The sequence below is a fragment of the Homo sapiens genome, chromosome 12, assembly GCF_000001405.40.
Source record: "Homo sapiens chromosome 12, GRCh38.p14 Primary Assembly".
In the NCBI taxonomy this organism is placed as follows: Eukaryota; Metazoa; Chordata; class Mammalia; order Primates; family Hominidae; genus Homo; species Homo sapiens.
In genome coordinates this window covers 102,742,446-103,564,216 of record NC_000012.12, presented here as the reverse complement: position 1 = coordinate 103,564,216, position 821,771 = coordinate 102,742,446, and the positions used below count along the sequence as shown (strand labels likewise).

General features: G+C 39.2%; 3 protein-coding genes, 6 long non-coding RNA genes, 1 other non-coding gene and 1 pseudogene across 57 annotated transcripts, besides 40 other annotated features; 5 read left to right on the top strand and 6 right to left on the bottom strand.

Annotated features, from left to right (window-relative positions):
• Positions 1–426: 426 nt before the first annotated feature.
• Positions 427–516,593, top strand: C12orf42 (chromosome 12 open reading frame 42). Of its 43 annotated transcripts, XR_001748690.2 has the most exons (12): positions 38,959–38,988; positions 40,002–40,105; positions 85,770–85,868; positions 162,542–162,610; positions 195,219–195,330; positions 287,011–287,067; positions 294,364–294,410; positions 296,331–296,364; positions 300,846–300,891; positions 386,019–386,088; positions 515,891–515,951; positions 516,352–516,593. XR_001748690.2 is itself a non-coding variant. In XM_011538312.3 (10 exons), the coding sequence occupies exons 2-10, from the start codon at positions 40,070–40,072 to the stop codon at positions 301,821–301,823; spliced, it is 576 nt and encodes a 191-aa protein (XP_011536614.1). In that variant the 5' UTR covers positions 38,958–38,988; positions 40,002–40,069; the 3' UTR covers positions 301,824–301,950. The 43 variants fall into 43 exon arrangements, 32 of the variants coding, with proteins under 32 accessions (XP_047284759.1, XP_011536614.1, XP_016874770.1 ...); NR_103526.2 differs by lacking the exons at positions 38,959–38,988; positions 40,002–40,105; positions 386,019–386,088; positions 515,891–515,951; positions 516,352–516,593 and adding exons at positions 68,249–68,315; positions 290,334–290,425; positions 296,509–296,583; positions 326,315–326,626 and having other exon boundaries at positions 287,007–287,067; positions 295,255–296,364; NR_170336.1 differs by lacking the exons at positions 38,959–38,988; positions 40,002–40,105; positions 85,770–85,868; positions 515,891–515,951; positions 516,352–516,593 and adding exons at positions 122,555–122,749; positions 174,281–174,665; positions 296,509–296,608; positions 482,680–484,577 and having other exon boundaries at positions 287,007–287,067.
• Positions 2,581–3,780: an enhancer, noted in NCBI's record as "CDK7 strongly-dependent group 2 enhancer chr12:103954215-103955414 (GRCh37/hg19 assembly coordinates)". NCBI's record gives its function as "activates an origin of replication core promoter dependent on BRD2, BRD4, P300/CBP, MED14 and CDK7 cofactors, with strong dependence on CDK7, by STARR-seq in HCT116 cells {active_cell/tissue: HCT116}" and the evidence as "EXISTENCE:reporter gene assay evidence [ECO:0000049][PMID:35650434]".
• Positions 4,402–16,423, bottom strand: LINC02401 (long intergenic non-protein coding RNA 2401). The gene is made up of 5 exons (NR_110103.1): positions 16,292–16,423; positions 15,237–15,549; positions 14,620–14,719; positions 13,646–13,755; positions 4,402–6,805 (listed from the first exon to the last, which is right to left on the bottom strand). It is a non-coding gene; the product is annotated as a long intergenic non-protein coding RNA 2401 (long non-coding RNA).
• Positions 15,292–15,586: a silencer, noted in NCBI's record as "tiled region #5508; HepG2 Repressive non-DNase unmatched - State 12:CtcfO". NCBI's record gives its function as "represses a minimal TATA promoter and a strong SV40 promoter by Sharpr-MPRA in HepG2 cells {active_cell/tissue: HepG2}" and the evidence as "EXISTENCE:reporter gene assay evidence [ECO:0000049][PMID:27701403]".
• Positions 58,118–58,167: an enhancer, noted in NCBI's record as "active region_6895". NCBI's record gives its function as "activates an Ori minimal core promoter by ATAC-STARR-seq in GM12878 lymphoblastoid cells {active_cell/tissue: GM12878}" and the evidence as "EXISTENCE:reporter gene assay evidence [ECO:0000049][PMID:35858748]".
• Positions 58,628–58,887: an enhancer, noted in NCBI's record as "active region_6894". NCBI's record gives its function as "activates an Ori minimal core promoter by ATAC-STARR-seq in GM12878 lymphoblastoid cells {active_cell/tissue: GM12878}" and the evidence as "EXISTENCE:reporter gene assay evidence [ECO:0000049][PMID:35858748]".
• Positions 58,968–59,057: an enhancer, noted in NCBI's record as "active region_6893". NCBI's record gives its function as "activates an Ori minimal core promoter by ATAC-STARR-seq in GM12878 lymphoblastoid cells {active_cell/tissue: GM12878}" and the evidence as "EXISTENCE:reporter gene assay evidence [ECO:0000049][PMID:35858748]".
• LOC644203 (glutaryl-CoA dehydrogenase, mitochondrial-like) lies at positions 59,284–60,521 on the bottom strand (annotated as a pseudogene).
• LOC105369945 (uncharacterized) lies at positions 66,522–68,177 on the bottom strand. The gene is made up of 3 exons (NR_135004.1): positions 67,965–68,177; positions 66,980–67,038; positions 66,522–66,618 (listed from the first exon to the last, which is right to left on the bottom strand). It is a non-coding gene; the product is annotated as an uncharacterized LOC105369945 (long non-coding RNA).
• Positions 68,532–68,771: a silencer, noted in NCBI's record as "silent region_4780". NCBI's record gives its function as "represses an Ori minimal core promoter by ATAC-STARR-seq in GM12878 lymphoblastoid cells {active_cell/tissue: GM12878}" and the evidence as "EXISTENCE:reporter gene assay evidence [ECO:0000049][PMID:35858748]".
• Positions 68,782–68,891: a silencer, noted in NCBI's record as "silent region_4779". NCBI's record gives its function as "represses an Ori minimal core promoter by ATAC-STARR-seq in GM12878 lymphoblastoid cells {active_cell/tissue: GM12878}" and the evidence as "EXISTENCE:reporter gene assay evidence [ECO:0000049][PMID:35858748]".
• Positions 93,316–93,455: an enhancer, noted in NCBI's record as "active region_6892". NCBI's record gives its function as "activates an Ori minimal core promoter by ATAC-STARR-seq in GM12878 lymphoblastoid cells {active_cell/tissue: GM12878}" and the evidence as "EXISTENCE:reporter gene assay evidence [ECO:0000049][PMID:35858748]".
• Positions 101,414–101,463: a silencer, noted in NCBI's record as "silent region_4778". NCBI's record gives its function as "represses an Ori minimal core promoter by ATAC-STARR-seq in GM12878 lymphoblastoid cells {active_cell/tissue: GM12878}" and the evidence as "EXISTENCE:reporter gene assay evidence [ECO:0000049][PMID:35858748]".
• Positions 128,952–129,652: an enhancer, noted in NCBI's record as "H3K27ac-H3K4me1 hESC enhancer chr12:103828343-103829043 (GRCh37/hg19 assembly coordinates)". NCBI's record gives its function as "activates a minimal SCP1, AML or CMV promoter by ChIP-STARR-seq in naive and primed H9 embryonic stem cells {active_cell/tissue: H9 hESC(naive and primed)}" and the evidence as "EXISTENCE:reporter gene assay evidence [ECO:0000049][PMID:30033119]".
• Positions 171,188–171,247: an enhancer, noted in NCBI's record as "active region_6891". NCBI's record gives its function as "activates an Ori minimal core promoter by ATAC-STARR-seq in GM12878 lymphoblastoid cells {active_cell/tissue: GM12878}" and the evidence as "EXISTENCE:reporter gene assay evidence [ECO:0000049][PMID:35858748]".
• Positions 213,375–213,544: an enhancer, noted in NCBI's record as "experimental_23171 CRE fragment used in MPRA reporter constructs". NCBI's record gives its function as "activates a minimal promoter by MPRAs in K562 erythroleukemia cells, with activity observed for the non-introgressed 12:103744536 variant allele {active_cell/tissue: K562}" and the evidence as "EXISTENCE:reporter gene assay evidence [ECO:0000049][PMID:34662402]".
• Positions 227,189–227,348: a silencer, noted in NCBI's record as "fragment chr12:103730647-103730806 (GRCh37/hg19 assembly coordinates)". NCBI's record gives its function as "represses an EF-1alpha promoter that drives an FKBP-Casp9 reporter gene in an ReSE screen in K562 erythroleukemia cells {active_cell/tissue: K562}" and the evidence as "EXISTENCE:reporter gene assay evidence [ECO:0000049][PMID:32094911]".
• Positions 335,522–336,102: an enhancer, noted in NCBI's record as "OCT4-NANOG-H3K27ac hESC enhancer chr12:103621893-103622473 (GRCh37/hg19 assembly coordinates)". NCBI's record gives its function as "activates a minimal SCP1, AML or CMV promoter by ChIP-STARR-seq in primed H9 embryonic stem cells {active_cell/tissue: H9 hESC(primed)}" and the evidence as "EXISTENCE:reporter gene assay evidence [ECO:0000049][PMID:30033119]".
• Positions 341,435–342,416: an enhancer, noted in NCBI's record as "OCT4-NANOG-H3K27ac hESC enhancer chr12:103615579-103616560 (GRCh37/hg19 assembly coordinates)". NCBI's record gives its function as "activates a minimal SCP1, AML or CMV promoter by ChIP-STARR-seq in naive H9 embryonic stem cells {active_cell/tissue: H9 hESC(naive)}" and the evidence as "EXISTENCE:reporter gene assay evidence [ECO:0000049][PMID:30033119]".
• Positions 342,675–344,051: an enhancer, noted in NCBI's record as "VISTA enhancer hs1723". NCBI's record gives its function as "enhancer in: midbrain (mesencephalon)[7/8] | forebrain[5/8]" and the evidence as "EXISTENCE:transgenic organism evidence [ECO:0001131][PMID:17130149]".
• Positions 382,339–382,468: an enhancer, noted in NCBI's record as "active region_6890". NCBI's record gives its function as "activates an Ori minimal core promoter by ATAC-STARR-seq in GM12878 lymphoblastoid cells {active_cell/tissue: GM12878}" and the evidence as "EXISTENCE:reporter gene assay evidence [ECO:0000049][PMID:35858748]".
• Positions 384,597–387,013: an enhancer, noted in NCBI's record as "VISTA enhancer hs1575". NCBI's record gives its function as "enhancer in: midbrain (mesencephalon)[4/7]" and the evidence as "EXISTENCE:transgenic organism evidence [ECO:0001131][PMID:17130149]".
• C12orf42-AS1 (C12orf42 antisense RNA 1) lies at positions 395,908–412,375 on the bottom strand. The gene is made up of 7 exons (NR_126333.1): positions 412,299–412,375; positions 408,009–408,118; positions 404,634–404,758; positions 401,267–401,501; positions 399,780–399,814; positions 399,454–399,526; positions 395,908–396,179 (listed from the first exon to the last, which is right to left on the bottom strand). It is a non-coding gene; the product is annotated as a C12orf42 antisense RNA 1 (long non-coding RNA).
• Positions 449,563–449,612: an enhancer, noted in NCBI's record as "active region_6889". NCBI's record gives its function as "activates an Ori minimal core promoter by ATAC-STARR-seq in GM12878 lymphoblastoid cells {active_cell/tissue: GM12878}" and the evidence as "EXISTENCE:reporter gene assay evidence [ECO:0000049][PMID:35858748]".
• Positions 449,713–449,762: an enhancer, noted in NCBI's record as "active region_6888". NCBI's record gives its function as "activates an Ori minimal core promoter by ATAC-STARR-seq in GM12878 lymphoblastoid cells {active_cell/tissue: GM12878}" and the evidence as "EXISTENCE:reporter gene assay evidence [ECO:0000049][PMID:35858748]".
• Positions 450,119–450,183, top strand: LOC124903096 (U7 small nuclear RNA). Its single transcript, XR_007063619.1, has one exon. It is a non-coding gene; the product is annotated as a U7 small nuclear RNA (small nuclear RNA).
• Positions 458,015–458,064: a silencer, noted in NCBI's record as "silent region_4777". NCBI's record gives its function as "represses an Ori minimal core promoter by ATAC-STARR-seq in GM12878 lymphoblastoid cells {active_cell/tissue: GM12878}" and the evidence as "EXISTENCE:reporter gene assay evidence [ECO:0000049][PMID:35858748]".
• Positions 461,298–461,407: an enhancer, noted in NCBI's record as "active region_6887". NCBI's record gives its function as "activates an Ori minimal core promoter by ATAC-STARR-seq in GM12878 lymphoblastoid cells {active_cell/tissue: GM12878}" and the evidence as "EXISTENCE:reporter gene assay evidence [ECO:0000049][PMID:35858748]".
• Positions 461,508–461,587: an enhancer, noted in NCBI's record as "active region_6886". NCBI's record gives its function as "activates an Ori minimal core promoter by ATAC-STARR-seq in GM12878 lymphoblastoid cells {active_cell/tissue: GM12878}" and the evidence as "EXISTENCE:reporter gene assay evidence [ECO:0000049][PMID:35858748]".
• Positions 472,476–473,653: an enhancer, noted in NCBI's record as "VISTA enhancer hs967". NCBI's record gives its function as "enhancer in: forebrain[4/4]" and the evidence as "EXISTENCE:transgenic organism evidence [ECO:0001131][PMID:17130149]".
• Positions 478,504–478,583: a silencer, noted in NCBI's record as "silent region_4776". NCBI's record gives its function as "represses an Ori minimal core promoter by ATAC-STARR-seq in GM12878 lymphoblastoid cells {active_cell/tissue: GM12878}" and the evidence as "EXISTENCE:reporter gene assay evidence [ECO:0000049][PMID:35858748]".
• Positions 549,199–552,885: an enhancer, noted in NCBI's record as "VISTA enhancer hs1540". NCBI's record gives its function as "enhancer in: midbrain (mesencephalon)[4/4] | forebrain[4/4]" and the evidence as "EXISTENCE:transgenic organism evidence [ECO:0001131][PMID:17130149]".
• Positions 549,705–552,110: an enhancer, noted in NCBI's record as "VISTA enhancer hs1354". NCBI's record gives its function as "enhancer in: hindbrain (rhombencephalon)[15/16] | midbrain (mesencephalon)[15/16] | forebrain[15/16] | nose[11/16]" and the evidence as "EXISTENCE:transgenic organism evidence [ECO:0001131][PMID:17130149]".
• Positions 549,841–551,871: an enhancer, noted in NCBI's record as "VISTA enhancer hs998". NCBI's record gives its function as "enhancer in: hindbrain (rhombencephalon)[7/8] | midbrain (mesencephalon)[8/8] | forebrain[7/8] | nose[4/8]" and the evidence as "EXISTENCE:transgenic organism evidence [ECO:0001131][PMID:17130149]".
• Positions 585,385–586,646: an enhancer, noted in NCBI's record as "VISTA enhancer hs1114". NCBI's record gives its function as "enhancer in: neural tube[4/6] | hindbrain (rhombencephalon)[6/6] | midbrain (mesencephalon)[6/6]" and the evidence as "EXISTENCE:transgenic organism evidence [ECO:0001131][PMID:17130149]".
• Positions 601,077–603,667: an enhancer, noted in NCBI's record as "VISTA enhancer hs1574". NCBI's record gives its function as "enhancer in: neural tube[6/6] | hindbrain (rhombencephalon)[4/6] | midbrain (mesencephalon)[5/6] | forebrain[5/6]" and the evidence as "EXISTENCE:transgenic organism evidence [ECO:0001131][PMID:17130149]".
• On the bottom strand, positions 603,704–606,543 carry ASCL1 (achaete-scute family bHLH transcription factor 1). Its single transcript, NM_004316.4, has 2 exons — positions 605,215–606,543; positions 603,704–604,855 (listed from the first exon to the last, which is right to left on the bottom strand). The coding sequence occupies exon 1, from the start codon at positions 605,970–605,972 to the stop codon at positions 605,262–605,264; it is 711 nt and encodes a 236-aa protein (NP_004307.2). The 5' UTR covers positions 605,973–606,543; the 3' UTR covers positions 603,704–604,855; positions 605,215–605,261.
• Positions 605,013–605,544: an enhancer, noted in NCBI's record as "H3K27ac-H3K4me1 hESC enhancer chr12:103352451-103352982 (GRCh37/hg19 assembly coordinates)". NCBI's record gives its function as "activates a minimal SCP1, AML or CMV promoter by ChIP-STARR-seq in naive H9 embryonic stem cells {active_cell/tissue: H9 hESC(naive)}" and the evidence as "EXISTENCE:reporter gene assay evidence [ECO:0000049][PMID:30033119]".
• Positions 605,545–606,076: an enhancer, noted in NCBI's record as "H3K27ac-H3K4me1 hESC enhancer chr12:103351919-103352450 (GRCh37/hg19 assembly coordinates)". NCBI's record gives its function as "activates a minimal SCP1, AML or CMV promoter by ChIP-STARR-seq in naive H9 embryonic stem cells {active_cell/tissue: H9 hESC(naive)}" and the evidence as "EXISTENCE:reporter gene assay evidence [ECO:0000049][PMID:30033119]".
• Positions 605,776–727,328, top strand: PAH (phenylalanine hydroxylase). 3 transcript variants are annotated; one of them, NM_001354304.2, is made up of 14 exons: positions 605,776–606,022; positions 646,992–647,146; positions 651,319–651,426; positions 669,299–669,482; positions 686,667–686,755; positions 697,554–697,621; positions 708,885–709,081; positions 711,267–711,402; positions 712,461–712,530; positions 717,266–717,322; positions 719,786–719,881; positions 720,438–720,571; positions 723,702–723,817; positions 724,999–727,328. In NM_001354304.2, exons 2-14 carry the CDS (start codon positions 647,087–647,089, stop codon positions 725,040–725,042), a joined length of 1,359 nt encoding a protein of 452 aa, NP_001341233.1. In that variant the 5' UTR covers positions 605,776–606,022; positions 646,992–647,086; the 3' UTR covers positions 725,043–727,328. The 3 variants fall into 3 exon arrangements, with proteins under 3 accessions (NP_001341233.1, NP_000268.1, XP_016874859.1); NM_000277.3 differs by lacking the exon at positions 605,776–606,022 and having other exon boundaries at positions 646,973–647,146; XM_017019370.2 differs by lacking the exons at positions 605,776–606,022; positions 711,267–711,402; positions 712,461–712,530; ... (3 more) ...; positions 723,702–723,817; positions 724,999–727,328 and adding an exon at positions 709,416–710,389 and having other exon boundaries at positions 646,973–647,146.
• Positions 605,837–605,906: a silencer, noted in NCBI's record as "silent region_4775". NCBI's record gives its function as "represses an Ori minimal core promoter by ATAC-STARR-seq in GM12878 lymphoblastoid cells {active_cell/tissue: GM12878}" and the evidence as "EXISTENCE:reporter gene assay evidence [ECO:0000049][PMID:35858748]".
• Positions 611,315–612,728: an enhancer, noted in NCBI's record as "VISTA enhancer hs1122". NCBI's record gives its function as "enhancer in: eye[6/7]" and the evidence as "EXISTENCE:transgenic organism evidence [ECO:0001131][PMID:17130149]".
• Positions 613,337–614,264: an enhancer, noted in NCBI's record as "H3K4me1 hESC enhancer chr12:103343731-103344658 (GRCh37/hg19 assembly coordinates)". NCBI's record gives its function as "activates a minimal SCP1, AML or CMV promoter by ChIP-STARR-seq in naive H9 embryonic stem cells {active_cell/tissue: H9 hESC(naive)}" and the evidence as "EXISTENCE:reporter gene assay evidence [ECO:0000049][PMID:30033119]".
• Positions 613,372–636,338, top strand: LOC112267865 (uncharacterized). Of its 4 annotated transcripts, XR_945279.3 has the most exons (5): positions 613,372–613,628; positions 613,937–614,083; positions 617,415–617,474; positions 632,472–632,563; positions 636,189–636,338. It is a non-coding gene; the product is annotated as an uncharacterized LOC112267865 (long non-coding RNA). The 4 variants fall into 4 exon arrangements; XR_945280.3 differs by lacking the exon at positions 632,472–632,563; XR_246028.3 differs by lacking the exons at positions 632,472–632,563; positions 636,189–636,338 and adding an exon at positions 619,064–619,961.
• LOC124902999 (uncharacterized) lies at positions 659,222–699,796 on the bottom strand. Its single transcript, XR_007063428.1, has 3 exons — positions 698,990–699,796; positions 684,284–684,338; positions 659,222–659,519 (listed from the first exon to the last, which is right to left on the bottom strand). It is a non-coding gene; the product is annotated as an uncharacterized LOC124902999 (long non-coding RNA).
• Positions 712,107–713,306: an enhancer, noted in NCBI's record as "CDK7 strongly-dependent group 2 enhancer chr12:103244689-103245888 (GRCh37/hg19 assembly coordinates)". NCBI's record gives its function as "activates an origin of replication core promoter dependent on BRD2, BRD4, P300/CBP, MED14 and CDK7 cofactors, with strong dependence on CDK7, by STARR-seq in HCT116 cells {active_cell/tissue: HCT116}" and the evidence as "EXISTENCE:reporter gene assay evidence [ECO:0000049][PMID:35650434]".
• Positions 724,510–725,011: an enhancer, noted in NCBI's record as "NANOG hESC enhancer chr12:103232984-103233485 (GRCh37/hg19 assembly coordinates)". NCBI's record gives its function as "activates a minimal SCP1, AML or CMV promoter by ChIP-STARR-seq in primed H9 embryonic stem cells {active_cell/tissue: H9 hESC(primed)}" and the evidence as "EXISTENCE:reporter gene assay evidence [ECO:0000049][PMID:30033119]".
• Positions 731,191–731,736: an enhancer, noted in NCBI's record as "NANOG-H3K27ac-H3K4me1 hESC enhancer chr12:103226259-103226804 (GRCh37/hg19 assembly coordinates)". NCBI's record gives its function as "activates a minimal SCP1, AML or CMV promoter by ChIP-STARR-seq in naive and primed H9 embryonic stem cells {active_cell/tissue: H9 hESC(naive and primed)}" and the evidence as "EXISTENCE:reporter gene assay evidence [ECO:0000049][PMID:30033119]".
• Positions 739,066–739,243: a silencer, noted in NCBI's record as "fragment chr12:103218752-103218929 (GRCh37/hg19 assembly coordinates)". NCBI's record gives its function as "represses an EF-1alpha promoter that drives an FKBP-Casp9 reporter gene in an ReSE screen in K562 erythroleukemia cells {active_cell/tissue: K562}" and the evidence as "EXISTENCE:reporter gene assay evidence [ECO:0000049][PMID:32094911]".
• Positions 739,432–739,726: a silencer, noted in NCBI's record as "tiled region #11085; HepG2 Repressive DNase matched - State 9:DNaseU, and K562 Repressive non-DNase unmatched - State 10:DNaseD". NCBI's record gives its function as "represses a minimal TATA promoter and a strong SV40 promoter by Sharpr-MPRA in HepG2 cells, with weaker repression in K562 cells {active_cell/tissue: HepG2 | K562}" and the evidence as "EXISTENCE:reporter gene assay evidence [ECO:0000049][PMID:27701403]".
• On the top strand, positions 739,818–754,934 carry LINC00485 (long intergenic non-protein coding RNA 485). Its single transcript, NR_033855.1, has 5 exons — positions 739,818–739,921; positions 741,454–741,509; positions 743,000–743,119; positions 750,245–750,349; positions 751,601–754,934. It is a non-coding gene; the product is annotated as a long intergenic non-protein coding RNA 485 (long non-coding RNA).
• Positions 754,935–821,771: the final 66,837 nt, after the last annotated feature.

Genomic DNA, 821,771 nt, shown 5'->3' with positions numbered 1-821,771 from the left:
CCCTGGGGTGACTTGTGCCAATGGCTTGATCTCCAGGGATCCCACAGCTCCTTATGAACCTGCTGGTCCTCTGTGGTTGCCAAAGTCAGAGTATATTCTGCGGTATATTTGTGGGGGTTGTGGTGATGTGGTGACACAAGGGCTGAGGTTCCTTGAGGAGGGCAGTGGCCCACCATGGGTGCATAATCAGTATGGCATCTGCTGTCTCAGTGTGAGTCTGAGGGGAGTGTGAGCACACCTGCCCAAGGTGGTCACTTGGTGCTCTATCCCCAGGAAGATCGAAAATTGCCACTGACAGCATTGCCTAGGCCTGCAAGGGCAAAGAGGCTCCCTGACATTTTGGCTGTCAGCAGTTTATCACAGAGGTGAGGGGAGTGGAGAAACACCCCTACCTACCTTTCCCATGGTATTCCAAGTTCCTTGGGGATCAATCTCTGCCCGACTCTTGCTGCTTTCCTTTTCTGTGTCCCAACTTTTTTCCATGTGCTCTCCAGCAGGTCCTGGATGTCTTCCCTCAGTTTTTCATGTGGATCATGACCTGCTGGAGGATGATAGCCTTGTGGAGCAGAGGTGAGTCACCCCAATAGTCTCAGCTGAAGCTAGTCTAGATTACCTAACAGTCAGTGGACTCCCAGCTGCATGAGTGAGCTAAGATGAGATAGCAGAATGCCTAGGTCAAACCCTAGCTGAACTCAAATGTCTGAGCAAGAAATGCCTATTTTTGTATCACAAAGAGATTTGGAGACATATTTGTTATGCAGTGAAAACTTACTGATACATAAAATCAGGGAATTTCATTTCTGTTCTACCCCTTAAATGCTAGGCTTGTTTATTGTGCAACTGGGACCACCAAAACAATTCTAGATCTTGTCTAGGGTAGACAAATGATCAATTGGCTGTAGCATATCATGGTAATTGACAAGGGGATCAGAGGACATCTGGGCTTAGTCCAGGATACACATTCCTGGGCTAGACCAGAACCAGATTGACCTTGAGGCAGGAGTCCTGGAGATGCACTTAGAGATGATTCACTGCTTTGCTGGACAGAAGTACCCATGAAGACTTACTTGTTCAAGGAACCTGAAGAGCATAGGGATACCCATCAGTAGCACAAACTTGGTACACTAGAAGCCAGGGATTGACTGCTAACTCTTAAAAGAAACCCTCCAGATAGCTTATTCATCAAGCGAATCCAAACTATTTGTTCATTGAAGTAAGGGATCTCACTGCATTGACATATTTTAAGTAGCTTCACAGAAGGGAAGGTGTTATGTCAGAGGCAATGGTTAAAATGTTTTAGGGGTCCGGTTAATGTGAGTCTTTCAATGTAGGGGCCAAAATGATACAGACACACTCTGATACATAATGGTGTGGGACTGATGATGTCCATAGAGAGGTGAGGTGTGGAAGGGAGTCTGAAAAGTAAGCAGTTATTTCATGAGCCCCACTGAGAATTCTGAGGAAGGGCCTATCCCCCTGATGTGGGCTTGCTGAGTCATCTGTTGTTTGGATAAATGGATTTTCAGAAAGTTCCTGAAACAAACAATGCAGTATTTGGATTTTCATCTTCTTGGCAAGAAATTTCTGAAATGGTAAAATCATGTTGGTGCTGAGTGTGGGACAGTAGGGTCATGTCACTGGAGGCAGTAAGCCATGCTGAGGTAAGGATTTCTGTTCTCTAGAGTCAGGGAAACCTATGTTCTTCCTGTGTGGACTGGGAAATTGCATGACTTCTCTGCATGGCCCCCTTTCACTGGCAGAATGAGGATAATGATAATTCATTTGGCAAAGTGTTGCTGTGAAGACTGAAGGAAAGAGAGCAGGGGATGTGCTAACACAATGGCAGGTATACAGGAAACGATCAATTGATCAGAGTTATTCCCAGATTCCAATGGCCAGAGACTCACACAACTTTAGCAGAAGTTCTGAGGTGTAAGATTTTGGTTATTCCAACCACTAGCATGAGAAAGGGAAGAAAATACAGCAGCCCCAACATGGAACAGACACTCCAGCATCAGTAATTGAGTTTGAAAGGTGTGAGACCCCTGGAAACTGTAAAAAGGTGGAAATTATAATGATGCATTTATAGCTTTACGGAAAGGAACTGTTAGAATAATAAATTGATTTTGCCAGCCCTGACTCAGAAATCCTCCTGCAGCAGAACATATAATCATTACTTGCTTTCAAGCCTACGGAAGGAATGCAGCTGTACTGACCTGCCTTGGACTTCTGACCACCACACTGTAAGGTAATAAATTTGTGTAAGGCACAGATTTGTGGTCATTTGTTTCAGCAGTAACAGGAAACCAAAACAAGAGGAGGCATAATACTTTTTTAAAAGGGAAAGGGGTCTTGAGATCAAAACATTTGAAAAGTCCCAGATCATCTAGTGTAGTAATATCGGCAGAGAGGAGGGAAACACGATAGTGAGACAAGAAAAGACACACCAGGAGCCAGGTGGCAATGGTGCCTTGGACCTTATCTTCCATTTTTGTAAAGGGTAAGGGTGCAGTTCTTTGTCTTTTTGTTTGTTGTTTGCTTTAAGCAGTGCAGCCCTGGAATGGACTGAATGTTTCTGTCCTCCCCAGATTCATACGTTGAAATCCTAACCCTTGATGGGATGGTATTAGGAGGTGGGGTCTTTGGGAGGTGATTAGGTCATGAGGGCGAAGTCCTTATTAGTGAGATTGCACCCTTATAAGAAAAGGCCTCAGTGAGTCAGCCTGCTGTCCTTCTGCTGTGTGAGTTTACATTGATAAGTTGGATGTCTGCAACCGAAAGACTGCCCTTACCAGAACCTGGTCATGCTGGCACCCTGATCTTGGACTTGCAGCCTCTAGAACCGTGAGAAAGGAATGTTTGTTATTTAAGCTACCCAGTTGATGGTAATTTGCTATGGCAACCCAAACTAAGGCAAACCCTTTCTTCAAACTGGAAGGAAGCCTCATGTACAAAATCCACAAAGCTGGGGCTTGCTCTGGTTCGTGTGAGAATGTCAGGAGCTCCTGCCCCCTCTCCACAGCCACGGAAGAGGCTCCTTGGAGCACAGTGTGAAGACCCCTGCCTTGGGGTCTGAAGTCACATTAGCATTGTAGTGCCTAATAATTCACCCTGGGGGAGAGAGGATTCCAGAGTGATCAAGCAGGGAGATATGCTGGGATAGGGCCTGATTCCATGAGGTAAAAGTCTCAATGAAAATGAGGTGAATAAATCAAGAAGTATTTCAGGTAGCAAGTCAGCCAGATTTGATGTGGATTGAATGATGTGGGTGAGGGAGAAGGATGACTCCCAGTGACGCCTAGATATGCTATTGTGGATGAAATATGTGAGAACAATGACAGCAGCTAATATTTATTGAGATGGCACCATATACTGTGTACTTTGCAGGCATGATCTTGTTGAATCCTCAAAGTGACTAAGAGGGTATGCACTCTTTCACCCCCATAAAGATGAGTCATGGACTTTGCGTATGACTAGCAAATAGCTGAGCCAGATTCCAACATGGGGAGTCACACTCCAGGGCCTGTATTCAACCATTGCTTGTCCTGTTGGTGACTGACCACTGAAACAGATAGTGGCTGTTTCTTCACTGCTTTGGGCTCAGTAGGCCACTTTGAGAATTTAATGAAAGCTATGTATCCTTGTACCAGTAAAATGTACACAGAAACTTATACATGAATTTTGCTTATGGTTTCAAGGAGTTCTGAAGTGAATCCAGGGATCCTTACATTATCCCCAGATTAAGAACTAGTACTTTTGGATAAGTTTTATTATCCTTATTTAAAAGATGAAGACACTGAGTCTTGCCAAGGTCAATGGATGTGGCCCATGTGTGCCCCACTTGGCTAGTAAGCATCAGAGCCTGATCTTGCATCCACTGTCTCTGGCTTCAAGCCTCATTTCCCTTCCTTTCTTCCAAGTTTCTTTTCCCTGAAGGTAATAGGTTCTGTTCCACAAGCATTTAGAAATCCAGAATTGTAATCTTTGCTCTGCCACTAATTTGTTTGTCACTTTGGACAAAGCAGTCAACCTTGTAGTTTCCCATCTATAAAATGGGGACATTAATGACCAGTATATTTAACTCATAGAGTTTGAGAAATTATAAAGGGCTTTTATTATTTACATAAATTTACAGTCTAGCCTGCAGATAAAGTCTACATTTTCTATAAATTACTGCAATATATTCAGGAAATTATCTAAAAACTTCAATTGATTTGAAATGTTTTGAGGCATTTTTCCCCCTAGTGCTTTAACTGTCTTGAGGCAGTGGTGTCATACAAGTAATTAAACAACTTTGAAGCATTCAGAGAGATGATCATGGGAATAATAATCAATAACAATTACACTTGCTGTAAGATGTAACATAAAGCTGAGGATCATTCATTCCATTCACTCATTTGCTTATTTATAATTCATTTATTTAATGGATACTCTTGGGCATCAATGACATGCCAAGCATAATGGTATGTGGTGGTGATGCCAACAGTGAACAACAATCACAGGTGTCCATTCACCAGTGAAGAGAGAATGTGGACACCTAGTGTCACACACCTGCTTTCTCTTCCATTCCCACCTAACCAGCTTTTGTTACACTTCTCATGTCGAGATGCTCAGGGATGTCACGGGGTTTTTGAGTCTGCTGTTTTCTCTGCCTTAAACACTCTCTTTGGTGCTGTGTCAGGGTCCCTGAGACCATCCTTAGGCTTAATGATTTGCTAGAACTCACAGGACTCAGAAAAGCTGTCATGCTCAAGGTGGAAATTTCTTACAGTGAAAGGATACAGATTCAAACCAGAAAGGGGAAAAAGCACTTGGGGCAAAGTCCAGGAAAAAACAGGCCCAAGTTTCCAGGTGTCCTCCTCCAGTGGCGTCACATGGGCACACTTCATTCTTCCAGCAATAGTGTGTGACTGCCTGAGTAAAGTGCTACCAACTAGGAATCTCCCCTGAGTGAGTGTCCAGAATTTTTAATTGGGGGCCAGTTGCATTGGCATGTAGTACCTGCAGGATTGATGTTGGCTACTCAGACTTCAACCTCCTAGAGCAAGAGCAGGCATTCACCATAAATCTCACTGTTAACATAAACTATGTGATCAAACTGGTACCGTGTTGCCCAAGGCTTTGGGCATAAAGACACACTCTTATCAGGCAGGGCATTCCAAAGCCTCAGAGCTCTTTTCCCAGGGTCATTCCTGAAGACAGGCTTTTCCTGAAAATGTGCAGGGTTTGAACAACCCAGGTTTGCTGAGTTAACCTTTGCCTACACAGGCCCCAGCTCATTGTTTACTTCCTTGGGGATGCCATCCCTAAGTAGGCCAAAATTTTCTAATTTGACTTCTCATAGGGCTCTGTATATAACACTTCTTACAGTGTCAGCTTTAAAACTGCATATGTTATTATTTGTTTAACATCAGTCTCTCTCACTAAATTCTCTCCCTAATGTAGGTAGGGTCTGTTTTTGATCACTGTGTACCTCCCGCACCTGTCAAGGGTCTAGGCCTGGCCCACCGTAGGGATAATAGGGACTGAGTCTATGTGTTTTTGAATGAGTAAATAAACAAAAACCTGAAACGATTAGAATTTACTGTAGATTCTATGAAGGAAATAAACAGAATACAGTGCTAGAGAATGACATTTGGGGTACATGAAAAGATGATATTAAATTAAATCATTGGGGAAGCCCTTTTGCAAAGGAGATCTGAGAGATGAGGAGGAAGTAGACACACACAGAGCCAGGTCAGAATATTCAGGAAGAGGGAAGAGCAAGCACAAAGGCCTGGACAGGCTGGATCCATTCTGGGAACAGAGAGGACATTAAGGTTCCTGGAGTACCGTGAGTGAAGGGTACAGTGAGTTAAAACAGAAGTGGGAGAAGTCTTTTAGTCCACAAGAAGGACTTGGGATTTCATTCTATGTGCAATGGGAAGCTAGGTTTTAATGAAGGAAGTGATATCAATTGATTTATATTTTTAAACATTTTTCTTAGTTGCTATGAAATAATAGATTGGAAGGGTCAAGAGTGGAATCGGGGATGGGCCAGTCAGGAGGATTTGGTGACAGTCTAGCAAGTGATGACCAGTCTAGCAAGAGATGGCATGGGATGGACTAGGGGGCTGGCAGTGGAAATGGAGAGTAGAGGACTGATCTAAAACATATTTTGGAGTCAGAACTCACCACTTGATGGAGGGATAGCAAAAAAATAGAGGAATTCTATAGCGCAATGTATGTATCCTTGGAGTAACTGTGTCAAATGTTGAAGTCAAGCAAGGCCAATTTAACATTTTCAATCATTTTCTAATGTTAAAATGAAATTGGCAGACAGTTCAGAATGAATTCTTAAAGAAGACAAAAGCTTATGTTAGGCTTTTTGGTTTTGAGTCACTTCCAGCTTAGTGCTTTAGCAATCTTAGTTTGGGTTCTTCAAGGAACAGCTTGGGGAAATTCTTAGTTTTGGAGGTGGTCCCAGGAAACACGGGTAGGGAAATGGGGAAGGGGAGACAGGATGGGAAGTGTCCATCATTAAGCAGTTTAGTGTTTTGGGTATGTGGGGCTGGGTCCTGCCAGGGAACCCAGTTGTTTGGGAATCTCAGCCCAGGGTTGGGAGGCTAGGGCATATATACCTCAACTCCAGTCCAACACTGCTTGAGGGATACTCCTGGGGGCTTTTGTTCCTCAGCACATCACCTTGTCATGTGGCCCAGGCAGAGTAGGATCTGGTGACCAGAGGAGACCTCCAGGCAAATACGTGCAGATGTTAGCAACTGGGAGTGGTAAGTCCCGTATGGTGTGGCCTGGACAACAATATCTGCTATGCAGAGGAAATAACATCAGCAGTTAATCAAATGCTCTGTAAACAGAATGTACCATGGCTTTCTCTCAAAGGATTAGATAATTGCACATGTGAACACTCATAAATTAATTTCTGAGCTTTTTTGAGTTAAAAAAGCTTTTGGACATATTTTCTGTGGTTTCTAAACCTTGTGTCCTCTAATGAGCTCAAACTTTCTTCCTATTATTTTATTTTTCTCCTTGCATGGTTCTGGATGAATTCAAATAGTTTCTTGGAATTGAAGATTGTTTCGTTTCCTCTTGGACACTGTACTAGTTTCCTAGGACTGTTGGAACAGATTACCACAAATCTAGTGGCTTAAAGGAAAGCAAATTTATTCTTTCACAGTTCTGGAGGCTATTCAGAAGTCAAGGTGTTGGCAGGGCCACACTCCCTCCAAAGGCTCTGTGGGAGGATCCTTCCTTGCTTCTTCCAGGCCTTTTTTTTTTTTTTCTGCATAACTACAATCTCTGCATCCATCTTTAGATGGCCTTCTCCTCTTCTCCCTCTGTCTCTTCTCTGTGTGTCTCTTCTAAGGACACTTACCATTGGACTGAGGACCCATCTGGTCAATCAAGGATGATCTCATCTTAAGATCTTTAACTTAATTACGACTGCAAAGATGCTTTGTCCAAATAAGGTCACATTCACAGGCTCTGGGGATTAGAACAGGGACATGTCTTTTTGGGGGATGCCATTCAACCCATACAGAACCTGTGAAGATTGTTAGTTTGAACCCTCTGACAAGAATACTCATCTAAATGTAGCTAATGAACATTTTTGAAGACCGATTTGCATGATCTCTCCATAACCAGGTTAATTCTACTAGATTGCTCCCTTTCTGTCCTTCCTCAGAATGATTGCTCCAAAAAATAGGTTGGCACTTTACATACCGAGGAAGCAGCCTCTGAGAAAGTAACACTCAAAGCCAACTTCCTGAAGAATTATTTTGCTGACATGGTTTCTTGAGTTATTGCCTTGATATTCCTTATGACTAAGCCCCGATTTTCAGTCTATGATATTTCAGTGTCAAGTGATGTACCATGAGAAGTTCATGGCTTGGCAGAAATAACAAAATAATATTAGGTATCATCTTTGAGTGCTTATACTGGTCCAGACAATAAGAAATCAAGGAAGGTATGAATATCTCCATTTTCAGATGAAGAGCAAAACTCAGAGAGGTCATGTAACTTTGACGTAGGAATTTTAATGTGTGACAGTCAGGCTTTGAACCCAGGGGTGGGTGACTCCAAAGCTTGTGTTCTTCCCACTATTACATGCTGTATCTGAAGGCAATACAGGACACTCTGTCAGAGTATGTCTTTTATTGATGGTAGCAGATCCTGCTGGTACTCCATCCACATCCCTGGATCTTGCCACATCAGTGTAGGGGACTGACTTCCAACTGCTCTATCTGTGTCTTTTTGCACTGTAGCTTTCTCCCAAGCTGATAGGAGCTGCTGTCCTGCACACAGGACAGGTGAGAAGTGTGGAAGTGGAGTGGGGTGGGGTGGCAGGTGGGGGTGAGGTAGAGGGCAGGAGAGGGGATTAACCACACCCTCCTAGTAGTTCTCAACCAATGACTGGTGAGAGTTGATGTATGAACACCTTTGCTCTCTGGAGGTATAATTCTGAAATGCATGTTCTACACCAGGGCTTCTTAAGCCTCCATGTGCATACAAACACTTGGGGTTTTGTTCAAAATTCTGATTTGGTAGGTCTAGGGTGGCGCCTGAGCTTTGATGTTTCTAACCACATCTCAGGAGATGCCCATGCTGCTAGTCTGCTTTGTATCAGAGCTACTCAAAGTGTGGTCCTCGGATCAGCAGCATTGGCAGGCCCTGGGGGCTTGGTGAAAATGTCAATTCCTGGGCTTCAATATAGACCTACTGATATGGTTTGGCTGTGTCCCCACCCAAATCTCATCTTGAATTTCCACATGTTGTAGGAGACCCGGTGGGAGGTAATTGAATCATGGGGGCAGGTCTTTCCCATGCTGTTCTCGTGATAGTGAATAAGTCTCATGAGATCTGATGGTTTTATAAAGAGGAGTTCCCCTGCACAAGCTCCCTCTCTGCCTGCTGCCATCCATGTAAGATGTGACTTGCTCCTTCTTGCCTTCCACCATGATTGTGAGGCCTCCCCAGCCACGTGAAACTGTAAGTCCATTAAACCTCTTTTTTCCCCCAGTCTTGGATATGTCTTTATTAGCAACATGGAAATGGACTAATACACCTACTGAATCAGAATCTCTGAGGGTGGGACCCAGGAACCCGTGCTTTAACAAGTTGCCCAGGTGATTCTCATGCTCACGCAAATCTGAGAAGCTCTACCCTGCTATTTTCCAGAGATTCCCTGCAGGGTGAAGCCTACCATGACAGGGGGCTTGAAAAACACTCTGTTTTGCCTACCGTCCTTTCCCAGGCTCACTTCCCAGATCCCCTAAGGATATTTCACATTACCTCCCTGATATGGTTTGGCTCTGTGTCCCCACCCACATCTCATGTCAAATTGTAATTCCCAGTGTTGGAGATGGGGCCTGCTGGAAGGTGACTGGATCATTGGCATGGTTTCTAACAGTTTAGTAGCATCCCCCTAGTGCTGTCTTGCGATAGAGTTCTCAGGAGATCTGGTTGTTTGAAAGCGTGTAGCACCTTCCCCTTCTCTCTCTCTTTCTTGCTGGACATTTGAAAATGTGCCTGTTTCCCCTTCACCTTTTGCCATAATTGTAAGTTTTCTGGGGCCTCTTCAGAAGCAGAAGCCTGTACAGCCCATAGAACCAAAAGCTGATTAAACCTCTTTTTTTTTTTTGTAATAAATTACCCAGTCTCAGATAGTTCTTTATAGCAGTGTGAAAACAAACTAATGCACCCCCAAATGGACTATTTGCCCTTAAACCCTGGTCTCAGGGTTGGCTTCTGGAGAACTCAAACTGGGAGAGCAGTTTATTAGTTTGCATAATTATTGGTCTTTAGCATGTTTAAGCTTTGCTTAAATGCTTTTGGCTGACTAGCACAAACCTTTTATTTTTAACTCTTGGGCTACAAGCTGGATATAATCCCTTTTCTCCCCACCACCTGGTTTTCAGTTTTTCCCCTTTTCTTTCCAGGCTACTCTTATATTTATATTGGCCAAATGTCATTTATATCTGGGGTAGGAAAAGCATAGTGCCCTGATTTTGTTAACATAGTTTTTTGGAACCCACCATGCCCATTTGCTTATGGATTGTCTATAGCTGCTTTGGAGCTCTATCCACAGAACTGAGTCTTTAAGAGAGATCACATGGCCTGCAAAGTCAAAACTTTCCTCTCTGGTTCTTTATAGGAAGGTTTGCTGATCCATGACCTATATAAAAATAGGTGACTTGCTTTAACCCACTTCTCAGCCCTCCTGCCACCCCACCTAGGCTAGTCTGTTTCTGAGACTTCCTTCTGAGGGATTTGCTGGTTCTCTCCTCCCTCAAACTGGTGCAAAGGAAAGAGCAGTGGATAAGGTGTTGGGATACCTGGACTGAGTCCTGGGTCTGTCCCTTTCCAGCTGGGGGATCTTGGGAAAGTGACTTCCCTAGAACTCCTCTGTCTCCTCTGGTAAAATGAAGATCAGCATTGTCCAAACTTCACTGATCATAGGAACCATCTGGGCACTTACTAAAAACAGATTCCCAGGCTTTACTTCTGAACACAGTGAGCAGGTGGGGCTGGGGTGGGGACTGGGAGGCTGCACATTTGCCAAGCATCAGGGGAATTTAGGAAACTGACTCAAACGATTTCTAACGAACTTTGGATGCTAAAATACTATGGTCTTATAAATAACACTAATGAAATTGTTTTTTTCCTGTTGATATACAATGTTGCTGGTGAAGACGGTTGAGATTTCATGGTCTCTTTGAACCTTTCAGGAGGAGGATGGGAAAAATCTTTTCTGGAAGTTGGAATGCTTCCTTGTAGACTGTGTTGCTCAGAGAAGCTGTTTCCTTGTTTTAAGGGCTGCAGTACTATTAGGACCATCTCCAGGGGAGGACGGATAACTAAGTGAGCCTGCGAGTCATATGCCTTCTTATACTAATACTTCTCCAAACCTTCATTTTTGCTGTTAGAAAGAGAAAAGGTAGGATTCGACCAGTGGCTCTCAACCAGGGGTGGTTTTTGCTCTCCAGGGGATATTTGGCAATGTCTGGAGACTTTTGGTTTTCAAACTGAGAGGAGGAATGCTACCGGCATCTAGTGGATGGAGGCTACAAATGTTTAACGCCCTGCAATGCACAGGACAGCCCCCGCGACAAATAATTACTCAGCTCCTGATATGGTCAGGCTTTGTGTCCCCACCCAAATCTCATCTTGAATTGTAATCCCCAGGTGTTAAGGGAGAGACCTGTTGGGAAGGGACTGGAACATGGGGCTGGTTTCCCCCATGCTGTTCTCATGATAGTGAGTGAGTTCTCATAAGATCTGATGGTTTTATAAGGCAGTTTCCCCTGCTCTTGCTTGTTCTCTCTTGCCTGTTGCCACATAAGATATGCCTCTTCCCTTTCCACCATGAGTATAAGTTTCCTGAGGCCTCCCCAGCCATGTGGAACTGTGAGTCAATGAAACCTCTTTTCTTTATAAATTACTCAGTCTTGGGTATGTCTTTATAGCAGTGTGAAAATGGACTAATAACAGCCTCAAATATCAATAGTGCCAAGGTTGAGAAACTCTGGATTAGACCCATGTGCTCACCAGTGACATTTGTGAGGGTGTAAATGGACCCAGTATTTGTACCAAATACCCAGTATTTCTACCTCAAGCATTGTCTCTAGGGTGAAAATGTCCCAAATTTCATTTGATCCCCATAGAGATATTTCCTTTTCACCATTCCCTTGTAGCAAGTACTCACTTCTCTTGTGAAACCAATTAAATTTTACAGGAATTAATTATTTGTCTTTTGTTCCTATCAACTATGGCTTCCTAAAGTCAGTATTGATGAAAATTCCTTTTGTGTTTTTTTGTTTTTAATAAATAGATTTGATAGCATCACCAAGTTTATTCTCAGACAGGCTTAAAGGGAAAACTCAAGGAGTTTCAATGCTCTCTGACTAACGGGGGAAATAGAGCCACTTATATCAAAGTGAGGTTACAGAGCAAAGCTGGAGAGGCTACAGATAGTGAGTCAGTCTTCATATCACCAGTGTTCACACTACAATTTAAATGAGCAAACCTAATTTTCTACAGCATGTCACCTAACAAATATAAGTTCCTATAACAAACACAGAGTGAGTAAATGCAATTTCTCATAACAAAATGCAAACAAGCAAACCTCAAGGTCAAGGTTCATTCCATAAGAGATCACAATAAACAGTTTAAGTTAAAAAAAAAAGGTCAACATATCACAGAAGTGTTTCTTGTGAATAAATGAGCCAAGGCTCAATTTCATGATGACTGGATAAAAAAGTCTGTATAAATCTCACTTGAAGGAATCATCACCCTAACTAGACTAAGGTGATTCTCTTCCTCCTCCTCCTTCTACTTCTTTTCCTTTTCTCTTCTTCTTCTTGTCATCTTATTATTTTATTATTATTATTGTTATTAGTTTGAGACAGAGTCTTGCTCTGTCACCCAGGCTGGAGTATAGTAGCAAGATCTTGGCTCACTGCAACCTTCACCTCCTGGGTTCAAGTGATTCTCCTCTCTCAGCCTCCTGAGTAGCTGGGACTACAGGTGCATGTCATCATCTCCAGCTAATTTTTGTGTTTTTAGTAGATATGGGGTTTTGCCATGTTGACCAGGCTGGTCTTGAACTCCTGACCTCAAGTGATCCATCTGCCTTGGCCTCCCAAAGTGCTGGGATTACAGGCATGAGTCACCAAGCCCAGCCTTTAATATTATTTTTTGAGAGACAGGGTCTTGCTCTATCACTCAGTCTGGAGTGCTGTGGCATGATTATGGCTCACTGCAGCCTCGAACTCCTAGCCTCAAGCAGTTCTACTGTCTCAGCCTTCCAAAACATTAGGATTACAGATGTGTACCACCATGCTCAACCATATTATTATTATTTTAACTATGTCTGAAAGAATAAACAGTTATAAATATCTATAGAAAATGTTGAAAAAGAAGAGTAATAGACACTTGCCTGCTTAGATATAAAATATATTATAGAGCCATGACAACTAAGATACATGGTATTGAATCAGAATCAACAATTCCTGAAATAGATTCTTCACTTATGATCAAGAAAGAAAAAGAAGTGGAGAAACAAGCAAGGGATTGATTTCTAAATACTTAGAAGAGAAGTTATTCAGGAAAAAGTGAAGCTATAACAGCTAACATCATACTGTAATAAAAATAAGTTCTTAGGTATTCTATTTTAAATATAAAAATAACACTATAAGTGATAGAACAAATTGTACATAAATATGTAACTGATTCTAGACATTGGATTTCTAAGAATAAAAAAAGAAAACTATAGATAATCCTCATTGTAAATATAATTAAGGGCAAAAATTGAAAAAGCATTGCTTGCAACAGATATAACAAGGGCTAATATCCATAATGTGTAAATTAATAAGACATTAATAAGAAAGCAACAACATCCTAATAGAAATATGAGGCAAGATACATATAATTTACAAATATAATACCATGTTATTTGATACATATGATGTTTTCTGAAAAACGTACAAAAGGCTAACTTTTTTTAGCTATCAAAGAAATAGAAATAATAATGAGATAATTTTTCAACTATAAAATTTTGGGCAAAGTTTTAAAGATAATTATGATTTTAGCAAAGATGTAATAAATGTATGTGCTTGCACTTGGCATAAATGTAAATTGTAACTACCTTTTTGGAATCCAATTCATCAGCAGAGGCTTGTATCAAGAATCTCAATGAAATGAAGAAAATTTGACCCAGTTGTTAATTATGCAAAGATGCTTATATCAAGTTTATTCCTAATAGCAAAAAAGAGAAGAGTAAATGTTAAAAATATGGAAATAATGAAATATATAAACAGTATATTAGGACGATGGAATACTCTACAAATATTGAAAGAGTATTTCATGAGCTTTGAGACAGTTTTAACAGGAAAAGTTACCACTCAAAACTTAGGACCCCATGACTTTGAGTATAGTTTTATTCTGAATTAAGTGAATATATTCTTTTTGCATGTTTATATGTTTATACAAAAGTAGATGAATGGATGTAGGCACAACTGAAAGAAAAGGAAATTCGTTAAAATATTAATATTGTATTATTAATGGATGAAATTATAGGTGATTTGAAAGTTCTTTTTTATATTTTTCATTATCTTTGTTACTTGCAAATATTTATTATATTTATATGTAATAAAAGGAGTAGTTTCAAAAAGAAAACTCTGATATCTTAGAGCCATGGAGTTACTAGAATATAATTTCTGACAGGGAACTTTACCATTTTTGAGATGGAAAAACTGAGACTCAAAGAGTGTGGTTGCAGCCTAAAGTAAAACAGGCTGTCAGCAGCACATGAGAAATAGCTTTAAAACAAAGAAAGGAACAGGCAAAAGTGCTTGTTAGGGCCTCGTCAGCCATCTGAACGAACAGCGGCTGACAACTCCAAGAGTCTGTAATTTGTATGAATGTCATTTGTATAGATGTCTGGAAGATTGGTATATCAAGTGATCTATTGGGTAGTAATTTAAAAAAATGACTGCCATTGTGAGTGAAAAGCTGGGTTTTAACATTGATCTACCATGTTCAGAAAATCCACTTAAGCATTACCTTTTTAAAACACCACTTTTAATTTATCAATTGTTTGATAAATTCTTCTTCCCTTACCTCCCTTTATCCTCTCTTCCTTTCTTCCTCTCTGCCTGTCTTCAGCAACATATAAAGAAAGTCATCTATCTGTCAGGCACCGTACTAGAAACCAGGGACTCTAGAATGACAGAGACATGAAAACGATCTGCACACACACAAACAAGTGCATGTAAAGCTGGTGAAGTCTGAACAAACTCTGTGGGTTGCATTCATTTCAGTTTCCTGGTTTTGATCATGTACTGTAGTGATGTAAGATGCTACCATTGCGGAAGTCTGAGACACGCATGGGACCTCCCTGCACATTTTTAAATAAAACTTCTAATGTATCTACAATTGTTTAAAAATAAAAAGTTGAGAAAAAAATAACAAACCAAACCAACCCAACCTAATAAGTACTGTAAAAGATGTATACACAATGTGATAGAAATAGAGAAGGAAGGACTAACTCTGTGAGACCTTATAGATCTTCATAGAATAAAAAATGAAAACACATAAAGGGTTTAGAAGCTCATAAAGTCTGAACAGTGACACTTAGTAACATAGATATTTTAGAATTGGAAGTGTTTTTGAAGTTCAGCAAGAGTTGGAAAATCAAGTTTATGGATGAATTGACAGGTCCATAGAGGTGAGGTTACCTGAAGTGAGACTAGCTCGGGTCATGACATTTTCCAGGTGTTGTAGCAGGAAGTGACTTTGTCGTGAGAACTCAGATTTTTTTCTTGGGCTTTTGGATCCTCAGAAGTCCAAACTGGTTCTCCCCACTGTTCCAAGATGCATGTTCACAGAATGCCCACCACGAGGTGGCAGTAGAACATAAGCCATCCCCATCAAAATTACTCAGAGGATGTGTGGTCGGAGATGGAGTCATTTCCACATATCTTTAATTGTATACGTTAATCACGACTGTTATGCTCATATGTTATGTTCATTATAAAATATGCCCCAAATCTAAATATTAAAAGTTGATGCAAAGATGAAGTAAGCAATTCACATGTGATGTCTTCATTCTATCAATAGCTACTATCTTAAAGCAAAATATATACTTATTCTGTTCATAGTTCATAATTAAAGAGAGTGGATGTATGTCCTTATTTCAAATGGCCTTTTCATAATTTTACCTTTTTGAGCTCTATTTATGTCGAGTTTCATTAGATGGTCATTGTTTTTATCTAAATCGTGGCTGATTAGTACTTGGAGGAGTGGCATTTAATATAATTAGTTTGAATTATATTCAATTGCTATCTTTTAAATATAAAAACTGAGCAAATATTGACAGTTTCATGTAGTTTAACCTGTAGCTGCCTTATCTGCGTTATCTTCAGTCCGCATTTTCTTTGGCAGAATTCTTTTTTAAACACTTGTCCATTTTGGAAGAACTGATTAATTTTATGTTAATTAGGTAGCAAAGGGCTATCTAAGCAAAGGGCTGCGGCACCTCCACGTTGGGGAGCTCTTGCTCCTCACTCAGGATTCCTCACTTACCTGGTGTGACCACAGACCCCTGACGCAGGCCCCAGGCCAGAGCCCAGTGTCAATTCAGATTAGTAAAACCTTATTTTTTTCATCATATTTTCAAGTAAAAATACATATAAACTGTTTGAACAAGATTTTCTTGCAATGCAGTGGATTATCTTACTGTCTAACTTGCTCATTTTACAAATGAAGAAATAGGCCACGAGAAGCCTATTACCTTAGTTTCACACAACACTGAGCCATGTTGCACCATGTGACACCACACTAGCACTCTCCATTGTACACTCAAGGTGGGGAAGGGAAGAGAGCTTTAAAAAAATCCCAGTCTTGGATTCGCTGTTAGAGACCTGTGTTGTCACAGTGTGCAAATCTTATTTCATTGTCTCCAGAATTCTGGAAACCTTCAGTTCCACACTGAAATTGGAGAGTTTGGAATGTGGTACCTTTTACAATACCTGCCTTGGAAGAACTTCGTGCTTAAGGAAAAGCCTCCTGCGTTCTTTCAGCCCCTGAAGCAGATCACATATCTTTCCCCCTGTCTAGCTTATAAACTACTTGAAGGCAGTAACCATGTCTAATTTGTTTTTCTATTCCCTCAGGGGTTGGTTCAATGCCTGGCACACAGAAGGTTGTTTAATAAAATGTTTACTGAGTTGGATGGAATTTCCATGTAAGACATTTAAATTTAGACAATCACGACCTGATTGAAGATTGTATTTGTACAGGTATAGTAGGACACTATTCAGGGCTTTTCTGAGTTATAGCTCTCAGCTCGGTCCAATAGAACTTTCTACAATAATGGAAATGTTCTGTATCTGAGCTGTTCAATGCATTAGCTACTAGCCACAAATGTCTGCGGAGCCCTTGAAATATGGCTAGCGAGACTGAGAAATTTAATCTTTATTTAGTTTAAATGTAAATAGCCATTATGTAGCCAGTGACTACCTCATTAGACATGGGAAGGAAACATACTGTTTGCTTTGACCCTACTGAGTTTTTGGCTGGGGACCCTGTAACAAAAGACAGATTAACAAAAGAAAAGCATACATACATTTATTTAATGGAAGTTTTATATGACACTGGAGCCTTCATAAGGAAATGAAGACCCAAAGAAGTGGTTAAGTCTGAGTGTTTTTATGCCAGGTTTGATGAAGACTGGAGAGTCATGGAAGAATGTGGTTGGATAAAGGTACAAGCTAAGGGTAATAGAGTGGAGGAAACTTAGCAAGGCCTGTTCATCATCTCCGTGTCCCTGTGTCTTTGGAGACAAAGATGTTCCTTTTCTCTGGGCATAAGGAGGGTACTTCTCATGTGAGGGTTTTATAGCCTGCATTAGGGGAGGGTCAGAAAATCTTTCCTTCACCTGCTGTTTCTCAAATTCCTTCAGCTTAAAACATTTTATATGCCAAAGTGCCATATTTTGGGACAGCATGTCCTAACCCCTGTCATTCAGTTGGAAAATATAGATGATAAAGTATTAAGTTTTAGTATCTTCAAGCTTCAACGTCTTTCATTTTTTTTCTACAATGACTTCCATCAAAACACCTGACCCTTTTTGTAACTTCTCACCATCAGGCGACTGAGGTTCTATTTTTCCCCATTTTCTTGTATCTTTTAAGATTCCCAGGAAATATTCTTTCTGCTAAGTGTTTATTTTGTTCAACCTGTCATCTAAGCAACCAAATTACACACAACATAAAAGCAACCACAAAAGGAGTGATAATTAAAAAACAGAATTGATCCTATCATCCCCTTAGGGAAGATGTGCCCTGGATCCTTTCAGAGGGAACACTGACAGGACCATTTGTCCAGACACTCGAGCTCAATGAGACAATATTGGTTTTTCCATAAGGACAAATCTGTAACCTCATTTTCAAAAAATCTATATAATTTACTTTGCCACTTAAAGAAGTTAGTATTGAATCATTACATGCTGAGTTTCCGAGATTCAATTCCTTGGCTATGTGGTCACCAGTTTAACTCCTACCTATTCTTCAGTGATTGGCGTCATCCCCATCTCCTCAAGGCGACTTCCCTCACTAATCAGATCTCCCTAGGATACTTTCTCTCAGTGTTTAAACTTCTCTCAGGGTTATCATGAAGGCAAAATAATGCATAAAAACCACCCACTTAATATCTGAAATATAGAAAGTGCTCAACTAATATTAGTTGTCTCTATTCATAAACTAGAGGCATTCTGTCCAGATGGAGAGTCTGAGCCATAGTGAAGTTCATTAAATTGAGCTTTGGGATTAAGACTGAAGGCCAAGTCATACAGAGAGGAAATAATTCCAAGGTTGTGAGCAGTCCAAGGTGGGTACTGTGAGTGGTCTGAATGTGGAATATAGAATGATGCAGCAGAAGTGGTTCAGGACTGATCTGGGAAAGAGAAGAGAGTGCTATAGGTACATTATCATCCAGAGCTACCTGAGTGGCAATTTAAGGGACCGGTGGAGGATCATTGGGCCAATTTCTTTATTGCTGAGCAAGGTAACACCTAAACCATCAATGCATTTTTTCTGTTACATTTTAGTCTTTGCCATAGACTTATTAACGTTTACAAATTTGGAAGAATATTTTATTGCACATTTTATTAAGTTGTATATTTTCCCTCTTAAATAGTTTTTTCCCCTTATTTTCTCCCACCATCTATCTTGCCTTTCTTAGATATTCTGAAGTGACCAAATACATAGTTGCATATGCAACTCTTTACATCTTTGTTTATGCTCTTCTACTTATACAAATATATTTAAATGTTTTTTATATTTATTTCTACAAATATTGGGTTATATTATATACATTTATTTGCAACTTGCTTTTATACATCATGTATACCCAACATCTGCTTCAACTGTTCACAAAAAACTTGGAATGCGTGCTAGAGTTGGTATCTAGTCTTATTCCCAATTTAAAACAAACCTGTTTTCTATTTCTGAAAGAATGGTAGATAAGATTTCCTGAATTACCTGCCAGTGAAATCCTCAAATTCAGAATTTAAAAAATCCTAAGATGTACTAATGAGCTGGTAGGAAGGAAAAAATCCAAAGAGGTAATCAAATTACTAAAGACACTTTCCATTTGAGGCTACTTGCTGAAGCCCCAGCTAAGTTGAGTTTTTATTTTCATGGTCTTTTAGGGACTGGAGAAAGTGGGGGAAAAACTGGATTCCATTCAAAGTGGGAAGTGTAAGGAGAGACCTGAGATAGTGCTGGGAACCCAAAGTCCTGCACAGGTTGAGCGTGTTGAGGTAAACTAAAAATAAAGCTGTCCACCCCTCCTAGCAGGGAACAGGAAGAAAAACTGCATGCCTTGAAAGTTGGTACTAGATAAAGCGGGAAAAAAAATCAATAGATGGATTTAACAGTGGATTAGACATAGTGAAAAGAGAATCAATGAACTGAAAAATAGGTCTGAAGAAAGTATTCAGAATGAAGCACAAAGAGACAAAACAATAAAAATATTTAAGAAAGGTTAGGAGACACATAAGATAGACTGAGATGGTTTCATATTTGGTATTGTAGAAGAAGAGAAGTGAGATATGAGGGAAAGGGAATGTTTGAGGAAATAATGGCCAAGTATTTTCCAGGACTGATGAAAAACATCAGGCTTCATATTTAGGGATCCAATCCATCCCAATCAGGGTGAAGGAAAAGAAATACACCACCTGGAAACGTCATAGTCAAATTCTGGAACACCTGAAGAAAGAGAGTGTCTTAAAAGCAGCCAGAGAACAATAGACTATCTACAAAAGAATGGCAATTGTAACAGAACTGACTTCTGGATAGCAATGATGAAAGTCAGAAGACAGTGGAAGTTTGTTAATGTACAGAGAAAGTAACTGTCAACTTAGAATTACCCAGCAGAAAATCTTTTAATAGTTTAAGTGAAATAAAGACATGTTTAGGAATAATAAAAACAGAAGAAATTTGCTACCAAGAGACTCTTATTATAAGAATTCTAGGCCGGGCACGGTGGCTCACACCTCTAATCCCAGCACTTTGGGAGGCCGAGGTGGGTGATTGAGACCAACTTGGCTAACACAGTGAAATCCCGTCTCTACTAAAAAAAATATAAAAACAAAATTAGCTGGGCGTGGTGGCAGGTGCCTGTAATCCCAGCTACTCAGGAGGCTGAGGTGTGAGAATGGTGTGAACCCGGGAGGTGGAACTTGCAGTGAGCTGAGATCGCGCCACTGCACTCCAGCCTGGGCGACAGAGCAAGACTCCATCTCAAAAAAAACAAAAAACAAAACAAAAAAAAAACCCAAAAACCAAACAACAACAACAACAAAAAATTCTAAAAGGATGTACTTGTGGCATAATAAAGATATTCCCAGATGGAAGATTCTTAGATGAAAGACAGACTGATTAGTAAGAAAGTTGTAAATATACATGTAAATCTAAAACCAACATAAATTGTATAAAACCTTTATGGTGATAAGCTAAGACAGAATTAACTACATCACACAACAAAAGCAGGGGCACTGGGAAGTGGGTGATTGGATTAAAGTGTTTTAAGTTTTTTTTTTTTGAGACAGATTCCCATTTTGTTACCCATGCTGGAGTGCAGTGGTGTGATCATGGCTCACTGCAGCCTCAAACTCCTGGGCTCAAGTGATCCTTTCACCTCACCCTTCCAAGTAGCTGGGACCACAGGCATGCACTACCATGTCTGGATAATTTTATTAAAAAATTTTGTAGAGATGGGGGCCTCCCTATGTTGCCTAGGCTGGTCTCAAACTCCTGGGCTCAAGCAATCCTCCTGCCTCGTCTTCCCAGAGTGCTGGGATTACAAGTGTGAATTACCATGCCTGCCCGGCCTAAGAATTTTGCACTGTATAAGAAGAGAATAAATAGTCATGAGTTGCTTAATAGTGGGAATACATTCTGAGAACTGCATCAGTTTCTTTTTCTCTGGCCTCTTCTCCAGCTATGCATTTCTGTTGCAGTTCCAACAACTCCTCATTAGTCAGCTCCTTAAGAGCCACCTCTAGGAGCTCCTCAATGTCATCCTTATTCACATCCAGGTTAAAGTTCTTTGTCATCTCAACCACAGCCTGGTTGTTTTTACAACCTCCTCATCCTTGGCAAATCCTTTTTAATCATGGGCAGTCCTCTTGAGTGTCTTCTTCCAGATACCATTCACACATTCCTTGGTGACATCACCCCAAACCCAAGCAAGGTTCCTGATGCAAGGTTCTGGTCGTAGATGTTGTAATTCTTTCAGAGTTGCATCTGTGTCTTCTCAGTGTCTTTCTCTGCTGCAGCAATAGTGCAGGCAAAGGTCCTCCTCAGATAGTAGACCTTAAAAGTGGCTATAACTCCTTGATCCATTGGTTGAATCAAAGAGGTGATATTTGGAGGGAGAAACACTGCTTTGATGAAGATCACACATAAAAGGAGGATGTGCAGGAGCATCATCAACAATAAGCAAAATCTTGAAGGGGATGTAATTCTCCAAATAGTACTTCTCCATCTCTCTGGCATAGCAATTCAGGAGGGCTTCTTGGAAGGGGAGCTAGATTATCTACAACTTCTTATTGTTCCTGTAGTACATTGGCCACATGCACTTGTTCATATGCTTGAAGGCCCTGGAGTTTCCACTGTGCCAGATCACAAAGGGTTTCAGTCTGTAGCCTGCAGCATTGCCCCCAGGCAAGACTTCTGTCTTTAAAAGCCTTGAAACCTGCATCGATGTGGCCTTCTTATGGGTAAAGTCTTTCCGGGCATCTGTTTCTGGAATATGGAGATTTCATTTGTACTGGAGACTTGCTCTGGCAAGTGATTTTGCTCCACATTCAGCTTATCTAGAATTTCCAAGAATTCTTCAGCTGCCTTCACATCAGCACTCACAGACGCACCACTCATGTTCATACTATGTAATGAATAATGATTCTTGAAATGTTTAAACCACCCAGAGCTGGTAGTAAATGCAACACTATAGTCAGGTCCAGCTTATTCTTTCAACATCCCAAGAAAACTTTTTCTTTGACTGCTATTGTCATGGTGCTGACAGGAATATGCTTCTGTATCTGCTCCTCAATGCAAGTCATTAGAAGTTTCTCCATATCTGATGTAGGCCTGTCTCAATTTTTTGTTAGTCTCATTGCCTTCAATGAAGCAGATCCTTTAATAGCTCCTGTGACTTTGTTCATGTTCTTCAAGATTGTAGCTGTGGTGGAATGGGCCATGCCTGACTGGTGAGCTGTGGTGGAATGGGCCATGCCTGACTGGTGAGCAGTAACCATCACTGATTTTCCACCTTCATAGTTCTTCATCACTTTTAATTTTGTTTCAAAGTCAATAACTTGATGTGGCCTCTTACCAGCAACATAAACCATGGCTTTTGTACAATTAGGGGCCATAATGAAAAAAAAAAGATTAAATCAAGCACGAGATAAAATAATACAATCAAGAGACATGGTAAACATGAAATGTACGAAGCTGCTGCCAGAATACTGTTTCACAGTAAACTTTTTTTTTGTAAGTACACAAGTACACTTTAAAATAATGATAAAAACATAGCATAGCAAATAAATAAACCAGGAAAAGTCATTAATTAACATGATCAAGTATTATGTACTGTATATAATTGTATGTGTTATACTTTTATACAACTGGCGGCACAGTAGGTTTGTTTATATTAGCATCATTACAAATTCATGAATAATGAGTTGCACTGTGACATTAGGATGGCTATGACATCACTAGATGATAGGACATTTTCAGCTGCATTAAAATCTTATGGGACCACTTTCATATATGCATCCTACCATTGACCAAAATGTCATTATGGGGAGCATAACTCTATGTGATTAATTTGAGATAAAGACAACTTAAATGGGAATTCTGTAATTTATATGGAAATCTTTAAAATAATAGAAATAGTGATTGTAACTTCTAAATCAGTAGAAGAGAAAGGAGAATAAAGAAAAAAATTAGCTGGGCGCAGTGGCTCACATCTGTAATCCTAGCACTTTGGGAGGCCGAGGCTGGTGAATTGCCTGAGCTCAGGAGTTTGAGACCAGCCTGGGCAACATGGTGAAACTCCATCTCTACTAAAATATAAAAAATTAGCCAGGCATAGTGGCATGCACCTATAATCCCAGCTACTCGGGAGGCTGAGACAGGAGAATCGCTTGAACCCGGGAGGCAGAGGTTGCAGTGAGCCAAGACTGCACCACTGCACCTCAGCCTAGGCAATAGAGCAGGACTTCGTCTTTAAAAAAAAAGAAAGAAAGAAAGAAAGAAAATTCATTCAATTCAGAGGAAGGCAAGAAAGAAGGAAAAACTAAACACAAAATGTGAGGCAAATACAGAGTACAAAATAAATTGGTAGAAGAAAACCCAAATATAGCTGTCATTGCAGAAAATTAAGTGGTAAATGTTCCAGTTGAAATATAAAGACTGTCAGACTGGGTTTAAAAAAATACAGTCACATGCTATTTAAAAGAGATAAACTTGAAGCATCAGGATACAGAAAGATTGGAGATAAATGGATAGGAAATGATATAGCAGGCCACAGGAAAGCTGCGGTTGCAATATTAATAATTTTAGACCTGAAGGCAAAAAACACTATGAGAAATAATGAAAGTTACTGCATAACAAGAAACGGCTCAATGTGTGGGAAAAATATAAACATTCTAAAGGTGTATTCGCCTAGCAACATACCCTCAAAATGCACAAAATCAAAAGTAACTACAAGGAGAAAATGACAAATCTACAATCATACTAGGGATATTTTAACACTCCTTTCTTAGTAATTGATAGATCAAGTAGACAAAAGTATCAGTAATAATATGGAAGAATTAAGAAGTGCAGATGAGAAACATGACCTCGGCCGGGCGCGGTAGCTCACACCTGTAATCTCAGCACTTTGGGAGGCTGCGGCAGGCAGATCATGAGGTCAGGAGTTCGAGAACAGCCTGACCAACATGGTGAAACCCCGTCTCTACTAAAAATACAAAAATTAGCTGAGCATGGTGGCATGTGCCTGTAATCCTAGCTACTCAGGAGGCTGAGGCAGGAGAATCGCTTGAACCCAGGAGGCAGAGGTTGCAGTGAGCTGATTGCTCCACTGCACTGCAGCCTGGGTGACAAAGCAAGACTGTCTCAAGAAACAAAAACAAAAACAAAAACAAAAACAAAAAACGACCTCATGGCCTCATGTTCAATAAAGTATGAAGTAAAAAATTGTCTCAGAAGATTACGTTTAGCATGTCACCTTTTTATTAAAGTTAAGAAAAATTAAAAATTAAATATACAGGCCAAGCGCGTTGGCTCATGCCTGTAGTCCCTGCACTTTGGGAAGCCAAGGCGGGCGAATCACGAGGTCAGGAGTTCAAGACCAGCCTGGCCAACATGGTGAAACCCCGTCTCTACTAAAAATACAAAAAATTAGCTGGGTGTAGTGGCAGACACCTGTAATCCCAGCTACTCAGGAGGCTGAGGCAGGAGAATCGCTTGAACCTGGGAGGCAGAGGTTGCAGTGAGCTGAGATTGTGCCACTGCACTCCAGCCCTGGTGACAGAGTGAGACTCCATCTCAAAAGAAAAAAAAAAAAATTAAACTTACAATTTTAGGAACGTACATACATGACATAAGATATATTTTAAAAAGTAAAGGTATGATGAAGACAAGATTCAGTATAATGATTATTTCAGATGGGAAGAGGCGTGGGAACAGAACTGGGGAAACACACAGGTAGATGTAGCTTGTCAGTATTCAAGTTCATGCATTGGATAGTGGTTGATAGGTGTTTTTTCCTTATTAAAAAAAAAAGAACCAAGCATAATATTAATCCAAGCCTGTGCAATTGATTTTATGCACACATACCCACACACACACACATACACACATGCACAGATATATGTCTAGAGATGGACTGCCTAAACTCAATTCTCACTCTGCACTCAATGTCTTTGTACTTTGCCTCCCTCCTTTGTAATATGGAGGTGATAATAATTATGTTTATTACATCATGGTAAACATTAAATGAACTAATACATTTGAAGTCCTTAGCACTGTTTGATGTATGTGATGGGATCCATAAATGTTAGCAATTGTTATTCTTACCTCTGAGAGAGAACAGAACTTTTGGATATCCTGTGCTTCTGTTTCATTTTGCTCTATTTGTACTCGTGCTTGCCTTCTTCGCTTTTCTGAGATAAAGAAGTACTCCTCCCCCTCTTTAAGGCCCACCCCTTCACTCAAATTCTGAATCTCATCCCCTTCCATTATCTCAATGTCCTCATTCCATAAAATGCCCTGCTCTCTCTTGCTTCCTCAGTCTCCTTGGATCCATAAGGATTTGGCCAGGAAAACAGAAACCACTCTAGGTATTTCAAGCAGGGAGAGATATAATACAGGGACTTGGAGGCTCACAAAAGTGTTGGAAGGGTTGGGTGTGGGAGGGGGGCAAAGGCCAGAAAAGCCATTACTAGCTTTCAGAAAAACAGTTTATCCAGAAATCACAGAAAAGTGCCACCAATGATCTCAGTAGTTGAATCACCCAAGTGGATGATTCACAGGAAGATGCCTGGAGGTCTGACAAACTTTATGCCAGTCCTTTGCCATTCTTTGTTCCCACAGAGGCAATAATGACTTCTACTTGTCTTCTGCCTTTTCAATTTTGTGCCAGGGCCTCTCATTGGTGAACTCTAAATGGACACCTTCTAAGGGACTCTGAGAGTTGTAGTTTCCAGGCCTCCAGCCCCTGAGACAGAGGAAAACGTGGAAGGATTGGGGATGAATGCTGCTTGTCAATAAAATAAAATGTAAACAGTATCTGTTACACTCTTCCTCTCTACTGCATTCTTCCATCTGTATTTTAACATGAGCAAATCTTTTACCTCTTCAGCAAACCTTTCTGGATTCCATTTTTCTTCCCAGCTAGCAGCTTAGATATCTCTCTTCTGCTTTACTAGAATTCTTTTTGGAAAGAATGCACATCCATTTTCACTTTCTCACCTCCCAATTTTTCTTCAACTCATTTTCATCTGGCTTCTGTCCCCACAATCTCCCTGTGAATGTGGAACAAGGTTATAAGTGATCTCTTGTGGTTTAATCTACTAAATACTTCTAAGACTTTAAGCTTTTTTCTTTGCAGCAGATATTGGTGACTACTCTCTTCTTCATAAAGTTGTTTCTTCCTTTAGTGTCTGGAAAAACTGGTATACTGGCATAATTTTCTTTTTACAAATTCATAATAGAAATACAGCCACAAATCTCCCTTTTTAAGATAAAACTGCCTCATGCTTAATTAACCGGAAATCCATTATCTTTTTCTTGAAGCTGCTAACTTTATATTATCCAACTATTCTGAAGGCTTACAAAGCCTAAGTTGGGGGAGACCTGGTGTCTGCTTAATCCATTACTGCTATTGCTTCTAGCAGCCCCATGGAATGTTTGTCAGAGACTGGGGCTATAAAGAATGTGCTTTAGTTCTTCCAAGGAGAATGAGGTCAGTCCTTCAGAAGGAAGGGCTAAAGGAGGTTGAGGATTCCATAGCTTTGACTTCCAAGATGGTAGCGCTCCCCTTTCAGTCCTCTCTACAGCCACTTCTCAGCACTTCTATATAGGAAAGACTTAGGAATTGCCAAAAGATTATGGTTGTGTTTGATTATGGCTGCAGTTTTGTGTTGGTAAAACTCTTGCAAGTCACCACTTTCTTGGTGTCAGCCAGCTCTAGAAATATTGAACCAGATTTGTTCTGATATACTTTAGTTCTATGGAAGTCAAACCACAGTTTTCTCTTTCTTCCATGGAATATGATAGCTAGGGATCCCTCGGTTTAATAGGTGTTTTTTTTTTCATAAACCTTAAGAACGCAAACTATCTGATTTGCAATAACTACCCCAGACAATGGAACCACTCACCAACCCTTCTGAAGGAGGCTATCTTTGAGATTTTCTGGAAAATTCTATTTCTTTCTCTTCTGTGCTAGAACTGGAAGCTGTCTTTGCTAAAGGGAACATAAATAAAAAACACCATGTATTATTTCTAACAAAATGAAATACCATACCCTTCAGATTCATTCATTCATTCATTCATTCAGAAAATAGTAATTGAGAATGAGCTATGGGCCAGGCACTATATACTAAGTCCTGGGGCAAGAGTAGTGAATACAATTAAAAAAAAATCCCTCTGCTCTCATAGGGTTTTCATCCTAGCAGAAAGAGACAGACAATCGCCAAATTAAAAAAGGTAGACACTATAGCATGTTAGACAGTAATAAACACTATACAAAAAATAAAAAAGGGGGATAGGAACATATAGGAGAAACTGGAATTTTAAGGGCGGTAAGGGAAGGCCTCGCTGATGAGGTGGCATTTATTGGGATGGAAGTTTAAAAGGTGGGGAGTCACCTGGGCACTCTGGGCTTCTTGTGGAGAGTGACAAGAGCAAAGGGAGAAAAGGAGAAAGGACATAATGAGATTGGTCCTTCTGTCTCAAATGCAGTGGTGGTCATCAGGCTATGGATGTTGGGGTTGGTTTCTTGCCAAGAGCTTGTGGCACCCTTCTCTTTCATCCCAGTTGTTGGACATGTGATGGCTGGGGGAGGGATGGTCTCATCCTTCTTGCCAATGTCTTACTCCTTATTGAGTTCATCTTTAAGGCCTTCTCTCCAAAGTGCCATCCTCTACACTATTATCTTTTCATTCTGTATATTTTCCCTGGCTACTCTTATTTATGGCCATTGCTTCAATTGACATCTATATGTTAAAGATTCCTAAGCCTAAATCTCAGCCCAGTTCTGTTTCCTGAGATCGACACCCATACCTTTCCCTTTACCTGATATTACCACTTAGAGAGCCAAAGACATTTCAAACTCAAGATGTACAGATCTAAATCATCCCCAACCACCCTTACTCTTGTGTTCCTCTCTCAGAGAATGGTCCCATCATCTACTTTGTTGCTTAAGTTAGAAAACTGAGGTTCATTATTGACTCTCATCTTTGACATCTAACCAGTCCCCACAACTGCTCCTAATCCAACCAACCACCTCCAATCCAACCAACCTACCAACTATCAATCAATTCATTCTTACAATTCCTTATTATCAGCCAGGCATAGTAGTTCATGCCTGTAATCCTAGCACTTTGGGAGGTCAAGGCAGGAGGACCGCTTGCTGCCAGGAGTTCAAGACCAGCTTGGGCAACATAGCGAGAGAGCATCTCTACAAATAATAAAAAGTAATTTGTTGGAGGTGGTGACATATGCCTATGGTCCCTGGCTACTCTGGAGCCTAAGGTGAGAGGGTCAATTGAGACCAGGCAATCTAGGTTGCAGTGAGCTGAAATGGTGCCACTGCACTCCAGCCTGGGTAGCAAAGTGAGAACCCATCTAAAAATAAAAAAATTCTTATTATCTCACAGATCTACTTCCCTCCATTCCCACTGCTATTTTTAGAGTTCATGTCCTCAACATGTCTTGCCTAGATTATTTTTATGGCTTCATATAGCATCTCATCCTCCAGCTTTGCCTCTCTCCAATCCATTCTCCAAGAGATAGCTATTTTGATTTTTTTGAAGAATAAATCTGATATATTACCTCCCTACTTTAAACCCTTTGAAGAGTCTCTCTTGCCCTTAGAATAACATATAACCTCCTTAGCCTGGCACACAAGGCTCCCATGATCTACCAACCTCTGTAGCCTCATATAAGCACTATAGCCACACCCATAATCCCAGCTACTTGGTGGAAGGTTCGATTTAAAAAAAAAAAGCTGGGTGCAGTAGTTCATGCTTATATTTTATACTTATATATAATATAAGTTATGCTTATATTTTATACTTATATCTAATATAAGTTATGCTTGTATTTTATACTTCAGTCTTGAATGTCTCACAGTTCCCTGAATGGGCCTACCATACCCAGTCTTGTTATAAAACTATCCTTTCCATCTGAGGCAACTTTTCTTCCCCTTTATTATGTGAACTGTACCAAACTTTCAGGATTTAGCTTCTCTATCCCTACTTTCTGGGAAGATTACTCCAAAATGTTGGCCTGCCATAGTCTCTCACATTCTGGCAGAGGACACAAGGCTCTTGGGTCAGAGACAAGGGAAGGATTACTAGAAATAACAGTAGACAAAGTATCACTGCTTTCCTGCCCTGATTTCCTGAGCTCAGTCTCCATAGATTGAGATAATAAGGGCCAGGTGATACTTGCACATGTTGTGGTTGTATTACAGGAAAGGAATCCCGAGCTTAGAGAACCTGAATCTTTCTTATTGGGTTGCAAGCAAACACTTACCCCAGGGAAAGACATTATCTTTATCATACTGAACAGTAAACAAACTTGCCTTTTCTTCTAGAGGGAAATCCTATTTCTGTCTTCCCAGGCTGTTGGCTATACAAACATTTCTGAAAAGATAGTCTGAGCAAAAGGGCAGTTAATGCTTCTGCTTGCAAGACATGCAGAGTTGTGAGAGACCCATAGAGAACCGTCTCACCCCACTTATTACCGGTTACCATAATTGCTTATTCATTTCATATTTTCTCCAATCATACGGTAAGTTTCTTGAGGAAAGAAGACAGTCTCCTTTCATTGCTGTATCTTTAGGACAGTGACAAGGGCATAGTAAATGTGAAGTAAGTATTTGTGGAATGAATGAATGAGCTCATTCATTCTACTTGTGACACAAGGTTGGGAGTGAAGATCCATGACCAGCTCTTCATATCCGAGGCTAGACTCATACCCAGAAAGTAGTACTGGGGATTCCTTTTATGGGTCATGGATCCCTTTAGTCTCGCTTGGCATGTAGTCAGCAGCACAATTGCAGGAATAGGAAAACAGTGGTAATTATGATGTATCTCCACATTTTCTTCCCTTTCTTCTCTTCCAGAGCATGTAAGCATGTGAGCCTCAGAAGAATTTCTGTGGTATTTATTTGAGTTTAACTCTACCTCTACACAGCGATTGGCAGATATTTTTCGTGTATGAAAAAATTTTAAATAGCCATCAAATAATTTTGATAAAACAATAATGCCCACAAGAATGTAAGTTCAATGAGGATAAGTATTTTCAGAGATATAGGTCCTTAATCTATTTTTGTTGATTGAATTGAAGAATTTAATTTGTTGAGCACTCACTGTATGCCTAAGCATGGGGCTAAGCACTTAATATACTTCATTTAATTTGTACAATGACCACATGAAGCAGGTGCTGTATTATCCCCATTTTGCAGATGAGGAAACCGAGGCTTAGAGAAATTAAGACTTGCCCAAGACTGCACTATTGGTAAGTGCTGGGCTAGTGTTTAAACCTAGGCAGTGACTCCACACAAAGCATTTCTCTGCCCATGAAAGTGCTATCGTTGAAAGGTTATCATTTATCAAAAAGAAGGAGAATAGCATATAAACCTATGTTATTTATTTTCAGTGGATTATAATCTGGTTCTGTGATTTGAAAATTTGTAGCTTGGTGAATATTGTGTGAATCACCAAAATCAAGTTGCAGACATTTGACCATTTTTGACCAACAAAAATGTCAATTTCATATATTTCAACATAAAATATGTGCCGCAAAAGTTATCTCAGAAAATGTTGCTTTCAAATGTAGCTTCAGAACATTAACTATCTAGAATACAGTGTGAGCTTTGGTTCCCCAGACCATGCCTGGCATGGCAGTTTTACTGTTTACATAGACCCGGGGGTCATCCAGAGGACATTTTTGTGGAAAATTGGGACCAGAGAGAAAATGTGTCTGAGCTGAGACCCATGAGGACCAAAAGCACAATGGACGAGAGCAACCAGAAAGACCACAGTAGCTGTTGAAGATACTGAACTAAAGAGAATCAGATTAGCTGGAAGGTCTTCTGGGGTACTAGCAATATTCAACTTTATACTGCCAGAATGAATTCCTGTCTGGGAAGGGACAATTTAAGAAAATTCAAGTTCCCCAAAACTAATTTGCTGTTTTCAGCAATGACAAATTCCCATAGTATTTGGTAAGTATAGCAATTATTGAGTTAGAGGACATAACCACCATTGTTGCAAAAAGTTAATGCTCTCGACTAAATATTCATTTATATCGTTAGTATTATGAAATGCAGCCGGAGAATGTTTAGAAACTCACTCTGCTGGTGGAATGAGTCTGAAAGGAATCATATTCTGTCAAGGACTGAACCGTAGGGTGAACTTTTGTGTGATTGGCATTGGTTCCAGTCATGCCAGCAGAAACACAATTCCCCGTTGTCTCCGTGATCCGCGCTTCACCTTGCCTGTGGGGCAGGGGCGTTTTGATGTGACCTCTTTGAAGACTCGACTCTGTGTCTGCCCTGTTGTTAGAGGAGGCTGGCAAGACTGACACTTCTGTAATGGTTACGGCGGTCATCCTCATTTTTGTATATTTCATCATACAGTTAGTAGGTCACATATACTAATGGTAATTTAATAAGCATATCATGCAAATGACACAGGACAGTGTTTGATTTTGTCATGGAGGTCATAGATCTGAGAGTCAAAAATATTATACATAATTGTGTCAGAAGTTGAGAATTAAACAAAGTAAAATAGAGCTATTTTTCTTTCTTATTAAATTTTCTTTAGTTTAGAACATGACTTGTGATACATACTGCCAATCAAATACATGTTTTTTTTTCCAGATGGCACAATATTGTTTTACAATTTTCTTGTATAAAATGTTTTAAATACAAAGTAGGTATAAAAGAGAAAGTAAAATGCTCACCATTCAGGGACAACCATAATCAATATTTTGTACATATTTCTAATCAAAGCATATAAATAAGTCCATTTATAAAACACATTGAGATCATACCATACACAGTTTTGGTATCTAGAGTGTTTCTACTTTGTATGTTATAAACGTTTTCCCATCTTTAATACATATTATTTTCTCACCTGGTTTTTCACGGCTGCACGGTATCCATCATGCAGATGGGTGTGAAAAATTATGGAGCTTTTTATACCCAGGGTGTAGGGAGAAGCACCAGGAGTTAGAAGATATAGCTTTAAACTTTTGTTCTTTGAGTGCCTCAGTTTCTTCAACTATAAAATGGAGATATTAACATTTGCCTGGCTGCCTTGCATAAAAGTTAGGTGAGTTTCTTTGAGGCATAGAGCAGAACATGATAGCAAGGAATTTTTATTTAAAGGTGTGTTTATGCGACATGTTAAGGTTTTACAGATAGGCCATTGCAGCAGAGTCTGCCTTATCATTTGGTCTTAAAAACAGAAAAAAGCCAACAAAGATCATAATCTAAGTTATATATAAACTGTAATCCCACAATGCTTCATAATGCAGTTTTTAAAGTTTAGGTTAAAGCAAAACTCTTAAAGAACCAGCATGCCCTTTTAGAAGGGATTTGTCTTCAACCAACAACCTGTGTAACCAACTGAAGCACCAATCTGGAAATATTGCTAGGGCCTTGGTCTTTAAACAAAATCACTGATGGGCTTTGATACTGGATGGGAATTTAGAGAGGTCTCTCAGATTCTAGGAATTGATATATTTTGATGAATGTGAAGTTTTAATATTTACCAGGTTAATATTCTCTTACCCAAAATGTAATGAAAAGGACTTGCTACTCAAACCTCTGAAATCATGAGCTGGGAGGAAATCCAGTGATCTCAATATCTCTGGTTCCAAGACCCAACTCTTTGCTTTCTTTTGACAACAGAAGACCCAGATTAGAAAAACTGTATTCAAGGGAAACAGCCCTTGATTCTGTGCTACTGCTATAGGCAGGCTTCATGGATTATCCTAACATTCTGACAGAAGGGTAGGGCTAGCAAGAAATTGTGCTCTCTTTCTTACCACATGCACAATTTTAGGACCCTTTTTGATCACAACTCAGGATGTGGCAGGTTTTATAAAAAGAAAAAAAGATTAAAAAATGGAAGCTTAAACTCTCTACACCACTGCCCAGCCTAAAAGTTAGCTGGCACATTATTTTTAATGTCATCAAGAAACTCTCTTGTGGGGAATACATATATATCAATTTTCATTGCAGAGAAAGACGATTTTAGGACTGGGTTACAGATCCTTCAAGTTGGAGGAGATGAACTTGATGGATTCTGCCTCATTAGTCTTACAGTGATGTTTCCCCCCTTTTCTTTGAGAAATATGTCCCCTGGAATTGTTGGGCAATGTGGGAAAATATTGTGACAAACATTCCTGTTTATGTGTGTCATGGGGGCGACTGTTTTGTTTGCATCGCTTCTTGCCTCTGCCCCTCCTTTTCATGGTCAGCAGTTCCCTGACAGCTCAGATTCCTCTGCTGACATCTGTTATAATGAGAGCTGTGGCGGGAATAGATTTGCAAAATGATGGGCTCACAATAGGACAGAGCTGTTCCCCAAACTTTCCTTGAGGTAAGCAGATGGGGTCTGAAAATAGAGCATTTGAACCGATTAGGTCTAGGTGAACGAATTTATTCAACACACACTGAAGAGTGATTCTGCACCCAAATTCTTTCCCTATCTCCTTCACCCCTCACCTCCCCCATCTCACCAATAGGAGGGTTTCCGATGGTGTGGGTTTTCCCCCCCCGAACACTTGCCGGGAGACAGGCCCTTCCAGTTCCTAAAGCAGAAGCATGCTGGGTATTTACCCTGTGCCAACCGTCTGAACAACAGAGAAAACCCACCCCTCATGCCTCATAATGAGAAGCTGGGGCAACACATGGGGCTTTCCCACTCGTCACAAATGATGGCTGTTTGTGCTAGTTAACCTTTTCTAAGCCTGGGTCAGCTCCTGCTGGGAGGCAGGGGCGATCTGGAGAGAGTGAAAGCCTGGCAGACCCCAAAGTCTCCAGCACGCCTTGGCCCCCAACACACGCCACCGCCTTTGCAGAATGCCAAACGATCCCACATCACGCTCTTCATAAGTCAGCCGGGCTCCATGTGCAGCTGACAGTTCGGATTCCAGAGGAGAACTGCCTCCAGGAACACTCTGCAGATACTTCCTGATAACTTTTATTTTCTGGCATAGCTTACCTTCTCTTTTCAGAGGAATCTCTAAAAAAGTACGAAATGGAAATTTTCCCATCTTGGGCCTTATTATTTTCAGCAATCTCCACTAGCTGTGTAAAGAGAAGACTTCTTTGTACTTTCAAAGCCTAAAGTCAAGTCAGTAATACACATTTTAATAACTTGTGCCTTAAGCGTATTGACTAAAGCAAAATGAAGACAGGGCGATTAAGAAATACACTCCTAAGCCCCATTCTTTTGGTATCTGGGGAGAATTCTGAAAGTGTCATGGGGGAATGCTATCTAATGAAGTATGGGGGAGGAAAGGCAGCTGAAAGGGAAATTTTGGAAATCTCTTTGGGGGTGAGGGAAACAGAAGTTTAAAAATGATGAAAATTCAAAGCCCAAGTTGGGGGTTGATTTTGTCTCACCATTGAAATAGCCAAACCTCATAAAAGGAATCAGATGTTGCAAATTGCAGGTTGAAATGATCAGTGGAAATGCATTTATCACAGCTGCCAGGTTTCTGAAGAGCAGAACTCATACCCTGTAACACACTCCAGAGAGACCCAAACAGTCTGTAGAGCTCAAATTCTCAAATCCCGCCATCCCTGACTATCTCCTGCTGCCAGCCCAGACCTGTGGATGATTGTGTTAATCCAACACCATCTGCTAATAGGGTGGTATTGTTCAGAATGGTGTGTTTATGTGGCAACGGGTATCCTGAGAAGGGAGGAGAGCCGACGCACTGTTGAAATAGTTCATTAACCACAAAAGCAGTTAGCTGTGAGAAGCTCTAATGCAGAGCTGCTACAGCATTTACAGGAATGGACAAAGTCTAACATTTCAGGCATTACATGCTGAGGAAATCCACCTTTGAGTTATATCCTTGCTTATTTAAAAGCAATCCTATGGGCTCCATTAGAATTTACTATTTGCAGCTATTAATAACGGTAAAGAGAGGAGTAAAATAAGTGAACACAAAGGTTGAGATCTTGTGCTACTGTTCATTGTGATGATTTGACACCAGATGCCGATACGTGGATAGGATTCACCCCTATTTTTAAGTCATGCTCAGGCACCTGGAGGATGGGCATTTATTGGTTTTCATGGTATAGTTTGCAATGGCGTTTTTTTTCGTTGTTGTTTTTTCCTTTGGTGCACACTCTTATACTACTTTGGAAACATTGAATGGTAGAAACAACATGGGTTCAGGGACCAAAAAGTTTGAATCTCTGCCCTACCACTCACCGCCTCTGTGATTTTGAACATGTTTCTGAAATTCTCTGAGCCTTGGTTTCCTCATTGTCTAAAACATGGACAATACTTGCCCCAAACAGTTATTAGAGGATTAGGTAGAAGAATGTCTGTGAAAGCATCCAGTGTAGCATTTGGCACAAAGTTGGTGTCTTCATTTGGTGTTGCTATAAAGGAATACTGGAAACTGGGTAATTTTTATAAGGAAAAAAACTCAAATTTATTTGGCTCGTGATTTTGATGTCTGGAAAAGTTCTAGATTGGGCATCTGGTGAGGGCCTCAGGTGGCTTCTATTCATGGCAGAAGGCGAAGGGGAGCTGGCATGCAGAGAGAGCACAGGGTGAGGGAGGAGGCAAGAGAGAGGAGGGGTTGCTGCCTGGCTCTTTTTAACAGCCAGCTCTCTGGAGAACTAACAGAGCTAGAACTCCCTCACCACACACTGAGTGGGCACTAATCTATTCATGAGGGGTCCCCCTCCATGACCAAAATCCTCCCAATAGGCCCCACCTCCAACATTAGGGATCAAATTTCAACATGAGACTTAGAGGGACAAACATCCAACTATAGCATCAGGCAAAGGAATTTTCCCTTGACTGTAGTCTCTTTCATGCCAATTCACAGCTCAAGTACTACTTGTAAGCTATATGACACTGGTTGGACCTAATTGAAATTTGTCTGTTGCTTTCTCAATTTTTTTCTTATATCTATGTCTTCATCTTCTCTTCCTGACTTCTTTCATGAGCAGAATCTATATCTATGTCTATATCTATCCCTATGTTTGGCATTTGTTAAATGTTCCATTTCTTCTACCATTCATTCATTGATTCATTCATCCCATGAAATCTATTACATGCCTATAGTAAGCCAGTATTGCAAAAGAAGTATAACTAAAGTCTATATTTTTTGGGAGCTGACAATTTGGGGATAGAAAATATGATAGCTGCCTTCAAAATCTGAATGGCTATTGTGAAAATTATGAGTAATTAATGGGGCAAGGACCCCGTTTTACTTATCCCATTGTCTAAACCCAGAGCTCAGTCCAGACATGCCTTCATTGTATAAATTTAAAAGTTAAAGAACAGAGATGATATTTGCTTAGTGGGTAGAAGTAGGAGCAGTTGATAACAAACACTGGATTTCATATCAGCATAAACAAATTCTAACATTGTGAAGGCATGTGGTCTCTCTTGAGGAGGGGTGAAATCCTAGCCATGGGTGGTTCAGGTTCTGGCCCCCTGAGAGATGTGGAGGAGAGGCTGCAAGCCTAACTGGGAATTTATGGTCCCTTCAGCGACATCTGCATAGCTATGTGTTTGTAGGCCTGAAATACTGATTGTATCAGGAAGGAAGGAACAGGAAGTACCAGAAAGGAAGAGAAAAACCTACTCATGATAGCATGAACAATAAGAGGATTTATTAGCTCATCAACAATATGTCAGAATGAGGGAAACTCCAAGTTGGTTTCTGTAGAAGCTCTATAATGTTGACAAGCACCTAGTGGGCACTAATCTATTCATGAGGGGTCCATCTCCATGACCCAAACTCCTTCCATTAGGCCCCACCGCCAACATTAGGGATCAAATTTCAACATGAGATTTGGAGGGGACAAATGACAAGATTCCTTCCATCTTGTCATTCTGTAGTCTTTAGCATTTTTCCCTCAGAGTAACCCCCTCATGCTTACAAGATGGCTGCCACAGATCCAGCTCTCAAGCACAGACATGTTCATGTCCAGTGGCAGAAAAGAAACCATTTCTTTCTGAAATTTTTTTGGTAAGGAAATCTTTCTCAGAAGCCTTTCAGCAGACTTGCTTCCCATCTCGTTGCCCAAATTACAATGTATACCAAATTTAACCAATCCCTGACAAGAAGAAGAGGACCAGCCCATAGGCTGCCAGAAGTCAATTGGGTTCTCTGAGTAAGAAAGAAGAAAAGTAGCTGCTGTTGAATGGGAACCACTAACGCCAAATACAGACAGCCTGTTGCAATGAAGAAAGCACAAGTTTTGGTTCTGTTCTACTGTTTGGTAGCTGCGTGATCTTGAGTGTACTAGTCTGCTCAGGCTGCCATAACAAAATACTGTACATTGGGAAGCTTCAACAATAGAAATTTATTTTCTCAAAGCTGTGGAGGCTAGCAGTCCCAGATTGAAATGCCAGCTGATTCAGTTCTTGCTGAGGGCTCTTTTTCTTGCCTTGTTAACAGCTTTCTTTTCCCCGTGTCTTCACATGGGCTTTTTCTGTGCACATGGAGAGGGAGCATGTCAGGATTGAGCTTTCTGGTGCTTAATGATTTCCTTGCTTCAAACATAGTCACATTGGGGGTTAGGGCTTGAACATATGAATTTTGGGGAGATACAATTCAGTCCATAGTATTGGGAAAATTACTTAACCTCTCTAAGCCTTTCTTTCCTATCTCTGCAAATGGGACTAATCATATACACCTCCTAGTGTTCTCCTGGGGATACAATGAAATAACGACACATATGCTGAAACTTACCCCAAACCCTTGAGTTACATTAGTTTACATTTTGTTCTTTTCACTCTATCAACTAAAACCAGACAACTCGTGCAATGATAGAAACTTTGCCAAATCACATGGCTTTCCATAGTGCATATTGATTTTAAGAATTGAGTTCTGGTTTCTGACAACCAGAGTAGCTTAAATATGCTTAGAAAAAGCAAATAATGCTTTATTTGCCTGAAGATTATATTATTTCTTCTCAAAGTTAATGTGGTAATTTTATTACAAAAATATTATTAAGGATTCCCTATCATTCTTTCTTGAGGATTAAAGGGAATAAAATTGAAAGCTCGGAATAGTTGAAAGATAAAACACATGTGGGTGATTGGTTTCTTGCAACTAGCAGAGATGCTTAAAAGAGCAGCCTCTGAAGGCAGATTTTGTTTTGTTTTGTTTTTTTTGAGACAGAACTTCACTCTTTTGCCCAGGCTGGAGTGCAGTGGTGCAATCTTGGCTCACTGCAACCTCCGCCTTCGGTTTCAAGCAATTCTCCTGCCTCAGCCTCCAAGTAGCTGGGATTACAGGTGCCCACCACCACGCCCAGCTAATTTTTGTATTTTTAGTAGAGATGGGGTTTCACCTTGTTGGCCAGGCTGGTCTTGAATTCCTGACCTTGTGATTCATCTGCCTTGGCCTCTCAAAGTGCTGGGATTACAGGCGTGAGCCACCGCGCCTGGCCTGGCAGATTGTTTTTACTGGATGCATCATATTGACAAAATTATTTGACTGCTGTAGGTGTCAGTTTTCTCATTTGTAAAATTGTAATAATACTACTTTAATTATAATAATATTGATACTTATAATATTTTGCTAATGGGGTTACTACAATTAATTATAATAATACTGTTAATAATAATATTTTACCTCAGGGGTTGCTATGATGATAACTTGGGTTAATATTATACATGAAGTGCTTGGATCAGTGCCAAGCTTGATCCATCATCACCATCATCAACATCACATCATCCACAAATAACACTCTATGAAACAACCTGTAGCCAAATCTTTGCATTCATTGAGATGGATTCCTAAAGGAGCTAAATTATGGTGTCACAATGCATTTGTCACTCAGCTTCTTTAAGATTCCAGAATTTCATAGCCAGGTGTGGTGGCTCATGTCTGTAATCCTACTACTTTGGGAGGCACAGGCAAGAGGATCACTTGAGTCCAGGAGTTCAAGACCAGCCTGGGCAACATAGTGAGACTTCCCCCCGCCCAATCTCTATCAAAAATAAAACAAAATTAGCTGGGTCTGGTGGCACATGCCTGTAGTCCCAGTTACTTGGAAGGCTGAGGCAGGGGGATCACGTGAGCCCAGGAGGTTGAGGCTGCAGTGAGCCGAGATTGTGCCACTGCACTGCAGCCTGGGTGACAGAGCAAGATCCTGTCTCAAACAAAACAAAACAAAACAAACAAAAAACAAACAAAAAAATCTCCCCAGACCTGCCCCCCTGCCCCCCCCCCAAAAAAACTAAAAAGAACAACTTCCAATTTAGTTGGGCCAGCCATGTTTTGTGACAACATTGCTTGGAGTCAGGAGAAGATAACTCTGATCAAAACCAGCTGCAGGTCCTGTGATGCTGAACTTTTCTTGTCACTGTGATATCACAGGCATGCCTGAAAGTGCTTCCTGGAGGTGTCCTGTAACTGTCTTGGCACTTATGTGCAGTCAATCTGTTGATGGACCTCAGAAAACTACCTATGTTCTGCCCCTTAGCAGCTATTCATCATGGGCTACCTTGCCAGGGAATGACCCAGGGCATTGTGACAGATCAGTTTACTTAATGGATTACACATTTCAAATAACTTGAAGTTGATTTGGTCCAGCCTGACTGTGTTGCTGGGCTGATCATCATTCTGATAAATGACAAGGTTGCTGCGTTTGTTCCCTGGTGATATTTTAGAGGGAGGACTTGCCCAGGGTTTAGCTGTGCTTGGTGCTAATGGAGAAGGCACGTGGAGGCTTGGGAAGCAGGTCTCTCTGGTTTTGGAACACAAAGGACACACACAGAAAACCTGACCAGGCCCTTTTTTTTGCCACCTCTGTGTGCCTCAAGGCAGCGTGGCTGGAAACGATGGGAATCTGTTCTTGCCAACTCTTTGATTCCTCCTTATAGGACCAAGCTCTCTTCCCTGGCAGAAGGATGAAATTGGGGCAGCTGGAAAGACTCAAATAACTGAGCTTGTCTCCCCTTTAATCTTTCTTTGTAGGTGAACTAGAGGCCAGAGAACAAACAGGTGATAAAAGAGCAAGAAATCCTTGCAAAAGGATAGGCAGAATGCATCTTAGGGGCTGTGAAAAGAAGCTAAAGAAGGTCAGATTCTGTTACACCTTAAACCCACTTAAGCTGAGCAAGGAGAAGAATTGAATTAAACTGTCAGAAGGGAAATTTTTCCAGGAGCAAGGGTTGGATAATGACTATGCTTTACCCAAAGTGTACAGCACTTGGCATGTCCCCACATGTCCCCAACATGCCTATTCAGTGAGTGAATGATGGCGACAGGAAGGGCTCACAGGCCTCCATCCTGATCTTAGCTCCAACACTTATCTCTATGGTCTTGGGCAAGTTCCCTACACATTCTGAATCTGTTTTCTTACTTTTAAAGGGGAACTAATAATACCTCTTTTATGGGGTTGTTGAAAGGTTTAAGATATATATATATATATGAAAGTGATCCTCATATTCCAAAAGCTCTACAACACCTGTTTTAAGTGATATGAAAATAAAACAATGCTGTAATTGCTTAATGATAGCTTCTAAACACCGAGTGTCTATATATAGACACTACATATATATACATATATAGAGTATATATATGTATATATGAACTGTATATATATACTGTATACATGAACACTATATATACATATATAGAGACATTTGATGTTTAGAAGCTATCATTAAGCAACTACAGCATTGTTTTATTTTAATATCACTTAAAACAGGTGTTATAAAACTTTTGGAATATGAGGATCCCTTTCTAATGTTAATGTAATTTGCAGATACCCTTTAAACGAGGATACTATTATTGATAGAGAAGACATATAATGGCCAAAAGCTATAAAAAATCAGTAACATTTTTAGAATGAGTTTTTATTTGATGAATTGAAACAGCATGTATACACATAGGCTGTCTAAAGAAATGATGAGACATTTATTCCCTCTCCAGACAAGGTACAGTGATTATATAAACTATTATGAGCTCCCACAATAGCTCCATAGACCGCCAAGTGACTGGGACCTACTGGTCCAAAAGGATTAAATTCTAACTATAGATGAGCATCTTTAAAAGAGAGGGCTCATTTATCTTAGCTATTGATATTAAGCTAAGTTAGATGTAGCAGATGGCCTTGCTGCACAGAGATGGCTCTTCAGACTGACATCATTCAATCTTGGGATTGTTTTTCCCTCCTTGGGACTTCTAGGTTTGTGCTTACTAGCCACAGAGCCTGCTAGACACTGTCTCCTTCCATAATCCTGTAACAATGGGACTTGTTTCCAGGCTGACCTGTTGAGTCTAGCAGAGTAGCCTCTGACTGTGGAAGTTTGGCTCCCCTGTGTAATTTCTTCTGCCATCAAAACCATTGTGGACTTGCATCTAAGTAGAGTCTGAGATGAGGACTTGTTTGCAGGCAATATATTTTGGGAAGTAATTTCAAGGTGCAGGGAGTGAAAGCCCATCCAAGGGTGTGTTATTAGCTGGTTACTGTTGAGGGCAATAGGAACACAATCCTGTTGGTGACTCTCTGAAGAGCTGTGCAGAATATACCTCGAAATAGTCTCCTGAGACATGAAAGAGGGGGGCATTCTAAAAATCAGCTCCCATATCCCAATGGTCGAGGAGTGCCCTATGGAATGTTATCTCCCATTTCCTTCCAGGTTTGCACGTGTGTCAGGATGGCTGGCTGGGGCTGTGCTGGAGAGCCATGAGAGATGAGGGTGCTGTTGAGGTGCAATGTTGCCAAATGGCTCCCGGGCATAGCTGGTGTTACAGAGAGGGCCGGGACAAAAAGCCCAGCTGTATTAGTCCATTCACATGTTGCTAATAAAGACATACCCAAGACTGGGTAATTTGTAAAGGAAAGAGCTTTAATGGACTCACAGTTCCACATGGCTGGGGAGACCTCACAATCATGGTGGAAGATAAAGGAAGAACAACCGATGCCTTACCTGGTGGCAGGCAAGAGAGAATGAGAGCCAAGCAAAAGGGGAAACCCTTTATATAGCCATCAGATCTCGTGAGACTTATTCACTACCATGAGAAAAGTATGGGGGAAACAGCCCCCATGATTCAATTATCTCCACCTGACCCTGCCCTTGACATGTGGGGATTATTGCAATTCAAGGTGAGATTTGGGTGGGGACACAGCCAAACCATATCACCAGCCAAGGGAACATGAGGTGCACAAAAGGTGCCAACCAGGAGACAGCACAACTGAGGGGAGACAGAATTAAGGATCAGGTCTGGTTATCCATTAATGTCTTTTGAGCACCACTCTGTGCTGTTAATATATCGACTTAAGCACATTTAAATTTTAGAGTTTATTTGAGCAGACAGCAATTCATAAATCAGGCAGCACCAAACTGCAACTGGTTGGGGCTCCACTGAGTGGGAGAGGGGAAAATGTTTATGAGGTGTTAGTGGAAGCAAGACAAAGACGATATTTCATTGACTAAAGTAGAAAGTCCCTAGTTAGAGGTTAGTGGGTAGTTTCTCTTTTTTAAAAATTAAATTAAATTTTAAGTTCTAGGATACATGTGCAGGATGTGCAGGTTTGTTACATAGGTAAACATGAGCCATGGTGGTTTGCTGCACCTATCAACCCATCACCTAGGTATTAAGCCCCACATGCATTAGCTATTTATTCTGATGCTCTCCCTCCCACCACTCACCCCAACAGGCCCCAGTGTGTGTTGTTCACCTCCCTATGTCCATGTATTCTCCTTGTTCAGCTCCCACTTATAAGTGAGAACATGTGGTGTTTGGTTTTCTGTTCCTGTGGTAGTTTGCTGAGGATAATGGCTTCAAGCTCCATCCATGTTCCTGCAAAGGACATGATCTCGCTTTTTTAAATGGCTGCATAGTATTCGATGGCACCTCTTAATCCAGTCTATCATTCATGGCCATTTGGATTGATTCCATGTCTTTGCTGCTGTGAATAGTGATGCAATGATTGGTTAAGTTTGTTTTGTTTTCCTAGGCTATGACTATTCCACTCTGGGTTCAGTTTTAGTTGGAACTCAAGGTGCTGGAGCCATCTCAGACTAATGGTCCCTGAATTAATTATTTCCACAGTGCCATACGTTGCGTTAGCTGCTGGAGCTGAAAAGTTTAATGCAGCACAGTGCATGCCATATCCTACAACCTATAGTACATAGAGCATGATGACATGGCAAAATAAAGGTGTTTACTGTCTAGGAGGGAGACAAGCACTATAGTAGATGTCAGCATAAAAGCCTCTCACAACTTGGAAGGGAATGACTAATTCCTTCTGGAGTTTTGGGGGAAGGCTTCACAATGAAGGCAATAAATAATTAATTTGGGTCTTGAAGTATGAATAGGAGTCCATCATGTAGTAACAGGGAGGCAGGACATTCACACAAGAGAGAGACAGATGAGTGTCTGGACTGGGCATGCCCATGAAGTCTTCACAGTTCCATTTTTTTCCTTAATAGCTTCTGGCTCAGGCCATTATTTCAGTTAAGTTTTTGTTAGTTTTATTTTTTTTTTCATTATGTTTTTGAGACAGAGTCTGACTGTCAACTGGGCTGGAGTGCAGTGATGTGATCATAGCTCACTGCAGTTGTGAGTTCCTGGGCTTCGGTTATACTCCTTCCTCAATCCCCAACAACTAATTTTAAAAAGATTTGTTGTTGTTGTTGTTGTTGTTGTTGTTGTTAGGGGCAGAGGTCTTATTATGTTGCCCAGGCTGGTCTCAAACTTCTGGCCTCAAGCCATCCTCTGACTTGGGACTCTCAAAGTTCTGGGATTACAGGCATGAGCCACTGCACTTGACTTTTATTTTTTAAAATAATAAAAAATAGATATTCTGGGAGGAGTGTATATTATAAGGTTACATTTAGGTAAACAGAGGGAACACACAGGAGGTATTTCACAGGCCAGGCTGATGATCTCAACACTCTGCCCCTGGGGTCCCAATAGAATGAAATTGCCCCATCACCACTCTCTCCTAATGTCCTCGCCTGGGACTACATGTGCCCAGGAGTTGTGGGTAGTTTGTTCCCTTATAAGGGGTACAGGCACACCATACATCATGGCTTTCCCTCTTCTATGACCACCTATTCTGAGTCTTGTGGATCATTCATATTCACTGCTCACCCTCCACGTTAGTCAAGTGGGACTTCTTTGTCACTTTGAGGAATGCCTGTGGCCGCTCCAGCATTTGCCTCATCCCTGTTTGCATCCAGACATCTCCCTGTGGTGCCCATCTCGTTCCATCATCAGAGTCCAATGTCCTTTGTCTTCTTCCCTCCTCTTTCTGTAAACTTGCTCTCAGGATGAGCCCTCACAACCACCACTTCCATCTCAACATGGGTTATTCAGATCCATGACCTTTTCAGCCTCATTCCTCATGGCTGGTTTCTGGAATTTCCTGACTCCAGTCATCTGTGGGGAGATGTATGTGGGTGGCTGGGAGGAATTTGTGTCTGGAAATGGGTTGGAGGGGTAGATGGAGGGGTGAGGGGCTTCCTAGGACCATGAAAATGACATGGATAGGCAGCCTCTTTCTCCATTAAAGCACAAGGCCATGTTCTTATGTTTTTTTCTGTATGGGCCTGATATTTATTGTTTGCTTATTGTAGTCCAGGTTTGTGCCCCCTTTCCAAAAATGTCATCACATTAACTAGATGAGAAGTACACCATTCTATTCTGTGGATGAGGAAATAGACCTAGAGGGTTAAGTAATTTGTCCAATATTATATAATTTCTAGGTGCTGAACCAAGATTCCATTCCAGGCAGTAAAAACATATCTATTGAGATGAATTAAATTACTGTCTGCTTAGTACATGGTACTAAGTATCTAGTAAGGTGAACTTGGTGCTTTGGGACATAGTATGAAGTGTAGACTTTAAATCAACTCTCAACACATGACTAATATATTCTTCCATTTTCATACTGCTATAAAGAACTGCTCGAGATTGGGTGATTTATAAAGGTAAATGGTTTAATTGATTCACAGTTCTGCATGGCTGGCAAGACCTCAGGAAACTTGCAATCATGGCAGAAGATGAAGAGAAAGCAAGGCACCTTCTTTACAAGGTGGCAGAAAGGAGAAGTGCCAAGCAAAAGGGGAAGAACTCCTTATGAAACCATCAGATCTCATAAGAACTCACTCACTATCATGAGAACAGCATGAGGGAAAACACCCCCATGATTCAATCACCTCCACCTGGTCTCTCCCTTGACATGGGGGGTTACGGGGATTACAATTCAAGGTGAGATTTGGCTGGGACACAAAGCCTCACCATATCAACTAAATGCAGAATCTGGATTTCAGAAGGGATTTAGGTTCAGATCCAGATTTTTATTTCTTAGTAGTTGTGTGATCTTGAGTACGTTATTTAAATAAACCTCATATTGTAAAGATGGGAAGTAGGATGTAAAAGAAATAATAAAGAGATCAGGATGCCTGGAAGGGAAGGTTTGGACAGAAGAAATACGGATTAAAAAAGATAGATTGGAATTCATAGAGGGTTTTTGTCATTTGTGGCTGCCTGCTATGTTTGAACATTTCTCTATACAGTGTGAAAGTTTCTAACTTTATATGTCCTTTTCAAGGACATATTCAGGGCAAAAACACATCTCTGGACTCCCTTGTACCTGGGATGCAGGTGTGTGGCTTAGGTTCTGCCAGTTGGGACCACCCATATAAGACTTGATTCAGAGGATAAAAATGTCGTCACATGTGGGAGTTTGCCCTACTTAAGGGAGAGTCAGTCTTCTGGGCATGGCGGGGGCAATGGTGTCCACTTCATCTGGGGCATTGGCAGAAGAGTTTCTGGCGTCTAGTCCCAAGGAGGATTGATGCTGAATGGTGGTGGTAGTGACATTTCACTAGAGAATCCAATGGGATGGCTTGGTTTCCTGGCTAAATGGCTTCAGTTTCTGGCTCCTTGGCCCTCAGATTCCATGAGCTACCTGGCTTCTTTTAATACATTCCTATTCTGCTTAAACTAGCCAAAATATATTCTGTTATTTGCAACCAAGAACTCTGACCATACATCAGTAGACTGTGGCAGGCCTGTGAGCCAATTGATGGCTTGAAGTTCAAAGTAACATCTGTGTATCTTCTCATGATTTACAATTTCTGTAACTCTTATATTCTGATAAACGAGTTTTAATTTCTGCTGGGCCTTCAGTGGCATTAAGATATTCCTACTGCTTTTTGAATATTGCTCATATTTTTTCACTTTCTGATTCATGATGTTAAAAACAACCACAAAAATGGAGTTATAATCCATAAACATGCCAGCAATTTACACACTCCTTTAGAAAAAAGAAAATAAAAAAATTAAAATTTTTTATTTTCTGTGGGTTTTCTTTCAAATCTTAAAAATGTCCTCTGTGACTCTTTATAGTTTTATTCTTTTCTCTGAGCAGCGCCTTGCTAAAAGCCATCAAGGAAAGCTAAATGCTGGAGATGGGAGGTTGATAACAGAGAAACATAAGCAACATACAATCCAGTTTGAGAAAAAAGACATTCTCATTGAAAAAAAATAATTCAAAGCATAGCTCAAGGCAATACACTTCCCAAAGGCCATCCTCTCTTGTACCACTGTGGTGTCTTTTAATAAAAAAAAATCAGAAAAGAAGTGTTGGTTCATCTAACTCTCCAACCACTTACCTAAAAAGGTCTAATGTAATTTGTGTAATCCATCAGGTGGCTCCTGCCACTCTTTGAACTTCAGGTGGACTGACAACATTTCATGTTTGGCATCAGCAAAGGCATTTCAAAGGCCTTTACTATTTATTCTACCCAAATCTCATGGGTAAGTCATCCAGGCTGCAGACTGTATGCTTCTCAATTCATGGTGCGGTTTCTGCAGGGATGTTGACTCACAGATGGAAGGGACAATGTGGATATGTAATTCTGATTAATTCCTAAACTCGTTTGACTAGCGTCAGTAGAAAAAGCAACTTGTCTGCCTTACCCAGTAAGTTCTCAAGTATACAGGCTTGGATGTATATGTGTTTACAAAAAAACCAAAAACCAAAAACCAATACACAAAAAACACCTCTTTCCCTGTGTTTTATCCTATCCAGCTGCTCCATCCCATTGGTCTTATTATGTCACCAACCTGATTTTTTGCCAAAGTTCTTCCTTATGTTGACATGTTACCACAGTGCAGAGAATAGTTTTAATGCACAGCCTAGTTTAAGCAGCCTTGTTTGATTCATGTCCTGGTCTTTCTTGGTAGTCCCTTTAATAGCTCTCAGGCAGGTGGTTTCTTTCCAGGATTTTGTTGCTCTATGGTCTGTTCCTATGTTCAAAACTATGCAAGAACCCGTGCTCTCTATTATATCAGGTAGAAGACTATTTGTGTGATACCAATAACTATGTTTTCTTATTGCTTTTGTCATTTGTTTACCTTCCTATTATAAAGTCCTGTTTTTCTTCAGACATTTAAGCATGTTTGATATGGTTTGGCTCTGTGTCCCCACCCAAATCTCATCTCAAATTGTAATCCACATGTGTTAAGGGAGGGACCTGGTAGAAAGTGACTGGGTCATTGGGGCTGTTTCCTCTGTGCTGTTCTCATGATAGTGAGTGAGCTCTCATGAAATCTGATGGTTTTATAAGTGGTAGTTTCCCCTGCTCTTCTCTCTTCTGCCACCATGTAAGACATGCCTGCTTCCCCTTCAACCATGATTGTAAGTTTCCAGAGGCCTCTCCAGCCATGTGGAACTGTGAGTCAATTAAACCTCTTTTCTTTATAAATTACCAGGTCTTGGGCATTTCTTTATAGCAGTGTGAGAACAGACTAATATAATGTTTATAAAATGCTATTTGAACTTGAATATGTATCATATGGTCTATGTTGCTTTCCATCAGGTTTACTCCTAAGTTATTTGTATATGGAATCTTTGTTTTAATCTCCTTTTGGGAAAATACTAATTTTTATAGAAACAAAATGAAAATTGTCTCTTTCTGTTTGTTCATTTTAAATTAAGATAAAAACTACAAGTGATAGTGGCTTCTTTGAATGATTGGCTAGCCACAGGCTGATTATATTATGTCCTTTAGTTATGATGGTAAATATTAAATGGCACATCAAGTTATTAACTTCTCATGTTTACAGATCCCCATCATGATTTTGTTGCAGTAATTTTAAAGAAGTATATCCAATTTTTGTTAAACCAAACTTCCAAGTACTATCTATACTGCATCATATCTCTATAACCAAGCAAAAAACTCAATCCAGCACGTGCATCTACTCTCATTCATCTTTCTTACACATGACATTAGCTAGAGTACAAATATATTATTTAGTCTTTCTCTAAGTGAAATCACCAGTGATTAAGAATCCTATTTGCCTTATAAAATGGACATTAATAGCCCTTCTTTCTTTTAAAAAATAGATTATTCTATTATGTATAAACCATCATGTAAAATATTACATATGATAGCTTGCTTTCTTGTTCCAGTGAAACATTTCTTTTTATTTAATGCAGTCTTGCACATACAACTCAGCATACATTTGAAAGTAGACAGTTTGAAAACATAATATTTGTAGTTCATTTTTTTGGAACCACCCCTTCTATAGCAGTTAAAGGCCTTGATTTGCACTTCACTGATGAGAGGCCAGAGCACTGAGGGATTTAGCTTTTCAAGCCTAGATTCAACTCCAATGTGCTGGAATGGAATACAAAGTACAGCTCTGCATTCATTATCACTTAATTATACAACTAGTTGGGTTTTCAAAGGAATTTTCCTCCCCAAAGCAAATCTGTGCCAGGTGCTTTTGTTTTCCTGAAATGACATTTTCATATTAAAACAATTTTGAAGTCTTCCTGTTGCAAACTCAGAAACATTCTTATGTCACTTTTTCCCTAAGGATCTCCTGCTTTGATTTAAGAGCACAGGTCACTATGCATTTTTTTACCTCAAGAAGTTGTTCTTAAATGTAAAACAGCAACAATATTTTTTGCCTTTTAAATGATTAGCCAAAAAGGAAGACAATTCAACTCAGTTTGTGCTTCTCTGATTTTATATTTATTGCAAGTTTAAGAATAATGAAATCTGAGAACAATGAATATTTACATTAATATAGGGGTTTTCAACCTCAACACTATTGATAGTTGGAGCTGGATAATTCTTTGTTGTGTGGGGTGTCTTGTACATTACAGGATGTTTAGCAGTGTCCCTGGCCTCCACCCATTAGATGCCAGTGTTACTCTCCCCACTTCCCACCCCATACCAGTCATGACAACCACAAAGTTCCCTTGACATTGCCAATTATCTCAGGGTAAGGGTAGGGGGCAAAATGGTCTCTGAGAATTGAGAACCACTATGAGGGACTAAACTAATAATTATTTGTGTGCTATCGTCTTGAACTCCTCTATAGGTATATTTGGGAATTCTGTTGTTCATTTTAATTCATATGGCAGACTTCTAATTGCCAATTTGGATTTAGGGGTTTTATACTATTTATCTTGTATAGAATTGTCTGAGGGCAACATCTCTCAGCTTTGGTTCTTGCCCCCAGACAATACCCAGTGAACTGTTTTCTGTGCAACAGCTATAGTGCTCTTTTAAAAAGTCAGATCATATATTTTCTCTGTTCAAAAGCCTCCAGTGGTGCCACTTTACTCAGAGTAAAAGCCAACGTTCTTATGATGTCTACAAGGCCCTGAAGCATCTGACTTTGTCTCCCATACTCCTTCCCCATGGGGCCCCAGTCACATTAGTCTTGGTGTTCCTAGGCCCTGCCCTGCACACTTGTACCCTGGAGCTTTTGCATTAGCTCTTCCCGTCTTCCAGGAAGACGGTTCCCTTAGAGAGTTGCATCCATCTTGCAGTTTCTTCCAGTTCCTGCTCAAATGCTGCCTTTTCAGAGAGGTCTCCCCTGTCAACCCATCTGATATGGTTTGGCTGTGTCCCATCCAAATCTCATCTTGAATTGTAGTTCCCATAATCCCCACATGTTGTGGGAAGGACCAGGTAGAGATAATTAAATCATAAGGGCGGTTTCCCCCATCCTGTTCTTGTGATAGTGAGTGAGTTCTCATGAGATCTGATGGTTTTATAAGGGGCTTCCCCCTTCACTGGGCTCTCATTCTTCTCCTTCCTGCAGCCATGTGAAGAAGGACATATTTACTTGCTTTTCTGCCGTGATTGTTAAGTATCCTGAGGCCTCCCCAGCTAAGCTGAACTATGAGTCAGTTAAACCTCTTTCCTTTATAAATTACCTAGTCTCGGTTTTGTCTTTATTCACAACATGAGAATGGATTAATACACCATCCTTTCTCTCTATTCCCTTTATCCTTTTTATTTTTCTCCAAAACACTTGTTATCACAAAGCATAGCATATACTTGTTTTTTTTTTTAGTTTTCCTCACTGAAATGCATGCACCAGAAGGCAGACACTGGCTCTTATTAATGGCTGTGTCCTAGTGCCTGGCACATTCATTTGTCCAGCATGTATTTGTTGTTCAATAAACACTTGTTGAAGGATTGAATGCTTTTTCTGTTAAATAAATCTAGTTCAAGTGGGGCCTGATTCTCAGTCTTAACTTTTTTTCCCCAGTTAGAGTCCTGCAGGTCCAGAGTTGGATTATAACTTATACTCAGAGAAAGACCCCATTTTCTAATCTGAGAGTGAAAGCTTTTTCTTTTTTTGGTTGAGGGGAAGGCTGATCATAAAGTTTGGTTGTATTAATCAGGACTTTTTCATTTGCAAGAGACAGAAAATCCAACTCAGACAGGCTTAAGCAAAGAGGGGAGTATTTGTTCACATAACTAAAATCCAGTGATCTATCTGGCTTTAGACATGGCTGGACTAGCTGTGAAGTCATATTCTTAAGAATGTTTTTCTTTTTTTCTTAGCTCTGCTTCCTTTCCTGTGGTTCCATTCTCTTTCCATATTATGGCAAAAATGGCCAAATAGAGCTATAGGTTCTCCTTCTACCAGCAAATCCTACAGAAAGAGAGTTCTTTTTCCCTAGGGTTCCTGCAAACATTCTGACTCTCCTTGCCTGGCCGGGGTCACAGGTCCTTCTCTGAACCATTTACAGTGCCAGCTCCGGAACACCTGCCTCATTGGAGCCACAGGAACTGACCTGGATGGGGAGCATTTCTCCAAGGGAATATCAGCAAGCTTTTTACCTGAAGGAGGAGCAGTGGAATGCTGGGCTGGCAGAGGAGTGGGTGTCTACTATCTACTTTTTTTTTTTTTTTTGATATGGAGTCTCACTCTGTCGCCCAGGCTGGAGTGCAATGGCGCAATCTCAGCTCACTGCAGCCTCTGCCTCCCGGGTTCCAGTGATTCTCCTGCCTCAGCCTCCAGGGTAGCTGGGATTACAGGCACCCACCACCACGCCTGGCTAATTTTTGTATTTTTAGTAGAGACGGGGTTTCACCATGTTGGCCAGGATGGTCTCAATCTCCTGACCTCGTGATCCACCCGCCTTGGCTTCCCAAAGTGCTGGGATTACAGGCATGAGCCACTGCAGCCAGCCTACTCTCTTCTTAAGGATCAACTTCTCCCCTAACCACCACAACAGCAATCCTTACGAGTTCTCAAAGTCTCATTGAAGGGCACACCATATGGGTCATGTTCTTTTTCTTGAGAAAAAATTGATATACAATTTCTGCCCATTTTATGAGGTATATGTGATATCTTATTACATGCATAGAATGTGAATGATTAATCAGGCTACTTAGGGTATCTATCACATTGAGTAGATATCATTTCTATGTGTCAGAAACATTTCAATCCTCTCTTCTAGCTATTTTGAAATACACAATACATTGTAACTAACAATAGTCATCCTCCTCTGCTTTCCAACAAGAGAACTTATTCCTTCTGTCTAACTGTATGTTTGTACCCATTAACCAATCTGCCTTTATTTCAACACCCCACCCACCCACACACCCTTCACAGCCTCTGGTAACTATCATTCTACTGTCCACCTCCATGGAATTAATGATTTTTTAGCTCCCACATATGAGTGAGAACATGCAATAGTTGTCTTTCTGTGCACATAGACCATTTTCTATATTTCCTTAAAGGGAACCAAGATATCACTGGAAATGTAATGAGAAGGTGAGAATTTAATTTACCGGGACTTCTCAGGAGAGTAGGACAGTGATAGGAATAAAAATATGCCTACTCTATTTAGGAAAGGACCAAGACTCCCAAGGAGCAACCTCAAATATTAGCTTTCTTATTTCCCCAACTGCCTTCTAGGGAGAGTGGATTAGATTACCTTCAGGGCTTCTGTTTTAGTCAATTAAAGTGTAGCTCTCCAATACATAGGAGTGAAGATAGGGCTGCCCTGATTGTGTCCTTTTCTTACCATGCCTAACACTTCCAAAAAGAAAAAAGTCAAAATTACGTTTATATATTTAGGGATTTCATATAAATTTAAGTAAGTGTGAAAATTTTAAATATTTAAAGAATAGCAGTTTGAAGAGGTATCAAATCACTATTGTATCAGGGATGTGCTATTATTAGTCAACTTGGAGGTGAGTGAGTGTGTCTCCACCTGGGCCTGCTTCTACTTTATTTTTTCAAGATGCACTAACAAGCCAGAGGCTCTTTTGAGTAATTGGATGCATTTATCTATGCTTCTAGAGAACACAGAGTTAGAGGTTAGGAGGAAGAGCGGTAAAAGGGGAGTTGAGCAGTGGAATAGGCCACTTTGGAATACCTTATACCCCAAGAGAAGATTAGAGTGTTTTTATAGTACAAGAACATTTTTTATACCTCAATTTCATATGAATAGACACATGGTATACATATGCATGCATTATATATAACATGTATTTTATGCTGTAATTATATTATAAATTATATAAATGTATACTATATAAGTTATATTAAATATAAACAATTTTATCAAATATATAAAAAATATATGATTTGTTTTTGTTCTCTTTTATTTGGACTTTCCAAATACCACTGGAATCCAATATAAAATCATAAGACTAGCATTTTTTAATCACTTTATTGATGTATTATTACATACATAAAGCTGTGTGTATGTAATGTATACAACTTGGTGAGTTTGGAAAGACCAGCATCTTGGGTAAGTGAAATTCTCTCCTTTTCTCCAAAGCATCCCATCTTCTCCTCCATTTTTTCTTGGAGGTTTTAAAAAGTCAGAACCTCACCTGCATACCTCTTGAGAGTTAGAATGGTCAACCCTGTCCACTGGCTTCATGAGAAGAGGCTGGAATGGGAGCCTCCCACAACTTGCCAATATGGCCACACAATGTCTCCCACTGACTAGTTTGGGAACACTTGTCAAAGTGCAGTCTCTTAGTAGATGATGGGGCTGGACCTGATGTGCATGGTCAGGATTAAAAAGAGGATTGTAGCCTGTGCAGCTGGGATTAAGGATGGGTGAAGAACAAAATTGCAGCCATTAAAGAAGGGGTAAGATATAAGATCATCGATTTCCCATTGAAGTTTCATATTCTCAAATATCTATGATCTGGCCTCTCTCTAACCCACAGCACAAAGGAAAAGAGCCCAGTGTGATAATGTGATTCTGTAATTTTATCACTGAGTTCAAAATGAAATGATTGTTTTAGGGAATTTAAAGAACTTATATCTCCGTGGCAGAATTCCCTGGTTTCAGAATGTCTAAAAGTCCAAGTCTGAAAGAGGATTTAGAAACTTTTTTCATCTTCTTTATTTTTTTTACTTTTGTTTTATAATTTTTTATTTCTATAGGTTTTTGGGGAACAGGTTGTATTTGGTTACATGAGTAAGTTCTTTAGTGGTGATTTGTGAGATTTTGGTGTGCCCATCACCCAAGCAGTATACACTGAACCCAATTTGTAGTCTTTTATCCCTCACTCCTTCCCACACTTACCCCCAAATCCCCAAAGTCCATTGTATCATTCTTATGCCTTTGTATCCTATCATAGCTTAGCTCCCAACTATGAGTGAGAATGTTTGATGTTTGGTTTTCTATTCCTGAGTTACTTCACTTAGAATAATAGTCTCCAGTTCCATCCAGGTTGCTGTAAACACCATTAATTTGTTCCTTTTTATGGCTGAGTAGTATTCCAATGTATATATACGCACCACAATTTCTTTATCCACTCATTGATTAATGGACATTTGGGCTGGCTCCACATTTTTGCAATTGCAAATTGTGCTGCTATAAACCTGCACGTGCAAATATCTTTTCTATGTGATGACTTCTTTTCCTCTGGGTAGATACCCAGTAGTGGGATTGCTGGATCAAATGGTGCTTTTACTTTTCGTTCTTTAAGGAATCTCCACACTGTTTTCTACAGCAGTTGTACTAGTTACATTCCCACCAGCAGTGTAGAAGTGTTCCCTTTTCACCGCATCCCTGCCAACATCTATTATTTTTTGATTTTTTTGATTATGGCCATTCTTGCAGGAGTAAAGTTGCATCACATTGTGGTTTTGATTTGCATTTCCCTGATCATTTGTGATGTTAAGCAGATTTTCTCTTTACTTCCCATGCATGTAATAACAATTTCCATGTGTTTTGGCCAGAAGATATACAAATAGCCATGCAGGAGTGACCTCTGAAAGCTAGTTAGTTTGCAGTGCTCAAAACGGGAATTCAGAATAAAATGAGAGTTGGTCTAAGGTCAGCATAACCATGTGCAGTATCTAGTACCTGCTCTCCTTGGAATCGATGTTAAATTAATTTAAGCTTAAAAACTTGCTTCAATTTACCATTTTCTTTCCTTTGGCAGTATCATCTGTATTTTACCCGAGGAAGCTTTTTTTGGATGTTGTTTAAATTGCATTTCCGAGGCTGTCTGTAGGTGCTTACGCTTGGCTCAGGGGCTGAGATTTATTTTTTCCTTTGAAAATGGCAGGTTTTGAGGACTTCCAGAAAATGATTCTTCCTTGAGGCTCTCAATTGGGTAGTGATGAATGCAGAAGGAGGGAGACATTCTTGTATTTTTTCCTGATTCTTCAGTAACAAATATTGCATCATTGAAGCATAAGGTTAGGTTCAATACCTGCTGAATGGCACAAATGAGTAGGGGTATGAGGAAACCCTGGTGTGAAAAGATGACTACTCATAAAGCTGCTATACTGAACACTTTACAAGCATTATTTCATTTTGGCATCAGGTGGACTGGGTTTGAACACCACCTCCGTCACCTATTAGCTGCACACCTTGAGCAAGGTACTTAACATCCTTATGCCTCAGTTTGCCTCTTGTATAAAAGAGAGAAAATAATAGCTACCTCAAAGAGTTCTTGCGAGAGTTAGCAAATTTTTTACATATAAAGTACTTCAAATACTTAGTACCTACCTGGCTTATAAGCATTTATAAATATTAGCTATCATTATTAGTTCTTACATGATTGCCACCTTTTTACAGATGAGGAAATTGACATTTAGAAAGATCAAATAATTTGCACAAGGTCACAGTTGGCAAGTGGCTGAGCCAGGACTTGAAACCAAGTGTTTCTGTCTCCTTTGCTTAGGTTATTGGCCATCCTATACTATGTTGCACAAAGGAACTTGTAGAGTAGGACACACATATTTATAAGTAACTGTAATTTCCAGCAAATAAATAAATAACAAATAATAAATAAATAAATGGTGCTAGGATAGATTACATCTAGATGGGGAAATGGGGACATTTCAGAGAGGGGTAACATTTCTTCTTAGCCATAGTATGAACAATTACAACACCGTCAGTCATATATTGACTGAATTGCATTTCTAGTTATTGGTTATGGGTATTCAAATTTGGCTTGGGACTTTTTTTTCCTATTTAAATGTTAAATTTGGAAGCATACCATGAAAATGATACCTCCAATGACTTAAATGTTGCTAAGACAAACTCAAAATCTTATAAAGCTCCTGGGAAATAATTTCTCTATGGATCTCATGTTTGTTTGGCAGGAAAATAATCCTTCCACTCACACAATTTATTAAATTTTGCTGATCGTATGGCCACCTTCTATTCTTTTTCTTGTTTTCACACTTTCACAACCTTTAAATGTTTTAACCTTTTTTGTTTCATAAGTTGAAAATGTACTTTATACCCCAGTAAACTCATTATAAAGTTGAAAAATTATACATCAAATCATAGTAAGTTGGGGACCACCTGTATCTTAATTCACCCTTACAATAATCCTGAAAATAAGATATTGGACTCATTGTATGGATAACATTTGGAAATGAATGATTTGCCCAAGTTAGAGAGCCAGGCTGAGGGCCCAGATTCCCCTGCATCCAATGCCCAGCCCTCTCACTTCACACAGGGATGAATAGCTACGGTAGTCGGGGTTGAGGCACAGCTTGCATTGTCACATCCACGTCCTCCAGAAGTCATCAAATATTCTCTGATGGGAGAGCTGGGGTTCTTCAACATGCCAGGAGCTTATGTCTTGCAATGCCTGATGCTATGTTCAGGTCCTAAATTAATGGTTATGCCTGATGCCTCTTCAAATATAATGGATCTCATGAATGGAACAGCTTGCTAATTCCACGTGTGTCGATGAAAGGTTGACTTTATTACCCGCCCCCACCCCACCAGTTTTTTGGAGACAAGGTCTTACTGTGTTCCCTAGGCTAGGTGCAGTAGTGCAATTATAGCTCACTGCAGCCTCAAACTCCTGGGCTCAAGAGATGCTCCCACCTCAGCCTCCTAAGTAGCTTGGAACTACAGGTGTGTGCCGCCACACCCCACAAATAAAAAACAATTTTTTTTTTTTTTGAAGATGGGGTATCACTATGTTACCCGGGCTGGTCTTGAAATCCTAGCCTCAAGCCATCCTCCTGCCTTGGCCTCCCAGAGTGCTAAGATTACAGGGGTGGCCCACTGTGCCCAACCTATTTTCCACTTTTATGCCCCCCTGCCCAATCCCTATTGGTACATACCCTGGTACAGCATAGAAAATTTAGAAAGTAGAGAAATGCATAACGCAGTTAAAAAAAAATATATATAATATATATATTATATATTTATATATTATATATAATATATATATATTTATATTTATATATTATATATATAATATAAATATATATATATTATATATAATATAAATATATATTATATATATATATTTATATTATATATATAATATATATTATATATAAATATATATTTATATTATATATATAATATATATTATATATAAATATATATTTATATTAAATATATATATTTTATATAAATATATATATTATATATAAATATATATTTATATATAATATATATATTATATTTATATAATATATATATTTTATATATAATATATAAATATATTATATATAAATATAATATATATATAATATATAAATATATATATAATATATAAATATATATTTAATATATAATATATAAATATATATATATAATATATAAATATATATATATATAATATATAAATATATATATAAACATGTATTTGATACATCACCCAGAGACCACTTTGTTGCATGCCTCTTCTAGCCCCTGTTTTATGTACTTTCTTTCTAACCTAGTTGAATTTATACTGTATAAAATCATGCATCACTTTACAATTGGAACATTACTGAGAAATGCGAAGTTAAGCAACTTTATCATTGTCTGAACATCATAGATTGTACTTACACAAACCTAGATGGTATAGCCTATTGCTCCTAGGCTACAAACCTGCACAACATGTTACTATACTGAATACTATAGGCAATTGTAACACCATGGTAAGTATTTGTGTATTCAAACATATCTAAACAAAGAAAACGTACAGTAAAATTATGATAAGATATTATAATCTTACAGGACCATCATTGCATATACAACCCGATATTGACCAAAACATCACTATGTGGCAACTGACTTTATATGTTTTCACCTCTTAAAAAATTTAGCTCCGCAGTGACTGCACTGGTTTTTTTTTTGTTTTGTTTTGTGTGTGTGGGGGGGTGGTGGGATGGCGTGGGGGGGTTGTTTGTTTTAGCATTATATAAGATAAATTGCAGAAATTTGAGATCCACTTAGAATAAATGGCTGGTGATACATCTTGTCTGATTTTCCAAGAATGTGTCTTATTCTTTGAAAAGTTTTGGATCTGACAGAGCAGTTAGAGGAGAGGATCTATCAGCTTTATAATGATAACATCAAGATCATCTAGGAAAAGCTCCAGGGGTTCACTCAGAAAGTGGCAAAGATCAGCCATTTGGAAACAGAGCTTAACCAAGATGGCCACAGAAGGAGACTGTGTACAAAGACCTGTGCATCCGGTCTGAGGTATCCCGCCTGAGCAAACTCAATGGGGGGCTCTGCCTGAGGAAGCAGGGATGGCCCAGCTGATAGTAAATGTGAACAGAAACCAGGCAGCCAGCCCTGACCTCACAAGGCCACAGTCCCCACAAGGCCCGTGGTGCTTTTGCCATCTCATTTGTGACCCCCTGTAACATGGTGTGTCCAAGCGGAGAAGCCAGACCACTGTCATTTCCCACCATCACGTGATCAGCTGTGTGGTGACAGAAAGAACAAAATCCCCTGCACCCCTGCTGGTCAGAAACTGTCCTCTCCATCTACAGCCTTGAGCCCTGCATCCCTGGTATATGCCCCCCAGGGGCCTGGGCAGTGCTAACTTGGGTTTATTTATTACAGCAGAGCCTAAGACTCAGACATGGGCTAGACCACCATGTCCCAGTGACTCACAGCATTCAGATGTGTTCATTTCTCCTGTGGCTGAAACTACTTCTCAGGTGGTTACCAGTAAATGCCGTCCCTACCACGTTCCCATGACTCAGAGCACCCAGACGTGTTCATTTCTCCTGTGACTGAAACTACTTCTCAGGTGGTTACCAGTCAATGTAACCCAACACTATGGGGTCAGACGTGCAGCCTTCTTATTTTCCTCTCCCTTATTCTGCTCCAATGTCCAGCATAAGGCACTAACCCCGGATGGAAGGGTCGGAGGGTGCACTGTGAACCCTTGATGTGAGGGGAGTCTGCTCAGGCAGAGACCAAGGGGGTCTCCAGGAAGTTGCTTCAATGTCACACTCCTTCTCTCAATAGATGTTTCTATTTCAAGGTAAATGGAGTCTGTTCTCATCCATTGTTAAAAGTGGACTGAGAAACTCTACAGAGAATTCCATCTTCTTTTTAAGGAACACATCTGAACAACTTCAGAAGGGAAATTCTGATATTTAAAAATCAGTGTCTCTCACTTCCCACTCCATCCGCTAGCTTCCTTCCTAAGCTCAGAACACAGCATTCCCATGGTCCAGCCAGGCCTGTCTCTGGGAAGGGGTTTGAGAGCTTTGGGCCACTGGCTGGATGGGCTCACTTGCCAGCCGTGAATTTGTGGATTCCCGTGACAGGTCTTTCCAGGATCAGGGTGCGCATGTCATGTGTACCCTCAGAGGTTTTCATGGCCTCTGAGTTCCTGATGTTCCGGACCATATGATAGTCATCAGAAACCCCAGTACCCCCCAGCATGTCTCAGGCCTGGCAGGCAATGTCCAGGCTTTTTTCATAGTTATTCGTCTTTAGCAGAGAGACCTGTCCGGGGGCTGCCTTGCCCTGATTCTTCAAGTGGCTGTGCTGCAGACAGGCATGAAGGCCCAGCGTGACCTCAGTGAGCATGTCCTCCAACTTCTGAATCAGCTGGTGCCTGACCAACAGGATGCCAAACTGGATCCTGTGTGGGGTGTACTGCCTGGCCACGAGCAGACAAAACTCGGCAGCTCCAAGCACTCCCCACATGATACCAGATCTGGCGTTGTTCAGGCAGCCAAAGGGACCCTCCAGGCTGCCTGCACTGAGCAGCACGTCCTCCACCTCCACGCTGTCCACGATGATCATGCCCATGGCAGAGGCCCGCAGGGAGAACTTGCCCTCAATCTTGGAGGCCAAGAGACCCAACATACCCTTCTCCGACAGGAAGCCCTGAAGGTAGCCATCTTCCAGCCCACGCTACAAACAGGTTGGCCACAGGTGAGGTGGTGACCTAGGTCTCACTGGATCCTGGTGGTGATTCAGGTCCCGTTGGATCAGGGTGGTCCCATTGAGGGTGCAGCTCTTATTCCAGGGGTTATGGCAGGTTCTGATCTCCATGCTGCCGGGGTCACTCCTGCAGTTGGGCTCTATGAGCCTGAAGTAGCGCAGGAGCGCCCCCTTGGCCAGCAGGGGGCAGGTATAGGTTGCTGCAAACATAATTGCAGTTTTTGTCATTAGAAGTAATGGCAAAAAGCACAATTACTTTTGCACCAACCTAATACTTCTGCCACTGCTCCTCACTGATGTAGGTGTAGATAGGGCGCATGACTAGAGGAGGACTAGACACTCATTGCCAACCTGTAGCCACTGTCCACCCACTCCAGCTTTTAGACCAGAAGTGCATAGGCCACACATGAGACCCCAATACAGCCATATCCTTTGATGGTGGGGCCTAGTACACCCAGCTCCCACAGCTGCAATATGCTCCTCCCCATGAAAAACTTCAGTGCAATTGGCCAGCAGAATGCCAGGCATGAGTCACTGCTGGTGGTAAGTGTGGAAGGTGTTCCTGATGAGGATCTCATCTGCCCTCGTCTGCTCCTGCAGCACCAGCAGGTCCTGCCAGTTACACTCGGGATGCCAGGTGCCTCAGTGCCTCTGACCCTGGGCATGACCCTGTCATCCTGTTCAGGCAGCCCTTGGATTCTGGGACAGAATCCATCCGGGGCAGGCAGACAGTTGGGCAGGGGCTGCAGATGCACAGCGTGACCAGGGTCCTTATACTTGGCTGGTCAGCTCTGTGTCCTCCCATCTTTCTTAGTCTTGAGACCCACGTGTGCAGAACACGCAGGCTGGGTCTGTGGGCTCAGTAGCCCTACAGAGATGCCTCTCAGGGTCATGCAAGCAGTGGGCGAGGGGGCGGAACGAGGACTGTGACCTGGAGGAGCTGGGGCGCCAGAATGGAGCCGCTCCCAGCCATGGCCCTGGCCCCTGGGCCCTCCTGACCTGGTACCTCCCAGTTCACCAAATATTTTAATCTTAAAATTCTTGGTGACAGTGAGTATTTTCCCAAAGATTTGTAAGCACCCACAGTTTCCTGGCTTAAAAAACTATGTCTGTATTCCTTCAACCTATTAATTTGTCGAATCCTTTAGCTGTCCATTCTTCACTTAGTCTTCTCACTTGTATGATCATAACTGTTCTACGAAGAAGTTGGAGGAATTTTTGGCTCTGTTTCTAACAGATTCTCCACAATTTTGTTGATTGAGGTTTCAGGTGGCATTTATAAACAAGCAAGGGAATGACAGTAATTTATTGCTGCAAAATTACAGTGGGTTTGTAGTATCCTACATCACTGTAATATTGGACTATCAAAACTCATGAGGAACAAAACACTCGCCGTGAACCACAGCACACCTCAACATGCCTACCATTCTTTCCTTTCCCATTATACCACAGACTGAGGGTTCCTAAATTGGTTGCATATCAGAATCCCCAGAGGTAGCTTAATAAAAGGAAAGATTGGCAGGCCCCACTACCAGGAAGTCTGATTTGGAGATCTGGGGTATATCTGGGATACATAATCAAGGGATGCGATGGAGAGTCATTGAAGTGAGGCTGGCAGCGGGCAGGGCTGCTGTTTTACATGGGTGGGTAGAAAGGCTTCTCTGAGGATGTGCAGCTGGTTTGTGCTGAGACCAGAATGTTACCAAGGTGTAGGTTCTATGAAAACCTGGGAAAGAGTGTTCCTGCAAAGGGAGTGGCAAGAGCAAAGGCAGGCACACGGGAGGTGTGTTTGTAAAGGAAATAGGGAAACAGTGTGACTGAGGGATGGGGACAGTGTCCAAACCACACCATTCCTTAAGGGCCAGCTGAAGGAGCTTGCATTTCATTACAATTATGCTGTGCCATGATCTGATTTATTTTTTAAAAAAGATCACTCTGACTGCTCCATGGAGCATGGCATGAGTTGGAGGTATTTGGGAGTCTTGTTGAAAGCTGATGGTGAAGATGACATCTAAAATGAAATGGAAGGATGAGTGGGAGTTGGACCAGTCAAGGGGGTGGAGGGTGGAGTGTTTCAGGAAGAAGACTGGGCAAGTGCAAAGCCCTGAGGTGCAAAGATTGTTCTAGAAACTGACAGAAGATAAGGGAGGAGCCACAGAGGAAGATAGGGTCCAGGTGATGTGGCTTCCAGGATATAATGATAAAAAAGGTGAGTACAAAACAGCTAGGGTGGGCTGAAGGATCCTGACATCTTTTGAACGCCTACCATGATCTAGGCATAGGTACTTTCTTTGTTATTGCTTTCAATGTAGCGCAGCTTGCTTTGATTTTTCCAATATAATCTAGTAATTTGGATTTTGGTTTCCTGACTTTTAAATGTTGGCAAGCTAGTTAAAAAAATGTCTTTTTTAAAACCCAATGTGAGTTAAATAAAAGATGTCTGTGGGCTGAATTTGGCTTGTGACTTCCAGTATGTGGTCTTTGAGCAGCATGAAAACCAACCCAAATGGTGCTTTTGTGTAAATTAGGAAAAGGTCTCCTTTGCTCTACACGGCTTCCTAAAGGAAAATTGTCATATTAAATTATATATGTCAATGATGGCTGTGATGAAAATGGCAACACTAGAGTTGCGCAATGTACACAGTCTGGACAATTTAACAGCTTTATCTTTGAGCAAGAACAGGTGGGAAGAAGCAACAGGAAAATATGACATGGGAAAGGGCAATAGGGTGCTGGCGCTAACTGGCACTGGATCGTCAGAGCTGATTGTGCACATCTTTTCCCAACTCTGCGCTCACTAACATCATGAGAGCTTTAAATCCACCATAGTGGGAGTATTTACCATTTAGCCCCCTTCAGCAGTGGAGGCTGTTCATCCTCTCTCACCCCTATGTCTAGGAACAGAGGAAAGAAAGAGAACGGCACACTTTTATCTCCTTTTGCCTCTCCCAACCATTGCTACTCTGATCTTCAATTATCCCCCCTTTTTTTGACACTCCCAGTGAATTGCTCAAACCTCCTTTGCCTGACAACTGAGCAGGTTTACTGCTGATTTACCCAAATGAGAGCTTTGGTATCTCCCTCCCATGCCTTTCATCCACTCCAAGGCCCATCGGCCCACAGGGATGATCCAGGAAGCATTGCCGTCTCACAATCTTGTGACTTTATCAACTTCAAGGACATGTCACCTCTGCTCCACTTCAGACATGCACAACCACAGCCACATCTTGGATCACAAAGCCAACTTTGGAATAGCTGCATCTTTGAAATGTGATTATGATGACACCTTTTCTGCAGGACTGAGGTAAGGATTCAAAGACATTATGTCTGGAAAGCGACTAGCAAATGCCTTTCTTATAATAGATGTCCAAGGAAGGTTTCTTTTCTTGTCTTTTAAAGACAGGAACACAATTTTGAAACCCTGATATTTCTTCCTTTACTTTGCAGTATCACTTCAATTTGACATAAACAGTTGATATTTAGTAAACTTTCTGCTAAGTGACATCCTTAGAAATCCATGCTCTTTCCAGTACTCCTGAGCTACTGGCATCCAATATTATTGGCGGCAATTGTGCTAACATGCACAACACAATACCCACTCTTTTAATTACAGAACATTCTTGCAGTAAAGTGACACTGATTCTCATCTGATTAATATTTATAGTTTTTACTTTTGGCTAAATGCCAGGTATCTTCATCATGTGAATTTCTCTGGCTTCCCAGTTCTCTTTTGCTGCCTCTCTTATTAGCTTATTTGTGTGAGCATATCTTTGTTTTACCCAATCCAGGAGTGTCATGGATTCCTTAAGTCACAAGCCTTCTACCCAGGAGGGGCTTTTACTGGGCAATTGTAACTAAATGTAAGTGGGTACTGAATAATTTTATGTAACTTTTCAGAAAAAACTTCAATGCTTACATTTGAGAAAGTGTAGGGAAAGGGTCATGATGGTTTTGATCGTTGGTCAAAAATTGGTATGCCTGGTTAGTAAATGAAAGGGGTATTAGATATCTTTCAAACATGCTTCACTTTTTGCTAACTTTCTGTAGCTTCCATTGGCTTCTCTTAGGATCCCAAAATCTATACTCTGACATATGAACCATCATTTAAGCAGTTTGCTGCAAAGGAATTTGTGTTTTTTCATAAACTTTTGCAAATGTGAGAATGTGTTAGCCATAGTAACAGTTAAAAGGCTGAAGTTTGTAATATATTATCATTTAAAAAGATATCCAAACTTAGACGTGCCAGAGGTAAAATTATTTTCTCTGATGCAGGAAGACCTTGTATATTAAGGATTCTGTTTTCAAAATCTCTTTATTTTCCATTTCACTATGAATGTTACTGATCTAATTTAAGTTCTTATTATTTTGTGCTTGAACAATTTCAATAGCATTCTAACTGCTCTTCCTGACTTCTCCTTTCCTTCTAAACTCACATTCTTATGTCTGATAAAGTTCAAAGATGACTCATTGCCAGTTGTACTGATGTTCAAACAGTATTTCAAAGGGCAGTATAGAGTCCCCAGCCATGGCTGGATGGTGAGACTGTGGGCAGGGGGCATATCCCTGCTTCTATTAGGACAGCTCTATATGGATCAGTTTTATCCTGTTTGGATTTCTTACAAGATTCTGCTTAAAACAAGTGTGCTGCTGTTGAAAACTATTAGTCCTCAGGACAAAATCCACATTCTTGGCATGGTAGTGAAATCCCTTCTCAACATACCTCCAAGCCAGTGTGCCATCTTCCTTTCTCTTCTCCATTGTTTTGTTTTGCTCACAGTTCATGGCTCACTCATCACTCCTTAAATACAGATGCCCCTCAACCTTTGTTCATACTGTGATAACTTTCCTTAAAAAACATTTTCCCCAGATTTGGTGTGGTATAATTGACAAATAAAAACTTTCTACATTTAACGTGTACAATGTAATGATTTGATATATGTCTACATTGTGAAATGATGACAATCAAGCTAATGAGGACATCCATCACCTCATATAATTACCATTTTTGGTGTGTGGTGGTGAGAACTGTCTTAGCATATTTCAAGTATGTAATACAGCACTATTAATTTTAGTCACCATTATGTATATTAGATCACCAGAACTTGCTGATCTTGTAACTGAAGGTTTATCCCCTTTGACTAACATCTCCCCATTTCCCTTACTCCCCATCCTCCTCGCTCCCCATCATCTATCAACTACCATTCTACTCTCTGCTTGTGTGAGTTAAGACTTTTTTTTTTAATTTATTTTTATTTTCAGTTCTGGGGTACATGTGCAGGTTTGTTACATAGGTAAATGTGTGCCATGGTGGTTTGCTGCATCTATCATCCCATCACCTAGGTATTAAGCCGAGCATGCATTAGCTATTTTTCCTAATGCCCTCCCTCCCCCAACCCCACCCCCCAACAGGCCCCAGTGCATATTGTTTCCCTCCCTGTGTCCATGTATTCTCATTGTTCAGCTTCCATTTATAAGTGAGAACATGCAGTGTTTCTGTTTTCTGTTCTAGTGTTAGTTTGCTGAGGATAATGGCTTCCAGCTCCATCCATGTACCTGCAAAGGCCATGATCTTGTTCCTTTTTATGGCTGCATAGTATTCCATGGTGTATATGTACCACATTTTCTTTATCCAGTCTATCATTGATGGGCATTTGGGTGGAGTTAGACTTTTAAATATTCCATACATAAGTGAGATCATGCAGTGTTTGTCCTTCTGTGACTGGTTTATTTAACCTAATGTCCTCTAGGCTCATCCATATTGTCACAAGTGGGGAGATTTTCTTCCTTTTTTGTCTGAATAATATCCCATTGTATATATGTACCACATTTTCATATACTGTCATATCTTTGCCTTAAATATCTTCCTCCTTTTGACTATTTGGAAAATGCAGTATTCATTTGTTCATTCATGCATTCATCCAACAACGATTTATTGAGCATCTGCTATGTGCCATACCCTGTTTAGGTACCAGGGACTGCTATTATATAGCCAAATTTATGACATCTTCTCTATGACATTGCCCAGGCAAAATTACCTGATGCCTTCTCTGTACTTCATGATACTTTGTCATATTGAGATTATTTTCTAGTTGATTGCATTGCTCTGATTCTCATGTATGCTTTTCTCTTTTTAAGGTTGACATCCATATCTTATTTGTGAATACATTTTTCCCTCTCATCGTAGCTGATTAGATGTTCAATAAATGAATAGTTTTCTCTCTTTCTTCTTTTTTTTTTTTGAGATGGAGTCTCGCTCTGTCACCCAGGCTGGAGTGAAGTGGCGCTGTCTCTGCTCACTGCAACCTCTGCCTCACAGGTTCAAGCGATTCTCCTGCCTCAGCCTCCTGAGTAGCTGGGACTATGGGCGCGTGCCACCACACCCGGCTAATTTTTTTTATTTTGTTTTAGTAGAGACGGGATTTCACCATGTTAGCCAGGATGGTATCGATCTCCAGACCTAGTGATCCGCCTGCCTCGGCCTCCCAAAATGTTGGAATTATAGGCGTGAGCCACCGTGCCCAGCCTTTTCTTTCTTTTAAAATCTGTTTGCACCACAAAAGAATGAGCTCTACAGGGATGGGGATCTTTGTTTATTTTGCCTGACACGTGATAGGTACTCAAGGATTATTTGCTGAAATTGATGAAGAGTTCTCATTTCTGTAGTGAAAACAGCAGCTGTAGGAATGGTAACAGAGTAGACAAAGGGCATTTTCAGGTGTTTTTGGTGTGCAAAGCTGCACCTCTGTGATATTGTTGGGGTTAAGAGAGCACTGGGTATCCATAGCCACTAGCAGTACAGTCTTGGGCCAGTCACTTACCATTTTGGGGCTTGCTACCTTATCTATAGATAGGAGGGTTGGACTCAGCTCATCCCTTCTCTAAGTTGGAATGATGCCATGATTCTATGTATTTAGGAGTACCTTGTAGATTGAAGGGCATGTCTTCTCAGAACTCTCAACTTTAATTTATGGAAGTCATAATTAAAGTAAAATGGTGGGTAGAATTTTATATTTGGAGCAAGTTTATACATACAAACCTTTTCCCCTTCATCTATTATGTCAAAGCCATGGATATTTTGATAGTTGACTTTTCTCTCTTGCATATGAATGATAAAAAGAAAGTGATACATTAGTGGAACTGTCATTTTCTGTGTGGTCACAGCAAATTTAAAAAAATGCATTTTAATCATAAAATTAGCCTGATTCATGGTGTTTCTATCTAGAAATTATAAAAGGATGAGAGAAATTTTACTCGATGATCACGAGACTTTAGCTGGAAAAGATGAACATAGGGTCAATAGTACAAACTTACTTTTTTTTTTAAAGAAATAAATGCAGAAAATGGGTTTGAGTTGCTAAGTCAGAGAAAGGCTGTTGGCTTCCCAAGAGTTGCTAGACCTTTGAATGAGATCTAACAAGACTCAAGAGTCTTTAAAAACAAGCTGCTTTTTTTTTTTTTTTCCCGGCTAGAAATATTTTAGATGTGGGTGTGTGGGGTGGTGGGGAGGGTGTCCATCCTGGGACTCAGGTGTGAATGTCCACTTTCTTTTGGTCCTGTGATTCTGCAGAAGAGTGTTCAGTAATTAGCTAGCCCAGAAAAAATATTTATATATTATGAGTTGTGATGAAGACTTAACAACTCTTTGGTTCTGTGCAGCCTATGGACAGCTTATGGGCAGGAATTAGGGGGTGTTAACCAGTCCTTTGTTGAAGTGTGTGGACTCCTCAGGCAGATGAGAACGACCTTTGTTGGCACAGCTAAATGTCCTTGACCAGTCGGAGGTGGGATAGAGATGAGGAAGAGCAGAGAGTAAAATTCCTCAGAAGTTTCTAAACCAACTAGCATGACTTTGGATTAAAAGTATCCCCAAATGGCCACTGTCCCCATCTACAGCCTTGCTCTGCCCCCTGCTGTTGGCTGCATTATTCCTGGATGCACTACTCCTCTATTCAAAATGGTTTACAATTCGAGGCAGATGAGTAGGTGGAAGGGGGAATTTCAGGATTTCTGGGGATTACTACCTCCAGAAGTACCCCCTCCGTGGAAAATCAACCCATTTTGATAAACATCGGGATCCCCCTTGCCGCCCCCGGAAGAACAGGTGCCATTCATATTCTGATGTCGAAGGCTTCCCCAGTGCTTGGAGTCGTGCACAGGCCACAGTGTCAGATGAGAGGTGTGAAAGTTTTCTGTGACTTTGGTGGCAGTCGCGGGGGAGGGTCTCACGGCAAGGCAGCCCCATTGTGGTTGCCCGGCGACTGCGGAGCGCTTGGAACCACGCTGCGCCGCGTCCCCAGGACCCAGCAGAGTGCTCCAGCTCCCGCGGAGGAGGCTGCGGGCGGCGCCCCGGGATAGGGACCCTGCAGCTCCAGGTAGACGCAGGGAGCGCGGGACTCGCCCCCTGGCAGGGTGAGGTAGAGCCGGACCGTTTGCTCTCTGCTGCTCCCCGGGACTCCAGCCGCGCCCGTGAGAAGAGGCAGCACGGCAGCAAAGGCCAAGGAGCGGAGGCAAGCGGCGGAACCCGTCGCGGTGGTCGCCGGCCCCCGAGCGGGTCGACCCGTCTCGGGGCAGGGGGGTGGGGGGCCAAGGAGCTCTCCTCCCCCGCCCCAACCCCCACCTCGCCGCCTCGGCCCGGACCGAGACGCACACGCTCCTTAATCCCCCGCCCCCCGTTGCCCCGGCGACGGCCCAGACGAGCAGGTGATGCATTGACAGCGAGCAGATGGTCCCCCGCGGAGGCGAGCGCGGCCCACAATGCGCCCCGCGCAGCGATGCCACCGCCGCCCTCCCCACCCGGCCGGCTCGCCGCCGCCCGCATGCTAATACAGGAAGGGGGAGGGGTGGGGGAGGGAGCGGGGGAGGGGCCGGGCGGAGCGGTTGGGGGCGGTGGAGGGCACGCCCCGCCTTGCTCTTTGCAGCCCTGCTCACCTCATTTTACTGAATGCCCTCCCCAGATCTCCGCACCAGGAAAGTTCCTCTCTTTACATGTAGAGACACTCTCCCTGTCCCGCTTCTCCCCCTAACCTTCCCCGCCCGCTCCAGCTCTCTTTTAATTCCCCCCAAGTGGTTAATTTCCATTGAGATAAACGCTTAACCCCTCCTTCAGCGCTCCTTACCCCTGTTCTGCAGCCCCTGCCCACATCTGCTCCCTGCTGGCATTTAATATTGAATCTTGGAAGACCAGAGGAATGGATTTACCACCGCCGCCCCCACCCTGTCCCTACTTCTAGAGCTGGCCTTGACACTTGTTAAATGTGTGTAGACATATTATTTATCTCACATCCCCCCAACCCCGCACTTCAGGATCTTTTAGGCAGCTTCTTTTGGTCTTCCTTTCTGGAATTTCAAAAATAAATCACTCTTCTCCCTGTGACAACTGTGCTGCCCCCTCCCGGGAAACCCTCCCATTCACGTAACCTCCTCCTCCCATTCATTCGACACCCCCTCCCTTCTTTACCCTATTCACCGCTGTGTGGCAAATTGAGGCGATCTTATACTAAGGGCATGAAAACTGCTAGGCACTATTCACAATTTTAATACTAACTTCATAGCTGTCACATAAATTCATTGCCGGGCCTACTTAAAATGGCCAAGAAGGAACTTTAAGAGAAGAAGAGGAAAAAAAAGTCTGAAGACACTGCCGTGGTGTCTTTCTTTGATTTGCAGGTGTTTTTTGAAACCATTACTACAGTAACTGCAGATAGTGGTTTTTTTTTTATCTGCCACATAGAGTGCTTAAAAAACCCCCACCCATCCTCCTCCTTTTTATTTTACAGTAGATAAAAAAATGCCAATAAAGGCTTAAAAAAAGGAATGGAGAGAGAAAGAGAAAAAGAGACTAGTGAATAAAGTTGGGACAATACAGGGTCACAGAGCTGTCGAAACTAATGTCATAGTGTGGCTGTTGTACAGGCGTACAGAAAACTTCTTGTTTCTTGATTTTTATGGAGATTTGGTCTAAGGCATGGAGCACTCTCTGAACAGGTTTAGAACAAGTGGCAAAGAAAGAACTCTTCACAATAAACTCCCTTCTGATGGGCTTTATGCCCACAAACACCTGTGAGTTACAAAGAGGCATTGCAGAAGACAAAGGGAGGCGAGAGGGCCAGGCTATTGTGGAGAAATGATGCCTCATGTACCCATGGCCCTAAGAGAGGGTTGTTTTATTTTAAAACTTGTCTTAGATCCTTGCTATGCAAACTTACAATGAGAAAAGAAGCATTAGACTCTTCTAGGGGCTCATAATGACTTTTTCAAATACTTCTAACTCATTTTGAGCCTTCGTTTTGGTAAATTCTTACACTAGTGAATATTGTACTTACTGGAATTCAAAGAAAGATGACTTATCTTGAAGATGAAGTTAGAAATCATTATCTAAGAGTTAGAAGTAAGTAGTAAGAATGTTTGCTTTAGGGGTGTATAACATTTAAGTGTATTTAACAATTTTATGAACTTATTTTCCATAAATGCTAATACTTTCATGCGTATTTCCTCTTAATTTCTTGTCTTTTTCTCCTTTTTCTTATCTCTAAGGTTTTTTTTTTTTTTTTTGTCTCCCCTTTTGGCTTTTGCTTTTTTCGTGTTCTTTGTAGTTTCCCCTCCACCAATAATTTAAAGAGGAGGGCAAAAATATGAAGATGTAAGGGGGTAAAATAAAGAGCTACAAGTTGAGGGAGGTTCCCTTTGGTTTAGGGTGGCCAAGTCCTCTCTGAGGAAATCACATTTCAGCTGGGACCTAAAGCAAGTGAGAATGCAGGGGAACACCAAGCAAGCAGAGGCACGTGCAAAGGCTCTCAGGCAGAAAAGAGCTTCAGGGATCCTGAGTCACTGAAGCAAGGCTGGTATGGCCAGAACATTGTGAGTGTGGGGAACATCAAGCAAGCAGAGGCATGTGCAAAGGCCCTGAGGCAGAAAAGAGCTTCAGGGATCCTGAGTCACTGAAGCAACGCTGATGTGGCTGAAACATTGTGAGTGTGGGGAGAATATTGCAAGATGAGGTTTGAGAGATTAGCCAGAATCAGATCGTCGAAAGCTGTATCAGATGTGGGAAAATACTGGATTTTATTCTAAGAGAAATAGGAAGCTACTGAAGGATTTTGAGGGATCTATGTGACTGAATTTATATTTTATCACCACTACCTCTGCTTTGTAGAATATGGATTGAATGAAGGAAAGAATGGAAAGTGCAACAAGTGGTTAGGAAGCTGTTAGAAGGCTGCTGTAGTAATCCAGACAAGCAACAGCAGAAACCTTAATCCTGGATTAAGGTAGTGTTAATGGAAATGAAGATGGATTTAGGATCTACTTTAGAGAAAGAACTGATGAGAGCTGATGGATGAGATTGCTTGCGTGGGGTGAAGAGGGAAAGGGAGGAACTGACGGTAGCACACTTGGCAGATGGTGGTGCACATTGCAGAGATGGGGAAGAGAATCAAGATGGGGGTGTGGATCAATAATTCGACGGGTTAATTTTGAACTGTTGTTGAGGTGGCCTAAAGGAGATGGTGGGCCTGGAGACAGACACTTGACTTGCCCTATGCCCTCATCCTTTCCTAAGCTTCTTGGGATCTATGATGTGGCATGGGATGAAGGGATGAGCTGGGCTGGTAAGATTTTCCACTTCCTGACTCTGAACTGGAAATACTGAGATAATCTGGCAGTTTGCATCAGGGAAGGAATTGAAAAGTCATGAGCTGGAGAAAGAACCATTAAAGATTATGATCAAATGGATGCCATGAATAAGTAGAAGTCTATGAAACACAGTTGAGGGAGAGGAAATTTTTGTTAAAGGTTAAAGAAGCTAGCAGAAAGGAGCAAGTTTATGGAAAGAAGATATGCCATGTGACTAGAGGAATATTAGGACGAAGACCTGTGAAGTCAGGCAGTTGAGGTGTTTACAGTTGCTTTTGACGCAGACTGAATCTCCTATTTCAGACTGTGAAACAGTAAGATGCAAATTGCTGGATAATGTATTTAAGGAAAAGATAAACCACAAACACATAGAATTAAGAATGAGGGCCAGGTGCGGTGGCTCACCCCTGTAATCCCAGCATTTTGGGAGGCCATGGCAGGTGGATCACTTGAGCTCAGGAGTTCAAGACCAGCCTGGCTAACAGGGTGAAACCCCATCTCTACTAAAAAGTATAAAAATTAGCTGGGCGTAGTTGCGCACGCCTGTAATCCCGGCTACTCAGGAGGCTGAAGCGTGAGAATCACTTGAACCTGGGAGGCAGAGGTTGCAGTGAGCTGAGATCGTGCCACTGCCCTCCAACCTGGGTGACAGAGTGAGACTCTATCTTAAACAAACAAACAAAAAAAAAACAAAATTGAAAACAAGGAGTTTCTAACAAGTTGGGGGTTATGTTTGGGAAGTCAGGAATTCCTTTTTCCCTTCAGAGTCCTGGCTCATAGAATAAGGCCTATTTTGATTCAGCTTATCAGCTTTATTGATGTCCACTAAAATGACTCTCTGAGTAAAGGGCTCCATGATAAAGATTAAAGTGAGAAATGAGGCTTGAGTTTTAAGCCAGGGTGAGTTTTCCATTCTCTCCAATCAAATTGACTGAAGATAACTCACAAATTACATTGGAGGATCTGGGGGTAGAAATAATAGTGACTGACATTTGCCAAGGTTTACAAGGTGTGATTGCCATGTAGAAACAAGGAGCTCAAGGCCTGCCATGTCTGAGCACAGGGAAGCAAAAGGAGAAGCCAGATAACAATAGAGTGTAGAGGTGGAACCTTATTACCTAATTCCTGCTAAATTTGGTCCATTAGATATAAGGCTTTCTTTAATCTCGCCAATTATCTCTTGAGGCAAGGAGTGTTTGTTTCTATATTTTTTTCTGGAGAGTACAACAGAAGCTACTACATCTACAATTCCAAGAAAATGGGATGGATGCACCAGAGTTTCCTCTTGTTATAGTACATATAGAGATTCAATATAAAAACTACTATGTAGAATTCAGTGGTAAACTATGCAGTTAAAATAGCCCAACAAATATTATTATATTGATGGGAAAAAATAATTAAAATTAACTCAAGGAGAGGTGGATGACCTGATTAGAACAATAGTTATGACAAAGATGAAAAATGCTTTCAAATATTTAATTCCCAAAAAAGTTCTAAGCCCAGATAGTTTTACGAGTCAGTTCTTTAAATGTTTTAAGGAAAAAGAAGTTCCACATTATAGAAATTTAATACATAAACACTGGTGAAATTTTTCTAATTTATATGATTGCCAGACTGGACTAAGAGTATGATAAAACAAAATCAACAATTTTATGCAGGCATATAGATGCTAATGTTCTAAAAACCCTATGCACACATTTAATTCATCAATGTAAGGTATGCTACTACCCACTAGATATTATTTCAGAATGGTTTAATATTAGGAATTCTAGGAATATATAACAATAATATAATAAACAAGAATAATCATATGGGAATTCTATTAAATACCAAATGTATTATAAAACTACTCCTTATAATGTTTTATAAATTAGAAAGAGATAGATACTTATTTAACATAATAAACTATTTTAATATGAAAGCAATTATCATACTTAATGAAAAACACTAGAGGACTTTAAAATTAAAATTACAATTAAAACAAGGAGACCTATCATTGCCATTATTCTTTTGGATTGTTCTAAAAATTCTAGAAAATTAAATAAGATGTAAAACAGAAATAAGTGGCATAGTCGTTGAAAAGGAAGAAAAAGATCACTAATTGCAAATAACATTGCTCACTGATATGTGAAAATAAAATCAATGGATAAATAATAATATTGAATAAACTGATTCAATACCAAATAAATACAAAATGCAATAGTTTAAAAAATTAATAAAGATAACTTAGAAATAAAATGGGGGATTTTGTATTTTTAAGAGAATTTCAGACCAGTTATCCTATATAACTCTCCAAATTGACTAAAAACTGGATAAAATATTTTTAAAACATTGTAAGATGCATTTATGAGCTGGCATAAAGGTAGAAATCCTGAGAAATAACAGAATGCCAGAACTTAAAGGATTTCTTTTAAATGTCAGAGACTAAGATTTAAATTTTAATGGCAATACAGAAGATAGGCTGTTAGAAATAAAGTGGGGAGCTTAGCTGAAACATAAAGCTGGGATCCTAGTGTAGGAAGGAGCAATACATAAACCTGACATAGTTTGGGTTCCTGTTCCAAGATGGCCGAATAGGAATAGCTCTGGTCTGCAGCTCCCAGTGTGATCGACACAGAAGACGGGTGATTTCTGCATTTCCAACTGAGGTACCTGGGTCATCTCACTGGGACTGGTTGGACAGTGGGTGCAGCCCATGGAGGGTGAGCTGAAGCAGGGCGGGGCATTGGCTCACTTGGGAGGTGCAAGGGGTCAGGGGATTTCCCTTTCCTAGCCAAGGGAAGCCGTGACAAGCTATACTTGGAAAAACAGGACACTCCTGCCCAAATACTGTACTTTTCCGATAGTCTTAGCAACCGGCAGACCAGGAGATTTTCTCCTGTGCCTGGCTCAGTGGGTCCCATGCCCATGGAGCCTTGCTCACTCTAGCGTAGCAGTCTGAGGTCAACCTGTGAGGCTGCAGTGTGGATGGGGGAGGGGCGTCTGCCATTGCTGAGGCTTGAATAGGTAAACAAAGCAGCCGGGAAGCTCAAACTGGGGGAACCCACCATAGCTCAGCAAGGCCTACTGCCTCCATAGAGGCACTTCTTTGGGCAGGGCATAGCTGAACAAAAGGCAGCAGTAACGTCTGCAGACTTAAACATCCCTGTCTAACAGCTCTGAGGAGAGCAGTGGTTCTCCCAGCACGGTGTTTGAGCTCTGAGAACAGACAGACTGCTTCCTCAAGTGAGTCCCTGACCCCTGTGTAGCCTAACTGGGAGACACCTCCCATTAGGGGCTGACAGTCACCTCATACAGGTGGGTGCCCCTCTGGGATAAAGCTTCCAGAGAAAGGATCAGGCAGCATTATTTGCTGTTCTGCAGCCTCTGCTGGTGATACCCAGGCAAACAGGGTCTGGAGTGGACCTCCAGTAAACTCCAACAGACCTGCAGCTAAGGGACCTGACTTTTAGAAGGAAAACTAAAAAACAGAAAGGAATAGCATTAACATCAACAAAAAGGACATCTACACCAAAAGCCCATCTGTAGGACACCAACATCAAAGACAAAAGGTAGCTAAAACCACAAAGATGGGGAGAAACCAGAGCAGAAAAGCTAAGAATTCTAAAATCAGAGTGCCTCTTCTCCTCCAAAGTGTTGCAGCTCCTTGCCAGCAATGGAACAAAGCTGGTTGGAGAATGACTTTGATGAGTTGACAGAAGTAGGCTTCAGAAGGTCTTTAATAACTTCTCTAAGCTAAAGGAGTATGTTCAAACCCATTGTGAGGAAGCTAAAACCCTTAAAAAAAGGTTAGACGAATGGCTAACTAGAATAAACAGTGTAGAGAAGACCTTAAGTGAACTGATGGAGCTGAAAACCATGGCATGAAAACTTCGTGACACATGCACAAGCTTCAATAGCCAATTCAAGAAGCGGAAGAAACGGTATCAGAGATTGAAGATCAACTTTATGAAATAAAGCGAGAAGACAAGCTTAGAGAAAAAAGAGTAAAAAGAAATAAAAAAGCCTCTAAGAAATATGGGACTATGTGAAAAGACCAAATCTATGTTTGATTGGTGTACGTGAAAGTAATGGGGAGAATGGAACCACGTTGGAAAACACTCTTCAGGATATTGTTCAGGAGAACTTCCTCAACCTACCAAGGCAGGCCAACATTCAAATTCAGGAAATACAGAGAACACCACAAAGATACTCCGCAAGAAGAGCAACCCCAAGACACACAATTGTCAGATTCACCAAGGTTGAAATGAAGGAAAAAATGTTAAGGGAAGCCAGAGAGAAAGGTTGGGTTACCCACAAAGGGAAGCCCATCAGACTAACAGCAGATATCTCGGCAGAAACCCTACAAGCCAGAAGAGAGTGGGGGCCAATATTCAACATTCTTAAAGAATTTTCAACCCAGAATTTCATATCCAGCCAAACTAAGCTTCATAAGTGCAGGAGAAATAAAATCCTTTACAGACAAGCAAATGCTGAGAGATTTTATCACCACCAGGCCTGCCTTACAAGAGCTCCTGAAAGAAGCACTATACATGGAAAGGAACAGCCAGTACCAGCCACTGCAAAAACATGCCAAATTGTAAAGACCATCAGTGCTATGAAGAAACTGCATCAATTAATGGGCAAAATAACCAGCTAACATCATAATAACAGGATCAAATTCACACATAACAATATTAACCTTAAATGTAAATGGGCTAAATACCCCAATTAAAAGACACAGACTGGCAAATTGGATAAAGAGTCAAGACCCATTAGTGTGCTGTATTCAGGAGACCCATCTCACATGCAGAGACACACATAGGCTCAAAGTAAAGGGATGGAGGAAGATCTACCAAGCAAATGGAAAGCAAAAAAAAGGAGGGGTTGCAAGCCTAGTCTTGAATAAAACAGACTTTAAACCAACAAAGATCAAAAGAGACAAAGAAGGCCATTATATAATGGTAAAGGGATCAATTTAACAAGAAGAGCTAACTACCCTAAATATATATGCACCCAATGCAGGAGCAACCAGATTCATAAAGCAAGTCCTTAGAGACCTACAAAGAGACTTAGACTCCCACACCATAATAATGGGAGACTTTAACACCCCACTGTTAATATTGGACAGATCAGTGAGAAAGAAGGTTAACAAGGATATCCAACACTTAAATTCAGTTCTGCACCAAGTAGACCTAATAGACATCTACAGAACTCTCCACCCCAAATCAACAGAATATACATTCTTCTCAGCACCACATCACACTTACTCTAAAATTGATCACATAATTGGAAGTAAAGCACTCCTCAGCAAATGTAAAAGAACAGAAATCACAAGAAATTGTCTCTGAGACCACAGTGCAATCAAATTAGAACTCAGGATTAAGAAACTCACTCAAAACTGCACAACTACATGGAAACTGAACAACCTGCTCCTGAATGACTACTGGGTAAATAACGAAATGAAGGCAGAAATAAAGATGTTCTTTGAAACCAATGAGAACAAAGTCACAACATACCAGAATCTCTGGGACACATTTAAAGCAGTGTGTAGAGGGAAATTTATAGCACTAAATGCCCACAAGAAAAGCAGGAAAGATCTAAAATCAACACTCTAACATCAAAATTAAAAGAACTAGAAAAGCAAGAGCAAATAAATTAAAAGCTAGCAGAAGGCAAGAAATAACTAAGATCAGAGCAGAACTGAATGAGATAGAGACACAAAAATCCCTTCAAAAAATCAATGAATCCAGGAGCTGGTTTTTTGAAAAGATCAATAAAATTGATAGACTGCTAGCAAGACTAATAAGAAAAGAGAGAAGAATCAAATAGACTCAATAAAAAATCATATAGGGGATATCACCACTGATCCCACAGAAATACAAACTACTATCAGATAATACTGTAAACACCTCTACACAAATAAGCTAGAAAATCTAGAAGAAATGGATAAATTCCTGGACATATACACCCTCCCAAGACTAAACCAGGAAGAAGTTGAATCTCTGAATAGACCAATAACAGGCTCTGAAATGGAGACAATAATTAATAGCCTACCAACCAAAAAAAGTGCAGGACCGGATGGATTCATAGCCAAATTCCACCAGAGGTACAAAGAAGAACTGGTACCATTCCTTCTGAAATTATTCCAATCAATAGAAAAAGAGGGAATCCTCCCTAACTCATTTTATGAGGCCAGCATTATCCCGATACCAAAACAAAAAAAAAAGAGAATTTTAGCCCCATATCCCTGATGGACATTGATGCAAAAATCCTCAATAAAATACTGGCAAACCGAATCCAGCAGCACACCGAAAAGCTTATCCACCATGATGAAGTCAGCTTCATCACTGGGATGCAAGGCTGGCTCAACATATGCAGATTAATAAATGTAATCTGTCACATAAACAGAACCAATGACAAAAAACACATGATTATCTCAATAGATGTAGAAAAGGCCTTTGAGAAAATTCAACAGCGCTTCGTGCTAAAAACTCTCAATAAACTAGGTATTAATGGAACATACCTCAAAATAATAAGACCTATCTATGACAAACCCACAATCAATATCATACTGATTGGGCAAAAACTGGAAGCATTCCCTTTGAAAACTGGCACAAGACAAGGATGTTCTCTGTCACCACTCCTATTCAACATAGTGTTGGAAGTTCTGGCCAGGGCAATCAGGCAAGAGAAAGAAATAAAGGGTATGCAATTAGGAAAAGAGGAAGTCAAATTGTCCCTGTTTGCAGATGACATGATTGTATATCTAGAAAACCCCATCATCTCAGCCCCAAGTCTCCTTAAGCTGATAAGCAACTTCAGCAAAGTCTCAGGATACAAAACCAATGTGCAAAAATCACAAGCATTCCTATATACCAATAATAGAAAAACAGGGAGCCAAATCATGAGTGAACTCCCATCCACAATTGCTACATAGAGAATAAAATACCTAGGAATACAACTTACAAGGGATGTGAAGGACCTCTTTGAGGAGAACTACAAACCACTGCTCAACAAAATAAAAGAGGACAGAAACAAATGGAAGAACATTTCATGCTCATGGATAGGAAGAATCAATATCATGAAAATGGCCATACTGCCCAAGGTAATTTATAGATTCAGTGCTATCCCCATCAAGCTACCAGTGATTTTCTTCACAGAATTGGAAAAAACTACTTTAAAGTTCATATGGAACTAAAAAAGAGCCCACATTGCCAAGACAATCCTAAGCCAAAAGAACAAAGCTGGAGGCATCACACTACCTAACTTCAAACTAAACTACAAGGCTACAGTAACCAAAACAGCATGTTTCTGATACAAAAACAGATACATAGACCAATGGAACAGAACAGCGGCCTCAGAAATAACAGCACACATCTACAACCATCTGATCTTTGACAAACCTGACACAAACAAGAAATGGGGAAAGTATTCCCTATTTAATAAATGGTGCTGGGAAAACTGGCTAGCCATATGTAGAAAACTGAAACTGGGCCGGGCACGGTGGCTCATGCCTGTAATCCCAGCACTTTGGGAGGCCGAGGCGGGCAGATCACGAGATCAGGAGATTGAGACCATCCTGGCTAACATGGTGAAACCCCGTCTCTACCAAAAATACAAAAAATTAGCCTTGCATGGTGGCGGGCACTTGTAGTCCCAGGTACTCAGAAGGCTGAGGCAGGAGAATGGCATGAACCCAGGAGGTGGAGCTTGCAGTGAGCCGAGATTGTGCCACTGCACTCCAGCCTGGGCGACAGAGAGAGACTCCTTCTCAAAAAAAAAAAAAAAAAAAAAAAACTGAAACCAGATCCCTTCCTTACACCTTATACAAAAATTAATTCAAGATAGATTAAAGACTTAAATGTTAGACCTGAAACCATAAAACCTTAGAAGAAAACCTAGGCAATACTGTTCAGGACATAGGCATGGGGAAGGACTTCATGACTAAAACACCAAAAGCAATGGCAACAAAAGCCAAAATCGACAAATTGGATCTAATTAAACTAAAGAGCTTCTGCACAGCAAAATAAACTACCATCAGAGTGAACAGGTAACCTACAGAATGGGAGAAAATTTTTTGCAATCTACCCATCTGACAAGGGGCTAATATCCAGAATCTACAAAGAACTTAAACAAATTACAAGAAAAAAACAACCCCATTGAAAAGTGGGCAAAGGATACTAACAGACACTTCTCAAAAGAAGACATTTATGCAGCCAAGAGACACATAAAAAAATGCTCATCACCACTGGTCATCAGAGAAATGCAAATCAAAACCACAATGAGATACTGTCTCACACCAGTTAGAATGGCGATCATTAAAAAGTCAGGAAACAACAGATGCTGGAGAAGATGTGAAGAAATAGGAAAGCTTTTACACTGTTTGTGGGAGTGTAAATTAGTTCAACCATTGTGGAAGACAGTGTGGCGATTCCTCAAGGATCTAAAACTAGAAATACCATTTGACCCAGCAATCCCATTACTGGGTATATACACAAACGATTATAAATCATGCTACTATAAAGACACATGCACACATATGATTATTGCGGCACTATTCATAATAGCAAAGACTTGGAACCAACCTAAATGTCCATCAATGATAGACTCGATTAAGAAAATGTGGCACGTATACACCATGGAATACTATGCAGCCATAAAAAAGGATGAGTTCATGTCCTTTGCTGGGATGTGGGTGAAGCTGGAAACTATCATTCTCAGCAAACTATCACAAGGACAGAAAACCAAACACTGCATATTCTCACTCATAGGTGGGAACTGAACAATGAGAACACTTGGACACAGGATGGGCAACATCGCACACCAGGGCCTGTCATGTGGTGGGGGCTGGGGGAGGGATAGCATTAGGAGAAACACCTAATGTAAATGATGAGTTGATGAGTGCAGCAAACCAACATGGCACATGTATACCTATCTAACAAACCTGCATGTTGTGCACATGTACCCTAGAACTTAAAGTATAATAAACAAGAAAGAAAAAAAAGAAAAATAAAAAAAACATAAACCTGACATAAAAAATTCAGCAAAAAAACGGCTGCTTGATTCAACTTTTACTGTGGGAGGGGTGAAGAAAAATCGTAACCATAATTTTCGTAACTACAAGCCAGCTCTCATAAATGCTTGAGTCCTTATGCCATGTTTTTGAGGGTCTGAAAAAAAATTTCAACTGGAGAATTTAATTTAAAATGGCCTGAGGCTGGATCCTTTCTGGGAAACTGTGAGTTAAACACAGGCCTTCGAGAATTTTCTTAAATTTTTTATTTTTTTAGAGCTGTTTTAGGTTCACAACAAAATTGAGAGTAGAGTAGACACATACCCCTTATACGCTATGCCCCTACACATGTACAGTGTTCCCCATTATCAACAACCCAATCCAAGTGGTACGTTTGCTACAACTGATTAACCTACACGCATCATCACCCAAAATCCATAGTTCACATTAGAGTTCACTCTTGGTGCTTGGAATTTTACATATAAGGTTCAAACTAAAATGAGAAGCTCACTGTCCAAAATCACAATACCCACAAGCAAAGAGGTAGTCTGAGAGACAACAGAAATAACAGACACCAATTTTAGACCTGCATAGATTTTTGATATTATATGAAATTAAGTATATTTACTATATTGAGAGGAAAAATAAGTTCAAAACTATAAGCAAGAAACAGATGCATAAAGTAAAATCAGTCATATTGTAAAAATAAACTTATAGAAATATATTTAAATTAAAAATTCAATAGGCAAGTTAAATAGTAGATAAGAAGAACCTGAAGAAGAGTTTAATGAACTGGAATGTAAATCTAAAGAGATTATCCAGTGGCTAGAAAGATGGGAGACAAAAAAGAAAAAATAAACAAAAAGAATAAGTGAAAAGACATGGAAAATAGAGAAAAAGGTCTAACAAATTTAATCAGAATTCCATAAGGATAATAGAAACATAAGTTGAGAGGTAATATTTAAGGAGATAACGACTGAAACCCTTCTCAGAATTATTCAAAGATATATATCCTAACATACAGGAAGTCCAGCAAATCACAGACAGTACGCATAAAAAACAATTCACATCTAGATTCATGAAAATGAAACTAAAAATCCACATTCATATACACACAAAAGATCTTAAGCCACAGAAGGGACAAGCGAGAAGACTAGAAACAAAACAAAATAAAGCAAAATGCAAAACAAAACCCAAAACACTGTAGAGAATAGGCATTGGCAACAGACTGACTACGATCTTTACAACAGAAATAATGAAAACTATAAGATGGTGGAATAATACCTTAAGTGGACTGAGAGAAAATAATTGTCAACCTAGAACTGCACACCCAGCAAAACTATATTCAAGTGCAAGGATAAAATAAAGACGTTTCCAAACAGACCTGAGAGTTTACCACCAGTAGACCCTCACTAAAGGTGATTGTAAAGGATTTTCCTTAAGAAGGAAAAATGTAATCCCAGACAGATTTGAGATGCAAAAAAGGCTGATTATGAAACATATTGATAAGTATGTGCATAAATCAAAATAATAGTTGACTGCAAAAAATTAGAACAATAATAGTGACGTCTAACTTGTGGGGGAAAAGAACAGCAATTTAGGCAGCTAAAATATTGGACAACAACAGCTTTGAATTTGGCAGTGGGTGGTCCATGTTAAAGAACCTTGTTTTATTTACAAGAGTGTTAAATTTATAAAATACTTAGATTGTAAGTTAGTATACATGTTTTATTATAAAGGTAAAATTGTATGAATAACTTCCAAGACGTAGAGGGGAGAAACTAGAAAAAGAAAAAGAAAAAATAATTTAGTCAATTCTAAAAGTGTAGGGAAAAAAAAAACCCAAACAAAAAACAGAAGAACCAGGACACGTAGATAAGTAGAAAGCACATACAAGATGGTAGAAATTAAGTCCAAATATATCCATTATCACAATAAACAGAAAAGGGCTAAACTTCTTAGTTAAGGTTGTCAGACGGTATTTTTTTTTTAAAGTAACTCGCTTTATGTTGATTTTAGAAAACACACCCCAAACCATAAGGAACAAAAATGTTAAAAGTTCAAGTATGGAAAAAAATATGTAGTAAACCCCCAGGAAATTGTAGCCCACAAAAATACCAATAAAAAAAGAATTTAGAAAGAATGTCTTCAGCATTCGACTTCTGTCCTTCCCTTTACTTTTAAATAGGGACAGGCTAGATTTATTTTCTTCTGTTGAGAGATGAGTAGGATTAGGATGTGACAGACTCTTGATCATTTAAGACTTTTCCTGTATGGTATACATTTCTTCAGTTTCTTAGAGGACAAGTTTTTCCTTATTTACTTTTGGGATTTTTTCATGATAGAACAGAGTAACTAAAAATATTTCTTCAGCCACATACATAAACCCATGTTTTATTTTTGGACATTACTTATCACACTATGGCATAGGTTTTACTGTGTTAGCAAAACTAACAAGAAAACTGCTATAGCTATATTAACATCATACTAAAGACTGTCTAAGGAAAAAAATTGGTAGAGATAAAGAAGAAAGCTATATAATAAAATGATTTATTAAGAAGATATAACTCTAAACTTTAATGCAGCTAATTATAAACTCTCAAAATTATAAAAATTGACTGAACTACAGAAAAAAATAGAAAGACCCAATACATTAGTGGGAGATTTTAATATATCTCTGTCAGTAATTAACAGATGAAGCAGATAAAAAATCAAGGGATATAGATGATTTGAACATAATTAATAGGCTTGATCTAATGAACAGTTATAGATTACATCCAATAATTCAAAAATATTGAATCTAAGCACATATGAAATATTTATTAAAATTGGCTACATGGAGACTATAAAATTCTCAATAAATTTCAGAGAATTGATATCAAACAAATCTTATTTTTGAATCAAAATGTAACCAATTTAAAAATTAATAGCAAAAAGATAATTGGGAAATAGCATACATTTAAACAACATATGGGTTAACGAATCAAAATGCAAATTCAAAAGCATTAGAAATGAGAGATAATAAAAGCATTATATTTCAAAACATTGGAGGCAGGGAAAGTAGTATTAGAAGAAAATACACTTATTTAAATACATTAGAAAAGAAGACTAAACAGTGAATTAAAAACACAAGAATAGCAGAATAAGCCCCCAAAATGTATAGGAAAGAGAATAAATAATTTAAAACAAACACCCCCCACAGAGAAAAATGAATGAATTAGAAAATAAACATATAAAAAGAATCCACAAATATAAAAGTTTGTGCTTTGAAAAAATTAATAAAATTGACAAGACTGTGGCAATATTTGTCAATAGAAAAATGAGAAATGCATTATAAATAACATTAAGAATTAAAACAGGGACATAATGGAATAGAATTGTTTATGCTGAATAGATAAAAATATGTGTGTATTACATATGTTTTAAAGTCAATGAATCTGGAAATCTAGGAAATAAAATAATTTATTTGAAAAATGCAGTTTACTAAAACTGACACAAAAAGAAATAGAAAATATAAATAACCCTATAATCATTAAATAAATTGAATTAATAGTTTAAATTTTTCCCACAAAGATAACATCAGAATAAGGAGATTTTTACCAATATAGTTATTCAGATATTTAAGGGGCAAGTAATTTAAATCCTATACAAACTATCAGTGGTTAGAAAAAGAGAATATTCTCCAAATGTTTTGCAGCTAGCATAACTTTGACACTAAAATAAGGTAAGGACATTATAAAGTGGAAAAAGGCAATTTCACTTGTGATCATTGAAGAAGAAAACAAAATAAAATATTAACAAACAAAATTTAGCACCATCCAGCACTGTACTAAAAATAAAATACGTTATGACTGCGTTGTTTTTTATCTCATGAATGCCTGGTTCATTTAATATTGGAAATTTTGTTAATGTAGCATCACTTCAGCATCATTGAAAGGAAATATACAATCTTCTTAACAGCTGCAGAGGAGATAGTTAATAGAATTTACTATCTGTCTCTAATTTAAAACCAAAAACTTCTACAAACTAGGAATAGAAGAAAAATTTACTTGATAAAGACATCTACAAAAATATTAAAATATGACAAATATCATACTTGATGGGGAAATGTATGAATTTCTGTTAACATCAGGAACAACCAAGCATATCCAACTTCTGTGAAGACTGAAACTTATACTATTTTGGGGGCTCTGATTCATGAGTGTTAGTATTTACTGACCTGTTGATATCACCTCCTCTTATTTTTTGCAACTCCACACCTAGTCTTCTTTTCTTTTTCAACCCTTTAACACCTCTGTAACCAATATTCCTTGCCTTAACTTCCTATTGATTGAACTATCTCAAAACTCAAGCCTCAGAACTACAAATAAGAAATTATGTATTAAAATTGATATAAGGAAGAATGCACAAAGAATATTGGAGACTTAGAGATTAGGTCTTTCTATTCTGAGATCTTTTAAAACAATTTATTGGAAATGCTTCCCAATTTCACTAGGCTTCCCTTTCTATACCTAGAATACTCTGCAAATCCTAATAACTCCTGAAACTCACAGGGGCCTGTGCAAATGAGGGCCTAAGTTTTATTTGCTTCTTGAGGACCTAAGCTATATGTTTTAGAGATGTAAACTAGTGCAATAAGACGAAAACTCAAAGTTCAAAAATTTGAATAAAAAGGAACAAAGCCATTACTATTACTAGGTGATACAATTGTTCACATCAAAATCCCCAAATAATCAACAGACATATTTTTTGGAATTAACTAGCTTGCTGTTTTAAAACAATGTATAAAATTAAATTGCATGTCTATACTTTGGAAATGATTAGAAAGATGATTTAAAAGACATCATTACAGTGCAACCCCCACTTCCCCCAACCAACCAGCCAACCAAAGCAAGCACCACCTAGGATTATATCTTGCAATAGATGATCAAGAACTTTATGCAGAAAAGTATAGAATTTTATTGAGGCCAAGGTGCGAGTATTGCTTGAGTCCAGGAGTAGTTCAAGACCAGCCTGGGCAACATAATGTGACCCTGTCTCCCCCAAAAAAAAAAAAAAAAAAAATTATTGAAAGTCACTGGCAAGAAATACTATGTTCATGGATAGGATGATTCTGGCTCTTAAAGATGTCATTTTTTTCTCTAATATTATCATTGCATCATTGTAAACCTGCTCTTCTTTCTCCATTCTTTGTTTATAGGGAGTTGAACTTGTCAAATTAATGTCTACAGTGATATGTATGAAACAAAGGGAAGAAGAATTCTTGCTAACCATCAGACCTTTTGCAAACAGGATGCAGGTAATGCATAAGAGATACTATATTTTCTTACTTTTTTTAGGTTAATAGGTTTGCTCCATTTCAGCCACTAATTGTGATTCTTGATTCAGTGTCATTGATATTATATTTTAGATAATCCTCTTAGTTTCCATATTTATCCATACTCACATCATTGTAAATTATAGCATAATTTTAAATGCCTTCATAAATTATTTTTTTCCCACTATTAGGGACACATTACATTTATGCTAGGAAAACTTAGAAATGTGTTGTCTTTGCTATTATTTATTTCTTATGTTACTAAGGTAACCCCACACCATTAGGATTGAGGCACATGTGCTCACTTTAAAGCTGCTGGTATTGTTCCTAAGAAGTTGCACAAGCCTGGGCTTTTAACTGAAGACAAACTTTTCACTGACATATAAAAAACTACAAATGCTCTGGTAATGGTAAGAATGATTCTGTATTAGTTCTCTGTTGCTGCTGTAACAAGTTACCACAAACTTAGTGGCTTAAAACAGTACAAGTGTACTATCTTCCACTTAGTTCTGTAGGTTCAGAAGTCTGAAACAGGGCTCACTGGGTTAAAATCTAGGCGTTGGCAAGGTTTCATTCCTTTCTATAGACTTTAGAGGAGATTCTGTTTCCTTCCCTTTCCAGCTTCTGAAGGCTGTCTGAATTCCTTGACTCCTGTTGCTTTTACTCCATCTTCAAAGCAAGTTACAGAGGGTTCAGTCTTCCTCACATCACATCATTCCAACCTCCTCTTCTGCCTCCCTCTTCAACCATTATATTGGATTATATTATACTGGATCCTGGATAATCCAGGATCATCTCCCTTTCTCAAGGTTCTTAATCACATTTGCAACGTTCCTTTTGCCACCTAAGGTAATGTTCACAGGTTCTAGGCATTAGGACATGAACATCTGGCCAGGAATGTGGGCAAGCTCTCTAAATTCCTGTCCCCTTCCCCTGCTTACTTTACTGTGGCCACATTACCACCCACCCTCCAGACTTGGTGCTCACTTACTCTTCTCTTGGAGTAGAACACTTTCACCGAGAGATTCTTATGGCTTACTCCAATACTTTGTTCATATCTCTGCCCAGAGGTCCTGCCATGACCACTACACCTAAAATCTATCCTGTGCTTTCTAATCTTACCATGTATTGTTTTTCTTCATAACACTTCCCACTCCTCTGTGGCTCCACTTCTGAAAAGTAAGCTCCTTTAGGGTAGAAACTTGGCCAGCTTTGTTCCCCTGTGTTACTCAGGGTCTAGCTCAGTGTCTGGTACATAAGAGCTATGATGCATGAATGAATCAATTTTTAAATTTCATCCCTTAACATCACATTTTTTTTTCAGTAAGCTGGATCACAGTGAAATCTCTATAATTTGAATTATGAGTTGAATTCAAATTGAAGTATGAAATCTATGGCCATTGTACTTTGTTATTTCACTAAGAGTGCTATATGAGTAGCCAGATTTACAACTGACATCAGTAAGTAATACTCAATGTGATATATTAAGTATCCTTCTGTAAATACCCTACTATTGATTGTATTATTTTGCAGTAGGGATTGATAATAATAGTGATGAAGAAAATTAGCATCATCTTTGCTAGCATTTATGGACAACTTGCTATGTGCCATTAGTAAGTTCTTTACATTATTTAATCTTCTCACTCCATGAGGTCATAAAGTACACATTTACTCTTTTGTCTGCCCAAGAAAAGTATCCCCCTTACACAACACTTCTTTTAGGAAACTGCTTCTCTCCATTCCCACCAAGTGGTTTTGGAAACAGCCCAAGCACAATCCTTTGGCCTCTTGGCTATCAGGATGGATATATGAACCAGTCTGGACCAATCAGAATCCTTTAGTGGGAATCCAATAGTTAACACGTAATCCATATCAAGCCAGAGTTCTTCCTCTCAGTTTTTGGACTCATTATGGGAAGAGAGAGTTTCTTTTCCTCTTGGGTCCAAAAATGGCAAGGATATAGCCTGGAGCTGCTTGTGGTCTGTGGCGAAGTGGACAGAGGGAATGGATCAGGGACAGGAGTCAGATGTCCTGACTTATATAGTATGTGGTCTCATTTTCTCCATTTTATATATGAACAAACATGTCTCAGAGCTGTTATTTTCCGCAGGACAAATACCTTGTAAATAGCTAGTGAATGGTGGGGATTTTACCCCACATCAGCCTGCTTTCATTATCTATGTTTTCTTTAAATTTGCTGTATGCTCTGACATCCTAGCCACTTACTCTTTCCATACTTCCTGCTTTCTGAAAACACACAGCAAGGAAATGCACACTCTGTATTTCTAAAAAGGTGTTTCTTGGACAGTTGTTGCTCATCTGTACATCTTGTACTTGAATATGTTCACTTGAGGGTCTAGGGCTGGAATGACAAACAGGCCCCATCTTTCATGTTAATCCCAGGAGAATAAAGGTGGCTACCCACAGCTTTGTGTTGAGAAAGATTCTGAGGCTTCATCTGGCCTAGCAGAAAAGGAGGAAAGTGAAATAAGAATATAAGCTATTAAATTTGCTCAAAATGTTTGATAATTCAGATTGCCTTTTGGAAATACAGAGTTATACTTTTCAGCATCCAGGAAGTGTTGAACCAAGGACTCTTGTTTTTCAGTTCAAAAAATACTTTGTTAGCCCGGGACTCAACTTGTGTACCAAACCAAATTCCTCAACGGTCTTTTCACTGTGGAATGATGACATCTTCTAATGAACATCTTCCTTTGCAAAATGCCCAGACAGTTCTATGCTGCAATGATAGGAACAGCAACATGACCTGAATTTAGATTCTGGAACTGAGTGTCATTTATTGGGACCACTCTTTTTCGGTGAGAGAGATGTTAAATCACAGCCACCCTGAGAAAATTGTCATGCACTGGTATTGTTGAACATTTTCTAACAATCAGATTGGGCCTCACATTTTGTTGGTTGGAAGTTCCATTTCTTCATCTTTGGTCCAAGTTACTTAGCAATGACCAATCAAACTATGTGCCCACCATATTGTTTTGCATGTTTGACTAGAACATTGACAGATTAATAGGAAGGGTAAATAGCAGAGCACAACTGTGGGGGCCCAGTGTGGGGCAGCAGGATTGACTGCTCTGGACTTTGTTGTGTTTGCTCAGAGGAAGCCGCGGCAAAAGCCTGCTGGGATGAGGTGACCTGGGTCATGGGCATTTGTTTTTTGTCTCTATAGAAAACAATTGTCTTCTCAATGGAAGATGGCTTTTTTCTGAATCTACATGGTTCCACCAATGAGGAAGCATTTGCCATTCCAGGGTGCTTGCTAAAACACAGACATGCAAATAAAAAGGCCACACAAAAGTTCAAATTTACTGTATTTTTTCAGAGAATCCTTTGACTTATGTTAACCAGGAGAGAAGCCTAACTTTGGAAAATTTATCTTGAGGGTCTCTAAAACTTTGTCTATTTACTGCTAATTCCCAATATTTGATGTTTAGAATTTTGTGAAGTTTCAAAATCCAGCTACCTTTCCTTCTCCCACAGTTCATGAAGGCAGAACCCATGAACATGTAGCACTGTTGATTTTGTAAACCCTGGCTTTGGTAAAAATTTATTTTGATTTCAAAATTGCTCTACTCTGAATTGATATGAATGAAATACATTAATAATAAAGGAAAATCTACTTTGGGTAAGATTTAATTAATCAAAAGTGGTGGCTTGATTTAAAAGCCAGAGCTATGTTTCTGGTTGATAGATTTATTTGAGCATGACTAATTTTACATTTACAAACTTATCATGGTTCTTTAGAAAAAGGTTTACTTTTAATAAAAGACTCCAAAGTGTTCCACATGGATTTTTGATGAATTATTCTTGATCATTCTTGATGTATTTTATACACACACACACACACACACACACACATACATACATACATGTATACATACATACAGGCATACATAGAGACAGAGATCAAGAATATATATATATATATTCAATCAGCCAGACTCTCTTTCTGATCTGGTAGGAATGAAGAGAGGGTCAAATGGCACTCTACAATTTTCCGTTTTGGTAATTTTAATTCTACTTTGTCATGTCTGACTGGTGCTGTTTTCCAACTTTTTCTTCCCCTTCACTTTCTCTTCTCTTTACTCCTTTACTTTTTTGTGTCTGCCTTCCTAGAGCTTAGGGCTTAGGAAAGGCATGAAAGTGTTATTGGTGGTGGTTGTGGAAACAATTTTAGTTTCTGGCTGCCTACTTCAGGTCCCATTGAGCTTTTTCCACTTCTAAAACTGAAAAACCACCATGGGATGGGGTGGTGGATGGTGATGTACTCTAAACAATGAACCAAAACCCCGTCAAAACTCAGGGAATAAAAACCTCTCAGTGGCATTAAAAACTAAGACTAATCTGAGTATTAAGAAAAATCAAAACATCTGCACTGATATGATATCCTTTTTATTCATTTAAAATTAACCAGTATTTATTATGCACATCCTCTGTGCTACTCAGAGGATAGTTTCTGCCCTCAGGGAGCTGAGAGTCTTGGGTTGAGGCATGGGGAAAGATAATTATACAAAGAAATACAATATGGCATTCCCAATTCCCCATAGTATTAATTATAATACAGGGATTGGGAGTGAGCTCAGGAGACTGGTACCAACTCTATGTTTTCAAGACACTGGAAAATGCATGTGGTTTTGTGGCTCTTTATTAGACTAATCTCATTTGCAAGGCATAAAACAAATAACAATTGTCTAGCTGATGCCTGTACTATAGAAACATGGTAAAACTTGGGAAAGAGCATTGGACTGTGAGTTTTGTAGGGCAGAAATTGCACCTGTCACATTCACTGTATGGAGTGAGACTGGCACTCCATGAATATCTGTGGAATTAATGGATAGATAAGAAGCCTGAGGACTGTAGTTGCCACTTACTGGCTGTGTAGCTTTTAGCATGGCCTGGGGTCTCTCTGACTATCTGTTTCTTCACCTATCAAATGGCTCTGCAATACCTGTCCATGTCACAGTATTATCATAGGATCAAAGCCTATTGGTTTAGCATCCACTATATGGGAGGCACTAATCTTAAGGATTACATGTGTTGACTCATTTCATCTTCATAACAAAAATAGGAGGCAGGTACTATTATAATTATTATTTCCATTTTACAGATGATTATGTGTCATTATTTTGTCAACTGTAAAGTACTGTATTAATCAAAGAAATGGCATTGTAATTATTATTTCTAATGTTCTAAAAGGCAAAAGCATGCAGATACCCACTATGAAGTTCTGTCTCTCATCTGACTCTGTGTCTGTCTCACACTGCCTTCCTCTGAGATTTATAGCATGAGAATATTTTGGGCATCCATTTTAATTAAGGATCTTTGGATGATGCAGAACTAAAAGCCCTGCAAATCTCCTCCAGAAAGAAAGATATATCTTCATTTTGAATATGTGTGCCCTGGAATTGGAACCAAAAAGCCACCAGGACCTGCTGCCATGCAAGAGATGAGCTTCTCTTTGACTCCGTCTTCCCCATGGGTACAGGGCCTCTCCCTGCTTCTCTCTGAATGTGTGTTCCATTCTTTTTTCCCTTCCACATGGCTTCTTCTGTTCCTTTATCATTGTGGTTTGTCTATAATTGCTATGGCCTTTCCATCTCCAGTGCTGTCTTGTGCACTTTTAGTTCTACTCTCACAATTCTTTGGCTTATTTTCCCATCATTCTAAGTGCTGAGATTGGGCCAGCTAATTTTCTCATGCTCTGCCATATCACAATTCTTTGGTCAGCTGATGGTCAGAAAATCTAGAGCAAGGAGGGCAGGCAGTGTCCTGAGCTGTGAGCCTGGTGAGGGCTGTGGCCAGGGTTGTTCTGTCCAACAACTGAATATAAAATATAATTGAGGTATCAATTTTATTGTTTGCTAAATGTACCAAATAGGGCTTTTTATTAAATAGTCTCATATTAGAATTTGTGAATAGAGATTTTAAGGCTTGTTTCTAATTTTAAAAATTGAGTTGTGGCTGGGTGCGGTGGCTCACGCCTGTAATTCCAGCACTTTGGGAGGCCGAGGCGGGCGGATCACGAGGTCAGGAGATCGAGACCATCCTGGCTAACACGGTGAAACCCCGTCTCTACTGAAATTACAAAAAATTAGCCTGGCATGGTGGCGGGTGCCTGTAGTCCCAGCTACTCGTGAGGCTGAGGCAGGAGAATGGCGTGAACCCGGGAGGCGGAGCTTGCAGTGAGCCGAGATCACACCACTGCACTCCAGCCTGGGCGACAGAGCAAGACTCCATCTCAAAAAAAAAAAAAAAAAAAAAAAAATTGAGTTGTATTAAAACTTTTTGTTTTTAACCTGTAGGTAGTGACCTTCAGTTTATAAGAAGAAAAGAGTTTTGAGGTAATGACCTCTCAGATTTTAAGTCAAATGGGAAAAGGTAGTGAAGTGAATGTTTAAAGTCTCTGTGTTGTGATCAATTTGCAGCAGGTTATACAATCGATTTCGTGGGTTACTATCTACATTTTTAAGAAAGAGAAATAGAATGGAAAAATAGAGAGGTCAATGTGCTATATACATGTCAAGATGTTTCTTGTTTCCTGATACTTTTATTTCAGTTATATATATGTGGGTATTTATTGGCCATGATGTAAGATGCATTTCTTACCATGGGGTGTAGACCAAAAGCTTGTAAGCTACCAGTGTAGAGGTTAAAATCTGGGTTTGGGGTCCTTTGACCCTGGGTTCAAATCCTGGCTGTACCATTTAGAGGCTGTGTTACCTTACAACTCCAAACCACAGTTTCCTCTTCAGCAAAATATGTTAATATGACTTACCTCATACAATCAAGATGCTAAATCAATGTAAGCAAACTGCTTAACATACAACTCAACATAGCTTATTTTTGTTATTTTAAATGAAATTGACCTCTGTTGGCTGTTTAGGTTAAGTATGGGAAGTTTCTGGAAATGCTTTACATCAGAGATGTGGGTACGAATTATGAGCAAGGTTAGGAAGTAGAGGAAAAATACAGAGCAGAGAAAACATCTCAGACATTTTAATGCCAACAGGAAAATCCATTTCTAGGTCCTTTCATGTGTTCTAGGTGACTTTCAAGTCTCTTTTTCAATGCAACCATGAAACACATTAATATTATATATTGTATATATTATATGGATGCACTGATCCAATCCACAGAGATTCTGGGAAGAATGATGGGGACACTGGTAGCCCACAAGTTGAGTAAGGAAATGAAAAAGTGGAGAGTAATCCAGTGAGACATGATCTATTTCACCTCTTTTTTGCTGCACAACAAATGCCCCAGAACACAGGAGTATAAAACAACAATCATTTTATTATGCTCATTAATTGTGTGAGTCAGGAATTCAGACAGAGCACAGTAAGGATGACTTGCTTCTGCTTCATGATGTCTGAGGCATTCACTGGGCAGACACAAAGGCTGAAGTTGACTCAGATGGCTGGGGACTGGAATGATCTGGAAGCTTCTTCTCTCACATGTTTGGCACCTGGGCTGGGGTGATTCAAAGGCTGCATTCAGCTGGAACTGTAAATCAGCACATCTACTCAGGGTCTCTCTCTGTGGTGTGAACTTCCTCATAATGGCCTCAGGGTATTGGTGCTTCTCACAGGTTGGCTAATATCTCCAAGAACAAGTGTTCCCAAAAGAGAAGGAGGAAGATGCATTGCCTTTTATCACCTAGACTCGGAAATCACATAGCACCACTTCCATACTCTATTGGTCAAAGCAGTCACAAACCTGCCCAGATTCAAGGGGAGGGGACAAAGATCCTTTCTCTCATTGGGAAGAATTGAGAATTGCATGTAAAAAATTAAAAAGGAAGTTTTAAAGGCGTGGTAACAAGCAAAATCTTTAGTTGTGGCCTTTATACCTTCATGTTCTCACCATGAATGAATCACAGACAACTCGGGTAGAGACCACGAGGAGTCATTTATATTTTATTATAGATGGTCTCTTGAGATATCTTCGGAATGGACTGAGCTTCCTAGTGATACTTTGCTTTGGTTAATTCTGAAACAACTTTGTATTTCTTGACTTTTCCCCTCCAAAAGTTAAGGTTAAAAAGCTGCCAGATGTCAGGACCACCAGCCTCGGACAGTGTGAAAGCATTGAAAAATTAGTGAGGAAAACAGCTTTATCAAACCACAGTTAAAAGTCTCCTCCGCCTCTCCATTCTTTCTGCATTTTAAAGCAGGTTCTATCTTACTAAAAATCTCTTCTTAGGAACGCTGGGATGGGAAATAGAATTCTTGGGTTTTAGTCCTGAGTTCATCACTACAGAGTGGCCTGGGCAAACAATTTCGCCTTCAGTATATTCCATGCTCTTTGAAGTCACTTTTGGTATTCAGTGACTCATTTTATGGCTTTCTAAATGGCCCAAATATGTTAATTTTATGAGCAAACTGAGCTATATATAATAACTTTTGTACACATAAACTGAAAATGTGACTTTCGATCTGTCATTTTACCAGTCAAATTAGCACAGATTAAAAACTCAATGTTGGTGAAAGTGCATTAATAAAGGCCTCTCCTACCACGTGGCTGAACACACTGTCTAATCGATGTGGCTTTTCTGCAGAGCAATTTGACTTGATTTTATGTATCAAATATGTTGAAACATCCATGCCCGTTGATTCCACTTATCCCTTCTGAGAATCTATCTTAAAAACCTAATTAGAGTGGGAGACCAAGATTTCTGTATAAGGATGTTCACTGCTATGTTATTTATAGTTATGCAATAATGGAAATCACCTATATTGTCTAATAATGGAAACATTTTATAACTTACAGTGCATACAAATAGTGATATTATGTGGCCAAAAAATCAGATTTTCTTAAAAAAGTATTCATACACAATAAATTTGCATAAAGTAATTAAAGTCTGCATGGAGAAAAACTGGCAGGAACTGCATCAAGATGTCTAGATACAATTATTGGTGCTTTTGTCCCCATTTGGAGGTCTTTCTGTTTTTCAAAAATCTATAATGAATGTGTATTATTTTTATAATCAGAAAAGAAAATGAATGATATTGATGTATGTTTTTACACATCATTTTCTTTTCTTTGTGTTAAAGCCTGCCTCCAAAAAAGAGAGCTTGAAGGTTCATGCCTTCCTGAGTTTAACACTCACAAATGCTGTGCCTTCTGCCCTGCCCCTTCCCAAGCTCCCTGCTCCCTTTAACACCAATTGGACGTCCCATACTGGGAACTGGATCTGAGATGTGACGGTGGTGTGAGGCTGAGAAAGGGAGTCAGCCAGGAGGTCAGGTGTGAGCCAGGAGGTCAGGTGTGAGATCTTCTGGTGGTTATGCAGTCCTACAGGCACTAGGCCGCCCAAGGCCTGCATGTGGCCCTTGGTTGAAGGCCTCAAATCTACAAGGCTATTAGCTAGATTTTACTGGAGTAAATTACCCCTGCTTTGCAAGAACATTAACAAATTACCATGAAAATGCTGTCATCACCAGCACAAATGTCTCTTAAAGGCTCACTTCAGTGGGTTTCTTTGGTCCCAACTCAGTAAGATTCACTTGTTAGTTCTACAAAAAGGGAAAAATGAATCTTGAGGTAATTTGCACTTGGGTGAATTCATCGACCCGTTTTTTTTTTTCTTTCCCCATAGGGTTTGTTTTGTATCCAGGCTTATGCACAACTTTTGTAAGCAGCAATAGCAGTTTTGTGGGCACTTGAAATGGGAGAGAATTCTAAAGTCGCTGCCTCCTGTTAAACACCAAGAATGGGGAGGATTGCCTCTTAGTCCAGAGTAAAAGATATCTGAATTAAAAACAATGAGAATTTTAACTTTAAAAGTCTGATTCTGGAAACAACTACAGGCTACAACTTGTATGTATTATAGTTTGCATTTTGAAGCTTACTAGTTTGGTTAATAAAATTACATAGCCATCCTATGAATGTAACTATTACATGCATTACGTTTAGAGTCCTTAGACGATACACACCCAGTGAGTCCTAAGAAACCATGCACAGGTTACATTTGGAATCCAGAATGGCAGGTCCCAAATATTAGGGTGAAAACTATGTACATCAATTCCTCTTTGAATGTTAGCATTTTATAACTGTCTGATCATTACATCTAATTAAAATTTGAAAGCAGGCTCAAAATCAGGAAGGTGGTTAAGAAGTTTATTAAGTAATGATATTTAACACAAATTTGTATAGGCTGAATTTACATGATCAATTAGAGTTTGTTCTTAGAATGACTCACATTCAGAAATAAGTTATTTTCCAAAGCACAGCATATGAAACTTTATCTATTTTGGATTTATTAATTAAGGTTTGTTGTTGGTACAAATTGTTTCCATTCTGAAATAGATGCAACTGGTTAGGTCAGTCAGAGACCCAGGTAGAAAAAGAAAATCTAGCTTTCCTTGGTTGTTTTCTAATCTGCATATAGGTAGAATACCCCACAGGAGGGCTAAATATGTAAAGAAAAGAGAAAAACAAGCCCTCCCACCCCCAAATGGATACACAGAAATTCACTAAAATACAAAGAAGTTTGGTTTTTAGTAATGTCAGAAAGTTCCCCAAATTAGAATAGCTAGATCACAGCATACATGAGGTTTTGTGTCATTGAAAAACAAATCTTTTAAATTACTTATGGCAATGGGCATCATGATCTTGTTAATGCTTTGAGTCTCAGGATATCCTAGTCCAGTCCTCTAAAGTCCTCTTGATATTTGGGCTTCTAAAATAGAGACCATTTACTGAAGTGCGTTGGCCCAAGAGGAAATATAGCAGACATCAACCCACCTGTTCTACCCTCCAGCGGGTCCTGAGGGCAGGACCCTCACTCCTACCATCAGGAATCTGCAGGCTCAAGGCTTGACTTGGGATGGGGTCAGTGCTTTCCTCTAATTGTATCTGGAGATGGGAACAGTTCCAAAGTGCACTGTGTGAAAAATTTATATCCATCAGATCGTTTTGCAGCAATCTCCTGTTTTTCAACAGGGGTCTCTGGAGCAAATACCTTTCTCCCCAGTCCCTATCCTCCCCATTAATACAATGAAGGATATTCTAAGTTGCAATATACAATGGTTATGTAATGATTAGGTCAATATGTGCATATTTAATAATTCTAGTAAATAGCAAATCTTAATTTTATAAATAAAATTCTTGTAAGTACATGGGATCTCATCAGTGATATCCACAGAGAAGGAGAATGCTTTTTTACATAATATTATCCAATATGTAACAGACAATTTACAGCGGTAAATATTTATTTTGCTCAGGTGTTTGAGAGGTTCAGCTACTTTGGTCTGGTTCTCAGACTCTCATGGCTCCCTCACATGTCTGTGGTCAGCTGTGGGTCCACTAGACAGCAAGGCTGATTTTGGCTGGGGTGTGTTGGCTGTTGACTGATCCAGGATGGCCTCGTCTGGGAAGACTGGGTGACTTGGCTCTGCTCTGTCTTTCACCCTCTAGCAGGCTAGCCAGAGCATATTCTCATGGCAATGGCAGAGGGCAAGACTGAACAACTCCAATAGTGCCTCCCCTTGAAGCCAATGCTTGTGTTTGCATTTGCTAGCATCACATTGGCCAAAGCAAGTAACATGGCTAAGCCTAGATTCCCAGTGGGAGTTGCCACAACGTTATATGGCAAAGGGATATGGATGCAGAGACAGGTGAATGACTCCAGCCCTAAATGCAATCAGTGTACCACATGGGGTAATGTTTTAAAACATTATATGATTTATTTTGCAATAAGAGAGAGGAAGAGAGGAAGATGGAGAGGAGAGAGAGAGAGAGTCAGGGAGAGACAGAAATCTGTTTCTTTTTATAACCTATTATTAAAAGTGATAAACAATTACTTTTGCTGAATTTATTCATTAGAAGTGAGATATTACTTCTAGCTCATACTTAAGGGAAAGTGTTACCCAGGGTGTGAATCTGAGGAGTGAGGGATGGATCAGTAAGTAGTATCTTAGAGGCTGCCACTACAAAACCCTCTGGGAGACTCTGATGAGCACCAAGTTTTGGGAAATATTGAATTACTGTAAGAAGACAAAGGGAATATTCCGAAAAGACTTGAGGATGTAGAAAATTTTACTCACGACACAGTAATAAATAGCTTACCAAACAAAAAAAGCCCAGGACCAGATGGAGTTAAAGCTGAATTCTACCAGAGGTACAGAGGAGCTGGTACTATTTCTTCTGAAACTATTCCGAACAACTGAAAAGGAGTGACACCTCCCTAAGTCATTTTATGAGACCAGCATCATCCTGATACCAAAAGCTGGCAAAGATACAACAGCAATAAAGAAAACTTCAGGTCGATATTCCTGATGAACATCAATGCAAAAAAACTCAATAAAATACTGGCAAACCGAATCCAGCAGCACATCAAAAAGTTTATCCACCATGATCAAGTGGGCTTCATCCCCAGGATGCAAGGCTGGTTCAACATGCACAAATCAATATACATAATTCATTACCTAAACAGAACTAAAGACAAAAACCACATGATTATCTCAATAGAGGCAGAAAAGTCCTTCAATAAAATTCAACATCCCTTCATGTTAAAAACTCTCAATAAACTAGGTATTGATGGAACATACCTCAAAATGAGAGCCATTTATGATAAACCCACAGCCAATATCATACTGAATGGGCAAAAGCTGGAAGCATTCCCTTTGAAAACTGGCACAAGACAAGGATGCCCTCTCTCACCACTCTCGTTCAACATAGTATTGGAAGTTCTGACCAGGGCAATCAGGCAAGAGAAAGAAAGAAATAGTATTCAAATAGGGAAAGAGGAAGTCAAACTGTCTCTGTTTGCAGATGACATGATCCTGTATCTAGAAAACTCCATCATTTTAGCCCAAAAGCTTCTTACACTGATAAGCAACTTCAGCAAAGTCTCAGGATACAAAATCAATGTGCAAAAATCACAAGCATTCCTATACACCAACAATTGACAAGCAGAGAGCCAAATAATGAATCATCTCCCATTCACAATTGCTACAAAGAGAATAAAATACTTAGGAATACAGCTAACAAGGGAAGTGAAGGACCTCTTCAAAGAGAAGTACAAACCACTGCTTAAGGAAATCAGAGGATACAAACGTATGGAAAAACATTCCATGCTCATGGATAGGAAGAATCAATGTCTTGAAAATGGCCATACTACTCAAAGTAATTTATAGATTCAGTGCTCTTCCCATTAAACTAACATTGACATTCTTCACAGAATTAGAAGAAACTACTTTAAAATTTATATGGAACCAAGAAAGAGCTCGTATAGCCAAGACAATTGTAAGTAAAAAGAGTAAAGTAAAAAGAACAAAATAAAAAGTAAAAAGAACAAAGCTGGAAGCATCATGCTACCTGACTTCAAACTACACTACAAGGCTACAGTAACTAAAACAGCATGGTACTGGCACAAAAACAGACACATAGACCAATGTAACAGAATAGAGATCTCAGAAATAAGACTGCACATCCACAACCTTCTGATCTTTGACAAACCTGACAAAACCAAGCAACAGGGAAAGGATTCCCTATTTAATAAATGGTGCTGGGAGAACTGGCTAGTGATATGCAGAAAACTGAAACTGGACCCCTTCCTTACGCCTTGTACAAAAATTAACTCAAAATGGATTAAAGACTTAAAAGTAAAACCCAAAACTATAAAAACCCTAGAAGAAAATCTAGGCAATACCATTCAGGACATAGGCACTGGCAAAGATTTCATGATGAAAACATCAAAAACAATTGCAACAAAAGCAAAAATTGACAAATGGGATCTAATTAAACTAAAGAGCTTCTGCCCAGTAATAGAAACTATCATCAGAGTGAACAGACAATCTACAGAATAGGAGAAAATTTTTGCAATCTATCTATCTGACAAAGGTCTAATATCCAGAATCTATAAGGAGCTTAAGTTTACAAGAAAAAAAAAAACCCCATTAAAAAGTGTGCAAAGACATGAACAGACACTTCTCAAAAGAAGACATTTATATGGCCAAGAAACATATGAAAAAAGCTCAATATCACTGATCATTACAGAAATGCAGGTCAAAGCCACCATGAGATACCATCTTATGCCAGTCAGAATGGCAATTATAAAAAGTCAAGAAATAACAGATGTTGGTGAGGCTGTGGAGAAATAGGAAGGCTTTTACACTGTTGGTGGGAAGGTAAATCAGTTCAACCATTGTGGAAGACAGTGTGGTGATTCCTCAAAGACCTAGAGCCAGAAATACCATTTGACCCAGCAATCTCATTACTGGTTATATACCCAAAGGAATAGAAATAATTCTATTACAAAAACACATGCATGTGTGTGTTCATTACAGCGCTATTCACAATAGCAAAGACATGGAATCAACCCAAATACCCATCAATGATTGACTGGGTAAAGAAAATGTGGTACATATACACCATGGAATACTATGCAGCCACAAAAAAGGATGAGATTGTTTCCTTTGCAGGGACACAGATAGAGCTGGAAGCCATTATCCTCAGCAAACTAACACAGGAACAGAAATTCAAACACTGCATATTCTCACTTATAAGTGGAAGGTGAACAATGAGAACACATTGACACAGGAAGGTGTCTGTCAGGGGCTGGGGGCAGGAGAAGGGAGAGCAAATAGTTAATGCATGTGGGCTTAATACCTAGGTGATGGGCTAATAGGTGCGGCAAACTACCGTAGCACATGTTTACCTATGTAACAAACCTGCATGTCCTGCACATGTATCCTGGAACTTAAAATAGAAAAAAATTTTACTCATGAGGTACTATGGATTCTAGAGGGTACAATGGAAAGTTTTAGGGCTGTGGCTTTGAAACACTTTTGATAGCATTCCACATTTGGAAATACAGTTTTCATCCCATCTTAGTAACACCTCCTCCCAAATTGCATATAATAATATTTATCTCACTATATGTGATATACATGGATACTAAATTTCCTATTCTAGTCTACTCTATTCTACCCCATTTGATTCCATTCTAGTCTGTTTAAATAATTGGTATTTGAGTCTGGCCAAATTAACCTCATGATGTGTCACATGGTCACAACTAGTAGTTATAAAATATTTATTTAGGGAAGTTAAGGAGAACTAGAAGAGGAAGGGTTCAGATTGTGAGATAGAAAACCTTAACCCCTCAATTAGTCTTGATAATCCTGGCCCTGTAATAGTCCAATAGCTACGAGTTACTAAGCACTTACTATGTGTTAGCACTGCAGTAAGCTTTTATGTATATACTTTGTTTCTGTTTGATTTTAAGAGCGATCCCATTATATATCAGTCTCCTTTTCAGTTGGAAATGAGGGAATAGTTTCATTAATACAGCGGAAACTGAGGCTCAAATAACTTAAGCGTTTTGCTGAATTACACAAAGATAGCAAGTGACACAACCTGAATTTAAACCTACCAGGGGTAGTTCCAAAAGCACAGCTCTTAGTCATTGCTGTGATCTTGTCCAGGATGCTGCCCAGACCATGGGGAAGTGAAAAACAAAAGATGTGAATGCATTATTATTATTCTCCACAGATAGGGTTTAATGAGTAATCAGAGCAATGACCCTACCATTTGTTCTTGAATATTTAGCCATCATACTGACGGTGCTTTAACTGATGTGCAGACATGCCTAGATTTTCTATTCCTTTTCTGATTTTACTCCTTAAATTTTATAGGTCTGATTGTCTTATAGAAAATGATACATTTCTCCAATGCAGTTATGCTTTGCTTTTACCTAAAAAGCTTACTTTACTATAGATTTAGTCTTTGCACACATATATTTTGTGTGTGGCTTTTAGGGGACATTCTCATTTGGGCTGGTAAAGAAGGAGTGCTACAGCAACCACCTATGATGTTACTGAGATATCATAACAAACATTTTAAATAATTTCTTTGTCTGGACTTAGGCTATCTTTTATAGCTTATCAAAAATGGAAATAGGCTGGGTGCAGTGGCTCACACCTGTAATTCCAGCACTTTAGGAGGCCAAGGTGGGTGGATCACCTGAGGTCAGGGGTTCGAGACCAGCCTGGCCAACATGGCAAAACCCCATCTGTATTAAAAAATACAAAAAAATTAGCCGGATGTGGTGGCGCATGCCTGTAATCCCAGCTACTCAGGAGGTTGCGACAGGAGAATCACTTGAACCTGGGAGGCGGAGGTTGCAGTGAGTGGAGATCGCACCATTGCACTCCAGCCTGGGCAACAAGAGCGAAACTCTGTCTCAAAAAAAAAAAAAAAAAAAAAAAAAAAACCAAGCAAAAAACAAAACAAAAATGGAAATAACATCCAGCTTTCTATATGATTGTTAGATTGATTAGCATACCTGAGTCTTAAACTCTGCTGTATCTACCCTTGAGTCCAGACTAAGTAGATGTGCCAAAGAGTCCAATATTATGAATGTGATTATTTTTCTTTGAAACATATTATATTTGCATAGCACTTTGCAACTTACAAAGCTCTTTTCTAAATATTTTTCTTCTTCAGATCCTTAAGATAACCCTGGGATGAAAAAGGGGCAGATAATTTTATGACCAGTTTTCTAGTTGTAGAAATGGAGATTCTGAATGGTTAAGTGCAATGTATCGGATACTTGATGTGCACTAAGTCATTTAATCCAAATCTCAGTGTTACAAAGGAGGGAACCAAAACTCAGAGAAGTTAGGTGACTTATTCCAGGTCACACAGCTAATCAATTCAGAAGTGAGTCAAGAATTCAAGTCTCTAGATTCCTATATCAGTACTCTTTCTACCACACTCTGCCACCTCTGTTCCAGTTCCATAAGTATAAATGTAGACATCACAAACACAGTATCATTTATGTTCACATGTCTGTACATGTTATGGAAATATTTTATAATGCAAAGTGGGTCTGGAAGATAGTCTATGTACATTTTTTTTTCTCATCAGAAATGTATTATTCAACTTCTTAGCAGATCTAACATTTCCTGACTTTAATTTCTAAGCCCATGACATCATCTGTCCTCTAAAATGGACAATGTAATGCAGGATTATGTTGTTAGGGGATTATAAAAAGCTATTTGTCATCTTCAAAAGTAAGAGGGAGCTCTGATGTAGCTTAAAAAGTAAAGTTTGTTGCCCGAGCTAAGTGATTAGACTGCCAGCGGTCTTTTGCATACTCTTCAAGCATATGTTTCAAATGACATATTTGCATATGTGTAAGAATATAAAATAAAATTTCACCATAATTCAATAAATGGGGTCCAAAAATTTTTATTCTCATAAATTATTGTATTGCTTTTTTGAAGGTTAATAGAAGACAGTATTTTTAACCAGTCTGTACTGTCATAAAGCCCACAGACATAGAGAATCAACTGAATGCTATTAAGTTGTTCTACAACAAATCTACAACAGACTATAGATTGCACAGAGAAAATCCCAGATGATCATGGATAGTCGCTTCCTAACTTGCCTCTGACCCACTCCTCCCTGCAACAAGAACTGAAGCTTGTTAGAGGATGGGAGTCAATCACCAATGACCTTACACAGTATCCAAATTTACACCCTCTCAAGATTTTGCAAAATATGACATATGCATTTATGCTCACACATGCATATTTAGTTCCCAACTTACAGATGGGATTTCTTACTAAAATCTGTTTATAAATAGGTTGTTTATAACTCAAAACACATTTTTTCATAGAAATTCTCCATCCAAAAACATTTACTAAGTGCCCAAAGCTGAGCCCTCAAGCAGCTCCCATTCTTCTGGTTAGGTTCTGAAGCCAACTTCAGAAACCTTTAAGGGCAAAACTGCAGGTCCCATTGCACAGAAAAGCAGTACTGGAGAGCGAGTCCAAGACTCCACCCTCAGCCTCAGTACTGGACCCTACTCAGCAGAGAGCAAGGTGCTGACCAAATCCATTTACTCTTGCTCCTGTGCACACAGCTGGACTGCATTTCCCAATGTCTCTTGCAGTTTGATGCGACCATGCAACTTGTTCTTGTCAACAAATACGTGTGGAAGTGATAATTACCATGTGCCGACCTGGCCCATAGTAATCTTTCCCGGGAATTCCTTTGCTTTCAATCTCTCTCTCTCTCTCTTTTTTTTTTTTGTTCTGTCCAATGTTTGGAAGAGAATGTCCACCAGTCTCTCTAGGGGTTGACCAAACAAAGGTCCGTGAATCATTGTGTAAAGGTTGCCTGCTATGTGCCACATGGATAGTTGGATATACAAAAATAAATTTCAATTGTGTAAAATCACTGAGCTTTTGGTATTTATCCATCAGAACAGCGAGCCTTAATTAATACTCTTTATGAGTCCTGTGCCCTTGGAGTTAAGCCACTTTGGACTGAACTTTTCAGAAAGATGGGGATGGCAGTAAAGGGGTGCAATATAGGAGGAGGCTCTGGGTAGAGGGCAGCTTTCAAGGTTGCTGAGGAGGCAGGCATCTTGCAGTAGAGGTATGGAGAATGACAGAGGAAAAGGGTTCTCAGAAGTGGGTGATAGCTCAGCCATGAGTAAAGCTCAGCTGTGGCAAGGCCTCCAGGTAGAGCAAAGCCAATGTCAACAGAAGCTCTGTCTACACAGTGTGCTTCACATAAAGACCTTGTTAATTTGCAGTTTGGCTTTATCTAAGTGTCCCTTTTTGAAATATCTAAGTTTTCATTGAAAGTTGTATCTGCAACTGGAGAAAATTGCAACCTATTTGTGTTAGGCCATTTTTGCATTTCTGTGAAGAAATATTTGAGGCTGGGCAATTTATTAAGAAAAAAGGTTTAACTGGCTCGTGTTCTGAAGGGTGTACAGGAAGCATGGCACCAGCATCTGCTTCTGGTAAGGCCTCAGGAAGCTTACAATCATGGCAGGAGGTGAAGCAGGAGCAGTCATCTCACATGGTGAGAGTGGGAGCAAGAGCAGGGGGAGGTGCCACACACTTAAAACAACCAGGTCTCCGGTGGATACACTCATCACAAAGGGGATGGCACTTAGCCATTCATGAGGGATTTACTTCCATGATCTAAACATGTCCTACAAGACCCCACTTGCAACACTGGGATTATATTTAAACATGAGATTTGGAGGGGACAAATATCCAAACCCTATCACTAATTAAAAAGCAGTGGCAGCTATGATAATTCACTTTTTAGATCTGTGGTGAGGCCTTGCTTCTCAAGGGCTGCTCTCAGCCCGTGGCCAAGTATGGCAGAGAGACTGAGATGAGCCCTTCCTGGGAAATACGGGATCCCTCTTATGGCCAACTTTAGCTTGAGGACTCCTTCAAGTTGTAGATATTTTCTTAGACTGCATGCCAGTCTAGGAAGCTTCCATACACCCTTTCTTCTTTCCTTTCCTCTCTCCTTCCCTCAGGGTCAGATTTGTCTTTTCTCACATCTCCCACAGATGTTTCCCCTAATACGTTTTTTTTTTTGCACATTTAATACATCTTGGTGTCTACTTCTCAGAGAATCTGAACTAACCCAGAGGTCATTCTGTTATTCTAGTCTTTCTGTTTGTGACTGTAAAATGGGACAAATTCTCCTAAATTGTGAGAGATCCTGTGGTCACCTGTATAGTTCCCCAACTAGGTGAAGTTCAGTGATAGACCATGAGTGTTAGCCCTTGAGCAGTTTATAGCATTATAGCAAAGGTGTGGTTACCCAGGCCCCTGTGGTCCATCCAAGAAACTGGACAAGTTGCAAGAGTCACTGGAGACAGAACTTCTTGCTTTTAAACACAAGGATTCATGATGGGGATGACAGAACAAAAATGAATGAACATTTACTAAGATCTAGCTGAGCTGGATGTTTTCCATATGGGATTTCACTGGATTATTAAATGAAAATTCATTTCAGGTAGATATTTTTATCTCAAAGTGGGGATGCGATGCAGAGACAGTAAGTAAGGTGCCCAGCATCACACCCTGGGTAAGCGCAGAGCTGCTATTTGATCTAGTTTCGCCTATCCTATAACTCATCATACTTGTTCTGTTTCACCACATGCCTTTTCAGAGAGCAGTCTTGCAGAGAATTCTTGGAAAAGTACTATTTTTTTTTTTCTACAAAGAAAGATACAAATCTCCTAGTTTCAGAGTCTGTGGAGAGGGTAAGTTCTCCTTCTCTGGTTTGTTGGATTTGTTCCTGCCCCCAACGTCTTCTTTATGTGAAATGTCTCATAATTAAAAAGTGCAGATTCTATACAGACACAGAGTCTTTTCAGTATAGACTACATTTCCAAAAGTGGTTATTATGCATGGATGTGCTTGGAGAATTAGATTTCTGTGGTCTTGACTTTAATTGCCCTGTCTAGATATGTGATTAAGCTTTTGTTCTTTGTTTCAAGATGACCAGTCAATGGAGTTGTGTAGTTTTAATTTTATCTGAAGTGCAGTTGGAGGACAGGCAACAGAGCCTAATGCTTTTTTTCTCCTCTCCTTCTCAGTTACGATGACCATTAGTTCAATATTTTCAGGTCTTATATGAAATAACATCCTGTTATGGCCACATTTTTTAGTCCAATGTGAAGTTTTTAATTTTAAAAAGGTTGGAATATAAAGGGGGTAAGAAAGATTGAATTTTACTTGTGCTTTGACTCCCCCCACCCCCTGCCAGGAGGGCAGAGCATATAAACGTGAAACTTGTGGGAAGTGGAGAAAAACAGTTTAATACAAAATTGTAGGTCCCTGTTTTTGAACATCTGTTACCATGGCAACTGATTCAAATGCTTGAAAGTTAAGTTGCTATTTAGGCAACTTAACTAGATGTTTTTGACAGTATGGGAACTAAATGTAATTTAAAAACAGACACATGTAGATCCCCATTCAGCTGACCTGGCTGACACAGCAGTAAGACATTGGTCTGCGAGATGGACCATCTTCCTGAATACAGTGTACAGGGATGTACAGCATCCCTGATGAACAAACACAGGGCATTATTAGCTTCATCTTTTCTGTACTTTCAAGCCACAGAGGAAGGGCAGACTAGCAATTTTTGGGGTATAAACATGGAAAAAGAAAAGTTAATTTCCAAGAGAAACACAGTGTATACCCTGCCAGTAGCTTCTTTTACTAACTGCCTTAAAAGCTACTTTCTTCCCCCTTGGGAAAATGATACAGAAATTCGGTTATATCTTCATGTTTAGTTCAAATGACAAACTTTCAGAACTATTCCCTTATCATCATATGCTTTAGATTGAAAGTAGAAAAATAAATAAATAAATAAATAATTCCAGTGTTTCAAAGTAACAAAGTCCAAGTTCTGTGAACAGAGTAGTTCTTCAGTATATATTTGTGAACTGAGGAAAGATCACAAAAGGGAGAGGAAACATCATATTCGGGTGGTTTTTTTCTCTCTATTATGCATGGGTTATTTAAGCTTCTTAGAAATTGCATTTTCAGAACAGTGTTTGGATCAAATAATCTTCATGATCCTGATGAAAATTTCAAAGCAGATTATATTATTTTAAAAATCAGACAAAGAAAACATAAAGAACAAATGGCTGCATAAAGGATTTTCCTGGATTGTTTATTAATTTGATTTAGTAAAGTAATACATAAGAAATACCCTTGAATTGGTGGGGAATTTCCAAAAGAAAGAAGATAGATGGGTTCAGAAGGAAGAGGAAAACCACAATGCAGTTTCTAAGGTCTACATATAAGCCTCAACCTTTAAGCAATAGTTGATTTTCATGGAAGTATATAGACAGTACCACATATACAGGCAGACATCAGTGGAAATATTCAATGTTAATTTACTTTATATTTTGCTAATAATTCTTTTATCATGCGTGCTATGTGCTGTTTTCATAATAAGAATGGTAAACAATGAGTTAAAAGATTCCTTTTCCTGGTGCAGCAAATGTGGCAATTCTAGCACACTAAAGCAGGCACAGAAGGTTTTGTATTGACTTTTGACAAATTTTGAGAAGCCAGTTTTACTTCCAGAAAATGTCTTATGTCAAAAGCCTTTATGTTCTAAGGGGCTCTGTTTTAGAGACATAAGTGACAACATCTGAAGTAGACAGGGAAGTGCAGGACAGGTCTCTGGATGGACCTTGGTGACCCAGCTTTTTCCCCCTTTCTTGCTTACAGTTCTCAAGAATAACTGCAGAATGTGCTGGAAATGCAACATTCTGAGATAAAGAGGAACTGGTTGGGCTTCATTTCTGTCCCTCCCACCACAGAATGACCTACAATGCTTTAGCCCAGTGAGTGCAATTGCCCCGGGATATAAAACCCAAGGTATTGGGTTTTCAGGTTTCCTTAGCTGCAGTGAGATGTGGGGTATTTGCAGACAAGACTCCATCCACCCTCAGAAACTTTCCTGAGACTTGGGGGATCAGCTTGCCGTAAATCCTGTGCTTCTATTGTTCCCTGCTGCCTATGTATGAGTAATGAAGTTGCTTCCCTTAACTTGTTCTGTGAGAGTTCTGTGTCATGGAACTCAAGCAGGAGATAGAGTAATTGGTGCATGGTGAATCTGATTCTCAGGAAGAATATGTAGGCCTGAGATTCTTAGTAAGTGAAATTTATCCTTGGTAGAGCAAAAAGGAATATTGTATAAGTGGTTGTTTTGAGTAGAAAACAAGCAAATGTTTTAGAAATCTCTAATATATCTCAGAAATACTTATTCTAAGCCTGGCAGCATAAAAATTAATAAAGAAGTTCATTTGTTTCTTCTTCTCCTGCTCTCTAAGAAGAGAAAAGGACAAAAAGATGCATCAGTTTATTCTTAAGGTAAAATCGATGAAAGTAGAAGAGGAACCTCACACCCCCAGGGATCTTGTGGTACAGTGATAAGACTTCTTGGGCAGTGTTGAGAGGAGCAGAGAGGAAGTGGTGACCAAGATGGTGATGTCAAACCAGGATGCATAAGAGTTTATTTGAGGTAGAAGAACAAAACAAACCTAAGAGATCAGAGAATGAAATTTTTAATGAACATTGCTTTGGACCACGTTTTTCAGCCCCATTAAAACTTGGAGAGTGTTATAAAGATAGACATTTCTGCTTTTATCACCCTTCTTTAAAAAACAGCATCACTCCAGAACTGGAATACAAGAGCCATGGCTTTACAAACTTTATACAAATCTCAGATTAATTCAATTGAACAAACATTTGAAAGCGTGGGAGATTGCAGCACATCCTCAGTTGCAGCATCATCTTGAATAGAAGTCTCCATGGCTTCCTTTTACATTGACTCTCTATATAGCCACTTTGCTATATAATCTGAAGGCTCTAAAGTTGAGAAAGACAGAGTTCTTTCCTCTGAGAGGTAGTAACATAGTAGAAAGACTTACATGTTATCAGGTATGCTACTACTATTACTAATAACTTATATTCAAGTGCTGTGCTAACTGCTTTACATGTGTTAACTCATTTAATCTTCACGAAAACCTATGAAGTAAAGTAACTCATTGTATCCTCATTTAGGGAATAGAAAGTGAATAACTAAAAGGTGAAGGCACTGGCTAAAAGTCACTTACCTAGTAAGATATAATGCTGGGTAAATATATACAGGAGTGTGAGACACGTGCTGTTCAAAGTCTCAAGATTGTTGTGACATGCTGTGAACACAAAGAAGAAAAGCTATGAATCCTAACTGGATAGGAATTATCAGTGGAAACAAAGATGGAATGAAATAAACCAAGAAACAAGCTGATGATTTTGGCAACTGGGCAGTTTTTGATGACATTTAAGACAAGTTTCAGCAAGACAGTAGAAGCAGAAACCAACATCCAATGGGCTAGGGATAGAATTGTGAAGTAACTTTCAGCAACTCTTATGAAGTCTGGTGATGATAAGAAGGAAAGAACTGGTGACAGAAACCTGAGGAAAAAGTAGATAAGGTCTTTTTTGGATACAGAAATTTGAATATATTTTTGGCTGGTGGGAATAGGGAAGATGGAAATATCACAAATAAAAAGAGAAATAGGATGCTTTCCAAGATGTATTACATAGTTTCCTGTCTTTTTCAGTAGAATATAAGAAAGATTTAAAACATCTTTCTTAATGACTTAAGATTATTATCATGAATTTTGATTAGTATTCCCTGTTCTAATTCTGAAATGAGGTTTTCAAGTCCTGTTGAAACTCCAGTTTAGTGAAATTCTGGCATTCCTAGGAAAGCTGTGGTGGCTTGTGTTTTAAGAAGAACTGAGCACAAACTATAGACTTCCTCTCCTGAAATAAATGCCTAGAAATTTAAGAAACAATATAAATATGTAACCATCTTCAAAAATAAGGAGAATAAATTATAGAGGACCAGAGCAGGGAAGAATTCTAAAAAGAAGCAAAGCATATGGGATCAGATTAAGGAAACTATAGCTCAGGACCTTGTACGATGGACTGTGGCTACAAAAGGTGAGTGCATGGTTGATGGTAGGGTGGTTAGATGAGATATCACAGTAACAATTATCCAGGTGTTTAAAATTGGTGTTTTCTCTCTTTTTATTGGGTCTGTCCTGCCTCTAAGTGCTTATGTTGAGTAAAGGAGTTTTGTTAGAGAGACAAGGTGGTGAACAAGACAGAAGAAAGAAGCTATATGTTTAAGAGATAAGCCATTGTGTGGAACAAGTACAGAAAGTAATTTAACAGGAAATCTGATTTATTAAGTTGAGTGAAAAAATCAAAAGTCACTCAATATTGGAAAAAAATTGCAATCAAGAAGAGGAGTTTAAAAGCTTAATGAATATTAGAAGAATTTACATCCGAGGAAACAGCGAATAAAGCCATGACAGCAAGGCTTTACAACGTATATAATTAATATTATTAGGGAAATAAGGAGCAAAAGGTTATTAGGGAGAGATAAAGATAAGAGCAGAAATTAATGACATAGAAAATAAACAGAAAAGCTCATTAAACCAAAAGTTAGATTTTTGAAAAGATGAATACAACAACAAAAACTTTGCCAAAGTTGATAAAAAATAGAAACAAGGAAAGAATAAATGAAAGACTGAAGGTGCAAGCAAATAATATTATGAATGAAAAATAAGACATAATTACAGACACAGAGATGAGTATGACAAAGATGTATTAAAACTTTATGTTAATAAATTTGAAAACTGGTAGAATGAAAAAATTCTAGAATAATATAACGTTAAAAACCTCTTATATAAATATAACTTTATATAAACCTTTATATAAGATAAATAATAATCTAAGAAGAAATAGAAAACCTGCATAGTCATTAAAGAAATAAAATTAATGCTTTAATAAGTCCATTAACAGGGAGTTAACACTTCTTTTATGGGAGAGTTATACTGTGCATTGAGAGAATTGATTATTCTAGTCCTAGGCAAACTTCTCCAGAAAATTTAGAATTATCAAATTGATTGCAAAAAAATTTCCTTTTCTTTTTTTTTTTGATATACTATAAGTTCTAGGGTACATGTGCACGACATGCAAGTTTGTTACATATGTATACATGTGCCATGTTGGTGTGCTGCACCCATTAACTCGTCATTTACATTAGGTATATCTCCTAATGCTATCCCTCCCCGCTCCCCCCACCCCATGACAGGCCCCAGTGTGTGATGTTCCTCTTCCTGTGTCCAAGTGTTCTCATTGTTCAATTCCCACCTATGAGTGAGAACATTTGGTGTTTGGTTTTTTGTCCTTGTGAGAGTTTGCTGAGAATGATGGTTTCCAGCTTCATCCATGTCCCTGCAAAGGACATGAACTCATCCTTTTTTATGGCTGCATAGTATTCCATGGTATATATGTGCCACATTTTCTTAATCCAGTCTATCATTGATGGACATTTGGGTTGGTTCCAAGTCTTTGCTATTGTGAATAGTGCTGCAATAAACATACATGTACATGTGTCTTTATAGTAGCATGATTTATAACCCTTTGGGTATATACCCAGTAATGGGGTGGAAAATATTTCCTTTTCTAATTGTTCATTCCTTCCTAAATCTATGCCATTTGCCATATGACTTTGTAGCTTCTCCTATCGAGAGGTGGAATCTATTTCCTTAATTCTTGCATCTGACTCAGTTTTATGATTTATGTGATTTACGATTTTATGTGATTTATGATTTTATGTGATTAGAATGTGGTGGAAGTGATGGTGTGCTAGTGGTCAGCCTGTGCCTCCAGAGCTCTTTCATGCTTCCATGCTTTTGGAATCCTGACACCATCATGCAAACAACCCCAGGCTAGCCTATTAGATGTGAAAAACCTGTAATCCAGTCATCCCTGCCACTTCAGCCCATAGCCAAACAACTGCTGGTCAGGCGAGTAAGGACATCCTAGATGATCTGGTCCTCAGCTGATTTATCTGTTAAGCACAGACCTATCAGTGAGCTTGGATAAGTTTGGCTTCATCTGGCCTAAATCAACAGAAATTCTCAGTGGACCCATGAACTCCCGAGCAATAATAAAGGCTTATTGTTTTAAGTCATTGCGTTTTAGGGTGGTTTGTTACATAGCCATAGTCACCTGATGGAAAAATTGGTACCTAGAAATTGAGTGCTGTTATAACAAAAACCTAAAGTATGTAATATTGGTTTTGGAACTGGGCTACAAGCAGAGGCTGGGAAAATGGCAAGCAAACTGGCTGCAAAACCTGGAAAAGTGGTGATAACATTGTTATTGGAGGCTGGATAAGGGTCACATATGCTATGTAATAAAGCAACTGGCAATACTATTGCCTGAATTAACTTTCCTAAGGGGAAAATAGACCCAACAAATGTTTGGGTTTGGCTAAGTTTGTTTCCAGGCAGAATGTTGGAGAGTCAGCTGATTGCCCCAAACTGTAGATAATATGCTATGGCAAGAAATACATGAGTTTAAGAAAGAACTGGCCAGTTTGCAAGCATAATTTATAGGGCACATAAAGAGACCAGAATTGGCTGGGTTAGAAAATAAAATGGGCTGGGTGCAGCAGCTCATGCCTGTTATTCCAGCACTTTGGGAGGGTGCGGTGCTAGGATCCCTTGAACCCAGGAGCAGAAGACTAGCCTTGGGAACGTAGACAGACCTGTCTCTACAAAAAATAAAAAATAGGTGGGCACACTTGTGGTCACAGCTACTTGGGAGGCTGAGGTGGGAGCATTGCTTGAGGCTAGGAGGTTGAGGCTGTAGTGAGCTATGATTGTGCTTCTGCGCTCCAGCCTGGGCAACAGAGTGAGACCCTGTCTCAAATAAATAAACAAATAAATAAATAAAATGAAAGAAAAGAAAAAGAAAATAGAAAATATTGTCTCCATTTGGCAAATGGTATTTAAAATAAAATGGAACCTGGAGGCATAGATAAATTTGAAGTTGTGCTCAACTATTTGTTGAGACCTCAGCATTGCGGTGTCCTACAGCAGTCTGACACACCCAAAGTGACAATGATATAGAGAGAGGAAGAGGGAGATGTCTTGAAAACAACTGTGCGTATAATTTTCAGCAAATACATTTAAATGGAATCAGATGTATAAAAGGTCCAGGAAGTTCTTAAGTGAGTTGTATGAAAAAAGCTTTATCAACCTGAAATTGAATAGTCTGAGATTGGTAAAATTCCAAAATGGCCTCTGGGCCCCCAACTTTCTATGGACTGAAAGCAGGCTGAGAAACTTACTCAGCTGCCAGTGCAATCTACTTTTATTTCAAGAAACCTAGGCTGTGATGAAAAAGGAATCACATCTCAAAGGACAGAGCCAAGATTCATGGTAGAACCAGTGGGTGGAGCAAAAAACCATGAAGAACAGCAGATTGGGAGCCACTCCTGGAGAGTAAAACTGGAGTCTAATTAAGGACACCTTCTTAGGGGAGACCGTGGGGTTGACCTGGCAACAATTGCTCAGTAAGATTTTAGAATTGCTGTGGAACAATGCTGTGAATGCATCAATAGATAACTGATGCACTGCCCCTTCACCTCAAATTATTTGTCATGCAAGGATAATCTTGATATCAAAACCAATGAAAGAAAACATGAGAGAAAAGTTATAGAACAATTTCATGAACACTGATAGAAAATACTGATCCAAAATATTAGTAAATAAATCAAGAACACCAAGTTTATCCCAGTAAAGCAAGAGGAGATTAACATTAGAAAATCAATTAGTACATAATCTTGATATCAAAAATTAAAAGGACAGTGCAGAAAAGGAAAGTTATAGGCAATTTCACTGGTGGACATTGATGCAAAAATCCTAAACACAAATCTAGTAAACCAAATCTATCATGTTAAGTTTATCTTAGGGATGCAAGGGCAGATTAACATGAAGAAATCAATTCATTTACCACACTAATAGATTAAGGTAGAAATCTAAATCTAAGGTGAAAACCTAAACCTAATATATTTAATCTAAATACCTAATCAATATATACAATTAATTCCAGTTCATATAACAGCAAGAAACAGAAAATTCAATAATACAAGATATCATTTACAAAACCTAAAAAATTAAAAGATATAACTTTTATGCAAAAATTATAAAACCTTATATTAAGATACATTAAATAAAATTTAAAAAGTAGAAAAAATAAAATATATTTATATTTGAAGACTTACTATTATAAAGATGGTCATTCTTCCCATTAATTTTAGAGTTCGTGCATTTTCACTTGAGTGAATGCTTTTTTTTTTTTTTCAAATGGAACTAGAAAAAAATTCTAAAGTTTAGATGGGAGAACAAAAAGTCAGGAATGACCAGGATACTCCTGAAGAAAAATAAATTAGGGGAGGGAGAATTGCCTTATTAGATATCAAGAATTGTTATAAATAGGTAGCAATTAAAACACGATTATAGAGAAATAGCCCAATGGAATGGAAGAAAGAGCCATGAATATGGAAACTTGACATCTCACAGAGCTGGTATTACACACCAAAACATATTATTATCTTATTTTTTTCAAGTGCTTAATAAGTGATTGTTATCATGTCTATTTTTTAAATTTATTTTTTATTTCAATATGTTTTTGGGGAACAGGGGGTGTTTGGTTACATGAATAAGTTCTTTAGTGGTGATTTCTGAGATTTTGGTGCATCCATCACACAAGTGGTATACACTGTACTCTATGTGTAGTCTTTTATCCCTCACCCCTCTCCCAACCTTCCCCCCAAGTCCCCAAAGTCCATTGTATCATTCTTATGCCTTTGTGTCCTGATAGCTTAGCTCCCAATTATGATTGAGAACATACAATGTTTGGTTTTTCCATTCCTGAGTTACTTCACTTAGAATAATAGTCTCTGATTCCATCCAGGTTTCTGCAAATGCCATTATTTTTTTCCTTTTTATGGTTGCGTAGTATTCCATGGTGTCTGTCTATCTATCTATCTATCTATCTATCTATCTATCTATCTATCTATCTATCATATTTTCTTTATCCACTCATTGATTGATGGGCATTTGGGCTGCTTCTGTATTTTTGCAATTGCAAATTGTGCTGCTATAAACATGTGTGTGCAAGTATCTTTTTCATATAATGACTTATTTTCCTCTGGGTAGGCACCTAGTAGTGGGATTGCTGGATCAAATGGTAGATCTAGTTTTAGTTCTTTAAGGAATCTCCACACTGTGTTGTATACTGTGGTTGTACTATTAATAGTTTACATTCCCACCAACAGTGTAAAAGTGTTCTCTTTTTACCACATCCACACCAACATCTATTTTTTTTTTAATTTTTTCATTATGGCCATTCATGCAGGAGTGAGGTGGTATCGCATTGTGATTTTGATCTGCATTTCCCTGATAATTAGTGATGTTGAGCATTTTTCTATATGCTTGTTGGCCAATTGTATATCTTCTTTTGAGAACTGTCTGTTCATGTCGTTATCCCACATTTTGATGAGATCGTGTTTTCTTGCTGATTTATTTGAGTTCTTTGTAGATTCTGGATATTAGTCCTTTGTCACATGTATGGATTGTGAAGATTTTCTCTCACTCTGTGGGTTTTCTCTTAACTCTGCTGATTATTTCTTTTGCTCTGCAGAAGCTTTTTAGTTTAAGCCCCATGTATTTATCTTTGTTTTTGTTGCATTTGCTTTTGCGTTCTTGGTCATGAAGTCTTTGTCTAAGCCAATGTCTAGAAGGATTTTTCCAATGTTGTCTTCTAGAATCTTTATGGTTTCAGGTCTTAGATTTAAGTCTTTGACCCATCTTGAGTTGATTTTTGTATAAGGTAAGAGGTGGGGATCCAGTTTCATTCTTCTATATGTGGCTTGCCAATTATCCCAGCACCATTTGTTGAATAGGGTATCCTTTCCCGACTTCATGTTTTTGTTTGCTTTGTTGAAGGTCAGTTGGCTATAAGCATTTGGCTTTATCTCTGGGTTTTCTATTCTGTTCCATTGGTCTGTGTGCCTATTTTTATACCAGTCATGCTGTTTTGGTGACTGTGGCATTATAGTATAGTTTGACGTTGGGTAATGTGATGCCTCCAGATTTGTCCTTTTTGCTTAGTCTTGCTTTGTCTATGTGGGCTCTTTTTTGGTTCCACATGAATTATAATATTGTTTTTTTCTAGTTCTGTGAAGAATGATGGTAGTATTTTGATGGGAATTGCATTGAATTTGTGATTGCTTTTGGCAGTATGGTCGTTTTCACAATATTGATTCTACTCATCCATGAGCATGGGATGTGCTCCCATTTGTTGGTGTCATCTATGATTTTTTCAGCAGCGTTTTGTAGTTTTCCTTATACAGGTCTTTCACCTCCTTGATTAGGTATATTCCTAAGCATTTTATTATTTTTTTTGCAGCTGTTGTAAAAGGGGTTGAGTTCTTGATTTGATTCTCAGCTTGGTCACTGTTGGTGTATAGCAGAGCTACTCATTTGTGTACATGAATTTTGTATTCTGAAATTTTGCTGAATTCATTTGCCAGTTTTAAGAGCTTTTTGGATGGTTCTTTAGGATTTTCTAGGTGTATGATTATATCATCAGCAAACAGTGACAGTTTGACTTCCTTTTTACCAGTTTGGATGCCCTCGATTTCTTTTTGTTGTCTGATTTCTCTGGCTAGGACTTCTAGTACTATGTTGAATAGAAGTGGTGAGTGGACAATCCTTGTCTTGTTCCGATTCTCAGGGGAAATGCTTTCAATTTTTCCTCATTCAGTATAATGTTGGCTGTGGGTTTGTCATAGATGGCTTTTATTACCTTACCTTCCATCTTGATTTCATTGTTGACCCAGTGATCATTCAGGAGCAGGTTATTTAATTTCCATGCATTAGCATGATTTTGAGGATTCCTTTTGGAGTTGATTTCCAATTTTATTCCACTGTGGTCTGAGAGAGTACTCTATATAATTTTGATTTTCTTAAATTTACTGAGACTTTTTTGTGCCCTATCACATGGTCTATCTTGGAGAATGTTCCATGTGCTGATGACCAGAATGTATATTCTGCAGTTGTTGCATAGAATGTTCTGCAAATATCTGTTAAGTCCATTTGTTCTAGGGTATAGTTTAAGTCCATTGTTTCTTTGTTGACTTTCTGTCTTGATGACATGTCTAATGCTGTCAATGGAGTATTAAAGTCTCCCACTATTGTTGTGTTGCCATCTATCTCATTTCTTAGGCCTAGTAGTAATTGTTTTATAAATTTAGGAACTCCAATGTTACGTGCATATGTATTTAGGATTGTGATATTTTCCTGTTGGACTAGTCCTTTTATCATTGTATAATGTCCCTCTTTGTCTTTTTAAACTGTTGTTGCTTTAAAGTCTGTTTTTTTCTGATATAAGAATAACCACTTCTGCTCACTTTTGGTGTCCATTTGCATGGATATCTTTCTCCACCCCTTTACCTTAAGTTTATGTGAGTCCTTATGTTTTAGTTGAGTCTCCTGAAGACAGCAGAAACTTGGTTGATGAAATCTTATCACTTCTTCCATTCCATATCTTTTAAGTGGAGCATTTAGGCTATTTACATTCAATGTAAGTATTGAGATGTGAGGTACTATTCTATTCATTATGCTATTTGTTGCCTGAATACCTTTTTTAAAATTGTGTTATTGTTATATAGGTCCTGTGAGATTTATGCTTTAAGGAGGTTCTATTTTGGTGTATTTCAAGGATTTGTTTCGAGATTTAGAGTTCCTTTTAGTGGTTTGTAGTGCTGGTTTGTTATTGGTGAATTCTCTCAGCATTTGTTTGTCTGGAAGACTGTATCTTTTTTTCATTTATGAAGCTTAGTTTCACTGGATTCAAAATTCTTTGCTGATAATTGCTTTGTTTAAGGAGGCTAAAAATAGGACCCCAATCCCTTCTAGCTCGTAGGGTTTCTGCTGAGAAATATGCTGTTGCTCTGATAGGTTTTTCTTTATACCAAATCATATTAGAGAGCTGGCATAATATGTAAATTGCTTAGAACTGTGACTGGCATGTAGTAAACAGTGTATAAAGTTAGCTGCTATTGTTATTGTTATTAGTACTATTACCATTACCATAGATTGGTGATGAAACTATGGACTTATCTGTAAATGGTGCTATCCCATTGAAAAAAAGGAAGTTGACTTTCGCCTCTTGCCATATACAAAAACCAATTCAAGAGCAATAAGAGACTTAAATAAAAATGACAAATCTCTAACATTTATAAAAGACAATATAGAAGAACATCTTCATGACCTTAAATGAGGGAAGATTTTCAAAAACAAGACCCAAAGAGTACTAACTATAAAGAAAGGTCTTGATAAGTATAGTACTTAAAGAATTGATTCCATTCGTTTAAGCATCATAAGGAAAACAAAATAATGGGAAAGCTCCAAATGGGAGAGAGTATTTGCAATACATATAATCCAGAAAGAATATCTAGGGCACATAAATAACTCTTTATAAAAAAAGCAAACCACAACAGGAAAATGAGAAAGGACTTGCACAAGCATTTTACAGAATAACCTATGCTGATGGCCAGTCAGCAAGTGAAGATACTTGTTCTCATTAGTAAATCAAGGAAATGCAAATTAAATTCAAAATGAGATAGCAGCAGGCACACCAAAAACCCCCCAAAAACCCAAAAAAGAGTAAATGGAATGTTGGTGAGGACATGGAACAATTAGAACCAGTACAAATTTGTACAACTAGTTGGAGAAACAATTTGATATTATATGGTATTGAGTTGAAAAAACTGTTTTTCCTCTGCTCTCACACCACAACAATCAACACAGACAAAACGTGGGATTTTTCCCCACCAACAAACAAGCAATCAGTTCTGCAGTGGACACCAGCTGGGTTTCCTCCAATTCAATTCTGACATCATCTACCTGGAGACAGTGTCAGATCCCACAGGTTGAGGGAGAAGAGAATGATAAGGAACAAACTCACATAGCGTCTACCCCTGAGAGACGGTATGGGGGATGAGTACAGATTGGCAAGCAGTACACAGGAAGTATCAACATGATTCGTAACAGTTTTTTTATACTTTGGATTGTGGGTTCATGTATGTTTATGTTTATGGTTTATTACTTATGGATATCTACGTATGTTCTTTTTTATAATCAAGTATTTTATATTTAAAATATCAAAAATATATTTAAGAAGTAGAAGAAATATATCAAAGCTTGTATAGCAATATTAATTTAAGGTAAAATAGATTTCAATGCAAAAGACATTTAAAGAAAAGAAGAAAGGGGAAATATGATATTGATAAAAGGATTAATTACTAAAGAAGGTATGACAGTCAACATAACTTTGATGTATACATCAAAAACTTATAAAGAAGAAGAGAACTTGCTTATTTGTGCAAGTATATGTACAATCTTATATGGAGAAACTAATTCAAATTCTAGTTAAGTTTTCAAGACACATCTTTCAGAAACAAATGAATCAATTAGACAAACATGAGTATGGCCACAGAAGATAGAACTAACACAATTTGCAGGTACATACTTACACATGTGACTGTGTGCAAATACAAATACAAATGGAGAATAACATTATTTAAAAATATGCTTGAAAAGTTTTACCAAGTTAACTCATACTAGACAGAAAGGATATTTTAATGCATTTCAAAAAGTCGGTATTATATAAGCCACATTGATGACAGAATTATACAATAAATGATGTTTAAAATGCTTCTAATTTTACTTTAAATTTTTATTTAGAAGTTACAAACTAAGAACTAAAAAATAACAGAAGAAAGCCCTTTGTATTAGAACCTGTGAAACCCATGAATCCCACGTGGGGCTCAGGGAAAAATGTAGACCTTTACATGTATTTTATTTAGAAACAACAAATAGTATAAAAATGAACTAAGCTTTCAACTTAAGAAGCTAGCAAATTAATAACAAAGTTGGCATTAATAATTATAATTAGTAAAGATAACATAAATTATTAAAATGGGTAACAAACAGCAAAGTTGATCCATAAAACCAAAAATTAATTTTTGTAAAAAACAATAAAATAAAACTTTGGCATATATAACCAAAGAAAAGGAGACAAATGGCACAGGTAAAGAATTTTTATTTGACATTGATGATAAATACAGGTTTTAGAAACATTAAAATGTTAAAAAAATGTGCAACATGAAATCTGGAAATAGCTAATTAAAATTTCAGTTTTACGTTTCGAGGACTTAGTGTCACCCATCCAATTTGATATCATCTATAAAGTGCTTAGTCTCTTTCTCTTTCTATGCCTTGAAGAAAATAAGCTTATGTCTGATCTCAACTCAACATGACTTCTTGCACAGCCTTTTTCTACCCTTTATGGTATGTGCCAACCCTGCTCAGCTGGCTAAACTCAGTGGAGAAAAACACTGCCAAGCAGAGGTTTCAAATGAATGACTTCAACATTTAATTACAGATATGTTTTGTTTGACCTGCAGAGAATTTTTAATTTTTTGAATTATTGCTAATTGAAAAAATGAAGAGATTTCACCTAAAAATTTATATTTTTGGCATGGCAAAAATCAGAATTGCTGAGGGTTAGATGAGGCTTGTGCTCTTCCATTCACAATAGTCTCCAATGGGGAGTTTGGAGTGAGAGTCCTGGGATTTAATCTCATCTCTGCCACCCACTAGCAGATTGTCTCAGAAAAGTTACCTAAACTCTAGAGTGCACTAATTTTCCTTATTTGCAACATGGAGGAAACATCAGGCTTAGAAGGTCACTGGATATTGACCAAGATAATGAACATAAAAATATCTGGCAGAGTTCTGGGCCACTGGTTGAGGGCTCATTCTGTATCAGTTTCCTCTTCTGCCTTTGTTGTTCTTCTCTACAACATAAAATTTCTGGCACTTGTTAGTCGTAGAAAAGCAATAAAATTATCTTGACAAAATATTCAGCAATAATTAACATTCTCTGTGTAGGTGTTTGAAAAGATGAAACTTGTGCTGTTTGATTTCAGTTTATTCTAATATATAGAAGTTACTAGCCATGCACCTCCTTACTAGCCTGAAACTCAAGACTTCAGTTCCTTTTTTTCCCGTCTTCCATGTGGTAACTTTCTCCATTTGACTGTAAGCTGCTTAGAGCACCTGCCGTGTTTACTACTTAGTTCTCAGAATGTAGGGCAAAACCTAGTGTCTAATAGGCATTAAATAAAATAAATATTTGTTGAATGAATGATTGAGAATGTATAATTTCCAAGGTTATTTCCCTTTTAAACAGTTTGAAAAATTAATTTTTTTTACTCTTTAATACATATATTCTTTCATTCATTTACTCTTTTCTTTTTAAAAAGATCTATGTATGATACATGGAAAGCATGTAGTGCAGTGTCTGACACATAGAAAGCGCTTAATGTATTATTTGTTAATTTAAGAGTTTTATTATCTACATTGTTCTGATCATAAAGCCCTGAGATTTGGTGATTTGTTGAAAAATGATAATGCAGTGTATATCAGGATGGGAATAAAAGAGGCTATGCCAGGATGTACAGGGAACTGGCAGAATGGAGTGCTGATTTAGATTGCAGCAGGAAGGTGCAATGATAGAATAGGCTAAGGCCCCATTTGTGAGGTTGGAATGTCAATGATAGGGCTTTGCAAGGGAAGCCTCCTTGTCTTCAGCCTGCGAAGATCTTAGGTACCCAAACCAGCAACCTGTTGTTGACTTGCACATCTGTGCTGTCCAGTGCATGCAAACGTCATTGTTCACAGAACTGTCATCCCCGTAAGATTGTGAGATCAAAAAGTAGATGTGAGATCATCAATCGTATCGCTCCTTGCTTTTGTGAAGAAATAACAGCCATGCATGAACATTAGTTATGGTTAGTTGCTGACATTATCTCATTATAAATATCTAGAGAAATGTATGTATGTCAGATTTCATAATGTGGAATTTCAGACTTTATTTACTTATTTATTTTTGAGATGGAGCCTTTCTCTGCCACTCAGGCTGGAGTGCAGTGGTGTGATCATAGCTCACTGTAACTTTAAACTCCTGGGCTCAAGTGATCCTCCCACTTCAGCCTCCTGAGTAGCTGGGACTACAGGTGCACACCACCAAGCCTAGCTAATTTTTAAATTTTTTTGTAGAGATGAGGTCTCACTATGTTGACCAGGCTGGTCTTGAATGCCTGGCCTCAATCTGTACTTCAGCCTTGACTTCCCAAAATGTTGGGATTACAGAGATGAGCCACCATGCTGGGGCTAGATTTTTGATTTCTAAGAGAAAATAATTTGTCTTTAATGATTGAGTTTTCTTTAAACTGGATTCACACTTCCCCTTTTCTCAAGAGAAGTTTCTGTCATTTGAGAACACATTTCCTGTTTTCACATTTGCTCATCTGAATATGATGCCAGACCTGAGAGAGAAAGGATGTTGTTCTGCACATCTTGAAGACAGCTTGCTTTCTATTGTCCCCAGTCCTCAGCTCACCACTGCTGCTTTTGAGGACTCTCCCTTTGTGGGCTTCAGTCATTCAAACCTGACTCCATTAGGTGCTGCTCATTGCCTTGGAGGCTGCTGCTCCTGTGTGTCAGATCCACAGAGATATCCGAGTTCAGAAATGAGTGGAAAAATACCCATGGTGGGCAGGAAGAGGTGAGAAATTTTTGGTTATGTGAGGAAGGCATTTCTTAAAATAGGCCAGTTTGAAATTGTTACTTAGTTTTCCTTTTAATGATCAGTTTCAGTTTGAAGGTTTTATATCGACAGGAAAAAAATATTTCAACCATTTTTGCAAAATTTGGCCAAAAGGCTTGAACTTGTATTAGTATTACCAGTGGCATTAAATCATGAGATTATTTGGTAAAATGTAAATTTCCTCCCCCTTCTCTGTCCAGTAGTCTAGGAAATAAACTTTCTAATATGCTTGGGTTGGGGAAGGGTGCCTCAAACCTCATGGGCTGTTTGGAAAATATAATACTTAGGAGTCCAACTAGGGAGGAAACAATATTTGCTTTTTGACAGAGTAAAGTTGGTGCTTATCAATTAAAAATGATGCTGGCCATAGGTAGTTAACTGTTTGCTAGGTAAATGAAAAGTAGTTTATTTTTTAAAAATAATTATGGCATGTGTTAATATTCCCAAATTCAAACATAGCAGAAATATAGTAAGATTTCACCCATTATTAGCTTGAAGCAATTCTTGTGTACTCTGTGGTTATATGCAAACTTAATAGATGCTAAGTGTAAAAGAAAGGTTCCATGGTCAGAGGTTGAGAAATGATTGGTGAAGGAATTTAAACACTTTTTTTTTCACTGTAGAACTTGGCCTAAGCTACTGTACATTGTAATTCTCCAAGAGGGGAGCCACGGTGTGGTGTTGTACCTCATTTGAAATGGAGTTAGGCCAATCTGGGTTTTAATTCTGTGCCACTCTTGACAAATCACATAACATCTTTGAGTTCTGGTTTATCTGCAAAATGGGTCTAAAAGCACATATCTCATGGATTTGTAGTGCACATAAAACACTCAACAAGACTATTTGCATAATAACAAATGTTAATTTAAAATTTATGCGTCTATTTTGCTTTCTTGAAGTTAGGGGTCTATGGTGAAGTACCCACTTGCACCAGAGTAGGAGTTTCTTTTTTTTTTTTTTTTTTTTTTGGTATCTGTGAGGCTTTTATTTATTTATTTTATTTTATTTTATTTTTTTATTATACTTTAAGTTTTAGCGTACATGTGCACATTGTGCAGGTTAGTTACATATGTATACATGTGCCATGCTGGTGTGCTGCACCCACTAACTCGTCATCTAGCATTAGGTATATCTCCCAATGCTATCCCTCCCCCCTCCCCCGACCCCACCACAGTCCCCAGCGTGTGATATTCCTCTTCCTGTGTCCATGTGATCTCATTGTTCAGTTCCCACCTATGAGTGAGAATATGCAGTGTTTGGTTTTTTGTTCTTGCGATAGTTTACTGAGAATGATGATTTCCAATTTCATCCATGTCCCTACAAAGGACATGAACTCATCATTTTTTATGGCTGCATAGTATTCCATGGTGTATATGTGCCACATTTTCTTAATCCAGTCTATCATTATTGGACATTTGGGTTGGTTCCAAGTCTTTGCTATTGTGAATAATGCCACAATAAACATACGTGTGCATGTGTCTTTATAGCAGCATGATTTATAGTCCTTTGGGTATATACCCAGTAATGGGATGGCTGGGTCAAATGGTATTTCTAGTTTTAGATCCCTGAGGAATCGCCACACTGACTTCCACAATGGTTGAACTAGTTTACAGTCCCACCAACAGTGTAAAAGTGTTCCTATTTCTCCACATCCTCTCCAGCATCTGTTGTTTCCTGACTTTTTAATGATTGCCACTCTAACTGGTGTGAGATGGTATCTCATTCTGGTTTTGATTTGCATTTCTCTGATGGCCAGTGATGATGAGCATTTTTTCATGTGTTTTTTGGCTGCATAAATGTCTTCTTTTGAGAAGTGTCTGTTCATGTCCTTCGCCCACTTTTTGATGGGGTTGTTTGTTTTTTTCTTGTAAATTTGTTGGAGTTCATTGTAGATTCTGGATATTAGCTCTTTGTCAGATGAGTAGGTTGCGAAAATTTTCTCCCATTTTGTAGGGTGCCTGTTCACTCTGATGGTAGTTTCTTTTGCTGTGCAGAAGCTCTTTAGTTTAATTAGATCCCATTTGTCAATTTTGTCTTTTGTTGCCATTGCTTTTGGTGTTTCGGACATGAAGTCCTTGCCCATGCCTATGTCCTGAATGGTAATGCCTAGGTTTTCTTCTAGGGTTTTATGGTTTTATGTCTAACGTTTAAGTCTTTAATCCATCTTGAATTGATTTTTGTATAAGGTGTAAGGAAGGGATCCAGTTTCAGCTTTCTACATATGGCTAGCCAGTTTTCCCAGCACCATTTATTAAATAGGGAATCCTTTCCCCATTTCTTGTTTTTCTCAGGTTTGTCAAAGATCAGATAGTTGTAGATATGCTGCATTATTTCTGAGGGCTCTGTTCTGTTCCATTGATCTATATCTCTGTTTTGGTACCAGTACCATGCTGTTTTGGTTACTGTAGCCTTGTAGTATAGTTTGAAGTCAGGTAGTGTGATGCCTCCAGCTTTGTTCTTTTGCCTTATGATTGCCTTGGCGATGCGGGCTCTTTTTTGGTTCCATATGAACTTTAAAGTAGTTTTTTCCAATTCTGTGAAGAAAGTCATTGGTAGCTTGATGGGGATGGCATTGAATCTGTAAATTACCTTGGGTGGTATGGCCATTTTCACGATATTGATTCTTCCTACCCATGAGCATGGAATGTTCTTCCATTTGTTTGTATCCTCTTTGATTTCCTTGAGCAGTGGTTTGTAGTTCTCCTTGAAGAGGTCCTTCACATCCCTTGTAAGTTGGATTCCTAGGTATTTTATTCTCTTTGAAGCAACTGTGAATGGGAGTTCACTCATGATTTGGCTCTCTGTTTGTCTGTTGTTGGTGTATAAGAATGCTTGTGATTTTTGTACATTGATTTTGTATCCTGAGACTTTGCTGAAGTTGCTTATCAGCTTAAGGAGATTTTGGGCTGAGACAATGAGGTTTTCCAGATACACAATCATGTCATCTGCAAACAGGGACAATTTGACTTCCTCTTTTCCTAATTGAATACCCTTTATTTCTTTCTCCTGCCTGATTGCCCTGGCCAGAACTTCCAACACTGTGTTGAATAGGAGTGGTGAGAGAGGGCATCCCTGTTTTGTGCCAGTTTTCAAAGGGAATGCTTCCAGTTTTTGCCCATTCAGTATGATATTGGCTGTGGGTTTGTCATAAATAGCTCTTATTATTTTGAGATATGTCCTATCAATATCTAATTTATTGAGAGTTTTTAGCATGAAGGGTTGTTGAATTTTGTCACAGGCCTTTTCTGCATCTATTGAGATAATCATGTGGTTTTTGTCTTTGGTTCTGTTTATATGCTGGATTACATTTATTGATTTGCAGATGTTGAACCAGCCTTGCATCCCAGGGATGAAGCCCGCTTGATCTTGGTGGATAAGCTTTTTGATGTGCTGCTGGATTCGGTTTGCCAGTATTTTATTGAGGATTTTTGCATCGATGCTCATCAGGGATATTGGTCTAAAATTCTCTTTTTTTGTTGTGTCTCTGCCAGGCTTTGGTATCAGGATGATGCTGGCCTCATAAAATGAATTAGGGAGGATTCCCTCTTTTTCTATTGATTGGAATAGTTTCAGAAGGAATGGTACCAGCTCCTCTTTGTACCTCTGGTAGAATTTGGCTGTGAATCCATCTGGTCTGGACTTTTTTTTTGGTTGGTAGGCTATTAATTATTGTCTCAATTTCAGATCCTGTTATTGGTCTATTCAGAGATTCAACTTCTTCCTGGTTTAGTTTTGGGAGAGTGTATGTGTCGAGGAATTTATGCATTTCTTCTAGATTTTCTAGTTTATTTGCATAGAGGTGTTTGTAGTATTCTCTGATGGTAGTTTGTATTTCTGTGGGATCGGTGGTGATATCCCCTTTATCATTTTTTATTGTGTCTATTTGATTCTTCTCTCTTTTTTTCTTTATTAGCCTTGCTAGCGGTCTATCAATTTTATTGATCCTTTCAAAAAACCAGCTCCTGGATTCATTAATTTTTTGAAGGGTTTTTTGTGTCTCTATTTCCTTCAGTTCTGCTCTGATTTTAGTTATTTCTTGCCTTCTGCTAGCTTTTGAATGTGTTTGCGCTTGCTTTTTTAGTTCTTTTAATTGTGATGTTAGGGTGTCAATTTTGGATCTTTCCTGCTTTCTCTTGTGGCATTTAGTGCTATAAATTTCCCTCTACACACTGCTTTGAATGCATCCCAGAGATTCTGGTATGTTGTGTCTTTGTTCTCGCTGGTTTCAAAGAACATCTTTATTTCTGCCTTCATTTCATTATGTATCCAGTAGTCATTCAGGAGCAGGTTGTTCAGTTTCCATGTAGTTGAGCGGTTTTGAGCGAGATTCTTAATCCTGAGTTCTAGTTTGATTGCACTGTGGTCTGAGAGATAGTTTGTTATAATCTCTGTTCTTTTACATTTGCTGAGGAGAGCTTTACTTCCAAGTATGTGGTCAATTTTGGAATAGGTGTGGTGTGGTGCTGAAAAAAATGTATATTCTGTTGATTTGGGGTGGAGAGTTCTGTAGATGTCTATTAGGTCTGCTTGGTGCAGAGCTGAGTTCAATTCCTGGGTATCCTTGTTGACTTTCTGTCTCATTGATCTGTCTAATGTTGACAGTGGGGTGTTAAAGTCTCCCATTATTAATGTGTGGGAGTCTAAGTCTCTTTGTAGGTCACTTTGTAGGACTTGCTTTATGAATCTGGGTGCTCCTGTATTGGGTGCATATATATTTAGGATAGTTAGCTCTTCTTGTTAAATTGATCCCTTTACCATTATGTAATGGCCTTCTTTGTCTCTTTTGATCTTTGTTGGTTTAAAGTCTGTTTTATCAGAGACTAGGATTGCAACCCCTGCCTTTTTTTGTTTTCCATTTGCTTGGTAGATCTTCCTCCATCCTTTTATTTTGAGCCTATGTGTGTCTCTGCACGTGAGATGGGTTTCCTGAATACAGCACATTGATGGGTCTTGACTCTTTATCCAATTTGCCAGTCTGTGTCTTTTAATTGGAGCATTTAGTCCATTTACATTTAAAGTTAATATTTTTATGTGTGAATTTGATCCTGTCATTATGATGTTAGCTAGTGATTTTGCTTGTTAGTTGATGTAGTTTCTTCCTAGTCTCGATGGTCTTTACATTTTGGCATGATTTTGCAGCGCCTGGTACCGGTTGTTCCTTTCCATGTTTAGCGCTTCCTTCAGGAGCTCTTTTAGGGCAGGCCTGGTGGTGACAAAATCTCTCAGCATTTGCTTGTCTGTAAAGTATTTTATTTCTCCTTCACTTATGAAGCTTAGTTTGGCTGGATATGAAATTCTGGGTTGAAAATTCTTTTCTTTAAGAATGTTGAATAATTGCCACCACTCTCTTCTGGCTTGTAGGGTTTCTGCCGAGAGATCCGCTGTTAGTCTGATGGGCTTCCCTTTGAGGATATCCCGACCTTTCTCTCTGGCTGCCCTTAACATTTTTTCCTTCATTTCAACTTTGGTGAATCTGACAATTATGTGTCTTGGAGTTGCTCTTCTCGAGGAGTATCTTTGTGGCGTTCTCTGTATTTCCTGAATCTGAACGTTGGCCTGCCTTGCTAGATTGGGGAAGTTCTCCTGGATAATATCCTTCAGAGTGTTTTCCAACTTGGTTCCATTCTCCCCATCACTTTCGGGTACACCAATCAGACGTAGATTTGGTCTTTTCACATAGTCCCATATTTCTTGGAGGCTTTGCTCATTTCTTTTTATTCTTTTTTCTCTAAACTTCCCTTCTCGCTTCATTTCATTCATTTCATCTTCCATTGCTGATACCCTTTCTTCCAGTTGATCGCATCGGCTCCTGAGGCTTTTGCATTCTTCATGTAGTTCTCGAGCCTTGGTTTTCAGCTCCATCACCTCCTTTAAGCACTTCTCTGTATTGGTTATTCTAGTTATACATTATTCTAAATTTTTTTCAAAGTTTTCAACTTCTTTGCCTTTGGTTTGGATGTCCTCCCATAGCTCAGAGTAATTTGATCGTCTGAAGCCTTCTTCTCTCAGCTCATCAAAGTCATTCTCCATCCAGCTTTGTTCCGTTGCTGGTGAGGAACTGCGTTCCTTTGGAGGAGGAGAGGCACTCTGCGTTTTAGAATTTCCGGTTTTTCTGTTCTGTTTTTTCCCCATCTTTGTGGTTTTATCTACTTTTGGTCTTTGATGATGGTGATGTACAGATGGGTTTTTGGTGTGGATGTCCTTTCTGTTTGTTAGTTTTCCTTCTAACAGACAGGACCCTCAGCTGCAGGTCTGTTGGAATACCCTGCTGTGTGAGGTGTCAGTGTGCCTCTGCTGGGGGGTGCCTCCCAGTTAGGCTGCTCGGGGGTCAGGGGTCAGGGACCCACTTGAGGAGGCAGTCTGCCTGTTCTCAGATCTCCAGCTGCGTGCTGGGAGAACCACTGCTCTCTTCAAAGCTGTCAGACAGGGACATTTAAGTCTGCAGAGGTTACTGCTGTCTTTTTGTTTGTCTGTGCCCTGCCCCCCGAGGTGGAGCCTGCAGAGGCAGGCAGGCCTCCTTGAGCTGTGGTGGGCTCCACCCAGTTCGAGCTTCCCGGCTGCTTTGTTTACCTAAGCAAGCCTGGGCAACGGCAGTCGCCCCTCCCCCAGCCTCGCTGCCGCCTTGCAGTTTGATCTCAGACTGCTGTGCTAGCAATCAGCAAGAGTCCGTGGGCGTAGGACCCTCCAAGCCAGGTGCGGCATATAATCTCGTGGTGCGGTGTTTTTTAAGCCGGTCCGAAAAGCGCAATATTCGGGTGGGAGTGACCCGATTTTCCAGGTGCGTCAGTCACCCCTTTCTTTGACTCGGAAAGGGAACTCCCTGACCCCTTGTGCTTCCCAGGTGAGGCAATGCCTCGCCCTGCTTCGGCTCGTGCATGGTACGCGCACCCACTGACCTGCACCCACTGTCTGGCACTCCCTAGTGAGATGAACCCGGTACCTCAAATGGAAATGCAGAAATCACCCGTCCTCTGCGTCCCTCACGCTGGGAGCTGTAGACCGGAGCTGTTCCTATTCGGCCATCTTGGCTCCTCCCCTTCACTGTGAGGCTTTTAAAATAATCTGTGAGTTTATATAATTTGGGTAGAACAGAGTGCAGCTCCGTCATCAAGGGCAGGCATGTGACCCAGGGCTAGCCACTCAGATTATCCCTGGGTTTGGTTTAGAGATGGCTCATGATCTAGTCAGGGACAATGCAACTCAGTTCTAAGAGGTTAGAGGAGCTGTTGGGGAAAGAAGCTCTGTAGCTGGTGTAGCCATCTTGGCTCTAAGAGTCAGAGTAGGAGTTTCAAGAAGCTGGTCTTGCCATTTCCTGACTGAATGACCTTGGCAAGCCTCTTAACCAAGAGAATTGGGTGACCAATGTCTTCATTTTAAAAAAATAAAACAAAACCTGCCATGTTTGGTAGAGCATTCAGGAGAACCAAGTTAGTTTTAAAACTCTTATAGAAATTCTCGAACATCATGCCATTTTATTCACAAATTCTTCAGGATGCATTATTAGCTGGTAAGGCTATTTATATCCATATCTAAATTTACATCTCTGTTTCCATATATTGGCCATGCTATTATTATGCCAAGCAAAATTAAGTCATTCATCAATACAATTTAGTTCATATTTCTGTTTCCAAGATTGTCTCAAACATTTCATTTTTGCACTTGGTAAAATTGAGTCACAATCTGAACAAGTTGCACATTCTGCATATATTGTTATGTGTCTTAAGTTCACATTTGTTTTATAACAATGGGTTCCTTCAACCCATACCACTCTTTTGTTAGAGAAAATAGGTCATTTCTTTGTAAATGTCCCTCCCACTTCCTGGATTTTGCTGTGTCTTTAACTTGTTCTTCTATTCCCTGTCATTTTACAAATGGGTAGTTAGATCTACAGATTCAATTAGATACTGGTACAATTGTTAGGAAATTGTACTTTAGAGATGTTGCTATATCCTTCTTGTTGCATCATATTATGAGGCACATAATATCTACCTCTTCCCCTTTTATATGTCCTGAGGTTGAACAATGAGTTCAGATGGTGTCACCATGATGCTTTCCTTGTGAATTCCTCATTCATAATTCATTAATAATTGTGCTAGCTCCATTTTTGCATTTTATCATTCCTTCTGCAATTTATTAGCTACAGTATTTGTATAAAGAAAAACGTTTTTTCATCAACTATTTGGTTACAGTAAAACACAGGAAAGGAAGGAGAAAGAATTTCTTGTGGTTTTATTATGTAATGAATATTTATTCAGGGCCAGGAATTGTGCTAGGTGCTCGGACACAACCGCAAATGTATCTATATCCTACTGTTGGGAAGCTATGGCCTGGATAATACAGAGGAGTAAGTTAACAATTACTGTATAGTGTGAAATGTAAAGCAAGTTTATATTTCACTGGGAGTCCTGTGCTTCGGGTTGCTTTTTCTTTATGGTTTTAATCTATTTTGTATAGTGTATTAGTTTTCTTGTGCTGCCATAAAAAATACCACAGACTGGATGGCTTAAACAACAGACATTTATTTTCTCATAGTTTTGGAGGCTGGGAGTCCGAGATCAAGGTGCTGGCAGGTTTGATTCCTTCTGAGGCCTCTGTCTTGCTGATGGCCACCTTCTTGCTGTGCCCTCACATGGTCATCCCTCTGTGTGTGTATCTGTGTCCTAACTTCTTCATACGAGGATGCCAGGCATATTGGATTAGGACCCACCTGTACCAACTTATCTAACCTTAATTACCTCTTTAAAGACCCTTGTCTCTAAGTAGTCACAACCTAAAGTACTGGTGAGGACTTCAAAGTGTGAATTTGGGAGAGAGGCACAATTCAGCCCATAACATACAGTAAGAGCATTACATACTATCTCTCTCATTAGACAGCAAGCCTCTTTAGAGAGCAGAAACCTCCTATTGTATGTCATGAATTCTTCAGCACATCAAGTAAGGTTCTAGAAAGTGTTTATTAATGTTACAGTAGGTAGCTAGTCAGATATGCGCAGGGCAGGAGAGGGTCCTCCCACTGCCAACCAGGAGGGTCAGGCAAGCATCAGTTGATGGTCAGGTGGTTGTTGAACTGCCTCTCTAAAATAATAATTAGTTGCAGCCAGTGCCAGGGAAAGGCAGTCTTCCAATAGTTAGAAACACCTAAGGCTGATGATAAGCATCTTGTGGCTAAGATCTCAGGAGCTGGGTAAGTGGGGTTAAGCATGCTTACTAAGAGGCAAAATGGCTGAGCTTAACTGGTGTATGACCTTATAGGAACACTTGACTGGTAAGGGAAGAATGCCTCAAGTGAGCATGTGTACAACTCCAGTAAACACACTACACATGTGGACAGCCCACACCAAGGGAAGAATAAGGGGAGAAGTAATGCAACCCCAGAAGCATGCCAACGTATAATACCCCAAGTTGAAAGTCAAACTGTGCACTTGATCTCTCAGGTTGCCTGCTTGACCTTCTTCGAAGTGTACTGTACTCCTTTCATTCCTGCGCTAAAGTTTTCAAAATAAACTCACTCCTGCTCTAAAGCCTGCCTCTTTCTCTCCTGCCTTATGCCCCTCAGTTAAATTCTTTCTCCTGAGGAGGCAAGAATTGAGGTTGCTGCAGACCTGTACAGATTCACTGCCACTAGCATACTTTGGTGCTGTGTGACTTGGATATGTTCTGCTGCTAACATTAAGAGGTTTCTAGAAAGTCAAATCATAATAGAAAATACTCATTAAAAGCTTGTGTGAATGACAGAATAATGATACAGTGATTATTTCTTAAGCACTTATTGTGGGCCAGGGTATGTAATGTATATGTGTATATTGTCTCATTTCATCTTCAAAATGACCCTCATAGTTGACTTTCATTATTACTATCAGTACCATTTCCCCTTTTAACTATGAGGAACTCAAGAGGCCAAAGAGGTTAACTTGCCTGTGTTGCCATAACAAGTAAGTGCAGGATGCAGGATTTGAACCCAGAGTCATGGTCTGACTGCAATATTTTACCATCCGTGACATATAGGAAAGTGTTTTATAAAGTGTAAATTTTTATAAAAGGTTAGCTATTCATGTGGCTTTGCGGAAATAATATAGACTCTAGAGTCAAAATGGCCTCTATTTAATTTTCAACTCCATCACTTTTAGGTGTGATTATGGTCTCCTAATGTCTCTGAGACACAGTTTCCCAATCTAGAAAATGGAAATAATGGTATCTCCCTGGATGAATGCTGGTGAGCATTTGGAAGATTATCTGTGGAGACTCCAGCACAATGTCTGAGAGATTACATTCTTGATAAATGTCAACTAGTATTATATTCTCCTCATAGTACCTTGGTATTTTTTTTATTATACTTTGTGTGCAGAACATGCAGGTTTGTTACATAGGTATACACGTGCCATGGTGGTTTGCTGCACCCATCAACTCGTCATCTACATTAGGTATTTCTCCTAATGCTATCCCTTCCCTATCTCCCTACCCCTCAACAGGCCCCAGTTTGTGATATTCCCCTCCCTGTGTCCATGTGTTCTCATTTTTCAACTCTCACTTATGAGTGAGAACATGCAGTGTTTGGTTTTCTGTTCCTGTGTTAGTTTGCTGAGAATAATGGTTTCCAGCTTCATCCATGTCCCTGCAAAGGAAACAATCTCATTCCTTTTTGTGGCTGCATAGTATTCCATGGTGTATATGTACCACATTTTCTTTATCCAGTCTATCATTGATGGGTATTTGGGTTGGTTCCAAGTCTTTGCTATTGTGAATAGTGCTGCAATAAACATATGTGTGCATGTGTCTTTATAGTAGAACGATTTATGATCCTTTGGGTATATACCCAGTAATGGGTTTGCTGAGTCAAATGATGTTTCTGGTTCTAGATCCTTGAGGAATCACCACACTGTCTTCCACAATGGTTGAACTAATTTACACTCCCACCAACAGTGTAAAAGTGTTCCTTTTTCTCTACATTCTCTCCAGTGTCTGTTGTTCCCTGACTTTTTAATGATCGCCATTCTAACTGGTGTGAGATGGTATCTCATTGTGGTTTTGATTTGCATGTCTCTAATGACCAATGATGATGAGCTTTTCTTCATAAGATTGTTGGCCGCATAGATGTCTTCTTTTGATAAGTGTCTGTTCATATCCTTTGCCCACTTTTTGATGGAGTTGTTTGTGTTTTTCTTGTCAATTTGTTTAAATTCCTTGTAGATTCTGGATATTAGCCCTTTGCCAGATGGATAGATTTCAAAAATTTTCTCCCATTCTGTAAGTTGCCTGTTCACTCTGATGATAGTTTCTTTTGCTGTGCAGAAGCTCTTTAGTTTAATTAGATCCCATTGGCTTTTGTTGCCATTGCTTTCAGTGTTTTAGTCATGAGGTCTTTGCCCATGCCTATGTCCTGAATGGTATTGCCTAAGTTATTTTTCTAGAGTTTTCATGGTTTTTAGGTCTTATGTTTAAGTGTTTAATCCATCCTGAGTTAATTTTTGTATAACGTGTAAGGAAGAGGTTCAGTTTCAGTTTTCTGCATATGGCTAGCTGGTTTTCCCAACACCATTTATTAAATAGGGAATCCTTTCCCTATTGCTTGTTTGTGTCAGGTTTGTCAAAGATCAGATGGTTGTAGATATGTGGCATTATTTCTGAGGCCTCTGTTCTGTTCTATTGGTCTATGTATCTGTTTTTGTACCAGTACTATGCTGTTTTGGTTACTGTAGCCTTGTAGTATAGTTTGCAGTCAGGTAGTGTGATGCCTCCAGCTTTGTTCTTTTTGCTTAGGATTGTCTTAGCTATATGGACTCTTTTTTGGTTCCATATAAAATTTAAAGTAGTTTTTTCTAATTCTGTGAAGAAAGTCAATGGTAGCTTGATGGGGATAGCATTAAATCTATAAATTACTTTGGGCAATATGGCCATTTTCATGATATTGATGCTTCCTATCCATGAGCATGGACTGTTTTTCCATTTGTTTGTGTCTTCTCTTATTTCCTTGAGCAATGGTTTGTAGTTCTCCTTGAAGAGGTCCTTCACATCCCTTGGAAGTTATATTCCTAGGTATTTTATTCTCTTTGTAGCAAATGTGAATGGGAGTTCACTCATGATTTGGCTCTCTGTTTGTCTGTTGTTGGTGTATAGGAATGCTTGTGATTTTTGCACATTGATTTTGTATCCTGAGACTTTGCTGAAGTTGCTTATCAGCTTAAGGAAATTTTGGGCTGAGACAATGGGGTTTTCTAAACATACAATCATGTCATCTGCAAACAGAGACAATTTGACTTCCTCTCTTCCTATTTAAATATGCTTTATTTTTTTCTCTTGCCTGATTGCCTTGGCCAGAACTTCCAATGCTGTGTTGAATTGGAATGGTGAGAGAAGGCATCCTTATCTTGTGCCAGTTTTCAGAGGGAATGCTTCTAGCTTTTGCTCATTCAATATGATATTGGCTGTGGGTTTGTCATAAATAGCTCTTATTATTTTGAGATAGGTTCCATCAATACCTAGTTTATTGACAGTTTTTAGCATGAAGGGGTGTTGAATTTTATTAAAGGCCTTGTCTGCATCTATTGAAATCATCATGTGGTTTTTGTCATTGGTTTTGTTTATGTGATGGATTACGTTTATTGATTTGTGTATGTTGAACCAGCCTTGCATCCCAGGGATGAAGCTGACTTGATCACGGTGGATAAGCTTTTTGATGTGCTGCTGGATTCAGTTTGCCAGTATTTTATTAAGGATTTTTGCATCAATGTTCATCAGGGATATTGGCCTGAAATTTTCTTTTTTTGTTGTGTCTCTGCCAGGTTTTGGTATCAGGATGACATTGGACTCATACAATGAGTTAGGGAGGAGTCCTCTTTTTCTGTTGTTTGGAATAGTTTCAGAAGGAATGGTACCAGCTCCTCCTTGTACCTCTTGTAGAATAAGGCTGTGAATCCTTCTGGTCCTGGACTTTTCTTTTTGTTGTTAGGCTATTAATTACTGCCTCAATTTCAGAACTTGTTATTGGTCTATTCAGGGATTCGACTTCTTCCTGGTTTAGTTTGGGAGGGTGTATGTGTCCAGAAATTTATCCATTTCTTCTAGATTTTCTAGTTTCTTTGCATAGAGTTGTTTATAGTATTCTCTGATGTAGTTTGTATTTCTGTGGAATCAGTGGTGATATCCCCTTTATCATCTTTTACTGTGTCTGTTTGGTTCTTCTCTTTTTTCTTCTTTATTAGTCTGGCTAGTGGTCTATCCATCTTGCTAGTCTTTTCAAAAAACCAGCTCCTGGATTCTTGGATTTTTTGAAGGGTTTTTCATGTCTCTGTCTCCTTCAGTTCTGCTCTGATCTTAGTTATTCTTCTTCTAGCTTTTGAATTTGTTTGCTCTTGCTTCTCTAGTTCTTTTAATTGTGATGTTAGGGCATCAATTTTAGATCTTTCCTGCTTTCTCCTGTGTACATTTAGTGCTATAAATTTCCCTCTAAACACTGCTTTAGCTGTGTCCCAGAGATTCTGGTACGTTATGTCTTTGTTCTCACTGACTTCAAAGAACTTACTTACTTCTGCCTTAATTTCGTTATTTACCCAGTAATCATTCAGGAGCAGTTTGTTCAGTTTCCATGTAGTTGTGTGGTTTTGAGTGAGTTTCTTAATCCTGAGTTCTAATTTGATTGCACTGTGGTCTGAGAGACTGTTATGATTTCCGTTCTTTTGCATTTGCTGAAGAGTGTTTTACTTCCAATTATGTGGTCAATTTTAGAATAAGTGTGATGAGGTGCTGAGAAGAATGTATATTCTGTTGATTTGGGGTGGAGAGTTCTGTAGATGTCTGTTAAGTCCACTTGGTCCAGAGCTGAATTCAAGTCCTGAATATCCTTGTTAATTTTCTGTCTCATTGATCTGTTTAATATTGACAGTGGGGTGTTAAAGTCTCCCACTATTGTTGTATGGGAGTCAAATCTCCTTGTAGGTCTCTAAGAACTTGCTTTATGAATCTGGGTGCCTCTGTACTGGGTGCATATATATTTAAGATAGTTAGCTCTTCTTGATGCATTGATCCCGTTACCATGATATAATGACCTTCCTTGTTTTTTTTTTTTTAATCTTTTTTGGCTTAATGTCTGTTTTATCAGAGACTAGGATTGCAACCGCTGCTTTTTTTTTTTTTCTTTTTTTTTTGCTTTCCATTTGCTTGGTAAATATTCCTCCATCCCTTTATTTTGAGCCTATGTGTGTCTTTGCATGTGAGATGGGTTTCTGAATACAGCACACTGATGGGTCTTGACTCTTTATCCAGTTTGCCAGTCTGTGTCTTTTAATTGGGGCATTTAGCCCATTTACATTTAAGGTTAATATTTTTATGTGTGAATTTGATCCTGTCATTATGATGCTAGCTGGTTATTTTGCCTGTTAGTTGATACAGTTTCTTCAGAGTGTTGATGGTCTTTACAGTTTGGTATGTTTTTGCAGTGGCTGGTACTGGTTTTTTCTTTCCATATTTAGTGCTTCCTTTAGGAGCTCTTGTAAGGCAGGCCTGGTGGTAACAAAATCTCTCAGCATTTGCTTGTCTGTAAAGGATTTCATTTCTCCTTCACTTATGAAGCTTAGTTTGGCTGGATATGAAATTCTGGGTTGAAAATTCTTTTCTTTAAGAATGTTGAATAATTGCCACCACTCTCTTCTGGCTTGTAGGGTTTCTGCCGAGAGATCCGCTGTTAGTCTGATGGACTTCCCTTTGTTGGTAACTTGACTTTTCTGGCTTCCCTTAACATTTTTTCCTTCATTTCAACCTTGGTGAATCCGACAATTATGTGTCTTGGGGTTGCTCTTCTTGAGGAGTATCTTTGTGGTGTTCTCTGTATTTCCTGAATTTGAATGTTGGCCTGTCTTGCTAGGTTGGGGAAGTTCTTCTGGATAATATCCTGAAGAGTGTCTTCCAATTTGGTTCCATTCTCCCCCATCACTTTCAGGTACACCAGTCAAACGTAGGTTTGGTCTTTTCACATAGTCCAATATTTCTTGGAGGCTTTGTTTGTTCTTTTTCATTCTTTTTTCTCTAATCTTGTTTTCACACTTTATTTCATTAAGTCTATCTTCTACCTCTGAGATTGTTTCTTCCACTTGATCAATTCAGCTTTGATACTTGTGTATGCTTCAAGAAGTTCTCGTGCTGTGTTTTTCAGCTCTGACAGGTCATTTATGTTTTTCTTTAAACTGGTTTTTCTAGTTAGCAATTCCTTTAACCTTTTTTCAAGGTTCTTAGCTTCCTTTCATTGGGTTAGAACATGCTCCTTTAGCTCGGAGGAGTTTGTTATTACCCACCTTCTGAAGCCTACTTCTGTCAATTCATCAAGCTCATTCTCCGTCCAGTTTTGTTCCCTTGCTGACAAGGAGTTGTGATCCTTTGGAGAAGAGGCGTTCTGGTTTTTGGAATTTTCAGCCTTTTGGGGCTGGTTTTTCCTCATCTTTGTGGATTTATCTAGCTTTGGTCTTTGATGCTGGTGACCTTTGGATGGGGTTTTTGTGTGGACGTCCTTTTTTGAGTTGGTGGATTTCCCCTCACAGTGTAAACAAAGCCACTGGGAAGTAGGAACTGGACGGAGTCCACCACAGCTCGGCAAAGCCACTGTAGCCAGACTGCCTCTCTAGATTCCTCACCTCAGGGTAGGGAATCTCTGAAAGAAAGGCAGAAGCTCCAGTCAGGGGCTTATAGATAAAAATCCCATCTCCCTGGGACAGAGCACCTAGGGGAAGGGGCGGCTGTGGGCGTAGCTCACAGCCTTTGGATGGGGTTTTGGTGTGGACATCCTTTTTTGTTGATGTTGATGCTATTCCTTTCTGTTTGTTATTTTTCCTTCTAACAGTCAGGCCCCTCTGCTGCAGGTCTGCTGGAGTTTGCTGGAGGTCCACTCCAGACCCTGTTTGCCTGAGTATCACCAGCAGAGGCTGCAGAACAGCAAAGATTGCTGCCTGTTCCTTCCTCTGGAAGCTTGTCTCAGAGGGGCACCCGCCAGATGCCAGCTGGAGCTCTCCTGTATGAGGTGTCTGTCGACCTCTGCTGGGAGGTATCTCACAGTCAGGAGGCACGGGGGGCAGGCACCCACTTGAGGAGGCAGTCTGTCCCTTAGCAGAGCTCAAGCACTGTGCTGGGAGATCCGCTGCTCTCTTTAGAGCTGGCAGGCAGGAATGTTTAAGTCAGCTGGAGCTACGCCCACAGCCACCCCTTCCCCTAGGTGCTCTGTCCCAGGGAGATGGGATTTTTATCTATAAGCCCCTGACTGGAGCTTCTGCCTTTCTTTCAGAGATTCCCTACCCAGAGGTGAGGAATCTAGAGAGGCAGTCTGGCTACAGTGGCTTTGCCGAGCTGTGGTGGACTCCGTCCAGTTCCTACTTCCCAGTGGCTTTGTTTACACTGTGAGGGGAAATCCACCTACTCAAGCCTCAGTAATGACGGACACCCCTCTCCCACTAAGCTCGAGTTTCCCAGGTCAACTTCAGACTGCTGTGCTGGCAGTGAGAATTTCAAACCAGTGGATCTTAGCTTGCTGCTTTCCATGGGGGTGGGATCTGCTGAGCTAGACCACTTGGCTCCCTGGCTTTAGCCCCCTTTCCAGGGCAATGAATGGTTCTGTCTCGCTGGTGTTCCAGGCACCACTGGGGAATGAAAAACAAAACAAAACAAAACAAAAACTCCTGCAGCCAGCTCGGTGTTTGCCCAAACGGCTGCCCAGTTTGTGCTTGAAACCCAGGGCCCTGGTAGTGTAGGTACCCGAGGGAATCTCCTGGTCTGCAGGTTGCAAAGACCATGGGAAAAGCATAGTATCCGGAATGCACTGTTCCTCATGGCACAGTCCCTCACAACTTCCTTTGGCTAGGGGAGGGAGTTCCCTGACCCCTTGCACTTCCCGGGTGAGGTGTTGCCCTGCCCTGCTTCCACTCGCCCTCTGTGGGCTGCACCCACTGTCTAACCAGTCCCAGTGAGATGAGCCAAGTACCTCAGTTGGAAATGCAGAAATCACCCGCCTTCTGTGTTGATCTTGCTGGGAGTTGCAGACCGGAGCTGTTCCTATTCAGCCATCTTGCCAGCCACTCGGTATGTTTTTATACCCAGTAATTTTCTTATTAGCTGATAGGAGATCATCACAAATGAATGAAGACAAAAGGAAGTAGCAACATATTTTCCTTATTATAGTTGACCCCAGAGATACAGATTCAGTTCGTAGATTCATTAGCTCATTTCCACAGCATTTATTTTTTGTGCCCATGGCATGTGACAAATGGGAAGAGGCACCATGTGCAGGGGGATCTTAATCACTTTGGAGCTTGCGCTCAAAGGCTTCACTTCTGCATGATGATTGGTGTAGATGCATTTCTAGTAAGTTAAGTTGCAATGTCCTCCATTCATTCATTTGCCAAAATGGCCCAAATGTCATCCAATACACAAAATTATAACAAAAATATAAACAGAATAAATAGCATCATGCATTTACTTTGAAATCCATCTTCAGGTAATAGAGTTGAATAAATTTTTATATTAAACAATAAAAAACTTATGGCTTATTTATAAATTTCAGTAGAACTACTCTGGAGTCTAATTCTCAACTTGTTATCTTTACAGGGGATGCCGAGAGCTTTGGCTTCATTTGGAATGTTAAATTGCCATAATTCTTTTTTTGAAACTCATTAAATTTTAACTAGAGGCATGCACTTTCTGCTCAACTTGGGGGAAAAAAGTATTTTAAATATCTGTCAAGTCTGTCGTCATTCCTCATAGAAATGTGACTAATTTTAGGCCTGAAAATGTTGATCTGCTCCAAGGAATGCTGCAAATGTTACCCAGTGAACATGCAATGGAAGCACATGTACAAACAGTAGAGCACAAAATCTCAGAAGTTTCCTGGTGTATTAATACTGGGAGACTTGATTTGAAAATTTCCCATTCAACTCTACTAAAGAGTAGGGGATGGGGTGGGGAGAGAAAACCCACTTATCTTAAAGATTCATGATTCAAGCCCCTGATAGAATCTGCAGTTTCCATAGTGCTGGGCCCTAGATTTCCCTTTAATGTAATTAAGCCTCAAGATTTATGAATACAACAGGCCAGAACTTGATCCGTGTTCATTTTCAATTACTGCAGTGAAAGGGCTCTATCCAGATGTCTCTATTTACAGCATTCAGGCAGGCCAGACCAGGGGCCAAGGGGGGGAGGGCCCACAAATTGTCACACTTGTTAATTCTTCACAGAGGATACTCAGCTGAGGTCCTGGCTTTGACCCCGTGACAAAGGGCTGGGGGCCCCAGGGCAAGGGCATCAATGCTTCCAGGGACAACACAGTGACCCATGGGGGTCACTCCTTCTGCTTTGTAGGTATTTGTGTAATAATGGGGTCCATTCCTTATTTTTATTTCTGTTACAGTTCTGGGGGCATCGAAGGAAAAATACTGGCTCCAATGTGGATGTGAAAGACAAACATATATAATGAGAGCATCAAGTGTCCCCTGGCAACAGTAACCATGATAAAATGCTACAGGGAAAATACACAGTATGCAGTGACCCACATAATCGGGCCTATTTTGAGAGCATTGTTTTATTTTTCTTTTGAAGGGTGTTGTGTCTTTTTTTTTTTTTTAATGTTCCCAGGTTGCAATTTAGTTTTGTTGGGATTATTGGAACACAAGTGTCTTTTTTCTTGTTACAGTTACAGTCTTGCTTGTTTTGGAGCTGGTTTTCTACCACCAGATACCCACCTGCTAGTGCAGTCTAAAATATTCCGTTTTATTTCCTTTATTTTTGCTTTAAAAAATTTCTATGCTTTCCATGGCCATTCTACAGGTTTCTTAGACATGTGCTAAGTGTTTTCTTACACTGGGACATTTGCATTGAGGTATCATTTTAAAAGGAAAATCCCACACAAAAGGCTTAGAAATAAGAGCCCAGCAGGGGACTCAGAACCACTAATGAAATGTACCGCATCCAGTAAAAAGCCCCAAATCCTACTCCACACTTTTCCTCTGTGGCGTGTGTCTAGTCCATCATTTTATTTTCTCAACTCACAGGCCAGAGTCGTTACCTTGTGAAAAAGAATGAATTGGGATATTGCTTTTGTTGAACAATAATTGGCTGTTATATTAAAGTGTGGCCCAGTAAAATGGAATTGTTGGCCAATTCTCTTCCATTTCAGAGGGTTGTTTCTTGAAAGTACTGCAAATCTCCTCCTTGATTAGCCCCTTTAAATCAATTTTGGGTTTTTCTTTTTTGAGTCATGACCTTTACAGGACTCAAATTCATTTCAGTGAATTTAAAGAGATTTGAATAGAACAAGGGATTGTTCAAAAATAGGGCTTTCAATCAGATTTATCCATTGTTGCTTTTCTGAGCAACATCTCTTTTTTCTTTATTTAAGGAGCGATTTAATAATTCAATACTGACTCTAATCAAGTTCAATACTTCATTATACATAAAGCTATCCCTCTGGCTCCAATGAATACATTTTAGAAACAAATAATATAATTTCTGACCATCTTATTCTTATTATTATTATTTGGAGCATGAATGTAACCAGGAATATAAGACAGGCGAATAGGATTGAAATATTTTGTAATTAGTCATTCCTTCTGGAAAGTTGTTATCTTGACAATTTAGCAGTTAATTTGTATCTTTTGCACACACACTTGTGCAGACATCAGATCTTTATTCCTCAGTTCCTAGAGGGAATTATAGCCCAACGGTATGTTTCATAACAGTTGTTTTAGAACAGTATTGAAACACTACTACTATACTGGAATATTAGTTCTTTTTTTGAGTTTTATTTAGTTCATTTGCTACTAGTTGATCATGCTGATATTTATTTATTTATTTATTTATTTATTTATTTATTTATTTATATTTATTGACAAGGTCTTGCTCTGTTGCCCAGACTGGAGTGCAGTGGTGAGATTATGGCTCTCTGTAGCCTTAACCTCCCAGATTCAAATGATGCTCTCACCTCAGCCTCCTAAGTATCTGGGACCACAGGCACACACCACCACACTCAGGTAATATTTTTTATTTTATTTTGTAGAGACAGGGTCTCCTGATGTTGCCCATGCTGGTCTCAGACTCCTGGGCTCAAGGGATTCTCCCGCCTTGGTCTCCTAAAGTTGTGATTACAAGTGTGAGCCACTGCACCCAGCCCTAAAATATTCTTACATTTATATTTATTTGGTTTTACTTTTCTCTTTGCCTCCTTTCCTCTCTTCTACATTATCTTCTTCCCTTCTCTATTTTTTCTCCCTTGTCATTAGCCCCTGGGCCTCTCGTGTCTTTGTAGCAGGCTAGGCACTGTGAGACAGAAGTTGCAAAGATGAGTAAGACAGGCTTCTTGGTCCCTAGGACAACATTCCCAACCACACAATCTTCTCATATTGGTGCACTGTGATTACTTAAAGGTATTTTTGTGAGTAAGTTGTACAATAAAATAAAAGATTTTGAAAATATTTGAAAAATGTGTAAGAATAGGTTCACTGTCTTCTCACTTTATACTATGCTTTCTTGAGTGGGAAGAAATAGTGGAATTAACGCTATTTTGCTGGGAATTATTCATAACCACAAATAATCCAATGGTCGTGTCAATCTACAATGTGTATAGTGCAAAAGAAACATGCAGGCTGGGCGCGGTGACTCATGCTTACAATCCCAGCACTTTGGGAGGCCGAGGCGGGCAGATCACGAGGTCAGGAAGTCGAGACCAGTCTGGCCAACATAGTGAAACCCTGTTTCTACTAAAATCAACCGGGTGTGGTGGTGTGCGCCTGTAATTCAAGCTACTTGGGAGGCTTAGGGAGGAGAATCACATGAACCAGGGAGGCGGAGGTTGCAGTGAGCAGAGATCGTGACATTGCACTCCAGCCTGGGTAAAAAAAAAAGAAACATGAAACATGCAAAGTTTGAGAACCACTGCCTTAGAGAGTTTGCATTAGAAGGGGAAGTGCTGACACAAGGAGACAATTGATGAGCAGTAAAGGGATACAGAAGACAAAAGGAGAGGGAGAAAACTGGAAGCTCATCGTGAGTGTACCACTTAGCAAAGATCTCGGTATCCACGTCCTCATGTGGCAGTTTGCAAGATTTCCAAGTCTTCCAAAGAATCTTCAAAGGAAAGAAGTCCCCAATGTGTACTTTTTCTATTGTTGTTTTTGTAAGCACAAAGGGTTCAGTTAGAGGGGTACTGCAAACCCACCTAAGCAGACAAAACCAAGTTGTTTGAAATGTTAATTATCAAGCTGTAGCAATTAGAAAATATCTATAATATAATGTTACATTGAAAAAACATATGTTTACAATGAAAACAACTATGTAAAAGTATGCCTATGAAGGACAATACAACTTTTCCCCTCTGTAACATTTCCTTTCTAAAGAAATGTTTTTAAAAATGCAATTTTATATGATATCTGTGTCATTTACTTGGCCACATGTTAATATAACAGCCAATAATTGTTTATGCAAAACAACTATATATAGTACTGTTACATAATTTTATACAATTAATCACAGTTGTGGAATTTTTTTGTTATAGAAAACCCTTTGCACACATTTAGTTTTGTGGCAGAAAACCTTCTGTATAAAGCCCCTGCTTGACTGAAACTGGAGGCAAATAATATCAGGGTTCGGGCCCCAGGAAGCAGAGCTATGACGAGGTATCCACACAAGGTGGCCAGGAATGGAAATGACTAGAGGGTGATTCTGAGCTAATATTCTCAGAAAGGCCAAGGTCAAGCTGGGGAAATCAGGTTTAGTTGAAGGAGTGGACACAAATAGATCTGAAGGACTGGCAAGTGTGCTGAGCAGAGTTGGAGAATTTGAGAGTCCAGCATGGGGGACTCTGTTTAGGGATATTCAGACAGTTGGAGTCACTGGTCTTTATAGCCATCACCACCGTGATCCATGGTGGGTTAGACTGGATTACAGGAGGAGCCCTGGGGAGGTGAAGGACTTGTCTTCCTCTCTGCTTCCTGTCTCGTCACCCATCTCCTCTATGTCCTGATTCTCCTCTAGTCTGTTTTATCCCATAACAACTTCCACCTGGGGCCCAAGGTGACCTTTCTAAAACCTATCTTGGACCACTTTTGGCTAAGATCAAGTATAAAACGTATCTTGGCTTAAAAATTTACACCTTTGCTTAAAACATGATGACTCCTTATTGCCTTCAGAATAAATTCCAAACTCCTTTACAATTTTTTTAAGGTTCTTTGCCATCTCAACCCTGGTGCCTCTCCTTTTATCTGCCTTAAACTCTGTTTCCTCTTTAGCCTGCCATCTCACTGAACTCCCTGTGGTTCTCTGAATGTGCCATCATTGAAAGATGATAGCATTTGTACGTGCAGCTCTTCCTGCCTTACCTCATATTCTCATTTAACTTTCATCCAGATCTAAGTTTGGATGGCTCTTTCTTTGGGGAGCTTCCCATGATATCCCAAGACTGACTTAGATTTTTCCCCTCTAGTACAGCTGTTCAGGACTCATCTGTTTAATTCTTTTTCCCTGATGGGCTGAGACTACCAGAAGCACATGTGGAAAGAAGTGCAGACCTTTGTCAATAGTAGATATAAGATAAGCGAACTGTGTAATATGGCTACCAAAAAAAAAAAAAAATTTAACGGAATGTTACATACAGAAAATGAGCTTCCTAAAATAGTTTTAAAAGCATTTTTTTCTGCCTATCTGTTGATTGTAAACTGTTAGTGTTTATTGCAGTGATGACACTGGTTTGAACTGGCCCCTCTTCCTGTATCACAGTAGCTGCTCATGATCTGGGGCTTGTTATTTTCAACAAGGCGATACAGGAATGATAAATTAATGGGAATAAAACATCCTCTTGAGACTGAAGAAAGCATTAAAGCATCCCACCCGAGACCACCACCAAAAAGTATTGTGTTTATTCACATACATGCTACATTTATTACTATATGCAGACAGTTAAAAAAAAGTTTGCTTCCAGGAATACAAAGATAGATATTTTTGCCCTGACATAACTATTTTACAAACACTCTATTTTCTCTATTAAAAGGATCTCCTGCTCCATGCTTCCATACTTCTGATCTTCCGTAAGAAGATCAGATTATCTTCTTAGCATTATATGTTAGATAAGAGTAGGCCGTATGATCCTATCTAGAAGACGGCATGCCTGCTGGTATCTGGCTTTCATGTCCTTTGATTTGGATTCTAGGACACCTGTGTTCACGAATTGATAATTCCAAAACCCTGAATTTTTCCAATGTGAGGATTACTCCATTAAAAGAACAAATATTTCTCCAGTCAGTGAAAGGAGGATTTGGTTAGGTAGTACTTTAGAAATAGATCTGGTAGTACTTTAGAAATAATTTAAATACCATTTCTATGTTAGTGGTAGAAATAAGAAGTTATTCTAAATAGCTCTTGGCCGTAGGGTAGAATAGCAAAGTTATCTTTTAAAAATGTCTCTATGAACAAAGTTGAATTAGACAGAATTAAAGAGTTAATGGATATTCTTTGCCAGAATTCTTCAGTGTCAACTAACTTTGTAAAATCTGGTTTCTGTTACTTAAATCTCATGTTAATAATGCCATTCATTAATTAATCTAACCATTGACTCCTGCATACATTCACCCATTTATCCAATGATTCATTATCTTTCTATCCACTCACTCATCAGTCCAACCACTTCTTATCCTATCCATTTCTGCATCCATCCATTTATCTATCTGGCAAATCTTGTGCAAACGTCTACCCAGTATAACTTTCCAGGTACTGAGAGGATTCAAAAATAATTAAGATAGTTTATCTTCTCAAAGTGCTTAAAGGTTAATAGCAGTCTCTTAGGTAATTAAGATTGGGACCTGGATGCGGATAGGAGAGAAGAGAGTGGAAGGCAAGAGACAAAGTATGGATGCTGCCATACACATGGGAAAGTGTAAAGTGCAAAGGGAACAATGAGGTGTGTGAAAAGGTGTGTGCAGGGGAATATGGAGGCTAAGGCTGAAAGATGGTTTGGATAAAGGAGCTGAAGCTCTTAAATGCCAAATGGAGGAGTATGAAGAACCTCTGGTGATTTACGAGCAGGGAAAATAACATGAAGTTTAACTATTCTTTAGGAAGATCAATCCAGGTCATTTTAGGGGATGGATTGGATGAGAGCAATATGAGAGAAGAGGGAGACTGGTTAGTGCTACAAGATAATTAGGTTTACCCTTTAAATCACTTACAGCATACAAACTTTGCCACAGTTAAGTGGGGGGGATTTTCCCATTAAAATTACTCAAGTATTGTTTGTATTTCAGAGACAGAAGAGGGAAGTTATGCCTATGTTACTCTTTTTAGTTTATGTTCAATGTTGACTGTCTCCTAAATATTGAAGAGAATAATTTATGTATTCAAACAAACTCTTCCTGGACTGGTACATTCAGATAGCTTTTATTACAGTGAGATAGGGAAGGTATGGAGAGAAGACACAATTATCAAAGTCCATGTTTGAAAATAAGGGAAGGATAGGCCCTTTCTCTTAATAAAATTACATCAATCCATTCTCCTTGCACATACTAGTTATAATATCTTTTGTGCAACTAGTGTAAAAACAAACATTTAACTCAGTTGCAAAGCTTGCTTTGAAGCATACTATTCAAGGTTTAGAAGACTAAAACAGAGGTGAAGAACTCTGTGTCAGTTCTCAAGGTCATTGAGTTGAAAGAAGATAAAATCAGAATTATGTAAAGTATGGAACAGGAGATCCTTTTAATAGAGAAAATAGAGTGTTTGTAAAATAGTTACGTCAGGGCAAAAATATCTATCTTTGTATTCCTGGAAGCAAACTCTTTTTTTTTAACTGTCTTGCATATAGTAATAAATGTAGCATGTATGTGAATAAACACAATCCTTTTTGGTGGTGGTCTCGGGTGGGATGCTTTAATGCTTTCTTCAGTCTCAAGAGGATGTTTTATTCCCATGAATTTATCATTCCTGTATTGCCTTGTTGAAAATAACCAATCTAAATCTCTCTGTGGAGTTGCTCTCTGGCCATCACTGGATTTCCAGGCTCTCAAGAAAATGTGTATATTTTTCCAATATGTTGAGCTCTGCCCAGTGCAGTGGGCCACTCACTTCTCCCATTCCCTATAATGCACTAAACCTTTTGGTTCACAGAATGTTCTCTCAGATTTTGCGAGCTTCACCAGCTCTCCAAATCAACTGAAAAACTGGGAGTCACAACCCTTTTTTTTTAACCTACATTACTTTTTATATGAATTTTTGCATTATTTTATGAAAATGTGCATACCCCTACAGAATGACATAAAGTTTGATTAAAATGAAAACAAGCAACCAAAATGACACCTAGCACACAGACCCATGTGTTGCACAAGTTGCACATGTATACACGTATACACACTCAGTTGCAGAAAGGCCAATAAAAAAAAAAACCCACTAAACAAAGACAATGGTGCCTCAGTAATCACCTGCTAAATCATGTAGACCCATCTGAAAAGAATGAGGAAACCTACAGAAAAAGGCAGAGAGTTTTTTCTTCTTGGAAACAGGAGGGAAAAACAGAATAAAATTTGGCACTTTATCAGCATGGCAGCTGTGCCTGTCTCCACAAGAAAACACCATCAAGCAATTCATGAATTCATGTTAAATAATTGCTCTTCACGTAAGGTGACTATTGTGTTCTGTCCCTAATTATGAATATCTTACAGTCTGATTTTTGGCACATTTACTCCTGTTTAAAACCAAATTAAACTCTGAAAGCATATGTTACTGTAAAGCATGAGTCTCAGGCGGTCATGGCATTTTGCAGAACATTATTCCGCAGCTATCTTAAAAATCAAAAGCACTTGATATTGATTTCTATTTTCATTGCACTGTGATCTGAGAGTGTTCTTGGTATGATTTCAGTTTTTAAAAATTAATCGAGACTTGCTTTATGACTGAGCATGTGGCTGATCTTAGAATATGTTCTGTGTGCAGATGAGAAGAATATATATTCTGTGGTGGTTGAGTGGAGTGTTCTCTAAATGTCTATTAAGTCCAATCGTTAGTCAATTGTTGAGTTTAAGTCCAGAGTTTCTTTGTTAGTTTTCTGCCTTGATGATTTGTCTAATGCTGTCAGTGGGGTGTTGAAGTCTCCCAGTAGTATTGTGTGGTTTTCTAAGTCATTTCTTAGGCCAAGAAGAACTTGTTTAATGAATCTGGGTGCACCACTGTTGGGTGTGTATATATTTAGGATATTCAAGGCTTCTTATTAGATTGTACCTTTTATCATTATGTAATGTCTTTCATTATCCTTCTTAATTCTTATGGTTTAAAGTATTTTTTTTTTCCTAATATAAGAATAGCTGTCTCTACTCTTTTTTTGTTGTTGTTTTCTGTTTTCATGGTAGATCTTTCTCTATCCTTCTACTTTGAGCCCACGGGTGTTGTTACATGTAAGACAGGTCTCTTGAAGACAACAGATGGTTGAGCCTTATCTTTTTATCCAGACTGCTATTCTGTATCTTTGAAGACAAGGATGCCCCTCTCACCACTCTTATTCAACATAATACTAGAAGTCCTAGCCAGAGCAATCAAGCAAGAGAAAGAAATAAAAGGCATCCAAATAGGAAAAGAAGTTAAACTATCTCTCTTCACTTACAATATGATTCTGAGTCTAGAACGACTCTGCCAAAAGGCCCCTGGATTGGATAAACAACTTTAGTAAAGTTTCAGGATGCAAAGTTAATGTATAAAAATCAGTAGTATTTCTATACAGCAGCAACTTCTAGGATGAGTGTGAAATCAAGAACACAATCCTACTTACAATAGCCACAAAGAAAATGAAATATACCTAGGAATACAGCTAACTAAGGTAGTGAAAGATCTTTATAAGAAGAACTGTAAGACACTGCTTAAAAACATCGGATGCAACACAAATAAATGAGGAAATATTCCATGCTCATAGATTGAAAGAATCAATATAATAAACATGGCCATACTACCCAAAGAAATGTACGGATTCAATGCTATTCCTATCAAACTACCAATGTTATTCTTTGCAGAATTGGAAAAATGATTCTATGCATCTGGGAAAGGACTGGTATCCAGAATCTGCAAGGAACGCAAACAAATCACCAAGAAAAAAACAAACAATCCCATAAAAAAGTGGGCTAAGGACATAAATAGACAGTTCTCAGAAGAAGATATGCAAATGGCCAACAAACATATGAAAAGATGCTCAACATCACTAATTAACAGGGAAATGCAAATCAAAACCACAATGTGATGCCACCTTACTCCTGCAAGAATGGCCATAATGAAAAAATAAAAAAAAATAGATATTGGTATGGATGTGGTGAAAGGGAACACTTTTACACTGCTGGTGGGAATGTACAGCCACTGTGGAAAACTATATGGAGATTCCTTAAAGAACTAAAAGTAGAACTACCATTTGATCCAGCAATCCCACTACTGAGTATCTACCCAGAAGAAAAGAAAATCACATTTTCACATGCATGTTTATAGCAGCACAATTCACAATTGCAAAAATATGAAACCAGCCTAAATGTACATCAACCAATGAGTGGATAAAGAAAATTATAATGATGTATATATAATATACACATACACACACACACCATGGAATACTACTCAGCCATAAAAAAGAAACAAAATAATGGCATTTGCAGCAACCTGAATGGAGTTGGAGACCATTATTCTAAGTGAAGTAGCTTAGAAATGGAAAACCAAACATCCCATGTTCTCATTTATAAGTGGGAGCCTAGCTATTAGGACACAAAGGCATAAGAATGATACAGTGGACTTTGGGGACTTGAAGTGAAGGGTGGGAGATGGGTGAGGGATAAAAGACTACACACTGAGTACGGTGCACACTGCTCAGGTAATGGATGCACCAAAATCTCAGAAATCACCACTAAAGGACTTAACCATAAAACCAAACACCACCTGTTCCCCCAAAACTATTGAAATAATAATAATAATAATAGAGTAAATACCAAAATAAAATTCATATGGAATGAAAAAAGAGCTTGTATAGTCACAGTAATCCTAAGCAAAAAGAACAAAGCTGGAGGCATCACACTATCTGACTTCAAACTATACTGTAAAACTGCAGTAGGCAAAACAGCATAGTGCTGGTTCAAAAATGGACACACAGACCAATGGAACAGAATAGAAAACTCAAAAATGAAGCCACACACCTACAGCCATCTGATCTTTAACAAGGCTGACAAAGAAGCAATGGGGAAAGGACTCCTTATTCAATAAATGGTGCTTGGATAACTGGCTAGCTATATGCTGAAGATACTTTCACCAGCTTTCACCCATGTACAAAAATTAACTCAAAATGGATCAAAGATTTAAATGTAACAGCTCAAACCATAAAAATCCAGAAGACAACTTAGGAAATACTCTTCTTGACATTGGCCTTGGCAAATAAGTTTTGGCTAAGTTTCCAAAAGCAATTGCAACAAAACAAAACATAGACAAGTGGGACCTAATTAAACTAAAGAGCTTATGCACAGCAAAAGAAACTATCCACAGAGTAAACAGAACCTACAAAATGGGAGAAGATATTTGCAAACTATGCATCCCACAAAGGCTAAATATCCAGAATCTATATGGAACTTAAATTAACAAGAAAAAACAAATAACATCATTAAAAATGGGCAAAGTATATGAACAAATACTTCTTAAAAGAAGACATATAAGGAGCCAATAAATATATGAAAAATGCCCAGCATCACTAATCATCAGAGAAATGCAAATCAAAACCATGGTGAGATGCCATCTCAGACTGTAGAAAGCAGTCTGGAGATTACTGCAATTTAGGTTTGCAGTAAGTTGTAGTAAGCCAACCTCTGCCTCCCAGGTTCAAGTGATTCTCCTGCCTCAGCTTCTTGAGTAGCTGGGATTAGAGGTGCCCACCACCATGCCCAGCTGATTTTTGTATTTTTAGTAGGGACAGGGTTTTGCCATGTTGGCCAGGCCAGTCTCGAACTCCTGACCCCAGGTGATCTGCCTGCCTCAGCCTCCCAAAGTGCTGGGATTACAGGCGTGAGCTACTGCGCCCAGCTGTCTCTTTCAAATTTTATTCCAGTTTACCTGATGAACACCGTCACATGTGTGTATATCACAATATTATTTATTTGGTTATTACTGTTTAGCGGAGGTAAAACAATCTTAGTGTTTAGTTGAAATGCAGTTTAATAAAAATGGGCTTGGTGTTCAATATATTTCTCATTTCAGTTCTGAACTATGACATTTTACTTGTGCTGATTCCAAGGTTAAAAATTTAAACTCAGTTAAAATGTGAGTCTTCAGAAAGAGTTTCAGAAAATGTGCTTTATCCTGGGTTATCAGATGGTGTTTTGCCGCCTTGGTTGCAAGTCCTGATGTGGCACCTTTGTTGAGTGTAGTATACTTTATGCTCTACTAACTCAGATCATTGTAATTAGTTGCCAGTGATCATTGCATTGGTAACCATCTTGGGCTCCTCTATAACATATTTAGAGTAGAAGTATGTTATAGCCTTCAAATAAACTTTTTAAGTCAATTTCTTTCTCTCTGCCTGTCTCCCTCTGTGTATGTGTGTGTGTGTTTGTGTGCATGCATGTGCACACATGTATACATAATTGTTTTAGTCTGTTCAGGATGCTGTAACAAAATACTTTAGATAGGGTAATTTATAAACAACAGACATTTATTGCTCGTAGTCCTGGAGGATGGGAAGTCCAAGATCAACGCACAAATAGATTCAGTGGTGAGGGCTTGCTTTCTGCCTCAGAGATGCCTTCTTTCTGTGTTCCTCCCATGGCAGAAGAAGATAACAAGCTCCCCTGGCTTCTTTTTCATAAGGGAACTAATCCTATTCATGAGGGCTCCACCCTGATGACCTAGTCACTTCCCAAAGACCCCACTTCTTAATGGTATTAAGGGGTTGGGAATTAGATTTCAACACATGAGTTTTGGAGAGATACAAACATTCAGATTATAGCAATAATTGTTTGTATCACAATTTTACTTTCTGTGCTTTTACTTCTGCATAGTAACTATATTGTATCTGACAACATTATATCAAATGAAAAAAAGTAGAGTGTCATGGTAAGAATACACTGCTACAGTTTTGCATAATAAAATTGACAGTAAGTTCCCTTTTGATTATGATTTTTTAAAACTTTTGCATATTAATATTAATAGAATTAGCTATATAGTTCTATTAGAATAATGTCATTACTAAAAGAGATAGTTTTTTATATATAGAGCAAATTAGCTGCATATTAGCTTGATATGATGATAAGGCTGGCAAATGAATCTGCAGGTGTGCAATGCACTACAGCATGGACAAGGGAGGATGGAAACAACTGCTCTCTAGTATTTTTCTGTACACATGCCTTGAAGGAAATTAAGAATAATAGTAAAAGTTATTGGGGTATATTTGGAGGCACTTTGGGCACACATCTTGGTTCAAATCCTCCTTGCTTGGTAACTGAGTATCCTTGGACCTATCATCTAATCTTTCAGTCAGCTTTTTTATCTAAATAGAGATGACAGTAGCTACTCTATACAGTTGCTGAGATGTGCTCAGTAACCGTTGATTTCTCTTCCCGCTTTCCTTATGGCTGGCTTTCAAGAGTGTGAATAGACATGAACATACAGAGTCTTCTACTTTTAATCTGATTTGTTAATCTGAAAGGACAAAGGTGAGACTGCTCTGATCCCTAAGAATAGAACCACCCTGGGAATAACTCCTCTGTTTTCACCTGCCCTGCTTTCCATGCTATTCTTGCTGGAATAAAGTTGCAGTTCCAAATGTTCTTCTGGCAGCTCTTTCCAAGGCATTACCTAGAGCAAAGATGGTTGAAGTATGGGTAGATATTCCCCATCCATCCTGGGGCTTGCTTGTGGCCATGACAATCATGCCAGTCAGTCAAGGCCTCTTTCTTATGAAACCTGGAAGCATCTCCAGGGAGCCACTCCCCACTTGGCCTAAGTTGGCATTTAAGCTATCCTGACTTAAAAATTCTATAGGAGAAAGCATACAAATTGGAACACAAGGGTCTTGACTCACAGATGATCACACAAATATTTTTGCTTCTTTTTCAGACAAGCATAGAGATTAAATGGATTACTGAAGATCCTAAATTGATTGGAGAAGCAGGATTAACATTTGGGGTTCTTGACCTCAAAATTAAGCCTCCTTTTAGTTTAGGCTCTTCAATTTTTCCTTCTGAAAATATTGTCTCCCTGGAAGTGGGTGGCTGCAAGAAACAGTTGAGTTTGAAGTCTTTGCAGAATTATGCAACTACTGACTGGATGACAGTGGGGTAGGAGAGTTACGGGAGAATTCAAACATCAGCTGGCATGTTGGATTAAATGATCTTTAAGATGTATTCTGGGCCCCAGATTCTGAGATTCTCCTTACGGTGTCACTTAGGAATGTAATTTCCTAAACATGAAATGTCTCAGGAAGTAAGTTCCATGTCTGGGACTCATTTGCAATTAGACATTCAAGACTCTAAATAACATTTGGGTTAATTAACTTTTGCCTGGTTTCATAAAACACATTTAGTACTTCTGACCATCTTAGTGTATTGTGCTCAATATAAGATTGTTAGTAGACTTGTGAAAATTACAAAATTTAGAAAATAAGAATCATGATGAAAATACTGAATACATTATTTTAAAGTCAAGGAACTGCTAGGTGCATGACATGATATCATAATTATTTTTTGGTAGGGAAAAAATCTTATTTATCTGCATACTCATCTTAAAAAAGATCTATTAAAAAGTTGATAATTTAAGATAATTCCAGAATACGAGATTTGAGAAGTGCACATCTATCCATTTTTGACCACAATGAATGTTAAATAGATTTTCAAGTTTTTTTTATGGGTATCAAAGTGATGTTCTTATTGAACCTTAAAAGCCATAGTGAGCCTTCCTTGTCTCCTGTCCTCCCCCTTGCAGCATTGTAAATCTAACTTCTGCCCGTCCTATTGTTCAGAAAAAAGCAGCCATATTGTGCTGATTGCTATTAAATTAAAGCAGAAAGGGAGAGACACAAATGTGGAAGCCCATCTTACCAGCAGGGATACCACTATCTTTTATTTTGCATTTTGGGAGGGTCAGAAAGTCATGACAGGCCTCTGACCTCTGATAACCTCTTTGATGCTTCTGTGTGCAGTTTTTTGGGGAAGAACTTAATTAAATACAATTGAATTTCCCTGCTAACATTACCACTGAAAGGACTCCTTTTAGATGGCTCAGTGTTTGCTGGTGAGGAACAAACAAAGATGCTTCTTTTGTTCCTCAAAGAAAAGTTAGCATATGTTAGTTAAGGATTTGTGATTTCTTTTGACTAGACTGGCGGGTTCCTAAAAATTCAATGAGTCTTCTGAAATGGTAACCATGATAAAACATGAAATATGCGGTTAACTAAAACCCTAACTCTCTTTATTCCTGTTGGTTATTACTAAGGTTAATCTTTTAAAGAATTTACTATGTTAATCTATACTTAAAAATTATGAGCATTTATTTATAATGAAATTGCTAATGTTTGGATACATCAAATATAACTTGTTCATCTCCTGGATTTTTTAGGTACCAGAGGAAGGGAAGAGTTACCAGCAGATGCACTTTTGTGCTTTTACCTAGGAGACAGTTAAAACAGGAGTTGACAAAAAATATACAGTTTTTGGTTTTGAACAGTTTGTTGAAACTTTAAGAAGCTTGTCTACAAGCTACACTTTAATAAAATGCAATAATCTATGTACTCTATAGGTTAAAAATCCATTTTCCCATTGTTACTCTTGGGCTTCTGAAATCAGTGGCTGATAATGACAAATGGAGGAATCAGTTTTATAATCATACACAAATAATAAGTTATTTTATTCAAATTTGAGACTTGGTACTTATTGAGAGAGGAATTGGGTTTATATCTTCTTAGATAAAAAGAAACTTTTCATCCTAGATGATTTTGTTTTCCTTGAAGAGAAGATTAGAATTAGGAGCTGATGCTTTTGAATTTAAAGTTGACTACTGTGTGTGTTAAGCCTACTTCCTCACCTCCACACCCTCTTCCTCTGTTTCTAAGCTTTCCCAGATCTCTCTAATTATTTAGGGGGAGAAAAAGTCAACACTTGACTCTGCTGACCTATCTGGCTGCTGCTCCGTCTCTTGTGTCTCATGCATGGTTAAATTCCTAAAAATGGTGTGTACTACACCCACAGCCTATATTTCCATGTCACTCTCCAGAATCTAGTTTCTATGTTCACTATATACTATGTACTCCAGGGCAAGGTGCCCACAATCAGGGCTACCATGTAAGTTTGATGTTATACCTTACACATGACTCCAAGCCAAGGGGATAGGAAGAGGCTAAAATTTTGGTGCATTTAATGGCTAGACTAAGTCCTACCACGGGGCTTTATCTGCAAAGAGGGGGGTGCCATTGTTACTATGATGATGATAATGATTATTTTGTGCTTTGCCTGAAGACTCCATAGGGCTAGCTGTGGCTTTGTCAACAATTCCCTTGGTCCAGTCTCAGCCTTTACTGTCTGATCTTATTTTTCAAAACTCAACCTTTGAAAAGCATGTGATCAAGAATGAAACCTCATTTGTCTAAAGGGTGCAAAATTCTTTGTCAACAGGAGGTCTTCCCCAAGGCTGTTAAAATCTTAAATCACTATGGGATTGGGATGAATTGTAGTTGACCTTTGAACAGCATGAAGGTTGGGGTGCGGTTGCCCTGTGCAATAAGAAATCCATGCATAACTTTTGACTCCCCCAAAACTTAACTATTAATAGCCTACTGTTGACAGGCAGCCTTACCAATAACAGAAACAATCAATTAACACACATATTTTTGTATGTTACGTGTATTATATACTGTATTCTTAAAGTAAGATAGAGAAAAGATGTTATTAAGAAAATCATAATGAAGAGAAAATATATTTACTATTTGTTAAGTAGAAGTGAACCATCATGAAAGTCTTCATCCTTATTGTCTTTACATTGAGTATGCTGAGGAAGAAGAGGAGGGGTTCGCCTTCTGTCTCAGGGGTGGCAAAGATGGGAGAAAATCACTGTATTAGTAGACCTGCGCAGTTCAAACCCATGTGTTGGTCAAAGGTCTACTGTATTTTTCTGTGTATTTAAACAGAATACTAGTTGAGGGAAGAAAAATAAAGATTAAAATCATTATGTAAAAATGCAATGCCAGTCTCTTTTTTTAATCACTTGGCTGTCTCATCCTATCCCCCTCTGCAATCATCCTGATGGGAGACACCTGAACACTGTGAAGAGGCTGCAGGCTTTATGACTAGGAAGGCTCACCTTGGAATCGCAACTCCACCACTTACTCAGTGATATTGCCTTGGCTGTCATTGAGTTCTCTGGGCTTCAGATTTTTCATCTACAAAATAAGGATAAAAATTGTTGGCTGTCAATAATTCTTTGGTGGAGGATAAAGGGAGTTATTACGGGGCACAACTACTATTTGGCCTGGCAGCAGCTCATAGCAGAGTCAGAATGTTCTCTCAGTCTACACTTTCCCCGTGCTGACCCTCTGTTAACATTACTTTTACTTGTTCTTTTCAACTGGATTTTTTTTTTCTTTTTGCTCTTTCTTCAACATCTGGCTCAGCTGACATCTCTTCCAAGAAGTGTTTACTGATTCTTCACATTTGTCTAAATCTTCTCCTTAGGTCTGGGAGAGGAGCTCCCCTGGTACCTTATGCATCCATTTTCATAGTCTTTATCCTGTTGTGCTGTAATTGCACCAGGGGAGCATTGTGGAGATTATGCTTCATTTATTTTTGTATCCTTGGTACTGAACATAGTAAATGGCAAACCAATAACTATTTGAAAAGCTGAATTGTCTTGATCTCAACATCTGGACAAGTGGAGAGAAAAGCATCAGCAAAGCCATGGCAGTTGGGAAACATAGATCATTAGAAACAGTGGTGACCAGACCCCTTCCTTGTATGTTTCATCTGTAATGGATATTCCTCTATTGCTTAATTTCTGATCTATTACACTATCCAGGTCTCTTCTTGGAGAAGAACTGATCTATTTCCAGGGCTTCAGCTATGTCTTTTCTTGACCATACAACCTCTTGAAAGCAGCTATCTACAAAGATCAGTAGATCAGTACCTTGCTGTTCCAGAACCAACATCACCTGGGAGCTTGTTATAAAACCAGAATCTCAGGCCCTCCTCTAGACCTCCTGAATTAGAATCTGCATTTTAGCTACTCCTCAGGTGATTTTGATGTACAGTAAAATGTAAGAAGCCCTGGATTAGTAGTACGTGCCTTCAAGAATAGTGTATTCCCTGAATTTATTGATATTTAAATGCCTTTGCCTATGAAGTCTCAGGGAAAGGCATTGGGTCTGTTGCAAGGAGAATGAAATAGTACACTGGTATATTGATGAGATCTTGGCCAAAATCGGGCAGTAATTTTCTAACCAAGTTAACCACAAATGAAACAATCCACATTAGATTAGAACTAAGTAGACAACCTAAATATTTAAAAAGGGTTCAAGTAAGTGAGAAATAAGTATTTCATCTTAATGTCTTGATCCTCTGCTTGGATAGAAAATGATTATCATCTTAAAGAGAGACCATTTCTTTAGAAAGAAATACACTACCCCACATCAAGGCAAACATGTTTTTTATTTGGTAGTAGTTTAATGACCGAAGCAAGGATTTCAAAAGCTATCTCCTGGTTTCCGTTCCAGTCTCAGAGGCAAAGCAAGTATTTGCTTTCAGCATAGTTGACACCCAAGCTTTTTGCAAATGTTTCCACAAAGCCAGCTGTCCTTTGTAGATCCCCCTGGGAACTTTTCTTTTGGTTACTAACCCTCGAGTGCCTACAGCTCCCGATTTGTGAAGGTATTTGTCAGATGGAAAGAGGTCATGAATCTTCAGATCTTTTTGAGGAGCATGATCAAGACTCCAGTTTGAAAAACTTTATCCCTTTGCTCAGACCTTTGGGCTCATCTGAAGACCCCCTTCTCCAGCCTTATCATCCCATTGGAACATGCCCCTCCACACACATAGATAAACAAAAACAGCATGTCTGTAGCATTTCTTGGCTAGTATATTATAGGGTTAAAATTCTGAGAAAATTCATTCTTTATCTGAAAACTTCATTGGATTTTAAATGCATTTTTATACTAACATTTCTGTTGATGAGTCTTGTGGATGCATGAAATTTTATGTTTACTGCTTTTGTTTTATCACCAGTTCAGTCATGGTTTCTCCCTGGATCTCGCCTTTGTATCTTCCCTAGTACCTTATTCCCTCCTCCTTTTTAAATAACAGAGTCCCAGAGAGTGTTTAATGACTGACCTCTAATGCCATGTGCTCAGTTGAATAAAAGGCTGTGGTCAAACACTCATCTGGAGAATCATGTTACAAAATCGTCAGTGACAAGGACCTGCTACTGAGATATTGTGGCCTTCCAAGGACCTGATGGCGGATTCAGTTTTTACTCTTCATGCACCTATTAGGTGGTTCAAGTGTATAAATGCGTGCGTGTGCACTTGCGTGTGTGTGCATGCCTGTGAGCGTGAACAGAACAAAAACCTGAACTCTCTAGCACATACCACCTGTTTTCACATCATTGTTGTTACAAAAGGCTTTTTTTCCCTCCTTTAATTAGCTGAGCTGTCCTATTTTTTCATAACTTGCCTCTTCTCTAACATATGGGCTGTAACCGTATTTCTTTTCATTAGACCTGAGCCTTGTTTGTCATTTATACCATACTTTTGCCTTTCTCTTTCATTTGGAAAGAAAGAGAGGCTTTTCTATTATTTTAGAGCAAAGCACCTCTGGTTTATGTGGCGACTCTTGTGGCTTTCTAAATGCACTTGATTTAGCTTTCAATGTGTAATTACTGCCAAACAAGTTAATTGCTTTATAAGTGTCCAAAATTCCCTGGTTTAATTTTGCTTTCATTTAGCAACCTTCATTATACATCCACTGTTCAACATAAACACAAATGATTGTTAATGAATGCCTAATGCCATATTCATTAGAAAATCAGGTTAATGACTGGCAATGAATATCCCAGCTACTTTATTCTTTCAACCTTTTATTTATTTATTTTTGCCTTGTTGATTACAATAGCATTTTTGTTTACCAGGCAATTCTACCTGTACTCCTAGTCTGTTTCTTTCTGGACTCCTCGTCTTGCTTAAAAGTTCAAGGTAAAGGTTTCTAAGGTACTCCCATTCCTTAATTGTTCTTTCTTCCTTCTTCCTGCAGATACCTCCAATATATGCAGCTATTTGTACATAAATTATGTCTCAATAATGCTTTATAAAAAATTTAAAAACCAAGATAATCAGAATGCACATGATTTCCTTGGGCTATTGGCTACCATAAAGTCTTGTTGTTTGGAGAACAGAAATCTCAGGACTGCTTTGTATAGATGGTCAGGTGGTACACTGAACTACCCTAAGAGGTATTGTTTTTGCATCACAGTCTCTGTGAATGATGCCACCCTGTTGTGCCATCCACAACTTGCATAGCTCTGAGGAGTGGCACTAAGAAATCTCCACTGAAATAAAAAATGTATCAGAGCAGGGTGGTTTGGGACAGCATTCAGTGCTTCGTGCTGACTGCCCTGGGCAAAGGTTGACTACTTGGAAGACACCGGATGTGTGAATGTACATGGTTCGAGTGAGTGGCAGGAAGTCCATGGAGAAGGAGAACTGAGACGCAAATTATCGGGATGGGCCTAATTTTCCCCCGGTGATTCTTGCTTTGTAAATGAAATTCCTTCCCCTCCCTGCAGACATGGCTTTTCCAATCAAACCAGCAGCTGGGGTTCAAAGGCTATGCATGTATGCTGATAATCCAACAGAGGACGATGGGCAGAACACAAAGTCCAGATTCTGAAATTTGAGCCCTGGCTTGTCACTACATGGTTGTGTGATCTCGAGCAGTTTCCTCATCTATCAAATGCAAATGTTGGCGATTTAGAATTCCTTCTGGCTCCACACCTTGTGACACCACATTCCTTTTGGGATGACAGGATAGTGCCCCTGCATCCTTTTTCTTTTTTTTTTTTTTTTGAGACGGAGTCTCGCTCTGTTGCCCAGGCTGGAGTGTAGTGGGGCAATCTCAGCTCACTGCAAGCTCTGCCTCCCAGGTTCACGCCATTCCCCTGCCTCAGCCTCCGGAGCAGCTGGGACTACAGGCGCCCGCCACCACTCCCGGCTAATTTTTTTGTATTTTTAGTAGAGACGGGGTTTCACCGTGTTAGCCAGGGTGGTCTCGATCTCCTGACCTCGTGATCCGCCCGCCTCGGCCTCCCAAAGTGCTGGGATTACACGTGTGAGCCACCGTGCCTGGCCCCTGCATTCTTTAAGTGCATTGATTGGATGCTTACCATGTGCCCAGCGCAGAGTTGATGTCAGGGATACTAGGTAGAAGACACATTTTCTAGACCTCATGAGAGGACATAATGGGGGTCCCATGTGCCCCACCTGTCTTTGACAGGCAGTACAAATGCATCACAGTTGTAGCACTACTCAGCTTCAGTGCTGTGAAATCTATGACCCTCCCCAATTATTTACTCCAGATTCTAGTAATTTTACCTATTTCTGCCACCTTGGGTCCCCTTCTACTTCTCGTGTCAACATCCTTCAGTCATGGTACTTTGATCTCAAAGAAGCTCTTGCTTCTTCTTCCATTTTTGTCCAATTTCTGTCTCTAGTCCATCACCCAAGTCTACATAATCTGTATTCCTTGACTCCACCTATGTCTGTACCTTCATAACCTTTAGTGTTATTGGAATCTTAACTTTATTTGTGTGATTCTTTGGTTACTACCTCCTGCTTTAGACTCTAATCACCTCTGGGAAAAGTAGTGGGCAACTCACCATTGTTTTTCTGACATATACTTGTATCCTGGTGACAGATTTTTTGGGGGTCTGTCCTTCATGACACCAATCTTAGCAGACTGGTTTTAGCAAATATTGGGCAACAGAAAGTCAAAGACCTTGAGGAGCATGACTAAATAAATAAAAAGCACCAAATTGAAAACCAGAAGTCTGAAAACAAATCCTGATATTATCTTATTAAGGTTTGATATTTTAAGTAAAATTGCAAGTAAGCTTCAAATCAAATGTCTGGTTTGATATTTAAGTAAAATTGTTCTCTTCCATTGTGAGATCCTCAGGGGTTACCTCTTCTGACCTCCCTGAGTATACCTATTGCACGTATTGTAGATTTGTTTCATTCACAGGTTTCTACAATGATAATTCTACGTGCCAAGCAACTCCAAATAAGTGACTTTCAACAAGAAACATTGATTTCTTATTTATGTTCATGGGCCTGTGGGTTGACTATGGCTGCATTGGGCTCAGCTGGGATGGGCTTCAGGCTATGGGAGGTACATCAAAGTCACATGGCAAAGGGTGTAAATGTTTAATTCTATTTCATCCCAATATATCACCATATTTTCAAAATACTTCATCTCTCTCTTTCATCACATGTATCAGAGTTAAAATTTTACATTTATTTGTGTGATTATTTCGTTAATACCTGTGGCTTCCTCTGGACTCTTGAGGATGGGAGGTGTGTTTTGGGCTCACCATTGTTCCCAACGCACCTGGGACAGTGTTGTGGGCAATATCGGGTACTCAGTGAATGAACAGCCATTGTTTGAAAGAATTAGCTTCTGATCTGCCTAAAAACCATCTCAGGAATGGAAATGTTTCTTTGTAAGAATTATTGAAGTGATACTAAATGCCTTGTTTCTAATGTTTCAGAAATCCCCTTGCTATATTCCCATTGTGAGCAGTGCCACCCTGTGGGATAGAAGCACACCCAGTGCAAAGGTGAGTCAGCGGAATGTTATGTGCAGGGCTGCTCCATAGTGCCGTCCTTTAGGGTTCAGTTGCTTTACATGTAAGCAGATTTGTTTCTTTGTATTTTTGACTTTATAGCTAGTAAAGGATTTTTTACATTTTAAAATAAGAAGAATGTTAAAAGACATTTCCTAGAAAACTTTGGATCTCTGTTTGAGAGTCATGCCAACTCCTTATTCTTTGCACGCAGATATGTACACCTAGAAAAACGTGTATCATCCACTGATGTCCAAGAATAGAAATCACAGTGCATTAGGGGTCTTTGCAGTGCCTGTATGTGGCCAACATACAGAAACTAGGGCAATAATTTTATCTTACCATCATCCATAAAAATTTACAGCTGAGTTCACTAGGCAAAAAGTTGACCTGTTAGTAGTGTTCCTCTCCTGTACCACCTTCTACTAATTGGTTGCTAACGCTCTTTTTCTTGGTGAGAGCCAAAGTGAATGTTTGTCCCTACGATGTGCATATGCATGACTATGAATGACTACGATGTGAACATGGAGATGGTCACCATGGCTGGCAAGTCCAGTTGTCATGGAGCTGTGGTAGCTTTCCAGATTCAGTCCCACCGGAGCTTTGTTTACAAAAGCAGGATTGGGATAAAAAGAACCTTTCAGCCAACACTGAAATTTACATCCTAAGGGCTTTAATCACCTTCATTTCCTTCCTATTTACCATGAAGGGAATTGCAACTTCCTCTAAAAAGGAACACAGCCCAGCAATACTGAGGAAATCACAACATCCCAAGCACATGAGGAGGAGATAGTTTTCTCTTCTATGGACTCCCTTTTTCAAAATTCGTGAGCAGGATTGGCTTAAATTACAGCTTGCAGAAAAGTAGCATATGGTGACTGGAAATACGATTCAAGAGTAGAAATCAAAGATGTAGAAAATCACATTTTAAGATTAATGGAAAAGGCCAATAGTAGAAAAGATGAAAAACATGACCTAGTTGAAAAACATGACCTGGTTTTCTTACTGTTCTTACTTTGCACTAAAGCAGAGGAATATAGCTAAGTAAGGCACCTGCAATATGGTGTTTCATTAGTTATATGTCCATTTGGACGTTAAGGATCTGTGCAACTGAGGGATTCCATGACTCCCAGAATGGACTGTGTTAGAAAGGAAACAGGCCCCAGCAAAGTCCCTTTGTTACTACTATTCCACAACTAGTATGTCAAGACTCTTAGAAGGCAACACTTCATGAAAGGGGACCACAGATCCAATCTCACATCAAGGAGTAGTGCAGGTGACAATGAGAGTTGGCATTTAGCTCATACTGCAGCAAGATGATGCCTCTGGAGCTCACAGACCAGTGCCCCCTGGGTGCCACTCCTTTCCTCTGACAGCTTAAGTTAGGATGGGGAAGTGAGTGCAGTCCTATGTAGATCAGGACTTGGCATCAGCTAGATCCTCTTTTAAATTGCATCATCCCTTCCTCTCTCTTTCTTCTCTCTCTCTTCCTCTCTGTGTTTTTGTGGCTTTGGAGGAATTATAGAAATAGGACTAAAAACTTTTAAGATGTATATCTTTAAAATACTTTCGTATTATTTGTTTTATATATAGTATATACTGTATATTGACTGCCATATACTTTATTATATATTATACATGGTATATTATGCACTGTACGTCAGATGTTATATAGCACATGTATATGAAACATATATCATATATAACATACTATCATATATGTCAGATAACCTGTATTGTGTATGTGTGTGTGTCTTTGCGTGTCTCTGTCTCTGTGTCTGTGTGTATGTATTCCAGTATTATACCTTACATATTGTATTTACTGACCACCTAACAATAGTCAGATACTAAAAGCAACAGTAAAGAAAAAAGTCTTTGCTTTTTAAGAGACTATCAATAGTGAAGAACATAAATAATGGGAAATTATCAGATAAATAATTCAGATAAATAATTCAGGTAGTTCCAGGAAACTGCTTTGTTATGAAAGCTGTAGATTGGTGGTAATGAGGCTGAGGGTCTCTTGGGGTAGGAGGAGGGTGCTGCTTTTGTTAGGGTAGGGTGGTCATGGAAGGCCTTTCTTCTTCTTCTTTTTTTTTTTTTTTGAGTTTGCTGGATCATATAGTAATTCTATTTGAACCCGGGAGGTGGAGGTTGCAGTGAGCCAAGACTGCACCATTTCACTCCAGCCTGGGCGACAGAGTGAGACTCTGTTTCAAACAAACAAACAAATAAACAACAACAACAACAAAAATAGACTTAATAGTGAGCCTTTAGAATCATTTTCATTAAAATAAAGAAAAACACCAATGACTACTATTATTACGTCTACTCAAAAATGTCCTCGGGGTTCAAAGCAATAAAATATAGGGAAAAATATATAAGAACTGGGGGGAAAAGATAATATTGATTATCTACCTGGAAATTCTAAAATTATCTCCAAATTATTAAAATATATAAATTATTAAAACTAAAACTATAAATTACTTTGGAATAAATTTAAAAAATCATAGGACATATATGGAAAAATGTATAAAACATTATTTAAGGATACAAAAGAGGGTGCCCAAATAAATGAAGAGATAGTATGCATATGAATGAGAAGTCCATCATAGTATTTTTGGTGAAGTTAAAAGAAGACTGATCCTATAAGTTAAATGAACGATCAAGTTATGATCTTTCAGTTATGAAGAAGAACAAAATATGGGAACTTGTTTTACCAGATATCAAGACTTTTTATAAAGACTTAGTCCTTAAACAGCATGCTATTTGCTCAAGGGTAGGCCCGTGGAACTGAACAGAATATATAAATCTGATATACAAAAGAAAGGATATTAGATACTGATGGGGAAAGGAAGGACTATTCAATAAATGGGGTGGGGACAACTGGTTATGCCTACAGAAAAAAAAGGTAATATTATATATCTATTCACACTAAATAGAAAAGTAAACTTTGGGCAGGTTTAAGAAAACAGTAACTTTTAGATAAAATACAAAATATATTTTATGATCTGAGGGGTATAAACGGGTTTCCTAGGGTATAAAAATCATAAACTTTCAAGATATATTGATAAATTTTACTACATTAAAAATTAAAAAGTTTCCTTTACCAAGCTTTAAAACAAAAATAAAGGACAAGTTACAAGTTAACAACAAATATTTGGAGAGCAAATACTAACAAGGAATTTATATCTATAATTTACATAGAATTCCCACAAATTTGTAAGAGAAAGATAGTTAACTGGGTAGAAAAATGAGCAAAGGATATGAATTGACAATTCACCAACAGGAAATCTGAATATCCAATAAAAGTATAAATAAATGTTTTAGTTTACTAGTGTCAAGGGAAATGCAGATAAAAACTGTAATGAAAGATGATTTCATACTCATAAGTTGACACAAATGAAAATGTCAGATGATAAAAAGTGTTGACAAAGGTATAGAGAAATGGAGAGTCTCACATAAGCTGCTGCAGAATCACTTTAGAGAGCATTTTCATGATCTAACACAGTTGTAGAATGCAAACACCTTTTATTTTATTTTTTGATACAAATATTTGTACCTATTTATGAGGTACATATGTGATATTCTGTTTAATGCACTGACTGTATAATGATCAAGTCAGTGTGTTTGGGGTGTCCATCACCTTGAGTATTTATCATTTCTATGTGTTGGGATCATTTCAGGTCCTTTCTTCTGGCTACTTCGAAATATATAATACATTGTTGTTATTGATAGTCACCATACTCTGGTAATGAACATTAAAATGTATTCCTTCTATCTAAATGCATGTTTATACCCATTAGGCAACCTTTCTTTATCCTTACTCTCACCCTAATATGCTTCCCAGCCTCTAGTATTCATCATCCTGGAATGCAAACAAATTTGACTCAACAATTTCCACCAAGGTATGAAATTAGAGACTGTGTACTCAATGAAGACACATAAAGCAGTTGTCCCCAACATTTTTGCCATCAGGAATTGGTTTTGTGGAAGATAATTTTTCCACAGACAAGGAGGGGTTTGGAGGAGATGGTTTCTGGATGAAACTCTTCCACCTTAGAAGATCATCAGACATTAATTAGATTGTCATAAGGAGTGTGCAACCTTGATCCCTCGCATGCACAGTTCACAATAGGGTTCGAGCTCCTGTGATAATCTAGTGCCACCACTGATCTTACAGGAGGCAGAGATCAGGTGATAATGCTTGCCCCCAGCCTGGCACTCACCTCCTGTTGTGCCACCTGGTGCCTAATGGCCTGGGGCTTGGGAACCCCTGACATAGAGGACTGTTTTCTGATGCAATGATTTGTAATGGAACATTAAAAAGCACATGTTCATTAACAGGAGAGTAGATAAATACCTTGTGGCCTAATTTATGCAATGGTCTGTTGCAACTAGTTTAAAGGAATAAATTGAAGCTATACAGACCATCAAGGATAAATCTCAATAATCTGATGGCGAATGAAAGTATCAAGTTATAGAATTACTTACATGTTTGGTAAGACAGATACTGTCATTTAGAAGATAAAATTATACACCTTTGCTTTTCCCTCCCAGTTTAGAACCATTTGAGATGTAGACACACAGATCAGACAGATGTTGGTAAAAATATATTCCAGGTCAAAGCTGGATTGAAGAGCTTAGTAATGTTTCCAAAAATATAAACAGATCATATTCTTCTGCTCACAGACTTCCAATGGGCTTCAATTTTACCACAGTAAAATCCAAAGTCTTTATCATGATTCCAAGACTCTACATAATCTGGACCCCTCTACCCTACTGGTCTCCCCACTTGTATTTTACTCTCCAGCCCCTTCCTCTGCTCAGTCCTCCAAGCACACTTCCCTCCTAGGTCCTTTGCAATTGCTGTTTTGTCTACTAACAATGCACCTTCTTTCAGGTCCTGAGCCCCACTTGCCTCAAAACCAGTAGACCTGGTCTGGATGCACTCTCCCAAGAAACTTGCCAACTAATGACCAAGGATCTAAAATAATGGTGTCCAAATTTTAATTGCAAATGTCTAGCAATGATAAAAAATTTAGTGCCCATATCTCATATACTTATAGACAGATATGTACTACTCCATTCATTAAAATGTTAGAAACTAGATTATAATGTATTTATGTTAGTATTTGTCAATTTCTACACTGCTATAAAGATACTACCTGAGACTTGTGAGACTGGGTAATTTATAAACAAAAGAGGCGTAATTGACTGACAGTTCTGCATGGCTGGGGAGGCCTCAGGAAACTTACAATCATGGTGAAAGGTGAAGGAGAAGCAAGTACCTCTTCACAAGGTGTCAGGAGAGAGAGTGCAAGGGAAACTGCCACTTTTAAACCATCAGATCTTGTGAGAACTCCCTCACTACCATGAGAACAGCATGGGGGAAAATACCCCCATGATCCAGTCACCTCCCACCAGGTCCCTCCCCTGATTACAATTTAAGATGAGATTTGGGTGGGGACACACAGCCAAACCATATCAACTATTATGTTATAACTATTTATATAATATAACAAAAGTTATAACATAATAGTTGATATATGTATATTATATATAGTATATATATTATGTTATAACTATGTTTTATATATGTTATGTTATAACTATGGTATACCATAACAGTATATAAACACTATATAATATATAATGTATATATACATAATATATTATACATAATGCATTTGTAGTATATATTATTATGAATAGCATATATATAGTGTATATATATTTTTATGACTATGTTATAACTGGAGTACTATTTTATAACTATTATGTTATAATGTATATGGCATAAAATAGTGCTTTATGTCTCAGTTATTCAGTGGGATGTCCCATTGAATTTAAACATAAAAGAGATCAATTATAAATGATTATCCTTTCATGTCTAATCAGATGCTTTCGTACTATTTTTAATGAATATGTCAAGAAACATTATACACATTGTAAGAATAATGGGTCTGGACCTGGCGTGGTGGCTCACGCCTGTAATCCCAGCTCTTTGGGAGGCCGAGGCGGGCAGATCGCTCGGTCAGGAGATCGAGACCATCCTGCCTAACACAGTGAAACCAAGTCTCTACTAAAAATACGAAAAATTAGCCGGGCGTGGTGGTGGGCGCCTGTAGTCCCAGCTACTCAGGAGGCTGAGGCGGGAGAATGGCGTGAACCCGGGAGGCGGAGCTTGCGGTGAGCGGAGATCACCCCACTGCACTCCAGCCTGGGCGACAGAGTGAGACTCCGTCTCAAAAAAAAAAAAAAAAAGAATAATGGGTCTAAAGCCACATTTCTATTAGTGTTCTTACTAAATTTCAAATATTGTGGCCAACTTCTTGAAAATGTATTTGAGATCATCATTCTTTTTACTTTGTAATGTGGCAGAGGAAGATATCATATTAGAAAAAAGGAAGGGTGTTGGCTCAGTCATTTTATTCAATTGACCAGTTCAACAAATATTTATTCAGTACCTGCTGAATGATAGAACGTAAGATCCATGAGGGCATGGCCTAGTCTGTCTTACTTTTTGTTGTATCCTTAGCTCCCAGCAGGATGCTGGTACAATGTAGATGTTCACTTGATTTTTATTGAATAAATGAAGGAATAAGTGAGTACTTTGCAGGTACTGGAGGCACTCTGGTGAGCCTCTGTTCCTGCTTTTCTATTGCTGTGTTTAGTTGCTGTTCCTGGAATGACCTTGCTTTTCTCTGGAAGCTCCCACCTTTGTACCATATCTCCCACCTGTCTTCCCCTTGTTCTCAGCATGTAGCCCCACACTGGATGGAATTTCTCTGCCACAGTTTGGAGTTGGTCTCAGTTATCAGGCCTCTCCTTGGGGAATAAGAATGGAAAGCGACCCCATCTGTACTTCCCAATAAGCTGCCCACTAAAGCCACCCCTCCAGTGCTTGCTTTCCTGCTGCTCTTCAGGAGCCCTTATTGATAGAATTGTTGGGAAACAATCGTTAGTATTTGTGGAAAAAAATTGCTTTCTGAAAATTATGTTCAATGGTTTCGTGTTTCAAACACATAACCAAATCAGCGATTATAGTTAAACACGTATTTTAAATTATTAGCATAGCGGAGACACAGGAGAGTTGGTCATAAACAGGTTTGTAACCTTGGACTGCATCTTTTCCACAGCAACTGTTAAAGTGGACATTTTAAAGAACAAGCCAGAATGCATCCAGGCCATGGGTGACCTGAGGACTCTAAGAAGTCAGGTAAACGTAGGGCAGGACAGACAACCTGTGGCCTAGAAAAGAGCATCATTTTCTCAGCAGGTGTGAGTTAGATTTGTACAGAAAGGCATTTTGAGATGTTTTATAAGAGAGTAATTTGAGAAATAGAGTGTCTTCATCTCAGCATGACATGGCGCAGAACTCATTCTCAATCTCCTCTCTGACTTTAGCAGGGATTAACTCCTGCTGTTTCTGAGATGGTCTGGAGATACCTTTTATATTCAACTAAGTGCTTCTTTGGGCATTTAAGTATGAGCATGGGAAGATTTTAGAAATGTTTACTTTTTCTAATATCCAGTATGAACATCTGAAAGAAAAAGTGTCCATTCATTTTGGCAAAACTACTAATAATTGGCCCAGATGATAGCTCGCAAGTCAATATCCTATGGAAATGATATGAGGATGATATCAGCATACCTGGGGAAGGTTCCCCTAGGGATTCCTCTGATTTCTAAGAATTTGCTCTGCCTAGAGTCATAGAGCATAAAGCTAGAAAGAGTTGCTTTTCAGAGGTGAAATCACAGGCACAGAGTTATGAATAAATGCCATAGGTTTTGATTTCTAAGAGATGTGTATTGTTGTCTGGGTTAAATTAATAAGTATTAGGTGTTTCATTCATTCAATAAATTGTATTAAGTGCAATATATACTAGGCATTAATTAAGGCATATAGCAGTGAACAAAAAAACTCTGACCTCATGGAGTTTTCATTCCAGTGTGGGAATCAGACAATAAATTGATGGTCCAGATAGTGATAGTGATACTATAGAGAAAAAGCAGGATAAGGGAACGGAAGCATGTGTTGTTGTTGATATTTGTCATATAAGAGCCTTATTTGCAAGCAGCAGAAGCTAGTATAGTTTGGATGTCTCCTCCAAATCTCATGTTGAGATATAATCCCCAATGTTGGAGTTGGGGACTGGTGGGAGGTGTTTGGGTTATGGACGTGGATCCCTCATCGCTTGGTACTGTTCTTGTGATAGTGCGTTCTTGCGAGATCTGATTGTTGTAAAGTGTGGCACCTCCCCACCCCTACTTTTTCTCCCTCTTGCTCCCACTTCTATCATGTGAGATGCTTGTTCCCGCTTCCCCTTCCATCATGACTGTAAGCTTAGAAGCTCTCATCAGTAGCTGAGCAGATGCTGTTGCCATGCATCCTGTACAGCCTGCAGATCCCTGTGAGCCAATTAAACCTCATTTCTTATAAATTACCCGGTCTCAGGTATTTCTTTATAGCAATGCAAGAATGGACTAACACAGAAACTGATTCTGGTTGACTGACCAAAAAAGGAATTAAATAAAAATAACTTTGGATGCTTTACAAGATTATCAGGAGGAGTAGACAAGAAAGGCCAAGGATGGACTTCCAGGAACAGTGTCCCAAGGGACACTGCACAACTGATCTGATACCTGATACCACCTGCCACCACCTCCACCACTGAGAATGAGATACCACAGCTTGTACTGCTGCCACTTCTGTGGCAGGAACTCAAATTTGCATTTTCTGCTACTGCACAGCTGCCAGAAAGAGAATGAGAAAGAGAATTTCCCGTCCTTTCCTCATGTATTACTAGTTCATGAGTCTGGCTGCTAATGCAAGTGCCTGAACATTGACAGTGCTACTTTACAGATTTGTTTCAAGATTAAGTGAGTTAGAGCTAATAAACAAATTCAGCAAAGCTGCAGAAAAATCAACATACAGAAATCAGTTGTGTGTCTATGCACTAGCAATAAACAACCTGAAAAGGAAATTAAGAAAAACAATTTCATTTAAAATTGCATCAAAAAGAATAAAATACTTAGGAATAAATTTAACCAAGAAGGCAAAAGATGTGTATGTTGAAAACTGTAAAACAGCTGAAAGACATTAAAGATGACCTAAATAAATGGAAAGACATTCTATGTTCATGGATTGCAAGACTTAACATTAATATGATAGTACTACCCAAAGTGATCTACAAATTCCATGCAATCCCTATCAAAATTCCAATGGAGATTTTTATTTAAATTATTTAGAAATAGAAAAACATATCCTAAAATCCATGTAGAAACTCAAAGGATTCCCAAATAACCAAAACAATCTTGAAAAAGAACCAATTCAAATGTTCATACTCCTGATTTTAGAACTTACTACAAAATGACACTAATAAAAACAGTGTGGTACTGGCATACAGATAGGCATATAAACTGATGGAATTGAAAAGCGTACCAAGAAATAAACTCTTACATGTATGGTCAACTGATTTTCAACAAAAATGCCAAGATCATTCAATGGAGCAAGGAGTTTTTTCAACAAATTGTTGTGGGAAAACTAGATATTCACATGCAAAAGGATGAAATTGAGCACACACCTTACACTGTATTTAAAAATTAACTCAATATAGATCAAAGACAGACATGTAAGAGCTAAAGCTATAAAATTCAGAAGAAAACATAAGGCAAAATATTCATGACCTTAGATTTGGTAATGGTTTCTTAAATATGACACAAAAGCATAGGTAAAAAAAGAAAATATAGATAAATTGGACCTCATCAAAATTAAATTTTTTTTGTGCATCAAAGCCACTATCAGGAGAGTGATCAGACAACTTACAGAAATGGGAGAAAATAGTTGTAAATCAATCATATATATATACACACACACACATCATATATACTATTATATATATAATTATATGTGATTAGTATATATGATATATATGGTTAATATCCAGAATATATGAAGAATTAAAAGTCATCATCACCAACAAAAGACCAACCCAATTAAAAAATGGGCAAAGGACTTGAAAAGAAATTTCTCCAAGAAAGATGTACAAATGGCCAATAGGCACATGAAAAGATGTTCAACACCATTAGAGCAATGTAAATCAAAACCACGATGAGGTATCACTTTATACCCATCATAATGGTTGTTATTTAAAAAATGAAAAATGATATGTTTTGGCAAAAATGTGCAGAAATTGAAACTCATGCATTGCTGGTAGGAATGTAAAATAGTATAGCGGTTGTTAATACAGTTTGGTGTTTCCTCAGAAAGTGAAACATAGAATTACCATATGACTCAGCAATTTTATTCCTAAATAATCGAAAACAGAGAAATGGATACTTGTATACCAGTGTTCATAGCAGCATTATTCACAATGGCTAAAAACAAAAACTCAGTGCCATCAATAGGTGAATGGATAAATATATATATATATATAAAACCGAATATGATTCAATCATAAAAAGGAATGGAGTTTGATACAATGTGGATGAACCATGGAAATATTATGCCAAGTAAAATAAACCAGACACGAAAGAGCAAATATTATGTACTTCCACTAATATGCAGTGTGATGGTTCATTTTGTGCCAACTTGATTGGGCTAAGGGATATCCAGATAGCTGGTTAAACATTGTTTCTGGATGTGTCAGTGAGAACATTTTTAAAAGAGATTAGCATTAGCTGTTCTTTGCTCAGCAGACTGAATAAAAATCATCTGTCCTTATCAATGGGGGTGGGCATCATCTAAATTGTTTATTGTATGAGCCTACATAGAACAAATGAGTGGAAAAAAGATGAATTTTCACTCTGCTTGAACTAAGATGTCATCTCTTGCGCTTGGACATTGGCTTGCTGTTTCTCAAGCCTTTGGACTTGGACTGGGAGTTACACCAGTGGTTTGCTTGATTTTCAAACCTCTGGGTTTGAACTGAAACTATACCACTGGCTTTCCTGGGCCTCCAGCTTGTAGACAGCAGATCAAGGGACTTCTTATACTAAATCTGTTTCTACTTATCTATATATATCCTATCGGTTCTGTTTCTCTGGAGAACCCTGATTACCACATGTAGTATTTGAATTGCCAAATTCATAAAGAGAGGAAGTAGAATAGAGGTTACCAGGGGCTGGGGAGAAAGTAATAATTGGGAGTTATAGATTAATGGATGCAGAGTTTCTGTTTGGGATGATGAAAAGTTCTGGAAATAGTGGTGATGATTATTGAGCATTGTGTATGTACGTAATATCCGTTAATTATACACTCAGAAATAGTTAATGCAGTAAATTGTATGCTCTGTATATTATACCATAATTAAAAATAAAGATTAAATGAGGTAAAACGCTTAGAACTTTGCCTGGAACATAGTTAAATGCTGTATAAGTGGTAGCTATTATTATTTCGTGCCAGATACTGGGGATGCAACCATGACTAAGGGAGCAGGGAGGAAAGACAGATCTCTTATATCACATACAGAGGAATAAAAATCAGACAGTAGAACCTTCAGCAGCAATGATGGAGGCTGGCAACAGTGGAATAACATCATTAATGTAATGGGAGTTACAACAATCTAGTGTTGTGTACCTAGCAAAATGATCTTACAAGAATAGAAGTGAAATTAAGATATTCTAAGATAAGCAAAAACTGAGAGATTTCTCTGCCAACAGACCATGATGAAAGGAGTTTCCAAAGATTGTGTTTCAGGAAAGAGCACAATGGCCCCAGAGAGATCTAAGGTACAAGGCGATATGAAAACAGAGAAAACTGGGAGAGTCGCTGACACAACGCATGCTGCCCAGCTGCATCAGACTGAGCCTCGTGAATTCTCTGGGCTCTATATCTTCATGGACAATGGATGCACTGAGGAGCCCCCTGCCCCTGTGACCTTCTACCCTGAGTAGAACGTTTTCTGCGTCAAAACTGATTGGGTAGCTTGTTGAATGAATATCAAATACTGGGAAGAAGGAAGAGGAACATACAGTGGAATTTTTACATTTTTCTTTCATTGAAAGGGAAGGATGGAACGGGTTAACAAGTCCTTGGACAATCAAGGTAACAGAATTCAGAAGAAAGACATCAAATGCTTCCAGAACCACAATAAGAGATATGTAGAAAAGAGAATATAAAGCAGCAATTCACCTGAAATTTGACTTCTAGAAGGAAAAGATTCATTTATTCCTCCTTTCCTTTGGCCTCCCTCCTCAGAGGAGAGCAGATCCTGAGAAGATACATGTCACGATGGGGAACAGAGTCATTGTGGATCTGACTCTTTAATGATATTTTGCATATAGTCAAATTCCACTTTCTACTCCTAAATACAGAAAGAAATGGGAATCTGTAGCAGTCTTCTCAGTCCTGCTGAGTAGGGGGGATGCTTAAATCCCCCACCCCCAACCCATTCCCCATATTGTTTTATACAGTTCAAGGCTATGGCCCCTCTGGTGTCATCTTCCTCCCTTACCAGTTTCTCTCAAGAGCCCCTATTTCCTGCTCTGGTAAGAGGGATTTGGGGATGATGGAACATTCCCCCTGGCATGGGTCAGGTTTTCCAGATTGAGTTGCCAAGCACAACTGTCATCTGTCTCAATTTGGACCATGGGCTAAACTCAACCCCAGGGGCTGGAAAGCAAGCACAGCCCATACCCAAGCTTGCTTATGTGGAGCCTGGGCCACCAGTCTTCCCAGAATCTTTGGTCCCAACCAAGGCTACCCCTGGCTGCCTGCATGACCCTATTCTATTCTGGCCTGAGAAGGAGGAGGAGGCGGAGGAGGCAGAGCAGGGAGAACACTGTAGGTTTTGACCAAGACTAGAAAACCATGCATATGTCTTATTAAAGTCTAGGAGGTTCTCTGGGCCAGAGAGAATACAATAATCATTCATGTTGTGTCTCTTCATTTCCATTTGGAGTTTGGGGAGACCTTCATCAATATAAGGCAAGAGCAGTAGAGTAGAAAAGGTAGTATGTCCTTTTATTCTGAGTGTGTGAAATATTTCAGGCATCTAAAAGTCTAGAGAAAACTATAACAAACTTGTGTACCCATCATTCATCTTAAGAATAAACATTTTGCAAATACAAATGCAGTAGAATCCCATTTTCAAGGAGAGAAAGAAGAGGTTGGGGAAGAGGGAGAGAGAAAGAGAGTGTACTTGACAAGCACCCAAGTTTCCCCACAGCTTAACAGCGGCATGGGGCAGGGGATCCAGAATTCCCAGTTTGATGCAGAGTGGGGTGTAGGAATGCTATAGGAGCCAGGCCCAGGAGTAGCCTGGGGTTTAGGCACTGACCCCACCCATCTGGAGGTCTGTTGGGACCTGTTACATCAGCTATGGAGAAAACAGGGAGAGAGATCAAAGCAGAAAGGCCAGACAGGAAGAGACTCTCCAGAGGCCAGGAATGGCCTAGCAGATGGCACTCAGAGTTATCACCCCCCCTTCTCTGGCACCAAGGAAAAATTTTTCTCCTGCAAAGCTCCACGCTGGAGGGGCAGAGTAGGGTGCACACTTAAGAGTGGAGGACACTCTGAAAATGACTTTAACATTTGAAATAATTGGGTTTAAATTCTGAATTGGCTGAGCAATTATCTAAAAAGAGATTATTTTAAACCTTGTAAGTTACCTTGCAGTGTTAAGATAAATTGTTTACTGCAAGTTGAGTTGGATTAAGAAAGTAACATTAAATGTGTTAAAAAAGAAAAAAAGAGAGAGGAAAGGGAAGGGAATATCAGTTAGAAAAGTGAGAGGGACGTCTCAGGACTTTGAAAAGGTATGATGGCAGAGCGCAGTCTTGTTTTCATTCATCTGTTCATTTGACAAACATTTCTCGAGTACCTCTGACATATTAGGTATTGTTCTCGGTATTAGAGATAGACAGTGAGCAAGACGAAAGATAGTTTCCAGTATTAGAGCTTACATTCCAGTAGGGAGAGACCAAGCCACTGCTAGGATATATGGAGCCTCTGTTTAAATGTACAATGGGTAGAAGAGGACACTTTCTCCTGTATGATGCAACCGCCATCCCTGGTTGACAAGAGGGATGTTGGCTTGAGGCCAACCCACTCCTCTTCCCCTTGGCAAGGCTTGCACTGAACAATCACATATAGAGGTTCTGGACAAGACAGGTAATACACAAAGTGAATAAATAAAATAAATGGCAGTTCGATGGTTGTAAAGAACCCAAGGGGAGTAAGCGTGAGCATGTCTGTGCATGTGTGCACGAGGGTGTGTGTGTAGGGTGGTAACTTTTAAAATATGGTGGTCACTGGAAGCTAATAATAGTATTTAGCAAAGAGGTGAAGGAGATGAAGCATTAAGTCATGAAGATATTTGGAGGAAGTGTGTCCAGGGAGAGGGAACAGCAAGTGCAAAGATCTTGAGGCAATAGCAAGCCCGGGATATTGAAGGGACAGTAAAGGGGCTGGACTAGAGCAGGTGAAAGGAAGATAGTAGGTGACAGGTACGTGGGTACATCCATATTTACTTAGGACAATTCAGGTTTATACTTGAAGTTCCAGAATAATTATTACTAGGCTCCCCTTTCGCACTAGAAGTGTTCACAAATGGTCAAAGCGGTTCCAGATCCTGTTCAGCCTGGTAGGAAGGCACTGGGGATTTGAATGGGATGTGGAGCTGTGGGAGGGCTGTGAACTGCGAGCTGCAGGATGTGACTTTGGTTTAACGGGACTGTCCATGCTAACTTCTTGGAGGTGGAGGAAGAGCTAGCGGTTAGGGATTTTTCCCAAGAGATTGGGGTTCAGGTGCATGGGCAGCCTGTCTGGTCCTGAGGATGCCCTCCCAGGTCTAGCACTTGGAGTCTCGGTCAACAGTCCGACATGCATATGAGTGTTCAACCACTTCAAAGCTAGCTGCACCAAAAGCAACTGGGGAAAGGGAGTGCAATTGCAGTCTGCTTTGAGTCTTTAGAGCAATCCTATGTTGCAAGAGCAGTTGCTGTATTTTGGATCATGCTAACTCTCTGTAGCATAATCTTTTTTGTGATAAACTCTATGCCTGAGATCAAAAGATTACATTAAAAATGATTTCAGGAAGACTGCCAGTGGTAGAGGACTTTGAGCACTTAACCAGAGTCATTCGTTTTCCCATGGTGGATGTGACATTGATCAGTTGAGTTTTAGGAGTTAGCATTTTGGGAGAGCAGAGATAAGTCCATGTTATTCAGCTGGAGATAACTGGGAATCAGAGCAAGAAGGGTACTGATAAGGTCAGTTCAGTTCCGGAGTAGAGGTTGGAACTGCCACCGAGCTCTTAACTGTATTCCACATCACCTACAAATGTGATGCTGAGGCTGCTAGTACCAGCTTTGAGGTGGCTACTGCTTGAGTGTGTGACAAACACAAGCAGAATAATTGGTTAAGGATAGTGATTATGCAGACAGACCCTAGGATCAGACAGCCTGAGTTCAAATCCTGGCTTTGCCAATTTATGTCCTGGGATTTTCTGAGAAATGTCTTATCTTTCTGCAACTCAGCTTTCTCATCTGCATATGTGGTAATAATAACACCAACCTAATACGGTTGTTGTGGGAATCAAGTGAGTTAGATGTGAAATGCCTAGAACCGTGCTGCCAGGCATGCTAGCTGTTACTATTATTTCCTTTGACCAATGTTGTTTATATTTGTGTCTCTTTTTAATGAAGCTGAGCCTTTTTGATCACAGTGATCAGCATGCTATAGTCTTTCTGGTTTGGGAAGTAGGTGAATAATTTCCTTTGAGGTTCTCTTTATATCCATCACCAAAGGTTGATTTTAAGCAAAGTGTGAGGGTAGCTTCCATGGCAATTTAGCCTTTGTCTCAAGTTACCATTCTCCTTACAAGTATGAAAAAAATCAAAATTAAACTTGGGTCAAATTTCAAAGTAAAACTTTTATTTTTAAGATATAAATCTGATTGGGCAAGTGAAATTTAGAATTGTGGTAAACAAAAATGGATCATTCTCAGAAAAATAAGGTGAGATTCTCCAATAAAGAAGAGAATATCATTGCAATTTATTACCATTTAAAAACATTATTATTATATGGATGTATTTGTGAATTCTGTTTTACCTGCGAAGCTTTCATATGCTACTAATGGGTTACTTTTAACACAAGAATAAGTACATCTCAAGGAAGACCATATCTGGATTCATTACTCATCATAAGTATAATTATTGTTTAACAATATTATGAAGGGCTGGTGATGAGATGCAGGTGTTTAAACATGCAGTGCCAATAGATTTGACACGGTATTCAGTTCCAGGCGTATACATTTTTAAAGATTTCTATTCACCAAGGGGACAATAAAACCCCACACAATGGTAAGTATGTTTGCTAAAAACATGAAGTGACTGGTTAATTTTTAGTCTTTGGATTTTAAAATGGAATATTTCTTTTTTCAGCAATAGTGTTTCTTAACTTAGTAGTCTATACACTATATTTTAGGGTAAAAAAATGAAACGTGGATGTATTGATCAAGTCCACCAATTTGGGGGTTTCAAACCGTCTCTGGGTTTTGGGACAAACTGTATGCAGTTCAATTTCAGACTGAGCAAATAAAATACAAAGTGGAGGCTTGACGAGCATTTTTACCTGAAATTATTGGTACTTAGTAAAGATGTACCCCAACCCTCTAGCTTCCCAGATGAGAAGACTGAGGCTACAGACGACCATGATTTGCATGATTTGCTCAAGAAAATTCGGCTGGTGGTTCAGACACTTCAGACACGAACCTAGGTCTCCTAATTTTTATGTCTGAACTCTTCCCAGTGTGTTACATGGCCTCCTGTTAACCCTGAGGCTCTAATTGTTTGAATTCTTGATTCACTATATCCAGTCAATAGACATCTTTGAATACCTATTGTGTGCTATGTTCTGTGCATGTTCTAGCTCTGGGATAACTGTGTAATTCCTTGACTTGATTGGATGTAACTATTCTGCTCTTTAGTCTCTGATTGGTTCATGCTTTCTTTGATGTATGCATGTTAATGTTTTGATGTTTGTGTCCTGTCTTGAATGGTTAGCCCTCAGTCAAGAAGGAGTGGGAGAAACCACCATTTACTTAATACTGCTGTGTATTTTACATGTGTTACCTTTATAAAAAGATTATGAAGCTGGTACTTCACCCTAGACGAAGATAAGCTAAATCACTTGATAAGGTTAAATATCTTTTAAGTGACAGTATGGTAGATTAGTTCACCCACCGCTTAATGTAGTGCCTGGTATACAAACCACTTGAATTGTGTTGAATGAATGCTGGGCTTTAAACTCAGACGTAGGTGGCTCCAGTGTTCTTTTCACCATATTTAGTTGCCTTTTTGTTTCTCCTAGGGTCAGGAGCACCCCCCACTTTTTTTTTGAATGTCGCTTAGCATGTAAGCAGTCATTTAATAAATATCTTTTGCTTATGATGACATATAAATTCCTCAGTGCTTACATAGCTGCTATTACAGTTTTTTTAAGAAGAAGAAATTATGTACTTGTAAAATTAATTTTTGAAGTTGTCATTGGAAGATCAAGACAAATAACAACACTTTGAATAGTGCTATGAATACCATTCAAAACGCTGGAGTCATGAAAATCTACCCACTGCATCCCTGTAACCACTGCTCTGGGCTTGAGACAGTTCTTTCTGCCCTGTGGCTCTCACACACTTCGGGTGATTTTCCTTGTCCATGATATGATGACAGCACCTAGGCTCTGCTTATTTAAACAATTTACATGGATGGGTGATTTTAGCCCAATCATGATAGCTTACATTGCTCTGGACTAGGCACCTTATTGGTATTATCTCATTTTAGTACTTTCAACAGTTTTTCAAAATACTTTGTTATTTTATAGGCAAGGAAAGTTGAATTCAAGAGTGGTTAAGTATAGGCGAACTTCTGTAATGCAGGCTGAACTGCTATGTCATTTATGTTGGCTATGGTTTATTGCCATACTCCCAGTTATTTGCTTACTTATTCACTGATTTTCAAAAATGTGTATTAGTTGTTATTATATGATGGTGAGCCAGAGAAACACAAATCAATTTTTGCCAAGAGTGCATTTATACTCTCTCACATGTACAGAGATACATGTACAAGGTTTATTCATTGCACCATTCTTTATGATAGTAATAAACCAGAAGCAACCTATATATTTAACAGCTGGGGATTGTTTCAATGCATTCTTAATATTATAGAATACTATGCCCTTTTAAAAAGAATGAGGCCAGGCGCAGTGGCTCAAGCCTGTAATCCCAGCACTTTGGGAGGCCAAAATAGGTGGATCACCTGAGGTCAGGAGTTGGAGACCAGCCTGACTAACATGGTGAAACCCTGTCTCTACTAAAAATACAAAAAAATTAGCCAAGCATGGTGGCAGGCACCTGTAATCTCAGCTACTCGAGTGGCTGAGGCAAGAGAATTGCAATGAGCCAAGATTGCACCAATGCACTCCAGCCTGGGCAACAGAGCAAGACTCCATCTCAAAAAAAGAAAAAAAAAAAAAGAATGAGTCAGAACACTATATCCTGAAGAGCAAATTTATACATATAAGAAACATGGCACAGGCAGTAAGTATCATATTGTGACAAGGACAATGTACAGGTGCATATTCCTGATCTTGACCTCTTCTGATCTTGACTGGTCTTTGAAGAGCAAAGTGTCTTTGCTGCTTGGGCCAGCCATGCCAGGTTGGTTTGTTGGGTTAATCAGTGATGGGTATAGAGAAGAAGTGAAAGAACTCTAGAAAGGTTAGTGATTTTGGAGTGAACTGAAGTGACTGAGGAAAAAGATAAACATATAGGAAAGGTAGGAGAAAAGAGGGGAAAGACTAGAACTAGAATAGATTGAATTTTGAAGAGACAGCTTTTTGGGATGGAAGAGAAAGAAAGGTAGGAAGAAGCAGGGGAATGATTAACTGTCCTTTAGCAAGTTTAGCCACCTGCTCTCAGCTATAATTTCTGCACCTGTGAAATAGGCACCGTGCTCTTTATTTCATGGTATTGTAGCAAGCATTTGGTGCGTTGATTTAAACATCTAGCTCAGTGCCATGGAGATGTACATCTATTTCTACTATATTTGGTCTTCTTCTTTAGTAGATCTCATTAGGGTCAAAGCAAAAGCATATGGGCTAAGGCCAGGGGTTTTGGGGCAGGAAATACACTGCTCATCTGCTCTACTTTTTTCTGCTTTGTGTCTGCTACTGACTTGACTCTTTAGTCTTCTGCTACTATTGCCTTAGCATCTTTGTAAACATAATCTCCATGAATCTCCAAAGTCCTAATAATCTAACATGGTTCTACAATGCTGACGTGGACATTTTGTTACTAAAATATAAAAGCAATCGGAAGTAGATGAAATCAGCCATAGAAATTGTGAAGCACAATTTTCTATTCTAGTCATTTGGCCAAAGTAGAAAGAGAATTACTAATTTTTCATGAGGATAGAAAATAGAAACAAAAAAAAGCCATGATTCCATCTTTTACTTTGCTAGTACAATAACCAATGGATTGGTGGCACCTGCTACTCACAGTTCTCAATTGTATATATTTAGTGGTGATTCTGTCAGGCTACTCTAAATTCTCTAAAATTCTCTATGAATATTGTCATTTAATTGTCATAACTATCCAATCAAGTAGAGACTATTATTATCTTCACTGTACAGATGAGGAGACTGAGGCAGAGAAAGAGAAAGCAAATTTTTTTTTTTTTTGAGACGGAGTCTCACTCTGTTGCCCAGGTTGGAGTGCAGTGGCGTGATCTTGGCTCACTGCAAGATCCGCCTCCCAGGTTCATGCCATTCTCCTGCCTCAGCCTCCCGAGTAGCTGGGACTAAAAGCACCCACCACCATGCCTGGCTAATTTTTTATATTTTTAGTAGAGACGGGGTTTCACCATGTTAGCCAGGATGGTCTCGATCTCCTGACCTCATGATCCGCCTGCCTCGGCCTCCCAAAGTTCCGGGGTTACAGGCGTGAGCCACCAACCCGGCCCAAGATAAAGCAATTTGCCCAAGTGCCAGATCCAGGATCCAATCTGGGCAGTCTAGCTCCAGCGTCTGTGCTTTGGTTCACTGCACACATTGCTTCTGAGTGCTGATGAGTACACCTATTTATTATTGCTGTTGTTGTTGTCATCATCAACAATGTTTTCCCCTTTCTTTTCCCTCCCTCAAATAAACCTCAGCTACAAGTAAGAGCTCAAGAGAAGAGTACGGAAAGGTGGGGAGTGTGCTAATTACTGATTCTAAGAGCTTTGCTTGGGACGCCTTCACCCTGTGCTTGCATCCTTTGACAATTGCATTAACCTGTCAATGTGCTCAGCTCTATAGAACATTCCATACTTCTCTAAGATCTTTTGGATTCTCCATACTGTCTTAAGAACCATGAGAAGTAGGAAGGGAAGGGAACATTGTTCCTGTTTGACTAGTGTTCAGTTTAGTGATTTGCTCAATGTTGGGGAGTTGTTAGTGCCTGAGCCAGCAGTGTAACTACTCTGACGAGTCCTAATACATTTCCTTTTGCTTCAGGATAGTGTCAGAATGAGTATTTCTGTAATACAAGCAGCTCGAGACATATCACAGAAAATAAGTTTTCTGAGAACCCAGAGGGGAAAAATTATTTGTACTAGAGGTTAGAAATTTGAGAGATAGAACCAATTCAGATTACAAGGATGAATATCAGGTACCCTATATATACAATTTGGAGTGATGGGAGCCAGATGGACAAGTTATTTAACCACTCTGTCACTCATTTTCCACATCTGTAGGATGGGGATAATAAAGTACTGATTTCTTAAGGTTATTGTGAGGATTTGATGAATTAAAAATGTCTAAAGTGTTTAGAACAGTGCCTGGTCTGTAGCAGGTACTCAATAACATGTTAGTTGCTGTTAGTTTATAATAAGCAAGAAAATAAAATGTACTTTTAAATAAAACATATACTTAAGGAAAATAATGCTATTTTTCTCTTTCAAGAGCAGTTGCTTCTTTATGGTTTGGAGAATCTCAGCTAACTTACCTTGCAAATTTTACAACTTGATTTTATTCATCCTCATAATTAGATTTGGTTTTATACAACAAAGTTCTAATTCCTCGTTTAAATAATTTCCCCACTCTGGGTTTCCAGCATTTATTCTTTATGATACTTACCGACATTACTTGTATTCAGCAATGAGCACTCTGACGCCATCCTGCTTTTGCCAAGAAGTGCTTTTCAAATTTCAGATTTTTCCTGCAGCATAAGATTGAGAAATAACAGTTTACAAAAAAAAAATCTCACAGAAGCTTAACATCTGTTTATGCAGTGACCTCAATAGGTAACTTTGAGTCTCCTTTAGTAAATTTTCTATGAAAATTCTGGTTGGTCTACTTCTTATTTGTTAGAAATAACTTTCACTGGAGGAAGTCAGGCCAAAAACCTTGCCAGCATATTTAACTTCTTGTCCTTTAAGAAATTATACTTTGATTTTAGAGGTTCAACTTTACTAGATAATGAAATTATCATGGTGGAACAAGCCATAGAAATAATAAATACAGTAATTCTTCTTTGCCTATTGTGTGCTTTTGCTATTCATAAATTTTAGGGCCTTAGATATTAGATACACTTACGTAAGGCCTCACTAACGGTAATTATCTTTTGGCTAAAGAAAAAGCCCAAACCAATGCTAAGCTGCATTATCGCTTGGCTTCTGACATGAGCTGATAATCAGATTTTCTTGCTTAAATCCATGGTGCTCGAACAATGCTACCCACTGTCTGTGCTTCCCGATATTACCCTTAATTAGAAAGAACAGAAACACAAATCTGAATTATTTCAAAATCTGGTTTCCATGGTCAGTGGTTTGAAGGGCTTAACTTTATTATAAATAAACCTGGCTTTATTGGCTAATGAAATCTGAAATGCGAAGCCTGGGATGGAAGGGAGGGTAATACTCTGATGTTTACACATCCAAATATCCAGTGTGGGCAAAGTGTATTGTAATAAATCATTGGATAATTGAATTATGATTCCTTTGTCCAAGCACGATCCAAACCCCATCGCTACAGAGAACCTGGAAGGAACTTGAATTTATGTTTTCTTAAGAAGCAACATCTTTAGGTCTAGTAATATATCTATCAATAGCTGTCAAGGAGATGTTGATCTATTTTACATTTCCTCCCAAGTTAGTATTTTTTTTTCCTTTGACACCTTAGAGCACATAGTTAGAAGCGTGTGATGGTCTGGCCTTGTATCCATATGCATCTTCAATGTATCATTCTCAAATATTCACACTGAGCTCTTTTTGCAGCATAGAATAATGTGTGGGCTGGTGTCTGAGGGAGGCAGATAATGAGATGGGACATCAGTTGTATTTTTATTTATGCTCTTGTAAAGAGAAAGCTAACAATAGGTGAGGATGCCTGTTCCCATTGGGGTGGATAATTAATAACTAAGTGGAGATAGTAACTTTGTGCTTCCCCTGGAAAACAACTTCAGAAAGCTGATTTCTAGAACCGTGATCACATATAAAACCTCAGATGATATTGAGAATTGTGATTTTTGTCTATATTTATATCTATATATCTACGTATCTCCTTCTTCTCTGTGGGTGGTGGAGACCTAAGTGTCTATGTGTGTGTGTGTGTAAACCGTAGTCTTCACCTTTTTCATTCACTGTTTAATTTTTTTAAAACCCTATCTTTTCTTCATTTGCAAACATTATCTTTTCCCTTTCAATTTTCATTGATATTTTCTTTCCATTCATTTGCTTTCCACTTCTGTGCTAGGCACTTTGTGGTTGCTTTTTCACTTAAACATTCACAGCAACAATTGTTACTCTTAAATCTCATTTTCCAGATCAAGCTATTGAAGCTTAGGGAGGTGAAGTAATTTTCCTGGGATCACATAGCCAGTAAATGGTAGAGGCAGGATTCCAACTCAGGTACGAATTCCAAATCCCATAATCTAGAGCATATGTTATACTGCTCTGCCAAGCCGTGTGTTAGCTACTTTTAGATTATTCCCTTTGTCTTTATCACAATTCTGTTTCATTGGCTGAGGTAGAATCCCCTCTCTCTCCAGTGACCGGAGACCAGGCTGAATGTGTCTGAGGTCCAGGTACCTGCAACTTAAGTGATTCCTCATGGGGTCCAGGATTTGCCTTGGATGGGGATAGTGAGGCAAGAAGCATGGCCATTACTACTTTCAGGGAGAATAATCATAGAGACAAGTTGGTGCCTATGGTGATCCTGGTAAAAAGAATTGGGAGGGTGCCTTTTGAAGAAGCTGGATGGATACTCCAGGACCGCGAGATGGAAAGCCACAGGACAAAAAAAATCATCCAAATCTAGACAGTGTAGACGAGTGAGCAGTGAGGGTATCTGGTCAAACATGGTAGACTGGCCATACTTATTTATATCCCCTTCCCTAAACTCTGTAAAATTAGTGGTGAAACAGAGCCTCTGAATGGTATGCTGCAAATAGGTTGCATGTGGGCAGAAATATAAATTTATTGAGTCCTTTTGGTGGTTGTGTAGGAGCTGGAATAGCCAGGTCAGCTCAGGCTAGTTCCCCCTGGCTTTGAGTAGCTTCTTCCATTTACCCCAGCATTCCCTACAACTATTATCCATTTTTAATGTCACATGATTTTGAAAGATTGAAACGCCCTGCTTTAAAACAAAATGCATTCACACACAAGGATAAAGACAAAGAGAGAAGACTATGCTAGGTGAGGAATTTCAACAATTTTTGGAAAGCTGTGAAGTTGGTTAAAAAGTGATAACTGAGTTAACAGAATGAAGTGACTCCCAACTTCAGTCTACACAGGGGCCTGATGAGGAGAAGTGAGTCAATTCATGCTACCCCCCAGAAAAACCTGGGTCCTGAAGGTTCTCCATATCTTCTAAACCAGGGAGTGCACACAGGGCTTAGAACAGGGGCCTGGTGAGGGGCTGGATGCAGAGTTCTATTTCCTCTTGGCTCACCCTGCAGAGTTGGGCCAAAGATTTATTATCTGGCAAAATTAGGCCAGAAGGACTCCCAGCTCGGGGATGAGGTGGGGATTCCAAGTGGGGGTTTCTTGAAGTTTTATATAGTGGCCTGTGGGACACTCGGGCCCTTTCCTCCTGCTCTCTACCCAGAATGTTACCGGTCTGGTAAATACATTCTTGGGCTGGTGTTTGGAGGACATACCAGGGGAAAGCCTTTCCCATTCTGACGGTGAGGGACCTGTCATTGGAAAGGTAGGCTGGCTGCCCCATCATGCTTCAGGGAAGTCCACTGGTCATAAGCCCTGACTGAGTGAATCCAGAGCTGCAGTCAGCCTTTCAGTGCCTTATTGTTAAATATGAATGACAGTCAAGGCTCTGAAGGATCCTTGAGGAAGGCTTTTAACATAAGATAAATGAAAACAAGCAGAAGAGAGAAGCTCAGAAGACACTGAAACTACACAGGGAACCAAACAATATGAACACAAATCTAACACTACTAAGGCAAGCCCAGACCCTAAGATCAAAATACTCAGGAATAAGGGAAGAGAGAACATCCATTAAATAAGAACAGGATGCCATATTTTAAAAAGTGACAGCAACAAGAAGAAATAGACAGGAATTAAATGTGTGAAAACCAAGATTTTTAAAAAGAGCAGCATAAGAGTGAAAAGATAAGTTAAAGGAAGCCCTTAGAAAGTAGAAAGAAAAAGCTTTAAAAATGGAAGGAGAGAGAGGGGAGAGAGCAAGAGAGCGAGAGAGTGAGAGAGAGAGAGAGAATGAGAACACAGAGGGGAGAAAATTATTCCTAAAAAAGAAAAAATATTTATAGAATTGCAAGGCAGGAATTTCCAGATTGATATGGCTTGCTCGAGTGCCCAGTATAATGAAAGAAAACCCACACTAAGACACTTTGTTATAATGTTATTTCAATAGTGACAAAGAGATCATAAAAGTTTTCAGAGATGTAAGAACAAAGAATACAAATAAAACAAACATCTCCCAGATAGCTCACAAACAAAGGAACATAATGGTATCAGACTACACCAGCTTTTGATGCTAAAAGACAGGGAAATTTTCTTTTTTTAATTATTATTTTAAGTTCTGGGATACATGTACAGAATGTGCAGGTTTGTTACATAGGTATACATGTGCCATGGTGGTTTGCTGCACCTGTCAACCTATCATCTAGGTTTTAAGCCCCGTGTGCGTTAGGTATTTGTCCTAATGCTCTCTTTCCCCTTGCCCCCCACCCCTCGACAGGCCCTGGTGTGTGATGTTCCCCTCCCTGCGTCCGTGTGTTTTCATTGTTCAACTCCCACTCTTATGAGTGAGAACATGCGGTGTTTGGTTTTCTTTTCCTGTTTTAGTTTGCTGAGAACGATGGCTTCCAGCTTCATCCATGTCCCTGCAAAGGGCACAAACTCATTATTTTTTGTCTGCATATTATTCCGTAGTATATATGTGCCACATTTTCTTTATTCAGGCTATCATTGATGGGCATTTTGGTTGGTTCCAAGTCTTTGCTATTGTAAAGAGTGCTGCACTAAACGTGTGTGTAAGTAAGACGGAAATTTTCAAAAATGTATGTGCACTTGTATAAACAATCTTCTGTCTAACTTGAGGCAATATATGGCCAATTGAATACACTCAGTAGATGGTAGATATTATTTTCTTTCCAAGTGGCAAGATTTTGGTCTCAGATTTTAAGCTTTGGTAGGAAGTGATCTTGCAGGTTAGGAGAAGGGCCACCTCCAAATGTCATGAGTGAGAAATACAGAATTCCTTCATCTGGCTGACAGCCTTTGACCTTGTCCATTTGACTATGAGAATGTAAGGCTTAGCCTTAAAAATTGTATAGAGACAGTCAGGGCAAGCTACATAATTTGTGGAGCCCAGTGTAAAATGAAAGCAGAAGAAAGGGTAGTTAATAATACTAAAATATAAAACTTTTTTCTTTATAACTATGTTATTAATTATAAAATATAATGGGGTAATAGCAATACACGAATGACAATCTGAACCTACAAGCTGAACAAATTAATATTTTGGTGTCATAATTTTCTATGATGCAATAAATAATAATATGTTGCTATGTGATATCCTAATTGATCATAAGCCGTTTTTTGGGGCTTGCTTTCTGCACATTCCTTTACTAGGTCATTATAAGTTATACTTTTAACAATTTCATCTTTAAGATTGCAAATCATTTTTGATAATTTTTACTTTGAGAAGAATCTTTTTACTGATACAACTGTCCCTAAAACTGTTGAGTATTTTACAGACTCCAACAACACTGGGATACATTTCTGATAAATTATTCTGAAATGTAAATTTTAGTACATCTAGAGCTGAAGATTCTTACAGAATAATTTTTCTAAAAAGATTTAAATTTTCATTCAAATCGGTCTTGGATAACTCTGATTTTAAATTTAAATTTATTAAATGTCATTTTTATGTTTCTCCTGACATTTCCTATAATTTTCAAGTCTTACAAGAAACGGAAAGTGGCTTTATGATTTATATGTAATTTAAAGCAATTCCATGGAGGTCTTGCTAATCCAGTGCAAATAGAGAGAGAGTCACTTCAGCTCATTACTCCATGGCTTACTACTTACATTGGCAGCAACAAAATACTTCATTTTAGTTGTAAGGGTTGTAAGTTGTAGCAAATATCATCTCTTTCATTTCTGGAATACGTAAATTACCTAGAATATTTTGGCTTAACTGTTTGTTTGGAGATTGATGCCAACTAAGACAAAGTGAGCATTGTCCTTATCAGAATCATCTTTATCAGAACTGGTCAGTTTTATCTAGAGAAAGCTTGTCCAACCTGCTTGCTCTAGGTTGAACGAGAGCAACCAGGAGCAAGCCACACATGGCCCAGGATGCAGCATGGGCCACATGCAGCCCAGGACAGCTTTGAATGTGGCTCAACACAAATTCATCAACTTTCTTAAAATATTATGAGATTTTGTGTGTGTGTGTGTGTTTTCTCATTGGTTATTTTGTGTGTTGGCGTATTTTGTGTGTGGCCCAAGATTGGACACCCCTGACCTAGAGTGAAATAAACTTCCATAAACACAGACTACATTTTGAACCCTCATCTCACAAATACAGATCTCTTGACACCAGGCAGAACAGGCAAGAAATTACAGCTTATCCAGCTCAAGCTAGCTTACCAGAGAAGTAATTCAAAGCCAAGAGATGCTTGCCTCATGCTGGTGAAATAGCTGCAGCAGCCACAGACTCTACCATCCTCACAATCAAACCTCAATCTTGGAAATCTCAAAATATCCCATTATATCTCGCTGGTTCTGAACTCCAATCCAAGCAGCCAATGGAATGTGATGTGCTCAGATCTGGGCATTTGCTTTGTCCAAACTATATGGATCAAGAACTGGGGAAGAGTAAATCCCCAAATACTCATTCATGAAAGTAGAATAAAAGTATGTAGGGAAATGAAAAGTGACAAAAGTGAAAAAAATTGGTGGCGGTAATAGAGGTTGCAGCATTCCCTTTGAATTAGAATTCAGCTTAGTGTAAGAGAGTGACTAAAGGCTTACACACACATCATTTGTCTCCAGACCCAGATTGCCATCAGCATTGACCAGATCACAATACTTGGCAGTAGGTTATTTCACCTTAACACTGCATTGCATATGCCTCAGTGGTAAGAGATTAAGAGCCATGATTAAAATCACACAGGGCATGATGATACCATATCAAATTGATAATGCTCCATGTAGAGGAAATAATAGTTTGATCCAACATTTATATATTTAGACACTTGGATTTGTATACCTAGTGGCTATTCTCAATCACAAATTGATTTTCCACTTGCTGAAATTCCATTCTTATCTTATTGTCCAGATCTTACTTTTCCACTAAAGAATGATTCTGGATTTCAGCAAAACCAATTTAGAAAACTTTCTGCCAAATAATAAGGCTGTTGAAGAAACCTACACTTTTGGTTTTGGTCTGCAGTGGTGGTACATTTTTCATGATCATGTGGGACGAATACTGAGATGGAGAAACTCCAATTTCTTTCCTTGTCCTCTAATTACAGTTGCTGCTAGGTGTCCTAAAGTTGAAACTTCCTTTACATATTGCCAAGAGAGAAAGAAAATATGCCTTCATTGGCTACTGTACTTAGAATGGCTTCTAAAACCAAGCAAGAAAACCACAGTGTTCTTGGCAGGCAAACAATTGAAAAGTACAGGTGCTGGGAGTGTGCACAGCCCCAAAATCAACATGACTTGGGAGGAGAGGGGTTAGATAACAAAGAAAGGTGCTTTTCATTCAGAGAAATTTATTTCTTTTAAATATTTGCAATCTACAGCCGATAGCACACGAGGCCACTTGGCATTATTTCCCAACAAAGGGGAGGGCTGGTGGTAATGAGCAGATGCTTGAGTGGCCTGTGGCGTGAGGTGCGCCATCCATCAAGAAGATCAATATTTACTGTTCTTGTATCTTTGTGGTGAAAGTTTGCACATCTTAAAAGAAAAAAGGTGGGGGTTGTGCTTTCATATATAGAGCATGGGTTTGACTTCAGGCAGTGAATCAACTAAAAGCCACAGTGTCTTCCCAGAGAGGAATCAGTACCCATCTCCCCTGCCCAATGAAGAAATGTAAGGTGTTTTAAGAAGCAAAATGCATCTGGTCCATGATATGGACTGTGTTTGTCTTCATTCATTCTTTTTCACTTCAGTAAATCATACCTTGATGAAAGGTGCAGTTTGAATATAATACTGCATTTCAAAATTTGTTTTAAAACATAAATTAATTCCATTCAGTTAAATTCAAAATGTATCAATGAATCAACATGACTCATGTATTAGGGACTGTGCTAGGCACTGGGCTGACCAATATGAAGAAGACGAGACTCACTGCCTTAGCTTTTTGGTGCCTCAGTTTTCCTACTTTGTCATACTTGGATCACAGAGGAGAGAGTCCTGTGAGATGGGGTTGAGGGCAAGAGATAAAAAGATGGTGGGTCATGACCAGCCTCCTATACCATAGAAAGGACTTTGTGTTTGGTTCTTTAGGTCAGAGTGTGATGGGCTGGGGATTTGTTAAAATTCAGATCCTGATCCAGCAGGTTTTAGGGTGAGGCCAGAGAATCTTCATAACTAACAAGCTCCCAGGTAACGTTGGTGATGCTGGGTCCTGAGCCACACTTGGAGAAATAAGAAGTTGATCATTTGTATCAGTCACCCGGGATGACTGCTAAGAGTGCACATCCCTAGGCTTATCCCCTTAGACATATGTGAATCAAAATTTGCATTTTAACATGTTCACCAGGTGATTTTTATGCATGATGCAGTTTGAGAACCACTGTTTAAATGGTGGGAAATCAATGAACACTATTAAGAAGGCCAGTGCCATATTTAAACTTGGGATTTAGAAAGATAATGTGAGAAAGAGAATTCAACGGAGGTGAACTGCAAGCAGGGATGTGGATGAAGATGCTAATAGGTGGCAGAGGACTGCAGAGGAGGGAATGGGACTGGAGGACATTGAGAGGGTGAGGTTGACAGGAAACGGCTGTGCATAGATCTGAGGGATAAGTGAGGAAGTGGAGGCCAGGGTGATCTTCTAGTTTCTCTTTTGGACACTTATATTGCTGGCTGTGCTTACTCTAAAATGTGGAAGCAGTATGGAATGGGGTTAAAAACATGGGCTTCAGAGTAAGAAAGAGTGGATTTGAGACTTGCTTTCAATACTTACTACTTCTGTAACTTTGATAAGTTACTTAGTTTTTCATCTGTAAAATTGGGGTAATAGTTGTTGCGGGATAGCATTAGCCCCATTTTGTAAAGGTAAAAACAGGAATAGAGAAGGTAAGTTGCCCTAGCTTGTATAGAGATCAGGATGTGGAGATGAGACTTGGATGTGGGCCTACATGATTTTATAACCCCTGCTCTGAATTGTCACCTCCAAGATTGCCCATGCACACATGCTGTCCAGATGGGCAGTGGCTCTAACCAAGTCAGGAAAAAAATTTTTGTCTCACTTTCTCTCAAGCCCTCTCTTGGAATCGCTGCTGTTCCTGTGGTACTCCTCTCTCTTTAAAATGGTAGAAATTCTCTCCCTTTCACTTATTTTAGCTCATCTGTGATGATTTTTAAGAAAGACTTTACTCAATATCAAGCAAATATAAAGAAAGAAAATGCTAGCAGCAAAAAAGTCTTATAAAGAAGGGGTTTCTGACCCTTCCTTAGTTAATCTCCCATGCTCCATGACTGGTACAACTGGATTGGGTCTCTCAAGTCCCAGCTGCCTCTTGCCATTTAAGAGGTGTGTGTCTTCTTAAGCTTCCGTCTCTGCCTCCTTGATCCACAGTAATGGAAAAGAGAGAGTTCCTACTCCAGTGCCCTCCTAGGAACCTCCCACTTAGCTTTTTTTCTGGTTTGAGGCACAAACCTTTTCCTCAGGGGTTGGGTAGAGTTGGGTGAGTGATAGGCCGTATGAAGTGACAAGATGAAAACCTTACCCTTTCAGTAGGATACTATTGCTTATGCAGGGATGATTTGATCCTGTACAGACTCAGTAAGTTAATGCTATCCTGAACACATAATATTCACAATATCCAAATAGTACTATCCATACTTTAATATCCAATATCCAAATCTATACAATATCCAAATCATCTGAATTGATAGTATCTAATCATATCCAAACAATAAAAATTACACATCAAACCAATGGGAAGTTGGTTCTGATTACATGTTTAATGAGTGGTTTTTATTTATTTATATTATTAATTTTTAACTTTTATTTTAGTTCAGGAGTACAAGTGCAGGTTTGTTATATGGTGAACTGTGTACCACAGGGGTTTGGTGTACAGACAACTTCCTCACCAGGTAATAAGCATAGTATCCCATAGGGTATTTTTTCTGATTCTTTCCCTCCTCCTCCACTCCACCCTCAAGTAGGCCCTAGTGCCTCTTGTTTCCCTTCTAGTATCCATGTTTTTTTGTTTTTAGCTTCCACTTATAAGTGAGAACATGTGGTATTTAGGCTTCTGTTTCTGTGTTAGTTTGCTTCAGATAATGGCCTCCGGCTTCATCCATATTGGTGCAAAAAACATGATCTCATTCTTTTTTATGGCTGCATAGTATTCCACGGTGTATATGTACCACATTTTCTTTATCCAGTCCAACATTGATAGGCATTTGGGTTGACTCCATGTCTTTGCTATTGTGAATAGTGCTGCAAGGAAGACACATGTGCATGTATCTTTATGTTAGAATGATTTATATTCCTTTGGGGGTATATATATCTAATAATGTGATTGCTGGATCAAATGATAATTCTATTTTAAGTTCTTTGAGAAAGTGCCATACTGCTTTCCACAATGGCTGAACTAAATTACACTCCCACCAGCAGTGTATAAGTGTTCCCTTTTCTCTGCAATCTTGCATCTGTTATTCTTTGACATTTAGTAATAGCCATTCTAACTGGTGCGAGATGGTATTTCATTGTGGTTTTGATTTGCATTTCTCTAATGATTAGTGATGTTGAGCATTTTTTCATTTGCTTGTTGGCCACATGTATGTCTTATTTTGAAAAGTTTCTGTTCAGGTCCTTTGTCCACTTTGTAATGGTGTTGTTTGTTTTTTGCTTGTAAATTTGTTTCAGTTCCTCATAGATTCTGGGTATTAGACCATTGTTGGAAGCATAGTTTGCAAATACTTTCTCCTTTTCTGTAGGTTGTCTGTTTACTCTGTTGATAGTTTCTTTTACTGTGTAGAAGCTATTTAGTTTAATTAGATCCCATTTGTCAATTTTTGTTTTTGTTGCAATTGCTTTTGGTGTCTTTCTCTTGAAATCTTTGCCAAGTCCTATGTCCAGAATGCTATTGCCTAGGTTATCTTTCTGGGTTTTTATAGTTTTAGGTTTTAGAATGAATAGTTTTTGATTTAAATCAAATTGGATCCTTACTTTTGACCTTATTTCATATTGTTTATCCAATATCTTTGTAGCTCTTTCTCCTCTTTATTTTCTGTTTTTGCCATTTCAAGGTGACAAAGCTTGATTTAAGAGCCTCCTCTCCCCCACCTTCTGACCCCCTTCCCTATCCCCTGCCTCTCCATTCTTTCACACACTGGCTGTTCCCAGTGCTTGGAATGACTCTCAACCAAGATCTCACATGGCTACTCCATCTGAGCCTGTGAATCTTTGTTTTCATGTCACCCTGTATGAAAATGTATCACCCTGTATGAAAATGTATCTCTTATTTTATGTTTTTCATCTTAGCAATAGAAAAATCACCATCCAATCTATTGTAGATATATTTGTTTTTTTTTGTCACTCTCCACTAATATGTCAATTTTGTGAGGGCAGAGACTTCTCCTCTTGTATCCCCACTGTCTAGAATAATATCTAGCATATAGTGTAACTGAATAAGATTTTTTTCAAAGAACAAATAATTAAGTTAATTAGCCTCTTTAATGAATACATAAGAGGAATGTGCATGTAAAGGTAACTAGAGTTAACTGTGATTGTTTTCAGGATTGTTTCATTTAAAGAATAAAGAAACAAAAATATTTTTAAAATGTCACTCACTTTAGGGAAGTAAGAGTGCTAGGTGGCATGAATTATTCTGGAGCCATTGACCTAATTTTTTTGTGTGTATTTTTCTCCTCTATCTTACAGCACATCCCTTGTTATGAAAGAACTTCAGTACCCTGCTCCAGATTCATTAATCACATGAAGAATTTCTCTGAATCTCCTAAATTTCGTAGTCTACACTTTCTGAATTTTCCAGGTAAATTAAGACATAATCCCAAGACAGACCAGAGTTTCCAAAGAAACTCTGGACTATGTACAGGTAATAATCATAAAGATTGTATTGAAGAACAGTTGTGCTATGTTTCAAAATGGCAACAAAAGAGGAAATTCATTGGCTCATGAAGTTAGTAAATCCAAAGATGGACTGGCTTAGGGCATGGCTGGATCCAGTGTTCACCAATAATATCATGATTAATTTCATTTTATTAATTTCCCCGTTGTCTTCACTAAGTTGGGTTTGTTTTCAAAAAGGATAGCAATAACATGCCCTGGCAGCTATAGGCATATTCGATTCTTAGAGCTTGTAATTTCAAAAGTACAGAAACGCTCTTCTTTCATTCATCTAGAACAGTCTCTACTGCTTATCCAATGGCTCTGATTGGCCAGACTTTGGTCTTATGTTCACCCCTGGAATCTAGGTAGCTGGGAGAATGGAATACACCAGTCAACATTTGCTACTTGTGTGGCAGGGGAGGTAGGCCACTTGATTGACAGCTGCACTTAAATTACACAAAATGTGTGTGTGTGTGTGTGTGTGTGTGTGTGAGAGAGAGAGACAGAAAGAGAGAGAAAGGCAGATAAAGAGAGAGAATAGTAGAAGGATGATTTCCCTAAATAAATTGATACAGGACAAGCAAAAGAACATCATTTTGTGTCAAGCCCAAAAGATATATAATTGTATTAGTTATATTCCCCATAACATTGTCACCATAGATGATTTTGACAACCTGCGACTGTCCATAAACTCCATTTTTAGGACCATTTCACTGACCTGAAAGGATATATTTAAATGTGCCTGTCCAATTTACTACCTAAGAGATAATGAAGTTTTTAGGACAACTGATAAAGCAGGTAACTGCTACATTTTCATTTGAACAACGCATTATTTTGAATGTGTTTATTCATTCACTTATATTTATATGCTAATAAAATTCATTACATATGTATTCATATCAGGGCCATTGAAAGGTTTAGTTGATTTTATAATGGCTTCAAACTCTTGGAGTAATGTAATTTTAATGAGTTTTTTGAGTATCACATTGTGGTACACACTCAAATTCTACTTAAAAAGAACTGAAAATTTTTTTGGGGGGGGATAATACATTTACATGGTTCAAAAACTAAAAATATAAAGAGGTACATAGTAGACAGTCTTTTTCCTACTTCTGCTCCAATCTGCCTCATTCCCCTTTCTCCCATGGGAAAACACTTTTACTGTTTTCTTGAGAATCCTTCAATATTTTCTCTAAGCAAAAAAGTGTGTTTATGAGCAAATGAAAGTATACAGATGAGCAGCGGTATTCTGCACCTCAGTCTTCACTTATCACTGTATCTTGGAGCTCTTCCCACGTCAGTGCATTGAGTGCTTTCTCATTCATTTTTCTTTTTTTTTCTTTCTTTATTTTCTTTTTTTTTTTATTTCCATAGTCTTTTGGGGAACAGGTGGTGTTTGGTTACATGAGTAAGTTCTTTAGTGGTGATTTGTGAGATTTTGGTGCACCCATCATCAGAGTATTATACACTGAACCCAATTTGTAGCCTTTTATCCCTCATCCACTTCCTACTATTTCCCCTGAATCCTCAAAGTCCCTCTATCATTCTTATGCCTTAGCATCCTCATAGCTTAGCTTCCACTTATGAGTGAGAACATACGACGTTTGGTTTTCCATTCCTGAGTTACTTCACTTAGAATAATAGTCTCCATTCCCATACAGGTTGCTGTGAATGCTATTAATTCATTCCTTTTTATGGCTGAGTAGTATTCCATCATATATATATCACGGTTTATCCACCCGTTGATTGATGGACATTTGGGCTGGTTCCACATTTTTGCAACTGTGAATTGTGCTTATATAAACAAGCATGTCCAAGAATCTTTTTCATATAATGACTTGTTTTCCTATGGGTAGATACCCAGTAGTGAGATTGCTGAATCAAATGGTAGTTCTACTTTTAGTTCTTTAAAGAATCTCCACACTGTTTTCCATAGCGGTTGCACTAGTTTACTTTCCCACCAGCAGTGTAGAAGTGTTCTCTTTTCACCACATCCATACCAACATCTATTATTTTTTGATTATGGCCATTCTTATGGGAGTAAGGTGGTATCGCATTGTGGTTTTGATTTGGATTTCCCTGATTATTAGTGTTGTTGAGCATTTTTTCATATGTTTGTTGGCCATTTGTATATCTTTTGAGAATTGTCTATTCATGTCCCTAGCCCACTTCTTGATGGGATTGTTTTTTTCTTGCTAATTTGTTTGAGTTTGTTTTAGATTCTGGATATTAGTCCTTTCTCAGATGTATAGATTGTGAAGATTTTCTCCCATTCTGTGGGTTGTCTGTTTACTCTGCTGACTTTTCGTTTTGCCATGCAAAAGCTCTTTAGTTTAATTAAGTTCTACCTATTTATCTTTGTTTTTATTGCATTTGCTTTTGGGTTCTTGGTCATGAAATCCTTGCTTAAGCCAATGTCTAGAAGGGTTTTTCCAATGTTATCTTCTAGAATTTTTATAGTGTTGGGTCTTAGATTTAACTCCTTGATCCATCTTGGGTAGAATTTTGTATAATGTGAGAGATGAGGATCCAGTTTCATTCTTCTACATGTGGCTTCCCAATTATCCCAGCACCATTTGTTGAATAGGGTGTCCTTTCCTCACTTTATGTTTTTGTTTGCTTTGTCAAAGATCAGCTGGCTGTAAGTATTTAGGTTTATCTCTGGGTTTGCTATTCTGTTCCATTGGTCTATGTGCATATTTTTATATTAGTACCATGCTGTTTTGGTGACTATGGCCTTACAGTATAGTTTGAAGTTGGGTAATGTAATGCTTCCAGATTTGTTCTTTTTGCTTGGTCTTGCTTTATCTATGCAGGCTCTTTTTTGGTTTCATATGATTTTTCTAGTTCCGTGAAGAATGATGGTGGTATTTTGATGGGAATTGCATTGAATTTGTAGATTGCTTTTGGCGGTATGGTCATTTTCACAGCATTGATTCTGCCCATCTGTGAACATGGGATGTGTTTCCATTTGTTTATGTGAACTACAATTTCTTTCAGCAGTATTTTGTAGTTTTCCTTGTAGAGGTCTTTCACCTCCTTGGTTAGGTATTCCTAAGTATTTTATTTTATTTTTGCAACTACTGTAAAAAGGGTTGAGTTTTTTATTTGATTCTTAGCTTGGTCACTATTGGTGTTTAGCAGAGCTACTAATTTGTGTACATTAATTTTGTATCCTGAAACTTTGTTGAATTCGTTTATCAGTTCTAGGAGCTTTCTAAAGGAGTCTTTAGGGTTTTCTAAGTATACAATCATATCATCAGCAAACAGCAACAGGTTTGACTTCCTTTTTACTGATTTGGATGCCCTTGATTTATTTCTCTTGTCTGATTGCTCTGGCTAGGACTTCCAGTACTATGTTGAATAGAAGTGTTGAGAGTGGGCATCCTTGTCTTGTTCCAGTTCTCAGAGGGAATACTTTCAACTTTTCCTCGTTCTGTAGTATGTTGGCTGTGAATTTGTCATAGGTGGCTTTTATTACATTGAGGCATGTCACTTGTATGCCAATTTTGCTGAGGGTTTTAATCATAAGGAGATATTGGATTTTGTCAAATGCTTTTTCTGCATCTACTGAGTTTATCATGTGATTTTTGTTTTTAATTCTGTTTGTGTGGTGTATCATATTTATTGACTGTCATATCTTAAACCATTCCTACATCCCTGGTATGAAACACATTTGATCATGGTGGATTATCTTTTTGATATGCTGTTGGATCTGGTTAGCTAGTATTTTGTTAAGGATTTTTGCATCTATGTTCATGAGGGATATTGGTCTGTATTTTTTTGTTATGCCCTTCCCTTGTTTTCATATTAGGGTGCTACTGGCTTCATAGAATGATTTAGGGAGGATTCCCTCTTTCTGTATCTTGTGGAATACTGTCAATAGGATTGGTACCAATTCTTTGAATGTCTGCTAGAATTCAACTGTGAATCTGCCTGGTTCTGGACTTTTTTTGGCTGGTAATTTTTAAAATATAATTTCAATCTCGCTGCTTGTTATTGTTCTGTTCAGGGTTTCTAATTCTTCCTGATTTAAGCTAGGAGGGTTGTGTATTTCTAGGAATGTATCCATCTCCTTTAGGTTTTCTATTTTATGTAGGTAAAAATGTTCATGCTAGCCTTGAATGATATTTTGTATTTCTCTGATGTTGGTTGTAATATCTCTCATTTTCTTTCCAATTGAGCTTATTTGGATCTTCTCTTCTCTTGGTTAATCTTGCTAATGGTCTATTAATTTTATTTATCTTTTCAAAGAACACACTTTTTGTTCATTTATTTTTATATTTCTTTTTTGTTTCAATTTCATTTAGTTCTGTTTTGATTTTTATTTCCTTTTTTCTGCTGGGTTTGGGTTTGGTTTGTTCTTTTTTCTCTAGTTCCTTGAGGTGTGACCTTAGATTGTCTATTTGTGCTCTTTTAGACTTTTTGATATAGGCATGTAAGAGTATAAACTTTCCTCCTTGCATCATATTTGCTGTATCCAGAGATTTTTATGGGTTGTGTCACTATTATTGTTTAGTTCAAAGAATTTTTAAATTTCTATCGATTTCGTTGTTGACCCAATGGTCATTCAGGAAGAGATTATTTAATTTCCATGTATTTGCATGGCTTTGAAAGTTCTTTCTGGAGTTGATTTCCAGTTTTATTCTGCTGTGGTCTGAGAGAGTACTTGATATAATGTCAACTTTCTTAAATGTATTGAGGCTTGTTTTGTGGCCTATCACATGGTCTATCTTGGAGAGAGTTCCATGCACTGATGAATGGAATGTATATTCTGCAGTTGTTGGGTAGAATGTTCTGTAAATATCTGTTAAGTCCATTTGTTCTAGGGTATAGTTTAAATCCATTGTTTCTTTGTTGACTTTCTGCCATGATGGCCTGTCTAGTGCTGTCAGTGGAGTATTGAAATCCTCCACTATTATTTTGTTGCTTTCTATCTCATTTCTTAGATCTAATAGTAACTGTATTATAAATTTGGGAGCTCCAGTGTCAGGTGCATATATATTTAGGATTGTGATATTTTCCTGTTGGATAAGACCTTTTATTATTACATAATGTCTGTCTTTGTCTTTTTTAAGTGTTGTTGCTTTATAATTTATTTTGTCTGATATAACAATAGCTATTTCTGTTTGCTTTTGGTGTCCATTTGTATGGAATGTCTTTCCACCCCTTTACCTTAAGTTTGTGTGAGTCCTATGTGTCAGGGGAGTCTCTTGAAGGCAGCAGATACTTGGTTGGTGAATTCTTATCCGTTCTGCAATTCTGTATCTTTTAAGTGGAGCATTTATGCAATTTACTTTCAATGTCAGTATTGAGATGTGAGGTACTAATCCATTAATTGTGCTATTCATTGCCTGTATACCTTGGTCTTTTTTAATTGTATTTTTGTTTTATAGTTCCTATGAGATTTATGCTTTAAAGAGGTCCTGTTTTGATGTTTCCAGGATTTCTTTCAAGATTTAGAGCTCCTTTTAGCAGTTTAGTGCTGGCTTGTTAGTGGCAAATTACTTCAGCATTTGTTTGTCTGAAAAAGAGTGTATCTTTCCTTTATTTATGAAGCTTAGTTTCACTGGATCCAAAATTCTTGGCTGATAATTGTTTTGTTTAGGGAGGCTGAAGAAAGGTTTCCAATCCATTCTGGCTTGTCAGGTTTCTGCTGAGAAATCCGCTGTTAATCTGACAGGTTTTCCTTCATAGGGTACCTGGTGCTTTTGCCTCATGGCTCTTATGATTCTTTCCTTTATCTTGACTTTAGGTAACCTAATGACAATGTGCCTAGGTGATGATCTTTTCACAGTGAATTTCCCAGGTGTTCTCTGAGCTTCTTGTATTTGGATGTCTAGGTCTCTAGCAAGGCCGGGGAAGATTTCCTCAGTTATTCCCCCAGATATGTTTTCCAAACTTTTAGATTTCTCTTCTTCCTCAGGAACACCAATATCCTTAGGTTTGGTCATTTAACATAATCCCAAACTTCTTGGAGGTGTTGTTCATTTTCTAAAATTCTTTTTTTGTTGTCTTTGTTGGATTGGGTTAATTTGAAAACCTTGTCTTCGAACTCTGAAGTTCTTGCTTCTGCTGTTTTTGATTCTATTGCTGAGACTTTCCAGGAGCTTTTGCATTTCTCTAAGTGTGTCCTTTATTTCCTGAAGTTGTGATTTTTTTCTTATGCTATCTATTTCACTGAGGATTTCTCCCTTCATTTCTTATATCATGTTTTCAATTTCCTTAAATTGGACTTCACCTTTTTCTGGTGCTCCTTAATTGACCTACTGAATTATTTTTCAGGTAAATAAGGGATTTGTTTTTTGGTTTGGATCCATTGCTGGTGAGCTAGTGTGATTTTTTTGGGGGGTGGTAAAGAACCTTGTTTTGTCATATTACCAGAATTGTTTTTCTGTTTCCTTCTCATTTGGGTAGGCTATGTCAGAGGGAAGATCTGGGGTTCAAGGCTGCTGTTCAGATTAAATTGTTCCATGGGGTGTTCCCTTGATGTAGTACTCTCCCCCTTTTCCTGGCAATGTGGCTTCCTGAGAGCTGAGCTGTAGTGATTGTTACTTCTCTTCTGGATCTAGCCACCCAGCAGGGCTACCAGGCTCCAGGCTGGTAATAAGGGTTGTCTACACAGAGTCCTGTGATGTGAACCTTTTGCAAATCTCTTAGCTGTGGAAACCAGCACCTACTCCAGTGGAGGTGGCAGGGGGGTAAAATGGACTCTGTGAGAATCCTTAATTTTGGTTGTTTAATGCACTGTTTTTGTGCTGGTTGGCCTCCTGCCAGGAAGTGGCACTTTCAAGAGGGCATCAGCTGTGGTAGTATAGTGAGGATCAGGCAGTAGGTGGGGGCTCTAGAACTCCCAGGAGAATATGCTTTTTGTCTTCAGCTACCAGGGTGGGTAGGGAAGGACCATCAGGTTGGGGAAGGGTTAGGTGTGTCTGAACTTAGACTCCCCTTGGGTGAGTCTTTCTGCAGCTGCTGTGGGGGATGGGGGTGTGATTCCCAGGTCAATGGAGTTATATTCCCAGGAAGATTATGGCTGCCTCTGCTGTGTCATGCAGGTAGTCAGGGAAGTGGGGGAAAGCTGGCAGTCACAGGCCTCACCCAGCTCCCATGCAACACAAAAGGCTAATCTCACTCCCACCGTAGGTACCAAGTTTGTTTCTAGGCAGTGGGTGAGCAGGGCTGAGAACTTTCCCTGGACTAGCAGCCTCTCAACTGAGAAAGCACTTAGGGCTTTTGCACCTCCCTGCCTGTTGAGTCTACTGGATTCCCCTCCTCTGAGTTCTGGCCAGGAGATTTCGCATTGGGTTGGAATTGCTACAAAGTTCAGCTGGAGGTTTCCTTCTCCCTGTGGTCTTTTCCCAGTACCTCTGGCAGCCCTCCCCAAGGAACCCTGTGAGGCAAGTCAGAAATTGCTTCCCAGGGACCTAGAGAGCCCACAGGGCTTTTCCTGCTGCTTCCTCTACCCCTGTATTTCACTCGGCTCTCTAAATTGACTCAGCTCCAGGTAAGGTCAAATCCTTTTCCCTTAATCTAGACCTTGAGGTTCCTCAGTGAGGGTGTGTGTTCGGGGGCAGATAATACCCCTTTCCCACTTTCACAACTTGGGCGCTCACAGTATTTGGGCTGTCTCCTGGGTCCTGCAGGAGGAAACCACTTTCTTCATAGGGTCTGTGGATTCTTTCGGCTTTCCTGGTATATTTCTGCAGTAGCTCTGGAGTAAAAGTTCATGATATAAGTCTCCACATGCTGCTCTGTCTGTCCCAGTGAGAGCTGCAATCTTGTCCTGCCTCCATACAACATTTTTTTCCCCCAGATCCCTGTTAAAGGCTTGCAGTTGGAAACTCAAATGGTGCAAGAGTATAAACTGGTACTGGAATCCAGAGCCTCATTCATTTTTCTTACAACTTCAGAGTAATATATTTTATGGATATACTTTAACTTATTTAGCTTGTGCCCTTTGATGAGCATTAGTGATTCCCCCAAAGGGCCCAATAAAATCATATGAATTTCATATTTCACGGCTTTGATGGCACATATTAAAAGTTGATTTTGACCTATCCTGCTTTTGATAGTTTTATGGAAAGAGTAATTTAGGCTTATTTCCAGCCTACTGTGGTAACTCAATAAAAGTAAATGCCAACTTCTTTATTCTTTTAAAAACACAATGGAGGAACAGAGAAAATAATTGCCACTATCACTAGCTGAAAAATATGTGACTTCAAGATTTGGTATACTAGGATCTTGAGAGTTGAGATTATGGGTATAACTTTGAGAAATAACATAGTTTATAATTACATGATTTGCTCTGATAGCCCTAAATTCCTTGATATTTGACTTAGATTTGGAGACATGAAGCCATTAGGCATGCTGGGATTGAGGAGGCACTGATGGGAGGGACTAGGAAGACAATAGGAACCCTCCAGAATGAGGGACTCACTTAGTTGGAGGTAGGAGTCATCCTTAGGACAGATGAGCAGCATTGTGGTTCTGGGAGCCATATCTGGATAGGAGCAGAGCCCTGCTAGTAGGTGGTGATTAGGGTTGAGCACCTGGGAATGGAGAAGAGCCATAGCTAGGTTGGTTGCTAGGCAATGGGAACCATTAATTTTTTTTTTTTTTAAGTTTTGCCCCTTCATCCACTGTCTCTAACTCCTGCTAGATATGATCAAGTTGCATGGGAGTGATGTAATTTGATCATATCTAGCAGCAGTTAGAGACAGTGGTTGAAGGGGCAAGACTACAGGTAGGAAAACTACTTTTGGAGCTATTACAATCATCTAAGTAAAAAACAACAAGGGCATGGATATGGCAGTAAGGGAAAGGGGATGACTAGGAGAACTACTTAGGAGGTAATATTCACAGGGCAGGATCATGGGTTAAAGCTGAGGATTCAGGGAGAAGGTCAAGTTGGGGAAGGGCTTACATATTCATTAAGTCATTCAACAAAGAAAAATCGATCACCTGTTAAACAACTGGCACCATGCTAGTTTCTGGAGACACAGAAGTGAGTAAGAGATGGGTTCCTGCCCTCTTGGAATATGCCTTTTGAGGAAGGCAACAATTAATAACTAAATAATAAATAAGCAAGATTATTACAGATTATAATGAAAGCTATGAAAAAAGAGGTGGATGAATTGTCTCATGCCCCTTCATAATCCACCCCTTCTCTACCCCAGCCCTGACAAATGCTGATTTGTTTTATGCCCTTATGATCTTACCTTTTCCAGAAAGTCATATAAATGAAACTATACAACATGTAATTTCTTAAATCAAACGTCTCATTTAGTGTAATGCATCCTTGTATATATATATATTCATAGTCCTTTTTATGGCTAAGTGGTCTTCCATTGTATGAATTCACTACAGTTTGTTTATTTGTCAGCTGAAGAACATTTGGGTTGTTTCAGTTTTTGTAAAACTTTTTGGAGAGTTCATTGAGGTGATGAAATGTTCTATAGCTTAATTTTGATAATGGTTACAAATCTGTGTGTTTGATGAAACACATATAGCTGGGAATTAAAAAGAGTGAATTTTACTCTACAAATTACACTTCAATGAACCAGATCTTTAAAAGCTATATACCTTAGACTTCTTTTAAAAAGGTAAGAAAAAGATAAAAAAAAAGATTATTGAATGAGAATAACCCAAGATTGAAGAGGATTGGGGCCATTTAAGATATGGAGGTCAGGGAAGAACTCTGAGGAATTGACATTTGGCCAGAGAGACAAGATATGTGTATTTATGTGTCTAAAAATTAGAAAAGAGACCAGTGTGGCCAGAAGAAGGAAAAGAGTAGCGTGATTTGAGATTAAGAGTCAAGTAGGGTCCAGACTATGAAGAACTTTCTAGGTTACAATGGGGAGTTTTGGATTTATTCTGGGCTCAGTGGGAGATTATTCAAGATTTTAGGTAGAGCTGTACCACTTCTTATTTACTTTAAAAAATGATCACACTGTTGTTGTCTGGATAATTAATTGTAGGGGGGAACAAGTGAGGAAGCAGGGAGTTCACAGTAAAAGTCCAAGTGAGAGATAAAGAAGAACCTGATGATGGTAATGACAGATGGGAATGAGTGGGTGAAGGATGGAGACAATTTTTAGATGGATAAAACCAGTAAACTTCACTAATGATTAAGATATTTAGATAAGGGTGAGGTAGGCATTCACAATAATTCTTGAGTTTTTTTGTTTTTTTTTTTGGTTTGAAACAATATGGGTGATGGTGATGGTACTGCCATTTACTGGGTTGGAGAATTGTTAGGTGAGGACCAGTTTTAGAAAGAAACATATAGAGTAGAATAAGACTTATGTCTTCTGTGGACTCAGTCACAAAGTCTGGGGGGTTTTTGGAGATTGCTATCTTGATTAACTTGGATGAATTGCTCTTACTCCTGAAATGGCTTATTCCAGATGCTGCCCTTGAATAACTCCAGTCATCTCATATCCCTGGGATCTCTCTATTCTTCTTAGGACTTGATTAAGTAAAATGCCACAAAATTGCAAAAATGTCCATGATAATTCATTGGTCTCTTGAATGTCACTCTTCCCATTAAGAGGTGGAGTTTATTTCTCTATCCTTTGGATCTCAGCTTGACCACATGACTTGTTCTGGCTAATGAAACATTAAAACATATTACATAAGTAGGTAATTTAAAAGTATTGGGGTTTGCCCTCTTGCTGATGGAAACCCTTATGTCATTCTATGAATGAGCCTAAGATGATGAGAAACATGGAGTCGTCACCCCAAATGACAGCAGACATGTGAGTGAAGCCCCTACTGTACCAACCAGTCTACCAATTTTTAGACATACAAGGTGGTCATCCTAAAATATCCAGCTTAAGATGAGCAGACTCAGAGCAGAACACCCCAGTCAACCGACAGAATCTTGGAAAATAATAATTTTAAAAAGTTATGTTTTAGAATGGTTTATTACACAGCAAACACTAATTGATAACAGCACCTAGAGTTTCAGTGGTGGTAAACAACCTCAGGCTTACTGCTGCCTAAATTTATTCTATGAATAACGTTGTTACTTGGCCTTATTTGTAAATGAATGCTACAGCAAATATAGCACCTGGCTGAACTGGCCAATGAAAGGGGTTAAAACTGATCCACAAAAGAAACTTGGAGTTTTTGGTGAAGACTGACTCCATGTTATTCCCTCATCAGTGGAGCATCAGCCCCTCATTTTTCTCTCCTAGTTATGATCATGATGTCAGATGCCAGGCCCAGTATGATGGCAATGATCAAAGAAGGAGTTTTCGGAGTCCCAAATGGCTGAGCAACTGGGACCTTGCCTGCAGCAGACAGATGGAGCATTCCTCTTATAACATACTTAACTCTTTGGTTAAAAGCAACAAATATGGATTTACTTAAAATAACAAGTAGGGATTAGATTGCTATTTTTGCATTAAGAAACCTCCCCATGTGGCATGAAGAGAACAGAAAATGGAACATTATAAAGCTACATCTCATTTCTTTTTATTATTATTATTATTTTTTATTTTATTATTATTATACTTTAAGTTTTAGGGTACATGTGCACAATGTGCAGTTTAGTTACATATGTACACATGTGCCATGCTGGTGTGCTGCACCCATTAACTCGTCATTTAGCATTAGGTATATCTCCTAATGCCATCCCTCTCCCTCCCCCCACCCCACAACAGTCCCCAGAGTGTGATGTTCCCCTTCCTGTGTCCATGTGTTCTCATTGTTCAATTCCCACCTATGAGTGAGAACATGCGGTGTTTGGTTTTTTTGTCCTTGCGATAGTTTACTGAGAATGATGATTTCCAATTTCATCCATGTCCCTACAAAGGACATGAACTCATCATTTTTTATGGCTGCATAGTATTCCATGGTGTATATAGTATTCCATGGTGTATATGTGCCACTCTACAATGAACTCAAACAAATTTACAAGAAAAAAACAAACAACCCCATCAAAAAGTGGGCGAAGGACATGAACAGACACTTCTCAAAAGAAGACATTTATGCAGCCAAAAAACACGTGAAAAAATGCTCACCATCACTGGCCATCAGAGAAATGCAAATCAAAAGCACAATGAGATACCATCTCACACCAGTTAGAATGGCAATCATTAAAAAGTCAGGAAACAACAGGTGCTGGAGAGGATGTGGAGAAATAGGAACACTTTTACACTGTTGGTGGGACTGTAAACTAGTTCAACCATTGTGGAAGTCAGTGTGGCAATTCCTCAGGGATCTAGAACTAGAAATACCATTTGACCCAGCCATCCCATTACTGGGTATATACCCAAAGGACTATAAATCATGCTGCTATAAAGACACATGGACACGTATGTTTATTGCGGCACTATTCACAATAGCAAAGACTTGGAACCAACCCAAATGTCCAACAATGATAGACTGGATTAAGCTACATCTAATTTCTTCCAGCTGAACAGAAGTTAACAAAGGAGACCATTTTGCCTAATACACCTGAATAGATACAGACATTCTAGTGGGCATGTTTAAAAAGGTTCCTGTTTGTTTGTGACTTAGAATTAAGATCTGAGCTAGAGTAAAAAGTTATGGAGTCATCAGGAGGTGATAAGCAATTCTTGAGAGTGGATGAGATGATCAAGAGAAGGGAGGAGGCATAAAAGGGAGGAAGCTGAGAAGCCATGTGACCTAGAAAGGTAGGGAAGGAACAGAAGCTAACAGGAGGCATTGTGGTTAGAAGCGCCCAGTCAGGAGTTAGACTTTTAAGTTTGAATTCCTAATTAGCCATTGACTTTGGGCTTAATGTCTCTGCACTTTACTTACCTTGAGTTAAAATGAGGATCATGATAATATCTAACTCCTAGGATTTATTGTGAGAGATGAATGTCACAATATAGTTAAAGTCCTTGAAACAGTGCCTGGCCCATATTTAATGTTCAGTAATTACTAGCATTATTTTTACTGCATTCAAAGGATTTCATGAGTTTCAAGAAAAGGGAAAGGATAGTTAGCATCCAATACTAAGGGAGGACAATTAAGAAATGTACTAAGAATGCCTATTTGATTTAACAGCTAGGATGTCTTGCTAAAATTGACAAAAACTGTTTTTCTAGAGTCATGGTGCTCAAACTAGGGTGCTGAGATGTGAGGAATGAGGAGGTGGTAAGGCTATTGGGGATCCAGGCCTAGCTCAACCACTGGCTGTGTGACCTTGTACAAACTGTTTAACCTCTCTGGGTTCATCTCCTTGGCTATACAGCAGGAGGAGGTAGAGGAAGAGACTGGATAATCGAATTCCCATTTAAAAAATATTCTTCAGTCAACTGATGAGAACCTGGATGGTCAACAAGCAGAATGTTGTAGAAATGATCATCTTCCTTTCAGATGGGCGGGTCAATGACCAGCCAAAATGTATGACATCTGACTTCTCATTTTCCTTCATGCTGCTGCCTTCAGAGCCAGATACATACACCAATACAGAAGTATATGCAGACAAGAGTGTATGCATGTATGTGCAAACACACCTACACATACAAACACAAATCACGCTCTTCAGAGATCCATATGGTAAGACTGCTCATAAGCAGATTATGCCACAGACCACAGATTTAGCCAACACTTACTGACAACTTGCTATGTGCTGAGTGCTCTGCTAGGAGCTGGGTATACACAGACATATTGGTCATGGTGATTTTTCTCAAAGGGGGAATACTCTAAGGACAAGGAAGCAGCTGACAATGAGTTCTATGATACAGTTCAACAAATATTTATTATTTTTAAATTTTTATTTGTAATGGGTACATAGTAATCGCACATATTTGAGGGGTACACTGTGATGTTTAATATATGTATTCATTTTGTAATGATACATCAGGGTAATTAGCTTATCCATCACTCAAACATGTATCATTTCTTTGGTGAGAACATTCAGAATCCCCTCTTCTAGTTATTTGATAATATACAATACAATATTGTTAACCATAGGCCAGGCATGGTGGTTCACACCTGAAATCCCAGCACTTTGAGAGACCAACCTGAGAAGATTGCTTCAGCCCAGGAATTTGAGACCAGCCTAGGCAATATAGTGAGACACCATCTCTACAAAACAAAACAAAACAATATTCTTAACTGTAGTTACCCTACCGTGTAATAGAATGCCCCAACTTATTCTTCCTATTTATCTATAATTTTATATGCATTTACCAATCTAACAAATATTTATTAAATGCTGACTCTGCACCAAACACTGTTCTGGGTACTGGAGGCAGCTATAGGAAAAATATGGATAAAGTCTTACAGTGTACAATTATTTCTAAAAGGGTGGCCTCACAAACTTTCAGATTTCTGATGAACCGCATTGATTGTTATCAAACAGTTGATCTCAGAATGTTACCTTGGAGGTCTCCCAGCTTCTGGCCTCAGTCTTTGAAGTAGCATAGGGACCATGACTTGGAGAAATGGGCAGATGGGAGGCTGAAAGGTGAGAGGGGAGCTGAGATCTCTTTTACTTGGGCTAGTCCAATTTCACTTGGAAGCCGTAATTCTCCCTAGAACTGAAAGGCATGTGCTTCTCATGTTTCTAAATGTGCTTTGGGAAGGTTTCTGTGACTGTTATCATACACCATCATTCTACTGGACTAATAGCAGCCTCAGACCAACTCCTTCTTTGAAAAGTCTCACAAATATTGGAGACTGCTGTATTGTAGACCACAGAGGTTTTGTGCAGATGACTCATTGTTGCTTCTCCTAGGTAGAATAAGAAGAGATGAAATGGATTCAAATCATCTTAGTTTGTACACGTATACTTCATGCTAGGTTTCAGAATCACATTATAGGCAACGGAAAGCGGTGAAGCCTGATTGAGCCTTGCTGGGTAACTCTCTCTCTCTGATTCCCTGAAGATTTCTTTCTCTTTCTTTGGCATATCCAAAGTCTCCCATTCCTCTCACACTAAAGCTTGTGAGAAACCTTTCAGATGCCGACAGGACTCTTTCAGGTTGCTCACCCTCGTGAAGGGCTGGTGGTTCCCACTGGATCCTTGAATATTTCTGCGTCATTCTCACCACTGTCTTGCGAAGTGTTTGGAGTGGGATTTTTCCATCCCTCCTGTTGGTGAAAACCACTTTTCATGGGTTGACAGAAATTTGCATTTGGGGGGTAGTTTTTAGCTGTTCAGCTTTTGGGGAGAAATGATGCAAATACAAACCTGGGGCTTAGTTCTTGGGAAATTCAGGAAGTGTCTCCCAGAGAGGGAGGGGGAGAAAGACAATTGTCAAAGTGCCTCTGCTACTGGCCCTCACATAAACACTCTTTCTCTTTTGTTCCTGCTGGACCCTGAAGAATAAAACTCAAGCACAAAGCAGAAGAGGTACTGGCAAGTGAATGCAGCAGTTTCCTAATCCATGTGGATCAAAACATGCAAGTTTTGATTCTGTAAACTATCTTCCTTAGCATGCTGGATTAATCACATGGATTAATAAAACACAGTCGCCTTCTCTCACTGGTGCCTTCAAGTCTTTGTACTTGCCCCCCACCCCCTCTTTTTTTTTTTAATCCAGTGGAACTCCATGAGAACAAAAGGGGTGACATTTTCTATGAGTACCACGGCCATCAGTCCATTGGTCCAAACCCTGTGGAAGGTAGGCTCTCTGCATTTCTCAGTGTGCAAAAGTCTTGTTTTGCGCCTTAGGGAAAACTCAAGGTGTCTTTTGGACTCTACATTTTGTGTAGTTTTGCTATGAGTGAAAAGTACCACAGTGAGGTTCTTTACTTGCAAACAAAAGCAAAGGCTAAATGAAAGGCATTTAGTACATGGTGATTAGGGCCTTGGTTAGTGAGTATGCATTTGTCTCAACTTTGTTTAGCCTGCTTACCTTTGATAAACCCACACTTCTCTGTTTTTTGGGACACGACCAGTTGGTCTATGTCTAATTCAACCACAGAAACAACTAACATTCCTTGAACTTGACTATGTGCCAGGTATTGTTATGACACTTTTCCTCAAGTGTCCATTTAATCCTCATAAAAAATCCTATGGCATAGTCATATTATTATCTCCATTTTCTGATAAAATAAGTGGTTGCATTGAGACAATTTAGATCTGGTACCCTTCATAGCCTGTGACTGTAACCCATGCTGCTATTCTTCCATGCCTGAAGCCTGTTTGTTTAAGCCTGTTTAATTGTGCCTTCAACAATTAGATTCATCTTCCCACTCTATGTTTTAATGTTTCTTAGTGCACGGGGACTTTAAAGAGGTAAGATAATATGGTAGATCATTTCCTGTTTCAGCCCACAGTTGCTGTTATTCATTAGTTAGAAAACCCTTATTGAAAGCCTCATAGGAAAAAATAATACAGAAGGAGAAAGGGATAGAGGGAGCAACTGAAAATGGGAGAAAAGCAAAGTCTTGAAATATACCAAGATATATGGATACTTTGATATCTGGTACTTGCTTGTTTTAGTGCCATTGTGATAGAGTGAAGCTACTTATTTTTATTTCTTCATAGTCTCTATCCTGCACAGCACCATCCCTCTTTCCTTCCCTCCATAGCGAGAATTCTCTTTTTCTCTTAGCCTACTTGGCCTCTGCTTCAAATTTACAAGTAAAGGAGAATTCTACCCTCACCAGTAAGCTCCTTGGCCTTTCTTAGGCAGATCAGGGCAATGGGTAAGTGAAGAACCAGGGAAACAGAGGAACAGGAAAAATTCCAAGAGTAAGAGAAGAAGAATTACAATGTCAAGTGGGGCAAAGAGGAAGGGCAAGGGAGCTTGTGGTGGTAGCTGGGTGAGGATGGGCTCCTGGGAGCTTGGAGCAGGGGAGGATTGTGGAGAGGAAGGGAGGGACAGTTTCTGTGTATATGGAAGAGAGAGTGATGGGGGAGAAAGAGAGGAAGAGGGTGGAGGGGAAGGGGGATAGAGAGGGAGAAAATGAGCAAAAGTTAAGAAAAGAGGCTTTTAAGGAATTTGTTGTGTCTTGTGAATCTAAACCTTCTTCAGTATTTCCTCAATAGACTGAAATTAAGATTTAAATTAATCTTCAATTATTTTTGGACACCAGTTAAAATTTATTTTATCAAGACTTCTAGACACATCTAGGCCAGAAGGAAGCACGAATGGGCTCTACTTCTTAGGGGTGACACATCTTAAAATCGCCAGGCTGTGTGCATATGTTCTACCCGACTTCTTCTTGGTCTGACTCTATCATTAAAATATGTGGGAAATGCCAGTTGTTTCTCCTCAGACATGTGTGAGGTAGCTGATACATTTATTCAGTTTCTATTCAAAATAGTATGCGTTGAATGTGCAAATCAATGGTGAAGGAGACATTGTCCTTGCCCTTTGATAAAAGAAAAATTTCAGCCAAATTAAATATAAAGGAGTTTAATTGAGCAATGAACAATTTGCGAATCAGGCAGCCTCCGTGACAGGGTAGGCTCTGAGGCTTCTGTGCAGCCATGTGGTAGAAGAAGATTTACAGACCGAAAAGGGAAAGTGGGAAACAAAAAACGGAAGTGAGGTACAGAAACAGTTGGATAGGTTACAGGTTGGCGTTTACCTTATTTAAACATGGTTCAAACAGTTGGCTACATTTGATTGCTTGGTGATTTGCACAAGTGTAGGCTGTGGTCTGCTTACACCTCAACTTGTTACAGTTCACGATGTACAGTAAAACCTTTAGGCTGAACTTAAAATATGTAAGGAGGCAGCTTTAGGCTAAACTTGATTTAACACCTTATAGAGCTTATTTTCTAGGGGAAGGAGCAGAAAATAAACCATTAAAATATACAAACAACGCAATTACAGATTGTGAAAGGGACTATAAGGAAGGTAAACTTGAAGTAACTTCCTGTGAAACTGACAGTTAAACCTGGATCTGAAAAGCAAGGACCTAGTTATACAAAGAACTCTGGAGAAAAAAAAAGTCTCAGTAATTTTTAGTGAAATATCTGGGAAATATATATTTAAATAAGATTTCCTCACTTCTCTCTTTTTGAAAATCCAGGTATTCAGACAGATTAGATTTACCTAATCTGAACAATACAGAGAGAAAATGGACTGAGAGAAAAGAACATTATCAAGGATGTGTGGGACAATAACAAAGTGCTAACATTTGCATTGTTGAGGTTCCTGCAGAAGAGTAGAAGGTGGGACTGAAAAAGTATAAGAGTTGCCTCTTATCCATGGGGGAAATACATTCCAAGATCCTCCCAGTGGACGACTGAAACTATGGATAATACCGGATCCTATATATACTATGTTTTCTCCTATACATAGATATGATGAAGTTTAATATATAAATTAGGCACAGTAAGAGATTAACTATAACTAATAATAAAATAGAACAATTATAACCTTACGCCAGTATCACTACTCTTGTGTGTTGGTGCCATTATTAACTAAAACAAGGATTACTTGAACACAAGCACTGCGATATTGTGACAGCTGATCTGATAACCAAGACGACTAGGAAGTGGCTAGTGGGCAGGTTGCATGTGCAGCATGGATACACTGGACAAAGGGGTGATTCACCTCTCAGGTGCGATGGAGCAAGATGGCACGAGATTTCATCATGCTTTTCAGAATGGTGCATAATTTAAAATGTATGTGTGGTTTATTTCCAGAATTTTCCATTTAATATTTTCAGACTGTGGTTGAGTGTGGATAACTGAAACCATGGAAAGTGAGATGGTAGATAAGGGGGTCTTCTGTATATGAAGAAATAATGGCTGGAAACTTCCTAAATTTGGTCATTATCTTATCTTCCTAAATTTGGTCATTATCTTATCTTCCTAAATTTGGTCATTTTAATCTTTTCCCAAATACATTTAACCCTTTCCACAATATTCTTCAATTTGTATTTTTATAATTGAAAAATTCATGAAAAAGTATATTTTAATTCCTTTGTAAAGCAAGGAATTTTGTGGACTATACTTACTCCTAATGCAACTTCTCATTTTTGTATATATAATTTAGAATTTGGACATTTTCAAGTAAAATTTTAAAGAAGAACATTTACTTGATATGTTTCCTGATCCTTTGCGTATCTTAAAAAACATTTTACCATTGTATTTCCATGTGAATAAAAATTTAACAAGAAGTAAAGTTATTTAGTGTTTGTAGATGTTAGGACATTGTCTTTGGCATTTGAAATTGCATAAAAAGAAGCATGGTACCAATCTTATTTTTGTACAGAAGTAGATGTTCTTTATTTTTCTACCAAGATACTTACACAGTTTTTCTTTATGAAAAAAAAGAGATGAAAAGTAAAATTTGCTAGGATAAGTTAATATAGGACTCCTTTAAATTAACTTTACTTAAAACACAGTGAACTCTTTTGGTTTGAATTATCAGGATTTTTCACCACATTATTTTTCTTAAATTATATCTTTGCTTATTGATTGGATTTCAGTTACTCTTTCTATGTTTTCAACAGGGAACTCCGAAATTTCCTAGGTTCCTCATCTTCCATCATATTTTCTATTCTCTCACAACTTTCATTTCTTTGTTCTTTTTTCTTCATTAAAGGTGGGCTTCTCAAGTTTGTTCTGCATATCGAGACTCTGTCAAGTACAACTAACAGAAGCTGCCATGCCCAGTGTAGAGATCCTGCCCTAGTTTCTCTCCTCTTCTCAAGATGGCCTCACATTCTAGAACAGCCCTCTTCCTGTGTCAGTGAGCAGACTCTTCTCAGAAGTTCTCAGCAGACTTCCCCTCAGATCTCACAGACTTTAACTAAGTCATGTGACCTCCTTTAAACTAATCACAGTAAGAGGAATGAGACTACCATTAGTAGAGACTTTCCCTTGAGCTGGGAAAAGGATGACTTACTTGAGGTATGGATATTGAATAAAAGGTGATTTCTGTTTGTGAAGAACATGATTTCTATTTGCATCAACAGTGTCTGCTGCATCCTCCTATTGATTTGATTTTGTCACTGTGTTGATTATTCAATTTATTCATCCATTTTGCTATTGGACATTTAATTTCCTTGCAATTGTTCCTTATCTCACCCTGCTCTGTTTTGTCTCTGCTGATTGGTCTTTGCTGTTCATCCTGTTGTTTTTAATCATCAAAAGCTCTTATATTGTCATTTTATCCTGTTCTTTTCCTGGTTTCTGTTCCTGTTCAGTAAGGCTATGTCTTCTGTATACCATTAAGGATGCAAAACTCTTTTTCAAAAATTCCCGAAATGACTGGTTCCAGGAGGTTTTTCTGAGCCTTCAAGACAACCTTCTCTATTTTGCTATGGAAAAGTACCTATTATGCTTATAGGTAACATTGTATGAATTCACATTTTAAAAAATCTTTGAACAGCAGTATCTCAGGTCCTTGGTGTTTTTTAGAAGACATGTTGTACAGATGTCATTTGGTCATTTGCCTCTGTTCATTGTTCACTTGGAAGTTATTTCAATCTTTCTTTAGTTGGTAAGTATAGGCTAGGCCTGTTCCCAGGGTTTTGCCTACATCTTCTAGTGTTCTTCTCCCACAATAAGGTAGGATCTTCCTTGTCTTGTTTTCCGGTACTCACGAATTATAAGAAAGTTTACAACTCCAGCAAGCATTATTACCATGAGGCTTCTCACTGACTTAATGCTTCACATGTAGATCTCTAGGTTCTGGGATAGACTGTACAACTGTCATTCTTATCTCTTTCTTATACATTCCAGCATGGTTCAAGGGCAGGGACTAGAGTAGTACATGGCCTGCCTTACACATCAGTGTGCATAATACATAGGAGTGGCTGTGATTTTTTGTTTTTATTTTGTTTTATTGATATATTGATATATTTCGTTTCTCCCTGTGAATAGTTATTATCATACAGTAGTAATCATAGGGTATTTACAATTGCATGCTTTGCCTTAACTTGCCATTACATCAATTTTTTTGATATTGCTTCATAGTTCAGGTCAATAAACCTATATACATATTCTTTTAATGGCTCAATGATATTATACCCAGTTGTCTTTCAATTATTGAATTAACCACAGACCTTTGCTTTCTAGGGTTGGGTGTGTGGGCAACTGGTTGGAGTAAAATGTCTCCCTCCTGTTTTTTAGTCAGTTGGGGCTCCTTTGTTAATCTCGCAGAGTATGGCTATGGATGGCTCCCCACCTTGTTCTCATTCCAATTCTTTTTTATATAAATGCCTTTTAGAATCAAGCATAGTGTATTTCTCAGGCTTAGATTTTAGTAGGAAGTGGGAAGAGGCTGTACCTGGGAATGATGGCTGGTAGATGGCACTGTTCTTTGAATAATGAATTTTCACTTGCTATTGTTGATTTTATGGAATTTTGCCATGTAACCTTGTCTACATTTCTTAGCATCTATAAAAGTGGTAATTATTCACAATAGCAAAGACTTCGAACCAACCCAAATGTCCATCAATGATAGACTGGACTAAGAAAATGTGGCACATATACACCATGGAATACTATGCAGCCATAAAAAAGGATGAGTTCATGTCCTTTGCATGGACATGGATGAAGCTGGAAACCACCATTCTCAGCAAACTATCACAAGATCAGAAAACCAAACACCGCATGTTCTCACTCAGAAGTGGGAGTTGAACAATGAGAACACATGGACACAGGGAGGGGAACATCACACACTGGGGCCTGTCAGGGGGTGGGGGGCTAGGGGAGGGATAACAGGAGAAATACCTAATATAGGTGACAAGTTGATGGGTGCAGCCAACCACCATGGCACATGTATACCTATATAACAAAACTGCACATTCTGCTCATGTAACCCAGAACTTAAAGTATAATAATAATAAAAAAGTGGTAATTACAAAAGATGGTGGAGACTGTCAGTGATGCTGTGATGTCAGCTCTGTGAAGGGCTGACCAACAAGCTGTTCCATATTTCTCACTGCATGATAAATAATTTCTTTATTAACAATGAGCTTATTGCCACTTTCCTTAAGACTAAACAGCTAAGCAAGAATGCATTTTTGATAGTATGTAGTTGGAAACTTGTTTTAAGCCATAAATACCTCATGCACTAGTCTTTGCTTCAACCTGCAGTTCTGTCAAGATGGTACCTGACTTTGGAATAGAATCCACAGGGCCAACAGCACATGAGAATCTGGATACAGATGGCGTATTGTAGTGCAACCATGTCACTCAGTTGCGGAAGGATTCTGCTTAGGATGGGCAAACTACTGGAAACAGATGCATTTGTATAGGAGTGCCTCTTGTAGTCACACTGAGGCTTCCAGAGAGGAGTAACAACTTTTCTCTGCTAATTACATCTACTAGAGACTCACTTTATTTCAGGACTCTCTTGCGTGGCACAGAGATGATTTGGAAAAAGAATGTTCTGCTATACATCAAATGGCATGACTTAGCCATTTCACAGTATATACCTGTGCTGGTACCTCATATTGTATACCATAAATATACACATTTTTTACCCATAGCTTAAAAATAAATTAAAAATAATTTAGAAAAAGAAAGTAAAAAGAGTATTCTTTATTATATGTGGTTAAGCACTAGTGTTAATGTGTTTATTCATTTATAAACCACAGTTATGTGCTGTATGGAATTAGGATGGAGATAACCTGCTAGTTACAGCAGTAATAACATTATTTATTTAAAGATTTGACCAATTCTAATTTAATATTTAATGGCATATAATTAAGGAAAGTGATTACAGTCAAAACTGTGGAGGATTATAATCTGCTTCCTCTATGTTGTAGAAAGAAAAAGAATCTCTTTTCTATGAATTTTCTTGTTATTTAACATTGAAGAATTGTAATTAATAAGAGCATGCTGCAGATATTTCAATTATTATGAAAAATTCATTTCAGGAAGTATGGTCAATGGAGTGAGAAGTTCTCCAATTTCCATAACTTGACAAAACTTATTGCTTTGAAGAATTATAACTGTGCACTTATCATTGCTTTGAAGGCTTATAGCCCCATGTACATAGTTATTATCATACAGTAGTAATCATAGAGTATTTACAATTGCATATTTTGCCTTACCATTACATCATTTTTTCTATATTGCTTCATAGTTCAGTTCAATAAACCTGTATACATATTCTTTTCATGGCTCAACAATATTATACCCAGTTGACTTACTATAATACTATTGAATTAAACATTTATCCCTTGTGGGACATTTAGGTTGCTTTTATTTATTTATTTTTCCTTTCATGAATAAGTTTAAAATGCTTGCTTCTATAAAATTCAAGAATCATATTGAAATGAACTATTGCTCTGGCTACATATTTAATAGGAATATCAGCAAAATTAGTCCTAATGAAGCATCCAAGATTTACAAAGTTCTGCACAGAGGCAAACATAATCCCATAATTTTCTGATTAATTGGTTTAATCTGCAAAGGTGGTGATGGTAAAAGTGCTGTGAATGGATGGCACTGGAATAATGATAATAATGATGAGCACATCATCATCAACAACAATAATAGTGATAAAACATTTACTGAGCCCTTATGATACACCAGGCACTCTTCTAAGTGCTTTCTGTGTATCAACTTATTTGATCCTCACAGGAATCCTATGAGTAAGGTCCTATTATTATCTGCATTTTACAGAAGAGAAAACATACATAGAGAGGTGAATAATTCCCAGTTATTATAGAGTTAATATTTCTTGGATGCTTTATGTTGATGACTGTGTAACTGATTTACATGTATCCCTTTATTTAATGATCCCAAAAATCCTTATGAGGGGTATAATTAATACTGCAATTTTGTAGATGTAGTATTTGAAGCCAAAAGGGGCAAGTCAGGTGACTGAGGTCACAGTGCTTATAAAGATCAGAGACTCAAACCTAACTCTGCCTAATTCCAAAAGTCAGGCAAAAGCTGAAGTCTTAGCTACTAAGTTGTACTGCCATCATGGGACCTGAATCCAGTGAAGTTAAATGATTCACCCAGAGCTACCTTGTGAAGAGTAGCTGTCCTATACTGGAACCATGTCACTTCTCCCAGTTCAGTGTCCTTTCTGATACACTGTTGTGACTTCTCTTTTTTGTATCTCCCTTTCCCAAAGCTGCCTCTCTCTCTCTGTCTTCTCTTGCCTCACTCTTCTTTTTCTGTAGACTAGCTGTCTCTGCTCTGTTTGTACATGGATGATCATAGGCAGCCCAAAATGTGCCCTTGTCTCCCAGGTCACCAGACTTTCCAGCCAGTTGATCTAGCCCCTGTGCCTCAATTTCAGATTTTTGAGAATGAACAGTTTAATTGATCCAATCAATCCCAGGGCTTACCCAATCACCTGTGTTGTTGTGTGTGTGTGTCACATGGTACCAGGCTATGGGTGGGTCAATTTCTCTAAGATGGGTATATAGGCAGCAAAGTAGGGGCTGACATGTCATTATGTCACCAATTGGAACCAGGCAAAAATCCAGAGCTTTCTAAATAGGGGAAAGGGGCTGTGTGGGTCTTGTCATCCATCGGTGACTTCACTGGCCAGCCTGTGTACAAAATTCTTGTGTATAATTCTGCATGGAGGGGTTTAATGTCTGATAGTTACCCCTCCTCTGTCATCCACATGACCATTTCAGCAGCTGTCCTCTTTGCACCATGAGAACACAGCTCCGGGAAGTTTGAATTAGATTAATTTTCATCTTTGCCAATGAGGTGAGGAGGACTTCTTTATCTTGATCCAAGATTCAGCTGCCCTGCCATCCCTCTTTATTGTATAACAACAATGAAAACAGCTAAAATGACTTGATTTTGCACAGCTGTAGGAGGGCCTCCACCCTTTTTCTAATTTGGTCATATCAGGTGACATTTGGTAACATGCCTGTGTTGGCTACTGCTTCTTGTCTGGATTGGAAGATGAAAAAGATCAATGTCTTTCATTGTAGATATGTACACTCAAGGCACACAGATATACTAATTGGTAGTGCTTAATATGTTTTCAATTCAAAGAATTTGTACCATTAGAACTAACAGCCCTGGAGAAAAACAGTGGACTTTCTCCTCATGTTTTAATTGGGGTATTAGTAAAAATTCTGGCATCTGAAATGCTATTAAAATGCATGTCAGGAAATGTTTTCTTTTTTTCTTTTTCTTTTTTTTTTTTTTTTGTGACAGAGTTTCACTCTTGTTGCCCAACCTGGAGTGCAATGGTGTGATCTTGGCTCACTGCAACCTCTGCCTCCCGGGTTCAAGCGATTCTTCTGCCTCAGCCTCCCGAGTATCTAGGATTACAGCCACTATGCTCGGCTGATTTTTTTGTATTTTTAGTAGAAACGGGGTTTCACCATGTTAGCCAGGCTGGTCTCGTACTCCTGACCTCAGGTGATCCGCCCGCCTCGGCCTCCCAAAGTGCTGGGATTACAGGCGTGAGCCACCATGCCCGGCCTCAGAAAGTGTTTTTTTGCACTGATTCCAGTGCCTCAGCTGACTGTATTGCTTCTTTTAAGATCATTCAACTACATAATGACTTCTATAAATATTCTTTTTGAAATGAAAAACTTTGTCTGTAGTCAAAGTTTCAAAAAAATCTTTGATTTCATCAGGTTTCCCATTTTAAATGAAGATTTTAATTTTGCTGCACTGAATTATTATTTTTATCAGGGCAAAAAAGTAGTTAATCAAAAGGAATTGATTTTGCGATTTAAATACCTATATAGAAAAAAATTAAAGGAAGATATGAAATGTCTCCATTTCTTATGGGAAGACATTTAGGGGAATAATTTTGTGGGTTTCTTGGGTGTAGAAATGGTTTGTTTTCACTTGCAAATGTTAGAATTTTAAATTTTGTTAAGTCCCATTGGCAGCAAATATTGATATTTTGAAAACGAATTATTCCATTTGGATTTGTGCTAAAATTCTACTACTCGCATATTTTCTTTTTATTTATTAAATGGTAAAACAGCTCTGACAGCTCCTTAGAACTCTGCATGGTAGATGAAGAGTATAAGCTGTACACAGGGTGAGGAGGTAAAGGGTTCTGAAATAGCACCCTTGCATGTGCCCAAGCACTTGCCTGGTTATTTTCTTTCTGACATCTGGGAAGAGCAGCGGAGACCTCTGTGTCAGGACAATGAAGTTTTCCTATCAATGTCGACCTTCAGAAACTGACGTAATTGCTCTAATTTAATGCAGTTCAGCTGTCCTTGCATGTTGTAGCTTCCGTCATGAAGTTTTGCTTAAGAGTGGGCTTGTTTTTGTAGAAAGATGGGATGCGGGGGCGGGGGGTGGGGAAATGAATATATAATCTTTGAATCTGGATTTGCTTTTTTTCTTTTTTAAACTTAAAAGAGCTAATGTGTTTTCTAACTTACAGGCTTTCTGATTAACTTTGCTTAAACTTCTTCCATAGTCTACTATGGGGTAATAATACTACACTTGGCCAGATTTGGGGATTAGATGAGAATTTATACATGGAACACCTAGTATAGTGCCTGGCATACAGTAGGTGCTCCATGCATATTCGTTTTTCTCCATCCCTCCTCTCTATTTGAGTACCTTTTAAAATGGGACCCAAGAAGGCATCAATCCTCGTTTAGGTATCGTAAGGGTAAAATAACATATCCCAGACTAGATGGTGTAAAAGTTGAAGTCTTCAGTCACTTGATATCTCTACAGCTTTTAGTTGTTAGAAAATTTTGTTAAAAGGTTGAGGAGCCCATCAAGTTAAAAGGTTGAGGAGCCCATAAACTCAAGTTTTGAGTTTTGTCCTATGTCAGAGGTATCTACCCTTGCACCCCACTACATAGAGGGTCTGTAAAAATTCAGATGTGCCTGCAAACTGGTCAGCTTGGTGTAGATATTTTATCTGTCTATCTATCTATTTATGTATCTATCTATTTATAATAGATCTCTCTCTCTCTCTCGATTCTGTTAGTCAGGGTTCTCCAGAGAAACAGACACATAAGCTATACATAGATGTAGAAAAGAAAAGATTTATTTAACTATTGACTCACATGATTATGGAGGCTGAGAAGTCCTCCTTATCATTATTACCAAACTTTCTTCGTCTTTAATGTTTATTTCTTTGAAATATACTTTTACATTAATATAAGCCACTCAAGATTTCTTTTGATTATGTTACTGTGGGCTTTCTTTTTCTATGTTTTTACTTTAATACTATTTATGTCTTTATATTTAAAATGTGCTTTTTGTAGGCAACTTGTAGGTAGGTCTTGCACTGTTTAGTCAATCTGACATCTCTGTCTATTAATTGAGGGTGTTTAGGTCACTTACATTGTGAGTATTACTTTAGTTTGGTTTAAGGCTATCATCTTATTTGCATTCATTTGTCTCATTTGTTCTCTGTTCTTTTGTCTCTTTTCCATCTTCTTTTGTATTAATCGATATTTTATGATTCCATTTCATCATCTTTGTTGGCTCATTATCTGTAAATCTTTGTTTTGTTATTTCAGTGGTGCTTTGGGGTTTATGGTATTCACATTTAACTCTCTCTTTTGTGACCTCCAATTGTGCATGTATTGGACTTCTTGATATTCTTATTAATATTTTTAATTTTGGAGGAGGGTTTTTGCTGTGTCACCAAGGATAGGATATAGTAGCTATTCACAGGTGCGATCATAGTGTACTATAGCCTTCAGCTCCTGGGCACCAACAATCCTCCCACCTCAGCTTCCTGAGTAGCTGGGACTTACAGGCATGTGCCACCATGCCTGGCAATATTTTTAAATTTTTTAAAATTATTTTTTTCTGTCTGAATTTTATTTTGGATAATTTTTATTGTGGTGTCTTTTTTTTTTTTTTTTTTTTTTTGAGACAGAGTCTTGCTCTGTTGCCCAGACTGGAGTGCAGTGGTGTGATCTTGGCTCACTGCAAGCTCCGCCTCCCTGGTTCACGCCATTCTCCTGCCTCAGCCTCCCAAGTAGCTGGGACTACAGGTACTCGCCACCATGTCTGGCTAATTTTTTGTATTTTTAGTAGAGACTGGGTTTCACCATGTTAGTCAGGATGGTCTCGATCTCCTGACCTCGTGATCCCCCCGCCTAGGCCTCCCAAAGTGCTGGGATTACAGGCGTGAGCCACTGCGCCCAGCCTATTGCTGTGTCTTCAGCTCAACTAACCTTTCTTTCTGCAATGTTTAATCTGCCATCCAGAGTATGTTTTAATATCAGACGTTCTAGTGTCCATCTCTAGATCCTCAATTTGAGTCTTTTAAAAGGTCTTTCTGTCTCTACTTAATATTTTGAACTTATGGAATAGAGTTATAACTGTTTTAATGTCTTTGCTCCTTTGCCTCCCTGGTAAGAACTGATTAGATGGCAAACATTGCAAATTTTACCCTTTTGGGTGCTGGATATTTTTGCCTTCTTATAAATATTCTTGTGCTTTATTCTGTGATACAGTTAAGTTACTCAGTAACATTATGATTCTTTTGGGTTTTGCTTTTAAGAGTTTTATTAAGTCAGGACAATAGAAGCAGTTAGTCTTAGGCTAATTCCCCATCACTGAGGCAAGACGCTTTTGAGCACACTATCCAGTGCCCCATGAATTATGAAGTTGTCCAGTTTGGCTGGTGAAAACAGGCACCATTCCTGGCCCTACTTGAGTTCCCACTAATCCTTTTGGATGGGTTCTTTTTAACTTAGAGCAGTTTCCTCGCTGCCATTCACTGATCAATACTCTGCTGAATACTTGAGGGGGACCCTCTATAGACTCCTGGAGAACTCACTCTCTTTAGCGCTCTTCTCTTAGTATTTTTCACCAAGAACACTACCCATTTTGCTCTCCCCAGCCCTCCTCTTTTCTCCTCAACTCAAGGAGTCCATGAGGCTCTGCCATGGTTCCCTCCCTGTGTCACAGCAGTAAACTTCTTTCAAGGGGCTAAGCTAAATAATCTTAGGGATTACCTTGTTTTCTCCCATCTTTCTGGGTTCACTGTGCTTTTAGACTGACACGCTAATTTTTTTTGTAGCAGCTGTTAAGAAGTCTTTTATTCTTTCTCAGGAACTTTGCTAAGTATTTTCTAATTTGACAGTAGTTTCTTTTATTTAAATTCCAAGTGAATTATTTGAGTACAGATGAACTTCTGAATATAACTTGAAGTTCCAAAATGCTATGATCTTGTTAGAGTATCCATAGCACCTAAATGAAATATAACAAAAGTGTATTTGATTTTCACTCCCACCAACAGTGTATAAGTGTTCCTTTTTCTCCACAATTTCACCAGCATCTGTTATTTTTTGACTTTTTAATAATAGCCATTCTCACTGGTGTGAGATAGTATCTTATTGTGCTTTTGATTTGCATTTCTCTAATGATCAGTGATGTTGAGCTTTTCTTCATATGATTGTTGGCCATATGTATATCTTATTTTAAAAAGTATCTGTTCATGTCCTTTGTCCACTTTTTTATGGACATGGATGGATAGAGGCCATTATCTTTAGCAAACTAACACAGAAACAGAAAACCAAATATCACAAGGTCTCACAAGTAGTAGTTAAATGATGAGAATACATGGACACATAGAAGGGAACAACATATACTGGGGCCTTTCAGAGGGTGGAGGGTAGAAGGAGGGAGACGATGGGGAGAAATAACTAATGGGTACTAGGCTTAATACCTGGGTGATGAAATAACCTGTACAACACATCTCCATGACGCAAGTTTACTTACATAACAAATCTGTACTCGTACCCCTGAACTTAAAAGATTTTAAAAAGTGTATTTGAACTTAGCTAATAATATATGTTTCTTAATATGTCATCCTGCCTTTGAGAGCCCAAATGCAAATAATATTTATGTCTTGAATTGTTTTTATTGTGAAGGTTAAGAAAAGGAAAGGATTCTAAATCTAATTTATTTGTAGTTTAAAAATCAGTAAAATGATGAAACATGAGCAATTATTTATGTTAATGTGAATGAATATTCCAGGCTGCTTTTTTATAAAAATGTACTTTTTAGTGTATCTTTAGGAGAAGATCAAGATATGCTTGTGCCTTGTGGCTAGGTGTCTGTGTCATAACAGAAGTGAATTCAGCTCCTGATTTGATAAAGTGCTGAAATCAGTCAAAATGGCTCCTCTCTTCCTCCTTCTTTCCTGTTCCCACTCCTGCTGGACTACATCCCACCCCTTTCTGCAAATGCACACATCAATAGTTTTTGTGACCCTGGGAATCAGCCAGAGAATCCATAGAGCATCTCTCTTATTTAACAAGTGCCAGGGACCCAGGAACTGTAGGCAATAGAATAAATCTATGCTCTAAAAAAAAGGGCGAATATGTTGGGAAAAAATAAAAACACTTTAGGAGGCTCTTATCTTGTGGAGGGGCTCTACAAAGATATATAATCTGGCAGAAGATAATTGTAAAGATTAAATGCACTGCAAGAATTGCAAGTGGCCGGGAAAACACTTCTTCAGGCCTTCTTAGAAGCGCTTGCTGTACCAGAGCCAGACACTGCTCCAAGCTTTCCCAGGATGACATCAGTTTCAAGTGCATAAGCACAGCAGGAAAATGCAAAATCTGAAATGTTGAGTTTCAGGTGTTGTTGAGAGAGCTGGTGTGGAACTTCAGAGGAAAATTGAAAACATGAGTCTGTTTCTTAGTTCTGTTAGAGAGCTGTGGTCCTTCTTTGTACAGAGGAGGTAAGCAAAGCTTTGAGAGAGGTGGTGCACAAAAGAGATAGAACTTTATGGCTGTACCACTGCATATGATATGGAGCAATTTAAATGTAAATTTTCTAAAATAAGTAAAATGTAAAATTCAGTTCCTCAGTTACACTGGCCATACTCAACTGTTTAGTAGCTACCTCCGGCTAGTGGCTGCTATATTGGAAACCTATTTCCCAAAATTTGGTGGTAAAGGGAAAGCAGAAGATAAGACTGCAACTAAATAGAACTAAAAGGGTGTAGTCATTTATAAAGATAAAAGAAGAGTTCAAAATATCCTGTAGAAACATGGACAATTAATATAACGTGGTCTTGGGAGAAGTATCAAGGGATGAAATGAGGTCAGGTAGAGACTTGATTGAATCTTGGCAAATAAAAGAGCACAGAAAAAAAAAGTGGGTAAGTGGAGACAGAGAGTAGAGAGTTGTGAAGGGGTTCATACTGGATGGCTTGCTCTTCTTAGTGGTGTAAGTATTGGGCTGGGAATGAGGTTTTGTTCTGAGGAGAATAGAGAAGGTTTGCGTGGCTACCATACAAGGATGTGTGTGGCTTATTAAAGGATACCCACCTAGAGGGATATGGTCCATGTCAAATATTAAAACCCCTTGGCCGGGCATGGTGGCTCACACCTGTAATCCCAGCACTTTGGGAGGCCAAGGCTGGCAGATCACGAGATCAGGAGATTGAGACCATCCTGGCCAACATTGTGAAACCCCGTCTCTACTAAAATACAAATAAAAATTAGCCAGACAGGGTGGCGTGCGCCTGTAGTCCTAGCTACTTGGGAGGCTGAGGCAGGGGATTCCCTTGAACCTGGGAGGCAGAGATTGCAGTGAGCCAAGATTGCGCCAGTGCACTCCAGCCTGGCAACAGAGTGAGATTCCATCAAAAACAAACAAACAAACAAACAAAAAAACCTTGCCCCACAGGTTTTCTGTCTGTTCTTCTTCACAGTCTCAGACTCTTGTCCCCAGAACTCCAGTGGGACTTATAAGCCACCAGATAGGAGCAAACTTTTCAGCTGTGCACAAAGGGGCAGATAGCACATGAGACAGACTATGTTTGCAGGCATTTACTTTCTAGTTTACAGTTGACTTTTATTCTGGCTTCTTCTTGACTAATTTTTGATCATAGACCACTCAGAACAGCACCTCTGCTTCAACCAAATGCAGCACAATTTAACCATAACATTGCAGAATGACATTTTTTGGTTAGGCAGCAGAAGTATTTCCCTTAAGTGCAGTTTCCTTGGTGAAGCCACTTCACCCCAGCCCAGCCTTCTTCCTTCAAGGGTTGTACCTAAAACTGGGTTTGACACCCACCAACTGGATGAAGGTGGGGTGCTAGAACCTTGAGAACCCTTTGTTCAACCAAGTTATTGTTATGCTTCTCAGGGTGGGGAGCAAAAGGAAACTCATTTCTAATGCATTGTTTGGGCCATAAAGGGAGCCACTTCAAGCTGCCTATTTTTCCCAGCGATGCATTTTTAGTGTTTGATGAGTTGATGCGTATAAAAAAAAGACTTTGCTCAAATTAAGACGGTCAATCCCTAATCAACTCCTTTTATGTTCTTGGTCAGTGTTTATTAACAGTTCCTTAAAATGTAAAGCTTTTATGGTCCCCAGGATTACATATATTTGATGCTTTTAGGATATATTCATTTATTGACACTCAAAAATAGCCACATTCTATAGGAGATCTACTATGTGTCAGGCCAACTTACTTTCTAACTCACAAAATGCTGCAAAATAGGAATTATTTTTTCCTCTCTCCTCACTCTTTGTAAATACATGAGAAAACTGAGGCTTAGAGGGATGAAGAGAGAGCTAGTCAGTGGTGAAGCTTGGAGTGAATCTCAGGATGTATGATTTCTAAATTATGCCATTGCCCCTCAGTTTTCTGACTAAAAGTGTGTGGAAAACACCAGATCAGCTGCCTTTCTGATGAAAAATGAAGCCTATATCTTCTGAAATTAAGATTCTGGCACAGAAAGACATAAAGACTATAAATATAGGCCAGTGATAGCAACAATACTAATTAGATGAAATTAAAGATGCCACTAGGCGCTATGTTCAATATCACCTTACAATGCCCACTGGCAAAGGTTCTCCAACTGTGACCTACAAAATGCCAGTGTTTCCTAGGGTAGTCTCATATAATATTCAAGATTGTTTAGAGTAAAGTATTTATTCAACAAATACTTGCTGAAAGTTTGTGCATTGTATTCCCAACATCCAATTGGGTACTGAGCTCTAGCTGCTGAGGACACACTGTGAGCAAAACAGAAGCAATTGTATCCTCAGGGCGTTTATAGTCTAGAGGGCCATGCAGATATTATTCTAATTGAGTCAAATATAAAAAGAAAATAACAGTTGTCATTGTGTCTGGAGCTAATTCGCATTTTGCTTGTGAGATTCTTCTTGGCTGTCTCATTAAATCAGCACCCCTCTGCTCATTTATTCTGGCGAAACATTTCTTTTTCAGCCACAAATAGGAGGGAGGATCTTTGGGGACTTCTGCCATGGTAGGATGGTCTGCAAACTGAAGATATTTGAGAACCACTGAACTATAGCAAGATTCTTTGAGAATTGCATTAGGGAACATTTCAATTGCCTGTCTCTTTTTCTCAGGGTTTGTATGTCTGCAGGCAGAGAATGTGAAGGCCAAGGTCAAAAAGCAGTTAGCTTCAAGCTTAAGTGGGAGAAATCAGTGTTGCCTGATTCCAGAAAACGCAAAAATAGATGCAAACTTAGGTATTTTTATCTTGCACCATATATGTTAAATAAATGTTTATTTCTGACCACACAAAAATCTTTCCCTCTTGAGAGCAATTATCTGCCTATTAAGGCTTCTATTCTTGGGATAGTGAACTTGAAGCTTTAACTGGGTTCTTAAATCTTTATGCTAAAAGCATCCTACATATTTTCCATTGGAGTGTGGAGGTAAGTGTTTATTTAAAGAGGCCAAAAGGGTGCATCCTGCTTGAGCACAGGCTCTAATGTTAATACTATAATTTATACTCTCCTCTTATGCATCAATGGCAGAAAGCACTCTGTTGTTCAACTCTGATGTCCCAATCTTTATATGGACTGAATGCATCATTTTGAGCAAAAGAAGATTAAAGATGTTTTGTTAAAAGAAAGACATTTGGCTGTTAAAACTGGGCATCTCCCATTGGATTCCAGCCTCTCATAAAACACAGAAATAAAAATAAAAACAAAGCAATGAAACATACAGTTTATTCCTAAATGCTGTGGACTCCAGACTGTCACCTACTTGAAAGGGGGCAAAGCAAAGGAGAGGACAGAGCTTGAAGCTGGAAAAGAAAAAAAAATGTAGAACTTTTGTTAATGTATAGGCATTCAACTCCCACTGTTCATTAACACACATATTGCTAACGCTTGGCAATGAAGCGGACATTTTTCTTGAGTGGGGTCGAAAAACTAATTATTCGCCATATGGTGGTTGGCGCAGCAACAATTGCTGAAGCCGTGGAAGCAAAGGGAAGTTGGCCGAGCGATTTCTTTGGGCAGTTTGCACAGCTCTGACTCTCTTGACATATGCCATTCACGTGGCCTCTGGAGAACAGATGGGCTGGGGCTGGGAACGCAGGGGAAATCGTGGCTGGGATCTAGTGGCAGCCCTGTCTCTTTATCCTTCAGAATGACTTGGAGTCACATGGTATGTGAAAATAACAAGTGGGGAATTGTACTCAGAGGATTTCCCTGCCTTCTTTTATAAAGCCACAGCGTAATTTTGACTGCCTTTTCGTATTTTGTTTATTAAAGGGATCAGGGTTTTAGATGAAAGAGATTCCTTGGTTTTGGGTAGGGTCTGGTCTATGCCAATGACACTTACTCATTGTCAGTAGGAAAAATGCTGGCAGTTTGATAAGGGATAAGAAAATAGAGGGGTTTTTAAATTAAAATTTAAATTACTCCTTATTTGTTCTCTTCCTGTTTGTAAATCTCACATAGGCAAGTTAAGATAAGAGCTGGTTTAAACTCAGGATACGCCAATCTCCTGAAATGAGTTTGTGTGGGTTATTATAATTTTTTTGTTCTTCAGAGGTTCTGATGCAGCAAAGTTGGAAGTAATATGAACATTGTACAGGCACAACTTGGATGCTTTTCGGATTTTACATTGTCCCAAAAGAAACAATATGGAAAAAGGAGGTGAAAGTTGCCAATTAGAAATTAACTCAGCATTCATATGCATAAAAGTACAGATTAAGCTAAAATTGTTCACACTCAGTGACTTAAATTTTAATTAAGAAGCAGCGCTTGAAGTTAGGGCACTGAAGTCATAGCCCCAGGCAGGCACTTATGCTGCTGTTATAACTCTGGTTCTTGTAGTAAATATGAGGCATTGTTCATGGTCTTAATTCTGGAGATTGATTTCCAAAGCTAACTCCCCACAAAGAGAAATGAGTGTCCTGGATACTTATGACAGTGACTCACATTTTGTGTGCTTTTGAAAGCAAAGTGGCTTGATTGAAGAATTACAGGCCAAATTTTTTTTTTTATCTTTTTACATTTTGAAATTCTATCTCTGAAAATTTGGTTCTAGTACAACCAGATAATATTGAAAGAGGACCCTGATAATTTTTCAACTCATCTTGGATGTGATGTTCTGAGTTTTTAGAGCCAGGGCACAGTTTATCTGCTATAGCTATAAATGGAAAAAAATGGTTTTATTCTTCTTTGTTTCTTCCTTGCTTCTGAAATTGATTTTTAACTTTCAGTAAGTCTAATATAATTTAACTATTTGGAAAATTAAAGCTGTGTTTTTCTAAAGAGTGAGCTTTGTAGTTCCTTGTTATGTGAATTAAAGTCAGGTAAAATTCTAGTTTCTGACAATGGCAATAATGACTGACATTTATTGAGCATTTACTATGTAACAAATACTCTATAAAAACTTTATACATATGATCTCATGTAACCATCACAACCACACATGTGGACATTGAGACCCAGAGAGAGTAACTAACTTGCTCAAAGTCAGATAGCCAATAAGGAATGGAGAAGCAATTCAAAACTAGGTCTGTCTGATTTCAAAGTTCATCATCTCAATCACTCTATTATACTGCCTCTTTCTGAAGGAGAAATGTGGCAACATTAGAGGTTGTGGTAATGAGATGTAGAACCTGCTCAGACTGTTATTAGGCGAATGTCCATCACTCTCTTCTTAAATTTGTGCCATTTTTTTTAAAGGCCTGATGGGACAAGCATAATCGGCATTTTTCATCTTCATTGCTTACTATCTGAAATTCTTCTCTTTGTCTGCTAAGCCTTCGACTTATGTGTTACACAGTTTAAAGTGGCTTCCTAAATGTTCGTTTGATTCTCAAAACAGAGGGGCAGACCTGCTAATCCAGGGTCAGCAAACTTTTTCTGTAAAGGTCAAGATAGTAAATATTTTAGGATTTGCAGGACATTGGTGGACTGGATTTGGTCCATGGGCTATAGATTACTTACATCTTAATTACATCTGTAAGGAACCTATTTCCAAATAAGGTCACATTCACAGGTACCAGCAGTTGGGACCTTTACATATCTTTTGTGGGGACACAATTCTACCCAGTACGTAGCCTGGGACAGGCATTACTGAGGATACATTGGCAGACAATCTAGACACAATCTTTCCTTTAAGAAGCTCCTATTGATCTGGAGATAGACAAGCTCATAACCAAAATATTTTCAGGTAAGGATGAGTGCTATTAAAGAAAATCAAACATGGTCACAGCACTAAGACTCGGGTGGCTATTACAGCTGGTTTGTTGAGGACTTTTAAAATGGGTGTGTCAGCTGCATCTCTGTGCTGTTCTCAGTCTCCCATTTCATATCCCCAATCTAGTCTGCACTTCACTGTCTAAGAAATTGGCTCAAACACCCAATTGTACCACCCTGACTTATGCCTTTGGGAATCAATTTACATGGTGAGTGTGCTGGACAGGATACCACTTACTTTATGAACTTGGAGCAAGTTACTTTAAAAGAAAGCTTCAGTTTCATTACGCGTGAAATGGAATGATGGTGAATGTTAAGCATGCTAGTGTGTGTCAAGTGCTAAGTCCAGATCCCTGCACTTAGGTCCTCAGTGAACAGTCACTCCCCATTGTGAGCATGGTTTCATTTTGCCTTTTCATTCTCTTTCTACACCTCTTTTCTTTATACTTCCCTTTGCTCAAACCACTTTCATTGTCATGCTCTTAATTTCTGCTTCTATATATTTCCTAGAATTCCCTTCTCCTAATTTCTATTAATCAAGGTCCTCCCCATTCTCCAGAGCCCAGTTCCATTGCTGTACATTTTCCCCTGTTCTCACTATTGCATAGAACCAACTCTTCCTTGTTCTAATTCTCCATAGGAGTTCATGCTTCCTGCCTATACTGCTATCCTGTGTCTTCCCCCTTGTGGGCAATGACTATAGATACCCTCCTTATCTATTTAATTCCATGTATCTAGGCTGCTGACAACCTTGCCAATGCCCAGCCTCCTGAGAGGTGTCCTGTGTCCGGCTGCCGCGCTGCGTGGTCTCAGAGTTGTTTTGTTCAATTTTGCATTGTCTCTACACCCTGCAGTCCTTCAAGACACAGTTACCTCTGCATTGTAATTCTTGTCAACCCTCTACATGAGTAAACTGGGACCACATGTTCCTCCTCTGTTCCCCTTCAGCTCCCTGGACTTGCCTTACCTTTACTTCTTGACAGTGTGTGGGAATTAATGTCCTTTCACCAGACTGTAAAGTCAACAAGAGCAGAACCTTGCACAGTCTCTGCCACAAAACAGTTACTCAAACATTTGATGAAGGAATGAAGAAATGAATGAATAATTCCTTGCAGTTGAAGTAGCTGATGATTGGATCAGGGTTAATCATGAAATACTATAGATGGTTCTCGACTTTACTGATGGCTGGATTTACAATTTTTTGACTTTATGGTGGTGTGAAATCATGGCAATATTGACATAATATACAATATTCAGTAAATTTCATGAGCTATTCAACACTTTGTTATAGAATAGGCTTTGTGTTAGGTGATATTGCCCAACTGTAGGCTAATGGAAGTGTTCTGAGCACATTTAAGGTAGTCTAGGCTAACCTATGATGTTCAGTAAGTTAGATATATTAAATGCAGTTTGACAGGATATTTTCAACTTATGCTGGGTTTATTGGCACATACCTCATAATAAGTCAAAGAGCATCTGTATATCTTTTATTTAGAGAATTGGTTTATTTTATTAAGAAAAAGCCATGTATTAGCAGTTATGAGTCTTAAATATCATTCTAGGCTCCCTGATTATCTTTGGCTACTTTCTGTACTTTTGTAAGATAAATATTTATTCAGTAGCGGACTTCAATTTCATTTGCCTTATCAGGTATTTGCTGTGTGTTAGAACTGTGTTTGAAGCTGTTGGTGGGATATATTAGTCATATTCTCTTTCCCTAAGGAATTCATAGGCTGTGGTAAATATAGATAGTCCTTGCAAACAAGAGAATCCAGGTAAGAACATAGAGAACTATAATTCAAGATTATATAGGTTGTGAAAAGTAAAGCTCTGTGGGGAGTTAGAACAGAGAGGGCCACCAAAAAATAATACTCCTGGAAAGCAAGAGATAAAGATTTAAGAAGAGTTGTGATAGCGGACAAATGGCCTTTGTCCTTTCACATAGAGTCATGCTTTTCATGGCCGACTATCTGAAACAAATTCAGTCCCATATACTGCCTGTATGTTCTGAACCCAAGTAGCCAACCACTTCAGGTTATAGCTAATGGTTACAGATTATCCAGAATTTAACACTGAGGGATTTATTGAGACTAATGAGACTAATCCTGTTAGAATTCCGTATGTACCGCTGGGAGTAATTCCCGTACCTCCAATGGAACTCCCTCCTCATTCTTAAATTTGCAAAATAAGATAAAACAATATGACAATTATTAGTGGCATTTAACACAGATACAGTCTCTAAAACCAAGAGCCACATCCTTTGTACACAGGTTCATCTGGAATTGGGTAGGCTTATTAAATTCTTTTAAATAGATTATTAAAAGTAACTGATATAATCCCAATTAAACACTATAAAAATAATAAATAATGCTTGCTGTCGGTCTGAATGTGAAGAAAGATATTATAAAATTATGTGAGGGTTATTTGCTAATTATACTTCATGTAATACTTCATATATTTCTATAATTGAAGGAGTAAATGAGCAAAGGAGGTCCCACAACATTTTTCTCTCTCCAAAAATCTTCAAAGAATATGTATTGGCATGGGAAATGTCTAATGATGTGAAAAATAGAATACTAAATTATCTGTATTATTATAGTTATAATACAGATATGTCAGTGGATATACATATGTGTCATACAATTTATGTATATAATATTAATATATATTTATCACAATTTTCTATTAATATTTGTCTATTTGTAGCAATAGAAAGGGGGAAAGCTGGAATAAAAACAGCACAAAAATGCTTATAGTGGCTATGTACTTTTCCCCCCTTTTCCTTGTCTTTTCTTTGCCAAATTTTGTACAATGAATATGTAGGCTTCTATCATTAGAAACTAAAAGCCTTTGTGTTTTGTAAAGAGCAGTGGCATCATTTAGTTGAGTCTCTTTGGGCCTTTTTTTTTTTTTAAGCAGGCCCGAGTCCATATTCTTAACACACAAGTGAGATTTTTAATTCTTTTTTTAATTTTAATTTTTATTTTACTTTAAGTTCTGGGATGCATGTGAAGAAGGTGCAGATTTGTTACATAGGTATACACATGCCAGGGGGGTTTGCTGCACCTATCAATCTGTTGTCTAGGTTTTAAGCCCCACATGCATTAGGTATTTGTCCCAATGCTCTCCCTCTCCTTGCTCTCCACCCACCGACAGGACCTTGTGTGTGATGTTCCCCTCCCTGTGTCCATGTGTTCTCATTGGACTTTCTTAGTAACCATTGAAACTATAAGGTGACATGCTGGGAGATGTTAAAAATACTTTCATAGAAACATATGGCCCCTGCATGATGAAAAGGATAAAATGAGAGCCTTCTCTGTGTCCCTGATGGGTTATGTGCCACCTCCTCATACTGCCATAGCTCTGAATGCATGCCTGCGTCCCTGCCATAGCTCTGAATGCATGCCTGCGTCCCTGCCATAGCTCTGAATGCATGCCTGCGTCCCTGCCATAGCTCTAAATGCATGCCTGCATCCCTGCGCTTATCACTGCATGTCACCATCTCCTCTGAATTTATTTTCACCCTCACCAGATCAGGATATTCTGAAGGGCAGGAACTGTGCTTTAGTTATCTTCATATTCCCAGTATTTGAAATAGTACCTGGAATAGAGTAAGGGCTCAATCATTATTTTAAATTCAGAAATGTTCAAGAATACAGAGGAGGCACATCTCTCACTCCTTGCAAGGTACTGAACTCCCACTGTTGGAATTAGGCCATTTTCACTTTCACCCAGACAGACTCCCTTCCTCAGCTTTCTTTCAATAACATGGCTTGCATACTCCTGGAGATGGAAACCTACTGCTCTGAGAGGTCATTCATTTCACTATGGCCCACTGGTATTTACTGGAAAGTTTATCTTTCTAGAGAATAAAAATGTTTTCTGTTCAATAAATGCTTTCACTCAATGGAACTGAACTTTGTGGAAAGGATTGAGTTTTGGGGGAGGAGAAGAGATGCATCTTCCTATTGTGAAAGAGGAATTTGCTGAAGAAATGGTGAAGGACGTACTGGATGAGGATGACTTTAATAAAATCTTGTTTTCCTATATGATACTATTTAATATAGCTGACATAGATTGAATTTGGATATAGGATAGTTTGTTACTTTTATCTGCTCAGCAACTAATATTTCATTTTTTTTTTCAAGTAACATCTCCCTCCTCCCGACTCTCAGTTCCTATAACTTGGGTGGGGCTAAGCCTACTCCTAATTTCCAGCAATGAAATCAGCACATAACTTGAATGAGTCCTATTAGAGCATTTAGTTCTCCCTGCATTGTGATATTGGTTCAGGGGTCGATATCTGAAGGCAGGCCATAAGATGTTATCTTTGCATTTTTGCTGGAACTATTGAAAAGGAGGGATATTTTTCCCTTGATGAGATTGCTAACATGTTATGATGTTGACCTAAAATACTGGTGACCATTTATCACCATGAAGAAGGAGGCTGCTTGAGAATTAGGCCAACCTGAAAAAAATAGTGCTGAGAGATGGAGTCAATCCTAATGATATCACTTCTACACACTTGAATTCAGCCATTTCTGAGTCAAGATCTTCCTGGAATTTTCAGTGCAAAATAACAAACTCAATTTTTTGCTCAAGCCCATTTGAGTTGGATTCTGGTTACTTGCAATGAATGGAGTCCTGTTTAATACAGAGGAGGTCTGTTCTTACTCTTTCCCAGATACTGAATTTCTAGTGTTGAAAATGTCTTTGGAATTGACATTTCCATTCTCTACCAGAACAGACTCCTTTCTTCAACATTCATTCAATTATTTTAACAATATGGCTTGCATACTCCTAGAGATAGATGCTGTGAGAGGTAATCCATTCCACCACATCCTACCTGTATGTATGGTAAATATTATCTTTCTCCAGAGAATCAAAATGTTTTATCTGGTGACTTCAACACCTGGTCTTAATTCTGTCCTCTAGAGCAACAGAGACTAGAGGTTCTTTTTCTTTCCATATTTGTATGTCACTATAAATCATTGCCTTTCCTCAACCAACCTTACTTTCTCCAGACTGAATATCACTTCTTACTTTTATACACTTTTTCTCCAAGTGTGGTCCACAGACAGCATTTTCAGATATAAATCAGTCTATTATTTAGATTTTTTTTGTATCAGTATGTCACATGCAATATATTCATGGCTTTTCTGAAATTCAGGTTTAACTTGGTTTCCTATATAGTTTTATTTGTTAAATTTGGCAACCCTATGCCCAGAATACCTGTATTGGAATCATGCTTGGGGCTTCTTACCCAAGAGGTCCTGACACAAAAGCTGTACTCTCGTTCACTGAAGCTTGAAAACCACTTCTTTAGGGAGAAACTCGAGGCACAGGGGTAGGGAGCAGACAGGAGAAACCGGAAGGTCCCAGCCCGAGTATTCCAGGAACCTGGGATCTCCAGCTTCCAACTGCTGTGCCCCTACCTCGTCCCCTCCCTGCCAGGAATGTAACTATTTCTTATACTCCTACATATCCTACTTTGGGCATTCTGTTATTGATTAATGTTCCAAATTTTGAAACTCTTAAAATAAAGCAATTTCTAGCAATATGTATTGAGTGCTTTTAATATGCTGGACACTGGTCTAGGCAGTAAACAAAAATGCCAAAGACCTTGCCTTATGGAGCGTACATTCTAGTGCAGTAGCCAGACAGTAAACAAGTAAACAAACAAATATAATTTTAGGCAGTGCTAAGTCTTATGAATAAAAGTAAATCAGGAACAGGGTAAGGAAAGAGCAGTGCAGTTCAGAGGTGTCATTTTAGAAAAGGTGACCAAAGAAGGCCTCTCTGAGGACATAAGTTTTGTGCAGCTTGAAGGAGACAAGAAGATTGAGCCAATGTCAATGTCTGGGAAAGTAGCATTCTAAGCAGAGGGAACAGCAAAAGCATGGAACCTGGGTAGGAACAAGCTTGGAGCAGTCAAGAAGCAGGAAGAACGCCACTGTGGCTGGAGTGGAGTGCAAAAGGCAGAGGGTGGTAAGGTATGTAAGTAGAGCGGTAGGAAGGGGCTAGATCATGTAGGGCCTTGTGACCATAAAAATAAATCTTAATTTTTCTGTAAGTGTAATGGGAAGCCATTGGAAGGCCTTGAGCAAGGAAGCAACAGGATCTGATTTAGCTTTTAAAAGGATCCCCCTGGTGGCTCTATGGAGAATAGACTGAAGAGTCTATGAGTGGCCGCTGGACCTTGGTTGTGAGGTTATTGCAGAAGTCCTGGCTTTTATCTTTGACAAGCCTATCTTGTTCTGCTGAGCTTCTTTCAATTCTTTCAAGAGCCCCATAATATAATGGTGAAAGAATATTGGTTCTGAAGCCCAATCACCTTGTGTCTGAATCCTGACTCTGTCAATTAGTAAGACATTAGCCAAGATTCTTAACCACCATGGGCCTTGTTTTCTTTATTTGAAAAAATGGAGGGTAATGATAACCTCATCAAATTGTTGTGAGGAAATTAAATTAGTTAATACAAGTAAAATAGTTTGAACTATTCCTGGCACATCATGAGTGTCCAATAAATATTATTATTGAGCACAATGTACTCTTTCTTGTCTTAGGATGCTATTGTTCATTTTTCTCCAATTCATCAGAGAATCGCTCATTCTCTGATGCTCATTCTCCATGCTTTAAGTTGTCACAGGAAGCATGCTCATTCTCCATGCTTTAAGTTGTCATAGGAAGCCCTCCATATCATTTCTGCCACGTTCTGTTGGGTAAAACAAGCCACAAATCCAGCCCAGATTAAGGAGGAGGAAAACAAGCTCTATCTTAATATGGGGCAATGTCACAGTGCAAAGGAAGGGTGAAGAATTGGGGCCAATATTGCAAACCACCACCACAGATGCCAAGACAACCATGCTGAGAGAACTGTTGACAAATGCTTGCTAAAGCACACACTTATGTTTATTAAAGGACCCAAAGAACTTTGTCCCAAGGCAGCTTCAGCATGATGTCATGACCTTCAACCTTAGTATGGCAAGACTCAGCCTTCTTGTCATCGAGAATACTGGCTGTTTGCTTAGCCGTACTTGCTACCTTCTAAATGGTAAAGTGGCCAAAAGCAGTCTGGGAGGCTGATGATGTGAGAGAGAACCTGTAGTTGGGCAGGCACATGCACTTTGAGCCACATAATTATTTATTGGTAGAGATAACTGTGACTGGATGCCAGATCGGAGCAGTGTGGGGCCGCAGAGCCTAAGGTCTGTAAGCATCAGATGCTTTCAGTGCTGCCATTCTTGCTTTGCCACAAGAACGTCGTTCAAAAAGAGAGTCCTTCTCTCTGCCCATGAATAAGGCCTGCCTGCCAACACCAGTTCCAGCTGTGAACATGTAATCAGTTCTTCTATGTCCCCAAAAGGGTGGTCCCAGAGGCCTAAATTTAATTTTCATGCATATTTGTCTTCTCTCTCTACTTTATGCAAACACTACTTAGTTGCCAACACAGGCGCCAACTGTTTTGTTTGGATAATTGCTCGAAGTCAACCCCAACTATCAGGAGCTCCCTTTTACAGAAAGCACATTTTTGTTAATTTTCGGTTAACCAAATTATATCTTCCTTCAGTACCTCCTTCAGGGTTTCACCAATAATTTCTGCAAATATTTGATTCATTTTGAAATAGTTCAACACCAATGTCAGGTTTATTATCCTCCATGTTAGGTCATTGGAATGAGCAAGGGAAACAGGAGCTCTGCAGCCCCATGGATCATCTGCCACTGCAGTTTTTTCTTCCAAATAATTCTGTATTAGTCTTGCCATAATCACCTGGTCCTAGAGTGGCTGTAAGAACCGAAATGGAGATTTGTGGCCATAATAGGGATGAGGGGACAGGGAAAAATGAGCACTTGTAAAACAAAGATCTTATTTTTATGGAAATGAATAGAAACTCTGAAGTAAGGATGAGACATATGGAATCGCATAAAATATGAACAGAACATTTTAAAATAGCAGGTCCTCAAAAATACTCCATATGGCCCAGTAGTATTTAAGGTAACAGAAAACAGTTCATGTTGCAGCTGCAAGCATTCATTCCTGGGGTTCAGGACTCAGTTCACAAAACTATACTTTCCAATTTGTTTTCAAGAATGCTTCCTTTGTCTAACTCTTGGGACTAATTTTTTTGGGTGAGTCGGAGACTTAATAAGTTATTAATTAATATCTGTAATTTTAATTAATTGTATTTTATTATTAATAGAGTGATAAATTACTCATAAGTTATTATCTCTTCTTCTACTCTACTGAATCAGTAGTTACAAAACTTACTGCAGTTTTAGAGCCTATTTAGAGTTTATAGGCTCTAAATGTTACAACATAATAATATTGTAAGTGCTTATGATTAAAACATAAATCTAAAAATGATACAGGACATTAAAATGACATCTCCTAAAAGTGCAGTTGACACATACACACTTCAATGCTAATCAACAACTGCTACCTAAAGAGTAAAGAAGTTACACATTTTAAAGAAAATTTTCTGATTTTTTTGCCATAGTGTTAAAGAGGATGTGGGAAAATCAGTGTGAACACCAAATGAATTTCATTATATAGAACTCTCTATAGATAAAATACATCTCAATATACTTTGTGCCCTGTAGAAAATAAGATAAAATTTATTCATCCAATATGATACTAAGTCATGTTGAATGACTGCATTATAATATGTTATATGCCAGGCTTACCAAAGGGAGTATTTCTTTTTAATATCTTGGGCTGGGGTGTAACTCAGTTCTTTGGATACTAGCTTTCTTTTTTCTTATTTTCATTTTAAATTTGAATTCCAAAAATAGAAATATCAGAAGAAAGAGAGAAACATATACTCTCACACAAATGTAATGAATCTACTTTTACATATTCGAGAGAACATCTACTTTTCTGATAGTGAGCATCAGAAGTCTCATTCTTACTCCTTTCTTTAAGTTTGTAAACTCTGCCAGGACTATAACTGTGCTATTGTGTTGACATTCACTTCTTCATTTTATTTTGTCTGCACAGTCTTGATCTGCTAATTTCATTTTTCCTGTTGCTAAACTGTATTTTTTTTGGATGAATTGACTGTATGTTTGGCTTTGTGTAGACATAGCTACACTGTAAGTTGGCCCCTTAATTCAATAATTCACCATGAAGACTGGTTTTCATCCTCACTGTGTTGAACAGGCATCTAATCAACCATTAATTTCCTTTTTGTTGGATGAACATAATAACTATTTCTGTCTTTCTTTCTGATGGGAAACAGAGGCAGAGAGGATCATGGGTTGCCGTAAGTCAGAAAGGGAGGCTGTAGAAATCCGCTTCAGGAGTTGCCCTGATAGCATTTAGGAGTCATACAGCAGGAAAAGGCCAGAATTTGGAGGTAAAAAAAGAGTTGGAGGAAAACTAATGGAAATATATATACATATATGTATATGCATCTACAGGGCACTAGACATGGTTCTAGGTACTTTATAGCCCAGTGTAGAAGATTGCTTCTACCAATGAAAAGTTGGGCAGCCTTAATTTCTATAAGCCTATTTCTTCATCATCTGCAGAATGGAACAAATAGAATGGAACTGAGCAGTATTTTATAACCAGTAGGAAATATGCAATCATGCATTATTGTTACCTGGGGCATTGTCATTGTTACTTTTGTTTTTTGAATTCACTAAGAGATGGTAATAAGTTTGGCCATATTTATGAGGATAAAACAAGTCTTCACAACTTATCAAAGTATCTTTTTCATAAGCATCCCATTTTTTTAAGAGAAATAACAGATTAACCTAATGCACTCTTACGAATTTGGACATTTGTGGTGGTGAGACCAGTTTAAACGTTTTTAAAAAATGCAGTTTTAGTTAATGAAATACAATAACAGCAACTAATTTATTAAAGTTATTTCGATAAGACATTACCGAGATCTATCTGAAGTACGCTGGCCAAAAAGGGAAGTGGCTCATATATCCAAAGCACATGGAATTTGGGGTGAGGTTGGCCTCAGGGAGGCTCTGAGCCAGGATCTTCAGCAGTCCTGAGACCTCCATCTGTGCCTCTCATTCTTCCTGCATGTCATCTTCTTTTGCTCACTGTAGCCTCTGCAGTGAAAACAGTGAAATATGAAAACATGGTCTCCAATAGCTGCCAGCATCTGCCCCAGAAAGGTACTGAGATGTGGTCTGTTAAGTCCTAAGAAAAAAAAAATCCATCAAAGGAGTCTAATTGTCCAAGTATGAGTGCAAGTTGCACAAACCTTGACCAATCAACTGTGGATGGGGGTAGGGTATCACCTTGGGTGATTTTCCCATTGCAGCCAGAGAAGGGAAGACTCTAGAGTAAGGAAGTTCTCATTTAAACTACTTAGAGTAGTAGGATCATTGGCTTAAAGAAAGTTGTGTGCGTGTGCGTGTGTGTGTGTGTGTGTGTGTGTGCGCGCGCGCGCGCACGCACGCGCGTGCACATCTGAGAAGACAGAATAAAACATAATTACTATATAAGTTTAATAATGCATTGCCAACCAGAAATTTTTTTTTCTTTTATTATTATACTTTAAGTTTTAGGGTACATGTGCACATTGTGCAGGTTAGTTACATATGTATACATGTGCCACGCTGGTGTGCTGCACCCACTAACTCCTCATCTAGCATTAGGTATATCTCCCAATGCTATCCCTCCCCCCTTCCCCCACCCCACAACAGGCCCCAGAGTGTGATGTTCCCCTTCCTGTGTCCATGTGATCTCATTGTTCAATTCCCACCTATGAGTGAGAATATGTGGTGTTTGGTTTTTTGTTCTTGCGATAGTTTACTGAGAATGATGATTTCCAATTTCATCCATGTCCCTACAAAGGACATGAACTCATCATTTTTTATGGCTGCATAGTATTCCATGGTGTATATGTGCCACATTTTCTTAATCCAGTCTATCATTGTTGGACATTTGGGTTGGTTCCAAGTCTTTGCTATTGTGAATAGTGCCGCAATAAACATACGTGTGCATGTGTCTTTATAGCAGCATGATTTATAGTCCTTTGGGTATATACCCAGTAATGGGGTGGCTGGGTCAAATGGTATTTCTAGTTCTAGATCCCTGAGGAATCGCCACACTGACTTCCACAATGGTTGAACTAGTTTACAGTCCCACCAACAGTGTAAAAGTGTTCCTATTTCTCCACATCCTCTCCAGCACCTGTTGTTTCCTGACTTTTTAATGATTGCCATTCTAACTGGCGTGAGATGGTATCTCATTGTGGTTTTGATTTGCATTTCTCTGATGGCCAGTGATGATGAGCATTTTTTCATGTGTTTTTTGGCTGCATAAATGTCTTCTTTTGAGAAGTGTCTGTTCATGTCCTTCGCCCACTTTGTGATGGGGTTGTTTGTTTTTTTCTTGTAAATTTGTTTGAGTTCTTTGTAGATTCTGGATATTAGTCCTTTGTCAGATGAGTAGGTTGCAAAAATTTTCTCCCATTTTGTAGGCCAACCAGAAATTTTTAAAAAAACTTTCTAAAGTACTTAGAATTGTTATTTATATGTATTAATGCATTTGTGTAACAACTATAGAACACTCACAGAGCGTGGCATGCTAGGCACTGGGCTGGATTCAGAAAAACATAAAGATGCATATTCTTCCCTCTAATAACTTACAACTATTTTTTTTTAAAAAAGGTATACTCACCTAAGACATTCAGTTACAATGTGTCCAATGAGGATACAGCAAGAAATAACTGCAGTCATTCAGTAGACAGGGAGATTGTTGTGAGCATAAGCAGCAGATGAGATACATGCTTATTCACTAATCTTTTCCTTGATTTTTTTTTTCAAATCTCTTAACTAGAAATAAAGTCCAACTTTTTAAAAAGATGATATTTAATAACCAGAACCCCATATCTCTAATATTGAATGTAGAACCGTCTCTAAGCACAATTGTCAGTTAAGAAAGCTTGCTATTTGCTGTTAGGTTTAGTATTGAAATCATGTGACATAATTTAGCTCCATTCAGTTCTATCATTATAGTTTGCTTTGCATAACATTTAACCAAATGTGGCGTTGTCAGTAAACTCAGGCCTTTGAGTAAGTTCTCTTTTACTAACTGTATCAACAGTCTAAATCTTACTGATGGAAATTTCATGGATTTACCGGTCTTTACTATTAAGAAGATGCTTGAAGACTCTGAGGCGTTAAAATATGTGATTTCTCTTCTCAGTGTGGGAAATTATGCCTATTAGAAGGAGATACCATTTGGTGTAATGATTACATGTTATTAAGTTAATATTTCTATTGGGTTGCCTGATTATTCTAACCCCCTGTGGCCTTGAGGTATATTCCTTAACCATTATCTCTCACCGTAATGTCTGCTGCTGCTTCAAAGAAGTGAAAGGATGTTTGTTGAAAGAGGATATCATCACTCAAGATCATCTGCCTTGTTGGTGTCACCTGTCAGCCTAATACATTTATGTGGACAGCAGTAGGTTCTGACAGAACTTATAACGTTTTCTTTCTCGGTTGTGAAATATGATGGATGTGCCATACCGGTGACCTTTGCACAAGGCCACATGTTAATATTCAGGACCTCCCTTTTGTTGGCCTTGAACAATGGCTGTCATTAAGGAAGCTTGCTTTGCCAATATGCCCTCTGTTAGGATGCTGGACCACTCCTGATTGGTCACCAGGAAGTATCATGTGCCTTTGATGGAAATGACATGGAAGATGTATGGTCAAAGTGCTGTGCTCAGCACCACTGCTGTGCGAAGGAGAAAACCACTATGACCCAAATAGCCCTGCACTCAAACAATGTCGCACCAACCAAAGACAACATATTGGGAAGAAAAATGCTTGTAAACTGCATGTGTTAGAAGATGTATTGGCCAGACGGCCATAGGGCAATCTTTGAACTATTGAAATCTTTAGAAATATTGTTTGGTTCTGAAACAATACTTACAAACCTAATTAATCAAGCATAGATGGTTTATTTTCAGGCTTTCCACAGTGTGTTGCTTTAATGCAAGAATAGGGTCTGTCGAGTTCTTTTGCTGTTTCACAGGGGCATGCAAAAACTCAGCATGGGTATTCTTGTTCATACAAGTTGAAGCTCTAAATTTCAAAATAATATCTATGTAGATCTCTGGTGATCCCTTCAACAAAGACTAGGGTTGGGGGTAGCCTGGATTTCTTTTTCAATTGTTTCTGACTCCCTGTGTGACTCTTTCCCCACTCTTCTCCTTAATTTTATTCATCAGAATTATTTATCCATAGGTTCATTTAAGAAAGATCATCATTCCTGTTGAATTCTCTAGCATGAGGGGAAAACATTTTCGCTTTTTTTCTTAAAGAATAAACACAGTGAAGGGTTGGTTTCCTGAATATGTGCTTTTGAATGATGTGATTTAAAAGGTTCACATATACAGCCCTTCGAATTTTAATATCAGCCCTTTTCCCATCTTAATATCATGTTTAAAAAGAGTCAGTGAGAAAATGTATGTTCTGAAGTGGGGAGAATGAAAGACTTGGAAACAGCCTCATATAAGAAAGCTAAGGTGTTGTCTGGACTAATAATGCAGGCAGGTAGCACAAGCCTTTTGTGTCTCCAGCAAGCTGTGGTTGACATAAGTTAATCATTTAGATGAAAGAATCATTCAAGTACTTAATTGCATGCAAAATACTGCTTCACCAGAGTTTTAGCACGATGTGAAATATTGCACTGGGGCATGGCCAGTTGAATTGTGTGAGTACAATTCCTGAAGGTCAAATCCTGGTTATTCATTTAGAGGCAGATTATTGACATTGTGGATTCTCCAAGAGCTCCCCACTGTGTCCTCCAGGGCTATGTCACTATTCACCAGCTGGTTAGAATACACGGGGCAGGAGAAAGGAAAGGGACTGAAACTCAGCCCACAATTATACAGTTTGTAAGCAATTCAGATGAAAGATTTAGTGGGAGGGGAGATGCTCAAGTTCATTCTTTGTCAGGAAAATACATATTAAAACCACAATGCAGTGCCATTTTCTACCTGACAGAGGCAAAAATTCAAAAAACAATTCAGGTAATAGCAAGTGTTGGCAAGGATATGGAACAACAGAAAACTGTATTCACTGCTTATAGGAGTGTAAATTGGTATAAACATTTTGGAAAACAATGGGTATTCTATAATAAGATTGAAGATATGCACACCCCATGACTTGGCACTCCTAGAGAAACTAGGGTACATGCACAAGAAGACATATACAAGGGTGTTCACAGAAGTCTTGTTTGTAATACTTTTTTGTTTTTTTTTGAGATGGAGTCTTGCTCTGTTGCCCAGGCTGGAGTGCAGTGGTGTGATCTCACTGCAACCTCTGCCTCCCATACTCAAGTAGTCTTCCTACCTCAACCTCTGGAGTAGCTAAGACTACAGGCACATGCCACCATACCTGGCTAGCTTTTTGTAATTTTTGTAGAGACTGGGTTTTGCCATGTTGCTCAGGCTGGCCTCAAGCAATGAACCCACCTTGGCCTCCTAAAGTGCTGAGATTACAGACGTGAGCCACCGTGCCCAGCATGTTGGTAATATTAAAACAAAAACAACATAAGACTGGGCTTCACCCCTATGTCTGTCAATAAGAGAATGGACAAATACATTGTGGATACTCATATAATGAAATTGGGTGGGTCTGGGGCTATTTATTTTCTTTTTGTATATGTTAACATGTGTATATATATACCCTTTTGTACATATGATATTAAGTTGTAATATGTGAAATGGCCTATATTTGACCATTTTTGACCTACAAAATACCAATTTCATGTGGTAACATAGTGTTTCAAAAAATAACTAAATGAAGTTCATTAAAGAAAAAAATGCTCAGTGTAGTTAAAAAAAACTACTCAGAATCTCATAGGCTTATTAAAATTGGAGAAGACTTTGGAGATCATTTTTATTTTTCTATAGATGGGGAAACCAATGCCTAGAGACATTCATTCAATGAATCAATGTATCCACTAGGACCAAATGCTCTGGCTCTCAGACCAATGTTTTTAAAATTATATCTCATGTTTGAAACAATTTGTAGTCTAGCCCAGACATTTAAAAATAAAACATTCCAATATAAATCTGTGTCCTGGGCTGGAGATTTTCTGTGATTTACATGCAACTGAATAAGGCTGATGATGTCATGGGGAAGAGGCGGTATCCTGGGAGGAGGATGAACTATATCTGAATACTCTGCAGTTATCTTCTGTTGCATGATGAGAGGCTGACCCATGTGTCCCTTTACTAGGAGAGAGGGGGTGGTTGAGTGATATTGGGAGAAAGAATATCCTTCTCTCAGAAGAAGGAAAAGGCACATTTATACTTAGCAGAGTGCCTGAGCTATGACAAATGCCTCTTCCTCTTGTAGCAAGTTTACTTTCCCACATCCATGGCAGATATCAGTAATTGCTCCATGAACAAGACACAGCCCTAGAACTCTTCTTGAAAAATTGATGCCACAACCAATTTTGGGGCACTGGTATTTGAGACAAAACTTGTTTGCCACCTTTGATGGGGGCAAGCCACTGTGGTGACTAGAGCTGGAATGAGTGACTTTGATAAACTGAGCAATGTGGACCAATCTCTGAGGAAAGAGAAGTGAAGTGGTTACCCAGAGGGAACTCTGCAGAAGAAGACAGAGGTGATATGGCGACATGGAGTAGGGTGACACTGTAATACTGAAGAGCATTCACTGGAGAGATGAGGGATTCATTCATTCATTCTTTTTTTTTTTTCCAGTATAAGTTTTTGAGAATTTACTATGTGCCAAGCGCTTGGGATATGGCTCAGAGCTGGTACTTACCCTCATGGGGCTTACATTCTAGTGAGGGAAATGAACATTAAACTTGTGAACAGTTACACATATGGTATATGGTTAATCAAATAAAAATAAAGCAGGAAAAGGAGACATGATGGAGGTCACAGGGGGCTTTTTTGGAATGAAACAGGCAGTAAGCTCTTTTAGGAGCAGTTACTTTTTAGATCAATCAAGAATGAGACAAAAAAAGATTTCATATTATTTATTCCTTCTCCAAGTCTTTTCTTTTTTATGTAGATGAGTTTATGACCTATATTATTTTCCCTTTCCCCAAAAAACTTCTTTTAACCTCTCCTGTGGGCAAGTAGGCTGGCAATGAATTTCTCATTTTTGTGTGTGTCTAAAACAGTCTTAGTTTTTCTTTTAGTGCTGAAGGATAATTTTACTGGATATAGAATTCTGGGTTGGTGTTTTCTGTTTTTCAATAGTTTATTTTATTCCACTATTTTCTTGCTCTCATGATTTCTGATGAGAAGTCTACTGTAATTTGTTTTTAAGTAAATTTTAAAATTGACAAATAAAAATAGTGTGTGTGTATATATACTATTTATATCAGTATATATATTGGTATCAGTATATATATATACAGTACTATATAGTACTGTGTGTGTGTGTATATATATACTGTGTGTGTATATATATATACAGTACTATATAGTACTGTGTGTGTGTGTGTATATATATATACTGCATCAGTGCATGTGTGTGTATATATACATAAAAGCATTTTGTCTGTGTGTGTGTATATATATATATATCTATAGTGTGAAGTGTGATGTTTTGAAATATATATACCTGTGGAATGGCCCCATCAAGTTAATTAACTTATGTATTATTTTACATACTTATCATTTTTTGTGGTAAAACCACTTAGAATCTACCCTCTTAGCGATGTTCAAAACACAATATGATGTTATTAACTGTAGTCACCATGTTGTTCAATAGATCTCTCACTGTAATTGTTATCGTCATTCTTCTATAAGGTGTATGTCTCCTGTAAATTTTCTAAATGTCCTCTGAGATGTCTGGATCTACTGTTTTGTGTCTGTCATTAATTTTAGGAAGTTCTTAACCATAATTATTTCATATATTTTTTTCTGCCCCATTCTCTCCCTCTGTTTCTCCTTCATGTATTACAATTATGTATATGCTGCACCTTGGAAAATTGTCCCACAGTTCTTGTATGTTCTGGGTTTTTTTTCTCTTTCCATTTTAGTTTGGGAAGTTCGTATTGACCTGTCTTCAAGTTCACTGATTCTTTGGCCATTTCCAAACTACAGATGAACCCATTGAAGGCATTTGTTAATTCTGTTACAGTGTTTTTTATTTATAGCATTTCTTTTTGATTCTGAGTTTTCATCATTATGTTTACCTTGCCATCTGTTCTTTTATGTTGTCTACTTGTTCTGTTAGAGCACATATTGATCGTATTTATTTTAAATTCTTTATTTGAAAATTCCAACATCCATGTCATATCTGAATTTGGTTCTTATGCTTGCTTTGTCTCTTTAGCCTGTATCTTTTTGTGCCTTTTGGTATGCCTCATAATTTTTATTGAAAACCAAGCATGATGTATCAGGTAATAGAAACTGGGATAAACAAATCTTTAGTATGAGGTTTTATGTTAATCTGGCTAGATGTCGGGTTGTGTTTAATGTTTGTTGTAGCTGCAGGGGTCAGAGGCTTCAAATTTGTCCAGTGTTCTTTCTTTTTCCTATTCTCTGGACTTTGAGATTCCCTAACTACCCTTTCACACAGAGAGGCTGCATCTTGCAACATATTTAGTTGTAATCCACCGTTATTATACTGAAGCCCTGTTGGTGTGATGATAAGGTATGGATGGAGGGGAAAGATTCTATAATCTTATGATTAAATCTCAGTCTTTTAGTAAGTGTGGCTGTGACCTTCACAAGTGTTTCTTAGCATTTTTTTCTCCCTCTTAGGTAAGTAAGACAAGAAGGCTAAAGGGGGCTGGAGTGGGAAAGATTCCCTTCCCTCGGCTAGAACAAGACCCTAATATGCTTTTGTTATGAAGAATTCCCTGGCCATGTTTCACAGTGATTACTCTTCTCTTCCTCCTGTCAAATCCAAATCTTCCTCCTGTCAAATCCATGACGGAATCTTTTTCAGACTTTCACCTTGGGGAACTGGTGGAGTTCCTTGAGGCAAAACTCACTAAAATATAGGTTCTCTCTAAACCTGGTCCCCAGAAGATTTTTATTCTCAAGCTAGTTCACAACTAGCCTCCTACAGCTCATCAAATTTATCTTTTAAATATTCCTACCAGTTTACAATTCCAGAGGCTTCTGCTCTAGGTAAACAGATCCTTGTTTGACTATTTGGATTCACTGTAAAAAACTACCAGGCACATCAAAGTTGCCATCACCTTTCACTGGGCAACTGCCGGCTGCCTTCTAAATTGCTTCTGCTCTCAAAACCCCTGGTTGCTTTCTATTGCATGTTGTGCAACATCCCAACACCTCTCCTGTCCTCCCAACACCTCTCCTGCCCTCCCAACACCTCTCCTGCCCTCCCAACACCTCTCCTGCCCTTTCCCTCCATCCATCTGGGCTGCTCTCAGTTCTGAAAACACATCTGTCTTTGTCAGGCTGGGATACTCTTTTTTTCCACTCCTGAAATGACTAAGCCCTTTTCAGCCTTCAGGCTAGTCTCAGATTGAGTATCATCTTCACAGGTCTCCACTCATGTTTCTCTGTCTCAGCACCTTGTTTTTCATTAATATCACTCACTACTATTTATAACCATGTAACTGTGGCCTGCTTTTGCCGCCTTCCCCCTGTAGATTGCAAGCCCCATGAGGGCATACATTTGCCTTATTCTGTCATATCTCCAGGGTCAAGCACAGGACAAGGCATATAGTAGGCATTCAATAAATATTTTTGAATGAAGAAATGTATAAGCTGAGGCAAACACTGCATGGATGAAAACGATATAATTTTCTACTTGAGTCCTTGCCACCGAAGAGGTCATTCAGGAGCTACAGAGGGAGAGAGGAAGGAAGTAATAACAACAACGATAATAACAGCTAAGATTTGTTAAGTATGTCCTATGTGGCAGGTACTGCTCTAAACTCCTGTTGTTTAATTCATTTAATCTTCATACCAATCCTGTGTGATAGATATTATCATTATTTTTATTTTATGAATGGGAAAACTGAGGCAGAGAACACTTAAGTAGCTGGGCCTAGGTAACAGGTAACACAGCTGGGAAGGGGAAAAGCATAGATTTGACTTGAGCAGTCTGGATCCAGTGCTTGTGCTCTTGGCCTCCAACCTCTGCCACCTCTTGGGTGTGGTGCATCTCAGACTCTTCCTTTGCTTCAACCCTATTAGCTTAAAAATGACTTTCACTCCCCAGTTAGCTAAAAAGCTGAATAGGAGATGGCAGCCTTCATTAAACCCCATTATGTGGTGTAAGAATACTTTTTAAAGCCTAACACTGGAGTTTCAGCATTAATAGAAAATCTATTTGAGGTTTATGTTGGACTTTAGATATGCCGGAGATGAAATCGATTAGCTTCAGGCTCTCATTTGTGCCTAGAGAGAAAGGCAAAATGAGCTTTGGGGAATTAATTGTCTCTGTTTCATTTCTCCTTTTAGGACAATTGCCTCTAGTTTTTTCATAACATGAACATGCTAGAGTTACAAGCATGAGAGAGAGGAAAAGACAGAGTGGAAAAATGAACACAAAGAAGTTATTTTTTAAGGGATAGCTACAAGAAGTGGGTGTGAAGTGGTCAGCTCGCTGGTATCTCAGAGGGGCTGAAAGTACAGGAGTTAACATATTTGTCTTTTTCTATTGTATCAAAACTGAAAATGAATACATCAGCATTTGTTATGATTTACCATGAACTGCTTTGCAGCTCAAAAGGAATGAGAAGTTGTTTCTGTAAAATAGATTCATTTTATTGTACCTTGAAATCATCTGCCACAATATTACTTCATATAAAATTGGCAACAGATGGAAGTCCTGTGCTGCAAAATAAGACACAGAGATGCTTACACATTAAAAGAACTGGTAAAACTTGAATATTTGGGAGAATTTTTTTAACAACCAAAACACCAAAAAAGCCCCAAGTGTATCAGTAGTTGGGAAAAGTTGTGCCCTTGCCTCAGTAGCCTGAGGAAGCTGGAGGACACGGTTAAGAATGTTGGTCCTCGAGAGGCAGATAGTTTAAACTCTGATCCTGCTCATTTTATTCATTGGAACTTTGAGCAATTTAGAGAGTGCTTGACCTTTTAAAGATATCATTTCTTCTTCTGTATGTTAGAAATAATGCTGATAGCATTTTCTGTGGGCCAAGGCATGGACAATAGAGCAGGGCCTGGCCAATGGTCAGTGCCCAGCCTTTGTTAGCTGTTAGCACCATGACCACTTGCATCCACCTCGCTTCATCAAGCCCAGTTCACGGGAGTCACATGTATCCTCTGGCACTACTGGCATTGATTGTGTAGTAGAAAAACAAAACTCTCCCCAAATCTGAAGACCTGGGTCCTAAACTCAGCTTCTTCACTGCCTAAGAAGGGAGTGTAACAAGACGCTTCCTCTCTTTGTATCTCTGTTTCCTCCTCAGTAACATAAGTAAGCCAGAGAGTTTTTGTGAGGCTCAAGTGGAGTTACTGGTATGAGAACAAAATGTAAAGGAACATGCAAGTTGTAAAGGAGCAAATAATGCTGGTTTCTGAAATGAGGACCATCGATAGAAAGATACCTGAGGAGAAAGACTTTGTCGATTTTATAGCTCTAGTATATTCATGATTGTTTGACTGAATAAAAATGATAATAGCACCTGAAATCTCTGATGAGTGACTGAGATCAGTAGCTCCCTGCCCTGATTATACATTTTCATCACTGAAGGATTTACCGTGAACAGATACTAGGGTCCCACTCTCACTGATTGGTCAAGGGTGGGAGCACGTGTTTATATTTTTAAAAGCATGTCAGGTATTGTCTGATGTGCAGCCAGGATTGAGAAATACTGTATTCAATGCAAGAGATGTGTCACGTAACAAAAAGCTCTGGACTTTAAGTCATGGGCTATGGATTTTGGCTCAAGTTCTGTCACTATCTAGAATGGTAGATTTGAAAAATTATAAGGAATACTATTAATAAAAGCCACTGGAGATTGCAAAAGGACTTTCCTTTTCCAACAGTCTCTGTTTCTGATTGTTTGATGCCAAAACAACTGGTTGCTGTAGCCACTTAGGCAACCTGGTAGTTGTAGTTGTATCATAGAGGTAACCCAAAATTCATTCAGGGATCTGAGACACTAGAAGGTTCTGGTTTGCTGAAGTTCATTTTGCAATAAATCAGCTGATCAACTTAGTCTTAAAAGGATCACTTCTATTGGCCTGGGTAATCACTGGGGTAGTATCTAGTATATGGTAGAAACTATAAATATTGATTGAATAACTAAATAAATAAGCGTAGTCACCACCTGTCCCAACATCATACCTAGTGGCTTATTAATTATTCCCTGTACTTAAGTATAAGGAATACACACACACACACACGCACATGCATACACACAATGCCTGTTAATATTGCAAATACACAGTTGCTTTCTCTTCTGAGAAGCAGTGAAATCTTTAGTGCACAGGTCATAAGATCCAGTTCCCTGGAGGTATTTAAACAAAGGTGGATATTGAAGTTGGTGGGGGCTCAGCCTCAGATGACCTTTAAGGTCTCTTTCAACCCATAACTCCTGGAATGCGAAAGTGTATAAAGTACCTCAGGCTTTCCATCTTGTTCTTGGTATTTGAACAACAGAACAAGGGCAGATAGAATGCTATTGGTTCTAGTGTTGTTTGTTTTCCTTTAAGATCAAGAGATCCAGCGCTATTGTTTTGAAAAATTCTAAATGTTTCTCTGCATTTGGGAAAGCCTGCTAAATTTGTCTACTGTTTCAAATTCTGGTAGACATTTTCTAAGATGAAATGAGGCAACCAATTAAAATGAAAATGAAAAGCCTAACGTTTTGGAGGTAGACCAGATTTCTAGAGTTCTAAAATGTGCTTGCACACAGGGTTTGCAAATGCATTCCCACTGTTCTAAGCTGAATATTTATAAAATCATGTTCTGGGGTGAAGATTCTATGAAAGGAGGTAATTGATAGCGTGGCCTTTACAAGGCTGGCATAGGCCAAAGACACAAATTGGTGGCCTCTGATGATTCCAAGAACAGTTGTGTTTTGTGTATCTTACACTACATTAAAAAAATCCAAAATGTTACCAACATTTAAAACTCAGAGGTTTTCACATGCATAAAAATACATATTTCTGCTTTTCCTGAAAATCCAGAAAGGCTATTGTGCATTGCTATAAAGAAATACCTGAGACTGGGTCATTTACAAAGAAAAGAGATTTAATTGGCTCCTGAGAAGGTGAAATAGGCAAGTCCCATGGCAAAAGTAGGAGCAAGTGAGAGGGAGAGACACAGAGAGAGAGAGAGAGAGAGTAGGGGAGAAGGGGAGGAGGTGCCACACACTTTTAAATGACCAAATCTCAGGATAACTCACTCACTATCACAAGAACAGCACCAGAGGGATAGTGCTAAACCATTCGTAAGAAATCTGTCCCCATTATCCAATCACCTCCCACCAGGGCCCACCTCCAACACTGGGGATTGCAATTCAACGTGAGATTTGGGTGGGGTACAAATATACAAACTATATCAACTGTCTACAGTGGACCCACATTCTCTCATGGCAATAAAAGATAGGATCTGAAGGTCTCTGGCCCCTTATACTGGGACATATCACCCCAGGGTATCCCTACTTGGACCCTTATTTCATTTCTGTCATCCGCCTGGCCTCTGAAGGCATTTGCTTTGGTCTCCACTCTCGGACAAAGCTGTGGCTCAGGAGGGCTGTGTCTGGGCACCTGGCATGGCCAATGCCCTCTTTGCCATTTGACTGTGCCTTGAATTCAGGAAATATGTGTCTTGCTACAAGTTTTTACAGTCCAGCACGGTTGCTTCTACCTGGTAGAAATCAAGAACTCTAACTTTTTCCTGCTCTCATTTCACACCTACCAGTTCCTGGTTTTCCCTCTTTTCTATCCCTCAAATCTGGACACTTTTTTTTTTTGAGTGAAAAGAGCTGGTATTAATGATTACGATTGACCTTTGAACAAGGCAGAGGTTAGGGGTGCTGACCTCTCATACAGTTGAAAATCTGCATATAATTTTTGACTCCCCCAAAATTTAGCTACTAGTAGTCTTCTGTTGACTGGAAGCTTATTGATAACATAGTCAATTAACATATATTTTGTATGTTATTTGTATTATATACTGTATTCTTACAATAAAGTAATCTAAAGAAAAGAAAATGTTTTTAAGAAAATTGTAAAATATGTATTTACTATTCATTAAGTGGAAGTGGATCATCATAAAAGTCTTCATCTTTGTCTGCACTTTGAGTAGGCTGAGGAGGAAGAGGAAGAGGAGGGGTTGGTCTTGCTGCCTCAGGGGTGGCAGAGGCAGAAGAAAATTCCTATATAAGTGGACCTGCTCAGTTCAAGGGTCAACTGTACTCTGGGACAACATGTGTACATTGGAGTTATTGTAGGTATAATCATTTTCTAGGGCTGCTATAAGAAAGTATCACAAACCACCTGGCTTAAAGCAACATAAATTTATTTTTTCACAAATTCTGGAGACCAGAGATCCAAATTTAACTACCAGCAGCGTTGGCTTTTTCTGGAGATTCTGAAGGAGAAAGCTGTTCAGTGCCTTTTTCCTAGCTTTTGGTGGTTGTTGGTGATATTTGGTGTTCCTTGGCTTGTAGGTACACCCCTCCAATCTCTGCCTTCGTTATCACATGGGATTCTTCCTGCATGTTTGTATCTCTGTTTTCTTTTCTTATTAGGACACCAGTCATATTGGATTAAGGACCACCATTTTAGCTTAATTATCTTTGCAAAGACCTGATTTCCAAATAAGGTTACATTCACAGGCACAGGAGGTTAGGACCTCAACGTATCTTTTAGAGGACACAATTTATATCACAGCAAGCTAGGTCATTTGTTCATGCTACCTCAGGCCCAATGCCTTCCTGCAAATTGCCCTTTATTTGTCCAGACAAGTCTGCTTAACACCTCACCCAATCAGATCCCAAAGCTCTAAACACTTATCCTTCCTCATTCTGCTCCCTCCATGAATGATCTCATTCCATGTTACTGTTAGGTGACAGGTCATCCTATTAAATAAATGGTAAGGAATGCTAAACTACATTGACTCTCTAAAGTTTATCTGCACTGTCTAATTGAAGATGATTTCTGAATTATAAGAGTAAAACATATTGAGTGCATAAAATTTGAATATTACATAGAAGTTACCCAGAGTTTGAATTATACCTCTGAGAAACAACTGTTAATTTGATTTTCTTCCAGTTTTTATTCTTTGCCTCTTAAAAATCAAAATTATATACTTTTATGTTGCACTATAATAAGTATTTTTCCATGTAAACTCTAGTATACTATATAATGTTCAATATTTGTCAAGTGTTTTCTAAATGCCAACTACTACCCTAAGTACTTTATGTGCATTATCTAATCTACTATTAATAGTTAGAATATTCCTAGAGGTAGATATGATTATTCCTATTTTATGAATGAGAAACTGAGGCAGAGTAAACCTAGAGAATTTTTTCTAGGCTACACAACTAGTATTTTGTAGAATCAGGATTCAAACCCAGCTCACCAATCTTCAGAGCTTGCACTGACAGCACTGTGAAGAATATCTTAACTTAGAAACAAACCATAATTCATTTTTATTTATATGGAAGCAAGAATCTCAAAAAGAATTGGCTTGGGTAATAAGATAAAGGCAAATGAATCTTGCATCTTTTCATCCCTTTCACAGCACCCCTCTCCCCAAAAGAGATCTCAGCACTCAAATCTCAATCCTACATTTGCATGCACACACAAGCACACACCTACACACACATGTGCACACATGTGCATGCCCCTCTACCATTCATCTAGTTGTAAATCTAGGGAATTATTCTTCCCTTTTTCTGTGTGCCTCTTCCTCCCATAACCAACCCACTACCAAATTGGCTAAGAAGCCAGATTTGCTTCTTAGATATATCTTTAAACTGTCTTATCTCCATCTCCTCCAGGCCACCATCACCAGTGACAGGGAAATGTGGCATTGCACCAGCTCTGCTCATTAATATCTTTGACAATTGGGGACTTTTTTTCCTGTTTACTTTCTACTGAGACGCTAGAAATGTAGATATGAATGGTTTGAGTTGACACAGTAGGCTGTCAGTTTCCCAGTGGAAATGAATTAGGTAAAGAAACCCATATCAACTGCTGGATAAGAATCAATGTGGGTGGTATAGCTCTTTTCTCTCTGTGCTCTTTACAATATTCTAGGGCAGTTTTGAGCAATTGAGATTGTTTTTTACCTTCTGACAGTGCATCAAAAGGAGTGGCTTCAGCAGTCAATATTGGGCTATGGGGTTGACAGATGTGGATTCAAGTTTCAACTCTGCTAATTATTTGTGACCTTTAGCAAGCTACTTGCTCTAAGCCTGTATTGGTTCCTGAGGACCACTGTAATAAATTACCACAAAATGGGTGACTTAAAAAAACAGAAATGTATTCTCTCAGTTTGGGAAGCTACAAGTCTAAAATCAAGGTGTTCACGGGTCTGTGCTTTTTCTGAAGCCCCTAGGGTAGGATCTTCCTTGTGGCTTCTTCCATCTCCTGGTAGCCCAGGTGTTCCTTGGCTTGCAGCAGGCTATCTCCAATATCTGTCCCTGTCTTCACCTGGGTCTTCCCTCTGTGTCTTTGTCTTCACTGGCATTCTCTTGTGTGTCTCAGTTTCCTTTTCTTATAAGGACTCCAGTCTTATTAGATTATGGCTCACCCTAATCCAGAATGATTTCATCTTAATTTGGTTACATCTTCAAAGACCCTATTTCCAAATAAGGTCACATGCACAGGTGCTGCGGGTTAGGACTTTAATATATCTTTTTTGGCAGGGAGGGGAGGGGGTGAACACAATTCAACCCATAAGCCTCAAAACTAGCTTTGTGACCTGTGCAAGACAGATAATAATACTATCTGCTAGATATGATTCTTTTGAGGATTCAGTGACAAACATGTCTGGGGCCTCACACGGTGCCTTCAACATAACTAGAACTCAGCACAAACATCCTGTCCTCTACCTCCCTTTCCAGACCCTCCCCTCTTCTTCTTCTCCTACTCAGCTACCCTAGTCTGTCATTTTTGTTTACTCACAGTAGAAACACAAAACAACCAAAAGTTTACATATTACCTGACTCCATCCTTCCTGCCATTAATTTAGCAGGTGTTTTTGGTGAATTTTTCAAACGAATGTATTTACCTTTCACAGTATTTCCAGAAAGGACTCAAAATTCAATGGCGTGTAAAAGACTACTTCATACTTGCCAGTACATAGTCCCCAGGTGTTCTGTAAGCACAGTTTCTTTTGATGAAGAAAGCTATGAAGAATTCCGTTCCTCTCCAGCACCATCCAGTGAAACTGATGAGGCCCCATTGATTTTTACTGCCAGAGGAGAAACTGAGGAGAGAGCCAGAGGAGCACCCAAGCAGGCTTGGAACAGTTCATTTTTGGAACAACTGGTTAAAAAGCCTAACTGGGCACACTCAGTAAATCCTGTTCACCTGGAGGCTCAGGGCATACACATCAGTAGACACACAAGACCTAAGGGCCAGCCCTTGAGCAGTCCCAAGAAAAATTCTGGTAAGTATCATGTTGTGGTTACTGACTCTTCTTGTTTCAACTGGTCACATTTTGTTTTTAACTTCAGTATAAACAGAAAAAATATTGACTTCATGGCCAGTCCTATTCTAGAAGGTACTGTAAGAACTGTAGTAGCCAGTCTTCAATGAAAGTCTGCTTGTTGTCAAGCATTATATTGGAGGAGAGAACAGGTGTGAGTTGATGACAGGTAATTTGATGATTCAGTTATTGCACCTGACAATGACAGCTATTATCATCACCATTCCAGCCACACTTATTAAGCTTTCACCATGTGCCAGACACTGTGCTAGGCATTTTATATTATTTTATGAAATCCTCATATAATATTCAGGCAGATCATACCATTATCCCCATTTTACAGACAAGGAAGTTGTGAATTCATAGCACAGGATATAGGAGGAATGATTCAAAGTAAGGACATGGCCCAGAAGGGATAAGTTTTGACTGTGCTCAAATATCGACTCTCTCCCATCTCAGATCTGTAGCCATGATCAAGTCTCAAAAATGTTTTTGCAGCCCAGTTTTTTCATCTGTAAAAAATGACAATTATTACTTCAAATTAAATGATTTATATAAATAAAATTTCCTGAACATAGTAAGGGCTTAATGGGGGTGGTGATGACGGTGGTGGTACTTATGGTGCTGATGTTCAGACTGGAGGAGAGAAAATGTAAGGAAAAAATGTGGATCTCCAAATATTCCAAGAGCTGTCATGTAGAAGAAGGATGAGACTGATGTTATATAGTCTTTTCATTTATAGCAAGCTTGTCCGACTCATGGTCTATGGCTTTATATGTGGCCCAACACAAATTCGTAAACTTTCTGCAAACACGAGATTATTTGTGAGTTTTTTTCTCATTAGCTATCATCAGTGTTAGTGTATTTTATTTATGGCCCAAAACAAGACAATTTTTTTCTTCCTATGTGGCCCAGGGAAGCCAAAAGATTGGACACCCCTGCTTTATAGGGACCTTTTGAGGTAGGTTTCCCTCCACATGTTTGTACAGTTTGTTGGAACTGACCAGAAGACAAGAGATAGATTTTGACTCAATACAAAGGAGAACTTTCTTTGAACTAGAAGAGAATGTACTGCATGGGCTAGAAGTGCTCAAGCAGGGGGCTGGGAGACCTTCTTCCAGAAAGGCTATGTCAGAGATTCCCTTGTTTCTGGGAGGCTGAGCCTGGTGATGGGAAACAGAAGATGCTGGTCGGCTAACACTTTTGAATTCTTACTATGAACAAGGCAATATGTTGAAATTGGAATGTACATCTTCAGTTTTGATCCTCATGACTCTCTTCTGAGATAGAAACTGTTATTTTCCTATGGTTTAGTGCAGAATCCAGGTCAGAGTATTTCTAGATCCAGGTTCTAAATATGACTATGGTGACTCTTGAGTACTGAGCACTTGCCATGTACTTGATGCTTAACATTTTGTCAGATTCTTTCCTCCAATACTTAGCTAGTTTCCTTTCTCATTTCAAGTCTTTGACTTGAAATGTCACCTACTTAGGTCTTTCTCAACTTCCTTTTTCAGTTTATTTTTCATCATAGGGTTTATTACCAGCTGGCACTTAAAATTTATTCATTCACTTGCTCGTTAGTCTGCTTCTCCTCCCTACTTTTTATTGCCTGCATATTCCTTCTGTATCCCCAAGGTCTAGAATACTGCTGATCACATACTGAGCATTCAAATATTAATAAATGAATGAACAAATTTAATCTCACTAGCAACCCTGTGAAGTAGGTAATATAATTCCCATCTTTCGGGTAAGGTCAAAGAGACTTAGGCCAGGTCATGTACCAAGATTTGAATCTGTGAAGTCCTGACCCCAGAGCTTTACTTCATTATACCACACTGTTCCTTTAAGATAGTTTGTTGCAAAATGTATCATTACTAAATTGCTTTCAGGGAAGGAAATTTCTATTTTTTTGGCTCAAGACATAGGAAAGCATATCCTGTCTAGGTCATGCCCTGTTGCTCCAAACTCCAAAGCTACATCAATGTTCTCTGGAGGATTCTTCTTGCACTGAATATTGATGGCAGTGAATGGTTCATCTGACAGGGCCAGAAATCCAAATCAACAGCTATTAAGCACCTAGTGTTCACAAAGCAACATGCTTGAAAGTTTTCATTTACTTGGAGATATTAAAATGCCATTCTGCCTTTATTTCAGGAAGTGATTCCTGCATTGGAGAATTCAGATTCACAAAAAAATTTTCACTGTTTGACTTGGGCATGTGGAATGTGCAGAGGGAGGTGCTCAGTACATACTAGGCATAGAACAGAGTTCGATGAACTAAACTGAATTACGTAAAGATACACTGGCTGTTTGACATCCAGTGTTAGGAAGGTACTATTCATTTTAATTATTTTATGTGTTTTTTGAATTTTGGAATGATCTGAGTTGCTCCAAATATTCTAGACATCTAAATGCTATTAAAAACCTTTGAAAGCTTCTAGAAAGTGATTTAAAGCACATACATTTTTTATTTAAGGCACATAAATTATCTTAAGTCACTACTGAAGAATTAGATTTTAATTTGTGTAGGTCAATGGGCAGAATTTTTCAGGTAAAATCTTCATGATTTATATATGTATTTATATAAATCTTGAAGTTTATATATGCAATATATTATATAATATGGAAGTTTATATATACATATGAAAATGTAGGTAAATATATGTTTCTGAATATATATATATTCACACACACATATAGCAGTCTTGGCTATGTTGTAAAAAAACACATCTTTTGTATGGAAAAATTATTTCGTTGGGCAAAGAAAGAAAAAAGTCAAACTTATTAGTATTAGTGGATATGTGTGTGTGATGTAGACCCAGTCTTAGGTTAATTTACTGTTTGTTTTAGTCTTCAGCTGGTTTGAAGTTTCCAATAAAACTCATGAAATAACAGCCTCCTGTATTTAAAAAAAATCATCAGTTGACAGCCTACAGGAGCTGTAGACACATTTGCTTTTACATATCCATTAATAACTCCGCTTGACAATTTTCCAATCACAAACTTTCCCTTCATTTAGAAGTTCGGGCCCTATTTTAGCCACCGATTCTTCTATGTCTCTCTCTTTAGGAGTTTTGAACAGTTTTCCTTGAAATAGAAAGTTTTCTGAGGATTATGCAAAAGCTATTTTTTTTTTTGAGGTGTTGGGTAGGTGGTTTCAAAGAACAGGAAAGGAATGGATAGCATTTTTGTTTTCTTAGAGAAATATGGGGAGGCAGGTGAGGATCATGTCAGGGTTTTTTTTTTTTTTTCTTTCCCCTCTGAGCACATTACAAATGTTGATTTCTCAGACGTCCAGTTGTCGCGGGGGTGCGGTGTGGTCCCGCACGCTTGAGCCTCATCTCTGTCCTGCTTTCCTGCTTTGCCTTCCAGGTTCTGCCGCCAGACCTTCCACTGCCATCGGCCTCTGCAGGAGGAGCCAGACGCCCGGCGCTCTGCAGAGCACCGGCCCGAGTAACACAGAGCTCGAGCCGGAGGAGAGGATGGCAGTCCCAGCAGGCGCTCAGGCACACCCCGACGACATCCAAAGCAGACTCCTGGGCGCGTCCGGAAATCCCGTCGGAAAAGGCGCGGTTGCCATGGCGCCGGAGATGCTCCCCAAGCATCCTCATACCCCGCGGGACAGGAGGCCTCAGGCGGACACCTCCCTCCATGGCAATCTGGCAGGAGCGCCCCTTCCTCTGCTGGCCGGTGCTTCCACCCATTTCCCCTCCAAGAGGTTAATAAAGGTTTGCTCCTCAGCACCCCCCCGCCCAACCCGGCGTTTCCATACGGTTTGTTCACAGGCCCTTTCTAGGCCGGTGGTGAATGCTCACTTACATTGACCGCTGCGAGGGAATTGTTCGGCGAGTGCTGCCCATCTTCAAATCAATGCCTGCTCAGAACAACAGAAAGGGCCTCAGATGTACTGGTTTCCACAGAACCATTGTTAGGCTTTTGTGAAGCATTTTTGAACCTAATAAATAATGTCAAAAGTCCCTAGCGCAGCCAAAAATGTTCCTTTTGAAGCATCTCTAATAGTATTTTTGTTCTGCGGTGTCTCCCAGTGTTACAAAGAATTTGTGCCTCACAATAGGGATGGGGTACATCGCGTGCCACTTTGCAACGTGCCTCTTGGGATTGTGAGGACCCCTCTTTGTTTTGCTTTCGCAGGTAAACGGTTTCACTTGCCAACTTCGCCTTTGGCTTAAGGATGTTTTCTAAGGGCCTTTAGAATTTCTAAAGAGAGTTTGGGAAAACATAATTGAATGTCTGTAATTTAATAATTTACATGAAATTTGATTACTCCTGATGTGCCCAGGGGAATTTTTCATGTCGTATTAAGGATTTAATGTCAGAAACCTGAAGCTGGACCCCAGTTTGAGGCCCTGAAACACTTGGAACCAAGTTTAATGTAAAAGAGGTGCTGAATTTGCTGATTTGTAATACAAAAAACTGGAGCAGCTTAGGGAACCTTTTATCAAACTGGTAATTTTAGGCAATACCTTTTATTTTGTTAATATAGCAGCTTTTCTTCACGGTAGGATTCTGAGACCAACTTTATCAATTGATTTTATGAGTTTAGTTTTTCTCTTTTTAATATAGTAGGGTTTTTTTCCCCTTCAGAAACAAAGAGAAGTCAATGTGACCGATATGCATACATGCAGTTTTGCACTCAAGTTCCTTGGAATTTTCCCACAAGCTTGGATTCACAGAGTTTGATAGATGGAGGTTGTCAAATCTTACTGCATTTAAAAAAAATTTTTTTTTCTTCAGTTCAAATTAATATACACAGTATGATTACATTTAAGACAGCATAATGTCTCAAGTCCAAATTTAAGTCTCAAGGTTTTGAGAGGAATGAAATGTTATAAGCAATAACTTCCTAACATTTAAGAGTCTGTTTAGTCCTTTGGAGACTGAAGACTGTTTACTTTTTTTATTATTAGCATGCTTTAAGAATTATGCACTTTAAAGAAAAATGGAATCCCTAAACTTTAGAGCTTTCTTGGTTCCAGATTAATATGATTTTTTAATAATAAATATGCTTTTATTTTTATTCATTTATTAACATGGTTTATTATAAGACAATGTACAGGTTATCAATGTTGATTGCTGTGGTTTCCTGAGGATATAATGGCATCTGCTTACCAGAGTTCATGTGACAATCACAAATTCAACTTCATGCCATTTGGTTGGAGATAAATGTGTTAGGCAAACTCATGGACTTATGTAGAAGTTTTATTCTGGGATATTTTAATTTGCTATTTAATTATGAGTTAACACAACTGATTTTTTTAGTTTAAGACATCATTACTTTAAGTTATTTTAAAACAATTAACCAAAAATTTGTAATGGTCAATTTCAAGAATAGAAAATGTACTTGATATAGTAGATGGATTCCTTCAGCTGTAGAAGTGCAAATTCCTGAATTTATTAAAAATGCAAAACAGAAGGAGAGATCCTGTTCAGAATTCAGAAAAGGAATACAGGCTAAAGACATAAAATATGTGGTATTCTAAAGAAGTTTCCCAAAGTGTGTTTTGTGAAACACTGGTATAAGAAAGATAGTTTGTGAGATGGAGAGTCCATAGATAAATATGTCTGAGAGATACCCACCATGTACCCTCTTAGAGAGTCATAGTAACATTAGGTCCCTGAGAAATCCCATAATAAAAAAAATCTGATAAACTCTGTTTAACCCAATGTCTAGCAACCTTATTTAATCATGGAATCCTGATAGATTTGTGTGTGTGTAAACACATACGTGTTTTTGAAAAAAACTTATCAGTACTTTGTACCACCAGTGTCCTATGCAACACCCTTGGGAAAACATTGCTCAAAACTCTGTTCTAAATACACCAAAGTCTATGTAGATTTGTAGGGTTCAAAGTAAGGATTTCTTTTCAAATTAGTGAGGTAAAAATCAGGGCTAAAGAGAGAGCACTTTGAGACCCTTTTCTTCCTTGGAGCAGTGTAATGAGCTGTCTCTGTTTATTTGTCCTCATTTTGGATGCACATGTTTGGGAGAAAATTAGTTGACTCAGCCCTGATCATGCTCTTTAGTGATGGATGAGAAGCATTTTCAACTCTGTCATCGTCATGGGCTGGAGGGGTTCAAGTCCTTTGGAATGACAGCTTCTTTTGTACTATAACTTAGACACAAATGCACCAAGGTAAATGTAGTGAATTCTTTCCCAATACCATTTGTTCTGAAAACAGTGCTAAATTAAACAGTAATAACTGAGGATGAATCCATTTAAGGAAGTAAATATTTTTATATGTAGCACAGGCAGTGAAGACTAGAATGAGGTCCTATTGTAAAAAATAATTGTTTCACAGGTTCTGAGTTACAGTTTTCCTTTATTTCTTTATGTGGTTTGACTTATGGCTATGTTGTATTACCACACACTGTAAATATCTTTAAGGAACATAATATGCCACTTCATGGAAAAATATTTTTATGAAAGTTGCATTAGAAAATAAATATTGAGAAATATAAAAATTTGGTGCACTGAAGAAACTAAGTATTTAGGATAATCTCTAGTGAATAATGTTTACAAATAAGGACTCTTTTTATAATATATAAAATAATAATTATAATAACAGCTAATATTTATTGTGTATTGTACTAGAGACTGTCCTGTTTAACGTATATTAATTCATTTAGTCCTTATAATGGCTTCACGAAGTAGTTACTATTATCTCCATTTCATAGATAAGGAAGCTTCATCTTTAATGATAATAATGATACACATACAAATATTTTTTTAAAAACTGTATAATATGTTATTTTATACATAGAGCTGTATTATACAATATATTATGAAAGCTAGTATATATGCATATATGAATATATTTGTGTTCCACCTACAACTATAAATCAGTTTTTATACCCTGCGGTTGGTACATAAGTGAGGTGAGAATAGAGCCTCTACTTATATCCCCTCACCTCCTGATTATATAGTAGAGAACTGGAAGTGATAATTGTGGGTTGACAACATAGCATATGTTTGAACTCTTTGACAAACAAAGCATAAGAGATTATTGTGACATAGTTCTTTTTATTTGAAGCAACATTATCCCTGAAGGCTCAGAAAATAAGGGAAGGAAAGGTTGTTTTGAGGTTTATGAAAGATGGCAGCACTTTTAAGATTATTGGAACTGACCAAAATCAGACTTGTGAAAGACATGGGATGTTGTAGAGGGAGGATTAAGGAAAAAGCTAAGGTACTGGAGCTGATCCAGATCTCAAGAGCCAAGGGTGCATTCCTATAAAGGTGACCTGAACTCAGCGTCACTCCTACCACTTGGCCAGAGTGTCTTCGCTGTTAAATTGGGATTATGGTAGTTTTTTCCAATTCTGTGAAGAAAGTCATTGGTAGATTGATGGGGGTGGCATTGAATCTATAAATTACCTTGGGCAGTATGGCCATTTTCACGATATTGATTCTTCCTATCCATGAGCATGGAATGTTCTTCCATTTGTTTGTATCCTCTTTGATTTCGTTGAACAGTGGTTTGTAGTTCTCCTTGAAGAGGTCCTTCACATCCCTTGTAAGGTGGATTCCTAGGTATTTTATTCTCTTTGAAGCAATTGCGAATGGGAGTTCACTCATGATTTGGCTCTCTGTTTGTCTGTTATTGGTGTATAGGAATGCTTGTGATTTTTGCACATTGGTTTTGTATCCTGAGACTTTGCTGAAGTTGCTTATCAGCTTAAGGAGATTTTGGGCTGAGACAATGAGGTTTTCCAGATACACAATCATGTCATCTGCAAACAGGGACAATTTGACTTCCTCTTTTCCTAATTGAATACCCTTTATTTCTTTCTCCTGCCTGATTGCCCTGGCCAGAACTTCCAACACTGTGTTGAATAGGAGTGGTGAGAGAGGACATCCCTGTTTTGTGCCAGTTTTCAAAGGGAATGCTTCCAGTTTTTGCCCATTCAGTATGATATTGGCTGTGGGTTTGTCATAAATAGCTCTTATTATTTTGAGATATGTCCTATCAATATCTAATTTATTGAGAGTTTTTAGCATGAAGGGTTGTTGAATTTTGTCACAGGCCTTTTCTGCATCTATTGAGATAATCATGTGGTTTTTGTCTTTGGTTCTGTTTATATGCTGGATTACATTTATTGATTTGCAGATGTTGAACCAGCCTTGCATCCCAGGGATGAAGCCCGCTTGATCTTGGTGGATAAGCTTTTTGATGTGCTGCTGGATTTGGTTTGCCAGTATTTTATTGAGGATTTTTGCATCGATGCTCATCAGGGATATTGGTCTAAAATTCTCTTTTTTTGTTGTGTCTCTGCCAGGCTTTGGTATCAGGATGATGCTGGCCTCATAAAATGAATTAGGGAGGATTCCCTCTTTTTCTATTGATTGGAATAGTTTCAGAAGGAATGGTACCAGCTCCTCTTTGTACCTCTGGTAGAATTCGGCTGTGAATCCATCTGGTCTGGACTTTTTTTTTGGTTGGTAGGCTATTAATTATTGCCTCAATTTCAGATCCTGTTATTGGTCTATTCAGAGATTCAACTTCTTCCTGGTTTAGTCTTGCAAGGGTGTATGTAACTTTAAAGTTCATATGGAACCAAAAAAGAGCCCGCATTGCCAAGTCAATACTAGGCCAAAAGAACAAAGCTGAAGGCATCATGCTACCTGACTTCAAACTACACTACAAGGCTACAGTAACCAAAACAGCATGGTACTGGTACCAAAACAGGGATATAGACCAATGGAACAGAACAGAGCCCTCAGAAATAATACCACACATCTACAGCCATCTGATCTTTGACAAACCTGACAAAAACAAGAAATGGGGAAAAGATTCCCTATTTAACAAATGGTGCTGGGAAAACTGGCTAGCCATATGTAGAAAGCTGAAACTGGATCCCTTCCTTACACCTTATACAAAAATTAATTCAAGATGGATTAAAGTCTTAAATGTTAGACCTAAAACCATAAAAACCCTAGAAGAAAACCTAGGCAATTCCATTCAGGACATAGGCATGGGCAAGGACTTCATGTCTAAAACACCAAAAGCAATGGCAACAAAAGCCAAAATTGACAAATGGGATCTAATTAAACTAAAAAGCTTCTGCACAGCAAAAGAAACTACCATCAGAGTTAACAGGCAACCTACAGAATGGGATAAAATTTTTTGCAATCTACTTATCTGACAAAGGGCTAATATCCAGAATCTACAAAGAACTCAAACAAATTTACAAGAAAAAAACAACCCCATCAACAAGTGAGTGAAGGATATGAAGAGACACTTCTCAAAAGAAGACATTTATGCAGCCAAAAGACACATGAAAAAATGCTCATCATCACTGGCCATCAGAGAAATGCAAATCAAAACCACAATGAGATACCATCTCACACCAGTTAGAATGGCGATCATTAAAAAGTCAGGAAACAACAGGTGCTGGAGAGGATATGGAGAAATAGGAACGCTTTTACACTGTTGGTGGGACTGTAAGCTAGTTCAACCATTGTGGAAGACTGTGGCGATTCCTCAGGGATCTAGAACTAGAAATACCATTTGACCCAGCCATCTCATTACTGCGTATATACCCAAAGGATTATAAATCATGCTGCTATAAAGACACATGCACACGTGTGTGTATTGTGGCACTATTCACAATAGCAAAGACTTGGAACCAACCCAAATGTCTATCAATGATAGACTGAATTAAGAAAATGTGGCACATATACACTATGGAATACTATGCAGCCATAAAAAATGAAGAGTTCATGTCCTTTGTAGGGACATGGATGAAGCTGGAAACCATCATTCTCAGCAAACTATCACAAGGACAAAAAACCAAACACCGCCTGTTCTCGCTCATAGGTGGGAATTGAACAATGAGAACACTTGGACACAGGAAGCGGAACATCACACACTGCGGCCTGTTGTGGGGTGGGGGGAGTGGGGAGGGATAGCATTGGGAGATATACCTAATGCAAATGACGAGTTAATGGGTGCAGCACACCAACATGGCACATGTATACATATGTAACAAACCTGCACGTTGTGCACATGTACCCTAGAACTTAAAGTATAATTTAAAAAAAAATTTAAAAAAATTGGGATTACATGTTTTTTTTACTGCAAAGGATAACTTGGGGACGAAATTTGCTATAAAATGAAAGCATTTTGAAAAGTAAGAGTGGTATCCAAATTCAAATCATTATTTTATGACTAATATCAGCAATAATTAGTACGTATATTATCATTATTTATGCAAGGCTGATATAAGAGGTTATAGATCTAACTTCCTTACACTGACATTGAGCACAATTTCTGCTGACTGTGTCATCATGTTCCTCTCTAAGAAGTTTTTATACACTATATCCTTTACCTTCATTCCATAACTGTGAGGTCAGTAGTATTATCCCATTTACCAATGAGGAAAGTGAAACACAGGGAGACATACAATTTGGCCAATGACTGCCTCCATCACTCATGCTCGCAAAGATTACAGTACAATGTCTTATTCAAAGCAAGTTATATGTTAAAAAAAAAAACAATGTATGCAGTTGATGAATTTACAAACTATTCCATGAAGAACCTCCAATTTAGAAAAGTTCAGATTGGGGTACACGATGCCATGTGGTATCCTCCAAATGTGATCTTTTAGTTCGGCTCTCTATAAAAGACTCTAAAACTACCCAGACAAGGGAAGGGATGAGGTAATGTTTTTGTAACTACAAATGTGATGTTGAGGATTTGTAGTCACACAGGGACACAGGAAAGAGGTTGTTGTCAAGAGAAGACTCAACCTCAAGAAGAATGCTCCAACCCTTTACTATGGAGTAATACATAGCCATAAAAAAGAATGAGATTATGTCCTTTGCAGGAACATGGATGGAGCTGGAGGCCATTATCCTTAGCAAGCTAACACTGGAACAGAAAACCAAATATCCCATGTTCTCAGTCATAAGTGGGAGCTAAATTATGAGAACACATGGACACATGAAGGGAAACAACACACACTGGGGCCTTTTGGAGGGTGGAGGGTGAAGGATGGGAGGAGGGAGAGGATCAGGAAAAATAACTAATGGGTACTATTATGCCTAATACCTGGGTTATGACATAATCTGTACAACAAACCTCCATGACACAAGTTTACCTATGTAACAAGCCTGCACATGTATTCCTGAACTTAAGAAAAATGCTGCAGAATTCTTAAGGTGTATGGGGTCCCTCTTGCAGAGTCCAAGGTCTTTGTGAAATATAATTCTCTGCTTCCATCCTTTTTCACAAGGTTTTTTCCTTCTTTCTTTCTTTCTCTTTCTTTTCCTTCTTTCTTTCTTTCTTTCTTTCTTTCTTTCTTTCTTTCTTTCTTTCTTTCTTTCCTTCCTTCCTTCCTTTCTTTTTCTTTCTTTCTTTCTTTCTTGCTTGCTTGCTTCTTTCTTTCTTCTTCCTTTCTTTTTCTTTCTTTCTTTCTTTCTTGCTTGCTTGCTTATTTCTTTCTTTCTTTCTTTCTTTCTTTCTTTCTTTCTTTCTTTCTCTCTCTCCTTTCTCTCTTTCTTTCTTTCTTTCTTTCTTTTTCTTCTTTCTTCTTTCTCTTTCTTTTTTTTTTCTGCCATGTTTAGGCTTCCCACTACTGCTTCTTCCATACTCCCATGCTCTGTGTTTTCCCTCCTCTATGGGAATCAATCCAATTTTGTAAGTCAGTGATATTGACAGATATTGAGATCATGAAGCATTAATTGGGTCCTTACCATCCTAGGTACTCTGCAAGAGATCTGAGAAATTTGATTCAACTCAACCAATAGTTATTGTATGCACCATGTACAAGGCACTGGCCTTGGTGCTGGGGTTGTCTACTAAAAAGGACACAGTCTTCTTCCTTGACTAGTTCAACCTAGTGCAAGGCTTAGTTCTTTCACTTATTCATTCTAAAATATTTACTGAACATCTGCTATGTGCTGAATGTGTTGTACTGGAGACAGAATAGTGAAGAGCCATTTTAATTCAGTGAGACCTAGATAGTGAAACATGAAATAATGACACAATGATATTTAGGTCCTTTGATGATAATCCTTTAGCCACAGTCGTGAGACCCAAAATCTCTGAAAATTAAAAGTTAATTTTTCTGTCAATTATGAGCCAAACTGAACACATGAGTATTCTCACTCTGGGGAATACTCCTGTATTTCAATGAAGACGTAGTAATATATTTGATGATATAGTTCTGCCTTGGACCCCCATGGAAAGTGTTAAACAACACGTGATTTATGCACCATTCCATAATATGTAGCTTACAGCCATAACATAGAAAAAATTCTAAATTCTGAACTCAACCAGCCTGGAGGGTTTTGAAAAAAGGATTTTGAAGTTTTAAAGTGAGTAAGTGCAGTAGAAAGTTAGAGAAGGGAGAGATCAGTTCTGGTTGGAATAATTGAAGGCTTCCTGTAGAAGAATTTGAACTTGATTTTGGAGTGTGGAGGATTTGAAGGGACAAAATAGTGGATAAAATGGAAGTAGCAACCAGGGACTGATCAACTTTCGTGGTACCTGAAGCTTATACATTTTGAGGGGAGCTCTTTCAGGAATAGAATACAACATTATAAACATAGTTAGGTAGAGGAAACGGTCCTTACAAACAAAGGACCCTTCAGCTCATTTTATTTGTTTTTTAATAAATCCATCTCTGAGTAAGGCAAAAGACATGGGGATTTACCTTATAAAGTGAAATATACCTGCAGATATATGTTGATTCATGGAGGAGAGAAAGAGGAGACCAGAGATGGGTTCCTGAAAGGGAAGGGAATTAATCTTATTTATTTTCTTTTTGAATTGTTTGAGATTTTGGAAATTGATAGTCAAAAAAGGCATCTCTTTAAAAATTTTTGGCATAGTATGTGTGGCTTTTGGAAAACAGCCTAAAGAGATTTTAAAGAATGAATCAATTTTTCATTGAATTCACTTCAATGAATTCTATGGTGTTTTTCAGAGTGAGTGGCCTTTTCTAGTTTTCTCATGTTTGACTCTATAGCTAGTCAATTGCTAACATTTAAATATTTGTCAATCATAATTATTTTAATGTAGTTAAATGGAAAACTCTTTAAAGAAGAGAAAAAGCTGCATTTCATTTTGAAGTTTACCTTTTTAATAGACTATTTAGGGATATATTTTCTTTAGATTTCAGAATATATGCATGAATTTCAAAATATATTTAAAGATGAATACTTTAAAATTGAAATGGAGATTTCAGTCTTATTATTAGTCAGTATACCTAGCAATACTCTTTTCTAAAGCATTTTCAAAGCTATACATAATAATTCATATTTACTCAAAAAGAATAGTAACATCACCAAGTGGTGTTAAGAATCAATAAAAGTAACTAAGTAATACTGATAGTGTTGATTGCATCCTTACTGTATGTTAGACACTATTCTGGTTCCCTTATTGTGGAACCCCTGCTTCCTTCCTCCTTTCTTTCTTTTTGGTCTTCTTTTTTGTTTTTAAGCCACAAAGATTTGATTATTATTCTTGCTTGGTTACTTTTAATTATTTATTTATTTTGACAGCTTTATTGAGACATATTTATATATCATATAATTCACCCATCTTAAGTGTACAATTCATGAGTTTTTCATATATTCACAGGTATGTGAATTTGAATAGAAACCCTGTACCCTTTAGCTGATACCCTGCTTTCCTCTGCAACACCCAGCCCCAAGCAACCACTATTCTACTTTGTCTCTATAGATGTCCACTATTCTGGACATTTAATATGAATGAAATCATATAATATGTGTCTTTTGTGACTGGCTTCTTTCACTTAGCATGACTTTTTAAGGTTCATCCATATCATATTGCATGCCAGTGCTTCCTTCTTTTTAATGGCCAAATAATATTCTACTGTATGGACATACCACATTTTGTTTATCCATTGATTGGTTAATGGACATTGGGGCTGTGTCCACCTTTTGACTATTATGAATAATGCTGCTATCAACACTCATGTACCAGTTTTTGTGTGTACATATGTTTTGCTTTCTCTTGCATGCAGTGCTGTGGTAGGAGATGAGCAGGACTTGTTTTCCAAGCACCAGTCATGACCCCATTGATCAAAACAAGATCTGGTTAAAGCAGGATGCAGTAAAGAAATAGGCCAAAACCAGCTAAAACCAAGATGGTAACCTCTAGTTGCTCTCACTGCTCATTATACGCTAATTACAATATGGTAAAATGGTAAAAGACACTTCCACTGGTGCCATGACAGTTTACAAATGTCATGGAGATGCCCAGAAGTTACCTTATATGGTTTAAAAGGGGAGGAACCCTCAAGTCTGGGAACTCCCCACTCCTTTTCTAGAAAATCTGTGAATAATTCACCCCTTATTTAGCACGTGATTAAGAAGTAGCTATTAAGTATAGCTAGTCAGCTATCTGTGAGTGCTACTCTGCCTATGGGGTAGCCCTGCTCTGTCTGTGGAGCAGTCATTTTCCTGTGCTCTGTTGCTCTAATAAACTTGCTTTGCTTTCGCTACTCTGTCAGCTTGTTCTTGAATTCTTTGCTGCATGAAGCCAACAACTGCTGTGGGCTGAGGCCCAATTTTGGGATTCCCCCGCATTGGTATCTCCTTTAATTTTCCCAATACTTCTATGGTGTATTGTTATCCTCTTCTACACAACAGGAAACTCAGAATAAAGAGGTTACTTGTCCAAAGTCACACAGTCTGTTCAAGGCAGAGCTGGACTGTAAGCCTAGGCAGGCTGACCAGAATTTGCCATACGCCTTTTCTCTGTATCAGAATTTCTCAGATGGACTTCTAAGTTTTCTTTAGTTAGGATATCTAAGAAATTGCACAAAAGTTTGCTGTTTAAATATACCCAACCACCTCTAACCATTTACCAATCATCTGACTAAATACTATATTTTCTTTTTTAAAAAAATATTTTATAAATTTAGGGGTACAAGTGTAGTTGTGTTACATGCATGTATAGCATAGTGGTGAAGATTGGGCTTTTAGCACATCCATCACCCGAGTAGTGTACATTGAACTCAATAGATAGTATTTCATCCCTCACCCCCCTCCCACCCTTCCACCCTTTAGAGTCTCTAGCATTCATTATTCCACTTTGTATGTCCATTCTACACGTTTTCTAAAGTGCATCCAGAAAATAGAATTCTTAAAAATGTATAGCGTGCATGGAATTAACACCACTTTTTTCTGTTTAAACCACATTTTCTTACTTAGCCCTAAATTGCACTTACCTTTCTATAATGTGTGGGCAGATGTTAGAATGGCAAAGACCATCCCCAAACTGTCCATTAATTAATCCTCTTGGGGTAAGTCCCCTCCCCACTTAATTCTTTGGGATGAAATCAGAAATCAGTATTGTGTGTTAGTTCCTTCCTTCCCACACCTCCTCTAGGTTAAAGCTGAATTCTTTGAGATCAAGATTTTTTATGTGTTTGACTTTAACAATGTTCTCTTCACATGTCCTTGCATAGGCCCAACAATTGCCTGTTGACCCATTTTAACCTCTTTTGAGTGTCATCTTCAAAGTCTAACTGTCCTTGACAATGAAAGAGACCTTCCTATTGTCTGGTCCTTCCAGGCAATCTTTAGCATGGAGCTCAATGGCTTTCAGATGGAGGAGTTGGCTAGAGGAAGGAGACAAAGTAAGCTGTTGTTCCTGAGTGACTTTGCTAAAGTTTCCCTTTTCTCTCTTAGAATGGTGCATTTCTATAGAAGATGACAGACGTTTTGACAGGTGCAATATGCTTTGAACTGTTGTGTCTGATAATTCTTTTGTCTTGGGTTTTCCCAGCAGAGTGGTACATCTTAGGATGCTGATATGCATATTGTTTGCTTTTCATTTAGTGTGGTGAAGCCGTACTTCTTGCTTTCCTTCCACTTCTCTCTTTAGACCCTCTGCATGCATGTCACTAACCCAGATGGGGAGGCAGGCATTAGTGCAGGAAGCTTTCCCTTACCCTTCCTTCCCCTTTTCCCCCTCAAAATGAAAATCACTTTTTGCATAGTTTTCTCATTGTTTACAAAATGAAAGAGAAAAAAAGAAGTTACCAAAAGGCATTAAGAAAAAGCAGAAATTATCTATAGCTTAATAACCCAATGACAACCACTATTTACATTTTGGAGCATATCCTTTCATACATTTTTCTTAGCATATTCACATATAGAACTATTTGTTCAAGAATGAGCTCTTACTACACACATTGTTCCATAAGCTGTTTTTTCCCCCCATCACAATGAACTGTTGACATCTTTGCAATATCAACAAACGGTGATCTACATTAGCATTTTAAACACCTATAGAATCTTTTATTGCATCATTGTAGTATAATTTAATTAGCCAATTTGCTATTTTGGAACATTTTAATTATTTGCAAATTTCACTATAGGAAAAATTTTTATGAATATTTTCACTATAGGAAAAATATTTCATGAATATATTTTATGTATAATTGTTATCTGCTCCTCTAATTATTTTTATAATGTGAATTCCTAAAAGTAAAATTGTAAAATGCATGCAAGATTTAACTTTTGGTATCTTTTCTGTCCAAAAATATTCCTAAGTATTTTGTCTGGTATGCTCTTTGACTCACAGAACTTAAAAAATGATAATATTAGTTAGAAAATATTTGGTCCAAAACAAAAATGGACATCAGAGATCCCAAATAACATGATTTTGCCCCTTTGTTTTGTCATGATGAATTAGATCTACACAGATTTTTCTGCTTTGGTATAAATGTGGGAGAATTTTTATCTGACAAATTAGAGGACTTCTCTTCAGGCATTAAGACTGGGGCTTCCAAATATGTAATATATTAGTACTACCTGTTCTATATCTAAAGCAATAAGATAATAGAACCTTAACACTGCTCAGTTTGTTTTTCCAAGTGATCTTTTATGTATTTCTATTAAATGTGATTGTTGCCTAACACCTTGTTCCAATTATGTCTAAAAACAACAGACCGAACCAAGATATGAGGAAATTGTTTATAAGAGAAATTAAAAATAGCCCTGCTCCTTGCAATGAGTGATTTTACTTTTTTTGTTCAAGTTTATATTATTCTTTAGTACTAAAAATTTCTAGAATCTGGCAAAGAATGAACTAATAAATAGGGAGTTCAGGATTTGTGTTTTTTGCTAATAAAAAATAGTTATAGGAGATTTTGAGATGTTTATCCATCATTCAGAACCTTCTGAAGACACTTTGATTTATAAATAAAGCATCTTACCATGTAAGCAGTATCAGGGGGACATGAATGAAGGGCAAAATCTTTTACACGTCTAACATAGTGGCATGTGGTTTACAGAGCATCTGAAAAAATAAAAATATTGTGCTCTGTGGAAAATGATGGAATATAACATCTGTGTTTTGGATTTAAAAAGGGTGAAATTATATTTAAATGTTTATTAAAAGTGACAGGTAAAAGTGCTTGCAGTTTTCAAACAAGGACGCATTAAACGAGGTAAGGTGCTAAACGTAATTTTTATTTCTAACTTGGTTCTTTCTTGTAAACTCTATGATCAATTTATCCCATTTCTTTGGTGAGTCCTAACCCTCCTTTACCAACACCTCCTAGATTTTGTTTGTTTTACTCAGACTCTACACAATTTGCACTGAATTCTCGTTATGAAAAATCAACTGAGATTTTAACTTCTGCTAAGTTACAAAATCCCTAATGCTTTAGTTTAAGCAGCAGGACACCAGGAGTTCGGAGTGCTGTGGGTCATGTGATCAATTGACCTCTATCTGGGTTCTGTGATTCTGCCTAGTAACAATTGATTAATGGTGTATGGTAAATTTGGGAGAATATCTCATCAGTTCCCCGAGTTTGAAAACTTCCTCATTATCTTGGGCCTTTCACTGCTGCCCTTAGAAGATTTTACTCACAAATTAGGTTGAACAAAGTCTTCTCAAAGAAATTATTTTCGCTGTTTGGTCATCAGGGAGCAGAAGGCTTGATGGTCATTTACAGCATTGAAATAGGGAGGCAAGTGGCCATTAGAAAGCAGGGACATCATTCAGGCTTCCTTCCTCTTTGCTCCAGCTCCGGGCTTTCAGAAGAAGCAATGTAACAAAACTTTCACTCCAGTGACAAGTTGGTCTCAAACTTTCTCTCTCTGTCTCTCTCTCTCTCTTTCTCTCTCTGTGTGTGTGTTTGTGTGCGTAGGTTTAGAATTTCTGATTTTTGTAATGGGATAGCTGTTATGAACACTTTTTTTTGTTTTTTTTTTTTATTATTATACTTTAAGTTTTAGGGTACATGTGCACAACGTGCAGTTTTGTTATATATGTATACATGTGCCATGTTGGTGTGCTGCACTCATTAACTCGTCATTTAGCATTAGGTATATCACCTAATGCTATCCCTTCCCCCTCTCCCCACCCCACAACAGTCCCTGGTGTGTGATGTTCCCCTTCCTGTGTCCATGTGTTCTCATTGTTCAATTCCCACCTATGAGTGAGAACATGCGGTGTTTGGTTTTTTTGTCCTTGTGATAGTTTGCTGAGAATGATGGTTTCCAGCTTCATCCATGTCCCTACAAAGGACATGAACTCATCATTTTTTATGGTTGCATAGTATTCCATGGCGTCTATGTGCCACATTTTCTTAATCCAGTCTATCATTGTTGGACATTTGGGTTGGTTCCAAGTCTTTGCTATTGTGAATAGTGCTGCAGTAAACATACATGTGCATGTGTCTTTATAGCAGCATGATTTATAATCCTTTGGGTATATACCCAGTAATGGGATGGCTGGGTCAAATGGTACTTCTAGTTCCAGATCCCAGAGGAATCGCCACACCGACTTCCACAATGGTTGAACTAGTTTACAGTACCACCAACAGTGTAAAAGTGTTCCTATTTCTCCACATCCTCTCCAGCACCTGTTGTTTCCTGACTTTTTAATGATCGCCATTCTAACTGGTGTGAGATGGTATCTCATTGTGGTTTTGATTTGCATTTCTCTGATGGCCAGTGATGATGAGCATTTTTTTTTTTTTTGAGACGGAGTCTCGCTCTGTCGCCCAGGCTGGAGTGCAGATATGATGTTGTATGATTCTACTCTTTTCCCAGCTTTACCAACCTCCCTTTACCGTACCCAACACATTCCTGTTTAGAGTGCTTTCAATTATTCATGACCATCCTTTCTTTTTGCTAATTCCTAGGATATATCAACTTATTCCAATTTGCTTCCATATTCTATGATCCATTTCATTTTATCTTTATGTCAAAACTTGTAAAAGAGGGACAAATATATCCAGAAGTTGAGAGATATTTTGATTGTAAAAAGCACCACACACATTTTTCCTCTCTATTGCAAAATAATAGTAATAATAAGAATAATAGTAATAATGATAATAATAATGGCTAAAGTATACTGATTATTTACTATGTGCTAGGCCCTCTGCTAAGCAGTTGATACATACCTCACATTAAGTCTGAGTCGGTTACTATGATATTATTTTATATATGAAAATAAAGACTTAGTGGGTGTAAATATAATTCATGACTGTCTTAAAATAAGAAATAGCTAAGTTGAGGCCTGACTACATGGGCATCTATTTCTAACAATTGTGCTAGTAACTCCACTCTATGCTACCTCTTCATGTGAAAATACTCTGTTCATTTATTTATTTATTTTTACTTTATTTATTTATTTATTTATTTATTTATTTATTTATTTATTTTTTGAGATGGAGTCTTGCTCTGTCACTCAGGCTGGAGTGCAGTGGTGCAATCTCGGCTCACTGCAAGCTCCGCCTCCCGGGTTCATGCCATTCTCCTGCCTCAGCCTCCGGAGTAGCTGGGACTACAGGCGCCTGCCACCACGCCCAGCTGATTTTTTGTTTTTGTATTTTTAGTAAAGATGTTTCACCGTGTTAGCAAGAATGGTCCCGATCTCCTGACCTTGCAATCCGCCTGCCTTGGCACCCCCCCAAAGTGCTGGGATTACAGGCGTGAGCCACCACGCCCGGCCTCATTCATTTATTTTTTTCAGCACATATTAATTGAGCACCTACTATCTGTTTAGCACTGTTTTAAGTACTGAAGATTCAGCATTACGCAGACAAAAATCCCTGCTTTCACAGAGTTATATTTTCAGTTTTATGTGAATAAATTTATATCTACTTCAATGTTTGCGTCAATTATTTTGGGGGACTAAAACAATCTTCTCCAATGAAGATGTGTGTTACCATATACAACGAAGCTGATTTTCAGCTATTTGGAGTTGCTGTCATTTGGCATCAGACTATACATCCAATATTATTCAAATAATTTATCATATTACCTTCCCAGTGATGTGTTAGAAGTCTGATCTGAAATTTGCTTTGATAATTCTTTTTCTTCAAATAACTCTCCTTTTTGTAATTATTCTATCAAAGGCTTCTTCCTTATCATTAAACAGTTATTTGTATTCTATTATACTTGTGTATATTTATAATTTAATGGCAAGGTGACATAGTGGAAAGAATGTGAGCTTTGGAACTAGAAAGAGGTATATTCCAGTCCTTAGAGGCTAGATCCTTAATCTCTCTAAGCCCTAATCCAAGTTCCAAATCTTTAAAATGGAGGAAATAATTCTTACCTGGCTGGATCCTTAGGAAGGTTAATAGTGATATATGAATTGCTTTAAGTTTAGTGCTTAGCACAGAGTAGATCTTCATGAATATAACTTATTATGATTATTTTTGTTGATAGCTCAGGTTTTCAGGAGCTGGGATTCTTCTTTAATTGCCTGTGATATAGAGAGCAATCCTTATACAACTAAGTATCTTCCAAAGTAGATCATAAGTCGGTAAACAGCAGTATCCAGGAGGCTTTTCCATATGTACTGATGTTCTAGCTCATGAGTTCTTCTGCCTTTGCTGTGTATTTAAGCCAGAAGCCAGGGCTTTGTTATGAGGACTACTTGCTTTGAGCATTGATCCTAGATAAGGGAATCATTTGCTTAGGGAACAGTGAGAAATCCAGACCCCACTTGTGTGTTAGGCACAATAGGTACAGAGCCTAGCAGCCACTATACTATCCAGGGCTCCATGAAAATGTCTTAATTTCTTTTAAAATTAAAAAAAATGAGTGTAATCCAGCTTATATTATAGTAGTCTTTATACCATTTCAGTAGGGGCCCACGAAAGCAAAAGGATTTAGGACCCACGAAAGTCAATTGTGGCTCTGTGGGAAAACCCATGAGTTGTCATAGAGCCGCCTTCCAGGTATCTCTGAAGTGTGTCTTGGATAGGAATTCATTTATTCATTCAACAAATATGTAACAAAGGCCTACCATGTTCAAAATATTGCTCTTGGTATTAGCGATACTGTAATAAACAAAACTTCTTACCTTGTCTTTTAATAACCTTGGGTAAAATATTCCCAACACCCCAAATTCCTGGTCTTAGAATAATTATCTTGTGGTCTGGGTATTGCTAGGCCCTAGTGACTCTCTGATGATGACTTGTCTTTGCTACCAGGCTCAGAGAGCTACCTGTGGGCAGACAATGTCAGTCACTCATCCTTGTGTCTCCAAGTGACAAATAGAGCTCTATAAGGTTGGTGGAATGATTATCGAATGTTTCTCTGTGTTTCTTTTCCAGTTCATTCTGCTTTTTTTTCCCCAACAATTTGTCCCAAGTCAATACAAGGATTATCATCAATGGAGGCTACTTGTTAACAAAACATTCTTTTCTCTGTGCTTCCAAATATAAACAATGTACTAAAAATAAGAACTCCAGATATTTATATCTATAGCAGGTTTAAAATTTCAGAAATAAAAGAAGCCCTTGCCGTCTTATGTAATGTTCTCCGAGACAGCCCTAATTAGGAGCACTCAGGTGTCACACTCAGGTGTAGTAGAACTTGGGATAAGTTCTATCACAAGTTATTGACAAGATTCTGCCACTCAAAATTTTTTATCATCCCAGAAGTACCTAAATAGTGTCTTAAGTGAAGTTGACAGAGTGCTTTCATGCTATTTTTTCCTCTCGTGATAATTAAAGTGGTCTTTGAACAAAATATGTATTGCATTTGCCCGGAAAATTGTTCAAGTTATTTTTTCTTGTTCTGTACCTGAAAGGAGACAGGCTATTCCCTAGCTCATTCATCCATTCGATCATTTACAAAACATTTATTGAGCAGCTACTATGTTTCATGGAAGGAGTTTGGCACTAGGAACAAATTGGTGCACAAAGACATTGCCTTTCTCCTTAAGGAGCTTTGTGCCAGTGGGTGGGAGATAGATGATGCTGTCAGAAAGCATAATAGGAGAAAATGACTTAGTCAGAGGCCCCAAAGGAAGGAAATGGGAAGTGGAAGAGTATTTCAGATGTGAGCGCTGGCTGGTCCAAGACTCTGGAGAGGAAAATGAGCTGGCATGCTGGAGGCTAGTGTGTCTGGAACACAAGGAGTGAAGGGACTGTGATCAGAGGTGAGGTGGATGAGTTAGTGGAGGCCAGACCCCAAGTGCCTTGACACCTTGTTAAGGATTTTTATTTTCTTCTAATAGCAATGGAGAGTCACTAAAAGGTTTTAAGCAGTGGGATGGGCTCTGAACACAGAGCAGAATGTAGATTAAAGCAGAAACAAGCAGTCAGCCTACAGGCCATGCACTGTGGTCCAGAGAAGTGATAATGGCAACTTGGACCAAGACAGTGATTGTAGAAATGGACAAATGGATTCACAGATACCATTCACTGACTTTGGTGTTCTCTGGCAGCACCTTACTCCATGCCTACGTGGTATACTGATGACATGCAAAGGCACAGGATAAAATGCTAGGGAGCTTTTACAATTCCAGATGGCAATTTAAAAATTGTTTTATATGAAAAAATAGAATATGAAATAGAATGAAACATTCATTTGACATTTAAAGATAAAACAGAAGACCTCAAAGACATTTTCTGTTTGGGCCAGGATCTGTTAGGCTGAACCTCCTGGTTTCCCTTTGTGTGTGTGTGCATGTGTCATTTGCCTCTGACAGTAGTTTCTATGGAATAATTTGAAAAATGCTGTGTTGAGGTGCTACCATCCTCCAGACCTTGGGTAGTTCTTGTCTCTTGATAAATGAATCTTGAAAAATTCGAAGGTTTTCAAAACTCAAAGTGACTCTTTCATGGGAAAATACCAAAAATTGGGACAGAGGACTCAAGAATGCCACTCACATTACATTGCAGTAGCAGGTGTTGACCTTAAAGACAAATTAAAGCTGACCTTCTGCTTTACGTACTTTAATTAGAGTCCTCATCGCTTTTTTCCATTGTACAAATCACCATAATAACAGCATATAGCCATGTATTGCTTAATCATGGGGATCTGTTCTGATAAATGCATCATTAGGTAATTTTGTTATCGTGTGAACATCAGAGCGTACTAACACAAACCTAGATGGTATAGCCTTCTACACACCTAGGCTAGGCTATATGATATATCCTATTGCTCCTGGCTTACAAACCTGTACAGCATTTTACTGAACTTAATACTGTAGGCAATTACAACACAACGGTAAGTATTGTATCTAAACATATCTAAACATAGAAAAGGCACAGTAAAAATACAGCATTATAATCTTAGAGGACCTTCATCATATAAGCAGTCTGTCTTTGACCAAAATATTGTTATGCAGCACATGACTATATTCTTGGCATTTCTCCCATTTCACTTCCTCTCTCATCTTGCTTTTTAAGACAACAAGGTCTTTATGTATTTGTTCTATTATTTAGATTTATTCTTATTTGAGGATTTTCTTTGAAGTTAATGTTTAATGCAGGCACCAATTTAACTTGATTACCTTATAGAATCAGAGACTCCTTAATAGTCGTTACATCATTTAGGACTCTTGATTTTAAATGACCAGAAGTGCAATTCTAATAAACATAACTAAAGAAGAAAGGTTATTGGTTCATATAACTCGAGAATACGGAGATAATTGAGGCATGGCTAAATCTAAGAATTCAAGAAATATCAAGAAATTTTAGGATCGATCTCTTTCTTTCTTTCTTTCTTTCTTTCTTTCTTTCTTTCTTTCTTTCTTTTTCTTTCTTCTTTTCTTTCTTTCTTTTTCTTTCTTTCTCTTTTCTCTCTCTCTCCATAGTCTAGTTGAGTTAGTTGTGTGCTTTTTTTTCACACTAGCAGGAAACAATGGCTCACACATGTAATTCCAGTGACTTGGGAGGCTGAGATGGGAGGATCAATTGTACTCAGGAGTTTGCAGTTGCAGTGAGCTATGACTGCACCACTGCACTCCAACCTGGGCTACAGAGTGAGACCCTCACTTAAAAAATATGTATTAAAAGACCAGGCACGGTGGCTCACGCCTCTAATCCCAGCACTTTGGGAGGCTGAGCCGGGCAGATCACGAGGTCAGGAGATCAAGACCATCCTGGCTAACATGGTGAAACCCCGTCTCTACTAAAAATACAAAAAATTAGCCAGGCATGGTGGTGGGCGCCTGTAGCTACTTGGGAGGCTGAGGCAGGAGAATGGCATGAACCCAGGAGGTGGAGCTGGCAGTGAGCCGAGACCACGCCACTGCACTCCAGCCTGGGTGACAGAGTGAGACTCCATCTCAAAGAGAACAACAAACACGTCAGGATGATACAAAAGTAGCATAGAAGAAAAATTATAATTCCCATGTTTATGCTTATTCATTTTATATAGAAAGACAAGGAGTACAAGGGTGGGTTAGGTGAAAAGTCACTTGGAATCTTCGTTTTACCTCTCTCAGACTTAGAGATAATCTCAATTCTCTTCCCAAATAGTAAGATTCTTGCAATTCTGTGTAAAGAATCTCGTAAATGTAGAATTACTCTTTCAAATAGACATCATCTTAGTAACTGATTACTTGGTTAGAAAATCATACAGTCAACTCAAGTATGAAGTATTAGCATTTTATTTCTATGTAAACTTCAACTGTCAGTTTAGATGCCACTTCTTCCAGGAAGTCTTCCTAATCTACCTCCCTCTCACCCTCCAGCAAGGTTGGGTTAGTGGCCTTTCCATGTAGAAGATAGTTCAGCATTTGGACTTTGGAGATAAAGATTTTAGTGTTGGAAGTCCACATTTTCCTCTCAGTGGCTGGGTGATCTGCAAGTCACTTTCTCTTCCCTTGGTGTCAGTTCTCACTCCATGAGCTGAAGAGAACAACTCTAATCCATAGGTTCGTGTGGTGGACTAAGTGGGAAAACCTTGGTAAAGTTCTTAGCACCGTGCTGGCTGCTCAGAGCAAAACACTCAATAACAAATAGCTTTCATAACTAGTATTATTTATTTATTGTATTTTATCCTTTACTTGTTTCTGTCTCCCCTACCATTCAAGATTTTTTTTGTGTGGAGATGGAGTCTCACTCTGTCACCCAGGTTGGAGTGCAGTGGTGCAGTCTCAGCTCTCTACAGCCTCTGCCTCCCCAGCTGAAGTCATTCTCCTGCCTCAACCTCCCGAGTAGCTGAGATTACAGGTGCATGCTACCATGCCTGGCTAACTTTTTGTATTTTTAGTAGAGATGGGGTTTCGCCATGTTGGCCAGGCTGGTCTTGAACTCCTGACCTCAAATGATCTGCCTGCCTCGGCCTCCCAAAGTGCTGAGATTACAGGCATGAACCACCGCACCCGGCCCCACTCAAGATTTGAAAAATGAAATATATCTCTTTTCTGTTGTTGTTGCTCACAGCACAGACCCTGCCACTGGATTACATGTGAATCCCTGCTCCACTACTACAATCTATATGACCCACAGCAAATCACCTAATCTGTAAAGCCTCTGGTTCCTTGCCTACAAAATGTGGGTAATATCAGTATCCACTTCTTAGGTTATTGTAAGAATGAAGTGAGGTCATATTTGTCAAGGGCTCAAAAGAGTATCTGGGACATTGTACATATTCAATGTTAATTATTAATATTATTATTGTTGATGTTGTTAAATTCCTAATGCCTCTATCAGTGTTCAGTAAACAGTTGGGCATCAATAAATGTTTCCTGATCAACAAATGGATATTTTATACTTACCCTGTCATACGCTTTCACTTCCAGTCTTAGTTCCCATGTTATTAGCCTAAACAGAGCACCATGAAAGCAGAAAACCTGTTCTCCAATAATTACAACTTATGTCTGGGTTACCTGCTGTCTCCATGCCATGGTGTCCCATCTTTCAACACGAGAGAGAGAAAGCTGGACTCTTTCTCCTGCCTGTATTCAAACCCATAAGAGGCATCAGCTTTAACATTTCAAGCTAGCGTTTCAGGAAGAGTAAATTCATCTTCAACCACACACCTAGTCATTTTCAACCACACACCTAGTCATTATGTTGACATCTCATTTCCTGCTCTCTCATGACACTGGTTTTTCTCTATCAGTGATTTCTGACAGGAACAGTGAACTAGCATGTGTGGAAGGTGAGTTCCTGGGGGAACCAATTTTGTTAGCAATTTCTCTTTCTGCCAGCTGTAGCTTCCAAACATTGCCTATATTTTTGCTTTTATTTCTATATCTATTTTATATAAAACAACAAAATATATACATCAATAAGTATATAAATACATATACACATATATATTTAACAGCTTTATTGAGATATAATAAAAACCCTGCATATATTTAATGTATGCATTTTGATGGGTTTGAATACATGCATACATCTGAGGAACCATTACCACAATCAGTGTAATAAACATCCATCACCTCCAAGTTTCCTCCTGCCCATTTGGTGTGTGGTGGTGGGGGGCAGTAAGAACACTTAACTTGAGATCTACCTTCTTAAGAGCATTTTAAGCATATAATAAAGTATTGTGAACTATAGGCATGATGTGGTACAGCAGATCTCTGGATCTTATTTTATCTTGCATCATCAAAACTTTATACCTACTGATGATGGAATATTATTCAGCCTTAAAAGAGAAGGAAATCCTGCCTTAGGCAACAATGCAGATGAGCCCAGAGGAGATTATGTTAAGTGAAATAAGCCAGGCACAGAAGGACAAATACTGCCTCCCACTTACATAAGGTATCTAAAGCAGTCAAACTCAGATGCAGGGAGGAGAATAATGGCTGACAGGAACATTCAGGAGGGGAAAATGTGGAGTTTCTACATGCCCATTTATCAAAACTTGGCTGTCAGGTGCACTTACAGTGGTAGTACTGAGAGAAGCCATTGGATTTATTTTGGAGGAATCGCTATTAGATTCTTTGGAAGGAACAGGCCAAAAATACTGAGTGAGTTTCCCCACTTAGAGCCCCAGTGAAATGTCCACGTTGCTATTAATACATGAGCAATGGAAGAAGAGCCTGTCTTGTTCATCTCTCCTGCCTGCTGTTTCACGTCAGCACATACCAAGGGGTGATGAGACCACTCACCCAGCTCACCTGTGCTGACTGGCAGGTGCCACGTGCCCAGCCACAGCCCAGTGCAGGAGTGGAGATGAGGTGTCCCCATTTTATCCCAACAGCTCTCCTCAACACAGCCCCTTCTACTGCTCCCAGCATCTCCTTTCCATATGACTGGGCAGACCCCAGCTCTACAAATCACTGAATGCTCAGTTTGCAATATTACACTCTTGGGCTTTTTTTGTTTTTGCTCTTTTTTCTGTCTTAGTGGAGAAAAAACAGAGATGATTTTTAAAGTGTATTTTGGTTCAGTGGAGGAAAAAATGATTTCTAAAAGCATCTTTTGAAATGAGCTAGTTTCATTTTCACAGAAAATCCACATGGCTAAGGTGGTTTTAAAAAAACCCTTAACATCTGGTAGACATAGCCCCCCCATTGTTGCTCCCACACCATATTTGTTATTTGAGTACCCTTTTTCTAAGGTTTTCATTTTTGAATCAGTTTGTTAAGTTCCTTCCCTACCATCCACTTTTTGTTCTCAATAAATATCTTGATGAAATTCTGGGTGCAATTCCTTTTTTTAATATATTGAGCAATTTTCAGAAAGAAATTTACTTTTAAAAATCTTTCAATATTCTATCCATGAATGTGATTTATTCTTCAACTTATTTAGATATTTTCTGTATCTCTTAATAGAATTAAAAAATTGTGCTCATCGGGTGCAGTGGCTCACACCTGTAATCCCAGCACTTTGGGAGGCCAAGGCAGGTGGATCACGAGGCCAGGAGATTGAGATCGTCCTGGCTAGCACAGTGAAACCCCATCTCTACTAAAAATACAAAAAATTAGCCGGGCGTTTTGGCGGGTGCCTGTGGTCCCAGCTGCTGAGGAGGTTGAGGCAGGAGAATGGCGTGAACCCGGGAGGTGGAGCTTGGGTGAGCCAGGATCACACCACTGCACTCCAGCCTGGGTGACAAAGCGAGACTCCATCTCAAAAAAAAAAAGAAAAAGAAAAAGAAAAAGAAAATTGTGCCCATCAAGGTCAGATGAATTTTTATTATATATCAGTGGTTCTCAAGTGTAATCCAGAAACTACCAGAGATCTCTGATACCCTTCTGAGGAGTCTGTAAGATCAAAATACTTTTCATATTTACATTAAGAAATTATTTACCTTTTCATTCTCATTTTCCAGAAGCTAAATGAACCATAATGCAGAAGCAGATACGATAGTTTAACCAAACATTAGAGATTTGCAGAAATGTAACATAATGCCATCCTTCTGTTTAATTTTTTTGGAAAATATAGTTACTTTTCATTAAATAGTATTATTTGTGTTATAAATTAATAAGTTTATTATAATTTTTGAATTAATATACAGTTATTCTTTCTATCCCCCTTTCCATATGGTACTTTTTGAAAGGAAGTCACCATGGACAGGCCACACAGAAATTACAGGGAGCTATGGTTCTTCACCTTGAAGAGTGAGTATCGTTTGGTATGATTTTGCTAGCGTAAGTTGTTGAATTTTGTTTGATTTTGTATCCAGCAATCTTCCCAAACTTGATTAGTAATAGCACTTTAAAAAATTTCCTGTGTTTTTATTGTAAATAATTATACTATCTAATTGTAAAAATTTTATTTCTCTTTCAATCCCTTCTCTAATTTTTAAAAATATTTCAAAAACTAGCACTAATCTCAACTCTACTTCAAGTATCATCACCAAATTGACCTAAAAGTAACATTAATTATCACATGTTATCAATTCTAGAAGGAGGATGATGAGGAGGGCTAAATCAAAAACAACTATGAAAACTCCTATCCTGTTCATCAATTGCACAAATAGACTGAATAACAGCCATCCTAACCTACAGTGTACTATATTGGTCAGCTTTCATTACGTTATGATAATAAATCACATCACTCCCAAATCTCAGAGGTTTACAAGATCAAAGATTGATCTATTTTTTGGTCACCTTTACTTACCCCATTGGTTGTGGTTGACAGCAGCTCTGTCTCCTTTCTTTGGGATCCAGATGGAAGAAGCAACCCCTAGCTGATACCTCGCCTTCTTATGGCAGAGGAAAAAGCACAATGGCAGAACCACAGGGTAATTGTTAATGCTCCTCCTTGGACATGGGATGGTCACACTTGCGAACAATGGGATGGGAAGTTCACTCTTGCAATGGGGAGAGTACCAGGGAAGAGGTCTCTAGAGCTGGGCCTAGTGCAGAGGGTGGTAAGTAATTATCAAGGATTAACATTAGAATCTTCTGCAAACACTAGGAAGAATAATAATTATGGGAGTCATCAACTTTGTTTCCATCCTTAAAGAAAATGAGTGAAAAGTTTTTTCATTAAGTATAATGCTTGCTGTAGGTTTTTGGTAGATAGCTTATTAACATGTTACAGAACTATTATTTGCAGTTTTAACTTTTTAAACATATTACCTTGACATTAAAATTTATTAAAAGTTTTTCCCCCTATATGTCTACTAAGGTGACTATGCAATTTTTCTTTTTTAGTACATTAACATGAATTAAATGGAATTTTGTTTTCTAGAGACAGAATCTTGCCCTGTCACCCAGGCTGGAGTGCGGAGGCATGATCATAGCTCACTGTAACCTTGAACTCCTGGGCTCAAGAGATCCTTTCACCTCAGCCTCCTGAGTAGTAGGGATTACAGGAGCATGCCACCATGTCCAGCTAATTTATTTTTATTGTTAGTAGAGACAATGTCTCCCTATTTTGCCCAGGCTGGTCTCAAACTCTGGTCTCAACCTCCCAAGTCACTGGGATTACAGGTGTGACCCACTGTGCCCAGCCAATGAAATGGATTTTAAAAAAAAAGTTTGTCTGTCTTGTTTTCCTGAGTAAAAAAAAAAAAAAAAAATCCTACTTGATCATAATACTTGATCAATATTCCATTGAATTCTGCAAGATAGTATTGTATTTGGGATTTTACACTTATTTTATTAAATGAAATTGGCCTATAAGTTTTCTCTATTTATATGCCCTTCCTTAATTTTTGTTACAAAATTATAGCCTCATAAAAGGAATTGGGCTGCTTTTCTTATTTCTCTGTGTTATAGAGCAATTTATCTAAGGTCAGGATTACTTGTTCCTTTGAAGTTCGGCATAAAACTATCTTAGTCTAGTTTTTGGAGGGGAGAGAGAGGATGTTATATATTTAATTTCAATGTATTTCATAGGTTTGTGCATTTAAGTTTTTTGTTTCTTGTGTCAATATTGGCTTTTTACATTTTTTCCAAAATTAATGTGTTTAATATAGGTTTCAAAATTATTGGTATATGGCTGTTCATGATACTCTTTTATAGTTTTAAAAACATCTGTATACAATTTTTTACTAATTCTATCAACCTGTTTTATTTTTCCTTTTTGTAAGATTTTTTCAGCAAAATCAGTATCCCTGAAGCTTTTGAAGATTATTTACTCATAGAAATAAGGTTCTGCTTTTTGAGTTATCAACCTCAGGTTGTTGTAGGAGATATCAATAAAAATACATATTTAGTATTTAAGGATTGAAATTCAACTGAATTTAGGCAATGCATTTACTATAAAGCTTGTAAATAAAATATTGGTGGAAAAAAAAGAGTCATGATTTTTTTTTCTCCAAAGGTCATCTCTTTTCTCATGAATGAAACTTTAAAATTGCCAAATGTGGATAGAACCAAGCAGTGAAGATATCAGGAGGAAAGATAATTCAATTCTGGCATATCAGTTAGGAGCTCGAAAACTAAAGGAAACAAATTTTAAAGTGAGCATAAAGTGTTTGGCCAGATTGAAAGCATAGCAGCTGGAAACCTCTGTTTATCAAATTTAAACCAGTTGTGTTCTGTTTTTTTGTTTTTGTTTTCTTTTTGGCAACAAGTGCTGAACCTTGAGAAGGATTCATTTATTCAGTAAATATGAAAATAAGGTTTAAAACAAGAGCATGTTCATGTGCATGCATACACACACAGACACACACAGACAGACAGACACAAACAGTAGAAAAACAAAATACCTTTTTCTATGCCCAGATGAATCAATGTATAATAAACTAGGTTCCCAAAATCAGCCACAGTGAGAAAGGGTAACAAGTGAGGAATGATCTATAAGAAGAATTCTAGCTCTATAGACTGAGAAATGGAGAGATTTAAATGGAGACTTCTAAGGGAAAGAAAAAAATTATTAAGAGCTCCATCTATACTAAGTATTATACATATTTAATGCTTGCTACAACCCAGGGAGGTAGGGTTTACTGTTCTCAGTTTAAAGATGTACCCACAGTTAACCATCTCATCTGGGAAGGACACAGGAGCATCTGATTCCAGAGTTCCAAGTCCATGTTTAGCAGCACAGGCATCACAGATAAACTGTCTTGAGTTTGAATCCTGCTCTGCCACTTGACAGCTATGTTGCCTTGGCTGTATTACTTAGCGTCTCTCTGCCTCAAACTCCTTATCTGTAAAACAGAATTACTATCAGTACCTATTTCCTAGGATGTTGTGAGGATTAAATAAATGAGTACATAATAAAGCACTTAGAGGGGTTTCTGTCCCTGAATAAGCCCTTAGTAATAACTTACTGAGTGTCTGAAAGGCAGAGAGGAACTAAAAAAGCAGGACAGGGCAATAGGAGTGCTCTTGGGGGGATTTTTCTTGACCCTGGACAGCACACTGAGTACTTACTGTGAGTATGCGAAAAGCACTTTTCTGCTCGTCCTCCTTGGACTTTGGCTTTCTAGGTAAAATAGCCACTATGAGGAGACCTGCTGTGAGTGCATCAGTCTGAAACTGCTCACATATTAACGCTGACTCAGACCCATGAAGTCATCAGGTAAAAGACAAGTGCTTCTCTTTCTCTTTCTCTTCTCTTTCTCCTCCTCCTTTTCCTTCTTCTTTTCCCTAATTTCTGGCTTCCTAAAGTAATTTAATTGTACTATATCCATACCACCTTCTTATTCTTACCTCTTGGGTCTTTAGACAAAACATCCTGTATATTAGTAAAGTTGACATGGTATTAGAAATTTCAGAGTCCTGACTTTTCATTTCACAGATGGGATAATGACAGGAAAGTGAGATGGTGGCTCAAGATTACAGAGTTGGTGGTCGAGGTAAAACTACATAAATGGAATGTGTCCTCTAGTAGTTGGAGTGATAACACCCTCCATTACAGTCTAAAATGGCCAATATACAATGCTGTGTTTATTCTTAAAATAACTACTTAAAGCAGTCATTATGTTCATTAAAATTTTATTTACAGTTTTAATTATATAGTATATATGTATGCTCAAGACATTCTTAGGATTTTGTTATTACCTTTAAAAAAATCCTAGTGACTCTATGTGAAAAAAGAAGGCCACATTCCTTCTTCTTTTATGGAACTGAACCTGGGCAAAGGCCTCCCAGTGGTCACCTAACAGGTCATTGGTGAATCTAGGCTGAAAATATGGATTCTAGCTCCCAGATGGTCCTAGACTGAGTCATATCGGCATAGGAAGAATGACTAATATCCTAACAGCTAAATGTCATCAGGTGTTGAAGATGTGGGAGGAAAACAACCTGTGTTAAAAATGTTCTTCTACTTCATGTCTATGAGGGAACACACAGGTAGCATAAAAATAATAACTGGAACAAATGAGCAAAGTAGTGTTTGGTGTGACTATAATGAACTTGTGATTTACTAGAAGCGGAGAGTCTGGAAAATACTGAACAGAAAACACACTTGGGTGACATTCAAGAGACAGAAAAGCAGATCATGTGCTAGTCAGGAGGCCCGATCATTCCTTCTTGCTGTGGCCTCTGACTAGCTGCATGTCCTGCAGACTTAAGTTAACCTGCCTCCCTGGACCCCAGTTTTCTCCTGTGTGTTTGGAAAGCTTCAGATTTGCTTGTTTCTAAATTCTCTTTAGAAAAATAGACTCTCAGTGATTCAAAGTCTAAAATTCTGTCTAGTCTTGGTCTTGCACTATTTTCTTTGAGCCCATTTTCATTGAAAAAGAAACCCACTATCATCTCTGTATCAGGTGTCAGAGGGAGTGCATTAGAAAATAAGGGTGTTCTTTCTTGAAAACGTATTAAATGAAATCTAGTTTTCAAAACAGTTTCTCATGAGGGGCAGCTCAACATAATGGTTATGTACTCAAGCCATGGAGGCAGATACCAATCAGTAAGAAATCGAATGATCTTCATCAAAGGATGAAATTGTTTTGTGGGCCTCAGTTTGCTCAGTGGTGCTGGGTAGGGAGTAAATAATTTTGCACAGTGCTTGGCATATGCTAAACACTAAGAGCTCCTATCATTCCCTTTCTTGGTCTTAACATGTTCAACTGAGCAGATTGCCTGAGTGGCTCCTTTAATGCCAACATAATTATGATGCTAGAGACCTAGAAATAAGACAGCCATGGTCAATGTTTTGCCCCAGGAGAGTGTGTTCCTCTTCCTACCTGTGTTTATTTCACCTCACTGTCTAAGGTAATGCTTCAAGTAATTTAGTCACTCTATTTCCATATCACCTCCTTGTTCTCACCTCTTAGATCTATAGGCACAGCATCCTGTATATTAATAAACTTGAGAGTTGGCCAATCATGTAAATGAGCAGTCTAGATCTTTCATTTCATAGATGAGGAAACATGCCAAAGATTTAAATGATGGGTCCACAATTACAGAGTTGGTAATAGAGCTAAAGTTACATTGTTAGCACATACTCTCTAGCAGTTGGAGTGATACATTTTCCTTCATAGTAGAGTGCAGCTAATATCCAGTGCTGTGTTTGTTTTTTAAATAATTATTAAAATCTATCAGCAAGGTAAAAGCCAATCAAATGAAACCATTCAATGCATATGTTGAAAATGAATAATCGTTGCAGCATTTGAGTGGGGAACACAGGACCCAGAGTACTATATCCCCCAGTGTCCTGTGTCCTTGGCCTTACTCTTCATGGTCATAGCTTGCTGTCATTCTTCTAGAGCTTCCATTTACTTAATATTTTTCTCAGCTTCCACAGTGCTAAGTGCTTTACCTACTCTGTCTCATTTACTCCTAATAAAAACCTAGTAAAATTGGCATTACTGTCCCCATTTTACAGAGGGGGCAAACTAAGGCTAAAAGGGAATATCTTGCTGGAGTCACACAAGTAGTGATTGGCAGAACCAGCATCACAGCTGATAGGTCTCACTCCTTCCCATTGCACTTTCTTGCCTCTCACCCTGTATGAAAGCCACTGTTCAGGGCTTCCTGTTTGACATAGCTACATATGGAAATTCAAAGGATTGTCTCTTCCACTAGTGAAAATTGCATCTAAACATTGTATCTTCCCAAAGACAATTATTTCATAGTGGTATGTTTGTGTGGCTGTTGCGGTTAAGCTGCTGTTGTACATGAAGTATACAGTAACTGATTCTTAGCTTAGGGTGCACACGACACACCTTGGGTAGGTAGGTGCTAAACCTGAAATCCAGAGGAGGCCTCCCATGCCCCACTTTACAGGGGTCACTGTGGCTTGCAAAAAGTCACACAGCTGTTGCCTGATACATAACAAGGTGCTGTCCTGCTATTTTGGAGCTGTGAAAAAAATTCCCAGAATTACTGCTTTGCCCCTGGCAAAGCAAATCATATAATTCACATTTCTGGATTATTGGTTTTGTCCTGTATTTCATAATTCTTTCCTACCTTGTTTTGGGAAACTGTCAAAATTATCCCATTCTGATATTATCATAACTGAAGAAAGGTATCATGTTATATTTTGATAAAGAGAGAACAGATTACAACTCCTTTATCAATCTGACATATTTTGGATGTTTTTCACTTTTTAAGACCTAGATGTTTTAGATCATTAAAAACAAAAAATCACACAGGAAGGGGAACATCACACTCTGGGGACTGTTGTGGGGTAGGGGGAGGGGGGAGGGATAGCATTAGGAGATATACCTAATGCTAAATGACGAGTTAATGGGTGCAGCACACCAGCATGGCACATGTATACATATGTAACTAACCTGCACATTGTGCACATGTACCCTAAAACTTAAAGTATAATAATAATAAAATAAATAAATAAATAAATAAAATAAAATATTGATCAAATCTTAAAAAAATAAAAATAAAAATAAAAATAAATATCTTTGGGAAAAAAATCAATAATAAAAATGTAAATCAAGTCTACATCATCTAAATCAAATTAAGGTTTTCTTTAGATTTTCACAGTTTTATTGAAGTGTGTTTACAATTTTCCTCCCTCCCTCCCTCCCTTCCTTCCTTCCTTTCTTCCTTCCTTCCCTCCTTACTTCCTTCCCTTCCCCCACCTACTTCCATCTAGTAGAAATGCTCTCCATTCCCTTTGTGCCTGTAAACTCCTCCTGATCCTCTCAAACTCATCTCACATGTGGCTTCCTCTGGAAGCACAGCCTTACCCCCCTCCTTTTCTGCATTTCTGTAGTACTTAGGTCATGTTTTCAGCACAGTGTCCACTATGTTGTACTGTAAGTATTTGCTGCCAATGCTATTTGATCATATGGCTCCCCTGCTCAAAATTCTTTAGGGACTTCCCATTAGTGTCAAAATAAATTCCAAACTCATTAGTCTGAAACCCAGAATCCTTTGTAGTATAAACTCTGAGACTCATTCTATTCATATATTACCATACACATGTTCATCCTGAGTTCTAGACACAAAGCTGGAAGGTTGTAAACGGCTGTGTTATTCAAGTCTACATCTCTAGCTCATTCTTTCCCCAGTGCCTTGAATATCCCTCTCCTCCATCCTTTGCCATTTCAGATGTCACCACTCCTAGAAGCCCTTTCCTGCACTTCCTGGCTCCTCAGGTGAGTCTCTCCTGTGACACCCGTTGCATCCTTACCATAGTACTGAGCACACAGCACTGGATTTGTCCCTCTCCACTAGAGCATGAGTTTGAGGGGAGGGACTGGGTCTTCTATCTTATCTTTATATCCCAAGCACCCCGCTGGGTGCCAGGTACATTTTAGGGGCTCAAGAAATTCTTGTTGAATTTGATAAATTTAGAATAGTCCATTGCCAGTGGTGATTCCAATAGAGTCACTGATGAATATTAAACACTGATTGATAAATTTGTGATTGATAACAGAACAGTCAACCTGAAGGCAGGGGATATTAATGAAATAGACTGGTTCCAAAAACCATTATTATGATCATGACTGTTGTTATTCTTTTTATTCTTCTGAGTTTTAGGGGATGAAACACAATATGAGTATGGCCCTGTCAATGCGATTGATCTGGGGCAGAGTGCTTCCTCCGAGTTGAGCCCAGGTGCTCCCTCAAATGAAGCTGCAGCCACATTTCACCTCTGCTTTATGTCATTTGTCTACTTACGTCATCCGCTTCCTTCCTCTGAACAGCTCCCTCTAAACTCTAATTTTTAAATTTGACCTCAGCAGATGTAATAGAATATTTTGAGCCAGTATATGATTGTTTTAAAATAGCACTTCATTTTGTAGGTTACAAAATGAACAGAGATCCTTAAAACACTACAAAGATAATGAAGACAAAAAGTAAACATCTCTGAAGTTGTCATCAGAAGTCATTTCCCTCCTTGTTTGTGGTTACTCTCCCTCACAGTTCCTGGCAGCCCTGTACTTGTAGAGCTCTGGTCGCTAGCACCAAATGGTAATTTATCATCTTTCTTGGCAGGTTTCCTGCTTCATCCTGCACCTGCCTTCTTGAAAGAAAACAAGACATCAGATACTTATTCAAATAATGGAATAGCTGATCAACTGGGTCTCCACACAAAAGAGAGTTATCCATGATAAAAGAACAACTTTTTCATGCATTATATGTGACACATGCATGCTTTCTCTTAAGATTTATGAACCCATGACTATTAGTATTGTTAATATAATCAAACCTTTTACAGCCTCACTCCAAAGCTTAAACTTATTATCAATTGCCTTCTAGAGGGGAGTCAATCAATTTCATAAGTGCTTAAACACCTGCACTCTCTTTGAATCGGGGAAAAATCAATACCAAGTCCTCATTTTCTCCAAGTATATAATGCAACCAAATCTTGCTTACAAGTTCAGGAGGATTTGTGATTCAACAGTCACACTTTAAAGACGTCATGAGCTTGATCCTGAGTGGTGGCGGTTTTTTTTTTAATGAAAAATTATTAATTCATTTCTGGATGCTAATGAAAAAACAGGTCACTGTCGGGGAAAAATAAAACAGACTCTGCTAATACTGCTTAGGATTAAGTCCCCTGTTTGTGTTCTGCATAGGTGTGTTTTGCAACAAACACAAATCACATACCTATTAACCAGGCATGGTGCCAGTCTCTGAATATACAGATGTGGCTGAGACAGGACCCCTGCCTTCAGGATGCTCATGATCTATTAATGGAAGAAGATGTATAAACAGCTTACTCCAATTGTTATACAAAACAATAATTTAATTGCGTGTAGGGGGATAAAGAAGAGGAGACAGAGAAAAGGAAAGAAATAAGAAAAGAAAAAAAAAGGACAGTGTATTAGATGCTTATTGCTACCAGCCAGGCTAGAACTTCCAATTCTATAATCACTCTTGATTTTTACAATATGTTGTAAAAACAAAGAGGAAGGTGTATTTTCAAAATACTATTAATTTCTTTTTTGTTATATGTTTTTCTTCTTTGTTATTTTGATACGATTTTGAAAAGTAGAGTCTAATATAGGAAGGACTATTTATTCATCACAATAACAACTAAAGTTTATGTTTTTCCTTCTCTGCTTCAGATTTTGTTTAAATATAAGAACTGGAAAACCAAAGGTAAATTTGAAGTCACATTTGTTCCCATTTCCCATCCCATTCTACTTCCTCTCTTCCTGTTAGATGTTACTCCTTTCTTGGATTTTTAAATTTATCCTTCCAGTTTATGTGTTTATAAGTTTACCCCACTTGCTCCCTTCTCAGCTTTGTCATCTCTAAAACACCTTCACTGAGAAACGAAGTGTCCTTCTCATCCCATGGGGCTGTTCTGGGTATCAAGTAAGATACTGATATGAAGTGTTTTGTAAGTTACAAATTAATTACTTTGAAAGGTTTATTATTATTTTATTAATTCTAATTGTATTTATAATCAATTGTGATACTATTTGTCTGCTTATAATTTACACAAATTGACATACATATATAATTTGTGTAATTTCACATTTATACATATTACATATGTATATGTATGTATACATATATGTTACAATTGTCTGTTTTTCTCAGAATTGAGCTTTGATGCTTACCTAGATTACTGGGTATTACTAGAATAGTGCCTGGCCTACACTGAGCACTCAATCAATATTTGTCGGATATGTAGGGTCTCTCTTTCCATTAGACCCTCAGCAACTTGAGGCCAATGTCTCTTTTCATTGCTGCTGATCCCTCAATTCCGGGCACAGTGTTGGTGAACAATAAATATTTATTGAATTGACTCGAACCAGAGAAAGCTTCCTGGAATTGATGGCCTTTTATCTGACACCTGAAGGGCATGCAGGATTTACACAGGGGGTGAAGAATGGACCAGCCAGGCATGCTGAGGAATAATGTGAGCCAAAGCAAGAGACGGTGAAAATAGGTGCCCACTGCTTCTGCTTTGCTCCCTGTGTGCTTGTTTCCGGATTTGGAAGCTGTGCCTAATTAGCACATATCTTCCTAATACTCAAAGTTTTTTTGTTGTCAAGTTTTAAAGCAAAATGCCTGCCATAGGTTAAAATAATCACTGTCTGACCTTTCTTGGAATTTTCCCCAGATACCCTAGAAGGTTATTTTTCCACTTTTTACACCTGGTGTGCTGTTTGATAGTGTGACACCTGGTGACTGGAATTTTCTAGCTCCCCACCTGCTCACAAAATATGTTATTTCTTTAATCTAAAAATACTCTACTTTTTAAAAAAGATGTAGAACAGAAAGGAACAAATTAAAAAGTTTAAATAGTCAAATTAAGCAAGAAATATTCAAGGTTAGCCTGGGCTCCATCTGCCTAGTTTGAGTTTTTGTACAACCTTAGATACAGTTAAAAAAAAATGGAAGAGATAGCTCTCACTTTTACACATGCCTACCTCGACCAAGTTGACACTCCTTTTCTTTGCTTTTTTCTATTTCTTTTAATTCTTCAGAATTTAGAAACCACAAGGGGTACAAATATAGCTACTTTAACTGTAGAGAAAAAGGGGACTGATCAGATCAAATAATATAAAAGGTATTCTCCAGTTTTCCATTTCTGACTCCTCTGATAACAGAGTTTATACACATTTTCCTAAATGATATCATTTAGGAAGTCCAGGGCTGGGCCATCCACTTTCTAAAATAAAGATACAGATATAAATACAACCAGTCTTGGGCTTTTGTTTTATGTATCTTTCTCTTTTCCTTCTATTTTGGATATCTAGTTCTTGGAGTGCTGGTATCATTTCCAAATACAATTTTTCTTATAGTTTGACTATCAAAATTTGATATTAAAGAGACCTCTTCAATAATACACTTTAAGAAAATGCTTTTAGAAGCATTTGAGGAGGCTAATAGAAAGAAGACACATTGCTTGTCCTCAGAGAGCATAAACAGTACCTCAGGTGACACTGGTAAACTTTTACAGGCAATGATCATGTTCTCTCCTTGCAAGGGTGTCTAATCCAGGGGTAGATTATGCTGTGAAAGAGGCCTTCCCACTAAATGCCTGTGAGAAGGTTATCCATTTAAGAAGAACATCAAAGGTGAACTTGATCAACACACCCCTAGACAAAAGATTCAAGATGGCAGTTAATAGTTATTGCAACAGTATGTGCCCATTGCAAACAAAACAAAACAAAACAAAACAAAACAAAACAAAACAGCCTAAGAAATTTCCAAAGCAATCATGAGCAGTGTGTCTGAACTCTATTTTACCACGAGATGCTGACTCCTGCCTTCTCTCCCTGACAGTTTCCAGGTCCCCCAACCCACGTGAGTCTGTTTCTAGAAGTCCTTGGAATGGCTCCTGCTAATGCCATGAACATTTTCAGCATCTTGTCTTTGTCACCTGTAAAATAGCATTAGAACTAGTCCTTCTTTCTATCCTTGGAGCTTCTTTGAGCATCGAATGAAAAGCTGAACGTGAAACTGATTTAATAATTTTAAATTGCTATTAAAATATTATTTTTATTTTATTACACAATTCTAATTCTATTATAATAAAACAGAATGAAATAGATTTAAAATAGGTAAAGCAGTTTTCTATAATTTCCGTAGAAGGAAGGCAAGTCAGGGACATGATCAGTCTTGGTTATTGTTGCATCTCCAGCACCTACCACAGTACGCAGCATATAGAAGACATTTGATAAATACTTGCTGAAAGAAACCAAGAACTGCATGTAATGTGTTATGGACTGAATGTCTGTGCCCCTCCAACATTCTTATGTTGAAATTCTAATCCCTAATATGATGGTATTAGGGGGTGGGACCTTGGGGGTGTGATTAGTTCATGAGGGTGGAGCCCTTATGAAAGAGATTGTGCCCTTATAAAAGAGACCCTCTAGCCCTCTCTCTGCCATGCGAGGATACAATGTGGAGTTGGCAGTCTGCAACCTAGAAGAGAGTCTTTATTAGAACCCGACCATGCTGGCATTTTGATATCAGACACTTTCATCCTCCAGAACTGTGAGAAATGAATTTCTATTGTTAAGAAGCCACCCACTCTATATAGCACTTTGCTATAGGAGTCTAAACTGACTAAGACAGAATGAGTGATAATGTTGCTTGGGGCCATTCTCATAGGCAGCTAGATAAATAAAGGAAAAGAGGAGAAACCAGAAGATGTAAAAATGATCATCCACTCAAATAAAAGTGCCATATATGACTGGAGTGTGTTCCAGCTCTAGAATTTACTTTTGGAGTTATAAATAAACATAATTATTTTTTAGCACTTGTTACACCTGTTTTGTATTCTTCTATGGTACAGGCCCTACAAATTCCAGTCTTTCAGTAAACCACTCAAGCCGAAAGATAAAATAACTTGCTAACTTATTATTTGTTGAATGGGCAATGTCAGGTTGGAGGAATTTATAGGCTAAACTAGTTTGGAATGTGTGGCATGGCATTAAAGTCCATTAATAAGCTAGCAAATAAATATTTATAGGGGACCTATCATGTGCCTGGACTGTGGAGGGCACTGCAGATGCCAAGGTCCATAGGGGTCTTTGGCTCATCAGAAGTTGTCCTACTTGGTTGACGGCTCGTTTCTTTTCTTAATCCCCTGGGACAGAGCAGTCAAATGAGCAGCCCACTCTGAATTAAACCTCTTTCTCTTCTAACCATCTCAACAGTGCTTAGGGAGAATATTTATTTCATTTTACAATACGTACCAATGACAGAATTTGTTTTACAGCCACAGTACTGCTCTATGACCTGAAACCAGGCTAATCTTCTAAGTGGAGGAGGCTCCACTTAGAATCCTCCTAAGTGGAGGAGTAAGCTCTTGATACACATTTTAGAAGCATTGTTACTTTCTCAGGTTGGATGCTGACAATGCAAGGCAGTAAGTAAATATATGTCCAAGATAGGATGTGTTCTGATGGCATGAACTTCACAGGAAAAGAAAAGAAGAGGAGGAGGACAATATTTTGTAAGTCATGGTAAAAAACAGAGAGGAAATGTAACTTACATTTCAGGTCCAATGGTAGAGGATGGAAGAGAAAACAGCCATTCTCTACTAAGAACTACTGAGAGTGGTCCCAGACATCAGCCAGGTTCCAGTTAAAGCACATAAGTGAAGGGAATCATTGATGATTGGTGGTGTATATATTGATGAAGCAAGATGGTTGATGATGTAGGATATTTGCTGCTAACCAAGCAGCCTTTCCTAGGCTGCAGTGGAAGGATTTGGAAGGAGTGTGACAGACTGGATCAGTTACATATGAGAGTCCAGATTATATGGGACGACTTGAGATCAGAAGCATGGTAGGATGCAGGGGCATGGTGGGATTCACCTTATGGTATCAAATGCAGGTTAGGGTGATAAGGCTGAGCACGTGTGGAAGGAGAGCAGAGGAGTTCCTTGCCAGGAGCATGTAGGGCTCTATCCCACCGGTGACCAGGCTGCCAGGACCACTATCTCCTTGGAGCATTCAGGGCTCATGGGTACTCCTTCCTCACCTGACAGGAAAGTTCAGATAGGAAAGATAACAATGGAAGTCCAGTAGTGAAATGATCACTAAATGTTTAAAATGCAGGGATTTGGGGGTAGTGGTTTATGGCTTCACTGAAATCAAACTTTTTTTTTGTAGGTGACTGTTTAGCTTGGCCATTTGCTGCTCCTACCTCAAATAGAAGGTATTCTTTTTTATTTTTATTTTTTATTATACTCTAAGTTCTAGGGTACATGGGCACAACATGCAGATTTGATACATAGATGTACGTGTGCCATGTTGGTTTGCTGCACCCATCAACTCATCATTTACCTTAGGTATTTCTCCTAATGCTATCCCTCCCCCAGGCCCCCACACCCCAATAGACCCTGGTGTGTGATATTCCCCCACCGTGTCCAAGTGATCTCATTGTTCAATTCCCACCTGTGAGTGAGAACATGCGGTATTTGGTTTTCTGTCCTTGTGATATCTTGCTGAGAATGATGGTTTCCAGCTTCATCCGTATCCCTACAAAGGACATGAACTCATCCTTTTTATGGCTGCATAGTATTCCATGGTGTATATGTGCCACATTTTCTTAATCCAGTCTATCATTGATGGACATTTGGGTTGGTTCCGAGTCTTTGCTATTGTGAATAGTGCTGCAATAAACATACGTGTGCATGTGTCTTCATAGTAGCATGATTTATAATCCTTTGGGTATATACCCAGTAATGGGATTGCTGGGTCAAATGGTAATTCTAGTTCTATATCCTTGATGAATCGCCACACTGTCTTCCACAATGGTTGAACTAATTTACACTCCCACCAACAGTGTAAAAGCGTTCCTATTTCTCCACATCCTCTCCAGCATCTGTTGTTTTAATAGAAGGTATTCTTTTAAAGATAATGTTCCTTTTCTCTTCCCTTATTATACATGCATATATGTTTATTTTATAAAGTTGGGTATACAAAAAATTAATAAAAAGAAGAAAATAAAAGTACTGATCATTGTAATACTCAGAAATAACTAGAGTTATAAATGTGTTTGCTTTCCTCAGGTTGGAATGCACTGTTGCACACATCCGATTTCAATTTACAAAACTGGAATTAAACCGTATGCAATGTACCTTTTAAAACTTAACATTATACTAAGTATATTTTGACACATAATTACACATCCTTTGAAACTGCATATAATTCCACCATAGAGGTGTATCATAATTTATGATTGGACATTTTGATTAAAAGCCAGCAATACAAACCTTTATGTGTATATCTCTGACTGTTCCCTTAGGATAAGTTCCCTAAAATAGAATTATTGAATTGAAAGGTACAAATAATTGTAAGTTTCTTGACTGTGATCTTGAACATTTTTTATACAGATTTATTTCTCTTAATTAAAGTAGCACTATTATGATAAGTAGTGACTAGTAACCATTTCCAGGTACAAACCGTGACATATTCTTGTGAACTTCATATCTATAACCATACTTAAAATTTTTAAAAATAACTCATGACAGAGCAAGTCCTGGCAGCAAAATCAACAGTTCTGGCTGTTAGTGTTAATTCCCTTCTGCACCAACCAGCTATTTTCCCTTCAGCTCAGCTATTTGCTCTTGCAAACTTACTTTTTCAAACCCTAGCAAAATTTCTTCATCTTCTCTAAAATTAATGTGTTGAATAGTAATCCTCAACTTTCCTTCTAATGGTAAAATTCTATTATTTTATTCTTTGTCATTTGGTCATAAAAATTGTTTCAAAAGAAATACAATGTTAAGATATTTCTGAAACAAAGTACAGGCTCAATAAATATTTGTTGAATAAGGGGAAATGAAAATTATAAAATGAGATATATATAATTAAGTTAAATATTTTTTAAAAATGTAATTAAACAAATTAAATTCCACTCGAAGAATAATTTACAGAGTGTCTTCTCTGGGAAATAATCTATGTTAAGTATTATGGAAGACGGAAATACAAACAGAAAAATAGTTCCTGCCCTGAAGTATTTTTGCAACAAGAACCATACTTTTTTTTTTTTTTTTTTTTTTGAAAGAGTCTCATTGTCACCCAGCTGGTGTGCAGTGGCACGATCTCGGCTCACTGCAACTTTCACCTCCCTGGGTCAGGTGATCCTCCTGCCTTAGCCTCACCAGTAGCTGGGACTACAGGCATATACCACATAGCCCAGCTAATTTTTGTATATATACATTTTTTTTTGTAGAGATGGGGCTTCACTGTATTGCCCAGGCTGGTCTCAAACTCCTGCACTCAAGGGATCCACTTGCCTTGGCTTTTCAAAGTGCTGGGATTTCAGGCATGAGCCACTGCATCTGGCCCCATACATTAATTTTGATGGGGGAAATTTATAAATAAATAGGAATTATACCAATTGCTCTTAGGGTGTTTAATCTCATAAAGAGACCCAAAGTTTGTGTACTCAGATGAAATAACACTAATAAAATGTCAAGAAAAATTTTGAACAATTTTTAGCATAACCAATACAACTAAGAAATTTTGCAGGAGGTGTTATATTTATCCTAAGTGCAAAATATTAGGATAAAAATATCAGAAAAAAATAATAGAAAAACTGTTCTCAGTTTTGGTAACATGACTACTCAGGGGACAACTAAGAAAGCCACAAATCCTAAATCAGAGTTTAGAAATATCCCTGAGTCTCAAAATATACCTTCACACTTACAACTATATTAAAGTGGCAAAACTCACATTTCAGGCATCTTGGAAATGGTTTCTGGATAAACTATGCAAAAACAGATATGCATTTGCATGGTATGCCTAATTGTCAGTTTCCTATTTTGCCATCGCTCTGAAGATCTTTTTGGCCACATTCAGTGAAAACAACATGATATTCAGCAAATTAATCTTCTGGATGTTTTAACTTGGGCTCTTGTGGTTTATTCTTGTTGTTAATAATTTTTAATTTGCTAGGTCACTTTGTACTCTTTGCCACTAGTTAGCATATCCTAGTTTTCCCAAGAAACACTTGAGTACAAAACCATTACTTAAGACCCAGCCTTAATGCCCATGACTTAGAAGGTTCACTTGGAAGCCAAAAGAGCAGAACTAATATACAAAGCTTGGTGTATCTTGTTGCCTGGGCAAGTCGACTTGCCTTGCATATGTGAAGATATTAAATTCCTATCCAGTTAATTAAAAAGAGCTTCATCATGTGTCAGCGCAAGACCTCCAAAAACAGGGCATTAGGAGTTTATTCTTGTTTCAGGAAACAGCTTTCTCTCCAAGTTTCTCACACATTTCAAATTTGTTGTTTTTTAGAAATACCTACTGGTCCCCTGTCTATTTCTTTTTAGCAGACTAAATTATAAAGAAGCCAATTTATTTTATAAAGATGTTTCTGGGAGATATCATTAGTTGGTTTCAATTAATTCAGATTGTACAATTTTTTTTTCTTCTATTTTAAGGCTGAAAATGTACTAGTTCAATTTCAAACAGGTTAATGACAATATTTTATAGAGAGACATTGTGGAGTAGCTTTTAAGAGCTCAGGAGCTGCTATTCAATAGATACAAATAGCTCCATTTTTTTAACTATCTGATTGACCTGAACCTTGGATAAAGTTATTTAACTGTTCTAAACTGGAATGTGCCAGACATTAAACGAATTGTACCTGCCTATATGGTTGTTTCCAGAATTAATGCCTACAGTCCATGTACTGCAAGGTGTTTGGTACAGTGTCCGGAGCATGAGAAAGTCTCCAATAACAGTTATTATTATTACTTATGACCATGAGGTAGAGGGGTATGTGTGAATTTTTAAAGTGCTTCACAATGAACCACTGACAAAAGGCAACACCGACATTGACATTTCCCACCTGCTATGCCAAGGTTTTCTCACACTGTCTTACGAATAGTTAAACAAAAACCTATATAAAAACTGAACATCCTGAGATTTAAAGTTAAGGTAAGATGGCCAGGCATGGTGGCTTATGCCTGTAATCCCAGCACTTTGGGAGGCCGAGGCAGGTGGATCACCTGAGGCCAGGAGTTCAAGACCAGCCTGGCAAATTTGGTGAAACCCTGTCTCTACTAAAAATACGAAAATTAGCCAAGCATGGTCATGGGCACCTGTAATACCAGCTACTCGGGAGGCTGAGGCAGGAGAATTGCTTCAACCAGGGAGGCAGAAGTTGCAGTGAGCCAAGATTGCATCATTGCATTCCAGCCTGGGCAACAAGAATGAAACTCTGTCTCAAGAAAAAACAAAGGTAAGACAACAAATTGACTCTAGGAGAACTGTTCTTGTTATAATCCAATTTCAGTTCAGAGTCTTAATGTAGTGAAATCTGAGCCCTGACAAACTATTGAATTCACTAAAACAAAATCTACTAAAATATAATTATGGCTTAGGCTTTAAATTTTCCGTTATGTGGTTCTGTTTCTAGGTTCTTTGCCCTATTCAATTGGTCTGTTTGCCTATCCATGTACCAAGAACAACTTATCTTAATTACCACAACTTTCTATGTCTTGTAGGGCAAGAACACCACCTTGTTTTTAAAAATTGCTTGGCCATTTTTTCTCTTATGTGAATTTTATGATCAGCATATTAGTGGGGTTCAACTTAAAATTATGTTAAATTGACAGATAAATTTGACGAGGACTGATATCTTTATGGTGTTGAATCTTCCCATCCATGAACATAGTATAATTCTCCACTTATTTCAATCCCCTTTTGTGTATTTTGATTTTTTCTTCATTAAAATCTTGCAAAACTTCAGTTATATTTGTTCCTAAGTATCATATAGGTTTTGATGCTATTTGCAAAGGTACCCTGAAAGAATACATATTCTGATTGTTTTTATTGATATATAGAGACAAGGTTTTTGGTCATTGATCTTATATACAGGACTTTTTTGGATCTTCGTTAGTTCTAATGGTTTGTATAGTCTCTTGGACTATCATATCTGAATTATAATATTTTATTCTTATTTTTTGATTTCTCTATATATTTTTAAAACATATATATATAAATCAAAAAACAAGATGTTATAATTCAATATAATATCTTTGCCCTATTGTGTTGGCTTGGACCACTGGTATAATGGTGATGTGGTGATGGGGTGTCTTTGACTTGTTTATTCCTTTAAATTGAATGCTTCATTATTAATTATGCATTTGCTGAAGATTTTTGTTAGCTGACATATCTATTTTTATTCTGATCACTTTTTTAGGGCAGTTTACGATATCTATATGATCACAGCATTCATCCATTGGCTGCTCTACTCTCTTCTTAAGCTATTATTTAGACTTAGTTCTCTATTTTGATTGTTTAAAACTTAGTTACCTAGTAAAGTCCTCAGGAAGGGCTCACTGGGATAATATTCCATGTAGTCTTGAATGTTGATGAAAGTTTGTGTGTATCTTTTATTCTCTAAAGTCTGTTTTAATAAATATAAAACTCTGAGCTTATACTTTCTTGTTTTAAACAGCTTACTGATGCTACTCTATTTTCTTCAGAAATAACGTGTTGCTGTTAAAAGTCTGGTGGAAATCTAATTTTATTTTCTTTATAAGTCACGTGACTTTTCTTTTCTAGATGACCATAGGATTTTAAAAAAATCTTTATTAATTTTATTAGAATTTTTTTTGATATTGGTCATTCTGGGTCAATAGTCTCAGGTAGTCAGTATGTTGTTTCAATATGTTGCTTTAAATCTTTTTTTAAATATCAGGAAAGTTTTCTTTAATTATAATTTTGTTCTCTTCTTGCTTTGTTTTTTTCTTCAGGGACTCCTAGTATCTCTATATTAGATATTCTTTGCTATTTTTGTATTTGTTACTTTCTCTTGAACCCCTTTACCTCATTATTCTCCTTTGACTTTAAGAAATGTTCCTTTCTGCCTTCTGTTTCCCTTAACTATGTGTTTTCCACACTGTATCCTAGTTTAGTCTTCATTTTCAAAATGATATGTTCTTTTATTTCTAATTATTTTCTATCACTTCAGTTCTCAGATTTAAAAATTCTGATTTTTATTGCTTCTTCATGTCTTGTATACTTTAATGTCTTTGAGTTGATTTTGAAACGGAAGTTGTATTTTGTTTTGTTTTGTGGGTATAACTTTTTAAGCATGCTTTAATCATCTCTGAAAATAATATTGAGCTCCTTATTGGCTCATTTCTTTTTTTAACTTTATTTTATATTCAGGGGTATATGTGCAAGTTTGTTAAGGTAAATTTGTGTCATTGCATCATAGGGGTTTGTTATACAGATTATTTCATTACCCAGGTATTAAGTTGAGTACCCATTAGTTATTTTTCTGATCTTCTCCCTCCTCCCACCTCCGCCCTTTGAAAGGCTCCAGTGTGTGTTGTTTCCCTCTATGTGTCCATGTGTTCTCATCATGTAGTTTCCACTTTTAAGTGAGAATATGCAGTATTTGGTTTTCTGTTCCTGCATTAGTTTGCTAAGGATAATGGCCTTAGCAAATGCAAAGGACATGATCTAATTCTTTTTTATGGCTGTATAATATTTCATGGTGTATATGTACTGCATTTTTTTATCCAGTCAAAACCACAATGAGACACTATCTCACACAGTCAGAATAGCTATTATTAAAAGTCAAAAAATAACAGATGCTGGTGAGGTTGTGGAGAAAAAGGGAATGTCTATACACTGCTTGTAGGAGTGTAAATTTTATGTAATGTTAAAAATATATAATTGCTTGTTTCTTGATATTTCTTGGTTATCTTCCCCAACCAAGAATCTTCTGTTTTAGGCTCTGTTTTCCCCAACTTGTTCATTTTTTATTCTATTTCTAGTGGTTTCTCCATAGGTGTTTCCTGTATTAGAAAGGAACCCATTTCAGTTTTGAGATTTCACAACAGTTAAGCTGCTCCAACCCCTTTAATCCTTACTTCATGCTCTTTCAACTCACTTGGTATTAGGAGAGAAAAATCTATTTTCAGTTTCTTAGGTGTTCTCAAATTGGCCCACTGTGGTTTTCAGTAAATAACTGTTGGCTATTACGGGGATCCATTCACCTTTAGACATGGCACCATTTGATTTCCTCTACTTTCTCCTTCACAGATGCCAATACCATGTGGGTCCTGGGGCTCTTGGTGGTTTGTTTCCATTTGTTTGTATCAGGGCACATACCTTGTTGCCTAGTTTTGTTGTAAACATTGCTCCTAGACTTTTGGTTTTGCTATTTAATTGCTCTATCTATTTTAAAGTGAGGATTCAAAAAGATTGGAAAGTATACTGTCACTATCATCACGATCCTCCCAGAATCTCTAAATTGGATTTAAAAAGCAAAAACTACAACTACTACAATAAGTTTAGTTATATATATATATGTGTATATATATGTATATATATGTGTATATATATGTGTGTATATATACGTGTGTGTGTGTGTGTGTGTGTGTGTGTGTGTGTATATATATATATATATATATATATATTTTTTTTTTTTTTTTTTTTTTTTTTTTTTTTTTGAGACAGAGTCTCGCTCTTTCGCCCAGGCTGGAGTGCAGTGGCGGGATCTTGGCTCGCTGCAAGCTCCACCTCCCGGGTTCACGCCATTCTCCTGCCTCAGCCTCCCGAGTAGCTGGGACTACAGGCACCTGCCACCATGCCCGGCTAATTTTTTTTGTATTTTTAGTAGAGACGGGGTTTCACCGTGTTAGCCAGGATGGTGTCGATCTCCTGACCTCGTGATCCACCCGCCTCGGCCTCCCAAAGTGCTGGGATTACAGGCGTGAGCCATCGCGCCCGGCCATATATTCTTTATAATAGATATAATAATGACATATTTAAGCAGAAACTTTTGAAGTAACGGGATAGAAAAAATGTACTAGGCAAGTTTAAATCAAAATATGGGTGGTTTAACATATTAATTTTAGACTAAATGGTCCTTAAAACAAACGATAAGTAATTTTTAAAAAGAAAGAAAAAGAAATAGTATTATTAAATAGAAAACAATTCACTAACAGTGTATATAATAATGAACTTGTATACTCCTAGGAAAATAGTTCTCAAAAATATATAGAGGAATAAATGGATAATTTCAAGGAGAAATAAACAAATCTAAAATTTAAATGGGAGATTTTAACACGCCATTCATTTAATTATGCATACATACACACACACATTTTTTTGTTTTTGTTTTTGTTTGTTGAGACGGAGTGTTGCTCTGTCGCCAGACTGGAGTGCAGTGGTGCGATCTTGGCTTACTACAACCTCTGCCTCCTGGGTTCAAGTGATCCCCCTGCCTCAGCCTCCCGAGTAGCTGGGACTACAGGCATGCACCACCCCACCCAGCTAATTTTTTGTATTTTTAGGAGAGACGGGATTTCACCATGTTGGCCAGGATGGTCTCAATCTCTTGACCTCGTGATTTTTCCTCTTTAGCCTCCCAAAGTGCTGGGATTACAGGTGTGAGCCATCATGCCCGGCCCACATATTCTGTATGATAAAAATTAGTAGGAGAACAGAAAGCTTGACAATACGATAATAAAAGTTGATATAATGAATATATAAATAGAATCTTGCATAAAACACTTACAGAATACATATTTTTTGAAGGATGCATGAAACATTTATAATTTAAAAAAATTTTTAATTTCTATTTTAAGTTATGGGGTACTCGTGCAGGATGTGCAGGTTTGTTACAGAGGTAAACGTGTGCCATGGTGATTTCCTGTACCTATCAAACCATCACCTAGGTATTCAGCCCAGAATGCGTTAGCTATTTTTCCTGATGGTCTCCCTTCCCCACACAATCCCCCAGCAGGCCCCAGTTTGTGTTGTTCCCCTTCCTGTGTCCATGTATTCTCATTGCTCAGCTCCCACTTATAAGTGAGGACACGCAGTGTTTTGTTTTCTGTTCCCGTATTAGTTTGAGGATAATGGTTTCCAGCTCCATCCATGTCCCTGTAAAGGACATGATATTGTTCCTTTTTATGGCTACATAGATGGTTGTAGATGTGCTATCTTATTCCTGAGTTCTCTATTCTGTTTCACTGGTCTATGTGTCTGTTTTTGTACCAGCACTATGCTGTTTTGGTTACTGTAGCCTCGTAGTGTAGTTTGAAGTGAGGTAATGTGATGCCTTCAGAGGCCAGCATCATCCTGATACCAAAACCTGGCAAAGATGCAACAAAAAAAGAGCAAACTTCAGGCCAATATCCCTGATGAACATTGATTTTCAAAAAATTATATTTCACTTTAAGTTCTGGGATACATGTGCTGAATGTGCAGGTTTGTTACCTGATCTTTGACTAACCTGACAAAAACAAGCAACCGGGAAAGGATCCCCTATTTAATAAATGGTGCTGGAAAAAGTGGCTAGCCATATGCAGAAAATTGAAACTGGACTCATTTCTTACACCTTATACAAAAATTAACTCAAGATGGATTAAAGACTTAAATGTAAATCTCAAAACTATAAAAACCCTAGAAGAAAATCTAGGGAATACCATTCAGGACATACGCATGGGCAAATAATTCATGACAAAATCACCAAAAGCAACTGCAACAAAAGCAAAAATTGACAAATGGTATCTAATTAAACTAAAGAGCTTCTGCACAACAAAATAAACTGTCATCAGAGCAAACAGACAACCTACCGAGTGGGAGAAAAATTTTCAATCTATCCATTTGACAAAGGCCTAACATCTAGAATGTATGAAGAACTTAAACAAATTTACAAGAAAAAAAAAACCCATTAAAAAGTGGACAAAGTTGTTTATCACCTTAAGGAGTTTTTGGGCTGAGATCATGGGGCAAGAATTTGACTGAGGGGCATAAGGTAGGGGAGAATGAGGCAAGTTTTAAAGCAGGAGTGAAAGTTTACTTTAAAAACTTCAACTTCAGCAAAGTCTCAGAATACAAAATCAATGTGCAAAAATCGCAAGCGTTCCTATACACCAAATGTAGACAAGCAGAGAGCCAAATCATGAGTGAAGTCCCATTCACAATTGCTACAAGTAAAATAAAATACTTAGGGATACAACTTACAAGGGACATGAAGGACCTCTTCAAGGAGAACTACAAACCTCTGCTCAAGGAAATAAGAGAGGAAATAAACGGATGGAAAAAAATTCCATGCTCATGGATAGGAAGAATCAATATCATTAAAATGCCCATACTGTCCAAAGTAATGTTTAGATTTAATGCTGTTCCTATCAAGCTGCCATTGACTTTCTTCACAGAATTAGAAAAAAACTACTTTAAATTTCAAATAGAACAAAAAAGAGCATGTATAACCAGGACAATCCTAAGCAAAAAGAACAAAGCTGGAGGCATCATGCTACCTAACTTCAAACTGTACTATAAGGCTACAGTAACGAAAACAGCATGATATTGGTACCAAAACAGATATATAGACCAACGGAACAGAACAGAGGCCTTAGAAATAACACCACACACCTACAACCATCTGATCTTTGACAAACCTGACAAAAACAAGCAATGGAGAAAGCATTCCCTATTTAATAAATGGTGCTGGGAAAACTGGCTAGCCATATGCAGAAAACAGAAACTGGACCCCTTCCTTACACCTTATACAAAAATTAACTCAAGATGGATTAAAGACTTAAACGTAAGACCTAAAACATTAAAAAAATCCTGGAAGAAAACCTAGGTAATACTATTCAGGACATGGGCATGGGCAAAGACTTCATGATTAAAACACCAAAAGCAATGGCAACAAAAGCCAACATTGACAAATGGGATCTAAATAAACTAAAGAGCTTCTGCACAGCAAAAGAACCGATCATCAGAGTGAACAGGCAACCTACCTGTTGGGTAGAATGGGAGAAAATTTTTGCAATCTATTCATTTGACAAAGGGCTAATATCCAGAATCTACATGGAACATAAACAAATTTACAAGAAAAAAACAAACAACCCCATCAAAAAGTGGGCAAAGGACATGAACAGACACTTCTCAAAAGAAGACATCTATGTGGCCAACAAACATATGAAAAACAGCTCATCATCACTGGTCATTAGCAACATGCAAATCAAAACTGCAATGGGATACCATCTCACACCAGTTAGAATGGTGATCATTAAAAAGTCAGGAGACAACAGATGATGGGGAGGATGTGGAGAAATAGGAATGCTTTTACACTGTTGGTAGGAGTGTAAATTAGTTCAGCCATTGTGGAAGACAGTGTGGCAATTCCTCAAGGATATAGAACCAGAAGTACCATTTAACCCAGCAATCCCATTACTGGGTACATACCCAAAGGATTATAAATAATTCTACTATAAAGACCTATGCACACATATGTTTATTGCAGCACTATTTACAATATCAAGGACTTGGAACCTACCCAAATACCCGTCAATTATAGACTGGATAAAGAAAATGTGGCACATATACACCATGGAATACTATGCAGCCATAAAAAAGAATTTTTGGGGGGAGAGAGAGCATTAGGACAAATACCTTATGCATGCAGGGCTTAAAACCTAGATGATGAGTTGATAGGTGCAGCAAACCACCATGGCACATGTATACCTACGTAACAAACCTGCATATTCAGCACATGTATCCCAGAACTTAAAGTAAAATAAAATAAAATAAATTGTTTATCAATATACCTCCTGCCCCCAAGTAATTTCTGTCTTAAAAGACACCTTGGTGGTCAGTGTTAAGAAAATTTATATTTTTATTTCATTACATGGTGAAGGTCTTATATGCTTATATATAGTGTCTGATCTAGTGCAGTGAATACAGTGCGTAGCAATAAACAATCACTTGTAGCAGTTGTGAAGATTAATTGATATATATGAAAGCATTTAAAAATTATGAAACACTGTAAATGTGAAGGATTTTCATGACCAATACTGGTACTTTAAGTCCTAGTAGGTGTCATACTATGCAGGCCATGTTCAAAATTAGTTGAGGTAATAAGGGTGTATGGTCAAGTTTCTCTTCCTTTGTTTGAGCAATCTCTTGTCCTTTCTACAGAACGTATAGTGGGAGATGTAAAACATGCTATTAATATATAAAACCCTTGGGTTACAGACTCAGCACAAGGACTGCAATTTTCAGTCAGGGTTCAAATAAGGAAGCAGAACACTGTATGAATAATACAGATTAAGGAATGTATTATAGAAATTGGAATTTCCCCAATGCAGAAAGAGCTGGGCATTAAAGTTTGTGTAAGGGAATTAGAGGATCAAAGAAGAGGCACTAACCAGCATCATGAGGAAGAGATGTCAACGGACAAATCAAAGCTTGTAGAGATCTCTGGAAGCTAGGCACATCTAGTTGCTATAGTGGGGTTGGGAAAGGGGGATGGTGTAGAAGTTGGTTGCTGTTTGTGGTCATTGACTGTAAATTTGCAACCAAGTGTCTGATGGTGCCAGCCTTTCATGCCAGCATGACCAGCCCATGAGGTCAGGAATGACTTCTTGAGTTTGCTTTGTTGTCATCCTAGCATATCAAGTAGTGAATGGCATATCACAGTTGCTTGATAAACACTAGGTGAATGAATGAATGAGTGATTGTCACTTAAGTGCCAGAAAGGGGTGGTCTTTAGGATTACCAAAGAGGGGTCTGAATTTGAAATATGGATTTGAGTAATGTTTGAAGTCATGGGAGTAGATGGACTCATTCAGACAGACACACACACACATGCACACACACACACACACACAGTGATAAAAGAATCTCAAGGGTAGAACCCTGAAAGAACACACTTACACTCAAGGGAACAGGTGGGAGGGAAAAAGCTTGTGAAGGATTCTGAGAAGTGATTAGAGAACAAGGGAACCAAGAAAAAGTGGCATTGGAGAAAACAAGAAAGATAGAAAATAAAACTTTCTGTTGAAGTCACGTGACTGCTATAAGTCAACATCTACAGGAATAGTGAACTCTTTCTCACCTAACATTTCTTGAAGATCAGTTTAATTTGCTTTTATCCTCTCCCTCTGTCCTTTGGGGGAACTCTTGAACAATATTTCATGAACAAGAGCACTGGACATTCATTGTTTCCCTTTCCTTTCCCTGGGTTAGCAACATTTTGCATCCCAGTGGCCATGATGGTTGGTTTATTCAGGATGGGTGCAGTTCGAAGCTATACCAATTGTACTGCATCTCTGGGCTTTAAAATGTAGGTGCTGTTGGAGAAAAGGCTTGTGCTTTTCTGCTGGATGTGAAGGTGAAAGATGTTAGCTCTGGGGCTGTGGAAGCCGTCTTGCAACCACAACATAGGAAAGGAGCCAACATGGAAGAGAGAAAAACTGAGAGACAGGAAAGCCAGGGTCTCGTGATATAATTGGAACCCCCAATTAAGGCATTCCTGAAGCAAGGCCTATCTCAGTTATATGAGCTGATAAACCTCCTTGCATTTTAATCTAAACCTAAAAAATCTTAGCCGACATTCCAAGAAGTAAAACATACTATACTTCTTTAGAAAATCAAACATAGATAGATAGATAGATAGATAGATAGATAGATAGATAGATAGATAGATGTCTTTGATTTCTTAAAAGTGGAAAAATATTATTTGCATCAACTAAGATCATGAGTCTAACTGCAGAAACTGATGTTCTACAGGGAATATTGTCATAACTTGAACAAAAACCTTAGTGGGAAAAACAGGACTTTCTTTTTGAATAGCAACTAGCCCTGGTGAGTCAATGTTGACATTTGTAACTCTTTCCTGGAAGGTTAGAAAATCTAAGGATTGACTGGTTTGCTCACTTACCCTGGCTTTTGTTTCCTAACGAATGGGTAATATTAGTCTTTCAGCATGATAACATAAAGCAGACTGATTTGCATCACTTGGTATTGTCAGCCCTGTGTGTTTGAGTTTGTTCTCTTATTTAATATGTGCTGTACTGAAACTGGGTAGTCCCTGTTTGTTCAGCGGCCTCTTGTGAGTGCCTGCCTTCTCTCTCGGATTGAATTGAACCAGGGAAAACAGATATGGGATAGTGTAAGAATAGGAGATTTTCTTATTTATTCCCAAATTTTTCACTACTCTAAGGACTTCCAATAGGATTTTGCTCTCTTTAGAAATCTAGACTGAGTCTAGAGTTGAAACTAAAATTATTTTAGTTTCTTCCTTCACTTATGTCGAGATTCTGGACCAGCTGGTCTTAGTCAGCCATCATCTTTTGCTGTCTTTGACTCATGGTAGCATATTATTGTCAGCTTTATTTATTTTCTGTTATTCATATGTATAAAAATTAATAATTACTCTTTAAGTCCTGCCTTTTCATTGTCTGGAAGGTAAGAACAGTTACATGTAACTTCAAGGGTTGTTGTGAGGTTTAAATGAAAAAACATAAGTAAAGAAAACTTGCTTCTAATCTCCATGAGTATTCACAAACTTGGATTGGCCTCCCCAAACTAACTCCAATCCTCTGAACTTTTAAGACTCATCTTAAGCGTCTCCTTCTAATATGACCTCCCTCAGGGCCCCGACTCAAGCTTGATTCCTCCCTCCACTCTGTGGTCATCTCTATGGCAACACATTTAATGTTGTGTTTTATTAGTTGGTTTTCTGATCATTCTTACCCACTAAACTGTGGACCATTTTGGAGGCCAAATTCTATCTTCAATCTATGTATTCACAGAGAATGAACCATGTCTAGAATATTAGTTGGGGTTCAACAATTATATGTAAAACTTTCAAAGGAAAGGAATTAACATTAAAAAAATAGTCAACCATATACCAAACACTGTGAAAGGCACTTTCACATACATAATTACATTTAATTCTTTCCAGAAACCATTTTTACAGATGGAGAAATTAAGACACAAAGAGGTCAAGTGGTTTGTGCAAGGTCTCACAGCTAGAGGGTGTTGGACTAGGATCCTATTCCATTTCTATTTGATTCCCAGAAGGCTGCCTCAAAAAACTACAAATTCACTTCCTTAATGACTTCTTTACTCTTCGGAATTTTCTCAATCTGTCATGTCTCTATGCTTTTCAAAGGGGTCAGAAATATATTATACATGTAATATATGTATAAATATAACAAATATGTTTAACGACATTTGAAAGACAACTTGATTTTTGAATTAAAAACGTTTTCTTCACATAGAACCTTTAAATGCATAATTGCCTTGACTTGAGTGGATTATCTGAATTATTGGTTGGCTCCGAACACTCTGCTTTAGAGTTTAAGTCAAATTATTTTGAGTACTTTACTATCGACTTACTGTAATATCAGGCCATAATGTTTGCATTGTGGGTGTTAAAACATAATCATGTTGATTTCCATAGATGTAAATGAATATTGGTGGTGTATGCCGACAATTCATTGTATAATGGCTAAACGTTTGCTAAGAAAAATGGATTCATTGTTTTACAAAGAAAATGAAGTTTTCTTCTCATAAATCCTTCTTATAAATTTCAAATTTACAACTCAAAGGAATTTTAGGTCTTAAGCACAGAATAAGACCCTAAGGAAAAGAAGTGCACCACAGTGATTAAGGAAACAGACTGAAGGCAGAAAGACCTGAGCTGAAGTGATTTCTGTCTTTGCTAATTACTTGCATCATGACTTTGGGTGTATTACTTATCTTTTTCAAGCCTCAGTTTCCTCATTGGTAAAATAGGCATAATAAGAGTGCCTACCCTATAGGATTATTGGGAGAATGGAATGGCATCCATGTAAAAGGGTTGAGCATAGTGCCTGGGCCCCTGCTGAGCATTTAATAGCTATTAGCTACTGTTTCTCTTCATAACTAAGTCTTAAACAGTTCAATTATGGCTACCTGACCATTTAAAAAAGCTTTAAATTCCCAACCAGTATGGACAAGCCTAACCACTAGAGACATGTACAGAGGAGTCAGGAAGCTTGGCCCAGCTAGACTAGGGGCAATTAGGGTGAGTCCCATACCAAAGGCAATGAGTAAAGTGAATCTTAAAGGGAGAAGAACTCATTAGAAAGGAAAAGAAGAATTGGGGTGGGTGTGAGGAGGACAAGCTGGCCTAGGAATATTCCTGGGCACTAGAGGGTCAGAAATTTACTTTTGCTTATTAGTTTCAATCTCATAGCATTTAAACATTTTATCCCTAAATAGAATGATGAATAGTTACTTTTTGAAACTGTACAAGAAATATTGATGTCATAGACAATATCTCATTACATATAAAATTTTTTGACATAAAATGCACAGAATGTTAGACAAATTTATTTACCAGGCTTCATGCTGTTTTATGAGGTCTAGAACAAATAAAAAGTTTGTTCTGGCTCTATTTTTTTCAAGCAGGAATGAGTCTGAGAAACTGCAAAGAACTTTGTTGTTTTATGTTTTTCTATAACACTTACACTTCTATTTCCCAATATGATCTTAATTAAATATTAACTCAAAATATTAAGATGAAGACCATTGATCATGGTTTTTTTTTGAAAAAATGGTACTTGTTGCAGTGAGAATCAACTTGAGAATTCATAGTCTTGAAATTTCTTATCAAATACTGATTTTATAGTTTGTTCCTTTTTAAAAATCATGAAACTTTTTCATTTCTTATAAAACATAGCTTTATAAAAATAAAATGAAATAAATTATTGCAAATAAAGAAAATAAAATATGAAAATCTTATTTCAGTTTTTACAAAATTAACTATGCATATTAAAAATGAAGCATACCTGCTAGGAATAAATAATATAGACTGATAAATTTCACACCCAAAGGATTTTTATGTTTCCTTCTACCTACAATAATGAGCCTCTGGGCTCACACTGAGTAGGGAAGAAAGCTTTTAAAAACATAGTCCATGGTCATTTTAAGCTCTGCATTTTTATTCTTCTCTGCTTTCTCCTTCCCAGATTCAAAGCCTCCATCTGTTGGGCCACAAAGTGGATTGTTTACTCTGACCATATGAATAGATAATCCCTTTCACTCAGGTCTATGTCTTTAAAAAGATATTAAATCTTTGCACGGTTGAACTACTTTTATGACTTCATTTCCAATATTTGGAATGTTTAGGTTCCAAGGGTTATATCCACACTGTCGGCAAACAGTGACATCTTTTTTTTTGAAATCAGTTTAATTAAGTTTGTTCACATATGGTACAGAGTCATATGGCATAAGATCATTTGACTATATTTTGGTATTCTTCCAAATCCTTTAAATCCAGCCCTCTTAAAATATAATTAATTGCTAAAGAGGTAAATTAATGTATGGTAAATGTTTATCCAGCAAAACTTCCCTCAGTAAAAGTCACTTTGATTTCCAGTTGGGTTTACTTAAAAGAAATCGCCCAACAAACTTGATTTGGTATTGAGAGAGGTGATATTCTCAATGACATGGCATATTTCTGCTTCAACTATTTAAAGAGAACATTTCTTGGAGTTACATGGAGGGCTTCCATGTTTTGAATTTTAAAATATTGGTTTATTTCCGTTTACTATGACTGAATCTGTAAGTTGGAACCAAATTGGCAACTTTGTGATAACTCATAATAATTGGTTAGCAAGCTAACTACTGCCAATCACTTCTATTTTGTAAAAGAAATATGGCCAAATTAAATGAACTTTGCCCATTATTTTGGCTACTTTGTTGACTAATTCACATCTGTCACCCCTGGATGTCCTTCACTCACATGTTGGCCTGTCCAGCTCCTTCAAAGTCCAGCTCAAAGGCTACCTCTTCCCTCTGACCTCTGTATTGCTCTAGCTAGACACTCCTTCTAGTATCTTAATGGGCTTGGTTTGGGCAAGTATCAGGCACCTGATAGCCAACAGACTGCCTGGTCCAATAGTTAGGTGTATACGTGTCCCATATCTCATCTAAATCATAACTGATTTGGGGCAAAGTAATGTTTTATACATTTGTTTATTTCTGCACATTGGCTTCTATGTATCAAGGCTTAATAAATGTTTATGGAACAAATTAAGAATTTTTTGGCCCAGTATTTGGCTCTTACAATTAGTAATCTTCGTGGCAGCTCCTAGTGTTCTGAGAAATAATAATCAATATCAATTATAAAGTGCTTAGAGTGCTCCTGGCATCTAACAAGGCATTTTATTTATGTTATCTCATTATTTTAAAAATAACTCTCTATGTTAGGGTTTATTTTCACTGTTTTTTTACATGAAAAATGTGAAGCTCAGAAAAGTTAATTGACTTGCCTGTGATTACTCCTCTAGTGTTCAACATAAGTGGAATTCAATCACACATCTTTGTGATTCCATAGCTTGTACTTATTTTGTGAACAAATAATGTCCCTCAGGAATGATTACCATTGTACAGGTAAGAGAACTGGAACCAAGAGAGCTTAATAATCTTGCCCACGGTTATACAGAAAATAACCACCGCTGAAGCTTGTGTTCATTTATCTTTACTAGGTGAGTTTTTCACTGCCTGTTTCCAACTGAATTTTCTTAACTCAACATAATAGTATTAGTTACCTGTCACACTGTTGGAATGGGGCTCAAATTTTGAAAAGTACATTATTACTGTTCATCCTCTGGGATTACTTAAACAATTCTATTCATTTTAGATGTTTATTTATTACATTTGTTCCTGATGCTTGGTGAAAATAGGATAATACAACAATATCTTCTTTCCTTGTTTTCCCCCTTTGCTTCTGTTGACTCTTTAAGTATGTTCTTTAAAGAGATGAATTAAGATATGTGCTTCTGATGTCACCACAAATAAAAAGACCTACAGAGATGTCCATGTACCTCAGAATCATCTTTGGTTATTTAGCAGGAGTATTAGTTTAAACATGGTGTGTCCATGGCACACTGGATAGATTTTGAGGAAGTGGAGAGAACATTAATGACAAGATAGGGGCTCAGGAAGGAAGTGAGAAAAGAAAGTAAAAAATACATTGTATCCAAGTGAAAAATAAGTTAGATGTATGGCCTTGGAATCAAGATAAAAAAGAGGGGAAATTCTATATGTGGTTATTTATAGTATAGTTATGTATGTTCATAGCAACATTGTTGCTCAGAGTGCTACTAATTTAGAGACTTTATACTAACTTAGAAATTTTTCTTTTTTTTTTTTTTTCAAAGAATGCTGAACACTGCTTAGGGAAAGAGGAATATTTACAGTTGACAGAGAACTGTCAGGACAGGTCTTCAGGGGCTCAGGCTGAACATGGGGGAAGATTCCTCTAGTACATGGAGTACTTAGAGTGAGTACCATCACTGCCTATGTCTAGGCATCTATTCCTGAGCCAACCTATGCATGGACCAAAACACCTTGAACAGGTGATCTCGGAGATGCCATACTGCCAGTGTGGGTGTTTGGAGCAGTTAACCCTTGTCTTTTTAGAGGGTATCTGCCAATCACTCCAAGAGCCCTTGTTAGGTTGACATCAGCCCAAGCCTCCAGCAGGCCAGGGATTAGGATCCGTGCATGTTATGGGACTAGAAAGTTCATGTCCAGAAGATCCAGGTGGCTGAATGTTTTCTTTGGTAACATAAATGTGACCTACTGGAAATGAGACATATAAAGGCAGTCTGAGGTCAGATTCCTATTTTTCTCTTGCCTACCCTGTAGCTCCAGTTCTTAACCCTGGCTGAACATTGGAATCAACCTTGGAAAATTTAACAAATAATGATGCCTGGGCCACACTGCCAAATATTCTGATTTAATTGGAATGAGGTGTAGCTGTAGAATGGGATTTAGATAATCTCCTCAAGTAATTTTAATGGGCAACCAACACTGAGAGCCTCTGCCCTAAAGGACATCTTCCTTCCAGATATAACACATATTTATTTTGCTTTCCTTCCTTGCTGGCACTGCCATGGACAACATCCATTTTTCTGACAAAACACAAGTGACCTGACTTTGTCCTCTACAGCTGAGAAAAAGGGATAAATCTGAGCATTTTTATAAAATTAAATGTAGCAACTACAAATAATTACCAGTACACTGTTAAGCTTATTGTGGATAGAGTTTTGCTAACAAAGAGAAGCATTTTCTACTTACTAGAAAGGCATCATCAATCATTAAATGTATAATTATAATATTAATATGCCTTTCAGGAAAATGCAAAAGACATTTAATAAAACAGGGCATTACTTCCTGAGTATCTAATTAATTAAAATTATTTTAATAATTACAATAAGGATACAATTATTTTAATAATTACAATAAGGATACAGATAATGTGAATGTATTTGTGAAGACTGGGGCATATATAGCATGGGAATGTTGTCAACTACATATCATTTTGATATTTCCCCATTTTTACTTACTTTCATATACATTATATAATAATATTTTCTGGCCAGGGACAGTGGCTACCACGTTTAATCCCAGAGCTTTGGGAGGCTGAGGCTGGAGCATTGTTTGAGTCCAGGAGTATGAGATCAGCCTCGGCAATATAGTGAGACCTCATCTCTGAAAAAAAAGAAAAACCAAATAGCTGGGCATGGTGGTGTGTGCCTGTAGTCCCAGCTACTCAGGAGGCTGAGGTAGAAGAATCACTTGAGTCCAGGATTTCAAGGCTGTAGTGAACTATGATTGTGCCACTGCACTCTAGCCTAAACAACAGAGTGAGACCCTATCTCTTAAAAAAAATTTCCCATAACATTTGGAGTTTAATTATGATTATATTAAAGTAAATGGCAAGTAGTAAAGTAATAGTCATGACAATAATGCTGGAGATTATGATTTCAATATTACACAAGCACCATGAAAATTGGATTTAAGTGGAATTTTTATTAGCAAACTTCCTTTCAATGCACTGGGAAAATCTAATATGAAATATATTTTATTTTGAGTCTTTTTATAAAGTGAATTACTAAAAATATGTTTTTGCATTGATTTGAATTTCCATATACTTTTTTCAAAGTAATTATTAAAATATTGTTTTTCCTTTCTTAAAACACATGTTTCATCACCTATTCCAACTTGATTGCCATTTATTTCTATTCCAAATATTAGGGTGGCAATATCTTGTGAGTGCACATCTGATGCTTATTTTATTGCATATGGTTAGTGGGATAAAATGACTTCTCAGAAATTAGAATTTGGGTGTTTTGTGACCTTTTAAATTTTTTTAAGCAGAAAAAAAATTTGAAAAATGTAATAAAGAACTTTTTAAAAAGACAGGGTGAAGTATTAAAAACAATATTTCACAGACCAATAAACTTTTCGTTCAAACCACTATTTATTTGAAAAAAGGATATTGATGTGGTCTTACCAGTGCAGAAAACACAACTTAGCTATTATTCCAGTAGTTTCCATTGTAAAAATTGAGGCTGAATTGAAGTCTGAGAAAATGTTTCATAGCACAACTGAAAGAAAATAAATTTAGGTCAAACACAACTGCAATCTAGAGTGTCCTTACCTTTTCCAGTCTTACAACAGGTGGATCTCAGAGCTGAGTTCTGGTGCTGAATTTGGAAAGCACTTAAGAAGAAAGTTAACAATTAGTTTCTTTCTAGGCTCTCTTAGACAAGAAAAGATTCATGTTCTGAGACTTGGAAGAGTAGTTGACTCCATGAGCCAATGAATGAAAAGGAAGAGAATAAAAGACGCATCCACCATAAGAAAATGCTCCTCTCAAAGCTGTCACTTTACCTTGTCCTTGGAAGAACTTTCCAAATTGCTTAGGATTCAGCAAGTGTTTAATTAAATAAATGTATAGGCACTAAATCTGGAGGTCTTAGTAACCACCTTGAGGTTTAGTGCCTATACATTTATTTTAAAATCATTCTTTGAAAAAGACTAATAACACAGGCTAAATAGTCTTAAAACAAATGAGTGTAACACACATGTTTTCAGGCTTCCTTTTGATCCCGTTTGTTTTAAGCCCAAGAGGTGGGGAGAAGCCATGTTGTCTGTGCCTCTGTCTCTCCCACAATGCCTTACAAAGTGTCTTACTCAGACTGGGTCTTGAGAGAATATTTATCAAATGAATGAAGATACAATTTTAAGGTTGGGAGGACATTTATAAGTAACATAGTCCAACCCTCTTATTTTAAAAGCCAAGACAATGAGACCCAGAGAAGAAAATGACCAGCCAATGGTCACATTGCACTTAAGATCAAAGCTATGGCTGTGACCTAAATTTCCTAACTCATGTTGCAGTGCTGTTTCTACTCCTCCACTTTTATAAGGTAAATAGGAAAATTTGCCAGATATTTTTCAAATTGCCCATGGAGAGTGGTCCAAATGGCAGGTGCAGCCACCGGACGTGGTTACTTGATCTGTTCAGTTGTATTTACCTTTCAATATGTTTGCTTTCTGAACAAGAGAGGCCAGCTCCATTAGGTAAATGACTAATCCACTAAAATGGAATCTAAATAAATGAAGTGGCATCTTAGAGCTGTATGCTGTTATGGGGTGGGGGCTGTCAGGGACAGGAGAAGGAAGACTCAGGGAGAAAAACCTAATAAAATGTTTTCTTTTTTTTTTTTTTTTAAACAAAACAGCTATGCTTCTCATAAAGGTTTGAAAACAATGCCATTGTGTGTTTTGAGACCAAATGGTTTTTATAACTTCTTTGTCAATAAGTATGCCCTCTTTTTCTAAAAATGTAGGTTAATAGAAATATAATTAGACATTTGCAATTCTCTTACAATAACTTTATCTGACTGTCTCTTTACAATGATTAAAAGATGTTAGAGCATTGCATTCTGCTATGAGCAATTTGTTTCATCAACCATTCATTTATTTTTTTAATTCATTCAGCAACACATGCAGGGCATCTACTGTGTTTTAAATATTATATTAAGTGCTTAGGATACAGAGTCAAGAAAGCCACAGTCCCTGACTTCTAGGAGCCTACAGTTTTCTTGGGGAAGTGTACATTCACATAATTTTAATGCAATGTAAAGTGCTCCTTGCATTAAAGATGGCATAACTCCAATTCTGCGTATCATGCAGGGTAGAGACACTTGGGAAATGTTGCAAAAAATATAATATTGGAGTGAATTTTGAGGTAGGAATTGATTAGCATTTCTTTTAGCCTGGGACATGGAAACAGCGGTTCTGGCATTAAATAAAGACTCCAACTATAAGCCTACACACAGTCCAACTACTCTTATGTCTTGTGAGTGCACTATTAATTCAGTTCTCATGACTTCAGGAGCAAGTGTGACTCCTCAGAGCTGTGGAGGTTGTAGGTAGGCTGTGAGAACTCTGAAACCAGATGGTCTGGCCTCAAATGCCCAGCATCATGACTTGCTAGCATGTGTCTCTCCTGTGTTTTAGTTTCTTCATTTACTAAGGGTGATGACAATAGAAGCTATATCTAGAGCTGATGTTGAACCCATGTGCCCTTGTATGGTCTTATCGTCTTATCTACTTCTGGCTGGCATCTGTTTAGGTCGCTTGATGTCTGGACTATATAGTCTGTGAGGCATTTTGAGGATCTCTATGATTGACTCATAGAGTTACTGTGAGATCCAAATAAGAAATACATGGTGAAGATTTATCTTAGTGCCTAGCACATGGTAACACCTAATAAATGTTGACGTTTATTATATGATAGTAATAATATTTATTGTATGTAGTATATTAGTAAATGCTTAGTGGTGTTAATAATTCTGAATATGAAGAATTCCAATAAGGTATCTTTTGCCCATAGTAGAAGTTCTATAATTGTTTCTGTGTTGAATGTCTCATTTTCAGAGTGGTGTTTACTGGTAATATAGTCTCTTTCCTACTTCTGATTTATTTCCACAATTCTTCCAAGATAGGATGCAAGCCAGTCTCCATCTGGAAGTTCAGGAGCACTTTGTCTCTAGTTCCTTCCTCCCTTCTGATAATAAAGCCGTCACCATCTGCATCTTCAGTATCTCCTTCCTTATCCCCAGACCAACATGGTTTAAAAGAGTACTGAGTAGACTAAGTCTCAATACCTATTCATGCACACCCACTTCCAAGGGAAATCACCCACCCTTGCCCCCCTCAACAGCTGATTGAACCAAAGATGGATACCTGACTCATGGGGAACTGATCCCAGATTAACAAGCTAACCACCTATGGTCTGATACAGGAAGATAGGCAGGGCCCATGAGATTCTGTTATGGTAGGAAACACGAAGGGAATTTTCTAGCTAGTAATATAGCTGAAGGAGCGGGTTGACTCTTAGAATGGTAAGCCAAGGCCAGTTGCAACCAAAATTGTGAAAGACCAGAAAACACATGGATTGGAAGAGGTGGAAGATGGTTTTCAGAAAGGGAAAGACATCCTGAGAGTGGTGCAGAGAGAAGACAGGTGAGACATGGGAGAAAAATAAGAAGGAGTCCGATTATAGTTGATGCCAAGGGCTACTTGGGACCCTAATGACTTTGAGTTTTTATTCTGATGGTGATCATGATGATGACAACAAAGATGATGATGCTGACAATGATTATAACAATAGGTAACATTTCATGAGCGTTGTATGTGTTTTAAGCAGTATTTTAAGTCTTTACATGGATTAACTCAATGCTCACAAGAAATCCATGAGGAAGATTTTATTTTATCCAAATATTATAGAGTGCCTATTTGTAGCCTTACAAAAACTCCCCATATGCACTAATTCTTACTCATATACCCTTGAGAAAAAACTAAAAGCCCAAGAAGAAAACTAGAGCAGAGACTAGCCACACTCCCAAGTGCAAGCCCAATGGCCCAGCCACAGTTGCCCACAATTCTCCTCAGCTGCCAGCCATGGTCGACATCTGCAGTACCAGGGTCAATCCCTTAACTAGGATTCCTTATCCCTTTATGACTCCATCGAGCTTATAGAACTGGCTACTACCACCTTGATTCAGACCACGTCGCTGGCTGTTCCCTGGTCCCTCTTCCTTTAGTCTTTCAGGAATCAGAGCTCAGTCCTGGCCAACTGATTTGACTGGGGCATCCTACAGCTCTTTCTCACCGTGCTGCACTCATAGGGCCTTCATTCCCCTCTGTTTTCCTAGATCAAGGGCATAATCTCTCCCAAGGATGGACAGAGCTCCTGGAAGCAGCACAGCAGTCATGCTGGCTCCAAAGAAACAACAGTTGTTGGGTTTTCCAGCTGGAGTTTATCCTTTCAATAATTACCACTGGGACTCCTACACTCCTCAGATTATATCCAAGCAGTGTAGCTGCTCTCTGGTCCAGTGGTGCCCAAACTCTAGTGTGCATTTTCTGGGGGATTCTTGTTAGAATGAAGATTCTGGTACAGTAGGCCTGAGATTCTGCATTTCCAACAAGTTCTCAGGCAATGCCAAAGCTGCTGATCCACAGACAATACTTGGAGTATCAAAACTCTAGAGAAGACTCCTTCTCTAAAGAATCATAGTATTTTAGGCTCTGCTGGCCATGTCATCTGTGTTGCAACTATTCAGCTGTACTGTTGCAGTGTGAAAGCAGCCACACACAGTAGGTTAAAAAAAAAAAAGGATGTAGCCGTGTTCCAATATAATTTTACTTACAAAATCAAGCCATGGCCATGTTTGTCCCATGTCCCTTCCTACTCTACTCTGGGGAGTTCAGTAGAATTTTACTTACAAAATCAAGCCATGGCCATATTAGTCCCATGTCCCTCCATACTCTACTCTAGGGTGCAGATTTGTCTTTCTGTAGTGGCAGCCACAATCCACCACATGCCTCCTGCAGTATATTAATCGCATTGATGGCCTCCCTATATCTACATTCATTGCAGTGTGATGTTGCATATTTCTTCTTCAAGAGGTAGAATCTCTTTCTCTTTTACTTGAATCCAGGTTTCCTGTGACTTTCTTTGTCCAACGGAACATGATAGAACTAACGTAGCACCAGTTACCACCTTGGTCCTCAAGAGGCCTTCCACCCTTTAGCTCTCTTGGAATCCTTCCTTCCCCAAAGGAACAAGTCTGCACTAACCAATGAAGGATGAGAAAGCACAAGGAGGAGAGCCAAGGCACCCCAGTAACTGCAGAAGCAGAGCTGTTGACAGATGCATGGGGGAGTCCAGCCAAGACCAGAATTGCCATGCTGAGTGCAGTCTAAATTGCCAAATTTCAGATTCAGGAATAAACAAATGAATTTTTATTGCACGTCACAGAGTTTGAGTTGGTTTGTTATGCATTAAAAGCTAACCAATACACCTGCTATGTGATAAACAGGCGAATTATCAAAGATCTTCTGAACTACCCCATACATTCAGTATTATGTCTATTTTACAAATAATGAGCCAAGATTCAGCTAGTAAACTTGCCCAAGGGAGCACAGTGGGTAAGTGACAAAGCTGGGATTCTAACTGACTGCAGACCCTGGGATCTTGTCACTGTGCCAATATTGTCTGTCATCTCAGTTAGGTTTGATATCCCCCTCTTCATTTCCATCCTCAATCCCAGCATCTCCCCAACAATGCCACACACACACCATTGTTGAAGACTAGACATTCAAGCCCACCAGGAAAAGCAGCCAACACTGATATTGAGGGAGTTTTGTAAAACAACTCTACAGTTGTGTTATACCTCTTAGGCCAGATTGCCTGTGATATATTTCAGAGCAGGCAAGATTTAACCTCAAATATAGCCAAACTAACATGCTAACAAGCTACTTAAGAAATATTGACATTTGTATACTATTTAAAACTTTAAAAAGTATAGTGCTTCCTTGAAAGAAATATTAATGCACCTTTTGCAGAGCGCAGACATTGGATGAGGATGTAATGCTTCCCTAGACACCCTACCTACGATATGCTGCTGAATCTGCCAGGTCTATAGTCCTTTTTGTGAGCAGGATTTTTGGTCTCATAGATTTAACGAAAGATTGATTTTCTTCCTTCTTTGACAAAGATAAACCTCATGAAATGGTGATTTAATTCACAACACAAAAGCATGAAAGCCCCCCTTAAAATTAAAAGAAGTCCTCACACAAAAAAGCAGGTTCATTCACAGTAATGGACCACTTTACTTTTTTTTTAAGGCAATAGAACTTTGCTAATTCTCATTAATGACAGAGGGGGCCCATTGTAGAAGAACCAATTTTACTGATTACTGAATCGTATAAAATATTCTGAGAAAGAAATGAAATCTTGGTCATTCAAGACCCTCCATGTGTCTTGCTGAGAAATATGCACCCACTGCTGTTTTAATTGGGAGAATAATCAGGTTTGCAGTTTAGTGAACTGAGATAATCACAAATACCATCCAAGTGCAAACCTACATTTCAGCCATGATTAAAGAAGACACTTTCAGGTGATAAAACTGAGCAGCTTGCATGGGGTAAATCAACAGCTCATTGAGTTCAAGGTAAGTGTTTTCAGAGATGTGTTTTTCAAGTCATTTTTCAAGTCATTGAGGGAACAAGATTTTCTGTTGTTATTGAAAGAATTTATTCATCTGGCAAAATCTGGCCCAGTAATTTATTATCTCAGTTTTACGCTTAAGCATCTCAGTGTTAACATAGCATTCTGACATGTAAGATCAAAACTTGTTGTCGACTTAGAATACACACCAGGTTCACAATGCACTTTGTAGATGACTAAGATTCTGAAAAGTGACAGGTAATTAGAATATTTAAATAAAATTTATTTGTTCATAAAGAAAAAAAATAAAACATTTGGAAAATATGGAAGTTCCTGAAGTGCAATCTCAGAGCATTTCCTCAATGGTAACTGGGCTGTAGATGTGGCAGAGAAATTATCTTGCATGACTTACCTTATTTCCAGAACCACAAGGAGCATTTCTGAGCTATTTTGCCAACATAAACCACCACCATAGTTGGCAAGAATTTTAAACTAAGTTATTCCATAGTTAGTGCATGCATATGTCTTAAGCTCAAATTTCTTCGTGGCTTTATTTTAAAAACATAAATTCAACATGTAAATGGGAGGTAGTTATAGTTGGATCTCCAAGCACAATATTAATACAGTGGTAGTGGTTAAACACTACCATGTGAAAGGCACTGCTCTAGAAACTTTGCATATATGAACTCTTTTGATGCTCATTTCAACACTATCAGACACGAAGTGTTATTAAAGCCACTTAGAGATGAATAAGTTGAAGTGCAGGGAAGTTACTTACATACATGTAACACTATGCATAAACACATGAGGAAGTTATACAGATGGATTTTATTATAAATCATAAGAGAAATGTTAATAAGTTTCCAAAAATTAGTATACCAACAATGGATTAAAATAATTGTATACCATGACCGATTGGTATTTACCTCAGGTATGCAAGGCTGGTTCAACATTTGAAAACATCTGAAATAATGGGGATGTGGAATAAGAAAATTTTAAGTTGGAAAGAAACTTCTAAAACAATCATTAGGTTATAGTTTTCTTGACCCTCATATTGAATCTCTCCTGGTTTCTTTAGCCAGTTCAAGTTAACAGAAAATAGGGACAAATCTAGCTAAAAAGGAAATGTAATTTTACTTGTCACAAAGCCTCCCATGGGTGTAAACTGAGCTGCCAAATTGATTCAAGTTGTTTTAGCACAACTCTGGAACATCTGGGTCTTGAAATACACAACAATTAGTATAAAAATGTCAGAAGTATTTATGGAAGTCTATTCATATCCAACAATTAGTTTGCTGTAACTCAGAACACTTATGACGTTCAGGCAGATAGACACTTTCAAAATAATTTTTAAATAATGAAATTATTGCCATGAAACATTTTGCATTTGAATATGGAAATTTGCATATTTTTTTAACATTTATATATTGAATTCTTCCTCGGTAATGTTGGGACTACAAAAATGAACAAGATTAATTTCCAGACGTCAAGGTATTCAGTAATCCAGTAGGAGAAAGAAAGTATGTTCATGAAGATTATCATGCAGTGTAAAATAGAACAATTCATAACTGAGCAATAAAGTAAGTGCTGTATATATGTTCAGAAGGAAAAACCTGAGATGTCTCATAAAGGACCTGGTGGGTTTTAATATGTGTCTGTGGGTTGGGGAAAGACATTATAATAGAAGAAGAGGAGGGAACTGAAGGAACAAAGGCAAGACAGGGTTAGAAAACAAAGCAAGTTAAGTGGTCCAATGTATTAGTGATTTTTGGAAAAAAGTCCAAGAAAGTAAATTTAATGTAAGATGTAGTGAGATCCATGATCCCCCAGTACACTAGGCAGTAAATGGGATCTGCTGTGTACCAATGGAGTAGGCATTAGCAGGGTGAGGGTCCATTTGGCATTGTTCTTACCCAAACAATTTTTTTTCAATGAATATAACAGTAATACTAAGAACCCTTTCCTCAGTCCTCCCACTTCCTCAGATTCACAAAAAAGTCACCATGACAAATCTCTTTAGAATAACAATCACACACAAAATTATAAGATATAGAAAATGAGAAGAATAAAATTGATGCACTTATTCTAATAGGCATAAATGGAATATTGTACCTAAGCACATGAACAACAGTTATATAGATGGACCATATCATATATCATAAAGAATAAAGCAACAAACTTTTAAAAATTAGTATACCAACAATGTATAAAGAGAATTACACTCCATGACTAAGTGGGATTTATCCCAGGGATGCCAAGGCTCAGGATTCAAAAATCGATTAATGCAATCCATTGCATCAACAGGCTAAAAGAGAAAATCTACATAACATATCAATAGATTTAGAAAAAGCATTTGACAAAATCCAATACCCATTCATCATAAAAACTCTCAGTTTCTATTTATGTGAGAATATAAATAGAGAGGAACTTCCCTAACTTGTTGAAGTATATCTACAATTTAACCTATAGCTAATACTGTACTTACCCACTAGCAGCAGGAGTAAAGCAAGGATGCCTCTTTTCACCACTTCTTTTCGATATCATAATGAAAGTTCTAGCTAATGCAATAAGAACAAAATAAATGTATATGGATTGGGAATTAAGAAATAAAACTGTCTTTCTTTGTAGGTGACATGACTGTCTCTGTAAAAATATCTGTAAAGTTCCTGGACAAAAACCCCTGGCAAAAAACTCCCGGAACTAATAAGGTTGCAAGGTGGAAGGTTAATATATAAAAGTCAATCACTTTTTTGAACACCAGCAATGAATAAGTGAAATTTGGAATTAAAAACACGATACCATTTACATTAGCACTACCCCTAAATTAAGTACTTCAGTATAAATCTAACAAAATATGCACAAATTCTTTATGAGAAAAACTACAAAACTCAGATGAAGGAAATCAAAGAACTAAATAAACAGAGAGTTATTTCATGTTCCTGGATAGGAAGACTCAATATTGTCAAGATGTCAGTTCTTCCCAACTTGATCTATAGATTCAGTGCATTCCCAATCAAAATCCTCAAAGATTATTTTGTGGATATTGGCAAACTTATTTTAAAGTTTATATGGAGAGGCAAAAAACGCAAAATAGCCCGCATGATACTGAAAGAAAAGAACAAAGTTGGAGGACTGACACTATCTGACCTCAAGACTTACTACAAATCTACAAATCAAGACAGTGTGGTATTGGCAAAAGAACAGACAAATATAACAATGAAATAGAATAGAGAGACCAAAAATAGAGCCACATAAATATAGTCAATCGATCTTTGATGAAGAGGCAAGGGCAACTCAATGGAGCAGAGATAGTCTTGTTAGCAATGTTAATTTAGTGTATAGTTCAAAGTTGCTAGAAGAGCAGGATTGGAAGATAGATGTTTGAGGTGACACATATCTCACTTACCAGATTAGACCATTTCACATTTTGTGATGTGTCAAAATATCACATATACCCCCCCAATAGGTACAACTATTATGTATCAATAAAAAAACTCAAAACTTCGAAATATTATTTTAAAGAAAGAATAGTGTTGAACCAACTGGACATTCAAATGTTTTCAAATGCAAAAAAAATGAACCTAGACGCAGACCTTACACCTTTTACTAAAATTAATTAAAAATGTATCATAGACATAAATGTAAAACACAAAATTATAGAACTTTTTTTTTTTTTTTTTTGAGACGGAGTCTAGCTGTGTTGCCCAGGCTGCAGTGCAGTGGCGTGATCTCGGCTCACTTCAAGCTCTGCCTCCCGGCTTCATGCCATTCTCCTGCCTCAGCCTCCTGAGTAGCTGGGACTACAGGCGCCTGCCACCACACCTGGCTAATTTTTTTGTATTTTTAGTAGACATGGGATTTCACCGTGTGTTAGCCAGGATGGTCTCGATCTCCTGACCTCATGATCCGCCCGCCTCGGCCTCCCAAAGTGCTGGGATTACAGGTGTGAGAGACTGCACCCAGCCAAAACTTTTAAAAAATAACATGAGAGAAATGTACATGGCTTTGGATTTGGTGATGACTTTAAAGATAAAACTTCAAACGCACAATCCATAAAAGAAAGAGTCGGTGAGCTGGATTTGATTAATATAAAAAAATTCTACTGTGCTAAAGATACTATAAAGAGATTAAAAAGAGAAGCCACAAACTGGGAGAAAATATTTGCTAAATGCATATCTGAGAAAGGACTGTTATCCAAAATACAGAAAAGATTCTTAAAACTCATTAAATATAAACCAAACAATATGATTTAAAATTGGCCCAAAGACCTAAACAGACTTATCACCAAAGATATCTAGGTGGCAAATGAGCATATGAAAAGATGCTTCACATCATGTCATCAGAGAAATTCAGATTAAAACAATGAAATACCACTACACACCTATTAGAATGGCCAAATCTGAAACACTGACAACATCAAATGCTGACAAGGATGTAGAACAACAGGAACTCTCATTCATTCCTTGTGGGAATGCAAAAGGGTACAGCCACTTTGGAAGACAGTTTGGCAGTTTTCTACAAAACTAAAAATACTCTTACCATATGATCCAGCAATTGCACTTCTTGATATTTACTCAAAGGAATTGAAAACTTATGTCCACATAAAAATCTGCACATGAATGTGTATAACAGCTTTATTCATAATTTCCAAAACTTGGAAGAATCCAAGTTATTTTTCAGTAGATGAACAGATAAACAGACCGATACATCCAGACAATGGATGTATCATGATGAGTGCTAAAAAGATGTGAGCTACCAAGCCATCAAAAGACATGGAAAAAACTTAAATGCATGTTACTAAGTGAAAGAAGACTGTTTGAAAAACTGCATACTGTATGATTCCAACTATACGATATTCTGGAAAAGTGAAAACTATGAAGTTTTCATAGACAGCAATCAATGGTTGTGAGGGGTAGTGAGGAGGAAGAAATAAATAGGCAGAACACATGAATTCTTAAGGCAGTCAAACTACTTTGTATGTTACTATAATGGTGGATATATGTCATCATAAACTCATGCAAACCCATAGAATGTACAGCACCGAGGGTGAACCCTAATATAAACTCTGGACTTCAAGTGAAAAGGATGTGCCAATGCAGCTTATCAGTTGTAATAAATGTACCACTCTGGTGGGGGATACTGATAATGGTGGAGGCTATGCATGTGTGAAGGCAGGGATATATGGGAAATCTCTACACTTTCTGCTCAATTTTGCTATAAAACTAAAATTGCTATAAAATGTGAGGTCCATCGAAAACATTATATGTCAGACCACAACAAAATTAAGAATCAATTTTTAAAGGATAATTTAGAAAACCTCATACACTTGTAAATTTAAAATGTGCTTCTAAATATGTCATAGGTATAGAAGAAAATATACTGGAAATTATACTGTAAATATTATATAAATAATAAAAGACAGTATGTATAAAAACTTTTGGGATATAGCTAGAGCAGAGCCTTGAATGCTTAAATCTAGAAAAAGAAAGGTCAAAAATTATGAACTAAAAATCCAACTCAAGTTATAAGCAGAACAGCATAAGTCCAAAGAAATTTTTAAAAATTATGTTTAATATAAAAGCAAAAAATAAATGAAACAGCAAATCAACATATAACTGAGAGAATCAACAAAGTAAAAGTTAATTATTTTAGAAGACTAACATTTATGTAGCTGGTAGGATTAATGAAGACAGAGAAGGAAAACTTCAATAATTTCGGGAATGAATAAGTGAAGGAGAGGCCATTGTTCTCCAGTGGTAGTGGGGGTCAGACAAGAGGCCTTGTCAAATGTGGCATCTTTGAAGATGACTCTGTGATGGACACATGTTAAAATAGTCCTTATGATTCTTGTTTCCTGGTATTCATTTCCCTATATAATCCTCTCCTCTTGAGTGTGAGTGGATCCTGATACTTTCTTCTAAGTGATAGACTATGGCAAAGATGAAGGGCTATCACATCCATGACTATATTTCATTAAATAAGACTCCTCCTTGGTACCAAGCCAGCTTGCTCTAGAGTAGTTCTTTCTGTCAGTTGCTGGCTTTGAAGAAGGAACATTTTATGACTCCTTCAGCCATTAAAAAAAAAAATTCTTCCAACAACCCAAGGGAGCTTAGAAGCAAGTAGTTTTCTCTGCCAAGCCACCAGATAAGAACTCAGCCCTTGCTAACATGCTGTTTGTGGCCATGTGAAAACCAAGCAGAGAACCCAGCTAAGCTGTGCCCATACTTCTGGTTCATAGAAATTGTGAGATAATAATTGTGTGTTGTTTTCAGCCAATATGTTTAATAATTTAAATTCAATGTAATTAATATTTGATCATTTAAACAAATCACTTAGCCAATAATTTGTTTTGCAGCATAGACCAGTAATATATGTTCAATAAACTCAAACTTTATCAAATTGTCAGGTTTACAAACTTTTTCATGAACTCTGGCAAACTTCATGGGTATGCCTCAAAACTCTCACTCCTCGGATGTGGTGGCTTCTTGACATTTCCCACAGGATTCGGTTGTAGCTAACTTGTGTAATAAAATACTATTTATTGCTGAAAACAAATGAACTGTAGCTATATGCATTAGCATATATGAATCCTAGAATACTATGTTAGAGAAACAAGTCAAGTCATAGAAGAATAAAAGTAAAAAATGAGATATAGAATTATTCAATTTACATAAAATTCAAAGATTCACACACTTCCATATAGTCATTCCCTCTGGGAGTCTGGATGGAAAATAAAAATGTGGAAGGAAACACAAGGGACTTCAGAAGCACTCTTCAGTTGGATGTGGTTACAAATAATCATTGTATTAATATATTTAAATCTTATGTTTCTTTTCACACAAAATGGTAAGACTAGACTAATGTATACCCAAGTACACACAAACCAGCTTAAATAAATAATTATAAATATAATTGACGATCCCTGCTTACTGTTCCATTCTCTCTCTTCCCTCACCTTCCCAAACACAACCACTGCCTTGCTTTTGTGTTTTTGAATCGCTGAGAGAATCTCAAAGCAAAGCAACCAGAGCATTGGTCATACTCTGCCTGGAGCCTGTACTATCACGGGACTTCCTGCTATGTGAAATAATACATTTCCTTATTAAGAGGCATGCAGAAACCATCCTAACTGATAAATGAAGACCGGAAATATCCTCCTTTAAGACAAAAGTGAAGAGGCAGGAAGGAAGGCAGATGTGGAGAATTACAATGAAGAAAGGGATACTGAAGATATTCTCATTAATTCACTTTGATCCCAGTGAGAAAGAAGAAGAGGGTATCTGCTTGAAGTGATGAGAACATATGTTGTTGAGGATGAGTAATAATTTTTATACACTGTGTATAATAGGTGTGCAATTAATGTGAATGACTGAATAAAGAAATCAATGAATGAATGGAATGAGGTTATGTTTGTAGACTGGAAGAAACCAGTGAAGAGGAAGAGACTGAAGGTAGAGGAAAAGATGAGAGAAATAACAGAGCAAGATTCCCAAGTGAGAAGTGAGAGTGGCAAACTCCTGGGCTTGATCTAGAATGCTTCTTATACCCTACACAGGGTGAGATCATTATTATATTAGTGGCTTGATGTGGGACATCTGCATGGGGACAGAGTAGATCCATCCATACAGAGACAGGAGAAATTGCTCTTATAGAAAAAAATGTAGTAAAATATACTCAGTACAAGGGAAATATGTAAATTTACATTTGTATAGAAAGTATTTCAAGATATACCAGGACAGAAGCCTTCCCTTCATCCCCAGTCTCACTTCCTATAGTCTCACCTGCAAGGCCCTGATGAGATTGTCCACTCCTATCTGCACATGCCATGAACATTGTCAGGCCTCTGAGCCCAAGCCAAGCCATCACATCCCCTGTGACTTGCACGTATATGCCCAGATGGCCTGAAGTAACTGAAGAATCACAAAAGAAGTGAATATGCCCTGCCCCACCTTAACTGATGACATTCCACTACAAAAGAAGTGTAAATGGCCGGTCCTTGCCTTAAGTGATGACATTACCTTGTGAAAGTCCTTTTCCTGGGTCATCCTGGCTCAAAAAGCACCCCCACTGAGCACCTTGCGACCCCCACTCCTGCCCGCCAGAGAACAAACCCCCTTTGACTGTAATTTTCCTTTACCTACCCAAATCCTATAAAATGGCCCCACCCTTATCTCCCTTTGCTGACTCTCTTTTGGACTCAGCCCGCCTGCACCCAGGTGAAATAAACAGCCATGTTGCTCACACAAAGCCTGTTTGGTGGTCTCTTCACACGGACGCACATGAAATTTGGTGCCGTGACTCTGATCAGGGGACCTCCCTTGGGAGATCAATCCCCTGTACTCGTGTTCTTCGCTCCATTAGAAAGATCCACCTATGACCTCAAGTCCTCAGACCGACCAGCCCAAGGAACATCTCACCAATTTTAAATCAGGCAAGTGGCCTCTTCTTACTCTCTTCTCCAACCTCTCTCACTGTCCCTCAACCACTTTCTCCTTTCCACTCTTCAATCTCTCCCTTCTCTTAATTTCAATTCCTTTCATTTTCTGGGAGAGACAAAGGAGACACATTTTATCCGTGGACCCAAAACTCCGGCGCCGGTCATGGACTGGGAAGGCAGGCTTCCCTTGGTGTTTAATCATTGCAGGGACGCCTCTCTGATTATACACCCACGTTTCAAGGGTGTCAGACCACACAGGGATGCCTGCCTTGGTCCTTCACCCTTAGCGGCAAGTCCCGCTTTTCTGGGGAAGGGGCAAGTACCCCAACCCCTTCTCTCCTTGTCTCTAACCCTTCTCTGCTTTTCTGGGAGAGGGGCAAGTACCCCTCAACCGCTTCTCCTTCACCCTTAGCGGCAAGTCCCACTTTTCTATGGGGCAAGAACCCCCAATCCCTTATTTCCACACCCCAGCCTCTTATCTCTGTACCCCAATCCCTTATTTCCGCACCCCAACCTCTTATCTCTGCCCCAATCCCTTATTTCCACACCCCGACCTCTTATCTCTGCACCCCAATCCCTTATTTCCTCACCCCGACCTCTTATCTCTGCACCCCAATCCCTTATTTCCGTGCCCCAACCTCTTATATCTCTGCACCCTAGTCCCTTATTTCCACGCCCCGACCTCTTATCTCTGAGCCCCAACCCCTGTTCCCACTTTTCTGGAAGGTAAGAACCCCTGAACCCCTTCCCTCCATTTCTCTACTCTCTTCTCTAGGCTTGCTTCCTTCACTATGGGCAGCCTTCCAACCTCCATTCCTCCTTCTACTCCCTTGGCCTGTGTTCTCAAAAACTTAAAACCTCTTCAACTCACCACCTGACTTAAAACCTAAATGCCTTATTTTCTTCTGCAATGCCGCTTGACCCCAATACAAACTCGACAGTAGTTCCAAATAGCCAGAAAATGGCACTTTGAATTTTTCCATCCTGCAAAATCTAAATAATTCTTGTTGTAAAATAGGCAAATGGTCTGAGGTGCCTGACGTCCAGGCATTCTTTTACACATCAGTCCCTTCCTAGTCTCTGTGCCCAGTGCAACTCGTCCCAAACCTTCCTTCTTTCCCTCCCGCCTGTCCCCTCAGTACCAACCACAAGCGTCGTTGAGTCTTTCTAATCTTCCTTTTCTACAGACCCATCTGACCTCTCCTTTCCTCCCCAGGCTGTTCCTCACCAGGCTGAGCTAGGTCCCAATTCTTCCTCAGCCTCTTCTCCTCCGCCCTATAATCTTTTTATCACTTCCCCTCCTCACACCTGGTCGGGCTTACAGTTTCTTTCCGTGACTAGCCCTCCCCAACCTGCCCAGCAATTTACTCTTAAAAAGGTGGCTGGAGCTAACGGCATAGTCAAGGTTAATGCTCCTTTTTCTTTATCCCAAATCAGAAGCATTTAGGCTCTTTTTCATCAAATATAAAAATCCAGCCCAGTTCATGGCTCGTTTGGCAGCAACCTGAGATGCTTTACAGCCCTAGACCCTAAAAGGTCAAAAGGCTGTCTTATTCTCAATATACATTTTATTACCCAATCTGCTCCCGACATTAAATAAAACTCCAAAAATTGGAATCTGGCCCTCAAACCCCACAACAGGACTTAATTAACCTCACCTTCAAGGTGTACAATAACAGAAAAAAGTTGCAATTCCTTGCCTCCTCTGTGAGACAAACCCCAGCCACATCTCCAGCACACAAGAACTTCCAAACGCCTGAACCGCAGCAGCCAGGCATTCCTCCAGAACCTCCTCCCCCAGGAGCTTGCTACAAGTGCTGGAAATCTGGCCACTGGGCCAAGGAATGCCCGCAGCCTGGGATTCCTCCTAAGCCACGTCCCATCTGTGTGGGACCCCACTGAAAATTGGACTGTTCAACTCACCTGGCAGCCACTCCCAGATCCCCTGGAACTCTGTCCCAAGGCTCTCTGACTGACTCCTTCCCAGATCTTCTCGGCTTAGCGGCTGAAGACAGACACTGCCCGATCGCCTAGGAAGCCCCTTAGACCAACACGGACGCCGAGCTTCGGGTAACTCTCACAGTGGAAGGTAAGCCCATCCCCTTCTTAATCAATATGGAGGCTACCCACTCCACATTACCTTCTTTTCAAGGGCCTGTTTCCCTTGCCTCCATAACTGTTGTGGGTATTGATGGTCAGGCTTCTAAACCTCTTAAAACTCCCCAACTCTGGTGCCAACTTAGACAATACTCTTTTAAGCACTCCTTTTTAGTTATCCCCACCTGCCCAGTTCCCTTATTAGGCTGAGACACTTTAACTAAATTATCTGCTTCCCTGACTATTCCTGGACTACAGCTATATCTCATTGCCGCCCTTCTTCCCAATCCAAAGCCTCCTTTGCGTCCTCCTCTTGTATCCCCCCACCTTAACCCACAAATATAAGATACCTCTACTCCCTCCTTGGTGACCGATCATGCATCCCTTACCATCTTATTAAAACCTAATCACCCTTACCCTACTCAACGCCAATATCCCGTCCCGCAACACGCTTTAAAAAGATTAAAGCCTGTTATCACTCACCTGCTATAGCATGGCCTTTTAAAGCCTATAAACTCTCCTTACAATTCCCCCATTTTTACCTGTCCTAAAACCAGACAAGCCTTACAAGTTAGTTCAGGATCTTCGCCTTATCAACCAAATTGTTTTGCCTATCCACCCTGTGGTGCCCAACCCAGTACACTCTTTTGTCCTCAATAACTTCCTCCACAACTCACTATTCCATGCTTGATCTTAAAGATGCTTTTTTCACTATTCCCCTGCACCCCTTGTCCCAGCCTCTCTTTGCTTTCACTTAGACTGACCCTGACACCCATTAGGCTCAGCAAATTACCTAGGCTGTACTGCCGCAAGGCTTCATAGACAGCCCCCATTACTTCAGTCAAGCCCAAATTTCATCCTCATCTGTTACCTATCTCGGCATAATTCTCATAAAAACGTACGTGCTTTCCCTGCTGATCGTGTCCGATTAATCTCCCAAACCTCAATCCCTTACAAAACAACAACTCATTTCCTTCCTAGGCATAGTGTGGTCAGAATTCTTACACAAGAGCCAGGACTGCACCCTGTAGCCTTTCTGTGCAAACAACTTGACCTTACTGTTTTAGCCTAGCCCTCATGTCTGTGTGCAGTGGCTGCCACTGCTTTAATACTTTTAGGGGCCCTCAAAATCACAAACTATGCTCAACTCACTCTCTACAGTTCTCATAACTTCCAAAATCTATTTTCTTCCTCACACCTGACGCATATACTTTCTGCTCCCCGGCTCCTTCAGCTGTACTCACTCTTTAAGTCCCACAATTACCATTGTTCCTGGCCCAGACTTCAATCTGGCCTCCCACATTATTCCTGATACCACACCTGACCCCCATGACTGTATCTCTCTGATCCACCTGACATTCACCCCATTTCCCCAAATTTCCTTCTTTCCTGTTCCTCACCCTGATCACGCTTAATTTATTGATGGCGGTTCCACCAGGCCTAATCGCCACACACCAGCAAAGGCAGGTTATGCTATAGTACAAGCCACTAGCCCGCCTCTTAGAACCTCTCATTTCCTTTCCATCGTGGAAATCTATCCTCAAGGAAATAACTTCTCAGTGTTCCATCTGCTATTCTACTACTCCTCAGGGATTATTCAGGCCGCCTCCCTTCCCTACACATCAAGCTCGAGGATTTGCCCCACCCAGGACTGGCAAATTAGCTTTACTCAACGTGACCTGAGTCAGATAACTAAAATACCTCTTAGTCTAGGTAGATACTTTCACTGGATAGGTAGAGGCCTTTCCTACAGGGTCTGAGAAGGCCACCGCAGTCATTTCTTCCGTTCTGTCAGACATAATTCCTCAGTTTAGCCTTCCCACCTCAATACAGTCTGATAACAGATGAGCCTTTATTAGTCAAATCAGCCAAGCAGTTTTTCAGGCTCTTAGTATTCAGTGAAAACTTTATATCCCTTACGGTCCTCCGTCTTCAAGAAAAATAGAATGGACTAAAGGTCTTTTAAAAACACACCTCACCAAGCTCAGCCACCAAAAAGGACTGGACACTACTTTTACCACTTTCCCTTCTCAGAATTCAGGCCTGTCCTCGGAATGCTACAGGGTACAGCCCATTTAAGCTCCTGTATAGATGCTCCTTTTTATTAGGCCCCAGTCTCATTGCAGACACCAGACCAACTTAGACTGTGCCCCAAAAAACTTGTCATCCCTACTATCTTCTGTCTAGTCATACTCCTATTCACCATTCTCAACTACTCATAAATGCCCTGCTTTTGTTTACACTGCCGGTTTACACTGTTTTCCCAAGCCACCACAGCTGATATCTCCTGGTGCTATCACCAAACTGCCACTCTTAACTCTTGAAGTAAATAAATAATCTTTGCTGGCAGGACTATGCTGAATCTCCTTAGGCACTCTCTAATCAGATATCCTGAGTCGTCCCAATTCTTGGACCTTTTATACCTGTTTTTCTCCTTCTGTTATTCCATTTAGTTTCTCAATTCATCCAAAACCATATCCAGGCCATCACCAATCATTCTATACGACAAATGTTTCTTCTAACATCCCCACAATATCACCCCTTACCACAAGACCTCCCTTCAGCTTAATCTCTCCCACTCTAGGTTCCCACGACGCCCCTAATCCCACTTGAAGCAGCCCTGAGAAACATCGCCCATTCTCTCTCCATACCACCCCCCAAAAATTTTCGCCACCCCAACACTTCAACACTATTTTGTTTTATTTTTCTTATTAATATAAGAAGGCAGGAATGTCTATCTGCTTGAAGTGAGGAGAACATATGTTGTTGAGGAAGAGTAATTATTTTTATACACTATGTATAATAGGTGTGCAATTAATGTGAATGAATGAATAAAGAAATCAATGAATGAATGGAATGAGATTATGTTTGTAGACTGAATGGAAGAAGCCAGTGAAGAGGAAGAGACTGAAAGTAGAGGAAAAGATGAGAGAAATAACAGAGCAAGATTCCCAAGTGAGAGTGGCAAACTCCTGGGCTTGATCTAGAATGCTTCTTATACCCTACACAGGGTGAGATCATTATTGTATTAGTGGCTTGATATGGGACATCTGCGTGGGGACAGAGTAGATCCATCCATACAGAGATAGGAGAAATTGCTCTTATAGAAAAAATGTAGTAAAATATACTCAGTACAAGGGAAATATGTAAATTTACATTTGTATAGAAAGTATTTCAAGATATACCAGGACAGAAGCCTTCCCTTCATCCCCAGTCTCACTTCCTATAGTCTCACCTGCAAGGCCCTGATGAGATTGTCCACTCCTATCTGCACACGCCATGAACATTGTCAGGCCTCTGAGCTCAAGCCAAGCTATCGCATCCCCTGTGACTTGCACGTGTATGCCCAGATGGCCTGAAGTAACTGAAGAATCACAAAAGAAGTGAATATGCCCTGCCCCACCTTAACTGATGACATTCCACTACAAAAGAAGTGTAAATGGCCGGTCCTTGCCTTAAGTGATGACATTACCTTGTGAAAGTCCTTTTCCTGGGTCATCCTGGCTCAAAAAGCACCCCCACTGAGCACCTTGCAACCCCCCACTCCTGCCCGCCAGAGAACAAACCCCCTTTGACTGTAATTTTCCTTTACCTACCCAAATCCTATAAAACGGCCCCACCCTTATCTCCCTTCGCTGACTCTCTTTTTGTACTCAGCCCGCCTGCACCCAGGTGAAATAAACAGCCATGTTGCTCACACAAAGCGTGTTTGGTGGTCTCTTCACAGGGACGCGCATGAAAAACATGGTGGCTGCTGATTAACTCAAAAATATGCATATGACATCTTGGGCCTGCTCTCATCTTGCCCTTCCTATGGCTTACCTCCCAGGACCATGTTGATGCCTACCAAATTGTTTCCTTTTCTGCTTCACAAACTCCTAGTTTGAGTTCCTTTCAAGTGTGTAGACCTTTACTGCAGGACACTATGTTTGTTGACACAGGGAGTTCAATGAAGAAGACAAATCCTGTCTTCAAGGTGGTTAAAATTGGGCAGGTGTCCCTCAGCCTTGCTATTCAGTTTCCTTGCCCTGAGGTCAAGGAATCACAGACTTTGGCATTGCAAGGAACAATGGAAAAGAACTCTCCTCACGTTATAAATGCTGAAAGCCAAAGGCTTACTGAAGGATGGGTTTGTCCACGGCCATAAAATGAGGTAGTGCTAGAGCCAGAGCCCCTGATTCCAAACCAATGCCTTTCTCTGTATCATGATGCTTAAAAGGAAGAGATGCTCTTGAGTAACTAACATTTAGAAGATTAATAAGAAACAACACAGTAAGGGATGGTAGAGAAGGAAGACATAGTCTTTGTCTTTCAGGGTCTTGCAAGTAACACAGAGTCATAAGTAATTTAATTGCTTTTTAAAAAAGATTAAATGCTGAAATGGACATATAAGTGAATGCAATAGAAGGCTCTTGAAAACTGAGACTGGACTTGATTCTGGCACAGTACTCAGCACCCAGTAGATATTCAATAAATGAATGCTATGAGCATTTGTAAATTACAATGTGCTCATCTCATAGAGTTTGGCATTCAAATAGACATTTACAGATTTTTCTTTGGGAAAGGGAGTTGACCAAAATATAACACTTAAAAAAAAATGGTGGCATAAAAACAACAGAAGTACAAGTGTTGATAGAGTTCTCAGTTGTTCATGTCAAACTCCATCTCTCTGAAATGTTCTATAATCCTCTCTGTGTGGTATCTTTCTCTCAGCTTATTTCAAACATGTATATGGCTTTGGACAAAATAAGACAAGTATTTCCTGAATCGTTTGACATTCAGCTGTTGCTGAAGATGTTAAAACTACAAGCAAACCTGCTAATCGTCAGCAACAAAGCAGGTTAATCCTGGCTGACTGGCGATTTGTTTGGGAACCTTTGGAGCAACAGAGAGATTCAAGTTTATAAAAAGAGATAAATAGTCAGTTAGAGATTAGAAATGAAAGAAGGAAAAGACTTCTTTTCCCCAGACCACACACTGACAGGGAATCTTCCTTGAGCAATTGTTCAAGAATGTTTCATGTTCTTCCCCTCTCTCCTGCCCTTGGCTTCTCCCCTGCCCATTCCTCCTCCTCCCTCAGCCACAGAAGGCTTGACTGGCAGTTGTCACCACTGATAGAGAGAGGAAGATACTTCAGAAAAGAGGGAGGGAGCGGGGGAGGCCGACTCGTCAAAAGCAATGGTCGTCAAAAGATGATTCCCTCTTTCTGTGTGTGTTTTGTCTCTCTTTAAATTATTCAAATCTGGGTGGCATTTAGGATAACTGGCATTTTGACACAGCTTAAAGGATTTTCTCACGAACGCTATTGAACTGAAGCTTCCACCCTTTAAAAAATGTATAAAAAGAGATCTTTTGTATAATCTGACATGTCTACAAATGAAAGTCAGTTTCATGAAAAAATCTGTAAATATATATATTTATTGGTCAGTCTTTCTCCCTTTTCTATCTATTATTTTTTTATTATACTTACAGTTTTGGGATACATGTGCAGAACGTGTAGGTTTGTTACATACGTATACACATGCCATGGTGGTTTGCTGCACCCATCAACCCGTCATCTGCATTAGGTATTTCTCCTAATGCTATCCCACCCCCTGAGAGGCCCTGGTGTGAGATGTTCCCCTCCCTGTGTCCATGTGTTCTCATTATTCAACTCCTACTTATGAGTGAGTACGTGTGGCGTTTGGTTTTCTGTTCCTGTGTTAGTTTGCTGAGAATGATGGTTTCCAGTTTCATCCATGTCCCTGCAAAGGACATGAATTCATCCTTTTTATGGCTGCATAATATTCCATGATGTATATGTGCCACATTTTCTTTATCCAGTCTATTATTGATGGGCATTTGGGTTGGTTCCAAGTCTTTGCTATTGTAAATAGTGCTGCAATAAACATACATTTGCATGTGTCTTTATAGTAGGATGATTTATAATGCTTTGGGTATATACCCAGTAATGGGATTGCTGGGTCAAATGTTACTTCTGGTACTAGATCCTTGAGGAATTGCCACACTGTCTTCTATAATGGTTGAACTAATTTACACTTCCACCAACAGTGTATAAGCATTCCTATTTGTCCACATCCTTGCCAGCATCTGTTTTTTCCTGACTTTTTAATGATCGCCATTCTAACTGGTGTGAGATGGTATCTCATTGTGGTTTTGATTTGCATTTCTCTGATGGCCAGGGATGATGAGCGGTTTTTCATATGTTTGTTGGCCACATAAAAGTCTTCTTTTGAGGAGTGTCTGTTCATATCCTTTGCCCACTTTTTGATGGGCTTATTTGTTTTTTTCTTGTAAATTTGTTTATGTTCCTTGTAGATTCTGGATATTAGCCCTTTGTCAGATGGATAGATTGCAAAAATTTTCTCCCATTCTGTAGGTTGTCTGTTCAGTCTGATGACAGTTTCTTTTGCTGTGCAGAAGCTCTTTAGTTTAATTAGATCCCATTTGTCAATTTTGGCTTTTGTTGCCATTGCTTTTGGTGTTTCACTCATGAAGTCTTTGCCCATGCCTATATCCTGAATGGTATTGCCTAGGTTTTCTTCTAGGGTTTTTATGGTTTTAGTTCTTATGTTTAAGTCTTTAATCCATCTCAAGTTAATGTTTGTATAAGGTGTAAGGAAGGGGTCCAGTTTCAGTTTTCTGCATATGGAAACAGGCTAAATGCCCCAATTAAAAGACACAGACTGGCAAATTGGATAAAGAGTCAAGACCTCCATGGGAGTGGGATCCACTGACCTAGACCACTTGGCTCCCTGGCTTCAGCCCCCTTTCCAGGGGAATGAACAGTTCTGTCTCCCTGGCATTCCAGGTGCCACTGGGATATGAAAAAAAACTCCTGCAGCTAGCTCAGTGTTTGCCCAAACAGCCACCCAGTTTTGTGCTTGAAACCCAGGGCCCTGGTGGTGTAGACACCTGAGGGAATCTCTTCTACGTGTTCAGAGATTGCATAACAGGGTTGTGGTAACAATTCAAATGTAAAATGGCAGTTAATAAGATTCTTGCTAAGATTTTTTTATTTTTTAATTTTTTGCAATTCTCATTCTGTAAATTGGAAAGGTCAATCTACTGTGGAAATGACCAGAAAGGACAAATAGCTTTTCTTATTTTCTGCCTCATATTTCTCCTTTATTAGTGCATGTAACAGAGATGATTATATATTTTCTCCTTTTGAGCCAAAATCCTGAGCCACTTGTCACAGTCCACAGCCTGACTCCACAATTCAAATAAAAAGTAGACACCTCTGCCTCTGCCTGCCGTGTCTGGGTAGTACCAGAATTACCTAAGACAGATGCAAGAGTCCAGTGAAGCATTTCCCAGAATACTTCGGTTTTGCAGTTTGCCACTAGTATTTAGTGGCACCAATTCAAATCCCTATGCTCAGTACTAGAGAGGTCAAAGAGTGTACAGGGAGTAAATATTCAGAGGACATCACTGTCAACTTGAAATTATTTTATTAAGTGCCAATATTGTGCAACCATTGTCTGTAGCTAAAACCAGGTTTAGTCTATTTTTCCTGACCTCAGGAAGAGTATATTCTAGTGGGGAGAAAGAAAGACTTTTTTTTTTTTTTTTGAAGCGGAGTTCATTCTTGTTGCCCAGGCTGGAGTTCATTGGTGAGATCTCCACTCACCGCAACTTCCGCCTCCCAGGTTCAAGTGATTCTCCTGCCTCAGCCTCTTGAGTAGTTGGGATTACAGGAGTGCACCACCACACTCAGCCAATTTTTGTATTTTTAGTAGAGACGGGTTTTGCCATGTTGGCCAGGATAGTCTCGAACTCCTGACCTCAGGTAATCCACTCACCTCGCCTCCCAAAATGCTGGGATTACAGGCGTGAGCCACCGTGCCTGGCCGAGGATTTCGTTTCTATAAGTGAAAAGGGATGATGAGATATGCAGCAACAAATGAATGGTATAGACAAGAAATGTGTCAGGATTTCAACAGTAAGTGAGATAACCAGGGGCTCTGATAAGAAAGATGTTAGCAAGGACCCCTGGGACCACACTAGGAAGGGACAGATTGATGCAGCATGGGAGTAAGGGGGGCTCTACAAGGAAGGAAAGGCTGTGAGCAAATATATATAACTATATATAGAGAGGAATAGCAGTTCTTTCTTTGTGAAAAACATTTCACTGCACACTAAGCTTCAGACTGAGTTCTGTAAGTAGTGGCAAGCCTCTCATGAAGGTTTTGAGTAGGAAAGTAGCCGGCACAGCATGGGGAGATGTGTCTGTGATCTGTACGGTGTTCTGGAGTGAGCAGTAACAGCAGAAAAAGGAGTTATATCTAATTTTTTGGAAGTAGCTTTTTTTTTTTTTTTTTGAGACAGGGTCTCACTCTGTCACCCCTAAGCTGAAGGGCAGTGGTATGATCATGGCCCACTGCAGCCTCGACCTCTGAGGCTCAAGGGATCCTCCTGCCTCAGCCTCCCAAGTAGCTAGGACTACATGCATGCACCATGACACTCAGCTAATTTTTTGTTTGTTTGTGTGTTTTTTTGTAAAGACAGGGTCTTGCTATGCTGACCAGGCTGGTCTTGAACTAGCTTCAAGTGATTCTCTCGCCTCGGCCTCCCAAAATGCTGAGATTACAGGTGTGAGCCGCTGCACTCATCTAAGAAGCAGCTTCTTTTAACAAGCATGTTTCAGCACTTCAATGTGTTCTGGACCAGAATTTTATAACCATGTTAACCAGAGAAATAGGTCTTGTCAGCCAGGAGTGGTAGCTCACGCTTGTAATCCCAGCACTTTGGGAGGTCGAGGCGGGGAGATCACTTGAGGTCAGCAATTTGAGACAACCCTCGCCAACACGGTGAAACCCTGTCTCTACTAAAAATACAAAAATGAGCCAGGGGTGGTGGTGCGTGCCTGTATTCCCAGCTACTTGGGAAGCTGAGGCAGGGGAATCCCTTGAACCTGGGAGGCAGAGGTTACAGTGAGCCAAGATCTCACAACTGCACTCCAGCCTGGGCCACAGAGCGGGACTCCATCTCAAAAAAAGAAAGAGAGAAAAAGAAATTAGGTCTTGGCTTACAATGGAGGACTTGGTGTTTGTCCTCAGTGTGACCTTGGGGAATGGACATGATCTCTGGGTTTGGTTCTGCATCTGAAAAATGGGACCAAAATGACACACCCTGCCTTCCTTATTGGATTCTATATTGTGAAGATAAACTTCAATGATCTTAAAAAAGTATTGTTTTCCATTCCCAGCACTTTAGGAGGCCGAGGCGGGTGGATCACGAGGTCAGGAGATCGAGACTATCCTGGCTAACACGGTGAAACCCCATCTCTACTAAAAAAATACAAAAAAAAATTAGCCAGGCGTGGTGGCAGGAGCCTACTGTAGTCCCAGCTACTCGGGAGGCTGAGGCAGGAGAATGGCGTGAACCCGGGAGGTGGAGCCTGCAGCGAGCAGAGATTGTGCCACTGCACTCCAGCCTGGGTGACAGAGCGAGACTCTGTCTCAAAAAAAAAAAAAGAAAAAAAAGTATTGTTCTCCACCAGAGAGAATTCTGGGTCTGAAATTTCACATTTTAAAGTGTAAAAAGAAATAACAGAACACAAATAATTATACATCTGACCCCAAACCTGCAAAGAAGCGAATCCATACTCCCTAGAGCTGTCACCTCAGAAAGAATCCTATTCCTAGAATCCAATAATTGTGTTGCCAAAGACCATAGGCTCATATTAGAGAGAAGAAGGAAAGACAGAGAGAAAATTTATCTTAGTTTCTTGGTCAGTATGTATGCCAGAGAGTCCAAACTTCTCTCTGAATCTGTGATCGGTGACTTTGACCACAACTGGGAGAACTCTCCCTTCGAGAAATTAGGTCAACATCATTTTTGCCTTTTGATATGGTAGGCTGGCATGACATGAGAGAATGCACTCTGTGAGAATGAACTCTATTTTCTCCTCTCCGAGAGGGAGACACTTGAGATATTTATGTCTTCTTAGAAGATTTAGAAATTTGCAGCAGAGGAAACCTTATTCCCAGGTTTTTCTTTCTCATCCAGCATGTTTAGAAAGTCTCATTTCTATTTCTCTTTTGAGTACTGTGTTCCAAGGCTCAGGCATTTTCATTCTGTCTAAGGGTGGACATCACAGCATCAGCTTTGCTATGGATAGAGCTAGGTTGGAGGGTGCACTTTCTTGATCATTCAGATGGGCTGGCTTGCTTTCCTCTTTGAAGGCACCAGCCCTGAAATCCCAGCCTTTATACAAAGTGTGAAGGACAGAGCAGAATCTCTTATCCAGGATTACTGCCTTTTGTAGATGCTGTCTGGGCAAAGAGAGATGAAAAGAGAATAAATCTTTGGGGGTTATAGCCTTTTAATTGATCAGAGGCTGTTACTCATCCATTAGGTTACTCATTCCTTCTCTGTGGAGAGGGATACAGAAGTGATGGGGTAAGAGGCCAGGAGGGATACTCAAGTGGAGGTCCTTCCATGCAGAAAAATCCCTGAGAAATATTTTATTAGCACCAGTGTCATTATCAGATTTTTATTAATACTTGTATTAGTATATATATATGAGTTTTGGTATTAATATTAATATATGTATTTATATTTGCATTAGTATTGGTATAATCATTATTATTAGTATCAGTGTCAGAGTTAGTGTTAGTATTAATATAATAAAGTGTTAGTATTAATATAATAAAACATCCAGAACAATATTGTGGCACAAATGGGGGTTCAAGACATGTTTATTTCTTCCCCTGCACTGAGATTTCCCCCTTTGTCTTTTGGGAAAGATTAGTACTTTCTCTTCCATGCAATAAATATGTATTAAGAATCATTTTGCTAAATCAAATGAACTGCCACTGCAGAGTATTGTCTTTGGTATATAGAGAATATTCTTGCTCGAGAGGAATGTTGCATAGTAGATTTATTCCTGGGAACATGGTGCAGCCTTCTGCAGAGAAGGAAAACTATTTGGACAATTTTGGTGAGGTTTGGTCTAGGAAAGGTAAGTAAAGAGGTCAGGATGTCAGGGGATGGTGATGGTGGCACGGCATCAACAAAAACTCCCTCCCTCCATGGGCCAAGCTTGGAAAGATGCAACAGAAATAGTGATAAGCAATTCAATAGACTCATCCCGCTAAGTTGGAGAAAATCTCTTGGGATTTTCAGTGGACTCCCTTAACTATGACCGTTATTTCCACACAACCAATAAGGGCAATGGAGATGTTTCCCCCTAAAATATCTTCCCTGGGGAGAACTTGATTTTCTTGGGGTGATCTCGATTTGCTCTTACATCAGCAATCTTATTACTCAGGATAAATTTTTAAAATCACAGCTTGTTGGCCCGTCTTTTGAATTAGGATGCCACTTGCTGGATAAACCAGATCTCCGTGCGGGGATAACTGAGCTGGTCCCACTAAAGTGAGGTGGGACCCAGTCAGTAGAAACTGCATTTGTCAGTAATTTGGAAAGGAGGATGTTCAGACCATTGTTCTGTGCCTCTGTTTCTTCCTCACAAAGATAGACATCATTCAACAAGCCTTCGTGAAGCATCTGAATAGCCCCCAAATCATCCCTACAGGACAAAAAGAAAAGGAGAAACTACAGACTTGTACTAATGGACTGTACAATGAAATTTTTCTTTTTATCTTCTGTGATATCTGACAAAGCTAATATTCTAAGGCACAAGCATCCAGTCATGGAAGCTATAGTGTAATTATTCAGAGAACAGGCTCCTTGTTCAAACTTGATGGGAACAAGTTCAGTATTCAAGTTAAGCCACCTGAATATTAAATGGGGTATTACATACAAAGTGCTTAGAAAAGTGCCAAACTCTGTTAAGGAAGTACTTAAAGAGCATTAGTGATCATTGTCATTGTTAATCATGATCATTGTCCTTTCATCTGATCATTGTTGAACAAACAGGACTTAAAAATAAGCTGGTCCACTTTTTCTCAGCTCATGTGCTGGGTATCAATCCATGGAAAATGAGATTCATGAAATTCTGTCCTATTGAAAACCCCAGACTCAGTCCAAAGGCAGAGAACTCAGATTTTAAATACAAATTATGGGGAAAAGACAGCTGGGGGACTCATAGTCCATGGTCAAAAATGAAACAGTAGAACTGCAGCAATCGGAAACTTTCTGGTGAGTTTTTCTCAGATCCCTAGATTCCTCTGGACAGATTTTCCTATTTGATCCTTGACTTTCATTTTTTGCACCCGTGTGTTGAATCTCCTCGAGAAAACTAAAGATGGTACAACTGCACGAAGATCCAGGGGAGAGGAAGGAGTGCTGGCCAGTGTTCCTGGGATGGCTTCTGTTTTGCTGGCACTGAGGACATATGCTTTGCTATGCTAGTGAAGCATAAACACTTATGCTTTAGATATGCATGCTTCCCTTTGAACACAAGAACACATATCCCCAAATTAATTCAAGCCCTTCTAGAGTCTAGCTAGCTGATTTGGGGAGAGATGCCTAATCTCTGTTCAATAAAGAGATTTACAAAATTTTTGTGTGGTTGAAAGCAATGATAATCTTGAGTAGGATCTGGAGTTAGACACCATAAGTTCCAATCCTGATCCTATCACTTACTTGAGCTTGGGCAAGTCATTCTCCTGGCATCAGTTTCCTCCTCTGTGAAATGGGAATGACAGTAGCACTGTACTATTGTTAAGAGGATGAGATCTCTTATGGAAAGTACTTAGTACCTGGCACATCATAAGCCTAAGGATTCTTCAGCTTTGAGCAATACTGCCTTTGATTGTGACCTAAAATATTTTTTTTAATTCCAGCATTTTAAATTGTGACCTTATTCTGAGATTTGGTAAAAACATCCAAAGTTTGCATAGTATTTTCATTATTGTAGAACTTTAATAATATAATCACTTAAAGTAGTATAATGTCTTAATTATATATATATATGCATACATACACCATATATATATATATGTAGTGCGTGTGTGTATCTAACTGCAGAATAGTAGGTTATCAATGAGTTTCAAACATATCTGGAGCCAAATGTTTATTGTTAAAGTCAGGAGGATGCCTACAATAATCATAGATACTATGTTTCAGGATAGCCAAATTGGATAAGTAGTAAGGACAAGTGTTTTTTTAGGGAAGTATGATGATAATGATAAATAATGATAAAATAATAGAATTAACTATGCTAATAACGATAAAATAATAGAATTAACATTCTACTATGTCTCAACTCCCAGTGATTTAATGAACATAGACAATGACTTTTGGTAGCTACTAACATCACAAAAAGAGAGACAAACAGATGTCATGTGCCTGCTGATGGATATACCCAACACTATCCATGAAATAGTTTTGCCCTCCCCCCAAAATCTGAACCTGAGTCTGGTCAACAAATTCACTAAACATATAGGGAACTGAGGAACACATTCAACACCACCAGAGAGATGTAGTTAGCAAAACTCAAACTATTTGAGACACTAAAGAACAAATAACCTGTTTCTTCAACAACGTTAAACAAAAAACATAAAAGGAAAACATCTAAATGAAAAGAGGAAACAAATACATTAGTTAACTGCATTTTATGGACCTCCTTTTGATCCCAATTTGAATAAACAAACTGTGAAAAGGAGAAACACATGTATAAGACAATCAAATATCAACATTGACCAGGTATTTGATGATATTAAAGAATAATTATATTAAGGAATAATTATTAATTTTGGTGGGTAATAAGAATATTGAAGTTATGTTTTAAAAAGGTAACACATGGTTATCTTTGTGGAAAGAAAAAATATAGGTAATAAATATTAAACCTTATCTCACACTATGTACAATATTTAGTTCAAAATGAATCAAATATTATAAGAGCTACAACTGTTAAAGTTCTAGAAGAAAACTTAAGATAAAATTTTGTTTAGGCAAAGTTTCTTATATAGGACACTAAATGTACTCTTTATGAAAGAAAAAATTATAAAATGTACCTTAAAATTTAAAAAAATGCTTTCAAACAATAATGTTGAGGGAGCAAAAGGGACTGAGAAAAATATTTGCAACATATATATCTGACAAGTGCCACTGTGTATTAGTTATCTATTACTGTGTACCATTATTCCAGAACATAGTAGCTTAAAATAAGCATTTACTGTTTCCCACTGTTTCTGAGAGCCGGGAATCTAGGAATGATTTAGCTGGTTGTTCTGAATGATTTAGCTGGGTCTTTCACTAGATTGCAATCAGGTTGACTTCCCCAGCCTTAGCCTTGTGATTCTCAAGGCTGGAGAACTGACCTTCCTGCTCACTCTCATGGTTGGTGTCAGGACTCAGTTTCTCTCTGGATGTTGGCTGGATGCCTTCATTCCTTAGCACCTGGCCAGCTTCGTAAGTTGCCTGGCAGCTGGCTTCTCTCACAGCAAGTGATTTGAGAGACAAAACCTAAGATGGAAGCCACAGTTTTCATAACTTAATCTTAGTAGTAACAGGCTCAGGCTGCTGAATGGGATTCCTCTAAAGTTTATATGTTGAAGCCTTAACTCCCAACATGACTGTTTTTGGATAGGGCTTTTAGGAAGTAATAAAGGTTAAATGAGGTCCTAATGATGAGGTCCTAATTAGATAGGATTGGTGGCCTTATAAGAAGAGGAAGTGCCACCAGAGGTTGCATTAGTTTTTAAAGATGTTTAGATAAACAAAATCTCCACATGCACAAAAAAGCTTTCTGTATACCTTCTGTTAGAAATAGAGGGTGTTGTAGGATATGCTCCAAAAAAGCAAGAGAGAAAACCCAGAAAGAGAACTCAGGAAACAATAATCCAGCCAACAAAGAGCTGTAGGGAATCTACAGAATGATCACTGCTTGCTGAGACTAAAGAACAATCAATCCAGATGGAAAAAGGGTGGAGAGCTCCAGCAGGAGATTTTACAAGATGGAGTCTCGCTTTGTCATCCGGGCTGGATGTGGTGCGATCATAGCTCTGCCTACTCGAACTCCTGGGCTCAAGCGATCCTCCTGCTTCATCCTCGCAAGTACCTGGGACTACAGGCACATGCCACCACACCCAGCTGAGAGCTTATTTTGTTGGATACTAGGTATATTTGCTTATATTGAGATTGTGTTTTCTTCTTCACTACTAATACCCTGACTGAATTAGTGATAGTCATGGAAAAAGGTCTTGTAACTTCCTGTATGTTTTATTGATCATGAGCAGTCTAAGTTACATAAACAATTAATAAAAGAAAACTAAAAGCAAAAAAAAAAAAAAAAAAAAGAAATAGAGGGTGTTACACCAAGATGAGGATATTACCAATGGTAGCAGAAGAACAGTGTTCATGAAATGCAATATAGCCCATAAAAGAGGCAAAGGGGCAACAGGCTTTCTCAGGCAATAGCAATGAGAAGTCCCCTGATGATGGCCCCACAGAGTGAAAAAGGAAGCAGCCTCCAGGTGAGGAGAGAGGCAAGTGGTAGAAAATGTACGTATCTAACTGTGTGGGAAAGAATATTAGGAAGCGATTTATAGTTCAGTGGTGAGTTTGGGAAGAATTATAATTATAGAAATATAAAAAAATTTGGAAATGGAAAAATGAAATGATTGCTTCAAGATAAAGTTTAGGCAAACAGAAAAATAGAATTGTTTCACAACTTGACTCAGGAAAGAACATTTACCTAGACACAACAATGTAAATATCTCATATCTATTTAACCAAAAATTGTGATAGAATTATAATTTGGAATAATGTGAGAGGAAAATAGGCAGGAGGAACATAAAAGTGGAAAATTACCATCTTTCACTTTAGAAACACAATAGAAAATGTCTAAAATTCACATAGTAGAAGACACTTAAAAAAAAAAAAGTATGGAAGAAACAGCTAAGATGCCAGGAAAGGGCTGTCTTTAAAGAGTGGACTGAGAACAATAAGGCAGGAGATTTCCAGGTTTTGTTTAAACACATTTATTCCATTTATCTTATTAAACTATGTGTGTGTGGTTCTTTGATCAAAGCAAAATTTAATTGCATTAAGAAAGAATTTGGAGGATACAAACTGAAAATCAACATGGAGAAAACACTCCTTTCCACCGTATACATAGACGTGTGGGTACTGAATAGAAAGTTCAAGCCAGACTGGAAGGCTTGACTGGCCATGCACAATGAGGAAGAGCAAGGCGGAGGGATCATCAAGGGAAAAGCTGAAAGATTGAGACTCTCGAATCTGCTGGGAGATAATTTTAGGAGTGAGTTTCCCCAAGGATTGCCTTTGAGACCTCTCCTTTGAAAACGGTCCTAATTCTGTGTCTCAGCGCTGGCCGTTGTGTGAGTATGAGTCAGACCAAGGGCATTTTAGAATAGATGACACTGGTAGAATTTTCTTGGTTTGCAAATCACCTTTTATTAATATTATACTTCAAGGAATGTGTAACACACATTAACAAAGAGCAATCAGAGAAGGAAACTTTGCTGAAAAGGTGCTGACTTACACAGCTTTCTAATTAATTGTGTATATTTTAAACACCAAAGCAGGAGTCTATTTTGTTCTCTGTTGTGTCTCCTCAACCATGTTACAATTAAGACGTATGTATTTCTCACCTAATATAATCAATGAACTGGAAACTATTGACATTTGAGGGAATCTTTGTGAGTGAGGTAAACAACTTTCTATTCAAATATGCCTCATTACACATTATTTAAGTTACATCATTATATAAATACAGATGTTAAGAGTACATTCTGAAGAAAAATTTTCTTTTTTTTTCTGAAATTGATATTCGTGTTCTGCTGGTAACACCTCACTCCCAAACCACATTGGAGTTGCATTAATGATGCTCAAATTTGATTGTTTATTCATTCTACTGTGCTTTTACCAAACTTGAGGAGAAGCACTGTGAAGGGAAGTTTTTTGATGAAATTGGTTTAAGACATTAAGAGTTAATCAGGACACTGATAAAAAAGAATTCGACTTTGTTTCTGTGAAAATGAGGAGATTAGAAAAAGGAAGAAACTGTTCATGAGGATAAGTCTTTCTCACTTTAAGAGCTGAGGGCTTTTATAATGAGGAACACTAAGCTCATTTTACATCACACAGAATTTAGCATTGCACCTGCTTAGAGTGAGAGCAAACTGAGCAAAAATAACAAAAATGAATGCAAGAAGTTACCCTAAAACACAAGCCTACTCAAAGATTAAAGTGGGGGAAATAATAACACATTTTCTTTTACAAAAATATGGGTGAAGAATGGAATTGCTATTGTTCTGCATGTTTTTCTAAATCAAGTCTGACCAGAGTCCAAGAAAAATTTTTCTAAGATAATGCCAAAAAATTGCTCTTTCTGGGCAAAAATCAGTCTTAATTCCCTTTGTCATAATGTAACGCTTCCTCTGTTACATTTTTCTTTAGTCAACAGTGTAAAAACAATTTATTGTCGATCTGAAAATTGTTTTTGTGGGGCTCAAAACTTTGTGGTTTATATAAATGTAGTAATTCTCTAGATTACCATTTCACGGTACACTGCACACCAAAGAAAGCAACCTGTGTCTTTTACGCAAGAGTGTGGGTGGGTGGGGAGATCTAAAGGGGGGCCGTGTGGGGAGCCATCAGCCCCAGAAGTAATCAGATAAAGCTAGTGGCTTGGTATTAGTGTGTTAGCTTTGTCTAAGTCCCAGCATCTTCAATGGGCCAGCCCCTCTTCATTTGTCACCCCAGCGCACCTTTTGTGCAAATAATTTCCCATTGGTATTACCCAGAGCTTGGAGTCGATAGCCGACTAGCCTCTTTGCTTGTACCATTATTTCCAGCAAGCTTGCTACATCTGCAATAAATCCTGGAGGATTTGTGGGTGGACTGAGGAAGTGTGAGTGGCAGAATGAGGTGATAAGGCCTGGATTCGGCTGAAACAAAAGCTTTTCCATTCTGGCCTGACGTGGTAGAGTCACAGCATCTGAAGATTTGATTTGATCAAGTTTTTGCCAGCTGTCACAGGGAGTTCAAGCAAGTTAAAAATGAAGCCCATGAGCCTTTCTCTTGTACTCCATTAAGCTTGCCTGTAAGCACTGGTGATGAAAATCTTTCTCTTTTCTTAGCCTTTTTATGTTGTGGTGGTGGTAGAGAACAACGGATCTTCAAGAAGATGGATCAGATATGCCAAGGAACTGTTTTAAGTGATAGGCCCAGATGAAAATCTCTGGATTTAGATAGCAGTCACTGGCAATTTTCAGGTGTCGGGGCAAGAAATGTGGTTTAATCAAAATTTCTCAGCTTGGTTGCAGAGGGGCTACAATGAGTTTTTCAAAGCAGAGTCGTTTTCCAGCAAGATCAAATCCATGGCTGTCATATTATATACATTTTTCTCCTTCTGGGTTTTATTTTCTCTTTTATCCAGAAAAGCTTAACTTGGAAGTGATGTCTGTTTATCAGCAGTGGCTCATTATGTCCATGAATGTGAGCACATCTGTGCGCGCGCACGTGTGTGCGCACGCATTTTAAACTACAAAGGAAAGAAGGCAACGTGGCTTCTGAAAAGCATATTGCATGAGAATCTGGGCAGTTACTCAAATATTTCTGTGTGGTGCTTGGGTATCAGGATCCCCTGTTAGGGCTCTGTATCAGTCAGCATAGTCTGAGTTACGTCTTGGTAACAAAGAACCCTAAATTTTCAGTGGTTCATAACACAAAATTTTGGTTAATCATGCTATATTTCTATCTGGGTCAGCTGTGCTCTCTGCCATTTGCCTGCACTCAGGTGGAGGGAGCAACCTCTGTCTGGGATATTACTTCTCTAATGGCAGAGGGACATGACAAATCATGCACTGACTCTTAAACCTCTGCTTACAGGAGGCACATGTCGCATTTCCTTAATGAAAGCATGCCACAGAGCTACCTTTTCATCCTTGGGGTGGGGAGAGATAAGAATTCCACAAGAGGGAAACAGAACTGGTTGGAGGCACAGTGACATAATCTCTAGCAGCACTCAGTTTCCCTATCTGTAATGTGAGAGAGCTCTGATTCCATTCAGTGGCACTGTAAGGCAGCAGTTCTAGCCGGGAAGATCGGCTGGAGGTGCTCCAGTGCAGAGAACGTTCCAAGACCATCATATTATGGATGGTGAATATGAAATTCTCACTTGGCTGGATGAAACGTATGTATCACAGCAGAGTAGTAGTTGTGGAAAAAGAAGGAAAAAATCAGTGAACCTAGGAGAAACTGTTTTCAAATATGACTTACACTTTATTTAAATTAAAAATAGTAAGCTCTGATTCTGCCACTGTACTCTAGCTTGGGCGAGACAGTGAGACCCCATCTCTTAAGTTAATTAATTAATTAAGTTTGTTAGTTTCTCTGTGAGGAATGAAAGTCACTTTTTAATCATGTGTGTGTGTGTGTGTGTGTGTGTAATATAGAAAAGGTCCAAAAAAGATTAATGTATTATAGAGATAACACTTATGCAACTACCACTCAAAATATAGAACATTGCCAATATTCCAGGAGCCCCAAAGTGTCCCTTCCCAGTAATAGCTCCCTCATTTTTCTGCAAAGATAACCAGTAAAGGCTGGCTTAGAGCTTCCTGCAAACAGACTCTAAGTTGGAAATTGCAGGCAGAGGATTTACTGGGGATATTCTTGAGAGAAATACCTGTAAGAACATTAGGAAGGCAAGAGGAGTAGAGGAAGAAGCCAGTTCACAGTGGTTCCATCAGTGGCTGTGTCAGTACCACATAGGTTCTTTGATTTGGGCTAGCCCTTTGGCGTTGAGTGCTGGATCTTTATATTCCCACATCAGCCAATCACTAGGCACTAAACCCTAGTCACTAGGCAAACCCTGATAGAGGGTGTGGCCTTGAGTGAAGAAGTTCCCCGTGGCCAAGAGTAATTCCCAGTTTGTCACTCAGGTGTGAACCATCAGCAGAGAATATTCTCAGCGGCTGAGAAGGGAACATGGGATGTCAAGAGGGAATCCTGGAACCACAGTATTCACAGAACTATTATAGCTCCTTCTTTTATATACTTTTTAATTTGAACGCTTACATATGCCTCTTATGTATGTTTTAAACATCTGGTTTGTTTTACTCAACATTGTATTTTTAAGATTCAACACTGTTGCCTGTGGTTGTAATACACATTCATTTTCATGTCAGCATTGTATTCTATTTTATGATTATACCCCAATTCACCCATTGTACTATAGAGACATTGGACTGCTTCCTGCCTTTGGCTGTATACATAATTCTGCTATGAATACTGCTATAAATGTCTCTTGGTGCATATGTACATGTGTGTGTCTCAGGTAGATAAGCAGGTGTGGCACTGCTGAGATACGGGCTAATATGGTTTTGCTGTGCCCCCACCCAAATCTCATCTTGAATTGTAGCTCCCATAATCCCTACAAGTCTTGAGAAGGACCCAGCAGGAGGTAATTGAATCATGGGGGCAAGTTTTTCCAGTGCTGTTTTCATGATAGTGAATAGGTCTCATGAGATCTGATGGCTTTATAAAGGGGAGTTCCCCTGCACATGCTCTCTTGCCTGCCACCATGTAAGATGTGACTTTCTCTTCCTTCACTTTCTGCCATGATTGTGAGTCTTCCCCAGGCATGTGGAACTGTGAGTCCACTAAAACTCTTTCCTTTATAAATTTCCCAGGTTTGGGTATGTCTTTATTAGCAGTGTGAAAACGAACTAGTACTCGGGCTATACATACTTTCAACTTTCCAAGATAACATCGAACAGCTTATTTTCCAACGAATAGTGTTTTTGTTCCCATTGTTCCACAGCCTCATCAACACTTACTATTTTTGATTGTCATCTTTTTTGTTGTTTGCTTGTTTTTAATGTAGCCATATGGTAGCTATTGAGCCATGTCTCATTATGGTGTTATCTTCCACTTCCCTGGTGACTAGTCAGTTTGAGCATCTTTTCAAATATATTTGTTATTTGTTAAGATTTCCTTTTTGTAGAGGAGGCTGTTTTTGCCCTTTTTTTAACTTTCTCTTTTTCCTAGTGAATTAAATAAGATCTTTATATATTTTAGATGTATCAATATTGTAAATAGGTCAATATTACAAATATTTTATTCTACTTTATGGCTGCCTTTTCATCTTCTTCTTCATGTCCCAAAAGTTTTTAATTTTAAGGTAATCAAAATTTATAAATTATTTTTGTCTTGTGAAATGCTGTGACCTTCAGTTTGCATAAGTAGTTTGGATTCATATACCTTGAAATATACAGATACAGTGAAATATACTATCTCATTCAATTGTGTGATGAGACGATATCTTGTGCTATTTTTCCTAAAAAAGCATTTTGAGTGTCTGGAAAGAGAAATGATTTGCTTTGCAAGATAAATTTACCTTCATTTTAACTTCAGGTTCTTTTCATTTTGACCATTGAATACACATGGATATGGAACTAGTTATTTAAACAAAAGAGACCTGCAAAGATATAAAAATGTACAAATTCAAATTCAACTGATTTTTCAAAGTTGCAATCTCTTTTCAGTAGACATGATCATTTCAGTAGTTGAGGAAAAAAAATTAACTCAGCAGGAGGCAGAAAAGAAAATCTGTCATGTACAAGCTGGAAAAATGAAAAGGGTTTAAATGAGTTAATGGACTGATGGTTTTGTAATGGGATTTTTTAAAGAAGTTGAAAGTTTTAGGGTCTGTCCATAACCTTTTAAGAACTATGTCACTTAGGGCAATGACTCCCAGCAGTTCCTTAAAGCCATCTCATTGGCTATTAGCAAGGTTATTTGACCCTGACGTATTTCAAACTGTGAATTTCCTTTTCCCCTGTGCATCTCCCAGGGCCAAGAATGTAGGCGCAAATTTAAGATGGTGGAGATTGAAGCTGTGCCTGCATAGTGGGAGTTTGACTTGTACATCTTGCTGGTTTTGCCAGCTGAAGAAATGATTTTATCATCATAGAAGCTGGAGCTTATAGGGGAAAGTAACCTGGTCCTGGGGCTGGGCTTTTCCTTCAATAATGTCCTTCCTATCAAAAATAAATTTCTGCTCTTCTCCTTTACATCTTTGCCATTCTCTGGCCTAAAATGTTGGGTGCTCATCTTTCCTAGCATTACATCTCAATTTTTCAGTAGACGTTTGGTTACACATATCTGTGCTGTAACCCAAAGTTGAGAGTCTCTGATATCAAGCAACAACACCTCTCCTTTTGTTGCTAGCTAGATACTTGGTACTATTTAGTGACTGGCCACAAAAGGGGAATTGTCATGCTCTTATGTTTGGGAAACCCAATCTGTCATTGTACTGCAGTATTCCTATTAGTGATGTCTTATCTGTGTGTCCTTGTGCCAGGAGGAGCTCCCATCTGAAAAGTTAAATTTCCATTTCTGTCTCAAGTAAAGATGTCAACAACCCATAGCTTTTAATTAATTAACCCAGAGTGGACATTTTTTTAAAGTAATTATGAGCTTTAAATCCTCAAGTCTCCAAGTTTTGATAGGTTAACCCACTTGGCTTCAATAAACACTCAAAATCAACATTTTCCTAGCAACCTTTGCCTGGGTCCAGTAAACATTATTCTTTTTCACTGCATAGGTTTTGATCAAAATTGAAAAAATAAAACAAAACACTAAAGGAACTATGACAAAAATCCTGTGATAACATGCCCTATGAAATCACGGGATTGGGGATCAGGGGCAATCCCCCATCCAGCTCCCTCTCTCAAGTTGCAGGGGATGAGTGACACAGAGGGAAGGGCAAAGCTAGGTGAGGAAACTTCAGACAACCACATCTTGACAAATGGGGAAGTGAAAGGTGGGTCTCCATATCCCTGGTATTCTCCTGGCCCAATATCCCTGTATCAGTATGACAAAACAAATATCAAATATCTGGGAGAGCCTGAAGTTGCTGCCACTACCCTTCAAGTCCTAGTCAGGCACAAAATCTTGAGTCAGTCATCCTCAATGGTGTAGTGCCAGAATAGATTTAGATCACAAATTGGAACACCATAACCAGGTGCTAGGACAAATTTAGATGACAAATCGAAATACCAGCTAGCTATACAGGTGTACCTGATTAGTCCATCAATCTCACAATAAACTGACTGAAAATCCAACAGCTGAATTGTTTGGCCCCCTCACCACTTACTATGTCAATGCAGGGTCTTTACTATTTGTCCCATATTACCAGTGAAAGCTAAGTTGAAGGAAGTCACTTAGCTTGAGACAAAAAAGCTTGCTGCCTGAGCCCTAGAAGGAGACAGATTTGTCCACCAGACAGAAGCAATGCTCCTTATATTGGAGTCAGGAAAACGGTAACTAGAATAAGACTTACGGCACAGAAAAGCAGAAAACTTCCTGTGGCAGCTTCTCCAAAAGGGAAAAATGGATGAGCTGAGGCAAGCATACACAGTTTATTCTTTCCAGATTTTCCAGTTAGACTCAACTGTTAACACTCAATGGTCTTCTGTTAAGTGGAGATATACTAACTCCTTTCCAGGTATTTTCAGGGTGTATGATCTCAAATCCTTGTCCCTCTACACTTAGAAAATCTTGGAAAGAAGAAGTATTTGTAGAGATTCATCTGAAGAATGGGTAGACCCATTCTTTTCCCTGAGTAAATGGGTCTCAAAAGGCCTTTGTTTGGACTCTTTAGCAAAATACTTTATTTCAAGTGAAGTATGTAAACAGATCCAAGAAGATACTGTAAATGGAATGGAACTCTGGGACACAGATCCACCTTTACTCGTCCTGATTCTTGCCAGCCTTGGCAAGTTCTAGAGATCACTGGGATCCTTCCAGTACTCCACAGGAAATCGTAGGTTTAGAGAAACAAGCATTTTGATGGATTAATCCAGGGCTACAGAAAGCTGGATTCCCAGAGTCTGTGGTTGCTGGCCCTGGTAGAGTTACTAGGTTACTAGGTGTTTGCATTGTTGAAGTTTGCCGTTTGATATTAGAATACATTCTTAAATAAATGTGGTAATGTTATACATCATTTTGATGCACATTTCTTGCTTTTTTTTGGCTAATTACTTATTACTTGCTTATTTTATATTTATTTTAGACTATGCAAATGATGTTAACAAAAAGCAAACGAGTGATTTTCTTATTCAACTTCAAAATGGGTCATAAAGCAGTGAAGACAACTCACAACATCAACGCATTTGGCCCAGGAACTACTAATAAACATACAGTGCAGTGGTGGTTCAAGAAGTTTTGCAAAGGAGATGAGAGGCTTGAAGATGAGAAGCATAGTGGCTGGCCATCAGAAGTTGACAACGGCCAATTGAGAGCAATTATCGAAGCTGATCCTCTTACAACTACGTGAGGAGTTGCTGAAGAACTCAACCTTGACCATTCTATGGTCATTCAGCATTTGAAGCAAATTGGAAGGGTGAAAAATCTCAATAAGTGGGTGCCTCATGAGCTGAGCAAAACTTTTTTTTTTAATTTTCATTTTGAAGTGTTGTCTTCTCTTATTCTATGCAACAACAATGAACCATTTCTTGATCGCATTGTGATTTGAGATGAAAAGTGGATTTTATAGGATATCCGACAATGCCCAGCTCAGCGGTTGGATGGAGAAGAAGCTCCAAAGCAAGCACTTCACAAAGCCAAACTTGCACCAAAAAATGGTCATGGTCACTGTTTGGTGGTCTGCTGCCACTCTGATCCACTACGGCTTTCTGAATCCCAGCAAAACCGTTACATCTGAAAAGTATGCTCAGCAAATCAATGAGATGCACCAAAAACTTCAATACTGGCAGCCAGCATTGGTCAGCAGAAAGGGCCCAATTTTTCTCCATAACAATGCCTGATGGCATGTCACACAGCTAATGCTTCAAAAATTGAATAAATTAGCTTATGAAGTTTTGCCTCATCTGCCGTATTCACCTGACCTCTCGCCAACTGACTACCACTTCTTCAAGCACCTTGACAACTTTTTGCAGGGAAAATGCTTCCATAACCAGCAGGATGCAGAAATTGCTTTCCAAGAGATCATCAAATCCCAAAGCACAGATTTTTATGATACAGAAATAAACAAGCTTATTTCTCATTGGCAAAAATGTGTTGATTGTAATTGTTCCTATTTTGATGAATAAAGATGTGTTTGAGCCTAATTATAATGATTTAAAATTCTTGGTCTAAAACTGCAATTACTTTTGCACCAACCTAAAACTTAGTTATATTTAGTTGTAATGTCTTCCACTTCCACTAAGAGAAGTTATTGAAAAACAAACAGGCATACAAAACTAATTATACTTATTGTAAGGATGTTATTGAGAATGTTTACTGCATTAAATAATTTCATTCTTTTTTTCAAATTCAACATACATAATTAATGTGTACAACTTGATGAATTTGGAGCTGAGTACACACCTGCGAAGCCATCACCTCAATCTATGCCATTAAACTATCCATCACCTCTAAAAGTTTCCTCCTGCTCTTATTTATTATTTTTTGTGTGATTAGAACACAATATAATATATACCCTTTTATGGCATATATGCAATACAGTATTGTTAACTTTAGGTGCTATAATATACAGTAAATCTCTGTAATTTGATTAAGTTGTATAACTGAAACTTTATGCCTTTTGACTAATACCTCTCTGCTTCCCTGTTTCCCCAGTCACTGGCAACCACCATTCCACTTTCTACTTCTAAGCGTTTGACTAATCCAGATTTATCATATAAGGGGTGTCATGTAGTATTTGCCCTTCTGTGTCTGGCTTATTTCATTTAGCATAATGTCCTCTAAGTTCACCCATTTTGTTTCAAATAAGCAGGGTTTTCTTCTTTTTTAAGCCTGATTAATATTCCACATATGTGTATACCGTATTTTTTTTTCCATTCATCTGTTAATGGACATTTAGACTGTTTCCATATCTTTGCTATTGTGAATAAAACTGCAATGAACATGGGAGTGCAAATATCTCTTCCAGATCCTGATTTCAATGTGTTTGCATCCATACTCAAGAATGAAATTCCTGGATCATACGGTTGTTCCACTTTTAGTTTTCTGGGGACCTCCAAACCGTTTTCTGAATTGGCTGTACCAATTCACATACCCATTAACATTGTAAAAGGGTTCCTTTTTCTCCAAATTTTCACCAGTATTTATCTTCCATTTTCTAAATGGAAAGATTTAGAAACAAAAGCCATCCTAACAGGTGTGAGTTGGTACCTCATTGTGTTTTTGATTTATATTTCTCTGATTATTACTGATTCTGAGCAACTTTTTATACACCTGGTGTTCAATTGTGTGTCTTCTTCAGAGAAATGTTTGTTTATTAATGGTTTCTTTGCCTATTTTAACATTAGGTTATTTGTTTTTTTGCTATTGAGTTATAGAAGTTCTTTACCTATTTTGGGTATTAACCCTTTATCAAATATGTGGTTTACAAATATTTTCCCCCATTCTGTCAGTCGCCTTCTCATTTTGTTGACTGTATTCTTGGCTGTGAGGAAGACTTTTAGGTTGACTTATCTAATTTTACCTATATTGCCTGTGTTTTTTGTGTCATATCCAAAAAAATTATTGCCAACATCAGTGTCCAAAAGGTTTCCCTTATGCTTATTTTCAGGAATTATGTGGTTTCAAATATTGTGTTTATAATGAATTATTATTATAATTCATTTTGAGTTGATTTTTAGGTCTGGTGTGAGTTGAGGGTTCAATTTCATTCCTTTGAATGTGGATATCCAGCTTTTCCAACACTTTATTAAAGAAACTATTCTTTCACCATTATGTATTCTTGGTACTGTTGTGAAACATCAGTTGACCATATATGCCTGGATTTATTCCTGTGGTCTCTATTCTGTCCCATTGGTTTATATGTCTGTTTTGCCACCAGAACCACACTGTTTTGATTACTGTAGTTTTATAATATATTTTGAAATCAGGTAGTGTGATGTTTCCAGCTTCATTCATATTGCTCAAAATTCCTATGGCTATTTGGGGTCTTCTAATATTATTTTTCTGTATCTCTAAAAATTGCTATTGGAGCAGCAAGATGGCTGACTAGAAGCAGCCAGGAAGAGCTGCCCCCACCTAGAGACCAGACCATCAAGAAGACTGGCACATTCTGAGTAAATCCTTGGAAGGAAGGCATTGAGAGTGGATGGAGGGAAGATGCAGATCCTGGGATCATGGGGGAGGAAGCTAGGAACCCTGCATGGGATTGCTAAACACAGGGACTTGTCCCTGGTCCTGAGCAAATCTCAGGGAAGGGGTGAGTTAAGCAGGTGTGGAGTAGCACACTCTTGCCACAGACCTCAGGAATCCTAGCTGCAGGGGGCCCCATGAACCCCATGGACATTTGAGCTGGAAGGCAGAGCTGCTTGCAGAGTCAGCAGTGACAGGACTACAGCCTGTGCAGAGCCCAGATCGTTTGGCATGAGAACAGTTACAGTGGAGCATGGCGAGGGATGCCCATCTCACAAGGATCACCATGCTCCTCTAGGTGGCTTTGGCCTTTGGTGACTGTTGGACCTGGACAAGTAGGGTGGTCTTGCTTGTGGAGTGGCGTCAGTCTGGTCTGAGCACCAATCTGTCTGCCGGCCTCTCCCAGGGTTCCTGCCTGGCTGAGCTCAATTGCAGTGCAGCCTCACATGCCCAACCACAGTGCTTCCCAGTGCCACTGTCATAGCTCCTTCTCTGGCAGAGGTCACCTATCTGTCAAAGAGCTTCTGCAGGTGAAGCTAGTGCATGCTTGTCCACAGCCTCTCCCTCTGTTTTGCTGGCACTCATTCACCCACGGCCATCCCCTACTGTGTTACTGGAATGTGTATGCAGATCCTGTTGCTTCACCGCCACTATTGCATGTATGCAGACCTCACTGTCACTGCCTGCTTCTGTGTGTGTGTATGTGCACAGGTGCTGCTACTCTACTGCTGGCAGCACACACATGTGACTGTGGATCCTGCTGCCTCTGTCCCAGTGAAACACTTTTGCTGGGACCCCCTCCCCCATTGGAATGTTATTGTCAGTGGACTGGGAACACCTGGGTCTCTTCAGTACAGCAGGTGCTCAACCTTAAGGGGCCAGAGAACAAAGCCATGGGCCTGGTCCCAGCCCCCTACAATTACAGCATGCAGCCCAGGAGTGCTGAGCTGAGGCTTGTCTCACTGAAGTCATCCAGAAACAAAGCCGGTTGACTGAACCCAACTCATACAAAAACCAAACCCTCACAGCCATCAAAGAGTATAAAAGCAAAAAGCCCTATCCAAAGGAAGCAACTTCAAAGATTGAAGGAACATCAGCCAGACAGATGAGAAACAACCAGTGCAATAACTCTGTCAATTCAAAAAACCAGAGGGTCTTCTTGCCTCCAAGTGACCATACTAGCTCTCCAGCAATTATTCTTAATCAGACTTAAATAGCTGGAATAAAAGACATAGCATTCAGAATCTGGATGGCAAGGAAGATCATCGAGATTCAGGAGAAAATTGAAACCCAATCCAAGGAATCTAAGGAATGTATTAAAACAATACAAGATCTGAGAGATGAAACAGTCATTTTATGAATGACCCAAACTGGTCTTAAAAAGCTAAAACAAACTCACTACAAGTATTTCACAATATAATCGGAAGTATTAACAGCTGAATAGACCAAGCTGAGGAAAGAATCTCAGATCCCCACCAAGGGAACCCTATCAGGCTAACATCAGAACTTTTAGCAGAAACTGTACAAGCCAGAACAGATTAGAGGCCTACATTCAGCATCCTTAATGAAAATAAATTCCAACCAAAAATTTTATATCCAGCCAAACCGAGCTCCATAAACAAAAGTGAAATAAAATCTTTTTCAGACAAGCAAATGCTAAGGGAAATTGTTACCACCAGACCTTCCTTAGAAAAGGTACTTAAGGGAATGCTAAACACAGAAATGAAAAAACATTACCAGCTACCACAAAAACACACTTAAGTCCATAGACCAATGACACTATACATCAACTATACAATTAAGTCTACATACCAACCAGCTAAGAACATGATGACAGGATCAAATCTGCACGTATCAATATGAGTCTTAAATGTAAATGGGCTAAACACCTCACTTAAAAGGCACACAATGACAAGTTGGATACAGAAGCAAAACCCAACTGTATATTATCTTCATGAGACCCTCTCACATTCAATGACACCTGTAAGCTCAAAGAAAAGGAATGGAAAAAATCTATCAAGCAAACAGAAGACAAGAGTAGAGGTCGCTATTCTTGTTTCAGAAAAAAAAACAGACTTTAAACCAACAATGACTTAAAAGGACAAATAAGGGTATTGCGTAATAATAAAGACAGATTCAACAAGAATACTTAACTATTCTAAATATATATATGCCCAACACTAGAGCACCTAGATTCATAAAACAAATTCTGAAAGACCCACAAAGCGATATAAGAGTGGCAGACTTCAATATCCCACTAATAGTATTAGCCAGATCATCGAGGCAGAAAACTAACAAAAATACTTGGGACATAAACTCAGTACTTGACCAAATGGACCTAATAGATATCTACAGAACATACTGCCCAACAACAACAGAATATACATTCTTCTCATCTGTACGTGGTGTATACTCTAAAATCAACCACATACTTAGTGATAAAACAATTCTGAACAAATTCAAAAGAACACAAAACGAAATCATATTAAACATACTCTAGAACACAGCAATAAAAATAGAAATCAACAGCAAGAAGATCTCCCAAAACAGTACAATTATATGGAAATTAAACAATCTCCTCTTGAATGACTTTTGAATAAATAATGAAATTAAGGAAGAAAGCAATAAATTGTTTGAAACTAATGAAAACAAAGTTACAACATAACAAAACATTTGGGATACTGCTAACACAGTGTTAAAAGGAAAGTTTATAGCACTAAATGCCCATATCAAAAGACTCCTTATACAATAAATGATGTCGGGATTCAATAATTGGCTAGCTATGTGCAGAAGATTGAAACTGGACCCCTTCCTTTTACCATATACAAATATAAACTAAAGATGGATGAAAAACTTAAATATAAAACCTAAAACTATGAAAACCCCAGAGGCAAATTCAGGAAATATCATTCTGAATATAGGCTCTGGCAAAGATTTCATGATAAAGACTCCAAAAGCAATTACAACAAAAACAAAAATTGAGAAATTGGATTTAATTAAACTAAAGAGCTTCTGCACAGCAAAGGAAATTGTCAACAGAGTAAACAGATGACCTACAGAATAGGAAAAAATATTTGCAAACCATACATCTGACAGAATCTGATAGAATCTATAAACAACTTAAAAATATTAATGAGCAAAAAACAACCCCATTAAAAAATGGGCAAATGACATGAACAGACAATTTGCAAAAGAAAATATACATCTAGCCAACAAGCATATGAAAACATGCTTAACATCAATAATCATAATATAAATGCAAATCAAAATCACAATGAGATAGCATCTCATACCAGTCAGGATGGCCATTATTAAATGTCAAAAAATAACAGATGCTGGCAAGGTTGTGGAGAAAAGAGGATGCTTATACATTGCTGATGGGAATGCAAATTAGTTCAGCCACTCCGGAAAGCAGTTTGACAATTCCTCAAAGAACTTAAAACAGAACCATCATTCAACCCAGCAATTCCATTACTGGGTATATACCCAAAGGAATAGATATCATTCTACCATAAATACACATGCATGTGTATATTCATCATAGCACTATTCACAAAGCAAGACATGAAATCAACATAGATGCCCATCAGTGGTGGACTGGATAAAGAAAATGTGGTACATATGCACCGTGGTATACCACACAGCCATAAAAAAGCAAAACCACGTGCTTTGCAACAACATGGTTGGAATTGGAGGTCATTATCCTAACCAAATTAACACAGTAACAGAAAACCAAATACTGAATATTCTTGCTTATAAGTGGGAGCTAAACACTGAGTTCATATTGACACAAAGAAGGAAAAATAGACACTAGGGATTACTTGAAGCTGGAAGGTGGAAGGAGAATGAGGATTGAAAAAAATACCTATCAGGTGCTATGTTTGTTACCTGGGTGATGAAATAATCTGAACACCAAACCCCACCAATACACAATTTACCCACCTAACAAACCTGCACATGTACTTCCTGAAACAAAATAAAAGTTGGAAAAAATGCTTTTGGAATTTTGATAGAGATTGAATCTAATTTGTAGATCACTTTGGGTAGCATGTACATTTTAACAATATTAATTCTTCCAATTCGTGGACATGGGATGTCTTCCTTTTTATGTCTTCTTTAATTGTTTTCATAAGTGTTTGTATTATGATTTTCACTATAGATGTTTTCCACCTTTTCACTTGAGTTTATTCCTAAGTATTCTATTATTTTTGATGCTATCGTAAATGAAATTGTTTTTTGAATTTTCTTTTGGTATGCTTTGTTGTTAGTGTATGGAAAGGCAACTAATTTTTGTATGTTGATTTTGTTTCCTAAAAATATGCTGTATTTATTTACTAGTTCTAACAGTTTGTGGAGTCCTTTAGGCTTTTCTAGATATGAGATCATGTCATTTTCAAGCAAAGGTAATTTTACTTTTTCCTTTTCAATTTGGATGCCTTTTATTTCTTTCTCTTGCCTAATTTCTCTGGCTAGGAATTCCAGTACTCTACTGAATACAAGTGCAAGAGTGGGCATCTTTGCCTTGTTTTGATCTTACAGGAAAAGCTCTTCAATTTTCACTGTTGAGTATGCTACCTATGGGTTTTTCATATATAGCCTTTATTATGTGTCGAGGTAAGTTTCTTCATATCTGATTTTTTGAGTTTTTTTTTTTAGCATGAGATGTTAACTTTTTTCAAATGCTTTTTCTGCATCTATTGAGATGATAATATGATTTTATCCTTCATTTGTTAATGTGGACTATCATACTGATTAACTTGCATGTGTTAAGCCATGCTTGCATTTCAGGGATAAATCTTACTTGGTCATGGTGTATGATGCTTCTAATGTGGTTTGAATTCTGTTAGCAAATGTTTTGTTGAGGATTTTTGCCTTCATGTTCATCAAGGATAATGGCCTATAGTTTTGTGTTGGTGCCATTGTCTGCTTTTGGTATCAGAGTGATGCTGGGCTCACAAAAAAGAGTTTGGAAGTATTCCCTCTTCTAGTTTAAAAGTGATTGGTATTAATTCTTTTTTAAAAAATCTTTGGTAGAATTCACCTGTAAAGCCTTCTGGTCCTTGGCTTTTCTTTATTGGAAGGTTTTCGATTACTGATGCAATCTCTTTTGTTTTTGGCCTATTCAGTCTTTCTATTTCTTCTTGTTTCAGTCTTCTTAGATTGTACGTTTCTAGGAATTTATACATTTCTTATAGATTGTTCATTTTGTTGGTGTATAATTGTTCATAATTCCTTTTAATCTTTTTTATTTCTGTGGAACTTGTAGTGTCCCCTTTTTAATTTCATATTTCATTTAATTGCTTCTTTTTCTTGTTGATTTTGCTTATCTTTTTGAGGGAAGAACTCAGTTTTATAATTTTTTCCTTTTTTTATCCTTTATTTATTTCTGCCTTGACATTTATTATTTTTTTTTCTGTTAACTTAGAGCTTAGTTTTTTCTTCTTTTTTCTAGTGCCTTGAGGTAAACTATGAGATTGTTTAAATATTTCAGAGTTTCTCTCTTTTTTTTAAATATAGGTGCTTATCACTATAAATTTTCTCTTAATATTGCTTTTGCTGTATCCCATAGTTTTGGTATGTTGTTTTTATTTTTGTTCGTCTGAAGATATTTTCTAATTTTTTAAATTTATTCTTTGACCCATTGGTTATTGATGAATGTGTTGGTGAATTTTCACATATTTGTGAGTTTTTCCTTTTCATTTTTTATTCATATTTAGTTTTATTCCATTTTGGTTGGGAAAGATACTTATGGAATAATTTCAATCTTTTAAAATTTGTTAAGATTTGTTTTGTGTTCTAGCATGTGATCTGTCCTGGAGAATGTTCCATATGTGCTTGAGAAGAAGGTATATTTTCTGCTGTTGAGTGGAATGTTCTGTATATAATTGTTAGGTTCATTTGCTCTACAGTGTAGTTTAAGTCAGCCTCCCTTGTTGATTTTCTGTCTGGATGATCTGTCCATTATTTCAAGGGGGATATTGAAGTCTTTTGCTATTATTGTATTGCTGTCTATTTCTCCCTTCAGATATATCAATCTTCGCTTTCCGTACTTAGGTGCTCTGATGCTGGATAAAAATATATTGATAGTTTTATCCTCCTTTAGAATTGACCTTTTTATCATTATGTAATGACCTATTTTGTCTCTTGTGACAGTTTTTGACTCAAAGTCTATCTTATCTCATGTTACTATAGCACCTATTCTCTCTTTTGGTTACCATTTGCATGGAATATCTTTTTCCACCCTTCACTTTCAGCCTATGTGTATTCTTTTTTTTTTTTTTTTGAGATGGAGTCTCGCTCTGTTACCAGGCTGGAGTGCAGTTGCATGGTCTTGGCTTAGCTGCAACCTCTGCCTCCCAGGTTCAAGCGATTCTCCTGCCTCAGCCTCCTGAGTGGCTGGGACTACAGGCACACTCCACCACACCCAGCTAATTTATGTATTTTTAGTAGAGAGGGGGTTTCACCATGTTGGCCAGGATGGTCTTGATCTCTTGACCTCATGATCGGCCCACCTCAGTCTCCCAAAGTTCTGGGATTACAGACATGAGCCCTATGTGTATTCTTAAATCTAAAGTTGGTTTCTTGTTGGTGGCATATAATTGGATCTTTTTTTAAATCCAATCTACTAGTCTGTTATTTAATTATTGATGTAACTATTAATAGCTACTTACTATTGTTATTTTCTTTGTTGTTTTTGTCTGTTTGTGTTCTTTTGTTCCTCCTTTCCTCTCCTGCTGTCTTACTTTATCATTTGATGATTTTTTGTAGCAATATATTGTATACTATAGAATTTTTGTTTGTGGTTTTAGTGAGGTTTGTATAATACTTTTTATTGCTATAACAGTCTACTTTGAACTGAGAAAACTTTGTGTGGCTGTACATAAATTCAGTCACATACAAAAACTCAAACTTTTGCTCCCTCCACACACACTTGGTGTTATTGATGTCACAATTAGTTTTATATTGTATATCCATTTATTAACCAATTTTTATGGTTATAGCTCTTAATATTTTCTTTTCTTTTCTTTTTTTTTTTTTTTTTAGACACAGAGTCCCACTCTGTTGCACAAGCTGGGGTACAGTGGTGCAATCTCAGCTCACTGCAGAGTCTGGACCTCCTGGTCTCTAGTAATCCTCCTGGCTCAGCCTCCCAAGTAGCTGGGAACACAAACATGGGCCACCATACCCAGATAATTTTTTTCTCTTTTGTATTTTTTTTTTTTTTTTTTTTTTTTTTTTTTTGTAGAGTGGAGGTTTCACCATGTTGCCCAGCTGGTCTTGAGCTCCTGAACTCAAGTAATCTGCCTGACCCAGCATCCCAAAGTATTGGGATTACAGGCATGAGCCACTGCACCCAGCCTGTCTTTTAATTTTTATACTAAGGTTAAAAGTGGTTCATGCACCACCATTACAGTATTACATGATTTTGTATTTGTTTATATGTTTAGCTTAACTATGAGATTTATACCTTCACAAGCTTTTGTGTTGCTGTTTAGTGTCATTTTGTTTCAATTTGAAAAACTGTATTTGACACTTCTTTTGTAAAGCAGATCTAGTGATGATGGACTCTGTTTTGGTTTTCTGAGAAACCTTTTTTCTTTATTTATTTTTAGAAAACAGTTTTCTTGGTATAGTTTTCTTTGTTGGCAGGTTCCTCTCCCTCCAACAGAACTGTGAATATACGCAAACTACTCTTTTCTGTCCTGCAAGTTTTCTACTGAGAAATCTACTGATAGTCTTATGAAGACTCCAGTATATGTAAAAATTCACTTTTCTCCTGTTGATTTTAAAATTACCTTTGTCTTTGACATTTGAAAACTTATAATGTTTTCTCAGTGTAGATCTCTTTAGGTTTAATCTATTCAAGGTCCTTTGTGTTTCATGAATTTGGATGTTTATTTTCTTCCTCATATTTGGGAAGTTTATGGCCATTATTTCTTTGAATAAACTTTCTGCCATTTTCTTTTCTCTTCTCTTTCTGAGAATTCCATAATATGTACATTGGTTTACTCGATGGTGTCACATAACTCCCACAGGCTTTCTTCATTCATTTTCATTCATTTTTCTCTTTTTGTTCCTCTGACTGAATAATTTCAAATGAACTGTCTTTGAGCTCTTTTATTCTTTCTTCTCTTTGACTGAATCTGCTATTGAAGCCCTATATGGCATTTTTCAGTTTAGTTATTGCATTCTTTAGCTCCAGAATTTGTTTTGTTCTTTTTTATGATTTCTATCTATCCTCAGCATTCTTTGTAGGCTTGGATTGATATATGTCCATTTGAAGAAGTATATCATAGTCAATATTAGATGTCAACTTGACTGGATTGAGGGATGCCTTGATGGCTGGTGAAGCCTTGTTTCTGAGTGTGTCAGTGGAGATGTTGTGAGGGGCTTATTTGACTCAGTGGGCTGGGAGAGGAAGGCCTACCCTCACTGTGAGTAGGCACCATCCAATCAGCAGCCAGTGAAGCTAGAACAAAGCAGGCAGAAGAAGGGGGATAAGCAGCTTGCTGAGTCTTCTCACTCTCTCTTTCTTCCCATGACAGACACTTTGCTTCTTCTCCTCCTGCCCTTGGACATTAGACTCCAGGGGTTGCCCAGAGGCTCTCAGGCCCTTGGCCTCAGACTGAGGTCTGCACTATCTGCTTCTCTAGTTTTGAGGCTTTTGGATTTGGACTGAGTCACACTACCAGCTTCTCTTTTGCCCCAATTTGCAGACTCCTATGATGGGACATTGCCTTGTAATTGTGTGAGCCAATTCTCCCAAATAAACTCTCCCTCTCCTCTGTGTGTGTGTGTGTATATATATATATACACATGTATATCCAATTGTTCTGTCCCTCTGGAAAACCCAGACTAGTACAAAGTAGTTACCTCTTTCCATTCACACTGGACCTTGATAAAGAAAATGCTTCTCAACTCAGTCTGGCCAAATATTTTTAGTAAGTTGGCTGGCTAGGATTGTGGGTGGCCCTGCTGCTGAAGTCCATAGGCAGGCAGGTCTGATGCCTGGGTCTGTGGGTAGGAAAGCCTGTTGCCCAGGCAAATTGTTGTGGTTCCACTGGGGTGGGCCTGGTGCCTGGGTTTGTGGGTGCAGGCATGAAGCCTGAGTTCTCAGGAAGTTGGATGTTCATTTTACCTACTTTTTCCCACTAGAGCTCCTAGGAGGAAGATGTCTCTCTCAGGCCTACCCCAGGCCTACACTATGCAGATTTGGGGAATGGGTGATGTGAATGGAGTTAAACTGTCCTTCCTACACTCTTCAATGTTCTTTTCTTGTTTTTGTGTCCCATTTGGAAGCTGTGATCTGTCACTTGGATTTTGGAGATCTTGTGAAGGTATTTACATGCATGGGTGTTGTTAAATCAGCTCACATTTCCTTGAGGAGAGCTAGAATCTCTATCCTGCTGACATCTCCCAATAATGTCTCTTTTATGAAAGCCCATGAGAGAAATTTCTCTCCAGTTCCTGTTTCTAGGAATACTTGCTCTCCTTAAAGCATCTGGCTTGTTTTATTCTACAGACACTCTGAACCCTCAAAATAACTTCATATTTCTGTCTTTGTACTGACTGCTAAAAAGCTCAGACCCAAATCAGTGGTCTACCTGAAGCAAGTAGATGCATTTTGTGTGTTAATCCCAGCCTTGTTTTTGTCTCATGTTTTTAATTTTTCTTTTGATATTTGTTTCCATTAGGAGTCGTTTCTTTTGTAAGTCACATAAAACTCAACTAAACCTATCTTAACCAATTAAACAAATAGGAAAATCCAGAAGGAATTCTCAAATGCTAAAGTGATATTAACACACTCAGTTTTATACTCAGCTCTGTTGTTTTCCATGAAGCAGCTACATTTTAAGACTGACTTCTTTCATATTAGCCATATTTTGTTGCTATAAAGGATTACTGGAGACTGGGTAATTTGCAAAGAAAAGAGGTTTATTTTGGCTCACAGTTTTGTAGGCATAAAGATTTTTCAGGAATCGTGGTGCTGACACCACATCTGATGAAGCTTTCAGAAAGCTTACAATCATGGCAGAAGGCAAAGGAAGAGCCAGAGTATCATATGACAAGAGAGGAAGCAAGAGAGAGGTGGGGAGGTGCCAGCTTCTTTAAGCAATCAATTCTCATGTGAACTACCAGAGCAAGAACTCACCCCTTACATTGTGGATATCACCAAGCCATTCATAAGGGATCCACCCCCATGGCCCAAACACCTCCCACTAGGCCCTTCTCCAACACTGGAGGTCATATTTCAACATGAGATTTGGAGAGGAAAAATATCCAAACCATATCGCATAGTATCAAAATGGCTTCTGTGGTTCCAATCCTCACATCACATCACCAATAAATCAAGTGAAAGAAAAGACAACAAATATGGTGCAGTGTATACTGTTCAGGTGATAGGTGCACCAGGTTCTCACAAATCTCCACCGAAGAACTCACTCATGTAACCAAATACCACCTGTACCCCAATAAACTTATGGAAAAATAAAATTAAAAAAGAAAGAAAGAAAGAAACATGTTAGACATTGCCAAAAAAATAAAAAGGAATCAAGTGAAAGAAAGAAACATTATCTTTTCCCAAAACTCTGGGAATTGTCTCCTTTTTTCTCCTTGGATCTATTCAGGTGAACTGCTCATTTCTGAACTAGTACAGTAGAAACACTGCTTGCCATAAGCCACACAGAGCCCAGCTCTGAAGCTGAAGATGAGATTGAACCCACCCAAGACACATAAATGAGAGAGGGAGATTTCAAAGGAAATTCAGAGTACTCTTACCAGAAGGAGAGAAATTGAGGTAGCAAGCAGTACACATTTACTATTCTGTTTCCCTGCCTGCCTATTTTTTAAAACTTGGTATAATTGTATGTAGTTTTGTAAGCCTCCTTAAATCCTCTTTTTGTAAGGAGTCAAGGCACACACAAATAAATGATAAGTTATGTGGTGACCAGTGCCATTAAAGGTGTAGCTAGCAAGTGCTACAGAAATAAGAGGAAAGGTGAATTGTCTTACCCAAAACTTTATTCCATGGCAAATCTTGATGCAGCTGCTGCTCAGAAAATGACAACAATTCCAGCCTTTTTTTTAACTTAGGACATTATTACCTTCCAAGAATTGCCCAAGTATAGATAACAGAGATACTTAAATGCCAATTATTATTCAGCCTTTCTTCAACTATTTTCCTCATTCTCATTGATATGAAAAGACCATACATTGGCAAAACAAAAGTATATGTTTTAAAGGGGCAAAGAGATCTTTACTTGCCATGATCATGTCTTCCTATCAAGAATGGAGTCTATAGCATGACCTCAGTGGTCATCCCATCTGCCCTTTCTGAGATACAGCTTAGCTTGGTAGTAAAAGTTGGCTTCTAGGGCCAGACAGCCTGTATTTGAATCCTATCTGCATTAATCATTAATGTTGTGACTATGGGAAAGTTCCCTAATGTCTCTGTGTTTCAGTTTTTTTTTATTCTGTAAGGCAGTTAATTGTACTTATTCCATGGAAGCTTTATGAGGATTAAATGAGTTAATCTGTAAAACTGATCTGTAAGATGCACTTAAAATAGTGTGTGGCCCTTGGTAAACATTATATAAATAGTATTATTCCTTATCTTGCTAAGGCAAAACAAATCATTCTTGCCCATTTTGAGTTCCCTCCCTCCAAGAGAATGAGTCTAGTATTCAGAGCTAACCCTAAGAAAAACAAAAAGTCAGGAAAACCTGACTAGAGACTTCTTCCAGGATTTGATGGTATAGTATGTAATGTTTTATTGTGCTTTTGTGAGTTAGAGTAAATTTTTTTGGAACAAAGCATAATCTGAAATACAAATGAACAAATGAGAGAAGTAGTGAGTACCATCAAAGTAAGGTGGAAAGGGCAGAAAACAGGGTTCTCAGCTACATTTCTCTCTTTGGCTTTAGTTTCCTTTCCTGTTATATTAGGGGAAAAATAGGATGCATCTTTCCTACATCTTATAATAATAATGAGGAGTAGACTGGTGGAAGATAATTCTGGAGCCCAAGGCCACTGGGTTCCAGGTGTGTCACCTCAAGAGCTTACATCCCACTTGAACCTTGTATTTTAAGAGATTGTATCCCTCACATACATCCATTAATTCATGATTTTTCATGAAATTTTTATGTTTCAAATTAATCAATCACATCCATAGTAGCCAATTAAAAAAACAATCAACAAGAGTCTCTAGTGTCCTTATGATGAGATAATAAAGTTTCTGCCAAGAGCAAATGATTTATGCCATTTTGATTAGACAGTGTACCATTTCTTAGGCTTTTAAACATAATGAAAAATCACTTTTGAACGCATGTCAGCTCAAATTTTAAGTGCGTGGATGAAAGGCAAGAACTCTAAATTCTTATCCTCTTACATACCACCATCACTGAAAATTTATGAGGAAGATTAACAGAAGGAATACTCCTGGAAAACTGTTTTTACTATTAGCTACAATTTGGTGTCATACTACAAGACAGTCTTTGAGTAAGCTGGATGAACTTTATGGAACCCTACGAACTTCTTTCCCAAGTTGATAGATAGTCCTAAAAGCCTATAGCCATGAAAACAGACCTGGTAGCTTTCTTGACCTAGTTCCACAGTCTATATCCTACTCTCTTCTGTCAAGAGATGGTAACTATAACAAAAGGTGGAAGTATTAATAACTTCTTTTGTATGTCCAGAGCTGTAATTATAAACCTACCATGCCCTAAGACTCATTTCACATGGGTCCCACTCTGGACCAACTTAGTTTCTTAAGGAAGGGAGCAGTTGAGGATGGCCAAATAGAAGGTTTTGGCCATTTTACCACACAAGGACTTGAAAGACTGTTTCTCAAGGGACATGTTGTATTAGTACATTTTCATGCTGCTGATAAAGACATACCCGAAACTGGAAAGAAAAAGAGGTTTAATTAGACTTACAGTTCCACATGGCTTGAGGAGGCCTCAGAATCACGGCGGGAGGTGAAAGGCACTTCTTACATGGGGGCAGCAAGAGCAAAATGCAGAAGATGCAAAAGCAGAAACCCCTGACGAAACCATCAGATCTCATGAGAATTATTCACTACCACAAGAACAGTATTGGGGAAACCACCCCCATGATTCAAATTCTCTCCCACCAGGTCCCTCCCACAATATGTGGGAATTATAGGAGTATAATTCAAGATGAGATCTGGGTGGGAACATAGAGTCAAACCATATCACATGTCAAAGAGACTGAGATTTCCAAGAGCCTGGCAGGAGAAAAAAGAAGGAAAGAAGGAAAGAGGGAAGGAATAAGGAAGGAAGGAAGGAAGGAAGGGAAAAAGAAGGAAGGGTCTGTAGTAGATATTGTTGATGCTTACCCATATGCCAATGGTCCACACCTAAGTTCACCTGCAACTACAGTGGACGATGAGTGATCAAGCACAATCATAACTTCCTACCTGAAGTACCTGTGACTCTTTGCTTATCTGCTGAAGAGCTTTCTCCAACACCATGGAAGCTAGCTTAGCCCAAGCACAGGTAGTCCAGAAATGTCAGGAATTTAACACTTTATCTAGGAGTCGCCCTTAGCCAATGAGGGACAGAAGAATCCAAGAGTAAATCCTAAATGTCTACAATAGAAAACCTCTTATGAATGCACTCTTTATTGCTTTTTCTCCCTGCTCAACTCATTTATCCCATACCCTTAGTTACTGTATTAGTTTTTTTAGGGCTACCATAAGAAAATACTACAGATTGGGTGGCTTTGACAACAGAAAATTATTTTCTTATCATTTTGGAAGGTGAAAATCTAAGATCAAGGTGTTAGTGGGTTTAGTTTCTTCTGAAGCCACTCTCCTTGGCTTGCAGATGGCTTCTTTATTGCTATGCCTTCATATGGTCTTTCCTCTGTGCATTCACCTGTCTACATCCTAATCATCTCTCCTTACAAAGACAATAGTCATATTAGGCTAAGGATCACTTATATGACCTCATTTTTTCTTAGTTACCTTTTTAAAGACCCTATCTTTAAATATAGTCACATGCTGAGTTACTGGGGGTGAGAACTTTAACATATATATTTGGGGGGGGGGGGGTGACAATTCAGCCTATAGTACTTATGTTTTGTGTAATCATCTGCCCCCATGTCTTTGACTTGGGGTCTTCCTAAACTAGAAGAGAAACCAAGAAAGAATCTACCACAGAATTTTCTTTGTTTCTCATATACAGAGCACTACATAGCCATTCCCCACCCTCATCTATAGCTTTCAGTTCAATTCCCTCTTCTCTGATATCCTTATCCCCAATTTTGTGCTTTCAAAAGGAAGTTTGACAATTATATGCTAGTTACAAAAATCTCATTTCAAACTCAATGACATAGGTAGGTTAAAATTAAAAGGATGGAAAAAGATATACCATGAAAACATTAATTTACAAAATCACTAATTTACTATATTAACACCTGATAAAGTAGACTTTAAAGAAAATTACTAGAGACCAAGTGGGGCATTATATAATGATATAAAGGTTAGTCCATCAGGAAAACATAAAGATCTTAACAGGTATGCACCAAACAATAAAACCTCAAAAGATGTGAAGCAAAAATTGATAGAGCTGAAAGGAGATAGACTAATCCTGAATTATAGTTGAGGATGTCAACACACAGTGTCCCCAGAAACTGACAGAATTAATAGACAGAAAATAAGCTTGGTTATAGAAGCTCTAAACAACATAATCACCAATGTGAGACATTATATATTAGCAGTGGCAACATACACAGCTTTTTCCAAGCATCTATGGGACATTCCCAACCAAGACAGAACATATCATGGGACATAAGACAAACTTCAACAAATTAAACAAAAACTTGTAATATAGAGTATATACTATAACCATAATAGAGAGAAACTAGAAAACAAGGACACAAAGACAACAGGAAAATCTCTAAATAGTGATTATTAAAAATACATTTCTAAATAATCCATAGATCACAGAGGAAGACTCAAAGTAAGTAAAAAATATACATAGAGCTAAATAAAAACGAGTGTATAAAATGTGGAAACATGTGAGACATAGTTAAAGCAGTGCTGAGAAGAAAATTTGTAACACAAAAAGTTTACATTAGAAAAGAGGAAAAATCACAAATCAATAATCTTAGTTCCTGTTTCAAGAAACTAGTAAATAAAGGGAAAATCAAACCCAAAGAATGAAAGGAAATAATAAAGATAAGAGCAGAAACCAATAAAATAAAAAATGTAAGACAATAGAAACAATTAATGAAACCAAAAGCTGGTTATTCAAAAAAAAATGATACATTGATAAATATCTGGCAAGACTGACAAAATAAAAATAAAGATAAAATTCACCAGTCTCAGCAATAAAATAGAAAATCTCACTATAGGCTCTACATCTATTAAAAAGAGAGCAAGGGCTGGGCGTGGTGGCTCACGCCTGTAATCCCAGCACTTTGGGAGGCCAAGGCGGGTGGATCATGACATCAAGAGATCGAGACCACCCTGGCCAACATGGTGAAACCCCACCTCTACTAAAAATACAAAAATTAGCTGGACATGGTGGCATGTGCCTGTAGTTCCAGCTACTCAGGAGGCTGAGGCAGGAGAATCTGTTGAACCTGGGTGGCAGAGGTTTCAGTGAACTGAGAACGGGCCACTGTACTCCAGCCTGGCGACAGAGAAGAGATTCCGTCTTAAAATGAAATGAAATGAAATAGAGCAAGAGAATGCAATTAAACCAACTTTATACAAATTCTTTCACAAAATACAAGAGGAGTACAGTGATTATTATAAAAGGGCACCCTTGTAGTGATGGAATTGTTTCCTGACTATGATGGTAAATACTTGAAACTGCATATGTTATAAAATTAAATAGAACTAAATGCACAGACAGAAATAAGTATAAGTAGAATGAAAAATTTGAATAAGATCAGTGGATTGTATTAATATCTATGTCCTGGTTGTGATATCACATTGTTTTACAAAATGTTGCTATTGGGAGATATCAGCAGTAAGAAACAACAGTTTTTGCTTGACATATTTTGAGGTTCTGTTGGATAAAAGCTCTAGAGTGTTTTTTTGTATTATTTCTAACAACTTCTTTTAAACCTACAATTATCTCAATAAAAATTTATATGAAAAATAGAAATATAAGAGGAGAGAGTTGAGGGTAGGGTATTAGTAAAACCCCTAGTGGTTAGTGTGCCATGAACTAAACCTTTATTACCTTTATTAAGTAACTGTTTCTGACCCAATTCTTGCCTTAGGTTACCTGCTACTGAATGCAATGCTATCACATGGGTAGAACTGAGTAAACACTGTTCTCTTGACCTTACCATTCCTGCTCTGCTCCTCCTCTTTGCCATTTTCTTCAGAATTTACCTATTTCATATCTGTTTCTTTGCAGCTTTGCCCTGAGCTAGGATGGGTCAATCAGATAACTAATCCGTTCTCAGCTGGTAACTTCCAGATAACATAATGCCTTAACCTCATTTACAAGTCCCTTAAAAGACCAATAAATGCCATGGCTCTGGTATATATTTTATTTAAGAACACAAAATGGAAGTAAGAAGGAGGCTAATAAAAGCACACATAGTATTGAGTCCCTTCTACTTGCTATTGGGAGTGAGCAAGTCTGGTTTTTGCTTTTTTAGCAGCCTAAATTAAGAGAGGGGAATAAAGACCAGCCGTGTAATTCTCAGTGTCCATGAGTTAAAACAAAATAAAAACACGAGAAAAACCCTACGATTACTAATCACCTAACAGAAACAACCACCAGAAGAGTGGTCATTCTAATTACTAGGCAAAGTAATGACCACACTTAACATCATTCTTACAAGTGACATGGTGGCAAAATGAGAAGGAGTCTTTCATCCTAGGGAAATACAATATAAGCTTACGGCATTTCCCAAAGTCAGCCTAGCATTTTATTAAATGTGTCTTAGCTTTTCTCCCTACCTGTGAGACAGGGTAGGGGTAGAGGTGTAGATTATAGATGAGTGGATATCTTTCAGACAATCTCCATAAATGCTATTTCTCTGGTGAGTTTTTGATGGATATGGTGTAACTCTAGAGGTCAGGCAGTACCTGCTACAGAGTAGAATTTGTTGCGTGAATGAAGAAGATCATTCTGGTACTTTCACAGTTTACATAAAACTAACCTCGTTGGAGCTCCCATGAGAACTGATGTCTGCCAGTGGATTCAGATTAACTTCCCCTTTTCAGCTTACACAGGCTACTGGTGTTTCAAACTGAAACAAATGTAGCCATGTTACCAAAGCTACCTCCACCTCTGTCTTTCTTCTTTTTGTAGAGGGACATCTATTTTGTTGTTGTTGAGTAACCCATTTCAAAGTTTGGAAAGTGAGACCTAAGCTCCTAAGTTCCATTTATGGTATGCTTATGATTTTACAATGCTTCTTCTCTTGAAAATTTCTCATCCACCACTGGAATATTGCTTCCTAATTCAATCTCAGATCCTTGAATTTTTTTCATTTTTTATTTTTTTTAATTTTTACTTATTTATTTATTTTTTTAGATGGAGTCTTGCTCTGTCACCAGGCTGGTGTGCAGTAGCACATTCTTGGCTGACTGCAACCTCTGCCTCCTGGGTTCAAATGATTCTCCTGCCTCAGCCTCCCTAGTAGCTGGGACTACAGGTGTGTGCCACCATGCCCAGGTAATTTTTGTATTTTTAGTAGAGACGGGGTTTCACCATGTTGGCCAGGATGGTCTCAATCTCTCAACCTTGTGATCTGCCCACCTCAGCTTCCCAAAGTGCTGGGATTACAGGCGTGACCCACCGCACCCAACCCAGATCCTTGAATTTTTAAATTAGTTAGGTCAAAGTATAAAAAGCAAATTAGTGGGCTGGGCACGGTGGCTTATGCCTGTAATGCCAGCACTTTGGGAGGCTGAGGTAGGCGGATCACCTGAGGTCAGGAGTTCGAGACCAGCCTGGCCAACATGGAGAAACCCCATCTCTACTAAAAATACAAAATTAGCCGGGTGTGGTGGCACATGCCTGTAATCCCAGCTACTCGGGAGACTGAGGCAGGAGAATCGCTTGAACCCAGGAGGTGCAGTTTGTGGTGAGCCGAGATCACGCCATTGCACTCCAGCCTGGGCAACAAGAACAAAACTCCATCTCAAAAAAAAAAAAAAAAAAAAAAAAAAAAAAGGAAATTATTTTAAATGCAGATTCCTGGGCTCTACTCATATGGAATTCTCAATATCACAGAAGGTGTGAGTCCTGGAATCTGCATTTCAATAAACAGCAACCTGGAAGATCCTGACCCAAGAGAACTGTACTAAGCTATCCAGGGGCTTTTTCTCCAGTGCAAATATTGCTCCAAACTCCATGTTAGCCAACGAAGTCAACTCTCTTTGAGTTTGTAACAGCCAACAATAAAACCACAGATTTAAGTCATTGTTTTTCAATCTTTAGTTCGTTATTGCCATCCCAAGGATCATTTTCAGACATGTTTTTTTCCTACTTGCCACCTAATTTTCTCCCCTCCTCGCCATGAAATTGTAATAGCATTATAGATATATAGGTATGTGTTTGTGACCCTTTGAAGAGCCACAAACCATTGTAATATGTAAGAGCTTTTTGCTGACTCCTCCCACCAAAAGTAAATTTTCACCTTTTTTTTTTTTATTGAGGGAAATGTTGGCTTCATTGGGAAGGCATGGTTTAAATCATTGATTTTTGGAAGCTCACTCTACCTGTGTCTGACTGCCTCCTAAACTCTGTCCCACTGTCCCAGGAGGCACCAGAATTTGTCATGCTCCCTATTTACTTCTCCTCTCCTCCTTCACCTTCAGATCATTCTTCCTGGAGGCCCTCTCTTGGTCAACAGCACTGTCACCATCCTGTTGTCTAAACTAGAAATCTGGGAATTATCATAGCCTCTCCCTTTTCCTGATCCTGCTAATTTTGCCTGACATACATTTTACAAATCTGAATTTCTTCCTCAACTGCACCACCAAATCCGTCATTCTGAATTTTATTCTTTCTTCCCTGAATGGTTGTAATAGTCTGCTAACCATTCTCCCACAGCCTGTTTTCAAATCCATTTACATGAAGATATAACTAAATTTAGATCTGATCCCCTCATATTTCTAATTTGGCCTTTCAGTGGTTCCCTGTTGTCCTTGAGACAAAGTACAGATGCTTTAAAATGGTGGCTGGACTCTCCATGGTGCAATAATCCACTATTCTTTTTTCCCATCTCATCCCCTCTTTTTCTGTTCTCACATTTTATGCTCCAGGTCTACTGAACTGCTAATCCCACCATTTTATGCCTCTTTGCCTTTTCTTACATGGCTTCTTCTTCCAGAAATTTCTTTCTCACTTGGTTAATTGGTTTATTCCTCCATATTCTTCAAATCTCAGCCCATTCTTCACTGCCTTGAAAGGTCATTCCTGAAAGTCCCAGGTTATGCTAAAAGTCTCCTTCCCAATAGCCACAAACCACTCTGGGTTTCTTTTCATGACATTACTTTAAAACATGTCTGTCTCCCACAAAATCTCAAACTTCTTGATAGCAACAATCACCTCTTTTTATCTTTCTATCTCCAGAATCTAGCAGAGTGCTTGGCTCATGACAGATGTTCAATAAAAATGTTCACTGAAGTAAACTGAAACACCCTTCTCAAGTTTGGGGTATGAATTAGTATTAAAATAGGCCCCAAAAAGCAGGTGCCTAGAAAGAAAATAGAAAGAAAGCACAGGCCTTGATTATCCACCCATGGGGTAATTACTTCTAAATAATTCAGATTGAAGCAGAGTTGTTCCTGAAAGATGCCAAAACAACTGGTCAGTTCATTGGAAAAGTCAGCCAGTTGGCATCATGGAGATCAAAACACTCGGCGAGTCATTTCACAGGACTTGTGACTTTCCAGCAGGTGTCTATGCAGGCTGTGATGGAAGAAGTTACTGACCACTCTTTGTTTATTTCTACTTTCTCTTCCTCCTACCCTCTCACATCCCTCACAGTTTATGCTGGTTTTTAAACACATACTTGAAAATATAAACATTGAAAAACATCCATATATGAGCAGGCTTCTCAAAATGCCTAGAGAACAAATATTGTCCACATGGAAAATCCCACATATGAAAAGGCAAGTTTAACCACGTTGCTCTAAAGCACTAGCCCCTTTCAGGTTTCGGACACGTGGCCTCTCTGGCTGAATGGACAGAAAGTCTGAATGTGTAAGAGCAGCTCAAAACAACAACCACCCAAACAAGACAGCCATTCTCGCTCCTCTCAGACCACTGCTCCGAGAGGCTTGCTCTCCGACGGGTCCTACATGCTAAATAACTCCTATTCTTAGTTCACGTTGACTTGGTGGCTCGAGCCAGGTGAAAAGACAATTGACCCAAACAGCCAAACCGAACTCGAAACTTCACTAACGAGGCAGCTTATTTTCTAATCCCAGTCAGCATTGTAGGGCACCGAGTGAGTGCCACTTTCTAAAAATGTGTCTTTTATGCAAAAGAAAAAAATTATTAAAAGAAGTTGGGGGTGGGTAGAAAAGGAGCCCTTTAATGGACTGTTTTATACTTTTGTTGTGTGGTGTGCTTTCTTGCAGGCGACTTCTTGGCAGATACTGCATCTTCAGCCAGGAGAAGTTGGCTTAGTACAAAAGGGCTTTTGAAGCGGTGAGTGTAAATTCAGGCTCCTTTTCTTTCTTCCTTCCTTCCTTTCTTCGCCGTCGCTCTTCTCCTGTGTCTGGAGACCACTAAGAAATAATAAGCACCATTGCTTGCAGCACACGTTCCATGAATTACTCAAACATCAAATGTAACTTTAGAAAGGAAACACGCTTTATTCTTTTCTGCAAAACTTTCCCTATCCATTCTTTATTTACATGTTGTCGTGAGGCTAAGAGATGCACTGCTGTTAGCGCGCGCGCACACACACACACACACAAACACACACACACGGCCATTAAACAAATTAAAAGGGATGAGGATGACTAATACAGTACTCTTGGAATCCCCAATTTGATTAGTCTGAGTTTAATACACAAAAGCAGCATCGGAGAAGGAGGAGAGGCAAACTGCTATTTAATAACCTGTACAATTAAATTATGTGATGAATTTAACTATTCTGTACTTCTTAAAGGAGTCTTATTATCTGATTTCTTGTAAAAGAAAGTCAGTTTTTCAGCAGAGTTTCTGGCCGTGCCCCTGGAAGGCCCATAGTGGCAGTTCTATGCTTTCACAATGATTTCTTTCCCCCATATAGAACGGCTTTTCTGTTTCTCAAGCTTTGTCTCAAAAAATTATTCAAGCAGTTTTAGTTCCTTGGGGTCCCTTACATTTCTTTAGCTCTTTGGAAACCTGGAGTCAGAAAGGGTAGTGCAGTGGCTAGGGAATAGTTCTCTCTTTGGTAGCTCTAGGTAGATACTTAGGGGTAACTTTTGGTCAAAGGCCTTTACATAGTTTAGATTGTGGAGAGCATTTTGTTCTTACTTTATGGAGGCTCATCTTGCCTTAAAAATTTAGTCACATCACTGAACATCCAAGGGCCATTGTGTCAGAAGCTGAGATGGTGTGGCTTGATTTTCTAGGGATCAGGCCGTCTTATTTGTTTTCCTCTTGGGAGTCATCATTCTATCATAAAGCAGGGTGTGGATATCCTTCCAATAGAATTTTTTTTTTTCCATTTGCCTTTACTTAACAGTTATAGTTCAGGCAAGTGCTATCCTAACAGAAGAATACTCTGCAATTCAGGATACAGTCTCATATCTCATAAACTGTTGAATAATGAATTAAAATGGAGCAAGGGTCACAGAAAGTTTGAGGAGAATTTTTTTTTTTATGGCTGGCTTCAAACATAGCTTCTATTAGACCTCAGTTCCTTTTGGAAAATCAGGTCTACCTGTTTCCACTAAAATGTAAGTGATGAATAATAACTACTCACGGGGACATAATTTTCAACTACAAATGGTCGTGGTGTCTTATTGGCACCTAAGTTCTGAGAGAGTCCCATATGATTTTCCTATGTGGTTGCCAGATTGGACTTTGTTTTGAGGTAGTACAGCATGAAGATGAAGAGCACAGATCCTAGAGCCAGACAGCCTACCTTCAAATCCTGGTCCTGCCATGACTATCTTCAGGACCTCACCCATGAGGTGAAACTCTCTGTGCCTCAGTTTCCTTATTGCAAAATGGGGATAATAGTGATACCACAAAAGATTGTTATGAGAGTTAAATGACACATATAATACCACAGAATGGGACCAGAAAATTAGAAATTGGGCCAGAAAATTGGGACTCCATTCATTATTGAACATTTACCAGTGTGCCAGGAACTCCGATAAACCCTTATGTGCATTATTATCTCATTTATACAAGAAACCTAAAATGTAGTTGCTGTTTTCTCTGTTATAAATATGAGAAGTTGAGGCATAGAGAGACTCAGCTGCCTGCCTTAAGGTCACAGGGATAGAAAGTGGTAACTCAAAGAATTAGGACTATAAATGTGGGAAGTCTGACTCTAAAACACATGTATTCAGACATTTTTATACGATGTATGTTTGAGAATATTTTCCTGGTCCCCAAGAGTGTCTAATCCAATCAGGGACAGAATAGCAATTCCCTTTTGTTTTTTTAATAGTGGTGGGATGAGATGCAAACAATTAGCCGGTAAGCAATTCCAAGGAGTAGTATTGAACTGGGGGGAGGTGGGATATGGCATGGCGGGAAGAAGCAGAATAAGAGAAGTGCCACATGGTTGATGAAGCCTGCAGGACAACAGGGCTCTGGCATATGGAGCAGCAGCAAGCAATTTCAGTGGTCTCGATGGAGGATCAGTGTCCAGTGTCCAGCATCCAGTGTGCTGATCTAAGGAGGTCAAAGCTTAATCATGGGGAAATGTGCCAGCTGTAGTTATCCTGGCTGCTTTGTCCTCCCTTTCATCTCAGTATGTACTTATTAATTGGCTGATTTAATCATCCACTTGGTTTGGGTCATGGTGCCCGGTCACCTTGCCAGAGATCAGCATTAAGAAAATATTCCAGGGCAGAGTCAACTGATAAATGCTGCCTCTCTCTCATTGTCATATACCCAAATACAGCCTGAAGAGTTGTGCAATGCTTTGTTAGATTTCTCACTATTTTCGTAATCCATCTGGAGAGGTTGAAAGTGGAGTGTAATAGAAAATTATTCCATTTTTTTTCCCTTTGGATTCTAAAACTTGGTGGATCCCTGAACTTCACGCCACTCTTTTTGGCAGTCGAGGCCACATAAGCTCCTTGGGCTTTATTTTCACTGTGGTGAAGATGAGCGCCCAATTTTTAGGGCATATGCATTTTAAAACTTCTAGCTCGCCAACTCTTGGCTAGGATGAGCTTTGCAACATTTTCTTGTTCAACTGTCCTTTCATTGTGGTTTATTAGATACAATGTTGAATAGTAGGTTTGTCCGTGAATGGATTTTGTTTTTACTTTGTATTTATAACTTGGGATCAGAGTGACTTTGCATTTTGTCCCACCACTATTAAAAAAACAAAAGGGACTTTTTAGAGATTATATATAGAATACAGTCTGGTCTGCCATTTTATTCTTGAATAAAACTGGTTATAGATTCTCATGCCATAGGACATATTTCTCTTTACTCCATAATAAGATTAAAGTGTGCCTTTGATTACCTATTAGGGTAATTACCTATTAGGAGACAATATCCTATAGCATATAATATCCTTGCATTTTGAGCAAATAGAAATTATAATGCATCTAAATTGGTTGGATATCAGTAATTAGTATTTTTATTTGTGCTACTGATTTGTCAAATGGTAATCAGAATAATTTCATACATTAGCATATGTGTGGCAAATCATAATACAATTTACTTTTCGCTGGATACATGAAGTAACTATCAGTAAAAACCATATGTACATTATATTGGTTCATTTGGAGTAAAATTCAAAGTTCTGGGAACTTTGACATCACTTGGTGAGATTTGATAGCACTTTCTTCCCACTAGTCACTGAATTTTATTAATACAATTTAAAACTGTTAGAAGATATGAATTTGAAAATGAATTAGGTATGCTTTCTAGTTTTGAGATAGAAAAATGAATCATAATTTTGATATACTTCGATTGTTTACAAAATGGCTTTCAAATATTTTAAACATTTGAAGATTGCTGTTAACTAACAGATTTTCAGAGGGAACGTTGGTTGGCGATTAGAAGTCAGGCTAAAAAACAGACTCCCTGAGTTTGAATCCTATCTCTATTACCTAACAGCTGTGTGACCTGGGGCAATATACTTCTCTCTACCTCCACTTCCTCATCTGTAAAGTGAGAATGCTGATGCTAGTATCTACATCATGGGTTGACTGAAGAATTGTGTTACTTAACACATATAAAATACTTAGACCAGTGCTTGGTACATAGCTCCCAAATTAACCCTGAGACTATGTTCTTTTGGCACACTTTGAATCACATTAGTCCTTTTGTTCTCAAAAAATCACTACTTCTGATATACATGTATGTTTAGTTGACCCTGAATCCAAGTAAGGGCTCTGCCATAGGTTGTGTGACTTTTGGCAGAGCATTTAATTTCTGAATTCCTTCATCTATGAAATGGGAATCATAATAATGACTTAATAGGATTGTTATAGTAATGAAATCAGATAATGTGATAAAGCACTAGGCAGAATGCCTGAAACACAGTAAGTGTTGAACATATGGTAACTGTAGCATTTATTAGTCAATAGAGGCAGTGTTGTTTCAAGAAATGAGCAGCGATCTGTAAGTCTAGAGAGATAGCCTCTAATTTGGATTCATAATCTCTTTTATGTGGGGCAAGTTGATCCAACACCTTGTCTTCTATGTTTAGGAATGCAGATAAGATGTCCTGTATTTAAATCCATCGTCACTTCCCAAATCTGTGAATACCTACAGTGAGAGCAATATGAGTAAATAGAGGGTATGCTTGAGTTCCTGCAGTGAATGAATCTGGTAGAACAAGATGAGAGAGAAGTGAGTGGGAGACAAAAGTAGAGAAGAAACCACACGATTAATCAGGAGAAGAAGAAGTGAGGATCAAGCACAATCCACCAAAGGAAAGAATCACGGGGAGAGGACTTTTAAGAGGGAAGGGTGCATTTGTTTAATGGAAGGCATTAATATAAGAAGAAGGAGTGGAGGTCTAATGAAAGTTACAAAGGGCCTTTGGTGATTTCTCCATAAAGGTCTAGGATACAATGAAAGACAAAAGTTGTCTTGTTACAGTATGAGGCACTCAGACCTGCATGAAAAACTTGGTAAGATCTCAGAAAGTCTGCAGGCAGGGGCTTTTAGATTCCTCAGATAACACCAGAGTTCATGATTTAGGAAGGCTAGAGTGGGAAGGAGATTTTCTTTAAGACATGAAAGTGTCCATCAATCTCTATTTTGAGAAGCACTGTCCCATGTGAAATCTCCAAATAGGGAATTGGGTGTTCAGCTTTTTTGCTGCTTTCCCATGTGAACTCAGAAGTATCACTTAGACTCTCTGAGCCTCTGTTTCTTCATTTATACAATAAAAAACATTAAACTGGATATTTTCTGATCAATTTTACTTCATGTTTTATATACAGGCTATATAGATGCCAGCAAAAATAAATAACATGGATTTAGTAAAATGTACGAACAACTCTGGACCCCTAAACAAATCACTGAACTCTTTGGTACCTGAGATTTGGTCTCTAATTAAGGAGCCTGGACTGGCTTATCTCTAACAGCCACTGTGGTGCTAATGTTCCCCCTAAAAACATTTATTTCCTGGAGAGAAGTGGACACACACTTCAAAACCTTGTTTGGGAGAAGCTTTGTCATTGGAGGTAAATTATTGGGCAATATAAACTAACAAAACAAACAAATCTCTGGAGGTTATGTGGTGGAAACTTTAATTATTAACTCCTAGGGTACGAGTTCAAGAGATATATTTGACAAAATTTAGATTCTAGGCACAAAAGAGGCTTATGTTAGCTTTAGTATTGTGTTATTATACTATGTTCTTCTTTTGGATAAAATTCCAGGAAAAACATCTGAAACTGTTGGAAATATTTTGTAGCAATATCCTTGAAATAGGCCAATAAAATCTGGGTATGATTTATTAGGAAATACAGTGATGTCAGCAGAGGACTTTGTGGGGTTGCCACATGACACTGCAGTGAAATAGCTCACCTCCAACTTAGAGTTTGTCTAGGGAGAGTGACACTTTAGGCAAGTCTTTTGCTTCTCTGAGACCCTGTTTCCTCATCCATAAATAGTGGGGGAATATTATATACTCCACATAGCATTGTGAGGAATGAGATATATCAGCAAGGGGAAAAGGTAGGCAGACCAAAGGAAACTGACAGCTCTATAAAAATATTATAATTGCTAGTATCATCATAATTGTCCTACAACTGTGGGCTGCTCATCTCTGGCTCATTCCATCAACTTCCTGACACCATCTTGTCACTTAGTTACTTCACCACGTACTCATGAGCTAGACTTCCTTAGAGCTATTTCTTCTACCCACTCAACTCCCCACCTTTCCTGCTTTGCTTCATGCATATTACCCTATTCTGTTTTTCCTGCTATCACAGATTGGGAAATTTATGAAAGCAGGAGACCTGTCTTATTCATGAATTTAGGCAGGAGGAGCCTCCCTCCTGCCTAAAATTTGAGAAATGAATGAAGGAATGAATGAATGATGCCCATTCTTAGAAACAGACTGGACTTGGCCTTTGCCTCTGGACTCACCATTCTGCCCTATCTTGTGCCCTACCTAATTCATTCTGGTTCTCCAAACAAACCATTTTCTTATTGTAAGTTCCTACAGTGCTCAACATAGGGACACTGGCCTTTTACATTTTCTCCCTGTGTTATCCCCACCACTTTAGTCTTTCTGTGCCATTGACACTGGGTTCCCTTTGTCATCCCTGGCCCACTAATTAACTCACCTTCAGTCTGGTACATTTCTTCAGTCCTATAATACCAATATAGAGAAGAGGGAGAAGACTTGTCTCTTCTTCCCCAAACCTAGGCGTAGGTGGGCCCCAAGGCTTAATCTTTGATCTTCATTGTTCTCCTGTTTCGTTCCCCTAGTCTGAAATCTTATGGAGTCCCATACTTCAATACCACTGTCTCTCTAATGCCTTTAATTTCCTTCTCTAACACTTACTTATATTTTCCAACTCTTCAATTTATTAAAAATACTATTCTTCCAGCTCCTGCGACTCAATATCTTGGTGTACTCTTTAACTCTACCTTCCCCATTGATTTCTCAGATCCAATCAATTGTGAGAGTTACAAAATACTCCTTCTTAACAGTTCTTCCTTCTATTTCATCCTTTATTTATACTTTTAAGAGTTACTTCTCATGCCTATCCATTTGTTTATTCACTCACTCATCCAGTCTTTTATTCAACAAATATTTATAGAGGGCCTCTTAGTGAACAAGGCAGACAATGCCTCTGCCCTCATAGAAGTTACTCTCTAGGAAGGGAAGATAGACAATAAACAACTAATAAGTATATACCGAGGTGTTTATATAATCTCAGTTATTGATAAGTGATATAATGAAAGATTGTGCAGGGTCAGTGGATAGATAGTATTGGGATGGCTGCTATTTTAGTGGTCCTTTTGAGTTAGTGATACTTTAGCAGAAATCTCAATAAATAAAGGTGACAATCTTGGATGAGTGTTATCTAGAAGAGCTAAGAAGCTCCAGGAAAGAAGGGACTTGGTATATCCTAGAAACAGTACAGAAATCTATGTGGCAGGAGCATATAACATAAAAAGCAAGTATAACATAATGGGATGAGTATAGGGTAAAAAGATAAATGATACAACTTCTTGTCCTGATGTGCAACCTCAAAAAGTCACTTCTCTTCTCCAGACTGAAAGAGTTGCACTAGATGATCTTTAAGATATCACGAGGCTCTAAAATATCTTATCAACTCAACTACATTGTCAGTTATTTTAAGACAACAAGCCAATTTATATTTACTAATATATTCTTCACAGTTCACAAAGCAGTAGCATACACTGAATTGAATTGAATTGAGTGCGTTGGGTGTAAATGGAGTGATGAAAAGGGGTTGGAGAAGAGAGAGAGATGGCAGGACACAGCTCATGCAGAAACTTGTTGAAGATCACAAGAAATCTTGGATTGTACTGGATTAGATAATCAATGGAAAATGGCAGGATTTGGCTTTTTTTTTTAAAGGATCATACTACTATATAGAGAACAGAGTATGTGTACGAGGAGAGGAGAAATGGACAAGTAAGTGAGAAAAGTGGAAGGCTGATGGAAGCTTGCACTAGGGTATTGGGGAAGTATAAAGTGGTCAAAACTTGAAAATAGATGTAATTTGCTGACAAGCATTGTGTAAGGAAGAGTCAAGACTGACCTTGAGCCACTGAATGAAGAGAGGAGGAGAAAGTTCCAGAGGAATACTAAAATGTCAGGTTTTTATCTGACTACATGTAAGGCTAGACATCCAAATGAAAATATTAAGCATGCAATTAAGAATTATTAGCATATGCAGGCTATTTAATGTCATGGCATAAGGGTATAATTGTACATAGAGAAGAAAAGAGACTTGACAATGGAAATCTGGGACACTCCAAAATTTAAGGGCCAAGAAGATGAAAAGTACCCAGCAAAGGAGACTCAAAGGCATAGCCAGTAGGTTGGGAAAAAATTAGTGGAGTGTTCACCACTCAAGCCTGGAGTACTACACTGGTGTCTTGCCTTTTAGCTTCTTGACTTTCCAATTTTTTGATCTGTTGCTTTTGGTTCCTTCTATATACAAAATTAAACATACTTTATTCAATGTCAATTCTCAGTTGAAAAAAGCTCAATGGGAGCTCCTTAGTCCAGTACCAGAGCTTATTTATATTTTCCTTCTGAACCTCCTATTCCTCTCAGCATGAACCATTGCTCTAACCTTGGTCTGTTCACTAATCTATGTCTTGCACATTCACCTTTACTCATATCTATTCATGCTCTATCATTTTTATTTTATCCTTTTTATTTTTAGCATATCAAATTTTTATATGTATATCTTTTTAATGATATATCCTATCTCATCCAAAACACCTTCTTTAATCAATTAACAATGTAATTATTTTGCCCACTATAACACTGTAGTAGCATTTATTTTCTGAGTAATCTACAGGTTTTGAAAAAGTAATGCATTGTGTTTAAGAGCACTGACACTGGAGGTGGGTTTTCTAGACTTAAAACTCATTTCTTATACATACTAACCATATGATCTTGGATAAGTTACTTGTCTTCTCTGTACCTCATTTACTAATTTGTAAAAAGCATGTTATAATAATGTCTACCTCCTAGAGATGTTCTGATTTTTTTTTTTTGAGTTTAAGAATGGAAGTTTAATAGGCAAAAGAGAAAAGCTCCCTTGTGCAGAGGGAAGAGGTTCGGAATGGGTCTCTCGGTTCCCAGTGAGATGTGGTTGGTTTTATAGATGAGCTTGAGGAGGCAGTGTCTGATTTACATAGGGCACAGAGGATTGGTTGGACCAGGTATTCCATTTACATAGTGCACGAAGAAGCTGGCTGCTCCACCCTAATCTTTATTTTATTTATTTATTTATTTATTTATTTATTTATTTATTTATATTATACTTTAAGTTCTGGAATATCCGTGCAGAACATGCAGATTTGTTACATAGGTATACACATGCCATGGTGGTTTGCTGCACCAATCAACCTGTCATCTACATTAGTTATTTCTCCTAATGCTATACCTCTCCTTGTCTCCCATCCCCCAACAGGCTCCAGTGTGTGATGTTCCCCTCCCTGTGCCCATATGTTCTCATTGTTCAACTCCCACTTATGAGTGAGAACATGTGGCATTTGGTTTTCTGTTCCTGTGTTAGTTTGCTGAGAATGATGGTTTCCACCTTCATCCATGTCCCTACAAAGGACATGAACTCATTCTTTTTTATGGCTGCATAGTATTCCATGGTATATATGTGCCACATTTTCTTTATCCAGTCTAATATTGAAGAGCATTTGGGTTGATTCCATGTCTTTGCTATTGTGAATAGTGCTGCAATAAACATACATGTGCATGTGTCTTTATAGTAGAATGATTTATAATCCTTTGGGTATATACCCAGTTCTGATTTTTAAACGGGTTAAGAAATAAACTTAGAATGGTGTCTGATACCTAGTAAGCACTCAATAAATGAAAACTAATGTTGGTTTTATAATATTTTAGCTCTCATCCTATACTGCCTTGCCATGTTGAATTTTTCATGTAAGTGTAAGCTCACTATGTAAAGCAAGTATAACATAGTGAGAATAATGTATTTAGGTGATAAGATAGGGATGTGACTCCTTATCCTGATGTGCAACCTCAGGAAAGTTACTTTATCTCTCTTGATTGAAAGAGTTGAACTAGGTAATATCTAAGATATCATCAGGCTCTTAAATATGTTATCTGCTCAAGTAGCATGTCAGTTATTTGAGGGGAAAAACTGAGTCATATTTATATTTCCCATAGTTCACAAAGCAATATTATACACTGAATAAATTGAGTACATTGAATATAAATTCATGTATGGTTGGATGGATTGGTGTAAGCAGAAGAAAAGTGGGAGGAATCTTCTTTAGATGATATGCCCTGGGTCTTGCCTCTTAATGTACATCAACTTTATGTTTAAAGACTTCCATTGTGGTGAATAAAAGTATCCACAATAATGTAATCATTTCTTGTTTCTCCCATTCTCCCTCACCTATAAAGAGATGCATGTACATATTAACAGACACAATTAAAAACATGGAAATTTTTCAGAATTCAGTTGTTAGAGACTGTTCTTTCTAACCATTTGCAGTATACACACACACACACAGACACAAACACACACACACACACACACACACACACACACACGCCCACCCCTCAGAGATAGTATGTTACATATTTCTTTCTGTTTCTAGCTTACTTTTTACCTCCATTTAAAGCGCATTTTTTTTTCATTTACTGTTGGTTTGTCTCATAACTCTAAAAGTTTCTCAAGAATAAGTCTAATTTATTTTTTGTGCTGTTAAGTGCTTAAGCTAAGAGATACATCATACTAAATGCTTATTGAAATGAAATGTCAAAATCCCTTTCATTGGATGGAAGAAATGCAAGAGGAGATTTTGGCCAATAGTGAATGAGGAGCAACATATTTTTTCCTGGAAAAAAATCCACTGGGTTGAAACAGTAACCCAGTCACTGGCTGGGGCTCCAGGTTGAGGGAGCTGTTAAGAGATAGGAATTCATCGGGGCTTCAGTGAGTTCAATAAAAGACTCAGCTTAGAGAAATGACTAGTGTTCAATTCAAGGACTAGAGATTTGTAGCCTAAGCCAGGTAGAGGGGATGAGTGGGAGAAGCTTCAATTTGGGGGGACACAAAATTGTCCAGTAAATCTCCGGGAACCCTATAGTTCAGGCTTAGGAAAGTAAGCCAAATATCTGCATGAGTTTCTGGAGGAGATGCAGCTCCTAATCTCCTGCCAGACTTGGTTCTCTTTGGAACAGGACCTTGGTGATACTGACTTGGGTTTGAAGGTCTGTAGTACCTGGGGCTGGGCCAAGTCGGAGCAGGCCAGAACATACACCTGGGAGGATCTAGATGTGAAGAACATGATTGCGCAACCACTAAGACTATCAGGGTCAGAGAAACCTGTCCAATCTGAGATGTAATGTGACACACAGGCCATACACACTAGTGAGAAGAGCAATTTATTTCAAAAGCGTGAACATTTGGATAACAGCAAGGAGAAATTTAATTTAGGACTAGAAATATCAAAATGTTGTCAGGTAGATGTTTTAGAAGAGTCGATAAAGATAAAGACTAATAACACTTATAATAAAAGCTAATTTTCTGAGCCATTACTAAGTGCCAAGCTCTATTTTGAGCTATTTGTATTGCAGAACAACATAAGGAAAAAAAAAGATGGATGAAATTTTGCCTTAAGAAGTTAATTTGCAGGTTGAGAAGAAAATATTTACCCATCTCATCATAACACTAAATCAAATGGGTATGTAAAGAAAGAGTAAAGACAGCACAAGAAGAAAGAAAAGGATAAATATGAATTGAAATATCTCATTTCAGGCAAGAATTTTAAAAATGAAGAGAAGGGTTTATTGCCTTTGAATTCAATAATTTATTAAATGAGGATTGACTAGCTGAAGGAGTATGACTTTTGGGAAGAAATAGACCTGGATTCAAATTCTGACTCCATTTATTATGTGACTATAATTATGTTATTTAAAAATCTTTGTATTCTTGCCCATAAAATAAGAATAACAATACCTACATCATTAACTTGTTTTGAAAATCAAGTGGAATAAAATAAAATACACAAACTATTTATTAGAGTGTCTCATTCTTGAGAATAAGAATATCACCTTTCTTTAATAACAATAATAGCTAACTTTTTTTAAGCATTTATCATTTAATAGGAGCTCCACTAAATTATTCCTCTATTATCTCATTAAATATTCAGAACAACCACCCTATAAACCTAATCCTATTTTCTTCACTGTATAATGGGAGAAAATGAGCCACAGAGACATTCATATTACTTGCACAAGGTCTCAGAGTCCTTGCTGGGAGCTAGGATTCAAACCTAGAGAGGCTGACTTCAGGGCCTGTGTTTCTACTCACACTTCTTGTGGTTTCTTCCTTCCTTCCTTCCTTCCTTCTCTCTCTCTCTCTTTCTTTTTTCTTTCTTTTTTTTTTGAGACGGAGTCTCGCTCTGTCACCCAGGCTGGAGTGCAGTGGCGCGATCTCGGCTCACTCCAACCTCCCCCTCCCGGGTTCACGCCATTCTCCTGTCTCACCTCCCGAGTAGCTGGGACTACAGGCACCCGCCACCACGCCCGGCTAGTTTTTGTATTTTTAGTAGAGATGGGGTTTCACCATGTTGGCCAGGCTGGTCTAGAACTCCTGCCCTTAAGTGATCTACCCCCTCGGCCTCCCAAAGTGATGGGATTACAGGCGTGAGCCACCGCGCCCGGCCTGGTTTCATTCTTTATGCGCACTGTGATGTCTTCAGATTATAAGCTTCTTAAGGGCAGTGATTTTGCCTGGCTTTGTGACTGCTATTTCCACAGCTCTTGATACAGCACCAGGCACATGACTGGTTAAAAGACTAACCTGTGTGATTTTTTTAATTGCATTTGTTAAAGAAAAACAGGAAGGAGATAGTCCATTAGTTGGCTAAGTTATGTGAATTTGAGTCTCTACCTGCCACTGTTTCTATATGCCACCTTCAGACCTATTGTTATCTTTGGCATATATTTGCAATCCTCTCCCTCACTTCACAGGTGAATTTCGTCATGAAGAAAGTTGAACCAGAATCCACTGAAAATAATTTTCTTTTGAAAAGGGGAAAGAGACTTTATTACAGCTAACAGTTTGCAAACCTGGGAGATGCAGCCATGTTTCAAGAGAACAAAGAGAGGGCCTGTCTTTTATAGGGAAAGTGCCTGCCCGGTTTCCCACTTTGGTTTGCTTATGCGGATAAAGAATGCAAACTTGCTTAGTTCTAATTGGTTGATGCTTCTTGAGTTCTGATTGGCCAATGCAGGTCATTGTCCATTGGTTGATTCAGGTGGCATAAATAGGAACAGACAGCTATACAAATCCCAAAGTTAAGTGAGCATGGGGGTTCTCCAGGAACACAGACTATGTGTGTGACCTCTAGTCAGCAAACGGTCATTTCACTCTATTTTGAATTTAGGCCCAGTTAGCCACTCAGGATCCAACTTTACAGACTGGCTCTTTCAGGGTTCACATATGTGATAGTAAACCTTAATTTCTCTGTCTGAAGACATTTGTCCTACCTAAGTATCATGGGTTTCATTAAATTCTCTCAACTCTGAGCATATTTTATCCTAATATCCTAATACTCCACATTTGTGAGTATACTGATACACATGGGTTGCCTGCCAATTTATCTTGTCTCTCCTACTGAACCGGTAATTGAATTCAATACGACAGAATCAAAGCCTACTCTTGTCTGGAGTGTTACATGGAATAAATAAAGGAGTATTCATCATGGTTTCCGCTCTCCAAGAGCTTTGAATCTGGATGAAAACAAAAGGTTTACAAAAGTAACACAGACAACAATGCAAACTTAAAAATATTAGTATAAGTATATGGAAAATATTGATATACTATGTAAATTTCTTCAGGACAATGTCTTTTATACTGGCACCCACCCCCTGTGCCTTAGACAGAAGTTATGCAAGCAATGCCCAATTCTTTCCTGGCAAATAAAGAAATGTACTCACTTATTCAGTAATTCATTCGTCCAGCACCTATTTGCTCAGAACTTACCATGAAAATATCAGGCAATATTTGCATTCAAGGAGCTGCTGCCAAGAAGAAGAAAGAGTCATATATAAATGTATAATTTCTATGAAAGGGGATAGGAGAGTCTGTAAGTATACAAACAGCTGTGATGTTAGAGAACAAGAAGTGACTACTGAAAGTTTCCTAAGATTCAAGCCTGGTAGCATAGGATATATGGAGATACGAATAGGGTTGTTGTTGTCTGAAGTGACACAGAGCATCTTGTGGAGACTCTTATTCCACTTATGGTCAGTACCATACATTAGTGTTCATTGTCTAGGTTGCTTTTGAGAAGAGAAACGATACATTGGGTTTCCTTTGCTTTTCCATTTTACAGATCTTAGCACAGAGCATACAACACTGGGCTTATAATAATTGCTTCTGATCATTGCATCATGACCTGGTGGAAGGTGCATGGGCTTTGGTGTACAGTAAATCTAGTTTGGACCCCCCAACTCTGTGACTTATTAGTAAGGACTGGGATAAATTGACCTCTCTGAGCCTTTTTCCCCAGATGAGAATAAGAAGCACTGTAACAAGTGCTTGTTAAATAATTATCACATTTAATCCTCTCCATGACCCTATGAAGTAGGCACTTTAACTATCCCAATTTTACAGATGAGAAAACTGAGGCTCAGAGAGCTAAACTGACTCACCCCATATCACACAGCTAATCACTGGGGGCTGGGATGAACATCCAGGCAAACCTACTCAGTTATACTTGATAACTGACTTTCCAGGCCTGTAGTATTAAAAATAATTTTGTAAAAGATCTAGTTCAATGCCAGAAACATAGAAGGTCCTCTCTGCTTTTGTTTTTTAATTAATTGGTGATGGAAGGTCAAATACAGACTGGTCAAGCTGTGGACAGAACAAAAGACACAATGTCTAGATTAGATTTCTCTAGTTCTCTCTTTCTGAGCTCACTGCCATCCAGCCCTCAGCTCAAACACAAGGGCAGTCCTGGAGCACACAATTCAAGGGCACTGGTGTTTAAGGGGTAATAAAACCAACATGAAATGGAGGCATTTTTACTCCTTAAAGCCAGACTTCTACCCTATAAATAGTTGGCTACCTGATTCCTTCCCCTCATTTCACATCACACCTCAATCTGCCATTGATTGGATCTAGATGAAGTACCCTTTCTATGAAGCAGGATCAATTTAGCCAATTTGTCCAATTTAGATGCTGCTGAGATCAGTTCCTTGAAGCCCAGGATTAGCAAAGAACAAACTTCTTTATGTGATTTTGTATTTAATTCAACTGCTCCTTGTTCAACTAGTAAAATTCTTCCCCTAGTTGCCAGACACTGATGTGAGTAAAAAGTGAACTCTGAAGTTGGGCAATTGATGTTAAATGGTGCTACCAGGCAAAAAGATGAGCTCCTGGGAAAAAGAAGGATTTTTTCTCCTTCAATAGAAATGGATTTCAAATGTAATTTACTGTTTCTACCTGGTGAAAGGGCATCTCACCTCATGAATCCATGGGATGCTGAGAGAAGCGCCATTTCTTTCCAGAAGGCTGTGTTTCCAAATTAACTTGTTCAGATGCTAAGCAGAAAAGCAGCCGTGCTGCTAGGATGAACAATTACTTTCTCTGGGTTGCCTGCAGGCTGATTCATTCAGCTCACTTTATGTTCCAAACCTTGGCTGGGTCTGGAATGGTGGTTCAATATTGTGGGGGCTTTGAGTTTTTATTTCAGCCAAACTAGTGACACAAAAAAATGAGAGCCTGATGAGAATCTTGTAAGATGCCAGGTTTGTGCAACCTGCCTTTGGAGTCATGCAGGTTGACTTCCAAGAGGAGAGCTAAGAAATACAGAGTAGTTATTGATTGGCTTCCCTCTTCTTAGGTGTACAGATGTGTGGTTACACATGCTCCTGCACACACACACACACACACACACACACACACACCAGCTTGTTGGCTTGACATCTATGTACCCTCACAGTTGTAACTGAAGGTGCTTTTAAATAAAGGGCCATTTCACTATGGCTACAGCTTCCCCCAGCCAACCTTGCAAAGTGGGCCCTGCAGGGGATTTGGACCTGAGCACTCTTTCCATGATATTGTCTGGTGAGGCAGCAGTCTACCCCAGTGGGTACTGAGCTCAAGGTAGAGATTGACAGGAGTGGGGGTGGTGGAGAGGCCCCCGCAGGCTTGCTCCATACTGTCACTGTCACTCCTGATGTACCAAAAAGTGCTGCCTCTTTACCGAGTGCTGCTTATGCCAATTCACTCTCAAGGGACATAGGACAAAGGCGCATGCTGGATCTTCACATTTTAGAATGAGGATCATCAATCTTACTCCATGTATAGAAAGGAGCCAATGTTGGGGAAGAGCAATAAACCCTACTAGCTGCTCTGGGGCATTAGGAGGGAAAAGGGAAGGGGGGCTGGGGGATTGTAGGCTTCTTTTATATTCCCCAAACCTGTGGGAACAGATTCTATTACACAAAGAGAGTGCGAGAGGGGAAAACAAACTGGTGTGGAATGGAGTTTGATGATCAGTTTTCTAAGAAACAATTTCTTCTGAAAAATCAAAATCAAACTCAAGCTATTTGTGCTTAATAAGTACATAAAGTTCTTCACAAACAAATAGGTCATTTTTGTGTACATGACCCCTGTAACCACGCCAGTGTGAGCAAGACCTCAGGTATTCAGGCCCAGGTAAGATCATTTTGTGAAAGGAGAACTTAATTGTGCCCAGTACTAACTACTGTGCAATTTTTAAGATTCTATTTTTATTTTTTTAGAATTTGGCAAAATGGAATGCTAGGTGTTTACAGTACCATCATTTATTATTGTCCTTGACAGTCTCCTCCATTTCCAATGCTTTTTTCTAAAAACAAGAGTTCCAAGATATTAACAAAGTATCTGTGGTGAAATAAGTGGCAGAAATACTATGTGAGATGAAGCTGAACAGGTTTTTTTCTGCATGATCTTTTCATACCTTTAATATGTTGAGGTATATAAAAATCTACAAGAGAGGGAGATGGTAGGTGGTAATTTTTTAAAATGTATTTGATCATGGGTTTTTTTTTTAGCATTTTGCAGAACTAGTGCTAGGCACTAGTCACTTTGGGACATGCTAGTGAGAAGGCTGATGCCCTCAAATTACTTTAAAAGGACACTTTTTCAATCCCACCTTTCAATGCTTAACTATTTGGAAGTTATAAATTCCCTCTTCTAGTCTTGGATTCAGGATTAAGCAGTGAAGATTTTCCTCAAGACTTGGGTATCTCCAAGAGAAACTCTAAGATTTAGAATTTATGCAATCACAAGAGTGGAAAGCCTGCCCCACTTTGGAAAGTTATGGTATCCATTACACGTTTTGCGTCTGAGATCCAGTGGAGTGGGACAAATAATAATTTACTGAGCAATCAAGCATGCCAGACGTTATGCTCAACGTTTCACATAGGTTGTCTAAATCAGTCTTCAAAATAGCTCAATAAGGGTTATTTCTACCTTTCCGCAGCTGAGGAAACTGAAATTAAGCAAATTACTCCACAGGGTGACTGTATAGTGAGTGGTAAAGCTGGCACTCACACAAATCCAGTAAGTCCAGAACAAAATGAGGCAATCTGACTTTTAGCCACTACACTATGTTGGTATGTCTAGATAGCCTGCCTCATCCAGGGTCACAGTTTAGTTGTGTTCCAGAACTGTATTTTCCCCAAAGCATGGAAATCATCTGTGAAGTCTAGCTTAGGAGGAGTCTAACTGCCTTAGGAAGTATGGGCTGGGATTCAATAAGGGATTGGGGTGTTGCACTGTTCAGTGGCTACTCAGCAAGGGGTTTTATTAGCAAATATAGACAGCCTGCAATTGCTGTAGTCTTGAGGGATCTTCTTTGAGGAATCCATCCCATACCTTGTAAATGGTGATTTCAAGTCCCACTCCTGCTTATCCTTTGCTTTACTTGGGGGAAAAATTTACTTGGGGGAAAATTTTATTAGAGAACAATGTTCAGGGTATTAGATTTAAAGACATAAAGTCATTCTAAAATGTGAATACAGGGTATTAGAGAACAGGGTAATTCCTATAAACCTTTCACATTGACTTCTGGAATAACTGGACACCTTTCTAGGAAAGGAGGAGTGGGAATGGAATAGCACTTGGTAGTTTTGCTCATAAGAATTTTATTTAAATCTATGCAACTCCCTGTGGTTCTAGGAATTATTCCACTCTGCTTTGCTGTAGAACCTCTGGAATTTTTGATGTTAGGACAGATTCTGGGAAGGATCAATGATGGAATTTTCCTTTAATTCTATCTGACTTTTTTTCTCACAGAATTAGGTTTAGCAAGGAAAGCGCAATGCTCATTATCAGTTACTTTTGACAAACTCTTGCCCTGTGATTATACGTCAAACACAATGAGCTAAATACCCCCATTGAATAGTGTGCCCTGTTGTTCCACCTCAGCTGGCCTCATCCCAAAGAAACACTTCTGGATTAGCCAATCTGTTTTGAAATATGGAATAGGCAGTCTCAGAGTCATCTATTGAATAGTCAGTTGACCAACAATATTTCCTAAGCTAAATTGACTATGCAAACCAAGTCTGAACAAGGCATTCTAAGCATGCACTAACTAAGAGTCAGGGGTCCCTGTCTTCAAAGAGTTGGAGAGATGATGCATGTGCACACACATGTTCCTAGGATACAACTGGAGGGGACCATGAACATAGGGACAAATGGGACAATGCAAAGGAGAGTGTGAACCTGAGTATTGAAGGGGAAATTAAATGGATGGCAAATGGTGTTTGCTGCAGAAAACAGTTGACTTGTTAAATAAAAGTGCAGGGAGGGTGGAGGTTGGGGGGCTGTTGAGACAGATACCTTCTCAGATGGCTTGATCCAAGTAAAACCAGTGATTCTGCAAGTAGTCTATGGATTCAGGCAGCTCTGAGGTGATTTTAAGGGTACTGGACCCCAAATCCATTAGTGACAAGACTGGAAGCTTTCTGAAGGCAGGAGAAATATCCAACTTACCATCATAGCCTCAGAATCCAATACATAGAACGTCTAGTATATATGGCAGGCACTCAGTGAATTTTTTATTAAGAATTAAATTAATCTGTGTCATCACTAACATTAGGCCAGGAACTGCCTCTGTAGACATGCACCACTGGAGTGGAAGAAAAAGTCGTGTGACTGTGGGCAAGAGGTAAAGGGGAAGAAGAGGTGCAGGGATAGAAGTTTGTCTATAATGCAATTCTATCAGTCTAATTGTAGCCTTTATGTATACTTTAAAAAAATCAATGGAAGAAGCTTTACTTGCCTATCTTCTGGCAAGGAGACAAATAAATCCATTCTCTCCTTTCTATACCAGGAGGGTTTAAAAGTTCTGTCGAGAGTTCCACATGATAGTCAAAGAAGATCTATGTTTTGTGATAGATTATTGATGGAAAATTTTTTTTTCTCTTAACAGATAAAACTGTACCTTCTACCACCTTTCACTCATGTCTCCTTATTTTATTTATTGTAATTGATGTAAAAAATCAGCTTTAGGATATCTAGACTATCAATCCATTTTTTTTTTTTTTTTTGAGTCTTGCTCTTTTGCTCAGGCTGGAGTGCAGTGGCACGATCTCGGCTCACTGCAACCTCCGCCTCCCGGGTTTAAGTGATTCTCCTGCCTCAGCCTCCCAAGTAGCTGGGATTACAGGCGCCTGCCACCACGCCCAGCTAATTTTTTGTATTTTTAGTAGAGACGGGGTTTCACCATGTTGGCCGGGCTGGTCTCAAACTCCTGACCTCATGATCAGCCTACATCGGCCTCCCAAAGTGCTGGGATTTTGGGCATGAGCCACCACACCTAGCCATCAATCCATTTTTATATTTTTACAAAGCAGAAGATGAAATTGAATCTCCAATACATTTTCATGGTGCTTCAAGCTCTATCTAAGTACTTAGGAGGGATATTAACTTAGGAAGATAAGGTTAAAAACAAAAACAAAAACATCCACAGCCTAAGGGTTCCTTAGGAATCCTTAGAAATGGAAGCGAATGTGTTCCAAGTCTCTACAGTGCTGAGTGGTCAGCGCAGAAGCTATCTTCGTGGTATATTTCAGTGAACTGGCATTTTTGTGAGAAACAGACCCATGGGCAATGTGATGTGGTGCCAGAAGAACAGGTTTGGGAATGAAACCTGACATAAATCTACCTGGACTTGGGAAAATTAAATAAAGTCTCTGAGCCTCAGTTATCCCATCTGCAAGAAAATAACAAAATTCATCTCATCAGACATTGGGAATATCAGAGATAATCCACGCAATGCTTGTGATGTATAATAAACATTCAAAAAGTGGTAGTTGTTATTTTTATGATTGGCATTCTTACCACCAGAATGAAAATACTTTTTTATTGTTTCTTAATATCCTCTTTTGAAACATAATAGAGTGAAAATTTAAAAAATCATAAGAAAATATTTCTTTGTGAGAGAGTAATGAATCAAGAAACTTTCAGAGTATAACAGAATTATATGAAATTACTATTTCTGAATTTCCATACCATTTAACATATATGGTCATGTTTCTGCAAATCATTTATAGAAAAGGACTTGAACAAAATACTTCTAAATTTTTCACTTTTTATTGGAGTGTAATATTTCTCAGAGACCTCAGAAATAACACCACACACCTACAACCATCTGATCTTCTACAAACCTGCCAAAAACAAGCATTGGGGAAAGGATCTTCTATTCGGTAAACGGTGCTGGGAAAACTGGCTAGCCATATGCAGAAAACTAAAACTGGACCTGTTCCTTACACGTTATACAAAAATTAACTCAAGATGGATTAAAGACTTAAATGTAAAACCCAAAACCATAAAAACCCAATTAGAAAGCCTAGGCAATACCATTCAAGACATAGGCATGGGCAAAGACTTCATGACTAAAACACCAAAGGCAATTGCAACGAAAGCCAAAATGGACAAATGGGATCTAATTAAAGAGCTTCTGGACAGCAAAATAAACTATCATCAAAGTGAACAGGTAACCTACAGAATGGGAGAAAAATTTTGCAATCTACCCATCTGACAAAGGTCTAATATCCAGAATTTATAAGGAACTTGAACATATTTAAAAGAAAAAAACAAACAACTCCATCAAAAAGTGGACAAAGGATATGAACAGACGCTTCTCAAATGAAGACATTTATGTGACCAGCAAACATGAAAAAAAGCTCAACATTACTGACCATCAGAGAAATGCAAATCAAAACTGCAATGAGATACCATCTCATGCCAGTCAGAATGGTGATTATTAAAAATTCAGGAAATAATAGATGCGGGCGAGGCTGTGAAGAAATAAGAACGCTTTTACACTGTTGGTAGGAATGTAAATTAGCTCAACTATTGTGGAAGACAGTGTGGCGATTCCTCAAGGATCTAGAACCAGAAGTACCATTTGACCCAGTAATCCCATTACTGGATATATACCCAAAGGAATATAAATCATTCTACTATAAAGGCACATGCACATATATGTTTACTGCAGCATTATTTACAATAGCAAAGACATGGAACCAACCCAAATGCCCATCAATGATAGACTGGATAAAAAAATGTGGTCTATATACACCATGGAATACTATGCAGCCATGAAAAGGAATGAAATCATGTCCTTTGCAGGGACATGGATGAAGCTGGAAGCCATCATCCTCAGCAAACTAACACAGAAAAAGAGAACCAAATACCGCATATTCTCACTCATAAGTGGGAGTTGAACAATGAGAACACATGGACACAGAGAGAAACAACACACACAAGGGCCTGTTGTGGGGTCGGGGATGAGAGGAAGGAACTTAGAGGACAGGTCAATAGGTGCAGCAAACCACCATGGCACACATTTTCCTATGTAACAAACCTGCATGTTCTACACATGTATCCCATTTTTTTTAGAAGAAAAAAATTCACTTTTTATTGGAGTGTAATATTTATTCACATAATTGCACATTAAAACACACAGCTTGGTGAATTTTTACAATCAGAACCCACTCATGCAATCTGCACCCACATTGAGAACAAAGTCCATTATAGCACTCCTGAAGCCCTGCCCCCACCTTTATGCCCCTTTTCAGTCACTACCACCCCCAAATGCAACCACCATCTTGACTTATAACACCATAGATTAGCTTGGTCTGTTTTCGCCTTTAAATAAATAAGAATCATACATTAGGTATGCTTCTGTGGCTGGGTGGAACAACTTACATTTTTAAATGTCAAGAGAAACTGTGTGGCCTGGTCACTAGAACATTCAAACTGATTCAAAGAGGATAATCTTTCAGATGTGACCTGCCCAGAAGGCAGAAGGGACTAGTCTGTGAATAAATACAGAATATAAATTATAATTATAACACTACTTAATAAAATTATTGCTATTGATAATTATTCATGATTAATATAAAATAATATTAACAAATGTTCATAATAAAATGTTCATAATTAGAAAATATTTTACAGTAATACAAAATTAAATGTAAGATGTAGAAGAATACAAAGGCACAACTTGTTTCAAAGGAGGCATATATACACACATATATGTATATATGTATATATACACTCATATATGTATATATGTATATATACACACATATCTATATATACACATACTGGTATATGTATATGTACTATTTTTACTATATGTATATATACACATACTTGTACACATTTACATATGCAATATGTATATATATACACTTGTATATGTATATATACAAGTATGTGTATATATACATATGTATGTATATATATGTATACAGACACACACATACATATAAAATGGTAACCCACCAGCAAGTACTCTTAATAAAATCTTTAGAAATAACCTGAATTAGCCATGAGCATCCCAATGTGCTCTCTGGGAGAGAGAGAGGCTTCCAAACAGGGAGCAGCAGCTCCAATGTGTCCCCACCGTTATTTTGTTATAAAACTCATTATGTGCTCATAGAATCAGCTCACCATTGTTTTTTCTGCTTTCTTTGTTATTAGTTGCCTTATAGCTTATATAGAAGACACATTGGAGGGCCCAAATTGACAAATTTGTAAATATTTACCTTTCACCATTGAATAACCACAAAAATGTGACATTCCCAACAGCTTGAGGTCTCATGCCAATTGGAGGTGCATACCACCTACCACCAAACTCACCTGTTCAAATGTGGTTCCCCACTCAGAGCTGTGATTTGGCCGTGGTGCTGGGGAAAAGATAAATTACTGGCAAGAAAATAATTTAGGAGGTAATTGTCCAAGCATTATCTTCAAGGGCCTAAACTAAGAAAGGGGCCATGAGTATAGAAAAGAAAGACTGGTATATTGTGGTACATTTCCAGCTAAATTTCTAGTTCCACACAAATTTCTGCAGTGGGCTTTATACTGATTTACCACTGTGAAAAGAGGAGTGGGGGAGGTTTCGCTTTGGGCACCAGTTCACTGATAATACACAGGACTAAGTATTTTTCAAGTAGTAATGGTATGAGGAGGGTGAATTTTATTCCAGACACATGAAATGTAAAGTAGAGCCAAAGCCAGTAGACAGTTGCAAATGTATAATCCATAAATTCGACTCACTTTTTAAATAAAAAGTTATTTTTAGCCAGCAAAGATTACGTCAAACATTATTTTTTCTCTTTGTTTTTTTCTGAGCATAATGTTTCTGTCTTATGGAAAAAAACGGAATTTCCTCCTTTTTTCCCCTCATAAAACTAATTTTTCCCTAGTATAGAAAATCGGCAAAATATAAATGAGTTGAAAGAGAAAGAATGAATCCACCTTTTTATATCCAAAACAGTTGCTATTATTATTTTGGTCTGTTTCCTTTCATTCAACATTCTATCATAAGTATTTTCCATGTTACTGATATTTCTTCCTTTGATTTGCATTTCTCAGAGTACAAGTTAGAAATGTTTTGCATTTCTGAAAAAAAAAATTTGATGGAATGTAAAACTAGGATGGAACCTCTTATCCAGTGTGGATGAGCTGGCTTCTTCTGTAAACCTCATGATGCTGATGGGTACCTGAACTGCTTCCAAGGTGTTGGGTTTTTTTGTTTGCTCGTTTTTAAGTTTTACTTTTTATTAAAGTATAATATTCCAACAAAAAGGCAGACTTATCACAATTACATAGGTTGATGAATTTTCACAAACAAAACCCAGCTGAATAACCTCTTTTAAATTAAGAAAGGGAGCATTCACCAGCATACCAGAAACTCATTCTCCAACTCCATGCCCCATCCAATCACCTGCCTTCTACAAGAGTAGCCACCAGCTTGATATTTGTCAACAATAATTAGTTATGCTATTTTTTACTTTTTACGAAAATGGAACCATATAGTTTTAACTCATGGGTCTGGCTTCTTTCCTCCACATTCTTTTTTTTTTTTTTTTTTTTTTTTTGCTGAGATTTGTCCACACTCTTGTATGTCTGTGTAGATTGTTCCATCTTACTACAGTCTAGTACTGCACTGTATGAAAATACCACAATTTACTTATTCATTCTGCTGTTGATGGAGATTTTGAAAGTTATAGTTTTGGACTACTGTGAATAGCGATGCTATGAAATATTCTGGTACTTGTTTTCTGGTGAGTATATGTATGAATTTCTGTTAGGCACACAGTTAGTAGAGAAACTGATGAGTGAGAGGATATGCAGATATTTAGATATTATAGATACTCCCAAACAGTTTGCGAGATGGTTGCACCAATTTACCATCCTGCCATTAGTGTATTAGAGTTTCAGTTGTTCCACATCCTTTTAGATACTGGTCTGTCTTTTTTATTTTGGTCATCCTAGTGGGTATACGCTAGTTTTAACTTGGATATCCCTGATTATAAATGAATTTGAGCACCTTTTAATAAATTTGTTAGCCATGGAAGATCCTCTTTTATAAAGTATTTGTTCACATTTTCAGTTTCTTTTTCTATTGGGAATGCCTATTTTTAAAATTGATTTGTGAGGTTCTTTATAAGTTTAGAATATGAGTTATTTGTTGAATATATTTATTAAAATATCTTCTCCCACTCTGTAGGTTGCCTTTTAACTGTTGTATTTGTGTCTTTTGAAGAACACACCATTTTAATTATAATATAGTTTGATTTAACAATGTGTATCTTTTAGAGATGTGCCTTGTGTGTCATGTCTTAAAAAATATTTGCTACTCCCAAGTGAGAAAGATGTTCTGCTGTATTTTTTCCTCCAAATGCTTTGTAGTTTTTTCCTTCATAATTAAATCTGCAGTATATCTGGAATTTAATTTGGTACACAATGTAAAGTAAGAGTTAGGACACATTTGTTTTTCTGTAATGCTATTTAATAGACACAGAACCATTTATTGAAAAGACCATTCTTTCCCTACCTAGCTGATGTGTGACAATACCTTTTTTTGCTCTTTTTGGACTTTTTGCATTCCCATATGAGTTTTAGAACTAGTTAATTTTATCAGAAAAAGTAAAAACTGCTGGAGTTTATATTGGGAAAGCATTAAGTACATAGGTTAGTTTGTGGGGGATTTGATGGATTTCCAATATTGAGCCAATTCATGAACATGGTATGACTTTCTATTTGTTTAGATCCCCTTTATTTAAATATTTTATAGCTTTTAGTATAAAAGTCTTACACATTTTTCATACTTCTCACATGTGTCTGCTTTTTCATGCAAGCATAAATAATATTTTAAAATTTTATTTTCTACTTTTTGTTGCTTATTAGCCACAAAATATGATTACTATATTGCATTATAAGAAAAAAAATTATTGTCGTTTATTGACATTGGACTCAGCAACCTTGCTATATTTATTGTCAATTCTTAAAGTTTGTAGATTTTTTTGGATAGTCTAGTATTCTAGGTACAGAATCATGTAGTCTGTAAACAATGACAGTTTTATTCATTTTTTCCTATATTTGTGATTTTTATTTATTTATTTTGTTTATTTGTTTTGTTGCATTTGCTAGGATGGCCAGTACCGTAATGAGTGGAAATAGTGAAAATGCATTCCTGATCTCAGGAAGGTCTGCAATATTTGCCATTGAGTATGATGTTCTCTATAGATTTTTAGGTACTTGTTTACCTTAGCTCTCTACTGCTGCATAACAAATTACCATAAATTCAGCAACTCAAAACAATACAAAGTCATTATCTCACTTTTCTATGCCATACATCTGGGCAGGGTTCAACTGGATACTCTGCTCAGGGTCTCACAAGGCTAAAATTAAGGTGTCAACCTGTGGCTAGGTACTTCTCTGGAGCTCTTGATTCTCTTCCAAGGTCATTCATTAGCAGAATTCAGTTCCTTTCAGTTGTACCATTGAGGTCTCTGTTGTTGTTGTTTTCCTGGCTATTGGCTGGGGTTTTCTCTAAACTTTCAGCAGCCACTTTCAAATCCTAGCCATTTGGCTTCTTCCATTTTTGAAGCCAGCAAAGGAGAATCTCCCCTGCATCAAATTTCTTGGACTTCAGGGAGGTCCCACTCCCTTTAATGACTCATCTGGTTAAGTCAGGCCTACCTGGGTAATCTGCCTTTCAATTAAGACAACATCAAGTGATTAGTAACTTAATCCTGGGACTGAGTGTGAGCTTTTGCCCACACTCAATAAGAGAGAATTGTACAGAGCTTACATACAATTGTGTGGGAATCTTGGAGATCATAGAATTCTGCTTAACATAATATTCTTTATTAACTAATGTATCTATAACTAGGTTACCCAAGAGTTGTTACCATGGTTGAGTGTTAAATCTGATCAGATATTTTTTCTGCATCTATCAAAATGTTCATTTATTTTTCTTTTTTTGTGTGATTTACATTGATCTTTTTCAAAGCTCATTAGGTTCTTAAAGATAACTAGATCCAGTTTGCTATGTTGATTTGAACCATGTGAGATTGCTGACATTTTACCATACTTGAACTATAAATGGCAGTTTATATATTTGAACTTAATTTTAAAATAATTTTATACCTATTTGTATAAAATATATTGATCTGTAATTTTTCTTTCTTGAAATGTTCTTGTTGAGTTTTATAATTGAAGCTATTTAGGCCTCCTAAGGTGCTGGAAAGTATTCTTTCTATATGTATATATATACTCTGAAAGAGTTTGTGCAGAATTGATATTATCTCATTCTTAAATGTGTGAATTAATTCATTGGTGAAGCCATCTGGGTGTCTTCCAGTGTTAATCACTTTGAAAGATACACTCCTGGTTGGGTGTGGTGGCTCACGCCTGTAATGCCAGCACTTTGGGAGGCCGAGGCAGGCAGATCACGAGGTCAGGAGTTCGAGACCAGCCTGACCAACATGGTGAAACCCCCATCTCTACTAAAAATACAAAAATTAGTCAGTCGTGGTGGCGTGCACCTCTAATCCCAGCTACTCAGGGTGCTGAGGCAGGAGAATCGCTTGAACCTGGGAGGTGAAGGTTGCAGTGAGCCAAGCACTCCAGCCTGGGTGACAGAGTGAGACTCCATCTCAAAAAAACAGATACACTCCCTTCCGATGTTTTAATTGATGCTGAGGAAATCTTCATATACAGGTTAAGGCTGTAATCTATGAGAATTTTCTTGAGCAAAATGGTGATGATGAAAAATATATGTATATGAGTCAGTCCAAAAGAGAAGAACTCAGATATAGTCGGGAATTGCTCCAACAATATTCTGATCATTCCAGTATTTTTTTATATTAGAAATAGAGGCTCTGATCCATAAGTGAATTTTCTCAGTAGAAACAAAAACTACAGGTCACTTTGACTCAATCCTATATCCTGGTTTCTTCTATTCATAGCAGGAATCTCTTGGGCCACCCTTTAGTAGATGCATGTACTGGAATAAGTGATTCTGCTTCACTCTGCCTCAGTTTCCTCATCTGAAAAAGGAATAATAACATTGTCTATGTCACAGAATTATAAGGATTCATTATATTATGGATTAACCTAAATTAGCACAGTGGCTAGCCTATGGTGTGCAGTCAATAAAAGCTAATTTTAAAAATGCTTTACCTAATCACTTTCAGAAGTGCTTCAGTTTTCTAGAATATGTATTCTTAACACAAGTATCAAATTTGTGTGGATGTTTCTGAAGTTTTATAGCATCGTTGACACTTTCTTACACATAGCTGTTTCTGCTTTTGCCTATTTAATTGTGAGATTCCTGATGGAGGGGATGTTACTTTATATTTGTATCCCTAGTGCCTAACATAAACCAGGTACTCAATACTCTCTACTAAATTTTCAAATTAAAAAATAAATCAATCCCCAAATATCAGCAGTGACAGAGATTTATTAACTTATGGCATAATCTTAAATTTTAGGAGCATATATATACCTGAAATTTTTGGTTTAACAATTCATCCTGCAAAATATACTTATATAAATTTCCTAGATTTGAGCTAACTGGAAAATTTTAATATGGGTGGGAAAATAAGCTATCATATAGGGGAAGGATGTTATAAAAAATAATGAGCAATATTTCATTGATACATCTGTGAGTTATAACATTCCCAGACTTACTAATTTAAACCTTAAAGATGCTTCTTCAATCAAGGAACATAGAGTGAATAAAAAAATGAAATCTTAATTTTATGACTAGGTGTATTAATCCTTTTTCACACTGCTATAAAGAAATACCCAAGACTGGGTAATTTATAAAGGGAGTAGGTTTGACTTACAATTCCACTTGGCTGCGGAGGCATCAGGAAACTTACAATCATGGCAGAAAGCAAAGGGGAGCAAGCTTGGACCTTCTCACATGGTGGCAGGAGGGAGAAGTGCGAGAAGGGGAAATGCCAGATGCTTATAAAACCATCAGATCTCATGAGAACTCACTCACTATCATGAGAGCAACATGGGGGAAACCGCCCCCATAATCCAATCACCTCCCACCAAGTGTCTCACTTAACACCTGGGATTGCAATTTAAGATAAGATTTGGGTGGGGACACAAACCATATCACTAGGTTAGTTCTTGGACATTTACAGAAGGCAAAGGGACATACTTATATTTCTTTATACTAAAAAAAATCATTGTTTATCAGAAATTCAAATCTAACTGGGTGTCCTGCATTTTTACTTGCTAAACTGGTAACCCTAAATATATTACTTTTAGTGGTAGAACCTCTTGGGGCAACCTTTATCATACAATGTTCTGTGGAAGCACAGTTTAAGAATCACCACATTTTATGGTCCCAAATTTAGAATAAAAATTTTTGTTATGCTACTTACAGAGAACTAATTCTGAGCAGGGGAATTTTTTTGAAAATCAACGAGAGGAGGATGCAATTTAATCCCAGTCTTTGAAAATGGTTTTGCTTCCATTGGACCCCAAAATAGATTTCTGAAGACAAGTAAATATTTAGGTATCAAGTAGTTGGGTATGTGGGCCACCTGACCCTCTACAAAGACAACTTGATTTTCAGGATCAACAAGAATAAAGGATTATACACTGACTAGTCCAACTCTACAGATTTGCAGTCTTAATATAAATTTGTATCAAGACATGTTATAATATACAAATTCCTTCATGAGTTATAATGGGCAAATAATTTTCTGGATGCATATACATCTCAGGGAGCTTGTTCTAGAGTTTCTCTAGTCTTAATTTTAACAGGTTCAAGATTGAGCATGATTTTTTAATAACACTTAATTCACCAGAGTAGGTAATAGTTTCACTTTCCACATGGATTAAGTAAATTATTCCACAGTTAGGTGTTTAAATGTGTTACATTATAGAGACAATTAAAGAAATATTGGAGTAATATTAAACTAATGCCAATTTATTTATTGGTTTTATTCTAAGATATTACATTTTACTCAAACGAGCACTATGATTTACATCTGCTAGCAAATCCATTAGTTAGGATGAACTTGGTTTAGCATCTGCTCACTCCATGGTCCAGAGACTCAGGGAACAATAAATAGCACTAAAGGAAGAAATTGAACTAGACCATCATGATGTAAGTCTAACCATCAAAAAAGATCAGTATAGTGTGGGCCAAGCTAGACCATAATAAATCAAGGTTATAAATTAGGCATTTTTAAAATGTAATTAGAACTATGGGGGTGGCTTGAATGAAAGCAAAACATACTTTGGTCTGAGATTGGTAACACCGAAGTCAAATTTAAGGGCTTGACTCTTGATAGAATCATAGAGTGAGAAATATAATAGTGATCTTTATTAATTAGTAAGGCCTTTTAATTGTAAGAACCTAAAATAGTTGGACTTCTAGTAGACCCACACATAAACTTGACCATGGTTCTGTCACACCACAGTGAGGATCCAATTCCAGAAATCTGCATTGTTTGCTTTTATTGAATGGAGTGAATTCATTTTTCCATCTGACTTATTGTCACTCATCAATAATATATAGAAAAAGATATGATTCTACCATCTGTACTTGTCCTTCTAAAATTCAATGGTTCTCTTCTGTATGACTAATAAAAAAGGGAGGGGATGCTACCAACATTTATTTCTCTTATTGTTTTCCATGAGCTTTGTCCTGTGGTTTCTACTTTAAGAAAAGTTAAACCACAAAGTTGGTTAGGCTATCTTGACTGCTGCTGGTCCATGTGTCTTGGGTAAACAGACTTTCTCTGCAATCTTTTCTCCCATGTTTCTGGGCATTTTGTTCTTTCTTGTAATGGTTGAACAAGGTTTTTCAAAGCCAAGATAGAAAAGGGGACCAGGGACCTGTACACGGTGACATATACTGTACCAACATTCCAAGTGAACACCAGCCTCACACAATTGCGGCTTTACAGAGCAAACTTTGTGTAGTAGTTACTGTCGTACATTACAAAAAAAAAAAAAAAAAAGAGAGAGAGAAGAAGTGGCAAAGTACTGTGGGTCACATTCAATTCTGAGACACAATAACAACCAGCAGGAAAAAAAGAGACAGAAGTTTCATCAGAAAGAACCAAAAAAAAAAAAAAAAAGAAAAAAAAAGAAAAAAAGAAAAATTAAAAAAAATTAACCTCTGTGTCACAGCCGTGGATTTCTGTATAGAAAATGCTTCATTCACTGCAAAGGGCCAAACTTTAATTTGACATAATGCTAGTTCTTCATTTTACAAAGTACCTTTCTTCATTTTTGACCTGAAAATTCTTACTAGGCAACTGAATTAGAAAATAATTGCTTAGAAAAATGAAAACTAGAAGCCAAAATAAGGGGAAAAAACTAGGTTGTTTTCCTCCTTCGAGACTTAATTTTAACCACAGCACAGAGAAATATATTAGTGCTTTTTTCCTGCATTTTTATAGGCCTCCTTGTCTGTAAAAGCTACTATAAAGGCTTAATTTAAATAAAAAGTTTACAATGTTAATCCTGAGCTTCTATACGTGAATGTATCTTTTGTATACTTACGGGCCTTCTTAAGTATGCTCCATGAGCCTACATTGCCCTTATAGAAATGAGGGTCTGGACCATTTTTCTTGCTGCTTTATCTACTGAGTTCTTCCATGGGCCATGCCTCAGTGGCCTTCAGGCTGAAGCATTCTTGGTACCTAAGTAGGCTTTCTGTTATTTTGTCAAAATGCAGGAGTTTTCTCATCTTCTTCCCATGGCCAAATGAAGCTCCCCATTTCCCATTACCCAGTGGTTTATGCAAACCACAATTGGTAGATAATCTTTGGGGAAAAATGTGCTAGCCTCATATTGTGAAAAAAGATATACGAAATAACATTGTTCTTTGTCTCATAAAAATATAAGGTTGTTTTCAATTGTTAAAAAGCACAACTTACTGTAATGCACACATTTTCTGATATATTATCTGTGACATTGGTTTTGCCTCCACATGCTCATTTATGTTAACCTGTGTTTACTTTTCTTTTTCTTTCTTTCTTTCTTTCTTTCTTTCTTTCTTTCTTTCTTTCTTTCTTTTCTTTCTTTATTTCTCTTTCTTTCTTTCTTTTCTTTCTTTCTTTCTCTTTCTTTTCTCTTTCTTTCTTTTTTTTTTTTTTTGAGACAGGGTCTCACTCTGTTGGCCAGGCTGGAGTGCAGTGGCATGATCTCAGCTCATTGCAACCTTCACTTCCCTGGTTCAAGGGATCCTCCCACCTCAGTCTCCCCAGTAGCTGGGATTACAGGCATGCATCACCACACCCAGCTCATTTTTGTATTTTTAATAAAGACAGGGTTTCACATGTTGGTGAGGCTGGTCTCAAACTCCTGACCTCAAGTGATCCACCCGCCTTGGCCTCCTAAAGTGCTGGGATTACAGGCATGAGCCACCACGCCCAGCCCTATGTTTTCTTAATGTAAAAAACCTTATAAATAACTTTTATTATGTTTTAATTACATAATATGTATGGAGATATATATTATTGTAGTATGTATTACATAAAGACAAAAAAAACAGAAAACACAAGTAAAAGCATAAAAACCACCCATAATCTTGCCACTCTAGATTAGCATTAGCATTTTGATGTATAACCTCCCAGATGGTTTTCTCCCTCTCTCTCTTTCTCTCTTTCTCTCTCTCTCTCTATATATATATGTATACGAAAATTCACACAAACTCTATATCCATGTTTTTAAATCAAAAGGTCACCATACTTTACATATTGTTTGGACTCTGTTTTTTTTCTGTTCAACAACATATTTTACATATCTATAATGTTAACAAACACAATTCCATAACATCTTTCAATGATTGCAAAGTATTTCATCATTTTGATGTACCATAGTTTATTCATCCAGTTCACTTTTGTTGAATATTTTTGTGGTTTCTAATTTTTCACAATTATATACAATGTTGTAATAAACATTTTCATAACATCTTTGTGTTTACACTATTTTTTCCCTTTATGGCAAATTTCTAGAGATGATGTTAATAAGTTAGAGGATGTGAACATTTTAAGGCTTTTGATACGTAATGTCAAATTGCTCATGGCATAGGCTGTATCAATTTAATCTTCTACCAATAATGTATGAGAGTGATTTGCTAAACCCTCACCACCACTTGTTATCATTCTATTTTTATGTTGGTCAATTTCATAGAAAAAATAATTTTAGTTCATCTTTTTCAAAGTGATGAAGGTGAGCCTGAACTGTAACATCTCTGTCAATGGCCATGAGTATCTCTACTTTTTCTCTAAAGGGCTCTTTGAGATTGACAAAGGGCAACTGAACTGGAACTGGAACTAGAAAAGTCAGAACTCTTAAGAATTACCTTTGTGGAGTAAGAATAGGATTATTTTAAATGTGGGAAAGATAGTAGCCATAATTAGAAATAACAGAGTTAAAATCTAAACAGTTCGAAATGCTTTAAAAAGTACAGTATAAAAGTTTGAGTTTTTTGGGGAGACGGGGACTCTCCAATATTCAATACTAACCCTTATAGCATCCTGATTGCTTTTCTAGATAATCCCTCATTGTGTGTAGTCATGGGAAAAGATGATGTCTACTGAAGACAGGACAGCCCCAATATATCCAGGGTAGATCACATGACTAGGACTTTGCCAATCAGATATGCTTTCCTGGGATTTTGAATCTTGAGGGAAGGACACAATGATATAAAAGATGGTTGTCAATTATGCCTCTCAAGCAGCAATGGTTTAGCCCTCCAGAGTTTCCATGGTTTTTGCTCATTCTAAGCCTAGTCATCCCAAGCAGTATCTATACCCTTCCCCAAAATCCCTTTCTGCTTAAGTTGCCCAAGTCGTTTTCCGTGGCCAGCAGCCAACTCCAGCTACATACAAATGGATGATGTGATTGTTTTAAGTTGTGAATTCTAAGTAATTTCTCCTCCCCCCATCAAGATTATATCACCCATAAAAAGCTTCTTTTTAGCATCATTTACAAGGACGCTATTAAAGCTCAACTCTCAAGTATAATAAATCCATTTTGGAAGAGTTTTCTTACTGCCTTGCAGTGATGAAAGCTGATACCAGCACCTACTTTGCCTAGCCCACGGCGGCATCAGAAAACTGTACTCTCTGCCTCTACGATATCTCATTTTTCATTAAGGGACTTACCTCATGCATTTCAAATATAGCTTATGGATGGAAAACACCATGGGACTTTCCTCAGTCTTGCTAAGGTGACTGCAAGTAGCCTCTGGAGCGATAAAGAGGCTTTGTATTCACAGCCAAGGTTGCCTACAAATGCACTCTTTTACCTTTTTTCTCCTCATCTCCTCTTTTTCCTCTGACTTCTTTTTCTTTTACCTTTTTTCTCCTCGTCTCCTCTTTTTCCTCTGACTTCTTTTTTTCTATTAACAGAATGAAGCCAAAGTAACTTACTGTAAAGCATTTCAAGCCAAGCTACAAAAGTACTTGTCCAAGACTCTTTAACTAAGAGTCTCCCCATAAATAGGCATCTCCCAAGTTTATATTTTCTTTCAGACCTGGAAGATAATAATAATGATAAACATAGGGAAATGAAGTTATTAAGTAATTATTAAACACTTAATATCTGTGATGCACTATGGTATATGCTATGTTATGTTATTTGATCCTTACCATAAATAACCCTGTGATAATAATAATGATGATTAGCAGCAGTCGTAGTATAGTATTATTATCCCCATTTTGCAAATGGGAAAGCTGAGACTAGAGATATAAAAATCCAGTTCAATTGTACATAAATAGTAAATGGCAGAGCTGGGATTAATACTCAGGCCATCTGGCTCTTAATCAGTGTTTGGTTTGTTTGTGTTTCACAGATTACAATTAAGTAAAATTTCCCCAAACAGTCCTGTGATTTCATTAGATAGATTCTTCAAAGTCTTGTTCTCCTATTAGAGAAAGACTCTGTAGACACTTCTTAGAACTATGCAGCCTTTGGATGTACTCTTAAAATGAGAGGTGACTTTTCATTCCTCTCACATAAATGGATTGAGGCCTTAAAAGTCTGCCATGAGTCTGCAAAAACAATCCCAGCAATGGGGGTGGGGAAGCAAGTTTCTGACACCCACAGTAGAGGAGTTTTCTTGGTTTTGTGAGTTTCTACAGTCCTGGGTTGCTAGAACCCCCTGACTCCTCAGAACTGAGGTATGACCTGAGCAAAGAGGAAAGAGTGACAAAGACTAGGAATGCTACCGAAGATAAACTACCAGTCAGGGAGCCTGGCCTCCTCCAGATCCTCTGCCAGATTTTGCTTTTATAAATTATTTCTACTTCTACCCACTAATTTTCCAATTCTAGATTCCAAACCAGCCATTTAGTGAGCATTGAACTCCCAACGCCTCCTTTCATGGGTCAGGGTATTGGAAATGCTGTCGCTGGCTTAGAAAAGAGGACACCCCACAGTGTCTACTATTCTGCACTTGCTTTTTCAAAGGCAGAAAGTTGCTTAAGTACTTTCCCATTTTTTCCCCTTTCTAGTTATTCCCTGAGGTGAAAACTTGCAGACAATAACCTTTTTGCCTGTCACGTTCCAGTGTAAAACGTGCTGCTCAGAGACAGATATTTTTAAACTAACCCCAGCCTCCAACCTTGCCCCCTTTGTGTGATCATGTTTTGAGCTGTGAGGCTTCCCCACAATGCAGTTTTGTATATTAAATAGAATTGCATATGTTTTCTTTGAAATTCAATGCCTTATGATTAAAAACTTGTCTTGGACACTCTAGGTGGACTTGATTAAAATATATATGTTTATATTTTTACTGTTAGTTATTACTGAAAAAGGTAGTTTGCTGCACAAGTTGAGTTATATGTAAAATGCCTTGAGTATGGAGATAAAGCCCTCTTTGAGACATATAGAGAAATTCACATGGAGGTTTTAGATTTCCTTTAACAGTGACTGCTATCCCCCTGCATTTCCTTTTCCTGTCTGATTTCTCCAATCACAGAATAAAAACTGTCATTTTATAGTTTAGTTCAAAGAGGTGGGTAAAATGAAGCTGTCACTCTCTTTTCTCTCTCTCTCTCTGATGCACTTAACTTTGGGGTCAGTCCTCAGTGAAAATTAAGTCTACCAAATTTAGTTATGTAGATCCACTGAAGATTTGCAAGAGAAATAAACCAGATAAAACTAATTTGACTGGGGTAAAACATTCCAAAACCATTCCAAATTAGCACCCTGAAATATATGGGTTTGTAAACTGTTCTTTGTTCTGTTCTGTTTTTAAGTGGTTATCTGTAAGAAGCAGCTTGTGAGTTGTGAGAAGGAATTAAGAATTTGTGTTGTTCATCTCAGAGAGAGTCCATTTGGAAGAAAGTGACAGTAAAATCTACTTTGGGCAAAATTTTTACCAAATTATGACTTTAACAATCTCATTAATTTTAGTTCACTAGAGACAACAACTTCAAAATAACATCAATGAAATAACAACAGCAAAACTAGTCACTCAAACTTGATAATCACATCCTTTAACCAGCTTCTTTCATTGAGTTACATATCTGGAGACAATGTCATGTAAAAGGAAAACAGAAATGAAAGGGATACCTAGACATTTTTAAATGTCTAGGATGTTTTTAGTTTCTATGTTTTTTTAATTTGTGTTCATTCTATTTTAATTTTGGGAGTCTCAATGTTCATTTATCTTTCCCCAACATTTTATTACAGAAAATTTCAAAATACAGATAAGACGAAATAATTTTATGGTGCATAGTATCTACTCACCACCTAGATTCTACAGTGAACATTTATCTATAATTGTTTTATTATGGCTGGGTGCGGTGGCTCATGCCTGTAATCCCAGCAATTTGGGAGGCTGAAGCAGGCGGATCATTTGAGGTCAGGAGTTCCAGACCAGCCTGGCCAACATGGTGAAACCCCGTTTCTACTAAAAATACAAAAATTAGCTGGGTGTGGTGGTGGACGCCTGTAATCCCAGCTACTTGGGAGGCCGAGGCAGGAGAATCGTTTGAAACTGGGAGGCAGAGGTTGCAGTGAGCCGAGATCCCGCCACTGCACTCTGCCTTGGGCTACAAGAGCAAAACTCTGTCTCAAAAAAAAAAAAAAAAAGTGTTATTATTTATCGATCCTTTATCCATTCATCAATCCATTTCACTTTTTGGTGAATTTCAAAGTCAGTTGCTTATATCATTCGGCTTCTTAAACATTTCAGCCTGCATGTCATTAAATAGAGTTTAATATTTAACTCTTAATATTTGTTTGCCAACTAGCTGGTTTTTAAGACACTTTATTATTGCCTTATATTTGGGGTTCTTTACTGACATGTATCTCCCAGATTTTCTTATCTTTCTTTCACTATTTCTTCTCTCACCCTAATTGTCCCCAATCTCTCTTTTCTTTTCTAATTCTTTGTTACCTCCAGTTTTATTCCGCTCCTTTAGAAACAGTATTGTTCAGGTCAAATGTTATAGGTCACTGCTAAAAACTGAACTGTGTTTAGTAAAGATTACAGGTGGCTAAATCAGGGAGCTTGAGAGTCTGCTAGGCAAATGGAAAGGCCTGGGCTTTGTATAGTCAAAGTAGGCCTTGACTCCTTTCACCTTATGCTGAAGGTATTTACTTGGAAGATGGTTAAGGCAAAGTGCTTTTCCCAGGTCTGCAAAATTTGATATTCTAGTGCAGGCTTATATTTAGCTTTTAAATACAGCAGCAATTTTTCAGTGGTTTCACTCATACATCAGGGATGTTGCATGTCTGTGTGCAATGCGTACATTGTATGGTGTGTGTGTGTGTGTCTGTGTGTGTGTGTCTCCCAATCACATTTGGGGCCTCTGTGGCCTGCAATTCAACATGGGGTTTGTCACCAAGCCTCTTTAGACTTTCAGCTTTATTGGTGCCATTTTTTTAAAGTTTGTTTTGTTCCCTATGCTAATAAAGCTTGTCTCTGCCTCAATCAAAGCATATCATCTCTCCCTTTTTGTCTTGTAAGTAAGGCAGCAATCTGTTCTGTTTAAATGCTTCATCATCTTTGCTCTCCCCCTCCCTGTTTCCTTAGATTTTTGAGATTGTTGACTATTATGTAACAGATGGCCCAACAGACCTCCGACTCTTTTGCGGTGTTGGCCAGCTTGGCTCAGGAAAATAGCAGCACTGGAGTAAGTATTCCCAGGCATGGGACGCTCATGAATTTTAACTCCTCCACAACAAAGGAATTCAAAGAGCGTAAGAGCCAATCTATCAGGAGCTGAGGCAATTAAGAGACATAGGTTGGCATTCTGCTGAGGAGGATTCCCTTCCCGGGGTCTGAATATTTAGACTAGATTAGGTCAGCCTGTCTTTCATTCATCTCTGCCCTGCCACAAGGTATCAAAACAATGAAATGACTCAAAAACAGAAGCCAGTGTGTTTTTAGCTTTTAATTATAAAATGTGTGTATTGTTGTATAAGAATTCCATGGAGGAAGAGACCAAGGAGCCATAAAGATGACACCCCGATCTTGCCAAGGACAATTCCAGTGACAACCAGGAAGAGGCCACTGTTTCTGTTTCAGATTTGATTCCTGAGGCCCTGGTTTTTAGTTCTTTAGCCACCTCGAGGTTGGGCTGAGCACTCAGATTGTTTGTACTTTGGCGATTATTTCAGGGCATAAGGAGAGACCTACAGAGCAATGAGATGAGGAGATGGGGTGGTAGTTATTTGTCTGTATTTTAACTTAAAAAGTACATAAATGGACAAAGAAGAAAAATAGCTATTTTTCACAGTACCACCACTAGAAAATATTTTGGGCATATTTGCCTTTTCTCCTTTTTTTAACCCCATGTTTACGTTTTATTTTAACCTGCAAGCACTGCATATGCATTGTCTGTATTGTCTCTTTAAATAATGACCATTACAGAAGAAGCTGCACAGACTCAGCCCCTAAGCCCTCCAGTACCACCCAGTGCCATCTCCAGCGTTCTCTGGACCTCAAAGTCAGCCTATATTCATTTCTGAGTTTTCTGTGTATTGATGCTGCTTCTTTCTTTCTTTCTTTCTTTCTTTTTTAAAGAGATACATACGTCATAATTTTTTTTGGTCTTTTTGCTTTTACTTTTGGCCCCCTTTTTGCTCTTCTTTTTGAGCCAGCCACACATAAATCAATATCTTGAAATACTGTCTTTAATCATGTCTGTGAGAGAAGCAGAAGAATAGGGATGATTCTGTCTGTGCTCAAGCTTCCATCTGGAACATCCAGAACAAGAACTCTGAAGTTACTTTTTAACCTGGAATAATATGAATGGTGAAATCAAAAGTCAGTCTTTCAATTTACTGAATAACATTGTTTTAAAATGAAAGGAATTTATATGACATCTACATGTCTGGAAAATAGTATCCAATAACAATAATTATTATTATAATCTGGTTTAATAATGCGCTTTATTGATAAAGAAAATGAGGGCTAGAGAAGTGAACACTTCAGGTCATGCAGTGGATAAAGGGCAGAGCTTGGGCTAGAAGGTCTCATTTCCACTTTGGTATTATTTCTTTTTGTTTGTTAGTAAAGTATGATATTCAATTATGATACTTAGTGCTGGATTCTGTGGGGAATGAAAAGAAAACACAAGACAAGGGCACTGTTCTTGTAAAGCTGAAAATCTACCAGATAAACTTATATGACACCATCGAGAACAATACAGATACATGATGGTGCTAAACTGCATGATATTGATGGTAGGGGAAATAAGAATTCTACTAAGGTAGAGGGTTAACACTGTAGAGAAGTTTGATTTTGAGATGAATCTTGAAGAATAAAATTGTGAAAGGATAGCAGGGGATGTGTGGATGCAAGAGAGAGGCCAGAGGGTGAGCAAGGCAAAGTGGAGCGTGAAGTGGCTTGGAAGGGTCAAAGGAAAGAGGCAGTCTGATTGGCTCCAGGGGTGTGCCAGGACATCAGCTGAAAGTGAAACTGAAGTGAGAACAAGAATGATGACATTGATTTCTCAGAAAGTGCAGAAATTTTGGTTTCTGACTGGTTTTCTACCAGGGATTATATAGTGTATTAGTGCATTCTCACACTGCTGTAAAGAACTACCTGAGACTGGGTTATTTTTGAAGAAAAGAGGTTTAATTGACTCAAAATTCCACAGACTATAGAAGAAACATGGCTAGGAGGCCTCAAGAAACTTACAATCATGACAGAAGGTGAAGGGGAAGCAAGCATGTCTTCACATGGCAGCAGGAGAGAGCGAGCGAGCAAAGGGAGAAGAGCTACACACTTTCAAGCAACCAGATCTTGTGAGAACTCACTCACTATCACAAGAACAGCAAGGAGGAAATCCGCCCTCATGATCCAACCACCTTCCACCAGTCCCCTCCCCTGTCTGTGGGGATTACACTTCAACATGAGATTTGGGTGGGGATACAGAGCCAAACCATATCATGCAGCTTCCAGAGAAAGAATTTCTAGTGAGCATCTCAGAAAGGGATTTTTTTAGTTGATACAAATATCTGTACATATTTATAGGTTACATATGTGACATTTTGTTAAATGTACTGACTGCATAATGATCAAGTCAGGGTTTTGGGGATGTCCATCACTTCAATTATTTATTATTTCTATGTGTTGGGATCATTTCAAGTCTTCCTTTCTAGCTATTTTGAAATATACAATACATTGTTGTTAACTATAGTTATTATACTCTGCTATCAAACATGAGAACTAATTCCTTCAATCTAACTTTATGTTTGTACCCATAACCAACCTCCTTTATGCCCCCACCCCCACACACCCTGCCTGGCCTCTCATGTCTATCATTCTACTCTCTACCTCCAAGAGATCAACTATTTAACTCCTACATCTGAGTGAGAACATGCAGTATTTGTCTTTCTCTGCGTGGCTTATTTCAATGAACACAACGCCCTCCAGTTCCATCCATGTTACTGAAAATGACATGATTTCTATGTTTTATGGATGACTAGTATTCCATTCTGTATGTATACCACATTTTCTTTATCCGTTTATCTTTTGATGGATACTTAGGTTGATTTCATGTCTTTGCTATTGTGAATAGTGCTGTGATAAACATGGGAATGCCAGTATCTCTTTGATATGTGATATGTGAATTTCTTTTCCTTTGGATAAATGTCCAGTAGTGAGACTGAAGGATTGTATGGTAGTTCTATTTTTAGTTTTTTTTTAGAAATCTTACTGTTTCCACAGTGGCTGTATGATTTACATTCCCATCAACACTCTGAGTTCCCCTTTCCTGACATCCTTGCCAGCGTCTGTTTTTTTTTTTTCTTTTTAAAAATAGCCATTCTAAGTAGGAATGGGATGATATCTCGCTGTGGTTTTGATCTGCGTTTCCCTGGTTACTGATATTGAGCATATTTTCATATATGTGTTGGCCATTTGTATGTCTTCTTTGGAGAAATGTCTATTCATGTCCTTTGCCCACTTTAAATGGTATTATTTATGTTTTTACTGTTGAGTTGTTTGAATTCCTCATATATTTTGAATATTAGTTCCTTGAATGAATAGTTTGCAAATATTTTATTCCATTCAACAGGTTGTTTCTTAACTCTCTTGATTGTTTCCTTTGCTGTGCAGCAGCTTTTTAGTTTAATATAGCTCTATTTGTCTATTTTTGCTTTTGTTGCCTGTGCTCTTGAGGCCCTCATCTTTGCCTAGACCAGTGTCCTGGGGTGTTTTCCCCATGTTTACTTTTAGTAGCTTTATAGTTTTGGGTCTTACAATTAAGTCTTTAATCTATCTTTCATTTATTTTTCTAAGTGGTGAGAGATAGGGGTTCAGTTTTATCATTTTGCATATGGCAATCCAATTTTCCCACAACAACTAATTGAAGAGAGGGTGTCCTTTCCCCAATGTATGAGGTTGACACCTTTGTCAAAAAGTGGTTGACTGTAAACATATGGATTTGTTTCTGGATTGTGTACTCTGTTCCATTGTTTGATGTGTCTGTTTTTATACAAATATCTTGCTGTTTTGGTTACTATAGCTTGTAATATATTGAAGTCAGGTAGTCTGATGCTTCCAGCTTTTTTATTTTGCTCAGAATTGCTTTGACCATTTAGGTTATTTTATGGTTCCGTATACATTTTAGGACTGTTTTTCTATTTCTGTGAAAAATTATATTTGTATTTTGATAGGAATTGCATTGAATCTATAGATTGCCATGGGCAGTGTGATCACTTTCAATTAATATGGAAGATATTAATTATCCCAATCCATGAGCATAGAATGTCTTTTGATTTGTTTGTGTCCCCTTCAATTTCATCAGTGTTTTGTAGTTTTTTTCTATGGAGGTTTTTTATACCCTTGGTTAAATTAATTCCCAGGCATGTTATATTTTATATAGCTTTCTTTATTTCTTTTTCAGCTAGTTTGTTATTGGTGCATAGAAATGCTACCGATTTTGTATATTGGTTTTGTATCCTGCAACTTGCTGAATTTATTATCAGACCTAAGAGGTTTTTTTGTGAAGTCTGTAGGTTTTTCTAGATAGAAGATTATGTTCACTGCAAAGAGGAATAATTTGACTTCCTCTTTCCCAATTTGGATGGTTTTATTTTTGCCTCTTGACTGATTGCTCTGGCCAGGACTTCTAATACTATGTCAAATAAGAGTGAGTCTCTTGTCTTGTGTCAGATCTTAGAGGAAAGACTTTCAGTATTTCCACATTTAGTATGATGTTAGCTGTGGGTTTGTCATACATGGCCCTTATTATGCTAAAGTATGTTCCACCAATGTCTAGTTTGTTGAGAGTTTTTATCATGAAGAGATGTTGAATTTTATCAAATGGTCTTACTGTGTCTGTTGCAATAACCATACGTTCTTTGTCTCTCATGCTATTGATATCAGGTATTACATTTATTTATTTGCATATGTTGAACCATTCTTGCATTTTTAAGATAAATCCCCCTTGGTCATGGTCTATTATTTGTTTGATGTACTGTTAGATTCAGTTTGCTAGTATTTTGTTGAGCATTTTCACCTCTATGTTTACATTCAAAATTGTTATTGATATGTGAGAGTTTATTCTTGTCAGTCTATCAGTTGATTCATGGTTGTTTTGTATCTCCTTTGTTCCTTCTTTGTCTCATTGTTAATCACTGTGGTAACATCTATGATGGTAACATTTGAGTCCTTTCTCTTTCTTTTTCTTTTTCTTTTTTTCTTTTTGAGATAGTGTCTCACTCTGTTGCCTACATTGGAGTGGAGTGGATCAATTTCGGCTCACTGCAACCTCCGCTTTGGGGCTGAAGCCATCCTCCCACTTCAGCCTCCTGAGTAGCTGGGACTACAGACACCTGCCACCATGCCCGGCTAATTTTCTTTGTATTTTTAGTAGAGATAGGATTTTGCCATGTTGCCCAGGCTGGTCTCAAACTCCTGAGCTCCAGTGATCCACCTGCGTCTATCTTCAACAGTGCTGGGATTACAGGCATGAGCAAACCTGCCCAGCCTTTCTCTTTCTTAATTGTGTGTTTGATCTACCAGTAGGTTGTATACTTTTGTGTGTTTTCATGATGATACGTATTGTCCCTTAAGTTTTTGCTTGTCTAGGAAAGACTTTATTTCTCCTTAATTAATGAAGGATAATTTTGCTGCATATAGCACCCTTGGCTAGCAGTGTTTTATTTTTTTTATTTGTTTTGTTTTGTTTTTTAGCTTTTGGAATATGTCATCCCATTCTCTCATGACCTATAAGGTTTCTGCTGAGAAATACCCTGTTAGCATGATGGGGGTGTCCTCACAAATAACTAGACACTTTTCTTCATGTTTTTAGAATTTCCTCCTTGTCTTTGGCTTTTGACAGTCTGTCTATCATTTGCCATGGAGAAGAAGTTTTTGCATTTATCTATTTGAGGTTCTCTGGATTTCCTGTGTCTGGATGTCTAAATGTATTTCTAGACTTGGGAAGTCTTCAGCTACTCTTTTCTTAAATAGGTTTTCTAATGCTTTTCTCTTCACCTTCTGGGATGGCAAAATTTTGATTATTTGATCACTTTATGGTGTCTCATATGTCTTATAGGCTTTTTTCATTCTTCTTAATTCTTTTTTCTTTATTTTTGTCTGACTGAGCTATTTCCAAATACCTGTCTTTAAGTTCTGAAATTCTTTCTTCTGCTTGATCTACACTATTGTTGAAGATTTTACATGTATTTTGTATTTCGTTTAATGAATTTTTCAGTTCTAGAATGACTCTTGGTTCCTTTTTATGGTATCTAGCTCTTTGATAAATTCATCATTCTTATCCTTAATTATTTTTCTAATCTCTTGGTATTATTTTTCCTGTATTCTCCAGTATTAAACTGAGTTTCTTTAATATCAATATTTTAAACTTTTTACTTGGGACTCCATAAATTTCTTTTTGTTAGGAATCTGTTGCTGGAGAACTATTGTATTCCTATGGAAGTGTCATGTTTCCTTGATTTTTCAAGTTTTTTGTGTCCTTACACTGATATTGGCACTCAGGTATAACAGTCACTTCTTTCAATTTTTAAAATTTGTCTTCATGGGCAAGAATGTTTTCCTGAAGAGGTATCTATGATATTTATAGTGTTGGTTGGGTCAGTGCATTAGTTCATTCTCATGCTACTAATAAAGACATACTTGAGACTGGGTAATTCATAAAGGAAAGAGGTTTAATTGACTCACAGTTCCACAGGGCTGGGCAGACCTCAGGAGATGTACAATCATGGCAGAAGGGGAAGCAAACACATTATTCTTCACATGACAGCAGGAAAGAGAAGAGAGGTGAGTGAAGGGGGAAGCCCCTTATAAAACCATCAGATCTCATGAGAGCTCACTCACTATCATGAGAATAGCATGGAGGAAACTGCCCCCATGATTCAATTACCTCCCACAGCATCCCTTCCACCACACGTGGGGATTACGGAAACTACCATTCAAGATGGGATTTGGATGGGGATGCAGCCAAGCCATATCAGTTGGGTACTTTGACTTTGATTCTGGCTGTGTGCAATAGTGTAGTCTTCATATGATTTCTTTGGCTGTAAACAATGTCAGTGGTATCTGTGGTTTTTGTTTGTTTGTTTTGTTTTTTCAGTGGCTTGGGGTATGGTTGTTAATGGAGGCAGTGGTGAAGTTTTGCTAGAGACAGGGATGCCAGGTGAGTCCTTGGGCCCCAGTAGTGACAGCAGTGAGATGAGCATGCCTGTTCTTGGGCAACAGGTTTCATAAGTTGGCATTGGTGTTAGTGAGTCCAAGGGGATAGATTTTTGGGCTCCTGGCAGCTTGCTTAGGTGCCAGTAGTAACAATAGTGGACTGGGTAGGTGGGTGGGTTCTTAAGCTTCTGGGAAGTGGGTGTGTCATGGGTGATGGCAGTAGCAGTGGAGTGACTAACCTCTGGATCCCAAATGTTGGTGTTAGAAGTGGTTGTGATGGGTTGAGCAGGCCAGTCCCTAGGCCCTTAGGTTGTGCCTACAGATGGGAGCCCGCTGTGGTGGTAGTAGCAGGTTGGATGAGCCTAACCTCAGGTCCCTGAAGGGAATGCTCAGGTGCTAACAGTGGTGTACTGGGCTGAACAGTCCCCAGGCACCCAGTCCCCACTCAAGCACTGGAGAATGGGGAGAAAAGGGCAAAGCCAGCCCAGTCAGACCTGTCCTGAGGCCCCCAGGTGTACATGCAGGCACTTACTATGGTAGGCAGGGGAAGGTGAGCCTCAGGCCCAAGGCTAAATGCTTAGGTAGTGGCAGTAGCAGCTGAGCAGCTCTGCTACTGGGGAGGGTGGGGCTCCTTTCAGTGGCAACAGACTTATGCCAGACGTTTCGGGGAATGTGTACTTCATTTGAGCTTTGGCCCCAGCTGCGGTAGCGGTGGCTGCTGTGGGTGGGTGAGTTTGTCCTTGGTGCACATGAAAACATGCAGTGGCTACACTGCTGAAGGCAATGAAATCTTTACTAATGGTTCATGCTTCAGCTCTGAAGGTAGCAGCCAACCTTGGTGGTGACTGCAGGCAGGAAATGTCAATGGGGCTCCAGAGATGTGGAGATGCAGGTGCTGTTGTAGCCTTAGAGAATATGCAGTCTGGTGGGAGTGGGGATCTCAATATAGCCTCTTGCTGTGGCTGCTTAGGGCTCAGATAGAGTCTGGGACCCAGCATGAGTTCCATCTCTGGAGCAATGTCTTCACATTGTCTTGAGGCAACTCCCTATGTTAGTTATGAGGCCTGCTGAGGTCAAGGGGCTTTCCTGTGGCTAAGATGCAGTAGTGTGTGGTGGGAATATGGACCACTGAGGGTCACTCATCTACTTTTTCCCATGTTAGGGAGCCATTTCAGGACCCCAGCCAAGCCCTGTAGAGTAGGCTGCCTCTCTTCCTTCTCCTTCATTGCTTTAGGTGTTTGCTATCACTTTTCGGTTGAATTCCAATATTCTGTTAGGTGATCTATTGGAAATGTGATTACCTACCTGCTAATTCAGTTCTTATTTGTAGGGCAGGTGCCTACCAGATGCCTCTAGCTGGCCATCTTGAAGTCATGTGTCTCAGAAAAGGATTATATCTAATACTATTCACCCCATTCTGCCTCAAATATTTGAGGAGCTGGACAAGAAACATATACGTCTAACTCATATTTAGCTCCTTCTTGATAGACGGTTTGAAGTGTGACTTTCTCAGTATAACTCACCATCATCATTATCACTAGCATCAAAAACAGTATTATCCACCACCACTACCCCAACCAACATCACTCCTTCGCTACCACTACCATCAGTAACATCACCCCTACTGACAACATCACCCCATCACCACCAACACCATTATCAATAACATTACTCCACGCACTAACATCACTCTTACCCAACAACAACATCACCCCTCAACAACATCATCCAACAACATTACCCCACCATCAAGAACAATATTACTGCCACCACTATCAGGAGCAACCTGCCATCATAGCCCTACCCAAATGACTATAACTTTCCAACTCCCTGAGGAAAAATATTCAGAGGGGAGTCTTTCTTGATTGGTTTCTTGTTGATTTCTATTGAGAAAAAAAATATTTAGAACAGTGAAAATAATTCAGATAATTCAAAGAATCTTGGAAGTTCGAAGAGATATGGGGCTTTACCTCAACTACAGATGATTCTATTAAAACCGTCAAAGGGAAAATCTGACAAGCTATACTATGTGAAGGTAAATAAAAATAAACACATTCCCAGATTGTGGCTTTTGGATTGGAATGCAGTTTGGGGCTGAAAAAGCAAGAGCTTGCAAGACAATTGATTAGAGAAATATAGTAAATTCATAATTTTTAACAAGCAAAAAGCCAAGACTGATCACATTTTTGCATCAGGTTTTATATATATTCCTCAAAAATTCAGAATTCTTCTCTTCCTATATAAATTTTCAAGGACACCAAATAATTCACCAGTGCCTCACAATTATTTCTAATTCAGGAAATTTTAGTCTTCTCTTGTAATAGATGCAATACTGTGGCATAGGTTCCACTTTCACCTGTTTTAATATTCTGTAACCATTACTCCCACTAGGACACCCGCCACCATCTACTTTGGGTACCCATGTAGGCAGCTGGAAATAGCAACCTGATCAGCACAAATTACTGGATTCTGACTTTGCTTCAGAATCAGCTGAGAATTGTCAGTACAGAGAAATTCTTTCTAGAGAGGTTGTGTGGTACACGGGCAAGGGTGTTTGTGTGGGTATACGTGGACCAGATTTTTATTGTGGGTACACCATTGACTAGTTGGTAAGTGTAGGGGACAATGCAACAACCTACTCAGGTTTTCTTCAGCTGCCAGCCTCTATAGAGATTGCAGCAGCAGCAGAAAATTGGCAGACACAAGGTCACACAGCCTTCCAGGATCAGTCCACATCCAATGACCCATCACTGTGAGGTGATGAGGCTCAGCCTCCTGACGTACTCAGGGTCATTCTACCTACGGAGCTCCTGGGCTTGGTGGAGGCTGCCATTGAGCCTGCACCAAGCTTCACTCTTGCTTTTGCCAAACCCTGCTTCCTTCCTCTCCCCTCCATGGGTGCTGAACCACAACCTACTCCCTAATGAATGACCTGCACACTAACCTTTCCCTTAGAGTCAGCTCCCTGGAGGAACCAACCTGGGACAGTGACACTGGTCTTCACTTTCAGCCTGAGATTATTCTTCCAATTCAAAGGGCTGTTGTAAGGATCAAATGAAATAGTTCAATAAAATCTTTTTGAAAACCACAATGCAAGTGTTGTTTTCCTTTTATTAGAATGATGATTAAAGATAAAGCCTCAGTCAAGCCATCTAGTATGGAATTTTTAGAATATGGTCTCTGAAGGCAGACCAACTTGGCTTAGTATCTCTACTTCACTACCTATAGCTATATGACCTCAGAGAAGCTATTTTCCTTCACTTCATCTCTCCTCTTGCCTCTGTAAATTGAAGACAGTAGTAGTAGTTATTGAATTGTTTTGCTAATCAGATGAGACATATTATTTAAAGGGCTTGGTACAGAGGTTGACTTGGAGACAGTGCAGCTACAGTGTCTGCATCTGGGGGTAGCAATTATAAAACGCCAGGTGCCAACATATTTCTGGAAATGAACAATGCAAATCTTTGGGATAGGCAATTTTTCCATGGGAGAGGGATGGGAAAAATATTCAGGATTCTAGCTAGTTGGTATCCTTGATGTTATCCTGGAAATTTGCATGGGTTCTAGGGATGAAAGGAAGGCAGGAAAAGGTCTACACACATATGGAAGACAGAGAACTGATCAGGTCAAGGAGCAGTAGTTGGTAACAGATGTCTCCACAATATGGGCATGGAATCTTTTGGACCAGGATAAGCTGGAAGGCCACTTAGTGCCAAAGGCTGGGTTGCAGGATTAAAAGACATATTTAGCTTTCTGGAGTATGGAGGACAGTGAAGACTGGGCTAGAATGCCCTCCAATGTTATCTGGGAAAGTGTGAATAGAGAAAAACATGCCTTAAATGAGTGTTTAAACATAAGAGAGAGATGTCATAACAAAGGGGAAAGAGGGACTTTGAATTTTGAGTGAAGTTATAAAAAGGCAGAAGAATAATCACTTCAGATGAGCTTGACATGTAAGAAGGGTTGTTAAAGTAATACGTTGGTTATCTGACTTACTGATTGGGAAAACTTTGGGAGGTGAATTGAATACACCAATGAAGTAAATCCAAGGAAACCCCACCCCATCCATTTGGGTTTCTTCTACTCAAACTTCCCCTCTTTCATATCTTTCCTTTTACCTAACTCAGCTCTGGGCAAGTTCCAGGGTCAACAGGCCCTGACGTCACTTCATTCCATGTAGCATAACACGCTGGGATCATGTGCAAAGTTTAAAAAATCAATAGTCATTCCTCCCATATCAGTTCATAATCTCTTTCCCTGTAGTGCCAAGCACTCCCCTGGGCCTTGCTTCAGCAGTTTCTCTCTCTCCGTGTTTCTACCCTCTAGTCCACAGTTCAGTTTTTGGTCTTCAAGCACAGCTTCCAGGAATATAGCATGCAGTCACAGTGCTTACCAAAGATCAAAGATAGAGTGGTTGAGACAGATTGCTGAGAACACTGATGACTGACAGATGCACAGGAAGGCCACCCACTGCTCCTGAGGTCAATTTGGATGATATGGCTGGGTGCTGCCTCCCTTTCCCCCACCCTCTCTGTATCATATGCCTCAGGTTCTGCAGTCAGGCAGCCAGGATGATCTTCCAAAAAAGAAGATAATATTTCTTCCTTCAAGAGTGTGTAAACAGCAATCTTACCCTCTAACAAGCTAGTAATTCATTTGTAGAAATAGTTTCAAGATATATTTTAAATCTCACAGTCTATTAGGCTGACTAATAACTTATCATCTGAAAAGACTTTATTGAGTGATCAGAATAATGGAAATAATGACAATGATGATGATGAAAATCACTCCATGTATTGAGTGCCTACCATACATCATGCCCTGTCCCTAGCACTTTATATACATTATCACCTCTAAACTTTACAACAACCATGCAAGGTACTGTTGTTCCCATTTTAAAGATGAACAGTCAGGTCTCTGGAAACTTCATGCATTTGTCCAGTAAGACACAAGAAATATTTGCAAGGTTTAGAACAGTGCTTGGCAAGTAGGAAGTACTGAGTTTGCTAAATCAAAAATAAATAAAAATAAAATAATGTGTTGCAAGATTAAACTTTAAACCCACTTCTCTAACTGCAAAGCCAGTGCCATTTCGGCTGTACCACATTGCTCCCCCTCCCCCCATATAATGGTGCCGGTTCTGTGGGCTGCCCTGAGCCAGGTGCAGGGCAGGAAAGGGCAGGGGAAAGTATAAAGATTTATAAAGTCAGTAGCCTTTTCTTCTTTCTTCCCCCTTCCCTTCTTTTCTCTCTTTGCTTTTTCTTTCCTCTATTCCATGCTTTCCTTAGCAGGTACCAAGGACTTCCCATATTTTGGGCTCTAGGATGGGCAACTGGGAAGCATGATCCCTCCCCTCAAATTGTTGGTGGTTCCTGAATTTAACTGGAGAGTTGAGATGAATACACAGAAAAGTATACCATAATAAAATCAAATGAATTACAATTATCTTAAGTGATGTGATACCAACTAGAAGTATTATAGCCATTCAGAAAAAGGAGGAGAAAGGCTAGTCAAGAATTAAGAGGCAAGAAGAATGTGACTCTTTAAGGGCAATCTTTCCTATTTAGGTATCATTTTATATTAACTTCTCTGATTCTGAAAATAATCTAGTGCTATTTTCAAAAACATTTAAACCACATAAAAATATAAAGGAGCAAAGACAAGTCAAACAAAGAATGTTCTCGTAAGTACTATAAATATAGATATATATTCATATGTATCAAGGTTTCTTAACTTCAGCATTATTAATATTTTGGTCCAGATAATTATGTGTCGTAGGGAGGTGTCCTGTGCATTGCAGGATATGTAGCAGCATCCCTGGCCCTACCTGTTAGATGCTGTTATTACCACCCTGTCCAGTTGTGACAAACAAAATATGTCCTCAGATACTGCCTAATGTCCACTGATTGAAGAGCTAAATTGCCCTGGGTTAAGAGTGATGATCAATCTCTCTCCCTCTTTCTCTCTCATGTATGTATGTATGTACATGTGTACATATATACACACACACTTCTATTTTCATTCCATGCATTTTTTTATGCAAGCAATATACTCTTATATGTAAAAATTTGATCATGTTATAGACCACAGTTTTGTAGCCCATTTTTGTGTTTGGGTAATAGCACGTGAATAATTTACTAGGTATTTTGCATGAATGTTGCATTTTATGCCTAGTATTAGAGAACACTGCATTTTAATCCCATACCATTAACATATTTAGGTTATTTCTAAACATTTTCAAAGTATAAGAAACACAACAATTAGTATTCTTATGCAAAAAACTTAGTGATATTTTCTGATAAACTTCCAGAAGTGGCATTTCTTGGCTGATGACCTTTGTAGATTTTGCTATTTTTCTTCCAGAAAGGTCATGCCATCAAATGATGCTCCTCCTGGCTCTATATGACAGTGCTGAATTCTCCACATATCATCTTCAGCAGTTGGTGTTAGCAATATTTTAAATCTCTGATAATCTGACAAGTAAAACAAATAGTATCAAGTTACACATTTGAATTTTTATCGTGAGACTGATCATCTGTTTGAATATTTTTAACTATCTGCATTTCTTATTTTAGGAATTGTATTCAATGTTCTTTGCTTATTTTCATTTGGATGCCATTATTGAGCACCTAGCACTCATCATGCCCTTTATATAGTGATGTCTCCTTATCTGCCCCTCAGTAAACTTGATCCTATTTTTAGTTGTTTAGTTACTATTCAGTTATTTTATATTTTGTAGTTTTTGCGAACAGTCTTATTTCGGAAAAAACGAACTGTTATATAAGCATCTAACTAAGGCATTTTGACCACCTTTCTTAATATTGTCTCCTTTTTTTTTTTTTAGTTAACTTCATGAGGTTTTCTATCATGTCATCTGCAAACAAGTTTGCGTCTTCCTTTCTAATATTTACACACCTTCACATTCTTGAACCATTACATTGATTGTAATTTCCAGAAAATATGTTGATAACAGCTCTCATGGTGGGCATCTTCTCTTATTCCTGACATTAATAGATCTGAAACTAACATTTTACCAGTGGGAAGGATTATTGTAATATATTTAGATAAATCTTTGTTGTATTAAGAAGTTACTCATTCCTAGTTACAATATGGGCTTTTCTCAGTATTTTTAGAACCAGTAATGGACTTTCAAATCTTTCAAGCTCTTCCCAGAAGTGACACGGAAAATGCCAGAGCTGTCAGCTTTCCTGGTGGTGAGCTGTCTTGGCATCATTTGTTTTCTGCTTTCAATAAAACAACCATGTCTAGGAGGTTAGTACTAATGGGACCTGGCCTTTGTTTTGATCCAGTTTCCTGGGGCAGATACAGGCAGTGGCATTGCCTAGATTTCTTCCTTGTGCTGCCACCCTAGCCGGGACACAACTCCTGTTATGCCATAGTCAATTCCTGCCACCACTTTCATTGGGCATAAATTCTGAAGGCAGCGCAGGAATACCAGCAGTTTCCAATTGCACTCACTGCCCTGGAGGGAGAGCGCCATTTCCAGCATAGTAACTCTGAGTTAGGGCATTGCACCAAGATCTCCTGAACTTACATCCGAAGGTGCTGCTTATTTCCCCAAGATGAGAAATCAGGAATTGACAATGTCTCCTTCCAATGGTCTCTCATACTCTATTTCTGGCAGAAACATCTTAGTGTTTCTGTTATGGTGAAGACATTCTTTTCCAGTTTTCAGTGAGGGTGCTAGTCTCCTCACCTTTATTTCTGTATCATGTATGTGGTTTTAATGGGAGTTAGGAAAGATAGAAATGATCACTTGGGAACACATTGTCATCTGACCCGGGGTCCTCATCAATTGCCTGTTCATGGTAATTGGCCTAGTATTTCCAGTACAAAAAACATACATTTTGGTATACAATATAGAAATAAGTAAAAGAAGAATTCAGCTTTCTCTGTCAGCTGTCAGCATTAATAATGAGCAATGAACTCATTTCTTCCCTCTATCTTTTACACTTATATAGCTTTTTTAAAAAAATGCGCAGATTTTCCAGTGCTCTGGGTGTTGATCTTCTCTACTTATATATTGTGCATTCTTCAATTGTTCTTGCAACCATCTGAGCTCACAGGAGAGGGTCCTATGGAGTCTTGATGGTGATGTGGATACCTCCCTTTCTTCTTCCTGGACTGAGGTCATAGATAATTTTATTGGCAATATTTTGGTTTTTTTAGTATCACCTCTGGATCTTGGATTATTTTCAAGTTGGAGTTTCTGGCTTTGGGGTCTTAGCTTACCTTTTTTTAAAAAGCTGCCTTTTTCATATCTAAGCTGCTACTAACTTACAGTGAACTAATTCAGTCTGTAGGCTTTCTCAAAAGTCTTTTTTGAAAAGGACCAAAAAACAGAATATGAAAGAATGGTGGAGTCCAAATCACCATGAAATTTATATAAACAAAACATTTAGAAGATATTTTTCTTGAGCCTCTCAAATGACAGCTCATAGATGAAAACCCATTTTACCAACACATACTGACTCTCAAATATCAGTCTATATCTGTTAATATTCCAACTGTTTGAATATAATGCTTTCTGATAATGAATTAAAATGTGTGTATAAAGGTCAATAAAGGATCAACTGCATACTCTTAGCACTGGATATAACCATATATAAATAACTTCAGTCTGAAGTTACTTCTAAGTGCCCTCGGTGTTTGTATCTTGATTGTTTTCAGATACTGTATTGCCCAAAATAGTCTTTGAGAGTTCTGATAGCAGGGTCTGTTTATAGATATAAGATGTGTAGTGTTAAGTTTACCCAAGGATCTGGAGAGGCACTGGGAGCTGCCAATGTCCAGAGACTATATGATACCAAGGCCCCTCTCTGTCCTTCTCAACCTGCTGGTTGATGGTGATGAGTTTTCTGATCTGTATCCAGGCAGCCTGCTACCACCGCAGATCCATCTCTTATCCCAGCATAGGAATTCAATAAATTTTAGTTTCTTCGTTCCCACTCTGTGACCAGGCCCTGAGGAAATCAAAACCAGCTTATCATGTGAACAAGGATCTCTTGGAGTCCTGCAGAATTATAAACAACCCATCCAGGTTCTAGGGGTCACAATGGGTAAAAACCCTGTAGCCAGAGATACAGAGATGGCCCTATTGTGAGCAGAGCCACCATCAAGAAAGATCTCCATTTCTTCAGGGAGAACCTTGATGTCCCAGCCATGGTACACACTTTTCTGTGGACTTTCCTGTGCTTCAAATACATCTATAATGAGGGACACCAGATGTGAGGATGGAACAGACCTCTAAAGGACAAAATGTTACATCTGGGAGCAGGGCCACTGAAACCTGTTTCCATAAAAAAAAAAAAAAAAAAAAAAAAAAAAAAAGCTTATGTTTGGATTAGACCAAATGTGGATCAATTAAACTACAAATTAAAGAGCTTTTGAATATCCATGAATTACATTCTTGATACAGAGTCTTCTTATCATGACCACAGGGTAAGAGTTTCAACCACTTGCTGGGGATTCTTTGGCAGGTATTATTGGAACCTGGACTTCTTCAAGTAAAACGGAGATAAATTGGCATTTACCTTGAAGTGTTATATGGCTTAATGTCTGGGAAAGTGTTTTGCACACTCTAAAACAGTCCTACCCAATAGAAATGTAATGTGAGTACATGTGAGCCATGTGTATTATTTTAAATCTCTGATGGTTAATCTTTTAAATAAAAAGAAATAGGTAAAATAATTTTAATAATATATGTTAATATATTTAATATATATGCAATACATTATCACCTCAGTATGTAATCAATATAAAATTTATTAAAGTGATATTTTATAGTGTTACTATACTTTGAAATCCATAAGTAGTTTACAATTTCAATACATCTCAATCCATTTTTCAAGTGCACAATAGCCACAGGTGGCTAATGGCTACCATATTGGGAAACGTAAGTCTAAGCCTTAAACATAGGCTATCTTTCTTTCTTTTATGATTATGCTTTCTTTATCACCAAGCTCCTCAAATAGTCATTTTGATTAGGGAGTAAGGGTCTACTTTCTCAGGTCATGTTTTTTTTGCCTATTTCTCTTCAAATCAGATGCCTTTTCTGACCCAAAGTGGGGACAACCATGCATGAGATCACTCCAGAATTATCTTGGGAACGGAGTTCCTGCCATCTCCTAAAGCTCCCCAGCCTGCTTCTCACCCAGTCAGTCTGAGGATTTGAATGACATTGAAGCCTTCAGCACTCCCTACCTGCAATGGCTTGTCTGCAAACATTTGCCAACTGGCTGAATTTTTCCTTAGGTAACCTCTTCACTCTAGGATTGGTGTGGGTCACTAGCATTGCAAGGCAGGTGCTAAGCCCACACCGACCACGATAAATTCTCTGAAAATTCCAAAATTTTACTCTACTAATCTCCCCTGACTTGGATCAGTTTCTGTAGAAGCTCTTGTAAGCATCATTTCCAATTAAATATATCCAGAATTTAGCCACTTCTCATGACTTCACTACCAACAGCCTGATCCAAACCACCATTGTTTCTTTGTAGCAGCTTCATAATTATTCCCCCTGCCTCTGTAGCAGCTTCTTAACTAGTATCCCTGCCTTTTACCCTTGGCCCTCTTCATATATCCTCAACACAGCCATCAGACTGATATCCTGCTAGGATGCAAGGCAGCTCATGTGCCTCCTTTGCCCACATCCTCCAAGGACTCCCTAACTTATTCATAGTAAAAAGACAAAGTCCCTATATTGATCTGCAAGACTCTCCTGTCATAAACTCTCTGACACTCTTAATACCCAACTGCCCCTGCTGTAGACCTTGCTGTTCTTTAACCATACTGGGAAGGTTTCTAAGTCAGAGCCTCAGCCCTCACATTTCTCCTGCCCAAAATGTTCTTTCTGAAGATAGCTGTATGACTTGCTCTCCTACCTCCTTCAGATTTTTATAAAAATATTATTTTATCGGTGGGGTCTTTCCTGATAATCCTATCAAAATTGCAACTCTATACCAACACTCCCTATCATCCCTCCTTGTTTCATTTCTGTCTGGTTTACTCCTGAATTCCCAAAAGCTGTATAGTGCCTGACACATAGCAGATACTTAATAAATATTTGTCAAATGAATGAATGAATGAATGAATGAATACAATAATGGCTGAAACCTTACCCTAAATTGCCCATGCAGAAAGCCTATTGCTCTGCACATCAGGATTGTTAGCTCTCCTCCCTAATGAATTCTGAAATGCATTGGCCATGAACCCTACCACGTATCACTGCCTTTTCCTTTATAAAGTGGGGGAAGTAGTCACAGATGGAAACATGCAGAGAGAAGAGTTGGGGAAATGGAAAATCAAAGTTGTTTGCACCCTACTGACTCATTGCCTTGAGAGTTCAAAGCATTTCAAACTGCAGCCACAGTTCTTCCTCCAGCCTGGCCCCAACTCTGCTGTCTATTACCATCTAAATACTTTTTGCACTGCTGTTTCACAGAATTTTGCAGAAAAAAACAATAGTGCCATGGCTACCTTGAGCAGAGACAAGGGCTATGTCTATACATAACAAAATGAGGTAAAGGATAAGGCAATTTTTCACATAAGAAAAAATCAGAACCTATCATCTAAACTGCTTGTTCAACCTGAATAATCTCTAAAAAAATGTTAAAGTACTTGTGTTATTAGTCTTTCTTGCTGAGTTGAAATACAAATGACTTAGGTAACAAAATACAGTGATATAGATAAAGTCACAAAAACTAGCAGGGCCTAATCTTTTCATCTAGTCTGAATAGAATTTCAAACCCTTGGGAGTAGCAATTGTTGAACATCAGGGTCGTGTGAATCAGACTTCACACATGAGAAATACCTGAAAGTGAATGAGTGGAGGATCACACTCCTGTAGGATACTTGGGATGATGATAGCGTGGTCACTGGGCACAGCCCACCGGTGTTGGCCTACTAAGTCAGGTAATGAAGCTCTCTCTCTTCTCTGCATGCTGTCTATTCTTCCATGCCCAAATGGCACAGAAATCATGCAGACTAAGGACACTCCAATTTGATTCATCTCCGTGTTCCTGGATTTCATGGAAACTCCACTGAAACAACCTTCCTTTGCATACTGTCTTTCCTAAGACATTGCTGCCTCACTCCAAAGCCCCAAGGAAAGGCTTCTATTCAGCCTGCTGACCAGGACAAGTCAATGCCTCAGCTCTTCTCTTGTCTCTTCTCTGGTAAATCACAATCTGTAGTCATTTTTGAAATGAGAATTAAGCTTTTATTTTTAATAAATCAGTTCAATAACTGATTATTTTTACTTCTTTGAAGATCCATTGATTTTGAACTCTGCCTGAATGTGATAAAAAACAACATCGTCCATTATCATTATTTTAATATACATTTACCCTGGTTTTAAATTTCCACTCTATACAGATAAGGCATCTTGAGAACTATTTGAAAGTGGGATTTGAGTAAGTCTACATTTCTATCACTTTAACTGACTTAAATGATTTTGCCAGATTGGGTGTGCCAAGAAATTTAGGATTTTGACCACAGCACAAAGTATTTAATCCACTAATTCCAGAGCATTTGTGTTGGCTGAGGTTTTTGATGTAAATTACTTATACTTAGAAACCATCATCCTTATCTCTGTCAATCTGTGAGTATTCTACTATCTCTTCAAATCTTCAAATCCAGGAGTATAATAATAATTTTATTATAGTATATAATACATGTTATATGTTAAAAATGTATAAATCATATGGTATATATAATATACTATAATAGAATAATAATTATAGTAATAATCATTATTATAGTAATAACAGATATTATAGTAATAATAATCATAGTAATCATAATATAAGATAACTGATGTTTATTTCATTTAATTCTCACAAATACCCCATGATGTTGGTATTTTTATATCCCCATCTTATTGATAAGAAAAGTGAAGCATGGAGAAATAGATTTATGTTCCTTAAGTCAAGCAATTGACATATTAAGGCACCGGTATCTCCCTCCTCTTTCTCACCTCTGCCTCTGATGATTCAAGCATTCTTACCTCTAGCATGCTCTTGATCACTTCCCACACTGTTAGCACTGTTCATCCCATCCCTCTGCAAATGATTATCTCTTTACCTATGGCTATGTCCTTTTTGTTTATTCATTTTGCAAATCTGCTCTTTAGATTGATTCAAGTGTCTCCTCTTCCATAAGGCCTTCCACAATGCTCACATGCAGAAGTAATTATCTCTCCCAGTCCTCACTCTATGCTTCTATTATGTCTTATATGGGCTTCTATTATTGCACTTAACACATTGCCCCAAAACACTCCTTATCTGTCCCTTGAACTCAACTTCTCAACAGGGACCTTGTCTTATTCATATCTGTGTCTCCTATGCAGAATACAGTGCTCACCACATAGCAGGTGCTCCATAAAAGATTATTCATAAGTTAAGTATGTATGTCCTGGGAATACAAGAAATAGCTCTTCCATGTCTTTTTACTTCCCTGCCATCCCTTTTCCCCAGCCTCCAGTGCTGTGTGGACTCCTCAATTGATAATTCAGTGAGATGGCAGATTTCCTCAGAAGCAGAAGAAACCAAGAGTTGTACCACCATATCAAAGATCTTCAACCAACAGCAGGGCCAAAGGCCAAGCTTGGATTGAAATGGCAAAACTGACTGCCTAAGTCTTTATATCATAAAGGGCAGTGGTTGGCTTCGAGGTAAAAGACAAGAAATGGTGGCTTCATATATGTGCATAAATATATGTGAATTGAAGACTCTATCCCAATTTATTTACCTTTCCAATTAATATCTATTAAATGTTTCATATATGCCAGGTGTTGGGCTAGGTGCTCAGAATCTAATTTTTTAATGGTTAAAAAGTCAGATATAGTCCTTCTCCTCATGGGGCATATAGCTGATTGGGAGGAAGACAGACGCGGCACAATGATTCCATTCTCTGGAAAGTTATCTTGATCTGCCAGATCAGGAGCCCTTATCGCTTACAAGCCACTTACCACCACATTTTTGTCTGCCACCATAGCCTATTTCCTGAGCTCTTCCCCTAGGCATAGGTCCAGATACAGCCAAATACCTTTATTAGTGGATGTGCTCCAACTCAATGGGACAAAAATGAGGGGAAAAACTACATTGATAGCTGATAATCAACAGCTATTGAGTGGTTATTGCACACTAGGCCTTCTGCTCCTCCTTCTCATGTGTTATCTCATTTAATCATCACAATGACTGCTGAAGTAGATACTGTTATTAACCTCCTTTTAATAACAGTAATTATTAATAACATTTAAAAAGGTTAATAATGCATCCAAGATTACACAGCTAGTAAATAAAGAGAACAGTACTAAAATCCAGGCTGTTAGACCTCAAAGCCCATACGCTCCTAACCATTTAACTATACTGCTCCCTCCAGTGTCTAGTGGGAGCAGAGAAATCTGGCAAGTGATATCCGTGTCCATTTATCTTTAATTGTCTAAGACAAAACATTTTTGAGAGTGAAAGGAGAACTAATAATTACCGTAGGAGAGGAGATTAAAAACTTGGACTTTTTGGGCAACTTGGGGCATGTGGCTGCCCATTTTATAGGCTAAATCAAGGGCTAAATCTTTAAGAATGTGTGCATTTAAATCACAGAAATGTAAAGTATTAAAAACTTTAATTTCCATAAATTCATAAATCTAAGGCATACCATCTGATAGTATAAAACTAGTATTTTTTTTTTTTTTTTTTTTTTTTTTTTTTTTAGGCTGGAGTGCAATGGCGCAATCTCAGCTCACTGCAAGCTCTGCCTTCCGGGCTCACACCATTCTCCTGCCTCAGCCTCCCGAGTAGCTGGGACTACAGGCGCCCACCACCACGCCTGGCTAATCTTTTGTATTTTTAGTAGAGACGGGGTTTCACCGTGTTAGCCAGGATGGTCTCGATCTCCTGACCTCGTGATCCGCCCGCCTTGGCCTCCCAAAGTGCTGGGATTACAGGCATGAGCCACCGCGCCCAGCCAAAAGCTAGTATTTTCATAGTTTCAGGTGCTTAAAGAGATATAATACTTCCATATGTGAAAGGTCCATATGAATCTTGGACCATCTCTGATGGCTAATGGTGCTCATGCCATTAGTTAGTAGCAGAAGCTGAGTATGAGTTACCAGGGCTTGATGTTCCCCTCACACTCTCACCTTCCAATAGACAATTCAATTCATTCATCCATTCATTGTTTCATTCATTCATTCTTCAAAATATTTATTAAAGGTCTCCTTTTGGTGTGTGTACCAGGCACCGGAGATAGAAAGACATCAATAAGTCATGGTGCCTGTTCTCCAGATTTTTGCTGTCAAGTGAGGAAGGCAGGCACATACAGGATCATTGTAGTGGCAAGGAAAGTGCTAACAGTTCCCTCCAGGCATGAGCTGCCTTGAAGCTGGGGCCACGAAAACACTAGCTTACTTATTAGGATTATAAATTCATACCCCTCCTCTTACAAAGTTAAGGACACTTAAGTATCTAATGCTTCACTTTCCTCTTTGATTTATAATTCATAAAGCATTTTTACATAAATTATCTCATTTAATCCTTACAGTAACAGTGGAAAGTATGCTTAGCTTTCTTTGGTAGATGAGAAGAATGAACCTAAGTTTTCAAAGACTATGAGGCTAATAAGCTGGGGAGTAAGCATTTTAAACTTCAATGTTGTTATTTACAAATCAGAGCTATACTCAGGTTGCCTTCATTGAATATACTGGAAGGAAATAATAATCCAGAATCACATTACTCATCTTCACCTCTACCCTCCACCACTATGGAAAGCAAATCCAGTGTGCAAAATCAGAGAACTAGGTTTGAATTCAAACATTTTCACTTATTTAATTCTGGGGTTTCAGTTTCCTCACCTGCAGATGCAGATAGCAACAGGCAAAAACACTTCCCTCACTGCATTGATGTGAAGGTTAAACAAGGAAATGTAAGCAAAAGATCCATGGGGCCTGGAATGCAATAAGTAACCCATGCATAGATGGCAGCCATCGTTTAAATCCTGAGACAAGGTTTAAACAAAATTAAGTGCAAAGAGTCACACTGGATCTGAGACTGCTTCACTGAAAGAGTAGAGTTTGGAATTCTCATGGCAAAAAGGGCTAAACACTAAATATAGTTAGGGACAGCATGCCATTGTGAATATAATAGGGTCTATTAAACAAAATAAGCCAGAAACAGTATGTTAAAAACCGCACATTCTCACTCATGTGGAATCTAAAAAAATAGTGATCTCATGGAATTAGAAAGGAAAACAGAGGACACTAGAAGCTGGAAAGGCTGGAAAGGGTAGGAAGAAGGAGAGATAAGGAGATTTTGTTAAAAGATAAAACAAACTTACAGCTGGATAAGAGGAATAAATGCTAGTGTTCTATAGCACTGTAGAATGAGTGTGGTTAACAATAATATATTTTGTAGTTTCAAATAGCTAGAAGGAGGATACTGAAGTTCCCAACACAAAGAAATGATAAATATTTGAGATGATGGATATGCTAATTACCCAGATCTGATTACTATATATGTATGGAAACAAATGTTTCCCTATGTATCCCATAAATATGTACAATTATCATATGTCAATTAAAAGATAAAATTAAATTTAAAAAAGATTAGGCAAACCTAGATTTGAATCTGGTCTCTGACATGCACTCACAGTGTGATCATAAGCAAGGTACTTTATCTTTCTGAACCTCATCATTCTCAGATATGAAATGGGGAGAAAAATACCTTCCTACAGTGAAGACTACAATAGATAAAGAACCTAATGAGACTCAGTGAGGACGAGAGACTGAGATTTTCATATGTCTTGTTGAATCCCTAGCATGTTGCACAGTGCCTCCATGCAGCAGCAAATGTTCACTAGCTAAATTGGTGAGAGTACTTTGTTGGCACAGGGTGAGTACACAATGAATACTCACTGTTTTTTATTAACAACTCTTGCTGGAATTAGACATTTGGGAAACATGGCAGGGAGAGGCATATTGCAGTGTCAGTGAACGACTAAGATTGGCCAGGAATCTCTATGACACACTGACAGACCAAGGCAGGTTCCCTATCTTCCCAAATTTATATATATATATGTATATGTATACATATATATATATATATATTTTTTTTTTTTCTTGGTGAGATGGAGATTTACTCTTGTTGCCCAGGCTGGAGTGCAATGGCGTGATCTCAGCTCACCGCATCCTCTGCCTCCCAGGTTCAAGCGATTTTCCCGCCTCAGCCTCCCGAGTAGCTGGGATTATAGGCATGTGTCACCACGCCTGGCTAATTTTGTATTTTTAGTAGAGACGACGGGGTTTCACCGTGTTGCCCAGGCTGATCTCAAACTCCTGACCTCAGGTAATCTGCCCGCCTTGGCCTCCCAAAGTGCTGGGATTACAGGCGTGAGCCACTGCGCCCGGCCCCAAATTTATATTTCATCAGGAGGCAAAGGACACGTTGATCAGCTCCCCATTTTGGCAGTAAAAATTTGCTCCATTTGACTCTCCTTATCAGAGGTGCAATAATATGTTCACATATCGATCCATTGTTTCACAAATGTTCTTTGATAACCCAAACGCCAAGTCCAAAGCACCCCATGACTGAACTCATGCTCATGTGCTACTGTGCAGATGATCTAGACCAAATCAAGCTACAGTTTTATAAAACCCATCACTGTTTTCATGATTTCGATAAGTGAATCCAGTCCCTTACCAAGAAAATCCAAATGCTATGGGTAGAACTGGGAGAAGTCCCTTTTTGTTCACAAAAGCAAGCCTGGGTCTTTGAACTAACTTTTGGAGATAAATATCTATGTTCTTAAATGAGCACATACTATGTGTCAACTACTGCACTAAATCCTTTACATGTACTAAATATCTTACTATCTTATTAAATTCTCAAAACAACTCCGGGAAGTGGGTAACGAGATTCTGCTTTTATGGATGAGTACTAAGGCCAAAACTAGCCATGGATAAATAAATTACTACCTTCTCCATATGCCCTAAATAGAAATAACCTTTACAATGATTTTACTTTAGTGTCTACACAATTTTCTAAGATGCTCTTTTGACTTTAGTGTGACAGAGGAAATAAAATAGCTTAGAATTCTTAGCTTCCAGTATATGGTGGCTTTGCTAAGCTGTAATTGGGGTGTGGAGAAAGGCAAAGGCTCTCATAATATCATGTTAAAACTTCAACTGGAACACAAAAAGATGTCCAGGTTATTTTATGGTCGCAATAAAAAATAACCCACTGACTCTTTAGGGTTTCAACTGCAGTTCCACAATTTGAGAGCATTTATTGCATGGCAGCCTAGCAATGAAGAAGGAAATAATAGTATGAGAGATTAATTTTGAAAATATTTAGAGATTAACATAAAGACTTTATTCCCTTTTTGCAAGATGATGTGTGACCAGCCAGAACTCAATGCCGTTTTTACAGTGTATTTTTAGTTCTGAGACTTTATCAGGGAGACTGAAGTTCAGTGTACAATTGGTCACGGCAAAGACCAAGTACATTGAGACACAATTATGCCAGGATGCTAACACTCATTAGTTGTTTGGGCGTGCCTTTTTTGCATGGCTTGCAAGTTTTCTTGCTTGCCCTGGTAAACACTGAGTCATTTCCATGAATCCTCTATCTGATTGGTAAATGGCCTGAGCCACTGTCCCTGGGTGGATATGTCTGCTTTGGGGTAATAAACAGAAAAAGTCAAGGACACATTTGAAAATGAGGTCCAGGCCTTCTGTCCTCAACAGCATTGTTTCTAATTCTGATTTGTCATGGATTAATAATACTGCATTATGCTTTTCAGTTTACAAAGTACCTTTATATCCAAGTCTCCTTGCATTCTCATGCAAGGGGACAAATATACAAAGCTGAGGGGCAGAGAAGGTAACTAACTTGCCCACATGATAAAAGCAGAAGTGAAAGAGTTTAGGTCTGCAGTTCCCACACTCTGGTGTTTATCAGAGTCCCCTTGAGGGCTTGTGTGCTGGGCCCCAACCCAGAGTGTGTGAGTCTGCAGGTCTGGAGTGGAGCCTGAGAACTTGCATTTCTCACAAATCCCCAGGAAAATATTGATGCCGTTACTGCTCCAGGGACCACATCTTGAGGACCATCAGATTAAGAGACAGACCATCTGAGTCCTAACCCAGGGCCCTTCTCTTTAGGCCACGCTTCCCGTGCACCACAAATGGCCATAACTCCCACTGGCTTTCTATCCCCACCGTCTAAACTGATCTTTCTTTAAAACGTAAAACACAAAGTTGTATTTGAACATTTTAAACCTGTCAACAGAATGTCTCCCACTTTATTGAAACACTTTAACAATAATGGAAAGCATATATATGTATTTTTTTTTCTACTGGGAGGGAAAGAACAATTACTAGTCACGGTATTAAAGGTTGTTTGTTAGTTTTTAGAATTTTTCTAGTAGGTTTTCTGATTTTCAATAGAAAACGCCCCCATGAAAGTAAATCAATCAACCAATTGTCTATTTAAAGAAAAACTATAATTTAACAAAAAAATCTAAACTGTTGAGTGTATAGTAGCATTCATGTACATGGCCCCATTTGCCAAAAAGAAACATGTAAGAGATGAAATAAATGTGCAACCTGGTTGGAAATGGTATTTCTATGCCCTGAATCCTAGGTAACTGTTCACAAAACCATGTATCTGAGACATATATTGGAAGAATTCCACAGTATTTAGGAAAAGCAAATTATTTCCACTTAGAAGGGAATTAGCATATTCCAAATTTCCATTATTAAACTTTACTTACCTTAAACCAAACTCTCTCAAATTCAGCACCATTGACACTTTGGCCTGGATGATTCTTTGTTGGTGGGGTCAGGAGGTTAATATGTGCACTATACGATGGTAAGCAACATCAAGGTCCTCTACCCACTAGATGCCAGTAGCACCCCCTTAATTGTAACAACCCAAAATGTCTCCAGACATGGCCAAATGTTGAAAACCAAAACTTTAGGAGAAAAGAACTCAAATTAGTTGAGTTCCTACTCCATACCCCGGAATGTGGGAGCATTTTGCATGCAAGATATTTGGGTTATTTAACTTAATATCGGTTGAGAGATGCTGAGGAAGCCTCAGCCCCCAAACACCTTCCTTCTCTTCCTTGTTGCTAGATCTGAAATCCACTAAATATTTGTTTCCCTTTGGGCTAAACATGTTTGTTTCAGTGAAGTCCTTTAAAGATGGAAGGACGCCGAAAGCAGTAACCCACTACCACTCATATCTCAGTATGACTTTAGTTTAGGGACAATAGAAACAGGAAGAGAGGCTAGAACAAGGGTGCCCAATGTCAGGGAGAAAGAGTAAATAAAAAGCACTGAACAAATTTCACCATCTCCACAAGTTTTCCAGTATCTTTTCCAAAAAAAAAAAGATGGGTCAAGCTGAATTCCTCAAATGTGGCTATCACAATACGTTAGATGGTTGCAAACCTGTCATTTCATAGCCTTGGGACTCTACAAGTTCAAAAGTCTCCTTCCTGTCATTTATTCTTTCAGTCATTCAACAAATGCTTAATGAACAAGATTACATGACCAGTAAACGGTGAGGTGATTAGAAGTAGGCCAGCAGGTACAGCACTGTGTGGTGAGTGCTACGGTAGAAGGATGCAGTGAATGCTATGGGATAATAGAAGAGAAGTATCAATCTCAGCCATGGAGAGCTTGGCATACCAGGGAGACATGAAGTTAGAGCTGTAGAGACCAGATCATGAAGTCTGTGGCATTCCAAGTTAAGGACTTAGTTTGTATTTCATCTAGCAGCTTAGGGAAAGCAATGAAGTATTATTATTTTATTATTATTGTTTTTGAGACAGAATCTCACTCTGTTGCCCAGGCTGGAATGCAGTGGCACAGTCTCGGTTCACTGCAACCTCTGCCTCCTGGGTTCAAGCGATTCTCATGCCTCAGCCTCCCGAGTAGCTGGGATTACAGGTGCTTGCCACCATGCTCTGCTAATTTTTTTGTATTTTAGTAGACACAGGGTTTCACTCTGTTGGCTAGGCTTGTCTGGAACTCCTGACCTCAGGTGATCCGCCTGCCTCGGCTTCCCAAAGTGCTGGAATTACAGGTGTAAGCCACCACGCCTGGCCACAATGAAGTAGTTAAATCAGGGAATAATCTGACCACCTATCAAAATGAATGAGGTAAAATTTGAGATAGAAAGGAGCAAAGGCATATTCTTAAGCTGAATTCCTAATTTTCCTAAGCTAAATGCCTCATAACGCTTAACTCTTTCCTTCAAGTCCCAAGATTGCATCTTTGTGCTGGCCTCATCCTGGCCAGGCCTCCTACCTATCCCACATCCACAGGCTAGAAAACACGCTTCACTGGTTTTTGCACACAACCCTGTGGATCCCATCTATTTATTGTTAATGAAATTTAAGTTGGGCATTATTTATAAAGAGATGTTTTGAGTAATATGATACGCAGATAAGACCACAGACTAAAACTCATCAGACTCTTATCAGAAATTGGAGCAATTCTGGAATTGCCAAATCCTTCCATGGAATGTCAGGCTAGAAATAGAATAGACAGGGTTTGTTCTTATCATTGTAGATTTTCTGACTCTACAAGATTACCTCAGAACAATTAGAAATCATTTCAAATACTGATTCTTCATGTTCCTTTTTTCCTATCCTTGTGATAATGTAGGTAAATTCTGAAATTAGAATAATGGAGTCATGACTCTTAAAATTCTGTGTGAATTCTTAGCATGATGAAAATGTGCTTCTGAAGGGTGCTTCGAGTGAGCATTAGGGAATGAGAGACCACCGGATAACAAAAGTGCTACTAATGCTGTCTTGTATGCCCCTAAACTCGTACATGAGGAGCTGCCCTGAAAGAATCAAAAGGAATGCAATGCTTTTGAATCTGTCTACCATTTCTCAAGGGCCATCTTTACATGACACCATTACTTTCCTTAAGAGACCACGTTTCTGGTAACTTTTCAAATTTCTTCATGTGTGCTTTGAATATATGTAGTAAGCACTCACTAATATTCATCGAATCAATGAATGACCGAATGAATGGTAAATGATGTAAACCTCCACAGAAGGCTAAATAGAAGGCATAAAAGAGGTTGTTGTTGGAATAAACCAACTAGTAGGAATTCCAATTACATTTGTGCAGAAGTGAAATTTAGTCATTGACTTCAAAACATGAAAATTACCCTCAGACAGGAGAAAATAGAAATCATAAAAAGTTTTAATACACATCAATGAATAGTCACAAAATCAAAGAGAACAAGTGTTTTTTTTTACATTTCTATTATTTTTTAATGTTTCATTTTCATTTTGTATTGCTTTTGGAATTGGTTTAAAGGGAAATCACAAATAAAAGCTAAGTAATAGAAAGAATAAATAAATAAGACCCCAAACTAGGTTAAATTCACTGCAATAACAATAATTCAGTGAACTCTGAGTTTCCTGGCAGTTAAAACATGTAGAGTTTTGATTAAAACCAAGAACTGCCTAGTGCTGTCTGGCCCTTTCAGTCATTATTGGTGCTGAGAATGTGGGAAACATGACTTCTAACAGGTACCAAGTACCCATTTGGTGTCACCACTTAAAAATCTATGTGCATATTTACTATAGATGACTAACAATTAGTGGTTCCAGGATATATTCCTTGTTTGTAAATAAAACCCTTGCCAAATCTGTCTTCTCAAATGCACATACCAAGTTTAAAATGTAGCAAGTTATCCTTTTTCTATAATCTAGAAGGATTTTGAAAACCTGTAATAAAGCTGGGGATAGTTGTTTATTTGTATTATAACTCATAAAGATTTGGGGCAGCTTTATTCAGTATTTGCATTAGCCAGAAACTTTGTGTAGTTGTTTTTAAACTTTATTTTAGTTATAATATATTTCAAACCTTAAAAAAAGCTCAGAAAGTAACATATCAAACTTCTTTGTACCCACCACTTAGATTTTAACAAAAATACTTTGCCATAGTTGCTTCAGAGCTTTTGTTTTAAATGAAATGGATCTGAAGATAATCTTTCCCATTAAACTCTTTCTTCATTCCCAGAGATAACCCTTACTTATCCTGAGGTGGCTATATATCCTTCTATACTTTTAAGTTTACTGCATACATATGTTACCATTAGCAATATGTAATCTTGCTTTGTGTGTTTTGAGAATTTATATAAATGCCTTCATACTCAAGGTCTACTTTTGATAATTGCTTTGTTCATTAGACAAGTTTTTCTAGTTTCACCATGTTGATACTTATACATCTCTTTCTCTGATTTTTTTATCCTATATTATTTCAGCATGTAATGCATTTGTTTATCCTCTGCTGATGGACATGTGGGTTATTACTCTCCAAAGAGGTTGCAGCAGACTGTGTGGTTCTGATTCCCATGCAAACCTTGACACTGAACACCATCAAACCTCTGACGTCATCAGACTTTTATTTTTTATTTTTTGAGACAGAGTCTTGCTCTTTCGCCCAGACTTTTATTTTTATAAACTTGAGGCACTTACATTGTCTCACTGTTGCTTTACTGAAATTTTCCTGGTTACTATTGACGTTTTTTGATATTTTGACTCCCTCTCTGTGAATTACTTCATTAATAACCATTTCATTGTGGACATTGAGTGGGAGGAATTGTTTGTTACTTAATTAACAATAGTTGAAATTATTTATATGTTTTGGATGCTAATACATTGTCTTTAATCTTTTCATTTGCATTTTAAAAAATCTGTGGCTTCTCTTTTTTATTTGTTCATGGTGTCTATTTTGATATAGATATTTAAATTTTAATGTAGTGCCATTTCTAATCAGTCTTCTCATTTATGGCTTATGCTTTTTGCGTCTTATATATGGTATTATTTTTCAGAAATTATATAATATTTAATTATATTATATAAATTATATTATGTAATTATAATAAAAGCATTTTCTCTTTTCTCTTTCTAAATGTATTAAAGTTTCGCATTTCACATCTAGAGCTTTAACCCATCTGGAATGGCAAGCCGGATGTCCCAGAACATGTTGTCAGTGTTTCTCCCGTACACCACCGCCTCTCACTCTCCAGTGATCTACAATGTTACCTTCATCATATACCAGTTTTACACAGGCTCTGGCATGTGCCTACAGACACACACACGCACACCCGTGTGTGTAAATGGGTTCACACACACACACATTCTGTCTCTCTCTCCTATATGTGTAAATGGATTTGTTTCCAAGTTCTCTAGTCTGTTTCATTGGTCTGTTTGTCTACTAGTATGCCAATATCATCCAGATTTTATTAATCTAGCTTTATAATAACTTGATATCTGAACAAGAAAATTTCCCCTCCTAATTCTTCTTCAAATTTTTGTTGATCATTCTTGGCCCTTTACTCATCCATATTAATTTTAGAATTAGTTTTCTATCAAGCTCATGAAAAACTCTGTAAGGTTGTGATTAGTTGCATTGAATTTAGAGATTTATTAGATGAGAATTAACATCCTATGATATTAAGTCTTCCTACAAGGACATATGTATCTCTCTTCAAATATTAACATCTTCCTTGTGTGCCTCAACAAAATTTTATAATTTTATCGATAGGAGCTTTCACATCTTTGCTTGGATTTATTCATAGGTAATTTGTAGTTATTTATATATTCTGGAAAAGTTCTTTTTATATTGTGAATACAAGTGCTTTGTCAGATATGTGTTTTGCAGCTATTTTATCTTGGTCCTTGGCTAATTCACATTATTTTTTATTGCAACTAGCTAAGACCTTCCATACAATGTTGAATAGAACTTGATAACTGGCACTCTTGATTTGTTTCTGACTTTGAAGGAAATGCTTCTATCAATACTTATGTTTACTTACAGTTTGAGACAGATTGTCTTTCAGAAAGATTCCTTCAATTTCCATTTTGTTAAAAGTTTTTAAATAATTACTGGGTTGTATTTTCTCTGTTTTTTCAAATTACCATTTTTTTCTTTAATCTGCTGACATGATAAACTACATTAACCAATATTTCTAATGTTAAATACTATGTATAAACACACACATACACACATAGGAGATGGGTTCAATTAATTGCTATTTTATTTGTGACTTTTGCATTTATACTTCTGAAGGAGATAGGCCTTTAAGTTTTCTTTCTAATACTGATTTGTCTACTTTTGCTATGAAGAGGTAATTGGCCTCCTTAAGTGATTTGGGGAGTTTTTCCTTTTTTGCTCTTTTCTAAAACATCTTATATAACAGGACAATTGTTCTTGGAAAGTTTAAGAGGACTCTAGTAAAATTATAGTGGCCTATTCTTTTTTATAACAAAGAAATTTTGGATATAGATTAAATTTATTTATTTTTTCCTTTCTTTTTAAAAAATTATTATTATTTATTTTAATAGGTTTTTGGGGAACAGGTGGTGTTTGGTAGATTAAATTTATATGATGATTAAAAATAAATCTGCTCATGTCTTCTATTTTTTCTTTAATCAATTATAGTTATTTATATTTACCTAGATATTGTTCATTTTTATAATTTGTGTTAAATTAATTGATATTATGTTGTTTAAAATATCACTTAATACTTTTAAATATGTTCTACGTCTGTGTTTATTTGCCCTTTTAAACTTTCTAATTTTGACTATTTCTTTCTTCTCTCTTTTTTTTCAATCAGTCAAGCTAGAGAATGATTTTATTAGTCTTTTCAATAGAAAAGCTTTTGGCATGGTTGTTTTCTCTTTTTCTTTTTCATTAATATATTCCCTTCATTATTTCCTTTCTTCTAGTTACTGTAGATTTACAATGTTATTCATTTCCTAATTTCTTGATTTAAATGTTTAACTCATTTTTAATCTTTCCCCCTTTCTAATTTGTGTTAAAGATTATAAATTTTCTCCAAGTACTAGCTTCATTTTATGATCTTTAAAAGGTAGTGCTTATCTTGTCATTTGATTTTAAATATTTTGTAACTTCAATAACACATTTTAAACAGTAAATTATTTTAAAATGTTTTGCTAATTTTCAAATATATTGGCAGTTTCTAACTATAATTCTATTTTTTTATACTTACTCGTGCCAAGGTATAAGAAAACAGATGTGTATTTCGATTTTCTGGGGCTTTTTGACAATTGCATTGTGACTTTTTGTTTGGTCAAATTTGTAAATGTTAACGGTGTGCTTACTTCAATAATACTATTTTCTAATTTGGGGCTGTAAGTTTCCAATGTGTAACATATATAGTTAATCGTTTTTATTTTGTTTTGCAAAATTTTTCGTGACTTATAAAAATTATTTTTTCTGCTTAGCTGGCTTACTAATTTCTCAAAGAAGTATGTGAAAACTGCAAACCGTGTTTGTTAATCTGTCATTATCTATATCAAGTTTGCCAATTGCTGCTTTACATAGTAGAGTCTATATGATTTAGTTATTTCAGGTTAAGATAGTTTTCTAGTAAATTATTCCTTTTATCACTATTCTTAATAATTCTTTGTCTCTTAAAGGCTTATTTGCCTAACATCAATAATGCTGCATCTGCCTTCTTTTGGTGAATATCTTTTCTGGTATACACTTTTCCTTCTTACCCCTTTCAGTCTTTCATTATTATATTTCAGGAATGTCTCTTAGAAACAGTCTAAGCAAGATTTTATATTTTTATTCCATCTCAGAATATCTTTCTTTAGAATATGGAGTTAAATTAATTCCTATTTCTTGTGATTATTGATGAACATATTACTTCTTTTTTGTTGTTTGACTTCTAGTTTTATTTTTACCATGCTTTCTTTTGTTGGTGCTTCTTTTTTTCTCCTCTTTTCCTGCCTTCTTGAGACGATTCCTTCTTTTCCCCGACTATGCATTGATGTCATATATATTATTTTCATACTTTTACTGGGTACCCATAATTTTAAACTCTGTATTCACAGAGCTTAAAGTTTAACAATATCCCCACATTCCCTCAGAAGAAAACAAAAAACTTAGATCACTCATGCCACTTTTTTTAATGTTATGGTTGTCTAAAATTATAATTCCATATTTTTTTAAACAAACCCAAATTACTCTGTTTAAAAGAAAATAGTCAATGCTTGTTTATTTTTACCCACATGTTTATTTTATTTTTATTCTATTTTCATTATTTTATTTTTTCACCATTGCTTCTTGCAGCCTACTCTTTTCAGTTTCAGCCTCTTTCTTAGTCAAGCACATCATTTAGTAATTTTTTTCAATGAGGGTCTGTGAGTGATAAACTGGCTCAGTCATTTCATGACTGAAATGTCTTTATTTACTCACATTCTTAAGTGTTAGTTGAGTTAGGCATTATTTCATTATCTTCTGACTTCTATTTTTGTTGCCTGAAAGTCTTTTGCCACCCTACTATTCCACAGGAGGGAATATATTTTTTACTCATGATGAGGTAAAAATAAGTTTTCTCTACAGTTTCATTATGATGTATCAGGTATGGATTCACCGTTTTCAGCGTGCTTGGTACTAATGTTCTTCTTCAGTAGATGGATTTGTGTTTGTAATAAACTCTGGAAAATCTCAATCAATTTTTGAATATTTCCTCTCACCCATTCTCTAATCTCATCTTGTGGAGTGTCTATTAAAATCATCCTCTTTCACTATATCTTCCTTGTCATTAACATCTCTTTCAAATGTTTTATTATTTCATCCCTCTATGTAGCATTCTGTGAAATTTCTTCATATTTAGCTCCAGGTCATTATTTTTCTCCGAATTTGTTGTCAATTTGTGTATTGAGTTTTTAGTTTAAATGAAATTCTACATTTTAAGCCGTACCTTGTAGTTTTTCTTCTAATCTACTGTCTGAGTTTTCAGTCTATTTTACATTTTCTACTTAATTTCAACTTTTATTTTAGATATGGGAGGTATATGTGCAGGTTTGTTACATGGGAATATTGCCTGGTGGTGCTGAGATTTGGTGTACAGATCCCATCAGCCTGGTAGGGAGCATAGTACTTGGTAGGTGTATTTTTTTTAACCTTTCCCATGGACCCTCTCATAGTCCATAGTGTCTATTGTTTCCATATTTATGTTCATGTGTGCTCAATGCTTAGCTCCTACTTTAAGTGAGATCATGGAGTATTTGGTTTTCTGTTTCTGCTTCTGCATTAATTTGTTTAGGATTACGACCTCCAGCTCCATCCATGTTATATTATCTTTTAAATTAAGGTTCTTATTTTCAATTTTATTATCTCCTTTGGACATAATAATATCTGAAATTGTGGGGGTACTCATCTTTCTCTTTATTGTGTCTGCTGATTCTCCCTTACAGTGGATCATTCTCCCATATGATTGTAATTTTTGACATCATCATTATATGTATTTTCTTCTTTTGGGGTTCTACACACCAGGGTAGAAGAGTCTCTATACAGTGTACAATGGATTCATTTGCTTTTGGTGGTTGGCCCAGAGATTTCTGTATAAGACAAATCCTTACTTGTGTTTCTTTGCTTAGAATACCAGTGCAGTGTGGAAATGTGCATTAACACGCCACACCTGCAGGCAATTCAGGCTTGGGTTTTGATACTTCATGGGGAAGGTGGAGACTTTTTTGTCCTGCCTAGAGCCTCAAACAGAGACAAATGTCCTTGCTACTTCCATGACCTTGTGTGTGAAGATGACGTTCTTTCCTTCCCTGTGTGGTGGGGCAGCCCCACCAGGGTTAGAACCTTATGTGGATGCCTCAGGTTCAGCTGCACATCTTGAGTGGCCCAAGGCCATATCTTCTTTGTTTTCTGTTCCTGAATAAACATGGAAAACCCGGCCAGGCGCGGTGGCTCACGCCTGTAATGCCAGCACTTTGGGAGGCAGGTGGATCATGAGGTCAGGAGATTGAGACCATCCCGGCCAACATGGTGAAAACCCATCTCTACTAAAATACAAAAAATTAGCTGGGCATGGTGGCGCATGCCTGTAGTCCCAGCTGCTTGGGAGGCTGAGGCAGGGGAATTGCTTGAACCCAGGAGGTGAAGGATGCAGAGAGCTGAGATTGTGCCACTGCACTTCAGCCTGGCAACAGAGTGAGACTCCATCTCAAAAAACAAACAAATAAACAAACAACAACAAACATGGAAACCCTAACGCCTAGCTATTGGTATACAGATCCAAATCTGACATCCCCTGGATTGGTATTCAATTTGTTTGTTCAGTCTTCACTCTGGCTGTTTATGCTGATATCTTGGAGTATATCTTTCTTTATTTTGAACTTATGTGTGTTTAACTAAACCATGTTATATTTCATCAATACGTGTATGCGTTTTATCCAGGAATGGGCTCTGTAATGAGTCTGTCTATCATGTTGCCAGACTGCAAGTGCTCACAGGTAATCTTACTTATACAGATACATATGTTGGAGTACTGTTTTTTGCCATTTATTAGCTGTGATATGCCTTTTTTTCTGCTTCAGTTTTCTCATTTAAAATGCATTTATTCATAACTACTGCATTTGACTGTCATAAGATTTAAATAAAATGATGTATATAAGCTGGGCACAACGCCCACATATAGTAGCCACATAATAAATGTGAGCTATTGGGCGTGGTGGCACGTGCCTGTAATCCCAGCTACTTGGGAAGCTGAGGCAGGAGAATCGCTTGAACCTGGGAGGCGGAGGTTGCAGTGAGCCGCGATCGCACCACTGCACTCCAGCCAGGCGACAGAGCGAGACTCCGTCTGAAAAAAAAAAAAAAAGTGAGCTATTATATGAAATTGATTACTATCGATTAATTTAAATTATGTTGAATATTTATAACTATAGATTTTGGAGATTATTGTAATCGTTTTAATACGTTTTTAATAAGTATGAACTTATGTTTGTATGCAGTGTGCTTACATTTTATTTTCCAGAATCTTAAAGGAAAAAAAAATATTGGGCTCAAAATATCTTCCTTCTGATGATTTCTCAGGATCCATAGGGGCTATGATTAAATAAAATTAAAAAATCTAACAGATAGTGGTACATTTCAAGTTCAAATAGATCCTTTATATGCCTGTGACTTTTCTGCTAGCCTATCTACCTCTCTGATTCAATGTGCTACATCCAAAGCTGAGATCCTTTTCCCTGTGTCCTTGTTTATGTGAGAAATATTTTCAAGGGAGAGATTCAAACAGTTAAGGAAGATCCTTACCTTATAGGCAGTAGGGATCTAGGAAGGGATTAAAAGCCTAGGGATGGTGTAATCCAGTTTGCATCCTAAAGAGATGGCTGTTTTCAGGGAAGATGGGTTGGAGGAGGATGTAGTAGAATTCTGAAGTGGTTCCCAAGCTTTCCACTTCCTGATGTGCACACATTGTGTAATCCCCTATGCTTGAGCTTGGAAGGAACCTATGGATATGATGGCTCCCTTGATTAGGTTACATTATATAGCAAATGATGGTGAGAGAGTCACTCTTGTGCTTAGTTAGATTATGTCTAAGACTGTCTTAGCATACTAGGGTGGAGGAAAGATGAAAGTCAGTGAGATGTGTTTCTGTTGGTCTGGAAGAAATAAACTCTCATGTGTATGGAGAAGACCTGTGGCAGGAATAATAGGTGACTTCTAGAGCTGAGAGTGGTCTCCAGTTGATGGCCACCAAGAAAGCAGGCATTTCAGCCCTACAACTCTAAGGAACTGAAGTCTGCCAAGAGTCACATGAGCTTGGTAAAAGACCCTGAGCTCCAGAAAGGAGCATAGTCCAACTATCATCGTGAATACATCCTCATGAGACCCTGAGTAGAGAATCCAGCAAACCTCAACCTGACATCTGACCTACAGGAATCATGAGATAATAAATAGGAGTTGTTTTAAGCTGCTAAATTTGTGCTAACTTTATACATTGCAATAGACAAGCCTGTCCAACCTGCCTTATTTTGTTGTTGTCATTGTTCTGTTTTATTTTAAGCTTTTTAGCAGTGAGAAGCTATAGTTTTTAGTTTCTGTCTGTACCCATATTCTGAAGAGCGATGAGGAAGGGACTTTACTGGCCCAACCAGAAACAGAAACTAAGAACCCATGACTGCATTCTCTCCCTTGGACACCCTAGTAAGACAGAGAGATCAGTTGGGTTACTGTAACGGCTCAGTCCCAAATGAGACAGATCTAGATTAACACTGAGTGTTCTGGAATGGAAATGATGACAGTGTTGAATGAAGATAAATTAAGAAGGTAGACATGAACTTAGTCATCCAGTAAATGTCAACATGGAATGTCCCAGAATGGCCTTAAGGTTTTGGGGAAGATCTTGATTCTTTTAACCAAATTAGAGAAAACAAAGGTGAGGAAAAGTTTTACTAGGAACATAATGAGTTCAGTTTGGGACTGTTAATAAAAATGGTCCCAATTATTTCTCTCCATGTGAACATGCTTCTTTGCAATGGATCTTTGCAGTTCTTACCACCAAGAAGTGGAAACCCATTCACTCCTCTTCTCCCACCCCTTGAATCTGGGCTGGACTTGAGTCTTGTATTGGCCAATAGAATAAAGAGGAAGTAATGGCATACCAGTTCTAACTCTAGGCCTCAAGAGGCCCTGAACACCTTTGCTCTTTCTCTTGGTACCATGCAGCCCCATGTGAGCAACTCTAGTTTAGCCTACTACTGGATGGAAGACTACATGCAGCAGAGATAGGTCATCCTGACTTATTCTGGGCCAGGCAGGCCTCACCTTAGCAGACAGCTGACCACAGACACACGAGTAAATCCAGCCAACACCAGAACAACCACCTTGTTGAACCCAGCCCAAATTGCCAACCCACAGAATTATGAGCTAAATTAGTAGTTATTGTTTTGAGCCACCAGGTTTTGGGGTAGTTTAAAATACAACAAAAGCTGACTTTTACAGACATTAATTTTGAGGCACTTATGAAATATCCATTTAGGTATGTTCAGTGGGTAGTTTGGGTTCTAGACATGGATGATAGCAGAGCGGATGATGTTCTAGATAGAGATTTAGGAGTGATCAGCTTAGGGATGAATGTTGACATCAAGGATGAACATGAGTATAGTTTTTAATTTTCTGAACAAGATGTCAATTTCTTGATGATAATGGCTATTGTTAAATATTGTTCTTTATTCAGCTCTACTGCCATTATTTTTAAGGAAAAACTATCATGAGATGAACAATTAGGAGAAGTGCCTATGAGAATAATCAACTTTTCTCTTGAGCTTATCTGAGGTGTTAATGCAGCTTGAATCATTCCTCTCAGAATGAAATGTTTGGAAAACAAAGTTTAAATTTGCCCTTTCACTAGAACAGTTTTTACCTTTACTGTTCTACAGGCTAGTGGACCATTCTACCCAAGGCATATCCATGCATAATGTATGCTACTCAAAAGAGAGAGATCAGCAACAGTCAACCTAACTTGCAAGGTCTTCTTTTGATCCTTGTGATAACCTTGTGAAGTTGGTATTAGGATTATCCCATTTTCCAGGTGAAGAAATGGAGGCTCCCGAGTTTAAAATGATGCTCAAGATTACCCAACAATTATATTTAAGAGCCAGGATTCGAACCTGGTTTTAAATCAAAGTCTCTCACTCTTTCCACCTCACTACCACATCCCAGAAGACTTTTTGAATGTATAATCGAATTCAGTTCTCACCACTATCTTGGGAGGTACTCCTAGTCATCCAAAAACCTCTTTGCCTTATATATCTTTTTTTTGTCCTCTCCAACACACTATTATACAGATTATTTTACCCTATCTAAAATCCCTTGTAAGCCTCTCCACATGGCCCAAGAAATAGGGCAGAGCCAGACTGGGTTATGCTTCCAAGTGAGTCACGCTAACCTATCTTGTCATTAGAAATGGCTCTGAGTCTTTATCTGCCCACACACTCTAATTAATGATCATTTAACTGTACTGTCAACTCTGTTTAAATTTGAGTGATACCAGTTGTTTCTTCCTTGGGCCAACCAATAGCAACAGGGGAAGGCATTCATGCATGCCATTGTCCGGGTGGTTCTGGGCCTATAGCAGCCCAGTTTAATGGGCATTCAGAGCTCATTAGTGAGGAAACACATCAGGAGTGACCGCTCCGGTGCCACACGTTGCAACTAATAGCCCTGCCGAACAGAATCGTTTCTGTTTCTGCTCAGTTGTTGTGAAATTCTTTCAATGTCAACAAGTGGTCGTGTCGGCAGGAGCCCGCCATCCTGCCCAGCAGTTTTATCCGTTGCTCTCCTGAGCCAGACTTGTGTCCTCCTCCATTGTCCAGCCCCACAAAGGAGCCTGAGCAATCACAAAGCCTTCACAGCCATTCATCATCAGCTCACCGATTCTGCGGGCAAGATTGCCCGCCAAAGTTTGGGCCAGTCCTGTGGGGATGGCATGTATGGATACACAGGCAAGACACACTGGGCCTCTGCCCCCTGCCTTGGGTATCTGAACAGACAGAGAACAGTACAGACAGTTTGATTTCCTCATCCAAGCAAAAACCAAAATTACATGCAATATGGAGAATCAGACTAAAAATGCACTTTGAGCAAAACAAAAAAATTGCAGGTGTGGCAAGCTTGGGTAAATTATTCCATCTGGCAAAAATATTCTGTAGTGGAAAAGAGAGGAAATTCTAATCAAAGTGGGCATTTGGCACCAAGAGTCAGCAATAGGTTTATCTACTCAAGAGATGCATGTTCTCTTATTCACAAAAAACTTGGTATATTTGCTCAGTCCATAGAAATGAAAGTTGTCTATAAAACGTCATGCAAACTTTCTAATCTATATTAGGGTTTTAGAAAAAAAGGGTTTTTATCACCAGGTTGTTGAGAATTGGTCCTATTTGCTTGAAATACAGAAGCACTAGAAAATGGTTTCCCAAGTATACTATTTTAAAATCATAAGAAAAATGCCTTATATTTTAAGTAAGTAAAATAAAAATCTGCTCTCCTTGGATGTTATACTTTCTTCATTCTTTCAGTGTTCTCTGAAATAAATATCTGTTATAATTGGCTTCGTATTTGACAAAGTAGGCAATGGTCAAAGTGATAAAAATTCTTAACTCCTTAGCTCACCCTCCAAGCCCCAGTCCTGGCCTCTGAATGTCTTCAGTGTCCAGTATCTGTATGCTCTTGTAAATACCTCTTTCCTCCACTGGATTTTTAAATTATTGGTTTGTGCATCTGTATCCCTTGCTAGACAAAGAGCTGCTATAAAGCTATTTCTACTTATTGATAATTTTTGGTTGACTAAACACATAGAGATGAGTAAATGCTCAATAATTGTTCAGTTAGGTAATCCACATCACAAAGTTGTCAAAAAGTGAACTATGTGTTTGCATTTTCCATCTAGGAGTCCAACAAAATATGATCAGCTATTTAATATTTTGGAGCATTTAATATCCAGGTCATATTTCAACTCACAGCCCTTGCAAATGTGGAGCTTTAGGATACAGTAGTTAAATAAAAATTACTTCCAGATCAAATATTTATGGTAGGATGAACAATTTTTTTTTATTATCTACATTGTCATTGACAAACAATATCTAACTGAATTTCTTTTTTGTTTTCCTCTTAAGATGTGCTTTCCCTTCTGCTATATCTGTTATCTTTGTTACCATCACCTTAGCTTCCAGTTATTGAGAACTTACTATGTGCCAGATACTGCTTACAACTCCAGTCTTTGCTCAATCAAATCCACCCAGTTGCTTTTATTCATTCCATGAATATGTAGGATAGCATGATGGTTTTGCAGTCCCTGTAGGCATTATTATAGGTGGAACTCTTTGCAAAGCCTGCATTTTAAAAGATTCTGAAATACTTTTGTGGGTGTCCTGTTTCAGATGCTAGAAAGATGCTAATGGACCCTTCTGACTTTCTTTTTGGTGCCTCTCTTAGGCAGCATTTTCAAAAGATCACTAACTCATACATGGGCTTTACCTCTCTAGATGAAGCTGCACGATGTCAAGGTAAGCAAATGACCCTTGCTTCTTTTCAGGGTGAGAGATGACATGCATTGATTTCCAAAGAAGTTCCCAGATGATGGCTGAAACGCAGACTTTGAATTGTTTTTGCAGTTATTAAAATAAGAAAAACCAATAATATATGAAGTCTTTATTTTTTTAAAAAATAGTTTCTCTGGTATCTTTAGTAAGTTGGTTCTGACCTACACAAATGTCATTTGTTTGTAAGAGCTGTATATGAATTACTTCATTTAATCCTTCTAAGGATTTTATGAGGTAAGTCTTAATATTATCTCCATTTAACACATTAAAAAAATGATGCCTAGAGGAGCTAACCAATCTGCCCATGGTTAGGTACCTAATAGGCCACAGGGCCAGGTGTGATTCTCCTTTCAGGGCCTATGTGCTCAACAAGTGTACATATTTCCATTGGTTTCCATTCTGAGGCCATGGCGGAACCATAAATTTACCTTGCATCCTTTGGCAGTTGCAGATAGAAATTTCCTTAAATAACTTTCTTGTAATGCTAGAACTGCTTTGGCAATATTGACCCAATATTTCCAGAGGGATGTTGTCTAAGAAAGCCTTTCTAAATGCAACTTGCAATCTCCTGTTCTTCAGGTCATACGAGGACAGCTCTTCACCTGTATGACCACCTTGAACTTTTCACAATAGGACATGAAGGTGTTTGTTTTGTTTTGTGGCTTGCAGTCCCCACAGCGTGTCACAGAGGAAGTGATATGGAACTATTATCAAAAGCAGCTTTTGTGTCCCATCCGCATGAGTGGGGAATGAAGGGCTTTGCAGCGCATTTCTTTGGGGGACTTTAAAAAGGATAATTGAATTGTTTAAATCAAATTTGGGTGCCTCTGTCACAAATCATTACCTGTCTTTCCTCTATCTATCTCCTTGTTTTTCAAATTAATGGCACATACCACACACTGACCTCCATTAGCTTAATTTGGTTGAGACATTTTCCAGTCTGTATCATCAAAATGAGAGAGAAAATTATGTTGGCCAGGGAACCATCTGTACAGTGCAAAATGTTAAAGCAGCAGGCATTTTTCTATATTTTCTCATTTTTGAAAGACTCTGTAGACAACTCTAAATACTTAAAGTCACTAACTCAACACATTTCTCAGATTACTGATTTGGATTTCATAAATGAGACTCGTATTTCTGTTGCCTAGGATGAAATTCAAAATATTCTTATATTCGAATCCTAAGACATGCACTACATAAAGAATGCTAAAGCCTTTGTCTACTTAATCAGATGTTTCTCTTAATGGAGAGTGCTATATATAGCTCTCTGTATTCTCTAGCATTTCACAAGAAGTGCTATGAACTAAAATCATCTCCAAACCCACCGGCTCAACACAATCAATTTTTAATGTGTTGACACATTAACTAGAGCTAATTGCTTTCTTTTGTAAACTAAGTGATACTCTAACTTTCCAGTTAGGTTAGTTATTTTCAATATATATCTGAGATTAAGAAATATGATCTGTAGATTAAATGGTCATAAATAATTCAATTTAGCATAAACTTTTAGTATGTCTTCCAGTAATTTTGCCAGGCTGTGAGGACACAACATTGAGAGGAAAGTACACTCTTTAGTAGAGAAAATGTACAGTGATTGTTTGCCTATCAACATCACAATATATTCAAAAATCTCTTTATAAACACCATATAGACACAAGGAGGAAGCCTGGTGAAGTACAGTGGAAAAGTGGCAAGACACTAGTTGTTGGCCCTGGTTCTTCCTTTACCAGCTGTGTGACTGCAAGCATGTCACTAAACTGTGCCAGGTCTCAGCTTCCTCATGTGTTAAACCAGGGCCTTGAACAAGGTGTAAGTTTCTCCACCCATCCTCCACCAAGGACCCTTTAAATATCTTTTCCTCAGCTTCCTTATGTTTTGAAAGAACTCTTTCAAATCTAAGAAGTATTTATTGATTATTTGCTATTGTTCATTAATAATTACTTTCTACCAAAAATCTTTATGGAATTGCCAATCAGAACTTTTCATAAATACGGGACCACAAGGTTGCCAAGCTAATTTGATATGATTGTAACTGAAATCAATAAAATCATACGTTAGTAAGTCAAGGCCAGAGGTGCTCAAATTTTTTCCTTTCATGGCACCCTTGAGGACTCAAAAATTTTTTCACAGTGCCTCAAGGCCAAAATAAATATCTAAAAGTTCTGTTTATTAAGTACTTGGGTCCGAACAACTTAATAGGCATTTATGTCCTACGAATTTTTATTCAAATGATAGCCATTTTAATAAAAAATACACCTAAATTGAAAAAAAATTATTCCATTCTTATAAAGCCATGATTATTTACTAACAAAAAATGTGTGCTTGTTGGGCACTGTATGCCTTTACAAACCTTGTAATCAGATAATTTCCTGTTCTACATTCACTTTCAGATGGCACCTGATTGCTTTTTACGGCAGCAATGGCCAAAAACTCAGTTTTACAAAAATAGATTAGCAAAAGAAACGGAGCACAATCCAATTTTGAGACCATGAACTACTTTGAGCTAGAAATGTGCCTGGTGTCTGACAGATGTTGAGTGTTGCTGTATTTTCCATAAATTTAGAATTATCCCTCAGTGCCCCATGAGTTCACTTCAGCACCCCACCTCAACCCCAGTGATCCCTGGCACACAGTTTGGGACCCACAGAACTGGGCAATCTTATCATGGTCAAATGTGTAATTTTCACTAGGTTTTCAGAAAATTGTTCTAATAAGACTTTTAGAGACCTCACATCAGGAACCACTAGACCAGAAGCTCTTCAAAGTCCTCCCGTTCAACTCTAATATTGTGGCATTTATTCACTCAATACTTACTGAGCACCTACTATGTGTCAGGAATTGATCTAAGCTCTTAGGACACAACAATTGAACAAAACAGATAAAAACCCTCTGCCTCCGTGGAAATTTTGTTCTAGCAGGGAAAGACAGAAAAATAAAATTCTCATAATAAATAAGTGAGGTGTATGGTATGTTGGAAGGCAATGCATTGTAGGGAATGAAGGGTAAGGTCAATGCAATTTTAAACAGGGCCATTGGGAGTAGATCTTATTGAAAAGGTAACATGTAGGCAGACTTGAAGCAGGTGACTCAGTCCTACCCAAATCTACAAGAGGAGTGTTTCAGGCAAGGAACAATGGGGCACAGGAGCTAAGGCAGAAGAGTACCTGGTGTGTTCAAGGGCAGCAAGGAGACCAGTGTGAAGGGATCAGAGCTACCAAGGAGTGGCAAGGTAGGAAAAGAGGTCGCAGATAAAGTGGGGCTGGAGGCAGAACAGGCAAGGCCTGGTAGAGCAGTATAAGAGCACTAGACTTTATTCTGAACCTGATGGGGCTACTAGAGGTTTCCAATGAGGGTATGACATGACCTGACTTACGATTTAATGGGATCACTTCAGCTGCTGTGTTGAAATAGACTATGAGGGAAGGGACCAATCAGGGGGCTATTACCATAATCCAGGTGATAGTTGGTGGCAGCTTAAAACAGAGTAGCAGCAGAGGTGGTAAGAAACGCTGGCGGGATTTTCCAATTGATTCTGGGATATAAAAAGTGAAGTCGAAATCACCCCAAGATTTTGGACCTGTGGTAAAATTAAATACTACAACTTTAAATTGTTTTAATTGATTTTATGCAGTCCATAGAATAATAAAATTAACTTTGATGTTGCATTTTTAATTGCTTCTAACCTTTTATACTCAACACTACTTAGCTCAGGAATTGAACAGCTTTACTAGATGATTACTTCAGAACACATTAACAGCAGTTCAATCCAACCGGACACATGACACAAACCACAGATATTTAATGAAGGAAATAATCTTTTTTCCAACAAATGTGTATCTTGAATTTTATGTGGCAGGCAACATCTAGGCTTTCTAGATGATTTAAAGAGGAATCTATTCTATTCCTACTTTCAAGGGTCACACCATTTATGAGGGTAAATAAAACATGTACATATAACGTATTTAAAGATAAAAGGGTCATAAATGAGGTGCTGATGAAGAGCTGTGGAAAGTCAGAGGAGGAAGAGATGACTCCCAGCTTTTTATGTGAAAGGAAGGTACCAGGGGAAAGAACTCATGAATTAAATGAACCTCTAGGAATGAATACCTAGAAATACCTAGAACTGAATCCTGTTGAGATAATAGGGAAGAATAGCCTCTGTGGTCTATGGATTAAGACAATTCAGGAATGGATTGTTCCCTTTAAGGCTGGTAGGAGGTAAGATTGGTTTTGATACCTATATAGTAAAGCCATAAATGGGATTTGAACTTCATTCAATATGAAAGGGAAGACCACTCAAAGTGTTTTAATAGGGAACTAACTTGAAAGAATCCAGACTTGAAGAAGGTTAGCCTGACAGCAAAGGGCAAAATAGGTGGGAGGAATGAGAAACCAAGGATGTAATGGCATAAGTAAGATGGTCATAAAAACCTGATATAGGCTAGTGGCAGGGAAAGTAGAAACAAAGTCATTGATTTAAGAGATTTTAGGGCAAGTTGTTTCTCCCACCACTGTCTTGACCAGGAGGAAAATCTTGAGCAGATCCCTCTCATATCTAGCCAAATACACTTTGGACTTTTCCTCCCACAGCACCACGCCCTCCCTTAAGTATACAGACCAGAGTCCATTCTCCAACTCAAGAGGTGAGTGGGAGAGGAGAAGTTAGCAAAGTCAGTGAAAGGAGGCTGCCGACACAGAGGACTGAGCAAAGTCTTAGGACTTAGGACATCTAAGTCTTGAGTCACTTCTGCTGGCTACTATCCACAGATTAGCACCAGATGCTACCATGAAGAACCATTAATAGAGCTGCCCAGCATGGCCATGTATATTGCTTGCTGAGATGAAGCTTCTGTGAGCAGTGAACACTGGCTTAGATACCTGCGGTTCATGGGCTTGGTTAAGGATGATGTCTGTCCCCAGGAATGCAGGCTGTGCAAGTCCTGAATGTGGTCAGTCCTGGTATCCTTGTCCTGGAGCCCACCTAATTCCCTCTTTATTCACATCCCCTTTGTTCCTCTCACCTTTCCCTCCAACCCAAGACTTCCTTATCTAGTGTATATGCATAAGGGAGCTGAAATTGACTACAAATTTCTCCACATATAATGTTTACACTGAGTTCTCTTGGAGTCTTGGCTTTCGAACTCAAAGACCAAGGATTGTTTTGTTCTGTGGAATTTCTTTACTGCCATCTGGATGGCAGTCATTGTAGGATAGAATGTGTAAATGGGCATGGCGGGGAAGGGACAATGGAATGTACTCTCCAGTTCATCACAAAAATATCCTGCTGCAAAATGCTGCAGAGATTGAATCTATGGACCTTAAAGCAGGTTTAACAACAACCAACTCAGACATGGTCAAGCTGAATTGGAGACTCATAGGACAATCTTGAAAAATAAGAAACCAGGTGTGAGAAATGAATGACTGCAGCAGCCTTGGCTTGAGATTGATTCAAAGTTTTCTTTATAGAGGAAATAGTAGGAATCATGGGATAGGATAGAAATGCTAAGAAGAAATGTTGAAAGAAAAGAGAAGGGATGCAGGAAACAGAGTCCTATGCAAGGCCAGAAAAGAGAAAAGATGCCAAAGTTATAGCCCTAAGAAAGGTCCAGAGATGTGGACAGGAAGTGGTGAGAGGAGTCAGAAGTGAAACAGGGAAGAGGGAGACCCAGGATGGTGGCGCATCACACAGGTGTCAGGCTAAGTGTTTCTGGACAGAGCGGCAAAGAATCGTTCTTGCTATAGCAAGGTTGAGGAAAAGGGTTTGGCCACTTAGATGTCCTGGCAATAGCCTTGACTGTGAAGTAATCACTTATTTCTATATGTGATTATCTCATGATACAGTCCTTAACAAATGCTGTAGCAATGGCTTGAAAATTCTTCAGTTGGTACTTCATGATATTCTATTAATACTGGCTGGATAGGGGAGGGTAGAGATTGGGTGATGAGTGTGGGGAAGGCAGGAGAATACGTTGCACTGAAGTCATTCAATAAATAAATAGCATTCTTAGAATGTCTCAGATGAATTGTGAATTACTGTAAAAGGTGTTATTCTGTTGTTATAGTAATGCAAGCAGCAGCTCCATGTAATTAAGAGGTCTGTTAACTTAGACCTCATGGTGAATATTTTCATGCTGTAACATCAAAAGGACTGGAACTCCAAGGTTACTCTCTGGTAGGTAAGTGTCACAAAATCCCAAATTCATATGCTGTTTTTTCCCCCCGTGCAAACTAACAAAAGAGTGTGTGTAAGGAATTTGAGATTAGTTCTGTCTATTGTTAGCTCCCTGCATCTTCAAAGCATATCCCCCGGAACATCCTACCAGAAAGCGAATGATAAACAAACAACTCGTTTACTTCCTGCTCTGTTCTCCAGTGACTAAGACTTATGGCTGAGAGGTAATAGAAATCTCTTGAGTCCTGTAGATATTGGAGGAAACTAACATCCTTTGTGGTATCCCCAAGAAATTTTACTAGTCAGAGAAAGCTATTTTCTAACAAACAAGAACATAGCAAACCAAACAAACAAACAAAAATCTGCTTTTCCCCATATATTGATCCTTCTCTGCAAGTGCTGTGATCAGTTACCACCACAGCATCTGTTACAAGTACTTGTGATGACAGTCAACCTGCCAGAGACCTTTCCTACTGATAGGCTCTTCTCTAATAGATATGACAAACCAATAAATTAAATAGTTTAAAAGAGACTTTTCCTCGTGGTGAGGACAAGATTTGGTCTTGTAAGAAAACAACATTGTGCATTCAATGTTGTTTCAATCTTGGAAAAAAAGGTGATTTCAAATGAAATCCATTATTGTTTAATGCGTTTCTAAAAGCAAAAGATGGATGAAAACCCCAAATGTCTTTTAAATGAAGGACAACAGATCTCTAAACTAGGTAACTGATGCATAAATAACAAGAATCTACCCCTTCATCATAGTACATGTGGCTGACAATCGAATGATCCCAGTTTCCAGATTAATTACAGACCTGCATTTTCTTCTACTAACATGAATTTTTTTAGATGGAACTTTACATGTTTTCTGTTTCTTTCTCCTGTTTCTATCCCAAACCAAAGAGAGAATAGCTTCTCTATCATTTTTCCATACCAGATACAAAAACAAAATGAGGAGAACGACAAGAGTGCTCTGTGACTCCAAGAAAATGTTTGTTCTTGTATCTTTTTTTTTTTTTATTTGAGGCAAGAGGGGGAAAAAACTTCACAGAGGAGTAAACCTGAGACACTGATTCAAGAGCCAGACAGTTCAATGAACAGGATAATCGGGGTAGTTTTTGACAGGTGCGGCTGCCTGCCTATAGCTGGCATATAATCATTACCATTTTAATAAAGCTCTAATAGGGGGCTGATCATTCAATGGGGTGTGAGGATCCTAATTCAGCTCCCAATCCCACATGAATGTGCTAGAATTTGCAGGCTTTGTTTTCCTCTTTTGTACCCCTGAATGCCAATAATTACTGGCTATAGATTCAAAAATTCTTAGAACTGGAAGCTAAATTAGCTCTCCTAATACTGCACAAGAATGTCAATACTCATAAAAAAGGAAGCAAGTGGTTTTTTTGTATTCTTTTTTTTTTTTTACACTTGTAGGCATTGTGAAGACCAGCAGTTGAAGTGGGCTGGCTTACAGCATGAATAATGACATTACTGTCTCTCTCATGAAGAGCCCTCCCTCTCTCAGGAACAAAAAGTTATCCATTGGTTCTAATAAAATAAGTCTTCTAAAATCATACATTGATTTTTAAGTCTCTGCTTTTCTTAATGTGAAAGAATCCACGTCCTCTCTCTGGTCTGGTTTAAAGGCAGAATTTGTAAATATTCTACAACTCCCGGTTGAAATGTAGGTATCTTCCTGGGGAAAAAAAAAATGCCTTAACCTCCCTAAAGCCTATCTCCAAAGAGAATATTCATAATCAAACCACTTGGATCATAGGTGGAATTGTAATTATAACTATTATGATATTGGAGATCATTATTTACATAGCTCAATGGGCAGAACCCCATGCTTAATGTCTTCTATGAGATTTTTCATCTGATCTCTCAACACCTCTATGAGGTGGATTTTTTTTAGGCCCATTTGCAGAGGGTGACACTCTGAGTGATTAAACATTTTACCCAAAGTTACACATCTAGTAAGTGCTGGAGCAAGGACTCAAACTTCCCATTTCAATCTGTGTTTCTTCTAAGGGCCATTTTTCTGAAGCTCCTCAAGGCTTCAGCATTTAATTCGGTGGTGACTGTGCCTCATCCCGAATCCCATCCAATGTCACAAGGTGCCATAGCCATTCACTTCCCCTGTGTCGCCAGAAACGTTTCCTCCATAAAACCAAAAAAACCTGATTGAGATCATGCTGTGGCTGATACTAGGAACAAACAAGTGCATTTGAATTTTCTTCCTTCAGGCATCAGACCACGCTAAACAAGTCATGGAGAATGAAATCTTAGCAAGAAAAATTTAATTGTTGATAGCTAATCTTCAGAATAGTTCATCTACACTGATGACTTGCTCCATTGCTATCCTTTGAGATCTGTGCAGGAGCTGCCCTGCTGGCTCTGGGTTCTAATACAGTGTGTGTGGGTAGCAGGTAGATAATATCACACACATGCTCACTTTAAAATCTTTTCGGTGTCCATTGCAGACAAATGGAGGTTTTCCAGGTAACTGTCTTTCAATTCCAAAAATACTGACCCTCACCTTCAGGCCCTGTTTTGTTTTTTAATATATTTTATTCATAAAACTTTTAACTAAGAGACACTTTAAGTTTTTCACTTTTCAATAAGCAAACTGACATTCAGAGAGTTGAAGTTTCCTGACCAATGTCACACAGTAGACAAGATGCCAGAATCCAATTTTCATGATGTTTCAGAATTAATTTCACTATGAATCAAGATGGCTGGGAATCTTTAACACACACACACACACACACACACACACACACACAGACACACACACCCTCTTAATAAAATCTCTACAAAGTACACCCACCTCATGTGAAGCATCACTAAGAAAAATATATTGTTAGGTCTAATTCTCATATGAAATATTGGAGTCTCATTACCGATTTCTTACGGGCCAGTATGAATCAGAAGAAGATACGCCCTGTAAAGAGATGTCCATTGACAGTACATATTTATTTTCCTAAGTGTTCTAGGCTGACTCTGTGTCACTCAGTGCCATTCTGTATTAGTTAGCTGTTGCTGCAAATGAATTGCCTCAAAATTTAGCAGCTGAATGCAACAATACATTTTCTTTTAAAAAATCTCACCATTTGTTTAGGCCAGAAGCTCAGGAGCTGCTAAGGTGAGTGGTTCTGACTCAGGGTCTCTCATGAGGTTTTTGTCAAGATGATAACCATGGCTGCAGTCATCTGAGGTTTGTTTAGGGCCAAAAGATCTGTCTTGAAGATTGCACACTCAAGGGGTTGCCGAGTTGATTCTTTTTTTTTTTTTTTTTTTTTTTGAGATGGAGTCTCGCTCTGTCGTCCAGGCTGGAGTGCAGTGGCGCGATCTCAGCTCACTGCAAGCTCCGCCTCCCGGGTTCACGCCTTTCTCCTGCCTCAGCCTCCCGAGTAGCTGGGACTACAGGCGCCACCACCACGCCCGGCTGATTTTTTGTATTTTTAGTAGAGACGGGGTTTCACTGTGTTAGCCAGGATGGTCTCGATCTCCTGACCTCGTGATCTGGCCTCCTCGGCCTCCCAAAGTGCTGGGATTACTGGCGTGAGCCACCGCACCCAGCTGAGTTGATTCTTGAGACTCTCACTGCACGGATCTCTCCAGAAAGCTGTTTACATGTCCTCACAGCATGGTGACTGCTTCCCCCAGAGCAAGTGACTTAAGTAATGGAAGCTACATTTTATGACCTAGCCTTAGAGGTCACACTTTATCATTGCTTTAATATCTTACTAAATGCATAGGTCAGCTCCATTGCATATAGGAGGAGACTCCGCAGGGACATGAATCCCAGGAGGAGAAAACCCACTGGAAGCTGGCTACCCCAAATTCCATGGCAGAGCACTTTTCTCTACCACTGATTTTGGTGGGAAGAGGAAAGAGGTGACTTCAACTCAATTAACATAGTAAAACCAACTGGTTAATTCTCCACATATCAGTCTATGCAAAAGCAAAGATCTCAGAGACAAAAATTGCCAACTGTCCCATAAGTGTCTTCTAATAAATGTTTAACTCCAGGCTGGGGAATATAGAAGTCCCCTATTTCTTATTTAGTCATCTATTCCTCCTTTCAACAAAAATTCACTGAGGGCTGCTACCTGCCAGGCACTGTGGTAGATGTTGGGAAACAACAATAACAAAATATCTAGAATGAACCTTCTAGAATTCAGCCATCTTCACAGAAGTGTACATCTGAAGCAGTGTTTCCTCATGGAAAATTCTCCTAACATTCTAGGATTGTGGCTTCTTATTTTTATCTTTAGGAAAAATTTGATCTGTTTGTAAGTTCTATCCCAGTTGCTTTGCTCCCTGGGAATCAAAATCTAATAGCCCTAGAAAAATGTTAAACAAATAAGATATATCACCTAATCAGTGCAGGCCAGAATGCTCTGGCAAAGGCCAACTGGTCAAGGATATAACTGCAAAACGTATATTTAGTACTGCAGTATTTACTACTGTCACAACAGAGATAATAATGGGTTCTAGTTTATAATATCAAACTCATAACATTACCTACAGTGTTTACATGTAAATTTGAGACTATCCATTAAACATTTTAATCATGTCCTGTTGAATAAAATGGTGCACTAATATTAGAGACAACTGAAACAGTCACACCTAGCCTAATAAACTTTCCCTCTAAACTGTTGAACCTCATGTTACTCATTTTAAAAAATGGTCATAAAAATAAGTCTTTACTTTATAGAATTATATGAGAATTGAAAGATTTTAATTTCGTATAGCACTTAGCACAATGCCACCTGGCCCATATAAGTGCTCAGTAAGTGTTATTATAAATCAGTATATTATTGTAAACCACTCTCAGATAACTGGCCTTACTTTGATATTTCTCAGTTATTATCACTCTTTTAGAGAACTGCAATGATTAAGTATTCAAATTTCAAACCTTGAACTTGCCCCTCAAAACAGTGACATCCCCCAGGTTTAACGGGCTCTGCTAGGATCCAAAGTGGATGTCTCTTCTGCTCCATGTTTCTCACTAGTGTTCTATGAGTCAGGATGGTTATATGACTCAGAGTAGCTGGTGTTTTTAGCAAATTATAGCATCTCTGCACCAAAGCAAACCATGAACCACTTTAGACTGTGACAGATTTTTGCATCTGTAAAATGGAATGAACATGCTTAAATTTTACAGTCATTTAATATGTGACAGTCAGGATCTTAGGAAACAGAAATGGATGATCAGTTCAATAGAAACCCAAACTCCAGCATTACATATCATATCCATGTGATAAACCTGCACGTGTACCTACTGAATCTAAAAAAACAAACAAACAAACAAACAAAAAACTAGAGAAAAAAAGAAAGCAGAAATATAGGTTTTGATTAATTACTAAATGGAATACTAAGTGAAATTAACTTATGGCATTTCCTTTTGATAATACCCTTGGGTTTTTCACTTGTTGAGTTTCTGCTTGCTTTGTGCTGTAACAGAGGAAAGCAACATAGTTTGCCAACTTCCAAACTTGTACTGATTTTGTGTGACCTTGAACCTAACTTAAGCCTTCCCTGCTTCCAATTCTGCTGAACATGAAGAAAACGTGATTTCTTGGAGCAAAATAAAAGGCTTAGAAAGAAGACTGAGAAGGCTTCCTAGATATCAAATAGCTCTTACAAAACACCGTTTTGATGAAGCAGTGTAAGCGAATCAGAAACATATGTATTAAATTTCCCTTGAGTTATTGGGGTTTCAAAATGAAGGGATTAAGAAAGCGGCAGGAGCTGCCCTTTAGTTGCACGGCACCCTCTGAAACCTCCAAAACATGTTTTCAGGGAGAGATTTAGTCAATCCCTCAAAACTTCAAGATATTTTCTACCCAACCAGGACACATCCAGAACTTATAAGATTATCTCGTATTGCCTGGTCTCCAGCTCCTTTCTAGATCAAAGAAGTAGAGTTAAGTACTCAGATTCTGGGAAGCTTATCTGTACTAAAGGAATGATTCTTTCCTTTGGTTTGCTATGAATTAGAAATAGTTCTCTCTTTTTTTTTCATCTTAAACCAGAACAAAATATTAAATACATTTTAATGACCTCTACTTCTGAAAATATTGCTCTCAAAAAAATGTGTTAAATTAGGAAGTGTTAGCAGCTCATCTTTCATCCAGATTAATTAAGTAAAGTAACTCTTTGGTGCCTAACACCTTAATTCTCTGATTGTTTTGTTATTGAAGGTATCAACAGTTGTCTCAAATGGATGTTGGGGAATGCTTAAAAACGCTCCAATTATATTATGAAACTACATTCTAAAAAGCAAATAGATTGTTTATATTATCATTAAAAAGGAGTGAATGTGGGAGAAGGAGTGAGGTGTCCAAAAATCTAACAAAAAAAGTTCTGCTCTGAGGTATTGGAGCTCCGTGTGCTGAACAAATTCAGATTAAATTGAAATCCAGCAAGGTTTGGAGACCATTCTGTATGGAGCTTGGCGAAATTGGCAAGTCAGCTATTAAAAATAGGACTGAAGTGTTTTATCTGTGTTGTCCTTTGTAATTAGGCTGCTGAATAACAGAAGTATTATCACACCAGGGTTAGTGCCAGAGGATTACCCAAAGTTTTACAAATGGGATGCTAAAGTGGCCTGAACAGGTGCACACACAAAGACCAAGGGAGGGGGAAAGTAAGAGAATGAAAGCTGAGGCCTACTACTTTCAGCCACATAGTAAAATTAATGGTTTCTGTAAATGAATGGCACGGTTAGATTACCATTGAACTTGTAAAATTAGAGGAAGGAGTCAGATTCTTCATTACACTCCTTTTTCTCTTTTTTAATTTGAGCGGAGGAGGTCGACCTTAATTGTCGTTTTACCTAAAAAAAAAAAAAAATCTTTTCATTCGAATAATTTTGCAGCAGGCACAGTGACTCCTCAAAAGAATTGTGCATTCTGAAATCTTTCTTTTCTCCTAGTCTACTCATATGACCCGCGTGCTGGAGAGAAAAGTGAGTTAGATTTGAATGAGCTCATATTTGGGAAATTGGTGAATTTAAAAAGAAGTGGGAGAGGACAGCTACTACCCTTAAAAGCAACAGTGAAAAATGAAAGACAGATAGGCTTCATGTAGGCAAATTAAGGATTAATATTAAAAGTAAACCTAAGAGACTCTCTTAGAATTAGAAGCAAATGTGTAGGAACTCGTGGGTTCTAAACATTCTCAGTTGGACTCAATTAATTTGCCAAAAATGTATCTATTTTCCAATGTAATGGTACTTCTAGTCATTTAAAACAGTTGCTTTTTCATTATAATTTCCTTGTAAAATTAAGCACTAGATTATTTATCTTTGGAAATTTAAATGTTCTGAGGCTGCTCTACAAAGATCATTCATTTCCCTCTCCACCAACTCTTCAACATTGTCTTACCCAGTTCTCCTGGAGATGAGTAGCATTTGTTTATTATTTGGCCCTCTTGGTAAACCTGTAGGCTTGACTTTGTTTGAATAGTTTTAGATTTCAAAAACTTGTAAGTACTACCAAGTTTCCAGGCCTTCCCAGGGCACCACATATATGTCTTTATTTTAGCCAATAGAATATATATATAAAATATAAAACTTAGCCCCTAGTAAATGACAGTATCTCAATGCATACTTGGTTGTTGTTGTTGTTACTGTCATTGTACCAAAACATCTTCAAACATATACCAATTGGCTTCCAAAAGAAACAAGCTAGTGCTTTAACCACAGAATGCAGTGTATAGGTTAATAACCAAGTCATTGACACCTCATTTTAAAAACTAGGTATACATTCTGAATTTCATCATGCACTAATCAAATGATCTTGCCTGCCATGTGGAGATTATTATTTATATAGCTATTTGAGAAATATCTCAAAACATTTATATATATCTACAACTGAATCTTAAAAGTTTATTTGCACAGAGATTTGGGTGCAGCAAACCACCATGGCATGTGTATACCTATCTAACAAACCTGCACATTCTGTACATGTACCCCAGAACTTAAAGTATAATTTAAAAAAAAGTAGTGTATAACATCTAATAAATTTTGCCAGCAGTCCCCAGCTGAAAACATGCAGTGGGGACATTGTTTTAAAGCAGCAATTCTTGTTCTAAAGGAGGGAAAACCATTTTGTCATAAAAATTGTTTTCTGCTAGAATATTGGCATGTGACTTAAATCTTGACAAGAAAGAGCAAGTCTGTTACAGAGGCAATTGAACAGATAGGAGCAATTAGCAGAATGAAAAATGCACAAGAAATAGTCAACAAGGCCATGTCCCTTTTATATCACAGAAATACTACATAAATATTTAGGTGCCAATTCTCATAAAATTTTAATTATGTTAAGGAAGTGCATCTTAAAAATGTATGTTTTAAAGACAAAAAAAGAATTGAAAACTGCAGTTATCATTTACTAAATACTTACTATACCAAGCAGTCTGCTAATCACATTATGTACAACACTATATGAATTTTCCAACAGGCTGTTGATGGAGATACAGTTTTTTCATTTTCTGTAGTTGAGGAGTCTGGAGGTTAGAGAGGTTAAGAACTTTCCCAGAAGACACACCAAGTGGCAAAATCACAAGACTCATTAAGAATTGTCAGGCAAATAAAAATTTTGCATACTTCATTGTTTATATTCTATTTCAGTACAATATATTTACTGACCAAATCAAAAGACTCTGTTCACATGTTTGCTGAAAGCCACAGAAGACCTGATTTTGGTAGGTAGAAGTTTCAACTCAGTTTTTTATATGAAACTACCAACTACAATTTTGTCCATCTAAAGAGCGATATGCTTTAAAGTCCATCATTGAGATGAAAAGCAAAAGCTTTTTAAAAAAACTGATAGCAATAGCTTGAGAATTTAGGTAGTGTTTTCACTATACTTCTAGTACAGAGATGAACTAGTTTGGCCTTGCCTCACACATTTTTTGGGGAATGAATTTCTAGTTTGTATGGTTAATGATCAAAACAGAAACTACCTTGAAAAATAATTCTGGGCATCAAACTGTGTGCTTAGACTTTGTATTTTTTGTTTTTGTTTTGAGACAGAGTCTTACTCTGTCGCCCAGGCTGGAGTGCAATGGCGCGATCTCAGCTCACTGCAACCTCTGCCTCCCGGGTTCAAGCTATTCTCATGTCTCAGCTTCCCAAGTAGCTGGGATTACAGGCACCCACCATCATGTCTGGCTAATTTTTGTATTTTTGTAGAGACGGGGTTTCGCCATGTTGGTCAGGTTGGCCTCAAACTCCTGACCACAGATGATCCACCCGCCTCGGCCTCCCAAAGTGTTGGAATTACAGGCGTCAGCCACCGTGCCCAGTCATATATTTTTTACTTTAAGGTCTGCACTTGCCTATAGTCTACCCGAGGCTTCACTTCACATCTCCTTTCTTGGTTGGCATGCCTCCTGAAACTTGCTATAAAGCTCTTCCTGAAACTCCCACTAAAGATGTATGCCACTGCCTTCACAGAAACCTGCTTAGCCACCTATGTATGCTATGCTAGCTAGCTGTGTGTCTAATTCAGAGTAAGAGCTGATAAACTAGCTTGTTTGTACTATGTTACCAAATACTGCCAAAATTCACCTACCTATTTACTTCTTGAATAAAATAGCGCAGTAACAGCTTCTTTGATCATTTTCTAATATTGTTGCTGGCTTTGTACATATAAGGTATTTTAAATGGAAGGTAATAACTAGTCTTTTTTTATTATTATACTTTAAGTTCTAGGGTACATGGGCACAACGTGCAGGTTTGTTACGTATGTATACATGTGCCATGTTGGTGTGCTGCACCCATTAACTTGTCATTTACATTAGAACTAGTCTTTTTTAAATGACAGGTATGGCTTTAAGAATCAGAGGTCAAAGTAGATGTTCAACAGATATTTATTGAATAAATCAAGGAGCATATGAATCAATTAAAATGATAGAAGAAACTACTAAACAGAGATTGGTTGTCAATGAAGTTAGCACAAAGTAAGGAAATGGGGGAAAAACACTGGAGACAAGACTTTTAGGATTTGGTTAGGCCATAATTATTGTAGCGTAATCATACATTCCAGTTTTCCCAGAACTGTCCTGGTTTGTCTGGTTTATACTTGCTACTCTGGTATAATTAACAATTTCATCCTCTTTTACTCTCAGAATTGCCCTGATTGAGATGATAAATTATATGGTCACTTGACACATTAGCATGTGCCATTGAACAAATCCTTTAAACACTTCCAGTTGGTTTTTCTCACCAGAAAATAAAATGATTAACCCAAATGGACTCTATCTCTCCTTAAGCTTTGTTATGAACTGTTCCCTGTTTTAAGTGTCTTTACACACTAATTCCCCATCTTCCTGGCAACCTGTTCTCACTTTCCACTGGAAGAAGAAAATTAGTGACAACATTAAAAGAGCTTTTTGTAGAAACAAACTGAATTTTGGGAGAGAGGAGAGACAATACATTTGTGTTTAGTAATAAGAGTGAGAAAGATTCATATTTGAACCACAATGCAAAACATATCCACGTTATAAAATTATAAGCCAAAGATAAAAATGTTATAACTATGCAGCAATATTCACTGTAAACAAAATAATCTTTATCAAATTAATTTAGTAATAAAGAAAATTATTTAATAATTTTACAAATGTCTGATTCACTTACTACACAGGATCAACAAACAGAATGGAACTAAACCACTCAAAAGCAACATTGAAAGCTAAGAGGATGGAATAATGCCTTCGGAATAGAGAGAAAAAATTATTTCCAATCTAAAATTCTATACCCAGACAAACTATCTTCTAAGTACTTGTGTAGAATAAAACACTTTCAGAAATGAAACATTTTAATAAATTACCTTTCATGCATTCTTTTTCAGGAAACTACAAGAAGATGCATCTGTCTTAACAAAAAATAATAAACCAAGAAAATAAAAGATATGGGATCCTAGAAATAAAAGGTGCAACACAAGAGAGAGATAAAGAAAAACATTGACAGCCTCTCTATGAAGAAAGACCCAAAGTAACAACTTTGCAACAGCTCTAGGGAATAATTTGTTCAGATAAGAGTAACTCAGGAGACTCCAAGAGCGATTTTCGAGAAGATTAAATCTATAGAATACCTAATATGTTTGCACTTGTAAAGAAGAGTTTTATACTACTTGGAGAGAATTTAGCAGTTCATCTATCAGTATCATTTGCATAGATATAATGTTCGCTAAATATTTCTATAGCCTAAGGAAGATGGTGAATGAGAAGTGTGCTTATGTGTGGCAAGGAAGAAGGGGATTTACCAAGTGGGAAGTCCATGGTCAAATGCTTAAGACTTAGTAAGGCATTTACCAAGTGGGAAGTCAATGGGCAAATGCTTAAGACGTAGTAATCAGAATGCAAATACATAAGTACATGTAGAGGCAAAACATAGCATTGTAGTTATGTGCGCAGATGCTGGAGTGAGACTCTCTGGGTTCAAATCCCAGCCCTACCAATTACTAGTCATGTGACTTTGGGCAAATTGTTGACCTATTTGAAACTCAGTTTTCTCGTATGAAAACTGTGATTATAATTACTCATCTCATAAGATTTTTATATGAACTAACTTTCTAAAATACTTAGAATAGTACTTGTCACAAAGCCAGCAGTATAAAAGTGTTGACCATTAAAATAATGTCATTAGAAACATGGAGATAAATATTAAAAGAATAAGCTAAAACAGAAATTGGTTGTGACAGGAGGAGAATGATGCACTGGGAATATTATTGCTTTTCATAACTTGGAGAAATTTGATTTTTTAAAGTTTGTGTTCACATATAATTAAAAAAATAGAAAACTAAATTTTAAGTGACAAGAATTATATTCTTCCATTTAGTCAGGTGCTGGATAAAGTAGCTTTTTTTTAGGTGTCTGCAAATATTATGACAATTAGGACAAGAAAAGTGCATGCTATTTTCAACCAGTTTGTATTAATGATGATCCTTAGATGTAAGCAACAGAAGTTGATGAAGCTGATTTAAATACAATGGTTTAGTTGAAAAGATGTTGGGGAGATCACAGAATGAATTGCAATGCTGGAGAACCAGTTATGAAAACATACAAGCATGAAGGGAGGCTGCATAGCCATAACTATGTCCTGAATCACACCAAATACCATCAGGTGAGGATTTCACATCTATCGCCATTGGACTCGCCATACCGTAATTTATACATTTACTGACCTGGCCGCCCCAACTCTTCCTGGAAATCAGATGCTGCTGCCACCACAGCCATATCAGAAAGAAGCCTCCTCTCGTGTTGTTTTATGTCACTAGTCCCACTTCAAGTCATAGCCAAGTGCATAAATTGATCAGGGAGGCTGGGAAGACAAACTACTTGGTGTATATATAATGTCTGTGGTAGGAGGCCAACTCTACCGCCGTCCCAGAGCCATAAGATAGGTAATTTTCCAATTACAGACTAGATGGAATAGACTATATTCTTATATTAATTGCTTCTTCATAGAAGTACATTTATTTACCATCATTGATTCAAGTTAGCAATATGACTAACTTTGGCCAATTAAATATAAGTAACAGTCATTCTTCACTTCAGGACAGAAATACTAAGAACCAGGATATGGTTCTCCCAATCTACTATTCCCTGCCAGGCAAATCTGAAGGCATGTTGAAAGGATGCTTCTGTCAGCCTGAGTCCCTAAATGACTATGATAAGCAAAGCTTCCTTGCCAACTTGTGATGGACATGTATTATGAGCAAGAAATAAATGTGATTGTTTAAAGCCACAGAAATGTGCATGTTGTTTGTTACTGCAGTTTAACATACCTATCCTAACTGACAAAGATGACTCAGCCACTGGACAGTGAAAAACATGACAAATGCATACCACAGCACATTTTGTCTGTGTATCACATGTCTTGAAACTTGTCCAGCCATACACAAACCTTCTAATTATCATCTATTAACTGTAGGTTTAGCTTCTCTTACATTATTCTAGAAAACTATCATCAGTTGTTCCTTGTTTGCTTTTGACCTATACACTTTCAGAACCTATTTCTGTCTAGTTACTATACCTTATCTCTGTTTCCCACTCCTATACTATTGAACTCAGCCCTGATAGCTTATTTCACCAAAGCTTGACTCTGTTCAGAGTCAAGACCAAGTATGAGTGCCTTGGGATTTTACCATACTGTTTTGTCCATTTGGTATTACCTGGATTGGAATACTCAAACCCCATTGGCTCCTTAATCTATAAAATTACATGATGTAATTTTTAAACTTTTTGATATCAAAAGTTTTTGGTCATCTCTGGCTGTCATGGAAGATGTTTAAGAGCTTGGGTATCTGATGGACATTTTATAAAGAGTAAATAATACATAGCAATGTGGTGTCTTCACAGATATCTTCAACCCATCTGGGAGCAACATGAGAAAGCACACTGGAGCTGGCCTCAGTGTTCAAACCAGATATACATTCCTATAGCTGAATAATTTGAAGTGCACCGGTGTGGTTTAGTGTGCAGTATAAGACGTCAAATAAAGCATAGTATAGGATGTCGGTGTCCCTTTGGACAAAGCAATGTCTGAATTTTCTGCAGAGACAAAATTACATTCATAAGAATGGAAAACACCCACTGCCAAAAACTAGTCCTTTCTTGTCTTTTGACCAAGTCTTTTCAAATATTTCAAGATTAAAATAGACCGTGCAAACAATACCAATAATCAAATTTTCTTCTGTAATACATGTCACTCTCTAGATATAAGTTAACCTCCTAAGGGAAATTCATTCAAGGTTTCACCTTAATGGATTACCATAGATCCACTATATGAAGCATAGTCCATTCAGCCATCATACAGTTGACTATTATGTTTGACAATTAAATCAGAATCCAAGGAGAACTCTCAAGAGATAAAGATAAGTTGATGTGGTGGTCCTTTAGGTGGTAGCTCTAGGGTTTATAGAATATAGTAGCAATGACATCATATCCCCCTTGTGTACTTCTAAAATTCTGGAATTATATGTTTGCAATGATAAAAGGAAGATAAAATGCAAAACACAGACAAACAACAGCAAAGAAAAAAACCATAAACTTTGATGCTTTGAATCCCACTTGCTGGGTGACTTTAGGTAAATTCTTAAATTATTTAAGCCTCTATTTTCTCAATCTTGAAAATGGGCAGTAACCTATCAATTATTAAGATGGTGAGGATTAAGTTAGTCAACATATGCAAAGTTCCTAAAACAAAACCTTGTACATAAAAGGCAATTAATACCTGTTAGTTTCTTCTCCCTTTATTTTACAAATGATTAAATGAAGATCCATATAATGTCAGATAATTGGGTAAAGTCAATCATCTAGGGAGTGACAGAGCTAAAGCAGATTTTTTTTGGCCTTAATCCAGTGCTGCTTTAATATTGAGCAAATGATTGTCCTAAACTCTTTCTTGTCCTTTTAGCTTTGTCGAATTAAATTTTAATTTGCTGCCCTACAAGATGAACATGAGACTGATTTAAGTTGTGACTGCTGAAGAATGAATGTCACCAATGAGGGCAACTATTGTGGACTCTAAATTCAGAATTTAGATTCCTAACACTGACTTTGGGGATTATGGTGCTAATGACCCAGATGGAACCCTTCCATAACGCCAGTGACACACCACAGAGCAACGTCCTCACCTTCATCAAATGTTATTGAGTCCTGAGTGTGAACAGTTTTTCTTTCATATCTTAAAGTGACTGCCTGGCACCAGATCTCTCCAGGAATTCTATTAGCTTCCTGTAGGCCTTGTCTCCAAGAGGCTCAAGCTGAGAATGCCAAATTCTCTTCACCTTTATCACTGCCTGCTCTGTGTCCAGCTTGGATTGCTCCAGCACAGGGTCTGGGGGTCAGCTGCCTGGTTCAAGCTCAGTTTCACTATTTACTTGTTAGGTGATTTTGGGCAAGTTATTTAACTTCTCTGTGCTTTGGTTTCCCCATCTATAAGCTTAGTCTCTATGCATAAAGTCTTTAGAAGAATGCCTGGCATACATTAAGTTCAATGTGTTTTTGCTTACTACTATTATTAGGCTCCCTCCAAAGTGTAGGTCTATCCTGATTTTATAATCTCCAATTTTTAAATATTTGCACTTTTCTGTTGGCTGGCATTTTATATTGCTTAATGGATGTTTTCTACATGAGGTAATCCAACTAGCAATTTAAATTCAATGCTTCCAGATTTGTAAAACATGTTAATTATATCTTCAATTATCTTTAGAAGGAAAGAGGACATGGGCAAACAGACAAATCCATTTCTTCATATTAACCTTAATAATTTGGTATTAAATTGAACATAGAGAAAATGGGTCTAGAACAAAGTCTCAAGATTTTATTGCACACAGTTTATATACAGGTACAATTTTATTTTTTCAATCTAGAAACTCAATTTTAATTAATTGACTGGCTGATATGAACATCAATATAGCATAGGCTTCCTCAGAGTTCATTGTTTCAAACTGCATGGTTTTGAATCCCAATTTCACAACTTACTACCTGTGTGACTTTGGAAAATTTAATTAACCTTTTTGTATCTCAGTTTCCTTATCTAGAAGAGATACATAATAATTATACCTAATTATAGGGTTGGTATAAGAATTAAGTGAGTAGGTATTTATAAAGCACTTAGCAAACAATCTAGTACTTGGTGAATGCTATATATACATTTCTTTAATTATATAAATAAGTGTTAGGTATCACTATAATGGCACTGACAGTGACTAGAAAAGAATAGTTTCAGTTAGATATTTTACAATATGATTTTCACTGGGCTTTCATCAACATCATCCTTCAAGATCAGAAGAGATTCCACTTATTCACTGGAGTCACTGAAAAAGTCCCCCTTGCGACTTTGTAAAATTGGCCCTGGAACCAGTTCTAGTATGAATCTGAGGAAGGCTTCTCTGGTCCTAGAATGACATTAACAGGCCTCATGAGTAAACCTATAGGTGCACAATGGGTTTGACTGGCCAACATGATGGTGGTAGGCCATATTTCTCTGCCTCTTGCCCTCATCATACAGAGCATTAACCCCCTATAATACCCAACAAATGTCCTAGAACGTTCTGACACAAGGCCTTACTTATTTAAAAAAAAAAAAAAGGCTTGGGTAATCATGCATATTTTAAGCATGTTGATTTCTTTATTATTATTATTATCATTATACTTTAAGTTATGGGATACATGTGCAGAACATACAGGTTTGTTACATAGGTATACACATGCCATGGTGGTTTGCTGCACCCATCAACCCATCTTCTATATAGCATTAGGTATTTCTTCTAATACTATCCCTCGCCCTAGCCCCATCCCCCAACAGGACCCGGTGTGTGATATTGATTTCTTAAAGACAAATTGACCTTTGGAAATCACATAGATGTCTCAAAGCATTTCAAACTCCACATATCCAAAACCAAACTCAATTACTTTCCTTCTGTTCACTAAACTAGCTCCTCCTGAGTTTTCTAAGCTCCCTCACCCAACCTAAAAAAAGTGTCCCAGTCAACATCTTACTCTTTCTCATTACCCCATCACCCATGGTCATGTATAGAGTCTTAATAATTATGGTTCTGAAGTGTCCTTTCATTTTATTCCTCTCCCATAAACACTACCCTGGTCAGACCTTCCATTGTTCATAAATGAGAAGGTGCTATCCAGACTTCATTCTTACTGGACTGGTTGGGTGGTCAAAAATATTGGCTGAGGCTAAAGGAACATAATAGAAATAGCTGGTTTAAAGACTTAGAAATACAATTCCAATGGAATAGTAGGGGACTCATGAAATGAATTAAGAGGTATAAATTAGCACAGGCCATGAAATAAGACAGATTTTGATTAAATTGAAATATGATCTATGGTTATATTGTGCTTAGGCTCTTAGTGATTATTGGATCAGTGGCATCACTGCTATGATCCTGACAGTAAAAATACTCTTGGAAAATGTAATCACTCAGGCAATGTTGGCAAGTGTCTACTATTTGTAAGTACTTACAATGCTTTTGGAACCAACTCTTGATCTACATCGAATTCTAACAAACTTAATTATCTGGTTTCCAAGCTTACAACAAATTAAGATGATTTCATTAAAAGAGGAAAAAAAGGGAATAAATATTGATGGAGGCCAAAAGTAATATCTAACAGCAAGGAAGAGAGAACTGTCATAAAAAGTAGATATGAAAACTAAAAACAGTACATTTCTGGAGCATTAAACCTGGGGAAAAGTAAAAAAGAACTTTTGCTATTGAAAAAAATAATGCTTCAGATCCTTTTCTTTTCTGTGTGTGTTTGTTTATGTTTTTTTAGTTTTGAGACAGTCTTACTCTATCATCCAGGCTGGAGTGCAATGGCATGATCACAGCTCACTGCAGCCTTAACCTCCCAGGCTCAAGTGACCTCCCACATCAGCCTCCCAAGTAGCTGGGACCACAGGCATGCACTATCAAGTCCAGATAATTTTTTTTATTATTTTTGTAGAGACAAAGTCTCCCTATGTTGCCCAGGCTGGTCTCAAACTCCTGGGCTCAAGCAATCCACCCACCTCAGCCTCCCAAAGTGCTGAGATTAGAGGCGTGAGCCATTATGTCCCGAGTGAATGTTCAATCTATCTCAACTAATGTTGTAGAAAGTACTACTTGCCATAAAGCAACCAGCCCCTTACTTTAGTTTTAGATTTTTGAGAGGTCATATGCATTCTAACTTTATAGGTATCACTATATATTATCTACTTTCATTCCAGGGCAGAATCCTAATCATATTATTTATAGACAATTCAGAAACTATTTCATGCTTAGGCATTTTGGTTTCCCTTAATAGGAGTCTTTTTGTCCATTTTTTATCTAGCATATAATCAGGAGGGGTGCCCTATCTTTGCACAATGACAGGGGTAAGGTTTTCCATCTTGCATTCAGTACTCTTTCTGTTTGATAATATTTGGAGGCTTACCTGCTTCCTTGATGAGGTATTCCCCAGGCTCCACTTCATTTGCCAAGCTATTTGCAGACAGGAGCTATCTACTCTACTCCATGGTACGCTTTTCCAGAGAAAGACCTATGTTCAATTAAGCTCTCTATTAACCTAAGTATTTTTTATGGTGCCCGAAAAATAAGCGTTTGTAAATTAAATGAATGTTGTGACACTTGAAACTGCTGTCTTCAAGAACAAAGTTTCTTCCTGACATAAGATTTTTCATCCTCAGCCCTCTGGATCATTTCTTTGGGTCTATAACTTTTAGTTCACAACTCCTCATTATTCAGTTTTACTTAGGTTAACTCCCCGTAAACATGTTTCTTACCTTTTATTTGTCTGTAGAGAAGCCCATTTATCTCCATTCTACTTGCTTTTGAGGCTTTGGGAAGCTTCTGATTGGAAGGTTGTGTGCTGTAGGGAGAGGTTATAAACTATGGTATTGGCTCTCATTGGGTTCAAATTCGGCCATGAGGAGAATTAGCTGTGTAACCTCAGGCAAATATGTTAACCTCTGCAATCCCCACGTATGACGTCTCTTAAAATAGGCATGAGTAAGGACCTTCCAAAAAAACCTGCATTAAGAAGCTAGTGATACACTCTGATGTCCTTATCCCACATTTGAGACTCAATTAACATAAATTCCTTTCCATGTAGTCAGGTTGGTCAGTACTTATTTTCCATGAATATGTGTTTTCTTGCTTATTTTTTTATGGAGCAACCTGTGCTTTCTTTTTGCAGGCATTTGGAAGCTCATGCAAGCAAAACCCCTCCTATCACCCCTAGCAGCCATCTGCAAGTTTGAAGGGGTCATATACCGTGACCAAGAATAATATCTCTGCAAATTCTCTCAGCTCTCCTCTCTTTTGAAAAAAACACATTTGCCTTTTGAATTTTTATGTTTCCCTTTCATATTCTTAGAAACAAAATGATAATAGCTAAGCTCTCACACTTAATTTTAAGCAAATCAACCAAATTATTTCACAGAATGTATGGTCTGGGAGTGGAGACAGAAAGAAGAAAAATAGCTGCCATTTGTTGACTGCTGGCCACTGAGGGAGCATTTTCTTTTTCTTTTCTTCTATTATTTGTAAACTTCTATTTTAAATTTGAGGGTACACATGCAGGTTTGTTACATAGGTAAACTTGTGTCATGGGGGTTTGTTGTACAGATTATTTCATCACCCAGGCATTAAGCCCAGTACCCATTAATTATTTTTCCTGATCCTCTCCCTCCTCCCACCCTCCATCCTCCAATAGGTCCCACTGTGTGTTGTTCCCCTCTATATGTCCGTGTGTTCTCATCATTTAGGTCCCTGTTATGTGAGAACATACAGTGTTTGGTTTTCTGTTCCTGTATTAGCTTGCTAAGGATAATGGCCTCCAGCTCCATCCATGTCCTGGCAAAGGACATAATCTCATTCTTTTTTTGTGGCTAGATAGTATTTCATGATGTATATGTACCACGTGTTTATTATCCAGTCTATCATTGATGGGTATTTAAGCTGATTCCATGTCTTTGCTATTGTGAATACTGCTACAATGAACATAAGTGTGCATGTGTTTTTATAACAGAACAATTTATATTCCTTTAAAAATCATAATGAGATACTCTCTCACACCAGTCAGAAAGACTATTATTAAAAAGTCAAAAAACAACAGATGCTGGTGAGGTTGTGGAGAAAAAGATACGCTTATACACTGTTGGTGGAAGCGTAACTTTGTTCAACCATGGTGGAAAACAGCATGGTGATTCCTCAAAGATCTAAAGACAGAAATACCATTCAACCCAGCAATACCATTACTGGGTATGTACCGGGGGTGGGGGCACTTTCTAATAGCTTAGATATGGGAGGGACTCTCATCTGCTCCAAGTGTACTGCTATTGTAGAATTGATGAGTTGATGACTAAAATTGCCTATTTCAGGAGATGATACACATGGGAATTCTTATATTTGTGGCCATGTATTTTCTTTTTTTTTTTTAGCTGAGAACAAAAAATACAAGAGAGTTTTTATTTGTTAAAGAAGTTTCCGAGATTAATGAGAATAGATGGTATAGGATCTGTTCTTCTGTCTGTTTAAAGGGACTTGTTTTAAATAAACCAATATAGACATTTTGAACATTATTATTATTTAATTCTCACAAAAGAGAAGAGAAGCATCTGACTCTGTTACTATTTTTTAAAAAATAGTTAAGAATGAATGATGAACTCTTACCATGTGTGCATTAAGAAGCAAATGTTCAAAGCCTTGAAAAGTCATCCTTGCCAGGTCAGCTGATGCTTAAGTAGCACAAAAGTGATGGCACTTGCTTCGTGAATCAGACTGGGAAATAAAAGGAATTTAGACAAGAAATGGTATCACTGACTTGCTTTATCTCTCATTTTTGGGAGCTCTAGATGTTAGCAGGAACAGATAGAGATGATGCTGTAAGCACCTACATGCTATGTACACTGTTTGGACCCAAGAAACAAGGGAGATACGTAGCTGGGATGGATCATGACACATTTTTTCATCAGGTTTCTTCTGCCTTTACCAAAAGAAAACACTAATTATCCTATTTTTGGTCTGGGTGGAAACCACAGGTTGATGTCTGTATTAGTCTGTCCTCATGCTGCTAACAAAGACATAGTCAAGACTGAGTAATTTATAAAGGAAAGTGGTTTAATTGACTCACAGTTCCACTTGACTGGGGAAGTCTCACAGTAATGGCGGAAGGTGAATAAGGAGCAAAGTCACATCTTACATGGCAGCAAGCAGGAGAGCTTATTCAGGGGAACTCCCATTTATAAAACCATCAGATCTCCTGAGACTTATTCACTACCATGAGAACAGTATGGGAAAAACCGCCCCCATGATTCAATTATCTCTACCTGGCCCCACCCTTGACACATGGGGATTATTACAATTCAAGGTGAGATTTGGATGGGAACACAGCCGAATCATATCAACATCAATGTTAGGGATGCTCTCTGATTGAGGGTGTGATTTCAACCCCTAAATCAGAAGTAGCAGAGTTGTCAATTTTACCACTTTGGAAGGTGGGTGTTGCTAGGAGGAGCAGTAATAGAAAAAGAGTCTCTGCGTGTATTTATTTTCTCATCTTTAAGGGGTTTTTCAGCCTTTACTCATTTAAGAAACATTAAAAATAAACTTTTTGTGTAGTTCTGTAGAGAGGGACCATAACTGAGAAAAGGGATGAAGGGTTTATGGTGTAGTTTCAAATTTGGAGATAGTTTTTTAAAACGCAGCCCCATGACATGGGTAGAAACTGCAATTTCAAATCCAAGCAATTTGAGTGTGAATTACCAGTTCTTACCTTGGGTAACCATGGAGCTATTTCTTTCATGATTGTTTCCTAATGAGTTGGGAAAAAAATCAGGAAATACAGCATCACTGGCATTTTACTTCACTCTGACATGGTACAAGCATTAAAGCAAATACAGTCAGACACAGACTTAACGATTCACCACTTGAAAAATAAAATTATGATATATTTAGGAAATCTTATTCATGATTCCTGTTTCATTAACAATTCTCTTTCTTGAAGATATATTTTCAGTGTCGTGACAATCACATGTTGACACTCACTTTCATGAAATCCTTGAGAAGTTACCCATATTTACAAAGAAAATCATAGCAAGACTAGATGGAGATACAGAAACAAGTCATAAAGTCACTACCTTCCTTGACCACTCAATCAGAATAAGACATCTTCTCTTCCCTACCTGCATTTCTGTTTTCTTAGTACCCTGTTTTCTTTATCCTCTTGGCACATAGAACAATTTGTGGTCGTATGAGTACATTTGCATATATGTATGCAAACCTTGATAGTATATTTTTGGACACTCCTACTAAATCAGTGGATTAAGAGGCTGTGTCGGGTGTGTGTGTGTGTGTGTGTGTGTGTGTATGTGTATGTAGGTGTGTATATATATGTATATGTGTATGCTGAAACAACTGGAATTTGAAAGTCAACATTGTGGAGAAAATGGAATTGCAAAGATGAAAGGCTCTCCTTTCTACCTGAAGGAGACAAGTCTTGGCATATTGCAGGGTGGGTGAGGCACTGAGAAACTGAGCTGAAAACCACCACTAAAAAGAGAACCCAAATAGAGCTTTTACCAAACTCATAGGGATACAAACACAAAAATTAGCCTGTGGAGCTGCCAAGGAAATCACAACTTAAGGGTGCAAAATACTGGAGAGCAGTGAGGTGCAGAGAAATGAGCTGGACATTCTGGAGTTTTTCACTTCAGACGTGTCATATTTTAAAGCTTCCCAGGACAAGAGACCAAGAAGCTAAGAACACCCATGAGAAGCAGTATAGAATTTTTGTCTTACAGTGGCAAGGAAATAAAATTGGAGTTCAGAATCCACCAAAAAGAGAAGATGCATCAGTAAGCACCCCAGGTGTTAGCTGAAGCTCCCAAAGAGCTACCTGCTAGGATCAGGGAGGTGAATCAGTAAGACTGAGCCTCATTAAATTATTTCTGCACTCTGCCTTGAGTCTGATAAGTCCCTAAGTGTATCAGGAAACCTGCCCTTATTTAGACTATTTTCAAAGGACATGGTGAGACCTCTCTGGAGAAGGAATACTTCAACCGCAATTCTATAATTATTCATGCATATTACTGAGTAATCAATGCTAATTTGCCTGGTATGCCAAGAAATATAATTAAGAGAAAAAATATAGAGAAAGAGACCTAGCTAGTTGGTCTAGTTATAGGAGATATCAAATACAGACAGCCCCTGACTTACGAAGGCTTGACTTACAATTTTTTGACTTTAGACTTTACAGTGGTGTAAAAGCAATACGCATGCAGTAGAAACCATACTTCAATTATCCATAAAACCATTTTGCTCTTTTGCTTTCAGAACAAGATTTAATAAATGCCATAAAATATTTAACACTTTCTTATAACTAGAGTTTGTATTAGATGATTTTGCCTAATTGTAGGCAAATCTAAGTGTTCTGAGCATGTTTAAGGTAGACTAGGCTAAGCTATGATGTTTGATAGGTTAGGTATATTAAATGCATATTTGGGTCATGATAATTTTAACGTATTATATACATTTATTGAGATGCAACCACACCATAAGTTGAGGAAAATCTGTATAAACATTAAAATAACTGTGATTAAAATATCCAAGGAAATATATTGCAAGATAAAGAAATTACAAAAGAGAATCAGAATCTACAAAAAAAAAATCAAATGGGAATTCTAAAACTTAAAAATTCAGCAATTGAGGTTAAAAATTCAACTGATGGGTTAAGAGCAGATTGAAAACTGAAGAAAAGAGGATTAGTAAAATAGAAATTAGGTCAGTAGAAAATATCTAAGCGGAGTCAGAGAACAAAAAGTATCTTTTTTAAAAATACATAAATCAGCATGTATTAGTCAGGGTTCTCTTGAGGGACAGAACTAATAGGATTATATATATATATATATATATATATATATATATATATATATATATATATATATATATGTGGAGAGAGAGATATATATATCTATATCTATCTATCTATCTATCTATATATATATATAGAGAGAGGAGTTTATTATGTAGTATTAACTCCCATGATCACAAGGTCCCATAATAGGCCATCTGCAAGCTGAGGAGCAAGGAAGCCAGCCTGAGTCCCAGAGCTGAAGAATTTGGAGTCTGATATTCGAGGGCAGGAAGCATTCAGCATGAGAGAAAGATGTAGGTTGGGAGGCTAAGCCAGTCTAGCCTTTTCAATTTTTTCTGCCTGCCTGATGCTCTGGCCATGCTGGCAGCTGATTATATGGTGCCCACTCAGATTAAGGGTGGGTCTGCCTTTCCCAGCCCACTGACTCAAATGTTAATCTCCTTTGGCAACACCCTCACAGACACACCCAGGATCAATACTTTGCATCCTTCAATCCAATCAGGTTGACACTCAGTATTAACCATCACAAGTCCACCTCTTGTCAACCTGAACCCATACACATCTCCTGAGATCATATATAATCTTCAAGTAAAGACAATAATAAGGTCATAATTACCTCTAACAGAATACAACTATCCTTTGTACAACCAGATGCACCAATCCCAAACCCAAATGCTATTACATATTTAAGTAACAATACTTAAATGCTGAAGTCAATAAATCTGATGTCACATGATAAAGGAGAAAAAAATAAAATGAAGGTATTTTCTTAGTACAAGTGTATATATGCACAAACATGTTTTTAACAAAAGAAGGAGGAAATACTCATGACAATTGCAGTCCCCACTTCTGCAGCTGATCATGTGGTCATAGCTGGTATTGATGACTACCTTCTTCTACTACCCACTCTGTATTATCTTTGCCTTCAGGAAACACCTCAGCAGGTCATGCTTTTTTTGCTGGTGGAGTGACACAAACCTTCATTCCTGAAGGGTCTGGGCCATTTGTAGTCCTGCCTGAATTGGGCTGTTGTAGTTTCCCATTGACCTTAATCACAGGGCAGGGCAATACTAAGAGACGCCCTAATGAATCTCCTGTATTCCATGCATTCTTTTCCTTGCCTCTGTTGTGGAGTAGTAGACTAATTTCATCTTGATAGTCTGGGTCAATCACCACAACCAACAATCTAATTCCTGTTGACTTAAAGGTAGGGAGAGCCCAAAGTGTCCAGGTGGCAATCATAACTTCTAGTTTAATGGAATCATTGTTGTATCTCCTAGTGGCAGTGTTCCTTCCTCTGGAACGAAGACCTCTAGGCCAGCTAAATGCTGAGGGAACAGGAACTTAATGCTGAGGGAATAGGAAGCAAAAATTTTGCTAGTGGATCACTAGGGATGATGGTGAGTGGTGCCACTTCCACTTCTACCCCTTCATTCCTGGGCCTGTGTATCCTGGCTATGGGAGAAACAGAAAGTACCATATATTGGACGCTGATTAAGAGCATACACAGCCTTCTGGAGAACTCTGTCCCAGCTCTGCAAAGTATTGTCACCTAGTTGGCATTGTAACTTCAAAAGACCATTCCACCATTCTATCAATCCAGCTGCTTCAGGATGATGGGGAGCATGGCAAGACCAGTGAATTCCATGAGCATGAACCCACTGCCACACTTCTTCAGCCGTAAAGTGAGTGTTTTGGTCAGGGGCAATGCTATGTGGAATACCATGACAGTGGATAAGGCATTCTGTGAGTCCATGGGTGGTAGTCTTCGCAGAAGCATTGGGTGCAGGATAGGCAAACCCATATCTGGAGTAAGTGTCTATTCCAGTGAGGACAAACCTCTGCCCTTTCCATAATGGAAGAGGTCCAATATAATCAACCTGCCATCAGGTAGCTGGCTGATTACTCCGAGGAATGGTGCCATGTTGAGGGCTCAGTGTTTGTCTCTGCTGCTGGCAATTGGGCACTCAGCAGTGGTCGTAGCCAGGTCAGCCTTAGTGAGCGGAAGTCCATGTTGCTGAGCCCATGTGAAACCTCCATCCCTGCCACCATGGCCACTTTGTTCATGGGCCCATTGGGCAATGATAGGGGTGATTGGGTAAAGAGGCTGGGTGGTGTCCCACAGAATGGGTCATTTTATCCCCTTGACTATTAAAATCCTCCTCTGCTGAGGTCACCCATTGGTGAGAACTCACATGGGATACAAATATTTTCACAGTTTTTGACTCAAGAGAGGTCCATCCACTCTTCCCCAAATTTCCTTGTCACCAATTTTCCAATCATGCTTCTTTCAAGTTTCTGACCATCAGGCCAAACCATTGGCTACAGCCCACGAATCAGTACATAATCACACAGCTGACCATTTCTCCTTTCTTGCAAAGAGCACAAACAGTGCACTGCTCAAAGTTCTGCCCACTGGGAAGATTTCCCTTCACCGCTGTCCTTCAAGGATGTCCTAGAAAGGGGCTATAGTGCTGCAGCTGTCTGCTTTTGAATGGTGCCTGCATATCGTGCAGAACCATCTGGGAACCAGGCCCTAGTCTTTTCTTCCTCTGTCAACTGATCATAGGGAACTTCCCCTAAGGCCATTGGTGCAGGATGGGGGAGATAAGGCAGGGTGGCAGGAGTGGAGACCACGGGCATTTGAGCCACTTCCACATGTAACTTACTTGTGCCTTCAGGACCTGCTCCAGCCCAGTCACGTGTATACCACTTCCATTTGATGATGAAATGCTGCTGTGCACAACCCACTTTATGGCTAGATGGGTCAGAAAGCACCCAGTTTATGATAGGCAGTTCAGGTCACATGATGACTTGATGACCCATAGGCAAACGTTCAGTTTCCACCAAATCCCAGTAATTGGCCAAGAGCTGTCTCTCAAAAGGAAAGTAGTTATCTGCAGAAGATGACAGGGCCTTGCTCCAAAATCCTAGAGGCCTCCGCTGTGATTCACCTAGGGGGGCCTGCCAAAGACTCCAAACAGCATCCCTATCTGCGACTGACACCTCAAGCACCATTGGATCTGCTGGGTCATATGTCCCAAGTGGCAGAGCAGCTTATACAGCAGCTTGGACAGAGCTTGAACAGAGCCTTCTCCTGTTCTGGACCCCACTCAAAACTGGCAGCCTTTCAGGCCACTTGATAAATGGGCCAAAGTAACACACCCAAATGAGGAATGTGTTGCTCCCAAAATCTACATAGGCCCACTAGGCATTGTGCCTCTTTCTTGGTTGTAGGAGGGGCCAAATGCAGCGACTTATCCTTCACCTTAGAAGGAATATCTTGACAGGCTCCACACCACTGGGCCCCTAGAAATTTTACGAAGGTAGAAGGTCCCTGAATTTTAGTCAGATTTATTTCCCATCCTCTGGCACACAAACGTCTCATTAATAAGTCCAGTGTGTTTGATACTTCTTGCTCACTGGATCTAACCAGCATAATACCATCAGTATAATGGACCAGTGTGATATCTTGTTGAAGTGAAAAGCAATCAAGATCTCTCTGACTAAGATTATGACACAAAGCCAGGGAGTTGATATACCCCTGAGGTAGGACAGTAAAGGTATATTGCTGGTCTTGCCAGCTGAAGGCAAATTTCTTCTGGTGGGCCTTATGGACAGGAATGGAGAAAAAGATATTCCCCAAGTCAATGGCTGCATACCAGGTACCAGGAGATGTGTTAATTTGCTCAAGCAATGAAACCACATCTGGCACAGCAGATGCAACTGGAGTCACCACTTGGTTAAGTTTATGATAATCCATTGTCATTCTCCAAGATCCATCTATTTTCTGCAGAGGCCAAATAGGAGAGTTGAATGGGAATGTGGTGGGAATCGCCACCTCTGTGTCTTTCAAATCCTTGATGGTGTCACTAGTCTCTGCAATCCCTCCAGGGATCCAATACTGTTTTTGATTTAGTATGTTTCTAGGTAAAGGCAGCTTTAATGTCTTCCATTTGGCCTTTCCTACCATAATAATCCTCACCCTACCAGTCAGGGAGCCAATGTGGGGCTTACACCAGCTGCTAAGAATGTCTGTGCCAATTATGCATTCTTGCACTAAGGAAATGACCACAAGATGAGTCTGGGGACCCACTGGACCCACTGTAAGTTGGACCTGAGCTAAAACTCCATTAATTACCTGACTCCATAAGCCCCTAGTTTAACTGGAGGATCACAATGATGTTTTGTGTCCCTTGGAATCAAGATCAGCTCAGAGCCAGTGTTCAGTAGTCCCCAAAATGTCTGATCATTTCCCTTTCCCCAATACAGTTACCCTGGTAAAAGGCCAAAGGTCTCCTTGGGGAAGGATGGGAGAAAGATTAACAGCATAAATTGTTGGCAGTGTAGTGGGGTCCTTCCCCAAGGGGACCCGGCCTCCCCTTCCTTCAAGGGGTTCTGGGTCTGTAAACTGGCTCAAATCTGTAAATTGATTGAGGGGCCATGATTTTCTGTTTTTATAATTCAAATTAGTCTTTTGTCCATTTGACCTGGAAGTTTTCTGCTTATATAAATTAAGTAGGAATACAGTAGGCTTCCTGTCAATTTCACTTCTAGGAAAACTGTGATTAATTAGTCAATGCCAGAACTCTACACAGGTCAGGCTATTCTGATTGGTGCTTTGCCTCTGCTGTCCATTACAGTAGCTACAACCACCTTGGCTTTGATGGTTGAGTGCTGCCATTTGGCCCCTGCCACCTTGGGATCCAATTATTCCTGTTGTATTTAAATTTTGTAGTTGAGTGACTGTGGTTCTCACCCTTTAGAACTGACATACAGAGAAGAGCAATTACAGGGCTCTGCAAAGATGCAGGTGCTGCCCTCACAAATCTATGTCACAAAGGATTGGTAAAGGGTATATCTTCTGGACCCTCCCAGCTGGGATGAGTAGGTCCAAAGTGACTAATACATTTCACCATCCCAATCTCCCTAAGCCTTTGGATCCTTTTCTCTACAGTAAACCAAGTGAGATCAGGCATTTCCAGCTGGCTCACAGTGGGCCACATTTTTATTCATATTTCAGCTAACCAAGCAAATAAACTATTAGAACCTTTTTAACTCCCTGAGCTACAACATTAAATGCAGAGTCGCTACTTAGTGGACCCAAATTAACACAGCCTGATCCAACTCTATGTTCCTTCCACCATTATCCCACACTCTTAATATCCATTCCCATGCCTGTTCTCCAGATTTCTGCTTATATAAATTAGAAAACTCAAGCAGTACTTTATCAGCATAGCATATCTCCTCATGGGTCACACTCTGAACCTCACCACTAGGGGCCTGCTGGGACTTTAGTCTAGTTGTAGGTCTAGAAGAAAACAGGGGTGTTCGGGTAGCTCCTGAGGAAAATCAACATTATCTTGCCTGGCAACTGCCTCAGGGAAGGCCATCACTGTTGCCTCAGGTGGCACAGGGTTTATCTCCTCATACAAAGATGGAAAGGCTGATGGCAGCATGGGTCAGGGAGGGGATGTTGTCACTACTGGGGATGGGAAGCTGTTTCTTCCAGCAAAAAAGTTTCATCAGAGTTTACAAGCTCAGTGTCCCCAGCTTCATCAGGGTCCTCCCACATGTCCCCATTCCAAGTTGCACGTCCCATTCTTTTTCAATCAATGCTGTCACTTTAATACTAAACACCTGGTGAGGGTGTGCATGCACCTTTCATTGCAGGTCAGTCAGTTGCATGATAAGAGCTTATGTCTGTTTTTCCACAATTTCAGCTCTTTCTCTACAGGGGATAAGGTTCTTACTAAGGGCAATATTAGCAGATTTAAGGCTCTGTATCTGCTTCTGAAGCCGGGAATTAGAATCTCTGAATTCATCATTTTCTTTCGTCACTTTGTCAAGTGAATTTAGGAGAAACCAAACAAAGAATCTTTGGTTCTCCACACATAGTCAAAGGTATTATGTATAGAATCACCAAACTTCTTGCCTCTCATGAGCGGTGTTTCAGGAGTGCCAAATGTATTTATTCTGCATAACTTTCTAAACAATTCATGCCAAGGACTATCAGTGTTCTCCATTCTTTTAGAAGTAGACTCCTTAGCATTTTTCGGTCTAATCATATTAAGCAGCCAACGGCATAAAAAAACGCAGGAGACATGGTGAAAATATTTAACATATGTGTGCTTCAAATAATAGAAGAGAGGGAGAGATAGAATGGAATAGAAGTGATATTTGTAAAAAAATTATTAGAAATGTAAAAAAAAAATCCAAAATTAATAGACTTCAAGCCGCAGATTTAAAGAATGCTGCAAACTCCAAGTAGGATTAACAACAAAGAAAAATACATCTAGCCTCAAAACACTACAATTGCTGAAAGCAAAATTCAAACAAAAATTTTAAAAGCAGCAAATGAACAAAGACACGTTATATTAGGTTGGTGCAAAAGTAATCATGGTTTTGTCATTAGAAATAACGGCAAAATAATTAGAAATAATGGCCAAAATCATGATTAGTTTTGCACCAACCTAATATTTAAAATAACATTACTAAGACTAACACGACTTCTAAACAGAAACAAAAGAAACCAGAAGAAAATAAAATGGTATCTTCAAAATGCTAAAAGATAATATTTATTGATATAGAATTTAGTATCAAGTAAAAATATTATTTAAAAATAAAAATGACATACACATATGACTAAGCAAACAAAAACTAAGAGAATTTATCACCAGAAAGCAAAATTTTAAAAATGCTAATCAAGTCCTTCTTTAAGCAGAAGGAAAATATATCACAGATAAACACAGAAATGCAGAAAGAAAGAAATAGAAAGGGAAAGAATAAATATATGTATATATATAAATAAATAATGACTTTATAAAACAATAATAGAACAAATAATAAAATTTAAATTCATGATAACATGAAATCTGAGATTGGCTAATGGAATACTAAGATCATAATAAGCATTGACTTGGAAGTGGTGAAACCATTCATTTATTTTAGGCTATAACAAGTCAATGATGCATGTAAACATTGTAATTTACAGAGTATCAACTGAAACAATGCTAAATAAATGTAAAAACAATAAACCAAGGGGGAAATGGATAATGAAAAATATTTGACTAATCAAAAGAAAATAAGAATGAGAGAAAGGAGTATAAAACAGGAGAAAACTAACAAAATGATGATATATATAAAATCAACAATATAAGTAAATATGAAATATATGTGTACTAAATGCCTCATTAAAAAAAATCAGGTAAAAACACAACTGTGTGTGCCTTATAAGAGATACCTCTTTGATATAATGTCACTTGAGATTAAAAAGAAGGAAAAAGACATATATGTAAACACTAACCAAAGAAAGCTGATATAGCTATACCAATATCAAAGAAATACTTTATAACAAAAAAATTATTAAAGATTAAGAAAAATACTTTGTATTAATAAAAGGGCCAGTCTGCCACTTATATAAAACAATTCTAAATTTATACATACCAAGTAAATAGTTTAAAAATGATCATAAAGCAAAATTAAACAGAAGCCAACAGAGAAATAGAAAAAAAAATCATGATGGGATACTAACATACTTTATTTAATAATGATAAAGCAAGGAGAAAAAAAAAGTCCTTAAGGATATTAAAGATGGAAACAACACAGTGAACCACTTTGACCTAATTGACATGTATAGAACATTATATCCATCAACAGAATAAACATTACTTTCCTATACCCATCCTAACCTAGTGATGAGGAGTCATACCACCTCCCTAAATGGGAAATGTCGAAGAAGACCAATGGGAAGTTAAGACTTTCAACACCACCCAGCACTAAAGGGGTACCTCTGCCTATGGTGTAGATGGAGGCAATGTGAGAAGCAGTAATGAGACACTCCTACCTCCACCAACCAAAAAGGTATCAATAGAGGCCTAATGGGACCCAAACTCCCAATCCCACCTGAGAGGAACCAGAAGCATCCCCCTCAAGCATTAACAGAGAATGAGCAGGAAACGTGGACTGCTATTCCACCCATCAGTAAAGAAGTGCTGTTCTCTTGCTGTGCCAGATCCTTAATTTAATTAGATCCCATTTGTCAATTTTGGCTTTTGTTGCAATTGCTTTTGGTGTTTTAGTCATGAAGTCTTTGCCCAAGCCTATGTTCTGAATAGTATTGCATAGGTTTTTTTCTGGGGTTTTTATGGTTTTGGGTTTTACATTTAAGTCTTAGTCCACCTTGAGTTAATTTTTGTATCAGGTGTAAAGAAGGGGTCCAGTTTCAGTTTTCTGCATATGGCTAGCCAGTTTTCCCAGCACCATTTATTAAATATGGAAACCTTTCCCCATTGCTTGTTTTTGTTGGTTTGTGGAAGACCAGATGGTTGTAGATATGCAGTGTTTTTCTGAGGTCTCTGTTCTGTTCCATTGGTCTATATATCTGTTTTGGTAACAGCACCATGCTGTTTTGGTTACTGTAGCCTTGTAGTATAGTTGGAAGTCAGGTAGCATGATGCCTCCATCTTTGTTCTTTTTGCTTAGGATTCTCTTGGCTGCATGAGCTCTTTTTTAGTTCCATATGAAATTTAAAGTAGTTTTTTCTAATTCTGTGAAGAAAGTTAATGGTAGCTTAATGGGAATAGCATTGAATCTATAAATTACTTTGGACAGTATGGCCATTTTCACGATATTGATTCTTCCTATCCATGAGCATGGAATGTTTTTTCATTTGTTTTTGTCCTCTCTTATTTCCTTGAGCAGTTTTGTAATTCTCCTTAAAGAGGTCCTTCATGTCCCTTGTAAGTTGTATTCCTAGGTATCTTATTCTCTTTGTAGCAATTGTGAATAGGAGTTCACTCATGATTTGGCTCTCTGTCTATTGTTGGTGTACAGGAATGCTTGTGATTTTTGCACATTGATTTTGTATCCTGAGACTTTGCTGAAGTTGTTTATCAGCCTAAGCAGTTTTGGGGCTGAGATGATGGGGTATTCTATATATAGAATCATGTCTTCTGCAAACAGAGACAATGTGGCTTCCTCTCTTCCTATTTGAAAATGCTTTATTTCTTTCTCTTGCTTGATTGCCCTGGCCAGAACTTCCAATACTATGTTGAACAGGAGTGGTGAGAGACGGCATCGTTGTCTTGTGCCGGTTTTCAAAGGGCATGCTTCCAGCTTTTGCCCATTCAGTATGACATTGGCTATGGGTTTGTCACAAATAGTTCTTACTATTTTGAGATATGTTCCATCAGTATCTAGTTTATTGAGAGTTTTTAACATGAAGGGATGTTAAATTTTATCAAAGGCCTTTCTGCATTTACTGAGATAATCCTTGACATTGGTTTTTGACATTGGTTCTATTTATGTGACGGATTACATTTATTGATTTGCATATGTTGAACCAGCCTTGCATCCTTGGGATGAAGCTGACTTGATCATGGTGGATAGCTTTTTGATATGCTGCTGGATTCAGTTTGCCAGTATTTTCCTGAAGATTTTCACACCGATTTTCATCAGGGACATTGGCCTGAAGTTTTCTTTTTTCGTTGTGTGCCTGCCAGGTTTTGGTATCAGGATGATACTACCCTCATAAAATGAGTTAGAGAGGAGTTCCTCTTTTTTTATTATTTGGAATAGCTTCAGAAGGAATGGTACCAGCTCCTCTTTTTACCTCTGTTAGAAATCAGCTGTGAATCCATCTGGTCCTGGGCTTTTATTGGTTGGTAGACTATTAATTACTGCCTCAGTTTCAGGACTTGTTATTGGTCTATTCAGGGATTCGACTTCTTCCTGGTTCAGTCTTGGGAGAGTGTATGTGTCCAGGAATTTATCCAATTCTTCTAAATTTTTCTAGTTTATTTGCATAAAGGTGTTTACAGTATTCTCTGATAGTAGTTTGCATTTTTGTGGGATCAGTGGTGATATCCCCTTTATCATTTTTATTGTGTTTATTTGATTCTTCTCTCTTTTCTTCTTTATTAGTCTAGTTAGTGGTCTATCTACTTTGTTAATTTTTTCAAAGAACAAGCTCCTGGACTCACTGATTTTTTGAAGGGTTTTTCATGTCTCTATCTCCTTCAGTTCTGCTCTGATCTTAGTTATTTCTTGTCTTCTGCTAGCTTTTGAGTTTGCTCTTGTTTCTCTAGTTCTTTTAATTGTGATGTTAGGGTGTCAATTTGAGATCTTTCACACTTTCTGATATGGGAACTTAGTGCTATAAATTTCTCTCTTAACACTGCTTTAGCCGTGTCCAAGAGATTCTGGTACCTTGTCTTTTTGTTCTCTTTGGTTTCAAAGAACTTCTTGGTTTCTGCCTTAATTTCGTTATTTACCCAGTAGTCATTCAGGAGCAGGTTGCTCAGTTTCCATGTAGTTGTGCAGTTTGAGTGAGTTTCTTGACCCTGAGTTCTTATTTGATTGCACCGTGGTCTGAGAGACTGTTATAATTTCTGTTCTTTTGAATTTGCTGAGGAGTGTTTTACTTCCAATTATGTGGTCGATTTTACAATAAGTGCCATGTGGCACTGAGAAGAATGTATATTCTGTTGATTTGTGGTGGAGAGTTCTGTAGATTTCTATTTGGTCCACTTGATCCAGAGCTGAGTTCAAGTCCTGAATATCCTTGCATCAGAGTGAACAGACAACCTACAGAATGGGAGAAAATTTTTGCAAGCTATCCATCTGACATAGGTCTAATATTCAAAATCTACAAGGAATTTAAACAAATTTACAAGAAAAAAACAAACAACCCCATTAAAAAGTGGGCAAAGGAAGACATTTATGCAGCCAACAAACATGAAAAAAAGCTCATCGGCCGGGCAAGGTGGCTCATGCCTGTAATCCCAGCACTTCAGGAGGCCAAGGCGGGTGGATCACGAGGTCAAGAGATCAAGACCATTCTGGCCAACATGGTGACACCCCATCTCTACCTAAAAATACAAAAATTAGCTTGGCCTGGTGGCACGTGCCTGTAGTCCCAGCTACTCAGGAGGCTGAGGCAGGAGAATAGCTTGAACAAGGGAGGCAGAGGTTAGAGGGAGGTGAGATCATGCCACTGCACTGCAGCCTGATAACAGAGTGAGACTCTGTCAAAAAAAAAAAAAAAGCTCATTATCACTGATCATTAGAGAAATACAAATCAAAACTACAATGAGGTACCATTTCCTGCTAGTCAGAATGGTGATTATAAAAAGTCAAGAAACAATGGATGCTGGCAATGCTATGGAGAAGTGGGAATGCTTTTACACTGTTGGTGACAGTGTAGATTAGTCAACCATTGTAGAAGATGGTGTGGTGATTCCTCAAGGATCTAGAATCAGAAATACCATTTGACCCAGCAATCCTATTACTGGGTATATACCTAAAGGATTATAAATCATTCTACTATAAAGACACATGCACATGTATGTTTATTGCAGCACTATTTACAATAGCAAAGACTTGGAACCAACCCAAATGCCCATCAATGATAGACTAGATAAAGAAAATGTGGCAAATATACACCATGAAATACTATGCAGCCACAAAAAAGAATGAGATCATGTCCTTTGCAGAGACATGGATGAAGCCGGAAGCCATCATTCTCAGCAAAGTAATATAGGAATAGAAAACCAAATACTGGATGTTTTCACTCATAAGTGGGAGTTAAAAAATGAAAGTACATGGACACAGGGAGTGGAACAACACACACCAGGGCCTGTTGGGAGTTGGGGGGCAACGGGAGGGAGAGCATTAGGACAAATAACTAATGCATGTGGGGCTTAAAACCTAGATGATGGGTTGATAGGTGCAGCAAACCACCATGGCACACGTATAGCTATGTAACAAACATGCACATTCTGCACATGTATCCCTGAACTTAAAGTAAAATTAAAAAAAAAAAAAAAGATGTGCTGTTCTCCCCTTCCCTTGTCAGCACAGTGTCAGAAAAAAACAGCTAAAACCAAAGGTTTACATGAGTGCAGAGTCTCAGAACACAATGCATGAAATATTCAGCTTTCAATTAAAAATTAGGTTATTTACCACCAACCATGAGGACCTCAAAGTGAAGGGAAAATGACAATCACTAGATGCTAACCAAGATGATAGAGATGTTAGAATTAGTTGAAAACAATTTAAAAGCAGCCATCTTTAAAATGCTTCAACAAGCAATTATGAACGTGCTTTAAGCAAACAAAATAAATAAAAAATCTTAGCAGAAAAATAGAAACTCACAGAAAAGAAATAGGGAGTCTCACCAAGGAAATAGAAAGTATATGGAAAAACCAAATGGAAATTTTAGAGCTACACAATATAATAAATAAACTTTTGAAAAACTCAACGGATGTGTCCAACAAAATAATTAAGGGAATAGAAAAAAGGATCAGTGATCTGGAAGATAAAACAATAAAAAACACTCAATCAGAACAGACAGGATAAACAAACTCAATAAATAAACACATAAACAGAGCTTCAGGAGCCTATGGGACTATAACAAAAAATCTAATATTCATGTCTTCAGAGTCATGGAAGGAGAGGAAAAAGAAGATAGAGCTGAAAATATGCAAAGAAATGATGGCTGAGAACTTTCAGAATTTGTCACAAGACATAAACCTACAGAACCAAACATAATCTAAACAAGATAAATCTTAAGAAATCTACACCAAGGCACATTATAGTCAAACTTCTAAAAACTAGAGGCAAAGAAAAAATCTTGAATACAGTGAGAGAGAAATGGCACCTCTAGGGAGAAAATGATGTGAGTACCACATTTCTCATCAGAAACCCCAGAGGCCAAAACTAGCACAATATTTTTCAAGTGATAAAGTAAAGATGGCATAGCAAGCCTAAATATGTAGGCACCAAATAACAGAGCTGCAAAATTTGAGCAGCAAAATCTGATAAAAGTAAAAGGAAAAATATACCAATCCACAATTAGTATTTGAGACTTTCGACATACTCCTCTCAACAATTGATGGAACAACTAGACAGAAAATTAGCAAGTGTATAGAAGAACTCAACAAAACCTTCACCAAAAAAATCTAATCGCTATGTATAGAACACTCCACCCAACAAACAGAATACAGATGCTTTTTAGTGCCTGAAGGATCTATACCAAAATAGACTATATCATGGGTCATAAAACAAATCTCAACCAATTCAGAAAAGTTGAAATCATACAAAATATTTTCTCTAACTATGGTGGAATTAAACTGGAAATCAATGACAGAAAAAATCTCTAAACACTTGGGAACTAAACAATACACTTCTAAATATTGCATCGGTCAAAGAAGAAGTCTCAAGAAGAATTTAAAAATACATTTAACCAAATGAAATTGAAAATACAGTATGTCAAAATTTGTGAGACACAGCTAAAATAGTGTTAAATAGGACATCAATGGTACTGAATTCATACATTAGAAAAGAGGAAACATTTCAAACTAATAAAGTCATCCTAAAGAATCTATAGAAAGAAGAGCAAGATAAGCCAAAAGCAACAGAAGGGAAGAAATAATAAAGATAATTGCAGAAATCAATTAGGTAAAACACAGAAAAGCAATATAGAAAAATGAATGAAACAAAGAGCTGGTTCTTTGGAAGATAATAAAATTGACAAACCTCAAGTAAGACTGACAAAATGAGAGAGAAGACAAAAATTACCAATATTAGGAATGAAATGGGATATTATCACAGACCCTTCAGACATCAAAAGGATAACAAAGATAACTATGAAGAACTCTACACACATAAATTTCACAATTTAGATGAAATGGACCTATTCCTCAAAAATCACAAACTACTCACAACTCAATATAAAATCATTTGTATAGCCCTATAATTATTAAGACAACTTATTTTATAATGTTGAAACTCCCAAAAAAGAAATCTCTAGGCACAGATGATTTCACTGGAGAATTCTGTCAAATGTTTAAACAAGGATTAACATCAATTTTATAGAACTTCTTCCAGAAAATAGAAGAGAAAGGAATGCTTTTCTAACTCATTTTAAGGAGTATTATCCAAATGTCAAAACCAGAAAAAAGCCTGTACAAAAGAAGAAAACTATAGACCAATAGCCCTTATGAATATAGACGCAAAAATCTTCAAGAAAATATAAACAAATAGTAGTAATACATAAAGAGAATGACACACTATGACCAAGTGAGGTTTATTCTAGAGATGCAAGGCTGGTTCAATATTTGAAAATCAAGCAGTATAACCCCAAATTATTAACAGGCTAATGAAAAATATCACATGGTCATATCAATCGTGTAGAAAGGCTTTTGATAAAATCCGATGCTATTTATAATAAAAACTCTCAGAAAGATAGGAATAGAGAGGGACTTCCTCAACTTGATAAAGAACATCTACAGAAAAACCTACCACTACTTAATACTTGATGCTAAATTGGTGAATATATTCCCCTTAATATTGGGAACAAGGCAAAGATACCTGCTTTCACCACTCTTGTTCAATATAGTGCTGAAAGTTCTAATCAGTACAATGAAGCAAGAAAAGGGAAGCCAAATCAGAAGTGAAAAAACATGTAACAGTCCCTATTTACAGGTGACATGATTGTCTACATGGAAAATTTTGAGCAATGTGCAAAAAAAAGCCTCTTAGAACTAATAAGGGAGTTCAGCAAGGTTGCAGGATATAAAATAAGCATTAAATTATCAATAGTATTCCTATATGCTAGCAATGAATATGTGGAAACCAAAATTAAAAATATAACATCATTTATAATCACTCAAAATATTGAAATACTTAAGGATGAATCAAATAAAACATGTATAGTACTTATATGCTGAAAATTACAAGATGCTGACCAAAGAAATCAAAGAAAATCTAAATAAACTATATACCATGATCATGGATTGAAAGACTTAACATTGTGAAGATGTCAGTGCTTCCCAAATTGATTTATAGGTTCAATGCAATCACTATCAAAATCCCAGTAAGATTTCTTATATATCTAGACAAGATTATTCTAAAATTTATATGGAAAGGCAAATAAACTGAATTAACTAAAATGATTTTGGAAAGAACAAAGTGGAAGGAATCAGTCTTTTGGATTGGAAGGCATTACATAGGTGCAGTAATCAAACTGTGTGGTATTAGAGGGAAAGGCACATAAATCAATGAAATAAAAATTTTGAAAACAATAAATAGACCCACAAAAATATGCCTCACTGATTTTGACAAAGTGAAAAAGAGACTGGATGGAGAAAAGATAGCCTTTTCAGCAAAAGGTACTAGAGCAAGTGGACGTTCACAGGCCATCGTAAAAATCAATCTAAGTCTCACATCTTGTACAAAATTTAACTTAAAACAGATCATGGACTTAAATGAAAACTGTAGAAATACAAAACTTCTCTTTAAAAAAAAGTAGGAGAAAATCTTCAGGATTTGAGACTTGGTGGAGTTTTTAGATTAACATCGCAAACACAATTCAGTTTTTTAAAAAGTGATAATTCAGACCACATCAAAGCTAAAAACATTTGCTTTTAGAAAGATCCTGTAAAGAGGATAAAACTTAAACTACAGACCAGGAGAAAATATTTGTAAACCATGTATTTGAGAAAGGACTAGTATCTAGAATATGTGAAGAACTCTCAAATCCAACATTAAGAAAGAAAACAATCCAGTTTTAAAATAGGCAAAAGATATGAACAGACATTTTATTTATATAAGAGGTTATATAATTGGCAAATAAGCCCATGAAAAGATGTTCAGTAATTAAGGAAACACAAATTAAAGCCACAGTGAGTTTTAATGTCAATATCCTGTTTGTGATATTGTGCAATAATATTTAAGATGTTATCACTGGGGAAAACTGCATAAAAGTTCCACAGAATCTTTCTGTAGTGTCTCTTACAATTGCATGCAAATACACAATTATCTCAAAATTAAAATAAAATTAAATATAAAATTTAAAAACAAAGTATATGGATATGCAAAGGGCAAAGATTTGTCATGATAATCTTGTAGAATAACATCACAGTGAGGGAACCTAAACTTCAGAATTTCAGACATATTATAAAGTTAAAGTAACTAAGATATTGTGGCATCGGCAAATAAGTGACCGAAGATAAAGGGGATAGAGTCTATAAATAGATGTTCTCATAAAAGCCTACTGAATTCATCACAAAGTTGCCACTTTAATAAAGTTAGGGAAGAATTGTCTTTTCAATGTTCGGTAATGTTTCAACTGATTATCCATATGGAAAAAATATTGACCCCCTATTTCAAACCACACACAACAAATCAATTCCAAATAGTTCATAGATCTAAGTGTAAAAGGTAAAATAGTAACGCTCTGGATGATATCACAGGAATATATCTTCATGAGCTTGGGGTACACAAACATTTTAAATAGGATATAACAGCACTAACTACAAAATAAAAATTATAGTTAATAAAAATGAAGAACTTCTATTCGTCATAAAGCATCATTATGAAAGTGAAAAAAGTCACACGTAAAGAAGTTTGCAATATAAATATTTGATAAAATGTTTATATCCAGAATATATAAATAACTCCTTTGAATCAGAATAAAAAATCCAGACAATTGAATAAATCATGAATAAATACTTTCAAAAAGCTCCTAAAAAAAGGGGATCCTAAATGGGTAATAAAATATACAAAGCTATTAAACATCACTAGTTATCAGAGAAATGCAAACTAAAACCACTATACTTCCTTTAGAATGTTTAAAATAAAACATTAAAATACCAAGAATTGGTGAGAATTTGAGTCACCTGTACTATCATAAACTGCTGATGACAATATACATTTTTAAAGCCACTTCAAAAAGTCATTTGGCAGCATCTATAAACCTGGTTATCTGTGTATCCTGTGACTTAGTAAATTCACTCCTGGATACACAGCCAACAAAAATGTATACATATATACAGAAAAAGACACAGAAAATGTTCAAGGCAGCATTATTTTTAATAATTTACAATTGGAAGCAAGTCTACCAATAGTAAAATAAAGAAACTGTTAAATATTAATGAACAATATTAGACAGCAAAGAAATAAACAACTATTGCTACACAAAACAACATGCTAAATGTCATGTACCAAATAGTGAGGACAAGAAGACTGTTATGGAAGAATTTATACTATCTCATTTCATTTAATGAAGTTTAGAAATAGGCAAAATTAGAACCATGTTTTGTCATAGTGTAATAAGTGGGAGGAAGACAAAGAAACAGGAGAGAAAGAACTGGGTTTGCTCAGGATGAAAGAGACTTGAGTATGTCCCTAGGCTGAGGAGAAGGAGCAAGACAGACTGGCAGAGACTGAGTGGCACAATAGTAGGAAGCAGACTGATGGAGCAAGGTCTCAGAGGGGCAGAAACAAGTGGGTTCAAGGGCTTACACTCCCCAAAACCCTGCTCATGGATTCCTGGATGACCTGGTCTGACACCCATGGTCAGGAAGCTGGCCTATTCACATAAATGCGGATGGCTTTTTATAATTGGTTTTGGCTGCTCTCCTTTGGTGTTTAAACAAAGATATCCCTAAAAGAAGAATATTTACATTTTATGTGACAATAGTTAGGCCCTAGGGAGTTCAGAAAAGTAAAACCAGCAATGTATTTCCAGATTTCTGGGGACAGATTACCATGATGGTTGTCATTACCTCTCCAGAGATAATCTCTCCAGGGCCTCCTCGTGCTCTGGGCTAAACAGCAAAAAAAAGAAATGTTGGTCCTTATCCTCTTAAGGCTTATATACTCTCCTTCTAAGTCCTGAACTCTAATATAACCGAAGAGAGAGGTGCTTGTGCTTCTAAGAAATGCATAATCTAATGACCACTTCCTCAGTTGATGGCTGAAGCATGGTTCAACTAGAACTAGAAGCACAGTTGAGGTCTAACTTATACCTTATTAGTCATTTGATGGTTATCTGGCCTCTTTTAGCATAAATTTGCTGGGATTTTTTAAATTATGATTTTCTTAAGATTTGCTTACCTCATCCCATCACTGATCATTACAGAACACTTTTAGTTTTATCTTCTTTCCAGAAAATTGTTCTTTTCAAATCTCTGAAGGAAACTCATTAAGTGCCCTATAAAAATAGTAAATGGGCCGTTTAGGAATGTACACAGAATTGTTGATTGTCGTATAGGAAAGAAAGCTGCGTAAGGAGGAAGGTAATTGTAAAACAAACAGAACAATTTTTAAGCCCTTCATATTTGAAAAGTATTTTTGAAAGCTGAAAAAATTCACATAAATTAATTACCTAGAGGTTTGAAGCTGGCTCTTCTAAGCTTCAAAAACTGTTTTTATAAATTTTTAATTGTTTGGTATGTAAAGTTCCCTAAAATATATATCCCTGCCATAATATCTAGTATACCAGGACCTCTAGCCTTTTGTTAATGGCTAAGTTTTGGTTATCTGGGTCTCTGCAATGGTTGCTCTGAGCAGGTGAAGAGTCTAGGGCTGCTTGTCCTGGCACGAAATGACATTAGGTGACTCTGCTGGTTGTACCATATGGCTACTCTGTATAGGATTTATCTCTTATATAAAGCCACGAGAACACAATAAGAACATTTACTCTTGCATTAAACATGATTATAATTACTTGGTCATCTGGATGTCTAGCCTACAACAGATAAGAAGCATCTAGATGCTTCACTGTTAGAGCAAGCTGTGTCTGTCCCAGTGTCTGTTTCCTGCAGCGATCCTATCTAAATCTCTGCTCAAAATTCATATGGGCTAAGTACAAGGCACTATGGTAAATGCAGTAATACAGGTAGTAGTGATTTAAAACTGTGTAGCATTTTATAGCAATATATCGTGCCTTATTCAATATACCATTTGATACACACACACACACACACACACACACACACACACCTGTGAGAAAAGAAAATAACATTTATTAAACACCTGCTGTGTGCCAGGCACAGTGCTAAACTTGTGGTAGTCATTGTTTTGCTTATTCACTCAACAAAGTTTCACTGATGGGCTACTCTGTGCCAGGCACTGTTCTAAGCTCAAGGAATACCTCAGGAAACAAAATAACCAAAGTCTCTCCTCTGATGTAGTTCATTGCTTAGCGGGGGGCAACAGATAACAACCAACCAACCAAGTAAATAAATACATGGAGCATCCAATGGAAGGAGTGCTTTAGACACAAATAAAACAGAGAAGGAGGTAGAGGATACTGGGGTAGAGGGTGGGAGCTGTTTTAACCAGGGTGGTTGGGGAAGGACTTGCTGAGAAGGTGACATCTGAGCATAGAACTGAAGGACACCAGGAAACCATCTAAGCAGATTACCTAGGGGAAAGGCATTCTGGTCAGAGGAAACAGCACGTGCAAAGGCAATGAGGTAGAAGTGAGACTTGTGTGTCCCAGGGTCAGCAAAGAGGCACTGTGACTAAAAGAGAGTGAACAAGGGAAAGAGTAGTAAAAAATGAAAATATAGTTTATCAAAGGCCATTGAGAGGATTTTGACTTTTATTCTGAAAAAGAAGAGAAAACGTTGGGAGATTTTTGAGCAGAGGAATGGTAAGACTGTCTTACATTTAAACAGGAACACGCTGATTGCTGTGATGAGAACAGAAGTATGGGGCAAGGACAGAAGGGGAGAGAATAATTAGGAGGCCATCACCTTAATCCAGGTGAAAGATGACGCTAGCTTGGACTAGGAGGGCTGTGTTGGAGATGTGAATGTACAAATTCAGATGCGTTTTGAAGACAGAATCAAGAGGACTTGCTGATGGATCAGCAGTGGCGTTTAAGAGGAAAAGAAGATTCAAACATCACTCCAAGATTTGTGACCTGATCAATTAAAATAATGAGCTTGTTGTTCACTGAAATGGCAAAGATCATGAGAGGAGCGGATTTGGAAGGAAGGCACACGATTTTTGTTGTGGACATGTTGACTTTGAGATGGCTTTCACACATTCAAATGGATATGTTAAGGAGGTAATGGCTACTGGAGTGTAGCTAAGAGGTCTGAGCCATAGATATATGTTTTGGATTTATTAACACAGAAATTGCATTTAAAGCCATGGGAATGGATGAAATCATCAGGAGAATGAGTTAGAGGTGCAAGGACGAAACCTATCCTGTGCAGTATGGTAGCCACTAGTCACATGGGTGACTGAGCACTGGATAGGTGGCCATTGTGACTTGAGGGATAAAGAAGGTTAGTGAGAAGAATATGTGCAGAGCCATATGAAATGGGAGGCTGAGGGAAGAGGCATATCCTGAGATTTCTGGGCTTCTTGTGAGAACTGAGAATGAGGGATAAGGGCGCAATATAATTAATCCTGATTTTCTTAAGACTAAAAGAAGTGGGGAGGCTACAAGGCGAATCCAGAAGCATGTGGAATCCTGGGACCTTTATTTTATTTCTGCTCATACTGGGTTAAAGGTCAAGGCTAAGCTCTTCTCCGGAGCACACAGAGAGCTCTTTGGTTCCTTTCTTGAACTCCTCAGGAGACTTATTTTGAGGTTGTTATTATTATCCCCATTCAACAGATGATAAGACTGAAGTTCAGAGATTTAAGTGATTTGCTCAGACTTACTAGATTATAAAAATCAGATCTGAGATCATGCCCCAGGTTTTGACTCTTGGTCAGACGTTCCACACGTGTAATTATAATATGTGCATGCGTGGATGGGGTTGCATATATGGGGGAGGGTGTTGAATCCCCCCATGTAGGCTAAATCTTTTATGCATTGTATTTACAATCTCACAACCACCTTGTAATCCAGATGTTATTATTCCTATTTTATAGGTGAAGAAATTAAATTCTAGAGGGGTTAATTCCTTCAACTACATCATGATTGCCGTTAGAGGTGAGTAGTTTTATTCTCTGCCCCCTACTTTATTATTCTAATGAACTATTCCCCTCCTTCCCCCATTCCTTTCCCTATCTTGCTGTTGGCCCCCTTTCCATTCTCACGGCCTCATCTCCGTTTACAAGGCCTCATTTCCCCTCCTTTGCCTTCCTGCACATCCTAGTCAGTCACTTCAGTAAATGACTGGTAGATTGTTTGTAAAAATTGCCCTAGTTATTTCCCTCCTGGTAAAAGGCTCCTTTGTAATGTGACTTTATAGCTCCTCCTGGTAAGATGGAGCCTTTGAATCTGGGCTGGCCTCGTGATTTACTCTGGCCATGACAATATGGCAAAAGTGACATTACGCCATTTCTAAGCCTGAGCCTCAAAGAAACCTTACCGTGTCTACTCTTTCTAGGAATCCTGCCCTGCTGCCATGTGAACAAACTGGGCTGGTCTTCTGGATTACAGACCATGGGAATGAAGATGAGCCACCCCAGCTGAAACCATTCTAGATGAGCCAGCCCACAGCTGGCCCAAAGCTGATGTCAGCCATAAATAAGCCCAACCAAGATCAGCCAGGCCTGGCCTAGGTCAGGAGAACTGCCCCATCAAACCCGAGGCCCAGAAACCAAATAAATGGTTGTTTTAAGCCTCTAAGTATTGAGGTGGTTTGCTAGTAACAACAGCTAATGAAGTTCCCTCATTTTATTCTTTTATTGCCACCGTCAATGGTCTTTCCACTCCATTTTCCCAAAGCCTGAACATTGCTAAATCTAAATTTTGTAAAAAATCAGCAAATGGGTTTATACTTCCTTTAGGTCCCTGCAGCTGCTCAGCATTTCATCTGCTTAAAATATTTCTCGGAGAACCTATTATAAATTTTCTAAACATGCTGTAAGGAAATGGAGGAAGTTTTTCTTTTTTAGATCTGGGCAGATGGGAGGTGATTGGAGCAAGGACAATTTCTCTTTTTTAATTAATTATTTAATTGAAAAATAAAAAATGTATACAGTCAACCTCTATATCTGCATGTTGCACATCTACAGATTCAACCCACTGTGGATCAAAAATGTTCAAAAATAAGAAAAGATAGCAATTCAACAATAAAGACAATACAAATAAACAACATAGCATAACAAATATTTACATGAAATTTGCATTGTATTAGGTGTTATAAATAATCCAGAGATGACTTAAAGTATACAGGAGGATGTACATAGGTTATATGCAAATATGACACTATTTTATATTAGGGACTTGACCATCTGCCAATTTTGGTATCCACTGGGGGTCCTGGAACCAGTCTTCTGTGGATACAAAGGGATGACTATTTATATTGTATAACATGTTATTTCTAGAAAAAAAAATCTTTTTCTCTTAAGATGGTTGCTCAGTAGGAAAGGCAAGGCAAGATACCAGGAAATAATGAAGTAGAGCACTGGTGCCCAACTTTTTTGGCACCAGAGACCAGTTTCATGGAAGACAGTTTTTCCACGGACTGGGGAAGGGGATGGTTTCTAGATGAAACTGTTCCACCTCAGATCAGGCATTAGATTCTCATAAGGAGCGCTCAGCCTAGATCCCTCGGATGCGCAGTTCCCAATAGCGTTCACACTCCTGTGAGAATCTGTGGCTGCTGCTGATCTGCCAGGCGGTGGACCTCAGGTGGTAATGCTTGCTCGCTGCCACTCACCTCCTGCTGTGCAGCCTGATTCCTAACAGGTCATGGACTAGTACCAGTCTGGGGCCCAGGGTTTGGGGGTCCCTAAAATAGAGAAGAGACAACTTGGGGGAGCTCGTATTAGTTGGCTCCAACTTCTAGATGAAATACTAAGCAAGTGTTAGGAATACACTACAACCTCCCAGACAGGGTTTGCAACTATGTTACAAAACTGCAACCACTCTTCTTTCTAGTAGGCACTACAGGCATCACTCATCAACCACAGCACTCTCTTCTGCTGTGCCTAGATGCAGTCCCAATCCAGCAGTCCCTCTCAGATCCATCCTTCTCAGTCCAATCAGTTAGATCTTGAAATGAAACCCATTATCAAATCTGCTCAAGGGTGGGCTCGGAGCTTCTCCTGCTGCTCGCTCCATCCTGATAAAAAGCAGTGGCTAAGAATCAAGTAGAGAATGGAGTCATCATGGACACAAAGCTAGGCTTCCTTAATAAGGAGTGGCATTTACAGTGGGAGGGTGGAAAACCTGACAAACAGAACTAATGACAGCTCTTTTCCTTTGCATTATATAGTCATGCTCTGTTCTCTCTTATGGAAGTGAGGCAGAGGGATGGCCTCCCCTTGGAAACTCCGTTGGAAATCTCTTTTTCATTATTTTCTTAACATTACTTTTGTCCCTATTTTAAGTAGCTCCACTTTAAGATGCTTTTGGTCTGTGGTCTATGATTGGGCTTGTAAAAACTTGTACATATAAAAACCAATAGTTAGAGGAGGCAGGGGATTCTTCTGGGCAGGTCAAGGAGGGCTTTCTGGAGGAAAGGTATGTTGAGGATTTATTCACCAGATGGACAAATGAGGGAGGAAAAGGCTACAGGGAGACAATGCATGCATGGAGGCCAGGAAGCGTCAAGGAGCCCATCACTGTTAGTGGATCACAAAGTATGATGTGGAGGAAGGGAGTGGAGAAATGAAAGCAAAACCAGAAAGGTAGGTTGGAGTCAGATTATTAAAAAAAATACCAAGGCTCTGATCTGGCTTGTAGTAGGATGCTGTCACCTTTTTAAAGCTGAAGAATGGGCCGGGCACGGTGGCTCATGCCTGTAATTCCAGCAATTTGGGAGGCTGAGGCAGGTGGATCACCTGAGGTCATGCATTCAAGACCAGCCTGGGCAACATGGTAAAACCCTGTCTCTACTAAAAATACAAAAATTAGCTGGACATGGTGGTGGGCACCTGTAATCGTAGCAACTCGGGAGGCTGAGGCAGAAGAATCGCTGGAACCCAGGAGGCAGAAGTTGCAGTGAGCTGAGATTTCATCACTGAACTCCAACCTCGGCAACAGAGAGAGACGCCATCTCAAAAAATAAATACAGCTGAAGAACGGCAAAAGCACGCTTTATTTTCATATAATAAAAATATCCACCCATTTAATGGCTTCCTATAAATACTAAGCACTTCACATACACTCATTTAATCCAGTAACACCCCTATGAGGTAGGTAGTTATAATCCCCATTTTACAGATAAGGAAACAAAGGCACTGACAGATTAACTGATCCAATGTCATTCCTAACTGATTGAATCAGGGTTTATAGCAGGGTCATCTGGCTCTATAAATTCCTTGGGGACAAGATCCATGTATCCATGTGGCATTTATTATTTTATAATAACCTATCTCCCCCCAAAAGGAATCTATCAAGGTACCTGATATACATTAGGCACGTAATCATTTTTACTGATATCAGTCAAAAAGCTCTCTGTCTTACCTTCACATGTTAAATCCTTTTCTCAAATTTCCTGAAATAGCCATAAAGCACCGTTTTATCATCATGGTTAGGGATGACAATCCTAGCAAAATCTGACTGTTTAGTGTGTCCCAGGCACAGTGTTAATCTCTTGATGTGCATTAACACACTCAGTCATCACAACAGCTTGTCCACAGCTGGGGCCCAGAGAGGTTGAATAAGTTACTCAGAGTCACAGAGTAAGTTGTTGGGCTCGATCTCCTCCAAGTTCTGGCCATCTTCAGCACCCACACACTACCTCCCTCTGACCTTCTCACCTTCTCACCTTGTCCGTGCAGAGATTGTAGGCCTCCAAGGACAGCTAGCTTCCTGACGGCTCCCCAACAGTAAAGGATGGATTTGCTAGGCTCTGGCTGGGCTGTTTTGTGCAGTGACTAAGGACACACATTTTGTTAGACATTTGGCCTGAATAAGGGGCTCAGGCCTTTAGTCTGTGGCTGTGGAACAGAGAAAAGCTAACTGACCCAGAAGGGGATTGAACTTGTGACCTAGGCTTCAGAGCGCCAGGCTCTAACATCACGGCTACAGACAGAGCACCTCCAGAGGGTTGTCTGATGGGAGACTTGCCTTGCATTTTAAATCTTGTGCCGCTTCTCCCCAAAGCCCCCCTCCCCATTGCTGAAGATTAAGAAACTGAGGTTCATGCAAGTGCAGAGCGAGAGGAAAATAAATCGCGATTTAAATTCATGCCTCTGGACGCATAGCTTAGCCCGCGTTGAACCCCTCTCGCTTCATCTCTGCCACCTCCTTTCTGTGATTTATTTCAGGCGATGGCCCTCCGTGTATGTGTAAAAATCCCCCTGAATGCTTTCCCCTGAGGGCAGTCAATGCGTCCCTCTGAAGTTTAGCGCCAATGCTGATGTGTGCAAAGGGATGAAAAACGTACATTTTCAAGTCTCCCCAAAGCTTCGAGCCAAAAGGGAAAAAAAGAAAAAAGAAAAAAAGTTGTCCATTCCCCTTTTTCAGCCCTCACACTTCAAATGCTAATGAAAAGTGTGTTGTCTTGGGCCTTGAATAGGTCTAAAATGCTCTGGTTTGGAAGTATTTGCATACCCTCCTGAATAGGGAGGCAGCCAGCAGAGAGGATTAGGGCTACACATCAACTCCTCCGAAAAGGGGCTGACAGGGCTGAAAAAAACTGAGTATCAGCAAAAGCCTGACTGTAAGGTGAAGGGGGAGAAGTATCTCCTCCAGATACTCATCTTTTTCTTCTTTGTCCCTTGAAAAAGTTTTTGAGTTTTTGCTATTATTTAGGGAAAAAAATACATAGGATAGGTGAAATAATCCAAATACGGGGATTGGCAAAAAAAAAAAAAAAAAAAAAGAGGGAGGGAATCTTAACCTATTACTCTAAAGCAATTTGCATGTTTTTAACTTTGTAAATCACCACATACATACAGTTTTTAAATAGCTGGAATTGTTTTGCATTTTCGATGTTCATTTAATATTATATAATTACTATTCTTTTAGATTTCTATGTAGTTTTGTAACGTATTATTTTTATTGGCTACTTAATCTTCTTTTACTGTTTAATAAGTTTTTCTCCTTTAGTTACAATAAATATCATCATACATACAGCTTTTTGACTCTATTATTTCCTTAGGATACGTCCCTCCATGGTTTTTCAGTCCCAAATAGTATGGATAGCTTTATAGTTTTATCTGTTTGATCATTATGTGAATTTTTGTTTCCCTTCGAACATGCCATTTGTTTGAATGTTAATTTTTCATGAATGTTTAAGTTTCTAAGATCTTAGTTTTTTAGTACAATTTAGCATTTCTAAGTTGATATTTTTACTATCAATTTCTTTAATTTCCATTTCTTTGATCAGTATTGAGAATTAAAATATTTTCATTTGCTTGTTTCCTATTTGTATTTCTCTTGGATGAACTGCTTGTTCATTCCTGTTCATTCCTATTCTTTGCCAATTTATTTATGGAGGCGTGGACTTCTATAAACTTTAATGAGCCTTTGCAAATTATAATATGAACACTTTACATGCAAATATATTGTCCCGGTACATGGCTGTTTTATTGTACTTTTGTTCTTTATCATTGTATATGTTCATGTGAATCTTTATATTTTCCAAACAATCTGTTTTGTTTTGTTGTTTGTGATCCCCACAAATATTTTGTATGGAACAAAATTTTGTATTGAGCTGCAGCTCAAACACAAAACAGTAGATCAACTTATCCTGAAGCTGAAGGTGGAGGAATTAATAAAAGGCATCAGACAGCAATGAGGAAAGAATTAGATGGACATCCCCATGCTTGACATCCTTGATTCCCTGACATACCTGTATCTCTCTGTTTTGCTATAGAACTCAACACTCACCAGCCCATTGAATAATTGCAGGAGGATCTCATTTACAGCTTTCAGGGTTCTAGACCAGAATGGCAAGGACTCCTTTCTCCAGCCATCATTTCACTAACATAGTTTGGACAAAATAAATCAACCATACTGCACTAAAAATTTATTTTTTTGTGTGTAGCAAACCTCAGATGAACTAATCAAAGATCCGTTTGCTCTTTATTGCCTTAAATAAGGCTGTTATCAGCTTGCATGAAAAATGCATTAGATTTACAACATTCTGTCACCATTAGAGCTTCAAAGGTGACTTGAGAAAACACCCAAATCTAAAAAGGTGAGATTAGACATCTCACCTTTGTCTTTTGCTCTGAGTTGTTTTAGTGTTGAAGTTTTCATCAGGAAATATAAGAAATAAATTTACCCCTTTTGAAAATGGCATATATGGGTTTGTTTTTTTTAAGTAATGTTATGCATGATTAAGACAGTAAAGGGAATTTTAAAATTTCGATCCCAGGAGATCTTTAAAAACAAGACAGCTACACACAAGTCTGTCAATGTGTAGATGCAACTTTTCTTTTAAAACATAGAACTTATGTAAAAGCTTTCTAAAACTATTATTTGGTGACTTGGTGTGCATATAAACATTATGACCCTGTATTCATTTTTTCTTGATTTTGGAAATTTTCTAAAGAGCATTCGTTCTTTTGTTCCCTTGTTAAAACTCTCAAATTTTGATCCATGGAGTAGTATAAATAGGAAAAAAAAAGTTAAGGTTTTATAAAACCCTATCCAGATATCTATCTAGAGATATCTATTATACAGATAATATAATATCTATATCATAAAGCTAGATATGTATCTATCTACCTACCTAGTGTATATGATACATATCTAGTAATATGTGTAGTGTTTTATCCTAGGAACTTCAAGGACACAAATAGATATCTCTTGCTCTCAAGGAAATAAAAAGATAAATCACAATAAATGGTAGTATACACTACATACTAAATTAATGGTGAAGGCAAGAGCAGTACTGGTCAATAGGTAGCCCACAAGTTGGAGCCAGTCTCCAAACTGTTCCAATCTGAGATGGCATAAATACGGCATTAAGAATAGGCATTTAGGCCAGGCGCGGTGGCTCACGCCTGTAATCCCAGCACTTTGGGATGCCGAGGCGGGCAGATCACGAGGTCAGAATATCGAGACCATCCTGGCTAACACAGTGAAACCCCGTCTCTACTAAAAATACAAAAAATAGCCGGGCGTGGTGGTGGGCGCCTGTAGTCCCAGCTACTCGGGAGGCTGAGGCAGGAGAATGGCGTGAACCCGGGAGGCGGAGCTTGCAGTGAGCCGAGATCGCGCCACTGCACTCCAGCCTGGGCGACGGAGCGAGACTCCTTCTTAAAAAAAAAAAAGAATAGGCATTTAGAAATTTTTAAAGAAATGTGACAGAGTGATTTTATGCTTGTTGAGTGCAATAATTAAACATGTGACCTTGTATTTTGTATGGCTTTGTTTTTTAAAATTTCTTTATTTTAGTATAACATTTCTTTTATTTAGTAGTATTTCTTGATTTTATTTTTATTATAACTTGCAAAAATGTAACTTTGTGAGTGGTTATTTAAAGAAAATAAGTGTGGCCCTTCACGCTGAGCAATACTGAGACAGGGATATGAAGAATATATAATATGTATATGTGTGCATATATGTGTGTGTACATGCACACAGATATGGCTAAGTATCCTCTCAACAGAAGAATAGAGAAATACCTTATGGAAGACCATTCATATGGATTCCCCTTGTCTTCAGTTATTGTCAGAAAAGGAAGAGCTCTTCCTTGGAAAAGCCCTTACCTCTTCTGCCTGTCTCAGAGGAAAGTTTCTTCTGTCTTTATACCTTTAGAAATGGTTATCTCTAGTGTCATTGAATCTTGAAGTTATTCAATCTTCAGGGTTTAGTACCAAAGAATGAAAATCACATTTCCTGCTAAAATACAAATGTCTTGCAAAAACCTTAAGAAAAATAAAGCAGAAAAAAATGCAAAAAATTTGAAAGATATACTGTCAAAGTATATTATATAATTTTCAGACTTACTTGGATAGAGAAATTACTCAAAGGGCTAATTCCTGTTTTCATATTTGCATGGCAAACTTCCTATAAAGCAAAAAAAAATGACTAAAGGACTGAATCCTTATGGGATATAAAAGCTATATATTATAAATGTATTTTATTAAATTACATATATTATCTAAATGTATAATGTAAATTTTAATATTAAGATACAATTATATAATTTTATAGACTATTAATAGTGATTTGAGCATAGACTTATAAAATTTTTGAAATAGTTGAAAGATGTATTTAAGGTTTTGCCAGGCATTTTACAGAATGCATTACATAGAAATATTGTGAATGGTACTATAGAAGAAAAAAGATTTATGTGCTCAAATAAATTTGGATAGCTTTGAGTTAAATTAAGTTACTACTGCTGGATTTTTCAGAGTCTTTGTTAATATTTCATAAACAAGAGGTCCCTGCATTTTCATTTTCACTGAGCCTCATAATATATATAGCCAGACCTGCTAGGAAGATTTAACTGTGAAAGTAACTTTTGCACAAAAACCTAAAGAACATAGCAGGGAGACTGTGTCTGGGCAAAGAATATTTTAGGTAGAAGAAAAAGCAAGTGCAAAGTCCCTGAAGTGGAAGCATGTCCAATGTCTTCTAGGAACAGCTAAGAGGACTAAAGAAAAATGAGCAAGGAGGAAAATAGCAGCTAAGGTCACAGTAGTATGAAGTTGGGGAAGAGGAGACTGGGAATAGCGCAGGGCCCTGGAGGCTATTGTAAAGACTTTTAGCTTTTCTCTAAGATGCAAACTTGTAAGAGGAAGTTTTGAAGAGAAGAGACATGATCTGACTTACCTTTTAACAGGCTCACCTTTACTATATGCTTGAGAACATATTTCAGCAGGGGTATGAGGGTGGGGGATAGGCAGGGACATTAAAGCCAAAGCCAGGAGAGACCACTTAGGAGATCACTGCAATAATCCAAGCAAGAGAGGATGGAGGCTTGAACCAGGGATGTAGCAGTGGAATTGGTGAGATACTGTCTAATTCTGAATTGATTCTGAAAGGAGCACAATCTATGCTGAAAGATTGGCTGGGGGGGGTGTGAGAGAAGGTGAAGATGACTGCAGAATTTTTGTCTTGCTACAGTGGGAGGAATGGAATTGCCATTAAGTGTGGTAGGGAAACATGTAGGAGGAGTGAGTTTAGAGAAATGATTAGGGTTTCATTTTGGACACATTAAGTTTGAAAATACAGAATAAACACAAGGAAAGAGGCATCCAAAGCTCAGAGGAGATGTCGTGGCTGAAACATGATTTTGAAAGCAGTCCATTTAATAGACGGTATTTAAATCATGGATTGGGTGAGATTCCCAAGGGAGGAAAATTGGTAGAGAAAAGGCATGACACAAATCTGAGCCTTGGGATATTCCGAAGCAAGGTAACCAGGCAGATGAGAAAATACTTGCAAAAGAAGCTAAGAATATGCAGGATACCAAGGATTTGCATCTTTTCAACAATTATCACCCTCGCTCGATATCCATTATACTGTTTTCATATTGTAGGATTTATAAAGCTTTCATAGCATAATACAGATATTTAGAAAATCTTGGCTCACAGCAAGTATTCAATACAGTATAGATATTTATTATTAATACTTAAGGATTACTGCCTTCATTTCACCAATGAGAAAACAGTTTAGTAATAGAAGTTCCCTTAGCTAATAACTGACAGAACCAGAGTCGCACGCAAGTCCTTCTGTCTCCAAAAATCTGTGCTTTTCTCCACTACTTATCCTATATGACTTTTGCTTTCAAATATTTTTACCTAAACCAACTACATAATAAAATTTAGAATTCATAATCTCCAAGCACTTATTGAGCACTTTAATATCCAAGAAACAGATTGGAATGGAAATAGTTAGTGCTATCATTTACTGAGCACTTAATACGTGGCAAGCCTTGTATTATTTAATATTCACAATAGCCCTGTGAAATATAATAGAGTATTATAACCCCTTTTTACAAATGAAGAACAAGAGTTTTGAAGTAATTAAATAAGTGTATCTAGAGACATGTGCTTAGAGTGCAAAAGAGGATGATCATTAGGGTGACATGTGTGGCCCTTTGCAGGTGTGTGGTTTCAAGTTTGGATCTTGGTGATCCTCAATTTTGGTATTTAGCATTTACCAATTCACCTGGAGATAAGAGCTGTTGGCCAAAACTTCTTAAGAAAGGCACGCCGGCAGAGAGAGAGCTTACATGTTATCAAGAATTCTCCCTGGCATTTTTCTCCTCCTTCTTTCCTCCTGTCCTCCCTTTCTTCCTTTTTTCTTTCTTCTCTTCCAGAGAGATGTCCTAAATTCAGATTCAAGGCAGCTTTGTGCAGGGTTAGAGAAAGCTACAAGGTGACTCACCTCAGGGTTTATATAAGACAAACACAAATGACTCCACCAGAAGTAGCAGTGGAGTTTCAAGTGTTCCTTTGTTTAGTCAACTTTCTGTGTAAAATTGTGCAATTTGCCTTTGTCCCTACAGACCCCTGTTATAACCTCCACTGCATTGTATTGCAACTTATCTATTCATATGACCATCTGTACTACACTGGTCTTAAGGGTAGGGACTTAAGGGTTGGGACTAGATCTTCAACAATTGAAATCATACAGAATGTTTATTTTTGAAAAAAAAAAAAGGTGATGAATCCAGTAAACAGATAATACAAGTTAAGAGAATGGGGTCTGAAGATGACAGGATGCCAAGCATTCAAACTCGGTTCTGTGGCTTATCAGCTTTACGACCATAGACAAAGTATTTAACTTCCCTGCCCCTCAGTTTACACATCTGTAAAAGAGAGATAATAGAGCCTCTTTCTCGATATTTTTTTGAGAGGATTAAACATGTAGCCCTTGATATGTGTAGTAAATGATGCTGTTCTCTCTTTCTGAAACACTGTTCCCCCAGATAGCTGCAAACAAATTCCCTTATCTCCTTCAACAATCTGCTTGGATGTGATCTTTTCAATGAGCCATACCCCAATCACCCTACCTAAAATTGCAATGCCCTCCACCCCTACTTGCCCTCCCAATTCTCATTACCCTATTCTGATTTACTTTTTTTACAGCACTTATCATCTTCTAACACACTACCTAATCCATTTATTCATTCTGTGATACTGAGATATAAATTTGATATTTGAGACTTACAGAAATTTCAGTTTAAAACAGTTTATGTCTGATTACCTGTTTAAGGACTTACTAAAGTGTGACATTAGCATGCAAAGACTGAGGCTGGCTTCATCTGAAATAAGTTCTTCAACACTAAACCTTCTAAATATTTGTTCCTGTAAATCAAAAAGACTATTTCCCAAGAGGTTTGTGTGCAGGTTTATTTGGAAACATTAGTCCCCAAAATTCCAGCTAGCCTGCCACCTTGTGTCATGGTTGACTAGCTCCTATATTATCTGAAAATAATAACCATAAACTCTGGGAAAAAATATAAAAAACAATACCTGAAGGCACTGAAAAACCACGCAAATCAGGCAAATTTTGGTGGGGGATTGACAGTTGAAAAAAGGAAATGGCATTTGGTGAGTGCTTGCTTTGAAGGCAAGTCATAGTGTTACTGGCTTGAAGAACTAGGAAACAGATTTCTGAGCAATTACTGCAACTGGAAGGTGAAGGGGGATTCCATGTATGAGGAGAGCAGAGAATGGAGCCCTGAATTCTGCATATAAACTCTGAAGAAATCTCTAGTCTACTTCTAAAATATGCATGTGGCAGGCAAACTCTAAAGAGCACATCCAAGGCTAAAATTTCAGCTGCTGCTCACTGCAGGGCAACAAAAGTTTGCAATTTGAGCTCAGTTCAGTTAACTGCTTAACAAACCAAACAGAAATCAATATTCTTCAGAGAAATATAACACCATCCAGAGCCTAGACAATGTATCATTAACAATTTCCAGAATCTAGTTAAAAATTATTTGGCATTTAAAATATAGGAAAATTTTGACCCTTAGTGAAGAGAAAACCAGTGGATATTGACTCTGAGATTACTCAGATTTTGTAATTATTACACAACAATTTTAAAACAGCTATTATACTCACAATCAACTAAAAGTCAAAATCTCAGCAAAGAAATCAAAACTCTCAAATTCAAATGGAAATTTTATAACCTAAAAATATAATGTATGCAATAAAAAGCCACTGCATGGGTTTGACTCAGATTAAAGATGAAAAAAAAATCAATTAACTTAAAGATAAATCAGTGGAAATTTCCAAAATGAAGAACTGAGATTAAAAGGTTTTGAAAATGAACAAAATCTCAGAGAACTGTAAGGCAATATCAAAAGGTTTAACATACATGTAATTGAAGTCCCAGAGGAAAAGAAGGATGGAACAGGACATAACATATTTTACATATATAGTGGTTGAAGTTTTTCCAACTTTGGGGAAAGGCACAAATTTACAGAGTCACGAAACTCAGCAAACACTAAGCAGAATAAATGAAAGGAAAATTATATCTAAAGTCATTATTGTCATACTGATGAAAACCAAAACTAAGGAGAATATCTTGAAGGAAGCCAGATGACAATGACACATTTCAAACAAAGAACATTGTGTAATTTGAATTCAAATGGCCATTGACTTCTCACCAGAAATAATGAAGACCAGGAGACAGCAGAACACCTTTAAAGTACTAGCAAAGAAATCAAACAAAAATTTCATATCTACCAAAAATATTCTTCAAGAGTTAGGGCAAAATAAAGGCATTTTCAGACAAAAGAAAACTAAGAGAATATACAGGAGGCACACCTGTACTACATAAATGCTAAAGAAAATTCTTCAGGGTTTAGGAAATAATTAAGAAGACTGAAAACAGTAAATTTGGGGGTAAATATAAAACACTTGTTTTTACTTTTAAATTATTTAAAAATAACATACGACTAATCCCAAAATTATAACATTGTCATTAGAGTTGGTAGCATATGTACTGTATTATAGTACCATAACTACCATAAAGCATGACAGGAAAAATAAATGTCTCTTTATGGTTGTACACATTCCACAAAAAGGCACAACATTAACTCATAGTAGACTGTAAAAAGTTAAGGATATATATTGTAATTCACAGTGAACAATAAAAAATAATGCAAAGAGATATAAGTTTAAAGCCAATGAATGAATTAAAATGGGATTCCAAAAACTACAATTAATTCAAAGAAGTCAGGATAGAAGGAACAGATATGAAAAACAGAGGAACAAAACAGAAAAAAAAACCAGTAAGATGGCAAACTAAATCTAACTATATCAATAATAATTTAAATATTAATCAGCTAAACACTTCAATTAAAAGGCAAAAACAGTAAAAATAAATTTTAAAAGACTCAACTACTGAATTTTAGATATAAAAATGTAAATATGTTTAAAATAAAAAGATGGAAATAAGTACACTATGCTAACAATAAGCATCAGAAGACAGAAAGGGCTATATCAAACACCCCAACTAGAATCCTTTTACACACTCCAGAACTGGCTTGGAATAGCAATCTTGGTTTTCTGAACAAACATTTCTTTGGTGTATTACTTGAGCTTCTCCAGAGAAAGAATTAATAGGATGGTTTTATGTAGAAAGAAAGCAATTCATTGCCAGGAACTGACTCACATAATTACGGGGGCTGGCAAGTCCAAATCTGCAGTGTGAACCAGCAAGCTAGAAACCCAGGAGAGCCGATGGTGCAGTTCCAGTCCAAAGGCTGGCAGGCAGAGACCCAGGAGAGCCAATGGCATAAGAGAAGTCTGAAGGCAGTCTACTGCAGAATTATCTCTTAATCTTGGAGGCTAGTCTTATTGTTCTATTCAGGGTTTCAGCTAACTGGATGAGACCCACCCATATTATGGAGGACAATCAGCTTCCTCAAAGTTCACTGATTTAAATGGTAATCTCACCCAAAAACACCCTCTGAGTTGACACATGAGATCAACCTTCAAATCTAGTAACCTACATCTTCACTGTTTTGTTCAAGAGTCTGGTTGTTACCTGGCCACAATATTTGCCTTGCTCCTAAGTTTGATGTTGGTGTTAAGGAAAAGAATTCTGGAGCCAGTCACTCCTGAGTTTAAATTCTGATACCTCAGGAGTTTGAGCAAGTTTATTAAGCTCTTTGAGACACATTTGCTTCATCAGTATAATTCCAATCAAAATGTTGTTGAGATATGCAGCTGCTAAAAAGATTAAAATATCTAATACACCTACCACCACAATGTGTGTCACATGAAAGACACTAAACAAGTGTTACGTCTTTTCCCTCCTTATTTCCCATTTTCTATAATTTTAAAATGCCAAGAATATTATCTTTAAATGCTTGTCCTTTATCTTATTCAAGGTTTATTTAGTTGTAAGCTAATAAAAACTTGTTGAAATTAGCTCAACTGAAAAAAAAAGTGTGAGAAGTGAGGAGCATTATAGTGTTATATGAGGCACTCTCATACATTTCTTTAGCAAGAAAATTAGGGCTAGGCACAGAGGCTCACGCCTATAATCCCAGCACTTTGGGAGGCTGAGACGGTTGGATCACCTGAGGTCAGGAGGTCGAGACCAGCCTGATCAATGTGGAGAAACCCCGTCTCTACTAAAAATACAAAATTAGCTGGGCGTGGCGTCGCATGCCTATAATCCTAGCTACTCGGGAGCCTGAGGCAGGAGAATCACTTGAACCCAGGAGGTGGAGGTTGCAGTGAGCCAAGATCACGCCATTGCACTCTAGCCTAGGCAACATGAGTGAAACTCTGTCTCAGAAAAAAAAAAAAAAAAAAGGAAATTAGGTTCAACTGAGACTCATCAGGAAAAAACTGGGAACTGGACTCAGCATTTGTGGATGTCTGCCCACCATTAATTTCTCTGTGGAGTAACTGCCTTTTGCTTCTTCTTCACTCATCACTTCTGCCCCTTCCTCAATTCGGTTTGCTTTTAGTTTTGCCTCTCAATAGGATTGGCCCTATGCTAGATGCCATGATCTTAGCACTTTCAAGAGTGAAAATTTAGTTGGCTGTGGGCCAGCCAATAGATTTTCTAACATTGATTCAAGAATCTGTCCTGGTCCAAGCAGGGACATGACATAGTACAAACATGGTTGCTTAGTTTTACCTGCCTGTGAAGAGAAAAGAGACTTCTATAGTAGGACACACCTTAAAGCGATGTTGACCATTGCCCCATGTCTTAGTTTGGGCTGCCATAATGAAATACCATAGACAGAGTGACTTAACAAACATTTATTTCTCACAGTTCTGGAGGCTGAGAAGTCAAAGTTCCAAGTGCTGGCAGATTCAGTTTTGGGTGAGAGTCCTCTTCCTGGTTTGCATAGAGCCATCTTCTTCTTATGTTTTCACTAGGCCTTTTCTTGGTATCTGCACAAGGTGGTGAGGTGGCTGGGAGAAGAAGGAGACAGAGAGAGAGATCTCCTGTCTCTCCTTCTTTTTATAAGAGCATTAATTCCATCATAAATGCCCCATCCTCATGACCTAATCCAATCCTAGATAGTTCCTTAAGGTCCCATCTCCAAATACCATCACTTGGGGGTTAAAGCTTCTTTGTATGAATTTTGGAGGGAAATGAACATTCAGTCTTTAATATTTCATCTCCCTCACTTTCCACCCTACAAATACTGGTAATTTTCTTTACATTGAAAAGGGATAAGTAGTCTTTACTCCCCTGAAGACGTTTTCTTCTCCTTATACACCTTCTAGAGAAGAAACTATTTTCTCCAGAGAACTGTTTTATTTCCTCAAGCTGAGATAACTTCAGTTTATTGATCTTTTTTTAATAAGACATCTTTAAAAATATGTAAGCTGACATTCTCCCAAGAGACAGAGCCTGTATGTTTACTTTCTTACTTAATGCTTTGCCATATAATTTAATTATGTCATGTTCTCGTTGCTACACGTAATCTCAGGGGGCCTGAGAAATCAGCCTGTGGTGAATGTTTTGCATGCTAAGCATCCACTCCAATGCTGGCTATACAAAATAACCACTCCAAGATGTTTATGGCCACAGTGACAAAATCAAATGGAGATTAGAGAAACTAGCTAGTACATTTTAGCAATTTTAGTAGCCATCCCAGGTATTTAGAACAAGAACAATATTCATTTTTCTGCAAACGTTTGTCTTTTGGGCTAAATTGTTCATGTTGTAGTTTTGTATCTTTCCTTTGCTTGATGAACACACCTATTTTCTCTTAAGCCACAGAGCATATTGGCTTGGCAGCTTAGTGATTTTTCAACTTTGGCCAAACATTTTTACTGGTAAGAAAAATTTCATGGGCAAAATTATTTATTCTAGAGTACTCAAGGCCAAAATTGAATCTGACAGTTTACCGTATGAGACCAAAGGTTAGATGAAAAAGATCCACACACTATGCAAATACATTTTTAGTGTTTTTATATTACCTTCATAAAACTTGACCTCCTCTGCGTTAAGTAATGTGCTTGGGTTTGAGATAGGTTAATTCAATTAGAGCTCCACTTTTTTTTCTGAAGACATCTGAAGAGCTCACTCGGAGTGACCAAACAGTGATGTGTTATTGACACTGCTATGCGGCAGCATAATCAGACTTCTTTATCAATCTTTTCTTGGGCCCTGAGCTAACTTAGAGACTGAGTTATCTCTGGCCCTCAGAACCAGATGGTAAGTTCCTGTGAAGTTGGAGAAAATTGCTTCCAGTCATTATTGGAAAGTTATCTCCACACCTGCCACAGCCTATGTAGCAGGTAGATAAATTTAAAAAAAGAGAGAGAGCGAGAACATGCCACGTTCCTCTCACCAACCCACAGCCCCAGACAAACACTCTATACCGGAATAAAATCCAGCACGAGATGTAGAAGTTATTGCCACCTTTGCTTACAAGTCCCATTTGACCCCAAATCTCTCAAATACTCTCTATATTTTAAATAAGAAAAGTTGGGTTAGCTATCACTTTCCATCCAGGTTCTTAAATAAGTCTTTTCTTCTTGTTGGCATTATGAAATGGTACATTCAAAGACAGAGAAGAATAGGAAAACTCTCATGTGTAGGTTTACCAGAGTATTATTAAAAAGAAGGAATTGCGTTTCATCAAAGGTTGAGATTAACAATGCTGTATAATGTTTCTGAAAGGAATAATGAAAGGTGTGACCAGAGTTTTATTTATTGCACTGATGGGATTTTTTACTTGTGTGTATATGTTAATGTATACACACACAGATGATATGTAAGTAATACATAGATTCTGTATATTCTAACTGCCTCTTGGGGATATTAAGAGAATGAGTCCTTCATTTTCTCAACTAATAACAGCATTTGATTGAAGGCATACAAAAATGGAGAAGATATGGCCTTGTTTCTAAAGGAATTTATTTTGAAAAAATGATTAAGTCATATATTGATGTGGATAGTACCTTATATTATTTAAGGAAGTTGACATTGTGTTAATATGTTTCCATAATTTGTAGGCCATTTTTCAACAAGAAATGCTAAACACAGGCATTTTTTTTTTTCAGAATTATTGAGGAGGTGGTTTGTAGCAAAGATGTATGTTGAGCTGGCATTTTTCATAGCTCTAGCTATAGCATTTTGTCATTTTTAACAAGAATGCCCTTCATCATTTTACTTTGGCTATATTAAATTAATAAGAAAAAGGTACTAGAAGCATGAGAGAACCTGGGCTTTCAAGCCAGTGAGACTTGCAGTTGACTCTAGTTTCACCCATGAATCGTTGGGTGGCTTTGGGAAAATCACATAAACTCTTTGACCTTTATTGTCCTTGTCTGTTGAATAGGGATAACAATCTCTAATTCTGAAGGTTTTTCATAAGACTTACATAAGATAACTTGTTTAAAGATCACTGAGGGAGATAAGTGGTTCTACTGATTTCAAAAATATAGTGGTCATATTTGCTCCATATAAAACCTGGTCAATTTCACATGACAAATTAATCGAAGACCTCAGACCAATTGACACTTTTCCAAGACTAAATTTAAAGAATCACCTTTATGGAATTAAAAAAAAATAAAGCCACATATGAATGCCCCAGGAGAATTTTGCCACATTGAATAAATAAGTTTAAAAAGTTGTCTATATGACATCCTTCTCAGTCTGTTAGGGAAAAACAAAATGTTAAATCTAACAAGGGGATGAGGACTCCAGGCTGCTACTTTTTTTTTCCTAAGAAGTATAGCTCTTAATCAGAGTGCATTCTCCATTCAAAATAATCTGTGAAGATTGGCATGAAAATGCAGATTCCTAATTGAACAAAGACAATTATTTCCAGATTGAAGTACACTGGTGAATAGCTCTGTGCTCCAATTATCGTTAGACTTTTATTTCAAATAGAAGGCTGAAATCACAGACGTGTTAGCCTTAATTGGAAGAAATGGCTGAAATTGTACTTTTAATACTGTACTGTACCATCATATATGTAGGTCATCTTTTTTCACATATACATGATGGTGCCCTGTTTACACGTCCATTTGGGACAGCAAGCTGAAATGGCAGGAGGAATAGCCTTTCTCAAAAGAGGTAAAAGCACTCAAGAGTTAAACAGAGCCATAAAACTGTAGAGCTTTTAAATAAAGGAACTGAAAAGCACATTACTTACGATAGCTATGTGTGTTAAATCAGAGCCTAACATGAAATCCTAAGTTGAGATAATGTCAGTTCAGGAAATATTTTCCTTCATTTTGACTAGTCAGTCTTTCATAATACATCCACTTAAAAGCTATTTCAGGAGGTAGCTCAAACATGAATATATTAGCCTAAAAGATCAGGGCAGAGTTAACAGATTAAGAAAAAATGATTAAAAGAAATGCTTAAGGAATTCAAAGTATACAGAAAATCTGTTCTTCGCAAACAAACTGGCAATAAAAGAGAGCCTGCAGTAGGGTTGAGTTGAAGAAACTGGCTTGTGAGGGATGAGGGCGTAGAAACAGTATTAGTCATGACTCGTCCTGAGGTTCTTTTACTCCAGCTGGGGACATCAGACTCAGACACGTGAAGCCATGTCACCAACCCAGGAATCATTTGCATTTGTGTAGTAGTTTCTAGTGGATCTCACCCACTGAGTTTCATTTAATCCTCATCCCTGCAAGTTAGGCATAGAGGATACAATCATCTCTTTTTTACAAATGGAGAGACTGAGGTCCAGATACTTGCTTCAGGTTACAGAGTGAATGAGTGCAGAGCAGCTAGGATTAGGCAAAGCCTTTGGTTAATAATAACAAACCCAAAGCTATAAAATGTCACCGGAGGAATTGTCAATGACTTCAATATCTTAGTGTGGGGAATTCAACATGTCACTGCTTGTCAAGCCATGGAAACCACAACAAAAACATCTGTGCTGTCTGTCTTCTTATATTCATTAGTTTTCACAATTAGCAAGTGACATGTTTGGCTGTGTCCCCACCCAAATCTCATCTTAAATTGTAGCTCCCATAATTTCCACATGTTGTGGGAAGGACCCAATGGGAGATAATCGAATCATGGGGGAATTTTCCCCCATACTGTTCTCCTGGTAGTGAATAAGTCTCAAGAGATTATTCTTTATAAATTACCTAGTCTCAGGTATTTTTGTTATAGCAGCAAAAACAGAAAAAGACACAAGGCATAAGGTGTTTGGGAAAATTATTTAACCTTTCCAAGACTCAGTTTTCCCATGTGAAAGATGGCACATTACTCAGTGGGGTGTAATAAAGATTAAAGAGATATATTTAGAATAATTTTTGTCACATAGTAAGAGCCCCTGTATAGCTGTATTTATTATTATTGTTACTACTTAATTTTTTTTTTTTTTTTTTTTTGCTGTTGACTAGAGAGAACAATTGGGCATGCTAGTCGAGGTCCCAAGAACCTCAGCAGAGAGAAAAACAGAACTACTAAGCTTAAGGCTGATGAGAGAGGCCAAGTGTGTCAGGTTTTGTCCTTTGAGAAGCAGATACCAAAATGGAATTCAAAGTGCAAGAGATTTACTGGGGGGAAGCACCTATGAAGGATAAAGCTAAATGGGTTGGAAGACCTTCTGATCACAATGCAAGTGTGATGTCTGTGAAGGGAGGGAGAGAGGGGATAAAACAAAACAAGGTTGAAACAGCCTCAGTCTGCAGTGCAGCTCTGAGTAAGGCTCAGTCCAGAGCAAAGATTGCCTGTTTGAGGAGCCACACATTAGGTAGAGAGGCCCAGCTCCAGAGCCTTCATTGGCCACAGCCTCAGTGAGAACACTACTGCAGTGGATCTCGGAGGTGCAGCAGCTGGAGGCTGTCAGCTAACTACACTCCTCACAGCAGGTTCTGTTTTGCAGGGAGATCAAACCATCAATAAGTATCTGATGGCTTTATAAGGGGAAATCCCTTTTGCTTGACTCTCATTTTCTCTCTTGTCTGCTACCATGTAAGATGCGTCTTTGCCTTCTGCCAGTAGTGTGAGGCCTCCCGAGCCACTGGAACTGTAAGTCCATTAAACCTCTTTTTCTTTATAAATTACCCAGTCTTGGGTATGACTTTATCAGCTGTGTGAGAACGGACTAATACAGCAAGGTATTTATTGTCATCTCTATTTTACAGATATGGAAAACAGGGCTTACAAATGATAAATGACTTTTCCAAAGTCATACAACTAGTAAGTGCTGGAGTTAGACCCCAAACCCAGACTCACTGACTCCAAATGCTGCGCTTTTTTTCTCTTCCTTCACCAGGGGATGCCCTGGGTTTTACCTCCATGCTTCCTGCTGCTATTTACAGAATGTATTCATTCACCCAACAAAATTCACAGCTGTGGACAAAAACCCAAATCCCTACCCCTATGGAGCCTACATTCTAGCAGGAGACACAGATGATACACAAAATTAAGTAAAAAGATACTGTATGTTTGATGGTGGTAAGTGCTCTAGAGAAAAATAAAGCTAAAAAGAATTTGATAGGACCAGGGAAGTTGCAACTTTAAATCAGGTGGATTGTTGAGGCTTCACTGAAGGTGGCATTTGAGCAAAGACCTGAAGGAGATGAGGGAATAAATTCTGCTATCATCCGCATATCAGGCAGAGGGAGTGGTAAGTAACCCTGAGCCGGAAGCTTTTCTTGCTTGTTCAAGGAATAACACAGCAGCTAATGGGTCTGGGGCTGGGTAGGCAAAGAGTGAGGTAATAAGAGAAGAGGGCCATGGGCAATGGGAGGTCACACAAAACCAGGCTATTACAAGGATTTTTCTGAGTGAAATGGAAGTTTGTGAAGGGTTTTGAGTAAAGTATATTATCATCTGACATATCAAAACGACAGCTCTGGATGTCATGCTGAAAATAGACTGAACAATGGGTCCAGCACAGAAGCAGAGACAATCATTTAGGAGGCAGATAATAAAAATAACTAATAAAATAAAAATAGGCCAAAGATTATATTGGCTTAGGCTAGGGAGGTAGTGAGAAATGGTCAGAAGGAGGAGAAATCAGGCTGGCTCTGCTCCTGTTTCAGCCTGTTTGCCTTGCAGGTTGCCAAGTACCTTGGAGATGTCAAGTAGGAAAAAGCCCTCCAAGGAAAATGATCCTAGGATTGGCATGCAGCCATGGGAGCGTGGTGCTCAGATCTCCCTGCAAAACAGAACCTGCAGCGAGGAGTGTAGTTAGCTGACAGCCTCCAGCTGCTGCACCTCCGAGATCCACTGCAGTAGTGTTCTCACTGAGGCTGTGGCCAATGAAGGCTCTGGAGCTGGGCCTCTCTACCTAATGTGTGGCTCCTCAAACAGGCAATCTTTGCTCTGGGCTGAGCCTTACTCAGAGCTGCACTGCAGACTGAGGCTGTTTCAACCTTGTTTTGTTTTATCCCCTCTCTCCCTCCCTTCACAGACATCACACTTGCATTGTGATCAGAAGGTCTTCCAACCCATTTAGCTTTATCCTTCATAGGTGCTTCCCCCAAGTAAATCTCTTGCACTTTGAATTCCATTTTGGTATCTGCTTCTCAAAGGACAAAACCTGACACACTTGGCCTCTCTCATCAGCCTTAAGCTTAGTAGTTCTGTTTTTCTCTCTGCTGAGGTTCTTGGGACCTCGACTAGCATGCCCAATTGTTCTCTCTAGTCAACAGCAAAAAAAAAAAAAAAAAAAAAAAAAAAAAAATTAAGTAGTAACAATAATAATAAATACAGCTATACAGGGGCTCTTACTATGTGACAAAAATTATTCTAAATATATCTCTTTAATCTTTATTACACCCCACTGAGTAATGTGCCATCTTTCACATGGGTAAACTGAGTCTTGGAAAGGTTAAATAATTTTCCCAAACACCTTATGCCTTGTGTCTTTTTCTGTTTTTGCTGCTATAACAAAAATACCTGAGACTGGGTAATTTATAAAGAATGGAAATTTATTCCTCAAAGTTATGGAGATTGACACTCCGAGATCAAGGCATCTGTAGATTTGATGGCCTGGTAAGGGCTGCTCTCTACTTTCAAGATGGTGCCTTGTTACAGCTTCATCCTCCAGATGGGAGAAACACTGTGTCCTTACATGGTGGAAGGCAGAAGGGAAAGCTAGTCGAATGCTGCCGCATGAAGCCTTTTTATATATATATAAAGGTCTTAATCCCATTCTCAAAGGAGGAGCTCCCACAGCCTAATCACCTCTTCAAGGTTCTACTTCATCATACTTCACATTGGCAACATCTGAATTTTGGAGGGGACACATTCAAACCACAGCAGCTGGTAAGTGAAGGAACTGTCATTGAACTTGGGCTATGTAGATATAAAAGCTATACTCTTGCTACTACACTAATCTCAGGCGAAGGTCCTCCCACTGCCTGGTCCATTAGCTTTCTGCTGCTTGGCTATTTGATACTAGTTTCCAAATATCACCATAAGATTTTGACCAGACTTCTCTTGGTGCTGAGCAAGAAGCTAGGGTGCCTCCCCTGTGATTAGACTTCCCACAACTTCCCAGGCCTTGCAATTACACTTCTCCAGAACAGAATTGTTTTCATTTCTTGGCAAATATTGATCTTACTACCTGGCTAGTGTCTTTGTTACCACAGTTCCTCACTAGTCTTTTATTAATTTTAAGTGACAATTATTTCACAACTCTCATGAGGTGAGGAAAAGAGCCCTGAATTGGCATCAGAAAACCTGAGTTTTTGTCCCAGCTTCAATACTATGACAGTTTAAGATGTTTTCAGCTGAGAATCACAAAACTCTATCAGAACTAGCTAAGGCAAAGGGAGAAGTATTTGCCATCTAAACTAGGAACCCCAAATGGTGACTTTAATTGCAAACACAACTGTATCCAGGGATTCAAACTACAGCATTAGGACTCTCTCTCCCTGCATGTATCAGCCCTGTCTGCCACTGTCTTGGCTTTATTCTTGGTAGACTCATTTTATTTGACAGTAAAAATGGCTCCCCCCAACTCCTATATTTTTCTTAACACTAGAAATCACATATGTGGATAAACTTGCTTGGCATCCATATAAATCCCTAAGTGAGGATGTTGTTGGCCCTGTTTGGGACAGGTGCTTGACGATGAACTCATTACTGGGTCCAGGATGATGATATATTTAGAAGGGCCAGCCTGGGTCAGCAGTGCATTTCTGCAGCAGGCAATGAGGGACCAAATGATTAAGCAATGTATCAGTGGGAGACATTTATTCCTGCATTGAAAAGGAAAAAAGATGCTGGGCAAGTAGATGTAACAACTATCCACAACAGCCCCTTAAATCTTCCAAAAATAAAGCACATTCATGCCCCTTCCCAAGGCAGCCAACCCAAAGCCTCATCTATTTACCCCATCTAGCTCAAAGTTCCAGTCTTCTGGTTAGATGTGCAACCTTCTTCATCAAGACCAGATGTGGCTGCTGGTAAACAAGTTAAAGCAAAAGCAAGTTATCTGAACTTATGTAAGCCCCCCCACCAACACACACACAAAACACTCAGTACAGGTTGAGCATCCATAATCCAAAAATCTAAAATCCAAAATGCTCCAAAATCAACTTTTTGTGCACCTACATGATGCCATAAGTAGGCAATTCCACATCTAATTTTATGCGATGGGTCATAGTCAAAATGCAGTCAAAACTTTGTTTCATGCACAAAATTATTTAAAATATTGTATAAAATAAACTTTAGGCTATGCATATAAGGTATATATAAAAAATAAATTAGTTTTGTATTTAGGGTTGGTTCTATTCCTCAAGATATCTCATTATGTATATGCTAATTTCCCCAAATCCAAAAGAATTCAAAACCTGAAACACTTCTGGTCCCAAGCATTTTAAATAAGGCATATTCAACCTCTATATAATGTGAAATAAGGCAGGCTACTAGCAATAAAAAGCCTCCATTCAAGACAGAAAAGAATGGTAAACTAACTGCCTGTAGTTCTTAGCAATGATGAAACCCTTGACCTACTAGTACAGGAGGCTCCTTGATTTGACCCTAAATCTATGTTCTAGGATCTACTTGCTTTGGGTCAGTTCTGCAAGCCAGTAACCAAAATCAAAATTCTTTCCTAAACATGGTCTTAAATTCTGCTTTATTATTTATTTTGTCCCTCTGTACCTCTCTTTCCCTCTCAACTTAGTATTGGCTAACTGGAGGCCATCTCAAGCAGTAGGCATGTCTAGGAAGACAGCAAACTTAATCTGAATTCCACCACAATTCTTGTTAATTGAAAAATCTCTGGGGGCCTTTGTTATTCAACATCTTCTCACTGATATTTCCTGCGCTTTGGGATCCAGAAGTAAATAACTCTTCATCCCTATGTGCTCCATATTTCTGGACTGTCTCTGTTCCCTTTCTTTTCTTTGCAATGCTTGCCTGAGGAGCATCTCTTTCTTGGAGCTCTTGTAATATATCCAGAATCAACCAACACACACTAACATCGAGCACTTCCAAATTTTTGCCCAGAGCAATAGACTCCAAAGGTACTTCTGCCTTCTAATTGCTGCAGGCAACCATTTCAGCAAGCATTTTTCTTCAGCATCTGGGATATCTGATCTGGCCGCTCTGTTTCCTCGCCATCTGAAAACCAAATGCTAAGCCATTGCCATATATTTTAGATTTTTATTATAACAGCACACCACTTCAAGTATTAGTAGGGTAAGCTATGCTGCTGTAATATATATATATATATATATATATATATATATATATATATATATATATAAAATATATAAAATATATGTTCACTGTGTAACTATGAGTAGATTATAGAAATATATATAACCATTATATATTATATATATCATATATATTATATATTATATATATCATATATATTATATATATTATATATTTTATATATATTATATATTATATATATTATATATTATATATATTATATATATTATATATTATATATATTATATATATTATATATTATATATATTATATATTATATATATTATATATATTATATATTATATATTATATATATTATATATATAATGTTCAAACACTGTGGAGGTTTATTTCTCATTTACATGTCCCTCATTCTTGGGTGGCACTTCTCCACATGGTGAATCAGGAACCCAAGTTCGTCAGGTTCCTTTTGTCTTGTGGATCTACCATCTCGTGCTTTTGTCTTCATTCAGTCAATAGGATGGTAAAAAGAGAGCATGGGAGGTCCTCCTCACTTCTTAAAAGCTTCAGTTCAGAAATGACATACATTACTCCCAGTCATCCCATCGAGTAGAATTCAGTCACTAGGAGTGTGGGAGAGAGTGAGAAATGTAGTCTAGCTGCAAGGCCAGGAAGAAAAGGAAACAAATTCTTAGTAAAGAGCAGGGTGTCTCGTTGTGTAGAGCAAAGAAAAAAAATGTGTCTAAAGGGAAGGAGTGGTAAATTCTGCCAGCTGAAGCTTAGGAAACAAATGGTTGATGGCTGATACGCAGCTAAGTGATGTGAGTAGTTGATGTTAGAGAACATTTTCATGGAGGTAACAAGACAGAATCTGGATTTCTGGGGGTTGAGGAATGGATGGGAAGGGAAGAAATGAAAGCAGCAAATGTAGTTAACACTTTCAAGACTTTTGTCTGTGAAAAGCAGGAAAATGCTGAGAAATGGAATAGATGGAGGATTTTAATTTTTTTTAATTAAAAAGACTAAAATATGTGTAAATATTGATGGGAAAGATACCAACACAGACACACACACACAAACACACACACACACACAGAGTTGGGGGGGGGAGAGATTTGCAAAAAGAGGAAATAACAGATGGTATAAAGACCCTGAATGAAGGTATGTATTAGTCTGTTCTCAAGCTGCTAATAACATACCCAAGACTGGGTAATATATGAAGGAAAGAAGTTTAATCCACTCATAGTTGCACAGGGCTGGGGAGGCCTCAGGAAACCTATGATCATCATGGAAGCGGAAACAAACGCTTTCTTTTTTACATAGTGGCAGCAGGAAGAAGTGCAGAGTGAAGGAGGATGGGAAAGCCCCATATAAAACCATCAGATCTCATGAGAACTCACTATCACAGCAACAGCATGAGGGTAACAGTCCCCATGATTCAGTTACCCTCCCATGACATGTGGGGATTATGGGAACTACAATTCAAGATGAAATTTGGGTGGGGACACAGCCAAACCATATCAAGGTAGCAACAGCCTTACAGAGTAAGAGTTATCTTACTCTCTCACTTTCTTTCTCTCACTCTGTAACTCTCTCTCACTCTCCCACTCTGCCTCTTTCACTCACTCTCACTCTTATTCTCACCTTTGTGTCTTTTAAATGCATTTTCCTTGCCATGATGGCAGAAAATGAATGGCATTTGCTCTTGTCAGATGAGAAAAGAAAAATACTTCCCATTTTCCAAGTAACAAATGTATGTTACCGGCTCCTCCTCCTCCTAAAATATGCAACAAAGAGAAAAATAAAGTTAGTACTTCTAAAAGATGCCATGCCATATTAGGAGAATCCCCTTAATTGAGCAATTGCTCTCTTGCAAGTTACAAGCTACCCATTATCTCAAGTAAGATATTATTTACCCTAATTTTTACAGATAAGGAATCTTAGACTCAAATGCATTAAATATAGAATCTGTCATCAATTCAGGCAGGACACAGAACCCTCTCAATTTATTTTATGCAGAAAGCGGTTTTATATAGGAATCTGGTTACTTAGTACATCATTGGGAGAGTTGAAGAAGAGAACTTTAGTCTTGACATCCAGCATTGATTCTCAGAAAACTGGTGCCAACATCATGGCTATTCTTTTCATATACTCTGGAACTGTTGATTCAAGAACATACTATGATGGTCATAATGGACAAAACAAAATGCCACTGCTGATGCCACCCCCAGTGCCTCTCAACATCCAGAAGCAAAACTAGACATTGAAGTGTTGCTTCAGAAAAAGAAAGTCCCCAAGACCTTGCTTGTCAACAACAAAGGCTAAAAATAGGACAATAGCTCTGCCTCTCTTTCACATTTCAAATCTCATACGAGCATATCTAACTGGGGGAAACTGTGTGCATTTTAAAAAGTAGCTTCAAGGGAATCTGAGAAATATATTGGTTATATTTGCAACCTTTACAGAGTCATGAATCATACAGCATAGAGTTTAAATGGATACTAAAAACCAATTCACTGCCTGCACCATAGATGGTAATCAATAACCTAGGAATTTTTAAAAATCTGTTTAGTGTTGTCATTCCTGGATATGACTACGGAAGAATTTCCCAATATAGAGTTCCACAATATTTTTTCTTCTGGAAGTTAATAGTTATGCTATAATGGTACATTTGGAATGTGCTGGTTTAAACCAAGTTAAAGTATTTCTTTATGCAGGACTTCTTGGAAGCTTTGATACAGGTGTAGGTTCTCTATTGCCACAAAAATGCTAAATAACAAGCCCAATAACTTGATGGCTTAAAGCAACAACCATTTATTATTGCCCATAAGTCTACAGGTTGCCTTTATGGTGTGCAGATCTTGGCTTGCTTACATGTCTTGGAATTGTCTGGCAGTTGACTGCTCTAGCATAGCCTTGGCCAGGATGACAGGGCAACTTGATTCTGCTGCATATGTTTCATCTTCCAGCAGGCTAGCTGGAAGAGAACAGCAGAGAAGCAAGAAGAGGAGTGGAAAAGCACAAGAGCATCAAAAGAGCATCAAGCTGGATAACCTCTATAGTCCAAGGCAAGACACATAGCCAAACAAAAAATGGGTCAAGGGGCAGGAAATATATTCCACCTTTTGATAGAAGGAACTCCCAGCATTACATTGCAAAGGACCTGGGTGTAGGGACAGCTGAATAATTACAACATCACTATAATCAATTTACCACAATATGCTAATATCCATTATAGTTATTCAAGAGAGGAATAACATAAGAAACATTTTCCAAATTTTTTAACTAGGGAATACTCCTTTTAATGGAGATCTTTTAGGAATGTCAATTTGGAAATTACTAAACTATTACAAAGTCAACTTATACACATTTATTTATATATTATATCCCTTTTCCTAAACACATATCTACATTTTAAGAGAAACAAACAAACAAAAAAACCCGTTTCTCATAAAATGTGTGTTAATTGTATTCTTTGGGTTTGGAGGGTACAGTGCTGGGGAACTACTCCATCTCCATCTACTACCAATAGAAGCCTTTCTTTTTTTTTTTTTTTTTTTTTTTTGAGACAGAGTCTCCCTCTGTCGCCCAGGCTGGAGTGCAGTAGCTTGATCTCTGCTCACTGTAAGCTCCACCTCCTGGGTTCACACTATTCTCCTGCCTCAGCCTCCCCAGTAGCTGAGACCACAGGTGCCCGCCACCACACCTGGCTAATTTTTTGTATTTTTTTTAGTAGAGATGGGGTTTCACCATGTTAGTCAGGATGGTCTCGAACTCCTGACCTCATGATCTGCCCGCCTCGGCCTCCCAAAGTGCTGAGATTACAGGTGTGAGCCACCGTGCCCAGCCCCTACCAATAGAAGCCTTTCTAGGTGAAAAGTATTTCCTATAACAAATGATTAAATTAAAAGGGCAGAGGTAATCTTGACCAAGAAAATAAAGTACACCTAGTGTAGAGGCATATTATGGGTTAAATTGTGTACCTCAACAAAAGAAATATATTGGAGTCCTAACCTCCAACAAGGTCAGAATGTGACATTATTTGATGATAGGCTGCTATAGTTAGGATATTTATGCCCTCCAAACCTAATGTTGAAATTTGATCCCCAATGTTGAAAGTAGGTCCTAATGGGAGGTATTCAGGTCATGGGGGCAGATCCCTCATGTATAGATTAATGCCCTTCCTGGAGATGGGGGTGAATGGGTTCTCACTTTTATCAGTTCTCTTGACAGTTGGTTTTTAAAAAGGGCCTGGCACCTCCCTCCTCTCTCTCTTGCTCTCTCTCTTGCCATGTGATCTCTGCACACACTGGCTTCCATTCTCTTCCTGCCATGAATGGGCAAAACTTGAGGCCCTATCAGAAGCAGATGCTGGCACCATGCTTTCTTGTATAGTGTGCAGAACCATAAGCCAAATAAATATTTCTTTATAAATTACCCAGCTATGGGTATTCCTTTATAGCAACAAAAACAAACTGAGACAAAAAATTGGTACCAAGAAGTGGGGTGTTGCTATAGATACCTAAAAATGTGTAAGCAGCTTTGGAACTGGGTAATAGGCAGTGGTTAGAAGAGTTTAGGGAGCTCAGAAGAAGATAAAAAGATAAAAGAAGGTTGGGAACTTGTTAGAAACTAGTTAAGTGGTTGTAACCAAAATGCTGATAGAAATAGGGACAGTAAAGGCCCAGATGATGAGGTCTCAGATGGAAATGAGGAAGTTATTGGGAGCTGGAATAAAGATCACTCTTGTTACACTGCCACAGCAAAGAACTTGGCTACATTGTATTCATGCCCTAGGGTTTGCGGAAGGCTGAATTTAAGAGTGGTGGCCTAGGGCATCTTGTGAAAGAAATTTCTAATCAAGAAAGTCTTCAAGATGCGGTGTGGCTACTTTTAACAGCTTATGATCAAATACAGCAGCAAAGAAATGATCTGAAAGTGGAATTTATGATTAAAAAGGAAGCAGAGTTTAAAAATCTGGAAAAATCTTCAGCTTGGCCATGTGGTAGAGAAGGAAAGAGCATTTTCAGGAGAGAAATCCAAGGGTGCTGTGGTGCAACCACTAGCTAGAGAGATTAGAGGTTCTAATCGTCAAGATTAAGGAGAAAAAAAGCTCCAAATGCATTTCAGCAGGCCACCCTCCCATCAGAGGCCAGAGGCTTAAGAGGACAGAATGATTTCAGGGGACAGGCCTGGGGTGCCACTGTGAATCCTCCTCTCACAGCCCTCAGGAGGAGCCAACGCTGCTGACACCTTGATTTTGGACTTGTAGCCTCTAGAACTGTAAGACAATATATTTCTGTTGTTTAAGCCACTCAATTTGTGGTATTCTGTTATGGCACTAGTAACAAATTGATGCACTAGTAACAAACATCTATTGTTTCTACTTGCCTGTCATTCATTTCACCTATGGTTCCTTTGAAGAAACTCTCTTCCCCTCCTCTCAGTTCATGTGATTCTTCTGGATCTCATCCAATTTGTAGCTTCTGGAGTTAGCACATGACTCAGGCTTAGCCAATCAGTGTGTCTAATCCCCTAAACACAGTGGAAACAGCAGAAGTTTTGCTGAAACTTTTCTTTGGAGTTGCTATGCTGATAGAATGTAGGCCTGGAGCTAGTGGTGCCCACCTTGTTAGCATAAAGAGAAAACCTCCCTGAGAATTAAGCCATTGTAAAGAAAGTTAAGCTGAGATATAGGGAGTAAAAAAAATTCTAATAATATGTAATATGAGCACTCAGGTACAACGGTTCCTGAGGCTGTATAGTCTTGTACTTTTTCATATATGATCAACAAATTCTCTCTTACTGTTCACATTGGTTTGATTTAGGTTTTTTTCACTAGCAACTGAAAGAGTTTTGGTTAAATGATATAGCTACTTATACCAGTCCACATCCGACTGCCTCTTGACTTTCTCTGTCCATATTTTTTTCCTTCTTAACCCCATTCTAAATTATTGACCCTGGAGGTCCTCCCCTCATTGGAAAGGAGAGGAGAAACTCTAGAACACCTCTTCACCTTGGTTTATATGAAACTTGAAAAAAAAAGGTAAATGTAATCTGATATTTTACAGATTTATTTCTTCTCTATATCTCCATTTTATTGCACATTCAAACTCAATTAGAGTAAGTTTTGCTTTAAAGTGTCAAGGACATTTTGAAGAAACAATTTGAGGACAATCTAGATCTTAGCTAATCTTATCACTCATTACTGAGTACATTAAGTGCATAATTAAAATTGAGATGAAATACCAACAATGAATGAAAATGAGGAAAAATAACTAGAGACTTAGCATTCCCAAACACGTCTTTTTCTTTTAGACTGAAAATATAAATTTGAAAATAAAGATTGAGCTGGGTGCGGTGGTTCATGCCTATAATCCCAGCAGTGTGGGAAGCAGAGGTGAGTGGATCGCCTGAGCCCAGGAATTCAATATCAGCCTGGGAAAAATGATGAAACCCTATCTATACAAAAAATACAAAAATTATCCACGTGTGGTGGCACATGCCTGTAGTCTCAGCTACTGGAGAGGCTGAGGTGGGAGGATTGTTTGAGCCTAGGAGGTCAAGGCTGCAGTGAGCTGTGAGCATGCCACTGTACTCCAGCCTGGATGGCAGAACAAAACTCTGTCTTGAAAAAAGAAAAGAAAGAAAATTTTAAAAATTGTATAATGAGAATGTATATGAAATTTCAAATCTATCCATGATATGATATACAATGGGCAGGGTGTGTAAGTGACTAAAATGTTCTGAGCTGTCTGTGGTCCTGAAAAGCCCATTATTAAAAAACATGGATACTTTTTATTATTTACTGTTATTGTAAGTAATAATGAGACATTTTTCCTAAATGAGACATTTAGGAAATGAGAATTTTTCCTTATTGTTATTGTAAGTAATAATGAGATATTTTTCCTAAAGAAAACTATTCTTAAAGAATGCTGAATAAAACAGAAATTCAATTTCATCTTCCTTGACTTTCATTCCTCCTGAGCAGATAAATTAGTGGAGTAGATTACTTTCCTTATTCTGGCAATCATGTGTAGCTACAAAGTAATAATAAATACAGACAGTAAAAGAAAACCACTAAAGAGAAACTAGAATTTCCCATCTTCTTTTGGCCTTAATTTATAGCTGTTTTATAAAGAGAAACATCCAACTATCTTCTCAAAGTTTAAATATCATCACATAATATTCATTGCTAAATTTTTCTTTCTAATATTTATAAATATGAGCCTTTGCCTTTCCACAATGATGTCATTTCTTTTTATTATAAATATTTTGACAAAGAAATGTAGTTCTATATTCTTGATGCTTTCTCTACTTGAAGCTCTTTTTCAATTTGTCTTGTTTTTGTTTGTTTGGGCTTTTTTTCTGTTAAAGTGAGATGGGAGGAAATATTTCTACAATGTGGGTGTCCATCTTGTTCACTGAGCTTTCTATAACATAGCTTCCCATAGAGTCAAAAATGTACCTGTGAAGAAATATTTTCCACTCAGTTAATAGATTAGGAGAATTGGCATTCATTGCACATAACATTGTACAATAAGTAGGTTATGGGATCCAAACTAACAACTGTCTAACTTTAAGTCTAGCATTAGCCTTCCTCAAGCAGTTTTCTTGGTAACTTACCAATATAACAGGTTCTTTCTTACTTTGCACTTTATGGTTATTCTCTACCATTTCAAGAAGGTGTTCTTTTCTCCCCAGCCAGGCAATAAGCTCCTAAAGACCTCAACTCATGTTTCATCTTCTTTGATAGAGAGAAGTGTGTGACCTTGGGATCAGAGTACAGGCTTTGCAGTTGGCCAGGCAAGGTTTTAGTTCTTGGATGGCTAAACTGTTCTGAGCCTCAGTGTCCTCATTTATAAAATGGAATTAACATTAACTATATGATGAAATTGTGTGCAGAGTTTAGCAAGGTATCTGATTCATGATGATGTTCAATAAATGTTAGCCTTTATATGTGTAAGATAGGTAGATACACAGATAGGTAAATAGATGATAGATGGATAGATTGATAGATAGATAGGTAGATAGATAGATGCTATAATGGATACTTAGCACATGGCTTAAATTCTTAACAAACAAAAAGAAGATGTGTTTTGTTGGGCATTGTGGAAGGTATTATGTGATGACTTAAATACTCAAGTGATATTAAATGCTTTATTGCATGCCAGGCATTCTGCTAAGTTTTGAAGACATTAAAAGCAAGTATAATACTAGTTTTCAGAGGAGACTCAATATTTTTGTTGAACTTGACTTTAATGTTGGTTTGCGTGTACACACTTCTCTTTGCCTCATTCTACATGTTCTCTCAGCAGTTTATCTCGTTCCTGTGCTTCAACAATTATTTCCAGATGAATTTGTAAATTCATTTAAGTTATTTTCCTTCAAGGCACAGCTGCCTCCTCTTGATGTCTCCTTCACCTTACCCCGGCAGAGCATTTCTCTGGTGCTTCCATCATGCATTGTACCCATGCCCATCCAGCTGTCACCAGGCCTGCTTATTCCTTCCCTGCAAGGTTGGAAGCTTTGTGAGGGCAGGAACAAGTGCTTTTATCTTTGAATTCACAGTACCTAGGACAATGCCTGGAACACACAGTGACCTCCAACAAATGTGCAATCATTGAAAGAATATGTAGTAGAACTCCAATAGTTTGTCTCTTTAGTATCCCATTCTCCCTTCTTAAAGAAACAGCAGTTAGATTTTTCCTTGAAAGAACTTACTAATACCCTCCTCCCTAGCCCCATGCAGGGCCAACATGATCCGGTTTAAATCTTGAACAGAAGGACACAAAAATCAAAGAAGGGTAGGGTTTATTAATTTTAATGATGGTGCCCAAATGTACCTCGTTGATAATAAATAGTGAATTTTTGTTGAAGAAACAAAGAAGAGGGAGGAAGAGGGAGAAGGGAGGGAGGAAGGAAAGGAGGGGAAAAGGATCAGTTTAGGATAGTCCTCTGGTCGGGTCTGCAGAGGACAGCTAGAAAGAATCAGACAGGCTGAGCCACAGACAGAGAGCTGTAAACTCTGCGCTCTGGATGCCTCATGTCTCCTCGACTAAACAGCTCTTTATCTGAATGGCTGCTTCCTTGCCTGGACTATTTTGGTACATCTATTATTGGCTTCCATTTAGTGTCTGTTTATTTAAATCTGCTTTCAACTGGAACATAATTCTCTTGATTATCGGTTGATGCTGCGACACAGTAGGAATACAGATAATTGTCACCGTGCACATTCTGCTGGAAATGTAAAATTATTATCTTTAGAGCCTTTGAGTAGGGTATTTCAGCATGAATGTTATGCAGCTCAGGCACGTGGAATTTGTAGAGCGCTAATTTGTTGGCTCCCTGGCCTTCCTTCACTGACTGTCATGTGAGCCTCCCCCAGGAACGCAGGCAGACACCCAGCTCCCTGGAGCATCCTGCCATTTGCCTACTTGTGAGGAGTGTGCAGTCTACACTCACACAGAACGTCAGGGCTTCTTTCATGGTTATCAGAGACTGAAGGGACTGGGGAGACTGCTCAGACTCTGGGTGCTGGTCACTGTCCCAGGCACCCATGACTTTCGGGGGGCTGCCTTACCAGGGGACAGAAACTGAGTGGGTGGGGCATCTGCACAGCCCAAGGAGAGAGCAGCCTGAAGGCATGTGGTTAGAGTGGGGACTGAGGCCACAGTTCCCCAGTTTCCATCCATCCATTCTTCACTGGCCTCCCCTTCCCCTCACCCGCTTCCCGCCCCACTTCATTCTCCTCACCTGCCCCTCAACCCCCACCACCTGCTGCACCCCTGCACACCTACCTCCAGACTCAGCTCCCCACCCCAAACTAGGTGCCTCTTCATTTACAAGCAGCATCACTAATTGCTTTTTAGGGTCCCTTTTCTGCTCTCTGTTCAAAATTCACGGGGCGTTCCCCAGTTCCTTTTATGCTACTTTTCTGAACCTTTTCAGACTCTTTTACAAACTTAGCACTTTCTGTGCCTCTTTTAGTCTTTGCGAGAAGAAAGAGACTTGAGAGGTTTTTTTTTTTTTTTTTGGCAGTAAAGCTCCTTCTCCGGTACCCCCTCCCCCGCCCTCTCCCTATCCCCTGTCTCCACCCCCACTGCCCCCAAAGCACACGCATTGGCCCTCCTCCCACTGAATGGGGCTTTGTGCAGGGAATTTCCGGAACATAGCCCAGTGCCCAGGCCTCTGTGTGAGAAGAGGAGGGGCCCAGCCGGGCAAGGAGACCCTTAAGCCCACCCCATTACCACGGTCACTGTTTGCCCTGGATTCTCTAAAAGGCCTATTGTTGCTGGTTGCCAGGTATTCCTTAGCAACACTTAAGCCAAGCTGCCTACCCTATTTAGGCCCAAAACTTTTCAATGGCCTCCAAAACCCGTGCTTGTCAGCACTGTAGACCGTTCCTCAAACAGCCTCAGAGGGGAGGGAGAAACCAAACCATCCCCCAGCCGTCTCTGCCTTTCAAATATCTGTGTTTGAGGCTGCTTGGGGGCTTCTTGTCATTTGCCTAGGATCAGCAGGCCAAACAATTGCAATTAAAATTTCTCTCTCCCCAACCCTGCATCTCTCTTCTCTCCCCAGCCCCCCACCCTCATTGCAGACCCCTCGCTAACTTAATATTCAGCTGGGGCTGGGTTTCATCACATTTTGCAAGGGCCTCCTGACTTTTCTTCTGACCATTTCAAAGGAAATTGCTTTATTATTTTAGGACAGCTTTGGTGGACTTGCATGCAAGGGTTTAGCCTCCTCCCCGGCTCTGGCAGGGAGGAAAATAATCAAATCACAGAAGGAATCCTAATGATGGTCCCCAGATGAGGGTCTGGAGGCCCAGATCCGGGAATGGTCTGGATCAGGTTAGCTATTTACTAACAGATGGGGTTCTGGAGCCTGAGGCACCTGACCCCTAATCCTGTGCTTTTTCTCACTACAGAAAGCTAAAGTAATATGAGAAGCAGATTGTCAAAGTGAAAAAAAATCCTATGCACCTCAAAAATTAAAAGTGGAAGAAGAACAGGTTCTGGTTTTACAGGAATATAGCATCCCAGCCCTGAACGCTCTCCACTCCTTTCTTTCCCCAGCCCTAGTGACAGGATTCTGGGAGGCAGGATCTGAGGTCTTTTTGCTACCTTACTTTCCTCACTGTAGATACTCAAAGCACCTCTCCCAGGTCCTGAATTAGATAAGGTTAGACTTAGCATTCCAGACTGTGAGAATCATTCAGCTGCTCCATCCTCATCACCCCATCCTTGCCATTTGACAGAAACAGAATGACTTGCAGGATGTCACACTGCATTTAAAATAAAATCAAGCTCCCCATCAGTGCCTGCAGGTCCAGGATAATCTGGCCCTAGCTGATCTCCAGCCTGTCTCTCCCAGTCTCAGTTCATTCCAGCCACATCTACCTTTTTTTGTTCCTCAGATAAAACAAACTCACTCCAGCCTCAGGACCTCTGCCTTGCTCTCCTCCCTGCCTGGAAAGCCCTGCCCCCAGATCTTTTTGGGACTCTATCCTTCTCACTATTTGAGACTCAGGTCATAGACCGCTGTCTTAGGAAACCATCTCTGTTATCACTCTATAAGCTCAACTGTATCTGTTGTCCTCTTGAAATTTCTGTATATCATGTATTATTATTAATTATTAAAATTGATTATTTACTCTAGACAGCAGTTATAATTATATTTGTTGCTATCATCATTGTTACATTATTATTAGGCATTCGAAGCTTATTTATTGCCTGTCCCATCCCCAAATATAAACTCTACAAGAATAGGAGCTTTGCTATAGTGTATCTATCTAATACAGTGCCTGGAACATACAAGACATTCAATAAATATTTGATAAATAAGTAAATACATGGCTGTGCTCATTGGTGGCAAATATGAAAATTATAACTCAAGTCTTCTATCCTCCAATATATGTTTTTTTCTTGGGGAGTGTACACATGAATCTTTTTTCTTGGGGAGTATGTCTTTTTCTTGGGGAGTGTAAAGAAACAGCGCTGGTGTGTTTTTAAACACTTCCTTACTACCCAGTATTTCCCAACCCTTTCAAATATATAGTATTACTATTATTACTGCTCTTCTAAGAAGCCTTTTTAGCTATTTTTTTCCTAATCGGCTTCCATGAAATTACCAGGGATATACTATCTATTTTTATACTGTCCTTTGAAGGGCTACAAATCATTATAATATCGAAGATTTTCCTCCACCCCAAGAACCAATTTTTGCCTCCATGGGAGTGATATCACCTCCCTTGAGAATGCATGTCACAACCAGGATAGTCATTTGTAGAAAAACATACAGATTTCTGATGGTGCCACAATACCAGGGAATTAATTCTGTCCCATATGAAAATGGAGGAGACTTGTCTCAGAGCTTCAGTGTGGAAGAACTCTGACCATAAAAATTGACAAGAGTGGGCAAAAAGGACAGTGGATGTGTTAACTTTGGGCTTCAAGCCCAGCCCTCATATTACATACTTCACAAAGGTTTTTTTAAGATCTTTAGAAAAAGCCTTTCAGCTTAGGTAAATGTGGTGTTAAACCACTAATCGCTAACCCCTTGCCTCTTCTTACTTAGCTCTTAATCAGATTATACAAAAGCTTTCAGATGTTCTTGCTGTCTAAAGCCAGTGTGTGAGGATGAGGCAGGGTTTCTAACATGCTGATTTGGAAGTGTGAATTTTAAAATTTCACTGCTGTATGTGTCCACAAAATAAAGTCTTTATTTAAAAAATTAGCCCTACCTCCTGAAAATACCAGTAGATTAGAGACTGACATATCTATAGACAGTATGTTCATTCCTGCCCTCATTAATTCAAAAAGTGTTTATTGGGTCTCACCTATGTGCCAGGCACTGTGCTAGAAGCCATATCTGTCTTTTTCATAGAATTTGTGCATGAATACCAGGTACTAGGGAATGGAATCTACTGTTTCCAGGTCACACGATTAAAAGCATAATTATAATTTGGCCTCTCTGATATAAACTGCCTATGCATAGAATTATTGAAAATGCTACAGAAGTTCCATCATCTCCTTAGTAGAAAAGATAGATGTCTATTCTTACTGTAATGAACATCTATTTTGTTACTGTCCAGAGCCCTTCCTCTCCTTCCTGTGGTTGTACCAATTCCTCCTTCTTCGAGTAACTAAGCTCCCCCATTCCGTGTGGTTCTGGAATTACTGCAATTCAGAGTATCCCATTCCTCACCTAGATGAATGACAGAAAACTCCTTGCTAAGTGGTTTCCTCAGAAATGGACCATGTGGCCCCAAAGTGATAAGAAGAGTCTTTCTCTGGGTCCTTCTACCTGGCAAATACAGGAAATACACTTAATGTCGTCAATAGGTTCTTGAAACTGCACATTTAAGCAAAATGACATATAGCAAAACTAATTTTACCATAAGCTAATTGCTATAAACAAGAGTTAACTTCATATGGCATATTTCTGATTATAAGACTTCTAAATAAAGGCCAAAACGCTTCTAATATTAAGCATTGAAACAAATGTTAGCTAAATATACATTTAAAGAGATTAATGAAAACGAGTACGATAGTTATTTACCCAATTATTCCAGTTCAGAGTAGCAAGTGGCTATGTGCTCAGGGGGCCAGGCAGGAACCCACCCTGGATAGGATGCCATTCCATTATAGGATGCACTCATACCCACACCCACACTCACTCAGATGGGAACAACTTAGACACACCAATTCATCTAATGTGCACATCTTTGGGATGTGGGAGTTAACCAAAATACCTGGAGAACATCCATGGCGACATGCAGAGGACATGCAAACTTCACACAGACAGTGGCCCTGGCCAGGAATCTTTTTTTTTTTTTTTCTCAATGTCAGAATAAAAGGTCATTGAATGAAACAATGTTGTTCAGGGACCTGCTGTACTGATTCCACTCTTTCTGCTCAAGGGGCTTGAGAGGGAAGGAAGAGACCAGTTTTAGAGGGTAAAGGTCCCTAAGGATCTTGAAGTCTGCTGTTGCTCACTGCTACCACAGTGAAAGAAGAAGAGAGCCAGAGGAAAAGTCAACACAAATTCTGAAAAGGGAGCTCAAGGTTACATCAAATCTTGGATTTAGACCTGGGAGTCAAACCAGGAGTTCAGAGTTAATTAGTGCCACCCTGGAGAGCAAATAAATCAGGAACTGGCAAATATGGACTGCATCATTGTTTCATATACCATTTGGTGTTTTTGTTCACTTCATAGACAGCAGGAAGGTAAACCTAGTGGCTGGCAGGCTAACAGAGCCACTGGCAGAGAAGAGTCTTGGAGAGTTTTAATTTCTCCTTTTATAAATATCTTGATCCATTGACTTCCAAGAAACATTGATTGTACACGTATCTTCCTTCCTCCTTCTCATATTGATGTTTCCAGATTATTGCATTCAGCCCTTCTCTTTCCTCATTCTTCCACACTTTTCTCATCTACCCCTGTGGTCAGTTGAACCATGCCCCCTATCCCAAAGATGTACACACTCTAACTCCCAGAACCTGTTTGGTGTGTTAGCATACATGTCAAAAGGGATTTTGCAGATGTGATTAAGAATCTTGAGATGAGATTATCTTGGATTATCTAGACGAGCAGGCGGGTCTGTATGGAAGAAGCAGATATGACAATAAAAGTGAGGTTGACTAAGATACTTCGAAGGTGGAAGTAGGGGCCGCAAGCCAAAGAAAGAAGGCAGCTTCTAGGAGTTGGAAAACGTAAGAAAGGAAAATTGCCCCTGGAGCCTACAGAAGGAACGCAACCCTGCTGAAACCTTTATTTTAGTCTCAAAAGACTCATTTCAGGCTTCTGAAAAATAACAGTTTTGTGTTGTTTTAAATTCCTAAGTGTATAGTTCAGTCATCTCCCCTTATCTGCAGAGAATATATTCCAAGACACCCCATGGATGCCTGAAATCACAGATAATACCAAATCCAATATATAATATGTTTTCCCTATACGGATATAACTATGATAAATAAATCAGGCAGAGTGAGAGATTAACAACCATCACAATAATAAAATAGAACAATTATAATAATATACTGTAATTAAAGTTATGTAAATGTGGATGCTCTTCTCTTTTTTTTTCTCTCTCTCTCTCAAAATACCTTATTGCACTATGTTCAGCTATTTTCAGATTGTGGTTGACTGTAGGTAACTGAAACCATGGAAATCAAAACTGCAGATAAGGGGAACTACTTAATTTCTTAAAGCGGCAGTGGGAAAATAATTCATTATTATTTCCTAATAATTCCCAAATTTATAGAGCTTCCATTCTGACCTCTTTCTTGAATGCCAAATCTCATTTGTAACTGAGACTTGGACATATCTGCCTTGGTGTTTTCCAGATACTTTAAATTCATTCCGTCAGTGTCTTCCCCATGCTTGCTGCCTACATTATGTTAACAGCATCCCCACCTACCTGGAAGATGTTCATTTAGGAGACTTAAAGCATTCTTTCGTTCTTCTTTTTATTAATTATCTTCTATGAACTGTTGATCTATAATGTTCTGTATGCTTACCTACCACAGTAGTTCAGGTCTTCATCTCTGAAAAGTTGATTATCCTAACAGCCTCTTAACTATCCTCCTGCCTTCAGTCTCTGCACAACAAGTCATACTCAACAATGTGAACAAGGTTATTTCTCATAACTGAGCATATCACTCTCCTACTTGAGAATATTAATTGGCTCTATTCAGGCCAATACACCTACAAAATAAAGTCCAAAATCTTTAGTACATTCAAATATCTTTGGCATCTTGCTCAATCTTATTTTTGCTCATTTTACACATTTTTTGCTCATTTTGCTCACTTTTTGATGATTTTGCTCAGCCCTTATCACTCCTTTCACATTAAATGCACACATGCATGCACACACACATGCACACGCAATAATCATAGTAGACTACACACAATTCCCCATCCAAAGGCCTTTATATCTTGATACATGCAGTTTTCTGTACCTCACATAATCTGGTCTTCTTTGCCAGGCAAATCCCTTCTGTGATGGTTAATATTGAGTGTCAACTTGATTGTATTGAAGGATGCAAAGTATTGTTCTTGGGTGTGTCTTTGCAGGTGTTGCCAAAGTAGATTAGCATTGGAGTCAGTGAACTGGGAGAGGCAGACCCACCCTCAATCTGGGTGGGCACCATCTAGTCAGCTGCCAGCATAAAAGGAGGCAAGGTAAGAGTAGACTTGCTGAGTCTTCTGGCCTCCATCTTTCTCCTGTGCTGGATGCTTCTTGTCCCTGAACGTCAGTCTCCAAGTTCTTTAGCTTTTGGACTCTTGGACTTACACCAGCCACCTGACAGAGGCTCTCGGGCCTTTGGCCACAGACTGAAATCTGCACCATTGGCTTCCCTACTTTTGAAGTTTTGGGACTCAGACTGGCTTCTTGGCTCCTCAGCTTGCAGATGGCCTATTGTGGGACTTCACCTTGTGATCGTGTGAGTCAATTATCTTAATAAACTCCCCTTCATATATGCATCTATCCTATTAGTTCTGTCCCTCTAGAGAACCCTGACTAATACACCTTCTAAGCCTTGACTGCCCAATGTTAATATGAAGTTTTCTCCAAGCCTTCCACCTTCCCACCCAAAATGAAGGTCTATTCTATGATTCCACATCATTTACTTGTTGATGCTCTGCTATGGTATTTATCACATTGTATCATAATCTTTCATTTGTACATCTGTGTATTCTCCACTGAAGGGTGAGCTCTGTGGTAATAGGGACTGTGTCCTATTTCATCTTTCTTCTTTTAACACCTGAATCCCAATTTGCTGCATTACTTAGACCTGCTCCTATGACAGGCCACAAGAAGGAAAATGGATCACCAATGGGTTTGAGTCTTATTGTTGAAGAGCAAGAAGGGATATAATTTAGGAATGATGGGGTAAAACAAAGGAACTCAACTTCTCTGCATAACAATGTTACTTATTGCTGCTATGGCAAGAGGTGCCTTAGAAATTACCAGACCACTGGGTAAACATTTTATTCCTCATTATGGGTTTAAGGTTTACTGACACAGAATTAATACTTCTTCCTTCAGAGATTATGTATACATGCTTAATGAAATAAGTTAATGTTTACCTGAAAAATATTCAAGAAAATCAGTAAGTATGACTTTAATTTTCACTGCTAGGGTGATCTTAAAGGAGATATCTAGAAGGTTTATGCTGCTCTGCAATTTTCTGTGTGAGTTGGAGCCCCAACCCTACCTTAACTCAGCCTCTTTTGTAGAATCTAAGGTGTCAAAGGTCATCCATATATGTTCTAAAAAGCCCCCATCTCCCCCATATCTCATTTATAGTTGACTGAGATGAAATGATACCAAACTAGGGGAAAGAACTATTGCAGGTGGAGATGTCAGGGGACAGGATTCCTCGTGGAGAGCAGGGAGTAAGAGTTCACATTAGGAAGGCGAGAAAAAATAGACACTGTGGGAGAGAATAAAAACTGAGGACAAGATAGCCAAATTAAAATCTTGGGATATGTCAACTGTTTAAATGGATCTAACCCTATGCCTGGCACATAGTAAATGTCCAATAAGTTGCTCTTGAATTAAAATGTGAAGGATTTAGTGTTTTATATGCTTTTATATGATTTAGTGTTTTATATGCTTTTCCTTGGACTGCACAAATTGCCACACAGCTTTTGGATTTTCCCTTCTGACATTATAATTTTGTCTAATTACTCCTCAACTATTGATTAAAGGGTGCCAAGATCACTCCTGCAGCTTTGTTTGGAGTGATGCTGGGAGATCAAAGGAGCAGGACAGTCAGAGGGAGAGTAGCCTGCCCTACATCCATGTTTCCATGGTGTCCTGCCACAAATCAACCAGTGACCTGCAGGTAAAACATACAAGCCACTGAGAAGCAGAGTCCAAAACTCAGTTCCAGAGAAATGTAAGAGGAAAACTCCCATTTTTTCAACTATTTGCTCAAGGGAGCTAGCCCTAGAAAGGTGAGTTGGGGAGGTGGGAGATGAAACACAGCAGGCTGTTGGAGTTGGCTGGTACCAGCTTGCAAGAGCCAGTTGCTAGATTTTCCTATTGTTTAAATATTGTCATCATTAAATGTTAAGTTGTAGAATGATAAAAATTTACTAATGTAATATCAATTATTTATATTAATCTCCTAGATGTATGCCTGTAATAAACATGTTCTGTTGTTTTCCTATGCTGTTTGTTGTGATAACATTTATTAAAACATAATTTTATATCTGTAAATCTAATAATAAATCATTCTTTGTGCTTGTGAAAAAAATAAAAAATCTTAATTAGAAAAAAAATTTAAATTAGCTGACAACAAAATTAATTAGATTAAAAACAAAGGTAATAAAGATCTTAAACTCTTAAGTTTAACTTCTTAACTATTTTACTGTGTTTTATTATTATTTATGCTTTTGAGGTTATTTCTCTATTATATGTGTATCTGTATCATGGAAATATTATATAATGGTGTGTTACTATTCATCTCTTCACAATTCTATGTTTAGTGATGTCATGTTGATTGCTTGAAGTCGGCTATGGTGGAAGGATTTTCACCATGGATAATGGCAAATACCACAAAGCAGGATGCCTTTTTTTTGACAGACCCATTTTTAAATATTTTCTAGCACACCTCTGGTGAATCCTGACTCCAGAGCTATAGAAATAGTCACTGGAGCCTGTAATTCCAGCATTTTGGGAGGCTGAGGCAGGTGGATCACCTGAGGTTGGGAGTTTAACACCAGCCTGGCCAACATGGTGAAACCCCATCTCTACTAAAAACACAAAAATTAGCCAGGTAAATGGTGGCATGCACCTGTAATCCCAGCTACTCGGGAGGCTGAGGCACAGGAATCACTTGAACCTGGAGGTGGAGGTTGCAATGAATGGACTCCAGCCTGGGCAACAGAGTGAGACTCTGAAAAAAGAAAAAGAAGAAAGAAAGCCAGACAGAGAGTGAGAGAGAAAGAAAGAAAGAAAGAAGAAAGAGAGAGAGAGAGAAAGAAAGAAAGAGAAAGAAAGAAAGAAAAAGAAGAAAGAAAGAGAAGAAAAAAGAAAAAGAAAAAGAAATAGTCACTAGAACACTTACTGTGATGAGGCAAAGGGGGACTCATATTTATTAAGCTGATAATGTGTGACAGGCTTAACAAGCACTGGGACAATGATTATTAAAAAGTCAAGAAACAACAGATGCTGGTGAGGTTGCAGATAAATAGGAATGCTTTTACACTGTTGGTGGGAATGTAAATTCGTTCAACCATTGTGAAAGATGGTGTGGTGATTCTTCAAAGATTTAGAACCAGAAATACCATTTGACCCAGCAATACCATTACTGGGTATACACCCAAAGGAATATAAATCATTCTTTTACAAAGATACATGCACACTTATGTTCACTGTACTCTTCACAATAGCAAAGACATGGAATCAACCCAAATGCCCATCAATGATACACTGGATAAAGAAAATGTGGTACATATACTCCATGAAACACTATGCAGCCATAAAAAGGAAAAAGATCATGTCCTTTGCAGGGACATGGATGGAGCCGGAAGACATTGTCTTCAGCAAATTAATGCAGGAACAGAAAACCAAACGCTACATGTTCTCACTTATAAGTGGGAGCTGGATAATGAGAACACATGAACACAGGGAGAGGAACAATACACACTGGGGCCTGTCAGGGTATGGTTGGGGGAGGGAGAGCATTAGGAAAAATAGTCAATGCATGCTGGGCTTAATACCTAGGTGATGGCTTGATAGGTGCAGCAAACCACCACGGCACACATTTACCTATGTAACAAACTTGCACATCCTTCACATGTACCCTAAAACTTAAAATAAAAATTCAAATTAATTAAAAGAAAAGAAAAACTATAGCATTTTAAAACTTTATAATAACCTGATAATATTATCTCCACTTTTATGGACAAGCAAACTGAGACTCAAAGAAATTTTTAAAACATTCCCAAGTCACTCAGTCAGCTATTGCTTTTAGTTGCAAAGAGAGCCACAAAGAAATGATATCTAGTCTTTGATCTATAGGAATTTAAATGTTAAGTGTGAGTCAAAGTGCAGAGCTGGAAAAAGCTTAATCTCCTAGTAAAAGAATGCTAATTTCAGAATGGTTAATAAGAAAATATATTGGCTCATGTAACTGGAAAAGACCAGAGGTAAAGGTTTGATTAGTTAAAGCTTAATACAATTTCTCTATCATTGTTTCTTGGTGATTCTATTCGCTCTGTCTTTCCTTAGCCTCACATTCTTGCTGGTAGCAATATCATTGCTGCAGTTTCAGGTCTTACTTATGCTAACAACTATAACCAGAAGAAACGGGACCATTACTTTCATTTATCCTCTCTTAAGAAGGAGATAACTTTTCATGGAATCCCCCAGAAAACTTTTCCTTTGTGACTAAGTCAAAACTGATTTGTATGTCCATTCTTGAAATAATCTCTGTGGCCAGGGGAATACCATGTGATGATTAGCTGAATTGCTGAACTCAATGAGATTACACTTAGACCCTCCAGATTCATCCCAGGGAAGTGAGATGAGCTTTCCCTGAAAGATATGGGCTCCAGTGGCAGGAAGAAAGGTATCTGAATGAAACACAAGAGGTTTGACTTCTGATCTTGATTAAAATGAATTGACATAGACTAGATTTACACTCCTCACTCAAAAAACTACCAAAAAAATGAAAAAAAAAAATGGCTCTGAATACATTGGAACATTGGACATCAGACAAGGAAGGCCATAATCTAGCCAAGATGAAAAACAAAATAGGTGAACCTTATAATTGTTCCAACTTAGCTCCAGAAGAAAATTTCTGGCCTGCATTGTGCAGGATTAGAGAGACACAGGAAGAGCTTGGTAGTATCTCTGAGTCTAGGACAAGAATCCGGGAATCTGGGGAAACCAAGGCAACTGAAGATCACAGGACAGAGTACTAGGGAAGAGAGAGCTACACACAGAAAGAACTTTATAGATCTGTAGAGGGTCCCCTTCAAGTATTCAGTAGACTACTCAATAATGCATCCATGTGAGAAAGGTACCCAAGGCTGAAGAAAGAACCACCTGAAAGGATTAGAGAAAATAATGTCAAATCATAGGGTCAATAATAGTGTCTGTTTCCAAATATCAGATTTGAAAATCTTATAATTTACAGGGCACCAGTTAGAGTTTTAAAAGGGATTTTTAACTGTTAATCATTAAAACTCCCAGGATCCACATAAACCATATTCAAGTCATAAATTTTGGAGTATTGGAGTAATTTAGCCCTAGTAAATGTGGCTCTGGTCCCATCTAACAAAGCCTAGAACAAGATTTCCCCCAAGAAACCACTTTTTTTCAAGTAACTTAACCATGTCCCAAAACAAAGCTCAAAAATATTTTAGGAACACAAAAATATCTAGCATCCAACAAGGTAAAGTTCAAAATGTCTGACATCCTACCAAAAATTGCCAAGCATGCAAAGAAATGGGAAAATATTAGCCATAATGAGATAAAAAAATTAATTGATTAAAAGTCACCCAGAAATGTCACAGATTATAATTAACAAACATGACAATAAAATAGTTATTATAATTGTATTCCATAAATTCAAAAAGCTGAGGGAAGAATGCACATGTTGAATAGATACATGGAAGCGACTGTTAAAAACCAATCTTAGGCTTCTAGAGATAAAAACTTCAAGTGAAAAAAGCACTGGATAGGATTAATGGCAGATAAGACAGTGAAATTTCTGAATTTTAAACAAGAATAGAAACTCTAAAATTAAATGGGAGGAAAAAAAGACTAGAAAACATGAATTGAACATCAGTGAGCTGTGGGACATATGTGGCCACATGTGTATACAATCAGACACATGGGAGGTAGAGGTATCTAGAAAAAATATTTAAAGGAAAAATGGCCAAAAAGTTGTTCAAATTTGCAGAAAATGATAAATCTAAAGTTTCAAAAATTTCAACAAGTTTCAAGTCAAGAAACATGAAGTAAACTACACCAAGGCACAATATGATCAAATTGCTTAAAAGCAATGATGAAAAGGAAATCTTAAAATTAAACAGAAAAAAGCATGTTATATACAGAATGACAAACATACAGATTGCATCAGATATCTTGTCACAAAAAAAGACAGAAAATAATGGAACAACATCCTTACAGTACTGAAAGAAAAATAGATGTGCCAACCTAAGATGCTATAATTGGTGAAAATATCTTTCAATACCAAACGTAAAATAAAGATTGTTTTCAGACATACAGAAGCTAAAAGAACCCATTATCAGAAAAGAAATATTAAAGTGAGTGCTACAAGTAAAAAGAAAATTGTATCAGATGAAAACCTGAATCTATCAAAGGAATTAAGAGCATCAAAGATTGTTTTCAGACATACAGAAGCTGAAAGAACCCATTATCAGAAAAGAAATATTAAAGTGAGTGCTACAAGTAAAAAGAAAATTGTATCAGATGAAAACCTGAATCTATCAAAGGAATTAAGAGCATCAAAAACGGTAACTATGATGGAGAAATATGTGCATAGAAAGGGCACTAGAAGTCTCAAGAGTAGGCTTTTTTTTCCTTTCACACTGGATCAGTTCACATAGAATATGCATAGTCTCTAGGTCTTAAATTACCACCAGCATGTGTGCAAAGACCCTCAGTAGAAGAAAGCCAAAGCCAAAATTTTGTATATGGTGGGGGTTTTCTTATAGTGAGCTGGTCACATAAACACATTCGAGCTATGTAACTGACCAGACTTTACCATTGAAATTCCCAGAATCCACTGAAACCACATTCAAATCATAAGTCAAATTATTATTACTAAAAATGTTGAAAGTCTCATACATTCTATTATGAAACAACTTACCCAAGGTTACAGAATATGATTGACCAAGAGTCAACAACCCTGAAGACAAGTACAGGGGCCAATTTAGACCAACTAAGATTAACTCATAATATTCAGTACTATATAAATTGCGGAAATTGAATTTACAGTTAGAAAACATTTTCCACAAAGAAAACTCTGGATCCAGATGGTTTTACTCATGAATTCTAGCAAATATTTAAGGAGGATATTATGTTTGTCTTACCCCAAATATTTCAAAAAGTTGAAAATCAAAGAGAAGGGAATACTCATGAACTCATTCTTTGAGGCCAGCATTATTTTGATACCAAAACCAGACATTACCAGAAAAGAAAACTGAAGATCAGCATTCCCTGATATATAAAGACAATCATACATCATGACCAAGTGGTATGTATCCCAGGAATATATGATTGGCTTGCTATATTTAAATCTGTCAATATAATTTATCATATTAGTGGACAGGAAAACATATGATAATATTGGTAGAGGCACAAAAAATATTTAACAAAACTTAATGTTAATTCCTGATTTAAAAAGAAAAACTCTCAGAAAACTAGGAATATAACGACATTCCTAAACCTAATAAATGGCACCTATGAAAAACTTACAACTAACATCATACTTAATGGGGAAAGACTAAATGATTTTTTGCTAAGAACAGGAAAAAAGACATTATATTTAACATTGTACTAGGGGTTTTAGCAAATGCACTAAGGCAAGAAAAATAAAAAATACGACATTAATATTGGCAAGAATAAAGTAAAACTGCCATTATTTAAAGATGACATAATCATTCATGAAAAAAAATCCATGTAGAAAATTAAATGGAATCTAGATTGCAGAATATAAGACCAAATAGAAAAATCAATTGTATTACTATATACTAGCAATGAACAATAGGAAACTGATATTTAAAAAATATATACTATTTATAATTATATAAAAAATTATATGAATGAAGAGAAACTGAACTGAAAAAAATTGAGCAGTACCTCAGGAACCTGTGGAGTGATAACAAGAGATCCAATATTCATATTAATATAGTTCCTAATATGGTTTGGCTGTGTCCCTACCCAAATCTCATCTTGAATTCCCACGTGTTGTGGGAGGGTCCCAGTGGGAGGTACTTGGATCATGCAAGCAAGCCTTTCCCATGCTGTTCTCCTGATAGTGAATAAGTCTCACAAGATCTGATGGCTTTAGAAACAGGAATTTCCCTACACAAGATCTCTCTCTTTGCCTGCTACATCCACATTAATTGTGACTTCCTCCTCCTTGCCTTTCATCATAGTTGTGAGGCCTCCCCTGTCACGTAGAACTGTAAGTCCATTAAACCTCTTTTTTCTGTAAATTGCCCAGTCTCAGGTATGTCTTTAACAACAGCATGAAAATAGATTAATACAGTAAATTGATACCAGTATAGTGGGGTGCTGCTGAAAAGCTACCCAAAAATGTGGAAGCACCTTTGGAACTGGGTAACAGGCAGAGATTAAGACAGTTTGGAGGGCTCAGAAGAAGACAGTAAAATGTGGGAAAAATTGGAACTCCTTAGAGACTTGTGGAATGGCCTCAGCCAAAATGCTGATAATGATATGGACAATGAAATACAGGCTGAAGTGGTCTCACATGGAAATGAGAAACTTGTTGGAAACTGGAACAAAGGTGACTCTTGTTACATTTTAGCAAAGAGACTGGCAGCATTTTGCCCCTGCTCTAGAGATTTGTGGAGCTTTGAACTTAAGAGAGATGATTTAGGGTATCTGGTGGAAAAGTTTCTAAGCAGCAAAGCATTCAAGAGGTGACTTGGTGCTGTTAAAGGCATTCAGTTTTATAAGGGAAGCAGAACATAAAAGTTTGGAAAATTTGCAGCCTGACAATTTAGTAAAAGAGAAAGTCCCATTTTCTTAGGAGAAATACAAGCCAGCTACAGAAATTTGCAAACGTAATGAGGAGTTGAATGTTAATCTCCAAGACAATGGGGAAAATGTCTCCAGGGCATGTCAGAGGTCCTCTTGGTAGCCTCTCCCATCACAAACCTGGAGGCCTAGGAGGAAAAAATGGTTTCATGGGCTGGGCCCCGGATCCCCATGCTTTATGCAGCCTAGGGACTTGGTGCCCTGAGTCTCAGCCACTCCAGCCATGGCCGAAAGGGGCCAACATAAAGCTCAAGCCTTGGCTTCAGAGGGTGCAAGCCCCAAGCCTTGGCAGCTTCCACATGGTGTTGAGCCTGTGAGGGCACAGAAGTCAAGAATTGGGGTTTGGGAACCTCCACCTTAATTTCAGAGAATGTACGGAAATGTCTGGATGCCCAGGCAGAAGTTTGTTGCAGGGGTGGGGCCCTCATGGAGAACCTCTGCTAGGGCAGTGCAGAAGGGAAATGTGGAGTCAGAGGCCCCACACAGAGTCCCTACTGGGGCATTGCCTAGTGGAGCTGTGAGAAGAGGGCAACCATCCTCCAGACCCCAGAATCATAGATCCACTGACAGCTTGCACCATGCACCTGGAAAAGTGACAGACACTCTACACCAGCACATGAAAGCAGCTGGGGGGGAGGCTGTACCCTGCAAAGCCACAGGGACAGAGCTGCCCAAGATGATGGGAACCCACCTCTTGCATCAGTGTGACCTGGAAGTGAGACATGGAGTCAAAGGAGATTATTTTTTTGAGCTTTGAGATTTGACTGCCCTGCTGGATTTTGGACTTGCATGGGACCTGTAGCCCCTTTGTTTTGGCCAATTTCTCCCATTTGGAATGGATATATTTACCCAATGCCTGTACCCCCATTTTACCTAGGAAGTAACTAACTTGCTTTTGATTTAACAGGCTCATACGTGGAAGGAACTTGCCTTGTCTCAGATGAGACTTTGGACTGTGGACTTTTGAGTTAATACTGAAATGAGTTAAGACTTTGGGATACTGTTGGGAAGGCATGATTGGTTTCGAAATGTAAGGACATGAGATTTGGGAGGGGCCAGGGGCAGAAAGGTATGGTTTGGCTTTGTCCCCACACAAATCTCATCTTGAATTGTGGGAGGGACCCAGTATTGAATTATGGGGGCAAGTCTGTTCTCCTGATACTGAATAAGTCTCATAAGATCTGATGGTTTTAAAAATGGGAGTTTCTCTGCAAAAGCTGTCTCTCTTTGCCTGCTGCCATCTATGTAAGATGTGACTTGCTCCTCCTTGTCTTCCATCATAATTGTGATGCCTCCTCAGCCACTTGGAACTGTAAGTCGATTAAAACTCTTCAAAAAAAAAAAATATCCAGTTGTGGGTATGTCCTTATCAGCAGCATGAAAACGAACTAATACAGTCCCAGAAGGAGAGATGAAAGGGAGGGAGGTGAAAGATTATTTTAAGAAATAATTGCTGAAACTGTCTGAAATTTGGCAAAGAAAAAACAACCCCACAATGTACTGATCCAAGAAGCTGCATGAATCCCAAAGAGAATAAACCCCCAAAATTCCATACCAAGAGACAACATAATTAAACTTTTAAAAACTAAAGATAAAAGAAAAAAATATTGAAATGACACATTCCCTACAGGGAAACACCAATTGGAATGACAGTGGATTTCTCATTTGGAACTATGAAGGTCAAAAGTTAGTGGCAAAGTATTTTTCAGTTGCTGAGAAGAAGGAACCATTGACCATGAAATCTGAATTCTAAGAGAACCTAAAATAATCTTGGAGAAGAAGAGTAAAGTGGCAAGAACCACTCCACTCAATACTAAGGCTTACTGTATACTTACAGTAATCAAGACAGTGTGGTACTGATGGAGATGTCCACACATAGACCAATGGAACAGAAGAAAGAACCCAGAAACAGTCCCATATAAATATGCCAAAATACTTTTTAACAAAGGTGCAAAAACAACACAAGGAAGGAAAAATAACCTTTTCAACAAATAGTGCTAGAGCAATTGGATATTCATAGTCATAAAAATGAACCTCAACCTAAACTTCACACTTGATACAATAATTAACTAAAAATAGACCATGAACTTAACTGTAAAACTATAAATTTTTAAAAATAAGAGAAAAACTTTAAAATTGAAGCCTAGGCAAAGGGCTCTTAGATTTGACACCAAAAACATGATCCATAAAAGAAAATGTTAATAAATCAAACTGTAACAAAAATTAGAAACCTTTATTTTTTGAAATTCCATGTGAAGAGGATGAAAAGATATGCTAGGGTCTCAGAAAAAAATATTTGCAAACCACACATCTGATAAAAGACAAGTATCTAGGACATATAAGTCACTGCAAATCAATAGTAAAAACAAACAAGGAAAAAAAGTTGGACAATGGGCAAAAGATATGAATAGACATTTCACAAAAAAAGATATTTATATATATATATATATATATATATATATATATATATATATATATATATATATATAGTGAATAAAGCTATGAAAAGGTATTCCATATCATTACACACCAAAGAAATGTACATTCAAATAATAATGAAATATTACCTTACACCTACCTGAGTGGCCAAAATCAAATATAGTTACAACACCAAATGATGGTAAAGTTGTAAAAAAAAACTGGATAACTGAGATATTCCTTGTGGAAATACAAGATAGTACAGACACTCTCAAAAAATAACGTGTCAATTTCTAACAAAGCTAAACATGCAGGGCCATACAATCTAGTAAGTGCATTTTGGGGCATTTATCCTAGAGAAGTGAAAATTTACTTCCACACAAAACCTGTACACAAATGTTCATAGCAGCTTTATTTGTAACAGCAAAAAACTGGAATCAACCCAAATGTCCTTCAACAGGTAATGATTAAACAAAGTGTGGTACATACACACTATGAAATATTACTCAGCAATAAAAAGTAACAAACTAGTGGTACACAAAACAACTTGGATAAATCTCCAAGGAATTATGCTGAGTAGGGGAAAAATGGCAGGCCCAAAAGGTTACACACTACTTACTTTCATTTATATAACGTTGTTTGAAATTACAAAGTTTCAGAAATTAAGAACAGAGTAGTAGCTTCCAGGAGTTAAAGATCCAGGGAGGGGCAGTGGGGAGAGTAACAATAGAGAAAAAGGTAGCAATAGAGTTTCTTACTGTGATGTAACTAGTCAGTATCTCCACTGTGATGGTAAATGCAAAAACCTACACATGTGATAAGACTGTAAAGAACTACACACATGCACACACACACACACACACACACAAATTGCTTATAAGAATAAGTGTACCTACAAATTAGTATTCTGAATAAGATTGTTGGATTGTATCAATATCAATATCTTGGTTGTGATATTATAGTTTTGCAAAATGTTACATTTTGGAGAAACTGAGTAAAATGTTTGTGGAATCTATCTGTATATTTAAAACTGCACGTGAATTTATCACTATCTCTGTAAAATTTCAATAAAAAAATGAAAGGAAATTTTATACTTCCCATAAAATCCGGCCATTGTACTCTTAGACATTTACCCAAGAAAAATGAATGTTTGTCATACAAAGACTTGCATATAAATATTCATATCAGTTTTATTTGTAATAGTCAAAATCTGTTAAGTGAAATGTCCGTCAACAGGTGAATGGATAAACAAATTGTGTTATATTCATACAATGGAATGCTACTCAAAATGTAAAAGGAATTAATGAATACACACAACAACATGGATGAATCTCAAAATAATTTCGCTCAGTGAAAGAAGCCAAGCAACCAAACAAAATGAGTACATGCCATTTGTTTCCATATCAGTAAAATTCTAGAAAATGCAAGCTCTATTGACAGAGAGCAGATAGTTGTTGCCTAAGGATGGAAGAAAAGTTAAGGGAAAGAAGAGAGGAATTACAAAAGATCACCAGGAAGTTTTGGGGGGTGATGAACATATTTATTATCTTGACTGTGATAGGGGTTCACAACTACACATATATGTCAAACTTATCAAACTATATTTTAACCATATGTAACATGAAGTAGTCTGTTATTACTCAATAAAGCTGTTAAAAAGAATGGTTTCAGAAAAATGGAAAGGAAAAGTAATTATTCTTTCTATTAGTGTGATACCTGAGGATCAAAGAGATTAAGTTTCTCCTCCCTTTTTAGATTCAGAATTGCAAACCAAGTCTATCTTATTTCAAAATCATGTTATTTCCATTACACCTTGCAAGATTTATATGTTAGCTATTGCCATAATAATGCTGTGTAGAAAACTGTCCCCAAATTAAACATTTATTCTTGCTAGCTCATCCACAAATCAGCTGGAGGTCTACTGATCTAGGCTGGGTTCAGCTGAGTTTGGTTTCTAGGTGGAGGTTGTTTTCAGGTATGCTCTGTAGAACTTCAATATCCTGGGACCAGTAGGCTACCTAGAGCACACTAGTCTCTTGATGATTTTGAAGTGCAAATGAGGAAAGTTCAACTGCTCAAGCACAATTTAAGCCTCTGCTTGCATTATGTCTGCAAATATCTCATTGACTGAAGCAAGTTACATGGCTGATCCTAAACTCAAGAGATAGGGAAGTATACCTAACCCCTGGTGGGAGGAACTAGTAAGTCACATGGTGAAAGCAGTAGATACAAGGAGTGAAGAAATGGGAGCAATAATGCAGCTACCAACAATTGACCAGTAAAAGGAAGAGAATGTGAGTAACACTTTAGGATGGTAAGATGTGCAAAATTGGAGAAGATAAAGGAGGATCACATCTGTGAGACAAGCTCAGGGGATCTGAGGTGACAAGAGGTTTTAGATGTAAAGATAAGGGCACAGGAAATGGTGTCAGCAGCCACACAGCCAAAACTCATAGAATAAGATGACTATTATTTCTCTGGCCCCATCAATATTCATGTCCCCTTTTATAGAAAAAAAAAAAGCGTAATTTCTGTCAACCAAGATTTCCTACAATTTTCTAACCACAGGGTAGGTCTAGCTGAAGCATTAAGACACTCTCAATGACTCTGACTCTGGAGTGGAGTGAGGTTACAGTTAAACTTGACTCATTGCAGAGGCAAAACTCAGAAGGACCTTGCTTCCTGGATTCCCAGAGACATCTTTCTTCAGCTACTTTTTTATTCCAAGAGCCTTCCCATGTCTTTCCAATACATTTCCCATTTCCTCAAGTTGACAAGAGTTAGTTTTTGTTGCTAGCTGTCTAAGAATGAAATAGCACAGTCTACATTACTTTTTGGGATGCCTCAGCAACTTAAGTCTCTGGTGACTTCATGACCATATTAGTAACAATCTCCTTAGACAGTCCCCACTCACAATTTCCCCACATGTGGAACTCATTCCCTTTCTGTCTCCTTTCAGGCACTTCTGTCTCCACAGGCTTTGCCTCTGCCTCCTAGCTTCTGCTTCTTAGTGGCCTCTCACTGACTTCACTCGGTGAGACTTCACTGTCTTCATATTCCTTTATGGGTGTCTTCAGGCCAACCTCCTCAAGGGAGAAAAGCTGTCTGTGGGCACTGTGGTCAGTGCAAGGCATAGCCTTGCCAGTCAGAAGTCTTAAGCCACTACCTCTTGCACTGCAAATAGCCTCCATTGGGGGCTGACACTGCTCCTTAGTCTAAACAGCTGTGGTCTTCAAGTGCGTAGAAAGTATCAAGATTTATACTTAAAGTTACTTCCCTCAGAAGGGGCTGTGGATAAGGCAAGCACCCAGGACCCTGCGCATATCCCGCCTTTGTCTGAGTGAGAAAAAGGTGAGCATAGGTTATGGGAGCAGGGATGGGAATTTCTATTTCTATTTCTATTTCTCAGAGCCTAAGTTTACAAATGAGGGAAACCCCAGGGATATTAGTGGTGGTCAGTGGGCGGGGTGGGTGGGGGAGCAGCCAGGCAAATGTTTCCAACACTTATTAGAATACCGTGGTGAATACTTTGACAGACATTTTATCTTGCCCTGAGTCACTCAAGCTGAAACAGGTCTAGGGAAGCCAGCCCCACGTGAGAACTTGGAACAACCTATACAAACTGTACAGGTCACAGAGCATGCAAACAAGGATGAGCTAATGAGGGACTTGTCAGAGACTCTGAGACCTCGCACAGCCTAAATCATCCTGACAGACCTCCCTCCACCGTAAGAGGGAAGCACTGGGGAGCTCTGTGGTGGGAGCTTTGTCCTTCTACCTGGAAAATCTCTAGCCACAGGACTAGGTCTGCTTTTCAGATTGTGCAGAGGTATGAGTTACAGTCAGTAAGCAAACCTGGGTGATGCTGAGTTAGAAAAAGCCCAGAGAAATCACTTTGGCTTCAGAGAGCACATGATTTCATCAAACTGAAAATAAAATGCAATTTTAATAATTAGCATTAATTAGAACTTTGCACTTTAGAAAATGCTTTTAAATATCTAATTATAGATCATCTTTGAGCACTTTCTATGGCAAGATACTGAGCTAAATATGTTATATATATAATCTTCTTATTGAATCTTTGCAATAAACCTTTAAGATTGGTGATATTACTATGTTCTTTTTTACAGATAAAGAAATTAAAGCTTTGAAAGCTTACACGATATGCCCAGGATCACAGAGTTAGAGCCAAGACCCCAGTTCAAGGTTGTCTAACTCCAAAACCCAACCCTTGCCACCACGTTCTGCCTCATCTTTCTCAATACTCATAAAAATCAACAAGGATGACATTTATTGACTCCATTTTAAAGAGGAGGGATTTCATTAAAATTAAGACTCCAGGTCATGCCACTAAGTAGAAAATGGACCAGGACAAGAATCCAGATCTTCTGACACCAAGGAGATGCTCTAGGGTACAGTAGAAAGATCATATCTTTGAAATCATACAGACTTGCATTCAAAGGCTGATTGCTGAGGGTATTTACTGTGTGACTTAGGCAAATTTCTCAACATCTCTGACCTGTGAAATAGTTTTTTTTTAAATACATACTCTAAGTAAGGATTCAATAAGACAATTTACATACCATGAATGTTAACTTCCTTCTTCATCTCCAAAGTCTCCGATCTTTCTACCAAACTAGATTAAATGGCAGAATCCTAGCTCGAATCCACAAATAGCTACATGGAGAAAGAAAACTCAACTTACCAATGGATGGTGTTTCAAAGATTCCTTTAGCAGGTATATTTGGAAATCTAAATGAATTTTCCAATATAAGCAATTCCATAGTGTTTTGGGGGTTGAAATTTGTCCCGCAGAAAATTATGTTGAAGTTCCAACCCCTGGTACCCCTGGATGGTGGCTTATTTGGAAATAGAGTCTTTGAAGACTCAATCAAGTTGAAGTCATAGGGGAATAGGGTAGATTCTAACCCAATGACTGGTGCCCTTATAAGATGAGGGAAATTTGGACACACACAGAGAAGAGAATATTACGTGATGACAGAGTCAGGCATTGGAGTAATTCTTCTACAGGTCACAAGATGTCAAGGACTATCAGCAGCTGCTAGAAGCTAGGAGACAGGCAGGGAACAGGTTCTCCCTCAGAGCCTCTAGAATAAGCCAACCCTGCTGATACTGATTTTGGTCTTCTAGACTCCAGAACTGTCAGATAATACATTTCTGTTATTTTAAGCCACCCTGTCTGTGGTACTTTGTTACAGACATTCTAGGAAACTAACAGTGTGTTAAGTGGGGTGTCAGCTTTTGCTGCCTAAAAAATAAAACCAGCCAGAAAGCTCAGTGGCTTAAAATAAAGCCATTTATATGTTTCATGATTGCGTGGGTCAGCAATTTGGGCTGGGCCCAGCTGAGCAGTTCTTCTTATCTTGGCTGGGCTCACTCACACATCTTCAGTTAGGGGCTAGGTCAGCTAGGGAATAGCTGATCTCTGGTGGCCATAGCTGGGATGGCCGGTCTCTGTAAACTGTGTCTCTTATCCTCCAGCAGACTTGCCTGGCCTCATGCTGATGGCATCAGGCAGTGTTCCAGAGGCACACAGAGCAGAAACACACAAAACATTTTGAGGCCTAGATTTGGAATTGGCCTGTCACTTTTGCCACATTCTACTGGCCAAACAAGTCACAAGGCCAGTCCAGAGTCCAGTGATGGGGAAATAAAATGCACCTCTTTTTGTTATGCTTTAGAAATTCATTTGATTTCTATAATGAATCTTTGATACATAACAGTTACAAAATTAAAATCCTATTTCTTCCTTATGCTTTTTTAAATTTTTACTTCTTAACTTTTATTTTAGGTTCAGGGGTACATGTACAGGTTTGTTATATAGGGAAAGTACATGTCACAGGGGTTTGGTGTACAGATTATTTTGTCACTCAGGTAATAAGCATAGAACCTGATAGATAGTTTTTCAGTCCTCAACCCCCTCCCATCCTCCACCCTCAAGTAGGTCTTGATGTCTGTTGTTCCCTTCTTTGTGTTCATACGCACTCAATGTTTAGCTCCCACTTATAAGTAATAACATGTGGTATTTGGTTTTCCATTCTTACATTAGTTCACTTAGGATAATGGCCCCCAGCCCCATCCATGTTGCTGCAAAGTATGTGATCTTATTTTTTATGGCTGCATAGTATTCCACGGTTAAACTTTACCTCTTGGTGGGAAGATCTGCAAGGTCATGTTAAAAAAAGGCTTGGGCCCAGAAGGGGAATATAGTGCCCATGGTGACTATTTTTACCAACAACCACCTGAAGGATATAGAAAGCCACTGTCTGCTCAAAAGGGATTCCTAGTGAGTCCTGTTCAGTCCCTCTACCCCTTCACAAATTACAGGGAAAGGGCTTTTCTTTTGCTCCCATTATAGTTCTTCTGGGCATCTAGGGCTCTACACATCTTCTCTTGAGCTTATAAGTGTACTGGGTTTTCTAGGGAGAGAGTTGTCCTCATGAGTGTGTCAGATGGGGATGAAGCAAAGTCTTGGAGCACATGCCTCCCTCTCTATTTTCTTACTCCTGCACAAGATGACATGCTGGAGCTGTAGAAAGAAAGCCTCCTTTAGATGTTGGTCATGCAATCATCTGTCACGGCCTTGAAACACCAAGGATGGTAGATCATGCTCACTCAAGTGAGGGCTTGGCAGCCCAAAGGTGATTCCGTTTCTGGGCTCTCCAAAAATTCCCTGCATCTTTAATTCCTGATTGTATGGTGTTTAGGTCTGGTCCTCTGCCGTTGGCCCCGTGGACCTCTTCAATCTTTCTACTAAATGTTTCATTTTACCCAGATTCCCTTCATTACTGAGGAATGCAGATAATGAGAAATGAGTCCATTGGACAAGGTGGGGGTCATGGCTCACTGGGGTCCTTGTCCCTTAGGAAAGCAACAGGCACTATAAGCTCCAACTAACTGCTGCCATGTGGGAGAGTTGGCCCTTGTTCCCAGACTATCTAAGCTTTCAAAAAAAGCTAACAATCTTGATTGTTATGAGAATTTAAGGGTTTTTAATGGGCAATTAAAATTCTAAGCATGTGTGAATCTAGAATTTTAAGGTGTGTTCATCAGAACACATCTTCAGGCTAGATTTGGCCTAAGGGGCATCAGACTGTGAAATTTTGGAGAGGAAGAAATATTTCTTTATTTCTGCTTCCAGTGCTCTTGATCCCTCCCCTGAAGCAATGAGTGCAGAACTGACTTATCTTCTTGACATAGGACCTAGTGTAGGGCACAGAGGATGGAGAGGATGTTGAAAAACTGCAGATCAGGAGAACAAAAGCACATGCTCTTGTAAGTTGTCCAGCCAAGTGTGACACCAGCTTGCTGGGGTTCACATCATGGCCCAGCCATACTCTAACCCTGGGATCTGGCAAGTGGGTTGACCCCATGCTAATCAAATTGTTGTCCAGGGACTTAGAGAACCAGCACCATCTGGGAGTGTATTAGAAACAAGAATCTCAAAAACAGATTCTCAAGCAGATTCACAAGAAACAGAGTCTTCAACTCCAGGCTAGGCCTACTGAATCACAAGTCCCAGTTTAACAAAATTTTCAAATGACTCTTATGCACACTGAAGTTTGAGAAGTACTGAAATAACTTATCTAGGTCTCAGGTTCCTTGTGAATAAAATATGTGAATTGTTGGTAAAAATAGTCACCATGGGCACCACATTCCCCTCCTGTGCCCAAGCCCTTTTTTAACATTACCTTGTAGATCTTCCCACCAAGTGGTAAAGTTTAACCTTGGAATACTATGCAACCATAAAAAATGAGATCACATCCTTTGCAGCAACATGGATGAGGCTGGAGGCCATTATCCTAAGCAAACTAATGCAGAACAGAAAACCAAATACCATTTATTATTACTTATAAGTGGGAGCTAAATATTGAGTACATATGTGCCTGAATCATAGCTGATGCTATGAACACAAAGAACACATATGAACACAACATAAAATAAAATATACACTTAAATAGTAGTAGCGTTATAGGGTATATAAAGGTTAAATAAGATAATGGGTGTAAAGCACTTAACACAATGCCCAGCACACACCAAGCCCCTAATCATCTTAAATAAACCAGGCTTTGATTTCTAGGTCTACATAAAAAGAACTGTGCAAACTATACAAATAATATAAGGGAGAATCCAGCTATAAAACGAATCATGTTTGAGAAGCTAACTTTTGGCCGAGCGCAGTGGCTCAGGCCTGTAATCCCAGCACTTTGGCAGGCGGATCACAAAGCCAGGAGATCGAGACCATCTGGCTCATGGTGAAACCCCATCTCTACTAAAAACATACAAAAAAAATAGCCGGGCGTGGTGGCGGGTGCCTGTAGTCCCAGCTACTCAGGAGGCTGAGGCAGGAGAATGGCATGAACCCAGGAGGTGGAGCTTGCAGTGAGCTGAGAGAGCACAACTGCACTCCAGCCTGGGCAACATAGTGAGACTCCGTCTCAAAAAAAAAAAAAAAGAGAGAGAGAGAAGCTAACTTTCCCCCATCACCACTATTTCTGTGAAGAAGTGTTTTCTGAATTCTGGTTGAGAACACTGGGACATATCTTTTTCCTTCCCACTCTCCTTGTAGCAGCCACAGGTCCCATCAGAAAGGACCTATCAGAAGGGGCTCCTTGAGTAAGACAGAGATAAAACTGCAGCCAGGAAAGTGAAATAACTTGCCAAGTTCCTACCATCCTTCCTGGAACGCAATGTGTGCTCAATAAATGGCATGTATTGGCTGAATGTAGTGGCTCACACCTGTAATCCCAGCACTTTGAGAGGCTGAGGCAGACAAATCACTTCAGCCCAGGTGTTCAAGATCAGCCTGGGCAGCTTGGCAAAACCCTGTCTCGATAATAATAATAATGATAATAAAATTACCCGGGCATGTTGGCACACACCTGTAGTCCCAGCTACCCGGGAGGCTGAAGTGGGAAGATCTCTTGAGCCCAGGAGCTATGATTGTGCCACTGCACTGCACCCTGAACACTAGAGCAAGACCCTGTCTCAAAAAACACAAGTTAGAAATTATATATATGTATATACATATATATATATAAAATACATAAATGGCTTATTTTATGTCTCACCATTAATTTATCATATTTCCTCTCTTAGAAGCTTTCTCTCAATGAGTCAGTGAAATTCAGCCTTATTCTGAACTTTCTAAGTAAAAAAATCCAGATTTTCTGTGCTTTCGTCCCTAGAAATATCTATTACACATAGGGGAGGGAGGAGGGAAGAAAGAAAAGGGAGGTTGCTAGTTTGACTATTTGTTGCTAGATTTTATAGCATTTGCATTTTTCTGCTTGTATAAATTAAATATGCAGGAAATATTAAAAAGATAATTAAAACCGTTTGAAATCGCTGTACCCAGGGACATTAGCATGCTATTCTTTTCCTTCATGCGTTTTTCTAAGTGGTTATATATATTATAGATATTTACACAATGAGGTTCAGTTTCATATTGTGTATGCAGCTTTGTATCCTGATTTTTACATTTTACTTAAAATTTTATTGTGATCATTTCCATGTCAATAAATAGACTTTGAGAAAAAAAAAAAAAACCTCTTTAATGGAGATCCTAATAGTTCACATTATTATTCCTCTGGTTTTGATCATTAACATTATTCTCAAGTTTTTTCTATTAAAAGTAGTACTTCAATTGAGGTCTTAGATGAATCTTTGGTTACGTATCTGACTGTTTCTTCATGAGAGGTTTTCAGGATGTTAATCTCAATGAAAGGAATTTCTGGTTTTTAAATAATATGAGATTGTCAATATTCTTGATATGCGCTGTAAAATTGCTTTCCCAAAAGGCTATGCCAATTTGGATTCCCACCAGTCATTGTGAAATATTTATTTCCATGGCCTGAATTGAGTACTATCAATTATTTTAATCTTTATATTTTAAATAGGTAAAGAAATATCTCATTTAAATTTTCATTTCTTTATTGGTAACATTAAATAGTTTTCTAATCTTTATTTACTATTGTCATATTTTATAAATTATCTATTTGTATCTTTTCTGTTTTTCTATCATAATTCTTAAGTATTTTTTATTAATCTGGAAAAATTTTTTATTATTGATATTTGTGTTTATTGATATTGTATTGACATACAAGTACTAGATATTGATAATACATGTTACAAATATTTCCCCAGTTTGCTTTTCATTTTTCAATATGATTAAGATAATTTAAAATACTAAATGTTAAAATATTTTTGTAGTCAAATCTACTGGTCACTTCTCTTACATAGTTTCTCCCATTATTTATGCTTAAGAAGATCACGTGTCACAAATCAGTTAAATAAAGACCTATCTTATCTTCTGATTGCTTGTATTTTTTAAAATATATTTAGCCCTTTACTTAAGCTGGATTTTATTTTACATTATAGAGCAAAGTCAGAAACTGTTGTCTCCTCAAATTGCCAATTTTCTCAATGTCCTTGTTAAATAAATTGTTCATTCCTAAGTGATTTATAGTGTTTCCACTATCTTATTCTTCCTTTTTTGGTAAATACTGTTTCAAGATGTTGTATTTTCTTTTATCAGTTGATCTGCTGATTTGTGGATGGTTATCATGCTGTTTTAATTATTATAACTTTCTAGAAACCTTTAACTTCTGGAGGTTGCAAGCTTACAGACTTTTCATGTAATTATTAGGTTTTCTAAACATTCTGGTTGCGCATAAAATGAATCATTAACCATAAACTATTTGAGATTTAAGAAACTTTGTATCTCATATCTCATTAAGCAGCAAGGTTATTTAGATCATAAAAGCTGAAGCGACTTGTCCCAAATTTCCCAGCTCCCTAGAAACAGGGCTAGAACTGGAACCCAGACCTCTGCAGCTAGTCTTGAGCACTTTCCACATCTTACTTTTTTCTTCCTTTTCCTAAGTCTTAGCAAAATGCAGCATTGGGCGGTCTCAGTCCAGCAAGGGGTGAGCATCAGCTATAATTTAGGCACTGTGTTTACTCAGGAGGCACTGTAATATGGTTCCTGCCATAAGATGGAGGCACTAATGCATTACAAATTTCTTCAATAAAGTATCAAGTATGAGAAGTCTTGAATAAGGAATAGAGAGGCAGGGAGAGATTCATTCCAGTCACAGGTTGGAGGCTTCCAGCAAGAGGTGACCTTTATGCTGAGACTCAAATAATGGGTTGAATTGAGGAGATAGGAAGAAGGGCACTCTGAGTGCATTCCAGAGTGAACAAAAGCAAACAACAATAACAACAATAAAACCCAACATGGTATCTTCAGGGTCTCTTTTACTTTGCTCCCCGACCCAACCCTGCCCAGGCAATCCATTAGCTCTGCTGTTAATTCCACTTTCAGTATAAATCCTGACTATTCCAATTCTTCATGCCCCACCACCCCAGTGTAAACCATCATGTTTCCCCTGAAGACAACTGTGATCTCCTAGCTGCCTTTCCTACTTCCACTTTTGCTCCCTGCAGTCTTTTCTCCCAAAGAGAAGCCAGATCTATTCTCTTAAAACATGAACCAGATCATTTCCCTGCTTATAATCATCTACTAGCTTCCCATTGAACTTAAAATCCTAACCACCTACAATGACCTTCACAACTCCATGCACTAGCTCTGACTTCCTCTCCAGCCACATTTCCCACTACTCTCCTCCTCATTCCTATGCTCCAGACCATTTCTCCTGCTCCTGGAGCTCATTCCTGTCTCAGAGCCTTTGCGTTTTTGTTCCCACTACCAGTGTCATGCTTCTTCCCATCTTCACCTGGCTGACACTTCCTCATCATTCAGGTCTCAGCAACATGCCAGCTCCTCAGAGACACCTCCCAGATAACCTTGCTAAAGCAATCCGCCTATGCTCCAACCTCTTTATCATATGACTCCATCCTAATTTTCTTCATTGCACTTACCATGGCCTGAAATTATGTTATTATATATTTGATTAATAGAATGTAAGCCCCATGGATAGCAGAGACTTCTGTCTTGTTCACTGCTTAAATTCCCTATGCCTAAAACCATGCATGGAACATCCTATAAATAATTAAATAGTCATGGAATAAAATGAATGAATCAGGCAGTTCTGAAATGTGATTCCTTGTGAGAAGTCACAGGAAACAAGTCTGGAGAGGCAGATTAAGGCCAGACCATGACAAGCCTTTAATATCAATCTAAGCAAGTCTAGATTTCATGCTCATCTTCCTCTTTGAACTGATATATCAGCTATATGTCCTCACAGTCACAGGAATCTTCATTACCTGGTCTTCACCTTGAATGAATACTGGACATCCAAGAAAGAAAGAGAAATATTCAGAAGACTTGGAGAGAGTTTCAGAAATTGATTTTTCATTCAGAAATGGAAAATGGGAAAGCAAAACTAATGAATGAGTCTGCAAATTTCTTCACCCACATGGTGATATAGCATAGGTATAGGCTGCTCTGGCCAGAGGAAGGGACATACACCTAGTGACAATCATCCTTGCCTTTGATAATAGAACTTGGAACATAGGTAGTCAGCAAGTACTGATTGGACTCAATGTCTGAAGGCTTACACAGTTATAAGCCACTTTGCTTTGTGCCACATGGCTACAATTCCTTCAAGCCTATTTCCTCATTTGCAAAACTGGAATTATTTCCACCTCCTAGGGTTGTTTAGAGGATCAAAATGAAATAATCCAACTGCTGTTAGCAGTGTCAAGCACATAGTATGTGGTCAATAAATTTGAGCTGCATTCCTTCTGTATGTGGTCCACGGGAACTGGAAGAGCTTATCTCTTCTTACTTTGATGCCTCAAGCTTAACAAGAAGGCTGAATTGAGAAATGACACAAACGCTGAAATCCTATCCTTTGACGTACACTTAACGGCAACCATGTGTGCCAAACTTGTCCTCCATCAGTGATGAGGAGATCCCCAACAAAAGGTCATAAGCATCTTAGAAATCATTTCATATAATCGAGTGTGTCCCCTTCAAATGCCATTTATGCCTGTGGTCCTGTCTGCTTGGCTCCTCAGAGCCTGTCTCCCTGCATTCTCCGCCTTTCCTCTTTACATATTTATCCCAACCGGATTTCACTTCTTCATCTGAAAAAGAAAGACCTCCACTTCTTTCAGAAATAATATCTTCTGCAGAATCACATAACTGAAACAATTGAAGTATGTTCATTAATGACCAAATAAGGCTATTAAATTAAGCAGCTGACAATGGTTGTTCGGAGTGCACTTTTCTAATTCTGCCTGTTTCTTGAGTCCATCCTTCCCCACTCCACTTCTCTAATTTACAGGATTATGTGAGTGCAAAATGAGATAATATATATCAAAATGCTTTGTAAAATGTAAACTCTAGACAAATAACTTGCTGTTATTCTTCTTCCTGTTGAGATACCACATAATGGTCCTTTTGACATTTGTAGCAAGATTGCTAATGTTTGCCAATATCTGCTCTTACCTTCCTTTTCATGGTAATAGAACTCCTGATTGTTGGCTGAGTTCATGGCTGTAAAAAATATGAGTAAATAGGCTGGGTGCGGTGGCTCACACCTGTGATCCCAGCACTTCGGGAGGCCGAGGCGGGTGGATCACGAGATCAGGAGATTAAGACCACCCTGGCCAATGTGGTGAAACCCTGTCTCTACTAAAATAAAAAAAAAATTAAAAAAATTAGCCGGCGGTGGTGGCGTGCACCTGTAGTCCCAGCTACTTGGGAGGCAGAGGCTGCAGTGAGCTGAGATCACGCCACTGTACTTCAGCCTGGAGACAGAGCAAGACTCCGTCTTTCTCTCTCTCTCTCTCTCTCTCTCTCTCTCTCTCTCTCTCTCTGTGTGTGTGTGTGTGTGTGTATATATATATATAACATATATAATATATATGACATATATAATATATATAAAACATATATAATATATATATTACATTTCCAAGACCCCTTTGCAGATAGATATTTCCTTGTATCTAAATTCTGCATATGGGCAGATTTGATGTGGCTTCTGAGTGTGTAATCCTCTTTCTCCTGGCTGGAATGTGGATGTGGTTGTGCACCATTTTCGACTAGATGGAATAGGGTGTTGACCCTAAGGAAAGTGGAAGAAGAAAAGGGTCCTGGATTCCTACCACTGTGGATCTTCAGTAGCAGCCTTGAGCTTATCACACTTGAACAGTTTTGTGAGACAATTAATTTTCTAAACTTATTTTAACCACTATTATTTTGTGTGTGTGTTCCAAAGCCTAATATCCTGCATGTAATTAATGCAATATAGATGTGCCAAGGTGTTGTGAAGACTCTGGGCCACTGTTTAGCTCAGTTGGTCAATGCCCAGTTTAAGATGAGGATTATCACCCCTGCCTGGGACAGATAATTCCATACTGTCTTCAACCACCTCTTACTACTCTGGGCTGCAAATGAGAATATGGATAGATCTGGGTAAATACATTCCCACTACCATAGGTGAGAAGATTTTAGTGAATATACCACCTACAAACAGTGGAATTACATAAAAGACACACCTAAGAAATGGCACGTGGTCCTACAACATAGTGAAAGTTGGTTAGGCTATTTTGGAGGATATTTTGGTGGAATATATTAAAGTTAATAATGCTCTTGCCCTATAATCCATCGATTTCAATTTTCAGTGTCTACCCTAGAGACAGACTCATAGGTGTATGATGAGGTGTTATAAAAGAGGAAGGCATTTGCATGGACAGTCATCAGGCAACATTGGTTTTGTAGCACAATGACTATCTCTAGGATGTAAATGCATACTTTGAAACTTTGTGCACCTATTTTTTTAATGAGGTGGATTCATTTGTACTGACCTAGTACAAGACATACATACATGAGACATATTGTTCGGTGAAAAAAATTTTGCAGAATGACATGTAAAGTATAACATCATGCATACTTCTATGAAACACATACAGACAGAAATTAGTTTCAAAGCTTCATATACATAAATACCTTAAAAAGAAAAAAAAGGCCAGCCAGGTTCAGTCCTAGCTGGTGAAAATGACTCCCTTTGGAATAAAGATAGGAAGCTATAACTATTCTCTACAATGCCTAAATTGTTTGCAGTGGGAATTAATTTATTTATTACTTGGAAGTTAAAAATAAAAATATTTTTAGAAAAGAGGACACCCGTACCATGTGTCTATTGAGTATTGTACAGATTCCAAAAATATGTTGCTGCCTTCTAATTAGAATAAGTAGGGAAAGAAAAAATAATTTTCAAAGCAAATATATACCTGAAAAACATAGAAATTTGGAAATTTGCCTCACCCAGTAGCCAAGCCTAATTTTTTAAAAAAAGTTTTTACATGTTTTTCTCTCAAAGGTAAGCTCTCCAGAAAGATACAATTATCAGACCAAAAATTATCATTTTAATGCTTTTTCTAAACATACTAGGGCATACTTTATGCCTTAGATTCCCCTGAGTTCACATGGCATGACCTTGACTTCCAGTCACAATGCTTTGACACAAAGAGAGAAAAGTGAAGTCTGGCCATACAGTGAAAAGCAAGTGATTTTTGATGTTTAGAAATTTCAAAGAAAAATCCATCCACTAATCATCCAAATGGCACAAACTTGATCAATGGGTTGCGTAACCACAAAGCCTACCTCAACTACCTAACTTTGACTCTCTTAGTCTGGCATTGACTGTTTTTGTATGTAAATAAAGATGGAAGCCATGGGTCCCTCAGCCTCAAATGTTCTCTTCCTCCCTTTGTTGTCACCACCTCATGTCATTCAGTTCTATTTCCAAAAATGTAGCTCACTTTCTTCTGGTAGTCATCCTGGAGATGATTTTAGATAGTGCACGGATAAACATTTGTCATTTTTTCAATTACACACATATATATGTAATTACATATATTATATAAAGTACATATCAAATTTGTGACATATAACATACAAACAAGTAATTTTACAGGTACTATTGACTAGGACAAGAGTAAAGTAAGAAATTAAGTGAAAAGCATGATTCAATATTACATGAATATGACAAACATAAGGAAGTGTCATTTGAATGAGTTATGTGTGAGAGAAACTGGCCGTTAGCATCTTACAAGTTTTGGTGCTCCGTACCAAACATTTTTCTTTGTGAAAAATGTTTTTCACATGTCCATCTCCTCCATATTTTGGCATGGATTATCTTGCATGATGAGTACTGTGCATAGAACCTAGTGCATAGAAGGTTCTTCATGAGATAATGCCTGGGAACTTGATGACAGTTACTTGGCTTGACTGTGTGCATTGTAAGGTCAGCTTTCTTAGTGACAAACAGCTCCCAGAAATGTTATGGTGGAGCTGACCCACTGCTCCCAAGGTTGAGTGTTTCTCATCCTTGACTGCATAGAAGAAACACCTGGGAGCTTTGAAAGCCCTCCATGCCCAGGCTACGCCCCACACCAATTAAATCAGAATCTCTGGAAGTAGGACCCAGGAGTTTTATTTTTCTAATTATCTGTGTGCTTTCAACATGCAGCCAAGGTTGAAAACCACAAGGCTGGGTGATAAAGTCACCATCAGCTAGCTAAGTGACTGAGAGCCAGTTAGTCACAGAAAACGACAGCATCAGTGGTCTTATAGACCATTAGGGCCTTTGCTCTAGAAATGTTCTCCTTGCCTGAATGCTTCTCTGTCAGATATATGCTTGGCTGACTCCCTCATCTCCTTCAGGTCACTGTCAAATCTCACTGACCACCATATTTCTGACTTTGTTCTGTCCCCAACCTCCACCTAATACCATTCCTATTTCCCCTTATTCTGTCCAAGTATTTTCTTTTCCATAGTGCTTATTATCCTCTAACATATATAATTTCCTTATTAAATTATTGTTATTGTCAATGATTGTCTCACCCCTCTAGAGTGTGAGCTCCTTGGGCACAGGGAACTTTGTCTGCTTTCTTCTCTAAATATCTCAAGAGCCTAGAAGAGTGCTAACTACATGGTGAGTGCTCAATAAATATCCGCAACATAAATGAAAATTCAAGCCAGAAAAAGCCTGCTAGATTGTTTCTAAATCCAACATTCTCATTGAACTGATGTGAAAACTGCAGCCCAGAGAGGAGAAGAAATGCATCCGGGGTCGCAGAGCAGTGCAGCGACTGACCCAGCACTAGACCCAGACTCTGTGACTCCCAGTGCAATGCCCTTCCACTCTAATAAACAATTTTACTGTTTAGAAGTGTGTGCACAAATAGTTCCAAAGAGCAAAACTTTAAGCGGAGCCTTTGTCTCTGCCTAGGTTTTTCAAAAATCTACTCTTTGTTTTGAGAGGCATTACTATCATTAGACCTTGATGAATCCAATTCAAAATTTGGGAATACCACTGTGCTGTCTCTGGAATCACTCAGAGCCTGGAGACCATACAGAGAGATTGATTTTTACCAGCCCATTTTTTTTTGGAGCCATTTTTGTTTGTTTTGTTTTGTTTTCCCTAATCTGGGCTTAAATAAAGAAGCTGCAAGATCTACGCTTTGAATTTTCTAAATGAGCCTGCCGCTCATTGCACTTTTCAGCAAGATAAGGCCCGAATGGCATTTGCAGAAATGCCTCCCTATCTCTCCAACAATCCGGCTCCTCTGCGGGCCCCTTGGTAACAGCTTGGCAAATCTGCAAAAGGAATGCGACTATATAGTTTGTGTGTGAACCGTGGAGTTATTATGGTTTCCAAATTGCCTAGCAGGTCATTAATCATAGGCCAAGATAGGCCATCGCAGCAGCCTGGAGTGAAAGCGCCCAGCATAATGCCAGCGAAATCATGTTTAACATGCAGCTCTTGCCGGCACAGATATGGAAGGGGAGAGGGAAGGAAAAAAATCATTCCCCTTTTAGGAAAGAAAACTTCTACTTATCTTTGATTTGCATTCAGTCCTCCCTCAATAGTCCTTAAGCCTGTTATTTAATTCATTTTGGTGACAGGGTTCATCACAAAGCAAAAACCCTAAGCGAGACCTATGCAGTCTGTGACCTCCAAACCCCCTGTCTTTTCTTGTCAGTTCTATGTCATTTGTGCAGTTGAACTCCACCAATTTGAAATGCTGACCTCTTCCATAGACAACCTTATTCTCCTCGAGTGAAAGAAAGGCCCCAGGGCCGACAAACCACTCAAGCGGGAGATGGCAAGAAAAGAGAAAAGTGGTTGACTCGTAAATCAATTTCCACAGCCCACCCAAAATCCACACACACATTGAATTTGTATAATTTTTTTTAAAAAAATTGCTGAATGGGTTTATAAAGAAGGGGGCACCAAGAACAAAAATAAAAAGTTATGAATTGGGGCCAGAAAGAAGGGAAGTTAAAATCCTGCTCCCAGTGGGCCAGAACAGCTCTTAGGGTCCTCCTCTTTTTTTATACCTGGACTCCCTGAGGTTGTTTGAAAAGAAAAGTTGAAAACAAAATGCAGGAATAAAGTTCCATGTCACTGGCAAAGGCAACAAAAGAGAAGGGGGTGCTGAGACTACCAGAAAAAAAACAGGACTTAAGCTATAGAGTCTAGGAGTTGCTAGGCCAAAGCTTGGGATATATATGACCCATCTGCATGGTGCTGTACATGTGCACATATACTCATATTCCCCATTGCTGGGCCTATGTCCTGCATGCCCAAAAATGTAAAACTCAACAACACCCTAAGACCTGTCGTTTTACATAGCCAATGTTTTTTTCCTACCATATCTGTCACCTCTCTTAGATTTTAGATTTTTTTCCCATCAAAACCAGTCATCAACTATACAATTATACTACACAATTTTTCCCAAAAAACAGTCATTAACTATACAATTATTTAATTGAAATCTACATTTATTGAGCACCTACTGTGTTTCTGCCCTAGGCATTGGGAATATTAAACACAGTACTTTTCCCCAAACCCCAATAATCTAGTGTGAAAATAAAACATAAAAGTTCCCTCATATGGAGAAAAAAACAGAATAGACATACAAGTTTCTGCTTTCCCACATGAATCGGTTTTGCTTAGATTTTTCTCTCTCCACCCCCATTTTATTGCTACCAAGATTTTTTAGACTGAGAAAAAAGTCCCAAATCCGTTTGCATTTTGCTATAGACAGTTCTTTCTGTTCCCTAGACCTCCTGACACCTAAAGAGAACAAAAAGAATAGTTCCCTTCTTGTGTTCTGAAAATTGAGTTTCTCTCATTATGAAGCACACACTAATGAACCCTTTTATTTCAGTTACTTTCAAGATTCGTGAAACATTGTTAGACAATTAATGAGGATTCACAAATTGTTATAGCTGAGTGAGATAAAGCATCATGGAGTTTCCTGGCTACTTTTCTTTAGAGCTATTGTTCTCAGAGCTACAGAATGCTCATTGTAACTCCTGGTGGTCAATATGAAAATTTTCATCCTTTCTCTTTTTGATACAGCAGAGTCTACTTAATAAAAGTGATTCCAGGAGTTCTTCTGAATTCTAAACACAATTCAAATTTCTTTCGTTTTAATAAGCTTTTTCACTTTAGGAAATAAAAAAGGAAGGACTATGCACAAATAAATAGAATATTGTGATGAGGGCAACTACGTAACAACAGAATACGGTCATCCCTTGGTGTCTGTGGTGGATTGGTTCCAGGAACCCCTGGAATACCAAAGTCCACAGGTGCTGATATACTACAATCCCTGATATAAAATGGCATAGTATTTGCATATAACCTATATACATCCCCCCTTCTACTTTAAATCATCTCTAGATTACTTATAATACTTAATACAAGGTAAATGATATATAAATAGCTGTTATATCATTCAGGGAATAATGACAAGAAAAAAATCTGTCCATGTTCAGTACAGATGTAATTTTTTTTCGGATATGTTCAATCTGAAATTGGTTGAATCCATGGATGTGGAACCCATGGCTATGGAGGGCCAACTCTGTGCAAAAGTTCCAGAGAAAAGTGATTAATCTGTGTAAAGTGGGATCAAAGAAGGCCTCCTGGAGGAAGTGATGACTGAGACACCAGAGAAACAAAGAGGACATATGCAAAGACACCAAGATGAGACAAAGCAGAATGTGTGCAGAGAGGACAAACAATTTGGCATTGCTGGGGGATAAAGGTCAACAGGGTGGCTGGAGATCTGGGTGGGACTGAAGACAGAGGCTAGGTCATCAAATCTCTTATCAAGCATCCATTAGAACAGAAGTTCCAGGTGAGTAGCCAGCACGTCTGCCATACTCGGCATCACATCAACTTTGCCTACCATAGTACTGGCACATTGTAAGAGCTCCATGAACATTTGTGGGGTGAAAAAAGTAACTGCAATCATGGGCAATGGGGGAAACCATAGAAGTGTTTTAAAAGATCACTTTGGTGGCAGTGGTGTGGTCTGTGTATTATTTTAAAAGTACTCTAGTGGCCACAGGGTGGAAGATGGATTGGAGTGACAAGAATAAGAACAGTATTTAAGAGGCGAAGGTCCAGGGAGAAATGATCAGGTCCTGAACAAAGGCAAAAGCCATGGGGTTGAGAAGGCAGGAGCTGAAATGAAAAGGGCATATAAAAGGTTTGGAAACAGAAAAAATTATGTCTAAATCGTGCATCAGTTACATTTTCAAATAACATTCTCAGAAGTTTCCTCCAACCTCAGGACATCTTTACAGGCAAAATATCTCTAAATGTAAAGCTTTATGGGTCTAATCATTAACTGGGGGAAATAGTTCAACAAATCATTCTAATATTTCCCCATTTTCTAGACTTTTAAGACATCATATAGAATCTTTTAGATTTATTGATGCTCACTGGGATCTGGTAGAAGAAGATGAGAAAGGATACAAACTACTCTTGGGTTTCTGGTTGAAAATATTGTGGGGATGGGGGTGGCAATATCACAAATGAAGATTTGGAAAACAAGTTGGGCATGCTCTTTCAACCAACATTTTTTTCAGAGCCTAAGAAGCACTTAATGAGAGCTAGATTTAGGCCCTTAGAGGTTCTAGGAATGGAAAAAAATAAGGAAGGCTGGAAATGTAGTTCAAACACCAATGCCAGTGCTGTCAGCTAAAATGTAGATCCTAGTAATGAAAGGAACTAGATAGAGAAGATTCTGCCTGGCCTTGATGGTTTGAAATTTTTGCAATCTTCAAATCTAATTGAGAAAATGGTCTTTTGAGGGAACATACTTGCCATTCTCTCCATGTTTTTTAATCTTGAATCTCCCAGTTATGAGTGGTATCATCTTGGGCAAGTCATTTAATTTTTTTGTTTGTTTTTGAGACAGAGTCTCACTCTGTCACCCAGGCTGGAGTGCAGTGGCACGATCTGGACTCACTGCAACCTCCGCCTCCCGGGTTCAAGCAATTCTCCTGCCTCAGCCTCCCAAGTAGCTGGGATTACAGGCGCTCACCACCTCGACCAGCTCATTTTTTGTATTTTTAGTAGAGACGGGGTTTCACCATTTTGGCCAGGCTGGTCTTGAACTCCTGAACTCGTCATTTGCCCGCCTTGGCCTCCCAAAGTGTTGGGATTACAGGCTTGAGCCATCGCGCCCAGCCTAAGTCATTTAATATTTCTGAGCCTCTGTTTCCACCATCTATAGCTCAGGGGGTTGAAGAAGGAGACCTCTAAGGTACTTCTACCTTTAAACATTCAGGGATTCCATAAATGAAATTGATGACACCATGTTGGGAAATCTGACCCTACTGTTCAGAAAACTTAAAAGTTCAGACAATTAAGGAGGATGAAAAGTATTGGAAGCAAATGCCCAGCTCATGGGTGGGACCCACAAATTCATTAAAAATGGCACTTGGAGTAAAATCTACAGTAGACAGAGCCCAAGTCTCTCCGAAACCCCATACCCACTGTGCCCCTCTTCCTTACTCACAGAATCCCCCTTGCATTTTAAGCAGTGACATTCCTGGCTTAAAAAGTAAAACTCTAGCCACATTTTAGAAGACAGCAGCTTTCAGCTGGCCTGCTCTTTTTCTCTTTATCCTTCCCCTTCTTGCCTAGAAAGCAGACATTATCTGGAGATGGGGCAGTCATCCTGGGACCATAAGGCAACAGGTTAAACACTAAGGATGGCTGGGTGGAAAGCTAGTCAGCACCTGTGACCCTGAAAGCACTGAGAGCCATCATAGTAACCCCAGTGCATTCCCACATCCAGACTTCTTGCTCAGAGAAAAAGGAAGAAAGGAAAGAGGGGAGGGAGGAAGAGTGGAAGGAAGTGAAGGAGAGAGGAAAAGAATAAGAGAGACAGACAGAGGGAGGAGAAGAGAGAAAGAAGGAGAGAAAGAAGACAGGCAGGAAAGGAACAAAGGCAGGAAGGAAGGAGGGAAGGAAGGAAGGAAGGAAAAAGGGAGGGAAAGAGAGAGGGAAGGAAGGAAGCTGGAGAGAGGAAGAGAACAGAGAAGGGGAGGCAGAAAGTAGATAGAGGAGGGACTGAGAAAGGAATGAAGGAAGGAAGGGAAAGAGGGAGGGGGAAGGATGGAAGGAAGAAAGAAAGGAAGGAAGGGAGAGGAGGGAGAGATTGAGGAAGGAAGAGAGAGGAAGGAGGGAGGAAAGGAATGAAAGAAGAAAGAAGGGAGGAAAAGAGGGAGGCAGTGGGAGGAAGGAAGGTGAGGAAGGAAGGAAGGAACAAAGGAAGAGAAAAAAGAAGAAAAGAAAGGCATGAAGAAAGGAAGGGAAGGAAGGAAGGAAGGGGGGAGGGAGGGAGAAAGGAAGGAAGGAAGGAAAGAAGGGAGGCAGAGAGGGGGAGGGAGGAAGGAAGGGAGGGAGGAAGGAAGGAAGGAAAGAAGGAAGGAAGGAAAGAAGGAAGGGTGCATCCGTAATTTGGTTTTACTATCATAGGTTGGGTTTTCTGCACCATCAACCTATTTCTGATAAATATGATGACTGACCTCTTTCATTTAGTGATGAATAAGCTCATTTTCCTGCAACACTTAGTATGCTTGGGAGCTACAGATATAATAAATGACTGCTTCCAGTAAAAAATCTTGACTACAAAGAGGAACAAAACTAATTGTATGTCTTCCAGGACAGAGGCCACATTTTATACACCTCTAGCCCTATTGCCCAGTGTAGACATGACAAACTTTAGGACCACAATTCCTATGGGTTAAATAAATGATGGAGAGAAGGAAAGTGTCTTTTTCCATCAAAGAGTTATTCTATCATTTTGACAGCAAACATTTACACGTGATGATTCATCATTAGATTGATTCTTTCTCCTTCCCAGGTCAACTAAATCAGTCTATGGGAACATCACATGGAAACCACAAGAAGTATCTGCTGAATTTCACCAGTGTGGCATGACATGCCCTTAGGAAGAAGGTAATACCCAGATTCCTGGGGTAGATGAAGTGCCCTTGTGATACCATCCATGGCAAGGAAATATGAAACTTGCCCCAAAAGGTGTAATAATGCATCAGGGCTGAGAAGAGGAGCACTTGGGAGCCTCAGAGCAGAGCCTGGGTGGTCATGCAGGAAGGCATAAGGTAGGAGAAGGCACTTCTTCTCCCTCCTTTGTTCTGCTACACTCCCTACCTAGAGGAGGTCTCAACTAATGCCCAGATCTGAACTGAAATTATGTTTAAATGCAGATAGTTTACATATTGTTAACCCCCTAACTGGGAAACAGTTTTCACAACAAAACCAACAGTTACCACGGGCAACATAACCGAATGAGAGAAAACATCTTGCTAGTGCACAGTTGAGTGAATTGCTACTCTCTCTGCCAGCATCCATTTCCAGCCACTCCTTGAAGGACAGTTTTAAAGTTTCACCTAGTTATCACCATCATCATCACTCTAGAGCAAGGATCAGCAAAGTACAATCTGGAATCAAATCCTGTTGTTGTAGGTAAAATTTTATTGGAGGACAGCCACACTCATTCATTTACATATTGTTCCTCGCTGCTGTTGCACTACAGTTGCGGAATTGAGTAGTTGCTCATGAAGCTGAAAATATTTACTATGTCACCCTTTACAAAACAGTTTGCAGATTCCTGATCTAAAAGATAGTTGTATTTTCTTGTTTGTTGTTTTGTTTTATTTTTGGCTGCCCAGTGTCTGAGTACACTTCCCTTGGGTATTCTTAAGCATTTTGAGAAAAGTTTAAAAGCAGACAAGGCCACTCACTTTCCTGGCCTTCCTTGCATCTACGGCTCAACCATTCTGAAGCTCTCACCATAGTTGTGGACCTGACGACTAGTGACACAAAGAAGCAGGGACAGAAGATAATCTGTTTTGGTCCCTGTAGTACCTGGGGCTACAGCAAACCAATTTCCAGGCTGTGGCACCATCTGCACCAGCAGTACATCCAATGTCTAGACCTGGGGATGGCGTCAGTACAAACAGTGGGAACCAGAGATCAGAAGCAGTGGTGGTTGCAGCCTTATCCAACTATTCTGGGAAATGGTTTTAATGATGGTTTTGGCTGCTTCTCAGCCGTACATTTTCTAGTCCATGTTCTGATTCTGGAATTAGCCTTTTTAGTAATTTTATGAACTACCCAAAGCTCCTTCTGTGACTTTCTTTCTTGTTTAAATTGACCAAAGTCTATTTCTGTTGCTTGTAACTGAGAGCTCTGACTGATAAAACCACCTATTTTTTTCCACTTGTACATCAGTTAGCAGTTTACAAATCACCTTCATATAACTGTTTTTGTCTTGTGACAACCCTGCAAAATGTGTTTACGCCCACTAAACAGGTGACGAAACTGAGGTTAAGTGAGGTTGAGCAATCTCATTATGTCAACACTGGGATCTCTTTTGATAAAAACAAGGAATCTCTTTGCACTATGCCAAGCAGGCAAAAGTCCTTTTATAGCATCACGCTTACTGCTTTTACTTATAAATTAAGCAAATACATCCCCTCTTCAAAACCAGCAGAGTCCAGAGCTCTGTTAATGCTTACCAGCATCTTGTCATTTATTTGCCTCCTTTATTCCCATCCAGGTGGCTTTATTTTTCATTTGAAAATGTCATTGCCACATCATTAGCAATGCACTGTTACCTGACAGTAGGAAGAAGTGTCCCTAGGCCATATGGCTGAGTTTAATCTACATGGTCACGGTGTAATCCCATTGAAATGGCTTCCCTTTGCAATCAAAACCGAATTTCACACTTTACCAAGATGGGGGCAGCTCTTGTCTTCCCCAGAGTAATATAGATCTCCCCAGGCAGCCAAGGCCAATGGAAATGGCTTTCTTCTCCGGGCTAGCAGCAGGTGGGGGGCAGGGCTGAGAGGTCAGCACAAACGGAAAGAGACTGGAAAGGAGAAGCAGGACCACTGGGGGAATCAGAGTCCAAAGTAATCCTTTGCATTCACCTCCAATAGATTACCACTGGGGACATTCAATCCATGTAACTTGGGAGAAGTAAATTTAGAATAAGCCCTCTTTATGGAATTAGAGGCTTTATCTTATCCACAATTGTTATTTCTAAAATTTTCTATCTGATTTATCTCCCCAGAAAGGCTAAAATTAAAAACGATTGTCTACAAACTAGCCTTATATCAGAGAAACCTCAGTTAATTAGAATCTCCAGAAATATGTATTTTAAGCAAACCTCTCTCCATTTATTATAATGCTACCAGTCTTAGTCCAGCATATGATAATCACTGCTACAAATACATAAGAAAAGAAAAATTGAGTGTCACTAGTGATGTAAGCATAATTTTAAAAATGAGAAATCACTTTTAAGAAAACTTACCAATTGGTAAATTTGTTGGTTTAAACTATAATAAAACTTAGTGAGACTGTGAGGAAATTTATACTCATATCACTGACCATGGAATCATAACTGATTGAATCTTTCTGAAGGCAATTAAGAAATATTAAGCAAAAAGCCTCCAAAAGACACATTTCCTTGGGCAAAGCAAGTCTCCTTCTGTAGATCTGTCCTGAGGATATAATCATGGAAGTGTGTAATTGCTTGGTTATAATGTTTTTCATCATAGAATTTATTCACTAAGGGCAACATATTTTAAAAAAGAAATTCCCTTGTTTAAAAACACACAGATTTGTTAAGATGTTATTGTACCTTCAATCAACATTTTAACATTTTAAATCATGTTGTAGAAGACTAATGATACAGAAACATGTAACTACTAGATGTTTGAGTTTCTGTCTTAATGGGATGACATAAACTGTAAGGTCTGGGACCAATTTGGTCTTTTTCACTACTGTACCTTGAGGGCTTACAACAGGACCTGGGAAAACATTTGTTGAATAAATAACTAAACTAATTAATATTCATATTTTAAGTAGAAAAGTGAAAGATCTGATGCTATTTTATAAAAATAAATAGATGAAAGATAGATGATAGATAGATAACTAAATGTTGACTAATACTCTCTGGTTAATAGAATTATATGTGATGGCTATTTTCTTCTTTTCATTTATGTATATCACAGATATATTTCTATGGTAATAAACGTAAATCTGCATCACCATTTAAAATTCTGCACAATATACTATTATATGAGCTTGCAAATATTAATCTATTTATCTATTTATATATTTATTGAGACAAGGTCTCTAGCTCTGCCACCCAGCCTGGAATTCAGTAGCACCATAGTGGCTTGCTGTAGCCTCAACATCCTAGGCTTAAGTGATCCTCCCACCTCAGCTTCCTGAGTAGCTGGGACCACAGGTATGCACCAGCACCTTCAGCTAATTTTTGTAGAGACAGGGTCTCGCCATCTTTCCCAGGCTAGTCTCAAACTCCCGCACTCAAGCAACCCTCCTGCCTCAGCCTCCTAAAGTGCTGAGATCTCAAGCATGAGCTGCTGTGACCTGCCTGCAAATATAGTATTTATTTGAACCAATACTCAAGATTAAAGTTTTGGGTTGTTTTGGGTTTTTCACCATTATCTTTTAAAAAAAAATACGACAACAAACACCTCTGGCTATGTATCTTTTCAACTTGTCTGATTTTTTTTTTTTTGCCTTACAAAAAAGTCCCTAGAATTAGAATAGCATGTCTGTTTTCATCTATAGAGGATCTCCAGCAACAAATTAGCTGTTTGTTGAAATGTATACCCTGTTTAAACAGCACAAAATAAATCCCCCTCATTTCTGTGTCCCAGTGACACAGGGACATTCCTGAGAAAGAGGAGATGGATGTAAAGCAGGCCTCTTCTTAGCCACCCCAACAGGAGAAAGAACATGCCCTACACGTGTTGCTCTGTCTTCCAAACACAGCTTCCATGTCCTCAGGAAGTGGAGACATGAGTGGTCTGAATGCTGAACCTGGACTAGTCTAGCCAGATCATCCTCCCAAGCCTGAGATATTTGGTATTATATTTTCATGGATTTTCAAGGGGAAAAATATCATCATTAGTTTACATGAAGCACCATTGGCTACATCTCTGTGGTTATACCAACTCTAGAGTTTTTATTTCAGCAGTCCTATATTATGTGCTTATGTGGGGCAGGCTTATGGTTGTTTCTAAATCTGTCCTATGTATCAAATACTACTGCATTCTGAACATATTTAGACAATGTAATATTTTCATAAAATATCTGAAAAGTAGACCTTGTGTTTACATTTTTGGCCTCCATTATTTTTGGCCAACAGTCCATGAGGTAATTATTATATCTCAAAAACATAGTCTGTCTTCTGGAAAATGAAGTTTGCCCAGAGAAGGAAAAAAAACCAGAAATGTGGGAAAGACAAAGAGGGACATGTGGAAGATCATCCCCGCTCTCCAGAAACGAAAACATCATACAAGGACTCAGTGAAAAGCTAATGACCAGGAAGCTGACCAACTTTTGCAGGATTATCAAACATTTCTGGGATTATCAACAGCAGTTTTTCTTGGGTTTTTTTTCTCCATTTTTAAAAAATTGGTGTTTTGGAACTGAAAGAGCTGATTGGTGGGTAGAAGCAGAGGGAGACAGTGACAGCAATCTTGGAAGTTTGAAAACTGAAGCAAATTTTAATAATTTCACTAGTGTCCCATGCAGTGGAAATAATGACTATCCCATGAATATGAATGGTTTTGTGAAAATGTTCCTTCTAAGTCCTGAGGAGACCAAAGTTCTGAATCACTCCAGAAAGCTCAGAAGATATGTCTCCTGGAAGGAATCACAGTGGCCAATTTTAACTTCCAGTGTTTATTTTCTCCTAGCAAAGTAGTCACATCTTGGGGCTTCATTTTTCTGTTCCACAAAATGGGGTGATAATTTCCTACCTGCTTCATCAGGGAGAAGTAACACCCACATCATTTTGCTCTTGCTGGAAGATGATGGCTCACTTCTTGGAAGCCCTGAAACTCTTCCACAACACTAGACACTCTTTCCTCTTTCCTTCTTTCCATAAGTTTAGACCTGTGAACATGATCTCTGCTTTACCTCATTCTATCTTGGTGGCACGAACACCACGGGACAACAGTATTAAAAATTCCCTGACGACTTAGCTATGGCATAGCATTTTTGTTTCACAGATGTAAGGCATGTGTGATATATATTTTCTTGATACACAAAAATAAAAGACTAATACCTATTTCATTTTCAACTGGATTTTCTTGAGCCTGTGTTGGATATCATGCTAGCAACTTTTGCAAAGTTAATCTTATTCTATCTTTATCATTACCATAGAAGGTAGTTATTATTATCTCCACTTATGCAGATGAGAAAACAAAGGTTCCACTCCCGAACTAACTGATGGTACATAAGAATCCCAACCAGATCTCTTCACGCAAAGTTAAATATCTTCCAGAACAAAATAATGTTCAAAGAAAACCAAAAGGACCTTTCTAAGGAATTCCTCCCTTCCTCCTTTTTTTCCTTTCTTTGTATCTTCCTCTTCCCTTCCTTCCACAAGTTTATGAGTGTCAAGGACATGCCAGATACTGTTCTAAAAGTGGAGAATATTCTTGGTAATACAAAGAAGATGGCAAAGAACATGCTCAAGTATTGGCAGTGCTTTCAGAAGCAAGCAAGCATAGAGTTGGTGTCTGGATCTTATTGGAGAAACTAAGGGCTGGATTATGGTGGAAGGGGAATGAAATTTGGAGTCAGGCAAATCTGACGTCCAATCCTGTCTGCCACTACTTAGCTGTTACAGACTCTCAGTTTTATTCACCTATAAGATAAATATAATAATACACCACCTTGAAGGATTGCTCTGATCATGAACAATGTAAGATCCCTGGCACTTGAAAAATGCTCAGCAAACAGGAAATAAGGATGTAGCCATGTGTATATATTTTACCCATTCCCATTGTAGGAAAAGGTCCTGCTATACTGCCCTGGTCTGGGTGGTCATTCATCTGCCCACCTGCAGTACTATCTTGTATGACCTCTCCCAGGCATCCAACACAGCCAAGCCTCAGAAAGCAGAAGCTGGGGGCATCTCGGTGCGTCAGGACACTGCGGAAACTGCACTAGGACAGGCTCCATCTCCTTTGGCTTGCAAATCCCCGCTCCTTTGGCTGGCAGGCACTTCATGGGGTGGAGGGCCAATTCGCCATGGCAGTTTGTATCTGCAGCAGGCCTGACAGGCTGGGAGAGGAAGGCGTTAATGTTTTCTGACAGGCGACCCCTAATTGTGGGAGCTTTTCTTTTCGGCCTTTCTGTGAAATTCTGACTTAGGCGAGCAGCATAACCAAGTGGTAGGGCATTCAGCATGGCTTGCACTACACTGAGTTGGGAGTGGGGGGGTTTGGGGTGGTGGAGTGGAGGAGGGGGGTGCTGGCCCAACATTATTCATGAAGACTTTCAGCTGTTTTTGTCTTTTAACTAACCTTTGAGTTTGATCAGAAGGCTGGCCGGCCTCCCTTTTGCCAAAGGCCCTGCTGGCACCTGGACAATGGAGACAGACTGTTTTTCCTAGTAAAGAGAGATAGCTGGAGGAACCTAAAAGCTCTGTGTACTGGAGGGGGGTGGCTGGGGAAAGGACACGCCAGCTTTACTTCTGTCTGGTCTTCAGGAGTGGGGTGGTTATTGATAGAATTTCCAATTCCCCCAACAGAAGCAGCCGCCCTCTGACTGCTGACCCTGCAGGCTCAAGAACTTCATCCAGGAAAATGCACACAGTAGGCTGGTTTTTTCATTCAATTTTCAAATGTCACTCTCTTCCCCCAGCAATATCTTTCTTCTGCTCTTTCTCCCCACTATCCTCCCTCTTTCCAAAGAGTCCACCGGCTGAGCAGAGCTCCAATCTAGAAGTGTCCGGGGTTTTGTTAATTGTAAATAATGATGACAGAAAAGAAAGAACAAATGAGTGAGAAAGAAGAGGGGAAGGAAGAAGAAAAAGAAGAAAGAAAAGAGAGGCGAGAGAGAAAGTGACTCAGATGACAGAGAAAGACAGATCCAAAGAAAGGCAGGCAGAAGTAGTTTGGTTCAGAGACGATTCGGACGGCGGGGCTATGGTGGGGTCGAGTCCGGAGGCGGTGGGGCTGGCTGCGCTGAGCCCGGTAGTGCAAGCTTCCCGGGCCCGCGGGGGAGCAGGGAGCGGCGAGGGGGAGGCTCTCTCTAAGGTCTCGCATTTGGCAGGTGCGGAGCTTTTGTCCCCTACATCCACTTCCTGCTTCGACAGCCCGGACCCAGGGCCCAGTCCTCTCCAACGCACTTTGCAGAAAGTGACTCCCTCCAAGGAGTGTGGGTTGGCGGCTTTCCCCCATCTCGTCCCCAAAATAGCCCTGGTAGCCAGAGCATCAAAGGCGGCTTTGTAAGCGGCCGCCCGCTGGCTGCCTAGAGGGGGGCGCACGCGGGACGTTCTGGGAGCGCGTCCCACTCCTGTCTCCAGCCTCTCTCTATGCTCTCTCTCATTTATTCTCCTATCCTCGCCTCTCCTTTATTCTCTCTTTCTCCCTCTTGTTTTTCTCGTCTGCTTTCTCCATCTTTTCCTCTCTCCTCTCTCCCACCCCCGCAACCTACGCTTGAGTTTCTCTTCCCTTCTCTCTTCTCCTTCCTTCCTTGCCTTCTCTCCTCTCTCTCTATGTCTCTCTTGCTCTATCCCTGTTTCTCTCTCTCACCCCCTACTCCTACCTGTTCCTCCTTTTCACACCTCTCCCCTCGGGTCCCCACGCCTCCTCTTCCTCCCCCCAGCTTCAGGTAGCCTGGAGAGTTCCCGGCGCGCGCAGCTGACAGCGGACGCATGCCTGCAGCCAATCAACGCCCGGATGCGCTGCAGCTTGAATAAATCATTAAGCCTGACACGCGCTCAGGGCCCGCGCTCCGCGCTGCAACTTGCTTCCTGCCATTAACCTACACACCCTCTTTTGTAACAACCTAATCTTGCATACAAAGGAAGAAGGAATATAACTTCGACCTGCGCTAGATCCAAGCCATTCGCTTTCGCAGTGGGTAAAGAACCTTAGTGTCACCGAATCCACTTCCCTCCTTACCGTTGACTCCGGATAACCTGGAGCTTCTCGGGAAGTCCGGAAAGAATTATTTCTTGGCTCAGGAGTGGAGAGAGGGAGAAAGGAGTTCAGAGGCTTTTCAGCAATAAGTAAAAGGACCTGAGGTTGCGGACGATTATTACACCACAAAAGCATCCACAGTGTTGCTTTTTTTTTTTTTAAGAAGTTGCAATAACTGATGCTTCTTGGAGAGCACTCTCTAGAAAATACAAATTAACACAACTAAGTTCTAGAAATGTTGACCAGATTTAATAATTTGTCCCTCCCCTTTGAAGTGAGTGCATAAATTGCAGAGCGAATGAATGGGCGAAAGAAAGTAGGGGTGGCTTCCAACAGCAGCAGCAGCTTTGCTGATCTTAACGGCAAGACCCAGTACCACCCCACTACCTGGTTCAGAAAGATCTTAAGAAGCACGTATCTCTTGCATTGATATAGTCATTAGTTGCTCTAAAGCCCTTTCATTTTCTGTTCATCTGGTGATCTATGCAAAGGAAGGTATCATTTTTCTCGTTTTTCCAGAAGAGAAAACTGTAATTGACTTCACTCCTGTCTCAAAAAGATGAAGTAATGTTTCTAGAGTTACATGTTATATGGAGTTGGGTTCACCCATACTCTAGGATTTTTCTTACTCATAACCCCAAGAGTCCCTGAAAAATCTTAAACAAAACTAGTATATCCATGAGATCCTATGGGGAAACGGCCTGTGTAGCAGAGTCGGAAAGAGAGATGATGGCACAAGGGTAAATGAAAAAGTTTAACAGAAAGACAGAGATGTTGGTGAGGTTAACAAAAATGATGCTGCACCCGGAGACTAGGAACAAGGGAGAGCTGTTACCACCTCTGGGCCTTATTAAAGGGCAAGAGAAGGGAGTTGTTACTGGACTTCAGCAAGAGGTGTATCTGCGGGAGAGAAGCCTCCTGACAACAGCCCTAGCCTTAGGACAAGGAGTAGAGCTACAGGCAAAGCAATAGGGCCTAGGCAGGGATGGAGCAGGGATAAAAATATCCCAACCTATATCCCCTCCTACTTTGCCAACTCCTGCTGGTGTCTCCCACTGGCCAAACCCAAGAAGAAGCCAGAAGGACACACAACTCTTGTGATGAAATCCATAAAGATAAGCCTGCCTCCTGAGACAGAGAGAAGAGCAGAGAAGGGTGGAGAGTGCAAGTGGAGGGGAAAGGAAGAATAAGAAACAACTTTCAGTGAAGCAGAGAAAACCATCCCCATTTGTCCATTTAGTCAACAAATACCTATCTTACCAGGGGCAGGGAAGACAAGACAAGACAAGTAAGGTCCCTAGCTTCAGGGAGGTTACCATGTAGTAGGGGATAATTGACAATAATCATATAACCAAACAAAGATACAGCATTTTCAGATAGTGGTAAATGCCAGGAAGGAACAACAGGATTAATGGACTGATTGTAGCAGATGGAGAGCTGCTTTAAAGAGGGTGGTCAGGAAAAGCTTCTTGGAGGAGGTGGCACTTGAGTTAAGGCAATCTGGGCTTCTTAGAAAAATCTCCCTTGATTCCACATCTACTATCAGGGTTTTTCTACGTGGTTTGTGGGTAAGAATCCAATTTGGGCTGTGATCTAGATGCATCTGACCAGTCCCCAGGAAAATGAGATAAAGGACTGGAAGATAAGAATAGCAACAACAGCAGGGGATAACATTTACATATAGCTTGTAATCTCTGCCATCAAGCCTTTTCTTAACTCCTTTGCATGGCTTCACCTAGCTCCTGTGTATATCAAGGAACTGGGCTGTTACTTCTGTGTTTAAACATCCCCAGCACTGCAAGAACGGTGAAGTGGAAAGGCACGTTCTATTGCTCTTTCTTAAGACATCTCAGTCTTACTCCTTTGAAGTTCTTTGCAAACCACAGAATAGTTTCTTCTCTCTTCCTTGGTGGGTCCTGCCTGATGTGAACTCGAGATAGATTCTTCTTGATGCATCTCCTCCTACTCTCAATTTAAAATGTTAAAATAACTGTGTCAGAGAGGTGAAACCTGTGCACCAATAGCTTTCTCCCAGCCTCTGATGATGTGTGCCATTCAACAGCTCTGCAGCTCGCGGCAGGTCTGTTTTTTCTTTCTCTCCCGCACTCCCCGCTCCTCCTCGTCGATTTCGGGCGTGTCTTCAGTCTTAACTCGGTGGTCTCCAAGCCTTTGTTGAATAGGTAAGATTTCTCAGTCAATAAAGTCAACGCAGTTTTCTACCTCAGCATTCTTCCCCTCCTCTTTCTCTCAAAAAAGAAAGAAAGAAGAAAAAAAGGAAAAAAGAAAGAAGACAGAAGAAAAAAAGGAAAAAAGAAGAAAGAAAGAAAAGAAAGAAAGAAAAAGAAAGAAAGAAAGAGAAAGAAGAAAGAAAGAAAGAAAGAAAGAAAGAAAGAGAAAGAAAGGAAGGAAGAAAGAAAGAAAGAAAGAAAGAAAGAAAGAAAGAAAGAAAGAAAGAAAGAAAAGAAAAATGGGTGGGGGCTAAGACGGGGGAGAGGCTACTATTGCTAGCCTCTGGGGTCTACATTTTGTATTTCGCTGACAGCCCAGGGCCGCTCCAAAGCCCGCCGCGCAGCCAATGGGCAGCGGTGATTTATGGAGCTGACTAACGCGCGCTGAATGCGGCCTGTCAGAGCTCTGTGAATGGCTTCCCTTCGCCGCACAAGCCCCGGCTTTGTGTTGCTAAGCGATTAGAGCAGATGTAATGAGATTTTGCCCAATCCTCGCTTTGCCCTTTCCTAGCTTAGGCAAAATTGTGTGTGTTTTTGTGAATTTTTCGAGTTTGCCTTCGCATTGTGGCAAACAACGACTAACTTTGCCTCGAGTTTAACGAGACTGGATATTTCCCATTCAGAAGTGAGTAAAGAACACCTGTCCTCACAGGAGAAGGAAAAAAAAATCCCCCTTTGTGGGGGCTGAAACATTATCCTAATGTTATATTCATAGCCATAAATGACTTGCTACACTTTCTTTGCATACCTTATCTGGAATCTTGCAAAGGAGCTAAATTAAAGGAAAGAGAAATGGAGAGTGGGGGTGGAGCCCATCTCTGGTCCTCCAAATGAGAAGATAAAAATAAAAGCAGGCATCACAAAAGCATTACTTCTCTCAAGTAAGCTCTAAATTGGCCCACTGCTGGCAGAAAGTCCGATTATTTATGGCGATGAGGAATTTACTGATTTTTTTTCCTTAATTACGCTCATCTCTTTGAAAGGGACTGAAGCCTCAATGTGCATTCTATAGAGGGTCATTTAGCAAAATGACATCAGACGCTGTGGCGTGCTCCGCGCATCGTGGCTTTAAAAAATGATTATTCTGTGCCACTAAATGGTATAGATGTACCAACACAGACTAGATTTTTAACTCTGGAAGACGTGCTGGCTACCCGTTCTTTGTTGGGTTTTGTAAGATGCATTTTGCGCTCGGCTTTCCGCTTGGCTGGAGACACGCAAACTGAATCTGCAAGTAATGCAGGCGGCGAGCGAGGAGCCGGCGAGAGGCCGAGTAGGATTCTAATCACGTCCTTGCTAACTGACAAGAAGCAAGCCAGCCAAAAACCCACCAATTTCTTTTTGAATCTTGGTAATTGGGTACTTTTACACGCAGCTCACGCTATTCGGATAGAGTCACAAGCTTAGATAGACCAGTGTCTCAAAGCGACCACACATTTCTAATGCGTTTTTTTAATTAAAATCTCAATCCGTTTGGAATGAATTCATATCATATATGCCTCTTACTTAAAATCAATATAGCAAGTAGGTGTATTGGAGAAAATGAGTAGAAAATGTATGCCTGGAAGTGAGGGAAGAGAAACATACTCACCACTAGGAGCTTGTATGTGGAGAGGGATGCCTCTCCAACCCCCATCCCAGAACCACCATCCTCCCCACCCAGACCTAGTCTCCATTATTTCATCCAGCCCCACCATAGTTTCACAGGGAGAAACTCAGAATGGAGTTGAGAATTGGAAAATGGTGGAGGACCCTCTCTTTCTGGTTCACTTTTTTGGGGGATTTTAAATTTTGATCAAAGGATAATGCAGCCATCTATTCTTTTTGGTGGGCATGTACATTTGCAGCATAGGATAGAAAGAAAACATATATACATGTACATACACACACACACACACACACACACAAACACACACTCATTCATCATAAAGAAACCATTTGGATGGGACTGGCCATAGCACTTATCATTGTCATTTCTGCCACTTAGCATGTTTTGCAACATTTTCTTCTCCATCCACCTCTTCCCTTTGACATTTTCATAAAACTGGACCAGGGGCATCAGAGTCAAAGAAAGCTTAGAGTCAGCTGATTATTTTCATTTTAAAAAAAGGAAAAAGTTTTATTACGAAACTAGTTTGTATAAAACAGGGTTATACATATTTTTGTAAGTTTGTAATAAAACAGTAAGAAAAAAAAAGGCAGTAATAGAAATCTCCAAAAGGCAACCTATCAAAACCAACTGGCTGCCACTTTGAGTTTGGACAGTAGCTGCATAAACTTTGTTCTTCTTGAACAGTATTTAATAACATCATTAATACATTAACAACATTTCTATAAAGTAAGACACATTGGTGCTGAAGTACAACTGGTGGCCTCTTGATCTCACCTATGAGGAGAGTTCTTTACAAAACCACATAGGGAAAATTGCAGTTGTAAGGTGAACTACACATCTAAAATATGCAGAGGTAATAGCATTACATGTTAAAGTATCAAGATATACACATTTTAAACCATTTGTACAAAACTTCTATAAATTTTTCTCTCTCTTTCTCTCTTATGTACAAAAATATCTTAATATATCCCCGAACTGGTTAGGATAGATACAAATAGATTTTTTATAATAAAAAATTCACAAAAGATTGGAAGCATTCTATAATGAAAATGGTAGAAAAGACAGTGTGAGGGAAGCCATGGGGTTTGGGAATCGGGCCCTGGAGGAGAAGCAGAGTTTCAAAGGGCTGAGAATAGCATAGTTTCACTGTAAACCAATGTCTACAGCTTATTGGGGTGGGGGCTACTGAGACGAAAGACACCAACTCGTTTCTAGAGGGCTAAGAACTGCACTTTAAGAAAGGGCGAGGAGGTGAAGGGACCCGAGCAAGAACTTTCAGCTGTGCGTGTTAGAGGTGATGGGAGTTACTATAACGCGTGTGCTGCTCCCTTCTGCCAGGAGCCCACTGCTTTTGCACACAAGCTGCATTTTGCGCATTGACTCAGGTCCCAGTTGCTCTTCATATCTCCGTGAATGATTGGAGTGCAAAGATACTGTTCTGAGCGCTTCCCGTTTTCTGAAAGCCATGTCTCTCAGGCATGCCTCGCTTAGTTGGCGATGGGGTTGGTTGACTGTTTTCGTTTTTTTCTTCTTCTCTTTTCTTCTTCTTCTTCTTTTTTTTTTCTTTTCCTTTTCTCCCCCTCCCAACGCCACTGACAAGAAAGCACTAAAGATGCAGGTTGTGCGATCACCCTATAACATAAGGAAAAGAACAGGAGAGGTTAATTTGAACGTGTAGGCTAGTGGTAGAGGGAGATGGAGGTCTGGGGAAAGAGTCTGTCAGGTAGACATCTCTTTTAACATGTCCCAGTATTCGGTTCACCAGTATCTCTGCACCTCACTACTACCCTTCACTCCTTGGAGACCTGGGCAAGGCCATTTTCAGAGGCCAGTGCTGAAACTAACAAACTAGGACTTGAAATCGACCAACTTTCACAAATTCTTTAAATAAAAATCCCCTTATCTCCTTGGAGACATCCCCACTTCCACAGACACTCAGAGGGAGGACGAAGGCAAGAATACCCCCCTGCCCACCCCAAAATGCAACCTACCTGCTTCCAAAGTCCATTCGCACCAGGGCCTGACCAGGCCGAGCCCCTCAGAACCAGTTGGTGAAGTCGAGAAGCTCCTGCTCCTCGGGGCTGAGCGGGTCGTAAGAGCCCTCGTCCGACGAGTAGGATGAGACCGGCGAGCCGGCCATGGAGTTCAAGTCGTTGGAGTAGTTGGGGGAGATGGTGGGCGACAGGACGCCTGCCTGGAAGGCGGCGCTCACCGCGTCATGCTCGTCCAGCAGCTGCTGCAGCGCGCGGATGTACTCGACCGCCGAGCGCAGTGTCTCCACCTTACTCATCTTCTTGTTGGCCGCGCCGTTGGGGACGTGCTCCCGAAGGGTGGCAAAGCCCAGGTTGACCAACTTGACGCGGTTGCGCTCGCGCTCGTTGCGGCGCGCCACGGCGGCCGGCTGCTGCTGCGGCAGGCTGTAGCCAAAGCCGCTGAAGTTGAGCCGGCGTTTGCAGCGCATCAGTTCGGGCGAAGACGAGCGCTGTCGCTTGACTTGCTTGGGCGCTGACTTGTGACCGCCCCCTGAGGGCTGGCCGTCGGCCGCCGGTCTCAGCTGCGGCGCCTGCTGCTGCTGCTGCTGCTGCTGCTGCTGCTGCTGCGCGCTCTGCGCTGCCGCTGCGGCGGCTGCGGCCGCCGCGGCTGCGGCCGTGGCAAAGAAACAGGCTGCGGGCGGCAGGAAGGGCTGCTGGGGCTGCGGCTGGGGCTGCTGGCCGGCGCCGCCGCTCTCCATCTTGGCAGAGCTTTCCATGCGCAGCGGCGGCCAAGGAGTCGCGGAATCAGAGCGATCCGGGACGCGAGGTGCGGGGCCCGCGAGGGGGACACAGAGAGAACTTGGGTGCAGGAACAGAGAGGGAAAGAAAAGGAAATATGAAGCGGGAGCCCTGACGGAAGTTAAAAAATATATACAAAATCCCCGGGAGACTTCTTAGAGTGGGAGCAAAAAAAGTGAAAATGCTTTTTCTCCTCCCTGCACGCCGCCTCCTCCTCCCTCCCCTCCTCCCTTCGCGGGTTGGCTTCGGGAGCCTCGCGTGGCGCTCGCGTGTGAGGCTGCCGCTGGCGCCTTCTTGTTTCTAAGAAAAAAAAAAGCAGAAGCAGCAGCAAAAGTCAGTGCTGAACGCGCTCTGCCGCGTCTCGCGTTCCTCTCCTACTAAGGCTGCGCTCTCTTGCGCCGGGTCTCGGTCTCTCCAGCCGTGGCTCAGGCTGTTTTTATTATTTTGTTAACTCCCTTCCTTTCTGATTTCCTTCTTTCACTCGCCCTCCCTGGCCGGATCCCTGTCGGTGCGCCTTCCACGTTCCCTGGCCAGAAGTGAGAGAGTGCTGGGCTGCCGGAGTGCGTCCGCCTTTTCAATGGGACACCCAGCCCCACGCGCAGCCCTGGCCCCGCCTCGCCCCCCACTCCCCGCTGCTGCAGCGAGCGGCTGCAGCCCCCACTCCCCCCCCTCCTCTTACCTCTTCCTCCCACCCACTCCCTAAACTCCCCCTCCTCCTCTCCTCTCCCCCCCTCCCGTTCCTTTCTCCCGCTCCTTGCAAACTCTCCATTCAGCTGGGTTTGTTGTTGCAGTGCGTGCGCCTGGCGCGTGCCGGACTCCCGGCTGAATAAACAGGCGGCGCGCTCGGGGCGGGCTGCTGCCGGGGGTGGCTTTAGGAAGGGGGTGGGGGGCGTCACAGGAGGGACAAATGGCTCTAGGAATTGAGGTGTATAGGTGGAAAGACTTGGGGTGAAGCTCTCTTGGATTCTACTAAGAACTTGAAGCAAAGCGCAGGGAAGGGTTTGGGCAGAAAAAATGGCACAGGAACGGTGTGGAGGTGAGGAGGGAGTGGGGCTCGACTTTTCCTGTTTTCTCTCTCTCCTCACTGTTATTCTCTTCGGGTTCCTCGGTGACCCTAGAAATTGGAGCAAATTACGATTGAAGTTTAGAAACATGGTTGGGGGAGGGACTCCGTCCAGAACAGTGAAAAAAAGTGCTGGACTATGTGAAAACGTGGGTTCTAGTCCCAAGGCGTCCTCTCAATGCTCTGTGGCTCCTCGAAGTGGCATCCTCTCTGAGCCTTCGCTTCCTCGTCTGCAGCCACAGAATATGGTCTCTAATGTCCCATTCAGCTCTAAAAACTAGGATGTGCTCCCCATAACTGAGCAAGTGTGTGGGGGGCCGCGGGGAAGCGACACCGAGGAGTGGTTGTGAGCCGTCCTGTAGGTGGGTGTATATGGCAGGGACGTCCCCCTAGGATGACCTCTGGCCCCCTGTACCATCGCCCCCTACCGCCACCCCCTCCCCATAAAGATTATTTCCGGACCAGCTTAGCGGATATCATAAAGAAGGGAGTGCTCTGGGATACTCCCAGACCCTCGGAGAAGAAAGATGCGGGGCGGGGGTTGAGTGATGGCGCTTAGGGCACTGGTGGGGATTCCTGGTTCTTCGGCGCCGCCGCGGGCACCTCGGCGGCCTTGGCGCAGCCACCATCCCGCCCCAGGCGTGTGCCCGGCGGCCCGGTGGCAGGCGACTGGGAGCGGAGCCCGGCGGGGCCGCGTGCTGGCGCCGAGAGGGAGGGGGAGGCGCTTGCAGCCGTCGCTCGACCGCTTGGACAGCGCCTGCCCAGGCGTCCTTCCTGGGCCTTCGGCCCTGGCGCTCTCTGGCCAGAACCCCGTCCAGCTTCAGGACGTCTGGGGACGCGGCGCTGCGGAGAAAGCAGACCAAGCAATAGGCCCCATCTCTTTAAGGATCTGGTCCGGAGAGAGGCTGGGGCATGTCTCAGGTCTTGTCTACATAGGCAGAACGAAGTGGAGGGCAATCATCCATTTGATTTTCCAGTAGAAATAATCCGAGATCTGGGTGCAGGAATGATTGTGGTGAATTATCCGGATAATTGGTTCTAATTGAACTCCCCTTTGTGGAGGTGGATCTTTCTAAAGGGCCAAGGGGATGACCCAGGGAGCTGCTCTTGGTATGTGGGCTGGCTGAGTGTTTCTGGAACAATAGTGATGATGGTGGGCAGTAATGACGGGCGGCTCCCGAAGTGAATCACCTCTCTTCTCTACCTCAGTTTCATCTTTGCAGAATAGGTAGGCTTCAGAGGTATAGGACCAAATCGTGCCAACAGAGGTCAATTCTGTAACCTTTCCCAGCCACACAGCCCCTTCTCCCCATGGTAACCTGTGGCTTGATGGCCTCACAGGACTGGCTGAACCCCGTGGGATTCACACCTCAGGCCTTTCTCCACATCCCTGACCAAGGAAAGGGCCTAAGAGGTCTCTGGAAGTATAGGAGGTGAGCACCCAAAAGCAGAGTCACAACACAGCCTGGGCACCCTGCACCTCCCAGCCAGAGTAAGCCTCAGACCACTTGCAGAAATAGGAATTATTCAGGCACTCCTTACCCACCTCCCACATGACCCAGCTGTGTCCTAATGCCCCATTCACTCTATTTCAGCCAAATAGTTGAGTGTTGGGGGTGGGAGGGAGTGTCGCAAATGTGGAAGCATCTAGATGTGTTTTCTTTTACATTAAGCTGAAACATGAGCCCCAAACTCCCTACTAACTTGGACTCACTTCACAAAGGTCCCGAGTCTGAGCTCTACCACAATGGTGCCTTATAACCTTGAACAAGTCCCTCTGCCTCTACTGGCCTCAGTTTTCTGATCTACACACAAGGGATGTACAGTAGCTAATTTTGAAACTTGTATCTAACAGCTTAGAAAATTTGCTGGTAGCCAGCACGTGTTTCCTTTTCCAGGATGCATACACAGAGATCTCAATACCAGGGAAGTAGAGGACAGAACCTCCTCTCCTCCTCCCCCCTACACACACCATGAAATGGGTGCCCAAATGGAGTGGAAGTGCATTGTAGTGAAGAAGCCTTGTCTTGTAGTGGCCTTACTCATTGGCCTCAGGCCAGGAGGAAGGACAGTCGTTGCTGGGATCCTTCTGGCCAAAACCGCCAGAACATTTGTCTCTATTCTCCCTATGCCAGCCCTGAGCCTGACCTCACTCTTCTCACCCTAGTATGCTAAGTTTTCTTCCTTACATGCTTTGCAAAGCCTTCCAAGAACCGAGGCGTTCTCCTCCCCCCACTCAAGTAAACCTGGAGTTTGCACCTCAACACTGTCATCTCCACTTTCTCCTCCAACCCTAGGGTAGAACAGTCTATAATTTTTCTTTAGAGGTTTGCATTTCTATCCTTGGGGATTCTACCAAGAGAGTTTTCCATTGATATTGGCTTTCTGGTTGTTTTCACCAGTGTGAAGCAAAAGATGGGAGGCTCAGGAGCCAAAATTAGAATCCTGCCTCTGACTGTGTGACCTAGATTATAATCCCTCCTCCCGACCTGAGAGAACTGGCCACATGTTCTGCTCTCCTAGGCCCATGGAATTCCAGATAAAGCAGGCTGATTTGACTTGGTATCTAGGCCCCTTTACCTGAGAGCTGTGTGACCCTGAGACACTCTAGGGGTCTCTATTTCACCTATGCCAGTAATTATAGTATCTACCTCCAAGAGTTGTGAGACTTCAATGATATGTATGTAGAGCACTCTAGCCCAGGTCTAAAGAGAAAGGGATTAATAAGAAAGTCATGCTCACACAACCCACCCAGGAAAGGGTGTGTGGCAGGAGGAGCCTCAGCACTTGGCTTCCTGGAACCACTCTGTGATCATCACTCCAGCCAATGGAGATCCAGTGCCACTCTGTCTCACTGTCCCAGCACCTAGGGGTGAGTCATTCCTGTCATTTTTGAGAAATGGTGGTGATACTGGCATATTAAGATGATGGAGATAGTAACCCGATTTTTAGACATGAAAAGTAGCAAGTAAGATAGACTATAGAGATGTTCTGTGGCCTCCACATGCAAGGGGCTTCAGCAGAGCCACTGGGCCCTGCTTTCTTGGCTCCCTTGCCACACAGTGGGCCTGATTCTGAGCAAGTCCTTAGGGCTTTAGTTGGCTAAGACACTTGAACAATGTCCCATTTATCTTCACATGAAGGGAGAAGTAAACAACTCACAAAAGGAAGGTTTGATACCTTCATTCATAAATGAGGTGGTAGTACTCCCTTTGCCTGTATGTCAAGGGTGTTATGAGAATTAAATCAGATGTTGTTGGGTAATTTGCTTTGCAAGTCTCTCCACATATCAGAGATTGCCTTTTCACTTTTTCCGAATAGCAGCATTCAGTGTTCTGTCTTGTCATGAGGGTGGGGGAGTGGGAAGGACAAAGCACTGATCCCCTTTGGTGAGTATCACCCAGAGTACAGACATTGCAGAAAGATAAGAAGGCTTCTCTTTCTCCTCCAATACAATAAGGGACTTAATTTCTGCACCTTCAGACCCCTTTCCTATATCAGAACACTCTGGAGCTGAACCATACTTCAGATTAGACTTTATCTTCATTCAGCATCAGGATCTGTAGGGGGAGATGGCTTTCCTAGTGGCCAAAGGGGTCTGCTGCCCTGAGATCAGAGACCCTGTGCCCTGAGTCTCCTGCCACCTTAATTTCCATTCACAGCTGAAGGCCAGGCCAGTACCACCTTTGCTGAAGCTCAAGACCTATGTATGTTCTCTTGATTGTGTGTTGTCTCTCTGTAAAAAGAAGATATGACTCATCTCTTTGAAAACCAATTTATGCTTTCTCTTTGGGGAGAGGGATTGATATTAAAAGTGAAACTAGGATTTTCATTGGACAAATAATTTAATAAAGTTATATTTTTAACTTTAGTTAGATTCTGAATCAGGGGCAAAGGGAATACAAAGATGAACACAAGTCTTGGATTCTGGATTTTGTTACAGGATTTTAAGTGTAATCCTCAATTTGGGGGTGACTTGAGTTCCAGAAGCAATGGATGCTTTGAGAAAAGTGAGTGTGCTTGGCATTCATAGCCAATATTCATCTTCCAGGAGCTATAATTAATACAGGGCCTCTGTCCTGCTGGGGTGTCTGCTGTTCTAAGGCTGTGCTAGACACTGTCCTACCCAGGGAAAATGAAAAGGACTTTACTGCACAATCTACTGCCTCTAAGAATACCCTACCCAAGGTAATTTCAGAAAGGATTGCTGCCCAGCCTGCATTGACTCTGCACCAGCCTTGGAGGGCCTGCTCAGGGGGCAGAATAGCACAAACCATGTATTTGGCTTGGCTCAGCTTCCTGGTCACAGCAGCCAGGCTTGCACCTGCATTAAGGAATTCAGCCTTCTAACAAATCTATTCACTTTTTCAATATGCTTTAAAAAGAAAAAAGTTTGAAAAAACAAAACAAAAAAAGCACAAACTATATTTTATTGTGGCTTTTGGGATAAGGAGGGAATGTGGGGTGGGGTGAGGAGGTAATTTGCAGCCACCCTCACAAGTCCTTTTGAAGTTCTCCAAATAAGGAGAAGTAACGCTAAGTCTTTATTTTTTTCTAAAGCCCCATTTACATTATGATTAAATACCTTCCTTGGATGAGCATAAAGAAAGTCGTTAATCTATATAGCTCTCCAAAGAATCAATACATTCTAAACTTTTGTAGGATTTGTTACACTCTATTTTGTTACAGTAGGCCAGCTCCTCTCTGTCTAGGCACATGGCTTTCCTTCCCTCCTCCTCCCCACCTCCTCCAAGAATGAAAATAAAGTAAAGGTCTTTCATGGTAAACAAAACCAGCTGATTCTTCACAGAGAACCCCTGAATAGCTGGAGAAGAAAAAAAAAACTTACAATAAATGGTGCATTTTTTTCTCTGCTGGGTGTAGTATTCAAGGATCAGGGCAGTATTCAAACAGAGGTCCATTTTTTGCTCAGCAAGAGAGTTTAGAAAAGAAGCGTGGAGTCCATTCAGAGCTCTCCCCCCTTCACAATCGAAGGGCTCTATGAAACCTATCTTCCATGCCTTGTCAGAGTGTTTCTGGGGACCAATTAGTGCTTTGTTGTACGGCTTCTTTGCTGAATCTTTGAGCCGCAAGAAAAAGCGCTCTTGAGTCTCCCCTTATTTTGACCATTTCAGTCATTACTCAGTGTAATAATTAATATGACAACTGGACGCTGGAGTTTGTATAGAAACACCTCAGCTACAGGAGCAAGTGTGCAGTGGGTGGTAACGAGCCGCACATCAGCCGGAGAAGCCACACACACAAAAAAAGCAATGAATGGCAAGAGAGAAAGAGAAGGAATAAAGATAAAATAGTTGGCACAACGCAGGGGAACATAAAACAGACTCAAATGAGAAGAAGGAGGGGGAAGGGGGGACAATTTAAAGGGGAGGGGGAAAAATGCCCTACAGAGGTTAACTTATTTTGAAACTGTTTTCTGAATAGAACCGTGGACGTGAGTGACCGGATTTCAGCCCATCAAATCTCCCACCCCCACTTTGTGGATCCTCTTGGAACTCGGGGGTGGGGAAGAGGGCTCCAGCAAACTTTAGGTTCTCCCCAGGGTTCTTCTGGAAGGTGTACCCAACATGCTACTCAGCCCAATTCCCAACCCTTTGCACCAGGTTTGGCTTCTGTTTTTATTTTTGCAAAGTCTGTTCCTCTTGGCTCCAACTTCCGTCTTTGGAGTTGTTAATGGAGAAGTTAGGGTGCTATGTAGATTCACCAGGCGAGTTCAGTACTACTACCCTGGGGATGAATGTTGGTGAGAAGCCATTCCAGATAGACCCCCAACAACTCTGCTTCGTTGACCCTCAGAACAGTACCCTGTGGGACTCCTGAGCCGTAAGGAGTCTCCCTGGTAGCGCGCAGCGGGGCCAGGCTCTGTGCTCCGGCCCCCGTGCGGTGCCCAGCTCTGCAGGTTCCCGAAAGTGCGCCCCGGGGTGGGGTTGCAATCCGCCCCGTGACGGCATAATAAATAATTAGAGGGTTTAAGCGTGTTAGCCACAGCTCATGCTAATGAGCCAGATAAGGGCTCACGCTAACCCGAAGTGACAGTTTGCATATAGGAGGGAAGAAGAAAAAATCCTGCTTCCCCCCCCACGCACAAACTTGATTGCTCCTTCTCAAATTCATGTCCCCAAATCCCTTCCCCCATTCCTCGGACTTCCCTCTTCTCACATGCCCCCACTTCAGCCACAACACACACACTATCCGTTTTTGACCCTTCCTTTGCCTTTCACCGGGTCAGACGGCATTGTGACGTCACAAAACCCCTGGGTGCCTATATCTGACCTGCGCGGAAAGTTCATTCTGAGTGCGTCCTGGCGAGTCTCAGCCCCCAAGCGGGTGGAACGCACCAAGGGTCTCATCCGCGAGGAAGGGCTTTAACGCTCAGGGTCAGGAACCTCTGAGAGCTCTTGGGGACTTGCGCGCCCTTGGATGCTCTTGCGTTCAACAGGGCTAGGAGACTACCGGCTGGGGCGAGGAATGCAGGCGCCTAGAGCCTTGGAGCTCCTGAAACGTTCCTGCCGCCTCCGGAAAGCAAGGGCAGTTTACCGAAGTGACTGAGGTCAGTCGTGTGTCCCCATTGTGTGGCCACGTGTCCTGTGTCCATCACCACCTTCCCAAAGTCCAAGCTCAGCCCGACTCCTTGCGGTGCGGCCTGGGAATGCTCTGGCCTATAAATCAGCTTCGTGGCTGGAGCTGTCTCCACCACCGTGGCAAACCTGGACGCTGGCCCCGAGGGCAAAGGGAAAGTGTACTCCTAACAGATTCAGGAGGAAGCAGCCGCAGCCTGAGCGCGGCATCTGCCAGGGAAACTGTGCGCCCCAGGTCAGCTAGTTAACTATTTCATCCCTCCCCACCACTCTTCCCTAGGCCAAGTATTTGCAGCACGGGCAGGGACCAGTAACTGATTTTCAGGCCTTTTGAGAGGAAGAGGAAGAGAGAGGAAGAGAAGGATTTCTAATAGTAGATATTCACTCTCATGGACTCTTTAGGAAACAGCAACAAAGACAAGATTAAGTAAGTTGATATTTTTAAAATGCTGACAACAGTGCACATAGTAAACACTGGATATGTGTTAAATAAGTACAAACAGACAGAAATAGATAACAGGAGGTATATGCTAATCATCTAAGATGTTAGAAAATACTGTTCAGATCTAAAAATGATCAAGGCTGACATGCTCATTGATTCATCAAATAACTATGAAACCTAATCAGAGGGGAATAAGACACAATGAGTGCCTTCAATACATTTGTGACTTAGTAGACATTAAAGCAGATGTATAAGAAAGTCCATTAAAACATGCGGTGGGGGCAACCATGGAGAATCTTCTTCCCCATGGTCCCTTCTCTTTGGACTCCCACCTTCCTGCATCTCCCACCCCAAATAAATACACAATCTAGGTAAAAGTGGTGGACTTGTTATGCAAACACATCCTAATGTCATCCAGCCCCTCTTCCCCAACCAGATGGTCACCCCTAAGCTTCTCCTATATAACAATTCATGAGCAGACACTAATGATTTCAACATACACACACCCTTTGACACGTTACTGTTAGGTGCAATGAAAAGGCAAGTCACTTAAAGAGACAGATCCCAGAAAATCCTGAAACTTTCTACCTCTGTGACCTCTGGCAAGTTGCTCATCGTCTCTCAGGCTCTATAAAATGAGAGGGTTGAGTAAGATGCCTCCCCTCTGATTCTGACTAAATAGAGAATACAGGCGTGGACCACATGATCCTCTAGTGGCAACCATTCCTCTCTTTGAATAGACGAACTTGGTTTGCTGTTCTTCTCCCACTGCCCTCCTGCCATAAGAACCTTCATTAGGCAAATGATGTCATCAGTGAGACCAGTCCTTGCTGGTGCCAGGATTATGGCTCTTGGTAGCCAGAAGGCAATGTCATTGGGTCAGCATGACTTTAGCCCTGGGGACTAGGGCAAGAGATCGGCCATTGGCACCTCAGGATGCACATGCAAACGGATGAAACTCACCATTGTCGCCGACAGCATTGCTTGGGAAATAGGATTCTCCTCTACTCCTGGGCAGTTTTGGGTCTAGGAATTGGGACCCCGAGAAGCTGTAATTTCTGCGAGTTGTGTGGGTCGTTCGCCACCTGCCGGTTATTTCGCAAACTGCAGCTGGGACTGCGAACATTTGCAACTTGATTCATTCAGGACTACTTGATTCTATTCCATTAATTCTTCTCCATACAATTTGGTTCAACCATAGAGCATCGTGAGGACTTAATGACGTTCTCCCCTGATACTCCCATTAGAGATAACTGAGATGTTTGTTAATATTCAGATTCTGAAGCTTTATCCCAGACCCACCAAATCAGAATCTGGCAAATTGGCTCTTTTAGCAAGCTACCTGGAAGTCCTTTTGTATACTAAAGATAAAGAACTATTTCTCTAGAGGTATTCTGGGTGATAAGACAGTCTCCATTACTCAGACTCATGAAGAACTAATATATTCTGATAAAGAAGTTAAACTAGCCATGTAAATATGTTAATACTTTATTTGGGTAAGAGGATGCCCTAGTGACTTGAGGGGGAGGAGAGGCTCAGTAAGTTATTACAAAGATGGCCTTTGATACTGGCCCTGAAGAATGGTCAGAAACTTGCAGCGGGAAGAAAAGATCCACAGGAACAACCTACCCAGCCCCGGAGCCTTTCGCTTCCTTGACTTTCTCCACTCCAGTAGCCTTAACCTCCATTCCTCTTCAGCCACCCCTTGCAAGTCTGCATCTTGGGCTTTGTCTTTACCCAAAAGAGCCCCACTTTGGAAATCTTAACTTTCCATTCCCATATGTAGCCTCATCCTCTGATTCTTCCTCATCCTCACTTCTGCCCTACCTCTCTCCAACCTCCTTTCCTGAGCTCTATTTCTTCCAATCTGGTCTCCCCCCAACTCAGGAAAGTTTGATTGATTAACTCATAAACCTGTAACTTATAAAATGCGTACCTTCCCATCCTAAAAAAAAGGCTGATACACTCTCTGACCTTGTGACCACCTTCAGCCCTCTGACAAATTTTTTGAACATTAGTCAACACCCACAGTTTCATTTATTTCTTGCTCTTCCCTCTGGAGTACCCAGAGTGTGTCTGTGGGAATCTTTCTGGATGAGGGGGGCTGAGTAAAGATTGTGGGTAGGGCTCATCCAATCTGTTGAGGGACTGAGGATGAGTGAGGGAGAACTTACTCTCTCTACCTGTCTTGGAGCTGGGGCACTAGTCTTCTCCTAACTTTGGACTCAGACTCATACTGGAACTGTAGTCTGGGTCCACAGTTTGTCAACTGCAGATCTTGGGACTCAGCCTCCATAACCACACGAGCTAATTTCTTGAAATACATGTCCATCTACATCTAATTTCTTACTGGTTCTTTTTTCTGGAGAACCCAGACTAATACAGTCACCCCGACTCTATTTTGCTACACATAAAAGATAAATCAGGTCCTACTTTATTTGATCATCTCAATGCATCTGGCCCTGCTGATCACTCATCTCTTCTTGAGATTCTCTCCTCCTTTGACTACCATGGTTCTTATCCTTCTGATCCTTTGTTTCTCAGTACTTAGTTTTTTTAGTTTCTCATCCCCAGTGTCAAGTTCCTTGATGACATATGCTGCCCTTAGAGTTTAGCTTCCACCTCTTCTGCTGATGACTCTCAAATTCTTGGTTCTGGACTGACCTCCCTGGGATCTGAAACTGGTGTGACCAACATTGCTACTGGAATATTCCATGGATGTATCAAGGGCAACATATTTGAAACTGAGATCATGCTTATTCCCTCAACTCGTTCCCTCCTTTTGTGTTCTATATTTCAGGGTTTAGCACCATCTGCCCACACAGTCAAACCAAAATCCTGGGGTCATGCCATACTCTCACCACTCTCTCACAGGCACTCCACAACCACCAAGTCTTAACAATTATACACACACACAGACACACACACACATATACACACACAAACACACACATTTAGTATGTATATAATATAAACAAATGTACATAATGAAAAATCCATCTGAATTTAAATCATTTTCTTCCTCCCTATTACTATATCATTGCTTTACTTCAGTATTGTCCCAGCTGGTATTCATGCTTTTAGTTTAATCTCCCTCAAATACTTTTTCTTCACTGCCACCAGAATGATCTAACTAAATGTCACAGTCACACGTATAAAAGGCATCAGAACATAAAAAAATGGAACTTTATATTACAGCCCCAGACAAAGAGATCTTTACAAAGTATCACATACCCTATTGCTCCTCTACAAAACCTTTCAGAACAGGGGAACAGGATGGCTGAATAGAAGCCTTCACCTATCATTCTCCCCACAGGAACACCAAATTGTGTGACTATCCACACAAAAAAGCATCTTCATAAGAACCAAAAATCAGGTAAGCCATCACAGTACGCTATTTTAGTTTTATATCACTGAAAGGGACACCTAAGAAGGTAGAAAAGACAGTCTTGAATTGCTGATGCAACTCCTCCCCCATCACCCCAACACTCCAGCAGCAGTGGACGCATGGCATGGACAGAGAATCTGTGTGCTTCGGTAAGGGACAGCAAAGGGATTGTGGGACTTGGCATTGTCCTGCCCTGCCATAGTGGAAAGCAACACCAGGCAGAACTCAGTCAGCACCCACAGAGGGAGCATTTAGACCAGGCCTAGCCAGAGGAGAACTGCCCATCCTAGTGTTCAAAAGTTTAGTTCTTGCAAGTCTCACCAACATGGGCTAAACAGCTCTTGGGTACTAAAGAAACTCAAAAGGCAGTCTAGGCCACAAAGACTGCAATTCCCAGGCAAGTCCTGACGCTATGCTGGGCTCAGAGCCAGTGGACTTGCGGGGCACATGACCTAGTGAATCCCCAGCAAGGGTTGCCAAGGGAGTGCTTGTCTCACCCCTCTTCCAACCTCTGGCAGCACAGCTCACAGCTCCAGGAGAGACTCCTTCCCTCTGTTTGAGGAAAGGAGAGGGAGGAATAAAGAGGGCTTTGTCTTGCAACTTGAATATCAGCTCAGCTACAGTAGAATAGGGTGCTGGGCAGAGTCCTGAGGTCCCTATTCCAGGCTCTAGCTTCCAGACAACATTTCTAGACACATCCTGGGACAGAAGAGACCCCACTACCTTGAAGTGAAGGACCCAGTCATGGAAAGAACCTTTGGGCCCTGAATGATCAGCAACAGTAACCAGGTAGTATATTCCATGGGCCTTGGCTTCAGGTGTGACCCAGCATATTCCTAGCTGTGGTGGCTATGAGGAGAGACTCCTTCTGCTTGAGAAACAGAGGGGGAAGAATAAAGGGGACTTAGTCTTGGAGCTTGGGTATGAGGTTGGCCGCAGTGGGGTAAAATAGCAGGCAGGCTCTTGGGTTCCCAATTCCAGGCCTTGGCTCTTGGATGGCATTTCTGGACTGCCCTGGGCCAGAGGGGGCCCACTCCTCTGAAGAGAGAGTCCCAGACCTTGCAGCATTCACAACAAGCTGCCCGAAGAGCCCCTAGCCCTTGAGTGAAGATCAGTGATAGCCTGGCAGTACTCCCTGTGGGTCTGGGGCAGTGGTAGCCAGGGTGAGAGACCCCTCTGTTTGTGGAAAGGGGAGGGAAGAATGGGAAGAACTCTGTCTTGTGGCTTGGGTGCCAGCTCAGCCACAGTAAAAGAGAGCACCAGGTAGTTTCCTAAGGTTTCCAACTCCAGGCTCTGGCACCTGGATGTTGAAGAGTTAGGTGTTTAATACCCTACTTGCAGTATGGGCTTCCATCTCTGGACCAGCCTAAGGCTGGGGAGAATGTGTCACCCTGGCTGGCTTTGCCACCTACTGATTGTAGAGCCCTAGGGCCTTGAGTGAACATAGGCAGTAGCCAGGCAGTAGTTGCCACAGGTCTTGGGCTACATCCAGTGCTGTGCTGGCTTCAGATCTGACCCAGTGAAGTCCTAGTGGTGGTGACCACAGGGGTGCTTGTGTCACTGCTCTGCTCCCCCAGCTCCAGACAGCTCAGCACAGAGTGAGAGACTCTATTCATCTGGGAGGAAGTAAGGATTAAAAACAAGAGTCTCTGCCTGGTAATCCAGATAATTCTTCTGGACCTTATCCAACACCACCAAGGTGGTACCTCTGTAAGCTTGCAAGAGCCACAGTATTACTTGGTTTGGAGTTTCCCCTGTTGCAAATGCAGCCGCAGTGATCAAAAACTTGGATTACAATATCCAAATTTATTAGAATACCTGGAAATCCTTTCCAAAAAGTACTACTACAAACAAGCCCAGATGGTGAGAACTATATAAAACACTAACTCTTCAATGCCCAGACACCAATGAACTAGATGGTCAAGTATCAAGATCATCTAGAAAAACACGACCTCACCAAATGAACTAAATAAGACACCAGGAACCAATGCTGCAGAGACAGAGATATGTGACCTTTCAGACAGGGAATTCAGAATACCTGCTTTGAGGAAAATCAACATAATTCAAGATAACATAGAGAAGGAATTCAGAATTCTATTGGATGAATTTATCAAAATTTAAAACAATTAAAAAGAATTGAGCAGAAATTCTGAAGCTGAAAAGTGCAATAGACATACTGAAGAATGTATTACAGTCATAAGATAATTGACGAAGCAGAAGAAAGAATTAGTGAGCTTGAAGACAGGCTATTTGAAAATACACAAAGGAGACAGAAGAGTAAAAAAGAATGAAGCATGCCTACAAGATCTAGAAAATAACCTTAAAAGAGCAGACCTAAGAGTTGTTGACCTTAAAGAGAAGGTAGAGAGAGAGATGGGGGTAGAAAGTTTTTCAAAGGCATAATAACAGAACTTGCTGAACCTAAAGAACAATATCAATGTTCAAGTACAAGAAGATTATAGAACATTAAGCAGATTTAACCCAAATAGGACTACCTGAAGACATTTAATAATCAAAAAAGGTCAAGGATAAAGGAAGGAGGCTAAAAGCAGCAAGAGAAAAGAAACAAAAAACGTGCAACGGATCTCCAATACATCTGACAGTAGACGTTTCAGTGGAAACCTTATAGGCATGGAGGAAGTAGCATGACATATTTAAAGTGCTGAAGGGAAAAAACTATTTTTTCTTTCCAACTTTTATTTTAGGTTCAGGGACTATACCTACAGGTTTGTTACATGGGTGAATTTTATATCACAGGGGTTTGGTGTACCGATTATTTTGTCACCCATGTAGGGAACATAGTATCTGATAGGTAATTTTTCAATCCTCACCCTTCTCCCACCCTCCAACCTCAAGAAGGACTCAGTATCTATTGTTCTGTTTTTTGTGTCTATCTTCACTCAGTGTTTATTTGGTTTTCTATTCTTGCATGAATTCACTTAGGATAATGGCCTCCAGCTCTATCCATGTTGCTGCAAATGACATGATTTCATTCATTTTTATGATATAATATTCCATGGTGTATATGTCGTACATTTTCCTTATCCAGTCTACCATTGATGGGCATCTAGTTTGATTACATGTCTTTGCTATTGCTAATAATGCTGCAGCAAACTTGTCCACGTGGGTATCTTTATGGTAGAATGATTTATATTCCTTTGGGTATATAATATAATGCTGGGTCGAATGGTAGTTCTGTTTTAAGTCCTTTGAGAGATCTCCAAACAGCTTTCCACAGTGGCTAAACTAATTTACTTTCCCACCAGCAGTGTATGAACATATCCTTTTCTCCACAACCTCACCAACATCTGCTACATTTTTATTTTTTCATGATCGCCATTCTGATTAGTGTGAGATGGTATCTCATTGTGGTTTTGATTTGCATTTCTCTAATGATTAGTGATGTTGAGCATTTTTTCATATGCTTGTTGGGTGTGTGTATGTCTTCTCTTGAGAAGTGTCTGTTCATGTCCTTTGCTCATTTTTAATGTGGTTGTTTGTGTTTTGTTTATTAGTTTAAGTTCCTCACAGAATCTGAATATTAGACCTTTGTTGGATGCGTAGTTTGCAAATATTTTCTCCCATTTTGTGGGTCTTCTTTTTTCTCTATTGATACTTTATTTTGCTGTGCTGAAGCTCTTTAGTTTAATTAAGTCCCACTTGTCAATTTTTCTTTTTGTTAACAATTGCTTTTGGTGTTTTCTTCATGAAATTTTTGTAGCGCTGATGTCCAGAATGGTATTTCATAGGTTTTCTTCTAGGGTTCTTAAAGTTAGTTTTAGGTTTTTAAAGTTTTAGGTCTTTTAATCATCTTGAGTTGACTTTTGTATATGGTGAAAGGAAGGAGTACAGTTTCAATCTTCAGCATATGGCTAGTCCTCTATCCCAGCACCATTTATTGAGTAGGTATTCCCTTCCCAATTGCTTATGATTGTCAGCTTTGTTGAAAATCAGGTAATTATAGATGTGCAACTTTATTTCTGAATTCTCTAACCTGTTCCATTGGTCTATGTGTCTGTTTTTGTAACAGTACCATGCTGTTTTGGTTACTTTAGCCTTGTGGTATGGTTTGAAGTTGGGTAGTGTGATGCCTCTGACTTTGTTCTTTTTGCTTAGGATTGTTTTGAATACCTAGGTTCTTTTTTGGTTTCATATGAATTTTAGAATGGTATCTTCTTATTCTGTGAAAAAAAATGTCATTGGTAGTTTCATAGAAATAGCAATGAATCTGTTGTGGGTAGTATGGCCATTTTACCAATGTTAATTCTTCCTACCCATGAGCATGGAATGTTTTTCCATTTGCTTGTGTTGTGTCTGATTTCTTTCAGCAGTGTTTTGTAATTCTCATTGTAGAGATCTTTCACCTCCCTGGTTAGCTGTATGCCCAGGTATTTTATTATTTTTGTGGCTATTGTGAATGTGATTGTGTTCTTAATTTGACTCCCAGCTTGGATGTTATTGTGTACAGAAATGCTACTAATTTTTATACATTGATTTTTTTATTCTGAAACTTTTATGAAGTTGTTTATCAGATCTAGACGCCTTAGAGCAGACACAATGGGGTTTTCTTGGTATAGGATCATAACATCTATGAAGAGAGATAGTTTGACTTCCTCTCCTATTTGGATGTCTTTTATTTCTTTCTCTTGCCTGATTACTCTGGCTAGGACTTCTAGTACGATGTTGAATAGGAGTGGTGAGAGTAGGCATCCTTGTCTTGTTCCAGTTCTCAAGCTTCCAGTTTTTGCTATTCAGTATAATGTTGGCTGTGGATTCATCATAGATGGCTCTTATTATTTTGAGGTGTGTTCCTTTGATGCCTAGTTTGTTGAGGGTTTTTAACATGAAGGGATGTTGAGTTTTATCAAAAGCCTTTTCTGCATCTATTGAGAAGATCATGTGGTTTTTGTTTTTAGTTCTGTTTTTGTGATAAATCACATTTATTGATTTTCCTATGTTGAATCAACATTGCATCCCAGGAATATAGTCTACTTGATCACTGTGGATTTGCTTTGCGATAGTTTCCTGCTATTTTTGTGTGGTTTTCTAAGTCTTTTTGTAGACCTCTAAGAATTTATGAATCTGGGTGTTCCAGTGTGGGGTGCATATATAGTTAGGATAGTTAAGCCTTCTGGTTGAATTGAACTCTGTATTATTATGTGATCCTCTACTTCATTATTTTTTATCATTGTTGGTTTAAAGTCTGTTTTGCCTGAAGTAACAATATCTATCCCTGCTCTTTTTTGTTTTCCATTTGCTTGATAGATCTTTCTCGATCTTTTTACTTTTAGCCTATGGATGTCATTCATGTCAGATGGTTCTCTTGAAGACAGCATATAGTTTGGTCTTGCTTCTGTATCCAGCTTGCTACTCTGTGTCTTTTAATTGGAGGGATTTAGCCTACTTACATGCTAGTTTAATATGGAAATGTTCAGATTTGATCCTATTATTGTGTTATTAGCTGGTTGTTACATAAATTGTGTAGTTGCTTTACAGTGTCAGTGGTCTATGTACTTATTGTTGTGGCCAGTAATGGTTTTTTGTTTCCATGTTTAGCACTCCTTAAAGATCTATTGTAAGGCAGGTTTGTTGGTAATGAATTCCATTAGCATTTGCTTGTCTGAAAAGAGTTTTATTTCTCCTTTACTTTTGAAGTTTAGTTGGTCTGGATATAAAATTCTTGGTTGGAATTTATTTTCTTTAGGAATGCTGAATATAGATCCCCAATCTCTTCTGGTTTGTAGGGCTTCTGCTGAAAGGTCAGCTGTTATCCTGATAGGGTTTCCTTTGCAAATGACCTGCCCTTTCTCTGTAGCTGTCTTTAATATATATTTTTTCCACACTGACCTTCGAGATTCTGATGACTATGTGTCTTGGGGATGGTCATCTTTTATAGTATATCAGAGGTTCTCTGAATTTTCTGAATATGAACATCGACCTCTCTAACAAGATTGGGAAAATTTTTGTGGACGATATTTTCAAATATCTTTCCCAAGTTGCTTGCTCTCTCTTCCTGTCTTTCAGGGATGCCAGTGACTCATAAGTTAGGTCTGTTTACATAATCCCACATTTCTCAGAGGTTTTGCTTATTTTAAAAATTTTGTTTTTCCTTATTTTTGTCGCACTGAACTAATTCAAAGAACCAGTCTTTGAGCTCTGAATAATTTCCTCAGCTCAGTTGATTCTGCTGTTAATATTGTGTTATGAAATTCTTGTAGTGAGTCATTCAGCTCTATTAGATCAGTTTGGTTCTTTCTTAAAATGGAAATTTTGTCTTTCATCTCTTGAATCATTTTACTGAATTCCTTAGATTCTTTGGATTGGGTTTCAGCTTTCTCCTGAATCTCTATGATATTCATTGCCATCTAGATTCTGAATTTTATGTCTGTCATTTCAGTCATTTCATTCTCCTTAAGAAGCATCACTGGAAAGCTAATGTGGTCTTTTGGAGATGAGAAGCTTTGGCTTTTAGAATTGTCAGAGTTGTCATGCTGGTTCTTTCTCATCTGTGTGGGATGATGTTCTTTAACTGTGGTGTCATTTGAGCAGTCAATTGGCTTCATTTCTAGATGTTTTCAGAGGGCCAGTCTTTGTGCAGGGTCTGTCTTTGTGGCTGAATTCTTGCTCATGGTTTCACAGTGGGATGTATTAGCAAAGTATTTTTGCTATTGTAGTTTCAGCTGCAGTTCAGTAGATGGCACTTAAACATAAGGGCCATTAGATAGGTTCTCACTCAGTTGCATGGCTCCTCTGTATTTCCTCCTGCTTGCCTCCATCCTCTCAGTGCTCTGACAGTGTAGGCTCCTCTCCCAGTCAAGTGCTGGCCACAGATCTTGGCTTGGCACTCCCAGGCTGCACACTGCAGCCCTGGGGCAAGCTTGGGCTTTTGTTTCCTCCCTAGCTTAAGGTCTGCAGGGGCAGAGACCTTGGCAGTGGCAATGGCATAAGGCCTGTCGCTTGTACCTGGGAGCTCCACCCCAGAGAAAAGCATAAGCACTGCCAATTGGAATCATCACCTACGGGTGGGGTGGCTGCTCTGTAGTCCCAAACTGGGGGCCCTGCATGGTTAAGAAGAGCAGGGAGTCAGGGTCTCACAGTGAAGAAAGACTGGGCTCCTGTCTGTATGGAAGCTGCATGATGAAGCTCTGAGCAAAATGAACAGGGTCTTTGTTCACTCCCCAGCCCAAGAGCAGCAAGGGCAGGTACCATGGCAGTGGTAGTGCCAGAGGGGTTGTCAGTTGCTTCTGGGAGCTCTGCCCTGGAGAAACACAGAGGTGCTGCCAATGGGAACGTTTAGCTGAAGGTGGGACAGCTGTGTTGCAGGCCTAAGCCAGTGGGCCCTGCCTGGTGAAGAAAAAGGTGTGTAGAGGGCTCTGGGGGAAGACAGTCTGGCCTCTTTTCCATAGGTCTTCTGTAGTGTGCTGGAAATGTGAGTAAAGCACTCAGGCTCTTTGTTGTTCCTTTCTCAGCCAGAAGGTAGCAGTGGCAATGGCAGAGAGGCTGTCAGTTGCTTGGGGGAACTCTACTTGAGAGAGACACGGGGCTGTCAGTGGAAATGTTCAGCTGGAGGTGGGATAGTTACTCTGCAGGCCCAAGTGGGGGTTTCTGCCTGATGAAGAGCAGGGTGTCAGGAGCTCACAGGGAAGAGAGACTGGGCTCCTCTCTGTATGGTGGCTGAGGCATGTTGGATATGTGAGCAAAGCAATCAGGGTCTTTGTGCGTTCCCCAACCCAAGAGCAGAAAGAGTTGATATGCTGCCGTGGCAATGGCAGAGAGCCCGTTAGTTGTTTCTAGGTATTCCACCTCACAGAAATGCACAGCCACCACCAACTGAAGTGAGAAGGTGGCTGTGGTGGGAGCCCAGGTTGGGAGGCCCTGCTGAGTGCAGTGTAGCAGGGGCAAGGACCAGTGTCAAGAATAATCTGGCTCCTTTTCTGTATGGCATCTACTACAGCATGTTGGAGGCTTGAGACAGTATTTGGGCTCTTCACTACCTCCCTAGCCTGAGGGAAGTAGAGGTGAGGGCCAAGACAGCAGACAGCAAGCAGCAGCAACTAAGGGTCTGTCATTTACCTCTGGGAGTTCTGTCCCAGAGAAATGCAGAGCTGCTACTGGCCCAAATGCTTAGGTGGGAGTAGGGTGGCTGTTCTGGGGTCCTGGGCCAGTGGGCTTTGCCTGAAGATATGAAGCAGAGGTGAGGCTTGCAGTCTGTCCCTTCCTCAGCACTGTGGACACAAACCCTATCCTGGGGGTTAGCAAGAGAGCCTGGCATTCCTTATTGGTGAAATACACACTTACAGCAGGTGGTGTCGGGGTGCTCAGGGATCCAAGACCCTTGGGGATCCATGTGAGCCTGAGTGGTAGCTCTGCCCGGACTCTAGGCAGTTGTCCATGTCAGTTTGGAGGCCTGGGAGTGGGGCGTTGTGGGGAGGGTCACAGGGAAAATCCTGTGCCCAGAATTGCAAAGATCTATGGGAATAGTGTGGTCACTGGGGCCTCTTGCTCACGCACCCTTTCCCCATGGTGGGGATACTCCCTTGCTTCCATGCCAATCCTTGGTGGGCAGCTGTCCTGCCTCATTCCTCTCTGCTCTCTGTGGTTCACTGTTGCTTCCTTGCTGAATTCCAACATGGCTTCCTGGACAATCTTGTCGAAGAGCAGTACTAAGGAAAATTTATAGTGTTTACTCACAACTTTATCTCCATTCCATGAGAGCGGTGCACAGTAGCTGCTTCGGTCAGCCATCTTGGCACCTACCCTCTGGAAAAAAATGTTTATCCTAGAGTAGTATATCCAGCCAAAAAGTTCTTCAAACATGAAGGAGAAATAAAGACTTTCCCAGACAAACAAAACCTGAGGGATTTTATCAACACCAAACTTATCCTACATGAAATGCTAAAGGGAGTTTTTTAATCTGAAAGAAAATGATGTTAATGAGCATTAAGAAATAATCTGAAGGTGAAAAACTTACTGGTAATACTAAGCACAGAGAAAAATGTAATATAATAACATTGTAAATATAGTGTATAAATTACTCATATCTTGAGTAGAATGACGAAAAGATGAGTAAATAAAAAATAATAACTACAACAACAACTTGTCAATACATTGAAAGTACAATAATATATAAATAGAAATAATAAAAAGTTAACAATCAGGGCAACAAAGTTAAAGTGTAGAGTTTTAAAATTAGTTTTCTCTTTGCTTGTTTGTTTATGCAATCAGCGTTAAGTTGTCATCGGATTAAATTAATAGGTTATAAGATATTATGTGGAAGCCTCATTGGTACCCTCAAATAAAAAACCATATAACAGGTACAAAAAAAAGTAAAAAGCAAGAAATTATAACATACCACCATAGAAAACTGCTTTCACTAAAAGAAAGACAGAAAGGAGGGAAAGAAGAAAAAGACCACAAAACAACCAGAAAAATAAGCAACAGAAATGGCAGGAGTAAGTCCTTACTTAATAATAGCATTGAATATAAATGGACTAAACTCTCAGTATTAGTTCTTTCTCACACTGCTTATAAAGACAAGCTTGAGACTGAGTAATTTACAAAGGAAAGAGATTTAATTGACTCACAGTTCTGCAGGGCTGGGGAGGCCTTGGGAAACTTACAATAATGAAGGATAAGCAAACACATCCTTCTTCACATGGTGGCAGCAAGAAGGAGTGCCAAGCAAGAGGGGGAAAAGCCCCTTATAAAATCATCAGATCTCCTGAGAACTCACTCTATCACGAGAACAGCTTGAGGGTAACTGCCCCCATAATTAAATTACCTCCCAGCAGGTCCCTCCCACTACATGTGGGGATTATGAGAACTACAATTCAAGATGAGATTTGAGTGGGGACTCAGCCAAACCATATCACTCTCCAATCAAAAGACATAGGCTGTCTAAATGGAAAGAAAAAATAAGTCTCAATGATCTGTTGCCTACAAGAAACACACTTCACCTATAAAGACACACAAAGACTAAAAATAAAGAAATAGAAAAACATACTTCATGCCAATGGAAACCGAAAAAGAGAAGGAGTAGCTACATTTAGACAAAATATATTTCCAGATAGAAACTATTTAAAGCGACAAAGAAGATCATTATATAATGATAAAGTGGTAAATTCATCAAGACAATATAATAATTGTAAATATATATGCATCCAATGATGGAGTACCCAGATATACAAAGCAAATATTATTAGAGCTAAAGAAAGAGGTAGATTCCCATACAATAATAGCTAGAGACATCAACACCTCACTTTCAGCATTGAGCAGAACACTGAGACAGAAAATTAACAAAGAAATATCAATGTAATCTGCACTATAGACCAAATGAATCTAATAGATATTTACAGAACATTTCATTCAATGGCTGCAGAATATACATTATTCTCCACAGCTCATGGATCATTCTCAAGAATAGACCATATTTTAGGTCACAAAAGAGTCTTTAAAAAGTTCAAAAATTGAGATTATATTAAGTATCTTCTCTGACTATAATGGAAGAAAACTAGAAATCAATAACAGGAGGAATTTTGGAAACTACACAAACACATGGAAATTAAACAATACGTTCCTGAATGACCAGTGGGTCAATGAATAAATTAAAATAGAAATTGAAAAATTTGCTGAAACCAGTGATAATGGAAACACAACAAAGCAAAACCTTTGGGTTACAGTGAAAGTAGTACTAAAAGAAAATTTTATACCTATAAGTATCCACATCAAAAAATTAAAAAAATTCAAATAAACAAGCTATCAATGCATCTTAAGGAACTAGAAAAACAAGAGCAAACAAAACCCAAAATTAATAGAAGAAAAAAAAATAAAGATCAGAGCAGAAAGAAATAAAACAAAGAAAACAATACAACAGATCAACATAACAAAAAGTTGGTTTTTTGAAAAGGTAAACAAAATCAGCAAACCTTTAGCCAGACTAAGAAAAAAAAGGGAGAAGACCGAATTAAATAAAATCTGATATGAAAAAGGAGACATTACAACAAATACCACAGGAATTTAGAGGATCATTAGAGGCTACAATGAGCAACTGTACACCACTAAATTGGAAAACCTAGAAGAAATGGATACATTCCTAGATACATAAAACCTACCAATATTGAACCATGAAGAAATCCAAAACCTGAACAGACCAATAACAAGTAACAAGACCTAAGCCATAATGAAGTCTTCCAGCAAAAAAAGGCCTGGTACCCAATGGCTTCATTGCTAAATTTCACCAAACATTTAAAGAAGAGATAATACCAATACTACTCAAACTATTCTGACAAATAGAAGTGAAGGGAGTACTTTCAAACTCATTCTACAAGGCCATTATTACCCTGATACCAAAACCAGATAAAAACACATGAATAAAGGAAACTACAGGCCAGTATTCCTAAAGAACATTGATGCAAAAATCCTTGACAAAATACTAGCAAAAGAAATTCAATATCACGTTTAAAAGATCATTCATCAAGACCACGTGAGATTTATCCCAGGATACAAGGATGGTTCAACATTTACATATCAATCAAAGTGATACATCATATCAACAGAATGAAGGACAAAAACCATATGATCATTTCAACTGATGCTGAAAAAGCATTGGATAAAATTCAACATCCCTTCATGATAAAAACTCTCAAAAAACTGGGTATAGAAGGAACATACCTCAACACAATAAAAGCCATATATGACAGACCCACAGCTAGGGTCATGCTGAATGGGGAAAGACTGAAAGCCTTTCTTCAAAGGTCTGGAAAATAACAAGGATGCCTACTTTAACCACTGAAGTTCTAGTTAGAGCAATCAGACAAGAGAAAGAAATAAAAGGCATCCAATTTGGAAAGGAGAAAGTCAAATTATCTTTATTTGTAGATGACATGATCTTATATTTGGAAAAACCTAAATACTTAACCAAATAACAGAACTGGCTAAACAAATTCAGTGAAGTTTCAGGATATAAAATTAACATAGAAAATCAGTAGCATTTCTATATGCCAGCAGCAAACAATCTGAAAAAGAAATGAAGAACATAATCCCATTTACAATATCCACAAATAAAATAAAATACCTAGGAGTTAACCTAAGAAGTGAAAGGTCTCTACAATGAAAACTATAAGACATTGATGAAAGAAATTGAAGAGGATGCAAAAACCATAGAAAGATATTCCATATTCATAGATTGGAAAAAATAATATTGTTAAAACGTACATACTACCCAAAGCAACATACAGATTCAATGCAATCCCTATCAAAATATCAATGACATTCTTCACAGAAACAGAAAAAAAATCCTAAAATTTAAGGTACCATGAAACACCCAGAATATCCAAAGCTATTCTGATCAAAAAGAACAAAACTGGAGGAATTGCATTACCTGGCTTCAAATTATAATACAGAGCTATAGTAACCAAAACAGGATAGTACTGGCATAAACACAGACACACAGAGCAATGGAAGAGAATAAAGAACACACAAACAAATCCATACATCTACAGTGAACTCGTTTTTAACCAAGGTGCCAAGAACATACACTTGGGAAAGGACAGTCTCTTCAATCAATGATGCTGGGAAAACTGGAAACTCATATGCAGAGGAATGAACCAACATTCCTATGTCTCATCATATTAAAAAATCAAATCAAAATTTAAGACCTAAAACTATGAAAATACTGAAAGAAAACATTGGGGAAACTCTTCAGAACATTGAACTGGGCAAAGATCTCTTGAGTAATATCACAAGCACAGTCAACCAAAGCAAAAAATGAACAAACGGGATCACATCAAGTTAAAAATGCTTTTGCACCACAAAAGAAACAACAAAGTGAAGAGACAACCCACAGAATGGGAGAAAATATTTGCAAACTCTACATCCGACAACCAGTTAATAACTGAAATTACAAAGAGGTCAAACAATTGTATGGGAAAAATTCTAATAATCCAATTGAAAAATGGGCAAAAAAATCTGAATAAGCATTGTGAAAAGAAAACATATAAATGGAAAACAGGCATATGAAAACGTGCTTGATATCATTGATCATCGGAGAAATGCTAATCAAAACTGCAATGAAATATCATCTCACCCCAGTTAAAATGGCTTATAATCCAAAATACAGGCAAAGGAACTCTTGTATGCTGTTGGTGAGAATGTAAATTAGTACAACCACTATGGAGAACAGTTTGGAGGTTCCTCAAAAATTGAAAATAGAGCTACAATATGATCTAGTAATCCCACTGCTGGGTATATACCCCAAATAAAGGAAATTAGAATGTTGAAGAGAAATCTGCATGCCCATGTTTATTGCAGCACTATTCACAATAGGCAAAATTTGCAAGCAACCTATGCCTATTAACAAATGAATAGATATGCAAAATGTGGTACTTATACACAATGGAGTACTATTCAGCCATAAAAAGAATAAGATCCTGTTGTTTGAAAAAACATGGATGGAACTGGAGGTCATTATGTTAAACGAAATAAGCCAGGAACAGAAAGACAAACTTTCCATGTTCTCACTTATTTATGGAGGCTAAAAATTAAAAAGATTGAATTTTTGGAGACAGAGAGAAGAACAATGGGTACCAGAGGCTGAGAAGGATAGTGTGGTGGTGAAAGCGTGGATGGTTAATGGTACAAAAATATAGTGATATAGAATGAAAAACGTCTAGTATTTGACAGCACAACAGAGTGACTATAGTCAATGATAATTTCTTGTACATTTTAAAATGAAAGAGCATAATTGGATTGTTTGTAACACAAAGAAAGAATAAATGCTTGAGGTACAGGATACCCTATTTTCCATGAGTATAAGCGTGCAATGTGTAATGTGACCATTAAGCATTGCATGCTTGTATCAAAATATCTTATGTACTCCATAAATATACACCTACTACATACTCACAACAACTAAAAATTAAAAATTAAAATAATGAAAAACCTTTCAGTAGCCTCCCATTATTCTTATAAGAACCCACTGCCTTTGAAGTTCCCGTAAGAGTGAAAAACCTGCTTTGCCTCCTTTCATGAACTCAGCACTCACTGTGGTGTCTCAAAAAAGGCAGATGTTCTATATACACCTGTTGAAGAAGTGAATTGAGTTGGTGGTACCAAAGCTGCTTACAAAATGTAAGATATATGTATATGTAATACAGGAAGTGGCATGCAAAACACTTAATTTAATAGTCTCAGAAAAACTGTCCTTCTCCTCTTGTCATCTCTGTAGCCTCATTTATTCCTTGGCATGGGCTCTCTAGGATCACCAGCGATCTTTTTATGTGAATATCTTCCTAGCCTCAAGCAACTGGGTCTTCTCTCCAAGGAGCCCACAGAGTTTGGTGCTTATTTATTGAATAGCAGGCATTTAATAAATGTTCATTGTAGTTGATATTGATGGTTTCACATAATCATGGTTGTTAACTTGTCAAAGTCTTGTGCCATTTCCTTCTCATAAGCTGTAAGTATAAGAAGGGCACAGTGGGAAGAGCAGAGGCCCTGTAATGGTGGGTCCTAGGGTTTGGGATGGTTGGGCAGGGTAGGCTTGGCTTTGGGAAGCCTTGAATGACAGACAAATGGTTTGGTTGGGATGGCCTGGGAGATTTGTAAGCAGAGAGGTAACACAGATGATAAGTCTGAAGGAATGGAAGGGGGATTGGAGGAGACAGACTCTGACGACCTCAAACCCCTTTCCTAACATCACTTTTTCTGAGCTTGTTCAGCACACACACCGCCATTCATTTATTCTTTCAACAGACACTAGAATGTAAGCCCCAGGATGGCAGGGGCTGTGTCTGCTTCATTTACCAGTGGTTTTTTGGTGTCTAGTACAGGGGCTGCCACATGATAGGAGCTCAATAAATATTACTGCATCAACGTTTATTGGATACCTACTATGTACCAACAAAGTGGTGGGTTCTAGGATGCAAAAATTGAAAAAAGACTCAGTCTCTGTATTGAGGGAGTTAACATAATATTCCTTTTCGCAAGAGGGCAAGGAAAAAGGCTGAATGCAAAACCAGAATGTCAACAGGGTGCTAACGGAGACCAATGGAAGGGGCAACTGACTCTCCCCAGGGAAGGTAGGCAAGGAGATTGAGGGAAGTAGCAATGAAAGGAGAGCTTGCAAAATGAAGTCATCAGAGCTTTGCATAAGAAACAATTCATGGACCTTAGATCAAGTAGTGAGGATTAAAACTATGTCTATGTGAGGCTTTGGCTAGTTTTTCTACCTAAGACATCCTTACCTCTCCTTTCCACTTGGGAATCATCTTCCTTTCCTAACCATCATCATCAACCCTCAAGGCAGTCAGGGGCATCTGTGGCGCATTCCCCCAGCACTTGGCCCCACACAGCCAAGCTCTAACACCTACCCACCCCACTGCTATTTCCCTCTCATAAGCTTTAAGTTGTGGGGGAGCAGGTTATTTTGTCTGACTCACATAGTTCCTGTGTGGGGGTACCTACAAATTTTGGAAGCCTGTGGCTTATAAAACTTTGGGGCTCTATTTAAGGAAAGGAATACAAAATTTTAAATATAAAATTTGATAGAAAAATGAATATGTCTTTAGAACAAAAACCCAAGTAAATGCCACCTTATTGAAGGCTGGCAAAATGCCACAAATTCCAGGTAAATTATATAATATTTTTATTAATAAATTATCTAATCAACCGCTATAGTAACTGTTTCTGTATTTTTGGTGTACACTGATTATCTCATAATTTTTACTTTCATTATCTTCAGAGAGAATAAACAGATAATTTATTTTTTCTATAACATGATTGAAATTTGTTTTTTTATTATTGATACCATAGATACGTAAGACATATTGCTTCACACACAAATATACTGAAATGTGTAGTTGTAGAACCACTAAAGATTTGTGCCTTACAAACAGGAATTCTCATACATTGATTTCACACAATTCTCCACAGAAATGGGGAAGAAAGGATGTGTGTTTTTGCTTTATTATCAAGTATATTCCTGACAAGGAGAGAAATTCTGTTTTGATCAGGGATTAGAGAGAACTAGACCCCATATAACATGCTCTCCAAACTTCTTCTCAAGACCTTAAGACCTAGTAACTCAGGAGAGTGGACAGCAGGGGTGTTCTGGAATCTCTTCTTACACCTAGACAGCCAGCAAAACAACTCTTATAAAAGTCAGTGCAAAAGATGTCAATATAACCACTAACTATACACAAATGAATTTTCATCCTATCTTGTTCTTATCTGGATCTCAAAGGTGTCTGTGGCCACTGGCCATGAGGAGAAGCATGATGGAGAGGATGTTAATGTGGGAAGAGATGGCAGTCATACCTAACTGTGGATTAACTATCTTACTTTGGCAAATTAAAAAAAAAAAGATGAAAATATGTAACCAGACAAACTCATTTCTAGAGTTCCTCTAAGAGCCTCAGAGCTTATGTAGATGTGAGGCTCTAAAGCTTTAGTTCATTAGCTACATGATGAATCTGCCTCTGCTGTCTCTGAGTAGGTGGTAAACACATACTGAATGAATGAATGGCAGAAATAAAATAAAAAGAGCATTGAACTTGGACTCAGATAGCCTGTGTGACTTTGAGCAAGTTACTTAACTACTCAGTTTATTTTCTCATTTTTAAAATGGGGTTAGCAATCTATACCTTACAGATAATGTATTTGAAAATACTCTGTAAATCAAAATGTAAAATACAAATAGAAAAATAGTTTTTAGAAAGATAACACATAATAGAAGTTCCCTAACTTAATATCTCAATGAGTCCCAGTTCCAGAGATATCTTCTCAATGATTAGACTGAAGAGCACAACTCAATAGATCTCTTTGTTCCTTCAAAAGCAGAGATGGAGCTATCTCTGAGAATGGCATTCTCTCCATCTACTTAGCAGCCTAAGAGTCATCTTTGACCTGTTTCTCATGCTGGCTCATATCTAAACTGACTCCTCTTTTTAAAATTTCTAAATTTTTCTCAAATTCATCCTATTTTCTTCATCTCCACCCTCAGTACCACTTTAGTCCAAGGCATCATGGCCATTTCTCACCTGGACAAGTGCAATCACCTATTAGCTGCTTTCGATACCCTCCATTCCACTCTCCACCTTGCAGCCAGAGTGGTCTTGTCAAAACGCACATCTAATGGAGCCACCTCTGATTACACACTTCAAGGGCACTCCACCTCTCAGGATAAAGATAAAAGTTCCTTGCCATGGTTGACATGGTCTACCCCAAGGAGCTTTCCACTCGCATCTTCAACCAAGTTCCCCATTGTTTCTGCAATATGACCTTTGCTCATGCTATTCCTTCTGCCTGGAAGGTTCTGGAAGGTTCCAGGTTCTTCCCTTCCCTTTTCATCTAGATATTTCTACTTTGCTCTCTGAGATTGCAAAAACTTCCTAGGGAAAAGTTCTCACAGCATTATGTACATCTCCTTCATGACACTTGTTAAGATTACAAATTTGAATTTATTCCTGTGATTTGACTAATGTCTGTATTAGTCTATTCTCATGCTGCTAATAAAGACATACCCAAGACCGGGTAATTAATAAAGGAAAGAGGTTTAATTGACCCACCATTCTGCAGGGCTGAGGAGGCCTCAGGAAACTGACAATCATGGTGGAAGGGGAAGCAAACACATCCTTTTTCACATGGTGGCAGGAAGGAAAAGTGCCGAGCAAAAGAGAAAAAAGCCTTTTATAAAACCATCAGATATCCTGAAAACTCATTTATTACCATGAGAACAGCAGCATGGGGGCATGAGAACGCCCCAATTTGGGTGGTGGCACAGCCAAACCATATAAATCTCCATTTGCTAAAAGAAACATAAACTCAGGAAGGCAGTTATAATCATAGAACCTAGAAAAGTGGCTCTCTTGCAGCAAAAGCTGAACAAATATTTTTAGATTGGGTGGGTGGATCTCATGTCTAGTCCCCCAAGTGTCTCCTTAGCCCTAGACCTCAGCCACCTTTTTCCCTGGTGAGACAGACACAGAGGAATTAGCAAAAGAATTTATATCCACAATCAGGTCTGTGTCTTATCAGGAAACTGAGCACCCCATGGCCTGATGGACTGTGTACCTCAGAATATGTGCCTCCAAAATTTTTTATTAGATGAGTAGTGACTGCAGTCTCCAAAACTCATGCTTTCAAATGGTCAAACCTACCAAGTCCCTGCAAGGGTCAGGGGTCTCTAAGTGGATAGGGGTGTTTAGACCACGCCCCTTCCACTAAACATTTTGCTTCCCTTGAGAACCAGAGGGAAAAGATAATGGGGACTTTCTCCAGCCCTGACATCACCATACCTGATATTTTGCTTTCTATCCCAGAAGACTACAATATCTCAGACTTCTCATCCACACAATGAGAATACTAAAAACCTATCAGTCAACAGTAATTTATTGTACATTTAAAAATAACTAAAAGTATAATTGGATTGTTTGTAACACAAAGAAAGGATAAATGCTTGAGGTGACAGATACCCCATTTACCCTGATGTGATTATGACTCATTGTATGATTGTATCAAAATATCTCATGTACCCCACAAATATATACAACTACTATGTACCCACATATATTAAACATTAAAAAATTTTAAAATAAAAGCGTATCTCATTGGACTGTAGAAAGTATCAAGTGAGATAACCTTTCCGATGTGCCTGGTACTGAATAACTAAGTGCTGAATTAATTTTTGTTTCTCTCTCTTTCCAGAAGGAATGAAATAGAAAGAATAAAGCTGAAGGACATTTCATTTATGTTCAACTAGAAATCCAATATAGTTTTAGGCAAACTATATTTTCCCTTGCAACTGTACTCCCTTACATACATGTAAGTGGGAAAGAATAAATGTGACAAACAAAATATCACTCCTGATTCCACAATCTAAACAAAACACTGCCTCTTTCTAGGTTTTGTTTTTTGGTTTTTGTTTGTTTGTTTTTTGGCATAGGGTTGGGGTGTATGCTTCTTGACGTACCTACATAATGAGGAATACAAGGCTTTGTATCTTTTATCAGTAATTATTCATAGCTTAATTGTGTAAATTGTAAAATATCACACTTTTATAATCTTAATTTTTTTTTGTGGCTGCAGCTATTATTTGAATAAACTGTAATTAATTATTTTCCCTGAGCTGAAGATTTCATTTCTCCCCACACTATCTGGAATCATGTTGCCCTGAACATACTTGTGCATATTTTTCTACATTTCTGATTATACTAGTAAGCATTGAACACATAATGTGCATCAGGCACCATGCTTAGTCCTGAGGATTTAGAAATACTGATATTTGATCTCTGTCCTGAGAGTTCTTAGTCCAGGAGAGGAGACAGAAGAGTGGAAACAAAATCACAAGAGAGTGTGTGAGTTTGCAGAGAAAACTGCCAGGCAGTATCTGGGCCAAGGAAGGATGCCCACCTCTGACTAGGAGCAATGAGTCAGAAAAAAAAAAAAAAAAAAACTTTTTTGAAGATGTAGTGTATGAATTGACCTGGTGAGTGTTGATCCTTACTCCTAAGCCTTCCATTTTGGCAGCCTCCCCTAGCTTTCACCTTGAATTTTTCTTCAGACCAAGCATACCCTGATAACTTTGGATTTGATGTCCCTTTCTCTGTTATCAATGGCTGAGCCTTCTCTGCCCCTAAGTGTCTTCTATTCCTAATGACATTGTTGCTCTGTCCTCTGAGCCATCAGACTTCAATCCAGTCCTATTTGTGACTTTGCTACCATAGTAATAGTCAGTGGGGTTGCGGTAAATGTTTAGCAACCCACCCACCCAAACAAACAGTGCTTGCTAATTATCATGGTGTAAAGACTCACTCTATGACTGACTTCAAGCTACCAACATCATGTCACTGAACACAGAATTGGGAAGAGAGGTACAGTAGCATATTATGTCATATTTCTACCACATAGATACAATGGACATAAAATAACATTAAAAGCATAGGTAGTAATAAAATGCAGTAAAGTAATTAGAAGTAATCTTCTTGGAGTATTTATTACCTTTGTTTTTAATATAATTGATTCAATCACAAATTTACATAATTTTGTTTTTAATTGTGGTTCTGTTTAGAAATATGCTCACAAAATTATTGATAAGTTCTTGAAAAATAGTCTCTGGAATGTCTATGTGAACTATCAGGTTGGTGCAAAAGTAATTGTGGTTTTTGCATTTTTTTAATGGCAAAAACTGCAATTACTTTTGCACCAGTCTAATACTTTTAGCTCACAACTGGCTATGAACCAGTTACATGAATTTGTCGTGCCTACTTCTCCAGACTCAGCTTACACCTCTCTCCTTTTCACTCTCTTTACCCGCCCCCCCAACAACTGGCTTATGTATGCTCCTCAGAAAAGTCCCATTTACTCATATATTAGAGATTTTGTATAGATGTTTCCTCTACCAGAAATCCCTTCCCCTAGCTCTTTGCATTTGGAGCCTTTCCATAATTCAGTTCTCAGCTCAAACATTACCTTGTTGAATAGATCTTCCCTCAGCACCCGACTTAAACCAGTATCCCCCATATAGTCTCTTACCTCTTTTTAAAACTCAGTGTCTTCTTGGTCACTGTAAGTACTGAGTTTATCTTGCCTTTTTTGTCTATTTATTTAATGTTCCTGTTTCCTAATAGGATGTGAAATTACTTTGAGTAGACTCTCCTGTTTATCATAAACAGTGCCTGGCACTTAGTACATCTTCAACAAACGTTTGTTGAATAAATGTGTGCATGAATGACAGCACCTCAGTGATCTCACTCTGATGTTGCCGAGAAGGGATGCTCATGCAATGACTTCAGAGTCTTGAGATCATACATATAATGTATATTATATATATATTGGTTTGTACTTAAACTTGGATCAAATGCACTTGATTTACTAACTGACTTTATTATGACTCAATGTAAAGTCTAAATTCTGCTAAGAATTCCTGGAATAGCCTGCCTGAAATCTTATTTTAATGAAAACCATGACTTCATACCTTAATTGCATTGGGTTTATGTGGGCTTTGGCTGATCTTTAGATTTCTGGGTTGTCTGTGAGGGAAAAGTTAGACTAAAACGAAGGATGCCATTGAAACAAGGTTCTGAAGAAGTTCGTGAGTCATGCTGACTTATTAGGAAGTCTCCTTTGTGTCTGCAATGAGACGTTGCATTTTTCTCTGAAGTCTGATGAAGAAAGAACAGTTTTAGGACAAGTAAATCCATCTTAAATATCAATCCGTGTCTCTTAGATTGTTGTGATTAGATTTGATTGTGAGTGACAGAAACGTCAAAAAAATGAGTTTAAAGAAAGTAGAAGTTAATTTTTCTCATCAAATTCTAAGTCAGCAGTCTAAGGCTGCTGAAGTGATGCTTTATGATATCAATAACCACAAATGCTTCTTCTGTCTTGAACCTTTCCTCCTTTGCTCTGAAAAACATGTCTCCATTCCTAAATTTACCTTATAATGCAATATGGCTGCTCCTGCTCCAGTCAGCATATCTGCATTCCATCCTGCAAGAAGGAGAAAATAAAAGGAGAAGGGTGTGCCTCCTCTATGGACACTACTTAGGTATTGCACAGACTACTTCTCCTTGCATTTCTTTGGCCAAATATTAGACCTGTAGTTACACTCAGCTGCAAGAAAGGCTGGGAAAGGCAGTTTTTATTCTATGAAGGATTGGGGAAAACTAATATTGAGTTTCCATTTCCATGCGAAAGAAGGAAAGAAAATGGAGAACCTAGCTGTATATGCCACAGGTCCCTTTCTTTCCTATCAACTTGCCAAGCAATTCCTGAACATCAGTGTAACTTCTAGGCAGACTTTCCACACTTTCATAACATTGGCAAATGAGTAAACCAGGAATCCAAATGAATTTACACAGTTTATTGTTCAGGGCACAATAGGCAACATGAGGTCCATATTTTCATTGATTCTCCTTGTCCCCCAAGTCCATGGGTAATGCAGAGTAGATCCAGGTGTATGCTGAGCATACAGTTTCACAGCCAAGGAACACTGAGCTTAGGACATTCTGATTCATACAGAAGCTGATGGCAACTTCCTCATCCTCCTCTTCAAAGATAGGCATTATCTTTACCTTGGCATGGAAACAAGTTTTCTTCTGGTGAGAGGTTGAAGACTTTATTATTATGGAATGTCTTCAGAGATGGAGATGTTCTCTGTAATTATTATACTGGACAATAAATAATTCTGCTGTCTGACCCAAAGGGACAGACTAGCCTCTAATGCTCTTTGCTGTGCATATATCCTTGAAAAGGTAGTCCAAGATATATAGAAATGCCATAGAAATTGTCTCTAACATCTCCATTTGTTAAATTCTTTACAAATGCATAAAACTGGTTAAATATTTAAGGAAGTAGCTTAATTTAAAAAAAAAACCCATCAGTCTAGTTGCTGCTAATAGTACATTGAATGTGATTGTTTTGTTTTTGCTGCTTTGGAGTTTGAGACTTTCTATACAGGACATGCATGCTAAGAGATGGAGAATCCCATTTTGCAGCATTAGATTCAATACTCACTGTAAGGATTTATAAGAACAAACCAGAAGACTAAAACAAATGGCTGGGAAGAGAATTTCACTAGAGATGTGTCAATGTGCTGTGACATTTCTCTTTTGCTTCCATTGGAAGGGGAGAAGTATTCCCTCCTCTTTACCTTATACCAAGTTAGGGTGGTTAAAAAGAACCTACCAGAGAGCTTGGCCTACGTCCTCTGGATTTTGCAGGTGTAGAAACTGCCTAACTCGTGTATAAAGGCAAGAAACTGGATAACTTCTTTGAATATTGAGCATAGACAGAAAAGAAGTCCAGAGAAGAAGCTGGACTCCACCATTGGCAGGACAAAGGTATGTTTTTCTTAAAATAGGCTGCACGGTGAGATAACCCCAAAAGACAATTGATTGTGGGATGGACCTCTTTAAGTCAGGTGGTATTATCTGGACTGTGAGACCATGTTGAAAAACCTCTGGGAAATCCCCAAGACAGGTACAAAATATCCCATTAGAGAAATAATCAGAATTTAGACATCTTAGGTGTAGACAGTTCACAGAAATAACAATAGAAATTACTTTTAAATATGTACAAACATTGCTCAAAATAAGGTACATTCTAATTTAAACTATAATATGTTTTTCCCCCTCTAGAATGGTGAGAATCAAAAATTTTGGTAAGTTCTCATGGATGGTCTATAGGCCACATGCCTGGGTACCTAACATTTGTTCTGGTCCCACAGCAATAAATTTATAAATGTTCTTGGTTCAAGCAACTTACATTAGCATGAAGAGCTTGAATATGATTAATGAGAAGTTTGTTCAGGCATAAGGGTACCCTGTGCTATATCCATTTCACCAAACTGTGCAATGTGTGATTAACGTGTTATGCTGAAACCAAGTTTGTTGTATACAGTCAAGTCCCTGTCCAGAACTGCTTTAGTCTCATGCTCATCAGGCTGTGTGTGAAGGAGGAGCTGAGCTTCCATAAGGTCTAGCATATCTCTCATTCACGCAGGCATTATCATCCACAAGTGTGTACCCCCTGCTGTAAACATATCCTGCTTGTTCATAGGTGATACTGATGATCTTTTTGCTGTGAATCTTGACTCAGCAGACCTCTTGATTTACTCAAGTGATGTCTGGTCTTTCTGTAAATCTGAACTTACTTGTTGACATTTGCCCAGTGGTAAAGTATACAATGTCACATTGGGTTGAAAACTATAGGGAAAGTGGACATTCTTATATTTTGTTGGTAAAATGTAAGTTGGTAGAACTCATATGGATTGATAGACCATACATAACCGTTTAACGGAGACAGTCCAATTTATATCTGGTTTTTTTTCTGTGTAATTATAACTAGTACCTCCTTTCACTATCAAAACATTCCAACATGGATAATAAATTATATGGTCATCCTCTAAAGGGTAATTTGTCAGTATGTACTAAAATGATACATTCTCATGTCCTTTGACTCATACATTCAACTTAATGTATTATTTCACATAGCTATCTTCTTACACATGTGTAAAATGATACATACAAAGTTCTTCATTAAAGCATTACTTGTAATAGTGAAAGATTAGAAACAACATAAATGTTAATACTTACCAACAGAGTACTGATGAAATAAATTACGATAATCCACATAAAAATACAATGGAGCCATTACAAAAGAATAAATAAGGTCTTCCTGTAGTAAACAGCGTGACCTCAAGATATATCATTAAGTTTAAAGTTTAAAAAGGCAAGGTTTAGGGCCGGGCGTGGTGACTCACGCCTGTAATCCCAGCAGTTTGGAAGGCTGAGGTGGGTGGATCATGAGTTCAGGAGATCGAGACTAACCTGGCCAACATGATGAAACACTGTCTCTACTAAAATACAAAAAATTAGCTGGGCATGGTGGTGCGCACCTGTAGACCCAGCTACTAAGGATGCTGAGGTGGGGGAATCACTTGAACTGGGGAGGTGGAGGTTGCAGTGAGCTGAGATCGTACCACTGTATTCCAGCCTGGCAACAGAGCGAGACTTCATCTCAAAAAAAAAAAAAAAAAGGCAAGATTTAGAATCATGTATAGTATGCTACTATTTGTGTAAGAAAAGGAGGGAAGGAATATATGCATATACACTATCATAAATATTTGCTTAAAGATCTCTAGAAGAAACTGACAACATTGGTTATCTTTGGAGAAGAGAATCAGGTGCCTGATGAACAGGGGAATGTGAAATAATTTTCACTAGGTTTTATATTTTGATGTTTGAGCCATATGAGTGCTCACCTCCTCAAAAATAAATGAAAAAAGTTATATCTAAAAGGAAAAAATTATATAACTTGGAGCAAAAAAATAAAAATACAGCAAAAAAATTAAAATATAAGGGATAACTTTCAAATCAGAGAAAGAAAATTTGATCTATATATCTAGCGGAAAGTTAAAATAGGCTCTATGGTGAGAAAATCCCAAAAGACAATTGATTGTGGGATTGGCCTCTTTAAGTTAAGTGGTATTACCTGGACTGTGGGACCATGTTGAAAAGCCTCTAAGAAATCCCCAAGGCATGTACAGGTATATCTACAATGCAGGTAGATTAAAGATCTAGCTATGATAGATCTAGATGCTAGAGAGAAGAGCACCTCTTTGGAACTTTGGGATGGGGAAGGACTTCTTAAACAATACTCTATAGTACAAACCACAAAAATTTTTAAAAGGATGGACTTGTTATTTCAAAATTACTTGTTTTATTGTTTAATCAAGGAAGGACACCAGTTGACAATTAACTGACAGTGACACATTGGGAGGCAATGTGTTCAGTGACTGAGAAGGGCACAGAGCTAATATTTGGACACAGAGCTAACAGAAATTATTGCAACAAATCTACAAGACAGGAATCCTAGTAGAAAATGGGTAGAAAATATGATGATAAACTATTCATAGCATGGGAAATCTAAGAGGTATAAGTATATAAAGAGATGCTCAAACTCATGAGTTATGAGAGAAATTCAAATTAAAAACAACAAGACACCAGCTTATGCTGATCAGATTGGCAAAAATTCTGACCTTTGGAGAATACCACATATTAGGTATACCCACCAATAGGAACTCTTTTGCCTGCTGGTTGGTGTGTAGACTGGTCCAAGCCACTCTAAAGGGCAATCTGGCAGCACTTTGTGAAATTAAGAGTGCATGTTCCCTATGATTCATAATAGCACCACTCTTCTATCCCAGAAAATTTCTACCCCAGGCCTATAAGGGAAGAAAGATAAGGAAATTTATCACAGTATTGTTTGGGGTGGTGAAAAATTAGCAATGACTTAGATGTCCATAACTGGAAAATAAAGAAGTCAAGTGTGGCAAATACACACTGGGATATTCTGAACCATTTAGAAAAGCAAAGAACTAGATACATATTCAGCAGCATGGCTGGATCCTAAGAACACAGTTGAAAGAAAAAAGAAACTATGAAATCTATAGTACATCCATAGATTGTAGTAAATCTATAGTGCCACATCACATATCCATGAAAAATACATATACGCACAAACATTTCTATGTATTTTACAAGTTCAAGGCTAAACATCATATTAGAGAAGTTGCCTCTGGGGAAAGGCAGTGAGAGTGAGGAATTATGATAAAAGAGAATGAATAAAAAAACAAGAGAAGGGTCATGTAGGTTTTGTTTCTGTGCCATGAACTCATGGATTATGATTAACTCAACCTTCTGCACATGAAGATAAACAAGAAAGAACTGATAAACCTGCAATGGTTGGGTAATCTTCAACTTCCAAATCAGCAAAGGTCAGCTCTAAGTTTGCCAAGTACACAACTTCTCATCTTGTGACATGTTCCCCACCTCTGTGCAGTGTTAAAAAATACCTCAGTGGTCTACTGACTGACTGTGGATGCTTCTTCTAGATGTGCCTTTTTTTCCTCCATTTCCTTAGCACCCAGCACTGCTCTCATTATAGCAGCACATTGCATTCCAACCAAATTGAACAAAAAGGTGGCTTAAAAATCATCTGCAAGTTTATGGCACAAGCAATCTCTTATTTTTATCTTAGTGCATAAATAAATTTTTCCTTTTTGCCAGAATAATTTTTTTTAAAGAAGCGATTAGTTTTTCTTCTCTCAGATAGCAATGATGTGCTTTCCTCTCAACCTAGATTTAGGGCATTTTTATGTGAGATAGGATTAAAAATTCCATTTTTGTACAACCACTATGGAGAACAGTTTGGCAGTTCCCCAAAAAACTAAAAATAGAGCTACTATATGATCTAGTGATCCCACTGCTGGGTATATACCTATAAGAAAGGAAATCAGTATATCAAAGAGATGTCTGTTCTTTTATGTTTGTTGCAGCACTGTTCACAATAGCCAAGATCTGGAAGCAACCCAAGTCTCCATCAACATGGGTTTTAAAAAAATGTGGTACTTTAATACACAATGGAGTACTATTCAGCAATAAAAAAGAATGAGATCCTGTTATTTGCAATAACATGGACAGAACTGGAGGTCATTATGTCAAATGAAATAAGCCAGGCACAGAAAGCCAAACATCACATATTCTCACTCATATGTGGGGTCTAAAAATCAAAACAATCTGATTCATGGAGCTAGAGAGTAGAGAGCTAATTACCAGAGGTGGGGAAGGGTAGTAGGGGCCTGGAGGGGAGGTGGAGATGGTTAATAGGTACAAAAAAATATAGAAAGAATGAATAAGACCTAGTATTTGATAGTACAACAGGGCGAATATAGTCAAAATAATTTAATTATACATTTAAAAATACCTGAAAGAGTATAATTGGCTTGTTTGCAACACAAAAGATAAATGCTTGAGGGGATGGATGCCCCATTTTCAATGATGTGATTATTACACATTGCATGCCTGTATCAAAATATTGCACATACTCCATGAATGCATACATCTACTATGTTCCCACAAAAATTAAACATTAGAAAAAAGAGTTGCATTTTCAGCTGTTATGGGGAGAAGAAAGAAAAGCTATCATTTTGTTGTCCTAAAAATTATGTTGTCCTCATTTCAAACAGGAAAGCAAAAGTATTTGAGAGCCAGTGCAGTGCCTTGGTGTTGGGTGAAACATAGATTGAATTTGGGCCATTTGTTTAAACTTCCTAGGCCTCAGTTTCTTGCCTATTAAAAGGGAGTGCATAGTTCATGGGATTGTTAAGAGGAAGAAGTGAAACCATGCACGTGGAGAGCGTGGCACAGTGTCTAAGACAGAGTGTGCATGCAAATAAGTAGATAATATTCTTTGCTTTTCTTTATTGCATGCCTGTAATATTTTTGGAGTTGTCACATTCATTGCCCTCAAGTAGCATCAAGGGATGAAATTATGTTTGTAAGAAAATCCTGAGGCTGAGGAATACAACATGTTTTATGTCTACTACACTGAAAAATGCCGGAGTCAGATAAAGAATACAGATTCTCCTGAGGATGGAAATCAAGATCTTCGCCTTCAATATTTAACAACATTGAGCTTCCAACTTACTATGGGAAATATTCATCAGGCCCCTAAAGGTTCCTTTTGGACAGAAATTGCACTTGTTATATCTGTATTCTTAGCAGACAGTAGACAGCCTGGCACATCATAAAGGCTTAAGGAATCCTAAATATCCCTTAAAATTCTCATTTTAAAGACAAAAACAAAACAAAAAAAAAAAACAAAAAAAAACTGAGGCATGGGCTTGACCAAATCAGTGGTAGAACCAAGAGTTAAACCACTTGTTTTGAATCCTAAACCTGAGTTTTATTTTACTTATTTATTTATTTATTTGTTTATTTATTTTCAGATGCTTGGTCAAAGAACAGTGGGAGGAGAGGGATGGGCTTCCAGCAACCTTTATTATTGGCTTATTTTCTTACAGCCCATTACTTTCTCTTGGGAAAATATTAAGCAGGCACTCAAGGCTTGAGGCCCCTGAGTTTTCACATCCTTTCTGAACCTCTGAACCTGCTTTCCAGCATTCTTTTATACTTTGTTTTACCTCCTGGTCAGTAATGCCTCACCCTCAGTCTTCTCTAAAAGTGTGGTTAATGGCATCTTCCTGACTATTTGAAGACCACTGGCCAAATCCCACCAGCTCACTCATAGACCATCCCCCTACTTTACTTTCTTCAAAAGACTTAGCCCTACCTAAACTTATTTATATGTTTATTTTCTGCCCACCAGAATGGCAGCATAGCTGGGGAGGCAGAGTCTGTTTTGTTCATTGCTGTATTCCCAAAGACTAGAACACCACCAAGCACACGGTACAGGTCTCAGTAATTATTGTCAAATTTATGTGGATTTGCTTTTAAACAATATCTTCCATTTACTGAGTGTTTATGTGGAAGAACTGTACTAAATTTTAATGCATTTCTTTATTCCTATTCTTAAAACCTTCCAGCAAGGTGGCTCTACCACCCTCTTTTCCGAGCTTCAGGAGCAGTTGTGCGAATAGCTGGAGAACACCAGGCTGGATTTAAACCCAGATCGCTCTTACATTTGCTCTTTACCTGCTGTGCTCAGCGTTCACGTGCCCTCTAGCTGTAGTTTTCTGAAGTCAGCGCACAGCAAGGCAGTGTGCTTAGAGGTTAACAGAAGGGAAAACAACAACAACAAAAATCTAAATGAGAATCCTGACTGTTTCAGCTGGGGGTAAGGGGGGCGGATTATTCATATAATTGTTATACCAGACGGTCGCAGGCTTAGTCCAATTGCAGAGAACTCGCTTCCCAGGCTTCTGAGAGTCCCGGAAGTGCCTAAACCTGTCTAATCGACGGGGCTTGGGTGGCCCGTCGCTCCCTGGCTTCTTCCCTTTACCCAGGGCGGGCAGCGAAGTGGTGCCTCCTGCGTCCCCCACACCCTCCCTCAGCCCCTCCCCTCCGGCCCGTCCTGGGCAGGTGACCTGGAGCATCCGGCAGGCTGCCCTGGCCTCCTGCGTCAGGACAACGCCCACGAGGGGCGTTACTGTGCGGAGATGCACCACGCAAGAGACACCCTTTGTAACTCTCTTCTCCTCCCTAGTGCGAGGTTAAAACCTTCAGCCCCACGTGCTGTTTGCAAACCTGCCTGTACCTGAGGCCCTAAAAAGCCAGAGACCTCACTCCCGGGGAGCCAGCATGTCCACTGCGGTCCTGGAAAACCCAGGCTTGGGCAGGAAACTCTCTGACTTTGGACAGGTGAGCCACGGCAGCCTGAGCTGCTCAGTTAGGGGAATTTGGGCCTCCAGAGAAAGAGATCCGAAGACTGCTGGTGCTTCCTGGTTTCATAAGCTCAGTAAGAAGTCTGAATTCGTTGGAAGCTGATGAGAATATCCAGGAAGTCAACAGACAAATGTCCTCAACAATTGTTTCTAAGTAGGAGAACATCTGTCCTCGGTGGCTTTCACAGGAATGAATGACCATTGCTTTAGGGGGTTGGGGATCTGGCCTCCAGAACTGCCACCAATTAGCTGTGTGTCTTTGGACAAGTTACTGTCCCTCTCTGTTGTCTGTTTACTCTTCTGTACACTGAAGGGGCTGGTCCCTAATGATCTGGGATGGGATGTGGAATCCTTCTAGATTTCTTTTGTAATATTTATAAAGTGCTCTCAGCAAGGTATCAAAATGGCAAAATTGTGAGTAACTATCCTCCTTTCATTTTGGGAAGAAGATGAGGCATGAAGAGAATTCAGACAGAAACTTACTCAGACCAGGGGAGGCAGAAACTAAGCAGAGAGGAAAATGACCAAGAGTTAGCCCTGGGCATGGAATGTGAAAGAACCCTAAACGTGACTTGGAAATAATGCCCAAGGTATATTCCATTCTCCGGGATTTGTTGGCATTTTCTTGAGGTGAAGAATTGCAGAATACATTCTTTAATGTGACCTACATATTTACCCATGGGAGGAAGTCTGCTCCTGGACTCTTGAGATTCAGTCATAAAGCCCAGGCCAGGGAAATAATGTAAGTCTGCAGGCCCCTGTCATCAGTAGGATTAGGGAGAAGAGTTCTCAGTAGAAAACAGGGAGGCTGGAGAGAAAAGAATGGTTAATGTTAACGTTAATATAACTAGAAAGACTGCAGAACTTAGGACTGATTTTTATTTGAATCCTTAAAAAAAAAAATTTCTTATGAAAATAGTACATGGCTCTTAGGAGACAGAACTTATTGTACAGAGGAACAGCGTGAGAGTCAGAGTGATCCCAGAACAGGTCCTGGCTCCATCCTGCACATAGTTTTGGTGCTGCTGGCAATACGGTCCCCACAACTGTGGGAAGGGGTTAGGGGCAGGGATCTCATCAGGAAAGCATAGGGGTTTAAAGTTCTTTATAGAGCACTTAGAAGATTGAGAATCCACAAATTATATTAATAACAAACAAAGTAGTGTCGTGTTATATAGTAAATGTGAATTTGCAGACACATTTAGGGAAAAGTTATAATTAAAAAAATAGGCTGTATATATATCAATGGTTCCAAAATTTTCTATGGTTAAGAATCACCTGGGATGGTTTTGAAATGGCAGATTCTAAGACAACTTGATTCAACAGGTTTAGGTAAAGCCCAGGGAACTGCATTATAAGAAGGAATCACCTGTAATTTTGGAGTCAAGATCCAAGGAACACTCATTGAGAAACACTGATTTACAAAGTGCATGGAGAGAAATGGAGCAAGTGAAGGGGGATCAGCATGGTGAAATATAGGCTGTTAGGAGTGCTATTGACTAACTGTCTGGTGACTGGACCAGAGTAAATCTTTTACTTTGCAAGAAACAGGACTAAATTCCCATATTATGTCCATAGCAAAGGGAATTATGTAGAAAAATTGATAATTAGGAGCCTGAGTTCTTGACCAGCCTCCACTACCTATGTGGCCTCAGGTGAGTTATTTTCTCCCTTTGGCTCTAAGTTTTCCCCATCTGTAATGTAAGGGAGTTTAACTAGATGAGCACTAAGGACAAATCAATTTCTGTGAGTCAATTATTATGAAATACCATGTGGGCATCAAATGCCAAGTGGAAAGCATAGATAAAGAAGTGATTGTGCACCTGGGCTGAGGGGAACAAACATTTCCTAAGAGAATTGAGACCCAAAAGAGCCTTTAAGGAAGGTGAGATCTTGGAAAGGGAAATTTGGTGAATACTCTAATGAGGAGCTAAAAAGGCAAGAAAGAAAGCAGCTTGGCTGGAAAGGAGGTTCCTGTAGGTGGGCCTCCAGAGATTCGGTACCACAGAAACTGCCAAACATCAGCAAGAAGCCATGGGGATGGAGCGTTTGAGGGATTCTAAATAGAAGGACAAGAGTAAAAATGTCAGGCTGGATCGATGCAGGCCACTAAGAAATGGATTCAGGTGATGGCAGTGGGAAGAAAGGACCTGATGCCCAGAGGCATTTCTGGAGAAGATGAGATCAGACTTGTGATTGGCTGAACACACACTGTAGTGGGGTGGGGTTTAGGGGGTGACTCAACTTCAAGCCCAGGTACATTCAAGTCTGAATTGCCCTAGTCAAAAGTGGCATCTGTGGATGTGTATCAGAAATATCTTACTTTTCTTGGAAGCCAACAGGAGAAAAGAGTGCTACCAAGTGAACTAGAGACAGGAATATCTTTTGTCATTTCAAGGAAACTGGAAAGAAGAAGGCTCAGTATTCTTTAGTAGGAAGAAGACTTAAGTCAGAGACTCATCTGTACCTCTCTGGCAGGGTTTAAAAGGGGGAAGAGGAATAGAGGCTGCAAGAGATTGTGATTCATGGACAGTATGCAGAGATCAAATGACCTGGGTTCAGATCCTGGCTCCACTGCTAACTGTGTAACTATAGGCAAGTTCCTTAACCTCTCTAAGCCTTAATCTTGTCATCAATAAAAGGGGGCACTTGGTGCCTAATAAAACCTACCTCTTAGGTTGTTGCCAAATTACATGAGATAATCCAAATCAAGTGCTTATTATAATACCCAGAAATTATAGGCTCTAAATAAATGTTTATATAGGCTCTAAATAAATGAAGTTTTTTAGAAAGATAACATCATGATCAAAATGGGATATTTAACAGTTTAGTCTTCCATTTCATTTGAAGCTCCCTAAAATCACTCTTGCTGATAAATTTGTTTTTTCCTTCACACCTCAGTTTCATGGGATGTTTTGGCAAAAATCTGAATTTTCTGAATTGAAAGAATTTTTTGCTAAGGGTCATCAGTATTCATGCAGGGCTTGTTATTCTGAGTCACTAAGAGTTTCCTAACACAGCCTTCTCTCATTGAGATGATGTAACATCTATTCCATTAATTTCATTAACTTGCTTACAAGAGAGTAATTGTTCTGCAAATTTTTTTCTTCCCAGTTTTAGGTACCTGCTGCTTATTGTGGACACACATAGAATTTTATGTATTATTTTTCGACTTAGGCTAATGATTTAGCAAACTCTGGAATGTCAGCCCTAACCCCAACCTTGGTTTTCTGTCACATGCATGTAGTAAGTGCTAGATCCTGGACATTCTTTGAGATTTAGTTTAAGACTAAGTTTATTTTCTGATAGGTTATTTGTGTACTTTCATGGATTTTGTAACTCTTTTTCAACAATTGGATGTCTCAGATCTCAGCATATGGGAGCAAGTTAATGCTTCCTGAGATCTTTGCCAAAGGTCAAGAGGTCATTTTTGTGTATTTATAATTTTCCATCATTTTTATATACTTCTCAATATTCTTTTTAAACTATTCTTTTCCTTTTTTCATCCTCTGAATACTGTTTTGACAGATCTTGTTATTAGCATGCTTTCACGGATGAGAAAACTAAGAAAGCTGAATGATTTGCCCAAAGTAGTCCACCTGGAAAATGAAAGAGAGAGGATTCCAATCCAGGTCTTACGATTCAAAAGCCTGTGCATGTTCCATTTTTAGTACTTTCCACACTGTATTTCTCAATGTCTTTCTGGGACATTTTATAAATCATATTATATCACCTCTAAGGATCTTTCAGTTTGTTATATATGTGTCTATTAAGTTAGATTGTGAGCTCCTAAAAGATAAAGCATTGTCTTATTCATCTTTAAATTTCTCAGAGCCCAAATAGTGCCTGGAACCTAGTAGTTGCTCAATAAAAGGTATTGAATTTACAGGATTGAATGGTGACATCAATGAATAATTGAAGATTCCTTAAGCTGATAACTGACCCAGTAGCATCATTGATCATTTAATTGCCCTGGACTTACTTATTTTCCACCACACTACATATTTCTGTATAGAATATATATAGCTCATTGTATTGCAAGATTTAACTAGAAGAAAGAGTTCATGCTTGCTTTGTCCATGGAGGTTTAACAGGAATGAATTGCTAAACTGTGGAAAATGTTTTAAACAAATGCATCTTATCCTGTAGGAAACAAGCTATATTGAAGACAACTGCAATCAAAATGGTGCCATATCACTGATCTTCTCACTCAAAGAAGAAGTTGGTGCATTGGCCAAAGTATTGCGCTTATTTGAGGTCAGTGCTACAATCATGTTTGTCTTGGATAATGTCGTAGCAAACTTCCATGTTCTTTTCTAGTTAGATGCAATGAAAAGAACACAGGATCTGGAACAGGCAGATTTGAATTTGAGCTCAAGTTTTTACATTAACCAACTGTGTGACCTTAGTTAAGTCATTCAATCTCTCTGAGCTTCAGTTTTTCCATTCATAATATAGTGCTGATAATATGTGCCTTGTCAGTTTCAACAGGAACTTTGTGATGAAATAATGTGTTTTGTAAAATGCCTAATCATATGTGTGATTAGGCATGATTAACTATAAGTCATATGTGACACGTGATTACATTTCACATAACATGTAATCACATGTGTCACATGTGATTACAGTTAAAGAGTAAACAAGAAATAAATATTAATTCTTTTATTCACTAAATTAATATTGATTGTCTTCTATGTATAAGTGTAAAATAATATGCAAGACACCGTCCCTTTCTTCAAGTAGCTTAACCCAAAACTATGCTTTAGAAAATAGCTAATGTTCTTCAAGACATTGGTAAATGTCTTATGATTAAAGTGGTTCCATAATTAATAAACTTGGGAAATTCGGGCATATTATTTTACCTGATTTCTTTATTATAGGACTTTTAGAGTCTATAAAACTAATTATACTAAGTTGTTTACAGAGAGAAATGTATGTATTATTTTCCAAACTTACTTGACTGTGGATCCTTTTTATTTTAAGAACATGTATTCACATCTGGGAACAGAGTTTAGGAAACGTTGATTTGGGTGTTTGCTGGGCAGCCAAACTTCACAGAACTCCAAATAGGTTTCCTCAGCCAGATTCCTTCCGAGTACTATGCTAATATTTTTGGTGGGATTTTGTCCCACCTGAAAATACATTGCTTTATGCTAAGATTCCTGTGACCTCTCTAGCTGATTGGGAGGCAGGGGTAGCACATTGGTCAGGGCTGTGCACATACTTAGTGCTCAGTGTGTTTGGGCATGCAATCAACAAATCCTTTTGGGGCATGACTGGATACGATTAGATATCTTGTGAAAACCTATGATGTTCTCAGCACTGTGGGTGGGGAGGAAGATGGGGGACACATAGAAATTGTAAGGAAGAGAAACTGCCTCCTTTAGGATCTAACAGGGGAAGCAAATATTCTGAGCAGCTGGGGAGGGAAGGCAGAGCATGAGAAGTTATCTCAGTAAAAGGTAGCTTTATAGACATGATCTTATTCAGTCTAATGAAAATAACATGAGGTAGGAGCTATTTCTGCCCCCATTTTTCAGAGATAGAAACTGATGCTTAGAGGGGTTAGGTAAATGTGCCCAAGGTCAAACAGCTAGTAAATACGGAAGAAATCATTTAAACCCAGGCATTCTGAGTCTAGAACCTACATACACTCTTAACTGCTATTCAGTACTGCCCCAGACAGAACGGGCTTCATAGTTTGCAGGGCGCAGTGCAAAATGAAAACGTGGGGTCTCTTCCTCAATAACAGGAAATAATGCTGTTAAAAGTACTAAAATATATAACTTTATCCTTTCTTCTGTGGTCTCTCTCATGTCCTGTTATGGTGTTTTTGATTTGCCATTTAGTTGTGCTCTCCTCCCCTGGGCACCTTGGCCCTCTAACTGCTGGGTTCCCTGTCCAGCCAGGGCTGGGCTGACAGCCAAGCCCCTACCAAGGATGGGGAAATCCATCTTCCATTTCCGTGGACCTGCTGCACCAACCCACAGTGATGAGCTATCCCCCAAGAGATTGTAACCTCTGGAATGAGAATGGAAAGGAAGCTTGCCTGAAGCCAAATCACCCACCAAATCCCCTGCCAGATCTCCCAGGGTTGGCGGAGAGTGGCAGCAGAATATAAACTTCCCCCCAAAGCCCATGCCTCCTGGTCATGACTCTGGGCAAAGGGCAGTAGTGGTGGTGAGGTAAGACCAGGGAGGGGAAGGCTGCGTGGGTCCAGAGGGCCAACGTGCTTGAAAGCAACCCCTTAGAACCATGGCTGAGAAGGTAAGGAGAGGGCAAATGGTGTGATTACACATGAGCTGAGTCTCCAAATACCCAGCATGTGCTTCATTGTCCCACTGGACTTTGCTTATGAAACACAAATTCAAAAGTCGTTATTAAGAATTTCAACTCACGCCTGTAATCCCAGCACTTTGGGAGGCTGAGGCTGACGGATCACAAGGTCAGGAGATCGAGACCATCCTGGCTAACATGGTGAAACCCCGTCTGTACTAAAAATACAAAAAATTAGCCCGGCGTGGTGGTGGGTGCCTGTAGTCCCACCTATTTGGGAGGCCAAGGCAGGAGAATGGCGTGAACCCTGGAGGCGGAGCTTGCAGTGAGCCCGGATCGTGCCACTGCACTCTAGCCTGGGTGACAGAGCAAGACTCCCTCCCCAAAAAAAAAAAAAAAGGAATTTCAAGGAGGTTGCAAAGAACATGAAACCCCAAGTGTGATTCCTGTGGTATGACAGTGGTTGCATATCCCAGAAGCTGGCCCTGACCTCAGACCTCTTTTATCAAGCTTTCCCTGAATTAATTACAATCTTCTCAGTGTTCCCAAAGCACTTCTTACTTTTAACTGCAGCACTTCCTTGCGTGCTCAGCATATACATTATGTCTAGCCCTGAGGATGGTTTCTTCAAGAAGAGAACCTTGTCTCAGTCATGTTTATATCCTCAACAGAACCTGAGTTTTATATATGTTGTGTTCAATTAAGAATGAAATTCAATCTAAAGAAAATTTTTTACCTTAATAAATATTTTTAAGTTAAAAAAATATTTTAAAAGTATCTTTTCACTTTTTGAGCCAATTAATTTTGTTTTTTGAGACAGAGTCTTACTCTGTCACACAGGCTGGAGTGTAGTGGTGCGATCTCAGCTCACTGCAACCTCCGCCTCCCAGGTTCAGGCGATTCTCATGCCTCAGCCTCCCCAGTAGCTGGGACTACAGGCACATGCCACCATGCCCAGCTAATTTTTATAATTTTAGTAGAGACAGGGTTTCACCATGTTGCCCAAGCTGATCTGGAACTCCTGGACTCAAGTCATCTGCCTGCCTTGGCCTCCCAAAGTGCTGGGATTACAGGCGTGAGCTACCAGCCAGGGCCAATTAATTTTTACCCTGAGTTTTTAAATATAATTAAATCTTGTGATCAAATATATGAATAAGTAGAGAAAAGATAGATCTCCTATTTAGAGTTCCAAATAATTTAAGTAGTGGGTTTTTATAGTGACTTTTTTTCCAAAAAGTACCACATGGAAGGGGGAGAAGAGTTTCTTTACAGTGGAGAAATATGACAAAGACACCTCAGCCATGTGACCAAAATCAACATTATTCAAAAAGAAACTGAATATTAAAACAAACCTTTCCTTAATAGTAAAAAAAAATTAAAATTAAAATTAACATCATCAGTGATGTCATGTTGATGGTATGCATTCTTGGTAGGATGAAAATGGCACATTACCCCTGTGGTCTTCCTCCACACAATCCATAACCTCCATCTAACCATGAGAGAAAAAATCAAATGAATCCTAATTGAGGAACATTATCCAAAATACATGACCATTACTCCTGAAAACTCTCAGGGTCATCAAAAACAAGTACTGTCTGAGCGACTGTCACAGCCGAGAGGAGCTTAAAGAGGCATGAAGACTAGGGCCAGGCACGGTGGCTCACGTCTGTAATCCCAGCACTTTGAGAGGCTGAGGCGGGAGTATCACCTGAGGTCAGGAGTTTAAGACCAGCCTGGCCAACATGGTGAAACCCGGTCTTTACTAAAAACACAAAAAAATTAGCTGGGCATGGTGGCAGCTACTTGGGAGGCTGAGGCAGGAGAATTGCTTGAACCAGGGAGACAGAGGTTGCAGAAAGCTGAGATCACGCCATTGCACTCCAGCCTGAGCAGCGAGAGTGAAACTCTGTCTCAAAAAAAAAAAAAAAAAAAAAGAGACATGAGGACTAAATGTAACGTGGTATTTTGAATGGGATCCTAGAACAGACAAAGGACTTTAGATATAAACTAAAGAAATTTGAATAAAGTATGGTCTTTCGTTTATAACGTGCATCAATATTGGTTCATTAATTGTAACCTATGTTCCACATTAATGTAAGATGTTCATATGTTCATAATGGGGGACACTGAGTCCAGGTTATGTGGAAACTCTGTGCTATCATTTCTATTTTTTCATAAATCAAAATTATTCTTTAAAAACTGCCTTAAAAAATTAAACCTGGGGGAGGAGAATGTATGTCTGAGTGAGAGCAAGCGAGCAATGGGTGTAGAGAAGAGAGACAGCATTTTCTGAGCAACAAACTGTCCATGAGAAAGAATATATCTGTAAAATGCACCTATGTAACTTTTTAGCTTTTATATTAGATAATCAGCATTTTCTCCTTGAGAGGTTGCCCCTTAGGCCTAAGTCAGAGTTAATAGATTAAATAATAGTAAATGAACAGAATGTTTTCAACCTAATAAATAAACGACAAGTAACTAAATTACCAGAATTGGATGGAATGCACTCAAGACATGTGTGTTTGTGTGTGTGTGTGTGTGTGTGTGTGTCGGGGCTGCAGGGGGTGGTAGGGAGGGGGGCGCATGCATGTATGTGAACTCTGGGTGAACTCTCTGAAGCATTATCCAGAATCTCAACTGCACAGGTCAGTAAGTGATGTTATTACACCCATTTTACAGAAGAGGAAACAGAGGTCACTGTATTGGGTGATTGAAGAAGGGTTGTTAGTGAGTATTGATTTTTTTTTTTCCAAACATACTTCAGAAGTTGCTGTATAAATTGTATAGGCCAGTATACTTCTCGCCTTAGTAACAGCCTGGCAAAATGTTAAAATCACTCAAAGTGCTGAGTTAAGGCTGGGCATGGTGGCTCACACCTGTAGTCCCAGCACTTTGGAAGGCCAAGGCGGGCAGATCACTTGAGGCCAGGAGTTCAAACCAGCCTGGCCAAAATGGCGAATCCCCATCACTACTAAAAATACAAAAATTATCTGGGCGTGATGGCGCATACTTGTAATCCCAGCTACTAAGGTGGCTGAGGCATGAGAATTGCTTGAACCCAGGAGGCAGAGTTTGAAGTTAGCTAAGATCACCCCACTGCACTCCAGCCTGGGCAACAGAGTGAGACTCTGTCCGCCCCCTCCCTCCCCACAAAAAAAAAAAGAAAAGAAAAGAAGGAAAAAGATGCTACGTTAAGAGAGAGAATCAAATTCTAGTATTTGTGGAACCGCATTATGCAATGAGCTGGGCACATATGACTCTTCATTTAATCCGCATTAAACTAAGTGAAGGTGGTACTCTCACTTTATGGATGAGGGAACTGAGGTTCAGAGCGGTTGAGTAATTTGCTCAAGATCACACAGCTAATGTGCAGTGGAAATGGCATTGAACTCTGAATCTCAGATTCCGAAGCCCATGATCTTTCTATTACACCCCACACCTCTGCCAAATACAGCTATCCCTGAACATCTGAATCACTCTGGAGTTTTTTAAAAAATGCAAATATCCTGGTCCCAGTCTCTCATTCTTGGGGTGAGGGGGCAAAAGTACCTGTCTCTGGGTATTTTTTCTTTCATATTGAAAAATGCATTTAAATGCAAGACAATTAACTACTAATATTCCTTCCATCTATTATCAACCGCTGTTAACATTTGGACATATCACTTTCATTTTTTCCTGTGTCATTGCAGTTTCAAATATTACAAATTAACATATCATTTCTTAAGAAAAAAATTAGAAGATAAAGCTACAGTCTTTTCTCATCTCTCCTCTATCCTGATCATTCTAATTCTACAAACTTTCTAGCCAAGACAGCATCATTATGAGTTTAGCATATTTCCTTCCAGTCCTTTGGAAAAGTATGTTGATATTGACAAGTGTCATGCTATGCACATTGGTCTGCAGCCTCTTTCAGTAAGCACAATGGAGTGGCCAAGAGGATGGACTCCATGGATGCAGGGCTGTGGCTTAGAGAGGGTGACTTGACTTCTCTGTGCCTCAGTTCCTCATCTGTAAAATGGAAATAGTAATCGTATCTGCTTCATAGGGTAGTTCTAAAGATTAAATCACTTAATGCATGTGATCTAAAGATTAAATCACTTAATGCATGTGATCTAAAGATTAAATCACTTAATGTGCCCTCAGAATATTTATTAACTGTTAAGTAAGAATTACTATATATATATTTTGTGAATGCAACATTTAAAAAATGTATACATGCTGATACATATAGATCAGGTTCATAACTTTTAACCTCTGAAGTATAGTTCTTAATATCTGTGTATCATATTTTATTTATCATCCCTCTATTTTTGGCATCCATGGTGTTTTCTAGTTTCTATAGTCACAGACAATTCTGCAGTATTTTGTTCAATTTTTTTGGTAAGTAATATGCAAAAATTTCTTTAGGGTAGATACCTAGAAGTGGAATCTGGTCGTAGGATATGGACATTTTTAGTTTTAATCAGAACTACAAAGTTTTTCTCCAAATGTCCTGTAAGAATTTATACTCCCACTGGTTCAACATGAGAATACTCATTTCTCTATACATTTAAGAATATATGCTTATTATTGCCTTTAATCTTGAACAATATAATGAGTGAAATATGGTAATTTGTTGATTTAATGTTCATTTTTCTGACTATTAGTGAGATGTAGGTCATATTTCATAACATTTATAATTTGTCTTTTTGTAAATTGTGATTTGTCTACACATTGTATTTTTTGTGGCAAATGTGCCTTTTTCTTACCGATTTTTTGACATTTTATATACTCTGAATACTGTTATGTGTGTTACAAAGATTTTCTCCCAGTCTTTCTCATTTTACTTGGGTTTATGGTATAATTTGTCATACTGAAATTTAAAATTCTGATATAATCAATACTTTCAGTCATTTTTTCATGTGTTTTGGATTTTTGTTTATTCTTGAATTTTTTTTTTTTTTTTTAAATTCCACTGGTGACTCTGATGCCAAGTCGGGAATGAGAACCATTGTTCTAAGCTATTGCCCGGGAAGGGGTTCTTGCTGTGCATGAGAGACTGTGTTATCACTTCACATGAATTAAGTCATATTTAATACTCATCACAGTGCTGTGGGGAGTCAGCGATGCCATACTGATCTTAGAGAGGAGGAAACTAAACCTCAGAGACTCAGTAGCTTGTCTAAGGTAGACAAGGTGGTAGGACTTCAGAAATTGACCTAGGTCTATTATGCTAAAACCTCCGGCCTTATATTTTTTTTAATCAGAGAAAAACCAATTGTTATGAGAAAGCAGAATGACACAGCAGTTATTTTGCATCTCTTTTTGTTGTAAAGAGAACGATCTTTAAACTGGGAATGTTGAAACAAAATATTGAGAGCCAAGAGAAGCTTGGCTGGTAGATCTTGGTACCCTGTCCTTGGACTAGTGACTTCACCCCATCACCTATCTGTTACTTACAAGGGGGTGAATCAGGGAGCTATTTGGGGCCAAGGTTTTATGAGAAATCAAGAGATCACTATTTGCCCGTAGAAGAATTCATATCTTTGGTTCCAAACATTATAGTAGCCCCATGTTATGACATAAAGAGTAGGAGGAATATAGGCTTGATATTGGGCATCTAAATCCCAGATCTACCAGTGATTGACTTACTGGTCTTGCTATGCCTGGTGTGACTCTGAGGCCACAGAAGATGCTCACACAATTTTTATTCCTTTACCCCTTTCACGTGTTTTATTTTACCCCATCAGGAATCTTTGAGAAAGCGTGAAGATGAGAAAGATGTTGGAAGACTAGGGAGAGTAGAAAGCTTTTATTTTAAAGTGTTGTTTTTTGTTTTAATGAAAATCTAGAATGAATGACTTGTATTGTTTGTGAATACTTACAGAAAAATGGCAATGAGCAATAAGAGCTGGGGTTGAGCCATTCGCCAGAAGAAAAGTAGCTTGGTAGAGCAGGGGGACTGTGGTGTGCATAGTCTACTCGGGTGTTTACATCTCTCCCAACATCTTTGTGAATGAAATGGAGAAGCAAGCCATAGATGAAAATACGGATGAGACCTTTAAGCTGTGCAGTTTACAACACATTTCTGGACCCTATAAAATGAAATTAAAGGAAATAAGTGGCAAAACAAATGAAATAATCTAGACTATACTTTAGAGCAGTGTTTCCCAAATAATATTCTGTCAAAATCTGTATGATAGTAGGTATTTTATCAGAAAAGAATTCCAAGGGTCATTATATCTGAAAAATTCCACATCTAGGTTTTAGAGAGCCATAGTGCACATGAACTTATTAAAGACTCTGAGAAGTTCTGTAGGGAGGAAACCTGTTCAATGTAATCTCACTCAGCATTTCCTATATGTATTTACCATGGGACCCTGTTTAGGGAAGATCTCTTAATATCTTCCAGGCACTAGTGTTCCACTAAACTCATGCTGTTTTAGAGTTATGAACTCCAAACTATCAGTGATAACCTAGGTTTGGGGTCCTGAGGGATGGAATGGCATTGGGGTTAAGGATATACCATCTAGAGTCAAACCGTTTGGATTCAGAACCCAGTTGCACAACCTGTGAGCTTGAAGACCTCAAGAAAAGTATTTAACTTCTTAGTGGCTAGGTTTCCTCATTCTAAAAATTAAGATAAGAAGTAGAAGTTCTAGTGAATTGGGGCCAAATGATTAGGAGTATACCAAAACCCTTACCTGCTAACCTACAACATCCCACTGACCTCAGTAGATTGTTCCAACTTTCAATTATTTATGCATTGGTTTAAACATTTTCTGTAGTGCTCTATATTTTTAGCCTCTACTAGCTCATGTCCATGCCTTTTAGGAAAATACTCTCCTGAGAGTCTTTACTGTAAGTGGCTTAGTAATGGGCTACAAAATGAGAAGCAGGCTCCTGGGGGAAGTACACTGTTCACCTTACCACATATTCTCTAGGGAAGGGAACAAGCAAACAAGCAGATGTACAGAGCTCTGAGCTCCAAGGTCATCTCTGACGTATGTGGGTAGGTTCAAAGACAGCATCATTCAATTGATGAAGACACAGAGGCTCAGACTAAACAAGCTTCCAGGAGCTAGACACTTAGAGACAAAAACTGCTTCAGAATTTACCTTCCATTTTTACAGTAGACAGACCTTTTGGAAGCAAATGGGAAAGGCACAGTATCTATTAGTCATACCCACTTTTTTGTGCCCTACTCCTGCCTAGGGGATCCACTCCTCCCCCTCATCAGATATTCAATGATCTCATCAGATACCCAGTGATCATGACCTCATCAGATATTCAGAGATCAATGACCTCATCAGATATTCAATGATCACAGAGGTTGTGGCCTATTGATAGCATATGAGTTGTGATTATTGCTCCATACATAAGGTTGTTTTTTTTTGTTTGTTTTTTGTGTGTGTGTGTGTTTTTTTTTTTTGAGACAGAATCTCACTCTATCCCCCAGGCTACAGTGCATTGGTACGATCTCAGCCCACCTCAACCTCCACCTCCCTGGTTCAAGAGACTCTCTTGCCTCAGCTTCCTGAGTAGCTGGGATTACAGGCACCTGCCACTATGCCTGGCTAATTTTTGTATTTTTAGTTGAGACGGGGTTTCACTATGTTGGCCAGGCTGTTCTCGAACTCCTGACCTCAGGTGATCCACCTGCCTTGGCCTCCCAGGGTGCTGGGATTACAGGCGTGAGCCACCGTGCCCAGCCCACAGGGTCTTTTTGACCTAGAATATTTTACCAATTTGGTGGTATAGGAAAAGAAACACAAAGAAAAGACAGTTCTTTTCTCTAAAGGCGTGAGCTGAGCCAGATTAAGCTGCAACCCTGGCTTTCTCCTGCAAGGAGTCTCCCCTGAGTTAGGCAGCCCCAGCCACCTGGAAGGGAGGGTGGGGGAAGAAATAATCTCATGAAGTGGGAGGTGACTGAAAGAAAAAATGTCCAAAGAATCACACAGGAGACATGCCAAGAGGAAGCAAGAGTGAGATCCCAAAAGATGGTCTTTGGGGTGAGAATCCCATGGAAGGTCCAGCTTGAACCTCTCCAAGATCTCCTCCTCCAGACTAGAGTGGGGGATAATCTTGAGCTCCCTGTAGAATTTAATTGTGCTGCTCATACTTTCTTGAATATTTCTGGTTTCCTGTAAATGCCAGTGGGTTTAATTTCCATATTGTTGGTCAACTGGGGCATTGCTGGCCCTCCCAGAAGAGGAAATCAGTGAAACATGTAAGAAGTTCCATCAGTATCTCCTTGCGACTTCTCCAACCTTTGCAACTACCGTATCTCACCCCAAATACTGTTGTTGCCCCAGACAGTTCCTGTCTTGTCCCACTACAGTCTAGTCTTAAAACAGCTGCCAGAATGTGTCTTTTAAAACATGAATCAAATGATACCTCTCTTCTGCCTAATTACCTCTCATAGCTTCTTATATCACTCAGAGTGAAAACCAAACAAAGTTCAGGTAATGGCCAAAATGGCCTTCCATGATCTATTCCTGGTAACTTCTCTGCCTGGTGTCTTCACACCCCCGCTTCCTGCTCACTCTGCCCCAGTCACACCGGTCTCCTTGTTGGTCTGCCCTCACATTGTGCATTCTCTTACTCCAGGACCCTTGCACTGGCTGTTCCCTCACGTTTTTCTCCCTCACTGATTTCAGGTTCATGCTTAAAGGTTACCTGTTTATTTTTTTATGACTTCGTGGCTGCATTGTTTAAAAATAGCACCCCCATGCACAATGGTGTAGCCAGTCCCTCTTTCCTGCTTCATCTTTCTCCATGGTGCTGACCACCATCTGAAGACTGTATATTTTACTTATTTACCATAACTACTGTTTGTCTCCTCCTTTGAGAACATAAAGCTCCACAAGGGCAGAGATTTTTTTTTCTGCTTTTCCCACTGTTACACTCCAGCACCTAGAACAGTGGTTAACACAAAAATGGTGCTTAACTGAGTGAATTATTGAATGGTCCTGTCTATTTACCTAAGACCAGTGATTTAGGGCATTTTTTGTAAATGTCTTTGATGTTGTCCCCAGCAACCTCTGAAATAGGCCAGGACATAACTTCACTTAAGTTTACTCCAAGATAACAGCACATAGTGGTCCAAGAAGTTCTCCCTTGCCAGTCTATTCTCATCTCAAAAGATGCCTAGGCTTTCCTTCTTTTTGAAGTGTGCTCTCAAAAAAAAAATTAAAAAAAAGAGCTGAGAAAAATTTAGGGTAAAACAAATATTGAAGGATAAAATGACACATAAAATGTGATGTGCTCCATCTTTCAGAGAAATGGGTATCTATACCAAGTTGAGGAGGCAGAGTATAAGGAGTACCTACTGAATATATATTAATGAAGACAAAAATTATTAGGTGCAGACAAAAATTGTTGGGTGCTTTTGCTTTTTTAAACTCTCATTAAGCTGCCAGGTAAAATTATCTTTATTTTAAACACAGAATACCAACTTCAGAATGGCCAATTAATATATCCAAAGGTAGTGAGTAGCAGAACCAGAATTTGAACCCAGATAGCCCACATACTTGCAAGATACCATTATCTCTTGTCAGTGAATAAGATAGAGGAGGAGGAGGAGACGGGGCGCCCAGTATGCAGTCAAAAGAAGATCCAGAAAGACAAGCCAACTTTTCACCATTATGAACTCTGTTTCTATAGTTTTATTTACTTGTGACCAATCCCCCTTTAGAAAGGCTTTCTTAAAGGATAGGAGAAGAAAGTGGTTTCTGGTGAATCCTTAGAAAAATTGGTGATTCATTTCACCTTGCCTATATCTTCTGTTTGAATCCTGATTAGCAAGGTTTTATGCTGCCATCTTTTATGCATAAATTAAATATTAGACAAATCGTGAAATTGTTTTTGAAAAGTTCAAGCCTTTATTGCCTTCCCCGAGATGCCCACTTGGAGTAATATCAAGAGTGCTTTCTTTATCCCTCAGCAAAGATGTGGTGAGCGTATATGGGTCAATTTGTAAACCTACACAAACCTCTTGTTGAAAAGTAAAAATTCATTTGTTAAAAGTATGATCCTAATCAGGCTTGTAAATTAACTTTTGAGGCTCTCTTAGCAATCAAAATTATTGGTTTCTAAGGATCCATACTAGTAAATTAGAAAGACGCCAATAAGGAAATTACATGCCAAACTGGAGGGTTATTTTTTAACAAATTGACTCAAAGGGAAAGAAATGATTTAAACAATTCAGCTCTATGTTCAGTGTGTAATTAACCAGAAACTTCACTCATATAAGACTTTTGCCAAGTAAGTAGCAGTTACATAACTCCCACACCCCACCCCCCATTTGTCAGCCCGGGCATAATTTTTTAAACATTTTTTAATAATCCCATACCTATATCTATTATAAGTATTTACCCCAATGGTTATCATTATAACCATTTAACAGATAAAGTTAAGTTTTTATTATAAAAGTAATAAATGTGTCTGGGCACAGTGGCTCACGCCTGTAATCCCGGCACTTTGGGAGGCTGAGGCAGGCGGATCACGAAGTCAGGAGATCAAGACCATCCTGGTTAACACGGTGAAACCTCATCTCTACTAAAAATACAGAAAATTAGCCAGGCGTGGTGACAGGTGCCAGTAGTCCCAGCTACTCATGAGGCTGAGGCAGGAGAATGGCATGAACCTGGGAGGCGGAGCTTGCAGTGAGCCGAGATCACGCCACTGCACTCCAGCCTGGGCGACAGAGCAAGACTCCATCTCAAAAAAAAAAAAAAAAAAGCAATAAATGTTTCTAGGAAACTTGAACTATGATTTTAAAAAAAGAGAAAGAAGGAAACAAAATCATCCCTAAGCCCTTCATCTAGAGACCGCCACTGCACTCATGTCTTGAAGTGCTTACTGACACGTTTTTTAATACATGTTGTTGTTTTTGTTACTCACTTTTTTTTTTTTTTTTTTTTTTTTTTTTTGAGACGGAGTCTCGCTCTGTCGCCCAGGCTGGAGTGCAGTGGCGGGATCTCGGCTCACTGCAAGCTCCGCCTCCCGGGTTCACGCCATTCTCCTGCCTCAGCCTCCCAAGTAGCTGGGACTACAGGCGCCCGCCACTACGCCCGGCTAATTTTTTGTATTTTTAGTAGAGACGGGGTTTCACCGTTTTAGCTGGGATGGTCTCGATCTCCTGACCTCGTGATCCGCCCGCCTCGGCCTCCCAAAGTGCTGGGATTACAGGCGTGAGCCACCGCGCCCGGCCGTTACTCACTTTTTAATGATTGCCTAATCTTCCATTGTGTAATTATACCACAGTCCACTTCATCATTCCTCTATTATGGGAGTTTAGTTAGCTTAGAAGTTTTGGTGAAATGCTATGTGAATTTTCCCATAAGTTAAATCTCTAGCACTAGAAAAACTGAGTCATAAAACATAAATTGTTTTATTGTTATCCTCAAAGCTGTGGAAGTGGATGCTTCCAGGGGTGGGGTATGAGTGATGAGCACTGTATCCTATGGTCTGCTTCCCAGAACTTCTTCTTTGCTCCCCTCCCTTCCAAAACTCTCCCACAAATAAGCGTGCCAGAGGTGTGTCCATTCTCGGTTCTTGGATTTGCTGTGCTCTCAGCTCTACATAAGGCAGGGATTGGTTATGTCTCCTTTTGAAGTTTCATCTTAGGTAAATAGTAGGTGGAACCTACCCATTCTCTTTATTCCTGAGCCAAGAAGGATGACATTGCTCTTTGCTTTGTTTAACAAGTAATCTCTGTTTGCCAGAGAAAGCTTCAGATCTATCTATATCTCTCTGGCATTACCTCCTCACTATTCTCTCTCTCCCTAGTGGGGTCCCCTCTGTGGGTTTCCCTAGCCACAGCCCTCAGGGGTGTGTTGTCTGCAGTTGGAGCCATAAATAATGGCTGCACCGTGAGCCTGTTTGAGGTTACTTATTATATTTACTACACCCAGAGGTTTTAATTATTTGTGTTTGACATAATGGTAGTAATAATAATCAAAGTTGATATTTGTGGAGTGCTCACTGTATGTATGCCTGGCAGGAAAGGCAGTGTGGTTAAAAAACTAATGACTGAAATTAGAAAAAAAATGGGCCTCGCTCTCTAGCTACTTGCGGCCAAGCACCTTCATCTCTGATTTTATTTTTTTATGTCTCCCTTAACCTTTTCAAAGGATTGTTGGGATGGTCACAGAAAAGAATTCTATACTATAAAGTGTTACTTAAGTATGAAAAGGCATCACTACAGTTCTTTTGAACCTTATACCGTTAATGATCAAGGCAAAAGATACACCTCTTCAACTACAAGTTCAGTGAATTTTAATTTTTTGAAATTTTAGAGTTATTTAGTTATATTTTCAGATACTTTCTGTCCATTTAAATATTGGAATAACCCCTATTATGTGTTTGTTTGTTTTAATAAAGTGTATATGATACTCCTTGGTTTTCTCCAAAATAAATAGCATTACTAAGGAAATCACATACTTTCTGACTAAGTAGCAGATGATTTGCTGGGCATTTATGTTAGAGGACCAACTAAAATAAATGACTTTGTTTTTGTAATAACCATAAGAGCTAAAATATCCCATCTAAAGACACTGAAATTGAGAAGCTGTAGTAAATAATCATTATTTTCACATTTTTATGGCATTTAATGAAAGCAGCTTCCCAGCTCTTTGCACGAATGTGGGAGTGGGATGCTTCCATGCTTAGCAAGTGCTTCCAGCAGGAAAACACTGACTGATGACTGCAGGTTGAAATCTTTGTGTTGGGGGTTCAGTGTATTTTAGTAGACTTTGCCAAGTGTTGCTGCTGACCAACATTCATTTTTTAGTTCATTTCTGCTTCAGAACCAGTGTAAAGAGTCCAGGTTTTACAAGAAAACTGTGGCATAATTACAGATGAGCTCCAGTCCCCCACAGCCCATTCTTGGAAAGGGACAAGAGAGTTGTAAATAAAACTCTTGAGTCATCCAGCCTAATATTTTTTAGAGGATGCATTTGGACAAATTATACAACCCACCTTGTGCTTCTTATTTATGTCTGGTGATTTTGCACCTAGCACTCAGCAGATGCCATAGTAATCCAGAGGAGTCCAAGGAATTTGGTTCTACAATTAGGGACATTTGAGACATCAAGCAAACTCTGATACTCAGGCAGTTATTGCCTTTGAGAAAGAAGTTATTGCCTTTTTTCTGATAATGCATCACAGCTACATTCCTTAAAAACTCTAAGACTATTTATACTTGTGATGTTCCAACATTTTTTGAGAGCATTTTAAAAATTGTTTTTTCACTGAGGTGTTTAAGAATAGCCAAGAATAAATGTCAGTTTGAATTATATATATATATATATATATATATATACACACACACACACATATATATGAGAGTTAATATGAAAATATAAAAAATTATTACAAATCAGTAAAAAATCTCTATAATAAGAAAATGGTATAAACTGATAATTCATAAAAGAAATGCAAATGGCCACTAAACCTAGGAAAAATGTTTAGTGTCATCAGCAGTTAAATAAAAAATTGAACAATGAGTTATTTGCTGTTTTCATCTGTCAAGTCAAGAATATTGAAAATCCTTAAAGGTGGTACAGGTGAGAAACATGGATCCTCTAGTGGGAAGATAGAAGAGATGAGTATAGACTTTCTGGAAGGCAATGGGACAATATATAGAGAATCTTTAAAGGGTAGTTTCTGATTAAACAATTTGACCCCTAGGCATTTATTCTGAGAAATCAGTTAGACAAGTAGGCAAAACTTTATGTATATTGCTGACCGTTATTTCTAGTGGCAGAAAAACAAGAAGCAACATACCCATCACTAGGGTATTGGTTAAAGAATTTATGACCACATCTGTGCTGCGGATCATCAGGCAGCCACTAAAAATGGTCTGATGAGGGTACGAATGGCTAATGTAAAAGCAGGAAATATCTTATTCATCCTTGCATTGTCCAAGTACCTAGCCTGGCCCATGATATTTGATTTAAAGACGATATTCCTCAGGGAGATATGATGTGCTCTTTTTTTCCCGTTGGATTCCTGAAATTCTCTTTATTTAGCCACATAGACAACAGAGTAATAGTCAAATCTGAGGGTGGCATGGAATATGATGGACTTTTTCCATTTTCCTACCCACAAACTCTTCTCATATCCTTGGATAATTTTGATCCTTTTGAGGTGATTATAGAAGACGTCCTGAATGTAATATCTTCTTACCATTTCCACTCCCACCAACATAGACATAGCCACCTTCACGTCTTGTCTGCATTTCAGCAATGGCCTCTTGACAGGACTTGCTTGGTCTATCTTATCCCTTAAAGTTTATTCTCAACATAGAAATTAGACTGGTCCTTTTAAGCCTATGAGATCATATTCTTCCTCTGCTCAAAATCTTGCAAAGATCCCTATTTCTTTCAGAATCAAAACCATAATTCTTAAAATGGCCTGCAATGACCCTGTGATTATTCTGACACTGTCTCCTGTTATTTTCCCCTTGACCTCATCCACTCTCATCAACCCACCTTGTGGCTGTCTCTTCAACAGGCCAGGCATGCTGCCACCTTCCGGCCTTCACCTCTCTCAACTCCTTTAGGACTGTACATAAATCTTGCCATCCCAATGAGGCCCCATGTGCCTGCCCTATTTAGTCCTGCAATCTGCCCTCACCCTGTCTCAGGAATGCCCATTTGCTTCCCCCTGCTCTGTGTTGCATTTTTGCCTTAGTCTTTCTCATGATAACATGCACAAATGAGTTTCTGTTTGTTGTTTGTATCCCCTCAACTTGAATGTAAGCTTTATAAAGGAAAGCATCTTTATTTTGTTCACTGGTGGATCCCAAGCCGCTAGAAGGATGATTGGCCACTGTTGGGTGTTACAAATGTATATATTTATTGAATACCTTGAATGGAAAGTAATTTTATATACATATATATATATATATATATATTTTTTTTTTTTTTTTGAGACAGAGTCTCGCTCTGTCGCCCAGGCTGGAGTGCAGTGGCGCGATCTTGGCTCACTGCAACTTCCACCTCCGTGGTTCAAGCAATTCCCCTGTCTCAGCCTCCCAAGTAGCTGGGATTGGGATTACAGGCACACACCACCATGCCCAGCTAATTCTTTTGTGTTTTCAGTAGAGACAGGGTTTCACCATGTTGGCCAGACTTGTCTCCAACTCCTGACCTCAGGCAATCTGCCCACCTCGGCCCCTCAAAGTGCTGGGATTACAGGCGTGAGCCACAGCGCCAGGCCTATATAAATATATTAGTGGTAATTATATTAGATAATTTTTACTGAGCATTTACTATGTGCCAAGTGGTGCACATGTATCATATCATCCAACACTCCCAATGAACTTATGAAGCAGGTATAATTAAGACCAGCAAGTTACAGATGGAAAAACTGAGGAATGGAAACATGAAAGTACATCGTCTCACAAGCAATAAATTTAGATATTAGATATAAATCAAATAAGTCTGACCCCCTATTCAAGCAGAACAATGTTGCTTCTATATTATTTATTTATTGTAATTCCATAGAATTTCGTTTGGAAAGTGGGGGTGTTTCCTATGTAAATATTTTTGGCAGCCACTGTCCTAAATATTTTAACCAAATCAAAATCTTATAGTGGCAATTCTAGGCCTTTAGCAGATTTTCATGTGATTAAATTGTGACATGTGAACTAACTGCCCCACCTCCTGCCACTTAGTACTTGGTTTTAAAGAAGAAAAAGTAAACAACTTTTGCAAATTTAAGGACTTTTTTATACTCTTATAAAAATAATTGTATTCTTGAACTCTCCATTTTGTTGCGTTAGGTTTTCCTGTTCTGGTTCTGCATCTTTGGCCTGCGTTAGTTCCAGTGACTGTCTCCTCACCCTCCCCATTCTCTCTTCTAGGAGAATGATGTAAACCTGACCCACATTGAATCTAGACCTTCTCGTTTAAAGAAAGATGAGTATGAATTTTTCACCCATTTGGATAAACGTAGCCTGCCTGCTCTGACAAACATCATCAAGATCTTGAGGCATGACATTGGTGCCACTGTCCATGAGCTTTCACGAGATAAGAAGAAAGACACAGGTAAGAATTAGAGGAATTTTGCAACATAAGTAACTCCACACTGTCTTCATAAAATAACAGCAATATACATATTTAACAGCATATTTAAATATATGTATATTTAATATATATTGCTGTTATTTTGCGGAAGCAAAATTAATATATATGTATTGGAAATAATGCCTTGGAAGACTGTTTGGGGGATTAAATGAGTGGACATAGGTTGGGGACCTAGGCAAGTGCCTGGTATATTTTAGACATATAGTGAATTTTAGTTATTTTTCCCCTTCCTAAAGATAGCTATTTCTTTTTTCTTTTTTTTTTTTACTTTATAAGCTTTTAATTTTTATTTATTTTTATTTTTCTCTCTCTTTTTTCTTTTGACTTTTATTTTAAATTCAGGGTTATATGTACAGGTTTGTTACACGGGTAAATTGTGTGTCATGGGAATTTGGTATACAGATAATTTTGTCACCCAGGTAATCAGCATAATACCCAATAAGTAGTATCTAATTTTCAACAAAACCCATGAAAGCAAGCAATGAAGAAAGGAATTCCTAGTCAATAAATACTGCTGGGATAACTCGAAAGCCATATGCAGAAAATTGAAACTGGACCACTGCCTTTTACCATATACAAAAATCAACTCAAGATGATTGAATGGATTTTTGAATCTCTCCACTCCAACCAAAGGGATCTCTTCAAGTCCTTTTTGTAACATGCCAATTCCAGAGCTGGAGACACCTGGCTCCTTGTTACTAGGGCTTTCATTGTCATTTTCCATCTTCTTATCTGTCTCTTCTTCTCATACAATCTCCTTGTGGGCAGGTAGACTCTCTTACCTATATTTATATCCTCAGAGTTTAGCACACTGCTTGGTACACAGGTGCTCTGCACATATTTCTGAGTGAATGACTAATATAGGAGTTGTCAAAACTTGCATTGTCCCATTATTTACGTACTGAAATGCTACTCATCCTCCGGGGAGGAAAAGGGTGGTAGAGTATAGAAATTATAAGTGTGGGCTTGAAGTTGAATAGACTGTGGTTCAAGTCCTACTTCTTCCACATATTGAGTTTGATACCCTGACAAATTGCTTTAACTGCCCTGACCTCAATTTTTCATAGGGCTTTTGTGAGGATTAAATGAAGTCATACATAAACAGTGCTTAGAACAGTGCCTGGTGCACTGTAGGGCTGGACAAATGATAGCATGTGGTTGTTATTATGATTATGATTAGCCTGAAAGCAATACAGAGGAAGAAGGTGACTGCTTTTTAGGGCCTCAAGCATATTCAAATGAACCATTTTTTAATAGACTTTTTATTTTATTTTTTATTTTTATTTTTATTTTTTTAGACAGAATTTCGTTCTTGTTGCCCAGGCTGGAGTGCAATGGTGCGATCTCAGCTCACTGCAACCTCTGCCTCCTGGGTTCAGGCAATTCTCCTGCCTCAACCTCTTGAGTAGCTGGGATTACAGGCATGCCCCACCACGCCTGGCTAATTTTTGTATTTTCCATAGAGACGGGATTTCACCATGTTTGTCAAGCTGGTCTCAAACTCTCGACCTCAGGTGAACCACCCGCCTCAGCCTCCCAAAGTGTTGGGATTACAGGCATGAGCCACTGTGCCTGGCCTTAATAGACTTTTTAAAAGAGCAGTATTAGGTTTACAGAAAAACTGCACAGAAAGTACAGAGAGTTCCCAGGTCTTTCATCCCTACCTCAGTTTCTTCTATTAACATCTTGCATTTGTGTGGTATTTTTTTTTAGAACTGATGAGCCGATATTGATATATTATCACTAATTGAAGTCCATAGTTTATATTCGGGATCATGCTTTGTATTTTACAGTTTTATTGGTTTTGACAAATGCGTAATGTCATGTATCTACCATTTCAATGTCATACAGAATAGTTTCATTGCCCTAAAAAATGCCCTGTGCTCCAGCTATTCATTCCTTCTTCTTTACAGACTCCTTCCAGCAACCACTGCTCTTTTTGCTAGCTCCATAGTTTTGCTTTTTCAAGAATGTCACATAGTTGAAATCATACAGTATGTAGCCTTTTCAGACTGGCTTCCTCCATTTAGCAATACATATTTACAAATCCTCCATGTCTTTCTGTGACTTGATAGCTCATTTCTTTTTGTTCCTGAATAATATTCCATGGTCAAGATGTACCACAGTTTGTTTATTCATTCACCTATTGAAGGACATCTTGGTTGCTTCCAATTTTTGATGATTATGAATAAAGCTGTGAATAAACATTTATGTGCAGTTTTTTTGTGTGAAGATAAGTTTTCAACTGATTCAAGTAAATACCTAAGAATGTGATTGCTGAGGTTAACTTCTTTAAAAAATTATTTTTTTTCTACTGTAAAATCGAGTTTCTTTCAAAAACACTTGGAAAGACTTTGGGTCAAGAGGAGTTCAGGCACCATAGCTGAAAGAAGCATTTGAATAGGCAGAGATGCTTTAAAATGAGACAAGATCCACCCCGTAAAACAGGCCACTGAAACATTTTTTAAAAGGTAGCTCCATGGCCTTTCTAGGAGACTCATCTCTGCCTTCATTCTCCTGTAGGTATAACCAAGGCAAGGAAAGCCCACTCCAGTGTTCTGGCCTTGTGGAGAGTGGACAGCCATGCAGATGGGCTCAGGTCCCTGGAGGGCAGGCACTTGGAATTCCTCCCTGGATTAGTCCTATCCTGCCTTCTTTCCTTTTCAGCCTCCCAAGCTGCTTCCCCAATGACTGCCCTCCCTTGCTTTTTTCCGGCCACCTGCTCTCAACAGGAGCTGCAGACCCTTTGGACAAAGGGCCTGCCAGATCCTGGGGCAATTCAGCCTCTGGTTGGAGCAGGTGGAGGCTGGGCCAGCTGGGGCCATGAGGAAGGAAATCAAAGCAATTGACAGGCAGACAGCCAGCCCCTGGAGGAGCCAGGGAATATATAGTAAACCAGCTGGAGAGCCGGCAGCCTGAACTGGAGGCTCAGAAAGGAGGTTCTTAGTGGGGACATTGAGGGGGAGTTAAGAGTGCAGATTCAGGAAGCACGGCGACCACACTCGGTGTGACTTTGAGCAAATCATTGACCCTTGCAGTCTCCCACTGTATCAAAGGGGAGTCACAAGAGCCTCTGCCTTATAGGATTGGTGAAATCACACAAGTGAAGCACTGGGAACAGAGCAGAGCATGTTTAATTAAGGACTTAAAGTTATTCTCTATTCTTACCATTATCATCATTATTATTATAAACACTGGCATGAGCACAAGAGCGACCAAAATGCAGCCTGTACACAGCTACTTTTTCAGAGTCTGGCAACTGGAAAATGACCTGAGAGGTCATGCAGCCCTACAGACCCCTTCATTTTTCATTGTGAAAACAGAGGCTGTGACTTGCCTTAAGGCAAACAGTGGGTTCTGGGGGGTCATGCGCAAGGGTGTGTTGAGAGCAGCTCTGTGCCGGGCACAGTGCTAGGAAAGAAAGGGTCAATCTGCCTGTTCTTAAGGAGCTCACAGCCTGGCAAAGGGGAAGACACACCCAGGTAAGTAGAATAGAGGGACAGGTGCTGTGACAAAGACAGGGTTGGTGTGATTCCGCCTGTTCTCCACTCATGTTTAGCTCTGAGGATCCAGGAAGTAAGAAAGTAAAAAAGCTAATGTTTTCCTTTTTTTGAGATGGAGCCTCACTCTGTCGCCCAGGCTGGAGTACAGTGGCACAATCTCTGCTCACTGCAACCTCCGCCTCTCGGGTTCAAGCCATTCTCCTGCCTCAGCCTCCCCGAGTAGCTGAGATTACAGGCACATGACACCACGCCCGGCTAATTTTTATATTTTTAGTAGAGACGGGGTTTCGCCATGTTGTTCAGGCTGGTCTCACACTCCTGACCTCAGGTGATCCGCCCACCTCGGCCTCCCAAAGTGCTGAGATTACAAGTGTGAGCCACAGTGCCCGGCCTAAAAAGTTAATGTTTTCACATAGAGGCATCATGTAATAAAAGTTGGGTTTATTGGAGCCTGGAGGAAGCACAGATTCAATTCCCTAATGGGGCTTCTCGCTTTCTTGCTCAAAATGTCAAAGTTGTTGATATTTGAAGTGGGATGACATTTTCCCTAGGGAAGAAAAACTAGCTAAGACCAACCCTTTAAAATAACATGTGTTTTGTGACCCTTATTTCTTCAGATGATTGGTCACCCAATCCCATAGTGGCTGCCCCCACCTGACCTTACCATACCTGTAATGAGAGAGCTGATGTTGACATGCCACGACCTGGCATCTGCCAAGAAAGACTCTTTGGGTTTCTGTGGTAGTTTCCGTGAAGTGGGGTCTGGGCCAAGAAACAGGTTTTTCTTAAGGGGAACAACCATTCCTTTGCAAAGTTGCCCTTTCTATAGGACTCAGTGGGAGAACAGTCAGAGGAAGAAAAGCATTGTAGTAGATCTGAACCTTTGATTCTTTCTCCGGACAAAATGCCCTTTTTATTGTGGGGCTCAGATCTCAGAGGCGAGTCTGACAGCAGGTTCAAGTAGGAGATCTGAACCCCTCAAATCAATTAAGCTAAACTACTTTCCACTCTAGTTTTTAAACCATTCAAAAAGCCATGTGGGTGATAGAAAATAAAAGTTTTTCAGTTTCTTAATTGCGAAAGTTCCCCACCCAAAACAGCTTAAGAGAAGGTTAATTACAGCGACATGGTAAAGAAACCCCAACCTTCTCAAATGCCTCCTGGAGAAGCTGATGTGAATTTAATAGGATTTTAATCCAGAGAGTCTTTTGAATACTTGAGGTCTATTCTCCTGCTACCCTCTTTCCTGATGACTTCAAATCCTTCTTCAACCCAACATGAAAGAGCATTAATATCTTTCATCGATCAATCTACTAATCCTTTTACCTTTCCCTTTGAGTCGACTGCATGACATTACATTTAGTGGGGGCTAGAAAATTCCTACGTGGAGAGAGATTGCAGCCAGGAGAAGCAGACAGACACAATGTCTTGGGTAGACAGAAGTTAGGAACATCACCATTTGAGAAATATGTTTGCAGTTATTTTCCAAGAGCAGATAAATATCTGTTGGGTTTTGTTTAATCTATGGTGATTATAAGGGTCCTGGTGGGGAAGAAAAGTGAGTTCAAATTGCCAGAACAACTACTGGTTCTGTGGAAAGCAGAAAGACCTATCTGCCTGTCTATCTATCTATCTATCTATCTGTCTATCTATCTATCCGTCTATCTATCCATCATCTATCATCTACACCTGTCTATCTATCATCTATCTACCTATCTATCTGTCCATCAATCATCTATCATCTATCTATCTATCTATCTATCTATCTATCTATCTATCTATCTATCTATGTTGTCTGGGAACACTTATGATTACTGTGAGAAGACAAAAGCAACATCATTATAGTCATTCCTTCCCTCTTGTTGCCCCTCCTTGCCTTCTTGAGTTTCTTCTGCTTCAACATTGCTGACCTGAAGAACTGTGCTGAGTAAAGCTGACATTTCAGATCAATTGGGGTTGAAGGGAGGATAGGATTCCTTAGAGGGCTCTGAAAAGCCCCTGGGATTGTGGGCAAGATAATACATGGGTGTGCATGCATAATTTTTAGGAGACAAGATTTTTCAAAGGGGCTATGGTTCCCAAAGAGTTAAGAATTTTTAGAGAGAAGCCGCTTAGGGCTGGAAGGGAATCCATCTGGTTAGAGTTTTTCCCCACTCCCACCACCTGCACTTTTCTTTCCTCTCTCCTTTCCTCTGCTTGGCTTTTCTGTCTCCACCTTCCCATTGCCCTCTTCTCAGTTCTAAACCTTCTCCCGTGCATTTCACTTTGTGCATTCCATGTGTGCCTTTCACAGCTGTAGATGTATGTGGCTCTGTGTCTGCAGGAGACCAAGTATCTGCATGTTTGCAAAAACACACAGGATTGGCTGTCTTTTTCAGTCTTTACCTGGATGCTTGCTGGATGCACTGATGTAGCACTAAGTCCTGGCAGCTGGGGAGGTCACTCGTTTCAGCAAACTGCCTCACTGAGACAAGCAGACTCCAGCTGAGAGGATCAGCCCATTCAGGGGGAGGTGACACCAACCCAGGAGTGGGAAGCAGAGTCCCTTCATATCCTTGGTAGACTGTCTGCTCCCTGCAGTCAGTCACAGGCAACTCTATTCATTGGCAAAGGAAGATCCTGAGCAAATGCTATTTCTGCAGCCCATCTAGTTTGCCAGGTCACAGAGCTTCAAGCTCAGGAAGATTACAAAATTATAAGGAGGCTCTCATTCTAAGAGGAATCCCTCAGTGATATGCCACACCCAGTGTTTTCCAAATTCTTTCGCATTAGGTTATCTCATTTAAGCTTTGCAACAACCAACTCAGGCAGCTAAAGCAAACATAGTATTATTCTTGTTTTCAATATTAGAAAACAAGTCAGAAAGGTATAATTAAAAGGTTGCATGGATTTTCCAGTTCAATTCCTGGGCTGTAGCTGTTCGGCCAAGTTGCTTTCCCTCTTTAGGCCTCAATTTTCTCATCTGCAAATGAAGAAATCCAGGTACCAGTGTGGTTGTGTGGATTATATGATATAATTTGCATAAAGTGCCTAGCGTGTAGGGCCCATGCAAAAGGTTACAAGTAAACTTACCCTTAAGTCTCTCATAAGGGTACACAATGAATCTTAGGGTTGAGCAAGTCCAAACTCCCAAAACTCCTGAAGTTTGATAAACAAAGGCAACCGTGAAATGCCATTTGGGTCAGTCCAAAAGATTGTGAAAGGTAGAAAAATTTAGACTGGGAATACATTTTCTCTGTGTGACAGGTGTGTTCTCTCAATTGAAGAAGGAAGTAAAAGGACATGGAATGACTAACTAAATATCACTTTGCCATCATGCTGGATTGAGGGAGTATTGTCGTGATGCACTAAGGGCCATGAATTTAGAGTCAAGAGCCAGGATTTGGGTCTCCATTTTGTACACTACTAGCTAGGTTTGAATTCCATCTGACACCCTTCCAGATGGATGACCGCTTCTCCTTCATCTGTGAAATGGAGCAAAGACCCACTCTCCCAATTCCTGTGGCTCATGGAGGGGATTATGTGGAGTACCCTGTGCATAAGGGTGCTTGAAAGATCAAATTGGACTTGCTTGAGTTGAATAGGCCCTTGATCTTAGACATCCTTAAGTTTCAATAGGGAGAGCTCTCTATGATCTATAACCCCAGCCAATAACAGGTCACTTGTCACCACCAGCTCCGTGGACATAGACACTTAGCAGGCCAATAATAATATATAAAGAGTTGGTGGCAGCCACCACCTCATTGAAGCCAGGCTTACCTAGCAGCCACGGAGACAACTTCATGTGTGGGATTGTATGAGGGTCCCTGTGAATGATCTCTCATTTCCAAATATTTTTTGTGCTTAACATCATCCACTTGACTTTGTGCTAGATTGCACATGGCACTGGCATATGAGATAGAAGGTCAGCTTTTCATGCAGCTTTTCTTTCTCCTTCCCTTCTTTCTTCCTCGTTCCTTCCCTACTTCCACCATCCTCTTTCCTCCTTGCTTCCTTCTTTCTTCTTTCCCTTTTTTCTTCTCATCTTCCTTTCTCTTGTACCATTCTGACAATACTCAAAACCAATAGCCTCTCTTTTTTTCATCCTCTTCGACATTTTTGTAGCATTTGATACAAATATCCCCCAGGAATTCTCTCTTTCCTTAGCATGTTATGAATTATGTGGCCCTTACTTTTTAAAAACCTTGACTGTTGGGATTTTCTTCCTTCTCTTACTACTCCTTCTCAAACAGCACAGAGTCAGCGTTGCCAACTTCCTCTCTCATTCACATCTATCTCCTAATTCAGTTGATCATTTATGCTACCGATATTGATTGAGTGCCCACTCGGTGTCAGCCACATGATAGGATGCAATAGTGAAAAAGACAGACATGGTGCCTAGACCCATGCATTTTGTAATCTAGTAGGTTGTGGCTACATGGCATAATACATGGCAATGATAGAGAAGATGGCATGCCTCAGTAGTCTTAGGAGGTGCACCAAGGCACTGAGCCCAGGCGTGGGGTCAGTTGATGAGAAGAAGGGGAGCAGGGCCAAATAAGTGCTCCTGGAGTGACATAACCAATACATGGAGGAGGCTTTAGATGTCTTCTGTTTGACCCAATGTTGCTTGACCATAACTAGGGTTGTCAGTGACAGGTAACCAGATCTCAATGCAATGGTGAGCTCTCAGAAGACAGAATTAGATATTTGGGGATATGGGGGCCAACCTGCCAATGGATAATGTTTATGAGATACATAGTATCTTAAAAAGGATATTGGGAGGGTAGTTGTAATTTAGGTGGGTGGTTGGAATAAATAGCCCTACAGGTTATTTTATTTATTCATAATTCCACTCATATCTATTCACTCACTCCCTCCGCTTATTAAGCACAGTTTCACTCTTTACTTCATGTGTGAGATCCCTTTTATTCATCTGGTTTGGGGATTCTTATTTTTCCATGTGAACAGAGAGAACAGATGCTTTGTCCTAAAATCACCACTCCTGACTTCTGACCACTGCTGTCTCCAGGAGGCAGAGGGTAATAGCTGGGCATCATCAGCCAGCCTTTGGCTCATCATTCTTGCCAAGAGCTTCCTGAAGAGCATTCCTTCTCCAGAAAGAAAGTAGAAGCTACTTAAAAGAGAAGAATAAAACCCTCAAAAGTCTTCCTCCTGCAGGATGTTGGCATGCCATCTCTTCTTCCTTTGTGGGAGCTGTGGAGATCAGCACACAGGGACTGCTTCTCTGGGGGGCTGGAGGCCATTGCCTAAGAGGAGACATCCGGGAGCCTGGGAGGAGGTGGTGAAAACAGCCTTCTATTTCAGACCCAAGAAACCAGGATTTATTGCTCTCTCTGAGACAGGCTGGAGGCAAGCCTGGGTGCCTTGCTGGCTAACCCCTGGGGCTGGTGAACATCGGGTGGAGGGAGGGGCTAAGATTGGACTCAGCCTGCACCTTGAACTGCTGTAAATTGAATGGGCCTCCTCTGACCCACTGGCCAGGAAGCAGGCTCTGGCCAGGCCTGGGGGGTCTTTTGCTCAGTGGTGCTCCTGAGCCAGCCACCCCTTGGCGTCCCGGCTGAGCAGTTGACCCCGACTTAATGGGACCACTACGTGGGTGTCCAGGGCCAGCTCTCCAGCGGGCTGCTTCCTTTGGAGCCAAATCAATATTTATTAATGATCTGCCCCCACCGGGTGCCTCCGCTCCACAGAGGGCCTCTGTTGCCCCAGCCTGCCCAAGTCATTCATTAACCGCGGAGCCCAGCCGCCCGCCGGAGAGGCTGTTAAGGGGCTCACAGAGGCCAGCCCACCGGCCGAGGTATTTGGCAAGGCCATTAATGAGCTAATCTGATTTAACTTTTCAAAACGGAGGCCTGGGTCGCTGGGGTCAGTCTCTATTTCCAGCTTTGTGAGAGAGACCGGGTAGGGGGAAGGGACCTGCAGCCTTCACTAAAGAAAATAAGGGGTATGTGAAGAGAACTTAGGTTAAAAAGTGACTATCCCTAAATCCAGGGATGCTCAGGATGGGGCAGACTCAAGGCTGTCCTAGGGATCTTCTTCAAGCACCTTTAGAGCCTTAGTTTGTCACGCTTCCTTTCCTTCTCAAGGTGGGAGAAAAGGAATCTAAAATTTAAAAGCACCCCTTCACCACCACCACACCTTTATTCTAAGCCCAGCATTGCTTTTTGGTGAAGTGCATCGGCTGCAAAATTGTTCTTTCGGCTCAGCTAGCTCAGTGATCTTGAGCAAATCACTTTGTCTCTTTGAGCCTATTTGCTCATCAGTGAACAGCAATAATGTCTACCACCTGGGACTGTTTTGCGAATTAAAGGAGATGATGAAAGTAAAGCACTTAGCACAGTATCTGGTGCATAATAAGCGCTCAAGAAAATGTAACTTTAGAGGAAAAAGGGTAGTCCTACCTTTTTGCCTGGGAAAAATCAGAAGAGCCCAGGTGCAGAGGTTAGAGACATAAGCATGGACTGGCTTGGCCTCTAGTGGCCTCTGGGACCACTATCTTAGTCAGACAAGCAACTCTGGAGTTTATTATGAGGCTCAGGTGCAAGGACTGATGCCACAGATGCACCTGTTTTGGGTCAGTTTCTTCCCACCCCAAAGAAGGAGGCAGGCAAGTGCTCAGCACCTTGCCCATTTCACAGATGCAAAGCCAGAGACGCAGGAATTAAGTAGTTTGCTCAGACTTCCATGTTGTGTGGGTGGGAAAGATGAGACTTGAACTCAGACCTGCTGGCTTCAAACCCAGGATGTGCACACCCTTTGCACAATGTAAAGAGTCAGCACATGTGTCAAGGCTCGGCACTGAGTTTGTCTGGGGTCCTCTGTGGTCTCTCCTGAGGTCCTCACATTGCCTGCTTCACAACTCTGCAAGCTGGGAAGTGAGCCACATCAGGGATCGACCCCCAGTCCCCAACACCCAGCACCCAGGTGCCTCTCCCTGGTCTTGTTCCTCAGGCTTTGTCCCTGCTCTCCAACATGACAGCTGGTGAATTTCTCTTAATGGTTAGGTCTGACCTGGGTCCTCATCCTACCCTAGAAGACAAATAGGCTGCACCCAAGGGCATTAACTTTATGTAAGGGAATAGATCAAATGTGGAGCTGGGCTGCTGCCTGGAGGAAGTGAGCACCAGAGCTTCTCACCCTTTCTCACTTGTCCTTCTATAATGATAATACCACTATCAGATACTTAGAAGCACTTGTGTGCCAGACACCATTCTAAGAACTCTTCATACATGAGTTCATTTTAATCCTCCCATCAACCCTCTGAAGGACGTACTATTAGTATAGCTATTTTGTAAATGGGAAACTAGGGAACAGAGGGCTTAAGTAATTTGCACAAAGTTCCAAAGTAGAGATTGGAGCTAGGTGGTCTGGCTCCAAAGTGTGTATGATGAGTCCCCAGGCTTTGCCACTTCTCTGGCCTGGCTGTGTTTTGGACCTTTTCTTGAAGATGATGGGGTCCTGAAGCCACCAAAGGCCCCTGGACTCAGGTGAGCACCCTGCAGCCTCGCAGTGCTACCTCGGGGTCCCTCACAGCCTCTGCGACAAGGTGCAGAGCTCAGAGGTCTGGGATGTGGTGAGCTGTTTTGATCTTTGTCTTCTTTTTACAAAGACTTGAATCCTCTGAGTCTTGGCAACTTTCTCAAGTTCTTCAAATTTTTTGTTTTCGTTTTGTTTTATTTTGTCTTGTTTCTCCTACCAAGAGGGCTGAATGAAGCCAGGTGGCCCGATAAGAATTTTCCTCTGGAGAAGGAAAAAGTCACCCAGAGCTAGAAATATGCTGGTTCTGCTGCCCTCTGGCGTTCGCTGAGCGCCAGCCAGCCTGCACAGCCCTGAGTCAAGGTGGTGCACCCTGACTGAGGTCTGTGGGGAAGAATGTTGTTTCTCTGGTGGGAGGAGAAAGGAAAATGAGGCTGTGCATTTGGGAGCTGAACAAATGTAGTGACTGTACTTCTGAAAAATAAATGAGGTTGACACATTGATTGAAGTGGAGCTGACTTTTCAAGTATCATCTGGCCAGCCTCAGCCCTTCAGAGGATCCCACAGGTCTCTGAATATGAAACTCAAAAGGGTTTGCTGCGCCGATAAATCTAATACCCACATGTTACAGAAACTAAAGCCCAAGATTAGAAACCTCTTAATACCCAAGCTGGACAGAGAACCAGCTTCCTGATCCCAATCTCTGTTCTTTCCTCCTCCCTCCTCCTCTTCTTCCTCCTCCTCCTCCTTTAATCATCATCATTAAAATCTTTGTCATATTAATGGTTAACATTGATAAAACACATATTATGGGCCACTGTGCTAAGATGTGTCATATTGCTGCAGCATTTAATTCATCCAATAATACGGAAAGAGCATTTTAATTCATTTTGTGAATAAGGAAACTAAGGCTCCAGGAGATAAGACACTTGCCAGTTACACAACGAAATAAGTGGTAGAGACTTTCTAGGCTTGCTGGAAAACTTTCCACTCTGCTCTCTGCTATGATAAGCTAAGGATACAGTAGAAAAAAATTTTATATATATATATATATATATATATATATATATAGTGTATATATATGCATATATATACAGATATATATAGTATGTGTGTATACGTGTATGTGTATATATACATACACACATATGTAACTCACAGCTGAGCAGTAATACTGTCTACTATGTGCCAGTATTGTTTTCCATAAATCACGCATATTAACTCATTTAACATCATGTTGTTCTTATAAAGCAATACTTTCTAGTACTACTATTATCACCATTTCAAAGATAGGAAGAGTGAGGCACAAAGAGATGTAATAACTTTTCCTGGGCTCATAGATAGTAAATGCAGAGATAAGATTCAAACCTGGGCTGTCTGGCTGTTTTAAGACTCTTAACCATTGCTGGACTGACTATTCATGACACAAATAGGAAACCAACTCTGGACTAGGGCCAGATCCTGAGTATCCCAGATTTCATTGAGCCATGCCAAGGCAATTTCAAGTCACCAGGGTCTTCCCTCTGGGGTCTAGAGGCAGAGGATTTCATAGTAAATAGCATGTTGTCTTTAACATCAAAAGGACAAGAGGTAAGAGTTGGCAAGGATGCGGAGAAGAGAGAACCCTTGTACTCTGCTGGTGGGGATGTCAGTTGGCACAGCCATTATGGAAAACAGCATGAAAGTTTCTCAAACAATTAAAATATAGCTACCATACTTTCCAGAAATCTCATGTCTGAGTATATACTCAAAGGAAATGAAATCAGTATGTCAAAGAGATATCTGCACCCCCTGTTCATTGCAGTATTATTCACAACAGCCAAGGGAAACAACCTACATATCTATCAACAGGTGGATGAATGAAGAAAATGCGATACCCTCCTGACACACACACAATGGAATATTATTCAGCCATGAAAAAAGAAATATTGTCATTTGGGAGAACATGGGTGAACCCTAAGAGCATTATGCCAAGTGAAATAAGCCAGACACAGAAAGACAAATACTGCTTGATCTCACTTATATCCAATTCAAAATGTGTTGAATTTATAGAAGCAGAGAGTAGAATGGTGGTTGCCAGGGGGTAGGGTGATGAGAGAAATTGGGAGATGGTCAAGGGTACAAAGTTTCAGTCATAAGATGAGCAAGTACTGGGGGGTCAAATGTACTGCATGGTGACTATTGTTAATCACACTTTACTGTGTACTTGAAATTTGCTCAGAGAGATCTCAAGTGTCCTTGTCCCACTCCATACCCGCACAGGAAAAATGACTACATGAGATGATGAATATGTTCATTAACTTGATCATGGTAACCATGATGTATGCATTTATTAAATAATTACATTGTATTTATAATTTTATAATATAAATATATATGTGTTATATAAAATATATGCAATAGGTCAGGTGCAGTGACTTACACCTGTAATCCCAGAACTTTGGGAGGCCGAGGTGGGCAGATCATGAGGTCAGGAGTTCGAGACCAGCCTGGCCAACATGGCGAAATCCTGTCTCTACTAAAAGTACAAAAATTAGCCGAGTGTGGTGGCACGCACCTGTATTCCCAGCTACTTGGGAGGCTGAGGCAGGAAAATTGCTTGAACCCGGGAGGCGTAGGTTGCAGTGAGCCGAGACAACAACACTGCACTCCAGCCTGGGTGATAGAGCAAGACTCTGTCTCAAATAAATAAATTAAATTAATAAATAATAAAATATATGCAATATATACAAATATAATTATGTAAATATAAATTATACAATTTTATGCAATTGTAATTTTATATTATAAATATATATGCATTTTTTATTGTTCAATTATACCCCAATAAAGATGGAATTTTTTAAAAAGAATTTAAAAAAGAGCATCCCCATCACTTTCCATTTCCTTATGCTTCTTTATTCTTCTTCTTCAAGAATTTCCTGACATTGTCATGTATTTACATTTATTTATTGCTTATCTCGTGTTGTCCCTGCCAGAATGTAAGCACCACTAGGATGGTGACTCCCTTGTATGCACCCCACAATGCTTTGTGCTTGGTACGCAGGAGGTGCTCAGTACATATTTGTGGAATCTCCTTTGGTCATTCTAAATGTCCCCTAAGTAAGAAGGGGTTGCAGCAAGAAAGGACTTGTTCTGCCTTATTTCTGGGGGCAGCAGTTACTGCCAGAATTATGAACGATTCCCAGGCAAAAGAGAGATGATGAATGAGTGGAGGCAGGCTACCTCCGCAGTGTGGGGATGAGATTATCCATGGTCCTGAACATAGAGGAAAGAGTCAGGCCCCCTTGTCCAGGTGGGTGCCATTCATTGAAACCCCTTGGTGGCAATGTCCTGGAGAAGCAAGAAAGATCTTTTAGAAGATGCTGAGCCCTGGGTGACTCTAAAGTGCTGATTCCTTTCTCAAGCCCATGCAAACCTGGGTGGGAAACAACTCCCATTCTTGGCACTGACAACAGAGGTTCAGTGTACAACGCAAATGCTGGACCCACTGAGGAAGGAGAGCTTGGGGAGGAGTGTAGGTGACAAGGCGGGAAGCCACGTTCCTCACCAAATGAACAGAGCATGGTATTGAGTCATCCGAGACTCCAAAGTTTCAGCAGTTGGGACCAAGGAGGTCTATCAAGAGACTTGCCCTCATTGTTCCTCAGTTTCTTCATCTGTAAAACGGGATAATAATAATACCTACCTCAAAGGACTGTTGCAGAAATTGAAGGGGGTAGCATATGTGAAATGTTTAGGGCAGTGTCCAACACACAGCAAGTACGACAGAAGTGTTACCTGGAGTGATGGCTGCAGCATCTGCCTCTGTTCTTGCTGTCCATAGGGAGCCAATCTGGAAAAGAGGGCTGTGCTTTAGGGGCATGGAAACTTCTGGGCAGGAAATCTGGCTTCACAGTCAGCCCTCCTTATCAGTATGCTCTGCCACCTTCCCATGATTGGCAAGATGCATTGACGATCAAGACCAGAGGCCAGAGAGTCAGCTGGACCTGCATTTGAATCCTGACTCCACTGTTTCTTAGCAGTGTGTGTTTGAGTTTGCACTAAACCTCTCTGTACCTCAGTGTCCTCGTCTTTAAAATGGGAACATTAATAGTACCCCCCCCCCACAGGTAAAATATTTAGAACACCATTCAGTGTTAGTTTTATTGCTAACATGGGTGGTAGAGAGCCTAGGTTCCTCAGCTCTGCAGAAACAAGGGTCTAAATGGACCTTTATGAACTGCTGGAATCAGCTCTCCTTGTTTTGCTGGAATGCAGCTGCTGCTCCTCCTGAGGCTCCTGTTTAGATCACGGAGGGAATTTCCCCAGATTGGCCACTAGATAGCACACATGCTCTTTCCTGCCCCATCTAAGCAGGTCAGAATCATGAATCATGGGTGTCAGATTGAAAGTCACGTTTTATGTACCAGACGCTGAGCGGCGCCCTTTGCTTGTTTCTCATCACTGCCCACAGCAATCCTCAGATTCAAGTAGCTACTCCACCAGAAATGCTCCACCAGAAGTGCCTGGCACGTAGGAAGGCTTCAAAAACACGTTTGCTGTTCTTCCTATAGTTGTGTATCCCAGTTGTTTATTCCTCCTCCTCCCGGAGGAGGAACTGAGACACAGAGAGGATAAGTAGGCAGATGGAACCCGGATTCTAAGCCAGACCGCATGCTGATTGGAAGTTCAGCATCTTCCCCTCGACCTCATTTCAGGGGAAGTTCTGGAAGCCTTGCACTCACTTCAGGGTTCCCACCACGTCTATTTTGGCTCTCTGGATTCTTTTTGAATCTACCACTTTCTTACTCCTGGTGTGATCTCAAATCAGCTATTTAAGCTTTTAGAGCCCCAGTTTCTTACCCGCGCAAGAGGGGTTATCATGCCTTCCTTATTTTGAAGGTACGTCAGAAATAGCAACTGTACCAAAGCAGGCACTCTGGATGGTGGTTACTGCTGTCAATACCTTAAATGTTAACACAACCAGGGTGAATCCATTACTTCCCTTCTTTCTTCCCTCCTTTTCTTTCTTCCTTCCTTCCTTATCTTGTTTTCTCCCTCCTTTCTTTCCTTTTCTTCCCTCCCTCTCTTCCCTCTTCCTTCCCTCCTTCTTTTTCTCTTTATGCCCGGTACAACAAAGTACCCATGGTTTCTGCCCTCATGAAACTTACGGTCCAAAATGCCCTTGTCTCTGTTCATTCCTGGGAAAATTTCACCTGCAATGTATCTTGTTTCCTGTAACCCACAGGGATGTCGGTGCTGCCACCTGCCCTTCTCCCTGGGCCCCTCTCTCTGCAAGACCCAGGTGTTGTAGTCCACCCCACTCAAGCCCAACCCCTTCCCCACTACACTGGCTCAGAAGCAAGTCTGAAATCCTTTAGGTGCTGCAAGGCATCTTCAGATCCCAACTATCTGACTCTGTTCACTCTGCTTCAACAACGGCTTTCTAACTGGCTTTGCGATCGAAAGATTTTGCTGCAGTGCCTGGGGCCTTTGGGAGGGAAACACATAATGGGAAGATGGGTTCTCATGAGCTCATTTACAGTAGAACAGTCTGGTTTTATATAATTTATATTTTGGGCCTATATGTAATATTCTGCTGCTAATGGCCGGACGCAGTGGCTCATGCCTGTAATCCCAGCACTTTGGGAGGCCAAGGGGGTGGGTCACCTGAGGTCAAAAGTTTGAGACCAGCCTGGTCAACATGGTAGAACTCTGCCTCTACCTAAACTACAAAAATTGGGCAGGCATGATGGCGTGCACCTGTAATCCCAGCTACTCGGGAGGCTGAGGCAGGAGAGTCACTTGAACCCAGGAGGCAGAGGTTTCAGTGAGCCAAGATCACATGCAACTGTACTCCAGCCTGGGTGACAGAAGGGAAAAAAATTCTGCTGCTAAAGAAAACCATCAAAGAAAACTACCATGACGGGTGGGAGGGAGATGAGTTTTGAGATAATTCAGAGAACATCTCCAGGAAAGAGAATGTATTTGGGAATGGGTTTTAAAACCGGTTTCTAAGGAAAATGGAGTTTAACTTTTGAACGATAGTAATTTGGGGGTTATCTGGAAGCCAGCCCACTTGCCATCACCATTGGCTGGGATCCCCACTTCTGATCTCAGCAAGGCCTTTGGCCATGTTCTGCCAATCTGTACTCAGGACGTTGCCTTCTCTGTGTTTCAGTGCCCTGGTTCCCAAGAACCATTCAAGAGCTGGACAGATTTGCCAATCAGATTCTCAGCTATGGAGCGGAACTGGATGCTGACCACCCTGTGAGTCCATGGCCCGTAGGATGAGATTTTTTCAGTGCCTCTCCTCCACTCCCCTCCCTTCCTCTTACCTTCTCTACTTGGAGCAATGTACTTGTTCACTTGTTCAACAAACACTTATTGTGTTCCTATTTACACGAGGGCTGGGAAAAATTAGCAAGACTTTATTGTCATCATCATTATCATGGTCATTATTTTTGTAGGAGCAAATATAAATCACTGTCCAGAAACTATTGTCTCTATATACTAGGTCTGTGTATGCACAAACACACACACAGATGCAAATCATCATTGTTTCTGCCTGTGTACATCTATGGAGGTTTAAGTCAAGTGCTTGGTAAACAGCAACCTGTACTAACAACTCTGCCAACTGCAGGGGGCAGCGGGGAGTGGCGACGTTGAAACTGAATCTTAAAAACTGAGTAGGAGATGCGGGTCAGATAAGGAACGGAGAGGGCTTATGGCTGAAAGAACAGTGTATGAGAATACCGAGAGTCTTGGAAGCATCCACAATACTGTGGGAATGACTGGTTGGTGCATTAAGTATGAGAATGAGAGATGTGGCTGGGGCAGTGGGTTGGGATCAGATTGTAAAAGGGCTAATGGACCAGAAAGAGGAACACGGACTGGGCCTGTGTCTTGCAGCCATGGGGGCAGGTCCTTTAATGGTTTTTGAGTAGAGGGCCGGGGTGGGGGATATTTCATCGTTCCCTCTACTCTGGGGCAGAGGGTCTGGGGAGGAACAGCCCAGGCTGCGGTGGCTCAGGGCCAGGTCTCACAGCCTCCATCGGTGGGAAGGGCCACCGTCCTGTTGCCTGCCCTTTATTCTCTGCCAGGCAAATGACTCCTTCATCTTTAAATGACTTGCAGCCATTTACATCGGTGAAGGTTGAGCAGAACGCAGAGGAAGCATTTACACTTCCACAGGAGTCTGTTTTCTCCTCACATTTATGTGGGTCTTTATAATCAGCAAAGAATGTTCGCAAAGGCGCTTTTCAGGAGGCAAAGCAGATGCTTCCATCTTACAGAACTAGTGAGGCCCGAGGAGCCTGATGACTTTTCTAAGGCCCGGTGCTAAACTGTGAGTCCTGAGAGCTCATGGTGCCTGAAGACAAAGGCCTAGCTAGTGGCAGAAATCCAGGCTCTTTTACAGAGGCCAAAGGCAAGCTATTTCAGGGGCAAGCTGGCCTTTTGAAATATGAATGATTGATGCTTCTTCTAATTCAAATTGTAAAACCAATTATAGTGGGCTTGAAAACACAGAGGGGCATGAGGAGGAAGATGAAAAGCAACCATAATTTCAGTTATTTCTATTTTTCTCTCTGGACAGTTCTGCATTTTTCAAATAATGAGAAAGCATATATCAACAGAAACAAAGGTGAATTTCCTCCAATCTCCCAGACTTCCAAACAGAAAAAAAAAAATCACCTATTATCACACTATTCTAAAATAATCAATAAATCAATATTAATATTTGGGTGTGCCTCCATCCTTCCTCCTTTCTCGCTCTGTCTATATATATATGTATATATATATATGGTGTATATATATGCACACAAATATGTGTGTGTGTGTTTGTGTGTATTAACTGTCACAACTTACTAACCAGCACCCAATTGCAAACGTGTAGGAAGTTTGAGTCTCACCTATGTATTTTCACGTGAACTTCCAATGGCTGCCTTGAATATTAGTTGTGAAATTAAACTAAGTTATATTTAAACTGAGGATAGGAATTAAATTTAAAGCTCCTAGTGTATATTACTTAAATACTCTCTCTCCCCGAAAAGTAAAGGTAAATGTGGGGACTTTTGACCCCCATTCCATCCTATATACCATGTAGCCTACTCCCAGGAGCCCTGGGGCGCCAAGGTTGCTCCAGGTGGGATTCTGCTCTGTGTACCCGTTCAACAGATCTCTGTCTGGGGCCTCTTAGCCATCAACTCTGTCAGCAAAGCATCTCCAAAGATACTGGTTCTCAGAAAAGCTGTCTGTTCACCTCTGACCCATCCAAGGGGTCTGCCCAGCAGGGCGTTATTCTCCTCTTACCAAACTCCTGTCTTCCTGCCCCAAACCGGCATTCTTCCCATTCGTTTCACTCCCTTTTCATTTGGGACAGTGGAAGACTCCAATGCAAAGAGATGGACATTTTTCTCCCTGTATCCTCAAGTCCCCTCCAAAGCAGCTGGCACTGGCTTTAAAACTCTCTGGAATGCATTGGTTTTTAAAAGCCACATCTTTGACTCCCTGCCCTCTCAATGTTATGAATTTTATTGTAAAAATACAACATATCAGGTACACAGTTCCCTGAAGACGAGGCGCCAGGCTCTCTCTGTTCCTTTCATTTCTCATCAGATCCCAGGGACGTGGGCCAAGGACAAAACAAACCCTCCAGCGTGCTTTCCCAGAGACCCCGGGGCCCACAGGCCTGGCCTCAGTGTGTGAGTGCAAACAGACACCAGCACAAGGAGTGGTGCAGTCAGCGGGTGTTCTTCTCGAAAGGACCCTCTGTTCTCTCTGTCCCGTTGCATCCTGTGTGATCTCTTTGTCCCTGAACCCGGCCCTTGGCAGTATGCATGGATGTGTGACCCAATATCTCTCATCAGGTCCTCCAAAGCAGTCACTTTGAAAAATGAAGTAAAGGAAGGACTGTTTCCAAGACAGAGGGAAAATGGCCTCTGCCTTTCAGTTTTAGCTAAGTGGGAAAATGAAATAGGGAAGCTAGATTTCCTGGTGACCATCTTGCCTCCTTTCCCCTTCTTTCCCAGTCTCCTTCCTTTCCTTTCCCCTTTCCCACCTTGCTTTCTTTTTTTCCAAAATCTTTTAGTTAACTAATGATATTAGGAGCTAATGCTTCTTGAGCAGGGGCTGTGTGCCAGGCACAATGCTAAATGCTTGGCATTCCTTTTTTAATTTGAATATTATCACCACCGTATGAGGGCTGTACATCTCATTTTCAGATAAGAAATCTCAGAGGGAGAGGGCCGTGTAACATCATCTGTGTGTGAACTATGTCTCAGGCCATATAAAAGAAAGGAGGTTGAAGTGACAGATGACATGATCCCTGCCCTCCAGGGGCCTGTGGTTGTACAGTAGAGAGAGAAGGGGTGTTGACTGTTCTCAAAGCAGTGCAGGAGGGAGCTGGAATAGTAACTGCAAACTTGGCAGGCAGAATCCAACTGGTTCTATTTAATTTCCATTTCCAAAATTTACTCCCCTTTCTGTCCATGTTGTTCCCTTTACCTGACATGTTTTTTCTTGCCAACCCACCTGTTATTTCCCCACTTGGAAACCTCTATTCATCTAAGGTCTAAATCATATATGTTGCCTCCCTAAAGCCTTCCTCCTGTCTCTTCCAAGACTTAAGTTTCTCACACTGTTACTATCTCAGAGATGGCAACAATCACATTGTGTTTATACTTTGGGTACAGAGTATCAGATCACAATAAGTTTACTTCTTCATGACTTATAACCTCATGGGAGGCACAAGATATATATATGCAAGTGAAAGGGCCATATGCATGTTTCCGAAACTGTAGTTTATGAAAAATATCCCATGATCAAAGAGAGAAACTCTGTATTCTATAACCCTACTTTAAGTATGCAAATTCCATTATCTCATTAGAAACTTTGGAAAATCCTGCAAAAATGAAACCCAGTCAATGCAATGTTTCCTAAAACTTACTTACCCACGGAACTCTTTTTAATGAAATACCTAGCAACATTATCTTATCGTGAGTGGTAGTTTTCCATGGAATACAGTTGGGATAATAACTAGTATATAATTATATAATAATAACTCAAAAAAGTGCATAAATGCCAGGTTTCATGAGTCAGATAGCATGTGCTATCATTTCTAAGGTCACTGTGTACTGGAATGGTTAGGGAGGACTTCTAGAAAGAGGAAGATCTGAGTCTAGCCCTCTAGCAACCAGAGCAGGCTAACTGCTCAGCAAAAACCCCCAGATCTCCGTGGCCAACCCAATAAAAGTTCACTTCCAATGTGGGTCAGTAAGGAAACTGCTCCACAAAGTCTTTCAGAACCAAGCCTCCTTCCACCAATGGCTGTACCCTCCTTCAACTCCTTGGAGCCCACTCATTCTGCCAGTGGATGGGAGAAGAGAGAGTGAGAATTGCTTCTGGGAAGTTTTCATGGGCCATGTCTGGAGATGACTCACATCCCTTCAATCAAATTCCATTGAGTAGAGCTCAGTCACGTGCCCACTACTAACTGCAAAGAAGATGGGGGAAAATAGTTTAGCAACGTTCTCTGAACAAAGGAGAGAGGACAGATCTTGGGGAGCACCAGCAACCTCTGCCACATAGACCCCCAACTCCAGAGCTACCTATTCCAGTTTACCTGGCAGCTGCACTGGAGTCTAGGCTACAGATCTACAATAGAGGGGGCTTCTTAGTGAAGAAAATATCAGCCAACACAACTGTCCTTCTGTGGATATTTCTACTTCTTGACCCAAGTCTTTGAAACTACATGGTTTTTTTTAATGGAGTTTCACTCTTGCTGCCCAGGCTGGAGTACAATGGTGCAATCTCAGCTCACTGCAACCTCCACCTCCTGGGTTCAAGTGATTCTCCTGCCTCAGCCTCCCACATAGCTGGGATTACAGGTGTGTGCCACCACACCCAGCTAATTTTTGTATTTTTAGTAGAGATGGGGTTTCGTCATGTTGGCCAAGCTGGTCTCAAACTCCTGATCTCAGGTGATCCGCTCGCCTCAGCCTCCCAAAATGCTGGGATTATGGGCATGAGCCACCACACCAGGCCTGAAACTGTTTTTAACCTTTCAAGGTGTGGGCATCAAGTTTTCCTGCTCTCCTGTAGGAAATTTCTTCTTCAGCAAATTGCCCAATAACAAGACTATATTTTTCAATACTTTTCTCCTTTTCTCTTCCTTTTGCCCACCTAATTTTCTCCACCTGAGGCCCTGTCAGAGTTCCTTCTAAGAGTCAGTCAGCTAGTTGAGTCATCAAAGACTTGTTGCATTCTTACTAAATTGCTCTATCCAAGCATAATTTGTGAAAAGTTAAAAACATAACTGTCATGCAGGTATATAGTGAACACCTGTCAAAGATCCATTTAACTCACTATTGAGGGAACCAGCAAGATGACAAAGATAGTGCAGAAAAGATACAAGAGACGAAAGTACACGTGGTCATCGGAAAATAGAAAGCCAGAATAAGGTCACAAAGATGGATGCACAAGTGATTAATGTTCCATAAGACAATAAAGCCATAATTATGTGTCTTAACCTTTCTACTAGGCAGAAACAACTTACAATTTGATAATAAAATGAATATTTTGCAACTTATTGGTCTTCTAAAAAGCCAGCATCTACTTTGAAGTGATTGTAACTTTATAAGTAGTAAATATATGTCCCCTTAGAGCACAGAGTGAGCTTGTGAGACAATGATCTCATATGACATTTAAAAGGCACACAGTAATTTTTTTGCCCTAGGTTTTGCAAATATATATATATATATATATATATATATATATATATTTTTTTTTTTTTTTTTTTTTTTTTTTTGAGGCAGAGTTTTGCTCTTGTCACCCAGGCTGGAGTGCAATGGCATGATCTCAGCTCACTGCAACCTCTGCCTCCCAGGTTCAAGCAGTTCTCCTGCCTCAGCCTCCCGAGTAGCTGGGATTACAGGCATGCGCCACCACGCCTGACTAATTTTGTATTTTTAGCAGAGACAGGATTTCACTATGTGGGCCAGGCTGGTCTTGAACTCCTGACCTCAGGCGATCTGCCCACCTTGGACTCCCAAAGTGCTGGGATTACAGGCATGAGCCACTGCACCTGGCCTGTTTTGCATAATTTTTGAACAGCTTCTACTTGGGGATATGCTGAGTGTGCTATGCCCTGAAAATCCAGTGATATGTAAAAGAGTTTCCTGAGTTTAATCATTATTAACATATGTGAGACCATCTGAAACGAGAAACATACAACACACTGAGAGAAACCAATAAACTTTGGAAAAATCCAGGAAGACAGAAAGAACAGATAGTGACTTATTGGTCTAAACGAGTGGGGAAGAGGGTCCCACTCAGAGGGTAGAACACGTGTGAAGGCCTTGATGTGGGAAAGAGCATGGTGTGTTTAAGGAATTAAAGCAAGACCAGTGCACTCTGCAGCATCATAGGAAGGCCAGAGTGAGTCAGCACAGGGCTGGACACATAGACAGAGCTGGATCATGTAAAGCCTTGTGGACTGTGCTAAATATTTTGGACAATAGTCTAATAGCAATGAGAAGCCCTTGAAGGGCTTTTGAAGAGGCAAGTGGCCTCACCAGACTTGCACTTTATAAATATAATTTGGGATGAAGTGGAGGGGGTGAGAGGCCACTTACCCAGCAGCTACAATAGTCAGGCAAGAAATGGTGGTGGTCGAATGCAGGTGCAGCAGTGAGAATGAAGTAGGAAGGACAGACTCAGATGTTTGAATGGTAGAATGGGCAGAAATTGATTGCTGGATGTGAAGGAAGAGAGAAGGGGGAAGTAAAACAATAACTCCTGGCTTATGGGCTTGGGCAACTAGGTACATACATTTTTCCAGAATAGGCTTCTTGGCCAATTGTAGGGTGAGCAAAGGGATTGGGCATGGTCGGTGCTCCCCTAGTCTACTGTTTGCAAGTCCTCCTTGACCAATGTCTATAGGATGGGAATGGCAGCTACTTAATAAATGCCAGTTTGAACCTTTTGTCTTCTGTGTTCCATCCTTCCCCCAGTTGTCATGAAACATTATGAAAAATGCAAAAAGCCTCTTGTTATTGGCCTAGCTGAAATATACACAGCAAGGTAAGAATTCTGTAGATGTTGGTTTAAAAGCCCCTTGTGGCTGGTGGGGATCACTGACCCATTCCAGAGTACATCTTTTTTATATTCTGAGCCAGACTTCTCTGTCTTTGGATTTCCTGCCATTTTGCACAAATGCATCATGCTTTGAGCAACTACAATGTGCTCAGAATTTTGCTTAATGTGCTGCCGACATTACCTGACTTAAACTGTACAACACTGTGAAGCAGGTAGGATTGACAGTCTTATTTTACTGATGAGGAAACTAAGGCTCTGAGAGATAAACTGGCCACTCCCAGGCCATGCTCCTTGTGAATAAATGAATTAGTATTCCAACACAGCTTTTCTGACTTTAAAACCTGTGTTCTCACTAGCCTAAAGAGAGCACTTCTGAGGTTTAACCTTAGCTATGATATTAGGAAATGATGGAATAAATATCTCAGTCTACAAGAATACTCAAGACTTTTCCATATATGTAGTTACCCTCTCCCCTAAACCCACCCACACACACAAATTATACCTCTCAATACATGCAGACTTCAGTTGATGTCATGACTTGCATCCTGTAGAACTCTCTCGACTTTCTCCCGTCTTCTATCCCCTCCCCTCCCCCTCACCACTCCTTCACCAACAATATATTTTCCTGTCAAAACATACTTGGTTACATGCAGTGCAACTAAAATTGCTGCTATTAGTTTAATTGAGACAGGGTGATTATAAATAAATTACATGCAGTGCTACTGAAATTGCTGCTATTAGTCTAAATTGAGACAGGGTGATCAGTCATCACCAACTGTGATTTGATTCAGAATGTACTCCACATGGACGGCTACAGAGGCCCTGTGGTCGTCTGGTAGCCCAAGGAATGCAAGGCCAGATCCCCAAGAGGCTGGGCGTCAGGCCACAGAGCTCTCTGACCACTGGTAACTGAGAAAGCAAAACTCCCTGCAACCTGGTTGGTTGGGGCCCCTTGCAGGCTGATAATGAACTTAGAAACCAGGAGCTGGAAAGGGTCATGGTTAGAAACCTTCCCACATGGAAGATCTGTATAGTGCATTATCTGTGTGTGTGTTCCTGTATACCAATGTGTGAATCTCCTGCTACTTCACTAAAATGATTTGAGATGGATATTTAATACTATTTTCTTTTTTTTATTCTAAAAGAAACCCGTTCTCACATTAGAAAACTTGAAAAGCATAAATAGTTTTCAAGAATACAACTGTTAGTGTTACTTATTTTTCCCACTACCTGGAGGTAACACTTGTTAGAGTTTGGTGTATTTCTTTAATCATTTTATTTATATACTTACATATTTCCTCTGACATAATTGATATATGACATAATTGACATAATTGATAATATCAACTGGGTATACAGTATTACATTAGCTTTTATTTTCACAAGTAGAAAATCTTTAAACCACCTAGGCAAGGTACATGAAAGATAAACAATAAAGGCAAATGGGGGTAAGAACTGTTCATGGATATCTCATTCCTAGAAGCAGCATGATGAAGTGGAAATCCACGGATTGAAGGAATTCTCTTTTCTTCCTGGATTCCTACTTCAGTGCTCAAATCTCAACTTGCCAGCCTAGGGAGGACCACAAAATCCAAATGGAGGTGCTAGTTCTGTAGTTTTGGGCCTTTAGGCAAATGGCTCCATGGGCTTCATATTCTTCAAGTCTAGACCAAAATATAGAAATGGACCTTTCTACAAGGTGCCTTACAGGGTCAAAAGTCTACATATTATCCTTAGGGCCTGGAGAAAAACTATTCACTACTAACTATTAAATAAGAATGGCAAGTGAGAATGACTGTAACAATCAAACCTTAATGACTGACCAATATTACATGTTTATTTTGAGCCCCAAGTATGGAGATATGGACAAATAAATGTTCTTTGTTTAGTCCAGTAGACAGGTTTCTAAAATGGTGTGTTACTGATATTTGGAAAGTAAATCATGGTGCCCAGTTTTATTTTTTTTTTTTAACCACATCATCTCAAACCAACTTACCTTCACCCAGTAGAAACGAGGCACAACAGTAGTTTTAAGTACTCAGATTCCTAAGCTTTCTAATCTGTAATTAACGATTAAAAACCATTCAGTGCTCTAGGGAAAGGAAGAGTTATACTTTGCAATAACCGTGTCATAAAATCTTTTCTAAACAGAGTAATCACATTATTTATCTGGGATTTAGATTTGGAGTAAAAAAAAATGTGTAGTAGTTTTACTTCACTTTTCAAGTGTGAAACATTTGGATGTTTCTATTTTTCAAAATATATTCCCGGAAATAAACTAATTAACTCCTATCTTCCCTCCCTTCCTTTCTTCCAACAAGTGTCTGTAGTTTTTTCCTGTGTGCCAGAATCAATGCCGCAGATTCTCAGAACAAATTACATTATATTACATTGCCCTCTGTGTCTTTACAATTACTGGTAGGCCCTGATATATATATATATATATATATATATATACACATATATGTATATATATGTGTATATATATATATATATATATATATATACACATATATGTATATATATGTGTATATATATATATATACACACACACATATATGTATATATATGTGTATATATATACATATATATAGGTGTATATACATGTATATATGTATATATGTATATACATATATACATGTAATATACATCTATATATACATGTATATATACATCTATATATGTATATACATGTATATATACATCTATATATGTATATACATGTATATATACATCTATATATGTATATACATGTATATATACATCTATATATGTATATACATAGAGAGAGAGAGGGGGAGAGAGAGAGAGAGAGAAAGAGAGAGAGAGAAAACTCTCCCAAAACAAAAATTCAACCAATCAAGCAACCAAAACAAAAAACAAATCTAAAAATCAGGGAATATTTCTCTTTTTAAAAGTCTCCTTTAAACATTACACTCTGTGACATAAGCTTTTGTTTTGAATTCACTACTGCCTTGGTTTGGAGGGACAGTGGAGCAGAGAAATTGTGAGCTAAAGTGGTGGATGGCATGGCTTACTGGGAAAGGCTTGGAAGAACCACAGCAGAGTTCTACGGAAATGATATCAGTCTCTTGTCTTACCAAAATTTAGACTGCAATCAACTGTTTTTGGAAAATTGTCTTTCAATCAGTTGGAATCCCATTTCCACCCCAAACACTCAAAGACACACTTAGCCTCCTTTCACTCGGAAATGTGCTGCTTACAAATCACTGGGAAAAGGCTGCCTGTGAATCAGCTTCAGAGGAGACTCCATTATCATCCTTTTTAGGTCCTGAGACAGACTCTCAGTTAGCTAGGCCCCTGCCAGATTGTAAAGGCTGACAATTACTGATGGTGATCCAAATCCCAGCCTCACCGTCACTATGGATCCACTTCTCTGAACCACCATTTATTCCGGAAAGAACAGGATAATCATACTCATCGAACTCGCAAGTTTGTTGTGAGAATTATATGTAAAATCAGTTCCTAGTACTCACAAACTGGCACATAGTATGTATTTAATCAATGGTATTTTTAAAAATTGCAAGAGCAATAAGCATGTGCCTGCTCGTCTATCAAGAAATTAAAAGGTAGAGCTAGACACAAACCTTAATCAGGAATTAAATGGATATTGTACATCTTCATCATAGACATCCATCCTATGAACTTTGCTTAGTTTAGCAAGTGTGTCAGTCAGATATGCTGTAGATGAGGTTTCTTTAAGAACAGATCATGCACATTGGAATCCACAGCAAGGAGGCTCATGCTAAATCAAAGAAGTTACTAATAAGGTGTCACTCACAATATCTGGTAGGAGAGCTAAGTTTAACCGAGACTTTAGTTTTAGGGTATAACCAAGGGAAGGAGACATGCACTGTCATGGCTTGAGAGCCCCCATTCAAAGCATTCATAAAGGTACCAGACCTCTTCCTATGAAGCCTTGAAAAATCAGGTGTCTCTTTTCTCCTAGGGTTTTAAAGATCCTGTGTACCGTGCAAGACGGAAGCAGTTTGCTGACATTGCCTACAACTACCGCCAGTAAGTCTGCCTTGCTTGTTGAGGGGAAGAGAGAAAAACACACCCCTAGCCTGCTTCTCCCTTGCCCTCATCCAGTTGAGGATGGAAAATACCAGCATGAAGAGTCCTGCCTTCTGTGTGTGCATGTGTTCATGTGCATGCGTGTATGTGTGTGTGGGGGTGTGTTTAAACCCTCCCTTTAATAACACATGATAAAAAATGATTGCTGCTAGACAAAACAAAATTACCCACTGTGCGGGGGCCCTGCTCTCTCCCAAGCTTTGTTGTCTAATTACGCAGTGGTGTCTGCAGTAATTAGAAAAGGCCTCGGTCCTGAATAAAACAGCCTCCGGTCTTCTCTACATTAAACAGGGAAGAAGGAAAAAGAGAATCATTTACATTCAAGAAGGAGCTGGCTGCTTTACTGAAATAATGAATCATTCAAGATTTCAGGCCAGCCAAACTTCAGCTTTCTACTTTTATCTGGTCTGACCCAGCTGTGAAGGACAATTTTAGGATGGTTTTTTTTTTTTCCTGTCTGGGGTTCTGTGTTCCTCCCCTACCCTATTTTAGCCAAAAGAAAATGCAAATATAAAACATGTTTGAGAAGACAACAGCTTTGCTCCTTTGAGTCTTAAGGAACTACAGAAATGCCACCATGGGAAACTTAGTGTTTTGACAAGTGCTGTTACTGAGTTAAGGGATTAAGAAAAGACATGCACAAGAAGAAACTTAAAATTTGTCCAGAATGCTCATGGCATAGTACTTTGACAGCTTTGATAGAATCTCAGGGAGATGGAGAAGATGATGGGCCTTTCTATACTGAATACAAAGTTACTTTCAACATGGAAAAACCTCCGGAAAAAGAGAGAGAAAGCTTTTCTGAATGACTTTTGGTAGTGGAAGAATTCAAAAATGTGCTGTCTTTAGTCAGATCTAAGCCCATCTGGGCCTTGGATCCTGCTGAGCAGGATTCACAGAAGATGGTGACCTCCCTTTCCTGACTCCACCTTTGCCCCAGCTCAGTCAGGTGGACACCATCAAAGCAGGTACAGGCAAAAGTCCTTCAGATAGTCAGCAATAACAGATCATACTTATTATCTTCTTGCTGTGTGTCTGGGGGCTTTGGTGAATGCTTTGTATATATCATTTTGTTTAGCCTCAATAATAACTTCTCATTTTTCTGATGGGGTAATCAAAGCTTACAAAGGTTAAGTAAGTTGCCAACATCATGTAGCTAGTATGTGACATAATCAGGTTTTAAACTCAGGTTTGTTGAATTCTAAGGGTATTTTTAGCCACTCTTCTGAGTGTCTGGGGACTCCTAGAGTCTAGAGACTGCACTTCATATAATCAAGGAGGAGGTGCTTAGAAAGTACATTCACTTACTTCTGGGTTGCTGGGATTTGGGGAGAGCGGAGACAGATCCTCCTCAACCTCCTTCTCATAGAAATGTGAAACCTTATGAAGAAGAGTGAAATTGGTGAATCACCTCACAATCCTGGATGTTAATCAGTTAACTTGGTTACTGAAAATCATCTATAGATAGCTGGACTCTCAGAAGTACGTTAAAATTTTTTAGTCAATTTCTCACCTTTTATAGATGAATCCCACATGATTAACTAACTGATGTGCCGAAGGTCATGTAGCTAGTAAAGGGCTCGCCTTTTTAAAAAATTAAAAGCCTATTTCAGACTTGACTTTATCTCATCTCATTTAAGCTTTCGGTGCTCTTTTTACCATGTCTTTCTTCTTCAAAATAGTCTCTTACTTCAGGGTCTGATATAGTTCATCCTTGTTTTTTTTTTTTTGCAGATTCTATTTTGCGAATTTGCCTACTTGCTTAAGTGTATTTGTGACCCCAAAATCGATACTCACTGTACACTTTCACAGTCATTCCCAGACTAGCACAGAGAGGAGAAAAAATTTGATTCTACTGAGGTGTATATCTCCAACTGAGGTCAAAGAAGGCAACACTCTACCTTTCTGTTTCTACCCTCATTTTGTCAACATGTGTCCTTTACATGGTCTGTTTAGTGTCACATTTTTAACATTTTTGTGCTTTCGTTTGTGATTTTGCTTTTTAAAAATTGACCAAGGTCTCACTCAGTTAGGAAGCGGCAGGGTTAGAATTGAGATTCTCCTGCTTTTCCCAGGAAAGCAGTAAACTGCTGAGCCACTGCTATCAAGCTTGGGATGAGCAGCCCCAATAACTGCATAAAGGGGATACTGCGGTCACTGCTTTAGACTTCAGGGGCTGGTGCGAATCAGATTAACCTGCAGAAAAGCAGAATCAGAATCTCAAATAGTTATGTTCAAGCTAAATGGAAGACTCCAGAGTGAAGCACCGAGGCCTCATCTCCTCAGGTTTTCATTTAGATGTCACCTTCTCAGCCATGCCCTCTCTACACCCTATGTAAAATTGAAACCCCACTCTGAAACTCCCTATACCTTTGCCCCTTTTTTCTCTATAGCATTTGTCATCATCTAACGGAGTTGTGTTGGCTTTCTGTCTGCCTCTACTAGAAATGTGGACTCCATGAGGGCAGGGGTAATTGACTGTTTTGTCACAGTGCTCAATTAACATTTGTTGAATGAATGAATGAATCCAAGAGACCATATAAAAGTAAAGATTCAAAATGGTGAATTGGAGGCAGAGCCAGGAATTGTGTCTAGAATCATCTAGAAGGCTGCTACAGCAGGTTTTGATGATATTACTGGAGTGGAAGTTGGGCTTTTAAGTTTTATCTAGGAATAGATAAAACGGATCATAGGAGCTTATATTTTTCATCTGCAAAACAACTCAAACATAAAGGAGAGCTCTACTGGATACTATAAATGAAGAGTTTAAGGCGGGTAGTTTAGGCTCAGGCAGGTCCAGGATTCAGCATCTCATTATTTGCCTCTCTGACTCTAGTGTCCTTTGCTTTGGCCTTGCTTTCAGACATTGGCCTCATTTCTCTTGGAGAGGGAATCTAGCACCTCTAGGCTGATACGCCAACTCAATTAGAGGTCCTGTCTATTTCCAACAAAGTCAACCACAGTTCTGGCATTGAGTCCACTGACTCTGATTAGGACATAGTCCCATCTCTCAGCCAGGCACAATGCAGGAGAATGAGGGATTTCAATTGGCTTAGTCTGGTCACATGCCCACTTCTGAAGGTAGGAGTGGAGTCTCTCCTCACCTGAACCTCACAGACTGAGAGGGGAGAAAGGTGCTTTACTGATGAATGGGGAACAGATGTTGAGTCCCTAGAACAGCAGGTGTCAACCAGCAGAACATCTTGGTGCTCAGGATGTTACCATTTCTTGAAATTTGTTGCAGGAATAACAGATGCCTTTCTTTTAAAATGAGAATCAGTCATAATGGTAATGATCAATTATCCAATTGTTAGGATTTGTCAGTACTAATACTAGGTACTTTATACATAGTATTAGACTTAAATTTATCCACACCATACAGGTACTTATGTTTAGCCCACGTAGCAGCTGCACAGATTGAGGCTCAGAGAGGTTTACTAAATTGCCTGAGCTGATACAGCTAGGGAATGGCAGGGCCAAGGATTGAACAGTCTCTGTCTGTTTCCAAAGTCTGTTTGTCTCCTGTATCAGTGCTTAGTCTCGATAATGGCGCGTTCTTGGGCAAGAGCTTACCTGATTTTTTTTTTTTCACCATCATTGCTGGCTACCACAAGACCTTCTGAACTTGCCTGGCTTTCAATAATACTTAAGCAAAATGCTATCTTTTTGCCTAATCCCTGTCACTCGTCTGTAGACAATAACAAAGACTGTGCTCTAATGTGTTTGGATGAGGTACAATTCTGAAAGGGCAAGAAAGACCTAATCTGGAGCCTAATGATGATCCATAATTCTGAGATCAACAGTCTCACTTTGTCCCAGACTCTGTGTTCCTGTTAGAGAAATAGGCCTGCAGCCTAGGGGACAGTCACTGATCTTTGAAGTCAGGCTTTATTTGGTTTACATCTGTTTGTGCTGTTCCGAACACAGTTCATTCCCAGGTGGTTTTCAAAAGGACTTTTTTTTTAAAATCTTTAATTTAGCTTTCATTTTAAGTTCAAGGGTACATGGGCAGGTATTTACATATAGGTAAACTTGTGTCATGGGGGTTTGTTTTACAGACTATTTCATCACTCAGGTATTAAGCCTAGCACCCATTAGTTATTTTTCCTGATCCTCTCCCTCCTCCCACCCTCCACCCTTCATTAGACTCAGTGTGTGTTGTTCCCCTCTATGTGTCTGTATGTTCTCACCATTTAGCTCCCACTTACAAGTGAGAACATGTGGTCTTTGGTTTTCTCTTCCATTAGTTTGCTAAGGATAATGGCCTCCAGCTCCATCCATGTTCCTGCAAAGGACATGATGTCATTTTTTATGGCCACATAGTATTCCATGGTGTATATGTACAACATTTTCTTTATCCAGTCCACCACTGATGGGCAATGAAGTTGATTCCATGTCTGTGCTATCGTGAATAGTGCTGCAGTGAACATATGCGTGTATGTGTCTTTATGATAGAATGATTTATATTCCTTTGGGTATGTACCTCATAATAGGATTGCTGGGTCAAATGGTATTTCTGTTTTTAGGTCTTTGAGGAATTGCCACAGTCTTTCTTTTTTTTTTTTTTTTATACTTTAAGTTCTAGGGTACATGTGCACAACGTGCAGGTTTGTTACATATGTATACATGTGCCATGTTGGTGTGCTGCACCCATTAACTTGTCAGGTATATCTCCTAATGCTATCCCTCCCCCTTCCCCCAACCCCACAACAGGCCCGTGTGTGATGTTCCCCTTCCTGTGTCCAAGTGTTCTCATTGTTCAATTCCCACCTATGAGTGAGAACATGCAGTGTTTGGTTTTCTGTCCCTGCGATAGTTTGCTGAGAATGATGGTTTCCAGTTTCACCCATGTCCCTATAAAGGACATGAACTCATCCTTTTTTATGGCTGCATAGTATTCCATGGTGTATATGTGCCACATTTTCTTAATCCAGTCTATCACTGATGGACATTTGGGTTGGTTCCAAGTCTTTACTATTATGAATAGTGCTGCAATAAACATATGTGTGCATGTGTCTTTATAGCAGCATGATTTATAATCCTTTGGGTATATACCCAGTAATGGGATGGCTGTGTCAAATGGTAGTTCTAGTTATAGATCCTTGAGGAATTGCCACACTGTCTTCCACAATGGTTGAACCAGTTTACAGTCCCACCAACAGTATAAAAGTGTTCCTATTTCTCCATATCCTCTCCAGCACCTGTTGTTTCCTGACTTTTTAATGATCGCCATTCTAACTGGTGTGAGATGGTATCTCACTGTGGTTTTGATTTGCATTTCTCTGATGGCCAGTGATGATGAGCATTTTTTCATGTGTCTGTTGGCTGCATAAATGTCTTCTTTTGAGAAGTGTCTGTTCATATCCTTTGCCCATTTTTTGATGGGGTTGTTTTTTTCTTGTAAATTTGTTTGAGTTCTTTGTAGATTCTGGATATTATCCCTTTGTCAGATGAGTAGATTGCAAAAATTTTCTCCCATTCTGTCAGTTGCCTGTTCACTCTGATGGTAGTTTCTTTTGCTGTGCAGAAGCTCTTTAGTTTAATTATATCCCATTTGTCAATTTCGGCTTTTGTTGCCATTGCTTTTGGTGTTTAAGACATGAAGTCCTTGCCCATGCCTATGTCCTGAATGGTATTACCTAAGTTTTCTTCTAGGGTTTTTATGGTTTTAGGTCTAACATTTAAGTCTTTAATCCATCTTGAATTAATTTTTGTATAAGGTGTAAGGAAGGGATCCAGTTTCAGCTTTCTACACGTGGCTAGCCAATTTTCCCAGCACCATTTATTAAATAGGGAATCCTTTCCCCATTTCTTGTTTTTGTCAGGTTTGTCAAAGATCAGTTGGTTGTAGATGTGTGGTATTATTAATGAGGGCTCTGTTTTGTTCCATTGGTGTATACCTCTGTTTTGATACCAGTACCATGCTGTTTTGGTTACTGTAGCCTTGTAGTATAGTTTGAAGGCAGGTAGTGTGATGCCTCCAGCTTTGTTCTTTTGGCTTAGGATTGTCTTGGCAATGCGGGCTATTTTTGGTTCCATATGAACTTTAAAGTAGTTTTTTCCAATTCTGTGAAGAAAGTCATTGGTAGCTTCATGGGGATAGCATTAAATCTATAAATTACCTTGGGCAGTATGGCCATTTTCACGACATTGATTCTTCCTGTCCATGAGCATGGAATGTTCTTCCATTTGTCTGTGTTCTCTTTTATTTCTTTGAACAGTGGTTCAACTACAAGTTCTCCTTGAAGAGGTCCTTCACATCCCTTGTAAGTTGGATTCCTAGGTATTTTATTCTCTTTGAAGCAATTGTGAATGGGAGTTCCCTCATGATTTGGCTCTCTGTTTGTCTGTTATTGGTGTATAAGAATGCTTGTGATTTTTGCACATTGATTTTGTATCCTGAGACTTTGCTGAAGTTGATTATCAGCTTAAGGAGATTTTGGGCTGAGACAATGGGGTTTTCTAAATATACAATCATGTCATCTGCAAACAGGGACAATTTGATTTCCTCTTTTCCTAATTGAATACCGTTTATTTCTTTCTGCTGCCCGATTGCCCTGACCAGAACTTCCAACACTATGTTGAATAGGAGTAGTGAGAGAGGGCATCCCTGTCTTGTGCCAGGTTTCAAAGGGAAGGGAATGCTTCCAGCTTTTGCCCATTCAGTATGATATTGGCTGTGGGTTTGTCATAAATAGCTCTTATTATTTTGAGATACATCCCATCAATACCTAATTTATTGAGAGTTTTTAGCATGAAAGGCTGTTGAATTTTGTCAAAGGCCTTCTCTGCATCTATTGAGATAATCATGTGGTTTTTGTCTTTGGTTCTGTTTATATGCTGGATTACATTTATTGATTTGTGTATGTTGAACCAGCCTTGCATCCCAGGGATGAAGCCCACTTGATCGTGGTGGATAAGCTTTTTGATGTGCTGCTGGATTCGGTTTGCCAGTATTTTATTGAGGATTTTTGCATTGATGTTCATCAGGGATATTGGTCTGAAATTCTCTTTTTTGTTGTGTCTCTGCCAGGCTTTGGTATCAGGATGATGCTGGCCTCATAAAATGAGTTAGGGAGGATTCCCTCTTTTTCTATTGATTGGAATAGTTTCAGAAGGAATGGTACCAGCTCCTCCTTGTACCTCTGGTAGAATTCGGCTATGAATCCATCTGGTCCTGTACTTTTTTTGGTGGGTAGGCTATTAATTATTGCCTCAATTTCAGAGCCTGTTATTGGTCTATTCAGGGATTCAACTTCTTCCTGGTTTAGTCTTGGGAGGGTGTATGTGTCCAGGAATTTATCTATTTCTTCTAGATTTTCTAGTTTATTTGCATAGAGGTGTTTATAGTATTCTTGATGGTAGTTTGTATTTCTGTGGGATCGGTGGTGATATCCCCTTTATCATTTTTTATTGTGTCTATTTAATTTTTCTCTCTTTTCTTCTTTATTAGTCTTGCTAGCAGTCTATCAATTTTGTCGATCTTTTCAAAAAAACCAGCTCCTGGATTCATTGATTTTTTGAAGGTTTTTTTGTGTCTCTATCTCCTTCAGTTCTGCTCTGATCTCAGTTATTTCTTGCCTTCTGCTGGCTTTTGAATGTGTTTGTTCTTGCTTCTCTAGTTCTTTCCATTGTGATGTTAGTGTATCAGTTTTAAATCTTTCCTGCTTTCTCTTGTGGGCATTTAGTGCTATAAATTTCCCTCTACACACTGCCTTAAATGTGTCCCAGAGATTCTGGTATGTTGTGTCTTTGTTCTCATTGGTTTCAAAGAACGTCTTTATCTCTGCCTTCATTTCGTTATGTACCCAGGAGTCATTCAGGAGCAGGTTCTTCAGTTTCCATGTAGTTGAGTGGTTTTGAGTGAGTTTCTTAATCCTGAGCTCTAGTTTGATTGCACTGTGGTCTGAGAGACAGTTTGTTATATTTTCTGTTCTTTCACATTTGCTGAGGAGTGCTTTACTTCCAACTATGTGGTCAATTTTGGAATGAGTGCAATGTGGTGAGAAGAATGTATATTCTGTTGATTTGGAGTGGAGAGTTCTGTAGATGTCTGTTAGGTCCGCTTGGTGCAGAGCTGAGTTCAATTCCTGGACATCCTTGTTAACTTTCTTTCTTGTTGATCTGTCTAATGTTGACAGTGGGGTGTTAAACGCTCTCATTACTATTGTGTGGGAGTCTAAGTCTCTTTGTAGGTCTCTAACGACTTGCTTTATGAATCTGGGTGCTCCTGTATTGGGTGCATATACATTTAGGATAGTTAGCTCTTCTTGTTGAATTGATCCCTTTACCATTGTGTAGTGACCTTCTTTGTCTCTTTTTATCATTGTTGGTTTAAAGTCTGTTTTATCAGAGACTAGGATTGCAACCCCTGCCTTTTTTCATTTTCCATTTGCTTGATAGATCTTCCTCCATCCCTTTATTTTGGGCCTATGTGTGTCTCTGCACGTGAGATGGGTCTCCTGAATACAGCACACTGATACGTCTTGACTCTTTATCCAATTTGCCAGTCTGTGTCTTTTAATTGGAGCATTTAGCCCCATTTACATTTAAGGTTAATATTGTTATGTGTGAATTTGATCCTGTCATTATGATGTTAGCTGGTTATTTTGCTCGTTAGTTGATGCAGTTTCTTCCCGGAATCAATGGTCTTTACAATTTGGCATGTTTTTGCAGTGGCTGGTACCAGTTGTTCCTTTCCATGTTTAGTGCTTCCTTCAGGAGCTCTTGTAGGGCAGGCATGGTGGTGACAAAATCTCTCAGCATTTGCTTGTCTGTAAAGGATTTTATTTCTCCTTCACTTATGAAGCTTAGTTTGTCTGGATATGAAATTCTGAGTTGAAATTCCTTTTCTTTAAGAATGTTGAATATTGGCCCCCACTCTCTTCTGGCTGGTAGAGTTTCTGCCGAGAGATCAGCTGTTAGTCTGATGGGCTTCCCTTTGTGGGTAACCTGACCTTTCTCTCTGGCTGCCCTTAACATTTTTTTCCTTCATTTCAACTTTGGCGAATCTGACAATTATGTGTCTTGGAGTTGCTCTTCTCGAGGAGTATCTTTGTGGCATTCTCTGTATTTCCTGAATTTGAATGTTGGCCTGCCTTGCTAGGTTGGGGAAGTTCTCCTGGATAGTATCCTTCAGAGTGTTTTCCAACTTGGTTCCATTCTCCCCGTCACTTTCAGGTACACCGATCAGATGTAGATTTGGTCTTTTCACATAGTACCATATTTCTTGGAGGCTTTGTTCATTTCTTTTTACTCTTTTTTCTCTAAACTTCTCACTTCATTTCATTCATTTGATCTTCAATCACTGATACCCTTTCTTCCAGTTGGTTGAATCAGCTACTGAAGCTTGTGCATTTGTCACGTAGTTCTCGTGCCATGGTTTTCAGCTCCATCAGGTCATTTAAGGACTTCTCTACATTGTTTATTCTAGTTAGCCATTCATCTAATCTTTTTTCAAGGTTTTTAGCTTCTTTGCAATGGGTTCGAACTTCCTCCTTTAGCTCAGAGAAGTTTTATCGTCTGAAGCCTTCTTCTCTCATCAAAGTCATTCTCTGTCCAGCTTTGTTCCATTGCTGGCGAGGAGCTGTGTTCCTTTGGACGGGGAGAGGTGCTCTGATTTTTAGAATTTTCAGCTTTTCTGCTCTGTTTTTTCCCCATCTTTGTGGTTTTATCTACCTTTGGTCTTTGATGATGGTGACACACAGATGGGGTTTTGGTGTGGATGTCCTTTTTGTTTGTTAGTTTTCCTTCTAACAGTCAGGACCCTCAGCTGCAGATCTGTTGGAGTTGGCTGGAGGTCCACTCCAGACCCTGTTTGCCTGGGTGTCAGCAGCGGAGGCTGCAGAACAGCAAATATTTCTGAACACCAAATGTTGCTGCCTGATCATTCCTCTGGAAGCTTTGTCTCAGAGGGGTACCCGGCCGTGTGCGGTGTCAGTCTGCCCCTGCTGGGGGGTGCCTCCCAGTTAGGCTACTCGGGGGTCAGGGACTCACTTGAGAAGGCAGTCTGTACGTTCTCAGATCTCAAACTCCATGCTGGGAGAACCACTACTCTCTTCAAAGCTGTCAGACAGGGACATTTAAGTCTGCAGAGGTTTCTGCTGCCTTTTGTTTGGCTATGCACTGCCCCCAGAGGTGGAGTCTACAGAGGCAGGCAGGCCTCCTTGAGCTGTGGTGGGCTCCACCCAGTTTGAGCTTCCCGGACTTTTAAAACTAACGACTTTTAAACTATAGTTTGCATCAGAGTCACCTGGGGAGCTTACTAGAATCCAGATATGTGAGCCTTCCCTTCCCCAAGAGATTCAGGATCTATGCGGCCTGGCATATGTACTTGAACAAGCTCAGTGAAGAGAAGGTATGAGGCATTTTATACCTTAGCATGGATTTATATATTTATTTTCTCTCCTTTGTTCCAATATTTATTTATTATCCTTGATCTAGAACTTATTTATTTAGTTTTCTAATTGACAAATAAAAATTGTATATAATTTTTAATTATATACAATTATATAATTGTATATAATTATATAATTGTATATAAAATATGGTGTACAACATGATGTTTTGATATATGTATACAATGTGGAATCTTAATTAGTATGTATTTAAATACCTTTATAACTTCCCAGGAGCAGAAATATCAAACCCAATAAGTGCATGCCTACCAAACAAAGGGGATCTCAGATTCGTGGCCTACATATTAAATCCAGTTTAGCCCACTGGTTTAATTGCTTTAGCTAACACCATAAAAATACACTGTGTTGCTTTAACTTAGATGCCCTGGTTTAGAAAGGGAATATATTCTCCTGCCAGCCCCCATTCTCCTTATTGCCAATCTCTGCAACTTTACAGCTTTGTGATACCTGACTGGCCCGTGCAGGTAAGTGAATTTCTACCCCAGGTAAGCAATTAGAGAATTAGAAGAGTAGAAAAACCAAGTGATTTCCCGAAAGTGAGAGCAAATCCTCATTGTAGCCTGTATCACTGCTTAACCAAATCACCCTTTCATGTGGGAAATCAAAACAACAATGTTTCCTATATCAAGATGTGGAATTTTTCTCTTTCAAATAATGTATGAAATTCACTGTAGCAAGTGATGGCAGCTCACAGGTTCTGGTCCCCGACTCCCTCTGCTAACCTAACCTGCGTTCTGCTGTGCCCCTGCCCTGCTTGAGACACCTATTTTGTGCCTGTATTCTAGTGGGCAGCCCATCCCTCGAGTGGAATACATGGAGGAAGAAAAGAAAACATGGGGCACAGTGTTCAAGACTCTGAAGTCCTTGTATAAAACCCATGCTTGCTATGAGTACAATCACATTTTTCCACTTCTTGAAAAGTACTGTGGCTTCCATGAAGATAACATTCCCCAGCTGGAAGACGTTTCTCAGTTCCTGCAGAGTAAGTCCACATCAGGGTCAATGGCCCTGCAGAAAGTTGGGGGAGGATTGAGGCAGAGGAGAGGGAAGGGGAAGACAAGTATGTGGAGGCAAGTATGAAAGCATGTGCTTGTAGGAATGCATGCAGGTTGATTCCTCCAGGAAGAACTAAATTTCACTGTGCTCTGCCTTCCCTCCAGCCCCTACTGTGTTTATCCACTTTCATTCAATCAAACACCTGAGGCTGTGGATTTTGCCGTGTACCTGTCCCTGAAAAGTATTTTCTTTCACACTTAAAGCCCAAGGTGCTTCACTGAGGTTTTTTTTTGTTTTGTTTTGTTTTGTTTGCCCTGTAGTTCCTGCTGTGTTATGAGTTAGGAGTGTGTGTTTGTGTAAGAAATGTGCTATTTTCGGGGATGGTGCCAAGAGCCCTGAGCTCTGAGTCTGTGCATCTGGTATGAATCCTGCCTTCAATCCTCTCCAGCTGAGTAAACCTGCCTCAGTTTTGTCATCTGTCAAATGGACACTGTATCAACTCTTTAGCTTTTCCCATAGGGAAATTATGAGAATGAAGTAAGGTGCTGCATATGGAAACAACCAGCACAGTCTTGCATATACAGCAGGTATTCAGTGAATTTGGACTGAATTGAAATCTGAGTAGCTTAATAGGTAAGTACATTGAGTCGCAAGCCTCTCTGTACAGTATATCCAGGTGAAATGGGTGTTACTCTTTCTGTCAAGAGGATGTTAATTTAGCAAAAACAAAATAATGAACTAGCACATATTGAACACCTACTGTGTGCCAGGTAGAATAAGCAGAAGTGGGGAGACAGACTACAGGTTACAAAATTTTCTATATATCAGAGCTGTGCAGAGATGGGCCACTGTGGGGGCAATGAGCCAGGGAAATTACTTGGCAGGAAGGGAAGTTGTAGCCAGGACAGTTTGGGGGTGAGTTAGATGACCTTTTGGGTCCCTTCCATTAGAAAGTCTTTGCTTCTTAGATAAAGAAGGGAGTAAGGGTCCAAGCAGAGTGTGCTTCAGCCTGAAGACACAGAGAACATGGGGGCAAGAGGCAAGGGGATCTCAAAGACTTCTTTAGCTAATTACTTCCATTGCCATGGCCAATAATAAGAATAATAAAACAGTAATACTAGCAGTTGGGAAGCTACATAATAGTAATTAAGAGAACAGACTTTGAAGCTAGACTGCCTGTGGCTGTGACCTTGAATAAAACCTTTAACCTATCTCTGTCTCAGCTTTCCCATCGGTAAAGTGGGCATAATAAAAGTGTCTACTTCATAGGGCTATTGTGGGGATTAGTAGCATATCTAAAGTAGCTTAAAACAGTGTCTTACATACAGTAGGTCAAATATAGTGTTAGCTATTATTACCATTATCACTGTCACTATCCTTATCCTCCAAAGTTTGCAACAAACTGAGAGACAGATACAGGAACCATAGAGATGGTGATCAGAGGTCAGCTTTAAAATTGAGCGATTTAGAGAATGTGATATAGATATGCACACAAATGGACTTGCTAATATTTTACCCCTTAATTAGGTAAACTTACCTGCCAATTCATAGAGCATAGTCCATTGCATGGCCAAGAGCAGACTGGAATGAGGTCCTCTGTGAACAATCAAGAGAGAAAGAGCAGTACAGAAAGAGTTAAATTGACAATATTCATATTCTCTTCCCAAATGCTCCAGTCAGACAGGTCACTGCTACTTATGGGGTAGACTGTGTGAGGTGCAGTACAGAAGCTGGAAGCACTCTATCCATACTCTTCCCTTCTGGGAAATGAGGTTCAAATTCCCTCTTCACTCTAGAAGCAGGAGAAGTAGGGAATCATTGTTCCACCCTAACAAATGGTAATGAAAGCTAAATTTATTGCATGTTTCCAATGTGCTAGGCTCTGTGCTAAGTACTTTGTATTCATTAGCTCTTTTTATTCTTGGAACATTTCTAAGAAGTATCTATCCACATTATGCAGATGAGGAAACTGAGGCTCAGAAATGGGAATTTACTTGATCCAGATCACCTAGCTAGAAAGCAGCGAGGCAGACATCTGAAGCCAAGTCTGCCTAGCGTCAAAGCCTATGTCCCTGGGCAGTTATGTGTACTACTCCACTACCTAAAGGTCTCCTAGTGCCTCTGACTCAGTGGTGATGAGCTTTGAGTTTTCTTTCTTCTTTTCATCCCAGCTTGCACTGGTTTCCGCCTCCGACCTGTGGCTGGCCTGCTTTCCTCTCGGGATTTCTTGGGTGGCCTGGCCTTCCGAGTCTTCCACTGCACACAGTACATCAGACATGGATCCAAGCCCATGTATACCCCCGAACCGTGAGTACTGTCCTCCAGCTACCAGTTGCCAGGCACAATGAGCGCCATCTTTTCCTGCTGCAAGAATGAGGTTTGGGTTCATTGCTGGCTGGTCCACAGGACTAGTTGTCTAGACTGTTTGCTGGTAGTACTAAAAACAATTCATCTATTCTGGAGATTTGCTCCATCCAAGTAGATAGACCAGACTGATTGGAGATTTGGTCATCCTGTGATCCAATAACTCAGAACTCCCTTGGCAGTGAGAATGAGAGATCCCAATCAAGTTCCAAAGTCAAAGCTACGAAGTTGCAAATGAGAACAGGAACAAGTGGCAGCCAAGCTATCTCAATACTTCCTAAGTATACATCTAGATTACTCTTATCTTTCTTTGCCTAGATTGTGTATTGGGTAGAGGTAGAGAATTGCAGCCATTATGCTTCTTACTTGGGTGTTTCGTTATCCCCTTAGTCTGATAAAACTTATGCAACTTATAAAAAAATTAATGGAACATCCAAAATTGTTTTTCCTTGCCCATAAAGTTCATTGCTACAAATCCAAAAAGACCTGTTCCAAATGGACATAGCACATACAGTGTTAAATAAATGTAGGTTTTCTTCCCTCACTGCTGTCCACCTCCAGACTAACAGAAGAGCAGCACTGTTTTTGTTTTAGTTCCCAGTGGAATAGCTGAGCATATTGTATCTGCCCAGGGAAGTCAATACCAGGGAGAAGACAGGATGAGAAGTGTTCATGACTCATAGCTCACTTAGGTATATGGGAGCATGTCCACAGGAATATTAGCTCTTCTGCCTGGTACCCCACTGGGGATACTCTTAAGACCCTTGGCTGCTGTGCCCTACCCTGCACCTGTCTCTTATTTTTCCTTCCTTTTCTTCTTTTTACCTTGTACCCTGCCTTTTATGATCCCAACCTCTGCATATCACTTATTCCTGGGAGAGGGATCATAAGCCTAAAAGAGTTATTTCCATTCTTTCTGCCCATTCCTCATGTAGAAAGACTGAGTCTGGCTTGGCTTAAACCTCCTCCCCTCCGAGCTCTCTGTGCTTTCTGTCTTTCAGTGACATCTGCCATGAGCTGTTGGGACATGTGCCCTTGTTTTCAGATCGCAGCTTTGCCCAGTTTTCCCAGGTAAGGAATGGATTTTTTAGCCTTCTAGTTATAGGTCTGTGACCTGAATTTCTCAAATGAGTTGAGCCCAGGGAGGGGTCCTCATGCCCTCTGCAAGAGCGGAAACCAGGTACAGTTCTATGATCCCACCTGAAATGGGTGTGTGGTTCTGGGAAGCTAAATACCCATTTCGGAGATCAAGCATGGGGTTGGTGAATCACTCATCCTCTGAATCATATGTGTGTTCTTCAGTGTACTAATCTCATTTTTCCTGCTAGAGCCTTTCATCCATGAAAGCCTCCCTGATTCCCATGCAGGAACTACCTCACCTTCTTCCAATCTCTTAGTACATTCCCCTTACCTTTTCAGGGCTGTTGCAACTTTCTACCTTGTCAGGCAGTTATTTGTGTATATGCTTGAATTAAGTGAGGTGACATTTGCCAAGAATCCAATGCTGATACCCTGACTTAGAGTTAACAAAGAAAAAAATGAGCTGAATATCTTATCACCATCATCAAAGCTGCAACCCTGCAACCTAGAATTTCATTCATCTTTCACAGTGGTTAACAAGCTCAAAAAAAAGCTTTCTTTTTCTTTTTCTTTCTTTTTTTTTTCTTTTAAGGCAAGGTCTCACTCTGTCACCCAGGCTGGACTGGAGTGCAGTGGTATAATCACGGTTCACTGCAGCCTCAGACTTCTGGGCTCAAACAATCCTCCCACCTCAGCCTCCTGAGTGGCTGGGACTACAAGCACATACTTTCATGCCTGGCTGAATGTTTTAATTTTTGTGGAGACAGAGTCTCACTACATTGCTGAGGCTGACCTCAAACTCTTGGCCTCAATCCTCCCATCTCACCCTCCCAAAGTGCTAAGATTACAGGCAAGAGCCACCACACCTGGCCAAAAAAGAAAGTTTTGGGCTGAGTAAAATAATGCTACCAATTCTCTCCAGGCACTGAGAGGCAGCCTAAAACCATGGTTTGGTAGCTGGGATCATGAGAAGGTTGAATGGTGTTCTGATGTACCTAGGCTCCAACCCTGCCACTAACCAGCTGTGTGACCTGGGGTTACATTATCAGCCACCCTGTGCCTCAGTTTTAATAAAAGTGGATCAGTCAAAAGCCCTCTCCACCAGTCATCTTCCTCACAAAGAAGCACAAGAATCAAATGGAATGACCTATGAGCAAATGCTGAGCCAAGTATTGGGATTTCAGAATAATGGGATTGTGTGTGAATTTAATGGGCATTTTCCCTCAGCTGGCAGAAATAAACATTCCCACTGTCAAATAAAGAAGCTACCACTAAATATTTGAAACAAACAAACAAAAAAGTGGAATTTATTGCTTGCTAAGTGAGGGAAAACTGTACTTGTAAGATGCAGCCTCTCTAAACAAAAGGAAAATTACTTTTATGTGAGGTTTGGGGAATTATGGAGTTCAAAGATCGTTGGACTTTTGGAAGTGGAAGTGTTTCGGGATTAGTTGAACTTTAACTGTAGAAGCATCACCAATGACATTCAGAAGTGTGGTTACTGCTGCCAAGATATCTTTGATTGCTTGGGACAGTTTTAAAATCTGGATTTGTTACTGTGGCCAAAAAACAATCAGATTTTTCCTTGAAGAATAGGAACCTTTTATTCTTACCACCAGAAGTTAGTTTACGAAGTCAGAGGCTAAGTGGCAGTCCTCCTTAAGCCATTTCCACTTTGGGGAACCCCACAGAAGAGTGGACAGTTGCTCAAGTCAACAAACAGGAGCTCTTGGGGCATCAGTGTCACATGGTTCCAACTTTGATCTGGACAGTTCCAAGGCAGCAAGTCATGTTGAAAGTTTCCTGAGAACATTCCTTTTTGATCAGAGGCAGGACTTGCTTCCCACTACAGTACAGGATGGAGTGGGGCTGGAGCACAGGGAATGTGGGGCCCCCCTTGTTGTAGGCAAACTCTAGGCTCACAAAGAATGGTGACTAAGAGAACAAGGCGCCATTTTGGTCTTGGATTTATCAGTGGTTTCTAGTTGAATTGAGAGAGCAGATCCAGGCTAAGAATTTGAATTTGGTTCACTCTAAATCAGAAAGTATTTTATAAGCCTAATCTGAACCAGGCTCTGGACTTGGCCCAGGGAGTGATATAGAGATGCAGACCATGTAGCTTCTTGCTTCAAAGTGGGTCTAATCATAGTCTTCATCTCTGTCTACAAGCACTCCTCTGGTGATCTCACTCAATTTCATGGCTTTAAATACCATCTCTACTCTGATGACGGACACATTTACATCTGCAGCCAAGACTTCAATCCCCAAATTCAGACTTGCATATTGAATTGCCTATTCAACATCTCCCCTTGGATGTCTATAAGACATCTCTAACATCCTATCCAAAACTGAGTTCTGGATCTTCCTTCTCAAACCTTCTCCAGCACAGCTTTTTCTATTATCAGTTCATAGGAATTCCGCCCTTCCAGCTGATCAAACCATAAGCACTTTGGGACATTACCAACTCCTTTTTCTCTTAACCCCACAGCCAATCTTTCAGAAAATCCTGTGTGTTCTACCTTCAAAATATGTGTAGAGTCTGACCATTTCAATTATGTCTACTGCTACCAACTTGGTCTCAGCCACTATCATTTCTCATCCTAGTGACTGCGGTAGCCTCCTCAGTGGCCCCCTCTAGTGGTCTCTACCCTGGACCCCTCCAGTCTCCATGTGTTCTGTCTACACTCAGCCTCTCCAGTCTCCTGGTGTCCCATTTACTCTCAACCTCTCCAGTGTCCTGGTGTCCCGTCTACACTCAGCCTCTCCAGTCTCCTTGTGTTCTGTCTACCCTCCACCTCTCCAGTCTCCTGGTGTCCCTTTAACCCTCAGCCTTTCGGTGCCCTGGTATTGTGTCTACACTCAGCCTCTCCAGTCTCCTGGTGTCCTGTTTACCCTCTACCTCTCCAGTCTCCTGGTGACCTGTCTACCCTCAACCTCTCCAGTCTCCTGGTGTCCTGTCTACTCTCCGCCTCTCCAGTGTCCTGGTGTCCTGTCTACACTCAGCCTCTCCATTCTCCTGGTGTCCTGTTTACCCTCTACCTCTCCAGTGTCCTGGTGTCTTGTCTACCCTCAACCTCTCCAGTCTCCTGATGTCCTGTCTACACTCAGCCTCTCCAGTCTCCTGGTGTCCTGTCTACCCTCCACCTCTCCAGTCTCCTGGTGTCCTGTCTATCCTCAACCTCTCCAGTCTCCTGGTGTCCTGTCTACCCTCCACCTCTCCAGTCTCCTGGTGTCCTGTCTATCCTCAACCTCTCCAGTCTCCTGGTGTCCCATCTACACTCAGCCTTTCTAGTGTCCTGGTGTCCCGTCTACCCTCCACCTCTTCAGTCTCCTGGTATCCTGTCTACCCTCCACCTCTCCAGTCTCCTGGTGTCCTGTCTACACTTAACCTCTCCAGTCTCCTGGTGTCCTGTCTATCCTCAACCCCTTCAGTCTCCTTGTTCCCTGTCTACCCTCCAGTCTCCTGGTGTCCTACTCTACCCTCAACCCCTACCATCTCTTGGTGTCCTGCCTCTACCCTCAACTGCTACCATCTATTCTCATACAGCAGGCAGAAGGAGTGCTTGGTAACACAAGTGAGATCATGACCATCTATCTGCTCATTACCCTGCAATGGCTCCTGTTTCACTGAAAGGAAAAACTCAAGCCCTAAAACATCTAAAAATATTCTACATGATCTGGCTCTGGATCCCTCTTTGATATCACCTGCCACTGCCCCCTCACTAATTCTTCTCCAGCCACATTGGTTCCTCCCTGTGTCTTGACCCAAACAACGCTGCCTTTTCTTGGGAAAGAAATGCAAGCTTTTGCACTGGCTATATGCTTGGCCAACAGTGTGCTTCCCTCAGAAGTCAGTATAACCAACAACTCCACTTCCTTCAAGTCTGTGCTCAAATATGACCTTCTCAATGATGCTTACCCTGGAACCCTATTTAAAATTGAAGTCTCCCCTGAATCCCCTGGAGCTCTTAGTCCCTCTTGTTTATTTCTTCTTTTGTTTCTTCTTTCCAAAGAACTTATATTCTTCTAACATAGTTATGTATATGTTCATTATTTATTGTCTGTCTCCACTAAAACTCACAAGATGTCTTTACTGATTTTATACACTGCCTGGCACATCAAATGAACTTAATAAATATTTTGAGAGTGAATTAATATATACAGTAGGAAAGACACATACACACAAGGCAGGCTGCAGTAAGTGCTGTAAAAGAGACAATGAGACAGTAGAGGAATTCTGCAACAGAAGCTGTGGTGAGAATTAATCTATGATGTGTTAGACTCTCCAGCTATATATATGCCTGGACCGATGTCACCACTTATCTGCAGTTCTCCTGTGATGTTTCCAGGGTACATGATTAAGACTCATTTAACATTCCAGGAATATTCTGCTGATGAATAATCACTGAGCTGGAGTCAAGAGAAGAAGCTTTAGATACTAACCGACCCTGTGATCATGAGCAAGTCACTTCCCTTCTCTGTGCCTCAATTTCCTCACTTATAAAGTGAAAACAAAGGGCCAAGTGAGGGTGGAAGGATCCCCCTACCCTGGAGATCTGTGATTCTATAACATATGGGCAGGAAAGACTTGATAACACACTCAGGGTCTATGTGGGCTGTTCTGAAGGCATCTGGCCACCCATCACCTTTTTATGGCCAAGTACTAGGTTGGTTCTGTGGTTCCAATTACAGGAACAGAACAGGTTCTATTTTCCCCCAATTACAGGAAATTGGCCTTGCCTCTCTGGGTGCACCTGATGAATACATTGAAAAGCTCGCCACAGTAAGTCCCTTCTCTCCCTGGGTGGATGGTGGAGTGCTATAGGCTATGGCCCTCAGGTCTTTGAAACTTTCCTACTCCCCTGGAAGCCAGGTTATCTGGGGAAAAAAATCAGAATGTGGTGGGTTACATTTGCACAAGTGAAACTTCACATTTTGATAGATTTCTCCTTAATAATTTGATTTTGAAATCAGCTACCTACAGATGTTTACATCTCTTAAATTTTAAGCAGTATCTTGAACCCACCAACAGGCTATAATAGTAGCCCTTGAAAACCCTTGGCATAAAGTGTGTGTATGAAGTAATCTGGATCCAGAGCTTTGAACATGGAATGTTTACATCTCTACTTTTCACACCAGAGCATACATTAGGATCTTTTCTTTCTCAGACATGAGGGAGAAATGGGGGTGGGCTTTCCCCTTCTTGCTGAACACTTTCCTCTCCTGAGTATATCTGATGACACTTGTCCACTGGGGCTATAGAAGCAATTCTACATAGCAGGTGATTTCCTTCCTTCATACTCGTTTCTAATTTTAGTACATCCCACCCCAGCCACTAGCCACATTGCCTGTCCTGGAAGTTGAAAAATAAACATTTATAATTGAATTGTGGACTGCCAATGAGTGCAAATCTATTATTAAGATATATCAGTTTAGAAGCTTATGAACTCGTTCCATCAAAAGGCTAAAAACTCCCAGAAGGTTATCTTCTCACTGACAGCTGCTTTCAGGTGCTGGACAAGTGGCTTTTTCTTCCTCATCTCTAACAATGGGATGCAATAGCTCATATCTTGCCCATCTCAAAGGCAACTAAAAATTTAACTATTTAAATTGAATTATTTAAATTTTTGTGAACATGGGTTTTTAAATGCCAGAGGCTACAGAGATACAAGGAGCGGCTTTCAAAGAAGTTACAGAGCTAGATAGAATTTCTCATCTCTACAAAGAAAATAAACTTGGAAGTCAAAGCATCATGTTATCTGCCATAACAATATTAAAATGACTTATCACCAATGCGACTTTTCTAAAAAATTGTTACTGATTGAAAAAATGTTACTGATTGGTTGAGGAACAGTCCTGGATTCTTGCTGCCCTTAATTTGCTGTGTAACTACATGCATGTTGCCTTACCTTCCTGGGCTGAAGACTCCTCACCTGTATGTGAGGAGGTCAGACTGACTGAGCTCTGACAGCCCTCCCAGGTTTAACATTTTCTAGTCCAATAAACAGATGTAACTAATAACCTACCCCTAATTCTCCAAAACTGTGACTGTCTCCAGCAGCTAACTGAGCTCTGGGTTCCTCTTAGCCCCAGAACCCCAATATTCTTTTTTTCAGGCCAACTCTCTAGGACATATTGAACTGTCAGTTATTGAAAGAAAAGTACTTGGTTATTTGCATAAATGCAGTAGTTGACTTCAGAAACATCCCCAAGTTTTAGCATGGATGATGGGACATTCTCCTCACTGATTCTATCACTACCCAGTCTGCTACCTCCCACTGTTGTGCCTAATGAGCTCTGCCAGCTTCAGAGCATCTGAGGAACATCTCAGTCTAGTTGACACCACAGAGAAAAAAACAAAAGAGATGGAGGAGTTCCTGTCATATGGAGAACATATTGTTGGGAGCCTCCTTTTGGGGCTTCTTAGTACCTCCTGATATTTTCCATCATGCTTTACATTCAGCCAGCACTCAACAGGTGACTAGATAGAGTGAGACACAGGACACAGAGACGTGATCACAGGTCATGCTGATTCAGAGAACAAACCTGCACAGGCTTCTACCTGGGCAATCCTGTCCATGGCACTGGGGCAGTTGCTGCCTTCTCCTTCTTTGAGGTGTGTACTAGTCAAAGATCTCCAGAGAGAAAGAACCAGTGAGATATATATAGAGAGAGAAAGAGAGAGAGGGAAATCTGAGAGGGGACTTATTAGGGGAATTGGCTTACACAGTTATCAAGGCTGAGAGGTCCCACGATATGCTGCCTGCAAGCTGGAGAACCTGAAAAGTCAGTGGCGTAGATTAGTCAAAGTTCAAAAGCCTCAGAACCATGGAAGTTGATGGTATAGCTCTCAGTCTGAGACCAAAGGCCTGAGAACCCCTGGGTGGTGGTTGGGTGCGAGTCCCAGAATCCAAAGGCCAGAAAGCCTGGAGTTCTGATGTCTAAGGGTAGGAGAAACAGGGTGTCCTGGTTCCAAGAGAGATAGAATACGTATGTGGCTTTCCTCTGCCTTTTTCTTCCATCTGGGATTCCAGCCCATTGGGTGGTTCCCGCCCACAATGAGGAAAGATCTTCCCCACTCAGTCCACTGACTCACATGCCAATCCCCTCCAGAAACACCCTCATAGACATAGACACACCCCAAAATAATGCTTTACTATCTATTCAGGTATCCCTTCATCCAGTCAAGGTGACACATAAAATTAACCATCATAGAGTGTGCTCTCAGATTGACTTTCCATTCCAGATTTACTGGTTTACTGTGGAGTTTGGGCTCTGCAAACAAGGAGACTCCATAAAGGCATATGGTGCTGGGCTCCTGTCATCCTTTGGTGAATTACAGGTATGACCTTCACAGGAACCAAGGATAGATTTAAAAGTGGTGGGTACAGAAAACCATTATTGTGCTTTCAATATTGTTGAAACCCTATTTGTATCCGTTTTGATATGCAACCTGGGAACTCATTCTCCAGTGATTGGTACCTTAGCAGCTATGATTTGATGATGGCTGTGGGTTTTACAGATAGAAATGGAATTGCAAGTACACATATCTCTGGGGAGAAGGGGCCTCCTGATTCCAAGGCTGACCTATGCATGCAGCCTTGTGAGTATGCAAACACATGCCAGAAAGTGTGGTTGGCTCCCACGTCATCTATTGACCACCTTACTTGAAAGTAATTGGAATGAATTACTCCTTTCTCCCTTGGCTGTAGGTTTTAGATGAGCTATGAAGGGTAGAACCTAGTATGTGCAAAGTAATTTGGCTCACAGCATTTGGGCTGTGATGTAGAAGGAATCGGGGTGAGATGAGAGAAGGGGCACAAATGGCCTATGGGATGCAGCAGGGAATACTGATCCTGATTTAACAGTGATAATAACTTTTCACTTGGGGCCTACAGTACTGCTTATCAGAGAAGCCAAAGCTTCTCCCCCTGGAGCTGGAGAAGACAGCCATCCAAAATTACACTGTCACGGAGTTCCAGCCCCTCTATTACGTGGCAGAGAGTTTTAATGATGCCAAGGAGAAAGTAAGGTGAGGTGGTGACAAAGGTGAGCCACTAGCTCTGGGGGCCTCCTGACTGGTGCCACTCATCTGTGGGTGGTTGGCCAGGAGAGTGGACTCCAATGTCTACAGCAACTTTGTACCATAGACAGTTTCTCTCCCATGTTCTCCACCCTCCTTTTCTTCCGTTCTCTGTTGGAAGGTTGGGCATGCTGACCTTTGCACACACCCCTGCCACCTGGTCCCTGTTCAACGCAACCACCAAGTCAAGACACTGAACCCTCCTGCATACAGAGTGGCCACAGAAGTCTCCCCACAAAATCAAAGAAGTCTTATAACCTAGGAAGTCCTTTCTTCACTTTCTTCTCCCAAACACCTACAAAATTTGCTTCCTCCTTTGTGTCTTTACCCAAATTTAATCTCTATATGTCTTTCTCTAACCAACTTATTTCTACTCATCCCTGCCACCAGTGCGTCTGTAATACTTATTAACTTGTAATATATTACATAAGGTAAGCTCCATGAGGGTAGAAATTTTGTTCTTTCTATTTTCTGTTTTTCCTCCAGCCCCTGGAACAATACCTGACACAGAGTAAGCACTCAATAAATAATTGGTGAAGGCATTAATCCCAGAGGCAGTTCAGCAAGAGGCTGATGGAGTGGTTCTGGGACTCTGAGACTGTTGGCCCTCTGAGTGCACAGTTCCTGCACCCAAGCAGGAGACAGACTGGGCAGAGGGTCCACCTGGACATGAATATCCTAATACTCACTGTATGTTACCACTTAAAAAAATCTTATCAGTGATGGATGACAGGCATGGAACATACAGGCCTTTGGGAGTCTATGACACTGGGTATGTTAGCTTTCAACCCTATCTATGGCCTCTGAGAGGTCAGAGGAATGGAGGGGAGTGGTGATAGAATAAATGACTTCTCAAAGAAATCCGCACTTTTGAAAAGAGAGACATGAGGGAGGAAAGAGAGACATAAGGGAGAAAGTCAAAGACAAATGAACATACATCTTAGTCCTTCCTTTCTAAATCCAAATTCCATCCCCCCCAGACCCCTCACAAAGAAAGGTAAAAATTATCCTTTTGCCAGCTCATTCACTTACCTTACATTTGCAAGGTAAGATTGTGGGACAAGACAGGTCCAGCTAACATTTGTTTGAGAACCCTTTGGAATAAAGAGACTTCAAAGAGGACTAACTTTCTTTCTTTTAAAATGGATATTCCTTAATTTATGTCTACTATCTTTAGATAATTAAAGGTAAAATGCTGGCCCACAAATCCACTTGGTGTGGCCTAAAATGACTATTTCTCCAGCTCTGTCCAGAGCTCTCAAGTCCTTCTGGCTCTGCTTTTTTAATTCTCTCCTAAACTGGGAGCCTAGCCTCCTTCCAGCATCATCCCCCTCTCCCTCCAAGGCCCAAGGTTTGGACCCAGGCATTGGAGCTTAGAGGCAGTGCTGATGAGCACCCTGTCATGCCAAGATCACATTTGGATGGGCCCTCCTGGAGACAACTCTCTAACCAGCAAGTGATCAGTCCCAGACCAGCAGGGAAGAGCTTGCCAGGAAACAGGCCTGTCAGTACCGAGGCCTCAAGGGAAACAACCATGAAAACCCCATTCTGCTGAGAAGTGGCTCAGAGAATCAAAGAGAATGCTAAAGAACAGAGTTCAAAACAAGGAATCTGCACATCCCTTTGGATTCCCTCAAAGCATCTCAGCCAAGAGAAACCAATTCTAACCACTTGGAGTTTTAAGATTCAAGTTGTAGGCAGAGATGTGATTGGCTGAGCATGGTTCACATGCTACCTCCTTTCCAGAGGAGGGCTGGCACCGAATACTGACTTCTGGACTGATACACACCTAGTAGGGTAGGGGTAAATCACCCAAAGCAAAAATGAGCTGCTTTATGGGAAGAAGGAGGAAGAGGTGCAGAGCAGGCAAAATCACAGATGTGTAACATGTGGCTCATGCCACCAGCTGGGTTGAGACAGCTCCTTTCAGAGAAGAAGGGGTGGAAATATATACTTGGCCATTTGTTCTTCATGAAAGATAGCAACTAACACTCATAGGGCACTTACACCATAGTATAACAGCATTTGCTGCAACCCCCTGAGGCAGGTACCACTAATGCCCCAATTTTACAGAGGAAATTGGGGTACAGAAGAGTGGTCCCCTGTGCCCATGGTCACAAGGGCCATAATAGACAGAGGCAGGGTTTCAGCCCAGGCAGCTTGACTTGGAACTTGGGGAGCCACTCTTGCCAAACTTGGAGGTCCCTACTGTCTCCCGTAACATTGTATTTTCAGTACAGCAGCTTATAGGTTCACCAGAGGCCAACTTAGAAATCTGTGATTACTTTGCAACATCTTGTTAATGGTATTGCATGATGTCCCTCATAGAGGCCCTCATGGTGGATTTCTCCCAGATCCAGGAGTAAGGCACTGGGAAGGCAGGAAAGCAAAGGGTCCAGGCCAGTGTCAGACTGCCTGGGTTCCTTCCCAGCTGCATAACTTACTGACAGTATGGCCTTAGTAGTCACGCAGCCTTCCCAAGCCTGTTTCCTCATCCATAAAATGGGTATAGCAATGGTGCCTTTCTCCTAAGGTTTTTGTGAAGGTTAAATAAGGAAGGATATTTGTAAAGAGCATTGGACAGTTAGAACTTAACATAGTTCTTGGAACATAGAAGGTACTCCATCAATGTTAAATTTCATTATTAACATAGTGCTTTCTTCACCACTTGAGAGCTATTTCCCTCTGCATTGATTGTCAACCATTTCAGAGCTTTTTTCCCTCTATATAGCATTCTTTAGCTAGATTTTACTTACTCTTGATTTTATTTAATGATAGGAGTTTGTGGCTTTATTGTATTCAGTAGTTTCATTGTAAGCTATCTCTGTCTTCTTGGAGCCAGGGGACTAAATAAACATGTGTATATATGTGTTTGTACATACACATACACACATACAGAGGCTTCCCAAGAAGACTCATTAAAACTCCATTCCCCCCGCCTCAGCCCTGGCTGTTGAAGACCCTGCTCTAGGGAGGTGTCCGTGTTCCTAAAAAAGAAGTAAAATGCCACTGAGAACTCTCTTAAGACTACCTTTCTCCAAATGGTGCCCTTCACTCAAGCCTGTGGTTTTGGTCTTAGGAACTTTGCTGCCACAATACCTCGGCCCTTCTCAGTTCGCTACGACCCATACACCCAAAGGATTGAGGTCTTGGACAATACCCAGCAGCTTAAGATTTTGGCTGATTCCATTAACAGTAAGTAATTTACACCTTACGAGGCCACTCGGTTTCTCAGTAATCGAAGACTGTCTTTCCCTACCATCGCCATAGGAAAAATAATAAATTTATTGAAATATTTAATTAAGGAGAAAAGCACCTCCATGTAAGCCATGGGTTCATTGATGGAGAAGAACTTGACAAAAAGGTCAGAATTACCCTTGTGTCCTTTTTCCTTTGACCTTCCTAGATTCCACTCCACCTCCTACCATCATTCCACCTTTCCACACTTGGTCTGTCACTGCCATGTTCCTTTTTCTCCCTCGCCTCTCCATCCCTTCTACGCTAAGTGTCCAGTTGTTATCACTCTGCCTGGTTCTATCCACTTTATAAGCTGTCCAGTGGCTCATCTGTTGGCCTTCCACTCTTCCTTCATAATGAGAATATTATAATAATTGCCCTTAAGAATATCACAGGGTTACCTCATTTATCACCTGATTATCTCTCTAGCCCTTCATACTCTCTTCCAGCAACACTGATCAATTTTTAGTTCTCATGCTCTTTCCAGACTCCTAACCCTTGCCCATGCAGTTGTTTATGTTTAAAATGTTCTCCTTTCCAATCTCATTTACCTGGTATGTGAAGACATAGCATAAATGGAAGGCTGCATCACACCTTCATCCAGTGATCTTGCCATCTAGACTGAGTTATCTGCTTAGACCATGGATTCTAAAATTTGAATGTGCATCAGAATCAAATGAAAAGCCAGCTAAAAATTAATAGCTTTGAGTCATAGCCAAGGCTAAATTTACCAAATTTGTGATAACTTTTGGGAGTTTATAGACCTCAGGTGATTCTGACACTAGAGTTTTGTGTGAACCATACTATTAGGTTCAATGATTTCGCTTCTTGTAGCATATGCAGATGGTAATGTAAAAGAGAAATGGAACAGCTAATGATTTGCCTGGGGAGAGACCTGTTAAGTCCTTCCCTGGGAAGTGACCTATGGAAAAGGGATGCTGATTACATTAATGGCTCTGGCATTTTCTAAAACATGCAAGTACTTATACCATAATGAGGCTGTAAGCTCCTTGAAAGTTGGGGTGGCACCCAGCTCATCCAAGAAGCCCACTTATCCCCTAGTGCTTTGCACTGAGGACACTTGAAGAGTTTTTGCTTATTATACAAGTGGCCCATTTTGATGGTGTTTTTCTTTGTAGGTGAAATTGGAATCCTTTGCAGTGCCCTCCAGAAAATAAAGTAAAGCCATGGACAGAATGTGGTCTGTCAGCTGTGAATCTGTTGATGGAGATCCAACTATTTCTTTCATCAGAAAAAGTCCGAAAAGCAAACCTTAATTTGAAATAACAGCCTTAAATCCTTTACAAGATGGAGAAACAACAAATAAGTCAAAATAATCTGAAATGACAGGATATGAGTACATACTCAAGAGCATAATGGTAAATCTTTTGGGGTCATCTTTGATTTAGAGATGATAATCCCATACTCTCAATTGAGTTAAATCAGTAATCTGTCGCATTTCATCAAGATTAATTAAAATTTGGGACCTGCTTCATTCAAGCTTCATATATGCTTTGCAGAGAACTCATAAAGGAGCATATAAGGCTAAATGTAAAACACAAGACTGTCATTAGAATTGAATTATTGGGCTTAATATAAATCGTAACCTATGAAGTTTATTTTCTATTTTAGTTAACTATGATTCCAATTACTACTTTGTTATTGTACCTAAGTAAATTTTCTTTAAGTCAGAAGCCCATTAAAATAGTTACAAGCATTGAACTTCTTTAGTATTATATTAATATAAAAACATTTTTGTATGTTTTATTGTAATCATAAATACTGCTGTATAAGGTAATAAAACTCTGCACCTAATCCCCATAACTTCCAGTATCATTTTCCAATTAATTATCAAGTCTGTTTTGGGAAACACTTTGAGGACATTTATGATGCAGCAGATGTTGACTAAAGGCTTGGTTGGTAGATATTCAGGAAATGTTCACTGAATAAATAAGTAAATACATTATTGAAAAGCAAATCTGTATAAATGTGAAATTTTTATTTGTATTAGTAATAAAACATTAGTAGTTTAAACAATTTCACTGTTTCAGTTATTTCCTGGAATGAAATATTCCTCTCACTGCCTTAGAAATACATTAGCTAGATAGTTTTGTAACATGAGAAAATGGCCAGAGGCTCATATCTCCAACCCTTTGCAGGGGCTCCTTGTGACACTCAAAGTCATGCCTGGACAGTCAACGGACTTTGACTTTTGTTGATTGTGTGTTTGCCATGAAAACATGAATATCTGAGAAGCAGTGGGGAGAAAAAAAACAATATCTTTGTAGCTATGATTTGAAATTCTCATACTACTTTACATTTTATTTTGGAAATAGTTAAGTCTTAAAGAATTTGCATAGTGTTTCTTTGAGTTTAGTTCTCAGAACAGCTGTAGTATCATCAACAGCAAATTCTGGGTACCTTCCCAGCTCCACCCAATTTGAATCTCTGAAGATAAGGCCCAGAGACCTGTATTTTTAAGTACCCCATTTTTTTAATTATTCATAGCCAAATTCTATCAGGTACATTCAGTTTGAGAAAACCTGATTTGTGGTGGTCAGTCTGCCACTGCCAATGATGTCAATGTGGATAAGCTGTTTCCCTTCTTTAGACCTCAGTGTCACTCTAACAATGAGGGAGTTAAACTTTATAAACCAAGGTCCATTGCAGCCTTGAAATATGATTCAAGTGTTCATATGTGTCTTTATATAGCTATGCCTGATCCACTGATGGGGTGTTACAATACCTGCTTATATATGCCAGCTGGGAGGAAAGAGGAATTTACTGAATGTGTCTGAAGTTTCATTGTTTTGAAGTTGGAATTTTATGCCTGTATCTATGTTTATGCCTTTGTAAAACCCACTGATTTTAAAAGTGAAAAAGGACTTTTTTCTCTGCTTTTACTCTAAACACCAAACAATCCCTGCAAAGGGATTATTCTGATGTTTCTTCATTTCACATGAAAAGTTAATTATTGACTCTGGAACTTAAATATTAGATAATATTTTTGACAATATTGAAGAGTGAGTTTTAGTCCAGTAAAGATGTTTTAATGAGCTTGAAGGTAAAGTTTCGGTTAAGTTATGATTTTCACAGGAAGTTACATACTGAATGAAAGATAATATTTGTATTTTTGGTAATGTGCTACTCAGTTCTTAGCTCTTTTTTATCCAGATATAAAAGCCCAGTCTATAGCTATGGGATTTAATAAATTTCCAATATGTAAGTGTTTTTATTTGTTTAATTTCTAGTAAATGAGCAATATTTTAGAAACAGTATCAGTCTTTACTGACAGATGATCTTGCTGAGTACAATCAAAATAAATACATAAAAAATTCTAAGCATGTGGCATTGATGTTTAATAAGTTTCTGAAAGTAGGAATCTGAATTTTAACTGTAGGTTTCTAAGTTATATAATTTAGTTGTGTTTCAAAAAATCCACCAATAAAATGTCAGCTTTATAAAAACAGAAACCTTGACTTTATTTTCACCTCTAAAACCATTAGCACTTAGCCCATAATAGATGCTCAATAATTTATTTTAAAACAGTTGCTGTGTGAGCTGCATCACAGGGAAGGTAGCGAAAATTGTTTATCACAAATAAACTATTGTGTAAGAAAAGTTTAGAAACAACTAAATTTGTAATTTTTTCTTTTAAAAGTTATCAAAAATTTATAAATTAGACAAAATAGTGATTTTTTTTGAGATGGAGTCTTGCTCTGTTGCCCAGGCTGGAGTGCAGTGGCATGATCTCGGTTCACTGCAACCTCAGCCTCCTGGGCTTAAGCGATTCTCCTGCCTCAGCCTCCCAAGTAGTTGGGATTACAGGCATGCACCACCATACCTGGCTAATTTTTGTATTTTTAGTAGAGATGGGTTTCGCCATGTTGGCCAGGCTGGTCTTGAACTCCTGACCTCAAGTGATTCACCCGCCTCAGCCTGCCAAAGTGCTGGGATTACAAGTGTGAGCTACCATGCCCAGACAAAATTGCAATTTTTTTAAAAGAAAGATATTACCCCTTATATCTAGTTTAGACTAGATTATGGCTAGTTTGTATTTATGCTGCTTGGATAATAACTGCACTATGGTAAGTGCTTAATAAATGTTTGTTGATAAATAAAGATAAAAAATTATACCAGTGAAACTTCACAGTTGTCCATGGTCAGGCTGAAATGCTCAGAAAGCATTTAGTGACTTCTCTAACATTTGCAAAAAAAAGAAAAAAATCATCGAGGAAACAAAATTAAGAAAGTATATAAAAATGTATTTATTTTGCAAAGGAAAGATTAAAAATGTGTTTAAAGTATCTTCTTCCCAGTAAAGTGTGTATGCACCCTCAACACACACACACATACACACACACACACACACAGATGGTCACTGTCTTTTAATAGATTTCCTGTGAAGTTTCGAAAGTAAAATTGCTTGAAACTTGAAAGTTGCTAAGAGTAGATTTTAATGTTCTCACCCGCCAAAAATATAAATATGTTATGTGATGGATATGCTAATTACCTTGATTTAATCATTTTACAATGTGTGTGCACATATATGTATATGCATATGTACGTATGCACATATATGTATATGCATATGTACGTATGCACATATATGTATATGCATATGTACGTATGCACATATATGTATATGCATATGTACGTATGCACATATATGTATATGCATATGTACGTATGCACATATATGTATGTGCATATGTACGTATGCACATATATGTATGTGCATATGTACATAGGCACATATATGTATGTGCATATGTATGTATACATATAAATGCATATATGTGCATATCTATATATGTATTGCACACATATATATACACCACATTATACACCATAAATATATACAATTTGTATTTGTGAATTTTAAAACTTTCTTTTAAAAAGATGTGCTTCTCTGAGAGATGGGATTCTTAAGTTTCCAAGAAAACATTACTAAAGAAATCATAACAGCCTTTTAATTTTTTAATTTGCCTAAATGAATAAAAGATAAACAGCAATTAAGCTTGAACTGCAGTACTTATTTTTCTTTAGATCATTCTTAGGTGGTACACGATGTCCAGAGGAAGTAAGTGGATCAGCATCTTTCATTGATGTTATTAAAATTTGTCTAAACTTTGGATGCCTTTAATTTGCTATTCCTAGAAGTAGACATAAATTAAGGAACATCTATTTTAAAAGAAAGAAACTTAGTCCTCTTTGAGGTCTCTTTATTCCAAAGGGTTCTCAAACTAATGTTAGCTGGACCTGTCTTGTCCCACAATCTTACCTTGCAAATGTAAGGTAAGTGAATGAGTTGTGTCAAAGGGATAATTTTTATCTTTCCTTGTGAGCGGTCTGGGGAGGATGGAATTTGGATTTAGAAACGAAGGACTAAGATGTATGTTCATTTGTAACTTTGAGTCTCTCCCTCATGTCTCTCTTTTCAAAAGTGTGGATTTCTTTGAGAAGTCATTTATTCTATCACCACTCCCCTCCATTCCTCCAACCTCTCAGAGGCCATAGATAGGGCTAAGTTGAGGAATTCATCAGCAAAGGCACAGAGCAGCTGGCCCTTTCCCTAAGACCCACCCTGCCATATATTGGAGTAGAACACATTTTAAAGCTGTTCATTAGAGAGTCACCAGGCATCAAAATCATCCCAAAGCAAAAAATTAGCTTGGAACAACTACTTTGCTTGCAAAAGGTAACTGTTGGTCTAGAAAGGCTTCCCAGCTCTGGCAACACCCAAATACTGCTTCTGCCCACCTTCCCCAAATCTGTGAAGATAAACTCTGTTTCCTTGGCCTAACAAAATAAATCAAGTTTGAGAGTGAAAAAGGAGGAAGCAGAAACTTTCCCAAACTTTCTGTTCCTAGAATGTCCTTGGGAAAGCCAAGGAGGCAGGAGGCTGTCTTTGAAGTCACTCTTGTGAAAAATAACTACTAATTTTCCCGCATGGAATGCAGCCTGGAATTACACAATAGAGGTTTTGTGACTGTGAAGTGCCTTGTGCCTTCTAAGACAAGGCACCTCAGCCTGGGGCAAAGACAGAGGAGCAGACTATACATGCCTTCCAGAGTGGAGATTCTCAGCACCGAGGACAGCACCCACATTTGTTGCCAGTACTGAGGGCAGGGAAGTGGATGGTAATCCTGAAAACCTTTATTAATTAATTAATTTATTTATTTATTTATTTATTTATTTATTTATATTTTGAGACAGAGTCTCGCTCTTGTTGCCCAGGCTGGAGTACAGTGGTGCGATCTTGTCTCACTGAAACCTCCGCCTCCCGGGTTAAAGCGATTCTCCTGCTTCAGCTACCCAAGTAGCTGGTATGTGACATGACTCCTGGCTAATTTTTTGTATTTAGTAGAGACAAGGTTTCACCATGTTGGTCAGGCTGGTCTCGAACTCCTGCCTCAGGTAATCCACCCGCCTCGGCCTCCCAAAGTGCTGGGAGCCAGCATGCCTGGCTGAAAGCCTATCTTTTAATGGAGCAAGAGTCAGGCATGGAAAGAGAATGAGTTTGTACAAACACCAGGAAACAAGATGATGACAATTATTTTGTTTACAGGAAACTTTGAATAAATTTTGGCTGCATAAAGACAGAATGAAAAAGTGTGCCATTTATCTCCTTAATGACAATGTCCAATGTCTCACATTTTACACAGACAAAAATCAGGCACCATTTTTTTTAAAAGAAGCAGTACACTCCTACATGTTACAATATAGGATAGAGATAGAAAGATGTAGCATCTTTCAGGAGACTGCTCTGGTGATCCCAATTCAAATGGCAGTTTTTCCATCAAGCTGAACTTACTTAAATAGACTCTTAATCTCCCCAAGTCTCAATTTTTTATCTGTAAGGTGGAGAAGATGCATGTCTATCTTATAAGGTTGTCACAAAGATCAAACAACATATTGTGTATATGGAAGCTCTCAATCACTTCCAATATTACATAACAATTTTAAATATTTATTATTCTTATTCAAAGCACAAATGGGCTCTAATAAGTCTTGGTTATTATTACTCTGATCATCTTGGTCCAGCAACATAATCCCAACTGACCACTCTTTCCAAAGAGATGACAACTGTAGAGAAGCTTCCAGTTGAGAAAAGAATTTTAATTAAAGTAGAATTTAGAAATGTGGGGGGGAGGAGCCAAGATGGCCGAATAGGAACAGCTCCAGTCTACAGCTCCCAGCGTGAGCGACGCAGAAGACGGTGATTTCTGCATTTCCATCTGAGGTACAGGGTTCATCTCACTAGGGAGTGCCAGACAGTGGGCGCAGGTCAGTGGGTGCGCACACCGTGCGCGAGCCGAAGCAGGGAGAGGCATTGCCTCACTCGGGAAGCGCAAGGGGTCAGGGAGTTCCCTTTCCAAGTCAAAGAAAGGGGTGACGGACGGCACCTGGAAAATCGGGTCACTCCCACCCGAATACTGCGCTTTTCTGATGGGCTTAAAAAACGGCGCACCACGAGATTATATCCCACACCTGGCTCGGAGGGTCCTACGCCCACAGAGTCTCGCTGATTGCTAGCACAGCAGTCTGAGATCAAACTGCAAGCTGGCAGCGAGGCTGGGGGAGGGGCGCCCGCCATTGCCCAGGCTTGCTTAGGTAAACAAAGCAGCCTGGAAGCTCGAACTGGGTGGAGCCCACCACAGCTCAAGGAGGCCTGCCTGCCTCTGTAGGCTCCACCTCTGGGGGCAGGGCACAGACAAACAAAAAGACAGCAGTAACCTCTGCAGACTTAAATGTCCCTGTCTGACAGCTTTGAAGAGAGCAGTGGTTCTCCCAGCATGCAGCTGGAGATCTGAGAACAGGCAGACTGCCTCCTCAAGTGGGTCCCTGACCCCTGACCCCCAAGCAGCCTAACTGGGAGGCACCCCCCAGCAGGGGCACACTGACACCTCACACGGCAGGGTATTCCAACAGAACTGCAGCTGAGGGTCCTGTCCATTAGAAGGAAAACTAACAAACAGAAAGGACATCCACACCAAAAACCCATCTGTACATCACCATCGTCAAAGACCAAAAGTAGATAAAACCACAAAGATGGGGAAAAAACAGAACAGAAAAACTGGAAACTCTAAAAAGCAGAGCACCTCTCCTCCTGCAAAGGAACGCAGTTCCTCACCAGCAACGGAACAAAGCTGGATGGAGAATGACTTTGACGACCTGAGAGAAGAAGGCTTCAGACGATCAAATTACTCTGAGCTACGGGAGGACGTTCAAACCAAAGGCAAAGAAGTTGAAAACTTTGAAAAAAATTTAGAAGAATGTATAACTAGAATAACCGATACAGAGAAGTGCTTAAAGGAGCTGATGGAGCTGAAAACCAAGGCTCGAGAACTACGTGAAGAATGCAGAAGCCTCAGGAGCCGATGCGATCAACTGGAAGAAAGGGTATCAGCGATGGAAGATGAAATGAATGAAATGAAGCGAGAAAGGAAGTTTAGAGAAAAAAGAATAAAAAGAAATGAGCAAAGCCTCCAAGAAATATGGGACTATGTGAAAAGACCAAATCTACGTCTGATTGGTGTACCTGAAAGTGATGGGGAGAATGGAACCAAGTTGGAAAACACTCTGCAGGATATTATCCAGGAGAACTTCCCCAGTCTAGCAAGGCAGGCCAACGTTCAGATTCAGGAAATACAGAGAACGCCACAAAGATACTCCTCGAGAAGAGCAACTCCAAGACACATAATTGTCAGATTCACCAAAGTTGAAATGAAGGAAAAAATGTTAAGGGCAGCCAGAGAGAAAGGTCGGGTTACCCACAAAGGGAAGCCCATCAGACTAACAGCAGATCTCTCTGCAGAAACCCTACAAGCCAGAAGAGAGTGGGGGCCAATATTCAACATTCTTAAAGAAAAGAATTTTCAACCCAGAATTTCATATCCAGCCAAACTAAGCTTCATAAGTGAAGGAGAAATAAAATACTTTACAGACAAGCAAATGCTGAGAGATTTTGTCACCACCAGGCCTGCCCTAAAAGAGCTCCTGAAGGAAGTGCTAAACATGGAAAGGAACAACCGGTACCAGCCGCTGCAAAATCATGCCAAAATGTAAACACCATCAAGGCTAGGAAGAAACTGCATCAACTAACGAACAAAATAACCAGCTAACATCATAATGACAGGATCAAATTCACACATAACAATATTAACTTTAAATGTAAATGGACTAAATGCTCCAATTAAAAGACACAGACTGGCAAATTGGATAAAGAGTCAAGACCCATCAGTGTGCTGTATTCAGGAGACCCATCTCACGTGCAGAGACACACATAGGCTCAAAATAAAAGGATGGAGGAAGATCTACCAAGCAAATGGAAAACAAAAAAAGGCAGGGGTTGCAATCCTAGTCTCTGATAAAACAGACTTTAAACCAACAATGATAAAAAGAGACAAAGAAGGCCATTACCTAATGGTAAAGGGATCAATTCAACAAGAAGAGCTAACTATCCTAAATATATATGCACCCAATACAGGAGCACCCAGATTCATAAAGCAAGTCCTGAGTGACCTACAAAGAGACTTAGACTCCCACACATTAATAATGGGAGACTTTAACACCCCACTGTCAACATTAGACAGATCAACTAGACAGAAAGTTAACAAGGATACCCAGGAATTGAACTCAGCTCTGCACCAAGCAACCTAATAGACATCTACAGAACTCTCCACCCCAAATCAACAGAATATACATTTTTTTCAGCACCACACCACACCTATTCCAAAATTGACCACATACTTGGAAGTAAAGCTCTCCTCAGCAAATGTAAAAGAACAGAAATTATAACAAACTGTCTCTCAGACCACAGTGCAATCAAACTAGAATTCAGGATTAAGAATCTCACTCAAAACCACTCAACTACATGGAAACTGAACAACCTGCTCCTGAATGACTACTGGGTACATAACGAAATGAAGGCAGAAATAAAGATGTTCTTTGAAACCAACGAGAACAAAGACACAACATACCAGAATCTCTGGGACGCATTGAAAGCAGTGTGTAGAGGGAAATTTATAGCACTAAATGCCCACAAGAGAAAGCAGGAAAGATCCAAAATTGACACCCTAACATCACAATTAAAAGAACTAGAAAAGCAAGTGCAAACACATTCAAAAGCTAGCAGAAGTCAAGAAATAACTAAAATCAGAGCAGAACTGAAGGAAATAGAGACACAAAAAACCCTTCAAAAAATTAATGAATCCAGGAGCTTGTTTTTTGAAAGGATCAACAAAATTGATAGACCGCTAGCAAGACTAATAAAGAAAAAAAGAGAGAAGAATCAAATAGACACAATAAAAAATGATAAAGGGGATAACACCACCGATCCCACAGAAATACAAACTACCATCAGAGAATACTACAAACACCTCTATGCAAATAAACTAAAAAATCTAGAAGAAATGGATAAATTCCTCGACACATACACTCTCCCAAGACTAAACCAGGAAGAAGTTGAATCTCTGAATAGACCAATAACAGGCTCTGAAATTGTGGCAATAATCAATAGCTTACCAACTAAAAAGAGTACGGGACCAGATGGATTCACAGCCGAATTCTACCAGAGGTACAAGGAGGAATTGGTACCATTCCTTCTGAAACTATTCCAATCAATAGAAAAAGAGGGAATCCTCTCTAACTCATTTTATGAGGCCAGCATCATCCTGATACCAAAGCCTGGCAGAGACACAACAAAAAAAAGAGAATTTTAGACCAATATCCTTGATGAACATTGATGCAAATATCTTCAATAAAATACTGGCAAAACGAATCCAGCAGCACATCAAAAAGCTTATTCACCATGATCAAGTGGGCTTCATCCCTGGGATGCAAGGCTGGTTCAATATACACAAATCAATAAATGTAATCCAGCATATAAACAGAGCCAAAGACAAAAACCACATGATTATCTCAATAGATGCAGAAAAAGCCATTGACAAAATTCAACAACCCTTCATGCTAAAAACTCTCAATAAATTAGGTATTGATGGGACGTATTTCAAAATAATAAGAGCTATCTATGACAAACCCACAGCCAATATCATACTGAATGGGCAAAAACTGGAAGCATTCCCTTTGAAAACTGGCACAAGACAGGGATGCCCTCTCTCACCACTTCTATTCAACATAGTGTTGGAAGTTCTGGCCAGGGCAATTAGGCAGGAGAAGGAAATAAAGGGTATTCAATTAGGAAAAGAGGAAGTCAAATTGTCCCTGTTTGCAGACGACATGATTGTATATCTAGAAAACCCCACTGTCTCAGCCCAAAATCTCCTTAAGCTGATAAGCAACTTCAGCAAAGTCTCAGGATACAAAATCAATGTACAAAAATCACAAGCATTCTTATACACCAACAACAGACAAACAGAGAGCCAAATCATGAGTGAAGTCCCATTCACAATTGCTTCAAAGAGAATAAAATACCTAGGAATCCAACTTACAAGGGATGTGAAGGACCTCTTCAAGGAGAACTACAAACCACTGCTCAAGGAAATAAAAGAGGATACAAACAAATGGAAGAACATTCCATGCTCATGGGTAGGAAGAATCAATATCGTGAAAATGGCCATACTGCCCAAGGTAATTTACAGATTCAATGCCATCCCCATCAAGTTACCAATGACTTTCTTCACAGAATTGGAAAAAACTACTTTAAAGTTCATATGGAACCAAAAAAGAGCCCGCATCTTCAAGTCAATCCTAAGCCAAAAGAACAAAGCTGGAGGCATCACACTACCTGCCTTCAAACTATACTACAAGGCTACAGTAACCAAAACAGCATGGTACTGGTACCAAAACAGAGATATAGATCAATGGAACAGAACAGAGCCCTCAGAAATAATGCCGCATATCTACAACTATCTGATCTTTGACAAACCTCAGAAAAACAAGCAATGGGGAAAGGATTCCCTATTTAATAAATGGTGCTGGGAAAACTGGCTAGCCATATGTAGAAAGCTGAAACTGGATCCCTTCCTTACACCTTATACAAAAATCAATTCAAGATGGATTAAAGACTTAAACGTTAGACATAAAACCATAAAAACCCTAGAAGAAAACCTAGGCATTACCATTCAGGACATAGGCATGGGGAAGGACTTCATGTCTAAAACACCAAAAGCAATGGCAACAAAAGACAAAATTGACAAATGGGATCTAATTAAACTAAAGGGCTTCTGCACAGCAAGAGAAACTACCATCAGAGTGAACAGGCAACCTACAAAATGGGAGAAAAATTTCGCAACCTACTCATCTGACAAAGGGCTAATATCCAGAATCTACAATGAACTCAAACAAATTTACAAGAAAAAAACAAACAACCCCATCAAAAAGTGGGCAAAGGACATGAACAGACACCTCTTAAAAGAAGACATTTATGCAGCCAAAAAACACATGAAAAAATGCTCATCATCACTGGCCATCAGAGAAATGCAAATCAAAACCACAATGAGATACCATCTCACACCAGTTAGAATGGCAATCATTAAAAAGTCAGGAAACAGCAGGTGCTGGAGAGGATGTGGAGAAATAGGAACACTTTTACACTGTTGGTGGGACTGTAAACTAGTTCAACCATTGTGGAAGTCAGTGTGGCGATTCCTCAGGGATCTAGAACTGGAAATACCATTTGACCCAGCCATCCCATTACTGGGTATATACCCAAAGGACTATAAATCATGCTGCTATAAAGACACATGCACACGTATGTTTATTGCGGCATTATTCACAATAGCAAAGACTTGGAACCAACCCAAATGTCCAACAATGATAGACTGGATTAAGAAAATGTGGCACATATACACCATGGAATACTATGCAGCCATAAAAATGATGAGTTCGTGTCCTTTGTAGGGACATGGATGAAATTGGAAATCATCATTGTCAGTAAACTATCACAAGAACAAAAAACCAAACACCGCATATTCTCACTCATAGGTGGGAATTGAACAATGAGAGCACATGGACACAGGAAGGGGAATATCACACTCTGGGGACTGTTGTGGGGTGGGGGGAGGGGGGAGGGATAGCATTGGGAGATATACCTAATGCTAGATGACGAGTTAGTGGGTGCAGTGCACCAGCATGGCACATGTCTACATATGTAACTAACCTGCACAATGTGCACATGTACCCTAGAACTTAAAATATAATAAAAGAAAAAAAAGAAAAAGAAAAAAAAAAAGAAAATGTGGTATATACATCCAATAGAATATTATGCAGCCTTAAAAAGGAAGAAATCTTGTCATATTTTACAACATGGATGAAATTTGCTGAATACGCCAGTAATAAAAGGACACATGCTATATGATTCCATGTATATGAAATATCTAAAGTAGTCCAAATCATACCAACAGAAAGTAGAAAGGCGAGTGTCAAATACTGGGGAGGGAAGAGGGGGAATAAATATTTGGTGGATATAGAGCTTCATTTTTGCAAGACAAAAAAGTTCTAGAGATCTGTTTCACAACAATGTGAATGTATTTAATTGAACTATACATTTAAAAATGGTTGAGATGGTAAATTTTATGCTATGTGTTTTCTTACCACAATAAACCAGACTTTTTCTTTAAAGTCAAAAAAATAAAATAAAATAAAATAAAGTAGAATTTAAACCTTTCAACACACACTGCACATGCACACACACACACACATGTACACACATGGGCATGTGTTATGAACAATAAAATAATAAAATTTGCATCAACTTGAAACTAAAACTATCTTGAAAACGGCAACTTTAGAGATTGAAATTGAAATTTCCCATTTGAAGCTTAAGGCAATAGACCTTCATTCTTTCACCCTCATTTCTGACATTGTTCTTCATTTTGCAACCTCCTTTCTCTCATGGAGCTGCAGCATTACCAGACTTGTAGATCATAATCTTCAAAAAGTCAGCATTTGCTTTATTGCTAAAGACATTTCTTGAAATGATCTGTCTCTGTGTCCCCGAACAAATCACATTTTGAATCCAAATTGTAATCCCCACAAGTTGGGGGAGAGATCTCATGGAAGGTGATTAGATCATGGCGGCAGTTCCCCCATGCTGTTCTCATGATAGTGAGTGAGTTCTCATGAGATCCGATAGTTTTATAACGGGTTTTCCCCCGCTTTGCTCTGCACTTCTCTCTTCTTCCACCATGTGAAGAAGGACGTGTTTGCTTCCCCTTCTGCCATGATTGTTAATTTCCTGAGGCCTCCCCAGCCATGCAGAACTATGAGTCAATTAAATCTCTTTCCTCTATAAATCACCCAGTCTCAGGCAGTTCCTTTTAGCAGCGAGAACAGATTAAGACACTTCTTTCAGCTGGGGGTGTTCCGCAGTGCACGTTTTATGAAATAGTTAACACTTTAACATAAACAACATTGATTTAAAAAAAATAGATCATGCTACAGACAGGTTGTTTTACTAAGGAACCAGCATAAGAAAGCATGACTTCACTTTGCTGCCCAATTTTAAGGTAATTTTGGTGAGATCTGGGAGGCTTTTTGTGTTTCCAGGAGCAGGAAGTGGAGAACAATTTTTAACACAAAAGTCGCTGGCACTGTGGCCATTTCACCCTTTGAGCACACTGCAGCCTACAGAAAAAGCCAATTTGGAGGTAGAATCAAAAATTCTTGCAAAATAGGGCAAGACAAACCAGTCCTTCAAATATGAGGAAGTGAAAAGAAAGCACCCTATTGCTCCAGGAATACTGCTCCATCCCCACTCATTAAAGGATTGTAAAATAAAAGTTGCCAAAATCTGCCACCAGGTGTATAGTTTGAGGAGGGGGAAAGATAATCCGTTAATATACAAGGTTTTAAAACTCAAATTATTGCACTTTTCGGGCTTAATTCCACAAGTTTTTAATTGAAAATAAAATAAATATTTTATTTGGGCTCAGTGAAAGACTAGACACATTAAAATGATTACTGCAAGGGCGATGCAGCAGAACCTCTATTGCTCCACCCTGTGGAGTTGATTTAGGATATTAGTCTTTTTGCCTAAGCACCGCTGGATTCCTCGACCTCCTTTTCTCTTCCCTCCCCAGGAACTCTCCAACCTGAAAAGGAACGCCTTCCACTCATCAGTCCTGGCTTAGAACCAGCTTAGCTGGAACCAGAAACATGCTCCATTCATTTCAAGAGATTCAACCCTCATCGTTCCAAAAATTTAGTTTATATTTGATGAACTTAAAGTGGCATCCCGTCAACATACAGGCGGGGACGGTGGGTTTAAAACCAGTCCCATCCCCAGTTTGCCTCAGAATCCCCAAGGCCAGCAGGACTGCCTAGAGATCAGGAGTGAAGCTGGGAATGACCATTTGGCTACTGCAGCCCTCACCTTGCGCTTTTCCACCTAGATTTGTTTGTGGGGCAGGGGAGAGAACTGGAGAGAAGTGGGGCGGTGGTGGACAAATTCTGGGGGATAGGTGAAAAGAGAACATGAGACGTATCCGAATAAAGTTTTCTACGTCCTCAAAGAGAAATGGCACTGACGGAGAAACCGAAAAGAAACCTTCAGATTCTCACCAGCGGTGATTTGCGCTGCAAAGGGCGCAGAAACGCGGCTCTCAGACCTTGCCTGCGCGTGGGTTAATTAAAACCAATCCAGGTTCTGCAGCCCCCGACTCCTCCCTGCGGTTTAGCAGAAGGTAGGCGGGCTGCCCCAACCCTTAAATACCCACGGGTCGACGCCGGCCAGAACCACGGACAGCTCCCGCCCTGTGGCCCATGTGTCCTCCCAGCGCTGTGCGGTCTGCAGTTTCACCCGGAGGACAAGGAGTGTGGCTGCAGATCGGGTCGGCCTGCCCTTGCTCTGCTTCTTCCCCACCCACACTTGGTGGGTGTCTTCTAGGCTGTCCAGCCTTGAACTAAGCACCCCAAGAGGAGTCAGAGCCCGAGAGATGAGAAAGGGGCGCCCGATGAAGATCTAGGTCCGTCCCTCTCTGGGAGCTCAGCTACTGCGCCCGAGAGGCAGCGCTCAGACAGCGGGGAGGAGGCGGCCGCGGAGCCCCCGGAGATGGAGGGTGAAGGCCTGCTTTCAAAGTATCCCACGTCGTTCAGGTACCACTTCCTTTGAGAACTCTTGTTTGCTCACAAATGAGAGAGAGAGACCAGAGACGTATGAGAGGCCTCACTGTACAGTGAAACTGAGGTTTCCCAGCATAATAAGAGCAGTCCTCATCCACTTTCCCCTCCCTATCCCTTCTCCACGCTCTTTCTAACTTGGTTCTTCGAGGAAAGAGGTTAGCCAGATGTGAAACTCACTCATCCATCGCGCTTCCCCTTTCCCCAGCCACTGGTAGGTCTTCACACTCCCCACCTCCCTTCTTCCCAGACCTGCCAATCTTCAGGTCCCATGGAGAGAGCTGAGAAGAAGGTTGAATCTCCAGGGCCCAGATGGGTTGGGACCTGGGGGTTCTCTCCTTCTGGTGGAAGGTGGAGAGGGAGTGTGAGATCCTTCTGCTTCAGGTTGGTCTTTTCTACTGGCTTCTGTTTTAAGTGCAGGGGAGAGCTCAATGAAAAAGTCTGTTTCTCCAAGACTGAAGAAGTTTTTTGCAAGTGCAACCTTTGTTCAAAGAGTTGGACCTTTCTTTGTGTATGTGTGAGGAGGGGTGTGGGGGGATGAGTGAGGAATTCTGGGAAGCATATTTTAATTCATTTGATCAATGGCTTCCAAGTGTTCGGTCTCTGTTAACCCCCAAAGGACTCAGGGCTCGTCGTAGAGAGAGTGGGAGGCTGGACTAGGCAGTGGGGAGAAGATAGAGGAAGGTGGAAGGTGGCCACCAAGTTTTCTTCTTGGTTGGGCATTAGAATGGGAATGCAGACATGCTGTTGTCTTTAAGGATTTAGAATATAAATTACTGCTGTTGGTTATGGGTATCCGAACTAGAATCAGAAGCAGGAAGTGTTTGTAAAAGGGTGTCTGGAAATCTGAAAACTAAATATTCAGTTAGGCTTTACCTACTTAGTTGAAGACAGAAAAAAACAACCACCTGATATCTTCAGGCAAGTGCTGCATGCTCTAAAAAGACACCATTTGGGGAGTATAAAAGAATACACCAACATGATCTCTGCAGCAAATGTCGCAATACAAGCCAAGTGCCCACTAGTAAGATTGCTCAGATAAATTATTATCTATGTAACAGAACATTGTTCAAGAGTTCAAAATAAAATGAAGTAAATCTATAAATAATGACCTAGGGAAGTCTATGAGGTATTTTTAAGCAAACAAAAAGCATGACCACATTTCCATTTTTTGAAAAACGCTATTAATGATGTATATGTATATACATGGATATATGTATGTTTGCATGATCACAGAGGATAACAGAAACTAGCAAGTGGGAATGTTGCCAGTGGTTACTACTGGGTCTGAAATGATGGTCAAAGACTGCTCTTGCTCTTTATCCCACATGCTGTTTTAAAAAGAAGAAAGATAATGTGATTAAAGGTAATTTGAACTTGTTACTCTTGCTGTTTTTATTTTTATTTTACTATTTTATGTCATAAAATATTACTGAAATTTGAGGATAAAAAGCAAGTACGTGAAGATTTCAATTACTGATCCATCTCTCCCTTTCAATCCCTTGAAGCAAAGATTCGTCATTTAGAATTCAGACCTGCCAAGACCACGGATGCTTTGTCTCAGGTGAAAATTTACATGAAATGTAACACTTCTAAGTCCATTGTCACCATGTTTATTGATGCCTTAAAACAAGAGCTCAGATGTGGGCATGCTCACCCAAAAGAAAGAGGTAAATCATTGTATTTCTCTATGCAGAGGCTCTGAATCTAAACTGAGGATGGAGATAAAGTTCTGCCATTTCCCTGGATTGGCTATGATTACAAACCTGTTCCACTTTAAAGGCAGTTCCTGGAATTGGCATGTGCCACAGTCTACACACAACTTTGCTATTTCAAGCCTTTCTAACTAAGGAGACAGCAGAACATCATAGTTAAACAAGGGCTGAACATGGTTTTGCCATTCACTCAATACATGACCTTAAGCAAGTTATTCATCATCTTGTGCTTTGGTTTCCTCACTGGTAAGGTGAGAACATAACAGTATCCACCTTATAGGTTTGATGGGAGTGTTAAGGAAGACAAGCCTGTAAGGAGCTTAGCAGAATGCTAACTGTAGTAGTTATTATCACTAATCCTACGTGGAAAAAATGCAAATCAAGGAGAGTGGAAACCTGTTGAAAGCAAATTGGTCCTTTTTGGATAAAAATATCCATAATGAACAAGAGGGATGGAGCTGGAGATTATAGGTTAAGGAACCTGACGCTACAGTCTGCATAGTTAGATGGAATAACGTGGAGGGTTTGAGTCAGGACCCCTGGATTCAACTCCCAGCTGTGCCGCTTACCAGCTATTCCCACATGAACAAATATGTTACCTCTCTGTACTTCTTGTTAACTACAAAATGCCAACAATAATACACACTTTCTATGCAGACTGTGAAAATTAAACGAATTCTAAGCATTCAGTACATGTTAGCTACCATCTGTCTCTTACCCTCTAAAAGCAAAATTGCTTCAGATGCTCTCAGTGACCCTCCCCCCACCCTTCTGCCCTTTCCTTTTCAGTGCAGAATGGCTGGCTGCCAACTGCCAGCTCCTAAGTTTCTCTTTTTAAAAGTTTTATTCAGATTCTAAGGCACTTTGCCTTTATGGTAGACCAAAAGTTCCTAGGAATTAATACCTTTGCATCACATTATTCCTCTACCAATGACCAGTAAGAGCTGGTAGAGGCTTTCTTCCTCACTGACTCTCAAAGTTTTATCAGAGGCAGTAAGCTCAGTTGCCCACAATAATAGCTGCCTGCCTGATAACACTCCATGTAATTATTGCCTTTCTTTACCTGTCTCTGTTTCCCATTTTTCTATTTTTAGTTTCCAACTATACTATTTCCACCAGGATCCTTTTCTCAGAGTCTGCTTCTAAAAGACCCAAACTAGGACATATGTGCATATGATGATAATGACGACAATGATGAAGACGATGATGATGATGATGATGATGATGATGGTGTGTGTTTCTCACCCAAGCTTCTGCGTTGTTTTTTCCCCAAGAGTCTCATCTATTAGCCCTTATCCTATAAATGATTAATGCTAATGTCTCTTTTTTTCTCTCTTAGCTCGGATATCTTCATTTCTCCTTCTTACAGTTTCCTTGTTTCCGAGGAAAAACACAAGATCTTGACAACTGCAATCACCTGGTAACCAATCATGAATCTGGTATGGACCACTTTCACCCTGTAAGTAAAATGCACTTGTTTATCTTAATTCCACCTCACAACTTATTGGTTATACTCTTCAACCTTCCAAAAAGAAGATTCTAGGCAGGCTTTTTATCTGCACTGAAAATAAATGCCATCATTGCCACTATCACGCAAGAAGCTGACAGGCAGATCCCTATCTTTCCTAAGAATATGGCTAGAAATTTAGGCCAATCAATATGTTGTACTATAAAAACTCTAGCCCCAAATATATAGACAAAGGTAAATTGAACTCTCTTGTTCATGTGTAACTTGGAGAGAGTAATTCCACACAGTAGAGTGAGTAGTCTGGAGTGAATAGTCTGGGCTGGGTTTATATCTTGCCTCCTCCACTCCTAGCTGGGTAACCTTGGGGAATTTATTTAACCTACATCAACTTTGGTCTCCCTGTTTATGAATTGGGGATAATGAAAATAATACATACTTCACATTCTTTTTGGTAAGGATTATATATACTATATATAGTAAGTACTTAATACAAAGGCATATAGTTAGTGTCCAGGAAATGTTAACCCTTGTTATTCCTATTGATAATAATAATAAACAGCAATAGAATCTTACTGAGGAACCATAAGGGACCTCATGGTACATACCAGATTTATACATCTCAAAGCTGAAAAGAGACCACAGACATTCTGCAGCACAGAAATTCCCCAGCTGAGGTCAGGTGAGGTGACCTTCTCAAAAACACAGGATTCATTTCAACAAGCAAACGTGGTGATTGCTTACTGCATGATAGATATGATTGTTGATATTGGGTTTGTTATTGTACGTACTACAGGCTAAGAGGAGAGTTAGTTTTTGGAACACAAAAAGGCTATAATTTCATGCAGAATCTGTTTATTGAGATCTAGCAGGTGGCCACAAATAATACCTAACACCAGCTGAAAATAGGAAACCATTTCTCTTTTCCAGGCCAAGAATATTTCCAGGAACCAAACTGCTTTGGAAGGGGAAGTGGGGCTTCTTGGATAAAGTTTCCTGGAGAGAAAAGGAGTTCTAATTAGTATGGGCACTGAGGTGAGGATAGATAGAAACAGACATGGGGGCAGCATGCTTCTGTCTGGCCACCCTTAGCGGGTTGATATCTTGATCAGTTGGTTGGTCAGTTCCTAGGATAGAATAAGGATCCACAGCATGTAGACCATATCACTGCCTAGGAAACACACAGTGGTGCTTGCCCTAGGAATTTCTGCCCCTTCTTTCCAAGACCCCACATTGGAGGCTCTATCCAGAGTGAACTACTGAAATTCTTTTAGAACTTTTAACCCAAATAAAGCTGGGCTACCTTATGTCCTATTTTAGAAATAGTACTTCTTTCTAAAGAAATGTCATCATGACAAAAACAAAAAAACAACAACAAAAAACATTGTCAAGCAATATAATTCTTTAGTGGAATCTTTGGAAAGGGCAACTTATGGGAAATTCCATTTCTTGCCATACAGTAAAATGCCCTGATGCGCCACAAATTGCTCTTCTCTCTTTTCCTGTACTTTTTATCAGTCTCAAACCTCCAGCTCTTCTTTCTTTCTCATATTTATCTTCCTATCTCCTGACTTTCTGGCTCCAAAGATAACAGCGTTATGGTACACATCAGAATCTCTGAAACCAAATTGGCTAATTAGCTTTGAACCTCGGCACTATCATGGTTTGTTTGTGGTCTTGGAAAAGTTGCCCAACAGTGGTTGACATATATTATATTAACTTTTACCTTGTGCCAGGCAGGTATTAAGTAACTAGCCCAAAGTTACTTAGCTAGTTAATGATAGAGCCAGGACCTGGCTCAAGCAACTTGACTCCAAAGCCTACATTCTTCTTCTTTTTTTTTTTTTTTTTTTTTTTTTTTTTTTTTTTTTAGCGGAGTCTTTCTCTGTCACCCAGGCTGGCACAGTGCAATGGCACGATCTCAGCTCACTGCAACCTCCGCCTCCTGGGTTCAAGTAATGCTCCTGCCTCAGCCTCCTGAGTAGCTGAGATTACAGATGCATGCCACCACACCCAGCTAATTTTTTTTTTTTTTTTGTATTTTTAGTAAAGACAGGATTTCACTATGTTGGCCAGGCTGGTCTTGAACTCCTGACCTCAAGCAATCCTCCTACCTTTGCCTCCCCAAGTGCTGGGATTACAGGCGTGAGCCACCACACTTGGCCCAAAGCCCAGACTCTTGAGGACTATGCTGTTCTGCTATGTTATGCCTCAGTTTTCTCATCTTTAGATGGGGGTAATAATAATACTGCTTCATGGCAGGAAAAATAATGTACTGGGGAGTGTTAACGCTATAAATATATTAATTTCCTTCTGACATTAAATGGTTTTAATGGTTGCATTTTACTGAGTCTACTAAAATTCAGAGACATTAAGTTACTTTTTTTGTAGTCTCCCTGGTAAGTTGCTGAACAAAGCTGGGCTTAAATTTAAATCTATACTATTTCTAGTTGAGGCATTCAAACTCATACTCAGCCATCTGAGGATGATGTAGTATTGGGCGTCTGATTTTTACCTTCCTGGGCCTCAGTTTTCTCACCTTTAAATTTAGGGTGTTCACCTCACAAATCCATGATAATTATAAAAATTCGATATAAAATTGTAATTTGTAGACCTTCCAATGGCATGGACATGTTAAGTGTGGTATTGTTAAGTATTATTGGGTCTTTCTAGAAGCGTTTGCCCAAGTTGCACAGAGCTGGGGAATAAACAAAGTTTCATGGAAACACCAGACACGTCAAAATCACCCAAGGACACCACAGATGGCCATTCAGCCTACTGGGGGATCTAGTAAGAGAACCTACTGAGGAGAGGATAGAGGGGAGCCTGCTAAGGTACCTGAGGCCAGAGATACAGGAAAATTAGCTGACCTCACTGCACATGTGGGGATGGGGGGAGAATCCCTGTTCTGCTGGAACAACAGCGCTTCAGAGAGGCTACTACTCATGGTGAAGAAGGAAGCTTTAACAGTGGAGATCATGAAGACCACAATCACCTACACATCCAATCTTCCCTTATCCCCTGTCCTAACAGAATCGCTGTACTTGCCTTTCCTTTGAACGTGGGTTGCCTCAGGCATTTGTTCAACAAATACTTGTTAAGCACCTATGATGTGACAGACACTATTCCAAAGCATACAGACAAGATTTCTGCTTTTATAATATCTGTATCCTGACAGAGGGAGGCAGGAGGGGAGACTAAAAGAAACAAATGAAGGATATGATTATTTTGTCTGATAAAGACTGTGAAGAAAATAAACATCTGATTGCTCATCAAAATCATCTTTGGTAATAGATCATGATATACTTTTGCCAAATAACCTGAAGGTGCTCAAAGAATTGAGTGGCATTACTATATAGTTTCTCAGCACCTACAACCATAAAAAATGGGGAAAAACCCAAACAAAAATAATCAATACTGGTTCCTGTTTCATTTTAGTAACAAATAAATTTTGCATAAACTAAGAGGGTTAAAAAATTTTCCATCATTTTAATTAACAAATGCATTTCCAATTATAGTGCACTTTTGTGGTTAGCAATTATTTATAAATTGTGTATTAATAATATTTGTAAATATCACTCAATCCAAAACATGTTTTAACCCTCAGGATCTTAGAGTCATGGAAAAAAAGTTTTAAAGAGGCTTAATTTATACTCATTTTTTTTGTGAAGATCAATAAAATGCTTTTAGGAATAAAATATATTGCATTGCAACAAAATTTTGTGAGCAATATGAAATGAAAATATGGTTTCAAGAAAAGAGGACAAACAGAAAATTTCTAACTATTAGCAAAGTGCATACCACAGCTTTCGGCTGGATTATTGTGAGTATCAAGCTGCAATGGAATCAGATTTCAATGGATACCAATAGAAGAATTAGCTAACCGTTTTATTTTAAATGTGAATATTTTAATACACCAGCGATTACATTTTTATGACATAGGATAAATTTTTAGGCAGTGACTTAAAAAAATCTGAGGGGTATACATATTTGCAAAATTCTTTTAGAGAGTGTATAAGATTTGAATATCACGTGCGTAATCTTTAGACTGCACTATACTTAGTGGCCCCTAGATGGAGTCTCTCCTCACATGTTGCCCCAGTTCCACAAGGACAACTTGGAAGGGTGGAGAGCTCTCATTTGCATTAACTGCTCCACAAATTATTAAAAAGGCCTTGATAGGAAGCTCACTGGAAGGAAAATGTGGCATAGTGGAAATAGCAGTAGATTTTGCTCAACATTAGTTTTCCTGATTCTTCTCCTAACTAGTTCATTGGCTCTCTGAGCCTCAGTTTCCTCATTTGAAATATGAGTGGTAGGATACATTCATATAAAGAATACAGACTCTGGGATTGGACTGCCTGAGCTCAAATTTCAGCTTTGCTACTTACCAGCTGGGTGACCTGATACATGTTTTTGATATCTCAGTGTTTTCTGTCATCTAATAACCATAATAATAATGATAGTAGTACCTATTGAATAGAGTTGTGATGATTAACCAAATTAACACTTATAAAGTGCTTTGAATAGTGCCTAGCACATAGATATAATTACTACTTATTACCTTAACTATTAATATTATTATAATCATTAACATGGCTTTTGAAAAAGTGAAAATGAACAATGCATGGGAAATGCTTTAAACCCCATGGCTGCTACACAACTAAAAGAAATGCTAATAAATCACATTAGCTATGGTGCTTTCAGCAGCAAATTACAAAAACAAAAACAAAACTAAAATGGGTTTAACCTAGGAGGAGATTTATTATTTCCTATAACAATAAGCTCATATACGTGACAGTCAGGGCTCCAGTGCTATAATTCCAGGCTCTGCCCCGTGAGGTGTTCTTTGTGCTCACAGTATCTTCCCTCTCACTCACAAGACAGCTACTACCGGAAGCTTAAGCCAGGTACTTCCTTCTTCCCTTCCATCTAATTGGCCAACGTAAGTCAGGTGCTCACCTCTGCATCACTAATATTTCTTAAGGAAGTTCCGCGCACTGATTGCCTTAACCCCGGTGTCTGAACTGATCCCTGGTACATGGGATAGCGTGACTAGGTTAGGACAATCAAGATCCAGACCCTGGAACTGGAGATATGAGTCACACATCTCAGTCAGTGTCCCAGCAGGGAGCAGATGGCACATTGAAACTAGTTTAATAAGAATTTAATAAAGTGACCATAAAGCTGTGGGCAAAGTTTAGGGAACTCAGCAAGGGATGGTGCAGTGTCCAGGGCTGGCAACAACAGGAACCAATACCTCCCTCAGCCTGAGGATTAGGGGGTTATTATTAGAACACAAGTGCCGAGAATCAGATAGGGAGGGTTGCCCAAGAGGTTCTTTGTCCATTCACAGAGGGATGCTGTCAACTTGCAACTACCTAGCAAAGAAGGAAGCCAGAAGAATAAATACCCACCCTCCCTCTGAAAGCCACAGTGCAAGGAAGCCATTAATGCCATCAATGCACACTCATCACCAGATCAGGCACTCAGACTCTAGGTCACAGTGGAGAAGGATAAGCAAATGGAATTATGAGCATACATGGACATTGAATACACATGAACTGTACAAAGGAGGGGACAGATACCTAAACAAAATCACATCCTGTTAGGAAAGAGGAAGAGGAATGCTGGTTAGACATCTAACACAATTCGCTATAAGTATTCTTTTTCAAAATAAGATTGTTCTATTTTGGTTTCAAATATAAATTATCTACAATTGAAGATATCTTTAATTTTTAAGTAAAATTCCTCCTCAAAGGAGAGGCACAACAAGATAACAAAAAAGGCTGAACTGTCACTACTTGATGAGAGATTTAGGGAAAGATGAATGTCTTGACCTTTCAGGGGAAAGTGAAGAAATCCATTCCCAGAAGGGATTGCAAAGGGAAGTGGCTGTTCCCTTGATAAGGCCAAAGAGGGCAAGCCTAATGAGGCCTAAGCCAGTTACATGGTGTAATTTACTGAATGGTGTTGGCTGCCTTGCAATGTTTCAAGGCAATCTTTTTGCAATACATGATTAGTAGGAAAAAGAGATTTGGATTTTGCCATTTTCCAAAGGAAACTTGACTACATTTAGTAATACAGAAAAATGTTCTCTTTGGAAAGTCTCATATTTCTATGCAAAGTGGTGTCCCAAGTCAGAATTTACACAATGTATTATTGCCTAGTGTATGAGGATCAGCTAATTAGTTCTGAACGAAATGTCAAGATAAACAAAACCAACCTCTAAAGAACTCCAAGAAGCTCTGTGACTAAGTGTCACCATCAAGGACGAGAAGAGTCTACACCAGTGATTCTCAACACTGGCTATGTATTAGAACTTTTTGGGAGATCTGAAAATTTTCTGGGCCCAGATTCCACCCCAGAGCAATTAAATGAGAATCTCTTTCATTAAGGTACAGGCATTGGTGCTTTTTGAAAAGCTCCCCAAGTGATCCTCGTATGCTTCCAGGGTTGAGAAGCTCTGGTCTATAGGACACCTATACTTCCAATAGATGCAGCATGCTCAAATCAATCAGATCAGTTGCTGTGCTGATGAGTCAATTCAGTCCAAGTAGCCATGTTAGCATGTAAAGCCTATGACTATTTTGTTGTGTCTTTTAGCCAGATATTGAGCCAGCACAATAGAGCAGTTAAAAAGGAGGACGGCCTGGGGTCAAATTCTGTGTCCACTCATGGGCTATGTGACTTTAGAAAAGTCACTTAACTCTTTTGAGGCTTAGTTTCATCATCTGTAAAATGGGGGCAATGGTAGGAATTACAACACAGATTGTGTTGAGTATTAACTTAGAAAATATTTATGGAAGTCTTAGAGCAGTGCCCATCACAGAGTGAGCCCTCACTAACTGCGCACTGTAGTTATGTGTCTAGATTTAAGCCAGCTGGAAGTGCCAGGAGGATCCCTACACCTTTCCCACTGGCTTTGTAGAGTTCTGTCTGGCAGGGGGTTGGGGAGGAGAGGTTGTTGAAGTTACTGGATATTTTGGCCCCTCCCAATCCAGAATATATGGGTCTATGAGATGCTTTGGAGTATTTCTGCATGACAGGTAAGGACTTTAAGAATGAAAACGACTACTATTTCTGCCAATAATTGCCACCGTTTATTGATTGTGTCAGGCACCCTGTCAGGCAGTTTCCATCTTCTCACAATCTTCACAAGAATCCTACAGAAACAAGACGTATCCCCCGATTTACTGATGATGATCCTTCAGCCCAGAGATGGTGAGTAACTTTCCCAAGGTCATCCAGCCAATAAATGACCAAAGTGGGATTTAATCCCAGATGTCTCTGGCTTCAGACCTCATGCTTTTTTAACAAAGCTATGTTGCCTGCCTTCAATGACACTCTTCAACCTTAGGACTGTGGTAACTTCTTATCTTGGGGGGACAACAAACAACAAACAAAACCCCCAAAACAAAATCTCTTGTTGAACAAATGGGGCCATGTCCCAAAGATGGAGCCTTCTCAGCAAATCTCTTCCTTTCTAAGGTACCACAGGTCTAGAGAATAGAAGTTAAGGGCAGACATTGTGGAACTGGCTTTGGTCTGTGAAGAGTAAGTAAACCCATTATCTAGTATTCTGGGATCCAGAGCCTTCCCTGGAAGGGGACATTTTTAAAGGGAATATTTTTAATCGTGCAGGATGAGCCAGCAGGTAGTGGTGCTCCATGAAGAGAGGGCAGTGTCTGCCTTTGGTGCTCCTCTGAAGATGGGCTCTCATTACTGATGGGTTCAGAGGTTGGGAGTGATCAGTGGGCGGAAGGCTGCTCACAGCCCATTTCTTAAGAAGTTAACATAAGTCAATCCATACAATTAGTTCAGAAACCCACTACCTACTTACTCCTGGGAAGGCTAGCAGAACTATTATAATCTCACTTTCTCCTGGCCCAAATGGAGACACTTGGTCACACATGAATCTTTACTGAGTTTAAAAAGTGCTTATGTGAAGTCTCTTACAAACATAACATTTTTAATCACATTTATAAAAATATATTTAATGTCCTCATTGCAAGGACAAAATGTCGATAATAATAGCCTAGGTTTGTTGGTTTTTTTTTAATGTGCCAAGTTTTATATATATTAACCCACTTAAGCCTTACTATAACCCTATGAAGTATTGACCTATTTTTCAGCTGAGGAAAGTGTAGCCCAGAGATGCTGAGTAATTGCATGATGGATTGTGTGGTAGTTCTCTATTATCTATCAGGACCCAACAGGAATAGAAGGAATACTCAAATTGAGTAAATTGGGAGGAATTCATTATGGGGACTGCATACAAGCAATGGGCAAGTTGTAAAAAAATCTACAAGGAATAGGCAAAGCCCCACCCCTAAACTTAAACGGAAAGAAAGATTTTAACAGGGGCTGTTACGTTGAGTGGAGGGAGGTAGCCAGGCCACGTGGCCCAGCAGGGAGGGAGCTAGGGGAATAAATATCCTAATCACTCCCCTCTTTCCCTCTCATCTCCTACAGCACTCTCCATCGGCTGAACCCAACTGGAAGTCGGAGGGTAAAGGGCCCATGACTCAGTCCGTTCAGGCTGACCCGCCTGGGGCTCAGAGCATAACAGACAAGGGTGGGGAAGAAAAAAGAATGGACTTGGAGAAGCAAATGGGAAATATTCAGGCACTTCTGATCTCAGTTTGGCCAGTCGGCTCCCCTCTCTCTGACTGTAAACACAGAGATACAGAAACTGTCATTAGAAATGAGTAGTGTTAATGATCCATGACAGAAAGCTCGTGAATTTCTACTGCTGAGGAGGCTTGAGCTTTTCTGTTTTCATTCTTTCTACACATCGGGAGCGGAGCTCCCCAATGCCTTTCTGATACATCGCTACTTCTGCTTCACCTAATCAAAGGCACTTACTGCTGCTCAGAACCTCAGGCCTCCAACTGAACAATGAACAGGTTTTCTCTCCATCACCCCCTGTTCTCTAGTGTGAGTAGTTAGATTACTGCTTTTATGTCTGTCTTCCCAACTACAGTCCACAAAACGGCTCATATTGAACAGTAATACAAATAAAGAGAAAAAGGAGAGAAGACAAGAACAAAAAGTAATGAGTTTAGAAACTTGGAAAGTAGAAACTTCTTTGGTATGTTCCTGTTGAAAACCACTGGTCTCATCTTCCACTTTTTCACATTGCTGTTTCAGAGAAAAACTTAATTATACTTAATTATAGGGTTGTAATGTTTATAGGGTTGGTTATTCTGGTTAGCCAAATTTACTGGTTATCTGTTTAGAGCCTTTGAATTTTAATTCTAGCTGACACATTTGTTAAAACATTATTAGCTTACCTTTCTTCCTTAATGAGTACTGGATCTTCCCAGAGAAAAGGTTCCCAGTCATTTACCTGGAATTTTTTATACATATTTGCAGCTGTTCTTTGAGCTCCCTAAAGAGCATAATTAGAGACATAACATTCACTCAGATTTTCTGCCCTTCTTTGTAATAAGTCAATGAGCCAGTCATTTATTCCACAAATATTTGTTGATACCTACTGTGTGCCTGTCAGCAGTTCTCCAAGCAGGGGCTACAAAAATAAAAAGATTGTCTTTTAATGAGGAGCAACTTCGAGTCTTAGCTCTTGGTACTCCCTCTGTCTAGTAATATCCATTTTTATACTTAGTATTTTAATAAATAACTCTTCCTCAAATTATTTTAAAACACACAGTAACAGAAAAAATTATTTATTTATTCTACTTTCTCTTAATTACACCTGTGGGGAGCTTGGCGGGGCAGACTCTGGGTTTCCAGCCAAGGTCTTTCTGTCCACCTGGGGGCAGCAGACCCTCACACAGAAAAGTACCTCGAAGGAAGCAATTGGCTTTCTGAGCTCCTGGCTTTCAAACACAAGTCTTCCAAATTATGGACCCATGAATATTCTAAAGACTTATACTCGAAGGACGCTTCCAAAATCAAATAAATTTGGGTTGAACCAAGTTAAATAGGGTTTTAACCCTGCAGGACTTCTCACGATGTTTAATATACTTTTTTTTTTCTTTTCTTTCTTTCTTCGACAGAGTCTCGCTGTATTGCCAGACTGGAGTGCAGTGGCGTGATCTCGGCTCACTGCAACCTCCGCCTCCCAGGTTCAACTGATTCTCCTGCCTCAGCCTCCTGAGTAGCTGGGACTACAGGCGCCCACCACCACGCCCAGCTAATTTTTTTTTATTTTTAGTAGAGATGGGGTTTCACCATGCTGGCCAAGCTGGTCTCGAATTCCTGACCTCAGGTGATCCACCCGCGTTAGCCTCCCAAAGTGCTGACATTACAGGTGTGAGCCACTGCGCCGGGCCTAATATAGTTTTGTCGTACAAAACACGATGGCATACTTGCTCTGTGCAAAGTACATCACCCACAGTGGCCTATTTAAACTTGGCAACAGTCCTATGAGATAGGCACTAATTGTGTTCCCCATTTTACAAATGAGGAAACAGAGGCACGGAGCTTATAACTGGTGGCTGAGTTTCCGGTTGGGGCCATCTAGTTACAGAACTTGCATGCTTAATCATGACACCGTAATGCTTTGCAATGGGAGATTCCAAGAGGGGGAATTTGACATTCAGTGTTTCCCAAATTTATTTGGCTTTGGAACCCTTTTATTCCTTCTAATCAACATAGAGGACAAGTATGTAATGGGATACTCTGATAAATGCTTCAATAAAGCAATGGCTTTATGCCGCCCCGCTTTAAAAGATAACTAAAAATATAAGTCCACAGGCCCATCATATAATTGAACAGGTAACGACTGAATTTTGATTTGATGGAAAGACTCTTATCATATTAATCTAAGTTCTCAAAGTGAATGCCACTAAACCAAGACTATTCAGTGTATTTGAAGTATGTACAATACCAGTCCGAATTGGGACTTCTCAGGAAGAAAAAAGGGTATATGGCAGATGGGTAAGAATAGAAAGCCACAGGTCTAGCAGGGAAGCTAAATATGGTGTGGAATGTGTTGGGGAGATGGGAAAAATGCTCACCTCTTCATGGAAGTTCGAAAAGAAGGCTGAGATTCTAAATAATGCTGGAGTATTGCAGCTGGAACAAGCATGATAGCAATGGCCAACACAAGGCCTTTCTAGAATAAATCTAAAACAATTAAGAGATAATATGATAGCATTGGGAGATATACCTAATGCTAGATGACGAGTTAGTGGGTGCAGCGCACCAGCATGGCACATGTATACATATGTAACTAACCTGCACATTGTGCACATGTACCCTAAAACTTAAAGTATAATAATAATAAAAAGAAAAGAAAAAAAAAAGAGATAATATGCCAGGGGGTTGATGCCAGGTAATACTGATAGTTACCTTAAACAATGTTTTCTCAACTTCAGTTTTTTACACACCAACTTCATGATTTTTTTCTATCAAGATACGACTACTATTATTTATCTAGCGTTTTTTAAATTGTCTTATATCTTTGCTTAAATTTATTTTTTTAAACATTAATATCTGAGAATTCATCATTTTGAAGGAATAATTATATTGTTCTAATATATAAATTTTAAAGTTAATATCTTTATTCCATCTAAAGTGGTATGTGTACTATTCTTTGGAAATGATTTTCTAAAGGATTAAAAACTTGCCAGTGTTGGAAAAAAAAGGAAACAGGAAAATTAAGACTGAGTTAAAGAAGGTGAAAACAAAATTGAAGAATAAGACTAAAGGTTAGACATGAAATAGATCTGTCTCTAATTAGAGGTGCAATGTCAAATTTTTTTGTAGATCGTTCTAAAAATATCACTTGTTCTTTTGCTTGTATTTTAATTCAATGATTAAATAAACAGATGACCTAGTTTCATTAACAGATTATCTTTTTCTTAGTTCTGTCTGATAACTGCAACAAAAATGTCAAATACCCCTCATATAAATTATCAAATCAAAAGGTTATTCATTATATGGAATGTTTTATTTATGACCATCTGTATTGCAGCTTTGAGTTAACATTAACTTGGATGGCTTTTATTTTTATTTTTTTGAGAGAGTCTCACTCTGTCACCCAGGCTGGAGTGTGGGGGCGCAATCACAGCTCACTGCAACCTCAACTTCCTAGACTCAGCCTCTCAAGTATCTGGGACCACAGGTGCCTGCCACCATGCCTGGCTAATTTTTTGTTATTATTTGTAGAGATAAGGGTCTCCCTGCATTGCCCAGGCTGGTCTCGAACTCCTGGGCTGAAGTGATCCTCCCACCTTGGCCTCCCATAGTGCTGGGATTACAGGTGTGAGCTTCTGCACCTGGCCTTGGGTGACATTTTAGAAATCAATTTTGAATTTTTAAAAACTCATCTTGTGCTTCCAAAAAGAAAAGACATATTAATGTGCTGCAAAGTCCACTTTATTAAAGACTATTTCATCATTCCATTGATTACCCATGGCACGAAACATTCTTCCATGTTGACGTTAGACATAGAAATTGAAACACAGATGACTAAACTTACTGTTTCAACAAAATGTGAATCAATAGATTATTTGATAAGAGCAAGAGATATCCCCTACAGCAGTACTATCCACAAAACTTTCTGTGATGATGGGAATATTCCACGCCTGCACTGTCTGATTCAACAGCTTCTAGTTCCATGTGATCACTGAGCACTTGAAATGTCTCTAGTATGCCTAAATAACTGAGTTTTTATTTTATTTTAATTTATCTAAATTTAAGTGTAAATGACCATGGGTGGCCAGCGGCCTACACAATGGAATGTGGAGCCCTGTAGGGTAGCAAACCTTCTGCTCAGGATTCTGTCTTTTAAAGAGGGTTTGGAGAAAATTCATTCACATTTGACTCTTTTTCTTAATAGAGGAAGTCTCCATTTATGCCTATATTTTAATAAAATGGCTTCAACATTCTGTTTCATAATTAGTCTTCTAATTGGTTATGATCAATATATTTACACAATGTCTTTCTTTGTGTTTTCTTTTGCTCTACTTTCTAAGTGTAGATCCCATGATAGATAATGGGCAACAAGTCCAGGGGCCGACAGGTAAGAAGAATTGGATGGAATGGCAAGACTCCGTCTCAAAATAAAATAAAATAAAATAAAGAATCAGATGGAATGAAATGGATGGTATATAAGATCCTAGAGGCTAAGCTGCTTATAACTCCTAACTTATAACTCAACAAGCTAACTCCTAACTAGTTTTATGGCCTGTTAAAATACTCTCTTAGACAAACAAAATTAGAGCAATTCCAACTATTAGAAAAACTAAAGACATATTATCTAGGACCTAAGATTTTTTAGACCTTCTAGAACTGTTTGAACCTTAGAAAAAAGATGTTTTGGTTCCAAAACATAAAAAGAAAATTACAAAATCAAAAGTAACATTTAATTAGATAACTGCAAAATGTAACATGCTAACCAACCAACTGCAGTTTAACTATTTTGTAGCTAATTTAAATTATATTTAATATGGAATGTGAAATATGGTTGACATTAACATGCTTGATAGATTTTATGGCCCTGCAAGAAAAAGACTGCCTAAAGTGCTGAAGAAAATGGCAATAACAACACCCTTCTGGAAGCAATATGAAATCACCAAGCTGCCAGCTTGCAAGCCTCAAACGACATGTTCATTGCCTAGTTAAGAAAGTCATGTCCAAGAAGGTCAAGTGATAAGTTCCCATAGTCTACATAGAGGTGTGTCCCGACTAGAATTTTTATCTCTTACCTCCCACATGAGGGCTTTTTCACCCAAAGTCGTACAAAGGCCCTGAATCACCTGCATCTGGTTCATCAGGATGCTTGCTAAAATCCAGATTCATAGGCCATACCTCACGTCTACTGAATTAGAACCTCTGGGCTTCAAATCCAGCAATCTGCATTCTGCCCCACACAATGCTAACTATCATTTTACCTCTTTCTGGTGACATACTTAGCTAGATGGCTGTAGTCAGTTCAGCTAGGCAATTTGTTTTCAGTGAGTTGATTAATTGGATTCCATCGACCTGTTGACCCAATGTGGATATAATAAGTCCAAAAGTGGTTTCTTTTTTTTAAATGACCCTAAAATGGAGAAACAATAATACTTAGATTCTTTCCTCACCAATGCCATTGGATCAAGCATTCCAAAGCTCTCTTAGAAGAACTGTGGAGACAAAATGCCAGGACACAACTGTGAAGGAAGTACTGAGGACAGACATGGAAAAACTTGCTTGCTGAAAGCTCAGGGATAACCATGGCAGCCACCCAAGATTTTGTTCTCTCTGCTTCTCTGGCTTCTTTTTCTATATGTTAGGTCAAAATGGTGGATGTATGGAATGTTCTACATCTGTCAGTGCCAGGCACTGTCCTAGGTGCTGAGGAATCTAGGATGAGCAAGTTAGACTCAGTCCTTGTCTTAAATTTGCTTACAGTCTAGCTCAGGAAGAGGCAAACTAGGCTTTAATCCCAGCCGTGTCACTCACGTGCTGTGTGACCTTGGGTAAGCCACTTCACCTCCATGCATTTCTGCTTTCTTATTTTAACCTCTCCTTCACCACAGCCCCTACAGGAGCATCTGTGGCCTTAGAGAGTCAGTGGGGTTACCATCTACATTGATAATTCATGGGTGCATGTGACTGTCTTCCCATTAGCCAATTCTTGTTTGTGCAGAGCTAGGCCATGCCAGCCCAGTGAAAAGGCTGTCTTCTCCTTCTGACCCCACCCAGGGGCCCCTGGGGCCAATTACATCAACCTTTTCAGAATTTGCTCTCCAAATTAGCTCGTGTGTGCTCTGGCTATGTGAGAGGGTCACATTCATTACCTCATGGATGTGAGGGCTCCAGCAAAGCCGCAGGGGAGCTGTGTAGCCCATGACAACCTCCTCCAAATGCTTTCTGAGGAGCTGCAGCAGGATGCCTCCCCCCCTGCAGTGCCTCAGGTCCATACGAAGAGAAAAAATGATCCCAGAGTCAAAAGATTCACTCCCAAAACAGTCCAGGGCTAAGGAAAACCACAGGGGAGAGCTGGGGGGAAGAAGGAGATGAAGATACAGAAAAAAGTGACCTCTGTGGCTATTAAGGGAAAATGCTAATTGTTTCAATCACAAGCCTAACCAAGTCTGGCAAATTCTGATAGGGGCATTTTTATGAACATTTACGTTTAATCTGGGATTTCCAATTGCTAAATTAGTTCAGAGTACACACTCTGGGAGAGTGTACACATACTCAGTCAATTTGACTAACATGTATTGAGTACCTATTGTGTGCTTGACATCATTATGTGCATTTTGAATGCAGTGGTGAAAAGCCATCTTTGCCCCCATAGTACGTACATCCTAGCTAGGGAAAACAGAAAATAAAAACAAACTAGTTAAATAAAAAGATATACGTGACATAATTTTAGGTAATGATAAGTGCTAAGGATAACAGGATAGCAGAGAAGGGGATAGAGAGAAAAGAAAAAAAAAAGACTGCTTTTTAAGAAGCATCTGAGCAGGGAAGACTTCTAGACAGAGGTGACATTTGAGCAGAAACTTAAATGAAGGGGGGGTGGATCTGGGCAGATATTTCACACAAAGGAAATAGCCTAACCAAATGCCTATCAGAGGCTGCCTGCGATGTAGTGTATATACGTTATAAATATTTGTTGAGTTATTTTATAAAATATGATACAGGTATTTTTACTATTTGAAAAACCTAGGGCACAGAGAGGTTAAGTGATGCGTCCAGGGCAACACAGCAAGTTAAGTGGCAGAGTTGGAAAGTGACTCTAACGTTTTGCTTTTTAATCCTTTGCCAAATTATTCCTGGGACTAGGCACTCCTAAGATTCACTAGAATCTGATTCTCTGCTCCCTGCCAGTCCGCCCCTCCCCCACCCATGTAAAGTGTATTTCCCCACCACCTTAAGCTTGGGTGCAGAACCCTAGAGACAGGGTTTGGTATTAATGCCTGACTCTCATAAAGAGTTAGATGAGAAACCACTTGAGGCATGTGCCCCCAAATTTCTGGGTCTGAAAGCACCTGAAGACGTGGTGGAACTTGTTCTAATTGTATCAGTGGTAAAACCAGCCTTTCCCAGGCACTCAGTTAGACTGCTGACTCCATGGTCTGACTCCATTTCTGTCTTTCTGGGGAGAGCTGGGTGTGAGAGGGGGTGTCAGTTACACCCTCCCTGACTAAGGAAATGTGCAGAATGGAAAGACAGCCATTACCCATGGCTGGCCATCGCCTCCTTAGCAACAATAGCCGTGTACACACTCACACACAAACACTGCACCAAAACAAGCAAAGGTCATTCTCTCTGGGCACTTCCAAGAATGATCTCAATTTTTCATAAAACAATGTTTATAAATTAGATGGAACCCCAGAGTAGTCCGGGAACAGAAATAACCATTTTATGAGACTTCCTGCCATTACATTATTACTTGTTTGCTTTAAATAAGCAAAATACAGTGTGTAGTGGACTCTAGCCGACCCCTTCCAGAGTCAAGCAAAGACCTCCTTACAAAGACCCCAGGCAAGTGAGTCTGAGTTGGGAAGGATTTTTTGTTACTGAGGGGGAGGAGCGCTTTCCATTCTGGGCCTTTTGACTAGAAGCATCTTAAAGGCAAGAGCTGTGCCCTATTTGTCTTTCCATCGCAGCACCTAGCACAGTTACTAATACAACATACGTATTGAAGAAATGATTTTCATTGTTGAGTGAGTAAATATGTTACCAAATCAATGAATGAAAGGATGAATGAATGATCTGATCCCCAGGGCTAAGTGCTGAAGAAAACGAAAACACCCAACAAGAGCTACAAACACATTTAGGCCCTTGTTACATGTCAGGCTCTATCCTCAGAGCTTTATATGTGATGGCCATGAATAAGCATCCCATGCTCTTCACCCTTCTTCCTGCTGTTACCGGCTTTTCCTCAATTCCTTGGGACCTCCATGCAGCAATCTATAGCCCCTGACACAGACTGCTCCTTCATTCTAACTCCAGAATTTCCTTTTCCTCTTCATCTATAAAAATCCCTGCTATCTCAGTCCGCTGAGTTTAAGTGGCTGTCATAAAGAAAAGCATTTGATAAACTAACTGCCTTAGGTTGACTTTCCTCAGAAGCAGACTCTGAGCAAGCATCCAAGTGCAGGGGGTTTATTTGGAAACAGAGGCTGGGAAGGAAAGACAGCCAATCAAGGCTCACAAACTTAAGCCAGCTACCACTATAGGCAACCTTAGTTGAAAAATCTTATGTGATGCACACGTATGCTTATTGCGGCACTATTCACAATAGCAAAGACTTGGAACCAACCTAAATGTCCAACAATGATAGACTGGATTAAGAAAATGTGGCACATATACACCATGGAATACTATGCAGCCATAAAAAATGATGAGTTCATGTCCTTTGTAGGGACATGGATAAAGCTGGAAACCATCATTCTTAGCGAACTATAGCAAGGACAAAAAAACAAACACCGCATGTTCTCACTCATAGGTGGGAATTGAACAATGAGAACACATGGACACAGGAAGGGGAACATCACACACTGGGGACTGTTGTGGGGTCGGGGGAAGGGGGAGTGATAGCATTAGGAGATATACCTAATGCTAAATGATGAGTTAATGGGTGCAGCACACCAACATGGCACATGTATACACATGTAACAAACCTGCCTGTTCTGCACATGTACCCTAAAACTTAAAGTATAATAATAATAAAAAAAAAAAATCTTATGTGAAAACTCTGAAAAATGGTGAGAAAAATATGCCACCTATTCTGAGCTATCCTACCCAGGGGCAAGAGGGCTGGGGTCTTTATACACCACCTTGCCAGTCTTTGTTTGAGGAGTGTTAATTCTCTGGCATAGCCAGGCTTCCTTGCACAGAGGCAGACTTGGCTTTTCTGGACTTTGGAGGAAACAATCCAGTAAAGTGATGCAGATACATATGGTTGGAAATACCTGGGGCACATTAAAGTGTTGAAGCTGAAGAAGTGTAGGTAGGGCACTGACAGCATTGGCCACTATAATTTTCATAGGGTGAAATGGCTGACCACAAATTTCCACCCCTTGCCAGAAGGATCTGACCTTCTAAGGAAAGGTTTGGATGGGGCAATAATTTGACACAAATAAATGTGTCTCTTGTTCAGGTTTGGAAGATGAGACGGAAGTACTAGAAATTCATTTGACCATGGAAGGGGCAAATGAGTTTCCACTTACATATGGCAGATATATGAGCTTCTCCTGAGATTATAGGTGAGATGGGATCCATTTTCATCATGGAGTAAAAATGCAACCAGTACTCCTTCTACCGGAAACTAAGTAGTCCCTATCAAACCCATGCCTGTAAGCAGTACCTGGATACCTTTCTGCTACCAGAGAAATTCTGTGGGTCCTCAACAAGTGGGTGTGGAGGCCCAGCATGGAAAGTCACTTGCCCAGTGTTACACAATGGTTAGTGGCAAGCTGGTTTCATCAGGCAATTTAGCCAATAAAAGAGAATCACACTAGGTCTGTCAAGCAAAAAGGGATTTAACATTGAGTAATAAGTTTATAAAATCACTGAAAAGGCTGAAAGGGCAAGTTAGGAGGATTAGCATTAGCTTTTAAGCTGGGGTTCCAAGAGTCATAACATTTATGAAGCTCTGCCTGGCTCAGAAACTTGTCCTCTCCATAGGCCTGAGGCAGGTAAATTTCAGGAGATCATTATAAAAGCATGCCTGCATGACATCACATGCTACTCCTTCCAGAGGAAAATGATGGCTTTGGTCTGTCTTCCCCCTTCCACGTCTTATGCTACTGCATCTCACTGGCAGACTGAAAGTCATAAGACTAAATCACATTTAGACAATCCTGGAGGCAAAGGAGCCCAGGAAATGTAGCTCCTTGGCTTCCAGCCCCTGAGATTCAGGGGCGAGCATTAAGTAGGCAGAAATAAATGCAAATGGTCCAAACAAAGCAAAACAACATCTAGCATTGTGAGAGCCCCAGTAAGTATAGGAGTGAACCTAGATAGGAGAGGGAACATCTACTCAGTGGTACATGCCTCTCCCAAAGAATATATGGGGAACAGTGGCAAGGAAGAGAGTCAGCACTGGCCAGAATTCTGTACCTGTCCCACCTTTGGCAGCAGTTCTAGAGACCCAATACGAGTATTTCCAACATCATCATTGAGCCTATAATATTCATTGTCTTCATTATTGCTGCCTCCCCACACCTATCAGTCCATAATGCTATACCCTGGTTGTATAGTGACAAACCCCAGATAAAAACTTCGGGCCCTCAGGGCCTGTGGCCACAAGTGGAGCAATTAGATATGGGCATCCAGAAAACCTCCATTAGTGAAGCCTACAGATGTTCATCAGAGACTCCTGTCAATGCTTTATGGGTGTACAGATATTCGGAGTAATGCGGCTTGTTAATATCCATACATTTGGGATGACTTGGTTGGGGTTATGGCTGTCACACTAATTTGATGCATGACTTTGGGCAAGCTAACTTAACATTCCCTCCAGGGAGAATGTTATTGGGCTACATTGTCTGCATTCCCAATTCTAGTATCTTCACACAAAACATCTTATCTTAATCACAAGGTAACAACATTTCTCTGAACCCCAAAGTATGGCAAGGTTTCACAAGAATCTGAGACTTTCTATCTTAAAGGGAAAGATTCTGTTTAAATATTTCCTTCCTGATCATTTCTCTCTTAACCAAAGTTAAGATTGACCCTTTGAGACCAATATGGTCGCTATAGTGTTTGGTTCACAAACGAACATGTAAACTCTAGTGCACAGCATAATTTTGAGTCACTCATTAGAAGCCAACCCAAAGCCCCGAATCATGTGTTGAAAACAATCCTTGTGCCAACCTTTGAGGATAACAAGACCTCCATTTTCTTGCAGATGTCCAATGCCTTCCTATCGTCCCCCTGCTTCAAACTCTTCTGGTATGGGGACATCTCATGTTCCTAACCTCTTTCTCATGAATCAAAACTTACCAAGTGTCACTCCTTCCTAGGATTTTTCTCTCTGTTCTGAGGGTGGTTTATGTCAAATAATCAAATTCTTGCTAACTTATTAATGAACTAATGTATCTCATCAAATATATAGAATATTTGAATCAATTAAAAATGTGACATTCATGGTAGGTTTATTAGAAGTATTGCCACTGTTATTATTATTATTATACTAAGGTAATTATTATTATTATTGATGATGATAATATAGCACTTTGCTTTTGCAGAGAACTTGTGATCTTCAAATCACCTTACAACTGATTTTCTAAGGAGGAACTAAGTCTCAGATCAGTTAAGAGATTTACACAAGATCACCTAACTGATCAGTGGTGAGTTAATGGAAGTAAAACCCAAGTCTTTTGGCTTCCAGCCCATGCCCTTTTATGGCATATCTCACTGCTGAGAGGAAAAGCTGACAGAAGTCCCAGAGTAGGCATGACTAAGGAGGATAGATGAACCAAGTGAAAGGACTGACTTCATGGTAAGTCCCAATGTGCCATTAGGCTTGCAGTCCTTCACAGCAAAATACCCAGAAATAAGACCAAGTAGCTGGTTCACAGGATGGTCTGATTTCTGATTTTTAGAGGTAAATATTTATTTCTAAATATATCAACCTGGTTTCCTGCTCTAGGAAGCACAGGCATGGCCACCATCTTTGTGTAAGTTGGGCAGTGCAAAACCCATGGGGGTTCCATTTACAAGATAGGCACTGTAGATTTATACACTTATTATTTAAAGTTTTAAGAAGATGACAGTCAAATGTCTCATTTTTTAAAAAATCAATGTATTATGACATTTTTATAATTGTCATAATTATGGAATGAATTGATGGGATGGAAGAGATGGGAGTGAAGTATCTTAAGGAAGAAAGCATTTTTAAAATTTTTCTGATCCACTCAAAAGCAGATAGGTGGGTGTTTGTTATAGATACAATCCAGGATCCAGATAGATGAAAGATATGAAGAGTGATTTGGCTTTTATTCATTTACTTATTAGTTTATTCATATAATGACTTATTCATTCATGCATGCATTATGCATCATCAATTTAAAAAGTAGACTTTGAGTGATAGCTTGTGCAAAACATTGTGCTAACATTGGAATGCTTAAGGCCAAATTCCGGCTTTCAGGGAGTTCAGCCTAATGGGAGAATCTGACAAGTAGATAAAATGCCTTCAAGTAGCATAGGGTTTCATGAGGACCCAGAGGCAGGAATCATAACCCAGTCTTGCATGGGAGCTGATCGACAGAGTGGGGCGAGTCAGGGAAAGTCCCTTTCCTTCTTAGGAGGTAGCATGAGGGTGTTCCAGGCTGAAGGAGTAGCAAGTGCAAAATCCTGGAGCAATAGTCTGTGTCCTCAGCAGGTGACACGAATTTGCTTATTTAAACCTCATAACAACGCTACGAGAGAGGCGCCATTATTATTCTCATTAATAGATGAAGAAGCAAAGGCACGGAGAGATTCCGTAACTTGCTCAAGGTTGCCCAGCTGATAAAGAACAAACCTAGCACTTGAACCCAGAGAATCCAGCTACAGAGACCACACTACTCTCGTCTGCCTCTTGAGAGAGAGCGTGGACACTTTGGGAGAACCCTGAGAAAGTCAGTTTGGCAGATGCTCAGCCTTGGGGCTGGTGGTGGGATAGAGGCCGAAGGAGTGCAAGGGTGTGAGCCAGGCAAGCCTCAGAGCCTGGAGGTGGTTTGGTTCGGGGCTGCTTATAAGAACATGAGCTCGGCTCTTCTTTAGCTCCAGCTGGTGACTCCGCCTTTCCCTCTGGCTGCTTCCCGGAATCCACTGCCCAGTCCCCCAAGGGGCATATACCTAACAAACTATGGGGACCCCGGGAAATTACTCATCTTCCCCATCCCATGTCTGTACTGACTCCAGAGACATTTTCCAGAAGTTGCTTTGTCGATTTTTAAACTAAATGTTCATCTACTTGTTTTGTTGCTATGAGGCTCTTTTCTCTGAAACTTGAGTGACGGGAAGAGTGACCCAAAAACTAAACTTCAGTTATTTGAGCTCCGGTTTAGATTGATTTCAGTTCATTGTGAGTTTATGCTATTGTGTTATTGTGTTACTAAAGTTCCAAGAAAGCTGGAAAGAATACACAAATTTCAAAATGTCTGTTACTTGCCCTCTTGGAACTTTTGATCTATTTGGCCAGAGCCAAAATGTATCCTTGGGAGATTATTAGAAAAAAATCAAATTAAAACTCAGTTGAAAAACTAACTTTTTCTGTGCATACTTTGTGTAACAGCCCATTAAAAACTAACTTATTCTGTGCGTATTCTGTGTAACGGCCCATTAAATCACTATGCAAATTCTTGCCACTGTTCATAGGGCCTGATCAAATGAGCAGGGGTTTTTTTTTTTGGCTCTGTCCTGGGTTAAATAACGAGATGATTATTTAATCATTAGATACAAACACTCTACCACTAAAATACCAGATCATTACACACACACAAGTTACAGGACATGTTTTAGCAAACACTAGAGTATCTCTAATACATAGCAAAAAGATCTTAATAAAACATTCTTTCTGAAAACCAGTTTACTGTAGGTATTTTGCTATTGATCATGGAAAGCAAAGATCTGTCACTTTGGTCCATTTTCTGGGGAGATTAGCTTCCTTGTTTGAAAGGCAGTTCATATGGTGGAAATGGTACTGACCTGGGAGTCAGGGGTACACAATAGCAACCTCAGTTCTACCATTAACTTAACTCTGGGCAAATCACTTTGTAAGCCTCAGTTTCTTATATGAAATGGATTGGACTCTATGATCTCTGAAGATATTTGTTGTTCACCCAATTCTATGGTGAAAAAATACCAAAGCCTTGATACTGATAGGGATAGGTAAGCCTCAAGTAACCTTAAATTTTATTTAGGTCAGAGCTGTGCAAACTTTTTCTGTAGAGGGCCAGGTAGTGAATATTTTGGGCTTTGTGGGTCAAAGTCTCTTGATCACAACTACTCTGCTGTTGTAGCAGGAAAGCAGCCATAGACAATACATGAATAAATAAGTGTGATTGTGTGCCAATAACTCTTCATTTACAAAAACAGGCAAAAGTTAGCATGCTGGACTTGGCCAGTGGGCTCCAGTTTACCAATCCCTGATTTAGATGATGACTGTCATAGAGAGAGTTGGGAGAAGCAGTGACAGCAGAACCTTGGCCCATCTCAGAGATCTGATCAAACAGGGAAGCCCACAACACGCTCCGGGCCCACCTTGCAAAGGCCACTCCACCTGTTCCACCTCCTGGGCACCCAGGAACAGGCTTGAATGTGTCTCTCCCTCAGGGATGAAAGAGTTAAGGAGGCAGGGACAGACATGATTGTTTCTTTCTAGGGAAGTTGTTTGGAATTGGGAATTTGCTCTGCTACACAGCTGGAACTCATTACTGCTCATTACAAGTTTTTTAAGTTAAAAAGTTTTATTTAGGCCCCTGCAAAGGTTTTCTTAGGCCAAGAGTGAAACCTCGTGCTTCGTGCTTGCACTGCAAGCTCTCTTCATCCAAGCGCTCCTGTCGGGGCTGTCCGTGAGAAACCATCCTCCCTTCATGCATGGTGCCCTCCTCACCCTCCTGATGCCCCACTTCTCCCCTTCTTTTCTTCTAGCATCTTTCATAAAATATCAGTCCACAAACCTTCTCACGGGCAAGGAGAACAGGCTTTTCAGCAATATGAGAAATTGCATAACTGAACAATAGAAACATTCACCTTCTTGTTAGCTAGGACCAAAAAATGCTAATATTTTAGGTGGATTCCAGAATCTCTCACACAGAGTCTGGGGTACAGACACAGAAGGTATGGTTCATAGACCATTGAAACTCAGGCCAACACGTGTTGGAAATAAAGTGGAAAAAAAAATAGAATCTCTTTTCTTCTTTCAGGTTAATTCAGACAAAGGAGGCAAGGGTGGTTTGGCTGATTTGAATGATGGTATGCCTCTTAACTAAAGCCCAGTGAACAGTAAATAGCCCTTAGCTAACTATACATCTTTCTTTTTTTCTTCTTTTTTCTTTTTTTTACTTTTAGGCTAAAGAAAAAAAAAAAAGCAAGGAACCAGCTTGTGTCAGGGTTTGATACACAATGTTTATCAAACAATGCTTATCAAATGTTATTTCTGGGATCCCATCTACAGGGTGACAGTTCGGTGGAATGGTAATACTTTGGGTTCAGAGAATCTACCCCTCAGCACTGGAGATTCAGAATCATCACAATTCAATTGCATTCCCCAGTCCATGCTTCAGCAAAATGGGAAAGGATCCTCAGATTTGTCAACAAGGCTCTGACCAGACAGTTTTTCTGGCTAACCTTCTACTTCATCAGAAGACTGCTGAAAGGCGTAAACTTTTCTCGAAGCACTATGTTAAAGATCTACTAACTCTAGGTAACAGTGGGTTACCCTGGTCAAGTTAGCTGTCCTTTCAGAAATTTGGTAGCAAGGCTACGTGTAGCCGGAGTAGAAATAGGAATCAGAGGATCATGAGACAAAGATTTAGGTTCGAGCTCTCACTGAATAAATTGAGCATTCAGATTAAGCCAATCAAAATATGCCCAAATTAGAAAGGACATAATAATACTAGTCATATTAGTGATAATACACATTCTCTGGGTCTTTACAGTGTACCAGGCATCATGCTTAGGACTCTTCAAGCAAGATTTGAGGCAGATACAACTGCTCTAGTTTTACAGACAAGGAGACTGAGGCTCAGAGAGATAAAATGATTGCTCAGTGACACATGGTGACCACGTAGCAGAACCAAATTGCAGGCCAAGTTCTAGCTGATTGTAAAGCCTGTGCCTTTAATCTTCACCCTGAAGATCTAAAGACTAGTATAAACTCTGCCACCCAGTAGCTAGGTAAATCCTTTTTCCTCCCTAGGCCTCCAAACCCACCTTTACAGTGAAGGGTTGTTTCAGTGGATCTGGGAGTGTGGTGGTGGCCTGGGACTCTGTGTCAGAGGTCCAGATCATCCTCTTCTCTACAGACAGAAAGAAGAGACTTTTAGCTGCAGGGCTGCTGTCAGCTGGAAATTTCCTTGCCAGCCTCACCTTCCAGATCCTCCAGAGCACCCAATACATCAAATACCCCTCATTCCATGAAGCAGTCCCCCGAGCTGTAAGTGCAGGGGCGGTTTGTAGTCTCCCCATTCCTGAGTGCTCTGTGCTTTGCTAAATGAATTCCTCTTGCTGTGCATCCCTCCAGGGCTGAGCCCCACAGGCTCTGTCTGTGAACACTCTCCCAAGAAGGCCCTCTTCCCTGCAAGGGCACCAGGCCAGGCTAAGATTCAGCCAAGAGCCAGGATGGAGATGTAGCGATTATGAAAATAATTAAATATATCTGTATATCTTGATAAAAGCAGCTGCTCTAAGGTTCCTGCATGATGCCTTTAGGACCCCAGCCACTCTCCTGGTGCCCCTGGAACATCCTAGAATCCAGCCACTGAAGGGTTGATGCTTGGCCCTGAGAGCCACTCCAGTCTACTGCTAACATCAGAGTCACCAGCAGAAGCTGCCATCGCAGTCCTTACATATTTCGAGTATCACTCCTGGCTCCACGCCACCTGCACTACCCATGGGAAGAGCAGGTGGCAGTCTCTGGATAAACACTTTTAGGGGCATTAGAGTAGCTCTTTCTTCAGCCACTCGCAAATGCTTAAAATTGGACAAAACTTTTCTTAATAATATAAGTAGAAGAGAGTCTTACTCTTCATTCACTTATTCCCTCATCAGATCTGATATGTACCAAGTTCCTGACTAGTGTCAAGAACACAGCTGAACATGAGTACAAGGAGGAGAGAGAGAGAGACAGAGAAATGAACATGTTATGTGTGATATAGCATGACAAGCTCTTAAGGAATGCACAAGATTCATTCATCACACAATAGTTATCAGCCCTGACAGTGTACCAGGCTGTTTTAGGTGACAGCGACACCGCAGAGAATGAGACAAGCTTCCTCTCTCATGGGGAGACACAGACAATAAACATGAAACAAATATATCAATACAATAACTACAGAGTTGCTGGTGCTATGAAGAAATTAAAATAGGGTTAGTGAATAACTGGGGGAGGAGACTCGAAGCCCGCGCTGCTCAAGGAAGGCCTCTCTGAAGAGATGCTGTGTGCAAGGAGGACTCCCTAGAAGTCAGTCAGGTGAAGACCTGGCCAGAGTTGAGGGAGCTGTGGGGGAATTGGCAAGCCCCTAAATGCTGCCAGAACCAAGAGGAGGAGCAAATAACTCTGCCTGGGAGTCAAGGCTTCAAAGCCTGTAACAGAAAAGGTGACATTTATATGAGATGTGTCTTAAAGGATGGAAGTTCACCAGGAAGAGGGTATGAGATTAGGGGCTTGGTGAGAGGTAGCAGAGGGTACGTGTTGACAGAGCAAACAGAGTTATGTGGGGCAATGTATGCAGTGAGTGGCAACCAAACCACCCCTTTGGGGTGGTGATTTGGGACATAAACTCACACCAAAGGATAAATTGCTGGTATTAGCTTAAGTAAAAGCACTTTTTGATAATGGAGAGCATCTTGAGTATATTGTGGTGTTTGTGGGCAAGTGGGAGAAGGTAATAAGAAGTCAGAGAAGAAAGGGGAGGATGGAGGCACACAGCAAAATGACCCTCCTCCCAGATGATCCTGTACAACAACCCTATTGCAGCCATTTTCAGGCCAGGAGGCCACTCTGCACACTGCCATGTCTAGTCCGGGGTACTTGAAGGCTAGTGAGGGGACTCAACCCTGTGTCCTGGAGCATTGAAGAGTTCACAGTTCTTCCCTCTGGAAGTTCCTGTAGAAATCATCTTCAATTCTCTCCCTCCACAGAAGGGAGAACTGAATCTCAGAGAGGTGGAGAAACTTGCCCAATATCATGCCGCTCAGGTTTAGGTTACCCTGCTCCCCAGCCCCGCTGTACCCCTTCAAGCTGCTTATTATCCACAGTACAGTTCGTTGTTTAAAGCAGTTGTTCTCAATCTTTTTCCTGCCAAAGCACACGTAGTGGGTATCATTTATGTTTTTGACAGATGCCCCGAAATGTGCCAAGAAAAAGCCCTGTGAGACAGAGCTCCATTGTAGGATGTGTATAATTCACAGCTGAGACTCCAACACTGTCCCTTCCGCACTCCAGAAAGCACATTGCTATGCAAATGAATAACCGGGAGGCTATTATAAAAGGGATCAATTTTGAAAATTATTAATGTGCTTTTTTTGCATTCTAATTGCAGCATTCCTAATTTCTCCTCAATTCTCTGCAGATTGATATACTGAGCCATGCACATACTGGGAAAAGCAAAAGAGTAAAGTCTATTATTGTCCCCATTTCACTTTATTCTTGGTAAAGTTTCACATACCCATCAATAACTTTTACTTACATCTAAGTGCTGCCTTATTTTAAGTGGGTTTGGGATCAGGCCTCGCTCAAATCTGTTTTTCTCTCCACTCTCCAAGCCCTCAAATCCTGCCTTGCTAACTTTTGGTACTCATGAAGCTTTACCTCCTGCCACAAGGTGCCATAACTCAATCCCCAAAGAGGCTTGATTCTCCCCTAACATAGATTCCATGAGTCCCCGAGGAGTTCAGTCACTGGGCAGGGAGTATCCCTGTCCAGAACCAAATCATGAGTGGGTCCTATACAGCTGGGAGTGAGCAGCTGGTTTGTTATGGCGAGTATTGGCTGATAATTCAACTCAACCATCCATCATGTTCCCCTCCTGACCATCTTGAATTATATACTCCAGGCTCCCGCCTGCTGGCTTAGGAGAGGAAGTGGCACTAGCTGAGCTAGCTCTTGAGGGACCAGCATGGCTCCCACCCTGCCTCCCATGGACTTATAAACACTTCTGCATTACTACTCATGTGCTTTCTGAACTTGTTATGAAGTCCCATCTCTTCCCCCAAAGTGTCTCAGAAGAAGTCCCAGGTCAGTGAATTAATCGTCTGAGTTCCAGCTGCAATTGGACTTTCTTTTCTGAAAGAACAATTCAATTGTTGAAAATTTCAGAAGTCAAGAAAGGGCCTCATGATAACTTGTCTTATTCCTCCCATCTGCCGATTATTCTATATCTGTTCCTGACCTTGGCCTGATATACCTTCCTAAATTTAGTTTGAGCATTTATTAACCTACACAGAGACAGGGTAGCCATAGATCCATAAATCCTAATAGAACTCTCATAGGTAGCTGGCCACAAATTTACTCACCCAACAATTTGAAAGTGCAGAGGAAATGCAATTTTATTATTTTATCTATAACTAATTCTAATCTGCCTTCTGATAGCCGGAGGGGGTGGGGGAGTGGGGAATAACTTTCAGTCCTAGCTACATACTTTAAAACTTCAGTGAGAGCTGATCACTAAAATAGTCCCTTTAGATAGTGCTCAGTGTCTCATCAGCGTTCTGATAATTTCCCTGATTCTTCTGTAAGATGGCATCCACGTATATGAGGTGGGGGTACGTGGCTCATGTGACCTTGTGAAGGGTGGTAAGGTTCAGAGACTTTGGGGGACAGTATCTTTGGCATTCCTGGTCTCTTGGGTGATGTTTCTTACTGCCTGAAAGCTGGGTATTTGCTGCCTTCTAATGCTAACCATTCTTTGACCTGGCCAGTACTCTTAGGGAAAATTGACTATTCCTCTCTTTTCAGCATTGGCCTCCTCTTGTTCTCCTGGTAAAATGCCCCACCTAACTTCTGCTACAGGATCTTTTCACCCACTGTGATGGTTAATTTTATGTCAGCTTGACAGGGCTAAGGGATACCTATATAGTTGGTAAAACATTATTTCTGGGTGTGTCTGTGAGGACGTCTCTGGAAGAGAGGAGAGATTAACAACTGAGTTGCTACTGACTGAGAAAAGGGGATCTCTCTCACCAAGGTAAGTCCCATCATCCAATCTGTTGAGGACCTTGTAGAACAAAAAGGTGGTGGAAGGGTGAATTCACTCTCTGTTCTTGAACTGGGACATCTAACTTCCCTGCCCTTCCACATCAGAGCTCGTGGTTCACAGGCCTTTGGACTAGGACTGAATTACACCAATGGCTTTCCTGGTTTTCTCCAGTCTGTAGACGGTAGATTGTTAGACTTCTTGATCTTTATATTTGTTTCCATAATAAATTTCCTCATATCTATACCTCCTATTGGTCCTCCTTCCCTGGTTCTGCTAACCCTGACTAATACACCCATCATCCATAGAAGAGACCAACCACTAGCCTATTGGGTCTCAATTCCACTTTTATCCCAGATGGGAACAGAAGGCAACTTCAGATGATCTCAACTCAGGGCCACCTTCAGCCTGACCACACTGCTATGTCAAGCCTATGGGGAAGTCTGTGAGTTAAAAACACAATACCCACTTTTTCCTTCAGGATTATCTCTGCTTTTCTAATATACCTTCCTTTCTCCAGTCCAAAGATGAAAAAAAGGGAAAGTGAAGACACACAATCTACCAGCTTTGCTTTCTATCTCTGTTTTCTCTTTTCCTGAGATTGATGTCTGGGTATATGGGAAGAGTGATGTAACTTTTATTTTGTATCATTTTTCATCATGTACTATAATGAACTGATAGGCTTGTATCACATAGATGGGGTATCGTCACCCACCCTACAGGAGGAGTCTTAGAGCTCATTCTTCCAGGAATGGCCCATGCTAAAAGAGAGACAAAGAGATTACAAAATCTTCCTCTGAACAAGAACTCAAGTTTCACACATTTTTTTTCCAGTTCTGAAATCTTATTTTTTATGAAAATCATCCTCATCTTTAGCGATGAACTCCTTTATGATAGCTATGATAGCCCTACTCCCCCAGCAAATGGATGAATGGATCTAGTAGAGTGAAAGTCAAATATGGAGAAAGAAAAAGGAGTAAAGTAAGACACATTACATTTTACATTTTTAAAAATATTGTCTCTGTTTTGTTATAATAAAGGTAATTTTGTATTCATCTTCAATATTTTAGCTGCTATCATTAAGCAACTCCTTGTTAATTGATAGTGGCTAACGGTGTGAGTGTGTCACACCAGGGGAATATGTTACAATAGATTGTAGTCTAGCTTTGTAAAACTTCATAGGCTTCCAAGTTATCCAAGTTATCATACATCATGCAAATTTTTAAATAATAAATTGTGTCTACTGATTTTCCAAAATGCAGGAGGAATTGGTGAGTACCTGAATCTTCAAAGCCTCTGAATCATCATTTGGAGCCATAGTTACTATTGTATCAAGTGCAACTGAACTTTGAAAGTACAGAAGATTGAACTGAAGGAATGTTTAACCCTGGATACTCTCTGCAAGTAGTCCTTTCCCCTTACTCATTGTTTATGCCACGTGGTTTTCTTCTCACTTCAATTTTTAATTTAAACGTAGGATAAATGTGTCTAATTGAAAGGTCTTGTTGCTTCAGTTCTAGTTAATCAAGATGTTGCTGTAATTCAGACATAAGCATTCCTCTTGTTCCAAAATTTGAAGCAAACCTCCTATACTTTTCTTATGAAAGCCCGTCAGAGCTATTGTTCAAAATCTGGCTAGCCATTGAGTAAGCTTGCTTTAAAGTCGTTGAAAGTCTCAGGGCCAGCTCTAGAAAATGTTCTACAGAAAGCCCCATCATCATCTCCGAGTCTCACTATTCAGAATGCTCACTTCAGTGCTGCTTAATTTTAGCCTCTGTAACATTGGCATGGCTAACGGGTCCCCAATAATCTTAGTTTTTCTGCTTCTTTCTGGTTATCATGCCCTGGCTTGAGAGGGAAGCTTGAGGAAGAGGGTCAGCTTGGTGCTTCTGACTATGAATTTGATTTTATACATCTTCATTACAGACAATCTTCAAAAGTCTGGGCTTCCAAAACAGACTTCCTGTTCAAGCAGCATTTCCCTTCATGTCTTCGGGTAATCTGATGGGTAGAGCATGTATATGAATTCATTAACTTTGTGAGACTGTGCTGAAATTCTTCCTTCTTGTAAATGTTTCTTGGCTACAAGTAAAGGACATACTGGGCAAGGCCAGGCCTATAAGAACTAATTTTAAGCCCACAAACTTCCTGTACTCCAAAAATACCTAAGATTTTGGATGTATGTAGGAAATAAAGATTTCCTTTTGAGATCATCAAATTGGCCAGGTGCGGTGGCTCATGCCTGTAATCCAGCACTTTGGGAGGCCAAGGTGGGTGGATCATTTGAGGTCAGGAGTTTGAGACCAGCCTGGCAACATGGTGAAACCCTCTCTACTAAAAATACAAACGATAGCTGGGCATGGTGGCGCGTGCCTGTAATCCCAGCTACTTGGGAGGCTGAGGCAGGAGAATTGCTTGTACCTGGGGGACAGAGGTTGCAGTGAGCCAAGATTGCTCCACTGCACTCCAGCCTGGGTGACAGAATGAGACTCTGTCTCCAAACCCCAACCCCTCCGCATAAAAAAAAAAAAAAAACTCCATCAAATTTGAGATGGATACTCTCTTTCTTGACAACCACCTACTTTAGACACCATGAAGGTGTACTCATTCACTCAGATGGATACAATATCCTATTTGTAATGTGCAGAGACATGATGCATAATCTAATGGGGAGTGAATTTCTATTATTTATTTTCTTTTATAAATATTGAAATCATTCAATAAATAGTTTTTGAATACCAACTCTATGCCAACACAGATTCTAGGTCAACGGTTCTCCACCTTTTTGACCCCAGAATCCTGTTACACTCTTAAAAGTTATTGAGGACTTGGCTGCTCTGCCTATGAAGTAGCCATTCTTTTATTCCTTCACTTCCTTAATAAACTAAAAAAAAAAAAAAAAAATTGAGGACTTCAAAGGATTATGTTTATGTACTGTGTTTATTATTGTGTTAATCAGTATTTACTGATTTAGAAATTAAAACTAAGAAATGTAAATATTAATTGGTTGATTTTAAAATAATAAATCATGTATTAATACAAATATGATTTATGAATATAAAATAGCTTTATTTTTTCAAAACAAAAACATAGTGAAAAGAGTAAAACTGTTTTACATTTTTTTTGCAGATTTCTTTAGTATCTGGCTTCATCTGGAATCTGGATTCTCATACTCTACAACCAATCTACGGTGATATGTGTTCTGGTTGAAGTACACAAAGAAAATCCGGGCTCACATAGTTACATAGTTGGAAAGAGGAAAATATTGTAATAGTCTTTTCAGATAATTGTGGGTAATCTTCTTTGATGCTAAAATAAAATCCAAGTGGCTATAAGTTCTTAAAAGTCAGTTGCAAGGAGGAATTTGAAACCATATCAATCAACTTTTCATACTCATATTAAAATTCATTGGTCTATCTTGAACTTGGAATAGATCCTTTAACCATGAATAATTTTGTAACCTCATGCATTTTTCACTTGGAAAATATTGGTTTACTGAGTCATTAACATAGTCTAAAAGTTGACACATTACATTGTACTATATAGACTAGATCCAAAAATAGCATACATTCGTTAACATCACCTATCAATTTCATCAGAAAAGTCTCTTAAGTATTAGGAAGCTGTCAAACCGATGGTGGCAGATACAAGTTTTCCAAAACTCTAACATTCACTTGAAGTTTTGAATTTTATCAAGTGATATTTTTTGTTTATTTGAGAAAATGTCTGCCAGATACGCAAATCTAAGTAACCATTGCTTGACTGGTGGTCATTCTTTCAAGGAACAATGGTGTTTCATGAAAAATGTAGCTAGTGCAGCTTGCAATCAGTCACACAAATGCTTTTCCTCAAGACAATCATTATACTTTGTTACATGGGGAGGGCTGTTTTAAGTGTGCTTTCCTATTTATCACATGGCACATCAAAAGAAAGTGTACTCGGCGGTCACAATTTCAAAATAATTTTTACCGCTTCATCAAGGGCACTCTTTAGTAAAACTGACTTTTTTTTTTTTTCCTGAAAGAGCATGAAAAAGAAGAATGCAGTGACCTTTTGTACAGTTTGGTGCCACTGCTTGATTTGTTCTAAGGAGTCAGCAGTTTTACCCACCGTTGCATTTACACAAACATTGCAAATGTCAACACAGTGAAAAAGGCATTTAATGCCTTAGTATTAGTATGAAAATAATTTGATCAGCCATCTATGGACCATACTTTGAGAAGTGCCATTCAAGGCACTGAGAATACTCACAAAGTCTCTGCTTTAATAATGTGGGGATTACACTATTCTGGAGATCAAGCACTGGGGGAGAACACTACAGACAAATACACAATTAAATGAATCAGCTAACATGAAGTAGTAAGTGAAAAAATGAATATATAGCAGAGTGGCATTGTAGAGAAGAAAGACTAGAACCGAGGGATTACTTTATACTGGACGGTCAGGGAAGAATCTCTGAGGCAGTGACACTAGAGCTGAGCCTTAACTGACAAGGGCCAGTCATGTAAATATCTGGAGGAGGAAATTTCCAGGCAGAATGAAGAGACGGTGCAAATTCCTGAGATGGGATTGTGCTGGGCATGTCTGTGGAAGGCAAAGAAGGCTAATGTGATTGAAGCCAGCCAATGAGGTGCCTAATGGCAGGAGATGTGTTTGTAGAGGTCACATCCATTTATAGGCTTAGTCCATTCAGGCTTTTATAACAAAATACCTTAGACTGGCTAATTTTTAAACAACAGAATTTATTGTTCACAGTTCTTGAGGCTGGGAAATCCAAGATCAAGGTGCCCAGCAGATTCAGTGTCCGGTGAGGGCTTGCTATCTGCTTCAATGACGGCATCTTCCAGCTGTGTCCTCACATGGTGGGAGGGGTGAACAAGCTCCCTCAGATCTCCTTTATAAGGGCACTAATTCAACTCGTGAGGGTGGAACCATCATGACCTAATCACGTTCCAAAGTCCCCATCATCACATTGGGGATTAGTTTTCAATATTTGAATTTTGACGGAAGGGGGCCCACAAAATTCACCTGACAGGTGCCAGATTGGTGTTCTCTGGAGAGAATATGGAATTTGCCTTCAAGTTCTGTTTCTGTTAACTGCTGGTAGGATGACTTAGAGTCATTATTTGGATTTCCACAGGAACCAGGCCCTCAGGTAGAGATTTGCATGCATGATATTTACTGGGGGTGTAGAGGCAGACCCTGGGGACTCACACCTATGTTGGAGTAAGGGAAGTAGAACTGGAAAGAGGCAAAAGATGAACTGTGATGAAGTTTCAGAAGATTCAGCTGATCCTACAATGAATTATGTAGCTGGGATAGGATGGTCCTTAAGGAATGTCCTGAATCCAGGCAAGGGAATTAAGTTTTGTACCCTTTTACCGGCAAATCAGTAGATGTGAGCTCCTTCAGGGAGGGTGCCTGAACTTGGGCAAGGCAACTAACTTTGGCAGAGGGCAATTCCTGGAGAGAGAAATAAACTGAGATCTGTCAGCAGCCTCCTATTCTGGCTAGGAGAAGGAGAGCTCTGGTCCTAAGGGGAATTTGGGTGGCACACCACAGCATCCACTAAGTCTCTCTCAGTTTTTATTTTATTTTCTTATCTGTAAATTGGAGATAGGATCAGAATTGTATAAAATACAAATATTTAAAAAAATCTGAATAGTTGAGTGATTCAAATGTGATAAATATATAAGAAAGGACTATAATGATGACACAGTTATGTAAATAGGATTTTTGATATTACAGGGAACTTGCATGGATTTAGTGCTTCTTCCATGAATCATTTATGCTATTAAAAGCTATTTGTACAAATGTAGTAATATTTCCTTTATACAGGAATACATCTTCTGAATAGCTGGACTTTCTGAGACAACATTTTAGTGAGCTAGGAGGTGAGATACTCTGTAGTAATTTCTGAATGTCAAAACATGCACCATGTTTAACTTTTTCCATAGATACGTCTTCCTGTGGTCTTTGCTATGTGACTATGAATCGTATTTATCACCTCTTGTTTTTCTTCTCCAGAGGTTGCCGTCATGAATTATTAGATCATAGTGCCATGTTTGCAGATAAGGAATTTACCCAGTGCTCACAGGTAATTATTCTTTTGTTTTTTTTTTGCACATACTGTCTTGCTGATAAGTCTAAAATTGCTAGACCAGGAATTTCTTGGGGGGAAAAGAAAGAATTCCATGATCAAATAAGTTTTGAGCAATAGCTATTTACCCAGTTTATTTACTGCAGGACTTCTTGGAGCCTTTAATAAGCTAATACACATTGTGATCTCTCAGCATAAAACTATGTGCAATTCAAGAAGGCAGTCTTTTTTTCCCCTAATGACTAAAATGCTGCAAAGCTGACTTTGAGACATTTTGGATAAAATTATATAAAGTGATTATAGGGCTTCAATGTATCTCAAAGTTTCTCCCATCATTCAGTTAACCCACTTTTATGTTATAGATGTGCAAAAAAAAAAAGGCACATTCAAGAATTCAGTACAGTGAGGTAATTCTGTTTCCAGGAAATAATTTCTGGAGAAATGTATCTTGCATCCTAGACAGATCACCACCCAGTATTCATCCCAATGAAACCGTCAGCCCAGTCATCACCTCTCGGTTCAGGCAAATCACCCTTCCATGTGGTTCCTGGACCACATGGAAAGACAACAATTTCACCATCAATTTATTTTTTTGCTTCTCTCAACACATGAGCAGAAGTTTAAATTTTATTTCAAGATGTGCACTGTAAAAAAGAAATTATTCCAATTAGGGCCTAATCAATTCTAGTTTCTTGAGAAAACACTTGGCTGGTGGTAAGCCAGGACCTAGTCACAAGGATCAGACATGGTGTGGACAAGGCCTGGGATTAAGACGTTTCGAGTGAATGAAGAATGAGGGAAATAAGTAAACTTTGAAGGGAAGGTGGAGCAATGAAAAAGGAAGGCAGGTACAGTTTGATTGCCAGCTATTAGAAAAGCAACCATGGATGTCTGCATTAACAACTCCTATTCCTCGTTTGCTGATTAGAATACTGGATTTACTTCTCTTGTATCATCTGATGTTGATATTAAAATCTGGCACCATTAAGTGTGCACTGCATGATCATGGTTTATTCTCATGTTAGGAGAGAGGATAAGAGACATAATACTTTTTTGGTTTACAATTCATACAGTTAGTCATGGATGGTTGTCCTTTTACAAAGATGACATACTGGAGAGAATACCATACTAGGAGTCAGACCTGAGTTGAAATCTTGCCTTTGTCATGGATTGACTAGTCTCTTGAACATCTCTCTGGACCTAGGTTTTCTCCGTGGTCCCAGGTGAAGGCTGAGCTGATTGGGGTATTTTCCAGACATTCAAGATTTCTTTGACTCTATATCATTCTTATGTTATTATATATTGATCCACTCTCCCATTTCTTGTAGGATCAAGGCCAAAGTTCTTCAACTGTTATTCAAGGTCTTCTAGTTCCTGGTTTCACCCTTCTTTCCAGCCTCAAATTTTAAATGAGACCTCTGTTTTCTTGCCTTTTTTTTTTTTCAGATACAAATCACATGCAAAACCACTCCAAAATATCACCTCTTTTCTGAAGCTCTCCCTGACCACTTTTCCTGGAAATTATCTCTGCCCCTCTAATGCTGACGGACATTGCTGTGTCTTTGGCTCTACCCACTTACTGTAGAGTACTATTAGGTTTCTTTCCCATGTAAATGTTTATCTCCACAAATATACTAATCTACTGGTATAATCCATGAAAATGAAGAGAACATAGTGGAGATTGTAATGAAGAGAACATAGTGGAAATTTGTTAACTAATGTCTTGTGATTGAGTAATGATTTTTTTCTAGCCATGGTGATAAATTCCTCCACACGATCTAACTTAGGCCAATGCATCAACAATTAATTCATTTATTACATTTATTACATAGATATTCTGTGAATCAAGAGTGAAGCTTGTGACTATGGAATGGTGACAGGTCACCCAGCTCCTGTGTTTCTCTTTAGACTCCTTCTCTTGACACTGGGCTATTATCCTTATTATCCTAAATGTTCTGTACATTCTCATCATATTTATCAGTGCTTCATGTACATAATCTCATTCATGCCTTACAATCACCCTCTTGAGGAGGAACTATTTGTAGATTAGGAACTTGAGTCAAAAATAAATTAAGAGGCTTGCTCTTGGTCATACAGCTAGCACATGGAAAAGTCAAAATTGGAACTAGGACTTCCTGTGTTCAGGGTCAAAGCTCTTATCTGGAGTGATCAGGAAGAATACACAATAAGGAAGTTTGATAAAGTACATTTCATATCCAATAGGCTATAGACAGTCTACTTAGAATGTTCTCATTTGTAGAATTTCTTTTCAGTATCTGACTGAACTAAAGGAGAGCTTCTTGTCTCACTGGTCCGCTTGGGGCAGGGAATGAGTTAGAACATGGAAAAGTATGGCTCTCTACTTCAAAAGCCCAGTAGAAACTATGGTGGAAATGCTGACAACTTCAGGCAAAGAGAATTGGCATGGAAAGGACTAGCGATTAGAGGTGGTAGGACTAAACCTGAAAGCTACTGGTTTTAGGAGATGGAATATTATGGAAGGTGAAGCAATATAATGGTACCCTACTGTAAATGGATCAGGCCAAATAAACAGCAATGATCATCAATGTGAGCTTCCACAAGTTACTTAAACTTTCTAAGCCTTATTTTCTTCCTCTTTGAAATGAATAGAGCAGAATATGCTTCATAAATTTGTTGAGAGGATTAAATGATATGATTCATATTTTGAACACATAATTTCTGAATGTTTATTATGTATCAGGCATACTTTTGATATGAGATTTAACAAGGAAAAATTAGACAAAAATTCCTGCTCCCAGAGATTGTCCAGAAAAAACAAACAATAAATAAAATAAATAAGGACCTTACAGTATGTTAGACAGTGATGAATGCTAAGGAGATGAATTAAGCAAGGAAGTAGAGGTGGGGATTGCTAGTGGACTAGGAAGGGACAGAGGAAGTCTTCCTGAGGAGATCACATTTGGGCAAATCTACAGGATAGAAGGGAGTAGACCATGTAATTAGGCAAGAAAAAAGTAAGTCTGAGGGCACCGAGGCAGAAATGCGCCTTAGGAAGAGCACAGTGGACAAAAGAGAAGGGTAGTAACAGATGAAGTTAGAATTGGTAAGGCCACATAGGTCACCATGAGAGCTGAATTCACTCTGAGTGAGGTGTGCAGCCTTTGGAAGGTTCTGAGCAGAGCAGTGACTTAACTTTGACCTAACTTAAGTTTGAACAGCATGACTTTGACTGCTACATTGAGAACAGAATGAAGGAACAAAGGAGGAAGCAGGGAGAGCATTAGGAGATTATTGCAATGATCCCAGCCAGAAATAGCAATGGCTTGAACCACATTGGTAACAGTGGAGGTGCTATAAGTTGTAAGATTGTGGATGTCGTTTAAAGATGAAACTGACAGAATTTGACAACAAACAAGTGGTAAAAAAAAAAAAAAAGGATCAAAGATTGATGCCAAGGCTCTCAAAATACTCAAATAGAGAGATGGAGTTTCCATTTACTGAGATGGAGAAAACATTTTTTTGTGTGTATGTATATGCGTACAGCGAGGCGATCAAGAGTTTGCTATCACTCATGTGACATTTGAGATGCCCATTAGATGTCCAAGCAGGAGATATCAAATAGGCAGTTGGATATACAAGTCAAATTCAGGGAGAAATGTGAGCTGAATAATAAATTGAGAGTCATTAGTATTTAAATGTTATTTAAAGCCATGATCCTGATTAAGATCATCAAAGGAGAGAGAGTCAAGAAAGAAGAGTTTCAAGACTTAAGCATTAGGACATTTCAGCTTTTCAAGAGCCTGAGAAGGAGTAGTTGTGATGTAGGAGGAAGATCAGGAGAGTGTAGGGTCCTGGAAAGCAAATGGTGATTTAAGAAAGATGGGAGTGATAATGGAGTCATAAGCAGCTTCTATGTCAAATAAGATGAGGACTAAGCATTGAACACTGGATTCAGGAATGTGGAGAGTATTGGCACCTTGACTAGTGTAGTCTGTTGAAGTGGGAGAGATCAAATCCTGACTGCAGTGAATTTAGTAGGAAAGAGAAGACTTGGTGATGGAGAATATAGCCAATCCTTTCATGGAACTTTGCTATAGTACGAGTCGGAGAAGTGAGGTGGTAGTTGTTGGGGAAAATAGGAGTCAAGAAAAGTGCTCCTTTCCCCTCTTCCCCTCTTTCCTTCTTTTTCCTTCCTTTTCCACCCCTCCCTCCCTCCCTCGCTTCCTCCCTTCCTTCCTTCCGTCCTATGTTGATGGAAATGATGCATCTCAGGAGAGAAAATTGATGATGTAGGATATGGAGAGGGAAAAAATCTGGAGCAAGAAGGATGTGATTTAAAGCTCAAAGGGAGAAGTCACTTTTGATAGGAGCATGAACAGATAGTTCATTTGGAAGAAATGGCAGAGTGTACAGGCACAGATGCTGGCCAGTAGGACAGTGGTTGAGGAAACATGTTCTTTTCCAGTTTTTCCCATTTTTCTCAGTGAAATTATAAGCAAAGGACATCGGCCAAAAATGAGGAAGGAATAGTACATGTTAAAGATTTGCAGATAGAGACAGATGGACTAGGGAAATGTATGTTGATGCCAGACAGACTTAGGGGCTATCATAAGATTGACGATCCTGAGTCTGAAGTGATTACGTATCAGTTACTGTCATTAAATTGGCACCATGTAACATACAACCAAAGTCCCAGCAGTATACCACAATGAACATTCTATTTATCATGTTGCTGTTGCAGGTTGTCTTGGGGTTGGCCAGTCTCTGCTGGGGTGAGCTGGACAGCTCTGTTTCAAGCCACAAGTCCAGCTGGACTTTATTCCTCATTGCTGATTGTACTTAGGTCAGCAAATATGCAAGGGAAGCTTTTCTCAAGAAAATGCAGAAGTGAAAGGGACCTGGGCCCAAAGCTGGCACATTGACATTTCTGCCAACATTCTTCTAGCCAAAGCAAGTCACATGGCCAAGCTCTCCATAGCAGATCAGGGATACAGGCTTGCTGCATTGGGTGGTAATGCAAAGTCATATGGCAAAGGGCATAGATCTAAAATTCCAATAAAGGGCAGCCCTAAATATGACAGTGATCCAATCACCCACACATTATAACCTGCATCGCTGTTTGTTTTTCTCCAGCTTTACTCAGGCGTGTGAGTATAGTTGAGAAGTAAAAGAGAAGAATGTACACAAAGCACACTTTGTCTGGCACATACTAGCCAGTAAAAATGTCATTTACCCCCTGCCTCTACTTTCTTTTTTTTGGGGGGCGTGGGGTGGGGGTGGGGATGGAGTTTCGCTCTTGTTCCCCAAGATGGAGTGCAATGGCATGATCTTGGCTCACTGCAACCTCCGCCTCCCAGGTTTAAGCTATTCTCCTGCCTCAGCCTCCCAAGCAGCTGGGATTACAGGTGTGTGCCGCCATGCCCAGCTAATTTTTGTATTTTTAGTAGAGACGGGGTTTCACCATGTTGGTCAGGCTGGTCTCAAACTCCTGACCTCAGGTGATCCACCTGCCTCGGCCTCCCAAAGTGCTGAGATTACAGGCATAAGCCACTGTACCTGGCCTCTACTTTCAATATCATCGTTAAACAAAGGAAGAACAGTGACACATGACTGATATGTAAATAGTTTGTATTGACTGAGCCCTCACTCCATGCCAGGCATGGAGTGTTTTACATCAGAAAATGTTTGCTCTTTCTTACCCCAAGATATGCAAGTTGGAAATAAATAAATTTAAGAGTCATGAAGAGACACAGAATGGAATATCTGAATAATGAGTTGAGCCCTTGCTATGTCCCCAGTGTTGGAAACACATCTCTAAAACTGTTAAGGTTGATAGGCCAGCAGTTTGCTTGTCACTAGTATTCTACAACATTTTTATTGGTGTTAATATCAATGGCATAAGCTGGATTAACAGACCATGGGTCTGAGCCAAGGGACAGTTTGTTGGAAAAGATGCCATGTGTACAGCATGTTATGGTGCACATAGTAGGTGCATAATAGCTGCCAACTTCCACATGCCTTAGAGATGTGGTTCCCATATTTTCAATACAGATTTTAAATCCTCCTCTCAAAGAGTTCCTTGTTTAGATATTTTAACCAGAAAACCATAGTTATTAGGTTGTAATTATTTTGTTGCAAATGTTTACCACTGTTTTTCCATTTCACCATAATAATGATGCTGATAATAACTATAAAACAATAGTTAACATTTATTGCTCAATAATTTCCATGTAGCAGGCACTGTTCTAAGTGTTGTGGTCATTATGTCATTTAATCCTTATAAGAAGCCCATAGTCATGCATTATTATCATACCCACTTTCAGATTAAGACATTGAGGCACACAGAGGTTAAGTAGCTTGCTAAAAGTCATACAGCTAGTTTGTACAGCTAAATTTAAGATTTTTATAAGACTGTTAAATATTTATAGCAGCTCAGGGACACATTACTACCTTTAGGTCCCAAGAAGAGGAAACTAAAGCACAAAGAGGTTCAGAGATTTCCCCAAGGTCACATAGCTAGTTAAGAGCAGTCACACCTTGACTCAAATACATTTAAATTTCTTTGCAACTACACCTCAGTGACTACGATGAAGCCTCTTTTCAATGTAAACCTGAAAACTTCCTGTCTCACACTAAGTTGGTACCTCTGCTAAAGTCGTTTTGCCACATGTCTGGTAAATGAGACTTGTACTCACACCAATTAAAATTCTGATTTAGTATGGTAAGTAAATGCTAATTTTAGTTCTTTTCTGAAGGAAAGTCAGAAAGGGTATAGGGGTGGTGTGTGTGCATGTGTGTGTGTGTGTGCATTTGTTTGAGAGGGAGATTAGAGAAAACTGAAGAAACTACTTTTTAGTCCTGTTTTCTATTAATTAAATAAAATCTCCTTTAGGATAGGAGACTCGTGATTCTTATCATAGAACCTTACTATCTAGCTCAAGGCCATAAGGCACACACAACATGCGGAGTCTTCTGCACCATCATACACCAGTGTTCTAATAGCGTCTACTCGAAGTCCAAATTTGGAGCCCACGTACATTCGGTTCGCAATATGGTTCTTCTGATTCTTCTCAGCCCACCCTGCCCCATTTCTTTTCTGCTTGTATACATTTAACCATACTTTTCTTCCCTTGTGCTCTTTAATCTTCCTTTTGATCCTGTCTCTAGTGTGGCAGAAAGGAAAAGGTTTTGGAGAGAGCAATCCCAAGTTTGATCCCTGCCTCTAACTTTCCTAAGTAAGAGACCCTGAAAGTTGCTTAACTTTGATGAGCCTCAGTTTCCTCATCTGTAAAATTAGATAATGATATGTGGCTTTCAGGGTTGTGGTGAAGGCTAGTAATAGCACGAGGGTGTTGCATAGCACTGTGGAGTGGCAAATGGCATTTGTGCTGTGCTCTGATAATGGGAAGGAGTTTAAAATTAGAGAGGAGGCAGATTGTAAGCTCTATAAGGACAGGATTCTTTGCTCACTACATCTCTAGCACCTAGCATGGTTCTTGGCATACAAAAAGCATTCAATAAATATTTTTTACCTTAATGAACTAATGAAGAGAAGGAAAGGCACTCCAGGTACAAAGATCACATTCAAAAGCTGTGGCCAAGAACTTGAGATCATTATAGATTTTGGGGAGTCAGACACAGAAACAAATAGAAATAACAAAAGAATGAAATCAAGAACACATAGAAATTAGAATAAAGAAGTCTAGGCTGGGCGTGATGGCTCATGCCTGTAATCCCAGCACTTCGGGAGGCCAACGCGGATGGATCACCTGAGGTCAGGTGTTTGAGACCAGCCTGACCAACATGGTGAAACCCCATCTCTACTAAAAATACAAAAATCAGCCAGGCATGGTGGTGCATACCTGTAGTCCCAGCTACTTGGGATGCTGAGGTGGGAGGATTGCTTGAACCTGGGAGGTGGAGGTTGCAGTGAACCAAGATCAAACCACTGCATTCCAGCCTAGCCTAGGTGACAAAGTAAGACTCCATCTCAAGGAAGAAGAAGAAGAAGGAGAAGGAGGAGAAAGAGAAGGAGAAGGGAGGAAGAAGAAGGAGAAGAAGAAAATAATCTAGGAGTGCAGAGAAACATAAAAATCCATTACATAATACAAGAAAAGGTTTTCCAGAGGAGTTAGCATTTTCATCGTCCATTCAGCCATTCATTTAGATGTTGGATAGAGGAAGAGAAGGCAGCAATGGAGATGAAGGAGGAGAAGGAGGAAACCCAAGATAACACAGTATCATAGAAGCTGAGTAATTAAAGTGTTGCAGGAAAGGAGCAGGTAATTGAGTTTACTACCACTGATAGACAAGAGGGAAATGAGGGCACAGTAGCAATAATGGAATATATAACATTGGGGCTGGAAGAAAGCATGGCAAGTAAAATTCAGTTACAGGGAGAGGGACAAAAGCCAGACTTGATAGATTAAATGGCAAATGTGTGCCAAGGACGTCAAGATGGTGGGTTTAAACAACTCTTCAGTGAAATATTTCTGAGTGAGCTCAGAAATCAGAAATATCTGGGGAGGAATTGAGGCCAAGGGAGAGTTTTTAAACATGGAAAATTCAAAGCAGTGTAATTCAAAGTGTGGTTCATCAGAGATCTCTGCTAGTTCTGTAGATCTGTGCCAGTCTATGAACCAAATGTGAATCAACGACATCACAAAGCCAAATTCTTAGTTCAGTTGACATTCTTTCATAGGAAGACATTCTCAATGAAAGAACCAATGCATTGATTTACACTCTGGTGTAATCTTATCTCCTCACGGCCTAGCCTGCTATGTAGCACTGATGTAGAACAGGTTTATATGCTGATAAAAATGAGGCAACAGAGTGGGACAAACAGGATACAGAAGCAAAGTGCCTGAGATGGTGTATTAATTGTTCTCATATTGCTGATAAAGATATAACCAAGATGGGGTAATTTATAAAGAAAACAAGGTTTAATGGACTCACAGTTCCACATGGCTGGGGACGCCTCATAATCATGGTGGAAGGTGAAAGCCATGTCTTACATGGCAGCAGGCAAGAGCAAATGAGAGCAAAGTGAAAAGGGAAACCCCTCATAAAAACATCAGATCTCAAGAGACTTATTCCCTATGCTGAGAATGGCATGGGGGGAACCTCCCCCATGATTCAATCATCTCCCACTGGGTTCCTCCCACAACACGTGGGAATTTTGGGAGCTACAATTCAAGATGAGATTTGGGTGGGGACAAAACCAAACCATATCGGATGGTGAGAGGGTGAATTTCAGGTGTTAAATGAGGGCAGGTGCAGGAGCAGGAACACAACTTCCATTGTGGCAGCGAGGTAGGCAGAGAATGTAGGTGAGAATAGAGGTTGATTTTTGTAGATGTTTTTGCCTGGTAGATAATGGAGTTCTGACTTTTCATTCCTGTTTTTTCAAGTGGGATCATCAGCTGAGAGTGAGGAGAGGGGTGGAGAAAAAGCATGTGAAAATTTGGAGGATGAAGAGAAGGTATACAATAACTATCTCAGAAAGATGTAAAGTGAACTTATGAGTAAGTCAAGTAGATAAATGTTAAATGATCATGAGTGATCATTTGAGATCTGGGATTATGAAATTCAGCCAAGCCAATCAGCACATCCATTTGATTTTCTCCAGCAACATTAAGCTACTTAGGTGTAGGAATAGAAAATATTTAGATTTAAATAGTGTTATGGTTCTTCCAAGAAAGATGATGGAGGGGAAAAAGGGAGGAAGGCAGGGAAGGAGAGGAGAGAGCGAGGGAGAGAGAGAGAGAAAGAGAGAGAGAGAGAGAGACTGCTAGGTGGATCGAGGGACAGTTTATTATTAGGGCCTAGGTACCAGTAATGGAGTTGAAGAAGAGGGGGTTGTGGTTAGAGGGGACAATGCTTGGAACAGATTGGGGGAGTGAAGATTTTAGTAGGGGTGAGACTGTGGGGTATGTGTGACTGAAGTGAGGTAAAAGCAGAACTATATCAGTGGCAAAGAGTTAAAAGAACTGAGAAGGCAGGGAGCTAAATGAGTCAGCCTTATAAGTGTTGAAGTTATCAACGGTGCCAGAAATAGAGGTGGAGAAGAAAATAACAAGGTAAGTGCTAAAGTCCTCAATGGATGAGGCCATTCATCAAGTGGTCAGTAAAGATCAGTAATATGGAGGCATGGAAGGTCACAAGAAACTGGATTGTTGAAGGAGGAAGTAAAAATAGTTTCCAATGAGTAATTCCAAGCATAGAGGATGCCTACCCCATCTTTACATCTTGAGGTATTTGGGGAAACGGGAGGAGGAAGCTACAATTTGAGAGGGTTACAGAGAAATTGGTTTTTTGAAAGACATTTATGTTGCTCTTGAAAGAATTTTATGGACAAAGAGAGGGAGAAGGACATCATAGCAGTTGCTCTGTGAAATAATATAATTTGTTCCACCCTACGGATATGGACATCTTCTAAATACACCCTGATGTTCTTATGCATCGGGGCACACTGGGCAGCTGTGGAGACAGACTTCCCTGGCTCTTTAGTTGGGGCCAAATATGGGATCCCACAGGAGAAATGCCATAGGCCCAATAAAGAAAGTATTCTGCACAAGCTAGCTGCTGTCAAGACACATTGGTGGCTTCAGAGGCATCCATCTAAAACAGAGAAGGTTCACTTCACTGGGTGGAGGGACCTCCTCCAGGTGGGTGCTGACTCAAGCCTTTCTCTCACTGGGGCTGTGGGAGGGCCTTCTGCTGGTTCTAGTGATCAAGAAGATCACATTATAGATCGAATCAAATTTCAAGTTCTCAGGGCCCTGGGGTGCACTGACACCATCAAGGTAGTTCATCCTGGGAAGTCCCAGCTTGATATCTCTTGGGAGTGTACTTACTGGACCACAGAAGAAAACAATGTGTAAGACAGTTTCCACTGTAATGAAATTCTCCCTAGTTACATGAACTTGGCTCCACTGCTATTTAGAAGCAGGTGAAAAAAAATTTAATGAAATTATTATTAAAAGTGTTTCCGATTACCTTAAACAAGCATTGGTGGATGACTGGCTCCCTCCCACATGGCCCAGCCATCTGGCCTGACCAAGTTGTTCCGTGCTTTCAGCTGGACATACCTTGAATGAGGTCTTTGACATGGCAGCTATGGAATTGGCTTTGCCAGCACTGACAGAAAAAGCCAGGCATGCTTACCCCATGTTCCCTTGTTGAAGTACTTAATTTAAGGATTTGGTGAGCAATGCAGCCTGCCCCAGGTTATCCCAGACCTAGCAACCCACAACCATGCAAAAACACAGAGGCTCCCCCTGGGGCCTTCTCCAACAGCTCCATGGCCAAATGCATTTTTGGCATGTGAAAACACAGCCTTCTGCTGGAAAAGTTTGCTTGCTACCCACCCTCTAAGTACTGGAGACAGGGCCAAAGCTGCAGAGATCCTGCACCTATTGAAAAGCAGCCATCCCAACTTTCTCCCAAAGGGGTGAATGTCCAATAACTAAAAGTCCATATGGCACAGCTACTAGTCTGTCCTACCTTTGGGAGCCATCAGTCTCCTACATCATTTTGAAATGGCCCCCATGTTGAGTGGCCCTCTGTACCCTCTGTAGGGTGGGATGAATAGTGCAGCCCCATTTCTAGGACAGCAACTCTTAAAGGGAGAGGAGCTGGATTGCTTATGTGTCCATAAATGTACATTGGAGAGTACTATGGTTAGAGATGATACTACTATGCTATCCATCAAGCAGAAGCAAGCTAGTGTTAGCTGCAGTGGCAGTTGCTTCAGGATCGGGGGATAAATCTAGACATTCATTTCTTCTTCTTATGGAATTATGCCACAGTTAGAGATCACAGATAAGCTCATTTTAAATTCTGATCTGGCTTAATATACCAGCTTTTAAAAGTATTGCCTCACTGTGCAAAACTTAAGTGTGCATGCACCCTGCTGCTGCTCTCTGCTCAGAGCTTCCACACTGAGACTCCTTGCAGGGTCAAAGAATGCCTCATCTTCTATAGGAGCTTGTCTTCTGTGCAGATTATGTGACTACAATTTTCTTTAAAAAAATCAAAGCCCTCAGAAAAGGACCTGATATTTTTTCCAGGATAGCTGTTACATATTAGCGTACAAAATGCAGACACTATACCCAGCAAACGTGAGAGCAGACATTTTTCCAAATGCGTTTTCCATTCTGAGCTGACCATCTTACAATAGAAATGGATTGGACTTTGATGTCAGACAGACCTGAGTTTGAATCTTATCTTCTCCACCTACCAACCAGGTTACTTAGCTTGGTGTTATGACCTTAAAAATCTTCAGGATCTCCAATATCTTCCTCCAATATCTTCAGGATAGTAATCTTTATTATTATGAACTTATTGCAGTTAAAATGCTCAGTATAGGTCAAGTGTTTGGTCCAATAAATGGATAAGTTGGAACTCAATAATCCTTATTATAACTTCCAGAGTAGAGTGATGTTTAAAGAATTCTTTAGTAATCTTACAAAAATCAAGTGTTCATATGGGTGGTACATCAGTATGTAAGAAGTAATTACCAGAGTATTATATAGGCCATGTTAAATGACAAAAGCCTCTAGAGGATTAATAATAAACATGGATTTGATTATAGTAACTAGTGCCTAAAGCAAGATGATTGATGGACCAATATTAATCTGGAAGCAAGTTTCTAGGACCACATGCCTGTCAGTGATTTACATGAAAATACAAAATGCATGTTTATCAAATATATATATATAATTAGAGGATTGGAGAGAAAATGAATAATTTAGGTAACAGAATCAGAATCAACAAGCATCTTCGCAGGTTATAAATTGATAGGCCAAGATGAAATGCAGTGAGGATTGATGAAAGCTCTTATACTTGTTTCCAAAAGAAGGAACAAGATGGGGAAGGATGATATGCTGGTGCAGGTAACAAAGACTTAAAGATGTTGAGGACCAGTGAACTCTTTAGAAATACATAGTCTGACTTCCAAGGCTAATGGAAACACAGATTAATAAAATCATAGCATATATAATGAGAGTACTGTATTTGAGACTGGCCCCCAAACCTAAATAGGCATACAGACAAATTGGAGGCAAATAACCAAGGTAGTAAATTAATTTCACTCTATATTATATAATTGAAAGTACTAAGAATGTTTGTCCAACTGGAAACTCGATGAAGATTGGCTGTTATTTTCAACTAGTATATACAGAGAAGGGATATGCATGGTGTTTCCCAAATGGGATGGCCATACTACCATTGATACATTAATGATAATATAATTAATAATACATTAATATAAATAATGTATAACACAAACAATATATATAATTAATAATACATTAATAATATTAATATGTGTTAGAAAACCATAAAGCTAACACATCAACCTATGATTTCACAGATTTTATTGCTTAGTTGTAGATTAAAATAGGTAAAGTTATAATGAGTTGAATAAAAATATTGAGTGTATAAGTGTGTAGTAGAGCAAGTACCATAGGAGTAGTCTGGAAACACTATTCCTGGGGATGGCAAATCACATTTCCTAGTGACTCCCAGGAAGAAAATTAGAAACAATGAGGAGAAGCCACTTGAAGCAGGTTTCAGCTCAACATGCAGTGAACTTTCCAATAAGCTCACTCTAAAGATAAAATGGGCTATCTTAAGCATGAAGAAATTCTCCAACTAGGAGTATCCAAGCATAGGCTAGAGGGCATTTGGGGAAGGGAGCATTAGAGAAGATTCATCATCAAGAAAACGGTTCAAATAGGTGACTGTTAGACCTTCTTTGGTCCTGTTACCTTGTAACTGAGTTCTGTATCAAGATTCAATCCGCTCAGCGACAACACATCTTTTGGTGTTAAGGAAATCTGTTGTTTGTTTCACTTTATTTGGAAAATGTTGGGAGGAAATCAAAACTGTTTTATCAGAGATGCCCTTGGTTTCTATTAGGCTGGGGTTGGTAATGATTGCCTTCAGGGCATTAATTTCAGTTAATGGCCATGACACGCATCTCCAGCTGTGACACATTAGGTGGAACTCATCACCTCATCCATCCCCATTTAGTTTAATCTGGAAAAGAAGACCATGTTCCTCAATAATAAAATAGGGTCTGGGGAAAAGAATGAAACTACCCCTTAAAGGAGAAGGAAAATGTGAGTGTGTTCTCAGGCCACTGATTCCGTTATTATTTGTGCTTATAATTTTGAAGCCCTGGGAAAGTTACTTAATATCCCTGAACTTCATTTATGCTCATCTGTAAAATGAGAATATTGATACTGAACACCATGGTTGCTAGGAGGACAATGATAAAAAAGTACACAATGTCATAATTACCATGTAACAAGAGTTGACTAATTCATAGGTATTCCCATTCACCCCCCTTCATTTCATCATGATTATTATTTATGTAGAAAATGAAATTTAGTAATAATGTTTCTAATTAATTCTTCCACTCATTCATTCATTAAGCAGACATTTCTGAAGGTGCCTATGAAACCAGGCACTGTGCCAGGTAAGCACAGTGAGATTCTCTATTTCAGAGACTGGAGGCTATGCTTGACAGCAGTAGTGTTGGTGGGTTGTTAAGTTATAATAATACTCTACATTTACCCAGCCTTTCATATCAGAAAATGCACACATATAAAGTAATCTCACTGAAATCTCCACAATTCTGAGATGTAGCAAACTCCAGGAGGGCAGGGACTTTGTCTGTCTTATTATTATATTCCCTTTCCTTAGCACAGAGTCTGGCACATAATGGAAACCTTATATTATTTCAATGAATGAAGAAAAATTGACGAATCAATGAAATCTGAAAAGATAGTTACTGGTAGCATCATTTTACAGGGAGAGGAATAAAGTGTCATTGGCATTGATATTTATCAGCAATCACAGCAATCACTGAGTATTGCAGTAATTTCACAAACTAAACCATTTGTGGTGGAGATAGCATCTTACCCTTCAATTTTATTGTACAGGAACAGTAGAATAAGAAAAAAAGTAATACAACATAAATGTAATACATAATAGCAAGAATGATAATAACAACACAAATAAAAGCTAACATCCATAGAGTGCTTAACCTGAGGCAGGCTGTGTTCTGATAACTTGATGTGATCATGGTGAGAATGCTGTTGGATATGTTCTACAAGGCAATGTGCCCGCAACTTACTGTATCTTCATCTGCTGAAGCCTTCCTTAGAACTGAGCCTTCGTTGTCTTCTCTTCATTCCTCTTCCAGTGGTAGAAATTGTGAGCTCCTCTGGGGGGTAGGATCTTTGTCTATTTCAGATCTGTATTTCCCAGCACTGTATCATGCATATGGTAAGTGTTCAATGTGCTTTTAATGAATACACGAAAGGGTGATCTAACTGAAGGAAAGGAAATGCTCAGTGGGCCCCCGAGTCATGAGAAGATTTGAAGAAGAGGACCCTTGAACTAAGCCTCAGATATAATTGAACTTTGAAAGAAGCGGGGTCCAGGGGACTGAGGATGATGCATTAGGAGAGCAGTACGAAGGCTCTCTGTCCTGCCTGAAGATCGGGATGGGGTTGAAGTGGGGAAGAACTGGGTTGCCTCTCAGCCTCTTGAGGGATCTTCCAGTCCTTGGCACTGTTGATTAGATATTTGGTTTCAGTCACCGCTCCATTCTTTTTCCATTTTGTGCCTTGATCAGCTCTATTGGTTTACTTTAGAGTTTGATCTTTGCAAGCAGAGTGGAGCCATCGAAGCCTATGGGACAGGACTTGTTTCATCAAATGGGAAGCCGGAGGTAAGAACTTCATTTGTACTTTTTCTAGTAGCATTGCCCAAAGTACGTTCCATGAGAAGTTGTGTTAGGGGATGACATGGGGCTTGTAGAGGTAAAAAAAAAAAAAAAAAAAAAAAGTTCAGGGGTCAAATGTTTGTGGGAAGTGGATTTTTCATCACTGCATAACTTCCCAACAGCTTTCCTAAACACTGAAGCTGTAACAGGGGCTTGCAGAAGACTGTAATGATGTGTAGAGGATTCCAAACTTAGTTAACCGTGGGGCACTTTAAGAGTGGGGTGGGGGAAGGGGGGAGGGAAAGCATTAGGAGATATACCTAATGTAAATGACGAGTTAATGGGTGCAGCACACCAACATGGCACATGTATACATATGTAACAAACCTGCACGTTGTGCACATGTACCCTAGAACTTAAAGTATAAAAAAAAAAAAAAAAAAAAAAAAGAGCGCGTGCGGACGGAATCTCGTGGGATTAGTATTTCACAGAACATTATATTCTTTCTTTTGGAAGCGCTCCCTTAGATCTTTCTATTAAAGAAGTACTTTACCTTAGAGCACTTGGATATATATTAATTCATGGGCTTCCTGCAGATACAAGGATGTTTCTCTCCCTCTACCTTCTCCAGTCTTCACCATCTGCCTTTGTCATGAACAGGCTTCAATTCCCACGTCCGCCCTTTGTGCACACTAGAGGGTGGTGTTGAGCCTGTTTAGAATTTCCCGCACTTGGGACTGAGAAAAAGTATGATGAAGTTGCTCTTCCTTTTTACATAAATCAGGGAGGAATAAGTACCCCGCAGCTGTTGCTCTTACTGTGAAAACCATTGCGGGGGCAGGAGTTTGTTCAAAATTCCTAAATAACAGAAGGTCTTGAAAACCACAGACCAATGCTCCTAAGAAGTTTCTCTGTCTGTCCTTCCATGCCTGGGAGAATCAAGTCCTCATCTGGGCTCTCTAGGGGTTCGTGAGTGCACAACACTGAAAAAATAAAATACAACAAAAGTGTGTCCCTGTTTCATTGTATCTGGAATACTACTATGGTTGGAATGGAGCTGAAATATTTGACAAACTTATGTCACAGAGACACTTCTGAATAAACTCAGTCTTTCTTTAGCTATACCCAATTCTAACCTTCCTGCCTTCTACTCAGTCTTCAAGACACAGTTCAAATTTCTACTCACCTAAAAATTCAAAAGCTAAGAGAATCACCATCTCTGAACTCTTATGCTCAGCCTCGGATTACTAAAGTCTTAGAATAATCTTTAAAAGTTTTCATTTATGTTCCTTTTTTCTATCAACTCTATTGTAAGGGCTTCCAGAATAAGGGCTACATGTTACACTTGCCCATGTTGCCCAGCAAAGGATTAGAAACTTGGCAGAAGGAAACAGGTATCTACCGATTTCCTACCATGCAGCAGGCACTGTGTTGGGTACTTTCACGCCTCTGCTCAATTAAGCCTGAATTTGGCTGGCTGTAAAGCCTGTCGTCTTTTCACAAGATTGTAACCATTCAACGAGTACATTTAAAATGGCAGAATATGTTGGACAACCTCATGTCCTGGTTTGCCAAGGTCAGTCTTGGTTTATATCTGTTGTCCTGGCATAATTATTAATAGTATCTCGTGTCACTCTCAAAAGTGTTGCAGCTTGGTCTATAAGTTATATGACAACCAATCTCTGGAGCCAGACAGTTTGGGTTGGGACCTTGTTTCTACCATTCACTAAACTCTGTGATATTAAGCCAGTTACTTAACTTCTCCAGGCTTTGGTTTCCTCATGTAGACCAGGCTTTGGTTTCCTCATGTAGAGATTGAGGATGATACCTTCCTTAGTAAGGTCTGATGACGATTACACAGTAAAGTGTTTGGACAAATGGCTGGCACACTGTAAGCACTCAAACATGGCAGCTATTGTTAAAATGAGTTCTTGATCATGTGAGCAACACCAGGAAGGCACAAAGTATTGCAGTACGAAGTGACTCAGGAATGAGAGAGAAGCTAAAACCTGAGTGATGGTTTTCTTTTTTTTTTTCTTTTTTCCTTTTCCTTTTTTTTTTTTTTTTTTTTTTGAGATGGAGTTTCACTCATGTTGCCCAGGCTGGAGTGCAGTGGCGCGATCTTGGCTCACTCCACATCCTGGGTTCAAGTGATTCTCCTGCCTCAGGCTCCTGAGTAGCTGGGATTACAGGCATCTGCCACCACACCTGGCTAATTTTTGTACTTTTAGTAGAGACGGGGTTTCGCCATGTTTGGCCAGGCTGGTCTCAAACTCCTGACCTCAGGTGATCCACACCGGTCTCGGCCTCCCAAAGTGCTGAGGTTACAGGCATGAGCCACCGCACCCAGCCCTGAGTGCTGGTTTTAAGGAGAAAGCAAACATCATAGGTAACAAGTAGTGAGTAATGGGTCTACAGCCATGGTTCTCAACGTGCCAACACTGGACCAGCAGCTTCAGCAGCTGGGAGTCTGTAAGAAGCGCAGATTCTCAAGTCCTAACTCAGACATTGTGAATCGCAAACTTTGCGGGTAGGACCCAACAAGCTGTGTTTTAACTAAGCCCTCCAAGTGACTGTGATGCACACTAAGCTTTGAGAACCTTAGTGATTCTTAGAACAAGGGGAGCTGTGGGGTTTTCCTGGAAAGCAGAGGGATCAGCTGGGAAGCTCCAACCAGCAACAGAACAACCTGTTTAACCAGGGGGCTTCAGGATCGCCGTATGCCAGCACTCTCGTGTGGAAAGCAACCTTAGGGAGCCTTAGTCTGGAGATTGCAAATGTGGACTCAACAGCTAAAATATGCCCCACATGTGTAATTTTATTTGGCCCGTTAAAAAGAAATTAGCCAGAGAATAAAAAAAAAAAAATTGGGAAATGTTACATAGAAATTCTGATTTCTAGCTTCCCTAAAAATTTCAGAAGATTTGGCATCTCTGGGCCCCATTCCCATCTGGCCACAATTGACTGCACTGGAGGAGCAGCTGCCTGCTTGAAGCTTGCAGCTTCCAGTTCCCCTAATTCCCATCAGGCCAGCGTCATTCCTGTCTAGATGTCACCTGTCCTGTCCTTGTTCCTACTTGTGACTTCAATGCTGCCCCCTGCTTTAAGATGAGAAAGGCCTGGAGAGTTTAAGTGATTTGTGTAAGGTGTGTGGCCCAGGCTTTTGACATTACCCTGTGTGTTGCGGGAGGGGAGTCTCTGATCTTCTGAGCCAGGTCTTGAAGGAGAAAGAATCTGGGAAGCCAGAAGGCTGGTCTTGCTGAGGTTCTTAAACTTTACTATATTTCGCAATCCTGGGTCAAGGATTAAAACTGCATATTTTCAAAATTGCCCCCACCTCCAGTCCCCAGTCTGGTTTAGGGGTTGGAGAACCGAGCCCAGGAATCTGCATGTTAAAAAAAATCCCTTTTTTCCCTTTCTCTACCCCAACTCCATGACTCTGAAGCAGATGGTCCAGAAAACACACTTTGGGAAACACTGGGCTATTTGGAATACATTCCAGGGGGAATCTGTACTCAGATGAGTGGAGAGTGGGCCAAGCAGAGCATGAAACCCTGTCTCAGGCTATGCCCAGAGAAGGGAGCCAAAGGCACTGGGGGAAGATGGGCAAAAGACTTAAGTGTGGTAGGACCAGATTAAGTTGGGGTATAACAGCCTGAGAAAGTTCTAACACATAAATGTAAATGTCCCTGAGCCAGACCATGTAGTCTTTGATAGGAAGGACAGGAGTGATGGTGGCAGAAAAACAATTAGGGAAGAGATTTCATGGCAAGGCAGGAGGCAAAGAGTTATTAGGACTGAAGGTGAGACCAGAAATTCTAGTTTTGTGCCTCTTGGAAAGAAGACAGAGATTACATAAGTACCCATCAGAACACACTAAGACCAGCCTTAAGTATAAAGACCATCCATCCCAAATGAAGGGAGGGCCCTGACCTGGATCCTCCTAGCATCCACCCTCCTCTGACATCCCATCTCCTTTCCTCACTGCTCTTCATCCACTCTTTTCCACTCACTTACAGTTGTGGGCATTTTTCTTCCTCCCTCCCTTCTCTATCTCTTTGTCTTTCTGTGTCTTTTACTCTTTCTCTCTCTGTGTCTTTTTCCTCTCCTGACCCCCTCCCAATATCTAACTCACAAACCACACAAATAGTCACAGCATCAAAAAATATTAAGGAGAAAAACATCCATCACCAGGCAAAGAGAATCCAGGGGATGAAATCAAATCCCTGAAAAACGTTTCTAAAGTAATAAGTCCTTGTCAGATTCCAACCAGCCTGGGTCTCCAAATCGAGAGGCAGAGGTATTTTTCTTCTGTTCCAAAGGCATGAGCAACGTCCCACAGAGCTCTTCCGTTCCCACTGTGCCTTTTCCTCTGACTATTGCTGTCAAATATGCTTTATCATGTCATTTTAGCACCAGGCCTGGCGCATTTCTCTGTATAGTAAAAGCTAATGAACCGTATGGCTTTTGGCAGGATTGGGCAATATACATGCTCCATTTGGAGCAGAGTAAGTCCTTGGAGTCTCTGGCTGTGTGAGCAACCTCAGGCTGTCTCTTGCGCTTCATGGGTCTGTAAATATCATAGCTGTGGTCACTGCTCAGAATTATTAATATTTCAGAGGCCTGCTTTGACCCTACCCCCTACAGAGGAGGCTTTGGTAACACACAGCTTCACGTTGGACCCCGTCCAATTGGAATTTATGACTGGAAGTGGCAGAAGGCCCGCATTATAGCAATGTCTCACCTTCAGCTGGCTCCACAGCTTAGACCCTAAGGACGTCATGGTATTCAGTCAATTCAAAACCCATTTATTGTGTTCCTAACATGTGCTGAGCACTGTGTTTCGATGCTAGCAATGGAGACACGATAATGGCCCAATCCTTGCCCTAAAGAAAGTGGTCTGGTAAAGAGAGAGGGCCATGAAAATAGGGTCCCTTGTGCTAATAGATTTCAGGTACAGCCCTTTACAGATTTTAAATTAAAGCTGCCCATTCTTTCCTCTGGGTCTCCTGAACCCTTGCTGCTTGCAGTGTGGTCCTCAGACGAGCAGCACAACCTTAAAACTTGTTAAACATGCAGAACCTTGGACGCCGCCACAGACTGAATCAGATTACAGTTTCAGATGCCTCAATCTAAATCAGGGCCTCCCAAGCCCAGATAGGTTCAAAAATCACGTGGTGGTCCCATATTTGTTTTCAGTGTCAGGATAAATATTTTCAAGTACCTATTCTTGGGCTTTACCCTTTGAAATTCTGGCATGTTAGGTCTGAAGTAGGGCTGGCGATTTCTTTATAAGCACTCCAGATATTTCTGATACAGCTGATCTGTGGACTGGCATTTGGGAACTAGCCTCTAAATCTGTGGTTCTCAAATCTAGCTGAACATTACTGTCATCTGAAGAGCTTTCAAAATTCTCAATGCCCAACAAACATTCTGAGCAATTAAATCAGGAACTGTGGGGGTGGTGCTGAGGCATCAATAATTTTAAAGATCTTCTAGGTCACTAGTGTGCAGTTAAGGTTGAAGATCACATTTCTAAACCACCATTACCAAAAGTTTAACTACATAAGGATCACTCGACACAACTCCCAGTCCCCACCTCTAGAAATTCTGTCAGTCTAAGACTCCAATTTGAGTAGCAATGTTCTAAGCAATACAATGGGGTCAGCAGAATCCCAGTAATACCAAATTGAGAAGGAGGTGGAGCTAGGTCTGAAACAACTTTCCTGGCCCTAAGCAGGGTACATGCTGCCTGCACACTTGTCAGGCAGTATACTGAGGGCTACACTGGGACCACCTGCATCCTTTGCGATGACAAATTGAAGTTCAGACTCATACTTCAATAGCCTTAGCCCTTCTAGTCTTCTCGTGGGCTCAGGTTTCAATGGTTCATTCCCTGTCTTGTTTTCTGGGGTCAAAGTCTCTATCTATATAGCTGGTGCAGAGTCTCACCTCCTCCGAGACAGAAGTATTTTTCTCACCCACACTGAGCTCAAGACATATTGGCTTTCTTTCACTTTCTCAAATGTATTATCTTCCTTCTACCTCGGGGCCCTTTGCCAGAAATGCTCTCCTCTCTCTCCAGTTCCCAAGAGCTGTTCCCTTTTAAAAGACCAGGCTCATCACCATATCAATCAATTTAGAACCTCTGGGGATTGGATCTAGGCACCAGTATTCCCTTTGCCAGAAATGCTCTCCTCTCTCTCCAGTACTTCTTCAGGAAAGCCTTTTCTGAGACCCCCAAATGAAATCAGATTCTGCTATTGGATGCTTGTATAGCACCTTGTACCTTTCCTTCATCACACTTGCTACAGTTTTGTTGTGCCTCATGTAAATATTTGAACAGTTTCTCTAAACAAGTCTGATTAAGGCAGAAACCATATCTCTTTTGCTCAGAACCGTATTCCAGCCACTTGCATTGTGCGCAGAACACAGTAGGGACTCAGTGAATACTTGTAAATGTGAAGCGCTCTTTCTAGACATTGGAGGTCCATACATATTCTCCACATCCAACCCAAGGTGATAACTCATTTGCCTTAGACAGGTACCATTCTCATCCTAAGACACCCATTCTAGGCCCTGCTAAATAGTCTGGGCATCTGCCACCTCCCTGCTGGCTTACTACCCACTCCCAAATTTTAGACTCTGTCAGTCTACATGAGGCTCCCTGTCACTTCCAGGCATAGTTATTAGCATTCCCCATCTCCCACTCCAAGCTGTCTGAGCCTCCATGGATTCATTTTTGGTGGGGGAGGGCATTCTGGCACTGACCTGACAGAGTTCCCCAGCTGTTTACTCTCCATTACACTATTAAGCAGGAAATACGATTACCACTGTTTTTAAATATCTTGTGATCCTCATGTATAAAGCAAGAATAATAGTGCCTACCTCAAAGGGCTGATGGAGAATTATATGAGATAATCTGCATTCACAGTACATTGCACAGTAAATATATATTTGGAATTTTTATTACTAGTAATAACTTCAAAAATCCCCACTGGACCCCACAAAATGTATTAGCGCTGCTGTTTGTACTTACTAAGATGATGGAAAGCTAATATGGATTTGATAATTTTAAATGAGCTCGCATTTTATTTGTTATGACAGTATTACAATCCAACAGTACATCTAGGAGTGGAGAATAAAGCTTATTTCCACTCCAAGAAAATATATGACATGGCTGAGGATTAAGGTCCTTTGCACAATTCCATGCCCTAATCCTCCCACACTATGTCCTCCGCCTTCAGGTTGAGAAACACAGCTTGAGACTCTAAGCTGAAAGTAAATACTTTGGAAAATTTTATACATCTGGTCTCTTCGCTCTCATTTGATTTTTTCTTTAAACACATTCTGTCAAACAAGCCAGAATACAAGCCCTTTGATGCAGAAGCTGCTGCCATCCAGGCATATAAAGATTGGGACTTTCAGCCCATCTATTTTGTGGCAGAGAACTTAAAAGATGTCAAGGCTGAGCTCCAGTGAGTGTGGGATGGGGTGGAGAGTAGGGGGAGGAAATCTCAGTGTGGCTTTAATTCCACCACAGAAGGTGTGGGCAGGCTTGAAAAGACAATAGCTCATGCCTCTATTCTTTCACTCAACAAATCTTTATTGAACACCCTACTAGGTGCCAGGAACTGAAAATAGCGCCAAGGACTTCTAAGCAGTGTGACCTGAGGCAAGTTCACTTTCTTAAATCTTCAATTGTCACCTGGAAAATGGAGATGATAAGAGGGTTGCAATGGGTCTTAACTAAGGTAATAGAGGCACAGGGACTGGCACATGATCAGTGTGCACTGAGTGCTCATTCCTGCAGCTGTTGTTCACATGTGAGCAAGATGGCTACTGTGTTGCCATCATGAAATTTTGAGGCAAATGGGACACAGAAAAAAGTACACAGGAAATTACAATAGCTTTTGATAAAAGTAACGTAGGTGCTGTGGAGCACGCAGGGGCACCTAATTCAGACTTCCTGGAGGAAAAAAACATTAAGGCATAAACTGAGACATTAAAGGTGAGTGTCAGTTCCCCAGCTGAAGAGGGCAAATAGAGGCACATTCCCTCCTCTCCTACAAAGAACACCCATTTCCAACAGAGGGACTAACCTTCACCCCAGGATCTTTAAAAAATACTGGTACATAGTTCCCACCTCAAAGGTTCTAAATTAGTTGGTATGGTGAGAAGCCTGGGTTCTGGGGCTTTTAAAAGCAGTCAGGGCTATAAGCCACTAGGTCTTTTCACAGCTAGGATGGGGCCTCTGCCCCAAGCATATCAGGTTTTTATCAGCCTGCCTCTCTTTCCCATCTAACCAGAGGTACCCAAATTGTTCTCTTTGGGGGAATCAATGGTAATCATTCTGCCATGACAGAGTCAATATTTCTCAGACTTTAAAGTGCATATAAATCACCTGGTCAGCTTGTTAAAATGCAGGTTTCAATTCAGTCAGTCTGGGATGGGGCCTCGATTCTGCATGTCTAACAAGCTCCTGGGTGATATTGATTCTACTGGACAGAAGACTGGGATATGGCTAGCAAGGACTTTTATCTAAAGTTTTCCAGTATTTCAAAATTTGAAAGAGTATAATTTTAATTTCATAGAAAAGCATAACAGAGTAAATTCCAAATGAGTGCTGGAAATATAAAGGCAATAGAGTATGTTATGCCTATCCCTGTTCACCAGATATGCTTTATTTTTGTGTAGGCTAGTTACTAGGAAGTTGGCAATAAAATACATAGTTATGCAACAAACTAGGTTTGGGCAATTGGTTTTTGTTAGAAAAGTAAAAATATATGTTCTCAGAGAGCTCCCTATAGAATGTCTTGGAAACCACTGAAGAGGAAGAAGTCACAGATACAGCCACATAGAGAAGAATATAGCATAACTATTGAAAATTTTGTCTCTGGTTTCAGACTCCTTGGGTTTAAGACTGATTTCTACCTTTTTTTTTTTTTTTGCTGGGTAAGCTGGGATTAGGTAATAAACCTCTCTATGCCTCTATTTCCTCACTTATGAAATAAACAGAATAACCTATTTCCTTGAGTCGTCGTGAAGATTAAATGAAATAAATGTAAGGAGCTGAGAAAGGTGTGTCTCTAGAGGATAATGTGTGATCAGTAAAAGTTAGCCATGATTTCCTCACTTAGCCTGGGATATATTTGCATATTGGTTAGGTAATAACCCTGTGACTTTTATGAATTCACTGCTGGCTCACCCAGTCTTTGAGATAGCACTCTGGCCAAACATCTCTGTATTGTAGCAGCTTCCCTAACTCTCCTAAGCATGGACTCTTTAACTCAATGCTATGTAGTTATTCATTCAGCTACTACTATGTGCCCGTCTCCTACCAAACACTGTGCCAAGTTCCGGGCTAATGAAAGGGCAATCTTTTGACCTCAAGAAACTTATAGGTCGGAAAGGTGAAACCCTTGTAAATAAAACAATAACAAGAATAATGACAATGATTACTTGTGATTAGAGGTATAGACAGAAGTGGACGAGAGGTTGGAGAATCATGGAGCAGCTTCTCATTCTATCTTATTTAGGATTGCCTTTGGCTGTCAAATTCAGAACTGCAACAATGCTTCATTATAAATGTTAGCCATTTGACCTGTCAGCTCCTCTTATTTGCAGTTTTGGGTTATGTAAAATTAAATAATGTCAAATTTCATTGATATTGTACCAGTGAAATCCCACATTTTCAACCAACTGAAAATGACAGATATAAGTTAAGACAGACTATCAGAACATAATTTTGTCACTGTCATCTAAGTCAGGGGTAAGCAAACTTTTTCTGTAAAGGGCCAGATGGTAAATATTTTAGGCTTCGTGGGTCATGCAGTTTGTCACAATTACTTGACTGTATCATTGTAGTGCAAAACCAAACATGGGCAATCTAAAAATGATGTGGCTGTGTTCCAATAAAACTTTATTTACAAAAATAGGCAGCAGATCTACAAATCTTAGTTTGTGGACCACCCTCCCCATCTAAGTGCCCATTTTCATTTGACAATGTCTTCACTCAAACATTCAAGACAAAATGATCCCACACCTTCAAAGATACAACAATCTCACTGTCTTATTTGCATTTTTCACTTATTTGTGAAATGCTTGCTTATATACGAGCTATAAGATGCATTGTCAAAAAAAGCAGTATTTATATCATTATTTTTAATGCTATAATTTTATGTAATACGTACGGCTGTTTTCTACAATGACCAGAAAAGCTGCAGAAGGAAAACCCTAAAGATTGTATAAGAATTCATTATTTTTAGAAACTTAAATGAGAAAGCCAGAGAGATCACTTACACTAACAGGCACAGTGGTTAAGAATGTGAATTCTTGCTATACTGCACAGGGTCAAGTCCTGGCTCTACCATTTACTAGCTTGTGACCTTGGATGGTTCTTAGCCATTTATTGCCTCAATTCTTCCTCTATAAAATGGGGCTATTAATATTTCTTCATAAGGTTATGGTGAAGATTAAATCAGATGACCAGTGTAATATTAATGGAACAGGGTACACAATAAGCACTTAACAAATGTAGCTATTGCTTTTGTTCTTTTCACTTTTGCTTGTGGAAGGCAACCTTACCTTGTGCTTGCCTTATTTTTTCTGCCAGGAAATGTGCTCTGAAGATCAAGAGGTCCTTCTCAGCAGGCTACAATATGATCAGCTGCAGCATAGATGTGTTGGACTCACCCCAAAGAGTCAAGATGGTCTTCAATGAAATGAAAGCAAATTTGGAATAACTCGGCTTTGACCTTGAGAAAGTTTCCTAAGCTTCAGCTACATATCTTGGAGTAGCTTTTATCTACCGTGGAATTTTTCCAAGACTGTTACATGAATCATGAGAAGGTTTCTTAGGCTGTCCTCACCATGTTTAAAGCAAGAGTATTTGGTGGCTATTCCTACAGGACTATTTTTTTCCTTTGCTGATTCCACTTTCTTTCTATTCTCATTGTCATCTCTACTGAGATATGTTTTGTGGTTGCAGCCAAAGTCTCTCATATATATGCATTTGGTAAAGGCCCAGAAGTCCTCTGTTTTTGACCTTCTCCAATTTTTCAGCAATCACTATGCCTTGTAGACTTGAGCCAGCTTAGAATACTAGGTAGAGTCAGTCTTGGACAGTTTTGTGCAACAGATTATCAAAGGGCACTCCAGATTTGCTGGGTAGATGGACTTTTAATTAAGCTGTATGTGCCAAGGTGTTTGAAAATTTTGAAACAAGAGAAAATTATGTGTAAAGTACCTAACTTTGTGTCTGGCATGTTCTAGGACAACACTGTTGAATGGAACTTTATGTAATAATGGAAATATTGTATATTTGTGCTGCTCATTACAGTAGCCACAGCCCCATGTGGCTCTTGAGCACTCGAAATGTAGCTCATGTGAGGAAGGAACTAAGGAATTAATGTAAGCACTTTTAATTTATTGGCCACAGTGCAGTTATAGGACAGGTTGCATGTGTTCTGTAATTCTTGCAAGTCTTGTCAAAGCAAGTAGTACAAGTTGAGTATCCTTTATCTGAAATGTTGAGACTAAAGGTCTTTCAGATTTCCATTTTTTTCCAGATTTTGGAATATTTGCATATACATAATGAGATATCTTGGGATGGGCTCCAAGTCTAAACATGAAATTCATTTATGTTTCACGTAGACCTTATACACCTATCCTGAAGGTAATTTATACAGTATTTCTTTAATAATTTTGTACATGAACTGAAGTGTGTTTTAGTACTTATACATGGAATTTTCCACTTGTGGTGAAATGTTCGTGCCCTAAAAGTTTCATATTTTGGAGCATTTCAGATTTTGGATTTTGGGGTTAGGGATATTCAACCTGTATACACTTAACTGCTTCATAGAAAAAGGACAAAAATCTCAGAAAAGTGAAGAAATTTTCCAAGGGTCACCAAACTAGCAAGTTGCACATGGTCAGGAAGGGATTTACACACTTCTCTCTCTGAAGCCACACCCGGGGGTTTTCTTCCACATCACACTACATAGTACTGTGCTGTAGCATTATGTTACTATAATTCTTTTCAAATTACCATAACATCAACTAAATGTTGTTATATGTTGGTAGAATTACTCTAACCTATTGTCTCCAGAGAATGAATTGGATGAATTGACTTGTGCCTAGGGAGAGAATTTGCAACTGCCTATGGAAAACCTGGTATTCCTTCCCCCTTGAAGACACTGCAGAGTAGGTTGTACCTCTCTCTTTCCTCACCACTGTGACAATGGACTACGATCTCAAAAGAACAGTCAGATATCACAGCAAGCTGGTAGTTTGGGGACAGCAGTGCATTTCTTTTGCAAACTTACACCAAATTGATTTCCCAACACATGTTTATAGATGTGCTCTCCTGAGCTCCACACACAGAGAACCATTTCCCTTTTGAACAGCTTGTCTGGTTACATCTTGTAGTAATTTATCTGTGTGCTCTCTGCCAACTAGTTTGTAGGGAAAACATGTTTGATACATAACAATAGATCATTTGGGGATAAATCAAACTCTTAATGAAGTCCTGCTTCTCTTCAGCCAGGCATTTCACTCTGAAGAGTCTCTCTGAGGCGCTGGTGACTTGAGGAAAGGGAACGTGGGTGCCCCAGTCTGCGAGACAAGTAGACGCATGGAAAGCTGGGTTTCTCCAAGACAAGACTAAAGACACAGCATCCCTGGGGTCCCTTCTCATGGAGTCCAACTAAAACCACTGAAGTTGGATTGGAGACTAGAGCCTGGAGACAGTTCAGATTAGACCTATGTTTGGAAGAAATGAGAGATCTATTTTGCCCAAAGCCTCACACTTTCCTTGGAGGGGAGCCATGACCGCCCACACACCCTTGTCTTTCCCAGTTCCTGTAGAGAAAGGAAAGTTACAAGGAGATAGAAAGTAAAAAGAAAAGAGGGAACGAAGGGGGAAGAAACAAGAATGAGCTGAATAGAAAAGCTGAAATGAAAGAGAAATGAAGTGGGAAGTAAGTGAGCAAGAAGGAAGGGAGAAAGAAAGAAGAAATACATCAAAAGTTTCAGTTTACAACCCTGTGTATCATAAACACTGTTACTAACAAGTTCTGGCTGAGTTCCTGCCATGTGCCAGGCCCCACTGCCAGACAGGATGCTAGGTGTTTTCATCCACTGCTAAGGACTAATTGAGACCTCGAGAGCTTGAGAAAACAGTAGTTCAGTTCTTGCAAAGCCCTTACCCGGAGAATCTACACCACACAGATGCCACCAAGAAATTATACAATCTGTCTTATAACCATTTTACTCTGGATATCTGGAAGTGGAGGGGTCAGAGACTGAATGGTGGAGAGGAAGGGCACCACTGAGAATCAGCTGATATAAAGTGTATAATCATATCGGTCTGTCCTCGTTTGAGGACATGCATCACCCATAGAAATGCTTAAATGCCAAGTAAAACACATCTTGTGCTTTGAGTCTGAACTCATGAACTCCCCCCGGGAGACTTTGCAGGGGCTGGTATATGCTTTTCCCTGAGTTGGGGGTGCATCTAAAACTAAATTCTGTGATTGTTTTCTAAGGAGAAAAATGAGCTGTGCTGGTGCTTTTCTTTAGTGAATGAGGAACTCTTCCATCAAGTAAACCCTTTGCCCCAGTCTTCTCTGGCTCCCACTGCCTCCAGGATCAAGTCCAAACCCTTTGTCCTGCAATCCAAGGCCTTCCACAGGCCGGCTCCAGACAGCCTTATCAACAGCGTTTTTCCAGCACTCTTCACTGTGAATGATCAATCCAGTTAGGCTTGTCTGCTCACGCTCCCTCTCCCCCAGCACACAATACTGCCCCTGAATTTGCCTTCCTATGCCTTTGTTCCCATGGTTCCTTTCAATCAGGAGGCTCTTGCTGCATCTCACCCTCTTCTAAAATGTAAACAAAGCTTCACAGCCCCATTGAAGGCAGGTCCCCTTGGGAAGAATTCCAAATCCATGGTGACGTTTTGCTCCTCTGAGCCTTCTCGATACCCAGTGTTGGTGCTACGGTGGTGGGGGCAATAGTATGTCATCCAGCGATGCCCCAGGGTTCTTATGAAAGAGATTATTCTCTCTGTCCTGCTGTACTTCCAGATCTCTTATATTCTTTTTTTCCTGTCGCCTCCCTTCATGTCCATCAACATTGCCCTGTTGTCTGTGTCTCCTCGTAAATTGTTCTCCAACTATCATTGCCTCCCCTCATTGCCAGGAAGCCAGATTACCAAGCAGCCCCCTAACCTCCATTAAAGAGAATAACTTCCTCCTCTCTCTCTCCTAAGGACTCTAAGGATCTGCAACTATTTACTGTACTGTTTATTTCATTCTGCAATATGAATAGCAATTCATATACATTTTTTGTCTTACAAATTAGATTGTAAGCCCCTTGAGTGCAGGAAATTGGGTCATCTTTGTTTCCCTCTCAGTCTTTACCATATTGGATCATATACAGATGATGCTCGATAAACACTTACAAAATGTATTTTCGTAATTATTTTATTTCCCAACTATGCCTTAAATATAGGCAGATACACTGAGTGAAGGCTTAGAGAGCCTTCTGATGAGTAAAAGCATTTCTGGAGAAATAGGAAACATCTGAAATATTTAGGGTGTAAGTCTTCTCTCCCCTGTGCATAGGATTCATTCTCAGGTAATCTTAGTTCTCATAGTGGAATGGTTCCCTTAAGGAAATTCAGTGAATTATTTCCCTAAGAAGAAGGGTGGATATAGGATGACTGGGGAAAAGTTTTTCTAAGTCAGGTACATCCAAGGATTGGAAACCAAGTCCATTAGGTTTCACCAGAACTAGAATTGAGAATGAACTCAAGGGGACAAAGCTGTGCTCTCAGCCTTTCAGGGCAACCTTGTGTCTTATCACTGGCTCTTTCAGTGCATGAAGTCCATTTTCCCCTCTCCAAGGACTTTCTCTACCACCCGGCTCAGCTTGCATAGGGCTTTGACTTGCTGTGATGCTAAGCGCATTTTGCAATGTCTCCAATTTTCTCCGTCACTAACTAGAAACAGTTGCTCAGCTTTCTAATTCCAAACTCTGAGCAAAGAATGTGATTATCCTTGTTCACTCTTTCTTGTCTGGCCAGAAGTCTCTGGCAAGCTTCAGGATGGGCCACCTCTGATTCAGGTGCCATTTCTGGTGAAGTCAAAAGTCAACCCAGGGTGAGAAGTGGAGAGGTGGAGTGAGAGGTAACATTATAATAAATACAACTGCCCAAGCACATCCCACCAACAGAGCCTAGGAACAGGTATGATTATGATTCCCCTTTCATGGAACCTATTTACGAAGACAGACACTTTTATAATGGTGGAAAACACAAATTCCTAAAGGGATTAGACAAGCAATATACATGAGTGAAACAGTTCTGGTATAAGGCAATGGGAGATGGTGGCTCCAATAAATTGTTAATGTGTCAACATGTTGCCATAACTTTCAGTTTTTAAAGAGGTGCTGCTAAGTATGGATTTTAGTGTAAAGTTTCTGAGTTTTAAAACAATTGTGCAAGCCAAACCAAACCTGTCTGTGGGCCATATTAGTCCTGCAGGCTGTCAGTTTTCAGGCCCTACTTTAAAAACTGATATACAAGCCAGATATCCTAAAAGTAAGGTAAATGACATATGGGCAATGGGCTCATTATTGTAATCTATGTTTTCACCATATATCATTTGCATATTAATCCCTCACTAGGTATTTATTAGCTAACTTTTTTTTTTTTTTTCAGATATTGTCTCGCTCTGTCACCCAGGCTGGAGTGCAGTGACGTGATCTCGGCTTATTGCATGCTCCGCCTCCTGGGTTCACGCCGTTCTCCTGCCTCAGCCTCCCGAGTAGCTGGGAATACAGGTGCCCGCCACCACACCCGGCTAATTTTGTTTTTGTATTTTTAGTAGAGATAGGGTTTCACCATGTTAGCCAGGATGGTTTCGATCTCCTGACCTCGTGATCCGACTGCCTCGGTCTCACAAAGTGCTGGGATTACAGACGTAAGCCACTGCGCCTGGCCTTGGCTAACTTATTAAAATAAATTATTTGCTTTGGATTATTTTGAGACTCTCATTTGCATTTTCATCATTTCAGAGCTCCTCCAACTTCTTGCCCAAGCTCATGTGATACTATCTTTACCTAACTAGGAGAAGACAAGACTCCAGGGAGGTTTTAGCCTGCGACTTCATAAAAGATCACTTTTGAGAGATGATCTCTCATTAATGACCTTTCCTCTGATTTCTCAAAGACCACCCAGGCCTCTGGCTTGAAGATGAAGCCAGGACTAAGCCAGCAGGGTAATCGGGAAAAAAAAACAAACCCTCATGCCTTGGGAGCTGTAGAAGATAGATTTTGCAAGGTTGGTTGCAAAAGCCAGAACAAATAGGCACGTACATGTTCATGGGAAGGTGGTGAATAGATGGAGAGTGGAAACATGTGATCACCAAGTTCACCAAGTTATTCACAAGATTGACCATGCTTTGTTGAGAAATCTCCATGATACTCAATGTTCAGGGCAAGTTTCCAGAGGCAATGAGTGTTGGCTGTTTCTCCCAATCAAGAATAAGCCTACTCCACAGGGTTGAGTGATGCTTAAATACCTCTCCAAGGGGAAGATGAATGTGGCCCATGGGCTGTTTCTTACAGAAATACATGGTTTGGGAAGAACCAGTGTCATTTCCATTTGCCAAACATTATACCACATGATTGGGGGAGAAAAGAAATCCTCAAATGTCAGTTGAATGTTTTGTCCCAGAGATGAGTTTTGAGAAATAGAGCCAGTGCAAACCTAGCATAGAAATTCCTGTGAGTGGGGTCTTCTCCCTTCTTTTTAAAATGCCATGTGTTTGTGTGTGTGTGTGTGTGTGTGTGTGTGTGTGTGTGTATGCCTGCATGTGCATACATGTGTGCCTGCCCATGTGTTTTCTTGAAATAGGATATTTTAATAGAAAAAACACATTTGTTAAGTGTACGGATGAATAAATTATCTTAAAATGAACATATTCATATAACCACCACCCAGGTTAAGAAATAGAATATTATCAGTACTCCATAAGCCCCCCTACCATGCCACTCCTAGGTTTTTGCCCCCTCCAATTCCCCAAAGATAGCCATATCTTGGTTTCTAACACCATAGTTTGGTTTTATCTGTTTTTCAACTTCATATAAAATGAAACCTATTGAATATACTTTCTGTATCTACTTTTTGCAATAATCAATTTTACTACAATATAATATTTTATCATAAGAATGTGCTATATTCTTATGATGAAATATTATATTTTTATTCTACTATTGAAGAAAATCTAATTTATTTTCAGCTTGGGGCCATTATACATAATGCTGCCATGAAATTCTTGTTCAGACTTTAGGTGTTCTTAGAAATGTAGGAATTTCTGTTTGATTTATATCTAGAAGTAAAATTCTTGGGTCATAGGAAAGGCATATTTCAGCGTGGATAGGCACCATAAAAGAATTGTCCAAAGTGGTTGTACCAATTTATACCAATGAGTGAGAATTCCTATTGGGTTTTGCGTTTTCACCAGCTCTTGTATCATTGGGCTTTTTAACTTTAGCCATTCCGATGTATGTTTTCATCCAGCAGTTGGAAACACAGCAATTTTTAAGGTTTATTATACTATGCAAACTTCTGGTTGCATGTGACTTTGGTGTCACTCGAGTATATAACCAATATTTTTAAAATCTTTTATTATAATATTTTTAATGTACCCATGTACACGATGTTTATACAGCATTTCAAACAAAATCCAGTAGGCCTTAAACTGAATCTGAAAAAATGCAGAACCAATCTTCATACCCTTGTTTATGTGCCCCACCACCACCCAGCACTCTTCCCACCGTCTTTTGCCCTTTTAGAACTCTCTCATTCTGCAGGGCTGAGCTCCATCCCCTAACCAGGCCCCCTGCAACCTCCCGACCCCTACCAGCCAAGCCTTCTTTGATTACATCACCCCTCATTTATTGCCTGCTCTTTGCAATTTCTATAGCACTTTCAGTGTTTTTCAGACTTTTCTGAAGTACTTGTAAAATTACAAATTACTAGGCCCCATCCCGGGAGAGAGTCCTTGGAAGTGTTTTGGTTTACAAATACGCCAGGTGATTGTGATCATTGGGGATATCTGATGAATATCCAATGCCACAGAATTTAAGAGAAATAGATAAAAGTAGTCCCAAATTATGACCACCCCAGTTAAGAACTGGGTTCTTAATATGACTGGTTACTTACTCAGTTCCACCAAATATCCTCCTCCTGCCACTCTCACACCTTCCCTAGACCTAGCCCCAAGAACTGCAGAAGATGCAGATCCTAGAGACTTCACCTATGAACCAACCCATTGGAAAGTAAATAATGCAGCCTTGCTACTCAAAGTGTGGTCCCTGGACCGCAGCATCAGTACCACCTGGAAACTTGCTAAAAAGGCAGAACCTCGGGTCCATTCCAGATTTACTGAACCAGCATCTGAAGTTCATCAAGATCTCCAGGTGATTAATATCTATATTAACATTTGAGAAGCACTACTTTATTATGTGTTTGCAGAGAACTACTAGATGGTCTGGGGATCCCTGAGCAACATAGAAATGGCATGAGCTTTGGAATCAGACAGTCATTAGTTTGAATCTCAGTTGTGTGGCTGGCATGAGCTTCGGAATAAAATGGTCTTTAGTTTGAGTCCCAGCTGTGTGGCTGACAGGAAAGTTACTTAATTTCCATATCATCAAAAGTCATCGGCAAAATGGGGCTAATAATTTCTACCACATGGGGATGTCTTAAAAGTTAATGAGGTAACCTAAGTAAAGTACCTGCTTCACAATAGGTGCTCACTCACTGATGGCAATTTGCTTTACATAGTGCCTGGCACACGACAAGTGCTCAAAATGCTATTACAGCTGCTGGTCTCAGAGGAGGTGGTCTAGATATTATTGTTATTATTACTATTATTTTATTTTGAGACGGAGTCTTGCTATGTCACCCAGGCTGGAGTACAGCGGCATGATCTCAGCTCACTACAGCTCCCAGGTTCAAGTGACTCTCCTGCCTCAGCCTCCGGAGTAGCTGGGATTACAGGCACCGGCCACCACACCCAGCTAATTTTTTTTATTTTTATTTTTAGGAAAGACAGGGTTTTGCCATGTTGGCCAGGCTGGTCTTGAACTCCTGACCTCAAGCAATCCACCTGTCTCACCCTCCCAAAGTGCTGGGATTACAGGCATGAACCACTGCATGGCCGATAATATCATTATTATTAACCTGAAAGTGTTTACAATCTAGGAACAAAGTAAACACATAAAAAGTTGAAAAAAGATTATTATTACAAGAGACTCCATCCCCAAGTTGCAGGTCCTATAAGAATTAGGATTCTAAGAAAGTAAGCATTAAATATATTTCAGAGCAGAGCAACTAACATATCTAAGCCTTTAGTTTATGGTACGCATAGATTTAACTATCTTATTCCATACACCCAACTATAAATTAGACAGGTACTATTATGATTGCTCCCATTTTACCACTGAAACAATTGAACTTCACAAGGTTAAGTAACTTGTCCAAAGTCACTTGAATATTAAGTGGTGAAGCCAAGTCTCCAGAACACAGACCTTTTTTTTTTTTTTTTTTTTTTTTTTTTTTTTGTGGACAAGTTCTCACTCTGATGCCCAGGCTGGAGTGCAGTGGTGCCATCATGCTCACTGCAGCCTCAACTTCCTGGGCTCAGGTGATTCTCCTAACTCAGCCTTTGAGTAGCTGGGACTACAGGCACATGCCACCATGCTGGGCTAATTTTTGTATTTTTTTATAGAGGTGAGATCTCACTATGTTGCCCAGGCTGGTCTCAAACTCCTGGGCTTAAGTGATCCTCCTGCCTCAGCCTCCCAAAGTGCTGGGATCATAGGCATGAGCCACCGTGCCTGGCCAAAACACAAACTTGTAATGCTGAACAATTTTCTTCAAGTGATTCTTCAAAAGTGAGAGAAGCCACTATAGCTGGAGTGAGTTAGGAGACTTCTCTGAGGAGACTAGGATTCATCAGAGCAGTACAGACTGTATAGAATTTGACAGAGAGGTATTCAAGAGAGATACATTCTTATAACACTGGCAACATCTTGGATACAAGATTATGTCATAGTTCACAAAGTGCATTCACAAACTTTCATTCAGGGCTACGAAGATAGAATATAAATCATCCCTGTCTTGATGATCTTAACATCTATAGCTTTTAATTTATTCTTCAGCTACCAAAGGAGCTTGGTATTAGCTTCATTATGCAGATAAGAAAAAGAGAAGTTTAAGTGGCTCATGTATGATAATAGCAATAATAGGTGATGATCCTGGAAGCTGAACTCAGATCTCCAGAATCTAAGTCTAAGGTAATTTTATTATTTGCCCCTTTAGGAAAAGAGATAGATGCTAGGATAACCAACCGTCATGGTTTTTTCAGAATAGAAGATTTTCTCAGGATGCAGGACTTACAGGAAAGTCCTGGGTAAACCACGGCAAGCTGTCCACCCCAATGGAAGCTTAAGCCCCAAATGCATGCTTGAGAAACAACCCCTTTGGTTGAACCAAAGTGTTTATTGTGCTAAGGTAGAAATGCTGCTGTCACCAGTAAAAGATCCAGTACTCCACACTGTGTCCATTACCTACTCACTTCTTAGTTCTCAGCAATGCAGTGGCTACAGAACAGGCCTTCCTTCTTTGAGCACAGACTGCACTCCAAATTTTTATCTCTGTACTTACTTCTTCCCTCAGAACTTGCTGCTGCTATTGTGTGTGTGTGTGTGTGTGTGTGTGTGTGTGTGTGTGTGTATGTGTGTGTGTGTGTGTTGTGGTGTAGACCAGTGCTTCTCAACCTTTAATGTACATACAAATCATGTGGGGATCTTGTTAAAAAGCAGATTCTGATTCATTAGGGTTGAGTTAAAGTCCAAGACTCTGCATTTCCAATAAGCTCTCTGATGTGAAGGTTGCTGGCCATGGACTACACTTTGTAGAAGAAAGAACACCCGTTTTTGCAAAAGGAAACAGGAGCCCTTAGCCTTAAACAGCATTTAAATTGGTTGAATCCAAATAAATAGTTGATTTCCCTCTACCCTGAGACCTTCCCCTGGTGTCTGACAAGTACAAGCTTGCTCTCAAATAATCTGGATTAAAACCTACCACTGGCTAACTGGGTTACCTTAGGCAAATTATCTAATTTCTCTAAGATTCAGGTTCCCCACTGGTCAGGTCAGGTTGTTATTCTACTCACAGTCTTATTGTGAAGAATAAAGATAATGGCTACTGAGTATACACCACATTCCCAAATAAACACACATTATCTTTATTCTTCACGAAAAGACTGTGATCCGTTGATATGGTTTGGCTGTGTCCCCACCAAAATGTCACCTTGAATTGTAATAACTCCCATGTGTCAAGGATGGGGCCAGGTGGAGGTAATCGAATCATGGGGACAGTTTCCCTCATACTTTTCTTGTGGTAGTGAAAAAGTCTCATGAGACCTGATGCTTTTACAAATGGGAGTTCCCCTACACAAGTCCTCCTGCCTGCTGCCATGTAAGGCATGACTTTGCTACTCATTCACCTTCCACCATGATTGTGAGGCCTCCCAGCCATGTGGAACCATGAGTCAATTAAACATCTTTCCGTTGTAAATTACCCAGTCTCAGGTGTGTCTTTATTAACAGTGTGAGAACAGACTAACACATTCATGTTACTGTTAAAAGTTTCCCTTGCTGGAATGCTTATACACTGCTGGTGGGAAAGTAAATTAGGTCAGTCAATGTGGAAAGCAGTGTAGTGATTACTTGAAGAACTTAAAACAGAATTACCATTCTAACCAGAAATCCCATTATTGGGTGGATACCCAAAGGAATACAAATCATTCTAACATAAAAACACATGCATATGTATGTACATTGCAGCACTATTCAGTATAGTAAAGACATGTAATCAACCTAAATGCCCATCAACAGTAGACTGGATAAAGAAAATGTAGTATATACACACTGTGGAATACTCCGCGGCCATGAAAAATAATAAGATTGGCCTAGCGCAGTGGCTCACGCCTGTAATCCCAGCACTTTGGGAGGCCAAGGCAGGTAGATCATGAGGTCAGGAGTTCGAGACAAGCCTGGCCAACATGGTGAAAACCCCATCTCTACTAAAAATACAAAAATTAGCTGAGTGTGGTGGTGGGCGCCTGTAATCACAGTTACTTGGGAGGCTGAGGCAGGAGAATTGTTTGAACCCAGGAGGCAGAGGTTGCAGTGAGCCGAGATCACACCATTGCACTCCAGTCTGGGCGACAGGGTTAGACTCTGTCTCAAAATAATAATAATAATAATAATAATAATAAGAAGAAGAAGAAGAAGAAGAAGAAGAAGAAGAAGAAGAAGAAGAAGAAGAAGATCACAGTCCTTCACAGCAACATGGATAGAGCTGGATGTCATTATGCTAAGCAAACTAACACAGGAACCAAAAACCAAATAGTCCGTGTTCTCACTTATAAGTGAGAGCTAAACAATGAGAACACATGGACACAAAGAAGGGAACAACCAACACTGGGGCCTACTTGAGGATGGATGAGGGAGAGGATCAAAAAACTACCTATTAGGTACTATGCTGATATGGTTTGGCTGTGTCCCCACCCAAATCTCATCTTGAATTGTAGTTTCCATAATTCCCCCATGTCATGGGAGGGACCCAGTGGGAGATCATAGGGGCAGTTTCCCCCATTCTATTCTTGTGATAGTGAGTGAGTTCTCAGGAGATCTGATGGTTTTATAAGTAGATTCCCCCTTCACTCAGCACTCATTCTCTCTCCTGCTGCCCTGTGAAGAGGTGCCTTCCACCATGATTGTAAGTTTCCTGAGTCCTACCCAGCCATGCAGAACTGTGAGCCTATTAAACCACTTTTCTTATAAATTACCCAGTCTCGGGTATTTCCTCATAGCAGTGTGAGAACAGACTAATACATATGCTCATTTCCTGGGTGATGAAATAATCTGTACACCAAACCCCTGTGACACGCAATTTATCCATTTAACAAACCTGCACATGTATTCCTGAACCTAAAATAAAGAATTTTTTTTAAAGTTTCCCTTGTTCAAAAAGATGAAACAAATTTTGAAAATCCGCAGCATCATGAGTTGAGAAAGTGGAAACTGTGACCTATTTCTCAGAGATATTTGCCTTAAAGCTCTGATGACCCACAGAAATTCATCTGCAAATAGCAGCATTTCTGGTTTCCTTCATCCCTTTATTCAACAATATTTACTCAGGCATGTATGTGATGTGCACACACAGGAATGAACAGAACAGGCCAGGCTCCTGCTTCCCCAGAGCTTGCCTTCTCAGCAAGGCTTTAAAAAATGCAGAGCGAGGGACTCAGAAAGATGAAAAGGACCCTCGAATCACATTCCAAGGGTTTCCTGGCATCCAGAAATGACTCCCGGTTCTAACATTGGGGGTGCCCTTGCATGAAGCCATTGCCCACGGACTGCTTCTTGGTCTGGCTGCTGAATGTTCCAATGGAGTAATCAACACACTGACCTTTACTTTCCTAATAGGTCAAAAAAATGTGAGGTGAAGAGACGATTTCAACAATATTGAGAAGAGGCCACTTCTAGAGAATGTGCTTCTTGGGAGCAAAGTCTTTCCTGTCCTGCACTGTACCACACACGTATATGGACTTGCTAGCTCATGTTGGACATGTGTCCACATGAGAAATGGCAGGAAAAACCACTGTACGTGGTAGATGAGTAGACAAATTGAGCTACAGGTGGAGGACTATGATGAGAACCTCTTCACAGGGATGTCAAGCTGCATCGGTGCCTCTCCCTCCCCTAGGAGTCTTGGGCTTAAAAGTATGAGGCTCACAATGTCTTTGTGGATGAAGACTGAGTGACCGAATTCATGCATCACTGGCAGTGGCATAAACTAACATCCGAAGACCTCATCCCAGCAAGCAGGGAGAATCCACTTCAAGATCTACAACAGACTAAAGCTTGGCACTCCCTGACAAAATTATTCCAGCTGGTTTCCATCCACGCAAGACGCTAATGTGTGTTAAATGCACTTGGTAAGCAGCGGAGCCCCACTTCATCTTCCTTTTACTGAGCAGCTATCTCCCAGGGAGGAAGATCCAATAAATGTCGAGAAGATTATAACTCCAGGCTGTCCAAGGAAATGAGGTAGGTAGCTGGCTTTTGCATGAGGGAATTTAGAAGATTATCAGAACACCTAATTAGAAGAGATTTTGTTAAGCTCCTCCTGCCAACTTTCCTGTAGATAAGGGTCAAACTGTGGGGCCCTGTTCTGGACCATGACGGAAGCAGGCAGCCATAGCCTCCTCTCAGCATGACACACCCTTCAAGTTAGTGGAATCTATGTAAACAGCTGATTCCACTGATCACGGAGGCTTCCCTCTGGTGTCTAATAAGTAAAGGTTCCCTTTCAGTGTTTGCCTCTTCTCCATGTCTCCCTTATGAAATGTGATGCTAGCTATAGAGTTGGAAGGACAAAAGAGCTGAGTAAGTGTGATTTATTATCCAGGATTGTTTTCAAACTTTTTCCAATTATACACATTTTTCTTCTGGCTTTGACAGACCTGGATGTATGAAGCTATTCTTGTGGTCACTAATGGGCCAAAAAATTGGGCCCCAAGTATTTCCTTAGGGATGTATTACTGGCCTTTAGTAAGTTGCTTATGGCATTAGTTCTGTTGAATGCAGTTAATTAAATGAGAAAATTAATGCTTACTCCCGCTTCCCCCTACTATCTGCCTTCCTGCCCTCCATGTACACCAATACTTAACTTGGGCTCATTTCAGAAGGGAACCAGGAAGCTGTCAGATCAACAGAGTTGGAAGCCCAGGCTGGTTTGGAGTGCTATCTTCAGAATTTATCTATTCTCACCCGCTGGGGAGCAAATAATGGGCTGAGGAAGACAAAAGGGCTGTATTTTAAAGTTGTGGGGCAAAAAGCAATGGGTTGGTGGACATGGACCATGGTTTATGGTCCCAGGTTGGATGCTGATTTGATGTGTGACCTTGAACAAGTCACTTCTCTCTTTGTATTGCAGGTTCCTGATCTGTAAGTAGTGGATAAGGATACTACCCATATCTTGTTTCTTGGCTTTCTTGTGGATCAGAGGCTCATTCTTTTATCCCACCCACTTACCTGTTAGCATTCTTTAGAATATTGGTTTGTGTTCCATTCTTCCTATGTCTTCCTGCAGTGATCTCAGTTCTAATCTTTAGCTTTGGCATCTATGCAGGTGACCACAAAATTTGTATCACCAGCTTCAACTTCTCTCCCAAGTTACAGTCTTAAATAGCCACAATACTAATTTGGATACCTTGTAGGTGGGTATTTTGCTTTATAAAATTTACTGTCCTCCTATCAAAACTCACCCAGGACACACCACAATCTTTAAATAAAGACCACAGTATGGCATAAGCAGGGTATAAACTCTGAGTTCCAAATCTAGTACTTCTAACTGTGTGACTTGGGTGAGCCACTTAAGCATACCAAGCTTGAAGTGGTGATGGTCAGGCTACGGTAAAGACTGGAGACAGGATAGAGAAAAGTATTGGCAGACTACCTGGTATGTCATAGAAATTCAATAAATCATATCATTCTTCTTACTATTAAGCTCTTCTTGGAATTTATATAATGCCTTTACTCTCAGATTACCTTTTATGTCTATTACCCATATTTCTCAAATACAGAACAAATAAGTATTTAAAAGGTTGACTGTGTAGAGATGTTCTAGACACTGAGCCTTATTTTCTCATTGAGTTCCACTATTCATTTGGAGATAAGTTCATCTGGAGACAATAATAATTTTAAATTACCCTAAAACTCTAAGAATGCAGCAAAGTCTTCTTCAAAACAGAACATTGATAATGTTATGATAAAATTCTAGTATTAGCATTCAACAATCCATCACTCACATAAAAATGTATGTAAACTGAAAATACTATGTCCAAATTGTGGGAAACAGTGGGATATGAAAGGTTCCTTCCCCTCATTAGATTTAGATAAGAAATGGGGAAGGATTCCTTATTTAATAAATGGTGCTGTGAAACTGGCTAGCCATATGTAGAAAGCTGAAACTTTCAGCTTTCTGAAAAGTTTGTAGAAAACTAGATCCCTTCCTTACACCTTATACAAAAATTAATTCAAGATGGATTAAAGACTTAAATGTTAGACCTAAAACCATAAAAACCCTAGAAGAAAACCTAGGCAACACCATTCAGGACATAGGCATGGGCAAGGGCTTCATGTCTAAAACGCCAAAAGCAATGGCAACAAAAGACAAAATTGACAAATGGGATATAATTAAACTAAAGAGCTTCTGCACAGCAAAAGAAACTACCATCAGAGTGAACAGGCAACCTACAGAATGGGAGAAAATTTTTGCAATCTACTCATCTGACAAAGGGCTAATATCCAGAATCTACAAAAACTCAAAACAAATTTACAAGAAAAAAACAAACAACCCCATCACAAAGTGGGCAAAGGATATGAACAGACACTTCTCAAAAGAAGACATTTATGCAGCCAACAGACACATGAAAAAATGCTCATCATCACTGGCCATCAGAGAAATGCAAATCAAAACCACAATGATATACCATCTCATACCAGTTAGAATGGTGATCATTAAAAAGTCAGGAAACAACAGGTGCTGGAGAGGATGTGGAGAAATAGGAACACTTTTACACTGTTGGTGGGACCGTAAACTAGTTCAACCACTGTGGAAGTCAGTGTGGCGATTCCTCAAGCATCTAGAACTAGAAATACCATTTGACCCAGGCATCCCATTACCGGGTATATACCCAAAGGATTATAAATCATGCTGCTATAAAGACACATGCACACGTATGTTTACTGAGGCACTATTCACAATAGTAAAGACTTGGAATCAACCCAAATGTCCATCAATGATAGACTGGATTAAGAAAATGTGGCACATATACACCATGGAATACTATGCAGCCATAAAAAAGGATGAGTTCATGTCCTTTGTAGGGACATGGATGAAGCTGGAAACCATCATTCTCAGCAAACCATCGCAAGGACAAAAAACCAAACACCACATGTTCTCACTCATGGGTGGGAAGTGAACAATGAGAACACTTGGACACAGGAAGGGGAACATCACACACCAGGGCCTGTGGTAGGGTGGGGGGAAGGGGGAGGGATAGCATTAAGAGATATACCTAATGTAAATGATGAGTTAATGGGAGCAGCACACCAACATGGCACATGTATACATATGTAACAAACCTGCACATTGTGCACATGTACCCTAGAACTTAAAGTATTAAAAAAAAAAAAGAACTATCTGAACATCCAAAAAAAAAAAAAAAAAAAGGTGCTTTGGCAATATTGGTTTCATAGCTAATCAAGGCAGAGTTTCTATCCAGCTTGTATTAGTCCATTTTCACACTGTTGATAAAGACATACCTGACACTAGGGAAAACAAGAGGTTTACTTGAACTTACAGTTCCACATGGCTGGGGATGCCTCAGAATCATGGCAGGAGGAAAAAGGCACTTCTTACATGGCAGCAGCAAGAGAAAATGAGGAAGAAGCAAAAGCAGGAACCCCTGATAAACCCATTAGATCTCATGAGACTTATTCACTATCACGAGAATAGCACGGGAAAGACCGGCCCTCATGATTCAATTACATTTCCCTGGGTCCCTCCCACAACACGTGGGAATTCTGGGAGATACAATTCAAGTTGAGATTTGGGTGGGATCACAGCTTTTTTAAAGCTTCTCAGACCTTTTAAAATAATGACCTCTCTTCAGAGACCACATTTATACTTTTGCCACAAGATAAAATGAAAAAAAAAAAAATAATAACCCATAATATACTCCTGAAGAGGAGGGTCAAGAACCTTGAAATACAAAGGCAAGCGGAATTGCTCTGGAATCCCTGGTCCAGTCACTCACTTGTAGTCAGTTACATTTCTATTTCTCACCTGTC

Excerpts from the sequence above, each read along its gene's own strand:
- ASCL1 (NM_004316.4), bottom strand. The coding sequence starts at position 605,972 with ATGGAAAGCTCTGCCAAGATGGAGAGCGGCGGCGCCGGCCAGCAGCCC.
- C12orf42 (XM_047428802.1), top strand. The coding sequence starts at position 40,070 with ATGCATCTTAGGGGCTGTGAAAAGAAGCTAAAGAAG. Across the intron at positions 40,106-85,769 it reads GTGAAAAGAAGCTAAAGAAG|GGAGTTGAACTTGTCAAATT; the intron begins GTCAGATTCTGT and ends CTTTGTTTATAG. Across the intron at positions 258,244-261,657 it reads CAGTCCCAAGAAAAATTCTG|GTTCTGCCGCCAGACCTTCC; the intron begins GTAAGTATCATG and ends TTTGCCTTCCAG.
- PAH (NM_001354304.2), top strand. The coding sequence starts at position 647,087 with ATGTCCACTGCGGTCCTGGAAAACCCAGGCTTGGGCAGGAAACTCTCT. Across the intron at positions 647,147-651,318 it reads AACTCTCTGACTTTGGACAG|GAAACAAGCTATATTGAAGA; the intron begins GTGAGCCACGGC and ends CTTATCCTGTAG. Across the intron at positions 723,818-724,998 it reads TTTGGCTGATTCCATTAACA|GTGAAATTGGAATCCTTTGC; the intron begins GTAAGTAATTTA and ends TTTTCTTTGTAG.